The sequence below is a fragment of the Pelophylax lessonae genome (assembly GCF_965119305.1).
Source record: "Pelophylax lessonae genome assembly, chromosome: 6".
Lineage (NCBI taxonomy): Eukaryota > Metazoa > Chordata > Amphibia > Anura > Ranidae > Pelophylax > Pelophylax lessonae.
In genome coordinates this window covers 203,529,162-204,682,594 of record NC_138773.1, presented here as the reverse complement: position 1 = coordinate 204,682,594, position 1,153,433 = coordinate 203,529,162, and the positions used below count along the sequence as shown (strand labels likewise).

Below are 1,153,433 nucleotides of genomic sequence, written 5' to 3'. Positions count from 1 at the left end.
AGGAAGCATACGAAGATGCCAACAAATCTACCTTGTAGAATTTTGTAAAAAAAAAGTGTGCACAGACGACCAAGTCGCTGCTTTACAAACTTGCACTACCGAGGCCTGATGACGAAAAGCCCAAGAGGCACTCCGCACTCTAGCAGTATGCGCATTTTCACAGGAAAAGGAGGAACCTGACCCTTCAGTGAATAAGCCTGAACAACCGTCTGCCTGATCCATCTGGATATGGTCGCAGCCAAACCTTTCCGAGGTCCTTCGGTAATAACAAAGAGTAAGATTTTCTAAAAGACTAATTTACCGTCAGATAAACCCAGATTGCCCGAACCACATCCAGAGAGTGCAAGGCAATTTCCTTGAGAGGCTTAGGAAATAGGGAAGGCAACACAATGTCTTCATTGAGATGAAAATCCAACACCACCTTAGGAAGAAAAGATGGATTAGGTCAGAGAACCACTTTATCTCTGTGAACCACCAAATAAGGCGAACGTCAGGACAAAGCCGCCAACTCAGACACTCTGTGGGCAGAAGCAATTGCCACTAGAAAGGCAACCTTCTTGGATAAAGAAAGCAGAGAAAATTTCCCTAATGCTCTCAAAAGGAGGCTTTTAAAGAACAAACAGAACCAGATTGAGAATCCCACGGAGGCAATGGGGATCGCCGCGGGGGAGCCAGATGACGTACCCCCTGAATAAAAAGTGCGAATCAGGGCATTAGTAGCCAATGGACGTTGGAAGTAAAATGGCCATGGCCGACACCTGGCCCTTGATGGTGCTCAAAGCCAACCGCTGTTCAACCTCTTTGTAAAAAGGCCAAAACCCTAGCTATAGAGAACAAGTGAGGGTGCAGCTGCAGCGATTCACACCATGAAATGTACGATTTCCACGTACGATGATAGATCTTCCTAGACGTAGACTTCCTGGCCTTCAAAAGTGTAGGAATCACCGAGTCAGAAAGACCTCTATCCCTCAACACCTCACTTTCAACAGCTATGCCGTTAAAGCCAGCGACTGTAAAGCAGGATGGAAGATCGGTCCCTGGAACAGAAGATCCTCCCGCAGAGGAAGTCTCCACGGAGGATCGACAGCCATTTTTACCAGGTCTGCGTACAAAGACCAACAAGGCTAGTCTGGGGCCACCAGAATGACCGGAATTCCTTCCCCTGCCACCCTGCTAAGAAACCTCAGCAGGAGTTTGAGTGGAGGGAAGGCATAAATCAGCCGATACTGGCTCCAAGGTGCCACCAAAGCATCTGTGGAGTCGGCCAGAAGATCCCGAGACCCGGACACAAACCTCTGGACTTTTCTGTTGAGGTGAGACGCAAACAGAGCCACCTGCTGGAGTCCGCCACCAAGCACACAGGAGATTAAACCCCTCCAAGTGAAGGGACCATTCCCCTTGATTCAGCACCTGACGACTCAGATAATCTGCTTGCCAATTCTCCAAACCTGGAATGTGGACTGCGGAAAGAGCCGGAACATTGTCTTCCGCCCATACCAGAATCTCGGCCACCTCTTTAGTTTGATCACTCTGAGCTCCAGAATATTGATTGGCAAGGTAGACTTCTGTCGACCAAGTCCCCTGGGCACAGAGCTTCCCTAGCACTCTACCCCATCCCGACAGGCTGGCATCCGTGGTGACCACCGTTCAGAAAAGCGGCAGGAAGGACTTGCCCTGACACAAAGCTGGCGACTGGATCCACCAGGATAGAGCTGACCTCATGAGATGGCTCAAACGTATCTTCTGGTCCAAGGACCATGGATCCCCATTCCATTTTGCCAGAATCTTATTTTGCAGAGGCCTCAAGGGAGACTGACCAAACGGGACCACCTCGAAGGTTGATACCATCAGACACAGGGCTCTCATGCAAGTCCGTAGGGAAGACCGATCGGTTTCCAACAGCAACCTGATTGCCCCCTGCAACTTCTGAAGTTTTTCCAATGGAAGAAAGACCTTCGCCAAGGCGGAGTCTAGTGACATAGACAAGTCACCCGTACGGAAGGCGTCAGAGCAGATTTTTTAAATTGATCGTCCACCCAAATTCCTGAAGGCTCTGAATCGTAATTGAGAGGTCGCCTAACAGGTCAGAGCGAGAGCCTGCTCGTAACAGGAGATCGTCCTGATATCCCAAGATAGTAATCCCTCTCTGATGTAACAAGGCCAACACCGGGACCAGGGCCTTGGTAAAAACTCTGGGAGTGGAGACGAGACCAAAGGGTAATGCCACAAATTGAAAATGCTTATCTGCCACCGCAAAGCGGAGGAATCGCTGGTGTCCCTTGAAGATGGGGACGTGCAATTGCGCATCTTTGATATAGATGGGGGCAAGAAAATCCCTGATTCAAAGATGCCACCACTGACCGAATGGACTCGATTCGAAACTTCTGCACCCGCACAAAGCCGTTCAGAGCCTTGAGATCCAGGATTGGACGCACCTTGCCCTCCTTTCTGGGCACCATGAACAGGTTTGAATAGAAAGCAATAGAATAGGCAGAGAAAAAGCTTGAACAAGCCTATGGGGCAGTCCCTGGGGGTATACTCCCACTTCCTGCTATAATATGCAGTTTTGTAAAAAGCAGTGTCAGAAGAAAAAAAACCCAACTCCATAGAGGGGCGGGTGTTGTGTCCGTCAATAAAAATCAGAGAAATGGACTGTACGGTAAGACAGAAAACTGGATTTTTGTTTTACCATAAAATCCTTTTCTCTGAGTTTCATTGACAGACATAACTTAAATTCTTTAGACCATTGGGTATTCTACTGTCACTGCTCAGGAGTTGGACTAGGCGGAAACCTTTTTGGTTTCGCCCCTGGGGCAGTCCCAGAGGGTATACCATCAATTCCTGCTGTAGGACTTCCAGTTTGTAACAAGCAGTGTCAGAACAACAAATAATTCAACCCCAAAAGAGGGGCGGGTTCTGTGGGTCAGTAAACCTCAGAGAAATGGATTTTACGGTAAGACAAAAATCCAGTTCTTTCTTTCGTTCACTGACAGACACAGCTTCAATTCTTCAGACCATTGGGATGTCCCAAAGCAGTGCAACATGAGGGGTGGGAAAAACACAGCAAACGCAGAATTCCCGACAAAGCTAAACATAGCCAACTGGAGCTCACCACCAGAAAAAAATGTCACCATCAAGAAGCAGAAGCCTCCACAACTGCAGCCTGCAAAACTTTGCGCCCGAACGCCGCATCCGAAAATGCAAGTACATCCGCCTTATAAAATTGTGTGAATGTGTGTACAGACGACCAAGTAGCCGCCTTGCACACCTGAACCACTGACGCCTGATGACGGAAGGCCCAGGATGTACACTAGGTGCCCTCGTAGAATGCGCTTTAGAAGGGAAAGGAGGAAACTGACTCCTAATGGAGTAGGCCTGCACCACCATCTGCCTGGTCCACTTGGAAATGGTTGCAGATGTGGCCTGTCCCTTATGAGGTCCAGCCGTAAGAACAAACAAAGAATCGGATTTCCTAATCGGTTCGGTCACTGCCAGGAAAACCCGAATCGCTCTTACCACATCTAAGGAATGTAAGGCAATTTCCTTAGGATGTTTAGGCTTTGGACATAAAGGACAGTAGCACAATAACTTTATTCAAATGAAACCCTGAGACAACCATAGGAAGAAGGCCTGACAGGGTCGTAACACCCCTTTGTCCCTATGAATCCCCAAGTAAGGTGACGACAGAACAACACAGCTAACTCCGACACACGACGTTCGGGAGTAAAAGCCACTAAGAAAGCCACCTTCTGTGACAGAGTAAGCAGAGGAATTTCTCAAATATTTTCAAAGGGAGGCCTTTGAAGCACCGACAGAACCAAATTGAGATCCCACGGAGGTACCAGGGATCGCACCAGAGGAGCCAGATGGGCGATATCCCTGCACAAAAGTGTGAACCAAGGACTTTGCCTCCAACAGCTTTTGTAAAAAAAATAGCCAAAGCGGAAATATGGCCCTTGATGGTGGCCAGAGCCAAATGTTGATCTACACCCAATTGTTAAAACACCAACAGGTGAGACACAGAAAAGGAGCAGTGAGAAACCGCTAGTTCTGACACCCTGCACGCAGGAGGTAATAGCCACCAAAAAGGCCCCCTTCTGGGACAGCGTAAGCAGGGGAATTTCCCGAATATTTTCAAGGGAGACTTCTGTATAGCTGAAAGCAGCAAATTAGGATCCCAAGGCGGTAACGGAGCCCGCACTGGAGGAGCCAAATTTCAGACACCCTGTAGATGTACACACCAGGGAGTGTGTGACCAAGGTTGTTGGAAAAAGACCACCAAGGCCGATACCTGGCCTTTGATGGTACGCAAGGCCAATTTCTGTTCAACCCCCCATTGAAGGAATGTTAAGACCTGAGCCACTGAGAAGGAGCGAGGATGAACCCCAAGAGACACACCACGCAATGTAGGTCTTCCACGTACGATGGTAGATCTTCCTAGAAGTAGATTTCCTAGCTTTTAACAACATAGGAATCAACAACTCAGACAAACCTCTATCCTTTAGCACCTGGCGTTCAACAGCCAAGCCGTCAAAGCCAGCGACTGTAAAGCAGGGTGGAAGATCAGTCCTTTGAAGCTTCTTCTCATCCTTTGAAGCTTCTTCTCAGGGGGATCTGCTGCACAAAGGAATGTCGGTGACCAGCCGCATTAGATCAGCGTATCAAGCTGGGCGAGGCCAGTCCGGAGTAACCAAGATGATCGCAATCCCTTCTGCCTCAATCCTGCATAGGAGTCTGGGCAGAAGCTTGAGAGGAGGGAAGGCGCAGATCAGACAATACTGAGCGCATAAGGCCACCAGCACGCCTGTGGCGTCCACCAGTGGATCCTTTGACCGAGCCATAACCCTCTGCACCTTTCTGTTGAGCCGAGACGCCAACAGATCCACCTCAGGGATGCCCCACTAGAGAGACAGCTGATGAAAAACCTCCGGATGAAGGAACCACTCCCGTGGTTCAATGCCGGCTGACTGAGGTAATCCCCCTGCCAATTTTCCACCTAGGGAACGTGTACGGCGGTGAGGGGCTGGAACGAACCATTCTGCCCACCTTAGAATACTGGCTACCCCCAGAGCCACCAGATCACTTTTTGTGCCCCCTTGGTGATGGACATAAGCCACGGCCGTGACATTGTCCGATTTAATGCACACTGGACAGCCTTGAAGACGATCCATCCAATGGTCCAGACACAGTCTGATCGCTCAGAGTTCCAAGACATTGATCGAGAGTCTGGACTCCTCCAGCATCCAGTTCCCCTGAGCTGAATGCTTGCCGAGGACGCCTCCCCAGCCAGACAGGCTGGTATCCGTGGTGACCACTGTCAAAATCCTTCCTCCCCTTGTATTGGACAGCCGAAGCCACCATATCGGGAACTCCTTGGTTCCCAGACTAAGCCGAATCGGATTGTCCAGAGACTGCGGAGTCTTGTCCCACTTAGTCAGAATCTCCCTCTGCAGGGATCTTGTATGGAACTGTGCAAACAGAACCGATTCAAAAAAGGTAGAAACCATCAGGCCCAGCACCCGCATGCAAGTCCGGAGGGATGACCATTTGTTGGACAGCAGGAAGTGAATTGCAGTCTGCAATTTCTGGAGTTCGTCCAGAGTAAGGAGCACTCTGGCTACGGCCTGAGTCCAGAGTCAGGCCCAAATAGTCCAGCTTTTTGGATGGAACCAAAAGCAGACTTCTGCAAATTCAGAATCCAGCCGAACTCCCGCAGAGTTCGTATTGTGATCTCCAGGTTCTCCACCAAAGCAGAGGGAGAGTCCGCTTGCAGAAGGAGATCATCCAACGAACCCAATACCGCGACCCCCCTTGTGGCATAGCAAGACTTTTGTGAAGACCCAAGGAGCGTAGGCGAGACCAAAGGTTAAAGCCACAAACTGATAATGCTCCTCTCCCACAGCAAAGCGAATAAAACGCTGGTGACTGGCAGATATTGGAATGTAAAGATAGGCATCCATGATATCTATAGAGGCAAGAAAATTCCCCTGACGCAGGGATGCCACCACCGTGCGATTGGACTCCATTCTGAACTTTACCCGCACAAAGCAGTTTAGCGCCTTGAGATCCAGGATTGAAAATCGCTTTGCCTTCCTACCTGGGGACTGAACAGGTTTGAGTAAAAACCCTGAAAACATTCCAAAATCAGAACCAGGACAATCACCCCTTGAAGGAACAGGTCTTGTACCGCCCCAAACAGACCCAGTAACTGGTCTGGGGACAGGAGCAAGTTGGAAGGAAAAACCTTGCTGGAGAAGAGCGAAACTCGATCTTGCAGCCAGACCGAATTACTTTGTGGACCCACTTGTCTTGCACCAGGGAAATCCATGGATCCGGAAACCAGGGAAGATATCCTGCCATCCCACATACGGGTGAGGGTGCACATTCATACTGAGGGAGCCTTGTCCACGTGTCTGGAGAAGCCCAATCTTGGCTTGCCAGATTAGGTTCATTTGGATCCTCCTGAAGAGGCCCTGAAAGGCTTCGAGCCCTTGTCAGTCCACCCCTGAGGGATGAAATAAGACCTTATGAGCTGAGAAGGAAGGCCCACATCTACGACGAGGTTCCTTGCCTTTAGTAGCCTGCAGAAGAAAAGTACCCTTCCCCCCATGAGACCTTTAATTATGTCATCCAGGGTAGCTCCAAACAGGCGATCGCCTTGGAAAGGAAGATTAGTCAAGGCCTTTAAGTCTGATCCGCAGACTAGCACTGAAGTCAAAATAAACGCTAAAGGACCACTGCCAAAACAGAGGCACAAGCCATTAGGGGAGCCACATCCAAAGAGCCATCACAGATAAACTGCAGCCTCGGTCAGAGTTTGCGACACTAAGGCTATGGTGAATACCAGCCTCATTGCAGAACCAGCAAGAGTGAACATATTGTGGGCCACAGCATCTGCGTTCTGGTCAGCCAGATCATTCAAGGCCGGGGACTCTTAAACCGGAATCATGGTTGGTTGCCTTGTTTAATCTGGAAACCGGAGGGTCCACCACCGGTGGCACAGTCCACTTCTTAAGATGGGACTCATCATAGGGGTAACACCTAGTAAAGCGCTTAGGAACCCCAGGGGAATGCTTTGGTCATCCCACACTCTTTAGTGACAATTCTGTCAAAATAGGCAGGGAAAGGAAAAACGGATTTTTGTAAAATCTTACCGTAAAATCCTTTTCTCTTAGCTCATTGACAGACGTAGTCCTCGGTGATTCAACACCCTCGGGTTATGCTGCCCTCCACAGGAGTAGGACTAGACAGGGAAGAAAATACTCTGGCCACACCCTAGGGGCAGTCCCCGAGGGTATATCCTCTCTCTCTCTGCTACAGCAAATCAGTTATGTCACAAAGCAGTGTTTAGAGAATTAAACCCAACCCAACTCAAAAACAGAGGGGCGGGTACTACGTCTGTCAATGAGCTAAGAGAAAAGGTTTTTACAGTAAGATTTTACAAAAATCAGTTTTTCTCTGTCGCTCATTGACAGACGTAGTCCTCGGTGATTCAACACCCTCGGGACGTCCCAAAGCAGTACCACAAATGAGGGGTGGGAAAATGGAAATCAAATCCAATCTAGAAGGCCCAACCGGTGCCAACTAGAAGTTTACAATGCTCATCCTCAGTGATGAGACTCAACAGAAATTTTTCAACAGAAAAAAACCCTCGAGGTAGACCACCGGTCTCCTCAAATTGCGGCCTGCAAAACCTTGCGGCCAAATGAGGCATCCGCCGATGCCATCACATCAATCTTATAAAATTTTGTAAAGGTATGTACCGACGACCAAGTGGCCGCCTTACATACCTGGACTACTGACGCCTGATGGCGGAAGGCCCAGGAAGTACTGAGCGCTCGAGTGGAGTGCGCCCTAACAGGGAACGGAGGATTCCGACCCTTAATAGAATAAGCCTGTACCACCGTCTGTCTGATCCATTTGGAGATAGTCGCGGCAGATGCAGGCAACCCCTTTCTGGAGCCATCCGGGATCACAAAAAGTGAATCAGTCTTACGGAACGATTCCGTCGCCTTCAGGTATACCCTGATTGCCCGAACCACATCCAAGGAATGCAACGCATGTTCCCGATGATGATTGGGCTGAGGACACAAGGAAGGTAGTACAATATCTTCATTCAGATGAAAATCTGAAACCACCTTTGGAAGAAAGGATGGCTTAGGATGAAGCACTACCTTATCCCTATGAATCACTAAGTATGGGGACTGGCGTGATAATGCAGCCAGTTCTGACACCCTGCATGCAGACGTGATAGCCACCAAGAAGGCTACCTTCTGGGATAAAGTAAACAAGGGAATCTCCCTGATGTTTTCAAAGTGAGGTTTCTGTAGAACCGACAAAACCAAATTAAGATCCCAGGGCGGTAAGGGCGCGCGGACTGGTGGAGCCAGGTGCCGCACCCCCTGGATGAAATTCCGCACCAAGGACTTAGTAGCTAAAGGCTTCTGAAAGAAGATTGCTAATGCTGAAACTTGACCCTTGATGGTGCTCAAGGCTAGTTTCTGCTCAACCCCTTTTTGCAGAAAGGCCAATATTCGGGTCACCGAATAGGTACGTGGAGGAATCCCTAAAGATTCGCACCACGCGATATAAGTCTTCCATGTGCGATAATAGACCTTGCTGGAAGTCACTTTCCTTGCTTTAATAAGGGTAGGAATAACTGAAGCCGACAACCCTCTGTCCTTCAGTACCTGGGTCTCAATGGCCAGGCCATTAAAACCAGCGACTGTAAAGCACGATGGAAGATTGGTCCTTGAGACCGCAGACACTCCCTGAGACGAAGTTCCCAAGGAACGTCCACGACTCGCATGTCCAAGTCGGGTAGATCGGCTTGACGAGGCTAGCCTAGAATTTCTAGGACCACTGGCGCTGACTGGATCTGAACCAGGCGGCCCTAGAGCTATCTGGTCCCGACCATCCGACAAAGTCTGATCGTTCTCCGTTCCCACACATTTATCGGACACCTGATTCCTAACAGGAACGGTGATCTCTCCTGGTTGAATCTCAGGGACCGAAGTCACCCGGCAAGAGGCTTCTTGGTCTGTCTGTTCAACCGGACCTGATACTTGTGGGGAACTGAGACTAATCTTTGGAAAAGGTAAAGAAAAAGATCTGTTCAGGGAACGGTAACTACCGCTCCCTGTAGTACTTAAATGTTGGAAGGGAAGAATCGCACCGGTAGCAGTGGTCGATGCTCGATCCAATGCCCTGAATACCGGTGAAAACGTCCCCCCACCCTCAAGCCGGGTGGGGGCGCACCTTAAGGCTGTGTAATCCTTTGCTTCAGGTTTGGCTGAGTCGGTCTTTTGTTTGTCCGACCAGCCCTTCTTGAACCCTCCTGGAGGAGCCTTGCCCTTCCCGCTTGCAGCAGTCGAGCGCACAAACCCTTTATGGGCGGTAAAGAAAGGTCCCCGCTTGTTACGAGGTCCTTTAACTTTAGCCGCCTGTGGCAAGAAAGTGCTCTTGCCCCCAGTGGCATCCTTAATGATCTCATCTAGGGTGGCCCCAAATAGGCGATTCCCCTGAAAGGGGAGATTCGTCAAGGTCTTTTTGGAACCTAGGTCTGCTGACCAGCATTTTAACCACAGCACACGTCTGAGGATTACCGCTGACATAGATGCATGCCCTAATAGGGGAGTAGCATCCAAGGCTGCGTCAAAGACGAACTGTAGTCCTTGTATGATCTGTTCCGTCAATTCAGATGTTCCCTGGGGGATATCTTTCCCCTTCAGGTCCTGGCGCACCAATCTCGCCCATTCCGTTAGCGTCTGGGAAACTAGACCAATGACAATTACTGGTCTAAAGGCTGACCCTATCAGGGAAAAGATAGTGCGGGACTCCTCCTTAAAGGACGAAGTGTCCTCCACTGGAATAACCGTGGCTTTATTCAGCCTGGAAATAGGTGGATCCACCACTGGTGGTACCGTCCATTTCTTAATGAGGGATTCCTCAAACGGATAGCGTCTAGCAATACGCTTGGAAATAGTAAAGGTACGTTTAGAATGCTCCCATTCTTCTTTAATTTTATTACCAAAACACTTGGGTACAGGAAAAACCTTCACCGTTTTGGTGGGTTTGTTAGTACCAAAGGGAATCTCTGTTTCAGTTGCCTCTGCCGGTAAAACCTCAAGTCTTAAGGTTTCCCGAACCGCCACAACTAGTGCGTCCACCAATGCTTCTTCCCGAATTATGGCGGAAGCATGAACGTCCTCCTCACTGTCTGAAGGAACTTTACCTGAGACAACAGCCCTTGCAGAGGGACCTGCAGCTGCAATGACCATCTCAGAATCTGAGTCTGAAGTGTCAGATGATATAGGGGTAGGCGGGGGTCGCTTTCTTGACCCCCGTTCCTGACAGGCCGTCTCCACCCGAGCCACCAAAGACTCCAAAACTGCTGTAAATGCATCTATACTCTGTGCACCGGCGGGTCCCGCAGCCCCCTCGAGGGAAACAGGTGGGGTTACCTGTGTGGCAGGGTCCATGATAATTCCAGTTACTACCCGGAAAACAATCAATCCAAAAAGAAATAAACTTTTTCTTTTTTTTTTTTTTCAGACCCCCAGCGCCACAAAGCCCCTCAATGTTACCTGCTTAGGGACCCCTATCGAGCGAGAGAGAGAGAGATAGACCCCTAGGCTCACCACTTGATGCTCAGAGTTTACTGCAACTTGTCTCAGCACTGTCTAGAACAGACAGGAAGTCTCTTGGCTGGCTGCCCGGGAAGAAAGGAGGCGGCTCCGCCCCTCTGTACGCCTTCCGGCTCCTCCCCTAGCTCCACGAGGTGTTTGAGTCACCTCAAACATGGCCGCCCCCATGCTGGAGACACGAGGCTACGCCAAAATGGCGGCCTCGTGCGATCTACCAAACTATGGCGGCGGCCTTTTACAGGATAGCGGCGTGACTGCAGAGTATCTCGGCATCAATAAACCTCTCTCTACATGGTGATCCGCGTGGCCGGCGGTACCGGACCCTGGCGGACCGCGTGGCCGTCGGGAGGCATGCTTTTGCTGGAGGAATGACCTGGAAAGCAGTATACATGTCCTGTGGCTTCTGACAGGTAGGATACCATATCTATCACAGTAAGATTCTAGTACTGCCACTGATTACAATCATTTAAACATACTTGCAATTAGATTGTCAGCTCCCAAACCAAGCCTCCTGGCTTTTTGTACACAAAAATCACACTCAATAGGAGAATCTGTGCCATGTTATAGGATAGAGGGGAACCCATCCTTACCATACAGAGAGGGGCCCGCGTTCACCACAAGACCCGTCAGGGGAAAAGGGGGAACATACTACTCACCATACCGGAACCAGGCGGGCGCCAACTCCTGACAGTACCCCTCTCCACCGGGGTGGGAGGGCTGTCGACCAATACGAACGCCGTGACTCATGGTCTTTGGCGTTTCAGCGAGACTTTTAACTCGCACGGTCAGTCCCCGTCCAGTGGAACTAGGTCGCGGCCGACCCAGCGCGGAGCTATGGCCTGCACGCGCTCCCAGGCTGAACTGGGGTGACCACTGGATCTCAACATCCAGCCCGTCGCCCAGTTCAGCTTTCTTGCTTGAAGATGTCACAGGAACACTGGAGAAAAAAGCTGTCTAACAAAAAATCTTTCTAAGAAAAAAATCCTGCCAGGACCGAAGATCCCAGCAAGGTATCTAGGTCCTTACTCCTGACTAGACAGAAAAAAAACTGATTTGCTGTAGCAGAGAGAGAGAGAGGATATACCCTCGGGGACTGCCCCTAGGGTGTGGCCAGAGTATTTTCTTTCCTGTCTAGTCCTACTCCTGTGGAGGGCAGCATAACCCGAGGGTGTTGAATCACCGAGGACTACGTCTGACAATGAGCGACAGAGAAACACCTACGTTGCTCTGGATGGCTTGTGAGTGCCAAAGGGTACCTGCGTCTCCGTCACAGCTTCAGCTGCATCCTTCATCTTTAGGGTCTCACGCACAGATACAATTAGTGCATCCACCAGCGCCTTTAACTGTGCAGTCGCAGACATGGAGGACTCATCCTCACTATCAGAGGATTATAGGCACGTGACCCACGTCTGTCGAATCAGATTCAAAATCTGAGGAGACAGATGAGGCAGGGGAAGGCGGGGGGCGCTTTTTGCTAGCCCGTCGCCTGAAGGCCACCTCCATCCCGGACACAAGGGACTCCAGGACGGCCGTCAGTGCATGGATGGATGGTTGGGACCCAGAGGGACCAGCAGCCTTAGAGAGGGGATCAGGTGGAAATGTGGCTCCAAAGACTTCAATAAGTCACCAGGGGGGATCCCACAAAAGGTGTAAAACACCACTAAAGGGACAACCCCTACTGCGCTGGCAGCACCACTCGGTCGCCAGGCACAAAGCACCAAGCGATCCTCAGCAGAGAGGGAGAGGACCCTACAAGACTCACCACCTGCAGAAACAAATGGCTGAGGCCACCAGATAAAATGCACTACACATGCGGGGATCTCAGCACCAGGGGATGAGGCAGGGCTCCCACCACACTCCACTGTCATTGCCCCTGCTATTTTCAATGGCAAACCACAGCGAAATGGCCGCTGGACTATACAAACATGGCCGCCATGTATAGGAATACACAGGCTACAACAAAATGGCAGCACCATGAGGCATTCAGGGACTCAGGAGGGAGACCAGGCCTCAAGGACAGATCCAGGCAGGATAAGGGGCCCTGGTAGGAGCCCCCACCAGAAATAACCCACCCTCCGCGCAGTCGATCATCAGGTTGCTGACAGTGCACCCCCCTGACCCTCATTGCTAGTAAGCACCCTGCCCCCACCCCAGGAACTATGGCCAGACCCCCCAAACAGCCCCAGCATATGTGGTGGGGGAGGGGGAGCATGTGGGAAGGAGGGGAACCTGTGAGCACAACCGTCCCAAGGGAGGGCCCACGTCCTCCCCAAAACTCTCCAGGGGGGGAGAGAGTGGACAGCTACTCCCCATACCATGAACCAGGCGGGCTTCACTCCAGACAGAACCCCCCTCCATCGAAAGGGGGGGGGGCGGTCAGCCAGGATGAACACTGTGGCTCGGGCCGAGACCCAGTTGTATGTGACCCCGCAAGGAGTTTAACTCGCAGGCCAGCCTCTGTCCAGTGAGGCTATGTTGCAGCCGACCTAGAGCGGAGCAGAGGTCTGCATGCGCTCCCTGGCCAGACTGGGGTGACCACTGGATCTATATTATCCAGCCCGTCGCCCAGTCTGACAGTTGATTGTAGATCTCACAGGAAAAATTTCTATCTAAAAAGAAAAAAAAAAAAATTGCCAGGACCAGAGATCCCAGCAAGGAACTAGGTCCTTACTCCTGACAATAGCAGAGAGAGGGAGTATACCCCTTGGGACTGCCCATGGATGTAGCCAGAATTATTTTCTGACTAGTAGCAGTATAACCCAAAGGTTATGAATACCAGGAGCTGTGTGTCACTGAACGAAAGAGAAATATTTTTAAATCCCGAACTTCATTCAACACATGAAATGCCAATATTGGAGCAGCCAAATGCAACTTGGCATACCTGAAGAGGTCTGTATAAGGCATATTCATCACGAAAAAGTTGATCATGGTGGGTGACACAGTCTAACCATCGACCATCCACAAGAGCTTGTCCAATTGCTATAGCTTGTGCCCTGAAAAACAAATATGGTAGAAAGTTGGTATCACAATCTATTTTGGTCATTAAGATTTAAAAAAAAAAAAAAGAAACAATTACAAATATATATATAATCAATATAAAAACACATGCATGCGATAGGTGCATTTACAATGAGTTGTGCCAGTCCACAACTGTATTTTAGGGGCATGGCAGCCCTCTTATTTAAAAGCAAGCCAAAGTTCACACAGATAGCTCTTCCCACGCAGAGGTTTCTCATCATCACTGCAAAGACATAACAATTAGTCTCCTGGCTCTCTTGTGGCAGCTTTACTGCAGGACCTTCCTGACCATCAAACACATCCTAGTGGTATGTGCAGACGCTGAACTTTAGCATCTTTCCTTACAGCTCCCTAGCTGTGCTTGTCCCTCCTTCAGTCTTCTGGCTGCTCCCATCCAACATGGTTTTCCTCTCAGGCTTGGACCTTCCTTTATCCCAACCTGACCTTGATGCACAGCAGCATCTCAAACTGCTCCCCTGAGAGTTCAGGTCCCCACCCTCCTGAGGGAGGTCAATGTGTCTAAGGACCAGTTCACACTGGTCCAACAGGTCCTCTGACTTCAAGAGCACAAGTTGCATGACATGTCCTAATCAGTGGTTCCCTATGAGAGCCGTCTTGAATGGTCCAACTTCGAAAATGCTTCCTGCACTACTTTGGTCCGACTAGGGCATGATTTCAGCCCACTGATTTGAATGGAAGTCGGAATCATCATAACCACTTGTGCTCTGAGGATCCTGAGGGGGGGAAACCCATGCCAAAATTGGGAAAAATATAAAAATTATGGAGAAAAAAAAAAAAAAAAAAAACATGATGTGGGGTCAGCCCCAATCTCCATGCCAGACCCTTACCCAAGCATACAGCCCGGCAGGTCAGAAAAGCGGGTGGGAGAACAGGCAAGCACTCCCCCTCCCATCAGACCATACCAGTCTTTGGAGCAGGGGGCTTATCGGAATCTGGAAGGGGGCCCCCAGATCCCAGCCCATCCCCCCCCCCCCCATGTGAAGGAATATGTGGTACAACCTTGGGAAAAAACACACAGTGTAGTGTAAATAAAAACAAGAGATGGTTTTTGACAACATTTTTGAAGAGTAACCCCGGTCATAGCGCCATAGGCCATAGCGAAGTTCCACCCTTAAAAAAATGTCACCGTCCACTAGCTTACACAAACCTGAAAAAGAATTGGATAATTAAAATTTTTTTTTTTGTTTCACTTACCTTGTTTTTAATGAAAATATACTTACCTTCCTTCCTTTTCCTCCCTCTGTGGCCGCGGAGTCACTTCCTCCTTGCATTGACTCCTGGGAGATGAGCGTCATCGATCCCAGGAGTCATTGCGCCTGCAACGGCCCTGCTTGTCACTTCCGGTGCAGGTGCGTAATTTCCTGCTGAACAGCTGCTGTGCAGGCATTCTGGGACTCCGACGTCACCAAAGAGGACGCTCTGGCTTTAGCTGCCCACACCTGAGATGGCAGCGCTGGACAAGACATTTTCAAGGTAAGTATTTCTTCTAAAAGGTAAGTGAAACAGGGGACAGTTCAGAGGCTATAGTTGCTTAAATGCACTAGCCCTGACTGTTCCGGGAGTATTTTTAGGTAAAAAAAAAAATTTTTTTGCCCAAAACTCCGCTTTAATAAAGGATTTGTCAAAAACCATCTCTGTTTTTATTTACTTAAGAGGTGTACCCCAAACTCAATCACATGGGGTACTGGGATCTGGGGGCCCCAGATTTGGTGTAAACATGAAAGCATGGATCCACCCTGCCTTGTATTAATAGTTCAGGCTGCTGGTGGTGAAATGGCGTGGGGGGTATTTTGTTGGCACACTTTGGGCCCCTTAGTACCGCCAATTGAGCACCGTTTAAACATCACGGCCTACCCGAGTATGATTGCTGACCATGTCCATCCCTTTAGAACTACAGTGTACCTATCTTCTGATTACTACTTCCAGCAGGATAATGCACAGGTCACAAAACTCAAATCATCTTGAACAGGACAAGGAGTTCACTGTACTTCAAAGGCCTCCACAGTCAGCAGATCTTAATCCAAAAGAGTACCTTTCGGATGTGGTGGAACGGGAGATTCGCATCATGGATGTGCATCCGACAAATCTGCAGCAACTGCGTGATGCCATCATGTCAATATGGACCAAATTTCCTGGAGGAATGTTTCTAACAACTTGTTGAATCTATGCCATCTAAGAATTAGGGCAGTTCTGAAGGCAAAAAGGGGTCCAACCAGGTACTAGTAAGCTGTACCTAATAAAAGAGGCCAGTGAGTGTGTATATATATATAGATATATATATATATATATATATATATATATATATATATATATATATATATATATATATATATATATATATATATATATACACACACACACACACACACATACATACATATATATATATATATACACACACACATATATACACACACACACACACACACATATACATATATATATACACACACACACACACAGTATGATTAAGAACTTTATCCTTGAATATTTTTTCCTCAGTAATAGGAAGTTGTGTGGCTTACCGTGTTGTAATGTGCCCATTTCTAATTAGCCAGTTAACCAGCTCCTTTCCCACAATGCAGTTTGGGTGTGTTCTCAGCCAATAACGATGGTCCTGAAACTCCATGCCACTGTTGTTGTGGCATATCTTTTTCCATAAATCCTTCAGCTGCACAGAATCCTAAAGGAGGGGGGGGGGGGAAAAATTACTCAATAGATTTCATAAGGGTTTATTTAGTGCTTGGACTTTAAGTATAACTTTAATCATTGCATTCTCTGTGTGCCTGCATAGGAGAAGCTAGTCAGACATGTGAACTAGCATTTTCACTCTGCTTAGCTCCGCTTTCTCCTCCACTCAGATCTCCATACTTATGTGACTGGGGGAAAGAGCTTGAGAAGACACACATTCTACAGCCAAGATAGCTCACATAATAAAACATAAGAATAGATTAAGAAAGGGGAGTTGCAAAAGATAAATAAAACACAGCAAAGTCCCAGAATAAACTTCTGTAATGTCGAATATTCATTGTACAAAGGGTTCTGTCCGAGGTCATCTCTCGCTTTATAAGCAAGGGAATGACATTTGTCAATTATCACTAAAGATTTTCTGGTCGTCTTTTTCAACTTCGCCATTTTGTTCACCCAATCACCTGCAGGTTTCGCACCTTTGCAGATCTGCAATCCAAACCCCACATTCCAAAACATGCCTTCTATTTGTATCTCCAAATTAAACATTTTTTCTCTTCACTACTGCCCTCATTGGTTTTATCCAACCCTACCGCATTTGAACTTCTCTGCGCTCATGGCCCACACCAACCTCGCCTTATTTCTTCTATTTACAAGATCCTCCATGATGCCATTCCACTGACCATGGGGGCTCACTCCTATATGGGTAAATGGTCCTCCATTCTACAGTGTCCTATCCCCCTCCCAGTTTGGGATAAAATCTGGTCATCTACATCCAAGATCTCTAGATGTGTGGCACAGAGAGAGACCGCCTAAAAAAATATTGCTCTTCTGGTATAGAACTCCAGAAGTTCTTCATTGCCAAAATTGTTCTTTCCCCCCTTGTGCTGGCGCTGTGGCAAAGCCAGAGGTACACTTTTTCATATTTTCTGGCAACGTGTGCTTATTGAACCCTTTTGGTCCTCAGTGATGTCCCTGCTCCAACAGGTACTGGATTCCTCTTTGCCGTTGGATCCGCTACATTACCTCTTGGGCCTTCCCTTCCCCTCCATAGGAAAATTTTTTAACAAACTCGAGTTGTTTATTCTGCTGGCAGCTAAGAGGCGGAGTCCATTGCGTCACACGTCACTTCCGGTTTTGGAACATCGGGCCGTGGAACGCGGAAGCTTCCCGGTGGACCTACACTGATCGAAAACAGCCTACACCCCAGCCTGTGCCTGCTTGGTTGATGGGAGGAACCCCTGGAACTTTACATAATCTGTTCCACTGCATCTACAACAACAGGTTGTATATCAGTTGCGACACCTAGTGGTCACACAGATGGATGCAATTCCTTCTTATTCACTGATTGGGAAATTCTTATCACTTTTTTTTATAGCACCACCAGAATTCCCATAATTTAAACACAACTTTATTTTCAGTAATCACTAAATTTTTTATTAGAATCTGCACTGTATATAAAAAATTTGGGATAAATCATCACCCGTTTCTTTCATCTCTTGTTTATTTATTTGCACATAAGCACTTTGCACTTGATCACTGTACACAGTCGGATTCAGTTTTTTTCAATCGGAAACATACCGTTGTGCACTTATTTCATTTGCTATTTTATTAAGTTTGGTTTTTTTCACTTTGAGTTACCACATCATTGTATTTGACACTTGGTCACTCACAGGTATCGCTGTATCAACCTCTTTGCACTTTCAGCTAAGAGGTTAATACCGCTACAATGGTTATCTACTACCCCACCCAATTTAACTCACTTACTGAAGGTTATTGCTGACATACGCAGAATGAATATTTGACAGCTTTGGTGGGGGATACCATACCTCACTTTAATAAGACATGGGATGCTTGGGCCACCTCTACTTTTGGTTCCCCTTTGGGCCCGACCTTGACAGAGGCCGCAGGGCATCACACTTTCTCATCTCCTTGACTGCCCCCTGCATCCCATGACTTGGCCCCCCTTGTGTAACTTTTGGTCTTCTGTTATCTTATCCAAACAAATCTCAGGTCATACTGTTATTGACTTTGCCTATGATGTTTCCTGGCTCCCATCTCCTCTCCACTTTTTTCCTTCTTTGTCTTTTTTCTTTCAACCCTTTTTTTTTTTAATTATGTGCAAGGTTCAGGCTCTTCAGAGTCTCATTTGTTTATGTTTCGGTGTTTTTCAATTAATGTTTGAAATGTTCCTTTGGGATTTATTTTTGTACTGGTTTTCAAAATTTCTCAATAAAAATACAAATTTAAAATAAATGGATTTTTGTAAGATCTTACCGTAAAATCCTTTTCTCTTAAGCTCATTGACAGACGTAGTCTTCTTGATTCTCAAGAGCTGGGTTATGTTGTCTCCGCAGGAGTAGGACTAGGCAGAAAGACAAAACGTTCTGGCTCCACCTTAGGGGCAGTCCCTGAGGGTATATCCTCCCTCTCTCTGCTACAGGGAATCAGTTCTGTTCTAAAGCAGTAACAGAGAATTTAACCCAACCCAACTCAATGATAGAGGGGCGGGTACTACGTCTGTCAATGAGCTTAAGAGAAAAGGATTTTACGGTAAGATCTTACAAAAATCCATTTTTCTCTATCGCTCATTGACAGACGTAGTCTTCTTGATTCTCAAGAGCTGGGACATCCAGAAGCAGTGCCACAAATGAGGGGTGGGATTGACAAAATCAAATCCAATCTAGAAGGCCCAACCGGTGCCAAACTAGAAGTTTTAAAGGCTCATTATAAACAAAGAATGAGACTCAAAAGAAAAATTTCCAACGGAAAAAACCCTCGAGGTAGACCACTGGTCTCCTCAAATTGCGGCCTGCAAAACCTTGCGGCCAAACGAGGCATCAGACGATGCCATTACATCAACTTTATAATGTTTTGTAAAGGTATGCACCGACGACCAGGTAGCCGCCTTGCACACCTGGACCACTGACGCCTGATGGCGAAAGGCCCATGACGCACTAAGCGCCCGAGTGGAGTGCGCCTTAACAGGGAACGGGGGCTCCCGACCCTTAATAGAATAAGCCTGTACTACCGTCTGTCTGATCCATCTGGAAATGGTCGCGGCAGATGCAGGCAACCCCTTTTTGGGTCCATCTGGGATCACAAAAAGTGAATCCGTCTTGCGAAACGAGTCTGTCGTTTTCAAGTATACCCTGATCGCCCGGACCACATCCAAGGAGTGTAAAGCAAACTCCCGAGGATGACTGGGCTTAGGACACAGGGAAGGTAACACAATTTCTTCATTCAGATGAAATTCTGAAACCACTTTTGGTAGGAAGGATGGATTCGGACGAAGAACCACCTTATCTCTATGAACCACCAGATATGGTGAACGACAAGATAATGCGGCCAGTTCTGACACCCTGCGTGCAGAAGTAATAGCCACCAAGAAGGCCACCTTCTGGGACAACGTAGGTAGAGGAATCTCCCTAATATCTTCAAAGGGAGGTTTCTGAAGAACCGACAACACTAAATTAAGATCCCAGGGGGGTAACGGCGCGTGCACTGGCGGAGCCAGATGTCGCACCCCCTGGATGAAATTCCGCACCAAGGAATGAGTAGCCAAAGGCTTCTGAAAGAAGATAGCTAATGCTGAGACCTGACCCTTGATAGTACTCAAGGCCAGTTTCTGCTCAACCCCTTGTTGCAGAAAGGCTAATATTCGACTAATCGAATAAGACCGAGGACGGAACCCCAAAGGTTCACACCATGCAATGTAGGACTTCCATGTGCGATGATAAATCTTTCTGGAAGTCGCTTTCCTTGCTTCAACTAGAGTAGGAATAACTGAAGCTGACAAACCTTTGTCCTTCAGCACCTGGGTCTCAATAGCCAGGCCGTTAAAGCCAGCGATCGTAAAGCAGGATGGAAGATCGGTCCCTGAGACAGTAGGTCCTCCCTGAGAGGAAGTCTCCACGGGAGGTCCGCCACCAGTCTGACCACGTCGGCGTACCAAGCTCGACGAGGCCAGTCCGGAGCTACCAGAATTACTGGAATTCCTTCCTCCTCTATCCTGCGAAGAAGTCTTGGCAGTAACGCGAGAGGAGGGAAGGCATATATTAGCTGGTATTGCCCCCACGGGGCGATCAGTGCGTCTGCGGTCTCTGCTAGAGGATCGCGGGAGCGAGCCACGAATCTCTGAACTTTCCTGTTGAATCGTGATGCCAACAGATCCACATCCGGGGTGCCCCACCGTAGGCACAACTGGTGGAAAACGTCTGGATGGAGGGACCATTCCCCCTGATCCAGAGTCTGACGGCTGAGATAATCTGCCTGCCAATTCTCCACCCCCGGAATGAACACCGCAGAGATCGCTGGAACAAATCGTTCCGCCCAGCGAAGAATGCAAGCCACTTCTTTGGCCGCTCGGACACTCTTGGTGCTCCCCTGGTGATTGACATAAGCCACGGCCGTGGTATTGTCCGACTGGATCCGAACCGGGCTGCCCTGGAGCTGCTCGGTCCAGTGAATCAGACAAAGTCTGATCGCTCTCAGTTCCAATACATCTATCGGCAATCTGGATTCTTCCGGGCACCAAAGTCCCTGGACAGATAACTGACCGAGAATCCCTCCCCATCCGGATAGGCTGGCATCCGTGGTCACTATCGTCCAATATATTGGCAGAAATGACTTTCCCTGGCTGAGCATCGGGGACCGAAGCCATCAGACCAGAGACTCTCTGGTCTGTTTGCTCAATCGGATCTGATTGTCCAGGGATTCCGAATTCCGATTCCATCTGAGAAGAATCTCTTGCTGAAGAATTCGGGTATGGGACTGGGCAAATGGGACTGCTTCGAAGGAAGCCACCATCAACCCCAGAACCCTCATGCAAGTCCGAAGGGAAGACCAGCTGTTGGACAGTAACAACTGGACTGCTGATTGAATCTTTCGGAGTTTCCCTACCGGAAGGAAAACTCTTGTCCTGACTGTGTCTAGAATTAGACCCAGATATTCGAGCCTCTGGGTGGGAACCAGAAATGACTTTTGCTGGTTCACCAGCCACCCGAATTCCTGTAAAGAAATCATAGTAATTTCTATGTTTTGTAGCAAGGTCTGAGGAGAATCGATATGCCTCTTTGGCGCAGTAGTGCCAGCATTGGGGCCAACACCTTCGTGAAGACCCGCGGAGCCGTGGCGAGACCGAAAGGTAACGCCACAAACTGATAGTGGTTCTCTTCTACGGAAAAGCGTAGAAATCGCTGATGTCCTGCGAAAATGGGAATGTGAAGATATGCGTCCTTGATGTCTATGGACGCTAGGACATCCCCTGGATGCAGGAAGGCTGCTACTGTGCGAATGGACTCCATTCTGAATCTTCTTATGTTGACAAAAGAATTGAGTGCCCTTAAGTCCAGAATTGGACGCACTTTGCCCTCTTTCCTGGGTATTGTAAATAGGTTTGAGTAAAACCCTTGAAACCGTTCTGTCCAAGGAACGTGAACTACCACTCCTTGTTGTAGTAAATCTGTGACTGCTCTCCGCAGATCTTCTAAACGATCCGGGGATAGTCGGATATTGGAAGGGAAGAATCGCGCCGGTGGGAGAGATCGAAACTCGATCTTGTACCCTGACCTTATGACTTCGCAAACCCATTTGTCCGGGATTCTGGAAAGCCATGGATCCGGGAACCGGCGAAGACGTCCCCCCACCCCAGTTATGGGTGGGGGCGCACCTTCAGGCTTTGGACGGTTTATCTTCAGGTCTGGAGGGGGCGGGCTTTTGCTTGCCCGACCAACGACCCCTGACGCCTCCTGCAGGAGCTTTGGAGGACTTAATTTTTTCACCCGCGGGACGAAAAAACCTCTTGTGAGCAGAAAAAGAAGGCCCTCGTCTTTGACGAGTTCCTTTACCTTTAAAATTTTGCGGTAAAAAGGTGCTCTTTCCACCCGTGAGATCCTTAATGATCTCATCTAAGTTGGCTCCAAATAGACGCTCTCCTAAAAAGGGGATATTAGCCAATGCTTTTTTGGAACCTTGGTCGGCTAACCAACCTTTTAGCCACAGTGTACGCCTGAGAACCACTGCTGAGACTGATGCTCGCGCCAATAATGGAGTGGCGTCTAACGCCGCATCACACACAAACTGTAACCCCTGTATCATTTGTTCCAACAAATCTGATACCGCCTGAGGGACCTCTTCTAAGTCCCAGCGTAACCACTTGGTCCATTCAGTTACAGCCTGCGAAACCAGACCAATAGCTATTATAGGTCTGAAAGCTGATCCAATCAAGGAAAACATGGTGCGAGACATAGCTTCTATCTTGCGATCCACTGGATCTTTAAAAGACGGAGCGTCTTCTAGAGGAATAACCGTGGCTTTATTCAATCTAGCAATTGGTGAATCCACCACAGGTGGTTCTGTCCATTTCTTAATGAGGGTTTCCTCAAACGGATAACGCCTGTTAATGCGTTTAGAAATAGTAAAAGTGCGTTTTGGCAGACGCCATTCTTCTTCGATTGGATTGCCAAAACATTTGGGCAATGGAAAAACCTTCGCCACTTTGATGCGTTTTTTAGTCCCAAAAGGGATTTCAGTTTCAGCTATTTCCGATGGAATACCCTGTAATCTTAAGGTTTCTTGAACAGATACAATGAGTGCGTTTACCAACGCTTCCTCTCGGGCTATGGCTGATGCCGAAACATCCTCCTCGCTGTCTGAAGAGACAGGACCCGAGACACCAATCCCAGATGAAGTACCTGCAACTGCAGAAATAGGCTCAGAGTCTGAATCCGAGGTTTCAGATAATAAGGGGTTAGGCGGGGGTCGCTTTCTTGCGCCCTGTCCCTGACAAGCCACTTCCACCCGGGACACAAAAGTTTCCAAAATAGCTGACAATGATTCAATTGTCAGTGGGGTGCTGGAGGATCCTGCAGACCCCTCGAGGGGATCCGGAGGAGATACATGAGTGGCAGGGTCCATGTTAATTCAGGACACCTTTGCCAGCAAAAACAAAAAAACTTTTTTTTTTTTTTGTGTGTCTCCCCCTAGCGCAATAGTGCCCCTCAGAGTACCTGCTTCTCGATCCCACAGAGAGAGAGAGGGACCCCCAAGGCTCACCAACCGATGCAGTGAAGTTTCCAACCAACTGCAGTCAGCGTCTGTCTTTTACAGACTGGAAGGAGCTGTTGCTTTTTCCCGGGTAGAAGGACGTGGCTCCGCCCCCTGTGTACGCCTTCCGGCGTTCCTAGCTCTCCACGAGGTAGCTGGGCTCACAAAACATGGCCGCCCCCATAGAAGAGACATAAGACTCCAAAAACATGGCGGCCGGCGTGACCTGAGGACATACATGCACTTGGTCTACGGCAAAATGGCGGCGGACCGCCGAAATCGTTTTCCCAGCACATCCACCTGCATCTCTGCTAAGTGGCAATATATGGATCTACAGGAGATACAGGAGATAATTCATACTGCCTCATAACGAGGAAAGAAAAAAGGGAACGTTTACTCACCATACCAAACCGACAGGCACCCTCTCTTCACAATACCCTCTCCACCGGGGTGGGGGGTTGTGGACCACTCCGGACGCCTCGACTCTCTGGTTCCTGGCGTCCAAGCGAGACTTTTAACTCGCAAGGTCAGTCCCTCCACTGGGACTCCGTCGCGGCCGACCCAGCGCGGAGCTCTGGTCTGCACGCGCTCGTAGGCAGAAACCGGGGTGACCACTGGATCTCAACATCCAGCCCGTCGCCGCATACTTACTTGAATGTGTCGCGGCCGACCAAGCGCAATGCAATGGTCTGCGCGCGCTCGTAGGCCGGCTGGGGTGACCACAAGTGTCGCCCAGTCCGGCATTTTTGCTTGAAGATCTCACAGGAAAAACACTGGAGAAAAACTACCTAAAAAATGTCTTTTTCTAAAGAAAAAAGTCTTGCCAGGACCAAAAGATCCCAGCAAGGAACTTAGGTCCTTACTCCTGACTAGACAGAAAAAAACTGATTCCCTGTAGCAGAGAGAGGGAGGATATACCCTCAGGGACTGCCCCTAAGGTGGAGCCAGAACGTTTTGTCTTTCTGCCTAGTCCTACTCCTGCGGAGACAACATAACCCAGCTCTTGAGAATCAAGAAGACTACGTCTGTCAATGAGCGATAGAGAAAAAGATGTTCTGGTCGCTATGCTTGAAATTTAGTACCATACACTGAACAAAGTCCAGATTTAGGAATCATAGTTGGCAATGCGTCTCCCCAAGGACAGTGGTTTAGCAGTCTTTTCATGTAAGGCTAGAGCCCTTAGCTCAAATCCAGCTCAGAACACTACCTGCATGGATTTTGCACATCCCTTTGCTTATGAGGGTTTCCTCCACGTACTCTGGTACTCTTTCCAGACTCATAAGGGCACAATAACTTGTGAATTTGTCCAACACCAATTTAGCCCAGTTTCACACTGGGACGGTTTGAAATCGTGCGAGTTCAGCTTAACTCGCACAATTTCAAGCCGGTATTTCAGACTGACTTCGGGGGCGATTTCACAAACACCTGTGCAGGATCCCACGCAAATGTCGATGGAAATCACCACCATTGTTGCTATTTATGTCGCACAATATTTGCACAGCTATTTTTAAAACACAATTTTTCAGGAAAAACTTACTTTTAATTTTAGTGTACGCAAAAACAACATATTACCTAATTTTTTGGTAAAATATAAAATATGATGTTATGCAGAGTAAACAGATACCCAACATTTGATCCCAAATTTCTCCTTAAAAGCATCTTTCAACTCAAATAGAGATCAGATGCAACAGTTTCTAAACATCAAACCAAGGGGAGTTGGGTACAGCTGTAACTTTCTCCCCTCTCAGGCGGCAGCGCTCCAGGGCTCCCCAATCACACGCGAGAGCCCAATAAGGGTGGGAGCGGGAAGAGGGGACCCCTTCTGAGCCCTGTAGAAGGGATCGAGGGGCTGTAAAGCTGCTAGGATCACATCTACAATAAAGCCTATCGCCAGCTGAAAAATGTGGCTATGGGGTCGTGGCTGCAACTGAATTCACGATCCCAGCCACTTAAAACACAAGAATGTCCTTAGAGCGTGGGAGAAAAAAAAAATGGTGGTGAAATCCTTTGGAAAGAATAATTGATTTAGGAGGATACTGGAAGATCTGATGGCGAGACAGTGATTGTTTCGGATAGATCAAATATCCCAAAGCCCTTGCTGACCTTTTTTCAGTTAGATCACTGAAGCTATAGTGAGTGGGCATTTCTCCCGTTGGTGGTGGTGGTAACATTTGGTGCTTTATTGGAAGACACAAATATACATAAACACACACACACACCACATACATAAACACATACACACACACACACACACACACACAGATAGATCTATAGGTGTCTATCTCTTTATATTGAAGACTATTACACACCGATGTAAAAAAGATCCTGAGTTAAAAATACAAATTATGTTCCGTAAAGACTTTTACATGCACGCCTGTAAATATGTATATACCTATGTGTGTAAAATTATTTTATCCTTTTCCTTTTACCTGCAAGTGTTGTAATGTACGCGCATACGTCCATATGTACTTAGATAAACATGCAAATTGTTTTTTTTTTTTTTCTCCTTTAAAGTTTTTATCGCACATTTCTGCATTAAATTAATAAGTCCGGATTAAACTCTGTGCATTGTCCCACAGACCAGAGTTCAGGTAAAAAAAAAAAAAACACTTACACAATATATTTTTTTGCCCGTATACAGAAAGCCTAAGTGATGCATTTTGCCTTTGTTAGAAAATGAACACAACATGTAATAGAATTGTCAATCCAAATAAAAAAGTTGTAATTGCAAAAAACACAGATATGGTTTACCAGTAGTATTTTCCTCTCTTCTTCATTGGTATCATTCTTCAAGTATGTGCGAGAAGCTTGTGGGCTGACAGAGGATTCGTAGGGTGGCACCATAGGGGATCCAGAACGATCCAGCGATAAATTAGTAATACTGGCTGACCTAAAGAAACAGGAAAATGTGATACATGTACAGTAAAAATTAAAACAAAAAATATTCATTGAACACAAGCATCTACTGCCAAATATGGCTGCCTAACCAAAAGTCACACTAAGACCCACAGATACAGTGGATATAAAAAGTCTACACGCCCCTGTTAAAATGTCAGGTTTCTGTCAAGTAAAAAAAAAAAAAGAGACAAAAAGGGAAAATAATTTCAGAACATTTCCCACCTTTAATGTGACCTATAAACTGTACAACTCAGTTGAACAACAAACTAAAATCTTTTAGGTAGAGGGAAGTAAAAAACTAAAATATTATGGTGTCATAAGTTTTCACATTAAATACTTTGTTGAAGCCCCTTTTGATTTTTTTTTTTTACATCCTTTTTGGGGATGAGTATATCCGCATGGCACATCTTGACCTGGCAAATGGCAATATTTGCCCACTCTTTGCAAAAACATTCCAAATCTGTCAGATTGCAAGGGAATCTCCTGTGCACAGTCCTCTTCAGATCACCCCACAGATTTTCAATCAGATTCACGTCTGGGCTCTAGCTGGGCCATTTCAAAACTTTAATCTTCAGGTGAAGCCATTCCTTTGTGGATTTGGATGTATACTTTGGGTCATTGTCATGCTGAAAGATAAAGTTCATCCTCATGTTCAGCTTTCTAGCAGAAGCCTGAAGGTTTTATGCCAATATTGACTGGTATTTGGAACGGTTTATAATTCCCTCTACCTTGACTAAGGCCCCTGTTCCAGCTGAAGAAAAACAGCCCCAAATGATGATGCTGCCACCACCATGCTTCACTGTGGGTATGGTGTTCTTTTGGTGATGTGCAGGGTTGTTTTTGTGCCAAACATATCTTTTGGAATTATGGCCAAAAAGTTCAACCTTGGTTTCATCAGACCAGAACACATTTTTCCACATGATTTTGGGAGACTTCAGATTCGTTTTTCCAGGCTTGGATGTTTTTTTCTGTAGGAAAAGGCCTCCGTCTTGCCACTCTAACCCATAGCCCAGACATATGAATAATACAGGAGATTGTTGTCACATGTACCACACAGCCAGTACTTGCCAGATATTCCTGCAGCCCCCTTTATGTCGCTGTAGGCCTCTTGGCAGCCTCCCTGACCAGTTTTCTTCTCCTTGTTTCATCAATTTTGGAGGGACATCCAGTTCTTGATAATGTCACTGTTGTGCAATTTTTCCATGTTATATCTAGTGACTTGGAAATTCTTTTGTAACTTTTTTCTGGCTGACACCTTTAAACAATGAGATCCCTCTGATGCTCTGGAAGCTCTTTGCAGGCCATGGTTTTTGCTGTAGGATGCAACTAGGAAAATGTCAGGAATGACCTACTAGCACAGCTGAACTTTATTTGGGGTTATTTAGAGGCACATTAAAAAAGGCAGGTGTGTACTGACTCCTAACATAAAAGTTTGAATGTTATTGTGTGATTGCTTAATTCTGAACACAGCTAGGGTGTGCACACTTATGCACAACATGTTTTTATTTTTACTCCCCCCCCCCCCCCTAAAAAATTTGAGTTTTTTTTCAATCGAGTTGTACAGTTTATAGGTCACATTAAAGTTGGAAAAAAATTCTGAAATCATTTATGCTGGTGTAATTTGTTTACATCACAGAAACATTTTAAACAGGGGTGTGTAGACTTTTTATATCCACTGTACTTACATTTTTACACAGAACAGAAGTTGAGGGCAAATCTACAGGACACCTGAACTAGTCACAATTTTACCTTCATTTTGGAGAGATTTCCCCTTACTTTCTGTAGTGTCTTAGAGACCAGAAGTGAAGGGAAATCTACCAGAGGATATAAAACATAATAAAAACCCAAATAGGTCTTAACTATTCACAGCTCTATCAAAAACAAAAAATAATAATAGGTTTGCTATGCATACATATAAAAGTGATTGTAAAGTCTCTTTTTTTTTTTTTTTTTTTTTTATTATAAAAACATTTTATACTTCCCTCCTCCGTACAGTGGTTGTGCACAGGGCAGCCCCCATCCTCCTCTTCTCAGGTTCCTGGCTGGAGCGCCTGGCTACTCCCACCTGTTGAGTGCCACCACAACAAGCAGCTTGCTATGAGGGCACCGAGCCGGGGTGCAGCTCCACGTATCCATTCAAACATGGAGCTACCATTCAGCCCCATCCCCCCCCTCTCCTGATTGGCTGAGTTTGAGAGCAGCAGGAGCAAATGGCAGTGCTGCTGTGTTTCAGCCAATCGGGATAGAGGGTACCGGATGGCTGAAGCATTCATTGATATCGCTGGATAGAGAGGGGCTCAGGTAAGTATTCGAGGTGCTGCTGCACACAGAAGTCTTTATCTTAATGCATAGAATGCATTAGGATAAAAAGCCTTCTGACTTTACAACCCCTTTAGGGGCAACTTTAGGGAGAACAAAAGTACCAAATATTTATCCTTAAGAAAACAGAGAATACAGTTCATAAAATCTAGGGAGAACAATACAGAATGTAAGCAATGCGTTCTGTCTCAATTAAAGACTCAAACTACAACCTTTATTGTTACCCTTGTTCATTGGTTCCCAAGCACAACTGTATTGAATCCATGGTTTCCATCTGTGCCACATCCATACCCATTCGTGCCATGCCAGTACGCCTCCGTGCCTCATCAGTGGTAATCCATGCCACATTCATGCCACGTCAGTGCTCATCAATGCCACATCCATGCCATGTCAGTGCCCATCCGTGCCACTACAGTGCCTCACAAAATTGTAATGGGAAGTCAGGAAATGACGGTGCTCCCTGCATGTGGCTAGGCTGTGGGAAAGGGTCACAAATGTGATATCGCCATACTCAGAAGTAGCAGAATGTATTTTATTTTGGGGTGTCATGTTTGCTGTGTGTTAGAAATATCTTAATAAATGGACAACTGTGTAAAAAAAAAAAAAAAAAAAAAAAAAACTTCAAAGAACTTACCATGCCTCTTACTAAATACATTGGAATGTCTACTTTCCAAAAAGGGGTAATTTGGGGGGTATTTGTACTGGCTTTTTAGAGCCGGTTCACACTACCCCGACCAGAAAGTCGCCCCATGAAGGAGCGACTTTGAAGAGACTTGTTAAGAGACTTGTGCACTACTTTGAAGAGACTTAAATGATAGGCGACTTTGTCTGTGGGGAATGCCTGGCTAATCTTTTTCTTCTTCCTGGAAAGTCTGATAAGTTGCTTGAAAATAGATAAGGATCCGACTTAAGAGGCGACTCTCATTGAAGTCTATGTGCACAAGTCAGATACAGGTCGCCTTGAAGTAGTACAGGAACGACTTCAGTAGTGCATATCAAGACGGCTCTCATTTATTTACATTGAATTTGTGATGACAAGAGACTTGGGGCGACTTGAGGGCACACAAGTCGTGTCCCAAGTCGGAGTAGTGTGAACCGGCTCTAAGGGTCTCAAGAAATGAGATAGGCCGTCAGTACATCAGGTGTGATAAATTTTCAATGATTGGCACCATAGCTTGTAGACTTTATAACCTTCACAAAGAACAAAAAATGTATACTTATTTTGGTTATTTTTACTAAAGATATGTAGCAGTATAAATTTTGGCAAAAATTTATGAAGAAAAATGACAACATTTGCAAAATTTTAAAACCGAAAACGATGAAAAATGCATTTTTTTTTTTACAAAATTTTTGGTCTTTTTTCATTTATAGTGCAAAAAAATAAAAAAACCCAATTATGATTAAATACCACCAAAAGAAAGCTCTGTTTGTGTGAAAAAAAAAGGACGAAAATTTTATATGGGTATAGTGTTGCATGACTGAGTAATTGTCATTCAAAATGTGAGAGCACTGAAAGCTGAAAATTGGTCTGATTAGGAAGGGGGTTTAAGTGCCCAGTGGATAAGTGGTCAACATGCATTGTGCTGTGCTTTTCTGCAAAAAAAAAAAAAAAAAAAAAAAAAAAGAAGAAGAACTGGGATTTTTAACTTGTTCATTGATGCATTGACGGACACAGCTCCTTATCTTATTACCCACTGGGTTATACTGCCCCTACAGTAGTAGGACACTAGGGAGTAAAAAGCTTGACTACGCCTATGGGGCAGTCACAGCGGGTATACTGCCACTCTCTGCTATAGGCACTATGTTTTGTTACAAGCAGTGTCAGAAGAAAGCCAACTCAAGAGGGGTGGGTGCTGTGTATGTCAATGATCAGAGAAATGGATTTTATGGCAAGTCAAAAATTCAATTTTCTCCTTCATTCATTGACGGACACAGCTCCGTATCTTCTTGACCATTGGGACGTCCCAAAGCGGTGTCAAAACATGAGGCGTTGGAACAGCATAAACAAATTCCCAAGGCTAAACCGTGGCCAACCAGGTAACATGGAGCTCAACCATAAACAACTGGAGCTCACCTGAAAAAAACAATACACCCTTCAAAAGGACCAGGTCCTCTAAACAGCAGCCTGCAAAAACTTACAGCCAAAAGAAGCATCCGCAGATGCCAACACATCCACCTTCTAAAAAACTTTGTGAAAATGTGCAGACGACCAATGTGGCCACCTTGCAAACCTGCAACACTGACGTCTGATGACGCAAAGCCCAGGAGGCACTGAGCGCAAGAGTAGAGTGCGCCTTGACAGGGAAAGGAGGAACGACTAAGCGGTAGATTCCGTGAAACGTGTCAACCGCCGTGCTTTTTTCCATGTCTCCGACTGCTGTGGTCACATATTGGATGTGTTTTTATTTTTGGAATTCAATAAAATTTGGACTTTTATGATTTGCATCTCCACCCAGTTGTGCGGCTCCTTGTTTCCTCCCATTGTTAGGGAAAGGAGGAACCTGACCCCTGAATCAACGTCTGTCTGATCCATCTGGAAATTGGCGCAGAGGAAGCGGACAACCCTTTCCGAGGCCCATCCGTGAGCACAAATAGGGACTTCCTAAAAGACTCCATAGCTGCCAGGTACACCCCGATTGCCCGAACCACATCCAGGAAATGCAAGGCAAATTCCTTAGGATGTTTAGGCCTGGGACATAGAAAAGGCAAAACAATGCCTTCATTCAAATGGAAAGCAGACGACCTTTGGAAGGAACGACGGACAGGGACAAAGAACCACCTCATCTTTGAACCACCAGGTAAGGTGAACGACAAGGTAATGGTGCCAGCTCCAAACCCCCTGCGTGCAGCTGTAATAGCCACCAAAAAGGCCACCTTCTGGGACAACGTAGGCAGGGTAACCTCCCAAATATTTTCGAAGGGAGGTTTCTGGAGGAGAACGGACAACCAAATAGGAGGTCCAATGGCGGCAAGGAGACCACACTGGAGGAGCCAAAATGTCAAACTCCCTGGATAAAAAGATACAAAGGAATGTGTGGTCAATGGACGTTGAAAGAAAACCGCCAAGGCTGAAACCTGGCCATTGATGGTACTCCTCAACCCCTCATTGGAGAAAAAGGGGGAACCCCAAGAGACTCACACCCCGCAATGTACCTCCTCCAAGTACGATTGTAGATTTTTTAGCCTTTAACAGTGTAGGAATTACTGATTCAGACAAACCTCTATCCTTCAGCACCTGGCTTTTAACAGCCAAGCCGTTAAAGCCAGCAACTGTAAAGCAGGATGGAAAATTGGCCCTAGGGACAGCAGACCTTCCCTGAGAGCAAGTCTTCAAGTAACATCGGCGACCAGCCGTACCAGATCAGCATACCAAGACTGAGGAGGCCAGTCCAGAGCCATTAGAATGTGTCTGTTGCGTCAGCCAGAAGATCCAGAGACCGTGCCACAAATCTCTTTACCTTCCTTGGAATGTGTACGGCAGAGGGGCTGGAATGAATCGGTCTGCCAACCCTCGAATTCAGGTTACTTCCCAAGCCGCCAGGAGACTTCTTGTGCCCCCCAGGGATTGACAGACCACGGCTGAGGCATTATCCAATTGAATTTGTACCGGACACCCCTGTAGACAAATTGTCCAAAGATCCAGACAAAGTCTGAATCGCTCGGAGCTCCAGTACATTAAATCGGCAATCTGGACTCTTCCAGAGTCCAGACCCCCTGAGCACAATCTGTGACAAGGACGCCTCCCCATCCGGACAGGTTGGCATCCGTGGGGGACAACCGTCCAGTACAGGGGGGGGGGGGGGGGAGAATTATTTTCCATGTCAAAGTGCTGAAGAACGAAGTCATCTCTCGAGACCGTGGATTCTTGTCCAATTTCACCAGAATCTTTCTCCAGAGATCTCACATGGAACTGTGCAAACGGAACTGCCTCGAAGGTTGACACTATCAGGCCCAGCACCCACATGCAAGCCCGGAGGGATGACAGTCAGCTTGACAAGAGTAGATCGCACAGTAATCTACTCTTGTCAAGTTTTCCATCAGAGCAGTTGGAGGCTCCACTGGCAGAAAAACATCGCCCAGGTACCCCAGTACCGCGATCCCCCGCTGATGTAACAATGCTAGCACCAGGACCAACACTTTTGTGAAGACCTGAGGAACTGAGGCAAAAACCAAAGGGTAACGCCACAAACTTATAATGCCCCTCGCCCATGGCAAAGAGGAGGAAATGCTGGTGACAGGCACATCATATTAGAATGTGAAGGTAGGCGTCCTTGAGTTTGATAGAAGCCCTGATGTAGGGACGCCACTACCGTGCGAATGGACTCCATTTAGAACTTCTGTACCCTCACAAAGCTGATAAGCGCCTTGAAGTCAAGAATTGGATGTACCTTGCCTTTCTTCCTGGGAACTGTAAAGAGGTTTGAGTAAAACCCCTGTAAACATTCAGAAGTCGGAACCAGAAAAATCACCCCTTGAAGTAACAAGTCTTGCACTGCCCCAAAGAGAGCCCCGTAAGCGATCTGGGGACCGAAAATTGATCTTGTAGTCGGACCGAATTACTTCATGGACCCACAGGTCCACGAGGGCACCCCTTCATGTAGAAGAAGCCTTGTCTGCAGGTCTGAAGAGCTCACTCATGGCTTGCCAGACCAGGTTCCCTTGGAACCTCCGGTGGAGGCCCTGAAGAGCTTTGATCCCTTGTCTTCGAGACCCTGAGGGACGAAAAGGCCACTTATGAGCCGAGAAGAAAGGCCCACGCTGGCTCCTTGCCCTTGATAGCCTGCGGTAGAAGAGTTCTCTTCCCCCTTGTGAGACCCTTAACCACTTCTGGACCGGAAGGATTTGCCCCCTTAATGACCAGGTCAAATTTTGCAATTCGGCACTGCGTTACTTTGACAATTGCACGGTCGTGCGATGCTGTACCTAAATAAAATTTATGTCCTTTTTTTCCCACACATAGAGCTTTCTTTTGGTGGTATTTGATTACCTGTGCGATTTTTATTTTTTGCGTTATATACACAAATAAGGGCGACAATTCTGGAAAAAAAAAAAAAGAAATAATATTTTTCACACATTCTGCTATATAAAACTTTCCCAAAAAAACAAATCGCAATCAGCGTATTTTGATTGGTTTTCGCAAAAGTTATTGCGTCTACTAACTACGGGAAAGATTTAGGTCATTGTTATTTTTTTTTTAAACTAGTAAATGGCGGCAATCTGCGATCTTTTGCGGGACTGCGACATTGCAGCGAACAAATCGGACCCCGACTGACATTTTTGACACTTTTGGGGGGGACCAGTGACATTACTACAGTAATCAGTGCTAAAAATATGCACTGTTACTGTAATAATGACACTAGCAGGGAAGGGGTTAACACAGTAAGTGATCAAGGGGTTAAATGTGTACATAGGGGCGTGTTTTAACTGTGGGGGGCGTGGCTTGTGAAATGATCACAGAGACCTGTGATCCAATATAGCAGGATCACAGGGGCTCTGATCATTCCAGAGAGAAGAGTGGTCAGCTGTGTTTACACCAGCTACCCGTCTTTCTCTCTGTGGGAAACGATCGCGGGTGTCAGACGGCAATTTGAAGCCGCCTGCCCCGTGCATTGGGATCCCCCGCTGCCGATCGGGGGCAGGAGCACACCGGCGGCACGCTTACCCCCTAGCTGCAGGTGCGTGACCGACGTATACATACGGCAGTTCGCGCAGGAGCGGCTGCCTACCGCAGTATAACTGCGGCGGGCGGTCGTTAAGCGGTTAATGGCATCCAAGGAAGCTCCAAACAGACTATCCCCTTAAAGGGGGAGATCAGATAAGGCCTTCTTAGAAGTCTGGTTCATAGACCAGCATTCCAGCCAGACAATACACCTAACTACCACTGCTGATACATACAGCCTAGAATCAAAGGAGCCGCATCCAAAGAGGCACCACAGATAAAAAAAACTGTAGCCCCTGGACCAACTGATCCGCAAGCTTCGCAAAGGCAGGGGAGAGTGGTCTCCAGGTCCCGGCGTCAAAGTTTAGTCCACTCGGTCAGAATTTGCAACACTAGGGCAATAGTAAATACCGGCCTAAGTGCCGAACCAGCCACTGAACATATGGCGGGCCAGAGCCTCCGCCCTCCTATCAGCCGAATCTTTAAAAGCCGGGGACTCCTCAACCAGAATAAAAAAGGTATTTTTTTTAACCTGGAAACCGACGAGTCCACCACAGGTGAGACTGTCCACTTTTTAAGCAGCGAATAGAAGGATATCACATAGCAAAAACGCTTAGAGACCACAAAAGTGCATTTTGGACAACCCCACTGTTTTGTGACAATGTTAGAGGAAAAGGGGGACACCCTCGTCGCTTTGGAGGGCCTGTGGGTACCAAAAGGGATCGGCGCCTCCAATACAACATCAGCCGCATCTTCCATTTTTAAAAGTTTTAGGCACTTATACAATCAGTGCATTCACCAACGCCTTTTCATGCGTGCTAGAGGAGCAGTGGCATCATCCTCACTATCTGAGCACTCAGGGTGCGTGGACGCAGACCCAGCAGGGTGACTCGCATCCGCGGCGGACGGAACAGATTCAGGAACTGATGAGACAGATGAGGTAGATGAGGCAGGGGCGCGCTATATACAGTGCCTTGCGAAAGTACTTTGACCTTTTGCCACATTTCAGGCTTCAGACCTAAAGATATAAAACTGTAATTTTTTTGTGAAGAAACAACAACAAGTGGGACACAATCATGAAGTGGAACTAAATTTATCGGATATTTCAAACTTTAACAAACAAAAAAAACTGAAAAATTGGGCGTGCAAAATTATTCAGCCCCTTTACTTTCAGTGCAGCAAACTCTCTCCAGAAGTTCAGTGAGGATCTCTTAATGATCCAATGTTGACCTAAATGACTAATGATGATAAATAGAATCCAGCTGTGTGTAATCAAATCTCTGTATAAATGCACCTGCACTGTCAGTCTCAGAGGTCCGTTTAAAGAGCAGAGAGCATCATGAAGAACAAGGAACACACCAGGCAGGCCCGAGATACTGTTGTGGAGAAGTTTAAAGCCGGATTTAGATACAAAAAGGATTTCCCAAGCTTTAAACATCCCAAGGAGCACTGTGCAAGCGATAATATTGAAATGGGAGTATCAGACTACTGCAAATCTACGAAGACCTGGTTGTCCCTCTAAACTTTCAGCTCATAAAGAGAAGACTGATCAGAGATGCAGCCAAGAGGCCCATGATCACTCTGGATGAACTGCAGAGATCTACAGCTGAGGTGGGAGACTCTGTCCATAGGACAATCAGTCGTATACTGCACAAATCTGGCCTTTATGGAAGAGTGGCAAGAAGAAAGCCATTTCTTAAAGATATCCATATAAAGTGTTGTTTCAAGTTTGTCACAAGCCACCTGGGAGACACACCAAACATGTGGAAGAAGGTGCTCTGGACAGATGAAACCAAAATCGAACTTTTTGGAAACAATGCAAAATGTTATGTTTGGCGTAAAAGCAACACAGCTCATCACCCTGAACACACCATCCCCACTGTCAAACATGGTGGTGGCAATATCATGGTTTGGACCCGCTTTTCTTCAGCAGCGACAGGGAAGATGGTTAAGATTGATGGGAAGATGGATGGAGCCAAATACAGGACCATTCTGGAAGAAAACCTGATGGAGTCTGCAAAAGACCTAAATCTGGGACAGAGATTTGTCTTCCAACAAGACAATGATCCAAAACAAAGCAAAATCTACAATGGAATGGTTCACAAATAAACATATCCAGGTGTTAGAATGGCCAAGTAAAAGTCCAGACCTGAATCCAATGGAGAATCTGTGGAAAGAACTGAAAACTGCTGTTCACAAATGCTCTCCATCCAACCTCACTGAGCTCGAGCTGTTTTGCAAGGAGGAATGGGCAAAAATTTCATTCTCTCGATGTGCAAAACTGATAGAGACATACCCCAATCGACTTACAGCTATAATCGCAGCAAAAGGTGGCGCTACAAAGTATTAACTTAAGGGGGCTGAATAATTTTGCACGCCCAATTTTTCAGTTTTTTATTTGTTAAAAAAGTTTGAACTATCCAATAAATTTCGTTCCACTTCATGATTGTGTCCCACTTGTTGATTCTTCACAAAAAATTATAGTTTTATATCTATGTTTGAAGCCTGAAATGTGGCAAAAGGTCAAAAAGTTCAAGGGGGCCGAATACTTTCGCAAGGCAATGTACTAAGCTCACCCGGAAAACAATCAGAAAAGGGCCACCGACTGTTATCCCATAAAGGGGACGTCGACCAAGGGCCCACGAATGGACACCACAAAAAACAAGGGTTGCCCTCCAAAACCCTCCATAGAGGCCCTCATAATAGGAAAACCTACAGTGACCACCTAAATTTTAGAGGGGCTGGAGGGAAGGGGGGGAACCCAAGGGGCCCACGTCCACCCCAAAACCCTCCAGGGGAAGATGGGGGGGGGGGGGACAGCAACTTACTATAAAGTAAATAGGGTGGGCACCGCTCCTGACAGACCACCGCTCCATCGGAATGGGGGGGGGGGGGCTGTCAGCCAGGAGGAATGCTGCGACTGCCCCATAGGCGTAGTCAATCTTTTTCCTGCCTACTGTCCTACTCCTGTAGGGGGCAGTATAATCCAATGATCAAGAAGATAAGAAGCTGTGTCTCAATGAACGAAAGAGAATTATGCACATTTATTGTATTATCATCTGTAATACCCAATACTTATCTTTAAAATTACTTATCATGGAGTATAGCGTAAGGCTTGTATTTATAAACCTCTGGTTATATGTAGGCTAGCATTAGGTTATTGGGACACTGGCTAAAACTTGCTAGGAGTTCCGAACCACATTATAGCAGCCAGCCCACTCCAGGTGTGAAGTCACATTCTGCCTAGTGTCCCACAGTGGCTCTCCTCCCTTCCTGGGATAGTGGGCTTGGTTTCCTGACAGCAAGTTGTTTGCTGTCACAAGCGGCTCTTCTGGTGGACAGTTTCCAGCCAATGTGGCATGGCTGCAGATAAGCTCTCACTCCCGCAGTGACGTCAGACGCCGTGGGAGTGGAGAGGGTGTATAAATGCCGGCGCAACATGGTCAGTATTACACTAGACCACCGGGGAACGACATATGCGTTTGAAGATTTCTGCGGTAATGGAACATTTTTTCTTCTTACTACTCTACGGATTCCTTTTGGGCTTAGATATGCTGACTAAATTACCTCGTGCTTTTTGCCCCTCTTTCTCTCTTGTGCAGCATTGTTTTGGAGCACACCATTGGGAAAGTTTTTTGCAATTTGGCGTCCGATCACATATCAGTGTGGATGGAACTCCATGTGTTCAATATTGCCTCATAAGGGTAAATATTCTTGGTCATTTTTCCACTAGCATATTTCTTACAATTTGAGGTGTACCTATACACCATATATATATATATATATATATATATATATATATATATATATTTCTTTTGTCTCTCTTAAAGGGATACTTCTTCCTGGGGATTTATATGGGATAGTCTTTGCTCTCCCTCCCCGCTTTTGATATTGGAATACCCTTGAAGTATATTTCATTGCTAATTCAGAATAGGTAAATATATTCCCATTCAAGAATGTGATATTTACAAGTCACAAAAAATGGATTTTTGTAAAATCTTACCGTAAAATCCTTTTCTCTTAGCTCATCGACAGACGTAGTCCTCGGTGATACACCACCTTCGGGTTATGTTACCTCCGCAGGAGCAGGACTAGACAGGAAATTAAAAAGCTCTGGCCACACCCTAGGGGCAGTCCCAGAGGGTATATCCTCTCTCTCTCTGCCTCAGCAAATCAGTTATGTGAAAAAGCAGTGCTTAGAGAATTTAACCCAACCCAACTCCAAAACAGAGGGGCGGGGACTACGTCTGTCGATGAGCTAAGAGAAAAGGATTTTACGGTAAGATTTTACAAAAATCCATTTTTCTCTAGCGCTCATCGACAGACGTAGTCCTCGGTGATACACCACCTTCGGGACGTCCCAGAGCAGTATCACAACTGAGGGGTGGGAAAATGGAAATCAAATCCCAATCTAGAAGGCCCAACCGGTGCCAACTAGAAGTTTACAATGCTCATCCTTTATGATGAGACTCAACAAAAAAGGAGAAAACAAAATTTTTTTTTTTTTTTCAAACAAAAAATTGCGGCCTGCAAAACCTTGCGGCCAAATGAGGCATCCGCCGATGCCGTCACATCAATTTTATAGAATTTTGTAAAGGTATGTACCGACGACCAGGTGGCCGCCTTACATACCTGGACCACTGACGCCTGATGGCGAAAGGCCCAGGAAGTACTGAGCGCTCGAGTGGAGTGCGCCCTAACAGGGAACGGAGGACTCTGACCCTTAATAGAATAAGCCTGTACCACCGTTTGTCTAATCCATTTGGCAATGGTCGCGGCAGATGCAGGCAAACCCTTTCTGGGGCCATCCGTGATCACAAAAAGTGAATCCGTCTTACGGAATGATTCCGTAGATTTCAGGTATACCCCGATTGCCCGAACCACATCTAAGGAATGCAACGCATGTTCCCAATGATGCTTGGGCTGAGGACACAAGGAAGGTAGTACAATATCTTCATTCAGATGAAAATCTGAAACCACCTTGGGAAGAAAAGATGGCTTAGGATGAAGTACTACCTTATCCCTATGAATCACTAGGTATGGTGACTGGCATGATAATGCAGCCAGTTCTGACACCCTGCGAGCAGAAGTAATAGCCACCAAGAAGGCCACCTTCTGGGATAGAGTAAGCAAGGGAATCTCCCTGATGTTTTCAAAAGGAGGTTTCTGTAGAACCGACAAAACCAAATTAAGATCCCAGGGCGGTAAGGGCGCGCGGACTGGAGGAGCCAGGTGCCGCACCCCCTGGATGAAATTCCGCACCAAGGATTTGGTAGCTAAAGGCTTCTGAAAGAAGATTGCTAATGCTGAAACTTGACCCTTGATGGTGCTCAAGGCTAGCTTCTGCTCAACCCCTTGTTGCAAAAAAGCCAATATTCGAGTCACCGAATAGGTACGTGGAGGAAATCCTAAAGATTCGCACCACGCAATATAAGTCTTCCATGTGTGATAATAGACTTTGCTGGAAGTCGCTTTCCTTGCTTTAATAAGGGTAGGAATGACTGAAGTAGACAAACCTCTGTCCTTCAGTACTTGGGTCTCAATGGCCAGGCCATTAAAACCAGCGACTGTAAAGCACGAAGGTAAATTGGTCCTTGAGACCACAGACACTCCCTGAGACGAAGTTCCCACGGAACGTCTGCGACTAACATGTCCAAGTCGGCCAGGCCGGCTTGAGGAGGCCAGCCTAGAATTTCTAGGACCACTGGCGCTGATTGGATCTGAACCAGGCGTCCCTAGAGCTATCTGGCCCCGACCATCCGAGAAAGTCTGGTCGTTTTCTGTTCCCACACATTTATCAAATACCTGATAGTTATCAGGAAAGGTGATCTTTTCTGGTTGAACCTCAGGGACCGAAGTCACCCGACTAGAGGCTACTTGGCCTATCTGGTCAACCAGATCCGATTCCTGTGAGGTATCGGGACTACTGGAGGAGTCTTGCCTTTCCCGCTAGTACCAGCCGGGCGCCCTTTATGGGCGGTAAAGAAAGGTCCTCGCTTGTTGCGAGGTCCCTTAGCTTTTGCAGCCTGTGGCAAAAAAGTGCTCTTGCCCCCAGTGGCATCCTTAATGATTTCATCTAGGTTGGCTCCAAATAGACGATTCCCCTGAAAGGGGAGATTGGTCAAGGTCTTTTTGGAACCTAGGTCAGCTGACCAGCATTTTAACCACAGCACACGTCTGAGGATCACTGCTAACTTAGATGCATGCCCTAATAAGGGAGTAGTGTCCAAGGCTGCGTCACAGATAAACCGTAGCCCTTGTATGATCTGTTCCATCAAATCAGATGTCTCCTGGGGAATATCTTTTCCCCTAAGATCTTGGCGTACCATTTTCGCCCATTCCGTAAGTGTCTGGGAAACTAGACCAATAACGATTACTGGTCTAAATGCTGACCCTATCAGAGAAAAGATCCTTAAAGGACGAAGTGTCCTACACTGGAATAACCGTGGCTTTATTCAGCCTGGAAATAGGCGGATCCACGACTGGTGGTACCGTCCATTTCTTAATGATGGATTCCTCAAACGGATAGCGTCTAGCAATACGCTTGGAAATAGTAAAGGTACGTTTAGAATGCTCCCATTCTCCTTTAATCTGATTACCAAAACATTTAGGTACAGGAAAAGCCTTCGCCGTCTTGATGGGCTTATTAGTCCCAAAAGGCCTCTCTGTTTCAGTTGCCTCTGCCGGTAAAGCCTCAAGTTTTAAGGTTTCTTGCACTGCCACAACTAGTGCGTCCACCAATGCTTCTTCCTGAATAATAGCAGGAGAAGAAGCGTCCTCCTCACTGTCTGAGGGGGCTTTACCTGGGATAACAGCCCTTGCAGAGGAACCTGCAACTGCCGTGACCATCTCTGAATCTGAGTCAGAGGTGTCAGATGGTATAGGGGTAGGCGGGGGTCGCTTCCTTGACCCCCGTCCCTGACAGGCCGCCTCCACCCGAGCCACCATAGACTCCAAAATTGCTGTAAATGACTCTATACTCTGTGCACCGGCGGGTCCCGAGGCCCCCTCGAGGGAAACAGGTGGAAGAATATGTGTGGCAGGGTCCATAATAACTCCAGTTACTTCCTGGATAATATAATTCAAAAGTAAAGAAAAAAACTTTTTTTTTTTTTTTTTGACCCCCGGCGCCACAAAAAAGCCCCTTAGTGTTACCTGCTTAGGGATCCCTATCGATCGAGAGAGAGAGAGATAGACCCCCAGGCTCACCACTTGATGCTCAGAGTTAAACTGCAACAGCTTACAGCGCTGTCTTGACAAACAGGAAGTCGTTTGGCTGGCTGCCCAGGAAGAAAGGAGGCGGCTCCGCCCCTCTGCACGCCTTCCGGCGCCTCCCCCAAGCTCCACGAGGTGTAGGATCACCTCAAACATGGCCGCCCCCATGCTGGAGACACGAGGCTACGCCAAAATGGCGGCTCGTGCGATCCTGCAAGAAAAAATGGCGGCGGCCTGCTGAATGGCGGTGTGCTGCAGGGCACACAACACTGTCTCTGCCTGGGGATATGGCGTGGTTGGCGGTATCGGCCCCTGGCGGACCGCATGGCCGTTCGGGAGGCCTGCTAATAGCTGGAGATCTGATTTGGAAGGCAGTCTACATGTCCGTGGCTTCTGACTGGTAGGTAGCTTATACTAAACCCATAAGATTCCCAGAATGCCACAGATTACATCTTTTAAACATGTATACAATAGATTGTTAGCTCCCAAACCAAGCCTCCTGGCTTTTTGTACACAAAAAATCACACTCAAAGTAGGAGGATCTGTGACATGTTATAGGACAGAAAGGACTCTTTCTTACCATACAGAGAGGGGCCCGCGTTCACCACAAAACCCGTCAGGGGGAAAGGGGGAACATACTACTCACCATACCGGAACCAGGCGGGCACCAACTCCTGACAGTACCCCTCTCCACCGGGGCGGGAGGGCTGTCGACCGATACGAACGCCGTGACTCATGGTCTTTGGCGTTTCAGCGAGACGTTTAACTCGCGGGTTCAGTCCTTTTAACGGGACTTTGTCGCGGCCGACCCAGCGCGGAGCTATGGCCTGCACGCGCTCGTAGGCTGAACTGGGGTGACCACCGGATCTCAACATCCAGCCCGTCGCCCAGTTCAGCTTTCTTGCTTGAAGATCTCACAGGAACACTGGAGAAAAAGCTGTCTAAAAAAATCCTTTAAGAAAAAATTCTTGCCAGGACCTAAGATCCCAGCAAGGTGTCTAGGTCCTTACTCCTAACTAGACAGAAAATAACTGATTTGCTGAGGCAGAGAGAGAGAGGATATACCCTCTGGGACTGCCCCTAGGGTGTGGCCAGAGCTTTTTAATTTCCTGTCTAGTCCTGCTCCTGCGGAGGTAACATAACCCGAAGGTGGTGTATCACCGAGGACTACGTCTGTCGATGAGCGCTAGAGAAACCTATATTGTTTTTAATGTATTCCTATATTGCAGTCTCTCATTCTCAATACGTATTATCCTTGGCTTGGCTATCACCCTCTCTATGGGTCAACTTTAAGGGGCTAGATGTCTCAGTTCCTCCCTCCTCATTCACCTGGTCTCCGGCGCCTACGTTGTGTTCACCTCCGGCAAAAGAAAGGGGTCAGGTTTTTATAAAAAGGTACCTTATGTATGAGGGCATCAAATTTAGGACCTTTTGGTTTATGCCCCAGTAGTTATTCCTTTGTTCTATTGTTTATGTTCTTTTTTTCTGTAATTTAGAATCTCAAGAAATATCTGGCAAAACTCCTGAAGAAGCTATTATGAAGATGGCGAAACATGTAGAGTTGATATTTTTGAGTGCATTCCTTTGCTTTTAACATTTTATCTAATGTCCTGTCTTGTTCCTTTTCCTTTGAGTAATAAAAGGTTCAATTTTTGAGAATTCAGATTTTTCTCCATCATTTGCACCTTTAAAGTCCCAATTTGCCCCCCTCATTGTAGTTACCATTTATCATAGGGATGTGGTGCTTTTTATTCTATCTCTAGCAATATTTTCAAAAATTACGATTAGGGATTACATTTCCCATTTCCCCTGTATTGCTGGAGAAAAATGTGTATTCAATCCTTTAATTAAGTTTACTTAATTTCTTGTTCAGTATAACATATGTACTATATTTTTTCTATAAAGTATTATTGCTTATAGACATTTTCTAGCTACGTTTTAGTGGTGTTGTGACTTAGAAACCCCTTCCACAATATCCTAGACCCATTATAACATGGACGGCTATTGTGGAAGAGATTTCGATGGATTAATGGACAAGTTCCATCAAGCTCAAAGCTCCTCAGTAGGGGGAATCACTCTTGACCACTTCTTTTTGAGATTGCGCAGATTATTGGAAAAAAAATCCAAGATATTTTGGAACAAAAAATATTTTCTAAAATAGATTGATGAAAAGCTGGTCCCTTGGGGACTAAGGATTCAGATTTTTCCTTTAATCAAAACAGTCAATGCAGAGTTGAAAAGTGAATGGGAAATGAATTTGCATTCCTGTTCCTTGAAAATGATGAATTTATTATGTTCACAGTATGCAAAAGATTTGGATAATGTGAACAACGATATAAAACAACTTTTTCTTGATAGTGCATTGTTACTGAACGATCCCTCTTTTTCCCAGAGAGAAATTAAAATGCAAAAACAATTAGAATCATTTGTAGGCAATTTAATAAAAACAAAAGAAAAAAGTTTGCCAGAGATAAGCAAGCATACCAACAAGATGAAGCTTACCACTGGACAAGAGAAAGAAATAATAAACGAACATTAAAAAATCCTCATTCAAGTTCTTTTCATTCACAAACGCACACAAATGATGTTAGCGATTCAGACCTGTCGTCTCAATCATCTACTTCATCATCACATGCCAAGTCCCAGCACTACACCAATCCTAATGGTCCTCACAAACGAAAAATAGAGGGTAAAAGAAATCCCAATATGTCCTCTAAACGCACCCCCTTATTCCCTCCTGAATATCACCAATCACTTCCTCAAACCCCTTCTCAATTTTCACAAAATCTTGGGGATGTAACTATTGAAAATTCTATAGTCACCCCAAGTCCCAACACCACTTCTTCCTCAAAAATGAGTCACAGCACAGTGGTGAACAATGAAGTTCGCACGGCACCCATTTTTCAGCCCACCAAGTGCTAACCCAGTTAGCAACCATCCCTGGAGCCTCAGAGTTCGGACCCTGACGCTCTGAAAGTTATAAATTTATCCAGCAAAACACTTAATGAAATTCAAATACAGGTTTTGTCCCTTGGTCTAACTTATTGTCCTACTCAAAAAATTGATACTTTCGAGTTAAGGATGTTCATCTGTTTAAGCGCAGACTGATGTTTAAAGTAATTTATGATAAAAATAATCACCCCTCTGATCAACTTAGTCAGTCTCACTGTCAGCCTGCACAGGACCATGAACTTTCTTTGGCTGAGATGCAGGCACTCAGTGATTTGATGGAGCTCTGGGAAGAGGGAGAATCGTCAGTTTGGCCTTTCAATGAGGAGCCAACTCCTCCGCTGGATACTCTAGAGGCCCCTGAAGTGGATGCTATATTTCCACCTCCAGCTACTTACAAATCTAAATCACAATTTTTTCCTCTACTGCAATCTAATCCGAATATCTGGGCCTTTACCCAACAAGTGATTAGAGAAATCCAAAAAACTAAGTGGAAAGATTTGAATTCCTCAAATCTGAATGATAGTCAGATTAAGGCCATTCAATCGCTTCAGAACGACCCTTCCCTTACTATCAAGCCTTCAGATCAGGGAGGAAATGTCATTGTAATGGACACAGTTGGATACGAGGCCATGGTCCTAGATATTTTAAACAACAAAGATTGGTATAGAAAAATCTCTGAAAGTTTCCTAGCAAGAATAGTCATCAAATATCGTCAACTCATTTCTGAGGCCTATTCTAGAGCCCTCATAAACAAGAAAACATGGGAGTTTTTAAATATAAAAGATCCAAAAACGCCCACTATGTATGCTCTACCTAAGGTCCATAAGAACCTCAAAAAACCTCCAGGCAGGCCAATAGTCTCCGGTAATGGTTGCCTAACAGAGCGAGCTAGCCAATTAGTGGATGACTACTTACGTCCCCACGTATTGGCTTTACCCTCACATATTAGAGATACAAGCGACTTGATCAAAGCCATAGATGGCATTCAAGTTCCTAAAGATGCATGGCTGGTGGGTATTGATGTGGAGGCCTTATACAACTCTATCCCGCATCACTGTGGGGTTAGAGTTGTAGAGGGCTTCCTATCAGAGAGGTGGTTCTTCATCACAATACAATGTTTTCATCATCTCACTTCTTAGATTCATTTTGTTAAACAATGTCTTTCTGTTCAATGGTTCCCATTACCTCCAGGTGCAGGGTGTGGCTATGGGGACCAAGTGTGCCCCCTCTTATGCCAACCTGCACCTGGGGGGATGGGAACGTGATCTCTTCTCCAGGGAGGATCTTGAGTCCCTTCTCTCCTGTGTACTCCTGTGGAGAAGATTTATTGATGACTTTTTTTATGATTTGGACAGGTTATTTAACCATGTTATTGAAATTTCTTGAAACTTTGAAAATCAATGATTTCAATCTTAAATTTACACATACATATAGCCAGAAATCCTTGGATTTTTTGGATATTACAATCTATGTAGGTGAAGATGGAACATTGGGCTCCACCCTCTTTCGTAAAACCACCGCAGGGAATACTATCCTAAGGGCAGATAGCTCCCACCCCCAACCATTGGTATCGAGTATACCATATAGCCAATATTTAAGAATAAGGCGTAATTGTACTCAATCAGAAGACTTTGAGAGAGAGGCAAAAAACTTACAGAGACGACTGCTATGTAGAGGATATAGTAGGGCATGTCTTAAAAGATCCTATCACAGAGCAAAAAAATGGAACAGAACTGACTTGATTTTTGGCAAAAGGAAAAAAACGACCAACACTGATGAGGTACGGCTAATTACACGGTACTCTGGCCAACATGACCAGGTACGATCAATTTTAAAGAAATTTTGGTACCTCTTAGAGGCTGATGAAAAGGTATCCAAACATATTGGTGACCGTCCTCAGATAACATTTAAAAAGGTCTCGATCATTAAGGGACCAGTTGGTCCATAGTCATTACACTCCTTCAAGCAAATGTAAAAGGAAATTAACGGGCACATATTCTTGCAGAAGATGCAACTTCTGCAGATATTTGCCCAATTCGAGTGAAATCGTTCTTCCAAATGGGAAATTATATAAACCCAATTTTTATGCAAATTGCCAAACTGTTGGAGTTATATATATATATATATATATATATATATATAAATAATGTATTGTAGCTGTAAAGCCTTCTATATAGGCAAAACTAAAAGACCTTTTTTCAATAGAATTCGAGATCATGTTAAAACTTGTCAAAAACAAGAAGTTCGAAAGTCCCATTAGTCGCGATATGGGTCTATATCATGGCTTTGATGATAAAATGATGACATTCTTTGCCTTGGAACATGTTCCACTGAATGAACGAGGTGGAAGTGTAGACAGAAATTTATTGCAACGTGAAACCAAATGGATATTTAATTTATCAGCTATTCAGTATCCTGGTATAAATTAATCCATTAGTTTCAAGCCCTTTCTTGGCTAGGTAATGTCAAAAGAATTCATTGTTAGTTTTCAAACCAAATGTTGGATTTTAACTAACAGGTCAGGATCCTGTGCTTTGACACAGTATCCTCTTTTTTTGTGCTTTATGCATTATTAATTTATATAGTGTTGATATGAATTGATTGTATCATGTTTTTCAGATGCAGTTCTCTACTCACAAAAGAACAAGGAATTTTTCTTTTATCATATTGCTTTCAACAATTCCTGATCCTAGCCGGTAGGTGAGCATGACTGGGGGCGCCGAACGGATCGGGTGACCCTTTTTCCATCAGATTGAGAGGTAATTCAAACTGGGCTTCTTTCTTGCCTCTGTTCTTGTTGCCCATATGGGCAGCCGCGGTGCCCTACCTTATTTTTCCAGGTAAATTGGTCCGGCCTGGTTAGTAGCAGCACCACCTTTGATTCCCGGCCGATTTCCTTTTTGGAGCCTTATATTACATGCTTTTTCTTTTTACATCTTTCTTTTAGCAGATGAATGCATATTTCTTACTATAGATACGAGAGAGTAATTGAGGCAGATTTTTGTATGTGACTGTGTCCTATAAAATCTTCTTTATATCTTTATATATTTTAAGATTCTCTCAGGTAAGTATCATTGCTTAATTAGCATAATTTGGGTCGATCTTGGTGTTGAACCTATTTCGGACTATTTGTTTCCTTCTCAATCTACCTCCTCTGCATACATGGCGACCGGAACGGATGTGGTCATCCTCGACTTCCGGTTCCGGGCCGCATCATGTGATGCGGTCGCGTCTGTATGACGCACTTCCCGCTTGGCTTCAATTGGATCGCCGGGCATACCTCGCTCTCACTCCCGCGGTGACGTTAGATGCCGCAGGAGTGGAGAGGGTGTATAAATGCCAGCGCAACATGGTCAGTATTACACTAGACCACCGGGGAACGACATATGCGTTTGAAGATTTCTGCGGTAATGGAACATTTTTTCTTCTTACTACTCTACTGATTCCTTTTGGGCTTAGATATGCTGACTAAATTACCTTGTGCTTTATGCCCCTCTTTCTCTCTTGTGCAGCATTGTTTTGGAGCACACCATTGGGAAAATTTTTTGCAATTTGGCGTCCGATCACATATCAGTGTGGATGGAACTCCATGTGTTCAATATTGCCTCATAAGGGTAAATATTCTTGGTCATTTTTCCACTAGCATATTTCTTACAATTTGAGGTGTACCTATACACCATATATATATATATATATACACATTTCTTTTGTCTCTCTTAAAAGGGATACTTCTTCCTGGGGATTTATATGGGATAGTCTTTGCTCTCCCTCCCCGCTTTTGATATTGGAATACCCTTGAAGTATATTTCATTGCTAATTCAGAATAGGTAAATATATTCCCATTCAAGAATGTGATATTTACAAGTCACAAAACCTATATTGTTTTTAATGTATTCCTATATTGCAGTCTCTCATTCTCAATACGTATTATCCTTGGCTTGGCTATCACCCTCTCTACGGGTCAACTTTAAGGGGCTAGATGTCCCAGTTCCTCCCTCCTCATTCACCTGGTCTCCGGCGCCTACGTTGTGTTCACCTCCGGCAAAAGAAAGGGGTCAGGTCTTTATAAAAAGGTACCTTTTTGATATTAGTGCTAAAATTGTGAAGTGTATGAGGGCATCAAATTTAGGACCTTTTGGTTTATGCCCCAGTAGTTATTCCTTTGTTCTATTGTTTATGTTCTTTTTTTTCTGTTATTTAGAAATGTTCACTCAAGAAATATCTGGCAAAACTCCTGAAGAAGCTATTATGAAGATGGCGAAACATGTAGAGTTGATATTTTTGAGTGCATTCCTTTGCTTTTAACATTTTATCTAATGTCCTGTCTTGTTCCTTTTCCTTTGTGTAATAAAATGTTCAATTTTTGAGAATTCAGATTTTTCTCCATCATTTGCACCTTTAAAGTCCCAATTTGCCCCCCTCATTGTAGTTACCAATTATCATAGGGATGTGGTGCTTTTTATTCCATCTCTAGCAATATTTTCAAAAATTCTGATTTTATATTATTGTAAACTTGTATTCGGCTTTTTAATAATAAACCCATTGATGCTGTACTTAGCTGGTACTCTCTTGTGTTCCTTTCTTGTAATTTCAGAGAGTCAATCCTGTCTCAGGTGGAGGCACCTACTGAAGTACAACACCCTTTCTATAGAAATGTATGAACTTATGAACTACCTATGCTGTGCAAGCATACCTTCACGTTTATCTAGGGGGTAGAGGCTAACTCACATGGATGGTGCATTAGCATTGGTCTGTGCCACAATTTCAATTGTTGTTCAGGCAGAAGAAAGAGGAACTTTGTTTTGCAAAGGCTAGGACTGATAGGTAGGCTCTTGACTGCCCTGACCACAGCCAAGCAGAGCAATTTACCTGACATGTCGTTGGGCAGGACAGAGAGAAACTGACTCACTGAGGTGGAAAGAAGAGACCAACTTAAGTAAAAAGGAAGATAAGTCACAAAAAAAGTGAATATCTTCTAATTCTTCTGCCTATAAAGCCACATTGCATGCTCCTGCACTGCAGGCTATATTAAAAGCCAGGAACTGGTGTCAATTTACAGGGAAACCTTGTCTACCTTTCTAGAGCACTGGGTCTTTTAAAGGGTCTAGGCTATGCCCTTTACGGTGGGAATACGCTCAAAAGTGTTTTCAGGGTCTGGAAACCATATGAATTGGGCCCTTACCCTGGACCTGAATAGCACCCTGGGGCTAGCACGTTGCATTTTGAAACAAGGTGATCATCGAATGCAGGATTCAGTGCCTGTAGCAAACATAGGCCAACCCAACACAGTCCCCAAGGTAACTCCAAAAGGTTCTGATCTGGAAGCTGATGGCTAGCCAAGTGTATAAGCAGTCAAATCTTGACAGTAGGAAAAAAGCCACAACTTTTCAAAAAGGAGAACAGGTGCATCACCTAAAGAAACTCCATCAAATTAAGTCTCCCAGCGTGGGTGGGGTTGAGTGCACACTAGGGGCAATCCTAGCAGGTTTTTGCCAGTTTCCAGTTACCCGAAGGTAGCCTGCATATTACCCTGCTCAGTAAATAAAAGTTCTGTTTTCTGTACTGTACAAATAAGATATGGTATTTATAATAGGTAAAAAACTAACGAAGTAAAAATACCAAATGCACTACCAGTGAAAAAAAATGGAACGTAAAAAAGAGTGTGTGTGTGTAATAACAAATAATGAAAAAACTGCCAATCTGTGTAGTGCGACCACATACCAATAAGAAATCTAATAATAATGATAATAATAATAATAAAAAAAATTGTCGCTAATTCCAATGTATAGATGAAATAAAAAACAATCTTCACCAACCAGCCCGTTTCGACTATCCCAGTGGCAGGCACTGCAGCTCATCCACTTTTTACGAGACTTAGGCCCCTCCTCAACATTTGTGAGAGATTTTATGCCTTTTGAACATCTCTTGGTGGCCCAGGGCCCCTTACCTCATACTCTTTCCCAGCTATACTCTCTCCTCTCCCTACCGACGGAGGACTTCACCCTGCCGGGTATTCTGAAGTGGGAAGGAGAACTCCATAGGACGTTCTCCGCGCCTCAAAAACAGATCATTAGATTCACCCTCAAATCACCTATATGCACGCGGATCCAGGAATCCAACTACAAGATTTTATCTCACTGGTACTACACCCCAGTTAAGCTACGTCATATCTTCCCTGAGGCCTCAGATCTGTGCTGGTGATGCCTGCGGGAGCGAGGCACACTACCCCACATCTTCTGGAGCTGTCCCGTACTTCGGGACTTTGGGACGGAGGTACGCAGGATTGCCCAAATGACGACGGAATATGTTATCCCAGACGACCCGACATTCTTCCTGCTACATTGCTCCAGGATGGAACCGAAACGGTATAAACGTTCCGTGACCCGCCACCTCACGGATGCGGCTAAGTCATGCATTAGCCTCTGTTGGAAGAGCACGGCCCCTCAGACGACCTGCTTATGGCTACGAAGAGTGAAATGGATCAACAACTTGGAAGACTTGGTACTCACTGCACAGGGTAGAAAGGAAAAGTACTCTAAAACATGGGCCTGTTGGAACGCGTTCATACTATCAGATGCGGGACAGGCTCTGAGCGCTCCCCCCTACATGACTTATTGAACGGCTGGGTGGGGGGGGGGGGGGGGGTCATCCGCACGGGACAGCCCTGCCTCTATATCTATCTGCTCTCTCTATTCTCCCCACTTTCCACTTACACTACTGCGTGTACCCATGTCCATGTCTATCCCCCCCCCCTCTTCCTGACCCTCCTTTGTCCCCCCTCTTCCCCTTACATGCAAAATAAACTTCTGCATTCTCATATTTGCGCATTAACACAGAGGTTTAGTTTTTCACTGCATACCTCTAATTGTTCCACTTGAGCTGCTGTCTCTGACGAAAAGATGCTGTCATATGTTCTTCTAGCCCGGTTATGGCTCATACCTATATGCACTGTTTCCTATTTATGATGAGTATGCACTTGATCTATGTATTACGTTACTATGATGTTTTGATCTGGTTATTACACACTTCTTCTTGATGAGCATATACTCTGTTTATACGCGCTTGTATTTCTTTTATAATAAAGAATTTGAAAAAAAATAAAAAACAAAACAATCTTAAAGCATATTGGAATGCATAACAAATAAATAATTCATTAAAATAGTGATAAATAGTAAAGTTGATAAAAAAGTTCCTGTGGATGTGCAGTAGAGAAATTGTTAATATAATAGTGATCCAAGACGTGATCATAAAAATCATCCAAAATGGTGCCATATGTGGAAAAAATCCCAACACAAGATCCACCGATAAGTGCAATGGCTGCTCACCACAATGATAAATAAATCAAGCATTCATCTAAGGTATATAACTCATCCATATAGCTGGTAATGACTCAGATGCAATAGAGGTGTATATGGATTGCCAGGCATGTTGGAAGTAATGTCTCGTTGTTGTGTTCATATAAAAACAAAAAGGAGAGCTCCATAGTGCAGTATTTAAGGATTAATGTATAAAACAATAGTAACTTACAAGTTTTTATGAAAGGATGAACATGGAAAATGGACCGATAGGCCCCCGCATTGAGCGGCGTGGCAAACTCCGAACTTCCGTCACCCGGCTCCTCCCGACGCGTTCCGTCACAAATACACATCACTTTCTCAAGGGTATGGATGCGAGGTGACACTCACCAGGATTAAAAGCAAGCGGTTGTCATAGTAACCGCATAACAAATCTCAAGTACTAATTAGCCAGCTAAAGAGCAATATTCATAAAATACACAATGTTCAAAATAAAAATAGACTGATAAATACACTAATAGATCTAATGTTATAAACAGTCAAACAAAATTAAAATAATTAGAAAGAAAAAAGAAGCCCTGCTCGGGATTATTATGATAATAGGAGGATTCCTGCCCCTCCTCATAACTATCAGAATTGAAGAAAGAAGAGACCCTATCCCCACATAGAACAGGTATGGAATTTTAAGGAGGGAAGATGATCACGATAAAACCCCTCATCATTACAAAAGATATACAGTTGTGTTCAAAATTATTCAACCCCCACTGAAATTGATTGTTTTGGCCAGTTTGACATTGATTTTGATCATTCAGTCATCCTGCTTAGAATTAAATCAAAGAGGCACGTGTAGGTCAGACAAATATAACATAACATTTATAATGAAATAACCACAAATGTTTTTTCTGTGCTCACATCATTATCAGTTTTATTCAACCCCCAAGTGACACTCAATCTTAGTACTTAGTAGAACATCCTTTTACAGTTATAACAGCTTTTAAACGTGAAGCATAGCTTGACACAAGTGTCTTGCAGCGATCTACGGGTATCTTCGCCCATTCGTCATGGGCAAAAGCCTCCAGTTCAGTCACATTCTTAGGCTTGTGCACTGCAACTGCTTTCTTTAAGTCCCACCAGAGGTTCTCAATCGGATTTAAGTCTGGTGACTGTGATGGCCACTCCAAAATGTTCCAGCCTTTAATCTGCAACCATGCTCTAGTGGACTTGGAGGTATGCTTGGGATCATTGTCCTGTTGAAAGGTCCAACGTCTCCCAAGCCTCAGGTTTGTGACGGACTGCATAACATTGTCATTCAATATCTCCTGGTACTGAAGAGAATTCATGGTAGCTTGCACACGCTGAAGCTTCCCTGTACCTGCAGAAGCAAAACAGCCCCAAAGCATGATTGACCCCCCGCCATGCTTCACAGTAGGCAAGGTGTTCTTTTCTTCATAGGCCTAGTTCTTCCTCCTCCAAACATAGCGTTGATCCATGGGCCCAAACAGTTCTAATTTTGTTTCATCAGTCCACAGAACACTATCCCAAAACTTCTGTGGTTTGTCCACATGACTTTTGGCATACTGCAGTCGACTCTTCTTATTCTTTGGAGACAGCAAGGGGGTGCGCCTGGGAGTTCTGGCATGGAGGCCTTCATTACGCAGTGTGCGCCGTATTGTCTGAGCAGAAACTTCAGTACCCACATCTGACAAATCTTTTCTCAGTTCCTCAGCAGTCACACGGGGACTTTTCTCCACTCTACGCTTCAGGTAGCGCACAGCAGAAGTCAGCATCTTCTTTCTGCCACGACCAGGTAGCGTTTCAACAGTGCCCTTTGCCTTGAATTTGCGAATGATGCTTCCTATGGTGTCTCTTGGTATGTTTAACATCTTTGCAATCTTCTTATAGCCATTGCCCTTCCTGTGAAGAGTAATCACCTCTTCTCTTGTCTTCCTGGACCATTCTCTTGACTTTACCATGTTTGTAACCACACCAGTAAATGTCTAGAATGAGCTGAGTATCACAGTCATTTTAAAGCTGCCTAATTGGTGCTTATTAGGCTTTATTGCTGCTCCCTGACATCCACAGGTGTTTTCAATACCTGATTGAAAACACTTCAATGAACCTCTGTTCTTCAGAGTGGTAGTCTTTAAGGGGTTGAATAATTGTGTCAATGAAGAATTCACAAAAGAAACATTTATTACTGTATTACAAAACCAATTGATGTCATTTTAGTTGCATATGGTTCTTGAGGAAGTCCTTGTAGGATTTCATTCTGACTACAATTACAAAATGTACACTAAATTCCCTAAAACCCTTTACAACATTGGGGGTTGAATAATTTTGAACACAACTGTAGGGATGACCATAATAGAAATGAGCAATTTTTTTAAGGGACAGACAACAAGGACCCCCAGAAAATCAGATGGAGAAAAAAACATAAGCAGGAGATCAATACCACCAGAGAAAGGGTAGAGAAGAAGCCCCGAAAAAAAGAGAGGCGATGCTGAGCAAGCCTCTAAAAAACAAAAGAAAAAGAATATTAGGAGAAGGTATATTAAACTTAAGTGGAACTATCCTTACCGATAAAGTTTTAGATAGAGGCTTGAAATTTGCTCCAAAGAGGAATCTCAACAAATTTGACACATTTTGACAAATTTACATTTATATTTTTTGCTTTGACAAATTTATGTGGATATTTTGAAATTTACACAAAGATTAAATTTAAAAAAGTATATGCTATCAAAACCAGGAGAGCCCCGTATAAATAAACCAATAGTTGACACAGCTATATACATACCACATTAAGGAATAAATCATTATTTAACCCTCCGTCAACAAATGAAAGTCAGTGAAGTTTTTAAAAAAATTGGTGACACAAGAGCTTAATAAATTAAAAGTGAAGAAAATATGGGACCCAAAAGCAATAAGGGAAGGGATAAAACAACTTGAACAGAAAAAATATAGTTATCAGGCCAGCAGATGATGGTGGATCTATAGTGATATTGTCTAAAGAAACCTATGTCAATGAAATGTCTAAACAATTATTGGATTCTTGTTCTTATTTAAAAAACTGAAGTCTAATCCAACAGAGACATACAAAAATATTTAGAGAAATTAATCCAAGAAGGAAAAAGAAAAAAGTTTTCTGAATGAAAAAAAAGCCAAATATCTTGTGCCGAACACTTGTCGAATCCCGGTTAAATACATTGCCGAATCTACACAAGGACAAAACAAAATCCCCCTGGAAGACCCACTGTGAATGGCATTAACTCAGTTGGGTTCAGATTAGGAGAATATATTGACTGGTTTCTACAGCCAGTAGTACAGGAAACCAGATCGCATGTGAAGGATACCAAGCACCTCTTAAAACTAATAAATTATTTAAAATTAGACTCTGAAGTCATCCAGCTAGCTACAGCAGATGTAGCAAGTCTGTATACTATCATTAATCATCAAGAAGCATTATCAGCATCTAGATGGGCTTTAAAAAAAAAAAAAAAAAAAAAAAAAAAGAAGAAGAAGGATGAGCAATCTCAAATGCCCACAAAGGAAATTCATACAGAAAAGTCTTAAGTATAGTTTGGGACATAGCTACTTCTGGTATGATAATAATTATTATAAACTAATAAATACAAGGTGTGGCTATGGGAGCCAAATGTGCTCTGAGTATAGCCAATCTCTATATGGCACAGTAGGAGGAGGAGGAAGCTATCAACCTAGCCAGTTATTATAGAAGATTTATTGATAATATTATTTTGTGGGCAGGTGATAGAGAGCTTGGTGAGGTTTAGAGAAAAACTTAGAACAAGAACATTGTCCTTTCCTGGGAAATCAATGGAGAAAAATTTAAAATTGTCCTTGCAGTAGGACAAGAATGTCTTCCAAGTCCATATTCACCAGAATATATAGTGAGCGCTCACTTCTGCCCAAAGATAGACGTATTTTTGGTTTTTGCAGTTATTGATCCCATGCTTACATTGTTTTTGCAAGTGTTGCACAGTGCTGCTGATTTTCCTGCAGATGGAGAGGAGAAATAGTCCCAGACCACATTTTTAATTTTTCTATCTCCATCCAGCTCCATTGAAACAAGAAAGACACTAATACAGGAGTTACCCATTAATTAAACAAAATGGCTGGCTGGCACCCTGTGGTGGGTGGCTGGCTGGCACCCTTTCGTGGCTGGCTGGCACCCTGTGTGGTGGGTGGCTGGAACATACAGGCCCAGGGCCTGTCGCTGGCTAGCTGGTACAGTCAGGACTCAGGCAGGGCCTGTAGCTGGCTGGCTGGTACACAGTGGGTGTGTGGGACTGGTTGGCTGGCTGGCACCGAGCAGCTGTGGGTGGTGGGTGGCCGCGGCAGCTGTGTTACAGAACATGTGTCTGTGACTGGTCTAGAACTACTAGATCACCCACTGTAGATCACTCACTGTCCCGACTGACTGTGCAGCATGCAGACTCCAGTGTGGCCACGGCGGGTAAAACACGAGGCTGAGGGAGGCGACCTAAGAGCTGCCCAGTGTACGGAGGCGTGTGGCGCACCATAAGTGATGACATCACAAAACTATCAGCAATATCGGTAACTCCAAAGGCCAATTTCGATATATCGGGGAAAGTGCATATCGGCCCCCGATATATCCGTGTTGCCAATAATCGGTCGATCCCTAATCCATACCCTTGAGAAAGTCATGTGTATTTGTGACGCAAAGCGTCACAAGGAGCTGGGTGACATCACTTCTGGTCTACGGCCGTGACCGGAAGTTCGGAGTTTGTCACGCCGCTCAATGCGGGGACCAAGCAGTCAATTTTCCATGTTCATCCTTTCGTACAAACTTGTAAGTTACTATTGTTTTCTACATTAAACATTAATTAAATACTGCACTATGGAGCTCTCATTTGTTTTTATATGAACACAACGACGAGATATTACTTCCAACACGCCTGGCAATCCATCTACACCTCCATTGCATCCGAGTCATTACCAGCTATAAAGGATGAATTATATACCTTAGATGAATGCTTGATTTATTTATCATTTAGGTGAGCGGCCATTGCACTTCACGGTGGGTCTTGTGTTGGTATTTTTTTTAAATATAGCACCATTTGGATGATTTTATGATCACATCTTGAATCACTATTACATTTACTATATCTCTATTGCACATCCACAGGAACTTTTTTATGGACTTTACTATTTAATGATTATTTGTTATGCATTCTAATTATATGCTTTATGATTTTTTATTTCATCTATACATTGGAATTAGCGCCAAATTTTATTATTATTAGATTATTTATACTAGGTGCAATCCTGTATAACAGTAAGCGGGTTAATTCCTTACTCACCGATTCCTCGCAGGTGACTTTCCAGGATCTTCTTGAACTGAAGCAAGACGAGCAGTCAGTGGCTTAGCAGAATCCTGGTGAACAAGGCTAAACCAGTATAAAGAGAAGGTAATATCAATCATCACTTTTCAAACAATAAAAAAAGAGCTTTAGATAGATATTCTAAGTAGGAATGAGCTACTTTAACCAGTTGCCGACCGCCCCAAGCAGATTTACTGCGGCAGGACGGCTCGGCTGCGCATAATCTTGTAGTACTATGTGATTATGCGCACACGGTCTCACTGTGATTAAACACAGTGGGAGTCAGGCAACGGGAGGAGCGGTGGCAATCGCTGCCGGCCTCCCGCGATGGTCAGAGAAACTGACAGAAGACCCGCCTGTTTATCTAAACAAAGCAGGCGGGTCTTCTGTCACACAGGCAGAGAAAGATCAGGAGTTTCAGCTAAGCTGAAACCCCGATCTCTCTGTGCCTGTCACAGAGCCCTTCCCCCCCACAGTCAGTAAGACTTTTTAGGCATACATTAACCCCTTTCATCACCCCCAGTATTAAAACCTTCCCTGCCAGTGTCATTTATACAGTAACAGTGCATAGTGTTTAGCACTGATTATTGTATTGTCACTGGTCCCCAAAAAGTGTCAAAATGTCAGTTAGGGGTCTGATCTGTCCGCCACAATGTTGCAGTCACGCTGAAAATCGCAGATCGCCATTACTAATAAAAAAAAAACCAAACAAATACAAATTTCCAAAATCTTTCCTGTAGTTTGTAAACGCTTTAACTTTTGCGCAAACCAATTAAAATACGCTTTTTGGGATTTTTTTTCCAAAAATTTGTAGCAGAATACAAATTGGCCTAAAATGATCAAAAAAATTTGATTACATTTTTTTATTGGGAATGTTTTATAGCAGAAAGTAAAAAATAGTGTTTTTTTTTCAGAATTGTCGCTCTTTTTTTGTTTATATCGCAAAATCTAAAAACCGCAGCGGTGATCAAATACCACCAAAAGAAAGGGTATATATACACTAGAAAAGTATATCCCCGTGTCAATGGCTTATGGTATGGTATATTGTGTACATTTTAAAAGTTCAATAAAGCCTTTTAAAAAACAGTAATACACCATCTGGAGCTAGTGTGAACCGAGGCTTAGAGGTACCCACTTTTTGCCATTTATTATTTGCACCACATCTAAAGCTATGGTTTCACCCATCTCATATGATTTTTTTTAACACTTTAGAGGGCTTTTATAATATTTATTTATGAACTATTAGCACTTCATGAGACCACCTGTAGTATAATATTCAAAGCCTATTTTCTATAAATGTTAAAACAACTTTTAATGCAATATCTGCATTGGACAAGCACCTTCGTCACAGGAGCCGAGTGGAACGCATGCTGGTATTCGCCGCTCTCCATTCGTGAGCTCCGTTTTTAGCTGGCGTTTTATTGTGTACATTTTAAAAGTTCAATAAAGCCTTTTAAAAACGGTAATACACCATCTGGAGCTTTTTTGTATTGCATAAACCCAGCTGGACCCGCGGATGGAGGCCAACTAGGAGGGGGCAGTCCGGAACATTGAGGCACCACTAAGCCCAGCGGAACCTACCCTGGTCCAGGTGGCCAAACAAGTGGTATCTGGTCTTAATACTATAGGTATCTAAGACCCACTTCATCTGGTGAGTGTGTTATTTTATTACCTCTCACAGGGACAACAAGTACCAGCACGTGACCGTTTGGAGACTGAGCACAGAGCACCTGCACTTTAATTTTTCACCTAAGGAAATCTGCATAATTGCACCACAAGTCACCCATGAACTGTTTTACATGAGGATCTCTATGAACTTCTTTTTTGAAACACTGATTGAACAATTTATCACAGCAAGAATTGCACTTATGAATGTTGTCTGTTTTTCGTTGCTTTTGATTTATATTGTCTATATATGAATTCTAATGATATATTTAGTTTAGTTCTATTTATTTTAGGACCTTTACGTTTATTTAGTATTTTAAGTACAACACACCATATTTAGAGGTACTTTTTGCTATTTATTTGCACCACATCTAAAGCTATTGTTACACCCATCTCATATGATTTTTTTTTTTATGCACTATTAGCACTTCATGAGACCACCTGTAGTATAATATTCAAAGCCTATTTTCTATAAATTTTACCCAACTTTTAATGCAATATCTGCATTGGACAAGCACCTTTTTAGTCTCCTACCCATAGCAAGCGCTATAGCTAGCCCCTACATTTGTGGCTATACTTCATCATACCACCAAAAGAAAGCTCTATTTGTGGGGAAAAAAAAGGACATCAATTATGTTTGGGTACAGCATTGCACAAAGTAACGCAGTGCCAAATCGCAAAAAATTGCCTGGGCATTAAGGGGGTAAAACCTTCCGGAGCTGAAGTGGTTAAGGAACATGTATACTAATACCACTATACAAAGCTAGTAGTAACAGGGTTTTGAGGGGAAAAAAAAAAAAAAAAAAAAAAAAATCGATATCCCAATGACCCTCCCTCATAACAGGGTCTGGGCAATTCCTGAAGGCCAGTGGCTCGCAAAAGACAAGACAGTTAAACCTCCTCTTCAGGGTATTCCTAGAAAGAAACCTAAAAATGTCCTCGACCATCACTAGGCATCACTAAGATTTGATTCTGTTTGCGTGGACCAAAACTTTAGAGGTGTTATTTGGTTACCCCCAACTTGACCATTCTGTATCCCACTTCAGCTCCGGAAGGTTTTACCCCCTTAATGACCAGGCCATTTTTTGCGATTTGCTTTGACTGCATTGCTTTAACTGACAATTACGCGGTCAGGGGGCCGCTGTACCAAAATACAATTGGATGTCCTTTTTCCCCACAAATAGAGCTCTCTTGGTGGTTTGATCAACTCTGCAGTTTATAGATTTATAGATTTTGCGCTACAAAGAAAAAAAGAGCGGACAATTTTTTTTTTTTTTTTCAAAAAAACTTTTTTTTACTTTTTGCTATAAAACATTCCCAATAAATAAAAAATCTATTTTTTTTTTTTATCAGTTTAGTCCAATTTGTATTCTGCTACATATTTTCGGTAAAAAAAATCCCAAAAAGCATATATTAATTTGTTTGCGCAAAATTAAAGCGTTTGCAAACTTTGGGATTTATGGACTTTTTTTTATTTTTTTAATTAGTAATGGTGGCGATCCGCAATTTTAATCAGTACTGCGACATTGCGGCTGCCAGATGAGACCCCTAACTGACATAGATCAGAAATAATATGATCTACAAGTATACAGCATATTGCACAAAGTTTGCCTTTAGAGCTTCTTTACCCACTAGCCCTCCATTCTAAGTAATATTGGTGATTGCTGAGGTGCTTGGATTGGTCAGTGCGATAGTATGTCAGAATTCAAGTCGAGACCATCAAGAAACTACAAATAAATAAATAAATAAAATAAATAAATAAATAAATAAATAAATAAATAAATAAATAAATACAGTACTTCCTTCCCTGGCCCGCTTCTCATTTAGTAAGGAACTTGGATGGACATGAGTGCATGTGCAAGTAGTGAAAACAGGTAGTGTGCTGCTGACTGCACATAGATTGTATGTGCCTTCACCATGATTTTCTCATATAATGCTTTACATATCTACTGCATTGTATACAACAGCTGTCTGTAGCTTAAAGCGGAGTTCCATCCATTTACTCACCTGTCCAACGGTCCAGTGATGCGGCCGCCGGAAGCCTCGATCCTCTCCCTCGGCATCACTGCTGTGGGCACCCGGCTGTTACAGTTTGCGGCTTCACAGCCGGGTACCCACTGCGCATGCGCGAGTCGCGCTGCGCGCCGTGATTGGCCGGCAATCTTCTGGGACCTCTGACGTGTCCCAGAAGATTGCAGGGAGGGAGGGGGAGAGGAGAACTTCCGCTCAGGGTGCCGCGGTGCTCCGAGCGGAAGTGGGAGCGGGTACCTGTCAAAACTAGGTACCCGCTCCCCCCCCAAAAAATGACATGCCAAATGTGGCATGTCGGGGGGTCAGGACTCCCTAAAGCGGAAGTTCCACTTTTGGGTGGAACTCCGCTTTAAGTGTCCATTCACACTAGCACGACTTGTCAGGCGACTTGGTCAGCCTGACAAGTCATGCACCGTCGCGGTCCATTGACTGCTAAAGGAGCGGTTCTAATAGGAGCGACACAAATCGCTCAGACTTAGAAAAAGGGTCCTGTACTACTTCGGGGGCGACCTAGAGCGACTTGCATAGACATTCATTTTTATGAAGTCTGTCCAAGTCGTGCCGAAGTCGCGGTGCACGCGACTTCACAGGTCGCCCCCTAAGTCGGATTGCCGTAGTGTGAACCGAGCCATAGGGTCATATTACTCCACAGACCAATTACTATGTACACAAAATATCCTTTTTACATGATGTTCATCTGTGTGCTCATATTATGAGTGTACACAATTACAAGAACATTTTCAAAGAAATCTTGATGAAATGGCTGTGGTGTTTGCAAAACCACTTACGTTGGGGATGGTAGGAGGTAAAATCTGCTGATGAGCCAGGGATGGGGGTACAGGAATACATAGAAACCGAGGTCCTTAGTCGGAGACTGAAGATGAGCAGTGGTATCTGCACAGACTCAGCTGAGTCTAGGATTAGTGGGAGTGATATCTTCAGGGGCATGCCTATAAACTAGGAATAGAAAGTGTGACCTTCCCAGGTACAATATGCTGCTGAATCCGCAATGGAGGCACTGAGACATTTCCAGAGAGGCTGTGTTATTGAATTAGGTCTCATGCACCCAAACATTTATTAGCTCCAAAAGTGTAAATTATATGACGCGTTTCCATGTCTGAGCAGGCGCAGGCGATGTGTAGAGCTACCCATATAGATGAATGGCTGTACACTATGGAAAATGTCCCCAATTCTTATGCATTCTGGGAAAATATTCCATACGCAAATAAACGCTGAAGCAATCTATGTTACCACGAGTAGCAGACCAAAAGGTTAAAAAACCCAGTTCATTATTTGGGGTGAACATACACTGAAAACTGTTGGAAAGAAAAAAATAAAAATATAGCAATTTACCTTTGCCATGCAAGATCTTCCTCTAAAAAAATATTGCGACTGGACTTTCTTCCTCCCACTGGTGTGCGAGGTTCTCCAGGATCCAATACAGAAACAGAACAGGAGGAATCCGACAATGCATTCAGGTCTTCTCCGATGACATGGCTGTCCGTGGAGTGTGCATAGTTTATGGCAATCTTGCAACAGTAGGTACAAGCCCGAAGATCACCTTCAGGACACATTGCAAAAAAATACACCATTATTCACATTACTGTAACTAAAAGTTAAGATTTTCCCCTCCTGTCCTGGTTAACGCTGTGCCAGACAGGATGCAAAGGGAAATATGCAACCAACACAGGCAGAAAGAAAAAAAAAAAAACAGCTGATATGGCTCCTAAACATACAGGCTCATTATGTAAAGAAGTTTATTAAAACCCCTGTGAATTAATCCATCCATTTCTACATCTGAAAAATAATTATAACTTCACTTCCCTATTACCACTGCAACAGTGTCATTGTGTACACAAGGTTTCCAAAAATCCTCAAACCTACACCTGTAAAACGGCTCATTGTTTTTTCAAGGAATCTGCACAGACACCAAGTTTCTTTGAGGATTGCATGTCTTTGGCACACAGAGTGCAGTTTCTAAGAATATTCATGTTCTAGGTACAAACTTTCCCACTTCGCACTCAAAAAAAAGATTTTGGCAAGTGAACTGTAATAGTCGCTCGCCATTTCCACTAAACAGAAACGGCTATGGAACCATAACCAAGCATGCTGAAGACCCCATATATCTATAGTATAGTACCTATAGTTGATCAGGAAGAAAATGGCTTTCCTTAGAAATAAAGGCTAAATTCACCTAGAAATAAATTCACATATCTTTGCAGAAAAAAAAAAAAAATTGTGCATTTAAGATTTTTCCCCTCAGGAGCCTGCAAAGCATTCCACCTGCAATCAATGATGGCAGGCGCAGTGACAGGCTCTTGCAGACACACTCTAGTTTTCTTGCCCGAACCTCTGCACAGGCTTTATTAGAAAGCTCAAGGAAGTGTCAATGAACTACAAGGGTTCTCATCAAGCACCCTCGTAGTTCATTGAGAACTTACAAGGCATAAACCATGCAATAGCATATTACTCGGAGATAAAAAAAAAAAAAAACACACACACATACACACAAAACTTGCAAACCTACATTCTTCTTACACTTAGGCTTGGTTCTGTATCCAATTCGCAAGACAGGTGAAAGGACATTGCTTTTGATTGTGCCAGTTCACATATGCCCAGGGCAGCTGGAGTGCGGAGTCAGTGTTAATTGAAAAAAAAAAAAAGTCTGGTCAGTTTTCTGAACAGTACGGTCAGGCTCAGGTGCCAATTCAGGCCCATTGACTTCTATCAGAATGCTTCCGAGTCACACGTCACTCCGTTGTGAACAGGATAAAATCCTGACCGGATACTGATGCAATCCTGACCTGATCACAAACTGACCTGAAATGCTAAACAACTATTTTGGCAATTAGCTGTGAAACGGAGAGTCAATTCGCACTGCACATGTGTGAACCCAGCCTTAGCCATTCATCCTGTAACCACTGAAATATTTGAGAGTCAGGCAGCTAAACTGAAAGTTGGAAGTGTTCCCAATGCAATTTCCTGTTCAGGAATCTGCTCTCATCTTACTGACGCAAGTTTATATGCATTTCTTATCAGAATCAAAAGTAAATGTAGCACCCCCTAGTATAGGATGCTGAGAAAAATAGGATTTTTGATTTACCATAATGTTCGTTGACGTTGGGTTATACTGCCCCCTACAGAAGTAGGACACTAGGCCGAAAAAAAAAGTCTGGCTTCACCTTTGGGCAGTCCCAGGGGGTATACTCCCACTCTCTGCTATAAGTACTCTGTTTTGTTATAAGCAGTGTCAGAAGCATTACAACAACTCTACAGAGGGGCGGGTGCTGTGCCCATCAATGAACATCAGAGAAATTCATTTTACGTTAAGTCAAAAAGCCTACATTTTCTCTTTCGCTCATTGACAGACAACTCCTGATCTTCTTAACCATTGGAACGTCCCAAAGCAGTGTTAAACATGAAGGGTGGGAACAGCGAAAAAGAAATTCCCAGCGAAAAACACCACCACCACAATACACCCTCAAAGATCCTCTAAACTGCAGCCTGCAAAAAACCTTGGGGCCTAAGGGAGCATCCGCAGATTCCAACTTTATGGAACTTTGTGAAAGTGAGCACCGACGACCAGGAGGCCGCCTTGCAAACCTGCATTACTGACGCCTGATGATGGAAAGCCCATGAGGCACTGAGCGCCTGAGTAGAATGTGCCTTGACAGGGAAAGGAGGAACCTGACCCTGGATGGAATAACCCCAAACTACCGTCTGTATGATTCATCTGGAACTGGTCGCAGAGGAAACGGACAACCCTGCCTGAGGCCCATCCGTAAGCACAAATAACGAGTCTGACTTCCTAAAAAAACTCCGTAGCTGCCAAGTACACCCTAATTGCCCGGTCCACATCCAAGGCATGCAAAGCAATTTCCTTTGGATGTGTTGGCCTGGGACACAGGGAAGGCAACACAAAGTTGCCATGCAAATGAAAATCAGAGATAACCTGAGGAAGGAATGACAGACCGGAGCAAAGAACCACCTAAATCACTGTGAACCACCAAGTTGGATAGGATAACGCCGCCAATTCCGACACCCTGCACGCAGAGGTGAAAGCCACCTTCTGGGACAGCGTAAGCAGGGGAATCGCCCAAAGATTCTCAATAAGAGGCTTCTGGAGGACTAAGCGCCAAATCGAGTTCCCAAGGCAACAGAGACCACACTGGCATCAACTGCCTAACTCCCTGAAGAAAAGTATGCACCAGGGAGCATGTGGCCAAGGGCCATTGAAATAAGACCACTAAGGCCGACACCTGACTCTTGATAGTACTCATGCGCGAGTCGTGCTGTGCGTGCTGAATGCACAGGCAATCTTCAGGGACCTCTGACGTGTCCCAGAAGATGGCAGGGCGGGAGGGGCAGAGGAGAACTTCCACCCGAGCCGCCTAGGCAGCCCGAGCGGAAGTGGGAGCAGGTACCTGTCAAATCTAGGTACCCACTACCCCACCCCCCCCCCCCAAAAAAAAAAGACATGCCAAATGTGGCATGTCAGGGGGTCAGGACCACTTAAAGCGGAAGTTGCACTTTTGAGAGGTACTCCGCTCTAAAATCTGGCCTGTTAGTGGGTCCTGAGGACTTGAGTGGAGAACCACTGTTCTAAAGCAATGCCCTTGAGGGGAGGGGACACGGAACCCCAAAATTGCCCCTGAAACACGCTACTTCCAAATTGAGCCCATTCTCGGGCTCTTACATACACTTGTTAAAATTTTGTGTGAATGTATGAACTGAAGACCAGGTAGCAGCTTTGAAAATCTGAGCCATAGACACCTGATGATGAACTGCCAATGAAGCACTTACCTTCCTGGTAGAGTGAGCTTTTAACCTAAAGGGTGAAGCTTTTAACCTAAAGGGTGAAGCTTTACCCTTTAAGCCATATGCCTGAACAATGACTTGACGAATTCACGTGGAAATAGTGGAACTAGTTGCTGCTTGGTCTTTCTTGAGCCCTTCTGGCAGGATAAAGAAAGCATCAGTACTACGAATTAGTGCTGACAGTTTTAAATAGACTAATTGCTCATACTACATCAAGAGAATGCAACAATTTCTCTTCCAAAGTCTGATGACTTGGAAAAAAAAAAGGAAGGCAGAACAATATCTTTGGTTTAGATGAAAACTGTAAACTACCTAAGGCAAAAAGGCCGGATAAGGGCATAAGACTACTCTGTCCTGATGAAGGATCAAAAATGGCTCTTTGCAGGAAAGCCACCAATTCCAAACACCCTTCTGGCCGAGGTTATGGCAACCAAAAAGACCAATTTCCTTATCAAGAGAACCAAGGGAATATGCCCGATAGGATCAAAGGGTTGCCTCTAACACAGAGCACAAGATTTAATAGGCAACTCCACTTTCGTGGGGAATAAATTAGCAAAGAAAAAAAAAAATAGTGTATACACTTGCGACACAAATCATATTGTAATTGAATGTTGTTAAAAATTACCTTTTCAATCTGCAGCTGTTGTAATTTTCTGACAAAGCGATGCAATATGGCTACCTGGAGCTGTTCTGTACACAAAATGAGTACTGACCACACCCCAGAAACTGTTCCTGCTTGTGTGATTGGCTCACCAATTTTCCCAGAAGTCTGCTTAAGATACAAGTCAGATTTCAGCCATCGCCTGCAACAAAAATGTCATTTCTGGCAAGATACTCCCAATAGAAAACATCCGTTTTACTCATTAGTGCTCTGCAGCTTCCACAGCTGACAGATAATTATGAAAAACACTCCCATTAGACCCACTCAATAAAAGAGGAACAATGATTTCTTCAGAATAACAAAAGGTAGGAATCTGCACAAAGTTTGTTACAATCCTTGTAGCGTACATAAATCACCAAGGAGGGGGGGGGTGTTTTTTTTTCAACAAAAGTGGAGTTACACTTTAAGTCCCAAGGACATAGGGGTGGCTTGACTGGCGGAACCGTGCGAATCACACCTTGCAAAAAAGCCTGCACCAAGGAGTGTGTTGCTAATGGTTTCTGAAAGAAAATAGACAAGGCAGAGATCTGATTCCCAATGCCAGTTTCAATCCACTCCCATTTGAAGAAAGGAAAGAATTCTTCCAATGACATACTTACGAGGATGCCATCTCTTGGACTCACAGCAAGAAATGTAGGATCTCCAGACTCTATAATAGATTCTCGTAGAGACAGGTTTTCTGGTATTTATCAAGGTAGCCAGAGCTGGACCAGAAACTCCATGATCTTTTAAGATTCTGGTCTGGACTACATGGAAGAAACCATGGCTCCTCTACCGCCAATTTCACAATTTCTGTGTACCAAGGCCTCCTGGGCCAAGCCGGAGCTACTAGGATTAGCAGCTTACCCTCCACCTGAATCCTGCTCAACAGATGTGGCAAAAGCTGGACCGGAGGAAACGCATAGATCAGGTTGAACTGAAACCAAAGAAACACTAAGGCTTCTGTTCCGATCGCGATTGGATCCCTGGTTCTGGAAACAAACCTGTCGAGCTTGCTGTTGAACCTGGACGCCAATAGATCTACATCAGGAGTACCCAAATGCTGGAAGATAAGCTGAAAGACTTTGGGGTGCAATGACCTCTCCCCTGGAAACAACTACTGGTGACTTAAGTCTGCCTGCCATTTGTCCACCCCCAGGATAAAAAACGCTGACAGACATGGAACATGTCTCTCTGCCGAAGACAGGATGTGGTTCACCTCCTTCTGCACCGATTGGCTTATGGTCTCCCCCTGATGGTTGATATAAGCCACCAGAGTCGCATTGTCTGACTGAATCCTGACAGGACACCCCCCCCCAGTCTGGTCATCCAAGAAACCAGCGCCAAATAGGCTGCACGGACCTCCAAGATGTTGATGGGTAAAACCTTTTCTACCAGAGACCACGTTCCCTAGATAGAGATTCCCTCCAGGACCGCTCCCCAGCCCACAAGGCTGGCATCTGTGGTTACAACCTTTAAGGTCATAGGCAGAAGATTTCCCCTTGCTTAGGTTGCATAGTACCAGCCACCAGGACAGATCCTGTCTTACCCTTCGGGAAAGAAACATTGGGGAATCCAGGAGCTCGGAGTTTTGTTCCAAGCAGATCAAAATACTGTTCTGGAACAGTCTGGAGTGGAATTGCACATAAGGGACTGCTCGAATGAGGACACCATCTTGTCCAGCAGTCTCATGCACAGCCGTATAGAGGAAAACGTTTTCTCTTTACCAACCACACCAGAACCTTTCTTGATGGCAGAAAAAGCTTTGCCTGAGCAGTATCAAAAATCAGACCTGAATATTCCAGAATCTGAACAGGCCTCAAGGCTGAATTTTCCAAGTTTATAATCCAACCCAGATTTTCTAAGAACTGGACGTCTAGGAAACATTCCATTTTAGACCTGGTCCCGACCGATTCTTGATAAGCAGGTCATCTAGGCAACCCATTACTGAGACACCCGAGACCTTAGAAGAGCCAACACCAGGGACAAGATTTTTGTAAACACTCAAGGGAGCTGTGGCCAGACCAAACGGCAGAGCCACTAACTGAAAATGGGACTGCCCTACTGCAAAACGCAGAAACCTGTGATGGAGCCTGAAAATTGGTACATGGGAGGTATGCATCCTTGATATCTATGGAGGCCAGAAAATCTCCCCTTCCCAGAGATGCTACTACAGAGCGGATTGATTCCATGTGAAAAGACTGAATGGTCAGATACTGGTTCAGAGCTTTGAGATCCAGAATGGGTCTTACCTCACCATTTGGTTTTGGCACTGTAAAGAGATTCGAGTAAAAACCTGTGAACCTTTCACTGGTTGGGACCTCCACAATCATGCTCTGTACCCACAAATGTTTCAGGGCCTGGAACAAGGACTTTTTTTACTAGGCAAACAGGGACATTTGAACCCAGAAACCGAGGAGGAGGAAACTCTCGGAACCATCATGCAGCCCCGTGCCACTGTGGACAAGACCCACCTGTCCTGCACCACTCCTCCCCAAGTTTCTGAGAACTATGGAAGCCTTCCTCACACCCGAACGAGTGGGGGCGCCCCTTCATAAGACAGATTTGGAAACTGGTTTAACAGGCCTTTGGACCCAGGGTTTTTTCCGACCTTGACCTTGAGGTTCTTTAAACCCTGCCGGCTGAGGCTGTCAGAACTGCTTAGATACTGATACGCTAGAAGGTACCGTAACACGTTTGCATTGCAATTAATAAAGTTGTATTTTACATGAATATAAAGTATAGCTCTGGCACCGCATGGAAAAATCGGTAATTCACTTTAGCCCTCACTGAGCCCCGGCATGAACAGCAAATAAATTCACTCAGGTAGCCCAGACTGTCAATAGCCCACTCAAGGTGTTTCATGGATCGCTTATTAGCCCAATTCCTTGACCTCTCTTATTCACTCCCGCAGCAGCTGAGGGATATAGAACCCAAAATTCTTGGAAACCCTTCCTAATGCTGTTTGGCTGGGTGACCAATACCTCAATTAATGACCCAAGTTCACTGAAGGCACAATGCAGTCCACGAAAGACGCCATCCAAAAAGTAATTAATCTCAAGCAGGATACTCTAAACCACGCTAACCACTATTCATTATACCCTTGTGAACTAAACGCCACTTTGATAAGTATACAATGCGACTGGTTTTCCCTGCCCTAATTTTACACTTAATTGGTTACATAAATAATTCTAATGGCGATAAAAAAAATTTCTACTGCTGTAGAACATCCCTAATCGTATTGATGAGCTGAGATCATCTCTGCCCAGCCACTGTACTACATAGTCTTTTGGGCCCCATAATTTGATTACTCCCTTAGGTACATATAGAGGTCAGTCGATGCTGTATTTGGTGGAAGACCAAACTATGCAAGAAAAAAAGCGTAGTCCTTACAGGTTGCTGTAAATTGGTTGTTTTTTTCCTGTTTACATGTTTTCTTGTTTGACGTTGACTGTTTTGCTCTGGGATTTGCATATACCAATGCCAATATTTACTGCACTTGGGGGATGATTCTAACAGTTTAAGCAAATCCTTCCATTTTGGTCTTTTTGCTAGCAAAGAATTAGTTATAATCCCCTCTCCCACAGTCTGCCTATGAAAATTTTATTTCTCACATTTTTGCATATAAAAAAGGGATATCTTGGCATGTGAAGGACACAGGAGATGTCACAGGAGACTCATCTACAGGAGACTCATCTGTCTTTAATTGACCTGCAACGCCACTAAACTCTGGGTAGGAAATGTGGACGTAAATCAGGAGTAGGCACTCTTTTTCCACAAGAATGTATTTTATAGTTTGAAATTCATAGATTAGTCAGGGCATAAAATCACTACCCATATGGCAGTTGTAGTTCAAGACCTTGTTACAAATATTTATGCCATAAACTCTGCAGAACTCCAAACTCTCTAAATCCTTTTTCCACAAGGTCTCCACCTGGGTAGTGAAAGCTCCCGAAGTCTTACATGTTATCGGGGGCGATTTGAACTCAGTAATGGATTTGGTAGAGGATAAATTGAACTCCCGAGCTTCTACTACCAAGGTATTTCCTAGGACTTTCCTAGTTCAGCAGCACCACTGACACACACATCAATTTCATGGACGTTTGGCAGCTAGCCCATCCCACTGGCAGAGAGTTCACTTTTTATTCTTGTCCACATGATTTGTTCTCAAGACAGGATTACTTTTTTCCCTACCTAGTGTCCCAGGTCAGGGGTGGCAGGATTCGTCAACTGGCTATTTCGGACAACAGCCCTGTTTCCCTAACAGTTGGGAACCCACAGTCACAAGGTGATGTAAAACTGGAAATTCCCATCTTATTTGGTAAATACCGATTTTCGGTAAAGATTGGCTTGGAATAAATATGAACTCTCTAAACAGTGGCCACATAACTAACCTAATCTTTTCTGGAAGGCAGGCAAGGCTTTTCTCAGAGGCAAGATTATCTCATACACCACCCAGTATAAGAAACATTCTCTTAAACAAAATCATGCTTTACCAACCTGTATAACCCATGAATTTCCCAGGAATCTCCTGGTTGCAGCAGCGGCTGCAGAAGATCTGACCACACAGTCGACAGTGATGCCTTCGACGGAAAGTGGTAAACTTCTCGCTGCAATCATAACACTCTTTACACTGGTTATCGGGCATCCAGTACTGCTTTAAGTCGCTGTCCTGGTAAAGATGAAAGCACAAAACACAACTGTGTAAAGCAAAACTGATGTGAGCTATATTTACTTCAAGACCTAACCCTAAAACCACAAACAGAAAGGTTTCTGGTCTACCAAAGTATGCTTATAAATACCCAAAAGTATTTAAAGCGGCACTAAACCTCTGAATGAGTGGCCTCCCCTCACCCTTCTTCTGCGCTGCAATTTTAAAAATTCTGGTGCATTTGCATATGTGCTGCCGTTGGCTTCCAGGTATCTAGGACCTGGCAGAGACCAGTAATGCATCTGTGCACACCTGGTGGATTCCTGCACATGCACACAAACCTTGACAACTTCTGTAAATTGCCACTATACCTCCCGGCGACGTTCGTGCACATGCGCAGAAATATGCTATACACAGTTGCAGCTTAGTAACACTGCCTCCTGAGATAGATTTGACGTAGCAATCCCAGGAGGCAGCGGATCTCAGCCTTTGCACCAGAAGTATTGCCTTACAGCACACAAAAAAAAAAAACTGAAAAGTAAAAATAAAATTTGTGTAACAGGAGATAAAATATAAAAAGGTAATGCAGCGAGTTTAATTCCACTTTAAGGGGTTAAAACAACTAAGGATTGCTGCCTCCTTCAGCTTGGTTATGATTTTTTCAGCAGGAGACTTTCACTTTTATGATACTTGGAACATAACACACACACTCACAGCCAACGCCCACGGTTGTTCTCTCTCTCTTTCTGGGACCCATAAAATGTCTAAACATAAGTTAAAGTACCCCCATCACCCCCGTCCAAATGCAAACATGTGCATAGGCCATGTATGTGAATGTAAGCATATTTCATCACACGTGTGAGGTATCACCACATTACAGCAGAGTGAGAGCAATTAACGCCATAATGCGTGGTTAGCACTAAACTGAAAACCTGTAAAGATTTTATAACATTGCTTATGGACAACTGTCCTAGTAGAAAAAGTGGTTAACTTTACCCAACCATAAAGGACACCAATCCATCTCAAATAGTTTTTTTACCTGGCTCTTTCCTTCCATAATCTCCTTTAAGCGTTTGAGCACAGTGCTCAGACTACGGAGCTGTACAGCAGTGCGTGGATCGTGACCCGAGGGAGTTTCTACCTTTCTTCTGGTCTCTGAAAATAAAGTTGACCACAATTCATATACGGTTTAACCAAACAAAAAAAAGTAGTGTTTGCAGGAGCCTGACATTGCACACACACTCCACTGATCGCATCTTTTTCCTGCAAAATCATGTGCATGTAAAACTTTTTTTTTTTTACAAAAAGGTGAACTTAGCCTTCAATAATCAACTAGCAAATACCTACAGCAGTGGCCTGATTAACAGTAAACAAAAATCTGACAGTGTTAGTCTTAAAAGCCCAGGAAAACGAATTCAACAGGAATCCAAAGAAATTCTTTAGTGCCCCTGAAGAAATTTTACACTTAAAATTTCCCAATAAATGGTCTGCATGGCTATCGCCCAGAAGGAAGCCTCTTCTAAAGATGATGCACAAGAAAGCTCGCAAACAGTTTGCTGAAGACAAGCAGACTAAGGACATGGATTACTGGAGACATGTCCTGTGGTCTGATGAGACCAAGATAAACTTATTTGGTTCAGATGGCGTCAAGCGTGTGTGGCATCAACCAGGCAAGGAGTACAAAGACAAGCGTGTCTTGCCTACAATCAAGCATGGTGGTGGGAGCGTCATGGTCTGGGGCTGCCGGCACTGGGGAGCTACAGTTCATTGAGGGAACCATGAACACCAACATGTACTGTGACATACTGAAGCAGATCATGATCCCTTCTTTTCGGAGACTGGGCTGCAGGGCAGTATTACAACATAACCCCAAAACACACCTCCAAGACGACCACTGTCTTGCTAAAGAAGCTGGGGGTAAAGGTGATGGACTGGCCAACATGTCTCCAGACCTAAACCCTGTGGGGCATCTTCAAACGGAAGGTGGAGGAGCGCAAGGTCTCTAACATCCATCAGCTCTGTGATGTCGTCATGGAGGAGTGGAAGAGGACTCCAGTGGCAACTTGTGAAGCTCTAGTGAACTCCATGCCCAAGAGGGTTAAGTCAGTTCTGAAAAATATGGTGGCCACACAAAATATTGACACTTTGGGCGCAATTTGGACATTTTCCACTTAAGGGTGTACTCACTTTTGTTGCCAGCGGTTTAGACATTAATGGCTGTGTGTTGAGTTATTTTGAGGGGACAGCAAATTTACACTGTTATACAAGCTGTACACTCACTACTTTACATTGTAGCAAAGTGCCATTTCTTCAGTGTTTTCACATTAAGAGCCGGTTCACACTGGGGCGACCTGTCAGGCGACCTGGTCGCCTGACAGGTCGCCGTAGGTCGCCTGCCATAGAGAAGCTGTGGACCCCTTCTAATAGGAGCGACACAAGTCGCTCCGACTTAGAAAAAGGGTCCGGAGCTTCTTTGGGGCGACCCGGAGCGACCTGCATTGTCTTCAATTATATGAAGTCCGTGCCGGCCGCTCCGAGGTCGCGGTGCGAGCTGCGCACCGCGACTTCACAGGTCGCCCGGCAAAGTCGGCTCGCCCCAGTGTGAACGGGGTCTAAAAAGATATAAAAAAATATTTACAAAAATGTGAGGTGTACTCACTTTTGTGACACACATACATACATACATACATACATACATATATATATATATATATATATATATATACACACACACACATATTATATATATATATATAAAAACTTTTTTTTTTTTTTTTTTCCATAAAACTATGAAAGTCTACAAACCTGAGCTTGTTGAAGATCTTCTCTCTCCTAGTAACTGCTTCTTATACTGCACTGGAAACTTAACAGGCTGTGATGTTGGTGAGTGATGAGGACTGGACCATGTGTTTCTTATCGCTGGGTCCCCAGGACCAGACTCCGTCCTTTCCGTAGAAGAGACCACCCTGACCTCATCTGAAATAATTCCAATGATAGAATTACTGTAGGATTCCACTTTTTCACTTATTAGACTTGCCAAAAGACACCGACAAAAAAAAAAAAAAAAAATTTAGTGAGTGTAAAAGGGTTAGAATTTCTAACAAAGTTTTTATTGCTGTCTGTATTTTCCTGTCCTGTACACTCTTCCCCAACTTGTCTACAGGATGGAAAATTTCAATAATGAATCTAAAAATAAATTAAAAAAAAAAAAAAAAAAAAAAGAAGGTTTGGCTGGAGTTAAGCCTTAGGTTAAATCATCTATTATGAAAAAGATAAAAGCAAACATACAGCAAAGTAAACTGTTGGAAGTAGGATTTACTATACAAGATAACGTAATGTTAGGCAAAAAAAATTAAAACCCAACTAAAAAAAAACAACAGGTTTACTTGGTTTTGGATACAGTGTAGGATTGAAACATCCATCATATTATTGGTAGCTGTGAGCAGTTAGGGAGACGCTCCCTATTTGTTCTGTTAACTGAAAGTGAAAGAACTGGTGGATGGTCACCAGAACAGGAACAGAGAGAACTTCCATTGGGTACACACTAGTTCTAATGACTCTGGTGACTACAAGCGAATTCCCTTACTTCCCGTTTTGCAAATGGCACATTGATTGGGGGGGGGGGGGGGGAGGGGGATATATAGACCGTAGTAGCGGGTTTAGATTATAAAAAAAAACACACACACACACACACACACACACACACACACACACACACACACACCTCAAGGTCACCTACTAACAGCAATTCTAAAACTGTTGTTAAGGTGTCTTGATGCATTTGGCTAAATCTGCAAAAAATAAAAAAATCTTGCTGCTACAACAGCCACATCCCTTTAGTGTGGAGGCAGGAAATAAAACAATTTTAGTCATATCACTTATGTTTGCCCAAAACATGATTTAAAACTTAGATCCTCCATAATAACAGCTAATAGGTGGACATATATAGTTTGACATTTGCAGCTGTTCCAACTAGTTTATATCCTGTGTAATAAGAAAAATCACTTTTGTAAAATAATGTTGGCAAGTCTACACCAAAAAAATATTTCCACACGAAAAGAGATCATGATCATACTTGCTCAGCAGTCTAAGGTACTGAATATTTATTACCAAAGAAATAAACATAAATATATATTTCTAGCTGCATAGATACATATACAGCAGCAGTTTACAATAAGGTTCCCTCCATGCCAGAGCATACTGTAAAAATTCCCCTATTTAGTAAAGCACTGAAATATGCACGGCACAGTTACCCACATCAACTTCAATCAAAAGTAATTTTGCTGCTCAGCCAGTTTATAGCCTCTTTTTCTCAGCGCACGCTAACCCTGTACACGTTCCTCTTGCTGTTAAGTTGGATCCCCATCACTCATACCTCCGCTGATCAGCTAACTATACACAGCCAGTATGTAAAATACAAAACTTAGCAGTGCCACAGAATGCCAAACTCAAAGTATAGTGGTACTTTGTGTTTTACTTCCAGTGGCCTCAAAACTCGCATAGAACAGCTGATCAGAGGGGGCACAAGCCCATGGATCCACACAAATAGGCAATAAAACAGGGAAGAGAACAGGTTTTTTCACTAAGGATTCGTGTACACAGACCAGCAGTGTCTGTAGTTTACGCATTCACAGGTCTCTGAATGAAAGCCATGGTTGTCCAGGAGAATACCCACATAACTGCACCGATGTTGCACCCTAAATACAGGTGTAACAAGTATTAGGTTCTAAAAGGTGAGCTTAGCCTTTAAAAACAGTTTGTAGGAAATATACCAGAGAAGTTGAAGTACAGCTAAAGCAATCTGGAACCTACTTCTGCTATGACTCACAGGAGTGCAGCAAGTTCTGCACTCCTATGATCCGTTTACAGCCGACAGCGGGCTCAAGTCCGCTGTCAGCTTACGTAACAGCCAGTCCAGGCCCTAGATCAGTGATGGCAAACCTTGGCACCCCAGATGTTTTGAAACTATATTTCCCATGATTCTCACCTACACTGCAGAGTGCATGAGCATCATGGGAGATGTAGTTCCAAAACATCTTGGGTACCAGGGTTCACCATCCCTGCCCTAGATTGATCCCGACTATACAGTCAGAATCCACCCAGATACCTTGACCGGAAAGCAGCTCAGCCTCTCAGTGAGACACAGAGCTTGAGCCAGCCGATCCCAACCCCTCCACAGCTTAGCGCTCCAGTGAGCACTGGGAGGAGCAGAGCAGGGAGCCCATGACTGACAGTCAGTCTGCACAGAGCGGACCAGAGAACAGAGCAAATAGTGATAGGCAAGTCCTTAGTGCTGAGCCGGCAGGTGACAGATGCAGCATCAGTCCGATGCTGCATCCAGCTAGGCATGTATAAAATGTCCCCCCAAACTCCATACTTTTCTTTCTAAGGTTTCTTCAACAAGCTCAACTCTCCCCATCCATTGACCATGCTTCACAGAACGTACCCTTTAACTGAGGTTATCCTGCTAGTAACGCAGAAATCAGAGATAAAGTGCATATTATGTACTCATTAAAAACCTTACCTTTGCTAAAACGGAACAAATTTACAAAAGAACTGTAGGCAGATTTGAAGGGTGGCTCATCTTGATCAGGAGTCAAAGGTTTAAAATGAGTAAGATGGGATGGACTACTTGGAGACCTGGAAAGCTCGCTGGCAGATTCCAGCGTGGGTGAAGACTTGTCATCTGTGGCCATCTCATGAGACCTAAAAACAAAAAAAACGGCAGAATATTCATCTGAAGTTTATAATTGAGCTGTACTTATTTAAGTAAGCTATGGTGCCAATGTCTTGGGGGTGGTCCATTAAGTCTGAACCGCTGTAAGGTGTAAAAACATCCCTAAATCTCAGGCTGTGTCTTATTTAAAAAGGGGCAAAATTACTGAATTTCATGGCACATCTAGCCCGTAGCCTTAAGGGGAAACTACAAATATTTGGGAGGTCAACACGTTTATTGTTTAAAGGAACATTATATCCATGTTTAATTTAAAAAAAAAAAAAAATAATTAAAGGTCAAAAAGCATTGTGAGTTTTCCAAAGCACAACAGATGTGGATTACCTTTAAGCTCACCTCTCTCATAAAAACTATTAGTAATAGAATGAACATGGGGGGGGGGGGGATTCATGAATGCTCCATTTCATTCTGAATAAAATGCAACTTGAGCTACTGAGCTCTGCAAACATATGCATTTATCAACAAAGAAGGGAAAATACTGCATTTTCTAGGCCTGATTAGAACCAAATATATGTTCAGAATGTAAGAATAAACCTTTTCAAAAAAAAAAAAAAAGGAGAAGTTCAGTGCTGTAGTACATTTCAGAAATAAAGATCACCGCGTCACAACATTTAGGAGTCATAGTCTGAAATGGAATGAGGCACAAAAATATATACAGAATAGGTAACGTTTTTGAGCCGAAAAAAAAATAAAGCACAAAGTTTGGAAGTTTTCTGCCGAATTAATGATAAATTGAAAGGTTATTGCGTTTCTCGTTCAAACAGTTCGCAGTAGGTATATATGAAAAAAATAAAACAAACAAAAAGTGGATTTATTTATGTTCATTGAACAATTTATCGGTCATGACAGGATGGCACAATTGTTTGAGCCAACAGCGAAGTGTTCATTTTTCAAAAATTAGTTTGAACAATTTTTCGTATAGTGTATGGCTATCATTAGAAGCGGATTGGTTATCATGCATAGCTGCACAAGATTTTGAGCACACCAGTTTTAGTAAATCTCCTCCACTGCATTTCGTCACGATCATAAAATGCTTCTACCGGTCAGCAATTTTCTGTAAGGTCCATAAAGTCCATCCTGTTCCAACATGACTGGGCACCAATGCACAAAGCAAGGTCTATAAAGACATGTATGAGCAAGTTTGGGGTGGGGGTACTTGACTGGCCTGCACAGAGTCCTGACCTCAATTAGATAGAACACCTTTGGGATGAATTAGAGCACATCAGTGCTTGACCTCCCAAATGCGCTTCTGGAAGAATGGTTAAAATATTCCTATAGACACACTCCTAAACCTTGTGGACAGCCTTCCCAGAAGAGTTGAAGCGGTTATAGCTGCAAACTCAATATTGAACCCTACAGATTAAGACTGGGATGCCAATAAGTTCATGTGCGAGTAAAGGTAGGCGGCCCAATAGGGTTGGTAATATAGTGTATAGCCGTGCACCGATCCGACATTAGGATCGGATATCAGCCTCGATACTGCCAAAATAGCTGGATCAGGGGGGGGGGTTCGGTAAATTTAAACAGGTCCACGGGCCTATCCGGTTTCGTCGCAGCAGAACCTACCGCGGTGTCTGCTGAGCCCTGACTCAGCCGTCACTTACTTGCACGAAGCCGCTACTTCCTGTATAGGTCCGGCTCACAGGCAGAGTGATATCAGATGCACTCCACCTGTGAATGGAGGAGCCATATACAGGAAGCAGAGGCTTTGCTCTGTACTGCAGCCGCATGCTTCCTGGGCTCAGCCAGACAGACAGACACAGTACAAGCAAATCTCTTGCAAGTACCCTTATTGCTGTAAATGTATATATATCAGGTTCAGCTGATATGTTGTATGTTGCATTTTAAATTCCTGTTTGCAGGATTTTGCATTTTATATTTACTGTTTGATATGTTCAAGCAATAAAAATGTTTTGTTTTTTTCTTGTGGCTACATTTTATTCTTTTTAATTTTGAGTTTGATTACATATTTTAGATTTTGAATGCACAATTGTTATAACAAAACAATAGTTCCGGATCGGTAATCGGCAGATACACAAAGCCAGACATCGGTATCGGGACCAGAAAAGTCGGATCGGTGCCCCCCTAATAGTGCATCTTCACAATCAACTCCAGTTTGAATGCTCATTTTAACTTTGGGTGGCCACCAACAGTCATCTTTAATCTGTGACTCCCTAAGTGACACCCCCTCCTCCAAAAACAAAATAAAAGGGTATCAGCTCGCTTAAGAAGATACCCCTAAGCTTCTACCTTACTAAAACTGGAGTGCAAATTTTGGTGCAGCTGTGCATAGAAACCAATCAGCTTTCAGGTTTTATTGCCAAAGCTTAATTGAACAATTGAATTGTTTTTCCTAATCAGTGGTTAAAAATCGAAGTTCAAATTTTGTCACTGCGATCGAAAACTAAGGAGCAGGATGGAAAATTTCTCGAATTAACAAACTTCCAACAGTGTGTATGGTTTTGGTTTGGTAAAGCTGATTTTAAAATCAAATGTTAAAAACAAACAAAATCATTTGAACAAATGTTATGAGAAATTGTGTGAAAATTCACAGAATTTATATTTGGATTTCTATCCATGTCCATACTGAGAAATCAGTATGCGAAACAGGTTGCAAGCAAGCACGCAAAACCGGAATAGTTTTGAGAGAAGTTACATACATATTAACCACTTAAGCCCCGGAAGATTTTACCCCCTTCCTGACGTGGGGTTTTTTTGCAACTTTTTACTGCGTGACTTTAACGGACAACTGCGCGGTCGTGCGACGCTGTACCTAAACGAATTTCACGTCCTTTTTTTCCCCACAAACAGATTTAATATGAAATTCCCCAAAAAAAAAAAAAAAAAAAAAAAATTTAAAAAATCTATTTTTTAACATTTTCGGGCAATTTGTTTTATGCTACATATGTTTGGGGGGAAAAAAAAAAAAAAAAAAAAAACGCAAAAAAGCGTATTTTGATTGGTTTGCGCAAAAGTTATCACCTTTACTAACATAGGGAAAGATTTTTGTCATTTTTGGTGTTTTTTTTTTTTAACGAGTAATGGCGGCGATCTGCGATTTTTTTTGCGGGACTGCGTCATTGCGGCGGACAGATCGGACCCTTGACTGACATTTTTGACACTTTTGGGGTTACCAGTGACATTACTGCAGTAATCAGTGCTATACATATGCACTGTTACTGTAAAATTGACACTGGCAGGGAAGGGGTTAACTGTATAGAAGAGGGAGGGGTTAAGTGTGTCCTAGGGGCATGCTTCTAACTGTGATTGGACATGTCTACTATTGTAAAAACAGAGATCAACGGTTCTACATAGTAGAACCGTCTGATCTCCATTTTTACACAGGGGAGAATGACAGGCGGCTTGTTTACATAAGCCGCCCGCCTTTCTCCCTCTCTACCGACGATCGCAGTGTGACCGGCGGACATGGGGCCGCCGGTCACACGCGCGGACTCCTCAGTGAACGAGCCGCGGCGGGTGCGCGCTCGCCCGCAATTGGCTCACAAGCCGGTCACGGGCTAGTGACGTATATATACACATCACTCTGCCTGGCCGGGGCTGACCGCCGCAGTATATGTACTTGCGGCTGTCGGCAAGTGGTTAAACCAATCAACAATATTAGTCGTCTTTTTCTGTCCTATGATCCCTGAAAAAGAAAAACAGAAACTTAAGATTGGCCATATTTCCTTCTGCTGCTCCCAGCTTTCTCTTACAAATACAAAAGAACGCTGTCAATGTTTTTTTTTTTTTTTATAAGGATCAACTTTTGAAACATGTTTTATGCTTCATCCGTATTTAGGGTGGAATGTGTAACACGTTTCAGCAGCTGCAGCTACACCCCTCAGTGACAGGCAGGCATCTTCTCTGGGCACTTGCTGTCATGGTTTGAAAATAACATGGCCAGGCGGGAAGAAGTTTCAATGAACTACCATGGCACTGTTATGGGGCTTTTCCACTGCATGGAACCGAACGGTTCGGCTTGCTTTTGTTCTTTTCCACTGCTGGTACCGCATGGTACGGTGTAGGAACGGTTCGGTACGGTACGGCGGCGCTTTTCCTCTACATGGAACCAAACAGTACGGCTCTCTAAAACAGTACCACCTTGATTGTGGTTCCAAGGAGGTACCATATCCCACAAACCTTTGCATGCAGTCACTACTAGCCCAGGTTGGTCAGAGAATCTTTGTTATCCCACCCACTTAACTTTAGTACTACTTTAGTGGAAATGCAAACCATACCAAACCGTACCGAACCGTTCCAACACCGTACCATGCGGTACCACCAGTGGAAAAGCAAACCGGGCTAATCCGGTACTTGCCGTAGGAAAAGTGCCATTAGGCGCTTTGGTAGTTCATTCATTCTTCCTGTTAATGTGCATCTGCCTGCCTGTAAGAGGTAGGAAAAGACAGATATACACTGACAGGTCTGCAGAAGGTACTGTATGGCACCTGCGATATGCTGATTGTAGGTGCAATGCTTTCCAGGCTCCAGGGGGAAACAAAAATAATATATATATTACACACACACACATACACTTTTTTTCTGGTTTGTAAAGGCATTTTTTTTTCCTGCAAAAAGGTGGACTGATCCTTTAGGCTTAAAATTTTAGGTTCATGTAAACTACAGAAGCAGTGAATGACAATACAGTCTTAACTTACCTGTAAGGTAAAAAGAAATTCGGCTGCATGCTAGAGTGCGGGTACATGCTAGAGTACAGAGGAAAGATTTGTTGATTCGGGTTGTTTAACCCTTGCAGCAGAAACACATCACATCGCCAGGAATATGGCAGTGTGCATTTGTCTAGTCCCTTTTGTAGGAAGTCTGCTTTTTACAGAGAACCTATTAGAGGAAGTGCAGAGCTTTGAAGCATGTGACACTGATCAATCATACAGACAAATCCCCACTTCATGCCTTCAGAGAGGGAGTGTCAGCTGACACTGGTCACTCCTACTGATGTATGCCAGGCTCATAGAAATTCATGAGGCTGTAATACACGTAATAAGACAACTCACACTTTATTATATGTAATAAATAAGGTGCGCTGTAAATTGACTGTCACAAAAACTAAACAGGGAGATGTACGTCTCTACTGACACTAGATAAGTGATCTGTAATGTGTTCTACAAATGAATTAAAAAAAAAAAAAAAATTAAATACACACAAAACGTAAAACAAAATGTATCCTCCAGGACAAGGCGATTAAGAAAAAAGTATAACAATGTTCCACATATGAAAAAAAAAATTGAAAAATAGAACTGAGTCCAACTTCCCACATGCAGTTCCAACCAAATGCTCGTGATAGATTATTTCCACATGAAGAGTATTATCCCCGTGGTATCTGTATATGATGAGCTGCTTACCAGAAGAAATTATCCCTCCAAGGGGATCATATGCATTTGAGTAAATCCTCATTTGTAATCAATGGTCAGCTGGCTTCAGGAAACAAAATCAGGCTTGTGTGTCCTTACTCTTATGCCCCATACACACGTGCAGATTGTCTGCAGACTTACCTTTTCTATGTAGTGCAAGGGCCTGCCGGATTGCATACAAATTGAAAGTGTTTAGGTTTGACCTCATAATATATGGTTTTGGTAAGTCTGCAGACAAAAGTCTGCAGATAATCTGCACATGTGTATGGGGCATTAGTCACAACAGACAATATATAAAGCAATTAGAGAGGCTCATACTGCACTAATGTATAAAAAAAGAAAAAAATATGTTTTTGAATAAAAATGCACTACAAACGTAAAGTAGTGAGTGTACAGCTTGTATAACAGTGTAAATTTGAAGTCCCCTCAAAAAAACTCAACACAGCCATTAACGTCTAAACTGCTGGCAACAAAAGTGAGTACACCCCAAAGTGAAAATGTCCAAATTGGGCCTAAACTGTAATATTGTATGGCCACCATTATTTTCTAGAACTGCCTTAGCCCTTTTGGGCATGGAGCTCACCATAGCTTCACAGGTTGCCACTGGAGTCCTCTTCCACTCCTCCATGACGACATCACGGAGCTGGTGGATGTTAGAGACCTTGCGCTCCTCCACCTTCTGTTTGAGGATGCCCCACAGATGCTCAATAGGGTTTAGGTCTGGAGGCATGCTTGGAGAGTCCAGCACCTTTAGCCTCAACTTCTTTCGCAAGGCAGTGGTAGTCTTGGAGATGCGTTTCAGGTCCTTATGTTGGTATACTGGCCTGTGGTCCAGTCTCCGAAGGGAGGGGGAAATCATGCTCTGCTTCAGTATGTCACAGTACATGTTGGCATTCATGGTCCCCTCAATGAACTGTAGCTCCCCAGTGCTGGCAGCACTCGTGCATCCCCAGACCATGACACTCCCACCACCATGCTTGACTGTAGGCAAGACACACTTGTCTTTGTACTCCTCACCTGGTGACCGCCACACACGCTTGACACCATCTGAACTAAATACGTTTATCTTGCTCCCATCAGACCACAGGACATGGTTCCAGTAATCCATGTCCTTAGTCTGCTTGTCTTCAGCAAACTGTTTGTGGGCTTTCTTGTGCATCTTTAGAAGAGGCTTCCTTCTGGGAAGACAGCCATGCAGACCAATTTGATGCAGTGTGCGGCGTATGGTCTGAGCACTGACAGGCTGACTACCCCCGCCCCACCTCTTTAACCTTTGCAGCAATGCTGGCAGCACTCATACGTCTATTTCCCAAAGACAACCTCTGTATATGATGTTGAGCATGTGCACTCAAGTTCTTTGGTTGACCATGGCAAAGCATGCCGAGTGTAACCTGTCCTGTTAAACCGCTGTATGGTCTTGGCCATCATGCTGCTGCTCAGTTTCAGGGTCTGGCAATCTTCTTATAGCCTAGGCCAGCGATCCTCAAACAACGGCCCTCCAGCTGTTGCGGAACTACACATCCCATGAGGCATTGTAAAACTCTGACATTCACAGACATGACTAGGCATGATGGGAATTGTACTGGAGGGCCATAGTTTGATGACTCCTGGCCTAGGCCATCTTTATGTAGAGCAGTAATTCTTTTTCTCCAGATCCTCAGAGTTCTGCTCATGGAAGTGCCATGTTGAACTTCCAGTGACCAGTAGGAGAGCATAAGGCCCCTTTCACACTAGTGCGACTTGTCCCGCGATTTTGGACCGTAAAATCGCATGACAAGTCATTTTCCATTATTTTCAATGAGCCCCATTCATATCAGTGCGTTTTGAAGTCGCACCGACTTCAAAGTAGTTCCTGCACTACTTTGCCACGATTTGATTGCGTTTTGAGCCATAGCTTTCAAAAGCGCGTCAAAAATCGTGCCGCAAAATCGCGGTAAAATCACGTCGCATAAGTGTGAAAGGGGCCTAAGAGCGATCACACCAAATTTAACACACCTGCGACCTTGTAACACTAACGAGTCACATGACACCGGGGAGGGAAAATGGCTAAATCGGGCCCAATTTGAACACTTTCACCTAGGGGTGTACTCCCTTTTGTCCACTATATAAAACATCAAACACAGCGCAATACAGTGAGAAAAAAAAAAAAAAAAAACTCTAAAAAATGTGAATAGAACCTAGATGGAAGTACAATAGAGGACATATTGCAAATATATTCCCCAAAAAACTATAATAATACAAACCGAAATATAAGAGATGAGGTTTTTTTATTTTATGTGAAATGTTTTTAGATATAGGTGTACTTTTATGAACGGGTGAATTTTCTTCTCTGTTAGCTTCTCTGCAGTTCTGCGGGGAAAATGATCACATCTGGCACCCTTTTTATGAAGCGGAGAACTTCAGTTCTCCCAGGGTGATCAGAGGAGAACTGTTTCCTCTGCGAATGGCTGAGATCTCTATACAAGTGAATGGGGCGCCTGTAATCTCGTGAGACAAAGCGAGATTACATTAGTATGAAAATCCTGGCGCGCTTTAACAAGCAGTGATAAAATTATCACTGCTGAATACACGATCCCCACTAATGTTAATAAATAATAGTCCCCTTACATAAATTATATACACACACACTAAATATATATATATATATATATATATATATATATATATATATATATATATATATATATATATATATATATATATGTGTGTGTGTGTGTGTGTGTGTGTGTGTGTGTGTGTGTGTGTGTGTGTGTGTGTGTGTGTGTGTGTGTGTGTGTGTGTGTGTGTGTGTGTGTGTGTGTGTATATATATACATACACACACACACACACACACACACACACACACACACACACACACATAAATATGGCAGGGGGACATGATTACTGTGTTGGGGGTCTGAACGAGGAAGAAGGAAGTCTATAATCTTCCTTTTTCCCCCTCAGTTCTCCCCCGATTCTGTCTTCACTCCCCGCTTCAAACACACAACACTATGTGCGGCGAAAAAAAGGTACAGCACACCAACATCAAAACCTCATCCCAACTGTGAAGTATGGTGGTGGGGGCATTATGGTTTGGGGCTGCTTTGCTGCGTCAGATCCTGGACGGATTGCTATCATCGAAGGAAAAATGAATTCCCAAGTTTATCAAGACATTTTGCAGGAGAACTTAAGGCCATCTGTCTACCAGCTGAAGCTCAACAGAAGATGAGTGTTGCAACAGGACAATGACCCAAAGCATAGAAGTAAATCAACAAAAGAATGGCTTAAACAGAAGAAAATACGCCTTCTGAAGTGGCCCAGTCAGAGTCCTGACATCAACCCGATTGAGATGCTGTGGCATGACCTCAAGAAAGTGATTCACACCAGACATCCCAAGAATATTGCTGAACTGAAACAGTTCTGTAAAAAGGAATGGTCAAGAATTACTCCTGACCGTTGTGCACGTCTGATCTGCAACTACAGGAAATGTTTGGTTAAAGTTATTGCTGCCAAAGGAGGTTCAACCAGTTATTAAATCCAAGGGTTCACATACTTTTTCCACCTGCACTGTGAATGTTTACATGGTGTGTTCAATAAAAACATGGCAACATTTCATTCTTTGTGTGTTATTAGTTTAAGCAGACTGATTGTCTATTGTTGTGACTTAGATGATGATCAGATCACATTTTATGGCCAATTTGTGCAGAAATCCATATCATTCCAAAGGGTTCACATACTTTTTCTTGCAGCTGTGAGATATATTATATATATATATATATATATATATATATATATATATATATATATATATATATATATATATATATATATATATATATATATATATATATATATATATATATATATATATATATATATTTATTATATTACATACATACAGACATACACACACACACACACACACACACACACACACACACACACACACACACACACACACACACACACAGTGGGAACGGAAAGTATTCAGACCCCCTTAAATTTTTCACTCTTTGTTATATTGCAGCCATTTGCTAAAATTAACTAAAAGTTCATTCTTCTTCCTCATGAATGTACACATAGCACCCCATACTGACAGAAAAACACAGAATTGTTGACATTGTTGCGGATTTATTAAAAAAGAAAAACTGAAATATCACATGGTCCTAAGTATTCAGACCCTTTGCTCAGTATTTAGTAGAAGCCCCCTTTTGATCTAATACAGCCAGGAGTCTTTTTGGGAAAGATGCAACAAGTCTTTCACACCTGGATTTGGGGATCCTCTGCCATTCCTCCTTGCAGATCCTCTCCAGTTCTGTCAGGTTGGATGGTAAAACGTTGGTGGACAGCCATTTTTAGGTCTCTCCAGAGATGCTCAATTGGGTTTAAGTCAGGGCTCTGGCTGGGCCATTCAAGAACAGTCACGGAGTTGTTGGAAGGTAAACCTTCGGCCCAGTCTGAGGTCCAGAGCACTCTGGAGAAGGTTTTTGTCCAGGATATCCCTGTACTTGGCCGCATTCATCTTTCCCTCGATTGCAACCAGTCGTCCTGTCCCTGCAGCTGAAAAACACCCCCACAGCATGATGCTGCCACCACCATGCTTCACTGTTGGGACTGTATTGGACAGGTGATGAGCAGTGCCTGGTTTTCTCCACACATACCGCTTAGAATTAAGGCCAAAAAGTTCTATTTTGGTCTCATCAGACCATAGAATCTTATTTCTCACCATCTTGGAGTCCTTCAGGTGTTTTTTAGCAAACTCCATGCGGGCTTTCATGTGTCTTACACTGAGGAGAGGCTTCCGTCGGGCCACTCTGCCATAAAGCCCCGACTGGTGGAGGGCTGCAGTGATGGTTGACTTTCTACAACTTTCTCCCATCTCCTGACTGCATCTCTGGAGCTCAGCCACAGTGATCTTTGGGTTCTTCTTTACCTCTCTCACCAAGGCTCTTCTCCCCCGATAGCTCAGTTTGGCCGGACGGCCAGCTCTAGCAAGGGTTCTGGTCGTCCCAAACGTCTTCCATTTGAGGATTATGGAGGCCACTGTGCTCTTAGGAACCTTAAGTGCAGCAGAAATTTTTGTAACCTTGGCCAGATCTGTGCCTTGCAACAATTCTGTCTCTGAGCTCTTCAGGCAGTTCCTTTGACCTCATGATTCTCATTTGCTCTGACATGCATTGTGATCTGGAAGGTCTTATATAGACAGGTGTGTGGCTTTCCTAATCAAGTCCAATCAGTATAATCAAACACAGCTGGACTCAAATGAAGGTGTAGAACCATCTCAAGGATGATCAGAAGAAATGGAAAGCACCGGAGTTAAATATATGAGTGTCACAGCAAAGGGTCTGAATACTTAGGACCATGTGATATTTCAGTTTTTCTTTTTTAATAAATCTGCAACAATTTCAACAATTCTGTGTTTTTCTGTCAGTATGGGGTGCTATGTGTACATTCATGAGGAAGAAGAATGAACTTAAATGATTTTAGCAAATGGCTGCAATATAACAAAGAGTGAAAAATTTAAGGGGGTCTGAATACTTTCCGTACCCACTGTATAATATATATATATATATATATATATATATATATATATATATATATATATATATATATATATATATATATATATATATATATATATATATATATATATATATACACACACACACATATACACACACACACACAGATATACATACACACACGATTGTCACAGGAAATATCCATTCCTTGGGTATAGGCGAAGCCAAGTACACCCAACAGGAAATTTGTTCTGGCTATAAATAGCCCCATACTGGTAAGCCGGAGATAAGTCTGTGAAAATGCCCACCGAGAGGGGCAAAACTCGTTGGCGCAATTTCCGGCTGACAGCAGTACCAGTAACGTAATTTCCGGTTCCGGTTGGAACACAAACAGGGAAGTGCGCACCCCCGAGCGTTCACACATGATCCAGAAGGCTTTGGAACATACAGCCTTGCCTGATGGCCAAATACTACAAGCGATCTTAAGCCTGTTTTATTGTGTTACTCTGCATCTTTCATTAAAACATTTAAAACGTATTACGCTATGGAGATTCTCTCTCTTTTTCTTTCCTTCCCTTGCCTTGAGTGACATCCATTGGGGGTATCCATACCAATTCCAATACCTTTCTGTCCCTGGGGAACCAACAAAGAAATAAAGTGCTTTATCCTTACCAGGCCCAAACTTGAGTGACCCACATGCAATACTGCTAAGGGGTCCACACAGTCTGGTAAGTGCATTTACAATTGGGGGTGCACCATCACGAATTGCATGAAAAAGCACAGATTGGCACAATTTCTATTAAGAAGAGAGCACGGAGCAGGTTATAGATTCTTTTACTGGACACATGCCGATTTGGACTGTTTTTGATTGGATTAAATAATTTTCCTTTGGAAATCGTACCTTTTGGCACGTTTTACATAATAGTATTTTACTATACACATGCTTAATATACATTTTCAGTTTGTATTTTAGTTTTTTTTGGGAATATTTTTGCAATATGTCCTCTATTGCACTTCCATCCATCTAGGTACTATTCACATTTAGAGTAAGTTTTTTTACTGTATTGTGCTGTGTTGGTGTTTTATATAGAGATCACAAGGTGATGAACAGCTGCAATTAAGTGTTTTCTATTTCCGTAGCGCAGGGGAAACGTATTTTGTCACTCCCTTTTGTTGCCAGTGGTTTAGACATTAATGGCTGGGTGTTGAGTTATTTTGGAGGGGGACAGCAAATTTACACTGTTATACAAGCTGTACACCTCACTAATTTACATTGTAGCTAAGGGCCGGTTCACACTCTTGCGAGTGTGGCGATTGCATGCAATTCGGAGCGCACTGCTCCTTCATTACATGCGATCGGATGTGCGGATGCGAATTCAGCCATACACTTTGTATGGCTGAAATTCGCACTGCACCCGCACAAAAGACGCACAGGACCCTTTTTTCCAGCCGCATCAGGATCGGATCGCACAGTGGTTCACAATTCCAATCCTGTGCGAACTGTCAGATCGCACTGCGATATGCGATCAAACTGGGGGTGTCGTAACATTTAATTGACACCCCCTGCTTACCGCATATGGCAGTGTGAACTGCCAGATGTGCGTTTGCGATGCGGGAACAGGCTGCGAATTCGCAGCCTTCCCGCATCGCACAAGTGTGAACCGGGACTTAATGTAATTTCTTCAGTGTTGTCACATGAAAAAAATATATAAAATATTTACAAGAAAAGATATAAAATATTTACAAAAATGTGAGGGGTGTACTCACTTTTGTGAGATACTGAACATGTCCCCCCGGGCAGTACCCAGACCCCCATATCACTTATGGCAAATTACTTGCATACAAGCCTTCAAAATGGGCATTTGATTTTGCCTGTTCAGCTCCCATAGATTTCAATAGGGTTTGCCGTTCGGGTTAGAACATCTCCCCTGTTCTGAAGTTCTGCTGCAAAACGAACAGGGGCGTGTTCAACCCATTTCTAGTCAAATTGGATGGGGAGCGTCTGAACAGCAATTTTCAAGTCTTGCCACAGAGTCTCAATTTGATTTAGGTCTGGACAATTGTAACACATGAATATGCTTTAATCTAAACCCCTGGTCCTCAACCCTGGTCCTCAGGGCACACTAGCAGGCCAGGTTTGCAAGATAACTGAAATACATCCCAGGTGATACAATTTGCTGCTCAATGATTGCAGTATTCTAGTCTGCATCTCCCCAAGGTAATACCTAAAATCTGGCCTGTTAGTGGGCCCTGAGGACCAGAGTTGAGGACCACTGATCTAAACCATTCCATAGTAGCTCTGGCTGTATGTTTAGGGTCGTTTTCCTGCTGGAAGGTGAACCTCAGCCCCAGTCAAGTCTTTCGCAGACTCTAACAGGTTTACTTCTAAGATTGCCCTGTATTTGGCTCCATCCATCTTCCCATCAACTCGGACCAGCTTCCCTGCTGAAGAAAAGCATCCCCACAACATGATGCTGCCACCACCATGTTTTTACGGTGGGGATGTGGGGTTCAGGGTGATGATGTGCAGTGTTCCGGTCACAAATAGAGTTTTGCTTTTAGGCCAAAAAGTTCAATTTTGGGATCATCTTTTGCCATCATCTGGCCAGAGCACCTTCTCCCACGTTTGCTGTGTCCCCCACATGGATTATCGCAAACTGCACTTCTTATTTAGCTTTCAAACAATGGCTTGCTTCTTGCCACTCTTCCATAAAGGCCAGCTTTGTGGAGTGCACGACTAATAGTTGTCTTGTGGACAGATTCTCCCACCTGAGCTGTAGATCTCTGCAGCTCCTCCATGGGCCTCTTGGCTGCTTGTCTGATAAATGCTCTCCTTGCCCAGCCTGTCAGTTTAGGTGGACGGTCTGGTCTTGGATAGAGTATGGCACAACTGCAACCCTACCATTTTCGGATGACTGACTGAACAGTGCTCCATGAGATGTTCAAAGCTGGGAATATTTTTTTCTCTCTTTTTTTTTTTTTTTTATAACCTAACTCCGCTTTAAAACTTTTCCACAACTTTATTCCTGACCTGTCTGGTGTGTTCTTTGGCTTTCATGATGCAGTTTGTTCACCAAGGTTCTCTAACAAACCTCAGAGAGCTTTACATGCAGCCCCACTGATTTGAATGAATACGTTTTCTAGGCAGTGCTGCCTGTCAACACAACAAGCTTTGCAGAATGCAATGCGCATATACTCACTGCAGTACGCAAATGAAGCTATCAACCAGAACACCGGTATCTTTTTCAGCCAGCGGCTGCCTTTCTCATGAAAGCGATCTGATCGGCTAATTAGCCGCTGGAGGAGAGTGGACACACGTCTGATCTCCTTCCATTCTAGTTGTTGACGCGGAAGTTATTACCTGATAACGATATTTCCAGGAATCTTCCAGGACAGCTACCCGAGAGAGATGAGCTCCTCCCACCTAACAGGAAACACATGATCCACAATAGTTAAAAGGCCATCACACATACAGACCTCAGTATTAGAAATTTACCGAAGGCTACAACAGGCCAAAGAGAATACATCTGAATACAGAATTTAAAATCGGGCGGGAACTAATGCTGTCCTGGAAGAATCCTGGAAATACAGTTATGAGGTAATAGCTTTGTTTGCCCAATTCATCTTCCAGGACAGCTACCCGAGAGGATAGGCTAGAATAGGGATCCTCAAACTACGGCCCTCCAGCTGTTGCGGAACTACACATCCTATGAGGCATTGTAAAAAAACTCACAGACATGACTAGGCATGATGGGAATTGTAGTTTCTGAATAACTGGAGGGCCATAGTTTGAAGACCCCTGGGCTAGAATTACCTGCTTTGAGCGGGACTTCTGCTTGCAGGACCTTCCTACCGAAGGTTTGATAGGCTTTGGACAGAAGTTCCAGCCGACAGTGCTTAGCAAAGGTGAGGAAACTTGACCAGTTGGCTGCTCTGCAGATCTGGCTGGGGGGGGCCCCCCCCCCCCCCCATCTGCTTTTTCTGCCCAAGACTATGCCACTGCTCTGGATGAATGGGCTTTGATTCCCCCAGGAGGTTCCAGTGATTGTGTTCTGTAGCTTTCGTTTGCTAATTTCATCCACCTTGCTATTGTATTTTTAGATGCTTTTGTGCCCGTCTTGGGCTCGTTGAATAAACAAATTTGTGGGGTTTCCTCCATTCTTTTGTCCTTCAATGCATGCTGCCATCAAGCATCTTCTCACATCCAATCTGTTGAGATCCAATCTGTTGAGATCCAATTCCTTTTGATTTGTGGGGTTGCCATGAAGATGGAATAATGATCTCTTGAGATCCATGGAAGTCTGTGACAACCTTGGGAAGAAAAGCCAGATCAAGGAAAAGCACAATTCTGTCCATAAGAATCAAACAGCATGGTTCAGCCACACAGAGCTTGGATCTTGCTAATTCTTTTGGCTGAGAATAAGGCTACCAGAAGACTGGTCTTCAAAAGAAAGCAGCTTGATGGAACAATCGTTCACAGGAGGTTTTTGAAATCCTTTGAGCACAGTTCCTAAATTCCAGGATGGAACTCTAGTTTTTACTTGGAATCTTTTTCCTTCGAAAATCGTTTAATTAGGAGGAATTTCAGCCAGGCGTATTTCAAGGAAATAGTATAGCGCTGTCACGTGTAACTTAAGGGTACTGGCTGCCAAATTGAGAACTGCCCCATCTTGTAGGAATTCCAGAACTGATCAGGGAATTGCTGGGATTGATTTTTAGCTTTCCTCCGTGCTCAGAATTTATTCCCCCAACTTTACAATAAATGGAATTGGTAGAATTCTTTCGACTTTTCAAAATAGCGTTAATTACTCTGTGAGACAGACTTTTACTTTCTAAGAGCTCGCTTTCAGAAGCCATGCAGAAAGGGCTAACCTCTCCATTGCCGGGTAATACACCCTCGCCTGGTGGAGGAGATCTGATCTTTGAGGAAGACGCCAAGGTTGTTCCAGGCTCAGATTGCATGGTGTCAAAAACCAAGGTCTTCTTGGCAGGAATGGCGCAACGAGAATTACTTTGGACTTTGCAGTTCTGTATTTTCCACATCACTAAAGGGATAAGGCAGATTGGTGGGAAGGCATACAGTAACTTCTCCCTCTTCACTGATGAGCCCCAGGCTGGGTCTGTCCTTTAGTAAGGAAAAGTGTCTTGGTACTTTTTTTGTTGCTTCTGGGAGGCAAAAGATAGATTTCCAGAGTTCCCCCATTTTGCAGATATTCGTGTGAATGTCTGTGTGTTAGCCTGTGCATAACCAGTCGCTAAGGCACACGCCCATTGCTAATGTTGGCACCAATGGGAATCTTGAACCACATGTTGTTTACAAGTTAAAATCAGTAATTTTTGCTAGAAAATTACTTAGAATCCCCAAACATTATATATTTTAGTAAGGACTCTGGAGAACAAAATGGCGGTCATAGCAATATTTTTTGTCACGCGGTATTTGCAAAGCGATCTTTCAAAGGCCATTTTTTTGGGGAAAAATTAAATTTCACTGCATTTAAAAAAACGAAACAGTAAAGTTAGCCCATTTTTTTTGTATATTGTGAAAGATGATGTCACGTCCAGTAAATAAATACCCAACATGTTACAGTTTAAAATTGCGCACACCCGCGGAATGGCGACAAACTACGGTCAATAAAAATCTCCATAGGCGTCGCTTTAAAAAATTTTAACGGTTACCAGTTTAGAGTTACACAGAGTAGCTTTTTTTTTTTTTTTTTTTTTTTAATTACTGCTCTCGCTCTGGCGATCGCAGTGATACCTCACATGTGTGGTTTGAACAGCGATTTCATTTGTAGGCGTGACTTCTGTATACGTTTTCTTTCATGCGCAAGCTCACGGCGACGGTTAAACATTTTTTTTTTTTACTATTTTAATTTTAGCACAGGTTTAAAAAAAAAATAAATCTGATCACTTTTATTGCTGTCACAAGCAATGTAAACATCCCTTGTGACAGTAATAGGCTGTGCCAGGTACTCTTTATGGAGGGATCGGGGGTCTAAAGGACCCCTCCACTGCACTTCAATGTATTCAAAATGCCGAAAACTGCATTTTTGAATACAGTCACTTTTTAAATTTGGCGCCTTTAGCAGCCGAGTAACTCCGGGTTACGTCATCGGTGACCCGATCGAAGCCACATCCGGCCTTAATCTGGACTCCAACCAGTCGGCGGACGCGCTGGCTGGTTGCTCGGGCCTCCCTGTGGGATGGGAGACCCGGGCAGAGCCGCAGAAGGTGGCAGGAGGGGGCGTCCCCTCCCACTCGCTGGGGTAACGGCCGCATCGGTCCTTACCACCTGAAAGACGACCGCCGGCTCCAAAAAAATGGTACCGGATGATGCCTCTAGCTACAGGCATCACCATGGTATAGACACTTATCGCAGCCGACATAGGTCTACGTCGATTTGCGGTAAGTGGTTAAACTGCAGAAGGTCTATTAGCCACTGCTGTCCGATATACAGCTAATACCCATGTTTCTGTGCTGACTTCTGTTATTGACCCGGCTTACCCGAACCTTGGTCTGTCTCTGGATTTGTTCTGCCTTCTGCCCGATTCTACGTTGCTGACTTCTACTTGTATCCTGACCATTCTCTGCCTGCTGTTTATTCCAGTATCTGACTGTAGCTGTCCTATCCACCCCTACGGCACTGCATGCTACTCGTTTCTTGCACCTGCCTGTCAAGCACCTGCCACCTACTGTCTGCCCCATCCGGGGTCTGCTGTCTTTGCTGCCATCAGTTCCAGTGATCTGACTCGTCTCTAGCGACGCACCTACTATCCACTGCCGCGGCTGATGGACATCTTAAAAGGCACTCCTAACTCCCCACACTCTCGCGGCCACTGTTGCAACATCAGTGGTCTCAGAGCTGGGGCTGTATGAGAGGTCTCCCTCTACACCTCAGGCTCTACAACAAGGAACATGACAGTTACAGCCTGAATATGGTTAGAACATGTTACGAAAAGGTGAACTTATCCTTTAAAGAGGTTGTAAACCCCAAAAAAAAAAAAAAAAAAAATGGTTCTCTCTTTTTGCAACCTGCAAGAGAAACACATAATGAGCTAGTATGCATCGCATACTAGCTCATGATGAAATACTTACCTTAGAACAAGCCCCCGCCGTGCCGTCTGCTTATCTCTATGACGGGCGACATGTCCAGTCGCCCGTCTTCCGGGATTGCGGCATCCGGCCATCTGATTGGCCGGAGCCGCGGTGACGTCACTCCCGCGCACGCGCGCGGGAGCCGACGGTCACGGTACGGAGCTCTGAAGGAACGGCCGCTGGTGCCGTTCCTTCAGAGCGCATCAGCACAGCTGGTGCCGTTCCAGCGGCCGTTCCTTCAGAGCGCATGCGCCAGTGACGTCACTGGATGCATGCAAGGTAAATATCTCCTAAACGGTACATGTTTAGGAGATATTTACAGTACCTATAGGTAAGCTTTATCAAAGGCTTACCTATAGGTAAAAGTGTCAGAGGAGGGTTTACTTCCTCTTTAAGGCTTATAAGCAGAGTTTTTATTCTCCTCTGACTGTCCTATGGGGCTGCAGGACAAGACTGTCTAGACTGTGCTGATTACATGCATTCTCCCAAGAAAAAACATTTTTTTTTAGCAATGCACATCAAACTGAGCATGTGCAGCTTGCCCCCAATGCTCTTTTCTATAAGAAGATAGGTTGGTGACTGTGCAAGAAGATGAGGATCAGAGAAGACAGGATCAAACAGCCTTTTTTTACACAATGGGGAGGATTACCCTTTAGGGTCCACAGTGAGTATAACAAGTATGCTTTACTGCATATACAGTGATTTTACTGTTGCGGGGTTAGTAACACTTTAAAGCGATTTTAAACCGCTGGACTTTTTTTTTTTGGACCCTGCAAGCTAATGTAAAAATGTACAAGTATGCATTGCATACTAGCACATTATGTTAAACTTACCTTAAAATTAAGCCCTTCCAGCGCCGAGATGTCAGAGCTGTAGGCGCTCCCATCTTCACCAGTCTTGCTTCCGGGTTCATGGTGACATCATGCTTACAGCACAGCGCTCTGAAGGAACGGATCCTGATGTCACTGGCTGCATGTACAGTAAATATCTCCTAAACGGTGCACAGTTAGCAGATATTTACACTACCGATTACCTATGGGTAAGCCTTAATATAGTTTACCCAATTAGTTAAGTTTACTTCCACTTGCAGCTCTCCCCATGTATAAAATGACCTATATAAACAGAGGCTGCCCGTGGAAGTTTGACAAGGTGTGGTCCCCCTGGACCCTTGTTTAGTTTTCCATTTGTTGAGATTGAGTCTTGACTATGCATTGTGCTTGCATTCCCTGCTCGTTTCTCTGTGTATGAGCTAGCATTGGGCATTTTACTTCCTGTGTATGTGACTTGAGTGTGACAGGACACTGTTGTATAACTTGTATTGTTGCCCGTTTCCTTAAAAAAGCACCACTTTTATTAAAAATAAAAAAGTTTACTTCCACTTTAAAAGGTCTCAATGGGCACACGAGAGCATTATCGGATGACAAGTTCAGTTAAGAGAAGTTAAAGAGGAAGCAAACTGCTTTATTTTTCTCCTTTTTTGAATATTGTCACACAACAAAGTATTTTTATTCACTGCACATTATAACGTTAGTTAAAAAAAAATGGATTCGCAATTACTTTTATTTAGTATTATAAATTATATCTTCTTCCGGGAACCGGCTGTGCCCTCTCTGGTATTGATTTCTGACTCCCCTGTGGACGTCATTTCCCCTGCCAAAATCTCATACATGCGCGATCACGTGCTATCCAAGCCTCTTTCTCGATCGCTGTTACTACGGCAACCGAGCTCCGCCATTCTTAGATGTCATGACTATTTACAAGGGGAGAACCAGGAAGCTGAGGAGGAAGGCACAGTATCGGGAGCCTTTCTATATGTGCCGTATTCAGAGAAACTGACAGACCCGGCATACTATTGTTACGGAAACGGCACACACAGCGTGCCGTGACTCAAATGACGAACTGCGCCTGCGCCGGTGACATAATAAAAGATTGCTGGACAGATTGTAAAAAAAAGATTATACAAGTAAGTAAAGTTTAACAGGCAGCGATCACTAGCATTAGTAAATGTAGATTACAAAGAGCTAAACTGTTAGTGGAGAGTTTACAACCACTTTAACCATTTCTGGACTGAAGAATTTCCCCCTTAATGACCAGGCCATTTTTTGTGATTCGGTTCTGCATTAATTTAGCAGACAATTGCGCAGTCATGCGACACTGTACCTAAATAAAATTGAGGTCCTTTTTTTCCCCCACAAATAGAGCTTTCTTTTGGTGGTATTTGATCACCTCTGCGATTTTTTTTTTTTTTTTTTGCGTTATAAACAAAAAATACAATTCTGAAAAAAAAAAAAAAAAAATCTATATATACATTTTTCACTTTCTGCTATACAACATTCCCAATAAAAGAAAAATAAAAAAATCAAATATTTTTCATCATTTTAGGCAAATTTGTATTCTACTACATATTTTTGTTTAAAAAAAAAAAAAAAATGTCAATAAGCGTAGTTTGTGCAAAAGTTTATCATGTCTACAAACTAGGGGGAAAATTTTGTCATTTTTATTTTATTTGTTTTTTTTTTTACTAGTAACGGTGGCGGTCAACGATTTTTAGCGGAATTGCGACATTGCGGAGGACAAATTGGACTCCTGGTATTTTTTTTTTTACACTTTTAGGGGGACCAGTGACATTACTACAGTAATCAGTGCTAAAAATATACACTGTTAGGCTACGTTTCCACTATTGCGACTACAAAGTTGCGCGATTTAAAGCACGACTTGTTTGCGGCTACTTCTGGGGACTTCAGTGCGACTTCCTTCTATGAGGGACAAGTCGCACTGAAGTCGCCCCAAAAGTAGTGCAAAAACCTTTTAACAAGTCGCAGCAGTTAGAACGGTCCTCATTGAGGATAATAGGTTTTGACTTGTCATACGACTTGACGTGTCAAGTCGCACTAGTGGAAACGGGGCCTTAGTACTGACAACACTGGCAGTGAAGGGGTTAACGCAGGGACGATCAAAGGGTTAAATGGGAGTCTAGGGGGTGTTTTCTAACTGTGGGAGGATGGGCTTGTGAAATGAATACAGAGACCTGTGTTCCTGAATAGGAGGAACACAGGAGCTCTGTATTGATTCCTGAGAGAACAACAGTCTGCTGTGTTTACAACAGCAGGCCGCTGTTCTCTTTTCATGGGGAGCGATCGCAGACGCCCAGCGGCAATTTGCAGTCACTGTCGCCATGGATCTGCTTCCCTGCTGGCGAATGGGCACCTGCGTGCGTCCCCAGGATCGCTCCTGCGAACAGCCGTACAGGTACGGTGATTCGCGGGAACCTGCCGACGGATATCGACAGCGGCTGGCCAGCAAGTGGTTAAGGAAAGGGCAACTGGCATTCCATGATGTTCCTTGTCTACCTCTTGAAGACCTTAGATACGATTAAGATCGCAGTTGTAGGTTCACACTTGTGCGATCACAGACATTGCATGCAAGTCCCAGTTGAGTACACCCCTCACATTTTTGTAAATATTTTATATCTTTTCTTGTAAATATTTTATATATTTTTTTCATGTGACAACACTGAAGAAATTACATTAAGTCCCGGTTCACACTTATGCGATGCGGGAAGGCTGCGAATTTGCAGCCTGTTCCCGCATCGCAAACGCACCTCTGGCAGTTCACACTACCATATGCGATACGCAGGGGGTGTCAATTAAATGTTAACGACACCCCCAGTTTGATCGCATATCGCAGTGCGATCTGACAGTTCGCACAAGATCAGATCACACAAGTGTGAACCACTGTGCGATCCGATCCTGATGCGGCTGAAAAAAAGGGTCCTGTGCGTCTTTTGTGCGGGTGCAGTGCGAATTTAGCTATACAAAGTGTATGGCTGAATTCGCATCCGCACCTCCGATCGCATGTAATGAAGGAGCAGTGCGCTCCGAATTACATGCGATAGCCGCACTCACACAAATGTGAACCGGCCCTTAATCGCACAATCGCATGTGATGCAAATTCAGCCATATAGCTAAAATTGCATCGCATTTGCACCAAAATGGGGCAGGACCCTTTTTGTGGTCAGCAGTGGGATCGGATTGCATGAGTGTTCACACCTTTGCAATCCGATTCGTGCATCATTCCATAGTTTGCACTGCGATCTGCAAACAGATTTTGGGGGGGGGCATCAATAACTTTCCATTGACACCCACAGCAGTTCGCAGGGGTCAGTGCCGACCGCGGGCAATTCAGGTACGGGATGCCGCACAGGAATTGCGCTGGTTCCCGCATCGCGCAAGCGTGAACCCAAATAGAGCAATGGCAAGGTGGTTCATCCCTGGATGGATTGGACAGATCAGGGTTGTGGTGCTAAGTGTTGTCTCACCAACTTTGTCCATAGACACCAATGACAATAATTATCAGTGGATGGTGCCATGGTGTGTGCTCTTATTTTCTATTATTAATGACAGAAGAATATTCCTGATTATTAGGACACCCCCTGCCTCCCCCTATCAGTGTCTGTAGCTGTCACAGCAGACTGGCTAGGGATGCAGGAACTCTAAGGAAGCCGGAGTGGGCAGTCAGCACATTAGCCGGCGCTCACATGACATGTGTGTCCATTCTGTGACTCCAGAGCTCACATGACATGTGTGTCCATTCTGGGACTCCAGAGGCCCGGCCACTGTTACCTTATCTGTGGTGCGGCAACGCCTTCCTTGCTTCATACAGAGAAAGCAGCAGAACCCGGGGAGCGCCACCTGATGCTGAGGAGCGGAGGTGTGCCGGTGAACGCCTCCTGTACTGTATACTGTACACTGTGCACGACCATCCACAGCCTCTCAGGCCACTTCTCTTCCTGTTCCCGGCCAGCCAACAGCTGAGCTCTCCCAGCCAGGCAGAGCCAATTAAAAGGAGAGCAGACCAAAGCAATCGGCACGCCGAGCAATCGCACAGCGAGCTCACATAGTCACAGCAGAGGCTGGAAACATTGAAACCTCGTGCATTCATTCTTTTCCTAAATAAAGCCAGACAAATATTTCTTTTCTGTTAGCTACATTGTTATATATCCAGTACAGCACATCTCCAGTCTGTGACATGAGTGACAGAGACACATTTCAGGACAAATGTATGGAAGGGGACACTCCTGTCACTGCTACTCATGAGGGGGCACTAAACTCTGCTTCAGGATTTTACCCTCTTCACGACCAGGCAGAGTTGTATAAAGTACTCGAAACCCATACTTGAGTAAAAGTACAAGTGCTTGATCAAAAAGTGACTTGAGTAGAAGTGGAAGTGCTCGATCAAAAAGTGACTTGAGTAGAAGTACTAAAGTATTCAACATTTTTTGTACTTAAGTATTGCAAGTAGTTTTTTTTTTTTAATTTTTGCTACTCAAGTACTGAAAGTAAAAGTACCAGTAGTTTTGAAAAAAAAATTGCTACTCAAGTACTGAAAGTAAAAGTACTGTGTTATGTAGTTATTAAAGAAAGAAGTCAAAAGTTTGAACATCATATTGTTTTTTATTATTTCAAATGCAGCTTTTATTTATACATACAGTAGCTTTTATTTTCGTATGCGCTGATAATACACATGTTTTGAGCTTCATGAAACCTGCCATCTACTGTTCTGGCAGTGGTAATTTTTATAATAGTAACGAGTAACTATGCAGCACAAAAGAAAAATATCAGAGTAGAAGTATTGAAATCATCGAAAAAATGTAGTGAAGTAAAAGTGGAAGTAGGAGAAAAAAATTCTACTCTAGGAAAGTACAGATACCGCCTTTCGGTACTTAAGTACAGTAGTGAAGTAGTTCTACTTAGTTACTATACATCTCTGCGACCAGGCCATTTTTTGCTATTCGGCACGGCGCTACTTTAACAGCTTAAAGTCGAGAAGGATATAGCCCCTTAACCACTTCAGCTCCGGAAGGTTTTACTCCCTTAATGACCAGGCCATTTTATGCGATTCGGCTCTGCCTTACTTTACCTAACAATTGCGCAGTCCTGCGACGCCGTACCCAAATACAATTGATGTCCTTTTTTTCCCCCACAAATAGAGCTTTCTTTTGATGGTATTTTGCGCTATAAACAAAAGAAGAGCGTCAATTTTGAAAAAAAAAAAAAAAACAATATTTTTTACTTTCTGCTATAAAACATTCCCAATAAAAAAATTTTTTTATCAGTTTAGGACAATTTGTATTCTGCAACATAGTTTTGGTAAAAAAAATCCCAAAAAGCGTATTTTAATTGGTTTGTTACAGCGTTTACAAACTACGGGATCGATTTTTGGACTTTTTATTTATTTATTTTTTTATTAGTAATGGCGGCAATCAGCACCTTTTTGGGGGGACTGCGACATTGCAGCAGACAGATCGGACACTTAACTGACATTTTTGACACTTTTTGGGGACCATTGACATTAATACAGTAATCAGTAGTAAATAGTATGCACTGTTACTGTATAAATTACACTGGCAGGGAAGGGATTAATACTGAGGGTGATCAAGGGGTTAAGTGTATGCCTAATAGTGATTACTGACTGTGTAGGGGGGTGGGTTGGACAGAGGCAGGGAGAGATCGGTGTTTCAGCTTAGCTGAATTACACAATCTTTCCTTGCCTCTCTGACAGAAAAGCCGCCTGCTTTGTTTATATAAGCAGGCGGCTCTTCTGTCATTCTAGCCGAAGATCAAGGGAGGTCGGCAGCGATAGAACCCGCTCCTCCTGCTGTCTGGCTCCTGCTGTCTAATCACACACATAATCACGTAGATCACATAATCACGCAGTAAATCTGTGTGGGGTAGTCGGGAAGTGGTTAATGAGCAGGCCACTTTTTGCTATTCGGTGTTCTGTCAGAATACCACTACCTATCAGATTCTGCTACTGGAAGTAACGTACGGACTAGACCAACTTACTGCACATGCGGCATGCCTTCCAACATGGCTGCTATGCGTTCCAGTAGGTTTCCTACTGTGACAGAACACGAAGCAGAGGCGGACATCTTTCACACCTACACAAGTCTTGAATTTTACATTTATTTTATTTTAAACTCACTTTCTATCAGTGGTGGCTGGTGCATTGGGGCGCAGGGGCACCACCCCCCCCCCCCCCATCCATGAGTCTGGCCCTCTAATCTACATGCGGGGCGCCGGACGCATGGACTTCAATGGGGCTTTTTTTTTTTCAGCCATGTGATTAGAGCCAGAGGCTCTAATAGGCTAAAAAAAAGGGTGGGCTCGGGGTGCAGAGCACTGCGCCCCGAGACCACCTAGTTGTGTGACAATAGCGAATGAAAATCCGCTATTGTCACACGGATCCTCCTCCTGGCATATCAGGTAGCGGGTCTTGAGACCTGTTTCCCAATTGGCCGAAAGGAGAAGCCATGCCATTGGGCATGGAGCAGGAGGGAGGAGACGCAGAAGACAGGAGAAAGAAGCCGAAGCCGCCTGCTGCTGTAGATATCCAGGCAGGGTGAGTGAGCGGGGGGGGGGGTCCTGCCCTCTGTGTCCTGTCCCCTGTCCTGCTTTGACCTGGGGGAGGGGGGGGGGGTATGGTGCGTGGCCTGGTGTGGTCCGGGGGGGGTATGGTGCAGTCCATCTCCCACCCCCCCTGGCCCATGATGCACCAGCTGCCACTGCCTTCTATACTAAAATAGACTATTTCATTGCGAGTGAGTGAAATAGTCTATTTCAATATATAATCAGTTGGTAGCTGAGCAGTGCGGGGTGTACCAAGATGGCCGTCGCCACCTTCTATCTGCAGGTTTATCGCTATACTTACTAGTATACAATAATAATATGAATGTAATACTGTGATTCAGTATATAAGGTGAGTTTTTTGCTAAAATAACCGTAAAATTCAAGACTTGCGAGGGGTGTAAGAAAATGTCCGCCTCAGCTTCATGTTCTGTCACATTAGGAAACCTATTGGAACGCATAGTGGCAGTCTGTTAAAACGTATCACTTTAACTCTTGGCTCAGACAATGAACAGTCCAGGGGATTTGTTTTTTTGTGTTTTATTTTGAATTAGGATGAGAGAAGGGATGAGTGGGATACCCCAACTATGAACTATGCATAAATCTGAGGACAATTAGCTGCAGTGTATGCGGCAAGGCCGCTGCTTCACTTTGCCACAGAAGTGAAGATATATGAAAAAGCTCCTGTTCAAATTACTTTTCAGGGTTTCAACTTGGCACCCCCTTTCTCACTTGCTGTGTGTGCTAGCCCCTGTCCACTGACTCTCACCGGAGTGTCCCCTTCCTGGGCAGATCCCTGGCAAGCTCCCTGGTACTCGCGGACACTGTTTTTCCTCAGGTTGCTCTGCCACTTGCTCCACAGTCAGTATCCTCTGGACCTCCTGGCTCAGCACCACACTTCTGGTCCCCTAGGCCAACTGCCTGTGACCACTTTCCACACTGACAGGAGGAGAGTCAGCCGTCACCCTGCTCCTGGGACCTGGCTTCCCGCCCAAAGACCCCTTGTCACATGTGACCTTGGCTTTAATGACCTATCCCAGGATGCACCACTGTTGTGCCAACCCACTGGGACAGCCACAAAAGCCTGTGTGTCACTGGCTGGGTTTCCTCCACTGTCCAATAAGCTTCCCTATTGGATACAGTGGGGACACTCCCTCAGACCAAGTGAATCACACATGGACACATGTAAACAGGCCTAACTATTGATCAGACTCTCCTGATAAGCAGGCAGAACAAAAACTATGCTTTTCGTAGCACCTACCTAGGAGGGTGCTACATACATTTTTATAATAAATAGGGGAGATCCAAAACCATCCCATATTTATTTCAGGGTGCTCTGACTGAGGGAAGACAAAGATCTTTGTTTCTGCTTAGAAGAAACACAAGATCTCCATCTTTCACTCTGACAGACCGGCGTTCTGCCTCTCTCAGGAACGCTCGCCGGTTGTAAGCGAACATTGTCAGCTACTGATGAGGTGACACTAAACTCTGCTTTAAAAGGAAAAAGAATATTATTCATGTATTGGTGGTTTTACAATGATGCGGTGCTGCCCCAGCATGAGTGCGTACCCATGGTTTTTGTGTGGTTTACCTTGTTTTACTTCCTTTTAGATTTGACTTTTTTTGTGTGTTTTCTGAAAGCGTACCAAAGATGCAGCATGCAGGACTTTTGGGGTGCTTTCAGAAAACCAACTGTAGCACCCTCCTAGGTAGGTACTAGAGAGAGAAAGCATAGTTTTTCAGTCCTGTCTGCTTACCAGAGGGATTGCAGGTAAATCTAAATGCCTACCAGAGAGCAGGATCTGTTAGTGAGGTCTGCTCATTGTGCTCAGGTGCCACTCATTCTGTCTGCAGAGTGTTTCACACTAGTCCAACAGGGAGGCATGCTGGACAGTGGGAGGAAACCTGAAAAATGAGTACACAGGTGTTTGATACAGCCCTGGTGATTTGGCAGAGGAAAGGGCGTTGGTGCATGCTGGGATACTATATAAATGTCAGGAGCACAGGGTTTTTTTGGCTGGATAGCAGAGTCCCGGAGGGAGGGGGCGGCTGCCTCCCCCTCTGTAAAGGTGCCATGTGGCCTCAGGTAGTCGACCTGAGGGCTTGGAGAGTGCTAGTGAGGAACTGAACCCAGAGGTCTGGTGAAGCTGACTGAAAGGGGAGACACTGGAGGATCTGATTCTGCAGTACAGCGAGTACAGATCTGTGTCAAGGAGCCTGACCTGAAGGGGGCAACCCCTGCAGCTAGAAGAGTCAGTGGATGGGTGTCAGTAGGGGGGATGCTAGTGAGTGTCCGAAGAGAATATAGTTCACCAATTCTATTGCTGGAGAGAAAGAGCAAGGAGACTTAACCCTTTTCATACATGTGGCAGTATGGATTAAGCAGTACAGCTGCTTCCACAAGAAACCTTGGGAGGCCAAGTGAGAGTTGTCCATGTCCATTGTGAATAGTTACAGTTGGAGTATCCCACTATTCCCTTCTCCCATCCAAGTTCCAAAATAAACACTAAAAAAACAATACCTCTGGACTGTTTCTTGTGTGACGAGCCATCGGGGGTAAGGAGGGATGTGTGAACTGTACCCTAAGTGACTGTGTGCTGGTAATCAGAGGAGGCACAACAAGTCATCACGCAGCAAGCCCTACAGGGACAGTGCTACACAACTAAAAACACACAATCTACTGGAAGTCTTCAGTCTTAGGAAACTTCAAGTAACCCACGGGTACACGACGCTGCACCTGCACTGTGACCTAATCACAGCGCAGCAGTGTAATGCCGCCCTAAGTCTCCTAAAGCAGAACTTCGTGCAAAAAGTCCTGCTGGCTTGCTCCCTCCCTCCAGCCTGTAACTGATCGCAGCTTTTTTTTTTTTTTTGGTAGGGCACATACCGATTTTTATCGCTACCCATTCCAACTTTCACAATCCTTGCCTAGGTGACGATGATGCCTTTTTGCCCCCTTCTCTTCCATAGCCTTTTGGTACACGTTTCATATTCCAGAAGACTGCAGGACCATTCACAAAGCACCGCACAAGCTCAGGCATGCACAGTGGACAGCCAGCTGTGGTTCCTCAGCCAGCAACCATATCTAAGATGGCGGTGCCAGGGACCCACAGCAGTAAGAAGAACCGGCTGCAGGAAGACAGCCCTGGACCCCAGGCACTGGTAAGAACGTGATTTTTAAAAGTCAACTGCTACAGTAATTGACAATAAACAAAGTTCTTTAACCTCCAAATTTCTAAATTCTTTTTTTTTTTTTTTTTTCGGAGATCTGACTACATTGAGGCATAAAAACACAGTAATAAACAATTTCTGTTTCAATCGTTTTTATTACATTTTTTTTTTCCAAGATATAAAAGAAATAGAAAATACAGCAACAACAGTAATTTGCTAATGTAACATACACAGCAGCATTGGTACACATAAGGAAACAAGGAACAAAGTTGGACGGGTCATTATTTTAATAAAACTACAGGTAGTTATTGTAGGCCGACTCAAATCAGTTCCATGATGTGGAGGACCCTGATTGGAAAGGAATCCAAGTAGGAAACATAAAAGCTCTTAAAACCTAGAGCATCATAAACACTGATAACTATAAACTAAAAACTATATTTTTTGGCTCTGTCTGCCTATCAGAGGAGCAGCAGGCAAATCTGTTAGTGAGGTCTGCTCAGTGTGCTCAGTATGTGATTCATTGAGTTTAGAGAGTGTTTCACACTGGTCCAATAGGGAGGCATGTTGGACAGTGAGAGGAAACCTGACCAATGGATAAATAGGCTTTGATACAGTCCTGGTGATTGGTAGAGACAGGTTGTCTCGGTGCATTCTGGGATACTGTATAAAAGCCCGGAGCACATGTGCTGTGGAGTCCTTGGCTGGTGAGCAGAGTCCCGGAGGGAGGGCGGCGGCTGCCTCCTCCTCTGTAGCAGTGGCACATGGCATCAGGAAGTCGTCCTGAAGGCCAGAGGAACGGAGCTGAACCCAGAGGTACAGGAAAGCTGACTGAGGGGGAGACACTGGAGACCCTAGAAAAACTGTATCCTGAGTACAGGGGATTGTGTCAAGGGGCCTGACCTGAGGGGGGCCACCCCAGAGTAGGATAGTCAGTGGATGGGTGTGAGTGGTCTTGAAAGATAATGCTAGGAGAGTGTCCTGAAGATATCTTTAGTTCATCAAGTCATCTAAAAAGAGACTTAATCCTAAATCCACCTAAGTGGCAAGGTGGATCAACAGCCTGGCTGTATCAACAGATAGCTGTCATCCAAACTTTGTGCATAGTTAATCTGGAGTATCCCACTATTCCCTTCTCCCATCCCTAATTTGTAAAATAAAAAACAAAACAACAACATACCCCTGGACTAATTATTGACTGAGCCAAGAAGCAAAGTAATAGGACTGTAAATGTCAAGGTTGCTAACAGTAACCCAGGGGGACCCAAAAGTGTGAAAATCCAGCAGTCCTCAAGGGGCCAGTGCTATATACATATAAAAAGAAATTGCATTTGGGTGGCAAGTGACATGCTGCACCTGGGTGGCAAGTGATACGCTGCATCTGGGTGGCAAGTGACAGTGGCAAGTGACACGCTGCGTCTGAGTGGCAGGTGACGGTGGCAAGTTGCATCTGGGTGGCAAGTGACATGCTGCATCTCGGTGGCAAGTGACATGCTGCATCTGGTGGCAGGTGACGGTAGCAAGCTGCATCTGGGTGTCAGGTGACATGCTGCATCTGGGTGGCAAGTGACAGTGACAGGTGACACGCTGCGCCTGGGTGGCAGGTGACAGTGGCAAGTGACACGCTGCATCTGGGTGGCAGGTGACGGTGGCAAGTGTTACGCTGCATCTGAGTGGCAGGTGACGGTGGCAAGTGACATGCTGCATCTGGTGGCAGGTGACAGTGACATGCTGCATTTGGTGGTAGGTAGCCCAAATACCTGGGTTCCTCTAAACCAATGGCGCATTTTTTTGGGTTTGCTGTAAAACCTTCCTTGAGGAGGGAATCCAGAACAGCCTGTACACGGGGCAAGTGAGACTCCCAGTCAGTGCTATGTGCCACTATATTGTCCAGATAGGCTGCTGCATACTGTCGTAGAGGTCTTAGGGTCCTGTCCATGGCCCTTTGAAATGTGGCAGGGGCATTTTGCAACCCAAAAGGCATTTTTTTGTACTGAAACGAACCCTCTGAGTAACAAACGCAGTCTTTTCTTTGGCGCTACCAGTCAGGGGTATTTGCCAATATCCTTTGGTCATGTCAAAAGTAGTTAGACAGTGGCGGCCAGTGCGTTGGGGGCGCAGTGGCGCCGCCCCCCCCCCTATCCATGCGTCCGGCCCTCTAATCTGCATGCGGGGCGCCAGCATGGACGCATGGAGTTCAATTGGGCTTTTTTTTTAGTCACCTGATTAGAGCCAAAGGCTCTAGCAGGCTTCAGCAAAGGGTGGACCCGGGGCGCAGAGCAGTGCTCCCCTAGCCCACCCATTGTGTGACAATAGCGAAAGAAAATTCGCTATTGTCACACGGATCCTCCTCCTGGCCAATCAGGAAGCGGGTCCGATACGCGCTTCCTGATTGGCCGAAAGGCAAACCCCATGCCATTGGCCAAGGAGGAGGTGGGAGGACTGAGAACTCGAGGAAACGCCAGGGGACTGAAGAGAAGCCGCCGCTACAGGTAAGTGCACTGGTCTAGGGGGGGCTTGGCCCGCTGTTCACTCTGCATTGAAAGGGGGCACGCTGACATCTCTGCATTGAAAGGGGGCACGCTGGCATCTCTGCATTGAAAGGGGGCACACTGGCATCTCTGCATTGAAAGGGGGCATGCTGGCATCTCTGCATTGAAAAAGGGCACGCTGGCATCTCTGCATTGAAAGGGGGCACGCTGGCATCTCTGCATTGAAAGGGGGCACGCTGGTATCTCTGCATTGAAAGGGGGCGCGATGATCTCTGCATTGAATGGGGGCACGCTGGCATCTGTGCATTGAAAGGGGGCACGCTGGTCTCTGTGCATTGAAAGGGGGCACGCTGGCATCTCTGCATTGAAAGGGGGCATGCTGGCATCTCTGCATTGAAAGGGGGCACACTGGCATCTCTGCATTGAAAGGGGGCATGCTGGCATCTCTGCATTGAAAAAGGGCACGCTGGCATCTCTGCATTGAAAGGGGGCACGCTGGCATCTCTTCATTGAAAGGGGGCACGCTGGTATCTCTGCATTGAAAGGGGGCGCGATGATCTCTGCATTGAATGGGGGGACGCTGGCATCTGTGCATTGAAAGGGGGCACGCTGGTCTCTGTGCATTGAAAGGGGGCACGCTGGCATCTCTGCATTGAAAGGGGGCATGCTGGCATCTCTGCATTGAAAGGGGGCACACTGGCATCTCTGCATTGAAAGGGGGCACGGTGATCTCTGCATTGACAGGGGGCACGCTGATCTCTGTGCATTGAAAGGGGGCACGCTGGTCATTGCATTGAAAGGAGGCACGCTGATCTTTATGCATTGAAAGGGGGCACGCTGGTCTCTGTGCATTGAAAGGGGGCACGCAGGTCCCTGTGCATTGTAAGGGGGCACGCTGGTCCCTGTGCATTGAAAGGGGGCACGCTGGTCCCTGTGCATTGAAAGGGGGCACGCTGGTCCCTGTTCATTGACAGGGGGCACGCTGGTCACTGTACATTGAAATGGGGCACGCTGGTCTCTCTGCATTGAAAGGGGGCACGCTGGCATCTCTGCATTGAAACGGGGCACGCTGGCATCTCTGCATTGAAAGGGGGCACGCTGGCATCTGTGCATTGAAAGGGGGCACGCTGGTCTCTGTGCATTGAAAGGGGGCACGCTGGCATCTCTGCATTGAAAGGGGGCACACTGGCATCTCTGCATTGAAAGGGGGCACGGTGATCTCTGCATTGACAGGGGGCACGCTGATCTCTGTGCATTGAAAGGGGGCACGCTGATCTTTATGCATTGAAAGGGGGCACGCTGGTCTCTGTGCATTGAAAGGGGGCACGCAGGTCCCTGTGCATTGAAAGGGGACACGCTGGTCCCTCTGCATTGAAAGGGGGCACGCTGGTCCCTGTGCATTGAAAGGGGAGCATGCTGGTTCCTGTGCATTGAAAGGGGGCACGCTGGTCCCTGTGCATTGAAAGGGGGCACGCTGGTAACTGTGCATTGAAACGGGGCACGCTGGTCTCCGTGCATTGATAGGGGGCACACTATGCCTTAATTACTGAAGGCCCCTTTCACACTTTTGTGACCTCAAATTCACGCATTTTTTTACAGCGTTTTTTGCCGCAAAGCAATGCCTATTACATTTTTCTGTTTGCGCCCCCCCAAAAATTTTGAGCACCAGCTGCCACTGTAGTTAGATAGCGGGCTTTGCCAAGACTGTCTATAAGTTCGTCCACCCTGGACATTGGGTACGTGTCAAACTTTTTCACTGCATATGTTACAGATAGGATTGGCAGCAAGGATGGGAAATGTCATTATAATGGGGGACTTTAATTATCCGGATATAGACTGGGCAGAAGGAACCGCGCACTCAGCCAAGGCTCGGCAGTTCCTAAATGTTTTGCAGGACAATTTCATGGGTCAGATGGTGAATGCACCGACAAGAAACAATGCGGTACTTGACCTACTGATTACCAAAAATACAGACCTGCTCACGGATATAGAAATACGGGACAACTTAGGGAACAGTGACAATAGGTCAATTGGTTTCAGTATTAATTACAGTAATAGGAAACACAAGGGTAATATAAGGACACTGAATTTCAAAAGAGCCAATTTCCCTAAACTGCGTTCGTTGCTAGAAAATATCAAATGGGATAGAACCCTGGGAACAAAGAACACGGAGGAAAAATGGGAGTGCTTCAAGAGCATACTTAACAAGGGGGTGGGCCAGTGCATTCCACAGGGAAATAAATTTAAAAGAGCAAAACTAAACCCTGGGTGGCTAAACTCCAACATAAAAATGTATATTAGAGCTAAAGAAAAGGCCTTCAAAAAATACAAGACTGAGGGGTCATTGGCAGCATTTAAGCACTACAAAGAGTGTAATAAGAAATGTAAAGACGAAATCAGGGCGGCTAAAATAGAACACAAGAGACATATAGCGGAGGAGAGTAAAAAGAACCCCAAGAAGTTCTTTAAGTATATAAACAGTAGGAAAGCGAGGCCAGAGCACATTGGCCCCATAAAAGATGATAAAGAAAAAATGGCCACTGAGGACAGAGAAAAGGCGGAAGTGTTAAATAATTTCTTTTCTTCAGTCTTCACAAAGGAATCGGGGGGCTACACGAACCTTGCTTGTAAGGCTGAACTAAATAATACACCTCAGGAAGTGCCGCCATGGCTAACAGAGGATAGACTTAGAGCTAAACTAGAGAAACTTAACATAAATAAATCACCGGGACCGGATGGCTTGCACCCGAGGGTTCTTAATGAGCTCAGCCAGGTGATTGCCAGACCATTATTCTTGATCTTTAAGGATAGTTTACAGACGGGTATGGTGCCAGCTGATTGGAAAAAAGCCAACGTGGTACCAATATTTAAAAAGGGGCCGAGATATATCCCGGGTAACTATAGGCCGGTCAGCCTAAAATCAGTAGTCTGCAATATTTTGGAGGGGATGTTAAGGGACCACATACAAGACTTTAGTAATGAAAACGGTATTATAAGTAGTAATCAGCATGGATTCATGAAAAATCGTTCGTGCCAAACCAATCTATTAACCTTCTACGATGAAGTGAGCTTCCACCTAGATAAAGGTAAGCCTGTGGATGTGGTGTATCTGGACTTTGCAAAGGCCTTTGACACCGTTCCCCACAAACGCTTACTGTACAAACTAAGGAAGGTAGGTATGGACCATAAGGTGAGTACCTGGATAGAGAACTGGCTCCAGGGGAGAGTACAGAGGGTGGTGATTAATGGGGAGTACTCGGATTGGGCGGGTGTGGAAAGTGGGGTCCCCCAGGGTTCTGTCCTGGGACCAATCCTGTTTAATTTATTCATAAATGATCTGGAGGAGGGGATATCGAGTACAATCTCAGTATTTGCAGATGATACTAAATTAGGCATGCCAATATCTTCTATGCAGGATGTGGAAACCTTGCAAGCGGACCTGAACAAAATAACGGGGTGTGCAACTACATGGCAGATGAGATTTAATGTTGAAAAATGTAAAGTAATGCACTTGGGGGCCAGAAACCAGAAAGCAAGCTACTCACTAGGGGGGGGAACCTCTGGGTGAGTCTAGGATGGAAAAGGACTTGGGGGTACTGGTAGACAACAGGCTTGGCAGTGGCATGCAATGCCAAGCCGCCGCAAGCAAAGCCAACAGAATACTGGGTTGTATAAAAAAGGGGATTCACTCCAGAAATAAAGAGATTATTCTCCCACTCTACAAGACTCTGGTCCGGCCACATCTGGAGTATGCTGTCCAGTTCTGGGCACCGGTCCTCAGGAAGGATGTGCTGGAACTGGAGAAAGTCCAGAGAAGGGCAACAAAAATAATTAGGGGAATGGAGGACATCAGCTATGAGGAAAGACTACAAGCACTGAACCTATTCACTCTGGAGAAGAGACGACTGAGGGGGGATATGATATCAATGTACAAATATTGTACTGGTGACCCGAGCATAAGGAACAAACTCTTCAGAGAAAGGAGATACAATAAGACACGTGGCCACTCACTAAAACTTGAGGAAAGGCGGTTTAACCTTAAAGTGCGTAAGAGGTTCTTCACTGTAAGAGCGGTAAGGATGTGGAATTCTCTTCCACAAGCAGTCGTATCAGCAGGGAGCATTGATAGTTTCAAAAAACTATTAGATGGACACCTTAAAGACCACAACATACAGGGGTATACAATGTACGGTTAAAAGCAAACACACACACACATCATAGGTTGAACTGGATGGACTGATGTCTTTTTTCAACCTCACTAACTATGTAACTATGTAACTGTAACTAGTTTTCTGAAGTCGTTACAGAACCTCCATGTATCATTCGGTTTTGGGACTAAAACGATGGGGCTAGACCAGTCACTATTGGATTCCTCAATGACATCTAGCTCCAGCATCCTTTTTACTTCATCACTAATGTCCTTTCTCCTCGCTTCGGGAAATCGGTACGGTTTGAGCTTTATACAGACCCCGGGTTTAGTAACAATATCATGCTGAACTGCTGAAGTCGTACCAGGTAACTCTGAAAATTTCTCTCTATTCCTTGTCAGGAACTCTCTAGCTTCTTGTTTTTGGGAATAAGACAGGGTGTCTGGAATCGTGACCTCGGGGACCAGAGGGGACTCAGTACCCCTAGATGTTACAGGGACAGACTTCGCAGTCAAGGCCAGCCTATCCTTCCAGGGCTTTAACAGATTTAGGTGTACGTTTAGTAAACTGAGAAGTTTTCTCTCAGTTCAATTCTCGGCAGTTCTCAGAGAAAAAATATCTCCTCTGGCACCCAGTTTAGAAGGCGGAGAACTTCACTTCTCACAGGGTGATCAGAGGAGAATTTTTTTCTCTGAGAACTGCCGTGATCTGTGTATAACTGGGTGGACTGCCTGTAATCTCACGAGATTTTGTGAGATTACAGGCACTGCTAAATTTAAAAAGTGAAACTAAAGTTTAAAAGAACTCGTAATGACATGTTCTGACACATGAAAACATATATATATACACACACACACATGCACGGTATATATACATACAGTATATAAATATATATATATACACACACACACACACACATTATATATATATATATATATATACACACATACATACCAGTACATACAGTACATACATACATACATGCCAATCTGTATGCAATTGCACTGTGTGTTGGCAGATTGCATGCAGATTGTACACCAGACCACAGGCTATCGTTTGTGGTGTGTGGGTGTGGGGACAGTGGGAAGAGTGATCAACACAGGGGTTCTGGCTTGTAGGATAGCTGGAGGAATCCTAGTAGTGTGTGGTAATTGCTAGACTGCTCCCCAACCCTTAGAGTGCATCAGATTGTATGTAAGATTTGTATCTGCCTGTGTGTGGTCAGCCACCTGGATTGGACTGGAGTCTCCCTCTAGTGGTGACCGAAGGCAGTGCAGGCTGTGAAAGTATTGCAACCAATCTAATTACTTAAGCCCCGTACACACGTACCGATTGTCGGCCGAACGATCGGCCGTCTTTTGTCCCCGGGCTGTCATGTCCGCTGAAAAGTGCAAAAGACTGCACACGAATTTTGTCCGCCGACTGCAGAAGTGATGTCATGTGATGGTTAACTTTCCCTGTGTTTTTTCTTTTATGAGCATGCCCAGTCTTGCAAATCTGCTGTCTGTCGGCCGAATTCTGTACTGACTGGCGAACAATCGGCCGTTCTGGTGTCGCATACAAACATTTTAATGCTTGCACGACAGATTCTGTTCGGCCGAAAGTGCGCTGTCGGCTGTCGGAAGCATCATACTAACAAGCCTACATTTGGCCGATCGGTCGTCTGCCGAATCTTTTCTGCGACAATCGGTACGTGTGTACGAGCCTTTAGTAGGAATTTTCTTTATTTCCGTTATCCCCTTATACTGCCCAGTCACGATTCATCACGTCTCGTTTAGCTAGTCGCCGTGGGCGTGGTTGAATCGTGACAGATTGGTTTCCTCCCACACTCCAAAGACATGCTGGTAGGTTAATTGGATCCTGTATAAAAAATTGGCCCTGCTGTGTATGTATGTGAGTGATGCCTCGTACACACGTACCGATCGTCGGCCGTAAATATTCGGCCGACGACCGATCGGCCGATTGTAGGCTTGTTAGTATGATGCTTTCGACAGCCGACAGCGCATTTTCGGCCGAACAGAATCTGTCCTGCAGGCATTAAAATTTTTGTTGGCCAACACCAGAACGGCCGATTGTTCGCCAGTCAGTACAGAATTCGGCCGACAAACAGCAGATTAGCAAGACTGGGCATGCTCAGAAAAGAAAAAACACACGGAAAGTTAACCATCACATGACATCACTTCTGCAGTCAGCTGTTGTTGGCTGACAAAATTTGTGTGCAGTCTTTTGCACTTTTCAGCGGACAGGACAGCCCTGGACAAAAGACGGCCGATCGGTACATGTGTACGAGGCATTAGGGACCTTAGATTGTAAGCTCCTTGAGGGCAGGGACTGATGTGAATGTGCAATGTATATGTAAAGCGCTGCGTAAATTGACAGCACTATATAAGTACCTGAAATAAAAAAAAAAAATATATATATATATACATACATACACACCAGTACATACAGTATATATATATATATATATATATATATATATATATATATACACACACAGATATAGATGTGATTGTATAGTTAATGTGTTTCTAACCTGCTGTTGATGTATATTTCACTGCAGTAGGGAGAGTTTTTACTTTCACTTTTGGGCACTGGGACATTCACAGCAGAGATCTCCTATTTCTTCCTGCTATCTCCACCTCTGAGCTGGAGAAGTAGGAAGAGGAGATCTTCAAAGAGAAGCACAGTGATCAGGTGACATCATGTGTTTCTAAACTGGCCGTTTCTATTGCAGTGAATGCAAGCCGTTTGTGTACTGAGATGAGAAGAGAAGACTATGTTCTCCACTACTCTTCTCAGTAATTTAAACCGGCAATGCTCTGAGACAAGCCGTGATCATCCAGATCTCGGCTTATCTCAGTTTACTAAACGTACACCTAATATGGTAAATCTGCTCTGGCTTTCTTTTTCCTGGTTGATGCACTTTATAATTGACCTCCCCAACTCTTTCCAATACTTCGAAAGGGATCCTGCCACTTAGCCAGGAACTTGCTCTCAACAGTGGGAACAAACACCAGGACCCTGTCACCAGGTGAGAAGACACGGAGTCGGGCTTCCCTGTTGTATATTTTCTGCTGGGCTGCCTGGGCCTGCAGTAAGTGTTCCTTTACCATAGGCATGATCGCTGCAATCCTGTCCTGCATTTGAGCGATGTGCTTAATGACACTTTTGTGGGGTGTCTGCTCCCCCTCCCAGGTTTCCTTGGCTATGTCTAACACTCCGTTCACACTAGGTCGCTCCGACTTAGGGGGCGACCTGTGAAGTCGCGTGCATCGTGACTTCGGCGCGACTTGCACGGACTTCATAAAATGAATGTTTATGCCAGTCGCCTCCAGGTCGCCCCGAAGTAGTACAGGACCCTTTTTCTAATTTGGAGCGACTTGTGTCGCTCCTATTATAACGGCTCCTGTACTACACAATGGGAGCTGACGGACCGCGACTTGTCAGGCTGACAAGTCGCCTGACAAGTCGGATCAATGTGAATGCGGTGTAAGAGTCCCCGAGGGTGTTTCCCAAAAAGCAATTCAAACGGAGAGTATCCCGTAGAGGACTGGGGTACTTCCCTGATAGTGAATATCAAGTACGGTATCAAGAAGTCCCAGTTTTTCCCATCCTTGTCCACAACCTTTTTTTAACATACTCCTTAACCACTTGCCGACCGCTCACTGAGCTGGTACTGCGGCAAAGTGGCTCGTTATTGTCTGGCGACGTAAACCTTCGTCACCATACTCTCCCCTCTCTCTGCGGCGTACGCGCGCCGCCGGAGGCTCGCTCCCACTGTATTCAGACACAGCGTGAGTCGGGCCAGGGGAGGAGAGGCGGTGATCACCGCCGCTCTTCCCCGATCGTCGGGGATCGAGTGAAGAAATCCGCCCGATTGTGTAAACAAAGCGGGCGGATCTCCTATTTGACACACAGGGACAGATTACAGGATTCATCATAGATGAACCTGTGATCTGTGTCTGTGTCACATAATCCCCTCCCCCCACACACGTCAGTAAGCATGAGGCATACATTTAACCCCTTGATCACCAACAGTGTTAACCCCTTCCCTGCCAGAGTCATTATTACAGTAACAGTGCATATTTTTAGCACTGATTACCATAGTAATGTCACTGGTACCCCCAAAAGTGTCAAAAATGTCAGTCAGGGGTCCGATCTGTCCGCCGTAATGTCACAGTCCCGCAAAAAAAAAATCGCAGATCGCCGCCATTACTAGTAAAAAAAATAAACAATAAAAATGACAAATCTTTCCCGTAGTTAGTAAACGCAATAACTTTTGCGCAAACAAATCAAAATACGCTTATTGTGATTTTTTTTACCAAAAATATGTAGCAGAAAACAAATTGGCCTAAAATGTAAAAAAAAATGTTGATTTATACATTTTTTTTGTGAATGTTATATATCAGAATGTAAAAAATATTGTTTTTTTTTTTTTCAAAATTGTCACTCTTTTTTTCAAAAATTAAAAATCGCACAGGTGATCAAATACCACCAAAAGAAAGCTCTATTTGTGGGGAAAAAAGGACATAAATTTAATTTGGGTACAGCATCGCACGACCGTGCAATTGTCCGTTAAAGTAACGCAGTGCTGAATCACAAAATATAGCCTGGTCGGGAATGGGGTAAAATCTTCCTGTCTTGAAGCGGTTAAAAATACGCTCATTGAGAATTTTTTTGTCAAAGACATGTAGCTAAATAAATTTTGGCCTAAATATAGGACAAAAATTGAATATATTGGATATTTTTTAACTCTAAAAGTAGAAAATGTCAATTTTTTCGCAAACTTTTCACTCTTTTTTTATTAATATCGCAAAAAATGAAAAGCGCAGAGATGATCAAATACCACCAAAAGAAAGCTCTGTTTGTGGGAAAAAAAGGACATAAATTTTGTTTATGTACAGGGTTGCATGACCGCGCAATTGTCAGTTAAATTTGCACAGTGCCAAGTTGCAAAGAGTGGCCTGGATGTAAAGCAGGAAAATCCTTCGGTGGTAAAGTGGTTAATGTTTTATTGAAGCGCTCTACCAAGCCATCAGTTTGAGGGTGGTATATGGAGGTTTGCAACTGGTTCACCTTAAATAACTTGCACAACTCTCTAGTTATTTGTGACATAAATGGGGTGCCCTGGTCCGTAAAGGACCTCCTTAGGGATCCCAATGCGACTGAACACTATGAACAACTCCTTAGCAATGTTCTTAGCGGATGCAGTGCGTAAGGGAACTGCCTCGGGGTAACGGGTAGCATAATCCATGATTACAAGAATGTGTTGATGACCCCGGGCAGACTTGGGGGGTGGACCTACGAGGTCCATGGTGATCCTCTCAAAGGGCACTTCAATAATGGGTAAGGGCACTAAAGGACTTCGGAAGTGGGATTGTGGGGCTGACATCTGACACACAGGACAGGATTGACAATAATTGTCAATATCTTTCTGTATCCCAGCAGGCCAGTAAAACCTGTGTAACACCCCTTCAGTGTTTTTTTCAACCCCTAAATGACCTCCCAGTAAGTGTCTGTGAGCCAATTCCAGCATCACCCGTCTGTAAGGCTTAGGGACCACCAACTGTTCAACAATTTCATCGTTCTTTTTATATACACGATACAATAAATCCTCATTACTGCTGAAAAAAGGAAAACAGGGCCTGTCCCCTGGTTCGACAGGTACATCATTAAAACATTACATTCTTCCAGGCCCGGGCAAGGGTAGGGTCCTTTTTCTGCTCGGTACCAAATTTTTCCTTGTGCACATTAAGATCAGCAAACTCCAATGTAGCCTCAGGGTCAGCAGAAGGTTGTCCACCTTGACTGGCTGTGGGAACTTCCTCAGGCTCCTCCAGTTCTCCTGCCATAACAGAGAAAGGAAAATCCGGGGAACCTTGAGAGGAATCCCTTAAACCCATATGGTCAGTGCTGGCCAGGAGTTCTGGCTCCGCCATTGTGTCAGTTACTTTGACCGAGTCAGGACGGTTCCACAGTGCCCAAAACTTAGGGAAGTCTCTACCAATGATGGCCTCGTGCACTAAGTGGGGCACAAGTCCGACCAGATAGGTCACCGTACCTAAATAAGTTTCGTACCTAAATTCCCTTTCAGCTGTTCTTTCAATGATAACCAGAAAGGCCTCTGGGTCATCGTCAGCAGTCATCCTAGAGAGGAAGCGACCCACATGGATGGCTGAGGAGCTGTCTCCAGAACATCTTTGATTATAGCCGGAGACTTCTGTGCAAGTGTCTGCACCACCTCAGCCAGCGCCTTTCTGTCTGCTTCTGCAGCACTTACCAGTTTTTCAAACATCAACTGGGTTTGTTCTTGTACAGCACCAATCTGTTGTTGAAGCAAAGAGTTTGCTTGCTGCTGCACAGCGTTTGCTTGCTGCTGTGCAGCGTTGGATAACACCAATTGTTTGAGGATCTCCTCCATGTTTAGTCATTCCAGGTACTGGCCCTTTAAGTAGTAACTTACTAGACTGCCCGCAGGCCTCCACTATATGTAAGCTGGGGAACAGGTAGCAGGTACAAAGCTCCCTGGGATAAGCAGTCTTTCTGGCACAGATACCAAATCCAGTGTGGTAGTGACAAACAGTGCGCTGTTTATTGGTGCTATATACAAGTGCTGTACAGTGCTTTAAGGAAAAACAAGCAGGAGGAATAATAACAAAACAAAAGCCTAGCCGTGTCTCGGCACTTACTATACACAATGCAGGCCCTCACTAACAGGCTGAGCAAGCCTACCGCTTGTCAGCTTCCACAGACACAATCTGACAGTATTACTGACCTTCTGCTTTCATAGACAAACATTGTTTGATTTCCCAGGCTGAGAGAGCCCTGACTGTCTGTCTCAGGTGAGTTTAAATTGGCCTGGGGAGAGGACCAAGATCCGAACTGGATCATGGATCAGAGACAGGGCCGGACTGGCCTATCGGGATATCGGGAAATTTCCTGGTGGGCCGCTTTAAGACAAGGCCGCCCGCAGCGCCGCTTTAAGCATTGGCGGCCGCTGCATTGATTGGGGCCGCTCGCCGGTCGCCGGCGCCGCTGATGATGGTTGGCCGCTGCAGGCCTGCACTGCCCCGCCCCCCGCTGGGCTCCGTCTCTTCTACGTCAGCCGCCGTGAGCGGCGTGACGTCACGAGGCGGCTGCCCCTGCGCGGCGGATCGCCGGCGGTGCTGGTGCTGTGCATTAGCTGAGGCAAGCTGACTGGCTGTGGCTGGCACGGCTGCTGAAGAATGTCTGTCACGGCGCCGACAAGGATGGTCCCGCCTCCTGTGAAACAGACGAGACGTCATGCGCCAGCATGTGATGTGATCGCAGGTGAGGGGGCTTACTGAGGGGTCTGTGACCGTCTGTCTGTACTGGGAGGGGGGCTTACTAAGGGGTCTGTAGTGGGAGGGGCTTACTAAGGGGTCTGTAGTGGGAGGGGGGCTTACTGGGGGGTCTGTACTGGTAGGGGGGCTTACTAAGGGGTCTGTACTGGGAGGGGGGCTTACTAAGGGGTCTGTCTGTAGTGTGAGGGGGGCTTACTAAGGGGTCTGTAGTGGGAGGGGGCTTACTGAGGGGTCTGTACTGGGAAGGGGGGCTTACTGAGGGGTCTGTACTGGTAGGGGGGCTTACTAAGGGGTCTGTACTGGGAGGGGGGCTTACTAAGGGGTCTGTACTGGGAGGGGGCTTACTAAGGGGTCTGTAGTGGGAGGGGGGCTTACTAAGGGGTCTGTACTGGGAAGAGGGGCTTACTGAGGGGTCTGTACTGGTAGGGGGGCTTACTAAGGGGTCTGTACTGGGAGGGGGGCTTACTGAGGGGTCTGTACTGGGGGGGCTTTCTGAGGGGTCTGTACTGGGAGGGGGGCTTACTAAGGGGTCTGTACTGGGAGGGGGGCTCACTGAGGGGTCTGTACTGGGAGGGGGGCTTACTGAGGGGTCTGTACTGATAGGGGGGCTTACTGAGGGGTCTGTACTGAGAGGGGGGCTTGCTGAGGGGTCTGTACTGGGAGGGGGGCTTGCTGGGGGGTCTGTACTGGGAGGGGGGCTTGCTGCGGGGTCTGTACTGAGAGGGGGGCTTGCTGATGGGTCTGTATTGTATTAGGGATAGGGGGGAAACAGCATTGTATTAGGGGGAGGGGGGGGTCAGCATTTTATAAGGGGGAGGGGCCAGGGGAACAGCATTGTATTAGGGGGAGGGAGGGTCAGCATTGTATTAGGGGGAGGGACGTTGCGCTGAAAATGATGTTGCGCTGGTATAATTACGCAATGCTATGGGGCTGGTATGTCAATTTTTTCCAGGGCTGGTTTTCATACCCAGTCCGTCCCTGATCAGAGATCCCTAAAGGTATACGAGAGGTGCCTGGAGGACTTTTCCCGGCTCTCTCTGGGACGCTCTGCTACAATGGACTCCTATCTCATTCATTACAGTGCAGCCCAAGTTGCAGAGAAAGGGACTGTTTTTAGTCCCTTTCTCAGTCTCAAAAAAGAGACATCAAGGGTCTGTTTAGACTGCGCAGGCAGTCCCATCCATAGCCATTGAGATGCAGCGGCTGCATGGACACTTCCACTGTTCCTAACTTAACATCCATGTGGGTGTGTGTCCCTAAACTCAAACTGTCTGCATTTGGGGGCATGCACTTACACCCACACAGACAGTGGGGAAAATAATTATTTGATCCCCCTTCAGATTATGTAAGTTTGCTCAATTACAAAGAAATTAAGGGTCTAGAATTGTTATCTTAAATGATGTAGACAGAATGTCAACCATAAATCCAGAAAAAACACAATACAAATGTTATAAATTGAGTTGCAGTTCAGTGAGTAAAATAAGTATTTGATCCCCAATTAACCACTTAAGCCCCGGAGGATTTTCCTGCTAAAAGACCAGGGGGTATTTTGCGATTCGGCACTGCGTGACTTTAACGGACAATTGCGCGGTCGTGCGACGCTGTACCTAAACAAATTTGACGTCCTTTTTTTCCCACAAACAGAGCTTTCTTTTGGTGGTATTTGATCACCTGTGCGATTTTTACTTTTTGCGCTATAAACAAAAAAAATGTGTAAATTTTGCAAAAATAACAATATTTTTCACATTTTTTTATATGAAATTCCCCCCAAAAAAAATGTAAAAATCAAAATTTTTTAACATTTTCGGCCAATTTGTTTTATCCTACCTATGTTTGGTAAAAAAAAATTGCAAAAAGCGTATTTTTATTGGTTTGCGCAAAAGTTATCGCGTTTACTAACAAAGGGAAAGATTTTTGTCATTTTTGTTGTTTTTTTTTAACGCGTAATGGCGGCGATCTGCGATTTTTTTTGCGGTACTGCGACATTGTGGCGGACAGATCGAACCCTTGACTGACATTTTTGACACTTTTGGGGTTACCAGTGACATTTCTACAGTAATCAGTGCTATATATATGCACTGTTACTGTAAAAATACACTGGTAGTGAAGGGGTTAACTTTATATGGGAGGGAGGGGCTGTGTGTGTCCCTAGGGGCGTTCTTTCTACTGTGATTGGCTGTGGCTTGAGCTGTAAGGACACTGATCAACGGATCTACATAGTAGATCCGTGTGATCAGTGTCTTTACACCGAGGAGAATGACAGGTGGCTTGTTTACACAAGCCGCCTGACTTTCTCCCTCTCCCCCGCCGATCGCCGAGTGACCGGCGGACATCGGGTCCGCCAGTCACACGTGCGGGGGGGTCCGTGACCGCGCGGGAGCGGGAGCGCGCCTCCGCGGGCGCGCGCTCGCTCCCCAGACCCTCCCAGGCTAGTGACGTTAATTAACGTCACTCTGCCTGGCAGGGGCTGACCGCCGCAGTAAATCTACTTGCGGCGGTCGGCAAGCAGTTAAAACATGACTTAGTACTTGGTGGAGAACCTCTTGTTGGCAAGCACAGAGGTAAGACGTTTCTTGTAGTTGGTTATCAGGCATGCACACATCTCTGGAGGGATTTTGGTCCACTCTTCTTTTCAGATCTTCTCTAAATCCCTAAGGTTTCTTGGCTGTTGCTTGGCAACTCGAAGTTTCAGCTTCCTCCATACATTTCTATAGGATAAAGGTCTGGAGACTGGCTAGGCCACTTTATCACCCTAATGTGCTTGGGTCATTGTCATGCTGGAAGACCCATCCATGACCCATCTTCAGTGTTCTGGCTGTGGGAAGAAGGTTCTAATCCAAGATTTTACAATACATGGCCCATCCATTGGCCCCTCAATGCGGCAAAGTCGGCCTGTACCTTTAGCAGAGAAACAGCCCCAAAGCATCATGTTTCCACCTCCGTGCTTGACTGTAGAGATGGTGATCTTAGTCTGCATTTTTCTTCCTCCAAACACGGCGGGTCGAGTTAATGCCAAAGTGCTCAATTTTGGTCTCATCTGACCACAGCACTTTCTCCCAATCCTCCTGTGAATCATTTAGATGTTCATTGGCAAACTTCAGACAGGCCTGTACACGTGCCTTCTTGCGAGCGCTGCAGGATTTTAACCCATGATGGCATATTATGCTACCAATGGTTTGTTTGATCCCAACTGCCTTGAGATCATTCACAAGCTTCTCCTGTGTAGTTCTGGGCTGATCCCTCACTTTTCTCATGATCATTCTTACCCCATGAGGCAAAATCTTGCATTAAGCTCCAGACCGTGGGCAATTAATAGTTATTTTGTATTTCTTTCATTTGCGAATAATCGCTCCAACAGTTGTCTTCTTCTCACCAACCTTCTTGCTGATGGTCTTGTAGCCCATTCCAGCCTTGTGCAGATCTACAATCTTGTCCCTGACATCCTTAGACAGCTCTTTGGTCTTGCCCATGATGGCGAGTTTGAAATGGAAGAATAAAAAGAAAAGGGGTTAATTAACCCCTTTTATTTATGGGGTAGTGACAGGTACAGTTAGCATAGCATAAGTATTATAGGATCAGGGATATTAATAGGGAGTTTAGGCTGGTTAGCTCATCCTTGATGCTGATTGGCTGTTTCTGGTACTAGCTGCCCCCGTATCCAGGTAGATTAGGCTTCTTACCTGCTGCATCCTGTTTTTCCCACCTGTTTTTTCCTCATCCAGGATTGGTCCAGAGCCCTCCTTCAGCATCACTTAAGCGGTCTCTCACTGACTGGACTTCAGTTCACCTCAGGAAGCCGAAGCCGAGCGGTTCCCGTCGTCTGAAGCAGTCGTGGTCATTAGTCTTCTACGCCGCTGGATCGAATGTGCAGGGGAAGAAGGAGGAGAAGACCGGATTAGGCATTGCCTGGACTTACCGATGGCTGCGGGTCAAGTGGAGTCGCCGGGAGTCGGTCCTGCCAGAGCATCGTCGCGGAGAACGTCCGGAGGAAGCAGAAGTTGCGGACCGGATGACGCGGACGCCAGCGGGGGAAGATCGTCATCCCCGACGAGACCGGAGGAAGCGGACGTCACGGCGGGAGGGGTGCGCAGGCACGTCACCCCCGAAGATTCGGATCCGAGGCCAGAGCAGCGAAGCGGAGGCGCACTCCGCGCCGGAGGTTCAATCCACACGCAAGCACCAGCCGACACGCCAGGAGAGGCAGCGGAGGTTCCCCGGGAGGACGAGCCACAAGAGGACCTTCCCAAAGAAGCAGAGCGCGGCGGGCTGGATCGCAGGCAGCCGCCGTCCGTCGGGAGCAGAGTCCGGAGCAACCATTCCCTCAAGGGGCAGGTGAGGAGCATTGTCCTATGTATAACACTGCCCCTGAGTCTGTCACACCCGCTAGCACTGGGGTATCTCAGCCTAGAATTGTTCAGGCTAGTGGGGTGGGTAGCGGAGCTGGTTCATTGCCACATACCTCGGCAATATCTAGCCCTTTTCAGGTGCTTGTCAATTATAACGACTTCTCCTATAAAAAAAAAAAAGAAAAAACGTTTAGGCGCCATCTAGTGGCGGTTTAGAAGTTAGCTCTCAGTAGCTAGTGTAATTATGATGTTTTCAATTTTTAAAAAAAAAAAAAAAAAAGCAACATCTCAGAATTTGCCCTTTTGTTTTTTTTTCTGTTACAAGGATTTGGTGGGGTAGCTTTATGTACATGCTTTCTCTCTTGTCTTCGGGGTGAGGATTTTGCGTTCCAAAGTGGCAAGAGGGAAGAGGATGAAGGGAAGCGCCCTGTTACCAAATCTCTCAATAATTGGTTACAGTCCATCTTTCATTGATGCAGCCTTTTAAAAAAAAAAAAAAAAAGAAAAATAAATAAATAATTTTTTCTTAACACTTTTTAAATTTGGTCGGTACATCGTAGGTTTAATTACGGTAGCCTTCCGCCAGAAGGCTAAGGTAAAAGCGTATCATGATAACGGTGGTGGGCTATTGCCCAGGTGACTGTAACTTTCATACAGCCTACACTAAATGGTGATTGATGTCAGCCTAGGCTTTACCTTTTTTCTTATTGTATTTTGCTTTAGTTGGTTAAAGCACCTGTCCAATATACAGATGATTCTGAATTCAAATCCCAGCAGTGCCAAGATTTTACGAAAGATCCATTTTTAATGGGCCTAGTTGTATCGGTCAGCACCTTCCAGCCTTCCACGTCCATCTTTATTTAGGGGTGCTTCCGCTATAATGAGTCTTAATGTAAGCGGCGGGTTTCAGGTAAGTACAGGCACGAGTGTGCTTTTGCTCTGGGTCCCCATTGCGAGATGCTTTAAAGGAATACAGGGGGGACAGTCTTCCGGTAATGTTCCGAAAGGCTATAACCCCAGGGAAGCTCCGCGCCATGCTCTCATGGCCTCAGCGGGACCCCGACAGGGTGAAGGCCACCCTTCTACTTGGGGGATTTAGCTAGGGCTTTGCTTTGCCCGATTTTCTGGCCCCTGGGTGTAAGATAGTGGCAAACTTAAAGTCTTTGCCCCATTTTACAATTTTGAATATCCCCGCTAGGAATAGTCCAACAGAAGGAGCCCATTACCCACAGGCTCATGCATCATTTATCGTCCCCTTGTTTGGGGAGTCGCTCAATGATGAGATGAGCGATGATTCAGCTACGGTTCAATGTGCGTTATTTGCTAAGGCTTTAATGCAATTGTGAAGACTAGGTAGCGGCGTTTTGATGGCCTACCAGTTCGCCCCGATTCTTTACATTCTTTAGGTTTTTCTTTCTAAGTAAACATATTTTGATATTTGTCCCCCTATGGGGTGTTCGTTCTCTTGTTTTTATTTTGTATGCTTTTCCACGTTTTGGAATGGGTTATTTCGTTTAAAAGTTATTCTGATGATATTGTCAATTATTTGATGATTTTTCTTCCTAGGTACAGAGGAGTGTCCGGGTTGTTTGCACTTATTGAATACTTTCTTTGATGTGTGTGAACAATTCGGATTCCCTTGGGTGCATGATCCCTTCGACTTGCGTCCAGTTTCTTGGCATCACCATCGATTCTGTGCACATGGAGTTTCGGCTGCCACAGGAGAAGGTAGCTGGATCGAAGGTATGTCTATTACTAATGGTTTGCGAACGTAAGGTATGTCTGAATGGAGTACAGTCTCTGCTGGGTCGTTAGTTTTGCTTCTAGGGTCATTCCCTTAGGCAAATTATTTCGGGATAATTATACACAGCCGTTTCAGGTCTAAATCTCCCACTACATCTGAGATGGTCACACAAATATGTTAGGGTTGGTTCCATTTTTGATCCTAATTTAATGGCAGAAATGTTTTACAAGAGGATTTTGTTCTTGACAGGGTTTTCTGTCTCTTTACGAATGCGGCTGGTTCATTGGGATTCGCCGCTATTTGGCGCACCCATTGGTGCGCCAACTACTGGGTAATAGGTCTGGGTTTACCACTTTGGGATTAAACGCATCTTAGTTAAGAACAGGCAATAAGGGGATGACGTTTTCAATAAATTGTTTATCTGCTAAATCCCCCCCTGGAATTGCGTCGCTAAAAGACTTTGTATCCAGTTGTTTGCAGCTAAACATATGGATCGAAGCTACATTCGTCTCCAGGCAATGATAACATTTTGGCAGATGCTTCTCTCGCCTGTTGATGGAGCGTTTTTCTGCTGTTTCCGGAGGCAGACGAGTGGAGTTTTTCGGTATCCGACCCACTTGCGGACCATAATTTTAAATTCACTCTCCCGTAATATTATGGGTTGTTTAGCCCCTTTCAACATTGCCGGATATGAATCGGCAGGGTTTCTTTGGTTATCCCACCTGGCATTTTGAGGGAGCCTCCGAAACAATTTTCCGAACGTTTGGTGTTATGTTTTTGAATTCATTTTTCGAACACATATTCTCGGGAACACATTAACAAGTTATTAGATGAGGTGTCCATTTTGCCTAGCTTAAAAAATTTCCCTCCTTGTTCCTCATTTTACAGTGCGACAAGCTTTAAAGGGCTATCACAAGTGTAATTTTCATCCGGATTGCACGAAACCTAGTGCTATCAACATATTGGCTATGCTATGAACATTTTTCCCGATCTGTGTGTTACTAAGTGTATGAGTCGGCCCGGTTTAAGGCGGCTTTTTCATTAATGTTTTCACGGCACTGAGAATATCTGAACTGGTGCCCGCCGGCAGCCTGCGAGATTCGGGGCTACTACATTCGGATGTGTTTTTATGTACTGACAGCATTGGTATTTTATTTCACTTTTTCAAAACTGATCAATTATGCATAGACAAAATAGATCCATTTGCTCAAGTTCTATGATTCTGTTATATGTCCTGTTCGTTTAATGGAGGAATTTATAGCCATTCGTTCCTCGGATCCAAGTTCCTTGTTTCCACACCAAACAGGTGAACTGCTAACCAGATGTCAATTCAATGTAGTTTTTTATAAAATGTTTAATATCGCTGGACTTTGTAAATGATCAGTTGACTTTAATTTTCCGTATTGGGCCACGGAAGCTACCAGGTTGGGTCTAGATGAGATTAAAAAAAAAAGAAAAAAACAAGAAAGGGCTTGGTTGATGGTAATCTAATGTTTACCAATCATATATTCGTTCTGATTCTTTTATTAATGTTTTAGTGCGCAGGGTGGCTGTATGGATCATCGCCCACTCCTTTGTCCGTTGGGCACAAGCCAGAGCTAAGAGGAGGACATGCGACGAAGACATGGGTCTGGATTCTAACCATTTCGGGGTTCACTAGTTTAAGAGGGGCATGCTATAGTTCGGGTTTCGTTCAGGGGTTTTGGATTACTTCAGTTCCTTTCCCCTACTGATATGCTCATTGTGCGTATTGGGGGGAAACGACGTGGGCAAGGCTGAAACGATAAATTTAATTTCTGCTATTAGGGATGATTTACAACTTTTTAAGTTATCTTATTAAATGGTGTTAGTCTTTTAAACCATAATTACTAGGTGCTGTTAAGCCATTCGAAGATTAGGATAAGAATAAACAGGGCTTCAGGGAAATTGCTGCGTACAGCGAGTCTTTTCTCTTTTAGGCATACGGAGCTCGAGGGAGGCGTTAGTGGTCTCTATAGGCATGATGACACCCATTTGTCTGACATTGGTCTGGACATTTTTAATGCCAATTTAGGGACTTTCGCTGAAGAGGCCGCGTGTTGGGGTTGTGCTAGGCAGGCGTAAGCCGCCTGCCTTTTGGATAATTATTCTGAAGTTTTAATTTTGCTGGTGGCAACCTGGGTCGTGGTGACTGGGTTGTTTTATGATGTTTTGTATTGATATTTGAAAGTTATTGGTTAAATTTTAATAAATAATAAACGGCCGCGGCCTCTTCAATTTCCAACCTTAAATTATTGTGGTGTCATTTATTTATCTTAGTTTAAGTTATTTAGTTATCCGAGAAATCCTGTCTACTACCCCAAAAGATTCTGTGGACAGGTGTATTTTATACACATAACGAGTTGTCGTTAGGAGCAGCTTCTTTAACCGGTTGCCGACAGCCGCACGACTATATACTGCGGCGGTCAGCCCCGGCCAGGCAGAGTGACGTATCGGTACGTCACTCGCCTGTCACTGACTTGCGAGCCTATCGCGGGCCCGCCGCGGCTCGTTCACAGACAAGTCAGTGCGTGTGACCGGCGGACTCGATGTCCGCCAGTCACACTGCGATCGCTCCTGTGAAGGGAAAAAGACAGAGCGGCTTGTGTAAACAAGCTGCCTGTCAGTTCTCCCTGTGTAAAAGTGAAGATCTGTCCGTTCTACTATGTAGAACGGTTGATCTTTGCTTTTACACCAATAGGAATGTCCCTGCACAGTTAGAATCACGCCCCTAGGACACACCTGTCCAATAAAGTTAACCCCTTCCCTGCCAGTGTCATTTTTGCAGTAACAGTGCATATGTATAGCACTGATTACTGCAGTAATGTCACTGGTACCCCCAAAAGTGTCAAAAATGTTAGTCAAGGGTCCGATCTGTCCGCCGCAATGTCGCAGTACCGAAAAAAAAATCGCAGATCGCCGCCATTACGCGTTAAAAAAAAAAACACCAAAAATGACAAAAATCTTTCCCTTTGTTAGTAAACGCGATAACTTTTGCGCAAACCAATCAAAATACGCTTTTTGCGATTTTTTTTACCAAACATAGGTAGCATAAAACAAATTGGCCGAAAAATGTTAAAAAATTTTGATTTTTACTTTTTTTTTTGGGGAATTTCATATAAAAAAATATGAAAAATATTGTTATTTTTGCAAAATTTACGCTCTTTTTTTGTTTATAGCGCGTGATCAAAAAATCGCACAGGTGATCAAATACCACCAAAAGAAAGCTCTGTTTGTGGGAAAAAAAGGACGTCAAATTCGTTTAGGTACAGCGTCGCACGACCGCGCAATTGTCCGTTAAAGTCACGCAGTAAAAAATCGAAAAAAAACCCCTGGTCCTTTAGCAGCCAAATCCTCCGGGGCTTAAGTGGTTAATTGACAGAACTAATCTGTGTACCACATGAGCACATACTGTAGCCAGTCTGTGGGAGCCAGAATTATTGTTGGTTGGTAGGGGATCAAATACTTATTTTCCCTACTGGATGTCAGATATGTCCTTGCAGCCGCTGCCTACAAATTGACACAAATAGGACTTCCTGCACAGAACACCTCCATGGGCATACAATTTAGTATACCCCATGTGAACGAGACCTTAGTAGGAATGTAGGAATTTAGCAAGAGTTCTGTAAGTTATGCTGTGTGTGCAAATAGGGATTTTAGTATTTCTTTAGTGAAAATAGCGATTTGATGAACATTTGTGCGAATACTGCGTGTCCTTAAAAATCAGAAGAACCTTCTTTTTATTCTACTGGTCATGTGCTTTCAGAAAAATATATTGCTTTGGAGGGTCTTTTGCAAACTCTGAAAGCTGTAAGTGAAAAATGAAAACCTCCAGATTTTTAGAGAAATTTGGTTATTTACATTTTTTGCATATGTTCAATTTTCATCATTTCGCAAAAAGGCGCAATTTAAAATTCACAAACATTTGTTATTTATGAATACAATACAGGTTTAGCTTTCATATTTAGCAGGCATTTAGCAGAATTTTTGTAAAACCAGCTGTGTCTATCTGCTAGTAATGCTTTTAGTGTCGGTTCACACTGATCTGACCCAACTTTGGGCAACTAATGCTGTCGCCCGCGCACCGCGACTTCGGCGCGGCTTGCAACGACTTCACATAATGGAAGTCAATGCAAGTCGCTCCGACTTTGCAAACAAAAGGTGCAGGATCCTTTTTCTAAGTCGGAGCGACTTGAGTCGCTCCTATTAGAACGGTTCCATTGCACAGCATGGACCGCTACTTGTCGGGCGACCAAGTTGCCTGACAAGTCGGAACAGTGTGAACCGGCACTTAGTGTTATCTAAAGCCCCATACACACGTACCGAATTGTCGGCCGTAAATATTCGGCCGCAGACCGATCGGCCGATTGTAGGCTTGTTAGTATGATGCTTCCGACAGCCGACAGCGCATTTTCAGCCGAACAGAATCTGTCGTGCAAACTTTAAAATTTTTGTTGGCTGTCACCAGAACGGCCGATTGTTCGCCAGTCAGTACAGAATTTGGCCGACAATCAGCAGATTTGCAAGACTGGGCATGCTCAGAAAAGAAAAAAGACACGGAAAGTTAACCATCACATGACATCACTTCTGCAGTCGGCTGTTGTTGGCCGACAAAATTCGTGTGCAGTCTTTTGCACTTTTCAGCCGACAGGACAGCCCTGGACAAAAGACGGCCGATCGTTAGGCCGACGATCGCTACGTGTGTACGGGGCTTTAGTGAACATATTGTTTTGATAAACATTTGTGCAAATATGACAAAGGCCTTAAAAATCAATAGCACAGATCCCCATCTTGTGACCCTTTTTGGAACTGCACCCATGAGTACACAAATTAAACTCATCTCCTGGAATGTTAGGGGTTTGAACTCAAAGTTTAAAAGAGCCCGAAATACTTGCGCTCACATTGCCCACATATTATATTTCTTCAGGAGACTCATCTCCTAGGGAATTTTGGCCCTGAGATGCCCATGGATTCAGAAGGCCACACATGCCACTTACTCCTCTTATGCCAGAGGGGCAGTGATCCTTCTACACAAATATGTGCCATGCACTGTTGAGACAGTCTTCACAGATCCTGGTGGGGAGATATGTGGGGGTGATATTGACAGTCCATACCCACCATGTGGCTTTGGTGAGTATGCATATCCCCCCCCCCCCCCCCATTTACTAGTGTGCTTTTATATCAGTTGCTTGATACATTGGCTCCCTATGCTCCTCTTAAAATACTAATGGGTGGGGATTTTAATAATATATCCTTGATTATACGTTGGATACCCTACTCATAATTTGGAGCTGGTACACTGGGCTTCATGTGCGGGGCTGATGGAATTATGCAGCAGAAGCATCCACATCTTAAAAGTTATTCTTATTTGTCTTTGGTACATGCTTCCTCCTCCAGAATTAATCTAGCGTCCTCCTCTTCTAATTTGTTGTCGCTAATACAGGAGGCCTCATACCTTTCAGGGGGCTTATCTGATTATTCTCCGCTCCAGATTGTGTTGCATCTGGCAGAGTCCAGGTCTCCAGATTCATGGAGGCTTTCACCAGGGTGAATCTGTGAACCGTTGGTTGATGGTGTCATTCAACTATCCTTACAATCATATCGGAAAATTAATGAGGGTTCATCCACCTCACAAGTGACTTGGGAAGCTTTTAAGACGACTGTTAAGGGAGAGTATACAGTATCTCACAAAAGTGAGTACACCCCTTACATTTTTGTAAATATTTTATAACATCTTTTCATGTGACAACACTGAAGAAATTACACTTTGCTACAATGTAAAGTAGTGAGTGTACAGCTTGTATAACAGTGTAAATTTGCTGTGCCCTCAAAAAAACTCAACACACAGCCATTAATGTCTAAACCACTGGCAACAAAAGTGAGTACACCCCTAAGTGAAAATGTCCAAATTGTGCCCAATTAGGCATTTTTTCTCCCTGGTGTCATGTGACTCGTTAGTGTTACAAGGTCTCAGGTGTGAATGGGGAGCAGGAATGTTAAATTTGGTGTTATCGCTCTCACTCTCTCATATTGGTCACTGGAAGTTCAACATGACACCTCATGGCAAAGAACTCTCTGAGGATCTGAAAAAAGAATTGTTGCTCTACATAAAGATGGCCTAGGCTATAAGAAGATTGCCAAGACCCTAATTTTGAGATGCAGCATGGTGGCTAAGAGCATACAGCGGTTTAAAAGGACAGGTTCCATTTAGAACAGGCCTCACCATGGTCAACCAAAGAAGTTGAGTGCACATGCTCAGTGTCATATCCAGAGGTTGTCTTTGAGAAATAGACGTAGGAGTGCTGCCAGCATTGCTGCAGAGGTTGAAGGGGGGGGGTCAGCCTGTCAGTGCTCAGACACCGCACACTGCATCAAATTGGTCTGCATGGCTGTCGTCCCAGAAGGAAGCCTCTTCTAAAGATGATGCACAAGAAAGCCCGCAAACAGTTTGTTGAAGACAAGCAGACTAAGGACATGGATTACTGGAACCATGTCCTGTGGTCTGATGAGACCAAGATACACTTATTTGGTTCAGATGGTGTCAAACATGTGTGGCGGCAACCAAGTGAGGAGTACAAAGAGAAGTGTGTCTTGCCTAAAGTCAAGCATGGTGGTGGGAGTGCCATGGTCTGGGGCTGCATGAGTGCTGCCAGCACTGGGGAGCTACAGTTCATTGAGGGAACCATGAATGCCAACATGTACTGTGACATAGTGAAGCAGAGCATGATCCCCTCCCTTCGGAGACTGGGCTGCAGGGCAGTATTCCAACATGACACAACCCCAAACACACCTCCAACATGACCACTGCCTTACTAAAAAAAGCTGAGGGTAAAGGTGATGAACTGGTCTAGCATGTCTCCAGACTTAAACCCTATTGAGCATTTGTGGGGCATCCCCAAACGGAAGGTGGAGGAGCACAAGGTCCCTAACATCCACCAGCTCCATGATGTCGTCATGGAGAGGTGGAAGAGGACTCCAGTGGCAACCTGTGAAGCTCTGGTGAACTCCATGCCCAAGAGGGTTAAGGCAGTGCTGGAAAATAATGGTGGTCACACAAAATATTGACACTTTGGGCCCAATTTGGACATTTTAACTTAAGGGGGTACTCACTTTTGTTGCCAGCGGTTTAGACATTAATGGCTGGGTGTTGAGTTATTTTGAGGGGACAGCAAATTTACATTGTTATACAAGCTGTACACTCACTACTTTACATTGTAGCAAAGTGTCATTTCTTCAGTGTTGTCACATGAAAAGGTATGATAAAATATTTACAAAAATATGAGGGGAGTACTCACTTTTGTGAGTACATACTGTACTCACACTCACCGGTCACTTTATTAGGTACACCTGTTCAATTGCTTGGTAACACAAATTTTTAATCAGCCAATCACATCGCAGCAATACATTTCATTTAAGCATCTAGACGTGGTGAAGATGACATGCTGAAGTTTAAACTGAGCATCAGAGTGAGGAAGTAAGCGGACATAGGTGACTTTGATCATGGCATGGTTGTTGGTGCTGGGCGGACTGGTTTGAGATTTGAAAAAACTGATCTACTGGGATTTTCATACACAACCATCTCTAGGGTTTTCAGAGAATGGTCCGAAAAAGAGAAAATATCCAGTGAGCGGCAGTTGTGTGGAGGAAAATGCCTTGTTGGTGTCAGAAGAGAATGGACAGACTGATTCCAGATGATAGAAAGGCAACAGTAACTCAAATAATCACTCGTTACAACCAAGGTATGCAGAATACCATCTCTGAACGCACAACACATTAAACCTTGAAGCAGATGGGCTACAGCAGCGGAAGACCACCCCAGTTTCTACTCCTGTCGGCTAATAATAAGGAATCTGAGGCTACAATTCGCACAGGCTCACCAAAATTGCACAATAGAAGATTGTAAAAAAGTTGCCTGGTCTGATGAGTCTTGATTTGAGCTGAAAATTGCAGATGGTAGGGTCAGAATTTGGTATAAACAACATGAAAGCATGGATCCATCCTGCCTTGTATTAACGGTTTAGGGTGGTGGTGTAATGGTGTGGGGGATATTTTCTTGGCACAGTTTGGGCTCATTAGTACCAATTGAGCATCGTTTAAACACCACGGCCTACCTGATTATTGTTGCTGACCATGTCCATCCCTTTAGGACTACAGTGTACCCATCTTCTGATGGTTCCTTCCAGCAGGATAATGCACCATGTCACAAAGCTCAAATCATCTCACCACTTGTTTCTTGAAAATGACAATGAGGTCACTGTACTCTAATGCCCTCCATAGTTACCAGATCTCAATCCAACAGAGCACCTTTGGGATGTGGTGGAACAGGAGATTTGCATGGATGTGCAACCAACAAATCTGCAGCAACTGTGTGATGCTATCATGTCAATATGGACCAAAATCTCTAAGAAATGTTTCCAACACCTTGATGAATCTATGCCATGAAGAATGAAGGCAGTTCTGAAGGCAAAAGGGGGTCCAATCCGGTACTAGCAAGGTGTACCTAATAAAGTGGCTGGAGAGGATGGATAGATAGAATAGATAATATAGAATAGCTAGATAGATAGATAGATAGATAGATAGATAGATAGATAGATAGATAGATAGATAGATAGATAGATAGATAGATAGATAGATAGATAGATAGATAGATAGATAGATAGATAGATAGATAGATAGATAGATAGATAGATAGATAGATAGAATAGATAATATAGAATACATAGAATAGATACAGTATCTCACAAAAGTGAGTACACCCCTCACATTTTTGTAAGTATTTTATTATATCTTTTCATGTGACAACACTGAAGAAATGTCACTGTACTACAATGTAAAGTAGTGAGTGTACAGCTTGTATAACAGTGTAACATTGCTGTCTACTTAAAATACCTCAACACACAGTCATTATTGTCTAAACCGCTAGCAACAAAAGTGAGTACACCCCTAAGTTAAAATGTCTGGGCCCAAAGTTTCCAAATATTTTGTGTGGTCACCATTATTTTCCAGCATTGCCTTGACCCTCTTGGGCATGGAGCTCACCAGAGCTTCACAGGTTGCCACTGGAGTCCTCTTCCACTCCTCCATGATGACATCAGAGAGCTGGTGGATGTTAGAGACCTTACACTCCTCCACCTTCTGTTTGAGGATGCCCCACAGATGCTCAATAGGGTTTAGGTCTTGAGATATGCTTGGCCAGTCCATCACCTTTACCCTCAGCTTCTTTAGCATGGCAGTGGTTGACTTGGAGGTGTGTTTGGAGTAGTTATCTTGCCGGAATACTGCCCTGCAGCCTACTCTCCAAATGGAGGGGATCAAGCTCTGCTTCAGTATGTCACAGTACATGTTGGCATTCATGGTTCCCTCCATGAACTGTAGCTCCCCAGTGCTGGCAGCACTCATGCAGCCCCAGACCATGACACTCCCACCACCATGCTTGACTGTAGGCAAGAGACACTTGTCTTTGTACTCCTCACCTGGTTGCCGCCACACACACTTGACACCATCTGAACCAAATAAGTTTATCTTGGTCTTGTCTGACCACAGAACATGGTTCCAGTAATCCATGTCCTTAGTCTGCTTGTCTTCAACAAACTGTTTGCGGGCTTTCTTGTGCATCATCTTTAGAAGAGGCTTCCTTCTTGGATGACAGCCATGCAGACCAATTTGAAGCAGTGTGCGGTGTATTGTCTGAGCACCGACAGGCTGACCACCCCCCCCCCCCCACCCCTTCAATCTCTGCAGCAATGCTGGCAGCACTTATATGTCTATTTCCCAAAGACAACCTCTGGATATGACGCTGAGCACGTGCACTCAACTTCTTTGGTCGACTATGATGAGGCCTGTTCTGAGTGGAACCTGTACTGTTAAACCGCTGTATGGTCTTGTCCACCATGCTGCAGCTCAGTTTCAGAGCTTGGCAATCTTATTATAGCCTAGAACATCTTTATTTAGAGCAACAAATATTTTTTCAGATCCTCAGAGAGTTCTTTGCCATGAGGTGTCATGTTGAACTTCCAGTGACCAGTATGAGAGAGTGAGAACGATTACACCAAATGTAACACACCTGCTCCCCATTCACACCTGAGACCTTGTAACACTAACGAGTCACATGACACCGGCTGAGGAGAAATAGCTAATTGGGCCCAATTTGGACAGTGTCACTTAGGGGTGTACTCACTTTTGTTGCCAGTGGTTTAGACATTAATGGCTGTGTGTTGAATTATTTTGAGGGGACAGCAAATTTACACTGTTATACAATCTGTACACTCACTACTTTACATTGTAGCATAGAGTCATTTATTCAGTGTTGTCACATGAAAAGATATAATAAAATATTTACAAAAATGTGAGGGGTGTACTCACTTTTGTGAGATACTGTAGATATATAGAATTTTTCGGCATTCTAAATAATTTTCAAGCAAAAAAAAAGTAGATTTTTACATGTATGTGAGAAGTGTCAACATTGGCCCAGTATTGAGGTGGTTAAAATGAATGCCCCGCCCCTAATTAACCACTTGCTTACTATACACTTATATCCCCTTCCTAACGAGGCCAATTTTCAGCTTTCAACGCTCTCACTCTTTGAATGACTATTGCGCAATCATGCAACACTGTACCGAAATTAACTTTTTATCATTATTTTTCACACAAATAGAGATTTCTTTTGGTTGGTATTTAATCACCACTGGGTTTAACATTTTTTGCTTAACAAACAAAAAAATTAAAAAAAAAAAAAATTAAAAAAAAATATTTTAATCACATTTTGCAAACAGGTAATTTTTCTCCTTCAATGATGGGCACTGATGAGGCGGCATTAATGGGCACTGATAGGCTTCACTGATAAAGCAGGACTGATAAGTGGTACCGATCAGGCTGCACTGATAGGTGGCACTGATAGGCGGCACTGAAAAGTCACACTGATGATGAGGCACTGACTGCTTGCACTGATTAGCCGCACTGATAGGCTCTAAGGTGACCAATGTCTCTCTAACAAAAGCCGGTTAACGGCTTTCTTCTTTTCTTCACGCTGACAGCATGAGGGAAAAAAAAAAAAAAGACTGATTACCAGCTTCTGTGTAATTCCGTGATCAGCTCTTATTGGCTGACAGCTGACCAAATGGTAAAGGGCCCGCTGTGATTGGCCCTTTACCCTGATCAGCTGGGTCCCAAGTCCCCTGGGGCGCGCGGGCAGCACAAGAACGGAAGGACATCGAGGTAAGCCCTCTCGGCAAAGGAGACCTGCACTGTAACCGTCTTTCGGCTGTAGCGCGGGCACCAAGTGGTAAAGTACATTCTCTGCCTACAGTGGCTTGCGACATGCACAGCAGAAAAAGATGTCCCTGGAAACGTTTTTAAAATGTTGGCAAATATGTAGCAGGTTTTCCAGGCATTGAGCCTGATGTGGGTCTGCCATCGTTACCGGTTACCTCTCCAGCCCATGTGAGCTGCGGCCCTGGGTGTGAGAACTGAGACATGGACAACTCCGGCATCTTTGTTTTGTTGTTTTATTGCATTTAAGGGGATGGGAGAAGGGTATGAGTGGGATACTCCTTTAGGCTTAACTAAGTATAACTTGGGACTTTATCCAGAAAATGTCTGTTAACGCTGCCTTGACGCTAGCCGACGCTCACTGATGCTTTGTAACACACTGTAATTTGAAATAAGTGCTGAATCCTCGACTTTAAGCCGTTCTCTCCCTTCTTGGACTCTGCTCCCGCCAAAGACACCCAGTCATGCACTTCCCACAAACTTATACCCACTCCCAGAATCTGCCTTCTGGGGTAGTTACAAGCCTGAATGTGTCCCCTGATTGGGTTTCCTCCACCGCCCTATGAGAAGCCTCTCACAGGGACCAGTGGGGAGACTCCCCATTCAGCAGGCACAACTGGAAGCCATGACACCCTAGCAAAAAGAAATCATGGCCCTGCTGTTAGGCAGACAAAGCCCACTATACATTTGCCTAGCACCATATAATGTATGGGGGTTATTGTGTACCAGTGGATGCAGACTAAAGAGGAAGGAATTTCCAGTCACAACTTACCAATCAGCCTGCGACCAACCAAATTAACCTAACAGTATGCATTAAAAACAGGGGTTTAGGTGCACACATTTGTAAATACATGTGTAAGCTGCAGGCCCCAGCAAGGCACCCTGATATCTGCAGACCCTAACTCTACCTTTAGGCCCCTTTCACACTTGTGGATCGTTCAGATCCGCCTGTCAGTTTTTCAGGCGGATCTGAATGGATGCCCCATGTATCTCTATAGGCAGGGCCGGTGCTGCCACTAGGCAAACTAGGCAGCTGCCTAGGGTGCACTGCCACCTAGGGCGCAGCTACAACTGCTGGTTTCCCTACCCTCCGCTGGGAGGAGGGGGCGCCAGGAGCTTGTTTGTGCTGTGTTCTCTGTAGTCCGGGGTGCAGGGGAAGGTGTCAGTCTCCTGTCCTCTGCCTACTCAGCCCTCCTCCGGACATCGCTCCAGCCAGCTCTCTCCTGACACTAGCTCCTTCTTCACCAGGGTCAGGGAGACCTGGTCTTCCTTTGAGGGGACCTCTGCTCCATCTGGGGGGGTATGGGTTCCAACAAATACATGTCCAGGTACGAGGAGAAGGGGGTAGGGGTGGCGCTGGGAGGGGTGACGGGGAGCTTCACCCCCTCTCCCTGCCTTTCAGCACCTTAACCTGCCGGATGTACCCTGAGAACAGAGCCTAGCATCGATGGCTTAGATGAGAACTATGAGGAGCTGGGAGAGCGGAACCTGCAGGAGACTGACACTAGAGAGGGGTATGGTCAGAGTGCCGTCTGGTGACACTCGGGGGCGGACACTGTGTTTAAAGATCTCAGAAGCCTGGCATTTTCCCGCTGCCACATGTAGCTCAAAGCGCAGTGCACACAGAGAGGGGTCCTCTCCCCACACTGCCTGCAAAGAACATACCAGCTGGCTGAGCAGATAAAAGACAGATCAGAATTTGCAGTGTGTGTGTGTGTTATCTCTCCCCCCCTCCACTGAGAAGCATGAGAGCAGTCAGATCACCTGGAGCTGCACACAGGAGTCCTGGATGGCTTTGCTCTTCAGATGGTCACAGTAAGCCTGACCCTTTACTCCTGGCTGGGTACTATGCCTTTTCAAGGTCACAGAATTCTGTGCCCCCCCCCCCCCCGCCTACTGTGTTCCCCTGCCCCCTGTCTCTCACTCTCCTCCCCCCTCGTCTCTCTCCCTCCTCCTCTTCTCAGTACGTAACGCACCCCACAACCCTGTACACAGTACATAGTCTACCCCTCAACCCTGCATGCAGTAAATAGCACACCCCTCAACCCTGAGCTCAGTACATAATGCACCCCACAACCCTGTATACAGTACATAGTGTACCCCTCAACCCTGCATGCAGTAAATAGCACACCCCTCAACCCTGAGCTCAGTACGTAGCGCACCCCGCAGCCCTGTACGCAGTACATAGTGTACCCCTCAACCCTGCATGCAGTACATAGCACACCCATCAACCCTGCACTTAGTACGTATCGCGCACCGCAACCCTGTACACAGTACATAGTGTACCCCTCATCTCTGCACTCAGTATGTAGCACACCCCACAACCCTGTATGCAGTACATAGTGTACCCCTCAACCTTGTGCTCAATATGTAGCGCACGCCAAAACCCTGTAGGCAGTACATAGCACACCCCTCAACCCTGCACGCAGTACATAGCACACCCCTCAACCCTGCATGCAATACGTAGCACACCCCTCAACCCTGCACGCAGTATGTAGCGTACCCCTCAACCCTGCGCGCAGTACATTGTACACCCCTCAACCCTGCACTCAGTACATAGCACACCCTGCACTCAGTATGAAGCACATCCCGCAACCCTGCATTCGGTACATAGCACACTCCGCAACCCTGCACTCAGTACATAGCACACCCCGCAACCCTGCACTCAGAACATAGCACACTCCGCAACCCTGCACTCAGTACATAGCACACCCCGCAACCCTGCACTCAGTACTTAGCGCACCCCGCAACCCTGCACTCAGTACTTAGCACACCCTGCACTCAGTGCGTAGCACACCCTGCACTCAGTACGTTGTGCACCAATTCAACCCTGCACTCAGTACATAGCGCACCCCACAACTCTTTATTTAGTAAAAGAGTGTATGTATTACATACTCCTGACCCCTGCACTCTATGCATTACACACTCCTGTTCCCTGCATTCTGTGCATTACACACTCCTGACCCCTGCTACCTCCACTGTGTACATGTGCAGGGCAAAGGGGGCAGCGTCAGGGGCGGCAAAATGAGGTTTCGCCTAGGGTGTCAAAAATCCTTGCACCAGCCCTGTCTATAGGGCATCGGATGTCAGGGGAGACATGTCCGCTGACATCCGATCCTGTCAGTCAAATCCGGACGGATGGAAACCCTATTTTCCATCCGTCTGGAGGGATCGGATGAGAATGGACAGTAAATATACTGTAGGCAGTCGGCAACTGGTTAAGGAGTGGTGGGCTCCCTCCAGTCACCTGTCCTCCATCTATCCATCATAATACATGTGCACTCACTGTGGAGACTCTTTAAAGGTAGAGTTAGGGACTGCAGATATCGGGGTGCCTTGCCGAGGCCTGCAGATTACGCATGTATGCGCAAATGTGTGCAAGTAAACCCCTGTGTTTAGCGCATACTGTTAGACAGGTTCAGGGCCCTCTAATTCCTCCTGTATTGAATTGAATTGTATTGTATGGGCTCTTTCACACGGGCGGTCCGATCAGATCCGCCTGTCAGTTTTTTAGGCGGATCTGATCGGATGCCCCATTCAGCCCTATGGAGCAGCGGATGTCAGCAGTGACATGTCCGCTGACACCCGCATCTGATCCTGTCCGTGAAATCCGGACGGATGGAAACCCTATTTTCCATCCGTCCTGGGGATCGGATCGGATGAGAGCGGACAGGTGGTCCGCTCTCATCCGATTCCCCATAGAGAGCAGCGGGGACTGTGACACCTCCCTCTCCGCACTGCAAGCGGAGACGGAGCTGTCATCCGCCGGCTCAGCGGGGATCGCGGATCGATCCCCGCTGAGCAACACGGATCCGCCTACAGAGGCGGACCGTGTGAAAGAGCCCTAACTGTATTGTCTTCCCTCACATTGTAAAGCGCTGTGCAAACTGTTGGCGCTATATAAATCCTGTATAATAATAGTAATTTGATTGATCACAGGCTGGTTGGTAAGTTGTGACGATAAATTCCTTGGATTTTTAATATGCGTTTGCCCTTCCAGTGCTCCTTGTTATTTAGACCAGTTATAGGTGGGGGAAGTCGACCAATATTTATACAGAGGAAGGATCGCCCATCATACAAAGACCCTGTATAGAACGCTGATCTGATATCACACACCCTGGCTGGCTTGCTCTGCTTGGACTGTCCCCCCCTCCTCTGTATCCAATCACTCAAAGCCTGCCATTCTTCCCATTGTTCTCCTTCCCTGCACACACAGCCTCCTCTAGCTGTCAACTTTGCCCTAATTACCACCTAATAAGCCCCGCCCCCAGCACACACACACGCTCCAACCTGGGAAGAGACACCGTGACTGACAAAGGGCACAAGGCTGAGCCACGCCCAGCGGCTTCGATTTTAGCCCTCTGGAAAGGATTGGCTCCTTGTTGCGTGGTGTCATCCTACTGGCTGCCTGTCTCTTTCAGCCGCCCGGCTATAGGTCGGAGGAGGATCAGCTGGGAGGAGGGCGGAGCGAGGGGTGGACCCTGGGAAGTGGTTTGTCTTGGATGTCGCTGAGTGCACTTTACCAGCAGCACAGCGGTGATCCGGGTCAGACTTTGCCAGTGTCCAGCCGTCCATTGCCAGGTAATAAGAGGAGAGCTGTCATTGTATGGGATCCTCCCATCATCAGATCACTCTTTATATCACAGCCACTCACTGTCATCTCACTCCTCTGCTCGTCCTAGTGTGTATGCATGTATGTATGTGTGTGTATATATATATATAAATGTATGTATGTGTGTGTATATATAAATGTATTCATGTATGTATGTATGTATGTATGTGTATATATAAATGTATGTGTGTGTGTATATATATATATATATATATATATATATATATATATATATATAAATGTATGTATGTGTGTGTATATATAAATGTATGTATGTGTATATATGTATGTATGTATGTATGTGTGTGTATATATAAATGTATGTATGTGTGTGTATATACATGCATTGTGGGTATGTGTATATATATATATATATATATTTACATGCATACCCACGATGTACATGTTTTGCATGTATGTTTTAGATCTTATGTATTTTTAATGCACATTATATACCAACACTGCAATCCTCCAGATCCACCCTGTGCTGGGCTCCTCCACTCTCCCCTGTCTGTGTGCTGGGAGTGGCTGAGCTCTACAAGGATTGCTCCTCTCTCTCTCTCATTCAAAAACTTGCCAAGTCATTCCTTATCTGCATTCTCAATCTCTGGAGGTGCTCTGCTTGTATTACTAGAAAATGTTTTTTTGTTATGTATCAGTGATCTATATCCCTAGACTGATCAATGCTAAAAACAAAAAGGACCGAAATGTAACTAACAATTCCAAATGAAATAGTTATTTGAAAATCACAGGTTGTAGTTGTTTTTAGTTGTGAAGCAGGGGTGTGCGTATCCTATTGCATTAGGGTGTGCACCCCAAAGCTCAAACACACATGCCTTTCTCTGCAGCCTCATCTGCACTGGACGGTGAATGAATGGGAAGTGCTCTGTGCTGAGCGGCTTCCTGTTCATTCACAAACTGAAGCATTGTAAACTCAGTTTACTATGCTTCAGATATGAATGAACACTGAATGAGTGTGTTCATTTAGAAAAGAAAGGGCTGATAAATGATATATTTACTAGTGCCTCCCCCTACTCTCTATTCTGGGTGTGCAATACAGGGGAAACCCAGGCAATAGGGGGAATCGGCACCACGCGCAGTAATTAGGGTGTGCCCAGGCACCCCCCTGCGCACTCCAATCGGTGTCAATTTTAATGTAATAGCGGGTCACATCAGCATTATGGTTGCTTTCTAACGGGCCAGTTGTATCTGAAAGAAGAGATGTCCAGAGCACCCCACCTCCCCTCACATCAGATGACAAGAGCCCCTCCCACCATCAGAAGTCAAGAGTCATACAAGGGGTTCTGTGGCTGCACAGAGAGGTGCAGGATCTGTAGGAGGAGTTCTGTCCTTTTTTGCCAACTGCTGAAACGGGCAGAGAGGGCTCAGAGCTGTCCAGAGCACCCCACCTCCCCTTACATCAGATGACAAGAGCCCCATCACCATCAGAAGTCAAGAGTCCCCAAACCACCCTTACATCACAGTGCAAACCCACACCTGCTGCCTGGAAGAGGCTAGGGTGGAGTTGGGAAGCAAATAGTATGGGTCTATAGCAGGACCAGAGGAGGGCAGGAGTCTCCGTGGCTGCACAGAAAAAAAGGGGATCTGGCAGAGGAGTCCTGTCCTCTTCTCTGCTGCTGACTGCTGAGACAAGCAACCTGCTGCCTAGAAGAAGCTGGGGTGGAGTTGGGAAGCAAAAAGTATGGGTCTGGAGCAAGACCAGAGGAGGGCGGGAGTCAGCTGCCTGAGTCTGCTGAGACCAGGGGAGGCAGATACAAGGGGTTCTGTGGCTGCACAGAGAGGTGCAGGATCTGTAGGAGGAGTTCCGTCCTTTTTTGCCAACTGCTGAAACGGGCAGAGAGGACTCAGAGCTGTCCAGAGCACCCCACCTCCCCTTACATCAGATGACAAGAGCACCATCAGAAGTAAAGAGTCCCCAAACCACCCTTACATCACAGTGCAAGCCCACTTACCTTCTGCCTGAAAGAGGCTGGGGTGGAGTTGGGAAGCAAAAAGTATGGGTCTGGAGCAGGACCAGAGGAGGGTGGGAGTCTCCGTGGCTTCACAAAAAAAAAATGGGATCTGGCAGAGGAGTTCTGTCCTCTTCTCTGCTGCTGACTGCTGAGACAAGTAACCCACTTACCTGCTGCCTGGAAGAAGCTGGGATGTAGCTGGGAAGCAAAAAGTATGTGTCTGGAGGAGGACCAGAGGAGGGTGGGAGTCAGCTGCCTGAGTTTGCTGAGACCAGGGGTGGCAGAAACAAGGGGGTTCTGTAGCTTCACAGAGAGGAGCAGGATCTGTAGATGGAGTTCTATCGTCCTTTTTTTTTTTTTTTTAATGCCAACTGCTGAGACGGACCGAGTGGACTCTCTCCGTGGCTGCACAGAAAGTTACAAATACAATTTTCTGAAGATTTATCCCTTTTTTTTTTTTTTCGTTAATGCCAAACTACTACCGGTACTCTCCACCAATGATCAGTACTGTGTCTACTAGTAGTAGATATACTATTCTTTTAATTGATAGCTATTGTTAAATAGAACATTATTTATGAGAACCACGCAATCATGTTCTGTTCATTTTATTTTTACTAGAATGTCCAAGAAAATCCAAGGAGGCTCCGTGGTGGAGATGCAGGGGGATGAGATGACTCGGGTTATTTGGGAGCTGATTAAAGACAAGCTCATTTTACCCTATGTGGAATTGGATCTGCACAGGTAATGTAATGGGATGGTAGGAAGGAGATTAGATAATCTTAAACTTACCTTATATCACCTTATATCTTAAAACTTAAAACTTGTATAAACACTCCCCCTTTTTTTTTTTTATATATAATAAATAAGGCACTCGGACTATAGTTTTGGTAAAAAACGGCCGCGGCTTCTTTATTGACTGGTATTCAAAATAACATAAACCATCTTTATAAATAACAGACCAACCCAGTCATAAAAACTCGGGTTGTCATTCACAGAAGATCAAAACAATTTGATCACCATCCACCATACATCATCATAATCAACATCATATATCAAAAAATACACGTCCCCCTCTAAACTAGAGGTGACCCAAACCAGACAATTTATTGAAGCCGCGACAAACCAGGGGAGGGCGGGAGGGGAAAAATCCAGATGGAAGGTCTGAAGAGATGTGAGCCCCTGAGGGGCGGGAGGCAGCTTAAATATGCTTCTTCCTGAGGTAACCTCCACCCCATAGGCTGAGGTGAGCGGGCGGAGAAAGGGGCTCATTCGCTCATTCCTTAGAGAGAGAACCTAAACTGCCTAACAACCACCTGTTCTTCCTAAAAACCCACTAAACTGCCTGGTAACTCCTTCTGGCGGGAAAAATGGCTGAGGAGAGCTATGGGCCTTATTATCCTAAGTTCTTTTAACCCCTTCCACCAGCCCATATGAAAGGGGGGCTAATTTAGCCCCCTTTCTAATATTCTAGTTTGCTTTCCCTCTGTTTCCCAATAGGCAAAAGTAAGACTGTGATTCTTCGGTAAGAGTGCATGTATTCATCCAGATTTTTAAATGGCCCATGTCACGTAAAATCCAGTTAATAAAGCAGAGCTCCACTCAAAAGGGCTTTAAGCCCCCTCTTATGCCACATTTGGCATGTCATTTTTTTTTGGTTTTGACAGGTACCCGCTCCCACTAGGCGATCTGATTGGAAGTTCTCCTCTCACCCTCCTTCCCTGCAATCTTCTGGGACATGTCACAGGTCCTAGAAGGTCGCCCAACCATTCAGGAGGTGCAGAGTGAGTCGCGCATGCGCAGTGAGCACCCTTGAGGCTGCAAGCTGTCACAGCCAAGTGCCCACAGTTGTAATGCCAGGGAGAGGAGAGGGAGAGAATCAAGGGTCCGGGCGACCACATTGCTGGATCGTGGGACAGGTGAGTGTGTGTTTTTTAAAAGTTAGCAGCTACACTTTTTGACTTTTTTTAAACACAGAATCATCTGGGACTCTGCTTTAGGCAGTGGCATGACTCATGCAGTCATAAAGGCCCGTACACACGTAGCGATTGTCGGCCGTAAATATTCGGCCAACGTCCGATCGGCCGATTGTCGGCTTGTTAGTATGATGCTTCCAACAACCGTCTGCGACTTTTCGGCCGAACAGAATCGGGTGTGCAGGCTTTAAAATTTTTGTTGGCCAACACCAGAACGGCCGATTGTTCCTCAGTCAGTACAGAATTCGGCTGACAAACATCAGATGCCAAATGTGGCATGCTCAGAGAAGAAAAAACACACGGAAAGTTAACCATCACATGACATCACTTCTGCAGTCGGCTGTTGTTGGCCGACAAAATTCGTGTGCAGTCTTTAGCACTTTTTAAACGACAGGACAGCACCGGACAAAAGACGGCCGATCGTTCGGCCGACAATCGCTACGTGTGTACGGGGCTTAAGAGGTATATTTGTGTGTGTTCAGTGTCTGCATTTCCCTTGATGTTCAGTCTGATTCACATCTGCCACCCTTTCTGGGTGAAAGCCTAAACCACTTGGACCACTTGTTCTGTTCTATATGATGCTCTGAAGTCCTAGGATATCCATATATTTGTGTTCTAGAAAGGGAATTTGTAATGGTCTGATATAGCATATGACAGACCACACAACCATACTTTAACTGCATATTTGATTGTATTTTCTTAGTTAAAGTTTGAGCTTTGACTAAAGAATTGGTTTGCCATGCTCAGCTGGGTCAGTTGCAAATACTTCCTGTGGATCATACACATGGTACAATGTCCAACCAGCTTAGTGAGTGGAAACATGTTGTCTTGTTTTAGATATGTACAGGAACATAATTAGCTTAATTTAGATAAACGTATCAATATATGTAACATTTCAGAAATAAAGTGCTTCTTTGTGTGTGTGATAATGTACACTCATCGGCCACTTTATTAGGTACACCTGTTCAGATGTGGTGAAGACATTTTGGTGAAATTCAAAACCCAACATCAGAATGGGCAAGAAAGGGGATTTAAAGCGGAGTTCCAGCCTAACCGCACCCTCACCTGTCCCACGGTCCAGCGATGCGCCGTCTTCTCCCTCTCTGCTCTGCGGCGCCGGCATCACTGATGTGGGCACCCGGCTGTGACAGTATGCGGCTTCACAGCCGGGTACGCACTGTGCATGCGCGAGTTGCGCTATGCGTCGTGATTGGCTGGCAATCTTCTGGGACCTCTGACATGTCCCAGAAGATTGCAGGGAGGGAGGGAGAGAGGAGAACTTCCGCCCAGGGCGCCGCGGCGCTCCGGGCGGAAGTGGGAGCGGGTACCTGTCAAAACTAGGTACCCGCTCTCTCCCCCCCCCCCCCCCCCCAAAAAGAAATTACATGCTTAATGTGGCATGTCAGGGGGTTAGGACTATTTAAAGCGGAAGTTCCACTTTTGGGTGGAACTCTGCTTTAAGTGATTATAAATGTGGCATGTTATTGGTGCCAGACGGGCTGGTCTAAGTATTTCAAAAACTGCTGATCTACTGGGATTTTCACACACAACCATCTCTAGGGTTTACAGAGAATGGTCAGAAAAAGAGAAAATATCCAGTGAGCTGCAGTTGTGTGGTCAAACGCTTTGTTGATGACAGAGAAGAATGGAAAGATTGGTTTAAGATGATAGAAAAGCAACAGTAACTCAAATAGCCACTCGTTACAGCCAGGGTATGCAAAATACCATCTCTGAATGCCCAACACGTCGAACCTTGAAGCAGACGGGGTACAGCAGCAGAAGACCACACCGGGTGCCGCTCCTGTCAGCTAGGAACAGGAATCTGAGGCTACAATTCACACAGGCTCAACAAAACTGGAAAATAGCAGATTGGAAAAACATTGCCTGGTCTGATGAGTTTCAATTTCAGCTGCAACATTCAGATGGTAGGGTCAGAATTTGGCGTAAACAACATGAAAGCATGGATCCATCCTTCCTTCTATCAAAGGTTCAGGCTGGTGGTGGTATAATGGGTATGTCAAACTCAACTTCATAGAGGGCCACATCAGCATTATGATTGGGCTCAAAGGGCTGGTTGTATCTGTAGATGTCCAAAGTATCCCAACCCCCTTACATCAGATGTCAAGAGTCGTTCCCCCCCCCCCACCCTCCCTCCCTTACATCAAAGTACACCCCTTACCTTGTTTTGCTTCTGGGAAGAAGCTGGGGGTAGAGCTGGGAAGCAGTAAGTGCAGGGTCATGAGGTGTTCCAAAGGAGGGCTGGTGCTCTCCTGCAGCTCTAGGAGAGGTGCAAGGGCCACATGAAATGGTATTGAGGGCCGGATTTGGCCCGCGGGCCTTGTGTTTGACACATGTGGTGTAGGGGATATTTTCTTGGCACACTTTGGGCCCCTTAGTACAAATTGAGCATCGTTTAAACGCCACGGCCTACCTGAGTATTGTTGCTGACCATGTCCTTCCTATTATGACTCAAATCATCTCGCCACTTGTTTCTTGAACATGACAATGAGTTCACTGTACTCCAATGGCCTCCACAGTCACCAGATCTCAATCCAATAGAAGCACCTTTTGGTATGTGGTGAAACGGGAGATTTGCATCATGGACGTTCATCCGACAAATCTGCAGCATTGCTGCAATCATGTCATTATGGACCAACATCTCTGAGGAATGTTTCCAACACATTGTTGAATCTTTGCCATGGAGAATTAGGGTAGTTCAGAAGGCAAAAGTGGGTCCAACCCGGTACTATCAATGTGTACCTAAAGTGGCCGGTGAGTGTAGTCATATGGTAAAAAGCCATATTGGATAACGGCCGTGCTCTTTGTGATTCTGTTTAGTGTTCCTCTCTTTATCTCATTGTAAGTCTATGCATGGCCTGGTCCTGCCCACAAATTGTTGCTCCAATTGTCTTGCAGTTTTAGCCATATAGGCATACACTGAGAGACGATGAGTGTTTCTGATCATCAGAAGCCATCATTTATATACAGAGATGCATATTTTGTTGAAAATGTTTGTAATGGGGCTGGTCTTATCATCTTCTTACTGGAAAAATCAGAAGTACTTCAGCTCACAAGTTCTAATTTATTTATGCTTGCTGGCTAGGCCACAAGATGTTACAATGAGTGCTGAAGGTTTGAGGACAGGTAAACATCTTGGGGAGAGCCTAATGAGGACTGCATGAAGTCAATTTTGTTTTACACTTTACATGTGAGATAAAAAAAAGTTTGCCATCAACTAGGGTTCGTGGATTCTTAGGGATCCTCCCAAAAGTTTTAACCACTTGGCAACGATTTTGTTTCAGCCATTCATATTGGGATGGTGGGGATTCATCCCACTGACTATCAATGTAAGAAGCATTATTCCTACTGACCAACTTGCTAATGTACCATAAGCTGTGGATATAGTAATGATTGGCTATGGGTTCCTGAGACCTACAGGTGATTTCAAGGGTTCCTTTGAGTTCAAAAGGTTAAGAGGCTGGTGCAGAGTGAGATTCTGATTAGATGTAAATCGAAGAGTTTGTTAAAGCATGCCCTAACATTACATTGCTAGCGGTATATTTTGTCGTCCTCACAGATTCAATCTGAAACGTGTGTGTGCACGGGCGCGCATGGTTAGCATAAGACTTACCCATATACATTAGAGAGTGCTTGCCAGAATTGTGAAGGGTTTTTTTTTGTCTGGAATCGTACACATAGATGTAGAATGATCTAATACTTAAAAATATTGCAAACCTGCATTTCTGTAAAATCAAGTCTGTTATTGAAATCACTGCAGGTCATTCACTGCATCATTCATTCACAGAGATCTGTGTATGAATAAACTACACGTTCCATCTGCCACAGTGGCTGACAGATTTGTAGTTCTTTTTTGGGCGGCACAGTGGTGTAGTGGTTAGCACTTTCACCTAGCTGCAAGAGGGTCACTGGTTCGAATCCCAACCATGACAATACCTGCCTGGAGTTTGCATGTTCTCCCTGTGCCTGCGTGGGTTTCCTCCGGTTTCCTCCCACACTCCAAAGACATGCTGGTAGGTTAACTGGATCCTGTATAAAATTGGCCCTACTGTGTATGTATGTGAGTTAGGGGCCTTAGATTGTAAGCTCCTTGAGGGCAGGGACTGATGTGAATGTGTAATGTATATGTAAAGCGCTGCGTAAATTGACAGCGCTATATAAGTACCTGAAATAATAATAATAATAATAGTTCTCAATGGAAAACAAGTGCGGTGATCACAACGCTTGTAGTCAATTGACACTTCTTTAAGCTCTCTAACTGAAAGTCCATAACTCACTGGACACTGGAATAGCTGGAGGAAGAGCCTGCAGGAGCCTTGCAATGCTTTTGAGGCTCTATTTCCCCCCCCCCCTCCCCCACTGACACCAATGAAGAGGCACAATTCCTCCCACTAATACCAATGATGGGGGAACAATTTCTCCCAATGACACAAAAAAATGGTGCTAAATGACCACCAATGATGGGCCACAATTTCTCCCATAGAGACCAACAATGGGGCCCCAATGACAACAATGATGGGAAAAAATGTCTCCCAATGACGCAAACTGTTGGGCCCAATGACACTAATGATGGGGCACGATTTTTCTCAGTGACATCAACAATGGGGCACAATTCCTTCCATTGACACTAATGATGGGGCACTATTTTTCCCCACTAATGTTGGGACATTTTCTACTCCATATGACCAAGGCTAAACTCTGAAGAACAGGAAACTGGCCCTTTGTTTAGAAAGTTTGGAGACCCCTGCTTTAAAGCTACATTGGTGAATGTCAGTCATTGTACAGCAGACAGCACATAGCATAAAATTGAATAACATATCTCAGCTCTGATATATGCACTTTGGCTAAGGACGTTTACCTTTCTTCCCTTTACTCTAGTTTTTCAAACAACTTTGTTTATCAGGCAGAGACTTTGAACAGATTAAGGATCTTTTTCTAGTTGATGCATTGCACAATAATTATGGCTGCAAATCTTTAACAATGCAGAATTTAGAGAAAAGGTCACACTTCTAGGATTTCCAGTTCTCTAAGTTCTGAAATACTTTTTAACAACTCTCACTCTGAATGCTATTATGAAACCCTAATTGTAGAATTGTTAATAAGCCTATCTACCAATAAATTATAATAAATAACGCCACCATTCTTATGGGCCTATTTATATGAGGTATGTGAATTCAGAAGGTTCTTTTTGCATTATGAAAGGGTAGGTTCTTACTTGGCTTGAGATCATTGGTCTGTCTGCTGCAGATTTTCTAATACAAGTTCCTTTCTTAATACATTTTTGTAATACACTGGGATCCATGTTTTCGGGCGTCAACAAAACAAGTCTGTCATAGGTCAAAATCATTTTTTTTTTTTTTTTTCTAGTATACGTATACACAAACTCGTTATCAAATGTCCTTTCAGCAGCCAGACTGTCAATTCCTTTTTTTGGGATCACAGACTTCCCATGAAATCCACACTTAAAAGAAAGCACAAACAAAATAAAATATAAGCAACTCTGAACATCACCAAAATGACATAAATCCAAAATTGTTGGTTTTATTTTTTTGTTTTTCCATGCGGGATTGCCTTTGCCGAGCTGGCGGACCAGCTGGTCCAGGGGCTGTAGTATATCTGTGATTCCGCTATGGATGCAGCTTCGTGTCTTTTGGCTCAAGTGCTGGTCTGCGGATCGCCTCCTGCTGTCCAACAGATGGTCGTCCCTCCGGACTTGCATACAGGTGCTGGGCCTTATGGTGTCTACCTTTTTGAGGGGGTTCTGTTTGCACCATTCCATACGAGGTCCCTGTAAAGGGAAATTCTGACCAAATGGGACAAGACTCAGCAGTCTCTGGACAATCCGATCCGGCTGAGTCTGGGAACAAGGGAGTCCCTGATATGGTGGCTTCATTCTCCAGGGCTTCGGCTGGGAAAATCCTCCCTCCCCTTGTATTGGACAGTGGTCACCATGGATTCCAGCCTGTGCAGCTGGGGAGGCGTCCTCTGGAAGCATTTTGCTCAGGGGATCTGGAAGCTGGAAGAGTCCAGACTACCGTCTTGGAACTCTGAGCGATCAGACTGTCTGGATTATTGGACATATTGCACACTGGACAACCCTGAAGACATTCAATCGGACAATGCCAGGGCCGTGGATTATGTCAATCACCAAGGGTACACAAGAAGTGTCCTGGCGGCTCTGGAGGTAGCTGGCATTCTAAGGTGGGCAGAACGTTTCTTTCCAGTCCTCTCCGCCGTACACATTTCTGAGGTGGAAAATTGGCAGGTGGATTACCTCAGTCTGCAGGTGTTGGACCAAGGAGAGTGGTCAATCCATTCAGAGGTGTTTCATTAGCTGTGTCTCAGGTGGTGCAGAGGTTTGTGGCTCGGTCGAGGGATCCTCTGGCGGATGCCACAGACGCGATTGTGGCCCATGGAGTCCGTATCGGCTCATTTACGCCTTCCCTCCTCTCAAGCTGCTGCTCAGACTTCTACGCAGGGTCGAGGCAGAAGGGATTCCGGTCATCTTAGTTGCTCCGGACTGGCCTCGTCGGGCTTAGTGCGCCGATCTGGGGCAGTAAGTCGCCAACGTTCCTTGTAAGCTTCCTCTCAGGGAGGATCTGCTGCCCCAAGGACCAATCTTCAATCCTACTTTACAGTCGCTGGCTTTGACGACTTGGCTGTTGAATGTCAGGTGCTGAAGGATAAGGGTTTATCTGAATCCGTCATTCCTACACTGTTGAAAGCTAGGAAAGCTACTTCTAGGAAGATCTACCATCGTACATGGAAGACATACATTGCATGGTGTGAGTCACTTGGGGTTCATCCTTGCTCCTCCGTGGCTTGGATCTTAACCTTCCTTTAATGGGGTGTTGAACAGAAGTTGGCCTTGAGTACCATCAAGGGCCAAGTGTCGGCTTTGGCGGTCTTCTTCCAACAACCTTTTGGCCACACACTCCCTGGTGAGTATCTTTCTTCAGGGTGTACGACATTTGGCCCCTCCAGTGTGGGCTCCGTTGCCACCTTGGGATCTCAATTTGGTGCTTTCAGCTCTACAGAAGCGTTTTCCTCTGCGCACAGGGTGTCGGAACTGGCGTTATCCTATCTGGTGATTTACAGGGATAAGATGGTTCTTCACCCCATCCGTCTTTCCTTCCAAAGGTTGTCTCTGATTTTCATTTGAATAAAGACATTGTGTTGCCTTCCCTGTGTTCCAGGCCAAAAAATTCAAAGGAAATAGCCTTGCATGCCTTGGATGTGGTCCGGGCACTTAGGGTGTACCTGGCAGCTACGGAGTCTTTCAGAAAGTCAGACTCTCGATTTGTGCTCACGGGCGGACCTCGAAAAGGGTTGTCTGCTTCCTCTGCGACCATTTGCAGATGGATCGACAGTGGTTCAGGCCTATTCCATCAGGGGTCAGGTTCCTTCTTTCCCTGTCAAGGCGCTCTCTCCTAGGGTGCTTAGTGCCTTCTGGGCCTTCCGTCATCAGGCGTCAGTGATGCAGGTTTGCAAGGCGGTCACACTTTTTTACAAAGTTTTATAAACTGGATGTGTTGGCATCTGCAGATGCTTCATTTGGCCGCAAGGTTTTGCAGGCTTCTGTTTAAGAGAACCCGATCCTCTTTGAGTGTGTATTCGTTTTTTTTCAGGTGGGCTCCAGTTGTTTGAGCTCTTGTTGCCTGGTTGGCTAATGTTTAGCCTTGGGAATTTTTTGGGTTGTTCCCACCCCTCATGTTTAACAGTGCTTTGGGATGTCCCAATGGTTATGAATACCAGCAGCTGTGTCCGTCAATGAACGAAAGCGAAAATGGGATTTTTTACTTGCCGTAAAATCCATTTCTCTGGCGTTCATTGACGGACACAGCATCCACCCCTCTGTGGAGTTATTATTCTCCTGACATTGCTTGTAACAAAACTGAGTGGCTATAGCTGAGAGAGGGACTGGGACTGCCCATGTGTGTAGCCAGAATTCTTTTCTGCCTAGTGCCCTACTCCAGTACTCCTGTGGGGGGTCAGTATAACCCAATGGTTATACCAGGAACTGTGTCCGCAAATGAACATCAGAGAAATTGATTTTATGGTAAGTCAAAAATCCCAATATTGTTGGCAAATGGAATTGCAGAGTCTCTTTTAATAAAATAAATAAATAAAACAGTCTTATAAAAAAACAGCAACCAGCTTGATTGTACATAACACAGGGTTTATTCCAGCTAATGCATTCCACATATGACACAAATATAATCCTAATAGTTAGCGCTTACATAGTCCCCAGAACTTATACAGCCAAAGGCATCCTAATGATTATGGATGTTCCTGATGATGTTGTTCTGTAATACCCAAAGATTTCCTGCTAGCCATTTTTTATAATGCTGTAAGTGTGCTGCTCACTTTACCTTAACATTTCTTATACGCAGCTGTTCTTTACATAGACTGGTTCACATACCTAGGCCAATCTAAAAAGCCATCTTCAAGACCTTTTTACATTTTTGTTTTGTCTTGCAGAGTAGCTTAATCTTTGGACACATTTATGAACCGCACTTTAGATGCTGAGACCTTTTATGTACTTTGGGGTTTCACATTTTAGATAAGAGATCTGTAAATGTCATGGGGCTCCAGGAGGAGAGTATTGTTACATATGACTTCACCATGGATACAGGCTGTATAGTTTGACCGAGTTTACTGCAGACTTTGTTCCAAGAACAAGTTAGGTAGGTTCTGGTTAGTACAGCTTAAAAACAGACAAACTATATTTAGTCTTAACAGGCTCACACTGAATGCCCTCCTCAGGATTCCAATTGGGTCACCTTGAATACTTGAAGGTCACTTCACCAGCATCAGACTTACATTGTCTCTAGGCAGGGTTACTAATCATAACTTTGCCCTAGGCTCCTTCTATATCGAGATAATATTCCATGCATATAGGAAGTCACACAAGACCACTTCACCATAGGTAAAGAGACCGTGTCATGTCTTCACACCATTATTACTCTTTTGTATTACGTTGGTGTTGATTATAACACATTTGTATCTTTACAGCTATGATCTTGGAATGGAAAATCGTGACTTGACGGATGATAAGGTCACAATTGAAGCTGCTGAAGCCATCAAAAAATACAATGTTGGGATTAAGTGTGCCACCATTACCCCTGATGAGAATAGAGTAGAGGAGTTCAAGTTAAAGCAAATGTGGAAGTCACCAAATGGAACCATCCGAAACATTCTAGGAGGAACAGTATTCCGAGAGGCCATAATTTGTAAGAACATTCCCAGACTCGTCTCTGGATGGGTCAAGCCTATCATCATTGGACGTCATGCTTATGGGGATCAGGTAGGCTTTCGAAATTTACCAACATCAAAAAGTAAAAGCCTGAAATGTGCACTCAACAACATTAAAAGAAAAGAATGGGGTTTGTTTTTTTTTCAGATTCTTACTTGCCTAGCTGGATGCAGCATTGGTCCGATGCTGCATCTGTCCCTCACTGGCTCTAACACTAAGAACTGAGTGATCAAACACTGCCAATTGCTCAGTTCTGAGGAGAGAGTCGGTGACTGTCAGGGGCGACTGGCTCAGGCTCTTGCTATATGGTCGCGATCCTTCCCAAGCCTGGACTAGCTCGGTGAAGTCAGCCAACAGCAGGCTTCAGCCCGCTGGTTGCTTAAAATGGTTCACAGGAGTGCAGAACGAACTGCACTGTTGCGATCCACAGGAGAAGTCCAGCCTAAGGAGCTTTGGCTGTACTTCTCCTTTTTTAAACCAAAATAAAAAAATACACAGACCATGAATGATGTAATGTAATATATCACACGTTTAATAATACTCTATGTAATAGAAACACATTTAAAAACCATGAAGAAGTTTTAAGGTATTACAGATATGTAACAGCTTCATTATAGTACAATAATGCCCAAAGAGGACACAAAATTGTAAGAAAAGGTGTTCTGAAAACTTTGATCTCATTGATGATAAAAAGATATATCACAAGGTAACCTAATAAATGACTGCAGACAACGGCATTGACCGTTCAACACAAAGCAGTTGAAAATGAGGCTCTCCAAAGAAAAAATGGTGGACTAAACCTAGATTTCATACATGAAGTACGTCTCGAGTAGAACACTCAAAGGCACTGGTTTATAACTCTAGCTCCTTGATGCTAGACTGTTGCTGTTCCTTCGCTTGTGTAGGGTTACCAGAAGTGAAACCGCTCACTGTAGTATTTGTGCAAGGCTGACATAGTTACATGGTAGATCCTTTTTTCGGATCCCTCTGACTTTCACTGCCCTGCCTGTGATTGCAGCTAGGAGGCAGAGACAAAGCAAAAGGACCTTCCTTGTCACCACCCAAAAACTTTACCGCAGTTTCAAGCTTTGACAGGATATGCGGTTCTGTATGGCACACGGGGCTCTGTCTAACGTGACGTGTGGCTCTGCATTGAACCCTCCTCTCTGCACCCGGCCATAGCAAGGATTTGGTAATCCGGTAATTCAAATCTTAATTTTTACATCCAGTTGTACAATGGAAAAAAAATTAAGGGTATGGAGTGGACTGATCATGGGCAGAGGGAGGATCAGGAGCATTGTAGGGCAGATCCTGGAGGGTCCCCCCTCCCATTTTGGGTAGTGAAGCTTTTAGAACCTTTGTCAAATTTTATTTGGTGTCTTTATCACAATTTTTGATAGATTTCTTTTTACTTCCTATTTAACACACACGCTGCATAGTTTAAAAAGTAACTAAAAAACAGTTTTAACAGAAATATTTTGTTTTATTTGCAGTACAGGGCAACTGACTTTGTTGTTCCTGGTCCAGGCAAGGTGGAAATCTCATTTACTCCTAAAGACGGTGGAGAACTCATTAAATATGTTGTCCATGATTTTGAAGGTGCGTGGTAATTTATGGTAACCATGTCATTTTAACATTGTTTCTTTGCATAGTTCTTATATACAGGTGCATCTCATTAAATTAGAATATCCTTCCACAGTCATGGAGATTTGGGGAGCCATGTCATCTGCTGGTGTTGGTCCACTGTTTTATCAAGTCCAATAATCAGTGCAGCCCTCTACTAGGAAATTTTTGAGCATTTAATGCTTCCCTTTGCTGACCAGCTTTATGGAGATGCTAATTTCATTTTCTAGCAGGGCTTGACACCTGCTCACACTTCCAAAAGTACCAATACCACGGTGCAGACACGTGGGGCCAGTATCGTCTGATTAAACTTTTTCTCCTCTCAAGCTTCTGCCGAGACTCTTGCCCAGGATTGAGGCAGAAGGGATTCCGGTCATTTTAGTGGCTCCGGACTGGCCTTTCCGACCTGGTGCGGCTGGTCGCTGATGTCCCTTGGAGACTGCCTTTCAGGGAGGATCTGCTGTTCCAAGGTCCAATCTTCCATCCTGCTTTACAGATGCTGGTTTTGATGGCTTGGCTGTTAAAAGCCAGGTGCTGAAAGATAGAGGTTTGTCTGAGTGGGTGATTTCAACGCTGTTGAAAGCCAGGAAGTCTACCTCCTAGGAATATCTACCATCGTATGTGGAAAACTTACATTTCGTGGTGTGTGTCTCTTTGGGTTCACCCTTGCTCTTTCTCGGTGGCTTGGGTCTTGACCTTCCTGGCTTGAAGTACCTTTAAGGGCCAGGTGTCGGCCTTGGCAGTCTTCTTTCAACAACCTTTGGCCTTGGCAACGACACTTGGTGAACCCCCTGAAGTGCGGTTTCCTTTACCACCTTGGAATCTCAACTTGGTGCTCTCAGTTTGAAAGTCTTCGGGAGATTCCCCTGCTTACGCTGTCCCAGAAGGTGGCCTTTTTGGTGGCAATCACCTCTGCGTGTAGGGTGTTGGAATTGGCTGTGTTATCTTGTTGTTCACCTTACTCGGTGGTCCACGGAGATAAGGTGGTTCTTCGCCCCTGTCTGTCATTTCTTACAAAGCTTGTCTCTGATTTCCATTTGAATTAAGACATTTGTTTGCCTTCCTTGTGTCCCAGGCTGAAACATTCTAGAGAAGTGGCATTGCATGCCCTGGATGTGGTTAGGGCAATCCGGGTGTACCTGGCAGCGGAGTCTTTTAGGAAGTCAGACTCACTATTTGTGCTCATGGATGGGTCTCGAAAAGGACTGCCCACTTCTGCGACCATTTCCAGATGGATCAGACAAACGGTGACTCATGCCTATTCCGTCAAGGGTCAGGTTTCTCCTTTCCCTGTTAAGGCGCACTCTACTCAGGCACTCAGTGCCATCATTAGGCTTCAGTGACACAGGTTTGCAAGGCGGCCACCTGGTCGTTGGTGCACACTTTCACAAAATTCTATAAAGTGGATGTGTTGGCATTTGCGGATGCTTCTTTTGGCCACAAGGATTTACAGGCTGCTGTTTAGAGAGCCTGTTCCCTCTTTGGGGGTGTAAAGTTTTCAGGTGGGCTCCAGTTGTTTTTTGGTTGAGCTCCTGTTACCTGGTTGGCTACGATTTACATATAACAAAATACAGTGCAGCGCAATAAAAATAATAACTTCAGTGTACATAAACCATATCAAACACACATAAGAGTGAAGCCCAAAAGTCCCTTGATAAACAGGTGCAGCTCCATATATCAAGTGAGGAAAGAAGATGTGAGAGAGAGATCCACTTCAGGTGGTAATCCCTTCACCCACAGGCAATAGAATGCGTATCACCTCACTCCAAGACCTCTGTGTTACCAGCAGGTAATGCACGATTTTGTTCCACCAAAGGGAAACCTGTGAGATATAACAGTGGAAGAAATTCTCCAGCACTGAACTCGCTCCCAGCCTCTTTGTACAGGAGCTCCGTGTATGGTCTGACCAATGGTGTCTCCTGTCCTCCTGACAGTATGTAGGAAATGGTTTTCCACTCAGTCAGTATATATGAATGAATGAACAAAAATATCTAAGTGCACACTGTTAATAAAATCTAAACTTTTTTATTAAAAATTGCACTCACAAGAACTTCTCTTGGTATGAAGCAGTCATGTAAGCAGTCCATATAATACCACGCCGATCCTCGATCGGCAGCTCCACGAGATAATAGCGGGTGACGTCATCAACATCTGGCTGCTCCTCCTCCTCCCGTACGTGTTATGTTCTACCAGACTTTGTCAGCAGGCTACGTTTTAGCCTTGGGAATTTTTTCTTGCTGTTCCCACCCCTCATGTTTGACACTGCTTTGGGATGTCCCAATGGTTAAGAAGAACAGGAGCTGTGTCCGTCAATGAACGAAAGCGAAAATGGGATTTTCGACTTACCGTAAAATCCATTTCTCTGATCTCTGATGTTCATTGACAGACACAGCTCCTGATCTTCTTAACCATTGGGTTATACTGCCCCATACAGGAGTAAGACACTAGGCAGGAAAAAAAAAAAAAAAAAGACTGACTAGGCATATGGGCAGTCCCAGGCGGTATATATACTATAGTATATATAAGTATATACTATACTTTGTTACAAGCAGTGTCAGAAGAATTACAACTCCACAGAGGGGTGGGTGCTGTGTCCGTCAATGAACATCAGAGAAATGGATTTTATGGTAAGTCGAAAATCCCATTTTTATATATACTGTATATATTATTATTGTTTTTTTTTTTTTTTATTGGTCTTGTGTTTATATTCTAATTTTCTAAGATACTGAATTTGGGTTTTTCACTAGCTGTAAGCCATAATCCTAAAAATTTTAAAGAAAAATGATGTGAAGTATTATTACTTTTACTACCGATGTATGTATTGTTGTTCTACTTTTTCTTTTATACTCAATAAAAATTTCTTGACGCCAAAAAAATAAATAAAAAAGAAATGCTTGAAATATATCACTCTGTGTATAACGCATCTATATAAAATATATGGGTTTCACTTTTTGAATTGGAATTACTAAAATATGAACTTTTTGATGATATTCTAATTTTATGAGATGCACCTGTATGTATAATTTACAGTGCAAACTTTTATACATTTCTGTAACTTTTTTGTAATCGTGTTTTTTACTTTTATCCCTTGCACAACATCTGAAATTCCAAATTAGATTTTCATGTACTGTGATGTATATTTTTACCCTTCTGCTAGTTTGATTAACTTGCAGCTCCACTTTTGGAACAAAAACCTGCTTCAAATCACAACTTCCTTCACAATATGTGTTTTTAACCATATTGTGCAGTTTACTATTACTTTTAATTCAGGTTTATTGCTGTTGGAACGTGTGTTTATCATCAGGTTAAGTCCTCTCTTGATGCAGCACTGTGCCCATCTGCAGCAGTGCCGTATTCTCTTCCTCTTCTCACAGGACACCCAGGTAGCAGCGGGAGCCGATGGTTCCTGCTGTCAGTCAAAACCCGTCAGCATGGCGTGGGGGCATGGGCGAGCCACGCTATGTGTGTCTATGGACAGCCTGGCTCGGGAGCAAACCTGCATGAGTGCTCCCTCACCGCATGACCGGAGAAGAGGAGGAGTGGAGAGCGCTGGCGGGGGATCCCAGAAGAAGGAAAAAAAAAATACAGTATTAATACAATACGTATCTTGGTATGCATTGCTAGAAGAGGTGTTAAAACAGGATTGCTAATTTTGGAACAGATGATTACCTGTTCTTAATTCTCATTTACACCATTTTTTTTTTTTAGAAAAAGAATACAGTTAAACCTTGGATTGCGAGCATAATTCGTTCCAGAAGCATGCTTGTAATCCAAAGCACTCTTATATCAAAGCGAATTTCCCCATAAGAAATAATGGAAACTCAGATGATTCGTTCCACAACCATTTATTCATAAATCCTTCAATTTATAATCCATATAAAAAGATTATAGCATTGCGATAGGTTATATAACCATAAAATGTCCATCCACAAATAGCCGCTTCCACAACGGGATTAGAAGCAAAATCCAGCAGGAGCTACAGAGTATCAAAGAGAAGAGTGGCACCTCTAAGTGTAGCAATATGGTTCCATTTAATGAAGGTGCAATATTTAGCAACTCACAAGGTTGATGAATAAAACAGGCACATCTAAGTATGCAGGCATCCGGGGTAAAGCTGTCCACATAGACTATCTTCTGCACCGCCGGCTGCCAGTCTGTAATCCTGACCGGGAAGACCACCCTGCTGTAAAGAGATCTGAAAGCGAGGGGCAACATGGAAGGGATGACGTAGATGGCGATGCGGAAGATGGTCCTATGTGGACAGCTTTACCCCTGATGCCTGCATCCTTAGATGTGCCTGTTCCAATCATCAACTATGTGAGTTGCTAAATGTTGTACCTTCATTAAATGTAACCATATTGCTACACTTAGAGGCGCCTCTCTTCTCTTTTATACTCAGCTGTGACTTGAGGCTACTTGTATATCAAGACATCGCTTGTAAACCAAGTCAAAATTTATTTGAAAATTTTGCTTGTCTTGCAAAGCGCTCTTAAACCAAGTTACTCTCAAACCAAGGTTTTACTGTACTATTTTGGGACAGATGGATACATGTTTAGCGAAAACAGCTGGTGATTTGCATATATATCTTTATATTGTTTGTTTCTTTTTTAGATGGTGGAGGTGTTACTCTTGGAATGTACAACACTGACAAATCCATTCAAGATTTTGCCCACAGTTCCTTCCAGATGGCACTGGTTAAAGGATGGCCTCTGTACATGAGCACTAAAAACACCATCCTCAAGAGATATGATGGACGCTTCAAGGATATATTCCAGGAAATCTATGAGAAGTATGTAGCACTTTTTTTTTTTTTTTTTTTATCATTGCCAAAATGTAGTCAAATTTTGGTACATAAATGCACATGAATTCGGGAGTTTGAAAGAGTCTTCTTCCTCCTTCCTTCTTTCTTCTTCTTCTTCCTTTTTTTTTTCTTCTTTTTTTTCAATTCATTCATTTGAGGTAGCCAACATAACGTGGACTGTCCGAATATATATTTTTTTTTACTATGTTTAAGAAATTGCTTTTGAGTTGTGATTTAAGTATTTTGTAGTCAACTATGACAAAAGAAGCATTTTACGTATTGTCATATATTTTATTTATAGGCAAATTGTAATGTGCTTGGTCATTCTGCTTTCAGCTTTGTTCAGCACAGGTGGTGGAGCTCTGCTGACACTACAGTAGAGTTCATTGAACCTCACATATAGTAGCTGAACTTGCAAGCCTTGTTTGTCTTTGGAGATCAGTACCAGTTGGTACTTACTGTGCAAACAAGACTGATTGGTGTAAATATTTTACAGTGAGGTCCCCTAAATGGATTTTGCTATCTGAACTTGGTTGCTCATAATCATGGATATTATTTATTATATTTTTATTCCTCACGGTTAAAGGAGTTGTAAAGGCAGAAGGTTTTTTATCTTAAGTCCGTCTAAATATTAAGAAAATGCTTCAGTGTGTAGCTGTCGCCCCAGCACCCCCTGATACTTCTATAGCAAAAAAATGGAAGATGTCCCTGGGTATATACACTCGACTAATGAGGATATCAGTGGGTGCAGATCACCTAATGTTCATACAATACGGTCAATTTGGACCAGGGTGCCTAGCAACTGATCAAGGATGATCAAACAATATGGCTAAGTAAGGCTCAACACTGGTTATTGAAAAAAACTAAAAAATTATTTGAGGAAAAATTGCATATAAAATATCAAAACACAAACAGTGCCAGTGGAAGTCATGGAACCTGTGAAATCTCTCCCACATAACTATCGTCCGTACTCATTAAAACACATTTGGAACTCTGTGAGAACTCCGCCCAGCACCCAGACCCACTGCCCCTCTCCCTCCAATACCAAACTTGAGGTGAAGCTTCTATCCGAGATTCCGAGCGTGTTGATCCTCGGACCTGTAATCTGATACACAGGAGGGGGAACTTCAACCCTTATCCGAGGACAGGGTGCCTGTGACACTTGAGAATAATGAATTTCTTGTACAGAGGTCTGGATGGGGGGCCTGAACGCCGATGTATGCCCAATAGCAATGTCTCCACCAGACTATTATAGTCTATGTAGGTTTGTGTCCACCCCTTACTGACACAAGAGTCTGTAAATAATATACAGAGTAATTTAGGATACCTCCTGATAGGGCAAGGAGTGCATTCAATACAGAGAGTCACTTCCTCACAGCAGCCCAGACCTCAGTTGGATGGTACATAGAGCCCCAGAAATTCCAGGTAGTAGCAGTTGACTCAAATTTATGGAGCTACAGATCTGGCTTATGACAGCTCAAGTGTTCCCATTAGCCCTGCATCCTACTCAGGACATTTAAACCAAGGTCTCACCCTGATAGGGTTCACTCCAAAATCACAGAGTGACACCTCAAAATGCAGGGTGGGTCAGTATCCGGTAAATCTGGAACAGTCCAATATACAATCGGTTCAGTGAAACATCCGGCCTGACCTTTCCAATATGGTTATAAGAGTTAAAGAGTCTCTTACCGGACCAGTGCAGGGAAGACCGTTCTTATTGCTTTCAAAGGTAAATACCTTGATAGTCCATTCAATGCAGGGCTGTGGCTGGAGCTGATACTCTCAAGGGGTTCTCAGAAGGATGGCCACTGTGTATGCTGCAAGTAAACTTGTGCCGAACATCGGCAATCATCAGCAGTAGCTTCCATCACCGCCACCCTGGGTCATGGGATAGGTGTAAAGACAAGGGGGTCCCCAGCAGGTCAACAGGCGGTCAGGGAGGGCTGTGCAGGTCTGGGTGCAGGACAGAGCGCTCAGGTTCCGCGTGTGATGTCGACGGGTTTCACGTGACCCAACACTCTTCTTCAGGACGTGCAATTTTTCCTCAATAAAAGAATTTTTTTGTTTTTTCAATAACCAGTGTTGAGCCATACTTTGCAACTTCTTTAGCCATATTGTTTGATAACCCCCTAATACTTACCTGAGCCCCATCTCTATCCAGCGATGTCCACAAGTCCCTCGGCCGTCGGGGACTCTCTCTCTTGATTAGCTGAGACACAGCAGCAGTGCCATTGGCTCCCACTGCTGTCAATCAGGATAGAGAGGGGGCAGGCCAAACGGCAGCTCCATGTCTGAATGGACACCTGGAGTTTCAGCTCAGCTCGGGTGCCCCCATAGCTGTGGGGGTACTCCAATAGGAGGGAGAGGCAAGGAGCTCCACCCAGGGACCCAAGAAGAAGAGGATCTGGGCTGCCCTGTGCAAAACCAACTACACAGAGCAGGTAAGTATAACATGTTTGTTATTTAAAAAAATAAAATAAAATAAACCCAAGACTTTACAATCACTTTACCTTTTATTAATATTCTGCACTTTACAGAGGATTGTTTTTTTTTTAATACAAGTTTTTTTTTTTTTTTTGGTACATAAATACATGTGAAATCAGGAGTTTGAATGAAAGTCTGGCTGTTTTTTTTTTTTTTTTTTCAATTTAGCCATTTGTGGTAGCCAACAATAATAATGGGAATACAGAAGTGTGCGTCATTGCAGCAGTGGCATGTACAGAAATGCATGACTGTGCATTGGTGCCAAGTGTGTGTCTGTGCAGTTACACACTGGCAGTGAATGCACAATTACACTTCGCTGCAGTGGCAGCAAGTACAGAGGTACGTGAGGGTGCAGTGTTGGTGATTATAGATGGGTGCATTGGTGGTGAGTGCAGAATTGGAGGTCACTGCAGTGGCAGCTTGTGCAGAAGTGGGCAATAGTAGAATGGCAGCGGGAGCAGAAGTGTGCCATGTGTAGAAGAGTGTGTTTGTGGCGGAGACTTCTGGCCCTTTCCTCCCTTTTTTCTTTTTTTCTTTAATCCTCCAAAATAGTGGCCTCTAGTTACAGAGGACAGTTTTTGCTTTAGTGTTTTAGGAAAAGTGAACCGTGAGCTGTGTGCCATGTGACGTTACATCCTTGTTGGCTCCAGACACCTGATGGGTGGATCACTCCACTGCACACTTCACATAGGACATACGCTGTTGACAGCCATTGGGTTGGAAAATAGTAGCCCTACATCTCTGCACCACACTTGTTACTCCTGGTGGCCTATTGCAGCTGGGAGTCACAAGCCCCACAACACACCCTGCTGATGGTCCAGGAGGTGAAAATGGAGGGAAGTTGCCAGCTCTCCCTTTCTTGAACTTTTTTTTATAATTATATGATCCTCTAATGGGCTAATAAGCCCTACATTTATCTGTACTGAACAACTAACTGGGGCTTGAAAAACTATTAAAATGATTGTATACTTTATAATTAAATTTTATTCAAAATTGTTCAGAACATGTTATTTCAGTGTCTGCATTTGATACAATATATTTTAGCTGTATGGTCATATAGAAGGCAAATTACTACAAAACACATACCCTGTTAATTGAGGATCTTGTGTGTTTTGTTTTTTTAAATACATGGGTGGGAAAAAACCTGAGAGTTCTTTTAGAATAATTCTTTCTTGTTGAGCATTAAAGTCAGTTTTATTTAGTAACTATTTTCTTCCTTTTAGTCTGTACACATAACATAGGCATATGGCACTTTTCCACTGCAAGTACCGGCTTGGCTCTACTCGGCCCTGCTTGGCCCGGTTTGCTTTTCCACTGCTGGTACCGCATGGTATGGTGTTGGAACGGTTCGGTACGGTACGGTTTGCTTTTCCACTAAAGTAGTACTAAAGTTAAGTGGGTGGGATAACAACGATTCTCTGACCAATCAGTGGCTAGTAGTGACTGCATGCAAAGGACTGTGGGATATGGTACCGATATGGTACCGGTATGGTACCTCTTGGAACCACAATCGAGGTGGTACTGTTTTTGAGAGCCGTACCATTTGGTTCCATGCAGTGGAAAAGCGCCGCCGTACCGTACCGAACCGTTCCTACACCGTACCATGCGGTACCAGCAGTGGAAAAGCACAAAAGCGAGCCGAACCGTTCAGTTCCATGCAGTGGAAAAGCGCCATTGGATGTTTCTTTTTTGTTGTACCAAATCACTCTAATGTTAAAACAATTAGGAAGCAATGACCTGTTTTAGCACTATTCAGGGTTTCAATCACCCCTGGTTCCTAAAATATGTGATTCCGGAAGTTATAAACTCAAAGTTCGATGTGAAAATACATCCAGAGAAATGCGCCTTTTTAGGTTTACGGGGGGCCTCAATAAACCCGCCATACATGGATCGAAATTCAGCCGGTTCAGCAGGTGATGGCCAAAATTTGACCCATGTATAGCAGGAAGGTTGTATAGAAGTTGACCTGCCAACTGACATCCACCCTGTTGGACTTTCCTTGCTTAATCAGTGCCGCAGTCTATAGCCAGCAGCGCCGATATGTGTATTCTGACAGTGGGGAAGTCTCCTTATTGTCAGAATACAATAGCTCAGCGAGGAGGATTCCCCCCACTGTTTGAAAGTGGAAAAAGACCGCTTTGAGAAAACCACTGCATTGTCCGGAACAGACAAAAAGAGAGAGGGCAAAGGATCTACAAGTGACAAATTCTAATGACCTTATATATATATATATATATATATATATATATATACAGTGGGTACGGAAAGTATTCAGACCCCCTTAAATTTTTCACTCTTTGTTATATTGCAGCCATTTGCTAAAATCATTTTTTTTTTTTTTAATTCTAACATTTTTATTATTTTCTTCCACCACAATACAAGTTATAAACATACAATACAATCCAAATACCAATTGACAAATCTTGTTACATAAATATCCATTTAACATAAACAATTCCCTTCTGGAGATTCTCCCAGGTATCCACAAATCCCCCCCCCCCCCCAAAAAAAAAAAAAAAAAAACACCACTCCAGTTGACCTGGCATTAGCAATCCACCTATGTGTTAATTCCAAAGATATTCATTAAGCCAGCTGTGCACCCAAAATACCATTTTGCACAAAAAAAAAATTTAAAAAATTGGAATTCTTCCCCTTACCCTCCCTTTGGAGAAATCTGCAATCTTATAGACTATGTAATTGTGACAAAAACATACTTAGAGTATATCAAATTCAAAACCCTTCCTTCCCTCCACCTACATCCAAACCACCAAATCCCTATTAGGGTGAGGAGAACATACTTCAGTATCCAACCTCCCTCATCTCGTGAAGAAAAAAAAAAGAGGGTCTTGTATCCCCCTGGACCCCATGAACCTCCGTACCTCCAACTCTGCTGCCAAGCCTGATATGTCCCCTCCAACACAAGCGACAAAAAAAAAAAAAAAACATAACCCCCCTCTTCCCCCTATTCTCCATCTCCCCGCACCCTCAGATAGTCTTCCGAGGAAATGTAGGCGGTCCAGGGCTGCCAGCAATTACGGGTTTTCTCTTCCCTACCATTACGTGCTGCTGTCAGTGTTTCCATTCGGTGGATTTCATTCACCTTAGAGAACCATGTTTGTAAAGTTGGAGAAGTGGTTTGTCTCCATACCACCGGAATACACGCTTTAGCAGCATTCAGTAAATGAATCAAAAGAGAGTTCCTGTATTTCCTAATTGATAGCTTTGTCAAGTGTAGGAGGCATAAAGCCGGATCCCCTCCCACCTCAGTTCCTTTGACCTCATGATTCTCATTTGCTCTGACATGCATTGTGATCTGGAAGGTCTTATATAGACAGGTGTGTGGCTTTCCTAATCAAGTCCAATCAGTATAATCAAACACAGCTGGACTCAAATGAAGGTGTAGAACCATCTCAAGGATGATCAGAAGAAATGGAAAGCACCTGAGTTAAATATATGAGTGTCACAGCAAAGGGTCTGAATACTTAGGACCATGTGATATTTCAGTTTTTCTTTTTTAATAAATCTGAAACAATGTCAACAATTCTGTGATTTTCTGTAAGTATGGGGTGCTATGTGTACATTCATGGGGAAGAAGAATGAACCTAAATGATTTTAGCAAATGGCTGCAATATAACAAAGAGTGAAAAATTTAAGGGGGTCTGAATACTTTCCGTACCCACTGTAGTACATGACATATGCATGAAAAGACACAGGGGAGTAAAACACACAGTAGCCTTCCTGAACAGTGATCTTTGCAACCCCCTATTCTGTATATTTCCACATCTGTCTGTATGCATGGTCATCTAAGGATATCTGTAAATGTAGCAAATGTTTGTCAGTATAATACAAAAATAAAATTATGGAATTAAAATGCCATTTTTTGCTTTTGTGATTTAATATATTGAATTTGAATTGAATAAATTATAGCAGGGGTGAGAGTTAAATACATGCAAGTGGAAATATCCAAATACAACTTTTGTTGATTTTTCGTCTAACAATTACCAGAATGTTTAAATTTTAGGTTTTTCTGCTTTATTTTGCAGGGAATACAGATCTCAGTTTGAGGAAAAAAAGATCTGGTATGAACACAGGCTTATTGATGACATGGTGGCACAAGCATTAAAATCTGAGGGTGGCTTCATCTGGGCATGCAAAAACTATGATGGAGATGTCCAGTCAGATTCTGTTGCTCAAGGTGAAAAATAAACTAAGAATATTTTGTATGGATGAATCTACCTATTCTTTGGTTATCCACGTTTCTGCTATTTATATCCCAGCGCATTTGGTTCATTTAGGGTTCGCATTCCTGAAGAGGATCCCTTTATACCGTGAAATTAATTTCTCCTCCCTGTTCCAGCAGCTCATCCCCTAGGGCACCCCAAATATTTTGGAATGACATTTCCCATGATGCTCATGCACTTGCAGTGTCGTTGAGCATCATGGAAAATGTAGTTCCAAAACATCTGGGGTGCCAATGTTCGACATCACTGCCCTAGAGCTTGTAGCCATGCTCACTTCCGGGTTTTACCTGGAGTGTCCCAACTACGGCCAGTCAGTTGCATCTATGTCACATGACAGTGGCCTTAAAGAAGCATGTGCAACCGTCTTCTTTTTTTTTTTCTCCCATGTGAAGCCATGCCCTCTGTTAACTTACCCAGCCTCTGCTGGTGTCCCTTTCTTTTCCTGGCTGGTCCCACCTCCTGCACCACTTCTAGCCACTACTCTAGGTTCCCTCCACCTGCCCACTGGTCTGCTTCATCTGCTGCTCCGAGCACTGTTTCACCTGTCACTGCTGGTGCTACGCCAGGTACACTCTGTCTTTTGTTCCTGGCCACTGGCATGGTTCCTGGTATGCTCCACCAGTCACCCCGGGCTGCTGGCACCATTCCGTGTGTTGCTCTTGGCCACTGGTGTAGTTCTTGGTACTCTCCTCCAGTTGCTCCTGGTTGCTAGCACCGTTCCTTGACACTTTTTTATTGATGTGCTCTGCGTATTGTTCAGACCATTGGCACCGTAACCAGCACACTTGCCAAAATACCATCAAGTCATTAAGACTGATTTTTGGTGAATGCAGTCAGTAAGGGTAGGGTCTGGCTCACTCTGTTCATTTGGTTTGTGACATAAGGCAAGTGGAATTCTATGTGCATGTTGTTGTCAACATTTTAACTGTGTATTAGGCATTTGCCTGGAGTTCCATGTTAGCGGTTTATTCCATTCAAGTTTCAAAGATGCATTATCAGAATCGGTGACCTGCTGCTAAAAGTGTAGTAGTTTTAGAGTAGAAAATAATAAAATAAAGACAAAACTATTGCATAATAAAAATTAAAGTGTAACTAAAGACAATTTTTTTTTTTATTTAATTTTGCATCGAATAGGGAGGGTTATCACCCCTGTCAGTTTTTCGTTTTTGCCATGTGTCCCATTGGTGAGATCCCCCTTCACTTCTATTCCCGTAGCCAAAACAGGAAGTGAGAGGAAATCTTCCCAAAGTGAGGGAATCCCAGTGTGTCACCAGAACTAGTACCCCCCTCAATTAGCGTTCTAATGTCAAGCCAAAACTTGGGATCTTCTTTTCCTTTCACTTTTGATTATAACTGTCAACAGGACAAATGGGGTGAATCTCCCGAAAGGGGGGCACAGACCGGAATAAAAACTGACCCATGTTCTAATCCCTCTCCAGTCTATCCAAAACAAAAAAAACGTTTTTTCTTTTTTTGGTTCACTTTTTTTTTTTTTTTTTTTTGCATTGCTTTTCAAATATGTAAAATGTCTGCACAACTGGATTGCATTATCAGGGTATAATCATGCATCTAACATTTCAGCATGTTTGTTTTCACTGAACCCTGTATTCTCTTGTACCTGTATATCTCTAGGATATGGTTCTTTGGGAATGATGACCAGTGTTTTAATATGTCCGGATGGCAAGACTGTGGAGGCAGAAGCAGCACACGGCACAGTAACCCGTCATTATAGGATGCACCAGAAAGGCCAAGAAACCTCTACTAATCCTATTGGTAAGTATAAAATATACTTTATATTTGCACTTCTGCATACTTTACAATTTAGATTGTGTCCTGACTATAGAAAAGTCAGGCTGCTTGGAATTTCCAGTTTGTTTATAGCCAGGGCCGGTGCTAGACTATTTTACGCCCTAGGCAAGACCAGCTACTTGCCCCCCTGCCCCCAAAAAAATAAAAAGGGAAGGCTCCTCTATGTTATGCTGTCATACACAGTGACCCCCATATTCCTCCATGTCACTCCTGGGGACCCTAATGTCCCTCTATGCCACACCAAGGGACCCCGATGATCCTCCATGTCACACCAGGGGCACCTGATGTTCCTCCATGTCATACCCAGAGAACCTGATGTTTTTCCATGTCACTCCTGGGGACCCTGATGTTCCTCCATTGCACACCTGGGGACTTCAGTCCCCCATGTCACACCCAGGGACCCCAATTCCTCATGGCACACCTGGTGACCCCGAAACCCTGTTACACCTGGTGACCCCCTATCCTCCATGGCACACCTGGTGACCCTGATTCCCTTTTACACCAGGGAACCTCCATGTCACACCCAGGGACCCTGATCCCCTTTTCTGGGGACACTCACTGAGCGGTATGAAGAGAGTGGCCTGCACTCTGCCCTCCTTCACCGTGATCCTGCTGATTCCTTCTCCTAGGATGCTCCTCTTCTGGACCACAGTGCTCACCACAGCTCCAACCGACTCCTGGTGAAGGGAGAAGCAGCAGTCAGAGAACTCCGCACGTCCCTAATCCCCAACCTCCTCAGACCATTCCAGTGCCTCGTCGTTTCTGCTCCAGTAAAGGTGCCACCCTCCAGTGCCAAGCTTGGGGTCAGGTTCAGCTCTCCTCCGCTCCCTGCTTAATACCGACCGAGGGAAATGAACGGCTGCCCACCAGCTCAGTGCAGAGAGTCACTTCCTGCCCAGGGTTTACACCACTCAGCTCCAGCCAAAGAGGATCATCATGCAAGCAGCACTCCTATGGGCTCCCTTCCTGCCTCTTGCCCCCCCCCCCCCCAACAGTGGTGGAAAGCCAGGGCCTGGTAGTTCAGCCACTGCCCAAGACACCTGGCATCGTCCTCTGTCCATTCTTCCTCCCCCACTGCTGCCCCCTCCCCTCAGCTCACAAGGCTCATTCATGATGGACAGAGAGTGCCGACTCATGGCTGCGCCCCTAGGTTGCAATGCACCCTAGACGGCTGCCTAGTGGAAGCACCGGCCCTGTTTATATCATATACTTAGTAAAACATGGGTAGATTGCTTTTAACCTGCGCCGACTCCTTCAGTTATTCATCATTAAATATATATATATTATTTTTTATTAATGCAAAGTGTATAAGTACTTGATTTTGACTCAACATCCAGCTCTCACAATCCCCTCTTCATCAGAGTTTAGGCCTGGGAGAGGGAGAAGCATCACAAGGAGCATGTGGATAGTAGTAGAGAACAAACGGACAGAGTGGTGAGCTAATCAGTCTACTGCTTCTCCTGCAGGAATTTTGTAGCTGGATGGGCAGGGCCTGATGTGGATTCAGAGACACTAATTACTCATCATGTCTACTCCCCTTGTGAATGGCAGCTGCTATTGGCTATATAACCTGCCTACTACCTGCCATCAATCACAAGCTAAAAGCGGACCTGATGAGAAACTAGTCCTTTTGGCTTCCCTTTAGGCGGGCATCTGCAGCAGAAGATTTTTTAACTTATTGCATTAAGGTAAAAAAACCTTAAGGCTTTAGAACCACTGTAATGCCAGTGTAATAGCTAGAGAACTACAATTCTCTCAAGGAAGCCAGGGTGCCCTCATTTGCAATGAATTCTGAAACTTTCCACTGGGTGGAGGATTGTGCTTTATTTAGGGTTATTTTTGTAAGAATGTTCATTTCATGGATATAAGCATGAGATGATTTTATTATTTTTAGCGAATGATGGGAACTGATAATAGCTTGAAAGAAAAGTCTGTTATTATTTATTCTGTTGTATGTACAGCAGTTTTCAACTACCAAATGGTTAGTCCTCAATTTGAAAACATCTCCAGCCTTGACCACTAAGAACTTTCATTCATAATAATGCATTCACACTGCTTTAAAAAAAAAAGAAAAAAAAACATAAATGTTTTATACCATAATTCTGTAGCAGTATAACACCCCGGCATTTTATTTTAGGTCTGTACTATCCTATGGGTTTAAATTTCAATGTGAAAAATTATAATTAGTGATTTGTTTTTGAGTTATGGAGATGTGTATTTTTAACTTCCTCGCATCCGCGCTACAGCCTATATACGGCTGCAGCGCGGACTCGAATTTTCGGGAGGCCGTTTTTAAACTGCCTCCCAGAAGCAGGCTCCCTGCGCGCTCCCGCGAGCGCGCATCGGGGAGAATCTGTGTCGGCCGTGTCCCTTGGACACAGCCGATCACAGATCGTGGTGAATGGCCAATCACAGCAGCCATTCACCACGTGATCGGACCATCCAATGAGAGATGATCTCATATGTAAACATATGAGATCATCTCTCATCACCGGCGCTTCTTCCTCACACGGAGCCTGCAGTGTGAGGAAGGAGGGGGAGCCGTCAGCCGCCTGGGACACAGACACATGTAATCAGGGCACTGATCACCAGTGCCCTGATTACTAAAAGGTAAAAAAACATACAACTTGCCCCCAACAGTGCCCACAGTGCCCGCCATCAGTGTCCCCCATCAATGCCCACAATCAGTGCCCATAGTGCTGCCAGTCAGTGCCCATCAGTGCCTGCTCATCTAGGCACTGATGAGCACTGACTGGCAGCACTATGGGCACTGAGTGTGGGCACTGATGGTGCTGCCCATCAGTGCCACCCGTCAGTGTCCATCAGTGCCGCCTCTCAGTGCCCATCAGTGCCGCCCGTCAGTGCCGCCTATCAGTGCTCATCAGTGCCGCCTATCAGTGCTCATCAGTGCCGCCTATCAGTGCTCATCAGTGCGGCATATTAGTACCTCCTCATCAGTGCCCATAAGTGCCACCTCATCAGTGCAGCCTATCAGTGCCCATCAGTGCCGCCTCATCAGCGCACATCAGTGAAGGAGAAAAATTTATTTTCAAAATTTACTCGCAGAAAATAAGAAAAACTTTTTTTTTTTTTCAAAATTTTCTGTCTTTATTCTTTTTTTTTTGTAAAAAATAAAAAACCCAGAGATGATTAAATACCACCAAAAGAAAGCTCTATTTGTGTGAAAAAATGATAAAAATTTCATATGGGTACAGTGTAGCATGACCGCGCAATTGTCAGTCAAAGTGTGACAGCGCTGAAAGCTGAAAATTGGCCTGGATGGGAAGGGTGTTTAAGTGCACAGTAGGCAAGTGGTTAAGTTTCCTATTCAATGTCTTTCATTTATTGTGATCTGTTACCTTTGCTAGCTTCCATCTTTGCTTGGACACGTGGCTTGGACCATAGAGCTAAGCTCGATAACAACACTGAACTGAAAAACTTTGCTACAGCTTTGGAGGAAGTTTGTGTTGAGACAATAGAGGCTGGTTTTATGACTAAAGACCTTGCTGCTTGTATCAAAGGCTTACCCAAGTAAGTATTCTTCACCGCTATGCTTTTTATTTGTAAATTATTGATCACATCAAATATTAATCTTTGTTATATTTGTTACTTTCTAGTGTGCAGCGCTCTGATTACTTAAATACATTTGAATTCTTGGATAAATTGGCAGAAAATTTACAGCTGAAGCTCTCCGTTCAACCTAAATTGTAAAAGCCACACTAAGAAGAAAACTACTCAGGATTATTCTTCATGAGTTTACAGTACCTATTAGGACTTCATTTTTTTCCCCACCACCAATCATCAGTCCTTCGTATTACTCTGTATTTGGGTTTTATACAATTTCTGGATACTTGTCTAGACGTTTCTATTGCAGATGTTCTAAAAAGCTGTTGGTCAATATGGATGAGGCAAACAAGTCATGCCATAGTTGAACCTATTTATTGTAATATTCTGAAGACCTGGTTCTATACTTCAAAAGCCAGATGCTGCTACTATGGTTTAAAGAGCTCAGACAGCAAATCATAAAGAGGGTCAACTCAATTGCTGTGAAATTTGCTAAAGAACATATTCGTGTTTCTCTGTGGTCTTCAGCTTCCATTAAGGTAGCCTGTTGTGAAAGAAAATGGAGGCTGCCATTCTTGGCATCTTTTAGAAAATGGCAATTACCTGGATGTTACTTCAGTACTTTCCCGGAACCAGCATGCAGTAAATGGAAGTCTGCACTATTATACTTTTTCTGTAAGTCAGAGAGTAGTAAAGCTACTCAATCAACTTGAAAATCCCAGCAACTACCATTTTTAGTAGAAGATTACCATTGTGGCAACCTACCTATTTCTCTCAGCATGTTTGCTTCAGTAAAAAAAAAAAAAGCTGCTTAGGGTAAAAAAAGAGGTATACACCAAATGCGGCACCAGGTTCTGCCTAGTGGAATATGACTAATCACAGTCCTCCACCAAAATGATCTTCACTAAAAATCTGATTTTACAGTTACAACTGTATTCAGTATAGAAGATTTTCAGAAAACTGATGTACATTTTTGAACAAATGTAGATAAATTGAATAATGTTTAGAAGTATTTCTAGAGCAGTAAATTAATATGGTAAATGGTTACTACTAGTCTAGTAATATTGCCACATAAACAAAGTCCACTTTCAAATCCAATCCACCCAACTTGGCAGCCTTCTAGGTTTATTGGATAGCTCTGCAGCAGGTAATGGTTTTTCAATGAATGACAGCTACAGGTTTGCTGCTTATGAAACTAACCTAATCACTACGTACTTTATTAAAAAAAAAAAAGTGGCGGAGGAGAAAAGAGCGAAGTTACAGTTCTGATTTTAAAAAGAAAAAAATTGTAAACAGATGAATCCCATTTACATGGTGTACAGAAGACTTACTTAAATCTATAAACTCTACTCAAATTCCCTGCAGTGCAGACAGAAGCATTTACAAATCTACAATATATTACACAGTACACTATATATAGAGAGGAAAATGTTAAATATCGCATTTTGCGATTTGGCTTTTTTGCCTTTAAGGGTTAGTTTACATCTACCAAAAACTGCCTATGCAGGTAAGGGGTAGCAGTAGGTAAACAAACTGTATGACAAGAGAGACCACTAAATGAGCTCTCCAGTGTTAAAAAAAAAACCAGAAAACTGTTGTATGTATGGGGAATGTAATAACTGGACTCCATACATATGCACACAGTCTTTGGCTAAAGTAAGTTCCACACAAAACAATATCCAAGAAAGATGCCAAGTTAATTGAAATTATGAAATAAATCCAGGCAGTGATGAAAAGTTAGCAGGCTGAGAGCAGATGTAGTGTGCCGATCTCCAGTCCGACATCCAGCAGGAAGATAGATGGCTGCCAGCCACGATGAGGAGGCTCCAAGAGATTCTAACCAGGAAGTGATGTCACTTGAAGGCCTTAGCTGCTGACCGGGAACAAACTGAAGGGACACCAAGGAACAGTACACTAAGCTGGCCCTAAGGCTACGTTCACATGCGAGTGTAGCGATCGCGGGCAGAATCACCGTGATCCGGAAATCATTGCAAATCGCGGGACGCATGTGCGTTGCCTGTGATTTGCAATAGCACCCCAAACGCTGTGCGATGTTGCCGCGATTTCCACCTGCCGAATTGCGGTAACATCGCGCAAACAATGCATGATGCCCCAAAGAAGCTCTTGGCGTCATGCATTGTTTGCGCGATGTTACCGCAATTCGGCAGGCGGAAATCGCGGCAACATCGCACAGCGTTTGGGGTGCTATTGCAAATCGCGGGCAATGCACATGCGTCCCGCGATTTGCAATGATTTCCTGATCGTGGGCAGAATCGCGGTGATTCTGCCCGCGATTGCTACGCTCACATGTGAAGGTAGCCTAAACGTGTTATCCTGGTAACAGGCCTGAAAAAAATCTGATGTCTAGTCTGCATGCTTGTTTTGGATCAGTAACTCAAAGGCTACAGCCAGAGAGCTAGACACTGATGTCATCAGTGGTAGCCCCCACATTTCTCTCATGACAGGTTTATTGCAGCATGATTTATTTTTTCATTTATTTTCTTTAATATGGTATTAAACATCTTAAGGATTCCCTGGGATTCTTGTTGAACTTCAGTTCTCTGGAAATCAGAAACCGATTTAAACTATACGTTTTATTGGTGCAGCATAAACTTACTCAGATATGCAGGATTCAACAAACTCTACCTCATTTTTTTTTCAAATAACAGTCCTAACACCTTTGTAATACTTCAAGCACAGTCCTATGATCTTCCATCTCACCTGTTTTCTGGTTGCAGCGACCACTCATCTCTGATTGCTGCCCCTCTTGTCATTGTCAGCATGCCTTTTATTGTAATCAGTGCAGGACCAATGTCACCAGGAGGGAGACTAATAAAAGGATCTTCCCACCTTGCAGGGCTGAAGATTGGAGGACTGAGGTTCCAGATGTCATGGGCCATAAATTGAGACATATTTTAGTGTGTTAGAACATTTATGTTAAAAAAAAAAATGTTGTAGAAATTTCTTAGAAGCAGGATAAAGGGGGAAGTAATCTTGACTTGTTTTTAGATTGTTGTAGTTCAAAACTGGGTTCTCCTTTTTATGTGCCAAGAATCCATCAATGCCTTGGTTTAATGTCACAATCTGCAATGTTTTGTAAAAAAAACAGAACCCATTGTCTGCTTTTACAGAAATTCATGTTATATTTTTTAATAAAGCAGATTCATAATGAAATGTGCTCTTTATTATCTTAAATGACCACTATAGCTGTCTTCTAGGGAACATCTGGAAATATTGCGTATACCTAAATCAGTACCCAGAAAAAGGTACCTATTGTCTTTTTAGCTTCACCTGAAAAGCAGAAGTGTATTACCTGTGCCTAAGCACTAAGGATTGACCGATTATCAGCAAGGCCAATCTATCGAGGACCGATATGCACTTTCCCCGATATATTGGTCCTGGAAGTTACCGATAGGGATAGACCGATATGGTTTTTTAAGGGCTGATACCGATATTTTGGTCACAACGTATCGGTATCGGCCGATATGGGCCTATATTTTGTACATTTGAAGTTTTGAAAAATTAAGAATTTTTGACACAAATCTGGTACTGAACATGTTCATTTTTGTTTAATTCTTAATGGCTGGCTTGCTGGCACCCTGTGGTGGGTGGCTGGTACAGGGCCTGTGGGTGGCTGGCTGTCTGGCACCCTGTCTTTGGCTGGCTGGTACAGGGCCTGTGTGGGTGGGTGTATGGTTGTGATACACTCCCGCGAGACTAGTCCCAACTCCAGACGAGGCTGTCCAAGGCGAGGGAGGTGGCCTAAGAAGGCAGAATGACGTCACAAAAATATCGGCGAGTTCCAGGGCCGATACTGATGTATCGAGTAAAGTGCATATTTGTCTATCCCTAGTTACCGATATTACTGTATGTAGAATTAGTGTATGTAAAATACTAGCATCCACTTTATTCGTGTTTTATATAATGTCCAGTGTGTGTTTTTGTAATCCAATAGTGTGAAATACCTTCATTACATCGCCGCTTGGCCCTTAAACCACACCAGGGATTATATAAAACACTAATAAAGTGGATTCTAGGATTTTAATGACACTAAACTATGTTCACACAGGATTCCTGGCAGGGACGGAAGGGAAGATGGCCCATTACAGCTAAAAGACCTACCCCACATGTTCAGTACCAGATTTGTGTCAAAAATTGTCTTTATTTTTTGAAAACTTTAAATGTACAAAATATCGGTATCGGCAACAAAAAACGATATCGGTCAATCTCTACTAGGCACTCCTGTACCATTTTCAGCTGTATATCTGCTGTGTGATCACACTGCCACTGACTGCTATTCTCATTCTGTTTGATGATGTCACTCCTGCACTATTCGCTTTGCTGGAGAGAAATCTATACCAAAGGACCTGCAGTGCCAAAATCTCTCTATTTCTGCTTTATCTATTCTGTAAATATGTGTTTCTATACCTTGCCTGCTGCTTCTTCTGTATTCCCTTGCCAGGCCTTAGGGCACCAGAAATCAGGAAGGCCTGTCTGGCACGAAGAAAGCTAAGCCATTTTTCTTTACCAGATGGCAACTGCCACACAAGGCATGGTAAGGCAGTAATAGGGAAAAGCTTTAGCTGCAGGCAAACCACAGTCAATACCGGTGACTAGTCCTGTGGCATTTGTTTGGCACAGCTTTCACAGTTCAGGTCCTCTTTGTGTATGCTGGATTATGGAGCTACCCTTTAAATTGCAACACAATCTATATTGTACTTTAAAGCGGAGTTCCACCCTGGATTTTTTTTTTTTTTAAATACCCCCGGGACAGTCAGGGCTAGTGCATTCCACAATGGCTAGCCTCTGATCTGTCCCGGGTTGCACTTACCTGTTAGGACAAATACTTACCTTGAAAACGTCTTGTCCAGCGCTGCCATCTCAGGTGTGGGCAGCTTGAAGCCAGCGAGATCCTCTTCAGCGTCCTCTTCCGCCTTCTTCGGTCCCACGATGCCCTGCGCCGGCCCCGCCGTCACTTCCGGGTCGCGCGCATCATCCCTCCACAGCTTCTGGGCATGCCCAGAAGCTGTTTAGAAGGGGATGACGCGCGCAGCCCGGAACTGACGTCGGGGCCGGTGCAGGCGCAATGATTCCTGGGAGCGATGACGTTCAGCTCCCAGGAATCATTGCAGAGCCAGGAAGTGACGACGGGCCGCGGCCGAGGAAGAAGGAAGTAAGGTAAGTATATTTTCTTCGCTACGAGGTAAGTAAAAAAAAAAATGCGATTAGCCATTTCTTTTTCAGGTGACCCGGAGCGAGAAGATGGAGGTAAGTATAAAATGAGGGTGGAACTCCACTTTAATGTTATTAAACATTACCTTTCTAAACTGCAGTGCTGTCATTTTCCATAAAATGCAATGAAATATGGCAATCTGGAAGTATTCTGTTTACCGGTGTTTATCAACTCCAGTTCTCAGGGCACACTAACAGGCCAGATTTCAAGTATTACCTTGGGGAGATGCAGACTAAAATACTGCAATCACTGAGCAGCAAATTATATCACTTGTGATGTATTTCAGATTTCTTGCAAACCTGGCCTGTTAGTGTGCCCTGAGGACAGGAGTGGAGAAACACTGCTGGTATACAAAATGCCCCCAGAAATGTAATTTCCCACTTGTATACTTGTCTGACAGATTTTTCCAGAAATCTGCACTAAGATACAAGTCAGATTTTAGGAATCCCCTGCATCAAAAATTTCTTCGTAGAGATGCTCCTAAAGAGTTAATCACATAAAAAGGGATGCTGGCCCTGCAGCTTTTTTTTTAGCACTAAAAGTGCATCAGCTGATCAAATAAGTAAGATTCAGAATCCAAAAGACATAGAACTTTTTTTTTTTCGGGACTGAAATTGAGCTGCACAATTCTGGATAAAATAAGAATCCCTATTTTTTTTTGGCTTGGAATAAAGATCATGATTCTCGGCGTAACGTTGTTTACATTAAACAAAAAAATTAGGCTAACTTTCCTTTTTTTAATTCATTAAAGTGTATTTTTTCCAAAAAAACTGCACAAATACAGTGCGACACAAAATATTGCAAAGAACACCATTTTATTCTCTAGGGTCTCTCTCTATACATATACATACATACATATATATATATATACACACATACAGGTCCCTCTAAAAAAAAAATAGCATATTGTGATAAAGTTCATTATTTTCTGTAATGTACTGATAAACATTAGACTTTCATATATTTTAGATTCATTACACACAACTGTAGTGCAAGCCTTTTATTGTTTTAATATTGATGATTTTGGCATACAGCTCATGAAAACCCCAAATTCCTATAAAAAAATTAGCATATCATGAAAAGGTTCTCTAAATTAGCTATTAACCTAATCATCTGAATCAACTAACTCTAAACACCTGCAAAAGATTCCTGAGGCTTTTAAAAACTCCCAGCGTGGTTCATTACTCATAACCGCAATCATGGGTAAGACTGCTGACCTGACTGCTGTCCAGAAGGCCATCATTGACACCCTCAAGCAAGAGGGTAAGACACAGAAAGAAATTTCTGAACGAATAGGCTGTTCCCAGAGTGCTGTATCAAGGCACCTCAGTGGGAAGTCTGTGGGAAGGAAAAAGTGTGGCAGAAAACGCTGCACAACGAGAAGAGGTGACCCAGACCCTGAGGAAGACTGGGGAGAGGGAAATGCCTGAAGTCCAGTGTCAAGTACCCACAGTCAGTGATGGTCTGGGGTGCCATGTCAGCTGCTGGTGTTGGTCCACTGTGTTTTATCAAGGGCAGGGTCAATGCAGCTAGCTATCAGGAGATTTTGGAGCACTTCATGCTTCCATCTGCTGAAAAGCTTTATGGAGATGAAGATTTCATTTTTCAGCACGACCTGGCACCTGCTCACAGTGCCAAAACCACTGGTAAATGGTTTACAGACCATGGTATTACTGTGCTCAATTGGCCTGCCAACTCTCCTGACCTAAACCCCATAGAGAATCTGTGGGATGTTGTGAAGAGAAAGTTGAGAGACGCAAGACCCAACACTCTGGATGAGCTCAAGGCCGCTATCAGAGCATCCTGGGCCTCCATAACACCTCAGCAGTGCCACAGGCTGATTGCCTCCATGCCACGCCGCATTGAAGCAGTCATTTCTGCAAAAGGATTCCCAACCAAGTATTGAGTGCATAACTGAACATAATTTTTGTATTAAAAACACTTTTCTTTTATTGGTCGGATGAAATATGCAAATTTTTTTAGATGGGAATTTTGGGTTTTCATGAGCTGTATGCCAAAATCATCAATATTAAAACAATAAAAGGCTTGCACTACTTCAGTTGTGTGTAATAAATCTAAAATATATGAAAGTCTAATGTTTATCAGTACATTACAGAATATAATGAACTTTATCACAATATGCTAATTTTTTGAGAGGGACCTGTATAATGTTTAAGGGTTCTAAGAAATTTTCTAGCAAAAAATTGGATTTTTGGCTTCCTGTAAAATCCATTTCTCTGATGTTCATTGACAGACACAGCTCCTGATCTTTTAACCACTTTACCACCGGAGGATTTTGCTGTCTTCCGTCCAGGCCACTTTTTGCGATTCGGCGCTGTGCGACTTCAACTGACAATTGCGCGGTCGTGCGACGCCGTACCCAAACGAAATGTACGTCCTTTTTTTCCCATAAACAGAGCTTTCTTTTGGTGGTATTTGATCACCTGTGCGATTTTTACTTTTTGCGCTATAAACAAAAAAAGAGCATTTATTTTGAAAAAATAACAATATTTTTAACATTTTTTTATATGAAATTCCCCCCAAAAAAGATGTAAAAACCAATTTTTTTAAAAATTTTTGGCCAATTTGTTTTCTGCTACCTATGTTTGGTAAAAAAAATTGCAATAAGCGTATTTTGGTTTGCGCAAAAGTTATTGCGTTTACTAACAAAGGGAAAGATTTCTGTCATTTTTGGTGTTTTTTTTTAACGCATAATGGCGGCGATCTGCGATTTTTTTGCGGGACTGCGACATTGCGGCGGACAGATCGGACCCTTGACTGACATTTTTGACACTTTTGGGGGTACCAGTGACATTACTGCAGTAATCAGTGCTATATATATGCACTGTTACTGTAAAAATGACACTGGCAGTGAAGGGGTTAATTTTATTGGCGAGGGAGGGGTTAATGTATGCCTGGTGCTTACTGACGTGTAGGGGGGGAGGTGACTGAGTGAGTCATGGACAGATCGGATGTCCAGCTATGCTGAACAGTCCGATCTGTCACTCCCTGTCACTATGGAGATCTCCAGACTCGATCCCCGACGATCGGGTAAGAGCAGCGGCAATCGCCGCTGCTCCTCCCCTGGCCCGACTCCCGCTGTGAATGAAAACAGCGGGAGCGAGCCTCCGGCGGCGCGCAAGCGCCGCCCAGAAGGGGGAGTGTCTGACGACGTAGTACTACGTCGTCAGACGATAACGAGCCACTCTGCCGCAGTAATATTACTGTGAGCAGAGGTAAAGTGGTTAAACCATTAGGTTATACTGCCCCCTACAGGAGTAGGACACCTATGGGCAGTCCCAGGGGGTAGGGTATACTCCCTCCCTCTGCTATAGGTACTCAGTTTTGTTACAAGCAGTGTCAGAAGAATTACAACTCCACAGCAGGGTGGGTGCTATGTCCATCAATGATCATCAGAGTATTGGATTTTACAGTAGGTCAAAAATCTCAATTCTCTATCGTCCATCAACAGATGCAGCCTCATCTCCATGAGCTAAGTGGGTTATGCTGCCACCTGCAGGAGTAGTCAAGGCAGTACAAAACTTTTAACATGTACACGCCCATGCGGCTGTTCCTCCAGGCATAACCCCCACTGCCACAGTCCAGCACATCAGTTTTGTTTCTTGCCTAGAGAAGGGGTAGGACCTAGGTTTCCTGCTGGGACTCCGGTCTCAGTTTTTTTTTATTCTTTTCAGAATATTTTCTTTTTAATTCTCTTTACTACTTGCTAGCTAGTGTTCAGGGAAGAATTTTCCTGGTGATTTACAAGCAACGATGCCGGCTAATCCAGATCCTTATGGTCCCCCCAGTCTGATCTAAGAGCGTGACCTGTCTCACCAGGACGCGACGACCTGGAATGCCCTGAGTCGCAATATACCCCTTGGCTGGCAGCACCCCCACTTCGGGTTGGAGGCAGTCTGCTCGGAGCAGAGCACACCTGGTTCATGGTATGGTGAGTAAATGTGCCCCCCTTGCCCCTGGTGGCCCTCTCCTGGGGATAATTGGATTTGTGCCTCCCTAAAGATCTCCCTGGCCTGCCCGGTCTGTGTGTCCTGTCCTCTCCCCTTCCCTGTGGTGGCTGTGTGTCTGGAGCGCCTGGCGTCCTGGGGGGGGGGGTGATACCTTGGGCTTGCTGGTCCCTGTTGTGGTTCTTGAGGCCTTCATGTGTTGGTCCCTAGCCGCATGATTCGCTGTGGGCAATGTGAATTTTTCCCAATAGACTTGTATGGGGCAGCCATTTTCCATGTAGCTTTCTATTGATATGTATGGACATCCAGCTTTGTGTAGCCCTTGTGCTATACTGAGCAGTGTGACCTTCCTCAGGCACAATCACTCCCTGTCCATTTGTTTCCTACTATTGGCTGAGGTCACTTCCTGTCTCTCTCTATGCTGCTGGAAGAATCAGGAGGATGGTTTGTCTGAGGTGGTACAGTACTTGGGGTCCCTGCGGGCATATTCCTGCACTTTCTACTGTCAGTTTAGTTTAAAGGGGTTCCCTGCAGACGATCGGTGGTGGATACCGCGATCGGCGCTCTTAAAGCGACAGTACTCCATTTTTTGCAAATTGCAGTTTGGGACTCCATATTGCAATCACCCTCAGACCCACTCTGGGAGACTCCCGGACAGTCCAGATGGCAGTGGCTGGCAGAGATTTCAGCAGCCCTGGAAAGCCTGGCGACTAAAGTTGATTTAGTCATGAAAAAGGTTGATAGCCGAAAAACAGCCGCTGCCTTCTCCCATCTATGGAGGTGTCCTCTGATTCAGAGGCTGATGGAGTCGCCCTGGACGTCCCCCAACCTGAGGGGGTCGCTGTCCTCGCAGTGAGATGGTGAAGAGGACCTGTCCTCTTCAGCTGCAGCGCGGGACCGCACATTAGTGGAAGCCCTGATTATTTGAGTACAGTTAAGTACGGGATTAGTTTAGTTGCCCTTAAAGGAGGTCAAAGGGCGTCCAATCCTGGACCTCAAGGCTCTGAACCACTTTGTGCGGGTGCAGAAGTTTAGAATGGAGTCTATTCGGTCAGTGGTGGCATCTTTGAATCATGGGGATTTTATGGCTTCCGTCGATCTCTATGATGCGTATCTCCATGTCCCCATATTCGAGGGACACCAGCGATTCCTCCGCTTTGCAGTGGCAGCAGAGCACTTTCAGTTTGTGGCATTACCCTTTGGTCTCGCCTCCCAGAGTTTTTACCAAGGTCTTAGCCCCTGTACTGGCCTTGTTACGTTGATGGGGTATCTCCATTGTGGGATATCTGAACATTCTCCTGTTACGAGCAGTCTCCCATTCGGATCTGCTGGACAAGGTTTCCATCACAATTCAGACTCTTCAGGAATTTGGGTGGACAATCAATTTCCACAAATCTGCCCTGACACTGTCCGTGCGGGTCACTTATCTGGGGCTGATCCTTGACTCTGCTCTGGCAAGGGTCTTCCTTCCCCTGGACAAGCTTCAGAAGTTGCAAAGAGCGGTCTGATTGCTGGTGGAAAACGATCAGTCCTCATTGTGGGCTTGCATGAGGGCCCTGGGTCTGATGGTCTCGACCTTCAAAGCAGCCCCAATTGCTCAGTCTCACACGAGACAGTTGGAGAAAGAAAATCTGGCAAAATGGAACAAATCCTTGGACCAGAAGATTCAGTTGAGCCATCTCATGAAGTCGGCTCTCTTGGTGGCCCCAGTCACCTGTCCTGTGCCAAGGCAAGTCCTTCCTGCCAGTGTTTTGGACGGTAGTCACCACAGACGCCAGCCTGTAAGGCTGAGGTGGAGTGCTGGGGAAGCTCTGTGCCCAAAGAACTTTGGCGATGGAAGAGTATTCCTGGCCGATTAATATTCTGGAGCTGAGAGCGATCAAGCTCTGCCTGCTTCACTGGACGCATCCGCTACACAGCTCTCCGGTTCGTGTTCAGTCAGACAATGCCACAGCCACAGCTTACATCAATCACCAGGAGTGTCAGAAGAAAAAACTCAGAGTACCTATAACAGAGAGTGGAAGTATACCCCCTGGGACTGTCCCACAGGTGTAGTCAAGTTATTTCCTGCCTAGTGTCCTACTTCTGTAGGGGGCAGCATAACCAACATAGTCAAGAAGATGAAGAGCTGTGTCTGTCAATGAACATCAGAGAAATGGATTTTACAGTAAGTCAAAAATCCCATTTTCTCTTCTGTTTGACGGACACAGCTCCTGATCTTAACTATTGAGACGTCCCAAAGCAGTGTCAAACATGAGGGGTGGGAACAGCGTAAAAGAAATTCCCAAGGGTAAACAGGAGCTTAACCAAAACAACAGGGGCCCACCCGAAAAGAACAATACACCCTCAAAGAGGACCGGGTCCTCTAAACAGCCGCCTGCAAAACGTTTCAGCCATAGGAAGCATCAACAGATGCCAACAAACCTGACCCCTGATGGAATAGGCCTTAACCACCGTCTAACAATGTAAAAAAGGATGGGGGCTATAGAACAGCTCCGTGGGAACGGCTGCATTAAGGGATGCTCACACCAACTATGTAAATTTGAAAAAATCTTTATTGAAGAGCAAAAAAGACACAGTGTCTAAAATGCCCCCATTGGGGGAACAGTGTACAAAATATAAAGGTATCAATGGTGAAAATATACAACAGACAAGACAATCAACATAAAACAATGACTCACACACACCAAGCCGGCCACACATACGCTCCGGAGGTACTGACCAACAGAATAACATACAGGCTGCATACGTTCCTAAACGGAATCTATGGATGCTGCTCTGTTATGAGTCTGTTGGTCGGCATGCCACAATGGAAAAAATTGCACCACAAAGTGGAAACTTAGTCACTTGAACTGGATTTGTCATTACGGTGTGGTACACATATTGCATATAATATATGCCTAATTGGTCAGCAAGCTACTAATAAACCAAGTCCCTGGATAAGGTTAGAGTTCAGAAGTTCAAAATTCAAAAAGGGATGAAAAATAGGAAAAACCAATAATTTTCATTCAAAAACAATATGTGTCATTCTTGAACTCATATAGATTATGATAATATTTTTTGGGGACTCTGCTGCTTCAATTGAAGTCCTCAAAGACTGGAATGCAGTTGGAGGAATGTCTGTGTGTCATTGCTGACGAGCTGGATGTAATTTCAGTGCATTTAAACTGAATAGTAATAAATGACTCCTAGTGGGTGACAAAGGAAGTTCACTTTGATTATAGGGGTAACGGGATCAGGCCAGCATGATCACCCTGCCACAATGAAAGTCTCTCCTTATTAAGAACCAAATACGGGAGCTAGGGGAGAGACGCAGTATTGTTTGCGAACTGCGCAGGCTCACACCACTTCAGGGCTGTGTCTGGTATGATAACATAGTAATAGACATTTAGTCGACCACAGAGATATGGGTATCAACTAGTTATTTAGCCCAGACCTGCCGGTGTTCACTGCCCTTTCTCTATCCCCCTTTTTGTTCCAAATCAACTGTGGCTCACCGTAAGTTCTCCAGGCTGAAAAGAGCTGCTCAAAGACGGGAGACCGCTGTGACCCCTCCGTGGGTGAAGTGAACATGAAGGCCCAAAGTTTTCGTTCCGCTATCAGCGTTCCACGAGGAGGCAGCATGTACCATACGTCGCGGACTTATTACGCCATTCACAGGAGCTGGAACGCATCAGTGGCACTTCCGGGTGTTGTGCGGCCGGCGTGTGACGTCAACGCGTTTCGCGTGCGTGACGCACGCTTCTTCAGGACGTCATTGGTTAGTACGGAAGATCAATATAAAGGGGGTAGCCTGATTGGTAAGTGCAGACAGGTGAATTAACTTAACCACCGTCTGTCTGATCCATCTGGCAAGGGTCGCAGAGGAAGTGAACAAACCTTTCAGAGGCCCATCCATGAGCACAAATAGTGAGTCTGATTTCCTAAAAGACTCTGTAGCTGCCAGGTCCACCCAAATCGCCTGTGCCACATGCAAGGCAATTTCCTTCTGTTTTGGTCTAGGACACAGGGAAGGCAGCACAATGTCTCTATGTATATGAAAATCCAAGACAACCTTTGGAAGGAACGACGAACAGGGGCTAAGAAACCACCTTATCTCTGTGAACCACAAAGTAAGATGGACAGGATAATGCCGCCAATTCGGACACCCTGCGCACAGAGGTGATAGCCACCAAAAAGGCTGCCCTGCATATGCTGTCTCAGAAGGTAATCTCCCAAAGATTCTCAAAAAGAGGTTTCTGAAGGACTGAGAGCACCAAATTGAGGTCCCAAGACAGCAATGGAAACCACAATGGAGGGCCAAGTGCCTAACCCCCTGAAGAAAAGTACGCACCAGGGAGTGCATGGCCAAGGGTCATTGAAAGAAGACCGCTTAGGCTGACACCTAACCCGTGATAGTACTCAAGGCCAGTGTCTGCTCAACACCCCCCCCCCCCCCCCGATTGAAGGAAGATCAAGATCCGAGCCACCGAGAGAGAGCAAGTGTGAACCCCAAGAGATTCACACCATGCAATGTACGACTTCCATGTACACTGGTGGATCTTCCAAGAAGTAGATTTTCTAGCTTTTAACAGCGTTGGAATTACGGACGCAGACAAACCTCTCTCCATCAGCCAAGCTGTCAAAGCCAGTGACTGTAAAGCAGGATGTAAGATTGGTCCTTGGAACAGCAGATCCTCCCTGAGAGGACTCTTCCAAGGAACATCAGCGTACCAAGCCCAGCGAGGCCAGTCCAGAGCCACTAAGATGACCGGAATTCCTTCTGCCTCAATCCTGCTTAGAAGTCTTGCCGAAGCTTGAGAGGAAGGAAGGCGTAAATCAGACAAAACTGACCCAACTGGGCCACCAGCGCATCTGTGGCATCCGCCAGAGGATCCCTTGACCGAGCCACAAACCTCTGCACCTTTCTGTTCAGCCGAGACGCCAACAGATCCACCTCGGGGATGCCCCACCGGAGACGCAACTGATGAACCACCTCTGGATGAAGTGACCACTCCCCCTTGGTCTAACACCTGCTGACAGATAATCCGCCTGCCAGTTTTCCACTCCAGGAATGTGTATGGCGAAGAGGGCTGGAACAAACCATTCTGCCCACCTTAGAAAGCCAGCTACCTCCAGAGCTGCAAACTTCTTGTGCCCCCTGGTGATTGACATAAGCCACAGCTGTGTCATTGTCCGATTGAATAATGCGCACTGGACATCCCTGGAGACGATCTGTCCAACAGTCCAGGCACAGTCTGCTCAGAGTTCCAAGACCTTTATTGGTAATCTGGACTCTTCCAGTGTCCAGAGCCACTGAGCAGAGCTTTTGCCGAGGACGCCTCCCCAGCTGGACAGGCAGGCATCTGTGGTGACCACTGTCCAATACAAGGGGAGGAAGGATTTTCCCAGCTGAAGCACCGGAGAACAATGCCACTATATCAGGGACTCCTTCGATCTCCGGCTCAGCCAGATCTGATTGTCCAGAAACTGCGGAGTCTTGTCCCATTTGGCCAGAATCTCCCTTTATAGGGGCCTCGTATGGAACTGTGCAAACGGAACCGCCTCGAAGGTAGACACCATCAGGCCCAGCACACGCATGCAAGTCCGGAGGGATGACCATCTGTTGGACAGCAGGAGACAAAAAACAGCCTGCAATTTCTTAAAGGAGCACTCTGGCTAAGGCCAAGTCCAGAGTCAGACCCAGATAGTCCAGCTTTGGGGCAAGAACCAGAGCAGACTTCTGAAAATTCAGAATCCAGCCGAACTCCCTCAGAGTTAGTATGGTGATTTCCATGTTTTCCACCAGAGTAGTAGGAAACTCTGCTTGAAGAAGGAGGTCATCCAAGTAGCCCAGTACCGTGATCCCCCGTTGGCGTAACAATGGCAGCACCAGGGCTAACACTTTTGTCAAGACCTGAGGAGCCGAGGCGAGACCAAAGGGTAATGCCACAAACTGATAATGCTCCTCTACCACGGCAAAGCGGAGGAAGCGCTGGTGACTGGCACAAATTGGAATGTGAAGGTAAGCCTCCTTGATATCAATAGAAGCAAGAAAATTCCCCTGATGCAGAGATGCCACTCTCGTGCGAATGGACTCCATCCAGAACTTCGGTACCCGCACAAAGCAATTCATCGCCTTGAGGTCCAGGATTGGACACACCTTGCCTTCTTTCCTGGGAACTGTAAACAGGTTTGAGTAAAAACCCTGAAAACGTTCCAGAGTCTGAACTGGGACAATCACCCCTTGAAGTAACAGGTCTTGTACCGCCCCCAAACAGACCCTGTAAACTGTCCAGGGACAGGCGAAAGTTGGAAGGAAAGAACCTTGCCAGGGGACAAGCGCAAAACTCGATCTCGTAGGCGGACAAAATGACTTTGTAGACCCAGTTGTCTTGTACCACGGAAGTCCACGGGACCGGAAACCAACAAAGACATCCCCCCACCCCCAATACGGGTGAGGGGGCACCTTCATGCTGAAGGAGCCTTGTCTGCGGGTCTGGAGAAGCCCGATCTTGACTTGCCAGACCAGGTTCGTTTGGATCCTCCAAAAGAGGCCCTGAAAGGCTTTGAGCCCTTGTCAGTCGACCATGAGGGTCCCCTGAATGTGGGGAGATGTGCTGCAAAGACTCCAAGAGTCACCAGGGGGACCCCACAAAAAGTGTAAAACACTGCAAAGACCACCCCCCACCGTGCTGGCAGCACCACCAGGTCGCCAGGCACAAAGCACCAAGCGATCCTCAGCAGAGGGGGAGAGAACCCCACCAGACTCACCACCCACAGAAACAGGCACCTGCAGCCACCAGGATAATCTGCACTCCACGTGCTGCAATCAGGAAGTGAAAGTATCCAGGTGTAAGCACCAGGGGATGAGGAGGGGCTCCCACCACTGAAATCGCCACCCACAGGGCTCCACTGTCATGGCCCTGATAATTGCAATGGCAAACCACCGCAAAATGGCCGCCTGACTACACAAACATGGCTGCTGTGCATAGAAACACACAGACTACAGCAAAATGGTGGCACCACGAGGCTCCCAGGGACCCAGAAGCGATCCTTAGACCTAAAGGACAGGCCCAGCAGGACGGGAGGCCCTGGCAGATGCCCCCACCAGGTACAACACCCCCGATCGTCCGGTTGCCGGCGGCGCACCCCCCTGGTTCCCATCTCCAGCATAGCGCCCTGCCCCCACCCCAGGAGGTGGACAGACCACCCACACAGCCCCAGAATAAGTGGAGGGAGGGGGGTAGGATGAGGGACAGATGAAAGGAGGGTGCCTGACTAGAAGGAGGGGAGCCCAGGGGTCAGACCGTCGCAAGGAGGGGCCTACATCCACCACAAAAGAAAATCCCAAATTTTGGTCTGTCCCCAGAAAAGTAATAGAAGAAAAATCTTCCTATGAGGACACTAGTTCTTGTGACCTGGGGGTCCCTAAGGAATTCTTTTTATTTGCAGGGATTTCCTCTCACTTCCTGTTTGGCTATGAAACGGGAAGTGAAATCTGCACAATGGGACACAGTTGGAGGAAAACAATCTGACAGGGATTATATCCCTCCCTTACTCTATCCAAAATGGAAAAAAAGTTTTGCCTATAGATCTACTTAAAGAACAAACCTACAGAACAGGACCCATCTTACTTGTAACCCAGGGACTGTCTGCAAATACATTCCTTTTAGGAAAAGATGACACTTCACGTTTTCTTTTAGGAAAAGATGACACTTCATGTTTTCTTTTAAAAACGTTTTATTAATAAATTCAGCAAACAAACTTAACCTGCTAAAAACAGGAACATCAACTGACCTTCAACACACTGCCCTTCTCAAAAAAGTAAAGCAGAATATCATAGCACTGCTTGGCACTTGTGTTTTTCATCCTCACAAGAAAATTACGCTTATGTGTGCTATACATTTTATATATAAATATATATATATATATATACACACACACACACACACACACACACACACACACACACACACAGTATCTCACAAAAGTAAGTACACCCCTCCCATTTTTGAAAATATTTTATTATATCTTTTCATGTAGCAAAAATTACACTTTGCTACAATGTAAAGTAGAGAGTGTACAGCTTGTATATCAAATGGAAGGTGGAGGAGCACAAGATCTCTAACATCCACCAGCCCCATGATGTCATCGTGGAGAAGTGGAAGAGGACTCCAGTGGCAACCTGGGAAGCTCTGGTGAACTCCATGCCCAAGAGGGCTAAGGCAGTGCTGGAAAATAATGGGGGCTACACAAAATATTGACACTTTGGGCCCAATTTGGACATCTTGACTTAGGGGTGTACTCACTTTTGTTGTCAGCTGTTTGGACATTAATGGCTGTGTGTTGAGTTATTTTGAGGGGACAGCAAATTTACACTGTTATACAAGCTGTACACTCACTACTTTACATTACAGAAAAGTTTAATTTCTTCAGTATTGTCACGTGAAAAGATATAATATAATATTAGTGAGGGGTGTACTCACTTTTGTGAGATACTGTATATACACACACACAATGTACAGCATCTACAAAATCCACCTATACATTTGAGAACATACACTAACACAAATTCTTGAGAACATGCAAGTACTAAACAAATTATATATATATATATATATATATATATATATATATATATAGTGGACACGGCTAATAACGTTGCACCAACTTGTAGAATGTATTTTGCTTTGGAGGGCTATAAGGAAACATCAGTGACAGTTTAACCATTAGATAATCTAGGACTGTTAAAAATACAAGATAACTAATATATAGGGGCTCCTGTAGGCAAAGGGTGGTGTCAGTCCAGAAATATCCAGTTTCAATTTACAAGACAGACTTTTTGAATGCTTACACAGCACCATACTATATTTGCTGCTGTTTGTTCAGAAAAAAACTAAGTGCCAGTGTGGAGAGGCTTCTGTTTGCTTGCTTCAGAACTGATTCTAGCCTATGGGAATGCTAAAGCAGGTGAACTGCACCTGCAATGAATTCCGACTGAATGACTCAACTGATTGCATTTGCCCATCTGTCAACACAGGCACCAAGGATGTTTGAGGCGTTCCTGAGCTGGAGCTGGGTACTGCAATTGTAGATATGCAGTAGTGTCCTTAAATTATTCAGTTAGGGTATGTGACCTCTGTTTCTATTTCATAAGAGAAATCAGGGACACAGATGCCACTCCCGTATTCTGTATAATTTAAAATGCGGTTTGTCATCTGAGAACTACACAATCAAAAAAGCAGTCCAGTAGGCCCTGCTTTAGTTAAATTAAAATGCCCTCTTGTACTTTTGCTATTGAATTTACATTCTTTGTTTAATTAAAAGCAATCTGGGAGAAACTTCAGCAAAAAAGATGATATGGTCAGACTCTTGGACTGAATGCTAGTTGCAGTCCCGTAGGGTCATTGCTTTAACGGATACAACACAGTTCCCCCAGCTGCACTGCATAGGCCCAGCCTAAAATATTAGATCTAGCAGGTATCTCAAGAATCAGAATAAAATTTGACGTTTGCTGTAGGAAAGATTTCTTTTAAGGCCCAGTCCACACTGGTGCGACATGCACTCCAACTTTGAGAGCACGTCGCAAGACAAGTTGCGCCCCATTAGGTACAATGGTACCATTCTAATAGTAGTGGCTTGAGCCAATCCAACTTAGAAAAAGGTTCCTGCACTACTTTTGGTGCAACGTTGGCAACACTTGCATTGACTTCTGTTAAAAAGTCATATGCAAGTCATGCCAAAAATGTGCTGGGATGTCGGCTTTAGGCCCCTTTTACACTTGTACGACCTGAAAGTTGCACAACTTGAAGTAATGCCTGAGTAATCTTGAGGTCTAAAGACCTCAAGTCGCATCAAAGTCAAAGTCAGACCAAAGTGGTGCAGGGACTACTTTGAAGTTGCACAGATATAAATGGTACTCATTGGAAATTATGGGGTACAACTTGTCATATGATTTTGCAGTCCCAAGTCCCAGGACAAGTCACACAAGTGTGAAAGGGGTCTTAAGGTCGCAGCAGTGTGAACTGGGCCTTAAGATTAAATGCGCACATCATCTGCTCCTTTTAGCCCACACATTTTCCTAACAGATCACACTGTAATATCCTATGTAGACTGCCTGGCACTGCAATCTCTCAGAAGTCTTCCAAATTCTTCACTGCTTACATGCACACTCTACTAATTTCAATGGAAAGCAAGGTAGGTCAAGAGGCAGCAGGTGGACTTTTCTGTGTAGTAAACAGAATCCACAGCGAACACATGCAAGTAGTTTGATGCAGAACGTGGAAGATTTCAGAGGAAAGGCTGTGTGATACCAGCTAGTCAAAGAGTGAAGGTCTCTAAGAGGAAGGTTACATGCTTATTTAATCCATGCCAAACTCTGGGGAAAGGAAGGGGGGGTCAGAAAGGGACAGGTGTGCTAAAAGTGAAATTACCAACAGGGATTTCATTTAAAAAAAACACACACAGAAAAAAAAAAAATGAGTTAATTTGTAGCCCATAGAAAACAGATTCCTTGTTTCATTTTTTTGAAAAAAGATATAAAAAAACTATAAACACTATCCTTCACAGTAAAAGCACTGAGGATAAGTGGACAATAGTTTCAGGCATAAATATAAGAAAAGGTTTTCTGCTGGAGTGACACTTTAATTTCAGAGCACTTTTTTGTTTAGTAAACAGTGGACTGAACCATTGCACAAAGAAAAATGTTCATTATGAGCCATTAACAATAAAGCTTTCAGTTATTAGAGGTATTTAACTGGACCACTTACTTTTGTACATTACACCGTCCTCACAGAAAAAAAAAAAACCTATGGTAATGCAATAATACACAACTGACTACACAATGAAAAACATGGAATTTATACATTGAATATAAAAGATATGCATTGACATTTGTGACTAGAGAACAAGTTTTATATACAGTACATCCTTTAAACAAAAGATCTTCATAAACCAATTTATCTCCATTCATACAAATACAATTAGCACCATCTAGCAGGACTGACAATACTCTTCTTACATACTTTCAGTGCATTCTTCAGATTTGATTTTTTTCTTCCTGCCACTTCCCTTTTTCCTCTTCGTTTTGGAAACAGGCGAGTTTAGGAGTTCACTGTCGGTATAAGTGTCTCCACGACGTAGTTTTCTTGTGAGAAATGGGGAAAAAAGAAAAAGTATTTATACCCACATACTATTTAAAAGGGCACTACACACTGGGAGGATGGCATAGAATGTTTTTCACTTCTATTAAAGTATTAAAAGGCCTTTGCATCGCAAGAAATAAAATTACATGGATCACATTTATTTAAAAAAAAATGGATTTTTGACTTACCGTAAAATCCATTACTCTGATGTTCATTGACGGACACAGCTCCTGACTCTTCTTAACCATTGGGTTATACTGCCCCCTACAGGAGTAGGACACTAGGCGTGAAAAAGCTTGACTATGCCTATGGGCAGTCCCAGGGGTATAAACCCAAACTCAGCTATAGGCACTACGTTTTGTTACAAGCAGTGTCCGAAGAAAGCCAACTCCACAGAGGGGTGGGTGCTGTATCCATCAATAAACATCAGAGAAAAAAAAATCCCATTTTCCCTTGCGTTCATTAACGGACACAGCGCCTGATTCTTCTTAGCCATTGGGACATCCCAAAGCAGCATCAAACATAAGGGGTGGGAAAATAGCAGAAAAAACTTCCCAAGGCTAACCATAGCCAACCAGGAAACATGGAGCTCAACCAAAAGAACTAGAGCCCACTTGAAAAAAACAATACCCCCTCAAAAAGGACCAGGTCCTCTAAACTGCAGCCTGCAAATCCTTGCGGCCAAAAGAAGCATCCGCAGATGCCAACATAGCCACTTTATAAAACTTTGTAAAAGTGTGCACAGACCACTAGATGGCTGCCTTGCAAACCTGCATCACTGATGCCTGATGACGGAAGGCCCAGGAGGCACTAAGCGCCCAAGTAGAGTGTGCCTTAACAGGGAAAGGAGGAACTTGACCCCTAATTGAATAGGCCTGAATCACTGTCTGTCTGACCCATCCGGAAACGGTCGCAGAAGAGGCCAACCCTTTTTAAGGTCCAACTGTGAATACAAATAAATAGTGAGTCTGACCTCCTAAAAGACTCTGTAGCTGCCAGGTACACCCTGATTGCCCGAACCACATCCAGGGAATGCAGAGCAATTTCCTTAGGATGTTTAGGCCTGGGACATAGGGAAGGCAACACAATGTCTTCATTCAAATGGAAATCAGAGATGACCTTTAAAAAGAACAACAGACAGGGACGAAGAACCACCTTCGCTCTGTAAACCAACAGGTAAGGTGAATGACAAGACAAAGCCGCCAGCTCCGACACCCTGCACGCAGAAGTAATAGCCACCAAAAAGACCACCTTCTGGGACAACGTAAGCAGGGGAATCTCCCGATATTATCGAAGTGAGATTCCTGGATAACTGAAAACACCAATTTGAGGACCCACGGCAGGAATGGAGACCGCAGTGGAGTAACCAAGTGTTGAACTCCTTGGATAAAGCCAAGGAATGTGAGGCCAATAGACATTAAAAGAAAACCACCAAAGCCGAAACCTGGCCCCTGATAGTACTGAAGGTCAGGCACTGCTCAACCCCCCGTTAAGAGGAAAGCCAAGATCCGAGCCAACGAAAAAGGAGCAAGGGAGAACCCCAAAAGACTCACACCAAGCAACGAACGTCTTCCAAGTACAATGGTAGATATTCCTAGAGGTAGATTTCTAACCTTTAACAGCGTAGGAATCACAGATTCAGACAAACCTCTATACTTCAGCAACTGCCTTTCAACAGCCAAGCCATTAAAGCCAGCAACTGTAAAGCAGGATGGAAGATTGGACCTTGGGGCAGCAGACGATACTAACGCCAAGGAGCCACTAATGAGTCTGCGGCGTCGGCCAGAAGATCCCGAGACCATGCCACAAACCTCTGCACCTTCCATGGAATGTGTACAGCAGAGAGGGCTGGAACGATTGTTCTGCCCACCTTAGAATGCCGTCTACTTTCCGATCCGCGAGGACACCTCTTGTGCCCCCATGGTGATTGGCATAGGCCACGGCCATGGCATTGTCCGAATGAATTCATACCAGACATTATCTGAAGACTAACTGTGAAATAATCCAGACAAAGTCTGATCGCTCAGAGTTCCAGTACATTGATCGGCAGGTCTGGACTCTTCCAGAGTCCAGACCCTCTGAGCGCAAGCTCAGGAGAGGACGCCTCCCAACCCGGACAGGCTGGCATCCGTGGTGACAACCACCCAGTACAAGGGGAGAAAGATTTCCCTGTCGAAACTGGAGAATGAAGCCACCTCTAGAGACGGTGGATTCTTTTCCCATGTCAAAAGAATCTCTATTCGTAGAGAACTCGTGTGGAACTGTGCAAATGGAACCACCTCGAAGGTAAAAACCATCAGGCCCAGCAACCCCATGCAAGCCCGGAGGGAAGACCGTCTGCTGGACAACAAAAAGTGAATTGTCTCCTGTTATTTCCGGAGTTTTTCCAGAGGAAGCAACACTCTGGCTAAGACCGAATCCACCCAGATAGCCCAGTTTTGTAGACGGAACCAGAGCAGACTTCTGAAGGTTCAGAATCCAACTGAACTCGCTCAGAGATCGAAGAGCAATCTTCAATGTGTCCATCAGAGCAGTCGGAGACTCTGCTTGCAGAAAATGGTCGCCCAGGTACCCCAGTAATGCGATCTCCCGCTGACGCTAGCACCGGAGCCAACACTTGTGAAGACCTGAGGAGCGGAGGCAAGATTAAAGCTAAACGCCACAAACTGCTAATGCTCCTCGCCCACAGCCAGGTGGAGGAAGCGCTGGTGACTGGCACATAAAGGAATGTGAAGGTAGATGTCCTTGATGTTGATAGAAGTGCGAAAATCCCCCAGTTGTAGGGACGCTACTACCGTGCAAATGGACTCCATTCGGAACTTCTGTACCCGCAGTTTTGCGCCTTGAGGTTCAGAATTGGACGTACCTTGCCTTCCTTCCAGGGAACTGTAAACAGGTTTGAGTAAAATCCCTGAAAACATCCCAAAGCCGGAACCAGGACAATCCCCTCGTGGAGTAACAAGTCTTAAAGACCTGAAACCCGATCTTCTAGCCGGACCGAATGACTTAGTGGACCCACTTAACCTGTACCAAGGTAAAAACCTGCTAGGGGTAGGGGAATGCCGAGGAGTACACAGGACTAGTCCTCCGAGGTGCTAGGGGAACCGAGGGAGCCCCTAAGGTCCGACTATTCCAGGGAAGGGCCCACATCTGCCCTGAGACCGCCAGGGGTTTTTTGGGGGTACAATTTACTCACTATACCATGGTACCAGGGGGGCGCCATTCCAAAACAGATCACCTCCCACCTGGGATGGGGTGCTGTCAGCCAAGGGAAGCTGCGACTCAGGGTGTTCAAGGTCGTGTGCGTCCCAGCGAGACGGTCCACTCGCAGGCTTGACCCCATCCGTTGGGGCACTGTCGTGGTGAGGCCTAGCTCTGGACTATAACCTGCTTACACTCGCTGGCCATGCTGGGAGACCTTTAGGATCTAGATTATCCAGTGCAAAACCTCAGCCGGCTGTTGCTTGTAGTCCCTCTGGATCTTGGTCCTCAGGAACTAACTAGGGAAAATAAGAAATTCCCAAACTAACCAACTTTCCTATAATAGCTAAGACCAAAGTCCCAGCAGGAAGCTAGGTCCTATTCCTTAAACTAGGCAGAAACAAACTGCTTGATGATAGCAGGGTGTGTGGGGTTATGCCTGCAGGGACAGCCTTCATAGGCGTGGCTGCGCCTTTTTCCTGCCTAGTGCCTATTCCTGATGGAAGGAGCATAACCCTTTAGTCTCTGACTAGATGGAGCTGCGTCTGTCCATGAATGATAGAGAATTTTTTTATTTTTTTTAAAGGGACAGTGTTAAAATAAAAGGTAAAATAAATAAGAAAAAAAAAAGTAAAGCGCCCTGTCCCTTCAAGCCCGCGCACAGAAGCGAACGCATACGCAAGTTGCGCCCACATATGTAAACGGTGTTCAAACCACAAATGTGAGGTATCGCTGTCATCGTTCGAGCGAGAGCAATAATTATAGCCCTAGACCTCCTCTGTAACTCTAAACTTGTAACCTGTAGAAAGCGTTGCCTATGGAGATTTTTTAAGTACCAAAGTTTGTTGCCATTCCACGAGCATGCGCAGTTTTGAAGCATGACGTTGGGTATCAATCGCTTTCACATTATAGGCCTGGTCCTTAAGTGGTTAATGTTATATTCTGCAATGAGTCTATTTTTTTTAAAACTCACTTTCCCAGGCTTGGCTCCTTGTAGTTGACAGGATTGCGTCTTCTCCTTGCATGAACTTGTGCCTCTGCCTGATCCTCTGGACAGGATTTAGGAGACTGCTTAGTTAAGTCTTGTGTTTTGTTTGTCAAATCCTGAAATGGTCTACTATCTAAATTAAAAAAAAAAAGAAAATATATATAAAGACATACTGGTCACTTTTGTCTGTAGAAAGCTTATAAAACAAAAACGTTAGATGTCAAAATTCTGAATAGGATATATACTGTATAATAGGAGATAAATTATATATATATATATATATATATATATATATATATATATACACATACACATATATACACATATACACACACATACACAGTATCTCACAAAAGCGAGTACACCCCTCACATTTTTGTAAATATTTTATTCTATCCTTTCTTTTCATGTGACAACACTAAAGAAATTACGCTTTGCTACAATGTAAAGTAGTGAGTGTACAGCTTTTGTAACAGTGTAAATCTGCTGTCCCCTCAAAATAACTTAACACACATCCATTAATGTCTAAACTGCTGGCAACAAAAGTGAGTACACCCCTAGGTCAAAATGTCCAATTTGCGCCCAATTAGCCATTTTCCTTCCCCGATGTCATGTGACTCGTTAGTGTTACAAGGTCTCAGGTGTGAATGGGGAGCAGGTGTGTTTAATTTGGTGTTATCGCTCTCACTCTCATACTGGTCACTGGAAGTTCAACATGGCCCCTCATGGCAAAGAATTCTCTGATGATCTGAAAAAAAGAATTTTTGCTCTACATAAAGATGTCCTAGTCTATAAGAAGATTGCCAAGACCCTGAAACTGAGCTGCAGCACAGTGGCCAAGACCATGCAGCGGTTTAACAGTACAGGTTCCACTCAGAACAGGCCACGCCATGGTCGACCAAAGAGATTGAGTGCACATGCTCAGCGTCATATCCAGAGGCTGTCTTTGGGAAATAGACATATAAGTGCTGCCAGCATTGCTGCAGAGGTTGAAGAAGTGGGGGGTCAGCCTGTCAGTGCTTAGACCATACGCTGCACACTGCATCAAATTGGTCTGCATGGCTGTCGTCCCAGAAGGAAGCCTCTTCTAAAGATGATGTACAAGAAAGCCCGCAAACGGTTTGCTGAAGACAAGCAGACTAAGGACATGGATTACTGGAACCATGTCCTGTGGTCTGATGAGACCAAGATAAACTTATTTGGTTCAGATGGTGTCAAGCATGCGTGGCGGCAACAAGATGTGTAGTACCAAGACAAGTGTGTCTTGCCTACAGTCAAGCATGGTGGTGGGAGTGTCATGGTCTGGGGATGCATAAGTGCTGCCAGCACTGGGGGGGGGGGGGGGGGACTGACTACAGTTCATTGACGGAACCATGAATGCCAACATGTACTGTGACATACTGAAGCAGAGCATGGTCCCCTCCTTTCAGAGACTGGGCCGCAGGGCAGTATTCCAACCTGATAACGACCGAAACACACCTCCAAGATGACCACTGCCTTGCTAAAGAAGCTGAGGGTAAAGGTGATGGACTGGCCAAGCATGTCTCCAGACCTAAACCCTATTGAGCATTTGTGGGGCATCCTCAAACAGAAGGTGGGGGAGCGCAAGGTCTCTAACATCCACCAGCTCCGTGATGTTGTCATGAAGGGGTAGAAGAGAACTCCAGTGGCAACCTGTGAAACTCTGGTGAACTCCATGCCCAAGAGGGTTAAGGCAGTGCTGGAAAATAAAGGTTGCCACACAAAATATTGACACTTTGGGCCCAATTTGGACATTTTGACTTCAGGGTGTACTCACTTTTTTTTGCCAGCGATTTAGACATTAATGGCTGTGTGTTGAGTTATTTTGAGGGGACAGTAAATTTACACTGTTATACAAGCTGTACACCCACTACTTTACATTTTAGCAAAGTGTCATTTCTTCAGTGTTGTCACATGAAAAGATAGAATAAAATATTTTCAAAAATGTGAGGGGTGTACTCAGTTTTGTGAGATACTGCGTATATATATATATATATATATATATATATATATATATATATTGTACATATACACACACACTTACACACATTCACTGCTCAAAAAATTAAAAGGAACACTTTTTAATCAGAGTATAGCATTAAGTCAATTAATAGCCTATTGATCTGGTCAGTTAAGTAGCAGTGGGGGTTGTTAATCAGTTTCAGCTGCTTTGGTGTTAATGAAATTAACAGGGGCACTAGATGGGCAACAATGAGACGACCTCTAAAACAGAGTGGTTTTACAGGTGGAAGCCGCTGTAATTGTTTTCCCTACTCATCTTTTCTGACTGTTTTTCACTAGTTTTGCATTTGGCTAGGGTCAGTGTCACTACTGATAGCATGAGGCAATACCTGGACCCACCCTATAGAGTTTGCACAGGCATTCCAACTCCTCCAGGAAGGCACATCAATACATGCCATTGCCAGAAGGTTTGCGGTGTCTCCCACCACAGTCTCAAGAGCATGGCGGAGATTCCAGGAGACTGGCAGTTACTCTAGGATAGCTGGACAGGGCCAAAGAAGGTCCTTAACCCATCAACAGGAATGATATCTGCTCCTTTGTGCATAGGGGAACAAAATGAGCACTGCCAGAGCCCTACAAAATGACCTCCAGCAGGCCACTGGTGTAAATGTCTCCAACCAAACAATCAAACAGACTTCATGAGGGTGGCCTGAGGCCCCAATGTCCTCTACTTGACCCTGTTATCACTGCCCGTCACCATGGAGCTCAATTGGCATTTGCCATTGAACACCAGAATTGGCAGGTCCACCACTGGCGCCCTGTGCTTTTCACAGACGAGAGCAGGTTCACCCTGAACACATGCGACAGATTTTGAAAGGGTCTAGAGAAGCCGCGGAGAGCGTCATGCTGCCTGTAACATCGTTCAGCTTTACCGGTTTGGTGGTGGGTCAGTAATAGTCTGGGGAGGTATATCCATGGAGGGATGAAAAGACTTCTACCGGCTAGACAATGGCACCCTGACTGCCATTAGGTATTGGGATGAAATCTTTGGAACCATTGTCAGACCCTACACTGGTGCAGTGGGTCCCGGGTTCCTCCTGGTGCACGACGATGCCTGGCCTCATGTGGTGAGTGTATGCAGCCAGTTCCTGGAGGATGAAGGAATTGAGACCATTGAATGGCCCCCACACTCAACTGACCAAAATCCAATAGAACACCTCTGGGACATTACGTTTTGGTCCATCTGACGCCACTAGGTTGCACCTCAGTCTGTTAAGGAGCTCACCCAGCCTCTCTGAGGCCGCTTTGCCGCCAGTTCAATTCAACCATCGGCACTGGGGGCGCAGAAACATGAAGGGGGAGGGGCTAAGGGAAACATTGTTGGTCACACGGCAGCCAGCTAGGTTCATGTGTCAGTGCCGGGAGGCGTGACCATGAAGGGGGTGGAGCTAGAGGTAGCAGCTGCTGCAGACACCACAGAGCCGGATTAGAGAGAACGTGAGTGCGGCCCCCCTGTGAGCCTGGATAGGAGGAACGACGGGGCGGCTGCATTTAGAAGAATCAAGCTCTATATTTCCTTCTGCAGCCTCTGAAATCCTGCAGGAGGGAGGAGGAGGAGAAGCAGGTATCCTGAAGCTGCAGGAGGAAATGTAGAGCTCGATTCTTCAAAATGCAGCCGTCTCTACTGCTCCTCTTATTCAGTGTCTTATTCAACTGGCCTACTCACAAAGTGAGTCTTTAGAGATAGGGCAAGCACTAAGCAATGCCAAAAGAATCTGGACCTGGAAAGAACTCCATTGCAAACTTGTTACTAGAATGGGTTTTAAAAAGCGCCAACACTGAACCCAATGCCCAAAAGTCACTTCCAGACCAGACCAGCACATCCAGCCCAGTGGGGTGTGGGTACTAAAACTAGGCAGAGGAAAGGCTGCTCCACATAGCTGCAATTATGAAGATCAGTAAAAATGGATTTTTGTAAAATCTTACCGTAAAATCCTTTTCTCTTAGCTCATTGACAGACGTAGTCCTCGGTGATACAGCACCTTCGGGTTATGTTGCCTCCACAGGAGCAGGACTAGACAGGAAATTAAAATGCTCTGGCCACACCCTAGGGGCAGTCCCAGAGGGTATATCCTCTCTCTCTCTGCCTCAGCAAATCAGTTATGTCAAAAAGCAGTCTTTAGAGATTTTAACCCAACTCCAAAACAGAGGGGCGGGGACTACGTCTGTCAATGAGCTAAGAGAAAAGGATTTTACGGTAAGATTTTACAAAAATCCATTTTTCTCTATCGCTCATTGACAGACGTAGTCCTCGGTGATACAGCACCTTCGGGACGTCCCATAGCAGTATCACAAATGAGGGGTGGGAAAATGGAAATCAAATCCCAATCTAGAAGGCCCAACCGGTGCCAACTAGAAGTTTACAATGCTCATCCTTAATGATGAGACTCAACAAAAAAGAAATTTTTCAAACAGAAAAAAAAAAAAACTCTCAAGGTAGACCACCGGTCTCCTCAAATTGCGGCCTGCAAAACCTTGCGGCCAAATGAGGCATCCGCCGATGCCGTCACATCAATTTTATAGAATTTTGTAAAGGTATGTACCGACTACCAGGTGGCCGCCTTACATACCTGGACCACTGACGCCTGATGGCAAAAGGCCCAGGAAGTACTGAGCGCTCGAGTGGAGTGCGCCCTAACAGGGAACGGAGGACTCTGACCCTTAATAGAATAAGCCTGTACCACCGTCTGTCTAATCCATTTGGCAATGGTCGCGGCAGATGCAGGCAAACCCTTTCTGGGGCCATCCGTGATCACAAAAAGTGAATCCGTCTTACGGAATGATTCCGTAGCTTTCAGGTATACTCTGATTGCCCGAACCATATCCAAGGAATGCAACGCATGTTCCCGATGATGCTTGGGCTGAGGACACAAGGAAGGTAGTACAATATCTTCATTCAGATGAAAATCTGAAACCACCTTAGGAAGAAAGGATGGCTTAGGATGAAGTACTACCTTATCCCTATGAATCACTAGGTATGGGGACTGGCATGATAATGCAGCCAGTTCTGACACCCTGCGAGCAGAAGTGATAGCCACCAAGAAGGCTACCTTCTGGGATAAAGTAAACAAGGGAATCTCCCTGATGTTTTCAAAGGGAGGTTTCTGTAGAACCGACAAAATTAAATTAAGATCCCAGGGCGGTAAGGGCGCGCGGACTGGTGGAGCCAGGTGCCGCACCCCCTGGATGAAATTCCGCACCAAGGACTTGGTAGCTAAAGGTTTCTGAAAGAAGATTGCTAATGCTGAAACTTGACCCTTGATGGTGCTCAAGGCTAGCTTCTGCTCAACCCCTTGTTGCAAAAAAGCCAATATTCGAGTCACCGAATAGGTACGTGGAGGAAATCCTAAAGATTCGCACCACGCAATATAAGTCTTCCATGTGTGATAATAGACCTTGCTGGAAGTCGCTTTCCTTGCTTTAATAAGGGTAGGAATGACTGAAGCTGACAAACCTCTGTCCTTCAGTACTTGGGTCTCAATGGCCAGGCCATTAAAACCAGCGACTGTAAAGCACGATGGTAAATTGGTCCTTGAGACCACAGACACTCCCTGAGACGAAGTTCCCACGGAACGTCTGCGACTAGCCTGTCCAAGTCGGCCAGGCCGGCTTGACGAGGCCAGCCTAGAATTTCTAGGACCACTGGTGCTGACTGGATCTGAACCAGGCGTCCCTAGAGCTATCTGGCCCCGACCATCCGAGAAAGTCTGGTCGTTTTCTGTTCCCACACATTTATCAGATACCTGATTGCTATCAGGAAGGGTGATCTTTTCTGGTTGAACCTCAGGGACCGAAGTCACCCGGCTAGAGGCTTCTTGGCCTGTCTGGTCAACCAGATCCGATTCCTGTGGGGAATTGAGACTAATCTTAGGAAAAGGTAAAGGAAAAGATCTATTCAGGGAACGGTGACTACCGCTCCCTGTAGTACTTAAATGTTGGAAGGGAAGAATCGCACCGGTAGTAGTGGTTGATGCTCGATCTAATGTCCTGAATACCGGTGAAAACGTCCCCCCACCCTCAAACCGGGTGGGGGCGCACCTTCAGGCTGTGTACTCCTTTGCTTCGGGTTTGGCTGAGTTGGTCCTCTGTTTGTCCGACCAGCCTTTCTTGAACCCTCCTGGAGGAGTCTTGCCTTTCCCGCTTGTTCCAGCCGGGCGTGCGAACCCTTTATGGGCGGTAAAGAAAGGTCCTCGCTTGTTGCGAGGTCCCTTAGCTTTAGCAGCCTGTGGCAAAAAAGTGCTCTTGCCCCCAGTGGCATCCTTAATGATTTCATCTAGGGTGGCCCCAAATAGACGATTCCCCTGAAAGGGGAGATTCGTCAAGGTCTTTTTGGAACCTAGGTCAGCTGACCAGCATTTTAACCACAGCACACGTCTGAGGATTACCGCTGACATAGATGCATGCCCTAATAGGGGAGTAGTGTCCAAGGCTGCGTCACAGATAAACTGTAGCCCTTGTATAATCTGTTCCATCAAATCAGATGTTTCCTGGGGAGTACCAATCTCGCCCATTCCGTAAGTGTCTGGGAAACTAGACCAATAACAATTACTGGTCTAAATGCTGACCCTATCAGAGAGAAGATGGTGCGGGACTCTGCTTCCATCTTTCGATCCACCGGATCCTTAAAGGACGAAGTGTCCTCCACTGGGATAACCGTGGCTTTATTCAGCCTGGAAATAGGTGGATCCACCACTGGTGGTACCGTCCATTTCTTAATGATGGATTCCTCAAACGGATAGCGTCTAGCAATACGCTTGGAAATAGTAAAGGTACGTTTAGAATGCTCCCATTCTCCTTTAAACTTATTACCAAAACACTTGGGTACAGGAAAAAACCTTCACCGTTTTGATGGGCTTGTTAGTACCAAAAGGAATCTCTGTATCAGTTGCTTCTGCCGGTAAAACCTCAAGTTTTAAGGTTTCCTGCACTGCCACAACTAGTGCGTCCACCAATGCTTCTTCCTGAATTATAGCGGGAGAAGAAACGTCCTCCTCACTGTCTGAGGGAGCTTTACCTGAGGTAACAGCCCTTGCAGAGGGACCTACAACTGCAGTGACCATCTCTGAATCTGAGTCAGAGGTGTCAGATAATATAGGGGTAGGCGGGGGTCGCTTCCTTGACCCTCGTCCCTGACAGGCCGCCTCCACCCGAGCCACCATAGACTCCAAAATTGCTGTAAATGCCTCTGCACTCTGTGCACCGGCGGGTCCCATGGCCCCCTCGAGGGAAACAGGTGGGGGAATTTGTGTGGCAGGGTCCATGATTATTCCAGTAACTTCCCGGATAATATAATTCAAAAATAAAAAACTTTTTTTTTTTTTTTTTTCACAGACCCCCAGCGCCACAAAAGCCCCTTAGTGTTACCTGCTAGGGATCCCTATCGATCGATAGAGAGAGAGAGAGAGAGAGAGAGATAGACCCCCAGGCTCACCACTTGATGCTCAGAGTTTAACTGCAACAGGTTACAGCGCTGTCTTGACAAACAGGAAGTCTTTTGGCTGGCTGCCCAGGAAGAAAGGAGGCGGCTCCGCCCCTCTGCACGCCTTCCGGCGCCTCCCCTAGCTCCACGAGGTGTTTGGATCACCTCAAACATGGCCGCCCCCATGCTGGAGACACGAGGCTACGCCAAAATGGGGGCTCGTGCAATCCAGCAAAAAAAAATGGCGGCGGCCTGTACCGAATAGCGGTGTGCTGCAGGGCACACAACACTATCTCTGCATGGGGATTTTTGGCGTGGTTGGCGGTACCGGCCCTGGCGGACCTCATGGCCGTTCGGAAGGCCTGCTATAGCTGGAGATTTGACTAGGAAGGCAGTCTACATGTCCGTGGCTTCTGACTGGTAGGTACCTTATTCTTATCACAGTAAGATTCCCAGACTGCCACTGATTACAATCTTTTAAACATGTATACAATTAGATTGTTAGCTCCCAAACCAAGCCTCCTGGCTTTTTGCACATAAAATCACACTCAAAGTAGGGGGATCTGTGCCAAGTTATAGGATAGAGGGGGGACTCTATCTTACCATACAGAGAGGGGCCCGCGTTCACCACAAGACCCGTCAGGGGGAAAAGGGGGAACATACTACTCACCATACCGGAACCAGGCGGGCACCAACTCCTGACAGTACCCCTCTCCACCGGGGCGGGAGGGCTGTCGACCAATACGGACGCCGTGACTCATGGTCTTTGGCGTTTCAGCGAGACGTTTAACTCGCGGGGGACTTTGTCGCGGCCGACCCAGCGCGGAGCTATGGCCTGCACGCGCTCGTAGGCTGAACTGGTGTGACCACCGGATCTCAACATCCAGCCCGTCGCCCAGTTCAGCTTTCTTGCTTGAAGATCTCACAGGAACACTGGAGAAAAAAGCTGTCTAAAAAATCTTTTTAAGAAAAAAAATCTTGCCAGGACCGAAGATCCCAGCAAGGTATCTAGGTCCTTACTCCTAACTAGACAGAAAATAACTGATTTGCTGAGGCAGAGAGAGAGAGGATATACCCTCTGGGACTGCCCCTAGGGTGTGGCCAGAGCATTTTAATTTCCTGTCTAGTCCTGCTCCTGTGGAGGCAACATAACCCGAATGTGCTGTATCACCGAGGACTACGTCTGTCAATGAGCGATAGAGAAAAATAGTTACGCTGTCCATTTAAAAGTCAACCAAAAAAGATTGTGAATAATTGAGCCACCAGAAGAATAAAAACATATGTGAAAATACAATTTTGTCCAATAATTACAATCACTCAACCTTATATAAACTCCACGTGACATAAAATAAGCAGTATATCAAACTAAGACAAATATGGAAAAAAGTGCAGTCAATATAGAATCCACATATCATGTGACCAAAAAACAATTGCACTTTTAACAATAGCTTCATGATAGTAAATATTCAATATATAAAAACCACTGTAGTAAAAAAAAAAAAATGCAGTAAACTTAAAGTGGTTGTAAAGGCAGAAGGTTTTTTTTTTTTTTTTTTATCTTAATGTATTCTATACATTAAGATAAAAGACCTTCTGTGTGCATCAAGCCCCCCTCATACTTACTTGAGCCCCATCTCTATCCAGCAATGTTGCACGAGCGCCTCAGCTGTCTGAGACTCTGCCTCCGGATTGGCTTTGACACAGCAGCGGCACCATTTGCACCAGCTGGTGTCAAAGTCAATCAGCCAATCAGGAGAGGGGCTAAACCGCTGCCCCGTTTCTGAATATACACAGGGAGCTGTGGCTCGGCTCGGGTAACCCCATAGCAAGCTACCTGCTGTGGGGGGCACTCAACAGGAGGGAGGGGCCAGGAGCTCCGTAGAGGGTCCATAGAAGAGGAGGATCTGGGCTGTTCTGTGCAAAACCACTACATAGAGCAGGTAAGTATGACAGGTTTGTTATTTTTAAAGAAACACCGCCCCCCCCCAAAAAAAAAAACGAGACTTTACAATCACTTTAATATCTGAAATTTACATGTGTTAAAGTGTTACTAAACCCAGGACCCTGCAATCACTATACCTGGTCTCCCACAGTACACAGAACATGGAAATAGTTATTATAGTAAATGAACTGCTAAATACTTTTTCTCATCAGTAGTATATAGCATCTTGTGACTTCTATCAGTGTCTGGTTAAAGCTTGTAGGAGGAGTTTTCCTTCTCCTTTGACTATCCTATGAGGCTGCAGGACTACTGACCCTTTGTCTGGAAAGTGCAGTTCCCCTTTTGAGACCGCTTCATGGATCTAAGAAGGGACTGAGGACTACTCTTTAAGACTGGCAATACCGCTCACTCTAGGCTGAATTCCATTAAGGCTAACGAGTTGGAGCAGGTATGACTTTCTACTGACCACTGCAGGACACCGGTAATAAGGAGACCATCAGAAGACAGGGTAAGCCGAGCTCGCTCCTATTATCACTGTGACAGCATATCGAGAGGACAGCTTTGAATTTGTGAACTTTTCATACTTGGGAAAGCTGATCCCTTCGGCCAGTGGTCCCCCAACATGGCCTCACCAACTATGAGGACATGAATCATGCTGCATAACCTTGTTAGCTGGTATACCCATACAGGGCCCTTTTGTTTATGGTATTTATGCTTATCCATACACCCATAATCATACTGATAGGTATTTGATAGGTATTTACTAGTATTTTGACCTCGAAAATACAGTTAGTGTCTGATTACAGAGTGGCCTAAAGTACAGGATAACAATAGGGCCTATGTAAGTTACTGCCTTGATATCCCCATAGGAGGTAAATCGTCCAGCTACTAAGCAGTAGTTGCTCTGATTAAGGCAGTTCACATAGGAACCCTGTCCGGATGTGTCTTCACCATTGTCTAGTGTTTTTATTTAGAATGGGTCTTTTTAGGGGGAAATTTTTTGTGGTGCGTCAGGTGCAATATTGCGTATATATATTTTTTTTTCTTCATTAAAGAGTTGATTTATAAATTACCCAATTAGTCCAGTTTTCTTGCACAAGTAATTGATGGGTTGTTCCTGAGGGGAGCTTTACTCTCAGAATTAACCATTTCCTTTTTTCAAAAGTGCTGATTGGCCCTGTGCTGATCACATGCACCCTCCCAAGAAAAAAAGAAAAAACTCTAGCAATACACACCGAACTGAGCATGTGCAGAGTGACTCCAAAGGCTCAGTCTTATCAGGAGATGGATAGGGGACAGCGGAAAAAATTGATTTTTGTAAGATCTTACCGTAAAATCCTTTTCTCTTAAGCTCATTGACAGACGTAGTCCTCGTTGATTCAACACACTCAGGTTATGCTGCCCTCTACAGGAGTAGGACTAGACAGGAAAGAAAATGTTCTGGCCACACCCTAGGGGCAGTCCCAGAGGGTATATCCTCTCACTTCCTGCTCTAGCAAATCAGTTATGTCACAAAGCAGTGTTTAGAGAATTTAACCCAACCCAACCCAACTCAAAAACAGAGGGGCGGGTACTACGTCTGTCAATGAGCTTAAGAGAAAAGGATTTTACGGTAAGATCTTACAAAAATCCATTTTTCTCTGTCGCTCATTGACAGATGTAGTCCTCGTTGATTCAACACACTCGGGACGTCCCAAAGCAGTACCACAAATGAGGGGTGGGAAAATGGAAAACAAATTCAATCTAGAAGGCCCAACCGGTGCCAACTAGAAGTTTCCAATGCTCATCAATTAAAGATGAGATTCAACAGAAAATTCCAACAGAAAACAACCCTCGAGGTAGACCACCGGTCTCCTCAAATTGCGGCCTGCAAACCTTGCGGCCAAATGAGGCATCCACCGATGCCATCACATAAATCTTATAAAATGTTGTAAAGGTATGTACCGACGACCAGGTGGCCGCCTTACATACCTGGACCACTGATGCCTGATGGCGGAAAGCCCAGGAGTACTGAGCGCTCGAGTGAAGTGCGCCCTAACAGGGAACGGAGGATTCCGACCCTTACTAGAATAAGCCTGTACCACCGTCTGTCTAATCCATTTGGAGATAGTCGCGGCAGATGCAGGCAACCCCTTTCTGGGGCCATCCGTGATCACAAAAAGTGAATCCGTCTTACGGAATGATTCCGTAGCCTTCAGGTATACCCTGATTGCCCGAACCACATCCAAGGAATGCAACGCATGTTCCTGATGATGATTGGACTGAGGACACAAGGAAGGTAGTACAATATCTTCATTCAGATGAAGCCTGAAACCACCTTTGGAAGAAAGGATGGCTTAGGATGAAGAACTACCTTATCCCTCTGAATCACTAAATCTGGGGACTGGTCTGACAATGCAGCCAGTTCTGACACCCTGCGTGCAGAAGTAATAGCCACCAAGAAGGCCACCTTCTGGAATAAAGTAAACAAGGGAATCTCCCTGATGCTTTCAAAAGGAGGTTTCTTCAGAACCGACAACCAAATTAAAATCCCAGGGCGATAAGGGCGCGCGGACTGGTGGAGCCAGGTGCCGCATCCCCTGGATGAAATTCCGCACCAAGGACTTAATAGCCAAAGGCTTCTGAAAGAAGATTGCTAATGCTGAAACTGACCCTTGATGGTGCTCAAGGCTAGTTTCTGCTCAACCCCCTTTCGCAGAAAGGCCAATATTCGGGTCACCGAATAGGTACGTGGAGGAATTTCTAAAGATTCGCACCACGCGATATATACGTCTTCCATGTGCGATAATAGACCTTGCTGGAAGTCGCTTTCCCTGCTTTAATTAGCGTAGGAATAACTGAAGCTGACAACCCTCTGTCCTTCAGTACCTGGGTCTCAATGGCCAGGCCATTAAACCCAGCGATTGTAAAGCACAATGGAAGATCGGTCCCTGAGACCGCAGACACTCCCTGAGAAGAAGTTCCCAAGGAACGTTCGCGACTAGCATGTCCAAGTCGGCCGGACCGGCTTGACGAGGCTAGCCTAGAATTTCCAGGACAACTGGAGTTCCCTCCATCTCCATCCTGCGGAGAAATCTCAGCAGCAATCTGAGATGAGGGAATCCCTTTAATAGCTGACACTGCCTTTACAGGCCGTTCAGCGCGTCTGCTGCGTCCACTGGAGCATCGTGGGCGCGCATTATCAATCTCCGCGCCTTCGGGATGCTGTGAAGAAGGCACAGATGGTGAAAACCTTGGCGAATGACTTACGTCGTCATCACCCTGATATTGCCTGACTGGATCCGAACCAGGCTGCCCTAGAGCTATCTGGCCCTGGCAATCCGACAAAGTCTGATCGTTCTCTGTTCCCACACATTATTTAGACACCCGATTCCTATCACGAGTGGTGATTTCTCCTGGTTAAACATTAGAGACCGAAGTCACCCGGCTAGAGGCTCCTTGGTCTGTCCGTTCAACCGGATCCGATTCTTGTGGGGAACTGATGCTAATCTTTGGAAAAGGTAAAGAAAAATTATCTGTTCAGGGAACGGTAACTACCGCTCCCTGTAGTACTTACGCTGACCCAGCATTTTAACCACTTCCATACCGAGTCATGTAAAATGACGTCGGCAAAGTGGTTGTCTAGATCCGGGCCGCCGTCATATGACGTCGGCCCGTTCTAGCTGCTACTGCGCGCCCCCGGCGGCGCGATCAGGGATGAGGCTCGTCCCTCGGACATAGCCCATCCCTGATCAAGGTAAACAGCCAATAGAAATTGGCTGTTTACCATGTGATCGGCTGTGTCAATCACAGCCGATCACATGAGCGGCTCCAGCACGAGCCGCTCGTTCTCTCTGCAATGCGCGCCCCCGGGGGCGCGCAGAGCAGCGATCGGGGACGAGGCTCGTCCCTCGGACAGAGTCGATCCCCGATCTAGGTAAAGAGCCAATGAAATTGGCTCTTTACCACGTGACCGGCTGTGTCCAATCACAGCCGGTCACAAATGTCAACAGAGAACACGGTAACTAGCTGTCACCGTGTTCTCCTCCTCACACACTGATCCTGTGTGAGGAAGAGAGTGTGGTAACAGCTAGTTACCAACTACAGTGCACCCTAAACACACTGATTGCCCCCCCCCCCCAATAAAGAGCACCTGTCACTAGCCCATCAAAGTACCCGAGTACCTGTCACTAGCCCATCAGGTACTCAGATGACAGGTACTTGGGTACTCTGATGGGCTGGTGACAGGTATTCGGGTACTCTGATGACAGGTACTCTGATGACGGATACTCTGATGACAGGTACTCGGGTACTCTGACGGGTACTCGGGTACTCTGATGACGGGTACTCGGGTACTCTGATGACGGGTGCTCGGGTACTCTGATGACGGGTGCTCGGGTACTCTGATGACGGGTGCTCGGGTACTCTGATGACGGGTGCTCGGGTACTCTGATGACGGGTGCTCGGGTACTCTGATGACGGGTGCTCGGGTACTCTGATGACGGGTGCTCGGGTACTCTGATGACGGGTGCTCGGGTACTCTGATGACGGGTGCTCGGGTACTCTGATGACGGGTGCTCGGGTACTCTGATGACGGGTGCTCGGGTACTCTGATGACGGGTACTCAGGTACTCTGATGACGGGTACTCAGGTACTCTGATGACGGGTACTCGAGTACTCTGATGACGGGTACTCGGGTACTCTGATGACGGGTACTCGGGTACTCTGATGACAGGTACTCGGGTACTCTGATGACAGGTACTCGGGTACTCTGATGACAGGTACTCGGGTACTTTGAGTACCTGTCAACGGAGTACCCGTCATCAGAGTACCTGAGTACCTGTCACCTACCCATCAGAGTACCCGAGTACCTTCCACCTGCTCATCAGAGTACCTGACGCCTGAAGTACCCAAGTACTTGCCGCCTGCTCATCAGTACCCATCACTACTCATCAGTACTCATCAGTACCTATCACGTATCAGTACTGATCATCAGTACCCATCAGTACAGTATCACCTATCAGTATCAGTACTACTCATCAGTACCTATCACCTGCCTGTCACCTGCCCATCAGAGTACCCGAGTACCTGTCACCTGCCTATCGGAGTACCCGAGTACCTGCCACCTGCTCATCAGTACCAGAGTACCTGTCACCTGCCAACAAAGTACCCGAGTACCTGTCACCCTTCATACAGCCACCATGTCCAAGTCCAAAAAGGTTTATATACGTCCTCCGTTTAAACCTAAATACCGGTGTTATGGCAGCAGATAGCTGCCATAACCCTGGTATTTTTTTAAACGGTGGACGGTTGGCTTTCCGATAAGGGTGGTCCCAGCGGCGGATTCGCCGTGGGATCACCCTTCCAGGATGGCGGAAGAGGTGCCCCCCCCCCGACGCGTTCCGGTCCTTTTCCCCGCTTACCGGACCCGCCGGCAGCGGGTAAAACGATCCGGTCCCGAATCCTCACAGACAGGATGTCGAGTGAGGGCAAGCTTGCCCTCACTTGACTCTATGGTCTTGGAGGACCGGAGCTACGGAAAATGTTGTTGCCTAGCAACCGGTTTAAAGGTCCTTTTTTTTTTTTTTTCATTTTATATTATAATCATTTTTTTTTTTTTTTTTTCTATCTTTTAGTGTACTTGTGAGATCTGAGGACTTTTTGACCCCAGATCTCACAAAAAAGAGGTCCTGTCGTGCCTATTTCTATTACGAGGAATATTTACATTTCTTTTAATAGAAATAAAAATGATCAATTTTTTTTTTTTTTTTTTAAAACGGTGTAAAAATAAAAAATAATAAATAAAATAAATAGTAAAAAAAAAAAAAAAAAAAATTAAAGCGCCCTGTCCCCGTTAGCTCGCGTGCAGAAGCGAATGCATACAGAAACCCCGCCCACATATGTAAACGGTGTTCAAACCACACATGTGAGGTATCGCCGCGATCGTTAGAGCAAGGGGAATAATTTGAGCCCTAGACCTCCTCTGTAACTCAAAGATGGCAACCTGTAGAAATTTTTAAATTGTCGCCTATGGGGATTTTTAAGTACCAAAGTTTGTCACCATTCCGTGAGCGTGCGCAATTTTGAAACATGACATGTTGGGTATCTATTTACTTGGCGTAACATTATCTTTCACATTATGGAAAGAAATTGGGCTAACTTTACTGGTTTCTTATTTTTTAATTAAAAAAAGTGAATTTTTTCCAAAAAAATTGCGTTTGGAAGACCGCTACGCAAATACGGTGTGATAAAAAATATTGCAATAATCTCATATAGTTACATAGTTACATAGTAGGTGAGGTTGAATAAAGACAATAGTCCATCCAGTTCAACCTGTGTAGGCATGTGTGGCTGTAATCATCTCCCATACCCCTGAATGTTCTGATCCTTGAGATGTAAGTCTAAGAGTCTTTTGAAAGCCACCATACTACCCGCAGAAACCACCTCTTGTGGTAGAGAATTCCACAATCTTGTTGCCCTAACAGTAAAGAACCCCCCGCGTTGCCTGAGGTTAAAACGCTTCTCCTCTAATCGCATTGTATGCCCTCGAGTCCTCATGCAATCCCTTCGAATGAACAGCTTTTTTTCTAAGCTGGGATCCCCATTAAGATATTTATAAATTGCTATCATGTCCCCCCTCAGACGTCTCTTCTCCAGGGAGAATAAATCGAGCGATTGTAGACGCTCTTCATAGTCAAGGTCCTCCAATCCCCTAATTAGTTTAGTTGCCCTTCTCTGGACTCTCTCCAGCTCCAACACATCCCTCCTGAGGACTGGCGACCAGAACTGGACGGAATACTCCAGATGCGGTCGGACCAGAGTTTTATAAAGTGGAAGGATTATAGTCTTATCTCTGGAATGCATCCCTTTCTTTATGCATGCTAATATTCTGTTGGCTTTGGAAGCTGCCGCTTGACATTGCATGCTGTTTCCTAATCTATCATCAACCAATACTCCCAGATCCTTCTCCATTTTTGATTCCCCCAAGGGCTCCCCTCCTAACGTGTATTGTGATTTTATGTTTTTAGTCCCCAAGTGCAAAACCTTACACTTCTCCACGTTAAACCTCATTTGCCATGTCGTTGCCCACTCTGTTATTTTGTCCAGGTCATTCTGCAGGATATCTGCTTCATGTTGTGAAGTTATTGCCCTGCCCAATTTTGTGTCATCTGCAAAAACTGATATCGAACTACTGATCCCGACCTCAATGTTGTTTATGAATAAATTGAACAAGGTTGGTCCCAGGACTGAGCCTTGGGGGACCCCGCTTACCACCTCAGACCAGTCTGAGTATGCGCTGTTTATTACTACCCTTTGGACCCGCCTTTTTAGCCAGTTCCGTATCCAAGAGCAAACCCTGCTATCGATACCTGCAGACCTTATTTTATAAATTAAGCGCTTGTGGGGAACTGTATCAAACGCCTTAGCGAAATCTAAGTACACCACATCTACTGGTCTGCCCCTATCTAGCTCACAGCTCACCTCCTCGTAGAATGTAAGGAGATTGGTTTGACAAGAACGCCCATTTGTAAACCCGTGCTGATTACTGCTGATGATGTTGTTGTCCTTAGCAAACTCTACAATATAGTCCCTTATCATCCCCTCCAGAAGTTTACATACTACTGATGTCAAACTGACAGGCCTATAATTTCCCGGGATATGCCTCTGGCCCTTTTTGAATATTGGAATCACGTTAGCTTTCTTCCAATCCCCTGGTACATCTCCTGTCCTAATACTGTCAGCAAAGATCAGGAACAGTGGTCTCGATATAACTTTACTGAGTTCCTTGAGTACTCTCGGATGTATGCCATCCGGTCCTGGTGATTTGTTTGTGTTAAGTTTATCCAGCCTTTCCCTGATTTCCCCCTCTGTTAGCCATGGTGGCAAGTCCTGTTTATTACTACTAACCATACAGTCATGGTCAGTGTACCCCTCCTTTTCCTGTGTAAAGACTGACGAGAAAAAAGCATTTAGCACGGTTGCTTTTTCAGTGTCCTCTGTAACCATCCTCCCATCATTGTTAATTATGTGTGCAATATGCTCTGCCTTAGTTTTTTTGCTGTTGATATATTTAAAGAATTTCTTTGGGTTTTTTTTACTATCCTCCGCTATTTGTCTCTCAAAGTTGATTTTAGCCATCTTGATTTCTTGTTTACTTTTCTTATTTGCCTCCTTGTATTGCTCGAAAGCCGATACTGTGCCCTCTGATTTATACTTCTTGAAGGCCAATTTTTTCCCCCTAATAAGTTTTATGACGCTACAGTTTAGCCAGCCAGGTTTGGCTTTGTCTCTTCTAAATTTATTTCCCATAGGAATGCACTGCAAGATGCCTTTGCCTAATATGTTCCTAAAGCATTCCCATTTTTCCTCTGTGGTCAGGGATCCCAGGGTTTGGTCCCAGTTTACCTTTTCCATCATTGAGTACAATTTTGGAAAGTTTGCCCTTCTGAAGTTTAGGGTTCTTATGTTCCCCACTTGTCTTGTTATGTTGTTATTTACACTAAATGTGATCATCCTGTGATCGCTAGAGCCCAGGTTGTCCTGGACTCCTACCTCCGAGATTATGTCTGGGTCATTAGTGAGCAATAGATCCAGGACTGCGTTTTCTCTGGTGGGGGAATCCACCAACTGTGACATGTAATTATCCAGTAAGGTTTCCGTGAATAGGCGGGCCTTCTGTGAGTGTGCAGTCCCCTCTTCCCAGTCAATGTCGGGGTAATTGACCATTTTATTCTCTAGGGTCTCTGCTAAAAAAATATATATAATGTTTGGGGGTTCTAAGCAGTTTTCTAGCAAAACAACTGATTTTAGCTTGTAAACACCAAATGTCAAAAATAGGCCTAGGCAAGTGGCTAGGATGCATGATGATGCTCCTTGGATGTTAGGCCCCTCTATATGGCTAGGCTGTGAAAAAGTCTCACACATGTGGTATTGCCATACTCAGGAGGAGTGGCAGAATGTATTTTGGGGTGTCATTTTTGCTGTGTACATGCTATGTGTTAGGAATATCCTATAAATTGACAACTTTGTGTAAAAAAAAAAAAGTTTTCATTTTTTTCCCACATTTTCCAAAAACCTGTGGAAAAAAATGATATGTTCAAACGACCCATAATGCCTCATAGAATATACGTTGGAGTGTTTGCTTTCCAAAATGGGGTCATTTTGTGGACTTTTCCATTGTATTGGTGCTCTAGGGCCTTGAAAAGTGTGATAGGTAGTAAGAAAGTTTTATGTGTATTTATGCTCCTAGAACGCCTGAATGTGCTTCTTGGACGTGGAATCTCTTTTTGTGGCCAGGCTGTGTAAAAGTCTCACACATGTGGTATCGCCATACTCGGAAGGAGTAGCAGAATGTATTTTTGGGTGCAATTTTTGCTGTGTACATGCTATGTGTTAGAAATAGCTTATAAATTGACAACTTTGTGGGAAAAAAAAAGAAAAAAACTGAATTTTTGTAAAATCTTACCTGTAAAATTCCTTTCTCTGAGTCCTCCGACAGTCGCCGCCTCTTCATATTCGTCACATATGGGGTATTAGACTTTGCTCCGAAGGAGTAGCTAGGCAACAGAATATGTTAACAATAAAGCTTTAACATATCCCACCCTCAAGGGGTGGTCCCCTCAGTCAATACCCTCCTACTTCCTGCAACCATATCTCAGTTTTAGTGGAATAGCAGTAGAGTATACATTCAAACCCCAAAAGAGGGGCGGGGGCGGCGACTGTCGGAGGACTCAGAGAAAGGAATTTTACAGGTAAGATTTTACAAAAATTCCGTTTTCTCTTACGTCCTCCGACAGTCGCCGCCTCTTCATATTCGTCACATATGGGGACGTCCCAAAGCAGTGCAAACATGAGGGGTGGGAAACGCATCCGCGCCGAAAGGCAACGCAGTCTCCACATCAAAGAAAGGAACCTTACCAAAGGAAGGAAACCAGCTGGGCAACAGCAAAAATAAGTGCTCAACAGGAGCAACAACCCAGGAAAAGACAAAAAAACCAGGGGATACAAAAAACTATCCCAACAGCCAGGAGTCCCCAACAAGGGACCCTATGGAACAGCCGCACTAAGAACCTTGCGGCCAAAGGAAGCATCCGCCGATGCCTGAACATCTACTTTGTAGAATTTTGTGAAAGTGTGTACGGTCGACCAAGTCGCCGCCTTACACACCTGGGCTACAGAAGCCCCATGACGGCAGGCCCAAGACGTACTCAGTGATCTAGTAGAGTGCGCCTTCACAGGCACAGGGGGAACCTTCCCCTGCAAGGCATAGGCCTGTTCAATGGTCTGCCTGATCCATTTGGCAATGGTAGAGGCGGAAGCCGCCATGCCCTTCCGAGGACCCTCTGGAAGAACAAACAAGGAGTCAGTCTTACGAAAAGACTCAGTCGATTTAAGGTAAACCCTTATCGCCCGAACAACATCCAGAGAGTGCAATCTCACCTCCTTCGGATGTTTAGGCTTCGTGCACAACGAAGGCAAAACAATATCCTCGTTAAGATGGAATTCCGAAACTCGTTTCGGTAGAAAAGAAGGATTAGGTCGCAAGACCACCTTATCCAAATGAACAACCAGGTACGGAGACTTGCAGGACAAAGCCGCCAGTTCCGACACTCTGCGAGCCGAAGTGATCGCCACCAAAAAGGCGACCTTTTTGGACAACATAGACAACGAGATCTCCCTGATCTGTTCAAAAGGAGCACGTTGTAACACAGATAGAACTAGATTCAAGTCCCAAGGGGGCAAAGGATCCCTCCTAGGAGGAACCAGATGCCGCACACCCTGAATAAAAGTGCCAACCAAGGAGTTGGAAGCCACGGGACGTTGAAACAGAACGGCCAGCGCCGACACCTGACCCTTAATCGTAGCCAGCGCCAAACGCTGATCGACACCCGTCTGAAGGAAAGACAGCACACGGGAAACCGAGTACGTGCGGGGTGAAAACCCCCTGGACTCACACCAGGCAAAATAGGCCTTCCAAGTACGGTAATAAACCTTCCCCGAGGAAGACTTCCTCGCGTTGATCAAAGTATGAACGACCTCTGGAGAGAGACCCTTCTCCTTCAGGACCTCGGTCTCAACAGCCAGGCCGTCAAAGCCAGCGACTGTAAAGCAGGATGGTAAATCGGTCCTTGAGACAGTAGATCGTCTCGAAGAGGCAGACGCCAAGGAGCGTCGACCGCCAGATTCACGAGGTCTGCGTACCAGGACCGGCGAGGCCAGTCCGGTGCCACAAGAATCACCGTGCTGCGTTCCGAGTGCAACTTGCGAAGGAACCTGGACAGCAACTGAATCGGTGGAAACGCGTACATCAGCCTGTACTGATGCCACGGGGCCACTAACGCGTCCGACGCGTCTGCCCGAGGGTCGCGCATCCTTGCCACGAACCTCTTCACCTTGTAGTTGAGGCGAGACGCGAACAGGTCCACATCTGGAAGACCCCACTTCGCGCACAACATCTGGAAGACAGCCGGGTGGAGAGACCATTCCCCCTGATCCAGGGTCTGGCGACTCAGATAGTCCGCCTGCCAGTTCTCCACTCCCGGAATGTGAACCGCCGTTATCGCCGGGACATGAGTCTCGGCCCAAGACAGAATGTCGGCCACTTCTCGAGCCGCTCGGGCACTCCTGGTGCCCCCTTGGTGGTTGATGTAGGCCACCGCCGTGGCATTGTCCGTCTGCACCCGAACCGGGCAGCCCTGCAGCCGGTCCGTCCAGCGATGAAGACAGAGCCTTATCGCACGCAATTCCAGAATGTTGATCGGAAGGGAAGACTCCCCCTCCGACCAGGTCCCCTGGGCGGACAGAACGCCCAGAACACCACCCCAGCCCGACAGGCTGGCATCCGTGGTGATTATCGTCCACGAGATCGGACGAAACGACTTGCCCCCGGACACCAACGGGGACTGGAGCCACCACAGAAGGTTTTCCCTGGTGCGATGACTCAACGAGATCTGAAGATCCAGAGATTGAGGTCGCCCGTCCCACCTGGACAGGATCTCCGCTTGGAGACCCCGCGTGTGAAACTGCGCGAAAGGAATCGCCTCGAAGGCCGAGACCATCAATCCCAGACATCTCATACCCGTCCGCAGAGACGAGTGTGGAACGTCCCTGAGGGACCTGACTTCCTCCTGAAGAGTCCTGAGTTTGTCTTCCGGCAGGAAGACCTTCGCCTGCACCGAGTCCAGTATCATTCCCAGATAGGGGAGACGAACCGACGGACTCAGTGTCGACTTTGGAACATTTATCGTCCAACCGAACTCCTGCAGAGTTTGCATTGTGACAGACAGGTCCTTCTCCAGACCCTGTCTGGTCGCAGACCGAACCAGAATGTCGTCCAGATACCCCAGGACAGAAATGCCCTGGGCTCTCAATAATGCCAGAACCGGTGCAAGCACCTTGGTGAAGACCCGCGGAGCCGAGGCGAGCCCAAAGGGCAACGCCACAAACTGGTAGTGATCCTCCGCAATGGCAAATCGAAGGTACTTCTGATGACCCTCGAATATGGGGATGTGAAGGTACGCATCCTTCAAATCGATGGAGGCCATGAATTCCCCCGGAACCAGGGCAGCCACCACCGAGCGCAGGGATTCCATGCGGAACTTGCGAACTCGCACAGAGCGGTTCAGAGCTTTCAAGTCCAGAATCGGACGAACCTTGCCCTCCTTCCTGGGCACGGTGAACAGATTGGAATAAAACCCCCGAAATCTGTCCCGATGAGGCACCGGAACCACCACTCCCTGAGCCCTCAGGTCCCGCATCGCCAGGTGCAGATCCCGCAGGCGCTCTGGAGACAGTTGAAGATTTGAGGGAAAAAATCTGCTCTCCGGCCGAGAGAGAAACTCGATCTTGTAACCAGATCGAACGATTTCCAGAACCCATCGGTCCCTCACACGGGCCAACCAGGGCTGAAGAAAACCGAGCAAGCGTCCCCCCACCCCAAAACTGGGTGAGGGCGCCCCTTCAGGCCGAACTGTTATGGGCCGCAGGTCCGGATTGACCGGACTTCTGTTTCCCAGACCAGGGCTTCTTCTGAGAGCCTTGGCCCTTGAACGGTTTGCCCTTGTAGTGCGGCCGAAAGGCACGAAAGGACCCCTGAGGGGGCCGAAAATGAGCATGCTTCTTCCCAGAAGCCCCCTTAGCCTTGGGGAAATGGGGCAAGAGAGTGCTCTTAACCCCGGTAATCCCCTTAATCAACACATCCAGGGACTCCCCAAAAAGGCGAGACCCATCATAAGGCAGATTGGCTAAGGTTTTACGTGAAGATTGGTCCACCGACCAACATTTCAACCAAACCAGGCGGCGAGACAACACCGCCACGCTGTGCACACGCGCGGCCAACGGAATCAGGTCCAGGTCCGCATCACACAGATACATGACACCCTGGTGGATCTGATCCACCATATCCAGGGTCGCCGCCGAGGCCGAATCGGCCACTAGGACGCGCCTAAGCATCTGCGTCCAACTTGCGATCGCCTGGGCCGCCATGAGAGAAGCAAACAGAGCCTTAAGCATAGAACCCGTAACAGAATAAGTATGACGGGCAAGAGACTCCAGTCTCCTATCCGTGGCATCACGGAAAACAGGGGATCCCTCTGCAGGGATCGCAGTGGCTTTGTTCAAAACCGCAATAGCATGATCCACTGGCGGAGGCACACACCACCGTTCATCAGTGGCAGGCGAGAAAGGATAACGCAGCTTAAATTTACTTGGTACCGCAAAAGGCTTGCGCAAATCGCGCCATTGGTCCTTAACAGCGCGCTGAAAATCAGCATTGCAGGGAAAAACCTGCGGCGTCCTGCGTTTTCTCTGCGTCCCATAAGCCGCCAAGGCAGCTGGGGGACACACCTCGTCCTGCAAACGTAGCGTCTGCTTAATGGAAGCAATCAACTCATCCATGATTGCAAGCTCTTCAGGCGAGCCAGGGGGAGAATTATCAACCCCCTCAACTTCAGCCTCTACCTCAGACCCCACTAGATCAAGAGAGGAGCGGGACCCCGATAGGGGGGTCCCCGCCAGAACAGCCCCATCACCTTCACCCTCAGAATCAGAGGAAAGAGCAACTCTGGGCCTTTTAGTAGATTGAGCAGCCACCAGCATTTGCACCTGTGCAGCAAGGCCAGCCACAATAGTGGCTAAATCCCCCCCTGGGGGGGAAACAGCGGTCCCCTGGCTTTCCACCAATACTGTGGGAAACTTGCCCTCCTGAGAATCCATTGCCCCTGTATGCCAGACAACCAAGGGTTAACTGCCCCCTTACAGCAAGCGCGGCAAGCGCAGCCCACCGCACCACACTCAGGCACAATGAGACCCCCACAGGGAATATACAGACTGAATACAGGCAATGGAACACAGGAATAGAAGGATAAAACCTGAGGAGACTCCGCTGCTGCTGCTGCCTCGATCGGTGCTTCCAGGAGAGAGGAAGTGATGCTGCCAGGGTTCTCTATGTAAGCCTATGGAGGCTACAAGAAAATGGCCGCCGTGCATGTAAACCATGCGGCCGGAGCGGGCGCCGGTAAAATGGCGTCGTTTGGCGCCGAAATCGCCGCTCCACAGTGCATAAAATCACACACAATATTATCCCATTATATGGATACATGTTAGATCGCCGCAGCGATCGCTGTATATGCCCCAACATGCCATTAAAAACATGCCCCACAGCACACAGCTCCTCACACTGCCCAGCCTGACATACTCAGTGTCATACAGCCCCCCCCCCCCTTGCAGCCCACAGCATGCAGCCGAGAGATAGGGAGACAAGCAGTGTGATTAAAGGCAGGTTACACAGTCCCAGACTGACACCCCCCCAGACAGACAGGTCCCCACATAAATACACTTACCTCACATGGCGTGGGGAACCCGCACAGGCGAACAAGCCGCTGCACATGAGGCAGGGAGAGTCGCAATTCAAGACGCACACAATGGCGGTTCAGAAACCGCACAGCGTCCGGTGAGGTAGCCACCTCACCAATCATCCCTGCACCGAACAGGGATGGGTCGTTCACTGTGCCAGGAGCGTTACCTGGCTGAACGCTCGATGGCAGACTGGGAAGCCACTGACCCACGACCTGCGACCAGGGGGATCAGCCCGAGACCCAGTCCGCATGATCCTCTTCGTCCGAAGAACTAACTAATGCTGACAAAAATAACAGCTAAGTAAAGGTAGAGAGAAAACTCAAACAAAATATCAAAAAGAAGAAAGAGTCTGGGACAAAAAGTCCCAGCACAGAGAGAGCCAGCCACTCCTGACAAGCTAGACATTAAAACTGAGATATGGTTGCAGGAAGTAGGAGGGTATTGACTGAGGGGACCACCCCTTGAGGGTGGGATATGTTAAAGCTTTATTGTTAACATATTCTGTTGCCTAGCTACTCCTTCGGAGCAAAGTCTAATACCCCATATGTGACGAATATGAAGAGGCGGCGACTATCGGAGGACGTAAGAGAAAAATTTTTTTTCTTCATTTTCCCAAGAATTGTGGGAAAAAATTACAACTTCAAAAAACTCACCATGCCTCGTACTAAATACCTTGGACTGTCTACTTTACAAAAAGGGGTCATTTGGTCGGTATTTGTACTGTCCTGACATTTCAGGGCCTCAAGAAAGGAGATAGGCAGTCAGTACATCTGGTGTGATCAATTTTCAGTAATTGGTACCATAGCTTCTAGACTCAATAACTTTCACACAGACTAAATAATATACACTAATTTGGGTTAATTTTACCAGAGACATGTAGCAGTATACATTTTGGCCCAAAATGTATGAAGAAAAATTTATTTTTTGCAAAATTTCATAATTGAAACTAAAAAAAAGTGTTTTTTTTCCAAAAATTTTGCTCTTTTTTTGCATATATCACGAAAAAAAAAAACCCCAGTTGTGATCAAATACCACCAAAAGAAAGCTCTATTTGTGTGAAAAAAATGATAAAAATTTTGTTTGGTTACAGTGTAGCATGACTGAGCAATTGTCATTCAAAGTGTGAGTGCTGAAAGCTGAAAATTGGTCTGGGCAGGAAGGGTGTCTAACTGCTCTGTATGGAAGCGGTTAACCACAGCACACGTCTGAGGATTACTGCTGACATAGATGCATGCCCTAATAGGGGGGTAGCATCCAAGACTGCGTCACAGACAACCTGTAGTCCTTATATAATCTAAACAGATGTTGCCTGGGGGATACCTTTCCCCTTCAGGTCCTGGCGCACCAATCTCGCCCATTCCGTAAATGTCTGAGAACTAGATCAAATGACAATAACTGGTCTAAAGGCTGATCCTATCAGGGAAAGATAGTGCGGGACTCTGCTTCTACCTTCTGATCCACCGAATTCTTAAAGGACGAAGCGTCCTCCACTGAAAAAAAACGTGGCTTTATTCAGGCTGGAAATAGGTGGATCCACCACTGGTGATACCGTCCATTTCTTAATGAGGGATTCCTCAAACGGATAGCGTCTAGTAATGCGCTTGGAACTAGTAAAGGTACGCTTCGAATGATCCCATACCTCTTTAATCTTTCTACCCAAACACTTGGGTAAAGAAAAAACCTTCACCGTCCTGGTGGGTCTGCTAGTACCAAAGGGAAATTCCTTTTTATTTGCCTCTGCCGGAAAAACCTCAAGTCTTAAGGTTTCCCGAACCGCACAACTAGTGCGTCCACCAATGCTTCTTCCTGATTTATGGCGGAAGCATGAACGTTCTCCTCACTGTCTGAGGGAACCTTACCTGAGATAACAGCCCCTGCAGAGGGGCCTGCAGCTGCAATAACCATCTCAGCATCTGAATCTGAAGTCTCAGACGATATAGGGGTAGGCGGGGGTCGCTTTCTCGACCCCCGCTCCTGACAGGCCGTTTCCACCCGAGCCACCAAAGACTTCAAAACTGCTGTGAATGCATCCATACTCTGTGCACTGGCGGGTCCCGCGCCCCCCCCCGAGGGAAACCGGTGGAGGTACCTGTGTGGCAGGGTCCATGATAATTCCAGATACTGCCCGGAAAAATCAATTTGCCAAAAAGAAATAAAACTTTTTTATATTTTTTTTTTCAGACCCCCAGCGCCACAAATCCCCTCAGTGTTGCCTGCTTAGAGACCCCTATAGAGCGAGAGATAGACCCCAAAGCTCACCACTTATGCCCCATACACACGTGCAGATTATCTGCAGACTTTTGTCTGCAGACTTACCAAAACCATATAATATGAGGTCAAACCTAAACACTTTCAATTTGTATGCAATCCTGCAGGCCCTTGCACTACATAGAAAAGGTAAGTCTGCAGACAAAAGTCTGCAGATAATCTGCACGTGTGTATGGGGCCTTACTGCTCAGAGTTTCAAAATGCAACTTGTTTCAGCATTGTCTAGAACAGACAGGAAGGGGTCTTTTGGCTGGCTTCCCGGGAAGAAAGGAGGCGGCTCCGCCCCTCTGCACACCTTCCGGCGCCTCCCCTAGCTCCACGAGGTGTTTGAGTCACCTCAAACATGGCCGCCCCCATGCTGGAGACACGAGGCTACGCCAAAATGGCGGCCTCGTGCGAACTACCAGAAAATGGCGGCGGCCTGCACAGAATAGCGGCATGTCTGCAGAAGGATCTCGGCCTCACAACCCTTCACCCTCATGGTGGTCAGCATGGTCGGCGGTACCGGACCCTGGCGGGCCGTATGCGGTCCGTGGCCGTCGGGAGGCATCTGCTTAGCTGGAGGAATGATCTGGAATGCAGTATACATGTATAGACATCGCCCTGTGGCTTCTGACAGGTAGGATACCTTACACTATCACAGTAAAGTTCTAGCCCCTGACTTCAATCATTTTAACATCTTTGCAATTAGATTGTCAGCTCCCAAACCAAGCCTCCTGGCTTCTTGTTCACAAAAATCACACTCAAACAGGGGGATCTGTGACATGTTATAGGATAGAGGGAAGACCCATCCTTACCATTACAGAGAGGGGCCCGCGTTCACCACAAGACCCGTCAGGGGGAACATACTACTCACCATACCGGAACCAGGCGGGTGCCAACTCCTGACAGTAACCCTCTCCACCGAGGTGGGAGGGCTGTCGACCAATCCGGACGCCGTGACTCATGGTCTTTGGCGTTTCGGCGAGACGTTTAACTCGCAGGGTCAGTCCCCGTCCAGTGGGACTATGTCGCGCCGACCCAGCGCGGAGCTATGGCCTGCACGCGCTCGTAGGCTGAACTGGGGTGACCACTGGATCTCAACATCCAGCCCGTCGCCCAGTTCAGCTTTCTTGCTTGAAGATCTCACAGGAACACTGGAGAAAAAAAGCTGTCTAAAAAATTTTTCTAAGAAAAAAATCCTGCCAGGACCGAAGATCCCAGCAAGGCATCTAGGTCCTTACTCCTAACTAGACAGAAAAAAACTGATTTGCTAGAGCAGGAAGTGAGAGGATATACCCTCTGGGACTGCCCCTAGGGTGTGGCCAGAACGTTTTCTTTCCTGTCTAGTCCTACTCCTGTAGAGGGCAGCATAACCCGAGTGTGTTGAATCAACGAGGACTACGTCTGTCAATGAGCGACAGAGAAAAGGGGGGAATCAGAGAAGAGAGGATTAAGAAGACTTTTTACACAATGCAAAGGATTAACCCCTTAGGTTCCACAGGGAGCATATCAAGCATGCTTTACTGCATATACAGTCTGATTTTACCGTTGTGGGTTTAGTAACACTTAATAGCAAATCCACTGTTCAAACTTCTGTGCACTGACACCACAAGCACACACCACCTCTTTTCCAAATAGTTTATCCTGCTAATACTGAGGAAAAATGGCACTTGGTGTGGAAAACCATGCAGCAAGGACCCCAGGCAGCCATAAGGATAGTCATCACTCGACAACACGCGGGCATCAGACCACGGCAGCAGTTGAACTCAGTGCTTAATTCATTTCAAATGATTTTGCCAGCAACACCACCGATCACAATAGTGTTATGGACCCAACAGACATGGAGGAAAGTAAAGGAGCTATGGTGCCCTAACTTTTCAAAAAACGCTGTATGCAAATAAAAAGATACTCACAAAGATCATGATAAAAGCAGCATGCAAAAGTGAGAGAAAGTGTTGATATACTGTACACTTTGTATGTTTGTCACATGGAATTCATAAGATAGGTGATTGTAATTATTGGACAACATTGTATTTTCATTCATATATTTTTGCACTTTGTTTAATATTTTATGGAGATTCAATCATTCACACTTTTTTGGTTGACTTTTAAAGAGACAGTGCAACTATTTTTATCTAGTATAGATCAGTCGCTGTATTCTAGCAATTATAGAGTGCTGCTGCCCATTGTAATTTTACTTTGTTACACTAAGGCCCCTTTCACACAAGCAGACCGATCGGTTCCGCCTGTCAGTTTTTCAGGCAGCCCTGACTGGACCCTCCATTGTCTAACATTTTTACTCCCGCAAACATCCAGTCCGATCAGCTAAAAACGGATGAGGATCCATTCCCCATGTGCACACAGAGCCGAGACGGGCCTGTCATCTGCCTGCATAGCGGGGATCAGCGGATAGGTACCCCGCTGAGCAGAACGGACTCCATCGGGCACACCGCCATACTGAATTTTGGGTTTACACCAGCTGTAAGCCATAATTATCAAAATGAAAATAAAGAAATGCTTGAAATATTTCACTGTGTGTAACGCATCTATATAAAATATTTGAATTACACTTTTTGAATTGAATTACTAAAATATAATTTTTTTTAAAGCGGAGTTCCGGGCACAAAAACGATATTTTTTTTTTGTGCCCCTCCGCTAGGTATGCCTCACCTGAAAAGGAATTGGATAGTTATTTTTTTTGTTTACTTACCTTGCAATTGAAGATCGAAGATACTCACCTCAGAGTACTTCCTCCCTCGGAGCCGCGGCTCACCCCGTCACTTCCTGCCTCGCTATGATTCCTGGGAGCTGAACGTCACAGCTCCCAGGAATCAATGCGCCGCACCGGCCTCGCTCGTCATTTCCGGGCGACGCGCATTCCCCTGCTAAACAGCTTCTGGGCATGCCCAGAAGCTGTGGAGGAATGCGGCGCCGCGCCGGAAGTGACGAGAGGGGCCGGTGCGGCGCATTCTGGGACAAGAAGACGCGGAAGAAGACACAGAAGAGGTCCGCGCCGGCTTCAGCTGCCCACAAGAGAGATGGAAACGCTGTGGAAGAAATTTTCTAAGTAAGTATTTCTTCTAAAAGGTAAGTGTGAACCGGGACAGATCAGAGGCTAGCCATTGTGGAATGTGCTAGCCCTGACTTTCCCGGGGGTATGTTTATTAAAAAATTACATCTGTGCCCGGAACTCCGCTTTAAGATCTTACCGTAAAATTATTTTCTCGGAGTCCTCTGACAGTTGCCGCCCACTCATACAGTCTTCACGATTGGGTATTGGCCTTCTCCACAGGAGCAAGCTAGGCAGTAACTTTGTTAGTACAAACAAACTTTTACATATAGACACATCTACAGGGGCCGTCCCTCTGGTCAATATCCCACAGCCAGAACCACTCTAATCCAGTTTGTAGCAAGCAGTCCATGAAAACCGTCAACCCCAAAGAGGGGCTGGGGCGGCGACTGTCAGAGGACTCAGAGAAAATAATTTTACGGTAAGATCTTACAAAAATTATATTTTCTCTTACATCCTGTGACAGTCGCCGCCCACTCATACAGTCTTCACGATTGGGACGTTCCAAAGCAGTGTAGATGTGAGGGGTGGGAAGACGAAACCTTCAAATAGGCAACGCAGCACCCAGGCCAGAGACAAAAAAACTGTACTGAGCCAACGGGGCAACCAAAGCTCAACAGGAGCTAACACAGCAAACAAGAAAATAAACCCCATTAAGAAGAGACAATCCCGACCGCAGATAGCCGTGCTACCGAAGGAGCCTAGTGCAAGGCCGCGTCACACAGTACATCACGGCCTGGGCCATTTGATCCAACATATCCAGCGCAGCTGGAGAGACTGACTCTGCTACTTAAGTGTGCCTAAGCGCCTTGGACCACTCCGCAATAGCCTGAGAGACCATCACCGAAGCGAACACAGGTTTTAGCAGGGAACATGCCACCAGATACATGTGGTGGGAAAGTGTCTCCACTCTCCACCCGTTTATCCGCCGGGTCCCTAAACACCGGAGAGTCTTCCACGGGCATCAAAGTGGACTTCTTAAATCTGGAAACAGTGTGTTCCACCTTAGGAGCCACAGTCCAGCGAGAATCAACCGAATCCGCAAAGGATTAACGTTACTTAAATCTCTTAGGCACCGCCAGCGTATGCTTAATGCGACGCCATTGGTCATTCACTGTTTCGTGAAACTTCTCGGGACAAGAAAAAACCTGACCCGATTTCTGGGCCTTGCGGGTCCCGAGGGAAACCCGCTTACCCGACAGGGGGGGGGCTCATCATCCAGATTTAATGTCTACTTGACAGTCTGATAAGTGCGTCCACCGCAGAGCGGTCTCGTGCTGTCCCAGAGGACGAGTCCTCCTCCTCCACATCCGACTGAGAGGACAGGGACCCCTCAGGGGGGAAGTTGTCCATGGCAACCAATTCAGGCTCTTTGTCAGAAGACTGAGAAGGCATAGGTCGTCTCTGTGAAACCCAGTCAGACATCAGCAGGTCCACTTTTGACGCTAAAGTCGCAACTGCAGCAGATAAAGAGGCTATGGAAGCGGATTCAGGAGTACCTGAACCACCAACCAGGTCTGTGGGGAATTTGCTATCCTGGGACTCCATAATAGCAATGTGAAAAATTGACGCTGGCCCTTTAAAATCGGTGGTTCCCACGGACCCCCACCGCAAACTGCACCACAGGTGGAGACACTGTCCCCAGGTAAAGCCACCCAGAACAATGAGTGCTAACAGGAATATAGGCCAGAAAAAAACAGTAAAAATCACCCCAAAGTGTCTCTATACTTGCCACACTGCTGAAAAGCTGAGGTAAAAGGAGGAAGTGACCTCACGCCCCTAGAGGCAAAAGCCAGCCCTGAGCCACAACAAAAAAATGGTGCCTAATAGAAGTCAATGGAGAGAAAGCACTGAGAAAATGGCCACTGCCCATAAAGGACATTTGTCCACACTTAAGATGGCGCCCAACCAGCGCCAGAAGGATGATAGAAAATGGCTGCTGCCCACACTATGAGGCCCAGACAGCCTGCCCTCACCCAAAATAGCGAGCGTGTGACCAGCGCCAAACGTGGCATAAAACGCCTGCACTGGCCCCCACTGGGAAATTCACAGAGCACCCCCGGGAAGTAGGAAGCCCCCACACCCTCGCGCATGGCGGCCAGGGAAGGGAAAACACAGGGGGCCGTACCCACGGCCATGGGGGGGATATTACAGAAACCTTATATGAACTGCCATCCCCAGAGTGGGCCCACATAACACCCCCTCAAAACATGGTCCCAGGGACAGAGGGGTAGTAGTACTCACCAGTCCAGAGAACGTGGGCACCGCTCTGATACGGGAGACCTCCCACCCTGAGTGGGGGTTCCGTCAGCCAGGAAGAATGCTAGCAACACCCGGGCATTCCCGAAGTTGAGACATCCCAGCGAAGATAGGAACTTCGCAGGCTCGTCCCCGTCTCAAGGGGCACTGTCGTTGGCAGGCCTGGGCGTACCAATAACCTGCAATGCTCGATGGCAGGCTGGGCCTCCATAAGGTTCTATAATAACCAGTGCGAGGTCCAGCTCTGCAGATGCTTGTAGTCCTCCAAAAACTGACTAGCGCAGGTGAGAAAAATAAAAAGCTAAACATTTTTCAGAAAGAAACAGAAAGAAAAACAGACACTAGGTCCCAGCAGGGAAAACCTAGCCTACTCCTGATGCTAGGCAGCAGAAAACTGAATTAGAGTGGTTCTGGCTGTAGGATACTGACCAGAGGGACGGCCCCCTGTAGGTGTGTCTATATGTAAAAGCTTGTTTGTACTAACAAAGTTACTGCCTAGCTTGCTCCTGTGGAGAAGGCCAATACCCAATCGTGAAGACTGTATGAGTGGGCGGCGACTGTCAGAGGATGTAAGGGAAAATTGGATTTTTGTCTTACCGTAAAAAAACCCTTTTCTCTGAAGTTCATTGAAGGACGCAGTCTCTGTTCTTCATAACAGTAGGGTTATGCTGCCCCCTACAGGAGTAGTACAATAGGCAGAAAAAAAAAAGTACCCTCTCTCCCTGCTATAGGAGGTCAGTTTTGTATCAAAGCAGTGTCAGAGAAAACAATACCAACCCAACTCAAAACAGAGGGGCGGGTACTACGTTTGTCAATGAACTTCAGAGAAAAGGATTTTACAGTAAGACAAAAATCCAAATTTCTCTATTGTTTATTGACAGACGCAGTCTATATTCTTCATAACAGTAGGGACGTCCCAAAGCAGTGCCCTAAAACATGAGGGGTGGGAACAGCAGAAAATATTTACCAAAGGCTGACCCACAGCCAACATAGGATTTATCAGAACAACAAGATGAGACCCACCCTGAAAACAACATTAAAACACCCTCAAGGGAGACTAAAAACCCCCTTAAACAGCAGCCTGCAAAACTTTGCGGCCAAAGGAGGCATCTGCAGATGCCAGCACATCCACCTGATAAAACTTTGTGAAGGTATGAACAGACAACCAGATAGCCGCCTTGCAAACCTGAACCACAGATGCCTGATGGCAAAAAGCCCAGGAAGCACTAAGCGCCCGAGTAGAGTGTGCCTTAACAGGGAATGTGGAACCTGACCCTTAATTGAATAAGCCTGCACAACCATCTGTCTGATCCATCTGAAAATAGTCGCAGCAGAAGCAGGCAGCCCTTTCTTTGGTCCATCCGTGAGTAAAAAGAGTGAATACGACTTCCGAAAAGACTCAGTAGTCGCCAAGTACACCCTGATCGCCTGAACCACATCCAAGGTATGCAGTGCAAATTCCTTGGGATGTTGAGGCATAGGACACAAGGAGGGCAACACAATGTCCTCATTAAAGTGGAAGATGGAAACCACCTTCAGAAGGAAGGACGGATCTGGACGAAGCACCACTTTATCCCTGTGAACCACCAGATAGAACTGTCCTGTCGCTCTCCCTGACACCCTGCGCGCAGAAGTAATAGCCACCAAAAAAGCCACCTTCTGGAATAAGGTAAGCAGGGGATTCTCCCGAATATTTTCAAAGGGAGGTTTCTGGTGAACCGACAGCACCAAATGAAGGTCCCAAGGAGGCAACGGGGGTTCCACCGGAGGTGCCAAGTGTCGCACCCCATGGACAAAGTTACGCAGCAGGGAATGGGTGGCTAGTGGCCTCTGGAAGAAAATTGCCAAGGCCGAGATCTGACCCTTGATAGTACTCAAGGCCAATTTTTGATCAACTCCCCATTGAAGGAAGGCCAAGATCCAAACTACCGAGTAAGAGCGAGGGGGGACCCCAATAGACTAACACCATGCAATATATGACTTCCACGTACGATGATAGATCTTTCTAGAAGTCGCTTTTCTTGCTTTAAGCAGTGGGAATCACTAAAGCAGACAATCCCCTGTCCTTCAGCAACTGGCTTTCAACAGCCACGCCGTCAAAGCCAGCTACTGAAAAGCAGGATGGAAGATCGGTCCCTGAGACAGTAGGTGCTCCCTGAGAGGAAGTCTCCAAGGAACGTCTGCGACTAGCCTGACCAGGTCGGCGTATCAAGCTCGGCGAGGCCAGTCCGGAGCCACAAGGATGACCAGAATCCCTTCTGCCTCGATCCTGCAAAGAATTCTTCAGCTGATACTGACCCCACGGAGCCACCAGCGTGTCTGGCATCTACCAGAGGGTTCCGAGAACGGGCCACTAACCTCTGCACCTTTCTGTTGAGCCGAGACGCCAACAGATCCACCTCTCGGATGCCCCACCACACACAGCTGATGAAACACTACGGATGAAGGGAAACACCCCATGGTCCAACGCCTGCCGACTGAGGTATTCGGAGAGGGCTGGAACAAATTGTTCTGCACTTTCCTGTTGATCCAAGATGCCAACAGATCTGGAACACCTCCGGATGGAGAGACCATTCCCCTGGAGCCAAGTTCTGCCGACTGAGGTAATCCGCCTGCCAATTTTCCACTCCTGGAATGTGAACAACGGAAAGAGCTGGAACAAAATATTCCGCCCATCAAAAGGATGCTCGCCACCTCTAAGGCCGCAAGGACACTCCTGGTGCCCCCTTGGTGATTGACGTAAGCCACAGCCGTGGCATTGTCCAATTGAATGCACACTGGACAGCCCTGAATGTACTCCGTCCAGTGGACTAAGCAAAGCCTGATCACTCTCAGCTCCAGAACATCGATCGGTAACCTGAATGCCTTCAGGGACCTGACCCCTTGAACAAAAAGCTTGCCTAGAACACCTCCCCCACCTGGACAGACTGGCATCCGAGGTGATCACTGTCCAATATAGGGGAAGGAAGGATTTTCCTAGATTGAGCGTCGGGGACCGAAGCCACCATATCAGGGACCCCCTAGTCACCTGGCTCAGCTGGATCTGGTTGTCCAGGGAATTTGGATCTTTGTTCCATTTGAGAAGGATTTCTTTCTGGAGGTCGCTCGTGTGGAATTGAGTGAAAGGTACCGCCTCGAAGGACGACACCATCAGTCCCAGAACTCTCATACAAGACCGAAGGGACGACCATTTACCGGACAGCAATAGCTGAATCGCAGTCTGGAGCTTTTGACATTATTCCGGACTAAGAAGCACCGTGGCTGAGGACGAATCCAAAGTCAGGCCCAGATAGTCCAGTCTCATGGAAGGAACCAGGGACAACTTCTGGAGATTCACAATCCACCTGAACTCCTCCAGAGTTCTCATGGTGCTCTCTAAGTTTATCACCAGGGCCGTGGGAGACTCCTGTCCAGGTAACCCAGGAACGATATCCCCTGCTGGTGTAATAAAGCCAGGACCAGAGCCAACACCTTTGTGAAGACTGAGGAGCAGAGGCGATACCAAAGGGTAACGCCACAAACTGATAGTGATCCTCTCTCATGGCAAAACACAGAAACTGTTGATAACCTGTACATACTGGGATGTGAAGGTAGGCATCTTTGATGTCTATGGAGGCCATGAAATCCCCCTGGTGTAGGGAAGCCACCACTGTTCAAACGAATTCCATTTTGAATTTTTTAACTCGCACAAAGCAATTCAGTGCCTTCAGATCAAGAATTGGACGGACCTTGTCCTCCTTCCTGGGGACCGTAAACAGGTTTGAGTAAGAGCCCTGAAAATGTTCCGAGAACGGAACCGGAACTATTACTCTTTGTTGTAACAAGTCCTGTACCGCCCCAAAGAGAGCCATGTAAGCGATCCGGGGACAGTTGCACATTGGAAGGGAAAAACCTTACCGGGAGGTACAGATCGAAATTCGATTTTGTAGCCGGACCGTATGACCTTGTGAACCCACTTGTCTTGTATCTGGGATAGCCACAGGTCCAGGAACCGGCAAAGATGTCCCCCCCCCCCACCCCAGATAGATCCGGTTGAGGGCGCACCTTCAGGCCGAAGGGGTCTTGTCCGTAGGTCTAGAGAAACCAGATTTCTGTTTTTCAGACCAGGGTCGCTTGGAACCACCCAAGGAGGCCTTGGTCACGGCGTAGCAACTTAGCCCATTCAGTCAAACTTTGTGACACAAGGGTCACAATAGTAAACACTGGCCTTATCGCAGACCCCGCCAGGGAGTACATATTGTGGGCCACAGAATCCACCTTTCTATCCTCCGGATCCTTAAAAGACAGGGAATCCTCCACTGGGATCATGGTAGCTTTATTCAGTCTGGAGACCGGAGAGTCCACCGTAGGTGGTACAGTCTGCTTTTTAATAAGGGACTTCTCAAAGGGGTAGTGTCTAGCAATCCGCTTAGGCACCCCAGGGGGATGCTTTGGGCAATCCCACTCTTTTTTGACCATGTTGTCAAAATATGCAGGAAGGAGGAAAACCTTAGCCGCTCTGGATGGCTTGTGAGTGCCAAACGTAACCGGCGCCTGAACCGCAGTCACAGCTGCGTCCTCCATTTTTAGGGTCTCGCGCACAGGAAAAACCAGTGCGTGGCGGAGGGAGAGGTGTCATCCTCACTATCAGAGGAGACAGGGCGCAAGGCAGTTTTTTAGCACCTTGCCCCGTTACAGGCCACCTCCACCCGGGACACAAAAGATTCCAAGACCACCAACAGTGCATCAATGGATAGCTGGGATCTGGAGGGCCCTGTGGCCTCCTTAAGGGTGTCAAGTGGGGAAGTGTGTTCCGCAGGGTCCGTGTTGCACCAGGGGAACCCCACAGCAAAAAAATTTTTGTAGGAACGTCCCACCTCGCTAGAAGGCAGAACGCATAGAAGACCCCCAGCACAGAGAGAGAGAGATCTCCCAGACTCACCACCGGCACCAGAGATGCACCAGGGAGGCCCAGAACATCTGAAAAGCACATGTCTGCAGCGATGTCGATCAGCAGAGAAAAAACCTGAGTGTCAGCACTAGAGTATAGGGGGGTTCCACCACCACAAAAAACGCAGAGGGACTCCAAGAACATGGCCGCCATTGATTTTCAATAGGAATACACAGCAAAATGGCCACCGGGTGTACCAAGATGGCCGCCGATCTTCCTCAGCACATGGGCTACAAGAAAATGGAAGCTCTGCATGGCCCTAGAAGCTCTTCTGTGGGCCCTCGAGGGGACCCCCCAGACTCCTGGAGGGGATCGACAGGAAAGGGGCTCTGGAAGTGACAGGTGAACCCCCCCCGCATGATTGATCATCCGGTCGACGGCGGCACACACCCCCGCCCACCCTGGCGTTATGCCCGGTCCCAACCCCCAGGAGTAGCTTCAAGTGCCCCATAACCTCAGTAGGAGGGGGGACAGGTAATGGGGGGGGTTGGTGCGTGACAGGACAGCGGGGAACCCAGGGGAGCAAGAGCCCGACCGCCCTAAGGAGGGGCCCGCGTCCACCCCAAAACCAGGGGGAGAGGGGGGGGAACAGTATACTTGCCATACCTGGAACAGGCGGGCGCCATCTCCTGACAGATTCTCTCTCTGCCGAAGTGGGGGGCTGTTGGCTAATAGGAACGCTGAGACTCAGACCTAGACCCAGTCGTATGCGACCTGGCAAGACGTTTAACTCGCAGGGCCAGTCCCCGTCCGGTGGGACTATGTTGCGGCCGACCTAGCGCGGAGCTGGGGTCTGCGCGCGCGCTTGCTGGCCAGCTGGGGTGACCGCTGGATCTATATATCCAGCCCGTCGCCGAAATTCAGCTTAGTTGCTTGTAGATCTCACAGAAAAAAAATCCAGTGAAAAAACTAATCTAGAAAAAAACTTTTGCCAGGACCAGAGATCCAAGCAAGGAACTAGGTCCTAACTCCTGACTAGGCAGATTAAAACTGACATCCTATAGCAGGGAGAGAGGGTATACGCCCATAGGCATAGCCAGAACTTTTTTTCTGCCTAGTGTCCTACTCCTGTATGGGGCAGCATAACCCTACTGTTATGAAGAAGAAAGATCAAGTCCGTCAATGAACGATAGAAAAACTGGGATTTTTTGACCTACCAAAAAATCTATTTCTCTGATGTTAATTGATGGACACAGATTCAGATCTTCATAACCATTGGGTTATACTGCCCCCTACAGGAGTAGGACATTAGGCAGAAAAAAAGTCAGTCCCAGGGGGTATACTTCCTCTCTGCTATAGGCACTCAGTTTTGTTACAAACAGTGTCAGAAGAATTACAACTCCACAGGGGGGTGGGTGCTGTGTCCGTCAATGAAGTAAAAAATCCTATTTTCTCTTTCGTTCATTGACAGACACAGCTCCTGTCATTCTTGGCCATTGGGATGTCCCAAGGCAGTGATAAACATAAGGGGTGGGAAAAAGCAAACCATTTCCCAAGGCTAAACATTAGCCAACCAGGCAACAGGGGCTCAACCAAAACAACTGGAACCCCCCTGAAAAAGAAAATACACCCTCAAAGAGGATCAGGTCCTCCTAAACAGCAGCCTGCAAAACCTTTTGGCCAAAGGAAGCATCCGCAGATGCAAACACATCCACTTTATAAAACTTTGTAAAAGTGTACACCGACGACCAGATGGCCGCCTTGCAAACCTGCATCACTGACGCCTGATGACGGAAGGCCCTTGACAAGGAAAGGAGGAACCTGAACCCCTGATGGAATAGGCCTGAACCACCGTCTGTCTGATCTATCTGGAAATGGTCGCAGAGGAAGCAGACAACCCTTTGCAAGGTCCATCCATGAGCACAAAGAGTCTGGACTCCTGAAAGACTCCGTAGCTGCCAAGTACACCCTAATTGCCCGGACCACATCCAAGGCATGCAAGGCAATTTCCTTCAGATGTTTAGGCCTGGGACACAGGAAAGGCAACACAATGTCTTCATTCAAATTAAAATCAGAGAGGACCTTTCGAAGGAACGGCGCACAGGGACGAAGAACCACTTTATCTCTGTGAATCACCAGGTAAGGTGAACGACAGGATAATGCTGCCAGTTCCGACACCCTGCGCGCAGAGGTGATAGCCACCAAAGGACACCTTTGACAGTGTAAGCAGGGGAATCTCCCGAAGATTCTCAATAAGAGGCTTCTGGAGGACAAAAAGCACCAAATTGAAGTCCCAAGGCAGCAACAGAGCCCGCACTGGAGGAACCAAATGCCGGACACCCTAAACAAAAGGTACAAACCAGGGAGTGTGTGGCCAAAGGTCGTTAAAAGGAGACCGCCAAAGCCGACACCTGGCTCTTGATGGTACTCAAGGCCAATTTCTGTTCATCCCCCCCCCCCCCCTCGGTGAAGATCCGAGCCACCGAGAAGGAGCGAGGATGAACCCCAAGAGACTCACACCACGTAATGTACGTCTTCCATGTACGATGGTAGATCTTCCTAGAAGTAGATTTCCTAGCTTTCAACAGTGTAGGAATCCCCGACTCAGATAAACCTCTATCCTTCAGCACCTGGCGTTCAACAGCCAAGCCATCAAAGCCAGCAACTGTAAAGCAGCATTGGAAGATAGGACCCTGAGAGTAAGCTTACAAGGAACGTCGGCGACCAGCCGCACCAGATCAGCGTAACAAGCCTGGCGAGGCCAGTCCCGAGCCACTAAGATAACCGGAATCCCTTCTGCCTCGATCCTGCGTAGAAGTCTTGGCAGAAGCTTGAGAGGAGGGAAGGCGTAAATCAGACGATACTGACCCCACGGGGCCACCAGCGCGTCTGTGGCGTCCGCCAGAGGATCCCTTGACCGAGCCACAAACCTCTGCACCTTTCTGTTGAATCAAGACTCCAGCAGATCCACCTCTGGGGTGCCCCACCGGAGACACAACTGATGACACAACCGGATGAAGGGACCACTTCCCTTGGTCCAACGCCTGCTGACTGAGGTAATCCGCTTGCCAGTTTTTCACCCCGGGAATGTGTACGGCAGAGAGGGCTGGAACAAACTGTCCTGCCCACCTTTGAATGCCAGCTACCTCCAGAGCCACCAGGACACTTCTTGAGCCCCCTTGGTGATTGACATAAGCCACAGTCGTGGCATTGTCCGATTGAATGCACACTGGACAACCCTGGAGACGATCCGTCTAATGGTCCAGACACACGGTCTGATCGCTCGGAGTTCCAAGACATTGATTGGTAGTCTGGACTCTTCCAGCATCCAGATCCCCTGAGCAGAATGCTTGCAGAGGACGCCTCCCCAGCAGGTCCATTACAAGGGGAGGAAGGAATTGTCCAGCAGAAGCGCCGGAGAACGGAACCACCACATCTGATTGTCCAGAGATTGCAGAGTCTTGTCCCATTTGGTCAGAATCTCAGTTTGCAGGGACCTCATTTGGAACAGTGCAAATGGAGCCACCTCAAAAGGAAGACACCATCAGGCCCAGCACCCACATGCAAGTCCGGAGAGATAACCATCTGTTGGACAGCAGGGGATGAATTGCAGCCTGCAATTTCTAAAGTTTTTCCAGAGGAAGGAGCACTCTGGCTAAGGCAGTCCAGAGTCAGGCCCAGATAGTCCAGCTTTGTGGACCAAACCAGGGCAGACTTCTGAAAATTCAGAATCCAGCCGAACTCCCGCAGAATTCGGATTGTGATCTCCGGGTTTTTCATCAGAGCAGGAGGAGACTACTCGCAGAGGGAGATCGACCAAGTAGCCCATTACCACGATTCCCTTTTGGCATAGCACCGGGGCTAACACTTTTGTGAAGACTCGAGGAGCAGAGGCGAGACCAAAGGGTAACGCCACAAACTGATAATGCTCCCCTCCCACGGCAAAGCGGAGAAAGCGTTGGTGACTAGCACATATTGGAATGTGAAGGTAAGCATCCTTGATGTCCATAGAGGCGAGGAAATCCCCCTGACGCAGGGATACCACCACCATGAGAATTGGACCCTATTCTGAACTTCTGCACCCACACAAAGCAGTTCAGCACCTTGAGGTCCAGGATTGGACGCACTTTGCCTTCCTTCCTGGGAACTGTAAACATGTTTGAGTAAAAACCCTGAAAACGTTCCCAAGTCGGAACCGGGACAATCACCCCCTGATGTAACAGGTCTTGTAATGCCCCAAACAGACCCTATAAGCGGTGTGGGGACAGGTGCAAGTTGGAAGGAAAGAACCTTGACGGGGGACGAGCAAAACTCAATCTTGTGGCAGGAACAAATGACTATGGACCCACTTGTCTTGCACCAGGGAAGTTCATGGGCCTGGAAACCAGCAAAGACATCCCCGATACTGGTGAGGTGAACCTTCATGCTTGTCGGCAGGTCTGGAGAAGACCGCTCTCGGCTTGCCAGACCAGGTTCATTTGGATGCTCTAGAGGAGGCCCTGAAAGGCTTCGAGCCCTTGTCAGTTGACCCTAAGGGACGAAAAAACTTCTTATGAGCCGAAAAGGAAGACCCACGTCTACTGCAGTAGCCTGCAGAAGAAAGGTACTTTTTCCTCCCTGTGAGACCTTTCATGTCATCCTCCAGGGTAGCAACAGGCGATCTCCTTGAAAGGGAAGACCAGTCAAGGCCTTTTGATAAATCTGGTCTGCAGACCAGCATTTGAGCCAAAAGACAGAGGTGAGGCCTGGGGGGTGGGGAGAGCTGTTCTCCCTCTATGTCACGGCGTAAAAGCTTAGCCCACTCGGTCAGAGTTTGCGACACCAGGGCAATGGTGAATACCGGCCTCCGTGCCGAACCAGCCAGCGTGTACTTATTGCGGGCCACAGCCTCCGCCTTCCTGTCAGCCGGATCCTTAAAGGTCAGGGACTCTTCCACCGGAATCATGGTTGCCTTGTTTAATCTGGAAACCGAAGGATCCACCACCAGTGGAACAGTCCCCTTCTTAAGGAGGGACTCCTCATAGGGGTAACACCTAGTAAAGTGCTTAGGGATCCCACGGGGACACTGCTAGCCCAAAGACCACCTCCACCTGGGACACAAAGGACTCCTGGACCGCCATCAGTGCATTGATGGATGTTCGGACCCATAGGGCTCGCAGCCTCAGAGAGGGGATCAGGTGGGGAGATGCTCCAAAGACTCCATGAGTCACCAGGGGTACCCCGCAAAAAGTGTAAACACTGCAAGGGATAACCCCCATCATGCTGGCAGCACCACTACCAAGTGATCCTCAGCAGAGAGGGAGAGAACCCCACCAGACTCACCACCCAGCAGAAACAGGCACCTGCAGCCACCAGGATAATCTGCACTCCATGTGCGGTGATCAGGAAGTAACCAGGGGATGAGGAGGGGCTCCTACCACCGAAATCGCCGCTCAAAGGGCTCCACTGTCATGGCCACCGCTATTTTCAATGGCAAACCACTGAAAAATGGCTGCCAGACTACACAAACATGGCCACCGTGTATAGAAACACACAGGCTACAACAAAATGGCAGCACCACAAGGCTTACAGGGACCCAGGAGGGAATCAAGGCCTCAAGGACAGACCCAGGCAGGATAGGGGGCCCGGGCAGAAGCCCCCACCAGGTACAACCCCCCGGCACAGTAGATCGTCCAGTCACTGGCGGCGCATCCCCCCACGGCCCCTATCGCCAGCAGAGCGCCCTGCCCCCACCCCAGGAGGTGGACCAGACCACCCAAACAGCCCCAACATATGTGGAGGGGGGATAAGATGGGGAACAGATGACAAGGGGGGTTCCTAACGGGAAGGAGGAGAACTCGTGGGTCCGACCGTCCAAAGGAAGAGCCCACTTGTACCCCAAAACCCTCCAGGGGGAGAGGGGGGACAGCTACTCCCCATACCAGGCGGGCACCGCTCCAGACAGAAATGGGGGGCTGTCGACCAGGATCCGGTCGTATGCGACCTTGCAAGGCGTTTACCTCACAGGCCATGTCACGGCTGACCTTGCGTGGATCCAAGGTGATCACTGGATCTAGATTATCCAGCCCATAGCCCAGTCTGGCAGTTGATTGTAGATTTCACAGGAAAAATCTAGGAGAAAAAAAATTTCTATCTAAAAAGAAAAGATTGCCAGGACCCAGATCCCAGCAAGGAACTAGGTCCTTACTCCTGACTAAGTAGGAAAAAAAGTGAATATAGCAGAGAGAGGGAGTATACACCCTAGGACTGCCCATGGGGCAGACTCTATTCTGACTAGTGTCCTGCTCCTGTAGGGGACAGTATAACCCAACGGTTATGAAGATCTGAAGCTGTGTCCATCAATGAACGAAAGAGAAAAATTTACTTTTTGATGATATTCCAATTTTATGAGATGCACCTGTATATGTCTTCTTGTGTCCATTGATGAATGAGAAGGAAATTTGCATTTATGTTATTTTCTATTGAACTATAAAACAATGTTATAAATGCCCTCCCGAACTGAACACAATATGTTGATACAGACAACAGCTATTGATGAAGGTACCTGCATCATTAATTTCCATGCTCTGATTTTCAGCTTTGTAACACTGATTACTTCCATCCTCAAATATTGCTTGTGCAATTCCATTGTCATTTTCATCAAGATGATCTAAATTGTTAGAAGCATTGGGTTGCTCATTTTCCTTGGTGTCATGCTCATCCGATACAGGGGGATCAAGAAGAGGAATGTTATTCAAAAATGCATTGGACATCGAAGCAGTTTCAAGGTCGGTGGTTGATGGGAACTCTACAAAACTAGGACAATCTAGTGTTCCATCAAGAATTGATTCACTAACCATATCAAGCATAAAAGAGTCTTGATCATTTGCAATCACTGCCTTTAGGAACTTAGTAGGCTTATTTGTGCGATTCTGTGTCACACTAACACAACTTTCACGAACAAGTGTATCTTTATCACTCCTGATGTCATTCTGGGTTGTAGTTAAAATACGAGTCTTTATTTTATCTACTTGAGAAAAGAGATTTGATGACCGTTTCTTTTGGTTCATTCCTTTACGTTTGGATTTCATGAAACCCGAAGGTTTGGTAAAGTCCATATCCAAGGCGTTGCTGACATTTGAATCGTTTTTTTTCGTGATACTTATGTCTTCAGCTTCCAGTTGAACATCTTTAGACAAAGCAGATGTTAAAGACTGCAAAGGATGATCAAGAGTCTTAACATTCTCTTCTAAAGCAGATATCAGGCAATTTGGTTGTGGGATAACACATGTTTCCCTCCTACAATTAATTCCATTATCTGCAGAGATGAACTCAGACAGCGTGCAACTTGGCTTTGCTGAACTCAAGACATACGTTTCCCTTCTTATATGGCGTTCTAGATTGTTCATAGTAAAACTTGGAATAGTATTGCTTATCTTGGCATTGTCCAGTTCATTGGATTTGTGGCTGTCTTGAACTTCACCTAGGTGTTCTAGATGGCTTAAATTTGTAGTTATTTTACGTTTCTTTTTGGAATTTTCCAAATCTTTTGCAGGCCTTTTGCCAAGTTTTGATTTTCTCTTAACTACTGTATTATTGGTGTTGTGTTTTACATCTGAACTTGTCAAATTTTCTCCAGCAAAACCCAGGTCACTATTTGCATCACATAAATAACTGGTATCAGTGGATGATTCTTCAACCCTACAGACCACTGAAGGTTTGACATCATTTTTATCAGTATACAGTTTGGTTTTATTTTCAAAAACTTTAGTCTTTTCCTCGTCTATAGGGCCTGGTAAAACATATGTGCGCCCACGATTATATCGATCAGTTGAAACTTCTCTTAAGTCTGCTAGAGAGTCGAATCCCAAGGGTATATTTTCATTAACATTTTCAGTAAATGACTCTTGTACACTGCAAGTCACTGAAGGAGTGGCTTCATTTTTACCAGAATACAGTTTGGCTTCACTTTCAAAAACCTCAAATGTATCATTGTTTACAGGGTCTGGTAAAACAAATGTACGTAAATGATCATATTTATTAGTTGAATCTGGTTTGAAGTCTGCTGGAGGCTTGAATTCTAAGGGTATGTTTTTATCAATATTTAAACTAATTTCAATTTTTTCTTTATTTTTAGATGACACACTGCTTTCCTTCCCTTTACAAGAAGTACTTTGCGCTGCTTTTTCATGTGCTGTTTTCTTTACCTTTCTTAAAGATGTCCGATCTTGTTTTACCGGTATATTCGTTTTGGATCTTTTAGTTTTTCTTTTAGGCATAACTGCAACAATTGCGGCAGAGTCACTGGAAGTCATTTCCATGTCAGCTTCATACATTGTTTTCTCTTGCTCCACAGGCCTATTAACAATGGCATGCAGATCACATTCCCCTGATTGTAGCAGATCAGGCTGATGTATAGTTTCAATATCAAGCTGTGTGTCTTTATTTTCTTTCTTTGCTTCCAAGTTTTTTTCTGGATTTAAAGAGAGTGGTGAACATGACGTTTCCAACATGTACTTTCTCATTATAAAATCTAAATGTAGGGCATTCTCTCCAGTTACACCTGAATGTCCTGGCTCACAAGGAAGGTTGTCATGTTTGTTGATTTCCGACTGTGTACTGCTGTAGCTCTCTCTACCAGTTCCTAATGATTTCTTACTCTGATTAAAGTCTGAATTCACAGACTGTATACTTGAGAAAGATGCTGTAGACCTCTTCCTTCTCTGAGTCACAAATCCACCACTTCTACTGCTTGGGATCCTGTCTTCATCCAGAGGCAATACAGAACTGACTCTCTTATTTAAGGAAGAATCATGGGTCATCTTTTTATTGTATGATGAATGGCATTCTAAAAATAAGTTTACAAAACAAAAAGACAATTTTAGATTTTTTTTTTTTCAATTTTAAAACAAATTCAATACATTAATAATTAAAGATAATTCAAAGAGAAGGTTTTTTAAAAAAAATCATACTTATCTAGTTGGATACAGCATCGATCCGATGCTGCATCTGTCCCCTGTCGGCTCGAAGGATGAAAACTGAGCAGTCAAACTGCTGATCACTCAGTTCTCCTGGTCACTCGGAGCAGAGAGCGATGACTATCAGTCATTGCTCTCTGCTCTGCCCCTCCAGCGTTCACTGGAGTGCTGGGCAAGGGAGGAAACAGCTGGCTCAGTCTCCCAGTGGTGCACCCAAGAGGCTGAGTCAGGTGCTGGTTCCGGCTCCTGGGTTGACCCTGACCATATGGTCGCAATCTTTCCCCAGCCTGGGCCGGCTCTGTGACTTCAGCCGACAGTGGACTTCAGCTCATTGTCAGCTGAAAATGGGTCACAGGAGCACGGAACGAACTGCACTTCTGGGATCCACAGGAGAAGTACAGCCAAACGAGATTTAAACAGGACAAAATTCCAGGACCTTTAAAAAGAAAGATAAATCGAGATGAACAAACCTGCAGTAATCTATAGTTACCAAAAGTACCATACAAGAAATCAACTTCCATTAGTATCCCTACACATAGCAGAAAGCAGACATGTGGTTGTCATGGTTTGCTGCTAATCACAGCTCTTGGGTTGTGCTGCCTTCATGACAATGATGATATTGTGCCTTGTTATCAGCCTGACTGATCAGAAAGCTTTGGCCATCTTTTTTCAGGTATTATTGTTCTTTCTGAAATAAGACAGTGTCTAGAGTGAACATGTGATTGGTTCCCCTCACAATTCCCACTGACCATGCTCACCCAAAGTACATGTAAAATAACCACAAACTCCTCCTATTTGCTCCCTTTTGATCTATTTAAATAACCCATTGGAAGGATTTTGATTTTTCTCATTGATGTGTGCAAGAACGGCTTAATTTTTTTTTTTTTTAGAAATTCAGAGCTGTCCTGTGTCATCTCAAAGTCCTAAATATATAGCCAGAAAACCCTCCTCTGTGCATCTCTCTGATGTGTTTTTACTTTATTACTCTATCAAAAATGAAAGCAATGAGAGCACTTCTGTGGTCTTTTAGGGTATTTTAATTGGGCAGCGTTCAAACAGGTCAGTGAAGCCTGGCCCAGAAGTCAAGCCCCTAATCACAAACTAAAACGGTCTCAGAAGTACACAGACTTTGGCTTTCTAGCAAAAAAAAAAAAAGGCAATAGACATGTTATATCACTTGCTCTAAGACAGAACTATTGTTTTTAATTAAAAATGGATGATAGACTTTTATTTGTAGTAACCTTACTTCTATAAATCCTAGTTTATTAACTGTACATTATAGGACACAGGGACTGTGTTGTTTCTTTCTCAAGACCACTGGAATGTCCCAGAGCATTGAACAAGAGAGGTGGGCAAAACAAGCAACACGCCTAAAACCCCAGAGCAGCCTGCAAGACCTTCTGTCCAAACAGATGTGTGCAGAGGTGAAAATATCCACCTAGTAAAGATTGGCAAATGTGTGAACAGAAGTCCAGTTTGGAGTCTTATAAACTTGAATAGCTGGAGCTTGATGTCAGAAACACTGACACTCCAGGTAGAATGGGCCTTGAATGGAAAAGGAGTAAACTCATCCTTCATGCCAAAGGCATGAGAAAAGAGTTGCTGAATCCACTGAGAATTAAGATCTGGGGAAGCAGCCTGTCCATCACAAGGCCCGTCAGGCAGAACACATAGTGAATCAGACTGCCAAAACAAAGCTGTTGACTTCTAGTATGCCCACACAGCGTGGATCACATCCAAACAGTGAAGAACCATACCAGGGTGTTTTGTTTTGGATTAAGACAAAAGAGGTTAACACCATATCCTGGTTTTGGAGGAAAGAAATCTCAACACTACCGGATCTCAGTGAAGGACTAGAAAAAGGTTCTTTCAAAGAGTGCAGTCAGCTCAGAGACAATACAAGCTGAAATAATGGCTACCAAAAAGTTCACATTGTGCGTAAGAAATGTCAAAGAAATATCCCAAATAGGGTCAAATAAAGCAAGCTGTAAAATAGACTGAACCAAATTAAAGGTCTCACAGACATACAAGGCTGCAATATGACCAATGACCACATACAAGGCCAGACACCACTCCAGACCAGCAGGTTGAAAAGGAAATCTTTTGAGTCTCACACAAGGTGCAAAGCACCAAGTGCAATGGTAGGCCCTCCTGGAGATCGCACTCCTTGCCCTGTGCAGGATAGAAAAAAACCAAGTAAGAAAAAACCCTGTCCCTCTGGGCTTGGGCCTCAACAGCCATATAGTAAATTCCAGCAACTGTAAAGCAGCAGGATAGAAGATCAGTCCCTGTGATTATTTGAAGAGTCCATGGTTTGTTCGCCAGCAGAAGGACTATGTCCTTGTACTATGTTCTTTAGGGCCAAGCTAGAGAAACATTGGCATACCTACTGCTTTAAAGTAAATGCCCAAACTTTTATTTTTTTTTTTTATTTTGGGTAGAGTAAGTCAAACGGACGTTTGACAGCTGCAGTGTGCATGAGGATTAAGGGATGGGTTTAATTCACATATCACATTATACTGAATTTTAGTTTAGCAGCACTGCACTTTATAGGTATTTATAGGTGTGTTAATACATGACAGAATGTTTGCTAGCTGCTTAAGGCTAAAAGGGGATTTTTTTTTTTTTTTTTTAAGTGATGGCAGGATTGTGGCGCAAGAGTTTACTTGAGCATTTTGGTTCATTTTAACCTGTCAGATATATATAAAAAAAAAAAAAAAAAAAAACACACAACTCTGTCCCATTTGGGATATTTCCCTTCTCTTCCTGTATCATAGCCACAACAGGAAGTTTGTGGAAATTCCTCCATATAGAGGATAATCCTTTGTTGCCACTAGGGTCACCAGCACTAGTGTCCCTCCAGGAAGATTTCTCCTCTTTTGCTATTCTGATGACAACTTGGTCCCTTGACGACCCTTCGTGAAAAAAGTCAACGCAATTAATAGAAAGAGTGAATCTCCCCAATGGGGACACAGATATCAATAAAAAAAAAAGTGACAGGTGTTCTAATCCTTCACAATTCTTTCTCTTACAAAAAAAAAAAAAAAGGTTTTGGCTTTAGTTCTATTTGCAACTTTTAGGGCATCCACCACAAATGGCTAGACAAATCTGTTTGGCTTGGGGTTGAACCTGGATGCTAGAATATCAACCTTTGGAGTCAGCTACCTTTGACAGGGGCTTTGAACACCTCCAGGTGAAGGGCCCACTTGCCTGAAGTCATCTGCTGATGAGAGAAGAAGTCTACCTGCCAATTTCCTACTCCTGGAATCTGTGTGGCAGACACTTCTTCCTGAGTAGCGCAACTTCTTGTCCCACTCAAATGATTAACATATGCCACTGCCGTGGCATTGTCTAACTGCACCCAACCAGAGAGACCCTGAAGGCAATGTTGGAGAGCTAGACAAGTCGACCGAAAGATCCAAAATGATAATTTTCAAGGTCTGTTGCTCTTCATATTTACTGAACCAACCAGTTATCAAGAGCACCTCTCCAGTCGAAAAGACTAGCATCTGTCATCAGAACCCTCCAAGATATCAGTTGAAAAGATTTTCTTGCATTCACCATCCAGGAAGGGATTCACCATTTCAAAGCTGACCTGGCTCTTAGATGCATATCTAAGGACTGTGGACTCTTGCCCCAGGCCAAAAGAATATTGATTATTAAGTCCTGGGAGTGAAACTGGGCATACGGTACTGCACCAAAAGCAGGAACCAACAACCCCAGCAACCACATACAAAAGCGAATTGAGGGATTATCCAGAGACCTTAGGGACTCCACCTAAGTTCAGAGTGAAAAGCATTTTTCCTGTGGAAGGAGCACCTTAGACTGTGCTGTGTCCAGAACAAAGCTCAAGCTTTCCAGACATTCTGTTGGGACCAAGGCTGGTCCGTGTCCTTGGCTGACCCAATTGTCTGTGAGGTTCTGATTTTAGAAAGCCACAAAAGGATGACAAGCGCCCCCTGCTTGCATAAGTGAGGGATGCCTTTTATAGCGCATTTGGCTCTAGAATTGGAAGTCTTTTGAGTTTTAGTTCACCTTCTGGAACTGGGTGGTAGGCTTCTTCTTGAATGGCCTGTGGCTGAAGAAAGCACCGCTTTTTAGCAGTTGAAGGCCCTGGCATTAAACTCATTTTTTCCTTCTTCAGGGGAACAGTGTGATTTTTTTCAGGTATTACCTTCTGGATGAAAGCATCTAATGGCAACCAAAGCAAACACCCACAAAAGGCAGTCGCTTGATCAGCTTCTTACAGAGAAGTTCAGTAGACCAAGATCTGACCAACGGGATTCTCCTCATGTTGACAGACATAATGCCTAGTATAGAGAACTGCCAAATGGAATCTTCTGAGACATCCACTAAGAAGTTTAAGGCTCTCAGGTACTCCTTCAGGTGTTGAAGGAGAGGATCCCTAGGATCAGGATTTCCTGGACCAGAGCATAGGTTTTGCTGACACTTGAGCGCTTGATAATCTCCACAGCAGCCACTGCTGGCTGGACCTACCAAACAGAAAGATGCCCTAAGAGGGCTTAAAACCTGTTATCGGTAGCATTCCAAAAGACTGGAACCTCATGCACCGGAATTGTTGGGGTCTTTAGGTGGGAAATACCTGGATCAATGGCTGGAGAACTCCACTTTTTAGAGCATTCTTGCTCTGTAGGCAAAACACTCTGCAGATAAGTTTGCACAGGAAAAAAAAAGGGATTTTTTGACAGTAGATCGGACCCAAACCCAGAGACTTTTTTAGAAGTAAAGCCCCGTACACACGTACCGATCGTCGGCCGCAAATATTCGGCTGCCGACCGATTGTAGGCTTGTTAGTATGATGCTTCTGACAGCGCATTTTCGGCCGAACAGAATCTGTCCTGCAGGCATTAAAATTTTTGTACGCCGACAACAGAACGGCCGATTGTGCGTCAGTCAGTACAGATTTCGGCCGACAGACAGCAGATTTGCAAGACTGGGCATGCTCAGAAAAGAAAAAAGACAAGGAAAGTTAACTATCACATGACATCACTTCTGCAGTCGGCTGTTGTTGGCCGACAAAATTCATGTGCAGTCTTTTGCAGTTTTCAACAGACGACAGCCCTGGACAAAAGACGGCGGATCGTTCGGCCGACGATCGGTACGTGTGTACGGGGCTTAAATTCCAAAAGTGGCAACTTTAAAATAGTTCTGACTATATCTGCCAAAAAACAAACCATTGTTTGCTGTGTCTGTGACAGGCCAGGACTCAGAGCCTCTTCCTGAAATAACTTTTCAAAAGAAGAGTCCCCATATTCACCGGCTTCCTCTACTACATCCACATCTAAAGGATAATCCTCTGACATCCCATACTCCCACAACAGGGGAGGAGTGACCACATTTGCACCCCAGTGAGAACCCCCGAGAGCTGGTCGCACAGGCCAGAAAAGGCTGCCAAAGATCCCTCTTGATTAAAAACAAACTGGAGGAATGTGCCCTGAGGACTGGAGAACATTCTACATATGTACATATATCTACATATATACATAGACCAAGAGTGTGAAACAAAAAATACTGACTGCACACCTATTATGCAGCTGGGCCCACCCATAACGAACACACCACAGCAGTGATGCATCAATTCAGACTGCAGGGCTTTTCGAAAGCCTAATGTTTTCCAATCTTGGTGGACATGCCCAAAGAGCCTTTAGGCACATGCCTTACATACAGATGATCGCCACCCTGTACAGCACCCTGCCAGTGACTGCACTGGATACAAGGCACCTTCGGGACTGCTGCCTGCAGGATCTAGTGCTGACCAGCCACATTACTGGCCACCACTGATCTTCCACAATGGGGTCAGTGTACTGCCTGCCTGGGCCTTTAACATGAATAAAGCCCCTCCTTCTCCCATCAGCGAAAAAAATTGTTCATTCACCTGTGGGTGGCATAACCCAAGTAGTCATAATTAGGAACAAAAATCCTTTCCTCTGTAATGCTTTCAGCTGCACAGTCTTTCCACAGCCACCATAGTCTGTTCTCCATCTTGTCTTCAGAGCAGAAAGCTTGGTGGATCTGCTGGCATGAAAGGGGGAGAGGCAGGATCTCCAAGAGTATGATGGCAGTCTTCCCTTTCATCGCTGCACAAGTACCAACGTACTGCCATTATACACTATAGAAAGTTCTCTGTTTACCCAACACATACATCTGCTTTCTTTTTGGATTATTCACAGAATGAAGCACAGGCTGTGACAGCTGTAGGCAGGCCAGACAGCTAAAAGCTCATGATTATAGAGCAAGAGTTGTAGGATTTTGCTGGTCTGTTATGATGCAACTCCTATACATGCTGAAGTAGCATTATTATGCCACTCAGCTTGATTTGGCCACAAGTGTCAAGAGTGTATACTCTGTGATGAAGCCCATATTGGCTGAAACTTTAGGATTGGGCAATTCTATGTGAGAATGCTGTGTGCTTTGTCTTACTTAAATAAAAGTATGAGGTTATCTGATGATATTCGTGTGTGGCTTCCTTCTTTTCTGTTGAATATGTGAGTTCCAGAGGTGAGGGGTTCTTATACAGGCTTGGAACAGTGACTCCCTACATGTCTACTAAGTGTACACTGCACATATGAAGCCTACACTCTAGAACATTTTAGTTAAAGACTTCAGTTTCAATTTAACTTTTCCGAGCAGGATACATTGTGCTGAGAATACATTAATCGCGCTATCACCGAGCCAGATCTGTGATCAGCAAAAACACTGGATTTTTGTCTGACGTTCGTTGACAGATGCATCTTCATATCTTCTTTAGCCATTGGGTTATGCTCCTTCCATCAGGAATAGGACACTAGGCAGGAAAAAGCTTTCCCCACGCCCATGGGGCTGTCCCTGCAGGCATAACCCCACACACTCTGCTACAGCCCTTCGTTTCTTTGCAAGCAGTGTTTAGAAGAAAACAACCCCATTCCACTCATAATTAGATGGGCGGGTGCTGCGTCTGTCAATTAACTTCAGAAAAAAGGATTTAACAGTAAGACAAAAATCCAGTTTTCTCCATCGTTCATTGACAGATGCAGCTTCATATCTTCTTTAGCCATTGGGACGTCCCAAAGCAGTATTTTCATAAGGAGTGAGGTCCTTCGGTTAGGACAAAAAGAGTTTGATTTCCCGAAGGATTCAGTAACCGCCAGGTAAACTTTAATTACCCGAACCACATCCAAAGAAGGCACAGCAATTTCTCTGGGATGCTTGGGCTTAGGACAGAGTGAAGGCAGCACAATATCTTCATTCAAATGGAAATCAGAAACCACCTTAGGAAGAAATAACTGATTAGGTCGAAGTACCACTTTATCTCTGTTGACCACCAGATAAGGTGAACGGCAAGACAGCGCCGCCTGTTCAGACACCCTGCGGGCAGAAGTGATAGCCACCAAAAATGTTCTCGAAAGGAGGTTTTTGAAGAACCAATAACACCAAATTCAGATCCCACAGAGGTAACAGGGATTGTCTCGGAGGCACCATATGACGCACCCCCCGAATAAAAGTGCAAATCAGGGCATGCATAGCTAAAGGATGTTGGAAAAACTCAGCCAACGCTGACACTTGGCCTTTGATAGTGCCCAAAGCCAACCCCTTTCTGAAGAATAAAGTCAAAACCCTAGCTACCCGAAAACAAGCGAGGGTGCACTTTCAATGATTCACACTATGAAATGTACGATTTCCATGTACGATGATAGATCTTCCTGGAAGTAGACTTCCGGGCCTTCAATAGTGTAGGAATCACAGTCAGAAAGACCTCTATCCTTCAATACCTGGCTTTCAACAGCCATACCGTTAAAGCCAGCGACTGTAAAACAGGATGGAAGATCGGCCCTTGAGACAGCAGATCTTCCCTGAGAGGAAACCTCCAAGGAGCATCGGTGACCAACCTTACTAGGTCCGCGCTTCTGCGAGGCCAGTCTGGGGCCACTAGAATGACCGAAATCCCTTCCACCTCTATTCCGCGCAGCAGCAGCTTTGGCAGGAGTTTCAGCGGAGGAAACGCATAAATCAGCCGATACTGACCCCAAGAAGCCACCAGTGCGTCTGTGGCATAGGCCAGAGGATCCCTTGACTTGGTCACAAACCTCTGAACCTTCTTGTTGAGTCGAAAAGCAAATAGGTCTACATTGGGAGTCCCCCACCAAACACACAGGAGATGGAACAACTCCGGGTGCAGGGACCATTCCCCCTGATCCAATACTTGACAACACAGGTAATCCGCCTACCAATTCTCCACTCCTGGGATATGCACAGTGGAAAAGGCTGCAGCAAAACTTTCTTCCCATAGCAGGATCTCGGCCACCTCCCAGGCCACCAAGACACTCTTGGTGCCCCCTTGATTGATGTATGCCACAGCCGTGGCATTGTTCGATTGAATCCGGACTGGTGAACCTTGCAGATGAGCTGTCCAGTGACTCAGACAAAACGTTATTGCTCTGAGCTCCAAGATATTTATCGGCAACTTGGACTCTTCCACCGTCCAGGACCCCTGGGCACAGAGTTTTCCCAGCACTCCTCCCCAGCCTAACAGGCTGGCGCCATGGTAACCACTGCCCAATACAATGGCAGTAAGGACTTGCCTTGGCGAAGTGCTGACGAGTGAAGCCACCACAGAATAGCAGACATTGTGTTGCGACTCAACCGAATCAAAGTATCCAAGGATTTTGGATCCTTGTTCCATTTTACGAGAATCTCCCTCTGTAAGGGTCTCGTGTGGAACTGAGCAAACAAAACCGCCTCAAAGGTCGATACCATCAGACTCAAGGCCCGCAAAGCCCGCATGCAAGTCCGCAGAGAGGACAGATTGTTTACCAACAACAACCGGATCACCCCCTGCAATTTCTGCAACTTGCCTGGGGAAAGAAAGCCCCTCGCCAAAGCGGAGTCCAGAGTCAGGCCCAGATAATCCAGTCTCATTGAAGGTATCAGGGCAGATTTTTTTAAATTGATGTTCCAACCGAACTCTTGCAGTGTTTGCACAATAACAGTCAAATAGCCAAACAGGGCTGAGTAGGGCTGAGTGAGAGTCCACCCTCAATAGGAGATCGTCCAGATACCTCAGTACCGAAATCACCCGTTGGCGCAGTAATGCCAACAACGGAGTCAGCACCTTGGTGAAGACAGTGGGGGTGGAAGCAAGACCAAAGTGTAAAACTGCAAATTGATAATGCTCCTCTCCTATAATGAAGAGGAGAAAATGCTGATGTCCAGCGTAGATAAGGATGTGTAAATATGCGTCCTTGATATCTAAGGAGGCCAAAAAGTCTCCCTGGTGTAGGGACGCCATTACTGTGCGAATGGACTCCATTTGAAACCTCTGTACCCGCACACAGCGGTTCAAGGCCCTGAGGTCCAGGATTGAACGCACTTCGCCTTCCTTCCTGGGCACAGTAAACAGGTTTGAATAAAACTCTTGAAAACGTTGCTGAGAGGGAACCGGCACAATCATTCTTTGTGACAGCAGATCTTGTACCGCCTCTCGTGATCTCTCAAAACGGTCTGGAGATAGGCGTAGATTGGACGGGAAGAATTTGATCTTTTACCCTGATCGGGTCAGTTTCCCATTTGTCCTGAAACAAGGAAGTCCAGGTTACAGAAAGAAGCAAAGACGTCCCCCCACCTCAGAATCCGGTGAGGGCGCCTCTTAATGCAGACAAAGATTTGTCTGCAGATCCAGATTGGCCTGTCTTCAGTTTGCCTGACCCCGTCTTCTTGGAACTCCCAGAAGATCTGAATGGCTTTCCTTTTTCCTGTGACCCGGAGGTACGAAAAAGTTGCCTATGAGCAGTAAAAGAAGACCCCTGTCTAGAACATGGTGCCCTGTCCTTAGAGAATTGGGGAAGAAGAGTACTCTTCCCACCCATAAGGCCTTTGATCAACTCATCCAGAGGATCCAAACAACCTCTCCCCCGAAAGGGAAGGTCAGACAGAGCCTTGTTAGAAGCCTGGTTGTCAGACCAGCATTTCAGGCACAATATACGTCTAATAGCAATCCCCACTGCGGACACTTTGGCTACCAGTGGAGCCACATCCAGCGACGCATCGATATATACAGAGAGGCTTGAGCCATTTGATCCCTGAGCTCAATAAGCCCCGGGGAGAGCTGTTCCATTTCCAAGGCCCCTTTTAGCAACTTCTCCCATTCAGTGAAGATCTGCGACACTAGGGTGGTCACAAAAATTGGTTTCAACATGGAGCTTGCTATCACACGTAAATGGAGGGACAGAGACTCAATCAGTCCATCAACGGGGGTCCGTAAAAGCCGGGAATTCTTCCACCGGGACCCCAGTAGACTTATTCAGTCTGGAAACTGGATGATCCACCTTTAGTGGCACTGTCCACCGAGTGGAAACCTTATCCGCAAAGTGATAACAGCGTTTAAAACGCTTGGGCACACTTACATGTGTTTAAAGCACCCCCACTGATCATTGACAATATTGTCAAAAAGTTCTGGACAGGGGAACACTTTGCCCGATTTGTGGGATTTGCGGGTGCCAAAAGACACCTGCAGCCCTGACACTGTAGATTCATCCACCATTTTTAAAGTTTTTCTCACTGAAACTATAAGTGCTTCCTCCAAGCGCTTTCCTGCGCAGCGGCTGATGAGGACAGGTGCTCTTCGCCATCAGAATGCGATGACACAGATCCACAAGGGTGGAGTACGTCTGCGGCGGCCACATCTGCCTCCGAGTCTGAAGATACAACAGAGGGGCGTGAAGGCAAAGGGCGCTAATGGCTAGTGTTACTTTTTAACACTAAATCCACTTTTGACACTAGGCTTTCCAAAAATGCTGTAAGAGCTGACAGGGGCTGCGACCCAGAAGGTTCAGCAGTCGCACTGAGGGATCTGTAGGTGAAATTTTGTCCTGGGCCTTCATGTTAACTTAATATAAAAAGATGTAGTGTCACTTTAAAAAACACTCCTTGTGTGTGAGGAAACCCACAGAAGACCCCAAAAAAACGTTACCAAACCGATCAGGAGGCTTGCAGGAACGTTCTTACAGCAGAGAGAAACGATCTGACAAAGGAAATGAAAGAACCTGGGTCATGCCTAGAGTGTCTAATGCCTTGCCTATGCTGTCCAGCAACGTGGACCACAAGAAAATGGCCGCCCCATGCATTCCTATGGGGAAGATTTAGAAAATGGCTGCTCATAAATTACAATGAAAGGTCTCTGACATTAACGTAGGGGAAGTCTACAGCAAAATGGCGGCCCCCGCGGCGGGCCATGCAGTCTCCTAGACTCCCAGAGGGGGTCACTGGCAAAAGCATTGGATGATTCCCCAGGAGGGGACCCCGCCAGGAAAATGCCCCCCCCCCCCCTGCAGAACCACCTCAGCGGCTCCAAAAAATCTGCCCCCCCAAAAGGTAGGCACCTGTAGAAGGGGGGGGGGGGGGCGACAGCTCAAGGGGGGACTGGTATGTCCGAGAGACCAGGGGATCTGAGGGATACCAGAGGGTCCGACTATTCCATAAAGGGGGCCCACGTCCACCCCGAGACGGCCAGAGAAATGGAGAGGGGGTACGACTCTTACTCACCATACCACAGATCAGGTGGGTGCCACTAAGAGCAGACTACCTCCCCCTCCAGGATGGGGGTGCTGCCACCCAAGGCGTACGCTGCGACCCTGTCGGAAACCCAGCCAGCTGTTGATTGTAGTTCTCTAGGAACTCTACTTAAAGAATAAGTACAAAAGGAATACAGGTTCCCAAAAAAAATTACAGCTAAGTCCCAGCAGGGAACTAGTAGGTCCTACTCCTAAACTAGGCAGAAACAAACTAAAGGCTGTAGCAGAGTGTGTGGGTTTATGCCTGCAGGGACAGCCCTATGGGCGTGGTGAAAGCTTTTTCCTGCCTAGTGTCCTATTCCTGATGGGAGGAGCATAACTCAATGGCTAAAAAAGATATGAAACTGCGTCTGTCAATGAATGATAGAGAAAACAGCATAATTCTCAAAAATTTGATCCATATGGCTTATCAGTGTTCATACAGCTTTTTTTTTTTTTACAAACAAGTGGCTTAATGTAATACGAACAAATAAAATCCTTACACATACAAAAAAAAAAAAATGTAAAAATTATTAAGGTAGGCAAAATTTGTTACATTAACCCAGCGCATACTGACCTTATTTAATATGACCTGGTTATTTATGAGCTCAGCTTACAAAAGGCCTAAATCCTAAATGAAGTTGCAGAAATAGATACGCAGTCACATATTGTAGTAACAACCTCCATTTTCATGATCATGCCTACACTTTCTTAGGAGGTTTACAGGGCCTCTAAATATGACTGTATATATGAGGTTTCACAGAAAGGCTGTAGTAATAAATGTGTTGCGAAGACACTGCACTGTTAAAATGACTACATTTAAATATGAATACAAAATCCTGAGCTGCTGTTTAAACTCCACTACAAGTTTTTATGAAAACTAAAACCACATTGAACAGCGCTTGTGCCATAAAAGATTGTTAAACGGTCACCTGAAATGTATATATATTTGCATCACCATATAAATTAATTAAATATAAGGGAGCACTCAATGCTTCCTTCATTTTGTTTGGGGATACACACACATTGTACATTGTATATATTTCAGACAAATGTTTCCTGCTTCTTTTTTCATAACCGCTGTTCAATTTAGTTTTAATTTGTACAAAAACTTTAAAAATGACAGGTGTACTTTATTAGCAGACTAAGATTTCTTTCAAGCATGGATTTACCTTCGCCTGTTGAAAGAGAATTGTACATTTCAATTTCATGCTGTCCATCTGGCTTCTCTTCCTCAATAATGGAATCTGTAGATTGTGGGGTGATGAGTTGCTCATCTTCAATCGGTAAAACCGCTGGAACATTGCTGCATTTCTGCTGCTCTGTTGAACTGGAAGGAACTCTTAATGCCATGCCTGTCAGCCTAATGTTGCAACAAAAAAATTTCAGTAATTTAAAAATGTAGCATTCATTTTAGAATTTAAAACAAAATGAGGCACAAAAAGTATTCACAGCTTTCATTTTTAAGACTGTTGGATATATCAAGCATGGGATAGAATGCATCTTTATTTAAAATTCAATTGAACAAAAAAATTCCCTGGGCCAGAACCCAAAAAATGACAAGTACATTTAAAGCTAAAGACAGAGTTTGTTTGCAGTTCGTTTTTTTTTTTTTTTTCTCTACAAAAAATAATCTTAACCCACTTACCGCAAAGTTACGTAGGGGTACGTCGGCAGACTTTGCGGTGTTATACCGGGGAGATGCCTCTAGCTAGAGGCATCACCCCGGTACTGTTTAGAGCTGGCGGTTGGCTTTCCAGAGGTAATGACCGATGCAGCTCGGGAGCCGCTCGGTCGTTACCCCGTCGAGCGGGAGGGGACGTCCCACCGGGAGACCCGAGCACCCACCCGGCACGTCCGCCGGCTGGATGAAGTCCCAATCTAAGCCGGATGCGGCTTCGATCGGGTCTCCGATGACATAACCCGGAGGCGGCGTCCATGACGTCACGTCTGGGTTACTCTGCTGCTAAAGGCGGCAAATTCAAAAAACGAGTGTATTCAAAAATGCCGTTTGCGGCGTTTTGAATACATGGAAGTGTAGTGGAGGGGTCTAGGGTCTTTTAGACCCTCGATCCCTCCATAAAGAGTCACTGCATATTACTGTCACAAGGGATGTTTATATTGCTTGTGACAGCAATAAAAGTGATCAGATTTAAAAAAAAAAAAAAAAAAAACCTGTGATAAAGTATAAAAAAAAAATCAATAGGTAAAAAAAAAAAAAAAAAAAAAATGTTACCCGCCCCCGTCGCCGTTAGCTTGCGCACTAAATAACTCATATGGAAGTCGAGCCGCAAATTAAATCACTGTTAAAACCACACATGTGAGGTATCGCCACGATCGCCAGAGAGTGAGCAATAATTTAAAAAAAAAAAGAGCCACACTCTAACGCTAAACTGGTAACCGTTAAAAAATGTTAAAGCGTTGCCTATTGAGATTTCTATTGACCGTAGTTTGTCGCCATCCCACGGGTGTGCGCAATTTTAAACCGCAACATGTTGGGTATCTATTTACTCGGCATGTCATCATCTTTCACAATATACAAAAAAATGGGCTAACTTTACTGTTTAGTTTTTTTTTAAATGCAATCAAATGTGATTTTTCGTAATTTTTCCAACAAAATGGCATTTTAAAGACCGCTGGCAAATACTGCGTGACAAAAAATATTGCAATGACCGCCATTTCATTCTCCAGAGTCTTTGCTAAAAAAATATATATAATGTTTGGGGGTTCTAAGTAGTTTTCTAAGAAAAAAAAATGATTTTAACTTGTAAACAAAAAGTGTCAGAAATAGGCCTGGGGCTTAAGTGGTTAAAGTGGCTGTAAAGTCTCAACGTTTTTCAACTTAATGCATTCTCTGTGCTGCAAGTCCCCCCCAGACCCCCCCCCCCTTTTTCTGATCTAAACCTGATCCAGCATTGTGCAGGAGCGCAGTGGCTCCAGCCGCTGTCTCTCTCCTTATTGGACAGATTGGTAGCAGCAAGAGCCATTGTGTATAGAAACACACAGGCTACAACAAAATGGCGGCAACACAAGGCGTACCGGGACCCAGAAGGGAGATCTGGCCTCAAGGACAGATCCAGGCAGGACAGGGGGCCCTGGCAGGAGCCCCCACCAGGTACAAACCCCCCAATTCTGCACATTCGATCCCCATCGGCAGTTAGCGCCTTGCCCCATCCCAGGAAAGTGGCCAGACCACCCAAATAGCCCCAGCATGGAGGGGGGGGGTGCAGGAGGGAACCCGGGGGTCCGACCGTCCCAAGGAGGGGCCAATGTCTACCCCAAAACCCTCCAGGGGGAAAGAGGGGACAGCTACTCACCATACCAGACGGGCACCTCCAGACAGAAACCCACTCTATCAAAATGGGACTGCGACTCGGGCTAAGACCTGGTTGTGTGCGACCTCGCGAGGGGTATAACTCACAGGCCAGTGGGGCTATGTTGCGGCCAACCTAGCGCAGAGCTGAGGTCTTTGCGCGCTCGCTGGCCAGACTGGGTTGTCTAGATGATCCAGTCCGGCAGTTGATTGTAGATCTCACAGGAAATAGGTCCTTACACCTGACTAGGCAGAAAAAAACTCAGTGGCTACAGCAGAGAGAGGGAGTATACCCCTAGGACTGCCCATGAGTGTTGCCAGAATTATTTTCTGCCTAGTGTCCAACTCCTGTAGGGGGCAGTATAACCCAATGGTTAAGAATAGCAGGAGCTGTGTCTGTCAATGAACGAAAGAGAAAAGAAGGTTTACAACCCCTTTTATTAGGCAGTAACCTGGAGCTTACACAGAGATGAAGACCTTTCCCTCTACCACCCAGCACATGACAGCCCTGGGTAACTGAGCAGTGAATAACTAGGCACCAGCCACCAGAACTATCAGAAGAAGGGAAAGGAAGAAGGAGAAATGGGAATAAGACTTTGTTCACAGTTGCTCAAATTACTGACTTTTACCAACTGTGCCCATAGCGTACCCGGAATCTGACTCTTGTTAAAAAGAGAGTTAAAAACATTTCCTAGTTGCCCTATGTGCATTTCACCGGTGTTAACGCACCTGGTGCCTAGATTTTTTTGGGCTCCTGCCAATCCCCCCAGAACCTAGGTATTATTAAACCTTTGCCCCTGTGTGCGAGTGTTCAAAAACGGGTCTTCACATGGAAGCAGGACACCTGCTCCTGTGGTGTTCGCCACTGTCTGAGTATTGTTATTTTGTGTGTGGTTTGATCTTGTCTTTGTTCTCAGTGTTTTCCCTCTGGCTGTGCAGTTCTAATCCCTTTGGTTTTTGTCAGTGGATCCCTTCATTCCCTATTGCTGTGTGTTTCTTTCTCAGCATAGCTTCTATGTTATTTGCCTGCAGTCCTTTCTAGCTTGCTGTGTCTCTCTCGCTACACAGTTGCTCAGCATCCCTCTCTCTCTCCTGTGCCTTACCCTTGCTGCCTGCATCCCCCCCTGGCCTCCCTTCCTAGCTAGCTGTGGTAGGTTTCTTGGTTCCTAGTCTCCTGTGCATACCCATGTCCTTCCAGCAGTCTTTGTAGCACTGTGCCCACATGGGTGAGCTAGAGAGCTGCAATTTGGGGGCTGCCTTGCAGTGCAAAATCCACACTTCCAGTGGCTCTGGTGAAGACCAGGTGGTTAATTAGATCCCGCGACTCTGGCACACCTGTTTGCATGCGGCCACACCGCTCCTGCATTTGTGAGGATCGGTACTTGGGTACACCTGTTTAGTTGCTCCTTGGCTGCTAGATTTTGAGTTTACAGTCCCAGGTGGTCTTACCCTCTTAGCGTGAGAGGGGTTGTAGTTCTCAATGGAGCACAAATGTGGTGACATTAAAGGTTTGCAATTATGTTAGACAATTAAAGATAAAATACAATCCATCTTATTTACCTAAATCCTTGAAGCTCATCTACAGACATTCTACTTTCATGACTAATAGGGTCGCTCTTTCGTTCTTCTGTGGCCAATGGATCTGAAGACTAAATACATAACAGCAATTGATTGTAAATGTCTTACTATATTTGATCACAAAGTAGTAGATAAAAGAAAGGGAAACACATTAAGAGCAAACTCCAGGCAGTGTTGTGTTCTCAATCTCTTACCTTTTAGTCCTATAATCCAGAAAAGGAGGTAAGCGACAGCTCTGTGCAGCAGGTAAGTATAACATTTATTTTTTTAATAAATAATATCCTTTACAACTATTTTAAGACCCCTATTTACTTCCCCCTTTTCTATTATACATCCACAATGCATAGTCCTTGAGAGATTTATTAGATAAACAACCAGATCAGGTACGGAATTCCCAATCCCATACTATGATTACAGTGGATAAAATGAGGTAGACATACTAGACAGCATTGCTTTACACAAAAGAGGTAGTCTTTGCCGCACCTCTGAACTCTGATCCATGGTGAATTGCCTTTCAGAAGGTGGATGACAGGAAGCTGGAAGGCAATATATTTCCACTTTACCACCTGTTTTAACCACAAAGAGCCCTCAGCCTCACCTTGCCACACAGGATGGCTGTGCTGCCTTATTCACTTGAATGGGTAGTATTTATCGGCTGTACTGCCCACCGAAAAGGGGGTACCAATTTTGCTGTGGCCTCTGGGTTAGGTTAAGAAGGGGAGTAAAACTGTGGTTCAGTTCCGTAAAATCCTTTTCTCTGAAGTCCATTGACAGACGCAGCTCTTATGCTTCTTGTACCATTTGGTTATGCTGCCCCCTACAGGAGTAGTACTAGGCAGGAAAAAAAAAAGTTTACCACGCCTACGGGGGCTGTCCCTATAGGCATAACGCCAAAACACCCTGCTCCAGCATACCAGTTTTGTTGCAAGCAGTGAGAAGACACAAACCATCCCCATATCAGAGGGGATGGACTTCAGGGAAAAGGATTTTACGGTAAGATCTTGCAAAAATCCAGTTTTCTCCATCGTCCATTGATAGATGCAGCTCTTATGCGTATTATACCATTGTGACGTCCCAAAGCAGTGTAGGCATGAGGGGTGGGAAGAACGCAAACTAAATAGTTAATGTAAACTCCAAAAGGCTAAACTTAGCCAACTAGGGAGCTCACCCAGGAAAGAAAAAACCTCTCAAGAGAAACAAACAAGTCTCTTTTAACAGGATGCATCCATAGATGCCTACAAATCTACCTTGTAGAACTTTGTAAATGTGTGCACAGACGACCAAGTCGCCGCTTTACAAACTTGCACTACTGAGGCCTGATGGCGAAAAGCCCAAGAGGCACTCAGCGCTCTAGTAGAATGCCCCTTCACAGTGAAAGGCGGAACCTTACCCTTTATTGAATAAGCCTGAACCACCATCTGCCTAATCCATCTGGATATAGTCGCAGCCGACGCAGCCAAACCTTTACGAGATCCCTTAGTAAGGACAAAAAGAGCATCTGATTTCCTAAAAGACTCAGCGACCATCAGGTAAACCCTGATTGCCCAAACCACATACAGAGTGCAAATCAATTTCCTTGGGATGCTTAGGCTTAGGACAGAGCGAAGGCAACACAATGTCTTCATTTAGATGGAAATCAGACATCACCTTAGGGAGAAAAGACGGATTAGGTCAAAGTACCGCTTAATCCCTGTGGCCCACCAAATAAGGCGGACAGGACATCACCGCCAATTCAGACACTCTGCGGGCAGAAGTAATTGCCACCAGAAAAGCAACCTTCTGGGATAAAGAAAGCAGAGAAATCTCCCTAATGTTTTCAAAAGAAGACTTTTGAAAAACAGACAAAACCAGATTGAGATCCCACGGAGGCAACGGGGATCTCCTCGAGGGAGCCAGATGACGCACCCCATGAATAAAAGTGCGAATCAAGGCATTAGCAGCCAACTGACGTTGGAAGTAAATAGCCCAAGGCCGACACTTGGCCTTAATAGTGCCCAAGGCCAACTGCTGCTCAACCCCTTTTTGTAAAAAGGCCAAAACATTAGCTAAAGAAAACAAGCAAGGGTGCAGCTTCAGCGATTCACACCATGAAATGTACGATTTCCATGTACGATAATAAATCTTCCTAGAAGTCGCCTTTCTAGCCTTCAACAAGGTAGGAATCACAGATTAAGAGAGGCCCCTATCTCTCAACACCTGCCCTTCAACGGCCATGCCGTTAAAGCCAGCGACCGTAAAGAAGGATGGAAGTCTCCACGGAGGATCGGCGACCAATTTTATTAGGTCTGTGCACCAAGACCGACTGGGCCAGTCAGGGGCCACCAGAACGACCAGATACTGGCTCCAAGGAGCCTCCAAGGAGCCACCAAGGCGTCTGTGGCTTCAGCCAGAGGATCCCGAGACCTAGCCACAAACCTCTGGACTGGTTTGCTGAGGCGAGCCGCAAACAGGTCTACCTCCGGAGTTCCCCACCGGACAAACAGTAGATGAAACACCTTTGAATGAAGGGACCAGCACCTGACGACTCAGGTAATCCGCTTGCTAATTCTCCACACCCGGAATGTGGACTGCGGAAAGAGCCAGAACATTGTCTACCGCCCATACCAGAATCTCTGCCACCTCCTTGGCTGCCAGGACACACTTGGTGCCCCTTGATGTAAGCCACAGCATTGTCCGATTGGATCCGAACCGGAGAACCGCATAGCCAATTGGTACAGTGGATCAAGCAAGGCGTGATTGCTCTGAGCTCCAGAATATTGATCGGTAAGAAAGACTCCTCTGTTGACCAGGTCCCCTGGGCACAGAGTTTCCCCACTACTCCACCCCAGCATGACAGGCTGGCGTCCGTGGCGACCACCCTCCAAAACAGTGGTAGAAAGGACTTGCCCTGACACAATGCTGGCAACTGGATCCACCAAGATAGAGCAGACCTCATGAGTCTGCTCAAGCGTATCATTTTGCCTAAAGACTGTGGATCCCTGTTCCATTGGGCAGGTCTTGAGTGAGACGGAACCGCCTTGAAGGTTGATACCATCAGACCCAGGGCTCTCATGCAAGTCCTTAGTGAGGACAGATCGGTTTTCAACAGCAACCAGATCACTCCCTGCAACTTCTGAAGTTTTACCAGGTGAAAAAAATTGAATTTTTGTAAAATCTTACCGTAAAATTCCTTACTCTGAGTCCTCCGACAGTCGCCGCCCCTCAAAGTCTTCACCAATGGGATGTCCCAAAGCAGTGTAGACATGAGGGGTGGGAGACACAACCGCATAAAAAGGCAACGCAGTACCCACATCAGAGAAAGGAACCTTACACGCACAGTAAGAGAACCTTCTGGGCAACACACAAAAAGGCTCAACAGGAGCAACAGCCCAGGAAAGCAAATAACCCAGGGGATAAACAACCCCAACAGCCAGGGACCCACAAAAAAACAAGGGTCCCCTATGGCACTGCCGCACAGAGAACTTTGCGGCCAAAGGAGGCATCAGCTGATGCCAGAACATCAATCTTATAGAATTTGGAAAAGGTGTGCACTGATGACCAAGTCGCAGCCTTGCACACCTGGGCCACCGAAGCCTGATGCCGGTAGGCCCAGGACGTACTCGTCGATCTGGTAGAATGCGCCTTAACAGGGAAGGGTGGAACCCGTTCCTTCAAAGCATAGGCCTGGACAATCGTCTGTCTGATACATTCGGCAATGGTCGCCGCAGACGCCGCCATGCCCTTCCGAGGTCCCTCAGGAAGGACAAAGAGGGAATCCGATTTCCGAAAGGATTCAGTGGAGGACAGGTAAACCTTGATTGCCCGGACAACATCCAAGGAATGCAAGGCAACCTCCTTAGGATGCTTAGGCGTCGCACAGAGCGAAGGCAAAACAACGTCCTTATTAAGGTGAAAGTCAGACACCACCTTAGGGAGAATTGACGAGTTAGGTCGCAAGACCACCTTATCTTTATGAACCTCCCTCCGGGGAGGGGCCAAATGTCGCACACCTTGAATGAAGGTGCGAATTAAGGAATGAGACGCCACAGGGCATCGAAAAAGAACAGCCAGTGCAGATACCTGGCCCTTTATCGTGGCCAGCGCCAGTCCACACCAGACTGTAGGAAAGCCAACACTCTCGTCACCGAGTAGGAGCGAGGAGAAAACCCCCTGAACTCACACCAGGCAAAATAAGCTTTCCAGGTACGGTAATAAATTTTACCAGACGAGGCTTTTCTAGCCTTGATTAAGGAAGGAATGACCTCTGGGGAGAGACCCCTGTCTCTCAGGACCTGGCTTTCAACAGACAGGCCGTTAAAACCAGCGACTGTAAAGCAGGATGGAATATATGCAAAAGTGGACCTATGCGCTACCAGAGGAGAAAAAGGAAACGGATAAAGAGAAGGAAATGAAGATATGCGAATGCGGAGCACCAGAAATCTGCAGCTAATTCTGTAGTGTCACCACATACAATAAAATGTATATAAAGAGATAAAATCAGCGCAGACACTCTAGAGTTAGTGAACCATATACTAGATAATAAATATCAATCTTCACAAATGTGCCAAAGTGAACGTGAATCAATATATATATAAATATCCTCTATATTTATATATATTGATTCACGTTCACTTTGGCACCTTCAGCACATTTGTGAAGATTGATATTTATTATCTAGTATATGGTTCAACAAATTCTAGAGTGTCTGCGCTGATTTTATCTCTTTATTTACATTTTTAAAGCAGGATGGAAGATCGGTCCCTGAGACAGTAGATCTTCCCGCATTGGCAGCCGCCAAGGAGGCGCCACTGCCAGGTGAACAACGTCGGCGTACCAGGACCGGCGTGGCCAGTCCTGTGCTACCAGAATCACCAAGTTCGGTTCCGAGGCCAACCTGCGAAGGAACCTGGATAACAACTGAATCGGAGGAAAGGCATAAATCAGACGATACTGATGCCAAGGCGCCACCAACGCATCCGAGGCGTCCGCCCGAGGATCGCGCGTTCTTGCCACGAACCTTTCCACCTTGTGGTTTAGCCGAGACGCGAAAAGATCCACGTCCGGGGATACCCACTTCGCACACAGCATTTGGAAAACCTCCGGGTGCAGGGACCATTCCCTCTGGTCCAGGGTCTGGCGGCTCAGATAGTCAGCCTGCCAATTCTCCACACCCGGAATGTGAACTGCTGAAATCGCCGGGACATGAGTCTCGGCCCAAGACAGAATGTCGGTCACCTCCCGGGCTGCCCGGGCACTCCTGGTGCCCCCTTGGTGGTTGATGTAAGCCACCACGGTAGCATTGTCCGTCTGTACCCGAACAGGACAGCCCCGAAGTCGATCCGACCATTGGAAGAGACAAAGTTTTATCGCTCTCAATTCCAACACATTGATCGGAAGGGAGGATTCCTCCCCCGACCAAGTGCCCTGGGCAGACAGGTTGCCCAGGACTCCACCTCAGCCCGACAGGCTGGCATCCGTGGTAATCACCGTCCACAGTAACGGACGGAAAGATTTGTCTTCCGACACTGCCGGGGACTGGAGCCACCACAGAAGATCCATTCTGGTACGGCGACTCAATGAGACACTCAGATCCAAGGACTGAGGTAGTCTGTCCCACCTGGCCAGGATCTCCGCTTGAAGAGACCGTGTGTGAAACTGAGCAAAGGGTATCGCCTCGAAGGCTGATACCATCAACCCCAGGGACCGCATGCAGGTCCTGAGCGACGAAGACGGATTGTCCCTGAGGGACCTGATCTCGTCCTGCAGGGTCCGGAGCTTGTCCTCCGGCAAGAACACCTTTGCCTGAGCAGAGTCCAGGATCATTCCCAGATAGGGAAGACGAACCGAAGGAGACAAGGTCGACTTCTGCACGCTGATGGTCCATCCGAACTCCTGGAGCGTCTGTACCGTGGTGGACAGATCACGCAGTAGGTTCTGGCTGACACTTGATCTTAAGAGGAGATCGTCCAGATACCCCAAGACCGCAATGCCCTGTGCCCTTAGCAGGCCCAGAACAGGCGCCAACACTTTGGTAAAGACCCTTGGAGCCGAAGCGAGACCGAAAGGCAACGCTACAAACTGATAGTGGTCCTCCGCGATTGCGAAATGAAGGTACCTCTGGTGACCCTCGAAAATGGGGATGTGCAGGTACGCATCCTTCAGGTCTATAGAGGCCAGGAATTCTCCTGGGCTCAGGGAGGCCACCACCGAACAGAGAGATTCCATACGGAACTTCCGAACGCGCACGAAGCGGTTCAGCGCTTTTAGGTCCAGAATAGGACGTACCTTGCCCTCCTTTCTGGGCACAGTGAACAGATTGGAATAAAACCTCCGAAACCTGTCCCGATGAGGCACCGGGACAATCACCCCCTGGGCAAGGAGGTCCTGCACCGCTTGATGCAGGTCCTGCAGGCGCCCCGGGGTCAAATGAAGATTTGAGGGAAAAAATCTGTCCGCTGGCCGGGAAAGGAATTCGATCTTGTATCCTGATCGAATGATTTCCTGAACCCACCTGTCCGGAATTCGGAGCAGCCAAGGTTGGAGGAAACGGCGCAAACGTCCACCCACCCCTGAAACGGGTGAGGGCGCCTCTTCAGGCAGAGGCGGATTGACCCGCCGTACCGGCATTGCCGGACTTTTGCTTGCCCGCCCAGGGCTTCTTCTGGCTACCTTGGCCCTTGAAGGGCTTGCCCTTGGTTTGATTCCGAAAGGCACGAAAGGACCCTTGATTGGGTCGAGAGGTGGAACCCCGCTTGCCATGAAAGGGGGTTCTGGGGCAGCATGGTGCTCTTACCTCCCGTGACACCCTTTACCAAGGTATCCAAGGCCTCGCCAAAAAGGCGAGAACCAGCATAAGGAAAATCAGCAACAGTTTTCCGTGATGTCTGGTCAGTCGACCAGCTCTTCAGCCAGGTCAGTCGACGGTTAAGCACCGCAACACTAGATAGGCATGCTACCAAAGGGGCCTCATTTAAGGCCGCATCGCACAAATACATGACTCCTTGGTGAATTTGATCCACCATAGCCAATGTGGCAAGGGGGGCAGAATCAGACGCGAGGTTGCATCTAAGCACCTTAGTCCAATCAGCCACCGCCTGAGCCACCAGAATGGACGCGAAAACAGGTTTGAGCAAGGAACCCACCGTGTAGGAATGGCGGGCTAGAGACTCCAACCTTCTGTCCGTGGCATCCTGAAAAACCGGGGTCTCCTCAGTAGGAATCAAGGTAGCCTTGTTTAAGACGGCCACAGTGTGATCCACTTGTGGAGGGGCACACAATCGCGATTCCGTAGCCGGCGCAAAGGGACAAAGCAGTTTAAACCGACTAGGAACCATGAATGGACATTTTAAAGTGCGCCACAGTTCATTCACAGTGTAATGAAACTCAGCGGGGCATGGAAAAACCTGCGCTGACTTGCGGGTCCTATGTGTACCAAAAGAGGACACAATGCCCGGAGGACTGGGCTCATCCTCCAAGTGTAGTGTTTCTTTTACAGAAACAATCAACTCATCCATGGTCGCGCGTTCTTCAGGCGACCCCGAGGGAGAAACATCAACCCCCTCCACCTCCGCCTCCCCCTCAGACCCCAGAGGGTCCAAGGATGAGCGAGACCCTGAAAAGGGCACGCCCGCCACCGCAGCCACATCACCATCTGAATCAGAGGAGATAGACAATCTGGGTCTTTTCCTAGCAGCACGTTCAGCCATCAGTACCTCCATTTTGGACACTAAAGACGCCACTACGGCGGCCAAGTAAGGTATAACAGGGGCCCCAGCAGGACTGGGGTCCCCCACCAGAGCTGGAGGAAATTTGCTGTCCTGAGAATCCATTGCCCAAGTTAGAAAAAAACAACAGTGCAATAAAAGGTACTGGCCCTTTAATACCGCTGCGGAGTGCGCAGCCCACCACTATATGTACAGTGACTAAAGACCCCCAAAAGGAGAAGAAACTGAGCCAGCAATGACAAAACAGAAAGTTATGGAAGAGACAGTCTGCAGAGCCCCACAGAGTGTTACCACACCGATCGCTGCTTCAGAGGAAAAGGAAGTGAGGTCAAAAGAGGCTGAACTATAAGCTGCAATAACCCAGGGAAAATGGCTGCCTATAGAACTGAATGGGAGGCTTCGGGAAAATGGCCGCCGAACATGTGCTCGGAACGATCGGTCTGCCACACGCAAGATGTCGTCGGATGGCGCCAAAACAGCATGTAATGTAGCCCACAGTGAAGCCAGACATGCATGCCCATAGTAAAAATGACGGACTGAACGGTTTTTCCCCGCTGCGGCCGCCACACACATCGTCTGCACCCCCAGAAAAAAACATCGAAGTGACACAGGGGAAGGGGCCCCCAACAATACACAGCACCGCAGCGCATGTACAAAAGACCCCCGCAGGGATTGCCACAGGGAGCCCCACACAGGCACAGACATGGGGGACACACAGCAACACAGGACTGCCACCCCAGACAGAGGCCCCACACAGAAGTACTTACCTGTACCAGATGGCGTGGGGTGCCTCTAAGAACGGAAAGCTGCTGTCCTCATCTGACAGGGAATGCCGTTTGCCAAGGACAGAACACTGCAGCACCGCAGATGTGTCCAGTGAGGTAGCCACCTCACAGGCTGCATCCCTGCTGCGAGCAGGGATGGGTCGTTCATAATGCCAGGACGAACACAGGGCTGAACGCTCAATGGCGGGCTGGGGGTCCCTCTGACCCTCTGCCCTGGAGAACCAGGGCGGTCAGTCCGAATCCCAGCTCCGCAAGAATCCATCTTCATCCGAAGATCCGACTAAAACTAAAGCTGACAAAATAAACAGCTAGTAAATCAAAAAAAAAAAAAAAAAACTGACATTTTAAAAGAAAATCAAATAAAAGAGATCAGAAAGGCTGAGACTGTAGTCCCAGCACAGGGAAAGCCTAACTACTCCTGACGCTAGGCAGAAACAAACTGAGTTGGGAGGGTCACTGCAGGGGGGTATTGACCAGTGGGACAGCCCCCATGGGTGTGTCTATGCAAATGCTTTTGTTCTTTTGACTAAGTCTTCTGCCTAGCTACTCCTGCGGAGCGGAAGTCAATACCCAATAGTGATGACTTAGAGGAGGCGGCGACTGTCGGAGGACGTAAGTGAAACTTTCTTTTGGGGAAGGAGAGTACTCTTACCCTCAGGGATTTCCTGTATGTACTTTTGCAAGGAGGAACAAAACAGATGTTTACCTTCAAAGGGTAAATGCTCAAGGCATATTTTGCAGGAGACTTTAGTTGACCAGCATTTAGGCCAGAGAATCCTGTGCATATGCACAGAAAGAAGGCTCATCTCATAAACTTGGTGAAGTGTGTCTGCCGAGCCAATCACGCAGTAGCGTAAGGCAGGAGTCAAATGTTCCAGCTAAGTATGACATGGCAGGACTCGCTAGGACAAAGAAAGCCTCAAGAAGGGCCTCAAACCGCTTATCAGATTTTTGAACTCATTATTATTCTCCCCAGATGCCACATGGATCACATTAGGGTAGGAAATGGCTAGATCTATCACAGGAACTGTTTACTTTCTAAGGAAACATTCCTCAATTGGATATTATTGAGTGAAACTTTTAGAAAGAGAAAAAAAAACAAACAATCTTCTCTAGATGAAAATAGTTTTCAATAAAGGACAGGCTCAACCAGCATGCAAACCAGGAAAGGCCTTAGCTGGTTTAGGGAAAATTGGGGACCCAATACTAGACAGCTTAGATGGGCGGACTCAGGCTGATCCCATGCCAAACAAGAGTGTACCGCTTCAATCAACATTTGAATGTGCCCAGTCACAGATCTAGATGTTATGCCATCAGCATCCTGCATGCAAAAAAGAGGCAAAGGAGAAGGACAAATTGGTGAAAGTGCTATCAACCCCCGCCTGTCCTGGGGCCACTCAAAGGGGGACTGCAATCCAAACATACCCTAAATGGGGAAAACAAATGGGCATCCCGAAATTAACAATTAACAATTAAAAATTAATTTGTTCATAAATGATCTAGAGGAGGGGATATCGAGTACAATCTCAGTATTTGCAGATGATACTAAACTAGGCATGCCAATATCTTCTATGCAGGATGTGGAAACCTTGCAAGCAGACCTGAACAAAATTATGGGGTGGGCAACTACATGGCAGATGAGGTTTAATGTTGATAAATGTAAAGTAATGCACTTGGGGGCCAGAAACCAGAAAGCAAGCTACTCACTGGGGGGGGGGGGGAACCTCTGGGTGAGTCTAGGATGGAAAAGGACTTGGGGGTACTGGTAGACAACAAGCTTGGCAGTGGCATGCAATGCCAAGCCGCCGCAAGCAAAGCCAACAGAATACTGGGATGTATAAAAAAGGGGATTCACTCCAGAAATAGATTATTCTCCCACTCTACAAGACTCTGGTCCGGCCACATCTGGAGTATGCTGTCCAGTTCTGGGCACCAGTCCTCAGGAAGGATGTGCTGGAATTGGAGAAAGTCCAGAGAAGGGCAACAAAAATAATTAGGGGAATTGAGGACATCAGCTATGAGGAAAGACTACAAGCACTGAACCTTTTCTCTCTGGAGAAAAGACGATTGAGGGGGGATATTATATCAATGTACAAATACTGTACTGGTGACCCGAGCATAAGGAACAAACTATTCAGAGAAAGGAGATACAATAAGACACGTGGCCACTCACTAAAACTAGAGGAAAGGCGGTTTAACCTTAAAGTGCGTAAGGGGTTCTTCACTGTAAGAGCAGTAAGGATGTGGAATTCTCTTCCACAAGCAGTCGTATCAGCAGGGAGCATCGATAGTTTCAAAAAACTATTAGATGGACACCTTAAAGACCACAACATACAGGGGTATACAATGTACGGTTAAAAGCAAACACACACACATCATAGGTTGAACTGGATGGACTGATGTCTTTTGTCAACCTTACTAACTATGTAACTATGTAACATTTAAAGGGCTTTCATCTGCAGGAAAAAACCCCGCAGGGGTCTTGAGAGAATGAGCTCTGCAAAGAGACATACCATGGCTATGGACCTGTAAGTCACCCTGTGACCAACTCCAAGTGCTGCGCTACATGGCAAGTGGAATGCAGACAGCAGGATCCAACTCATGTCAGCAACATTAGAGGCTGTGCCAGCATCTTCCACAGCCAGTGGCCAGGTACCACCCACCTGGGCTCTGTCACCTGATCTAGGATATGCATAAAAAGCTGCAGTGGCAATGGTGCAGCTAAGTACTGAATCAGCCTGGGAGGAAACCAGAGAGAAAAGCCTTCACATGAAAGTGGCAGGCTTATTTCAATAGATACAAGAGGTCCTTCATCTAAAAGGACACAAGGAAAAAACAATGGCTAGTTTGGAGAGCAAGGGGCAATATAGGTGGATGTCCCTGCAACCTATACATTTTGCCAGTGTCAATACACCTAAAAGTAGCTGCATATAACTTAGTCATAATGACTTATAGAAGCGTATGTCCTGTTCTCTACAATGAGGAAATATTGTATTTTCATAACGTTTTGCCAGGTCTCTATTTTTAAGGGTCTAGGTGAAGGTCCATTTAAATGAAAAAAGTGTCAGATGTTTTTTTTAAAGGTATACAGATTATAAAATGATGCAAGGTATTTATAAAAAGTTATAACCTTTAAAAACAAAGTTCTACTACCCAAAAGTAATAATAAAAGGTGTGGTCCTATTCAAGATTGTCAAACCTGCATTATCTGCTTCATGCACGAATGAGACCCACCTATGTATAGTGACCATACTGATCGAATGTGTGCTAGCAGAAACGAGGTCGGGAAGCTCATAGTAGGAGCCTCACTAGGACACACGTGTAGCAATGTCCATTAGCCACTGCATAACATCCCTTCCAATTCAGTCCTGTCTTCTTTTTCGTTAGGAGGAAAGCCAAAAAACAAAACCTTAGCTGACAGGATGGGATGTAGCAATGCAGATTAATGGAAAATACATTATTAATGCCCATTACATACTGAGTGTGATACACTGTAATGCATACCAACTGCTCATAGAGATTGACACCTATGTGTCATAAAAAAGTAAACACTTACCTCACATATGCTGCTGATTTCAATTGCTGCTGGCAGTTTAATGTTCATGAATACATCAATATCGGTAAGTAGTTTATTCTATAAACCAAGAATAGCACTGGTTAGGAGTACAGACTTCACAACTTTATAATGACAATGTCAGAGATTCTGTCATCATCCAATGCATTTTCCACAAGATCCAATAAATCTAATCTAAATGACCTGGTAAATGCAGCTTTATTAAATTGGACCCCTCAGAACAAAAAAGTGGAAGCTAGCACTGCTCACAAGGTTTCCTGACACCCGCTGATATACCTATTCAATGTTCGTGACTTACCAAGTAGTGAAATCAGGATGACAGCTCTAAAGCTATGTTATAAAGTGCTATGTAAACTGTTGGCGTTATCTAAATCCTATATAAAAATAGGAACAGCTTTCCAAAAAAAAATTAAAATAAAAACATTGGCATCCCTGCACTACTTTGGTCTGACTTGGATGCGTTGTGAGGTCCATGGACCTTAAGATTACACCACAGGTGTGAAAGGGGCCTAAATGACATCCTTATTTTCTAAAAATGATTCATACACATCACTGCCTAATGGCACTGTAATCTAGTGTTCATTAAATCATTTCTCATTGTGTTTTTCTGCCTCCTTGTAACATCCTTTGTAGCTTCTAAAACTCTCCTCCCACCCTCACTTCAGTTTGTTTCCAACCAGCAGTGCACAACCACAGTTCCAACAATAGCAGCCAAGTGCACTGCCCTGTGCACATCACACATCCCATAGTCCACAGCCCCCAATCCATCTAGAGAGCCAGCAAGAGAGGGTGGCTACGTTCCTACATACAGTGGGACCATGGAGAACAAGTGTGGCCACCCTCTAATAGGATGTCTGCTCATAGCAGCAAAAACAGAATTTGAAGGAGGTTGAGAGAAATAGAAGACACTTTTTAAAAAGTTAAAGTGATTGTGAAGTTTTGTTTTTTTTTTTTGCAAAACATGTTATATTTACCTGCTCTGTGCAAGGGTTTTGCACAGAGCAGCCCCGATCCTCCTCTTCCGGGGGGGCCCCGTCGATACTCCTGGCTCCTCCTTTTAATCGGGTGCCTCCCAATGGAGAGCCGTTTTCCATCCGCACCCAGTGTGCTCACGAGTCCTGCTGCTGCATTCATGGACACAGACAGCGGGACTCAGCTCCGGCCCCCCCCGCTCCTGTGTCACTGGATTTGATTGCCATTGGCTCCCGCTGCTATCAATCTATCCCAAGGAGACCCGAAACAGCGGCTAGAGCCACTGGGCTCGTACTCATCACTGGAACGATCTGGTTCAGGTAAGAATAAGGGGGGTTCTGTGGGACAGCTACAGCACCAAAGGTTTTTCACCTTAATGCATAGAATGCATTAAGGTGAAACACCTTGAGACCTTACAACTTCTTTTTTTTTTACAATTAAATTTTTATTTTATTGTTAGACATATAAACAAAACAAATATTTACAACTACAGTACATTACTCTGCACCAAAAAAAAGTATTATCCATACATACAAACACAAAAAAAAAAAAAAAAAAAATTGGGAGAGGAAGGGAAGGGGAATATCAATAAACCAATTTAGGGGCAAAAAAAAAAAATGGAATATCATCAATTAGTTAATATGTTCCTGCTTCTATCCTTATACAACAGGTGACATTGGCATGCCTACAGCATCAATCCAGGCTGACCACACTTTATCAAATTTTTTTGGGCAGTTCCTACTAACGTATGTAAAACGGTAGAATGGAAGTGTCTTAGTAACGGCAGCTATCCAGGTTGATCGGGTGGGAGGTTCGGGTAACTTCCATCGCAAAAGGATTTCTCTCCTGGCATAAAACAGGGTATACATAATACACATTTTAGCATATTTATCCCCAACCACTTCTGTAAGGTTACTCAGTAGAGTTACCTTTGGGTCCAAAGGAATCATAGTGTCAAAAATTTCCCCAATAGTATCCGTCACCGCTTTCCAAAATGTTGCAAGCTCAGAGCACGACCAAACAACATGTAGAAAAGTACCAATTTCATGCCCACATCTGGTGCACGAGGGATCCTTCCTGGGATATATCCTAGCAAGACGTTGCGGCGTGTAGTATGCTCTGTGTAAGAATTTGAGTTGTATAAATCTGTCCCTAGCCGCTATCATTGAGGGGATATAGATATTAACCGACTCCTCCCAATCTTCAACAGTCAGGTCTGGGATGTCATCCTTCCACTTATTATAGGTTTTCTCAAGAGACTGACTATGATCTGTCGAGAGTATATAATATATAGCAGAGAGAGTTTTCCCTATTACCTTAAAAGTTAGCATTTTCTCCAAAGGGTCTGATTCCAAGACAACAGGGTCTTGGAACTGGGCCCGCATAGCATGACTAAGCTGGCGGTAACGGAACCCCATAGTTGGAGGCAATGAGTGGGTAGACTGGAGAACATCAAAGCCTTGAAGTCTTCCATCTTTAATAACATGTTTCATGGTCACAATCCCTCTGGCAGCCCATACCTGGGGATCAGGGAGTTGGTACAAATGTATTAAATTAGGATTACCCCACAGCGGAGTGTGGGGGGATATATGTAGAGGTGTATTATATATCACCCGCGCCCGAGACCATATCCGCAGCACCGTCTTCATCAGACTGGTTATTTGAGGATGTGCCCGTTCACCCCGGAAAACCAGATTACTAAGGGCCGCATAGGAACCCAGCAATGCTGCTTCTAATGTAACTGCGGAGTTAGTTTTGGGCTGGGAGAACCACCACCGGACCGTGACCAGTACAGCCGCCCAAAAATACAACTTAAAGTTAGGAAACGCTAAACCTCCTCTTGCAAGAGGAAGATATAACGTGCGCCTTGCAACTCGTGGGGTACGCCCGGCCCATACAAAAGTTGTTACCATACTATCTAATCTCGAAAAAAAGGTTCTGGTCATATCAGTGGGAGAATTACGAAAAAAATACAGAAATTTCGGAAGATAACTCATTTTTAATAAATTAATTCTGCCAACCGGAGACAAAGGAAGCATGCGCCATGACGCACACCTTTTATTTAATTGTAAAACTAAAGGGTCAATGTTATTTTGCTGGTACACCTCCAGTGTTTGACCCACTTTGATACCTAAATATACCATATCCTGTACCCATTTCAACGGTGTCTGAGTATCAATTAAAGGTACCGATGGGTGTAGTGGAAAAAGGACAGACTTAGACCAATTAATACGTATACCTGAAAAACGACCAAAGATGTCGAATAATTGTAGGGCCCTATGTAATGAGGTGGAAGCGTCAGCCAAATAAATCAAGGTGTCGTCTGCATATAAGGACAGTTTCTTTTCAATAACCCCCACTTTAATGACTCGGACTTGTGGGTCCGCCCGCAACATAATCGCGAGCGGCTCCAAAGCCAAGGCAAACAAGGCCGGGGATAACGGACATCCCTGTCGGGTGCCCCTCAGCAGAGGGAATTTATCCGACAGGGATGAATTAGTGCGAACTCTAGCCGTAGGATTCCCATAAAGAAGTTTAATCCATGAGACAAAGTTGGGGCCAAACCCGAAGCTAGCAAGGATCTTCCAAAGAAATGGCCACTCAACAGAATCAAATGCTTTCTCGGCGTCGAGGGAGGCGACCACACCTGCTCCCCCCCCCCGACGCCAAGGCCATATGTGTAAACAGTCTCCGGATATTAATATCCGTGCCCCGTTCAGGTATAAATCCGGTTTGGTCCGGATGAATCAAGTCTATAATAACACTATTAAGTCGAGTGGCCAAAATCTTAGAAAGGATCTTCCCATCTACATTTAATAGAGAAATAGGTCTATATGATGAACATAATGATGGATCCTTCCCTAATTTAGGGATCACGACGATAACCGCTTCGCTCATTGTTTTAGGGAGATCCCCATCATTTAGAGATCCTACAAGAGTGGCTAATAGATGCGGACCCAAGAGGTCCATATGGGCCTTATAGAATTCAACAGGAATTCCATCCGGTCCTGGTGTTTTATCAGGTTGTAAGGAAGCCACCACTTCCTGGATCTCCAAAAGAGTAATAGGGGCGTCTAATTTGGCCCTATCTCTATCAGTTAAGACCGGAAAGTCCACTGCCTGCAAATAGTGATCCAATTCATCTCCTGAATAATTGACCCTAGTATTATATAGGGCCTGATAATAATCAGTGAAATTATGATTGATAATTTCTGGATTAGAATGAAGAGTACCTGATTGATCCTGAATATGTGCTATACTATACCCACTTGTCTGTTCCCTAGAAATTTGCGCCAGCATTTTACCGTTATACTCTCCTTGTACAAAAATACGTTGGGATAAAGAAAACAGTTTTTTCTGTGTGAGAGCTGTACGTATTCCCATTACCTCCCTGGTCAAAGATTGAAATTGTGTATAATGAGTGGGATCTCTAGTTTGAATATACAAGTTTTCCATATCTCTCGCCTCTATTTCTTTTTGCAATAGACTTGTTCGCCTATATCTTTGGATCTTGCCAATAGCTGACTGATAATACCCCCGAGTGCAGACCTTAAAGGCTTCCCAGACCATAGCCACTGATGACGTGCCCGGGTTTATCTCCCAAAAGGCCGCTATTTGAGGCGCGACTAAAGGGATTATATCAGGGTCAGAAATCCAATATCTGGATAGTCGCCATAGTCTGTCAGAGGGTTTGCCAGATAGTTCCATATTTAAAAGAAGTGGAGCATGGTCAGAGATCCCATGAGGAAGAACCCGAATCTCCCGCACCCGAGATAAGAGTGAGCCGCCTGCGAACATTAAATCGATTCGAGAAAAGGATTTATAAGTGGCGGAATGGCAGGTATATTCCCTAGAATGGGGATGGTGCCAACGCCATAGATCCGTCAACCCATAAGTCTCAGCCCATTCAGCAAGATCCGATTTGGTAGAAGAATCTCCATTCATTCTGTCCATGTTCGGGTCTGGAACCATATTAAAATCACCCACAATAAGTATATTATCATTCTCATATTTTGCAATTTCTTTAAAAATTTTATGTAGCAGTCTAACTGAAGCCGGCGGGGGTATATATAACCCTACCAGCAGTAAAGTAAAAGATGATATCTGCAAATTAAGCAAAACAAAACGTCCATCCGGGTCCAGGGAAAGATCCAATAGTCTAAACGGGAGAGACTTATGGATAAGAACGCTGACTCCCCGAGCATAGGTAGAAAACGTAGAGTGGTAGTGATGCCCAACCCATGGTTTCTTGAGAGCCAGCGTTCGGGTACCCAATAAGTGAGTCTCCTGCAGGACACATATATGAGGATTAAACGATTTTAAATATTGGAACACTAAGGAGCGTTTCTGCGGGGAATTCAAACCCCTAATGTTCCAAGAAATCATCCTTAAAGAGTCCATATCCACTCATAAAACAGTGTATAAAGGATAAAAAAAAAATATTGAGCAGTAAATATTACAGTATTCCCTAGGAACCCGGTGGAGGCTGGTCCATTCGGTATTCATTTATGTTATGACTAGCCATTTTTGTATATATAAATTTGTATGAAAAAAAAAAAAAAAAATTATAACTAAAAAATACAATAAATACAATAACAGAGTAATGTTCAAACATTCCCATCCCCCCCACCCCACCCATCTCCCCAAACTTGGAGAGGGTTTGTATCCCACCCACCGCGGACCTCATAGTCCACCCTAGAGGGTAAGTGTCAAGAAGGCGCTATATTACCCCCCTCCCCCTATTAAAAAAAAAAAAAAAAAGGGGGGGGAGGGGAGAAGACTCCGGCGTTCAAAAAGGACAAAAATATTAGTATCTTGAGTCACCCAAAAATTTGGGAGAGTAAACTGTTACAAACCAGGAGAAAAAAGAGAAAGAAAAAAAAAAAATAAATAAAAATTCAGCTCCAGTCTTACTTATATGTCTCAAGCCAGGATAACACCTCTTTAGGGGAAGAAAAAAAACGCACATGTTCACCATCTTGAACCCGCAATTTAGCCGGGAACAAAGTACTATATTTCAACCCCTTTTCTCTTAACTTAAAACGGGCTTGATCAAATGATTTCCTCTGACGCTGTGTTTCAACAGAATAATCTGGAAAAATAAAAAGTTTACCACCCTCATATTTCACTTCACCCTGAGATCGGGCCGCTCGTAAGACAGTGTCCCGGTCACCATAATGAAGGAGCCTCAGAATAAAGGTGCGGGGGGGGGGAGCCAGGAGGGCCTCGCTTCACTGGTATCCGATGTGCACGTACCACTGAAAAAAAAGGTGAAAACTTAGCATCTGGAAGGATAGACGGAAGTAATTGCTCAATAAAGGTCCCCGGGTTTACACCCTCGGACCCCTCCGGGAGACCGATAATCCGTAGATTGTTCCTACGATTGCGGTTCTCTGCATCTTCTGCTCGTATCTCCAGCTGCTTAACCCTGGCTTTGAGCAGCTGAATATCCGAGTTATAACCTTTCTGTGTGTCTTCTACTTCTGAGACCCGCGTTTCCATCTCGGTGACTCTGTCTCGAAAATTATCCATATCTTTACGGATAAATCCAATATCTGATTGTACACAATCAATTTTAGAGGTCAAGGCTGTCTTGCAGTCTACTATGGCATGCATGAGTGTCTCTAAACTTGCAGGCAGTTCTGCCTCCCTGGTCACTATTGTCTGATCGGTCTGAGACGCCATAGTTAACGTAGACTTGGACGGTGATGTCGCAACTGCACGGCGTGTCTGTACACCCCTTTTATTTTTGGGCATTCCTCCCCCCCCAAAAAAAAAAAAAGGGGGAAAAAAGAGAAAAAAAAAAAAAAGGGGGGGGGGGAAGGAGGAAGGAGTACTCAAACGTCTCAGTCTCCTTCCCTTCCCCCTCTTCTCCCCTTCCTTAGTATAGTAAGACGGGGAAGTTCGGGAGGTTTAAGTCCATCCAGTCTTGATGTCAATCTGCTTTGTTAATTTTACTGCATAGGTTGTATATGTCTTTCGCTTGACTTTATGTAACTTTATGTAATTAATAATTTACTACATAAACATATATACTGTGGCCAGAGAGTAGATGATATTTAGTGTGGCAGGCTGGCAGTATGCGGCAGTATGCGGTAGAATGTGCTTAAATTGCGAGAAAAAAAAAAAAAAAAGCTGAGGAAAAAAAAAAAAACCTTAGTTACTTACCGGTGACGGTATTTCTAAGAGCCTTTCAGGACAGCACCTGGAGAGAGCGCAGCTCCACCCAATCCACAGGAAACACTGCAAATAAAAACTCCTCCTCTTCCACCATGCCTCAGTCATAGAGTAGCCTCCGACATGCTGGAAAACATAAACTACCACAGGTTAAACATTTACAAATTATATTATAAACAAAACCAAGGGGGGGTAGCTGCTGCTGTCCTGAAAGGCTCTTAGAAATACCGTCACCGGTAAGTAACTAAGGTTTTCTCAGATCGCCTTTCAGGACAGCACCTGGAGAGGATAAGCGAGTAACTTACACTTAGGGTGGGACCACTGCCTGCAGAACTTTTCTGCCGAAGGCTTGATCCTGAGCTGACAACAAGTCCAACCTGTAATGTCTAATAAAGGTTGAATAGCTGGACCAGGTAGCTGCCTTGCAGATTTGATCAGGCGAAGCACCGGCCCTTTCAGCCCATGAGGTTGCCACAGACCTTGTAGAATGCGCCAAGATGCCTTCTGGAGGTTCTTCTTCTTGAGCTACATAAGCCTGTTCAATTGCCCATCTGAGCCATTTGCCTAAAGTGCTCTTTGATGCTTTTTCTCCTATACGGGACCCTGAGAAGATGACAAATAATGCATTTGTCTTTCTAAATTCCTTAGTTACCAGGAGGAACTGAAGTAAGCATCTCCTCACATCCAAGGTATGAAAGGATTCTTCCCGAGTATTACTAGGAGCTGAGGAGAAAGTTGGTAAGACAATTTCTTGTGATCTATGAAAAGATGAAGCAATCTTTGGAAGAAAGGCTGGGTCCGTTCTTAGGACTACTCGATCTGCAAAAATTGTCAAAAAAGGGTCTGAAATTGAGAGGGCCTGGATCTCACTGATCCTCCTGGCCGAGGTAATTGCTATCAAAAAGATAGTTTTCAAAACTAAATTCTTCAGGGAAGCCTCTTTTAAAGGTTCAAAAGGAAACTTAGTTAGACCTTGTAACACAATGGTCAAATCCCATTTGGGAAATACTTTAAGGGCTATTGGCCTATTGCGGGCTAATGCCTTGAAAAAACGAATGATTAGAGTCTCTTGGGACAAAGTCTTTTCGAAAAAAAAAAACTGAAAGTGCCGCTACTTGCGTCTTTAAAGTACTTGCTGCTAGTCCTTTCTCCATTCCCTCATGGAGGAACTCAAGCACTGAAATTAAATTTTTTAATTCAAAATTTTTGCTGGAACACCAAAAGTTGTATTTTCTCCAGACTTTCAAGTAAATATCCCTAGTCACCTTCTTCCTGCTGGAGAGAAGGGTGGAGATAACTTTTTCTGACAGGCCTCTGGCTCTCAAGATGTCTTCTTCAGTAACCACGCTGTCAGTTGTAAGCGGTCCAGTTCTGGGTACACTAGGTTCCCCTGTGTCAAAAGATCTCTCCTGTACGGAAGCTTCCAGGGAGGTTCTGAGGCAAGATTCAGCAGGAGGGCGAACCAAGGTCTCTTTGGCCAGTAAGGTGTAATCAGAATCAAGTTGGTCTTTTCTTCCCTGAACTTCTTGAGAACCAACGGAATCAGTTGGAATGGAGGGAACGCGTAAGACAAACGGAAGTCCCATGGATGGGCTAGAGCATCCAAGCTCCAGTCCTGATCCTCCCTGTGTAGGGAAAAGAATCTTTGGACTTTGGTGTTCTGTTGACAAGCGAACAAATCTATTTGGGGAAGACCCCAGACTTCCACGATCTGCATGAATACTTCTTGATTCAGACTCCATTCTGATTCCAACACCTTTTTCCTGCTCAGCAGATCTGCTAGAAGGTTTTGTGACCCCTTCAGATGCACCGCTGTCAGAGAGGCTAGATTTTTCTCCGCCCAGGAGAGTAGCTGTATTGCCAGATCTGATAGCTGTCTGCTTCTTGTGCCTCCTTGCTTTGACACGTAGGCCACTGCTGTCATGTTGTCCGACAGAACTTGCACATGATGGCCCCTGACTGTCTGTTGAAAGGACCAAAGACCCAAAAGGATGGCTTTCAACTCCCGCCAGTTGGATGATTTCCTGGACTCTGCTTTGGACCATGTCCCTTGCATCGTCCGGCCTTCCAGGTGGGCTCCCCAACCCCACGAACTGGCATCCGTCGTCAGACGTTTGTTCGTCTGGAAAGTCCATTGCAGACCTTCTTCCAGATTTCTGGAATTCCTCCACCACCACAGAGATCTCTTTGCTTTCGTGGAGATTCTGATGGATTTCTCCAGATGTTCCGGGTATGACCAACTCTGCAGAACGTCTCTCTGGAGAAGACGGGAATGCAGTCTTGCCCACTGTACTGCAGGGATAGCGGCTGTGAGTAAGCCCAAAGCTGCCATGGCCGACCTGACAGTAACCTGATGATTGGTTTGTAATCGAGCAACTGCGTTCTGAGTCTTCTCGATCTTTTCTTGAGGTAGAAACACCTTCTGGAGGACCGAATCTATTCTGTATCCCAGAAATTTTATCTGCTGAGATGGAATCAAGCTGGATTTCTCCAAATTCATGAGCCACCCCAGACTCTCTAGGTGGTCCTGAGTCTCCTGAAGGTGTACCAACGCCTGGCTCTTGGACTCTGCAAAAATTAGCAGATCGTCCAGGTAAGGGACAATTGAAATACCCCTCAGCCTTAATGGCTCTAGGGCATCCGCCATTACCTTGGTAAACACCCTTGGAGAAGATGAGAGGCCAAAGGGGAGGGCCCTGAACTGCAGATGCCAGACCGATTCCCCGAGATTGACCGCCAGCCTTAGGAATTTCTGGCACTCCTGATTTATTGGGATGTGCAGGCAAGCGTCCCTCAGATCCAAGGATGCCATGAAACAGTTTGGGGACAACAGTTTGGTCACTGAATAAATGGTGTCCATCCTGAAGTGCTTGTACCGAATTGATCTGTTTAGGATTTTCAAATTTAGGATCATTCGGTACTTGCCTGAGGGTTTTTTCACTAGAAAGATCCGAGAATAAAACCCACGGCCTTGTTGCCCCTCGGGGACTTGGATAATCACTTCCTGTTGAATCAGCTCTTGTAAAAGAGACATCATTGAGGAAGCCTCTTCCGGATCCCTTGGAAGGGGAGTAACATGGAATCTGCTTGGAGGTGTCTCCGAAAACTCCAGTTTGTATCCTTGAGCCACTATATTCTTCACAAAGGGGCTTGCGGATACGTCTTCCCAACGTGGGAGGAACCATAACAGCCTTCCTCCCACTGGAAGACTGTTGTCACTTGCTTTTATTGGCCTGGTCAGGTGGTCTAAAGAGGACTCCACCTTTCCCTTTGCCTTTATGGGAGGTCCATCTTGATCTCTGATCTTGTTCACGACCTCTGTTGGTTTGTTGAACAGAACGAAATCTCTTCTTAGGAGGAGATTTCTTTTTTGATGGAAAGGCTTTCTTCTTATCCGCCGTTCTGTCAAGAATTGCTTCCAATTCAGGCCCGAAAAGCAAGTCACCGGCAAAAGGTAAACCACAGAGTTTCACCTTAGAAGCTGAATCACCTGTCCAGGTTTTCAACCAGACCGCCCTCCTGGCAGAGTTGACAAGGGCTGCTGACCTGGCAGACATTTTGATAGACTCAGCAGAAGCATCGGCCATATATTTTACTGCCTTTAGGAGCAGCGGAAATGAATCCAGGAGATCTTTCCTTGCTGTTCCAGCCTCCACATGCCCTTTAAGTTGTTCGAGCCAGCACTCAAGATTTCTGGCTACCACCGTGGAGGCCGTGGCCGGCTTAAGGCTAGACGTAGAGGAGTCCCAAGCCTTTTTAAGGAGAGAATCTGCCCTTTTATCCATGGTGTCTTTCAGAACACCCATGTCTTCGAACGCCAAATCCGTGCGGCGAGACACCTGAGAAAAAGCAGCATCCACTCTGGGCTTTTTGTTCCATAGGTGCGCCGTATCCTCTTCAAACGGAAATCTCCTTCTTAGGGATTTAGAGAAAAAAGGGGCCCTCTCTGGGTCCTTCCACTCTTTTTCAATAGATTCAGTAAGGACTTTATGAACAGGAAAAACCCTGCGCTTTGTCTGTTCAAGGCCCTGGTACATTCTGTCATGAAGTGAAACTTGCACCTTTTCTTCTGCGATTTCCAACGTGGTGTAAATCGCTTTCAGCAACTCATCAACCTCTTCCAAGGATAATTTGTATCTGGAAGAACTAGCCACCTCTTCCTTCTCTTCCTCCTCTGAATCCCTGATGGAACAGAGAGCACTCTCCCCCTCATCTTCTGAATCACTTGACACTGCAGACTTAGAAGTAGACGGCTGGGAAGATGTACCACCCGTTTGTTGGGAATCTGATAGAACTTGTGGCGTCCTGGATAACAGGGAACGAACTGAGGACAGGGTGTCTGTGAGTTCTTTAAATGAAGATATGAATTCATTATTCTGCTGACTAGACTCTTCCTTCACAAGGTCAGCAATACATGTTTTACAAAGTGGCTTCACCCAGGAATCTCTGAGTGGATTCTTGCATGAAGGGCATTTCCTTGATGCTGGGGCTCTTGTCTTCACTGTGGCTTTAACCTAGTAAAGAAAAAGCCACCATGAAAGCCCAATAACCACAAATAAAAGAAAACCACCACTTAGTGATTTCTTGCAAGGGAGAAAATCGTGACCCACACCAAAAAGGATCAGAAGAAAAGACTCCCAGATGCATATGTATCCTGTTAGACTGGGAACAGTTACTCAGTCTACAGGGCAGGCTCCAAAGGAGGAAGGAAGAAACCCCACAATAAAAGCTCACACAGTAAAGAAAAAAGAGGCACCACTGCACCTCTCCTACCTGAGCTTGGCCGGCGCTGGCGGTGCCTGCTTCCACCGTCGCTGCAGACTTTTCCTCCATGTTGTTGAAAAGTGCAGCTTGCTGGCAGATCTCTCCATTTAAATACCGCTTCCCGCGTCCTCCTCTGTGGACCGGAAGCGGAAGCGCCGACCTCGTGACCTGCCTCTGACCCCTGCGTGTACTGCGGTTGGAGCAAACGCCGCCACGCCCCCACCGGAAGTCCCGTCCACCGGAAGGGACGCCGCGCGTCCCCGGGATCAGAGTCCGAAAGTGCGGGAGATTCAAATGCCAAAAGCGGCTCCCCACCCGCCGACCGGCCGAAGCGCGGATCTCTGACGCCCGGACCGGATCCTCCGATGGGTTTCAGCTCCCCTGAGCGAACGAGGTGAGAGGCTCCGGAGCATACCCCCTTTGACACTCCAGGGAGGGGAGCTGGGATGGTCTCCAAGCTGAAACAGCAAACACAAAACTGGGCAATAAATCCTTCTCTCCCCCTGGAGAGAGTGCAGCCCTTTCCACATAGCTCCTGCAATGCTTCCACCATGGCGGAGGAAACACAAATGACTGAGGCATGGTGGAAGAGGAGGAGTTTTTATTTGCAGTGTTTCCTGTGGATTGGGTGGAGCTGCGCTCTCTCCAGGTGCTGTCCTGAAAGGCGATCTGAGAAAAAAAAGTCATTTAAATAAATGAAGGGGCTTGATCCAGCTTGCGTATTGCAACTTGAGTATTACTCACTGCTTTCCTCTGACCAGGGTTTACTCACTGCTTTTCCTTTGACCAAGGTTTCACATAGATTACCAGTTTGTCAGCATCTACAGGGAGCATAGGAAGACCGGCCAGTGCCAGCAGTCCGGTAACTACCAGCCAAGTCAGCTCCTCTTTACTCCCTCTTTACTTCCCCGATGCGGCGTCCAAGGATCTACCAACGGATCCACAGGGAAATCATCAAGCACCCCAGCCGTCCAGTGCACGTTCAGTCCGTACACCTCACACCGCTCGCACTGCTGCAGTCAGTCCCGTCCCTCCGATCTCTGGTCTCAGCCAATATTGTGGCATCCAGCTCCTCAGAGCAGCCGCGAAGGGGACGACGGAGCAGACGAGCCGCCCAGCACAGCCCGCCGGGACACCAGGAGACAGCCTGCACCAGTCAACACAATGAACGCTGGATTGCCCGACGCTGGATAGCCTGACCTCCACCTATCCCCACGCTCAGGACACCGACATCAGAGAGTGGAAGCGGCCGAACACCAGGGAGATCAAGCTGGGTGTATTGTCAGGATACACGCCGGAGTCGGGAGCTCAGTTACTGCACGTCTGCTCCCGGCGCCATCTTAGACTCCACCCCCTTACAACTTCTTTAAGAATGCATACTTGAGTACAATATTTTCCTTTCAAACCAAAGTTTAGTTTTACTTTAAAGCAGAACTAAAACTACCAATTTTATGGTTTCCCAAAACAGATACAACACACCTTTGGTAATAACCATCACAGTTGCCGGTGTGCTTATGTCAGCTTTCAAACTTTAAAGCTCTCAAATTGCTAGTGACTGGCTGATAAAATGTGCAGCCCCATGGCAACTGCCGATCTAAATAGAGGCTAAGATGGGGACATCCGCTAATGTAATGGATAGGATGATTTAATTCCAGTTTAAATAGGAGATCTGTTCTCCCCCCAAAAGTTAATATAAGGACAAGTAAGTGTCCTTATATTAACAGTCAGCAGCTACAAATACTGTAGCTGCTTACTGTTAATATAAAAAGGCACTTACTTGTCAAGGGATCCAGTTCTGTCCTCACCCAAGCAGATTCTTTAATCGGCTTCTGGTCCAGATGCCTACATCGTGAAGTGTTACTAAATCCAGGACCCTGCATTCACTATATCTGGTCTCCCACAGTACTCAGGACATGGACATGCAATAGTTTTAGTAAATATAAACTGCTAAATAATTTTTTTCATCAGCAGTATACAGCAGTCTTGTGACTTGTATCACTGTCTGCTTAAAGCTTGTAGTTTTCATTCTCCCCTGACCCTCTGTCTGGACAGTGCTGATTGGCCCTGTGCTGGTCACATGCACTCTCATACACCAAGCTGAGCATGTGCAGCCTGACTCCTAATGTTCTGTTCTATCAAGAGATAGGTTGGAGTCAGTTAAAGAGGAGGATCAGAGGAGGATCAGAGAAGACAGCATCACACAGCCTTTACACACAATGGAGAGGATTAACCCTTTAGGTTCCACAGTGAGTACAACAAGCAAGTTTTACTGCATATACACACTGATTTTACTGATGTGGGTGTAGTAACACTTTAACTAAGAGAAACCGGCAGTGAAGCCTTGTGGCTTCCCAGTCGGATTCCCACTTCACAAGCACAAACCGTGCCGTACTTTGTGAATGGTCACGCAGTCTTCAGAGACCTGTGACGTGTCCCAGAATGCAGAGGGTGATGGCTTCTAGGAACACATCTTCAACACAGTGAGCAAAAAATAACATGACACAGCAATTTGTAAGATTTTCTTTGACTTATACTGACAACAATCCATGCCTAAACTTACACCATTGTAAGAAGACACATACCACGATACTTAAGTTCTGTCTAAGCAGCGCATTCTGAAAATGGAGCTCCTTTACTTCCTTCTGTAAAATCATCTTGTCATATTCAAGCATTCTTGACTTCTCCTTCTCAGCAGTCAAAGCACAGGCTAAAGACCTATTATTGTGCTTTAGGGAGATCTTTACAATAGATGAGTTATCTGAAATATATAGAACATTTAGATGAACAAATATATATCATATAAAATCATGGAAAAAAAAAAAAGTCACTAGTTAGTCATCTAAGAAATATTGTGCAGTAGTCAGATTCTTAAAGTCCAACCTCCTATCATTCATAGTTGCTGGCTGCCTAATTGAATTCTCAAATACTTTCCCCAAGTATTTTTGAAGATAAGTCCCTATGTCTAAAATGATCAGACTACAAAAGTGAATCCAACATCTCCTTATCAAAAGTTGACAGTTATTTGTAAAGCTACATATCTGTACAAACTGCTGGATAGGCAAAGAAAAGGTTTTGTACTTTAGCTGAAGCAAAAGCAACAAATTAATTTAATGTTGGCCCTCCACAGCCGTTTATACTTAGACTGCCTTCGCTCCCCGGATCACCCATGGGAACAAGGAGAAGCAGTCCTACTGGGTTAGACTGAAAATGGCTTAGGGACTAGGTCAATGGCAGTGAGCTTTTGTCTACTGTATAAGTTGGAGAGGTTTCTGAGATAATTCATTGCCAGGTTCATGTGACCTGTAGTTGATCTCCTTCATGCAAGTTGTGAATCCTCATAAACTAGTATGAGAATGCAAAACCTGTTTAAAGCAGTATTGAACTAAACTTTGCAAAAACTGCTGACAGGAGGTATTTTTATAACAGAAAAGATCCTAGTGGACTTTTCTATCATAATTGCCACCCTCTGCCAAATGTACCCACTCCGTATCCTGGTGATGTGACTCCCATGTGCATACTCGCACATTATGTAATAAACCTGTCAATTATTTTGGCTGTACTCCAAATAGGTAGAGGATGAATGATTTTATTAAAGCAGAGTTCCACCTAAAAGTGGAACTTCAGCCCATTTGCTTCCTCCCCCCCTCCGGTTCCACATTTGGCACCTTTCAGGGGGGGGGTTAACGGGTACCGGTTTTTGACAGGTACCCTTCCCCACTTCTGGGAGACAGCACCACAGGGCCATCCCTCTGAAGTTCTGTCCCCTTTCTCCTTCCACCGCCGCCGAGCCAATGAGAATGCGCAGCACACTTCGCACATGGGCAGTAGGGAACTGGCTCACTTCCTTAGAGTGAATGGTGGCGGCAGCACCCGAAAATCGGTTGGGGCGCTGACATCGTGGGCTCCCGGGACAGGTAAGTGTCTATATATTAAAAGTTAGCAACTACAGTATTTGTAGCTGCTGACTTAATTTTTTTTCCACAGTTGTACACCGCTTTAAGGGCTAATGCACACCAGCCGCTATGGACCGACAGGATCATTGCAGTGTCAACCTCAGCCCACTGCACTGTTTACTTTTTTTTTAGCGAACCTTGTTGAAACAGCTGTGTGGTGTGAGACGATTCATTGCCTCCCACTGCCCCGGTTAAAAAGTACTACATGCAGTCCTTTTTTTTAGTGCACACCGCAATGCAACGATGTGAATGGGGAGGGCAAGTCCTTTCACCTTATTTTGCGTTGGGACTGCGCTGCAATAGCCACACAATGCAGTCCCACTGCTTCTGGTGTGAATATATCCTAAAGCCCCGTACACACACGTCGAAATTCGGCCGGGGAATTTTTATCCGACGGCCGATCTGCAGATTTTCGGCTTGTTAGTATGGTGCTCTCGACAACCGACTGACTTTTCGGCCGAAAAAATTCTGGTGTGCGGGCTATAAAATTTTTGTCCACCGTCAAAACATGTCCGATTTTCGTGCAGTCAGTACAGATTTCGACAGGGAAAAATCTTATGAGCAAGACTGGGCATGCTCAGAGATGAAAGAACACAAAGAAAGCAATCCAACACACGACATCACTTCTGAAGTAGAATTCTGTCGGACGACAAAATTCGTGTGCAGTCTAGAGCACATTCCAACCAACAGACACGACTCTGGACAAAAGACGGACAACCGGTCGGCGGAAATTCGTTGCGTGTGTACGAGGCTTTAGGCTTCAGTCACACTTTTACGACTCCAAAAGTTGTGCAACCTTGATGCAACTATGGATGGGTGTGACTTGGATGAGACTCATTATCCTTCTGCAAAGTCGGACCCACTGTTGCATGTAAAATTGTAAAACATTCAGGTATGACGACAAGTGAAAAAAAAAAACGCAAATACCGTAGTTCCCTTTAAAGTAGAACTAGTCATGATAGGAAAAAAGCCAATAAACCTACATTAACATCAAGCAGCATGCACTTGGCTGCTCCTTTTTTAATTATAAAACAGCTTCAGCGTGTGACCTAAATGGCTACTAATTAGGCCTCATGCACACTTGAGCTCAAAAGTGCCTGTTTTACTGCTGTTTGTCTTTTGTTTTCTCTGCGTCTAAATGCCCCTCCATGTTAGCTTATGTATCCATGCACACATAAGCATTTATAGGAGTTTAGAGGCAGGGGCATTCAGAGACATAAAAAAAAATTAAAATAAAAAAAACACATTACTTGTGCGTTCCAGAGAGGAGCATTTTGGCAGAAAATAAAAAGCTAATGCGCCTAAGTGTTAGGCGCGTTTAGCGCGTGAGCATTTATCATTTCAATGGCCAGAATAAACTAATATTCTGTCCAATGAAATAAACACTCAAGCGCCTAATACACCTAAATGTGTTTTTGAGGCTGCGTTTATAAAAGCTCCAATGTGCATGAAGCCTTATTGCTGCACAGAATTGTTTAGGCCCTGTTCACACATGAGCGTTTTTTAGCTCGTAAAATGCTCATTTCTAAAAAGTCTCAAATGCCCAACAAGCAAAATCCAATTCATTTCAATGGCCCCTGTTCACATATAAGCATTTTGTCGCCTGAAGCTCAAAAAACACATGAGCTTCTTTTTTGGCAGATTACAAGCGTTTTTGGTGGATGCCAATGCCTGCCTCCAAACAACTGCAAAAAACGCCCAACAAAATACCTGAAAAAAGCCCAACAAAACGCCTGAAAAAAGCCCCAAAAAAAAGCCAAATAAAACTGCCTGAAAAAAGCCCCAAAAAAACGCCTGAAAACTATATGCTCAGGTGTGAATGGAGCCTTTGAGAATGGAAACAATAAAATCTCTGTTGTCTATTTGCCTTTGTGTAACGCCTAGATTTTGGCCCAAACAACTCAGCGTACAACCTCTTCTTTAAAAAAAAAATGCACTGGGGTTCTTTTCTTTGAGCAAAGAATATGAGGCAAGAATGCCTCTGGGAACGAGCTGTAGACATACTGTAAGGCCCTGTGCACACCTGAGCATATTTCAGCTTGTAAAAAGCGCTCATCTCTAAAGTTCCAAACGCCCAACAAGCAAAATCCCATTCATTTCAATGGCCCCTGTTCACATATGAGCATTTGGTCACCTGTAGCAAAACACCTGAAGCTCAAAAAAGTATATGAGCTTCTTTTTTTGGCAGATTACAAGTGTTTTTGTTAGATGTCAATGCCTGACTCCAAACACCTGCAAGAAATGCCTGAAAACCCCCCAAAAAACGCCTGAAAACCCCCCTAAAAGATGCCCGAAATTAGCCCAAAAACACGCCTGAAAAAAGCCCCAAAAAAATAAAAAAATAAAAATAACTCCTGAAAATGATACGCTCAGGTGTGAATGGAGCCTAAGTGTGACTAAAGGCCCGTACACACGATAAGAAAATCTGTAGTGAAAAGTCGTCCGACGACCGATTTGCCGATTTTCGGATTGTTAGTATGGTGCTTTCGACAGCCAACTCCGACATTTTGGCTGACAAAATCCTGATGTGCAGGCTATATAATTTTTGTCGTCCGTCAAAAAAACGTCCGATTTTCATCTCATTAGTACAGATTTTGATGGAAAAAAATCTTAAGGAGCAAGACTAGGCATGCTCAGAGACGAAAGAACACATACAGAGCAATCCAACACATGACATCACTTCTGAAGTAGAATTCTGTCGTACGGGAAAATTCGTATGAAAATAACCTCTTCACTTTCCACATCAGATTAGCATGCCACAAAAAACGGAGGACAGATCGTTCGATAATCTGATTGCGTGTACGGGGCTTAAGAGTCCCATTTATAAACATGGTGAAAGGGGGGGGGTTCTTCTGCCTGAAAACTGCAGGGCATCACTACAAACACTTTTTTTTGGGTCCATTAGTGATGAGCCTGGTAACGAGTTTAAATCCAATAAATGACACTCTCTGACATTTTCATTAGGTTCCCACATGCTGGATTTCCGCCAGGCACTCCAACTTCTTAACACAATCTTAAACCAAACTAATAGACTGACTGATTTGATGCCAAACTGACCTGTATATACATGAGATTGTGATGGGGCCATTAGGCTATAAGTTCCTTCTGAAGCAGGGACTGATGTACATGATATATAGTAAAGAAATGCAGAAAAGGTTCATAAATAAGTGAGCAAATGGAAAATCTATTGCCACATTTCTTAACATGTTTTGAAAACTTACTGAAGTTTTTTGACTTAATTTTTGAAGCAAAAGATGTCTGAAATTTTGCAGCCTTTAACTTCCCATTCAATTTTTCCCTCATCCGGTCCTTCACAGTTTGGAGTGTGGAACCTGACGAGGCGTTTGTCAGATCCATTCTCTGAAAGCTGCATATATTCAAGCTGTAGAAGACAATTAGATATATCATAGAATATATTATACTCAAGTTTCCAGACAGTACTGAAAATGCTTACAGTAAGCAAAGACTACAGCAACAAGGAAAACATTGATTAAAGTATGATCGCATTTTGAACAAAACATATGGTGCCAAAAACCAGATTCTGTCTAATGAGTTCCTATACGATTTTTGTTTCAAAAGAGGCTGCAATAAAAAATCAAAAGGATCCTTTGTACGGTAATTATAATGACAGTTATCAGGCTGGAGTGCTCTGAATGAACCCTTAGACATCAGTGTTAACTAACGGAGCCCTCAACATTAATGCCTGTTACATGATGAGATTATCAGACTAATCATCATATGTTTTTTTTTTTGCATGTGTAGCAAGGTTTCTAGGCCTATGGCCTGGTGTGGGTCTGCCATTAGTACCGGAATCCCATGTGAGCTGAGTCCCCCGGTGTGACAACTGAAGCAGTGACAACTCCGGCATCTTTGTTTATGGTTTTATTATAAATTAAGGGGATGGGAGAAGGGAATGAGTGGGATACTCCTTTTGACTTGAACTAATTACAATTGGGACTTCGATCCTGAAAATGCCCCTTGGCGCATCCTTGACCCCAGCCGGCGCCAGCCAACGCTCACTGACTCTGAGAACACTCTGTGTAACAGATCAAGTGTTGAATCCCCGACCTGTAGTCCAGTAGATCCAAGACTGAGAACTGTAGTACTGTACTCCTAACACTGTTTCACTGTGTAAGTCTCTGACTACTTTCCCCCGCCTGGCACAGCTTGAGGTAGTATTTTGTAGAACTCCAAATACCTATCACTGTAACTAGCACACGCAATACAATTCAGGGCCCAGAGTGCAGGTGCCCCCTTTACTACTTGAACTCTTCAGGGTCCACTGACTATGTACCCACTTTACAACTTCAGGGTCCTCAACCTAGGTACCCCCTTTACAGCTAGCTGACTCTGGATCCCAGAACCTCTTCCGGAGTAGTCCCCTCTGACTCTAGGCAGACCCCCAGGGGCAATCCACAGTACTCACGACCTGTGTAGGCTTTCCTGGGACTGGACCCATCTCTCTCTCCGCAGGCTCTCGGCACACCGGATCCCCTCAGCTGAACTCAGCACTCTCTGGACACTCAGACGACACCCCGAGATATCCACCTTCCTCAGACAGGAGGAGAGACAGCCGCACTCTCCTTCCTGGGACTCTGCTCCCGCCAAAGACACCGTGCCACACACTTCCCTCCAAACTTATACCCACTCCCAGAATCCCTTGCAGAGTAATCTGCCTTCTGGGGTAGTTACAAGCTGGTGGGATGTGTCCCTGATTGGGCTTCCCACACTGCCCTATAAGATGCCTCTTACAGGAGCCAGTGGGGATACTTCTCCCCTCAGCAGGCACCTGGAAGCCCTGACTAGATAAATCACAGCCCTGCTGTTAGGCAGACAAGGCCCACTACAGTTTTACCTAGCACCTATTTGTAGGTTGCTACACCCACCCCACAAAAAAATGAGTCAGGTCCCTCTGACTCTGAGGCAGCCACCTCTTATCAAAAAATCAGGAGTATCCCACAAACCTGGAAAGGGGGAAAAGGGAAAAACGAATTTACAGAATGAATTAGCGTGAAAAAATATATCTTTACAATCTGCTGTACATGTATATACACATTTTAAGGTGCATGAAGACTGATGCACCCCCACCAAATAAACTTACCTGGTGGAGAACAAGGAAAAATACAATGCAAACATCCTGACTGCCTAACTCTAAGGTGGTCCCACCTTGTACAAAGAAAGGGAGCAAAAGTTAGTCAACCTCATACATCATATGGAAATCCCATCACATTTCTATATAACTGAACAGTTGTCTCTGCCAACCAGTGTCTTGACGCGCCAGAGTCCTCCTTTAACTTGGAAGAGCTGATCCCCCTCACACTAGCTGTCTAAGCAGAGTCCTCTTTATTGAAGTGAAACAGAGCGCCTTCTGCTGTCTCTTTGAGCACTTCAGTGAGAAAACAGGGCAGGTCAGTCTCTCATGACCCACAGTCCTGCTGAGTCAGGGAACATCACAGGGGTCCAGCAGGGCAACACACCAAAGCTCTTGACCCTCACGAACTTTGCAACAATTTCTTCTTCTGTGTAGACTGTGGGTCAAATCTCACACAACCATTTGTAATCCACAACAGATCCTGGCCTGATGGCCCAAAGGATCCAACACACAAAATCTATCTTTCAAAAGACCCGGACCCCAAAAGGTCTAGCAACACAACATTTGACTTTTCCTAAGATCCTGGACCGATGGCCCAAGGGGTATATTTCCCTTCAGCAGATGCAACGTGACTTCAGCACTCTTTTATGAACAAAAGATTTCCTTGGTCAGTTGTGGTAGCCGGCCACACAAATTTTCTTGTTAAGTCTCTCCTTTCTCCTCTAGCCACTGGTGAATACTGATAAATTTGTTTTCTCTCAGATACAGTACTCCGGATGAGGTATTTGAACATAGTCATTTTCATTTTTGACCCGGATGGATCAGGCTTGTCTGGAGCCATCTGGGCGACGGACCTCCACCCTATCTATGTAGATGGAGCGCCCATAATACCATTGAACCTTGACCTTTTTAATTTTTTCTTTCAATCCTTCCTCCGGAGAATCTCGATACCGCTTGGGAACAAAGAGAAAGTCCCAGATGAGTTCATCACACCACCAGTCCCTGAATTTTTCTAACAGCATGACCTCCCTTGGAGCATATGGGTAGCTAGCGGGGGATCGGGTGGGTAGATCTGCTCTCGGCTCTCCGCAGGGTTTTCGGCCACGTGGTAGCCATAGCGGGAACACTTTGCTCCTCTGGTGAATGACATATCTCCTTCTCCTACACGTGTCTCCCGCACGGCCGCGCCCGGAGGAGGGGATATTAATAGAGTGGGTCTCTCCGGATTGGCCAGAAGTTCCCGCTATCTCCACCCACTCTCCATTTTGGGCGGCGACTCCTCCCTTTGGGCAGATCTGCTTGTGGCGCGCTTTCCTGCGCGGTACTGTAACTCTTCCCCTGCCATGCTGCTGCGCTGCAAACACTTGGGAAGTAGCTGCAAAGCGGAGTATGTCACTTGCCAGACATACATCCGCCCACCTTAATTGCACTAGGGCCTCCACTGCGCTTTTCTTGCATAAAGCCAGCCGCCCTCTCTTGCTCGGCAAGAGCAGCATCCCGCCACCGACTGCACGGTCGATACTCCTCTTCCTTGCCACACACGTGCAATTAACATCTTCTATACTGGCTCCGGGACTAGCTCCACGAGCCTCCTCTGCATGGCCGACTACAATCCCCACAGTATGTGTGCACCAGCCATAAAGAATAAATGTCCCGCTATCAGATGCACGGTTGACATTCTTCCACATAGCTTGCACCACCACCCTGCCCCCGCCACCTCTCTTCCCGTGCCCCTGGCCTCCATTTTCACTCAACACACTAGGACCTCCGGCGTACACTTCTCTGTCCTTCCCTGGACCCTTGACACCATTTGCACTGTCCACCCTAGGATTCCTTGCTATCAGGCAGTTACTGCATTCACGCATCCTGACATACTTGTCTCCAGCTTTCCACTTCCTGACAGCAGAATACACCTCTTAATCCATATAAAGAGTCTTGGTCCCTTTACAGTCTTTCCTGGAGCATTTGCGTTGCCACAAGCATCCCTCTCTGTGGGCCTCTAGTCTCAGTCCACTCTTCCTGCCTCCCCAGTTGCAATCTCACACCCGGCCTGATGCGGATATAACAGTTCCGGACACAAAAATGTATTTTTTGGACTTTTTCACGTGCTCCTAAACTTATACCCACTCCAGGAATCCCTTGCAACGTAATCTGCCTTCTGGGGTAGTTACAAGCTGGGATGTGTCCCCTGATTGGGCTTCCCACACTGCCCTATGAGACGCCGCTCACAGGAGCCAGTGGGGATACTTCTCCCCTCAGCAGGCACATCTGGAAGCCCTGACACCCTGACTAGATAAATCACAGCCCTGCTGTTAGGCAGACAAAGCCCACTATAGTTTTACCTAGCACCTATTTGTAGGGTGCTACACATGCTAATCTTATATAAAAAATGAACAGTTTACTAAAGTTACGAAAATTCTCGTACGACAGAATGAAAAATTGGAAAGTGATGCAATGTGTTGTAATGTATTTGTATTGCATTTTCAAACAACAACTGTACTGATTAAACAAAAATCATACGATCTGGTATCGTACTAAAAACATTTTTCATGCATGTCTTATCGGATAATATCGGATGAGCTATCATGATTGGCTCTCAAAAGCTCTGTACTAAGGATCAGATTATCTTACGATCGCTTTGAAAGCAAGATTTTGCGCCCGATTTTCTGATCTTGTTTACGGGGCCTAATGGTCACTTCAGACAACCATTTGTGTTATGCCATAGAAAAGGGCACAGGCAATAATATGTGTGTTCCACAATCTGGAGCTTCAAGTGTATTTCCACGCTTGCAGACAAACTGGGATAACTTTATACTCACTCTCTGGACACTTTATTAGGTACACCTTGCTAGTACCAGGTTGGACCCCCTTTTGCCTTCATTCTTCATGGCATAGATTCAACAAGGTGTTGGAAACATTCCTCAGAGATTTTGGTCCATATTGACATGATAGCATCACACAGTTGTAAATCATTTTTACAATCAGCAATTTAACAGATGTACCTAATAAAGTGGCTGGCGAGTGTACGTTACATGTTTCCAAACATATAGCATGACATAAATGAATAAAAATTGCTGCTTACCTTTTTACTTGCGTACCTAGTTTTCCCCTTCTATATATTGTTAAAGTAGAAATTTAGTCAGAAAATTAGGGCCTGCTAGATCACTTCAGGCTGGCCCCTTTTGCAGGTATAGCTATGTAAAACATTAAAAATACGCGCCTCTACTGTTTAAAACCCAGTAATACACTGTCTCCCCCTGCTCTGCACATGCTCAATTTCTCTCCATTTTTAGGCACTGCTAAATTTGTAGAGGCCGATCTGCTGACAGCCTTAAAGTGATTGTAAATGATTACCTTTGTAAAACAACCCATTCAGTTTAAGTCCCGGTTCACACTAGGTCGCTCCGACTTCGGGGCGACCTGTGAAGTCCCGTGCACCGCGACTTCGGCGCGACTTGCACGGACTTCATATAATGCAAGGTCGCCCCGAAGTAGTACAGGACCCTTTTTCTAAGTCGGAGCGACTTGTGTCGCTCCTATTAGAACGGGTCCTGTAGCACTGCATGGATCGCGACTTGTCAGGCTGAATGGTCGCGGTAGTGTGAATGGACACTAAAATAGAAGTGTAAGGGCACTTTCACACGGGCGCTCCGTATGTCCGCAAATCATCCTATTTTTTGCGGGTGATATACGGACATAATGTAAGTCAATAGGATTGCGGATGTCAGCGGAATACCATCCGCTGACATCCGATTTTCTTCCTTTCAGTTCTGTTCCATTTTTTGGAACGGAACAGAATCCTATTTTTCTTCCGTTCAAAAAATGGAAAGGAAGCAAAATCGGATGTCAGCGGTGTCATCCACTGACATCCGCAATGCCCATAGACTTACATTATGTCCGTATATCATCCGCAAACGGATGGGATGATATGCGGACATACGGAGCAGATGACACAAGTGTCATCCGCTCCATGAAAAAAAAAAAAAAAAGCACCGGAGCGGAGAATAAAAACTGATCGCCCGTGTGAAAGAGCCCTAAGGCAAAACATTTGTGTATGGATAAAAAAACAAAAAAAAAAAAAACAAAAAAAACAAAACACAAATACCTTTTTTTCTCTTTTTTTTTTTATAAGTAAACACATTCCCTCGGTTCACAGCTGCATAAGAGCTAGGGGGAGGAGAAGCAACAGTACACTGATCTTTCCAGTGATAAGCAGTGCAGGGGAGGCATGTCAGGACAAGTCTGATCATTGGAGGAGAGGAGGCTGAGTTCCCAGCAGAGATAGAGAAAGGACCACAATGTGTTCTCCTGCTTAATGTGGTCAGTTTTTGATAGAAAAGCAGAAGGACTGGCAGGAACACCAGGAATTTCACACAAGGTAAGCAATACAAAGATCAGGATACTTTTGAATATAACTACATAGTAAAACAGGCACATAAGGAATATGAAGTGTTGGGGTAACAAACACTTTAAAGTGGAATGAAATCCTGTTATCCTTTACAGCCAAGTGAGCTGCTTCTGTTTGATCTGCAACTGCCATGGTGCTGCACAAGTGATCAGTTATGAAAAGTGTTTCTCATCTCCAGTCCTCAGGGCATACTAACAGGCCAGATTTGCAAGAAAACTGAAATACATCACAGGTGATATAATTTGCTGCTCAGTGATGGTAGTATTCTAGTCTGCATCTCCTCAAGGTAATACTTAAAATCTGGTCTGTAAAGCCCCGTACACACGTACTGATCATCGGCTGAACGATCGGCCGTCTTTTGTCCAGGGCTGTCGTGTCTGTTGAAAAGTGCAAAAGACTGCACACGAATTTTGTCGGCCAACAACAGCCGACTGCAGAAGTGAGGTCATGGGATGGTTAACTTTCCTTGTCTTTTTTCTTTTCCGAGCATGCCCAGTCTTGCTAATCTGCTGATTGTCGGCCGAAATCTGTACTGACTGGCGAATAATCGGCCTTTCTGGTGTTGGCCAACAAAAATTTTAATGCCTGCACAACAGATTCTGTTCGGCCGAAAATGCGCTGTCGGCTGTCGGAAACATCATACTAACAAGCCTACAATCGGCCGATGGGTCGTCGGCCGAATATTTACGGCCGACAATCGGTACGTGTGTACGGGGCTTTAGTGTGCCCTGAGGACTAGAGTTGAGAAACACTGAGTTATGACACCAGCCATTTGATATTTTGACAGTTTGGTTGGGGACTAGAGCTGCACGATTAATCGTTAAAAAATGTGCGATCACGATTCACCCCAAATCTCACAATCTTAAAACAGCTTGTCCTCTATTCTTACAGAGCTGTTCTCTGCTCACTCACAGCTGTCAAAAAAAAATCTCCACCTAATTTTTATCAACATTATTAAGGCTGCTAGATAACTATAAAACACAACGTTTTACAATGTATCATTTTGTTCTTTTAGATCATAGGAATGAACTTCCATCTGTAAAGTGAGGGCAGTTTAACCTCTTAAAGACTAAGCCTATTTCTGACACTTGTTGCTTCAGTATTTTTTGCTAGAAAATTACTTAGAACCCCACAAACATCTTATGTTATAATATTTATATCTATATCTAAATGATCCTCATCAAAATATTAAAAATGAACATTTTATTTATGATTATATTCATTTGTCCAATTACATTTGAGCCCCTGAAAATAGGGGTGGGGACTGTGTATACAAATGGTCGCAGTTCCTAAAGTTTGTACTTGATATTTATGTTCAACCCCTTGAATTAAAGCTGAAAGTCTGCACTTCAAATTAGTTTGGATTGTTTCATTTTATTTTTATTCTGGTGGCATACAGAGCCAAAATTGTGCCTGTGTCCAAATATATATGGACCTAACTGTATTTGTCTATCTTTTTTAGAGGTAGGATATACAGGGTATTTTAACTGGGAGTCAGAGGTGGGGGGATATAAATCTTTTATATTAAAGTAGTACTAAAGACTGAGACTTTTTTGCATGGATATAATTATTTTAAATATAATGTACAATACTGGTAAACTTTTACTTTAACCACTTAAGCCCAGGAAGATTTTACCCCCTTCCTGACCAGGGCCTATTTTGCGATTCGGCACTGCGTGACTTTAACGGACAATTGCGCGGTTGTGCGACGCTGTACCTAAACGAATTTGACGTCCTTTTTTTCCCACAAACAGAGCTTTCTTTTGGTGGTATTTGATCACCTGTGCGATTTTTTGATCATGCGCTATAAACAAAAAAAGAGCGTCAATTTTGCAAAAATAACAATATTTTTCACATTTTTTTATATGAAATTCCCCAAAAAAAAAAATGTAAAAATCTAAATTTTTTAACATTTTAGGCCAATTTGTTTTCTGCTACATATGTTTGGTAAAAAAAAAAAAAAAAAAAAAAAAAAAATCGAAAAAAGCGTATTTTGATTGGTTTGCGCAAAAGTTATTGCGTTTACTAACTAAGGGAAAGATTTTTGTAATTTTTGTTGTTTTTTTTTTTTTAACGAGTACTGGTGGCGATCTGCGATTTTTTTGCGGGACTGCGACATTGCGGCGGACAGATAGGACCCTTGACTGACATTTTTGACACTTTTGGGGTTACCAGTGACATTACTACAGTAATCAGTGCTATACATATGCACTGTTACTGTAAAAATGACACTGGCATTGAAGGGGTTAACTTTATTAGAGAAGGAGGGGTTAAGTGTGTCCCTAGGGGCGTGCTTCTAACTGTGATTGGCTGTGGCTTGAGGTGTAAGCACAGAGATCAACGGTCCTACATAGCAGAACCGTATGATCTCCATTCTTACACAGGGAAGAATGACAGGCGGCTTTGTTTACATTAGCCGCCTGCCTTTCTCCCGCTGTAACGGGCAATCGCGAGTGCCCGGCGGACATCGGGTCCGCCGGGCACACGCGCGGGGGGGGGGGTCCGTGAGCGCGCCTCCGGCGGCGCACGCTCGCTCCCTAGAGCCTCACAGGCTAGCGACGTAGACCTACGTCGCTTTGCCTGTGAGGGGCTGACTGCCGAAGTAAATAGTCGTTAGGCAGTCGACAAGTGGTTAAATAGGCAATTTGCAATTTTAATGGTCCAAAGAATGTCAGGCAAAATGGTCGGCCCTCATGCATGTTCACTTCATCAAATCTGGCCCGCTTTGAAAAAAGTGTGGACACCCCTGCTGTAACATAACAAAATGTGGAAAAAGTGAAGCGCTGTGAATACTTTCTAGATGCACTGTACATAGATAGATTTTATTACTTTCACAGTATAAGTGAAACCCCTTATAGTAGTGATTATCTGCTGTTTTTGTACATTAAAGGGCTAATTTGTTTTTTAACCCCATCTTGACAGGTGATACAAAGAGCATGCTGCTGCTACTCAATGTCTTAGTGACAGCAGGCACAGGGAGCTTGTGTCAAACTACCTGCCTAGGACTCTGTAATGCTTATATTACAGTCCGATCTGAAAATCTGCAAAACAGAGTTTTAGGTCTTTTTACATTTCTTTTTTAAGTAGAAAATTTGATCTCTGAGCCTGATAATATGTACCAGGTTCAGTCTCCAATAGTAAATATACTGTATCTCTTCTGTTATTCTCAGACTAGATTATATAGTTTACTCCCCAACCATATATCTGGTTAATCATTTACAACTGCACACATATTCAAGAATAAATTGTATTTTATTTATAATTATACACCATACTTTTTTTAGGTTTTTATCCAATTAATCAAAACAATAAATTGGCTAACTAATCAATTATGAAAATAATCATTAGTTGCAGCCCTACTTTAGGGCTCTTTCACACAGGCGGACCGTTCAGATCCGCCTGTCAGTTTTTCTGACGGATCTGAACGGTCCCCCCATGCATCTCTATGGGGCATCGGATGTCAGCGGAGACATGTCCGCTGACATCCGATCCGTCAAATCTGGACGGATGGAAACCCTATTTTCCATCCGTCGATCGGATCAGATGGGATCGGATGAGAACGGACCGACGGTCCGTTACCATCCGATTCCCCCATAGAGATGTATGGGGCTCTGACAGCTGTGTCTCTGCACACAGTGCGGAGAACAGCTGTCATCCTCCTGCTCAGCAGGGGATCACATACACTCACCGGCCACTTTATTAGGTACACCTGTAACACAAATTGCTAATCAGCCAATCACATGACAGAAACTCAATGCATTTAGGCATCTAAACATGGTGAAGACGACTTGCTGACGTTCAAACGGAACATCAGATTGGTGAAGGTGTTAAAGTGGAGTTAAATTTATACTTGCCTCCATCTTCTCGCTCTGGGTCACCTGAAAAACAAATGGATAATCGCAATTTTTTTTTTTTTTTTTACTTACCTCGTATAGAAGAAAATATACTTACCTTACTTCCTCTTCCTCCCCTCGGAGGCCACAGCGATTCGTCACTTCCTGGCTTTGCAATGATTCCTGGGAACTGAACGTCATCGCTCCCAGGAATCAATGTGCCTGCACCGGCCCCGACGTCAGTTCCGGTGCGCGCGCATCATTCCCTTCTAAACAGCTTCTGGGCATGCCCAGAAGCTGTGGAGGGATGACGCTGCAGCCTTGGAAGTGACGGCGGGGCCGGCGCAGTGCATCGTGGGACCGAAGAGGACGCAGAAGAGGATCGCGCTGGCTTCAAGCTGCCCACACCTGAGATGGCAGCGCTGGACAAGACTTTTTCAAGATAAGTATTTCTCCTAAAAGGTAAGTGCAACCGGGACAGATCAGAGGCTATCCATTGTGGAATGTACTAGCCCTGACTGTCCCGGGGGTATTTTTATTAAAAAAGCATTCCCAGGGTGGAACTCCGCTTTAAGTGACTTAAAACGTGGCATGGTTGTTGGTGCCAGATGGGCTGGTCTGAGTATTTAAAAAACTGCTCATCTACAGTGATTATTACACACAACCATCTCTAGGGTTTACAGAGACTGGTCGGAAAAAGAGAAAATATCCAGGGAGAGGCAGTTGTGTGGACAAAAATACCTTGTTCATGTAAGAGGAGACTCACTGGGCAAACTGGTTCAAGGTGATAGAATGGCAACAGTAACTCAAATAACCCCTCGTTACAGACAAGGTATGCAGAACACCATCTTTGAATGCACAACTTGAAGCAGATGGGCTACAGCAGCAGAAGACCACACCAGGTACCACTCCTGTCAGCTAAGAACAGGAAACTATGGCTACAATTGGCACAGATTCACTAAAATTTGACAATAGAAGATCGGAAAAACTTTGCCTGTTCTGATGAGTCAATTTCAGCTGCTTTGTTCAGATAATGGGGTCAGAATTTGGCATAAACAACATGAAAGCATGGATCCATCCTGCCTGGTATCAACGATTCAGGCTGGTGGTGGTGTGGGGAATATTTTCTTGGCACACTTGGGCCCCTTAGTACCAACTGAGCATCGTTTACTGCTTGCCGACCGCCTGCCGCAGTTTTGGCTTGGCTGCGCGATGTAGCCCTATGTCAGTCGCACGCGTAGTGCTGGGGGGGTGGGGAGCGTGTGTCGGCGGCGCGCTACTGCCCCCACTGGGCAGCAGGGTTGCTGATCTATGGGACTGGCGGCCGCAATCGCCACCGGGCACCCGTGATCGCTCCCCCTGAGCGAGGACAGTCAGCTGTTGTAAACATAGCCAACCATTGTTCTCTCTGAAATGATCACAGAGCGCCTGTGATTCTTCTATATAAGATCACAGGTCTCTGTGGTCATTTCACAAGCCTATTCCCCATACAGTTAGAAAACACTCCCTAGGCTCACACTTAACCCTTTGATCACCACTGTGTTACCCCCTTCCCTGCCAGTGTCATTATTACAGTAACCGTGCATATTTTTATCACTGATTACTGTAGTAATGTCACTGGTCCCCCCAAAAGTGTCAAAAATGTCAGTCAGGGGTCCGATCTGTCCGCTGCAATGTCACAGTCCCGCTAAAAATCGCAGAACGCTGCCATTACTAGTAAAAAGATAAGTAAATAAAAATGACAAATCCCCTAGTTTGTAGATGCAATAACTTTTGCGCAAAACAATAAAAGCCACCTCAGGAAAAGCCCGGATAAACGTCTCACATACACATCTCTACAGCTGTATAGCTCCCGAAAGGCCCCATAAAAAAGAAAGATGGCTCCATAGTGTAAAACAGTATATTATATTATAACTGATGTTGGAGAAAAGGCCTGGCTCACAGTCTTCGCTCGAATTCATCCCAAAGGTGTTCTTCTTTCGGGTTGAGGTCAGGACTCTGTGCAGGCCAGTCAAGTGCCTCCACCCCAAACTCACTCATCCATGTTTTTATGAACCTTGCTTTGTGCACTGGTGTGCAGTCATGTTGGAACAGGAAGAGGCCATCCCCAAACTGTTCACACGAAGTTGGGAGCATGAAATTGTCCAAAATGTCTTGGTATGCTGACACCTGAAGAGTTCTCTTTACTGAAACTAAGGGGCCAAGTCCAAGCCCTGAAAAACAACCCCACACCATAATCTCCTCTCCAACAAATGATTTGGACTAGTACACAAAGCAAGGTCCATAAAGACATGAATGAGTGAGTTTGGGGTGGGGGAACTTAACCACTTAAGCCCCAGCCCTATTTCGGACACTTTTTGTTTACAAGTTAAAACCAGTATTTTTTCCTAGAAAACTACTTAGAACCCCCAAACATTATATATATTTTTTAGCAAAGACTCTGGAAAATAAAATGGCGGTCATTGCAATATTTTTTGTCACGCGGTATTTGTGCAGCAGTCTTTAAAACACCATTTTTTTGGAAAAATTTTGAATAATCACATTTCACTGCATTTAAAAAATACTAAACAGTAAAGTTAGCCCATTTTTTTTTGTATATTGGGAAAGATGATGTCACGCAGAGTAAATAGATACCAAACATGTTACGGTTTAAAATTGCGCCCCCCCCCCCCCCCCCCCGTGGGATGGCGACAAACTACGGTCAATAGAGATCTCAATAGGCGACGCTTTAAATTTTTTTAACGGTTACCAGTTTAGAGTTAAGAGTGTGGCTCTTTTTTTTAAATTATTGCTCACGCTCTGGCGATCGCGGCGATACCTCACATGTGTGGTTCGAACAGCGATTTCATTCGCGGCTCGACTTCCGTATACGTTTTTTTTTTTGTGCGCGAGCTAATGGTGACGGGGGTGGCTAAAATTCTTTTTTTTTTTCCTATTTATTTTACTTTATTACAGGTTTTTAAAAAAAATTAAAAATCTGATCACTTTTATTGCTGTCACAAGCAATGTACACATCTCTTGTGACACCAATATGCAGTGACAGGTACTCTTTATGGAGGGATCAAGGGTCTAAAAGACCCTAGACCCCTCCACTACACTTCCATGTATGCAAAACGCCGTTTTTTAAATTTGCCGCCTTTTGCAGCAGAGTAACCCGGAAGTGACGTCATGGACGCCGCCTCCAGGTTATGTCATCGGAGACCCAATCAAAGCCGTTCCCGGCTTTGATCGGGACTCCATCCAGCCGGCTGGGTGCTCGGGGCTCCCAGTAGGACGGGAGCCCCGAGCAAAGTCACGGAAGGCGACGTGGGGGGTTAACGCGGGTAACGATAGAGCGGCTCCCGAGCCGCATCGGTCATTACTGACGGGAAGCCGACCGTCGGCTGTAAAGCACGGTACCGGGATGGTGCCTCTAGCTAGGCATCATCCCGGTATACTACCGCAAAGTTTGCCGACGTAGTCCTACATCACTTTGCGGTAAGTGGTTAAGTGGCCTTACCTTAACCAATAAAACATCTTTGGGATGAATTAGAGTGGAGACTGTGAGCCAGACCTTCTCGTTCCACATCAGTGCCTGACCTAACAAATGGGCTTCTGGAAGAATGGTCAAACATTCCCATAGACACTCGTAAACCTTGTGGACAGCCTTCCCAGAAGAGCTGAAGCTGTTATAGCTGCAAAGAGTCAACGCAATATTGAACCCTACAGACTACCACTGGGATGCCACTAAAGTTCATGTATGTGTAAAGCCAGGTATAGTTTATGTAGATGATTAGACATAAAACAAAGATGTTCCCTTCTGCTCCCCTCTAATCTTTTTTGAGATTAAAAAAAAAAATAAAAAAATTCCTTCTGATGCAGAAGCAGTTTCACGCCAGTGATTGTGTCGCCATAGAAACTAAGTGCTGAGACTTCCTCCTCTTGGCACCCCATTGCCTGGAATTGTTTTCTGACAACCCGAAAGTTTGACAACCTGAAAGTTGAAGAGAGAGGCTGATATCAATTACAACCTATGAGGCTGCAGAGGACTTGCGTTAAACTCACCAAGACATCTCAGCGCTTGCGTTTCTATAGAAACCCAATAACTGGCTCTTTGGGCAACACAGAGCTAAATGCACATCAGGAAGTTTAAAGGGGGGGTCCTATTTATTATTGGGTCCAACCATGATCCTTTCATACCTGCTGACAGCCTTCAATAACACACCAGTCAATGAAATACCACTGAGGACTGGGAGCTCCCTATGTGTGACAGCCACCAATAGGATTTCAGGGAAACGTATGCTGTTTGTTGCCCTGGACCCTTTATTTTCTATGCAATTTATCCTCTCGTTCGTGCTATGTATATCTTACAAAAACAGGAAATGACAAAGCTCGCACACACAATACGAACAATGCAAGATATAAAGACGAGGACAAGAAAGGAACGCAAAATATACCGTATCCACGTCTGTTCTATTCACGGCCAACGTTACATCCGTCCGGCAAATTCAAATTTCGAGCCTGGCCCGGACGCATGCGCAGGAGAAAGTCAGCGAACCCTCACAGGGCGTGGTTTCAGCGGCGCAAGCGAGTCAAGTGTTCGTCTGTGAGCGTGATGCCACCGTCAGCCATGTTTGTTATGGGAAACGGGAACTTTTAATGTATTTTCTAAACATGTTTTATGTGTAAGATAAAGGATATATATATAGTTTACAGTGCGACGGTCTGAGTGAACATGGTTTTTGGAGATTATAAAGGATTTTGCAGAAGCCAAGATGAATCAATGCAAAAAAAAAAAATGGAATGAGTGAACTTAGAACTCTGTGCGTGTGATGTCACAGATGGGGTGCCACTGCTTAAAGCAAGGGTGTCCAAACTATGGCCCTCCAGCTGTTCTGGAACTACAATTCCCATGAGGCATTGTAAATCTCTGACATTCACAAACATAACTAGGCATGATGGGACTTGTAGTTCCTGAACAGCTGGAGGGCCAAATGTGCATAGCCAACTAGTGATTCAGCCTGTTGAAGTCTACCTAAAAATGTAATATTTAACAACGTGTTTACTAGGCACATTCACCCCCTTTCCGACCAGGCCAATTTTCAGCTTTCAGTGCTGTCACACTTTGAATAACAATTGTGTGGTCATGCAACACTGTACTGTACTGTTTTTTTCACACAAATAGAGATTTCTTTTAGTGTTATTTAATCACTGCTGGGTTTTTTTTTTTACTAAATAAACAATTTTGCAAACTGGTATTTTTCTGATGTGGCTGCAGCGATGGGCACTGATGAGGCAGCACTGGTGGGGACTGATAGGCAGTACTGAAGGGCACTGATTGGCAGCACTGATGGGCACTATTGGGGCTGCACTGATAATCAGGACACTTGAAATTGCTATAATTTATTCACACCAATAGAGCTTTCTTTAGGTTTATGAAATTTTTATTATTGTTTTTCACACAACTAGAGCTTTCTTTTGAAGGTATTTATTCACCACAGTTTCTTTTTTTAGCTAAACAAACAAAAATAGAGCAAACATTTTTTTCTTACTTTCTGTTATAAAATTTTTCAAACAGGTAATTTTTTCTGATAGGCTGCACTGATGGGCACTGGTGAGGCGGCACTGATTGGTTACACTGATGGGCACTCATGAAGCTGCACTGATATGCGGCACTGATAGGCAGGACTGATAGGCGGCCCTGATTGGCAGCACTGATGGGCACTGTTGGGTCTGCACTAATAATCAGGGCACTTAAAATTTTTATAATTTTTCACACAAATAGAGTTTCGTTTGGTGGTATTGAATCATCGCTCGTTTTTTTTTTTTTTTTTTTTTATTTTGTGCTAACCAAACGAAAAAAAGAGCAAACATTTTGAAAAAAAAATGTTTTTTTTCTTTTTCTTTTCTGTTATAAATTGTTGAAAACAGGTCATTTTTCTCCTTCACTGATGTGTGCTGAGGAGGCTGCACTGATGGGCACTGATGAGGCAGCACTGGAGGGCATTGATTAGGAGGCACTAATGAGGCTGTTCTGATATGCGTCACTGATGGGCAATGATAGACGGCACTGATAGGAGGCACTGATGGGCATTGATTAGCAGCACTTATGACCACTGTTGGGACTTCACAGATATTCAGGACACTGATGATCAGCGCCCTGATTATCAGTGCAGATATCCCCTTTCACACTTGCCGGTCACTGGCTCACCTTTCGCATGAAGAAAGTAATGCTGATAACCAGGAAGTGTGTTGAGCACAGTTGATCACATGGTAAAGGGCCGCTGTGATTTTCCCTTTACCCCAATCTGTGATCAGCTGTGTCTGAAGAACACAGTGATCACAGAGCACGCCGGGTGCGTGCTGCAGCGGGCGTGGTTCTGTAGCACGGTTGGCAGATGGTCAAAGCCAAACTTTTTTCTTTTCATTTTGGACAGAGTTAGGCACCTTTCACACAGGCGAACCGATCGAGTCTGCCTGTCAGTTTTCTAGGCAGACCTGATTGGACCATCCATTGCTCTCTATGGAGCGGCAGATGTAATTAGCCATTTTTCTTTTACACCCACCGACATCCAATCCTATCCACTAAAAACAGATGGATGGGGAATTCATTCTCCATACATCTATCGGATTGTATGACAGTCGGATGTAAACGGACAGGTGGTCCATTTACATTCGACCCCCTCCATAGGGGAGAGCAGGCTGTGTTCGTGTCCGCTCGAAGAACTGTTATCCACCTGCTCAGTATGGATCAGCGGACAGATCCCCTGCTAAGAAAGAGTCTGCCTGTGTAAGGGAGGGTTCTAACCAGGCCTTATTTCAGCAGGAATGTGGGGGAACACAGTTCCGGCACCTCCAACACTGACTGTATGTAATGGCAAGGGTTGCTGGGATGTGCTGCAGGATCTATTGATGCTGGCTGCTGGGCAATCTATTCTAGCTGGAGATCTCTGTTTGCATTGGCAGTCTATTGCCACTGAGGAGGTCTATTGTTGCTAGTGGGGGATCTACTGTTGCTGGGGGTGGGTTGGTATTCTATTACAGGGTGGTCAGTTGTTGCTGGGAGAGATCTTCTGAGAGGGAGGGGTCTATTGTTGCTGGCTGACAGAGAGTCTACTGATGCTGGCTGGAGGGAGATCTGTTGTTGCCGCTGAAAGTCTATTACTGCTGGGGGGGGGGGGGGATTTTATTTTGGGTAGCCCATTTTTGCTAGGGGGATCAATTGTTGCTGGTGGGGGGTGTCTACAGGGGATCTATTTTACTGATTTTCTTATTATCATTACCAAATTCCAAACAAATTACTTAGCACCATAAAATGATATGTGGTTCTGGATTCTGGGATTGTGGGAGGTGGGTAGGTAGTGGAACCAAGGAATGGTGCTCAGAGGTGGGTAGGGGCAGAGAAAAAGGCTGACTCGGGAAAAAAGGAGTTCCTGCACCTATTCTCTAAGAAAAAAAGCCCTGGTTCTAACCACTGTCAGTTATTTTTTTGCCATCTGTGTCCCACGGAAGAGATTTCCCTTCAGTTCCTGTCCCATAGCCAAAACAGGAAGTGAGAGGAAATCCCTCCAAAGTGAAGTCAATTCCTGGTTCCTAGAGTTCTCTCTATTCTTCTTCTGGTGACAACCAAAACTTTGTATTTTTTTTTTTTACTTTCATTCTTGGTGATAACGGCAAACAAAACAAATAGAAAGGATGAATCTCCCTAAGACTCCATTCATCCTTGTATGACTTGTCATCCGACTTTGGACATCAAAGTCGGATGAGAAGTCGGACCCCATGTTTTCGAGTGACAACCATTCATATATGTGTTAATGGAGTCTAACAGGAGCACAGACAGCAAAAAATTCTATCCAAAACTTTAAAAAAAGGTTTGCCTTTAGTTATATTCTAAGCCCTGGTTCACAATAAATGCAGCTTTGAAATTGTGTAACTTTACTTGAAATCATACAATTTCAAAGGCACATGCCAGTGCGACTTCAGGTGCGACTAGGCTGACATCTGTGCGACTTCATGCACAGATGTCTATCGCACCTTAAATCTACAAAAATGGTGCAGGAACTACTTTTTCAAATCGGTGTGGCACCACAAAGTTGCCTACAATAGGCTGCGAGTTTTTGATAATATTATTTTTTTAAATATAAAAGTAAATCAATAGACTTTTTATATTTGTAATTGATTTTTTTATATAAATTCCTTTTTTTTCTCTTTTTTTTTCGTTTTACAGTGCAGATTGTTATGTGTATAGGTAATTCATCAACTCATATTGCCATCTGCTTCATTTGCAGTTTTTATTTCACTTATTTGTTTTAATTCACATATTGATTTTGGTGTCAATGACTGATCAGTTTTATGCAGCCCATACACAGAGCAAATTTCTTTCCTGCAACCACAAAGTCAGTGTTGACAGGAGAATTCCTCCTTCCGAGCTATTGTGTTTTCCCAGCGAGAAGATTATAGTAGCCGCTAGCATTAATCACATGCAAAATGCAGGAGGCTGGTTGTACCCAAGTTGATCGAACGGTCAACTTGCCACATCACAGTGCACCCCCCCCCCCCCCTTACCGTGTGCTGCTTCTGGGAAGAAGTTGGGGCCAGAGCTGGGAATCAGAAGGTGCAGGATCTAGAGGAGAACCAGAGGAGGGCTGGAGCCTCCTGAATACTGAGACCAGGGGGAGGTGGAGATGAGGGGGTGCTGCAGCTGCCCAGGGGGGCACAGAATCTGTAGAAGGAGTTCTATACTCCTCTCTGCTGTTGACTGCTGGGACATGGTGGGGCAGAGAAAATGGGGTTGCTGCAGCTGCAGGAGAAGTGCGAGGGCCACATGAAATGGCCTGGAGGGCCGGATTCGGCCCATGGGCCTTGTGTTTAATACATGTGCCTAAGACTAAGGACACTTTCACATGGATGCGTTTTTCCTGCATTTTTATCTTGCAAGGAAACGGAAGAAAAATGTCTTACTTTAAATCTTATGGGTCTCTTCACACCACTGCGCTGCGGGTGTGTTGCATTTTGAAAAGACCTGCATGCTGCATCTTTTGCAAAAACACAGCTCCCTATTGAAATGAATGGAAAATGTGGCAAAAACACATAAAAAAACACACCAATAATACACCGAGTTTTGAGTTTTTGGTGCGTTTTTGAGTCACATATCCATTTTTCCTAGGTGCAGGTAACCAGAAAATGCATCTAAAATGCGGCAAAAGGAATACGCGTTTTTACCGCGATTTTGCTACAGAGCAACGTTAAAATAGCCTTACATAGAGGTGCTTTTATAGGCTGAAAAAAAGCACTCAATGCCTGTATAAGTAATGTTTTTTAATCTCCGTGTGCATGAGGCCTTAGAGGTTCAATACCTTGGTAATTGATTGTGAAGGATTCATAATGGCATTTTCTGGATGTCCTCCCAGGTACCCCTACCCAAAGAGCACCCCAAAGAAGATGTCGTACCTGTAGAAAAGTGGATATAGGCTTAACACCCACTTTTTTTGTCCCTCCTGTCCTGGCCAACCTGGTCTCTGCATCGGGGACTTTTTCTGTCGCTACCACACACACCACTGTAGTAGAGAATTAGTCTAGGGTACAGCACGACATAGTCTATGGCACACTTTCACACAGGGTCTCGAAAGATGTTAGACGGCTATCACATTTTGAGAGACCCTAGCCTGGAACGTTTAAAGTTTTTTTACAATTACAAAAAAAGTGTAAAAAAAGGTTACAAAAAAATAAAAAAAATAAAAAAGCCAAAAATAGTTGTCGTTTTATTGAGTTAATTTTCTGTTCTTACTGTACCTTTTTAATATACTGCTATACTGTAATGTTTTATTGTTACTGTTTTTAATTGTTACCATAGTTTGCTTTGCAGATACCACCATTCTACTGTTTTACTGCACTATATACTTTTATATTGTAATGTTTTATTGTTACTGTGTTTTACTGTTAACCATTGTCTGCTTTCCAAGTACGCCCATCAGCTGCAGCACTGATTTGTTTATTCTGACAGCAACAGCATTTGATGAGAGGCATGTTGAGCTCATGGAATTATTTATATTATGCCACAAGTTTCGGGAATATGACAAAAATTTGGGTTTTTTTGACACAAGATTGCCACTTAACTTATATATTGCTCAAACATGCCATAGCTATATGTGAAATTACACCCCAAAATACATTCTGCTGCTTCTCCTGAGTAGGGGGATACCACATGTGTGAGACTTTTTGGCAGTCTAACCGCGTACAGGACCCCGAAATTCAATCACTACCTTCAGGCTTTCTAAGGGCGTAAATTGTTGATTTCACTCCTTACTACCTATCACAGTTTCGGAGGCCATGAAAATCCAAGATAGCACAAAACCCCCCAAATGACCCCTTTTCGGAAAGTAGACACCCCAAGGTATTCTTTCTTCTTTTTTCTATTTTCTTTCTCTGTTTTTTCTTTCTATTGTGATGGAATGCATATTTTCTTTATTTAGGACTTAGCTACTTCGAACTTCCGTGTGCGACTTTTTATTTATATATTTTTTGTTTAAATTGTACCCAATTACAGACGGGGATGTGTCCCCTAAACAATTGGTTTTATTTTTTCGGTTCCGGCGGTTGCCACTCTGTGCTCTTCCTGTTGGTGGAGCGCATAGGTTGCTTCCGGTTCAGCTTTGAGCATTCCTGTATTGAGTTCACAGGTGTGTTTAATTTTGGTCTCATTTAGTCTTACTATATAAAGGATGTGAAACAGACGCTTGGCCATGCCCCCTTGAAGACATAGTGACGAAACGCGTCGGAAGGAGCTAGCCAAGCGTCACCTGCGTCACACCCGGAAGTTGGAGGTCGGCCATTTTCTTGGTTACCTACCGAAGGAACACTGCTTGAAAGCTTCTGTTACATGCTGCTACCGTTTTACATGCTTTTATCTCTACTGATTGGGTGAGTGCATACCCTAGATGTCTTTAATAAAAGGTGTATATCAAAGATAATGAACTATGGGCTCATTCCTTTTTTTGATGTTTCCCCACTTGCATGAGGTTGCGTTATCATCGAAGGGAGGATCTGGCCATTATACCATAAAGTTTCCTGTTGTCATGACTGGAGATTGAAAGCTGTGGATATTGAGGGCTCTTTGAGGTGCTTGGTTCTTGTGAGGGGGTCGTAGCGGTCCCATAACCGCTTACTGCTGTATTCCCGCCATCATCTGGTAAGAGTCAGTGTGTGGTGGCTGGGATTTTCACATTTTTCTTGCTGGTTAACACCTGGGTGAAAAATACGCTGACCTTATAACCTGCACTTCTCAAGCACTGTATTTGAAATGGACTTTTATCCAATGTGCCATGTATTGTACTACTAGTGCTACTCTTTTTGTCCACACCCCAAGGTATTTGCTAAGAGGCATGGTGAGTATTTTGCAGCTCTCATTTGTTTTGGAAAATAAAGAAAGAAAAGGAAAATTTATATTTCTTTTTCCTTTTTCAATTTTAAAAATTTTGTTGCAAAAGGCGAGATCTGCAAAATGCTCAACATGCCTCTCAGCAAATAGCTTAGGGTGTCTACTTTCCAAAAAAGGATAATTTAGGATGGTTTTGTGCAGTCTTGGCATTTCACGGCTTCCGAAACTGTGATAGATAGTGAGGAGTGAAATCAACAATATACGCCCTTAGAAGGCCTAAAGGTGGTTTTCTAGGTGCTGTACGTGACTAGACTGCCAAGAAGCCTCACACATGTGGTATCGCCATACTCAGGAGAAGCAGCAGAATGTATTTTGGAGTGTCATTTCACATATAGCCATGGCATGTTTTAACAATATATCATTTAAATGACAACGTTGCGTGAAAAAAAAAAAAAGAAATGTTGTAATTTTCCTAAAATGTGTGGCAAGATATAAAATATTCCATGGACTCAACATGCCTCTCAGCAAATAGTGTGGGGTGTCTACTTTCTGAAAATAGGTAATTTAGGGGTTTTTTTTGTGCTATCTTGGCATTTCATGGCCTCTGAAACTGTTATAGGGAGTGAGAAGTGAAATCAACAATTTACACCCTTAGAAAGCCTAAAGGCAGTGATTGGTTTTTGGGATCCTATACGTGGCTAGACTGCCAAAAAAATCTCACACATGGGTATCCCCATACTCAGGAGAAGCAGCAGAGTGTATTTTGGGGTGTAATTCCACATATAGCCATGGCATGTGTGAGCAATTTATCATTCCAATGACAACTTTGTGTAAAAAAATATATATATATATATTTTTTGTCATTTTTCAAACACCTGTGACAAAAAAATTAAAAATTCAATGGACTCAACATGCCTCTTAGGAAATTCTTAGGAAATTTCTTGAGGTGTCCACTTTCCAAAAAGGGGGTTTTGCACTGCCCTGCCATTTTAGCACTTCAAGAAATGAGATAGGCAGTCAGAAAGTAAAAGCTAAGTAAATTCCAGTATATACACCATAGTTTGTAGACGCTACACTTTTTGCGCAAACCAATAAATATACACTTATTGAGATTTTTTTTATCAAAGACATGTAGCTAAATACATTTTAGCCTAAATGTATGACAAAAATTGAGTTTTTTGGATATTTTTTTTATAAGAAAAAGTAGAAAATGTCATTTTTTCGTTAATATCACAAAAATAAAAACTGCAGAGGTGATCAAATACCACCAAAAGAAAGAAGGAAAAATTATATAGTGAAATATAAAAGGTCGCGCTCAACCAATCAGACACACTTAGTATATGTGCAAAATGTATAGATATATGATGTCAAATATAAGCATAAAACAAAGTGCAAGGTGCAATAAGTTATAGTATATAAACATAAATAAATAGTATTAGATATAATCATAAACCATAGTGCATATCAATACAAAAATCTAATCTAGAAATGGTGTAAAAAGTCTCTGGTTTCTAAGATGATCTTGTTGCTACAATTCTTAGTAGTGTCTCCACACCTCCACCATATCAGGACCACCCAGGGTGCACAAACTGCTTACCAGATTAAACGCACCCCTTATTACAGGGGGGCAGTTAAAGCTGTAGATCACAAGCTGTTGGGACAGGGTATTAGCGGGCAAAACCGATATGTGCAGTCTCCAGTAAACACCTCCAAACAACTCCAAACATCCGCCTTTAGGTGTCCTTAAGCCCAGGAGATTAGCCTCTCGAATGGCATGGTTTAAAAAACAACAAGGAAGGCTCTCATAGTGAAGTATGTTGAACGAGGTGTTTATTAAATAAAAGAACGCACTTATATAAAGGTTTCTTTCAACACGACATAGAGAGATAAAACGGCGGAATCCAGGTAAGGAACGCCGCTTCCACATTCCAACTGCGTTCCACCCAGAGCCGGAAGTGGCGTGGTAGCATGATTGCGATCCAACGTCCCGACGCGTTTTGTCAGTGCGTAGCCAACTTCATCAGGGTCATCAGTTAAAAAAACATATCGGTCTATCCCTACTATAAAGACCACTAATGTAGGGAAATAATTTACCCTGATCACTAATAATAAAAGGACATTTACACTGAAATCCAATGTAAAGGTTTTTTTTGTGAGGGATGCTCTCCTTTTCACTGATATACATGGTATATACAATGTTTAGCTTGAACTGGTATAAGCAACCTCTTTCCTGTTTAAGTGAATCCATAGCGTCAACCTATTATACAACGTTCCTTTCATGATATTTTCAGCTTGAAAGTGTAATAAAATTGCTTTGAAACTATTTTTTTTGTAATTTTGAATAATTTTGATCACATGACCAGTAATAAGGCACTGGTCACATGGTCTCTACTGATGCAGATAGTCACTGTTCAGGCTAAGCCTCTGTCTGGCCAGCCCTGATAGTCAGTGCCTAAATATCCTTTGGTAACCAACTCGTGATTACAGCATTTGACCTGATTGTCTAGTCCCTTGATGCCCAACCTGTGGCCCAAGGGCTAGATGCAGCTTTAGGTATAAAATGTGTGGTCCTTAGACCTCAGCAGTCTGTAATAGGAATATTGATTTGGATAATAGCATTGATCTCTACTAGCCCCATGTAGCACGTTCCCAGTTTCATTTTATCTTCTGCGGCACATCCCCACCCAAGAATATAGCATTTTCACAATTTCAGACCCTCGCTTTCTTTGTTAGGTCTGCAGTTTCTGACAGTCCTCTCAAGAATTACATACATTGAACAATTTGTGTGACCCTTTGGTGATGTCAGGGGCTGCATAAAGGGGCCCCCTCTAGCTGATGATATGATAACCTCTGGCCTAGTCAGACATCGGAAATTTATAACTTTGAATTGTTCCATTACAGTTTTATCATCCAGGCATAAAGGGGTTGTAAAATCAGAAGGTTTTTTAACTCAATACTTTCTATGCTTTAAGATAAAAAGCCTTCTGTGTGCAGCAGTCTCCCTCAGCCCCCTTAATACTTACCTGTGCCCCATCTCTATCCAGCGATGTCCATGAGTCCCTCGGCTGTCAAGGACTCTCCCTCCTGATTGGTTGAGACACAGCAGCGATGCCATTGGCTCCTGCTGCTGGCAATCAAAGTCAGCCAGCCAATCAGGATAGACAGGGGGCAGGGCCGAACAGCAACTCCGTGTCTGAATGGACAGACAGAGCTGCAGCTCGGCTTGCGTGCCCCCATAGCAAGCTGCTTGCTGTGGGGGCACTCAACAGGAGCGAGGGGCCAGGAGCAGCGAAGAGGGACCTGAGAAGAGGAGGATCTACGCTGCTCTGTGCAAAATCATCAGCACAGAGGAGGTAAGTATAATATGTTTATTATTAAATAAATAAATAAATTGAGACTTTACAACCACTTTAATAATGCATTGAAGGTACTGTATGTTATTTGGAGACAAATACCCTGCTTTACTAAAGGAAGAGAACAGGGGGAGGAACAGTCCTCTGGGCAGTCCCCCTTTTAGAACACAATAGGACAGCAGGGGAGATCGCTGAACTAACATTGAATTGTTAGTACAGCGGCTCCTCCTGAGTTGTCAGTTTTTTTCTCTTCAGCCCGGTGGGTTGAACAAAAAAAAAACTATCAATGTGTACTAGGCTTAAAGAGAAGGTCAAGCCTGTAAAAAATAAAAGTAAGCAGCTACAAATACTGTAGCTGCTGACTTTTAATATTAGGATGCTTACCTGCCTGGCAGGAATGCATGCAAAATCACACGGTTCCCAGTTCCACAATGCACAAAGAAAAAAAAAAAACGCCTTTAATTAATTTTTCTTTTTTTCAGATCATTAATTATTAATGGCACCCCATGCATTTAGAAGTGCATTTGCATGTGCCAAAATGCAAGGTAACAAAGTAGTATGTGTTTTGGCGGCGCAAGATTTTTTTTTTTAAGGTTCATGCACTGTACGTTACTTGCGCATAGGGAATCATTGAAAAATTGAAATCAATAGAATTGAATTGAAAGGGAAACATTGAAATCAGTGGGCTGCCCTAAATGCGATGCACAGAAATGCACAAAAACGCACATACCCTGTTGCACTGCGTAGGTATGAATGGAGAGCTGAATGCTTCACTAGGACAGCTGAAAGACCTGTCATCTACCACTAAGGGCTCTACAAAAGAGATCGCTTAACAGCCAATCGCTATGATCAATTTGATATAGAGAAATCCCATAACTCCCAACTTTCTGAAATGGAAATGAGGGACACCTATTAGCAAATGTATGTAGGCATAGGACTCACCCCCCGTCATGCCCTCCTTAAAGGAGAATTGCACATTTCTTAAACCCACAAGTACTGTTTTACCACTACTATTCCTTTATATTTGCCTTTAGAATATACAAATGGAATAATTTAGAAATTGGATGAAAGGTTTAGCACTAGGCAACACTCTTTGATAGAAAAATAGTGCATTTTATATACAACTATATAGATCAGACCAAAGTGAGGGACAAATGAGGAGGAAAGAGGGACAGAGGGACTTGGTTCCAAATCAGGGACAGCCCCTTGAAATCTGGGACAGTTGGGAGCTGTGAAATCCTGTTCATGTCTTGCTTTTAATCATACTATATTTTGTTTAAAGGGGTTGTAAAGTCAGTTGTTTTTTTTATCTTAATGCATTCTATTAAGATAAAAAGCCTTCCGCGTGCAGCTCCCCCCCCCCCCCTCAGCCCCCCTAATACCTACCTGATGTCCATCTAGATCCAGCCATGTTGCAGGACTGTCTCGGCTGCTCAGGACTCCCCTCCTTATTGGCTGAGACAGTACACAGTTGGTGCGGCGGGAGGGACAGCTGTGAGCACCGATCTCCGGGCATGGCTCCTGGCAGCTGCTTCTCCTCCTCTCCCAATCAACATCAACCAGCAGGGCTGATGTTGATGAAAACAAAACAGGAGAATAGAAAGCTACCAAATTGCAAATAATGAAAAACAAATAAATTGTAAAAAAAATAAATACATAAAAATAAAAAACGACTGACACCGTCCACTACCCTACTGACACTATCCGCTGTCCCATAATCCCTCACCCCACACCCCTTCCCCAGAAGCACTGCAAAAATGTTTTTTAACAAAAATGATTAAAAAATAAAAAATAATAAGCAACACAATTGTAAAAAATAATTTAATAAAAATAAAAAAACTACTGACACCATCCACTACCCTAATGACACTGTCCACTACCCCCCCCCCCAGCTCCCCCAATCATTGTGAAAAAAATGAATACAAATATAAATTATAAAAACCCCTCTCTCTGCACATACTATCGACCACCTTACAATCCGCACACCTCCCACTGCACATACTACCCACTGCCATACACTCTGCACATACTACCCACCTCTATACACTCCACAATCGTCTCCTGCACATATTACCCACCGCTATACACTCCATACTCCTCTCCTGCATATACCACCCACCGCCATACACTCCCCACTCCTCTCCTGCACATACTACCCACCGCCATACACTCCCCACTCCTCTCCTGAACATACTACCTGTCACGGAAATGGGCGTGGAAGAACTGGCAATGTTGCCAGTAATACTAATGGGCGTATCTGGCGCATCTTTGTACGCCATGGCACAGGAACAGTGAACAGGCGTATGCAATGGTGCGAAGGAGCGAATTGGCAAACGCGTGTATGCAGTGCGTGACAGATGCAGCCACTTGCTGGCCTATAAAAGACTGTAGTGGAATCCATTTAATTGCTGGATTGTTGTCAACTTCCCTGTGTTCCTGTGCTCCTGTATTCTTCCTTAGATTTCCTGTTGTGACCCGGCTTGCTCCTGACTCCATTTGATTTCCTCCTGGTATTGACCCACTGGCTTGCTTCACCTACCTGGCTTCTGTTTGATCATCTGTGTATGACCCCGGCTTGCCTCAAGAACTCCACTGCACAATCTAGCACTCTTCCTGTGTATGACCCCGGCTTCCATTAAGGACTTTGCTATTGCCTCCTTCCTTATTCTCGGACTGACCACCTGTGTTTGCCCCCAGCCTGGACTTACCTCTGCCTCCAGTCGTGCACAAGGTGCACAAGTTTCTCTGCAGTTTTCAAGAGACATTTGCCTTGCTGTGTGTCCTGTCACCTCCAGCACCCTCCAGGCATCCACCGGTTCTCCAGTACCCTGCTGGCAACCTGTGCTACTTTGGGCAATACACCTCCTATACCACCTTTAGGGGTGTGCCGCACTTAGCCGCAAGGGGAAGCCTCTCGGCATAATCGCCTCGGTTTAGGTACGTGACACTACCCACCTCCATAAACTCCACACCCCTCTCCCTGCCCATACTACCCACTGCCATACATTCCACATCCCTCTCCTGCACATACTACCCACCCCTGTACACTCCACACTGTACATTCCCTATTTAACATTACTGCATTCTGCATTATGTAAGTCATCTCAGACTCTACTAAACCACACCCCCTGTAAGCCATGCCCAATATTTAGTGCAATTTATGCCATGCCCACAATTCGCAGTGGCATGCTACGTGTGATGCATTTTTTTTATCAATGACTGCGGCCCACTTTTTCTCTTGCACACGGGACCTCCTATTTTGTGATACGTCCCAGTTAGGAACTAATTTGTTGGTTCATTGTCATATGATCCCCATAATTAGCCAATCAAAGTGATTACAGGGAATGTTACCTTGTTACAAAAGCAATCTTTTTTTCTTTCCTGCAGAGTTGCATCTTCTCTCTCTCATTGCCAAGGACTGAGCAAACTTTAAAAAAAAAAAAAGGTAAAAAAAAAAAAAATAATGTGCACAAAAGCAAATTTTTTTAAAATGTTCCTCAGTCATGGGTCCTAAAGGCTTCCATAGCTATTCCTTTATGCCTGCAACAACATCCTGGGGACACGTGACTATTAAAGTTTACACTTACAGTAACTGTAAGCAGCTTTGCCTATTGTATGCAAAAGCACTGTGGTCTCAGGTTTCCCTTTGGCTCAAGAAACCTAATATGAGGATATATAAAGCAGGTAATATAATGCAGGCTTTACAGCTCACAGACTGCTCAAGTGTATTGTGCAATACGCTATGTGGTTTCGTAGCAACATAGGACGAAAAAAAAACAGCATGCTGAATGCAAACCATTATCTGCTGCTCCTTCAGTAAGCCACAGCAGCACAAGAAGAACAAGAAAGCTGGTTATACTAACCAGGTAAGAAAATATTACAATTTCCCTATTAACAATGTCTATTGCACTGGATTTGTAAACGTAGATATGTGTGCGCATGTGTGTATGTATTTATAGCCTTGACCATATACTGTTGGCTTATTTAGATTTATGTTTCTTCCTTTTACTGTATTCTTCACATAGGAAACATCGTTTTAAGAAGCGCTTTCAATAAACATGCATTCTACAAATTTAGGGCACCCAGAAAAGGCTAAGCAGTGCCTAGGGTCAGGAAAAAAAGATAATCATAGAGATTTGACTGTAATTAGCTGTGATAAGAACTATTTTTAGATGTATATTTTAATGAGTGTATTCTATGCCTAAAATAGAAGCCTTTACTCTTTACCAATATGCTTCTTGGACTATTTATGTCAATGCAGATCTCTCTGTGCATTTTCGTCAGCCAAGACAAATCACAGTTGTTGACATTTGTCGGCATCAATTTTTAATGAGAAACGGTGCGTTATATAATATTTGCCCTAAATATAACCATAGCCACAGGTTGACATAGCACATCATAACATTTTACAAGTGATATTCTTTAGAGACCTTGCTGCCCTATAGTGATAAACATTTGTTTTTACATAAATTTAGCACTTGGAGGGTTAAAGCTGAACTGCTAAGTGGTTAGCGATTCCGCATGGCAGAACTAGGGTTGTCGGTTTTTTATCCCAACCATGGCACTACCTGCTTGTTCTCCCTGTGCCTGCCTGGGTTACCTCCGAGTACTCTGGTGTCCTCCCACACTTCAAAGACATGCTTGTTGTTTGATTAGCTCCTGTCTAAATTGTCCCTGGTATATGTATGTAGGAATGTGAACTAGGGACCTTAGATTGTAGGATCTTTAAGGGCAGGGATTGATGTGAATGTACAATAAATATGTAAAGCATTCTGTAAATTGCTGGTGCTATATAACTTCTGGCACAAAACTTTTCATAACAAAAAATAAACAAATAAATAAATATATATATATATATATATATAGCCCTGCTCCCAGGGGAGTGGCTTAATGCAGGTATATCCTCTTCACTTCGGTTGCCCTGAACCTGCTCCTACCCAACTGACACTATTAGTTCAGTCATGTTAAATCAAGGATTGCAACAAAAGATCAAGTTTACTGCTTTTTGATTTGAAGTTAGAGAATGTACAAACAGAATCAATGGTAATGCAAGAATGTCAATAGTAATGTAGATCCTGAATCCCCAACCAATAGCTTGAGTAGGGTTCAGCACTCAGGATCTGGAATACAAACCACACTATATAATGTATATACATATATATATATGCTAGAGGATTGTATTCTGAAACAATATAAACACACTGAATTGTTAAGTGACCACAAATTAAGGTTAACTGTACTTAGAGAATAACTGTAAAATAAACAGTATAACAATAATAACTACATTTTAGAGTGCACTCTGTGTACTAATGGGGGCCCCCTTTACACTAGATTGCAAGAGTCTCCTGGAGAGTGAGGCCTCACTAGTCTTCACCGGCAAGAAATCCTCAGGCAATCCAAGGACAGTAATTGTAATCCAAGTAAAGGTGATCAATAACTGTAAACATTTGCTAAGGTAGTTAGAAATTGTAATCCACAAGGATGAACGAGAAACAGATCTTGATGCTTTCCAATAGACAAACAACCTGGTACTGGTAATAGAAAAAAAAACTTGTTCACTCACCCCCACTATGTATAACTGTAGTGTCCAGTGGAGATTTTAGAACTCAATATGGCCTGCTACTCAAATAGTTCGACAGTTCTGCCCTGATTCAGTCTAGAGATGTGATAAATGCAGATGTAGATGCTGGATGTCTCTCACCCAATACCAGGAGCTCCGCTCCGCACTGCAACTCTTTGTCGGCCTGTCAGGCGTCCTTCCGCTCACTCCTTCTACCGAGCCTCTTCCACACACACTGCTCGTCTCAGCTCCGGTGTCCACTACTAGGCCTCTGGCCTACTCCTTTGCGATCCGCAGCAGCTCTTCCCCCTCTCCACAGCACGCTGTCCTCGAGGCATGTGAGCGAAAGTTGATCCCGCCTCCCTTTATATAGACACTCCCAGCAGGCTCCGCGAGTCACATCGCTCCGAGGGAGAAGAGTCCTTTCGAATAGCAGTCTATGGTCCTGGCTCCTCCCGGAACTACATCTCCCACAATTCAAAGGTTACTGTCTTTGCAGAACTTTAATAACAAGCAACAGTCTGAACAATACTAGCCGTGCGACCAGGCTACATATATATATATATATGTATATATATATATATATATATATATATATATATACACAGTATATATATATAGTATACACTACTATGTTACTAAAAGTATTGGGACGCCTGCCTTTACACGCACATGAAATTTAATGGCATCCCAGTCTTAGTCTGTAGGGTTCAATATTGCGTAGGCCCACCCTTTGCAGCTATAACAGTTTCAACTCTTCTGGGAAGGCTGTCCACAAGGTTTAGGAGTGTGTCTATGGGAATGTTTGACCATTCTTTCAGAAGTGCAACAGGCACTTATGCTGCAGAGAAGGCCTGACTCACAGTCTCCGCTCTAATTCATCCCAAAGACGTTCTATCGGGGTTTAGGCCAGGACTCAGGTATAGGCCAGTCAAGTTCCTCCACCCCAAACTCACTCATCCATGTCTTTATGGACCTTGCTTTGTGCACTGGTGCGCAGTCATGTAGGAACAGGAAGGGCAAACCCCAAACTGTTCCCACATAGTTGGGAGCATGAAATTGTCCAAAATGTCTTGGTATGCTGACGCCTTAAGAGTTCCCTTCGCTGGAACTGGAAGGGGCCAAACCCAACCCCTGAAAAACAACCCCAGAACATAATCCCCCCTCCACCAAATGATTTGGACCAGTGCAGAAAGCAAGGCCCATAAAGACACGGATGAGCGAATTTGGGGTGGATGGACTTGACTGGCCTGCACAGAGTCCTGACCTCAACCCGATAGAACACCTTTGGGATGAATTAGAGCAGAGACTGCAAGCCATGCCTTCTCTCCAACATCAGTGCATGACCTCCCAAATGCGCTTCTGGAAGAATGGTCAAACGCTCCCATAGACACACTCCTAAACCTTGTGGACAGCCTTCCCAGAAGAGTTGAAACTGTTATAGCGGCAAAGGATGGACCAACTCAATATTGAACCCTACAGACTAAGACTGGGATGGCATTAAAATTCATGTGTGTGTAAAGGCAGGCGTCCCAATACTTTTTGTAATATAGTGTATATACAGAGGGTAAAATAAGTATTGAACACGTCACTATTTTTTTAGGTAAATATATTTCTTTGCCTCCATTCACATTGGAGTGACTTGTCACATGATTTGACAGGTCAAATTGCATGACAAGTTGCAGCCTATTGCCGGCAATTGCTCTGTTCAAATCAGTGCGGTGCCTCACCGATTTGAAAAAGTAGTTCCCGCACTACTTTTGGCATTTTTGGGTGCAACTTGTATAGACATCTGTGCACGAAGCCGCTCAGATGTCTTCCAAGGCGCACTGACAGTCAACGTGAACAGGGGCTAAAGGTGCTATTGGCATGAAATTTTCACCACATGTTGGTAACAACCCATGCAATCCATACATACAAAGAAACCAAAACAAATAAGTTCAGAAATTAAGTTATGTGTAATAAAATAGAATGACACAGGGAAAAAGTATTGAACACATGAAGAAAGGGAGGGGCAAAAAAGGCACGAAAAGCCAAGACAGCATCTGAAATCTATCAGTAGTTGGGTAAATGGGTAAAAGCAAAGAGCTCTCTCAAGACCTTTTCAACCATATTGTTGCAAAACATACTGATAGCTTTGGTTACAGAAGGATTTCTAAACTTCTGAATGTTCCAGTGAGCACTGTTGGGGCCATAATCCGGAAGTAGAAAGAAAATAATTTCACCGTAAACCAGCCACGACCAGGTTCTCCTCCCAAGATTTGAGAAAGAGAAGTGACAAAAATCATCAGAAGAGTTGTCCAAGAGCCAAGGACTACTTGTGGAGAGCTTTAGAAATTAACAGATACAATTGTTTCAAAGAAAACAATAAGAAATACATTCAACCGCCATTGCCGGTATGCACGCTCACCACGCAAGACTCCATTTCTAAAGAAAAAGCATTTTGAAGCTCATTTAAAGTTTGCTGCACAACATTTACAGTAGACAAGCCTGTGAAATACTTGGAGAATATAGTCTGGTCAGACGAGACCAAAATTTAACTCTTTGGATGCCATAATACACCATGTTTAGAGGTCAAATGCACTACACATCATACCAAAAACACCACACAAACAGTAAAGTTTGGAGGTGGGAACATCATGGTGTGGAACTGTTTTTCAGCATACAGTACAGGCAAACTTCATGTCATGAAAAAAAGGATGAATAGAAAAATGTACCAAGACATTCTCGATAAACATCTGCTGCCATCTACCAGGGTGATGAAGATGAAACAAGGGTGGACATTTGAGCAAGACAATGATCCCAAACGCAAAACCAAGGATATCCTCAATTGTTTTCAAAGAAAGAAAATAAAGCTGCTAGAATGCCCCAGCCAATCACCTGACCTGAATCCAATAGAAAATCCATGGAAAGAACTAAAGATCAGAGTTCATAGAAGAGGCCCACAGAACCTTCAAAATTTGAAGTTTTTGCAACAACCTTCTCAAAACATTCTGAGCACTGTTACAGCCACCACTCGCATTTGGTCCGCCATAGCCCAATCTACTCCAAGTACCCACAGCAGCATTTTACGCCTTCTTCCTCTTGAAACGATAGCCCATCTATCTCCAGACCTCGACGTCAACACCTAGACCCTTGGAGGCATACATCAGATCGAAGATCTCTATAGTGGATCCAACTTACGCTCCTTCCAAGAACTCTGAAAAAAGTTTAATATCAATCACAATGACTTACAGATTTTTATGCATCCGATCAATCCTCCAGAGCATCAAAAACTCGGACAGTGCTCTGCTCCCGGAAGTTTTAAATTTTTTCAATTCCTCTACCGCAGTTCGGAAAGGAATTTCTTAGTTTTATCGCTTGCTCACCAGTCAAGCCGCACAAGGCAAGTCCTCCCCTATGCTATACTGGGAACAGCAACTGCACTTTTTCATCCCCCCCTCAACATTGATACGCCACTCTACAGCTTCCTCTAAAACTTTCTAGCTGCATCTCCCACTGGGAATCTCAAATGAAAATTTTCCACAAATGGTACTATTGTCAGTTACCTTGGTGGAGGCCGAAGTGCTGAGAGGGCTTCCTTTGCAGCTCGGTGCGGATCACCCCTGGAGGTGGAACAGGAGATGATACGTCCCAAGGAGCACTGGATGCGGGTGGATTCCGTATGATGAATGGTATGGTGTGGACTCACAGGACCGTTTCCAGAGGATCTAAAGATGCTTGAAACAAGAGACAAAAGGTTAATGCCAGGCCGAGGGTCATACACAGTGAATCAGTCCGAGGAAATGGAGGTACAGAGGGGTAAGATAAGGAGAGAGTCCGTGGAATCCAGGCCGAGGTAGGTACACAGAATATCCAGCAGAGGTATGGTTCAGGCAAAGAGTCGTCAGGCAAGCCGAGGTCAAACAAGGAGAAGTGCAGATGGGTCAAGGAGCAAGCCGGGTCAAAAGCAGGAACGCAGATAAACAAACAGGTCACAGGTACTAGAGCTGATGATAAACCAGCACTGAAGCACAGCCAGAGAGTGCTTTATATAGGGCCAGGGCTGGGGAGATGGGCGTGGTGACACACCTGATCTGCCTCCAGAGTTCTATTGTTGCTGAATGGTAATTCCTTTCCTGACAACTATACACTGTCCAGACTTGCTGTCATCTTTCCAAATACCTCTCGACAATACTGGAGATCATGCTGTCAAATTGGCACCCTTTATCACGTTTGGTGGGACTGTCCATTTATCTCTTCTTATTGGTCAGCAGCTGCGCAGCTTATATCCTCCGTCACAGCCTGAAAGATCACACTCAAACCACAAATGGCTTTACTGGGAGTAGGCATTACTGAGTTCCCTCCCTACCTCAGACCATTAATCTACCATGTCCTCATTGCAGCCAGACTAGCACTTGCTCGCAACTAGAAACAGAAAGCATCCCTTTCTCTAAGTGTAGTGGTACGTACCCTCAACAATCACTTCCTAATGGAGTTCTTGTTTGTCAAAGCAAATCTAACAATCCCAACCTTCAAGAAGTAATGGGAACTCTGGATCAAGGACAGCAGAAGTTTCACCGTTATCTAACCTTTCCATCAACACACCAACGATCCATCATCCTCATCCTGTTATTCCTCTGCAATCCTTAATCACCTACCTGCTCAAGCTGGTTCTCCCCTGCCTATGGCAAGAATCTAACACTCCAAATAATGCCTTATCAGCCAATTCGGAACTCATACTCCATTTCTTACTGAGCTCTAATGGGCCCATCACAACGTGGTCCACCCCTAATTTTCAGTCCCCCCCCCACGATATCCTCTTGGTTTAACATCTATGCTAGTGTCAGACTGACGAAGATGGCCTGGTCACAGTATGTTTCCATATGGGGTGACCTTCCCGCTCAGTAGGCCCTTTTATGTATGTCCCTTATACTGTTCTGTTCAGAAACTATTTCCTCTGTATTACCTATATGCATACAGACTGTCTTATATCTTGTACTTTTTGTAACTTTTAAAAGTACTCTTCAAAAAAAATTTAAAGTAAAAAAAAAAAAGATTTGAAGTTGTTTGTGTGGAGGAATGGGCCAAAATCACACCTGAGCAATGTATGTGACTAGTTTCTCCATACAGGAGGTGTCTTGAAGCTGTCATTACCAACAAAGGATTTTCTACAAAGTGTTAAATAAATTTCAGTTAGCGTGTTCAATACATTTTCCCTGTGTCATCCCATAATATAGTTTCTGAACTTTTTTATTTTTTTTTTGTTTCTTTGTATATATAGATTGCATGGGATGTGGTGACATTTTCATGTCAATAGCACCTTTAGAAATATATTTACCTAGAAAAATGGTTACGTGTTCAATACTTATTTTACCCTCTGTATCAATGTGTTCTTCAATACCTACAAAGGTTAGAGATCCAATATATATGGAAAATACCTTTGTAAACAAAGTTGTGAAATAGCAATGACATCATCACTGTGCTGTACATAGCCTGGGCAGAAAGCAGGGAGAAAGCAGAAAGCCTGTGCAGAAAGCAGGGAGGGACCCAGCAGGCCACACCCACTACAGAATACCTGCAGAACTGCAGAAGGGGGTGGGGACAAGACCAGTCACCATGCATAAACAGTGAGCAGCAGTGACTGGTCTTAACACAGGAGGCTCCTGCACAGAGACAACATTTTACACTAAATTACTTAACAGATCTGGAAGAAATACACAAAGCACACCAAGATTCTAGGAAGAATACACGTGTCTGTTGTATTTAGAAAATGTTTGGTTATCCAAAAGTTTCGTTTTAAAGGAGAAGTATGGGCAAAGCTTTTTTGGGCCTACTTCACCTGTGTATCACAGGAGTGCAAGAGCCCGCTGTCGGTGGACGTCACTCAGTTGAGATACACCCAGATATCGAACCGATACTGTATCAAAGTAGGTAAGTATAATTTTTTTTTTTAAAGAACCCTATACTTCCCTTTTAAAGTCTCATTATTATTATTAATGAAAAAACACAAACTAAATAATGGACATTGAAGGTAATGGATGATGACAAATCCAGGATAGCCTGTATATGTATTCACTGGCAGCTGTGTAAATATTCCCCTTAGAGCCGGTTCACATTAGCGCGACTTGTTAGCCTGACAAGTCGCGCTCCCTCGCGGTCCATTGACCGCTACAGGACCCGTTCTAATAGGAGCGACACAAGTCGCTCCGACTTAGAAAAAGGGTCCTGTACTTTTTCGGGGCGACCTCGGAGCGACTTGCTCCGACGTCGCTCCGAAGTCGTGGTGCAATGTAATGCACAAGTCGCCCCCGAAGTAGTAAGGAGTCGTGTCGCCTCAGTGTGAACCGGCTCTTAGTAGATTTATAGTGTATTCTTGCTGCAATCCATGAAAAAAGGGTGCTGAGGAAATCATTTAGCTAGTATGGAGCATTTTTTAAAATGAATTTAAACTTTAAAACACATGGGGTACTAGTAAGAGTGGACTTTTGTAGTAGGTATTTTCAAACAAGCTGGCATTACTATTAATACAGCTTAAAGCAGGGATCCTCAAACTGCGGCTCTCCAGCTGTTGCGGAACTAAACATCCCATGATGCATTGTAAAACTCCGACATTCACAAACATGACTAGGCATGATGGGAATTGTAGTTCCTGAACATCTGGAGGGCCATAGTTTGAAGCCCCTTGGTTTAAAGGGTCAGTCTGCTCAAAAGTTACTTCTAAGTAGGCTGGATCAGCCTCCAATCCTTCTTCGATCAATAAAATGTTTAGGCTTTTTGGGGGTAAATGGTAATAGAAGAGTAGATGGCCTAAAAAGAAAATGTTATCCTTTTTTAGCAAACTAACAGGTTGATGTTAACCACTTGCCGACTGCGCACAGTATATTTACTGCGGCAGTCGGCCCCGGCCAGGCAGAGTGACGTAGGTCTACGTCGCTACTTCCTGCCGGTCCTGTGCGCGCTCCCGCGCGTGCCCGCCGACACCGATGGCTCGATTGGGTTCAGAACCGATCAGTCATCAGGTCCAGGCCAATCATTTTTGGTCTGGACCTGTTGATCGGTCCTGCCCAATCAGATCTCCCTCTAAGCCTGTGAAATGTAAACACAGGCTTAGAGGAGATGTGCCCTCCCCCCACAACGGTCTTTTTGGATCCAGCGTGAGAGGAGAGCACATCTTACTGTGAGTACTGCACCAAGCACACCCACACACAGTTAGATAGGCACATTTCACCCCCGATCGCCCCCCCGATTAACCCCTACAGCACCTGACACAACACACACTATATACAGCATATAGCATATACCTATATACCTGTATAAGTGTGATTTGTGAACAGGTGTAACACTTGCGACCCCCCCTTTTCCACTTGAATTACCCCCCACCCCCCCCTAATAAAGATTTGAGCCCCTGATCTCCCCTGACCCCCCCCTGATCACCGCTAGTTAACCCCTACACCCTCTGTCACATCAGCACTAATACAAACGCAATATACGGTGTTATTGTATTTTTGTATTAGTGTGATTGTGATCAGAATTAGCGCAGGCGACTAAGTTTCTGTCCCAAGAAGGTTTAGGGTCCCCGCCACCCGCCCAATAAAGATTTAAGCCCCTGACCCCCCCCTGATCACCCCTACACCCCCTGCCATAACACACACCGTATACAGTATATAGCATTTTGCTATATACCCGTATAAGTGTGATTTGTGGTCAGGTCTAGCGCTTGCGACCCCCCTTTTTCCACTTGAATTACCCACCACCCCCCCCTAATAAAGATTTAAGCCCCTGATCCCCCCTGATCCCCTCCTGATCACCGCTAGTTAACCCCTACACCCTCTGTCACATCAGCACTAATACAAACGTAATATACAGTGTTTTTGTATTTTTGTATTAGTGTGATTGTGATCAGAATTAGCGCAGGCGACTAAGTTTGTGTCCCAAGGAGGTTTAGGGTCCCCGCCACCCGCCCAATAAAGATTTAATCCCCTGATCCCCCCCTGATCACCCCTACACCCCCTGCCATAACACACACTGTATACAGTATATAGCATTTTCTATATACCTGTATAAGTGTGACTTGTGACCAGGTTTAGCGCTTGCCACCGTTCCTTTTATCCTTAGGATACCCGCCAGCCCCTTCCAATAAAGATTTAAACCCCTGATCCCCCCCTGATCACATCCCGTTAACCCCTACACCCTCTGTCACATTAGCACTAATACACACATAATATACTGTTTTTACTGTATTTTGTATTGGTGTCATTGTGACTTGAGGTTGCGCTAGCTAGCTAGTTTCTTTCCCAAAGGAGGTTTAGGGTCCCCGCCACCCCCCCCAGATCCCCAGCGCATAGTTTAGAAGTAACCCCTTGATTGCCACACACGCACGCACGCACGCACCTACACTTCCCTTTCTAGTATAGTGTTTGAACAGATCAATATCTGATCTGATCAGAACTATACTAGCGCCCCCATAGTTTAGGGTTCCCAAAACGCGGTGTTTGCACGATCAGTACTGATTCCGGCCAGCACCTGCGTTTAACCCTTTCACCCAGGCAAGTGTAGTAATCAATAGATTACTGTCACTTGCAAAAAAACACAAGACACAAAACCGCTGTGTTAGCAGAGTCAGGCCTGATCCCTGCTAGCATTAGCAGTTTTTTTTGTAGCGCTTGAAATAATCTTCGACAACCAGGTGCTTTTATTACCTGTGAGTCGCATCACTGTACGAGTAAATTTAGTTGCCAAAATGACCAAACGTTCGTACAGGGATGAAGAGCTTCTCAGTTATATGCTGACCGAGTCATCTGATAGCGAAGGGGAAGCTACAATGACCGAATTAGTGTCAGTATATGAACCTGATGACGGCAGCGGCTCCCTGACAGATAGCTCCGACGACAGATGGGTCCCTGTTAGACCCAGGCGTACCCGACCCCATTCTGAAGTTGTTGAGATGCAGGAATCGCAGGGTGCTCGTATGGAGCAGAGTGTGGGTACTAGTGCCGCTCATTTTTCTGGCGACCTGGCAAGCGCCAGCGGCCTAGTACAACCTGGACCTAGTACAACCAGCACTGCAGTAAGACCTGGTGACGTGGCGAGTCCCCTAAGTGCAGTTGAAGCTGGTGCGGTGGCTAGCACAAGTAGTGGCCCGCAGCCACCGCGTATTCGTAGACAGGCCCGTAGAGCCCATAGTGCCCTCCCTGATGCGCTGGCATATCCTAATTGGCAACCCACCGATACTACAGCGCCAGTACTTCCCCCATTCACCGCCCAACCTGGAATCCACGTGGAGACAGCTGGTTTTACGCCCCTAAACTTTTATGAGCTGTTCTTCACGGAAGATCTTTACAGATCGATTGTGGATCAATCAAATTTGTATGCACAACAGTTCATCGCCGCCAACCCAAATTCACACCTTGCCAGACAATTCGGCTGGAAACCTATAACGGTTTCCGAATTTAAGATCTTTCTGGGCCTTTCCCTCCACATGGGCATAACTAAACAGAGTGAATTGCGGCTATATTGGTCCACTAGCCCAGTTCACCATATGCGCATGTACTCTGCCTCCATGTCCAGGGGGAGATACGAGCAAATTCTGCGATTCATGCATTTCAGCGACAATGAAATCTGTCGTCCTCGGGGAGACCCTGAATACGATCGGCTCCACAAAATTCGGCCCCTCATAGACCACTTCAATCAGCGGTTTGCAGCCTTGTTTACCCCCGAACAAGTTGTCTGCGTTGACGAGTCCCTGATTAAATTTACTGGCCGCCTTGCTATGAAACAGTACCTCCCCAGCAAGCGTGCCAAGTACGGGGTCAAACTGTATAAATTGTGTGACAGGGCCACAGGCTATACAGTTAGTTTCCGGGTCTATGAGGGAAAAGATAGCTGTGTGGAGCCCCCCAACTGCCCAGACTACATAGGGAGCAGCGGTAAGATCGTTTGGGACTTGGTGTCACCCTTATCCGGAAAGGGGTACCATTTGTACGTGGACAACTTTTATACAAGCGTGCCACTATTTAGTCACCTTCTCGATTTACAAATTGGCGCATGTGGCACCGTGCGACCTAATCGCCGGGGCTTCCCCCAACGGCTTGTAAATTCCCGTCTTAGTCGGGGGGCGAGAGCCTGCTTGAAAACGGACAAATTGCTTGCGGTGAAGTGGAAGGATACACGGGATGTTTATGTTCTGTCCTCCCTTCACGCAGACACGACGATCCAAATCACTACGGCAACTGGCGTTGTGGAGAAACCCCTCTGTGTCCACGAATATAACCTTAACATGGGAGGGGTGGACCTTAACGACCAGCTTTTGGCGCCGTATTTAGTTGCCCGTAAAGCCAGACGCTGGTACAAAAAAGTGTCTGTTTACCTTTACCAATTGGCTATGCTGAACGCCTTTGTCCTATACAGGGCGTCAGGACGAACTGGATCTTTCCGGGAATTCCAGGAAGAGATCATCCTTGCCTACCTGTACCCAGGAGGCATGCCTGCCCAACTTCCCCTTCCAGATGCAGTGAGCCGGCTGCATGAGAGGCATTTTCCTTATGTCCTCCCGAGTACCCCTACCCAAAGATACCCCCAAAAAAGATGTCGTGTCTGTAGCAGGCGCGGATTTAGGCGTGACACCCGTTATTATTGTCCCAAATGTCCTGACCAACCTGGTCTCTGCATCGGGGAATGTTTCGAGCGCTACCATACACTAGTGGAGTATTAGCGTAGGGTACAGCACGACACAGTGTAGGGCACATAAACACAGGGTCTCGAAAGATGTTGGATGTCCATCGACATTTTGAGAGACCCAAGCTGGAAGAGAAGATCGCAGAAGATCGCAGTCCCAAATCAAGAAACAGTTAGAAAAATAAAAGGATCCAAAAACTGTTGTGTCAGTAATTGTATATGTCCTTCTCCTTCCTACTGTACTTTTTTCAATGTCCTTAGTTTGTTTTTTCATTCTTTTGTGACCTGTTTCTCTTGCAGGTCCCTCGTCGGCTACCACGCATTGATTTTATATATTCTGACACAAACAGCGTTTGCGCTCAGCATATATGGATACCTTTGCTGATAGCAGCTGTGGTGATTTTCTGATTTCAGCACTGCAGTTAAAATCCTATTTTGGTATACGTGGATAGCGCCGTGTATACCCATCATTAAATTCAGTGGGTGGTTGTTTGGGCGGTTAATGATGAGAATCCAAAAACTTTTGTTGTGTCAGTCATTTTATATGTCCTACTCTTCCTACTGTACTTTTTTTTAATGTCCTTTGTTTTTTCATTCTTTTGTGACCTGTTTCTCTTGCAGGTCCCTCGTCGGCTACCACGCATTGATTTTATATATTCTGACACAAACAGTGTTTGCGCTCAGCATATATGGATACCTTTGCTGATAGCAGCTGTGGTGATTTTCTGATTTCAGCACTGCAGTTAAAATCCTATTTTGGTATACGTGGATAGCGCCGTGTATACCCATCATTAAATTCAGTGGGTGGTTGTTTGGGCGGTTAATGATGAGAATCCAAAAACTTTTGTTGTGTCAGTCATTTTATATGTCCTACTCTTCCTACTGTACTTTTTTTTAATGTCCTTTGTTTTTTCATTCTTTTGTGACCTGTTTCTCTAGCAGGTACTCGTCGGCTACCACGCATTGATTTTATATATTCTGACACAAACAGTGTTTGCGCTCAGCATATATGGATACCTTTGCTGATAGCAGCTGTGGTGATTTTCTGATTTCAGCACTGCAGTTAAAATCCTATTTTGGTATACGTGGATAGTGTCGTGTATACCCATCATTAAATTCAGTGGGTGGTTGTTTGGGCGGTTAATGATGAGTAATACTACGCATTATTCCTGTGCTGATTTCTGATAGGTTCTCTTTTTTTCCGTTCAGCCCACAGGCTGCATGAAAAAAAAAAAAACCTATATGCCAAACAAGGACCAGCAATGTACTGGTACGTTGCTGGACTTTGAGTGGTTATACCAGGATGATGCCTGCAGATTTAGGCATCATCTTGGTATCGTTTTTTACAGCCAGCGGTCGGCTTACATGTAAAAGCAATCCTAGCAGGTAATTGGCCGCTAGACTGCTTTTACATGCAGTGGGAGGGGCCTCCCCCCCCCACCGCCGCCTTCCGCAGCCTTCCGTGGTTTTTCTCGGGCTCTCCTGTCCCACCGGTTAACCCGAGAGTGCAGCCGGTGGTTCAATTGTCTAACCATAGAGCTAATTGGAGATGAGAATGGCTCCAATCATCTCTATGGCCTAAGATGCCGGAGGCTACGAGCATTTCATGACTTCTGTTTCGCCAGAAATAAGCAGGGCCATTGGGAAATTGGGAAAGTATTTTATCACACCAATTTTGGTGTGGTCAGATGCGTTAAGGTCAGAGGAGAGATCTAGAGTCTAAAAGACCCCAATTTTTTTAAAAAAGAGTACCTGTCACCACAGATTGCTATCATGGGGGATATTTAAATTCACTGTGATAACAATAAAAATGATTTAAAAAAAAAAAATGAAAGGAAAGGTGTCAAAATAACATAAAAAAGCAAAAGAAAAAAGAAAAAAAAAAAAAAAAATTGAGCCCCCCCCCTTTCCCCCGGTGCTTGCGCGCAATGGCGCACACAAGCGGTGGTCTAGTGTCATATGTAAACCGCAATTGCAGCATGCATGTGAGGTATCGCCGCGATCGCCAGATCGAGTGCAGTAATTCTTGCAGTAGACCTCCTCTGTAAGTCTAACGTGGTAACCTGTAGAGACTTTTAAAGGTTTTTAAAAATGTACGTATGTTTTTGCCGCTGCGCAGGCATGCGCAATTTTTAAAGCATGTCATGTTAGGTGTCTATGAACTCGGCATAAGATCATCTTTTAAATTTTACCAAAAAAATTGGAATTATATAGTGTATTTGTGCAATAAATTAAAAAAAAATGTATTTTTTTCACAAAAATTGCGTTTGGAAAATCTGTGCGCAAATACCGTGTGACAAAAAAATTTGCAACATCCACCATTTTATTCTATAGGGCCTCTGCTTTAAAAAAATATATAATGTTTGGGGGTTCAAAGTAATTTTCTAGTAAAAAAAAAATATTTTTTCATGTAAACAAAAAGGCACAGAAAAGGCTTGATTTTCAAGTGGTTAGAAGAGTGGGTGATGTGTGGCTAAGATTGAGCATAAAATGCCGGGACAGTTCAAACACCCCCCAAATGACCCCTTTTTGAAAAGTAGACACCCAAAGCTTTTTTCTGAGAGGCATGGTGAGTCCATGGAGTATTTTATATTTTGCCACAAGTTTCGGGAAAATTATTATTATTTTTTTTGTTGTTGTTTTTTTACAGAAAGTTGTCACTAAATGATATATTGCTCATGCATGCCATGGGAATATGTGAAATGACACCCCAAAATACATTCTTTTGCTTCTCCTGAGTACAGGGATACCCCATGTGTGAGACTTTTTGGGAGCCTAGCTGTGTACGCGACCCCGACAACCAGTCCACATCTTCAGGTTTTCTAATGGCGTAAATTGCTGATTTTACCCCTGACTACCTGTCAGAGTTTCAGAGGCCCTGAAATTTCAAGATAGCACAAAACCCCCCCAAATGACCCCATTTTGCAAAGTAGACACTCCAAGCTACTGGCTGAGAAGCATGGTGAGTCCATGGAATAGTTTATATTTTGCCACAAGTTTCGGGAAAAAAATTTTTTTTTATTTTTTTATTTTTTTTTACACAAAGTTGTCAGTAAATGATATATTGCTCACACATGCCATGGGTTTATGTGAAATGACACCCCAAAATACATTCTGCTGCTTCTCCTGAGTACAATGATACCCCATGTGTGAGACTTTTTGCCAGTCTAGCCGCGTACAGGACCCGGAAAACCAATGCGCACCTTTTGGCTTTCCAAGGGCGTAAATTGTTGATCTCACTCCTTACTACCTATCACACTTTTGAAGTCCATAAAAAGCCAAGATGGCACAAAACCCCCCCAAATTACCCCATTTTGCAAAGTAGACACTCCAATCTATTTGCTGAGAGGCATGGTGAGTATTTTGCAGCTCTAATTTTTTTTGGAAAATGAAGAAAAAACAGAAAAATGCATTTTTTTTCCTCTTTTTTCAATTTCCAAAGCTTTGTGACAAAAAGTGAGATCTGCAAAATACTCAACATGCCTCTCTGCAAATAGCTCAGGTTGTCTACTTTCCGAAAAGGGGTCATTTGGGGGGGGGTTGTGCTGTCTTGGCATTTCATGGCCTCCAAAACTGTGATAGGTAGTCAGGAGTGAAATCAACAATTTACGCCCTTGGAAAGCCTGAAAGTGGAGGTTGGTTTTCGGGGTCCTGTACTCGGCTAGACGGCAAAAAAGTCTCACACATGGGGTATCCCTGTACTCAGGAGAAGCAGCAGAATGTATTTTGGGGTGTCATTTCACATATACCCATGGCATGTGTGAGCAATATATCATTTACTGACAACTTTGTGTAAAAAAAACAAAAAAAAAATAATAATAATATATTTCCCGGAACTTGTTGCAAAATATAAAATATTCCATGGACTCACCATGCCTCTCAGCAAATAGCTTGGGGTGTCTACTTTCCAAAATGGGGTCATTTGGGGGGGTTTTGTGCTATCTTGGAATTTTAGGGCCTCCGAAACTGTGATAGGTAGTCAGGAGTGAAATCAACAATTTACGCCCTTGGAAAGCCTGAAAGTGGAGGTTGGTTTTCGGGGTCCTGTACTCGGCTAGACGGCAAAAAAGTCTCACACATGGGGTATCCCTGTACTCAGGAGAAGCAGCAGAATGTATTTTGGGGTGTCATTTCACATATACCCATGGCATGTGTGAGCAATATATCATTTACTGACAACTTTGTGTAAAAAAAACAAAAAAAAAATAATAATAATATATTTCCCGGAACTTGTTGCAAAATATAAAATATTCCATGGACTCACCATGCCTCTCAGCAAATAGCTTGGGGTGTCTACTTTCCAAAATGGGGTCATTTGGGGGGGTTTTGTGCTATCTTGGAATTTTAGGGCCTCCGAAACTGTGATAGGTAGTCAGGAGTGAAATCAACAATTTACGCCCTTGGAAAGCCTGAAAGTGGAGGTTGGTTTTCGGGGTCCTGTACTCGGCTAGACTGCAAAAAAGTCTCACACATGGGGTATCCCTGTACTCAGGAGAAGCAGCAGAATGTATTTTGGGGTGTCAGTTCACATATACCCATGGCATGTGTGAGCAATATATCATTTACTGACAACTTTGTGTAAAAAAAAAAAATATATATATATATATATATATTTCCCGGAACTTGTGGCAAAATATAAAATATTCCATGGACTCACCATGCCTCTCAGCAAATAGCTTGGGGTGTCTACTTTCCAAAATGGGGTCATTTGGGGGGGTTTTGTGCTATCTTGGAATTTTAGGGCCTCCGAAACTGTGATAGGTAGTCAGGAGTGAAATCAACAATTTACGCCCTTGGAAAGCCTGAAAGTGGAGGTTGGTTTTCGGGGTCCTGTACTCGGCTAGACTGCAAAAAAGTCTCACACATGGGGTATCCCTGTACTCAGGAGAAGCAGCAGAATGTATTTTGGGGTGTCAGTTCACATATACCCATGGCATGTGTGAGCAATATATCATTTACTGACAACTTTGTGTAAAAAAAAAAAAAATATATATATATATATATATTTCCCGGAACTTGTGGCAAAATATAAAATATTCCATGGACTCACCATGCCTCTCAGCAAATAGCTTGGGGTGTCTACTTTCCAAAATGGGGTCATTTGGGGGGGTTTTGTGCTATCTTGGAATTTTAGGGCCTGCGAAACTGTGACAGGTAGTGCAGAGATGACATGAACAATTTACGCCATTAGAAAACCTGAGAGTGTTGATTGGCTTTTGCGGTCCTGTACACAGCTAGGCTCCCAAAAAGTCTCACACATGGGGTATCCCCATACTCAGGAGAAGCAGCAGAATGTATTTTGGGGTGTCATTCCACATATACACATGTCATGTGTGAGAAATTTATCTTTTAGTGACAACGTTGTGTAAAAAAAAAAAATTAAAAAAAAAAATTGTAATTTTCACAAAACTTGTGGCAAAATATAAAATATTCCATGGACTCACCATGCCTCTCAGCAAACAGCTTGGGGTGTCTACTTTCCAAAATGGGGTCATTTGGGGGGGTTTTGTGGTATCTTGACATTTCAGGGCCTCCTAAACCGTTAGAGGTAGTGAGAAAATGCAATGAAAAATGTACGCCCTTTGAAATTCTGATGGTGGTGATTTGTTTTTGGGGACCCCTACACAGCTAGGCTCCCAAAAAGTCCCACATATGTGGTATCCCTGTACTCAGGAGAAGCAGCAGAATATATTTTGGGGTGTAATTACACATATACCCATGGCATGTGTGAGCAATATATCATTTCAATGACAACTTTGTGTAAAAAAAAAAAAAAAATTTTTTTTAGTCATTTTTCAAACACCTGTGACAAAAAAATGAAATATTCAATGAGCTCAACATGCCTGTCAGGACATTCCTTAGGATGTCTACTTTCCAAAAAGTGGTAGTTTGGGGGGGTTTTGTACTGCCCCGCCATTTTAGCACTTCATGAAATGAGATTGGCAGTCAGAAATTAAAGCTGCGTAAATTTCACTATTTACACCATAGTTTGTAGACGCTATAACTTTTGCGCAAACCAATAAAAATACGCTCATTGATTTTTTTTTGTCAAAGACATGTAGCTAAATATATTTTGGCAAAAAAAAATGACATAAATTGAGTATATTGGATATTTTTTAAAAGACAAAGTTGAAAATGTCATTTTTTTGCAAAATTTTCGCTCTTTTTTTATTAATATCGCAAAAAATAAAAAGCGCAGAGGCGATCAAATACCACCAAAAGAAAGCTCTGTTTGTGAGAAAAAAAGGACGTAAATTTCGTTTAGGTACAGCATTGCATGACCGAGCAATTATCAGTTAAAGTCACGAAGTGCCAAGTTGAAAAAAGGGGTCTGGTCTTTAAGCTGCAAAATCCTCCGGTGGGAAAGTGGTTAATGTGCAATCTACATGAAAGTGATACTAAAGTCTCAGTTTTCTTTTTGTTAAAAATTACAAACATGTTACACTTCCCTACTCTGTGCAGTTGGTTTTGCACAGAGCAGCCCATATCCTCCTCTTCTTGGGTCCCTCTTGGCCGCTCCTGGCCCATCCCTCCTGTTAAGTGCCCCCACAGCAAGCAGCTGACACCTGATAGGGACACCTGAGCCAAGCTGTTCCCTGTGTCCATTCAGACATGGAGCCGCGGCCCAGCCCCACCCCTTCTCTCTCCTCATTGGCTCACTGATTTTGAATGACAGCAGTGGGAGCCAATGGGGCTTTCCTGCTGTCTTAGCCAATGAGGATGGAGAGTCCCTTGTGCAACATTGCTGGATCGAGATAGTTACATAGTTACATAGTTAGTGAGGCTGAAAAAAGACACAAGTCCATCCAGTTCAACCTATGATGTGTGTGTGTGTTTGCTAACCGTACATTGTATACCCCTGTATGTTGTGGTCTTTAAGGTGTCCATCCAATAGTTTTTTGAAACTATCAAGGCTCCCCGCTGATACGACTGCTTGCGGAAGAGAATTCCACATCCTTACTACTCTTACAGTGAAGAACCCCTTACGCACTTTAAGGTTAAACCGCCTTTCCTCAAGTTTTAGTGAGTGGCCACGTGTCTTATTGTATTCCCTTACTCTGAATAGTTTGTTCCTTATGCTAGGGTCGCCAGTACAGTATTTGTACATTGATATCATATCCCCCCTCAATCGTCTCTTCTCCAGAGAGAATAAGTTCAGTGCTTGTAGTCTTTCCTCATAGCTGATGTCCTCCATTCCCCTAATTATTTTTGTTGCCCTTCTCTGGACTTTCTCCAGTTCCAGCACATCCTTCCTGAGGACCGGTGCCCAGAACTGGACAGCATACTCCAGATGTGGCCGGACCAGAGTTTTGTAGAGTGGAAGAATAATCTCTTTATTTCTGGAGTGAATCCCCTTTTTTATACAACCCAGTATTCTGTTGGCTTTGCTTGCAGCGGCTTGGCATTGCATGCCACTTCCAAGCCTGTTGTCTACCAGTACCCCCAGGTCCCTTTCCATCCTAGACTCACCCAGAGGTTCCCCCCCTAGTGAGTAGCTTGCTTTCTGGTTACTGGCCCCCAAGTGCATTACTTTACATTTTTCTACATTAAACCTCATCTGCCATGTAGTTGCCCACCCCGTTATTTTGTTCAGGTCTGCTTGCAAGATTTCCACATCCTGCATAGAAGATATTGGCATGCCTAATTTAGTATCATCTGCAAATACTGAGATTGTACTAGATATCCCCTCCTCTAGATCATTTATGAATAAATTAAACAGGATTGGTCCCAGGACAGAACCCTGGGGGACCCCACTTTCCACACCCGCCCACTCAGAGTACTCCCCATTAATCACCACCCTCTGGACTCTCCCCTGGAGCCAGTTCTCTATCCAGGTACTCACCTTATGGTCCATACCTACCTTCCTTAGTTTGTACAGTAAGCGTTTGTGGGGAACGGTGTCAAAGGCCTTTGCAAAGTCCAGATACACCACATCCACAGGCTTACCTTTATCTAAGTGGCAGCTCACTTCATCGTAGAAGGTTAATAGATTGGTTTGGCATGAACGATTTTTCATGAATCCATGCTGATTACTACTTATAATACCGTTTTCATTACTAAAGTCTTGTATGTGGTCCCTTATCATCCCCTCCAAAATTTTGCAGACTACTGATGTTAGGCTGACCGGCCTATAGTTACCCGGGATATATCTCGGCCCCTTTTTAAATATTGGTACCACGTTGGCTTTTTTCCAATCAGCTGGCACCATACCTGTCTGTAAACTATCCTTAAAGATCAAGAATAATGGTCTGGCAATCACCTGGCTGAGCTCATTAAGAACCCTTGGGTGCAAGCCATCCGGTCCCGGGGATTTATTTATGTTAAGTTTCTCTAGTTTAGCTCTAAGTCTATCCTCTGTTAGCCATGGCGGCACTTCCTGAGGTGTATTATTTAGTTCGGCCTTACAAGCTGGGTTCGTGTAGCCCCCCGATTCTTTTGTGAAGACTGAAGAGAAGAAATTATTTAACACTTCCGCCTTTTCTCTGTCCTCTGTGGCCATTTTTCCTTTATCATCTTTTATGGGGCCAATGTGTTCTGGCCTCGCTTTCTTACTGTTTATATACTTAAAGAACTTCTTGGGGTTCTTTTTACTCTCCTCCGCTATATGTCTCTCGTGTTCTATTTTAGCCGCCCTGATTTCATCTTTACATTTCTTATTACACTCTTTGTAGTGCTTAAATGCTGCCAATGACCCCTCAGTCTTGTATTTTTTGAAGGCCTTTTCTTTAGCTCTAATATACATTTTTATGTTGGAGTTTAGCCACCCAGGGTTTAGTTTTGCTCTTTTAAATTTATTTCCCTGTGGAATGCACTGGCCCACCCCCTTGTTAAGTATGCTCTTGAAGCACTCCCATTTTTCCTCCGTGTTCTTTGTTCCCAGGGTTCTATCCCATTTGATATTTTCTAGCAGCGAGCGCAGTTTAGGGAAATTGGCTCTTTTGAAATTCAGTGTCCTTATATTACCCTTGTGTTTCCTATTACTGTAATTAATACTGAAACCAATTGACCTATGGTCACTGTTCCCTAAGTTGTCCCGTATGTCCCGAGATGTGGCTCAGGCAGGTATTAGTGGGGCTGAGGAGGGCTGCTGCTGCACACAGAAGGTTTTTTTTTCTTAACCACTTACCCCAAACTGACGTACCCATACGTCGGCTGCCTTTGGGGGGTTATACCGGGGTGATGCCTCTAGCTAGAGGCATCATCCCGGTATTGTTGTTTAGAGCCAATCGGATTTCCGGTGGTAACGACCGATGCTGCTCGGGAGCCGCTCCATCGTTACCCTGGGGAGCGGGAGGGGATGTCCCCCCCTCCCGCCACCTTCCGTGGCTCTGCTCGGGTCTCCCGTCCCACCGGGAGACCCGAGCACCCAGCGGGCACGTCCGCCGGCTGGATGGAGTCCCGATCAAAGCCGGAAGCGGCTTAGATCGGGTCTCCGATGACGTAACCCGGAGGCGGCATCTATGACATCACATCCGGGTTACTCTGCTGCTAAAGGCTGCAGATTTAAAAAATGAATGTATTCAAAAATGCCGCCCCCGTCGTTGTTAGCTCGCGCACGAAAGAAAACGTATATGGAAGTCGAGCCGCGAATTTAATCACTGTTCAAACCCCACTTGTGAGGTATCGCCGCGATCGCCAGTGTTTGGGGGTTCTAAGTAATTTTATATCAAAAAAGCAAAAAATACTGATTTTAACTTGTAAACAAAAAGTGTCAAAAATAGGCCTGGTGGATAAGTGGTTAAAGTATAACTAAAACTTTTTTTTGTAGTTTTGGAGTAGAGATAGATTAGAACACCTGTCAGTTTTTATTGCTGCCTGCGCCCCTATTATGGAGATTCAACCTCTCTATTTGTCCTGTTTACCATTATCATTGAAAGTTAATGTAAAAGAAAAGCCCCAAATTATGAGTTGTCCCCAGAAAAGTAATAAAGGGGAAATGTTCCAATGGGGACACTAGTTCTAATGATCTAGGGGTCTCAAAGGAATTCCCTTAATTTGCAGGGATTTCCTCTCACTTCCTGCTTGGCTATGGGTGAAGGGAAATCTCTGCAATAAGGCACAGATTGCAAAAATGAATCTGACAGGGGTTACTACCCTCCGTTACTCTATCCAAAATGAAAAAAAAAAATGTTTTGTCCATAGAATGCATTAAGAAAAACCTTCTTCCTTTACAACCACTTTAAGGCCTCATGCACACAGAGCATTAAAAAAAAAAATATTATAAGGGCATTTTACTTTTTTTTCTCTCTGACACTAAGCCCCCCTTCATGTTAGTCTATGTGGCCATGCACACGTAGGCATTTAGAGGCAGAAAAAAAATATCACCTGTGCGTTCAGGAGAGGAGTGTTTTGGCAAAAAAGAGCTAAAGACACCTAAGCGCATGGAAATATACATAAGCATTAGGCACATTTAGCACTTGAGTGGTGTTCATTTATTTCAATGGCCAGAATAAGTTTATATTCTGGCCAATGAAATTAATCAATGAATGCTTAACCACTTGCCGACCGCCTGCCGCATATATACTGCGGCAGGCTGGCCATGGCTAGTACCCGTAAAACGGTTCGTGGGAGCGCTCCTGGGGAATGCGGGGATTCAAAACCATGGGACTGGTGGCACTGATTGCCACCGGGCACCCGCGATCACTCCCCACTCCCCAAACACAGCTGACCGTTTTTTTTCTCTCTGAAATTATCACAGAGCACTTGTGATCCTCCTATATAGGATCACAGGTCTCTGTGTTCATGTCACAAGTCCCTCCCCCATACAGATAGAAAACACTCCCCTAGGCTCACACTTAACCCTTTGATCATCCCTGGGATAACCCCTTCCCTGCCAGTGTCATTATTACAGTAACAGTGCTTATGTTTAGCACTGATTACTGTAGTAATGTCACTGGCCCCCTCAAAAGTGTAAAAAATTTCAGTTAGGGGCCTGATCTGTCCGTCGCATTTTTACGGTCCAGCTAAAAATCGCAGATCCCCGCCATTACTAGTAAGAAATAGATAAAAAATAAAAATGACATAAATCTTTCCCCTAGTTTGTAGACGCGATAACGTTTGCGCAAACCAATCAAATTACGTTTATTGGAATTTTTTTACCAAAAATATGTAGCAGAATACAAATTTGCCTAAAAGGATAAAAAAATAGATTTTTACATTTTTTTTTTTGGGAATGTAATATAGCAGAAAGTGAAAAATATTGTTTTTTTTTCACAATTGTCTCTCTTTTTTTGTTTATAGCGCAAAAAATAAAAATTGCACAGGTGATCAAATACCACCAAAAGAAAGCTGTATTTGTGGGAAAACAAGGACACCAATTTTATTTATGTACAGCATTGCATGACCGCGCAATTGTCCATTAAATTAACGCAGTGCTGAATCACAAAATATGGCCTGGTCATTAACCACTTAAGCCCCGGAAGATTTTACCCCCTTCCTGACCAGGGGGTATTTTGCGATTCGGCACTGCGTGACTTTAATGGACAATTGCGCGGTCGTGCGACGCTGTACCTAAACGAATTTGGCGTCCTTTTTTTCCCACAAACAGAGCTTTCTTTTGGTGGTATTTGATCACCTGTGCGATTTTTTGATCACGCACTATAAACAAAAAAAGAGCGTCAATTTTGCAAAAATAGCAATATTTTTCACATTTTTTATATGAAATTCCCCCCAAAAAAATGTAAAAATCAAAATTTTTTAACATTTTCGGCCAATTTGTTTTATGCTACCTATGTTTGGTAAAAAAAATTGCAAAAAGCGTATTTTGATTGGTTTGCGCAAAAGTTATCGCGTTTACTAACAAAGGGAAAGATTTTTGTCATTTTTGTTGTTTTTTTTTTTAACGCGTAATGGCGGCGATCTGCGATTTTTTTGCGGTACTGCGACATTGGGGCGGACAGATCGGACCCTTGACTGACATTTGTGACACTTTTGGGGGTCCCAGTGACATTTCTACAGTAATCAGTGCTATACATATGCACTGTTACTGTAAAAATACACTGGTAGTGAAGGGGTTAACTTTATTTGGGAGGGAGGGGCTGTGTGTGTCCCTAGGGGCGTGCTTTCTACTGTGATTGGCTGTGGCTTCAGCTGTAAGGACACTGATCAACGGATCTACATACTAGATCCATGTGATCAGTGTCTTTACAGCGAGGAGAATGACAGGTGGCTTGTTTACACAAGCTGCCTGACATTCTCCCTCTCCCCCGCCGATCGCCGAGTGACCAGCGGACATCGGGTCCGCTGGTCACACGCGCGGGGGGGTCCGTGACCACGCGGGAGCGGGAGCGCGCCTCCGGCGGCGCGCGCTTGCTCCCTAGACCCTCACAGGCAAGCGACGTAGACCTACGTTAGTTTGCCTGTGAGGGGCTGACCGCCGACGTAGATAGTCGTGCGGCGGTCGGCAAGTGGTTAAAGGGGCAAATCCCTCCGGTCCAGAAGTGGTTAAAGGGCTTTAGGCACGTTTTTGGTGCTGATTTTCTCCTGTCAGGAGAAAAGGCATTAAAAAGAGCTGGGTAATCACCCAGTGTACATTAGGCCTTGGATAGGGAAAGAGGAAGAAAATCCATCAAGTTCTTGGTGCCCTCATTGTGTCCTGTTACTGACATACTGTAAGTAAAGGAAATATTCCTAACAGAAGGACCTGCTTTAAACATTTTATTGTCATAATATTTCCACTGATGCTGTCACTGTCATTGACAGGGTACGTGCTCTGAAACACATATGGAAAGAAAACGCCTCAGAAAAGAGCTTGAGAAACTTCTGTAAGTAAGCCATTACTGGATTACGCATCTTCTGTAAGGTCTGTATTAGTCTCTGCAGGGGATAAAAGTTTCACAAACACCAGTATGGAGTAAATATGATAATACTGTCCTAATGAGAAAACCTTTTAGATTCCATTCAGGGTTTATAATCCCATGTTTGTGAATGTATTTGTATCTATGTATTCTCCAGTATGAATATGAACTCAGTCTGTAAGGATTAATTGTTGGCCAATGGCCGCAACTGCAGGGGGTATGCAGAAGTTATGAGCTCATGCGGCATTTAATTATGCCGGTTCCCCGAGTAGGAGATGGACTTCAACTCTCCTTCTAACTAAGTACTAAGGATCAAGTAGATTTACATTCTTGAATTTGTTTTTCTATGTTATTTGTTTTGTGACTCTTTTTGCAAAAGCTGCAGTACCATTTGTTTTATTTCCGTTGTGCAAATAAAGTGAGCAACTCAATTTTAAAGTGATGAGAGCTCCACTTACAAAAAATCGGTCTTCAATATTTTTGGAAAATACTTCACACTGAGGCTGTTTTAAAAATCGCGCAAGTTCAGCTGAACTCGCACAATTTCAAGTTGGCATTTCAGTCTGACTTTGGGGGCGGGTTCCTGCACAGAAGTCTATGGAAATCTCTCCCCGAAGTCGCCAAAAGTAGTACAGAAACTACTTTTAGGAATCGGTGCGGCACTGCAAAGTCGGCGTTGCACCGATTCGGACGGTGCAATTGCTGGCAATTGGCTTCCAATTTGACATGCGATTTGCAGTGGGGAGCAGTAGGGAAAATGTGTATTAATGCACTATTCATATATGACATATTTTAAAGTCTAAAGGAGGTGCCACTACCTTCCCCCCTTAACAGAATCATTTACAAAAATTCACTGACTTAGCTCCATGTAAGCATAGCTTACACAGAGCTAAGAACTCTTTCCCTGCCCTCATGTGACAGTTCAAGCCAAACACTAAGCTCCATATGCTTCTTCTTACACAGAAGAACCAGGTATTTTTCACTGATGCCTCAACAAAAGAAGAAAGTAAAGCCTAGTACACACGCGCTGAATGTCGGGCGGCATCGGCCGGTTCAATAGAAACCAGCTGACATTTGACCTGTGTCTACTGGAGTCTGTTCGATCATGTCCAATTATGATGTCGGCTGCCCAGTGCCTGGCGCAGTGCTGCTGCCGCTGCCTTCTCCACGGCTCCTCTGCAGCTCCCCGCTCCATCTAGCCCACGTGTAGGGATGAGAGCCGGCTACATCTAGCAGAGGTGGGAGGAGGAGGTTGCGGCACACAGCTCACACCGGGCACACAGCTCACACCGGGCACACCACCAGTTCGATTGTGGTCTGATGCTTGGAGAACATCGGGGGTGTGCGGGGCATGTGATCGGAGTAATGCCACTGTCCCAGAGGGATTATCAGGCCAAATGTGGTGGCACGGATCCCGTAGTAGATGGAGCCCCCAGGGTGTAGAGCTGCGAGCACCGGACAACCCCAACACCGAGGTGAGTCCCCATTACTTACCCACACAGCTGGACTCCGTGAGTGATGTGCCTGTGTATAGAGACGAGGACCCAGGACAGCCAGAGTTTCACCTCACTGCACCGCACACCCACCCCTCTAGTGGATCACTCTGTGTGCTCTCTCTCTCTTGCTCTCTCTCTTGCTCTCTCACGCTCCCTTTCTTGCTCTCACAATCCCTCTCTCGCTTACTCACTCTCTCAAGCTCCCTCTCACATGCTCCCTATTTCTCTCTCTCTCTCTCACGCTCTCTCTTAAAATCCTTCTCTTGCTCTCTCTCTCATTCTCTCTCACCTTTGTTTGCTCTCTCTCTAGTTCTATATTGCTCCCTCTCTCATGCTCCCTATCTCGCTCGCTCTCTCCCGCTTTCTCTCTCTCTCGCTCACTCACTCTCTCTTCAGCTTGCTCTCTCTCTATCTCACACTCTCTCTCTTGCTCTCTCTCCAGCTCTCTTTCTTGCTCCCTCTCTTGCTCTTGTTCCCTCTCTCGCTCTGTCTTGCTCTCCCTCTCTCTCTCTTTTTCTCGCTCACTCTCTCTCTCTTGCTCTCTCACTCTTTATTTCACTCTCTCTCAAGCTCCCTCTGTCTCTCTCACCCTCTCTTGCTCTCTATCTCTCTCTCATGCTTCCTCTCTCACGAATCCTCTCTCACTCTTGCCCTCTCATGTTCTCTCTCTCAAGCTCCCACTCTTATGCTCCCTCTCTCACTCTCTCTCTCTTACCCTCTCTTGCTCTTGCTCGCTCTCTCGCCTGCTCTCTCTCTCTTGCTCTCTTGTTCTCTCTCATGCTCTCTTGCTTGTGCTCTCTCTCATGCTCTCTCTCTCTTGCACACTCTCACGCTCACACTCTCTCTTAAAAATTGCAGAAGGGAGTGCTAAACGTCCATGGGTTAAGGGGCGCAAATGAGTTCCCTTGCCCCATTCGCTGACACATGCTTTGCCACTCATATTCCCTATCACGTTTTGAACTTCAAGTCTCACTTTGAGACTGCAAATGCAAATGCAAAATTTATCCCTGCTAAGCATGGACATTTTTCCAATAAATTTTTTATTGCATTTTTACCAAGAAATTTAACAATAGTTAAACCATCGACAAAACATACATAATAAACAAAAACTATACTATACACCAAAAATCTCCAAGGATCCACAGATACAAAGCCTGAGTTTCAGATCAATTTAAGATAATGATAAGGGGCCCCCATATTTGGACCATCTGTACCCAGCTTTAGTCTTCCCTTGGCACATATAGGGAATGGGTGATAATGTCCCCAGTAGGGGATCAGTGGGGACTCCTATAGCTCATTAGCAAAAGTCAAAGCTGCAGATACCCCCATGATGATGTAGAGGGGAGGACAGCCAGGCCTGCCATACCTTATTGAATTTCTTCCCGCATGTACGTGGCCTTGTAATAGGGGATCATAGAACTGACAAGGCGATTCCAATATGCCACAATGGGAGCTATTGATTTCTTCAAATACAAAATGATGGCTTTACAAGCATAAAAAAGGATATTCAATAGAGTTCTATGGGCATTGGTAGGGACCTCTCCCTCCACCAAACCTAGTAAACATACAGCATAGCCACAGTCTGTAGAACAGTTACTGTCAACACTTCACTAATACAATGAATTCCCTTTGGCCAGAAATTTTGAATAAGGGGGCAGTGCCAGAAAATATGGTCCAAATTAGCCGGTGAGTGGACACATCGCCAGCATTCAGGTGTGATTAGGAGGAATATATTTCCCGGCCAATTTAGCAGGAGTGAGATATATTCTATGGAGGAATTTAAAATGAATTAGGTGATCCCTGGCTGATAACAAATGTTTAAACGGTTATTCTGATGTCTTCCTAATATTCCTCCTGCAAATCAGACACTGCATCTCTCCATTTGGCTCTACAATTAATCACCGAGGGGAGTACAGTCTGATGCAGTTCTTTATAGACCCCAGATAAAGTTTTCTCAAGCGAGTCATCTAGGAGTAGGGATTCAATGAAAGAAGGCTTAGTCTCTATAGTCACAGACCCAAACTGCAACAAAAAGACATGGCACATTTGTAGATAACTGAAAAAATAAAAGTTGGAGAGTTTGAATTTAGGTTTCATCTGGTCAAAGGTCAACAATTTACCCCCTTGATTTATGTCTCCCACTCGCTTAATACCACGTTGAGCCCTTATCATGGGATCAGGGAGTATGTTAAAATGTGGAAAACGGAGGTTCATCCACAGCAGGGATGAGGAGGAAACACCACTCAACTGGGGCTGCATAAATTTTGCGTAAGTTCCCAGAACTTCAAGCTCTCATATGATCAAAGGGTAGCAGCCTCTAAGACTGTAACGGAATCCCCGTAGCCACCTACAAGAAAACACCATCTGGCCAGCAAAATAGTATTTCTGACAATCAGAGAGCCAAACCACCTTGTCCCCAGAGTTCTTGTATGGTTCTTGAACTGATGTGGGGAGAAGAAGGGGACCATCAGAAGGAGCAGAACATATTATGGATTTTCTTAAACTACACCTAAGGTAGATTAATTCTACCTATCAAAGACAACAGAAGATTCCTCCAGATTAGCCATTAAATAAACTCCCAAGTAGGTCATTTGGACACCCAGTGCAGCCGAAAAGTGGGTTCATCGCTGCCCTCGTGTCACCATCCAGTGATAGTATTAAGGACATAGACAGGTTATCCACAGTCTTGAGTTAAGGGCAAATTTGTCTAAAATATGTAGCACAGCTCTCAAAGAAAGACCAGGGTCTCAAAAAGAGGACTAAATCATATGTGTATAACGTTAGACACTCCCTGATTCCTCCCACCTGTAGAGCTACTACTTCGGGTGAGGACCAAGCATGGAAAATTTTACAGAACTGGCTACTGTGCAAATATCACTTTCTACAAGTCTACAAATGTGAATTTACCCATTATATGTAAATACAAATACTATTTGTTTTTTTGTTTTTTTAAAGGGGTGACTACGTTAGCACTACTCTTCGAGAAAAGGAGTTTGACCCAAAAGGCAAGAAGGAATCCTCATGCCTGGATGACCTGGTAAATAAAAATACATTGTAAACCCATGACTGCAACATTCAGTTCTCTCCTCAAAGAGACATTACCATTAGAGCCGGTTCACATTAGCGCGACACGACTCCTTACTACTTCGGGAGCGACTTGTGCATTACATTGCACCACGACTTCGGATCGACTTGCAGGGACTTCACATAATGGAAGTCTATGCAAGTCGCTCCGAGGTCGCCCCGAAATAGTACAGGACCCTTTTTCTAAGTCGGAGCGACTTGTGTCGCTCCTATTAGAACGGGTCCTGTAGCGGTCAATGGACCGCGAGGGAGCGCGACTTGTCAGGCTGACAAGTTGCCTGACAAGTCGCGCTAATGTGAACTGGCTCTTAATAATGTTTATGACTTGGTTGATACTTTAATAGATATCAGTCATAGCTTAATTAAACATTGTAATAATACAACAAGAAATGTAAATAAACAAGTGAACAAGTCAAGACATGATCTAATCCCCAAAATCTCTTTTGCAGGGCTGAGTGGCGTATGTCCACCCATGACTGGTGCAAGATTTAGTTCTCTCCTTAAAGAGAAATTACCATAAATAATGTTTTTGACTGGGTTGACACTTTAATAGGTTTTGGTCACAGCTTAAAAAAAGATTGTAGTAATACAATAAGAAATGTACTAGTGAACAAGTCAAAACTTGACTTAATCCCAAAAATCTCTTTTGCAGGGCAGGGTGTATGTTCACCCAATATTTTATCAAGAGCAGATTCAGCCCCCTGACACAAAAGAGGCTCAGGGGCTTATTTGGACTTCCTGCCACAAACTCTATTCATGATTCAATACCTAACCTTGCAAAACAAGTAAATGGCCCAATGTAGCATTGCGCCAAATTTCGTACTAGTATTGGACTTTTAATGACTCTACCAGCCACCTGCCACCTCATCCCACAAATAGATAACTGCCAGCTGCAACAGAAAAGCATTAACAAGCAAACATTGTAGAGATTATTCAGTTAGTTTTGGGGGGCACATTTTACCAGCAGGACAAGTACCTTTAGGTCCATCTATTTCCCTTCCCCACCATTGGCACTAATTCTGTTTCTTTTGTATTTTTCTTGCACGTGATTGGGTATTCTTTGCAAAGTGAAGCTTCACCTCATTTACTAAGCTTTGGAGCAACTGTACTTGCAGAGTGCAAACGCACTTAGCAAAGTGCACAATCTATTTTCCTTTAGTAAATCAACCCTATACGCTTTTAGCAGTCTTTATTGGCAGGGGCTTTAAGGCAGGAAAAAACCCCATGGCCAGTGCGTCCAGGAGCAGCAGCATTTTGGCAGTAAAATGTTTGAGGCTTGTAAATGCATGTTAACACTTCTACACACTTAAGCGTTCATTTATTTCAGTGGCCAGAAAATAAATATTTTTTTGCCCAATGAAATCAAATAATGCCCAAATGCTTGATTCCTGTAAACACACCTAAACGCGCCTTAACGCGCCTTAACGCATTACACACTTTTAAAAGAGTTTTTTCTGCCAAAATGTCTCTGCCTGGAGGGAAGGATTTTTGAAGAGTTTGCTAATCATCCTGAGTGCATGAGTCTTTTACATTCTGTCCTAGGTATGTAGGAAGTCAGTGGAAATCCCCCAAAGAAAGGGGAATTTCCCTCTTAGGACTGGTTCACACCGCAAAAACCCACTCTGGATCTGTTCCGGATGCATTTCTGCATGCACGTTTTTAATGCATTTTTGACGCATTCCAACACGTTTTGGATGTGTTTCTGGATGCATTCCAGATGGGTTTTTTATTCTTTTTTCCTGTTTTTTTCACTGCACTGGGGTCTGGAGCATTTTTTATGCGTCCCAGTGCATTCCGATACATTTTTATTGTGTTTTACTGCATTCCAGTACAGTCCAATGCAAGAAAAATGCAGCATGTTCTACTTTTTTTTCTGGAACTAGAACTCCCTGGAACTGACCGCACTGGTGTAAACTATGCCATTGGAAAACATATAACCTACTTTCCATGCGTTTTTGATGAAGAAAAAAAACGCACTGGACTGCATGTGGTGTGAACTGGCCCTCAGACAATTGTAACTGAAACAGGTGACCACATTGGAAGATTTCCCCTCACTTTCTGCCTTGGTGACAATGGTCATTAGTATGAATAGATGGTGAATTTCCCCAGTGGGCATACAGACAGTAAGAAAAACTTTACAAACGGTCTTACTCTTCTAAATATACTATCAAAAACTGTAAATTAAACAGGTTTTGCCTTTGCATAAACTTCAATCACATTAGACTATTATTTTGTTTGTTTTTAGGCTCATTATGATCTGGCTATTGGTGTTGCACTCCAGTGGCTTAGATCTTCCAGTAACAACGAGGCATTTAGAAAAGAAAGAATGTAAGTACTTTTATTGTATTCTGTACTTTGAATATTGTATATATAGGATTATATTCTGTACTTTGAATATTGTATAATTTGCAGTTTAGCATAAAACAGTGTAAATTATTATAATTGTAGATAACAATTGTGCAATGCCTAAGGCCTCATGCACACAAGGCGTATGAGAAAACGAGCTACAATGCCAGTTCTGATGCCAGGAAAAAAGCAGCAGTAAAAACGTGCTTTTAGAAGCGTTTTGCATTGGCGTTAATGCACGTTTTAGCCACGTTTAGCAGCCTTTCTCTGCCCTCTTCTATTTTCCAACCTCGAATCCAACTACTACAGCTTAAAAACGTCTGACGTGGCCTAACGCTGTGTGCAGCCTTTAGCAGCCTTTAGCAGCGTCAGGCATTTTTACAGCTTAACGCTGCTGCTCCAGAACACACTGGCCCCGGGGGTTTTTTATAGCTTAAAAATGCCTTTGCCATTTGCAGCTCCTAAAAGCCTGTGTGTGCATGAGGCCATAGAATAACACGCTGCAAAAAAAAAAAGCCTGACGCTCCTAAAAGCAGCTGTAAAAACGCCCTGTGTGCATGATGCCTAAATAAAATATAAATAAAAGAAATAACTAAAGGGAGAATGAGAGGAAGGGGCTAAGTAGGGGTGATAAGGCATCAGGCAACAACAAAAAACAAATAACCTTTCAGTGGGGCCAGCCTGCCTGCATAGAAGGGGTAAATGCTCTTTAAGTTCAAGAGTAGAGAAATAAACTGTAGTACTTTTCTTATTCCTCACTCCGGCAGGCTTTCTTCACGCTATGTGCGTGGTTCTCCAAAGTCTCTTCTCTAAGGTGCTATGAGTCACATTCTGACATCATCACAATCATTGCAGGCCCAAGAGTCCTGCATTGTACATGAGGATGGTGAGGGCCTGCTCACAACTTGGAGCATTGGAAAAAAGTGAAGAACGCTGGAATGCAGGAGTAAGGTAAATATTATAGCTTATTTTCTTTCAGGTGGGAGGGGGGGTAAGAGTAAGGCCCCTTTAACACAGGGGAGTCCGTCGGCAGACTCCGTTTATCTCAGCGGAGGATCGATCAGGCGGATGGCAGCACTGTGTGCGGAGACATAGCTGTCAGGTCCCCGCTGTTCTCTATGGGGGAATCGGATGGGAACGGACCGTCTTTGCGTTCTCATCCGATCCCATCCGATCCGATCCTCTGGACAGATGAAAAATAGGGTTTCCTAGACTAATAGCCAAGGTATTGTCAAATAAATGGCTTGCATGGTTTGGCACTGCCCTAGGGAACATGTACCAAAGCAAAAAAAAAAGAATTCTGTTTGATAGGGAGCAGCTTTTTTAAAAATAATGTGTTTAGGAACACTAAACTACTGAACACTACTGTGTGTGATGCTGCTGCCGGGAGTGAGCTTACTCTCAGTGGGACTCGCTCTCTCTTTTGTTTGTTATATGCGGCGTGGCTACCTCTCTGATTTCTGGCACAGTGGAACTCGAGGCTGGTGCTTCAATGGTGGTAGGCCGTAGAGTGAAGTGTTGTGGTGGCCCATCAATCAGACAGTGAAAAGCTGATTTGGGGGTAGTCACTAGACCCCTGGATCTTCTCTTTCTTGTCATGGGGCTAGTGAGGAGACAGGCTGCTATTAACCACCTCCTTCTCAAGCCTATTCTGACACTTCACTCCTACATGTAAAAATCTACTTTTTTTTGCTAGAAAACTACTTAGAACCTCCAAACATTATAAATATATCTTTTTTTTAGCAGAGACCCTATAGACTAAAATGGTGTGTGTTGCAATTTTTTATGTCACACGGTATTTCCGCAGAGGTTTTTCAAATGCAATTTTTTTGGAAAAAAAACACATTCATGAATAAAAAATAAAAAAACAGTAAAGTTAGCCCAATTCTTTTGTATAATGTGAAAGATGATGTTATGTCGTGTGAACCTAACATGTCATGCTTTAAAATTGCGTCTGCCTGTGGAATAGCAGCAAACTACGGTGCTTAAAATTCTCCATAGGTGACGCTTTAAATGCCTTTACAGGTTACTACTTTAGAGTGGCACATGAGTTCTGGGGCAAGAATTATTGCTCTCGCTCTGACGTTCATGACAATACCTCACTTGTGTCGTGCGATCACTGTTTACATAAGCGTGCGGTAGTAATGAATGCATTTGCGCGTAAGCACGGTGGGACAGGGGGACTTTAAATTTTTCTTTATTTTATTTATTTATTTTATGCAAAAAATTTTTTTTTACTTTTTTTTTTTAAAAACTTTAATGCTATCACAAGGGATGAACAACATCCCTTGTGATAGCATGGGCCATGACAGGTCCTCTTTATGGAGAGATATAGGGTCTATTGGTCCCCAAATCTCTCCTCTGTCCCCCCATTCAGCTGATCAGACCAAGATCGGTCCAATTGGCTGCTTTTCTGGCCACTGGTGGCCAGGCAAACAAAGGGGCGGAACCGGAAGTGACCAATACTCATTGCTCCCGGTTTCCAGGGTTATAGAGAGAGAGGGGAACGACATCAGTTCCTCTTTCTCTGTCCCAGGCAGCCATCCCTGTCAACCGCTTCTCTTCTCCCATCCGTGATGGGACCAGAGAGCCAGGAAGAGCCAGGAAGAGACGGCGGCGACGGGAGGGGGGGTGGGACCCCCTTCCGCCACAGGCAGAAGTGATTGAGTGGCTAATTAGCCACTCAGATCACTTCTGCTTTGTAGGGAATCGCCGCTGAAACTAACAGTATTGGGATGATGCCTGTAGGTGCAGGCATCATCCCGGTATAACCACTTAAATCCAAGGATGTACGGGCACGCCCTTGGGTGGGAAGTAGTTAAAGATAATATTCGGTGCAGCTCCTCACTCTTTTATCACCAGGCCACTCCTTAGGGGGAGGGGAGGTGTGGTGATAGTCCCCAAGTTCCTTATCCTATCATTCAAACTCTAATATTGTATGACTGAGTATACATTGGGAAATTCTGTAGAAAGCTGCAAAATAATAAGATGTCTTAAAGTATAAATAAAAGCAAATGTTTTTTTTTCATTCTGGATGGAGTGGAGAGGGATTAGAACACATGTTAGTCTTTATTTCTGTCTGTGCCCTCTTTAACCACTTAACGTCTGCTCACATTGCTGCTACTGCAGCAATGTTATCGTTATCGTCTAGCGACGTAGTACTACGTCGCTAGACTCCTCCCCCTGTAGGCGGCGCGCTCCCGCTGTTTTCAGTCACAGCGGGAGATGGGCCAGGGGAGGAGCGGCGGCGCTCTTCCCCGATCGTCGGGGAATCGAGTTTGGAGATCCGCCCGCCTGTGTAAACAGAGCGGGCGGATCTCCTAAGTGACAGGGAGTGACAGATCGCAGTGTTCAGCATAGCTGAACATCCGATCTGTCCCTGACTCACTCAGTCACCTCCCCCCACACACGTCAGTAAGCACCAGGCATACATTAACCCCTCCCTCTCCAATAAAATTAACCCCTTCCCTGCCAGTGTCATTTTTACAGTAACAGTGCATATATATAGCACTGATTACTGCAGTAATGTCACTGGTACCCCCAAAAGTGTCAAAAATGTCAGTCAAGGGTCCGATCTGTCCGCCGCAATGTCGCAGTCCCGCAAAAAAATCGCAGATCGCCGCCATTACTCGTTAAAAAAAAAAAACACCAAAAATGACAAAAATCTTTCCCTTAGTTAGTAAACGCAATAACTTTTGCGCAAACCAATTAAAATACACTTATTGTGATTTTTTTTTAACCAAACATAGGTAGCAGAAAACAAATTGGCCAAAAATTTTAAAAAAATTAGATTTTTACATTTTTTTGGGGGGAATTTCATATAAAAAAATGTTAAAAATATTGTTATTTTTTCAAAATAAACGCTCTTTTTTTGTTTATAGCGCAAAAAGTAAAAATCGCACAGGTGATCAAATACCACCAAAAAAAAGCTCTGTTTGTGGGAAAAAAATGACGTAAATTTTGTTTGGGTACAGCATTGCACGACCGCGCAATTGTCCGTTAAAGTTGCACAGTGCTGAATCGCAAAAAATGGCCCAGACGTAAGACAGGAAAATCCTCTAGTGGTAAAGTGGTTAAGGAGGTTTACCCTCTCTATTTGTCCTGTTTACTAATATCATTGAAAGTGAAAGTAAAAGAAAATCCCAAATTTTGGATTGTCCCCAGAAAAGTAATAGAGGGGAAATCTTCCAATGGGGACACTAGTTCTGGTGACCTGGGGGTCCCCAATGATTTCCCTTAATTTGCAGGGATTTCCTCTCACTTCCTGTATGGCTACGGGACACAGATGGCAGGGGTTATAACCTTCCCTTACTCTATCCAAAATGAAATAAAGAAAAGACTTTAATGTAGATCAATGGTTTTGATGCAGTTTCACAGTACCTGAAGAAGTGGGTTTTTTTGAACCCATGAAACAAATAGTTTTTCTGCCAATCTGCTCTTTTTAGCATGCAAGACTCTGAAAGATACCCTTTGTGTAAAGAACAAATATAGAAAAAATATGCTGGAGGGTGTGGGTCAGATTGGCAGATTTAGAAATAATATTTATTTTCTGTCATAAAATGTACTGCTTTGTGATATTGCACTGGCAATTGGTGGCTCAACCACCCTGGTGGTAATCCTGAGCGTGGCTCAGGGTTAATTTTTAGTACCAAAAGCGGTAACCCCAAGCCACACTCGGGGTTACCCTGTAGTAAAACTTACCTTGTCCCTACGATCCCCTGATGTCCTCCCGCTGTGTCCTCCGGCCAATGCCAGCATCCGTCTTCCCGGTTCCCTTCCCTGCAAGCGCTGTGACGCTGGGGGGGGTGGAACCGGGCGGGAAATTCAAAAAAAGTACACAAAACATGATATGATACATTGTAACATGTTAGGATTACATTACGTTATCAAACCATTTCACCTCAGTTTTGTCCCTAGTGCTTTGTCCAGTGCCCTGCCTGCACTTTTACTGTTTTATTATTTTTATTTTTTTTAATAATTTTTTATTAATAATTAATTAATTAATTTATTCATTTCATTTATTAATCTACTAATTAATTTATTTATTATTAATTTATTAATAATTTTTATTTACTTTTACTGTTTTATTCCTAAGAATTACAGGCCTACAATATAAAAGGCCTTCAAAATAAAACAACAGATTTCCATGCAAAACAATGTACCGCTTAGACATTCAAAAATACTGACATAATCAGACCACCAGGGAGGTAATGATCATTTGTTTATGCTATTATAAATAAAATCATAGATTTTGCACTTCTAGACAGTTTGTTTTGTGCTTTCTTTGGACTTTGTACTTATGGATTTACAACTGTGGGTCTCCTCCTCAAGGGGCACCCCGCTTTTGTTTAGAGCAGGCTTACCAGAGCCCCTGCACCCTTATGTAATTTTATTGACCTACCTACAATACTAACAATTTTTATTCAGCTTTACCTAGTCCAGTCTCTCTTTGTTCTATGTTTTTGACAGGAGCAGTATAGTACTGACTGTATCTCTACAGACATTTGGGTTTGGTTTAAGTTGTGTAGATTGCAATCTCACTAACAAAATAAATGCAAGCTAGGCAAGAGAAATTGTTAAAAGCTCGAAGTGTGCAATGGTTACTCCCATATTTGTTTTGGTATAATCCCCTTTAGCTGCCTTCTTCTGTTGTAAAAGTAACAACATTTAGGTCGCACATACACGGTGCAAATTTCATTCCTGCAACCACGATTCTGCCATCAACACAGACAGTGCTGGCAGGGGAATCAGCAATTGTCTTCTCCCAGAAGGGGGTGGGGACAGCCGTCCCTGCCAGGAGAAGACCGCTAGCCACTAGCCGCTAGCAATAATCGCAAGAGAATCCAACAGGCTGGTTGAACCCAAATGAATCGATCAATCAACTTGGTCCATTCAGCCTTCCCATTAACTGTTCGAATCTTGTCCAGTTTAGCAGGATTGGAACAGTGTATAACTGGCCTTATGACTTATTTTTTAAAAATAAAGATAAAACGTAGATTAAGTTCTGATTAAATTTGTGATTTTCTTTCTTGTTTTTTAACCATGGCAAGAAAAAACGGGCTTGGGGGGGGTATAGGTTTTATGTGTTCAGTCAGGACATGGATACAAGAAAGTTTGGGTTGTTGATGTAATGGCGTGTAGTGCTCTATGCAAGCACAGTATGCACCTAAGTTACTGCATAACTAAACTACCCAACATTGGTATTTGGTAACAGTAAACTAAAGTATTTTTCTTTTATAGCAAGCTAGCACTAAATCAGCATAAATACCCTAACCGGATGGAAAGAGAAGCTATGATTCTATCTTCTTTTGCGGGAACGCTAATGGTGAGAGAAATACGTGATTTTTATATTAAAACAAGGCAAAATAAAGAAGAACATATTTCATACATCTGTACAATACATGCACATTTCCAAATCTGTTATCCCTTTAAACACACTACAAGTACAGAACAATAACTCACAGAAAAGGAGAAGCTATACATCAATGACATCAGTTGGTTTAGAACATTTTTTTATTCATCCATAAAATCAATGCCGCACATCCCCACCAAGAGATCGTCCCTCTCTGATATGTTTCCCCTTTACAGGCTAGTCATAGAAGTGATTAAATGCCATGATCAATTCAAAGTTCAGGTGAAATAATTAGGCAAACTAAGGCTGGCCATACACTATACAATTTTCTTATTCAATTTCCTTTAGATTTACCTTTAACTATGTAGTGCAAGGGCCTGCCTGATTGCATACAAATTGAAAGTGTTTAGGTTTGACCCTATATTACATGGTTTTGGTAAATCTAAAGGAAAGTTGAACAAGAAAATTGTATAGTGTATGGCCAGCCTTAGGCAGGTGTCCTGTCAGAATGCCGCTACTCATCAAAAAAATTAACGGAAGTGACATTCTGAGCCAAAAATGCTTACTGCCCATGTGCCATATGTTCCAACATGGCCGCTATGCGTTCCAATAGGTTTCCCAATGTGACAGAATAGGAAGGCAGCAGCAGACATCTTCTTACACCCAGTCAAGTCTTCAATTTCACACATATTTTAGCACTAAACTCACCTTATATCCTCAAATGCAAGATTACAATTTTATTATTAAACTATTATTACTATTATAGTATATAGAGCGACAAGCCTGCAGGCAGAAGGTGGCGACAGCCATCTTGGTACACTCCGCACTGCTCAGGGCCAAACTGATTATATAGTGAAATAGACTATTTCACTTTTTCGTGCAGCCATCGAATTTGAGTGATTGGACACGTTGGAAATTTTTGAAAAACGAGCAATTTTTCAATTAACGTTGGGAGAATTGTGTGAGAAATATAATCGAAAAAGAAATACGCATGAGCACAAGAAATGAAATTTCCTAGAAAGAAATGAAAATTCCTGACCAAGAAATTTTTTTTTCTGTAGCAACATGAGGTGAAATTGACAGTTTGGATGGTCGAATTTCGAAATCAATGATAGCATCATTGGATCACAAAACAAAGAAAATTTCAGATTTTAGAAAGAAAATTAACTTGGAAATGTCTAAAAAAAAACATGCTGCTTATTGCACACAAAACTTGATTGGAGATGTATGCAGTACAATATATTTAGCGTAATAAATACAGTACCATGCAAATGATTGCTACATTCTGTATGTGCCCCTGGGAGGAGGTTAGGGAAGGAATGGGGGGAGAGAGGGGTGAGGAAAAATGACAGAAATGGGAGGGAGAAAAATGAGAGTAAGAGAAAGATAGGAAAAGAGGAGGGAAAAGGCAAAGAAGTACGGTATTGGGGGGGGGGGGGGTGTAAAGGGAAGGAAAAGGTGGTGGTGGTGGGGGGCTAGAGAAAACAGGGATATATGAAACTCCTAGGAGTGATTATTTGTAATAATGTGTCACATCCCACTCATAATTCTTTCCTTTTGGGATGTGAATTTTTGATTTAAAAAATCCATAACACTTCTCATGTTCTTACTTTATAAAATATCCAGCTACCTTTGTGGGTGTTTTGTATAAAGCCAGTTCTGTTTCCTTGTAAACAAGCTTGGGGATAAAATACTGCCCATTGTTGGTGCCCTTCTTGCCAAGAAACGAGTGGAATGTGACACATTATTACAGAAACGCACCCCTTTGGACTACGTCTCTATCTCCATGCAAAATTGGCAGATACCAGTGCACATTCTGTTTGATGGCATTAAACTCTGAACTGTAATGAGTGAAGAATGTCACTGGTTAAGTGTTTCTTCAACTATGTCTCTTATTTGTCTGAGACAACATACAGACAAACAAAAATACACACGTAGCTGGACTTTTTTAGAGCAAAAAAATGGATTTTGTAGAGCAACATGGGGCTAGTATAAACACTTCCAGAGTTCAGATCATAGAAAGAGTGGATTGTCCAATTAGGGGAGGAGACCAGTTTTGCTTAGTGAACAAGAAGTGTTTTGGACTATTATATTGGACAATGGCATTCCAAAAATAATGAATTATGTGTGGGATGTGACACATTATTACAAAAAATTGCTTTTTGTATCACTGTTTTATTTTTTATATCCAATAAGCAGTATTGTTTCTTTAAGAGATCTCTTTTGTATCTTTTGCATTTGTTCCATCTTTACTTAATTATTTAATAGAATATTGACTTGATCATCATATTTAATCTTTCTTCCTTCTGACCTTCCCCATCTCTATGACTAAACCCGTAATGATGCAACTTGTTCTAGAGAGGGGCGGCAGTCTCTTGCCGGGGATGTGTGTTGTTGCATTTTTCACTGAATGAAAAAAATTACTGAGCTGAGAGACCTCATTGATTTGTGGCTTCTCCTTTTCTGTCAATGCATCTTCATGGAATGAGGACAGGCTCCTTAAACCGCACCCGATTGGCTTTCCAGTGGTAGAGGCTTAAATAATGTATGGGCCAGAAATACAGTGTGTTCTTACCTTCATCTTTGTATAGAGAACAGGAAGTTATCAGCTTACAAAATTTCTGCCGAGATTAGCAGGTATTTTTTGCAGCTGTTTGATTGATATCACAAAAAAAAATATATATATATGTATATATATAGATATACATACAGCAGAGAAAATAAGAAAATGTCATTGTTAGGGTTTAAATTCATTTTATTACATTTCTGTGTTACTTACTTGTCTTATTCATTCTTCATCATTTAATTTCTAAGCAAATGTGCCTATTAAATCTGACTTGTGTGCAAAGAGAATATTTTTTTTTGCTTTTTGCTTTACTAAAGCCAAAAGAAAGGATCTCGGATCAAAATATCCAGCATGCTGAAAACATTTTTGAAAGACTCCTTACCAGAAGGTTGGAACAAAGGGTGTATGACATAAATGCTTTCCAACCAGCTTTTCTTTATAAATTACAGCAATGATGGCAAGCCACTACTGCGGCAGCTTTGTTTTCAGTTCCATGGTTTGAGTGTTTTTCAGATATGATTTTAACAACTTTCAGTAATTTTTAAGTCATTAGTAAATTTCTGACCTATCAACATGCACAGCAATAAAATCATTTAAAAGTACCATTAATCATTGAAATTTTTATTTGAACTCCAATAAATTGACTGTGCCTAGGCCTGAGAAGAAGTTTCATGGCAGAATGATGTAATCAAACTGCTGCAGGCAGGAGGAAGCATTTACGTAGTTTAGCCACAATGTGATGACTCATATTATAATTTTCATTGATACTTTCTGACCAATAATACTGGTGTTGATTTACTAAAACTGGAGAGAGTGAAATCTGCTGCAGCTCTGCACGGTAGCCAATCAACTTCTAACTTTAGCATGCTCATTTAAGCTTTGACAAAAAAAACTGGAAGCTGATTGGCTACCACACACAGCTGCACCAGATTTTTCACTCTCCAGTTTAAGTAAATCAACCCCACTGTCAAATGAAGTAGCACACAGTCAAACTTTGCACTGTAACTTTCCGGTGCATAATACAGTGAGAGGTAACAGCAGAGGGCCTATTAATTTGAGGCAACGTTTATACACACCTAAAAGCCTAACAGCTTTTGTTCAGGCCATTATTTCCACAATGTCATCATCTCTGAGGCAGCATGTTAGTCTAGAAAAAAGATGCTGACTCTGAAAGATGCTTCAACAGAAAGGGATTAGTCTCTCTGGGGAAGGCCAGTCCAGTTCCTCCACCCCAAACTCGCTCATCAATGTCTATATGGACATTACTTTTTGCACTGGTGTGCAGTCATGTTGGAACAGGAAGGGGCAACTGTTCCCACAAGGTTGGGAGCATGAAATTGTCCAAAATGTCTTGGTATGCTGACACCTAAGGGATTCCCTTCACTGGAACTAAGAGGCCATGCCCAACCCCTATAAAACAACCCAACACCATAATCCCCCCTCCACCAAATGTTTGGACCAGTGCACAAAGCAAGGTCGATAAATCGACCTGGGTTCCTGCCTGGTCCGCAACCAGAGGTATTTCGCAGAGAAAAAGTGGTGTTGGCACATCCAGAAAATATGTTAAAAAATCCATAGAGATAAAATTCATGACACACATGGTCCAAAAGTGCTCAGTAAATGCGTTTCACACTCTTGTGCATTTTTGAACATATTTTCTTGATGTGCCGAGACCACTCTTTCTCTGCAGCCTTCCCAGAAGAGTTGAAGCTGTTATAGCTGCAAAGGGTGGGCCAACTCAATATTGAACCCTACGGACCAAGACTTGGATGCCATTAAAGTTCATGTCTGTGTTAAGGCAGGTATCCCAATACTTTTGGCAATATACTGTATATCTGATACTGCTTTAAATATAATGTTGTCACAAACTTACCAGTTAAAGTAACTTGCTTAATATTTAACAGCATAGCTTGCCAGTGGAGGATGTATTTGAAATATATGGAAGCAAGCCTTCAACAACACACCTGCATAGTTCTGCCAAGGTACATTTTATAACTGTTAAATTAAGCTGAATTTGAAGTTGTATTTTCACTAAAACTTTCTTGGATATTTTCTATGTATTATGAATATGCATAGTGTTTTAGAATTGCTGGCAATGTCTTTGTTTCTGTTGACAATTTTCAGGTTCTTTACTTTAGCTTATTCAAGTCTATGACCAGCGCTTCTTTTATGTTTTGTGATAAAAGTCCTGTGTACACATAAACACCAGAACACGATTCTTCCCTTTGTTTCCCAGTAAAGCAATTCAATTATGCAATTATGCAACTCAAAATAAATCACTGAACATTTTTAAATGACCATATTTTTCTTTATTTAAATCATTTGCTCAAACTCAGTTTAATAGTTTTCTCTTACACGTCGGAAGGAGCCAACTCTGGCATTGACAGAACCCCAATCAGTGTATCTCCTGTACTCTCCTGGTCTCAGGTAGTACTGGCGACCTCTGTAGTTGGGCAGCTCATAGAAGATCCAGTGGCCATCCAGGACATTGCAAGAGTAGATGTCATGATAATTGAAACGCTCATGAACAGAAGGACAGTCATCTAAAAACTCCATGCTCTCGCCTCTGAAGTCTTCCCTTTCATAGATCCTTATTCTGTAGGAACCACGTTGCTAGAATATAAAAAATATTACAGTTTATATTTAAAATAATATTCCAAAAACTAAGGATATTTACTTTCAAATTCTAAAATGAAATATTTATGTAGTATCTTGTGGAGAAAAAACTCATTGACTTTGAATTACTGTTCTAACCTATCTACTTGGTGAGAAAAAAAATGTTAAGACTTGTGTACTGTGTTTTAATTTTGTTGGGCCAATGAAACTTGTTTTATAGTGTTAACATCTCTTTTGTTCAAGTCAAAACCCAGGCTTTTTTTTAGGGCTCTCTTGTTAAAGAACATTTGTACTGTGGTAATAAACGAATTACAGGCTCTAGATAAACAGTACAGATTTATTCAGTAGGTTATGTCTGCTTCTGACTTCAGAGTTATTTTGGATGATGTTAGCATTTTTGAAGATCAGCAGATTCATCATCTTGGGGTCATTATGAATGGAAAGCACATGCGAAGACACTGCAGTGATTCTAACCAAAAGTTAGTTGTACATTGCTGACCATCATTTGGGAAATATTAACATAGGACGATAGTGATAATCTTTTTAATGGAAAATCCACTGAAATACCCTATTCAATTGAATTGGAAAATGCAATACAATGCACAAAAATGCAAGATGAAGACATATTTCCAGTGTACCTAAATGCCAGGGTATAGGTGGAAAAGAAAAATTTTAAAAACTATAATTGATCTTATGTCCGTGTATTTTTTTTTCCTGCTGTGCAAGATGCATGACAACACATAATGAAGAAAGACTTCTATGACTTTGTTTTACACTTAGGTTCCTCTTCTTGTCTACTTCCACACACACACTATTGTGGCACTTTAAGTAGGTTTTAACTAAATAGTGCAAACAACCATTTGCCAGAGTGGGCAGGGTTACTAACATTTGTGATGGGGCTCAATAACAAAATCATTGAGCTCCTTCCTGTCTCTTAACTCCAACCTTAGGACAATTCTTCAAGTAATAAAGAATACTAATTACATTCATAGCAATTGTATAGATATTTCTGAAATGTGTATGCATTATTTAAACCTAACTGCTATTTCTACCTGCACAAATAAATAAATAAATCACTGGGTAACTCGACAACTCTGGCTCCCCTGTGAAATTGAAAATCACAATATATGCACTCCACTAGCAAGTGCATTCAAGAAACTGCAAAAAAAATAAATTAAATTTTTTGGTATATTTCGTAAGTAGATTTATCTGATTATCAGAAGGAGACATACCTGGGGGATGATGCGGCAAGATCTGATGGAGTCATTGAATCCCAACCACTGTTGAAAGTCAGGATACTCTCCCCTCCTCAGGAAATACTGGTGTCCTGTGTAGTTGGGGTGCTCATAAAGCATCCAATTTCCATTTTCCACGCGGATGGAGTTGCAGCGATTGAAGAAGGAGTGGAGGTCAGAACAGTCGGAGCTACACTCATAAGAGCGGCCCTGGAAGTTTCTGTCCTCATAGAAGATGATCTAAAAATTGCAAACAAAAACATTGATCTAAAAATGATCTATATTTTTTGATAGCTACATTGGAATATATCATAGCATCAACATTTTTAACATTTTTAGAAAAATTGACATTTAGTTTTTGTATTTAAGAGATTAATCATTCTAATTAACACAACTAAGGTATTGTGCTGTTTAGGTAAAAGGATTGTCTGTCTGACTTTTTACACCTCTAAAATACTGTTGCCAGGTATTAGGATTATTGCATTTTACAACTAAAATCTATAATGGTCCCTGGATTCACCTTTTTTTGCTGTGCAGTAACGAATATTGTTAGTAAATCTTTAGCCGCATTGAACTTGCTGTAGTATAAGCTGGAGCCCTGGTGAAAAATTTAAACTGCAGTGCAAATACAGCGCAAAGATCAGTGAAAAAGCTATTGTCAATATTAAATATCTAGAATGCAGCTGTTCATAAATTGTGGTACCCAAAATTCACAAATGCAAGGAAAATAAATCACAGCGCAAACAATGGTGAATCATATACAAAATAAATAGGTTCTACTCAAAATAAAACTCATAAAGTGCACCGTGCAAATATGTGCAAAAAAGGCTGGAGTGTAGAAACCATGTAAACATATACAATAGTAAATAAAGTGCCAGTCCAGATAAAATAGTTCTTTAAGATCTCAGTAGATGGTAAGGTATGTACAGTCCCAAAAATGTATCCCACGAAAGTGCTGGAGTGCCAGGATGAAAGTGCACAAACATGCAATATTTTGCGGTGCTCTGAGCAAGTGCCGGTCCTCCCCATTTGGGTGTTCACTTACCGGACAATGATGACCCCTATGCTGTATAGCTATAGAGATCGACAGGGCTTATGTCCTAGTAAGGAACCGACTGTCAAAACTCCTCCAAGCCAGATGTATCTCCACAGATGTAAATACCCCGATACTAGTAGGTGTAGTAGAGTAATAGAAAACCAACAGACCCAACAGTCATGGCATGCTGCTGATTCTGTGTAATTTACTCTACTTTAAATAAAATTTAAACTAACACACATTCTGTGGGAAATTAATGTGTAGTAGGCTCAATTCACTGAGCTACGATGAACATTACTTGCCAGTGACCTGACTTGCTAATGACAATCATTTTTAGCAGTAATGGTTAATGAGAACCAAAAGCAACATTTACTTTGGTGAAAATTACTACTCTAATTGGCTGAGGAACACTAAATTGCATTTTTGTCAGTGTATTATTGCCTTACAAATACTTGAGGTTTAAGCCTTAAATAACATTGTGATATAAAATGTTAAACCCCTTCCATATGTGAAGACATTTCACCAATTACCATATTCATTCTGGAGCAAACCCTTTACATTCTGGTTAAACATAGTAAAAATGAATCCACAGTCATTTAATATTCTGAATTCTTAATATAACTGTGTTAATAAAACACACTAAAACCATACATTTGACTGTAATAGTTGGTTTCCTACTTGGTGAGGTCTATGACCATGCACATGCAGAGGATCTGACTTCAAGAGACTGTTCCAACCAGAGGCTGTACCCGAATAGTTACTTGTTGTCAATCCTCCAGGATTCTTTTGCAGAGAACACCATTGTGTGCCTTATCATTGTTTGCATGGTGGGTCACTGGCTCAATACCATATTCTGGTTATTACAGAAAACATTTTTTTTCATTTTTCTTTACTAATATCATGCAGGTGCATTGTTGATACTGTAGGTTTGTCTGTCACCCTAGATCCAAGTTAAGGCATTTGTGCTTACTGTCAGTGAAATATATAAACTGTGACCTATTTTAGGTATCTGGCTTTATGCTAGAACTGTTTCAAGTTTAAAAAAGTTTAAATCTGCAGAAACTCTCACATATTCATTAGCTGCCCTTTTAGTAATAAAGTAGTAAATCTGAGACAAAGCAAGGTGAAATATATTACCTTTCCCATCTTGGCTGTTCCGCTGTTAGAGAACGCTTTGACTGAACACTGTTTTGACAGATGCTTTGGGATCCCTTATATACTTCTCTGTATGAACAGGGCAGTTATACAGCAAGATAGTTGTATCCATTACATAAAGTAGTTTACGCAGCAAAAGAGACCTACACAGACTGTCACGCTTTATTGGAGAATTTTCTTTCTGTAGTCAATGCTTAGGCAAAATCCGCTTTGTAGCATTCCGAAAACAAAGAGACTATGTCAGGCGTCATATCTGGGGTCAGCAGATTTAGTAGGGTATTTTGTGAATAGCCATTGGTAGCGGTGCTAGCTGGTTCGAGCATTCTGAAGCAAGGTACCAGTTGCAATTTTAAATAACATTTTAGTAGTTATTTGTAATACAGAACAACAGGCCTAAAACTATTTAAAAAAATATTAATTCAAAATTAAATTAAAAATACAACTAGTGCGAGCTCTGTATATGATCATACATATATTTACTTGGAAAAAAAAAACAATACTTATTTTATTATTAGTTACAAAAAAAATAAAACATAAAATTTGCTTGAATTAAGTTAAAGCAGATTTAAATCCAGTCACTAAAATCTCACAGAAATAACTATGTCACGTTAAAGGTGATTTCTATATTTTTTTAATCCATAGCTTTTATAATACCAGGAGATCCTGCCATTAGGGTCCTTGTTAGGCATTTTAAGTAATACAGGGGTTGATTTACTAAAACTGGAGTGTGCAAAATCTGGTGCACCTTTGCACAGAAACCAATCAGCTTCCATTTTTTTTTTGTCAAAGCTGAATGGAACAAGCTGAAGTTAAAGCTGATTGGCTACTACGCACAGCTGCACCAGATATTGCTCTCTCTAGTTTTAGTAAATCAACCCCATAGTGACAACTCTCTGTCTGTCTCCCAAATTATTTTCTGTGTTGTCTCTGTGTCATTCCACCAATCTGGCAGTAGATTGGGTGTATGTGGACGATGGCTATGAAGAAGCTGGAGGAGATCAGTAGCACTAAGATTTAAAAAAAAGAAAGTATGAAAAAAAACTGAAACAAGCATTTTCTAAAAGAAAAAAAAAAAAAAAAAGGAAATAGTTTATGATACACAGCGCTTAAGCAAATTAAATGTCATCCAGTTAGAGTTTAGAAAGATCTACTTCAATTGTTCAGTTCGTTTTTTTAATGTTATTACATGCAAAAAACTGGACAAAATGTGTACAATAATTAATAATAATATGAGTCAATAATGGAATGACAATTTTTAATTGTTCTACATAATTTCCAGTAATTTAGTATTATCATACATGGACTAGCATTGTATCAATTGTCATATCAAGGAAAAAGGTAATAAAAAAAAAATGTACAATTATATGTTTAGTGTTTATTTCCAATCATTCTAGCCATTATAATACAACTCTGAATTCTATTAATTCGCCAAGTCATACAGGACACTGAAGATTAGGAGACCTACACCAGGGCTACTTGGTAAACATTGACATTTATGATTTGAGAAACACAATGAAGACTGAATGTAGTCTGTCTTGAATAAAATGACAGTGTAAAATTAAAAATAAAATCAAATTTATAATTATTTTTTCTGTTAAATACCAATACAAATAAATTTTCATTTGAAAAACTAGGCTAATTGCTTTTTAGATGGACTGCTTGGCTTCTGGAACTCTACCTTAGATTACATTTACTACCCATTTTTTGAACAGTACGTGATAATTACAAATGTTCTAATATAATAGAATAATTGTAATAATGATCCTCTGCACTTCTGAAGGGCTGAGCTACACTATTGATGTTTATTCAAAATATTTAATATACAAAAAAAATCATAATTTTCTCAGGAGTTTTCTAAAGGTATATATATAAAAAAATAAAATAAATGAATGGTCTTGTCCTTTCATTTGTATGGGTATGATTAAAATTCGAGCCTTTGTGATATAGGAGTATTAAAAAAAAAAAAAAATGATCTGCAATAGACATTTTGATCTGTCCATAAACCAGTTAAATTTTCTTTAGAGATGATCTACTAGATCAGAAAAAGAACAGTGTATTCAGCTTATAAGACATCAAGTAGTCAGTCATGCAAGTTTACAAATGTTACATGTCTATTTTAGCCACATTTACTTTAACATTAACAATGTATTATATTCCTAATGTGTTATTGAATGTTTCACTTTTTAGCCATTATAGTCTATATGGTGCATATATAATAACATGACCAACAATCATTTGTTAATAAAACTGTTTATTTGCAGGGTCACTGGATTCAGCCCTTTAACCTGTCACTACATCCATTTGCCATGCTGACAGCACCTCAAGCAGCAAGACATGCTTTGAAGCATTGTATGTATGGGAGCAAATTACTGGTTTGGGTTATTTTACCAGTTATAAGAAGTGACATTAAACACACACATCAATTTCCCAGCATGATGCCTCATGCAGGAGATAGGTTTATAAATGTACCCCCCTTTGAGAACCACTAGCCGAAATATGGTGTTGCTGATGGCTCTCAGTCTTTGTTTTTACTGACAGTTCAGATTCCTCATTGATGATTGGGAACCAATTAGAGCGATTCCTGATAATGTGATCATTATTCCAAATGTGAAAAATAGATCACAGACAGACTAGAGCCTCCACTGAAAAAATACTGGCTTTAGGCTGGTATCGATAAGCTTTTGTTCGCTTAAAAGGGTTTTTGGTTATACCCATATACAATAAGTCTATAGAAATGCAAAATTGCTTGATGTAGTTCAAACAAAGGTAGGAAGATGGTCAACTGCAAATTACATGAACCTATCAATGAATTCTAAATGATCCCAACTGATGTCTATATTATGGCATCAAATTCAAACTGATGTTATTCACACAAGCCCAAGGCCCTGAAGATATGTGTGCTATCTGTATAATTCTGTTAGTGTCAGATACAACTGATAGTGTGTCAGGTCATGATATCTTTATATGCTGTTCATCTTTTCATCTTTTTATTAACCAGAAGAGTAATATAATTAAAGCTTTTTCAAGTTAAGGATCGTACACACTGGTTGAATATCGGGCGGTATCGGCCCGTTCAATAGAATCTGGCCGACATTCGGCCCGTGTGTACAGCAGCTGGTCTGACAGAGAGGACATAACCGAAAAAGGTCTGTCAATCGGTATCCAATCAATGGTACTGACTGGTGTGTTCTGGTGGGGGGCCTTCCCCCCAGTCAGAATACAATAGCTCAACAGGGGAGATTGCTGTACTAACATTGGATAGTTAGTACAGGATCTCCTCCGTTTTTTTTTGTTCAGCCAGCTGGGTTGAACGAAAAAATAAAAAAGAAAAGTGTGTACTAGGCTTTAGATAAAATATTTTTGTATTAGGACAGTTACTCACTGATTACTTGTCAGTAGCTAAATGTGTCTTGTCATCAGCCTCCTGTAATCCCCTGTACAGCAGTTCTTAGACTGCAGGTGCTATCTGCATTCAGGGCCAGTCAGAGTTTTGCTGCTCTACCATTGTACAATCAGCAGACTGGGGCTGTGTTGTTGGCTAGATTAAAAATATATGGACTTTCTAGGCACACGTGTATAAAATCCCAGAAAGTTTATTCAAAACAAATAACACAACAATAAAACCAAATAAGATCAAAAGAGCTATAATTAAATGGCTGATCAACCAAATGTTGACATTAATTGGGGTAAACTGGCGTCCCAGGACCCTAAAGTGGTATCCAGCATAGTATGGAGTGGTCAGCATCAATAATAGAGGCTCTGCATGCTTCATGAGTTTTTGCTTCTTCTGGAGCTCATTACATTTATTCTAAATAGATAAAAAAACAACATTAGGTACCATTTGTAATATGTAAACAATTTTACTAGTGAATACTTAAAGATATTGTGCTCGAGGTCCAAAAGTGGAATATTTGCATGCATGAGGGTCAAGGGCAAATGTGGGGGCGCACATGTTACCAGCACTATAGAAAAGTAGGTTGTTACTTATATATAAGAAGATAAGAATGTACATAAGAGATAGAGAGAGCGAGAGCTACCACTACAAAACAAGGGGAGAGGGCTGGTTTATAAAATAAACCACATACCCAGAGCCATCTCTGCTGATAACAAATCAGGGGACGGGCAAAAGTAACTCATTCGATGGTGACGCCAAAGCATGTGGGATGGCTACCTGAACCTATAACAAACCAATACTGTACTATCTATAAAAGATATATAGAGAGACAGTGAGTAACAGTATAAAGTATATATATTGCAATCAAAAAGGGCAAGGCACAAAAGCGTGCTACCCCTAAATTGATCAAAAATGTTTCAATGAAAGTGCTCTCCTCACAATGTATAATCATAAAAATGGGGGTAGCCAGGGTAACGTATTAAATGGATTATGTGACTGAAACCAGTCAGGATACAGCACATCCAGTTAGGCAGGTATCATTGGTTGTATCAACAGTAGAGCACTGTATAAAGCCCTAAATTCCAAAAAGGTTGTTCCCACAATGTGAGGATCTGTAAAAGTAAAAATCCTTCAAATAACCAGCAGAGCAATTGGCCTATTTGTAAAGTATATATATTAAAATGAGCCTCTATTATTGATGCTGACCACTCCATACTATGCTGGCTACCACTTTAGGGTCCTGGGACGCCAGTTTACCCTAGTTAATGTCAGCATTTGATCAGCCATTAAATTATAGTTATTTTGATCTTATACCGTATGGTTTTATTGTTGTGGTATTTGTTTTGAATAAACTTTTTTGGATTTTATACATGTGTGCCTAGAAAGTCCATGTTCTTTCAATATACATTTTTAGTCTAGTCAAAAAGGATGTGGCAGCTATTATTATCCATCTAGGCATCCACGGTACCACCCCGTGTTGGTGTAATTTCCATGTATTGTGTTGTTTTCTAAGCTGTGCTTCTGCTGTAGTGAAGGTCAGTGACCTGGGTGTACTGTTTAGTAAAGACGTTGGAATCCGAAAACCTACTGAACAGGATTTCAGGTTCTTTGCAAGGTGAAACAGTTTTCATATATACATTACAACAGTGTATTCAATTGGTTATTTTTTTTTTATTTTTGATTCTCCAAAACTTTCACTGAAATCTTGACCACTGTGCAAAATGAAACACTGGTGACTAGCTGGCATAATTTTTATTTTTGCTCAATATAAGCATGATAAAATACCTTTTTTTTTTTTGCAAAGTGAACGTTTTTCATATATTGAGTTACAGTGACAATTTTAGAAATTAAGTGCAGTAATTACTACAGTTCTTTCATTTCCCATAAAAAATATACTATTATAATACCATATACAGTATGATAGTGTGGCCTCTTTTTTAGATACATACAGTATGCTTGTTAATGCATATACCAATAGAAGACAATTTTGGATAGGAAATGCAACACATAAAACATGCAAATACATTCAAGAGGTCCAACTGCTTATGCATGATCTAAGCAACTTTGACCATATGATTGTTGGTGGTAGGCATGTTGGTTGCAACATATTGGAAACTGATGACCGCATGGAATTTTCAAGCACTACAGTCTCTAACGTTCACAAAGAATGAAAAACAGGAAATACCCTGCAAGTGGTAATTCTTTGGGCGAATGAAGCTTGTTAATGACAGGGGGGTCAAAGGACAATGACCAAGCTTGTACAAGCTGAAAAGAGGTCCACAACTGCGCAAATAACCTCTTTTTACTACAATGACATGCAGAAGGGAGCATGGGATCACCAAATTGGGAAAACAAAAGTATAGAAAGATGTTGGCTGATCTGATGAATCTCAGTTTCTGACATACAGACAGTAGGATTCTTCACCGTGAGATGGAATGAGGATTCCACGTGAGGATTGCAGCATGAATCTCTGACTGACAAATCTGCATAAACCATCTTTTTGCTAACATTGGATTGGAAGAAAATTCTTGAGCAACAATTCCAGCACCTTAATGAGTCCATGAAAAATACAGGCTGTTCTGAAGTCAGAAGAGGCAATACCTAGTACTAGAATGGTGTACCGAGTTAAGTGTTCCCAAAGCATTTACCATTTTTTTTTTTAGTAGGAAAGTCTACATTTTAAAATGCAATTCACAGTTGGTTGCCTTTTTGAATTGCCAAACGCAAACTTGTTTTTCTCTAAGGGACCCTCCACACCTATACCTGGGAGTTTCTGTGTGTATAGTAGCTGCCCCTTAAGGTTTCACTTTAAAAATGCATACTTAACTGCAGTGCATATCTGTGAACTGGCCACGTAAAAAATATCAGGGTTTCTATGTGAAATTCAAATACATGCAGTCAAATTTAGAGTGCGTTACTGCAGGAAAGCAAGCAAGTATGAATAGATAGATCAAAATCCTGTTTTCTCTTTCAGGTGCCAGATTTTGCAAGTACCTGGGTAGAAATGAAAATGATGTGACTGAAGATCAAAATTTTAAAGTTCTAGCTACAGATCATCTTGAACCTGTGAGTATTGGCAGTTATTGTGATGGCTTAATTCATAGTTATATACTGTATATGAGACAACAACAACAAGCAACTACAACAAGCTATTTTTTTTGAAAGTGGGTGAATGTCTTACAAAAGTAATTTAGGACTAATATTCTGTTTATTTACTATGGGGTGCCCTCTAGTTATTGTAATTGTTCTTCCTTTCACCTGATTACAGTATATATATCTTAAGCAGGCTTGTAATGACATTTATTACCTTGCATTTTCTGATTTATTTAAAATGAAATATATTTTTGCAAAAATATTAGAAAGGAAAAAATGTCTTTGAAGTGTGCCATAACTTGTAGAGCAGCAAATATTAATCAGCAATTCCTGCCATTGGAATAACCTCTCATGTTGGGGCAAGGGTCTTTGGGGTTGATTTACTAAGGACAAATAAGCTATTCGCTTTGCAAAGGAATTTCCTCTTAGCTTACTGAATGAGATGAAGCGATGCTGACTTCAATCATTCAATCACATGCAAGCAAAAAAATATATTTTTTTGTTTTCCTTGCACATAATTGGGCAATCCCACCACATTCGCTAAGCTAAGGAAAAAAGGGTAAGTCAGCTCCTTTATGTCTTCTTCTCTACATTATACTGCTTGGATAATATGTGGTCTTCACAAGAGAAAAAAAGGTATTATAGACATATAGAGAACAGTTGGATGTGCAAGCATGATCTGCCTACCCATAGGCACCTATGTCTTTCAGTGCGGTCCAACACACATATGGTTGCTCAATATTATGTAGAGGTGTGGTAGAGAAAGTGGGAGGAGCATTGAAAATGCTGACTAATTGTGATTAAAATTACAACCTGTCTGATTGCTTTTTCTGCCAACAAGCTCTGGTCGATGCAATCTGCAGATATTGCATAAATGTTGGATCATTATAAATCTTGCCATTTTCAGTTGAAATAGGGGACTAGTATCTATGTTCAACTTTATCTCCCATCAGATTGCCAGAGAAAGTTTCTATTTGCTAGCAGATTTTTCTTGATTTTCCAAATCTCATGAACTAGCATTGTTTCTCTGTAATTCTCCATTCTGCAGGTTCTACTGGAGATGAGCATGTATTATTATATTTCCTGATGGCTCCATGTCAGCTCAGCTGGGATATAGGCTCGGCCGTCCCATGCTTCCAGGACCTAACTCTTATAAATTTGAGCCCACCTACGGTCTTGGCGTTCTTCTTTTTTCCTCCTATGTGCAGGACCTAGATGTGCTCCTCTACCTGGCTGGTCCAAAGGGCTGGCTGTCCATCCATGCGTATGGATTAGGCTGGATGCAGTCCCGGGTGTCTTGGCTAAATGACCCATAATCCAGTGAGCCCCACTGCTTGTCCTCAGGGTGACTTTTATCATGGCTAACAGCCTTGCCTGGGGTCCGCTGGGTCCATGTGAAGTGGGCAGTGGTGTAGGCAAAGTCTCCCCAAGGCATGCGCACCCACGCTGTGCCTGTGTTTACAGTCGGATGGCGGAGGTAGAGTGAACTACATTTAAAAATTCTTTGTATCCAAATTAATGCTGCATTGCTGGGTATTGTTGTGCCTACAGCCACTATGCATACCCTGAGCTCCTCCATAGGAAGTACTCTGCATAACAAGTGCACAAAGTAATGTGAATGTCTGTTCACACATGGCATTTACCCGTTGGTGGCTTCTCATGTTTGCTTTACTATTGTGCCATTGTGCCAACCCCCCAAAACCCCCCAAAACACCAGCATTCCCAGAGAAGGTAGAGGAGTCGCCTGTGGGTGACTACTGTAGCCAGCTATTGCTTGTTGAAATATAGGACATTTTTTATATTTCTTTGTGCTCTCAAGTTTTTCACAAAACAAAGGGTGAGAAGCATGCTTTTATGATGTCTACAATTCCCTTGGGTGGTTTGTGTACACTGCAGAAATGCATTGCAAGGCAAGGTTTAGTTCCTTAGGTTATAACCAGCTGGTGAATCAGGGCTGTAGATGGAAGCTTCAGTCTCTCTCTAGCAGTGGTTAATCCTTTTAGGGTTTGTTACTAAGTAAACTATTTAACTGCATTTAATTATTTTTGCGGGCTGCTTTGTTAAGTAGCATGCAAGACCCTGTAAAAGGTTATCTTTATTGATATATAGTAGAATATGGCAAAAATTCACAGTATTACTGCTGATCAAGATTTTACACTGGACTCTTCAGAAGTCTGTCGCGTTCTTTCTGCAGGTGGGGCTTGATTTTGCTCTGTGTAAGTACACTATAGCCACACATTTTGGCTTTCTCTGCCTTCACCGGCATACAGTGGGCATCCAACACTTAATTATACTGTTTTTCAAGATGCAATTTGGTTGAAATTTTGAATTGTTTCCGAAATAGGATCTCCCATTGGTATTGGACGTTTTTTTGCATCAGATGCCTTCAAGTTGAAAGGGTTGGCTTTGCTAGGGGAATCACGGCACTCTACACTAGGAGGGTCTCAACCTTAACCTCTTGCCGACCGCCGCACGACTATTTACGTCGGCGGTCAGCCCCTCACAGGCAGAGCGACGTACGGCTACGTCGCTAGCCTGTGAGGGTCTAGGGAGTGAGCACGCTCCGCCGGAGGCGCGCTCCCGCGTGATCACGGACCCCCCCGCGCGTGTGACCGGCGGACCTGATCATCCGCCGGTCACTCGCGATCGTCGGTGGAGAGGGAGAAAGGCAGGCGGCTGATGTAAACAAGCCGCCTGTCATTCTCCCCTGTGTAGGAATGGGGATCACACGGTTCTACTATGTAGGACCGTTGATCACTGTTCCTACACCTCAAGCCACAGCCAATCACAGTTAGAATCACGCCCCTAGGGACACACATAACCCCTCCCTCTCAAAAAAAGTTAACCCCTTCACTGCCAGTGTAATTTTACAGTAACAGTGCATATGTATAGCACTGATTACTGTAGAAATGTCACTGGTAACCCCAAAAGTGTCAAAAATGTCAGTCAAGAGTCCGATCTGTGCGCCGCAATGTCGCAGTCCCACAAAAAAAATCGCAGATCGCCGCCATTACGGGTTAAAAAAAAACAACAAAAATTACAGAAATCTTTCCCTTTGTTAGTAAACGCAATAACTTTTGCGAAAACCAATCAAAATATGCTTTTTGCGATTTTTTTACCAAACATATGGTAAAAAAAAAAATTGGCCCAAAATGTTAAGAAATTTTGATTTTTACTTTTTTTTGGGGGAATTTCATATAAAAAATGTTAAAAATGTTGTTATTTTTGCAAAATTGACTCTGTTTTTTTGTTTATAGCGCAAAAAGTAAAAATCGCACAGGTGATCAAATACCACCAAAAGAAAGCTCTGTTTGTGGGAAAAAAAGGACGTCAAATTAGTTTAGGTACAGCACCACCGCGCAATTGTCCGTTAAAATCACGCAGTGCCGTATCACAAAATAGGCCCTGGTCAGGAAGGGGGTAAAATCTTCTGGGGCTTAAGTGGTTAAAGTGGAGTTCCATCCATTTTAATAACTTGGATTACATAGATGTATGTAATCCCCTTTAAAACTACTTTTACCAATGGAAACTTTTTTTTTTGTTAGGAAATACCTTATTGTCTTCTTTATTTATCCTCTCCTCACTTCCGGGTCCGGCCGCCGATTGGCGATTACGTCATTCGGCGATTCGCAAGGGCTGCTGGGATTTATCTCATGGGATGAAATCTCGCATTATTACACAGGAGTCCTGAGCTGTACTCGTATGTATTGGATTGAGACCGTGCTCCGCCCTGCCTCTGCTCTGCCTCCACCCGCCTCCGCCCCGCCTCCTCTCAGTGAGCGAGGACTGAAACCATTATATCCTCACTGAGCTCACTGAGAGGAGGCGGGGCGGAGGCGGGGCAGAGCACAGACTCAATCCAATACATACAGTACAGCTCAGGACACCTGTGTAATAATGCGAGATTTCATCCCATGAGATACATCCCAGCAGACCTTGCGAATTGCCGAATGACGTAATCGCCGATCGGCGGCCGGACCCGGAAGTGAGGAGAGGATGAATAAAGAAGACAATAAGGTATTTCCTAGCAAAAAAAAAAAGTTTCCATTGGTAAAAGTAGTTTTAAAGGGGATTACATACATCTATGTAATCCAAGTTATTAAAATGGGTGGAACTCCACTTTAACCACTTAAGCCCCGGAAGATTTTTTTTTTTAACAAACATGTTATACTTACTTGCTCTGTGCAGTTGGTTTTGCACAGAGTGGCCTGGATCCTCCTCTTCTCGGGTCCTTCTTCTGTGCTCCTGGCCCCTCCCTCCTGTTGAGTGCCCCCCACAGCAGACAGCTTTCTTTAGGGGCTCCCTGGGTCCATTCAGACACAAAGCCTCACCCCGGCCCCATCCCGCTCTCTCTCCTGATTGGGTAACTGACTTTGATTGACAACAGCAGGAGCCAATCAATTGCGCCATGCTGCTGTCTTAGCCATTAAGGAAGAGAGTCCTGGGCAGCTGAGACACCCCTGCAACATCACTGGATAAAGTTGGGCTAAGGTAAGTATTTGGGGGGCTGAGGGGGACTGCTGCACATAGAAGGTTTTTTTTATTTTAATGCAAAGAATGTATTAAGATTAAAAAAAAAAACCTTCTGCTTTTACAATTCCTTTAAGTTGTAGGGTGATTTAAAAATGCTTTACTCCACCTCATTTGGGTACCTCTTTCATCAACTTGTGAGAATGTTTCATTTTCTTCCAATAGGAATCAGTATTTTAGGAGTGTTAATAGCATACTAATGCTTTCTAAAGGTTGTGGTCCAGAAAACCAAAGATTATATGTTCCATAATTCTTCATGGTTTTCAAGTAGCCATGTTATATGATTATTGCAGGTAAAATTATAAAGCTGTATGCAAAGGTTTGGCACCCCTGGTTAAATACACATTTTGGTCTAAAAAAAATAACAGAAACTGACAGTTGCAAAATACATAATTACTATGTATTCTCTGAATGTAAATGTTTGGAATGAAACATCATATGTGGCATGCGCATAGGACACCTTTCCATTTTTTTTTTTTTGCTGGTGTTATTTTTGTAAGGTTTTAAGATTAGGTCTTTAAGTCAGGTGAAGATATGTCTAAAATAAATTCCCTAAATCACTGTTTTTCAAACAAGTTCCCAAGATCAATCAGCAGTTCATCTTTTGTGACAAAACCAATAGTTGAATTGCATTACACTGGCCATAGACAGACAGAAATTTTACAGTTCATGCAAGAACTGACCTCATTTTGATCCGTGTATGGGCAGGCTGGTTGTACTGAAGTCAATCTATTGATCGTACAACCATCCTGCCTTTTTCTATTTTGTTCAATCACTGCCAGAGGCTATAACTGCAAGCAATGATCATTGTATCCTGATGACTGGGAAACCTCACACTGTCAGAATACAATATCTCGGTGGGAGGGATTTTGTCATCAAGCCCGAATGTACTAATAATCACTAACTACTGTTTTTCTGGTAGGACATGTTAGGTAGTGTTTCCTAAATATGGTATCAACCATTGGCTTCTCTAAGACAGCGTTTCTCAACCAGGGTGCCACAAAGAGGCCCCAGGGGTTTCGCGACAAAAGAAAAAAAATCTAGCATCTGATAACTCCAGTATACAGAGAGACAGTGAGAGAGAGAGAGAGAGAGAGAGAGAGAGCATAGACCACAACTCCTCCTTCTGGCTCTCTCCTTCTCTCTGCTACTATCTACTCCTGTCGACAATACAGAATGCAGTCGGGCCACCAGCCAGCATCCTATCAACCAATTACATCATCTGTTGCTAAGGAGTGGTCGGGAAGCCCACAAAGCTTTCTGTATTGAGTATAGATAGCAGCAGAGAGGAGGAGAGAGCCGGGAGGAAGATTTGCGGACTGTGCTCCCTCTCTGTACACTGGAGTGAGAAACACTGCCTTAGACTCCTGGGCCAACTCTGAGTAGGAAAAAGATAAAGCCAAATGACTGGAGGCATCATAGAGATTCATCTACTCCAGGGCAGGTTTGCAAGCTAGCAAAATAAAGCAGCTGGCAAAAATGCAGAGCCCACAAACATCAGGCTGCATAGAATGTGATTGCAGCCCCCGTCTCCTCCCCAGGCTGGTTGGGGGGGGGGGGGGGGGATAACACCGCTCACAACTTCTCACTGCTCTGTCTCACTCCTCCTGTAGTGATACGAGGGATGAGATGGGATAAGAGCTTTTGTATTAGGAGGGGGCATTTAGAGAGAGGAGGAACATATTTTGTGGTGGGGGAGGGATGCATGCTAGGAAAAAGGGATTGGGAAGGTTACTAGGAGAGGGGACTTGGGGTGGAATTTTTGCTAGGATAGTTGACTTGGGGGGGGGGTATTGTGCCAGGAGAGGTGATTTGAAGGGGGGGTTTGTGCTGGGAGAGGAGGTTTTGGGGGGGGACTTGTGCTAGGAGAGGGGATGAGGGGAAATTGTGCTAAGAAAGGCATCTTTTTCTATGTTTCATGCAGATAGGACAGACCATTAAAAAACGTGATGCGTGGGGCAATGCACAAAAAAGCGTGTGCTCAGACACACCTCCTGCTGTAAATGAGCCCTCAGACTGGTGTGCCCTGAGATTGTGCACAATTGTAAAGGGTGCCGTGACTAAAAAAAAAAGGTTAAAAACACCTAAGACACCTAGGTGAGAATCTTAAATTACTGAAAACTGACTTAAGCAAAGCAGGCAAAAGATATAATGAAATAATAAAACAACACCCTCTTATACTTTCTGCTAACCAGTATATCAATAGGACATGGAGATGAACTGTTCAAGTTAAAAAAAAAATTACCTGCAAATCCAAGGAAATTTCAGAATAGAACTGCTTTAAGACTGGACATATATGAAAAAACCCTGGCTGTATCACTGCAAAGAACTTGCATAAAGAATTGAATGTCCTGGATGTGATGGGAAACTGTCCCACTATGCAAGACTGCTGTGTTTTTCGCACAAACCTAATAAACTTCTAGTGACATATTTATGAATCACGAATCTGACATTCACCAAATATTCACTTCAGGTAGCAGTGATTGATTTACCGCCAGTAAATTGTAAAAGTCACAATTACTACTTTGTAAATTTACTCCTAGGATAAGCTAGAAGGAAAAAAAAATATTTACAGAAAATAAATGAAAAAGAAAAGACAATAAGCAACAAGAAAATAAATGTGCTTAAAAGTCAAAAAGTACCTAACAAGAACTTATCAAAGTAGATCCAATTTGAGGTATCACAGTCACTGTCTCACTCATAAATGACTCCCAGCATTCCTTCATAGATTTGATGGAGATGAGAGCTTTCTGGTCCATGAAACAGGAGTTTACAGAAATAACAGAACCAATCAAAGGGCGTGCTGCAGGGACGTGGATGGTGTTCCTTAATGTCATATTTTCAAATGATATCCATATTTTCAGATGACAATGTTTTGCCATCCAATAACTAATATATTCGTAAAAGGAATAAAATTATGATTCATTAGATACCAAATATGCAAACAAATCAATGCATAGTTTGCTTGGGAGAACCTTCTTCACCAGAGATGTAAGATTCCCATTCTCACCACTCAGTTTGGGGTAGCTATAGAAAAAGAACTATAGAAAATTATCCAAAACACCTAAAATCCACAATGAACTACTTCCTTTAATTAAAAAGTTTTTTTTAGAACAATTTCAAAGCTATGCTGCCCAAAACTCTTTCAAGTATTTTAGTGGCCTTTCTTTATAAACCTTTCCCAAACTTTTTTTAACACAAAGAAACCCTTTAAATAATTCTCATGTCTCCCTGCTTAATTTTTACATCTACAGTTTCAAGTACATTAGTGAGATCAGTTAGTTGTAAATTGAATGACCTAATAAAATACAAATAATTTGACAACCACGGCAGACCTTTTTTAACACCCCTTTTCTCTTTAAGACAAAAAGAATACCAGTAATAATAATGAAGCAAATATTAATAATAATATAATAATAATGATAATAATAGTAATTGGCCAGAAAAGAAACACAAGTAGTGTAAATTGTAGTATCACGTACATTGGTATTGAATGAAAAAATTCCCCCTCACCTTGGAGGTCATTGAAAAAGTCACAAGTGAATGAATGGAGTTGTCCATAGTAAGTAATTTTTGAAGCTTGTTTTACATTTTATTTTATTAATAGTTTGTGTACTATGTGTGTATTTTTGAATACATATAATTTTCCTACTCTTGCTTTGTTACAGGGTTCAGAAAGACAAGAAACATCAATAGTCTCTGACACTGAAGAAGATACAACATCAGAAACTGAAAGTGAAATAAATCCTTAAAGAAACTGATAACATTTATCCCACGTTGACATATTGCATTGCTTAGTAAACAAAGGGATGTGTAATTCAATGCAGTAATTCCTTTTTTTTTTTTTTTTTTTTTGGACAAAAACTGACCTAACCGCTAGACATTATACCCATGTTACATTGTTTTCTAGTCTCTAGTCTGTATCCATATTTACATTCTGTTCTAAATTCATTCCAACTGTGTCTGTTTCTTGCAGGCTTTGAGATGTTTAAGAACATCTTCTCTCTTCATGTGTTTTATGGCAGCATCTTCCTTTCATAGCTACCTGCTATGTGGTTCCAATTTTGCCTTTTTTCTTTCCTTTTGGCCTCATGGTCCTTGTTTTGCTCTATGTACCTTTTACTTTTATCTATTCTTTTCTTCCCTGTCTATAAATGTCCTTCTTGGGCTTCTGTCATGCCCTTCTGCCTTCGATGTGTCTTGCTTTGTTCTTCCCTCCAGCGTTTTGAGAATACCTGACTACCTTTTTTCACTTACAGTACCTGTCCGAAACAAAATATTCTATCATTTTTATTGAAACAGTTTTAACAGTTCTAAACTGAGGGCCACATGGCAATTGTTTCAGTCTGCTGATTCCTAATGATTGCTTCCTGCTTGTTACATATTCCCCCCATACTTCAAAATACTGTATATGTTTCCTGTGGACTAATGACAATTTTGAGTGGAAGGAAAATGTATGAAAGTCAGGTAAATCTTCTTTATATAAAAAAAAGTACAAGTTAAATTGAATAAATAATATTAACGATTGTTTCTGAAGCCAATAGGGCTGCTGATATTGGCTGGTGATACATTATCTCAGAAGCAAGACACAGGAACCTGTTGCCTGCTCCTGCGTTAAGAACTTTGAGGAACCATTATTTTGACATGCTGAAGAAGAAAGTGGGCCTGTTTTTTTTCTTATATATATTATAGACATGGAGGTCCCATAAATAGTAAAAGTCTGGTTGCTTTACTCAACGTTTGTCAGGATTAGGTGATACTATTTATTTACATGCACGTTGTGATTAGGTAAGGGCCTTTTCAAGTCCTGTAAATGTCAGAGTGCTACTGGTACTGGCTCTGGCAGAAAATCCTACTACTTATCCTTTGCAGATATGGGCCTATGGCTTTGTTTCCTGACATCAGGATTCCCTACATTTTACTTTAGTTTGGTTTTCTTTGTTTTAGCCCTTCATGTCTTCTAATGACCTTTATTGGCCTAGAACCCTTGCTCTTTATTTCTCTTACCAGTAAGATTTTTGTCTTTTACTCTGAAAGGTTCACTAAAACATTTCAGCACAAATACGGATTGATTGGAATTAACTTTTTTCTTTACTCTACTGCTTGTGGATTAGACCATTTTTATCATTTATAAACCAACAATAATTCATGATTGCTGCATTTTTGAATGTATACTGTATACTCCTTATAGTTTCCTCAAAGAAAATTTGCACATGTGAACTCTTCTGATAATAACAGCCATACAGTATACTGTATCTATAGGGAGAGCATTCCATTTTCCTAATAAATTTGATTACACTACCAATATAAAGCTGTGCTTTATTTACAGGTGTGCAATACTATGTTCAATAAATGGGGGTTGATTTTGGTAGAAAGAAAGGGACATTTGCATGTTTAGGATAGATTATACATTTTGGGAAGACAAGCTATTTGCATTCTAAACTTCTTTCATTCATATATGCAGCGTGTGGCAGAATTCTTGTTAATGGATAATAGATAATAGATAATATAATACATACATTTCAAATACAGAATCAACATTTGTTAGGTGACTTATATCTATAAACGCATATAAGAATAGTAGGTAAATCATTAGCGCAGGGGGCTAATCAGGGGGCTTTTTAAACCCCCTGATTAAGGGAACATGCAGAATAAATATATAATGTATTTCTATATTTGTAGAACTGTAATCATTAAACAAACACAAATAAAATAATTAGTTCCCTCTAATTTTTAAGATCAATAAGAAATGTTGGTCTCTTCTCAAAGTGATTCTAAGAACAGAAGGTTTTTGCCTTCATGCCCCCCCTCTTCACCTCGTACTTACCTGAGCTTGAAACCGATCCAGCTCTGCCCAAGAGCAACAGCTCTCTCCTCTTTCTTTCTCCTCACTGGACAGAAAGGCAGCAGCACCATTGGCTCCTGCTGCAGTCAATCACAGCCAGTGAAAAGAAAGCGGGGTGGGGGGCGGCTAGGTGCACTCTGTGTGTCAATGGACACATGAGGATTAATTTACTAAAACTAGAGAGTGCAAAATCTGGTGCAACCCCATAGTGTGCGGCTTGAGATCAAGCCTGCACAAGTGCCCCCTTTGGCTTGGGTGAGGAACAATGAGCGACGGCAGAGGACACCAGAAGAGGAGGATCAGGGCTGCTCTGTGCAAAACCACTCCACAGAGCAGAAGTGGTACGTTGTTTGTTTGTTTTTGTTTTTTTAAATAATTTTAGGAAAGCTATAAATCTAAGGAATAAGGAAGACACCTCCATGTACCTGAATGTCTTTTTATTTTTTATGTCGTGCTACCCATGACAATTAATTATTAGGCCTCTCTGTTATTTAAAAGGCTGGTCTGTGGTTGCTATTTTCTATTAAAGGGAAATTATATTTTACTGCTATATCTAACGAGAAGAACCTTTATTTTATTTTTTTTTAATTTTCTTTACATATTTTTTTTTTTTAGAAAAGTCAGTAATATTAGGGTTTTAATTGCAATTAGAATAAGTGAACCTGAAAAGAGGAAGGGTATTCAGTCTGTCAAAATAGTTTTTTTTTTAACCTCTTGGTGCCGACAGTACGCAAATATGTGGCGTCTCGGTGGGTGGGTGTGACAGGAGTCACTTTGGGCATGGGGGTTGTGGACCCCAAATTCCTTTAGAGAGGTTGGGGGGCACCATGCCCAGCCTTATGGGGCTCTCTTATGTTTAAGTCACCCTGCATCTGTTATGGATGCAGGGTGACCAGGAGGGTGGTGAACACTGAAAATATGGTTTGGACTACTACAAATGGGACAGTCACATTCAGAAATAATGTCTCCCTTGTAAAATGACGATGTTATTCCCTGTATAGTATGAGGTCTCTGACCAGGAAGTACCACTCCTAATATGGTCATTCCAGGAAGTTCAATGAGGAGATGGGCTGTCTAAACAATGTTGCTTTTGGTCTGAGGTGGCTTTCCATTCACCTATTGTCAGGTGTGCTAATGACCTCACCTGTTGTCTGCTAAGGGATGTATTGACTCTCAGAGTAATGTGTATTGAGGGCTCGTTAGGGAACCATTGTTCTGTGTCTGACTATTGTGTACATTGATTTCCCCCTGGGGCTTCTGTCTCATTGCACATAACAGTCCTTCCGGTCAAGCTGGACCAATCCCTGCTGACTCATTTTCAAGTCCTCATTTGCATGGCTGGAGAGGACCTGAATGGGAACTGCAGGTACTTTGCAATTGACCAATGGGAGGGCGGTTGTTGGGGGCAGGATGTTCCAAATTCTGTATAAAAGTGTGCTGTGTTCTTCCAATAAATTATCTTCCTGTTTGAACTTACATACAGCCTGCTTGGTGTTTGTTCTAATGGATTCCGGACGGCACATAGCTGTAGTTCGGATCCCGGATCCTTGGTTGACCGAACCTTCAGACGTTGCGATCTGCAAGCTGACTCACTAGAAACAGAGGAGTGTCGGGAGAGCGGACAAAGCGAGCAAGGGTCTCGTCACATTGGTTGGCAGCGGTGGGATTTGCTCTCCAGTTACCGGGACACTCCAAACCACCACAGTCAATGACCAGCTATGCAGCATGCAGGAGAGCCACGCTGAAAGACTTACTTGAGAGCCGCGGAGAGACCGGTGGGACAAAGAACAAGGCCACCCTGATCAGTGAGCTATCCGAGATGGATAAGAGGGATGGTGATGCAGGACCCTGGTCAGTTGAAGGCTTGTTTCAGCAACGAGTTCGAAAGCGGTTGGCATTATATGGTGCTAACCCATCAGAGACCGCCATACAGAGTGCCATTAGAGACATCCAGCTGCAGGATGAATGGCAAGAGAGGGAACGAGAGCGGCAACATGAGCAGAGAATGGCAGAAATACGGCAATCTGAGAAAACGCCTAAAGATGCAGCGTCCCCATATGAGGAGGAATTTCTCTGGAGGTAGCAGCAACACTTGGTCCAACAGGATGGGCCTGTATCAGAGGAAGCCATACTGGACTGGAGAGATTTCACTCGAAAGGAAATGTGGTATGAGGCCTTAGAGGATGAGCAGTGGAGGCGGAAAGAGAACCTTCCCAGCGAAGAACAGCGGTTCCAGGTATACGTTGCCCTGCGGTTACCTTTCCTAGGAGAGCAACCCCTGCATGAGTGGGTGACGGAGCTGTGGAACCTGATTCGGAAGGAGTTGTGGCTGGATGAAGCTTACCGGGCACTAAAGTGGTACGCCACCAGCTACAACCACTGGATGGCTGATGACAATATGCCGGAAGGTGATCACATTTGCAGGGGGGCACATTTGCTTTTGGGGGGGCTCTCTTCTCTAAGTGGGGGGGACGATTTCTACAAGTGGCATGCACTTCTGATTCTGCAGAATTCATTCATCTCAATGTGTCATCTAATCCTTCTCTGTCTCTCCACAGGTATGTGTCCAACTTTGCTTGCAACCATCCAACATTGAAAGCGTGTACCTGCGTTTTCTAGGCTTTGTTTTAATGTGGTATGTGTCCAACTTTGCTTGCAACCATCCAACATTGAAAGCGTGTACCTGCGTTTTCTAGGCTTTGTTTTAATGTGGTATGTGTCCAACTTTGCTTGCAACCATCCGACATTGAAAGCGTGTACCTGCGTTTTCTAGGCTTTGTTTTAATGTGGTATGTGTCCAACTTTGCTTGCAACCATCCAACATTGAAAGCGTGTACCTGCGTTTTCTAGGCTTTGTTTTAATGTGGTATGTGTCCAACTTTGCTTGCAACCATCCAACATTGAAAGCGTGTACCTGCGTTTTCTAGGCTTTGTTTTAATGTGGTATGTGTCCAACTTTGCTTGCAACCATCCAACATTGAAAGCGTGTACCTGCGTTTTCTAGGCTTTGTTTTAATGTGGTATGTGTCCAACTTTGCTTGCAACCATCCAACATTGAAAGCGTGTACCTGCATTTTCTAGGCTTTGTTTTAATGTGGTATGTTTATTTGTTTATCCAGCTGTAAACTGGTGCTGCTATATGCTTTCTTACCTTAAATTTATAACCATTACAGCCTTTAACCTTTAGAGGTATCCCCCGGTTATCTGTAGATCTTTCTGAAGTGAAACCCAGTGCCAGCTAACCAGCCCTAATTTATCAATTCCTGATTGCTTAATTGGATAAGCCCCCACCCCAGGTCTAAAAGTATATAAGTGCAGCATCACTTGGGGACAGCACATTTGCAGGGGGGCACATTTGCTTTTGGGGGGCTCTCTTCTCTAAGTGGGGGGGACGATTTCTACAAGTGGCATGCACTTCTGATTCTGCACTTCAGAGAATGCACAAAGTGAATGAACACAGGAAAGGCTGAGATATATACCACATATACTGCAGGTGATCTCCATTATTTTTTTTTTTTTTGTCTCACCTCTTCATCTCTATCCTGGTTAAATGCACTCTCTGCCACTTCTTCTGACTGCACTATCCTCCATCCTTAAATTCTCTCTACTTCACCCCTCTTCTCCACGCCACAGCTTATATATATCATCCTCACTTCTGTCCTCACCTTATTACTGCACTCACCATCTCCTGCTATTTCTAAATCCACATGCACACAAATCTTCAAGGACACTGAGGCATGTCCCTTCATATAAATCACACTCTCATATTACCACCCTCACCTTTCTGCTTCTCCTGGCCTCTGGAGACATATCCCCAAACCCTGGGCCTCCATCTACCCATGCTCAATACACCACCTACCCTACACCCTCTGGCTGCAGTCGCAGTCAGCACAATCTAGTTCCTATCTCTCTTCTTCCCAAGACTGGACTCCCTTTCTCTTGCGCCCTTTGGAACGCCCGCTCTGTCTGTAACAAACTCACCTCTCTCCATGACCTTTTCATCGCTAATTCATTTAATCTACTCGCCATCACCGAAACCTGGCTTCACGAATCCGACACTGCGTCTTCTGCTGCCCTATCCCAAGGTGGTCTTCTATGGACTCACTCCCCTAGACCCAACGGACGCAAGGGAGGGGGTGTCGGGATCCTTCTAGCCCCACATAGCTCCTTTCAGGTACTTCAGCCGCCTCCCTCTCTGTCACTCTCCTCATTTGAGGTACACTGCATTCGTCTTTTCTCCCCTGTCTCTCTAAGGATAGCTGTGATCTACCGCCCCCCTGGACCAGTATCAACCTTTCTTGATGACTTCTCCGCCTGGCTACCCTACTTTCTCTCTTCTGAAATCCCCACAATCATTCTTGGCGACTTCAACATCCCTATTAATACTAAAACTCCTACCACTTCCAAACTTCTAAATCTAACCTCCTCCTTTCACCTGAAGCAATGGATACATGCTTCTACTCACTCTGAAGGCAATATCCTTGACCTTGTTTTCTCCCACCTATGCACCCCGCACAACTTTTCCAACAATCCTTTCCCTCTCTCTGATCACTACCTTATTAGTTTCATTCTTTCCCTCTACTCCACCTCCTCTCCCTCCAGCTACCGTACAGTTACCCGCAGAAACCTACGCCATCTCAACCCTTCTCTTCTCTACTCTGCTACCGACCACCTCTATGACAAAATCGCACCCCTGTCCTGCACCAACCTAGCCACTTCTGTCTACAACACTTCACTCTTAGCCTCCCTGGACACATTGGCCCCCCTCACCACACACCGAATCAGGCCCAGACCCCTTCAACCTTGGCAAACCGATAACACTAGAAGTCTGAAAAAGCATAGCCGTGCTCTTGAGCGCCTATGGCGTAAGACTCGGTCTCAGAATGATTTCAACCAATATAAATCCGCCCTACAAAAATACAATTCCAGTCTCCACACTGCCAAACAGACCTATTTTATCACTCTCATTAACAGCCTGTCATCACGCCCCCGGCAACTCTTCGCTACCTTTAACTCTCTACTCCGTCCTCCACTACCCCCTCCCACCGACTCACTCACTGCCCAGGAGATTGCCAACCACTTCAAACAGAAGATTGACACAATTCGTAAGGAGATCGTTGCTGTTCAGATACCTTCCTCCATGCCTTATGCTTCACGCCCACAAGTGCGATCATTACTTCCCTCATTCAACCCTGCCACTACAGACGAGGTTGCTAAACTACTTGCTAACGTCCACTTAACAACCTGCCCTCTGGATCCTGTTCCCTCGCAAATGCTACGTTCACCTTCTGGCCCTATTCTACACTCTCTAACCCACATCTTCAATCTCTCTCTCTCTCTTCTGGCATCTTCCCCAACTCTCTAAAACATGCACTAGTCAGCCCCATACTTAAAAAGCCCTCACTGGACCCAACCGATCTGAACAACCTACGCCCTATTTCCTTGTTCCCCTTTTCATCCAAACTCCTCGAACGTCTAGTCTACAACCGACTGTGCGACCACCTTGCCGAGAATAGCCTCCTTGAGCCCCTTCAGTCTGGATTTCGGCTTCAACACTCCACTGAAACTGCACTCCTAAAGCTGACAAACGATCTGCTAACGGCCAAAACCAATGGACAGTATTCTTTACTCCTACTTCTGGACCTTTCTGCTGCCTTTGATACGGTTGACCATCCCCTCCTCCTCAAAAAACTCCATGCCTTTGGTCTCCGTGACTGTACTCTTAACTGGTTATCTTCCTACTTATCTAACCGCACCTTTAGCGTTACCTACAATTCTACTTCCTCCTCTCCTCTTCCCTTCTCTGTTGGAGTTCCCCAAGGCTCTGTTCTTGGACCCCTCCTATTTTCAATCTACACCTCCTCTCTAGGTCAGTTGATAGCCTCCCACGGCTTCCAATACCACCTCTACGCTGACGATACCCAAATCTACCTATCCACTCCTCAGCTCTCTCCCTCAGTCTCCTCACGTATCACTAATTTACTATCAGATATATCCGTCTGGATGTCTCACCACTTCCTCAAACTCAATCCATCCAAAACCGAGCTTATAATTTTTCCTCCACCTCGTGCCCCTTCCCCTGATTTCTCCCTCAATATCAATGGCATTACCATCAGCCCATCCCCACATGCCAAGGTCTTAGGTGTTGTCCTGGACTCTGAACTCTCCTTCAAACCCCACATCCAATCGCTGTCCAAATCTTGCCGCCTCAGCCTCCGCAACATCTCCAAAATACGCCCCTTTCTAACCAAAGACACAACAAAACTCCTAGTTCACTCCCTGGTCATCTCGCGCCTCGACTACTGCAATTCCCTTCTCATTGGCTTACCTTTACACAGGCTATCCCCCCTTCAATCCATCATGAATGCTGCCGCCAGACTCATCCACCTCACCAATCGCTCAGTGTCCGCTGCTCCTCTCTGTCAAGCCCTCCACTGGCTTCCGCTCACCCAACGCATTAAATTCAAAATACTTACAACATCTTACAAAGCAATCCACAGCCTAGCCCCCAGCTACATCACCAGCCTCATCTCAAAATACCAACCTAATCGCTCTCTTCGTTCCTCTCAAAACCTCCTGCTCTCTAGCTCACTCATCACCTCCTCCCATGCTCGCCTCCAGGACTTTTCCAGAGCCTCTCCAATCCTATGGAACTCCTTACCGTTATCTGTCCGATTATCCCCCACTCTATTAGCTTTTAGGCGATCTCTGAAAACCCTCCTTTTCAGAGAAGCCTATCCTACCAACCCCTAACAAATGTACCTCCTTTTTCTCCATCAACCCATCCCCCACGGTTATTGCCTTTTGTTTCACTTGACCCTCCCTTCTAGATTGTAAGCTCTAACGAGCAGGGCCCTCTAGTTCCTTCTGTTTTGAACTGTATTGTAACTGTATTGTCTTCCTTCACATTGTAAAGCGCTGCGCAAACTGTTGGCGCTAAATAAATCCTGTATAATAATAATAATAATAATATAGTGGCCTGGGCTTGCTGTGGATGGCCTTTGAGGAGAGGGACTTTGGATGTCCTGCAGAGTTTCAGCGCTGGGAAATCCAGGACACCAGGGAAGCCCTACTGGGTCTCCCCAAAATGGATGACTTGGGGTCAGACCTGATTCATCTGGTCGGAATGGAGTGGGAACTGGAGCAGGACTACCAACGCCTGCTCTGCTCCATTCCACCCCAATCTACCCTGCAAGCAGAGCCGGAGTCCTGGGTTGCAGATCCAGGCCCACAACCCTTCAGTTGGAGAGACAGTACAGACTGGGGGTACTGTGAAGACCCACCGATGGTAGGGGGAGATGGGACCGAGGTCTCTCTACCGGCCCTACAGGGAGGCTGGGCAGCCAGCCCAGGTCCCCAGCTACAGCAGGAGTTACAGGGAGCTGAAGGTGTCGTCCTTCCTTCCAAGCAGCAGTGTACCTTCCAGGGAGAGGAGACAACTAATCGTTCTCCCCAACCACAAGTAGACAACCGCCCTGACCCCAATGGTACAGATGGGACCGCGGTCTCTGCACCAGACCTACAGGGATGCTGGACGGCCGGTCCAGATCCCCAACCTGCCCCACAGGAATACCAGGAGGAGGAGGCAGGCGAACCCTCCTCTCTACAGCAGACCCCCAACCAGGTTCTGGGGGTAGAATTTGCCAACCCCAACCCAGCAGAAGAGCTAGCAACAGGGCAGAGTGCTACCATCTCCACCTGTACACCCCAGGAATGCTGGGCAGTCGGCCCAGATCCCCAAAAGCATGAGGAAGTGAGCCCATTCACCCTGTCTTCTCTCCAGCGGCTGAAAGGAATCCTGGGAGAAAGACCAGTTCATGCTTCTTCCCTACGGCGGTGATGTTCTACAAGAGTGGCAGAGGTTGGCTGGGTGAGTGATGTTCTGTCCCGGGCAATTTGTTTGGGGTACTTTGTGGGTGCAGACATTGGAGGACTGGAACTATGGACTAACTTCGAAGTAAACCCGGTTAGGGTCTCCTTCTGTGTTAGTCTCCTGCCGAAAGGGGAGAAATGTGACGGGAGTCACTTTGGGCATGGGGGTTGTGGACCCCAAATTCCTTTAGAGAGGTTGGGGGGCACCATGCCCAGCCTTATGGGGCTCTCTTATGTTTAAGTCACCCTGCATCTGTTATGGATGCAGGGTGACCAGGAGGGTGGTGAACACTGAAAATATGGTTTGGACTACTACAAATGGGACAGTCACATTCAGGAATAATGTCTCCCTTGTAAAATGACGATGTTATTCCCTGTATAGTATGAGGTCTCTGACCAGGAAGTACCACTCCTAATATGGTCATTCCAGGAAGTTCAATGAGGAGACGGGCTGTCTAAACAATGTTGCTTTTGGTCTGAGGTGGCTTTCCATTCACCTATTGTCAGGTGTGCTAATGACCTCACCTGTTGTCTGCTAAGGGATGTATTGACACTCAGAGTAATGTGTATTGAGGGCTCGTTAGGGAACCATTGTTCTGTGTCTGACTATTGTGTACATTGATTGCCCCCTGGGGCTTCTGTCTCATTGCACATAACAGTCCTTCCGGTCAAGCTGGACCAATCCCTGCTGACTCATTTTCAAGTCCTCATTTGCATGGCTGGAGAGGACCTGAATGGGAACTGCAGGTACTTTGCAATTGACCAATGGGAGGGCGGTTGTTGGGGGCAGGATGTTCCAAATTCTGTATAAAAGTGTGCTGTGTTCTCCCAATAAATTGTCTTCCTGTTTGAACTTACATACAGCCTGCTTGGTGTTTGTTCTAATGGATTCCGGACGGCACATAGCTGTAGTTCGGATTCCGGATCCTTGGTTGACCGAACCTTCAGGCGTTGCGATCTGCAAGCTGACTCACTAGAAACAGAGGAGTGTCGGGAGAGCGGACAGAGCGAGCAAGGGTCTCGTCACAGTGGGCCTTAACGCTGCATATTTGTGTACCTAAATGTAAATACAGCTGTGCTAAGAGTATGCACCCTGCGCATTCCTGCCACAATTACTGGTGGCTAATGGAAAGCTCCCGATCGCTACTTGCAATCGAGAGCTTTCTGATCATGTGACTGCCGTGACAGCCAATCCCAGTAGTCACATGATCATAAACCCCACTCCACCTCCTAGCATCTGAAACACTTTAAAGGACCGGTAACAAGAGGTTAATCAGATCTGGGAATGGAAAAATGGGAAATGCAAACCATGCATGTGTCTAAATGTGTAAATATATATATACATATATATATATACAGTGTGTATATATATATATATATATATATATATAAATATATATATATATATATATACAGTGGGTACGGAAAGTATTCAGACCCCCTTAAATTTTCCACTCTTTGTTATATTGCAGCCATTTGCTAAAATCATTTAGGTTCATTCTTCTTCCTCATGAATGTACACATAGCACCCCATACTGACAGAAAAACACAGAATTGTTGACATTGTTGCAGATTTATTAAAAAAGAAAAACTGAAATATCACATGGTCCTAAGTATTCAGACCCTTTGCTGTGACACTCATATATTTAACTCAGGTGCTTTCCATTTCTTCTGATCATCCTTGAGATGGTTCTACACCTACATTTGAGTCCAGCTGTGTTTGATTATACTGATTGGACTTGATTAGGAAAGCCACACACCTGTCTATATAAGACCTTCCAGATCACAATGCATGTCAGAGCAAATGAGAATCATGAGGTCAAAAGAACTGCCTGAAGAGCTCAGAGACAGAATTGTGGCAAGGCACAGATCTGGCCAAGGTTACAAAAAGATTTCTGCTGCACTTAAGGTTCCTAAGAGCACAGTGGCCTCCATAATCCTCAAATGGAAGACGTTTGGAACGACCAGAACCCTTCCTAGAGCTGGCTGTCCGGCCAAACTGAGCTATCGGGGGAGAAGAGCCTTGGTGAGAGAGGTAAAGAAGAACCCAAAGATCACTGTGGCTGAGCTCCAGAGATGCAGTCAGGAGATGGGAGAAAGTTGTAGAAAGTCAACCATCACTGCAGCCCTCCACCAATCGGGGCTTTATGGCAGAGTGGCCCGACGGAAGCCTCTCCTCAGTGTAAGACACATGAAAGCCCGCATGGAGTTTGCTAAAAAACACCTGTATTAGATCAAAAGGGGGCTTCTACTAAATACTGAGCAAAGGGTCTGAATACTTAGGACCATGTGATATTTCAGTTTTTCTTTTTTAATAAATCTGCAACAATGTCAACAATTCTGTGTTTTTCTGTCAGTATGGGGTGCTATGTGTACATTCATGAGGAAGAAGAATGAACCTAAATGGTTTTAGCAAATGGCTGCAATATAACAAAGAGTGAAAAATTTAAGGGGGTCTGAATACTTTCCGTACCCACTGTATATATATATATATACATATTGTATTACCAAAAGTATTGAGACGCTTGCCTTTACATGCACATGAACTTTAATGGCATCTCAGTCTTATTCCAGAGGGTTCAATATTGAGCTGGCCCACCCTTTGCAGCTATAACAGCTTAAATTCTTCTGGGAAGGCTGTCCACAAGGTTTAGGAGTGTGTTTATGGGAATGCTTGACCATCCTACCAAAATAGCATCTGTGAGGCCAGGCACTGATGTTGGAGAGAAGGCGTGCCTCGTCTGATCCCAAAAGTGTTCTATCAGGTTGAGGTCCGGACTCTGTGCAGGCCAGTCAAGTTTCTCCACCCCAAACTGGCTCATCCATGTCTTTATGGACCTTACTTTAACAATTTCATAATTTTCCTTTGGGATTAATAAAGTATGCAGTATTTTGTATTGTGCAATGGAGCGCAATCATGTTGGAACAGGAAGGGGCCATCCCCAAACTGTTCCCACAAAGTTGGGAGCATGAAATTGTCCAAAATGTCTTGGTATGCTGACGCCTTAAGAGTTCCCTTCACTGGAACTAAGGGGTCAAACCCAACCCCTGAAAAACAACCCCACACCATTATCCCCCCTCCACCAAATGATTTGGGCCAGTGTACAAAGCAAAGTCCATAAAGATGTGGATGAGTGAGTTTGGGGTGGAGGAACTTGACTGGCTTGCACAGAGTTCTGACCTCAACCTGATAGAACACCTTTGGAATAAATTAAAGAGGAAACTGCGAGCCAAGTCTTCTTGTCCAAAATCAGTGCCTGACCTCACAAATGTGCTTATGGAAGAATGGTTAAACATTCCTATAGACACACTCCTAAACCTTGTGGACAGCCTTCCCAGAAGAGTTGAAGCTGTTATACCTGCAAAGGGTGGGCCAACGCAACATTGAACCCTACGGACCAAGACTGGGATGCCATTAAAGTTAATGCGAGTGTAAAGGCAGGCGTCCCAATACTTTTGGTAATATAGTGCATATATATATATATATATATATATATATATACACACATATATATATATATATATATATATATATATATATATATATATATATATATATATATATAATAGATAGATAGATAGATAGATAGATAGATAGATAGATAGATAGATAGATAGATAGATAGATAGATAGATAGATAGATAGATAGATAGATAGATAGATAGATAGATAGATAGATAGATAGATAGATAGATAGATAGATAGATAGATAGATAGATAGATAGATAGATAGATAGATATGTAAACTTGCCTGACCTGTTATACAAAGTAGATACAATATACAAACATTATATGGACTGCACATGTAACATGGAATATATTTAAATTCTAGTTACGTATTGGCTTATTGCAGAAGTTATACATTTTTACTTTAGGGTGTCATATCTCGTGAGAAAAAATCATATGATTTCATTGTCCAGTGCATGCATTGCTAGTTCCTTGATGTACTGAAATCTTATTGATGGATTTATCGCATGATTATGTTTCTTAATGAACAATGAGATGAAAATCCCTCCAACAATGGGTAATTACAAAGGATAAATATCACCCTATAGAACACAGACAGAGCTGGCTCACCTCTACTGACAAAAAGGGGCCTCAATTGCTTTTTGTGCACTTTTTAAAGCCTATAGTTGTGCAGAGTATATAAGAGACAACTGACAGAAAAAAACTGTGATTTGCAGACCAGTAAACAAGTCAAAATGGGAAAGGTAAGATTTATTCTACAGTATAATATACATTCTTTTACAATATTTATACTTTTAAACATCTTTTTACATCTAATAAATGAAATAGTTATTGTATCATATATGGTCTGCAAAATAGTAAGAATGTATATACACCGCACCATAAGATATTTAAAGTAAAGACAGCTAGTTTAATTTTAACCACAGATTTGATAAGTTGTAAAGGGTGGCTTAGTTTTTTTTTTTTTTTTTTTAGTTATATGTGCATTACTGATCTGTTGTTACAGCTATTATCTTTGTATATGAAATATATATATAATATATTACAAATATTTTAATTTAATCTGTATAAATCTCACATACATTTTGGGCCAATATTAATTCTATAAAATATAAAAAATAATGTATTACCTCCCAATAATATGTTAGTATGCTTGTGTACAACATCAATGCTCTTTATTAAAATGTTTGATTTGATCATTATACAAAGGGAACCAACAGTTTGTTTCCCCTCTTTTTATAAAAGTTTGAACATAGCCATAGATTGAGGTACAATTACCTTATTTTATGTCATGCATGTTGCAGTACGTGTATTTCTGTATGTACACATCTGTTATATGTAGGCACTCATTACACGTCTAAACACCAAAAACGCATATGACTTTTTTTTTTGTTGCATGGATTTGCATTACCTCATACCAAAAATAGACTCACAATACATGCGTAACACACACCAACACATATTACGTTGTGCACCCATAGGTGTGAATGGGCCTAAACGTGGATTACTGTTTGTTAGAGATCTGCTGTTAGAGATCCTGGTGGTGGTGTGTAAGAAATTGTAGCTTTTGCTACACACGTAGATTGTTAATTTAGACATTTGGCAATCAAATGCGAAAAAGAATAGGGAAAGTTTAGAATTTTACTACTATTTAGGGCTCAATAAGAGCAATTTACCCTCACTTCCTGTCCTGCCTACAATGGCTTTGCCAATTTGGAAGTAAGAGAAAATCTGCAACTGAAGCACAGACAAAAGCACAAAACTGACAGAAATTCTAGTATTACCCAGATAGCAGTAAAAACACAACAGGGGTTCCAACATTTCCATCCATTCCCACATTCCCACCCTAAGTCTTGGGGAAGTGGAAGAAGCTGTTATACTTAGTCCTTACTCCCATGCTCTCCTCTTCTTTCCAGTGCTCAGGGTTGTGGTTGGGCCCTCGTCCTTACATACAATGCAGGACTTTAGAGTGTGAATAAAGGGCTCTTGAGAAGTGGCTAGGGAGGACCGGTGTTCCGTGAGAATTACCTACCCGTGAGAAAAACCTACCCTCGTCACTTCCGGTTCACGGCAGTGTGTGTAACGCAGCGGTTACATTAAAACAGCTGTGCTGCAATATGAGTCATCTCCGCTCCTATCCCTCTCACTTCCCTGATCTCGGCTAGTAAATATAAAAGCGGCGGCGGGTGTGTGAAAAGATAAATCACGGAGCCGAGAGCCGCTTTTATATTTACTAGCCAAGATCAGGGAAGTGACAGGGATAGGAGCGGAGATGACTCATATTGCAGCACAGCTTTTTTAATGTAACCGCCGCGTGGGTAGGTTTTTTTCACGGTACACCGTGATCATTTCTTAATAGTGCGCATGTGCACTAGTCAGCTCCTCAGCTGTTCCATTACGTATCCAGGGCTGTGAGCATGCGCACTGCTGCGCTGCTCAGCTGTACCTGGCCGGAAGTGACGAGGGTAGGTTTTTCTCACGGGGTAGGTAATTCTCACGGAACACCGGTCATACAGAGTAGTGGAAGTCTAAGGCTAAGCTAAAGCCTGGTACACACTAACAGTTTTTTTCATTCAACCGTTTGCTCCAATATTAAGAATCCGAAGTTAGTACAGGGATCTCCCCCCGCTGAGCTGTTGTGTTCTGAGAGGGGGAAGGCTCCCCCGCCAGAACAGTCTGGTCAGTGCTCTTAGCCATTGGCTGAAAGCACTGATTGGGAGCTGGTCGGCTGCTGCTTTAACACCATGCTTGTCCGACAGAAGCATTCTGTTGGACCAACTAACATACACATGGGCGGAATGTCGGCCGGTTTGTATTGAACCAGCCGATGTTGCCCGACATTCAGCCCGTGTGTACAGGCTTTAGTATTACAGCTTATTCCTTTATCCCTAGATTTAACAGGCATTTAACCTTTGCAGTGGGTGCAGCTCCACTGTAAGGGTAATTTTTTTTTCTATCTCGAGAGGGGGATTTTAATAAAGAGAGAGAGAGAGAGAGGGGGGGAAGGCTTGAAGAGTCAATTGAAATGGAAATGCGGGTGCATTTTTGTACTGTTTTTATTGCTAGCTGTATCTTTATTGTTGGAACTTCCATTATGTGCTTATGCATCACCAGGAAAAGAAGAGAGCAGAAAAGATCTATAGTGGGGCACAGACTGCAATAAACCTGGAGAGGGGTTAGAACCTCTTAGAGTCTGTGTATTAAAATTAGAAAATTTTAGATTTTCCTCATATGTCTTGTGTTCTTAAAAACAACTTCCAGTTGATTGAATTTTAGTTTATATACACTAATTTATATAAAATCTTGATAAATAGTTTGTGTTTTTTTCTTTTTCCTTTAATACCTGGTCAGATCATTTTCTACGAGGACAGGAACTTTCAGGGTCGCTCTTATGAATGTAGCTCTGATAGCTCTGACTTGCTTTCCCTCTTTAACCACTGTGGCTCAATCCGGGTTGAACATGGAAATTGGATGGTCTACGAGTTTCCGAACTACAGGGGATGCCAGTTTTTCTTAAAAAGAGGGGAATATCCTGACTTTGAACAATGCTTGGGCTTCGGGGACTCCATCAGATCTTGCAGGATTATCCCCCAGGTAAATATTTTATGAAATACGCCCTAATCAGTTTTTTACATGCTGTCTGCTATTTTTATGATGTGGGGTATTAAATAGACATCAGAATAAAGATTCTATTTAAAACCAACACAAATATATTAGTTGATGAGAATGAGGGTGATCCTGCTACTGGAGTCAATATATGTTAGAAGCCATTAAATGGTTCAACCCATAACCAAACTACCAAGAAGACTTGCATTCTAACATTGTAAAATACAGGAAACTTAACAGTAGGGTTGATTTACTAAAACTGGAAAGGGACAAAAGATGATGCAACTCTGCATAGAAACCAATCAGCTTCCAATTTCTTTTGCTCAAAGCTAAGATGAACAAGCTGAAGTTAGAAGCTGATTGACTGCCATTCACAGCTGCACGCGATTTTGCACTCTCAATGTCTGGAAAGTCAATCCCAGTGTGCCACTGCTGTTTAAGCAACTAAATTAATATTCCTCGTTTACCTCTTAATGCCTTTTTACCTCGTAATGCCTTTTAATCCCATTTTTAGAAAATGCATGGTATGTAAAAAGGCGTTTTTCAGTAACTCACGAACATAACACCCACCTTGGCCTCACTATGGCCATCATCATGGTACTGCAATACACTTTGTGTAGTAAATACTTTTTAGCCCACAGAAATGTATCCCTACCATTAAAATAGACTTATTGTTTTTGTATGCTTCCCAGGCCAAATGTTTCCAATCTTCCCTTGTATGTGATCCAATACCCTTGAATACTGTCTACACCAAGACAGTTCCTACAGCATTAACCTGGATGTGCTCAAGATATAACATTTTCCGTTTGACTGTCATTGTCCAAGTATTGTGGCCAAATGTATAAGAATGGGTAGAGATGGTTGTTCAGATATCTAATGCCTCCCTTATTGGAACATAAATCCCCTTATGAGAGGTGGGTTAAGAGCCATATGTACTAGCAGAGGGGGCATCATTGGACATTGGGTAATCATTGGGTGGATCACTTTGGGATAATCAGAGGACCTATGGTAATGGGAGGTCTATGGAAATGTTTGACCATTCTTCCAGAAGCACATTTGTGAGTTCAGGCACTGATGTTGGACGAGAAGGCCTAACTCGCAGTCTCTGCTCTAATTCATCCCAAAGGTGTTCTATCGGGTTGAGGTCAGGACTCTGTGCAGGCCAGTCAAGTTCCTCCACCCCAAACTTTCTCATCCATGTCTTTATGGGCCTTGCTTTGTGCACTGGTGCGCAGTCATGTTGGAACATTAAGGGGCCATTCCCAAACCACAAAATTGGGAGCATGAAATTGCCCAAAATGTCTTGGTATGGTGATGCCTTAAGAGTTCCCTTCATTGGAACTAAGAGGGCAAAGCCCAGTCCCTGAAAAACAACCCCACACCATAATCCCCCCTCCACCAAATGATTTGGACCAGTGCACAAAGCAAGGTCCAAAAAGACATGGATGAGCGAGTTTGGGGTAGAGGAACTTGACTTGTCCTGACCTCAACCCGATAGAACACATTTGGGATGAATTAGAGCAGAGACTGCTAGCCAGGAGTTCTCGTGTAACAACAGTGTCTGACCTCAAAAATGCACTTCTGGAAGAATGGTCAAACATTCCCATAGACACACTCCTAAACCTTGTGGACAGCCTTCTCAGAAAAGTTGAAGCTGTTATAGCTGCAAAGGTTGGGCCAACTCAACATTGAAACCTATGGACTAAGACTGGGCTGCAATTAAAATTAATGTGCATATAAAGGCCGATGTCCCTATACTTTTGACAATATCGTGTATGTAAATAACGCATAGGCATTCTTGTAACATTTGCAGGTTTTAGATTGTAAGGTTATTGATGCTTTTTATTGGATGAGTGAATGCTTACATTCCTTTAGAAAACAAAAAAACTTTTTTTCATGATATTGTTAAATGTTTTACACTAATATATATTCTGTTAGCCAAAACATACATTATCCAGAGATCGATCAGAAGTTCCAAAATTGTGACGATGAATAACAACCATGACAGACAAGTAGTTATTAACTACTTAACGTGGAACTTTCTTTTTTTCCATTGTTTATAGAGGGTAAGTCAAACACTCTGGTGTTGTCACAGGAAAAGATGGAACGCCTTTGATTAAATATAGCCTTTCTGGTGTCAGGCATGGGATTCCCCCTGACTTTGGGGAGATTTCCCCTTATATCCTGTTGTGTCTATGTATTTAGGTTTGTTTCGGGTGTGATACCAAAAAAATCTTACCGTATCCTTGGTACGGTTTCTAGTAAAGTGCAAATTAAAAACAACATATAAAATATGCAGTGGTATGTACCATCAGTTTGCTAAGAGAACTCTCTCTACCCCATTAGTAAATGATCCCAGTGAGTGCAACAAGATTTGCACTGTTAGATTGCTCGTTTTTTTTTTATGTGAATGCATTTTACCCACATAGACAAATTCATGGTGGACACCAAAAGACTAATGTATTTTAGTTTATTTACCAGAATCCTTATTTTAAAACAATTGTTTAATAGTTTACATTTATCAGTTTACTTCATGTGCAAAACTATGTTAATAGTTCATTTTTTTAAAGCTAAACTCAGGACAAACAAGTGCACAATTAAAATACATTTATGTGAACGATTTTACCTTACAGAATATTTGTGATTTTCAAAAGACAATTTTGTGATTCACATACCCCTGCCACAGTCAAAGGGAAGACATCACTTTCTTTTATGCATTCAGAATTTTCTCCAAGTTATTTAGCTGCGTGCTTGTTCTAGGTCTGTCACTCAGAAATGCTGGAACCAGGTACAGCCAGGAAATAAGCATGGCAAATGTAAAGAATACAGCAATCTCAACACTCCTTTTCCAGCTTCCTGATTGGACAGTGATGGCCAGCAGCACACTGATTAAGTAATATATGTGCTCTGCCTCCCCGTAAGCATGTCACCTGTGTTAGACTGACAACACATACAATGCAACAGAGACTTTTTGGCCAAATCTGCTGGTCCTTCCTCTCTTCTAAGCTCTGTTATGCAGGTGATTCTAGCAAGCTGATATAGGCAAAGTTAGATACTTCAACCAACTATATTTGAAATATATTCAATGATTTTTAAGAGCTACATATAGGCTCCTTTCACACTTGTACGACTTGTCCTGTGACTTAGGACTGCAAAATCACATGACAAGTCATACCCCATGATTTCCAATGGGTATTATACATCTGTGCGACTTCAAGTTGTAGCAACCTACTTTGGTCTGACTTTCATGCAACTTGAGGTCCATAGACCTCAAGATTACACAGGCATCACTTCAAGTCACATCAAGGTTGTGGCAATGTCCTGTGGCAAAGTTGCGGCAAAGTCGCGCAACTTTTAGGTCGCACAAGTGTAAAAGGGGCGTAAATAGTGATTTTTGTATCGGCTTGAGGTTCAACCTTAGGGTTATCTTTATTTTATCAGAACACAATACTGAGGTTCTAAAACTTGCTTACTTTAATGATATGTTCTCTGCATTTATAGACAATACAAAACACTACACCACAACCAGACACAGAAAATTGCGTATTGTTTTTTATTCACACTTTGTTTTGGGTGTGGCGTGTTAAAAATATCCTGCTTGCTGCATTTTTGATGCACTTTCATAAAAATGCATGCTATATAGAGTTCGTTGGTAGCGCACCTAAAACGCATGTAAAATGCATCTAAATTGCAATGCACAGATGTGAATCAGCCCTTAGTGATGGCACAGCTTTCCATTTAGCCGACCAGCTGGATTCTGTACAGCAACTCTCTTTGTGCACAGCTTTTCTATCTTCTTTCTAAAACCTGTTTAACATCTATGTATGTCTCTTTCAGCAAACTTCATGCAAGATTAGGATATATGAGAAAGAAGACTTCAAAGGTCAGATGATGGAGTTTACTGAAGATTGCCCACAAGTATTTGAAAAATTCCGCTATCATGACGTCCACTCCTGCAATGTTCTTGAAGGACACTGGATCTTCTATGAGGAGCCCAACTATAAAGGGCGTCAGTACTACCTGAGACCTGGAGAATACAGGAGACACAGCGACTGGGGGGCTGTTACCAGCAGGGTTGGTTCTTTCCGAAGAGCCGTAGACTTTCACTAAACTAATAAACAATGCACAATTTTAAATGCTGCTAATAAAATATTTTACTCCTTAGGAATGGATGTTTTTGTATGCTATTCAGTGCATTATACATTTGTAAATTAATAGCTAAGCTTAAAGCTGAACTCTGGGAAAACTTAAAGTCCTCCCTTGCAGTGGGGCTGCTCCCACACTGCAAGGGTTTACTACTCGTATAATATAGCAGATGTTAGAGTCCCGCTTTTAAAAACTGCAAGCAGGCAGGAAGGCTCTTTATTGCTGCAGGGCAGGGCCGGGACAAGGGGTGGGCAGGAGGGTCGACTGCCCTGGGCGCAATGCTTTATTGCAGGGATGGGGGTGCTGTGGCCCTAACCCTAAGGGAAGGGGGGGGGCGCAGTTTGTCATCTTTGCCCTGGGCGCTGGATGATCATCTCCTGGCACTGCTGCAGGGACATGCAATGTCACTGCTGCAATAAAAGAAACCTACCTGCCTGCTTGCAGTCTTCTTTGGAGTGCACACTGAGCTGCACAAGCACTACCTAGTTTACATTCTGGCACTATGCCTGTGTTCCGGGATCACTGCACTCCAGCACATGCGCAGTAGTGACATCATCCTGCACCGGCTAATGAAGATGGTCATGGCCTGACACCCGGAAGAAGACAGATAGAAGATGCCAGTGCCAACAAGGGACATATGACTTTAATTCTCCACTCCCCCCAGCAAACGGCACACCCCTTTGCTCCGGCAATAGACTGTCCCTCAGCATCTTTACATTCAGTGCAGGGCTATGGTCCAGTCCCTATATAGGTTGTTGACTTCAGAGGACCTCAAAAAGCTAGTGTGCAGAGGATCCTGTGGGAGTGGAGGATTAGGTAAGTAAAACTGCTTTTCTCAGTTACCCAGGCATAAACTAGCAGTTAACCTCTGCAGGGCGGGCACACACAGCCACCCTGGAAGGGAGGATATTTTTTCCAGAGTTCATCTGTAAACTTTAAAAATAGAATACAATTATATTATCTAAATGAAAAAAGTAAAAGGTAATTTTCCTAATTTTGCAATTGTATTAGTGCTATAGAACGTTGTAAAGTGCTTTCCATCAGCATGAATGCCATTCTTAATTTAGCAGAGCACAGTATATGCAAACAGCAAATGAGAGAAGCGTATTAAGCCAAAGGGAAGTGATAGCCACTGCCCCACTACCATCACCATCGCCATCACCGTCACCATCACCATCACCATCACCATCACCATCAAGAGGTCCTAGGTATTGCTTATCTATATATTCAAACATTGAGAGCATAGAAGCAAATGTTTCTTCACAAGTAGGCTGAATTTGATCAGCTGGTAGCTCAAATCCATAGTCTCCTTCGTCTCTTAGTTCATAGGTGTAAGAAAATTTGATGCCAATATCTGCTGCCCAGTCTCCTGAAGTTCCAGAAGTAGAATCTGAAACACATTGAATCAATATTAGGGAAAAGTTGTGATATGCAGCACATACGTTCACCTACACTAAATTGTCAAAAGTACTGGGACGCCTGCCTTTATACGCACATGAATTTTATTGGCATCCCAGTCGTAGTCCATATGGTTCAATATTGAATTGGCCCACCCTTTGCAGCTAGAACAGCTTCAGATCATCTGGGAAGGCTGTCCACAAGGTTTAGGAGTGTGTCTATGGGAATGTTTGACCATTCTTCCAGGAGCGCATTTGTGAAGTCTCAGGCACTGATGTGGATGAGAAGACCTGGCTCGCAGTTTCTGCTCTAATTCATTCCAAAGGTATTCTATTGGGTTGAGGTCAGGACTCTGTGCAGGCCAGTCAAGTTCCTCCACCCCAAAACTCGCTAATCCATGCCTTTATGGACCTTACTTTGTGCATTGGTCCAAATAATTTGGTGGATCGGGGATTATCGTGTGGGTTTTTTTTCAGGGGTTGGGCTTGGCCCCTTAGTTCCAGTGAAGAAGTGAAGAAAACTCTTAAAGCTTCAGCGTATTAAGACATTTTGGACAATTTGATGCTCCCAACTTTGTAGGAAGAGTTTGGGGATGACTCCTTCCTGCTCCAACATGACTGCGAACTAGTGCACAAAACAAGGTCCATAAAGACATAGATGAGCGAGTCTGGGGTGGAGAAACTTGACCTGACCTCAACCCGATAGAGCACCTTTGGGATGAATTAGAGCACTGCGAGCCAAGTCTTCTTGTCCACATCAGTACCTGACTTCACAAATATGCTTCTGGAAGAATGGTCAAACATTCCCATAGACACACTCTTAAACCTCAGCCTTACCAGAGGAGTTGAAGCTGTTCTAACTGCAAAGGGTGGGCCAACTCAATCTTGAACCCTATGGACTAAGACTGGGATGCCTGTAAAGTTCATGTGCGTGTAAAGGCAGACGTCCCAATACTGTAGACAATATAGTGTATGTTAGTTTGATTTTTTTCTTGGTTTGATTTTCGTTGATTACAAAAAACACACTAACTTTTTTTTTTTTAATCCGTGGTGTACAATTTAAAGGGGAAATTTGCTGTATCTGAGCACCACAAACTGAAAAAGCTATTTAATTCATTTTTAATATTCAAAGCCAACTCCCTCATCCATCCATGCTTTATTTTGTTTAGCAAAAACACGCCCCTGGCAAAAAAGCACCCTCTCTGGAATTTCTAGATGTTGTTGGCATTTTTTTTCCCATGACAAACTAGGGCAGCCCATTAATTTCAATGGGCTGCCCTACATGAGGCTGAGTAACTCATGGGACATTTTGGCATTTTGCCCCTCTGGACATCCACAGTGCCCTAGACCTGTTTATATTGCCTTGAAGGAAATCTGCCTCTAAGTCTAGCTGTTTAAAGTAAAAAATATTTAGTTGCATCCATTTGCTTACATAATATATGTGCTGTAGATCCAACATGATAAACGGCATTATGCACAAGTTTCAATTTTTGAACTGCCTCTTTTGCAACTTTTTCCTAAAAAAGAAAAACATTTTTGAGTATCAGGAAAAGGACTTAGAATCTCTTCCAATCAATGACAACAGTAAGACAATATTTGTGCTAATATTACTATTCATTTACATTAATTCGACATATTCAATAGAGGTTTACATATCCTTTACATTACCATCTGATGCACTTACACTAAGCCAATATAGCCACTCAAGGTCTAAGCCTAATTTTACGTAGCAATATTACATTGTGTAAAACACTGTTTTCTTGGACAAAATAGGGCAAGGAGGCCTGATGATATCTATCTCCCATGATTTATCGGGAAGCTACCTAGGCTGCTTGTGACCAGGAAATGCTAGAAATCCATTTTGAAAAAAAATAATTATCTTAAAATTATAAGATTTTTTTTCAGTTGCATTGTCACTATTTGGTGAAACCACCCACAACAATGTGCAATTTTACTTTGGGGCTCCTTCAGACCTATAGGTTCCAGGAATGGGAGGTAAAGCTGGTGTTACTGCAATGCATGGTAATAAATTCATGCTTGTGTGCTACATTGTAGTTCTGTTAATTTACCATGGCACCCTATTGCTTAAAAATGTGTACAGTAAATAGCAATGCTTCCATGTGTTGTGGAGTGCTGCACTAAAAAAAAAAAAGTGCAGGCACATTATTTTGTGCATTGCTTTGCATTGCCAGTCCATTGTAAATGAATAGGCTTCCTTAACACATGTTCATGTACAAAAAAGTGCAAATGAACACAAAGGTCTGAAGGGAGCCTTAGCCTAGGTTCCCACTAATGCGGTTCGGACAACCCCACGATCTGTATGCATTTTCCGCACCACTTTCAAATCGCACACGATAGAGTTATATTAAAGGCACAATTTATAAAAAAAAATAACAAACATGTCATACTTACCTGCTCTGTGCAAAACCACTGCACTTCTTGGGTCTCTTGCCGGAGTGTCTGACCCCTTCCCCCTGTCGAGTGCCCCCAGAGCAAGCAGCTTGCAATGGGGGCATCCAAGCAGGCTCGCTCCTGAGCCACTGCTCTGTGTGTCGATTCAGACACATAGCCACGGCTCGGCCCTGACCCCTCTCTCTACTCATTGGCTCACTGGCTGTGATTAACTGTCTCAGCCAATGAGGAGGGAGAGCCCCCAGGGAGTCCAGACACTCAAGCACATCGCTGGATCATGATGAAGCTCAGGTGAGTATTAGGGGGGGCTGTTGCCACCTTCAGCCTTTAGAACCACTTTAATGACACCCCAAATACAGGGCGTAAATGCAGTGTGTTTTCCCGCACAGAATCGCATAGTACAAAAGTATCATGCGATCTGGTTGTAGTGCAGCTCCAATATTAGTGCATTTATTATTTTAGTGCGATGCGTTGCGATTTGAGCCTTTTAAATTGAATGGGCTCAAATCGCACTGCACTGACCTGCATGTGGATTGAACAGGATTTTGATATGGTTCCTGTGTGATTCACATGCGGTTCATAGTGTGAACTAAGGTTTAAGCTAGATACACACTATACAATTTTCTTTAGATTTTTTCCTTTAGATTTACCAAAACCATATAAGATTAGGTCAAACCTAAACACTTTCTTTTGTATGAAATTAGGCAGGACCTTGCAATACATAGTTTAAGGTAAATCTAAAGAAAAGCAAACAACAAAAGTTATATGGTGTGTTCCCAGTTGGCACATTAATAACATATAAATTAGCTTTGAACCAGGCAAAAAACCTACTAAAACGAAAGGGATGCCAAGAACATGTCACTGGAAATCTCCCTTAATAGCAATAAAACTAGTCAAAATTACTTGCCATTTCATCATGATTTTCAGATGGTTCCATTGTATATCCATATGGAAGAAGAATCAGTTGTGAATAAGAGTGCATCGTGAGATACATAAGAATATTTGACTTGTGCTCTTCCACTAAACGGACCAATGCTTTTGTTTCCAGCTCCGAAGCAGCTGATGGTCCACAGAAAGTTATATCCTCACAGTTTCTTGATGCACCTGTCTCTACAAATAAAATACAATGAATTATGAGTTAATTGAATAGTTAGTATAAAATGAAGTAAACATCAAGTGAAGCAAAGAGGTCAGAAGATAAAATGGACCTAAAAACTGTGGGATTAAAGGAAATCTTTAATAGGAGAAACACATGATGATCTCCTCTCCTGAAAATGCTTGTACCTTGGCTGCCATGCCAAGCCAATGGTTTCCTTCATTTCTAAATTAGTGACTCGTCCTATTGGATCCTCTGCCAGGCAAGTTGAATTTTTTGTAGGTTTACCTATGCAATCCTCTCATTATGAAGCAATAGAACCTTTGTTACTAGACCAAATTTTGTAGCTTTGGTTTGTTCTGCATTGGTAAAAGGGAATCTGTCAAGACAGAAATATGGTAGATGCCATTGCTGAATTATATTTGAAGGTAGAGGCGTACTGGTCACTGCTGCAGAACAAGCATATCTTTCACATCTAAAATGGAAATGGGTCAATGACTATCCTAGTAGTGAGAGACGGCTAAAGATGAAAGTTCTGAAAATTTGCACTTTGGAAGTTACATAGTTAGTCAGGTTGAGAAAAAGACACAAGTCCATCTGGCTCAACCAATAAAAAAACAAAAAAGAAAACACAACCATACAATCCGTATACACAATCCTATACCCACAGTTGATCCAGAGGAAGGTGAAAATCCCCAGCAAAGCATGACCCAATTTGCTACAGCAGGGGAAAAAATTCCTTCCTGATCCCCCATAAGGCAATTGGATATTCACTGGATCAACTTTACCTATAAATATTAGAACCTAGTTTAATTATATACACCTAGGAAAGAATCCAGGCCTTTTTTAAAGCAATCTACTGAGCTGACCAGGACCACCTGTGGAGGGAGTCTATTCCACATTTTTACATTTTTTTCTGTGAAGAAACCTTTCCGTATTTGGAGACAAAATCTCTTTTCCTCTAGACATAAAGAGTTCCCCGTTGTCCTCTGTGATGACCTTAAAGTGAATAACTCAACACCAAGTTCACTATATGGACCCCTTATGTATTTGCACATGTTGATCATATCCCCCCTTAATCTCCTCTTCTCGAGAGAGAATAAATTCAGTTTCTCGAATCTTTCCTCATTGCTGAGCTCCTCCATGCCTCTTATCAGTTTGGTTGCCCTTCTCTGCACTTTCTCCAGTCCTCCAAAACAAAATCCGTTTTGAGAACTGGCGCCCAAAACTGAAATTCAAAGTCATCAAAGCAAACTCCTATATTTTTATTTTGGTAAGTCGCTTTCTAGCAGAATTGAATAAGAAAAAAACTTTGATGATTATAGGGTTTTACATTAAAGAAACACACCTACAGAGCCAGTCATTTAGGAGAGAATGTATGTTTGTGTTTTTTTACCACAATCTAAGGCTAACCTATCTAGCCCTATAAAACAAAAATCGCTATACATACCTTTTCTGAAGCCGCTCCAGTCCAGTCCCCAGCAGTGGATGCTGTGTGCAGGAGACAGCCGACAATGACTGGGAAATGCCTGGGAAGTGACATTACTCATAGAGTTACTATGGGGCTTCCGTAGTTAGCTGTCTCTTCTGCACCCTTCTCCACAGAGAGAATTTGCCACTGACAGCTCAGCATGGGAACGGACTGGAGCAGCTTCAGAAAAGGTAGGTTTAGCAATTTTTGCTTTACATGGCTAGATAGGTTAGTCTTAGATTGTGGCTGCAAGCATATATAGAGATTTTAGTTTTAGGCTGAACTTCTACTTTACGGTTCTGCTCTAATGACATTGGTTAACTTATTAGAAATAGGGATGAATGAATCTGCCTGGGTTTAGATTACAAACAGTTTTGAGAATCTTGCTTGAATTTCGAAGTTCAAGCTCTTTGCAGTGAACCCCACTGAAACCTATGGGTGGGGAGGATCCCTGTTATTTAATTCTCTCCATTTGTTAGGCTAATTAGCAAGCTAATATCAAACTTAAGAAGAGGCCAGGTATTTGCCATGGACTACCAATGACAACATTAAAAGAAATCTACCACACACTGGCACTATGGCTGCTCTGAGCTCACTCTTTTAAAAATCGTGTTGGGGTTTTTATCTCTTCAAAACATTGGCCAACGTGATTCTGACCTGGGGTAAAGGTTATTTATTGCATTACAGTTTTTTTCATATGTTGATGAAAACCTGAAAAATTTCTGACCAAACATTTATGAATCCTGGAGATTTATCATTAGCACAAGGTAGTGGTAAACCCAAACCTTATCACTATTTCCTGAACTCTGGTGCAGAAGTTAAGGCTGCCAAGTGGTATTCTGGTTCTGAAGTGGGGAGCTGGTACTGAGAGTTCAGCTTAAAACAATTTAAAACAGGTAACCGAGTTACACTCTTTCTGCAAGTGGTAAAGTGATCACAACATTTTTTATTTTGAATTTTAAGTAATTTTTAAGGAAAATGTTTATATGAACATTCCTTAGGGCATCTTTTAGGAACAGAAGGCACAAAAATAGTACCATAATTTGTATATTCAACAAAAGCAAAATGCATTGAAGATTGTTGTACAATTTGAAAAGAGGTTCAGGAATGACCTTCACTATGCATGTGTATATTTTCATGCCCATGAAAGCTTGCAGTACAAATAACAAAATTATTTTTCCCTGTTCTTCATTTCATTTAGTAAATCAGGCCCTCTGGCAATACAGTATGTAAGAACTTGCTGGTACTTACCACACCATCTTGCATCAAAATTACGATTTAGATCCACTCCAAAACAAGTCCCATTTTGTGGTGAGCGGTTCATTCTCCAGAGACGCTCCTGATATTAAAGATGACATATATGTATTAATTTTTTCAGTTTACTTAATAGCAGATCATTAAAGCCTAATTGAACCCAAATTATTTATTATTTTAATAAAGCCAGACTGCATACACAGCAGTACATATCGAGCTCTTTTACTTTTTTTGTTTTTTTTTGCACATTAACTGCTGAAGGAAGGATTAACATACCCTGTGCTGCCAGCACATGGAAGAGTTGGACTGCTGTTGTCTTATAGAAAACAGCAGCTCAACTCTCCACCAATCTCACACGCCTTCCAGAACACTACTCCGATTAACAGCACTGCTCAGGGAGCAAGAACGTTAATAAGAGTTTTTGAAACCAGGTCGGCAAAAAAAGAAAATCCCTGTCTCTCAACAAAATTCCTTTAAGTCTATTTACGTGGTCTTCTATTTATTTACTTAGTCTTTTCAAATGTGCGTAAGATTAATATAAAATACATTTTAATTGATTAAAATTCTTTTAAATGTGAATTCATATTTAAAAAAAAAAAGGGACACCCGGAGGAAAGAGTGGACAGGTCCAGCTGTGTGCTGCCAAAGAGGAGGTGAGGGACCACTCTTTGCAATTTCATTTCACACAGCAGGTATACACTACTATTCAAAAGTTTGGGGTCACTTAGAAATGTCCATATTTTTGGAGGAAATGCACTGTTTTTTTCAATGAAGATAACATTACATTAATCAGAAATACAGTCTAGACATTGTTAATGTGGTAAATGAATATTATAGCTGGAAAAGGGTGATTTTAATGGAATATCTACATAGGTGTACAGAGGCCCATTTCCAGCAACCATCACTCCTGTGTTCTAATGGTATATTGTGTTAGCTAATCGTGTTAAAAAGCTAATTGATGATTACACAGCCCTTGTGCAATTATGTTAGCACAGCTGAAAACTGTTGTGCTCATTAGAGAAGCTATACAACTGGCCTTCCTTTGAGCTAGTTGAGTATGTGGAGCATCAGCATTTGTGGGTTTGATTATACTCTCACAATGGCCAGAAAAAGAGAACTTTCTTCTGAAACACTATTCCATGCAAGGAATTGCCAAGATACTGAAGATTTCCTACAACAGTGTGTACTACTCCCTTCGGAGAACAGCACAAACGGGCTCTAACCAGAATAGAAAGAGAAGTGGGAGGCCCTGGTGCACAACTAAGCAAAAGGAAAAGTACATTAGAGACTCTAATAGGAAATTAGTGCATTGCTAAAACTAAAATGAATCAATTGAATAGTCTATGCAAAAGAGGAAGGGCCCCGTGTGGATAAAGATGCACTCAGAGCCAATGCTGTGGTCTTGAAACTACAAATCCACCACCATATAGAATGGCCTCTCACCTCAACGCACTGACCACAAAGGGTCAAAAATACCAGGACAGATTCCACTTGCAACTGAACACTGACGATAACACCTTTGGCAGAATGGATGAATGGGATGATCCCAGCTGCTTCAAATACCTCCAGGGGATACCGATCAGACAATTCAAAAACTTGCTCTCTTAGTGGTGTGACTCAAAGAAAGGCAAGGGATCACACATAGTGAAGTATGTCTAACACATTTGTTAATTAAAACAAAAGAAAGCCTCTTACTTAATAACAGCATACAGCAGGCATACAGCAGGCACAAAGGAGGAAGGGCCCTGTGTGGATAAAATTGCACTCAGAGACAATGCTGTGGTCTAGAGTCTCTAGTTTGAGAAATAGACGCCTAACAGGTCCACAACTGGCAGCTTCATTAAATGGTACCCGCAAAACACCAGTCTCAACATCCACAGTGAAGAGGCATCTCCGGGATGCTGGCCCTCTAGGCAGAGTGGCAAAGAAAAAACCATATATGAGACTAGCCAATAAAAGGAAAAGATTAGGATGGGAAAAAGAACACAGACATTGGAGAAAGGAAGATTGGAAAAAAGTGTTATGGACAGACAAATCTAAGTTTGAGGTGTTTGGATCACACAGAAGAACATCTGTGAGATGCAGAACAAGTGAACAGATGCTGGAGGAGTGCCTGACGTCATCTGTAAAGCATGGTGGAGGTAATGTGATCGTCTGGGGCTGCTTTGGTGCTGGTAAAGTGGGAGATTTGTACAAGGTAAAAGGAGATTTGAATACGGAAGGTTATCACTCCATTTTGCAACGCTATGCCATACCCTGTGGACAGCACTTGATTGGAGCCAATTTCCTCCTACAACAGGACAATAACTCAAAGCACACCTCCAAACTACGCAAGAACTATTTAGGTAAGAAGCATTCAGCTGGTATCCTGTCTGTAATGGAGTGGCCAGAGCAGTCACCAGATTCTCAACCCTATTGAGCTGTTGTGGAAGCAGCTTGACCGTATGGTACTTAAGAAGTGCCCATCAAGCCAATCCAACTTGTGGGAGGTGTTTCAATAAGTGTGGGGTGAAATTTCTTTAGATTACCTCAACAAATTGACAGCTAGAATGCCAAAGGTCTGCAAGGCTGTAATTGCTGAATTCTTTGATGAAAGCTAAGTTTGAAGGACAAAATTATTATTTCAAATAAAAATCATTATTTCTAACCTTGTCAATTTCTTGACTATGTTTTCTATTCTAAGTGTGAGTTTTCATGGAAAACATGAAATTGTCTGTGAAACTTTTGAACGGTAGTGTAAAAAAAAATGCCTTTACTATGACTTTGAGTTGCATTCCCTATGCGACTGATATCTTTGTAGTTGTTAAAAAAGATTCATCAAAAGCTCCCTCTAGCATTCAATCTACAATTTTGGCTAATAGTAATCAAGAGGTTTACTCTAATACTGCCTCCCCCATTAGCACATGCTTAAATTTTTTTACTCCCCTACTACTCTGGTCAGCTTCTGAGCCAGTATATTCAGAGCTTACATTGGCTTGGATACTCTCCCTGTCGTAATGTGACAGCGATGGACCGATCATTAAGCTTTAGTGCTGTCACATGAGAAGGTAGCTGTATAAAGGCAGGGGAGCAATCAAAAATAAGTATGGGCTGCAAGGGAAGGGGCAATAAAACAAACTTGTTGCTTTGCCTTACATGGGCAAAGCATAGGTTTGGTAAAAAGGTAACATTGCAAAACGAATTCAAAATTTCTGATCACTTAAAATGTATTATACTTTTCATTTAAGGTTCACATAGGCGTGAAAAGTCTGTCATCCAACGTTTGCAATTTAAAGTGGATGTAATCTCTGACATATACCTAGTGAAGTGAATAGTCTCCGATTATACAGGGAGATAAAACAAATCTCCCTACAAAAGTTTTACATGTATTATCTGCTGTCTTCAGCTTTCTAGATTCTACAGAAAGTGCACCTCGTGTTACAAATCTTATTTCCTCATTCAGCAGTGGGTTTAGGAGTCTGGGCATTCACTGTGTGAGCTAATTTGAAGAAAGACACACACCCTCCCCCCCTCCACATAGGCAGAGGAATGAAGAAACTTGCAGAGCTGCAGTCTGAATGGACAAGCTATCTACTTAGCTATCTCTAAGCTCCCTCCCCATCACAAATTTCCATCTGCTTTTATCTCGTGTGTCAGAGAGCTTGCCAGAAGTTATCATGCTAATAACAGAGGAATGGAGCAGCAGAAAGACAAAGCACCTAGGGCTTTGGAGAGAGATAAGTCAATCATTACAATCATTTCATCTTCCATACTTAAGTGATTCTAAACCCCATTCATGAAATCTGACCCGGCAGATTTCATAAATGGGGTTTAAACCACTTTATGTATGGAAGATGAAATGATTGCAATGGACAATTGTGGAATACCATTGTAAAGCAAGGTTTTGACTGCCTGTGCTGATAACGTTTTGGTTGATCTACTATACCCTCAAATAATAACAATAATAGGAATAGGATTAGAATTTTTCAGCAGAGCATAATACAACAACGATAATATTAAAAATGCAGTGATTATTATTGGGAATCTCAAAGTTTTGCATTTCCTGAAATGGAAAGATAATTCTTTATAGATGTTAACTGTTTTCTGCATAGTCCTTCTCAATGACGAAATAAAAGCAAACATGTAGAATGATCTTACATCTGTCCAGCTGTAAATATATCCATCAACATTTAGAACAGGTATGATATAGAAATCAACTTGTTTGAGAAGCTTGTTCAGCAATGCATCATTCTTGTACCTTGCAAGAATCTGGAGAAATAGAAGAGTTAGATAGGGCCTTGTTAGCTGCCTCTAGTAACCATCATTTTTAATAGACAATCATGAATCTAGCTAAGACGGTAACAGGTAGAGCCTGGCTAAATAAGAAAGGATAAAATGAAGGGGGCTCTGGTGAATCTGCTGCTAAAGCCTGTGGAACTCACAATAGTTTCTCATCCTCAGGAATCAAGAATCCAAAAGCAATCCATCAGGAACATAGCTCGTGCATTTTTAGAGTATATGCATTATGCGCTCATTAAATGCCTACAGGTCCTCAGCTCAAGGGAACTTACTTACATCAAAACAGAACCCTGCTGCATTATGTGAATATTTTTTTAAAATTTGAATTGAAAGGAAACCTGTCATGGAGGCTGTCACTACTGACCATTCCTTCTGAAAATATTAGTTGCCTGGCTATCATTATGAGACTTTATAAAGGGAAAAGAAATAGGGCTCAAAGATTGAGGGGGACTTTGCAATAAGGGTGCTGGTAGAACAAATATAATGGTACAATTGAAATATCAAAAAATATTAATTTTATTAAAGAAAACAAATCATTAAAAATTAGCGTACTGTATTCAAACAGATACACAGCATCAATAAAAAACATATACCATTTCAGACCATGTTCTTATATGCAGTTTAAATACCATAAAGTGTACAACAATTTCTACAAAAGGGTAAACCGTGTAGGGATTTATCCTGTACCGCAGAATATTGATGTTTTGTGCGGAGGTGTGGAGATATCCACACGTTCAACCCGACATGTTTCACGGCCGGTAGCCGCTTCCTCAGGGGTATTATTTTACGCACATAGAGAGGGAAATATTTGTTACACACAAATTTTATGGTAAGAACACTGAAGTGGAAAAAAGAGAAAAAAAACAACATTGGGTAAGTATAAATATTCAAAGAATTTCTCATAATGTTAATGGTGTAGATATTAATACATTACACTGCAACATAACATTAAATATTTTACAAGTATGTCCTACTGAGATAAATTGATCAAATATGTAAAAAATAGTGTATATCACACCTGTCTAGTATATGGTCAGTCACCAGAGTGGTATCATGTCAGGGCCGCAAGGTAGAGGGGAGGACCCCCCCGGGGCGGATACGGGAGCGTAGCCAAAGAGGAGGGCAACACTGCTGGGGTAAGGACTTATATGTCTAGAATTGAAGAAAATTGTGTAAAGAAACAAATATTGGTATGGATCCTATATGGTATATAAGGTTCCATATATTAATTTGTACAAATGTCTAAATATAAATATAAATATTTAGACATTTGTACAAATTAATATATGGAACCTTATATACCATATAGGATCCATACCAATATTTGTTTCTTTACACAATTTTCTTCAATTCTAGACATATAAGTCCTTACCCCAGCAGTGTTGCCCTCCTCTTTGGCTACGCTCCCGTATCCGCCCCGGGGGGGTCCTCCCCTCTACCTTGCGGCCCTGACATGATACCACTCTGGTGACTGACCATATACTAGACAGGTGTGATATACACTATTTTTTACATATTTGATCAATTTATCTCAGTAGGACATACTTGTAAAATATTTAATGTTATGTTGCAGTGTAATGTATTAATATCTACACCATTAACATTATGAGAAATTCTTTGAATATTTATACTTACCCAATGTTGTTTTTTTTCTCTTTTTTCCACTTCAGTGTTCTTACCATAAAATTTGTGTGTAACAAATATTTCCCTCTCTATGTGCGTAAAATAATACCCCTGAGGAAGCGGCTACCGGCCGTGAAACATGTCGGGTTGAACGTGTGGATATCTCCACACCTCCGCACAAAACATCAATATTCTGCGGTACAGGATAAATCCCTACACGGTTTACCCTTTTGTAGAAATTGTTGTACACTTTATGGTATTTAAACTGCATATAAGAACATGGTCTGAAATGGTATATGTTTTTTATTGATGCTGTGTATCTGTTTGAATACAGTACGCTAATTTTTAATGATTTGTTTTCTTTAATAAAATTAATATTTTTTGATATTTCAATTGTACCATTATATTTGTTCTACCAGCACCCTTATTGCAAAGTCCCCCTCAATCTTTGAGCCCTATTTCTTTTCCCTTTACATATTCAACTGGGACGTGGTGCTTTGATTATTTATACAATCTATGAGTCTGTCTCCCTTTGCTTGTAAATTATGAGACTTTAGCTTCAATGGTTCACTGAGCTGGAAAAGGTGTAGAGGTAAATAATTCTGACACCTATTATACAGCTTGATTCTTCTAGGTTTGCAACTCAAAAGTTTTGGCATTAGACACAGACAGAAAGCTAACTTTTCATTAGAAGGAGGAAAATTTTGAATGCCCCACATATTTCTATTATGACAGGATATTTTTAACCACTTGCTTACTGAGCACTTATACCCCCTTCCTTACCAGGCCAATTTTCAGCTTTTAGCGCTGTCGCACTTTGAATGACAATTAAATGCCACGCTGTAATCAAACAAAATGTTTATGTTTTTTCACGCAAATAGAGCTTTCTTTTGATAGTGTTTAATCACCACTGGGTTTTTTATTTTTTGCTAAAGAAACAAAAAAAAAGACTGAACATTTTGTTTAAAAAAAAAAAAAAAACATTTTCATAGTTTGCTTTATAATTTTGCAAACAGGTAATTTTTCTCCTTTACTGATGTGTGCTGATGAGACTGCACTGATGGGCATTGATGGGCACTGATAGGCTGCACTGATGGGCACTAATAGGCACTGATGAGGTGGCGCTGATGAGGCGGCACTGATAAGCACTGATAGGTGGCACTGGTGGGCACTGATGAGGAGGCACAGATGAGGCAGCACTGATGGGTGGCACTGATGGGCACTAATAGATGACATTGATGAGCACTGATAGGCAGCATTGATAGGCACTGACAAGCACTGGTAGGTGGCACTGATTGGCAGCACTAATAGGTGACACTGATGACGAGGCACTGAGGGGCACTGATTGGCAGCGCTGATGGACACTGATAGGTGGCACTGGTATGCACTGATTGGCAGCACCGGTGGGCACTGATTAGCAGCACTGATGGGCACTGATTAGCAGCACTGGTGGGCTGTGATTAGCAGCACTGGTAGGCACTGATTAGCAGCACTGGTGGGCTGTGATTAGTAGCACTGGTTGGCACTGATTAGCAGCACTGGTGGGACCTATGTCCCTGTAACAAAAGCCGGTTACCGGCTTTCTTGTTTTCTCCTCATGCTGATAGCATGAAAAAAGCCAATACCAGCTTCTGTTTATTTTTGTGATCAGCTGACCACGTGGCAAAGGGCTTCTGTGATTGGCCCTTTACCGTGTTCTGTGGTCAGCTGAGTCCGAAGGACTTGACAATCACAGAGCGCGCTGCCCGCGTGCCGCAGGGGGCGCTTTGGCAGCGCGATCATGGGAGGATGTCTATTGATGCTCTCCCAGCACTGGAAGCCTGTAGCCGTCTTTCGGCTATAGCACGGGTGGAAAGTTTTAATGTTTGTGGCTTACCACAGTGAAATCTAAAATCCCAATTTTGGGGTATTTTGCCCCATGAGGTAAAAAAATAAAAAATGCAGCCTAAGCTGTAATACTCACACAGGCTATATCCTTTGATAATGTTGTCTACAACAAAACGCATCAAATTGATTTAACCGGCCTTTCTTGATTTTTATCATGGTGATTACTATTGGATGTTTGTAAGTACAAGTCTTTCTTTTAATAAATTTTGGTATAGCAGTATCACGCTATGTATTTTTATTTGGCTTGCTTACATGGTTAACGAGTGAGGGACTCACCATTCCTACATCCACTACCTTTTGGCAGCTCCCCTGAACATCCTGTGTAAACATCCATTCCAGAGTAATCCCTGGTTTTACCATGCCAAGCTAGACCTGTTTTGCTATATGGCTATACAGGTCCACAATGTCTGGTAAGCGTAATTGAACCATATTTTTATCTTGGTGATGGGACCTGATACACTCTTTTGGATTACCCTACCCATAGTCGGTTTTCAAACACCCTGCATGTGGGAGTATTCTGTTTAATATTTGCTTAACCTATATGCTATAGGGCAGTATAGGTCCACTAAGTCTGGTGGATTACACATCCTTGGCCAATGAGAGATCTTCTCTTCCTCTTCATTTGAGAATATACATCTAGGATAATCTGGTGACATCTAGTTCAGAGATTCCCTTCATTGGTCTCTACTGGCTTATCTAACTTATTTACCGTAAGGGAATGTAAGTCCATACATTGGGGTAAGCGCATATTACTTACTACCATCATTGAGGAATTTTTTATCGCTTTCATTATCCCTCAGTTATTTGATCTTCATACCATTTAGTTTCTGCTGGCTGGATTTCTACATATATATTTTTTTCACTTATATTCTATTCACATTCTATATGGACTCACATCACTTATATATGTACTGATAAGTTATTACGTTTTCTTTAGAATTTTTCATTGAATCTCTATTAATTCTTTGATCTTTGTATTACATATGTGAACAATTCACTGTTTACTTTCTAGCGTATTTACACATTTTTTTTGCACCACTTTTTTTGTCAGTTGGATGTGCTAGCGGCTTTTCTTTCTAGTTAGCGCAGTGTTTTCACCCACTTTTTCTGCAATACTCACCTCTTACCCAGTGTTGTTCCCACAGTAATTCTATTTCAGCACTAGATATCCTCTGTGTCACAGGTGAAATGACAACCAAGTCATTAAACTAGGAGGGCATCTTGTGAAGGCACGACATCATGGGCCTACCCTCTGAGGGTGCATAACCACAGTGTCCTGAACTCAAGTTGTAATGACATAAGCACTAATCTTTGCATTATTTATTGACTGCCTAGCATTGGAGAAGAGGGCCCTGTGTGTCATATGACCATGTTTTTACATGATAAAGACACCTGAAGAAGGCAGTTATAAAAAAAAAAAAAAGCATAAAATACATGTGGGCCCCAGGGGAAGGGGGACATTAGGAAGTGAAGCCTGAACTTGGGCTAGAAACATAAATTAAAAAATGGAAAATCTTGGAATATTGAGTGCCTCAGGTTCCTGTTGATATTATAGTAGCATGTATACAGACTATAAATGTTTCTAGTTGGCTAATGTGGAGGAGCCAGTACATGGTCTGCACACTGAACTGTCCACACATCATTCTGTCTGATCATATTTATGTGTATTCAAATGTATTTAGTGAGATATTTACAGCAACAATGGCAGTTCATCTAGAAAGCCCACAAATTACAGTATAACCAAGACTTTTAACCACTTAGCGACTGCTCACCACAGTTTTACTGCGGCAGGCAGCCACTCCTGGGCTCGCTCAGGAGACTCTAGGGGGCAAGCGCGCGCCGCCGGCTGTGCGCTCCCGCCCCCGCTTGTCAGCAGGGGAGCTAGTGCGTGTGACCGGCAGCTCCGATGGCCGCCAGCCACTCGCAATCCCCCGCCACTGACAGAGGACAGACGGCTGATGTAAACACAGCTGTCTGTCATTCTCCCATAGATGATCCCAGAGGCTATGTGATCCTGCTATATAGGATCGCATGTCTCTGTGATGATCTTACAAGCCACGCCTCTCTACAGTAAGAATCATGCCCCTAGGGTCGCATTTAACCCCTCGATCACCAGTACAGTTAACCCCTTCCCTGCCAGTGTCATTTTTACAGTAACAGTGCATATTTTTAGCACCGATTACTGTAGTAATGTCACTGGTACCCCCAAAAGTGTCAAAAATGTCAGTTAGGGGTCCGATCTGTCCGCTGCAAAAATCGCAGATCGCGGCCATTACTAGTAAAAAAAAAAAAAAACAATAAAAATTGCATAAATCTTTACCGTAGTTAGTAAACGCAATAACTTTCGCGCAAACCAATCAAAATACGCTTATTGTGATTTTTTTTTACCAAAAATGTGTAGCAGAAAACAAATTGACCTAAAATTTTAAAACATTTTGATTTTAAATTTTTTTTTTTGGAGAATTTCATATAAAAGAATGTGAAAAATATTGTTATTTTTTCAAAATTGTCGCTCTTTTTTGATTATAGCGCAAAAAATAAAATCGCACAGGTGATCAAATACCACCAAAAGAAAGCTCTATTTGTGGGAAAAAAAAGGACGTTTGGGTACAGCGTTGCGCGACCACGCAATTTTAACGCAGTGCCAAATCGCAAAATAGGGCCTGTTCATTGAGCCATCAAATCCTCCGGTCTTAAAGTGGTTAATATGATAATCTTCTTATCATTCATTCAGTAGCCACATAATGCAATCACCACAGGTGCACAATGAGCTGTGGTTCAAAACAGTCATATACAGAGTCATGTTAGAAATAAAAAGATATACAGTATATACATACCTCTTTCACAAACCATTGACAGTAAGCTGCAGAAATCCATTCTCGTGCATGAATTCCACAATCCATAACTATGACTTGTTTTGTCTTCTTTGAAGGCAATCCAACCTACAACATATATATTTGTCAGAAAGACACACATGCAATTTATCTCATTATCCTTGTTTAAGATCATCTTGAAGATTGTTGGAGGAAATATGAGTTTTATGTTCATGAATCTCATGCTTTATGAAAGCAGAATGCTCAGCCTCGGGATCTAGGTGTGAAGGAGATCCGGGATTCCAAGTTTAACTCAAGAAGTTTAGATCCCTCATGTCAGCCCTCTCTTAACAGTAGGGCAGGCCATACACAAAAAAAAAAAAAAAACAGCTAGCACAAAGTAATCAGCCAACCTTATATGCAGATATAGAAAGTGACAGTGCAGCGCTCAGAAGTTCTACATACATATAATAGTGTGCATAAAAGAAAGGCTGGGATTCATAATCATCAAATTAAACCCCCAAAAATTTGAGATAAATAAACAGTACATGTTATCCATCCTTAAAAAGTGCCGGTAGTGCAAACAAAGTCCCAAAATTAGGCGCAAAGATGAATATCATTCTCCCTCCCAAAAATACTGCTAATAAGCACCCCTTGGGTGGGGCCTGTACGTGCTGCTGTCTCGCCGCCAAGTCAACAAGTCGGATCGGGGGCCTTTGGGTTGAGTTTATTGCATTTTAAAATACTTGTCATGTGAATTGCTTATTTTATGTACTAAAGGTCATATTTTATTAGAATAATACACTATATACTTTTTCTGTGTGGACTCCATGGTATGAGCTTTATATGCAGAGAAAGGATCGTCTGTGCTGTTGGTGTCTAATGAACATTGAGTGATATATGAATTGGATGTGTTTTTGCTTATACATTTCCTCTATCTAGTGAGTGCATTGCAGAGGTGGTCGTGCGTTGCACTATTGGCGACAACGTGAATTCCTTTGCACTTGGGGACACTGCATATGCATTTATTAAAGTTTAACTTCACTCTCCCAATCAACATTGATTATTTTTAATCCTCATGCTACTAGCAATAGTGAATAGATAGGAAAGTGTGTCATATTTACTTGTTAGACTTTTTTTTTTTTACATTTCTTCAGTTACTTCCTGGTTTCCTGCCTAGGCAAATGATGTCATACATCCCAGGAGTCTTCAGGAGGGGAGGAGAGGAGAACGGGGTTTTCTCAGCTAAGCACAATCTCCTGCATGCATACTTGAGTTAAGGGCAGGAAGTAAATGCCACATGAATCATTTGCCCTTACTAAAGATGGCCACATCCAGAAATGCTATGGAGTGTTTTTCAAAGAGATTCCTCACCAAAATAAAGCATGGAGACATGGATGGGGCGTTTGCTTTGAATATAAAAAATTAATGATATGGTGTTTTTTGGTTTGTGGTGCTCAGATGCAGTGAAGATCAGCTTTAAGAAGGACGATTGATATTCATCCTTGCATCTATTTTGGGACTTTGCATTATTAGCACTTCTTTAAGGAGGAAGATTGATATTCATCCTTGCATCCATTTTGGGACTTTGCATTATTAGCACTTCTTTAAGGAGTAAGATTGATATTCATCTTTGCACATAATTCTGGGACTTTGTTTGTACTATTGGCACTTTTTAAGGATGGTTGCCAGCTAATGGTGATTACCCCTCATTATATGTACTATTTATGTTAATTTTTTTTTTGGTTTAATTGGATGATTATGAATTCCAGCATTTCATTTATGTACACTATTATATGTATGTAGAATTTCTGAGCTCTGCACTGTCACTTTTTTTAAGCCTTTACAGGTTACCAATTTAGGTCCAGTGCTAGAATTATTACTCTCACTCTGACGTTTGTGAAGATACCTCACATGTGTGGTGCAAACACTGTTTATGTATGCGCGCAGGACTTACGTATGCATTTGCCTAACCCCCACCCACCACATGTAAAAGCAATCCAGGAGCTATTAAGCCACTAGGATTGCTTTTACATTAAACAGCATCGCCGGCTGAAAAAGAAAGATACCGATATAATGCCTGTAGCTGCAGGCATCATCTCGGTATACACTTTCAAAGTCCAGGATGTCATATGACATATTACAGGTGGGAAATGGTTAAACGTAACTTGGTAGACAAGGGGTTAAAGTGTATGTAAACCTTAACAATAAGCTTTTCTTATTTGGTCCCTTTTGGTCTGTTAAATATACTATTGAGAGTGTTTTGTTATATCTGCTTATTAGGTTAAAAAATAGCTTTTCTTGCTGGTAATCCTGTGAGCTGATCCCTGTGCTTGCTACCTGTGCTGACTGTTATCAGTTACATTTTTCTCTGAGGACTACAGAACCACATCACTCGACATTGGTTATGGCCAATAGAAGAGGGAGGGGGTTTTGTAGTCTTTATTTGTTTCTGTTGTCCTGCTACAGAAGGGTGAGTGTGTGTTGTCAACCTCTGTCTGTAAGTGTGTTCGTGGTGAAATCTGAAGGTGAAAATAAATAAAGAAAAGCCTAATAAAATAAAAATTATTCAGCCAACCTATCTAAAGAAACTGGTAGATCAGAATTAGCGGCCGGTGTGTTTGGGACTATATAGGCCACTATACCACCACTGAACGAAACAGGACAGCTAGGATGTGGAGATAGGCAGACAACTATGTGAGTACACTTGCACCTTGAGCTGTGGCCAGGACACACACTAGGTTGAAATACCTTTCTAGAGCCCTTCAAAGCACTAAACATATATATGTTATCTCTCTGTCTTAGAACCAAAGGACTTTCTTGTCACTATATGGGACATGGGAATTTTTCCCTTTCCCCACTTGGTGGGATGCCAACACCTTTAATACTACTACCCTACATCAATCATATCTTGAGTTATAAGTTGCCTGTAAGTATTCACTGCCAAATACTGGAGAACAAACTATTATGGCATTTTCAGTCATTAGAACTTATACCTTCAATTGACTTTTGTTGTAGACTATACGAAGAAAAATACCTTGACATCTATATCTCAGAATATGGATTGCTACCCTTCTCTCTCTTTCCCCCTTGTGATATATGGAACACATAGAATAGTCTAGCTGTGATTCCTCTTTACACAGCTCTCAAGGTAAATACAAGTGTAAAATATCTAAAATTAATATCAGTAGATCAGCAGATCACAGAATAAGATAATAAAGATACATTTTCCATATTCAGGTGTGGAGTGCGAACCTGACAACACTAACACCATCTGCTGCCCAGCCGCTCCCTCCCTCCCTGATACCTGCTAGTAACTATAGGTAACTATGAAAATAATATCTACCGATAATAATGTCTCTAGCCAAAATACTTTGGAAGACTATCATAGTCCCTAATATCATTATTTTGTAACATAGGTGGGTCCTGTTTGCCCCCCATTTAACGTAGCTCACTGTGGATGACACAGCATGTTGCACTGGAGGAGGTTGGTCTATGCATCTGCTTATTAGTTCCCATGACCACAATTGTAAAGAGTTTTCTTCTATATAAATGCAATTGTAATTTGTATGTATGGATGACTAATTATTATATATCTTTGCTTACTTTGTTAAAAGATTACCCAATCATCTGGGGTCCTGAAGAAGCGTAATGCGAAACGCGTTGACTTTGCCAGAACAGTACAACACACGTATCTCTTATAAATCAATTGTGTACAATGCTTGTATATTCACTCTGAATCTACATGAAGACTTTTTTCACAAAGGGCAATCCTTTTTATAAGCTGTAAATTGTTCTCTTTTTTAATGTATACCTTTAATAAAATGTATAGATTTTAATTAAATCAAATTGTGCCTACTCAGTTTGTGCCTCTAAAGTCCACAACTCCAGACTGGGCAACTCTAGTTGTACCACTCGTTTTTTCTCTTCTAAGTAATACTAGGATTATGGCACACAAGGGTTAGCTCATTCTTTTTGTTTAATATTATTTTTTAACTTTTTGGTAAAATATAATGCAATAATAAACAAGGTAAAAAAGCCCTACACACAGAAAAGACTTGCTCACATGTTACATACACTCATTTAAGATGCATGACATAAATTCCCTCTTACACTGCACACATTAAGTATCCTTGCTTATATGTCAGGTATAAAAAAAGTGTAGGATAATTTTTCCGTTTTTTTTCAGCTGTCATCTGCCTGCTCAGCAGGGATCGATCCCCCGCTGGGCAGAACGGCTCCATCGACGGAATGTGTGAAAGGGGCCTTAAGCTCATCCCAAGTGGCCTTATTAGGTCAATGATGTCATGAACATCTTCACCCCTTTGTGCACATGCAGGAAATGTCCCGGCCATGGCTGATTCGGCCAACACTGACAGCTTCCTTCCAAGTTCAACTGAACCCAAGCTCATCTCTGATTTATAAATGTGTTTTAGAGGGTTCTTCCTCTATTTTGTTCTGACATCTGTCAAAAAATAGGACGTGGATAGATTTTCTATTACTTCTGGTATCCACCTGAAATCCAAACAGCGACAGGTAGGGACAAACACAACAATGAAACGTTGATAGTTGTTCTAACTCTTCCATGCTCTGTCCAAATCTAAAACAAAGATTTTGGCTAGAATGTGAATGTTCTAAAAATGAAGAAGTTTATAGGAAAGGATAGCAGACGCATGAATTCCTTAATGTGCTACTGTCCAATCACAGGCTGGAGAAAGTCCTAGACCAGGCTGCAGTGCTCAGGACCAGAGATTCTCACTTACTTTTAAATAGTTGACGTTCCGTTCTTCATAGGTATTTCCAAGAAGGTGGTGTGACACTACATCACTGTGCTTATCTTTAATCTGTTCCATCCACTCATAAATCTGTTAAAGGATATACATAATATCATTTATTGCAATGTATAATTTGGTACCTGTGATATATTGCCAACAAAACAGCAGCTTATGCCAGGCTTATTTATAGCTCTATCTTTTGTCATTAGCAAACCCCATGCTACTACATGAATATAGAAGCGCATTTGTGAACTGCTAGGGTTCTTAACACATGTACTGTGCATCCAAAAAATGTCTCAGTCTTATGCCCCTCTGCAATTTTTTTGCCCATTTCTTGTATATAGTGCTATATTTAATAGGCAAGTCTACTAAGGCTGGGTTCACACTGATGCGGTGCGGGAACCACAGCGATTCCTGTGCGGGTTCCCGCACCACATCAGAATTGCAGGCGGTTCACACTGCACTCTGCGAACCGCTGGGGGTGTCAATATAAAGTTAATGACACCCCAAAATCAGTTCGCAGATTGCAGTACGAACTGATGGAATCAGGTCGCATGGGTCTGAACTTTTTTGGTGTGAACATAATGTATGGCTCAATTTGCACCGCACAGAATTCACAAGTCATTTGTACAAGAATCTAGTGCGACTCCTGTACAAACGACATGCAATGTTGTAGACCGCATTAGTGTGAACCCAGCCTTAGACATTACTGATTCTTATTTTTGCTACTAAAGTTCACTTATAGGTAGACAGTCAAAGTAATTACATCAGTTTTTTGAATAATGTGCTTTATTTTTGTGCTTTATGATCATTTAGACATTACTGATTTTAATTTGTGTTAAAATACATTTAACTCATAAAGTGAATTTCTATGGTTAACCCCTTGACGCCAACGTAATGCAAATATGCAGCCTTCTGCTTCAAGGGGTTGCAGCTGCAGTATCAACCTGGTACTGCTTTTTTAGAGCTGATGATCAGCTTTTTTTGTAATAACCACCGATGCAGCCAATTAGCAGCTTGGCTACTATTACAAGCAATGGGAGGGGGTGTTCCCTTCTCCTGTCACCCTCCACGGGCTCTCCCGTCCCACCAGGAGGAGGCCAGAGCGACCAGCTGACACGTCTGTTGGCTGGCCTGGAGCCCTGAACAAAGCCGGAAGCAATAAAAGTGATAAAAAAAAAATTAAAGGGACAGTGTAAAAATAGAAAAAATAAAATAAATAAGAAAGCATTTTTTTTAAAGCGCCCTATCCCGTGCTCACCTGCAGAAGCGAACGCATGTAAGTCGTGCACACAAATGTACACAGTGTTCAAACCACACATGTGAGGAATTGCCCCAATTGTTGGAGCAAGAGCAATAATTCTAGCCCTAGACCTCCTCTATAACTGTAAACTGGTAACTGTTAAAACATTTTAAAGCGTAGCCTATGGAGATTTTAAGTAACATAGTTTGTCGCCATTCCACGAGTGAAAGCAATTTTAAAGTTTGACTTGTTAGGTTGTTAGGTATCAATTTACTCAGTGTAACATCATCTTTCACATTATACAAAAAATTTGGCTAACTTTACTGTTTTTTTTTTTTAATTCCTGAAAGTGTATTTTTTCCATAAAATTGCATTTGAAAGACCGCTGCGCAAATACATTATGATATAAAATATTGCACCGATTGCCATTTTATTCTCTAGGGTCTCTGCTAAAAAATATATATTTATTGTTTGGGGGTTCTAAATAATTTTCTATCAAAAATTCTGATTTTAACTTTTAAGTAACAAGTGTCAGAAAAAGGCTTAGCCATCAAGGCGTTAAAGCAGATTTAACGTAAGTGCAGAACCTCTGGCTCTTAAAATGATAGTGTCGAGGGACAAATCATGCACCTGGAGTACCCCTAATTGGGTTCTTATAGACCCAGAAACGCTGGCATGAACCTGAAGATATTTTTTTATATTTGGGCTACTTTCCAATACCCAAGGAAATTTAATTTTGTGTTTTGAATTAGACTATACCTGTCTATATACCTATGATTTCTTTTTTGTTTGGCATTTCTATTAGAGTTACTCAGTCCAAACATCTGGGTTGTTGCTTTATGTGCCTTATGTTCAGGATAAAGTGCTGTGGATGTAGGGCAGCCTTACCTTTCTTTTTTTATATGGACCTCAAGCATGATGTTTTTGAATTGTTTACTTTTGTAAGTTAAAGTTTTTTCATTTTATGTACAGCCTGTTTTATGTTAGACTGTATGTATATATACTTATTCATCTATGTTTTCCAGAAACTCTAATCTGATGCCAATTTTTACCATCCCCCTGAGGAAGACTAATTAAGTTGAAACGCGTCGGTGCTCTGGACACATACTTCACTTCATTGTAAATTTGGCAATTCATCATTAGATAGTTTTTGTTTATTGCTTTATTATGTGTAGTGTTTTATGCTGTCATATGTCATGCTTGTCAATTCTGTTCTATGAGTTTTATTTGGGAATGATTTCAATATTTTTTCAATAAAATAATTTAATTTTTATCTATAACATCGTTAAACCAATATTTAGGCATCACTAAAAATCCCCTTATTTCCCCTCCTTTGCCTTTGTGGTGTGTTTCTCTGAAAATATACTCCCGAGTTTAATACAATGCAAGTAATGAAGGCTATGTGGGTGAGTTGCATTTTACCTCTTCTATTCCTGAAACACCTTGTAATCTTCACTGAATATAATGTGTTCCATGATTGGATAAAGGGCAGATAAATGTCTCAATCTCCCCTACTCTAATTCTACAACACCTTGTATTCTGTGAAAAGAATACAAGATGTTCTTATAAATGGAGTAGGTGAGGGTGTGAGTGACCCACATAGCCTTCACAGTATGCATTGTACTAAAGCCAAGAGTGTACTTTTTGGAGCCAAATTATTTGCTTAATTCAAAATGAATGAAGTTTTGAATTTTTACCTTTTGTAGCAGCATCCATCAACAGGACACAGATCATTAGGTTTAATTCATTATTGTTTTTGTCCTGGAGTTTAGCTTTAGGATCGGCAGCAGTTCTTTTGAGCTTTCACCCATGGATGGTCTATTAATGGGTAAAGTATAAACCTGCTTAGGAGCAGCTTAAAGTGTTACTATTGCCACGTTTTTTTCTTTTTTTGTTTTCAGTAGTGTATTGAAGGAATCATTGGCACTGGGCTTTTTGCTCACTGAGACAGAAAGTGATAAGAACTCCAAAATGTTGCAGTTGTCACCAGAACATGAGATGAGGGGAAGTATTTCAATAAGGACACCTATTCTGGTGACATTCACTAACAGAGAAATTGCTATCTTTTCCTTTAGGGCCACAGGCAGTAAAAATAGATGAACAGGACACTTAACTCTTCCCTAATTTATCCAAACCTAAAAAAAGTTTTGGCCATACATATACTTTCACTACTATACGTATAAAGTAGTTTTCCATATCATCAAGATCTAAGAAGCCCTTCAAATTCCAAAACGTCATTCCCAACCAATGCCTCCCATGCCTTCCTGGGCTTTTAGCAATCGCTGTCCTTCCGTCCTTTGGTTATACATAGTTACCAAACTGTATCTTCTATCAAAGCAAATCTATACAACTTGCTATAAACATATCAAATTTACATCATTGTATGAAAACTTGATTAGAATTTGTTTAATATTTTCTTCTGACTTGGTAGATTATATTTTACATTACATTACATTTTTTTTTTTTTTTTTTTTACTTTAATCCAAATTACTATTAGAATTACAATGGCAATTAGACAAATATTTTTACAGACTCTTTACTGGGTTGATTTTTTTTAGGTGTGCCAAAAAATATTGACTAGGACAAAAATGTTCAAAAAGTGCACATTATCACTCTCGGCAGCCAGAGCTTTTAAAGTGAGTTGGCAATTGGATTGCATGTCCCAATTTTTATAGTTTTTAAAGCCAATCCTACGTCTGAATACATTTTAATTATTGTCACTTCAATGGCAGTTTTTCTTCCATCATATGCAATATACATCTGGTGTGAGACTATGATCCTGCATGGATACTGTTTATTGATAACCAGTCCCTAAGCGCTGTGGGGTAGTTTTTTATCTGTTTGGTCACTCTTCCCAGTGTTGCCACAGCTGCCCGGGGCTCTCTATAAAATTTATACCTATGACATCTTCACACACATTATTATATGGATCTATGGTTTCAGCGCTTGGCACTTTAATTGTTTGGTTTTTTTCCTTACAGGTTTTAAAACAGCAAAGTACTTCAATATATAGTTAAATGATTTAACAATATCAATCATTGACTTGTAATTGCTCTTTAAACACCTTTGATATGTGAAAATATATAATATTGCATAACTAGCATATATTTAATATATAACTAGCAAAATTGAAACGATAACTAGCATATATTTAATAGATAACTATAGTATTTAATAGATAACTTGTTTTGCTTTGCTCTACAAAATATTGAATAATAAAAAACAAAAAGTCAGTATAACACATAGTGGTTGATTTACTAAACACAAATAGACTCAATTTGCAAGTCCAATTGCACTCTGCTAGTGCAGTTGCTCCAGAGCTTAGTAAATGAAGTAAAGCTTCACTTAACAAAGAATACCCAATCACATGCAAGGAAAAAAAAAACAGCATATTTGCTTACACATAAGTGGATGATGGAAGTCAACAGGACTTCCAATCATTCACTAAGCTCTGGAGAAACTGCACATGTAGCGTGCAACTGCACTTGTAAAATGCACAGTCAATTTGCCTTTAGTAAATCCATCCCATATTCTACAATCCATCAAAACATGTTGAAGATTTTCCAGTCTTCCAGTCTTTGTATTCACTCATTTCCCAAGGTGACCTTTAGAAAATTGATCAAAAATTTAAATTTGTAATTTTGTGGATTGGATCAGAATATAATGCAATGACTGGATTATTGCTTGATTGAGTCAAAATGTTCCTCGGCTTTTTTTTTTTAAATGTTTGTTGCAGTTCCTGACTTACCTGATCCATTGGATGATAAACAGTATAGTCGTAGGTTTCCAGAGATATAGCTCTTGCTCTGCTCCGACTTGCAGATGAGTTATCTATCAATTTCTGAACATCTTCAATCATGACCCTGGAAATAAAATAGATCATACAGTTAACAATTTGTATACAATATATTTCAGATTCGTTGCATATGAGATGAGGTCAGATGCTTTATATCATTACTGTTCTGTTGGATATATAGAGTAATGAAGAAAGAAACTCTGGGCATGCATAAATTTATTCATTTACTGAGCATGGTAAGAACAAGAAAAGGCAGATTTAATTGCCAGACATCACTCCTGGTGAATGATCTGTCCCCACTAAAACGAGATAATACAGGTTAATTTGCTGCTCATTTTTAGTTGTGTTCAACAGAATGCAGTGAGCATGTGATAAAGTTTGATGACATCAGTGTGTGCCCACTCCCTTGAAAGGATATAGGAACCCTAAAAATTCTGTTCTGTTGTTTGGTCAATTTTGGCCTGATAAACATATCATTAAAGCATTTTATTGTATCTTTTCTATGGGTGCAAACAATATGTGTTTACCCTACCAGCTGTTTCCAGTGATCTCTAACCACTGCAGAACCCATCTTCTCTATGTTATGGAGAAGAGGAAAGGGGATTATATGAGAAGAAAAGTGCAAAGCCCAGGCAGATTTCCCACAGAGGTGGACCGATGGTGCTCCTGCTGAGAGTGTCTTCTCAACACTAATGGAACATGGAGGTATAAGGTGAAGAGCTGGCAAATGGTCCTTCTAAAAAAATCACTTTATTACATCGAGTGGAGTGTACTAAGTACTTATGCATTTTGGCAATAGGCCTTTAACATCGCCATATGTCTATGAGCAGGGCTTATTGCCGAAACGCGTAAGCCACTATATTTTGTACACTCCACGCAATGTAGTAAAGGGACTTTTTCAGAAGCACAAGTTGACGGCTCTTCACCTTATATCTACATGTATCATTTTAAGTGCAGGGAAGGTAAAGGGTGACATCTATGTATGAGTTCTGTTACTTCCTTTGTGTTACTTTTTTATGTCTCTTCTTCAGGAGTGTTTGTATAAAGAGGGTGTTTTTCATACCCTAAAAACAATAATTAATCCAGATATATATTTAGTTAAACATAATCCTGTGTATATTCTCATTCCTGCATCTGCCTTGATATCAGGACTAATAAAGTACAGTGCCTCCCTGAATGAACCCTACAGGTACTGCACCAGAAGGATTTAGGAGCCAATCACACCTGCTACCTAGTAGATTGCATGGTGAATTGACATCCATGCCAAGCCCCGAGGACATACTGCTCTGCTAATAAGACTCCCTGTTGCAGACCTCAGAAGTTGGGTCATTTCAGCTCCTGTGTGTCCCCCTCCTCTGGGCTCTTTATACTTTAACCACTTTATGTCCAGCCGCTGCAGGTGTAATGCGGCAGGCTGGCTCTCCCAGGCAATCGCCTGGGAGGAGATAGGGGGCGAGCGTGCGCTGGTGGCGGCGTGCTCCTGCCCCCGCTCATCAGTGGGGAAGCTGGCGCGAGCATCAGGTGGCTCCGATGGCCGCCTGACACCGGCGATCTCTCCCCACTGACAGAGAAGGACGGACGGCTGATGTAAACACAGCCGTCCGTCCTTCTCCCTGAGATGATCACAGAGACCATGCAATCCTGCTATATAGGATCGCATGTCTCTATGGTCATCTCACTAGCCCAACCCCCCCACAGTTAGAATCACTCCCCTAGGCTTACATTTAACCCCTTGATCACCGATAGTATTAACCCATCCCTGCCAATGGCATTATTACAGTAACAGTGCATATTTTTAGCACGGATTACTGTAGTAATGTCACTGGTACCCCCAAAAGTGTCAAAAATGTCAGTTAGGGGTCCAGGTCTGTCCGCTGCAATGTCGCAGTCCCATAAAAAATCACAGATTGCCGCCATTAATAGTAAAAAAAAAAAAAACAATAAAAATGACAAAAATCTTTCCCGTAGTTAGTAAACGCAATAACTTTTGCGCAAACCAATCAAAATACACTTATTGTGTTTTTTTTTACCAAAAATATGTAGTAGAAAACAAATTGGCCTAAAATGTTAAAAAATTTTTGATTTTTACATTTTTTTTGGGAATGTTATAAAGCAGAATGTGAAAAATATTGTTTTTTTTTTCAAAATTGTCTCTCTTTTTTTGTTTATAGCGCAAAAAAGAAAAATCGCACAGGTGATCAAATACCACCAGAAGAAAGCTCTATTTGTGGGAAAAGAAGGACGTCAATTTTGTTTGGGTACAGCGTTGCATGACCTCGCAATTTTCACGCAGTGCCGAATCACAAAATAGGGCCTGGTCATTAAGAAGCAGAATCGTCTTCAAGTGGTTAAATGAGTGCATTTAACTATTTTTTTTCCTTTTGATGCATTTTTAAATTAGTGCACCTTGCTGAGGTATTTGTTCTCTGCTTAATATGCCTTAATATAGACCGTTTTGTAATCCGTTTGCTCAACAGCATTGGAACTGGAAAAAGGAGAGCCATTTAGGGCTCTAACGCCTTACAACATGCTTACAAGACAGGAGAGCAGATGGCGACCTTGTCAATGGGGTTGATTTATTAAATGAAAATAGATCGTACACTTTGCAAGTGCAGTTGCACTCTGTAAGTGTAATTGCTCTAGAACTTAGTAAATAAGGAGAAGCTCTGTTGCCTTCCATCATCCAATCATTCCAATCATGTGCAAGCAAAATGCTGTTTTTTTATTTTCCATGCATGTTATGGGGAATTCTTTGCAAAGTGAAGCTTCATCTATTTACTTAGCTCTGGAGCAATGGCGCATCCAAAGTGCACGGTCTTTTTGCCTTTAGTAAATCAACCCAATGGGTTTCTGATTTTCTTTTTCCGTCAATGTCTGGTGCTGGGTCCTGGAGTAGGCTGTGCTACTTAGCTTCAGTGCAGAATGCATAGAGATCAAGGTCATACTGTTGGACAGGGGTTCTTACATGCACAAGACTGGATGAATGGTTTTATAAATACTTGTAAAGATAAAGCACAAACATATGTTTTCAATGTGTATTCTGTACAAGCTGGTAGTGCCTGTTTTTTCTGTTGCTTAAAAGAAAATGTGTATCTTACCACTAGCATGTTGTCTTCACCAGTTGCCCAGTTTGCCAAGTAGACAATGGTAGGTATTAAAGAAATGGTGACATGATTCAAGATTGGCAGATGTATAAATAATGGCCTTGGACTGAGCTTAGCTCTTCTAGCTATATCTTTCATGTCTACCTTTAGTGAACTAGTATGACTCATGGCAGGCTAATCACACTAAAACTCATTCAGTAGGCACCTGGGTACACAAACACCAAAAAGGTGTTCCTAGTTTACCAACTGCTTCTGTCACCTGTACAACCTGTATGTGCTGGAACTGGAGAAAGTCCAGAGAAGGGCAACAAAGATAATTAGGGGAATAGGGGACATCAGCTATGAGGAAAGTCTGCAAGCATTGAACGTATTCTCTCTGGAGAAGAGGCGCTTTAGAGGGGATATGATATCGATGTACAAATACTGTACTTGTGACCTTAGCATAGGGAACAAACTTTTCAGGGAAAGGAAATTCAATAAGACACAGGGGCACTCACTAAAAAGGTTTAACCTTAAACTGCATAAAGGGTTCTTTACTGTCAGAGCGGTAAGGATGTGGAATTCTCTTCCACAAGAAGTGGTATCAGCAGGGATCATCGATAGTTTAAAAAAATTTTTTAGATGGGCACCTTAAAGACGACAACATTCAGGGATATACAATGTACGGTTAACAGCAACACACACACACTTTCGTACATCATATGTTGAACTGGATGGACTGATGTCTTTTTTCAACCTCACTAACTATGTAACTATATGTAACAGCTGCAAATACAGTGAATTACTGCTCCATAAGATGTAGTTGACCTTCCTTAACCTCCCTGGCGGTATGATTGTTTCCGATTTTAGGTGCTGAAAGTGGTACCATTATTTTGCATGTAATTCTTAATGACGAGCAGCCCAAACCAACTATTTACATTTTTTTTTTACTGTGCGTTCTTCTTTATAACATCTCAGGTATGATAAAGTTTTAAATACAAAATCATAAATTATAATATAATAAATAACTATAAATAAGTTGAAGTATGTATGTATGTATATACTGTATATATATATATATATATATATATATATATATATATATACACGTGTATATATATATATATATATATATATATATATAAAAAGTACAGTAAAACTGCAGGAAAGGGCACTGGGGGGCAAACTAATGTCAATTTATTTTATTTTGTTTGTAATCAGTGTGTTTGTGTGTTTTACTATTTGAATTTGCCGCCGGTTCCACCCCCTGCGAGCGTTACGTTGCAGGAGACGGAAGCCGGGACTCACAGCATCGGGCGGAAGATCCGCCCGCCGTATGCTGCAGGGACACTTTGCGGGATCCCGGCGACAAGGTAAGTAACCTCTACCAGGATCCAGCGATGCTCCCTGGCGGTACCCCAAGTGTGGCTCGGGGTTACCACTAATGGCTCTGAAATTTCACCCCGAGCCACACTCGGGAATACCACTAAGGAGATTAAGGTATAACTAAAGTCAAAATGTTATTTTAGATTTGGATACATAGAGTGTAGAGGCATTCGAATTGTCAGGTTTTATTGCTGTCTGTGCTCCCATTAACCACTTACCGCATACTAACGTAGGTCTACGTCAGTAAACTTTGCGGTAGTGTACCGGGATGATGCCTCTAGCTAGAGGCACCATCCCGGTACCGTGGTTTAGAGCCGACGGTTGGCTTTCCGTCGGTACCGACCGATGCGGCTCGGGAGCCGCTCGATCGGTACCCGGGGGGGCGGGAGGGGACGTCCCCCCCCCTCCCGCCGCCTTCCGTGGCTTTGCCCGGGGCTCCCGTTCCACCGGGAGCCCCGAGCACCCAGCCGGCACGTCCGCCGGCTGGATGGAGTCCCGATGAATGCCGGAAACGGCATCGATCGGGTCTCCGATGACGTAACCCGGAGGCGGCGTCCATGACGTCACTTCCGGGTTACTGTGCTGCAAAAGGCGGCAAATTTGAAAAACGGCTGTATGCAAAAATGCCGTTTTCGGCGTTTTGCATACAGGGAAGTGTAGTGGAGGGGTCTAGGGTCTTTTAGACCCTCGATCCCTCCATAAAGTGTACCTGTCACTACATATTGGTGTCACAAGGGATGTTTACATTGCTTGTGACAGCAATAAAAGTGATCAGATTTTTTTTTTTTTTTTAAAACTTTAATAAAGTTAAAAAAATAAATAAAATAAATGGGAAAATAAAAAAAAAAAAAAAATTTAGCCGCCCCCGTCACCGTTAGCTCGCGCACAAAAAAAAACGTATACGGAAGTCGAGCCGCAAATGAAATCGCTGTTCAAACCACACATGTGAGGTATCGCCGCGATCGACAGAGCGTGAGCAATAATTTAAAAAAAAGAGCTACACTCTAACTCTAAACTGGTAACCGTTACATAAATTTAAAGCGTCGCAGATTGAGATCTCTTTTGACCGTAGTTTGTCGCGATCCCACGGGGGGGCGCAATTTTAAACCGTAACATGTTGGGTATCTATTTACTCGGCGTGACATGTTCTTTCACAATATACAAAAAAAATGGGCTAACTTTACTGTTTAGTATTTTTTAAAATTAGTGAAATGTGATTTTTCAAAAATTTTCCAAAAAAATGGCGCTTTAAAGACCGCTGCGCAAATACCGCGTGATAAAAAATATTACAATGACCGACATTTTATTCTCCAGAGTCTTTGCTAAAAAAATATATATAATGTTTGGGGGTTCTAAGTAGTTTTCTAGGAAAAAATACTGATTTAAACTTGTAAACAAAAAGTGTCCGAAATAGGGCTGGGGCTTAAGTGGTTAAGGAGATTCATCCTCTCCATCTCTCCTGTTTACCATGAAAGTGAAAGTAAAAGAAAATCCCAAATCCCAAATTTTGGGTTGTCCCCGGAAAAGTAATAGAGGACACTAATTCTGGTGACCTTGGGGTCCCCAAGAAATTGCCTTAGTTTCTATTACTTCCTGTTTGGCTATGGGACAAGAAGTCAAAGTAAATCTCCCCAATGGGAGACACATACCGAAAAAAAATCTGACAGAGGATTTTACCCTCCCTTACCGTATCCAAAATGAAATAAAAAGTTTTGCCTATAATTCTTCTTTAATTTAATATATAATTTAAAATACATCAAATTACAAAAAATGCGAACATTTCCTACTATATAAATTAGAACTATGGCCTCCCATTAAAAAAATGTAGCACTTAATATATAGAAACAATAAAAAAAAAGGAAAGTGAGCACAGAAACAGACTGTGTAGTCCATTTTTATTAACTGTCTAGGTATAGATCTATGTTTGTCCCAAGCATGTTTGAAACCATTAACTGTTGACTGTCTCACCACCTCTACTGGAAGTTTTTTCCAAGCATCAACTACCCTTTCAGTAAAATAATACTTTCTAAGATTTGTTTTGAACTTTCCTCCATTAGGTTTGAGGCCATGTCCCTGTGTTCTTGACTGTGGATTCATATTGAAAAAACTGCCCTCCTGAACCTTATTATTCACCCCCTTAATATATTTAACCTCCCTGGCGGTATGATTCTTTTGGATTTTAGGTGCTGAAAGCGGTACCATTATTTTGCATGTAATTCTTGTGAATGCGCAGCCCAAAACAACTGTATACATTTATTATATATATTATATATATATATATATATAATGTATACAGTTGGTTTGGGCTGCGCATTCACAAGAATTACGTATATATATATATATATATATATATATATATATATATATATATATATATATATGTGTATATATATATATATATATATATATATATATATATATATATATATATATATATATATGTATATATATATATACATACGTATATATGTGTGTATATATATATATACATATATATATATATATATATATATATATATATATATATATATGTATATATATATATGTATATATGTATATATATATATATATATATATATATATATATATATACATAAAAAGTACAGTAAAACTGCAGGAAAGGGCACTGGGGGGCAATGTAATGTGATTTTTCTTTATTTTGAATGGTATCAGTGTGTTTGGTGTGTTTTTACATTTGAATTTGCCGCCGGTTCCACCCCCCTGCGAACGTCACGTCGCCGGAGACGGAAGCCGGGGCTCGCAGACGATCGGGAGGAAGCTCCGCCGCCGCATACCGTCCGCATACTTCGCTGGATCCCGGAGAAAAGGTAAGTAAAACCTCTACCAGGATCCAGCGATCTTCCTAGCGCTACCCCGAGTGTGGCTCGGGGTTACCGCTTTTGGCTCTAAAATCTAACCCCAAATCACGCTCGGGAATACCGCTAGGAAGGTTAAAGGTTTCAATCATGTATCCCCTTTCCCTTCTTTTCTCCAGACTGTACATTTTAAATTTCTGAAGTTACTCTCGATATGTTTTATCCCCCAAACCTTTCACCATTTTTGTTGCCTGTCTCTGGACTCATTCTTTTTCATCAAAATCTTTTTGTAAGTGAGGTCTCCTCATATGTTTGTACTTTTTTTTTTATTCCCCCCCCCCCCCCTACAAAGGAGAGGAGAGGTGCCATTGTCATCTAAACTGTGTTTGTTTGCACTACAGTGGGCTGAAAAATTATGCTACTGGTGTGCCTATCAGAATTTTCATTGCTTATTTACATTCCTGCAGCTTGTCCTGCAGCTTGTCAATCAATGTCTGGCCAAACCCAGTTTTAGATTAACAGCACTATCTTTGCTGATGAAACCCTCCCACTGTGAGTGCCAGTGTCTGAGATGGGGAGTGTATGAGACACAAACTAAGAAAGTTTTGGCTCACTCAGGGAAGGTAAAGGAAGTTTATTGTTTACTTTTGAGGCTTGTGTATCACAGAGCAACTGGATTCGATACTTAATTAGACTGTTATACAAGAGACTTTAATTGTACTTTAATTAGGCTGAGGATCTGAAATTTGAAATATATTTTTGCTATTACTCATTTAGACGTATAAATAAATATAGTTGATAGGCAGCATATATTTATAGATTTATAAATATCTAATATATTTAATTTGGCCACCTAATGCAAAGAGAGGACTCATTGGATTAAGACCCTGATGTTGGGAAACATAGAAAAAAAAGAAGAACAGGATGACAAAAAACAAGATGGATAGATAGTATCATCGAAACAATGAAAATGAAGGTAAGCAAGCTCCGGGAGGCAGTAGAGGACAGAAAAGCCTGGCGTGCTATGGTCTATGAGGTCATAAAGAGTCGGACACGACTAAACGACTGAACAACAGTGAGTATATTTAATATAGAAATCATTTTCCTGCTAATTAGTCTACTTACTTAAATGGAACTTTTTGCTGGCCAAGGTTTTCCTTCATTTGATGGACGTAGGTAGATGGGACCCGAACATGGATTTCTCTTTCCATATAAATGTCTTCTACACTGTCTGGTTTCCACAGGTCCAGCTGGTTAAAAAAAAAAAAGAAAAAACTTGTTAAAGGAAACTTCAGAGGCTGCCATTGCTGTCTGCTTTCTAAAAGTGCTTGTTGCCTGCTGTCTCTGGCTTCAAGTCAGAATCCTGACTGGCATATTAAACGTGTAAACAGTGACTCAGAAATTGTTAAAGATAATTAACCACACAATGGCCAGAAAATTGAAACTTTTAGCAAGAGAGGTAGGCTTTTGAAGCCTCCATATTTATTGCAGTATGGGCTTCATTTTGTAACCAAGGTACACATTGAAACTGATTTACTAAATCAAATGAACAAGAACAGTTTACATTATTATGACATGGATGGATCCCTACCGTGTATGGATTCCTTAATAGAGATGTGCACAATGGAAACATTTGTTTCATTTCGGTTTCACTTGTTAGATACTCTTGTCACTTGTTCACTTGTTCCATATTAATTAACATTTTCAGAAGTTCTGTTTTCATTAGTTATGGTATTAAGTTAAATTCATTTCCCCATTCCCAACTGACTTTACTTGTTGGATCCGAATCAATTTGGATCAATTGTTATGGCGTTACGTTATTTCGGATGCTTCAAACATTAACAAAAGGCCCAAACTATTAGATCATGTCATCCAAATGAAACAAATGAAAACAAATTAACTTGGTATTATTGTTATAATTTATTTTGGAGAAGTTGAAATCCACTACTATTGTGATTTGGAGATTTAGGTACATCCGAATCTCCAAATTACACAAATTTCGTCCAAATTCTGCATGTGTCTGTTCCTTAACCTCTCTGCTGATTACACAATAAGGTTCAAAATGTCTGGTGCGATTCCAGCATTGAGTCTATGTTGACTAATACAGATTAACACATCTCATCGCACCTGGTGTGAATTACGAACATTGTTTGCTTCAACTTGATGAATATGTCTATACTTACCCGCCATTGTCTTGTAAGTTCTTGTAAATATAACCTTTGTGCTGGGGTATTTGGGATTATTTTGAGGACCTGGTCTCTGTCGAAATAAAAAAGAAAATAAGGAATCAATATAAAACTGCAAACAGGAAAAAGAACCCATAATTGAAATTGTTGTCCTGCAATCAATTCAAATTCTTATTTACTTGTCCTTAAAATTAAATCTGATAGCTTGCTATTGGTAACAACTCCTTTCCTAACAGACTTCATAGCAGCATACGTATGGGTTAACCCCGCCTCCTCTTCTATCCCATAGGACCCCACTCCCATAAATTTTGGGTCAGAGCCAGAGGCTGCGTTCCTTTTTTAGCCATGGATGGCGTCATTTGTGACTAAATGCACAGGGCCAAGCTTGGACGTACAATGCGACTATCTACTGCGCATGCCCGAGCCTATCGTGCCCATTTTGGACGCTGGCGTTTGCTTTACCTTTATGTCTTATTGACGTTTTCATACCCAGTAGATTTTTAAGTGCAATTTTTTTTTTAAATATCTGTTTTACACACGGTATTTCACTATGGTCCATCTACTCTTCTAATGTCTATGCTCATGATGTGAGGAGGTGCTCCATTGATCTTTGGGATTGAGCGGAACATTTGGATATATGGCTGATAGTGTGTCCTTTATCTCAAAGTGCATATTGACTGTTGTTCAGTCATTTTTGTCTGGTATGCCTCCCCTTTTACCACACTTGGGTGATGTTCTCTTCATATTTCCTCAGAAAGTGAGACCTTTCCAACAGATTTGTGATAACCACTTAATGTTTACTATATGAACTGCTTCTCCTATGGATTTGCAATTCCCCTGCATTTTGCACACTTTCCAGTGCTATTTTTTTGGACTGATATGCACTGGCACTTTTTATTTGTGTTATATATGAATTGACTGCTCACAGGAATTTATGTATATCATATTATGTTTGTAATTTTAATTAATTATATGTTATGAATTGCGGTTACCACTTGTATTCATTTTTCTTCTTATCACTTTATGTGTATATTTTCTTTATTAGTCACTAGATTTGTGTTTGGGTTTTCACACGCACATGCACTTTAAAAATTTTTTTTTAGTGCTGCGCATATTTATTATATATGATTTTATGCTTTGCCAAAGCATTGTGACAGAAGCTTAGTTTGTCTAGTATGGGCTTCAGCATGTGAGTTGTTTCTATTTCCACGCATTCCTTTTTTGTTCTCCTCCTAGGACCCTGGGCATTTTCAATCTTACCCTGTTCCTTATTTCAGGTGATAACGTCTGCGGCCAAGGCCTTGTGGCTCAGCGTGTAAGCCATATCTGGAAGATGGTGAGGAGATGCATACCTTCTCAGTTCCTGTAATCCCCAGCTATCAGAGGGGTGGAAAAGGGCATATGGATGAGGTGCCAATGAAGAGCTAAGGCCCGGCTATTGGTGGAAAGCCCTGCTATTAGTGGGGTCCATGAAATGGATCCAGCAGTCTCCCTACACCAGGCGGAGGTCGTGTGAGTGCAATTTTTTAGTAATTTACAAATGCCCTTGTGCTCCATGGCAGCTGTTTTCGTGATTATCCCTTTCGCTGCCAGGCCCTGAGGTCCACTTTTAAACTCAGCTGGCCGGACCATTTTTGCACTTTTTCCATTGCTTTTTTATATTCCCTCACAGCTTTCACAGTTTGTGAAAGGCCCCCCAAACCATATATTTTCTGAAAGCAAATGACTAGTAGAACTAAAAGAAGGTGCTACTGATTTTTAAGGCCCCGCAATGCTTGCACAAATGTTTATCAAAGCAATATTTTCACTGAAAATACACTAAAATCTTTATTAGCAGATAAAACACTGCAAATTTTAAAAAATCCCTGCTAAATATAAAAGCTTAACCTGTATTGAGTTAATAAATAAAAAATATTTGTAAATTTTAAATTGCGCCTTTTTGCGGAACAGTAAAAATTAAATGTACGCAAAAATGTAAATATCCAAATTTCTCTAAAAATCCAAAGGTTTTAAGTTTTCCCTTACAGCTTTCAGAGTTTGTAAAAGACCCCCAAAAACCATATATTTTCTTAAAGCACATGACCAGTAGAATAAAAAGAAGGTTTTTAAGGCCATGCACTATTTGCACAAATGTTTATCAAATTGCTATTTTCCCAAAAAACACTAAAATCCCTACTTGCACACATAAACACAGAATAACTTACAAAACTCTTGCTAAATTCCTAGTAAGGCCTAGTTTACATGGGGTATACTAAAGCGTACGCCCATGGAGGACAGGTGTTCTGTGAAACCCTGTGCAGGCAGTCCTATTTGTGTCAATTGGGACACAGCGGCTGCAGGGACAGATCTGAAATATGTGCGGGTGTAGGTGCATGGCACCAAGGCCCCAAACGCAAACATTGTGAGTTCAGGGACATGCACCCACATGGATGTCAAGTTGAGAACAGTGGCTGTGCCCATGCAGCCACTGCATCCCAATTGACATGGATGGGAACACCTGTGCATTCCAGTGCAGCTGCTGTGCCCCATTTAACATCAATGGGATGGCCTGCATGAGGGTGCACAGAATGCCTCGCTGTAGTATGCTATGTGTACAAAGCCTTAGGCCTTGTTTACACCTGCAGTTGGGGGGCAGCAAAAAAATGCGTGGTTGAGCTGAATTTCTGCTGCCCGCCAACCATCCTCCAAAAGCTGCAATAGGCAGCGGAAGGGGATGTTTAAATTCTGTGCCTGTGATGCCCAAAGCACAGTTGACCCGACTTCTAGTGATGCCGCCTTATGAACGCATGCAATGCATGTGGTTGCAGCACATTTATTGGCAGAAATGGGGTTAAAACAGGGCATCAAAAATGTTTCGTCTGTCAGTAGCCTCTGAAGCGCAGTATGAACGCAGATCGGGCTTTAGTGGCAAGGGAGATTTAGCTATGTTTAAAGTGATTAAAATTTGGAAGGAAAATGTAGACGCAGCATTTAAGATGAAGTGGCCCGAAACTCAGAAGGTCAGGAGCCAATGCTGCAATGGGTTTTCCATGGTGAGGCTACAATTGACATAATTCACAGGGTGGTGGGGGTTATGCTCTTGTCAGTTACAACAAAGCAAGCAGCCATGGCTTGCTGATCCCACCTCTAACAGGTGTGGTGTAAGATCCCTTTTGAGGGAGCTTCGCCTTTTGGCAACAAGATTAATAGCACCATAGCCCATGCCACAGGTAGCAAGTCAGGGTTCTTGCCTCAGGACTGGCACCTGCTAGACTGGAAGAGTCTAGAAAACAAAGTTGCGAGGGATGCACATTTTTACAGACCAGGTCGGGATTTTAGGAAGAGCTGCTGAAGAGGTCAGTCATCTCCTCAGAAGTCTGCTAAAAAGTCAACCTCGGGTAGCCAAGAAGTTTGGGCCTAATTTCAGACTATTGGACCATCAATACAGTCTCTCTTCAGGACAGACATGGTCCTTCAGAAATCCCCCTCATCTCAGATTTGTTTCCAGGGTTTTTCCTTACTCTGAGGAAAAAAGCATATACTCTTATATTAGGTAAAGTCACTGGTATCGCAAAGTGCTGTTGTGCCAGTTCCACGATGTAAGAGATTTCAGGGCATGTACTGACCCCTCTTTATGGTCATGAAGAAGAACATCTCATGGAGGCTGGTTATAGACCTCATGCACCTAAAACAATTTCATCAAAATGAGAAATACAAGATGGAAACATTGTCCATGATTCACAGGTGATCCAACCATTGGTTTGTTTCCATAGACCTAAAGATGCTTACTTTCATGTGCCCATTGCAGAAATCTCCTGCAAGTTCCTTCGGTTCCCTGTGGGTCAAGACCATTTCCAGCTCACTTGTCTACCATTCAGGCTTTCAACATCGCCTTGTGTGTTTTTCAAGATCTTTTTGGCTGTTAACGCTTTAATCAGAACAAGGGGCATGTGCCTGTATCATTACTTGGATTAGCTTCTCCTACTGTCCCAAGACAGAGGGCAGCTGCTGGAGCACAGAGCTCAGGTCTTTTCAATGCTCCTCGAATTCAGCTGGCTGCTGAATCTGAAAAAGAGCCACCTGGATCCCACGCAGTCTCGTGTGTACCTCAGGGTTTAATACAATTAAGAGCTCAATTGCTTTGCCTCTAGATCCTGGAAATCCAGAACAGAATACTCCTGGCCCTGTCTTCTTTCCACCTGCGAGCCTCTCAGTGTCTAAAATGATTGTCACTATGGTGTCTATTACTCTGATGGTCAAGTGTGCACTCTGGAGGATGTGGCCCTTCCAGAAAGGGTTTCTCCAGAAGTGGGAGCCAAAAAGCAGAATTCATGTCATCTAGATAACCTCAGTCATGAGAGAGAGTCTTTCCTGGTGGCTAAAATGGAGGAACTTACCATTCTTAACGTTCTTTCCAGATCAAGTGGTGCTGTAACCTATGCTTGACTCAACTCCCAAGGTAACATCAGTCTTTCGTGGGAACCAAGAAATTGTTCTGGACGCCTGTCTAGTTAACAGGGGATCCTGAGTAAGACTCTCAGCAGTGCCTTTCTTTGGGTCAGTTTCAGGAATCAAAAGGTTCTAGGAGTTGCTCAGAGACTCTGAAGTTATATCTACAAGCTATGGCTAACTTCAGGCTTTTAGATCCCCTTTTTGCCGGAAAGGACAAAGGGAAACGTGTCTCATATAGGACTATTGTGGCATGGATTGTCCAGGCCATCTGACATGCTCACATAGCTAAGGGCTTGGCTACTCTGGAGGCAGTGACAGTTCACTTGTACAGGAGTGTGTCTACGTCTTGGGCAGCTTCATGCCATGTAGCTTCTGATGTAATCTGTAGGGTGGCCTCGTGGTCTTTAATCAACACTTTTATGGCTCATTATTGTGCAGAGCCTGATTCTTTATCCTCTGTCAATTTTGGTTTTAAAATCACTTAATTTTAAGTAAATTAAAGTGTTGTCCAGCATTTCCAGCCCATAGTGTGTATGCATTTCCAGTATTTAAAAGAATTATGTGTTATCTATAGACACATTTTTTCATGTGTATTGCCTTTAAAAATAAGCTTGCTGATTTGAAATCCACTCCAAAGGGGATTTCACCACTCTTTAAGGATTTTACCACCAGGATCTTTCTTGTGTCTCTCCGCCTCTTTAACAGCTAATGCATACGTTTCTCTCACTCTTCCCAGGATGCCGGCATTTAGGAGAAAGCACAGGAAACGTTCTTAGTGCAAACCGGTCACTCACTTTATTTAAAAGAAGCTAAAAACAATACACTCACATTTTACAGTGCTGTCCCCCAGCACCAGGTATAAGCACACGGATAGTCTAGGCTCCACCGCATGATACACACGGCAATAACTGGCATGTAAGTGAAAACACACATAGTCAGCCTCTGGGGATGAATCTTCTTACAGCAGGACATGCTTCCTCAAAGGAATTCCAGCATCTGGGCAGGAGTGGAGAACCGCATGAAGATGTCTCATTGAAGCACTACTGGATTTGTATGAAAATATGGGTCTATATCCATGGTGAACTAAAACCCTACACATAGGTGGACCACAGATAGGTGGACTTTCTTGTGACTGTGTAGCATGCGCCTGGGAGTAACCGTCTGTCAGGGAATACCTTGCGACTGGTGAGTACCTGGGAGGACTGGTAAGTATCTCAGCGACTGGTGAGTATCTTAGCGACTGGTGAGTATCTTAGCAACTGGTGAGTATCTTAGCGTTAGTACCAGGGGAGATAGAGGTAGTGTAGGTAAGGAATAGCGGGTCATTACTAATTGTCCCCATAGAGTAGAGGGTAATAATTTCCGACAGGATTGGGGATGCCACTCAGTGCACTTCTTGCTGCATGTATGCATTCCTCTATGAACCAATCGAGGGAGAATACTGCTGTGCAAGATGTGAGTAACTTGTTTCTCTGGAAGCCCAGATCCTGGATCTAGAAAACAAAGTGGCAACACTGCTTAGCATCAACAACCTGGAAAGGAGCTTGGACATTACCCATCAGGTGCTGGCAGGGGCCAGCATAGGGGAGGGTGGAGACGTGGAGACGCAATCATCAGAGGTAGGCAGTTGGGTGACCATTAGGAAGGGTAGATGGAAGAGTGCCAGGGAGGCCAGTCCTGAGTTGATACACCCTAACAAAATTTGCCAAGTTGCATGTTGATGGGGATATCAGCTCAGGGGTGGCAGTGCTGGAGCAGGCACCCTCCCCCAGCTGCCAGGGCAGTGGCGGCTCCAAGAAGGAGAGGGGCCGAGACTCAGGAAAGGTTAGACAGGTTGTGGTAGTGGGGGACTCAATTATCAAGAGGACAGAGAGGGCAATCGGTCGAAACGATCGCGGTAGCCGGACACTATGTTGTTTACCGGGCGCTCGAGTTTGGCACATCGCGGATCGGGTAGATAGATTATTGAGTCGGGCTGGGGACGACCCAGCGATCATGGTGCATGTGGGCACTAATGACCAAGTAAGAGGAAGGTGGAGGATCCTAAAGAAAGATTTCAGGGACTTGGGGAATAGATTGAGGAATAGGTCCTCCAAGGTGGTTTTCTCTGAAATACTGCCGGTACCTCGAGCCACACAAGACAGGCAGAAGGAGATTAGGGAACTTAACAAGTGGCTGAGGAACTGGTGTAGGAAGGAGGGGTTTGGGTTCCTGGAGAACTGGGCTGAATTCTCAGTCGGCTACCGACTCTTTAGTAAGGATGGGCTGCACCTTAATGGGGATGGTACAGCTCTTTTGGGGAGAAAGATGGCCACCAAGTTGGAGGGCTTTTAAAATAGGAGACAGCGGGAGGGCTCAGAAGTAGAGTCAGACAAGAGGGAGCAAAGGACAGAAGGCAGTATTAGGGTCAGCAGTGACAGTAAATCCATAACGTCAATTGGGGGGTCCGTGCGGGCAAACCTCAGACCAAACAGGAATAAAAATAAGCACCATTCAATATCAACTTCCACAAAACTAAGAGGGGTATATGCAAATGCCAGGAGCCTAGATAATAAAATGGGTGAGTTGGAAATGTTGGTACATGACATAGACCTTGTGGGAATAACAGAAACTTGGTTCTACCCCTCACATGACTGGCTGGCCAATATCCAAGGGTATTCTGTGTACCGGAAAGGACAGGGTAGGAAAAAGATGTCTCTATGTCAAGAATAATGTAAGGGTGATAGAGGGGAGTGATATTATGGAAGGGATGAGTAAGGAGTTAGAATCCATGTGGGTAGAACTCCATAGGGAAGAAGTAAAGGGAAAAGTAATTGTGGGGGTTTGTTATAGGCCACCCAACCAAAGGGAGGAGGTTGAGCTGGAATTTATATCACTGTTGGGTAAAGTGGCAAAGCTGGGATCAGTCATCATATTAGGGGACTTCAATTATCCCGACGTTGACTGGGAAGAGGGGACTACACACTTACAGAAGGCCCGTCTCTTCATGGAAACCTTACAGGACAACTACATGTCTCAGTTGGTGGATTATCCTACTAGAGAAAATGCAGTGCTGGATCTATTAATCACTAATGACCCAGACCTAATCTCGGAGGTAGGAGTCCAGGACAACCTGGGCTCTAGCGATCACAGGATGATCACATTTAGCGTAAATAACAATATAACAAGGCAAGAGGAGAACATAAGAACCTTAAACTTCAGAAGGGCAAACTTTCCCAAATTTTGCTCAATGATGGAAAGGGTAAACTGGGACCAAACCCTAGGAACACTGACCACGGAGGAACAATGGGAATGCTTTAGGAACATATTAAACAAATGTATCTCGCAGTGCATTCCTATGGGAAATAAATTTAGAAGAGACAAAGCTAAACCTGGCTGGCTAAACTGTAATGTTAAAAAACTTATTAGGGGAAAAAAATGGCCTTCAAGAAATTTAATCAGAGGGCACAGTGTCGGCTTTCCAGCAATACAAGGAGGCAAATAAGAAAAGTAAACACAAAATCAAAATAGCTAAAATCAACTTTGAGAGACTAATAGCGGAGAATAGTAAAAAGAACCCAAACAAATTATTTAAATATATCAACAGCAAAAAAACTAGGGCAGTGCATATTGCACACATAATTAACAATGAGGGGAGGATGGTTACAGAGGACACTGAAAAGGCAACCGTGCTGAATGCTTTTTTCTCCTCAGTCTTTACACAGGAAAAGGAGGGGTACACTGACCATGACTGTACGGTTAGCAGTAATTCACAGGGCTTGCCGCTATGGCTAACAGAGGGTGAAATCAGGGAAAGGCTGGATAAAATTAACACAAATAAATCACCAGGCCCGGATGGTGTACATCCGAGAGTACTCAAAGAACTTAGCAAAACTATATCCAGACCACTGTTCCTGATCTTTGCTGACAGTATTATGACAGGAAATGTACTAGGGGATTGGAGGAAAGCTAACGTGATACCGATATTCAAAAAAGGGCAGAGGCATGTCCCCGGAAATTATAGGCCGGCCAGCCTGACATCGATTGTATGTAAACTTCTGGAGGGGATGATAAGGGACTATATCGTAGAGTTTGCTAAAGACAACAACATCATCAGCAGTAATCAGCACGGGTTTACGAATGGGCGTTCTTGTCAAATCAGTCTGTTAACATTCTATGAGGAGGTGAGCTGTGAGCTAGATAGGGGGAGACCAGTGGATGTGGTGTACCTGGATTTCGCTAAGGCATTTGATACAGTTCCCCACAAGCGCTTAATTTATAAAATAAGGTCTGCAGGCATTGACCACAAGGTTTGCTCTTGGATACGGAACTGGCTGAAAGGGCGTGTCCAAAGGGTGGTAATAAATAGCGCATACTCAGACTGGTCTGGGGTGGTAAGTGGGGTCCCCCAAGGCTCAGTCCTGGGACCAACCTTGTTCAATTTATTCATAAACAGCATTGAGGACGGGATCAGAAGTTCTATATCAGTTTTTGTAGATGACACAAAATTGGGCAGAGCAATAACTACACAGCATGAGACAGATATCTTACAGAATGACCTGAACAAAATAACAGAGTGGGCAACGACATGGCAAATGAGGTTTAATGTGGAGAAGTGTAAGGTTTTGCACTTGGGGACTAAAAACATAAAAGCACAATACACTTTAAGGGGAGAACCTTTGGGGGAATCAAAAATGGAGAAAGATCTGGGAGTCTTGGTTGATGATAGACTATTCAATAGCATGCAATGTCAGGCGGCAGCTGCCAAAGCTGGCAGAATATTAGCATGCATAAAGAAGGGGATGTATTCCAGAGATAAAACTATAATTCTACCACTTTATAAAACTCTGGTCCGACCGCATCTGGAGTATTTTGTCCAGTTCTGGTCGCCAGACCACAGGAGGGATGTGTTGGAGCTGGAGAGAGTCCAGAGAAGGGCAACTAAACTAATTAGGGAATTGGAGGACCTCAATTATGAAGAGCGTCTACAATCGCTTAATTTATTCTCCTTGGAGAAGAGACACCTGAGAGGGGACATGATAGCAATTTACAAATACCTCAATGGTGATCTCAGCATAGAAAAAAAGCTATTCAGTCGCAAGGATTGCATGAGGATGCAAGGACATACAATGCGATTAGAGGAGAAGCGTTTTAACCTCAGGCAACGCGGGGGGGTTCTTTACTGTTAGGGCAACAAGATTGTGGAATTCTCTACCACAAGAGGTGGTTACTGCAGGAAGTATGGCTACTTTCAAAAGACTCTTGGACATACATCTCAAGGATCAGAACATTAAGGGGTATGAGAGATGATTACGGCCATACACACCTACACAGGTTGAACTGGATAGACTATTGTCTTTATTCAACCTCAACTACTATGTAACTATGTAAGGGTCTGTGAGCACAGCAGGGTGGAGTGAATTTTTTTGGATCAACTATTGACAGAATTGCACAGATTGAGAAATGTATGAATAGCAGACATTGGATTTGAAGTTTTAATATATTTTCCTGCTTGCATGGACATTTACTGATAGCACTTTAGTGAATAATATAAACTTCACTGACAGCACTGGGACTATGGTATCAATCCCCACTTGTGAATGATATCTTGTCAGTGTGGGATTATCTACTCTTTGCACTTTATTTATAGCATTAGAATTGTGAATTTAATTTTCAATAAAACACATAGCACTATTAGTTCACTCATTGATCAGGCTGCTCTCCTCCAATGATCAGACTTGTCCTGACACCCCCCCCCCCCCCTTACAGCCTTTCACTGGGAAGATTAGCATGCTGTTGCTTCTCCTCCAGGCTGCTTGTACCCAAGTGGATCAATCAACCAGTTTGGTACATTCAGCGTGCCTATTAATAGTTTGAACTGTGTATGGACTACCTAACTCTCTAGCTTCATGAGACTATTACTCCTCTTAGTAACCATTGTGTACGGCTAATTACTAGAGCAAGCGCCACATTACTTATACTTTTATACGTACATTTATATGTTCCAGCCTTTACTATTTTTTTTTTCCCTTGTCGCCAATATTGCATTTTTCTGTGTATAATGTTTTCTTTATTTTGTAATTAATTGCAAAAACCCAATGAAAACCTTTGTGAAAGAAAACAAGGGACACACCATTTAATATTAGGTTTGGGGCTCATTTACATCACAATCTCTGCACTTACTGTGCTTTCTGCATTTGCCTATACATGCATTTTTATTGCATTTTTAGTGCATTTACATGCATTTGTAGTGCCTTTTCAGTGCAATTGTTTTTATTATTTTTGTAATTTTTTTTTTTTTTTTACTGAGTAACATTTCCATGCGTTTGCAGTAGATTTAGGTGTGGAAATATGCACCATGGTGTACTTTTTTTAAACACACATGAAAGCACTGCAATGGTATGATCTAGGCTCATTTAAATACATTCATTGTTCTTGCATATGCATTTGTACAGCATTCATATTGCGTTTAAAAATGCACCCATCTGCATCTAGTGTAGTCCTTAATGAACCTAAAAACTATTTATTTTTTTTACAGCTGGCCTAAGTGTAAGGATATAGCACATAGATCCCTTTATTAGTGTTGTCTTTGTGAACTTCATTTGAGTTCATGACGCTGCAATTTTTATTATTGCCCCTAATGTACCATTAACATCTAAAAGGAGCACATGTACACATAAAACGTCTCTTTTTATAGTGTCATAAAGGAAATAAATATTTTGCTAATATGCATGCAATGTATTTACAGATCACTTTAGAGACTATCATAAAAACATTTTTGGATTATGGTAGTGTCTTTATAAAAGGCTTGTTAAATACTTGTGACATAGTCCTGTTAGTGCCCTATTACTTATTAATGCATAAAATGACACGTCTGCATATAATCTTAACATATTCTGTTATGGTGTGTTCACAAGGAGGGATGATAAAATGGCTTACTAGATGAAAAAAAGATGGCATGGTTTATATTTTGACTCATCAATAGTTTCTGAGAGGTCATGATACAATCTAAGTCAAGCTGCAAAAGTTTCTATTAGAAGTAACATTTTTACAAGTAGATCAAATACACTCACAATGACATCAATGCAACCCTGAGTAATATTTAAAAAAAATCTTGATTTTTACAAAGCGGCATACTTAGCATGTACACTATATTGTCAAAAGTATTGGGACACCTGCCTTTACAAGCAAATGAACGTTAATGACATCCCAGTCTTAGTCCGTAGGGTTCAATATTGAGTTGGCCCACCCTTTACAGCTATAACAGCTTCAACTCTTCTGGGAAGGCTGTCCACAAGATTTAGGAGCGTGTCTATAGGAATGTTTGACCATTCTTCCAGAAGTACATTTGTAAGGTCGGGCACTGATGTGGAAAAGAAGGCTTGGCTCACAGTCTCCGCTTTAATTCATCCCAAAGGTGTTGAAGTCAGGACTCTGTGCAGGCCAGTCAAGTTCCTCCACCCCAAACTCAATTGCTTTGGACCTTGCTTTGTGCACTGGCCCAAATAATTTGGTGGAGGGGGGATTATGGTATGGGATTGTTTTTCAGGGGTTGGGCTTGGCCCCTTAGTTCCAGTGAAGAGAACTCTTAATGCATCAGCATACCAAGACATTTTGGACAATTTCATGTGCCCAACTATGTGGGAATAGTTTGGGGATGGCCACTTTCTGTTCCAACATGACTGCGCACCAGTGCACAAACTGGTGCACAGTTTGAAAAAAATATTTATTGTGAGAAAATATTTATTGGAATATCAACCTATGGAGTGCAAGGCAGAATATTAGCATTTAGTTAAAAAATATTGAACTCCAGGCCAGCCTTTCTCACTCTTTTTCAGTCAAAGCCCCCTTTAGGCCTCATGCACACTGGACGTTTTTCATTCCACAGCTACAACTTTCTACAGCTAATGCTACTGCCATTTTTATAATGTTCAGCGTGCATTAGAAGTAAGTAAAATCTCAAGGCACCCCAGTCTAAAATGTAAAAAATTTAACTGTTACTTACCAATGGGAAAAGTAAGGCTGGGAAAAAGCACACAACCATCTTGATGAAATTAACTTCACATCACAAGCCCCCCCCCCCCCCTCACATCAGAGGTGCCCCATCATACCAGAGGTCCCCCATCTCCTTAGAGTACACCATCACATTAGAATTCTAAATAGAAATCAGAGGGCCCCCCCATACATGACAGCCCCCCATTACATGTAAGTCACCCCTATTCATCAGATACTGCTTATCACATTAGTGTACTGCCATCACCACCAAGCCCCTATTAATTACTTCAGAATCCCTCCATCACAGAGCCCCCCCCCCAGTAACACAGTTCCCGCTTTGCAGAGCCCCCCAGTCACACAGTCCCCCCATCACAGAGCTCCCCTATCACACAATCCCATCTTCACATCAAAGCCCTACCTTTTGGCTCCAGCAGCGCAGCAGGGGAGAGGAGGTGGAGAAAGTCAGGATGAAACAGACGTCTGCTTTTCCTGAATGATGGGGTGGCCCTGCATGCCACCTGCACTGCATCAGAGTCATGTACTGCCATAGTGCAGGAGAGCCAGTCGCCAATGCCAGAGCAATGAATGATGCCACATGTCCTGGCCTTAGACCATCACTGGTTGTTATGGTGCTGGCAGCCAGCTCATGACGCTGGGTTCTGTGTTTGTGGCACCCCGGGGGGAACCCAGATTGCACCCTGATACCGCATTCACACTGAAGCGGCACGACTTCGGGGGTGACCTGTGAAGTCGCGTGCAGCGCGACTTCGGCACGACTTGCACGGACTTCACAGAATGAATGTCTATGCAAGTCGCTCCAGGTCGCCCCGAAGTAGTACAGGAACCTTTTTCTAAGTCGGAGCGACTTGTGTCGCTCCTATTAGAACGGTTCCCGTACCACACAACGGACCGCGATGGACCTCAACTTGTCAGGCTGACAAGTCGTATTAGTGTGAATGGAGACTGATAGAGAAACACTGCTCTAGTCTAGTTATTATTTGTAAAACAAAGTGCAGAACCTCAATGGAGCAACAAATAAATAAACCTTTAAAGTAATAGAGTGTCACATAAACCCCAATGTGCCTAAGCATACTATATATAATGTGATTATATAAAAATGAAAATAATCAACTAGAATTATATGAATATAAGAATCAATTAAAAGTTATTTTACAGTCCAATGTGGCACCTTTGGTGCTTGTTTAGAATATTGATCTTTAACCACTTGCCGACCGCCCTATAGCAGTTTTACTGCTACAGGGCGGTCGCGCTGTGCAGGGTTATGCATATATACATGATCCTGCAGTTCCAGGTATCAGGCACGAGTGCGTTCTGCCGGTGGGTCACTCTCGCTGTGATTCTATGTAGCAGGAGCTGATCAGAGATTGCGGTAGACCTGATGTCTGTCGGCACACGCTGATCAATCGGTACACATGCATGACAGCAATCTGCCTATGGAAAGAAGGCAAATCGCTGTTCTGTCAGTAGGGAAAGCATTGATCCTGTGTTCCTGCAAAACATTAACATGGATCAATGCTTTACCTTAGTAGAAGCACCTCCCACACAGTTAGAAAACACTGACTAGGCACACAGTTAACCCTTGATCATTCCTGATGTTTAACCCCTTCCCAGCCAGTGTCGTTAGTACAAAGACAGTGAATAATTTTAGCACTGATCACTTAATTAGTGTCCCCAAAAAGTGTCAAAAGTGTCAGTTAGTGTCCCAACCACAATATCGTAGTCCCGCTAAAAGGTGCTGATTGGCGCCATTACTAGTAAACAAAAAAATTATCCTATAGTTTGTAGACTCTATAACTTTTGCGCAAACTAACCAATATACCCTTATTGGGATATTAATATTAATATTATATTATTATTTTTATACCAAAAATATGTAGCAGAATACATATTGGCCTAAACTTTTAAAGAATTTTTTTATTGGATATGTTTTATAGCAGAAAGCAAAAAATATTGATTTTATTATTTCAAAATTGTCAGTCTTTTTTTGTGTATAGTGACAAAAAAAAAAAAAAATGCAGTGGTGATCAAATGCCACCAAAAAAAGCTCTATTTGTGGGAGAAAAAAGGACATCAATTTTGTTTGGTTATAGCATTGTACAGCCACGCAATTGTCAGTTAAAGTAACGCAGTGCCGTTGCGCAAAAAAAAAAGCATGGTCATGAAGGGGGTAAAATCTTCCGAGGTCAAGTGGTTAAAGTGCTTGGCTGTCCTGAGCATGATAACTAGTCTTAGTGATGTGTACATTTTACTAATAAAAGAGTGAGGTTATTTAGGGTATGTTGCTAACAGTAATAAGGAAGCACCAGTCTCCTATAAATGTTTATAGTTACAGTAAAATGTTGGATTTTAATTACATTGTCATAATGTTATCTCACTATTGTTGGAATCATAACCACATCAAACTTCTGCCACTATGTTATTGTATTTAAGATCCTTTCAGGATAAGCAAAACTGCAGTCTAACACTGGTTACAATACATTATAATTTTAATTACAATTAATGCCGAATTTTGGTCTATGCTTAATAATTGTGTGTATTCTGTTCCTATAATGTATTAAAGGCATACCAGTTTATGATATGCATTTACATATCATTTTATTTAAATGTTAATTATTATTATTATTATATAGGATTTATATAGCACTGACAGTTTAATCAGTGCATTGCAACTTGAGGGTAGACAGTACAAATACAATACATTGTAATACCGTAGGAATCAGAGAGCCCTGCTCGTTAGAGCGTGCAATCTAAGAAGTAATTATATATTCTATATTATTATTTTTCTAATTATATAGCTATTTTTTTTTTAATTTTATTTCCATATTTTATTTCCTTACATATCTATGCTCAATATCCTTTATCACAAACATATTAGTCAATAGTGTATAATGAGCACAATCGTTTGTGTTCTTTGTGTTCCTGATGAAGGAGGACCTCTGAAATGTGTTGGATTAAATCAGTACCTAATACAACCTGCTTTTGGGACCTTCCTTCTTGCAGATATAGTCCCTACTAGAGCAGTGTAAATGTAACGGGGGGTTGCAATCCCACCCCCCCCCCCCACTATATAAAATAGTTAAATAAATACAATATAAAAAACATAATAAAATAAATTATGGTTGAAATACGCTTTAATATAACTTTGCTGTGCAGCCTACTGCTTAATAAACATCCATTGGTGGATAAAAGAGGCAGCAGCATAAAAGTTAGAATTTTTCCTATGGAATTACTGATTTGTAGGGATGAGTAAAGTTAAAATTTTTATTTTTCTAACATATGTGTGAAAATTTAGGAGTCTTCAGATACATTTGGTGGTTTAGGCAAATTTCACTGCACTTAATGAGAAAAGCAAAATTAGGCTTGGTGTTTGTTGGTATTACATAAGCTGTTTTAACTATGCTAAACCTGTTCTTGTGCTACAAAATGGTCCCTTATTAGTCATATAATATTTTTTTATACAGAAAGAAAACATGCACAGCATTTAAAAGTAAATCAAAAAGGTAAAATTGTTTTGAAATGATTTTGTGCATTAGGCAGCCCATTCAATTAGAAGTGGTGCCTTAACACAATGCAAATTGATGTTTGGCATAACACACTTTAATGCTACCATAAAAAACAAACCCTGTAAATAGGCATTAAAAAAAAAACTGTAAGCAAAACTGAGAGTTTCTGAAATCACTCTGTTCATCCTTACTGATAAGCTGAGTGAAAATATTTCCCACTATACTACTTTGGTTTCCAGCATCTTCTGTTCTGATAAACTCTCAAGCCTTTTACATATTTATCAATGCATGCAAATAGTACTTCTTTTATATCATCTAATTTTTAAAAATCAGGAAAATTAGTTAAGAAACCCTAACTAAACATGGATTTTCCAAAAATGTAATCTGCTTTGAGCAATTTGTGGTATTGTATGTGGTTAACTCTTTCAATATCAAGTCTTTGAATCAGCCTCTCACAAAGTTTTTAACATGAAGAAATCCTTAAAATACCTTTGTGGTATTAGGGAACCCCCTACTAGTGTATTGGTCATATTGTGGCTAACATTTTTTACATTTGAGGTCATTGGGAGGAATCCCCCATTACAGATAGTTTTAAAGAACATTGCCGACAATGGTTATTTACCCAAGAGGAAGAAATTGCTAATTGGTGAAGAAACCCCTATCAGCCTTTGGAGCAAGCCCAGGGTTCTATGGAGCCCAGGTTGAAAAAGGCTGTTTTAAATGAATGCTTACATTTATAAATACTTTTAAGACTCTACAATAGGGATCTCAAACTAGTGACCCTCCGACTGTTGCAGAACTACAATTCCCATGAGGCATTGCAAGCATGACTTCCATAGGCAGAGGCATGACGGGACCTGTAGTCCCGCAACAGCTGGAGGGCCCCCAGTTTGAGACCCCTGCTCTACAATGTAAAGTATAACAGTTATAGTGAAAATATGATACATTTTTTTTTTGTACTCACCCATAATATGTCACCCTTTTTGAGATGACTGATTGTGTATACAGAAAGGATGCTAGCAGGAAAATTGACCAAGTTTGGGACTTCATCCTCTATTCTCAGGCTGTATCTTGTACAGTGTGGTGGGTGATCTTGTTGAATCTATGAGGTATGTGCACATTTTATTCTGGTAAAAATTTGCAACCCGGTTGTAATATGCAATAAAGATAATGTTATCTTCACTATCTCCCCTTGTCAATTAGTTTTACAAGAGAACCATAAAGTTCCTTATGACAGCTTTTTATATACAGTACCTATCCGTTTTACCTTTGTATAACATAGCATTCAACACTTTATAAATTTGAAATTTCCGTTGGAACAGATAAGAAGATCATTAGAACAAATTATTTGTATTGACTATTTCTATAAATTCTGCGAAAACCGTTCCACCATAACTATTAGGGCACTATACGGGCATTCCAATCAGGTCCGGCTGTCAGTTTTTCAGGCAGACCTGATTGGAAATTCTGTGTAGCCCTATGGATAAGAGGATGTAAACAGATTTGTGTCTGTTTGTACCCCCTTCCCTTCAAGTCTGTCCAGGTATGAAAAAAAAAAAAACAGAAAAGGATTGAATCCTTTTCAGTTCTTCCAGACCTAAACATGATAGATTGGAGGTAACCTGATGTAAAGGGACAGTGGAGTCTGTTTACATCTGGCCACACATAGAGCTGCCATGGGTTTGCCCGTGTTTGCTGGACATAAATTGGCATGGATGTAAAAAAACCAACGTCTCTCTAAATTTGGCTCTGATTCAGCAGGGGATCTGCTCATGGATCTCCTGCCAATCCGAATATACTCTGCTCCATGTGAAAGGACCCTAAAGCTTAATTTTTATTCATGGTGCCAAACAGTACTTTGTGGCTGATATAAAACTGTGGTTAGTTTAAATGACCAATCATGTGAAAGTAAACAAAAAATGCATTTTTGCTTGCACCTGATTGGATATTATATGGATTACAGCTTCACTTTATTCATTACACTAATTCAATATTTACTTGCAAAGCAAACATACCTTTTGGAAAAAAGGAATTAATTAAATGTTCTATATTTGTTTAGTAAATCAATCCATTTTTAGTTGGTGTTTTTTATCAATCTGCAATATAAGCATTCACACTGAAATAACCTGTACTGTTATCACAAAATGGACAAGTTAAGTGTTTTGTTAAAGTAATATTTTTTTTTTATTATATATTATTTTTTATAAATAATATTATTTTTTTCTTGTTTTATATTATTTTGCATTTACAAAATTTTTTTAACTTTAAAAAAAAAAGTTAATCATTATTACTCACATTAGCAGGTTTTTTTTAAAATTATTTATTTATTTACACACCATTTTTTCACATTACTAATACTATCGGGTCCATCTTAATTAGTAGGCACAGCAGGGAAGGTGTGGACTTACAGCAGCAAGCACTCCAGAACTCCAGAATATCAACTGTCAGTGACAGTGCATTTGTGTCTGGGAGTCAGTCCTTACTGCAATATCCAGTAATTGTAATATTGGGACTACAGAGTTCTCACAATAATTAAATTACCTTTGCACTTTACATTGCCTTGTTATTAACAAAAAAAAAGAAACTATTGATGACAGTCGTAATAAATATATAAAATGTCATACAGGCAATATTTTAAAATTGTGTCCACTGCCTTACCCTTGAATTCTCTAGATCAGCTGTGGAGTCAGGGTTCTAAAGATTTTTTTTTTAATGGACATACATTTTTTTTTAACATAGATAGCTATGTGGCGATGTAACCAATAACTTTTTTATGTCTTAATATTTGTAGGAAACAATACCTAATAGGTTTAAATATAAATCAAAAGTATGAATATGGTTGGGCTGATTTACTAAAGAGTTGAGAATATTCATAGAAAAAAATTTATGGATATTCACTTTAATCATCCAATCCTGTGTAGAGTAAACAGGGTTTGCTTTTCCCGTGATTGGATAATTAAAGTGCATATTATCACAGGCTATTGTGTAAAGATTCTTAAACCATTTAGTAGATCAGCCTTCACCATTTGAGAATGCAGCATTACTAGCACATGTCTTTATAACTAGTTGCTGCATAGCAATTAACAAACATGTATTTATACAATTCCAGAAAACTTGAGTATACAAAATTACAAACAATACACCTTAGCCCATAAAACACTCAAAAAACACATCTACTTGGAAATCATGATGGAAATACTCACAGCAAACAATAATCTGGCTCTGCAATACATAGACTGGTAAAAAATACTTTTTCACAGATGTCTTGTTAAAGAACCAGGTCTTAGTGCAAAGCAATATCAAAATTAATAAATAAACCAGTACTCACTTTCAGTCTTGGTAATGTGTAATATTAAACGTGTAAAGAGTGAAGGGACCATCAGAGCTAAGCTAAAGAGAAATATATACATGTATTGGCTAGTGCAGAAGTGAATTCAAACCCCAGGGAGGCTAAAGAAGGATTAGCCAGTCAAAGAGGTTGTTAAACCAACAAACCCATGTTCCATGTGTGTCATGTCAAAAGCATGTCAAAAGCACTTTGGCAGGAGATGCTGGACTGTCCGGTGCAAGTATTACAAAGGCAGGTTACTGTTTTCTGTGGGTTTTCCATTATAGTTTACAAGGGGCTTTGCTGGTTTGTTTTAAAGCATTTTATGGACCATGGTGTACTGAGATGACTTTTATTTTTATTGTAAACTCAAGGTTTTTGAAATTGTATAAATACAGTTTTGATAATTTCATTTTTTGGAGGCATGCCAGAGCAGTGCAATTCCACATATACAAAATTGCACATGCCTTTTTCTCACATAGTTCGGACCAAGAACATAGAGTAGGCTAGTCTACCTGGCCTTGTCTATGTGCCTATGAGTAAGCATTGCACCACATGTTCCTTCCTTAATGGTAGGAATTTTTGTGACACCTATAGCTCATTCACACTAGGAACTACATGTGAATCGCACAGGAACTCTGTGCGGTTTCTGTGCAATTCACATGCAGCTCTGTTCAGTGGGTTTTCCGCCTATTCATTTTGATTGGGCTGAAATTTAATTGCATCGATCCAAGAGCAAGGGCCATGCATGGTGGCGGTTGGTAACTTTAAAGGGATGCATAAAGTTACCCCTTTGTATTATATATAGATTTGGATGGTTATTTTGGGATCTGCCTGGTTACCTGCATAGATACAGTGGTGATCGAAAGTTTGGGCACCCCAGGTAAAAATTTGTATTAATGTGCACAAAGAGGCCAAGGAAAGATGGAAAAATCTCCAAAAGGCATCAAATTACAGATTGGACATTCTTATAATATGTCAACAAAAGTTAGATTAGTTTATTTCCATCATTTACACTTTCAAAATAACAGAAAACAAAAAAATGGCGTCTGCAAAAGTTTGGGCACCCTGCAGAATTTATAGCATGCCCCCTTTGCAAAGCTGAGACCTGCCAGTGTCATGGATTGTTCTCAATCATCGTCTGGGAAGACCAGGTGATGTCAATCTCAAAGGTTTTAAAAGCCCAGACTCGTCTGACCTTGCCCCAACAATCAGCACCATGGGATCTTGTAAGCAGTTGTCTAGAAAACTGAAACTGAAAATAGTTGAAGCTCACAAAGCTGGAGAAGGCTATAAGAAGATAGCAAAGCGTTTTCAGATATCAATATCCTCTGTTCGGAATGTAATTACGAAATGGCAGTCATCAGGAACAGTGGAAGTTAAAGCAAGATCTGGAAGACCAAGAAAAATATCAGGTACTCTAGGAGGGCCGGACAAGGCTGAAGAAGGTCCTTAACCCATCAGCAGGACCGGTATATGCTCCTTTGTGCAAGTAGGAATAGGATGTGCACTGCCAGAGCAGTACAAAATGACCTCCAGCAGGTCACTGGTGTAAATGTCTCTGACCAAACAATCAGAAACAGACTTCCTGAGTGGCCTGAGGGCCTGACTTCTTCTAGCGTGCCCTGTGATCACTGTCCAGCACCATGGAGCTCGATTGGCATTTGCCATTGAACACCTGAATTGGCAGGTCCACAACTGGCACCCAATGCTTTTCACAGATGAGAGCAGGTTCACCCTGAGCACATGTGACAGACATGAAAGGATCTGGAGAAGCCTTGAATAACGTTATGCTGCCTGTATCATCGTTTAGCATGACTGGTTTGGTGGTGGGTCAGTGATGGTCTGGGAGGAAAATCCATGGAAGGATGCACAGACCTCTATAGGCTAGACAATGGCTCCCTGACAGTCATTTGGTATGGGGATGAAATCCTTGGACCCATTTTCAGACCCTACGCTGCTCCAGTGGGTCCTGGGTTCCTCCTTGTGCACGACAATGCCTGGCCTCATATGGTGAGAGTATGCAGCCAGTTCCTGGAGGATGATTAACCACATGCCACTCAGGTAAATTCTGACACTTCTCTCCTACATGTAAAAATCATCATTTTTTTGCTTGAAAATTACTTTGAACCCCCAAACATTCTATATATATTTTTTTAGCAGACACCCTAGGAAATAAAACAGTGGTTGTTGCAGTTTTACAGTATTTGCACAGCAATTTTTCAAACGCATTTAAAAAAAAAAAAAAAACCTGTTTCATAAATAAATAAATAAAAAAAAACACTAAAGTTAGCCCAATTTTTTTGTACAATGTGAAAGATGATGTTACGTCGACTAAATAGACACCTTACATGTCACGCTTTAAAATTGTGCACACTTGTGGAATGGCGCCAAACTTTAGTACTTAAAAATCTCCATAGGCGGTGCTTTAAAAATTTTTACAGGTTACATGCTTAGAGTTACAGAGAAGGTCTAGTGCTAGAATTTTTGCTCTCATTCTAATATTCGCGGCGATACCTCACATGTGTGGTTTGAATGCCGTTTACATATGCTAAAAATGTCCTTATGCTGGTTAAATTAGTAAACTATGAGAACTAATGAAGGTGCCATATATACTGTATATAATCTATATAATCAGAGAATGGTTCAGGTTATGTTCTTTTATTATATAGATTATATATGACACTTTCATTAGTTCTCACAGTTTACGAATTTAACCAACATAAGGACTTGTTTTAATAAAATCAGGACTGTTGGTAGCTATATAAAGCACAATGTAATTTTTATTTTTTATTTCTGCATTCTGTAACAGCCCTGCACTTGACCAGTGAAATCTCAGCATTTTTTAGGGCTGTTACAGAATGCAGAAATAAAAAATAAAAATCTACTGTCCAATAGATTCCTTTCACCAGACAATTATTTGTCTGGGGGAATCTGATTGACTGCCTGCATCCTGACGCATGGGTTTTTAGGTGCAAGCCAATTGGCTGAAGATGAAGATGACATTTTTCATGTCACAGTGCTCGACTACGCTGTGGGGGTTTATTTACTAGATGTTGATGTAGGGGTTTATTCCCTAAATGTTGATGTGGGGTTTATTCATTAAATAATGTGGGAGTTGGATCTGGTTCTGATACTAGCCAGTGCCTCACCAGCCACTGACCTCACCGCACAAACCTGTTCCACACCTAGGCTGCTCCACAAACCTAGGCCCTGAGGCCGTCCGGAACCATGCCATAGGACCTGCTAAGCGAAGGTCAGGGGTGGCAATGCTCCTCCACCTTCTCCCTATGTGACCATTTCTAGTCCTCTTGGCAGCTCAGTCCTGTAAAGGACCCTCTAAGTTTCTCCACAGGACACAGACTTACATCTTATTGGTCAGGGGTGTCCTGTTCCCATACCCGTACTGCCAGGCCCTACCCAAGGCTGGCATAAAAAAGGCACAGACTCCACCCACTACATCACCAGAGGAGGGGCAGAAATTAAAGGGCATTACACCTGCCAACCTTTAGAATATACCACTGACATACCAATACCAATATGCCAGCACTAAGACTATAAAATAAAACACAATGGCGCCCTGGCATATAGTGAACTCTTCTTACTAAAAAATGGCTTCAGCTTGGTCTTTTACCCATGGGAAAACCCCCCTCTAACATGTTCTACCCAGTAGGTGCTTAAAGCGGAGTTCCACCCTAAAATTATACTTACCTCCATCTTCTCGCTCCGGGTCACCTGAAAAACAAATGGATAATCGCAATTTTTTTTGTTTTTTTACTTACCTGGTTTAGAAGAAAATATACTTACCTTACTTCCTCTTCCTCCCCTCGGCGGCCACGGCGATTCGTCACTTCCTGGCTTGCAATGATTCCTGGGAGCTGAATGTCATCGCTCCCAGGAATCAATGCGCCTGCACCGGCCCAGACGTCAGTTCCGGTGCGGGCGCTGTCATACCTTGCTAAACAGTTTCTGGGCATGCCCAGAAGCTGTGCAGGGATGACACTGCGGCACCGGAATTGACAGCGGGGCCGGTGCAGTGCATCGTGGGACCGAAGAAGACTGAAGAGGACACAGAAGAGGATCGCACTGGCTTCAAGCTGCCCACACCTGAGATGGCAGCGCTGGACAATACATTTTCAAGGTAAGTATTTCTTCTTGCAGGTAAGTGCAACCCGGGACAGATCAGAGGCTATCCATTGTGGAATGCACTAGCCCTGACTGTCCCGGGGGTATTTTTATTAAAAAAAATTCCCAGGGTTGAACTCCGCTTTAATCATACAGGCCATATAAAATAAAACAATTACTGATAAGAACTAAATTCTCACTTAAGTTCTCCATGTCATCTCCTCATAAATAAATTCTCAATGAATTCCTAACATGTGCATGTGGGCGTGGCTTAAGCAAGCAGGGGACACTAGCACTTCTCTTGATAATTGCCTAGGTTCTGGGCCGGAGTGTGTTTCTATGCAAAAACCAGCATAACGCCAGACTTAGAAACGAGACAAAATGAACACAATCAACTCTCTAGCAAACCGTGGCTAGCTGACTTTACGTTTAACGCTAAGCACACTAGACACCACTACGGTTAACCCCTTCAGCTCCAAAAGGTTTTACCCTCCTAATGACCAGGCCATTTTTTGCGATAAGGCACTGCATTGCTTTAACTGACAATTGCGCGGCCGTGCAAATGCTGTACCCAAATAAACTTGATTTTCTTTATTCCCCACAAATAGAGCTTTCTTTTGGTGGTATTTGATCACCTCTGCGGTTTTTATTTTTTGCGCTATAAACAAAAAAAGAACCACAATTTTGAAAAAAAAAAAAATCTTTTTTACTTTCTGCTATAAAACATACCCAATAAAAAAATTAAAAAAATCTAAATGTTTTCATCAATTTAGGCCAATATGTATTCTGCTACATATTTTTGGTAAAAAAAATCCTAAAAAGTGTATATTGATTGGTTTGCGCAAAGGTTATAGCGTCTACAAACTATGGGATAGATTTATTGTCTTCTTATTTTTTTTTATTGTTTTTACTAGTAATGATCAGCGATTTTCAGCGGGACTGCGGCATTGCAGCGGACAAATCTGACACTAAGTGACACTTTTTGGGGACTAGTGACACCAATACAGTGATCATTGCTAAAAAAAATGCACTGTTACTGTATAAATGACACTGGCAGGGAAGGGGTTAACACCAGGGGTGATCAAGGGGTTAAGTGTGCTCCTAGGGAGTGATTTCTAACTGTAGGGGGAGTGGATGCACTAGAGGAAAAGAGAGATCTGTGTTTCAGCTTAGCTTACATGTACGTGATTTTGCGCAGCCGGGCTGTCCTGCCGCAGCATTTAGAAACCGGTGCTGCAGAGCCTGCCCCAGCATCCACCAACCCAGCAATACCTGTCCCCCTCACTCCCAGTGACATTACCAAAGTTACAATACATACAGAAAATGAACCTCACTCTGTAACTACGTGCTTGCTCTCTTTCTCTCAGGGGCCCCTTTACAGCTCTCTCTTGACTCCCAGGTTAGGTACCAAGATACATGGAAGGGGACAAGCACAACACTCCTTCACTACCCGAGTAACCATCACCCTTCGCCAAGTTACCCATTGCCTGGTTGGTTGGCCGCATTAAGCTATGATACATGTAAAAACAAATGTGCTACGCTATATAATTATATGATGTAATAGATCTCGCATAGTGTGCTTGCTGCTTCGATTTAAAAAAAAAAAAAATTGGGCTGCACAAGCGCAGAATTATTTTCACTTTTTATTATATGAAACATGTGGTTGTCCCTAGCCACTTCGAAATGGCCTACACTAGACAGAAAAATACATTCTGGACTAAAGTGTACTGTATCTAGTTTAACCTACAATCCCAATGATACAAGTCCTGTTCTTTGGATATGCCATGCAATACACTACTTAAGAAGAAGACCTCTGACCAGGTCTTAAACTGGTAACAATTACTTTACTGAAGAAAGGCATCACACAGGAACAGTTCTTATTAGGCAGCTTCTCACATGAATTCATGTACATTCATGTACTGCCCATAGGGTTGTCTTACCTGAATAACAGCAGATAGTCCTTGGTGTCTATTAGAGATTGAGACCTTGATTGGCAAATATTCCACAAGTGGTAGCACAGAGTCCATGAAGTCCATGTTTGGCAAATAATTAATAGGCCTTAATAGGCTATATGTCCATCCTTGATTAAGAGTCCTAAGGTTCCCAGTCCCCCAGGGAACCCAGATTGCCTTCTCCCCTCAGCTGGGGCATTTATTTTATACCGCATACAACTGTTACAGCCCTGTTGGCTATGATCTATGGAGTATGGCTTTGAAAGCAATGAGAAAGTATAACTAGACTAAGATAAAGCTAACCCAACCTTAGGGTATCTAACTTTAAAACCAAAATGTAAAATTTTGCAGCTTATCAGATGTTGTATTCCCAATAACTCCTCCCAGCTTGTTCTATGACCCATTTTGATGGCCAAACATACTGTGGCAGGGGCTGCCACTGGGGACCTTTGGGATGGTATACCTCTGAGCTAGTCTACTTGGGAACTTCCCATGGGTATTTTTTGAATACAGAATTGCCGTAGCTTGTATGTGTGAGTAATAGGGTCTGGACTATAATTTTTATGAAAATGTTGTCATGATTTTAAGCAGGTGAATGGTGGAGGTGTTTTTTCTAGTGTAAACATTATTGCCAAACTTATCAACTTATTCATTAATACTGTAAATTGTTATTTTGGGTTATACTGCTTGGTCCTCATTTGTAACTGCTTGAGTGAGAGGCTTCTAATTTTTACACAGCTAGCTTTAGTTACGAAGACAGCACTAGATTTATCATATGGTGAGTCAGTGAATCCTGGATCTATTGTATGGGGGGGATCACCCTCAATTCTATTGTATGGGGGGATCAGCCTCAATTTTGGCTTGTGCTTATCTCTCTGGTTTTTAATTTTATTTCTTTCAATTATTGTGTTCTCCCTAATGTATGTTTTATTGCTGTTGCATTTTATTTTTGAGATTTGTTTATCTACTGATGTCTAGTGGTAGTGCAGAGCCTTGACTACATTTATATTTATATTCTGGGTATTTTCATTTGCTCCCTCCTCTTGTTTCGTTTGAGTTTTTGCATTAGTTAATACAGTACTAGTTAGATCCTCATTCTCACATATTCCTTAGGTAGTTTCAGTTGCTTTGCAAACACAGGGCTCAGAAAGTCCATGTTTCTTGCACTTCAAAAGACTGAAAACAAAAACCTTCTGTATTGTGAAGCAAAATGGCTTTGGATTCAACTTCTGTGTTCTATATCCTCAATTCATCTCCATAAAATAGGGTAGAGGTATTCTGTAGTCTGCAAACTGGCAGAACTGATAACAGTGCTTGTTATTTTAGTGCATTGCAAACAGACAACACAGGTACTTTCAAGCTAATTGGATTTATTTTCATACATCATGGGACACAGAGCCATAAATCATAACATATGGGTTATATAGCCACCTATAGGTGAAGGACACTGGCAACCAATCAGAATTGATGACCCCCTATATAACCGCTCCCACACAGGGAGTAGCTAAGTTTTTTCACTAGTGTCTAAAAGGTGAAGGTCGCTGTGGAGAGGTGCTCCACATGTTTGTTATGTTTCAAAGAAGAAGAAAGAAGATTATGCTAACATACCCCAAACAAAGATCACTGGATCTAAGGGGTAAGCTATTGTAACCATCTGAAACAGTCAATGGACTAAAAAGATGGTACCCGAGCCTCAGGAAGCAGATATGAGGTTTTGCCTATAATGCTGTCCTTTTTAGGCGCTGGACCCTGGGATCCAGACCCTTGGAATACCAAACCCCAAAGGGTGCTCTACAGGTCCAGGGCTGTGGCCCCTCTTATATAGGGGACCCAGTCCTTGAAGGTCTCCAAGACAATGCTCGCCGTAATGGGTGAAGATTGGATTTTTGCTTATAGCAGATTCCTGCGTCAGGACTAGTGAGTCCATTTTAAATATGTACACAGCAACAAACCTTAAAAGGTTAAAATTGCAAAGTTGTAAATGTTTTATGCACTGTTCCCTTTAATAAGATTACAGAGACTTGTGCCAAGTGTATTTCTGCTTGTTTTTACATCTATTGTAGCAGGTTTTATGCAAAGTATGTTTAAAGCATATTGTTACACTGTTTCTTACCCTGAAGCTGATCACGTGAAAGGTATCAGCTGTGACAAACAAGATCCAGCCTAAGCTGCTCTCACCCCATGTTTGCTGTTTTTGCCTTGTAGTTTAAGCGTCCACATGTTCGTCTCCCGCTTCCTGGCATGTCTGTGGCGAAGGATTGTTCACGAGTGGGGGAATCTTCATTTTATATAAACAGGCGTACGCCGCATAGGAAGGCGGGTTCAAACGCAACTGCATGCACGTGGCGTGCTTCCCCTTTCAGGGAGAACGCCTTTTTGGTGATGATCTGAATAAGTATATCCAAAAGATCCAAAAGAGTACATTACTACCTGTAAAGAGGAAGAGCAGGCGTCCTTCCTTTAAAATCCCCAGCACTCATAACACCAGTGCTTCCAATTCCAGGCAGTGGCGATGGCCTCAATCATCTGCATCCGGACTCAAGCCTTCAGGGCAGGGTCAGAAAAAGACCTGGGCCCAGAGATCAGCCAAGTCTTCCTCTAAGCCATCTCAGTGAAGGGGCGCCCCCACTCGCCTGGGTGGGGGGAAGGCTCCTGCAGTTCTCAGGGGTATGGGCAGAGTCCAATGGTGTATTTAGGTTTTGTGCTGCCCTAGGCCTGACTAAACTTGGGCACCACTAATTTAAATATGACCCACCACTTCCTGTAAAGACCACACCCCTTCCTGTTTATGACCCGCCCTGTCATCTGTAAACCACAGACCACAACCACAGTCTATCAGTGCCCATAAGTTCAGCCTCATCAGCGCCCATTAGTGCTGCCTCATTAATGCCCATCAGTGCAGCCTCATTACTGCCCATCAGTTCAGCATATCAGTGCGGCCTCATCAGAGGCCATCAGTACAGTCCCGTCAGTGGCCACCAGTGCATCATATCAGTGCCCATCAGTGCTGCCTTATCAGTGCAGCTTCTCAGTGCCATCCCATCAGAGGCCATCAGCGCAGCCTCATCAGTGGCCATCAGTGTGCCCATCAGTGAAACATATCAGTGCCCATCAGGGCAGCATATCAGTGCAGCCCCAGCAGTGAAGCTTATCAGTGCCACCTCGTGCCCATCAGTGCAGCCTCATCAGTGCCCATCAGTGCAGCATATCAGTGCTGCCTTATGATTGCTACCTCATTAGTGCCCACCAGTGCAGTTTATCAGTACGCACCACTGCTGCCTCATCAGTGGCCATCAGAGCAGCATATTAGTGCCCATCAGTGCAGCCTATTAGCGCACATCAGTGCCCATCAGTGCAGCCGATCAGTGCTGCCTTATCAGTGCAGCCCCATCAGTGCAGCTTATTAGGGCCACCTCATCAGTGGCCATCAGTGCAGCCTTATCAGTGCCCATTAGTACAGCCTCATGTCACGGGATACTTCTTTCTTTTAAGATATTTGGACTTGTAATCATTGGATTATTTCACATATTTTTTTAATGACTAGGAAGTTCATAGTCATTATATAAACAAGTAAAATAATCAGTGGCAGCAAACACAAGTCCAAATAGCCTAAAAGATAGGAGTAATCTTACTAATCCAGTGACATATTGCGATAGGCTAGAACATATGAGGTGAGCAGGTCCAAAATATTATTGCCATCACATGCAATTAAAAGTCTTAATTGTATATGATGCAATTCAGTATGCTCACTCAAGGACAAGGATGTTTAAAGAAATTAAATTATATTATTGACATGATGCCTGCCATACCTGGGGGTGGAGGAGGGTAGGTGGAGCATTAGGCTGCAATGCTACACTTATTAGTATTGGCGGCCGTCGGGCCAGTTGTATTAAGTGTGGTCGGCGGCCTGTGATCTGTCCAAATGTCCTCACCGGCCAGTATTATCATACCGGCAGGTAGCAGTGTGACCACTTTATAGGGCTGCCAGACTGACTTGCCTCCTGGACCCTGCCCTCTGGCCCAATTCGCCCCATAAGACTGGCACTATACTAAAGGTGTAGAGCAAGTCAGCGGGAACCCTTTTCGTGCGGGAGCCAGAAGGAGGCTGTTTTTTTTTTGTGCGGGTTGCAGCTTTTTTGCTGCCCCCCTGAGAGTGCCGCCCTAGGCCTGGGCCTTGTCGGCCTAGGCCAAGATACAGCACTGGTGGAGACGATTCAGGGCAACTGGGTCATCTCCACCATTTCACAGGGATACAAGCTGGAATTTCAGGTGTTCCCGCATCCTCGGTTTGTGAGGTCAAGTATACCAACAGATCCCCTAAAAGAAAGATCTCTCTTGCAGGCATTTGGCCAGCTGAGAGCTCAGAGGCCGATAATCGAGGTTCCAGAAAATGAAAGGTACTAGGGTTTTTACTCAAACCGATTCATAATCCCCAAACGAAACGGGGATGTGAGACCTATTTTGGCTCTCAAGGCACTGAATCAGTTTCTGAATGTTCGTACTTTTCGCATGGAATCAATTCATTCAGTCATAGCCTCCCTGCAGGGAGAGGAATTTCTAGCATCCATAGACATCAAGGATACATACCTTCATGTTCCTATATTTTAGACCCATCAAAGTTTCCTTTGTTTCCAGTTTGTGGCCCTGCCCTTCGGGTTGCCCACAGCTCCAACAGTGTTCACAAAGATCCTAGCTCCAGTATTGGCTGTTCTAAGGTCCCGAGGGATATCTGTAATAGGATATCTGGATGATCTATTACTAATAGATCGATCAGCATTGGCTCTACGCCAAAATATCCTTCAGACAGCAAATCTTTTGGAACGTCTGGGTTGAATACTGAATTTAGCAAAGTCAGCATTGCAGCCAGTCCAGTGTCTGGAATACCTGGGGCTTCTTGTAGACACGGTGCAGGCAAAGATATTCTTGCCAGCAAGAAGGGTCTCAGATGTGAAGGGTCAGGTTCGGTCTATAGTAAAGCTGAGATATCCTGCTATACGTCTTTGCACAATGTTACTGGGGAAGATGGTGTCCACATTCGAGGCAATTCCCTATGCTCAATTCCATACCAGACCCTTACAAAACAGCATTCTGCCTGCGTGGAATGGAAAAATTCAGGTCTTGGACTGGTCCATATTTCTGCTACCAAGGGTACGACAGAGTCTGAATTGGTGGTTGTTGACCAGAAATCTGGAGAAGGGGAAATCCTTTCTTCCAGTGACCTGGAAAGTAGTGACTACAGATGCCAGTCTCTCTGGCTGGGGAGCGGTTCTGGAGGAAGCTACAGTCCAGGCGAAATGGTCATGGGTAGAGAGTCGTCTCCCCATCAACATTTTGGAAATTTGTGCAGTCAGTCGGGCTCTGAAATTCTGGACACCCAGACTTTGGGGTCACCCTGTCGGCAGTAGTTTTTACAGTATGTATTTGTTGTCTTTTCAAACAGACAAAACATTAGGAAATGTGTGTGTATTGTAGAGATAAACTGCACATGTTTTTTTTGCCAATTCATACACTTTATAGGGACCAAAAAGGCCTTTACTAAACAGGTGCAAAACATATATTATAATAAGTAAAACATGCTGTAAAAAAGTCTTTATTTCATATAAATCCCTAAAAAGAGATGCATGTAATGTAATAGAATACTTTGACAATAATTGCATACGATATAAAGAAATATAACAGTACAATGAACCTGATATTACTGTATAACAGGCTACTACTGATAAGAGCCTTAAAGATAAGATATACAATCCAGATTAAGTAGGACCTTTTAAAGAGATTACGCTGAACTGTGTGAAAAACCCATGATTATATCTAATCAGTGCAATATATCTAAACAGTGCATCTTGTAGTAAAAAGCAGTGTATTTTACTTTCATTTCCGGCATTCTCCAGCAGCTGGGGCAGTGCGGTGTGTGATTCAAAGCATCACATGGCTTCTTTTTTTGTACAAACTTTATTTTAAGTGTATGTTTGCATTTTATTGCAGCATGCTGCAGCGCGGCTCCAAGCTGCGTTACAGTGTAAATGGGACACACAAAAAACAGTTGTCTTTTGTGCATCCTTGTGGTGACAGGCATGCTACAATGCAGTAAAATGCCCATCACTTTCATTCTTAAAATGTTACATGTGTGTATCTTAATGCAATGCAATGCATATCAACGCAATGCAAGTTCATTGAGAAATAAAAGCTTTTTATTATTTTGTCTGTTACAAGGACCTGTATAGCAGCCATTTTAGAGGGGAAGTAGTGCTTGTGAAATGTAAAGCTGGATTGGGAGGTGTCTCAAATGCAGGTTTTATAGAAATCGTTGAGTGACATCATAAAATCTGGAATAAGGTCCAAAACTGCCCTTTATTCTCATGTTGTGTGAGCAATGGATGAGCTCAGTAGCCCCGTTTGGCTTTCCCCAATCTCATCATCCACCTTCTCCCCCTCCACAATATACAGTGCCTTGCGAAAGTATTCGCCCCCCTTGAACTTTGTGACCTTTTGCAACATAAAGATATAAAACTGTCATTTTTTGTGAAGAATCAACAACAAGTGGGACACAATCATGAAGTGGAATGAAATGTATTGGATATTTCAAACTTTGTTAACAAATAAAAAACTGAAAAATTGGGCGTGCAAAATTATTCAGCCCCCTTAATTTAATACTTTGTAGTGCCACCTTTTGCTGCGATTACAGCTGTAAGTCGCTTGGGGTATGTCTCTATCAGTTTTGCACATTGAGAGACTGAAATGTTTGCCCATTCCTCCTTGTAAAACAGCTCGAGCTCAGTGAGGTTGGATGGAGAGCGTTTGTGAACAGCAGTTTTCAGTTCTTTCCACAGATTCTCGATTGGATTCAGGTCTGGACTTTGACTTGGTCATTCTAACACCTGGATATGTTTATTTGTGAACCATTCCTTTGTAGATTTTGCTTTATGTTTTGGATCATTGTCTTGTTGGAAGACAAATCTCTGTCCCAGTCTCAGGTCTTTTGCAGACTCCATCAGGTTTTCTTCCAGAATGGTCCTGTATTTGGCTCCATCCATCTTCCCATCAATTTTAACCATCTTCCCTGTCCCTGCTGAAGAAAAGCAGGCCCAAACCATGATGCTGCCACCACCATGTCTGACAGTGGGGATGGTGTGTTCAGGGTGATGAGCTGTGTTGCTTTTATGCCAAACATAACGTTTTGCATTGTTGCCAAAAAAATTGATTTTGGTTTCATCTGACCAGAGCACCTTATTCCACATGTTTGGTGTGTCTTCCAGGTGGCTTGTGGCAAACTTTAAACGACACTTTTTATGGATATCTTTAAGAAATGGCTTTCTTCTTGCCACGCTTCCATAAAGGCCAGATTTGTGCAGTATAAGACTGATTGTTGTCCTATGGACAGAGTCTCCCACCTCAGCTGTAGATCTTTGCAGTTCATCCGGAGTGATCATGGGCCTCTTGACTGCATCTCTGATCAGTCTTCTCCTTGTATAAGCTAAAAGTTTAGAGGGACGGCCAGGTCTTCGTAGATTTGCAGTGGTCTGATACTCCTTCCATTTCAATATTATCGCTTGCATAGTGCTCCTTGGGATGTTTAAAGCTTGGGAAATCTTTTTGTATCCAAATCCGACTTTAAACTTCTCCACAACAGTATCTCGGACCTGCCTGGTGTGTTCCTTGTTCATCATGATGCTCTCTTCGATTTAAAGGGACCTCTGAGACTATCACAGTGCAGGTGCATTTATACAGAGACTTGATTACACACAGGTGGATTCTATTTATCATCATTAGTCATTTAGGTCAACATTGGATCATTCAGAGATCCTCACTGAACTTCTGGAGAGAGTTTGCTGCACTGAAAGTAAAGGGGCTGAATAATTTTGCACGCCCAATTTTTCAGTTTTTTATTTGTTAAAAAAGTTTGAAATATCCAATAAATTTTGTTCCACTTCATGATTGTGTCCCACGTGTTGTTGATTCTTCACAAAAAATTACAGTTATATATCTTTATGTTTGAAGCCTGAATTGTGGCAAAAGGTCACAAAGTTCAAGGGGGCCGAATACTTTCGCAAGGCACTGTATATTTAGCACACTCACAATGATTAGGGCTGTTATGTTAGACATTCCATTTGTGAATGCCTTTCTAAAACAAAAATGTATTTGTCTCTGTTTCATTATATGTTTCTCCCTTACTCCTTCTCTTAACCCACAAACAGGAAAAGGATATGATGTCAGAGGGAATACAAACAAAATAATTTTTGCGCAGGTATACAGGCTAAATATAAAAAAGCAATCTGCTGGTAACAATACAACAGGACCAATCTTGATAAACGTGAAACAATAAAAAAATGTTGCCGTGCTAAACATAGATAATGAATAAACAAGTGTCCATAATGTGTGAACAACTGGTGCTGTTCTGAACAATGCAGGTGAATTCCTTGATGAACATCCAGTAACAGTGAGTTTTGATCACCCAAGTGCACCTCCACCGATATTGATATAAAATGCCTCCTCACCAGAGGTCTAGACTCCAAATTATAGTAGTCTAGACTGGCGCGATATAGAAGTATAGAAGATCCAATCAGCTTCCTTTATTATATTGCAGGTGGTGGTCCTGTCATGGCTGATGGTAAAGGCCAGAAATCCGGTATAAAATGAGCATAAATAGATCCAAGACATCCTAGAAGTCGATCGACCTGTATTCAGGGTTGGTGTGTGTGGTATCTCACAGACATGGACTCCACCCAACGCGTTTTGTTAGACTTAACGTCAACGTCATGTTCCCTTTTTACCATATTTCTGGCCTTACTGTGGGGTGAACATTACCATCAGCCATGACAGTACTACCACCAGCAATATAATAGAGGAAGCTGCTCTACTATACATCTATATCACACCTGTCTAGACTTTTATAATTTGAAGTCTAGACCTTTGGTAAGGAGGCATTGTATATCAATATCGGTGGAGGTGCACTTTGGTGATCAAACTGCATATCAATTATACTCACTGTTACTGGATGTTTATCAAGGAATTCACCTGCATTGTTCAGAACAGCACCGGTTGTTCACACTTTATAAACACTTCTTTATTCATTATCTATGTATAGCACAAAAGAATAAATAAAAAGAAGGCGTGACCATCTAAGTGTATCTATTTACTAAGGGTATATAAAAACAAGTAAAAGATTGCACTCACAAGCTAGGAGGAAGTTAAAAGGCACATTGTATATCCCAGCTGACTGGTCCAAGAGATCTAATGGGGGTCCATTGGGAGCCGGGAAGAGGGCCGGTAGCTCTCACTGGTGGGGACTATGTCCGGGTGTCCCGCTGGGGATGGAAGGGTGCATAAAAAATAGGTCCCTATCAGTGGATCCCTGGAGCGGGTGGAACAAGCGGGGACCGCTGCTGACCTGCAACTATGCTGGAACGCAAGCGGGTGTTGCATTGGAGCTGGAAGGGCGTTGGGGGTGTAAGTGACATCACTAGATGGGTGGTAACATGTTTCGGAGTGATTCTGCTCCTTTGTCCAACCCAACAAAAATTTTTAGCACGGCAACATTTTTCATTGTCAGAGGGAATAACTTGCAAAATGCTTAGCAATTTAAAATTAATTAAAAAAATGTGTCGACACAAGTAAAAATATATGTCAACGCACATAAATATTTGCCCCAATGCATGTCAATTGAAGGCGAATCAAATCCATTTTTTGAACATTTTCATGCATTATACTGCATGTTTCTGTGTGAACAGGCCCTTAATCATTCTCAGATCACTGAATATTCAGATTCTTTGCCTCATAACATTTAAGCAGACTAAGCATAGTAACATTTTGGATAACATTAAACTTCTATAATTAATCACCTAATTATATAAACCTAACTTCAACCTATGACCTCAATACTATCCGTACCAATTACCATAATTGTTTAATTTAATCCGTGGAGCCTGTTCAGACTATTTCACAGTGATAATAGCCATAATTAGTGTTGAGCGAACACGGACTGTATTATTCGTGTTCGTACCGAATAATTGGATTTTTTGTACCCGAACACGGACACGGACACTTTACTGTATGTTCGGGTAAAAATCCGTGTTCGGTCGTTTTATTTCCGGGTTTTGCATGCTTTGGCGCTCTTTTCATGGCGGGCTTTCAACAGCCAATCAACAATCGTTTAACTGGTGTGCCTTAAGCCATCCGAGCCATGCCTGCAAATGTCTCAGTAGCTGTGATTGGCCGTCTGAAGCATGTGACCAAGTCTTTATAAGTTCCAGGCAGCCGCAGCATCTTCATTCTGCTGCTTAGATCAGGGACAGAGCACACATCAACGTGCTGGCTGCTGATTAGGGAAAGACAGGCAGGAAAAAAACATTTGTGTCCGGATAGAATTGAGGGACAGGTCGGAGTGTTTAGGCAGGGCGAGTTGTAGGCATTTTAGGCATAGAGTCTGCTGAATTATAGGGTCAGTGTCTTCTACAAAGTACAATCGATATTGCTGTGTGGGGGGTGGGGTGACTCTGCACTCAATCCTGATCTATGATCTCTTCTCAATCCTGTTAGGGAGAGGCTGCTGCTGCTGAATTTTAGGGAAACTGTGTTCTACAAACTACAATCGATATTGCTGTGTGGTGTGGGATAGGAGATAGGCAGGTGTCAGTGATCCACATCCATTTTTCTGTGTGTGAGCTGCAGTGAACACAATCTTTTTGGGCTGCAGTGAACACAATCTTTTTGGGGTGCAGTGAACAACGTCCTTTTTGGGGTGCAGTGAACAAAATCCTTTTTGGGGTGCAGTGAACAAAATCCTTTTTGGGGTGCAGTGAACAACACCCTTTTTGGGGTGCAGTGAACACAATCTTTTTGGGGTGCAGTGAACAAAATCCTTTGTGGGGTGCAGTGAACACAATCTTTTTGGGGTGCAGTGAACAAAATCCTTTTTGGGGTGCAGTGAACACAATCTTTTTGGGGTGCAGTGAACAAAATCCTTTGTGGGGTGCAGTGAACACAATCTTTGTGGGGTGCAGTGAACACAATCTTTTTGGGGTGCAGTGAACAAAATCCTTTTTGGGGTGCAGTGAACAACATCCTTTTTGGGGTGCAGTGAACAAAATCCTTTTAGGGTGCAGTGAACACAATCTTTGTGGGGTACAGTGAACAGAATCTTTGTGGGGTGCAGTGAACACAATCTTTGGGGGGTACAGTGAACACAATCTTTTTGGGGTGCAGTGAACAAAATCCTTTGTGGGGTGCAGTGAACACAATCTTTGTGGGTGCAGTGAACACAATCTTTTTGGGGTGCAGTGAACAAAATCCTTTGTGGGGTGCAGTGAACACAATCTTTTTGGGGTGCAGTGAACAAAATCCTTTTTGGGGTGCAGTGAACACAATCTTTGTGGGGTGCAGTGAACACAATCTTTTTGGGGTGGAGTGAACAAAATCCTTTATGGGTGCAGTGAACAAAATCCTTTTTGGGGTGCAGTGAACAACATCCTTTTTGGGGTGCAGTGAACAAAATCCTTTTAGGGTGCAGTGAACACAATCTTTGTGGGGTACAGTGAACAGAATCTTTGTGGGGTGCAGTGAACAAAATCCTTTGTGGGGTGCAGTGAACACAATCTTTGTGGGGTGCAGTGAACACAATCTTTTTGGGGTGCAGTGAACAAAATCCTTTGTGGGTTGCAGTGAACACAATCTTTTTGGGGTGCAGTGAACAAAATCCTTTTTGGGGTGCAGTGAACACAATCTTTGTGGGGTGCAGTGAGCACAATCTTTTTGGGGTGGAGTGAACAAAATCCTTTTTGGGGTGCAGTGAACAACATCCTTTTTGGGGTGCAGTGAACAAAATCCTTTTTGGGGTGCAGTGAACATAATCTTTTTGGGGTGCAGTGAACAAAATCCTTTGTGGGGTGCAGTGAACACAATCTTTGTGGGGTGCAGTGAACACAATCTTTTTGGGGTGCAGTGAACAAAATCCTTTTTGGGGTGCAGTGAACAACATCCTTTTTGGGGTGCAGTGAACAACATCCTTTTTGGGGTGCAGTGAACACAATCTTTTTGGGGTGCAGTGAACAAAATCCTTTGTGGGGTGCAGTGAACACAATCTTTGTGGGGTACAGTGAACAGAATCGTTGTGGGGTGCAGTGAACACAATCTTTGGGGGGTACAGTGAACACAATCTTTTTGGGGTGCAGTGAACAAAATCCTTTGTGGGGTGCAGTGAACACAATCTTTGGGGGGTACAGTGAACACAATCTTTTTGGGGTGCAGTGAACAAAATCCTTTGTGGGGTGCAGTGAACACAATCTTTGTGGGGTGCAGTGAACACAATCTTTTTGGGGTGCAGTGAACAAAATCCTTTTTGGGGTGCAGTGAACAACATCCTTTTTGGGGTGCAGTGAACACAATCTTTTTGGGGTGCAGTGAACAAAATCCTTTGTGGGGTGCAGTGAACACAATCTTTGGGGGGTACAGTGAACACAGTGATAGTCTGTGTCGGTACGTGTGAGATCCACCTTTCCAAGTTTTTGGGGTTCATCTCATACTTCTGAAGATTTGAGGGTGCTGCCTGTTCCATACTCCTCCTCCTACTGCTCAACCATCCTTTTAGGGGTACAAACAATAGTAATTGGGGCCTAGTGTGGTGGTGTACGTGTGAGATACATACACTTTCTTTTTGATCATATTTTCTATTCCGCTATTCAATTAAAACCTTTGGGGATCAATTAAATTGCGTGATAGTTAGGGTTGAGCGGACACCTAGATGTCCGTGTTCGACGGGTTCGGCCGAACTTTAAAAAAAAGTCCGGGTCCGTGTCCCGGACTTTTACCGAACTTTTCCCGGCCACCGAACCCCATTGAAGTCAATGGGGACCCGAACTTTAAGGCACTAAAATGGCTCTAAAACACCAATGGAAAGGGCTAGAGTGCTGCAAATGGCAGCAAAACGTAGTTAAGAGCATGGCAAGTGCTCTGCAAACAAATGTGGATAGGGAAATAACTTAAAACAACAAAAAAAAACAGAAAAATAAAACAATGTTCTTCATCTCTGAAGGACGAGGCCCATAAGGAGTAGAAGGGAGGTTGAGGTGGTGGTGGATGTGGCGGTGTCATAGGCGTGCGCACAGGGTGTGCCTGGTGTACCTGGGCACACCCTAATCACCTAGGGCACATAGCATTATCGCTCTGTTTGCCAGTGAGGAGATGGGAAAGATCTCCCTCGCACCTGCTCTGCTCTATTTCTCTTTGCCAGCAGGGAGAGTAATGTATTGGGGCCATGTACATGTAGGCAAACACATGCATGTGTATTTCAACTTTGGGGTGCACACCCTAATGCAATAGGCTGCGCACACCTATGGGCGGTGTAGGTGGAAGCGGCGGTGGAGGAGGACCAGGGCCGGATTAAGAGCATCATGGTCTTGGTGCTGAGGATTTTGAAGGGCCTTAAGGGCCGTGCCTTGGCATGCACCCAGAGGAGGAAGGGTGCAGCCATGCATGCCTAATTCAACATGGGATGCTGTCTCTGAAGCCCATAAACACATCCATGCATCGGCAACTGTCCCTCCTTGTCCGGCCTTCGCGCTGTGTGGGGAGGTTCTGAGGGTGCTGCCTGGGGAAGCGAGCATAGAAGCCAGACTTCTGTGTTTACAAGTGACAGAAGAGCGGTCACAGTGAATATGGCCAACCCGGGGCCTATATAAAAGGTAGGGGCCTGCATGGAGCTGCAGCTCCAATAGCCCCTACGTTAATCTGGCCCTGAGGAGGAGGACGAGGTAGCCAACACTGCTTCTTTTCACAAATTTTAAATGAGGGTACACCCCAAAAGAGTGAGAAAGAGCAAAAATGGAACAATGGCTGGGTAAGGTCGGTATCCATTGCTATTCTGCACAAGGTACGGAAAAGTCCCGTGGGATCCATGCCTGGTTCATTTTAATGAACGTGAGCTTGTCCACATTGTCTCTGGACAGGCGGCTGCGCTTGTCTGTTATAACACCCCCAGCCGTGCTAAATACCCGTTCAGATAATACACTGGCTGCAGGGCACGCCAGCACCTCCAAGGCGTAAAGGGCAAGCTCAGGCCATGTGCCCAATTTGGAGACCCAGAAGTTGAAGGGGGCAGACCCCTCATTCACTACATGTAGGCGTGTGCACACATAATGCTCCACCATGTTGGTAAAATGCTGCCTCCTGCTAAGACGTTCCATCTGAGCTGCTGGTGCTGCTGTTTGTTGTGGCGTGCTAACAAAGCTTTTCCACATTTCGGCCATGCTAACCCTGCCTTCTGAGGTGCTGGCGGTGCCCTGGTTGAGTTGGCGACCTCCTCCTCCTCCTCCTCTGCCTTGTGCTTCCACTGTGGCCCCGCTGTCAGATGGGAATGCCAGCAGCATCGCGTCTACCAGCGTGCGCTTGTACTCGCGCATCTTGCGATCGCGCTCCAGTGAGTGAATTAAGGACGGTACGTTGTCCTTGTAACGGGGATCCAGCAGCGTGGCCACCCAGTAATCAGCACAAGTTAGAATGTGGGCAACTCGGCGGTCGTTGTGGAGACACTGCAGCATGTAATCGCTCATGTGTGCCAGGCTGCCCAGAGGCGACGAAAGGCTGTCCTCTGTGGGAGGTGTATCGTCCGTGTCCTCTGTATCCCCCCAGCCACGCACCAGTGATGGCCATGAGCTGGCCTGGGTGCCACCCTGCTGTGAACATGGTTCCATCTCCTCCTCCAGCTCCTCCTCCTCCTCATCCTCCTCATCCTCCAGAACTGTGCCCCTGCTGGACAATTGTGTCCCTGGCGTTTGTGTGTGCAGGAACCCACCCTCGGAGCCCCTTGCGAATGACTGCCCTGAAAGCCTTTGAAATGTTACCTCTTCATCCTCCTCCTCCTCATCCTGTGCCACATCCTCTTCCATCATCGCCCGAATTGTTTTTTCAAGGAGGCATAGAAGTGGGATAGTTAAGCTGAGAACGGCGTCATTGCCACTGGCCATGTTGGTGGAGTACTCAAAACAGCGCAACAAGGCACACAGGTCTCGCATGGAGGCCCAGTTATTGGTGGTGAAGTGGTGCTGTTCCGCAGAGCGACTCACGCGTGCGTGCTGCAGCTGAAACTCCACTATGGCCTGCTGCTGCTCGCACAGTCTTTCCAGCATGTGCAAGGTGGAGTTCCAACTTGTGGGCACGTCACATATGAGGCGGTGAGCGGGAAGGCCGAAGTTACGCTGCAGCGCTGCCAGGCGAGCAGCAGCAGGGTGAGAACGCCGAAAGTGCGCACAAACGGCCTGCACTTTCTGCAGCAGCTCTGACATATCGGGGTAGTTTTTAAGGAACCTCTGCACCACCAAATTCAGCACATGCGCCAGGCAAGGGATGTGCGTCAAACCGGCTAGGCCCAGAGCTGCTATGAGATTTCTCCCGTTATCGCACACCACCAGGCCGGGCTTGAGGCTCGCTGGCAGCAACCACTCATTTGTTTGCTGTTCCATGCTCCTCCACAACTCCTGCGCGGTGTGTGGTTTGTCCCCCAAACAGGCAAGTTGTAAAACTGCCTGCTGTCGTTTACCCCTGGCCGTGCTGAAGTTGGTGGTGAAGGTGTTACGCTGTCCGGATGAGGAGGCGGTAGAGGATGAGGAAGCGGAGTAGGAGGAGTTAGGAACAGGAGGCAAACTGAAGCGCCCTGCAATCCTCGGTGGTGGAAGGACATGCGCCAAATTGCTATCCGCCTCAGGCCCATCCGCCACTGCATTTACCCAGTGTGCCGTTAGGGAGATATAACGCCCCTGACCGTGCTTACTGGTCCACGTATCGGTAGTTAGGTGGACCTTGGCACAGATGGCGTTGCGCAGTGCACACCTGATTTTTTCCCCCACTTGGTTGTGTAGGGAAGGGATGGCTTGCCTGGAAAAGTAGTGGCGGCTGGGCACGACGTACTGTGGGACAGCCACCGACATAAGGTTTTTAAAACTGTGCGTCTCCACCAGACGGAATGACAGCATTTCAAAGGCCAATAATTTTGAAATGCTGGCATTCAGGGCCAGGGATCGCGGGTGGGTAGGGGGGTACTTCCTCTTCCTCTCAAGTGTTTGGGAGATGGAAATCTGAACGCTTCCACGGGACATTGTGGAGATGGTTGTTGGTGACCCAGGTGGTGGTGTTGCTGACAGATCGTCTGTTTGCGGGGTGGCAGGTGCCGGTATCACTACAGATGTGGCTGGAGCGGCCGAGACTGCAGCAGAAGAGGAAGCAGGATGAGCCAGAGACGTTTCTTGGTTTTGAAGGTGTGTACTCCACTGCAGCTCGTGCTTTGCACTTAGATGCCTGATCATGCAGGTTGTGCTCAGGTTGAGAAGGTTTATGCCTCGCTTCAAGCTCTGATTGCACAGGGTGCAAACCACTCGTGTCCTGTCATCAGCACATTTTCTAAAGAACTTCCACGCTAGAGAACTCCTTTGAGCTGACTTTGGTGCGCTCGTTCCCTTGCTGCGTTGGGCAGTAGCGGGCGTAGTGTCTAGGGCACGGCCGCTCCGCTTCTGCACCCTGCTCCCTCTACTGCTGTGCTGGTGGCTCTGTGCGACCACCGCCTCTTCCTCCAAACCACTCAGGTCACCTGCATGACGTTCATTCCATGTGGGGTCGAGGACCTCATCGTCCTCCACATCATCTTCCACCCAGTCTTCACCCCTGCCCTCCTTGTCGGTCTCCACAATGCTGAACGCCGCAGCAGTTGGCACCTGCGTTTCGTCATCATCGGAGACGTGCTGCGATGATCCTTGCATGTACTCATCTTGAGAAATAAGTGGTTGGGCATCGCTGCACTCAATCTCTTCCACTTCTGGGGCAGGGCTAGGTGGATGGCCCTGGGAAACCCTGCTGACAGAGTCATCAAAAAGAAGAAGAGACTGCTGTATGGCTTGGGGCTCAGACTGCTTGCCTGATTTGCAAGGGGGTGAGGTGAAAGACGGTTGGACATCGGCTGCAGGTGCCAACTGTGACCTTTCTGCAGTAGACTGGGTGGGAGACAATGTGAAGGAACTGGAGGAACTGTCAGCAGCAAACCAATCTACTATCGCCTCCACTTGTTCTGGCCTCATCACTTCTAGGGGCGTATGATGCCCTACCAAATACTGATGCAGGTTCTGTCGCCTACTCACACTTGAGGAAGGTGTTTCACTTGTGCGTGTAGCTGGCACAGATCGACCACGTCCTCTCTTTGCAACAGGAGCTCTAGCAGCAGCACCACCACGACCCAGGCCACGGCCCCTATTTGACGCTCTCCTCATATTTCTGAAATTTAAGATCTTGCCCTAGAAAGGTCTTTATTGAATAGCGGAACAAAAGAACAACAGTATCGCACGGGTGTATCTCACAGTCAAATATGCAAACTATGCCGCAATTTAATGTTTTTTACACCAAAAGGGTGTGTATTGAATAGCGGAATAATATAAAAAACTGTGTATCTCACACGTACAAACACAGACTAGGCCCGATTAAATTTTTTCCTACCCTAAAGGGAGGATGAGGAAGAGGAGTATGGAACAGGCAGCACCCTCAAATCTTCAGAAGTATGAGATGAACCCCAAAAACTTGGAAAGGTGGATCTCACACGTACCGACACAGACTATTCCGCAATTTAATTGAGCCCCAAAGGTTTTTATTGAATAGCGGAATAGGAAATATGATCAAAAAAAAGTGTATGTTTTTCACACGTACAGAAGCACACTAGGCCCCAATTACTATTGTTTGTACACCTAAAAGGATGGATGAGGAAGAGGAGGAGGAGGAGTATAGAACAGGCAGCACCCTCAAAGCTTCAGAAGTATGAGATGAACCCCAAAAACTTGGAAAGGTGGATCTCACACGTACCGACACAGACTATTCCGCAATTTAATTGAGCCCCAAAGGTTTTTATTGAATAGCGGTATAGGAAATATGATAAAAAAAAGTGTATGTTTTTCACACGTACAGAAGCACACTAGGCCCCAATTACTATTGTTTGTACACCTAAAAGGATGGATGAGGAGGAGGAGGAGGAGTATAGAAAAGGCAGCACCCTCAAAGCTTCAGAAGTATGAGATGAACCCCAAAAACTTGGAAAGGTGGATCTCACACGTACCGACACAGACTATTCCGCAATTTAATTGAGCCCCAAAGGTTTTTATAGAATAGCGGAATAGGAAATATGATCAAAAAAAAGTGTATGTTTTTCACACGTACAGAAGCACACTAGGCCCCAATTACTATTGTTTGTACACCTAAAAGGATGGATGAGGAAGAGGAGGAGGAGGAGTATAGAACAGGCAGCACCCTCAAAGCTTCAGAAGTATGAGATGAACCCCAAAAACTTGGAAAGGTGGATCTCACACGTACCGACACAGACTATTCCGCAATTTAATTGAGCCCCAAAGGTTTTTATTGAATAGCGGAATAGGAAATATGATAAAAAAAAGTGTATGTTTTTCACACGTACAGAAGCACACTAAGCCCCAATTACTATTGTTTGTACACCTAAAAGGATGGATGAGGAGGAGGAGGAGGAGGAGTATAGAACAGGCAGCACCCTCAAAGCTTCAGAAGTATGAGATGAACCCCAAAAACTTGGAAAGGTGGATCTCACACGTACCGACACAGACTATTCCGCAATTTAATTGAGCCCCAAAGGTTTTTATAGAATAGCGGAATAGGAAATATGATCAAAAAAAAGTGTATGTTTTTCACACGTACAGAAGCACACTAGGCCCCAATTACTATTGTTTGTACACCTAAAAGGATGGATGAGGAGGAGGAGGAGTATAGAACAGGCAGCACTCTCAAAGCTTCAGAAGTATGAGATTGTATTCACTGTACCCCACAAAGATTGTGTTCACTGTACCCCACAAAGATTGTGTTCACTGTACCCCACAAAGGTTTTGTTCACTGCACCCCACAAAGATTGTGTTCACTGCACTCCAAAAGGATTGTCTTCACTGCACCCCACAAAGATTGTGTTTACTGTACCCCACAAAGGTTTTGTTCACTGCACACCACAAAGATTGTGTTCACTGTACCCCACAAAGGTTTTGTTCACTGCACCCCACAAAGATTGTGTTCACTGTACCCCCCAAAGATTTTGTTCACTGCACCCCACAAGGATTGTCTTCACTGCACCCCACAAGGATTGTCTTCACTGCACCCCACAAGGATTGTCTTCACTGCACCCCACAAAGATTGTGTTCACTGTACCCCACAAAGATTTTGTTCACTGCACTCCAAAAGGATTGTCTTCACTGCACCCCACAAAGATTGTGTTCACTGTACCCCACAAAGGTTTTGTTCACTGCACCCCACAAAGATTGTGTTCACTGTACCCCACAAAGGTTTTGTTCACTGCACCCCACAAAAATTGTGTTCACTGTACCCCCCAAAGATTTTGTTCACTGCACCCCACAAGGATTGTCTTCACTGCACCCCACAAGGATTGTCTTCACTGCACCCCACAAGGATTGTCTTCACTGCACCTCACAAAGATTGTGTTCACTGTACCCCACAAAGGTTGTGTTCACTGCACCCCACAAAGGTTTTGTTCACTGCACCCCACAAAGATTGTGTTCACTGCAGCCCACAAAGGTTTTGTTCACTGCACCCCACAAAGATTGTGTTCACTGCACCCCACAAAGATTGTGTTCACTGTACCCCACAAAGGTTTTGTTCACTGCACCCCACAAAGATTGTGCTCACTGTACCCCACAAAGGTTGTGTTCACTGCACCCCACAAAGGTTTTGTTCACTGCACCCCACAAAGATTGTGTTCACTGCACCCCACAAAGGTTTTGTTCACTGCACCCCACAAAGATTGTGTTCACTGTACCCCACAAAGATTGTGTTCACTGTACCCCACAAAGGTTTTGTTCACTGCACCCCACAAAGATTGTGTTCACTGTACCCCACAAAGGTTGTGTTCACTGCACCCCACAAAGGTTTTGTTCACTGCACCCCACAAAGATTGTGTTCACTGCACCCCACAAAGATTGTGTTCACTGTACCCCACAAAGGTTTTGTTCACTGCACCCCACAAAGATTGTGTTCACTGTACCCCACAAAGATTGTGTTCACTGCACTCCAAAAGGATTGTCTTCACTGCACCCCACAAAGATTGTGTTCACTGTACCCCACAAAGATTTTGTTCACTGCAACCCACAAAGATTGTGTTCACTGTACCCCACAAAGATTTTGTTCACTGCACTCCAAAAGGATTGTCTTCACTGCACCCCACAAAGATTGTGTTCACTGTACCCCACAAAGGTTTTGTTCACTGCACCCCACAAAGATTGTGTTCACTGTACCCCACAAAGGTTTTGTTCACTGCACCCCACAAAGATTGTGTTCACTGTACCCCACAAAGATTGTGTTCACTGTACCCCACAAAGGTTTTGTTCACTGCACCCCACAAAGATTGTGTTCACTGTACCCCACAAAGGTTGTGTTCACTGCACCCCACAAAGGTTTTGTTCACTGCACCCCACAAAGGTTTTGTTCACTGTACCCCACAAATGTTTTGTTCACTGCACCCCACAAAGATTGTGTTCACTGTACCCCACAAAGGTTTTGTTCACTGCACCCCACAAAGATTGTGTTCACTGTACCCCCCAAAGATTTTGTTCACTGCACCCCACAAGGATTGTCTTCACTGCACCCCACAAGGATTGTCTTCACTGCACCCCACAAAGATTGTGTTCACTGTACCCCACAAAGATTTTGTTCACTGCACCCCACAAAGATTGTGTTCACTGTACCCCACAAAGATTTTGTTCACTGCACCCCACAAAGATTGTGTTCACTGTACCCCACAAAGATTTTGTTCACTGCACTCCAAAAGGATTGTCTTCACTGCACCCCACAAAGATTGTCTTCACTGTACCCCATAAAGGTTTTGTTCACTGCACCCCACAAAGATTGTGTTCACTGTACCCCACAAAGGTTTTGTTCACTGCACCCCACAAAGATTGTGTTCACGGTACCCCACAAAGATTGTGTTCACTGTACCCCACAAAGGTTTTGTTCACTGCACCCCACAAGGATTGTCTTCACTGCACCCCACAAGGATTGTCTTCACTGCACCCCACAAAGATTGTGTTCACTGTACCCCACAAAGATTTTGTTCACTGCACCCCACAAAGATTGTGTTCACTGTACCCCACAAAGATTTTGTTCACTGCACTCCAAAAGGATTGTCTTCACTGCACCCCACAAAGATTGTGTTCACTGTACCCCACAAAGGTTTTGTTCACTGCACCCCACAAAGATTGTGTTCACTGTACCCCACAAAGGTTTTGTTCACTGCACCCCACAAAGATTGTGTTCACTGTACCCCACAAAGATTGTGTTCACTGTACCCCACAAAGGTTTTGTTCACTGCACCCCACAAAGATTGTGTTCACTGTACCCCACAAAGGTTGTGTTCACTGCACCCCACAAAGATTGTGTTCACTGCACCCCACAAAGATTGTGTTCACTGTACCCCACAAAGGTTTTGTTCACTGCACCCCACAAAGATTGTGTTCACTGTACCCCACAAAGATTGTGTTCACTGTACCCCACAAAGGTTTTGTTCACTGCACCCCACAAAGATTGTGTTCACTGTACCCCACAAAGGTTGTGTTCACTGCACCCCACAAAGGTTTTGTTCACTGCACCCCACAAAGATTGTGTTCACTGCACCCCACAAAGATTGTGTTCACTGTACCCCACAAAGATTGTGTTCACTGCACTCCAAAAGGATTGTCTTCACTGCACCCCACACAGATTGTGTTCACTGTACCCCACAAAGGTTTTGTTCACTGTACCCCACAAAGGTTTTGTTCACTGCACCCCACAAAGATTGTGTTCACTGTACCCCCCAAAGATTTTGTTCACTGCACCCCACAAGGATTGTCTTCACTGCACCCCACAAGGATTGTCTTCACTGCACCCCACAAAGATTGTGTTCACTGCACCCCACAAAGGTTTTGTTCACTGCACCCCACAAAGATTGTGTTCACTGTACCCCCCCAAAGATTTTGTTCACTGCACCCCACAAGGATTGTCTTCTCTGCACCCCACAAAGATTGTGTTCTCTGTACCCCCCAAAGATTTTGTTCACTGCACCCCACAAGGATTGTCTTCACTGCACCCCACAAGGATTGTCTTCACTGCACCCCACAAAGATTGTGTTCACTGTACCCCCACAAAGGTTTTGTTCACTGCACCCCACAAAGATTTTGTTCACTGCACTCCAAAAGGATTGTGTTCACTGCACCCCAAAAAGATTGTGTTCACTGCAGCCCACACACAGAAAAATGGATGTGGATCACTGACACCTGCCTATCTCCTATCCCACACCACACAGCAATATCGATTGTAGTTTGTAGAACACAGTTTCCCTAAAATTCAGCAGACTCTGTCCCTAACAGGATTGAGAAGAGATCGTAGATCAGGAGAACTAAGTGCAGACCCCACCCCACACAGCAATATCGATTGTAGTTTGTAGAACACTCTGACCCTAAAATTCAGCAGCAGCCTCTCCCTAACAGGATTGAGAAGAGATCGTAGATCAGGATTGAGTGCAGACCCCACCCCCCACACAGCAATATCGATTGTAGTTTGCAGAAGACACTGACCCTATAATTCAGCAGACTCTATCCCTAAAATGCCTACAACTCGCCCTGCCTAAACACTCCGACCTGTCCCTCAATTCTATCCGGACACAAATGGTTTTTTCCTGCCTATCTTTCCCTAATCAGCAGCCAGCACGTTGATGTGTGCTCTGTCCCTGATCTAAGCAGCATAATGACGCCGCTGCGGCTGCCTCGAACTTATAAAGACTTGGTCACATGCTTCAGACGGCCAATCACAGCTACTGAGACATTTGCAGGCATGGCTGGGATGGCTTAAGGCACACCAGTTAAACGATTGTTGATTGGCTGTTGAAAGCCCGCCATGAAAAGAGCGCCAAAGCATGCAAAACCCGGAAATAAAACGACCGAACACGGATTTTTACCCGAATATACAGTAAAGTGTCCGTGTTCGTGTTCGGGTAACAAAAATCCAATTATTCGGTACGAACACGAATAATACAGTCCGTGTTCGCTCAACACTAGTGATAGTCTGTGTCGGTACGTGTGAGATCCACCTTTCCAAGTTTTTGGGGTTCATCTCATACTTCTGAAGATTTGAGGGTGCTGCCTGTTCCATACTCCTGCTCCTACTGCTCAACCATCCTTTTAGGGGTACAAACAATAGTAATTGGGGCCTAGTGTGGTTGTGTACGTGCGAGATACATACACTTTTTTTGATCATATTTCCTATTCCGCTATTCAATAAAAACCTTTGAGGATCATTGAATTGCGGGATAGTCTGTGTCGGTACGTGTGAGATCCACCTTTCCAAGTTTTTGAGGTTCATCTCATACTTCTGAAGATTTGAGGGTGCTGTCTGTTCCATACTCCTCCTACTCCTCATCCATCCTTTTAGGGGTAGAAACAATAGTAATTGGGGCCTAGTGTGGTTTTGTACGTGCAAGATACATACACTTTTTTGGATCATATTTCCTATTCCGCTATTCAATAAAAACCTTTCTAGGGCAAGATCTTAAATTACAGAAATATGAGGAGACCGTCAAATAAGGGCCGTGGCCTGGGTCATGGTGCTGCTGGTAGAGCTCCTGTTGCAAGGAGAGGACGTGGTCGATCTGTGCCAGCTACACGCACAAGTGAAACACCTTCCTCAAGTGTGAGTAGGCGACAGAACCTGCATCAGTATTTGGTAGGGCATCATACGCCCCTAGAAGTGATGAGGCCAGAACAAGTGGAGGCGATAGTAGATTGGTTTGCTGCTGACAGTGCCTCCAGTTCCTTCACATTGTCTCCCACCCAGTCTACTGCAGAAAGGTCACAGTTGGCACCTGCAGCCGATGTCCAACCGTCTTTCACCTCACCCCCTTGCAAATCAGGCAAGCAGTCTGAGCCCCAAGCCATACAGCAGTCTCTTCTTCTTTTTGATGACTCTGTCAGCAGGGTTTCCCAGGGCCATCCACCTAGCCCTGCCCCAGAAGTGGAAGAGATTGAGTGCAGCGATGCCCAACCACTTATTTCTCAAGATGAGTACATGCAAGGATCATCGCAGCACGTCTCCGATGATGACGAAACGCAGGTGCCAACTGCTGCGGCGTTCAGCATTGTGGAGACCGACAAGGAGGGCAGGGGTGAAGACCGGGTGGAAGATGATGTGGAGGACGATGAGGTCCTCGACCCCACATGGAATGAACGTCATGCAGGTGACCTGAGTAGTTTGGAGGAAGAGGCGGTGGTCGCACAGAGCCACCAGCAAAGCAGAAGAGGGAGCAGGGTGCAGAAGCGGAGTGGCCGTGCCCTAGACACTACGCCCGCTACTGCCCAACGCAGCAAGGGAACGAGCGCACCAAAGTCAGCTCAAAGGAGTTCTCTAGCGTGGAAGTTCTTTAGAAAATGTGCTGATGACAGGACACGAGTGGTTTGCACCCTGTGCAATCAGAGCTTGAAGCGAGGCATAAACCTTCTCAACCTGAGCACAACCTGCATGATCAGGCATCTAAGTGCAAAGCACGAGCTGCAGTGGAGTACACACCTTCAAAACCAAGAAACGTCTCTGGCTCATCCTGCTTCCTCTTCTGCTGCAGTCTCGGCCGCTCCAGCCACATCTGTAGTGATACCGGCACCTGCCACCCCGCAAACAGACGATCTGTCAGCAACACCACCACCTGGGTCACCAACAACCATCTCCACAATGTCCCGTGGAAGCGTTCAGCTTTCCATTTCCCAAACACTTGAGAGGAAGAGGAAGTACCCCCCTACCCACCTGCGATCCCTGGCCCTGAATGCCAGCATTTCAAAATTATTGGCCTTTGAAATGCTGTCATTCCGTCTGGTGGAGACGCACAGTTTTAAAAACCTTATGTCGGTGGCTGTCCCACAGTACGTCGTGCCCAGCCGCCACTACTTTTCCAGGCAAGCCATCCCTTCCCTGCACAACCAAGTGGGGGAAAAAATCAGGTGTGCACTGCGCAACGCCATCTGTGCCAAGGTCCACCTAACTACCGATACGTGGACCAGTAAGCACGGTCAGGGGCGTTATATCTCCCTAACGGCACACTGGGTAAATGCAGTGGCGGATGGGCCTGAGGCGGATAGCAATTTGGCGCATGTCCTTCCACCACCGAGGATTGCAGGGCGCTTCAGTTTGCCTCCTGTTCCTAACTCCTCCTACTCCGCTTCCTCATCCTCTACCGCCTCCTCATCCGGACAGCGTAACACCTTCACCACCAACTTCAGCACGGCCAGGGGTAAACGACAGCAGGCAGTTTTACAACTTGCCTGTTTGGGGGACAAACCACACACCGCGCAGGAGTTGTGGAGGAGCATGGAACAGCAGACAAATGAGTGGTTGCTGCCAGCGAGCCTCAAGCCCGGCCTGGGCGAAATCTCATAGCAGCTCTGGGCCTAGCCGGTTTGACGCACATCCCTTGCCTGGCGCATGTGCTTAATTTGGTGGTGCAGAGGTTCCTTAAAAACTACCCCGATATGTCAGAGCTGCTGCAGAAAGTACGGGCCGTTTGTGCGCACTTTCGGCGTTCTCACCCTGCTGCTGCTCGCCTAGCAGCGCTGCAGCGTAACTTCGGCCTTCCCGCTCACCGCCTCATATGTGACGTGCCCACAAGGTGTAACTCCACCTTGCACATGCTGGAAAGACTGTGCGAGCAGCAGCAGGCCATAGTGGAGTTTCAGCTGCAGCACGCACGCGTGAGTCGCTCTGCGGAACAGCACCACTTCACCACCAATAACTGGGCCTCCATGCGAGACCTGTGTGCCTTGTTGCGCTGTTTTGAGTACTCCACCAACATGGCCAGTGGCAATGACGCCGTTCTCAGCTTAACTATCCCACTTCTATGCCTCCTTGAAAAAACAATTCGGGTGATGATGGAAGAGGATGTGGCACAGGATGAGGAGGAGGAGGAGGATGAAGAGGTAACATTTCCAAGGCTTTCAGGGCAGTCATTCGCAAGGGGCTCCGAGGGTGGGTTCCTGCACACACAAACGCCAGGGACACAATTGTCCAGCAGGGGCACAGTTCTGGAGGATGAGGAGGATGAGGAGGAGGAGGAGCTGGAGGAGGAGATGGAACCATGTTCACAGCAGGGTGGCACCCAGGCCAGCTCATGGCCATCACTGGTGCGTGGCTGGGGGGATACAGAGGACACGGACGATACACCTCCCACAGAGGACAGCCTTTCGTTGCCTCTGGGCAGCCTGGCACACATGAGCGATTACATGCTGCAGTGTCTCCACAACGACCGCCGAGTTGCCCACATTCTAACTTGTGCTGATTACTGTGTGGCCACGCTGCTGGACCCCCGTTACAAGGACAACGTACCATCCTTAATTCACTCACTGGAGCGCGATCGCAAGATGCGCGAGTACAAGCGCACGCTGGTAGACGCCATGCTGCTGGCATTCCCATCTGACAGCGGGGCCGCAGTGGAAGCACATGGCAGAGGAGGAGGAGGAGGAGGTCGCCAACGCAACCAGGGCACCGCCAGCACCTCAGAAGGCAGGGTTAGCATGGCCGAAATGTGGAAAAGCTTTGTCAGCACGCCACAACAAACAGCAGCACCAGCAGCTCAGATGGAACGTCTTAGCAGGAGGCAGCATTTTACCAACATGGTGGAGCAGTATGTGTGCACACGCCTACATGTAGTGAATGAGGGGTCTGCCCCCTTCAACTTCTGGGTCTCCAAATTGGGCACATGGCCTGAGCTTGCCCTTTACGCCTTGGAGGTGCTGGCGTGCCCTGCAGCCAGTGTATTATCTGAACGGGTATTTAGCACGGCTGGGGGCGTTATAACAGACAAGCGCAGCCGCCTGTCCAGAGACAATGTGGACAAGCTCACGTTCATTAAAATGAACCAGGCATGGATCCCACGGGACTTTTCCGTACCTTATGCAGAATAGCAATGGATACCGACCTTACCCACCCATTGTTCCATTTTTGCTCTTTCTCACTCTTTTGGGGTGTACCCTCATTTAAAATTTGTGAAAAGAAGCAGTGTTGGCTACCTCGTCCTCCTCCTCAGGGCCAGATTAACGTAGGGGCTATTGGAGCTGCAGCTCCAGGCCCCTACCTTTTATATAGGCCCCGGGTTGGCCATATTCACTGTTACCGCTCTTCTGTCACTTGTAAACACAGAAGTCTGGCTTCTATGCTCGCTTCCCCAGGCAGCACCCTCAGAACCTCCCCACACAGCGCGAAGGCCGGACAAGGAGGGACAGTTGCCGATGCATGGATGTGTTTATGGGCTTCAGAGACAGCATCCCATGTTGAATTAGGCATGCATGGCTGCACCCTTCCTCCTCTGGGTTCATGGCAAGGCACGGCCCTTAAGGCCCTTCAAAATCCTCAGCACCAAGCCCATGATGCTCTTAATCCGGCCCTGGTCCTCCTCCACCGCCGCTTCCACCTACACCGCCCATAGGTGTGCGCAGCCTATTGCATTAAGGTGTGCACCCCAAAGTTGAAATACACATGCATGTGTTTGCCAGCAGGGAGAGTAATGTATCGGGGCCATGTACCTGTAGGCAAAGAGAAATAGAGCAGAGCAGGTCCGAGGGAGATCTTTCCCATCTCCTCACTGGCAATGCTATGTGCCCTAGGTGATTAGGGTGTGCCCAGGCACACCCGGCACACCCTGTGCGCATGCCTATGTCACCGCCACATCCACCACCACCTCAACCTCCCTCCTACTCCATATGGGCCTCGTCCTTCAGAGATGAAGAAGAACATTGTTTTATTTTTCTGTTTTTTTTTGTTGTTTTAAGTTATTTCCCTATCCACATTTGTTTGCAGAGCACTTGCCATGCTCTTAATTACGTTTTGCTGCCATTTGCAGCACTCTAGCCCTTTCCTTTGGTGTTTTAGAGCCATTTTAGTGCCTTAAAGTTCGGGTCCCCATTGACTTCAATGGGGTTCGGTGTCCTGGAAAAGTTCGGTAAAAGTCCGGGACACGGACCCGGACTTTTTTTTAAAGTTCGGCCGAACCCGTCGAACACGGACATCTAGGTGTCCGCTCAACCCTAGCCATAATACATGAATTCAGAATGACACACCAATGCACTTTCCCAATATACTTATGTATGTTACTGTGCGCTGAGCTGACAAAAATATTGCATGCACCTGTTTATGTACAATTTAGTTTGTTAGTCAGCCGATTCAGATGGAAGAGCTGCCTTAACAAACATGCTTAAATGTGTGGCATAAGTGTTACATTACATTTTGTCAGGACAAGGAGTAATGAAAATCTTTCTAATGCGGACACTAAAAAACACATTTTAGTAGATTGAAGAAAAGTTAGAATTTTTGACATATGCTTTTTTTGGCTTGTGCCTTCCATTTCTGATGACAGCTGCTCCCCCATTTGAACAAAAAACAACTGTAGAAGAGCGCTAAAACCACCAGCATATGAAGGGTATAAACAACACAACAGAAAGGGAAAACGGGGTGGGGGATGGGAAATACCTTAACCTCCCGGTCGGTATGATTCTTTCCGATTTTAGGTGCTGAAAGCGGTACCATTATTTTGCATGTAATTCTTAACAATGAGCAGCCCAAACCAACTATTTACATATGATTTTTTTTTTCACTGTGCGTTCTTCTTTATAACATCTTGGGTATGATAAAGTTTGAAAATCATAAATTATAATATAATAAATAACTATAAATAAGTTAAAGTATGTATGTATGTATATATATACTGTATATATATATATATATATATATATATATATATATATATATATATATATATATATATATAAAGTACAGTAAAACTGCAGGAAAGGGCACTGGGGGGCAAACTAATGTGAATTTATTTTATTTTACAATATATCAGTGTATTTGGTGTGTTTTACTTTTTGAATTTGCCTCCGGTTCCACCCCCCTGCGAGCGCCACGTCGCAGGAGACGGAAGCCGGGCAGAGCATCGGGAGGAAGATCCGCTGCTGCAAACCGCCGGGATACATCGCTGGATCCTGGGGACAAGGTGAGTACCCTCTCTTACAGGATCCAGCGATCTTCCTAGTGGTGCCCCGAGTGTGGCTCGGGGTTACTGCTTTTGGCACTAAAATTTAACCCCGAGCCACACTCGGGAATACCGCTAGGAAGGTTAAAGAAGGGACTTATATTATACCAAGTGTTCATGAATAAAGTCCCACAATCATGATGTCCAAAAACACTGAGCAGCTCTTCTCAGAAGTGAGGGAAACTCTGGAGCAGAATAAAAAACAGAAAGAAAAGAGCTCTAAGTGCAGACAAATTTATTATAAAATATTCTCATTTTTGTTGTGCAGCATTTCTGTGCCCAGCCAAGTTACTCATCACCTCCTCCCATATTACATTTGATTCCCAGGAAGCTCATTTTTGTACACAACCCATGCTTATTCTTCCCCCGAGGCCTCACTCCATCTTCTGTGACTTCCAGGCTGGGTCCCTAGGCCCCATGCCACGAGTCAGACCCAATACTGGGGTTTTGGTCGCTAGGGAAGGAGTCTAAGCACACAAGCTCCTTCACTTCCAAGGCTTTCTGTCACCTATGCCAAGTCACACTGGTTCCGGACCAGCTGGCTGCTTATGCACTTAACACTAGTACTGTAGTTATTGGCAATGACTACAGCCTCCTCCAAATAGCTTTGTTGCACATCACATTCAACATTTGTACTGCATCTTCTCTATCTCGTCTTAACTCTGGGTGTGAGCCCTGTTCTGTGATACGCCAAGCATACATGTACCCCTTTAGGATTGTCCTAAAGTGACTTCAGACTATACAAGGTTATATAAAAATGAAGTTCTTTACTAAAATTGTTAAATATAACAAAATGTACAGTCAATTCTTCATATAGTTCTCTCCTAATATAAAATGCTTCATTGTGCCCATTGGAGGCTTCCTGGTGCCCCTGCCCCATGAGAAATTTGAAAAAAAGTTTTGTTGGGCACCTCCACTGCAAAGTCCAGTCCTCCAATATAGTCTTGGTGGGGGAAGAAAAACCAGACAGATGGGGGACTTCTGAAGGTGTGCAAGTGAACCACGCTAACACTAAGGGCAGCTCTTGGGAGGCAGAAGCAAATCCAACTGGTAGACAAGGAAGGAGAAAGGAGCCCCATGAGGTAGTCATACCTTAAGTAGATTAGAAAATCCTTTTAAAGTCTATTAGTTCAAGAAGCATTGACATCAATCCATATCATAGGAACCCAGACTGGATACCCATATGGGGTGGTTTAAGGCAAGACAAACACATCCTGGCAACGCACCTATTCTCTTCTCATGCATGGAGGAGAACCAAACCCTTGTCTTAGAGGTAGTTCTACTTTTAACTGTTTTCCCCTGCAGGGGACAGTACTTCCCAAGCTGATATGTTTAGGGTAGTGCATAAAAAGTTTGATTTTGAGGATACTCTACTGTACCTTTAGAAACTCACAAGTTTTATATTTTTCTTACTTGTTTGGCAATTGCAATGTCAACATGTTGGTATGTATTACTGCTATGAGATTGGCAACTGTAGAGGCTGTATAGGCACCCCAGTACCTCCTTTTTTATTTTTATTGGAAGTGACCTATGTTTACCCATACCTGACTGGGCTGTGCTTTGTGTTCCCTGCCCTACCCTTTTTTTTCCTTGGGCCTCCTGTAAGTGGGGGACTAATTAGTTTGAGCCCCTGTGGGGTGGTTCCTTTGCTGTGGGGAAGTGGAGAAGTAGGATTAGGGGCATCCTATTTCTACATGACTGATAAGCAGATGCAGCATGACGTTATTGACATAGCCTCAAAGTATGCACAGATTCATGTCATCAAAATAACTACATCATGAGACTGGGCTCCTGGTCCATTGGCACTGGGAATAGAGTTTGGGTACATGGCAGAGGATATTAGTTCAAACAGCCCTTAGTAAACCCTCTGCTCACTCAGAAACCGTTTAACTATTTTGATATATTCCTGATCTGTTTTTTTATCTGAATTGTGATTTTCCTTGGTTTCCCCTGCAGTCTAACCTCTATCATATGGGAAATATTGTGATACTGGATGCATGTATGTACAGTAAGTGGCATTAATTAATTTGATCATCTGTATGAACCTTATGTATATGGATTTCCTAACCATGATGTATCTGTGTAATTTACACACTTACCTTTTGCTATCTCCTGAAGAAATGAACCATTGCATTCATCTTTCCATGATACTGTATCTTTCTATTAATTTATTTGAAAAACATTTATTGTGTATTGATGCAATACTATGATTTTTTCCTAATGTGTTACTGGTAGGATTGGCTGGTTGGTTAAGATGAGAAGGTTTCAATAATGAATAATTATATTATGTGATGAGAAAACAATTTTTACCTAATCCTATTTTTAAAAGACATATGTAAGACTTTTTTTTTAAAATAAAAATTAATTGGATTGTTGGACCCATATACTGTACTATTAAAGTTACATTTTTTGTAAACTCTATTGCATTTTGGTACAAGAAACCATATGTTCTTACTGTACAATCCATACAAAGTGTTACAGATTTATTAAGCTGGACCTAAATGTATAACTGAACATGCACATGGTATACTAAGGAGAGATAAACTGCTTGGGTAGAGATTCAGGTCATTTAGCAAACTGTGCTTCCCTTGTGTTCACAGTATTGTTTTTCACAGTTCTTTATGTAGCACTGTCCCCGTAGGGCTTGCTGTGTGATGACTGCTTAGGCCTCATCTGAAAACCTGCAGACAGTCACTTAGGTACAGTTCACACATCCATCCTTACTCCCAGTGGCTCCCTTTACTCAATAAACAGTCGAGGGGTTTTGGTTTTATATTTATTGTGGAACTTGGATTGGAGAAGGGAATAGTGGGATACTCCAACTTGAACTATTTACAGTTGATAAGGACAGCTCTCACTTGGCCTCACTAGATTACTTATGGAAGCAGACAGGCTGCTTTAACCATACTGCCACTTGTATGAAGGAATTAAGTCTTCTTGCTCTCTCTAGCAGCAGACTTGATGGCCCCCTCAGGACAGGCCCCATAACACAGATCTTTACTCACTATATGCAGAATCAGATCCTTTCCAGTATCTCCCTTCCATTCAGCTCTGTAGGACCTCAGGTTTCAGCTCCTCTCTGGCTCTCAAGCCCTCAGGTCGACCCCCTGAGGCTGCATGGCAACTTCCACAGAGGAGGGGTAGCCATCTCCTCCCTCTGGGACCCTGGTTTACAGCTGAAAAGACCCCAAGCACATGTGCCCTTGGTATTTATACAGTATCCCAGCATGCACCAAAGCACTTTCCTCTGCCAATGATGAAGATTGTGCAAAATACCTGTGCAGTCATTTGTCAGGTTTCCTCCCACTGTCCAATATGCCTCCCTAATGGATCAGTGTGAAACGCTTCAGACAAACTAAGATGCACCTGAGCACCATTAGCAGACCTTACTAGCAGATCCTGCTCTCTGGTAGGCAGAGAACAATATAGATTTACCTGGCAATCTCTCTGGTAAGCAGAAAAGTTCTAAAACTATACTCTCTCTAGCACCTACCTAGGAGAGTGCTACATTTATTTAACCTAAAAATTAGGATTTATCTGGAAACTGGTCATCAACAAATTTGATTGCTAGCTCTCGGGCAGTCACCCTCTTTGATGCTTTCTTTTTTGTGTGTTTTTACATGGATTTCTTTTTTATTGTAGTTTGTGTTTGATATAAGAGCAGTGGTAAGTTCTAACCTTTGTCCTAACATTAGCAAACATTTTTTTTCTGGTAAAACAGTGGGCTTCTGTTTGGGAGTGGTATTTTGTGGTTGAAATATCTTTTGGGGGTCTATTTGTTTTACTTTTGATGATAGGGCCCTTTTTAGGTTTCTAGTTCTCTAGAGCAGTAGTTGCTTGTTGCAGAACCATCTGTTCTAATCGAACTGCAAAAGCAGTGTGTACCCAAAATGTTTCACATTATATCACTCATATTCACTAGACCCCACTATCCTCAAACTAAAAAAAAACAAGTTTAAACTAAAGTTGGCCATTGAATGAAATTTGGCTGGTTCAACAGCGCCACAAATGAATTTGGAACTATGTGTGGCCATAGCTGTTCAACAGAAATTGATCGTTAGATCGACTTTTGTCAAACAGGTTTGTTGGAAAATATTTCTTGATTAGCTGGCTGCAGCACTTTGGCTAATTAGTGAATTCTGACAGTGTAGATTTCCGCTGTCAAAATACAATGTCCAGTGGAAAAGATTCCTCTATCCACCTCACTTGTGTGAATATATCTGTTAGTTTTTTATTTATTTTTTTCAGGCTGAAAGAAAAAAACAAAAGAAATTAATCATCTATGACCAGCTTTATTCTCCATGTCTTAAATTATTTTGTCACCAGAAGTTCCAGATTTGTAAGGGGGCAAAAGGGGAAATTACCCTGGTCTCCCTGCCCACTTCTATTAAAAAAATACATATTAAAAGTGGAGCTCCAGCCAAAAGGGGAAGTTCCTCTTTAAAGCATTCCCCCCCTGCCTCTTTACTTTTTTTGTGTGTGTGTGTGGGGGGGGGGGGGCATGGTGTTAGGTACTTGGTTTTGAATGTTTCCTGCTCCCACTTCCGCTCGGATCCCCTAGGCACTCCGACTGGAAGTTCTCCTCCCCCGCCCTTCCAGCAGACTTTTGGGACATAAAAGAAAGGAAAAGGAGGCGCAAACACCTAGTGCATTACCCGTGGTACTGTTAAAATAATTTAATAAAATGCTGAATGCATACTCACAAACATGAAGAATTAAAATCGTATTGCAAATTCCCGTCACCCATGTGTTGGACCATGTCCTTGAAATTGCGACCGCTAACGCGTTTCGGAGGTCAAGCTCCCTTCCTCAGAGCTCTGAGGAAGGGAGCTTAACTCCCTAAACGCGTTAGCGGTCGCAATTTCAAGGACATGGTCCAACACATGGGTGACGGGAATTTGCAATAAGATTTTAATTCTTCATGTTTGTGAGTATGCATTCAGCATTTTATTAAATTATTTTAACAGTACCACGGGTAATGCACTAGGTGTTTGCGCCTCCTTTTCCTTTCTTTTATGCATCCGTTTGGAGTTCCCTGCCTGAGGAGAGCAGCACGCCAGTCTTCCCCTTCGGAGTGAGCGCTTGGCTGATATATTTGTTTAGAATTTTGGGACAGGTCAAAGGTCCCAGAAGACTGTGGGACCATTCACAATGCGCAGCATGGCTCGCGCATGTGCAGTAGGCACCTGGCTGTGATTTGAAGCCGCAAGCTGTCACAACTGAGTGCCCACAGTTGCGATCCCGGCGCCGGGGACAGAAGACCGATGGCGGGAAAGGGAAAAGTTCAGGTGAGCACATCACTGAATCCTGGGACAGGTGAGTGTCAATTTATTAAAAGTCAGCAGCAGTAACAGATTTTGTGGCTGCTGACTTTAAAAAAAAAAAAAAAAACACAAATATGACTGGAACTGGTCTTTAAATAAAACTTAAAAACTTTATCCTGGGAAGCAATAGTTTGCCTGCAACTGTCTGTAAAAGTTTTCATGTTGGTATAATATACAGTATATTGTATTGGTTTTAAATTAAATTTTGTGGAACAAGCAAGCCATGCTGTTAAAGTGGAGTTCAAGTTGTTTCTGTGTTTTTTAAAAGTCAACAGCTACAAAAAGTGTAGCTGCTGACTTTTAATAAACACAAACTCACTTGTTCCAGGATCCAGCGATGTGGCTGCCGGAAGCCTCGGTTCTCTCCCTCGCCTCTCCCTGGTGCATCACTAGTGTGGGCACCCAGCTGTGACTGCTTGCGGCTTCACAGCCGGGTGCGCACTGCTCAGGCGTGAGTCACGCTGCGGAAATCTTCTGGAACCTGTGACGTGTCCCAGAAGATTGCAGGGAGGGAGGGGGAGAGGAGAATTTCTGCTGGAGTCGCCTAGGTGGCCCGAGTGGAAGTGGGAGTGGGTACCTGTCAAATTTAGGTACCCGCTCCCCCCCCAAAAAAGGACATGCCAAATGTGACATGTCAGGGGGTCAGAAGTCCTTAAAGTTTTGGGTGGAACTTCGCTTTAAGGAAGACAGCCTGTGAATACAAGTGCTATCTCATATTGGAGTTGTGTCATGCATTTTTAAAATGTGTGACTGTCATTGAGAAAGTAAATTCAGCATATTGGCACTAATAAAGAATTATCTAAGAACCATGATACCCATAAAACACTGTAAGTGATCTGTGCCTACTGGATGTAGAGAACAGGTTTCTAAAAAAGATACAGTCGGACAGGTTTTCAGATTTTCAGATGCTAAATGTGCATATACTGCAGCTGTATGTTGGTAAAACTTTTCTTTGATAAACACTTTTGCATTGACAGGTTCAGAGTTATTTTTTGTGTAAATGGTTGAGTCAGCCCTTGTTACCTATAGAAACGAAAGTAAAGCAGCATAGCTATGCTCTTTGTAGTATGCCTTACCTAAAAATTTACTTGGAGGTTTTCTCATTTGTATTCTCATGAATACATGTATTTATTTCAGATATATAACTAATTTTACTTTTTGTGTAAGTATAAATTATCAGTTCCAATGATATGCAATAAACAGACTTTGATATGTATATTTTGTGATTTTCTATGTATTTTAGTTCCTGAGTTCCTGTGTATCAGGGGCCCACGACATCTAAAGTGGCCAGAGCCCTGTCAAGGTCCAAAACCAGCCCTGGCCACTGGCTATTTTTTAACAGATGTAGCCTCTGTGGGCTGACACGCTTTATATTTGTATGAAAACATCTGCCTGTGCTCTGTGTCTTTGATTTCAGGCCATTCTTGCTGAATAAAGTGGTACTAAAGATTTATTTTTTGTTTAAATAACAAACATGTTATACTTACCTGCTCTGGGCAGTGGTTTTGAACAGAGCAGCTCTGATCATTTTATTTTCCGGTCCCCTGATGGCGCTCCTGGTACCTCCCCCTCAAGCAGTGCCCCCAGAGAAAGCTGTTAGCCCTGGGGGCACAGCTGTGTGCTCACTCCCAAGCTGTACCTCGGCACCACCCCCTCTCCTCATTGGCCCACTAGCTGTGGTTAACAGCAGTGGGAGCCAATGGGCTCCCGCTGATGTCTCAGCCAATGAGGAGGAAAAGTCCCTGTACAGTCGAGGCTATTGTGAACATTGCTGGATTGCAGGGTGCTCAGGTAAGGATTGGGCGGGGGGGGGGGGCTGGGGGGTGCTGCACACAGAAGATTTTGTAAAAACCTTCAGCCTATAGAGCCACTTTAACCACTTTACCGCTGCTCACTATAGCTCTACTGCGGCAAAGTGGTTCGTTATCGTCTGGCGACGTAGACCTACGTCGCCAGACACTCCCCTTGTGCCGCTGGAGGCTCGCTCCCGCTGTATTCAGTCACAGCGGGAGTCGGGCCAGGGGAGGAGCGGCGGTGATCACCGCCGCTCTTCCCCGATCGTCAGGAATCGAGTGTGGAGATCTGCCCGCTTGTGTAAACAAAGCGGGCGGATCTCCTAAGTGACAGGCAGGGTCAGATTGCATAGCTGAACCTGCGATCTGTCCCTGTGTCACTCAGTCACCTCCCCCCACACATATCAGTAAGCACCAGGCATACATTAACCCCTCCCTCTCCAATAAAATTAACCCCTTCCCTGCCAGTGTAATTTTTACAGTAACAGTGCATATGTATAGCAGTGATTACTGCAGTAATGTCACTGGTACCCCCAAAAGTGTCAAAAATGTCAGTCAAGGGTCCGATCTGTCCGCCGCAATGTCGCAGTCCCGCAAAAAAAAATGCAGATCGCCGCCATTAAAAAAGAAAAAAACACCAAAAATGACAGAAATCTTTCCCTTAGTTAGTAAACGCAATAACTTTTGCGCAAATCAATCAAAATATGATCATTTTTGGGGGGGGGGAATTTCATATAAAAAAATGTGAAAAATATTGTTATTTTTTCAAAATTGTCGCTCTTTTTTTGTTTATAGTGCAAAAAGTTAAAATCGCACAGGTGATCAAATACCACCAAAAGAAAGCTCTGTTTGTGGGAAAAAAAGGACGTCAATTTCGTTTGGGTACAGCATTGCATAACCGCGCAATTGTCAGTTAAAGTCACACAGTGCCGAATCGCAAAAAGTGGCCCAGACGTAAGACAGCAAAATCCTACGGTGGTAAAGTGGTTAACATTGTACTGTCACTGGCCAAGCTTTTTACAGCTGTGTCTGAGATTGATTCATGAAGTTAGACTTCTGACTTATTAAGAAATACAAATGACAACTGAAAAGAATAGAAAGAATTGTTTTCTACATTACATTCACAGGGGAAGTAGCAGAGAAATGTATAATTTATTATTGAAATGTTAAACAGCTCAGTGAATTATTTCACAGGTAAATCATTAATTTAAGCCACAATTTTACATTCCATTTCGGCATCACTAAATAATTAGACTCATTGACAATGATTTCAGGGGGATCACATTTAATGCATGCTAAAAACAGACTTTCTGTGGTTTGGGGTTTATATTGTTGTTGATTGATTCTTTATTTGCAGGTACCAGTACACACTAGTTGTGGTAAATTTGCTGAACACTTTCATGTCCTTCCATGTGACATTTGAGATTCCTTCAGCAGATGCACAGTGTTCAAAGCTCACTGTCAGTTGCAAATAGGACATCAGTGATGCCTCACCCTGCACAAAGCCACTCCATTTTTGAGAAGTGGTGAGCTGAGAACGAGGGAGTAGTGTGTACTATGTCTAAGGCGTTTAAAGATTCATTGTATAGTATAAGCAAATGACTGAAAAAAACATATTGATCCAGACAGCAGTCACAGCTACACCGCTGTTTTCAAGATGGTTGTCATGAACATATTCGACCATTGACATTATGGCAGTGGTGACTTCTTCACATGTAGGTTTAATTTGATTCTGTGGAAGCTGGAATCCATGGGTACCATTGTCTCTAAGTTCAAAGGTATATGAAAATTTTATTCCAATATCAGTTGCCCAATCACCGGATGAACCAGAATCATAGTAGCCTATAAGAAAACAACAAAAAGCATATGTATTAAATAATTAGGGTGTGACCATACATTAAAGCAGCCACTCTCAGTCTACAGCCCACAGTCTTGATATGGCCTTCTTCAATACTTTTTCTGGACTTAAATAAATTAATGAGCTGCAGTAATAGTAAACCCTACCATTACTGATACTGTCCCACTTCTCATTCATCCATCTGGGTTCCAGAAAAAAACAAAAAACTGGAGCCTTAAATGGACTACAGCTAAAACCCAACATTATCACTGCTGACTTACTGACGGTGTTCTGCTAGTTATTCTTATAGTGTCGAGCTTTGATGGCAAAGCATTGTGGTTCACAGTGGACACAAATGTGACTTGTACACTGTAGGCCTGGGGTCCTCAAGTCTATGGCTGATTAGGGAAGAAGTCAGAAAAAGTTTCTGTGTGCTAATCACATACAAAACCAGTAAACCTGCATACATAACACAAGGTAACCTGGACATATAAAACAGGGAAAACTACAACTTTTGTGGGTAAACTGTGTGTAAGCCATGAACTCTAAAAAGTCCTTGCTTGTTTATCTGGCCTCACATTCTGCAAAGCCATATCAGAGCTTACTTATTATCCCACTCACTGTCTGCGCCAACACCAACAGTCTAAAGCACAGTGAACTGACCCTTTGTTTAAAAAGTTTGAGAAACCTTGAAATAAAGCAACAAGTGATTGCATTTTGCTAGGAATGACAAAAATGACACTTCTTACAAGTATGAAAAGGATGAGATTGTCATATGAGCTACAAAAATCTTTGGGTATTTGGATTTTTTATATGATTTGATAATTGACACTCTGCCATGATACTTTTTGCCTAAACAATAGATTCTTCATAGGAGAAATGACAGTTTAACGTGACAGCAAATTATGCAATCATATTCTCATTATCTTTTCTCTTCTCCTTCACAGGTGCATTGATTGTTAACAACTACCTTACAAGTTGTTTTTATGAAACTCATCCTGCGCTCCTCCTGCATATTATGGTACAGGGATTTTTAATCACTACCTTACTGTCTTGTCTGTGTGAATTTCATCCTGCATCCCTCTGGAACATGGTACATTGGATTTAACCTACAACTGTTAAACTTACTGTACAAGTTATATCTAATGTACAGGATACCAGGAAAGGGTCCTGGATGGGAGGTATATTTCCCCACTATTCTGGTTGTGGTCCCTTTAAGGGAGAGCTCAAGAGACATTACTAGTACTCAGGGGTTTTCACCCATACAGGGTGAAGGGTTCCAGGTTAGTCCACTCAGAAAGGTAAGGACTGATTTTCAGTACTCTCTTAATCGAAAAGTCCTTATTTGGGAACTGGAATTCAGAGATTCTAAAGAGACCTTTGGATGAGAAAATACCTTCAAACCCTGACTACAGGGACTTTGATTCCGAAATGGTTAACTAATTTGCATCCGATACCAGAAAATGAAGAGGAAACAGTCAGCAACTGTCTGTGAGATGGAGTGTGCAATGTTATCTAGTTTGTGGCTAAAACATGGTTGCTGAACTTTGAAGACCTCTTCTTTGGGACTCCTGAGACTGACCAGAATTTTCAAAAACCCTGTTAAGGGACAAGTATGACTGGTGGTGAGCGGATTCTTTATTTTTGTACCAAACTGATGAACTATGTTTGTTTGCTGTTTTTCTGTTCAGATATTTGCTTTTACCAATACAGCTGGCTGAGGATCCCAGGATTCCCTATATGACACTATATTAGACAGACTTATCATTCTATTGTCTTGCTCGATCAGAGAGCTGGTGCTATCTTTATGGTTTTGTCCTGTCATTAGTGCGAATGTTTCTGCTTTCATCTATGTACTGCGTCACTTATCAGTTCTTAAGTATTATCTATCATTATTCAGGGATTCGCACCTATACAGGGTGAGGGGTTCCAGGGTAGTCCAGTCAGATAGGTGAGGGCTGATTTTCAGTACTCTCTGGATTGGTAAATCTTAATTTGGGAACTGGAATTTGGAGGTTCTGAGAGACCTTATGATGGGAATAACCCTCCAAATCCTAATTGCAGGCTCTTTGGTTTGTTTTTACCAATATGGCTGGCTGATGATCCCAGGTTTCCCTATATGACACCATATTAGACAGACTTACCATTCTATTGTCATGTTTTTATCAAAGAGCTGATGTCATCTTTATGGTTTTGTCCTTTCATTAGTGTGAATGTTATCAGTTTTTTATTTGATTAATTAATTAACAAACATTCCCATAGCCTATATTCCTATATATTAGGAACCATTCTTTGGGGGTAAGGTGCACTTCCAGGGGGGGGGGGGGCTTAGGTGCTGTGCTATGATAATTTATATCAAAGTGATCATTTCTACATAAGTGGCATGGCAGGTTAACATAGCAACATAGCATAACTTAGGTTATGGCACAAGTACTGTATCTTCTAACAACAGAGCTGCAATCCAAACAGACTGCAAGTGAACCTATAATTCCCCATCCAGCTCCCTTCTAAGTCTAATTCCAACTCGCTCCACCCTGTGATATGCTCTCTACCTCTCCTTCTCAAAATTTGAGGTGAGCCAAACTGGTTTGGTTTGTGGGACGTTCTGCAAGCTTGACAAAAGTTTGGTCGTCAATCTGAACTTCATTGAAATCAAAGGGAGACAAAGCTGAAAACCAACTCTGGCAATTTCAAGGCTATTGGGCAAGGGCTTATCAAACAAATGGCATGGGAAACTGGACACTGCCCTGGAGGACATATACCAATGTGAAAAAATGTTTTAAACATTTGTATTTATCAGGGAGAGGGTACGGTATTTTCAGGGGGCTTAAAAGACAACAATATATTAAAATTCGAATAACATGCTTGGTTTTTACAAAACATTACAATTTTCTGGGACGTCTTCAGTGACACCATAATCTGTCATCACATAGGTTATATGTGTAATAATATTGTAAACATAATTGATTATGACTCCCAAAAAAACATATTTCTTTGGTACTTTTTGCAAAGTATGTCAGCGCACAGGAAAAAAAAAACATATATTGCCCCTAGCAGCTGGTTTTGATTTATATTTTTGCAAATTGTGCTGATGGTAATGGGAATGGATGGCAAGCATGGTGATAAAAATGGTGGCTGGGAATGCCACTGTGGTACAGCTCAGGCCTCAAAGTCATGGGAGAAGGCAAACTTCATCTGCTGGAATGAGAGCAGCTGTAAAACCAGTGATTTTGCCAAGCTGGCATTTAGACGGTGGCGGCCGGTGCGTTGGGGACGAAGGGGCGCCGCCAACCTATCCATGCGTCCGGCCCCCTAATCTACATGCGGGGTGCCAGACGCATGGAGTTCAATGGGGCTTTTTTTTTTTTTATTCACCTGATTAGAGCCAGAGGCTCTGATAGGCTTCAGCAAAGGGTGGACCCGGGGCACATAGCAGTGCGCCCCGAGCCCACCCATTGTGTGACAATAGCGAATGAAAATTCGCTATTGTCACATGGATCCTCCTCCTGGCCAATCAGGAAGCGGGTCCGATACGTGCTTCCTGATTGGCCGAAAGGCAAACCCAATGCCATTGGCCAAGCAGGAGGCGGGAGGACTGAGGACTCGAAGAGACGCCGGGGGACTGAAGAGAAGCCGCTGCTACAGGTAAGTGCACTGGTCTGGGGGGGGGGGGCTTGACACGCTGTTCACTCTGCATTGAAAGGGGGCATGCTGTTCACTCTGCATTGAAAGGGGGCACGCTGTTCACTCTGCATTGAAAGGGGGCACGCTGGAATCTCTACATTGAAAGGGGGCACGTTGGCATCTCTGCATTGAAAGGGGGCATGCTGGCATCTCTGCATTGAAAGGGGGCACGCTGGTATCTCTGCATTGAAAGGGGGCACGCTGTTCACTCTGCATTGAAAGGGGGAATACTGGCATATCTGCATTGAAAGGGGGCACGCTGGCATCTCTGCATTGAAAGGGGGCACACTGGTATCTCTGCATTGAAAGGGGGCATTCTGGCATCTCTGCATTGAATGGGGGCACGCTGGCATCTCTGCATTGAAAGGGGCACGCTGGCATCTCTGCATTGAAAGGGGGCACGCTGGTATCTCTGCATTAAAAGGGGGCACGCTGGCATCTCGGCATTGAATGGGGGCACGCTGGCATCTCTGCATTGAAAGGGGGCACGCTGGCATCTCTGCATTGAAAGGGGGCATGCTGGTCCCTGTGCATTGAAAGGGGGCACGCTGGTCCCTGTGCATTGAAAGGGGGCACGCTGGTCTCTGTGCATTGAAAGGGGGCACGCTATGCCTTAATTACTGAAGGCCCCTTTCACACTTTTGTGACCTTAAAGTCACGCAATTTTTTACAGCGTTTTTTGCCGCAAAGCAATGGCTATTACATTTTTCTGATTGGGCCCCCCCAAAAATTTTGAGCAGCAGCCGCCACTGCATTTAGATGCTAACCAGCTTTGCAGTAAGCTGCAGAAACATCAGTGCCAGTTGGTTCTCCATGCCTGCTGTTACCTCCTTCCATGCTGCTACTGCTCTTTTTCTCATCCTCAGATGCAATTAATTGCTGTGCATCTTCCTGCAGGAAGTGACTGACACTGTGTTCAAATATTTCTGTCAACTTCTTCATGTCAAATTCCAGGGTAACAGCAGCATTAGGTGGGGATGCGGAGGAAGAACAGGCACTTTTGCAGCTGTAGATGACATTACACTACTCTGTGTCTGAGAGAAAAGGGATGGGTAAGGCTTGGTTAGCCACTCTACCAACTCCTTAATGCTCTTTGTGGCTGTATAGCATTCCCATTGTCAGGAAAGAAAGGCTTACCTGCACTGCTTCTTGATGCTGTGCCTGACTACCACTTGGGCTTATGTACTGTATACAGAACTTGCCTGCCCCCAGTGGCTGCACGGGAACAACCTCTGCCTCTTCCTTTAGACCTCCCAGGCATGATTAGCTGAGATGGAGGGGCAGTTAGATCACAATCTCCACCTTAGGCAGAGAAAGCCTTATATTTATTGATAACTGACTGTTTCTGAATGTTCAAGATACTGTACATCTATCTCTTTCTTTCCATCAGCATAGGAGAAGTCACTGGTACAAATGCAATTTCCTATAAAACACATGTATTGTGTTTGACAACTCTTCATTATGCACTTTCTATTTCCGGCTCAAAATGCTTACTTTCTATTCTATTACTTACAATTATTAAAATGTATTTTAAAAAAATTGGAAAGATTTTCTTTAGTACATGGAAGCAAAACAGTTAGAGAAAAAGGGTTTGTTGAATGGGCACTTCCGTGGAATACAGCAGGCTATAGGTGAGACACTGCACTTCGGCAGCACTGGAGAGGAGAAGCTGCTCTGAAAGTGATAAAGATAAAAAGACAAGGCGCCTAGGGAGGTCTGACGAAGGAGCTGAGCTCTAAAACATGTAATCGCCCACCACCCGCTCTATTGGACACCAGCCGCTGCGTCCACACCCTGCCTTCAGGAAATCTCTTGCTGACCAGGCTGAGACACAGATGAAAGGACGCATCTACAGGAAGCGGATCACCGGATGTCCTCATTGCAACCACTCAGCACAGCGGATAGGAAGACTCCAGACAGATCTTTGCTATGCCCATGTCACATTTACCAAATATGAGTGCTTTTATACTTTTAACCTAATAAATGCTCAGAGCCTACTGCACTTAGAAGCACCTTGTCTTTTTATCTTAAGCAAAACAGTTAGGCTGGGATCACATATATTCTAATTGGATGCATTTTTAACTGCATCCAATTTGCGTAACATGTGAATGTGACCGGCTATCAATGGAGCCGGTTCACACATGTCCGGGTCGGCGAGGGGCGGTTTTGCAAAAGGTCCTTCGCGTTTTTGAGTCCAGTTCAGGTGCTAATTCAGGCAAAGATTTGCACCTGACTCGCACCTGAACCGGTGAACAGAAATGCACCGGACTCCGAACTGCAAACCGCAGTCGGACATATGTGAACCCAGCTTTAAAGTGTTGAAGCTCAAGTAATATGGCCACAACTAGCTCCTTGTCTCTGTATTGGCTATATAATCTGTTAAAACCTGATAATAATAATATGCTATTTACTTACCAATTACAGAAGCTGAAGCTCCAGCTGCATATTCATTATTGTTTTTTTCCTTCATTTTTGCATTAGCTTTTGTTGCAACTCTCATCTACAAAGATAATTACAAATTTCACTGATTTTCAACTTGTAAAAAATTTGAGTTTTTCAAACATTTCTGCAAAGTAATGTTCTTACTGTACGTATAGCTACAGAGAAAGATTTTATTTTAGTGCTCTTCAATATTTTTCAAAACAGGTTTGGAAACCTAGTATCTTACAATATTAGTTTGGAACAATCATGTTAAAATATTGTTAAAGAATTAGATATGTAATTAAGTGCCAGTAAATAGAAGTTGCTGTTTTACTCGTTAGAATAGATAAAACATTGTGGTATTTAATATTTTATTTTATGGTCAGTTGAATTATGATGTCTCTGGTGAATACATTGAAATAAAATCTTATCACCTTAGGTTCATCATAAAAACATAAAATCCCTATAACCTTAGGTTAATCATAGAATCATAAGCCTTTTAACCTGAGGTTCATCATAGAAGCATAATAAGTAAGGATGAAAAATGACCAAGGTCCATCAAATGTGAACTATTCTGACATGGTTAATCAAAAAGGAAAAACAAAATTACAGAACTCAGATGCTACTTAAATCATATAGTGGATAATAAAAAAAAAAATCTTCATGGTGAATTTTCTGAAACAACCACTTATACATTTTGTAACATTCAATATATGTATATGAGAAGTCAAAATATAACAAAACTAGAGTTTCTCTGTTTTTTTAACATATGCTAACTGAATTAAAAATTCCTCCATCTCAAATTCAAGGAGTTTGGAACCTAAAACATGGCAAACAATTACAAATATTCGCCCTATAAACTGGCAAATTTTAAAAATAATGTTTTATACATTTTTATGGTCATTTGGTGTGTGATTATATGAGCGTGTTTCATCTCTGTACTATTCTACATGTAGCACCCTATAAGGTAGGTGCTAGGTAAAGTGTAGTAGGCCTTGACTGCTTATCAGCGGAGCTATGATTTTCAGCTAGGTTGTCATGGTTCCCAGGTGTGGCTGTTGAGAGAGTCTCCCCACTGTACTTAATGAGGGCTCTCATTGGGCAGTGGAGGAAACCCGGCCAATGGCTCACCCAGGCTTGTATCTATCCCAGGAGGGCAGATTATGGTGCACAGCATTCTGGAAGGGGGTATAAGTTTGAGGGGAGCACATGACACAGCGTCTTTGGTGGGAAGCAGAGTCCCAGGAGGGAGAGTACGGCTGTCTCTCCTCCTGTCAAGAGGTATCGGGTGTCCCGGGCGGCTTGCCTGAGGGGACAGAGGGCTGAGCTTAGCTGCAGTGAGCATCCGGTGTGCTGAGGACCAGCGGAGCTGAGAGGTAAAAACAAAAAGCAGAGCGCCTCTAAGTGTTATCAGTTTAATTAAAAGGGTAAGGCAGGTACAGGAAAACTGCTCACATTTAGGGTTATGCAGTTCATGTATAGTCATTAGTCTGGTGTAGTTGATGGCTGAAATAGATGACACTCAGGGCCAGCTCAGCTGCAGAGAAAAGTCAGTTCTGAAAGTGGAAATAAAAACAAAAAGCAGAGCGCCTCTAAGTGTTATCAGTTTAATTAAAAGGGTAAGGCAGGTACAGGAAAACTGCTCACATTTAAAACAGTATAAAATAACTCATCTGTTAGGTGGTCTGCAGGAACACAGGGGTCCACGGCTGGATGTTTGTGGCTCCAAGAGGTGGTGCAGGGGATGGTGAAGGAGGGAGATGTCTGGAGGGCCAAGAGACCAGATAGTAGGATGGCCAGCGGCTTCAGGAAGGTGTTCTGTTCCTCAGGGAGACACCTGGTGAGCCGAGAGACCATTAGGTAGAATGGCTGGCGGCTTCAGAAGGGCGCCCTGCTCCTCAGTACATCCGGCGCCGACAGATAGGGGAGCCCAGCGTGACAGATCCAGCAGCCAATTTCACAACGAGTTTCCGAGCGTGCGCAGTAGCCTCACAGGGCGTGCGCACTCCTTTCTCAAGTGCAGTGGCCTTTCTGAAGCCGCCAGCCACCCTACCTAACAGCCATGGACCCCTGTGTTCCTGCATACCACCTAACAGATGAGCTATTTTATACTGTTTTAAATGTGAGCAGTTTTCCTGTACCTGCCTTACCCTTTTAATTAAACTGATAACACTTAGAGGCGCTCTGCTTTTTGTTTTTATTTCCACTTTCAGAGCTGACTTCTCTCTCCAGCTGAGCTGGCCCTGAGTGTCATCTATTTCAGCCATCAACTACACCAGACTAATGACTATACATGAACTGCATACCCCTTGATGCTATATAGGTATGTGTGATGTGCCAACTCTTATCCTGCTTGTTAGTGGAGCTGAGAGGGGTCGAGTTTCAGGAAAGCATTCCCAGTCGTGAGTACAGCAAACTGCCCCTGGGGGTCTGCCTAGTGAGAGGGGACCACTCCGGAGAAGGTCAGAGGTATCCGGGAGCTAGCTAGCCAGTGCAGGAAGAGTAAAAGGGGGTGCCAGTGTTGACCCTGAAGAGTAAAGGGGTGCCAGTAGTTGGGCCTTGAAGTATACAGTGTACATTGGAAGTGTACAGTGGAAGTGTACAGTGTGGAGAGTTACAGCAGCAGTGTTACTAAAGGCTAGCTAAGTCAGGAAGGACTGGAGGGAGCAGTGTCAAGGAATTTTGAGCTAACCGGAGTGTCAGAAGTCAGTCTTCAGTACAGTACGAGCAAGTCAGTGATTTCAAGTGCCAGAAAGCGTTGGTCGGCATTCAGCCGGCGTCAAATCAGCGCTGAAAGGCATTTTCACAAAGTGTCCCGATTTGTACCTAGTTGAGCCAGAGGAGTATCCCACTCATTCCCTTCTCCCATCCCCATATAAAATAAACAAAACAAAACAAAACAAAGATGCCGGACTGTTCATTGTCTCAGATCTCACACTTGGGCATTCAGCTTAAATGGACTGTTAATGTTACCGGTGACCAGGGCAGACCCACGTCAGGCCCAATGCCTGGAAATCGTGCTACCTACATTTATTCAGGTCAAAAAGAGAAATAAATAGTGAGATGTTTTTCCTATCCCATGCTTATTTAGGTCATGTGATAGCCTTTACTGGAATGATTACATTTTGCAGCGAATGGACTGTGAAGGTGACTCAGAGATGGAGCAAAATGAAAAAATTTCACTTAATAATAATGGCAACCGGAATATAAACATTGGCCACCAATACGTGGTTCAGTACTTTATTTTTAAATCTTTTTAAATCAATCATGAGGGCCAGCTACCCAAATGCTATACCATCCCGATGCTGGACGGAAAGGCTAACAAGCATGCAGCCTGTTTTCTACGTAGATATCAAATGATAAAATGTCAGAGCTGGTAGGCAAGTTTGGCAAAACCACTATATTCTTACCCACCCCTTTTTCCTAGGGTCCTAGTGCCATATGGGACATGTCGATCAGGAGAGAGACACTGTTTTGTGGTTAATTTCACAGGTATTGAAGCTGACCTCTATAAATCTAGAGAGGTCATACCTTTATCATCTGTCTATAAAGACTCTGGTCATACCACTTGGCATCTGTCTCCATTACTAACCCTATCATATTTCAATACCATCAGAGGAAAGGCCATTGGTTTTGGATTTGTTGAATTTGTTTTGCACTACAACCATTACATTTTTAAAGATGAACTCTGGGATTTCTGAAAAAAAAAAAAAATAAATACCTTTGCATTGAGGCGTGTTAAGTCTAGGGGTAGAGGAAGGAGCTGTAATACTTAGCTTTTTCCTTGCTAAGCAGGCTCTGGTGATCTCCTTTTCTGTCCCACACTCCAAGTTGTAGGCCATCTTCACAGACAGTGCAGGACTGCTGGTCCTGCATAGTATGTGATGTCATCAGACCACTATCAAGAGCGCCTTAGAGAAGAGACTTTGGGTGACCAGTTATGGTAGAAGCCTACCGAAGCGAGGAACAAAGTAAATATTACAGCTTATTCTTCTACCCCTAAACTTAAAAAGTATTTAACCCTTGCAATATGGGGTGGAGGGGGGTCACTCCAAAGGCATTTTTAAAAAAATAAATCTGGTTTAACATTTTGGTACAATAGACAATAGACATTTCATATGTAGCACAAAAAACACGTTCCACAAAGGATGTGGCGTTTGAGCATGTTCAGCTTAAATAATTTGACTTTCCAGAAGGTTTTCAGTGAATAGAAATAACAGTAACCACTTTGCATTAATGCGGAATAGAAAAATACAACACTTGTAACAAATGTAACGTGGCTCTTGGGTAGCTCTTGCACTGTATACATTTTTGCACTTTGAAGTAGTAAGTAGAGTAGGGGTATGCCACTTCACTTGTTTTAGACTTGGAGTCCTCCGCCAACATTTTTTTTATTTTGCTAGTACTCTATTCACAGTAGTTATGCGTGGAGAAGGTCAACACATGAGCCTTTGTCTTTGCTTTCCTCAGCCCTGCTATTGTCCTCCAAATAGCATCAACTCATATTCATAATGCAATTAACAAAACTTTCAGCAAACATTTACTGGTGGTGAATGAATCACTATAATTTAAAACGCATGCTCCAGGAAGATCTGCAGTGAATGTTAGATTCATTGGTTTGTAAATATGCAGGGAGCATAGAAAAGATTCACCCCCTTTTAAAATATTCACATTTTGTTGCTTTGTAGCCTGAAATGAAGATAGACACAACTTTTGTTTTACACAGCTGTATTTACTCAGAGCAACATCCAAGTGAAAGATATAATACCGTGTCAGAACAAAATAACAGAAATTCAAAAAAGGAATCACGGAGTTGGAAAAAGGATCACCCCCCCTCCTAAAAATTACTTGTAAATGTGTAGCTAATCACCTTCTCAATAACACAGAAAGCCATTTAGCTTTCAACTGTGATCAGCTGTGGTCATTTTAAATAGCTCAGCATGAAAAGAGCTTTACTGGAGAATTTCAGTCCCTGGTAGTGGAACTGAAGCAAACAATCTACTATGGGTGGCAAGGCACTGTTTCTGGGATCTCCTGGATAAAGTTGTGGGCAGGAACAAGTCAGGAAATGGATAAAAAAAAAATAAGGGCTTTATCAATGCCTAGATGCACAGTGAAGTCTATTATTAAGAAGTGGAAGGTATTTGGTAGAATACAGATCCTCCTTGGATCCTGAGGTCTCTGAGGTCTCTGAGCCAGGAGAAAACTAGTCAGAGAGGCTACCAAGAGGCCTACAGCAACTCTGAAGTAGTTGCAGGAATTTATGACAAAGAGTAGTCATTGTGTGCATCTGATAAAAATATCACAAATTCTCCACAAATGTGGCTTGTATGGGATGGTTGCAAAAAAAAAGCCACTCCTCAAGAAAGGCCACATGCAGTCACAACTGAACTTCGCCAAAAAGCACCTTGAAGATTCTGAGGCCACGTGGAAAAGGGTGTTATGGTCAAATGAGACTAAATTTAATTATTTGGCCTTAAAGTAATTGTAAAGTCTCGTGTTTTTTTTTTTTAACAAACATGTTATTCTTACCGCCTCGGTGCAGTTGGTTTTACACAGAGTTGCCGGGATCCTCTTCTTCTTGGGTCCCTCTTCACTGCTCCTAGACCCTCCCTCCTGTCAAGTGCCCCCACAGCAAGCAGCTTGCTATAGGGGCACCCAAGCCGAACTGCAACTCTGTGTATAAATTTAGACACTGAGCTGCCATTTGGCCCTGTCCCCTCTCTTTTCTGATTGGCTAACTGACTGACTGAGTGACAGCAGCGGGAGCCAATAGCACGGCTACTGTGTCTCAGCTAATCAGTAGGGAGAGTCCCAGATGGCCGGGGGACTCATGGACATTGCTGGATAGAGATGGGGCTCAGGTAAGTAGTAGAAGGTGCTGGGGAGGCCGCTACAAACAGAAGGCTTTTTATCTTAATGCATAGAATGCAATGCTTTACAACTCCTTTAACACCAAACGATATGTTGGCAGAAATCCAATACAGCTCACCATTCAAATAACAATATTCCTAAAGTAAAGCATTGAGGTGGTAATATCCTGTTATGGGAATGTTTCTCTGCAGCAGGGACTGGAACACTTGCCACGATAGAAGGGAAAATGGACAGGGCAAAACACTGTCACATTCTTGAGGAAAATCTGCTACCCTCTGCCAGAAAGTTGTCAACAGGAAGAAGGTTTACCTTCCAACATGACAATGACCTAAATCACACAGAAAAAATTGCCACACAGTGGTGGAAGGAGAAAAAGGTGAATGTCCTTGCATGGCCTAGTCAGAGCCTAGACTTAATTCCCATAAAAAATCTGTGGAATGACCTGCAGAATGCAGTCTACAAACGGTCACCATCAAATTTAACTGAACTTGAGCAGTTCTACAAAGAAGAATACGCAAATATTGAAAGTTGGTAGAGACATATCCCAACAGACTAAAGGCTGTAATTAAAGCAAAAGGTGGTTCAACAAAATACTTACACAAGGGGGGATCCTTTTTCCATCTCAGTGATTCTGTTTTCAGAATTTCTTTTATTTTTTTCTGACATGCTGGTGTTATACAAGGTGTGTCTAAAAAGTTTGGTGAATGGTCTGATAACACAACGGCAACATGGACCAGGTGCACACGCATGCACTTGGCTATCTAGAGACACATCAAGAAGCGCCACCTAGCATGGAGTACACGTGACCATCAGAGTAAACCTGCTGTGGGCAGTTGAGCGGAATTAGTGTCAGAGGTAGGGCACAGTGCAATGGAGCAATGAGTGAACATCAAGTTTTGTTACAAATTGGGGAAAACGGCGACGGAGATGCATAAAATGTTGGTGCAACTGTACGAGATGGAAGCTGTGAGCAGAAAATGTGTTTACCACTGGTTCAAACGCTTTCATGATGGGAAGGAAACAACTGAGGATGAAACACACGTTTGGGTTGGTCGTTAACAAGCAGAACCCCCAGACATGATTGAGCGAGTACGACAAAAGCTGGCACGAGATTGGCGTCTGACTCTACGATTGATGTAGGAGGAATTGGGCATTAGCAAATACATGGTGTGCACTATCGTCCGCCAAGATTTGGGTAAGGGAAAGATCTGTTCCTGGTTTGTACAGCACAAGCTGACAGATGAACAGAAAGCAGAATTGATGGAAACCTCTGGAGATTTCATTACCATGTGTGACTAGAATCCATCCTTTCTGTGAACCATCATCACAAGACCTGGTGCTACCAGTTGGATCTGGAACCCAATCGGCAATTAATCGAATGGCGTTCACATTCTTCCCTGCTACCCAAAAAAAGTGGCCTCCAAAAGTCCAAGGTCAAAACAATGTTGATCCTGAAGAGCGCCATGTAAGGCGCATGTTTTTGTGGACGTGGAAGCAATCCAACAATGTGTGATAGTGCTTCTGGGATCGATTCCTAAAGAGGCCTTTGTTGGCAGTTTCCAGAAGCTTTATGAAAGTTGCCAAAAGTGTGTTGCAAAGGATGGCGTCTGTTTTGAAAGCCAATAAGGCTACATTCACACCTGAGCGTAGCGTTTTTCGCGCGTTTTTTACCGCGATTTTACTGCGATTTTTGAGGCTATTTTTACCGCGATTTTACCGCGATTTTTACCGCGATTTTTGTGCAGGCGTTTTTAGATTGAATAGAGATCAATGGAAAACGCCTGTAATCTGCCCAAAAAGAAGCTCATGTACTTTTTTGAGCGTTGGGCGTTTTGTATACAGCCACAAAACGCTCAGATGTGAACAGGGGCCATTGAAATGAATAGGATTTGTCTTGTTGGGCGTTTTGAGAGCTGATCCTAGAGCAGAAAAACGCCCCAAAAACGCCCCAAAACGCCTACATGTGAACGGAGCCTTAAGGTAATTTGTTTTGTATCTTCTGTTTTGTTTATTTTCTGATACCATTCAACAAACCTTTTAGACAAAACTTGTATATTTCACTTGGATGTTATAAGTTACATTAAGTAAATACAGCTGGATACACATAAATGGTGTCTGTCTTCGTTTCAGGCTGCAGGGCAACAAAATGTGATTTTTTTTCTATACCCACTGTACCCCATAGTATTTTTTGTTTATTTTTCAAAGTGATTTCTCATGGGTATGCAAGACTGGTAAATTTAGGTTTGGCATATACATCAAGTTTTCTTTAAGCAGAACAAAAAGCAGTGATTTATCAAATCCTAGATGGAAAGTGGGTAGTGTTTTAGAAAGCAGTCCGATCACAGCTGTATCATTTTTACACATGTTTATATCTATTTGTACACCCTGAATGTAAAGTAATGACACATTGCAGATACTATATACAGGGATAATTTTTTTTATGGCCTGATAAATAATATCAAATGTCAGAAAACAGGCTCTTTTTAATTTTAATTTCTACAAAATATGGTGGTATGTTGTAAGTTGATGAGATAGATGTGTCTCCATTTTCATCTAGTGTAAAATGAATGCTAAAGAAGCTAACTTAAACAAGTGGTGTTACTTACCATTAATTCATGGTCTTTGGAAACTTCATCTTTGTAGCCATATGGGAGAAGGATCATTTGGCCATAGGAATGGATAGTAAGGTAAAACAAAATATCGGATTTGATGCGTTGTATAAGACCTGCTAATGCTTTTGTTTCAGGTTCGGAGGCTGCAGATGGCCCACAAAAGGTATTGCTGCTACAGTTTCTTGAAGCACCAATAGCTGTACAAAGGTGAAAAGAATATAATATAAAATACATTGGGGTTGAACCACATTTTTAAGTATTCTTTGCAAAGTCAATATCTTAATCATACAGTAAAGGACAAATGATTGTCAAAAGCTTTGCTGGGAGCACCCCCACTGCATTCTTGTATAAACCCACCCACCTTGTGGGACCTTTTTTTTCTATGGCAAGGTCTTCAAAGCCACCAATCTGCTAGGTGTCATCTTCTGACCCGTGTCACACCCTTCTACTCTGTCCTCCTTAGCCAAACGCCTGCCAGCGGAACACCTAAGTTCCTTGGGGCTAACATCAAATTTATCAACGGGTAGGTACTCAGTGTTGTCAGCTGCAGCTGCTGAGGTGGTAGGCCCTGATGGAGCCAGGTTTGCCCTGTCACGCTGTAGTCTTCCCTCTGCAATACACAGCAACGTGTCCGCAGTGGCAGAACTCGCAACTGTGGTGACAGAGGAGGTCACAGGAGACTGGACTCTACCAGGGGTTGTCACCTGACCCAAGTCACAAACTTCTACTCCGCATGTATACTGCAGCAGGAAAATGATCCCAAACATACAGCCAATGTCATTAAGAACTACTGTATATTCAGCATAAAGAAGAACAAGGAGTCCTGAAAGTGATGGTTTTGGACCCCCAGAGCCCCGATCTCAACCTCATTGATTATGAATGGAATTACAGGTACATGGAGAGGCAGAAGGATTTCAGGCAACCTACCTGCCAAGTTCCTTCAAAAACTGCATTCAATTGTACCTAGAAGAATCAAGTGCTGTTTTGAAGGCAAGGGGTAGTCACACCAAATATTGATTTGATTTGGATTTCTCTTTTGCTCATTTACTTTCCATTAACAATTCTGTTTCTGAAAGCATTGATTTACAGCTTTTTTTCACACCTGCCTAAAACTTTTTCCTGCCTAAAACATTTCTCGCAGGTCTTCTTCCAGTCTAGTCTGGACCAGCGGCTGGCTCTTAGTACTCATTCATTCTATTGCAGAAACTTTATCCTCACACTCTTTTGTCAAGATCTTTAGCCAAGGTATTGCTCATGTTAATCCCCCATTTTGACCTTTGTTTCCATAGGACCTAAACAAAGGACATTGTGCTTTTGGTTCTTCAAACCCTCCACTGAACCAATTTAGTTTATCCCGCGGACAGATCTCATGGTTAAAGTGCCTTCTTGATGGTCATTACCTCTATCAGATATGTCTCTGACAGGACCTTTTTTTTTGTTTTACATAGGGACAAGGTGATCCTGAGATCCAGACCCTCTTTACAAAAAGGTAGTCTCTACCTTTCACTTCAAGGAGGACATTGTCCTCTTTTCCTTATGTCGTGTTCTGAAACGTGCAAGGATTATTTCACTTCACTTCCTGGATGTGGTTAGGATTTACCTAGCTGCAACATCTTCCTTCAGAAAAACGGAATCCCTACATGACCAGCTACCCTTCTGCCTCCTATAGCTACCATTTTTAGTTTACAGTTTTCAAGAGAGGAACACTTAGCTGATTGATTGTTTGATTAGGCAGTAGTGCATTTTATGGCTCACTTAAAATAGAACATAGATGCCAGCACACCAACAAATGGTCATCAAGGAGTGAAAAAGTTTCATTCTCGGACATAATACCAACTAAGTTTTGGGGTCAAGCTAAGCCCCTTTATCAAGGTGTCACCCTACTTAAAGAGTCCTGTGCAGCCCTGAAACGTCATTGGCTTTATGGCTAAGTAAAGTCTTTATCATTTGGTAACTACTTGTTGGTGGGCAGGCATCTATGTTCATTTGGGTTTGTTGTGTCTCCATTGCCATGCACTGACCCTCTACTTGCAGCCATGGAGAGCGGTGCTGTGTGGGCTTTTTTATACTTTGACTTTCTTGGATGCCAAAATAAACAATTAGTCGAAATTACAAAATTAATGAATGGACATTCGTTTCATAGTTTTAAAAAATTAACTTTCTAGCTAGCCTATGCATTTCTGTCAATACTTTTATTCTCTTGTGATTAAGAAATCATCAGCGCTTATTCATCTGGAAAATATAAACCAAAGTTATTCAAACTTTCCTATTCAGTGTGACTTTAAGAGGCAAAGCCATTGTTCTCTCATCTCAGTACTATCATTTTTTTTGGTTTGGCTATGGACTGGACTTTCATATGCGTGAAGCTTGTAGCATCATATTTTTCTGGATAAAAAGTGTTCAGTTATACATCAGATTCCTTAGAGAGATGATGACATTGGAAAACCCCCTTTGAACTTGTAGAAGGTTTTACAGTGCCTCATTAGGCCTCCCTTTGAATGGACTGCTAAATGGTATTTCACTTAGAAATCTGTTGTTTTTTTTTTTGCCAATAACATCAACCAAAAAAGTGCGGCTAAAGGGGGTAGCGGTTGATGGGTGGTAAAACCACGACTCCAACATGAGTACTGTACTGACCCTGGTCTGTTTACTAATAATATTTTTGCCTGCTGCCTGGACCAATCATTTGCCTGTTTCCTGATCATGTCTTTATCTGCTGCCTGAACTGACCCATCTGCATGCCCAACTGACTGTTCCTGCCCCGTGTTTTTTCCTTTTGGGATAAAAGTTTTACATAAATTAAAGCTGACCATTTTAGGCACCCAGCAAGTGTTAATAGTTTGACTCATCCCTGTAACTGAAAGAGAGAGGAAGTCTAAAAATGAAACGAATGCAGCCATCACATCTTAGAATTAGTAAGCTCCAATAATTAAATGTTTACTTTTGGGTTTAGTACTGTTTGAAGATTAAATAGCTCTTTTGGACTAAGCTGGTCCACATTAACTATTTACTAGAGATGGACTAAAGAGATGCACTGACCCTCAGGTACTCTATGAACTGTATGTAGCCTCAGCTACATACAGAATACAGTGCTGTGTATTGGCAGAGGGATGGGAACTTCCCGTTCCACACCCTGAACAAAACTTAAGCCTCGTACACACGCAACGAATTTCCGCCGACCGGTCGTCCGTCTTTTGTCCAGAGTGGTGTCTGTTGGTTGAAATGTGCTCTAGACTGCACACGAATTTTCCCGCACGACAGAATTCTACTTCAGAAGTGATGTCATGTGTTGGATTGCTTTCTTTGTGTTCTTTCATCTCTGAGCATGCCTAGTCTTGCTCATAAGATTTTTCCCCATTGAAATCTGTACTAATGAGATGAAAATCGGACGTGTTTTGACGGTCGACAAAAATTATATAGCCTGCACACCAGGATTTTTTCGACCGAAAAGTCGGAGTCGGTTGTCGAAAGTACCATACTAACAAGCCGAAAATCGGCAGATCGGTTGTCGGACGAAATTTCCCGGCCGAATTTCTACTCGTGTGTACGGGGCTTTAGTCAGGCTCAACGCTGCTCAGGCATTTATTTCTTTGATTAGCTGAAGCAGAGAGGCAGGGAATAATGTCACTTCTCCACCTTTAGAGGAAGCTTAGTATTCATTCAGAAAATACAAAGCTGTATAGCTTTCAGTCCGACTCAATTTTGTTGTGGTTCTGGGACAGGAAATTCCCATCCCACTGCCAGAACACAGCGCTGAGAGATGCTGTATCTCATAGTGAAGCAAATAGTTAGTTTAGACCAGGTTGTTCCAAACGAACTTTTTAAACTTCACTAAAAGCTGGAGATGAGCTTTAAATTAAGAGACCACAGATGATACATTAGTGTAAAACTGGCCATCAGCAGAGCAATTATAATGAACAAGGCTAGGTTTAAATTTCCTAGAAACAAGGAGCACAGGATGGATTCTATTACAAGAATTAAGATACTGCAGTCCTCCCATCCACCTAATCTCCCTTCTCTTCCTCTCCCCACCCCCTTCTTTGGTCCTTCTCCTCTTTTTTCTTTCCTTTTTTTCTGGTGGTCATGCCACTACCTTTTCTCTTTTCTCTTTTTTTTATTGCTTTGGATGTTTGTGGGTGCTGTCAAATTTTCCTATGGATCATTTAACATGGTTTTATGATGACTTATGACATTTTTACCCATGATTGCGCTGCAGTTGTGGTTCTGTGACAGCTTGTACCACCTTATGAAAAATCTGTACATAAATAATTTACAAAAAAAAAAAAGATATTGTAGAGGATAGAGCAGTGTAAAAGTGACCAGCAGCAGGATGAATTTAATTAGAAAAAGTAGGCCTTAAACGGGAGTGATGTAATGTTGGGTGGTTTATCAATTATCAATAAAAGTAGAAATGAAACTCAAAAAAGCCTCCTGATGGGACTTTGTATATCTGCTGACCATAGTTGAAAGGTGATGCAGTGCATTATGGTTAAAAAAACAAAATTCTCCTAGTCGAATCTGCACATAAATTTGCTAGGACTGCAAATCTTGCATTCCACAAGATGAAACCCATGGTAGTGCAGAACCCTAATATCATTCCTGGTACTTGTAAGTCTGAATCCACTGCAGGGGATATAAGACATTACATTTTTGAGCTTATGTGTGCAGTAGGCATACAAATCCAGCTGAGATGATCCAGGACTTTAAGGCATGAAGCTGCACAGTTATAAGGAAATATTGAATCATTTTGTATTTATATCCCCCTAAATTAAATAATCATTATATCCTTCTATAGGCTTAACAAGAGAAAATCAAGCCTTTAGCAATGTAAATGTGAACAAACACTTTAGAAAGAGAACATGATTCATTCCTTTAGTAAATCAATGTAGGAAATCTTCATCTGTGTCCCATAGTAAACCCTACAATTAGATAATTAACCTAGCCAGGCATTTGAATTAAACCACTTACTGCACCACTGGGCATCAAAATTGCGATTTAGGTCCACTCCATAACAGGTTCCATTATTGAATGGCGCACGATTTTTCCTCCAAAGACGTTCCTGATAATGAAACATGACTCTTGCATTATATTATTATTTTTTATGTAATCTATGTTGTGTTATTATTATTATTATTATTATAATACAGGATTTATATAGCGCCAACAGTTTGTGCAGCACTTTACAATGTGTTAATATAAAGTGTTATTTAAATGTATAATATATGGTATATCAACATTTAAAGTGTAACTTCACTTTTGTTAAAAAAAAAAAAAATCAATTACAACATAAATAATTTTTATGTAAACCATTCTGAAATTTTAGATTTTTAAAGCTACCCTATAATTTGTACCAGCTATTATTTCCTATAATTCAAAAGACCCTTCTTTGTCAACATGGCAACTGGGGACATGTTGAATGTATAGATCTCCCCCAGAAATGTAATTTCTTACTCTTTGGATCGCTCATTATCTTTCCCAGAATTTGTTCTCTTATGACAACCCTGTGACTGATCAAGCCACTGTAGCAGGCAGACCCTCCTACTCAGCACAGTGAAAGGAGGAAATAAATGGAATGCAACAAAATGGCGAAATTGCTTGTAACATATAGTGTTTATTTAAACAATGTTGCAAAAAAATACATACTGTATACAGTATGTCCTTAAAAACAGGGTAACTTTTTTGGGCAGGCAAACTGGTCATAGAGTTTCAGTCAAATTGACTAATGCATAGGGATGCTGTTAAATTTTGCCTAAGTATCTAGGGATCAATGACCCCAGCCACATTAGTGTTAAATAAACTACACATACTGTATACATTTTAGTAGGCTATTATCTTTGCAATCCCAGAAAGTTTAAAGCAGAACACCAGACAAACATTTTCTTATAAAAATATGCTGTGTAAAAAAGCTATTTCTCATGAGGTGTATGTCACCTCCAGGATTGCTGTCCTTTTTTTTAAAGCTACCATTTTAAAAATACACGAAAGAACAAAGTAAATTGATTTTTAGAGGTACCCAAGGACTACAAACAAATTCATACAAAAATATAAACTTTTTTATAATAACATTAAAAAAAAAAAAAAAAAAACATAAAAGTTACAGTCATTAGAATGCCTCCCTCACATAGGTGTCCTGTGTGCTTTAGAATTTAGTAAGGCAATCCAAAACATCCACATTTTCACAAATACGTTAATAGATTGACGATCAACTAGACAACGGAATCCCTATTCAATTCACACATCACAAATATTTACTAACTACAGGAAAGATTTATATAATTTTTATTGTTGTTTTTTTTTTACTAGTAAAGGCGGCGATCTGCAATTTTTTGCGGGACTGCGACATTGCAGTGGACAAATCGGACCCCTAACTGACATTTTTGACACTTTTGGGGGTACGGGTGACATTACTACAGTAATCAGTGCTAAAAATATGCACTGTTACTGTAAAAATGACACTGGCAGGGAAGGGATTAACAGTATGGGTGATCAAGGGGTTAAATGTGTCCCTAGGGGCATGATTCTAACTGTGGGGGGGGGGGGGGGGCGTGGATTGTGAAGTCATCACAGAGACATGTGATCCTATATAGCGACTGTGTTTACATCATATCTCATATTTGTCAGCGGCGGGAGATTGCGAGTGGCCGGCGGCCATCGGTGCCGCCTGCCACACGCACTAGCATCCCCGCTGACGGGGGCAGGAGCAGGGGATGAGGGCCGTACATGTACGGGACTTTGCCTGGGAGAGCCAGACTGCTGCCGTACATCTGCGGCGTGCTGTCGGCAAAAGGTTAAACTCATTGGTGTGTGGTTGCAAGCTTTTACCTTGCTGCCCTTCTTGTGGATAGGTACAATATTAGCTATCCACCAGTCAAGGGGAACTTCTCTTGTTAGAAGAGGTTCATCAGTCATGGGGAACTTCTCTTGTTAAAAAAGCTTGGTTAAAAAGATTAGTTAATGGTCTAACAACTACACCTCAAAGTTCTCTTAGAATTTTGTTAGTGTATTTTATTCTAAGAAGACTTTACCAAAGTAAATGTTTAAATGGTTTGCTACATCCAGGTCTCTCTCAACATAAGAGCTGTACACATTTTCATGATGGTGATACCCTAGAGTTTTTTAGTTTCCATCACTGATGTACCTAAAAAAGCTTTTCTCTTCTTTCATAATAGATTTAGTCATTTACTCCTCTTTCTGTGCCCTTGCAGCACTGATAATGCACTTGGCTTCCCTTTGGTTTCATATACCCTAAATACCCTTTCCTGGTTTCAAATGCCTTTCTATCGACTACACTTCGTGTTTCTGTGAATCTCCTATATACTAATTGTTTTCTCGTTTACCATCCTACTTGCCTCTTTAGTGAACCATATTGTTCTTTCTTGCTTTTACTGATTTGTCTGACATATAATCTAGTTGCTTCCAGGATTGTAGATATTAATAGTGAAACTAGTGACCTAAATATACTGTATATTCTAAGATAAAAGTAGCTTGAGAATTTATTTTTAATATTATTTTTTTTTTCTAGTAGTCTTTGCTGGATGCTTTGTGATTTGAATATAGAATTGGAAACAATTATATTTGTTATTTATTTCCTTATACCTCTATAGATATGCTTAATTTTACAGCCTACAGCTTCCAGTGATTCCATGGGGCTGTTCTCTATGATGCCCCTGCGCATTCCTAGCGATTATGCATTTTCAAACCTGCAGTCTTTGAGTATGTAGTGCACATTAAACCTCTGATAAAAGTGACATGTAAATAAAGTCTATGTACAGATGTATTGATATGTTCTCTATGATGCCCCTGCACATGCTTAGCGACCATACGCTTTGGAACCGGCAGTGTTTGATTATGTAGTAGACATTAAGGGCCTGATTCATAGTACGGCGAATTGGCGTTTCGGCGTGATTTTGCGAAGCGGCGATTATTTAAGTCTGAAATTGGCATTCAAAGAACGGCGGGCGGAAAATAGCGCCTAGTGTGAGATTCATTAAGATGCAATATGGTCAGAGCGCGACTTAAAACCACGCCAGCTAAAAGCTCGACTAAAGTTTAGCCAAATTTTCCCCTGTACCCCCAAAAATCCCAAATCACTGTGGAAGGTGTGGAAGTCAATTTGGAGATGACTTGCGTTTAAAAAATCTCAAAAACTGACTTAGAAAGAGAGATATCTGCGAAAGTGTGGAAAGGTTAAACAGCTCCTCCAGCCGCGAGCTGCGAACTCGCGAATGTGCGCATGCGCAACGTCAAATTGGCTCAAAAAATTTCGCCAGCGCGATTTTGGGTCAATTTTTTTTTGAATACCGCTTGCAAATCCGCTGTCTCGCCCATAGAAAATGGCAAAAACCGGCGGAATTGGAAAAACATGCACACTTCCAACAAGGGATCCTTTAGTAAACACCATCACATTCCATACACCTTTCCTGCTAACTCCGAAATCATAGCAGTCAAATCTACAGTGTTTATATAGAACCTCCACATTCTCTGAAAAAACCCACAAAATATTACATTGGGGAATTGGTCGTCAGATAGAAAAAAAATAGATGTAAAACATATTTCAAAGAAAGATTATTAGCATTTCACACATATCAAGGAAATGTCACAATTTTGACAATATTTTATGTGTTTCCAAAGAATGTTTTTAGAAATATATTGCAAATACTACCTTTTCTTCCATATGGGTATGGCCAAGTGTTACCATTTTACTACACATTTAACTGAAGGTATATATATATATATCCCTTATACTTGGCTAATTAGCAAAGTATGCCCAACAAACAAATAGAGCTTTAGCTCACAATATTGCTACATATTGACTTTATGGGGCATCTTTTGTATTTTGTTCATGTCTTTGGATTAAAAGTTTGCTGATACACATGCCTTTTTCAAACATGAACAAAATTAATGATGTCAACATTTGGAGGATTGGAGATATCCAAGTGTTGCCCATACAGAGGGCACCTTCCGGATTCGAACTTACAAACCTACAGCAGGAAGGCAGACTCCCTAATCATTGTGCTATTTCTCAGTGAGCGTTGGGTGTTTTCCTCATGCCGTCAAAATGCTCACATGGGAACAGGGGCCATTGAACTGAATAGGATTGGATTTTTTGCCTGTTTTGGGAGCTGATCCTTGAGCTGGACAAATCCCCCTCAAACGCCCCCAAACGGGCTACGTTCACATGTACGTGTTTGTGGTCTGTTTTTGGGGCTTTTGTAGGTGATTTCATATAACAATGCCTGCCCAAAAAATGCATGTCAAAACGCCTGTGAAAACGCCAGCCAAAATGCACATAAGAACGCCTGATATAATTGCCACGCCAAATTTAGGGATGTTCATGAGTGATGAGTCAGATTGTTGGCTTACATATCTGGTCAATCGTCACAATCTCACTTCTCAAATCCCAAAAGGTGTGTTTCAATTGTTTCCCTAAATATATATTTCTCTCTCTCTCACGTAATTGTATATATATGTATGTATTCCTGTATCTAAACATTCTAAATAATGACTAGCAAACTTCAAGAGAGAATTTTTTCAATTCACATATACTATACACACCTACATACATTTCTATTCCTCATTTCTATTTCCCTTGTTTTGGCAACTGAGCATGCTCCAAAACACACAGGATACACACAGTTAATTTTTGGACTGGGCGTTACCATTCTGGGTGTGTTTGCTTGGATTATATATAGCTCACTCAGACATCAGGAAAGATTTGACCTACGAAGAGGTCCAATATATTTGTGTGTCACATGTTTTATGGGTAACATTTTTGGCCCTTTGTTATTTATGGAGGTGAGATTTGGCTGTGTTGTGTGTTGACTCTCTGTAAGTATTTATTGCTGTTAACATAATTCTGTCAATCTGCACATGCATCTGTTGATTATGGGCTCTTTGTCGATGTATATGGTCTAAATGTTGTACAAAGGTTGTTTTGGTTTGAAAAATACAAATGTAATAAACAGCATGTTTCCAATTTTTTTTTTAAAATGTCTTCATGTGTCTAAATAAAGTTTTCTGGTGTCCACAAATGTATGTATTTGTATTTCTTTTTCTAAGTTAAATCTGCTTAATGGTTGTGTATGTTCACTATTCGCGAATTCGCGAATATACAAAACCGCGTTCTCACATTTATACATGAAACCGGAAACGAAACTTTTGGTGCGTGCACACGTTTCCGGAAATTGTCCAGGCCCTGTCGTAAGTGTGCATCATGGCTCCTGCACTGTTTACAGCCGAAATCGTGGCATTTGTGTGTAAGGTAAGGAGGGGGTGTGAGTGTGCAGGGTGCGGGATGGGGGATGGGGGATGGTGGCTGGGTGGGTCGCTTATCTAGCGGGTGTGCAAGAAACTTTTGGTCTGCTGATCTGCGCATGCACTTTCTGCCTATTAGACGTGATCTAGAAGCTTCCTGTTATAGAAACTTCCTAGATGTGAACCTGTTCCATATATATATATATATATGTATGTGTGTATATATATATATGTGTATATATGTATATATATATATATGTGTATATATGTATATATATATTATATATATATTATATGTATATATATATATTATATGTATATATATATATATTATATAATATATATATATGTATATATATATATATATATATTATATGTATATATATATATTATATGTATATATATATATTATATGTATATATATATATATATATATATAATATATATATATATATATATATATATATATATATATATATATATATATTATATGTATATAATATATATATATATATATATATGTATATATATATATATATAATATTATATGTATATATATATATATATATATATATATATGTATATATATATATATATATATATATATATATATTATATATATATTATATGTATATATATATATATATATATATATTATATGTATATATATATATATATATATATTATTATATGTATATATATATATATATATTATATGTATATATATATATATATATATATATATATATTTATATATATATATATATATATATATATATATATATATATATATATATATATATATGTATTATATATATATATATATTATATGTATATATATATATATATATATATATATATATATATATATATATTATATGTATATATATATATATATATATATATATATATATATATATATATTATATGTATATATATATTATATGTATATAATATATATATATATATATATATGTATATATATATATATATATATATATATATATATTATGTATGATATGTATATATATATATATATTATGTATGATATGTATATATATATATATATTATATGTGTATATATATATATTATATGTGTATATATATATATTATATGTGTATATATATATATATTATATGTGTATATATATATAGATGTATGTATGTGTATCTAAAAAATATATATATTAGACAATATATATACTATGTATATATTATATACAATATATATACATTAGATACATTATAGAATATGTTATATACCATATATTAGTGTATATAATAGGGAACAGGTTCACATCTCTGAACTTTCTATATAGATATAGATAGGCATACCCTGCTTTAAGTACACTCACTTTATATACAATCGTGAGTAAGGACACAGCTTGTTCAGCTTGCCATGACACTGCTCACAAACCATAAGTGACAGGGATAACAAACTTAGGGAGCAACGACAGGGTACCCAGGTACCCAGGACTACACCATATCCATTTTGTGGCTGGCCAGCTTGCCTAGGTAATCTATCATGTCATAGTCCTGGATCCCCTTAACATGCTCCCACATGGTTTGGGAGTAAGGCTATGTCAATGTGGCCAAAATTTACAATGGAGCTGGTGTATTTTCATGCATCGAGAAAAGAAAAAAGGGATTGCTTCACTTTAAGTACATTTTCAGTTTCCATACATGCCCTGGTCCCATTGTGTACTTAAAGTGGGCTATGCCTGTATATAGATAGATTTGATTCGTTTCAACTTTTACACAAAATGAAACACAATTATCTGTGACAGATTGCTCTGACGCTTTGGAATCTATCTAGATAAAGACAAATGTATTGACCCTTTTCATATATGCAAGATTAGAAACATTATATTCCCTAAATGCATAATGCCAAAAATTATTGCCTTACATACATCCATACACACTGCAAGCTCGGCCCCGTTTGTCTTGTCTGACACTCTTACCATCATAAGCTGGATCTGCACACAGCAGCTAATTGGTTCACCTGAGATGGAATCAGTGATCACAAAAATCTGGAATGGTCATGTCTTCAAAGGATTGCCTTGAACAAATCACCTCTAAAAGAAACACATGAGTGTATAATCACTTGTCTCAATGGATCACATTCCCAACACACCCATCTCACACTGCCATATGATAATGAATGGGGGTGTCCATTGCAAGTTAAATACACCCCCAGATCACATTGCTTTGTTAATTTACAGATCTAACTGGAATATGATGGCACTGCTGTGAACCACTATGCCATCAAATTCTGCTGGTGACCTTTAAAAAGGATTATGTGTGATTGTGTGGATAATTATGCCACCTTAAATTTGCATCTCCCACATACCATGTGCAACTCTTGCAGGAATTGTGAATCAAGGATAATTCAGCACAGCTTAATGAACAGACACATTGAGGAGTGTAGGAACACACCGTCAGATTACCCGATCACACTATGGGGTTTTAACTCCTCCATAATTTTGCCACTTTGGAAACCAAGTGCTTACTTTATGTATACTTTTTAGACGGAACTACAATTTCTAGTAGGGTGATATCATTGCATGAGATTTTCCCTCACTTCCTGTCTTAGTGTCACCAAGACAGGAAGTGAGGGGAATATCACTGTGGGGAAATAGCTTGCAATTGTTGCCTTATAATGTCCATAGTATATATAAAAGGAAAGAATTGCTGGCTGTATCCCCACGGGAGATTCCCTCACTTCCTGTCCTGGTGACACCAAGACAGGAAGTGAAGGGAAATCTCCTGCAATGATATAACACTGTTACATGTTCTAGTTATGTAGCAAACTTAAGAATATACAAAGCAAACATCTTTTTTTTTCCATTTTGGCAAAATCATGGATTCATTAAAAAACTATCTTTGTTTGTCCCGTGGCTTGCAGGAAAAACATTTTGCCTTGATTCCACCATCAACACAGACAGGGGAAACCCTCCTGCGGAGCCATTGTGTTCTCCTGGTGCTGCCCCTGCCAGGAAAACACAGTGATTATTGCTAGTGGCTACAAGAGATGCTAGCGATAAGTGTGTGTAAAATCTGACAGACTGGTTGTACGTTGTCCTCCAGGTGATCGACCAATCAACTTGGGTACCTTCAGCCTGGCCATACACAGTTTAAATCTGCATCTCAAATGAAGCAATCCCATTTACATATAACACTCCATAAAGGAGAATTGAGGGGCTTATCAGGTCTGCGTCAAAAATTAACAGCCACACCCAATCAGACAGCTCGTGTTAAAAGGGACCTGAAAAGCAATCTGCATGGCTTGCTTTTCCAAGCATTGGCTAGTTTAGTGAGCCTGGACTAATAACAGTCACTGTAATGCTACCCATACTGCTGTCCTTTTAACATGGTGACAAAAGTTGATACCTATGCTACATGTGTGTAAAGTTACTTGCACCCTGCTAAATGGACAGCAATAAGGTTGTAAATACAGTGACTGCCTGTCCCCCCCTGATGGCGGCCCTGGGTGTGTCATGAAAGGCCAATTGAGAAAATGGCTATATCATGTAGAGGAAATCACCAGTGTGGGGCAACCTATGTCATGGAGGTAGATTTGGACATCGATGTATATGTATCACCAGAAATGGAATTCTTTGTTCTACAATATCTCAAAGACGACCTAGCATGTTATTTGAAGACTGTACTATTTTGGACATACTTGGACTCAAACATACACTGCTCTTTCCACAGCTCCTCCTCCTCTGGGGGTATGATAAAGTTTATACGCATCTTCACCAAAAGCACAAGATGATGTGTCGTCTCCGGATGAGGCTGCAGCGGAGATTTCAGTTTCTGCCTGAGATAGTGGATCTGCAGCGGGCCTGGAGTGATGCCAAAAGGCGCTCACCCAAGCTCCTGCTAAAGGCTGTGGAGCAAATCTCCGGTAAGTAAAAATATACATTACATGTGACCAGATAGGTTACAATTTTTTGGGTAGGTGGACATGTGTTTAGCTATGCAACAACACTAATACCAACACCCCCCCCCCCTCCCTCTCGCTCCTACCTTTCCTACCTCCATCAAGTGTCTCTTCACAACCTTTAATACTACTATGTACATTCGTATTTTTTATGTTTTTTTTTTTTCTTCTGCTTCTAGCCAAAGCGGACGGACGGCACCCTCTTGTGCTTTTGGTGAAGAAGGGGAGGAGGAGGACGGCCACACTCCAATATGCAGTCAGAGGCAGCGAGCCATTTGAGCAGCTGAAAATTGTGGATCGTAAGTAGAAAATAAAAATGTTAGAAATTTCTAATCTCTAATCACATTTTACAGAGCCCCCTTTACATCGGAGTCTCCAGACTTACTACACTGTAAGAGGGAAGTGTGAAGACTCTGATATAAGGAGAGTTTGGGAACCATTATTTGAGGGGGGAAGCTGGGGACTCTGGTGTAAAAGGGAACTCTGTGTTCCCCAAAGCTCCCCCATACATCTGAGCTTACAGAGACCCTCTTACACTTCCCTTCCTCAGTCCACCACAGTCAAGGGCACAACAAGTCCCACTGCAGAAGGCTACCTGCTTGGACTTGTAATCCTCTCTGTAGGGGAATGAGGAAATACTGCCTGCTATGCTAAGACTTGTAGTGCCCTCTGTTAGGGACTAAGGATTCCTCAGTCCTCAACATTCTAGGGCACTATAAGTCTCAGCATAGTGGGCTGTCATACCTCAGTCCCTCACAGCTCGGGTCAAAAACAACACAGTTAAACATCTAAAGGACAACTCCAAACAAAACTACCAATAATGGACAGAGTCCATATGCTCTATAATGTCAAAGACCCGCTACCACTCACCTTCCACCTCTGGTGCTGTCATTGTGTAGGGCAAAGGGCTCCATCTACACCATGTTTGGCTTTCATGTCAGATAGGCAGGACTTGCTCAGCTCCACTCTCTTCCTTGGCAATTGACTCTGGCGTCATTGTGGATCTTTCCTCCTCTAGAAAACCCCCAGGGGCCCTCTCCTTGTCCCCCAGCCACCCAGGGCCTTCTTCTCCTCCTCCTCCACCAACCATTTTCAGACTCTTCCAACTTCCCTGGGGCTACTCAACCACTTTGCATAGTGGACACAACAAATCTATGACCAGCCTGCAAAATATCAAGTCTGGGCCTGGTTACCTGTATGTTCCGGGTCCAGGGCGGAGCTCTCCTCCCAGAGCAACAACTGATGATAGCAGAGTGAGTTGACCGGCCAGTCACTTCCTACTGGTGCAGGTACACACCTACCGATTCCTCCACATCTTAGGATAACATGATCAGACGGCCAATCCCCAGGCAGAGAAGGAGGAGTAAGTGTCAGCGGACAACAGACACCTGGCAGACGCAGTGAAGGGACTGCAGCACACTGCTGCAACTTTTTGATCCGAGGATTGAAAGCAATCTTTTACTTGGGAGATTTCCCTGACTGCGCCCTTCGAAATGTTGGTGCTCCGCCACTGGCCGCAAGGCCCCTGTAGGTGCGAGGCCTTAGGCGCCCGCTTAATTTGCATGGTGCCCTCCTGTTTTAAAACATGGTCAATGCATCTCATTGGTGTAAGTGCACTTCTATGTTCTGAATTGTAGGGGCATTGAGTATGGTGCTAGCATGATGAGAGGTTACTGCCTATTTGTGTCCATAAATAATATATAATGTTTTTCTTTTATTTTAGAAACCAGTGATCAGGATGTGGAGGCTCAGCCTTCTCAGGCCCCCTGTAAGTAATGTGGATGTGCTGGTGTGTTGTGTATTAGGTCGAACTTGGAGGAATGATTGTTTGTTTTGTTTTCTTTTGTGGTTGATGTAACTTCAGCAAGAGAGGAGCCTCAGGCAGGGCCAAGTCGCCTGGATCCGGGCCAGGAACAAACTGTTGGCCAAGAAGAGGCCAATTGGTCCGACTCGGATGAGGACCTGGGCTCTCCTCAAAGGGGAAGTAAGTATTCTACATGTGTTTGTGTGTTCAATGTGTCCTGGTAAATATAAGGGCTGTAATATATATATTTTGACATTGGGGTTTTGTAGCAGCTGACATTGAGGATGTTTGTTGTGGAGGACTGGGGAAGAGGGGCCACTGCTTACCCAGTCCACTGTAACTACTACCTTCAATGTTTCCAGACTACTTTCTGTGTGCCTTTATCAAATAGCTTTTGTTCAAGGATTGTATTTGTGTCTTTGTGTTTCTAGGAGATACAACGCCATCCCCCCATGAAGGGACACCATCCCCCCATGTAGGGTCTCCCCCATCCTCCCCCACTCCAGGCTCCCCTGAACTAGTCTGTAAGTACCTAAAATTAGATTCTCACATGAATTGTGTGTGCTAGGATGATGTGTATCTAGGATAATCTAAGTTGGAGTCAAAGCAAGTGTAGTTTTGCTATATGTGACAGGAAGGTTGGTCATGAAACACTCTTTTTGAAAGGTGGTTTTGGGGAGCTTTACAGGACATGTTATCTTTTGTAAGTTATCTCAAGCCACCCTATTCTAAATTGGTGTTAGTTTCTCTACATTGGAAATGGTGTGCTTTGTACTTGTAAATTTTTAGGGGACATTGTAATTTAATCATGTCCTGATTTAGTCAACACTGAAAATGTGTGTTTGTCAATCTTTCATAAATACTCTTCCTCGGTAATGTACCACATTCCAGTTCACAATTTGTGTTCTTTTTGTGCAGTTTCTCCAGAGCCAGCCACGCCATCCACTTCAGGGGCCCCAAAAAAACCTGATGATGGTAAGTTGTGTGCTTTTCCAGTAATGTGTCTACTTAGTAAGTGGAGAAATGCTAACTGTGTATGTCCCCGCTCAGGCTTCAAGTTGTTCTAAAGGCAGCGGGTTCTTTATGTGAATGCATTCTATGCATTAGTATTCCAAGTGATAGGTGTGCATATTCCCCCTAAGACTTACTGGGACCATTTTTTACGGTCCAAATTTTTGCACTAATACTTGTCTGGAACAGACTCCCCCTCCTCCTTAACTGAGGTGACAGCATGCCAATATTGCCTCCTGATGCTGTCACTCCTAATCATTGAGACCATTGGAAGGGAGGGGGGCAAGGCTGGCTCACAGCCTAGTGCCTGAACAGGCACAGGGTGCTTGGCTTCATCTCATGTGCCTCCATAGCAAGCTGCCTGCTGTGGGGTCAAACAACAGGAGGGAGGTGCCTAGAGGTGTGTACAGGGGCCATGTAAAAAGGAGGATTGTTATTTCTCTTGTCCCCAAAAACCTAGAGAGTGTAAGTCTAACCTGATTAGTTTTCCGCAGCCCTCCCAAAATGATATGTTTCCAACACTTAGAACAGGCAGGGCTGAGGCACCAAAAACATCAGAAAAACACAATCAGCACAAAAGCAGGGAGTACGTATCCTTAACGCTACAAGCTTCACCCAGAAGAATGACGCTTGCACTGTACAAATCTGCATCACCACCATATCAATGTCTAAATAAAACTTTCAGGGAAATGTGGAGGGGTAATGAGTGGGTGTTAGAGCGTTTTCATGACTGCGTAACCTACAGTTAGCGTGAGTCCATTTGTTGATAAACTTTTTCTTCTCTCTTAACACAGCTGGGATGGCGGAAAGGAGATCAGGGGAGCAGACACATCTGCTCCGTCCAGAACTGGCCCTCAAAATTCCTAAGGGTGAGTCTCTACTATGTGTCAGGTTCAATCTATAGACAGTAAGAGTGAGAGAGAACGCTCCACAGATTCCAATGGTGATAGAGATAAATGTGTGCACATGTATCGTGTTGACCAATTGAACCCAAAACACCTTACATTCTTCAAAATGATTGCTTGTGTTTACATGCAGAAAAGCATTTTACTTAGCTTTGGTGGAACTGCTACTAACATTCCAAGCCATCTTATGTAACCTTTTGAACAATTTGCTGTGAAAGTTTGAGTTTAAGGTTTACAACAGCAATTTAGCATATTTGCTTCAGAGTGTTGATAAAAGCCAACCAATAGACTCCTAAGCATATTTGTTGAGGCACATTAATTACAATCCTTGTTTGGATCATTTTGCCTAAAACTAATTGTCATGTTTTTTTCTACCCAGGGCACACCCACCTCACCTACGAGGTCCTCCTGGATTATATGAGGTGGTGCGGAGACCGAATTCTATATTTGGAACACCTTTGTGGCGTGGATCCAGACCCTAAGGAGCCATTCGTTAGGAATGTCACACCTTTAAAAAGATCCTAGTATTTTTTTTTTGTGGTTTGTTTACTTATGTTGCACGTTGCAACACAAAGAAATGTCACATTTGTAATTGTTGCCCATTATAAACAAAAATCTAACAAAAAAATCAAAAACAGTTTAAAAAAAAACCCTTTTTTTGGGACCCAAAAAAAAAAAAAAAAAGCCTTGTTTTTGGCAACCAAAAAAAATATAAAAATTTATAAAAAACCCTTTTTTTGGGAACCAAAAAAACCAAAAAAAAAACAAAAAAAGCCTTGTTTTTGGCAACCAAAAAAAATATAAAAATTTAAAAAAAACCCTTTTTTTGGGACCCAAAAAAACCAAAAAAAACAAAAAAAGCCTTGTTTTTGGCAACCAAAAAAAATATAAAAATTTATAAAAAACCCTTTTTTTGGGACCCAAAAAAAAAAAAAAAAAAAAAAAAAAAGCCTTGTTTTTGGCAACCAAAAAAAATATAAAAATTTATAAAAAACCCTTTTTTTGGGACCCAAAAAAAAAAAAAAAAAAGAAAAAAAAAAGCCTTGTTTTTGGCAACCAAAAAAAATATAAAAATTTATAAAAAACCCTTTTTTTGGGAACCAAAAAAACCAAAAAAAAAACAAAAAAAGCCTTGTTTTTGGCAACCAAAAAAAATATAAAAATTTAAAAAAAACCCTTTTTTTGGGACCCAAAAAAACCAAAAAAAACAAAAAAAGCCTTGTTTTTGGCAACCAAAAAAAATATAAAAATTTATAAAAAACCCTTTTTTTGGGACCCAAAAAAAAAAAAAAAAAAAAAAAAAAAAGCCTTGTTTTTGGCAACCAAAAAAAATATAAAAATTTATAAAAAACCCTTTTTTTGGGACCCAAAAAAAAAAAAAAAAAAAAAAAAAAGCCTTGTTTTTGGCAACCAAAAAAAATATAAAAATTTATAAAAAACCCTTTTTTTGGGAACCAAAAAAACCAAAAAAAACAAAAAAAGCCTTGTTTTTGGCAACCAAAAAAAATATAAAAATTTAAAAAAAACCCTTTTTTTGGGAACCAAAAAAACCAAAAAAAAAAAAAAAGCCTTGTTTTTGGCAACCAAAAAAAAAATGTTTACAAAAAAGCCTTGTTGTTTTTATGGCAACGGACAAAACCACAAATGTTTACAAAAAAGCCTTGTTGTTTTTATGGCAACGGACAAAACCACAAATGTTTACAAAAAAGCCTTGTTGTTTTTATGGCAACGGACAAAACCACAAATGTTTACAAAAAAGCCTTGTTGTTTTTATGGCAACCGACAAAACCAAAAATGTTTACAAATAAGCCTTGTTGTTTTTATGGCAACGGACAAAACCACAAATGTTTACAAAAAAGCCTTGTTGTTTTTATGGCAACGGACAAAACCACAAATGTTTACAAAAAAGCCTTGTTGTTTTTATGGCAACCGACAAAACCAAAAATGTTTACAAATAAGCCTTGTTGTTTTTATGGCAACGGACAAAACCACAAATGTTTACAAAAAAGCCTTGTTGTTTTTATGGCAACCGACAAAACCAAAAATGTTTACAAATAAGCCTTGTTGTTTTTATGGCAACGGACAAAACCACAAATGTTTACAAAAAAGCCTTGTTGTTTTTATGGCAACCGACAAAACCAAAAATGTTTACAAAAAAGCCTTGTTGTTTTTATGGCAACGGACAAAACCACAAATGTTTACAAAAAAGCCTTGTTGTTTTTATGGCAACGGACAAAACCACAAATGTTTACAAAAAAGCCTTGTTGTTTTTATGGCAACCGACAAAACCACAAATGTTTACAAAAAAGCCTTGTTGTTTTTATGGCAACCGACAAAACCACAAATGTTTACAAATAAGCCTTGTTGTTTTTATGGCAACGGACAAAACCACAAATGTTTACAAAAAAGCCTTGTTGTTTTTATGGCAACCGACAAAACCACAAATGTTTACAAAAAAGCCTTGTTGTTTTTATGGCAACCGACAAAACCACAAATGTTTACAAATAAGCCTTGTTGTTTTTATGGCAACGGACAAAACCACAAATGTTTACAAAAAAGAATTGTTTTTGTGAAAACCTTCCAAAAAATGATGTCAAAACATAAAAAATGTTTAAAATGTTTATCTAAATTAAATTTAAGTATGTTGCTCTTTGCAACACAAATGTTACATTGGCAATTTAGTTCATTCTATTATATATTGTAATATATTTTTTGTACGCTACAGTTGGTAGACACCCACATGTGTTATTAAAACATTTATTTTATTACCCAAGTTTTCTTTTTGGTGTACACATCGAATGTCTTTTGTGTTGTATTTGTTTACTTGAGTGGTGTGGTCTGTAATTGTTAGTATGTTGGCTTTGGTTTATGTTAGCCTTGAGACTTGTTTTGAAGCTACATTTGAAGGGAGACCTTTTCTTGGGTCGTTATGTGAACATTGAGTTATCTAAATTTACATGAAATCATATGTTTGGAGATAGAGAAGCACGTGTGTATAAATGCCTACATTAACCAGGGCCATTACTTGGCCACCAACACTCCTAAAAAACCAAAGAGCAAACACAAACTAATCATTTTGCATAAAATTTTATTTCATCCCCAAAAGAAGCACTATAATAAATCATATTGTGCCACCCTCAAATTAAAAAAAAAAATGGCCCAAAAAATTGAACTAAACCAAATTAAACAAAAAAACAAAAAATCAAGTTGGTGGTCGTGCCTGAAGCAGTGTGGTGAGCATTGTTAAGTTTCCTGCCATCAAATGGTGTGCCAAGAGTTCCATCTGGTCTGGGGTTAACTGTAGAGTTGTGCTCAAGTGGCCCATTAGGATCATATCTTCTGTCTGAGGCTGCTGATGATGCAGGGTGTTGAACGTTGGAAATGTCCCAGACAGAAGATGTTCGGCCAATAGTGTCATCTGCTCTGGGGTCAGCCTAAGCATTTGGGCAACGTGTGCCATTACCATGAGATGGGATCGTTGCTGCTCCAAGGCTATTTGATGCTGCTGGTGGTGCAAGGGTTGTGAAGATGTGTGGGGAGTGGTGGTTGATTGTTTGTTGTGGTCCACGGTGCGGGGGCAAACGACATGTCGCATTGGTGACAAAAAAGAAGAACGGCCTGGGGAGGAGTGAAGTGATAAAGGTGTGGAGGGAATGTAGTCAGGTGGAAGGGGTACTGTGGAACCAGTGCGCATTGAGGTTGTGCAGGAGGATTGCTCATTGAGGGGTGTGGGAGTCCGAACGGAGTGTGAAGTGCTAGGAGTGGCTACAGGAGGAATTGTCCCATCCCCAGCTGCCTGACAAGTGGCCAACACTGGCATTACCCTCCCACTACCACAACCTGCAGTGGCAGGTGAGTGAGATGTTTGGGAGGGCTCTGCCAATGGGGCATCTTCAGATCCAAACAGGCATTGGCGTGTGGCCAGCACCTGAGTGTCAACACTTTGCCGATCCCGTTGATGCTGGTCTGCTAAACTTACCAAGCTGTTACGCATATCCTGTTGAACCTGTAACATATCCTGGTGAACCTGTACCATTGTTGCTACAGATTCCTGTATGAGCCCGAGCAGACGTACTGCCTCAGTAGATTGCTGAGTACGCCTCCTTAACTCATTTTGGACCTGATACTCATCAAGCAGCCTCTCGGCTACATCCAGCATAGATGGACGAAGTTGGGTAGGTGACAATCCCTCTGCATCTAAGGCTACCTGAAAGCAGAAGAAATAGACCAAATCATTATCAAACATCATGACTAAATATTTCAGATTAGTTTGACAACTTAACACCCCAAGCAGAACGTTGAAAAGTTTGATGTGCTTCTAATGAGTACTTGTTCATTGTAAGATTATCCAAGCTAGCAACACTTCTGATAATGGGTACATATTATATTGGTGTGACTAATATGACAAAGGCAAAAAAGAATCAACATGAAGGTGTTCCCAATTAACCCTGGTGTGGTAGGTTGTTTATGCTTTTGGTAAATCTGTTACTACACCAATGACTTTATACATCTACGTATGTTGTCTAAAATCTTGCCATCAATCGGCTACAGGACAACCCAACCAAACGATACCCATGAATTTGGACCTGGAAAATCAAAGACGGGCCGGACTTTAAAGATCCTGGATGTTTTTGGAACATTAGTGGCACACCAAATTATAACATAATTCCCTGATGTTCAAGATAGAACTCTTGTTGTGCTGGTGCATCGTCAGAATGTCCTAGCACTAATTTAACACACACAATGTAAGCCACATCTAGTCCAAAATCAATGCTACCATTGAAATGTTACATGTGCACCTTGTTCCCTTATATCACATACCACAGCACTGGATGCAGAATCGTCGCCAGCTCCTGATCCAACTCCAGCTGCAACGTCAAGAGGGGCCTGATGTTCTTTTAAAAAAAAAAAAAAAAAAAACATGTTTAGTACATAACCTTAGTCAGTAATGATTATGGCCAGATTGCCCTCCTAGCTTCATGAATGAAGCATTGAGGCCAAACATTCAAAAGTGCTTTCCTGGGCTCATAGGACACTTGCTAAACCCTCCCAAAGGTTAAGAAGGCTTGGTCTGCCTACTAATGACGGCACCCATTAATGCTGTCAACTGTGTTTTGCAGGGTAAACATCTAAAAGGCAACACTCTTTCCTAAGAAAAAACATGTGTGTTAATGGGGTTAATAAGATTCAAAAAAACATTATTTGACTAGACATACCAACACCTTCCTCCAGGCCTAGCTGCACTGGGTGTGTTCCCTGCTGCGGATCTTCTGTAAAGGACATAGCAATATGAGCTATCTTGGCCAAAAAAAAACATCTACATTGTTTGGCACAGTATGATATTGGACCTACCAGGAGGAGGGTCAGCACTGATGTCAACACCTGTGAGTCCGTCTGGTTCGCCAAGCTGCATGGGCTGTGGAGGGGCTGAGATCCGTGCTACAGATGAACAAATTGCAGGTTGGGGAAAACAAAAAAAGGACAATTGGAAGGGCAAGTATCACATTCTCTTAATGTCACACATAGGATAGTAGTTAATCTTTTCCAAACAACTCACACAATTGACATCCAAGATAATATCCTACCTCGGTGCAAAGCATCCGAATCTAAGTCCTCTCTGGGAAAGATGGTATCGGGTCCTATGATGTTCAAGAAAGGTAATTGATAATCCCAGAGAGAACTTCGTGCACGTTCATCCAGCCGACCTTGACGGTCATAAAGACCCTCCGCAGCCCATGCAATTAGCTTCTTCCGAACGGACCCACAGATGTCGTTGACCTTCTTCCGCACACTGTCACGGTGGCGAGGTGCTTCACCCAGTGCATTTACAGCATCCCGGATTTCATCCCACAATCTGTTCTTCTCTGTTACTGAGTAAGACGCGGCCCTGGTCCCATGTATCGCCTGATATCTGGCCATATAGGCGTGGACCAGGGCACAGCACTGATTGTGGGTGAAACGGGGAAGCCGGGGTAATGTGGACAAGCTGACTCTGGTGGACGGACCCGCTCCAGGACTACTGTCAGAAGAGCCAGCTTGTCCACTTGGTGTGTTAACACCTCCCCCGGCTTCCTCCTCCGGGATGGGGATGGTGGACTCCCTCATGGATACAGCTGGAGCCTCCCTCACACCAGAGCCAGACGATCTGCCCACCCTGCCCCCCCTGCCCCCCCTGCCCCCCCTGGCCCCCCTGGCCCCCCTGGCCCCCCTGGCCCTTCTCATCCTTCCAGTGGGTGGGGCCATGGGAGCACGAGGTGGGCAGAGAATCTGGCTGTCCAGCAGCAGCAAAGAGCCCCAAACTCCTAAATCTGAAATGACAAAAGAGAAAACAGAAAAAACAGGATTTGCAGATTGCTCTTCATATACAGTATAATTAGTGAACAGTTACAGAACACACTTACCTAATGGCACAAACAGACTTGGTCGTGGTGGTGGTGGTAGTAGTGGGCAAAGAGCAGAAGAGGCTGCAAAGAAAAGGAAAAAAAAAAAACACATAAGAAAACGCATATGGGTACAAATCACACGAGGCCCTCCAAACACTTACCTAATGGCACAAACACGGTGGTGGTGGTGGTGGTGGCAAAAAAAGCAGAAGAGGTTGCAAAGAAATGTACAAAAAAAACACATAAGAAAACGCATAGGGGTACAAATCACACGAGGCCCTCCAAACACTTACCTAATGGCACAAACACAGTGGTGGTGGTGGTGGTGGTGGTGGTGGTGGCAAAGAGCAGAAGAGGCTGCAAAGAAATGTAAAAAAAAAACACATAAGAAAACTCATAGGGGTACAAATCACACGAGGCCCTCCAAACACTTACCTAATGGCACAAACACAGTGGTGGTGGTGGTGGTGGTGGTGGTGGCAAAGAGCAGAAGAGGCTGCAAAGAAATGTACAAAAAATACACATAAGAAAACTCATAGGGGTACAAATCACACGAGGCCCTCCAAACACTTACCTAATGGCACAAACACAGTGGTGGTGGTGGTGGTGGTGGTGGTGGCAAAGAGCAGAAGAGGCTGCAAAGAAATGTAAAAAAAAAAACACATAAGAAAACTCATAGGGGTACAAATCACACGAGGCCCTCCAAACACTTACCTAATGGCACAAACACAGTGGTGGTGGTGGTGGTGGTGGTGGCAAAGAGCAGAAGAGGCTGCAAAGAAATGTACAAAAAATACACATAAGAAAACGCATAGGGGTACAAATCACACGAGGCCCTCCAAACACTTACCTAATGGCACAAACACAGTGGTGGTGGTGGTGGTGGTGGTGGTGGTGGTGGTGGTGGTGGTGGCAAAGAGCAGAAGAGGCTGCAAAGAAATGTAAAAAAAAAACACATAAGAAAACTCATAGGGGTACAAATCACACAAGGCCCTCCAAACACTTACCTAATGGCACAAACACAGTGGTGGTGGTGGTGGTGGTGGTGGTGGTGGTGGTGGTGGCAAAGAGCAGAAGAGGCTGCAAAGAAATGTACAAAAAATACACATAAGAAAACGCATAGGGGTACAAATCACACGAGGCCCTCCAAACACTTACCTAATGGCACAAACACAGTGGTGGTGGTGGTGGTGGTGGTGGTGCTGGCAAAGAGCAGAAGAGGCTGCAAAGAAATGTAAAAAAAAAACACATAAGAAAACTCATAGGGGTACAAATCACACGAGGCCCTCCAAACACTTACCTAATGGCACAAACACAGTGGTGGTGGTGGTGGTGGTGGTGGTGGTGGTGTTAAAGAGCAGAAGAGGCTGCAAAGAAATGTAAAAAAAAAACACATAAGAAAACGCATAGGGGTACAAATCACACGAGGCCCTCCAAACACTTACCTAATGTCACAAACACAGTGGTGGTGGTGGTGGTGGTGTAATCCTTTATAGGCAAAAGGAGGCTGCAAACATTAAACATACATGAGAAATCGCATGACCTACATACGTGCACATAATAAATTACAGTTATCAGGAAAGCAAAAATGGTGTCTTTGGAAGCTGGGAAGGTAAGGGGGCAGGTTTAGATGCCAAATCTAGACTGCACACCTTTAACAAACATGAGAAAACACATGTCCAAACCACATGCACATGGGGCCAACTGCCAATGATTAAAAGACACTTGAGGGGTTCCCAAGCTATTGTGGGTTGGAGGGGATTCACCATAGACAACTTAAGCACACCCAAGATAAGTACAAATTGTCTCCTTCCTTTTTTTTGGGAGAGAGAGATACAATTGTCTTACCTCCAGATAATGTAGGTTGTGGGTCACAGGGTCTTGCTAGCACATAAGAAACATCGATCTATAACATCCAGCAGCCATATTGGCCATGTGCTCCTTTTATAGCTGGCTCACAGGTGTGATAATTAGCGGCCGTTTCTATATATATCTGCGCATTCGCGAATTTGCGCGTTCAAAATGGAGGACGATATCCCAGACGCATTAGATGGTGCAATGCTGGCATTTATTGGTGCCTTGTTTGAGGAGGCCCTGGCACAGGAGGCAGCAGAAGGTGGGGAAGCTGCAGCAGCAGCAGCAGCAGCACCTCCAGCAGCAGCACCTCCAGTCCGTGTGCCCTTACCTCGCCAGCCACGCATTTTTGCTCCAAGGATCTATTTGGACAAGCTGCGGGATTCTGATGTCAGGAGGAAGTTCCGGCTCGAGCGAGGAACTATTCTACACCTCTACCAGCTCATAGCAGAGAAAATTGACCCGGACACACAGCGCGGCCATGCGGTGCCCGGCATGGCCAGATTGCTGGCCACTTTGTATATTTTAGGGCGTGGCAGCTTCCAAGCCACTTCGGGAAGTATCATGGGCATTAGCCAGCCCACAGTTTCAAGGGTGTTCATGTTGGTCATTAATGCCATAGTGGATATAGTGCCCAATTTTATCCACTGGCCACAGAATGAAAATGAGTGGAATGAAGTCAAGTTGGGTTTCTACCGGCGGGCACACATGCCGCAAATCCTAGGGGCAATCGATGGCACCCACATAGCCATTAGGCCCCCAAGGAGCCACGAAAGTGAATACCGGAACCGCAAGCAGTACCACTCTGTGAACGTCCAATTAGTGTGTGACGCCAAACAGCGCATCATGAGTGTCAACACTGGTCACCCAGGGTCGTGCCATGATTCCAGTATGTTAAGAACAAGTACTCTGTACGAGGTGTTTGAAAGTGGACAAATGCCCGAAGGGTGGCTTATTGGTAAAGTATTTTGTCTTAACAACATAAACTGTAAGATTACATAGACATAGGAATAAGCTACATCGGTGTACACCCTGATTTAAGCAAAGCCTACCTAAAATGGATGTGTTATTAGTTGTCAGGCTGTTCACACACAACCAGATCAGCAGCTTAGCAGCTCACAAAAGAAAGATTTGCAAAGTTGTCTTTGAGTCCAATGAAGGTGGTTAACCAATGTGTAAATGGTGTCCTCTAGCCACCCAAAGAAAACCTACAAATGATTCCAATGGTATTGCCATATCCCCAAAGTACTTTGCATAAGTGAGTCAATATTGGTTTCCTCACTCTAGTTGCAGATATATTCCAGAAGTAAGACCTAGGCTAATGTAATAGGAACAAAATAGGGGCCAAGTTGTAACTTGCAAGAGAAACCCACCACTTTGTGTGTCCTTTTTCCCATTTGTATTAGTGATTTAGGCAGTTAGACAGAGTTGAGATGTTTCATATGATTTTTTGCAAACAGACGAGCAGGTTGTTTAGTAAAATGCCTAATTGTCTCCCATTTTGAGGAGTCATCTAAAGTCACATGATAGGAAGAACTAATGTATATTTTTCTTATTTTTCAGGGGATGCTGGTTACCCGCAGCTGACGTGGCTGATGGCTCCAATCAGGTACCCCCAGGGCCCAGCAGAGAGGAATTACAACAGGGCCTTGCGGAGAAGCCGGAGTATCATTGAGTTGACCATAGGTCTTCTCAAGTCCCGGTTTCTCTGCTTGGCCCGGCCTGGGGGTGAACTCCTGTACTCTCCTACAAAGGCTTCCAAGATCATCCTGGCGTGCTGCGTGTTGCACAACATGTGCGTTGCCCGGGATGATTCTTGGGAGCTGACGGAGGAGAGGGAGCCAGAGGTCCGTCAGCCGGCGGCCCCCAGGCGGCGGAGCACCGCTGCCGGTATGGCCACCCGGAATACCCTGGTTGCTAGCCACTTTACATGTAAGTACTGTAACCGGTCAAGATAGGGCATGTGTATTAATTAGCTAGTTAGCAGAGGTGCCACTCACAGGGAGACAGAGGGTGATTATCATCTGCCAATGACACTTGCCATTGTAGATAAAGTGTAGTCAACATTGGTAAAATTGTGTTACTTGAGCAAAAACATGCACCTCTAACCATAAACATGTTGGTATTGTGAATAGTGTAAAGGGCTGAGAAGAGCTGGCAGGTGTTTATTTGTGTCTATGCCACCTGTGTAGTTATTGATAACATGAACGGCTGCTTGGTATCTTATGGTGTTGTAATTTTCCAGAACATCAACATCTTGGAATCATGGCACGTACCATGGGAAGCCTGTGGTGATGGGCTGTCTGGCGTCACAGGTGTGTATTCAAATGTTTACATTAATGATTTCTGGTTTGTGTAAGTTGGCATAAAATGTGTTATTTCACTCGTGATGTCGAAATTAAATGAAGTTCAGAATGAAGCAAACAGGCATTAAGATGTGATTTTCATAATGAAATGTCTTATCCTTTGTTTTATTTTTCCAGGAGTGGTACTGCTTGCGGGTGTAGGTGGTAGAAACCCACCTTGATGGACTCCACTCATTTTCTTTTGTGGTCAGTGGATATTTGGTAAGGCACATGGCCAATGACCAACATGAACACCCTGGAACTTCGAAAGTGGCTTGGAAGCTGCCCAGCAACCTTGCCATGCCTGTCCCCTATGAGCTGGTAGAGGTGCAGAATGGATTCTGAACTCTGCCGGAAGTTGTGGAAGACATCAGAATCCCGTAGCCATGGAGCAAAGATCGTGGTCTGGCGCTGTAAAGGCACACGGACTGGAGAGTGACAATATTCTTTTGCTGCATCCCTCCTTCTGCTGTCATTCTCAAATAAATAAATACATTAGAATTGAACATGTGTTTTTTTGTTTTGTGTGGGTGCCTACAGACAAAAGGGCCATCCACACTGTAAGATTTAGAGAAGACTTTATCCTTCCGATTGACATTTTCTATGTAGTGCAAGGGCCTGCCTGATTGCATCCAAATTGAAAGTGTTGAGGTTTGAGCTTCTATTATATGGTTTGGTTAAGTCTACAGGAAAAAGTCTAGACAAATTGTTAGTGTATGGCCCATTAAGCTGCCAAGGCCGGAGTTTTGCACTTTGCATGCTGCTTGTACTGGTGATGTGAGGGGTTGTAATGTAGAGTAGGGATGTGACAGTGTTGTGTTGAGGTGTGAGGCAAATGTAGTGTTGGACTATGAGGGCCTGTGTTGTTGAAATATGGAGAGAGTCCAATATCAGACACCTATGTTTATTGGTCAAGAAATTGTAAGAACCATGGTAAATATGTAAAGAATTGCATCTCGATAAAACTAGGACCACACTCATAAAATCAAAATTGTGTTGTTTCCATTGATGTGCTTGAAATTTGGGTAGGACACCCCCCTCCCCCCCCAAATTCAAGATAGTTTAAAAAAACTGTTTAAAAAAATGAGAGTGAAAAGAGATCCCAAGTGTAGTGATGTGATTTGAACCCATGACGTTGTGAACTGCAGTAAAGTTGCAAAGCACTTAGCTATTGTGCAGAATAAAGCTGTATGGTGGAAAAAATGGAGTGTGTTAAGGCTAAAAAGCACATATAGCTAAAGAACTAAACATTGTATGGAATGTGGGAAGAAGACCATGGTAAAATTGTGAGGTTTCATCTTGCCCTGAAGTAGGGTAGGGGTTTGGTCACTTGCCTTTGGTACTTTCCTTCATAAGATCGATTCGACACACAGACAAGATCAAAAAAACACTTAAAATGGTGTAAGCTTGCAAGCGCTTCTGAGTGTAACATTATTTAGCAATATATATGATGTAATCCGTTACATTTTAGCAATATAAACAAAAAAAGAAAATAAAAAAAGTAGGTGGAGATGGTAAGCCTCGAACCTACAGCAGAGGGAGATGAATTACAGACATGTGATGTGTGCACTAATCCACTAGCCCACATCGCTATGTGAAACTGCTATAAGCACGAAGACATAAGTTTGCGAATTGGCGAAGCCGCGATCGTAAGTGAATCCCGCTGACGGCGGAATTCATTATTGCTGTTTTACTCGCCAATTCGCCGCAGCGCCAGTTAATTGATTTGAACGCGGCGAAACTGAAACACGTCATAGAGGTTTGAAGCTGCAGTTTCTTTAAATCCGGCCCCCCATGTCAGATAAATGTGATATGTAAATAGAATCTATGTACAGATATATTGGTATATAAACTATTTTTGATTTTTTTTTACATTTATTACAGAAGTAACCTTTTTCATCAATCAGAGAAAGTGGTGTGAATCGTGTAGAGGAATAAGGCTCCTGCTGTCTATTTTATCATCAATCTATTATTATGTAGGTGTAAATTTTAATGTTGTGGATGCCTATTTTACAGGATTACTTATGTGAGGGAGGCATTCTAATGACAGTACCTTTTTTTTTTTTGAAAAATGACTTTCATTTAAAAAAATGTATATAAATTTGGTTTTTATGCTTGGGTACCGCAAAAGCCTGTTAACTTTGTTCTTTCATGTATTTTATATAACCTGAGCATGCAGCATTGGTAATTTTGTACCCATGCTTCCATTAGGACCATATCTTATCTACAGTTTAATTTATGCTAAGTAATACTGTATAAGAGAGCCGCAGTTTTCATAGCTGCAGTGGGCAAGGAGAAAAGAGATGGCTATTGCATACATCCTGGCATGAATGAAACTGAGAATATTAAAGAAGGAAAGGTAGCAATCCGGGAGGTGGCATACACCTCATGAGAGTTAACTTATTCACACAGCACTCTTTAGCCTGTTTGCCTAGATTTCTGCTATAAATGCTGTTTTATTTTTCCAAACAAGTTTATTAAGGTATATAAAAGTTACAAGGTTCAAAAATATTGTGTTTACAACAAAAAGATAAATTACATGGATTACATTTGAAAGTAGGGCATTATATGTCTACTTTTCATGCTAGATTTGGGAAGACAATTAGAGTTGGAGGTTTTGAGTGTAGTGAGAAGATTGGTTTGTGGGTAAGTATACTATCAAGTTATACTTGACTGATGGTTTGTCTGATATTTTGAGGTAATATTATGTGCTTTGTTAAAAAGGCGTAGGATGGATTTTGTGTTGTATATCGTGCGTATGGGGGTAGTTGCGACCAGCACAAGTACTCAAGGAATCTTGACCTTATAGGGTGAGGGAGAGTTGGGTGGGGGGGGGGGGGAGGATGAGAGGGGTAATGAGTCTTAGGATATAGCGTTGTAAAAAAAGAAAAGTAAGCGTAAGTGTTGAGACGGGTTTGTTCGAATGTAAGTTTTCGGGGTAGTCTTAAAATTGTTCATGTAAGTTTTGGGTAAGGTGGAGGGAAGATTTTAGTAATTTAGGTTTGGGAGGTGAGCAGGTATTCATTGGATGACAGGAAATGGGTCCAGCAAGACCATGTATTATTGAATTTATTTGGAGGGTCTGAGGAGATGGATATAAGTTCTTCCATTTCAGCTATTTTGTTGATTCGATATACCATTCTCGCAAGGATGGGGGCTTTGGCGTGCCCCAGAGTTTGGGTATGCACACTTTGGCTGCATTGATCAGCATCATAGCTAGTGATTTAAAATAGGGAGGGTTTTTCAATGTATAGTGATGGAGAAGAAGTTGTGCAGGTGAGTATTCCAGGGTGTATGTGGTTATTTTTTGGGTAAGTTCATGTACTTTTCTCCAAAATAATTGTATAATTTGACAGTTCTACCAGATGTGTAAAAGGTCAGCGAGGGGGTGTTGGCATCTCCAGCATTTATCGGAGATAGAGGGGCTGTACTTGTGTAGAATGTGAGGGGTACAGTACTAACGAAATAAGATTTTGTAGTTGTTTTCTTGTATGGAAACGTGTATAGAGCCTTTGTGTATATGTCTGTAGATTTTTTTTCCCAGCTGTTACTTGTTAATTGAATATGGAGGTCTTGGGCTCAATCTTTGCAGGCTTTCCCTTCGTCAGTTTTGGTGGTTTACCATAACATGTTGTGTATTGTGCAAATGAGGTGACGCTGGGGTGTTTTTGAAAGACAGAATTTTTCAAATGGGGTTGGGGTATTGGTCATGTCGGATGATGGTCATGTAGTGTTTGCGTTGCTGGAATTCTAAGAAGTTTAGATGTGGTTCTGTCCATTGTGCATTTAATTCTTCTTGAGTTTTTAGTTTGCCGTTTTGAAGAAGTTGGTCAATTCTTAGGCCAGAGGATGGTTGCTTAGAGGAAAGTGGATGTCGGGACATGCCTGGGGGAAAGTTTGAGTTTGATAATATCGGTGTGAGTAGGCAGGGGTGGGATGATAATTTAAGTTTGGGAAGGATTTCTATAGAGCAGGCAAGCATGGGGCCTATTGTGGGGTGTTCTTGTAAATCTTTGGGAATGTGTTTGCAATGGATCCAAGGTGTGGAACTTACGGGGAAGGTGGAGAAAGAGTTTTCTAAGGAAATCCAATCTTTAAGATGGTAGTAAATGTGCCATTCTACTACTTCTTGCAAGTGGCAGGCCCAGAAATAATGCTGAATGTCCGGTAGACCGATTCCCCCTTTGCTTTTAGGTTTGATGAGTTGTGAGTATTGAATTCTGGGGTGCTTATGATTCCATAGGAAGGATCTAAAGATTTTGGTTGTGGATTGAAAAAAGGCTTTAGGTAATTTGATGGGAATGGATTGGAGGACATAAAGGATGCGTGGTAGGATATTCATTTTGAGTATTGCTGCTCTTCCAAACCAAGAAAACAGTGATTTATTCAATTTTTAAGACCTTCTGAGATGTTGTTGAGAAGGGGTTTAAAGTTTATGGAGAAGAGGTTTAAGAGGTTTTAGGTATTTGAAATAAATGATGTTTTTTTACTTACTCGGGACCACTTGAATTTACAATACGTTTTTTTTCTTGTATTATTTCATCAGCTTACCTTTTCCCATGAATAAATATATCCATCAATATTAAACACAGGTACAATGTAGAAATCAACTTCTTTCAGGACTCTGGCAAGAATAGCATCAGATTTGTGAGTTGAAACAAGCTGTAAAATGGAATATAGCATAAATGAAAATTAAATATTTAACAGCTTTAAATCATACGCTGCTTTAAAGTAATAACATTATCATATTTTGTTTGTTGCCATTATGTAATGCATCTGCTAGTGTGGATGTTACTGTAAACGTGATCCTTGAATAGTATAAAAACAATCAGTCAAATAATACCTTTTAATTTTTGACCACCACAATTTGCAACAGGAATGTGAGTAATAGTTGTTTGCATCATCCCTAATTTATGGTTTCTGCAGGTTCTCATCAATGTTAAATAAAACTGTTTTAAAGATCGGTACATACTAAGGTAAGTCCACACCTATGCATTTTTTAGTGCATATGGCGGTTTGCAGAAATGCACTACAGTCCATTTAACATGGTTTCCTATGGGACACATTCACATCTACGCAAAAAAAGTTTTGTATTTTTATGCATTTTTACATGTGTTTATTTTTCTCCTTAACATACTGTGAATAGCCAGCTGTTAAGGAGTGGGCTGCTGCTGTGTTCTTAACAACTGATGAGCCAAAAAAAAAAAAAAAATGCTGGCAAAGAAAAAAAATAAGAAAACAAAAACAGCATAGAGCGGACCCTGAACTGAGCAGGCACCCAGGAAGAAGAGGGGAAGGGGGTGTGAAATTCCAGCTCACTTTGTCGTGCTGAACTGAGCCGGAAATGGGAGCGGGTACCTGTCAAACCAGGTACTGGCTCCCTGCTCCCCCTCAAAAGGTACCAAATGTGGCAGCGGATGGGGGGAGGAGGCAGACAAGCAAAGCTACCCCTTTTGGGTGGAGCTCCACTTTAAAGTCCACTTGGCATTAAGGCCTCATGCACACTGGACGTTTTAACATGGTTGCTAGGGGCATCTGGAGTTATTTTTTATGCCTTTAAATGCCCCTGGATGTTAGCCTATATGTCCATGTACACATAGTGTTTAGAGGAGTTTAGAAGCAGGGGCGTTTAGTGGCAGGAAAAACCCCCAATACAAGTGCATCCATGATCAGAGGTGTTTTGGCTGAAATTTCTATTCTTCCAAATTAAATTAATTGAATCCCAACCGCTTGATGCGACTAAGCGTGCCTAACATGAACTAACTCCGAAAGCGATTGATGTGCCTAAACGCATTAAGCATTTGTACAAGTATCAAAGGTTTTTCCTACTAAAACGCTGCTGCCAGGTAGAAATGTGGGCATGAGGTGTTAAAGTTTGGTAAATTTATCTTTGGGTTGATTTAGTAAAGGGGTTAGAAAGGAGTTGTGTGAATATTCACAAAATATTTTATCACAGGTCTTTTTTTAATTCATACAATCTTTGTTTTACACATGAATATGTATTGCAAGACAAAGAATTCCCAGAGCACTATTAGTTAGCTAAAAAAAAACAGCATAGCCATAAAATTCTCCTCTCAGGTAGACTGGCTGTTTTTGAAACCTTGTATTTAGCCATCTGGTAGCCTGAAGGTCCACCTGGTGGTTAAAAGAGAGCACAATTTTTAATAATCACAGTAATAGTGAACAATTTTTCTGTGCTCTCACCCCCTTTCTTAACTAAGTTGCCAACATCTCAATTTATGTGTGATGCAAGCATGCTAAAAGGAGCTTTCAGGCATAGCCAGCAAAGCTGAAAGAATGGGAAGCTTTTCATGTGAGTCTCCTTTTCCATATATTTTTTTTTTTATAATTAAAATTGCTTAAAGATAAAGGGTTGTGGGCACCATTTTGAAAACACACAAGGACACTTGGTTTGGACTTTGCACATATAAAAAGAGGAAAAAGGAATATATAGTATATGAAGATGAGGATTTGATTACCATGATGGACACTTAAAGCTCTGATTGTGGCTCGTTCTTTATTGACTTGACTGTTTATTTGTTATGTTTATTTTTTTCCATATGCTTTATATATTCTGCACAATATATATATATATACTGTATATATACAGTATCTCACAAAAGTGAGTACACCCTTCACATTTTTGGAAATAATTTATTATATCTTTTCATGTGACAACACTGAAGAAATTACACTTTGCTACAATGTAAAGTGGTGATTGCACAGCTTGTATACCAGTGTAAGTTTGCTGTCCCCTCAAAATAATTCAGCACACAGCCATTAATATCTAAACCGCTGGTAACAAAAGTGAGTACACCCCTAAGTGAAAATGTCCAAATTGGGCCCAATTAGCCCTTTTCCCTCCCCGGTGTCATGTGACTCGTTAGTGTTACAAGGTCTCAGGTGTGAATGGGGAGCAGGTGTGTTAAATTTGGTGTTATCACTCTCTCTCTCTCATACTCGTCACTGGATTTTCAACATGACACCTCATGGCAAAGAACTCTCTAAAGATCTGAAAAAAGAAGTGTTGCTCTATATAAAGATGGCCTAGACTAGAGGTTGTCTTTGGGAAATAGATGTATGAGTGCTGCCAGTATTGCTGCAGCTGTTGAAGGGGTGGTGGTTCAGCCTTTTCAGTGCTCAGACCATACGCTGCACACTGCATCAAATTGGTCTGCATGGCTGTCGTCCCAGAAGAAAGCCTCTTTGAGAGATGATGCACAAGAAAGCCCGCAAACAATTTTCTGAAGACAAGCAGACTAAGAACATAGATTACTGGAAACGTCCTCTGGTCTGATGAGACCAAGATAAACTTATTTTGTTCAGATGGTGTCAAGCGTGAGTGGTGACAACCAGGTAAGGAAGGAGTACGAAGACAAGTGTGTCTTGCCTGCAGTCAAGCATGGTGGTGGGAGTGTCATGGTCTGGGGCTGCATGAGTGATGCCGGTACTGGGGAGCTACAGTTCATAAATGCCAACATGTACCGTGACATACTGATCAGAGCATGATCCCCTCCTTTCAGAGACTGGGCTGCAGGGCAGTATTCCAACATAACGACCCCAAACACACCTCCAAGACGACCACTGCCTTGCTGAAGAAGCTGAGGGTAAAGGTAATGGACTGGCCAAGCTCGTCTCCAGACCTAAATCCTATTGACTATCTGTGGGGCATCCTCAAACAGAAGGTGGAGGAGTGCAGTACATCAGTGGCAACCTGTGAAGCTCTAGTGAACTTCACACCCAAGAGGGTTAAGGCAGTGCTGGAAAATAATGGTGGTAACACAAAGTATTGACACTTTGGGCCCAATTTGGACATTTTCTCTTAGGGGTGTACTCACTTATGTTGCCAGCGGTTTAGACAATAATGGCTGTGGGTTGGATTATTTTGAGGGGACAGCAAATGTACACTGTTATACAAGCTGTACACTCACTACATTGTAGCAAAGTGTAATTTCTTCAGTGGTGTCACATGAAAAGATGTATTAAAATATTTACAAAAATGCGAGGTGTCTACTCACTTTTGTGAGATACTGTATATCAGTATATACTGTATACATATATTGGCACCAATTACAGCCTCAAATATTTTTGACTATGATGCTACAAGCTTAGCACACCTATTTTTGGGCAGTTTCTCCCATTCTTCTTTGCAGAACTTCTCAAGCTGCATCAGGTTGGATGGGGAGAATCAGTGAACAGCCATTTTCAGATATCTCCAGAGATGTTTAACCACTTAAACCCCAAAAGGATTTGCCCCCTTTCTGACCACGCCCTATTTTGCTATTCAGTACTGCGTTACTTTAACGAACAATTGCACAGTTGTGCAACGCTGTACCCAAATAAAATTGATGTTCTTTTTTTCCCCACAAATAGAGCTTTCTTTTGGTGGTATTTGATCACCTGTGCGATTTTTAATTTATGCGCTTTAAACAAAAAAAGAGCGACATCTGTGGCTCCATGGTGGTAGTGCAGCAATCAGTGGTGCTCAGCGGTGCCCGAGATGTCCAGGGAGACTAGGGAGAGAGCCGGCTCTGTTGTGACATGAAAAAGGAGTGCGCATGCCCGGCCAGGGTACTCGCGCATGGTCCAAAATACGTTGTGAAGCCCAGCTGCCCTTCTTCCGCTCCTGACATCAGACACTGCCAGCCTCCGCCCCGCGGTCTCCACATCCCGCCTTTCCGCCCAGAAGACAACAGAGCTGGCTCTATCCCTAGTCTCCCTGAACATCTCTAGCACCGCTGATTGCTGCACTATCACCACGGAGCCACAGACGTCCCAGATACAAGCATCTTTTTAAACCTCAATGTGAGTTACTACATTTTAATTGTCTTATTAAACCTTCATGGCACTCAGAAGCGCTCTCCCTTCTTCTTTTATCCCATATTATGCAGAGTTGACTTCACTCCTCCGGAAAGCCTGCCCTGAGTGCCACCCATCTGCCCCTGGAACCATCTTGAACCCCCTTGCTGGACTCTCAGATAGTCCCTTTATGCCCCCCATCCCCAGGGACATGCACATTGACTTTTAATCTCCCCCTGTGCTCTGCATTTCCCCGGTCCCTTCTCCCTGTTGGTGTGTATTGTGTCCTATACACACATACACACACATATTATCTGTTGCTGTAGTAATATTGTCTGCATAACCTCTGAGCGCCAACACCCCCACATGTTGTCCTCCAGACATAAGGCTTGCCATTCGGGCCAAAGAGTTCAATCCTTGTTTCATCAGACCAGAGAATTTTGTTTATCATGGTCTGAGAGTCCTTCAGGTGCCTTTTGACAAACTCCAGATGGGCTGTCATGTGCCTTTTACTGAGGAGTGGCTTTTGTCTGGCCACTCTACCATACAGGCCTAAATTGAGGGGTGCTGCAGAGATGGTTGTTCTTCTGGAAGGTTCTCTTCTCTCCACAGAGAAATGCTGGAGCTCTGTCCGAGTGACCATTGGGTTCTTGGTCACCTCCCTGACTAAGGCCCTTCTACCCTGATCACTCAGTTTGGCCAGGCGTCCAGCTCTAGGAAGAGTCCTGGTGGTTCCAGACTTCTTCCATTTACAGATGATGGAGGCCACTGTGCTCATTGGGACCTTCAATGCTGCAGAAATGTTTCTGTACCCTTCCCCAGATCTGTGCCTCGATACAATCCTGTCTCAGGAGTTTACAGACAATTCCTTGGACTTTATGGCTTGGTTTGTGCTCTGACATGCACTGTTAACTGTGGGACCTTATATAGACAGGTGTGTGTCTTTCCAAATCATGTCCAATCAACTGAATTTACCACAGGTGGACTCCAAGCAAGTTGTAGAAACATCCCAAGGATTATCAGTGGAAACAGAATGCACCTGAGCTCAATTTTGAGTGTCATGGCAAAGGCTGTGAATACTTATGTACATGTGAATGTTTTTGTTTTTTATTTTTAATAAAATTGCAAAGATTTTTAATAAACTTATTTCATGTTGTCATTATGGGTTATTGTTTGTAGAATTTTGAGGAAAATAATGAATTTAATCAAATTTGGAATAAGGCTGTAACATAACAAAATGTGGAAAACGTGAAGCACTGTGAGTACCTTACAGATGCACTGTATATATGTATATATATATATATATATATATACATATATATATATATATATATATATATATATATATTTTTTGGGTGGCATGACATGACCATGACATGACATTGACATAATTTTACAAATTTTATTTCTCTCTCTAAGATTATTTATTTAGAGCAGTAGCAGCCCTCCCTTTCTCCTCTTTTTGTTTCCTTCCTTTTTGAAAACCCCTGGTTATGTATGTTAACAAAATCTCAATAATAACAATTTATTGTAGTTTAAATATTATATTAACGCTTCACCTCTTTTACGAACCACTGACAGAAAGCTACAGAGACCCATTCTCTAGCATGAAATCCACAATCAATGAACATGATTTTTTTCTTCTTTTCAGATGGCCATCCAACCTGTTAAAAAAAAAAAAAAAACAATGCTTAATACATGCGTGCAAACACACACAAACTACTTTTATGAAGGTGGAGTAATCACATTGTTTGACATCAGATTGGCATTCTGCATGTCACATTCAAGAAACAAGAACTTTAAAGCAGACCTTCATTAATTTTTTCATCTTTCCATCTATTAAATCTTCTGCCCTTGTTGTTTTAACTTCAGCTGCCCAAAGTTAAAATGGCTGCAGCAAGGCTTAGTGGAGGGAGATTTATGCAACATATTTGGCAAGTACAGAATCACAGTACATATAAAATAATATACAGTGGTTGGAGGAAAGCTTCAGAATGACAAATAGGTTTTTATTACAAATTATGTGAGCAGACTGCAGTTCCTCTTTAACTAGATTGCTTATTAGAACATTAATTACATACATATGTATTTACTTACCCTAAAATAGTATATTGGTCGTTTTTCATAGGTTTCTCCTAAATACAGTTTAGTCACCAAGTCATGGTGGTTCTCTTTAATCTGTTCCATCCAGTCATAGATCTGTAATAAAAGTATACTAGCATTATAATTTGTACAACTATAGTTTAGCTAAAGTTAACTTGTGTGTTGCAGCAACGTGGACTTTCATGCATGGCCTTTTCTTGGTGTGAGGTGTTTTGCAGTGCCATTCAATGTGCTTTCCGCCCCAATCCGTTGTACATTACTAAGCGTATTGCATGCCATCTCATGCTGTAACGCTTGATAATGCATATGCATTACCACACTGCAATAACGTTTTGGTACGTGCAAATGGGCCATACATGTTGGACAATTTTATTACAGATGAAAGTTATTTTAAAAAGGCCCCACCTCCCTAACTTGTTGGTCGGCCCTTGCTAACCTTTCAGTGGTGTCTAAGAGCTTGTGACACCACTGATGGAGGATCTCTGTGCAGCAGTCCTCCACTCGACCCTGACAACTGCCTGTCCACTCTGTACACCAAACCAGCCCTGTATGCTGTTTGCAAGATACCATAATGTAAGTGATTATTGAATAAATTATTCCTCTCTTTTTACTCATCCTTACCTGACACCCTCCTTCTGCTGTTTTTTTGGTTTCTGAGGGAATCTCACTCCCTGCTGAGGAGCTGCCACTGATTGTGGTTGTCTTCCCTACCCACCCTTAAATTCGTCCATTTGGCGATCCCTTCTGCATGATCTTCCAGCTCTGCATGGACTGTATGGACTATTTCTACCAATTAATTTTGTATCCACTATTTTTGACAATTATTCCTATTTCCTCCTATCTGCTGTCAGTGAATGCAGACTCACTTACTAGTTACTAGTTTGCGTATTGTTTTTAAGGATTTAAAAGCAGACTGGGGGTTACAAAATGTGCTGTTCAAGCTTTTTTGAAGAAGCACAAAGAAACAGGCAATGTTGAGGACCGTAGACACAGTGGTCACAGCCAAGGAAACTTAATGCAACAGATGGAAGAAACATCATGCTTACTTCTGTTAACCGCTTGCCGACCGCCGCATGAACATATACTGCGGCGGTCAGCCCCTCACAGGCAGAGTGACGTATCGGTACGTCACTAGCCTGGGAGGGATGTCCGCCGGTCACTCTGCGATCGTCGGGGGAGAGGGAGAAAAGCAGGCAGCTTGTGTAAACAAGCTGCCTGTCAGTTCTCCCTGTGTAGAGACACTGATCATACGGTTCTACTATGTAGAACCGTTGATCAGTGTAACTACACCTCAAGCCACAGCCAATCACAGTAGAAAGCATGCCCCTAGGGACACACACAGCCCCTCCCTCTCAAATAAAGTTAACCCCTTCACTGCCAGTGTATTTTTACAGTAACAGTGCATATATATAGCACTGATTACTGTAGAAATGTCACTGGTACCCCCAAAAGTGTCAAAAATGTCAGTCAAGGGTCCGATCTGTCCGCCGCAATGTCGCAGTACCGCAAAAAAAATCGCAGATCGCCGCCATTACGCGTTAAAAAAAAAAAAACAAAAATTACAAAAATCTTTCCCTTTGTTAGTAAACGCGATAACTTTTGCGCAAACCAATCAAAATATGCGAAGGGCTGAGGAGTGATACATTAATGAGTGTCTGCAGGCAACAGTGAAGTATGGTGGAGGTTCCGTGCAAATTAAGAGCTGCATTTCTACAAACGGAGTTGGAGATTTGATCAGGATTAGGGATGATCGAATGGTTCGGGTCGACCATCGGTTCGACCCAAACATTGACATTGAATTCGGCAACCAGAACCGATTAAAATGCAATGGGACAGGAAATGGGCTTTAAAAGCCCGTGATTGGACCAGAACCATCAGTAAAAGCCAATTGAGGGGGCAGGAGAATGCTAGGAATGTGATTGGAGTGACTAGGGGGTCCAGAGGCCAATCATTAGTGAATACGCCCCCCAGTATATAAGATAGCCCCGCCAAATTCCTAGCATTGTAATACAGGGACGTGGAAGAGAGTGGAAGCAGTTCTGTTACTTCTGCTTCAAAGTGTCATTTAGCAATTATTAGTGTGAGGAAAGGGATATCTAGTGTAGTTAGGGTACTAGTTTCCACTATAGTTAGATTTAATAATCTAGTTTCTGTAGGGAAAGTGTTAAGTGTAAGGGGACCGTAGTGTAGTGTAGAGTTAACTGACTCTGACTGCTATGGCAGGGTGACAAAACCCTTCCATTTCAGGGTGACCGCTATAGAGAAAAGATCGTTTGTATTAGAACACTTATAGAACCGGGATATGGCTTCGCCCCTGTCACTCTGCTTTTTGCTGCAGGCGTTTATAGGGCTTTTTTGAGGACATGTTTGGAGTCAGGCATGACATCTGAACTTCTGTGTAGGGGTATATATACACACACACATGTATGTATATATACACATACACATATATAGGTGTGAAAGTAGCAGAACCCTATGCTTGCGCTAATAAAACAATTAACAGGCATATGGCTCTGCTCCTATCACACCTATATATGTGTATGTGTATAAATACATATAAGTGTGTGTGTATATATATACCCCTATACAAAATTTCAGATGTTTTGCCTGCCTCCAAAGACCCCAAAAAATGCCCAAAAAAAAAACACCTGCTGCAAAAACACACCTGGGCGTTTTTGTAGCTGGTGTTTTTTGAGCATTTTTTGGGCATCTATGGAGGCAGGCATAACATCAGAACTTCTGTGTAGGGGTATATATACACACACACACATGTATGGGTGTGAAAGTAGCAGAACCCTATGCTTGCGCTAATTAAATAATTAACAGGCATATGGCTCCGCTCCTATCACACCTATATATGTGTATGTGTATAAATACATATAAGTGTGTGTGTATATATATACCCCTATACAGAATTTCAGATGTTTTGCCTGCCTCCAAAGACCCCCAAAAAATGCCCAAAAAAACGCCTGCTGCAAAAACACACCTGGGCGTTTTTGTAGCTGCCGTTTTTTTGGGCATTTTTTGGGCATCTTTGGAGGCAGGCATAACATCAGAACTTCTGTATAAGGGTATATATACACACACACTTATATGTATTTATACACATACACACATATAGGTGTTATAGCAGAGAAGCCATATGGGTGTTAATTATTTCATTAGCGCAAGCATAGTGTTCTGCTACTTTCACACCTATATATGTGTATGTGTATATATACATACATGTGTGTGTGTATATATACCCCTACACAGAAGTTCTGATGTTATGCCTGCCTCCAAAGACGCCCAAAAAATGCCCAAAAAAACGCTTGCTACAAAACCGGCAAGGTGTGAAAATAGCGGAGCCATATTCCTGTTCTATATTAATTCTAATACAAACTAATTTTTTTTTCTGGTTCTGGACATGCTACAGAGCTGAAACTTCACAGGTACACTTTTTAGACCCCCCAGACACTAAATCCAAAGAAATCTCATTTTTTTTCAATACTTTTTTCAATAATTGGCTCTCTATCAAAAATCACAATTTTTAAGAACTTTTTTTGTGTGATTAATAGTCCCTGGGGCATGACCCAGAACCCTAGGCACTTTTTTGGGGAATTTATTGGGTTTTAGGGCTTCAAAATGGTGTCTTTTGATTACCGAAGTTTGGGTCCCATTGATTTCAATGGGGTTCTGAAATCCGGGCCGAACTTTCGGGAGGTTCGCGTGTTCTAGTCGAACCGAACTTTTCAAAAGTTCGATCATCCCTAATCAGGATCAGTGGTGTCTGTAATGCTGATAAATACAGGCAGATATTTACCCATCATGCCATACCATCAGGGAGGCGTGTGATTGGCCCTAAATTTATTCTGCAGCAGCAAAATGAACCCTGCTGCATGAGAAAAATGCAGCTCTCTGCAAGGTCATACAGAAAACCTTGTTTTTTGTGTACCCAATTCACACTTCCACATAACTGCATAGCTGAGAGGCACAGGAATTATATAAATGTCCCTGTGATATTCCTGTATAGGTAAGAATAAAAAAGGGGGGAACAGTTCTTTGCATTGTAAAAATGCAAGGCACCATCCTACAAAGCTTGCCCAGCACGATCACTACCAGCAAAGAAAAATGGAACATGTTTCTCTGTGGACAGTGTTAACCCAGCCATAATGTTTGTGGATGCAAGGCCAGTGATGGCACCACCTAGACAACAGTGTAAGAGAGGGCCAGCAGTCTAAATTATGTAATAAATATATTTTACTGCATCAAAAAGCAAAATAAAAAAACAAAACAAAAACATTACATTTTGAGGGTACACAGGACCTCTTTCTGAATGCAAAACTATTGCACTTGCAAGATTGCCTTATATATAACCTATGACCAATCAGAATAGTGTGATCCCATCCCCCCACCCCAGTGAGAGGACTAAAAATCACCACACAACCTGTAATCAGTATGTTCTTAATTTCTTATATAGATATAAAAAAGTGTCAGATAAGAAACACTAATTTCTTTGTCCAAAGTTGCCCCAAAGCGCCTGTTGTCATCACACTGTACCACATGATCTGCTCCTATTTGTGTGCAGCAACCTAGCAATCCAATCCTTCTGCCAGGCATGGGAAATGTAAACAGGACAAGTAGCAGATGAGCAGATGATCAGAACGACTCACAAAAAGGGCACATAACTAGAAAAACAAATATTATTTCCTGACAAAGAATGAACACATTTACTGGAAAAGTGCGTCATTAAGAAAAATAAAGATAAAAGTAGACATTAAATAAAAATCAGAAATAAAAAAAAAAAAGGAAAAAAAGGCAGTGAATAAGAAAAAAGGAAGTAAAATAAATTGGTAAAAAATAGGGGAGGAGGGCGAAGGAAGGAACAAAAAGGGAGAAGGGGACAAGGCCAAGAAAAGGGAAGAAATAAAAAGGTGATGAAAAAAGACAAAAAGGGAGAGAGGGGAAATGAGTTGAAAGTGGAAAAAAAACAAGGAAGGAGGAGGAAGCAAGTAAGGGAGAAACAGAGGAGTGGGATGGAATATGGAAAAGGAGAAATGAAAGCGAGCAAGAGAAGTAGATAAATTAAGAAGAAAACAACAAAGAAAAAAATAGCAGATAAAAAATAATAAATACAAATAAAATAACCTCCAAAAAATAAAAGAAAAAAGCGATAGCATGATAAAAAAAACCTCCTGCCACAGGTGGAAGGAGCCGCTATTCAGGATATTTTTTCGTTTATGTATCAGCTGGGAGAGCTGATGGTATGCTTGTGTATCACATTGTTATGTGAGTATTTTTATCCCTGTGTTGAGTTTTAATAAATTATTTAAAGCAGAGAGCCCTATGGTTTCCCCTTATTATTTTTTAGCCATACATGAATGATTGAGATTCCTAGAGGAGTCCAGTTTGGTCTAGGAACGACTTGTGGAGGAGAATCCTTGTGGTATCCAGAGAGACATATGATTGGGATTCTGTAGTGGGGTCACTGCTTGGAGGTGAGAAGACATTCCAGCTAGAGGTGGTGGTCACTGAAGTCACTGGATTATATAAATTTGTTAGAACACTATTGAGAATTGCACGACGGTGGAATTTTCATACATATAAATTGGGACTTATATTGGTTGCGCTACACTGGATATGTTTTATTGATGTACTTATTTAACACCACAGTAACAGCATGTATTTTTGTTTTAGTACTATCTTATTTTGGTTTATTCCTTTCTATACTTTATTTTCTGTTGGTTTTATTTGCTCGTTTCCATAATTTTGCTATTGTTTTTTCTCTTTGTATTTATTAATGTTATCATTTATTTATTCTTCCTGGTTCCTAATTTATTCACCTACTTTTCTTGCTCTTTTGTTTTGTTCATTCTTTTCTTTATCCTACTCCCCTTTCTTTTCTCCTTTCTTCTCCCCTACCACCAATTTCTTCTTTGGCCCTCTCCCCACTTCCTATTTCTTTATTTGCCACTTTTTTTTACCATTATCCCTCTCACCCCTCCCACACCTTAAACTTTTTACTTTTTAATCTCCTTTTTATTCATTCCCTTTTATGTTCCCTGTTTTTTGCTCCCCTTCTTCTTTTTCACTCCCATATTTATTTATTTTTTTTTTAAATTTAATTTATATTTTCATGTTCCCCCTTCTTTTAATCTTTATTATTTTCTTTTTTTTTCTTCACGATGTGTTCCCCTAGTAATTTCCCTTTTCTTTTATAGTATACATGTTTTTGTTAGTTGTTATTTATAAAGTAAATCATTCTTTAGCTACAAAAAATCATCCTTTTCCTAGTCCCCTTCCCCAAAAATGTAAAGCCAGCAGCTGAAAATACAGTAGCTGTTGACTTTAAATAAATGGACACTTACCTGGCCAGGGGTCTAGTGCTGTCTTCACCTGGGCCTGTTCTTCCTTGGTCTTTGGCTCCCAGGCACTGCCATACTAACTGTGGGAAGCTGGCTGTGACTCCTTCACAGCCGTCTCCCCACTGTGCAGGCATGAGCCGCACTGCACCCTGTGAATGGTCCCACAGACTTCTGGGGCCTGTGATGTGTCCCAAGAGGCTGTGGGAAGAAGAGGTGGAGAGGGGGGCATACTTATGCTTGGATTCCCTAAGCAATTCACTCAGAAGTGGGAGTTGGTACCTGTCAAAACCAGGTATCCACCCCCCCCCCCCAAAAAAAAAGAAGTGCTTAAAGGTTAAAGAGAGGGGTTAAGGAGGCAGAAAAGTGGACCTCCCCTTTAGAGGGGACGTTCAGCTTTAAATATGGATCAATAGGGTTGATTTACTGACACTAAAGAGAGGGCAAAATCTGGTGCAGCTCTGCATAGAAACCAATCAGCTTCCAGTTTTTTATGTCAACGCTTAATTGAACAAGCTGAAGTTAAAAGCTGATTGGCTACCATGCACAGCTGCATCAGATTTTGCACTCTCCAGGTTTAGTAGATCAACCCCAATGTGATGTTTCAAAAGCCATATATGACAGTCTTCACCTGGTTTCCAGGTGGTGTGAGACAATTGTGGATCAGGGCAGAGGTGTTTCTTGTCTGACACTACAGCTTATGTAGTAATTTTGCTTCTTCCCACTGCAGGGGGTGTTTGTTTGCACTATTCTGATTGGACATCTGTTATATTTAAGGCAACCTGGAAAATGCAATAGTTATGGTTTGAGAAAGAGGTCATGTGTGCCCCCAAAATGTCATTGTTTTTTTGCTTTTTGATGGATTAAATGAGCTTTATTACATATCTTGGAGTGCTGGCCTTTCCATCCCTCATTGGGAAGATTTACAGTTCACAGGAAACTGTAACCACTGGGATGGGAAATTTATAATTTTGTGGTTGTCCCCTAAAGTGGAAATCATACAAAGAAGGAACCTGTTCCAATCAGTGTCAACTTAAAAGAGAGTTTCTGCTCACTGTGGTAAGATTTCCTTATACTTTCTGTTGCATCGCCAAGAGAATGGTTGAGAGGAAATCTCCCCATCAAATACTAAAAATGTCATGGCAAAAGCTGCAGTCATGGAAATAGCTTACATAAAATGGAACTTTAGTCAGAAAATGAAGTCCTGCTAGATCACTTCAGGCCGGCCCCTTTTGCAGTTATAGCTATGTAAAACAATAATGAGATGTGCCTATTATTTAAAATGTTTAAAATTCAGTAATACACTGTCTCACCCTGCTTTGCACATGTTTATTTGCTCTCTATTATTAAGCACTGTGCCACATTTGGAGAGGCCGATCTGCTGACAGCCTAAAGATTTACTGCTGTTCAATGGCTCTGGGCTTCAGCAAAATGGCAGCCTCCGACAACAAGAAACAAGAACAATGTTTAGCACACACTCATTTTGGTAGCATAATTATTGATATGGAATGTATATTTCTTAAAAATAATATTTTAATTCTTACCTCATGCATTGGGTGATACTGAGTATAATCATAAGTGTTCAAAGACACAGCCTTCATATTTTTATTATGGACCATGTTCATGTCTAGGATTTGTTGTACATCATCGATTAGTACACTAGAATGAAAAAATAACTATATTTATTTAGGACCATTGTTTATAAGCAATGTATTTTAAAAGCTATTGCTAATAGAATGGTTGTGAAGGACAACCAAAATAATAAATTGTTATAAATATAGATAGATGTGTTTAGATTAAGATTCTATTTTATGGTAAGGAAAAAAAATTACCGAAGTTTAAAGCCCAACTTTAAGAATTGGAAAAAAAATCTACCCTTGCAGCACCTCCCACACTGCAAGGGTAAAAAGCTTGTTATTTCTTGGGGGTGCCAGATTAAGGGTCCCTCCAGTAGTACGACTAGTCCCCCCATAGCCTCAAACGCTGACCCCCACCTTGTACAATGCAGGGTACAATAGGGTATGTAATCTTGCATACTCTTCTACCCCTAGACATAATAAACATTTAACGTCTGCAGTGCAGGGAAGCCAAACTGCAGGGGAATTTTTTTTTTCTAATCTTTGGAGTTGTGCTTTAAATAAATACATGGGTATAGGTACATAAATAATAATATATAGTCTAAAATGAAAAAAACAGTAAAGAGTAAGGTAAACCTAGCACTTTAAAAAAAAAAAAAAAAACGGAAAAAAATACATTTCTAGAATATACAAAGATGGAATTTGTATTGAATGATCCTATGATATCTCTTGCTGGTATCTTATAGTCCTCATTCTTCATTGTGAGAAGATTATAACAAAGATGAGAAAGAGAAAATCACTGTCTAGTTTCCAAAAATAATATATTTTTTATGCATGTTCTTAACTTTCATATTAACTAATTAGGATCATTATATAAAGGAAATATACCGAGGTATATACCCCGCGCCTAGTGTTTCCAGTATATTAAATAGTAAATGAATTTGTATAGATATATGTAAACTTATCAGCAAGCACTATAGGTAGCCTCACTAGCAGACTACTTTTTCACAATTAGGATCATTATTGGCTTCAGCAACAGTGCAGCAGGTTTGAGATTGTATGATATTTTACAACTTGCTTGGGAAGGATCTCGGCCTGTATACATGCAGACTTATTTCTCTATTCTCCAAACTTGTTTTAAATATAAGAACATACCTATATGGAATGTCATGTTGGAGAAGTAAATTTTTCATTTCATTAACATGGGAAGATGGAATATGGACATGAACCTCTCTTCCAGCATGTATTCCTTCAGGGAGGTTTGGCCTCCACAAATCCAGCTGAAAAAAGAAGAAATCCACACGCCACAGATTAGTGCACATTTTGGTTAAATTGAAGTTTATGGTTATGTTTGAAAAAAAAATGTATTCAGTACAGTGCGTCTAATTTATCTTGTTTTCAATTTTACCCATGATCTACCTCTTTAGAAATGATTGGGGTGACTACACAAATTTTCGTCACTTCCCTCTATTATACTGTCATACTTTATATACTGTGAATGAAATAATATAAATTTGTGCTGCGCAAACTTGTGTAGCTTATATTAATAATAAATAAATTTAAACAAATAATTAATTTGTAGTGAAAAATTTGCATCACTCTGTAGAAAAAATATATATATGTGTATATATCAACAGTTGTGCACTGATTAAATCCAATTTAAACACAATTAATAATTCTCTATATGCAATATAACCATACAATGAATATTCAAACACATATAAATCATGCAAAGTGATGTAGTGAATTAGTGTTATACATAGTTACATAGTAGGTGAGGTTGAATAAAGACAATAGTCCATCCAGTTCAACCTGTGTAGGTGTGGTGACGTATTCATTTCTCATACCCCTGAATGTTTCGATCCTTGAGATGTACGTCCAAGAGTCTTCTAAAAATAGCCATACTCCCCGCAGTTACTACCATTTGTGGCAGGGAATTCCACAATCTTGTAGCCCTTACAGTAAAGAACCCCCTGCGTAGCCTGTGGTTAAATCTCTTCTCCTCTAAATTAATTGTATGACCTTGTGTCCTCATGCATTCCTTGCGACTGAATAGTTTTTTCTATGATCTGTTCACTGTTGAGGTATTTGTAAATCGCTATCATGTTCCCTCCCACGTGTCCAATTCCTTATGCCTGGTATCCAAATTATAAGTGTCCAAACAAAGTATGCTCCTCTGTATGGAGATTAAATCCCAATCACCAGTGCTCAAACATGGTCGTGAGCAAACTTGATTTCACCTCCAATCTCTGTGTCCCCCCCCCTTCAGGTGGGTGCCTCACCTTTATGCCTGTGACCTCGCACTTAAGCTTGGTCAGTAATGGCCTTTTGCTCAATCCAATAGATATGGATGCAGGGTTGCTTTTTCTTAAATGCTGTAAGGGTGCTCCTATCCCTCACGGATGGCTCACATGGATTGGAAGAAAGATATACTGTACATGGTGCAAGTAACGTCTTGTAGACGGACTTTATTAAAAATAAACATATTGCACTTACATTTAATTAGTGCTTGCAGCGCACCAAACTATAATGACTATTTTGAAAATAGTGGCCCAGAAGTTCAGGTGGGGGTCTCCAACTGTTCTAGTTTATCCGCTCAGTGATCTGTGAAAATGCTCTCAGTCGTACTCACACTCCGACGTATGGCCCCTCCCCCACGCGTAGCAACACTCTTGCGTGTCCTCATCCTTTCCCCCTGATGAGGACACGAAAGCTAAAGTTTTTGCTGAAATCTTTAAATCTCAGTTTATTAAAGAGCCTGGTCTATAGTTAACTACAGCTGTAAAATCCTTACTGCGTGGGAGTATAAGGCCCCTCTCACTCGAACGGTCAGATCAGGTCCACCTGCCAGTATTTCAGGCAGACCTGATCTGACCCTCTATCCACTACTATGGACTGGTAGGTATAAACAGACTTGTGTCCATTTACACCCACCTACCTCCAATACCATTTGGTCCACTAAAAAACAAAAAAAATGAAGGGGATCCGTCCCCCTTCTTGTAGGTGGGGAATCAGTTTACATTCGCCAGTCCATATAGCAGAGCAGGCTTGGTTCATTTCTGCTCTGTATAAAATAAGTGAACACAGACCTGTCATCCGCCCACTCTGCTCTCATCAGCAGGGGATCAGCGGACATGTCCCTTGCTGATCTAATTGGAGTCTCACTCTTTGTGAAAAGGGCCTTACACTAATGAAGGCTCTATTTTCATCCTTATGTTGATAAGTCCCTTTACATAAGGTAGAGCCAGAGGATCTGAGAATTTTTTGCAGTAACCATTTTGGTACCCACCAGAGCCAGGTGATTAACTCATTTGGATTACACAATTCTGATTACATTTATTGTAAATTTTTTCTACATTTTTATTTGTTGTTTGTCTAAGGTAGGGTGTTTGATATTACAGATGGGATGGGACCATTGTTCTATTTTGAGGTAGTGATTTATATTTGGATTGCCCCTAAGTTCTAATTTAAGACTGTAATAGCATGTATTTTTTGTTCAATAAGCTGTGCTTTTTTCAATCTTGAGGAATGCTGAATCAAAAAATGCTGAACAGTGGTTTTTCGCACCACCAAATTGGTAGTAGATGAAATATTGCACATTTTGTTTTTGTCAGAGAATGTTCTACATTTTTGAATGGCCGTTATGCCCATCCCAAGGAATGATAATAATTAATTTCTCTGATACCTTTGGAGGGGAGGAGAGGGGGGGGGGGGGTAGTTCATACTTTAAACATTATAACCATAAACCATAAAGTTGAAGTACTGTTGAGATGTTAGCAGTCATGATGTGGGTCAGATTTAAAAAGCTTACTTTACCCCAATGGATAAACATAATGTATTATATTATAAGATGTGTTAAATTTTATTTATTTTCTTAATCTGCTAACAGATCCCCTGCTGATCTAATTGGAGTCTCACTCTTTGTGAAAAGGGCCTTACACTAATGAAGGCTCAATTTTTATCCTTATGTTGATAATTCCCTTTACATGAGGTAGAGCCAGAAGATCTGAGAATTTTTTGTGGTAACCATTTTGGAACCACCAGAGCCAGGTGATTAATTCATTTGGATAACAAATTTTGATTCCATTTATTGTAAACTATTTTTCCATGCATTCTACATGTTGTTTGTCTAAGGTAGGGGGTTTAAGACTACAAATGGGATGGGATCATTGTTCTATTTTTAGGTAATAATTTATATTTGGATTGCCCTTATGTTCTAATTTAAGACTGTAATAACATTTATTTTTTGTTCAATAAGCTGTGCTTTCTCCAATCTTGAGGAAAGCTGAATCAAAAATTAGTACTAGGGGAAACATTGCCCATTTTGTTTTTGTTAGAGAATGTTCTACATTTTTGAATGGCTATTATGTCCATCCCCAAGGAATGATAATAATGACATTTTCTGATACCTTTGGAGGGGAGGAAGGGGAGGGGGGGTGGTAAGTCATACTAAACATTAGAACATCAGAACTACATTTCTCATGATGCTCAACTACATTGCAGAATGCATGAGCATCATGGGAAATGTAGTTCCAAAACATCTGGGATGCCAAGGTTCCCCATCACTGCCATAAACCATAAAGTGGCAGTAGTGTTGGGATGTGTAGCAGTCATGATGTGGGTAAGATTTAAAAAACTTACTCACCCCACTGGATAAACATAAAGTATTATATTACTGTATAAAATGTGTTAAATTTGAATTGTTTTCTTCAGCTGCTAAAGTTTTCTAGTTGAAGTGAATAAGCATTCTGAGAATTTTTTGGTTGCAGAAAGATGTACATTTCAATTCTATAGGCCTTTTTCTGCAACCATTAATAACTAGTGTGAAATTTACTTACCAGCCACTTATTGGTTAATTCTTGCAGATACTCAACATGCTTTGCTGTCTGTGGAATGATTCGGAGCACTTGATTTCTGTAAAATATGGCATTGCAATCAAAGTATGGATTTTACTCAGTGTGCATTTTGTAATTCAGTGACAGAATGCAGTGATGGAATATACAGAGTATTTTTGCTAGACTAAAGCCCCGTACACACGATAAGAAATTCGGAAGGGAAATTTCCTCCGACAACCGATCTGCCGATTTTCGGATTGTTAGTATGGTGCTTTCGACATCCGACTCTGACTTTTCGGCTGACAAAATCCTGATGTGCAGGCTATAAAATTTTTGTTGTCCGTAATACAACGTCCGATTTTCGTCTCATTAGTACAGATTTCGACGGAAAAAAATCTTAAGAGCAAGACTAGGCATGCTCAGAGACGAAAGAACACATACAAAGCAATCCAACACATGACATCACTTCTGAAGAAGAATTCTGTTGTACGGGAAAATTCGTACAAAAATAACCTCTTCACTTTCGACATCAGACTAGCATGCCACAAAAAACAGACGACAGATCGTTCGATAATCTGATCGTGTGTACGAGGCTTTAAAGGTCAATTTAATGCATGTGTTGTTTTCCTTACCATGAGTAATTTACTAATTCTTACAGATGAAAACTACGTCTTCAATTTTTTAAAGGTTTTAGTTAATGGATTAGTTGAATTGTCTACATGTGTTGGATTCATATTAATAGTTTTGCAGTGTTTGTTATGTAACAATTAATTCACTAAAACTAATGCATGGGTTCCTTTGTTAAACCATGGCTAGCAGGCTAGCATTTGACTGATATAATTTGAATGGTTCTGTAAGGTTTCTGTGAAAGAGAGCAGAAAATGATTAATTGAAATTGGAGTTTAAAGAAAAAAAGTATTATATATTATATAAAAAAGGTCAGTATTTCCTAACTCGTAGTATACAATATTAACAAAATAACTAGTTCATGTAAAAAAATAGCAATTTCATATTGCACAGGTTGGCTCCTACTTCCTAAACATAGCAACAGGGTAATGTAGGAAAGATGAGCATGAGCTGTTGGAGAAAGGGGGATGTAAGTGATTCTGTTACTTTGCCCTGCGTAGACAAAGCACGGGTTCACTTTGAAGTCCAACTGAATTTTCAGTTAAAATCAGCTTAATACACTCCAGATCAGGGTTTGTCAACCAGTGTTCCATGAAACCCTTGGGTTCCTACAGAGGTTGCTAGGGGTTCCTTGAGAATTAAGCAATTTCTGACTCCCAGATAAGTTCCCACTAACACCATTGACCTTTTTAGCTATCTATAAAGGGGGAAATTCATCCCAATGACCACAAGTGTAAGGAGCTTCCTTTCAACTGACCATTACACTAATGCACTATGAGTTGTAGGTATAACATTTTTTTGCAGGGGTTCCCTGAGACCGGAAAGCTATTTTAAGCGTTCCTCTATTGAAAAGATTGAGGAAGGCTGCTCCAGATGCATCACAACTAAAGGTGTTCTTTACTGCGTGGAAGCTCTGATCCCTCTGCATAGGTCCACCATGCCACATTCTGAGTTAGACCTATAGCTTACAATCAGGAAAGCTCATGCTCCCTGCTGATTGGAGAGCTCTAGTTCTGATTCACACAGGGAATGTGTGGGACCTCTGCAGAGAGACCACTGCTTCCACATACTTTTTTGCAGCATTCTGGCAGGGGGGCCGGCTTTTCCATCCCTTGAGTTGTTTTTACATTACTGCTAAGGACCTGTCATTCTGTGCCGTCCTATGCACTGAAATTGTCAGTTTTTGCACTAGATTTGTGTACCTGTCAGAGATATGTACTGCACATGACTCTGTCGGAGGCCAGTGTTGAAGTCATATACTGAACATTCCTTCTTTAGTACACTCCCCTTCGAGCCACTCTGCCCATCTTACAGACAAGTGCATAGCCGAGGGGTTTTGTAGTGGAGTGAGTGGAGCCTGATGGGGAACTGGGGAATGAAGAGACTAGTGCCCCATCAGGTCTGCCCTGCTTTTGATTGACAGCACACAACAGTGAGTGGTTACATAGCCACTATAGCTTGCCTGATACATCTGTAAGTGCCGGTTCACATTTCTGCGATGCGGGAATGCTGCGAATATACAGCATGTTCCCGCATCGTATCCGCACCCCTGGCAGTTCACACTGCCATATGTGATATGCTGGGGGTGTCAATTAAAAGTTAACGACACCCCCAGATCAGATAGCATATTGCAGTGCTATCTGAAAGTTTGCACAGTGTGAACCACCATGCAATCCGATTCTGCTGCGGACCAAAAAAAGGGTCCTGTGCGAGTTGGGTGCGATTGCAGTGCGAATTCAGCCATACAAACTGTATGGCTGAATTTGCACCGCACAGAAATCACATGTAATTTTAGGAGCAGTGCGCTCCGAGTTACATGCAATCTCTGTGATCGCAGAAATGTGAACCGACACTTAGAGAGCTTGTTGTTTTGAAAAGCAACATAATTACTGGCTAGATCACCAGATGAAAATCAAAGAATGAAAGCCTAAAAAAGAAAGCAAATACCACCATCACATCTAAGAATTAGTGAGCTGCAATATAATAAATGTTTTTTGGGGTTTAATACAGCTTTGAATAATGTTGATGACTTCTAGGTAATCCAAGCACCATGCTGAATTTTTAAGGTTACAGCCAAAAATTGCTGGAATAATTCAGGTAGGACATCACTGAAGATCTAGGTGTGAAATGCATGACAGACCACTGCAGTCACCCATTCTGGATGACTGAGCACAGGAGGCACCTTTGAACAGCAGCATTATCAGTTTGGGGGAGGGAAGTGTTAGATACTGTATACTAGCAGATATACAATAGATACACTAACTAACTGAAGCCAAACTCCAGCTAACACTTTATAAGCAGTTACAGCAAACAGTTGTTTTCCTTTTGGGATAAAGGTTTTATATAAATAAATAAAAGCTGATAATTGTAAACACCCGTGCCAGTTTTAAATGGTTTGTTCCATCTCTGTAAGTGATACAGACTGCTAGAGATCTTGTTCTTTGAAAAACAACAGACTTACTGGATTCACTGTAGTAAGCCCTGTGTATTCCAGTTTGAAGTTAGAGACTCAATATGATTTCTACAAGTCTTTTCAGTTACTATTGGATCTCAGTGCACATTTGTTTCTGTTGGGGGTTCGGTGAGTGTATGAGAATATCTTGCGGATCTTCAGGACGAACTTCAATGATGGTCGTTCCCCCTCCCTGTTTGCCCATCGGGGCTTTTGTGGAATCTCAGTTGAGTTGAGCTGGTTCTGGCCCTCAGCCTGGCACTCCTTATTACCTTGGCTATTAGAGGGTAAAAGTCAGAGAAGACTGTGTTTGTGTCTGTGCAGGTTGCGAAGATGGGGAGTTTGTGTGATTGTTTGTTTATGTACAGTGTCTATAGTTTACATAGGTCCTAATTGCAAAATTTAAGAGGATCCTGGTCTTCCAATATCAAAAGTAACATAAAACTCAAATTATCTTTTTAGATTAGACTGGGAGCAAGGTAATAACCTTAAAAAAACACTGGGTCCAAAGAGTATTACATTAAGTCTTCCTATTCCTAGATACTAGTGGCAATATTAAAGTAAAGTAGTATAGTAAATCTTTGTCTTGTATGATTTAATATGCTGTTACAGGCTGTGGTGTAATTAATAGCGGGTTGCCGCTCCCGATGGCAGCAGATGTCGAAACGCGTAGGCCAGAGTCATTCAGTGTTGTCATTCCGCACAAGCCCATCGTACTCGCAGCCTGAGTCTCATGGCTGGAGCCACCAGTGCTCTAAAAATTTCACATTATTCTTAGTGTCAGGCATGGCACTAATTATTGTAAGTACATTTTTTCTGTTTACCTAAATAAATGTTTATGATTTTATGGGATGTGGCACCTTTCTCTCTTTTCTGTATGGGAAATACTGGTGAGCATCTGATTTGTCTGGAGATCAATCCTGACGATATTTGTGAGGGGATCAAGGTCTGGCTTTCCATATGCTGATTGGTTACACTTCCATTGGACCGATATTGGATGGTGTATGCTGTCAACAATTTTGTTATTTCACACTGGTTTTTTTGGGTAAGTACCCAGTTTTCCGGAATGGCAGAGGACACTGGGTACTAAATTTTGTGCACTGAAGGACTTCTTTGGCACATATGAACCTTACTGAGCACATAAGCACTTTTTTCATGAATTAAATCTTTTTTATTTATTAACTTATTTAGTTTGTTATGGGTGAACTTTCGATATAGTACACCTTTTCTGCACTTTATATCACTACAGGACTTTTTACATTTTTTTTCTGATTCTAGTTTTATTATCATATTATTAATATTATTATATTAATAGTTCATAAAGCTGCTGGTTCCGCTTCCTCTTAAGAACATTACTAAATATCATAGGGACACCTCTTATGTTCGCTTTATGACTGTTCTGATCGGGTTAGACACAGCCGGGGCATTGATGTAAACTAAATTCTTGTAGCGTATCTGCAATTTTGGATTTGTAGTCTGGATGGTCAAAAAGAAAGATTTAATTTTTCCATCTATTTTCCCTTGTTTCTGTGTTGGACCCCTCTACCATGATCGAAACTGGAGCATGGTCTGACCATGTGATATTGTGTATGGTAGATACACTGATGTTTTGTAATAGAAAGTAGTCAACCAAAAATAGATCAATTCTTGAGTATGTGTGATGCTCACTCGAGAAATAAGAATAGTTTCTTTCCGTCGAGTGTTGGCAACGCCACACGTCAAGAAGTTTCGCCGATGAAATAAAGTGCGAAAGGATAGCTCTACTGTAGCGGATTCATGGCATATTTGAAACATCTAGTTGTTTGTTGGGGATAGCGTTACAGTCGGCACAAAGCATGGTATATCCCTGTCGCACTCCCTGTACCAGTTTCTATATCTTTTTCAAACATGACATTTGTTTTGCATTAGCTACGTATACATTTACAACAGTGTATACTACATTATTAACTTCACATACTAGGATAACCTATCTACCCATTTGGTCAATAGTGGATAGCCCTGAAAGACACAATGTCTTTGAAAATAATGGCAACCCCTCGTTTTTTTCTTAGGGGCATTGGAAAAGATTCTTGTGGAAAAGCGAGGGTGTTGGAATTTCTGAGGTTTTTGTGCAGAAAAACGAGTCTCTTGGAGACACAATAGGTTACATTGAAGGAGCTGTGCTTCTTTCCAGAGCATACTTCTTTTAGCAGGGCTCTTCAGGCCTCGGACAATAAATGAGGATATTCTGAAACTCATAGTGGCGACTGATAAGTGTAGATATCAAGATTTCCTGTTGGGTCAGTTGATTTGGGTACAGGTGAGGTAGATTGGGTAAAAAAAAAAAAAAAAAACTGCTGTTACAATGCTCGGCCAAAACAAGTAGATTGTAAAAGGTTATAAGGTTGTGGTGTTGAGATATTTCTAGAGTATATGATGTTGGTAGAGAGTTTGTGTCCAAAAGTTTAGTAGTAGAAGATCAACTTGAATCAAAAAGGTGGAATACACCAGCAAAAAAAATAAAACTTTGAACTTCTGATGTACCAACAATAAAAAAAAAACACGATTCCAACTGAATCTGGGGAGATATCATCCCACTAAATCAAACAAGGGGGAAAAACAGAAGTAGGTTGCGTTCCATTAGCTTGCTGGAACTAAGTTTGGAGGAGTTGGATATTGTATATACTGAAAATCCTTCCTTCTGTTATAAAATCTCAAGTAGAAAAGTGTTGATGTGATAAAATGGAAGCTGTTTGTGAGTTGTTATCTGAGTCCAAGATGTTCCATTATTTTAGTAGATGTATGCCGTCTTCCACAGAATTGATATTAAACGATTTCCCTTATTTTGTAATCAGAGGTTTAGCTGGTTAGGCCCACTTCTATATGACCTGATGGGTACTCAGTGGCTTGGTGATACTGGCTGTGTTTCTTTGTCTTTGCATCATATATGCAGATAGGCCTGGATAAAAGGACAGGCCTTGGATGCAGGGTGGAGCATTCAAGGTTTCTTGTACGCTGTAGAAATGTATCTTTGGTTTGAAAACAAATGTATTTGGGCGATCTTGTCCCTTGGTAAGTGATCTGGCAGGTGTCTTGGTTTGGGTAGTCTATGAATCCTGTCAATAGACAGTTCAGCCATAGGTATGTCAGAGAGTATTTATTGTAATATGTTCTGGAAGAATGCGCGTAGGTCGATCATTTTAACCGTTTCAGGTATCCCACAAATTTTAATATTGTTCCCGATCAATCCTTGAGATCAGCCAGCTTGGCTTTAATCGATTGTAGTTCATCTTCCCTGTCATTGTGGGCATTGATGACCTAATTTACCGTAATTTACCGTATCAGCAAATTCTCCCATTTTGTTTTCAATATGGGTTACTCTGCCATTGATTTCCTTAATTTTAAACTTAAAATGGTTTGCAAGGGACATTATATATATGAACTGTACTGCGCAGCGATACAAGCATATCTTTTAGAGTTGTGTCTATCAATTGCTGGGTTTTAGTTGGGAACTCTAAAATGGAATCCTGCAGTTCTCTAGTATCATTTAGAGAGGATTCAAGTTCTTCTCCCATTCCTTCAGTGATAGTCTGCTGCAGATTCTGCTGCTTAGCTTTCACTGGGCTAGATAAAGAAAAGGATGCTTGAGACCAGTTGATGTGACCCTTGTTAGGTCTAGGTTTATATGAAGGAGAAAGTTGTGAGCTTTATTTCTGCTTGCCATGTGTTTTTCCTGTCGGCTTACCGGTGCCATCTTGGAAATGCAGACTGCGGGTCTGCTAGAAGAAGTCTGTCACTCTGCTCAGTTTCCCAGCTTCTTTTCGTTTTCTGGACATGTTGCTGAAGGTTGCCTAAAGGTCTGGGCCCAGAAACTGCTGTGATTTGAGATACAGGATAGCTGTAAATCGCTCTCGGCTGCCGCTGTGGAACAGAGCTCTTTCTGCGGCCATACTCCCCCCCCCCCCCCACTACAAGATTTTTTGATGAACTTTCAATGGGAGATCTATGTTTAATAATTATTTTTATAAGAATATTATTTATTATTATCACATGGATGAACTCTGTGATGTGTTTTTTTATGTCACAAAAGGACTCCTATTTGTCCAAAGTTGATATTTTTTTTTATGCTATATTTTCAGTTATGACCACATGGTTTTAGGTACACCATTCTATTATTGTAGAAGCGCAGTCACCTTATCGTGTACAATTTATGTCCTAGGCTTTTTAATAGTGACTGCTGCTGCTGCAATTATTATTTATTTTTTGCACGATTAATTATACAGTATTTATTTGAGTAGTGCTTATGATTTGAATTTACTGACAAATGTTATGCTTTAAGGGACACTTGGGATTAACTCTTTTTGAGGGTGACACGGGAACAGGTTGAGCACAGCTAGTTCTTAGTCAGTTTATTGTTGATAGGTGCGTCTTGTGAACTGTCTTGGTTCCTTGTTTTTTCACTTTCCATGGGTCTTTATTAAAGTTTTGGAAGATACATGGTATAAGCTGTACAAGTGGACGGGGGTCAGTAGAGCATTGGAAGGTGTCAGTCGTTTTTTTATTTTTGTTATTTTTTTTAAATTATTTTTTATACCATTTTTTTATTTATTTACTTATTTACAATTTTTATTTTTTTATTATTTTTCAATTTTTTTTTAGCAGCCCTGTTGTGGGGCTTTGGTGAAATAACAGACCCCTGATGTCTCACTTTTGAGACTGAGAAAAGGGATTGAGGACACAACCCTCGGTTCATGTAAATGCCACCCCCACTGCCCCTCCTGTCTAGGTCTAAAACGAAATGTGACACGGAGGTCGCCTTTGCGACTCCTGCAACCCCTGAATTTATGACAGTGGTTCCAGCACACCAAAAAACGTTAGCCCAGTTGAACCTATCCTATGTCAGGTAATAGATCATTGGTATTAGTTACTAATACCAATGGTCTTTTTAGCTGTTTGCAAGGGTGGAATTCTTCCCACTAACTACTAGTGTAAGATGCATTCTTCCTATTGGCTTTTAATGTAATAGGACATTCTTCCCATTGAATATCAATGTAAAGGGACATAATAATGAGCACCAATGTAAATGGCATTCTAATGTAAAAAGGCCCACCTCTCACTGACCTCCAATGAAAGCCAGGAATTCTCTCTTTGTGACCACCACTCAAAGGGGGCACCTCTTCCACTGATCACCATTATAAAGGGCACCTTTTCCAGTGACCATAAGTGTAGGGAACACTATAATTATCACTGATACATCTTTTTTGTCCATTATTATTATTTGTTTAACTTTGTAATTATTATTATTAAAATGATTCTGTCATAAAGAGCTGTGGGAGGTGGGGGGCAGTTTAGTGGAGTTTTAGCTCTGGGTGTCAAATATGTTAGGAAAACCAAATTATTATTATTATTATTATTATTAATAATTTTTTAATTATATAATTGTCTCTTTATTATTATATCTACAATTTAATGATCACTAATGTATACTGCGCTGTAGATATAATAATTTTTGCCTGTCCCTGAGACCTGACGATAATTGTAATGGTTCCTCAAGGGTCAAAAAGATAACATGATTGAGTAAGGTTGTTCTAATCTGTGTTACGCTAAGCTGCAGTATCCTTTAGAAAATTCCTGTTATCTATTCTCACAGGTTCATTTCAGGGCTGAAACACACCTTTGTTATATACAGTAATATGTTGGAGTAATGTATATTATTGCAACACGCGTATTGTGTGTTAGTATGTTGTGATCAGTGGTGTGTGCAGCCTAATGGATTAGGGTGTGCACCCCAGAGCACAAACACACATGCGTGTATATCAGCAGAGCAGTGGACGGTGTCATTAGGCAAAAATTTGTGTCAGTAGGGCAGTGGACAGTGTCAGTAGAGCAGAAATTGTTGTCAGTAGGGCATTGGATGGTGTCAATAAAGCAGAAATTGGTGTCAGTAAGGCAGTGGGCGGTGTCAGTAGAGCAGAAATTGATGTCAGTAGGGCAGTTGGTGGTGTCAGGAGGGCAGTGGACGGTGTCACTAGAGCAGAAATTGGTGTCAGTAAGGCAGTGATTGGTGTCAGTAGAGCAGAAATTGGTGTCAGTAGGGCAGTGGACAGTGTCAGTAGAGCAGAAATTGTTGTCAGTAGGGCATTGGATGGTGTCAGTAGAGCAGAAATTGATGTCAATAGGGCAGTGGGTGGTGTCAGGAGGGCAGTGGACGGTGTCAGTAGAGCAGAAATTGGTGTCAGTAGGGCAGTGGATGGTGTCAGTAGCGCAGAAATTGGTGTCAGTAGTGCAGAGGATGGTGTCAGTAGAGCAGAAATTGGTGTCAGTAGTGCAGTGGATGGTGTCAGTAGAGCAGCAATTGGTGTCAGTAGGGCAGGGGATGGTGTCAGTAGTTTTTTATTTTTACTATTTTCTACAATTTTATTTTTTTTAACAATTTTGTACTCTGTGTTTTATTATCCTTTTTACAATTTTTTTGGGAGACCCATTGGGGGGCTTTGGTGAAATGTCAAGGGTCTAAAAGGACCCTCGATGTCTCACTTTTGGGATAGTGAAAGGGACTGAGGACAGAGATTCCCCAGTCCTTTTCTATGCAGCCTCAGCTGCATTGAACAGTGACTGAACTGGAAGTGCTCTGTGTTGAGCGGCTTCCTGTTCTTTCATTAACTGAAGCATAGTTAACATAGATTACTATGCTCAGTTAAGAATAAACACAGGGCGATTTGTACAGATCACTCACTGTGTTCATTTACTAGTAGAAAGGGATGGTTAATTAAATATTTACTGGCCCCTTTCCACCCTGAAACATCTCCTGCAGCAGCTGGTGGGAGAGGAGAGGAGGGAAGCTGGAAGCACTGCAGGGGGAGACAGGGGGCTCCAGAAAGCAGCGAGAATTTGCACCGCACGGGGTGATTTTGGTGTGCTCAGGCAAACCCTGTGCACACCCCTATGGTTGTGATGTCATTCGCATTGAATGATACCCTAACACACTAAGACAATGCACATGTGTCGCAGAACCACCACAATGCATGGTAAGGCACTATTGTGGGTTGTGGTGCTGCAAATTCCTGACAGAATGCAAGTTAAAGTGGAGTTCTGCCCCCCCAAAAAAATATATGTACTGTAGCTGCTGACTTTTAATATTAGGACACTTAGTTGCCCTGGAATTCAGCAATATTTCTGCATATGAATTACGGCAACCAGACTGTGATAGTCACATTTCATATATCACATACAGTTACAGGCAGCGCCAAGTACCTCACTACCCCTTACATATTCAAATACTGACCTCACAGTCTTTATTTTTGAGGTAGGCAGCAGCCGTGTTATTTTACTTCTCCATAGTGCAGATTCTCCTACCTAAATCTCGGCACCCCAGCCAATGTTTTCATCGGCTGTCGTATGCTGCCACTGCCATTGCCGGGAGGGGTATCCGGCAGCGAAGCCTTGCGGCTTCACAGCTGGTTTCCTACTGCACATGCGTGAAGTGCGCTGTGCATTCTGAATGGTGCGGCAGCCGAAGGAGGAGGGGACCAGGCTTGTGACTTACTTCGCTGCAAGTAGTAGGAAGTAGGGATGGGTACCTGTCGAAAACAGATACCCGCTCCCCCTCGAAAGGTGCCAAATGTGGCACCAGAGGGGGGCAAACAGATAAACGCAAGTTCCCCTTTTGGGTGGAACTCCACTTTAATGTGATGCATAGGACAACAGAAGACCTGGAATGGATTCTCAAAGCATTTCTAAAAGACTTCTAACTTTTAATGTGCAAGCATGGAATGACTCCCCTCTGTTCATGTCTGTGGAAGTTAGCAAATCTCTCTATACAATGTTATGTGTTATACAGTACTTTAAGATGGGTATAACATGTAAAGCCTGTACACACAGGTAGGTCTTTTTTCTATAACCCATTTCTGTTGAACCAGGGGATACCAGCCAATATTCGGCCTGTATGTACCAGCCTGAACATGGTCTAAAAAGTGGAGTTAGCTTTTAGGCATTCTGAACTTTCTATATCAAATACTTTGCTCATTGTTTTCCTTTCTTCCATTCTCCTAACCTTCATTAATACTTTTAATTTAGTTTCTCTTATCTGGGATTTAGATCTGGAACCATTACAGGCTGTCTGTTTAGCTTTATTATGTTCAAGGACCTTAGATTTATCATTTACAGCTCAAATTATGTGCAGGTTTGCAAAGTTATGTTGACTTTGCACATTCAGCACTACAGATCCATAAATGAGCACTGGAAATGTGTAATGATTAAATGCGTATTGCCTGGGTTAATGATTTGTATGCTTAAAGTGGTTTTAAAGCCTTAAGGTTGCTTTAGGTAAAAAACCCCTTCTGTGCTGCAGGATCTCCCCAGCCCCCCTGCCCCCTTTTTTTTTTACCTGAGCCTGATATGATCCAGCGATGTGCATGAGAGCATTAGCTCTAGCCACTGTCTCCCACCTCATTGGGCAGATTGATAGCAAGGAGAGCCATTGACCCCCTCTGCTGTCAATTGAATGCTGTGACGAGGGAGTGGGGGGCGAGGCCGAGCCACCCGCTCTGTATCAATAAATGCGGACAGGGCTGCTCGGGAGCAAACCCGCACAGGTGCTCTATGAAAAGCAGAAAAGGATTTTTCTAGATAACTGTTAGCCAAGACAAGCCTAACACGGGAGGTGCCTGCTTTGTACAAAAGTATGCATATAAGAAAATACATTTGCAATATGTGCAAGATAAAATCTGTTAAAAAATATCTTGGTAGTCAGATCATGCATGCACTGCCCAGTGGACACTTTTTGGTCTTATATTACACACATGGCAGGTTTATTGAAGCCTATGTTGCTTTTATATTTCAATATCAGTTCAATAACAATGTGACTAAATTATATATGTTGCACCAATATTTCTTCTGTGTTACATGTCATTTTAATTTTGTAGATTGCCCCTCTAGTTTAATTAGCAAAAAACAATTCACTGGCATAAGATATGGTGATAAGGTTCAGATTCACCATTACCGTGGGTTCATGGCAGATCCAGCATGTTCAAAGTTTGTGGTCCTGGCAAATTTTGATGAATTTTGTTGGGCTAAATTCTTTGTAACCATATTGCACTGCCTGACCCTTGAAGTTAGGTCAGGTTTTTATGTGCCAGCTGCCTCAGTATAAAAGGATGGGTCCCCAACAGTGATTTGTCAGTGTTTGTGTAGGGAGAGTTTCTAGTGGTGTTCGGTTAAAGGAGCACCCAAAATCAACAAAAAGCAATAAGAATCCCACTTGGATCAAAAGATCGTTGTTGGATCCAAGTGGGATTCTTATTGCTGATTTTGGGTGTTCCTTTAACCGACTACCACTAGAAACTTTAGAAGCCCAGACCCCTTAACAAGGGTCCACTGCCTTTTTTCATCCAGTCAGGCCAGATTGATTGGGAGTTAATTTTCCCAAGTGGCCCTCTCTCACCTACCACCCACCCACAGACCCTCTATCGAGCAGGTCAGTCCAGCGCAGCCATCAACTTTTCAAAAGAACTACTGTGTAGGGAGAGGTAATTGATCTACAGCTCTATTGTAAAAAATCTACTGCTGATTGCAGTGTGGTGGGTCAAATATTCTTGTGTACCCCAGATTTAGTCTAGAAGCAAAGGCAGGTTACAGAAGGCTGGAGGGAGCTTCTTCCCTCCCTAATCCATCTGGCAGGACTGCCTTAGAATTAGAGTCCACTGCTATTACCAGGCGTGGTCCACAGAGCTCGGAAGCGTTGGCCTTTTATAATATATCTTCTGCCAACAACACCATGTTGGTCTGCAGATTCTACCATTTGGGTATCACATGCATGAGGAAGCACATGACTCAACCACAGAGCTATGATTCCCCACAGAGCTCTCTAGGAGTAGCATCTCAATGAAACAAGTCATCGGCAAAAGGCCCATACTCTTCCTCCTCCTTGTTTCTCACTTTCCACATCTTCCTTCCCTCCACAAGATTCCCTTTCTGCATACACCTCAACATCTGTGACCTCTAGTGATAGGGATGGATAGCTCTCAAGGGGTTGCATAGATTTAGGATATGCCACACCAAGCAGGAAAGATGGTCATGGGGCCAAGCTAAAGTGGGTCAAGTGAAGGCCTGAGCTTCTGTTGAATTCTCCTACACTGCTCTACTATATTCTCCTACACCAATCCAACCATCTCCATCATCATCCTTTCCAAAGTAGGTGTTTTTCCTCAGCTGCAGGAGAACACATGTCCTCAAATTGCCACCACGCCCTGCGTCATAATGCCTGCTTGACAAAACTTCTGGCTTTGCATCTGTTTCCATTCCAGCTTGAAGAATTATTCCCCTTTTGTGAGTTTATGACCTGTGCTACACCACACTGAAATGTCCCAGCTATTGTTTCTCAAGCATACCTTCCCTCCACCAACACTTGAAATGTAATGTCAGTGGCAGGGTACACATGACCATGGACACATGGTCCAGTCAGTATGGGCAGGTACACTACATATCATTAATGGCACACTGGGTCAGCCATCTAGCAACTTAGAAGGATGCAGAACAGGACAGTTAAATTTGGTGTTATCGCTCTCTCTCATACAGTACATGTCACTGGAAGGTTAACATGGCACCTCATGGCAAAGAACTCTCTGAGGGTCTGAAAAAAAAAATTGTTGCTCTACATAAAGATGGCCTAGGCTACAAGAAGATTGCCAAGACCTTGAAAACGAGCTGCAACTGTGACCAACCATACAGCGATTTAACAGGACAGGTTCCACCCAGAACAGGCTTTGCCATGGTCGACCAAAGAAGTTGAGTGCAGCATTATATCCAGAGGTCTGTCTTTGGGAAAAAGACTTATGAATGCTGCCAGCATTGAAGGGGTGGGGTGGGGGAGAGGGGTCAGTGCTCAGATCATATGCTGCACACTGAATCAAATTGGTCTGCATGGCTGTAGTCCCAGAAGGAAGTCTCTTCTAAAGATGATGCACAAGAAAGGGCTGCAAACAGTTTGCTAAAGACAAGCAGACTAAGGACATGGATAACTGAAACCATGTCCTGTGGTCTGATGAGACCAAGATAAACGTATTTGGTTTAGATGGTATCAAACGTGTGTGGCGGTAACCAGGTGAGGAGTACAAAGACATGTGTGTCTTGCCTACAGTCAAGCATGGTAGGGAGAGTGTCATGGTCTGGGGCTATATTAGTGCTGGCAGCACTGGAAAACTACTGGAAAACTACAGTTCATTGAGGGAACCATGAATGCCAACATGCACTGTGACATACTGAAGCAGAGCTTGATCCCCTCCCTTCGAAAACTGGGCAGCAGGGCAGTATTCCAACATGGTAATGACCCCAAACACACCTCCAAGACGACCACTGCCTTGCTAAAGTAGATGAGGGTAAAGGTGATGCACTGGCCAAGCATGTCTCCAGACCTAAACCCTATTGAGCATCTGTGAGGCATCCTCAAACGGAAAGTGAGGGAGTGCAAGGTCTCGAACATCCACCAGCTCTGTGATGTCATCATGGAGGAGTGCAAGAGGACTCAAGTGGCAACCTGTGAAGCTCTGGTGAACTCCATGCCCAGGAGGGTTAAGGTAGTGCTGGAAAATAATGGTAGCCACACAAAATATTGACACTTTGGGCCCAATTTGTACATTATAACTTAGTGGTGTACTCACTTTTGTTGGCAGCGGTTTAGACATTAATGGCTGTGTGTTGAGTTATTTTGAGGAGACAGCAAATTTACACTGTTATACAAGCTGTACACTCACTACTTTACATTGTAACAAAGTGTAATTTCTTCAGTGTTGTCTCATGAAAAGATATCATAAAATATTTACAAAAATGTGAGGGTTGTACTCACTTTTGTGAGATACAATATATATATATATATATACCTACAGTATATATATATATATATATATATATATATATATATATATATATATATATATCTACAGTATATATATATATATATATATATATAGTACAAACCTATGCTTATCGTTAAGATTGGTGGGAGTATCATTCATGAAAGCTATTTAAACTCAGAAAATATTAACAGAAAAACACAGAATTTCAGAAAACAAAAGAAAATTGTTATATACAGTGATAATCCTAAAATTATGTGATTGATATTTTAAAAAAAATAGTTCATATTACATTCTAAATGAGGCAAAGTCTAAACCCTGTACTGCATATAAACAGCCAGCAGAGGGTAATGGGATCACAGTATTTGGTACTACGTTGTAGAAAAATATACAATTTAACTATTCTTTTAAGCTTTTGATAAAGTAACAATAGAGTTACTTACAATTGAAGACTCACAACAACTAAAAACAACCAGTAAAACTGGGACTAACCTTTGCAAAAAAAAAAAAAAAAATATTGATAGTTTATAGAAAATGATGTGCCTCTTTTCAGCACATATTTATAAGAAATATGTAAAAAAAATACCCAAATTAGAAACATATCATACATCTAGGAGACATCAGTACATTTAAAAATCATTGAAACTATTATGAAATATTTTTCTCTCTCTGCTTGCAAAGCTAAAATGGGGAAAATATTTAGGCAGACTTTAAGGCCCTCATTTGATTTATTATGTTATGGATTGAAATATTGTGGTACACTATGATCCAGGCCTCCTTGCTCAGGAGTAATGTCCTCCTGTCTGCTGCCAACTGCTGAGATGGGGGGGGGGGGGGGGGGGCAGAGATGAGCCTGTCCACAGGTGCATGGAAAAGCACAGGATCTGGAAGAGGAGATCTGTCCTTTCTGCAGCCGACTGCTGAGACAAGGTGGGGGTGGAGATGGGGGGGGGGGGGGTGAGGTGTGAGGGCCACATGAAATGGCCTGTTTGGCCAGATTTTGCCCATGGGACTTGTGTTTGGCACATGTGCTCTAATCCCTGAAAGAAGGAACATTGGATGTAGTGGCTGCATCAGCACCATTTTTTTAATATAGGGTCTAGGGCTGATGTAGAAACTCCTATCAGTTAGGACCCAATTCACTACTAGGTGTCCAGACTGAAGCACTTGCCAGAGCTTGCACCGTATTTGCTGGAGCTTCTGGCTTTCCCTGTAGTCAGTGTGCTGTTTTCGAAGGCCTTCAACACATTAGATTTTGTAACTGATAGGGAATTTCCCTAACAATGTGAACTGGCACACTTTCATTAAAATGAATCAGTCTTGGATTATCAGTGATAACAAACCTCTTGCTGTTACCAGCTCCTGCTGCTTCTCCTGGAATAATACAGAGCTTCAGAACTCAAAAGGAGCTGTCTGAAAAATTTGACTGTTCATTAACATTACATACAGACAGCTACAACTTCTATTCTAAATATTTTTTGGTTTGGACAGGAATAAGGAGCAGTGGACACCTTAAAAAGGGTATAACATGCTGTGACAGCTTACCCATTTGCCACTGTCACTTGCAAACACAGAGTGGGTGGTGGAAGCCATCCATCTACTGCTCAATTTGAGTTATTTCCATGAAAAGATGCCCCTTCTTCCTTGACAACTTCTTTTCACATCTCTGATACCTTGTAGCATACTTACTATGCTAACAACTCGCCTGCTACTTATCCTGGATTTAGACATACTTTGTGTTAGAGCTGAACTAAAGTGCAAAATGTAAAAATGTGAGCGGGTAGGCTCTTTATTGCTCTACTGCAATAAAACAAGCTTTCCTGCCTATTTGCAATATTCTTTAGTTTGCACACTGATCCGTGCATATGCATCTTAATGGACATTCTTGGCATAGCTCAATGCAGTAATGTTGAACTCCTAATTATGGGAGTAATACTATTCCCACCTGGTCAATCAGGATGGCTGAACTAGTTACATAGTTACATAGTAGTTAAGGTAAAATAAAGACAATAGTCCATCCAGTTCAACCTGTGTAGGTGTGTGTGTGTCAGTGTCGATAATCATTTCCCATATCCCTGTATGTTGTGTTCTTTAAGATGCACATCCAAGAGTCTTTTAAAACTATCAATATTCCCATTGACACCACCAATTGTGGAAGAGAGTTCCACATTCTTACAGCCTGGACAGTGAAAACCCCCTGTGCAGCTTAAGGTTAAACCATTTCTCCTCCTATCACATTGTGTGGCCATCTGTCCTTTTACACTCCCTGAGACTGAATAGCTTTTTTCCTATGTTGGGATCACCATTGAGGTATTTGTTAATCGCTATCATGTCCCCTTTCAAGCGTCTCTTCTCCAGCGAAAATAAATTTAATGCTTGTAGTCGCGCCTCGTAATTGAGGTCCCCTTATTTGTTTTGTTTCCCTTCTTTAGACTCTCTCCAGCTCCAGCACATTCCTTCTGAGGACTGGTGACCAGAACTGGACATAATACTACAGATATAGCTGCACCAGAGTTTTATAAAGTGGCAGGACTATAGTTTTATCTCTGGAGTATATCCCCTTTTTTATGCATGATAATATTCTGCCGACTTTGGTAGCTGCAGCTTGACATTGCATGCTAAATGCTCAGTCTGTCTTCCACTAGGACCCCCAGATCTTTCTCCATCCTTGATTCCCCCAGAGATTCTCCCCCTAGTAGGTAGTTTGTGTTTATGTTTTTAGCCCCCAATTGCATTACTTTACATTTCTCCACATTAAAGTGATTGTATAGTCTCGTTTTTTTTTAATAACAAACATGTTATACTTACCTCCTCTGTGCAGTTGATTTTGCACAGATCAGCCCAGAACCTCTTCTTCTCTGGCTCCATTTTGCTGCTCCTAGCCCCTCCCTACTATCGAGTGCCCCCACAGCAAGCAGCTTGCTATGGGGCACTCGAGCCAAGCTGCAGCTCCGTGTGTGGCGCTGCTGTTCAGCCATGCCCCCTTTCTCTCCTGAAGTTACTTTGATTGACAGCTGCGGGAGCCAATGGCGCCGCGGCTGTGTCTCAGCCAATTAGGAGGAAAAGTCCCGAATGGTCGGGGGACTCGTGGACATTGCTGGACAGAGAGGGACCTCAGGTAAGTATTGGGGGGGGGGGGGGGCTGAGGGGAGGCTGCTGCACACAGAAGGCTTTTTATCTTAATGTATAGAATGTATTAAGATAAAAAAAACTTTTGACTTTACAACTCATTTAAACCTTATTTGCCATGTAGTTGCCCACTCTATTATTTTGTTAAGGTCTTTCTGTAAAATTTCTATATCCTGATGTGAAGTTATTGCCCTGCTTATTTTTGTGTCATCCCCAAAAACTGAGATTAAGCTATGTATCCCGTCCTACATGGAAGAAGCCAAGAAAAAGATGTTGGCACTGGCATTGGAGTGAAGGAAACATCTGTGGGTTTTAGTCCTGATTTAGGACAAATGACAGCCGGGAGATTTCTGGGGAGGTTTCATCAAAGTTTTGCCATGATCTGTAGTTGTGCCCCTGTATGGAATAGTTGTATTATTCTTTTTTGTATTGATGACAGCTGAATTGTTTACAGCTAGGGTATGTCTTTCTTCCTATTGGTTTTTCCATATATAATGGGACTAATGGGATAAAAGGGACTGATACAAAGTATTACTTCTGAAACATACACTTTTTTATCTAGCAGCAAACTTTACTAATTAAGCCAAGGGAAAATGATCAAGAAGCAAATGTTCCAAACACTGCAAAGCTATCTAATAGCAAGCTGTAAGTTTACACCAGTAATTAAAACTTAGAGCCAACTTTCTGTAGAAAGACGTTGATAGCTAACCCAAACAGTGAACATTTTCCTTCAAAGAAATAACTGTGTGTCTTCTGCTTTTGGTATCATATTATTTACTTTGGAACAAAACTAAACAAAAGTAGCTTATTCATATTTTTAGGTTGATTTCTTTCTTAAGCTGGAACATATTACACATATACAATAATCTTTTATGTTCTGTAAATACAATAAAAAAAGATTTGTTGCAATACTTACCCATTATATTGCACCTTTAAACATGACCCCCCATATAAAAGAATTCCCAGCAGGCACACTGTCCAGAGAATAAGCTTCATCTTTTTCTGGTAATTGCTGTTGTGAAGTGTTGTGTGATGACAGCTATTACTAAACCCCTGTTAGTTATCTGCAAAGATTTGTGACTTGGCTGATCCCATTCATATAGATAATGTTTACTTTATCACCATGCAATGAGGATTGCACAGGGGCAATAACATTATATATGCTCCACCCCAAAGCTTGGTTTTAGAAATATTCACTACTGTTATATATTTTATGTAGACATGCAAGCAACCTGGGCAACTCTGCTGACACTGCTGCCTCTCAACTGAAACTATTATCAGCATCACCTTCAGAGATAGACTACACATGCTTTTGAAATGACTTAATCATTAATTTTGCACATGCTTGTCATGCATTTACCATGTGTTTGCCATGAGTTCACATTGAGTTTTATGGTGGAATACACTGTAAGCAAAGTACAGATTGATCTCATACTAACCTATACTAATCTCAGAAGCCCATGTATGCTAGCCTTTATAGAGATGACACAAAAACATTAGATATGACAACGATGATTGTTACTGTTACAATATGCATCCTCAAATTATTTTAATAAACACTGTGCACAAATCCCCCGTGACATGCTATGGTTTACAGAAGATGAAAAGCTAAGTTGCAAGCATGTCTATATAAAATTAGTACGAACCCAGCATGAAACATTACATCAGATTCTACGAAAACAAGTGCCTTCTCAAGGCAGTGTGATCCAATTCAATAATGCAGTTTATGGTTAATAGAAAGTGTGACTCCAGCATGGTTCAAATATTAGTTGTGAATTTTCAGAAGTAGGATTAAAATATAAAATGGGGGAAGAATTTTTGACCACAATACCATTGTTGACTATTCATTCCTTTAGCTGGGAAAGGGTAAAAAGCAAAATAACAGCAGGAGAGATTAAATGTATGGCCATTGGCCAACAATAAATCTCCTGGACCAGATGGATTTCCTGTAGAAGTCTATACGATAACTCAGAAAAACATTGCCCTGGCCCTTACTGCTCTGTATAACTCCATGTGAGAGGTTGGTCCATATTTGAACTCTGGTTTAGAGGCTTTTATAAGACCCCTTTTCTAAAAATGGAAAATATCCTACAACCTCATTATCACAGGGTAACGTGGCAGAGCCTGACGTAAGAGGAGTGGCTTACCGGGTAACTGGCATGGCACAGGTTCACCAGAGGCGCGGAGTCTAAGTGTTAGCCGGTTTTCACCAGGGCCCCAGATGGTGGGAATGGACTTGGCTGCTTGCTAACACCAGGTCGCAGTCCCCCGGATTCCCTGGTTGAGCCAGGAGCAGGTCCAGGACCAATAGCCGGTAGCGGATAAACAGATCAGGATCAGGCAGGAGAATAGTCAGGACAAGCCAAGGTCAGGGCGGGCAGCAGGTAATCAGAATCCAAAGACAAGCCGGGTCAGGTAAACAGGAACAGCAGAATATAAACAGGCACAGGATACAGGAGAGCTGATGATAACACAGCAGTTACCTGGAGTGACTGCTGTGTTTAAATAGGCCGTTTTGGCACCAATTTAGTAGCCTCAAACTATTCTAAGGTAGCCTTCGAACTATTCCAAGGTAGCCTCTGACTATTCCAAGGTAGCCTCCGACTAATCCAAGGTAGCCTCGAACTATTGCAAGGTAGCCTCAAACTATTGCAAGGTAGCCTCGAGCTATCGCAAGGTAGCCTCGAGCTATTGTAAGGTAGCCTCGAGCTATTCTAAGGTAGCCTCTACCTATTCAAGGCGCCTCTTTGTACGCGCGTGCGCATAGGAATTCGCCGGTTAGCGGCCCCAGTGCGCCTGCGCAGGGTATCGATTACCTGACACTGATCTTCGTATTGACATACAGTATGTCATTATTAAATATGGATGTTCAAATCCTTTAAAAAATCATAGCTTTATGCTTTCCAGATCTGCTTCCAGTGCTTATAGAGTCACCTCATTCAGGGTTTGTTAAAGGAAGGTCTGCTGAATTTAACATCTGTCAAGTTATATCTGTTCTGGAATATGCTATAATTTATCCTAAGGAGGACATTGAGTTTATATCTTTAGAAGAAGAGAAAGCTTTTGACAATATTGCCTTTAAATGGCTGCTAAAGGTATGGCTGCTATGGGCTTCTCTGGTAATATGTTAGACTTTATTTTAAAAATGTATCACTCCTCTTCAGCTTGAAATGATATTATAAATTATTTATCTCAACTAATGAAGGGCACTTGAAAAAAGTGTCAGTTTTCACCAATTTTATTCTATTTTGCTTTTGAACCTTTATCTAGATATTTTCATTTTGGGTTAACCTTGGAGGGAATAAAATAGGAAAAATAGAGATTAAATGGCATTATTTGCAGATAATGTATCCATTTTCTTAATCACAGCTGGAATATCCCAGAGATTCATCAAATATATAAACAATATAGTAGATTTTCTGGTTTGCGTATAAACTACGTATAAACTTAAAAATATCAAATAAAAATAATAAAATAGTTAAAGAGTTGGAGACGTGGGCTGATCTTCCACTCCCACCATTTGGGAGAATCCATGTTATTAAGATGGTGAGTTTAGCCCATCTTCTGTATCCTATACAAACGTTACCAATTCTTAAACATAAAGATGTGAATTAATTAATGAAGGCTATGACTCGTTTTTTATGGTATGGGGAGGCACTACGAGTATCAATATTTACTCTTTTCCTGACTAAAAATAAAAGTGGTCTTGGCCTTCTTCGAATTTACTATTTAGCTTGTTTATTGAGACAATCCTTTGACTGGTTGACATCATCCTTGAGGTATTCTAACTTAGATATAGAGATAGAATAGGCCTCTCCCTGTGATCTCTGTTTTATTACACACATTAAGGCTAGCCATACATGTTCAATGCTCTTGTACAATTTTCCTTTAGATTTACCAAAAACCATATAACATGAGGTCAAACAAACTGAACAACTTTCAATTGTATCCAATTAGGCACTACATAGTTTAGGGTAAATCTAAAGGAAAATTGTATAGGAAAATTGAAAGCATGAATGTATGGCCAGCCTAAGGTGAGAAATCTGCCTCTAAGTCTGAGACTAACTTACTTTACAGGGATACAATTGCAGCTTAAGAGAATTGGTGAAAAAACAAGGAATGTCTCCCTATGTATCAAGGTTCCTGCCAATTCAGGATAATCCATCGTTTCCACAAACTAGACATTATGCAGCTTTTTAACCTAGATGCAAAATGGGTTTATTATAGCATACCAATTGTACCATACAAATTCATACTCATGTAAGTCTTTTGAAACAATCTCTATAAAATGTAATATTCTAAACCAGCATTATCTCTACTACTTATATATACTATAAGTAGTACTTATAGTATATCTAGTTAACCTAGGGTCCTGTAGCAGTAATTTGCTCTATGAATTCAAGCAAACCTTTTTGGATAGGTTGATAGGAAAAGGTATATACTATATCTAATCTATACTATCCTTTGAATAATATCTCCTCTAAATCATTGAAAAAACAAGCATAAAAAATGGGCAAGCTGATTTTTTCCATAAAAATCTGGTGGAAAAATTAGTGGAGAGATACAACAAGGTTCGAAGAATCATTATAAATGAGATCTGGAGAGAAACGTAATTTAATACTATAGCATTGAGCATACATCCTGTTTATAATAAATGTCTCATCACTGCAGGAATATGTCCAAAATATAATCTCTTTAGACCCATGTTGGCACATTGTTTGTGGCACTGGTGGGAGCAGGTGATGGGATATATACGTTTGGTTACAGGTATCACAATTTTTGGGAGCAGGTGATAAGATATATATATTTGGATTCGGGTATCACTATTTATGAGAGCAGGTCATGGGATATTTAAATTTGGTTACAGGTATCACTATTCGCAAAGACCCTTTGATGTTACTGTTTAGCTGTAATCAGGCTGAGGCAATAAGTATTATAAATAGGTGGACATTTAATCTGCAGTGGTTTCATATATGTTTATTGACAGCTCGGAGAGCCATTTTGAGTCACTGGATAACTAGTACCTCTCCTATAGTGGCAGAATTAATAGTTATGAAATAACTGCTCTATATTTAACAATTAGGTGTGGGACTCTCAAATCAGACCCAAGTTAACAATTTCCTTAAGAGGTGGAAATATTTGATATACTGCACTCTAGAACTGGTGGAGATACAACAATTTATGATCACATTTAAATATACAGAATGGTATATCAAAGCTTATACTATTATTAATTTGGGTAATCCTAAAAATTAACTCATAGTAAAAACATACTTGCATTTATTTATTAATTGTTAATTACCTATATTACCGTATTTGAAGTGGAGCTGGACCCTTCTGTTCAGCTAGGGAGACTACCATTTTGGCCTCTGCTTGGCAGGTGGCTGCCGTGGTGCTGCATGTGTGGTCAGTTTTGGCACCAGCAATTTGATAGTTTGACAGTTTGGTTAAGAGCGTGGGTGTGCTGGGAATGTTGCTCTTCTGAAACTGTTGAATTGTTGGGTTTAGTTCTGCTTTAAGATATACAGTTAAGAGATTATTAAGGGTTGCTCTCAGATGTGGATAAAGCTTATTGGTTACATTTGTTAGTAGATATTTTGTTGGAACTTTTGGTATCTGTAATATACTATAATGCTAATCATCCTTTTTCTCTTTATGTTAAAAAGTATGGTTAAGTATCATAATACAAGAGTAATTGAGATGTACAGTAAGTTGTGGATATTTCTTGATATTGTACCATTCAGAAAATGAAAAATAAAAATATAACAAAATTCAGTTGAAGAGCAAAACCCCTCCCAGGAGCCCAGGTTCAAAACAGCTATGCATATGTATTATCAGATGAAATGTAGAACACAACCTTCAGCATGCAAGTGTTGAAAAGATACAAACCTTATTGTATAACTTCCATCCAAAGTTCACTTAATGTCTCTGATAAAATTGCTGAATACAATCCTTGATCAATGCTAGAAAACAGACAGAAAGAGACCTGGCACTGTGTAAAATCTTTAAAAAATTAATTAAAAAAAGATATCTCATACTCACAAAGGTTTGATGTAAGCACGAATAATATTAAGTCTTGCCTGAATCAAATAAATTCAGATGGTTTAGGGCTCCACCCCTATAACCCTATAGGACCAGAGCTATCTATAACTTTAAAGATCCAGAGAGTGCACACCATTCTTTTTTCTGTCTCCATCAATGAATCAGCAAACAAACTTCCTTACCACTGCGTAGCCCCAGCCAGATTCAGCCTCTCCAGGGTGGATGTCCTCTCTGTACAGTCTCTAGCAGAGCTTTATGAGGGGAGCCTGTGTACATATTGCCGCGTGACACATTGTCCATGGTGTCTCTGTCTGCTGGAAGTTATTTGGTCACTTCCAATGCTCTGTGGCTTGTTTTCTTTCTGTCTGCTGTGGTCTTTGGGCAAAGGCAGCTGGTTTCCCTTTTCCAAGAGGGTGCTTATCCTCTTGGTTGCATATGAGCATGTGCTGGAGCAGTGACATCATTAGGGGGTGCCACAACAGCCAGGGGTACTCATTTTAAACTCATATAGCATTTTCTAAGCACTGGGAGCTATGGGGACACTATCAGTGTTGTGGACACTTTTGTTTTTCATCCACTTAGCTTGCAGCTCTTTAATCTTCGCTACGGGTTCCTTTATGGTGTCTCAAGCTCTCCTTTGTTACTTTGCTATGGTGCCTAGGTGCCTAGGGCTAATGTTTGTGACATGCCTCCTGAATCATATTAAAGGCATTACCTGATGGGGCTGAGATTTTATTTTTGACTCCTTTAGTGGGTAAAGTTTTTCTTATGTTGGTAGTTCAGGACCATTAGAGACTTATCCCAAAACTACCAGAGGGAGCCGGGCTATTTTTGGTTATCCCTAGATGTGACCTCATTATATACTTGCATCCCTCATGAAGCCGAACCGAGTACTTGATTATTTTCTGTCTAAAGACGAGAATATCAACCCATTACTGTCGAAATGCATTTCCAGTTTCATAAGGTTTGCACTAGAACATTATTTTCAGTTCTTGGACAACTATTATGTCCAGCGAGTTGGCACAGCTATGGGTGCAAATTTTGCTCGCAGATATGCAAACCTATTTATGGATTTTTTGGAACTTGTTTACATTTGGTCATACAACCTATTTGCGGCACATCCCATTTATTATGGTTGTTACATTGACAACATTATAGTGGTTTGTTATGGGTCCATTGAAAGTATATTTAATTTTGTGTCATACTGCAATGCCAATCCTTACAATATCTGGTTCACACATGTTGCAGATCAAGACTCCTTAGTATTTTTGAATTTGGTCTTATCTGTAACTAAAAAGAGTCAGATTATATCTAAAACACATTTGAAAAATTGTGCGAACTCCCGTTTTCATCAAAAGAGCTGCCATAACCCACGATGGAAGAAAAACATAACCTTTGGTCAATTTCATAGATTGAGATGAAATCGTACCACAAAAAAGAAAATCAGGGAGCAGAGTATGCTATTGAAAAGTAAGTTCTTAGAAAAAGGCTATAACGTGGATCATATTAATTAAGCTATTGAGAAGTATCTGCAGTATCCGCCTTTCATGAAGGAAATATACCCAGTGATGCCAATAAATCTACCATATTTTTTCTAAAGGATATAACAAGCAATACAAAAGTATTAACACAATTATTAATAACCATTGGCCGATCCTGATGCAAGAGGATAAATTAGCCAAAGTATTATCTATAAAACCTAGAGTTGTCTTTAGGAGGGCAAGAAATGTCAAAAGTCTTTTTGCCCCTAGCAAAATAGAACATCCAAACACAGGATTAGAGATATGCCAACATTTCTTAATATCTGGGGTACCTACCAATGTTAGAAGTGTAGGGCATGCAATTATATCTCACATGGTCAAAAGATATTCCAAGATTGATGCGATAAAACATACTGTATAATATAAAACAGTTTATGACCTGTTCTAAACAATGTGTACTCTATGGGCTAAGATGCCTCTGTAGGTTAATATATGTTGGCAGGACAATCAGAGTCATGTGGGGTTTGATGAACATACCGTAGACACCTAATTGATCAAGGAAATCAAGACCATAGTGTCCCTATTTCACCTAAAATCATAAAGTGATAAAATTGATAGTGCCCTAAAATTGTTTGGCATAAAGGTGTAAGGGAACTCCAGTACGCCAACTGGAGCATAGATTTGCTAATAGCATCGCTCATAGAAATGAGCATAGGCATATTGGTAATAGAAAAGGTCATATACTCGCACATGCGCACAAGAATGCATGCACACGTGTACACGAGCGGGAGTGAGCCCACAGTTTCTGGCTCCGGACAGGTTATATAAGGGATGCTCTTGCTCACTGTCAGTGCTGACTGGTCTTCAGCTTTTTTCCTGTGTCCTGAGTGTATCCTGTATCTGATTTTAATTGATAAACCAGCTTGTTACTGACCTGATCCTTGATTTTGCCTGTACCCCTGCTCACTTGTCCCTTACTCCAGCCTTATTCCTGACCATGCTTCCGCCTACCTCCTGTACCTTGTTGCCTGCCTGCTACTGATCTCGGCTACCTCTGTGACCTCACTCCTGCTTCTGACTTGGCTTTATACTACTTTTTGAGTGTCTGGTTTGCCTGTCCTTTATAACCATTCTAGTTATCGCAGAGTGTTCCTGTTTAAAGCTTGCTGAGATCTTCAATAAGACAAACTGCCAGAACCTGTAGTACATGTGGAGTGCCCCTTAGCCTTGACTGGTCCAGCAGGCTTTACATCTGCTCCTGGCCTGTTGTGCTGCCTAACTTCTCATGTCTGCATCTGCTGTTGCAAGTTCTGCTACCAGCTAGACATGTGCAGTTCATTTTGGTCCGAATATGAATTATTATGGTTATAATATGAATATAATTTATGGTTATTTGAAGATTTTGATGTATCCGAATCTCGAAATAAAATAGTAATGAATTTAATTGAAATTCATTTAAGTTCATTTCGTATATTCGTGTTCTAACAAATTCCAAATTTTTGGAAAGATTAGAATTTGAATCAGTCAAAAAATGATCGACTGATTAGAATTCTGTGTAAGGAATAGCTGGTTGTTAAAGAGCGAGCCAGGAAGCTGGCCACCGCATCCTTAACAGATGATGACTCATTAGCTGTCAGTGGGCTTCCCCCCCCAAAAATCATACCAGACCCTTGTCTGAGCATGCAGCCTGGCAGGCCAGGAAAGATGGGCTGGGATGAGTGCGCCCCCTGTCCTGAACCATTTTAGGTCACATGCCCTTAACATGGGGCTGCCCCCCACCCCAAACCCTGACCTGTGGTTGTCTGTGGACAGGGGGGCTTATTGGAATCTGGAAACCCCCAGATCCCGGCCCCTCCCTATGTGAATGAGTATTGGATACATAGTACCCCTACCCATAAACCTAAAAAGTGAGTAAAGACACAACATGAGTTTTTGAAAAGTCCTTAATTAAAAAATTTTAAAAATGTCCCCCGGTGCAGATCCATCATCAATCACGACTCCAGCTGCATCACCAGACCTGAAAAAAAACAAAAAAACTCTGGTTTCATTGCAGGTACCTGCAGTCTGCCTGCTCTGCCGTCCAACATGTCTTAAGTAACTAAGGTACAGTTACCCAATGACATCACCAGGTGGCCCCGCCCTCATTAACCAAGACCGAAATGAAACAAAGCAAATTTTTCCATTCTTTACATGTCTACTACCAACACCTGAATCAGTCTAAAAATGATCGACTGATTAGAATTCTGTGTAAGGAATAGCTAGTTCTTAACTGCTTGCCGACCGCCGCAAGTAGATTTACTGCGGCGGTCAGCCCCTGCCAGGCAGAGTGACGTTAATTAACGTCACTAGCCTGGGAGGGTCTGGGGAGCGAGCGCGCGCCCGCGGAGGCGCGCTCCCGCTCCCGCGCGGTCACGCACCCCCCCGCGCGTGTGACCAGCGGACCCGATGTCCGCCGGCCACTCGGCGATCGTCGGGGGAAGAGGGAGAATGTCAGGCAGCTTGTGTAAACAAGTTGCCTGTCATTCTCATTGCTGTAAAGACACTGATTACTCGGATCTAGTATGTAGATCCGTTGATCAGTGTCCTTACAGCTAGAGCCACAGCCAATCACAGTAAGAATCACGCCCCTAGGGACACACACAGCCCCTCCCTCCCAAATAAAGTTAACCCCTTCACTGCCAGTGTATTTTTACAGTAACAGTGCATATGTATAGCACTGATTACTGTAGAAATGTCACTGGTAACCCCAAAAGTGTCAAAAATGTCAGTCAAGGGTCCGATCTGTCCGCCGCAATGTCGCAGTACCGCAAAAAAAATCGCAGATCGCCGCCATTACGCGTTAAAAAAAAAAACAACAAAAATGACAAAAATCTTTCCCTTTGTTAGTAAACGCGATAACTTTTGCGCAAACCAATCAAAATACGCTTTTTGCGTTTTTTTTTACCAAACATAGGTAGCATAAAACAAATTGGCCAAAAATGTTAAAAAATTTTGATTTTTACATTTTTTTTTTGGGGAATTTCATATAAAAAAATGTGAAAAATATTGCTATTTTTGCAAAATTGTCGCTCTTTTTTTGTTTATAGCGCGTGATCAAAAAATCGCACAGGTGATCAAATACCACCAAAAGAAAGCTCTGTTTGTGGGAAAAAAAGGACGTCAAATTCGTTTAGGTACAGCGTCGCACGACCGCGCAATTGTCCGTTAAATTCACGCAGTGCCGAATCGCAAAATACCCCCTGGTCTTTTAGCAGGAAAATCCTCCGGGGCTTAAGTGGTTAAAGAACAAGCCAGGAAGCTGGCCACCGCATCCTTAACAGATGATGACTCATCAGCTGTCAGTGGGCTTCCCCACTGACAGCTGAAATGCAAACAAGAGAATGACAGCAATGAAAAACAGAACAGCGCCAAAATAATAAAAAAAAGGGCCCGGCCCCCCCCCCCCCCCAAAAAATTCATACCAGACCCTGAATTTCACATGTCTACTACCAACACCTGCTGACACACTTGTTCCTCCTGTCCCTCGGCACCATCTGTTCCACCTTAAGTGGGGCCTGGGCTGGAGAAACAAGAAAGGTCAACATCATCAATTCAGTCTTCTACCAGATATGTGACAAGAGGCCATTTCTGCCACTCCTAATGAAAATTTGTGGTTTTCCAAACGCTGTCAATGAGATACACCGGATATTTACTTTAAACAGTATATCTCCAGGGCGTCTAAATGAAGATTTAGAAAGAGGCAGCATACTATGGCGTTCTATAGGGTTTTTAGTAGTTTAGTTGTTCTTATATAATTTTTCTGTTTCTTTTCTTGCTTTTCACATAGCCTTAGGGACATTTACTTATAATTTATCAATTTGTAAGTTATAAAATAATATAACATCCATTTTATATACATACTGTATCTAATTTATTAAGTTTATGTAATTAGATATATACCAAATCAATAGTTGTTGATAAGGATGATGAAAGGTGTTAATCACAGCTCACCAACCAAATTTGCAGTGGTCTGGTTGATAAGGAAACCAAAAAGGTTATATAGGTATAAACTGAATATGCCCCCTAAAAGTTTGAATGCCCTGATGGACAAGGTAAAAACATAAAAACAAACATTAAATTAGAAACTGTGTAAAACAATATAAAACAATGTGAAACAATGTAGACCAATATAAAATCAGGAGCTTTTAAAAAGCCAGATGGTGCGGGTAGCCCAGAGTGCTATAAGATGCACTACTAATCTAACTCTGGAAGAACTGCTTCATTCTAGCTAGGGTGTGCTGTGTAGCTGTATAAAAGCAAAGGAGTGAGAGAAAGTGAGAAAAGTTGTGTTTCTCTCTCCATTCCTTTATAATAGTTATTGATGTCAACCAGAAAACCTTTTTATATCCTTTTTTTTAAATATATTTTTATACATTCTTTATATACCTTTTAAAAAATAAAATAAAATAATAAATAAATATACAGTATATACAAGCTTGTGCCTTGTTGACACATTGAAATAAAAACTTCACTGTGTGTGTTCACCTCTTAAGACCTGTGAATGCCACTTCCTCTTTTGGGCTATATAGACTACAGGCTTTGCTGCGTACCCAGGCCCATTTTCTCTCTGATACACTGTATGTGCAGTGGCAACCACTGATTACACTCTGTATATATATATATACAGTATATATATATATATATATATATATATATATATATATATATATATATATATATATATATATATTTATATATAGATACTGTATATGTATGTATATATATATATATATATATATATATATATATATATATATATATATATATATAAAACTATATACTTTGTAGATAAACAGCTTTTATGGAGGATGCAATTTATTTTATTTATTTTATACAGTACATATTTTAATTATCACAAGTTATTTTGGTTCTCCTCCCATACACTGAGAGGCGCGAATGGTTTCCAATATGATTAGGTGGCTTCAGTCGGCATGTCATGGGTTAACCCCTTATAGCCACATTATCCAGGAATGACCTGTGTGAGACCAGTAAGAACAGGATCTGACGTGCAGCTGAGCCCGGTGTGAATATTTGCCTTCCTTCAGCCTCCAGTGAGAGATTCCGACTTCATGCTAAGTAACCACTGAACATTACTGGGCTTGATTTGAGCGTTTCTACAACCTCAGCAAAATGAGGCTGCGTTCAAGATGCTTTTAGTTTATGAAATATGTGAGTGCAATCATTGTTGATTTTAATACTTTGATCATTAAAGTTTTAACTGTGCAAGGTGTGCACTATAATGTTTTTCTGTTTGTGTTCATCTTTTTTCCCTGTTCATCTTTTTCTCAGATCATTTTCTTGCGCATGGTGAGATCACAAACAGCTGCAGAAGACTTTGCTTCAGTTCCTAACAAAGACTTTGGACTATATTCAGACACCTATTAGCCATCACTGGCTCACTTCTTTGTCACACTGCTGGTGGTCTTGCTTTTATCTGGCATGTAGTGCAGAAAGTGTTACTTTTTTGTTTGTTGTTTGGTAAGTAAATGTCTCTGTCTTATGACTCGGTAGCTCGCTGCCTGCCTGCTGCTGACCTCTGCTATCCCTGTGACCACGCTGCTCCTTCCCGCTCTGCTCTCACATCTGGTTCAAGTGCCAATTCGGCTGTCATCTGTATCAGCTCTGCTCATCACAGTGAGTTCTTGTTTCCAAGCCTGCTGGGAGCTCTGATAAGCCTCGCATCTGGAACCCGCAGCCTGTGTGGAGTATCCCTTTAACTTTGGCTGGATCTTATGCACACCTACTATTCCTGACTTAATGGTCTGCCAGCCAGCCAGGGTCTGCATCTCCTGCTGCAAGCACTCTTCATGCTCTTTCTGTCCCTTGGTACTCTCTATTCCATCTTCAGAGGGACCTGGGCTGGAGATCCAAGAAAGTCCTACCTCGCCATTTCAGCCTCTGATCATACTTGCATGATGACCTGGAAATTGAGAGGCAAAAGCTTAGGTTGCTCTTAGAGAAAAAAAATGTTCGTTGCTGAAGTCCTTAAAGGTATCTAGAAATAAGACTTACCATAAATGTTGGTTGAGTTATATATTTTTTTCTGAAAGAAACATTTCGGTCACTATGCGCCCAGCTTAACCACAGCTTTTGGAGTTACTACAAACAGGCCTTGATAAGGCTCTAAGACCTATAACCAAGTAATTACCATAATTGACCGCTGATCGCTCAGTTCTTGGTCTTTGCTTAGCAGAGCATGGGGACTGTAAGTCACTAGCTCTCTTCTCTGTCTCTCCAGTGCTCACTGGAGTGCCAAGCTGTGAAGAGGGTGGGCATGGCTGGTTCAGGCTCTCAGCGGCATGCTGAGAAGCTAAATGGCTGCTGGTCAGATATCTGGATGGATCCTGACTAGGGTTGAGCGGACACCTAGATGTCCGTGTTCGACGGGTTCGGCCGAACTTTAAAAAAAAGTCCGGGTCCGTGTCCCGGACTTTTACCGAACTTTTCCCGGACACCGAACCCCATTGAAGTCAATGGGGACCCGAACTTTAAGGCACTAAAATGGCTCTAAAACACCAAAGGAAAGGGCTAGAGTGCTGCAAATGGCAGCAAAACGTAATTAAGAGCATGGCAAGTGCTCTGCAAACAAATGTGGATAGGGAAATAACTTAAAACAACAAAAAAAAACAGAAAAATAAAACAATGTTCTTCTTCATCTCTGAAGGACGAGGCCCATATGGAGTAGGAGGGAGGTTGAGGTGGTGGTGGATGTGGCGGTGACATAGGCGTGCGCACAGGGTGTGCTGGGTGTGCCTGGGCACACCCTAATCACCTAGGGCACATAGCATTGCCAGTGAGGAGATGGGAAAGATCTCCCTGGGACCTGCTCTGCTCTATTTCTCCTTGCCTACAGGTACATGGCCCCGATACATTACTCTCCCTGCTGGCAAACACATGCATGTGTATTTCAACTTTGGGGTGCACACCTTAATGCAATAGGCTGCGCACACCTATGGGCGGTGTAGGTGGAAGCGGCGGTGGAGGAGGACCAGGGCCGGATTAACAGCATCATGGGCTTGGTGCTGAGGATTTTGAAGGGCCTTAAGGGCCGTGCCTTGCCATGCACCCAGAGGAGGAAGGGTGCAGCCATGCATGCCTAATTCAACATGGGATGCTGTCTCTGAAGCCCATAAACACATCCATGCATCGCCAACTGTCCCTCCTTGTCCGGCCTTCACGCTGTGTGGGGAGGTTCTGAGGGTGCTGCCTGGGGAAGCGAGCATAGAAGCCAGACTTCTGTGTTTACAAGTGACAGAAGAGCGGTAACAGTGAATATGGCCAACCCGGGGCCTATATAAAAGGTAGGGGCCTGGAGCTGCAGCTCCAATAGCCCCTACATTAATCTGGCCCTGAGGAGGAGGACGAGGTAGCCAACACTGCTTCTTTTCAAAAATTTTAAATGAGGGTACACCCCAAAAGAGTGAGAAAGAGCAAAAATGGAACAATGGGTGGGTAAGGTCGGTATCCATTGCTATTCTGCATAAGGTACGGAAAAGTCCCGTGGGATCCATGCCTGGTTCATTTTAATGAACGTGAGCTTGTCCACATTGTCTCTGGACAGGCGGCTGCGCTTGTCTGTTATAACGCCCCCAGCCGTGCTAAATACCCGTTCAGATAATACACTGGCTGCAGGGCACGCCAGCACCTCCAAGGCGTAAAGGGCAAGCTCAGGCCATGTGCCCAATTTGGAGACCCAGAAGTTGAAGGGGGCAGACCCGTCATTCACTACATGTAGGCGTGTGCACACATACTGCTCCACCATGTTGGTAAAATGCTGCCTCCTGCTAAGACGTTCCATCTGAGCTGCTGGTGCTGCTGTTTGTTGTGGCGTGCTGACAAAGCTTTTCCACATTTCGGCCATGCTAACCCTGCCTTCTGAGGTGCTGGCGGTGCCCTGGTTGCGTTGGCGACCTCCTCCTCCTCCTCCTCTGCCTTGTGCTTCCACTGTGGCCCCGCTGTCAGATGGGAATGCCAGCAGCATGGCGTCTACCAGCGTGCGCTTGTACTCGCGCATCTTGCGATCGCGCTCCAGTGAGTGAATTAAGGACGGTACGTTGTCCTTGTAACGGGGATCCAGCAGCGTGGCCACCCAGTAATCAGCACAAGTTAGAATGTGGGCAACTCGGCGGTCGTTGTGGAGACACTGCAGCATGTAATCGCTCATGTGTGCCAGGCTGCCCAGAGGCAACGAAAGGCTGTCCTCTGTGGGAGGTGTATCGTCCGTGTCCTCTGTATCCCCCCAGCCACGCACCAGTGATGGCCATGAGCTGGCCTGGGTGCCACCCTGCTGTGAACATGGTTCCATCTCCTCCTCCAGCTCCTCCTCCTCCTCATCCTCCTCATCCTCCAGAACTGTGCCCCTGCTGGACAATTGCGTCCCTGGCGTTTGCGTGTGCAGGAACCCACCCTCGGAGCCCCTTGCGAATGACTGCCCTGAAAGCCTTGGAAATGTTACCTCTTCATCCTCCTCCTCCTCCTCATCCTGTGCCACATCCTCTTCCATCATCGCCCGAATTGTTTTTTCAAGGAGGCATAGAAGTGGGATAGTTAAGCTGAGAACGGCGTCATTGCCACTGGCCATGTTGGTGGAGTACTCAAAACAGCGCAACAAGGCACACAGGTCTCGCATGGAGGCCCAGTTATTGGTGGTGAAGTGGTGCTGTTCCGCAGAGCGACTCACGCGTGCGTGCTGCAGCTGAAACTCCACTATGGCCTGCTGCTGCTCGCACAGTCTTTCCAGCATGTGCAAGGTGGAGTTCCACCTTGTGGGCACGTCACATATGAGGCGGTGAGCGGGAAGGCCGAAGTTACGCTGCAGCGCTGCCAGGCGAGCAGCAGCAGGGTGAGAACGCCGAAAGTGCGCACAAACGGCCCGCACTTTCTGCAGCAGCTCTGACATATCGGGGTAGTTTTTAAGGAACCTCTGCACCACCAAATTCAGCACATGCGCCAGGCAAGGGATGTGCGTCAAACCGGCTAGGCCCAGAGCTGCTATGAGATTTCGCCCGTTATCGCACACCACCAGGCCGGGCTTGAGGCTCGCTGGCAGCAACCACTCATTTGTCTGCTGTTCCATGCTCCTCCACAACTCCTGCGCGGTGTGTGGTTTGTCCCCCAAACAGGCAAGTTGTAAAACTGCCTGCTGTCGTTTACCCCTGGCCGTGCTGAAGTTGGTGGTGAAGGTGTTACGCTGTCCGGATGAGGAGGCGGTAGAGGATGAGGAAGCGGAGTAGGAGGAGTTAGGAACAGGAGGCAAACTGAAGCGCCCTGCAATCCTCGGTGGTGGAAGGACATGCGCCAAATTGCTATCCGCCTCAGGCCCATCCGCCACTGCATTTACCCAGTGTGCCGTTAGGGAGATATAACGCCCCTGACCGTGCTTACTGGTCCACGTATCCGTAGTTAGGTGGACCTTGGCACAGATGGCGTTGCGCAGTGCACACCTGATATTTTCCCCCACTTGGTTGTGCAGGGAAGGGATGGCTTGCCTGGAAATGTAGTGGCGGCTGGGCACGACGTACTGTGGGACAGCCACCGACATAAGGTTTTTAAAACTGTGCGTCTCCACCAGACGGAATGACAGCATTTCAAAGGCCAATAATTTTGAAATGCTGGCATTCAGGGCCAGGGATCGCGGGTGGGTAGGGGGGTACTTCCTCTTCCTCTCAAGTGTTTGGGAGATGGAAAGCTGAACGCTTCCACGGGACATTGTGGAGATGGTTGTTGGTGACCCAGGTGGTGGTGTTGCTGACAGATCGTCTGTTTGCGGGGTGGCAGGTGCCGGTATCACTACAGATGTGGCTGGAGCGGCCGAGACTGCAGCAGAAGAGGAAGCAGGATGAGCCAGAGACGTTTCTTGGTTTTGAAGGTGTGTACTCCACTGCAGCTCGTGCTTTGCACTTAGATGCCTGATCATGCAGGTTGTGCTCAGGTTGAGAAGGTTTATGCCTCGCTTCAAGCTCTGATTGCACAGGGTGCAAACCACTCGTGTCCTGTCATCAGCACATTTTCTAAAGAACTTCCACGCTAGAGAACTCCTTTGAGCTGACTTTGGTGCGCTCGTTCCCTTGCTGCGTTGGGCAGTAGCGGGCGTAGTGTCTAGGGCACGGCCGCTCCGCTTCTGCACCCTGCTCCCTCTTCTGCTGTGCTGGTGGCTCTGTGCGACCACCGCCTCTTCCTCCAAACTACTCAGGTCACCTGCATGACGTTCATTCCATGTGGGGTCGAGGACCTCATCGTCCTCCACATCATCTTCCACCCAGTCTTCACCCCTGCCCTCCTTGTCGGTCTCCACAATGCTGAACGCCGCAGCAGTTGGCACCTGCGTTTCGTCATCATCGGAGACGTGCTGCGATGATCCTTGCATGTACTCATCTTGAGAAATAAGTGGTTGGGCATCGCTGCACTCAATCTCTTCCACTTCTGGGGCAGGGCTAGGTGGATGGCCCTGGGAAACCCTGCTGACAGAGTCCTCAAAAAGAATAAGAGACTGCTGTATGGCTTGGGGCTCAGACTGCTGGCCTGATTTGCAAGGGGGTGAGGTGAAAGACGGTTGGACATTGGCTGCAGGTGCCAACTCTGACCTTTCTGCAGTAGACTGGGTGGGAGACAATGTGAAGGAACTGGAGGCACTGTCAGCAGCAAACCAATCTACTATCGCCTCAACTTGTTCTGGCCTCATCACTTCTAGGGGCGTTTGATGCCCTACCAAATACTGATGCAGGTTCTGTCGCCTACTCACACTTGAGGAAGGTGTTTCACTTGTGCGTGTAGCTGGCACAGATCGACCACGTCCTCTCCTTGCAACAGGAGCTCTACCAGCAGCACCACGACCCTGGCCACGGCCCTTATTTGACGGTCTCCTCATATTTCTGTAATTTAAGATCTTGCCCTAGAAAGGTTTTTATTGAATAGCGGAATAGGAAATATGATCCAAAAAAGTGTATGTATCTCGCACGTACAAAACCACACTAGGCCCCAATTACTATTGTTTCTACCCCTAAAAGGATGGATGAGGAGTAGGAGGAGTATGGAACAGACAGCACCCTCAAATCTTCAGAAGTATGAGATGAACCCCAAAAACTTGGAAAGGTGGATCTCACACGTACCGACACAGACTATCCCGCAATTCAATTGATCCTCAAAGGTTTTTATTGAATAGCGGAATAGGAAATATGATCAAAAAAAGTGTATGTATCTCGCACGTACACAACCACACTAGGCCCCAATTACTATTGTTTGTACCCCTAAAAGGATGGATGAGGAGTAGGAGGAGGAGTATGGAACAGGCAGCACCCTCAAATCTTCAGAAGTATGAGATGAACCCCCAAAACTTGGAAAGGTGGATCTCACACGTACCGACACAGATTATCCCGCAATTCAATTGATCCTCAAAGGTTTTTATTGAATAGCGGAATAGGAAATATGATCAAAAAAAGTGTATGTATCTCGCACGTACACAACCACACTAGGCCCCAATTACTATTGTTTGTACCCCTAAAAGGATGGTTGAGCAGTAGGAGCAGGAGTATGGAACAGGCAGCACCCTCAAATCTTCAGAAGTATGAGATGAACCCCAACAACTTGGAAAGGTGGATCTCACACGTACCGACACAGACTATCTCGCAATTGAATTGATCCCCAAAGGTTTTAATTGAATAGCGGAATAGAAAATATGATCAAAAAGAAAGTGTATGTATCTCGCACGTACACCACCACACTAGGCCCCAACTACTATTGTTTGTACCCCTAAAAGGATGGTTGAGCAGTAGGAGGAGGAGTATGGAACAGGCAGCACCCTCAAATCTTCAGAAGTATGAGATGAACCCCAAAAACTTGGAAAGGTGGATCTCTCTCACACGTACCAACACAGACTATCCCCCAATTTAACTGATCCCCAAAGGTTTTTGATTAAATAGCGGAATAGAAAATATGATCCAAAAAAAGTGTATGTATATCACACGTACACAACCACACTAGGCCCCAATTACTATTGTTTGTACCCCTAAAAGGCTAGATGAGGAGTAGGGGGGGTATGGAACAGGCAGCACCCTCAAACCTTCAGAAGTATGAAATGAACCCCAACAACTTGGAAAGGTGGATCTCTCTCACACGTACCAACACAGACTATCCCCCAATTTAACTGATCCCCAAAGGTTTTTGATTAAATAGCGGAATAGAAAATATGATCCAAAAAAAGTGTATGTATATCACACGTACACAACCACACTGGGCCCCAATTACTATTGTTTGTACCCCTAAAAGGCTAGATGAGGAGTAGGGGGAGTATGGAACAGGCAGCACCCTCAAACCTTCAGAAGTATGAGATGAACCCCAACAACTTGGAAAGGTGGATCTCTCTCACACGTACCAACACAGACTATCCCCCAATTTAACTGATCCCCAAAGGTTTTTGATTAAATAGCGGAATAGAAAATATGATCCAAAAAAAGTGTATGTATATCACACGTACACAACCACACTAGGCCCCAATTACTATTGTTTGTACCCCTAAAAGGCTAGATGAGGAGTAGGGGGGGTATGGAACAGGCAGCACCCTCAAACCTTCAGAAGTATGAGATGAACCCCAACAACTTGGAAAGGTGGATCTCTCTCACACGTACCAACACAGACTATCCCCCAATTTAACTGATCCCCAAAGGTTTTTGATTAAATAGCGGAATAGAAAATATGATCCAAAAAAAGTGTATGTATATCACACGTACACAACCACACTAGGCCCCAATTACTATTGTTTGTACCCCTAAAAGGCTAGGAGTAGGGGGAGTATGGAACAGGCAGCACCCTCAAACCTTCAGAAGTATGAGATGAACCCCAACAACTTGGAAAGGTGGATCTCTCTCACACGTACCAACACAGACTATCCCCCAATTTAACTGATCCCCAAAGGTTTTTGATTAAATAGCGGAATAGAAAATATGATCCAAAAAAAGTGTATGTATATCACACGTACACAACCACACTAGGCCCCAATTACTATTGTTTGTACCCCTAAAAGGCTAGATGAGGAGTAGGGGGAGTATGGAACAGGCAGCACCCTCAAATCTTCAGAAGTATGAGATTGTGTTCACTGTACCCCACAAAGATTGAGTTCACTGCACCCCACAATGATTGTGTTCACTGCACCCCACAAAGATTGTGTTCACTGCACCTCACAAAGATTGTGTTCACTGTACCCCCCAAAGATTGTGTTCACTGCACCCCACAAAGATTCTGTTCACTGTACCCCACAAAGATTGTGTTCACTGCACCCTAAAAGGATGTTGTTCACTGCACCCCACAAAGATTGTGTTCACTGCACCCTAAAAGGATGTTGTTCACTGCACCCCAAAAAGATTGTGTTCACTGTACCCCCCCAAAGATTGTGTTCACTGCACCCCACAAAGATTGTGTTCACTGCACCCCAAAAAGATTGTGTTCACTGTACCCCCCAAAGATTGTGTTCACTGCACCCCAAAAAGATTGTGTTCACTGTACCCCCCAAAGATTGTGTTCACTGCACCCCACAAAGATTCTGTTCACTGTACCCCACAAAGATTGTGTTCACTGCACCCCAAAAAGATTGTGTTCACTGTACCCCCCCAAAGATTGTGTTCACTGCACCCCACAAAGATTCTGTTCACTGCACCCCACAAAGGATTTTGTTCACTGCACCCCAAAAAGATTGTGTTCACTGCACCCCAAAAAGGATTTTGATCACTGCACCCCAAAAAGGATGTTGTTCACTGCACCCCAAAAATGATTTTGTTCACTCCACCCCAAAAAGATTGTGTTCACTGCACCCCACAAAGATTGTGTTCACTGCACCCCAAAAAGATTGTGTTCACTGTACCCCCCAAAGATTGTGTTCACTGCACCCCACAAAGATTCTGTTCACTGTACCCCACAAAGATTGTGTTCACTGCACCCCAAAAAGATTGTGTTCACTGCACCCCAAAAAGGATGTTGTTCACTGCACCCCAAAAAGGATGTTGTTCACTCCACCCCAAAAAGATTGTGTTCACTGCACCCCACAAAGATTGTGTTCACTGCACCCCAAAAAGATTGTGTTCACTGCACCCCAAAAATGATTTTGTTCACTGCACCCCAAAAAGGATTTTGTTCACTGCACCCCAAAAAGGATGTTGTTCACTCCACCCCAAAAAGATTGTGTTCACTGCACCCCAAAAAGATTGTGTTCACTGCACCCCACAAAGGATTTTGTTCACTGCACCCCAAAAAGATTGTGTTCACTGCACCCCAAAAAGGATGTTGTTCACTGCACCCCAAAAAGGATTTTGTTCACTGCACCCCAAAAAGATTGTGTTCACTGCACCCCACAAAGGATTTTGTTCACTGCACCCCACAAAGATTGTGTTCACTGCACACCAAAAAGGATTGTGTTCACTGCACCCCAAAAAGATTTTGTTCACTGCACCCCAAAAAGATTGTGTTCACTGCAGCCCAAAAAGATTGTGTTCACTGCAGCCCAAAAAGATTGTGTTCACTGCAGCCCAAAAAGATTGTGTTCACTGCAGCCCAAAAAGATTGTGTTCACTGCAGCTCACACACAGAAAAATGGATGTGGATCACTGACACCTGCCTATCTCCAATCCCACACCACACAGCAATATCGATTGTAGTTTGTAGAACACAGTTTCCCTAAAATTCAGCAGACTCTGTCCCTAACAGGATTGAGAAGAGATCGTAGATCAGGATTGAGTGCAGATTCACCCCACCCCCCACACAGCAATATCGATTGTAGTTTGTAGAAGACACTGACCCTATAATTCAGCAGACTCTATCCCTAAAATGCCTACAACTCGCCCTGCCTAAACACTCCGACCTGTCCCTCAATTCTATCCGGACACAAATGGTTTTTTCCTGCCTATCTTTCCCTAATCAGCAGCCAGCACATTGATGTGTGCTCTGTCCCTTAGCTAAGCAGCAGAATGACGCTGCTGCGGCGGCTGCCTCGAACTTATAAAGACTTGGTCACATGCTTCAGACGGCCAATCACAGCTACTAAGACATTTGCAGGCATGGCTGGGATGGCTTAAGGCACACCAGTTAAACGATTGTTGATTGGCTGTTGAAAGCCCGCCATGAAAAGAGCGCCAAAGCATGCAAAACCCGGAAATAAAACGACCGAACACGGATTTTTACCCGAACATACAGTAAAGTGTCCGTGTCCGTGTTCGGGTAAAAAAAATCCAATTATTCGGTACGAACACGAATAATACAGTCCGTGTTCGCTCAACACTAATCCTGACATTAAAGCAGAACTTCACTCTCTCAGTCAACATTGAGCTATTTTAATCCTTATACAGCTAGCATTAGTAAATACATAGGAAAGTATATCATATTTCCTTATGTTAAATGCTTCCCCATGGTAACCCTGTAAACAACATTTCCATGAGGAGGCTGGTTCCAAGTGCATTGGCGGTGAGTGTCGGCGTTTATATCTCTAGCTGCAAGTGCAGCTTGTCTTTATTATAGCCTGCACTAGTGCTAGCATGCTTTGGTTTTTGTTTATACAGCTGTCCCGTTTCCACTTCTTAAGACCTTGGTGGGGTTTCCCATCCTGGAGATAGTGACCGTTATACATTGGTTGTAATTACTATTACAGGAGGCAGGGAGTTATAACACTCTGGCTTACTGACTCCTGCTCTTGCTGTTGGTTGTGAGACAATGTTTTTTCTCTTCATGAGATGTGAGTGCAATTGTTTTATTTATTTCCACTTAATAAAAAGGTGTAGCTGCATTATAGTTTGGACTTCCATTTTGTATTTATTCTGTAGTAGTTTTTCTTTTTGTTAAGGTTTTCCTAATAGGGAAAGTGGGAATGTTTTGCCATGCATTCATTTTTAGTTTTTTCTAGTTTCAGTTAAGGCATCAGATTTCTAGATATTAATGGATGGGGATATCAGACACAAGTTACCCACATCAGCCTTTTTTTGCCTTCTAGGTCCAGGGAGAATTTTTATGACCCCCCTTCTAACAATGGCCTGTGCTTTACTTAAGAAAAAGAGTTAAATCATCAGCATTTTATGCCAAGCATTGGCCCGGGTTTCCCACCCTCATGTTCTATTAGAAGATTTGAAAACTTCTACAGCGATAGGTTCTATCATCATTATAAATAAGGCTAGGGAGAAGGTGAACCCCATCTGGTGCCTCTAAAACTGGGATATGTGTTAGAGAATCTCTAATTAATTTTGAATGAGGCCTGAAGGGATCTGTAGAAAAAGGAAATCCACATAAGGACGCATTTCTACACATCCCTATCTATGCTGGACACTAGTGGTTTCTTCGCTTTGCTGTGGCACAGGGGGATTATCAATTTGTGGTGTTACCCTTTGGTCTTGCCTCCACTCCCAGGGTTTTCACCAAGGTACTGGCCCCGGAGTTGCCATTGCTGCACCAACGGGGGACCATGGTACTGGTGTATCTGGACGATCTCCTATTGAGAGCTGACTCTCATTCAGCCCTGTTGGGCGATCTGACGATCACTGTCCAAACCCTGCAAGAGTTTGGCTGGAATAATAATTTCAAAAAGTCTGCCCTGATACCTTCATTGAGACTGGATTATCTGGGTCTGACTCTGGATTACACTTTGGCAAGGGTCTTTTTTCCCCTGGACAAGTTGCAGGGGGCGATTCGGTTGTTGTTGGCAAATAATCTGTCCTCTATGCAGACTTGCATGGGGGCCTTGGGTCTGATGGTATCAACCTTCGAGGTGGTTCCATTTGCTCAGTTCCACATGAGACCTTTGCAAAGGGAGATTCTTGTAAAATTGAACAAGGATCGGAAAACCTTGGACAGTTTGATTCGGTTGAGCCACAACACAAAGTCTGCTCTGTTGTGGTGGCTTCAGTCGCCAGCACTATGCCAAGGTATGTCTTTCCTGACGTTGTTTTGGACGGTGGTGACCACAGATGCCAGCCTGTCAGGCTGGGGCTTAGTGCTGGGAAAGCTCTGTGCCCAGGGAACCTGGACAGTAGAAGTGTCAAAACTACTGATAAATGTTTTGGAGCTCAGAGCAATAAAGCTTTGTCTGAGCTACTGGACGGCTCGTCTGCAAGTTTGTCCGGTTCGGATTCAATTGGACAATGCCACGGCTGTGGCTTACATAAATCATCAGGGGGGCATCAAAAGTGTCTTGGTGGCCAGGGGGGTGGCTGAGATTCTGGATTGGGTGAAAGAGTTTGTTCCAGTCCTCTCTGCTGTACACATCCCAGGTGTGGAGAACTGGCAAGCGGATTACCTGAGTCATCAGGTGTTGGATCAAGGGGAATGGTCCCTTCACCCGGAGGTGTTTCATCTTCTGTGTGTCAGGTGGGGGACTCCCGAGGTCAATATGTTTGCTTCTAGTCTCAACAGGAAGGTTCAGAAGTTCGTAGCCAGGTCTGGGGAACCTCTGGCCGATGCCACAGACGCACTGGTGGCTCCTTGGGATCAGTATCGGCTGATTTATGCCTTTCCTGCGCTGAAACTCCTGCTGAGGCTTTTACACAGGATAGAGGTGGAAGGAATTCTGGGTATTCTGGTGGCCCCTGTCTGGCCTTGTCGGTCTTGGTACACAGACCTAGTAAGGTGGGTCGCCAACGCTCCTTGGAGACTTCCTCTCAGAGAGGATTTGCTGTCTCAAAGGCTGATCTTCCATCCTGCTTTACAGCCACTGGCTTTAATGGCATGGATGTTGAAAGCCAGGTGTTGAAAGATAGAGGCCTTTCTGACTCGGAGATTCCTACACTATTGAAGGCCAGGAAGTCGACCCCCAGGAAGATTTATCACCGTACATGAAAATTGTACATTTCATGGTGTGAATCACTGAAGGTGCACCCTCGCTTGTTTTCTATAGCTGGGGGTTTTGGCTTTTCTGCAAAAAGGGGTTAAACAGCGGTTGGCTTTGGGCACTATCAGAGGCCAAGTGTCGGCTTTGGCTATATATTTCCAACGCCCGTTAGCTACGCATGCCTTGAGTCACACTTTCATTCAAGGTGTCACCATATGACTCCGCAGAGACGATCCCCGCTGCCTCCGTTGGTTCTGAATTTGGTATTGTCTGTTCTTCAAAAGCCTCCTTTTGAGCACATTAGGGAGATTTCTCTGCTTTCTTTGTCCCAGAAGGTTGCTTTATTAGTGGCTATAACTTCTGCCCACAGAGTGTCTGAGTTGGCGGCGTCCTGCCGCTCACGTTATTTCGTGATCCACAGAGATAAGGTGATACTTCGACCTAATCAGTCTTTCCTCCCTAAGCTGGTTTCTGATTTTCATTTGAATGAAGACATTGTGCTGCCTTCACTCTGTCCCTAACCCAAGCATCCCAAGGAAATTGCCTTGCATTCTTTGGATGTGGTTCAGGCGATCAGGGTTTACCTGGCGGCCAATGAATCTTTCAGAAAATCAGATGCTTTATTTTTCCTTACCGAGGGACCACGTAAAGTATTGGATCAGGCAGACGGTAGTTCAGGCTTATTCACTGAAGGGTCAGGTTCCTCCTTTCCCTGTCAAGGCGCATTCTACTAGAGCTCTGAGTGCCTCTTGGGCTTTTCGCCATCAGGCGTCAGTGATACAAGTTTGCAAGGCGGCAACTTGGTCATCTGTGCATACATTTATGTAATTCTACAAAGTAGATGTGTTAGCATCTTCGGATGCCTCTTTTGGCTGCAAGGTTTTGCAGGCTGCTGTCTAAAAGAGATCTTTTGTTCTCTTTGAGTGTGTATGTTTTTTCTAGGTGAGCTCCAGTTGTTTCTTTTTCAGCTCCATGTTACCTGGTGGGCTAAGTTTAGCCTTTAGGGAAGTACGTTATTTTTTGGCGTTGTTTTTTCCCACCCCTCATGCATATACTGCTTTGGGACGTTCCAATGGTCTAAGAAGATATGGAGCTGCTTCAGTCAATAGAGGATAGAGAACACTGGATTTTTGTACTTACTTTAAAAACCTTTTCTCTGAAATCCATTGACAGACGCAGTACTCGCCCCTTTTTTAATGAGTGGATTGGGGTTTTTTGTCTTCTAAACACTGCTTGCAACGAAACTGAGAGCTGTAGCAGAGTGTGTGGGGTTATGCCTGCAGGGACAGCCCCATAGGCATGGTTAAGCTTTTTCCTGCCTAGTGTCTTATCCCTGATGGGAGGAGCATAACCCAATGGTCTAAGAAGATATGGAGCTGCAAAAAATAAGGGATAACAAATATAAGAAGAAGGCCTCTGCAAAGGCAGCTGGATTTTGGCCCTCCATAATGTCATGGTCTTACCTTCTTGCTGTTCTCCTTCGTTTGACATGTGCTGGCGGCCATCTTGGTTCTGGGTTTCTTGTAGCCTCCCACCCTGCGGCTCCTCCTTCCCACTGGGAGGAGCTGGATGCCTAGCTCATATATATAGGAGGTCTGTGGCTTCAGTTCCTTGCTTGGTCCTCCTGTGTTCACATGCTTCTAAGACTGCTGCTGCTTCTGGTCCCTGATCCTGGCTTTGTCTGACTACCCTGCTGGTTCCTGATCCTGGCTTCGTCTGACTACCCTGCTGGTTCCTGATCCTGGCTTCGTCTGACTACCCCGCTGGTTCCTGATCCTGGCTTCGTCTGACTACCCTGCTGGTTCCTGATTCCGGCTTCGTCTGACTACCCTCCTGGTTCCTGACCTCTGGCTTCGCAAGGACTCTGCCTCGGTTTCGCCATCCGTTTGGACTTTTGCTTTACAGCTTGATTTTCAATAAAGCCTTCTTATTTTCACTTATCTGTTGTTGTACGTCTGGTTCATGGTTCCGTGACATTAGGACCAAGCCATGAATTCTGACGGTACAGGGCCATCCTCGCTACCCACGCTGGTTGCCAGACTTGATCAGCAGGATCACCTGTTGGGTCGGTTCGCCGTGGCGTTGCAAACCCTGCTTGAACGCACGGCTCATTTCGCTCCCGTTGCCGATGGGTCGGTTGTCGCTCCTGGGCCCGCTCCTACTGCCGCTCCGGTTGTTGCGCCAGAGTCTACCCCGACACCTGTTGTTGCGCCTGCGGTGTTTCGGGGTATGACCGGTTCTGCCCCCCTTCCACAGCGCTTTGGGGGAGAGCCAACTCAGTGCCGAGGTTTCCTTAACCAGGTGGGCATTTATTTCGAGTTGCTGCCACATGCCTTTCCTACTGAGAGATCAAAGGTGGGCTTCTTAATTTCGCTGCTCTCGGACAAGGCCTTGGCCTGGGCCAGCCCTTTATGGGAGAACAACAATCCGGTGGTTGCCGAGTTTTCCGGTTTTGTTGCTTCTCTTCGGAGGGTATTCGATGTGCCGACTCGTGCTGCCTCTGCTGCGAAGCTCCTTATGTCCATCAGACAGGGTTCACGATCCGTAGCTGAATACGCCATTGAGTTTCGTACCCTGGCAGCAGAGGTGGGCTGGAATAATGAGGCTCTGGTCGCTGCTTTCTCTCGTGGTCTATTTGGATGACATCTTTTTATATTCTGAATCCATGGAGACCCACATTCTGGATGTCAGACGAGTGTTGCAATGGTTACGAGAGAACAAGCTGTTCGGTAAGCTTGAGAAATGCGAATTTCACCGATCCCAGGTAACCTTCTTAGGTTACATCATTTCCGCTGAGGGGTTCTCCATGGATCCTGAGAAGGTTTCAGCTGTCTTACAGTGGCCCCAGCCCAGTGGTCTTCGCTCCCTGCAGCGCTTTTTGGGCTTCGCCAATTATTATCGGAAGTTCATCAGGGACTTTTCCATGCTAGCCAAGCCTCTCACGGATCTGACCAGGAAGGGCAGTAATTCCCAGGTCTGGCCGCTCGAGGCCATCCGAGCTTTTGAGGCTCTAAAGTCCGCCTTTGTGTCGGCTCCGATTCTGTCGCATCCCAACCCTGGGTTGCCCTTTGTCCTCGAGGTGGACGCGTCTGAGATGGGAGTAGGCGCCCTTCTGTCTCAGCGTAGAACACCAGAGGGTCCTCTGCTTCCTTGTGGGTTTTACTCCCGGAAACTGTCTTCCGCGGAGTGCAACTATCAGATTGGTGACAGGGAGTTATTGGCCATCGTGCAGGCCCTTAAAGAATGGAGGCACTTGCTCGAGGGTTCGGTGGTTCCGGTCCTCATCCTGACGGACCACAAGAATCTGACCTACCTTTCTGAGGCCAAGAGATTGACACCACGTCAGGCCAGATGGGCTCTGTTTTTGTCACGTTTTAATTACGTGGTCTCCTACCTACCCGGTTCCAAGAACATCAGGGCGGATGCCTTATCACGGCAGTACTCCGACCTGTCCAGGGAGGAGTCGATTCCGACTTCGGTCATACCTCCGAATCAGATCCTGGCCGCCATTCGCACCAGCCTGACCTCTCCCCTGGGTGAGCAGATTTTGGCGGCTCAATCTGGTGCTCCCTCTGGGAGACCCAACGGCAGATGTTTTGTGCCTGAGGAGTTGCGCACTCGGTTGTTGCGAACCTACCATAACTCCAAGACCGCGGGGCATCCTGGAAAGAATCAGCTGTCCTGGGCTGTTTCACGTCTGTTCTGGTGGCCTTCCCTACGTTCAGACATCGCCGCATATGTAGCGGCATGCTCCGTTTGTGCCCAGAGTAAGTCCCCTCGGCACCTTCCGTTGGGCCTTCTGCAACCCATAGCCACCGGGGAGCGCCCATGGTCACACCTGGGGATGGATTTCATTGTGGACCTCCCTGCATCCCGAGGCCATACGGTCATTCTCATGATTGTGGATCGATTTTCCAAAATGTGCCACTGTGTTCCTCTCAAGAAGTTACCCTCTGCACAGGAGTTGGCCAGGGAGGCCTCCTGGTTGCACGGTCTGCCCAAGGAGATTGTGTCGGATCGGGGGAGTCAGTTTGTGTCCAGGTTCTGGCGCGCCTTTTGCTCCCAGTTGGGGATTCATCTCTCCTTCTCCTCGGCCTACCACCCTCAGTCCAATAGGGCCGCAGAACGATCCAATCAGGCCTTGGAGCAATTCCTTCGTTGCTATGTCTCCGATCACCAAGACAATTGGGTTGACCTCCTGCCTTGGGCTGAGTTTGCCAGGAACACGGCGGTGAACTCTTCCTCTGGGACGTCTCCCTTCATGGCCAATTATGGGTTCCAACCTGCCGTGTTACCGGAGGTATTCTCTCCCCAGGATATTCCAGCTGTGGAGGATCACCTTTCCGTCCTACGTGCTTCTTGGGTACAGATCCAGAAGTCCCTTGAGGTCTCTGCGCAGCGCCAGAGACTCCAGGCTGATCGCAGACGAGCGCCTGCTCCTTCCTACCAGGCCGGAGACCGTGTATGGTTGTCCACCCGCAACCTCAACCTTCGAGTGCCCACTCCCAAGCTGGCGCCTCGCTTTGTTGGTCCCTTCCGAGTGCTTCGCAGGGTAAACCCGGTAGCCTATGCCCTTGCGCTTCCTCCTGGCATGCGGATCTCCAACGTGTTTCATGTCTCCCTGTTGAAGCCACTGGTGTGTAATCGTTTCACTTCCTCGGTTCCTCGGCCCCGTCCGGTCCAAGGGGGCAATCGTGAGGAGTATGAGGTGAGCAATATCCTGGATTCACGCCTGGTCCGCGGTCAGGTGCAGTTTTTGGTTCATTGGCGTGGTTATGGTCCAGAGGAGCGTTCCTGGGTTCCCTCCGCAGATGTCCATGCTCCTGCCTTGCTCCGAGCCTTCCACGCACGCTTCCCTCAGAAACCGTTCTTTACTCCGCGGAGGAGGGGCCCTTGAGGGGGAGGTACTGTCATGGTCTTACCTTCTTGCTGTTCTCCTTCGTTTGACATGTGCTGGCGGCCATCTTGGTTCTGGGTTTCTTGTAGCCTCCCACCCTGCGGCTCCTCCTTCCCACTGGGAGGAGCTGGATGCCTAGCTCATATATATAGGAGGTCTGTGGCTTCAGTTCCTTGCTTGGTCCTCCTGTGTTCACATGCTTCTAAGACTGCTGCTGCTTCTGGTCCCTGATCCTGGCTTCGTCTGACTACCCTGCTGGTTCCTGATCCTGGCTTCGTCTGACTACCCTGCTGGTTCCTGATCCTGGCTTTGTCTGACTACCCTGCTGGTTCCTGATCCTGGCTTCGTCTGACTACCCTGCTGGTTCCTGATTCCGGCTTCGTCTGACTACCCTCCTGGTTCCTGACCTCTGGCTTCGCAAGGACTCTGCCTCGGTTTCGCCATCCGTTTGGACTTTTGCTTTACAGCTTGATTTTCAATAAAGCCTTCTTATTTTCACTTATCTGTTGTTGTACGTCTGGTTCATGGTTCCGTGACACATACCCTCCAACAGGACTCTTATGTAGTTGGGCTGGAACCTGTTTTTAGCATCTTTTTTGTGTAAATGATTTTTTATTGAAAAATTAAATGCATACATTGCAAATGAACAACCGTACAAATACAGTAACATATTGACATGGTACAGGCTTAACGAAACACAACAGTACAAGCCGAACAGTGCCTGTCCCATGGGTGGGGGAGGAGGGGGGAGGGAAAGGTACAGGTTAGGTGAGGTAGAGTGGAGTAAGGATGCAGTAAAGAACAATGATGTCAGTACATTAGAACTGGTCTACAATGTTGTTGCCCAGAAGTTCCATTGAGAGTTGAAAGATTGCAACTTCAATTGGTTGATGGCGATAGCCTTTTCAAATTGATAGTTCGTTTTTAATAATGAAACCACCTCTGACAGGTTCGGGGCATCGGGTGTTCTCCATTTACGTAGAACTACCGTCCTGGCCGCCAGAAGAACATGAGTCACCCAAGGTCTATACATGACGGGGATTTTATCTATACCTAGATTTAGTAAAGCCATAGCTGGGGACGGTGAGGTCAAGCAACCCGTGTGAGAAGATATGTAAGAGAACACTTGGTTCCAAAAACTGCGTAGGGAGGGGCACGACCATAGTATGTGAAGCAGAGTGCCCACCTGGGAGCACTCCCTCCAGCATAGTTGGGAATATTTTGGGGAGAAGCCCGCCAATCGAAAGGGGGTGTAGTACCACCGATTCATTATCTTGAGAGCCATTTCCCATCGGGTGGCACAGTGTGAATATTTGTGAATCGCCTGGAGAGCTGCCTTCCACTCAGTAATAGAGAAGGTCGCAGTCAGGTCCCTGTCCCATCTGAACATGTGTGTAGTCTTGTGAAACGTCACATTGTCCAGCAATATATTGTAGTAGGTTGACAGTCTAGGGGAATGTCCCGAGGTGTCTGTGAGTGCGTCCCATATTTTCCCGTCCACGGTTATTTTGCATAATGGGTGAGATAGTAGGAAGTGCGTTACCCTGAGCACTTGGTAAAAGGAGTTGTGTGGGAGTGCATACTTGCGAATGAGGTCGGGAGTTGAAAGCAAAGTGCCGTTATCATAGAAGGAGTTAAGTGACCCAAGGCCCCAACTAGTCAGTAAGCGTGTGGGGAGATCAGGTATATGCAATCGGAGAATAGAAATCGGTAATAAGGTTTCGGACAGAATATCTCTTCCATTGAGCGAGACTGGAGAGCGACGCCACACCCTCAGCGAAGCTTGCATAGTAGGAGGCAGTAAGCGAAGGTCCCAAGCCTTCCATTTATCACTCAAAAGCAGCTCTTTGAGGTCCGAAATGGGTGCAATGTCTCTCTCCAGGTCCACCCAAATCGGGTGTTCGGCAGGGTTTAGCCAATGTCGTAGCTGAGCCAAAACAGTGGCCCAATAGTACGTCGGTATGTCCGGAATTGATGCCCCCCCAAATTGTTTCTTCCGAACTAGAGTCGCGAAAGCACAGCGTGGGTGCTTGCCCTCCCACACGTAGGTCGTCAAGGTCCTAGATAGTTTGAGGAGGTGCGTCATAGGGAAATGGATAGGGAGAGCTCTGAACAAATACAACAGTTGTGGCAAGATAAACATTTTATACGCCGCCACCCTGCCGCTCCATGAGAACCACAGGGGGCGCATGCGAGATATGTCGGCATTGATCTTTGCCTGTATTCTGGACATATTTGTTGAGAGCAATTTGGCAGGGTTTGCTGGGAGATCTATACCCAAGTAGTGTATTTTATCGGATGACCATGGAATAGGAATATTACTCGCGAGGGATACCTGGGAGGTGGAGGAGACCCCCATGTTAAGAACCGTGGACTTAGATGCATTTAATTTGTAGTACGATACCTTACTGTATGCCTGAAGTGTATCGTAAGCCGCTGGGAGGGACGTGTGTGGTTGGGTAAGCATTAAGATAATATCGTCCGCAAAAAGGTTTATCTTATGATGATAGGAAGGGAGGGAGAAGCCCATTATACAGGGATTAGATCGAATGGTCTCCGCCAAGGGCTCAATGACCAAGTTAAAAATCGACGGAGAGAGAGGACATCCTTGACGGGTGCCATTCGATATATGGAATTGTTTGGACAGAGTACCAGCAGTGTATACCCGAGCCGTCGGGGAAGAGTACAGCGCCGTAATAGCTGACAGTATTGGGCCCCGAAAGCCAAACTTCAACAACGTGGCTCGCATGTACCCCCAGTGGACCCTATCAAATGCCTTTTCGGCGTCCAAAGTGAGTAGCACCGACGGGGTTTTGGATGTATGAGCTAGATGCATGATCCCTAGGACCCTTCTAGTCGCGTCCGACGTCTGTCTACCAGCTGTGAATCCCATCTGGTCTTTATGTATAAGGGACGGCAATATTGCTTGCAAGCGTTTGGCGAGTATACGGGCGTATATTTTGGCATCGGAATTAAGTAAGGAGATGGGGCGAAAGTTAGCAGGGGTGTTGGGTTCTTTCCCTGGTTTGGGTAGCGTGACAATGTGGGCCCCTAGTATGTCAGGTGGGAGTGAAGACACCTCCATGGCCTTATTAAACACTGCAACTAAAGTGGGGCTCGTGAGGTGGGACGTGAGCTGGAAGAATTCATTTGAGAATCCATCCGGCCCTGGTGATTTACCCTTGGGCAAGGAGGAGATGCTGGTTTGGACTTCAGACAGTAGAATCGGTGAATTCAACGATTCCAGTTGGTCAGTAGTGAGAGATGGCAGGGACACGGCCGCGAGGAATTGATCAATATCTGCTGCTGTCGGTTGGTGTTCGCTGGGGTCGTTCTGTAAGTTATACAGCGCGCCGTAGAAGTTGGCAAATTCGTCGGCTATGGCCTGCGGGTGTGTGATTTTCGATTTGGTCGAGGGTTGCAACAGATGTGCAATCCTTGACTAAGCCTGTTTGTGTTTAACCTGATTGGCCATATATTTCCCCGCTTTGTTAGCCTGAAAATAATGTTGTTGTTTAAGGTATTGGAGATGTTTGTCTGACTGTTCTAGGAGTAGGAGTCGAAGGTCCTGTCTCAGCTTGATCAAAGCCGTCGAGTCCGCATCGTTCGGTCGTGCTTTGTTGGTCATTTCCAGATTGTGAATGTCAGTCGTTAGGGATGATATCTTGTCCCTCCTCTGCCTCCGAAGCCGTGACTGCTGCTGGATGCCCACCCCTCTGATGAAGGCCTTGAGTGCACCCCACAGCACCCACGGGTCGGAGACAGAGGGTTCGTTAATGGCAAGGAACTCATGTATCTCCTTGTTGAGTCTATTACGACACCCGTCGTCCTGCAAGACCCGGGAGTCACATCTCCAGATACGTGTCGGGGAGAATTTGGCGGATTCCTCTATGGTCAATTCCACCACCGCATGATCGGACCAGGTGATGTCAGCGATCTCAGAGGAAGTTGCCCTATTCAGCAAAAATAAGTCCACACAGAACAAATCTATCCTGGAATAGGAATTATGTCTAGGAGAGAAAAAGGAATAGTCCCTCTCCGCTGCATGTTGGCATCGCCAAACATCGTACAGCTTCTCTTTATGAAGAAGGGGCCCCAGGGACTGCCGTCGATCCCGGGGGGACGCCGAGGTGTCCAACCCAGGGTCGACGACAGCGTTGAAGTCCCCACACAACAATAAATGACCATATTTAGCATCATATACTTGCGGGAGAACTCTCTTCAGGAACCGAAGTTGGTGCGAGTTTGGTGCGTAGAGCACACACAGAGTCATTGGCATGCCATTTATGTCACAGGTGGTGATGATGAACCTGCCGTCAGGATCCAGTACAGTCTTGTGGATTGTGACCGCCAAAGTGTCTCTAAACGCCAGCATCACACCCCGCTTCTTATTGTTACAGGAGGCAAACAGGATCTGTGGAAAGTTCTTGTGGGTACAGCGAGGTTGACTGTCAACCTGAAAGTGTGTTTCCTGTACAGCCAATATGTTAGCTTTCCGTGAGGTAGCCTCCTTCCACAGAGAGCGCCTTTTTGCGGGGTGATTGAGACCGTTCGCGTTGATGGATATCACCTTAATGGTCATGGGGAGACATAGGGATCCTTAGAGCTGACCTTTGGGCGTACAAAACAGAACAAAAATGCATCAGTTGCGAATCATCCTTACTGTCCAAGGAGGAGGGAGCAGGGGAAGGAGGGATAGGTATGAGGGCAAAAGAAAACAAAAAGCATAAGAAATGGACTGTCTCTGCAGTCCGAGAGCGGAACCATCCGCAAAAAAATAACAGGAGGCCAGATAGAGGTACTATCCGTGGCCTAGGACAAAAAACGTGGGTCCTCAGTGTGCGTTGGGGCTGGAGTGCACTGACGGAGACCTGGAGGATCTTTTGCGCGATGCTACTTGCCATTCAGCTTCCAATGGGCGTAAAGGTGGAGAGAAGGGCGGCATAGCCTGATCCGCCGGCAGTATATTCCATCTACGGAGCGCTGAGATCCCTTCTTCCAGGGATCTAATAGCCACAGATGAGCCTTCATGGGTGACCAGAAGGGTCGCAGGGTATCGCCACTTGTGTTGCACCTGATGGTTGCGCAGAGCCTTAGTGATCGTGGATAGGTTGCGCCTAGCCTGCAGTGTGTGCTTGGACAAGTCCGGCAACAGTTGTACAGCGCTATATGGATCCGGTAGCTGATTGTTCTGTCTGGAGGCAAGCATGATGCGATCTTTAGCATGGAAAAAATGCACCCTCATGAGAACATCCCTGGGAACATCATGCGTTAGGAAGGAGGGTTTGGGTAGACGGTGAATCCTGTCTATTAAAAGTTCTGAGTCCGGGATAGTGGGGACCAGAGTTTTAAACAGCTCCGTCGCATATTGCAGAAGTTGTGTGGGGGGTACCGATTCTGGAACACCTCTCAGCTTTATATTGTTGCGCCGACTCCGATCTTCTAGATCGGCGACCTTATTTTTCAGCCATGCGATTTCCTCGGATTGAGAGTTCGTCCTGTCTATAACCACATTGATGGATTCAGCATGGGTATTAACAGTTCGTTCCACTAAGTCTATCCTGGAGCCCAGAGAGGAGATTTCTTTAGTGATCTGCTTGGTTTGCTGCTGCATGTCAGCCTGCATAGATGCTCGCAGGGAGTACAGCATGTTCTTCATTGAGGATTCTGAGATAGGGTTCCCCCCCGAAGGGTAGGCTGCAAAGGAGTCTCCATGAGTGGGGCTGAAGGCCGCGGAGGCCTGATTGTTAAAAGTAAGTTCCATACCTGAGTCGTGCAGCGCTGGAGGAGGAGAATCCCTGCGCTGTCTGTGCTTCGCTGGGCTCCGGGATGACGGAGAAGGTGGCGATGGTGAACCCGAAGATTGTCCGCTGTCCGGGTTGGCAATCATGCGGCGCTGAGGTGGGGTAGTCTGGAGCTGTGGAAGCTTGGGGATCTGCGTCGGGCTCGGCTTCCCGCGCTGCCCTCCGCTCGTGGTCCCTCCGCCATTTTGGCGGAGCCCGGAGGCTTGGGAGATGAGATATCCCGTCATTTTACCGGACTGTCCGGTATCCTTCTTGCGCCTGGCCATGGCGGATGATCTCCCGCAGGTCACGGATCGCGTCCGGGGTGTGTAGGAGCTTTGTGGGCTCTAGTAGCGGCGTTTGTCCTGGGTGGCCGTGCGGAGCTGACTCAACAAGCAGCCATCTTCCGCGCTGGCAGCCACGCCCCCTTGTTTTTAGCATCTTTTGATCTGGTTGTAAGGAGCTTCACTTGTTGCAAATTGTTGATCAAGACTGTCTGAGAGATCATGGTATCCTCTGTATTGGATATCTATGTATCTGCTTCATTAAGTCAACCTCAAATATTGTCTTGATCTACCCTGGTGAAAGTACACTCAATCGCCAGGTGGTCAATTTTTGCAGTCAAAGAGCCCATACAGGTCTCTATAGCAGCTAGGTGATTGTTTCCCTGAGGAGTCAAGGTTGGAGCAGATGTAGGGAAGAGGTGTGTGTGGCTGTACTCATGAAGGAATTTGCAGTGGATGTGCTTACTTGCAGTGTTTTCCTTTCCAAAAATATTTTTAATAACTTTCAATGTTCTTCTAAACTTGAAAAACATGGAGCACAATTCACGTGGCACCACATCCATAGACATATGAGAAGAGCGAAAATAAGGAAAAGGGGATTTTAAAAGTGCCATTCTTAACCTCAAGAAAGTGAATACTTAGTTAATTTATAATACAAATTTATTTTAATTAATTTCCAAATTTTCTTAGACATAACTATATTCATTGTTTTTTGGTTAATGGTCATGTGATTAGACGTTGTACTCAGACTAAAACAAATGATATTGCTATCCAAACTAAAACAAATAATACACACTGCAGAGCTGCTGCTATAATATGGGTTATATAACCTTAATAAGGCATTTACAAATATATATATATATAGTACTGCTCCTAAAAAACATATATACATTTCTCGTTTTATCATAAATATACCAAAATTCATAAATATACAAAGTGTACTAGTGCCAACTACAGTTCATAAAGTCCATATTTAATATTGATTAGTACAGTTTAAAATGCCAGTGCAAATGCTCCTTTCATTAGTGCAGGATCCACAGTGTTGTGCTCCCCTCCTGTGTTCCCCATTCAGCGATGGCAATAGAGTCTGAATGGCATTTTAGTATCCTGATGTAAATTGGATGGTGTTCCTCTTTCAATTCTCCTCCACTCCTCCGATGTGTTGACCAGCATTTATGCCACAAGGTATCATAAAAGAAAACTCCATAGCATAACTCAGTTTGACTTTTTTATATTGTTAAAAGTAATAGCACTTACAAACGTGATTGTTAAATGAGCATGTAATGTTGGATCAGGCATCAACTCAGTGTGCGTTCCAGCCACCGAAATTGTCATCACACTACGTCCCCGCTTGACGCGTTTTACCCCTCCCACTGGGCGTCCATTAGTTGGCAATAGTACACTTTGTATATTTATGAATTTTGGTATATTTATGATAGCACAAGAAATGTATATATGTTTAATGGAGCAACGCTATATATTTTGGCAAATAACGTAAAACTTTTCAGTGGTTACATATTGCATGTAGGAGATTCCCTAAGAAAGGTACTCATTCTGCTAAGCCATAGCCTATAGGTATACATATAGAGAATGATGTTCAATATGTACATATAGTATAATAACTATATTTAGGCCAGGCTGCAGAAAACAATTAGGCGTCAGTCTCTACGCATTTCACTGTAAACTGGCTTCCTCAGGAGAAACAATTGTTAGGTTTTTCATTGTCCTTCTGCAGTTCCTACTAGCCGTTTTAACTCCACTCCATGTTTTGAGACTCCCTGGGGCATCTTTCCTGTGTAGATTTAGCATCACCAGATCTCAGCTATGGTTATATTTATGCTACTGTTCTATATTATAAATATAAATGCATGTCTGTATATTTTGTAAATAATTGTGGTCTATCCCCTAATTTAATTATTTAGTCAATGCTAGGAAAAAAAGCATGCTTATGTAAAACTTTTGACTGTTACGGATATTAAAATAAAGCATGATATGTGCCAATAAGGACTGAGAATATCAGATTTATCCAGAGAGTATCAGAGAAGATTCTTGATGCACTGCTGAAATGTTTTTCATTGATATATTCCATAATGGATAAAACTCCAGCTGTGGCCTCTTCACAGTTTGGTTTAATCTGGTCTTCTGGAAGCACAAATCCAAATGTCCCATTATCCCTTAACTCAATGGTGTATGCTAAAGAAATTCCAATGTCATAAGCCCAGTCCATTGAGGAGCCAGCATTGCTATCTGTTGTATAAATATACAGAGAAAAACAAACAAAAAAGGTTAGCCACATTATAGACAGGCAAAAAGCACTCTTAGACCATTAGGTAATATGTTGTTCCCCCTAATGAAAATCACTAAAATGATTGCAGAGAACGACAATGGATTACACAACAAAATATTTTCAAATAGTCACAATATATGCAATTCCTACATAGTTAGTCAGGTTGAAAAAAGACACATAATCCATCTAGCTCAACCAATGATAAAAAAAAAAAAAAAAAAAAAAAAAACCTAACCGTGCAATCCCATATACACAATCCTATGCCCACAGTTGAGGAAGGCAAAAAACCCCAGCAAAGCATGATCCAATTTGCTACGGCAGTGGAAAACTTCCTTCCTTATTCCCCCAAAGGCAATTGGATATTCCCTGGATCAATTTTCCCTATAAATGTTAGTACCCAGTTGTATTATGGACACCTAGGAATGAATCCCTGTCTTTTTTAGAGCAATCTACTGAGCTGGCCAGAACCACCTCTGGAGGGAGTATATTCTACATTTTCACAGTTCTTACTGTAAGGAAACCTTTCCATAATTGGAGACAAAATCTCTTTTCCTCTAAACGTAAAGAGTGCCCCCTTGCCATCTGTGATGACCTTAAAGGGAATAACTCAACACCAAGTTCACTATATGGATCCCTTATTTATTTGATCATACCCCCCCCCCCCCTAATTTCCTCTGCTCAAGAGAGAATAAATTCAGTTTCCCTTCTCTGCATTTTCTCCAGTTCCCTGATATCCTTTTTGAGAACAGGTGCCCACAACGGAACTGCATATTCCAGATGAGGTCTTACGAATGATTTGTACAGGGGAAAAATAACATCTCTATCTCTACAGTCCATGCCTCTCTTAATACAAGAAAAGACTTTGTTTGCTTTGGAAACTGCAGCTTGTCATTGCATGTCATTATTAAGCTCACGATCTACCAGAACACCCAGATCCTTCTCCAGTATGGATTCTCCCAGTTGTAGTCCCCCTAGTATGTATGATGCATGCATCCTAGCCCCCAAGTGCAAAACTTTACATTTATTAACATTAAACCTACTTTTCCACAACTAAACAGTTTCCCAACTAAACAGTACATTGAGTTCTGCTTGTATGTTGGAGACATCCTGTAAGGAAGTTATTTCTACTGCATAGCTTGGTGTCATCTGCAAAGACTGAAATGGTACTTTTAGTCCCAGACCCTATATCATTTATAAATGTATTAAAAAGTAAGGGTCCTAACACTGAACATTGGGGTACACCACTGATAACCTTAGACCATTCAGAATAAGATTTTTTTTAATTATAGGCACTACATTGTCCCTATGCCAATCCAGTGGTACTTTTCCAGTCATTAACGAGTCCCTAAAAATTACAAACAATGGCTTTGAAATTTCAGAGCTCAATTCTTTTAGGATGCATGGGTGGATGCCATTTGGTTCTGGTGCTTGATTGTAATGTTCCGGTACCTTTGGTACCCTAAATTACTCTTTTTCACAAGTGTATGCGCCCCACCATTCTCTTTTGGAAAGGTGCGCATACACCTTTAAGACTGAAGCTGTCATCACTCAGCGCCGGACTAGATGGCTATTTAAATCGCCGGTTCTCACTCACATGTGTTCGTTCAAACACCCTTACCTGGATGCTAACTTGGCTTGAAGCTTTCGTGCTTGCAAGCATACCTCGCTGACGGAACCTCGCTGCGCTGATCCCTGTATCCTGCTTCCGGATCATCCGCTCCTCCTGAACCAACCTTCGGCTGTATTGCTATTAGTGCTAAGTACCCCGCAGGGGAACCCTCTATAAACTTATACTAAGCTTACACTATCTAGCTCTGCATAGTAAAGACTATTTATCACATCTGCATATCTAGATTGCTAGCTCTTAAGACTACTGCTACTTATTCCTGCACTGGGTTGATCTCTCTTGTATGTCCACCTGCTACTCTGTCATCTGCTACCATACATGATTGCTAAACCTACCTGCATCCATCTGCTACTGTCTTACCTTCAAGTGTCTGTCACCTACCACCTCCACTCAACCTGTCTCTTAAATCTTCATCACTGTGTTACTACATACATAAAGTCACTCTAGGAACCAGCTTGTTGAGTGTGTGTATTTACTAGCTGAATTAAGACCTTCCACACATGATGAGTCATTGAGGTTGGGAATGGTATCTCAGCATCTCTCTTACATGACTACTGAAGTGGAATATTTCTGCAGCTGAAAATCCACACCATACATGAAACGCAGGAGCGTTACAGATTGAACGAACCCACAAATGGATTCAGCAGAAATAACCACTCAGGTGACACAATTAAAACAGCAAGTAACTGTGTTAATACACGCACTTGCTGAATTAAAAGAAGACAATCAGGCTCTGTCGCAGCAGGTAATTAGACTGACACAACTTACCTCTGCTCAGTCCCCTGAACCCAAGATAAATCCCCCTTTGGTATTTACAGGCGATCGCAAAAAATTTTGCGAATTTAAAAACGCATGTGAGTTACTTTTTTTGCTAAAACCTCGTACCTACCTTACTGATCACATTAAGGTTTGTACTATTATTTCTTACCTAACAGGCGATCCTCGAGCCTGGGCAGACTCTCTTTTTGAGAAAAACGACCAGCTTCTCAACTCCTATGCCTTGTTCCTAGCAGAACTCACTAGCCTATATGATGACCCCAATAGGCAGAGTACTGCCGATCTTCAATTAAGATCCTTGAAACAAGGAAGGAGGCCTGTAGAAGACTTTGTCGCGGAATTCAAGAGATGGACCCTTGATTCAGAATGGAATGATGCATCTCTGAAAACCCAATTTAGGCTTGGCCTATCAGAAGCCGTTAAGGACGAGCTCGCCCGAGCGGATCTACCAAAACCCTGGATGCATTAATACAACTCAGTATTACCATAGATAGAAGACTACGAGAAAGAAAGGCTGAGAAAATGGGAATGCCATTATCCGTTTCCTCTCGGATTCCGTCCGTTAACCCCGTTCCTATGGAGGTAGGAACCATACGCCCACCGCTATCAACTATGGAAAAAGCCAAAAGACGATATGAAAATCTCTGCTTGTACTGTGCATCCCCGGATCACAAGATAAATGTCTGTCCCCTAGTCAACAAAAAGAAGGGTGAGTGTTCACATGTCCTCCTAGGGGGATTGACAACTTCATTCACTAACCCTTACATTTTTGTTTGTTTGACATTACAGTGGGACCAGAACAGGATTACTACTAAGGCCATGATTGACACAGGATCTTGTGGAAATTATATTGATATATGTTTTGCTGCTTCAAATAAAATTCCTGTTATTTCTAAACTTAAACCTGTCTCAGTAAGTCTTATTACCGGTGTTCCGTTATCCTCTGGTCCGATCACCGATCAGACACAAGCACTTCTAGTCACTATTAACGAGTCTCATAGGGAGACTACTACCTTCGATTTAATACCTTCACCCCACTTTCCCATTGTGTTGGGACTTCCCTGGTTACACACACACCAACCAACCATAGATTGGAAGGAACGGTCCTTGGCCTTCCTCTCTGGCTATTGCGAGGATACGTGTAACCTCCCGTCTTCTGGGAAGATTCTGTCTATGGTGACAGATGAGATTGCACCACTATGTTATCAGGATCTTTCTGAGGTTTTTCTTGAGAAAAATGCTCAAGCATTACCTCCTCATCGAGACTATGATTGTAGCATTGATCTACTCCCAAATAGCAAATTGCCGTTCGGTCATGTTTATCCTCTTTCACAGGATGAACTTTCCCATCTCAAAACCTATTTGGATGAGAATTTGGAAAAAGGTTTTATTAGACCTTCCACTTCTTCCACAGCAGCAGGACTCTTTTTTGTTCGCAATAAGGACTCAAGTCTCCGACCTATCATCGACTACAGGAAATTGAATGCTATCACAATAAAAGATCGCTATCCTCTACCGCTTATCCCTGAGCTCATTGAGCAGGTGCGTGGAGCTACCTATTTTTCAAAATTGGACCTGAAAGGAGCATACAATCTCATTCGAATCCGTGATGGACACGAGTGGAAGACTGCATTCAGAACCAGATACGGATTGTTCGAATATCTTGTGATGCCATTCGGGCTATGCAACGCCCCTGCAGTTTTCCAACGATTTATAAATGATATTTTTAAAGACTTACTAGATGTCTGTGTTGTGGTATATCTGGACGATATACTTATATATTCACGATCCCTGTCTGAACACATAAGACATGTAAGACTTGTACTATCGAGATTGCTTGCACATAACCTTTATGTGAAACTGAAGAAATGCTTGTTTCATAAAGACGAGGTACTCTTTCTAGGCTACATCATATCCAAAACAGGAATCGAGATGGACATGAGTAAAATATCCTGCATTCAGGATTGGCCTACACCAACCACACGCAAGGCGCTACAGCGATTCCTGGGATTTTCAAATTTCTACAGGAAGTTCATTAAAAACTTTTCTGCTATTGTGAGACCCCTCACACAGCTCACTAGCATAAAAAAAACATTCAAATGGTCAGAAGAAGCAAATAAAGCTTTTCACTTGTTAAAGACAAGGTTTACTTCCGCTCCCATATTACGCCATCCAGACCCATCCCTCCAATACATTCTGGAGGTAGATGCGTCAAACATGGCAGTAGGAGCAATACTCTCCCAACGACCAACCCACACTTCACAACTTCATCCAGTCGCCTTTTTTTCTAAATCCCTAAGCAGTCCCGAGATAAATTACCCCGTGGGTGAAAAGGAACTGCTTGCTATAAAATTGGCTCTGGAGAATTGGCGACATTTACTCGAAGGCACCCAATTACCAATAATTATATACACGGACCATAAAAACCTCCAATATCTTCAGACTAGCAAAACTCTCTCGCACCGACAGGTACGATGGTCACTATTCTTTCTAAGGTTTAACTTCCTAGTGACTTACACACCTGCAGATAAGAACAAAAAGGCGGATGCACTATCACGACTAACTGAAGAAAACTACTTTGAAATCCCTTCCGTTCCTATAATACCTCACAAACGCATTATTGGAGTTGTCCGTTCCTTGAAGGAAGAGGTTTTGCATGGTATAAGTTTGGATTCACCCCCACCACAACTAAATACTGATGCAGAAGGCTTCCTCTACTACAATGACAAACTTTACATACCACCTACCCTACGCACCAAGATCTTGGAATTATCTCATGATGTGCCTATGGCAGGACATATGGGTATGACAAAGACTCTTAATTTGATTTCCCGGCAATTCTGGTGGCCTGACATGAAAACATCTATACAAAAATTCGTCTCTTCATGCAATGTCTGTGCCAGGTCCAAAATTGACACTACGAGACCATCCGGTCTACTATGCAGTCTACCAATACCCCAAACTCCATGGGAAGTTTTGTCCTTGGACTTCATCGTAGAATTGCCTCTTTCCAAAGGATTTAATACCATCTTGGTGTCAGTGGACCATCTGACAAAGATGGCACATTTCATTGCTATTCGCAGACTACCTTCATCCAAACAAATGGCAGAACTCCTGATGAAACATGTCTTTAGATTACATGGTATCCCAAAAACTCTTCTGTCTGACCGTGGATCCCAATTTATTTCTAAGTTCTGGCAAGAACTATGTCACATACTACGGATCGAGCGGAAGCTCACTTCTCCTTACCATCCGCAGACCAACGGACAGACTGAAAGAGTCAACCAATGCATCGAGCAGTATTTACGTTGTTACACTTCTTACCAACAGGATGATTGGGTGGATCTTCTCCCTCTGGCAGAATTTGCCTACAACAACGCAACCCACAGTACAACCAAGCAGAGTCCGTTCTACTTGAACTATGGGTTTCATCCCTCTATTCTTCCACCACTCATCCTTCCTTCAAACAACCCAGTAGCCTCAGACTATCTTACCCAAATAAAGGATTCTCTGGGTTTATTAAATACTACCATTGCACACGCTCACAGTCAACAAAAGAAGTACTATGATCTTCGCAGAAGACCTTCTCCACAGTACACTATCGGGGACCTCGTTTGGCTCTCAACAAAAAATTTAAGACTGAAGATCCCTAGCAAAAAGCTTGGACCTCTGTTCTTGGGACCTTTCCCAATCAAAAAACTTATTGGAAAAGCTGCAGTACAGCTTACATTGCCAATAGACCTAAAAATCCATCCCATTTTCCATGTGTCGCTACTGAAGCCCCATGTTCCGGACCAAGGAATAAGGCCTAATATTCCACCTCCGCCTCCTGTACAAGTTGAAGGTGGAGAAGAATACGAGATAAAAGAGATTCTGGATTCTCGTATCTACAGAAGAAGACTTCAGTACTTGGTTAGATGGAAGAACTATGGGCCCCAAGACGACACCTGGCTAAACACCTCTGAAATACATGCCCCTAGATTAATCCGCAATTTTCATGCGAGATACCCAGACAAACCAGCTCCAGAGGCCTTCAGGAGCCGGCCTTAAGGGGGGGTATTGTAATGTTCCGGTACCTTTGGTACCCTAAATTACTCTTTTTCACAAGTGTATGCGCCCCACCATTCTCTTTTGGAAAGGTGCGCATACACCTATAAGACTGAAGCTGTCATCACTCAGCGCCGGACTAGATGGCTATTTAAATCGCCGGTTCTCACTCACATGTGTTCGTTCAAACACCCTTACCTGGATGCTAACTTGGCTTGAAGCTTTCGTGCTTGCAAGCATACCTCGCTGACGGAACCTCGCTGCGCTGATCCCTGTATCCCGCTTCCGGATCATCCGCTCCTTCTGAACCAACCTTCGTCTGTATTGCTATTAGTGCTAAGTACCCTGCAGGGGAACCCTCTATAAACTTATACTAAGCTTACACTATCTAGCTCTGCATAGTAAAGACTATTTATCACATCTGCATATCTAGATTGCTAGCTCTTAAGACTACTGCTACTTATTCCTGCACTGGGTTGATCTCTCTTGTATGTCCACCTGCTACTCTGTCATCTGCTACCATACATGATTGCTAAACCTACCTGCATCCATCTGCTACTGTCTTACCTTCAAGTGTCTGTCACCTACCACCTCCACTCAACCTGTCTCTTAAATCTTCATCACTGTGTTACTACATACATAAAGTCACTCTAGGAACCAGCTTGTTGAGTGTGTGTATTTACTAGCTCAATTAAGACCTTCCACACATGATGAATCATTGAGGTTGGGAATGGTATCTCAGCATCTCTCTTACATGACTACTGAAGTGGAATATTTCTGCAGCTGAAAATCCACACCATACATGAAACGCAGGAGCGTTACATTGATCCATCTTTATTCTGTTTAAATATTTCTGGACCATATCACTTTTGAGCCATTGTGGATCATTTGTGTCAATACCATCCCCATTATGGCCATGAGCTCCCCCATGCTCCTTTGTATACACAGAGCTGAAGAAAGTATTTAATAAATTTGCCTTCTCTTTGTCCCCAGTCACCCACTCCAGATTATTTTGTAAAAGGCATATGTGCTCAGACCTGACATTTTTACTATTAATATATTTGAAGAATATTGTTTTTTTTGGGGGCTTTGCCCTTTTATCTTTTGCAATCTGTCTTTCATTTTGAATTTTGCATCCTTGATTTCCTTTTTATATATTCTGTTATATTCTTTGTAACATTTAAACAGTGGTAGTGTTCCTTCATTTTTAAATGTTTTAAAAGATCTTTTATTATTATTTTATAGGTTTTTTAACTTTGTCCATGAGTCACATAGGTTATATTTTTAGCATTTTAAACGTATTGCCCATGGCAATATACTTTGCAGGTCGTTTTCATACAGTCATTTTAAAGAATTCCAATTTCTGTTCTTCATTAATCGATGCCAATATTTCTTCCCAGTCTAAGTCTTGGAGAGCAGCCCTCATCCTTGGAAAATTTGCTCTCTTAAAGTTAAGTGTTTTTATATTTCTGTATGCGTTTGTTGCTTACAGCTAACATTAAATTAAATCATGTTATGGTCACTGCTACCCAGATGTTCTTTTATATGAATATTGATAATAAGCTCTGCATGGTTTGAGATTACTAGGTCCAGCAGAGCATCATTCCTAGTCTGGGCCTCCGAAACTGCACCATAAAATTGTCTTGTAATAGGTTTATACATTTTTGCCTCTACGTTTTCCTGCAGTGCCATTACACCAGTCAATCTCTGGCTAGTTAAAATCCCCCATTATTATCACTGTCCCAGCCCTCGCAGCCCTTCCTATCTGTGCCAGGAGCTGAGTCTCCACCTCCCCATTAATACTGGGAGGTCTATAACAAACTCCATCGATAACCTTTGTATTAGACACACCCATGTACATTTCCACCCATACTGCTACAGACTCATCACACTCTCTATCAACTAGGTCCTCTTTTACGCCGTGTGAAATTCTGTGCTGGTATGATAATTTTTGTCTACAAAATACAAGAAAAACCATGGGAGCTAAGTATGCTCTCAGTTTGGCTAACTTATTAAAGTATTAGTGATAAAAATAATTTATTTTTGAGAGAATTGACACATTTAATAATATGCCTAAAGTGTGTGTGATAGCGCTGGACCGAAGTGAAATTGGAAGTGAAAATTGTTTCTCATGGATGTACCATAAGTGCACTTTCCTTCAAAGAAGCAGATCCATAATTAAACTATAGTGTGGGTGAACCCTGTTCTAGGTTGCTATTTCTCTGATAGGGAGCACTCACCAGATGTTAAATTCTTGATGTTTGCAGAGGAGCACCTGATACAAAAGTTCATCTCACGTAAAGAGCATCAAATACAGCAAATGTGTTTTGGGGGGAAAAAAATACCCCTTCTTCTGGACTTAAGCATTCATAAGCCTTTAGTGATGTCAGGAGATGCTAGTCTTCATTAAATCTTAGCACGGGTACCTTAGTACATTCTGTTGGGATTTTATTAACACCAGCTGCTCAAGTCCTGAAGAAAGGGGAGGCTTTTTTTTTCTTCTGAAATGCATTGGCTGCATTTGCTGCTCTTAACCAATAAATGTTTTTAAATGTTCTTTTTTTTTTACCCGCAGCTCCTCAGCACACATCCAAACTTTTAATAATATGGAAAGGATCCACTGACTTTTTATATTTTTTAATCTGGAAAAGAGGTGGTGGGCAGACGGAAAGGAGATGAGGGGCAGCACAGTGGATAAGTGGTTTGCATTTTCACCTAGCAGCCCTGGGGCTGTCAGTTCAAATCCTAGACACGGCACTACCTGCCTGGGGTTTGCATGTTCTCCCTGTGTGTGAGTGGGTTTCCTTCAGGTAAATTGGCCCAAGTTGTGTATGTATGAATGTGAGTTAGGGACCTTATACTGTAAGCTCCCTGAGGACAGGGATTGATTTGAATGTACAATATACTGTATATGTAAAGTGCTGTGTAAATTGACAGTGCTACATAAGTACCTGTATTAAACACACAATAAATAAAATTAGGCCTAGTAGAAAACTGTATGTCTAAATGTTAGATTTTTTAAAAATGTTTTTACATAGTATAATATTTTAGCTTTATGCCCCATTTAATCAATGTGCAAAAGTAGAGGTTAATGTTTGTTGGCAATTTTGGCAACATGTATTTGTATAGCAATGAGAATAATGATGTGACTAATCTGTAGAAAGTGAATAACTACCCCCACACTGCCAATAAAATATTCCTATTATTATTCTTTATGAGCTGTCTGTGATCACCATGTGTTCTCACATTCAAAGCCTATACAATGTAAGCAAGTGTCCCACTGCTCTCAATACTGCATTTTTTATTCCGTGAATCTGTTGTCTGTTCAGAAATGATATTCTGCATACCTTGGTTAAAACGGGTGGTTATTTGAGTTACTGCTGCCTTTCTATCATCTGGAACCAGTCTGTCCATTCTCCTCTGACCTCTGACAACATTTTCCTCCACACAACTGCCGCTCACTGGATATTTTCTCTTTTTCCCATGATTCTCTGAGTATTTCTGCGATTGTCACACACAACCATCCCTAGGATTTACAGACTAGCCCATTTGGCATCAACAACCATGCCACCTTTAAAGTCACTTAAGTCTTCTTTCCTCCCCATTCTGATACTCAATTTGAACTTCAGCAAGTTGTGTTCACCACGTCTAGGTGCCTAAATGCATTGAGTTGCTGCCATGTGATTGGCTGATTAGAATTTTGTGTTACCAAGCAATTGAACAGGTGTACCTAATAAAGTGATTGGTGAATGTTTATACAAACATGTATCAGTCCTTCAAATCTGGGCAAAATAGTCTCTAATATAGTGATCTCCAGTGCAATATCCTATAGATTCATCTAGTATGCCAACTCAAACTGCAAATCCACACGTGCTCCACCTAAGTGAGTTTAGCCTATAACCTTCAACTTTGGACCTACACGGGATATAGATCTCAATACACTTATTGCCTCTTAGGGGTTAAATAGTTCAAAGAACTCTTTTTCCACTTCTTGATCTCTTATAGAAGCAAAAGGGTATGTACCCTATCATATTCTGTATGTACACAGAATAAGAAACACAGTTTTGAATATTTATGCTTATTGATATACATATGAAAGTTTATTTATTGTGTTGAATAGTCACTGAGAACACTGCAACACTTGCTTACATTATAAAGAATAATGCTGCCTTCTGTTAGTGGGTTTAGATCAAATAAAAGAAAATAAAAATATGCTATGAGGACAAAGATTTTGTGGAGTGGGGTTTCATATACTACTCGCTGTTGTCTACTTTATTTTTTATTAGTTTACATAGTATGTACAGCTCCTAAATTGACTGTAATTCTATCCAATTGCTGTTGAGTATATGCTAGTGTCAGTCACATACAACTAGTTATCCCATAACTTATAAATATGAACTTACATAGTGCATGAGATGCTGGTCCAACTGTATATTTTTTACCATGTATTGCTGCTACACTTTTTTCAGCCTTCTCACCAAGGGTCATCTACAAAGAAACAAGGACTGTGATATGTGTACTCATTATGAAGTCAAACAGATAAGCTTGAGATAAAGGTTGCTTGACACATTTTTCTAGGATCAGGTAAAATACTGTAGATAAGCTTGAGATAAGGGCTGCTTGACACATTTTTCCAGGAACAGATAAGATACTGTAGATAAGCTTGAGATAAAGGCTGCTTGACACATTTTCCCAGGAAAGGATAACTTGATAATTCATGAGATAAATATACTTTAGGTTCCAGAGCAGAATTTAAATAAACCAAAGCCGGCCATACATGGATCGAAATTCAGCCAGTTTAGCAGAGATTGGCCAAATTTCGATCCATGTATGTTCTTTAATTTTGATCCATGTATAGGCTGATTGTACCCAAGCCGATCCATCAGTCAACATGGGTACAACCAGCCTGTCGGATCTTTCTGCATATGATTACTGCTAGTGGCTAGGATAGGTAGCTGTAACCATTGCACTCTGCCAGTGTTCTGCCAAAAACTCCAACTTGCTAAATTCTCCAACAACGTTACTTCCGGTGACTGTACACCAGGAATAATTAGATTTCGACCACTTGGTGTTTTCACACAACACCAGCAGCTTATACACTCTGGTAAATGCTATAATTAGTGCAGATTTTTAGTCCGCCTGCTAGTTGTCGCCGCCCTGGAGGCGGCCATGTTTTTAGTTACTAGCGGACTAACAATCTCCACTAATTATAGCATCTACCAGAGTGCGAAGGCTGCCGGTGTGGTGTGAAAACTCCAAGTGATCAAAATCTCCAATTATTCACTCATCGGAAAACACGTCATTGGAGATCTCTGCAAGTTGAGTTTTCGGCAGAACACCGGCCTGGGAAGGCTCCCTGACAGCCCCCCCCACACTGGCAGAATACAATAACGCTGCGGTTGTCATTCCCTCATCAATACTGAATCTGTTGCAGGGGGAATGGAAGTCGTGGAAGGAAAAAAAATCGAGTATTCTAAGGCCTGCCTTACATAAAAAATATGTATATATATGTTGACTTCCCAGTATTATCCCAATTTGGCTAATTATATTTTTGTATGTAGATTGGCACTGGATAACTTAAAGAATAACTAAAGGCAAAACTTTTTTTTTTTTGGGATAGAGTGGAGAGGGATTAGAACACCTGTCAATTTTTATTGCTGTCTGTACTCCCGCTAAGGAGATTCTCTCTCTCTATTTGTCCTGTTTACCATTACCATTAAAAGTGAAAGTAAAAGAAAATCACTAATTTTGGGTTGTCCCCAGAAAAGTAATATAGGGGAAATCTTCCAATGGGGACACTAGTTCTGGTGACCTGGGGTTCCACGTTAAAGTTGTTAGCACCTTTATTACCTGGACCCATCTGAATGAGCCTATATACCCAATAGACTTGAAGTGACTATCTGCTTGCAGCATCTGTAGCCTAGAGATACCAGAAAAATATGGCCTGGTTATGGTATATGGGCCTAAGTGGTCATGTGAACGAGGCAATAGACTGCAATATGAGTGCCACTCATGTCAAATTTGATTTCCCTTTCAAATTGTTTAATCTGGGGTTTTCCCTGTCAGGGCTATTCTGTGTTTTTGACCTCTGTCACCTGTGTCTCATCTGTTCAGTGTTTATTGCAATTTATGGTCTGCCCCCTCACCATCCAGTGCTGGGGCACCAAACTGAGTAGAGCAGAAGATCCTGGGAGCCACAGATCAGAATAAGATCTGCTGTGGGTAGACAAGTAGAAGTCTCAGCCTTGACCCCCTCAGGGCATGTACTGGGGGGGGGGGGGTACAAGCTAAAACTGTCACTTGTCTAAACACAGCAGGTCTTGTTCTGATGTGCAGTAGGGATGATCGAACGGTTCGGGTCGACCATAGGTTCGGCCCGAACATTGGATGTTCGAGGTTCGGCCGAATTTAGAACTTTTTGCCCAAAAAGTTCGGAATTCGGCAACCAGAACCGCCCAAAATGCAATGCTTCAGGAAATGGGCTTTAAAAGCCAGTGATTGGACCAGAACCATTAGCAAAAGCCAATTGAGGGGGCAGGAGAATGCTAGGAATGTGATTGGAGTGACTAGGGGGTCCCTAGACCAATCATTAGTGAATACGCCCCCCGGTATATAAGATTGCCCCCGCCAAATTCCTAGCATTGTTATACTGGACATGGAGGAGAGTGGAAGCAGTTCTGTTAATTTTACTTTAAAAGTGTCATTTAGCTATTTTTAGTGTGAGGAAAGGGATATCTAGTGTAGTTAGAGTGCTCCTTTACACTTAAGTTAGCTTCAAAAAAATTAGTTTCTGTAGGGAAAGTATGAAGTGCCAGGGTGACCGTAATGTAATGTAGGGGAAACTGACTGCCATGGCAGGCTGACCGACTGACCAAACCCTTCCATACCAGGGTGACCGTAATGTAGTGTAGGGTGAACTGACAGTGACTGCCATGGCAGGGTGACCAAACCCTTCCATGTCAGGGTGACCGCAATAGAGAAATGATAATTTCTCTGAATAGCTTCGGAACACCATTATGGCTTCTCACCAGCAAGCATTTTTTATGCTGCAGGGGCTGCCACTGTCAGTGCTTTTTTGAGGACATGTTTGATGTCAGACATGACATCTGAACATGTGTATAGGGGGTATATATACACATATATGTCTGAATATATACCCCTAGACATATATAGGTGTGATAGTAGCAGAAATAAATGCTTGCGCTAATGAAATCATTTACAGTAATATATTTCTGCTACTATCACACCTATATATGTCTAGGGGTATATATTCAGACATATATGTGTATATATACCCCCTATACACATGTTCAGATGTTTTGCCTGCCTCAAAAGAACCCAAAAAAATGCCAAAAAAACGCTAGCGTCAAAAAAAAAAAAATGCCCAGGTGTGTTTTTGCTGCCATTTTTTGGGGGGTTTTGGAGGCAGGCAAAACATCTGAACTTGTGCACAGTACCACTATACACAAGTTCAGATGTTTTTCCTGACTGCAAAGAACCCAAAAAAATGCCTGCTATTAAATTAAAATCTCTTTTTTTTTTTTTTTCAATTTTTTCAATAATTGGCTTTTTTTATCAAAAATGACAATTTTTAAGAACTTTTTTTTTGTGTGATTTTGTGTCTGGGGGTCTAAAAGGTGTACCTGTGAAGTTTCAGCTCTGTAGCATGTCCAGAACCAGAAAGAAAGATCATATAGGTGTTAAAGTTAAAAGAGGCTCCCGACCCACATCCCGGTTTTACTGAAAAATTATCTTTTTTTTTCTTCATGGTTCTGGACATGCTACGGAGCTGAAACTTCACATGCACACCTTTTAGACCCCCCAGATACTAAATCCAAAGTAAAAATCAAAAAATCTCTCTTTTTTTTAATTTTTTCAATAATTGGCTTTTTTTTATCAAAAATTACAATTTTTAAGAACTTTTTTTGTGTGATTAATAGTTAATGGGGCATGACCCAGAACCCTGGGCACTTTTTAGGGGCGTTTATTGGGTTTTAGGGCTTAAAAATGGTGTTTTTTGATTACCGAAGTTCGGGTCCCATTGATTTCAATGGGGTTCTGGAATCCGGGCTGAACTTTCGGGAAGTTCGGATGTTCTGGCCGAACCGAACTTTTCAAAAGTTCGATCATCCCTAATGTGCAGCTCCTGGGATCTTCTGCTCTTATCTGTCATGGTCTGAAGCATAGGGGGCTCCTTCCCAGCCAACACTCATAGCAGCAGGAACAGGACTACATTTCCTAGCAGCCTAAATGGCTCATATACATAGCATGGGTTCGCACAAACTGAGTAGCTGATCATTCACTGATTGAAATTCAGTTGATTCAGAAAGGAATAGCCACATTTTGATCCGTGTGTGGCCTTCCCTGCTTGACAAAAGTGGATTGTTTGATTAATTTCTATTGAAGGGACATGCTGGAAAATGTTTTTTGATCAGCTAACAGGCTGCAGCTGCTGACCAGTGTATTCTGAGTATGTTGCATCTGGCAGAACACAATGTCCCAGCAGGGGGGGATTCCTCCATCGACCTTGTTTGTATATTGTATACATTGTATTGTTCGACATTGTATATCCCTAACATACAATGGTATGAGCACTCTTAGACATGTGCATGACAAAAAAATTTGTTTAGTTTGGTTTAGATTTTTTATTTCTAGTTATTTAGCTTCATTAAATTTGGTTGACTCATTCAATTCATATTTGGGATTTCGGAATTCGTATTCGGAATACCTTTTATGTATTTTTCAAATTTTATTCAAATTTAATAATTTTTTTTTTTAATTGAAATGTTCAAATTGATACATTTTGAATCGATTGAATCAAAAACTTTAAATTTTTTTTTCAATTCCAATGTGGCAAAGAAAAAAAAAAAAAAAGAAAAAATCTTCATCAAATCATTACAATGACTCTTTAAATCATCTTTGGCTTAACAAAAACAGTATTATTTTGAAATGGTAATCTAATAACACCCACAGTCTTTAATTTCAGAAATATGTTTACAGTTCAAATTCGACTGGAATTCAATGAAAAATTCGATTTTAATTTCAATTCGACTTTCCAAAGTTTGGACGAATTTCATTTAGTTATTCGGAACATTTGGTAAACTTCGCTTATACTGCAATTTGGGTATTCGGATATATCCGAATCTCCGAATATTGAAAAATTTGAATATTTATTCGGGAATGAAATGAACTGCACGTGTCTAATTTCTCGCCCATTTCTCTATTTGCTTTTTTTCTGCCATCAAAAACTCAAAAATGATCCAGTTCTAACTGTAGTCTCCGAGCTCTTGCTTTTCTAGTTAAAAAGTGCAGAGTTCATGCAATATATATATATATATATATAGTGAAAATAAACTTAAATAAAAACATGCAAAAGTAATTACCATTTCTTCGTGGTTTACAGAATAATTTAAGGTATAGCCATAAGGCAGGAGAATGTACTGTCCATACGAGTGCATTGTCAGGTAACATAAGATGTCAGATTTCAGACTGTTCACAAGCTGTTGCAAAGCATGGGACTCCGGTTCTGAGAATGGTCTAGGTCCACAAAATGTGTTAGTGCTACAATTCGTAGATGCACCAATTGCTACAAAGCAATAATTAAAAAGATAATAAAGTCAGGTAAAGGATCTTATTATTGACTTTTACACAGCATTTTACAGTGGAACTTTAGGTAAATTATAAAAATGGTTGAACAGGCAGCTCACTGTAGAGATTCTTCAATGCTAAAGCTGTCTGAACTCCTGCGCATACGTGGGAGCAACGTCTAATCTGGCCGGCCAATGAAAGCAGCCGATTCTCGATAACCCAAAGCCGGCTGCTCAAAGTTGTCTGCGGCCAGCGGGGAGCACCAAGTTGTCACATCACAGGAGCCACGGTGAGTATAGCTTCACTTAAAGTAAAAAGCATCACTAAGCACAGACACATTTTTTTTTTTTATTGCTGTAAGAGGCCATGGTTCTAATGTTCTCCTCTCTAGCACCACCAGCTCATTATCCGGTGTTCTCAGCTTCTCATATTCACCAATAAAGTCTCTTAAAAATGGAAATCTGGTGATAACCATAAAATCCGCCTCTTGATTTTGTTGCATGACCATATTTTCATGTTTAAAGTGGACCTTGCCACCAAAATTCAAGGTCTGCCTATTAAATGTGTTCCATCTCCTCCTTGCTAAAAAAGTTAGTCAAAGTGTTAAAAAAAATTCTCATGGGAAAAAGTGTTAGAAAACACACTCACCTTTCCCCCCCAGTGCCTAGGCAGAAGTGACATTACCCACCTTCCAGCGAGATCTGGGGCATGTGGGATAGCCAAATCTTGGCTATACAGGAAGATGACATCACACCCTGTTCTACTGAAGCCAATGGTTAGTATAGTTTCTAAGGGCTCACATAGATGGACATTCTAGTGAAACCGTAAATTTTCCTTTTGAATGCACGCTGGTGTGGTCGATTGAAAAAGGCAGCATTTAAAATGAAAATGTTATGATTGACCTGCTTTGCCTGCAGTTCAAACGCCCCTAATGGAACATGCTACAATTAAAGAAACACAAAGCAACGTAAAGCTGGTCAAACACAGCTTTTGAAGTACTGCTCAGAGTCACTGGGATTTTTTTGACCCGCATTTGGCTTGCATTCCAAATGCATATCAAATGCAGGAAACAATGCCCATTAATGTAAGCGCTAACTTTTTTTTACTTTTTATAGGTGATTTCTTTTTTTTTTTTTACACATTTATGCAGCATCTTAGCAAAGGGTGTGGAGGTATGTGTAAAATGCAGACCTTGCATGCAGTGACGTAGCTTTAAAGTCATTATATGGGAAATATGGGAAACATCAGTAACATTCAATAAAGAGTTTTATAGAGTATTTTGTAATTGTGGGTTTCGGCTCCCTTTAAGTTTCTAGTTGCCATATGTTTTCCAAGCTGGCATGAGCAGAGGCATTCAAACGCTTGATTTTGGTTACACAAAATGTTGAAGTACAGGGATGGTTTATTTAGGGGCAGAAATAGGCCAGCTGATGATAGGCTGAAAGAGCAAAAGAGGACCCCACTGGAACCATAGACTGAACAATGCATTAACCTTTCAAACTCTGATGTTCTTGATTTACATGAATTACTCTTTCATTGCATGGATATATGAATAGTACTATGTTAGATACTTAAACCAGGATATATGTGTCTATGGATCACCATTTCTTCTATACAGATTTGTTGCCCTATTTTCTAATCTTTGCTTTTTTCAATCAAAAAGGGTATCTCTTTGTTACACCTTTCATTGTCATACAGTAAATGTATAAATATTAAAACATTTCTTAGCACTATGGTATTGCTTTCTAAAATAAGTCATAAATTCTCTATGGTTTCTGTGCAGTTGATTACTTAGTTTGTGCTGGAACACAATTATATTGCAGCACATGAGTTAGAGGAATTTGTTTCCAGCTACTTTGGTCATGTAGCAGCGAGTTGCAAAGCAACAAAGATTGTAAATACTGTTGCCAAACTTTGATATTATCCTTAGCTGTACATCTTTCTTGTGCCATCTGTTCATTCGTGCAGTGAATAAACCTACCAAATGAGTGCTCTATGTTAGAGGAGGGACGCTAAAAGTAAACATATAATGTGTGTCTGAACCCAAAAAGACTAAATTACAAAATGAACATTGAAAAGATAAAGTTTTTTTTTTTTTTACATATCATATAATACTGATGTACACATTTATGTTAATATGTGCTGTATGTATAACTCTCCACAAAATAAAATATCTATTAAATAATTATATTACACATTTTAAAATAACCTTCTGCTTCTTAAGTAGATTGGAGTACCTATTTAACTCATACTCAAGTTTCAGGAGAGGTTCAGGGTATATGAAGAATACAATTTTAAACCACCACTAATGCCACCTTTATATATATAGAGAGATAAACATTGTTTTTCCATGAACTTACAACACCAGCTTGAATCAAAGTTTCGATTAAGGTCTACCCCAAAGCAAGTTCCATTGTTATGGGGTGTGCGAGTTTTTCTCCAGAGACGGTTCTATGTAATAAAAGGATAAAAAGAGAATGAAAAAAAAAACCTTTAAGTGATGAATTGCATAACCGCTTAAATATTGGACACATTCACCCTTTTCCTTCCCAGGCCAATTTTTATAATTTTTTGAGACAGATAGAACTTTCTTTTGGTGGTATTTAATCGCCATTAGGTTTTTTTATTTTTTGCTGAACAAACAAAAAAGACCAAAAATTTAGAAAAATACTTTTTTTTTTTATTTCTGTTATAAAACTTTGCAAATACATTTTTTTTCTTCTTCACCGATGTGCACTGATGAGGCTGCCCTGATGGGCACTGATGAGGCTGCACTGATGATCACTGGTGGGGCTGCACTGATGGGAACTGGTCAGGCTGCACTGATGGGCACTGGTGAGACTGCACTGATGAGGCTGCATTGATGGCCACTGATGGACACTGATGATCCCTGATAATGGGGCACTGAAGGGCACTGATAGGAACTGATGAGAAGGCACTGACGAGGCGACACTGATGAGCAGTGAAAGAGGGCACTTATAAGCTGCATTGATGAGCACTGGAGAGGCTGCACTGATGGGAACTGGTCAGGCTGCACTGATGGGCACTGGTGAGATTGCACTGATGGGCACTGGTGAGATTGCACTGATGAGGCTGCATTGATGGGCACTGATGAACACTGATGATCCCTGATAAGGTGGCATTGATGATCCCTGATAAGGTGGCACTGATAGGCACTGATAAGGGGGCACTAATGGGAACTGATGAGAAGGCACTGACGAGGCAGCACTGATGAGCACTGATAGGGGGCACTTATGGACACTGATAAGCTGCACTGATGGGCACTGATACGCTGCACTGATGGGGCTGCACTGATTATCAATGCCCTGATTATCAGTGTAAATGTGCCCTGTCAGCTTTGCCACTAATCGACTCTAAATGCCAACTTGCAGTGTTTTTCCTTTCCTTAAAGCGGATCTTCACTGCATCTGAGCACCACAAAGAAAAAAACGCTATTTAATTAATTTTTAATATTCAAAGCAAACTTTCTATCTATCCATGTCTCCATGCTTTATTTTGGTAAGAAATCTCTTTGAAAAACTACCCCTAGGATTTCTGGCCGTGGCCATCTTAAAGAGGAGCTCCAGCCACCTATAACAATAAATAAAAGTTAGCAGCTACAAAAAGTGTAACTGCTGACTTTTAAAAAACAGCCACTCACCTGTCCCATGGTCCAGCGGGAAGCTCACCCCAGCCATCTTCATCCTCCATCCTCCCTCGGTGGTGCTGGTATCTTCACTATGGGCACTCAGCTGTGACAGCTTGCGGCTTCACAGCCTGGTGCCCACTGCATATGCGTGAGTGGCGCTGTGCATCCTGGATTGATGGATGTAGTCTTCTGGGACCTGTTAGTGTCCCAGAACAGTGCAGGGGGGGAGGGATGAAAACTTCTGTTCCCGAGCACCTTGGCGCTCAGGACAGAAGTGGGAGCAGGCACCTGCCAAGATCAGGTACATGCTCCCCCCCCCCTTACTCCTCAAAAGTGCCAATTGTGCAAGAGGAGCAGGGGACGAGTCCTTAAAGCTGAACTTCCCCTTTTGGGTGGAGTTCCGCTTTAGGTAAGGGCAAATTATTTATGTAGTATTTACTTCCTGCCCTTAAAGCGGAGTTCCGGCCCAATTTCTTTTTTTTAGCAAAAAATACCCCTAGTATAGTCAGGGCTAGTGTATTTAAATATTGTGTAAACTGTCCCCTGTTTAGTGTAAATGCAGCATGAATTACTTACCTTGTGAAATTCTTGTATAGCGCGGCAATCTGCATCTGAGGCCGCAGTGTCCCTCTTCCTGGATTTCGCAGTTGTAAGCGAGTTCCAGAATGCTATACCCTTGTCATTTCCGGGGCAGGCACGTCATCCCACAGCTGGTTTGACGTCATTGCGCATGCCCAGAAGCTGTTCTCCATCCATCGGCAGAGAATGACACGCCTGCACCGGAAGTGACGAGGGACACCGGTGCAGGCGCATTGACTCCTGGGATTGATGACGCTCACCTTCCAGGAGTCATTGCAAAGCAGGAAATGACGTTGGCGGCCGTGGCCGCATAAGGAGGAAGTGAAGTTATTTATCACTAAAAATAAGGTAAACTAACAAAAAAAAATATCCAATTCGTTTTTAGCATGTGATAAGGTTATGTATGATGGAAAGTTTAAAATTAGGGTGGAACTCCGCTGTAACTTAAGTATGTATGCTGGAGAGTGTGCTTATCTGAGAAAACTCCTCCTCCTCTCCTCCCCTCCTGAAGCCTGCTGGGATGTACGACATCAATTGCCTAGGCATGGAAACCAGAAAGTAACTGAAGAAGTGTAAAGAAAAAGTTTAAAACAAGTAAATATAATATACTTTCCTTTCTATTTACTAATGCTAGCAGCATGAGGATTAAAAATAATCAATGTTGATTAAGAGAGTGAAGTTCCACTTTAACATATTTTGTATTCGCTTACAACATGTATTAGAACTAAACATTTTCTAAACTTTTTTTTTCTTTTATTTTCTCCTGGTAAACCTGGAAATAATATACTTCCTGTCAGGGCCGGAGTGGGACTCATTTTCAGCCCTGGAGTTTCATGCCTTAGACTGGCCCACTTTAGTTCACGACTCCCTATATTAAAGCGGTAGTATCCCGCTTTTTGACACTTTTACCTACAGGTAAGCCTATAATAAGGCTTACCTTTAGGTATAATTAATATCTCCTAAACTGGCACGGTTTAGGAGATATTTGCAGTGCATGCAGCCGCTCACGCGAGCGGCGCATGCGCTCTGAAGGTCCGGGGGGACCATCAGTTTTCCTAGCCGGCAGCTTGCCGGAAAATCACTCCCGCGCGCATGCGCGGGAGTGACGTCATCGCGGCTCCGGCCAATCACAGAGCCGGAGCCGCCGAACCCGGAAGAGATGCTTCCGGATCATGGCGGCGCCCGCAGCGATGTCCGGGGGTCCGCGTCGGGGCTTCGTTCTAAGGTAAGTAATGCATAATGAGCTAGTATGCGATGCATACTAGCTCATTATGGCTTTGTCTTGCAGGTTTTTTTTTTTTTTCGGGTTTACAACCGCTTTAAAATAATGTAATTAAAACCTCTGAATATAAGTTTGCAATGGCGCACTGTTCTCTACAGCCTTGTAATTCATTCAGTGAGAGAGAGAGAGAGAAGGAGGAGTGAAATAAAGAGGGAAGGAGAGGCAGGGAGCGAGAGAGAGAGAGAGAGAGATAGAGAGGGGTGGAAAGAAAGAGGGAAGGAGAGAACAAGTAGGTGGGGTGGAAAGAAAGAGGGAAAGACTGACCCCCCCCCTGCACTGACCCCCCTACACTGACACTTCCCTTCACTGAACCCTTACACTGACCCCCCTACACTGACCCCTTCACTGACCCCCCTACACTGACACCTACACTGACCCCTTCACCACTGACACCTACACTGACCCCCCTACACTGACACTTCCCTTCACTGAACCCTTACACTGACCCCCCTACACTGACCCCCCTACACTGACACCTACACTGACCCCTTCACCACTGACACCTACACTGACCCCCCTACACTGACACTTCCCTTCACTGAACCCTTACACTGACCCCCCTACATTGACCCCTTCACTGACCCCCCTACACTGACACCTACACTGACACCTTCACCACTGACACCTACACTAACCCCCCTACACTGACCCCTTCACTGACACCTACACTGCCCCCCCCCCACCTTGCAGCAGTGGCATCTGTAAACCTCTAGCTGCTGCCTCTGCAGCTTAAACAGGGGGAGTGATAGGGAGCTGTAAAATGAGGCTCAGCAGCATGTTTTATTGCCCTTAAACTGCAAGTGTAAATGAGCCCATGGCTAGGTTTACACTGTTACAGGTGGTTGCATGTGCGGGACAGTGTGTAAATGGCACCTATTCCCCCAACCACCTGCAGGAAGAATTCCCTGCTCTTTTACAGATGCGCAAGGCTGCCATTTATTCCTTTTGGCACTCCCGTGCATCTGAAAATGCAGCACATTTTTTGGTGCGGGAAATTACACGGTACTTTTGCACCATGCGATTTTGCTGCGGCTGCGTTTTCATAAAGGTGCAGGGACCTTTTTCCTGTGTTTCCTGCAGGTACAGTAGCCCATTTAAATGAATCGGCTGCTGTGCCTGCGCAAATGTGAGTCACAGAAAACGCATTAGTGTGAACCTGATATAATAGTCACCTAAATGGAAAATACATACAGCAAGGTGCCTCCAACATATTTTACTGTAATAGCACAAAATCACTTTAAAAAAAATTTCTGCTGAGTACTCCCCTATTTATCAATCATATCCACAGTGCTCAGCTGAAAAGAGCAGAATATCACTGCATTGTGCAAGTGCTATAGATATATTAGATAATAAGGAAACAGGGATCATATCCCTCTGGTAAGCGCACACCCCAGATAATACTGCACGGATGAATAGGAGATACCCACCACCACTGTTCCCCTGCATGGTCGCGAATACTTCACTGGGAGAATATTGGACAATTTTTTTGCACTGAACTTTGAGTGATCAAATTATAGTAGCACTGAGCACAAAAGCACTTTTATTTGTTTGAAGTGTTATATATAGATATATAATTGTATTTAATTGGGTATTTCATGAGCACTAAGCACTTTAATTGAAATCCCCTCTTAGAGAATGGTCTCCAGAACAGGTATCCCTTTTGGAAGATTACGGCCTCAATTAGACAGATGTACTTAAGCATGGTGAAGTCTGTATTTGCCTGCATGCGATTTACAGGTATTCCATGCATCTGCGTGCAGGCAGTTCCATCCTGTAAATTGGGATACAGCAGCTGCACAGACACAGCTGCTGCTCCCAACTTCACATCCATGTGGGTGCAGGTGTGCGTCCTTAAATGCAGACAATGCGAGTTCAGGGACACCTACCTGAGCACACTAATGCCCACTCCCACACACATGTTAAACTGGGAGCAGCAGCTGTGTCTGTGCAGCCACTGTGTCCCAATAGATATGAATGGGAATGCCTGAAGTGGATCCATGGAACACCTGTCCTGGTCGCTAGTAAAGGGGCCAAGTATAACACCTTCACTACTAGAGTAATTTTTACCTTTGCTATGTCACCCACTTCCTGGTTGGTTGTTTCAGCAAGTGACACAATTACTGTAATCATTAGAAACATCACTTTAGTTTCCTCTAGACAACATTCTGCTTGTTAGACATCTGTACTGTATCTTCTCTAACTTCAGACCCCTTGTTGTAGGCCTTGTACTTTTGATACACCATGCATGCATAGTGTCCAGGCAGTTTAGATGAACAAATAAAGAAAGTAGTTGCAGATAACAAGAAACAATAGCTTCTAAATATTAGTAGATTACTGCATTGTACCTACCTGTAATTCATCAGTGATCTTGGGTTTAATCTGGGCATCTTCTGTCTGCTTCTGTCCCCGTCTGTCAGCCCGCCCACCACCTGCATTGCTTTACTATTCTTAGCTCTGCCAGTGATGTAGTCCCGACATCTTCTTCATCTTCTGCCGGCCTCTATCCCCGCCTACTGGCCCGCCCACCACGTACAGCACTTCCCTAGACCATTAACTACAGGTCTGATAGGAGGTGGGCGGGGACAGAAGATGCAGAAAATGCCGGGACTCAACCTGGACACAGAGCTAAGAATACTAAAGCAATGCTGGTGGTGGGCGGGCTGACAGACAGGGACAGAAGTAGACAGAAGATGCTGACACTGACAGTAAACCCGAGCCCTAAGCACTTCACCTCCGCTGCGCCCCCTCCCCTTTCCTACAATAAATTGTTCCACCCCTTGTACCGGCCCTGCACTGGACCAGCCCACCGGGAATTCTCCCGATGCTCCCGATTAGCCAATCCGGGCCTGCTTCCTGTCTTTGGATGGGTATGCTTATTCTCCTACCGTATTTTAGGACGCCACTCGGGCTGCACTATGAACCTATCTATCCTTGTTCATCTCAATTACATAGGAAATAGCAGTTTACAAAAGCAATACAAATTTGTTTTGGCTCAGTATAGAGCTTAAAGAAATTATTATAATCTTTGCTTTTCTGACAAGATCTACTGTTATTTTCTGTACTTGCTAAAAATGTGTTCAGCCAAACAAAAAGTAAGCTAATACAGCCACTGCATCTAAGAGTTGGTGGGCTACAATTTTTTAATTTTCTGTTCTTGGGCTAGATACATTTTAGTTAAAATCAGCTAAATACATTCCATTCATCAAAACAAAAGGTGACTTACAGTTTGTTTTCTTTAGGAAACAGCGACAGCCTAAGTAGAAAAGCCTGTCTGTTGCCAGGCTATCCTGTGTAGACCCTATCTATATTTTACTGTGTCCACCCGTTCCAAGTCAATATGGTTTATAAGCCCTGAGGAAAAAGAAGTGTTGGAACCCCCAAAAGACACTGGATTTATTTTAACCAGGACCTTATTTCTTTGACAATTCCTTTTTTTTTTTTTTTTTTTTGGATAGACAAAAAACTTTAAACATGTGCTTACAAAAAAAAAAAAAATAAAAAAAAAAATAACGGAATTTTTGTAAAATCTTACCGTAAAATTCCTTTCTCTGAGTCCTGACAGTCGCTGCCCACTCATACAGTCTTCACCAATGGGTATTGACCTCTTATCCATAGGAGCAAGCTAGGCATAAGACTTGTTAAAAACAAAGTCATTTACATAGACACACCTATGGGGGCTGTCCCACTGGTCCAATATCCCCCTGCTATCAGCCATCCCAACTCAGTTTGGTAGCAAGCAGTTAAAGTCCAAAGAACCCCAAAAAGAGGGGCGGGGGCGGCGACTGTCAGAGGACTCAGAGAAAATAATTTTACGGTAAGATTTTATAAAAATTCAGTTTTCTCTTACGTCCTCTGACAGTCGCCGCCCACTCATACAGTCTTCACCAATGGGATGTCCCAAAGCAGTGAGGCGTGGGAAACACAACCGTCAGAAAGGCAACGCAGTACCCACCGCAGAGAAAGGAACCTTACGTGAGCAGAAAGGTATCCTCTGGGCAACAAAAAAGCTCAACTGGAGCAACAACCCAGGAAAGCAAATAAACAAGGGGGAAAACAACCCCAACAGCCAGGGCCCTGCAAAACTAGGGTCCCCTTAAGGCACTGCTGCACACAGAACTTTGCGGCCAAAGGAGGCATCTGCCGATGCCAGAACATCAAGATTGTAGAATTTTGAAAAGGTGTGCACAGACGACCAAGTCGCAGCCTTGCACACCTGGACCACCGAAGCCTGATGTCAGAAGGCCCAGGACGCACTCACCGCTCTAGTAGAGTGCGCCTTGACAGGGAAGGGCGGTACCCGTCCCTTAATTGAATAGGCCTGCACAATCGTCTGTCTGATCCATTTTGAAATGTTCGCCGCAGAAGTAGCCATACCCTTCCGAGGTCCCTCAGGAAGGACAAAAAGAGAATCCGACTTCCGAAAGGATTCAATGGACGACAGGTAAACCCTGATCGCCCGGACAACATCCAAGGAATGTAAGGCAAACTCCTTAGGATGTTTAGGATTCGCACAAAGCGAAGGCAAAACAATGTCCTCATTAAGGTGAAAATCAGAAACCACCTTTGGAAGGAAGGATTGGTTGGGTCGCAAGACCACATTATCCCTAAGAACCACCAGGTAAGGGGAGCGGCAAGATAAGGCCGCCAACTCCGACACTCTGCGTGCAGAAGTGATCGCTACCAGAAAAGCAAACTTTTTCGACAGCAGAGGCAAAGAAATCTCCCGGATGTTTTCAAAGGGAGAACGTTGCAAAACGGACAGAACCAAGTTCAAGTCCCAAGGAGGTAGGGGCGCCCTCCGAGGAGGGGCCAAGTGACGCACACTTTAAATAAAGGTGCGAATCAAAGAGTTAGACGCCAATGGGCGCTGGAAAAGGACGGCCAGTGAAGACAACTATCCCTTAATCGTGGACAACGCCAGGCGCTGGTCCACACCAGATTGTAGGACAGCCATGCCGTTAAAGCCAGCGACTGTAAAGCAGGATGGAAGATCGGTCCCTGAGACAGTAGATCGTCTCGTAATGGTAGCCACCGTGGAGGCTCAACGGCCAGTTGAATGATGTCCACGTACCAGGACCGGCATGGCCAGTCTGGGGCCACCAGAATCACCAACTTCGGTTCCGAGACCAACCTGCGCAGGAACCTGGACAACAGCTGAATTGGGGGAAAGGCATACATCAGACGATACCGGTGCCAAGGCTCCACCAGCACATCCGAGGCGTCTGCCAGAGGAACGCGCATTCTTGCCACGAACCTTCCCACCTTGTTGTTTAGCCGGCACGCGAACAGATCCACATACGGGGATCCCCATTTCGCACACAGCATCTGAAAAACCTCTGGGTTCAGGGACCATTCCCCCTGGTTCAGGGTCTGGCGGCTCAGATAATCGGCCTGCCAGTTCTCCACACCCAGAATGTGAACTGCCGAAATTGCCAGGACGTGGGTCTCGGCCCAAGACAGAATTCTGGTCACTTCCTGAGCCGCCCGGGCACTCCTGGTGTCCCCTTGGTGATTGATGTAAGCCACCGCAGTGGCATTGTCCGTCTGCACCCGTACAGGGCGGCCTTGAAGACGATCTGACCAATGGAGCAGGCACAGCCTGATCGCTCTCAATTCCAAGATGTTTATCGGTAGAGATGATTCCTCCACCGACCAAGTGCCCTGGGCAGACCCCAGGTTGCCCAGGATGCCACCCCAGCCCGAAAGGCTGGCATCCGTGGTAATCACCGTCCACAGCAACGGCCGGAAGGATTTCCCCTCCGCTACAGCCGGGGACCGAAGTCACCACAGAAGATTCACTCTGGTTTGGCGACTCAGAGACACCCTTAGGTTCAAGGACTGAGGGAGCCTGTCCCACCTGGCCAGTATCTCCGCTTGGAGTGACCACGTGTGAAACTGTGCAAACGGTATCGCCTTGAAGGCTGACACCATCAATCCCAGGAACCGCATACAGGTCCTGATCGACGAGGACTCGTTGTCCCTGAGGGACCTGACCTCGCTCTGCAGGGTCCGAAGCTTGTCCTCCGGCAGAAACACCTTTGCTTGGGCGGAGTCCAAGACCATTCCCAAATAAGGGAGACACACCGAAAGAGACAAAGTCGACTTCTGAACGTTGATGGTCCATCCGAACTCCTGGAGCGTCTGAACCGTAGTGGACACATCGCGCAGCAGGCTCTGACTGGCACTCGATCTTAACAGGAGATCGTCCAGATAACCCAAGACCGCAATGCCCTGTGCCCGTAATAGGCCCAGAACAGGAGCCAGCACTTTGGTAAACACCCTTGGAGCCAAAGCGAGACCGAAAGGTAACGCTACAAACTGATAGTGTTCCTCCACGATAGCGAATTGGGGGTACCTCTGATGACCCTCGAATATGGGGATGTGTAAATATGCATCCTTCAGGTTGATAGAAGCCAGGAAATCTCCTGGACTCAGGGAGGCCACCACCGAGCAGAGCGATTCAATGCGGAATTTTTTAACGCGCACAAAGTGGTTCAAAGCTTTTAAGTCCAGAATCGGACGCACCTTGCCCTCCTTTCTGGGCACAGTGAACAGATTTGAGTAAAACCCCCGAAATCTGTCCCGATGTGGCACCAGGACGATTACCCCCTGGGCGAGTAGATCCTGAACCGCCCAATGAAGATCTTGCAGCCGATCTGGGGTCAAATGAAGATTTGAGGGAAAGAATCTGTCCCCTGGTCGCGAAAGGAATTCGATCTTGTAACCTCATTTGAATGATTTCCTGAACCCACTTGTCCGGAATCCGGAGCAGCCAAGGTTGCACAGACGTCCCCCCCAAGGAAAATGCACAGACGTCCCCCCACCCCTGAAACGGGTGAGGGCGCCCCTTCAGGCAGTGGCGGACTGAGCCGCTGCACCAGCCTGGGCAGCTTTTGGCTTGCCCGCCCAGGACTTTCTCTGGCCACCCTGGCCCTTGAAAGGTTTCGCCTTGTCCTGCGCCTTGAAGGCATGAAAGGACCCCTGATTTGGTTTAAAGGAGGGGCCCCGCTTACCGCGGAAAGACTTACCCCTAGGATTCTGGGGCAACAGAGTGCTCTTGCCCCCAGTGACACCTTTAACCAATTCATCCAGGGATTCTCCAAAAAGACGAGACCCAGCATAAGGGATGTCGGACACTGTCTTCCTGGAAGTCTGGTCAGCCGACCAGCTTTTTAACCATATCAAGCGGCGATAAAGTACTGCGACACTAAATAAGCGCGCAGCTAATGGGGCCTCATTCAAGGCCGCATCGCACAAATACATGATCCCTTGATAAATCTGGTCCACCATCCCCAAGCTAGTAGGGGGGGCAGAATCAGCCACGAGGGTGCGTCTGAGCACCCTGGTTCAATCCGCCACAGCTTGAGCCACCATGACAGAGGCGAAAATAGGTTGCAGCATGAAACCCGCCACCATTTAGGAATGTCGGGCAAGAGATTCCAGAGTCCTATCCTTAGGATCTTTAAACACAGGGAATCCTCGGTGGGTACCAGAGTGGCCCTGTTCAATCTGGCCACAGTGTGATCCACTTTGGGAGCCACAGACGAGCGCAAATCCGTAGGAGACGCAAAGGGGTAGAGGAGTTGAAACTTCTTAGGTACCACAAAAGTGCGCTTCAAGATGCGCCATTGTTCATTCACAGTTTCGTGTAACTCAGCGGGGCAAGGAAATACCTGTGCCACCTTACGGGATCTGTGGGTACCAAAAGAGGACCGTTTTCCCGGAGGATTGGGCTCATCCTCTAAATGTAGTGTTTCCTTAACGGCAATGATCAGCGCATCCATAGCTGCGTGGTCCTCGGCCATCCCAGGGGGGGAATCATCCACCCCCACATCCTCCGCCTCCCCTCAGGAGAGCGAGACCCGTCAAGGGGCACACTATCTACGGCAACCATGTAAGACTCAGAATCAGAAGAAAGAGAGAGCCTAGGCCTTTTTCTAGCATCCCGTTCAGTCATCAAAAGATCCACCTTGGACGCCAAAGTTGCAAGTGAGGCAGTCAAGGCAGGCAGAGCAGAAGATTCAGAGGAACCTGAATCATCCACCAAAGCTGGGGGAAATTTGCTGTCCTGGGACTCCATAATAAAAAAATATATATTTTTTTTCAAGGTACTGGCCCTTTAAGCGCACCGTGATCCCCCGCAGTACACCGCTATGAAGGATTCTGCAAGCAGACCCCCAAACAGGAATAAAATGATAGCCAGAGGTATTCCCACAAAAAAACAGCAAAGACAGACCCCACAAGTGTTACCACACGCCTGCCGATCTCCTCTGTACAGAAAGAGGAAGTGAAGGAAACATGGTTGCCCATAGAAAGCGAAAGGGAGGCTCCGGAAAAATGGCCGCCAACATGTGCTCAGGAGAACACACTGCCACACACAAGATGGCGCTGTAAGGCGCCAAAACACACTACATACCTCGCTGCAGAAGCGCCCACAGTGAAGCCAGCATGCTGCCCACACCTAAAATGGTGGACCGGCGATTATTAACCCCGCAGCGGTCGCCGCACGTGTCTGCACCTCCACACACACCATAAAGTGTCACATAGGAGAGGGACCCCCACAACCCACATAGCGAACTAGCTGAGTCAATGTCCCCGCAGGGACCGGGAGAAGGGAGCCCCAAAAACGCACAGACATTAGGGGATACCACAGACACACAGGACTGCCAGCCCCAGACAGAGGCCCCACACAGAATGTACTTACCGAACCCGATGGCGTGGGTGCCTCACATCGACGGGAAACCTCCCACCCCAGATGGCGGGGGTGCCGTCAGCCAAAAACGCAGGATGCTAGCAACGCATGGAAACCGTGGGAGAGACGTCCAGGCGAGGTGGCCACCTCGCGGGCTTTCATCCCTGAGGACAGTGATGGGTCGTTTGCGAGGCCAGGGCGTACGCATAGCCTGCTAAATGCTCGATGGTGGGCTGGGATTCCATAAGGCCCTCTGTCCTGGGATACCAGGACGACCCTTGTGACTCCCAGCTCCGCAACGCCGTCATCATTTTGAAGAAGTGACTAACTAAACGCTGATAAATAAACAGCTAGTAATGCAAAGAAAAAACACACTTGCAGAAATAAAATCATAAGAAAATAGAAGAAGGCTGAGACTGTAGCCCCAGCACAGGGAGAGCCTATCTTACTCCTAACTAGGCAGAAGACAAACTGAGTTGGGATGGCTGATAGCAGGGGGGTATTGGACCAGTGGGACAGCCCCCATAGGTGTGTCTATGTAAATTACTTTGTTTTTAACAAGTCTTATGCCTAGATTGCTCCTATGGATAAGAGGTCAATACCCATTGGTGAAGACTGTATGAGTGGGCGGCGACTGTCAGAGGACATAAGAGAAAAAGAGATTAATTGCTCAAATATGTCAAGTTGTGAATTGAGTGGTTAAAATTTTAAAAGATGATTTTTCTGGTCAGATTTTTTCTTACCGTTGTCCAGGAGTACACAAATCCATCAATATTGAGAACAGGAACAATATAAAAGTCAGCATTTGTGAGGGCTTTGTTTATGACTTTATTACTGTTATGATTTTCAAGTAGCTGGAATAAAAAAAAATGTAAAAATACTTTTACCATCAAAGGTCCCTTGATCAACAATACATTTAAAAATAATAGAATAACATAAAACATGGTTCATAAAATTTCAGCTCTGCCTTTTGTAGGTATTGCACAGGGATAAGTTAATCTGTCTGGGCTAAACGTTGCTAAAAGTTCTGGGAATTGTGTTGGTGAACCCAAATTTAGCAGTGAATTCCAATGAAGTCTTGGGGTGAACCCTAATAGTAAATTACATTTTTATAGTTAATAATCAAGGTATTAAAAAAATATATATATATTTACATAGCTTGGCACTGCCATGTGCCAATGCAAAAAAATAAAACAAAAATAGGAAAACTGTACAGGAGGAAGAAGGAGGCCTTTCAGTGCACTTCTGAGGCTGACATTGAAAATGAAAAATTCACAAATCCTTTAAATTACAGTCTTGGGGAATCCCTGTACAATTTTCATGGAAAACTTTAGCGATAGCATACTCCAGCAGCATATATCTGGCTGTGGAATTATTTGGTTTAGTTTACAATGAGCTAGACTTACGTACAGCAACAGCACCATGGTTCAACTAGTCTCATCTTTTTTTTTTAATTCAATTAATTTTAATGCATTTAACAATATAAGTGGCCGCAACATTGGGCCAAAGAAAAAATTATGACATTGTACCCTTGGTGAACATGGTTGAAAAAATAAACTAATAGAGCAGCGTCTAGAAATAAGTTACAATGAGTACCAGGAAGGCTTTTTTTTTTTTGTTCAATTAGTTTTTCACAGCGGCACATGCCTTTGTATCAAGTGCTTTGACCGGTGGATGAAAATTGGTCAGTACTATGTATTTCTATCGCTTAAAAACAATAAAAAAGTTTTGAAAAAAAAATTGGTCAGTGGTTCATTGAGGCTGTCCCTGTTCAAACTACAAAACTGTTCTGACGCTAGATAATTTCTATCAAACTCTTGTTAAGAAGTACCTGCACGTAGTCTCCCACTCTGTAGGTAAGATTCAAAAGATACTATTCCAAAAATGGTCTCACATTTTGGGGGATGAAACATTATCGGGAAAGCTTCTGAAGAGCTATAAAAATATACATACTAATATTATACCTGAAAGTTGGCAGGAAACTCATTTTAGAATAATGCATCAGGCCTACTACCCTTTCCGACACTGCAAAATTACCCGGCCTACACTCTTACATCGACTTTGGGACTTCCCCCATATTAGCAATTTCTGGGATAGAGTGCTGGACTATATTCGTCTTATTTCGGGTACAGGTTTACCTAAGGTCCCTACTACCTGCCTTTTTAACTGCATATCCCCTTCTTCGCAATGGACCCACCTCTGTCTCTTGGCAGCACATAGAACTATTATGGCTAATTGGATTAACTCCATTCCACCAAATCTCACACAGGTTCAACAATCTTTGTTGTCCCTATGCCAACTGGAAAGACTTGATGCCATGCTCTCAAACTTACGTAATACTCCGAGATTTTTTATCAGATGGAGATCATTTCTGGAATATACATTTTCAGGAGAGAGCGTGGTGGATATGATACGCCCTTTTAGATTCACTGAATGGTATTCTTGTAGGGACATGGCTGATTCTCTTGGCAACAAGAGGGCAGTGTCCTAAATAGGCTCAGGCTGAATCTTGAATCTTGGAAAAAAAAAAAAACTTTCCTTTTTTTTTCTCTTTTTTTTGTGTGTTCTTTGTTCGTTACCATTCTTTTTTTTTTTTTTTTAAATACTATACAATGCCTTGGAGTGTTTGTCCTAGGTATTTGGCTGCATTAATTCTGTTGTTTCATATTTTTTATATATTTTTTTGGTTTTGTTGTTCAGATATTGTATGTTAAGAAAAGGAAAAAGATTTAATAATAAAAAAAAAGAAGTACCTAAACACAACAATCAAAATGTTTCCAAAATGAAAGCTGACATTACACATTTTATAGCTAACCACAATGCTTTAATAAAACATAAGATGCATTGTCAGTAGGGATGATCTAACTTTTCAAAAGTTCGGTTCGACCAGAACACCCGAACTTCCCGAAAGTTCGGCCTGGATTTCAGAACCCCATTGAAATCAATGGGACCCGAACTTCGGTAATCAAAAAACACCATTTTGAAGCCCTAAAACCCAATAAATGCCCCTAAAAAGTGCCTGGAGTTCTGGGTCATGCCCCAGGGACTATTAATCACTAGGGATGATCTAACGGTTCGGGTCCACCATCGGTTTGACCCGAACATTGGGTGTTCGAGGTTCGGCCGAATTTAGAACTTTTTGCCCAAAAAGTTCGGAATTCGGCAACCAGAACCGACCAAAATGCAATGCTTCAGGAAATGGGCTTTAAAAGCCCGTGATTGGACCAGAACCATTAGCAAAAGCCAATTGAGGGGGCAGGAGAATGCTAGGAATCTGATTGGAGTGACTAGGGGGTCCCTAGACCAATCATTAGTGAATACGCCCCCCAGTATATAAGATAGCCCCCGCCATATTCCTAGCATTGTTATACTGGACATGGAAGAGAGTGGAAGCAGTTCTGTTAATTTTACTTTAAAAGTGTCATTTAGCATTTATTAGTGTGAGGAAAGGGATATCTAGTGTAGTTAGAGTGCTCCTTTACACTTAAGTTAGCTTCAAAAATTTAGTTTCTGTAGGGAAAGTGTTAAGTGTAAGGGGACCGTAGTGTAGTGTAGGGTTAACTGACAGTGACTGCTATGGAAGGGTGACAAAACCCTTCCATAGCAGGGTGACCGCTATAGAGAAATGATCATTTCTCTGAGTTGCTTCGGGACAGGAATATGGCTTCTCACCAGCAAGCATTTTTCATGCTGCCGGGGTTGCCACTGCCAGTGCTTTTTTGAGGACATGTTTGATGTCAGACATGACATCTGAACATGTGTATAGGGGGTATATATACACATATATGTCTGTATATATACCCCTAGACATATATAGGTGTAATAGTAGCAGAAATATATGCTTGCGCTAATGAAATCATTTACAGTAATATATTTCTGCTACTATCACACCTATATATGGCTAGGTGTCTATATACATATAATTATGTGTGTATATATACCACTATACACAAGTTCAGATGTTTTGCCTGCCTCAAAAGAACCCAAAAAAATGCCAAAAAAACGCTAGCGTCAAAAAAAATGCCCAGGTGTGTTTTTGCTGGCATTTTTTGGGGGGGTTTTGGAGGCAGGCAAAACATCTGAACTTGTGTATAGTGGTGTATATACACACATACATATATTTATATACACACCTAGACATATATAGGTGTGATAGTAGCAGAAATATATGCTTGCTCTAATGAAATCATTTACAGTAATATATTTCTGCTACTATCACACCTATATATGGCTAGGTGTCTATATACATATAATTATGTGTATATATACCACTATACACAAGTTCAGATGTTTTGCCTGCCTCAAAAGAACCCCAAAAAATGCCAAAAAAAACCGCTAGCGTCAAAAAAAAAATATGCCCAGGTGTGTTTTTGCTGGCATTTTTTGGGGGTTTTTGGAGGCAGGCAAAACATCTGAACTTGTGCACAGTACCACTATACACAAGTTCAGATGTTTTTCCTGACTGCAAAGAACCCAAAAAAAAATGCCTGCTATTAAACCGGCAAGGTGTGAAAACCGAGAAGAGAAGCCAACCCCCTGTGCTGAAAGTGTTCTAATAAAAACAATCCTTTTTTTTTATGGTTCTGGACATGCTACAGAGCTGAAACTTCACAAGTACACCTTTTAGACCCCCAGATACAAAATCACACAAAAAAAGTTCTTAAAAATTGTCATTTTTGATAAAAAAAGCCAATTATTGAAAAAAAAAAAAGAGATTTTTTGATTTTTACTTTGGATTTCGTATTTGGGGGGTCTAAAAAGTGTACATGTGAAGTTTCAGCTCTGTAGCATGTCCAGAATCATAAAAAAAAATATCGTTTGTATTAGAACACTTTCAGCACAGGGCGTTGGCTTCTCTTCTCGGTTTTCACACCTTGCCGGTTTAATAGCAGGCATTTTTTTGGGTTCTTTGCAGTCAGGAAAAACATCTGAACTTGTGTATAGTGGTACTGTGCCCAAGTTCTGATGTTTTGCCTGCCTCCAAAAACTCCCAAAAAATGCCAGCAAAAACACACCTGGGCATTTTTTTTTTTTGACGCTAGCGTTTTTTTTGGCATTTTTTGGGGTTCTTTTGAGGCAGGCAAAACATCTGAACTTGTGTATAGTGGTATATATACACACATAATTATATGTATATAGACACCTAGCCATATATAGGTGTGATAGTAGCAGAAATATATTACTGTAAATGATTTCATTAGCGCAAGCATATATTTCTGCTACTATCACACCTATATATGTATAGGTGTGTATATAAATATATGTATGTGTGTATATACACCACTATACACAAGTTCAGATGTTTTGCCTGCCTCAAAAGAACCCAAAAAAATGCCAAAAAAAACGCTAGCGTCAAAAAAGAAATGCCCAGGTGTGTTTTTGCTGGCATTTTTTGGGGGTTTTTGGAGGCAGGCAAAACATCAGAACTTGTGCACAGTACCACTATACACAAGTTCAGATGTTTTTCCTGACTGCAAAGAACCCAAAAAAATGCCTGCTATTAAACCGGCAAGGTGTGAAAACTCCTGTGCTGAAAGTGTTCTAATACAAACGATCTTTTTTTTTTATGGTTCTGGACATGCTACAGAGCTGAAACTTCACATGTACACTTTTCAGACCCCCCAGATACGAAATCCAAAGTAAAAATCAAAAAATCTCTTTTTTTTTTTAATTTTTCAATAATTGGCTTTTTTAACAAAAATGACAATTTTTAAGAACTTTTTTTGTGTGATTTTGTGTCTGGGGGGTCTAAAAGGTGTACCTGTGAAGTTTCAGCTCTGTAGCATGTCCAGAACCAGAAAAAAAAAATCATATAGGTGTAAAAGGAGGGTCCCACATCCCTGTTCTATTGAAAATTTATCTTTTTTTTTTCATGGTTCTGGACATGCTACAGAGCTGAAACTTCACATGTACACTTTTTAGACCCCCCAGATACTAAATCCAAAGTCAAAACATCTCTCTCTTTTTTTTTTTTTTTTTACAATAATTGGCTTTTTTATCAAAAATGACAATTTTTAAGAACTTTTTTTGTGTGATTAATAGTTAATGGGGCATGACCCAGAACCCTAGGGACTTTTTAGGGGCATTTATTGGGTTTTAGGGCTTAAAAATTGTGTTTTTTGATTACCGAAGTTCGGGTCCCATTGATTTCAATGGGGTTCTGAAATCCGGGCCGAACTTTCTGGAAGTTCGGATGTTCTGGCCGAACCGAACTTTTCAAAAGTTCGATTATCCCTATTAATCACACAAAAAAAGTTCTTAAAAATTGTCATTTTTGATAGAGAGCCAATTATTGAAAAAAATTATTGAAAAAAAAATGAGATTTCTTTGGATTTAGCGTATTAGAATTAATATAGACTAGGTTAGTGGCTTCGCTACTTTTACACCCGGCTTTTTGTTGCAGGCGTTTATAGGGCTTTTTTGTGGACGTCTTTGGAGGCAGGCATAACATCATAACTTCTGTGTAGGGGTATATATACACACACACACACACATGTATGTATATATACACATACACATATATAGGTGTGAAAGTAGCAGAAAACTATCACACCTATATATGTGTATGTGTATAAATACATATAAGTGTGTGTGTATATATACCCCTATACAGAAGTTCAGATGTTATGCCTGCCTCCAAAGACCCCCAAAAAATGCCCCAAAAAAAGGCCTGCAACAACACACCTGGGCGTTTTTGTAGCAGGCGTTTTTTTGGGCATTTTTTTGGGCGTCTTTGGAGGCAGGCATAACATCAGAACTTCTCTGTAGGGGTATATATACACACACACATGTATGTATATATACACATATATAGGTGTGAAAGTAGCAGAAACCTATGCTTGCGCTAATGAAATAATTAACAGGCATATGTCTCCGCTCCTATCACACCTATATATGTGTATAAATACATATAAGTGTGTGTGTATATATACCCATATACAGAAGTTCAGATGTTATGCCTGCCTCCAAAGACCCCCAAAAAATGCCCAAAAAAACGCCTGCTACAAAAATGCCCAGGTGTGTTGTTGCAGGAGTTTTTTGGGCATTTTTTGGGGGTCTTTGGAGGCAGGCATAACATCTGAACTTCTGTATATGGGTATATATACACACACACTTATATGCATTTATACACGTACACATATATAGGTGTGATAGGAGCGGAGACATATGCCTGTTAATTATTTCATTAGCGCAAGCATAGGTTTCTGCTACTTTCACACCTATATATGTGTATGTGTATATATACATACATGTGTGTATGTGTATATATACCCCTACACAGAAGTTCTGATGTTATGCCTGCCTCCAAAGACGCCCAAAAAAATGCCCAAAAAAACGCCTGCTACAAAAACGCCCAGGTGTGTTGTTGCAGGCGTTTTATTGGGCATTTTTTGGGGGTCTTTGGAGGCAGGCATAACATCTAAACTTCTGTATATGGGTATATATACACACACACTTATATGTATTTGTACACATACACATATATAGGTGTGATAGGAGCGGAGACATATGCCTGTTAATTATTTCATTAGCGCAAGCATAGGTTTCTGCTACTTTCACACCTATATATGTGTATGTGTATATATACATACATGTGTGTGTGTGTATATACCCCTACACAGAAGTTCTGATGTTATGCCTGCCTCCAAAGACGCCCAAAAAATGCCCAAAAAAACGCCTGCTACAAAAACGCCCAGGTGTGTTGTTGCAGGCCTTTTTTTTGGGCATTTTTTGGGGGTCTTTGGAGGCAGGCATAACATCTGAACTTCTGTATAGGGGTATATATACACACACACTTATATGTATTTATACACATACACATATATAGGTGTGATAGGAGCGGAGACATATGCCTGTTAATTATTTCATTAGCGCAAGCATAGGTTTCTGCTACTTTCACACCTATATATGTGTATGTGTATATATACATACATGTGTGTGTGTGTGTATATATACCCCTACACAGAAGTTATGATGTTATGCCTGCCTCCAAAGACGCCCAAAAAATGCCCAAAAAAACGCCTGCTACAAAAATGCCCAGGTGTGTTGTTGCAGACGTTTTTTTTGGGCATTTTTTGGGGGTCTTTGGAGGCAGGCATAACATCTGAACTTCTGTATATGGGTATTGTGACAGGAAGTCAGGTAAATCTGTGGATGTAGTCACAGACAGGAGATACATTTCCACCTGGTTTAGACAATTCACCAATTACTATAGGGTGTCGGCTGCAAAGGCAGCAGGAAGGTGTAAAGAAGTTGAAAACCATTCAGCTGTTCGGAATGAGGAAGTTAAGGCCTCTATAATTTGTCCAAAGGAAGTCTATGGATTGTTGCCTCCTGACGCTGTGTGAAGCTGGGGAGAGGAGGACAGTCAGATGTGTACCTCCCAACGCTGTGTGAGCATGGGAGAAGACCTCCTGGAGCGATGTGCGCTGAGGAGGGTAAAAAGTGTGAAGACTTCTCAAGGTGAGAAAATGAACTATTTCTATGTGGAAGAAATAAATGAACTGTTTGCTATGTGATGACAAGCAAAGGGACATGTTCAATGTGAAGAGACAAACAAAGGAATGTGTTCTATGTGAAGAGAAAAGCAAAGGGACATGTTCAATGTGAAGAGGAAAAGGGACATGTTCAATGGACATTTGTTGTGTGAAGAAAAACATGGACTATTGAGTGTCTGCTGTAGGATCAGCAAAGTTTGCCCAACAGTAGGTTGGAGACAGACTCCGTAGGTAGGTTCCTGTATGTGAGAAGGTAGCCGCCCACAGTGGCAAGGATTTATTTTGTGTTTTATTTTATTTTGATGTTTTTGACGCTTGCACTTGTGTGAAGAAAATTGCATGAATAAACCAAACTGTTATTTGCAACCACTTCTCGGCTATCTCCCTGTGTAACGAATCCCCCCAAGGGGTCATCCACGCCCGCCACCGAGCAAATCCCCACAGTATATATACACACACACTTATATGTATTTATACACATACACATATATAGGTGTGATAGGAGCGGAGACATATGCCTGTTAATTATTTCATTAGCGCAAGCATACGTTTCTGCTACTTTCCAGAAGTGTCCATCTCCTCCACAGTAAAGGCACAGGTTTGCTTTCCGGCGACGAAGTCGTTCAGCAGGAGTTAAAGCTGTGCGGACTGCCCCAATCTGCATCGGTTCGTCAGGGGGAATCGGACTGGCAGCAGTGGGCAGCGTGCCGGAGTTGGCGGAACTTTGGGTAGCATCCAAGACGGGTGAAAGAATTGTGCACGTTCCGTAAACGTCTGTCCAGCTGAATAGAAAGCTAAATGAGACCTTCCAATGTGGTGGGGGGTCTCTATTCTTGCTAGCTCATCCTTAAGGGTCTCGGACAGGCCTAGCCGATACTGATATTTGAGGGCGGCCTCATTCCAACCCATGTCTGCAGCCCACCTACGAAAGTCCACGGTATAGTCCTCCACAGGGCGTCGGCCTTGCTGTAACTTGTGGAGGGTTGCCTCGGCAGTGGCCGTGCGTTGTGGGTCATCATACAATTGACCCATAGAAGCAAAGAAAACGTCTATAGAGTTCAAGGCAGGGTCTTTCTGTTCCAACAGATGGTGGGCCCATGATTGGGGTTCATCGGATAATAAGGAAATAACAAACCCCACTTTAACTGTTTCTGAGGCAAAAGTTCTAGGTTGTAGAGCCAGATATAGCAGGCAAGCGTTTTTATACGACTTGAATTTCTTGTGGTCACCAGAGAAACGTTCCGGAGTGGGTACCCTCGGTTCAGGGGGAGGAGCCATCATAGCAGGTGCTGAGTATCCTGAAGCTGAAGGAGCAGAGGCGGAGACTGCAGCGGATGGACCAGGGGTTGCCAGCAAAGATGGTGCTGACAGGTTCTGGAGGCAACCTTCTATCTGGAAGTAACCATCTTGGAGGTTCTTAACCGCCTGGGTTAATGCTGTTACTTGTTGACATAAAGCTTCCAATGGGGAGACACCTCTCTTGGCTTTTGTCATGGCTGGATGATACTGTCACATACCTGATCCGAAGCCGAAGTGTAGAGAGGGCTCCCCCTTGTGGCTAGGTGCAGAGCACCCCTGGAAGTGGGACAGGGAGTGCTGTGCCCAAAGTAGCACGGGTTGCCGGTTGGGATGACCAGATGGAAGCAGGAACAGAGCTTGTTGTGAAGTTCCAAGCAGGTCCGGAACACTTTGGCAAGCCAGGCAATAGCAAGGTGCAACAGGAACAGACTGGGAGAATGCTGGAGAGAAGTCAGGAGCCAAGCCGAGGTCAAGTATTGGAGAAGACAACAGGAATCCAAGAGTAAGCCAAGGGGTCAGGAGCCAGGAGAAACAACGTCAAACAGTCCGGGTCGGCAACAGGAAATCACGATCAGCAGGTTTACAAGGCACAGGGAACACGGGAGGCTGTTGATCATTCAGCAACTAGTTGTTGTGATTGCTGGCTTTAAATAGGCCGCTTGGCGCCAAGCGCCATTACGCACTTGCGTATGTGCGTGCGCATTGGTGCACGCACATTCCGGACTGCGTTTGCCCGAGATTGGGCGCGCATGCGCATTCGCGCCAATGCGCGAATTCGCTGATTGCCCAAGATGTTGGTAGTACCCTGACAGCCTGTTAATTATTTCATTAGCGCAAGCATAGGTTTCTGCTACTTTCACACCTATATAGGTGTATGTGTATATATACATACATGTGTGTGTGTGTATATATACCCCTACACAGAAGTTCTGATGTTATGCCTGCCTCCAAAGACGCGCAAAAAATGCCCAAAAAAACGCCTGCTACAAAAACGCCCAGGTGTGTTGTTGTAGGCGTTTTTTTTGGGCATTTTTTGGGGGTCTTTGGAGGCAGGCATAACATCTGAACTTCTGTATATGGGTATATATACACACACACACACTTATATGTATTTATACACATACATATATATAGGTGTGATAGGAGCGGAGACATATGCCTGTTAATTATTTCATTAGCGCAAGCATAGGTTTCTGCTACTTTCACACCTATATATGTGTATGTGTATATATACATACATGTGTGTGTGTGTGTATATATACCCCTATACAGAAGTTCAGATGTTATGCCTGCCTCCAAAGACATATGCCTGTTAATTATTTCATTACCGCAAGCATAGGTTTCTGCTACTTTTACACCTATATATGTGTATGTGTATATATATACATACATGTGTGTGTGTATATATACCCCTACACAGAAGTTCTGATGTTATGCCTGCCTCCAAAGACGCCCAAAAAATGCCCAAAAAAACGCCTGCTACAAAAACGCCCGGGTGTGTTGTTGCAGGCGTTCTTTTTTGGCATTTTTTGGGGGTCTTTGGAGGCAGGCATAACATCTGAACTTCTGTATATGGGTATATATACACACACACTTATATGTATTTATACACATACACATATATAGGTGTGTTAGCAGAGAAGCCATATGCCTGTTAATTATTTCATTAGCGCAAGCATAGGTTTCTGCTACTTTCACACCTATATATGTGTATATATACATACATGTGTGTGTGTGTATATACCCCTACACAGAAGTTCAGATGTCATGCCTGACTCCAAACATGTCCTCAAAAAAGCCCAATAAAATGCCTGCAACAAAAAGCCGGCTGTGACAGGGGAGAAGCCACCATCCTGTTCTATAACAGTTCTAAGAGAAACAATCTTTTCTCTATAGCGGTCACCCTGACATGGAAGGGTTTTGTCACCCTGCCATAGCAGTCAGAGTCAGTTAACCCTACACTACACTACGGTCACCCTTACACTTAACACTTTCCCTACAGAAACTAGATTATTAAATCTAACTATAGTGGAAAATAGTACCCTAACTACACTAGATATCCCTTTCCTCACACTAATAATTGCTAAATGACACTTTGAGAGCGGAAGTAACAGAACTGCTTACACTCTCTTCCACATCCCTGTATTAAAATGCTAGAGATTTGGCGGGGCTATCTTATATACTGGGGGGCGTATTCACTAATGATTGACCTCTGGACCCCCTAGTCACTCCAATCACATTCCTAGCATTCTCCTGCCCCCTCAATTGGCTTTTACTGATGGTTCTGGTCCAATCACAGGCTTTTAAAGCCCAGTTCCTGTCCCATTGCATTTTGGTCGGTTCTGGTTGCTGAATTCCAAACTTTTTCAGCAAAAAGTTCGGAATTCGGCCGAATTTCGAACAGTCAATGCTCGGGTCGAACCGATGGTCGACCTGAACCGTTCGATCATCCCTAATTGTCAGCACCAATCTTTGCACACTTGTGGTGCTGGGATTTTCCATGCAGTCTGCAGCATTATATCAGTCCCTTTCCCTCCTCACAAGGGAAATCTATCACAAGCCTAAAGTGGGAATCAATGGGGTTGATTTACTAAAGGCAAATATACTGTGCACTTTGCAAAGTGCAATTGCCCTCTGCAAGTGCAGTTGTTCCAGAGCTTAGTAAATGAGGTAAAACTTCACTTTGCAAAGAATACCCAACCACGTGCAAGGAAAAAAAAAAAAAAACAGCATTTTTGCTTGCACATGATTGGATGATGGAAGTCAGCAGAGCTTTTGCTCATTTTACTAAGCTCTGCAGCAACTGCACTTTACAAAGTGCACAGTCTTTTTGCCTTTAGTAAATCAACCCCATTGTGACAGTGTGTGTGTGTGTGTGTGTGTGTGTGTGTGTGTGTGTGTGTGTGTGTGGCAGTGACACTCTTCAGGAAGAGAAGTGCTGGAACTGAGCCAAGATGGTGTTAACTTCAAAGAATGAGGGCAACTTCACAGTCCAATTTAAAAAAAAAAAAAAGAAAATGAAGAAAACAATTCTTGGATCCTTGTACATCTCCATCTTCTTTTATGATAAAAGAAAGAAATGTGTATTTTATGTTTATGTGTGATGTTGATGAGAAGGTTTAGCTCTTCTTTAAGAATTAGGATTCTAAAGATGATAAAGTAGTAATAAATTAGGCAGGAACAGAACATTTTTAATAAGTATGACTATCTTTAACTATGTTAAAGACAAAGAACACAGGCAGGTGTTCTACTTCAAGAATTAAGATATCACAGATCATACAGCAGTGTTAAAGGACAGTTTTAATTATGAAAATGGTTGCCAACTTCCTGTATAATACAAGATCGTAAGTCTGGGATTGAGCCAATACAGGGCACAGTTTGTCTGTATTTAATTGTATGTCTCTTTGCAATGCAAGGCACCACCCCTCACAGTCTGAACACAATGGACAATGGCTGATGCACTAAAACGGCTTGTTTCAGCATGCAGCTGGTATGATGAAGCCCTAAACATGGTCTGGCGCGGTGCACCCACTCCCATTCGACCCTCCCTTATTTTGGCAGAACAAAGGTGGTAACTCCCAGGGTCCACTCATACTGCCCGCATGCTAAATGCTTAGTTTAAAGCGGTAGTATCCCGCTTTTTGACACTTTTACCTACAGGTAAGCCTATAATAAGGCTTACCTGTAGGTACAAATAATATCTCCTAAACCGGCATGGTTTAGGAGATATTTACAGTGCATGCAGCCGCTCGCGCGAGCGGCGCATGCGCTCTGAAGGTCCGGGGGGACCTTCAATTATCTTGCCAGGAGCTTGCCGGAAAAATCACTCCCGCGCGCATGCGCGGGAGTGACGTCATCGCGGCTCCGGCCAATTATCGCGCCGGAGCCGTCTCTTCCGGCCAATCACCGCGCCGGAGCCGCCGAACCCGGAAGAGACGGCGAGGGATCATGGCAGCGCCCGCAGCGATGTCCGGGGGTCCGTGTCGGGGCTTCATTCTAAGGTAAGTTACACATAATGGGCTAGTATGCGATGCATACTAGCCCATTATGCCTTTGTCTTGCAGGTTTTTTTTTTTTTTTTGTTTCTAGGGTTTACAACCGCTTTAAGCCTGCAGACAGCTGTCAGTTTTGAGCTGCAGTAAGACATGTTATGGGGTGGTGTGATGTGCATTTTAGTGCATAACAGTTTCCTTTTTTTTTACAATTAACTTTGGTTGAAGTGCACAAAATGACATTTCATCCGTGTCTTCGGACAGCAGCGTGGTGCGCTACTACGGTGCTATGCGGTGACATATGGTCCCTACCTGTGCACTGCAAAAAATGCAGCTTGTCTGCATCTTATTGCAGCTCACTGCACCACACCTGTGCTCTGCGGTGCTTTGTGACTAATTTTGACTTGAACATGCTTTAAAATGTCTTTTACTTGCAGAAAAAATGTGATTCCTGCTCTCATACTGCGGTGCTTTATGCTGACATAAACTTAAGCACAAGACTCCTCACTCCCGACTTTTATTGCAGAAAAGGAAAGGGGGTATATCTGATCAGGGATGTGTGAACTGCTGGGTGTACTGTGTTTTTGCTGACAACTATTAGACTCCACAGTCATATTTAGAAATAAAGGTTGTCAGTACAATGTTCCCACAGAAGTTTGTGTTCCAGACACATATATCTGTGTTTAGCAGAGATAATTACTTACTTCTCTAATAAACCATTGACAAAATGCCACAGCGATCCATTCACGGGCATGTATTCCACAGTCCATCCAAAGAATTTTCTTGTTTTTTTTAGATGGCAATCCAATCTTTAAAATAATAAATTCACGTAATTAGTAAAAAGTCGTTTCAGCACAAAAAGACATATAGTTATATTAGAAAAAATCAAGTGTGATGTAATGAGTGGGGTTAATTTTCTTTAGAGGCAGCTATTTTTTTTCCATTTTACAATAAGTCATTAAACCTTTTGCTGCCACAGACATATATCATATGTTTAGCAACATTGGGGGTTTTCACTTTTTTTATTTTATTATATTTAATGTTTTCTTGTTAAATATTAATATTGATTTTAATCAAATAGGTAGATATACAACAAAGCGCTTCATGCATGAACATGAAGATATACAACTCTGCTCACTGAAGCATGCAATAACAAGTAATGTTGTGCAAACAAAGGAGCGTCAACCTTATAAACATCTGTATAAAGAACAATATGAAACAGGTAAACAGAAAATGATATCAGACCATATTGGTAGTAATATCACAAGGATCCTTAGTAGGGACCTGGTCACCGTAAGAATTATGCCAATGACTTTGCACTTTTGCTCCAGATCTTAGTATATGAGGTAAAGCTCCACTTTACAAAGAATACCCAATCACATGCAAAGAAAATTTAAAGAACAACATTTTTGCTTGTACATGATTGGATGGTGGAAGTCAGCATAGCTCTCCCTCATTTACTAAGCTCTGGAGCAACAGCACTTGCAGAGTGCAACTGCACTTGCAAAATGGCACAGTCAATTTGCCTTTAGAAAATAAAACCCTATGTATTGTAGGACTTGAAAGAAGAGGCTAAGGGAATAATAATAAAAAAATGATCAGAGGAGGGAGGGTGCGAAGAGAAAGGGACATAAAGGGAGGGGGGAGAAATGGTTAGGGGGTAGCCTCAGTCTAGCCCAGGGAACATGACCAGGGCCGCTTCAAAAGTTAGAGTTCAAGAAGGCGATGGCTGAAGTCACTCGGTAGAAAATGAGAGCCCCAGGGGTCCCAAATGCTGATTTTGCCAAGATTCCTTGCCATTTAACTGTAAGCTCTTGGTTGACTAGGGACCATTGTATGAGGGAGTTAACTTTGGATATTGATAATATACCAGATAACCAAGACTTTGCTATTGTCTACTTTGTGGCTGTCAAGACATGGGTCATCAAGGTGTGTTGCCACCAGGTAATCAATGCCAGTTGCTGAATAAGAAGAGCTTCTTGCATAAACATAGAGATTTCTTTCTGCAATCACTTGTGCAAGATATCGTAGATGAAAGTCCTAAAATGTTTGTGGCAGTGTTCAAGCCACTATATAATTAAATTTGACCCCATGTCGGGACAGCTTGAAAACAGATTGGAGGATTGGTTGGAAAGGCACGGGCTAGCCTGCATTGCACCAAGTGCCAGGCACTGGCTTTGACTCCCTCCAATTTAAGGTTGTAGAAATGCAAAGTTGAGGTAAATACCCTTCACTCCTCATATTAGATCTCCTTCCTCCTTTAATGTGTGTATTGCATCCCCCCATTATTTTTATAATAAGAACAACTCTTCTCCTCCTTTGTTGGAAAATAAATCAGTGTCTTTTACAGCTGATAAGTTGAGTAGACAGTTGAGAAGACTTAAAGCAGAAAAATCAGCAGGTCCTGGCAGCTAAGCCCCAGGTTTCTCAGGGTATATGCAGACCAGCTGGGAGGTGTCCTTCAATGGGTCTTCATCCACTTGCCGACGTACCTGTACTTCGTTTCGCGGGACCGATAGTGGGGGCGTGCGCGAGCCACTGGAGGCATGCACACGCACTGATTGGATACAGGGGGAGCCAATCAGCAGATCCAGTGGATGCAATGGCCGCTGGGCACCTGCGATTGCTCCCCGTGGAGACAGAACGTCGGTCTACCGACGTAAACCTGACAGACTGCTGTTCTGTCAGTGATGAACACAGGGATCCTGCGTTCCACCTATTTAGGAACACAGGTTTCTGTGTTCATCCAGCAAGTCCACCCCCCACACAGTTATAAAGCACCCCCTAGGGACACATTTAACCCTTTTATCGCTCCTGGTGTTAACCCCCTTCCCTGCTAGTGTCATTAGTACAGTAACAGTGCATATTTTTAGCACTTATTACTGTAGTAATGTCACTGGTCCCCCTAAAAGTGTCAAAAATGTCAGTTAGGTGTCCGATCTGTCCACCACAAAAAATCGCTGATTGCCGTCATTACTAGTAAAAAAAAAAAAATTACATAAATATTTTCCCCAGTTTTCAGACACCATAACGTTAACTAGAATTATGAAAAAAAAATTTTTTATTGGGAATGTTTTATAGCAGAAAGTAAAAAGTATTTTTGGATTATAGCGCAAAAAATAAAAATTGCACAAGTAATCAAATACCACCAAAAGAGAGTTCTATTTGCGGGAAAAACAGGACATCATATTTATTTGGGTACAGTGCTGCACGTCCACACAATCGCCGGTAAAGTAACACAGTACCGTATCCCAAAAAATGGCCTGGTCATTAAGGGGGTAAAACCTTCCGGCCCAGAAGTGCTTAACCTGAACCTGAGTCTATGAAAGGCCCCTGTGTTGTGGAATAAGTCTTGCCTTGTGCCTTGCTCCTGTGCCGAAGATACCATGTCCTTGTGGCTTCAAGGATTACAGACCAGTGACTTGACTTCCCACATCATGAAGACCTTGGAGAGACTTGTTTTACATCAGTTACAGCCCATGATTACTAAAAATTTAGAGTTTGAGGATGCCATCATTTTCATGTTAAATCGCATATATGCACACTTGGATAAGCCAACAAGCACTGTGAGTCCTATATTTTTACTACTCCTGTGCTTTTGATACTGTGTGTTTGCAAAACTGTGTCGGATAGGGTAGTCAGCAATTATGGGGTTCCATAGGGGACAGTTTTCTCTCCCTGTCTCTTTACTGTCTGTTCCACTGATTTCAGCTACCAGACAGAGTCTTGCCATCTTTGGAGGTTTTCTCATGACTTTGCGGTAGTGGGAAAGAGAGTGAGTACAGGATTGGTGGAGAACTTTGTCACATGGTGTTAGGATAACCATTTGTATTTAAACGTGACTAAGACAAAAGGGATGGTTGTGGATTTGAGGCTCCTGTGACCCCTTTCTCCATCCAAGGACTGGATGTGGATGTAGTAGAGTATCTGGGGGTGCACATAGATAATAAGCTGGACTGGAGCAAGAACACTGAAGGGCCTTATAGGAAGGGCCAGAATCAACTCTATTTTTTGAGGAGGCTGAGGTCTTTTAACATCTGCCAAACAATGCTGAAGATGTTTTATGAGTCTGTTGTGGCCAGTGCTCTCCTGTTGGCGGTGGCATGCTGAGGAAGCAGGCTTAGGATGGTCGACATCAGCAGACTCAAAAAACGGATTCTTAAGGCCAGTGATGTTGTTGGATTGGAGTCGGAGTCTTTAACAACAATAGTAAAAAGAGGATGTTATCCAAGATACATTCTGTCTTGGACATCTCTTCCCACCCATTCCACAATACCCTGGTCAGTCTGAGGAGTACCTTCAGTGATAGATTATCACTATAGGTTACAACCACGATGCACCACAGGGTGACACAGAAAATAATTTTTGCTTGTGGCCATCATAATAAATAATTCTCCTCTGTGAGTGCTGGATGTGAGGATTTAATCTGGTTTATGATTTAGTTTTTTTATGTAGTTTTCATATTATATTGGTAATAGGTTAACTATGATTTTTTGTTAATGTTGGATAAAGTGGTGTATTATTTGCATTTTGCTAGTTTGATTTTATGTTATTTTTCAATCTGTGTTATTTATTATATGTAGTATTTTAATAGGATGGTATGGTCAGGGCCGGTACAAGGGGTGGGCAGTAGGGAGCTGCCATGGGTGTCTGTAGATTGGGAGGTGGAGGGGGCACTGCCCGGAGTGTTTCTGCGACTATTAGCTGACAGGAGAGAGTGGGATGTGGTCTGTCTCTCCTCCCCAGCTTCACACTCATGTCACTGTAGTGCTCGTCAGATCGGGACTGATCCTTCTTCTCCTTCGGCTCCTCCTTATCCAGATCAGTCCCAACCTGACATCCAGTGGCATTCCCGAGCCACGATCCTTTTACCCTTCAGCAGCGGCATCTCTCCCGCCAGCTGTCCGTGAAAAGCTCTGACATATCAAGCCTCAGAAAAGGGGCATCACAGAGTGATGTGCCGCACTGTATCTGAGGTCTGCGTGCTTGAGGAAAGCTGCAGCCAAGCCGAGGAAATGGAGAACTGCACTGGGGACACAAGGGGGGATGAGAGTATTTGTACTAGGAGGGGTAGGGAGAAGATAATTACTTCCAGGTGGGGGTATATCGATATGGGGGGGGGGGGTATTTGTGCTAGGAAGGGAAGGAGGATTGTGCTGGGATGGGGAATTTGAGAGGTGACAGGGTAAGATTTTTTCTAGCAGGGGAATTGAGTGGGGAGTGCTAGGAGGGGTGATTTGTGCTGGGGGAAGGGGGGAAGAGGATTTGTGCCAGGAGGGGGGATATGTGCTGGGGACGTGGGGGAAAGAAGATTTGTCCTAGGAGGGGGATTTGTGCTGTGGAGATGGAGGGAAGAGTATTTGTGCTAGGAGGGGGGATTTGTGATGTGGGGATGGGGGAATTTGTGCTAGGAGGAGGGATTTGTGCTGTGGGGATGGGGGGGAAGAGGATTTGTGCCAGGAGGGGTTTTTTTTGCTGTGGCGATGGGGAAAGAGCATTTGTGCCAGGAGGGGGGATTTCTGCTGTGGGGATGATGGGGAGGGGGGGGGGAGATTTGTGCTAGGAGGGGGAATTTGTGCTGTGGGAATAAGAGGAAGAGGATTTGTCCTGGGGGGTTGTGCTAGAAGAGGTGATGGGGGGGATTTGTGCTACGATGGGGAATTTTGGGGCTGTTAGAAATGGGGTTGGGGGGAATTTATGCTAGTAGGAATGATTGGGGGTATTTGTAAGGGGAATTTGGGGGGAGGATTTGTGCTAGGACGGGGGATTTGGTGGAATGTGCTGGAGAGGGGATTTGTGCAAGAAGGTGAATTTTTTTTTGGGGGGGGGATTTGGGGGAGAGGATTTGTGCTAGTAGGGATGATTGATGGGTATTTGTGCTAGGAGGGGGGAGGATTTATGCTAGGAGGGTACATTTGGGGGAGGGGGAGATTTGTGCTGAGTGGGGGGGATTTGGAGAGAGGAGAATTAGCGCTTGGAGGGGAAATTTGAGGGGTGAGAATGTGTGCTAACGGTGCATTTTTGGGGAGGGATAGTTGTGCTAGCAGGGAACATTTGGGAAGAAAGAGGCATTGAGTTTAGAGAGAGGATGGGGGAAGATTTGCACTGGGAGGGGGGGGGGTTTCAGCAGGGAGAGATGTGTACTGGGTGGAGGGGGAATTTTTGTTTAGGGAAATATTTGGTTTGCAAAGGGAATGTATGCTTAAGGCTAAGTGTGCGAATTAGTGCTCAATTTTCTTTTTTCTTTTTCTTTCTTTTTTTTTTTTTGGGGGGGGGGGAATTTTGCTAAAATATTGTGTATTACCTGCCTTTGAATCTCAGCCATGGTAGGTGGAGGTACCTGGACCAGTAAAATAGGTATAGTAATTTAGGCAAATATGTTCTTTTTATTGCCGCAATCTAGCCAAGAAAGGGTATAGCCAGACCAGGTACCCAGATGTTGCTGATATTTGGAAAGAAGAGGGGGGATAGTTGGCCTCATATAGGGTGGAGTATGAGCTTATTAATTTCATTCCCAAATATGTTGGTTTAGTATTCACCCACTGGTATGGTAATGATTGCTGATGAGACTGACACAAGGAGGCAGAGAGAGGCATGTTGAGAGCTTTGGATTTACTAGGGTTCATTTGTAAACCAGACAAGAAGCCAAACTGGACTAAGATTTACTGAAGAGTTGGTAGGGAGGATTGATGATTGTCAGGAGAACGTTGTCAGTAAAAAGGCTCAACTTGTAAGGAGGATCTTATGAGTTGTGCTAGAGGCTCAATAGCTAAAGAAAATAAAAGAGGTGATAATGGGCAGCCTTGTCTGGTACCCTGTAGTATGGAGAATTTAGGGGACCTGAATCCGGAGTACTTAACTAAAGACTTATTTGTATTGTAAATTTTAAGAATTCATGTACAGAATTTCAGGCCAAAGCCCCATCTATTCTGATTAAAAAAAAAAACAAATATGGCCAGGAGAGAGAATCAAAAGCCTTCTGGATATCCAGAGAAGCATAAGTGTAACATTATGTTTGCAAGCTGCCTCTATAAGGTGGACTAATTTCACTAGCTTGTCTTATGGGCATAAATCCCACCTGGTCCAAGTGAATGAGATCCCCAGTGCCTCAGCTTAGCCTTGTCACCGGTGATTTTGTAAGTATCTTTACATCAACATTAAAAAGTGATACGGGATGGAAGCTGGACCAGTTAAGGCTCGTACACATTTGACGAAAATCGGACGAAATATCCTCCAATTTTTCTCTCTCATGCTCAGCGGTCATAACCGTTTTTAGTTGACAGTGCATAATGTTCACTAAATTTCTCATCCGTTTTTTTTTTTGGGGACATTTGTTCCTAGACTTCCGGGTCGTCAGCAACTTAAGATCATGCGCAGGCTTTCGTATCCGATTTTTCGCAGACGTAGTGCATACACATTAAACTAAAATTGGTCATCTGGGGATGGACGATAAAAATTTTGGTATTTGTCCTTCCGTTTTTTTTCGTTGAAAATGTCAGCATCGGCTGCTGAAAGTTGTGTACACACTAGCCGAAAATCGTACGATTTTACCTCGGACGGGAATTTTCGGCAGATTTTCTACTAGTGTGTACCCCACTTTAATGTCATCCGAACCTGGTTTCGAAATAATAGAGATTGAGACTAAAAGGGGGTCAAGGTTGAAGAATTGCAGGTATCTAAGGTCATTGAAGGCGCCCCTTCGCAGAGGAGCAAGAAAATCTTGAAAGCTATTGTAATATGGGGCTAAAAGCTATCTGGGCCAAAAAAGTTTTTGTTTTTTAACTGTTTGATAGAAAGTACCTCTGTTTCTGTTATTGCAGCGTTTAATGAATGAGCTCATCTGGGATGCATGGGAGGGACACGACAGAGAACAGGGCATAAGCTGTTGCGTAGTCTAGTAGCTAATAACGTATCCTGTTTATTGGCTTTAGGATAGTATACATATTTCATTCTCTGTTGGGACTTTTTTGCACAGTCATTAAGAAACAAATCTAATTTTCTCATTGCTTCCTTCAAAGCCTGGGGGCCTAAGGAAACAATTTAGATTTTTCCTGGAATTCTTGTTCTAGTTGAAGGAGCTTAGTTGCTCTTTTTCTCTTAAGCGCGGAGGCAAGCTGTATGCAGTGCCCTCTTATTACCACTTTATGTGCCTCTCACCGAGTTAGAGCAGAGGTATCCAGGGATCTATTGAATGATAGGTATTCCATAATGTGCAAATGATTAAATGTCTGCTGGGGAGCATCGTAAAGAAGAGAATCGTTAAAGTGATTGTAAAGGCAGAAGGCTTACTACCTTAATGAATTCTATGCATTAAGATAAAAAAACTTCTGTGTGTAGCAGCCCCCCTCAGCCCCCCTAATACTTACCTGAGCTCTATCTCTATCCAGCGATGTGCACGAGTGCCTCAGCCATCCTGGGATTCTCCCTCTTACTGGCTGAGACACAGCAGTGGCACCATTGGCTCCCACTGCTGTCAATCAAAATCATTTAGCCAATCAGGAAAGAGAGGGGGTGGGGCCGAACCATATCTGAATAGACACATGGAGCTGCGGCTCAGCTTGGGTGCCCCCATAGCAAGCTGCTTGCTGTGGGGGCACTCAACAGGAGGTAGGGGGCAGGAGCGCCAGTGCGGAATCCAAGAAGAGGAGGATCCAGGCTGCTCTGTGCAAAACCATTTAATGTTTAAAAAACATGTTTAATATTTTTAAAGAAAAAAAAATTTGTATCACTTTAAGTTCCCATGACAGATCCACCCCTCTCACTAATTGGAGAGAGGGATCCTGTCCAGGGAATAGGGAGTATAGATTCTGCCAGGGACTGGAATTGCTAAAACACCACCGTGCATTCATTCGGGGAGTTAAGTCCCTTAACATTAAGAGTGAGTACCTATTCCCCATTGTATAGAGGTAGGTGTGTTCTGGAGAGGTAACCTAAAAGATTTCTACAGGATGTAAAGTGGTCCCCGACTGACTCAAAAAGGGAAGGGGTGGGGGTGGGAGGGGGGAAAAGGAAAAGAAAAGAGATGTAGCAAAGATAGGAGGCATAGACACTGAAGGTTGTACCACTTGTCAGAGAAAGGTAAGAAGGAAAATAAAAAAACAAAATGGCACAGCCCTAAGGAGCATTATACCAATGAAAAAGGAAATAATTCATTCCATGGGGGAAACCACATGGTCAGAGTGGCTTCCCAATCTGCACTGACAAGCAATCGGGATATGGAAAATCCAAAAACCTAAATTATTATTAGATCTGCTAAAACTCAAAAAGCTAAAAAAAACTGTGGTAAAGGCATATAAAGAATACAATGTAGGCCCTGTTTGGGCATGAACAAAGTAATTGGGGGAATGTGCACACATACTATAAATAAATAAAAAGGGGTGGGGGACTGGGGCCAATGCTTCCATGATGGGCTTGAAAGGCTTTGCCGTGGATTGCCATGGCATCCTAAAACATGGAGAATGAGATAGCAATAATAAAGAAAACCTGTCAGGACCTAAGCCTTTTGAAGAAAAGCAAGGGCATAATAGGGCTTCATGTCAGAACCCTGGCATCCTTTCTCTGTGGCACCTGGCATCTTTAATGGGTCATTGAAAAGTGTGCCTAAAATAATGATAGGCGAACTGGAAACCCAAAAAGTACTCTACAAAGGACCAGTGATCTGGTTAAATGTTGTAAAGGAAAAGGAGGCAGAAATTCAAGGAAATAACTGTAAACCCTAATCTTAAAGACAAAAGACATTGCAGGGGGTCAGTATCAGCATCAATTGCAAAGTCTCCAACCAATAATGATACAATTTAGGATCTTTGTTCTGTTTACATGCAGACAAATTAATTTGCCTTAACATCCTCTTTAATAGGGCCCCTCCTGCCTCCAGGCCCTATTGAAGAGGTGTGGGGCCATTGCATCCACTGCAGAAGGGGATCTCATTCTGTGCTGCAGGACATCATTTGACAGTCCTAGAAGCAGCGCCAGCTAGAGGGCATCTCAAAATATAATCAGGCATGTGCTATGCCTTGAAACTTGCACTTTTTCAGGGAGTCAGACAATTAAAGCCCTAGCATTGAAGGTAAGCCTCAGTTGTGACATAAAACAATCCCAAACAACATGGGTAAAAAAAACTTACTTTAAAGTAGTAAATAGGCCTAGTCTCATAGGTTGAGCCTAAAAGATTTAATGTAACAAGATCTGGATATGCTTCTTGGATTTGGTGACTCCACTCGTAAATCTGTAAAAGGCAAATAATATGGTTACTGACCAGTGGCTGCAATTTAATGTGAATAATTTACAATACATATTAATAATGGGTACTATGTATATTTTTATTTTTTATTTCTTTAGATCAGCTTTGTTAATCTTGTTGAGGTTTTCTGCAGGGTTTCAATATTTGTGAATGCTACAGAACTTTGGCTACTTTTCTTTTTTTTTTTTTTCCAAAACTATTTTATTAGAATTTTTCATACAGGAGACAAAAATTCAACAGCATTTGGTTCATACAGTCTGGAGCAGAGGATGATTAACAGAAAATTGGTGTTACAACATGAGAATTAACATATAGTTGACAGCGGATTTTGTAAACAGGAATCACATATATGTTAACAAGAGAACTATGAAGGTGTGGGATACTGTAGTCTGAGTGATACTTTTCAAACATTTGTGAGATATTTTTCTCAAAACAGTATGTGTGTCAGACAAATGTGTATGTATATATATTAGACAAAGTATACTTTCATGTGTCCTACTGACAGCTATAATACATGGCCAGATTGAAAGCCACATTTAGTCCCCCAGTCATTTTGTATATATTTTGTTAGTTCCGTAAATGTGAAAATTGCATATGATTGTTTATGTGAATTTCCAGCTAGTACATTATATGTTATTACATATCTATTCTTAGACACTTCATTTAAAAGCCTGTTACAAAGCTCAGTAGCTCAAGCTCAAATTTAAGCTCACGCTTGATTGCATTCTTTCCCTTTCCTGTCTGATCTGTTTAGGGGACTGTATGGAATTTTAGCTAGAGAGTGATAGTCCAAACCTAACGACTTCTGCTGTGCTGTGTCTTTAGGAAAACCCAAAATGCCCTGTGACACCAGGACTTCTCTGGAACCCCCTACCACAAACCGTCCAGCTATCATATACTCTGTCTGCCATTAGGTGATCCCTGAAAACTCATCTCTTCAGGCAAGCCTTTCCCACCTCTAAATAACAACTGAATGAAACTTTTTCAAACAACCCATCCCCACATAATTACTATCTTTTGTATCACTTGCCCTTCCCTTAATGTAAGCAGGGCTTTCCTAACTTTATTGTCTTGAATTGTATTGTAATTGCGATGTCTCCCTTAATTTTATAAAGTGCTGCACAAACTGGTGGTGCTATATAGCTCCTGTATAATAATAATATGTTGATTTGTCCTGAGAAAGGCAGGCTGTGCCCCGCCAAAACATTGGCATTGGAAAATTCCTCCTGTTGTAAGTCTCGCTGAGTGTGCCTGCTACCTGCTTCATGTTTTACATACTTTTTATGGATTGCACCAGGGTCAATATCACTATAAGCATGTGTGGTGGCCCAGCTCTACACTACCCATAATACTTATGTTAATATAAAATTCTAGAACACACTAGAGTATATTTGAAAGAATCTGGCTGGATTAAAGCTCAAAAATAAAAACCCTTTATACTTAGCACTGTGCATTCCTCACTCAGAACAATCTGAACAATTCAGCAAAGTTTTTATTTAAAAAGTTCCAAAACTGTTTTTCCACACACCTAAGTGTGCCCTCAAATGTTTCTCACCAGAGTTTCTTCTCTGAGTAGTGCCTGGGGATCCAGTAATGCACAGGCAAAAGGAAATGTTAAAATCTCTCAGGCAGTGACACAGGGACCCGAGAAGGACTCTTCCACCCTGCAGCCCAGAGCATGTGAACATGCATTAATATAAGTAAAAGGGCCATTTCGTTTTTTTTTTTTTTTAACAATGCCATTGGCTAGTGAAATGGTATAGGTATTGTTTGTGGAGGGATGAAGAGGTTCCTTGGTCTACCCTAAATTGTGCATTTTTCTTTATTTCCATTGTACATATGCACCTGAAAATCTTGTCAACTTTGAAATTCCTGAGACTAACATTTCACTATGTGACTTGTCTTCTTCCACTTCCTTTGATATTTGGTCCATCCATCATCTGTCAATCCCTTCTCTAGTCAGTTTAGTTTTTGCCTCTGTATTCCCAAATCTCTTCCTTAGTCTAGTCCTTGGCTTGTCATCTGCCAGTATTTGTTTCAGTGTCTATCTATCCTAGTGTCCTGTCCAGTCCATGCTTCATTGCAACATTTCCCAACTTTGCACCTTCTAATCCTTTACAGTAGAAACTAGAAATAGCTTATTAAAGGAAAATTCTCTTCTTACCTCATCCATAGGGTGATACTTTGTATAATCAAAAGTGTCCAAAGACATAGGCTTCATATTTTTATTATAGACTGTTTTCGCATCTATCAATTGCTGTACATCATTAATCAATACACTAAAAAGATAAAAAAAAATTTGTTATGATTTTATTGTAAAGGGGAACCCCAGATTGTCATATGCCCAGATTACGAAACTTGGCTGTAGAAACTATAGCTTTATTAACACTACAGGCAACACTTTTCTTGCACACCTGCAGAAGTTTCATTGATCATACAGTAAAGGGCTGAGTCTATCCCTTTCACATAATCCCTTTACAAAAAGCCTTGCACTCTTTCAAAAGAATTCAAGGCATTCTGTAAATGGACAAGGGGAGATACTGATCCAGACAAGGGGAGATCTCCACTTGTCCAATCACAGATCGTCATGCATTCTGTGAAAATAATTTAAGGCTTCTTGTGAATGGATGAGGGGAGAGGATGGGGGGGGGGAGTGCAAAAATGGATCCTTTACTGAACTTCTCAGCTGTAGCAATGAAAGAACCAGTGTCTGTCATATCCAGTGTTATTGAAACGATGATTTCCACAGTAAGCTGCAGCGATCTGGGCATGGGATATTCTTCACCTGAAGTAGCTTATTACACTTGTTACCCCCCCCCCCCCCAAAAAAAAAAGAACTGGAATTCTGCTGTAAGAATTTCAATGCACATTATAAAGTCATCTGACTATTGCTCCTACTCAATTTAACCCAATCAAGTCTAGGGTTTTGTATAAGCTGCAGCCAATAACACAGATATTAAGGATAACATGAATAATGAAAGAACATTACTAGATAAGTGCTGACAAGTTTTCAGATAGATGCTTACATGTTTTGTAAAAATATATTTTCTTTGTATAAAAGGATTATTGTTTTAAATGGAAATATTGTTATAGATACATGACGAGTATATAGTGTTTCTGTTACCCCTATTGTTATCTTACTGTCCTCACGCTCATAGTATTGCATTAAAAGTCATTTATCAAATTAACAGAACACTGAGAAGTAAAGACAAAAGCTATGGAAGTGCTCACAAGGCAAAAACCATGGTGGGTGGCTAACATTTAACTAAACTGAAACTCTATCTGAAACAAAACATTGGGGAAGAACTGGAACCTCTGTGTTACTGTTATTGGCATCTGTGGAGAATCCATGTGGGACCTAGTCACTTTGTCTCCAGAAGAATATTCAACATTTTTTCCAGTGAGGGCAAATTTTTCAAAGAAAAATGGAAATGAAAAGGTTGAACTCATGGTAATATTCTGAGCGTCAATGGTAAAGGAACAAAAAAATGTCTCCAAATGGTAAAAAGATAGCAATAAACACCCAGAGGATCTAACCATTCCTTATGTTATCGTTAGCTAACCAATACCTTACAACTTTCCAAAAAGAGGGGCACCTTTTAGCACAAAGTATATAACTAAAGGACACACACTTAACATGCTGCCAGTTATACAGACCAGAAAAAGGTAATAGGCAAAAAGTGATTAGTTAAAGTGCTTTTCCTCACCACCTATTTTCCATTACACTGGCTTTTTTAAATGCAGAATGAAATATTTTGGAGGATGGATTAAAGGTAAAAGGCAAATCCATTATTTATATAGGCCTATACATCAGACAAAAGAGAATGACAACAGAAAAAAAAAAGCAGGACAGACGGATTTAGTACCAAAAGAGGAACAGCCTCTTTAAACTAGGGACAGTTGGGAGCCTCCTGTGGTTAACCTCCCTTTTCAACCATGTTTCCAATTGATCAGACTTACTTATATCTCCATGGATATTATTGCTGAAGAGTCTGCCTTGTTTTGAAATGTTTTCTTTCCTTTATTGTGCTTTAGGTATGAACATGCTTTAGGTTTGGGTTGAACATAAGTTCAATCCGTATGCATGCTCTTTACACCTACATCGCCAAGTGGTATATTAGAGCCTTCTAGGCAGATAATGATGGTCAGAGGCCTTCTTTTAGGAGAGTATAATATGTTTCCTGGCATAAAAAAAATAGGGTGAGCATGGTATGAATATCTTTGGTGTGAGCCAAAGGGTCTACCAGGCTTAGAAGACAAACCTCAACAGTGGGAACCATAGTAGTAGTTGTGTAGTTTGGAGGCACTGGTCCGCTGCTATGGATGGCTAGCTTGTGGTATAACCACAAAGATAAAAATTATGTGAGAATGTTACTAAATAAATGAATGAAGTGCTGCTACCACTAAATCAAGTACTTGAAAAAACAAATGATAGTAGTGTTAGACCCCATTCACACTAGCGCGACTTGTCAGGCGACTTGGTCGCCTGACAAGTCGCGGTCGGTCACCTGCCATTGATTAGCACAGGACCCATTCTAATAGGAGCGACACAAGTCGTTCCGACTTAGAAAAAGGGTCTTGTACTACTTTGGGGCGACCTGGAGGCGACTTGCATTGACTTCAATGATATGAAGTCCGTGCAAGTCGCGCCGAGGTCGCCCCAGCAAGTCGTGTCGCGCCAGTGTGAATGGGCGCTTAGACTGGTGAGCTATTCTGTGTAAGCAACAATATGTAATTATAAACCTATGATCGTGTTACAATTACTACAACAAAAAATCTTAAAAAACAGCATAAAATAAGAATGAAGAAATTATTAATTTTAAAAAAGGGGGTTAGTGCCAAATGTGCACCGTGAATCAAAAAATGCCAAAAACAATGTGGAAAGCTAATTTCATAAAAAAATTGAAATATATATAAAAGTAGTGAAAAAATATTGATAATAATGAGGGAATGTTTTTCCAGTGATAAGAATGCTAAATACAGGAGTCTTTGAAACGTGCAGTGCTTCTTCAATAAAAAACTTCAGTGCTCAATGTGCAAGATCAATCCACCTGCTATCCACCTTTGAGTGCAATGTGCGCTCACCTGCAGCACCATGGTATTGTGCAGTATATAATTACCCAATCCACCTGGGGGAGTCCAATAACTTGCTTTGACACCTCCTTTTTCAGAGTGGAAAAGCTCCACGATTGTATGTGGACAAACAAAGCGATTTCATAGTGCAGTATGTTGAAAAACACATTCAATAACAGAAAACAACTTCATCCAGTACACTCACATTTTAAGAGGCTAATAATTGCATGGAATCCAATCAGATAAACCCTATTTGGTGCCGTGAGTGGCTTCAGCTCCCCGGCTGTCTGACACGGATCGTAGTAACAAACAAATCTGACGTCATTGACTCCTACTACGCATTGCGTCACTAGTCATGTGACTTCCTCAGGGTCCTGAAGAAGTCACGTGACCAGTGATGTAAAGCGTAGGAGGAGCCAGTGACGTCAAACCTGTTTGTTACTATGATCCGTGTCAGACAGTTGGGGAGCTGAAGCCACTCACGGTACCAAATAGGATTATATACTGCACAATACCATTGTGCTGCAGGTGAGCGCGCATTGCACTCAAATGTGGATAGCACGTTGATGGATCTTGTACAGTGAGCACTGAAGTTTGTTATTGAAGAAACACTGCCTGTTTAAAGACTCACGGATTTATCATTCTTATACCTGGAAGAACATTCCCTCATTATTATCAATATTTTTTCACTACTTGTAAATATATTTGGTGAATGTGTAAAAATTCCATGCTAGTATATGATGTTCTACTTGTAAATCAAAAAACAAAGAAGCAGCACATAGGAATCATAGAAGAAACTCCCACATGGTATCTAATAGTAATTTGTGCTGCGCTAAACACATAAGCATTATAATGTGAATAAATTATCACTAAACCGTGATATTAGTGCCCAAAAGACATTGTAGGTTATTAAAAGCAATTGCAACAATCAAAATATATGTGAATATAGTAAAAAAAATTTAAGAAAAACCAATTAGGTCATATATAGTGTCCAATATGCGTATAACAAAAAAATCCATGCAATAAAGAATGGAAAAGAACAGAACTGTGTCCAAAACAAAATCCTCAATAATATTGTGAAATTTTTTGGGTGAAAGATTCAAGGAGCCACAAGTCCCAGTAAGTTTTGTAGTTGTCACATCCACAAGAAGTATTGAAGATGAAAACCACCAGTGTGCAGGTCACCACAGAATTTAAATAGGTTGGCAGCTTACCAGATCGAGTGGGTCACCCAAATTAATGAGTAGACCTATATGAGCTTATAGATGGTAATGCCAGGAACGGCCACAGGGTGTCGCCTCACCAAACAAATCAGATCAGGTATCCATATGACATGTATAAAGAAATTGATGACAGGGACGTCAAGCCGACGAAACCGGTTGGGTGAGTCAGACGTGATGCTACCACGCCCCCAACAGCCAGCTTCCATGATCTGCCATGCTTCAGGAGATGTTTTTTCTCTTCTAACTGCTGGCCCATTGTTCTTTATGTCTGTGATACTCATCTGAAATGTGAGTTTGATATGTTTTAAACTAAATAAATGGATTGTATTTTATGGAATTACGCTATGTCCCTGTCATCAATTTCTTTATACATGTCATATGGATACCTGATCTGAATTGTTTGGTGCGGCGACACCCTGTGGCCGTTCCTGGCATTACCATCTATAAGCTCATATAGGTCTACTCATTAATTTGGGTGACCCACTCGATCTGGTAAGCTGTCAACCTATTTAAATTCTGTGGTGACCTGCACACTGGTGGTTTTCATCTTCAACACTTCTTGTGGATGTGACAACTACAAAACTTACTGGGACTTGTGGCTCCTTGAATCTTTCACCCAAAAAATGTCACAATATTATTGAGGATTTTGTTTTGGACACAGTTCTGTTCTTTTCCATTCTTTATTGCATGGATTTTTTTGTTGTACGCATATTGGACACTATATATGACCTAATTGGCTTTTCTTAAATTTTTTTACTATATTCACATATATTTTAATTGTTGCAATTGCATTTAATAACCTACAATGTCTTTTGTGCACTAATATCATAGTTTTGTGATAATTTATTCACATTATAATGCTTATGTGTTTAGCGCAGCACAAATTACAATTAGATTGTAAATATATTTCAAATTTTTTATGAGATTATTTTATCCACATTGTTTTTGGCATTTTTGAGTCATGGTGCATGTTTGGCACTAACCCCATTTTTTTAAATTAATTATTTCTTCATTCCTATTTTATGCTGTTTTTTCTGACTTTTTGTTGTAGTAATTGTAACACGATCATGGGTTTATAATTATCATATATTGTTGCTTACACAAAATAGTGCACTACTCTAACACTAGTATCAATAGTTGTAACCAATTTAACACAGGCCATGATGATCTCAGTTCAATATTGCTGAATATCCCCGGCCGACACCAATCTAGCAGGTGGTATATATGTTAACAATGTATGTGAAATCTTTGTAGAGCCAGAGATTTAAAATTCAATAAACATAATTCCTGATCATTTATGGGAAAAGCTGAGGTCTAACTCCCAAATCTAGATCTAAAGTCCCAGTGCAAAAATGAGTCTCTTGTCTTTATACTGGCATGAAAGAAGCATGTCAAATATATAAATCCTGTCAAGACACTTCTCCATCGGTGCATATATTTTTATATAATATACATAGATTACTTTGCAGGGAGCCTTAGGGTGACATTATCTATATTGATTCAGGCATCACTTTAGATGACTGCCCTAGTGTCGTGCTCTGTTAAGAGCTTTTTTCTAGGTTGAATACTGTTCACTAAGCATAGTAAATATTCACTTGATGAAAAAGTTGAGGCGGCACTCACTTTAATCGTTAAATCATAAGCAAACTCCTGAATTTGTTACTTTCTTTTGCTCATAATTGTGTAGGTAACATAAACACAGTTCCAGCTTATTTCCTACCCTAAAGGAACATTATATTTGCTAAGCTGACAGTATCAACTCCTTTGGTATATTAAGCCCATGTGGTGCTTTCCACCTTGAGCAGTGCTATTTGTCACATACAGAGATTTTTCAACTTGCTGGAATGTCTTTCAGCAAAGAGTTGTTGATCCTTTCCTTTACAGTAGAACAAAATTTATATCATATGAGCCCTTCACTTTTAAATTGAGTCCAAGAAATTATCATTGTAGGCTTCGACAGTGCAGTAAGTTTAAGGATGAACAGATCTTTTATAGACCTCTGCTTCGCAATGTAAAGATTTATTTATTTTTTCCCCAAACATGCTTTAAATAAAAGAACTTACCTATATGGAATGTTATGTTGGAGAAGTATATTTTTTATATCATTGAGATGAGAAGACGGTATCTGGACATGGACTTCTCGTCCTGCGTGAATTCTCTCAGGATCATTTGGCTTCCACAAATCCAGCTTGAAATTAAAATGCACAGAGAGTAAGAGAGTAAGTCTATTACCCTACACACATAATTTATCTTTGTATACAATAAGTGCCGGTTCACACATGTGCGGCTGCGGCGATCGCATGTAATGTCGAAGCGCACTGCTCCTTCATTACATGCAATCGGCTGTGCGGTGCGAGTTTAGCCATACACTTTGTATGGCTAAATTCGCACCGCACCCGCAGCCAAGACCCACAGGACCGTTTTTTGCAGCCGCATCAGGATCGGATCGCACAGCGGTTCACACTTGTGCGATCCGATCCTGTGCGAACTGCAAGATCGCACTGCGATATGCGATCAAACTGGGGGTGTCGTTAAGATTTCATTGACACCCCCAGCGTATCGCATATGGCAGTGTGAACTGCCAGGGGTGCGTTTGCGATGTGGGAACAGGCTGCAAATTCGCAGCCTTCCCGCATCGCATAAGTGTGAACCGAGCCTAAAGGCTACCCCCCAACAATAAAAAAATACACTTTTTTCTATTTTGAAACTCGCTCAGTTTTTTATATTCTGATAAAGAACAAAAACACAAAAACAAAAAACAAAATCACCCCTGTGAAGATAAGCAACTAGTCAACCAAAAAAGCAATGCTTTGACCACAGTCAAAAATTAATTTTTTAGTCGTGAAAAAGATGCCACTTCTATCATAATTCTAATAATGTAAAACATGTTTTATGTAGCCATTTATAAGTGTATTAAGAGTTTTGCCTAGTGGTCATCTTTATCATTAATACTATATACAGGTGCATCTCATAAAATTAGAATATGAAAAAGTTATTTTATTTCAGTAATTCAATTAAAAAAGTGAAACTCATATATTTTATATAGATGTGATATATTTCAAGCATTTCTTTCTTTTAATTTAAATTATTATGGCTTACAGCTAGTGAAAACCCAAAATTTAGTATCTCAGAAAAGTAGAATATTACATAAAATCAATAAAAAAAAAAATGGATTTTTAATAAAGAAATGTTGACTTACTGAAAAGTATGTCCATGTACAGTATAGTATGCACTCAATACTAGGTCAGGGCTCCTTTTGCATCAATTACTACATCAGTGCGGCGTGGCATGGAGGTGATCAGCCTGTGACACTGCTGAAGTGTTATGGAAGCACAGGTTACTTTGATAGCGGCCTTCAGCTCGTCTGCATATTAGGGTCTGGAGTCTCTCATCTTCTTCTTGACAATACCCCACATATTCCCTCTGGGCTTTAGGTCAGGCAAGTTTGCTGGCCAATCAAGCACAGTAATTCCATGATCATTAAACCAGGTATTGGTACTTTTGGCAGTGTGGGCAGGTTCCAAATCCTTCTGTAAAATTAAATCAGCTATAAAGCTGGTCAGCAGAAGGATGCTTAAAATGCTAAAGAATTTCCTGGTAGAGGGCTGCACTGACCTGATAAAAGACAGTGGACAAACACTAGTAGATGACATGGCTCCCCAAATCATCACTGACTGTGAAAACTTCACACTGGACCTCATGCAACTTGGATTCTGTGCCTCTCCACTCTTCCTCCAGACTCTGAGATCTTGATTTCCAACTGAAATGCAAAATGTTCCACAGTCCGTGATGATTGGGGAAGCCATGTCATATGGTTTTGGTCCACTGTGTTTTATCAAGTCCAAAGTCAGTGCAGCCCTCTACAAGAAAATTCTAGAGTACTTCATGCTTCCCTCTGCTGACCAGCTTTATGGAGATGCTGATTTCATTTTCAAGCAGAACTTAGCACCTGCCCACACTGTCTAAAGTACCAATGTTAAAATTGGTGACTCACTGTCCGAGGTTGGGTGAGACCTGACGAAGGAGCACGGATGCTCTGAATGCGTGCAACCCCTATTTTTCTCCTGCCAGGAAGTGATGTCATCAGGGATCAGAAGTCGGCAGCCGGAGCCCTGTTGTGCATGCTCCGCAGCGGCCAGTGACAACTAGCAGCCCCACAGCGGCTCGGCTATACCTCTGGAACCTCACCACCTTCTCCTATGACCACTATCCTGGAAGAGGAAGATGGATGACCCTAACAGTCTTTGTGTACCGGTCTCACCCAACCTCGGACAGTGAGTCACCAATTTTAACAGTGTTAAATAAACTTGTACTATACTAAGCTGGCGCCGCTCTCTCCTTTCTTGCATCTCTCAGGGCTTCTCCACGCTTCAGCCGGCTGCCGCGGACTATAGCTTCCCTACAGTACCAAACTTTGTTACCCCCCACGCAGCCCCATAACCCCCCCCCTCCCATCCACCCACATTCCTTGTATCACCTTGGGATATTAGAAGAGCGCCATGACACCCCCCACTTTCATAAAGTACCAATACCTGGCTTAATGATCATAGTATCACTGTGCTTGACTGGCCAGCAAACTCGCCTGACCTAAACCTCAGAGAGAATCTATGGGGTATTGTTAAGAGGAAGATGAGACACCAGACCCAACAATGCAGACAAGCTGAAGGCCGCTATCAAAACAACCTGGGCTATCATAATATCTCAGTAGTACCACAGGCTGATCTCCTCCATGCCACACTGCACTGATGCAGTAATTCATGCAAAAGGAGCCCTGACCAAGTATTGAGTGCATACTATACTGTACATGGACATACTTTTCAGTAAGCCAACATTTCTTTATTAACCACTTAAGCCCCGGAAGATTTTACCCCTTTCCTGACCAGGGCCTATTTTGCGATTCGGCACTGCGTGACTTTAACGGACAATTGCACAGTCGTGCGACGCTGTACCTAAACGAATTTGACATCCTTGTTTTCCCACAAATAGAGCTTTCTTTTGGTGGTATTTGATCACCTGTGTGATTTTTTGATCATGCGCTATAAACAAAAAAAGAGCGTCAATTTTGCAAAAATAACAATATTTTTCACATTTTTTATATGAAATTCCCAAAAAAGAAAAAATGTAAAAATACATTTTTTTTAACATTTTAGGCCAATTTGTTTTCTGTTAAATATGTTTGGTAGAAAAAAAAATCGCAAAAAGCGTATTTTGATTGGTTTGCGCAAAAGTTATTGCATTTACTAACTAAGGGAAAGATTTTTGTCATTTTTGTTGTTTATTTTTAACGCGTAATGGCAGCGATCTGCGATATTTTTTTGTGGGACTGCGACATTGCGATGAACAGATCGGACCCTTGACTGACATTTTTGACACTTTTGGGGTTACCAGTGATATTACTACAGTAATCAGTGCTATACATATGCACTGTTACTGTAAAATGACACTGGCAGTGAAGGGGTTAACTTTTTTGAGAGGGAGGGGTTAAGTGTGTCCCTAGGGGTGTGATTCTAACTGTGATTGGCTGTGGCTTCAGGTGTAAGAACAGTGATCAACAGTCCTACATAGTAGAACCGTATGATCACTGTTTCTACACAGGGGAGAATGACAGGCGGCTTGTTTACATTAGCCGTCTGCCTTTCTCCTGGTGTAACGGATGATCGCGAGTGCCCGGCGGACATTGGGTCTGCCGGGCACACGCGCGGGGGGTCTGTGACCGAGCGGGAGCATGCATCCGGTGGCACGTGCTCGCTCCCTAGAGCCTCACAGGCTAGTGACGTACCGATACGTCAATTTGCCTGTGAGGGGCTGACCGCCACAGTATATGTACTTGCGGCGGTCGGCAAGTGGTTAAAAATCAAATTTTTTTCATTGGCCTTATGTAATATTCTTATTTTCTGAGATACTGAATAGTGGGTTTTTACTAGCTGTAAGCCATAATCATCAAAATTAAAAGAAAGAAATGCTTGAAATATATCACTCTGTGTGTAACATCTATAAAATATATGAGTTCCACTTTTTGAATTAAATTGCTGAAATAAATTAACTTTTTGATAATATTCTAATTTTTTGCGATGCATCGGTAAGTTACATTTATGATACTTTGCTCTAAGTGGAAGATTACAGTTCAAATGTTTTAGGAGATGCTCTGTGATATTACAAAACAAACTCTGCTAAGCAGCAGATAAAAAGTAAGACTCAAGGGTTTACTTTCCTTGTAATGCTCAGCTTGTAAACTAATGGCAATATGTTAAAAAAATTATATGAATTTGATTCTGTTTAAATGCGATGAACAATTGATGAACAGGGCTAAAAATATATTGAACTTGCAATATTAAATGTATACTATTTGGTTCTGTAACACTTAGTAGAAGGAGATTTACTTACCTGCCATTTGTTGGTCAATTCCTGCAGATATTCAGCATGCTTTGCTGTCTGTGGAATGATTTGGAGCACTTGATCTCTGTAAAAATGTTATTGTATTTTGTGATTCACCAACAGAAGCCACAGAAAAAAAGGACTATATTTTATTGGACAAAATTGTCAATTCTTTAAAGAAGCATGTGGCATTTCTATTACCATGTGTAATTTGCTCACTTTTATGATGAAAGTTATGTTTTTAATTCACTCAGGGTCATTTACATCTAAGTGGTTCTGTAATAAACATTTTAACATGGGTTGTGTAGCTCATTAATATATGTTGCAGTAGTGCAGTCAAATTAATTTGCAATGAGCTCCTAATACACTAAAATGCAGTTAAAATCAGACACGACTTTTTTTTTGGCAGGTGCATTGTGATGCACTGCATTGTGGGTGTGTTGTCACACTACTGTATTGATTGCATTGAGATGTCTTTGAAAATGAATGGCACTGCAAATCACAGTGTTATGTGCATCTTATTGTATAATACTGCAAACAGGATGTGAAGAAGCCCTCACATTTTTTTGTGATATTTTTTATGTGAAAGGCAATTTACAAAGACTGATGCATGGGTTTTTGCCTCTGGGTCGAGATAATTAACTGTGGATGAGATAAAAAAAATAATGAGAAATAAAGGCTTGCAGTTATTAAATAACAATTCCACACCTAAACGAAATACATGCTTGTGAATAGTGTTTTGATTAGAAGAATTTGTTGAGTTGTTATCAATGGCTACCAGTGAGATTTCATTTCAGTTTGTAGATAATGCAGCTGAACCAAAAATATAGCTACTATAGGTGATAAAGTGAGTTGTGAGATGTTTTTACATGCCAAAGTATCTGGTTGATTTAAAATGATTGTAAAGGTTTGTTTTTTTCTTTAAATAACAAACATGTTAACTTACCTGCTCTGTGCAAGGGGGTCCATATAAGGGATCCCCTTGCACATCATTCATTATTTTTTTTTTTTAAAAGCATGATTGTCATTAACGAACATTCAATTCTTGGTGAAACATATCAGGGCAAAGTGTTGCATCTAAGTGGAATGATAAGTGGGCACGACTCAAGGGCCCACGGCATGGGATTGTGGCCGCCACAGGCTTTAACTAAAATAATTAATTCAATTTTGGGTTAGTATAGCTTTAAATCTTGAGGTACTGGTCACGGGGAATTAGAAGCGGGAAACATGTTTCCTTCTGGAATATTCCTGCACGTGTTTCTGGGGGGCTATATAAGGCCCCGCATGACTAAATCTCCCCGCAGTTGTTTTGGATCGGCTTGGGGAGCTCCACTAGCTATAATACTAGAGCTATAATACAGGATCTCGCTAGCTGTGACAGGACATGAAGACTCTTGTGAGGAAGGTCCTAGAGAAGGTAGCATCAGAAGGAGGGGAAGAGTGGCTGCGGCGGTGCCTGGCGCTGACAGAAGGCAATCTGGCGGTGGAGATGGATGAACATCGGGTCTCCCTTGAAAGAGCTAGAGCAACCCCAGAATGCAGCACCTACCATTGTCCAGCATTGTCCTGCCCGCAGGCGTTAGTGGAGTCTCCCATCGGAGCATCCGGAGTCAGAGGGAAAGGACCGCCCATTAGAGGAGGAAGAAAGCGTCGTCCTGTGGGCCCAGTGTGCTGGTTGGCGGCTTAAGAAGGGGAAGCAGGCTTTCTCACCATCCTTGATTTGCAGCTGTGAGGGGCATGGGCAGCTTAGGTTCTCCCCATCCTCAGGTAGGTCGGCTCCTCCTTCTGCAGGCAAGCTTTATCGGTTTCCAGGGTGATGTCAGCACAGGTATCCATTCCATCCAGGCTGGGTACAGCGGTGTCTCTTCAGCCTTCAGCATCCCTAGCGAGGTCTACAGCAGGAAATCCACCCACACGGGAGGAGAACATTCCAGTCATTCCTATCCACTCAGGGCCTATGCAGCCGAGTGAGTCTTCTCAAGGTATATTAATTACTCAATTGATTAACTCCTTGACTAAATTTACAGAATCTTTGTCTGCTCACCAGTTACTGTCTGTGTCATCCCCTGCAAATGCAATGGTCTGCTCAGTCTATCCCTGTCTCTGGTATGTTACAAAGACTTTTTGCCTTGTGAGATGTCCCCATTGGGTTTCCACTTGGCTACCTCTATTAACCACTTCCCGCGAATTGACGTAGCCCTTACGATGGCTGCATGAAGTGGTTGTACCGGGGTGATGCCTGCAGCTAGAGGCATCATCCCAGTACCATTTTTTAGAGCCGGCGGTTGGATTTCAGTTGGTAATGGCTGCTCCCACAAATGATATTTACATTTTTGCGCAAGCTCGATTTTCACCATTTCGCAAAAAGGCCCATATTAACATTTACAAATATTTGTTATTTATGAACTCAATACAGGTTGAGCTTTTATAGGAATTGTGCAGGAATTTAGCAGGACGTTTGTAGATATTTTTATCTCCTAATAATGATTTTAGTGTGAGAAAGAGTGAACAAATTCTCCTGCACTCAAAAGTGATGTGGCTGCGGTGAGGCTCTATGGCACCGGGTATATGCACATAATTTGCTACCCCCCTGGGGTCAGGGGAAACCCAATGAAGACACTGTAGAAAGAACAAAAAAGAGGGCACACCAACCTTGCGCCTTACCCAAGTGGTGTTTTATTGATAAAAAGTAAGAAAATATACTCACAAACACAAATGTCTTAAAAGCATATCCAGTCCACAGTGGACACAAAGCAACCAGGTCACCAGGACAAAGTCCAGAATGCCGGTGGGCCCTCCAAATGGCTAACGCATTTTGAGGGAAGATTCCCTCTTGGCATCGCAAACGTCACATTGCTAGCATGGATGGTAGAATTTACCCCGTCAAGTAATTCATGAACTGTGCCCACCTGCTCCTCATTCACACCTGAGACCTTGTAACACTAACGAGTCACATGACACCGTGGAGGGAAAATGGCTAATTGGGCTCAATTTTGACTTTTTTACTTAGGGGTGTACTCACTTTTGTTGCCAGAGGTTTAGACATTAATGGCTGTGTGTTGAGTTATTTTGAGGGGACAGAAAATGTACACTGCTATACAAGCTGTACACTCACTAATTTATATTTTAGCAGAGCGTTAATTCTTTAGTGTTGTCACATGAAAAGATATAATAAAATATTTACAAAAATGTGAGGGGGTGTACTCACTTTTGTGAGATACTGTATATATATATGTCCAAAGCCTTTTTCCCCTCTGTGGAATAGTTTTAGGGACTGCCCTTAATGCTTGGGTTTCTTTTGTGAGGCGCTACGTGTCAGAGAGATTAGATGGCTTTTCTTTCTTTCTTTTTTGTAGCTGATGGAGTAGTGTCCCTTTCGGCATTTTTGGTGTTACACTTTTGGGGCCACTGTGGTTTGCCATTCTTCCTGCAGGGAGGGCATGCGCTAACACAGTTGTTACCTCCCAATGGCTTCACTTGAGCTGCTTGATTGGGCTCTTTAGAGGTTATGTCCGGCATGCACCGGATGCAGGGAGTGGTGGGTAGAGCGCACAGCGTGCGTTCCAGACTGTGTACTCACATGCAGCATTTGAAGTTACAGGAACCCGCTTACACAGCTCCTCCATAAGCCAGCACAATTGGGGACAGACAGCAATAATGGGTATGCCACCCCCTCCTCCTTTTTTGTATGTGCTACATCCCCTCCTCTTTTCTTATATGTGCTATTGTAATCTGATGCGATTTGCAAGCCCCTTCTCATCCCTCCTCCCCCCCCCATTTTTTGTATGGATTTTTTTTAAATTTGACATTGTCAGTTTCATGCACAACAGTGTGGTCAACCTCTATACAACTTCTATCCCCACCCACTTTGGGGTGAGGTTCCATGACCATGTGACAAGGTTCATACTATTTATTAAATGTGTTAATGCAACATGGTAGACTGGCTCTGAGGAAGAGCGAATCTTCCCTCAAAACGCGTCAGTCATTTGGACGGTCCCCTGGCATGCTGGACTTTGTCCTGTTGACCTGGTTGCTTTGTGTCTATTGTGGACTGGATATACTTTAATGACATTTGTGTTTGTGAGTATATTTCCTTCCTTTTTATCAATAAAACACCACTTGGGTAATGCACAAGGTTGGTGTTTTATTGACTTATTTGTTGCACCCTCTTTTTGTTCTTTCTACAATGATTTTAGTGTATTTTTAGTGAACATGTTGATTTGATAAACAATTTGCCCAAATATGACAAGGCCTTAAAAATCAGTAGCACCTTCATTTTATTCTACTGTTCATGTGCTTTCAGAAAAATGATGGTTTGGAGGGTCTTTTACAAACCCTGAAATCTGTAAGGGGAAAAATAAAAAAGCAATGGAAAAATTGCAAAAATGGTCCAGCCAGCTGAGTTTAAATGTGGACACAGGGACTGGCAGCAAAAGGGTTAAATATGTGTGTTTTTTCAATGTGGTTTTAAATGTTATATTTTAATGTATTATCACAAACTATCCTGAGCTTAAGTGATAATTTATCAGACTGATTCCACTTACAGTCTGCAAAAGATGGAACAAAATGCAAGCAGTTGTAAACATCCAAAGGGCAATGCACTGAAAGGTCAAGGGTCAGAGTATGTTTGATTAATAAATTCCCAGATTATCACAAATCTCACAGTGGTGACCTCAGAGCGAAAATATACTGTAGGTATTCATATTTATTATATCTCGTATTTTCAAAAATATGTTGACCTTGCAAGCATCAATTAAAGTAAAACTGTCATGAGAAAATACCTGAGAGTAATAAAAAACCTAGAGTGACATTTTGGAAGCTATATATTGCTAATTAACAAAAACAGTGAGAATATTCCCTGAAGGAATCAGCGTTTATGCATTTGATTATATTGTTATTATTATTTTTTTTTTTTTTTATTGTAAATTTTCTGTGTTTGGTTATATATGGTTCACTCTAAATCAAAGCTTACGTTTTTTCATTTTTCATACTTTATATTTTGCATTTTTTGTATTAATGTTAACCCAGCCACTACAATTTAGTATAAGCTTTAGCATGTTCTTATTACTTTAATAGCTATTTTAAATATTCAGTATCAACCTTCAATAAAATAACACCTGTTAGGTTAAGGTGACATTGTTCTGTCCTTATCTCCCAGTTGCTTTACTGTCATGTGGGCTTCCACTGGAAAATACAAGTAATGCCAGAAACCCAAAAAAGATCAACAGTACTGAGATGAAAGAAAGGTTTGAAAAAGGTTCAGAAACAACTTCTTTACAAAAATGGTAATTGTTTATCTATTACAGGTACTTATATAATGCTATATATATATATATATATATATATATATATATATATATATATATATATATATATATATTATTATATTTATTATACATGCACATAGGTCCCTGCACCTGGTGCTGCTAGGCGGAAGTGCTAACTAGGGATGATCGAAGGGTTCGGGTCGACCATCGGTTCGACCCGAACATTGGCTGTTCGAAATTCGGCCGAATTCCGAACTTTTTGTGGTAAAAGTTTGGAATTCGGCCACCAGAACCGCACAAAATGCAATGGAACAGGAACTGGGCAGGAACTGGGCTTTAAAAGCCTGTGATTGGCCCAGAAACATCAGTAAAATGTGATTGGAATGACTACGGGGTCCAGAGGCCAATCAGGAGTGAATATGCCCCCCATACGCCCCCCAGTAGTGTAGTTAGGGTACTATATACCACTATAGTTAGATTCAAAAATCTAGTTTTTGTAGGGATAGCTTTAGGTGTCAGGGTGACCGTAGTGTCGTTTAGGGTGACCTGACTCTGCCATGTCAGGGTGACCGTAGTGTAGTTTAGGTGACCTGACTCTGCCATGTCAGGGTGACCGTAGTGTAGTTTAGGGTGAACTGACTCTGCCATGTCAGGGTGACCGTAGTGTAGTTTAGGGTGAACTGACTCTGCCATGTCAGGGTGACCGTAGTGTGTTTTAGGGTGAACTGACTCTGCCATGTCAGGGTGATCGTAGTGTAGTTTAGGGTGAACTGACTCTGCTATGTCAGGGTGACCGGACTCTACCATGTCAGGGTAACCGTAGTGTAGTTTAGGGTGAACTGACTCTGCCATGTCAGGGTGTCCGTAGTGTAGTTTTGGGTGAACTGACTCTGCCATGTCAGGGTGACCGAACTCTGCCATTTCAGGGTGACCCCACTATGCAGATTCTGGGCTAGGGGTATACATATATATATATATATATATATATATATATGTGTGTGTGTGTGTGTGTATATATATGTATATATACAAACACACACACACATATATATATATATACACACACACACACACACACATATATATATATACACACACATATATAAAAAAAAAACGCCCAAAAAATGCCTGAAAAACGCCTGAAACAAAAACGCCCAGGTGTGAAGGGAGGGTAACACCACCCCTGCGCTACTAAAATTCTAAGAAAAATAATCTTTTATTTCTGGTTCTGGACATGCTACAGAGCTGAAACTTCACAGGTACACTTTTTAGACCCCCCAGGCACTAAATCCAAAGAAACCTCATATTGTTTTTCCAATAATTTTTTCAATAATTGGCTCTCTATCAAAAAAAACACTTTTTAGGAACTTTTTTTGCCTGAATTATAGTCCCTGGGGCATGACCCAGAACCCTAGGCACTTTTTAGGGGCATTTATTGGGTTTTAGGGCTTCAAAATTGTGTTTTTTGATTCCAAAAGTTCGGGTCACATTGATTTCAATGGGGTTCTGGAATCCGAACCAAACTTTCGGTAAATTCGGGTGTTCTGGTTGAACCGAACTTTTCAAAAGTTCGATCATCCCTAACCACGTGTGCTGCTGCTTATGATACACTGTAATTTGTAAAAGTAAATGTCATTCACTTAGGGTTTACATCTACTTCAAAGCAGTATTAAACCCAAAAGCAAACATTTATTATATTGCAGCTTACCAATTATTAGATGTGATGGTTGCATCAGTTTTCTTTTATTTGTTTTCTTTCTTCTATTTTCATCTGGTGATCCAGCCAGTAAGTTTGTTCTTTTTCAAAAGACCATGTTCTCTTTCAGATATATCAGTTTACAGGGATAATACAAACCATTTATCATGTAAAGCCAAAAGGAAAAAAATTGTTTGCTGTAACTGATTATAAAGTGTGATCTGGATCTTTGGCTTTAATTTGTTAGTGTATTTAAGTTTGCTAGAGCATCTAACCCTATTGTTCTGCTGTGCTCCCTCATCCAGAGGGTAATCTAATACAGGAGGTGTGTTACTGACCAGATCACCAGGTGAAAACAGAGGGAATATAGCCAAAAAAGAAAACTATTGCTGCCACCACATCGAATAATTGGTAAGCTGGTATGTAAAAATGTTTTGGTTTTTGGTTGAATACTGCTTTAAGCAGGAAATATTAGTTTTATTCATTTTTTATTATTTATTATTATTATCATTTTAATAATACTAATAATAATAATACTAATAATAATACGTTTCATTTTTTAAAAATAATGAAAAAATATTTTTGCAATACTTACCCATTAAATTCCACCTTTGAACATGATCCTCCATATACAAAGGCTCCCAGCAAGCACACTATCCAGAAAATAAGCTTCATCTTTTTCTCTTACTTGATGTGTGGTGTGGTGTGTTGGTGATTTTTTTTGTAAAACCTCTGTTAGTTATCTGTGTAGATTTGTGACCTCTCTGGACCTTGCTATATAGATAATGTTAACTTTATCACCCAGCAATCAGGATCGCATATGAGCAATAAAAACATATATGCTCCACCCCATATCCTGTTTTTCTAGATACTTTTACTTTTTGTATATGGAGTACAGGTGTGCAGAAGCCTGAATAACACTGATCACACAGCAGACTATGGCTGTCAACGTGCATTATAAATTTGAAAAACATTTTTATTGAGTGTAAAAACCCAAAAATGCATTATACTAAAATGTTGTATATAATAAAAACATGAGAAGGAATTTAATAAAACATAAGTGTACAAATATCAGCTTTATATGGCCATAACCAATGTAATTTTTATTTAGGTAAGCAAATTAGTCATGAAGTTCTACACTAGTGATGCTTAATTTGCTCTGGGTGTGATGATAGTGAAGTCTAAAGAACCATGAACAGTGTGGATAGGGAAGAGAGGCTTAACACCATGCCACCCTTATTTCCCTGAAAATTAAAGTCAGAAACAAGGCGGTCATTTTCAAAGTTTCCTTGTATAGAGTTTAACCTCTTCAGCCTCTGAAGATTTACCCCCTTCATGACCAGGCCATTTTTTTGCAATATGGCACTGAATTACTTTGACTGACAATTGAGCAGTCATGCGACACTGTAGCCAAATCAAATGAATGTCCTTTTTGTCTTTTGCTGGTATTTGATCACCTCTGCAGTTTTTATTTTTTGCGCCCGAAACAAAAAAAGGCCGACGATTTTGAAAAAAAAAAAATAAATAAATAAAAAGAAAAAATATTTTTTACTTAATGCTATAAAACATACCCAATAAAAAAATGTACAAAAAAAAAAAAAATTTTCATCAGTTTAGGCCAATATGTATTCTGCTAAATGTTTTTGGTAAAAAAAAATCCCAAAAAGTGTATGCTAATTGGTTTGCGCAAAAGTTATAGCATCTACAAACCATGGGCGGCAAAGAGCGATTTTTAGCGGGACCGCGACATTATGGTGGACAAATCTGACACTAACTGACTCTTTTTGGGGACTAGTGACACAAATACAGTGATCAGTGCTAAAAAAATGCACTGTCACTGTACTAATGACACTGACAGGGAAGGGGGTTAACATTGGGGGTGATTAAAGGGTAAAATGTATCCCTATGGAATGCTTTCTAACTGTGTGGGGGATGCTTTCACTGGAAGAAGACAGAGATCTGTGTTTCTGCATAGCAGGAATGCAAGATCTCCATCTTCCCCTCCTACAGAACGGTGGTCTGCCTTGTTTACATAGGTAGACCGCCATTCTCCCTCTCCTGAGAAAAATCGCCGGGTGCCAGTGAACATCAGGTTGGCAAGATCTGCTGATTGGCTCCTGCTGTGTCCAATACCAGCGGGAGCGGGAACCGGCAGCTCGTGCGTGCCCTAGACCCAGTGCACGAAATCACGTACAGGTACGTGATTTCACGCAGGAGGGGCCGCCCTGCTGGAGTATATCTGCTTGGGGCAGTCCAGAAGGGGTTAACAAAAGCTCCTTGCAATATCCAAGAGTCTACAATTTTTACTGATAAAATTAGGTCACAGTAGAACACAGAAAAGCTAACACAAACTGCCCGTTTTTCAGTGCTTAGGTATTATAAAGCATTTGTTACCCTAGCACTTCATATTCCTGATATGTGGCTGCTGTACCATGTCCTTGTATGAGAAAGTCTCCTGTTCTCCTTGTATTGCTTCCTTTATGTGAAATCCCTGGTGTTCCTGCCAGTCCCCAAGTTTTCCTATTAACAACTGACCATACTAAGCAGGAGAGTACACCATAGTCTGTTCTCTAGCTATGCTGGGAACTCAGTATGCTCTCCTCCAATAATCAGACTTCTCCTGACACCCCAGCACAGCCATTCACTGGGAATCTCAGTGTGCTGCTTCTCCTCCCCCCAGCTCTTATGCAGTTGAGAACAGAGGGAAAATGATCACTTAGAAAAGAGGGGAAACATATAATTTATATAATGTTTTGTATATATATAGAAAAATGTTTTGCCTTTCATTTATATTTTAAACTGAAAGAGTTGTTTTACAAAGTGAACATTTACAATCACTTTAAGTAGAGAGACTCTTAGCATAGCATAATCACCTGGGATAATTTATAAAAGTTATGATCTGTGCAGCATGAGTGTTCTCCCCTGGAATGCATTGTGCCCCCAAACACATTGTATGTTCTGTGTCCACTTGTGTTTTATCATTTAAAGTTGTAGACTCTTGGACGTTGTTTGGCACTTTTATTAGACCTCAGATTTATCAGATTCCCAACTCCTTTCATAAGGACTGTCTCTGTTTTGTGGAGTGTGGCTGAACCAAATCCAGTGTACCCAGGAATAACTTGACTGACCTATTTAAAATCTGTATCCAATGCCTATTTTTCACTCTTCCTTAGATAATAAAATTGTGTCTTTGCTTAAGCCTCCAAATAAGACAACACATAAAAAAAAAAAAAAAAGAAAGAAAAGTTAAAAGGAATGGCATCACAAACCTTAACTAGTTCAGGGTCTTCATATGATTTATGATATGGTACTATCATTCATATTTCTGTTGTAAATAGATCAGTATGCAGTTTTCGAATATACACGTAGCAATAGTGGTGTTGACTTATACTTGCCTATGTCTGAATTCCCTATACTCCTTTATACATATTTAACAGTTCCTACAGCAATGGAGTTATTTCCTAAAGAACTTGATACCTTCACGTAGAAGAAGAAACAACTCAGTTAAACACAAAACAAGACTATTTTACAAAGTCTTGAAGGCTAGTAAGGCATATTAGACCTCCTTGGGGAATTACACATACTAGACATGTCATAATTGGTATCTAACAAACCATATTTTCATGACTGCTGAGGTGCATAGGTCCAGAAACAATGTTACCATAATAACGAGCCCCCCTTGCCCCCTCCTCATACAAAACCACACTTAAAATGATTAGGTTGGAAAGGGAAAGGCCACAGCTTTATTTAATTTCAAATACAAAACAAGTACACGTTTAGACCAGTGCCAGTCACAGTTGTACTGTGAGCACACTAAGGCCCCGTTCACATAGGGGCGATCCGACTTCGGGTGGCGACCTCCGAGGTCACGGTGCGAGCAGCGCGCCGCGACCTCGGAGCGGCCGCCACGGACTTCATAACATTGAAGTCTATGGCGGTCGCCTCCGGGTCGCCCCCAAAGAAGCTCCGGACACTTTTTCTAAGTCGGAGCGACTTGTGTCGCTCCTATTAGAACGGGTCCGCAGCTTCCCTATGGAAGGCGACCTACGGCGACCTGTGAGGCGACCAGGTCGCCTCACAGGTCGCCTTAGTGTGAACGGGGGCTTACAGTAGTCATTAACAACTTAAATTCCAAAAGGTGAAATGGGGAGGGTCTGTCATTACCATCAGTGCAGGACAGACAGCCTACCCCCCAATTTACAAACAAGGGCATAACCCATTACCATAACTTTAACTGCTGGCAAGGTTAAAAACCGCCATGAAAGCTGTGACAGACCCACCAAAAATTGGGGCGGGGGTGGGCAGCTCTTCAACCACGTTTCTTCTTCAAAGACCCAGAATTCCCTGGGTAAGGTATATTTAACTGAGCTCAGGCCTAACCCCATGCCCAAAAAATCCATCCAATCCTTTCTTCCACATAGCCTCCTGCTATAAACCAAGCCCCCTGGCCATGCCCCCATCAGTCAAGGCTCTCTTTCCCTAAAGGGATCAAGAGGCCTTCATTCTACTAAATGATATGCTGATCTTCAAATTATGAAACCTTACCACATGGAAACATAAATGTACCTAGGATAACTTGGCATTAAGGATGTTTCTGCTTGCCATTATTAAACACTCCATCACACCCACCACACATCCCAGACCTATTATTTGGCTCTGCCATACCCTTCCAGGGACAATAAAGGATAGCTGCACTGGCAGCTGGCAGGTCTTGTTTTGCCATCACAACTAAGAAAGATTACTGAGAGTCACTCAATGAGGTGAACTGTCTCTTGCACCATCAGATTGGACTTACTGTGAGTGATCCAAACTCTGCACTGTGCCAAAGACTAGGTGGGTGCTACTTAAAGAGGATCTCCAGGCTCTGTCAGAAAAAAATAGGTCAACAGCTACAATTAATGTAACTGCTAACTTTAAATTTTAGGACACTTACCTGTCCACCAATCCAGCGGTGTCTTCGCCTGTGCGGATTTTTTAATTGACTCTCCGGTGCTCCTCCCCAGAGGAGGGGGTCCAAACTTCCAGATGACTTGGCCGTGATGAAGTCACCCAGAAGTGGGAGCGGGTACCTGTCAAAACCAGACACCCGCTTCCCCCCTCCCCCCGAAAGGTGCCAAATGTGTCAGCAGGGGAGACAGGGGTTGGGTAGGCAAATAAGCTGAGCTTCCCCTTTAAGTACATTTGACTTTTATTCTTTTTTTTCTGTTCTGTAATATTTTTTTTAAATGTTCTTTTGACAATTTTTTTTTTTTTTTGACCTGACCAAGTGAATGTCTGCTGGTGCCTAGATTGTTGTTCCATGAGCTGGAAAATCCTCGTGCAAGGTAAGTGTATATGTCACACATATCCTCTAGGCTTAAAAAGATTGTGGTCATAAAAGAGTTAATACTTACCCCAGCCAAAAAATAAATAAAAAAAGCTGAATTGTAATAATTCAAATAATTATATGGTATATTTAAACTGCAACTAGTGTCATTATATAAATCAGTCTATTGCAATCCTCTGTACAGTATTACTCAGAAAGGGAGAGAGAAGAGCAGTGGCGACTGGTGAATGAAAATTTGGGGGGGGGGGGCAGCAAAACCAACACCCCCCTGCAAGACAGCTGGCCGACACTCAAATCTATTACCCCCCTCCTGGGATGGACATCCTTACCTGCTGCTTCCCCGAGCGGCTGTGAGTCTCCTTTGGCCGTAGGTCTCCTCCCTCTTCCTGGCCAATGGCCAGTGATAATAGCGAATATTCATTCGCTATTGTCATACAACTGGGTGGGCTCAGGAAGCAGTGCTCTGCGCCCCGAGCCCACCCTTTTTTGAAGCCTATTAGAGCCTCTGGCTCTAATCACGTGCTTAAAAAAAAAAAAAAAAAAAAAATCCCCCATTGGAATCCATGTGTCCAGCGCCCTGCATGTAGATTAGGGGGGCGGACGCATGGATAGGGGGGCCGTCCCTGCGCCCCCCAATGGATGGGCCGCCACTGGAGAGGAGTAACACTGGTAGTCCACAAGGCATTGCTTTTACTGGGTTTGCACTGAATGTGCTTATATGAGCAGAAAGGAGCGAAATTACCTCATCAGTCCCTTTACTGTCCAGTCAAAAGCTAGGTACAAGATAGTGACCAAGCTATATTTCTTAACTCCAGTGAAGTAAATTAGGGTCACCAGTATGGCACTTCTCTGGTGGGGCTTTGTAAATCTCAGGGCTAGTTCGATACAATTACACATCTTTTGGCAGGTAAAACAGCTTCAATATACAGTTCATCATGTATTTCAACTGTATATTTAGCTGTTTACCAAGAGTTTAGCTTAAAATTATATCAGAAGTTCATGTACACCAGCCTTTATAGCAATTGCACAAAAATGCCTACTGTGACAACAGATACTTTCACTGCTGTAGTAGCCTGAAGTTCTACTAGCAAACACTACACACCCCTCAAGCAGACGACCTACATAGTTGGCAAAGTATGATTTTATATAAACATGATAAGCTAAATTTCTGTAAGCTCATTGACGATTTGTAGTGATCTACACTATATTGTCAAAAGTACCGGGACACCTGCCCTTTACACGCACATGAACTTTAATGGCATCCCAGTCTTAGTCTGTAGGGTTCAAAATTGAGTTGGCCCACCCTTTGCAGCGATACCAGCTTTAACTCTTCTGGGAAGGCTTTCCACAAGGTTTAGGGGTGTGTCTATGGGAATGTTTGACCATTCTTCCACAAGCGCATTCGTGAGGTCAGGCACTGATGTTGGACAAGAAGGCCTGCCTCGCTCGAATTCATCCCAAAGGTGTTCTATTGGGTTGAGATAAAGGCCAGTCAAGTTCCTCCACCTCAAACTGGCTCACCCATGCCTTTATGGACCTTGCTTTGTGCACTGGTCCAAATCATTTGGTGGAGGGGGGGGGGGGGGGATTATGATGTGGTGTTGTTTTTTAGGGTTTGGGCTTGGCCCCTTAGTTCCAGTGATGGGAAATCTTAAGACATCAGCATACCAAGGAATTTTGGACAATTTCTTGCTCCCAACTGTGTGTGAACAGTTTGGGAATGGCTCCTTCCTGTTCCAACATGACTGCGCACCAGTGCACAAAGTAACTTGTAACTTGCAAATATCCATTTGTGAAAACCAATATGATACAATGGTGTTTTTTTTTTTTTTTTTAAACAGGGGGGTAGAGTGGCTCCAAATGATTGGCGTTGGGCAGGAGACCGCCGGTAAATAAAATGGAGGTAGTCAGGTGATTGGTACATTCTGAAAAAACAATAATTCATGGAGAATTTGGCTATACATGGGGCAGTTGAGAAAAGCCAGGACCATTCTATTCCGCTACTGTAAGCAACTTATGAATGATACAATGCCCCTCACTACACAATACACTTATCCAACAATTATCTCCTCTCTAATGGTCCAAATGCATCACCTATGCACTTAAAGGGTAACTCGACTTTTATGGGGAAAAAATAGCAAATAAAAAAAAATAATATTACAACATATACAATTGGGACATAAGTCATATTATAATTAGATTTTATTAAAAAATGATTGTTTCTTTTCAATCAGTAGTGCTGTAATTTTCAGTAAAATGCAATGCAATATGGCCACTTGGAAGTGTTCAATGTGTACAAATTGCCCCCCAGAAGCATAATTTCCTGCTTGTGTGATTGGCTTACCGAGTCTGCACTAAGGCTTGCCATACACTATACAATTTTCTTATTCAATTTCCTTTAGATTTACCTTAAACTATGTAGTGCAAGGGCCTGCCTGACTGCATACAAATTGAAAGTGTTTAGGTTTGACCCTATATTACATGGTTTTGGTAAATCTAAAGGAAAGTTGAACAAGAAAATTGTATAGTGTATGGCCAGCCTAAGATACAAGTCAGATTTCAGGCATCCCCTGCAACACAAAATGTAATTTTTGGTGAGATACTCCGAATGGGAAATCACGTTTAAAGGGATGCAGACCCTGCCAATTTTCTCATTAATTTCAGCAGCTTATTGATAATTATGAAACCACTCCCATAAGATTAACTTTTCACATGGACACAGATAAACACACAGGGATTTCTTCAGACTAACAAAAGATAGGAATCTGCAACAAAGTTTGTTAAAATCCTTGCATTGTACATGGATCAGCCAGAGGGGAAGGGTTTTTTTCTCAACAAAAGTGGAGTCGCTCTTAAGCCACCATATTATAACAACAACAACCATTATAAACATTCATTAAAAAAAAAAAAAACAGAAAAAATATATATACAGTATATATTTCATAATAAGTAAATAGCCTGTTCTAAAAGGATAAACGACACTATATTTATGTGATTGTTTCGGTTCAGTTCTTCATGTCCTACACTCACCGGCTACTTTATTAGGTACACCTTGCTAGTACCGGGTTGAACCCCTTTTTGCCTTCAGAACTGCCTTAATTAATTCTTCCTGTCATAGATTCAGCAAGGTGTTGGAAACATTCCTCAGAGATGTGGGTCCATATTAACATGATAGCTTCACGCAGTTGCTGCAGATTTATGGACTGCACATCCATGATGCCAATCTCTCATTCCGTCACATCCCAAATGTGCTCTACTGTAATGAGATCTGGTGACTGTGGAGGCCATTGGAGTACAGTGAACTCATTGTCATGTTAAAAAAACAGTTTGAGATAATTTGAGTTTTGTGACATGGTGCATTATCCTGCTGGAAGGAGCCATCAGAAGATGGGTACACTGTAGTCATAAAGGGATGGACATGGTCAGCAACAATATTCAGGTAGGCTGTGGCATTTAAACAATGCTCAACTGGTACTAAGGGGCCCAAGGCGTGCAAAGAAAATATGCCCCACACCATTACATCACCATCACCAGTCCTAACTGAAGGCAGGGTGGATCCATGCTTTGATGATGTTTACGCCAAATTCTGACCCTACCATCTGAATGTTGCAGCTGAAATCGAGACTCATCAGACCCAACAAGATTTTTCCAATCTTCTACTGTCCAATTTTGGTGTGCCTGTGCTAATTGTAGCCTCCGTTTTCTGTTCTTAGCTGGCAGGAGTGGCATACGGTGTTCTTCTGCTGCTGTAGCCCATCTGCTTCAAGGTTCAATGTGTTGTGCATTCAGAAATGGTAAGCTGCATACCTTGGTTGTATTGAGTGGTTATTGAGTTACTGTTGCCTTTCTATCATCTCTAACCAGTCTGCCTATTCACCTCTGACCTCATTTACACAACTGTGTCTCACTGGATATTTTTTTGGCTATTTTTTGGACCATTCTTTATAAACCCTAGAGATGGTTGTGTGTAAAAATCTCAGTAGATCAGCAGCTTTGAAAATGAAATTGGCCAAAAATAAACTATTTTATGAGAAACATCTTTAAATCTCTTTAACCTTACCCAAGGCAGGCAAACAACAGGTCTCAGGGTAGAAAAACATATATGGAAAAAAAAAACTTTATTTAAAACCATAATATGAGCGTGCAGCTGGTATTCAAAGAATATACCAGCCATGTCAGGCCCATTGCTCTCACAGGCTCAGACAGACCTTTTAAACTTTACATAGAAGTGTTTTTTTTTTTTTCGGATTTACTTATAAAGCTTATCATGCACAACACAAACTGCCTATAAATATTTCTACAATCTTCTTTAGATTTACCAAAACTATGTAACGTGGGGAACTGTCTAAATCACAAGGCCTACGGGCCGAATCCAGCTCTCCTGGCCTTGTCATGTGGCCCCCACACCCGGTTTTGCAGCTAGAATGTGGCAGAACTCCAATCTGCCACCTCCAACTTTAACCCTCCACTTCCGCTCCCTGCAAGGTGAATTAAAGCTGCATACAAAGGGAGGTACTAGAGCCAGGCAAGGTGGGAAAGAGATGTAAGGGTGCTTTGGGGAGGGGGTTGGGGTTGCACACTGTGCATAGCGCACTCCTAAACCCTGTACTCTGTACACAGCACACCCCTGAACTTTGTATGTAACGCACTCCTGAACCCTGAACTCTATGCATAGCGCACTCCTGAACCCTGAACTCTATGCATAGCGCACTCCTGAACCCTTCACTCTGTACACAGTGCACTCCTGAGCTCTGCACTCTGTACATAGCATGTGTGTGTGTGTGTGTTGCACTTTTTGGTGAATTTCTTCTTTAGTGAAGACTAAAATAAATGGGATAGAGTTGTTTCTACAGCACTGGTAAAAATACTAGAGCTATGCATGGTAACAACAACATTAATACATTTGAATGTATATTTTGATTAGTTTCTTAAATTTCGAAAAGACCCTTCCAAGACCTCTGTCTCTGCAAAAGCTGCCCAAAGCCTAATGCCTCGTACACATGCATCGATTATTGGCCGGGAATTTTCGGCCAACGTCCGATCGGCCGATTTTTCTCAGGACTGAACTTTAACTTTATCCTATTCCGTGTCGCCCATTGATAAAGTTGTAAGTTATAAAGTATACTATATTGAACACTTATCACTGCTCAGGAAACAACCAGGATAATGTTTAATGAATGCCAGATAATCACAAAGATAACTCTAGAGATGACCTTGGAAGTCAGAGAAAGGGCTGTGAAATGAACTGTAAACTTATGAACAAAATAACAGTGTGTTAAAATCATTTTCACGTAGCTGTATATGGTTTGTGTGTAAATGGTAGGTGAAAATGCTGTTTTATGTATATAGCTTGTCTGAAAACAGGTTTCTTTTTTGCTGTGGACTCAAATCTTTGTTGAGCTTACCTTATTTTATGTGTTAAAATCATTCTCCCTTAATTGTATATGATTTGTGTGTGAATGGTAGGAGAAACTGCTGCAGAATCAGCTGTTTTATGTATCTTGCTTGTCTGAAAACAGGTGTTTTTTTTTTTTTTGCTGCAAAATCTTTGTGAAGCTCCCCTTATTTTATCAAACAATACATTAAAAAAAAAAAAAAACATATCCACACAATGAGCTATTTGTATTGCATTTTAGTAATGTTTTTCATCTTTAAGATGGATTCCAAAGATATCCATAAATGCGACTCTGGTGCAGTTCAATTAAAATGTGGCCACAAATTTTATCCTACTGCTTCAGAGACTGTGGGCAGTTGGGCACTATATTGCATGTATAGTGGCAGTATCCCAAAATACATTTTAGACTCTAATTTTCAACTTAGTTCACTTGGTTATGGGAATAATTATAGCTAGGTCACCAGAAACCGCAGTTTTCCATAAAGTCTGCAGTGACATCCAAAAACATTTACAAAGATTATCGTCCAATTTGACTTTGGTGGCTAGAATTTGCAACAGTTAATGGTGCCTCTTGACTACATTAAACAAAAACTGAATTGGATTATGATTAATGACAAACACATCTACATACCCAAAAATAATTAAACCAAATCTGATAAGATGTGGGACCAATGGATCTGATGCATATCAGGGGACGTGTGAGACCTTGGGGTAACAGGTCTTTGCCCCATAAGTATATTTCTTCCTTTCCTCTCTCTCTCCTTTCCATGTGTTTCCTATGTTTACTTACCTTTTTCTCTTTCTGTTAAGAAGTGACTATAACAAATAAATATGATTTCATTAGTCTTTAGGGATGATCGAACGGTTCGGGTCGACCATCGGTTCCACCCGAACATTGGGTGTTCGAAATTCGGCCGAATTCCGAACTTTTTGCGGTAAAAGTTCGCAATTCGTCCACCAGAACCGCCCAAAATGCAATGGGACAGGAACTGGGCTTTAAAAGCCAGTGATTGGCCCAGAAACATCAGTAAAAGCCGATAGGAGTGACTAGGGGGATCAGAGGTCAATCAGGAGTGAATATGCCACCCATACACCCCCCAGTATATAACATAGCCCGCCAAACCTCTAGAACTGTAATACAGAGGCTGTGGAATAGAGTGGAAGCATTTCTGTTACTCCTGCTGCTTGTAAAGCTCCAGGGTCATTTTGCAATTATAAGTGTGAGGAAAGGGATATGCAGTGTAGTTAGGGTACTATATACCACTATAGTTAGATTCAAAAATCTAGTTTTTGTAGGGATAGTAAAAGTGGCAGGGTGACCGTAGTGTAGTTTAGGGTGACCTGACTCTGCCATGTCAGGCTGACCATAGTGTAGTTTAATATGATCTGACTCTGCCATGTCAGGCTAACCGTAGTGTAGTTTAATGTGATCTGACTCTGCCATGTCAGGCTGACCGTAGTGTAGTTTAATGTGATCTGACTCTACCATGTCAGGCTGACCGTAGTGTAGTTTAATGTGATCTGACTGCCATGTCAGGGTGACCGTAGTGTAGTTTAATGTGATCTGACTCTGCCATGTCAGGGTGACACACCACCCTGTGAGCCCTGTCATTGCAACCTTTCTGGGAGGGTCTCTCCCCTCTCACCACCCCTCACTTTTCGATTACGTCCCTGGTTGCTTAGGGTTCCCGGTCTAGATTTCCGTATGGGTATTTAGTAGATTGATTTATTTTGACCCGCTTACGGTCTTTGGATCCTGCTCACCGCATAATTTTTATTGGTATTCTATTCAGCCTTGATTCTCTTTGAATCTACCTTCTTTGTGCTGTTTGAGCGGTTGAACCAGTGCTCCCAGAGGTGCTAAGCCGACCCCTTTTGTATATGTCTGACTACGTGGTCTTCAGTTTTATCACGTTCTGTTTTTAGTAATCGTATTTTATCCCTGACTATGGCCTTTGTCTTTGATGACGCCTTTGATGCAGAGATAAGGGCGACCTTTGGGAAGGACTCAACCACAGAGGAAACAGTAGAGGAAAACCTAAAAATACAGTTTCGAGAACACAAAAAACTGTTAATAAAATCTCTCAATAGAAGGTGGGACATTATGTCCCTTGAATCTTATATTGAGCAGGGAATTATCCAGAGAGGACTCAGGGAAAGGGTGATTCCAGCTTCACACCTACAAACAGACAGGTTCCTTGAGAAATGGAAGGATACATGTATTCAACATGGAATTAATATCATGCGATTAATTGTCGAGGAAGAGAAAATCCAGTTATCCGAACTTCAGGACCAAATTAAACAAACCACAGAGAAATTAGAGCCACTAAAAAACCTTGACGAGTTTGAACATCAAAACGACCTTTTGAAAAAGGAAATTGAAAGAGCACAAAAATCACTCCGTGCGACAAAACAGTCCAAGTTCCAACGGGACCTGGGTGACTGGGCAACAGGTGAAATCTTTGACCTGTCAGCACATAACAGAAGGGGTAGATCTAAGAGAAGAGGTAGAGGTTCGAGAAGCAGATCGTGGAATGAGTCCACAATATCAGGGAGTGAAGAGGAAGAGCGCTCGGTGTATTTTTTAGAGGGAGATCAGCCAGAGGAGAACCTACCTCCGGCAGCTCCCAAAAGCATCCTAAAAAAGACACAGAGAGGAAGGGGAGGCAGAAGAGGAAGAGAAGGGGAAGGAGAAAGAGAAAGAATAGTCACCAGACAGCAGAAGGACCGAACGAAAAGCCGGCGATGATTAGTTATAATTCCCCAAACAATTCCCCCACCGCCACCCCCCCCCCCTGTGGCAGAAACCATAGGGGATACATCTGTGGGAAAAAGCGATCAGAAAGTGATCAACCTCTCTCAATTCCCATTAGAGGCCAGACACATCAAATTATTACAAAGAGGCCTCTCATTTTCCCCGACAGAAAGTATGGACCACTTCGAGGTTTATAAAGATGTGTGTTTATACCTGAGGAAGGTCTACTACAAATTATTATACTCTGTCGAGGGAAAAACGATCGGGAGCGATCACACTCCAGATCCCGCAGACTTAGAGGCACTTGAAATTCTAAATTCCCTACTCGGGGAGTCTGAACCCGGGGATGACCTCTCCCAAGAAAATCTTCCAGGCTTGAGAAAAGCAAATATTACTATCCGCTCAACCTCAATGCCAAAATTTAGCAGCAATAAATGGATTGGTATATTCCTCTCATTAGTAGAAGAAGACCTCAAAAAGGTCAGATGGGATTGGTCACCCCCTGACAATCTCTCGAGGGAGGAGAGACGAGCCTTACAAGAACTTAAACACGCTACCGATCTTGTAATTAAAAAGAGCGACAAAGGTGGGAATGTTGTTTTACTATCTGAGGAGATGTATGAAGGTGAGGAGACTACTTTCAGACACACTAACATACAAAAAAGTTCAACAAGACCCTTTCCCTAGCCTAGTGAGAAGAGTAAATGAAAAACTAGACTTTGCTAAAGAGGCCAACTTAATTACAGGAAAAGAAAAAACTTACCTCAAGATCTCAGACTATAACATCCCCACCTTTTACGCAATTCCGAAAATCCACAAAAACCCACTTGAACCACCAGGGAGACCAATTGTGTCTGCAATCGGAGGCCCACTTGAAAGGGTGGGAAAGTACCTCGATTCTCTGATCAAGGAGATGGTGTGTGATCTACCCTCCTACGTTAGGGACACAGGAGACGTGCTCAATAAGATTCAGGATTTATACTTCGAAGAGGAGGTACTCCTAGTGGGGATCGATGTAGAATCCCTGTATACATTGATCCCCAATGAATGGGGCATCCTGGCGGTCCATCATTTCTTGGAAAAATACTTCCCCCTTAACGGAGCACAAAACAAATTCCTAATAGAAATCCTGGAATTCGCGCTCTGTAACATTACTTCCAATTCCTAGGCCAATTCTATCAACAGGTGAGAGGCACGGCCATGGGAGCACCCTGGGCCCCCTCGTATGCCTGCCTCCACCTGGGGATGTGGGAGGAAGAGACAGTCAGTGCCTCGTCCATGTACCACAGCCATGCCTTGACATGGCTGAGGTACATAGACGACGTACTGATGGTCTGGAAGGGCACGAAGTCACAACTTGAAACATTCCTGGACGAACTAAATACGAACAGTCGTAACATCCATTTAACGTACACAGCAGATCAGAACCAGATCTCTTTCCTTGATCTGAATATCCGTTTACAAAACGGTAAATTATTAACATCCACGTTCAGGAAAACAACGGCAGCAAACACCTTACTGAGAGCCGACAGCTCCCACCCTGAACCTCTCAAAAGGGGTATCCCGGTGGGACAGTTTATCAGGTTGAAAAGAAATTGCTCGGATATAGTGACTACCTTTCTGAAGCCCAAAAACTGTACACCAGATTTAGAGAGCGGGGTTACTCCCATAGGACATTACGTAAGGCCAAAAGGAAGGCAGGACTAAAAACCAGGGAACAACTCCTTACACCTAACACTGCCATACCTATGGAACAAAACTTGGTTACATTACCTCGCTTGATCACTAGGTTTGGCAATCAATGGCAGGAAGTCCGAGGAATATTGGAGAGACACTGGCATGTCCTTCAGAAGACTGACAGATTAAAGGACATTGTGGGCCCTAGACCATTGATGGTCGCAAGAAGGGCAAAAAATCTGGGGGACCATTTGGTACACTCCGAATTCAACAAGAATAACACACAGAGAAATTGGCTTACTGACCTCCCCAGAATAAAGGGAATGTTCCCCTGTGGCCATTGCCATATCTGTCAGTATGTTGAAAGAACCAACACCTTCACAGATGCATTTAGTTCCAAGGAATATAATATAACATCTTTTATCAATTGTAGTACTTCACGAGTACTTTACCAAATTACATGTCCCTGCAATAAGATCTATGTGGGTAAGACTAAGAGGACTCTCCGTATACGAATAGGTGAACATCTTAAAAGTATTAGGCTCAAAGAAGAAACCCCAATTGCCCAACACTTCATTGAGGAGCATGGAGGTGACCCAAAAGGGCTCAGGGTTAAAGGATTTTGGACACTGAATATCTCAGCGCTACGAGGAGACTTTGACAAAATACTCTTACGCCAAGAAAAAGCCTGGATATTCAGGCTTTGCACCTTGGCACCCCTGGGACTCAACAACGAACTGAGTCTCAAGGTATTCCTAGATCCTTGAATATATCCTTCAATACCTCCCCCCCATCGGGCTATTTGAGACATAGTCCCTGCACCAGGTGGAGTGCTGGCTTTGGGTGGTGTCCCCACATTGTACCCACCACCCATACTGACCCTAGGGGTCGGCTCTTTACTACTTGTGTCACTATTGCTACAAGGTAGTTTTTACTTGTCAATGTATGTTTATTCATTTTCTGTATTGCACCGTTTCATTAATAAAATTTGATTTTTTTGCACACACCACCCTGTGAGCCCTGTCATTGCAACCTTTCTGGGAGGGTCTCTCCCCTCTCACCACCCCTCACTTTTCGATTACGTCCCTGGTTGCTTAGGGTTTCCGGTCTAGATTTCCATATGGGTATTTAGTAGATTGATTTATTTTGACCCGTTTACGGTCTTTGGATCCTGCTCACCGCATAGTTTTTATTGGTACACTTTTTAGACCCCCCACTTCACTGGATTAACTGTTTTGAAAATCTCCAATAAACAGATTGAACATAAAGATGAATTCCAGGTATATATATTTTATACATAGTTACATTAGCCCAGTTTGGACCAATGTATCTACAGTATGTAAATGCCATACCTATCTGATGCCAGTGGCATCTGGAAATCACTGAAGTAGATACCGCTACTCCAGTAAATTCTACTTGCTTCTTTGCCGCGTATTCATGACTGCCCTGTTGCATGCTAAACAAAGGAAGAGGGCCGCTTGGCATGGGTGCCATTCAGAGTATGCTTTCCATTTTCTGAATGCATGGAAAGCTTACTCTGTTAGGAGAAGGCAGGGAACATAAGGTCACTGCCCTACCTGTCCACCTTGTCCAATAAGAGAACATTTTGAATTCATTCAGAAAATGCTAAACATTCTTTGAATAGCGTCCATGCTTAAAGGCCAATCTCCTGTGTTTAGAATGCAGCAGGGCAGCTGCAAGGTGCAGGACCCAGCAGCAAATATAGACCACTAGAGTAGTGGTGTCTACTTTACTGATTTACAACTTCCAAGAGCATTGGCCAGGTATGGTATATGCATATTTACATTGGTCCAAACTGGACTAATGCAAATAAGTGTAATAAATTCATAACTGGAATTCTTTGTTAGGACAACAGCCATGGGATTGGAATATGCTATTTTGTTATACCTTGTTTTGGCAACACCCTATTTTAGTATCTTGGTCTCACTGGTGTTGGAGAGTACCAAAAGAATAATGCATTCAGATTTTGGTTCATAAAAAAGTTTACAAACACTACTTTTGAGCAGACAATGAATACATAAATGTCATTTATTGTTATTGTTTGATCAACCCATGATAGAAGAAGGCATTCACAATAGTAATATCCAAAAATAATGACTGTTACAGATATTAAAATAAAGAATAATATGTGCCAATTAGCACTGAGAAGCTCAGATGTATCCACAGACTTCTAGAGAAAATCGTTGATGCGCTGTTGAAATGTTTTTCATTGAGATATTCAATAATGGTTAAAATTGCAGCTGTGGTTTCTTCACAGGTTGGTTTGATCTGATCGTCCGGAAGAACAAAGCCATGTGTTCCATTATCTCTTAACTCAAATGTGTATGGAAAAGGAATTCCTAGGTCAGTGGCCCAGTCCCTTGAGGAACCAGAGTTGAAATCTGTTAAATGAACAAACAGAAAAAATATACCCTGGTTACTGGCAATCAAAATCGCTCTCAGCTTGATGGGTAATAAAATAACTAACTATTAAAAAAATAAATCAAACCTCGCTCTACCTGCGCTCACAATAGTATGAACTTCAATATATAATAAAGAAAGCAGCTAGCACAATTCACTGGTGATTACACAATAGATATAACATTATGGGTACAGCGCTTTCAAATGAACATACTGTATAGAATAAAGTCCCAATCAATATAGTGCAAAATTTCCAGAACATGAAATCCAACAGGTGCGATTTTCACATACACAAAGTGCTGTTGAAGTCCTTCAAAAAAGTAAGTAAAGAACACACTGACCCTTCCCCTCAACAGCAGTCAAACAAGCTCAATGATCTCTGCTTCAAAGCACCACATCCACAGGGATATCAGATGTCTGCAGCCCACTTGGTATAGGGAACTCCACCACAGCAGAACCGCAGATCACACAGAGTTAGGGGTTAAAAAAAACTTAAATTGTGTAGTTTTTATGTACCTGGTTGGAGGCCAAAGTGCTGAGAGGGCTTCCCTCGTGGCTAAGTGCAGAGTGCCCCTGAAGGTGGTACCAGGGAGTGCTATGCTCAGAGAAGCGGGGGGGGGGGGGTTTCTAGCTGGATGGTGGCTGACGATTAGGATGTATTGCTGGGCAGGAGTTCCTCGGGAGCACAGGGTGAGACTTGCCAGTAGGGAGTGCCAGAAGCAGAGTCAGGAGCCAGGCCAGAAGTCATGCACGGAAGGTTAGCCAGGAGTAAGCAGCAAGCAGATTCAGGAGTCAGCCGGGGTCATTCCGGGGTCATTCAGTGAGCAAGCCAGAGGTCATGCATGGATAAGCAGGCAGAAGTGGAGTCACTGGAACAGGCCAAGGGTCAAAGCCGGGAATGGAGACAGGACAGGTTAAAGGCAAGCCAGGTCGGTAACAGGGAATCCAATAATATCAAGATCAGGAATAAAGGAACACATGGGGGGATGTGAAGATCATCCAGCAACAGCTCATGCTTCTGGCTTTAAATAAGCCACTGGGTGCCAGCTTCTGTCACGCATTGCGTGCACTTTGGTGCTTGCGCACTGATGCATGGTTCCTTGCGGCAGTTCTTGCCTGTGGGCACATGCGCATTAGCATTGGCAAATTCCTATGTGCCAATCTTCAGTTTTGCTGGGCATTTGCAGGTGTTCTAATCCTTTTACCGGTACATACATATTCGCCAGCACACCATTGATCTTGCAAAGCAGTCCAAAGAAACTTTTTATTGCAGAAAGGATCACATCAGAAACATTTCAACGTTTCGGAGTCATGCAGGACCCCTTCGTCAGGCATGTGAAGGGGTCCTGCGTGACTTCGAAACTTTGCAGTATTTCTGATGTGATCCTTTCTGCAATAAAAAGTTTATTTGGACTGCTTTGCAAAATCCATGGTGTTCTGGCAAATATGTATGTACCTGTGATAGATCCAGCATCCAGCTGGTGATCGCTTCAGCACCCACAACAGATATGCCTATATCCAGGAAGGTGTGCGGTGGGAATATGAACTTTACTAATCCTTTTACCAACTCTTCTCTGACAGTAGCATAATAGTGATAATAAACTTTATTTTAAAAAGTTTGCCAGAACACTCACAAACATAAGGATAACAATCGCATGTAATACAAGTTTTCCTCAGGAGTGCTTCCAACATTAACATGTCTGACTTCCACGATGGGGCAATTTCACGTGACCAAGCTCTACCCAACGCGTTTTGTCATATAGATGTCATCAGATGCCCCTGATGCTGTCTATATGACAAAACGCGCTGGATGGAGCTTGGTCATGTGACGTCGCCACGCCGTGGAAGTCAGACATTTTAATGGTTGGAAACACTCCTGAGGAAAACTTGTATTCACATGCTATTTTTATCCTTAATGTTTGTGAGTATTCTGGCGAACTTTTTAAAATAAATTTGGTAATCAGTAATACTACACAATGAAGTTTCTTTTAACCCTTAACTCCGCATGATCTTATTTTCTGCTGTGGTGGGGTTCCATATACCGGATATCTGATATCCCTGTGGATGTGTTGCTTTGGAGCAGAGATCATTGAGCTTGTTTGACTGCTGTTGAGGGTCAGTGTGTCCTTTACTCTCGGTGGAGGAATTCAACAGCAATTTGTGTTCATGAAAATCACACCGGTTGGATTCCATGTTCTGTAAATTTAGCACTATACTGATTAGGACTTTATTCTATATGTTTATTTGAAAGTGCTGCACCCATAATGTTGTAGCTATTATTAGACCCAAATACATAAATGTTATATATTGCAATCTAATTCTTTGATGCGGTGGCCGCATTCGTTTGCTTTAATATTTTTTACATTTATTTTCACCTGGTGATCCTGCCAGTAAGTCTGTTATTTTTCAACTTCCTTTAACAGACCAAGGTGTCCAGCAAAAGTGTCAGTTAGGGGGTTGAGACTAACTATTTAATGCTTATAGTGATGTTTACAATAATCTTCTTTTATTCATTTGTGAAAATGTTTTATCCCAAAAGAAAAAAAAATGTTGCTGTAACTGCTTATAAAGGGTTAGCTTGGAGTTAGGACCTAATTTTTCACTCAAGTCCCTCTAAATCTGCTAGTGCATCTAAGACTACATTCACTGCTGATCATTTTGTAGCTCTAAATTCCATAATCTCAACATCCAAAATTCTAAGCTTTTCAATTGTGTCTGTTCACACTTGAGTGTCGTGCCACTTGAAGTTTGATGCTTATAGTCTGAAAAAGTACATGAGCTCTTTTGAGCTACATGCTTCAAGAGTATTTTTTAGCCGCAATAAAATTCAATGGGATTGCCGGAAATTTGGCAAATACTTATGGAAGAACATATGGAAATATCATATCATGCATTTTTTTTCCTAGTAATTGACTAAAAGTAATGTAAAAAATGCTCAAGCTTTAGATGCCAGCAAAAACACTTGTACAAATGCTCAAAAAAAAATCCAGCAAAATTATCAAAGATGCTAAAGTCTAGTGTGAATGCAGCCTAACATTACCCTCTCCCCAGACTGACAATAAGGCTATCCAAAGGTGTCCCTGTTAGGTGTACGTTTAGTAAACTGAGATAAGCCGAGATCTGGATGATCACGGCTTGTCTCAGAGCATTGCCGGTTTAAATTACTGAGAAGAGTAGTGGAGAACATATTCTTCTCTTCTCATCTCAGTACACAAACGGCTTGCATTCACTGCAATAGAAACGGCCAGTTTAGTAACACATGATGTCACCTGATCACTGTGCTTCTCTTTGAAGATCTCGTCTTCCTGCTTCTCCAGCTCAGAGGTGGAGAATCAGGGGGAGAAGCTGTGTGATAAGAGGAAGAAGACTTCTTTCTTCCTATATATCAGCACCAGTGGGTTCAAAATAAATGTATATATTGTATGTATGTATGTATGTATGTATGTGTGTTTGTGGGTGTATGCATGTGTGTGTATATATATATATATATATATATATATATACGTATCTATATCTATCTATCTATCTATCTTATCTATCTATCTATCTTATCTATCTATCTATCTATCTATCTATCTATCTATCTATCTATCTATCTATCTATCTATCTATCTATCTATCTATCTATCTATCTATCTATCTATCTATCTATCTATCTATCTATCTATCTATCTATCTATCTATCTATCTATCTATCTACAGTGGGTACGGAAAGTATTCAGACCCCCTTAAATTTTTCACTCTTTGTTATATTGCAGCCATTTGCTAAAATCATTTAAGTTCATTCTTCTCCCTCATGAATGTACACATAGCACCCCATACTGACAGAAAAACACAGAATTGTTGACATTGTTGCAGATTTATTAAAAAAGAAAAACTGAAATATCACATGGTCCTAAGTATTCAGACCCTTTGCTGTGACACTCATATATTTAACTCAGGTGCTTTCCATTTCTTCTGATCATCCTTGAGATGGTTCTACACCTTCATTTGAGTCCAGCTGTGTTTGATTATACTGATTGGACTTGATTAGGAAAGCCACACACCTGTCTATATAAGACCTTCCAGATCACAATGCATGTCAGAGCAAATGAGAATCATGAGGTCAAAGGAACTGCCTGAAGAGCTCAGAGACAGAATTGTGGCAAGGCACAGATCTGGCCAAGGTTACAAAAAGATTTCTGCTGCACTTAAGGTTCCTAAGAGCACAGTGGCCTCCATAATCCTCAAATGGAAGACGTTTGGGACGACCAGAACTTTTCCTAGAGCTGGCCGTCCGGCCAAACTGAGCTATCGGGGGAGAAGAGCCTTGGTGAGAGAGGTAATGAAGAACCCAAAGATCACTGTGGCTGAGCTCCAGAGATGCAGTCAGGAGATGGGAGAAAGTTGTAGAAAGTCAACCATCACTGCAGCCCTCCACCAGTCGGGGCTTTATGGCAGAGTGGCCCAACGGAAGCCTCTCCTCAGTGTAAGACACATGAAAGCCCGCATGGAGTTTGCTAAAAAACACCTGAAGGACTCCAAGATGGTGAGAAATAAGATTCTCTGGTCTGATGAGACCAAAATAGAACTTTTTGGCCTTAATTCTAAGCGGTATGTGTGGAGAAAACCAGGCACTGCTCATCACCTGTCCAATACAGTCCCAACAGTGAAGCATGGTGGTGGCAGCATCATGCTGTGGGGGTGTTTTTCAGCTGCAGGGACAGGACGACTGGTTGCAATCGAGGGAAAGATGAATGCGGCCAAGTACAGGGATATCCTGGACAAAAACCTTTTCCAGAGTGCTCTGGACCTCAGACTGGGCAGAAGGTTTACCTTCCAACAAGACAATGACCCTAAGCACAAAGCTAAAATAACGAAGGAGTGGCTTCACAACAACTCCATGACTGTTCTTGAATGGCCCAGCCAGAGCCCTGACTTAAACCCAATTGAGCATCTCTGGAGAGACCTAAAAATGGCTGTCCACCAACGTTTACCATCCAACCTGACAGAACTGGATAGGATCTGCAAGGAGGAATGGCAGAGGATCCCCAAATCCAGGTGTGAAAGACTTGTTGCATCTTTCCCAAAAAGACTCCTGGCTGTATTAGATCAAAAGGGGGCTTCTACTAAATACTGAGCAAAGGGTCTGAATACTTAGGACCATGTGATATTTCAGTTTTTCTTTTTTTAATAAATCTGCAACAATGTCAACAATTCTGTGTTTTTCTGTCAGTATGGGGTGCTATGTGTACATTCATGAGGAAGAAGAATGAACTTATGATTTTAGCAAATGGCTGCAATATAACAAAGAGTGAAAAATTTAAGGGGGTCTGAATACTTTCCGTACCCACTGTATCTATCTATCTATCTATCTATCTATCTATCTATCTATCTATCTATCTATCTATCTATCTATCTATCTATCTATCTATCTATCTATCTATCTATCTATCTATCTATCTATCTATCTATCTATCTATCTATCTATCTATCTATCTATCTATCTATCTATCTATCTATCTATCTATGTATATATATATATATATATATATATATATATATATATATATATATATATATATAGTTTGTATATATACAGGGCTACTATGTCGGCTGCAGAGGTAAGGACGTTAATTGCCTCATCCTGAACAGCTGATGTCTTTCAACGTCCTAACACCTTTCTGGCTACCTCTGTAGCCGACACCCTATAGTAATTTGTGAATTTTCTAAACCAGGTGGAAATGTATCTCCTGTCTGTGACAACATCCACAGATTTACCTGACTTCCTGTCACATAATATACATATATATATATATATATATATACTGTATGTACTGGTGTGTATATATATATATATATATATATATATATATATATATATGCATACTGTATGTACTGGTGTGTGTATGTATATATATATATATACTGTACGTACTGGTGTGTGTATATACAGTGCCTTGCGAAAGTATTCGGCCCCCTTGAACTTTGCGACCTTTTGCCACATTTCAGGCTTCAAACATAAAGATATAAAACTGTAATTTTTTGTGAAGAATCAACAACAAGTGGGACACAATCATGAAGTGGAACGAAATGTATTGGATATTTCAAACTTTGTTAACAAATAAAAAACTGAAAAATTGGGCGTGCAAAATTATTCAGCCCCTTTACTTTCAGTGCAGCAAACTCTCTCCAGAAGTTCAGTGAGGATCTCTGAATGATCCAATGTTGACCTAAATTACTAATGATGATAAATATAATCCACCTGTGTGTAATCAAGTCTCCGTATAAATGCACCTGCACTGTGATAGTCTCAGAGGTCCGTTTAAAGCGCAGAGAGCATCATGAAGAATGAGGAACACACCAGGCAGGTCTGAGATACTGGTGTGGAGAAGTTTAAAGCCGGATTTGGATACAAAAAGATTTCCCAAGCTTTAAACATCCCAAGGAGCACTGTGCAAGCGATAATATTGAAATGGAAGGAGTATCAGACCACTGCAAATCTACGAAGACCTGTCCGTCCCTCTAAACTTTCAGCTCATACAAGGAGAAGACTGATCAGAGATGCAGCCAAGAGGTCCATGATCCCTCTGGATGAACTGCAGAGATCTACAGCTGAGGTGGGAGACTCTGTCCATAGGACAACAATCAGTCGTATACTGCACAAATCTGGCCTTTATGGAAGAGTGGCAAGAAGAAGAAGCCATTTCTTAAAGATATCCATAAAAAGTGTCGTTTAAAGTTTGCCACAAGCCACCTGGGAGACACACCAAACATGTGGAAGAAGGTGCTCTGGTCAGATGAAACCAAAATCAAACTTTTTGGCAACAATGCAAAACGTTATGTTTGGCGTAAAAGCAGCGCAGCTCATCACCCTGAACACACCATCCCTACTGTCAAACATGGTGGGGGCAGCATCATGGTTTGGGCCTGCTTTTCTTCAGCAGGGACAGGGAAGATGGTTAAAATTGATGGGAAGATGGATGGAGCCAAATACAGGACCATTCTGGAAGAAAACCTGATGGAGTCTGCAAAAGATCTGAGACTGGGACGGAGATTTGTCTTCCAACAAGACAATGACCCAAAACATAAAGCAAAATCTACAATGGAATGGTTCACAAATAAACATATCCAGGTGTTAGAATGGCCAAGTCAAAGTCCAGACCTGAATCCAATCAGGAATCTGTGGAAAGAACTGAAAACTGCTGTTCACAAACGCTCTCCATCCAACCTCACTGAGCTCGAGCTGTTTTGCAAGGAGGAATGGGCAAAAATTTCTCGATGTGAAAAACTGATAGAGACATACCCCCAAGCAACTTACAGCTGTAATCGCAGCAAAAGGTGGCACTACAAAGTATTAACTTAAGGGGGCTGAATAATTTTGCACGCCCAATTTTTCAGTTTTTTATTTGTTAAAAAAGTTTGAAATATCCAATAAATTTCGTTCCACTTCATGATTGTGTCCCACTTGTTGTTGATTCTTCACAAAAAATTACAGTTTTATATCTTTATGTTTGAAGCCTGAAATGTGGCAAAAGGTCGCAAAGTTCAAGGGGGCCGAATACTTTTGCAAGGCACTGTATATATATATATATATATATATATATATATATATAGTGTATGTACTGGTGTGTGTATGTATATATATATATATATATATATATATATATATATATATATATATATACTGTACGTACTGGTGTGTATATATATATATATATATATATATATATATATACTGTATGTACTGGTGTGTGTGTATATATTTATATATAAATATACTTTATGTACTGGTGTGTATATATATATATACATATATATATATATATATATATATACTGTATTTACTGGTGTGTATGTGTATATATATTAATACGTGTGTGTGTATATATATATATATATATATATACTGTATGTATGTATGTATATATACTGTGCATGTGTGTGTGTATAGATATGTTTTCATGTGTCAGAACATGTCATTACGAGTACTTTTAAACTTTAGTTTCACTTTTTAAACTTAGGGGCGGCTGTAATCTCACACAGTCTCGTGAGATTACAGGCAGTCCACCCAGTTATACACAGATCACGGCAGTTCTCAGAGAAAAAAATTCTCCTCTGATCACCCTGTGAGAAGTGAAGTTCTCTGCCTTCTAAACTGGGTGCCAGAGGAGATATTTTTTCTCTGAGAACTGCCGAGAAGTGAACTGAGAGAAAACTTCTCAGTTTACTAAACGTACACCTTAGGCTCAATTCACACCTATGCGTGTTGCTTTTGAGTGTTTCTGTAGTGCATTTTGCTGTGCTTTCCATGGTTTTTACTGCAATTTTGCTGCAATTTTACAATGGGTTGCGCTTTTTTTTGGAAAATTTGTTGTTGGGCAGATTTAAAAATTCATAATGCAACTCGTTGTAAAATCGCGACAAAATCCTGGCAAAAACGCACTACATGCTTCATTGAAGTCTATTGAACCGAAAAAGGAAGAAAAGCAGTTTTCCGTTAAAAAAAAAGCACCTAACCTATTCCAAAAACGCAGAGGAACAAAAAATGCATTGATGTGAATGTGTTCCATAGCAACCCATGTTAAAAAAATGTCCTGCATTTCAGCAAAAAGCATGAAAAACGCATTGGTGTGAATGGAGCCTGAGGCTGGCTACACATTATACCATAATTTCCTTAACTACTGAGAAGCATAGGCTCATTTATGACCAACTAATAAACCGATACCTTGCCCCCCAAAAGACACAGAAGCTGATTAAGTTGGAAATAGGGCAAGGCCACAGCTTTATTGAACTTTGCAAAAGTAACAACTTTTAAAATGTACCAAAATACAATGCCAGTCACAGTTCTACCGTGAGCACCCGACAATGCCAGTCACAGTTCTACTGTGAGCACCCATAAAACATAAACTTACATAGTCTAAGAGGCCTGTCCTTACCATCAGTGACGGACAGGTGTTAGACTGACCCCCAGAATTTAATTTGAGGGCATAGCCCATAAAGCAACATCAATTGCTGGCAAGATCAAAACCGCCACTAAAGCTGTGACAAAACATCACAACGGGCGGGAGGGTGGTCAACTCTTGTGACAGCTGAATCTCCTCAGAGCAATTGGATGTGCCCCAGCATAGCCTTTTCCTAGAGTTCAGGCTCCACTCATTCACCTCAGGTCTTTGTAGATAATCCCAAGGGAGCTACTTAACTTCCCATTTAGGTTCACTCCCACAGTGATGCCATTCTTCCTGCAGTCAAGGCTCCCTTTCCCTAAAAGGAGGTTCAAGTGGCCTTCATTAAACCTAGCACTTCAAGTATGTAGTGCAAGGGTCTGCCTGACTGCAATCAATTTGAAAATGTTTAGGTTTGACCTCATATTATATGGTTTAGGTAAATCTAAAGGAAAATTGTACAAGAAAGTTGAATAATGTGTGGCCAGCTTTAGATCTCCAGTAGAGAGGAGACGTTCTAAGAGAGGAATATTGCTACTGGTTGGATCACTAGGTAAAAATAAAGGCCTTCCTATTTACTGGCAATATTTACAGTTGGTTGTAATTGTGGGTTTAGAACAGGTGACAGAAGAGACTTAAACTGTGAGAGCGGGGATTTTGTAGGTTGGGTAGCTCAGTGTTGTCTGTCATGTCTGTGAAGGATCTGTCCAGGTCATGGTATAGCAAGTAGTAAAAAGGGCTTGCTTATGCTGCCTGTATGTTAAACTTTACTTTTTAGTGTGTAAGCAAGCTGTCAGCTGTCCTCATGTCCCATACTTCCCATTCACACCACAAATGTTGTGGTGTGAATGGGAAACAGAGAAAACATGTAAAACTAATGAGATCTAAGGCTAGAGATGGCCTTGGGGTTCACCCGGCGGTTGGTTTGCGGCAAATTTTGCTTGTTCCCGAATTCGCAAAAATGCCGCCATTTTCTTTTTCATTCAGAAGAACTTTGACCCATGACACAGCCGTCAGGTGGAACGGGACAGACAATTGAAACATTCCAGCAAATGGACAGTCCCCCTACCCTATAAATAGACCCGATCTGGCGGCCATTTCACATTTTCACATTCCGCTTTCTGCCAGTGTAGGGAGAGGTCTGCTGTGCTCGTCAGGGAGAGTTTACTAGACACATGTAGCGCTGTGAAGATCCACAAAAGTCCTTTTCAGGGCTGGTATTTTTCGGTATAGGTCTACTAGTATCTTTTGAGCTTAGGGACAGGTATCCTGTGGTTGCTTTAGGGGCAGTTAGAGATCGGCTGCAGTCACACACAAATCGCTTTGTCAATGTCCACAAAAGTCATTCAAAATGCTCCAATGTCGTTATAGGGTCTATTACAGTCTCTTTACTATAGGGGCAGGTATCCTGTGGTTGTCACAGATGTGTGAATGGACCCTATATGTATTAGACAATGTATTTACCGCTGCTGTCAGTTCTGGCTGATTTATGAAAAAAATATATATTTTTTTTGCTGTAAAAAAAAAAAAAAACATTTAGGGCAACTTTTTCAATTGCAATACTTCTGTTATGACATTGTCCATGTGCTGGGACTATTTGTGCACAGCTGGTACGTCTTTTGTGGCTGCAAATATGACCTAAAGGTTTTCAAAGTTCGCCTCCCATTAAAGTCAATGGGGCAAGCCGTGAACTCGCGGTTCGCGGACTTTTGAGAAGATTTGTGGCTGGCATTCGCGAACCGCCCCGGCCGATGTTCGTCCATCACTATCTAAGGCACAGTCAACTGGATTTGTTCTGTTCTTCATGTTGAATATGTTTCACAATTTTTCCTCCGGCCTACCTCTTCAGTTCAAATAAGTGGTAGGAACATGCCCCAGCATTTATTGTCTACCATATTGTTTTAACACTATGCAAAATTACAGCTCTTAGGATGGCTTCATAATAATATTCAAATGCTTTATATGCTAGTGTTGGCAAGCACAAAAAATAGTTACGCCAGAACTTATAACACCAGACTTACATAATATGTGAGATGCTGACCCAACTCTATAGTTTTTGCCATGTATCTGTGCCAGTCTGGCTGCAGCCTTTTCCCCAACAGACAGCTGCAAAATAAAAACATTGAAAAAAAAAAAAAAAACATTTTGATATGTGTACTTTTTAAGAAAAAAAAGAAATTTACAAGATTGGGAAAAAAGCAGGTTTGAGGTTACCATAATCGCTCTTGAGATAAATATAATAAAGGCTCACAAAAGGAATGATAGACAACTAACATAAAAGACTATTCTTGATTCTTGACTACTGAACTCATTTGCTTACTATCACTGTTGAAACCAGATTGGTCATTGAAGCCTTTAGATAGTTAGCACTTTTGAGAGAATGCATTAATGTGAATGAGCCTAGCTATGTAAGAATAGCTAATTATACACTATATTGTCAAAAGTATTGGGATGCCTGCTTTTACACACACATGAACTTTAACAGAATCCCAGTCTTAGTCCCTAGGGTTCAATATTGCGTTGGCCTACCCTTTTCAGCTATAACAGCTTCAGCTCTTTTAGGAAGGCTCTCCACAAGGTTTAGGAGTGTGTCTATGGGAATGTTTGACCATTCTTCCAGAAGTGCCTTTGTGAAGTCAGACCCTGATGTTGGATGAGAAGACCTAGCTCACAGTCTCTGATCTAATTCATCCCAAAAGTGTTCTATTGGGTTTAAATCAGAATTCTGTGCAGGCCAGTCAAGTTCCTCCACCCCAAGCTCGCTCATCCATGTCTTTATGGACCTAGGAAGGGGCCATTCCAAAACAGTTCCCACATAGTTGGGAGCATGTAATTCTCCAATATGTCTTGGTATGCTGATGCCTTAAAGTGTTTCCTTCACTGGAACTAAGGGGCCAAGCCCAACCCTTGTAAAACAACCCCATTCCATAATCCCCCCTCCACCAAATGATTTGGACCACTGCACAAAGCAAGGTCCATAAAGACATGGGTGAGCGAGTTTGGGGTGGCGGAAATTGCTTGGCCTGCACAGAATTATGACCTCAACCCGATAGAACACCTTCGGGATGAATTAGAGACTGCGAGCCAGGCCTTCTTGTCCAACATCAGTGCCTGACCTCACAAATGCACTTCTGGAAGAATGGTCAAACATTCCCATAGACACACTTCTAAACTTTGTGGACAGTCTTCCCAGAAGAATTGAAGCTGTTATATATGCAAAGGGTGGACCAACTCAATATTGAACCCTAGGAACTAAGACTGGGATGCCTTTAAAGTTCATGAGTCTGTAAAGGCAGGTGTCCCAATACTTTTGACAATATAGTGTATTATGGCTTGTAATCAATTGACTGCTTCATATTTTACAGAATACATGAGTTTTATGTATTTCACAAGAATGGACACACTATGGGATAGAATTACTAAAGGCAAGCAGGCTGTTCACTTTGCAAAGGAGTTTCACTTTGCACGGCTATTTTTAGCTTAGTGAATATTGTGAAAATTCACTTTGCCAAAAATACTCAATCATGTGCAAAGAAAAATTAGTATTTTGTCCGCTCATGATTGGATGATGGAAATCAGCAGAGCTTCACCTAATTCACTAAGCTAAGGGAAAATTCTCTTACAAAGTGAACAGCCAATTTCACTTTAGTAAATAAACCCTTGTATGTAAACAAAGGATACAAGTCATTCAATTGTATACAAATTTTTAAAAGGACTAATTATGTATAAAAAAAAAGTAACCAGATTCATCTGGGTCTGTCAAAAAAGACATACTGGGGGAAATTTACTAAAATTGGAGAGTGCAACTCTACGGAGAAACTAAGCAGCTCCTAGGTTTTCTTGCCAAAGCTTAATTGAACAAGCTGAAGTTAGAAGATGATTGGCTACCATGCACAGTTGCACCAGTTTCTCTGTGCACCATTTTAGCAAATCTCCACCACTGTGGCTATTTGCAATCTGAGATTGAAAAAGAGAACAAAAGTCATTTAACAAAATGTATGAATTATATTACTTCATGATGATTTGAGGCCTTATTCCGGGTGAGTTTAAATTGTGTGTGTATTTATTTTTGGTTAAAATCAAGGAAGGATGGCAGGCCTACTGAGAACACAGGTCCAACTAATATATGACCTCAGTGATCAATGCTCTTACTCAACCGATACAAATCATTTGTCATCAATCTCTGATTTACTTTTGTACTGCCTAATAGAAAATAACATTCAATAGTCAAGTCCTTAGTCTGCTGTAAAAGACATTCAACAGTAAAATATTACATCATTAGAAATGTTTTATTCTGTTCTGTGAGTCACAGGCTATCAAACTAATCTTCTTTTTCTAGTTATAAAAGTGTACGGATCTTTCACTGTACAATAGAAGGATCTAGGATATTACCTTTTCTTCATGGTTAGCAGAGGCATTTCGAGTATAGCCATATGGCAGAAGAATGAGTTGTCCATAGGAGTGCATTGTCAGGAAACACAAGACGTCAGATTTTAGCCTGCTCAGCAGCTGTTGCACAGCATAGACCTCTGGTTCGGAGGCTGGGCCAGTTCCACAAAATGTAATGCTGCTACAGTTAGTGGATGCACCAATAGCTACAAAGTAATAATTTAAAAGATAATGAAATCAGATAAAGCATCTCAGTAAAGCATATATAGCATATCAAGTACAAATTGCTTAGTTAAGCAAAGGCATTTTTTTTTAGAGATAAACTCCCTCTCCAAATGGCCATGAGCAATGCATGTGAAGTCATAGTTGGTGTCTATGATCAATTGTTTTGTATTGGATCAATGTCAAATCATTTGAAGTGTACAAAAACCTTTGCTTTTGATCTTACTATGAAGAAAGTCTTTCCAAGTGTACATGACAATTATATGATATACAAATATGCCATTTTTGTATCATTAAAAAAGAATAGCGCGCAAATGCAAAAGAAATAACTACCAAATCTGAAGACAATCCATAAATAAAAATGGGGGTTTGGTCCCACCATATGGCCATATCGTGCTCAAGCCCATTACTGCCTGTTTAATAAACTGCCTGTTTATTATGTATTCGGTCTGACCAGACTATCGAGGTTGAGCAACCCTCCCCACCCCCCCACACACACCTGTACTCAATCAGTGTCCACCATCAAGTGGATATAGGAGGAGTCCCCTGTAGTGCATTTGCACATCCTTCCCAGCAAGGAGTATTATCTCCAAGGGTTAGAAAGGCTGGATTCATCTCTTTTTCATGGATAGTGTAGGACCCACTGATAATGGGGTACTTTGACGCAGTAGTGGGCTTGAGCACGATATGGCCAGATGGTGGGACCAAACCCCCATTTTTATTTATGGATTGTCTTCAGATTTGGTAGTTATTTCTTTTGCATTTGCGCGCTATTCTTTTTTAATATACATGTCTTTTGGTTCATAGCTGCAGCAGCTTTAGAAATACATGGGTATGCTCCCCCATAATTTTTTGCCTGTTTATTATGTATTCGGTCTGACCAGACTATCGAGGTTGAGCAACCCTCCCCACCCCCCCACACACACCTGTACTCAATCAGTGTCCACCATCAAGTGGATATAGGAGGAGTCCCCTGTAGTGCATTTGCACATCCTTCCCAGCAAGGAGTATTATCTCCAAGGGTTAGAAAGGCTGGATTCATCTCTTTTTCATGGATAGTGTAGGACCCACTGATAATGGGGTACTTTGACGCAGTAGTGGGCTTGAGCACGATATGGCCATATAGTGGGACCAAACCCCCATTTTTATTTATGGATTGTCTTCAGATTTGGTAGTTATTTCTTTTGCATTTGCACGCTATTCTTTTTTAATATACATGTCTTTTGGTTCATAGCTGCAGCAGCTTTAGAAATACATGGGTATGCTCCCCCATAATTTTTTGCCTGTTTATTATGTATTCGGTCTGACCAGACTATCGAGGTTGAGCAACCCTCCCCACCCCCCCACACACACCTGTACTCAATCAGTGTCCACCATCAAGTGGATATAGGAGGAGTCCCCTGTAGTGCATTTGCACATCCTTCCCAGCAAGGAGTATTATCTCCAAGGGTTAGAAAGGCTGGATTCATCTCTTTTTCATGGATAGTGTAGGACCCACTGATAATGGGGTACTTTGACGCAGTAGTGGGCTTGAGCACGATATGGCCATATGGTGGGACCAAACCCCCATTTTTATTTATGGATTGTCTTCAGATTTGGTAGTTATTTCTTTTGCATTTGCGCGCTATTCTTTTTTAATATACATGTCTTTTGGTTCATAGCTGCAGCAGCTTTAGAAATACATGGGTATGCTCCCCCAAAATTTTTTGCCTGTTTATTATGTATTCGGTCTGACCAGACTATCGAGGTTGAGCAACCCTCCCCACCCCCCCACACACACCTGTACTCAATCAGTGTCCACCATCAAGTGGATATAGGAGGAGTCCCCTGTAGTGCATTTGCACATCCTTCCCAGCAAGGAGTATTATCTCCAAGGGTTAGAAAGGCTGGATTCATCTCTTTTTCATGGATAGTGTAGGACCCACTGATAATGGGGTACTTTGACGCAGTAGTGGGCTTGAGCACGATATGGCCATATGGTGGGACCAAACCCCCATTTTTATTTATGGATTGTCTTCAGATTTGGTAGTTATTTCTTTTGCATTTGCGCGCTATTCTTTTTTAATATACATGTCTTTTGGTTCATAGCTGCAGCAGCTTTAGAAATACATGGGTATGCTCCCCCAAAATTTTTTGCCTGTTTATTATGTATTCGGTCTGACCAGACTATCGAGGTTGAGCAACCCTCCCCACCCCCCCACACACACCTGTACTCAATCAGTGTCCACCATCAAGTGGATATAGGAGGAGTCCCCTGTAGTGCATTTGCACATCCTTCCCAGCAAGGAGTATTATCTCCAAGGGTTAGAAAGGCTGGATTCATCTCTTTTTCATGGATAGTGTAGGACCCACTGATAATGGGGTACTTTGACGCAGTAGTGGGCTTGAGCACGATATGGCCATATGGTGGGACCAAACCCCCATTTTTATTTATGGATTGTCTTCAGATTTGGTAGTTATTTCTTTTGCATTTGCGCGCTATTCTTTTTTAATATACATGTCTTTTGGTTCATAGCTGCAGCAGCTTTAGAAATACATGGGTATGCTCCCCCAAAATTTTTTGCCTGTTTATTATGTATTCGGTCTGACCAGACTATCGAGGTTGAGCAACCCTCCCCACCCCCCCCACACACACCTGTACTCAATCAGTGTCCACCATCAAGTGGATATAGGAGGAGTCCCCTGTAGTGCATTTGCACATCCTTCCCAGCAAGGAGTATTATCTCCAAGGGTTAGAAAGGCTGGATTCATCTCTTTTTCATGGATAGTGTAGGACCCACTGATAATGGGGTACTTTGACGTAGTAGTGGGCTTGAGCACGATATGGCCATATGGTGGGACCAAACCCACATTTTTATTTATGGATTGTCTTCAGATTTGGTAGTTATTTCTTTTGCATTTGCGCGCTATTCTTTTTTAATATACATGTCTTTTGGTTCATAGCTGCAGCAGCTTTAGAAATACATGGGTATGCTCCCCCAAAATTTTTTGCCTGTTTATTTTTGTATCATTCATTGACAGACGCAGCTCCATATCTTCTTAGACCATTGGGTTATGCTCTTGCCATCAGGAATAGGACACTAGGCAGGAAAAAGCTTCACCCCGCCTATGGGGCTGTCCCTGTAGGCATAACAACACACACTCTGCTACAGCACTTAATTTGTTTCTGCCTAGTTTAGGAGTAAAACCTAGTTCCCTGCTGGGACTTCGGTCTTAGCTATTTAAAAGGGAAATTTTTGTTATTTGTAATTTTTTTACTAGTTTAGACTTCCTGGAGAACTACAAGCAGCAGTGGGCTGTGTTTCGGACTTGATAATCTAGATCCTTAAGGTCTCAAAGCCTAGCCATTGAGCATGAGCAGGTTATAGTCCAGCACTAGGCCTCGCCACAACAGAGCCCCGATGGATGGGGACAACCCAGCGAGAGGACCGTCTTGCTGGGACGTGACAACCTGGAACACCCTGAGTCGCAGCGTACCCCCTGGCTGGAAGCACCCCACCTCAGGTGGGAGGTGGTCTGTTCAGAGTGGCACCTACCTGGTATCGTGGTATGGTGAGTAATGCTGTCCCCCCAATCTCGGGGTGGACGTGGGCCCCCTCCTGGGAATGGTCGGACCCTCAGGAGATCCCTCAGTCCCTCAGTTCCTCTGACTTCTTGGACATGCCACCCCCCCCCCCCCAAGTTATTCCTTCCTCTTCCCCTAGTAGGTTCCTACCTTAGGGGGTGGTAGTATTATGGCTGCTGTGTCGATCCCGCGGGGGGGGGGTGACTGTCCTGGTGGGGTCCTTGGTTAAAGAACTTCCGATACCACTTGTCTGGGAGACCGCCGTGGGGGCCCCATTTTTCTGTAGATTATTGCTCGTTGTTCTCTATTGACAATGTATGGGCAGCCATTTTCTGTTAGTTCCCCATAAAAATGCATGGGGCGGACATTTTCTTGTCCAGGTCACTGGACAGGCAGCAGGCATGACACATTTTGATCCAGCAATGACCCAGGCATTTTTTTCTATCTCTATTTCCTGTGTCAGATCGTTTTTACTTTCTGTTTCACAGAACATTCCAGCAAGCTTCCTGAGCGGTTATTTTTGGGGTCCCCTCTAGGTTTTTTTGACTCACTCTGCTATCAGATTGTACTGGATTGGGATTTGAAATACTGCTAAAGTGGCGGTGGGATCGCGATTTTGCGATCTTTTAAAGTGACACTGTTTTAAATTTAAATCAGTGAAAAATGGAGTCCCAGGACAATGTTTCACCTACAGACCCCCTCAGTGCAGCTGTGGGACCCTCTGGGTCGCAGTCTCTGTCAGCTTTTACAGCAGTCTTGGAAAGCCTGGTGTCAAAGGTAGATTTTGTGTTCAAGCGTATTGATAGCCACAAACGTCTGCTGCCTTCACCTCCATCGGTGGTGTCCTCAGATTCTGAGGCAGATATGGCCGCCATGGACACCCCCATATTTACAACTCTGTATGAATAAACAATGCAATGCAATGAACTTACTGCACCAATTTGAATCAAAGTTTCGATTGAGGTCTACTCCAAAGCAAGTTCCATTGTAATGGGGTGAGCGTGATTTTCTCCAGAGACGATCCTTTGCATTAAAGCAGGATGAAACAGAGATTTAGACTAAAGAGATTACTTAATTTGGACACTAACACTTTTAGACTGTATGAAAGTAGTTATTATTGAAAATCATCTTACTGGTCATATTTTCTTACCGTAGTCCAGGAGTACACAAACCCATCAATATTGAGGACAGGAACAATATAAAAGTCTATATTTTCTAGGGCTTTATATATTACTTTATTGCTGTTATGCTTTTCAAGTAACTGCAAGAGAAAAACAAATGTAAAAATTATATTTCTATATTTTATTTGATATTACAGACTCCCCAAATAAAAACAAAATGATATACAATTAAAACATACACTATATTACCAAAAGTATTGGGATGCCTGCCTTTACACGCACATGAACTTTAACGGCATCCCAGTCTTAGTCCATAGGGTTCAATATATAACAGCTTCAACTCTTCTGGGAAGGCTGTCCACAATGTTTAGGAGCGTGTCTATGGGAATGTTTGACCATTCTTCCAGAAGTGCATTTGTGAGGTCAGGCACTGATGTGGATGAGAAGGCCTGGCTTGCAGTCTCTAATTCATCCAGAAGGTGTTCTATCGGGAGATCAGTTGAGATCAGGACTCTGTGCAGGCCTAGCAATTTCCTCCATCCCAAACTTGTTCATTTATTTGTTTATGGACCTTGCTTTGTGCACTGGTCTAAATCATTTGGTGGAGGGGGGATTATGGTGTGGGGTTGTTTGTCAGGTTCTGGGCTTGACCCCTTAGTTCTGGTAATGAGAACTCTTAAGGCGTCAGCATACCAAGACATTTTGGACAATTTCATGCTTCCATCTTTCTGGGAACAGTTTTGGGATGGCCCCTTCCTGTTCCAACATGACTGCGCACCAGTGCACAAACAAGGTCCATAAAGACATGGAAGAGCAAGTTTGATGTCCTACGGGTGGGAAGTGGCTAAGTAGCAAAGTGAATCTTTGCTTAGCTTTGTGAATAGGGTGAAACTGTGTTCACTTTGATTATCCAATCATGTGTAATCATGTAAAATCATTTTTTTTTTTTGCTTTGCTTGCACTTGGTTGTTTTCTTTTACCGTTAACATAGTATCACTTTATTAAGTAAGCTAAGAGGACTTTTTTTTGCAATTTGCACATCAAGACATTATACAAATTTAACAACACAATATCAATGTTTTTATCATGAAGTGCTTATTCAGCAGAGCAAAGAAGAGAGTACAAAGTGCAGCAACTCAACGTAGCTGATCACAAGTCACACTTTGCAGATCTGACTTCAATAAAGAAAGTTCTAGATGCTATGGACTGCTTCACTCTGCACATCATCTTTGTTTTTTATAGCTTTATTACAGGTTATAAACTGAACACACACATATTAAGTAGTGTTACTGCAAAGATTTATTTGGTCTGTTATATTTATCTATATATACTATAGTAAGTTACTTACCTCCCTTATAAACCATTGACAAAATGCTACTGAGATCCATTCCCGGGCATGTATTCCACAGTCCATCCAAATAATTTTCTTTTTCTTATCAGATGGAAATCCAATCTACAAATTTATTAAAAAGATGTATTCAGAGAACAATCCTATCAGGACGAATAGTTATTTAGATAGATTATGAATAATTGGATAGTGATATCATCAAGAGAAGAATTTAGTTTACAGAGAATGTTTGTGTTCCATTTTATAGTCAGACTTTCAGTGCCGGTTCACACTACCGCGACTTGTCAGGCGACTTGGTCGCCTGACAAGTCGTGCTCCATTCTGTGCTATGGGAACCATTCTAATAGGAGCGACTTGCATTGACTTCCATTATGTGAAATCCGTGCAAGTCGCGCCGAAGTCGCGGTGCACGGCGACTTCACTAGTCGTCCCCTAAGTCATGTCGCCATAGTGTGAACCGACTCTCAATGTTTTATTTTAGATGCCATCACTATTTTGTTTTTTTTAATCCAGTTATATAAGCTTGAGGAAAATCTAGGATCAATCATGCAAAAGGTAACTTTATGTGCAAAATGCTGTTTATAAAACAAAGTTACTTCATCACAACTTTTTAATGACAGCCCCATAATAATGCATAAATAACATTCTTTGAGAATTTTTATTGATCACTTACTGGCACTGCCTGTACACTTGTAGCATCCCTAAGGGTTATAGTTCCACTGCACTGTAGAAAGTGTTCTACAAGTTTTAAAAATTAGTCTAATAGATTGGAGGAGGAATAGTAAAGACAAGGATCCCAACTCCCAGTTGTGCAGATGATAAAGAGCCAGCACCCAATCGTGATAAATGCACTATCTGCTTACCAGATACTATTAGATAAGGGGCGATGAATAGACTCAGACTGTGCAACCAGGAAATGAAGGGTTCAATTCATATACTCAACAACTCCAATGTACTGTAATAAGTTAAAGCTCAGATCCAAGCGCTTTGCAAAAGGACCATATTTGGAAGCAAGAAATCTTGGAATTTCTTCACAATCTTTTCCAATGTATGACACCTGGTCGCCGGCCACCGTCTCCCCTCCGTGCTCAGAGCACTTCTCTCCTGCTCTGACCTCTTCTGGAGATGTGGGAAGGAAGTGGGCTCCCTTCTCCATATTTTTTGGTCTTGCAGCTGTTTACAGTCTTTTTGGTCGATGGTATTACGCAAAAATTTACGGATCACACCCTCACCCTAGACCCGGCCCTTTTCCTTCTGCATCACCATGAGTTCCCGAGGGCGTCCTATCGGAAATCGATTTTGCCGCTTCTCCTTACGGCGGCCAGAAGCTGCATTCCCCTACTCTGGAAACAGTCCCAGCCACCCATGGTGGCTATGTGGCTACGTAAAATGGCATATATTAATGAGATGGAGGACCTTGTGGCTGCCGAACAGGGAAGGAAAGACGGGTTCCTCAAGCGATGGCATTATTGGCACAAGTTCATGTTTTCTGCTGAATATAAAGACCTTGTTGCCTAAAGGGACTTGGTCCGGTTGGTCGGCCATCCCTACCTACTCTTACCCTTCTTCCTAAGCTGCACTTCTCTTTGTTACTTTTTCTCTTAAGCCCAACTTCCGGGCATGAAAACCACCCCCTTTTCCCCCCAGGCATGCTTGCAGTCGAGATGCCATCTGGAAGCTGCTTTGGTCGCCTGCTACCTGGGACACACTTCTTCATTGCCGTATACCGGCCAAATGACAGATGTCGTTGGGGATGGGATTTGCCCCAGAGATGTACCACTCTGTTAGCATTTCCCATGTTCCTTAACACAGTTGGCTCTAGCACTGGTAGTTTAGTTAACTCATACTCGAGATGCCTGCTAATAAAGATTGCGGACTATTCACATAATCACATAAGCAATGTTTTCATGGCTATTTATATATTTTCACACGTGTACTTTAATGTCTCTGTTCATCTCGACATACTGTTCTGTTCTACATAATTGTTCCTGACTGTACTGTATGCCTTTCATGCCTACATAAATAAAGAATTTATAAAAAAAAAAAAAAAATTAGTCTACCATAATATGTCTTTTTAAAAATGGAATACCATTTTTTGGATGTCATTCTGAGTGCCGACCATCCCTTTTCATACTCTGGTATGTTGGAGGTGTCGGCAACCTCGAGGTCCTGAGCTGTTATGTGGGAAGGTTGTAACTCCTACACACCTGCTTTTCATTGCAACCCCCAGCACTGAATAGGAGCCTTGGTTGTGATAAATTCCTGTTGTCCGACTCCTCAACATTATTCATATATAAAACTTACTTTAAAGTAGTAAATAGGCCTTATTTCATAGGTTGATCCCAAATAATTTAAAGTAACTAGATGTGGATATTCTTGCTTGATTTGGTCAATCCACTTGTAAATCTGTAAAAGACAAATAAAACTGTATAATTACTTACGTGTCTGTGAAGGTTTTCATTTATCCACGTCATTATAGATCTAGTGGTCGTTAGTCACATTCAACTGGATTTGTTCTGTAAAGTTGAAGTTTTTTTTTGGAATGAACAAGCTATTAATTATCTTTAACATTGCAGAACAATTCCAGTTTTATGTATTCATTATGGGTACAACATTTGTACAGCAAAATTATATTAGCTCAACTGGGTGTTCTTACTATGTACAGGACTACATACATTAACCACTTGCCGACCACCTAACGTACATGTACTGTGGCAGGTCGGCTACATTGCACGAAATCACATACCTGTACATTATTTTGTGCAATAGCCACTAGAAGGCACGATCATGCACTGATTGGACAGAGGGGGAGTCAATCAGTGGCTCCGGCGGACACGATGTCTGCCGGCCACACGCGATCATTCCCGAGACTGGCAGAATGGCGAACTGCCTATGTAAACAAGGCAGATTGCCATTCTGACAGGGGAGAAGATGGAGATTTTGTGTTTCTGATAAGCAAGAACAGGGATCTCTGTCTTCCCACAGTCAGAGCTAGGGATGGGCTGAACACCCCCCTGTTCAGTTCGCACCAGAACATCTCGAACAGGCAAACTCTATTAAAGTCTATTAAACTCTTTCAGTATTTTGGGATGAGGCACGTTTGGGACTATCCAACATGAACATATCTTTGTCTATTAAAGTCTATAGGACACGAAATGAAAAAAAAGTCCTAAATTTTAAGGCTTATATACAAATTATTGCCAAAAAAGAGGGGACCTGGGTCTGCCCTGGGGGACATGTATCAAAGCAAAAACGTTTTTTAAAAACAATTGTTTTTAAAAGAGCAGTGATTTTATTGATGCTGAAAGTTAAACAACAAAAATGAAAAATTATTTTAAATATCATGCCTGGGGGGGGTCCCCTTAATGTGCCTGTAAAGTGACACATCTGTACAATGCATGGAGCCTGTTGCAGCAATACTCAGAACTACAACATATCTGTACATTTTAAAAGTGGGGTATAACCTGTACACTACACTGACTGCACTAAACTAACTGAACTCACTATCCACTATTATCACACACTATACACGGCTGCTGTGTTAGCAGTAGCCTTATATAGTGTGGGGTGTGGACTTAGCCCCTGAGTCATGATTGGCTAAAGGCATACTGCCTCTGGCCAATCATGGCTCTGACAGGACATTGTGCTGTGTTTAGCCAAAGCCAGATATCTGAAGTCTCCCGCAAGGTGTGGGGGTTCCTGCATTTCGGCTGCGGCTCCCTGACACCCGCAAGCGATGCGTGATATCCTGGCTGTCAGCCACAGCAGCAGGGCCGCCATCAGGGGGTGCAGGTGATACACATTTACGGGGCCCCGGCAACCAGGAAGTGTGCAAGAGAGAGGAGCCGGAGGCTGCTGGTCCTGTCTGTTGATCCAGCCCTCCCAACCGCATAGCATACATAGCATAGTAAGCTAGCTGGCAGGGCTGGTACTCGGGAGATGTTATGGGGGAGGGACTTTAGACAATTTCAGCTACCTATTGGCTGAGGAGGCAGCAGGAGGCTAATTAGCCATTGGGTACACAGGGTGCACTGTCTATCACAACACAGCCTCTTCCTGTGCTGGTGGGACAGAATTCCTGTGCAAATAAGCAGCTGCAGAGATCGAGGTAAGTGAAGAAGGAAAAAAAAAAAAAAACAGTGTTTCCCTGAAGCTGCTATTGTAAAGTGCATAGCCTGTGCCTTCTGCCCCCTGTTAATAACAGTCACTGTAGGGGAAAAAAAGACATCGATTTTATTTGGGTACAATGTCGCATGACCAAGCAATTGTCAGTTAAAATAACGCAGTGCCGTATCGCATAAAATGGCCTGGTCATTAAGGGGGTAAAACCTTCTGGGGCTGAAGTGGTTAACAAGTAAAAAAGTAAACTGTGTTATGGTGCCGCATATAGATTTCATATTGAAAGCAGTACATTTAAGTCTCCTGTCCTCATGTATAGGTAATTTTATATTTCACTAATTAAAGTAAATGTATTGTGTTTTTATATGAAGTGTCCTCCTAATTATATTAAAATTGAACAAAAAAAAATGTATTTGAATAAACTAACAAACATGATTTATTTATTTTTTTCAGATAAATATGAAATATTGGATAATTATATTTGGTATTAATCTCTGTAGCCATTAAGAGTAGCTCCAGGTGCTAATAATATCTGTCAGACATCTGCTTTTTATTCGTATTTATATCCCTGTTGCAGATTTTCCTCTACTTCTTCCCTGGTGAAACAGTTACTAGCAGAATGTGAGTGAAAATTTCCCTAGAAATTTAGAAACAAAATTGAAATAGCAGTAAAACGTGAGATTTTAATCTTTCCGTAAGCTATCAAAGCAAAAATGATGTAAGTACAGGAGGTCCCCGGGTTACAAACATCCAACTTACAAACGTCTCCTACAATAAAAACGGAGAGAGACAACAGGAAGCAAGGAGAAATCTCCCCCTAGGAAAGGAAATTCACTCCTGTAAGAGTTCTCATGGGAAAAAGGTGTCTCCACTGAAGCTTTATCACTAATCCTTGTTTCCACAACAACCCAAAATTTTCAAAATCCAGTTGTCATAGGGACAGAAAGTGAGGTGAAATCTTCTGAATGGGGGTACAGACAGCAAAACAAATGGTACAGGGGTGGTAACCCTTCCCTATGCTATCCAAAAACCGTAAAAATTATTCTTTTGGCTGGAGCTACACTTAAAAAATGTACCTGTTCTGACTTACAAACAAATTCAAACCTACAGTCCCTATCTTGTTTGTAACCCGGGGACTGCCTGTATATAGTTTGTCTTATTTTTTTTTTTTTTTAACCACTTGCCTTCTGTGCACTTAAACACCCTTCCCATCCAGGCCAATTTTCAGCTTTCAGTGCTGTCACACTTTGACTGACAATTGCGCAGTCATGCTACACTGTACCCATATGAAATTTTTATCATTTTTTTCACACAAATAGAGCTTTCTTTTGGTGGTATTTAATCATCTCTGGGTTTTTTATTTTTTACAAAAAAAAGAAAAAAGACAGAAAATTTTGAAAAAAAAAAAAAAGTTTTTCTTATTTTCTGCGAGTAAATTTTGAAAATAAATTTTTCTCCTTCACTGATGTGCGCTGATGAGGCGGCACTGATGGGCACTGATAGGCTGCACTGATGGGCACTGATGAGGTGGCACTTATGGGCACTGATGAGGTGGCACTTATGGGCACTGATGAGGAGGTACTAATATGCCGCACTGATGAGCACTGATAGGCGGCATTGATAGGCGGCACTGATAGGCGGCACTGATAGGCGGCACTGATGAGCACTGATAGGCGGCACTTCTGGGCACTGAGAGGTGGCACTGAGAGGTGGCACTGCTGGGCACTGAGAGGCGGCACTGACGGGCGGCACTGATGGGCACTGATAGGTGGCACTGATGGGCACTGGCGGATGGCACTGATGGACACTGACGGGTGGCACTGCTAAGCACTGATGGGCGGCACTGATGAGCACTGATGGGCAGCACTATGGGCACTGATTGTGGGCATTGATGGGGGGCACTGATGGAGGGCACTGTGGGCACTGATGGGGGGGCAATTTGTGTATTTTTTTACCTTTAGTAATCAGTGCCCTGATTACACTGCTGTGTGTCCCCGGCGGCTGACGGCTCCCCCTCCTTCCTCACACGCAGGCTCTGTGTGAGGAAGGAGCGCCGGCGATGAGAGATGATCTCATATGTTTACATATGAGATCATCTCTCATTGGACGGCTTGATCACGTGGTGAAAGGCCGCTGTGATTGGCCATTCACCACGATCTGTGATCGGCTGTGTCCAAGGGACACGGCCGACACAGATTCTCCCCGATGCACGCTCGCGGGAGCGCGCGGGGAGAGTCTTTCTGGGAGACCGTTTAAAAACGGCCTCCCGAAAATTCAAGTCCGCGCTGCAGCCGTATATAGGCTGTAGCGCGGATGTGAGGAAGTTAAACATAATTTATGAAATGACAAGCACTTGTATGATGAGAAGCACATGCTAATATTGCATACAGAAGTCTTTCAGCTGACTGTTGCATTAAAGTATAACTAAAGGCAAACTTTTTTTTGTTTTGAAGAGAGGGGAGAGGGATTAGAACACCTGTCAGGTTTTTATAGCTGTCTGTGCCCACATTAGGGAGATTCCCACACTCTATTGGTCCTGTTTACCATTATCTCTAAAAGTGAAAGTATAAGAAAATCTCAAATTTTGGCTTGTCACTGGAACAGGTATAGAAGAATAATCTTTCAATAGAGACATTATTTCCGATGACCCTAGTGACAACCAGGGATCCCCTCACTTTGGAGAGATTTCCTCTCACTTCCTGCTTTGTCTATGAAACAGGAAGTGAAGGAAAATATGCACAATGAGACACAGATGGCAAAAAACAAAAAACAAAAAAAACTAAAACAGGTTATCCTTACGAAACTAAAAACATTTTGACTTAAGTTCTTCTTCTCAAATCCACCATGGCATGGCCATGTATGATGATATAACATATGGCTTGATACATTGTATTTTCTATAAAGATCAGTAAATCATTGGGATGAACTCTTGCTATAAAATTGACTTCATTAAGATTACCCTTCAGGACAAATAAAAATTACAATACAATATTAATGTGCACTTTAGTATTTTTATCTTAGTTTGATTCTTTTCCTTGGCTCAGCTTCTTTTTGTCTACTCTATTTGTCAGTCCCTGTCTGCCAGTCTCTGTTCCACTGTCTGTCTGTCCCAGTTGCAGTGTCCTGACCAGTCCATGCTCCCTATTTGCACTATCACACCTGCAAGTCTTGGGTTTGAGTATGCACAACTGCCATGAGTACAGGAAGGGGGTACTTAAGAGGGAACTCCAAAACTTACAACCCAGCAAATGCTAATTGTATTTACAGATATAAGTATTCTTACCTCATTCATTGGATGGTACTTTGTGTAATCAAATGAAGACAGCAATGTCTGCACTCCATGTTCATTTGCAGTGCTTTTAGCAATGAGTTCTTGTACATCACTAATCATGACTCTATAAAAGAAAAAAATAACATAAGTAATTAAAAAAAAAAATTTGAAAAAGCGTGTGACGAGACCAATCTCGCCACTGGGCGTTGGAGAAGCCTGGTTGCTCGCCTCCTGCAATGGGACTATGGACCCTCTCATCAGCCCAGGCTAAACGTAAACCCCATGGCAATTTGACTGTGTTTGATGCATCTGAGCGCTGTTTGGATATGTTGAGCGCTCTGATCCAGGCTATCTGGGGATGGGTTGAATGTAGGGGTTCTGTTCAGTAGACTGGGAGTTATGCATTTTTGTGTCTTTTTGTGTTTCTTTAAACATGTGGCTAATGGAGTCTCTCCTGGAAGCTAAAACGTATTCCTGTAAACTGTAAGGAACAGGAAGCCAACTCCTAATATGGGCATTACAGGAAGTTCTGAGGAGACGGGCGGTCTATTGACACTCAAAGTAATGTGTATTGAGGGCTCGTTAGGGAACCATTGTTCTGTGTCTGACTATTGTGTACATTGATTGCCCCCTGGGGCTTCTGTCTCCTTGCATTGGTCAAAACTATCTGACCAATCCCTGTTGACTCATTTTCAAGCCCTCATTTGCATATGCTGGAGAGGACCTTAGTGAGAACTGCAAGTACTTTACAATTGACCAATGGGAAAGCGGTTGTTGGGGGAAGGATGTTCCAATTTCTGTATAAAAGTGTGCTCTGTTCTTCCAATAAATGTTGTTCCTGTTTTACCCTCATCTCGGAGCTTTGTCTCATAATTGGGGGAATCTGCTGCAGGGATTGCTATGGTCTTCCATACTCCCTTAGAGAATCACTAAGCTCTTGTAAGAGCTTGTGTAAGAGCTTGTTCGTGCTGCACTCTCTGGGGAAAGAGAGGTTCATCCACAGGAACCTGGGGCCTTGTCGTTGGTACAGGGTGGGTAGGAGATGCCAAGACCCTAACCAAGCTGCGGCGGTTCGTGGAGTCTGAAGTGCTTACGGTGTCTGGTGGAGTGCTTGGAGCCCTCGGGAAGCACTAGGTGCATCTGTCAACGGAGGTACCTGCTCAGGGGGTGCCCTGTTCCGTAACAATTGGTGGCAAGCGACGGGATGGAACCAGCAGTGGAGTACAGATACTCTCTGAGAGAATATGACCGTATGGTGTGGTTACGGCTGAACTTTTTCGGACCCAATCCACTGGAGAGATCCAAGCGGTTTGTGAAGAACTTAGTGTTCGGGACTCTGCTAGACAGGGCAGAGAGAGAGGGCCAGCTGGCACGTTGGGAGGAACTCCAGCGGCAGGTACAGTTAAGTGAAGAGGAGAACCCAGTCTCCATTCCCCAGCGGCAGCCTGATTTATTGGGAATTGGGAGCCCAGTCTCCATTCTCCAGCGGCAGCCTGATTTATTGGGAATTGGGAGCCCAGTCTCCATTCTCCAGCGGCAGGCTGAGTTAAAGGGGGCAGAGACAGTCGGTCCTGTCGCCCAGCAGCAGCACTCTGTGTTGGGAGGAGAGACAGTCGGTCTCCCTCCACAAAGACTGGAAGTATGTATGGGAGAGGAGATTGTTACCCCCTCTCCCCAGCGGCAGCTTAATGTACCAGGGGGAGACTGTAAGCCCCCCACCAGTGCAGATGGGACCGAGGTCTCTCCACCGGTCCTGCAGGGAATTGGGAGCCCAGTCTCCATTCCCCAGCGGCAGTGTAAAGTGCAGGGAGAGGAGAGCAGTGTCCTCCCTCCCCAGCGGCAGTGTGATGTGCCGGGAATTGGGAGCCCAGTCTCCATTCCCCAGCGGCAGAGTATCCTACAGGGAATAGAGAGCCCAGTCTCCTTTCCCCAGCAGCAGGACTCTGTGTTGGGAGGAGAGACAGTCGGTCTCCCTCCGCAAAGACTGGAAGTATGTATGGGAGAGGAGCTTGTTACCCCCTCTCCCCAGCAGCAGTTTAATGTACCAGGGGGAGACAGTAAGCCCCCCAACAGTGCAGATGGGACCGTGGTCTCTGCACTCACAGCACAGGGGGTAGGGACAGTCGGTCCTGACCCCCAGCAACAGGGCTGTTTAGCCAAAGGGAAGACAGTCGGTCTTCCCCCACAGCAGCATGGTGGGGTATCTAAAGGGGAGACAGGCGGTCTCCCCCTCCAGCAACCAGGCTCCAACCAGACTACTCCGGTTGTAGTGCTGGCACCAGGACAGAGTACCGCTGGTCTCTGCCCACTCAGCAACCCACCAAGGCAGCCTACCAGTCCCCTACACAGCCGTGGTGAGGCACCTGGACATGGACATGTTTCTCCTCTAACCAGGTGTAGTAACCATTTATTGTGGGTGGGCAGTACTGTTTTTTCTGTTTTGTGGGTGGGCTGCTGGACTAACAAGGGCACTGACCGGCAGGAGGTCAGGTACCCTGTTAGTCTTTTTGGAAAGGGGGAGAGATGTGATGAGACCAATCTCGCCACTGGGCGTTGGAGAAGCCTGGTTGCTCGCCTCCTGCAATGGGACTATGGACCCTCTCATCAGCCCAGGCTAAACGTAAACCCCATGGCAATTTAACTGTGTTTGTGACATCTGAGTGCTGTTTGGATATGTTGAGCGCTCAGATCCAGGCTATTTGGGGATGGGTTGAATGTAGGGGTTCTGTTCAGTAGACTGGGAGTTATGCATTTTTGTGTCTTTTTGTGTTTCTTTAAACATGTGGCTAATGGAGCCTTGCCTCTCTCCTGGAAGCTAAAACGTATTCCTGTAAACTGTAAGGAACAGGAAGCCAACTCCTAATATGGGCATTACAGGAAGTTCTGAGGAGACGGGCGGTCTATTGACACTCAGAGTAATGTGTATTGAGGGCTCGTTAGGGAACCATTGTTCTGTGTCTGACTATTGTGTACATTGATTGCCCCCTGGGGCTTCTGTCTCCTTGCATTGGTCAAAACTATCTGACCAATCCCTGTTGACTCATTTTCAAGCCCTCATTTGCATATGCTGGAGAGGACCTTAGTGAGAACTGCAAGTACTTTACAATTGACCAATGGGAAAGCGGTTGTTGGGGGAAGGATGTTCCAATTTCTGTATAAAAGTGTGCTCTGTTCTTCCAATAAATGTTGTTCCTGTTTTACCCTCATCTCGGAGCTTTGTCTCGTTATTGGGGGAATCTGCTGCAGGGATTGCTATGGTCTTCCATACTCCCTTAGAGAATCACTAAGCTCTTGTAAGAGCTTGTGTAAGAGCTTGTTCGTGCTGCACTCTCTGGGGAAAGAGAGGTTCACCCACAGGAACCTGGGGCCTTGTCGTTGGTCCAGGGTGGGTAGGAGATGCCAAGACCCTAACCAAGCTGCGGCGGTTCGTGGAGTCTGAAGTGCTTACGGTGTCTGGTGGAGTGCTTGGAGCCCTCGGGAAGCACTAGGAGCATCTGTCAATGGAGGTACCTGCTCAGGGGGTGCCCTGTTCCGTAACAAAGCGTATTTAAAATAAAACCCTTCAAACTATTTTATTTTCAAATTTTTTGAAAATAGTAACTGAGAATCATGCGTGGGGTATAAATCAATCACTATTTCCACTGACCCCTTTGACCGAAGTCAACATTCTTATAATATAAAAAAAACTTTTTTGAGTAAAGCATATATTGTCAAGCTAGGGATTGTCCATAAGTAGAATTTTCAAGAGAAATCTTTTTTCCATGTCTGTGCTGTACACAGGGGTCACAAGAGAGGTATAAAAGGAATTAAATAGGAGTTTATTACTCTGTTTGACAAGGTCTGCACTGTAAGCTTAGATACAGTAGAAGAATGAGGTGATAGTGAAAGGAGACCACGATATTAACCTATAATTCCCAATTTTGGAATCTATGAGATTAGCAAAATAATAAGTGGCAAGCAGTATTGGGCCTCATGCACACAGGGTGTTAAAGAGGAAGTAAACCCTCCTCTGACACTTTTACCTATAGGTAAGCCTATATTAAGGCTTACCTATAGGTACTGTAAATATCTCCTAAACATGCACCGTTTAGGAGATATTTACCTTACATGCAGCCAGTGACGTCACTGGCGCATGCGCTCTGAAGGAACGGCCGCTGGTGCCGTTTCTTCAGAGCCCCGTGCCGTGACCGTCGGCTCTTGCACGTCGGCTCCCGCATGATCCCGGAAGACGGGCGGCTGGACATGTCGCCCGTCATCCAGCTAAGCGGGCGGCACGGCGGGGGCTCGTTCTTAGGTAAGTATTTCATAATGAGCTAGTATGCGATGCACACTAGCTCATTATGGGTTTCTCTTTCAGGTTTCAGAAAAAAAAAAAACTTTCGAGGGTTTACAACCTCTTTAAAATGCAGCCTTTAGAAGAGTTTTAAATTTTTTTTCTGCCTCTAAACTCTCCACAATGTTAGCCTTTGTGTCCACAGGTGTAAATTAATATTCAAGCCAAAGGGATAAATGAACGTCTAAACACCTGATGCGCCTATACGTGCCTAAATGCATTTGAATCAGGCTGGCGAATAGGTGTGAATGCCTCGAACTTTGTTCCGACATGCAGTGTTAATTTTGGCAGCAAATTTAAATTTAGTTTTAGTCTTAGGACTAAAATGGCGTTTTAGTTTTAGTCCCATTTTAGTCTTCTGCAAGTGTTTTAGTTTTAATCGTATTTAGTCGACTAAAACTCCAGTACATTTTAGTCGACTAAAACGTCCTACTTTTTAGTCGACTAAAATGTCCTACATTTTAGTCGACTAAAACGTCCTACATTTTAGTCAACTAAAATTCATTTTAGTCATCTATAATCTAATTGGTGTAGTTCAATTGTAAATTGTAATGCATTATTTAAGCATTTCTCTACAATTTCCAAACTCATTATATACTACTGCTGAAGTGAAAAATCGAATATGTTATTATTTATGGTATTAAGCTTTGAGCATGCACTAGCACAGCACTACACACACAGATTTTGTCATTAATTCTTTATTTAGGCAAAACTGTTTTGCCAAGAATATTGCTTTTTTGACCAAAGGGGGTAACAAAAAAATGTAATAAAAATACAAAAAAATAAAAACTTAGGCTCGTCAACTCGTGATGATGCCAGTCATGCAGTGCACATTTACATGAACTTTAACAGGTCAAGAAACTGAACAGAACACAATCAAACCTTTCAGCAGCTTTACATGGTGTCAAAGGGACTGGAGTAAAGTCAGGGCAGACAGAGGAGGCCTGTAATGCTGCTGGACAGTGCTGGAGCCTGGATGGTGGTCTCAGGTCTAAGGGATGGCCTGTAATGCCCTGGATGCCTGTGGTGGTCAGGTCAGACAGAGGAGTCCTGTAATGCTGCAGCCTGCTGGACAGTGCTGGAGCCTGGATGGTGGTCTCAGGTCTAATGGATGGCCTGTAATGCCCTGGATGCCTGTGGTGTCCTGGAGGTTTTATCAGCATGTGGGTGTGGAATTAGCAGGAGTTGGTGAGTGCAGTATTAGGGAGAGGACAGAAGGGAGGGTGATTTATACAAGCTGTGGGGTAGAGAAGAGAGGTGAAGGAAAGAGAGTTTAACCACTTCAGCCCCAGAATATTTTACCCCCTTCCTGACCAGGCCCTATTTTGCAATTCGGCACTGCGTTCATTTAATGGACAATTGAGCGGTCGTGCGAGGCTGTACCCAAACAAAATGTATGTCCTTTTTTTTTTCACAAATAGAGCTTTCTTTTAGTGGTATTTGATCACCTGTGCGATTTTTAATTTTTGAGCTATAAACAAAAAAAGAGCGACAATTTTGGAAAAAAAAAAAAAAACAATATTTTTCACATTTTGCTATATAACATTCCCAAAAGAAAAATTGAAAAATCTAAATTTTTTAACATTTGAGGCCAATTTGTTTTCTTCTTCCAATCACAATAAGCGTATTTTGATTGGTTTGCACAAAATTTATCACGTTTACTAACTACGGGAAAGATTTATGTCATTAATATTTATATTATTTATTTATTTTTTTTACTAGTAATGGCGGCAATCTGCGATTTTTTTGCGGCACTGCGACATTGCGGCGGTCAGATCGGACCCCTAACTTACATTTTTAACACTTTTGGGGGGACCAGTGACATTACTACAGTAATCAGTGCTAAAAATATGCTATGTATGTCCGCTTCATGCAATCGCTTCATGCAGAGTCTGAAGTGCATATCACTTGTATAAATAATAATTTGGAGAAAGAATCACTAAAGCAAAGAAGCCTAGCAATGTTCCTCTTAGCAAACTGGCCCCCAGCAAAGTGCTGTCCCCATGAGGGTGCTCTAGTTGTATAATGTTAAGGGTGGGTGTGGCTGCTTGTTAATTAAATAATCATAATATAAGTATATAATATATAAGGTTGGCTAGCTACCAAAGCAAACCTTTCACATCTAAGACAGGCTTGCAAGAGTTGTAAAAATAAGATCAGCATGTTAGCTGTAAGCAACAAACACATACGGGAAAGATAAAAACACTTAACTTTGGTGGAGCAAATTTACCAAGGATGAGGCCTGCTCTCCAAGACTGGGAGGGAATATAGGCATTGATGAACACAGAAATGGGAATTCTTCAACGTGAATTACTCAAAGTGACTGTATGTGAACACACTACAAAGTATATTCCCATGGGCAATATGTTTAAAAGGCTAAAAATAGCTATAAATAATAAAAGAGCTTTTAAAAAATATAAAAATAAAGAAACACTATCATTGTTTAAATGTTACAAAGAATATAAGAGAATATGTAAAAAGGAAATCAAGGACGCAAAAATTCAAAACGAACGACAGATTGCAAAAGATAGTAGGACAAAGCCCAAAAAAAGTCTTCAAATATATTAAGAGTAAAAAGGTCAGATCTGAACATGTTGGCCTTTTACAAAATAACTTAGAGTGGGGGACAAACAGAAGGCATATTTATTAAATACCTTCTTCAGCTCTGTGTATGCAAAGCAGTATGGGGGCACTCATGACTATAATGAAGATGATATTGACACAGCCCCAAATGAACCACAATGGTTTAAAATTGATATGGTCTAGAAATATTTAGACAGAATAAAGGTGAATAAAGCAGCTGGACCAGATGACACATATATATACACATGGATCCAAAAAGAATCGAGTTTTGTCATTTCAAAGCCCTTGTTTCTAATTTTTAGGGACTCTTTAATGAATGGAATAGTACCACTGGATTGACGTAAGCCCAATGTGGTGTCTATATTTAAAAAGGGATTCTATAGTTGGGAAAATACTGGAGAATTTAATAAAATACCACACAGAAGAGTTCTTGCTGGAAAAATATTCAAAGTAACAGACAGCATGGATTCATGAAATACAGACGTTTTCAAACAAACCTGATTTCTTGTTATAAGGAGGTGAGCAAAACCTTGGACAAAGAAGTGGCTGTGGACGTAGTATATTTAGATTTTGCCAAAGTGTTTGACACAGTTCCCCACACATGGCTAATGTGTAAGGTAAAGTCTACAGGCCTGGAAAAATCAGTTTGTAAATGGATAGAAAACTGGCTAAAAAGGCCAAATTTGGAGAGAAGTGGTTAATGATTCATACTCTGAATGGTCTAAGGTTATCAGTGGTGTACCCCAAGGTTCAGTGTTGGGACCATTACTTTTTAATATATTTATAAATGATAAAGGATCTGGGATTAAAAGTACCATTTCCGTTTTTGCAGATAACACCAAGTTATACAGTGGAATAACATACTTACAGGATGTCTCCAACTTACAAGCCAACCTCACTGCACTGTTTCATTGGGCAACTATGTGGCAAAAGAGGTTTAATGTTGATACATGTTATGTACATGGGGGCTAGAAACATGCATGCGGTAAAGCTGGGGGAGTCAGTGGTGGAGAAGAACCTGGGTGTTCTGGTAGATCATAAGCTTTATATTAGCATGCAATGCCAAGCTCCAGTTTCCAAAGCGAGCAAAATCCTTTCTTGTATTAGGAATGGCATGGACTGCAGAGAGAGAGAGATATCATTTTGCTCCTGTTCAAATCATTAGTAAGACCTCATCTGGAATATAAGGTTCAGTTTTGGTCACCGGTTCACTAAATGGATATTGGGGAACTGGAGAAAGTGCAGAGAAGAGCAACCAAACTGATAGGAGGCATAGAGGAGCTCAGCTATGAGGAACTATTAGCTGAACTGAATTTATTCTCTCTTGAGAAGGGGAGATTTAGGGGCGATATGATTAACATGTATAAATACAGTATAGTGGTCTAAACTGTATAGTGAACTTGGTGTTTAGTTATTCACTTTAGAGTCATCACAGAGGACAAGAGGGCACTCTTTACGTCTGGAGAAAAAGAGATTTAATCTCAAAATACGGAAAGGCTTCTTCACAGTAGGAGCTGTGAAAATGTGGAATAGACTCCCTCAAGAGCTGGTTCGGGCGAGCTCAGTAGATTGCTTTTAAGAAAGGTATGGATTCTTTCTTAGATACACATAAAATAACTTGATACTAATATTCATAGGTAAAGTTGAATATATATATATATATATATATATATATATATATATATATATATATATATATATTTATATATTGTTATTTATTTATTTTTATGTTTTTCCTATTGGTTGTACTAGATTGACTAGTGTCTTTTTTCAGCCAGACTAACTATATAACTATGTAACATTACTTAGGTAGCACACTACATAGCAACATAAACATCATAATGATGCAGACAGAGCAACATTACCTTAGGACCCCTTTTTGATTTATAGTAACTGGGAGACAGAAGGAACCCCAAGGTGGGTGCTCTCCTGCTAGAAATGCTAAGGATGGATGTTGCTTTTCTTTACAGTATGTGGTTTTACATCTGAGTTGGCTAAAAGGGACCTCAGCTGTGTGCCGGTGTTCTGCTTGGAGGAGGTTGATCCTTTTTTAGCGTATGTATAGCTGAAGCCTATATTAAATATTAATAACTGTATGCTGTAAATAATCAATCCCACAGTACCAGCTCTGACTAATAAAAGAGAGAGTCTACTGTCCATAACCCAGTTCAGTGACTCAATGCAACATGCCATCCAGAAGATAATTCCCCAAAATTGTATTTTGCAGAGACTTTCAGAGACACTAATAATGGTCTTTCATTAAGCTAGAAGCATTAAAAGTGTCATTGGCCCTAGCAAAATAAAGGATCAAAGCCCTGTTTCAAGCTATAATATCTCCTCCTTCTTATTAAAGACAGGAACTTACCAATGTAGGAAACATACGTAGATGCTTAGCTTGTCGCCATATCAAACATGGCCAAATATCCTTCCAGGACCAGAATGACTGGACATATGACATTAAGAATTGTATCACTTGCTCAACTCTGTAAATTACTGCTTTACTTTTCCATGTGGGCTTGTTCTACATTGGCAAAACCACTAGACCATTAGTAGTTTTGTTTGGCAAACACTACTTATAGGAAAAGCCTTACAAGTACAATACAGCTGGATTTACATATGTGCGAACTGGATTCCTTTTTAACCGCATACAGTTCGCATAACATGGGAATGTGACCGGCTCTCAATGGAGCCAGTTCACACATGTTCAGGGCAACTGTGTTGCAGTTTTGAAATGGGTCCTGTGTTTTTTTTGGTCAGGTTAAGGTGCGACTTCAGGGAAAAATTTGCAACTAAATCGCACCTGAACTGGTGAACAGAAAAGCACTGCAGCCAGACGTGGGAACCCAACCTAAGGAAATCAGTGTACATATGTTTATTTATTCAAACAATAATCTAAACTTATAGAGTTAGCCTTATTTTTATTATTTGTACTCATTTTTTTCTGATGCTATTTTTCCCTACATTGTATTATTGGTGTCTCCTGTGTTTCATATTCTCTTGTAAGTGGAGGCTAACCATGTGGCGTAGTTCCTTATTCTTTCTGCATCACATTATGCTTGGGATATCTGGATTGTTTTTGCCATCATTCCACTGTTTTATGCACTACAAAAACATTTTTAATGTAATTTTCAGTTTTATCATTTACATTTTGTTGATTTATTATAATATGAATGATATACATGCAGCTATTTTTTTTATTCCACACAATTGTGGCACTTTATATTTTTATGACAGGGTGCTATATTTTAATCTTAAGGCAGTTTTATTATGTAATCTGATGTATATAGAATGTGTTTAGTGCACTGTGTCTTCTGCTGAATTTACCTTTTTCTTGGCTTTATATAACATTCAGTTGTTAAATCGCTTTAAATTTTTGTTTGCAATTTATTCTTAACCATTTTGATATATTCTACACCTCAGAAGATGCTATTGTTACTTCTATAACAGTAATCCTAATATACTATTTGGAATTTGCATGCTGCATCTTCATCTGAGATTGATAGTTACTGTAAATCGACACTGTGCATTTCTTTGATGTGCTCAACAGCAGTACAGCTTATTCGATCAGCTTCCTTATTAGTGCCATTTTGTATCTCTTTATTGTGTTTAATCCAAATATTGCCTGCTAAAATGGTTGCCTATGCATATACCTATTGCATGCAGTAGTCTATTGCTGCTGAAGTTTTCTTAGCTCAGTATTTTTAATCATCATTCATTTAAGTTTTTTTTAATTTCCTGTAAACCTTTTCTTGACCAAAGAATATATGATTTCATACTTTTTTTGGTCTGTTGAAAATCTCAAAAGTTGTTACCTCCATGTCCATATTCTTTGTTTTACATTACTAGTCAGAGCACTTACTGAGTCACTTATTAGAATGGCACCATAAGTAATGATGCTGCATACGTTCTTGTGGGGGTTTAAATTTATTATCACTTACTGGAATAGCCCCTTACGTGTTATAAATCTGTACACAGCTCACGACTGATTTGTCATATTTTACAACTTCTTTTTTTATCCAGTTTCCCTTTGGGTTTTAAAGGTAGTTATAAGTTTAGCTCTCAGATTTAGGTAACATTGCTTACAAATAAGGTATTTTAAATGCACAAGTAGTCCCATACGCAAGGTGATGAAAGAGAAGCACTTCCCGAAACATGTTCTTATGAGTGCTGACATCATCAACAGTGGTGGGGTTTACGTGTGTAAGATCTGGATGATTTCTTCCTGCAATAAAAAGCCCTTCCTTCTCCCTTCACTGTGCATGTAATTCTTTCCCAGATGCTAACTGAAGCTTGCTATCTCTGCCTGTGGGCAAAATTTCAGCACACCCACTGTAATATTTTGTTTTCCTTATCTACTCTCTTGTTACTGTTACCACTTTGAGTGTGATTTTATTCATTTGATTTTTAATAAGCATTTTGTTAAATACTAATTTTATGGGCTTCTCTTTACATTTTATTGCTAGTTACTGCTCCTGGAGCCTCCTCTTTATCAGAGCTGACTGCATGAGGCTTCTATCACCATATAGTGATAGTTATAGTTAATCACTGCTTAGTGTTTGGGGCTGCCTCTGTATTAACCATGGTTAATTTCACGTACCCTTTTTTATCGCATTATAAAATGATCATCGTTGACATTTGCACTCGTTTCAATCAAGAGCGCCCATACAGTATATATTGTATTTGTATGTCTTTCACACATCTTCACCCGTTCCATTTTTTTACCCTGCTCTCTTTTGCAATCTTGCATAGCTCCTCTCCAGCCACGTTTCTCATTTCATGAACAAAAAAAAATGTTTTTCTTTTTCCAATGGATAGGGTTTTGCGCTTCAAGAGCCTGTACTGCAGTTTGAAACTTATGATTATCTTTTTAGGTTGGTATACTAAAGGAAAATATTCTAGGCTGTTTAACCCAGAAAATTATTGTAAGTCTAAATTGTCGTTAATATGTGATTTTCTGCTCCATGTTCTATAAACTGTAAACTCTTTTTAGGCAAGACTGCAAGGAATGGTTCTATGCTCTCTTAAAAGTGCAGTGTAATATACCTGTATTTGTGTTAAATCTGGGAAAAACAAAAATCATTTACATACGTAAATGCAATATCTCTTTGAAGCAGATTTCCTTTTACTTGGTCCAGAAAGGAAGGTGGCACATGTACGTGCACTTCATTTTCAGGAGAGATTTGTTCTAATTGGCTCGGTTTCCAAAGGTCCAGCTAAAACGAAGAATGACAGTTAATCAACACTATCAACATAAGATCATGATTTTATTTGCAATAAAAAATCTTATGTTTATAGAATAAATTCCTTCCCAGTACAAGTTCACAGAGCCAACTATATATGTTTAGTACAATTTCATGAAGCATGAAACATTTATTTGTAAGGGTAGTCACAGGCAGGAGGATGGATACCCTACTACTGTGGATGGGTAGATATCTGCCTGCCTTTGAACACACCAGTAAATTCAGATTTGCGTCTTGTGGACTAGCAAGTGAACCAAAGTAGTATATGCCCAACTAATAATTAATTGGAACGGTCATCCTCATTGTCTAATAGTTCCAACCTCTTGTAAACTCCTGCATTGGATATTGAATAATTTTAGCATGTTCACATCAGGCCTCCAATTGAGAACTTTGCCATTAAACCATTGTATGCCCAAGCTAGGATTGGTTATTTACTAAAGCAAGCCCTAGTTATTCAATGCTTTAAAAGAGGCTGGGTTAGTAGGATAATTGCCAACACAAATTACGGTTACAGTGTAATTTTAGAGCCTAGGGCAGGGGTCTTGAAACTATGGCCCTCCAGTTGTTCAGGATCTACACTTCCCATCATGCCTAGTCATGTCTGTGAATGTCAGAGTTTTACAATGCCTCATGGGATGTATAGTTCCACAACAGCTGGAGGGCCATAGTTTGAGGATCCTTGGCCTAGGGTTTATTGCATGACTAAGAGAATGAGAGCCATTATAAAACTAGCTGGCAGTCACATATTCAAAGGCATGATGACTGTATGTTTAAAAGCATAAGGTAGCATTTGTTTGCTTGAAAGGAATATTACATAGATGAAAACAGGAACATTTGCACATACACATTTGCACATATCTGGAAGATTTACTCCTCTTTATGACCAGGCTATTTTTTGAGATACGGAACTGCGTTACTTTAACTGACAATTGCACAATTGTGCGCCTCTGTACCCAAACAAAACTTTTTTCTTTCCACAAATAGAGCTTTCTTTAAGTGGTATGTGATCACCACTGCTGTTTTTATTTTGTTGCGCTATAAACCAAAAAAACCCCGACAATTTTGAAAAAAATATATATATATATATATATTTTTTTTTTTACTTTCTGCTATGAAACATATCCAATAAAAAATGAAAAAATCCAATTTCTTCATCAATTTAGGCCAATCTTTATTCTGCTACATATTTTTATGTAATAAAAATAAGCGTATATTGATTGGTTTTCACAAACTTTATAGCGTCTAAAAACTATGGGATATTTTTTTTTTACTAGTAATGATGGCGATCAGCAACTTACAGCGGGACAGGCAGGCAGTCCAGACTCTAAATGATCAGTGCTAAAAATATTCACTGTCACTGTACTAATGACACTGACTGGGAAGGGGTTAAACATCAAGGGCGATCAAAGGGTTAACTGTATGCCTAGCCAGTGTTTTTGCGTGGGAGGTGCTTTTACTAGGGGAAGGCATGGATTCATGTTTCTGCTTTACAGGAACACAGGATCCATGTCTTCTGTACTGACAGAACGGCGATCTGCCTTGTTTACATAGGCAGATCTCTAATTTGGCTCTCTGCCTAATAATCGGTGGGTGCCGGTAGATATCAAGTCCGTGGTACCCACAGATCAGCTCCCGCTGTGTTTAATCATAGCGAGAGAGGGTTTGCTGGTGGTGCGCATGTGCGCCCCAGACCCAGAGGTGTCCAGGTGCAGCAGTGCCACCTTGCTGCAGTATATCTACATTATACTGGAAGTAAGCATTTAAACTATGTAAAATAGTTAAACAATTCAAATTTAATGCAAATGACCAACTGGTGTCATTACTTCTGGAATTATAAGGTAGCTAGCAGCAATAACATTTGTCATGTTCTTTGGGATGTAGGGTAAGATATCTTTAAAGGGAAAGTAACACTGAAATATCTACATCTACAGACATCCCTGATCTAACGCTAAATTATCTAGCCCTATAGAGAAAAAATCAGTATACATACCTCTTTTTTAAGCCGATCTGGTCTGGTTTACAGCGGCGGAAGCTCTGCAGAGGACACAGCCAACAATAGCTGTGAAATGAATGGGAAGTGACTTCACCCATAGACTTACAATGGGGCTTCAGTTGTTGGCTGCCTCCTCTGCACTTGCCTCGACAGTGAAGCCGTGGCTGACAGCTCAGCGTGGGACTGGATCGGATTGGCTTCAGAAAAGGTATGTATACTGATTTCTTCTTTACAGGGCTAGATAGGTTAGTGTTAGATCATGGATGTCTGTAGATGTAGAGATTTTAGTGTTTGGATGGACTTATCCTTTAACTACTTGCCAACTGCCCCACTTACATATACTGCAGGGCACCAGCTCTTCTGCGCAAAATCACCTACCTGTACATAATTTTGTGCTTCCGAGTTTGGGACGCGCGTGCACCATGGGCAACCTGCTCCTGCGGTGATTGGACACTGCGGGAGCCAGTCAGCTAGTCCCATGGACCCTGATGACTGCCGGTACCTGACAATTGTTCCCGAGAGAGGCAGAACAGGGGTTTGCCATAAACAAAGCAGATCGCCATTCTGCTAGTAGGGAAGATGGAGATCATATGTTTCTGCTAAACAGGAACAAGATTCTCTGTCTTCCCACAGCCAAAGCATCCCCCCCACAGTTAGAAAGCACTCCCTAGGAGCACATTTTAACCCTTTGATTGCCACTGATGTAATCCTCTTCCCTGCCAGTGTCATTAATACACTGACAGTGCATTTTTTTAGCACTAATCACTGTATTGGTGTCACTGGTCCCCAAAAAGTGTCACTTAGTGTCAGATTTGTCTGCCTCAATGTCGCAGTCCTGCTAAAAATTGCTGGTTGCCATTAATAGCAAAAAAGATTAAAAAAATAAAAGTTCCATAAAATTATCCCATAGTTTGTAGACGCTATAACTTTCATGCAAATCGTTTAATATCGTTTTTATTGGGATTTTTTTTTTTTACCAAAAAACATGTAGCAGAATACATATTGGCCTAAACTGATGAAGAATATAGATTTTTTTTACATTTTTTATTGGGTAAGTTTTATAGCAGAAAGGAAAAATATCTTGTTATTTTTTCACAATTGTCTGTCATTTTTTGTTCATAGCGCAAAAAATAGAAACCGCAGAGGTGATCAAATACCACCAAAAGAAAGCTGTATTTATAGGGAAAAAAGGACATACATTTTATTTGTGTACAGCATTACGCAATTGTCAGTTAAAATAACACAGTGCCGTATCGGCATGGCCTGGTCCTGAAGGGGGGTTAACCTTCCAGAGTTTAAGTGGTTAAATGATAAGTACACCTTTGGGAGCATGTTACATGTTCTACCCTATTTAGGGTGCCTGGGCACACTCTAATCACTCTGTGCAGTGCTGACTCCCCCTACTGCCCGGACAGACCCCATGTTTGAGGATGTAGAGCGGAGGAAAGGGCTAGTCAATATGTAATATACTGGCCCCTTCCTTTTCTAAATGAACACAGTGAACACACTCACTGTGTTCATTCATAACTGTGTTTACTATGCTTCAATTTGTGAATGAACAGGAAGCCACTAAGCACAGAGCACTTCCCATTCATTCAATGCCCCGTGCAGATGAGGCTGGAGAGAAAGGCATGTGTGTTTGAGCTTTGGGGTGCACACCCTAATGCAATAGGTTGCGCACACCTATGGCTATTTCTGATCATTGTCTATAAAGCGTCAAAATAGGAGACAACCAAGTATAAATGGGTCAGTAATGGCATACCTCTGAAAAATAAGTCTCTGTTTTAAACTTTCATGATACTTTCATACATTTTCCTTTGTATTTTGAAGTTCATTTATAACTCACCTGTAATTCACTGCAGACATTTTTTATGTAGTCAGCATGGCTCAGCGTCTTTGGAATAATGCTTAGGACTTGATGTCTGAAAAAAGGGGAATCAAAGATTAAAGCGTAACTCTATTTTGTTGAGAAAAAAACATTCCCCTCTGGGTGATCTATGTACATTACAAGGATTATAACAACCTTTGTTGCAGATTCCTACCTTTTGTTATTCTGAAAAAATCCCTGTTTGTTCCTCTAAGCCTCTAGTGGGTCTAATGGAAGTGGTCTCATAATTATAATTCAGCTGTGCAGCTGCAGAGCACTAATGAGGAAAGATGCAGGCTCTGCATCCCTTTAGATGTGTTTCTATTGGGAGTAGCTCACCAAAAATTACATTTTTGTTCCATGGGATGCCTAAAATCTGACTTGTATCTTAGGCAGACTTCTGGGAAAATTGTGGAACCAATCACACAATCAGAAAATTATGTTTCTGGGGGGCATTCTGTACACATTCTGTGTACAGAACATCTGTAGGTAGCCATATTGCATTGTATTTTCATAAAATTACAGAGCTGCAGATTGAAAAGGAAAGATCATTTTTAATAACATTCAGTTAAATATGACTTGAGTCGTTATTGTATACACTATATTATTTTTTCTTTATTTGCTATTTTTTTCCCCCATGAATGTGGAGTTACCTTTTAGGCCTTCTGACATGAGATAGTCTTTGTCTAGTTGTATCTCATTAGCTACATCGATACCTAAATCATATGTCTTTGCATCACATTTATTTAAATAAAATGTTTATCAAGCACTGCTACATGTGACAAACAAACTGTAGTAATATTAACACGAAATCATAAGACTTTGTTGTAGTAACAAAATCAGTCCAGATATGTTTAAAAGGCTGACGTTAGAATCTCCTATTTATTGCTGTCACAAAACACTTACTGTAACAAATATTGAACCTGAAGCACCATACCACTGCTAAGAGGTCCAGTAGCAACTTTATTTAAAACTTTCTTTAAATGTCAGAAGGACATTTAAAACCTGATACAACATGTTTTGGGGTCCAAGAGTGCCCCCTTCATCAGGACTTAATTGATAATAATGTGAATAAACTAGAAGTAAACTGAACCTTAAAGTAGAGTTCCAGCCACCCCACCAAAAAACTTAAAGACAGCAGCTATAAATATTGTAGCTGCTGACTTTTACTATTAGGGCACTCACCTGTCCAGGGATCCCGCGGTGTTCTCACCCAAGCCAATTCATAATAGAATTAGCCTGCCTATGTTACGCCCCTTGTTACAATAAAAAATACAATTGTAATATTAATGGGATACCTATGTAATCCTGTGTATAAAAGCCTTTAATTGTGTCAAATAAAACAGAACAGATTTTTGGAAATGTGGCACCGGGGGAGGAGACAGACAAGCTGAGCTTCCCCTTTTGGATGGAGCTCTTCTTTAATGTTTTTTTTTTCCAGTGTGTTTACAAGGACAGGCCCTGTCAGCAGCTGGTTTGGCAGCCCTTCATATCGTTGCCCTTATAGCCCAATGGACAAAGAGATCAGCTTTTAATGAATAGAAATACCCCTACACAGACATTTATTTAAAGGGTAGGAAAACATTACCATTGAATTGATCCTATTTGGTTGCTTTAGGTATGTTGAATTTACTATTAAAAGCATTTTGTTATATCTATTTAAGAAAGTGGTTCAAAAGACTAAAGATTTTTTACCTTCCTGCATTCCATGGGAGAAGAAGGTAAAAAATCTGTGTTCAGCGGCTCAACAACCCCTCCCCCGCCCCCCCAATCCCTACCTGCGCTCCCTCTGATCCAGCGATGTTCACAATAGCTCTGGTTGTCCCAGGACTCACCCTCCTCATTGGCTGAGACACCAGCGGGAGCCCATCGGCTCCTACTGCTGTCAGTCACAGCCAGTAAGCCAAATGAGGAGAAGACGGGGGGGGGGTGAGCCGTAGCTCTGTGTCTTATGGAAACGTAGGGCAGTGGCTCAGGAGCGAGCATGCAAGGATGCCCCCCGGGCAAGCACTTTCTCTGAGGGCACTGCTCAAGGGGGAGGAGCTAGGAGCGCCTGCGGCGAATTTGAAAAGAAGAGGGTTGGAGCTGCTTTATGCAAAACCACTGCAAAGAGCAGGTAGGTATAAAAAAATAAAAACTAAGCTTTAATACCTCTTTATGTTCAAAAATGCCTGTTGAAATCTTATGAGCTCATAACTTCCTCACACTCTGATGACTCTCTCCCTGTGCTGACTGATAACAGTTGCATTGTCCTCAGCTGTTTTGTTGGACTACAGAACTTTGCCCCTCTATGTCATGCAAAATATTATTATTATTATTATACAGGATTTATATAGCGCCAACATTTTGCGCAGCGCTTTAATATATGAGGGCAGACAGTACAGTTACAATACAATTCAATACAGGAGGAATTAGAGGGCCCTGCTTATTAGAGCTTACAATCTAGAAGAGAGGGTCAAGTGAAACAAAAGGCAATAACTGTGAGGGATGAGCTGATGGAGAAAATGGAAGTACAGTTGTTAGGTGTGGGTAGGATAGGCTTCTCTAAAGAGGATGGTTTTCAGGGATCATCTAAAAGCTAATAGAGTAGGAGATAATTGGACAGATTGGGGTAAGGAGTTCCATAGGATTGGAGAGGCTCTGGAAAAGTCATGGAGGCGAGTATGGGAGGAGGTGACGAGTAGGGATGATCGAACTTTTGAAAAATTTGGTTCGACCAGAACACCTGAACTTCCCGAAAGTTCGGCCCAGATTTCAGAACCCCATTGAAATCAATGGGACCCGAACTTCGGTAATCAAAAAACACCATTTTGAAGCCCTAAAACCCAATAAATGCCCCTAAAAAGTGCCTAGGGTTCTGGGTCATGCCCCAGAGACTATTAATCACACAAAAAAAGTTCTTAAAAATTGTAATTTTTGATAGAGAGCCAATTATTCAAAAAATTATTGGAAAAAAAAAAAGAGATTTCTTGGATTTAGTGTCGGGGGGGGGGGTCTAAAAGTGTACCTGTGAAGTTTCAGCTCTGTAGCACGTCCAGAACCAGAAAAAAAAGTTTGTTTATAGGGCTTTTTTGAGGACATGTTTGGAGTCAGGCATGACATCAGAACTTCTGTGTAGGGGTATATATACACACACACATATATGTATATATACACCTACACATATATAGGTGTGAGAGTAGCAGAAACCTATGCTTGCGCTAATGAAATAATTAACAGGCATATGGCTCCGCTCCTATCACACCTATATATGTGTAAGTGTATATATACATATAAGTGTGTGTGTATATATACCCCTATACAGAAGTTCAGATGTTATGCCTGCCTCCAAAGACGCCCAAAAAATGCCCAAAAAAACGCCTGCGCCAAAAAAAAAACCACCCAGGTGTGTTGTTGCAGGCGTTTTTTTGGGCGTTTTTTGGGGGTCTTTGGAGGCAGGCATAACATCTGAACTTGTGTATAGGGGTATATATACACACATACTTATATGTATTTATACACTTACACATATATAGGTGTGATAGGAGCGGAGCCATATGCCTGTTAATTATTTCATTAGCGCAAGCATAGGTTTCTGCTACTTTCACACCTATATATGGGTAGGTGTATATATACATACATGTGTGTGTGTATATATACCCCTACACACAAGTTCACATGTCATGCCTGACTCCAAACATGTCCTCAAAAAAGCCCTATAAACGCCTGCAACAAAAAGCCGGGTGACAGGGGCGAAGCCACTATCCGGTTCTATAAGTGTTCAAATAGAAACAAACTTGTTTCTATTGCGGTCACCCTGACATGGAAGGGTTTTGTCACCCTGCCATAGCAGTCAGAGTCCGTTAACCCTACACTACACTACGGTCACCCTGACACTTAACACTTTCCCTACAGAAACTAGATTTTTGAATCTAACTAAAGTGGAAAATAGCACCCTAACTACACTAGATATCCCTTTCCTCACACTAATAATTGCTAAATGACACTTTTGAAGCAGAAGTAACAGAACTGCTTCCATTCTCTTCCACATCCCTGTATTACAATGCTAGTGATTTGGCGGGGCTATCTTATATACTGGGGGGCGTATTCACTAATGATTGACCTCTGGACCCCCTAGTCCCTCCAATCACATTCTTAGCATTCTCCTGCCCCCTCAATTGGCTTTTACTAATGTTTCTGGTCCAATCACGGGCTTTTAAAGCCCAGTTCCTGTCCCATTACATTTTGGTCGGTTCTGGTTGCCGAATTCCGAACTTTTTCAGCAAAAAGTTCGGAATTCGGCCGAATTTTGAACAGTCAATGTTCGGGTCGAACCGATGGTCGACCCGAACCGTTCGATCATCCCTAGTGACGAGGGAGCTAGAGAGCAGGAGGTTTTGAGAAGAACGAAGAGAATGATTAGGTTGGTATTTTGAGACTAGGCTAGTGATGTAGCTGGTGGCTAAATTGTGGATGGCTTTGTAAGATGTTGTTAATATTTTGAATTAAATTTGTTGGGTGAGCGGAAGCCAGTGGAGGGCTTGACAGAGAGGAGTAGCGGACACTGAGCGATTGGTAAGGTGGATGAGTCTGGCAGCAGCATTCATGATGGATTGAAGGGGGGATAGTCTGTGTAGAGGTAAGCCAATGAGAAGGGAATTGCAGTAGTCGCGCGAGGTGACCAGGGAGTGAAAATAATAGGGAAAGGGTAGAATTCTGTAGTCCTTCCTTGTTTCTACTGTCTTTTACAGAAAGTTAAGTGAGTGGAAATGTATGAATGAAAAGGAAAACAATCCTTAAAAATTTTGGCTTTTACAAAATTTGTAATACTGTATACTGTAATAAGTATCAGTATCAGCAAAGCAGTGTTATGTGAGTTGTGATATATGCATTCTGGAATTAGAGAATTGAGACACACCATCTACTATTGGCAGGGGTGCTGACTGTGTGACTTGCCGGACCTGAGTGACCTTACTCCTGCGAGCAGCAGCTGCCGGTCACGGAACGGGCAGACGTTCTTTCAGAGAGCATGCGCCAATGGCGTCATCGGCGCAGTATACAGTAAATATCTCCTAAACGGAGAAAGTTTAGGATATATTTACAGTACCTATAGGTAAGCCTTAGCATAGCATATTATATCATATTATAACATTAGAGGGAAGTTTACTTCCTCTTTAAAAGTGTTAACTGGAATTAGGATTTATTTGTTAGTTACTTATGTAAACTCCATCTAAATTTTCTAGTCCATCTAACATTACCCTCTCCATAGATTGACCATACTGCTGTCCAGTGACGGGATCTCCTCAATGTAGTCACAGATTGCAGCAAAATCCTTATACAATCTAAAAAAAAATGGCTGGAGTTGGCCTATAATGTTTGTGTGATATATGCACAGATTTAGAAATTGTGGCTGTTTTTAGTTTAGCTTTATACACATGGATGGTAAAAGGATTTTGCATTCATGACGCCTGCAACCCCCCCCCCCCCCCCCAATGCCTTGTCAGAAAAAAATGCAATGAGCCAAATGACTGGACATGTGCGGTTTGTTTTGTTCTGAATTGAAATTCTGACAAATGTTTCCTTATTTGGAAAATCAGATGTATCTAAATTACAATAGTAACGAATTTTAAACGAATGTGAAATAACAAAACAACATTTTGTACAAAAATGTGAATTTAACCTCCCTGGCGGTATGATTATGTCAGGAATTACATACCAAAAGTGGTACAATTGTTTTCATGGAAATTTGGCGTTATGTATTATAGGCCTACAATTCTTAGTAATTACTGACTTAAACCTGACCAAAACAAGAGTCTAGTAGACATCCCAGATGTGATAAATTTGAAACACAAACGCGTGAATTATAATCGAATCAATAATATTATTTTATTATTTAATATATAATATATATAATAAAATTATATTATTGATTAGATTATAATTCATGCATTATATATTATATATAGATATATGTGTGTGTGTATATATATATATATATATATATATACACATATATATATACCGGTATATATATATATATATATATATATATATATGCATATATACATGCATATATATATATATATATGCATATATATATATATATATATATATATATATATATATATATATGCATATATATATATATATATATATATATATATATATATAATATAAAATGTGTTTTGTGCAACGTTTTTTTTTTTTTTTGAATTTCCCTCCCTAGTTCCGCTCCCATGCAGCATTGCATTGCATCAGACCGACGGTGGACGGAGGAGCGGCGGGACTCTCGGCTGGCGATCTCAGCAATGAGAGATCATCGCTGGATCGCCAGGATAAGGTAAGAGAACACCGCTGCGCTCTCTGCAATCCACCCCGAGCGTGACTCGGGGTTACCGATCCTGCAATGAAAAATCCACCCCGAGTCACGCTCGGGATTACCGCCTAGGTGGTTAAATAGTTTTTAAATTTAATTCAAATAGTTTTTAAATCTAATTGGAATAGCATTTAGATTGGAATAGTTTTAAAATTCGAATCGTTTTCAAATTTAATTTGAATTCGAATCCCAGAAGAGAATAAAATAGAATGGAAAATAAAGGAATATAATATAAAAGAATAGCATAGAACATAAAAAGAATATAACATAATAGAGTAAAACAGAACAGAAATAAAAGAATAGAAAAAAAATTAAAAGAAAAAAATTGAATAGAAAAGATTATAAAACAAAACAAAATAGAATAGAAAATAAAGGGAATAGAATAGAATAGAATAAAAAAATAATATAACCATCTTCTGAAATTCAAATTTCAAATAGAATCAATTTGAATTAGAATAGAAAATAATAGAATAGGATAGAAAAAAGAATAAAATAGAAAGAATATGACCTTCTTCCGAAATTCGAATATAATAAATTTTAATTTGAATACAATAGATTAGAATAGAATAGAATAGAAAATAAAAGAATAGAATAAACTAGAATAAAAAAAGAATAGAATAGAGTAGAATAAAATAGAAACAATAGAATAGAACAGACAGAATATAACAATCTTCTGAAATTCAAATTTCAAATAGAATAAATTTGAAAATAATAGATTAAAAAATAATAGAATATAAAATAAATAATATAATTTTAATAGAATAGAATAAACAACAGAAAAGAATAGAAAGAATATAACAGTATAACTGTCTTCCTAGATTAAAATTTCAAATAGAACAAATTCTAATTTTGAAAAGAAAAAAATCAAATTTGGATTTAAAAAATTCTAATTCGAAAAGAATGGAAAAGAAAAGAATAGAACATAAAATAAAATAATAGAATAGAAAAAAACAATAGAATAGAATGGAATAGAAAAAAGAAAACCACCTTCTGAAATTCAAATTTCGAATAGAATAAATTTAATTTCAAATGGAATTGTATTCAAATATAATTCAAATGGAATTCATTTTGAATGCAATTTGAATTGAATTCATTCAAATTTAAATCAATTCAAATTTCCTGAATTTGACTGAATTTGGAAAATTCTAATCCATTCAAATTCGAATAAACAAAAAAATTCCAAAAATGAATTGGCAAATTAAGCACATTTAACTAAATTACTTTATGTGAACACCGAATCAAAACAAAACAGTTTTTTTGGTTCTGCACATGTCTACAAATGACTCAGTACTTGTGATTTAGCTTTCCCCTATATCACATTGCAGAGAGCAATTTAAATTGTACCTGATGCTGCAAACTCATTCATTGTTATTGCTCCAGGCCTGGAGTGACCAGTGCCAAGCACCTAGGGGACTTAAGTGTATGCCTAGAGCCTACAGGGTCTCCAGGGGCCCATGTGGTTCACTACTATGAAAGGTCTGCCTCTGAAAATTAAAATGGTTCAAAAGGCTCAAGATTTTTTATCCTAATGCATTCTATGCATAAAGGTAAAAAACCTTCTCTGTGCAGCAGCCCCCAGCCTCCCCTAATACTTACCTGAGCCCCATTGCGATCCAGTGGATTCTAGGCTCTCCAGGGACTCTTCATTCTCATTGGCTGAGGCAGCAGTGGGAGCAATTGGCTCCTGCTGCTGTCTATCATAGCCAGTAAGCCAATGAAGGAGAGAGAAAGGGAGAGCCAATGAGCAAGCAAGCTGCTTGCTGTGGGGGCACTCCACAGGAGGGAGGGGCCAGGAGCAATGGTGGGAGAACCCAAGCAGAAGAAAATCGGGGCTGCTCTGTGCAAAACCACTGCACAGAGCAGGCAAGTATGACATGTTTGTTATTTAAAAAAAAAACAACAAGCCTTTAATATCACTTTAAAACTGTAATAAACTCCAAACCAAAAATGTAATACATTGCAGCTTACCAATCATTAGATGTGGTGGCTGCATTAGGTATTTTTTTTTTTTTTAACCTGGTAATCTGGCTAGAAACACACATCCTGTGCCCCACTCTGGATGAAGGAGCGTAGGGGGCACATTGGACAACAATCTGGGTAAGGGGGGGGGGGGGTGTTAGATGTACTATCCAATTGAAATACACTATCACATTTAAGCCAAACTCCAGCTACTTTGTAAGCAGTTACAGAAACAGCTTTGTTTCCTTTTGGGATAAAGAGTTTACATAAATAAATACAACTGATCATTGTAAGTACCCCTGCCAGTGGTTAGTGGTTTGTCCCCTCCTTTTTAACTGATCCATCTGCAAAAGACCTTGTTCTGATGAAAAATAACAGACTTGGTGGTTGGATTGCCAAATTAATAAGAAAGCCTAAAAAAGAAAACTATTACAGCTTTTGCATCTTCAAATTGGTAAATGTTTGCTTTTGGGTTTAATCCTGCTTTAGCCCCGGTTCACACTTCTGCGTGTGCGGGGTTCGCATGTAATGTCGGAGCGCACTGCTCCGACATTACATGCGATCAGCTGTGCGGTGCGAGTTTAGCCATACAGTTTGTATGGCTAAATTCGCATCGCACCCGCAGCAAACACGCACAGGAGGCATTTTTGCTGCCGCATCAGGATCGGATCGCACAGCGGTTCACACTTGTGCGATCCGATCCTGTGCGAACTGCACGATCGCACTGCGATATGCGATCAAACTGGGGGTGTCGTTAAGATTACATTGACACCCCCAGCGTATCGCATATGGCAGTGTGAACTGCCGGGGGTGCGTGTGCGATGCGGGAAAAGGCTGCGAATTCGCAGCCTTCCCGCATGGCATATATGTGAACCGAGCCTTAATCCTTCCTGGCAATGCAAGGCAGTTCTTCTCTTGCTCCAGGAGGTTTCACAAGAAAGTGTGCAGTGATTATAAGCACGCGATGCAACAGCAATCTCGGACATCTGCCACACTGTGAGTATAATTACATTATAATTACACAGTCAATAAAGGCTTATCTCACTATCTCTATTTCTAGAACACAACCACACCCTTCATTCCCCTCCATGTACTTTGCTTGCTTACTTTGAAACTAAACTCTTATTTAACACATAATAAGCAGCGATAACACAATAACAGACCTAACTATTCCTAGATTATTATTAACTATTATAACTTTATTTGTTGTTATTGGATAATACACTCAGTCTAGAATTTGTGCATGAATAAAGTCTATATGTGTTGTCAATGTATTGCTTTAACCCCTTTGCACCTAAGGATAAAACAAATGTTAATGCCTAAGCACAATTTTGCCACTTGGACTTGCATTAGTAAATCTGTACATATCAACACAGCTTTGTGTATGCAGGTGGATTATACTTGTTTTTTTCCCAAACAAATTAGACTTTCATTTGGTGGTAAATGGTAATGGATATCTCCTGATTTTTTTTTATATTATTATTATTATTAAAGGAAAATTGGCCCAAAATAGTAAAAAAAAAAAAAAAAGCATTTATTTTTTAAAAATATAGCTGTATATTTCTTGCTACTACCATAACCTATCACCAAAGAACAACCCAAAATAAATTTTCCTGCTTCCCATGATCGCAGCAATACCATAGATAAGTATGTTAGCTGCTGTTTGTACCCATAGTACAGCCCAGAAACAATAGTGCGCAATTCAATTTTTTTTATCCTATCTAAAACAAACTGACACTGATACTTTTGAAAAATGCTTTTTTTATGAAAATAAAATCCTGCCCAAAATATACTGACCTAGCCTTTGACCTTGACCTTGACCCAAACACTAACCCTGGCACTGACCTGGCTTTTTTTTCTTTATTTTATTTTTTTCTATTATTATATTTAATTTTTTTTTTTTTTTTTACACAGTTATGTTTTTTTTTTCTCTGGAAGGTGAGAGAGAGATACACAGTCATTAGTATGGGACCTGGGGATCCTGGTGAGAAACGGTGAGAAACAGGAAAAAAGTCCAGTCTAGTGAGGCTGCATATATGCGTTCTGTCGGTGCCAAGGAGTTAAGAGTGAGATATAGAAAATGTCACCATAAGCTTACTGTTCAAATAAATGACTTGGATGAGATCAAAATAAAGAAAAAATATGACAATTAATATTGTAGATCTTGAATGCTGGAAATGTATTATTAAATGCTGTGACCATACACCCCTGAAAATGGGATGACACTAATTTATAGCTAAAGGTTTGTTTAAATGTCGGTCTTGTGCATAATGCCCCTGAATTAAGGGAGGTAATCCATTTATTTACTTGATGGATCCACTTTCAAACCACAACATTTTACTTCATGAGACATTCATTCAGTATATCAAACTCTTTTCTGTATTTTATGTCTTATTTGTATGCAGTGATTTATACTGTGTAAATTTGCATGGGACTGACTACATTGTATAGTTGCATAGCGAGAGTGGCGGAGAACACTTAAAAATGGAACTAAACTGGTTCTGAACACCACAAAGCAAAAACATTATTCCATAAATGTTTAATATTCAAATAAAACCCAACCATCCATGTCTCTGTGCCTTATTTTGTTGAGAAATCATTTTGAAAAACAACCCCACCCAACAGAATTTTTTACCTGCGGCCATCTTGAGTAAGGGCAGGTAATTACATAATCAAATCAATTTTCCTTTTTCTCAGGCATGAAGGCAGAAGGGTGTGCTTAGCTGAAAAAGCCCCTTCTCCAGATAAAGAAAAAAAATGCTCATGAAGACTCATGGGCTGTATACCATAAATTTGGCCTAGGCCAGAAACCAGGAAGCAAATAAAGAAATATATAAAAAAAAAGTATAATAAGTGTAGTAAAGTAAGAAAATATGATATACCTTCCTATCTATTTACTAATGCCAGCAGCATAAGGAATTGAGTTAGTTAAGGTTAATTTTATGAGTTTCACTTCAAGGGAGTGCACAGCCCCTCTTAATGTTTATGGGGTGACTGTGTGCCCCCCCTCCATGAGCAGTAAAGAAAATGCCAGTTTTTATCTTCCCATTTGCCACTGGTAAAAACTTATTATTTCTGAATTTCTGATTTTCTTACTCAATAATCAAAGATTTGTGCTTCAACCAAAAAAAAAAATGATACAGAGGATAGACATGTTCACTGGAATACCCAAAAAGTATAGGACATTAATGTTCAGTTGTTTTGTTTGGATCTCATTGGTAAAGGTAAATATTTACACCCATATATCCAATAATTACAATAATAATACAATATTAAATACAATCCCAATATCTCTATTCTATCGTTCCAGCAAACAACAACAACCCCCATGTACTTTGCTTGTTTACTTCGAGAATAATCTGTTATTTAGCACACAATTAACAATTAACAATGACAGTTTTAACCACTTTGAGTTATTAACCATTAAATCACATTATTATGTAGGTATTTTCTACAACATTAAAAAATCCCATGATATTTAATCTTTTGGTTCTGAAGCGACTACAATTATGGTTCTATGTTTCTAAGTATGGCCATCAACCCAATGATCAAAACAACCATGGTGGCTGTACGGTGTTCTGAATTGTGCTTGTAGTTAATTGCGGTATGAGAAGGAAAGGGGATTCTGTATGTGACAAGTCTCTCTGCACTCTAAACAGCAGTATCTAAATTGTTTAAAGGAATTTACTGATAAGTTATCTTTCTAGGGATCCCTGAACTGTCACATTGCCTAGGACCTTGCTTGGTTTTAAATAGGACCTAAAGTGATGAAGATCCAATTGTGCTAAAAGCTAATTTTTTTATAATCCCTAAGTCAAAATATAATTTTCCTACCAATCTTGCAATTGCATTGCAACAAAAATAATCCACCAAAACTCTTCATACCATTGCAAACCATCTGATGCCTTATTATTGTCACTACATAAAAAAGGCATTGCCAACACCTTTTCAGATGTGTATTTTCCCACTTACTGCACTGATATATTCAAAATGTTGAGCAAAGTCCTTTTTCCTTGCACTTCCAATTACATACTGAAACCGATAAAGATTCTTTCCTTACCACAATGCTTGTTTAGAAAAGGGGCAGATACATGCAGACTATTCATACATTCAACACATCTTTTTTAAAGTCACTAGTAGTGCCAAAGTACATTATAACACATGCCAAATTGTTTCAACTTACCCATTATATTGGACTTTTATAGCAAACACTTTGATTGCTATGGTGCAAAGAAAGATGGTGAAGAAAGAAATAATCTTCATCCTTTTTACACTGGTTTTCTGTGTTTCCTTTAAACTCTTGTATCTAAATGTATTCTGTTAAGGGAATCTAGCATGTCATAGTTATTCAGATAACACTATCTATGCCCAGCCCATGAATTGCATTCCTAAATAGTTCAGTAATGGACAGTGCGAAATGTTGTATTCAACACAGAAAACTTATAAGATTAGCTACAAATCAGGTAAAAATATTGTCAACAAGTATCTTCTATCAAAGGATACTTGGCATTATTGCTATATTATATTAGATAGTGCTTAGATTTTCTATATCACTCTGCTTCGTACCCATTTAAAAAGATATTAAAAGCACAATACCATGTACCTTTTGTAAAAAAGGGTACACAAAATGCTAATTAGGTCTAGCAAGGGTAGCTCATTATGCCATAATTGATTCTAAAAATGCCGGGCTAAAAATAAAATTAAAATATTCATGAATGCATATGAAGTGTGATGTTGAACATTAATATAAACAGCTTCTAAATGTGCAAAATTGATAGTGAAAAATGTGAAATTAAATTATATTAAAGGTGGGGTAAATAAATAAAATATAATAAAATTTTAATTAAAATCATCTGTGAATAGATATGAAATGTGATGATATAAGACAATAGATTAATTATATAAAGAAACTGTGACTAAAATTCATAGAATAAATGACAAGTGATATAAATTAAATCACAAATGTATTCCGTGAATAAATGATGAAAAAAGTCCCCAATCACCAGTGCAAAAAGTAAAATGACAATCCGTGGCTATTTGTTCACAAAACGGTTCTCCCCTCATAAAGTGTGACCTCGCTGTTAAGCTTGGTCAATGACAGCATGAAATATTTCCAGCAGGGAAATGGTGTGTGAACTTCTTCGTTGCTCTGGCTCCCAATCTGGCTTTAATGGGTTCACCAGCTCACATGTATGGGGGAAAAAAACATATACCCATGGTGCAAGTAATGTTGATAAAAGCATATGTTTATTAAAAATAAGTTTGAACACTTACATTTGCCAAGTGCCAAAGTGCACCAGACTATCCAAGCCAGAATAAAGTGGGTACACAGGTAATCTGACAGATAAGCTCAGTTGGATACTTGCTGTTCAGCTCAAAGAACAGCGTTCCTCTCACTGCCACACGATCTGCTCACCAACACAGCCTTGGCCCCTGCCCTACGTGTGACGACACAGGGACTGACATGTCTTCCTCAGGGGGATCTGATTGGTTGGTAAACCAGTCAGCATTTAAATAGAGGGCTATGTGCCTTCTATTAAGTCCTTGATGTCATACATTTTTTGATCTCTAGGATTAACAAAGGTAGTGAGTTTTTTTTTATATTTTTAGGTACCCCCACACAGCTATAACACCGTCCACACCCTAGGAATCTATTCATTGTCCAAGGAAAAAATTGAATGGGTTAAGGGGGTTCTATAATATTTTTAATTATTTTGTCCCTGATGTTCGGGGGCCTTTGCTTTGTACTGCACATTGTAGTCCAATACCACCAAACCTTCCCCGTGCATCCTGTTAGCGCACTCCTAGGATGTTAATTCATCATTGACCTAATCACAGTAATAAGATTTAAAACAGCCACCGGATATTCGGATACTGCACACATGTCCACAATAACATGGCGGTGCCCTGTAGTCTACTAGAAAATGGCGCCTGCATTATTCCATATAAAACACAGCCGATCAACCGACCAATCAGATCACCCTGAGGAAGACACGTAGTCCCTTGTGTCATCACGCGTAAGGGAGGGGCCAGGCGAGTGTGGGTGATCGGAGTACTCCACAGTGGCAGGTATGCTGGAACGGATTCCGCTGAAGAGGGTCTGCACTCGTCCATCCATCATATACATATATACCATCAGTATATTGCCTGCTGGGGTAGATTGGTGCGCTCAAGCACCAACTGCATGTGACTGAATCTATGTTTTTTAATAAAGCTGATTTTACCATATGTTATTTGCACCATGGTTTTATGTTTCTCCCCATATGTGAGAGAGCTGCTGGAGCTATATATCTAACACTGGGAGCTTGGATTAAAAGAGGAACAAAGGAAACCATCCGCCATTACCCTGTGAGGGTATACGAGCTCTTTTAGACCAAGCTTAATTGATAGGTCACATTTAATGGGGTGAGAACCCACCCATTAGAGGGATCACAAGAGTGGAGGTGACACATCTGACAAGCTGTTATATTGTTTCAACTATTTTCACAGCACTGGTGATTGGGATCATATATTACCTTCTCATCAATTTTTATAATCATTCACTATTTACTTTCATTGATCGCTATCACTTTTTATTTTTATTTTTATTGTTGTTTATGAGGATTTATCATGTGTGTTGTTATATATCTTATGAATGAATTTATCACTGAATATTTTAATTAGTATAGCACTTACTGCGCAGCACTTTTAATGATTACCACTGGATATTATGTGGTTTCACTTACCATTTGGGGCTCTTCATTAATTTCACCTTACCGGAAACACAGTTTGAAACAGAGGACACCTTGTTTAATTGGTATCATCTAACATACAAGTTGATATCTTTCACTTAAAAGAAAGGGAGCAGAGGAAGGGCATACCCAGCAAAAAATTGCATCCCACTGGTAAAGTGCTCTAAACTATCATCGGAAGACAAAAAAAAAAAAAAAAAAGAAAAAAAAAACAATGTATACTTGAGTTTAGTGTGCAGATAAGAATTTATTAGTAAAGCTTAAATCTGTTGGGTTGGTGTCTCTTAAGAAGGGAAAACATTTTTCCTTTCTTCTTCGTAAAGCAAATATAAACCCAATCAATCAAATTGAAAAATTGAAGGATCAGGGATGAAAATGGTTGACTGAGCAATGGCTGAATCCAGTCAGATGCAGCCACTTTTTCTATAGTCTGATAGCTACAGCCAGAGAATCATCTATCAGTGCTGTATAATCAGGGGCAGACTGGCAACTATCGGCCCAGGGGGCAAGTACAAACAGGAGGCCCATGGGGCAGCAACTTGACCCCCCTCCCACTCTCCTTCCCATCCTCCTCCTGACTCCCATTCCATAATATCACTTATGAAGATATTGAACAAAATTGGTCCCAGTACAGATCCCTGAGGTACCCCACTGGTAACATGACCTTGTTCTGAATGGAGAACATTCAGAACAAGGTCATGTTACCAGTGGGGTACCTTAGGGATCTGTACTGGGACCAATTTTGTTTAATATCTTCATAAGTGATATTGCAAAAGGCCTCGATGGTAAGGTTTGTCTTTTTGCTGATGACACAAAGATATGTAACAGGGTTGATGTTCCTGGAGGGAAACGCCAAATGGAAAAGGATTTAGGAAAACTAGAAGAATGGTCAGAACTCTGGCAACTGAAATTTAATGTGGATAAGTGCAAGATAATGCACCTGGGACGTAAAAACCCAAGGGCAGAATATAGAATATTTGACACAGTCCTGACCTCAGTATCTGAGGAAAGGGATTTAGGAGTAATTATTTCAGAAGACTTAAAGGTGGGAAGACAATGTAATAGAGCAGCACGAAATGCCAGCAGAATGCTTGGATGTATAGGCAGAGGTATAAGCAGTAGAAAGAGAGAAGTGCTTATGCCGCTGTACAGAACACTGGTGAGACCTCACTTGGAGTATTGTGCGCAGTACTGGAGGCCATATCTCCAGAAGGATATAGATACTCTAGAGAGAGTTCAGAGAAGAGCTACTAAACTAGTACATGGATTGCAGGAAAAAACTTACCAGGAAAGGTTAAAGGACCTTAACATGTATAGCTTGGAAGAAAGAAGAGACAGAGGGGATATGATAGAAACTTTTAAATACATAAAGGGAATCAACTCGGTAAAGGAGGAGAGCATATTTAAAAGAAGAAAAACTACCACAAGAGGACACAGTTTTAAATTAGAGGGGCAAAGGTTTAAAAGTAATATGAGGAAGTATTACTTTACTGAGAGAGTAGTGGATGCATGGAATAACCTTCCTGCAGAAGTGGTAGCTGCAAATACAGTGAAGGAGTTTAAGCATGCATGGGATAGGCATAAGGCTATCCTTCATATAAGATAGGGCCAGGGACTATTCATAGGATTCAGATATATTGGGCAGACTAGATGGGCCAAATGGTTCTTATCTGCCGACACATTCTATGTTTCTATGTTTCTATGTTTCTATGTTTCTAAGCTGAAGCTCTGCTCCAAATACTCTCTACTTACCAGCTGAATCTGGGTTCCCGACCTGGCCAGCAGGGGGCGCTTGGGGGGAGCTGGGACAGCTCAGTCGGGATTGGCCGGGGTAGAAGAGTCTCCAGTGGGGCATGGAACCGGCCTCTGCTCAGACACAGATTACACCATCCATGCTTGGGGGGTTTGGGGGATATTGGGGGAGAGGCCTGCGCTCTGTCCTTGTCTCCATCCCACACTCAGTAGGTCAGTGGCAGGGACTTTTTACTTCTCTTCACCAGGAATCCTTTAGGCATGTCTGTGGCTGAAGCAGTGCAGCCTTTTCCTGGGGCATCAGAGCGGCCCAGGGGGCAATTGCCTCCCTGCCCCATGGCCCAGTCCTCCCCTGTGTATAATGTGGATGGAGGAAAATATTCAACCTGCAAGCTAAATAAAAAGAATCCTTGAGTGTATGGCCAACCTTATTCAGCCCCACCGGCAGAACACAATATCGCTAAGGGAGGAATTCACCCATCAACACTGACTGTGTTGATGAGGGAATCCAGCAATTGTCTTTTCTTCCACCCGTGGTGGAAGGAAAGAAAATTGCCTAATGTATGGTCTGAATAATTTCAGTGTTAAATGAATCTAATAGTAAGCTTGATCAAGTTCAATTGGAATCTCCAAAAGGAAATACACTTTAAACCCTAAGCACCATCTGCATTTCCTGAGCAGGTATTCTTCAGCAAAGGAAATTCTTGATTTTTGATTCATGGTAATCAGTGGAGGAGTCAATGAGGAAGGAAAAAAGTTTCAGGAGCCGCACATCACACAAAACCCTCATGTAAAGAGTGGAAGAAGCCTCAGCCTAGACTCTGTCCAGGTCACACCCCTGACATGTTTCGTCCTGCCCATGGGGCTAAGTCATGGCAATCAGTGGAGGAGCACATTTCAATTGTTTTATTCATCTTAATAAATATAATATATAATACATATAATTCTTAAATGAACTCTGAAAATATATAATTTGCCTGATGTCGAATGCAAGCAAATTGCGTTTTATTTTGTATTTCCTATGTAGCTATTGCTTAGAAACATAAATAACTTTGCTAGAAAATGTGTAGTTGTTTATCTGGTTTGTTTAACCACTTCAGCTCCGGAAAAGGTTTTACCCCCTTAATGACCATGCCATTTTTTGAGATTCGGCACTGCGTTACTTTAACGAAAAATTGCGCGGCCGTGCAAGGCTGTACCCAAATACAAATGATGTCCTTTTTTTCCCCATAAATAGAACTTTCTTTTGGTGGTATTTGATCACCTCTGCAGTTTTTAGATTTTGCGCTATAAACAAAAAAGAGTGACAATTTTGAAGAAAAAAAACACAATATTTTTACTTTCTGCCATAAAACATTCCCAAAAAATGTTTTAAAAAATCAAATTTTTTTTATTAGTTTAGGCCAATTTGTATTATGCTACATATTTTTGGTAAAACAAAAAGCGTATTTTAATTGGTTTGCGCAAAAGTTATAGCGTTTACAAACTATGGGATAGATTTTTTGGACTTTTTATTTATTTTATTTTTTTATTAGTAATGGCGGCGATCTGCGATTTTTTGCACGACTGCGACATCAGACAGATCGAACCCCTAACTGATATTTTTGACACTTTTTTGGGACCAGTGACATTAATATAGTAATCAGTGCTAAATAATATGCACTGTTACTGTATAAATGACACTGACAGGGAAGGGGTTAACACGGGGGGTGATCAAAGGGGTTAATGTATGCCTAAATATGCTTACTGACTGTGGAGGAAGGGGCTTTTGACAGACACAGAGAGATTGGGGTTTCAGCTTTGCTGAAACTCCTGATCTCTCTCTGCCTGTGTGACAGAAGACTCGCCTGCTTTGTTTACATAAGCAGGCGGGTCTTCTGACAGTTTCTCTGATGGTAGTGGGAGGCCGGCGGTGATTGCAGCCGCTCCTCCAGCGGCCTGCCTCCCGCTGTGTCTAAACACAGTGGGAGTGCGGCTCCGGCGGCGCACGCACTGACGAGATAGCGTGCATGAAATCACGTAGATATACGTGATTTTGCGCAGCCGAGCCGCCCTGCCACAGTATATCTGCAGTGGGCGGTCGGCAACTGGTTAAAGTGTATTCATTTGATATCACTAAAGTCTACTACAAATAATGTAGGGACTGTTGGAAAGCAAGTACACTGTTGTTCTGTCTGTCATCGTCAGCAAGGAATTAGATATTTTTTTACCTCAACATCAACTCTTGGCCCACCCTAATGTAGATACCAGGCTGGGGAATATGAAGTCAATTGCGCCTAGCAGACAAATACTAACTTTAAATTATACAAAATGTCATCAAAATACAGTACAGTAAAACAACAACATGAAAACATTTTTTGTAACTGGACAGCAAATGTTATTAGAAGGGGACAGCTAATCCTGTACAGTACAGGTTTTATCTAGGTGGTTAAGAAGCAGGAGAGGGTCCCATCTTAGTTGTGCCCCTGCATGAAAGTGTCCAGTGCCTCTTCTGCCTCTGTCTCAGCCCACCCCTGAGTATGGCCATCTTTTGCCTATGAGCTAAAGGCCTCTCACCTAATTTATCAGTCTGATTGATGTAGCTTCTTCATTAAGTTTTTCCATTTCTGAGTCTCACTCTGAAAAAGTAAATTTAACAGACAAAACAATAAAGCCGTGTTTCAATACACTGTTGACTACCATGGACTTTAGATATAATATAATTGGCCTGCTTCTGCCAACTCTATCGATTTTCCTTGTCATCAAAATAGAAAGGTCAATATAACATAATTACCTTTCTGCTGATAATACTAAGATAGAACAGAAAGAGGACATAGTATAAATGGGATGTGTAATGGTGGACATACACTATAATTGGCTGTGACGTTTTTGAGCCGAAAAAATGAAGGTCAAGTTTGGAGATTTTCTGCTGAATGAACGATAAATTAAAAGGTTGATCTGTTTCTTGTCCAAACTGTTTGCATGAGGTATATGTGAAAAAACGAACAAACAACAGATTCATTTATGTCCATTGAACGATTTGTTGGTTATTACATGTAGGCACTATCGTTTTCTCCCACAGCCGAGTGTTTGTTTTTCAAAAATGAGTTTGAAAGATTTTTCGTATAGTGTATGGCCAGCAATAGGTTGTAAGACATTTATGTGCACTGATGGATGAGGGCAAGATGCAGTTGAAGATGATGTTGCCTCAAAATGAATCCTTTGCTTAACTTGCAGCACTTTTAGGCATGTACACCAGACTTAGCATTTATAGAAGTTCAGGCACTCCCTGTGACTTTAAGACAATGAAAATATGATTTTATTGTCATGCCCCCCCACGCCCCCTCCATTCTGTGGGAAATCATTGTAAAGGTCTCTATCAGCTTAGTTGCAGTGAATCCATTAATTTATTTTACCTTCTCAGACTGTATTCAATGAGTTATGTGCTCTTTTTCAGCTCATTGAAAAAAAAACTATATTTTATAAAATATTTTTTATGAATTTATCAATGGCCTGGAATGTAAACACAGGCCCTTCAATATATTGTGGCTCATCAATATGTTGTCATTTTACAATGGGTACGATGAATGAGTTTCTTGATAAATGGTAAAACACATTAATTTAAGTACAAACAAAGCTATTTTATACACTTTTCCTTTTTTTCGTGTATTTCCAAATAGACAATTTGAATAGGCAACTCTAAGGGTCCTTTCACACGAACGATCCAATCAGATCCGTCTGTCAGTTTTTTAGAGGGATCTGATCGTCCGTGCATCCCTATTGGGCATGCGGATGTCAGAGGTGATATGTCCACTGACACCTGCTGCCATCCGCATCCGATCCTGTACGTGAAATCTGGACGGATGGAAACCCTATTTTCCATCCGTCCACGGGATCGGATGAGAGCGGACAGGCGGTCTGGAGAGGTTACAGCTCCCTGTAACCTGGATAGGTGGAGCAGTGGGGGAGGCTGCAGCCTCTAAAAGCCTGCGAGAGGTAGAGAAGAATAAGGCATTCAGAGGCTGCAGGAAGAAATGGAGAGAAGGGTCCTTCTATATGCAGCCACCCCTACAGCTTCTCCTATCCTGCTTCTTTCTGCTGCCCCCCCCTGTGCTCTCTGCCCCCACCATGCTCTTTGCCCCCTGTGCTCTGCACCCTCTGGTGCTCTTTGTCCCCCATGCTCTCCGGCCCCCCCATGCTCTCTGCCCCCCCCCCTGTGCTCTCCACCTCCCCCCATTCTCTCCACCCCCAATGCTCTCTGACATCCCCCAGTGCTCTCTGACATCCCCAGTGCTCTCCAGCCCTCTGTACTCTCTGCCTCCCCCGTGTTCTCTGCCTCCCCACAGAGCTCTCCGCCTCCCCCCACTGCTCTCTAACTCCTCCCTTTTCGTCTCTGCCTCCCCTGTGCTCTCCACCTTCCCCTGTGCTTTCCATCTCCCCCTGTGCTTTCAATCCCCCCATGTGCTTTACACCTCCCCTCAGTGATTTTCACCTCCCTCCAGTGCTCCCCAGCCCCCGCGCTCCCCCTATGCCTCCCCAAAGTGTTTTCCCCCTCCCCCTGTGCTCTCCACCTCCCACCCAGTGCTCTCTGCCTCCCCCAGTGCTCTCCAGTGCCCCAGTGAAGTTGTAAGTTTTTGTCACAACTTTTTTGAAAAATAAGAAACAAAAAAAAAATGATTTTTTTGACATTTTTACATACTGTCACCAGTGCAGTGCAGCGTCATCATAAAACTGGTGTGGCAGTGATCAGGGAAACTGAGTAGTGACAATATGTAAAAAGAAAGAAAAAAAAAAATTTTTTCACATGATACAGACGGGCTGTGATTGGCCCTGTCTGTATCATGTTATGACTGTGACCAATCACAAAACTCATAACAATAATACACAATTAAAGGCATGAATCAAAACCTTTCATTGTGTACAACTGTCAAGTGATCTGCTGGGATTGGCAAAAGTGATCACATGGAACCGGCAGTGGGCTAGTACAGTGATCTGTCATCAATCATGTGCGGTGGACACGGTGCATGTCAGATTGCATCAGAGCGTGGCAGGGTGGCAAAGGGTTAACTAACTTGCATTTTGTGTTATATTGCCAATTTATGTAACTATTTCAACTGTATTTAGCTGATAAAATGCACCAGAATTATTGAGAATATTATGTATATCTACTATTCCAGAGTTCTGCATATCAGAAAACAAAAACCTTAATTCTGGAATTCAGTGGCAGCTCCACCTGCTGGTGAATATTAAGTTGCATGATGTCTGATCATTTATAAATGTACTCCATGAGAGTCAGTATTAGGGTATAGTTGGTCTTCAGCACACAAACTAATATAAAGAGCAATACAAATTATGTGTAGGGTAAAGGTTTAATTTATGTCACATATAGGAGGTTCATATCATCAAAATGTGGGATCTTAGAAATCTCATCTAAATTTAAAGTTACCCTTCCTCTAAAAAGTATAAGGCTGCCATTGCTGGCCCTTCATATAAAAATACTAGTTGCCTAACTGTGTCACATATTTGGAACAAGCATGCTATACTTGAGTGTCTCATCTCCATGCTTGCTAAAAGTCAGACACTCAAAAAGCATTGCAAAACATCAGAATAACAACTGGGGAACTGGGGAGTCTTAAAGAAGGGGTCAGAAATGTCAGTCGATGAGAAGGCCTGGCTTGCAGTCTCTGTTCTAATTCATTCCAAATGTGTTCTATTGGGTTGAGGTCAGGACTCTGTGCAGGCCAGTCAAGTTCCTCCACCCCAACTTCACTCATCCATGTCTTTATGGACCTTGTTTGTGCACTGGTGTGCAGTCATGTTGGAACAGGAAGGGGCCATTCCCAAACTGTTCCCACAAAGTTGGGAGCATGAAATTGTCCAGAATGTCTTGGTATGCTGACGCCTTAGGAGTTCCCTTTACTAGAACTAAGGAGCCAAGGCCAAACCCTGAAAAACAACCCCACACCATAATACCCCCACCACCAAATGATTTAAACAGTGCACAAAGCAAGGTCCATAAAGACGTGGATGAGCGAGTTTGGGGTGGATGAACTTGACTAGCCTGCACAGAGCCCTGACCTCAACCTGATAGAACACCTTTGGGATGAATTTGATCGGAGACTGCAAGCCAAGCCTTCTTGTCCAATATCAGTGCCTGACCTCACAAATGCGCTTCTGGAAAAATGGTCAAACATTCCCATAGACACTCCTAATTCTTGTGGATAACCTTCCCAGAAGAGTTGAAGCTGTTATATCTGTAAAGGATGGCCAACTCAATACTGAACCCTACGGACTAAGACTGGGATGCCATTATGTTCATGTGCGTGTAAAGGCAGGTGTCCCAATACTTTTGGTAATACACTGTATGTGTTTTGTTGGTGGAAACTGGTTTGGGAAGTTTAATGGGCAGCATTCACATGTTACTTAAAAGTTATCATCTATTCTTTATAGATGAAAAAAAATGTTAAAAAATTAAAATATGTTAAATTTTTTTTCCAAAATTAAATCAAAAAATTACTTTTATATACTGTCACCAGTCATTATCCCTGATCACCAACCACCACAGCAGTCATTATGATTATGCTGTATTGCACTGGGGACACTGTAAAAAAAGTCTTCATTTTCCAAAAGAATTGTGGCAAAAACTTGCAACTTTAAAAAACTCGCTATGCCTCTTACTACATGCCTCAGACTGTCTACTTTCCAAAAAGGAGTAATTTATGGGGAGTTTGTACTGTCCTTGCATTTTAAGGGTCTCATCAAGTTATAAGCTGTCTGTATGTCAAGATTGATCAATTTTCAAATATACAGTATATGCCATAGTTTGTAGACGCTATACCTTTTACACAAACCAATTAATACTAACGTATTGGGGTTTTTGGTTTTACAAAAGACATGCAGCAGAATACATTTTGGCCTAAATATATTAAGAAATTTGATTTTATTGGATATGTTTTATAACAAAAAGTAGAAAATATCTATTTTTTTCAAAGTTTTCAGTTTTTTTGTTTATATAGCAAAATAGCAAAAAATAGAAAACCCAGTGATAGTCAAATACTACCAAAAGAAAGCGCTATTTGTGTGAAAAAATGATATAAATTTCATTTGTGTACGGTATTGTATGACAACGCAATTGCCAGTTAAAGTAGCACAGTGTTGAATAGCAAAAAATGGCCTGGTCATGAAGGAGGTAAAACCTTGTGGAAGTCAAATCGTTAAAATGTATTTAAAACAAGACCAAAAAATTCATTCTAGCTTACCAGTTTTTAGACTTGGTGGCTACATTTTTTTCCTTTTTCAAACTTTTAAACATTTTATTTTCCCCCAATAATAAAAGTATTTTTTGAAATTTTTGAATAGATAAGTAAAAAATAATAAAGGAGGCACTGTTTAAATGCTAAATCGCGATAGATACTTTACCACTAACAACCTGTAATCATATAAATAAGTGCATAGAAATTAGGAATGTGTAAAGGTGGATGCACATAAGGGAATTATATCAATAAATAAGTGCAACGAATATAGATATGAATATTATGCAATTAAAAATACAAATACAAAAAAATAATTTTCGCAAAATTGATAACATTTTGTTATTAAAGTGCTTTGTGCATGCTTGGTGAATCAAAGCAGTCCAACTGGAATAACGTGGTCAATTAAGGTGCATATAGTCCAATATCCATAAGATGGGAATGGATCACTGCAAAAACACCCACACTGTGCCTGTAGAGAGATTGTCAAACACTTTTCAATTTTATTGGTATATTTAACAGACCAAAAAAATTCAACGTTGCAGCCTGTGCTGTAGATACGGTGTTTTTGGTCTGTTAGTCTAATACAGACACATGTAACTTTACACTGGACCTTTGTCTAATTTAGTATCCATGCATTTAAAGGGACCAGTGGACTGTTTAAATGCATGAATAACCTGCAGAAAGCAAACTGGGCTGTCAGCTCAACTATTGTGTCTCTGAATGGGGGAAGCATCTGGAATTACAGCAAAACACTCACTCATTGAAATCAGAGTTACTATGTATTCATTTTTTTGGCAATTTATAAAACATTTTTAGAGGTGAATACTATTTCCGTGTGTGTACGTGCATACACAAAAAGAGAGAGAGAAAGAAAAAAAATAAAAGAGAAAATATCTCTATGGGTAGTAACGACAAACAAAACTGATCTCTTAACTATAGCATGTTTGGTTTGCTGCTTTTTATGGTTTATAGAATATATTAGCCTATATATTAATGTGAAAATAATCAGGTAAACAGCATAGCTATTTTGTCATCTTGCCAGATGGTTCTCTCTCAGTTCAGGTACAGTATAACATAATAAAGGTTGTGCTGATCTAGCTAGTTCTGTAAACCCTAAATGAAAAGCATCCAATAAAATGTACAGTTGTACAGTAGTATACAAAAAAGGTTTCTGTAAAATGCATTTTAATTGTGATTGGGTGGGAGAATACATGTGTTTAGGCTATGCAAATATACTCAAAGGCCTGTTACATATAAAAGGGTTAGAATTACTCTATGAAAACACACACCATTTAGAAGAGCTGTCTCAGTATTAACCATGGGCAAGGTAATGTTATTCCTTTATTTTTATATACATTCTACATACTTTCATTTTTTGCTTCCTTACAACACACAAAGGTCTTATTTTTATCAAAATAGTGCATGTTCAGTTTTCAGGGATTTTTTTAAAAAAAAAAATTGATATTGTTTATTGGCCATTTTTAAGCAATTTATAAAGGAGCAGCAAATAGGTCTTCATATACTGGAAGTTATGAATAGTATTAGAAAAGTTGCGAATAAGTAGTGACTAATGCCCCGTACACACACGTGCAGATTGTCGGCCGAAAAGATTCAGCCGACGACCGATCGGCCGATTGTAGTCTTGTTAGTATGATGCTTCCGACAGCCAACAGCGCACTTTCGGCCGAACAGAATCTGTCGTGCAAGCATTAAAATTTTTGTAGGCAGACACCAGAACGGCCGATTGTTCGCCAGTCAGTACAGAATTTGGCCGACAGACAGCAGATTTGCAAGACTGGGCATGCTCAGAAAAGAAAAAACACAGGGAAAGTTAACCATCACATGACATCACTTCTGCAGTCGGCGGACAAAATTCGTGTGCAGTCTTTTGTACTTTTCAGCGGACACGACAGCCCGGGGACAAAAGACAGCCGATCGGTCGGCCGACGATCGGTACGTGTGTACGAGGCACTAGCAGCAACAAAGTGGCGAATAATTAAAGGATAAACATTTGACTACACAGTATCTATAGAGTTAAACGTTCATGGACTTTCCAGTCTAAAAAGAATTTCAAGAGTATATCTTAGTGAAGTCTCAATCTGTCAAATGATAGATTATTACATATGATCATATATAGAAGTGACATGGCATTACCACTTTCCAATTACTATAAAAGCAGAGCTCCAGTATTTTTCCTAGTACTAGATAGAATGGAGGATTGGAAGAACCACTGTCAATTTTTTATTGCTGTTACATTTTTATTACGTTTAATACTTTTTTTTGCCCTGGTGACCGCTTTTATCTGGAGGAAAGGGAAAACCAAGATTTTACAGATATCATCAGATCAGTGGTAGAGGAAATGCTTGTGTTAGTGACAAAGGATAAAATATAAGCTTTCCACACTTTATATACTTATTATTATTATTATTATACAGGATTTATATAGCACCAACAGTTTGCGCAGCGCTTTACAATGTGAGGGAAGACAATACAGTTACAATACAGTTCAAAACAGGAGGAACTAGAGGGCCCTGCTCGTTAGAGCTTACAATCTAGAAGGGAGGGTCAAGTGAAACAAAAGGCAATAACCATGGGGGATGGGTTGACAGAGAAAATGGAGGTATATTTGTTAGGGGTTGGTAGGATAGGCTTCTCTGAAAAGGAGGGTTTTCAGAGATCGCCTAAAAGCTAATAGAGTGGGAGATAATCGGACAGATAAGGGTAAGGAGTTCCATAGGATTGGAGAGGCTCTGGAAAAGTCCTGGAGGCGAGCATGGGAGGAGGTGACGAGGGGGCTAGAGAGCAGGAGGTTTTGAGAGGAACGAAGAGAGCGATTAGGTTGGTATTTTGAGACGAGGCTGGTGATGTAGCTAGGGGCTAAGCTGTGGATTGCTTTGTAAGATTTTGTAAGTATTTTGAATTTAATTTGTTGGGTGAGCGGAAGCCAGTGGAGGGCTTGACAGAGAGGAGCAGCGGACACTGAGCGATTGGGGAGGTGGATGAGTCTGGCGGCAGCATTCATGATGGATTGAAGGGGGGATAGCCTGTGTAGAGGTATGCCAGCGAGAAGGGAATTGCAGTAGTCGAGGCGCGAGATATACAGTATATAAAAGAATATGCTGTCCATATAAAGAAGTCCACAATTCCCAAGGAGCACCTAGATGTGCAAATGGAGATAGCTTGCAGGTAAGATGATAGTCCTCCACCAAAACACCATAGCAAACTAAGCCTCACCTGGGAGTGGTCCACTAGATCATAGGAGGTCACAAACGCTCAAGCATAAAGCAGCAATTATCCTGTTCATCATAGTTTGTACAATATGATTCTAATCCTGTTGTACCCCTTCGAGAGTATCTCTCCACGGGTTTAGATGTACTAAAAGAAAAATTGACCCACCACCCCCAGCATGTGACTCTCCCCATACATCCACTCCCAAGAATAAAACAGGGTGACCTTAGTACTACAGATTAAGTGCTTAGTTGAAGATGTCACCCCAGATGTGGCCTTCAAAAAGACTTTTGCTGTTTTCATGAAGGGAAAGCTCTTTTCCAGTTCTGATTGCTCCAAAGGGGATTTCCACACTTTATAGGAATATTTCTGCTTACTTATTGCTTTATCTCTGGAACAGATAATAAAGGGAACGCTCCCTAATGGGGGGAACAAAAAATGATAGAAATAAGACCGAAGTTGTATTCCTAAAAAAAAAAAAAAATGGAGTATTTCACTGTAATACTTTCAAAGAGTAATGTACAGGCAAATGGCTCTTTTTTGTGGCAAATTAGGCAAAACTAGATTTTAGAGTCCTTAAATTACCCGAATAATTTAGCACATATGCACACTTCACGAAGTCAAAAACCCATACATAAACTAGAAAAATACATGTGTATTTAAAAATTGGTTTAAAGCATTTTCCTGAGTTACTATGGAGGATAAAACTCACAAAATACAGCATGCTGCATTTTTTCTCAACACGCAGCCTTGGTGAAGCTATGGATATTGATTAATAATTTATTAGTGGCAATTTTGATTGCACATTTTGACCATATCAGGACACAGTATAATGTACAATATGTAAATGAAGGCAGTGTTAATGAGCCCCTAACCTTAACCTCAACCTTAACGACCGCCGGCCGTCGATTTACGTCGGTCCTTTGACGCTAAATACCGGGATTATGGCAGCAGATAGCTGTCATAACCCCAGTATTTTTTAAAACGACGGGCGATCGGCTTTCAGATAAGGGTGGTCCCAGTAGCAGATTTGCCACGGGATCACCCTTACGGTGCGGCGAAAGAGGTGCCCCCCCTCCCGCTGCGTCCCGGTCCTTTTCCCCGCTTACCGGACCCGCCGTCAGCGGGGAAAACGATCCAGTCCCAGATCATCTTAGACAGGAAGTCGAGTGAGGGCAAGATGGCCCTCACTCGATTCTATGGTCTTGGAGGACTGGAGCAACATCAAACGTCATTGCCTAGCAACCGGCTTAAAGAGCCGGGGTTTTTTTAACCATTGTTTTTTCTTTTTTAGTGTACTTGTGGACTTTTTGACCCCAGATCTCACAATAAAGAGGTCCTGTCGTGGCTATTTCTATTACAAGGAATGTTTACATTCCTTGTAATAGAAATAAAAATTATCTTTTTTTTTTTTTTTAAACTGTGTAAAAATAAAAAATAATAAATAAAATAAATAGGAAAAAAAAATATTGAAGTGCCCTGTCCCCGTTAGCTCGCGCGCAGAAACAAACGCATACGGAAGCGCCACCCACATATGTAAATTTGAGCCCTAGACCTCCTCTGTAACTCTAAGCTGTTAACCTGTAGACATTTTTTAAAATGTCGCCTGTGGGATTTTTAAACACCAAAGTTTGTCGCCATTCCGCGAACGTGCGCAATTTTGTTTTTTTTGTATATTTCTTTATTAATTTTTCCATTTAAAACATTAAACATTTACTCATTCATTAAGTTCAGGTATATTAATTAGGTCACACTATTTTTTAAAAATCACATCAATATTATACATTTACCTTTACTAGACCCTACACCTGGTAATTTCTATCTTATCCCTCCTTCCCCCTCCCCCCTTTTCCCTCCCCCTTCTCTATTCACCCTCTCCTAATCTCTGAATCCTTCTACATTCCCTCGTTTCCTTAAACGTTCTCCAACTCTCCCAAATATCCTCCCGTTCTCCTTGTTCTTCTTCTCGTTCTATCCACCCTCCCGATCCAATCCCTACCTGAGGGGGCTTCTTCTTTTTGCCAATTTAAGGGTATTAAACCTTTTGCTGCGTTCAATAAATGAGAAATCAATGTTCTTTTATATTGTTTCACAGACATTCTTGTATTATGAAATAGACAAATCCATGGGTCCTCTGGGATATCTATATTCTTACTTTTTTTAATTAAATCTATCACTTCTCTCCAATATTTTTTAATTTTCGGGCAATCCCACCATATATGTGCCATTGTCCCTTCTACCCTACATCCTCGCCAAAAATATTTTGAACTCTCCGGTTGGTATCTCCCCACTTTATCCGGGGTATTGTACCACCATTTTATATAACTGATTAAATATCTGTGTGTCTCATTAAGATACCATCTTCAAACTGGTTGGCTCCCATCTTTACCCCCCTCTGCGGGAGTCCAATAGCGGCTGGATCCACGTGGTCTTTGGAAGTCCTCTGCTTCACAAACCTGGGCTTACGCCACTTTGTCTTTCAATACCTGCTCCAACTTACAGGTTGATTCAGTTTTTTCCATATTCTGGGCTTCATTGGGTGATTTTGTCCATTATGCATGGATGTTAACCTATTTATTATGCACAAATTCATGTATAAATACAGTAATGCTTTATTTATTTTTTGTACTAATATATTCATGTCTCATTGCAATATAGGGACCTTTACCCACGCTAAAAGTTCTGAAGAAGCCTGATTAGGCAAAACCGGTCATCATTTAGCGTACAGTAGCTATTTAACATTTCAGGTCCTATTGCTCTGATTATAAAAATCCTTTTAAAATTCACTTTTTGTATATGTTTGTGCATTATGCACTTGCCTTTTAAAAATGCTTGCATAATAAAATTTGTTAAAATGTGTTTTTCATATAATGTGTCTTGATTATGTTGATATACTTTTTTTCACCGTTAAAGTCCCAAGATACCCCCTTCTCCTTTTCTACACTTTTTATGGGGATGTTGGTGCAGTAACTATTACATTTGCTTGGCACCACCTATTCAAATTCTACTGCGTTACTTTAACTGACAATTGTGTGGTCAGGCGACACTGTACAAAATAAAATTGACGTCCTTTTTTTTTTTACCACAAATAGAGCTTTCTTTTGGGGGTAATTGATCACCTCTGCGGTTTTTATTTTTTGCACTATAAACAAAAAAGTGGGTCAATTCTGAAAATGAAAAACAATATTGGGAATGTCTGCTATAAAACATTCCCAATAAAAAAATAAAATTAAAAAATTAAATGTTTTTATCAATTTAGGCCAATATGTATTCTGTCACATATTTTTCGTTAAAAAAAATCCCAGTAAGTGTATATTGATTGGTTTGCGCAAAAGTTATCTTGTCTACAAACTAGGGGATAGATTCATATCATTTTTATATATTTCATTTATTTTTTATTAGTAATGGCGGTAATCAGTGATTGTTAGCGAGATTGCGACATTGTGGCTGACAGATCGGACACCTAACTGACACTTTTGAGGGGACCAGTGACACTAATACAGTAATCAGTGCTAAAAATATGCACTGTTACTGTACTAATGACACTATAAGGGAAGGGGCTAACACCAGGGTTGTGAAAAAATGAAACATTCAGTTGAAAATGATTGTGAACAAAAGGACTTTGGGCTGCAGATACCTGCGTGACCGCTAGGTGTCGCACCCTGTATACAACCTGGTGAGGTTTTTCTGCTGGATGGATACCGTGTAGGGGTTATTTCCTCCTCTGGTTTCCTGATGTGCCGCGTGGTGCCTCAAAAAAGAAACACAGAGAAGAGAACCCCCTGGTGCCGTATCTCAAAACAAGGGCAGAAAAAATGTAGTGACTCACGGGGAAGATGCAGGCTGTCCGCGATCAGTGGTGGTGTGTGCCGGGAAGCTTCCGCGTTCCACGGCTCTGGCTCCGAATGCCGGAAATGACGTGTTGACGTCGAAGACTCCGCCCTACCGGTTTCGTCAAATGACGTCTACAGGAGCGGCGTCAACGTACTAACTTCCCGGCCATTAAATAGCGTCCCATCTCCTAGCAACAACAGGGCCTCCCCCGCCGCCATATTGGTGCTGTCAGCTGAAGCCGGACCGAGGCCATCTTGTGCCTCAATGCAATGCCCGCCTCGCTAACCCTAATAGGAGTGTTTAGCTATCTGTTCATCATTTCGGGGACAGCCTGTTCGGATCAATTTAAACAACAATTTAAGAAACTTTATTGATGAAAAAAATTATTTTTAAATATAAAAGGATGTGTAAAATAAAAAAGATATAAAAAAATATAAAAAATTAAGAATTATATTAAAAATGCTAAAAGCGACGGTGCATATTCCTCTTTAAAAACATTAGTCTGACTATAAGATGCGGAGTATTTCTTTTATTTTAAAAATTATATATACCACACACTTAGGGAACAAACCATGGTATCATATATATGGCAGATGTTGGATGAGAAGGTTCAAAAATAGGGATCAAAAAACAGTTTACAATCTGATGATACCACGGCGTGTACTATGTGGGTTATTCACAGACGTGATAAGTTATTAATCATAATATACAAAAAAATAAAAATAAAAATAAATATAAAATAAAGAATATTTTTATAAGATAAAAAGAAGAGAATTATTACAATATGACTGTGGACCAAATTCCATTGAAGAGATTTGTGTGCACAGTCAAGGTTTATGATCCACGGAATATCACAGAGATTAGAAATGTAGAATCCGATTGATGCCAATCTTTTTGTTTTTTGTTTTTTCATATGTTTTTTTGGAAGAACACAAAAAAAACACAAAAAAACCACAAAAAAAGGGGAGAAAGGATGTAGGATGAGAAGGCTAATAATGGAATCTTGTTTCAAGGGTTTTATTCTATAAGTTTAAAATCCCTCTATCAAGGGTATGCATAGAAATGTACTTCTTTTTAACTTCATACTTTTTTGAGAAGTATGTATAAAGAAACTATGTGAAAAAAAGTGGCTGGGAGGATAATTTTTTCATATAACGTAATGGCAACAAGATGTTTATAATATAAGAAGCTGTTCAAAGTTTTATTGAAGGGTCAAAGAATATTCTTAAAAGATAATTCAAAATTATTATATAAATATAAATATTCAGGATAATATATATCTTTAGAAACTTATTTCCGAAAGTGGCTTTAAAGGAGTTTTTAAAATTTTAGTTTTTTCAAAAATTTACTAAAAACTTGGAAAGAAGGAATAAAACGGATAAAAAAGGGATAAAAAACTATACATCTGTAATAAAACAGTTCAGATCTATATCTGCGTTCAAACCATCGGGGCGGAGGGATCTCATTAAAAAAATCCACTTGGTTTCATTTCTGGATACCATTCTTTTCTTATTTCCTCCCCTCCAATCCCCTTTTATTTTGTCTATGCCATAAAACACTAATCCTGATGGATCTTTAGAGTGTTTTTCTTTAAAGTGCCTGGATAAATTATGTTTATCAAACCCCTTTTTAATGTTTTTTATATGTTCCCTGATTCTAACATACAGGGGTCGGGTGGTCCTACCAATATATTGCATATGGCAGGGGCACTCAATGACATAGGTCACGTGTGTGCTGTTACAAGTAATGGTGTCTTTTATTTTGTATTCAACACCCGTGGTATAGGATCTGAAATTGTTAGTTCGCCTCTTTTGGGATGTGTTATTCCTACAGGGTAGGCATTTTCGGCACCTAAAAAAACCATTAATACTGGTGGGTAAAGAAATGGTTTTTGGTGGGTTAACCACGTTGTGTACCACCTTGTCCTTTAACGTTGGTGCCCTTCTATAGACAAAGGAAGGTTTGTTGGGTAAAATCTTTCTTAGTGTTCTGTCAGCTGTGAGAATGGGCCAATGTTTTCTAAAGATTTTTTCCACTTCCTTGTGTTGTCTGTTAAATCCTGTGATGAACGTGAACTCATGTTTATTTTGACTCTCTTTTCTTGAATTCTCTTTGATAAGGTCTTTTCTGTCCAAATTCCTTATTGTTCTCTTTAGATGCTCCAAGTTTTTCTTTTTGTATCCTTTTTCTATGAATCTTTGAATGAGCATATCTGCTTGAATGTCAAAATCTTGAGTATTGCTGCAGTTTCTCCTTATCCGTAGCAACTGTCCCTTAGGAATATTTCCTAACCATTGTGGATGGTGACAGCTCCTAATGGGGATATATCCGTTTTTATCGGTTTTCTTAAAAAAGGTTTTGCTAGCCAGTCTTCCATCTTGCTTAAATAATTCTAAATCTAAAAAAGCAATCTTTTGTTTATCCCAATTTCCTGTAAAGGTGATTCCATAGGCGTTGCTACTGATCTCATCAAAAAAGCTCTGTAATGAGTCCAAGCCACCTCTCCATACTAAAATAATATCATCAATATATCTTTGGTTATATCTAAGATTGGGTCTTTCTATACTAAAAACTTGCTCCTCCTCCCATTTTTGCATGAATATATTTGCAACGCTGGGGGCATATTTGGCCCCCATAGCTACTCCTTTTGTTTGTGCATAATATCTTCCCTTATGCCAAAAATAATTTGATTTCATAGCCATCTTGAGGCCCTCTAATATAAAGTGCACTTGTGCGTTTTTTAGATCAGTTTGTTTAAAAAGTGCCCATTCAACACTATCCAGGCCATCTTGTTGTGCTATATTGGTATACAAAGAGTTTACATCAATGGTTACTTGAAAATCTTCTTCCATAACTTCTAAATTTTGGATATCCGACAATAGTTGTTTGCTATCCCTTAGGTAGGACTTACCCTTAGGTACTAAGGGTTGCAAAAATTTGTCCAAATATTCTCCCAAACGGGAATGTACCGAATTGATGCCACTTATTATTGGACGGCCTGGAGGTTTCTCTTCATTTTTGTGTATCTTTGGTAGATAATATATTTTTTTGTGTTCTTCCAAAAAAATATATGAAAAAACAAAAAACAAAAAGATTGGCATCAATCGGATTCTACATTTCTAATCTCTGTGATATTCCGTGGATCATAAACCTTGACTGTGCACACAAATCTCTTCAATGGAATTTGGTCCACAGTCATATTGTAATAATTCTCTTCTTTTTATCTTATAAAAATATTCTTTATTTTATATTTATTTTTATTTTTATTTTTTTGTATATTATGATTAATAACTTATCACGTCTGTGAATAACCCACATAGTACACGCCGTGGTATCATCAGATTGTAAACTGTTTTTTGATCCCTATTTTTGAACCTTCTCATCCAACATCTGCCATATATATGATACCATGGTTTGTTCCCTAAGTGTGTGGTATATATATTTTTTAAAATAAAAGAAATACTCCGCATCTTATAGTCAGACTAATGTTTTTAAAGAGGAATATGCACCGTCGCTTTTAGCATTTTTAATATAATTCTTAATTTTTTATATTTTTTTATATCTTTTTTATTTTACACATCCTTTTATATTTAAAAATAATTTTTTTCATCAATAAAGTTTCTTAAATTGTTGTTTAAATTGATCCGAACAGGCTGTCCCCGAAATGATGAACAGATAGCTAAACACTCCTATTAGGGTTAGCAAAGCGGGCATTGCATTGAGGCACAAGATGGCCTCGGTCCGGCTTCAGCTGACAGCACCAATATGGCGGCGGGGGAGGCCCTGTTGTTGCTAGGAGATGGGACGCTATTTAATGGCCGGGAAGTTAGTACGTTGACGCCGCTCCTGTAGACGTCATTTGACGAAACCGGTAGGGCGGAGTCTTCGACGTCAACACGTCATTTCCGGCATTCGGAGCCAGAGCCGTGGAACGCGGAAGCTTCCCGGCACACACCACCACTGATCGCGGACAGCCTGCATCTTCCCCGTGAGTCACTACATTTTTTCTGCCCTTGTTTTGAGATACGGCACCAGGGGGTTCTCTTCTCTGTGTTTCTTTTTTGAGGCACCACGCGGCACATCAGGAAACCAGAGGAGGAAATAACCCCTACACGGTATCCATCCAGCAGAAAAACCTCACCAGGTTGTATACAGGGTGCGACACCTAGCGGTCACGCAGGTATCTGCAGCCCAAAGTCCTTTTGTTCACAATCATTTTCAACTGAATGTTTCATTTTTTCACATTTCTGCTCACTGCAGCACAGAACTTTTGAGAGTTTTTTTATTGTGCACAACCACTTTATGATTTGTTCTCTAGATTGGACACACATCACACATGGTATGTCTAATGAAAAATAAAAAACCACTGCCCTATTTCAGTTTTGTGTCTTTTGTTTTGCACTAGCACTTATGCACTTTATTATCGCACCTTTTAAAGGCACAGGGTATGTGTGTTTCTTCACTATAAATAGTCTCTGAAAACTATGAGTCACATGTGCACTTTATAAATTATATCTATTTATTTAATATCAAGCACTTTCAACATTTTTACGTTATTTATTCACCAAGTGTACTTTTAACACGGTAGCGCCGTTCACAACCCCACTAGCACATATTTCACTCTTTAACCCTTTTGGGTTTGGTTGTTGGCAGCTTACACCGTACCTACACTCACTGTATATTCCATAGCGCTGGTCACCTTAGTTTCAATTAACACCAGGGTTGATTAAAGGGTTAAGTGAGCTCATAGGAAGTGCTTTCTAACTGTATGGTGGATTGACTCACTGGATGAACACAGAGACCTGTGTTCCTAAATAGGAGGAACACAGGATCAGTGTGTTCGTCTCTGACAGAACAACGGTCTGCCTTGTTTACAATCATGGGTGGCTGGCAGACATCACATCCCCCTCTCCCCCTCTGGCCAATGTGCGCACATTAGGGGGGGCACATGCGCCTCCACTTTCTATTGCGTGAAGTGACGTACAGGTACATTGTTTCTCGTAATAGAGCTGACCTGCTGCTATAAAACTACGGCGGCTGGTCGGCAAGTGGTAAATAAAGTTCTGCATGCAGTAATGCAATATAAGTGATTATTCTTAATTTGGTGATACATCTCAGTGGGCTGCTCCCTTCCTATGGTCCCGCAATCACTGACAGCAAGAGTCAAACAAGCATGACAAGTTTGTAAATCAGTGGTCTCTCCTGCACTCTTCCACTCTCAATATAATCCCCAGGCAATGGTAGATGACTCACTGAGTGAGACAAACATATCAGGTGTGTGGAGGAATGGCCCTTTTATTCCTTCCCCTCTGTCTCAGTATATCTCCAGGCTCAAAGCAGCATTTCTCTGACATAGGAAAAAATGATAGAGATCCCCAAAGTGCGGTATTGTTAGACTTTATTAAAAAGTTAAAAGGATAAAAAGAAAGAAGAGTGCATGGCCGCCCTAGCATAATACTGCTTTATTGTGAACTTACAGGAAACTTGATAACATCTGCACTCAAATGAAGTTGAACAAATGTGGGCGTATACACGCAACCATGTAAGTTGCTATGAGTAGTAGTAGTAGTCATAGCAACCTATGTGGTTGCGTATCAGTCCTTCCATCTCTCTCTCCCCTTCACCCATTGTCTTCTGGGAGTCCCCCGCGTCCATGCGCAGTGCTGGCTGGTCCAGGCGCAGGCGCACTCAAGTAAGCATGCCAGAGCTCTGTACAGGAGGACCCGGAACTTGCCATCGAGTCTGTAGGAGGAGGATTTTGAACTCCAGACTTCTTGCAGCAGCAATCCAGGAGAGGAGAGGGGAATATAAAACTGTATATACCCACGATTGTTCTACTTCATGTAAATGCAAGTTTTATCAAGTTTCTTGTATGTTCACATTAAAGCAGTATTATGCTAGGACGGCCGAGTGCTCTACTTTCTTTTTGATCCTTCGTACAGACATCCTTGTCCACCACCCAGTGGATCTTTAGGAGAGCTGCAACGACCTGGCATTGGAAGCCTCCTCCATAAGGACTATCAGCCAGCCCTGATGGGTTTGATCAGTGCATACATTTGGGGATTTTTATTGTCTTTGATTAAAAAGTTAAAAAAGCTCTTCTGAAGATGCCCAGTGGGAGGGGCGAAACCGGTCAAGTGAGGACAGTCAGTGAGGAATGAATTACAGCTGATCCACATGCCGAGGCAGCTATCTGATGTTTACAAATGCTTTTATGATCAGTGTCAATATATTTTCATTTACTTTTTTAACTTTTTAATAAAGTCTAACAATCCTACACCATAGGGATCTCTATAATCCTTTCCTATGTCAATGCTGCATTGAGCCTGGAGATATATTGAGAGAGAGGAGAAGGAATAAAAGAGAGACCATTCATCCACACTCCTGATATGTTTGTCTCACTCAGTGAGTCATCTACCATTGCCTGGAGATTATATTGAGAGAGTGGAGGAGGAGTGCAGGAGAGACCACTGATTTACAAACTTGTCATGCTTGTTTGACTCTTGCTGTCGGTGAGTGCGAGACCATGGGAGGGGAGCACGCCACTGTGATTTATCACTGAATTAAGAATAATCACTTATGCACAGGACTTTATGAACTGCAATCAACACCATTTATTTATATTTTTTGATTTATAAATGTTTATGCACAATCATGTTTATGTATTATGCTAAAAGTTGATGAATTTATATATGTCATGATCAGACAGGCGGTTTTATATGCACAATATAGGTGGGTAATGGCAACGCTGTTGTTTCACGGATTAGCAAAGTTTGTAAGTTATACACGTCTTGTTTATATTCAACTGGATTTGGACACCTGCATAATTTAATTTTTTATGCAAAATGTACCTAAAAATGCTACAACATAGTACAGTAACAAAGTTGTTTAAAGTGTTATTAAAACATGTAACCTTAACTCTTTTCTGTTTTTCGTTTTATTGCAGATTACTTTTTACGAGGACAGGAACTTTCAGGGAAAGTCCCACGAATGTTCTGGTGACAATGCAGATCTGCATTCTAACTTTGCACGCTGCAATTCAATCCGTGTGGAGAATGGCTGCTGGGTGATCTATGAACGTTCTAATTACATGGGACATCAATATTACCTGAAGAAAGGAGATTACCCTGACTACCAGAGTTGGCTGGGATTGAATGACTCTATTAGATCTTGCCACTCAATCCCTCTTGTAAGTTATTCTTGCAATTCTTCAGCCTTTCATTACATAGTTACAAAGTTAGCCGGTTGAAAAAAAGATCATCTAGTTCAACCAATAAAATTACCTCTTTACCATTCACGTATAACTGTAATGCACTCTCATAAGAAAGAAAATATAGATATACAATCTTGTGCTGGTAGGTGGAGCTGAGAACACTTGCTGCTCTGAAACAAAAAGGACATGCAAGAAGCTAATAATAAATCCAGCCCTTGCTACCCTTGCTGTCCAATTATAGGGGAATGACAATACCAATGCTCAAAGATGTAAGTGACTTTCTCCTTCCCAAGCCAAACTGACTATATTTGAAAGACTCAGTCCCATTAGTCCCCTATATACTGTGAAAATAATATGACCAAGTCACAGAGAGTACATGAAATCAGGTTTCTGAAGTCATCCCAGACCATGAGAATTTCCTACACTCTGTAAGAAAGCATACATGGAATTCTGTCCATATGGCAGCATCTGTTAGATAGCAATCTATTTCACGCAACAGAGTCTTTAACATTCTATAAAGTATTTAATGGGGGACTGTTTCTTAAAATCTATCATGGAATTGTCTCTCATATTGAATACTCTCTTGTGTGTAAGCTTCTTTAGCAAAAAAAAAACTATCTGGTAACTTAGCCACCAAAAATTTCTTGCAATGTGGTAGAATCCTCTAGTAATATGGCAGCATTAAAAAAAAAAAAAAAAGTAAATATATATGCATCATATCTGGTTTTGGCAGAAGAGGGTCTCAAAAATAAGGTCCAGTATACTTTTTGAGTTGAATATTGGTCTACAGACACATGAATGTATCTGGAAATATGACAGATACCTCTGGTAAAACAGTTACTAAGTTCATAAATTTGGATAATTTGCCTTTAGTTTCTACAGTAATGCAAAACTGGCTCAAGACACTTGCGCAGTAAACATTCATATGTGAATTGAATCAGTCATCGAGAGCTGAAGTTGCCCTCCAGGCCAAAAGTTTGCAGTTCTTCCCTGACTGAGCTAAATATAATTTTTATGTTTTATTTATAGCATCGTGGTTCTTACAAAATAAGACTGTATGACAGAGAAGACTTTCGTGGTCAAGTGAAGGAATACCAAAATGACTGCTCTAACATCTATGAAAGCTTCCATGTTCACGATGTTCTGTCCTGTAATGTGCTTGAGGGCTATTGGATATTCTTTGAAGAACCTGGCTTTAGGGGAAACCAATACTTCCTGAGACCTGGAGAATATAGAAGATATGGCAGCTGGGGAGCCCCAAATTCCAGAGTAGGATCTTTGAAAAAAATCATGGACTTTCATTAGATGCAACATAATTTCCTTTGTTAAACTTGTTTAACTAATATCTGTAAAGAAAATAAATCAATACAAATCTGGCTTCTTTGCGCTTTCTGCATGCGTTGAACTCTTATCAGTTACATGGTTCCCAGCTATCTCCATGGCCAAGACAACACTGTCCATCCTATCGGGAAGTGTAGGAAAAGTGAATAGGGGGATTGTGAATCTGAATTGGGGGAGAGTGCTCTGAGCCCCCCAAAAAACTGTATAGGAAACACAGGGCAGCCTGGTTGTTTTAAAATTTGAAAACAAGCAGTGACAGTTTAATAAAAAAAAAAATAGACTTCTTTACACATAGCCAGCCAGCAATCTCTCTTAAAACATGTTTGGAAGCCTAGAAATGCATCTCCACAGCTGGTATTGAACACATTGCAACATAATAATAAACTGATGGCATCTTCATTAAGCCAGACTACTATTAAGCAAGTTATTTCTTACACAACGCGGGTGGAAAAACACTTTTTGGCCAAGTGTCTGCAAATTTCCGAAAAAAACCCCACATTAATTGGCTAGTGTAAACTGCCAATGGATATCATATGCAGAACCCTGATAACTCCAGATCAGTCTAGCAGTGATGGCGAATCTTGGCACCCCAGATGTTTTGGAACTATATTTCCCATGATGCTCAACTACACTGCAGAGTACACTAGCATCATGGGAAATGAAGTTCCAAAACATCTGGGGTGCAAAAGTTCACCATCACTGGTCTAAGGGCTTGATTGTAAGTGACATGAAAATAATTTAACAGATGCTCCTCAATCCATGCCTGTAAATGGATCCTAAAAGGCCTGTCAGGTATGCGACTCACATCTGCAATCTTGGTTGATTCACACAGAGTTAGGCTTTCTACAATTTTCATAACTTTGGCTATACTAAAGATATTTTTCCAAAACATGTTTATACTACTGTGTGAGCAAGTAAACTATCATCTTAAGACTAAACATACTTATAATATCAGGTGCAAGAGATGGATAAGACACAGCCCATCTCCTGGATAATATAATAATACAGTTATAAACAGGTAACCAAACTGTAACCTGTGGGCATATGAACATTTTAATGCAGAAAACTGTATCTCAGGAAGGGGCAGCTAAATGATCATAATCATTTTTACATACTCTCTGCTACTCCCTAGAACCCCCGACTGGAAAAGTCAACTGGTCAACATCCTTCACTGGGACCAGAAAAAGGGACAACATTAGCAGTCTTCAGCTCTCCTTTACCATCAAATTAGGAACATCTACCAGGAGTCCTATTTCTTGACAGCCAAACACCAAAGATCAAGGTTTATTTTATGCCCATTGATTGGACTTTGCTGGAACCCAATTAGCCCAGGACATTTTAAAGTACTTTCATTCTTCTTTTCTTTTAGTTCTGCTGTTGTATCACTGTCTCTTTCTTTTGTTATAGACTTTCCTGTAAAGCTGCACCTTTTTTTTTAATAAACAATATTTTTAAATAGTTACATTTATTTCTAATCCACTAAGCTAGAATTCAAATAACCCCTGTCTCTTTAACCTCTTGGCGCCATGCGCATGCAAATACGTGGGCTCTTGGCACCGAGTGGCTGCATATTTGCATACAGTAGTGCAAATAGAGCCAGCGGCTAACAGAAAGCTTCTTGCACTCAGGAGCTTTCCAAATATGTGAACACTATGATAGCCAATTATGGTGGTCACATGACCATATACCCCACCCTGCCTCTCAGCATTCTAAAACCCTTAAGGGGCTGGCAGAAGCCTTCTCCAAGGGGTTAAAGAGTACTACTATAGTGTACATTTGGTTTGGTCTTTAAAGGGTCAACTGCATAGTTAACTAACCCCAGTGTCGATCACTGCTGTGTGTCTGCTGGCACTTAGATTGTGGTCTTGTGAGCTAGAAAATCTCAGTGCTGTGTGAAGCTGAGAGTGCCATTGGGGTTTATTTACTAAAGGCAAATAAACTCTGCATTACAAGTGCACTGCACTGTGTCAATGCAGACACAGAGCTGCCGTTCGGCCCTGCCCGCTTTCTAGCAATACACACGAAACTGAGCAGGTGCACAGTGCCTCCAAGGCTCTGTTCTATCCCCAGATGGATTGGGGACAGTAAAAGAAGGGGAGAATCAGAAAAGACAGGATCAAACAGCCTTTTTACACAATGCAGAGTATTAACCCCTTAGGTTCCACAGTGAGTAATAAGCATTTTTTACTGCATATACAGACTGACAACCCGACAGGCTGGTTGTACAGAAGTCGATCAACTTCAGTGCAACCAAAGAGAAGGGAGGGGAGAGACTTCTTCACCCACAGTGGATGGATTGGCAGGCTGCACCTTTCATTTTCTGGCTACTGGGCTTCAAACTTCCCTCCAACACATCTCCTTCTCTGAGGCACAACACTGCCAGGCGTGTGGGCAGGGCAGGCGCAGGAGGAGAGGGTGGGAGGGGGAGGAGGAGGAGCAGAACCAGCTCCCTCACTCCTCTCCTATTCATGGGTGAGGGGGACTGTCAGTGCTGTCTTTCGGTCCTATCTGTGAACTACACTTCCAAGCGTCCCTTGCTGCAGTGCTGTGTCCTCCGCCTGCTGCTAATTGGCTGAATGGTGGCTGCAGGAGTGAGGGGGCAAGCGGGATCACACAGACACATTTCCCTTGCTGCTGCACTCTGTCTCTCTGTGCAGCGGCAGTGAGATGTGTAGAAGAAAGACTAAGCACAGTGGTGCCAGCTGGGCTGCAGGTAGAAGACCTCCCACAGCACAGCTGCTTTACCTCTGGGTCCCACGCTGCCCACTGTGTTGGGGAGGAGGGAGATCAAGGGAGACAGTCAGAACTACAGTCTGCTCTAAGCTACACCAAAGTGCACAGGAGGATTAGGGTGTCCCGAAGCACACCCGGCACACTCCGTGCGCATGCCTATGCAGAAAACATTTGCACTATAATGAGTATGAGATTCTTTCTAATCTTAGACTACCGCATTTATGGAATTAAGCTGTGGAAAAGACCCTAAAGTGCATCTGAAACCCAAACTTACCTCCACTGGGGAAGCCCTATATATATGTTTGCTCTGAGATATGTTGCAGAAGTTCCTATTTCCATCTGGATAAGTACAGCAACCTAACAATTTAAGGAGTATAAAAAGTCCAATAATAACATTATTTAAATATGTTATCTTTACAGAAGCTTGAAAAAGTATTCATACCTCTTAAAATTTCCCACATTTTGTCATGTTACAACCAAAAACGTAAATGTATTTTATTGGGATTTTATGTGATAGATGAAAACAAAGAGGCACATCATTGTGAATTAGAAGGAAAATGATAAATGCTTTTCAAAATTTTTTACAAATAAATATCTGAAAAGTAGGGCATGCATTTGTATTCTTCCCCCCTGATTCAATACTTAAGTCAAATACTGTAGAATCACCTTTCACTGCAATTACAGCTACAAGTCTTTTTAGGTATGTCTCTACCAGCTTTGCACATCTAGAGAGTGAAATTTTTGCCCATTCTTCTTTGCAAAATAGCTCAAGCTCTCTCATGTTGGATGTAGAGCGTCTGTGAACAGCAATTTTCAAGTCTTGCCATAGATTCTCAATTGGATTTAGGTCTGGACTTTTACTGGGCCATTCTAACACATGAATATTCTTTGATCTATATCATTCCATTGTAGCTCTGCCTATATCTTTACGGCCATTGTCCTGCTGAAAGGTGAACCTCCGCCCCAGTCTCAAGTCTTTTGCAGACTCCATCAGGTTTTCTTCTAAAATTGCCCTGTATTTGGCTCCATCCATCTTCCCATCAACTCTAACCAGCTTCACTGTCCGTGCTGAAGAAAAGCATCCCCACAACATGATGCTGCCACCTCCATGTTTCACGGTGGGGATGGTGTGTTCAGGGTAATGTACAGTGTTAGTTTTCCACCACACATAGCGTTTTGCTTTGAGGCCAAAAAGTTTAATTTTGGTTTCATCTGACTAGAGCACCTTCTTCCACCTTCTTCCACATATTAAAAGTGTCCCCCACATGGCTTCTTGCAAACTGCAAATGGGATTTCTTATGGCTTTTTCTTCAACAATAGCTTTCTTCTTGTCATTGTCCATAAATAGCCAGATTTTTGGAGTGCACGACTAATAGTTTTCCTGTGGACAGATTCTCCCACCTGAGCTGTAAATCTCTGCAGCTCCTCCAGAGTTACCATGATTGCGTCTCTAATTAATGCTCTCCTTGCCCAGCGTGTCAGTTTTGGTGGACGGCCTTTGCAGTTGTGCCATACTCTTTCCATTTTCTGGTGATTGAACAATGCTTTGTGAGATGTTCAAAGCTTTGGATATTTTTTTATAACCTAATCCTGCTTTAAACTTCTCCACAACTTTACCCCTGACCTGTCTGGTGTGTTCCATGGCCTTCAAAATGCTGCTCGTTTACTAAGGTTCTCTAACACACCTCTGAGGACTTCACAGAACAGCTGTATTTATACTGAGTTTAAATTACACACAGACGGACTCTTTTTACTAATTAGGTGACTTCTGAAGGCAATTGGCACCACTAGATTTCAGTTAGGGGTATCAGAGTACAGTAAAGGGGGCTGAATACAAATGCACGCCACAGTTTTTAGATATTTCTGGGTAAAAAATTTTGAAAACCATTTATCATTTTCCTTTCACTTTTATGTGCCACATTGTGTTAGTCTATCATATAAAATCCCAATAAAATGCATTTATGTTTTTGGTTGTAACATGACAATACGTGGAAAATGTCAAGTGTTCTAAATACTTTTTAAGGCACTGTAACTTACTTTCAATAAATGTAATAGAATACAAGACAATTTAAAAGTTCATAAAATATCTGTCCTTTTTTTTTTTTTTTTTAATTGTTTCACAGATTTCTGCAATAGGCAGGTTTTTTCATAGACCTAATTTTTTTGTTATAGGCAGCCTTTTAAAGCCCATGGTGCTGGCAAAAATCCTTTTCACCTAACTAAATGTAGTCCTATTACGCTTTGCCACTAGATGTCATTACCAGCCTATTGTAACTTTACCTTGCACGATCAGGACATTTATAGGTCTCAAACTCGTACTAGAAAAGGTAACCATATAAAATGATATCATGTTTGTTTATTCCCAAAATGAAATGAAGACATTAAAAAAGAGCAGAAGAGTTACAATTAACATAATTGATCTGTGATACTATTTTTTTTAACTGAAGTTCACAACTGTAAAAATGCAAACAAATATGCATAATTGCATATGCTACACATAGGTAGAGATGATACAAAATATTGTTTAAAAATAGAAAAATCCATCTGTATTACAACTAACATGTAGTATTTTGCTGTAGTGTCACAATATTCCTTTAATAATTCCTTATACCCTCTACTTATAAATACCCATAAGTATTTTTTATACAACTTTTGCTGTACATTTGCCACATTTGCCAAATATATTAGGGTGAAAAAACACTCATGAACAATAGTAAACAACTGTTGTCCAATGAGAAAAAGTGCCTCATTGGCCTCATATTTACTGGATACCTTTTAATGTAACATAAAACAGGCTTAAATGGAGAATCATTGTATTTAAAAAATAAAAACTGAATAATTTCCTATGAAATTATTCTAATATAACAAAAATGATTTGTACTAATGCTAAATATGTTTCTTTTTCAGTGATGTCACAGGGACAGAACCTTTTTCCAAAATGAATTTTTATGCTACCAAGATCCATCTAACTTTTTAGCAAAAGACTAAGAAGAGAGAAGATTGGAGCAATTGCTTTCTAGGCAGCAATCCTGGTATAAGTAGTAGCTTTTGGATACTGTGGGATGTGTTTTGTTGAAGCAGCAATATTAAACTAAGGTGTCTGTTTATGAAACTGAGATGAGCCATATATATATATACACACACACACACACACACACACACATATATATCTATACAGTATAATTCAGTGGTTTCTATTGCACACATATTAGAGGAAAAATGGGTCCCAGTGCACAGCAAAGCATGTAGTACATATAGTCTAAAAAAGAGAGTGACACTCATGGGAGAGAGGAGAGATGCACAGTGAAGATTTATTTTGATGAGGGAAAACGAGCTTGTGCCTAGTTGAAACATCAAAACGTTGAAATGTAACTTCACTGTGCATTTACGTCTCAAGACTCGTAAGTGTCGCTCTGTGTCCATTCATATTTGAAGCATAGTAAACCAGGGATTTAAACCGCTATACAGAACTATTCTTGTCCAGTCATTCTGTTCACCTGAGGCTGCAGAGAAGGAGATTGAGGGCCATGTCCTACATTTTCTTTCTCTGTCTCAAAGATGAAAAACCAGAGGTTTGTTTAGACCACTGATATTTCATCAAACCCCCCCACAATGGAACACCTAAAAAAAAAATGTAAAAATAATAAAAAACTAAATTGTAAAAAAGTAAATAAATGAAATGGTAAACATAATGAAAAATAATGTAACAAAAATAAAAAAACTGCTGACACTAGTGATGGAACTACCAGGGTCACAAAGGTCACACTTGGGAATGAGCCCTGGAACACAGGAGTCAGAGGAAAGGGCCCTGGGCTTGAACGAAAGGATCCCTGAAGGTTCTAGTTACGCCTCTACTCTAAGGGTAACCAAAATTGCCACTGAGAACACTGGCTTCAGTTTGGCAGCACTCTACAAAATAAGGACCACCCTCAAGAAATGGGAAAGGACCCAGAGTGGAGAGCACCAAACAAATGTCCAAGAGTCCAAGGTAATTTAGTAATAAAATTAATTCATAGCAGAATTGAGCAAATGCACTTCAGGGGCTCAACACACTTCCCCTTTATCATGGCTTAACAATTCTGACCTAAATTGACTCTAGGGAGCAGATACTAAATAAAACTGCACTGTGATTTACTGTTTGGAAAGTTTCAGGAATGCTGGTTAGGCTATGGTTAGTAAATGCAGAAAAGGAGCTGTGTTTAACAACTCTGGCATAACCTGCCTTCCAGAAACTTTCCGAAGAGTAAATAACAGTACGCAGTTTTTGGTATCTGCTCACCTGAGTCCATTTAGGCATAGTCAGAGTTCTTAAATGCTATTGAAGGGGGCTCCAAAATGCATTGGCTCTATTCTGCTACTATAATAAGATTTGAAGTGATATTTGAGGATGGCAGCATTTCACTATCTTATAGTTGGGGAGGAAGTTATACCTGCAGTGCAAAAATCTCCCTGCCCCTATTCATCCATTTTGTGGATATGTGCTTTCTTCATCTCTCTTGCTACATCTTGATCATAACCTGACCAGACATCAGATCATTAGTCATCAGGGGAAAAAGGAAAAGCCCTGTTCTTTAACAATGATGGCGTCATCAACGGCACAAAGCAGAACAAGGCATGGCAAACAAAGGATGAAGAAAAGATCAGCTTCAGGACCAGCTGTAGTATACTGCTGACTCTTTAACCTCTGCTTGTCTTTTTTGGTCACAGCCTCCACAACGCAAGTCCTCTTTAAAAGACACAATCTCTGTAGTGTGCTTATATATTTGTTTAAAGTAGAACTAAAGGCAACACTTTTTTCATTACGGATAGAGTATGGGTCCCATTGCGGAGTCTTCCCTTTACTTCCTGTAACCCATAGTCAAAACAGGAAGTGAGAGAAAATCCCTCCAAAGTGAGGAAATCCCTGGCTGTCACCAGAGTCACCAGAACTAGTTTCCCCATTGAAAGATTCCCCTATTTTACTGTTCCGGGGGGAAAGAAAAAATTGAATTTTTTTAACTTTCACTTTTATTAATATGGGTAAACATTACAAATAGAGACAATGAATCATCCAAAAGAGAGCACAGACAGCAAAAAAACAAACAAACATTTAATTATAATTTAAATTGAGATTGTTGCTGCTACTGGAACCTGCAAAGGAAATATAGGTCGGTTCCTCTTTTTTGAACTGGATAGACAAAATAAATAAATAGCCAAAATTCAGTTTAAATAAGTTCTCCTCAAATATTATATATAATATTTTAATATTATTATTATTATATATAATACATAGAGGTATAAGCTGAACATTTCAGTGACCAAGGTAGATTAACCACTTGCCGTCTGAGTACCGTAGTACTACTGCGGCAAAGTGGCTCGTTATCGTCTGACGACGTAGTACTACGTGGTCAGACACTCCCTTTTCTCGGCGGCACACGCGCGCCGCCGGAGGCTCGCCCCCGCTGTATTCAGTCACAGCGGGAGTCGGGCCAGGGGAGGAGCAGCAGCGATCGCCGCCGCTCTTCCCCGATCGTCGGGGATCTAGTGTGGAGATCCGCCTGCTTGTGTAAACACAAGCGGGCGGATCTCCCAAGTGACAGGCAGGGTCAGATTGCAGGGTTCAGCATAGCTGAACCCTGGATCTGTCCTTGTGTCACTCAGTCACCTCCCCCCACACACGTCAGTAAGCACCAGGCATACATTAACCCCTCCCTCTCCAATAAAATTAACCCCTTGCCTGCCAGTGTCATTTTTACAGTAACAGTGCATATATATAGCACTGATTACTGCAGTAATGTCACTGGTATCCCCAAAAGTGTCAAAAATGTCAGTCAAGGGTCTGATCTGTCCGCCGCAATGTCGCAGTCCCGCAAAAAAAATCGCAGATCGCCGCCATTACGCGTTAAAAAAAAAAAAACACCAAAAATGACAGAAATCTTTCCCTTTGTTAGTAAACGCAATAACTTTTGCGCAAACCAATCAAAATAGGCTTATTGTGAATTTTTTTACCAAACATAGGTAGCAGAAAACAAATTGGCCAAAAATTTAAAAAAATTTTGATTTTTACATTTTTTTGGGGGGAATTTCATATAAAAAAATGTGAAAAATATTGCTGTTTTTTCAAAATTTACGCTCTTTTTTTGTTTATAGCACAAAAAGTAAAAATTGCACAGGTGATCAAATATCACCAAAAGAAAGCTCTGTTTGTGGGAATAAAAGGACGTAAATTTCGTTTGGGTATGGCGTTGCACGACCGCGCAAATTTCAGTTAAAGTCACACAGCGCCGAATCGCAAAAAGTGGCCCAGACGTAAGACAGCAAAATGCTCCGGTGGTAAAGTGGTTAAGGAAAATGTCACAACCCAACAGCATAACCAGTAGACTGGGTAATGTATTACTTCAAGATCCAGCAAACTACTAGGTATAAATGTGCAGCAGTCAGGCATTGCATTTTTATATTCTGCAGTGTTAAGACATAAGCTGTCCCATCTCAGGTCCAGAGCTGTATATTATATGTATATATATATATATATATATATATACGCTGCATATATATATATATATATATATATATATATATATACAATTTTTTTAAGATTGAGAAGATTAAGAAATTACATTTGTGCCTTTTGCCATCCCATTTCTGTGCTGTACACACCCTATCTAAAAAAATTAAAAAACTCTTTTGCATTTGATATGTATATACACTATTATATATACAGTACTCAGGGCTTTTTTTTCAGCTGGAACTTGGTGGAACTCAGTTTCACCACCTCAGGCTCTCGCTGCTCACCACTTTAACTTGTAAACACAACTTCTGTATTTACCAGTGGCAGCTTATTTTCGCATAATTTTCTTATCATATTTAACTGTATCCATCCATCACTACAATAGAACCTCCTTTGTAGGCAGGCTTGATAATAATATCCTGCCTAGCCGACAAAGAGGCAAGTGCTGCAATTTTTTATCACAATTCAAATTGTTAGGTGTATGATCCATCAATGTATGATTTCTAAAAATAGCTTGATATCCTGATCAACCCTCTTTATGTATAGCTTTACCATAGGCGAAGAAGTGAGAGGGGTATATTATACTATATACCTATATTACCAAAAGTATTGGGATGCCTGCCTTTACGCCTACATGAACTTTAATGGCATTCCAGCCTTGCTTTGTGCACTGGTCCAAATCATTTGGTGGAGGGGGATTATGATGTGGGGTTGTTTTTCAGGGGTTGGGCTTGGCCCCTCAGTTCCAGTGAAGGGAACTCTTAAGGCATCAGCATTCCAAGAAATTTTGGACAATTTCATTCTCTGAACTTTGTGGGAAAAGTTTGAGGATGACCCCTACCTGTTCCAATATGACTGCACACCAGTGCACAAAGAAAGGTCCATAAAGACATACAGTAGATGAGCGAGTTTGGAGTGGAGGAACTTGACTGGCCTGCACAAAGTCCTGAACTCAACCCGATAGAACATCTTTGGGATGAATAGGAGACTGTGAGCCAGGTTTTCTCTCCAACATCAGTGCCTTACCTCACAAATGCACTTCTCTCTCACTTAGGTGTCTGTATTGAATGTAAACAATTGTGTATAGTGAAATGCCTATTTCACCTTATGATGCATACCTTATGTATATATATATATATATATATATATATATATATATATATATATATATATGTTACTGCTCTGATTTACTATACTACCTTACTCAAAATGGCTGCTAGATCACCCTTCCCTTCATGGAATCCAAGATGGTGCCCCAGAGAGAGACTGCACCCAAAATAAGAGGCTGCCATATCCTGGACGAAAATCATAGATACATCCAAACATCCAATCATGAACTTATACATGTTATAAATGAGTATTTCCTGAAATTAATTTCTTGATGCTTTATAAACTTAAAAGAGAAACCAAATAAAGCAGAACTAAGTGTGTCGGCGTATGATTCCTGTGTGCACACACCGATTCTGAAATTAGGCCAGGAGCAGATATAATCCCGGACTGTTTTGGTCTCGATCCAAAACATTTGGCACCCCAGATGGGACCTTGGGTTCTGTCCAACGGTAGCCGATAAAGAGGAAGCTGAGAGAAATCAACACAGACAAGGGGCAGAGACTGATCACCTCTGAATATACGGTAAGACATATTTTAAAATCTTACCTGTATACCCTGTCTCTGTGATTGGTTATCTCTGTGGTGTCCGCATCAGCTGCTTGCGGTCAGCAAAGACAGGTAACGTAACTTGCCCAAGGTCTATTAACAAGGAACCTGTATAATTTATATCTGCTGCCTGTTTTATGTTATATGTGTGCTGGCTTGTGGTAGGGTGATGAGACGGTCAGAAGGGAAATACTGTCACAGATTAAATAAACTCCCCTCGGAGCCATGTGTTAGTGATGTGTTTGCAAGAATGCTCGGGGGAGGAATCCTTCTCGTATAGGCCACATTAGTGCAGGCAGGTGTTGCTGAATGTAGAGGAGAGGAGGGAAAATGCTTTTGACGCTGGGATCCTGCGACAGGGTTCATTCTGACGGTTTAGCCTCCCAGTATGAGTCAGTAATGTCATGTGTGTCATGTCTTGAGTTTCTATGTGTTCTGTTATTTAGAGGCCCTTACTGGCAGAGGTATTAGTGTCCAAGTGTATTGCCCAATTAGGTTTGCTGCAGGTAAATGATAAGTGCAATTGGGACACGTACATGGAACCTGAAATTATATATTGAATTTAAGCTATCCTGCTAGACAGATCTGCATTACATGCCTTGCTTCCTGTTTTCTGTGTGACAAGCGCTGCAGTCACACATACAAAATTCCTCCGCAGCTGCCTGCCCCCACTTCTCCCTTACTCTAACTTCCTCTTTTTCCTGTGTAGTGTGACATACTCGTATATATATATCCACGAAGCTAACAAGACTCAGGCTGGTGGGTGTGGGACTAAGAGTCCCATCATTCACACACATATACAATTATCTCTGTAAAATTCAATTGTTTTGACATTTATTGATATTGAGCGTAGTAGTAGGGGATAAAAACACTGTTTTATCAGGAAAAACATTTGCCTGTAGTTCCCTATGCGCAGGGGAGTCTTGGTGCAAAGTTTTGAAAATTGGCTACTTGCCGGGGGGGGGGGGTTTCATATGTAAATATCCTTGTTCCTATGATAGTTATAGAATACATTTTTGGACATTAAGGGTTACAGTAATTAACGTGACCATTGAACCCTATTGACACTGAGCCAAAAGTTTTAAAATAGATTAACTTTTTATCTGATTTTAGCATTTAGGTGGTATTTTAGGGGCACCCTCCCTAACCAAAGGGGAACCTCTGGTAAGGTTTTTGTAAAATTGCCACAAAGCCAAAGGTTTCAGATTAAGTTAACCCTTTATCTAACCATAGCATTCAAGTGATATTTTAAGGGCATCCTCTATTGAAGAAGGGGAACCTCTGGTCAGAGTTTTGAAAATTGCACATTGCCAAAAGAGGAAAATCAGAATCAATCAGGAGGGACTATAAAATCGTTTACAAATTTATTGCCCGGATAGCTCAGCTGTGATGTCTAGTTCTGATTGTGTGTGTGGTCTTTTGTTTGCTATACATCAAAGAGGGTGGGGATTTGTGAAAGTTAAGGAAGACGGCTATTTGAAGGATCAGTTGGGCCACAAGCCGCTCCTCCCCAGCACTCCTGAAGAGCTGGTCTTACGATGTGGTAAGACCAGCTCTGAGGAAGGGGGTCTGACCCCCGAAACGCGTTAGCGGTCCTGACTGAAGGACTTGTTCCAGTTCACACATGGTGGATTCTTGTAACATGTTTTTATCTCTGCGTCTGTGAGTATGCATTTGGCATTTTTTTAATTAAACAATTTGCAACATTGACCACGGGTAATGCACTAGGTGTTTGCGCCTCCTCTTCTTTTCTTTTCTATGTACCCGTTTTGGAGTTCCCTGCCTGAGGAGAGCAGCACGCCAGTCTTCCCATTCGGAGTGAGCGCTGGGCTGAATTTTTGTACTTTGGTTAAACCACAATATCCAACCTGTTAGGCGTGCATTTAAAAAAGAAAAAGAAAAATTTCCTTCATATTTAACTTTGACATACAGTGTTTAGACAGACACTGCTTTTCTAACCTGCTCTTCAAAAAGCACCAATGTAAGGGAAAAATAATTATTTTTTAATATTTAGGGAAAAAATTTTTTTTTCAGTTTTTCATTCAAACGTTTTTTTTTTTTTTTTATTCAATAGCAGAATAGAACAACAACAGTATCCAACCTGCTAGGCGTGCGGTGTGTAGCGGGCTAGCAGCCATTTCATGCAAGCTCAGTGCATATATGTCTGCTTAATCTGCATTTAAAAAAGAAAAAAACTTTTTTCCTTCAAATTTTACTGTGACTTTCAGCGTTTAGACACTGCATTTCAAATCTGCTATTCAACAAGCACCAATTAAGGGGAAAATTATTTTTCAGATTTTCATTCATACGTTACAGTGCAGCTTCCAAAGCCAACAGAATATTAGCATGCATAAAGAAAGGGATGTATTCCAGAGATAAGACTATAATCCTTCCACTTTATAAAACTCTGGTCCGACCGCATCTGGAGTATTCTGTCCAGTTCTGGTCGCCAGTCCTCAGGAGGGATGTGTTGGAGCTGGAGAAAGTCCAGAGAAGGGCAACTAAACTGATTAGGGGGTTGGAGGACCTTACCTATGAAGAGCGGCTGCAATCGCTCGATTTATTTTCCCTGGAGAAAAGACGTCTGAGAGGGGACATGATAGCAATTTATAAATATCTTAATGGGGATCTCAGCTTAGAAGAAAAGCTGTTCATTCGAAGGAATTGCATGAGGACTCGAGGACATACAATGCGATTAGAGGAGAAGCGTTTTAACCTCAGGCAACATGGGGGGTTCTTTACTGTTAGGGCTACAAGATTGTGGAATTGTCTACCACAAGAGGTGGTTTCTGCGGGTAGTATGGTGACTTTCAAAAGACTCTTAGACTTACATCTCAAGGATCAGGAGATTGAGGGCTATGTTAGATGATTACAGTCACACACACCTACACAGGTTGAACTGGATGGACTATTGTCTTTATTCAACCTCGCCTACTATGTAACTATGTAACTATGTAACACCCATTGCATACTGTTGTTGTATTTTGCTTTGCAATAAAAACCCATTTAGGGGATAAAAAGCTAATTGAGGCCCTGTCTGCATATGGTACAGTGAGATACACCCATTGCATACTGTTCTATTCCGCTTTGCAATAAAAACCCATTTAGGGGATAAAAAGTAAATTGCGGCCCTGTCTGTGTATGATACAGTGAGATACACCCATTGCATACTGTTCTATTCCACTTTGCAATAAAAACACATTTAGGGGATAAAAAGTTAATTGCGGCCCTGTCTGCATATGTTACAATGAGATACACCCATTGCATACTGTTGTATTCCGCTTTGCAATAAAAACCCATTTAGGGGATAAAAAGTAAATTGCGGCCCTGTCTGCGTATGGTACAGTGAGATACACCCATTGCGTACTGTTCTATTCCACTTTGCAATAAAAACCCATTTAGGGAATAAAAAGGAAAATTGCGGCCTAGTCTGTATCTGTACGTGTGAGATAAACCCCTTGTATACTGTTGTTCTATTCAGCTATTCAATAAACACCCATTTAGGGAAAAAATATTAAATTGCGGCCTAGTCTGCATATGTTGATAAAAGAAAAGGAATTGGCAGCACTCCAGGTTGAGTCAAAATCCAGGTTTATTGACTGGACATCCAAATATGACATTCGTGACAAGGTAGACGCGTTTCACACACTGACTGTGTGCTTAATCATTACGCATTAGTCTGCATATGTTACAGCGCAACAAGGCACACAGGTCTCGCATGGAGGGCCAGTTACTGGTGGTGAAGTGGTGCTGTTCCGCAGAGCGACTCATGTGTGCGTGCTGCAGCTGAAACTCCACTATGGCCTGCTGCTGCTCGCACAGTCTGGCCAGCATGTGCAAGGTGGAGGTGGAGGTAGTGGTGTTGCTGGCAGATCCTCTGTTTACGGGATGGCAGGTGCCGGTCTCACTACAGAGGTGGATGAAGAGGTCGAGACTGTAGCAGAAGAGGAAGCAGGAGGAGCCAGAGACCTTTCTTGGTTTTTGAGGTGTCTACTCCACTGCAGCTCGTGCTTTGCACTTAGATGCCTGGTCTTGCAGGTTGTGCTCAGGTTAAGAAGGTTTATGCCTCGCTTCAGGCCCTGATTGCACAGCGTGCAAACCACTCGTCTCCTGTCATCATCACATTGTCTGAAGAACTGCCACACTAGAAAACTCCTTTGAGCTGGCTTTGGTGTGCTTGGTCCCTTGCTGCATTGGGCAGTAGCAGGCGTAGTGTCTAGGGCAAGGCCATTCCGCTTTTGCACACTGCTCCCTCTTCTGCTGTGCTGGTGGCTCTGTGCGACCACCGCCTCTTCCTCCAAACTACTCAGGTCACCTGCATGACGTTCATTCCATGTGGGGTCGAGGACCTCATCGTCCTCCGCATCATCTTCCACCCAGTCTTCACCCCTGCAACCCTTGTCGGTCTCCACAATTCGGAATTCCGCAACAGTTGGCACCTGTGTTTCCTCATCATCCGAGATGTGCTGCGATTGGTCCTCCCATGTACTCATCTTGAGACATAAGTGGTTGGGCATTGGTTGCACTTAATCTCTTCCACTTCTGGGGCAGGGCTAGGTGGATGGTCATGGGAAACCATGCTAACAGAGTCATCAAAAAGAAGAAGAGACTGCTGCATGACTTGGGGTTAGACTGCTTGGCTGATTTGCAAGGGGTGAGGTGAAAGATTGATGGACATCGGCTGCAGGTGCCAACTCTGACCTTTCAGCAGAAGACTGGGTGGGAGACAATGTGAAGGAACTGAAGGCACTGTCAGTAACCCAATCGACTATCGCCTGTACTTGTTCTGGCCTCAACATTTGTAGAGGCGCATTAGGCCTTGCCAAATACTGCTGTAAGGTTCTGTCACCTACTCGCAGCTGAGAAAGGTGTTCCACTTGTGCGTGTAGCTGGCACAGATCGACCACGTCCTCTCCTTGCAACAGGAGCTCCACCAGCAGCACCATGACCCAGCACTAACATGATGGAGCAGTATGTGTGCACACGCCTAGACATACTGAATGACGGGTATGCCCCTTCAACTTCTTGGTCTCATGGCCTGAGCTTGCCCATTAGGCTTTGGAGGTGCTGGCCTGCCCTGCAGCCAGTGTATTATCTGAACGGGTATTTAGCATGGCTGGGGGCGTTATCACAAGCGCAGCCACCTGTCCAGAGCCAATGTGGACAAGCTCACGTTCATTAAAATGAACCAGGCATGGATCCCACAGGACTTGTCCTTACCTTGTGCAGAATAGACATGTATACTGGCCTTACCCAGCCATTGCTGTATTTGATCTTTGTAACTCTTTTGGGGTGTACCCTAATTGAAAAAGAAATAAAATTAAAAACAAAAACCAGTGTTGGCTACCTCGTCCTCCTCCACCGCCGCTTCCACCTACATCTCCACATCCACTGCCACCTCAACCCCTTACTCCATATGGGCCTCGTCCTCCTCCTCCACTGTCGCTTCCACCTACACCGCCATATCCACTGCCACCTCAACCTCCTACTCCATATGGGCCTTGTCCTCCTCCTACATCATTCAAGATGATTATTTTTTTATTTTTCAGTTTTTTATGTTATTTTAATTTATTTCCCTATCCACATTTGTTTGCAGAGCACTTGCCATGCTCTTAAGATGAGTTTGCTGCCATTTGCAGCCCTCTAGCCCTTTCCATGTTTGTTTTAGAGCCATTTTAGTGCTCAAAAGTTCGGGTCTCCATTGACTTTAATGGGGTTTGGGATCAGGGTAAAGTTCGGGTTATGTCCGGTTCACGAACCCGGACTTTTTTTTCAAGTTCGGCCGGACCTGCCGAACCCGGACATCCAGGTTTTCGCTCAACTCTACTTTCAAGCTATTTGTCTTGGAGAGAGAGAGAGACATGCCACAAGAGTACTGGTTCAGGCCCATGGCAACAGGCTCAGACCGATTGGGTACTATTCTTGCTGCTTGGACCCCGTGGCTAGGGGTGGCCCTTCCTGTTTAAGCTGTTTTGGACAAGACTTCAGACCTCGTTTTAGCACACCCGCTTCTTCTGGCACCGCAAGACATTGCTGTCATCCCAGATCAGGTGCAACCCAGAGACCTGTCGCAAGCAAGACGTCTCAGACTTCAATGTGCTCATCCCGGACAATGTTACCCTCCAAAGGTGTCTCACTCCGACCTCAACCCGACCACACTTCTGCCGTTTTTCGAGGGGGGACAAGAAGGAAAAGAAGGAGAAGGACAAGAAGGAGAAGGTAAGGAAGACCCCTATAATACTCCAGATATGCAGACAAAGGAGGCAAGTACCACACAGGTGGCTAGAGGGTTCCTGACAGTGGCCGGAACACCCATGAAACATGGCCCAGCCATCAAGGATTTAATGGATGCACTATTCCTGCCTGAACAAGTGGCTGTCTTGAAGGTTAAAGCACATGGCAGACTGAATTCTCAAGAAGCCAGAGGGAACCACTTGGTGGATATAGCGGCTAAGCAAGCAGCAACAAACCAACGAAAAATGGCCGAAGTGGCTGAAGAGGAGAGTGAATTCCCAGTGCAGATGCCTTCGGCAGTGCATGTGCCATCTGACAGGCTATACCTAGCCTCTATGCAAGGGGCGGCTCACACAGATGAAAGGGAAAACCCGTTTACCAAAATATATGTATTCAGCAGTCGTCCAATGGGCGCATGGACCTGCACATCTCTCTAAGAGCTTAATGAATTTACTGATCAGCAAATATTACTGGGCCCCAGGAATAACCACCTTAACCAGAAATTACTGCGCCTCATGTGCAGTATTTCCAAAATGCAATGCGGTGAGGACAGAAAAGACACCACAGAAACATTTGGCGAAACCCCTATATCCGTTCCAGAGGATACAAATTGATCATATACAGATGCCAAAAAGCGGTGGTAGACATGTCCGGTTGGCCAAAAGCCTACACCGTTACAAACATGACAGCCAAGAAAACAGACTCGGGAACCCACAGAAGACAAGATTCTGCCGGCAGCACAATTATTGTGCTGTATATCCTTTTCCTTAAAAGTCTGATAAAAGCTCAGCAGGTGATAATCATCAAAACAGGTACGCAACAGGCGGCCAATGTATCAATACATTTTGGTACAATTCATCCAGCACACAAGTGGTTGCATTTACAAACCCTTCACCCCTCTATAGTCACCAGCCCTATTCATAATTTCACAGTTCTATAGGGTTATAGGGATAGGTAGCACCTGACTGCCCTCTCCAAGCTGTATCGAGGGGGGTAGTGAGCTAGTTACCGCTCTTCTCTATATACGGCCTCCAAAAAAGTTCCGGAGGAGTATGGGCCAAGTGAGTAGGTGCTTTAGTAGTAATAGGGACAGATTGAAATAGACATTTCAAGGGGGGAATCTGTAATGGATGTAATCAATTGTATATAGTGAAATGCCTATTTCACCTTATGATGCATGCCTTATATATATATATATATATATATATATATATATATATATATATATATATATATATATATATATATATATATATGTTACTGCTCTGATTTACTATACTACCTTACTCAAAATGGCTGCTAGATCACCCCTCCCTTCATGGAATCCAAGATGGCGCCCCAGAGAGAGACTGCACCCAAAATAAGAGGCTGTCATATCCTGGAAGAAAGTCATAGACACATAGGTAGTGGTACATCCATTACAGATCCAGTCATGAACTTATACGTGTTATAAATGAGTATTTCCTGGAATTAATTTTGTGATGCTTTATAAACTTAAAAGAGAAACCAAATAAAGCAGAAATATTCTGACAAGTATGATTCCTGTGTGCACACACCGATTCTGAAATTAGGCCAGGGGCAGATATAATCCCGGACTGTTTTGGTCCCGGATTTTTAGCACTGATTACTATATTAGTGTCACTGGTCCCCTTAAAAGTGTCAAAAGTGTCAGTGAGGTGTCTGATCTGTCCGCCGCAATGTCGCAGTTCTGCCAAAAATTCGCTGATCGCCGCCATTACGAGTAAAAAAAAATAAAAAAAAGTTTGGATACTCGATAACTGTTGCGCAAACCAATCAATATACACTTATTGGGATTTTACTTTTTACCAAAAATATGGCAGAATACATATTTGCCTAAATTGATGAAAAAGAATTCGATTTTTAAATTTTTTTTTATAATAAGGCTGTTATCTGTAGGTAAAATAAATTTCTCCTAAACCTGCATGGTTTAGGAGATATTCGCCCTATATGCACCCGCTGATACCAGCGGCGCATGCGCTCTGAAGGCTCTGAAGCTACTTGCCGGAAAGTGAACTCCCGCGCGCATGCGCAGGGGTGACGTTATCGCGGCTCCAGCCACTCACAGTGCTGGAGCTGCTGACCCTGGAAGAAACACTGTGGGAAGATGTCAGCTGCCTGCAGGGTTTTTTTTTTTGTTTTTTGTTTTTTGAGGATACAACTGCTTTAAGAAATAAAAACCCATCTTAAGTAAAGCATTTTTTAGTTTGGATTAGAATGGGGAATATTAAGAACCTCTATTGCTTTTTATTGCTTTGTGTGTCCTAGTTTGGGAAACTTCTCCTCATTTCTTGTCTATTTTACAGATCTCAGGCAGTACAAAAAAAAAAGTCCACATCTATTTAAAAGTTTAACTGGAAGTGAAAGGAAATACCCCCAGTGAGGACAAATATATAACTATGCCAAAAATGTTCTAGTAGATTGTGGAAAGATTGTATTGATATCTATGTCTGCCATAGAGGAGATGCACCTTCACCTTTCATCCAAGTTAGGGGTGTCAAAGAAAATAGGAAATACTGTAAGAACACCATTTAAACCATGAAAATAGCCTCAGCAGGGACAAATACAGAATTTAAATTGGTTTTGAAGTCTAAATATTTTTTGCCTTAATCCATTCCGTGCATTAGGTTAAAAATGGTTTGGTATCAGTATTTCTCCCCCCCGGCTTATAATTACTTGAGCCCTCACTCGATCCGGTGCTGTGCCCTTCTGGCTCTCCCAGCTCTCACAGGCTCTTCAGATGCAGCGGGTGCCATTGGCCCCTGCTGCTGTCAGACAAATCCTGTAATGAGGGAGCAGGGGGCGGGGTCAAGCCATGCTGTCTGTGTCTATGGGCACAGGCAGCGCTGCTCTGAAGTGGCTTCCTATGGTGCCACACCAAGAAGAGAAGGAGCCAGGAGCTCCTGTGAGGGACCCGAGAAGGGGAGGATTAGGGCGGCTCTGTGCCATACCATGGCACAGAGCAGGTAAAAATATGCTTGTTATTTAAAAAAAAATTTTTTGACTTTACAATTACTTTAAAACTTAGCAGAATTTTAATCTTTTCTTGCTCTCTTTGAAACTGAACACTATTCTCAAGCATTACATAACGCATTTTTACTGGTGAGCTGTCATAAACAGCCTTATCTTCTGCTTATGACAAATCATTGTGCACAAAAGACTACAAGAGATATCTCAGCCATTGCTCTTCATATGATTGCATATTTACACGTAGAGTATCCTAAATGTAATTCTGTATATAAAACAGCAGTTGCTTACCTGGCACTACTCTGACCAGACAAAAACAGCCAGGTTAGGAGATCACTAGAGGTGAAACATGTACAAGTTTGTAGAGTAATGGAGATCACACGACCAGCTCATTGTGTAATACAAACAATGGCACACGACCTTTAAAATCATGCATGGAAAACCCAAACTATAGTATGTGGTCTCTGCCAGCTATTTCTATTTGTTCCTATTGTCTTTTTTTTTTGTTTTTTGCATCATAAGACTTGTATCATATAACTGCATAGAAAAAATATGTAAATATCTATCAGAAGTCACTAAAACTGCTCATTCAATGTCAGTAGTATTGTTGTGAAAAGAATATTGTAGATGTACATACATTTCCAAGCACAAAGCAGAACTATCAGCTCCTGTCTCTCTGTTAACTGGTCTAGGTTGTATAGTCTGTGCAATGTATATAAAGAGAAGTCACTGCTCTTAGATGTTCTTCAATGGTGACAGCTCACTGCCGCAGGTTCAAGGAAATTCAAGTCAAGCAAGGTAACGGGATGTAAATGTTTTGCTTTATTGAAGAGTAAAATATTCAAATCAAACATAATTTAGGCATCTAATAAATCTGGAATCTGGATATTGGTTGATTGCCTTCTTTCATGTTATAGCTTATTATGTGAACGAAATGTGGTGAAAATTGGCTTAGATTTATGAAAAATTGCAATATAGAGAGTTCAAATTTCAAAAAATTACCTGTGAGCAAGTAGACTGTCCGCCACCATGAAAAGGGAAAAGTCTCATGTGGACACTTTCTGGTGATACAGCTACTGTGCACAATATTCATCCTTCTAATGCCAGCTATGGTAGCTTGATAGGTTGATGTCCATTAGTTTAGATATTATGGTCATTAAGTTCTAAGGTTCCTAAATGCTAATTCTACGAACCAATATCTAGAAATTCAGCTCTAAGTCTTAATAACACCACAGAATTCCGCTGCACGGTCCCCTCCATGTTACAACCTAGAGGTGTCAGAACCTGTGAAGATTTCTATTGTAACTAGACAGGAAACTCTTGTACTGACGTAGGGTGTATCTAAACCCAAGAACAAAACTGTAATGCCAGTGCTGGCTGCATTTGTTTTTTTTATTTCAGACTTTTTAACCTTTATTTTCACCTGGTGATCTTGCTAGTAACATACTTTCTGTCCTTATTTTTACATACTGTACGATAACTGTTTAGGAGCCACTTTGTCACTCTAGGCTGTGCATTCCTAATTTGGATTATGAAACACCCTTCTCCTTATCTCACAAACATATGGGAGCAGTGTTTTGTAGTCTACAAAGGTAAACTATGCAGACTGAAAACACTGCCTAGAGAAGTGATGGCGAACCTTGGCACCCCAGATGTTTTGGAACTACATTTTCCATGATGCTCATGCACTCTGCAGTGTAGTTGAGCATCATGGGAAATGTAGTTCCAAAACATCCGGGGTGCCAAGGTTCGCCATCACTGGCCTAGAGTTTCAGTTCAGAACAGACAAAGAGCACAGAAAGTTATAAGCTTACTGAATTTTTTGGCAGGATCAACAAGTATTGTTTTTACCTATCAAACAGATATAACAAAGCACTATCAAATTTAACAAACCAAAAGGGAGAAAATAAGAGAAGTTCATTGTATGGTTTTACATAAATGTAAAAGCAAAACACTGTAATGCTATTATTCTGCTTGAATCACAAATGTATTACTACTACCTACTTTTTTCTTACCTTGCACATATGTTCTTTATGATAATGTTGATTTTTTTTGTTTTATCTATTACAGATGCAGATATTCTTCTATGAATACGAGAACTTCCAAGGCCAATATTATGAGTGTACTAATGACTGTCCTAATTTCAGCTCTTATTTGAGTCGATGCAACTCTATTCGAGTTGTACAAGGAAGTTGGATCATTTATGAGCAGACAAATTACAAGGGCTACCAGTACTTTTTAAATCGAGGAGACTATCCAAGTTTCTCACATTGGATGGGATTCAATGATTCTATTAAATCCTGCTTTGCAATTCCACAAGTAAGTCTCATCTTTCTTTATAGGAGTTTAGTTAGTATAGTGTACCGAATACCTTGTTAGGCATTAATAATTTGATGCATATATAATGCGATCCAGTGCTGAAGCCACAATATGGCCACTTAGTAGAGCTGAACAGCATGCATATTTCCTTTGATACTCAGCGCAATCTGGAGGCTACAATGTCGTATTTTCCTCTTCCGCACATTAGATCTGCAGGGGATATAGCCTAAGAACATTCAATGTTGTCCCATTTTCACAGAATTAATTTACATGCAGTTTTGATGAATGAGCATCTATACAAAATTTTTTATAAATACATCCCTAAGGTTAAAGTAGAACTAATCCCTCCTATCATTTTTAGCCAAGGAAGCTGCCATCTTGGCCACTGTTTGATCTTTAACTGCCGTGATGCTGCACCAGCCAGTTAAACGTTTGACAGTTTGGTTGAGAGCACAACCAATGTAACTGTTTTTTTGAAACTGTTAAATTGATGGGTTTAGTTCTGCTTTTAAAATGACTTAGATGTAAGCAGTTACATCTGGGCATTGCAGAAAGATCTCAAAATATCAAAATGTACCAAACTAACCAATTTGATTTGATTTTGCTAATCATTTAAAAAAAAAAAAATCTTCATTGCTATAGCCCTATTAAATAGACCAATATGTTTTTATTTATTTATGTTGTAGATGTAAAAATGTATTTATTTTTAGCTGAATTATTCTTATTATGTTTTCTACTATTACAGTATAAAGGATCTTACAGGCTGAGGCTCTATGACAGAAATAATTTTGGAGGTAAAATGTTGGAGGCCACGGATGACTGTTCTTCTGTGTTTGATCGTTTTAATCATCATGACATTCAGTCCTGCAATGTCTTTGATGGCTATTGGATTTTCTATGAGCTTCCCAACTACAGAGGGCGCCAGTACTACCTAAGACCAGGAGAGTACAGAAGATTTACTGACTGGGGTGCTCAGAATGCCAGGGTTGGCTCCTTCAAGCGCATTACTGATTTTTTTTAAGTTCATGAAATAAAAAGGTATTAAAACATGTCTGGTCTTTTCCCTGGATTCTAACTGAAAAATATAAAATGCAATTAAAATGTAAAAAAAGCATAGACAAATGGCATTCAAATCAAACCCTTACAAAGTCCAAAAAGGTGTCTAATTAACACATGTGTTAAAGGTTAAATATAGTGTAATGGTATGGGTAAGTGGCGCTCCTCTATAAGATATTTACAAATGTAGTGTATATAATGTATTTTCAGCCCAAATGTAAGTGATAACATATGCAAAATATACAATATATAAATATATATAATAAAATTATAAAATTTCAAATTATAAATACAAGTGCTAGTGTCCACTCATGATGTAAAAAATCATATGAGCCAATAAAGTGACATGCGCAACAATAAACTTAGAGCCGTTTGAACTAATGTCAATTAGTGCAATAAAAGTGCAGAGTGCATGAATGCTGCAATATTAAAAAACATATCACATAGTGCAAAGAAAATAAATAGAATTGAATCAAGTGGGTGATAAAAATATTTTAAATCCGGAACATGTGCTGGTGATAAAATAGTATGGTGAAACCAGTCTATATATAAAGCACTTCAAAGTGCTGCCATGCAGGTGCAATCCGTGTAATCCGTGAAATCCCAAGTGAAATACAGGGTGTATTTATTAAAGTATTAGTACTTTTGCTGTGCTCGGTGCTGTGTGTCGTGCCCCTATAGAAACGCACTCACCGCAATGCTCTTCCCAAAAAGGGGCGTCAAGCCTGCACAGCAAAATGGATGGTCCTGTAGGTCCCTCTGGGTTCGTAATGTCCCGCCAGATGTTAGGAGATGTGTGCCCTCAGAACCTCGGGGTGATCATCAAATGGCCACAAACACAGAAGGTAGACATTCCATAGTGTAGTATGTTTAAGCGTTTTATTGCAAAATTATAAATATCCACTCACATTTAAGTTTCCAATCACACACAGCAAAAATCTCAGCAGATGAGTGGGGTCAAGTAAGTTTAAGGCTTTGGAGATGTGGAGGGGATGATCATATAAAATGTACAATTATCCTTTAAGTACTAAAACTGAGCACAACTAAAATTGATTACTCATTTAAAGTCAACATGTAGATTTAAACGGTACTCCCATATGTTTGTAACTGTTAACTTTGATTTATTTCACTCTGGGACAGAAAAACCTAATAATCAGAATTCACACTGGTAAATCATTTTGATTAGTTCTATTCACAGCCTCATAGTAGACATGGGATGGCAGTTATAAGATCTAAATCTTTATGTGAAACAATTGTTGCATGAAGATGTAATATCCATCAGGTTTTGGAGCCAGTAATCTACAATTGTTAGTTGTCGGCAAGGCAAAAAATAAAAAAATAAATGTGTAAAAAAATTCTATCCCTTATTTTTATCCTGCCTCTTTTGCTAATTCTTAACCCTGGATTGAATTTCAGCATGATTACTGCTAAAAAGAGTATGCATTTGCATTATCATGCTATGGACATGTGCAAATGTAATTTAGAAAAAAAAAGGCACTGAAGCTGGAAAATGTTTCTTCAATAGACACACACAATGTACAGATACATTTTAAGTGTTTAGCAAGATGGTATATCATGATTGGCTGGTTGGGCCATGGTTTGTTAATAGCCAATAATCGATCAGACTTGTGGGAGGTGGACCAGGGCCACGGCTGCAGGGGCCTGGACCAGTTATCGAAATCTTCCTCTTTTCTGTGCGACTGATCTCCCACAGCCTCTACTCTAAGGCATTAAAGTCAATAGTCACAACTCTGTGTTTATAATGAGTATAATGAGGGCCCAACATTCAGACATCAGTGAGAAGAATCTCCTAAATTATAGATCCTTGCTTATTTGCATAAATAGACACTGTTTATCAGAGCAGTATAAACATTCTCACAGTGTTCTTAAGATATTTCATCCTATGCTCCCTCTGCAAGGGCAACATGAGTTATGAGACTATTCCCTTGTAACGGTGGTCAAGGAGGGTTGCCAACCAATAATGATGCTTCTCCTTGATGCCATGAATTCTCGGGTCCTTCCGCAGGCTTTAAAGAATAAGGGAGTCCATGCACAGGAAGTTTGCGGTGGCATGAGAAGCAGGGTCCTCGAGGTCACTGAGGATTACAGTATCTGGAGCTGCTTCTTCCCAGCCATGTACTATTCCAAAGGTTTCCTGGGAACTAAGAATATTTCTTTCTCTGCTTCAATGCCTCCAAAACTGCCAGAATCCTCCTCCTTCTCCTCCCTCTCCTCTTCTGGCCTGCCTTAAAAGATCTTGCAACCCTGGGTACCTGTTTAAGAAACACTGCACCACCAAATTAAGGACATGTGCCAGGCATGGTACATGTGTCAACTTTCCCTTTCGAAGAGTGAACAGAAAGTTAATGTCATTATCGCACGCCACCATTCCTGGCTCAAGCTGCTGTTGCATAAACCACCGCTGGACCTGCCTCTGCAGAGCTGAAAGAATCTCTGCTCCAGTGTGGCTACTGTCCCCTAGACAGACCAGCTGAAGCACTGCATGTCATCTTTTAGCCTGACCTGTTGAATAAGACAGTTCAGCAGAGGAGGGTATGGAGGAGGAGGAGGGGGCAGAGCTCATAGATCTCACACCATCACCACCAGCTGTATGGAGACATGGTGACAAAACAAGCTCAAGCACTGAGCCCTGTCCTGCATCTTTCCTAGTTGCAAGCAGAGTTATCCAGTGTGCTGTAAACAAAATATATCATCCCTGACCATGCTTGCTGGACCACGTGTCAACAGTAATGTGGACCTTCCTGCTGACTGCCTTGCTCAATAATGCCAAAACACTGCCTTCTATGTAATGATTTAGAGCTGGAATGGCCTTACATTCAAAGAAATAGCAACTGGGGACCTGCCATTGAGGTACAGGGCATTCTGCAAATTCATAGAAGAGGGCAGAATCCACCAGATTGAAAGGGAGGAGTTGTAAAGCCAGCAATTTGGACAAGCTGAAAATTAGACATGTGGGTGGCAGAGAGTGTATTTTTTTTTCAATCCAGCAGCTGGGGCAGATACATTTGCATGCTATACTTTACAGCCGGTGGTGTGTTGCTGGCAGACATGTTGCAAGGACCTATTACACCTTTTGCTTTACCATCATCCCTGTCAGGGGAGGCTGCTGAGAGGTCAAAAGATTAAGCAGGGGTAGACATGAAGGGTGAAGAGGAGAAGAATTGTGTCCCTTTTGTGTGGCTTTTAGGTGCTCTTGTCAACAAGCTGAGTGGTGGGAAGTTAAATGCCTTGTCAATCATGTGGTACCCAAATAGTTGATGTTTTTTCCACGCTTGATCTGCTTGCAGCAGAGATTGCAAATTGCAACAGTGTGATTAGCTGCACATAAAAAAGGCCCACAAGCTGAGCTGTGGGAAGTGGCCTGGGAGATAACAGCTCCACAATCTGATGAAATAGGGTGGCTGCTTTCTACTCTTCCATGATGACTGCTTTTGGAGGACATCCTGCCTCTTTGGGGTTGTGCATCAGTCGCATCAGTGACCTCATCATCATCATCATCCCCTCCATCCTCATCATCACTGGTGCCAACTTGACAATATGCTTAGGCTAGGGGAACATGTCTGTCAATATGTTGTTTTTCAGTGTTCTCCCCTCTCTGTAGGCTCTTGTTTCTCCCTTCCACTACCTCAGAACCAACATCAGAATCAAGTAATTCTGTGCATCCTCAATAAGCAAGTGACTGATGCTGTGTTCAAATAATTCAGCTGACTCCTCCATGCATAACGATGGAGCTATAGCAGGAGTAGCTGTGGACAAGGAGGCAGAATAAGCCACTCTGGCAGCTGCAGTGGAGTGTACACTAGTGTCAGCTTAGGTCAAAGAGGAAGATGCCATAGGAACGTCTGCCCTTCCTTGTTGGCCTACAAGACATGATGGGGGGAGGGGGGCTTATTACCCAAACTTAATAGAAACTGGGAAATGCATGATTGGATGCACTTTATGAAAAGAAAAGTGAAGTTTGGTGCACTTTAAATTGAGGAATGCCACTGACAGAAATGTAAAAACTATACAAAATATAAAATACACCAGCATTGCAGTCAGAAAAACTGCAGCTGACAATTTTAAAAGGGCGCAGACAGTGGACAAAGAAAAAATGGGTATACAGCACTAAATGTTATATAATGCTGTGTTAAACACTGCACTACACTAACACACTATACTGACACACTATACTCACGCTATACTGACACACTACACTATACTCACACTATACTGACACTTCATAGACACTATACTGAAACACTATACTGACACACTATACTCACACACTATACTTACACTATACTCATACTACCCTAACACTCTACACTCTGAGTCTGAATAACACCCTAACACTCTGAATAACACACCAGACCAGCCGATAAAGGAAAGAGAAGGCGCCAATAGTGTAAAAAACTTCCAACAGATTTATTCACATAAGGTAGTGTACTTACAAACAAAGAAGAAAAATTAGCGAAGGATGTAGAGCCGCCCCGGCCCTGGCGGCTCTACATCCTTCGCTAATTTTTCTTCTTTGTTTGTAAGTACACTACCTTATGTGAATAAATCTGTTGGAAGTTTTTTACACTATTGGCGCCTTCTCTTTCCTTTATCGGCTGGTCTGGCGTTGCAACCCTGAGAAACACAGTGGCTCAGCTTGTGGCATAGGGGGTCTGAGAGGCCACCTAGGCACATTAAGCGGTACATCGTGGTACTTATCAGTGATCTGCCCGGATTGTCATTGGGACCTTGAAGTTACCTCTCCATTGGGAAAATATACCAAGTGTTATCGAGCATTTTTCTTGTGGTCTGGTAAGAGGCTTTATGCGCTCTTGGGTGGCTTGCTGATATTGGTGCATGTGGATTCAATGTTCTGCTGGCTTTTCATTTCCATCTGGTAAGAGGCCTTATGTCTGGTGGTGGTTCACCTTTTCTATACTTGGATAGAACACATCTATAAAGATCTATCTGGTAAGAGGCTCTACGTCTGGTGGCGGTCCTTTCTTTTGATTTGATTACATGCCTTTTCACTAGTCATTTTGGTAAGCGGCTGCACAATTGGTGAAGGATTCACAGTATTTGTAGTCCTACACAGTTATAATATTGACAATTTTGTACGGTATCACGCTATGGATTATTATTTTTCCTTCACATGATACACGACCACAACATTGGGAGTTCCTTGCGCTAGAATTCCATTGGATCACCTGGGCTCGTGAACTCATCTCATCACATGAATTCTGCAATTTAAAATTGCCGTTCTGGTAAGCACAATTCCTACGGGATCTTTTGGAAGCAGCACAAGATTTCATACATCACCAGTCACTTTATGTTATTTGGGACTTTACACAGTTGGACATTCATTTGTTTATTTTTCAATTTAGCGCGACTTATACAATATATGTATATACCATATCTGGCTGATGCCCCTGGAAGCTGAAAAACACTGATTTAGACCCTGCTTCTTATGTGCTCTTCACTTGCTTCTGAAACCCATGCTGAGTGGCCAGCGGATGCATTCTGAACACAGAAGGTTGGCCACTCAGCTCGGGTGCCACTCACAGAAAGCTTTACATTTTCTAAATTAATGTAAAGTGTTCTCAGAATGGCCAAGGTGAAAAGTGTGACATGACTGCCCCACCTCTCCACCTTGTCCAATCTGAAAATGTTTTGCTCATTCAAAATATGCAAAACATTCTCTAAATTGTGTCCATGCCGAGTGGCCGACCTCAGCGAAGGACTCTGAAGCAAATTGGGATCACTGGAGTAGATGTGTCTACTCCAGAGATCTTTAGGTTCCAGAGGCATCAACCAGGTATGGTTTATACATAGTTACATTGTTCCAAGCTGTATATATAACATAGCCATGCATAGAATGATTATTTAATGTAAAAAAAAAAAGTGCAGGTTCGCTATAGGATTGACTTACAAGAATTGTAAGGACCATTATTCTCACACTTTTTCTTCTTTTATGTGCTGCATTCTTCCAATTTTTTGAATCTGTTAAAAACTTCAGTAATTTAGGGCATGAAACTTATAACAATGGCATTCTTTCTTTATAATTTTATTTCAGAAAGTCACATATAATCCTATATGAACTAATATAGTTTAGTGCCTGAAATGTTTCATCTTGATGATCTACAATTAAATATGTCAATGTTGACTAAATGATAGATGAAAGTAATTTGTCGAGCAATTGCCTCCAAAATAGTTTTATTCTAGTTATTTTAGTGTGCATTCAACACTTTTCATTCAGTTGAAAATAGCATTGTAAGCTGTGTCAGTGTAGCAGTTCAGTCTATTGTTGCTTTATGTACAGTGTGATGATAATGAGCACATTTTATCAAGAGATTACAGTGCTAGAGTGTTCAACCCTATTACAGAACAAGGACCGCTGCCAGCAGTTGTCTGTGTAGTTTACACAGCTGTCAATTCAGAACTAAACTGACCAAATTCTACAGTGTACAGAACGATTTTCTAAATTCTGAAAAAAGTAAAATCTAAAAATTGGGTTTAGGTCATAGCGTATACAAAATAATGATATTAAAATGTTATATATTTATATATATATTTTAAAACCTCACAAGATGTAGAAAGATGGATACCACTCTCTTACTTACTTTAACTTGAAAAGATACCAACTTACCTGACACGGTTCTCCCCAAAAGAGGTTTCACCTATGGAAAGTTTCCCCTCCTGTTGAATAGACACTTTGGAGTTGATTTACTAAAGCTGGAAAGCACAAAATCTGATGCAGCCCTGCATAGAAACCGAACAGCTACCAGTTTTTTTTTTTCAAAGATTAATAGAACAAGTTTGGGATTTGGAAGCTGATTGGCTACCATGCACAGCTGCACCAGATTTAGCACTCTCCAAGTTTTAGTAAATCAACCCCTTTTTTGCCTCTACGGCAGTAGTCACCAGGACAGATAGTGAGAGCAAATCTCCCCAGTGCCAAAAGCAGAATGTATGAAGTCCCAATTTAATTTAATTAAAATTCCTTGTATTATAAAAACCCAACATGTTTTAGGGGTTCAAAGGGTCCTACTTCATCGGGGCTTGGTATTGTTGAATAAAGCATTTACTGGAATGATAAAATTGGAGGGATTCTGAGAGATACATAGTAAGATTACTCCAGATGCTAGTTAAACCTTAACTTCAGAGGCTTTTTATGATACTGGAGTCTGAACAAAATCAAATCTAGAACTTATCTGTTCTACTTTTGGCTCTTTACGCCTTACACACCCAGTCCACACTCAAGCTAAGAGTTGACCTTTGTCTTCCACTCCTGAGGTAGCAGGTAACAATCATTCCCTCAATACTGCTTAAAGATGATCTTCAGGTTTTGGTGAAGTATACAAAGCTGGTCCAAATTAGCTATTTACTTAATGAACATCTGCAACTGCTGTCAGCAGTATATGAACTGTATGTAACAGCTCTATGATCCACAAAATTCATGTCCCACTCTTGGAAAAAAATCAAGCCAGGCTGAGTTGCTGGTCAGCAATTCAGAGGGAAAGTTATATGCTAAGAACGAATACAAAGCTTTCTCGGACTGTTCATCCCTACACCTCTAACCTCTGCCAATCAGTGGAAGCTTTGCATTTATTCTTAGAATACAAAGCTCCCTCTGAATTTCTGACCAGCGCTCAGCTTGACTCAATTTTGTTCTGGATGCGAGGCAGGAAGTTCCCATCCTGCTGCCGGAACACAGCACTGTATACTGTATGTAACTGAGGCAACATACAGTTCATACAGCGCTGACAGCCGCTGTAGGTTTTAGTGTTGTATATAGTTTGTTGGGACCAGCCTGGTCCAAAGAATCAATTTAAACTTCACTAAAACTTGGAGATCAGCTTTATGACCTGACTGTGAATAAAGAGATCCAATGCCCCACACTTTTCTTCTATTTTCTGTATTACAAATTTGGTTTAAATTTCCCCCACTCTAATCAAAATTATAAAAGTGTTTAAATATAAACTATTAATGATGTGGTATACACAGTAGTAGAACAATAGTCTCCACTTATCAACTGTCTTTCTATCAGTTAAATCTATATGAATATATGACAAAAGCTGAAACTTGCAAAAGCTACATAAAGCAAAAAGATTCATAGTAAGTATACATAACAGTCAAATGTTTTACTTTCTCTACAGATATGATTGTTATTACATACTGTTGGGGACATTTATCAAGCAAATTCAGTCACAAATCAGGCTACATCTCCTAAGGCAAAGTCTTGCCAACATATTTACAGACCTGTGTGTCTGTATTTCTGTGCAGCCAAGTGCAATTTACATTCTAAACAGATGTATAATAAAGAGCTGGTCAGGGTCAGATTTAATGCAGTCACTTTAGAGCAGCCTTGTAATAATTCTGTCTCATAATGCTTCTCACTGTACCTAGTTAACATTATTTCACCTTGAGACAGGATTGGTAAATGTCCTCCTGTACATTTATCTGGTTCATATTAGTTGATCATCCAAATTATGTAAACCTATTTGGATTAGTGGTTCTTGTGAAACAGCAATAACTACTCTTATATACAAAGACAAATGTATATTTATTTTGTTAAATTTATATTTATTATGTTATGTGCTTTCTTGTTGTATTGCTTTATTTCTAGAATATTTAATTTAATGTGTGTCATGCAGAAGTAGAAAAATTGACCGCACTCTGGAGTAGATGAACTGGAGGTGTTTATTCAGACAAACTTAAATACATGGGTGCATCACACAGACATGGGACAGGTTGACGCGTTTCACGATTCTACTGATTGCTTACTCGTGGTTGTGCGTAATCAATCAGTAGAATCGTGAAACGCATCAACCTGTCCCATGTCTGTGTGATGCACCCGTGTATTTAAGTTTGTGGCAATAAACACCTCCAGTTCATCTACTCCAGATTGCGGTCAATTTTTACTCTTTGAATACCTGACTACTGGATGGCGGATCCGACCAGCACCGGAGTGCCTTGCCTCACCTTTTTTCTGTTTGCTACATTTGTTTCTTCATGCAGAAATAGGCTAGCAGTCCTTTAGTACATAAAATTACCTTCATAAAAGAACCAAAAATAAGAAAATCTGATATGCAAATTCATAGAGCTAGCACATTCAGTAAGGTATTGAAATGTTCACACATATCTGAAGTGCAGAAGGGTTCTACTACCTGCATGCCAAATCTGCTGCTCCTGCTGATCTAGACCTATGTGTGAATTTTGAATGTTGGCCCCCATCCCAACCAATATCCTTTTACTGAAGAAGCAAATTAGTCGGGCCGGAAAATTTAAGTTTTAAAGTGGAAGTAAATGCATGAATTTAATGGTTTCAAAAAAACAGTTACATTCAGGCATGCCAGGAATGCTAACTGTCACATTTGCTTGTGCATATAGCCAAACTATTAAACCATCAAATGTTTGGAAACAGAATTGTTCAGATGTGCAGCACCATGGCAGTTGCAGGTCAAACAGAGGCTAGAATGTCAGCCTGATTGAAGGGTTTAGTTCCACTTTAACAGCAGATGCATCCAATCAGATGCAGCTGCTGTTCAGGTATTCTGCCAGTTGTTGCAATACAATAGCCAAGTGTGTGTGTGGGGGTGGGGGGATTGATCCATCATTAAAGTGAATAAAAAACAGCGTATTGCCAGCTATACTGAGGTGCAACTGCCTACATTGCACACATCAAAATAAAAAAGCGGTGGCACCAAGCACCTCTGGTCCTTCTGGCTGGCCAGTTTGTACATTTAACTTTAACTGAATGTATTTGCAGTAAGGACCAGCGTGATTGACAAGTCAATTAACAGGTTTTTTTTTTAATCCAAAAGGGTTGACCAAAAAAGGCACATTTTTATAAATATTAAATACAGATCACACTTGAAGTAAAAATTAAGATCATTTCATGGAGTTTTGACATTTTTACCTATTGATCATTGTTCACTATCAGGAATGCTGTCTTGTGGGTGTAAAGCTGTTATTTTCTTCATTGGTTGGGACCTGCTTGTACAGTCTACCCAAGAATGCAGGGACTCTTTAGTTAGTAAAATGCATTTAATACATGTATATTTTAGGCTACATTTACACTATTGCTGGTGCAGTGCCAGCTCTGGCAGGGAGTAGCGTGATGCACATTTGAGGACATTGCACTTTTCATTTTTTTTCATTTTTTTTTCAAAATGTATTTAAGGTATCATGTAGTGACACATAATTCATGTCATTTCACAACAGTATTGTGCATTGTACTGCTGTGCTGTGACATGCAGTGCCATCTAGTGCAGCGCAAAAAATACTCGCATGCTTCATTTTTTCACACTGCACTGCTCCGTACATTACACCAGTGTTGCGGTGTAAATGGGGCTCTTAGAAAACAATCGTTTTCCATGTGTCCTAGTGGTGACCTGTGTTTATGCAGTGCAGAATAATGCAAGTCACTGCAAATAGTGAGACCAAGCATTTAATGTTTTATTTTAGAGCGTCTAATTATATGATTTATACATCAAGCATTTAAAACATAGTATTATGCTCAAAATCTGCTCTATTAGAAATTTAAAATTTTCCAAAAAATACAGTCTAGAAGACTAAACAGTGCCCCCCTATAGTATATGTAAATTTTGCTTTCATTGTGTAAAAATGCTCTTTGTTTATGCAGTCACTTTTGATTATTTCAGTCAATATCTGCTCCCCCAAACAGGTCAATAGTGCTGCCATTTTTCTGTGTCTTGTTGTTTGCTTGACCAAGCACTGCTATTATCTCCATTTGGAGAAATGGCTCTTGATTGCGTCTCCTCCTTGTTGTGTTCTACAGAAGGAGAAGTGTCATGCTTCCTTCTGTGTGTGGGTAGAACTGGTCATGGCTCACCCACAATCATTTACTGGAAAATATACAGTATTAAGCAAAATGTGTGTGGGCGTTAACATGTTCCCAAAGAATGGCCCCAAGGTCAACCCTAGGGTTGCCACCTCATCCCTTTAACCACTTGCCGACCGCCGCAAGTACATATACTGCGACGGTCAGCCCCGTGCAGGCAAAGTGACGTATGGGTACATCACTCGCCCGCGAGCGAATAGGGGGCGAGCACGTGCTGCCGGAGGCGCGCTCCCGCCCCCGTTCGTTCATGGGCATCCCCACGCGAGTGACCGGCGGTTCCGATGTCCGCCGGTCACTCGCGATCTCCCGCCGGCTGATGTAAACAAAGCCGCCTGTCATTCTCCCTTGTGTAACAGCAGAGATCATACGATCCTGCTATGTAGGACCGTATGTCTCTGTGCTTACATCAAAAGCCACACTCCTTTACAGTTAGAAGCACGCCCCTAGGGACACACTTAACCCCTTGCTCTCTAATAAAGTTAACCCCTTCCCTGCCAGTGTCATTTTTACAGTAACAGTGCATATTTATAGCACTGATTACTGTAGTAATGTCACTGGTACCTCCAAAAGTGTCAAAAATGTCAGTCAAGGGTCCGATCTGTCCACCGCAATGTCGCAGTCCCGCAAAAAAAAAACGCAGATCGCCGCCATTACTAGTTAAAAAAAAAAAAAAAACAATAAAAATGACATAAATCTTTCCCGTAGTTAGTAAACGCAATAACTTTTGCGCAAACCAATCAAAATTAGCTTATTGCGTTTTTTTCACCAAAAAATATGTAGTAGAAAACAAATTGGCCTAAAATGTTAAAAAATTTTGATTTTTACATTTTTTTGGGGGGGGAATTTCATATAAAAAAATATTGTTATTTTTTCAAAATTGTCGCTCTTTTTTTGTTTAAAGCGCCAAAAGTATAAATCGCACAGGTGATAAAATACCACCAAAAGAAAGCTCTGTTTATGGGAAAAAAAGGACGTTGATTTCATTTGGGTACAGTGTCGTACGACCGCACAATTGTCTGTTAAAATCACGCAGTGCCGAATCACAAAATAGGGCCTGGTCTTTGGGCAGCCAAATCCTCCGGGGATTAAGTGGTTAAACCTGAACACATAATTATTACACAGGTTCTGAGAATAATTTAATGCAGATAAGGCACTAAGTGAGTTTATTTACCCCCTTAACCACTTCCATACAGAGCAGTTACACCCCCTTCCTGCCCAGACCAATTTTCAGCTTTTGGCACTCTCACAGTTTGAATGATAATTACTCAGTCATACAACGCTGTACCCAATCAAATTTTTTATCATTTTTTTCACACAAATAGAGCTTTCTTTTGGTAGCATTTAATCACCACTGGGTTTTTTATTTTTTGTGATATAAGTGAAAAAAGAGAGAAAATTTTGGAAAAAAAAAATGCATTTTGTTTTAGGTTCTATTATAAAATTTTGCAAATAAGTAATTTTTTTTCATAAATTTGGGCCAAAATCTATACTTCTACATATCTTTGGTAAAAATAACCCAAATTAGTGGTTATTATTTAGTCTGTGTGATAGAGTTATAGAGTCTACAAACAGTGGTGCGAATCATTGAAAATTGATCACACCTGATGTACCGACGGCCTATCTAAATTCTTGAGGCCCTGAAATGTCAGGACAGTACAAATACCCCCCAAATTACCCCTTTTTGGAAAGCAGACATTCTATGGTATTTAGTAAGAGGCATGGTGAGTTTTTCGAAGTTGTAATTTTTTCCCACAATTCTTGGGAAAATGAAGAAATATTTTTTATTTTTACACAAAATTGTCATAATAACAAATTATTTCTCACACACAGTATATGCATTCTTGCAATTACACCCCAAAATACATTCTGCTACTCCTCCTGAGTATGGCGATACCACATGTGTGAGACTTTTACACAGCCTGGCCACATACAGAAGCCCAACATTCAAGTTGCACCATCAGCTGTTCTAGGAGCATCAATTACACATATAATTTCCTAACAATCTATCACACTTTTGAAGGCCCTGGAGCACCAGGACAATGGAATTACCCACAAAATGACCCCATTTTGGAAAGAAAACACCCCAATGTATATTCTATGAGGCATAATGAGTCTTTTGAACATGTCATTTTTTTCCACAAGTTTTTGGAAAAAGTGGAAAGAAAATGAAAACGCATTTTCTTTTTTACACAAAATTGTCAATTCATAAGATATTTCTAACACATAGCATGTACATAGCAAAAATGACACCCCAAAATACATTCTACTACTCCTCCTGAGTATGGCGATACCATATAAGTGGGACTTTGTCCCAGCATAGCCACATACAGAGGCCCAACATGCAAGGAACACCGTCAGGTGTTCTAGGAGCATAAATTACACATATAATTTCATTACAACCTATCACATTTTTGAAGGCCCTGGAACACCAAGACAATGGAACCCTCCACAAAATGACCCCATTTTGGAAACACCCCAACACATAATTTAGGAGACATGGGCTGCAGATAGGTACTCAGGTACTCTGATGGGCTGCAGACAGGTACTCAGGTACACTGATCAGCTTCAGAAAGGTACTTGGGTACTCTCATGAGCTTCAGAGGGGTACTGGGGTATTCTGATGGGCTAGAGACAGGTACTCGGGTAATCTGATGGGGTGCAGATAGGTACTCGGGCACTCTGGGCTGGAGACAGGTACTCGGGTACTCCGATGACAGGTACTCAAAGTACCCGAGTACCTGTCATCAGAGTACCCGAGTACCTGTCATCAGAGTACCCGAGTACCTGTCACCAGCCCTTCAGAGTACCCGAGTACCTGTCATCAGAGTACCCGAGTACCTGTCACCAGCCCATCAGAGTACCCGAGTACCTGTCATCAGAGTACCCGAGTACCTGTCACCAGCCCATCAGAGTACCAGATGGGCTAGTGACAGGTACTTTGATGGGCTAGTGACAGGTACTTTGATGGGCTAATGACAGGTATTTTGATGGGCTAGTGACAGGTCCTCTTTATTGGGGTGGCAATCAGTGTGTTTTGGGGTGCACTGTAATTGGTAACTAGCTTTAACCGCAATCTTCTCCTCACACATGATCAGTGTGTGAGGAGGAGAACACGGTGACAGCTAGTTACCGTGTTCTCTGTTGACCTTCTGTGACTGGCTGTGATTGACAGTCCGTCACGTAGTAAAAAGCCAATGTCATTGGCTCTTTACCTAGATCGGGGATAGGCTCTGTCCGAGGGACGAGCCTCGTCCCCGATCGCTACGCTGCGCGCCCCCGGGGGGGGTGCGCATTGAAGAGAGGACTAGCAGCTCGCGCTGGAGCCGCTCATGTGATCAGCTGTGATTGACACAGCCGATCACTTGGTAAACAGCCAATTTCATTGGCTGTTTACCTTGATCAGGGTTGGGCTCAATCTGAGGGACGAGCCTCACCTCCGATCGCCGCGCAGTAGCGGCGAGAGTGGGTGGACGTCATATGACAGCCGCCCGGATCAGCAAAGACTTCCTGCCGGCGTCATTTTATAATGGCCCAGTATGGAAGTGGTTAATTAGCCATAGAACCTGTGTAATTAAAACATGTTCGAATTTATAGGGATGAGGTGGCAACCCTAGTCCACCCATATACATACCTATCATGTACTACATTTCCACTTGAAACAAGGAGAATGTAGAGCTTAGTTGCCCTGGCAAATGTGACATGCAGCTCTAGCATACATTCTCCCCTTTATAGGGAATAAAATCAAATGTATTTGAAAAAAAGGGCCTTAGTTATGGGGTGGTATGCTTAGAGGCGTATAGTATGTTAATTCTTCATTAGCGCCAGTGGCCTTACTGCCCCCTCAGGACAATGGGTATCCTTATTGACCACAAAACATCAACAATAGAAGGTCGCACTGACCTAGCGCATTATCGACATACATTTTATTTGAGAAAAAACAACAAGTAATATACTCACACACACACCTACATAGGTTGAACTGAATGGGCTGTTGTCTTTATTCAACCTTAACTACAATCTAACTATGTAATATATCCAGAGAGCTGTAATACATGGCTCTTATAAGAAGGGCGTAGGCGTCTTTCATATGCGGGCTATGATCACAAGCCTGGCATGCAAGAAACAAGATGGTGGAAAAGAAGTGGGTCTTTGAGGACAGAATTTTTGATTATGGAACAACAGCAAGATATTTACAAATTTAAAGCTCAACTCCAGGCACAAAAATCATACATGGCTCATGTGAACCAGCTTCTGTACATATTGAAAAATAGATTTAGGTTGCTTTAAAATAGAATACTCTTTCATAAAATAATGGAAATACATTTGCATAACTGTGTATAGTTTGGCTATATTTTTCATATTATTGGAAGGAAGTATGTTTTATGGTCTGGGCAAACATTTAAAGAGTCAGTGCACCAATGTTTAGGATACGATTTTTTTTTTTTTTTCTGCTGTTCAACGAAGTCCCATGTGAGTCCAAAACCAAATATTGTAAATCACTTTTTGTCACATTCCAGATTTAAAAATATAGAGTTTGCAGCTATAGATTTTATTGGATACTGAAGACATAATATAAATGTCACCCATGAAAATACCTTCATTGAGGTATATATTTATTAGCATACTTAATATAATTAAATCAAACCATTTATTAAACGTTGTGCTACAAAAAAATGCTTTATCAGCAACATCAACCCTATAGTCCAAAAATCTCTAGAAAGTGATCACACGGAATACAGTTCAAAAAATTTAGAACACCTAAAAAGCATATTGAACATCAAAGGTTCCCCTGAGTACAGTAGAGATAGAGCCCTGGTGACATTTTCCCTTACTGGACAGAAAATGTTCTCTTTTGTTAGAATTCTGCAGATCTAGCATGGGTTCTGATGTATATAAGGGCTACTAGACTCTGCACTAGATACTGGGAAACTGCATCCACAGTCTAACTAAAATGGGAAAGGTAAAAAAAAACAATGCTATAGCTTATTTATATTTCATATAATGGTCATAGTAAAATTATTTTCACTAATGTACTCTAGTAAATTTTAAATTCCTATTGCTTGCAATATAGTAATAGTTACATCCTGAGATTTATTTTCAAAAGTATTATTATTTTATAACCATGAAAGTGACAATTTCTATTGCAGATCATCTTCTACGAGGACAGGAACTTTCAGGGCCGCTGCTATGAATGCAGTGGTGACTGTGCTGATCTCCACTCTTACTTCAGTCGTTGTAATTCAATCAAAGTTGATAGCGGCTGTTGGATGCTGTATGAGCGCCCCAACTTCCTGGGCCACCAGTATTTTCTAAAGAAGGGAGAATATCCTGACTACCAGCAATGGATGGGCTTCAGTGACTCAGTCAGGTCTTGCAAAGTTGTTCCACAGGTGAGTCTGATGTTACATATAATACCTCACATATAAATGCCAATTTGCAGATGATAATATTACTCATAATAGGTCAGTGTAACATTTACCATCCTTAGCGTATGTGAAGGATCCTTAGGAATGATTGATTACCACCAGTATAAATGGTCCTCTGACCTCCTTAGACAGTAGGAAGACCTAATTTCTAATCTTGCCTTTAAAACAAAGAGCAACAGCCATAAGCTGTCGCATTAGAAACAAACAGGATTTAAGAATCATATTATTATTAATAAAAGTTTAATGTGTTTAACCAGATAAAGGAAACAGAATTATTATTCTTTAATTTCCTAACTTTCACTAGAAAAATTCCAAACTCATAGGGCTGAAAATCTTTTACTCTGAATGGTTTTCTTCTCTTGTACAAATAAATTGGTCCTAATGTGGTCAATTTTAAAGCTGTAGTGAGTATCGAGAGGGCCATTATAGATCTCCCTGGCTGTCATTCTGCAACAACGGCTTTCAGTATTTTATAAATCACTGACTTGGAAGCAGACTAGAAGTTTTGATTTTACATTGACTTTTTTTATGATCTGTTGGCTTGTTCCAAATCTTAGTCCCAACATTTTAAAGCCAGAGACAGCCAGGCAGATTGCATTTTTAGTCAGCAATGACAGCATCTGTATTTCTCTCACAGGCTTCATCATTCATCACTTCATTGATACTTTAGTTTTGGGTAGAGCAACCACTGGCATCTTAGAACTCTACATGCAGGACCTTTGCACTTTAAGCCCATACACTTGCCACAAAAAGGAGTCTAATTTGTCCGGTTATATTTTTCAAATATGATACTGAAAATAACCCATCACCTTACGCTAATGTCCTCTAGCATGTCAATACCATGCGAGGAAGGTCAGAACCAGGAAATATAACAGGGTGGTAAGGTAGCTAGATTAGCCAGATGAGATAAAATGTCAGTGGAGGATTCAGTTTAACAGTCTGTAACTGAAATGTCAGTTTTGGATGGAGCGAACCTTCAAAGATCTAGTTAGTTGTTAGTTGCATTTGTAAGCTTACTTGCAATGAAATCTTAAAAGGGAGATTTTTTTTTTTTTTTTTTGGAACATGTATCATTATATTTTTCTATCATAATTTATATTTATTGATTAAAGCTGAACTCCAGCCAGGAGTGATGTAATGATAATAGCAAGCATTTTCCTTTCATTGTGTAAAAATGCTCTTTGCTTATGCAGTCAATTTTGATAGCATATCTGCTCCCCCAAACAGGTCCCTAGTGCTTCCATTTTTTTGTGTCTTGTTGTTTGCTTGACCAAGCACTGAAATTTCCTCCATTTGGAGAAATGGCTCTTGATTGTGTCTCCTCCTTGTTGTGTTCTACAGAAGGAGAAGTGTCATGCTTCCTTCTGTATGTGGGCAGAACTGGTCATGACTCACCCACAATCAATGATTGGCAAATATAGATTATTAAGCAAAATGTGTGTGGGTGTTCACATGTTCCCAAATAATGGCCCCAAGGTCCACCCTAGGGTTGGCACCTCGTCCCTTTAAACCTGAACACATACTAATTACACAGTTTCTGAGGCTAATTTAATGCAGATAAGGCACTAAGTGAGTTTAATTACCACCTTAATTAGCCACAGAACCTGTGTAATTAAAACGTGTTCGGGTTTAAAGGGATGTGGTGGCAACCCTAGTCCACCCATATACATACCTATCATCTGCTATATTTTCCATTGAAAAATAGAGAATGTAGAGCTTAGTTGCCCTATCAAATGTGACATGCAGCTCTTGCATACATTCTCCCCTTCATAGGGAATAAAATAAAATGTAATTGAAAAATAGGGCCTTAGTTATGGGGTGGTATGCTTAGAGACGTACAGTATGGTAATTCTTCATCAGTGCCAGTGGCCTTGCTGCTCTCTCAGGACACAGGCACCCGATAGTGTGGGAAGACCAGGCAACGGCTGATGCTTTTCAAGGAGGAACCCTCTTCATCAGAGCCAAAATAGCTTCAATAATTCACTATTTTGGCTCTGATGAAGAGGGTTCTCCCTTAAAACGCATCAGCCATTATGGACATTGCCTGGTATTTCCACACTATTGGTTGACTACAGCAGACCCAAAGGCGATGGTTCTCACTTGTCATGATATGCATGATTGTGAGTAAATTACTTGTTTTTATTCTCAAATTAAATTTATGTTAGAATGCGCTAGGTCAGTGCGCCCTTCTCTTGTTGTTGTTTTGCTGTAAATGAGTGTCAGAAAAGTGTCAGAAATATTGCTTTGGGTCAGCATTGAAGTCAAAGTATCATAATGACAGCGAGAAAACTAACAGTTTTAGAGGGGGAGTTTATTAATGGCAGGCTTCATTATTCTTATGTGACAGTATCCCTTTAATTAATATGATACTTGCATATTAACACAGCACATATTTCCAGTGAGAATGAAGTCTTAACCAGTCAGGTTAACCCACACTGCATAAAATACGCAGGCAGTTTGTTATTAGAAAGCCCAGCATGCCTTGCAAATTGTGAGTCATAAAACTGAATAAAAATATGACATTTATCCTAAAGTGGACTTGTACTGAGGAAGGTGAGATAAAAAAGACAGGATGAGGGACAGGACCTGTCACCAATATGGGGTTCCTACAGCTGATCTTGTTCTCATTACTAACACACTACGTGCCGTGTTTCTGCATGTAGGGGGCATCATGATAGAGGATCAGGCCTTTTCTTCCTTATGTCTTTAGTTGTCCTTCTAATGACTGGTGAAATGATGGCTGGTGGGGGTGATGCAAGAAGCAGCAGGAAAGGTCAAAAAACACAAATCTACAGAATGAATGAAGCAGAAGCAGGGAGATGCATGCAGTACAGATTTCTCTCCAGCAATCAGCACAGTATGGACATCACCAAAGCTCACTTCAAGTTTCCTAAGGGTAGCAGCCACAGGCAGCAGTATCTTAGATGATCTTACACTGCAGATATACAGTATGAGTCTCTAAGCATAGTCACATACCAGGAAGTGTGTTTCTTTTTGCAGGAGGAATTCAATGCAAAATTACTTTTATAGGGTACTGCCAGTCAGTCAGTATGTTCCCTAAATACCAAATAGTTATTGTTGAGTTCAGGTTTACTTTAAAAGGAGTTTCCCATAAAAGTATTAAACTGTTTCAGAAAAAGAAGCTAGTTAGTGCAAAATAACATTCAGCTTGCTAAAATCCCCTTTCCACCACATGCTAAAAAGGTTTTGGCTATAGTTACTTGGGTTCTATTTCAACTATGAAGGTCATCATTTCTCTGTATCATGCATTTAAACTTCATTACCATAATTTATATATATATATGTTTTTTTATTTTTAGCAAAAAGGTCCCCACAAAATGAAGATCTATGAGAAAGAGGAATTTAAAGGCCAAATGCTGGAGGTCTTGGAAGATTGTCCATCCGTCTTTGAGCTCTTTAAATACCATGACATCAATTCCTGCAACGTTCTTGAAGGTCATTGGATTTTCTATGAGCAGCCCAACTATCGTGGAAGGCAATACTTCCTGAAACCCGGAGAATACAGGCGATTTAGTGACTGGGGATCCCTTAATGCTAAAGTAAGCTCCTTCAGGAGAGTCTTGGATACATGCTAAATTCCTGATAATGATCAGGAGAATGTGTTCTTCCTGACAAAATAAAATAAATTTATGCAACGGAGTAAGTTCACAGTGTGTGTCATTTTCTCATGTGCCTGAAAGTGTGGTATAATTTATTATTATATTTAATAAGTTAAACATTTTACAAAACAATACACTCACTTTAAAATGTCACATTGCCTAAAATGAGCAAAAGGTGATTTAATGAAGAGAAAGAGAGGGGCAGATAGATAGATAGATAGATAGATAGATAGATAGATAGATAGATAGATAGATAGATAGATAGATAGATAGATAGATAGATAGATAGATAGATAGATAGATAGATAGATAGATAGATAGATAGATAGATAGATAGATAGATAGATAGATAGATAGATATATGGGAAGAGGGGTGATGAAACAAATAATAGGATAAGCATTAATACGTAATATCTATATTAATATAAATCAACACCTGCTTTGATAGGCGAAGGTCATCATTGAAACACACATACCAAACTGTAGGTGAAAAGTTGTGTATCATACAAAGGAATATACATGGAAAGCTTAGTTACTGGTAAAAAAATATTGCACAACTATAACAGAACCAACCATATGTATAAATCACAGGCAAAAATCAATGGCAACAACATACTATCAAATAATAAAGCCCCTGCACAATAGAGGATAAAGTACTCATAGAATGCAATACATTCAAACCATTGAAAACTAGATTACTAGCCAACAAGCAAATCAAATATTACCAATCCCAAAGGATTAAACAAAGGCTGGTCTCTCTCTGGCTCCCCCTATGTGACTAAACTCCAAGTGTCCCCCGGGTGTCTTTTCCTTTCAGGTCACTCCCCTCAGTGTGCCATTTCTCTCCCATTTTTATCCTTGTTATTTTGATTCACTATCATTGAGGAATCTCTGATTGGTCCAATGAGTACAAACATACCTTTCTCATAAAAGTGACTGGACAGTAACTCAAGCCCCCTTTAATGCAATAACTATTCAGTATTAACCTCTTCTTGCCTAAGGGTAAAACTAATGTTAATGCCTAAGCACAATTTTGAAACTTTGACATGTGTTATTAAAACCGTACATACCATCACAACTACTTTGTGCATCCAGGTGGATAATATTGCGTTATTTTCAGGACAAATTGGTCTTTAATTTGGTGGTAAATGGTAATGGATATCTCCTTTATTAAATTTAGCTGTATATATCTACTACCATAACCTTCCACAAAAGAACAACAAAAAATAAATTCTCCTGCCCCTGACGGTTGCAGCGATACCACATATGTGTATGTTAGTTGTTGTTTATGCACGTAGTACAGCCCAGAAACAATAGCGCTCATTTTGCTTTTTTTTGTGTTACCTAAAACACACTGACACTAATTAAAAAAAATCCTGCCCCCAAAAAATACTGGCATTGACCTTTGACCCTGACCTTGACCTTTGAACAGTGACTTATCAATATGATAGCCAATCAGAGGCTATTACAGCGGTGAGGTGACCTGGAATTGAGGGTTCCAGGTCTCGATCACTAGCATGGGGCCAAGGGCTCCTAGTGAGACCCCCATCTCCGTGCTGGGATACGCAAATATGTTGCCCCAGGGGGAAAAAGTCCGGTTCAGTGGGGCTCAAAGCCAAGGGGTTAATTACAATATCTCCCTGTTGTATAGAGACATTATGCCTTTTGCAAGTATAAGTCTATTAAGTGTATTCACCTGACATCACACATGGAACTCTGGACAATTAGTTCTCCAGCTTAGCATACCAAAATCATATGATCTGGCCAGTAACATACCTCCTGTATTAGTGAGACATTAGTGGATGAATAAGCACAGAAGGCACAGCAGACATCAGCATTGTCAGTCTGGGAGGGAAGGGGGGGTAGTGTTAAATGTATTAGCAGATATAGATACACTAACAAATTGCAGCTAAACTCCAGCTCACACTTTATAGTCAGTTACAGCAAACAGCTTTTTTCTTTTGAGATAAAGGTTTTGCATGTATAAATAAAAGCCGATAATTTTAATCACCACCGACAGTGTTTAGTAGTTTGTCTCATCCATGTAAACTGATATATTCTGCTTGAGAGCCTGTGCTTTTGAAAAACAACAGACTTGCTGGCTAGATCACCAGATGAAAACAGAAGAAAGAATGCCTAAAAAGTAAACAAATACAGCCATCACATCAAAGAATTGGTAAGCTGCAGTATAATAAATGTTTGCTTTTGGGTTTAATACTGCTTTATCCACTTGACCCCCAGGTCAACCTTCTAACTTCAGAACCACTTTAAAGTCTAATTAAATTTACATGTCTATCATAAACACCCCTGTCCACAGGGTGACGAGGCTGCTGCACAATGTAATTTCGGAATGAACAGTTCCACCCTATTGCATAAAAGTGGAAAAATGTAATCTGCTGCCAGGGATAACAGGTAATAAAACTTTGTCATAAGAATGGCACAAAATAAAAAAACTGGACAGATAGCACCATATGTAATTTTGTATTTGTCTAAAACTGCACTTTATTTTAGCCTTAAAAAAAAGTAAAATGCTATGAATTACCATCAAGCAAAAAACAATGTAATAGAATCATAATGGTAATATGCTCAATAAATGTGAGTTTACTACATTAACAATGCCAATGTAACATATGTATGTGTAAATGTTTGTCATTAATTAAGTGCATTCTCTTTTTGTCTTCCTGGCTTCAGTGCATCAGTTCCAAAAAGACTTTACCTAGAGAATATATCTGATAGATTGAACACTGAAACCAAAGAATGTGTCAATATTCTGAAAAAAATCTTAGTATGCATGCGGAGTAATCCTTCCTTGGCCATATACAGAGTGCTCTTTTGAGTGTTGAATTGTGCATTTTGCTAAACACATAACAAGGTTTTGTGTAATACAAACTAAACTTTGGAATGTGTTGTTTCAATAAAAAACAATTTCCATATAGTATAGTATACTGTATAGTATGTATATAGTATACTGGTATCATGTATAGTATGCTGGCACTGTTGTTCACTACGTTTTATTGTTATTCAGAATTGCAAATAGCCTTATTTCTTGTATTGTTGTACAAATTGAATTATATGATTATTTTAGGCATTGGAAATGAATCTGGTAAAAACGACAATAAAAACACAGGCATTTCAACATTTTTACTTTTAAAATACAATGAAAACAAGGGTATTTTAAAGTCAATTATAAAAATATATTAACTCCTTTCTCTTTTACATTGACAATTGTATTATAAAATGATTACAAAACAGCAGATCTACTAAGAATGCAATAGTGTTTTAGTTGTTGTATGTAGTTAACACCTGAAATTATAGTAATCCGATAAAAAAGTCCTTTTTTATTTTGAATGCCTTTATTATTATTTATATATTACTCTACATTTACATGAAACCAAGCTGCTAGCAATTAGAGGAATTGGGATAAATCATAATTCTGCCAGCTATGCTTATATCGGTCAGCTTTTTTTTTTTTTAATTTTTTTGTCAAAAGAAAAAAAAAAAATGTTATAGCTGTAGTTAGGATTTGGTTTGTTTGTTGATTACTTAATCCATTGGAGACGGTGCCTCCCAAGCCTTTAAAGGGTTTAGGATGCCGGAAGGCAGGGTCGGGGTGTAAGATCATGTGACCGTTGTGATTGGCTGTCATGATGGTCACATGATCGTAAAGCTAAATGCCCTATATAATGCAAATATGTGGCTGCTTGGTGCCAAGGCCCAACCGCCGAAATGCCGCATATTGGCATATTGGCAAGGTGACATCACTGCTGCTAAATTTTGCTGCAGAACAAACAGCAAACCTGCAAACTGATGTTAACCGCTTGCCGACCGCCGCACGACTATTTACCGCGGCGGTCAGCCCCTCACAGGCAAAGCGACATAGTACTACGTCGCTAGCTTGTGAGGGTCTCGGGAGCGAGCGTGCGCCGCCTGAGGCGCGCTCCCGCTCCGGCTTGGTCACGGACCCCCCCCCCCGCGCGTGTGACCGGCGGACCCGATCGTCCGCCGGTCACTCGCGATCGTCGGTGGAGAGGGAGAAAGGCCAGTGGCTAATGTAAACAAGCCGCCTGTCATTCTTCCCTGTGTAGGAATAGTGATCATACGGTTCTACTATGTAGGACCGTTGATCACTGTTCCTACACCTCAAGCCACAGCCAATCACAGTTAGAATCACGCCCCTAGGGACACACATAACCCCTCCCTCTCAAAAAAAGTTAACCCCTTCACTGCCAGTGTAATTTTACAGTAACAGTGCATATTTATAGCACTGATTACTGTAGTAATGTCACTGGTAACCCCAAAAGTGTCAAAAATGTCAGTCAAGGGTCCGATCTGTCCGCCGCAATGTCGCAGTACCGCAAAAAAAATCGCAGATCGCCGCCATTAGGCGCTTAAAAAAAAAAACAACAAAAATTACAAAAATCATTCCCTTTGTTATTAAACGCGATAACTTTTGCGCAAACCAATCAAAATACGCTTTTTGCATTTTTTTTTACCAAACATATGTAGCATAATACAAATTGCCCAAAAATGTTAAAAAATTTTGATTTTTACATTTTTTTGGGGGGGAATTTCATATAAAAAAAAATGTGAAAAATATTGTTATTTTTGCAAAATTGTAGGTATGGTGAGGTAAAGTGGCGCTGCCTGATGGTATAAAATTACAGTAAATGCGGTTGATTTGCGTGCAAAGGTGCTAGTTAATAAAATGTCTTAGAAGTATCAAATTAAATAAATATATTAGTGAGAGTGTCTCTGAAGTGGTAAAGTGCAATGTGCAAAAAAATATATATAATATTGATTGAAATCCAAATTATAAATATAAATAAAAACAGTGATTCTTATAGTATGAGCTGCAAATATATAAACATAGTGCATTCACAATATTAAATACAAACAATTTTAAAAAGTGCTCGTGCAGTGAACCAAATAAAAACAGTCCAACAATTGATAACTTGTTGAGTGAATCCGTGACTAAAATATATAAAGTTGATCACCAATAAATGTTCAAGTGAAAATAAAGTGTTTGTAGTGCTCTTTTAGGGAGTGGGGTGGGTGGTGGGAAAAGACACGCAGGTGCACCCCTCTTATTCCTCCCGCACTCACCGGAGGTAAGTACCCCTACAGGGGTAATGGACCTTATTGCAGCGTAGTCTGTATGGCTCCTATGGAAGGACGGGGGGAGGGGATACCCCCACTTTTGACCGGGTAGTAGAAGACTCCTCTTGGATGTGTATGATGGTAATAAAAGAAAGAAGTGCCTATATAGTGATGTACCGTAATATAAAGTGCTTTATTAGATCAGAAATAAGTCAGGTACTCACATAACTAGTAAAAACAATAGGCATCCAAGCAGTAGGGGCCACGAGTTCCTCGTTAGCGGCCGCTTCCAGGACGCTGTGCAGTTCAGCGACCGGATCTGCGTTGCAGTAGGGCGGAAGTGACGTAATCGCGCACGACGCGTTTCATCAGAGCTGACGTCTTCAGGTGCGTGAATAGCGCCCATTCCGCTACCTATTTGTATAGGCTGGTTGCCAGGTGACCGGACCGTTTAACCAATCAGAAAAACGGAATCAAGAAAGTAAGCTGTAACCGGGCAGATCTGTTCAGAGGATGTATTCCCGGATGCAAGTGAAAAAAATAGATTTAAAATACACGGACCGTCTGCCTATGAAAAAAAGGGAAATACCTTATAGGTGATCGGTAACTAGGCAGAACATTACGGGTCCGAATAAAATAAGGGTGCAAAGTAAAAAATATAAATTATATTCTCTAAGTTAATCGGGGATGGAAATCATTAGTGCATAGCACATAATGTTTGGATTAAGATCTTTAAAATCCCAAACGGGATTTTCGATATTTAATTGATTAGATGGTAAATTTATCCAAAGGCAGTATTAATTTAAAAATAACTATATATGAAAGACTTCAAGTTTATTTTAAATATTAAAATGGCTGGTAATTAATTAAAATGCATATTATTAGCTTCCAGGCAGTATGGTGATAATTCATAAAAATATAAAATTGCCTTAAAGCGGACATATTACATATCCTTAAAATTAAACCTAGTTAAAAAATTCACTTTTTATATACAAGGATATGTAAATGAGCTTCATTAAATGAACAAAAAAGGAAAAATTAAGAAAAAAGTAATAAATGTATACCACTATGTCTTCAACTCATATCATGTAAAAACTGACCTAAAATAAATTTAGTAATGGGCATGTGGGTAGTTATAGTTTTGTGTCTGGTCCTGTAATCTGATGATCCAGCATCTACAAATGGTATATATATATATCCCACTGTGCCAAAACGACTTTTTAAACCAACAAACATTTCCAAGGTAACATATATAAATTACACATCCAGAGTGATATATAGAAACACATTCAGACAAATTAATAATAAATATAAAATCTGTAGAATATAGAATATATAAAAATAGATATAAATATATTTAAATTAAGAATAAATTTAGAGTATTAGAAGTAAAAATAAATAAATAAATAACATATTGGTAATATATTTAGGAAAAGAATATATATATACAACAGTCTTCCCACATATTATATATATTTCTTAGAGAGAAAAGAAAATTGATATGTCTTATGTAAAGTGCTTGTTCTAATATGACCTGGGAGGGTCTAATGTCTTATATATAGTGCTTATTATAATATAACCTGGAAGGGTCTAGTACAACTGAACAGTAAATTAGGATGATATTAGCTCCTAAAACCGAAAACTAAGGTGGGATGTGCACCCCAACGATGGGGTAACAGAACAAGGCCTAATGGAAGAGTGGTACAGGTTTTTTAATAAATGCGAAACAGAACTGCTGAAACAAATTATTGGCAGGAGGAAACACAAACTTAAAGAGGTGGAGACTAATATTACACGCCTGAAAACTCTTCTAACTCCTTTTGCACAAAGCAATGAGTATAAAGAAAAGGAGAAGGAATTACAAACGCATGTTACTAAATATGATAAGGAAATTCAGGCCAAAAAACAAAGAAAATATAATAGAGATATCTTAGATTATAAGAACAATAAGATATACAAATGGCAAGATAACATCATAGAGGAACAAATGGAAATTTCCACACCGACTCAAATGACGGGATCAAGGGAAACCAGTCCCGAGGATGATGACGATGATGACCAAGAAGAAGACCCCGAAACTCCCACTCCTAGGACCCAAGGGCTTTCACGTTCCGACCCATGAGAGAAAACCGGGACTACACCCCGAGGAGAAATGAAGAGAACCCTGATTATACTCCAAGGAGGAACAGGGGTAACTTTGATTATCCACAAAATACCCCCCGGGAAACTAGAACCAGAAGACCACAATTTCAAAGTTTTGGTCCATCTAGGCATTCGGTTAATACCTTTAATAGATTTTCACCATTAAGAGAAAGGAGACCACAAACCCCTAGAAATTATGATAACTATCAGGGTTTCAGAGATCGTGGTGATTTTTTTCAGAGGGGGAACCGAGGACGACTTCCCAGACAAACAGGATGGCACAATCCACCATGGAGACAAGGATGGAGGGGCCCTCAAGACAACCAAAGAGGAGGGGGTTACCACCAACAACAAGGTATGCCCCAATACAGAGGATGGAGGAACCCCAATCTATACAGCCAGAACTTTGGGAGGCAGAACGCATGGAACAGCCACTGGGAAGAAGGAGGAGGACTAGAGGCAAACGAGGTGGCCGGAAGAAAACGAAGAAGGGAGTACTAGGTTCTGGCATCTTCAACCTAAGCGATGCCACTTTTACACAGGAAGAATTAGGCATTTTAGATCTGGGTCTCAAGTTTGCCCCAAGTAAGAACTTGGACAAATTCGAGGCCTATATTGACGTTCAAAAGTTTTTAAGAAAATTAAACATAAAAACAATTTTTAAGTTAAAAGGGGAACAGAAAACGACTTCAAAACACGTTTTTAAACACACCAAGTTAAGAAATCGCTCCGTTTTTAATCCAAAGGTTCCAAATAACAAATGTGTACAAGCTTTTAAAAAAATGGTAGAACACGACATTAAACAACTGAAGATTTATAACAACAGAAACGATAAGATCTGGGATAACATCAAAACAATTGAAGAAAAGAAAAATGTGGTAATACGCCCAGCGGATAAGGGAGGCAGCCTGGTCATTTTAAGAAAACAAGATTATGAGGAGGAAATGAATAACCTTTTGGCAGTACCGGATACTTACAAGAAATTAAAGAAAAATCCCACAATGGAATACAGGAAAAAATTAGAGAAATACATAAAAAAGGGGACGGATATAGGCATACTTACTGAAAAAGAAGCAGCATATCTACTCCCCAGATCTACCAAACTGCCAGTAATGTACTATCTCCCAAAAATTCATAAAAAATTGGATAAACCACCAGGCTGACCCATAATCAGTGGGATAGACTCCCTTTTTTCCAGACTAGGGGAGTATCTAGATACTTTCCTCCAACTCCTAGTTAACAAGGGAAAGTCACACCTTAAAGATACTACCCAACTTCTGAAGGAATTACAACATCTCAAGGTAGAAAATCATTGGTACCTGGCCACCATAGATGCCAATTCCCTGTACACAAGCATAAAACAAGAAGATGGCCTAGAAGCCGTCAAGCGAGCGTTATTCAATAATACTGACCTCAAACAAGCCCAAATATACTATATATTAGAGGGGCTGAAATTAGCCATGTCCCATAATTATTTTTGGCATAACAAATCCTACCTTGTACAGACGAAAGGAGTGGCTATGGGGGCTCGCTACACCCCTAGTGTAGCAAATGTTTTTATGGATATGCTTGAAGATGAGATGATATACCAGAAAAATTACCCACACCTTCGTTTTTACCGTCGCTACATCGATCATATTATTTTAATGTGGGACGGAACACAGGAAACTTTGGATACTTTTTTAAACGATCTTAACCACAATCAGTTCGGCATCAAGTTTACAGGCACATACAATAAGGAACAAATAGATTTTTTAGACCTACAGATTTTAAAAGAATTGGACCAACTATACACAAAAACTTTTTTAAACCAACAGACAAGAACGGCTATATCCCAACATCAAGTTGCCACCATCCCAAGTGGAAAGAAAATATCCCAAAAGGCCAATTTATGAGGATGAGACGCAACTGCACCAAGATTGAGGATTATGAAACACAAGCGGAAAAATTAACCAAGCGTTTTATCGAAAAAGGATATGATAGAAACACCTTAGAAAAGACCAAAAAACAAGTTAAAGCGGAGTTCCACCCTGGATTTTTTTTTTTTTTTTTAATACCCCCGGGACAGTCAGGGCTAGTGCATTCCACAATGGCTAGCCTCTGATCTGTCCCGGGTTGCACTTACCTGCAAGACGAAATACTTACCTTGCAAACGTCTTGTCCAGCGCTGCCATCTCAGATGTGGGCAGCTTGAAGCCAGCGCGTCCTCTTCGGCGTCTTCTTCCGCCTTCTTTGGTCCCACGATGCTCTGCGCCGGCCCCGACGTCACTTCCGGGTCGCGCGCGTCACCCCTCCACAGCTTCTGGGCATGCCCAGAAGCTGTTTAGAAGGGGATGACGCGCGCGACCCGGAACTGACGTCGGGGCCGGTGCAGGCGCAATGATTCCTGGGAGCTATGACGTCCAGCTCCCAGGAATCATTGCAGAGCCAGGAAGTGACGACGGGCCGCGGCCGAGGAAGGAGGAAGAAGGAAGTAAGGTAAGTATATTTTCTTCGCTACGAGGTAAGTAAAAAAAAAAAAAATATGCGATTATCCATTTCTTTTTCAGGTGACCCGGAGCGAGAAGATGGAGGTAAGTATAAAAATAGGGTGGAACTCCACTTTAAGAATATGTCCAGAAAAGACCTATTGACTACCAGAGACAAGAAAGAAAATAACCGTTTTGATAGTGCTTTTATAACCGGTTTCAGTAACCAATACAGGTCAATAGAAAATTTTTTTAAAAAATACTGGCCGATTTTAAAGTCTGATAGAATTTTATCTCAGATTTTACCAAATAAACCTAATTTTATTTATCGTAAAGCTCCTTCACTAAGAAACAGACTAGTGCATAATGTTGTGGACCCTCCAAGACCAGTGAAAATTTTCCCAGATATGAAGGGTTTTATCAGATGCCGTAAATGCATTGGTTGCAAAAACAACCCGGCACAAATAAAGAAGACCACACAGTTCAGATCTTTCGCAAATAGAAAATCGTTTCAGATTAAGACACTCATTACCTGCCACACAACTCATGTCACATATGTAATTGAATGCCCTTGCGGGCTACAATATGTGGGCAGGACCACGAGACCCTTGACCGTCCGTATTAGAGAGCACATAGCCAACATCAAAGTTGGCTTTCCAAAACATAGCCTATACAGGCATTTCCGAGACGTGCATCATAAAAACCCGAAAGGTCTCATATTCTATGGAATTGACGCTATCAATGCACACTGGAGGGGTGAAAATAAAACCCGGAAAATTTCGCAAAACGAAACAAAGTGGATTTATCAACTGAGATCACTACAGCCTGGGGGCATGAATAGTGACATAGACCTAAATTGCTTTATTTCCAACCATTAAGCTCATGCCCCACTTTTTATGACAACTAAAAAGAGAATAAATCCTTTATAACAAACTAATGTCAGGCCAGACACAATTAAGGCTGTATACACAGAGGAATTCCACAAGGCTAAGTTTTAGGAGCTAATATCATCCTAATTTACTGTTCAGTTGTACTGGACCCTCCCAGGTTATATTATAATAAGCACTATATATAAGACATTAGACCCTCCCAGGTCATATTAGAACAAGCACTTTACATAAGACATATCAATTTTCTTTTCTCTCTAAGAAATATATATAATATGTGGGAAGACTGTTGTATATATATATTCTTTTCCTAAATATATTACCAATATGTTATTTATTTATTTTTACTTCTAATACTCTAAATTTATTCTTAATTTAAATATATTTATATCTATTTTTATATATTCTATATTCTACAGATTTTATATTTATTATTAATTTGTCTGAATGTGTTTCTATATATCACTCTGGATGTGTAATTTATATATGTTACCTTGGAAATGTTTGTTGGTTTAAAAAGTAGTTTTGGCACAGTGGGATATATATATATATATATATATATATATACCATTTGTAGATGCTGGATCACCAGATTACAGGACCAGACACAAAACTATAACTACCCACATGCCCATTACTAAATTTATTTTAGGTCAGTTTTTACATGATATGAGTTGAAGACATAGTGGTATACATTTATTATTTTCTCTTATTTTTCTTAATTTTTCCTTTTTTGTTCATTTAATGAAGCTCATTTACATATCCTTGTATATAAAAAGTGAATTTTTTAACTAGGTTTAATTTTAAGGATATGTAATATGTCCGCTTTAAGGCAATTTTATATTTTTATGAATTATCACCATACTGCCTGGAAGCTAATAATATGCATTTTAATTAATTACCAGCCATTTTAATATTTAAAATAAACTTGAAGTCTTTCATATATAGTTATTTTTAAATTAATACTGCCTTTGGATAAATTTACCATCTAATCAATTAAATATCGAAAATCCCGTTTGGGATTTTAAAGATCTTAATCCAAACATTATGTGCTATGCACTAATGATTTCCATCCCCGATTAACTTAGAGAATATAATTTATATTTTTTACTTTGCACCCTTATTTTATTCGGACCCGTAATGTTCTGCCTAGTTACCGATCACCTATAAGGTATTTCCCTTTTTTTCATAGGCAGACGGTCCGTGTAAATCTATTTCTTTCACTTGCATCCGGGAATACATCCTCTGAACAGATCTGCCCGGTTACAGCTTACTTTCTTGATTCCGTTTTTCTGATTGGTTAAACGGTCCGGTCACCTGGCAACCAGCCTATACAAATAGGTAGCGGAATGGACGCTATTCACGCACCTGATGACGTCAGCTCTGATGAAACGCGTCGTGCGCGATTACGTCACTTCCGCCCTACTGCAACGCAGATCCGGTCGCTGAACTGCACAGCGTCCCGGAAGCGGCCGCTAACGAGGAACTCGCGGCCCCTACTGCTTGGATGCCTATTGTTTTTACTAGTTATGTGAGTACCTGACTTATTTCTGATCTAATAAAGCACTTTATATTACGGTACATCACTATATCGGCACTTCTTTCTTTTATTACCATCGTACACATCCAAGAGGAGTCTTCTACTACCCGGTCAAAAGTGGGGGTATCCCCTCCCCCCGTCCTTCCATAGGAGCCATACAGACTACGCTGCAATAAGGTCCATTACCCCTGTAGGGGTACTTACCTCCGGTGAGTGCGGGAGGAATAAGAGGGGTGCACCTGCGTGTCTTTTCCCACCACCCACCCCACTCCCTAAAAGAGCACTACAAACACTTTATTTTCACTTGAACATTTATTGGTGATCAACTTTATATATTTTAGTCACGGATTCACTCAACAAGTTATCAATTGTTGGACTGTTTTTATTTGGTTCACTGCACGAGCACTTTTTAAAATTGTTTGTATTTAATATTGTGAATGCACTATGTTTATATATTTGCAGCTCATACTATAAGAATCACTGTTTTTATTTATATTTATAATTTGGATTTCAATCAATATTATATATATTTTTTTGCACATTGCACTTTACCACTTCAGAGACACTCTCACTAATATATTTATTTAATTTGATACTTCTAAGACATTTTATTAACTAGCACCTTTGCACGCAAATCAACCGCATTTACTGTAATTTTATACCATCAGGCAGCGCCACTTTACCTCACCATACCTACATATTCTGATATAGCCTTTGGGCCATATTTTGAGGTAGGCTGCAGCCTTTGCTAATTGTCCACAAGCGTGGATCCCTTTTTCTCTATTTTTGCAAAATTGACGCTCTTTTTTTGTTGACAGCGAAAGATCAAAAAATTGCACAGGTGATCAAATACCACCAAAAGAAAGCTCTGTTTGTGGGGAAAAAAGGACGTCAAATTCGTTTAGGTACAGCGTCGCACAACTGCGCAATTGTCTGTTAAAGTCATGCAGTGCCGAATTGCAAAATAGGCCCTGGTCAGGAAGGGGGTAAAATCTTCCGGGGCTTAAGTGGTTAAATAATAAGAGATTTACTTTCAGAACTAAGAGGTGATAAAACTTTGTTTTAGGAGGAGTACAGGGGGCGTGGTCTGCTTAGGCATGTATGAGGTCGCACTTCACTGGGCTCTCGCACTGAATCCTGCTTCGATTCTTCCCTTCTTTGCTGACTGGAACAACACAGTCTCAGCCTTACAGCCTGTGCTCCCAGGATCCAGCGGCACCATTGAACACCACCGGCCGCCTGCATGATGACCTGAAAAGGCTGGGAGAAAGCCACTGCCTCAGCAGCCTCAGAGCTCCAAGATGACTCCCAGCAGCCCCTGCAACAGTGGCCTCCACACAGTGCCGAGAAAACCTAGGACCCTGAGTAAAACCCCCAAACCCGCTAAGCAGATGGAGAAGGAACCAGCTGGGATATGCCTTTCTTTGCCCAGAAGCTCTCCAGCTTTGCTGGTCCAATGGCTGCTGAGGAACCCAAGCCTTCTCTACTCTCTGCAGATGTGAGAGCAGACAGGACGGTAATTTTGGTGGGGTTGAGCTTACCGGGTGTAGGATCCAGCTACTGATCCCAATGATATGTGCACTGATGATACTGTGCAACTAACCCTCAGTGAAATCCCCCATGCTGTGCAGAAATGCACTACATTGGTGGAGGATTTAATGGAGTGCTTTGGCAGGCTTGGAATAAGTCTCCCACCCCGCCAGGACTTACACAAAATAAGAGAGCGTATCACCACAGTCAAGGGCAGAGTTAGCCACTTGGAAGATCAGCTCCTTTCACTTGCCTGTGATGCCAGAATGGCTGCTCAAAAGGTCTCTGCTGCTACTGACTGGGCTGACTACATTGAAAATCATCTTTGTCACAACTTCGTCTGCAAAGTGGGGTTGCCGGAGAAATTGGAGGGCCACAATCCCACTGTCTTTGTGGAGCAGTGGCTGTTGGAGCTCTCTTGTAAAGAGGCATTCACCCTCCTTTTTTGCTGTGAAGAGGGCCATCATACACCTCTACCGCCACTATCTCCTGGAAAATAACCTCGGCCCATGCTAGCTATATGCTGAATTACAGGGTCCGTGGGATTATTCTGTACCCTTGACAGAGAAAAAGCAAACATCCAATATAATGGCATGAAAGTATCCTTTTATTAGGATTTCTCTGCAGTAGTCCAAGGCAAACGGTTGAAATTACAGGATGAGAAAAAGTGATTCCAACGCCTACAGTTAATTTATGCCATGCTGTATTCTGCTTGACTGATAGCCACCACTTGGGGCCAAACTCAGTTCCTTGAATCTGTATCTGATGCGGCCTCTTGGTTGTATCAAAATGAGCATAGTCTTCATAACTGTTGTGCCACTGTCGAAAAAGGTTGACCTGCTTCACAGTGCCTTGCACTAGACGGTGGGCTGCTGCCTTTACCAGATGAATACCTCTCCTTTGTTTTGGTGGGCCATTTCCTGGCTTTATTATCATGAGCTAGCACTACAAGCGTTTGTTTTCAGTTAACACTGTTACTGAGTGACTGCTGCTTCACAGACACCAGACTCCTTTTTGTTCTTGTTTGTTCTGTTGTTGAAGCATGAAATGGTGACTTGTGTTTGGACTGCCTGGATCAGCACTGTGAGTGAACCTAGTATTCCCAAATTCTCAATCTCAGCTGTTCTGGCACCATTGCATGCAACCTTTTTTGGTTTTCATCTGCTGTCTGACCACTGGTCTGTTCCTTGATGGCCTCCTGGGGACTTGACCCTATCTATGAACCTAGGCTACTTAACATCTTGGATCCCACTGCTAGGCATAGTGTTATCCCCCTCAGTCACCATGGCTGATATCCCTCTGGTGTCGTGGAATGTCTGTGGTGTCCATGACCCCTAAAGAGAACAATAATCTCCATTTGCCTACACCGATTTCGACCCGCCCTTGTGTGCCTCCAGGTGACTTGTCTCATTTCAAAGTCCATCTCCTGCCAAAATTATTTCTGACTCTTTAAGGTTTATCATGATGTAGCACCCTCCTAGGTACGTGCTAGGTAAAAGCATTGTTCGCTCCATCTGCTTATCAGAGGAGCCTGATCAGTAGTTTTGCCTGTTACATGTGTCCATGTGTGATTCACTTGGTCTGAGGGAGAGTCCCCACTGTATCCAATAGGGGAGCCTGTTGGACAGTGGAGGAAACCAAGCCAATGACACACAGGCTTTTGTGGCTGTCCCAGTGGGAGGGCACAACAGTGATGCATCCTGGGATAGGTCATAAAAGCCAGGGGCACATGTGACAGGGGGTCTTTGGGCAGGAAGCCATGTCCCAGGAGGAGGGAGATGACTGTCTCTCCTCCTGTCAGCAAGGAAGGTGGTCACAGGCAGTCAGCCTAGTGGACCGAGTGTGTGATGCTGAGCCAGGAGGTCTGGAATACTGACAAGTGGAGCTGAAGGCAGAGCAACCCAGGGAAAAACAGTGTCCATGAGAACCGGGAAGCTTGCCAGGGGTCTGCCCAGGAAGGCCAAAGTTTGGCCAAACTGCAATGATGTAACTCACACGCATGCGTGCAGGTGTCATGGTCACAGCACAGCTCTCTCAATGGAAGGTATGCTGTCCATTGAGAGCGCAGAGCACATGTGCTGGTGCTATCACCTGCTGCTATGTTTAGGAGATATTCACTGTACCTACATGTAAGCGCTATAATAGGCTTACCTGTAGATAAAAGGTAAAAAAATGGAGTTTACTACTGCCAGATCAGTTAGTAAATGGTTAAATAGAAGAAATTGTTACATGGAAGCAGGGGGGCTGACAGTGAAGGGGAGAAGAAGCAAAGTTGCATAGGTCTGGAGGAGAGAAGTGGAAAGCCCAGCTACATAAAGCACACTAAGCTGCACTGGGACAAGATAACAGGCAGCTATGGAAGCGGTGTAACAGTAAATTCTTCACCATATGGGAATTCAGCTGATCAGCTGTAACTGTGTCACAAAGACAGAGCAATGGGGGAAAGAGATGAAAAAATAAACAGGCTGGGACAAGGAGTATAGGAAGAACTGCAGGGAGAGAAACAAAGTTACAGCGGTAACAAACTCAGGAGCCGAGCTAACATTAGAGCCAGGGCTGGGAAGGGGGGCCCACACAGGGAGGGGGAATACAGAGGGACAACTGTCTCTTGCTCAGCAGATAAAAGCTGGCAGCAGAAAGAGGGGGAGAGATCAGCTTTCAGCTGCTGGAGGAAGATTTCTGTAAATGTCATTCATCACTAATCCTCCTCCCTGTGTGCTCGGGCCCCCTACAAGAGGACTGGTGGTCCCTCCCTATCAGCGGCCCTAACCTAGAGCCTCGGTTAGATAGGCTCCCACCTGTCCTCAAGTCCAATGGAGGGCAAACTACTGTCCTTGGTAGACTGTTGTCAAAAGTAGGAGTAAATGTGTGGTGGTTTAAGTACCCCTTGGATAAATAGTGTTCATGTTTCTCTAAATCCCATGGATCTTTCTCCAAAATTGACCTCTGTATTGGAAATACTTTGGCTACCTCCCTCGTGTCCTGCATAGAATACTTACCCATGAGGTGTCAGATGATTCCCCACTAGAGACATGGCTTCAGGCCCTTGACATTCCCCAGGGCTCCCTGGAAGTTAAATACCTTTTGGCAGCTGTTGTTCCCATCCCACGAACATATAGATTAACAAATAAATGCTTTCTTCACTGCTCATGCTCAATCTGAGGATGATTTGCTTCAATGGGAGGCCTTTAAGGCCTACCCTTGGAGGGAAATGAATTGCTGAAATAAATGTAGTTAAGAAATCTTCCTCAGATTTCATTTTTCAGGTGGAAAGCCACAAGCAACAGTTAAAGCTGCAATATATTACTACTATTTTAGAAAAATGGGGGGAGAGGACAAGCCACCTATTGGCAAAAATTGCTAAGTCCCATCTGTCCTCTCTAGTTATTGGAGCCATATGTTCCCCTGCTTGCTGTATAGTTGACAAGCCTGGGCAAGTCATCAGGTAACTGGCGAATTTCTCTGCCTCACTATGCCAGTTGCAGAGTCAGTACTTTGTGGAAGCTCTTAATCATTACCTTCATTATTTGACACTCTCCACGCTATCTCCACGTCAGTGTTCTAAACTTGACTCTTAATTGACTCTGAAGGGCCCCTGGAGATGACAGTACACCAGATATGGTGTAGCTTACACCAGATATGGGGAACTATTCTGCTAAATCTACTAACTAACTTTAATGCTGCCTATGATGCCCAGTGCCTTCCTCTTGTACTGCTTCTTAAACTGGGTAAGGATCCACTAGATTCAGGCTCCTACAGAAAGATGTCACTGTTGCAGAGTGATGTCAAAATCCTAGCTAAGGTACTGGCACTTCGTTTAACCGCTTTAAGACCGGAAGATTTTACCCCATTCCTGACCAGGCTATATTTTGCGATTCGGCACTGCGTTATATTTACGGACAATTGCGCGGTCGTGTGACGCTGTACCCAAATTAAATGTATGTAATTTTTTACCCCCACAAATAGAGCTTTCTTTTGGTGGTGTTTTATGCAGGAGGTGACCAGCGCTATGGAGTTTATAATAAATACAAAAAAAGGACCTAAGGTGTAAGCTGCCAACAACCAACCCTGAAAGGGTTAAAAGTGATAAAATTATAAAGAAGGTTGAGACCGGCGCTACCTTTAAAGTGCTAATGTGCCAAATAAATAAATAAATAGTGTATAAGTAAAGTGCTGAAGTGTATTATTTATTTAAAGTGCTCATATTCTGAGTGATAACGGGTTGGGTATTGCAACATTTATCATAAGTGCTAGTGCCAGAAAAAAACTTGAAAAAAGAAACCAAACCCGGTGCTTTTATTCAAAATAATAATGTGTGTTACAGTGATAAAGCGTGGAAGTTTACATAAATGACATATACATAAACGGTGCTTATTTTATTGGAAAAAATGACTGTAAATAATCCCTGTTATTATTACGTGCTGTGATCATAAAGTGATGTGAAACTTTCCATATATATGCAAGAAAATGAATAAATTAAATAAATTAGTAAGTCCTCTTTAGTAGAGAAATGAAAAAACAGGTGTTGAACAAAGAAAAAATAGAGCACGGATTGCAAACACCACTATAGCCACTAGGTGTCGCACCCGGCCAATATACCACCTGTGTATCGATAGGGACCAATATGGAATCCTGGGGTTCCCTCACCACGGTCTCTCCTCGTCCGGAGTACCTCAGGATATAAAAAGAGAGAGAGAGGGGGACCCCTTGGTGCGATGTATAGTGCCAATCTTTTAAATGGCGAGGTAGTAACTCACGGTTAGGCTGTCCTCGATCAGTAAAGAGAAGCCGGGAAGCTTCCGCGTTCCACGGCCCAAGCTCCAAATACCGGAAGTGACGTAGTGACGGGTGGAGTCTTACGTCACTACGTCACTTCCGGTATTTGGAGCTTGGGCCGTGGAACGCGGAAGCTTCCTGGCTTCTCTTTACTGATCGAGGACAGCCTAACCGTGAGTTACTACCTCGCCATTTAAAAGATTGGCACTATACATCGCACCAAGGGGTCCCCCTCTCTCTCTCTTTTTATATCCTGAGGTACTCCGGACGAGGAGAGACCGTGGTGAGGGAACCCCAGGATTCCATATTGGTCCCTATCGATACACAGGTGGTATATTGGCCGGGTGCGACACCTAGTGGCTATAGTGGTGTTTGCAATCCGTGCTCTATTTTTTCTTTGTTCAACACCTGTTTTTTCATTTCTCTACTAAAGAGGACTTACTAATTTATTTAATTTATTCATTTTCTTGCATATATATGGAAAGTTTCACATCACTTTATGATCACAGCACGTAATAATAACAGGGATTATTTACAGTCATTTTTTCCAATAAAATAAGCACCGTTTATGTATATGTCATTTATGTAAACTTCCACGCTTTATCACTGTAACACACATTATTATTTTGAATAAAAGCACCGGGTTTGGTTTCTTTTTTCAAGTTTTTTTCTGGCACTAGCACTTATGATAAATGTTGCAATACCCAACCCGTTATCACTCAGAATATGAGCACTTTAAATAAATAATACACTTCAGCACTTTACTTATACACTATTTATTTATTTATTTGGCACATTAGCACTTTAAAGGTAGCGCCGGTCTCAACCTTCTTTATAATTTTATTTCTTTTGGTGGTATTTGATCACCTGTGTGATTTTTACTTTTTGCGCTATAAACAAAAAAAGAGCGACAATTTTGAAAAAATAACAATATTTTTCACATTTTTTTATATGAAATTCCCCCCCAAAAAAATGTAAAAATCAAAATTTTTTAACAATATAGGCCAATTTGTTTTCTGCTACATATGTTTGGTAAAAAAAATAGCAATAAGCATATTTTGATTGGTTTATGCAAAAGTTATCGCAGCTACTAACTACGGGAAATTTATGTCATTTTTATTGTTTTTTTTTTAACTAGTAATGGCGGCGATCTGGCGGCAATCTGCGGTTTTTTTGCAGGACTGCGACATTGCGGCAGACAGATCGGACCCCTAACTGACATTTTTGACACTTTTGGGGGTACCAGTGACATTACTACAGTAATCAGTGCCAGTGACATTACTACAGTAATCAGTGCTATAAATATGCACTGTTACTGTAAAAATGACACTGGCAGGGAAGGGGTTAACTTTTATTGGTGATCAAGGGGTAATGTATGCCTGGTGCTTACTGACATGTGTGGGGGGAGGGGACTGTGTGACACAGGCAAAGATCGCAGGTTCAGCTATGCTGAATCCTGTAATCTGTCCCTGCCTGCCACTTAGGACACTCTCCTCACTCGATCCCCGGCGATCGGGAAAGAGCGCCTCTCCTCCCCTGGCCCGACTCCCGCTGTGTCTGAATACAGCAGGAGCGAGCCTCCAGAGGTGCGTGCATGCCACCCACAAGGGGAGAAGTCCAGCGCTGGATGATAACGATAACAAGCCAATTTGCCGCAGTAGGCTCAATGTGAGCGGTCGGCAAGTGGTTAAATGAAGCTATTTTGACCATTGTGCATGCCAAGCAGCGAGGCTGAATGCCTCACAAGTCAACAGCCGTAAATCTCAGGAGGCTATTTCCCAACAAGGAAACACCTGTGAATAACATGGGTCACAGAGTGCTAATATCTTTAGGCGCTAATAAAGCATTTGACAGTATTGAATAGCAGTATCTGTGAGCGGAGTTAGCCAAATTTGGTTTTGGTGATAGGTTTATTTAATGAATTAGGCCACTGTACCATGCACCTCAAGCAGCTTTCAGAAATACGAACAGAATTTCAACTACCTTTGCATTGAGCAGAGGTACCAGACAGGGGTGTCCCCTCTCTCTGTTGCTATTTGCAATAGCCATTGAGCCCTTGGCTGCCTTGATCCGTGCAAATCCGTTCATCACAGGGTTTCTGTATGCTGACTTACATGAAGAGGTTACTCTTTTTGGGAGATACCACTTTCTCTCTGGAGACAGTCATGGCCATGATCTCTGTGTTTGAACGTTTTTCAGGTCTCACTATTAATTGGACAAAGTCTGCTTCATTACTGCTTGATGACGGATCAGGGCAGTCAGCTTGTCCTGTACCTAACACTTCTTCAATTAAATACTTCGGGGACCATGTTACTTCCACTATAATTGACTACTGTCGCCTTAATATGCACCCATTTTTATCTAAGTTCAGGGACAGAGTAAACATTTTTGAGAAGATTGAATTTGTTGGTAGCAGACAGAACTAATTTAATCAAAATGGTTCTTATACCCCAACTATTATACATACTACATAATTCTCCCGTTGTGATCCGCATTAAAACATTTTGAAAAGTCACTTCAAATGGGCTTGCTTGCAGACTCTTTGTTTCATAGATGTAAAAGTGATAGGGGTGATCTTATTCATCTCCTCTGGGGATGCTACAAACTTTATCACTACTGGTCTGATATTGTGCATACCCTTAACAAAGTATTTCAAACTACTGTACCCCTCAACTTGAAGTATTGCCTGCTGGGTATCCTTAGTGACCCAAATCTTGGAGGAAATAACAAGAGTGACGTTTACCCACACCCTCTTTCAGGCCCATAAGATTAACTTCTTACTACTCGTAAGATGTTTTTAATACTTATGGAATGCCCTGATTATCCCTCTTGCAAGCAATGGGTGATTCATATGGGCAATACGTAATCTTATTTTGAAAGCTATGTGTGACAGCTTAGAGGCTGTCTGGGTGAAGTCGAAAGACTTTGGGCACCATGGCTAGATACTATGGGTCTAAGCCCTTGGGAATTAGTTTGAATGCAGTTGATGGAATGCCTTACTAGACCAGCTAATGCATAACTAAACATGTAATATTTGTGCTGGCATGGCTGCAATGTTTGCTGATGGACCCTTTCCATGTTTTTTCTGGCTATTGGAATTTAGCCTATAAACATAGCGAAACTGCCTGTATACTCTGTATGTTTGTTTAACACTATGTGATGAACTGATGGATAACTGCTGATTGTTTTTTTTTTTTTGTTAATTAAAACTCTTTAATTAAAAAAAAAAAAAAAAAAGTGTATTCAGAAAGCAAAACTGCTGATTAAAGCCAGTAACAGACTGCATTCTATATGTTTTTTTGTTGCTCCCACTCTAAATTTTGAATTTACTCATAAGGACATGCCATGTTATTTGCACATCTCTACCACACTATAAATAACATTATAACTAGTGATAAGTAAGGATGGGCTAAGATTTAAACATGCAGGAAACTGTCACATGATGGCAGACCACAGGCCCAGTCAGCTACACCCAGGGGATTCCTCACCCCACATGCAAAAAAGGGGTGAGCATGTTTTTGCCATCATTGACTTATTATGACCACATGGACACAATGTTATTGACCAAATATGGCCATGTGACCATATAAGGACAATGATATCACCAGCATCCCTGCCTTTTTGTTACATGCAGCTGGGTTTGACCCAATTCTTAGTTCATGATTAATGAGCAAACTAAACAAAGTTGGTTTGCAGGACATTACCCAACCATCCAGAGAACCAAATTTTTAAAAAATTTGCAAACCTCAACATACCATCTAAACCACACTGATGTGTATTGGAGCTGAATCTTGTTGTTCTTTCTGGCATTTGTCAGGGTCAATTTGCAAGCTATTGGGAAAATATGCATAGGAGGACACGTACAAATCAAGGTAAGCCTTAAAACTGCAGGTGTAGAGGTGCACCTGTACAATGTCCTAAAGCAAAAGGGACAATTAAAAATAGAAAAAATGGCCATTAATTTACTTTGCTCTACGCACCTCTACACAGCTCAACATCTGTACAGACCTTTACCCTTGATGGGGTCTAGTATAGATTTTTAGAGAAAATTTGATGCAAAAAAAAATACAAAACACCTGAAGCGGTCCCATAAATAGAATACTAGACCCATATTCTTGACGAGGTTCTGGAAAGAAATGTAAGGGAAACCCCATGCAAAAGCAAAAAAAGAAACTGTGCATAGTCTTCTTCAAAACATACCAGGTCACATACCCTCAACATGTGGAGGGCGCCTTGCCAGGGAGGCTCCTTCAGTAAAGCACCCTGTCCCTATATTGATGGGGATAAGGGCCTTTTCCCAGATCCCGACCCAGTAGATGTTGGGAACATATAACAATCTGGAAGCCCCTTTAACATAAGGGGGGCCCAAGATATCAATCTTCCCCTACATGAATGAGTAAGAGGTACCCCTTTTAACTTATTCACAAAAAAAACGTACACACACACACACATTGTACATAAAGTCCTTTATTATAAAAAAAAGTATGGTTTAAATGTATTGTCAATCATCCAGTTATGTAGATCCATCATTAATCACAATGAACTGGTGCTCTGGTGACCGGTCGCAAAAATATGCAACCCAAGCACAATGATCCTGCTTCTAACAGACTCTTGGTGCATCTGATGGCTGGCCAGTGATGCTTACAGATAAGGGCATCCAAAGATCCAGTGCGGGCGAACAGGTCAAAAAAAGCAATTGAGTTTGCACGTTTGGTGAACCTCAGACAGCTATAGTTAAGGTCGAACCCTGCATTGACCCGAACCCAAAATTTTAAAGAAATGCCTACATTAAAAATGATGCTCTGTATATATAAGTATATACCTACAATATGTGATACAAACCATGTGATACCTTCAAGTACTTGTATTAGTCCTGAAATCTCACTTTGCTTCTGTGCAACCTCTTGGTCCAGGTGAGGTTGCCACCTTTTTTGGGGGAAAATATCGACCTTATCAATTCTTTTCTATTTAAAATTTAAAACAAGTCCCATTTGTATTGACCAGGCCACTAAAGTCTCAGGCAGGGGTACCCTCTTTTCAATGTACCGTACTGGGTCCTAATATTTCCTTAATCAAAGATTAAGCCTCACCCACTCCCGGCAGTAACCCCAGCCCTTTTTTTTATCTGTGAAATAACTGCATCTATGTGAACTACTTTTCCACTTTGCCATGTTACAATCTGACTGCACAATCTCCTTTAGACCTGCCAACAACTATGCAGTGCAATGGCCTGCCTAACTGAAAACAAATTGATTGGATAGATTAGGTGAGTCTTCCTAAAAAATAGATTTGTTAAATCTCAAGTTGATTGTACAAAGATTTTACAGCCAGATAATAAAATGTATAGTGACCCCAAGTCTCTGGAAGTTGACGGTCAATTGATAGAAAATAAAGGTTAAAGCAAAATTTAAGGTAAGAAAAAAAACATTTGTGAACAGTCAGGATCTTTATTTTCAGCAATAAACCATCTTACTTGCATGTTTGCAATCTTCTTTGGAATGTACACTGAGCTGTAAATGTGCAGCTCACTCTACATTATTGGCAGGTGCCTTTGGTGTGAAGTTGAATGAACTTCTGCACATGTGCAGGAGTTACAAAATCCTACACTGGTTAATCAAAATGGCAGATAATCTTGAAAAACCAAACAGAAGACGTCCCGCGGACATCGGATCATTAGCACTTTTGTTACTTTAGGTACCTTTTAGATCAGGTAAAGTTCACATTAACAAAGTTCCTTGAGAGGTCAGTTGTTGTTGCCTGGACTTATTATTTTTTGCTTCTTCTTTTCCATTCACATATTGACACAGCCATATATGCCGTAAGTATGACATGGGATCTCCATGTTCCATATCGATAGACTCATGTTTTCTTGAGTTTGTTGAATGTGATACTAACTGTTACTCATATTGTATCTTATAGACTTAATTTGTTTATGCTCTTAATTTCCCCTGAGGAAGAAATCAATATAGATTTTGAAACATGTTCGGGATGTCTTTATGCTGCGCGATAAGTCAGCTCTCCTACTTCGTGAGACTACATGCCTAGACCATGAGCAAAACTTTTTTGTATTGTGTCATACTCATATTGTCTTTGATACCATGTGATGTTCTTTGGATAACACATGTATTGATTTTTATCTGTGTCTATATTTGTTAATAAATTATTGTTTTTTATTCTATTATATTCTCTTCAATTCTTTTTCACTCATTGACTGGCTAAGTCCTCCAAAATCCCTGTGGGACTTTTTTTTCTGTGTTTTCTATGACATTAACCACTTCCCGCCCGCCCTATTACAAAATGACGGCGGGAATGTGGTTGAGTTATCCTGACCGGACGTCATATGACGGCGGCAGGATAACACCGCTCTGGGCGCCCCCCGGGGGCGCGCAGAGCGGCGATCGGTGATGCGAGGTGTCAGTCTGACACCCTGCATCTCCGATCTCGGTAAAGAGCCTCTGACGGAGGCTCTTTACCATGTGATCAGCCGTGTCCAATCACGGCTGGTCACATAGTAAAACAGGAACAGCCGTTGATCGGCTTTCCTTAGTTCGTGCCTGACAGGCACGAGTAAAGGAGCGCCGATCGGCGGCTCCCCTGACAGGGGGGGGGTCGGCACTGGTAATCAGATCATTGATTACCAGTGCAGACCCTCAGGGGGGGGATCTGCCACTAGATCCACCAGGGATGCCCACTATGACCCCAGGGATGCCCACTATGACCCCAGGGATGCCCACTATGACCTCAGGGATGCCCACTATGGCCACCAGGGATGGCAATCAGGGCTCAGGGAGCCCCCCATTGCCCTCCCCATCAGTGATGCCCACCAGTGTCCTCCCTATCAGTGCTGCCCACCATTGCCATCCTTTAGTGTCGCCCACCAGTGCCCATTATTGCCCACCAGTGCCGCCTATCAGTGCCCATTAGTGCCCATCAGTGCCGCCCGTCAGTGCCGATCAGTGCCGCCCGTCAGTGCCCATCAGTGCCCACCAGTGCTGCCTATCAGTGCCCATTAGTGCCCGTCAGTGCCACCTATCAGTGCCCGTCAGTGCCGCCTATCAGTGCCCATCAATGCCGCCTATCAGTGCCCAGCAGTGCCGCCTATCAGTGCCCACCAATGCTGCATATCAGTGCTACCTATCAGTGCCACATATCAGTGCCTATCAGTGCCGCCTATCAGTGCCGCCTATCAGTGCCGCCTATCAGTGCCACCCCATCAGTGCCACCCCATCAGTGCCACCCCATCATTGCCTCCTCATCAGTGCCTGTCAGTGCAGTCTCATCAGTGCTCATCAGTGCAGGAAAAAACTTATTTATTTACAAAATTGTATAACATAAACAAAAAAACTTTTTTTTTTTTTCAAACTTTTCTGTCTTTTTTTATTTGTTTAGCAAAAAGTAAAAATCGCACAGGTGATCAAATACCACCAAAAGAAAGCTCTATTTGTGGGGGGAAAATGATATAAATTTGGTGTAAGTACAGTGTTGCATGACCGCGCAATTGTCATTCAAAATGCAACAGCGCTAAAAGGGGAAAATTGGCCTGGGCGGGAAGGGAGGGAAGTGCCCTGTATTAAAGTGGTTAACAAAGTTATATCTCATTTAGTCATTTTTAAAAAAACAGTTCAGAGTAGCAGTAACTAAATTTATAATTTCCAATGCATATAGCATTGTGAATTTTGCAAATATGATAACTGTGATATATTTTAACTGTGATATGCTTTAAACTTTGTACAGATAATTAGAATTCATTATCCAAAGCAGGGGGAGTGTCATCTGTTCCCCTATACCTGGAAGTACTGGGTATTCCTCGGGACTCAGATGGCTGGTTCGGGTAATAGGGAAGCATGTGAAATGTGAGCAGATCCTGCCCTTGGTGCACCCCCAGTATAGGCAAAGTTAAACGTTTGCTTTGACTTTAGAAAAACCTTTACCATGTGTGATTTTGTTTCTATTCACAGACAAACAAATTCCTACTGCTATTGGCTAATTACTGATGTTACTGCCAGCATTCTATTGTGAGGCAGTTAAAAACAATTGTATACCCATTGTCACCTTTTAGCAATAACACAAACAGAAAAAAAAAGAATAAATAATGCTAACATAGTATAGAGCTAAAAGAACTATACATTATCCTTACTGGGCAGAAAGTTTTGTTTGATTTATGCAGCTTTGGCAGTCTATGTGATATATAAAGAGGCTGCCAAGCCATATTCCACTAAGCACTGAGGTGTTTTTAATGCTGAAAAACATGGGGAAAGTAAGAATTTTCCTTTCTTTTTTTTTTTTTTTTGTGAAAATTTGTCACTATTATTACTGTATATTATTTGTTGTTGCTGTTGCATAATACATCCAAGCTTCAGGTATAAACTATCAGCGCATATATCAAGTGATGAAGTAGTATTACAGTCCTACAATGCTAAGCATGGTTGTGCTTGCTGTATTTTATGTATATGTTTTTTTATGTATTACATTTATGATGTGTAACCATTGTTTTTATTTCAATTTCAGATAATCTTCTATGAGGACAGGGACTTCCAAGGACGTTCCCATGAATGTAATGGTGACCATAGTGACTTACAGTCTTTTTTCAGCAGGTGTAATTCAGCACGGGTGTTAAATGGTTGCTGGGTAATTTATGAGCGTCCAGGTTACTCAGGATTTCAGTATTACCTTAAACGTGGAGACTACCCAGACTATCAAAACTGGATGGGATATAATGACTCCATTAAGTCATGCCGCATAATTCCTCAGGTATGGCATCAAAATAACCATTATTTATTTTTTTGGGAAAAGCTGGCTGAATGGTGAGGTTAGAATTTGGTGATCCATGGTTTCAGACATATATCTTAACCAAGAGTGTACCATTAGAAATTAGAAAAAATAATTTCTACCCTTCCTGAAGTGTACCGTGCTTTGCAGACAATTGATCATTTTTTTGTGGTCCTTATGGACAAAGTACCTTATGATATACACACTATTGCCCTGCATTTTTACAGATATAAAAAGCCCAAACAAAACTTGTTTACCATTATGTGACTTTTTTAAAAAGGCACTGCAAACAGGAATGATGTCTGAAGTCTAAAAAGCTTGAGCATGTGTATGAGAAATCAACTTTCAGTTATCTGACTTACATAACTTAACTTCATTGCTTGCTATAGGTCATTGCAGTTTACATAATATATTTTTGTTTCTACTGCTTTAACAGTAGCATATAAAAAATGGATCTTTGTATGTACAGTATATATTACTGCAGTCTCTCCTGATATGTTGTTTCCATCACACCCTTCACCATTATTGTAGCCTGTCTCTTGTCAGCCTACATATTACTTATAACAAGGAAGGCCTAGTTTACAGTTGTGGTTGAGAGGGTCATAAAAACAGGCTTTTGCAAAAGTAGCCATTTGGAGATATACTTACATATGCCATGGGAATGATGCTTTGCATCATGGATTGGCAAAAATAATCTCCCTGTAGCATTTGGTGGGAAGTACTGCCTGCTAAATGTGACCCATTTAAGTGAATAGGGATATGCAGCAAACGTCCTCCAACTATGTTCAATGCATGTGGCTTCGACATGGTGGTGTGGACTAATACAAGTGTAACTGAGCCCCTAAGCCTAGAAGTGTGAGTTTTTTTTATGACCGCTAGCTACGTCTAAAGCATACTGTACATTATACAATTTTCTGACTCAATTTCCTTTAGATTTACCTTCAACTATGTAGTGCAAGGACCTGCCTGATTGCATACAAATTGACTTATATGATTTTGGTAATTCCAAAGGAAAATTGTACAAGAAAATTGTATAACGTATGTCCAGCCTTACTGTCTGTAGCAACAGCTCTACAGTTGTACAATTCAGTATCTAATAGGTTGAAAGGATGCATTGTTTTGTTACTTACACTTTAAAATTTGTAGAGTTTAAAGAATGTTCCCAAATGTAATGTATTGTGGGATTTTCATTTTCAGGAAATTCAATCATTCACACCTGAGCAGAGCATATTCCTTGTGATTTGAAGCACTTTTTTTTTTAGGTATTTACAGGCATTTCACAGGCATTTTTACATGTGTTTACAAAAGTAGAGCAAAGCAATAAAATAAACTCTGTGCTTTTAAGTGAAATAATCAAACTTTGTATACTATTATATACATGTGCCAAAGTATCCAAAATCAACAAATAACCAAAAAAAAAAAAAAAATCAAATATACAGCACTGTGCAAAAGTTTTAGACAGGTGAAATAGCAGTGTTAATAGTTTATTTTTTATCAATTAACGAAATGAAAAGTAAATGAACAGAAGAAAAATCCAACTCAAATCAATATTTGGTGTGACCACCATTTAGCTTCAAATCAGCATAGAACCTTGTAGGTACACAAAGTGCTTGTGCACACAGTTTTTGAAGGAACTCAGCAGGTAGGTTCTTCCAAACATCTTGGAGAACTAACCACACATCTTCTGTGGATGTAGGCTGCCTCAGATCCTTCTGTCTCTTTGTGTAATTCCAGAAAGACTTGATGATGTTGAGATCAGGGCTCTGCGGGGGCCAAACCATCACTTCCAGGACTTCATGTTCTTCTTTACGCTGAATATAGTTCTTAATGACATTGGCTGTATGTTTGGGGTTGTTGTCCTGCTGCAGAAGAATTTGGGACCAATCACATGCTAGCCCTAGTTCCTATGTTTTTTTGCATATCTGAGTCACTTAGCCTTGTTTTGACATCAAAGGTATGGCTTTTTGGCCACAATTCTTCAATGAAGTATATGCGTGTACCTGGGCCCCACTGGTTTCCGCCAGTTCTATGCTGATGGCGCTGTTGGACATCTTCTGATGTTAAAGGGAAGTAAGCATGATGTGTCTTTAATCTGCTGCATTAAGTTTCCTTGGCCAACCACTGGGTCTACAGTCCCCAGTATTGCCCGATCAATGGTGTCCTCAATGATGAGAAGTACAGATAGATACCTAGCCATCAAAGCCAATCACATGCCAAACTATCAGGGAGGCATGTGATTGGCTCCAAATTTATTCTGCAGAAGGACAATGACCCCAAACATACAGCCAATGTAATTAAGAACTATCTTCAGCGTACAGAAGAACAAGGAGTCCTGGAAGTGATGGTTTTGCCCCCGCAGAGCCCTGATCTCAATATCATCAAGTCTGTCTAGGATTACATGAAGGGACAGAAGAATTTGAGGCAGCTTACTTCCACAGAAGATCTGTGGTTGGTTCTCCAAGATGTTTGAAACAACTTACCTGCCTTGTTTCCTTCAAAAACTGTGTGCACAAGCACTGTGTTTTCCTAGAAGAACTGATTTGATTTTAATTTTTCTTCTGTTCTCTCACTTTGCATGTAAATTGATAAAAATAAAAAATGTAAATATATTTTTTAAACCATTCTTACTTTACAATATTTCTTCACACCTACCTAAAACCGAGACTGCTATATATACTTGCGTTATACATATTACGCAAGTGTATTCAATAAAGTGCCTAATACATTCATGTTTATAACATCCAAATCACATGCGTTTGTATCTGACATGCGTTCATTTTCAAAATCAAGCGCTTGAAACCATGATCCTCTGTATTACGTAAGTTCAATAATTAATACATTCATTGTTTAAATACACTACTGTTCATACAGTCCAAATCACATGTGTTTGTATAAAACATACATTAATACGCTAAATAAACTGCTTCAAACCTTGATCTCGTATATTGATTCAATTTATTATATTATTTTTTCTTCCCTGTGTTCCATCACCAGTCACACCATCTGCTCACCTTTATAAACTGATACTATACTCAATATAGGTAAAACTGCTCCTTGCCCTTCATTTATGGCTATTGATCTCCTTAGGGCTCTCCAAATGTAAAAACAAATACCCTCTTAGTACATAGACCTCCTCATCTCCAAAATTCCAGCCAGTCTCTTCATTAATCCATATTGCTCAGAAAAAAAAGCCATCACCATGTAATATGATAAAACACCATACACTTTATTGGCCATGAAACTTTAAAAACCAATGGAAATACACTTACATACACAGCGCACAACTTTCCTGTGCACTGGGAATAGTTTGCCACTTTAACAGTACACTGCCCCCTTAAGCCATGACATCAGCATCATCCCACATAAGAAAAAAGCTCTATTACTGCTTTCTGGGTAAATGTGATTACATCACGTAGCTCTGCACTGTGGATACTTTGGGGTTATTTTACTAAAGGCAAATAGACTGTGCACTTTGCAAAGGGCAGTAGCACTCTACAAGTGCAGTTGCTCCAGAGCTTAATAAATGAGGTAAAGCTTCACTTTGCAAAGAGTACCCAATCACGTGCAAGGAAAATAAAAACAACTGCATTTTTGTTTGCATGTGATTGGATGATAGAAGCCAGCAGAGCTTCTGCTCATTTACCAAGCTGTGGAGCAACTCAGTCTATTTGCCTTTAGTAAATCAACCCATTTGGTACATATATATAATAGTATACAAGGTGTGATTATTTAATTTGATAGCAAATGAAATACTGCTTGGATCTTGAAGAAGGGGACATACCCCGAAAGCTTGTCCTGAAAAGTTGTATGTTAGTGCAAATAAAAAAAGTATCACGGACAGTACTCAATTGTCCCCATTTGATAGCACAGAGTTGAATATTTTTATTGCGCTGCATTAATTTTGTAAATAAGTCTTGTTAATGTGGGAAAACATAACAGTGCACAGCAGCAATTAGTATTGTTCTCTGCTTTTTACACAGTTGGTAGCGCAGGGAATATTTTCCTTTTGAATCTTTACATGCATATCCAGCTTCAGCAGATTGTTTTCTGGGCTGGACATGGGGAGAAAAGCAGTTCTATAAGAGGAGAGGGATTCTTCAGATGTACAAATGAACTGAAACCTGTAAAAACACAAGTATCACGTATTTAAAGGCCCTTCCATTAACTCTTTGGGACCAAAAATGTCTGAATATGCTCAGAAGTGTACTATTTTGCACCTAGGGTGACTGAGCCTACAAGTGTGAACAAGGGCAATTAGAAAAAATGGGATTCTGCAAAGATCATGTGCAGTAAGGTGTAGGTGAATGAGGGCTAAATGCAGTAGAGAGGTGACTGCCACCAAATGATCATAGGGTATTAGTATGATATATGTGTCAGTGTACATGTAACCATTTCTATATGCTTTGTTGAGAAAAGTGAGAATAACTTTGGATAGCTAGCTTAGTCATAAGAAAAACTGCTCAAGAACTGTTCTTTCATTATGAACCAGTATTCATTCTTCAGCCCATATTATGGCCAGCTGTTGCATCTAAAATTGATAGGATCCGACCAATTAGTAATATTACATAATGTATTTTTATTTTTTCTCTTCAGTATGGTGGTTCTTACAAAATCAGGTTGTATGAAAAAGAAGACTTTCAAGGAGAGATGATGGAATTCAGTGAAGATTGTCCTCATGTTTTTGAAAAATTCCACCACCATGATATTCTTTCTAGCAAGGTACTTGACGGATACTGGATATTCTATGAGCAGCCTAATTACAGAGGACGCCAGTATTACCTGAGACCTGGAGATTATAGAAGATTCAGTAACTGGGGTGGATTAAATGGGAGAGTCAGCTCCTTTCGCCGTGTAATAAATGTCCTCTAGTTGAATGTGAATACAAATAAAAATAATAACTAGCTATATGTTTCAGACTATTTATTTTATTTATAGATAAATAATGGGGAAAAAAATGTTGGAGCATTAGCTAGGTACCAATAATATACCCCCAGTGATGTGTGTCTCATTGGTGGCTCCTGCTTAAGCGACTCGCTGTGATTACTATGCTCAAACCCCGACTGACATTTTCAATGGCCAGTGTTCAGCCCTTCACTATCAGGAGGTGCATGAATCTTAGCAGCTTTCAGGAACAAAGCAGCAGCCATGATTGGGGTACACATCAACAGAGGCACTCTATTAGTACCTAGCTAATGCCCCAATATTGTTTTTGCCTAGAGTTCATCGTAAAGGTGTCACTAAACCCACATCATAAAAAACTTTCAATAAATGCTTTATTACATGCTGTTCATGCTCACTCAGTCACTATGGAATTCATTTTCTGTATACTGTAAATCCTGGTTGATCCTGCTGCTCCTTATCTCCCCCTTCTGTCCAAGTCCCCAATGCAGCTGGGGATTATGCAGAACAGTGTTGGCAGCTCTGCACATGCTCAGTTTTCAGTGAGTTTCTATGCTGAGCATTTCCTCCCTATCACATGTGAGCAGCCCATGTGACTATAGAATCACACATGCGGTCATATACACAGGGGTAAATGACAGCCCACTCCCTCCCTTCTCCTCCATGCCTACTAACCAGCTAAACACAATGGGAGTGGGATTTTACTGTACATGTAGATTGATGGAGCTTATTTTAAGACACAGACTGGAGGAGTGTGACACAGCCTGTGACTGGCAGAAATCAGCCCACATCATGTTATTGCCAAAAAATTATAAAGAATTTATTTAAAATATATATTTGTATGACAATTTAAAACAGTTTATTGCTATTAACTAATTATTTTTACTCTGTATTCCAAAGGTTGTTTTTAATGTTGAATATGTGACCAGCAACAGAGGACTAGAAGCCTCTCCTGCTTTTGTTTACCTGCAGACAGGCTGGAAAACAGCTGGGTCATGTGACAGCTGTATATTAATTAGAAAAAAAGGTACTTATATGTTTTGTTCAATAATTACAGTGCCATCGTCCACATACAGAAATAGAAGGGACAAAGTAAATTAAATTAATGTGTGTTTAGTATCACTTTAATGATACTAAATTGATATTTCCACATTTTAAAGTATATTTAGTGGAATAAGCCAACATATTATTATTATTATTAATAATATTATTATTATATAGGATTTATATAGCGCCGACAGTTTATGCAGCACTTTACAACTTGAGAGTAGACAGTACAAATACAATACACTTTAATACAGTAGAAATCAGAGGGCCCTGCTCGTTAGAGCTTACAATCTAAGAAGAAGGGTCGAGAGATACAAGAGGAAAAAACTGTGGGGGATGGGCTGATGGAGAAAACAAAATATTATAACATGCTTTTGCTACAGAGTACAGTACATCACAATATGCTAATGTACCCTGTTCATGAATGTTAAATTGTTTTCATAATGAGATGAGAAACATGGAGGTTTAAAGCCTAAGTGCAGTTAAAAAAAACAAATAGGAAAATCAGCACAAGGGACATGACTTACAGTTAGATGATGTGTCCCTTGTGTTGATTCTTCTTTTTTTAGTAGTATCCTGCAACCCCCCCACCACGCACACACACACACACACACACTTCTCACTGCTACCATAGCCTTTTTAGTGAGGGCGAGGTTAATACACCTAAGGGGTTGTCAGGAGTTCTTATCAAAGAAACCCAACTATGCCCACCCTTTTCTTCCCGACCCACCATTCATAGAAGCCATACTACAGTTTCAATGAATGACACAGGGTCTTTGAATTGGGGATGGACAGATGATTGATAGCTCTGCCCCCTGAAATTCAGTGGCTTAATGGCACCAGGTCTTACACAAAAACAGATTTACTGTATACCTTCAGTAAATGTCCCTAGTAATGCCCAGTCTGTGTTCAAAGCCATGTTCCATCTATTATGATAATGGGCAGGTGCATATGACAACATGTACGAATCACAGAATTCCTGGACAATTATGAACTATGCTGATCTCCAAGCTATACACTTGATATCTCATCTGCCTCGCCCTTGTCAAAATAGACAAAGTGCAGGAAAAACATGGTTTTAATTCAGCCAGGCAAAACATGCAGCGCCACTATGGTTAGGACAGATTTACTAAGGTGTACACTTTTATATAAAGCCTTATACCATTTAGCTATTTAAAGCTCACAAAAAAGAGATTTACATTTTCTTTTGAATGTGTTCGGCAAAACCATGTGATAAAGATGTGTCATAGTTATAATAATAGCTCCAGACTGTGTAAATCATCAGAGAGTCTGCAAGTGCCCGGTTTTTATTGGTCTTTGATTAAGGGGAAAAGGAATTTGAGTTTGAGTTTTTGGATTGACAGTAGGGTACAGCAGGCATTGATGACTAGAAAGTAGTACCTTCAACACAGTGGAAAGACAAATCATGTAGTGGTGGACACAAGGGGAAGTGGCGTACAACATGCAATGTTGAGCACATAAAAGGAGAGAAAATGGGCGCAGTCATTTGAAATGAACAAATTATGGCTACAGGACAGAAAAGACAAACACTGGACAAAGAAATGTAAGCTTGCATAATGCTGTCAAGCATTTTCAGATATTGGTCAATTGGGACAACTCAAACTATCAGTGCCTCAGAAAATACATTCTGTTAGTTGTATTTTAAGAAAATGTATTCACTGTCAAAAGTATACTAGTGTATATTAATTTCATAACTAGCAGTTCATTTTCTACTAAGGTCTACTCTATTCTCTTTGTTCTCTATATTTCTTTACTCAATCTTGGGGCCATTTGAACTCTTGGACTATTTAATTCATTAACATAATAGTATTATAGGATGTTTTTACCATATGCTAGCATTTTTCTGAGAAAGGAACATTTTTACAGGCGCCTGAGGAATGGTAATATCCAATGAGAAAGTTCTACCAGCACTGTAAATGATTTTTATTGATAATAGTTGCCCAGTAAATTTTCCTAGAATACAGTGAGTTCAAGGATGTTGTAAATACATCTATACTCTGATTTAGTCCCCTATTTACCAGGTAAGCTTCTGCTGAACATCGATGAGATGCCTTAGCAGTGTAGCCTGATGCCTGATGCTAAGAGTGTTTTATTGGAATGAAGCAATGCTAGTAAATATAACACAGCATTGCCCACTACAGTCATCTATCCCTTTTTCATTACTCTAAAGTAACATAAATATCTTCATTCCACCCTTTATTCACTATTCCTATCCCCCATCACTATTGTTATCCGTCTATTTATCCTCTCTCTCTTCCTATGACTACTCCTTTCTTTAGATCTTCCATAAAATAACTACATTTCTCTTGAAACTGATTATTTTTTTTGGAGCAAGTCAAGTAGGCTTAGAATCTCTCTTTCTCCCTCTCGCTCTCTCTCTCTCAAATTCAAATTCAAATAAGCTTTACTGGCAGGACCAAATACATTTTAGCATTGCCAAAGCAGTTGAGTTTGTGATGGGTAGGGGGGTAATGGGTAATATAAAGGGGAATGGGGGGTGGGTCTATGCAAAAGATTTTTAAATCCTCAGTTTTTCATGTCCCTCTCAGTCTATGACACGCTGTCACATATTGTGCAGCTATTCTCACCATTGGCTCCTCTTCTCCCAGTAGGATTTAGAGTTTCCTCTTCTCTTCTATAGAATTGAAGTCCGGCATGAAAGCGGAGAGTCTCTGAAAGTGAGTGTCCCTCACTGATGAGTACTTAGGACACTGTAGCAGGAAGTGGTCCTCATCCTCCAGGACCCCCTGGTCACATTGCTGGTATAATCTTCTCTCCCTGCGCTTGTAGGTCTGTCTGTGCCATCCTAACTCGATTTCCAGGCTGTGGTCGCTCAGTCTGTACAGGCTCAGGGTCTGTCTGTCTCTGGGCTCTTGTAGCACCTCCAGGTATGGGGCCAGTTTGTAGTCTCTCTGCAGTGACTGAAAAAACAGTTAGTTTCTTGGAGTTTCTTGTTATTTCATTTCTCCATTCTTCAACATATTTTTCTTCTGAATATTTCATTATGTTTTTTATTTGTGATTTTGTCAGGTCGAATTGTTGGGAGTTTGGGATAGGCAAGGCGCTGATGAGTTGTTGCAGACCGCCAAGCTTGGGCTGGTTCTTATTGGTCAGTAGGGCCTTATGATGGTACGAGTCCGGACTGCTTTTTTGTAGATGATCCCAGAATGATAGCGCTCTCTTTTCTACTGCAAGAAGTAAGGGAAATCTGCCCAGCTCAAAACGGCAGGCACTGTTAGAGGTGCTCCGGTGGACTTGGAGGAGTAGCTTGCAGAATTCCAGATGGAATATTTCTGTGGGGCTGGAGTCCCATTTGGGATTGGTCTGGGTAGGTGACAGGACCCCAAACTTCACTGCCATATAGAAGGATTGGGGTGATGACGCTATCAAATACCCTGAGCCAGACTCTCATCGGTGGTTTTAGGTGATACAGCTGTCTCCTGATGGCATAGAAGGCTCTGTGTGCCTTGTCTTTTAGGGCCTCTTTGGCTGGCCTGAAACTTCCTGATTGGCTAATTTCTAGGCCGAGGTAAGTGTAGTTGTTGGATTCATCAAGAGTGTGGTTGTTTAATGTAAAGGAAGGGCTCTTTGTTTTTGTATTTTTAATTTGGAACACCATGATTTTTGCTTTGCTTGAGTTAGGTAGTGCCCATGTGGCACTATATTTCTCCAGCACTTCCAGGCTGTCTTGTAGGCCTCTTTCTGTTGGTGACAGAAGTAAGAGGTCATCCGCATACAGCAGGAACTTCACTTCTGTGTCATGCAGAGTCAGTCCAGGTACGGGGGAGGATTCTAGAGCTGCAGCCAGTTCATTGATGTAGATTTTGAAGAGGGTTGGACCTAGGCTGCAGCCCTGTGTGACTCCCCGGGCCTGTTGGAAGCGTTTGGTTCTTTTCCCATTCACTTTTACGCATCAGCTGTTCTCAGTATATGAACTCTTGATGATGTCGTATGTTTTCCCTCCTATTCCACTTTCCATTAGTTTGAGGAACAGGCCTGGGTGCCCCACATAGTCAAATGCCTTCTTAAAGTCCACAAAACAGACGAATATCTTTCCATGTTTTGTATTGTGGATATGGTTCCTAATGAGACTGTGCAGGGTGTAGATGTGGTCTGTAGTTCAATGGTTTGGCATGAACCCCGCCTGACTTCTGCTGAGGACGTTGTGTTGTGTTAGGAAGTTTAGGATCCATTTGTTGAGGATACAGTTGAATAGTTTCCCTAATGTGCTGCTGACACATATCCCTCTGTAGTTGGCTGGATCATACTGGTCTCCACTCTTATGGATGGGTGTTATGAGGCCTTTGTTCCATACTTTAGGGTAGTAACCAGCACTCAGGACCAGATTGAACACTTTACATATTGCAGTGTGTATATCTGGGTATCCGTGTTTAATCATTTCAGGCAGGATTCCATCCATCCCGCTGGCTTAGTTTGCAGGTGTTTGATTTTCTCCCTAATTTCTTGTAGTGTAATTCGTACATCCAGGGGGTTCTGGAAGTCCTTGATTTTTTCCTCCATATCCTTTAGTTTTTTGATGATTTCTTTTTGTTCTACAGTTAACTTCTCTTCTGGAATATCTTTGTAGAGGTTCTTAAAGTAGTTAAACCAGATGTCACCATTTTGGATGTGGAGGTTGTTTTTCCTGGGTGCTGAGCCAATATTCTTCCATATTTCCCAGAAAGAATTTTCCTGAAGTGCCTCTTCTAACTGTTGCAGGTTGTTAGAGATGAACTTTTGCCTTTTCTTTTTAAGGGTTTGTTTTTATTTTTTCTGAAAGATGCTATGGGCTATCCTTAGGTCAGTGTTGTTGGGGTCTCTGTGTTTGTTATTGGAGGCTGTCCTTAGGGTGTTCCTTAATTCTTTGCATTCTTTGTCGACCCATTTATTGGGTTGTTTGGTGGATGGTTTCTTGTAGCTGACTTTTCTCAGTTGGGCTGTTTCTGCAATGGTTTTCAAGCTGTTTTTAATGTCAGGTCTGTCAGTTACCTCTCTGTATTTTGTGGTAGACTGTTTGGACCATTTAAATGAAGGTGGCAGGTTGCAGAGAGAAGTCCGGTGGCATTTTGGTGATGGTTTGTTAGAAGATTTAATATATAGCAGTAGTTGGTTGTGGTCTGACAGGTGTGTTTGTGGGGTGACTGTAAAGCCATTGATGAGTGTGGGGTTCATATCTGTGATAGCATAGTCTACCACACTGCTGCCTACGGGGGAGTTTAATGTGTACCTTCCCAGAGAGTCTCCCTTGGTATGGCCTTTGAGGATGTAGAGCCCCAGACTGCGACACAGATTTAGCAATTTTCTTCCATTTTTGTTGGTTGTACTGTCATAGCTGTTTCTTTGTATATGTGTCAACTCGTGACAATATTTTGCGGGGCCCAGTATGTACATGTTGCCATCAGGACTTATATAGTCCTTTTCCCTTCCTGTCCTAGCGTTGAGGTCTCCAAAGATGAGCACTTGTCCCAGGGAGGATTTGTATGTCTGTCTCACATAGTCTTTGCTTAAAATCTGGATCATTTACTTTGGATCCGAAGGCTGAAGTGTTCAGACCCTGAATGTTCCAGCCACTGACTACTAATGATGTAATTTTTGTTTGTGTAGTTGTATACCTTGTAATGGGCAAATTTCCTGTGACAAACCGGATTATTGGTGGTTGTCCTTGTCTTTTTTGCTTTTTGAGCTCTGTTACATTATTTTATTGCATATTGTGCTGAGGAGGGTTCTTATCTCCGCCATTTCTCTGCTTTTTAGTGGTCTTGATGTCCATCTTAGATGGGTGGCTTCCTCCATTCTTGCCATGTTTTGGGCCCTGTTTTTTGGTTGAGTGTATTGTTGTTGTATTGGATTTGTGGTGAGGTTTGGGGTCTTTTACTTGTAATTGTGTCTGTCTGAAAACGGTTTGTGTCAGGTCCAGGGCTATGAGTTCTCACAAGAACATTGTCTTTGAATTCTCTTGCCAGAAGACTGACCCCTTGTTTGTTCAGATGTTTATTGTCATAGAGGTGTTGGGGCATTATAACATGATGTTGTGCCAGGTGAATTGAAGGTTTTGACCTGGTTTTGTCTGTCAGCTCTGTGTTGATTTGTTGAATTATGCTGTTTGGTATCTCCCTCCTTGAATGAAGAGAGGACAGAATTACTTTGGACTGTGGAAATTTTTGTTGTGCAGTCTCTGTTAGTTGCACTAATTTGTCTGCAATAACTTCCTGCTGTTCCTGGATGTTGTTTGTGCTCGTGTGTATGATGATATGTTTGGGGTTAGTGAAATATGGGTTATTGATGACTTCTGTTGCCTGTTCAATTGTTGAACAGTAAATTTTGGAGACTCTTCTTCCTGGGAAGAGCCGTTTAGTGTTAAGGTATTTCCCATTTGAGTCTATTATTAAAACAATTTCAGGAGTTTGCCTGTTCTTGTGGTTTGATGATGGGTTGTTTGCGGTTTCCAGATTATTGGAATTGTCTTGGCTATTTTTGGGCTTTGTAATGCTAATTTTTGGAAGTTGATGAGTCTCCCCAGTCTGCTGTTTGTTGATGGGTACTTTGTCTGTACAAACCATCTCCTTTAGTTCTCTTTCCTGATTTTTCCTTTCAGCATCATTTGTGATTTTAGTGTCATTATTAGGGTTGAGCGAACCCGGACTGTATTGTTCGGGATCATACCGGACTTTTGGGTGTTCGGTACCCGGGCACAGACCCGAACATTTTACTGTATGTTCGGGATACAGACCGTTGTTCGGTTGCTTTGGCGTGGTTTTAATGGTGCGGTTTCAACAGCTGCAGGGCAGCCAATCAATAAGCGTTTAACTAGTGTGCCCTTAGAAGCCATCACAGCCATGCCTACTAATGGCATGGCTGTGATTGGCCAGTGCAGCATGTGACCCAGCCTCTATATAAGCTGGAGTCACATAGCGCTGCACGTCACTCTGCTCTAACTACTGTAGGGAGAGGTTCCTGCTGCTGCTAAGGGAGAGATAGGAGATTATTGTAGGGGCAGGCTGGAGATTGCTTTCAGGGAAAGAATAGGAAGAATCTTCTTTAATCAGACAGCGATCTACATTGATTTTATTGTGTGGGGGTCCAGTGCACAATCTTTTTGCCCTGACCTGAGCCCAGAGAGGAGGAGGGAGAAAAAAAAAACCTTTTATAAGTCTGTTCGGTGGGCGACGTGCGGCGTGTAGGGGCCATGTAATGCAAGCTCAGTGCATATGTGTCTGCTTAATCTGGATTTAAAAAAAAAAAAAGTTTTTCCTTCATATTTTACTGTGACTTACAGCGTTTAGACACTGCAGTTCTAATCTGCTATTCAACAAGCACCGATTTAAGGGGACAATTATTTTTCAGTTTTTCATTCATACTTTACTGTGACACTGTCATGCAGCGTTTAGACACTGCAGTTCTAATCTGCTATTCAAAAAGCACTGATTTAAGGGGACAATTATTTTTCAGTTTTTCATTCATACTTTACTGTGACACTGTCATACAGTGTTTAGACACTGCAGTTCTAATCTGCTATTCAAAAAGCACCAATTAAAGGGATTTAATTTTCATTCATATGTTACTGTGAGATACACCCATTGGATACTGTTGTTCTATTCCGCTTTTCAATAAAAACCCATTTAGGGGAAAAAAAACTTAAATTGCAGCCTAGTCTGCATATGTTACTGTGAGATACACCCATTGGATACTGTTGTATTCTGCTTTTCAATAAAAACCCATTTAGGGGGAAAAATTAAATTGCGGCCTAGTCTGCATATGTTACTGTGAGATAAACCCATTGGATACTGTTGTTGTATTCCGCTTTTCAATAAAAACCCATTTAGGGGAAACAAATTCAATTGCAGCCTAGTCTGCATATGTTACTGTGAGATACACCCATTGGATACTGTTGTTCTATTCTGCTTTTCAATAAAAACTCATTTAGGGAAAAAAATTAAATTACAGCCTAGTCTGCATATGTATACTGTTGTTGTATTCCGCTTTTCAATAAAAACCCATTTAGGGGAAAAAAATGTAATTGCGGCCCAGTCTGCATATGTTACTGTGAGATACACCCGTTGGATACTGTTGTTGTATTCCGCTTTTCAATAAAAAACCATTTGGGGAAAAAATTAATTTGCGGCCTAGTCTGCATATGTTACTGTGAGATACACCCGTTGGATACTGTTGTTCTATTCCGCTTTTCAATAAAAACACATTTAGGGGAAAAAAAACTTAAATTGCAGCCTAGTCTGCATATGTTACTGTGAGATTGTCATGGTCTTACCTTCTTGCTGTTCTCCTTCGTTTGACATGTGCTGGCGGCCATCTTGGTTTCTGGGTTTCTTGTAGCCTCCCACCCTGCGGCTCCTCCTTCCCACTGGGAGGAGCTGGATGCCTAGCTCATATATATAGGAGGTCTGTGGCTTCAGTTCCCTGCTTGGTCCTCCTGTGTTCACATGCTTCTAAGACTGCTGCTGCTTCTGGTTCCTGTTCCTGGCTTCGTCTGACTACCCTGCTGGTTCCTGATCCTGGCTTCGTCTGACTACCCTGCTGGTTCCTGATCCTGGCTTCGTCTGACTACCCTGCTGGTTCCTGACCCCTGGCTTCGCAAAAGACTCTGCATCAGTTTCGCCATCCGTTTGGACTTTTGCTTTACAGCTTGTTTTTCAATAAAGCTTTCTTATTTTCACTTATCTGTTGTTGTACGTCTGGTTCATGGTTCCGTGACAGAGATACACCCATTGGATACTGTTGTATTCTGCTTTTCAATAAAAACCCATTTAGGGGGAAAAATTTAATTGCGGCCTAGTCTGCATATGTTACTGTGAGATAAACCCATTGGATACTGTTGTTGTATTCCGCTTTTCAAAAAAAACCCATTTAGGGGAAACAAATTCAATTGCAGCCTAGTCTGCATATGGTACAGTGAGATACACCCATTGGATACTGTTGTTCTATTCCGCTTTTCAATAAAAAACCCATTTAGGGGAAAAAAATTTAATTGCAGCCTAGTCTGCATATGTTACTGTGAGATACACCCATTGGATACTGTTGTTGTATTCCACTTTTCAATAAAAACCCATTTAGGGGAAAAGATGAAATTGCACCCTAGTCTGCATATGGTACAGTGAGATACACCCATTGGATACTGTTGTTCTATTCCGCTTTTCAATAAAAAACCCATTTAGGGGAAAAAATTTAATTGCAGCCTAGTCTGCATATGTTACTGTGAGATACACCCATTGGATACTGTTGTTGTATTCCACTTTTCAATAAAAACCCATTTAGGGGAAAAGATAAAATTGCACCCTAGTCTGCATATGGTACAGTGAGATACACCCATTGGATACTGTTGTTCTATTCCGCTTTTCAATAAAAAACCCATTTAGGGGAAAAAAATTAAATTGCAGCCTAGTCTGCATATGTTACTGTGAGATACACCCATTGGATACTGTTGTTGTATTCCGCTTTTCAATAAAAACCCATTTAGGGGAAAAAAATGTAATTGCGGCCTAGTCTGTATATGTTACTGTGAGATAAACCCATTGGATACTGTTGTTGTATTCCGCTTTTCAATAAAAACCCATTTAGGGAAAAAAATTAAATTGCAGCCTAGTCTGCATATGTTACTGTGAAATACACCCATTGGATACTGTTGTTGTATTTCACTTTTCAATAAAAACCCATTTAGGGGAAAAAATTAAATTACAGCCTAGTCTGCATATGTTACTGTGAGATACACCCATTGGATACTGTTGTTCTATTCCGCTTTTCAATAAAAAACCCATTTAGGGGGAAAAAATTAAATTGCAGCCTAGTCTGCATATGTTACTGTGAGATACACCCGTTGGATACTGTTTTTGTATTCCGCTTTTCAATAAAAACCCATTTAGGGGGAAAAAATGTAATTGCGGCCCAGTCTGCATATGTTACTGTGAGATACACCCGTTGGATACTGTTGTTGTATTCCGCTTTTCAATAAAAAAACATTTGGGGAAAAAATTAATTTGCGGCCTAGTCTGCATATGTTACTGTGAGATACACCCGTTGGATACTGTTGTTGTATTCCGCTTTTCAATAAAAACCCATTAAGGGGAAAAAAATTAAATTGCATCCTAGTCTGGATATGTTACTGTGAGATACACCCATTGGATACTGTTGTTCTATTCTGCTTTTCAATAAAAACTCATTTAGGGAAAAAAAATTAAATTACAGCCTAGTCTGCATATGTATACTGTTGTTGTATTCCGCTTTTCAATTCAAACCCATTTAGGGGGAAAAAAAATTGCAGCCTAGTGTGCATATGTTACTGTGAGATACACTTGTTGGATATTATTGTTCTATTCCGCTTTTCAAAAAAAAAAACATTTAGGGAAAAAAAAACCTGGGCATTTTTTTTTTGGCGCTGGCACAAATATGGCTAGGCTATCAACACACCTATATATGTGTAAGTGTAATATACATATCAGTGTGTGTGTTTTTATATACCCCTATACAGAAGTTCAGATGTTTTGCCTGCCTCCAAAGAACCCCAAAAAAATGCCCAAAAAAATGCCAGCGCCAAAAAAAAATGCCCAGGTTTGTTCTTGCAGGCATTTTTTAGGCATTTTTTGGGTTCTTTGGAGGCAGGCATGACATCTGAACTTCTGTATAGGGGTATATATACACACCTACACATATATAGGTGTTAAAGGAGCAGAACACTATACTTTTGCTAATGAAATAATTTGCACAAATATGGCTAGACTCCCAACACACCTATATATGTGTAAGTGTAATATACATATCAGTGTGTGTGTGTATATATATATATACCCCTATACAGAAGTTCAGATGTTTTGCCTGCCTCCAAAGAACCCAAAAAAATGCCCAAAAAAATGCCAGCGCCAAAAAAAAATGCCCAGGTTTGTTCTTGCAGGCATTTTTTTGGGCATTTTTTTGGGTTCTTTGGAGGCAGGCAAAACATCTGAACTTCTGTATAGGGGTATATATATACACACACACTGATATGTATATTACACTTACACATGTATAGGTGTGTTGGGAGCCTAGCCATATTTGCTAATTATTTCATTAGCAAAAGTATAGTGTTCTGCTCCTTTAACACCTATATATGTGCAGGTGTATATATACAGACATGGGTGTGTATATATACCCCTATAGACATGCTCAGATGTCATGCCTGACTCCAAACATGTCCTCAAAAAAGCACTGGCAACCCCTGCAGCATAAAGAATGCTGACGGGAGCGAAGCCATATTCCTGTTCCGAAGTGACACTAGAGAAACAATCTTTTCTCTATAGCGGTCACCCTGCTATGGAAGGGTTTTGTCACCCTTCCATAGCAGTCACAGTCAGTTAACCCTACACTACACTACGGTCCCCTTACACTTAACACTTTCCCTACAGAAATGGAATAAATTAAAGCTAATTATAGCGAAAAAATAGCACCCTAACTACACTAGATATCCCTTTCCTCACACTAAAAATTGCTAAATGACACTTTGTAACACATTGTAACAGAACAGCATTCCACTTTCTTTCATGTCCCGTATAAGAATGCTAGGAATTTGGCGGGGGCTATCTTATATACTGGGGGGGCGTATTCACTAATGATTGGACTATGGACCCCCTAGTCACTCCAATCACATTCCTAGCATTCTCCTGCCCCTCAATTGGCTTTTACTGATGGTTCTGGTCCAATCACAGGCTTTTAAAGCCCATTTCCTGAACCATTGCATTTTGGTCGGTTCTGGTTGCAGAATTCCGAACTTTTTGGGGAAAAAGTTCTAAATTCGGCCGAACCTCGAACAGCCAATGTTCGGGTCGAACCGATGGTCGACCCGAACCGTTCGATCATCACTAGTGCCAGCTACACGCACAAGTGAAACACCTTCCTCAGGTGTGAGTAGGCGACAGAACCTGCAGCAGTATTTGGCAGGGCCTAATGTGCCTCTACAAATGTTGAGGCCAGAACAAGTACAGGCGATAGTAGATTGGATTGCTCACAGTGCCTCCAGTTCCTTTACATTGTCTCCCACCCAGTGTACTGCTGAAAGGTCAGAGTTGGTACTTGCAGCCGATGTCCATCAATCTTTCACCTCACCACCCTGCAAATTAGCCAAGCAGTCTGAGCCCCAAGTCATGCAGCAGTCTCTTCTTCTTTTTGATGACTCGGTTAGCATGGTTTCCCAGGGCCATCCACCTAGCCCTGCCCCAGAAGTGGAAGAGATTGAGTGCACCGATGCCCAACCACTTATGTCTCAAGATGAGTACATGGGAGGACCATCACAGCACGTCTCGGATGATGACGAAACACAGGTGCCAACTGCTGCGGAATTCCGAATTGTGGAGACCCACAAGGAGGACAGGGGTGAAGACTGGGTGGAAGATGATGTGGAGGACGATGAGGTCCTCGACCCCACATGGAATGAACGTCATGCAAGTGACCTGAGTAGTTTGGAGAAAAAGGCAGTGGTTGCACAGAGCCACCAGCACAGCAGAAGAGGGAGTAGGGTGCAAAAGCGGAGCGGCCGTGCCCTAGACACTACGCCTGCTACTGCCCAACACAGCAAGGGACAGAGCACACCAAAGCCAGCTCAAAGGAGTTCCCTAGCGTGGCAGTTCTTCAGACAATGTGATGATGACAGGACATGAGTGGTTTGCACGTTGTGCAATCAGAGCCTGAAGCGAGGCATAAACGTTCTCAACCTGAGCACAACCTGCATGACCAGGCATCTAAGTGCAAAGCACGAGCTGCAGTGGAGTAGACACCTCAAAAACCAAGAAAGGTCTCTGGCTCCTCCTGCTTCCTCTTCTGCTGCAGTCTCGGCCTCTTCATCCACCTCTGTAGTGACAGTGGCACCTGCCACCCCGGAAACAGAGGGTCAGCCAGCAACACCACCACCTGGGTCACCAACCATCTCAACAATGTCCCATGGAAGCGTTCAGCTCTCTATCTCCCAAACACTGGAGCGGAAGAGGAAGTACCCCTCTACCCACCCGCGCCCTGAATGCCAGCATTTCAAAATTCCTGGCCTTTGAAATGCTGTCATTCCGTCTGGTGGAGACGCAGAGTTTTAAAAGCCTTATGGCGGTGGCTGTCCCACAGTACATCGTTCCCAGCCGCCACTACTTTTCCAGTCGAGCCATACCTTCCCTGCACAACCAAGTGGGGGACAAAATCAGGTGTGCAGTGTGCAACGCCATCTGTGGCAAGGTCCACATAACTACGGATACGTGGACCTGTAAGCACGGTCAGGGACGTTATATCTCCCTAACAGCACACTGGGTAAATGCAGTGGTGGCTGGGCCTGAGGCGGATAGCAGTTTGGCGCATGTCCTTCCACCACCGAGGGTTGCAGGGCACTTCAGTTTGCCTCCTGTTGCTAACTCCTCCTACTCAGCTTCCTCATCCTCTACCGCCTCCTCATCCGGTCAGCGTAAAACCTTCACCACCAATTTCAGCACAGCCAGGAGTAAACGACAGCATGCAGTTTTAAAACATGCCTGTTTGAGGTAAAAACCCCACACCGGGCAGGTGCCAGTGAGTCTCAAGCCCGGCCTGGTGGTGTGCGATAATGGGCGAAATTTCATAGCAGCTCTGGGCCTAGCCGGTTTGACACACATCCCTTGCCTGGCGCATGTGCTGAATTTGGTGGTGCAGAGGTTCCTTAAAAATTACCCCAATATGTCAGAGCTGCTGCAGAAAGTGCGGGCCGTCTGTGCGCACTTTCGGCGTTCTCACCCTGCTGCTCCTCGTCTATCAGCGCTGCAGCGTAACTTCGGCCTTCCCGCTCACCGCCTCATATGTGATGTGCCCACAAGGTGGAACTCCACCTTGCACATGCTGACCAGACTGTGCGAGCAGCAGCAGGCGATAGTAGAGTTTCAGCTGCAGCATGCACGCGTGAGTCGCTCTGCAGAACAGCACCACTTCACCACCAATAACTGGGCCTCCATGCGAGACCTGTGTGCCTTGTTGCGATTTTTCGAGTACTCCACCAACATGGCCAGTGCCGATGACGCCTTTTGTCAGTGTTACTATCCCACTTCTATGCCTCCTTGAAAAAACAATTCGGGCGATGATGGAAGAGGATATGGCACAGGAGGAGGAGGAGGAGGAAGAGGGATCATTTCCAAGGCTTTCAGGGCAGTCATTCACAAGTGGCTCCGAGGGTGGGTTCCTGCACCCACAAACCCCAGGTACACAATTGTCCAGCAAGGGTACAGTTCTGGAGGATGCCGAGGTGGAGGATGAGGAGGAGGAGATGGAGGAGGAGGAACCATGTTCACAGCAGGATGGCACCCAGAGCAGCTCATGCCCATCACTGGTGCATGGCTGGGGGGATACAGAGGACACAGACGATACACCTCCCACAGAGGACAGCTTTTCGTTGCCTCTGGGCAGCCTGGCACACATGAGCAATTACATGCTGCAGTGTCTATGCAACCACCTCCGAGTTTCCCACATTATAAATTGTGCTGATTACTGGGTGGCCACGCTGCTGGATCCCCGTTACAAGGACAACGTACCGTCCTTAATTCCCTCACTTAGTACAAGCGCACACTGGTAGACGTGCTGCTGGTGGCATTCCCACCTGACAGAGGGGGGGGGTACAGTGGAAGCACAAGGCGAAGGCAAAGGAGGAGGAAGAGGTAGCCAACGCAGCCGGGGCACCGCCAGCACCTCAGAAGGCAGGGTTAGTGTGGCCGAAATGTGGTAAAGCTTTGTCAACACGCCGCAACAACCAGCACCACCAGCTGATTTGGAACGTCTTAGCAGGAGGCAGCATTTCACCAACATGGTGGAGCAGTATGTGTGCACATGCCTAGAAGTACTGAATGATGTGTCTGCCCCCTTCAACTTCTGGGTCTCCAAATTGGGCATATGGCCTGAGCTAGCCCTTTACGGCTTAGAGCTGCTGGCCTGCCCTGCAGCCAGTGTATTATCTGAACGTGCATTTAGCATGGCAGGGGGCATTATCACAGACAAGGGCAGCCGCCTGTCCAGAGCAAATGTGGACAAGCTCATGTTCATTAAAATGAACCAGGCATGGATCCCACAGGACTTGTCCGTACCTTGTGCAGAATAGACATGTATACCGGCCTTACCCAGCCATTGTTGTATTTTTGATCTTTCTATCTTTCTCACTCTTTTGGGGTGTACCCTAATTTAAAAAAAAATAAAATTAAACCAAAACCAGTGTTGGCTACCTCGTCCTCCTCCACCGCCGCTGCTTCCACCTACACCGCCACATCCACCGCTATCTCAACCTCCTACTCCATATGGACCTCTTCCTCCTACATCAAGATTATTATTTTTTTATTTTTATGTATTTCATGTTATTTTAAGTTATTTCCCTATCCACATTTGTTTGCAGAACACTTACCATGCTTGTAACAAAATTTTGCTGCCATTTGCAGCCCTCTAGCCCTTTCCATTACTTTTTTAGAGCCATTATAGTACTCAAAAGTTCGGGTCCCCATTGACTTCAATGGGGTTCGGGGGTCAAGTTCGGGTCCCGAACTCAAACTTTTTGTGAAGTTCGGCCGAACCCATCGAACCCGAACATCCAGGTGTCCGCTCAACTCTAAAGGTGAGTTATTTTATTTACACCCTTATTGCTTGGGTGTTAATCAAGGGGTATCTTTGATTAATACCTTATTTCTGGTTTCCTATATATACTTGTATATAATCTTTTGATAATTTTAGAAGTTGCTATATGCCCTAAAAAAAATTAAATTTACCTCTTTCCTAAACCTTTGTGACTGATGCTGATTGTTACTCCTACTCCATCTTGGGTTTATACAATATATGTTTTGTGTCATGTGGGTTGTGTATTTCTAATAGATAGCTGTTGCGGACCTTACCTATTTATATATACAGTTGTGCTCATAAGTTTATGTTCCCTGGCAGAATTTGTGATTTCTTGGCCATTTTTCCGAGAATATGAAGGATAACACAAAAACTTAACTTTCACTCATGGTTAGTGTTTGGCTGAAGCCATTTATTATTAGTCAACTGTGTTTACTCTTTTTAAATCATAATGACAACAGAAACTATCCAAATGACCATGATCAAAGGTTTACATACTGTGGTGATTTTGGTTGACACAGAGGGGTTTGAATGGCTATTAAAGGTAACCATCCTCACCTGTGATCTGTTTGCTTGTAATTAGTGTGTGTGTATAAAAGGTTAATGAGTTTCTGGACTCCTGACAGACCCTTGCATCTTTCATCCAGTGCTGTACTGATGTTTCTGGATTCTGAGTCATGGGGAAAGCAAAAGAATTGTCAAAGGACCTGCGGGAAAAGGTCGTTGAACTGAATAAAACAGGAAAGGGATATAAAAAGATATCCAAGGAATTAAGAATGCCAATCAGCAGTGTTCAAACTCTTTATCAAAAGGTGGAAAATGAGGGGTTCTGTTGAAACCTAACCACGCTCAGGCAGACCAACTAAAATTTCAGCCACAACTGCCAGGAAAATTGTTCGGGATGCAAAGAAAAACACACAAATAACTTCAGGTGAAATACAGGACTCTCTGAAAACATGTGGTGTGGCTGTTTCAAGATGCACAATAAGAAGGCACTTGAAGAAAGATGGGCTGCATGGTTGAGTCGTCAGAAGAATGCTATTACTACACAAATGCCACAAAGTATCCCACTTACAATATGCCAAACAGCACAGAGACAAGCCTCAAACCTTCTGGCACAAAGTCATTTGGATTGATGAGACCAAAATGTAGCTTTTTGGCCACAACCATAAACGCTACATTTGGAGAGGAGTCAACAAAGCCTATGTTGAAAGGTACACCATTCCTACTGTGAAACACGGAGGCGAATTGCTGATGTTTTGGGGATGTGTGAGCTACAAAGGCACAGGAAATTTTGTCAGAATTGATGGCAAGATGAACGCAGTATTTTATCAAAAAATACTAGAGGAAAATTTGCATTCATAAGCCCGGAAGCTGCGCATGGGACATACTTGTACATTCCAACATGACAATGATCTTAAAAGCAAGGCCAAGTCAACCTGTCATTGGCTACAGCAGAATAAACTGAAGGTTCTGGAGTGGCCATCTCAGTTTCCTGACCTCACTATCATTGGGCCACTCTGGGGAGATCTCAAACGTGCAGTTCAAGCAAGATAGCCCAAGAATTTACAGGAACTGGAGGCTTTTTGCCAGGAAGAATGGGCAGCTTTACCATCTGAGAAGATAAAGAGCCTCATCCACAAATACCACAAAAGACTTCAAGCTGCTGTCATTGATGTTAACCACTTGCCGACCGCTCACAGTACTACTACTGTGGCAGGTCAGCTCCCCTGGGTCCAGCGATGTAGGCCTACGTCGCTAGACTCCTATTGGACTCGGCGGCGCGCACGCGCTGCCGGAGGCTCGCTCCCACTGTGTTTAGACACAGCGGAAGTTGGGCTGGAGGAGGAGAGGTGGCGATCGCTGCCTCTCTTCCCCAATCTTCGGGGAAAGTGTTAGAAGATCCGCCTGCTTGTGTAAACAAAGCAGGCAGATCTTCTCTGTGAACATAGCTGAACCTGTGATCTCTGTGTATGTCACAGAACCCCCACTCCCCCAACCACACATCAGTAAGCATGAGGCATACATTTAACCCCTTGATCACCAACAGTGTTAACCCCTTCCCTGCATATGTCATTATTACAATAACAATGCATATTTTTAGCACTGATTACTGTAGAAATGTCACTGGTCCCCCCAAAAGTGTCAAAAATGTCAGTTAGGGGTCCAATCTGTCCGCCACAATGTCGTAGTCCCGCAAAAAAATCGCAGATCGCCGACATTACTAGTAAAAAAAAAAAAAAAAAACAATAAAAATGACATAAATTTTTCCCGTAGTTAGTAAACGCGATAACTTTTGCGCAAACCAATCAAAATAAGCTTATTGCCATTTTTTAACCAAAAATATGTAGCAGAAAACAAATTGGCCTAAAATGTTAAAAAATTTTAATTTTTACATTTTTTTTGGAAATGTTATATATCAGAATGTGAAAAATTTGCGAAAAATATTGTTTTTATTTTCAAAATTGTAGCTCTTTTTTTGTTTATATCGAAAGAATAAAAAAATCGCACAGGTGATCAAATACCACCAAAAGAAAGCACTATTTGTGGGAAAAAAAGGACGTAAATTTTGTTTGGGTATAGCATTGCACGACCGCGCAATTGTCCGTTAAATAACGAAGTGCCGAATCGCAAAATATAGCCTGGTCAAGAAGGGGGTAAAATCTTCCGGTCTTAAAGTGGATAAAAATACACTCAATGAGAATTTTTTTTGTCAAAGACATGTAGCTAAATACGTTTTGGCCTAAATATATGACAAATATTGAATATATTGGATATTTTTTAACAGTCAAATTTGAAAATTTTTTCGCAAAATGTTCACTCTTTATTAATATCGTAAAAAATAAAAAGCACAGAGGTGATCAAATAGCACCAAAAGAAAGCTCTGTTTGTGGGAAAAAAAGGACGTACATTTTGTTTGGGTACAGTATTGCATGACCGCGCAATTGTCATTTAAAGTCACGCAGTACCAAGTTGAAAAAAGTGTCCTGGTCATTGAGCAGCAAAATCTTCCAGTCTTAAAGTGGTTAAAGGGGGCAATACACAATATTAAGAACTGGGGTATGTAAACTTTTGATCAGGGTCATTTGGGTAGTTTCTGTTACCATTATGATTTAAAAAGAGTAAACACAGTTGATTGATAATAAATGGCTTCAGCCAAACACTAACCTTAACTCCCTTAGCGGTATCCGCGAGCGTGACTCGGGGTGGTTTTTCCATGCTACTATTGGTATCCCCGAGTCACGCTCGGGGTAGATGTGCAGAGCCTGCAGCGGGGTTCCTTACCTTCTCCCGGCGATCCAGCGATGATCTCCCATTGCTGTGATCGCCACCGAGATCCCCACTGCTCGTCCGTCGGTCTGATGACTTACTGGTTCCGTTCCCTGCAGCAGCAATGGTGCATGGGAGCGGAACTGGGAGGGAAATTCAAAAGTTGCACAAAACACACACACATAAAAAGGAGGTGATATACAATGTAATCTGAAATTATATGTTATATATATACAGTATATATATATATATATATATATATATATATATATATATATATATATAATATATATATAATATGTATAATATATATATATATATATATATATATATATATATATATATATATATATATATATATATATATATATATATATATATATATATATATATATATATATATATATATATATATTATATATATGTATATATATATATATATATATATATATATATATATATATATATATAGATAATATATATAGATATATATATATATATATATATATAATACATATATATATAATATATAAATTGATTTCATTTGATTTAATAAAAATGTTCTGAGTTCAAAGCTGTTTATTTTAAATGTAAGCTTTTTTCCTGAAATTTCTCTCCAAATATTGAGGTGCGTGTTATACGCCGGCGCGTGTTATACGCTGATAAATATGGTACATTTCGATGTTTATAACATATGTATTAAAAAATGCCTCGTATAACAACAAGACATAAATATCTTACATTTTTTTAACATGCTCATCTAGTTCACATATATGGTTACTTAGTAGGATTCATGATGTCTTGCCAATCATGAGTCCAGGAATGGAAACCTTCCCATATATGACCCTGGAAGGGTCATAAATGCCTACAGAGGCATGGTGGATCAGACCCAATCCATGACTTCCCCAATCTCTGATAAAGATAAGCTGGGTCGTAGTAGGTATATAGATACCCAGCAATAAATGGGGGTCCTCACATGTAAGGAGGAAAACGGTATATATGGTAGGATAAGGTTAGCAGATTCAAAGATCTCTGTAAAGGAGAAAAAGGAAAGAAAAAAGGGAAACATAGGTCATATTAGGGGCCGGGCAATATTTGTATCCCATTAATTAAAGCACGTAATTCAAATAGATGGTATTAACCACTTTAGGTCTGCTCACATTGCTGCTACTGCAGCAATGTGGCTCGTTATCGTCTAGCGACGTAGTACTACGTCGCTGGACTCCTCCCCTGTAGGCGGCGCTCGCGCGCCACCGGAGGCGAGCTCCCGCTGTTTCCAGTCACAGCGGGAGTCGGGCCAGGGGAGGAGCGGCGGCGATCGCCGCTGCTCTTCCCCGATCGTCAGGGAATCGAGTGTGGAGATCCGCCCGCTTGTGTAAACAGAGCGGACGGATCTCCTAAGTGACAGGCAGGGACAGATAGCATGGTTCAGCATAGCTGAACATGCGATCTGTCCCTGACTCACTCAGTCACCTCCCCCCAACACACGTTAGTAAGCACCAGGCATACATTAACCCCTCCCTCTCCAATAAAACTAACCCCTTCCCTGCCAGTGTCATTTTTACAGTAACAGTGCATATATATAGCACTGATTACTGCAGTAATGTCACTGGTACCCCCAAAAGTGTCAAAAATGTCAGTCAAGGGTCCGATCTGTCCGCCGCAATGTCGCAGTCCCGCAAAAAAAAAATTGCAGATCGCCGCCATTACTCGTTAAAAAAAAAACACCAAAAATGACAGAAATCTTTCCCTTAATTAGTAAACGCAATAACTTTTGCGCAAACCAATCAAAATACGCTTATTGTGGTTTTTTTTTACCAAACATAGGTAGCAGAAAACAAATTGGCCAAACATTTTTTAAAAATTTGATTTTTACATTTTTTTGGGGGGGAATTTCATATAAAAATTTTTTAAAAATATTGTTATTTTCTCAAAATAAATGCTATTTTTTTGTTTATAGCGCAAAAAGTAAAAATCGCACAGGTGATCAAATACCACCAAAAGAAAGCTCTGTTTGTGGGGAAAAAAAGGACGTAAATTTCGTTTGGGTACGGCGTTGCACGGCTGCGCAATTTTCAGTTAAAGTCGCACAGCGCCGAATCGCAAAAAGTGGCCCAGACGTAAGACAGCAAAATCCTCCAGTGGTAAATTGGTTAAAAAATAATAAAAAATATAAATAATTGGCAATTGGCTGTAATACAGAGGACATAGTAGGTCTAAATGGAGATTCACTATAGATACATGTCTGTAGAGTCATATATATATATATATATATATATATATATATATATATATATATATATATATATATATATATATATATATCTCACTGGCAAGTACATATAAGTACATCCATTTGCCATATGGTGAGTTAACCCTATTGGGACAAGGCAAAAAAAAACAGAAAAAGAGAGATAAAGGAAATAAATGTATATTATTATAATAAGACACCAGACATAGCCATCATCTGTGACTTTAAAGGATCCAATGGTGAATAAAAACAACATATAGACAGAATTCAGACAGCCAGTTTGTAAATGTCTCTGAATATCTAGATGTACAGCTATGAAGATTAGAAGAAAGAAGATATGCTAAAATCGCTGAAGATGCCCGGATTGGAAATGGTAGAGGACTAGGACCTACCACCCCCATACCGCCAAAAAGACCCAATATAACATGGAGAGTTGGGTGACCAAGATGGAAACAAGGCTTCCTACCTTTCTGGTAAATGCGCATGGAGCCGGGGTCCGGACGCCAATTTTCGTGGCACGATTTGCCGCTGCTACCGGTGTCCTCACCTCGTGCGCATTAAATGGTTGGGGTCCCGCCAGAAGTGAGACGCCAGAGAGCATCTCGCGTCACTTCCGGTGCGGACATGGCGCATAGTGTATCACTTCCTCCCGCGGCGGAAATGAAATACCACAGCCGCGGGAGGATATTATATATAATTTCAGATTACATTGTATCACTTCCTTTCTATATATATATATATATATATATATATATATATATATATATATATATATATATATATATATTATATATTATATTATATTATATAATAAAATTATATTATTGATTAGATTATAATTCATGTGTTTGTGTTTCAAATTTATCACATCTGGGATGTCTACTAGAGTCTTGTTTTGGTCAGGTTTAAGTCAGTAATTACTAAGAATTGTAGGCCTATAATACATAACGCCAAATTTCCATGCAAAAAATTGTACCTCTTTTGGTACATAATTCCTGACATAATCATACCGCCAGGGAGGTTAAGTGAAAGAAAGGTTTTTGTGTTATCATTCATATTCTCTGGAAAAATAGCCAAGAAATCATAAATTCTGCCAGGGTATGTAAACTTCCTACGTTTTAGCCTCTGTGCCATACTCGCCCGAAAGACTGCCTCCTTGGCACTGCCGTTCGCTACATCTATTTGGCTGTTGGTGATTAATACACATTGATCCTTCATGGGCCTTGAGTGGTGGGATTTCTGGATTTCTTTCTGCATTTATTTTCGTTGGTATAATTGGTTTTTATTTATTTTATACTTCTGGTGGATTGTATATATTGTGATGTTTGGCCCTATTTGGGGAGTTTTATATGTACAATCAATACATTTTTGTATTTTGATGTCCACCATGCCCCCATGCCGCTGCCCCCTACATGCAGGACTCCAGCAGTGACCGGAGTCCTATATCTGGCCAACAGAGAAGCGTGGCCACTATTTCAACCTCCTGGGGCCACACTGTTTCTTCCGCATTACGTGCGTTCCAGACTGGAACGCATGTCAGGCCTGTTTGCACTTTGGCTGTGGTACGGCATGTGACGTCATTCCGCCTTCCGGGCAGGGCCATGCCATGTCAACTGAACTGCCGCTCAGGCCATTGGTGGCAGGACGGCTTGCTTTCAGCACCAGCTGCTCCCAATCTGGATCAATCAAGGGAGGTGTTCCTCCTATTATGGTCTCTATATTACACAGCATGCCACTCTGTTTGTCTGTCTCAGTCTTGAGCCTGCAGATGACAGAAGGACAAACTGCTGTCCAATGATGTTCACCTGGTGCATTCCTGCTGCAAAATGACAGAACCCCAGCCAGCTTCCATACCTAAACCAACTGACTAGGAATTTTGGGTGACACTATTGATCAAATATGGTCATGACTAAAATTGATTATTGACCTTACTCAGGATCCTCAGGGATCTGTCAAGCTAGCCAGGGATCTGTCAATTTGCAGCAGTAGTGCAAAAATGACACATCCCTGGCTGACATTCATTTAAAAATTAATGTAACCAATTTGCTTGGCCATTTGCCAACGTAAGAAAATGCTGGGTTCAGGTCAAACTCAAAATCAATCTGACCCATAGCTCATCTTCAGGGCACAGACAGCAATGAAAATGTGACAGGGATTCTAACCATTCCCCACTCAATCCAAAACTAAAAACAGTTTTGGCTTTATGTACACTTTATCTGTACAGTTTATATATATTATTAGATAATAATATATTTCAAATCCCCCCCCATTGATAGATGGAATATTATGTTTAAAATTAAAAACTATATGAATTAAAATACTTTCTGTAAATCTTTATGCCACAAATATCCTGTATATAAAACAGCTGAAACATGCAAAAACACAAATCATACAGTATTAGAATGCCATTCACTTTATATTCCTCTCCTGCTTTATGTTACTTCAAATGTAAAAATTGGCTTTGGTGTCTGGTTCAATGCATTCAGGGCAGGAATTAAACTTTGTCAGCACAAGTCTAAGTCCGGTATTCAAACAGCAGACTATACAGTTTCTTTTTTACACCATACAACATCTATTCTTATGCAAATTCTGTAGGTTCCACACAAATTTAAAAAAAAAAATCACTATATAAAAGAAGATCCAGTTTCTGTTTTTTAGACTCTGGTCTGGTATCTCTACTATAAAGCACCATGGGAAAGGTAAGATATAGAGGCTAGAATTATTAATTATTTAGTAGATGTTGGTTTGCCATTTTTTTTATGTTTCCACATCCTAAACCTTGTAGTTACTGTAATGGAAACAATTTTCATGAATTAAATATTTCCATATTTTTGATGTAACATGCAAATCTTTTTTGCCAGTAGATTTCATTTATCCCACACTGTACACCCTTATTCTCTTTAACTTCAGAATGCTCATTAAGGTAAAATAGATTACATGTCATGTATAGGTTCATTTAAATTTAAGTCATTAGCATCATAGGCTTCATAAAGTAATCATTAATATATATGTCCTGGAGCAATACCTTTGTTGTATACAATAAAGCCAAGACGTCTCTGTAGTGTTGGCAACTTCTTAACACGTGAAACTTGCAAAAAATAACACTATACTACACCATTTGTACATACTCTATGCAAATCCAGTTGGTCAAACTTGACAGCAGTTTCATAATTTTTACTATATCTCCTTAATTGTACCTAATAGCCTTTTGCTGTTACACGTTGCAATACTTTAGTTCTTTTTTGGGACTTTACAATCATGCAAACTGCTACTTTTACTAAAGACTTGCTAGTCTCTTGGTAATTTAAAAAATATCTCTGTAATTTTTCATAGGTAGATGTTAGAGACGTAAGTGTAAAATGTTAAAAACACTTACTACTGGGGATTCCCTTGCAAGATATGTGGTTTAAAAAGCTCCAGTTCTTTGCTGTACACCTGTATGCTCACAGTTCAGAACCTTGGTTTGTAGTATAGACCTATGGGGCCTGACTACATTTAACCCAGAGTAAAGTGCAGAAACACTGGGAACTTCTGGGCCGTGGGTCCAGAACACGAAGAGCAGTAATCATATTTTGAATAGATACCATGGACATGGGTGCAATGCATGTGTTCTTTTTTAACGTCTAAATTTAAAAGCATATTGAAGGTCCTCTTAAGCAAATAGAAAGTTAAAAATCCAGGGAGAAGTTCAAGAGTAACAATAATAAAAGTTAAAATCCTACAGCTAATTTTGGCTCTAAAAAAAATGTGATAAGTAGCTCAATTAAATCAGAATTCATTTGGCTGGCTTCAATTTTGGTGTCAGGATTCACAGCTAAAGGGTATTTTGATACCCATTGGGACAAATAATTATGTTTTTATACAAAAACCAGCCAAATACTCTATCTGTACCTGATTTATATATTTTATGTGATACTAAAGGGTGATTTCTGATACACATTTTAAGGTGGAATCTTTTGCCTCTATTCCAGATCATTTTTTTTGAGGACAGGAACTTCCAGGGTCGTTCTTATGAGTGCAGCTCTGACTGTTCTGAGCTAAACTCTTTCTTTAGCCGCTGCAATTCTATCCGCGTGGAGAATGGAAACTGGATGCTTTATGAACACCCCAACTACAGGGGAAACCAATATTTCCTGAAAAGGGGAGAGTATCCTGACTTCTCTCACTGGACAAGTCACAATGACTCTATTAGATCTTGTCGTGTAATTCCACAGGTATGTTCTGTATTAAACTATACTCCGAGTGCCACAGTTTTTTTTTTTTTTTTTTTTGTTCTACACCAGCATGTACATCCTTTATCTATCCAATTCTCTCATTTCACTTCCAGGTATTTGTATATTTTTTTTTTATTTGCATTATCAAAAATGAAAAAGGAGATATAAAAATGTTAGCAAAAGAATAACATGTTACCCACATCAATCAGCTTTATTTAAAATACTATTTTTTCGTTTTTTATTTAGTTCAGGGTAGAAGATGAAAGCAAACACTGGACTGGTTATGAAAGATAACAAAAAAATCAGCTTCCAGATTTTTTTCCCTCAAAGCCTAATTGAACAAGCTGAAGGTAGAACTGATCGGGTACCATGAACAGCTGAACCAGATTCATCATTTTTTAGTAAATTAACCCCATTGTCTTCATATTTATATATGAGGTTTAGTGACATTTACACAAACATTTACCATAATTTTAAAGCTATGTTAGTAAATGTAGTTGTAGTTGTTAGGCTTAGTAATATATACTGGGGTATAGTATGAAATATTCTTACAGTTTTCTAAAATGAAAAATACACAACAATAAATGACAAGCAACAGGCAACTGCTTCCAATTTGGTAGAGCAGACACAATTTTTGTAAAGAGCCCAGCTTACCTTATGCTATAAGAAAGAAAAGTGTAAAATAATGAACTTGACACCACTCCAAAGTTCTTTACTGCATCTGTTCCCAGGCACTGGGTGCCAAACCTCACTTTCTCACTTTCCAAGACCATGTATTGTGTAAAAAAATTGCAGATGTTGCATATGTTTGCCAACATCTAGACCAACAACGTTTTGTATCAGTGCTGGAAATATATGAGGGTGACTGTTTTCCATGTTCTCTAATTCAGACAACTTCCTGGTTTCAGTGTGCCCTGCCTTCCCCTGCTCTCCTCGCTTTCTTATTTATCCCATTATCCCATTATAATTTGTAGCCATTTGTAGGAAGAGATAGTCTTCACAACATCTAGAAACATATCTGGTAGTTTTTCTATTTGTGCAGAACTCAAGGTAAGAAGGGTGCTGATACCTACTAAATGCACTATAGATTTTTTTCTTTCTCAAACAATCACTATAAAAAGAAACAACCAGACACAGACAGTGGGACTTGGCCTCTACTCAGCACTGGCTTTGATTGACAGCAGTGGGAGCCAATGGCTCCAGCTGCCTCAGCAAAGTCTGTGAGACCCAGAAGTGAGGGGGAGAAAAGAGCTGCAAATGTTCACAGTGCTGGATCGAATGAAATCTTAGGTAAGTATAAGGGGAGTTGAGGGGCAAATACCAATGTCTAAACATTTTTTACCTTAATGCAAGGAATGCAATGTTTAGGGTTTAGAACGACTTTAACTTCTGGATATATGTGGCAGAATAATTAGGACATGGAAGAAAAGTCCAGAGGTGGATTAGATTATTATGCATAAGATTTCAAAATTTGTGTTTTTGTACTTCGTTTAATAAGAAAAATGCAGAACATTAACCTCTCCTTTGGATCGTCCACTGTTTTCTCTATTATCAACCTTATTTGAACATATAATTTTCACTTTTGTCAAGCCAATGTTAAGTAGTATGCTTCTAAACTAAACCAAAGAAGTAGGAAACAGTGCAGTGCAACACGCAGTGCACATCTTGATTTCAAAAGTGAAATAGACTCTAATAAAATTTTGTTTAGACAATCACCTATTAAATATCTCATAAACCAGAATAAACTTGAAACATTTCCTAGTCCCAAGATCCACTGATTAATCTTATGCTAAACACTTCTAACACCAGCATGCTAAGTCTACAAGGTGGGATAGCTATATACGTCTGTGAAGTTGAAAATGTTATTGTAGACAGAAATGTTCATAGCCATAATTTGCTATTGATGATCTGTATTCTCATAACACATTAACAATGAGCATTATCTAAACCCATGTTTCCCAATCCATGACACTTTGGTACTTACTGTACAGCTTTTGGGGGCCCTGCATATAGTAGTATGTGTTTTCCTTACCTAGGCAAGTATAGGGAATATATTCTTAAGAATTGGTTCTAGTAGTAATGGTCCGGTTCATTTTTTTACACTGCCTTTCTTTTTCCTGTTTTTTCTTTTTAATGTTTTTTTTTATCCTCTGATCTTTTTTTAATGGCTCTTGCCGTGGCACACATCATTTTTAAGGAGGCTGTAGGATGCACAAATGTGGATGTAAGGATTAGCAAAGGGCTGTAATAGCAGTGATCTTTAGTAGACTCATGTAATGTGTCCTCAATCTATGGCTGTCTCCTGAACTATTTCTACAGTCTCCAAATACTCCTCTTCCATGCTTACAGTTTCTGAACATTTCTGGCGGCATGTCTTTAGTCTTTGACCATCTCCTTTTGCCTGTCTGCAGTCTCTGACCATCTCTACAAAACTTTCAGTAGTGTCTAACCACCCCGTCTTGCATGTCTGTAGTCTTTGACAGTTTTCTGTAGAATTAAATTCATCTAATATTATGTGTGCCCCTTTGGTCATGTCAGGTTAAGGCCCCCTAATCCAAGACAGTAGACCATCTCTGATTTAATAACATATTTCCTTATTCTCTTCAGCACCGTGGCACATTCAGAATCAGGATCTATGAAAAGGAAGACTTCAAAGGAGCAATGTTGGAATTTACTGAAGACTGTCCCCATGTACACGAAGAGTTTAGATACCATGATATTTATTCCTGCAATGTACTGGAAGGCCATTGGATTTTCTTTGAAGAGCCAAACTACAGAGGGCGCCAGTATTATCTGAGACCTGCAGAGTACAGGAGATTCTCCGAATGGGGTGCAATTAACTCCAGAGTTGGCTCCTTCAGACGAGTTCAGGAATTCTATTAAATAAAGCACAATATTCTGCACTTTGGTCCTAAATAAAGTCTTTAAACATGAACGAATTGGTCATAATGTCTATTTAACATTTTTCAGATCAAAATAAAATGAAGCATTAACAAAATAGGGTACCAATATCAAAAAGGGGATGCTAAACGTGAATTCGTTAAAGAAAAATGAGCTATTTTTCCATCAATGAAATATATTTTTAGAAATGACTGTCCTCATTGTTTTACTCACTCACAATTTAACTTGTAGAGACATAGCAGCAGTATTTAAGCCACCTGAGTTTAAAAAATAGGTGTGCAAACATATCCTGTGATATAAAATGTTCTCCTGCCTTGACCTCTCATCATTACGAAGGAGAGTGAAGTGTTGTGGGGATTGTGAAAAAAGTAAATATTGCTCATGGGTGGAGTGCTGAGGGCTTAATTGGATTCAGGTGGGTTGCTATCAGGAGCATTGCAAGGATTGTGAAAGACCTGGGACACTCTTGATCACCTAGAGTTCAGTAATGATGTGCAAAGGTAGTGACACCACTGTGAATAGTGGCCAAGTTATGGTATCAGTTAGAGAAACTTAAGTACAGTGTGCAGAGTTTAGAACTGAATAAGGCACAGAATGCAGGGGTCGGGAGTGAATCTCAACAAAAAAGTCCCCCAACACCCCTGGGCAAAATTGACTTCAGCATTACTTACATCCTCTCTGCCTGAAATGTACTCACCAGACCCCCTATCAGTAAGTTACCACCTGGGCAATGTGCACTCTGAAACTCCCTCTAACACTCTGCTAAAGGTTTGAAAGGCAACGACAGGGACAGCAGACAGTGACAAAAGCAGCTGCCTAAGAGACATGCTGAAGAATAAAAAACACAGATGCATTGTTTGCACTGTTCACTTGAATGGGTCATGTTAAGTGGGCTTACTGCCTACTGAATGTGACAGAAATGATAGTTGTTATTGTGGGCACAAAGCAAAGAATTGTGACAGCGGCATTTGAACACACTATCTGCTTGCCTTTCTAGTTTAAGGGGGATAATAAAAACATGGCTTAACCACATGTATTTTAGCACCCCACCAGTGGCATGTCTAAATGAGCCCTAACTTCGGCACTCCTTAAATGGTATTAGTTGACTTGCGACATAATGCTGCATTACCAGTACAGGATTCCAGCATAACGAACCTTGTTTTTTTTCCTCTGCCCAAATCCCCATTTTGTCTACAATCTGTGTGTTATCTATAAATTGTGTGGAGTATATAACCCATTTATATCAATTGAAGGTTATATATACTCATTGTTTTCTATATTAAACAGGTTCCCAATAAAGCTTTTCTTTTGGAGCCTAAAATAAGTTCTTCTTGTTTGCTGAAAATAAAAAAGTTTGGTACAGCTAAAGGTGCAACTTTTGCCAGACAACATAAGCTCGTAAGGCTAAATGCATATTACAATCATTCATGTGTAATCTGATTTTCAAAGAAGATAGAGAGACAGCCAGGAAATGTTGTTTCTTCTACTCTCTAAGCAATATAATATAAAAGTGTATCTAAATCCAAAAACAAAAATGTACTATATAGCAGCTTATTAGTCCTTTAATAAGGACAATAACACTTTCAGCAAATACAGAAAATATCTAATAATCTTACCAGAAATTAAGTGTTCTTGTTATTTCCTGTGAACTGAAGAGACAACACAATAACACTATTATGTGTCTTGTGTAAATTAATAATCCCATTAAGTACCATGTTTGTGTGACAACCATGGCTGCCACCATAGATACAGTAAAAAAGTGAATGTATTCACAGAGAGACAGGAAGTATGTTATTCATAGGGAGTATGTTATTCATGGTATTACCAGTTAAAAATTAAGTAGAAAAAATACTTAAAAAATAATACTGTATTACAAAATAATATATATATTTTTGGGTTTAGATAGATTTTAATGAACGTTTCTTCCCAAAGTGCCATTGCTGAATTGATGTTTATTAATGAGTGCATAAACAAACATTTCCTTCTGAGCAACTACTCTTTTCCACACATTTTTTTCTGGAAGATTTTATTTTTTTGCACTAAATGTCTGCAGAAGTGAAAAAGCAATGAGAAAAAAACATCATCTGACATTCATATGAACACTCCCAATAATGAACATTTGAAAAATCCAACAAATGTAATCAACTTTTTTGGCTGATATGAGCTTGCCATTGGCTTCTAAAGCATTCATTTCTGAAGCAGTCATTGTTCATCAGTTAAACAAAAGACAAGTCAATACTACTATTTTTGGTTAACTAGGGTTGATTAACTAAAGCTGGAGAGTGCAAAATCTGGTGCAGCTCCTCATAGAAACCAATCAGCTTCAAGGTTTATTTTTTGTCAAAGCTTAATTGAACAACAGGTAGTTAGAAGCTGATTAGCTATCCTGCTCAGCTGCACCAGATTTTGCACTTTCCAGTTTTAGTAAATCAACCCCTCTGTCTCTAAAATCTAGCAGGACCTTATGAATGTATATAGACCTTTTATAAGATGAAAAGAAAATTGAACAAATCATTCAAACCACATCATTCCTGGTGAAAAAAGTGGGAGTTTTTGTTTAAACATTTTTCTACAAATGTTTTTGTTTTAAAACAACTATTTTTCAGGAATGTTATCAATGCAAACAATGATTTGTAGTATAGAGAATTACAGAATAAAATATATTTGTTACAAAACAACTTTAAAAAACAACCAATATGACTTTGATTAAATGCAATCAATGTTAACCACTTCTGGACTAGGATTTGCCCCTTAATGACCAGGCCATATTTTGCGATTCGCCACTGCGTTACTTTAACGGACAATTGCGTGGTCGTGCGTCGCTGTATCTAAATAAATTTGATGTCCTTTTTTCCCCACAAATAGAGCTTTCTTTTGGTGTTATTTGAGCACCTGTGCGATTTTTATTTTTTGCTCTATAAATAAAAAAAGCGACAATTCTGAAAAAAAACTATATTTTTCACATTCTGCTATATAACATTCCCCCCAAAAAATTTAAAAATAATTTTTTTTTAATATTTTAGGCCAATTTGTTTTCTGCTACATATTTTTGGTTAAAAAAATCACAATAAGCATATTTTGATTGGTTTGCACAAAAGTTATTGCGTCTACTAACTATGGGAAAGATTTATGTTCTTTTTATTTTTTTAATAGTAATGGCGGCGATCTGCGATTTTTTGCGGGACTGCGACGTTGTGGCGGACAGATCCGACCCCTGACTGACATTTTTGACACTTTTGGGGGGGACCAGTGACATTACTACAGTAATCAGTGCTAAAAATATGCACTGTTACTGTAATAATGACACTGACAGGGAAGGAGTTAACACTGTGGGTGATGAAGGGGTTAAATGTGTACCTAGGGGCATGTTTCTAACTGTGGGGGGGGGGAGTGGCTTGTGAAATGATCACAGAGACCTGTGTTCCTATATAGCAGGATCACAGGGGCTCTGTGATCATCCCAGGAAGAAGAACGGTCAGCTGTGTTTACAACAGCTGCCCGTCCTTCTCTCTTAGCGGGGAGCGATGGCGGGTGTCAGGTGGCAATCGGAGCCCCCTAGCTGCCTGCGTGCGCCTGACGTATACCTATGTCGGTTTGCCCAGGAGCTGCTGCCTGCCGCAGTATATCTGCGGTGGGCGGTCGTAAAGTGGTTAATGAGCAAAGCTCTGCACTTCCTGGTATTTGAAACATTGCCTACTCCCCTTGCCTCCCACATTCTTATTGCTCAGTGATGCAGCCCATCATTTTCCAATGTCAATGTGTTGGAGGGAAATGGCAAGTTTCAACAATATCAAAAAGTGTTAGTACTTTGCCCCTGAGAGTAGACTGGCATTCATGCATTACAGTGGCAATTACAGTTGTTTTTTCACTTGTCAGAGTTGCTTTAATGTACTTATTTTTCTGTACTACATCCTGTGTACGCTTTGCATGAATTCTTTTCTTTTTACAGAATTGACTTGTGAAGCTGGGTACACACGATCCAAATATTACATATACATTTGGACAGCGTGTACAGCTGCCTGTCTGACAGAAGCCAGTCTCATGCCCCGCAGAACACAATAGCACAGCGGGGGAGATCACCGCACTAACATTGCTTAGTCAGTATGCCAACCTCTTAGTTTTTTTCTTTAGCCTACATGTGTGCCTAGCTTTAAGCTTGGTACACAAGCTGAATGTCGGACGACAAAAGCCTGGTAAAAAAAAATCAGCTGGCATTTGGCCCGTGTGTATGGCAGCCTGTCCGACAGAAGCCAGCTTATGTTGAACAAGCATGGTGGAAAATCAGCAGTAAACTGGCTCCTGATCAGGCTAAGAGTGAAGGTCGGAGTGTTCTGGTGGGGGGACTGTCCCCCTGTCATAACTCAAGAGAACAGCAGGGGAGATCGCTGTACTAACATTGGATTGTTAGTACAGTGGCTTTCAGTTTTCACGCTGGGTTGAACAAAAAAAAACTAGAGGTTTTTAGTAGGCTTTAGCCTCATGTCATCCCCAGCCTAGAGGACAAGTGATTCCTTTTTTTTTTGTCTGGGTTTGATATTTCCCAGAGTTATTTGAACAGGCAAGCCAAACTATTACATAAGCATTGCTTTACAATAAATAATTGTAAAATAAGTTACTTTCAATCATTCACTTAAAATTAAAACATTAAGTAACATTAACCATTTGCCGACCATAAAAAACTTACATATACGGCAGCAAGGCGGCTCTCCTGCGCCAGATTTTGTATGTGATCTGACACTTCCAGGTAGGGGGACCTGGCCAGCGACCCGGCTGTGCTATGATTGTACACAATCATCAAACTTTCGGCTTTTGGAGTCTTTCGAAGCACCTGAGCTTGATATCGGTTGACCTACTGGTTTACTACTAGCTGGGAGAGGCTGTCTCATTAAATTGAGCAGCCACGGAATTTCGGTAAGCTGCTTGTTATACCTGAGCACAAGGGTGTCCCCTTCCTACACTTTTCCCTGGTGTCACTGGAAGAAAGTTATTTTGCACGTGGATTCACATCTCTGCACTTAATATTGGGACTATTCATTTGGACATTATCCCCTCTCCTTTTTTGTTTTCTTTATATAAGCTTTTTAGCTATATAATTGTATACTGATTTCAGCGCTGCACTTTTTGGTTTTTATTGTATTTTTTGAATCACTGTTAGTTGATTTTGTGCCAGCTGCTCACTATTGTTCTTAATCATTTGGTTTTCTGTCACATCTAGCGCGGAAATTTTTCTTCTATTTATATTACATTGGTTTTTACTAACACCATTTCTGCAGCTTATCACTTATAACTTTGTGTCTATCATGGCAACCAATATAGACATTTTTGAATATAGAAGTAACTATATTCTAGATGTAGGGGACGTTTTTGATGGCAGCGGAGTCGTTTCAGATGACATAGCTGGCCGTTTTCTACGCCTTAAAAATTTGATGACATCTGAAACCCATACAAATTGGGATATTGCATTTTTAGAAAAATACGTAGTTGATAAAATGGTCCCCCGCAGCCTCAGGTGGGAAGTCAACCCCCAAAGCGATGAACCAGATATAGAAGGCTGGTTTCAATACTTTAATGAGGCAGGTGTCAGGTTTATCCAATTCCTTATCAGTAGGAAAAAAAGTAAACTGGTTAAGATCAATGAGGAAATTGAGACTCTCAAGACGTCCCTTGCTGATCTTAAAGATGATGAGGAATACAAAAAGAGATCTGACACACTCAAGAAACATTTGGAAAAAGAAATAATTGAACAAAAAAATAAAAAGAAACGGAAATACAATAGGGATTTACAGGACTATAAGAATGATACTGTTTTTAAATGGCAAATGGTAAGGAATTCTGAAGGTTCTGCGACCTCTAACCCTCGTGATGAGGAAATGGAGATCCAGACACAGTCCTACACACCTCTTCCTCCCCCCCCCTTCCCCCTAGACCACAACAGGTGGGAAGGAGGGGAAAAGGACGAAAACCCCCCCCAAACAAACAGGGACCCCAGACCTTGAGAAATAACAACTCAAATAATTCCCTATTGCCTTATAGAAATCCACCCTACAATAGGGGAAATAATAATGGCAATCAACAAGGGTCTAACCCTAATTTTATAACACCAAGACGGTCTGAGGTTCCCCTTTATAATAGGTTCACCCCCCTAGAAAATGGGGGATGGGATTCCCCCCTGGACACTGGAGACCGAGTAATCACCCGTCATCCGGGTGATATCTCTAATAATGGATGGTCAGCCACCAGGAGACCTCAAAATGAATACTATCCACCCAGGAATACCCCCCGTTCAAATTATCCTTCCTACGAGTATTCACGTGAAGATAATTATCAACAAGGGGATTTTCACAGGGGAGGAGGAAACAAACGCTATATAGAACACAGAGAGGGACCAGAGGGGGGAGGCGGACAAGGAAGGAAAAGAAGAAGAGTGTAAAAGATCCTGGCATCTTCAATCTGTCAAAGGCTCAGTTTTCTGACGATGAAAAAGCCGTTCTTGATCGTGGATTAAAATTTGCACCACCTAAGGCGCTGAATAAATTCAGCGCCTTTATAGACGTGCAAAAGTACGTCAGGAAACTGAACGTTCAGAGATATATTATCTCTAATCCCACTCGCACTTTGGCTAATACCGATCATAGGTATGTACACACATCCCTGGCTAACGCTTCCTTGTTCAACCCCCCTGGGAAAATTGCCCCCTCAGTCCAGGTTTTCAAAGATCTGGTCTTGAAAGACATAGAAAACATCAGAATCAAAAAACCTCCTACTAAGGATAAATTCCATACAGGGCTTCAAAAACTCTGTGATAATAAGGACATAGTGATCCGCCCCGCTGACAAGGGGGGCGGCATAGTAGTTCTGGATAAAACTGACTATGTTTCTGAAATGAATAGTATCTTAAACGATAGAGAGACATATAAAGTTTTAGCCTCCAATCCTACTCCTAAGTATAAAAAGGAGCTACAATCCTTAGTTGATAAGGCACATGAAGAGGGGATTTTAAGCAAAAAAGAAAAATTGTTTTTAATACCTTCCGCACCTCGTTTGCCTATTATTTATTTTTTACCTAAAGTCCACAAGAATCCCGTTAAACCTCCGGGACGCCCCATAATCAGCGGGATAGATTCCCTTTGCTCCCGGATAGGCAAATATGCTGATGAATTTTTACAACCCCTTGTTAAACAAATTCCGTCGTACCTCAAAGACACGACCCATGTCCTAAATATCCTCCAGGATATTTCCTGGAAAGAAGGGTATATTATGGCTACAGCGGATGTAGCGTCCCTGTACACCATAATTGACCATGAGCAGGGATTAGAGGCTGTACAGTATTATCTAGATCTGTGGAGCTCTTTATCCAGCGAACAGAAGAGGTTTATAGTAGACATTATCAAATTTGCGATGTCTCATAACCTCTTCTGGTTTAACAACACTCATTACCTGCAGAACAGGGGGGTCGCGATGGGGGCAAAATTTGCACCCAGTTTGGCCAACTTATTTATGGCCAAGTGGGAGGAGGATGTCGTCTTTGCGAATCGACCGCCGCAGTTGATCCTGTGGCGGCGTTACATTGACGACATCCTCCTCCTATGGGATGGCAATGCCCCCTCACTTGACTCCTTTATCTCGAACTTAAACATCAACAAAAAAAAGCACGCCCAGAAGAAGTCTTTCTTATGACGAAACGTTGGCGATCCCAGACATAAACGTCCACACGCCCCCCAACGAAGCCGGCCGTTTATCCATATGCTGATCTGGAGACTTGCGGGACGCCGCGGTTAGATCCATGACCGGCACATACTACATGCCTGTTTTTGTCTTTTAAATTGTAAGTAGTTTTTTTTAAATAAATTTACCTATTGGTTTACGGGATTACGCTATGGGCCTCTGTTTCTTTCTACATATGGCTTTACTTTCAATGGAGTATATGAGAAGTTCCAAGTGTGCCACATATTAATGTGATCGGTTTAACAACATACCGGAAACGGCTTTCGGCTTTTGGAGTCTTTCGAAGCACCTGAGCTTGATATCGGTTGACCTACTGGTTTACTACTAGCTGGGAGAGGCTGTCTCATTAAATTGAGCAGCCACGGAATTTCGGTAAGCTGCTTGTTATACCTGAGCACAAGGGTGTCCCCTTCCTACACTTTTCCCTGGTGTCACTGGAAGAAAGTTATTTTGCACGTGGATTCACATCTCTGCACTTAATATTGGGACTATTCATTTGGACATTATCCCCTCTCCTTTTTTGTTTTCTTTATATGAGCTTTTCAGCTATATAATTGTATACTGATTTCAGCGCTGCACTTTTTGGTTTTTATTATATGATTGTACACAGCAGATGCCGATCGTCGGGAAGACGCACAGGACAGAGCCCTGCCTATGTAAAAATGGCAGAGCTCTGTCCTGTCAGCGAGGAAGTAATGGATTTTCTTTCTCTGCAAAGCAGGGAATAAAATTCATTACTTTCCTTAGTAAAAATGTCACACACAGTACACCAAAACACTGGCTAGGCACACATTTAACTCTTTGATCACACTAGATGCCTAACCCCTTCCCAGCCAGTGTCATTAGTACAGTGACAGTGCATGTTTTTAGCACTGATCATTAGTGTCACTGGTTCCCAAAAAGTGTCAAAAATGTCAGTTAGTATCCGATTGTCTGCCACAATATTGCAGTCCTGCTATAAGTTGCTGATTGCCACCATTACTAGTAAAAAAAATTAAATAAATAAAAATTCCAGTATATATCCCATAGTTTGTAGACACTATAAATTTTGAGAAAACCAATCAATATATGCTTATTGGGATTTGTTTTACCAAAAATATGTAACAGAACACATATTGGCCTAAATTTATGAAGAAATTTAATTTTATACAGCTTTTATTGGATATGTTTTACAGCAGAAAGTAAAAAATAGTTTCATTTTCAAAATTGTCGGTCTTTTTTTGTTTATAGCACAAAAAATAAATGATCAAGTGATCGAAATACCACCAAAAGAAAGCTTTAATTGCGCGGGGAAAAAAGAAAAAATATTTATTTGTGTATAGTGTTGCATGACCGTGCAATTTTCAGTTAAAATAACGCAGTGCCCCATCATAAAAAAATAGCCTTGTCATTAAGGGGGATAAATATTCTGGAGGTCAAGTGGTTAAGTCAAATTTTGCTACATTATTTGAAACAGCTCATTTATAAAGATGGGCGTTAGTCTATTTATTAAGAAATAAGATTTTCTGTTGCTTATTTTCTGTTACAATTGAACTTGAAGAAAACATGAAAATGCTCCCTTCCAGTGAGGCTGCACCGCACTGCAAAGGTTAGTTGCTCCTTTAGGTCTTAGTAGGCATGAAAATAGGAATGTACTTACCTGGTCCTCCACTTTTTACAGCCTCCTTCCTGCTGCTAGACTGGCCCCTGCAGCATATTCTTTCCATTACTCCAGCAATCTAAGGTCCTCTGACATCATCAATACCAATGCAGGGCCCATAGCCCTGCATAGGGCTTGAGGACGCTGAGGGACAGCCTGCCACTTGAGCATGGGGGAGCACCATCTGCTGGGGGTGTAGAGGATAAGGTAAGTAAAAGTGCTTAAAGTTAACCATTGTAGCAAAGTCGCAGCCCAACTACAGGGGAGGAATTTCAGTTTTCACTTAATTTAGCTTTAATGAACAAAACATTTTAAGGTCTTTAACATATACATGAGTTGACCAGAGGTTCTTGACAACATTTTTAAGTTTATGTGAGCCAGAGGCAGGCCTGACTAATAGATGGTGAAGAAAGTACATATATAATAATATATTAATCATAATGAGTATAGCGGGACGATAGATTGGTATGCTGATGAAGGGAGATACAAAAAAATGCCCACATCCCTAGTAGCGAAATAGTGTGTGCAAAGGAAACCCTCTGATGGGATTTCTTAGGGCCTGAAAGTAATCATAATTAAGAAAAATATAACAACATTTTATCTAAGACTATATAAGAGACATCAAAGAGAAACATTGATACATCATAAAAACGTTTGCGGTAGAGAACATGTACTAACATGTATGTGTAGATAGGCCACATAAATGTATACCGCATCATTTAAAATTACATAAGTTAGTATGTCACTGCATGCTGCCCAAGCTCCTCCTAGCATGAGAGTCCACACCCCAATGGTTCCAACCTCAAGGAGTAAGGGAAGAGAGGCTCAGTGATGACCGCTCGGGACACCATTCATTTACTACAAAATATTGATGGTCTATAGTTCCACACTGCATGACAAAGGAATAGCATGTATAAGACATATCCTGTCCCAAAAAAGTCGCCATGAATGGACGTTCAATGCTTTTTAATTGGGTCATTGGACTTCATTTTGAATCACAATTATTTTTTTTTCAATGGCTCCCATTTCCTCCAGGTGCAGGGCGTTGCGATGGGGACTTTTTGTGCCTCATCGTACTTCAACCTGTACCTGGAGGAATGGGAGAGTTCAACTAACACATCAAAGAACCTGGCTTCCTTTATGGAATCTGTGGTTCTCTGGTTTCGATACATTGACGACATCTTTATAGTATGGGATCGTCCGACTGACCGCCTACTAACTTTCATTTCACTCATTAAATGTAATATTTTTAATTTGAATTTTACCATGATGCATGACCCACATACTGTACTTTTACCTTTCTTGATGTGAAAATCCACAAAGACACGGATGGCTTATTATCCAGCGGCCTTTTTAGAAAAGCTACTGCAGGTAACTCCATTCTACACGCCAGTAGCTTTCATTCACTACCCCTGATTAAATCTATACCTCTATACCATTTAGTCAATATCTTAGAATACGTCGCAAATGACAACGACACTTTCAAAAAGGAGACAGACAAACACAAAGAGAGACTTCTCTCTTGAGGGTACTCCTCTACATGTCTAAAAAAGGCTTATAAGAGGGCAACCATAAAAACATGTCATGATTTGCTCTATAAGCCTTCTACCTGACAAGAAAAAAGTACCCTTTTACGTATTATTACTCGCTTCTCTAACCAACATTCAATTATTAGACATATTGTTCAAAAATATTGGCATATGTTAACCATGGACCCCACAGTGAGCCCCTTGGTACTCGAAACTCCAGCATTCACATTTAGGAAAGCTAGATCCTTGTAAGAAAAACTAGTTTCCAGTGATTACAAGGAAGGTTCCAATAGAGACCCTTGTAAACGACCAGGTACTTTTAAATTTGGGGGCTGTAATTATTGTAGATATATGGAATTGTCTAAATCCCTTACACTACTGAATGGTGACAAATATCTGCAGCAGCACTTTGCGAACTGTAAATCGAGGGGAGTTTTTATCCTCTCCAATGTGATTGTTCATGTTTTTACGCAGGTAAAACCAAACTTGAATTTTGGCAATGGGCATATCGTCACATATTAAGTATGAAATCCTGCAATCCTGACCTCCCCCTTTGGAAGGCACGTTGCCACCGCTCATGGCAGTACTTTCCCAAAAATATTGTTCATAAGCCCGGACCAAGTACATACAGGGATAATGGAGGGAGATTGGAACAAAATTCTTTTACAGCGAACAGAGGTGGATATTCAGGCTGAATGCCACTTATCCGCCAGGGCTTAATGAATCTATAACATACAGTAAAGATTCTTTTTGGAAGGGTTTGTATCAGGGGGTCCAGAATTAGTCTAATTTCTTTGAGTGCTTTATTTTACATATACACATTTTTTCTATTTTTAGCCAATATGGAGGGATATAGCTTTCTCCAAACTTAGTTAATCCTATGTCTCTTTCCCTGTTTGGTTATAACCGTCACAATGGTATTAGCATTCACTGAGTAAAATTCCAACATTTATGGTTAATGATATATTTATCTTTTATTTCATTTTGTCTTTTAATTTTGATGTTTCCCCTTTGTCTGTATATGTGTACTGTATATATTTATATATATATATATATATATATCTATAGCTATATCTATATAGATATATATATATATATATATATACACATATGTTGTAATATACTCCTCTCTAACAATGTCTTTGACACTTTCTTGGTTCTTGAGATGCTCTGTATTTTGTTCTGTATGTATATTTTCTGCCAATGCGTGCTTCCCAGGTTATCCATTAAATGGCACTTTTTGGGCTTCGCCGTGTAGTTCTCTACCACCCGGCGCACGGGGGCCATCTATGACGGTGATCAAGCGTCACTCTCCGCCTTTCTTCTGATCTAGGCGATCGGGTAGCTTCCCGATCACCATGGGACCTTATGTGCGTCAGTAGGTAGCCGACGCAGAGACGCCACTCCCCCACCTGACAGGCGCATGCGTGGTATTGCTGATGGCATCACTGCTTGGTGTCTTCCGCATTGAACTCCATGACACCATCACTGTACCCAGAGGCAGGGGGGGCAGTGCCGTGCGCCGCTTGCCCACAGGGTTAACTAGAGTTACCAGGTGTATGACAGCAATGGTGGGGAACACTCCTCCCCCTGTCACTCCTATATACAGTAAATGCTCAGTTCAGCTTGGCTGTTTCAGCCACATGAATATACAAATGTGTAACGCTAATGCATATACAATTGGCGTGTGAAACCAAAAAATATTAAATAATAACACTCAAAAAATGTTGTAAATCCCACTCATGAAAAGCAGTGAAAAAATTCTATAAATGACATATAAAAAAAGTTCTATATTAAAACATTCCAAAGAAAAAATGGAAATAATGTGCTCAAAAAGAATAGAGGAAGATAGCAAAATAGTCCCAATAGAATCCAATAGGACGATCCTTGTATCACCCGTGAGTAATTAATACAGTGAGCTGCTTACCAGACCCTTAAGGTCTTCAGGCATATGGACAATCACAGATAGGCAGATATCATAGGTAAAGGATTCATCAGGAATACACTCCTCATATGTAGGGACCAGGCTCCAATAATGGTATGATGGAGAGTTGTCATGAGAATATAGCAAATGATGAAGAGAATGGGTGGAGGAGATCATCAAAGGGGGATGTACTAGACATAAATAAATAAATCGCAACTGATACTGGTCACAGGACTCCGGTCTCCAACAACATGGCTGCAATCAATGTTGGAGACAGGAGTCCTGTGACCAGTATCAGTTGTGTGTGATTTTAATGGGGGAATGGCCATTTAATAAATGTTTGGATGGGATTATGCTATGTGGTTGGTTCTTTCCCTATTGAGTTGTAGTTATTGATGATTGCTGTGGTGGAGATAACCATCGTTTGATGGAACAACAAACGTGTTTGGGAGAATTCTGCTATTTATGCCAATGATTTTTGGTGAGTGAGATGTCAAAGGGGAGGGATGTCCACTTGATGCACTTTGGTGTTTTGGAGTCACTAACCAGGAGTGGATGTTAGGGGTTATATGGACACTTGAGACATTTTTACTCACTTCTAAAGCCCGTACACATGATCAGAAAATCGCATGAAAAATATAGTTTTCTAAGTGATTGTACGATAATCTGATCATTACTACGCAGCTTTCAAGAGCCGATCACCACAATTCATATAAAATTATCAAGCACAAAAAATTTTCAGGTACAATACCAGACCATATGATTTTTGTTTAATCAGTACAGTTGTAGCCTAAAGTGTTTGTAACCTTTGGTTGGCATATGCTGCCAGCCCTTCTCTTGCATTCAGCTATAACACACTATGTAAGTGTATGTGGAAAACAAAGCCTTTAAATAACATTTTTTCATATATCTTCAGGCCGGTCACGTGACTCCCAGCCGCTCTTCTAGTCTGATGCAGGGCTAAAGCAGGAGGAGCCGAGATCTCCTGCTGATGTCAGCAAGGAAGTCACGTGACCACTGTGCTGGCCGCTCCGCTCCTCTCACTGTAGTCCTTAGATGGGGCAGAGAGTGGCCGGGAGTCATGTGACCGGCCTGAAACTATCTGCAAAAATTATATTTAGAAGCTTCATTTTCCACATACACTTACATAGTGTTATATAGCTGAATAAAAGAGAGGGTCTGGCAGTAATTTTTTAAAATGTTTTAATCAATACTAATAGCGACAGGGGAGGCAGCTCACACACACACACACACAAATGACAGGCAGGGAAGGGAGGAGGACACAGGACAGAGTGGACGACGGAGACATGTATCCTGACCACGATCCCATAGCTCAGCAGCCATGATAAACGTGGTCTGCCCTCAGGAGGAAAGTTAGGACCAGGCAGGATCAAACAGGTATTGTAGGAGATACAAATGGGTAATTAAAAAAATGAAAGCACTATTCTACAGCTTGCACATTAAAGGGACAGGAGAATTTTTGGGTGGTAACAACCACTTTAAAAATACAATACAAATACACTACAACACATTACATCACTACCAAGTTTTTATTTTGTGTACGAGAATTTTTGTAGCTTTAGTAAACTCTTCATTTTAATTTCTCTTCATTATGAGACTAGCATGTAGAAAAAAAAAAAACAGACAATCATTTGTCTGATAATCTCATTGTGTGTACCAAGCATAAGAGTGTAGGGACTTTGTTCACATGTTATCACTTGGGGGTGGAAGGTGGCTGGAATGAAAGAGGTGGGGCACTACTAGCTTGATTGTAATATGTTTTAGCTCTACTCATTGTGATTGTTTTTTGTACATAGTAATGGCTGCCTGCCAAGGGTAAAAACTCAGTTCAACACACACCCCTAAAGTATTGCTGTGAAAGCCCTTTTTTCATAGTTAATAATAATAATGATAATAATATTTAATAATATATCATATTTTATCATCATATTATTATCATATATCATATGTTGTATGTGGACAATAGTTCCAATTTCAGTAGAGTTATATAATTTATAAGTTCGATTGTCACACTGAAATTCACAAAAACATGATGACAAATATGACAAAATACACTGCAGCATTGTACACATGCCTGGATTAAATATTCTGCCAGTTTAATACAGCCTGTCCTGATATGACCTACAGGCTCTTGTATTTTCTAGGTGAATGCATTTTCTGCTTAGAGCAACAGAAAAGTTCAAGAGAAGCATTGGAATTAATGCTTCTCTTTGTAATGGGATAAAAGACTACAATCTAGTTTACAGTGAATGTGCTTGCATTTATTTTAGAGAATTTCTATACAAAGGTTCAAAAGAGGATTTCGGTAACCAATCAAACAATTGTGAACCAGAGAAGCTGTCATAAGCAGAATCAACAATAGATGCCTAGAGAGCAACACAACAATCTGATACGATGTAGATACTGTATATGTTAATTCACACTGTAATCTATTCATATATGCAAATCTTAGCATTGTAGCGATATATTTAAATAGAAGCAGAAAAAATGTCTGAGATGTACTGTGGGTAGTCTGTGAAGTCCATCCAAAATGGGGAAGGTAAGCAAAAAAAATAAATTATAATATTCATATATCACATAAGAAAATGTGCACTTACAACTCAGCAGAGATTTTTTTATTGTTTACAGTAAAAATAATTCCCAGAGTAGACTTTTATTTAACAGTACAACACAGGATTTCAATAGTTTTAATTTTGTTTTCTTAACAATATGCAGCACTGAAAATGTCATTAGAAATCCCCTTTCCAATTAATTACATTACAACAGTATATATTAAAACAGGTAATTTGTAGGTTTCATCAGAGGTAATCTTTAAATGTGATCTGTGAAAAAATAACTATTGTAATTTTTAGGACTATATTTTGGTTAAATTAAAATGTAATCTACCAGAAAATAAATCTATGGTAAAATATTGTTAGTAAGTATTCTACCAGAAAATAAATCTATGGTAATATAATGTTATTTCCATCAAGGAAAACTTTAGATTACACACATTTACTATACTGTATCTACAACTAATATAGTATTTATAAACATTTTCTGAAGGGACATCTGAATTGCATTGTAATCAATTTCCAACCTTTTTCTAGAAAATTTTCAGCTGGAAGACAATTGGTTTCTACAGATAGCATTAACAGTTAAAATATGAGCCCCAGTGTTGTAAAGATCTATTGGTGTAGGCAATTTTAAAAGCATTGATTTCATTCACAATTCTTTTAAATAAAGAAAGTGAAATTTATTATAAATTGTGCTATATTTCATTTATCTATATGTTTACATTTACAATATTGCATGGACACCTAATATTTCAGAGTAGTCTAACAAATTACGATTACTGGATCCTGAAATAGGGGACTTAGAAGTCAATGGGGGAAAAATGCAACAAAAACAAATATGCACTCTATCTACCAGCAGCTGAAGCATTTTCATATTTCATATATATGAAGGTAATTTTATTAAAGGTAATGGGTTTTTAATTTGTAAAGTGAATGCTCACTTAGCTTAGCAAATATATAGAAGCTGTGTATAATTTGAATACCCAATTACGCGCAAGTAAAATTGAAACAAAAATAGGATTGTGTTTGCCAATTATTGAATAATTGGATGATAAAAGTAAAAACAGTTCATCATTATTTACCAAGCTAAGTAAACTTTCACTTTGCTAAGTGAACAGTCCATTATTCTTTAGCAATGATCCCTAATGGAAGGGGATGTGTAAGCTACCTCAAGGATATAACATGTTTTAGGAATCAAAGGTGGACATTATAAAAATATAAGGGGAGCCTCAGAAAAAAAAAGTTATTTTACTTCAGTTCACAATTGTACCAAAACTATGCCAGAACTAATTATTATTTAAGAAAATTATAAAAAAAAAAATAAAAAAGCAAAAAAGTATAAAAGTAGAAGGTAAACCGCAACCATTTTGCAGTAATCAATAAAAACTTTTGTTTCTTCTATTTTTTTCTTACCTCATTTTCTATTATTTATATCCAGTTTATTTTTTTTTATCTACCTCAGCCTTAATTGCTTTAGCAGTAATGTGCCACTCATTCTCAGTGAAAGCTTCTAATTATCCCTTATTTCATCATTTACATGTCTTTGTCTGAGAGTAACTTTTTTCCCCAGTAAAATAACTGCTAGCTGTGACAATTCCTTTGTTTTTCAATGTAGCAAAAATGTGTAAAATTTTAGTAATAACATGACAGTCTTTTTTCATTAAGAGTAGTCATATTACTGCAGGTATTGGTGCTGCAAAGGTCAGCATTTGTCTACAAACACTTTTGGTCCATCAATCTCTTATTGGGAGTTAGCCCAAGATCTTTGATCAAAGCACAGAAGTTCTGTGTTAAGAGTGCTCTGATTTGCTGTACATGTGTGGTGGACACCTACATTCAAAAAATAAATGTATATTTGCCTACTATTCTTTTGCATTTTTGTTGACATTGAACTACTCTGATAAAAGTATGTAAAATAAAATTATAAAAAATGAAAACATTTTAAAAAAGTTAAATTTTGATTTACTTTTTTAACATACTGTCACCAGTCACCACATCGGGTGTCCCTGATCATCACCACATAAGTCATATGATGATGCTATACTATACTAGTGACAGTATGTACAGTAAAAAAAAAAATGTAAAAAAAATACATATTATTTAATGTCTTCGTTTTTAAAAAATTGTAACAAAAAATTAAACTTAAAAAATATCAACATGTCCCTTCCTAAATGCCTCAGATTGTCTACTTTGCAAAAAGGGGTCATTTGGGGCAAAATTCATACTGTCCTGGCATTTTAGGGCCTCAAGCAATTCGATGTCTGAAGAAGCCTCAAGAAAGGCTGTCGTTACATCAGAATTGATCAATTTTGAAATATATTTACCATAGTTTGTACTGTAGAAGCTATAACTTTTTACACAAACCAATTATTATACACTTATTAGGATTTTTTTTTTTACCAAAGATATGTAGCAGAATACATGTTGGCCTAAAGTTATAAATAAATGCTATTTTATTGGATATGTTTTATGACAGAAAGTAGAAAATATTGTTTTTTTCCCAACAATCTTTGGTATTTTTTTGTTTATATCCCAAAAAAATTAAAAACCCAGTGATGATCAAATACCACCAAAAGAAAGCTCTATTTGTGTGAAAACAAATATACACATTTAATTTGCTTGAAATGACTACGCAATTGCCAGTTAAAGTAGCACAGTGCTGAATAGCAAAAAATGGTCTGGTCATGAAGGGGGATAAAACCTTCTGGAGCTCAAGTGGTTAAGATACATATGCAATATTATATTATCAGAATGGTTTATGTTTACATAAATTTCATGTTTTCTAATTACAGATCATCTTTTATGAAGATAAAAACTTCCAGGGTCGCTCATATGAGTGCAACTGTGACTCTGCTGATTTGCACTCCTTCTTCAGCAGATGCAATTCCATCCGTGTAGAGAATGGGAACTGGATGGTCTATGAACATCCCAACTACAAGGGACACCAATACTTCTTGAAGAAAGGGGACTACCCTGACTACCAACAGTGGTTGGGTTTCAATGACTCTATCAGATCCTGCCGCTTGACCCCACAAGTAGGAGCTCTTTCTGCTATAGCAGATTAAATTAATGCATAATTGCTAGTATATAGACACAGTAGATTGTATTTACGAACAAATAAATATGAAAACAAATTATAAAAAAGATTCTGTCTTCCAGCATCGCGGTACATTCAGAATCAAGATTTACGAGAAGGAAGACTTTGGAGGCCATATGATGGAATTCACAGAAGACTGCCCACATGTCCATGAGAAATTCCATTATAATGAAATTCAGTCCTGCAGCATTCCTGAAGGACAATGGATTTTCTATGAAGAGCCCAACTACAGAGGCCGCCAATATTATCTGAGACCTGGAGAGTACAGGAGATATTCTGACTGGGGTGCAAACAGTTCTCGAGTTGGCTCCTTTAGGAGAGTTCTGGATTTATATTAATGCCTGTACTCAATAATAGTCACTATGTGATAGCAGCAATAAAGACAATTGCAAATATCATCAACACACTTTGTTTTTTGTTTTTTCCAAATATACATTTTTAGATCTGCTGCTGCATACTCTAATAAATTAACAATATAGTTTTCTATTGCCATATGGAAATTACAAATTCAGGTTAAAGTTCAATACAAATTAAACATATTCCTACACCAGGAAAACCACATGTATAAATCATTAGGAAAAGTATAATTCCTATATGTTGATTGTGATAAAAAAAAAAAAAAAACATGCTGTACTGTATTTTAGAATAATGTATGTCAGTGGCAAGGGAATTTTTGGCCTGGAATGCTAATATAACTAGCTAGCCTTTTTAAGTAAGATATATTACTGTGGGCTAAATAAAGTGTACCAATCCATGTGGTATGCTATTATGCCCCAGTGATTCGTGGCCATTATGAAAGGTCAGTAGGTGGTTTTCAAAACATGTTTAATTGTGATACACCTATTCATGTTTTTCAGTATCTGTTTCCCTTGCAATTGTTGGCATTTGGTCAAATGACATCTGAGAACTGCAATGGAAACCAGTGCTGCAAGACATTTCTCTTCCAAAAACTGTGGCCACAGGTTTGTATGGGGAGTTGGTAGGAATATAATGACCAGCATTTGTCATTGACTGAAGATCTTGTTCTGACTGATGTGGGAATGGTGCAGTGTATCCATTCCACACCAACGTACCTAATTAGTGTTGGCCTAAGGGCTAATCCCCTTCGCGCCACAGCCTGACCACACTATCCACACCACAGAAGAGCTCAACTGAATGAAATACCGAGGCTGCCATTGCTGTTTCCTTCTAAGAATCCTGGTTGCCTGACTGTCGCTGCCTTCAAAAATTTGAGTAACTAACTTACAGTTTTTTCACTAACTGAATTCAAAGTGGAATCAGAATGATCTAGGTCAGTTACTCAAAAAGTATTGAAGGCATTAGATTAACATAATAGTGAAGTAACTAAAAGGAGAGATCAGAAATGGAAAACACCATTCTATTCTCTGTGTATAGGAGTGACTTAAAGTAAACCTATTATTAGATTGGCCAGTTTAAGCAGAACACACAATGATAAAAGTGCACTAACATAGTATTTTGTTAGCCCTGTTAACACCTGAGTGTTTTTCAGCTCATAAACCGCTCATCTCTAAAGTCTCAATACATCCAACAAGCAAAATCCCATTCATTTCAAAGGCCCCTGTTCACATCTGAGCGTTTTGTTACCTGAAAAAAGCCCACAAAAAACGCCTGAAAACGATACGCTCAGGTGTGAATGGAGCTTTTGACTATGCAACAAAATGATGTACAAAACGAAATATGGATCCTCCTACTCTGCAAAACAGAATGTCATATTAAAGCCTAACTTCACTCCCTTTATATATTGTTGTTAAATAGTTCCATTCCTACCATATAGCTTTATTATTGTTTATTTATTTATTTATTTATTTGCTGTCTCCCTACTGGGAAAATGTACTTTCTGTCTGGACAGAGACTGGTGGGAAATCTCTTCAATTGGGAGGTAGATTAAAAATTAGGGATGCACCGAAATGAAATTCTTGGCCGAAGCCGAAGCCGAAGCCGAATAATAATGAAATGCTTGGCCGAAGGCCGAATACCGAACGCGGTGTTTCGCATTTTTTCCATTTATTTTGCCAATTTTTTCACTGCAGAGTTTAGGGGTGTGCGGTGTACAGAATGCTGGGTTTGCAACCCCAACCCCGACCCGCCTCCCCACAAAGCTTCCTCACATCTCTCTCTCCTACCTGGCCCAGCTCTAGTTCTTCTCTGTGTAGGTGGAGCGCCTTGCATGGAGATCGCTCTCTCACTGGAGATCTGTTCCTGCTGTGCCCCTCTGTGAGTGCATGCAGGGATTTGTTATATCCAGGAGCTGCTGGGCAAAGCTGTCCCTTGTAAACACAGATGCCTTCTGGGTTTACAAGTGACAGCAGGGAACGGGAGCAGAGGGTGAGTGCCGGAGGTGGCAGAATGGAGTTCCAACACGTTCAGGCTGCAAAACTGCATGCAAGAGCCACATGACAAGGCCTGGGCTGGGCACAAACACACCTTCTGCCAGATCTGTCTAGACAGACATTGGCATTACGTAGAGTAACGAAACCAGTGCTTGTAGCTCCTATAACAAGGGATATTCCTTATGCTTGAGTTTCTCAGTTCAACCACAGCTCTGTCACAACTGTCAGACTGTGATCTTTAGAGATATTGGCAATTTGCCCTCTTTCGTTGACAAGCTGAATCTTCCTCTAGATTGATCTATCACAGTAGCCCAACTGCTAGTCTTAAAGCTTTCCATGCAGCATCATAATTCAATACATCCTGATGCCCTTCACTACTGGTTCATTAGTTTATTCAGACGTACAAATATTACCAGACATTGCCTGCATGATGTTCTCTTTTTACCAAGCAGATTTTTAACTACTCTTACTTCAGAAACATAAACTGTCCTATGTCCTATCTACTTTTTATCCAGAAGGTAATCTAAAGCAATCCACATTTTATGGAAGGGGGGGGAATTAAATGGTTGCAAATCCTATATATTTTTTACCTTAATTCATTCTCTGCATTAAAGTGAAAAAAAAAGTTTCAGCATGTGCATCTCCCCCTCACGCCCTTTATACTTACCTAAGCCAGATCTCGATCCAACGTTGTGCCCATCTGTAGCGGCTCGCTCCTATTCTCTCCGCTTTCACAGGTCTTGCTGTCTGTAACTATAGGGATGGAGGAGGACACAGGAGCGCCGGCGATGAGAGATGATCTCATATGTTTACATATGAGATCATCTCTCATTGGACGGCTTGATCACGTGGTGAATGGCCGCTGTGATTGGCCATTCACCACGATCTGTGATCGGCCGTGTCCAAGGGACACGGCCGACCCAGATTCTCCCCGATGCGCGCTCGCGGGAGTGCGCAGGGAGAGTCTTTCTGGGAGGCCGTTTAAAAACGGCCTCCCGAAAATTCAAGTCCACGCTGCAGCCGTATATAGGCTGTAGCGCGGATGGGAGGGAGTTAAAAACTTCATTGTTCGGCAAAATTTATTTGGCCTATGTACTTATTCGGCCGAACACCGAAAGTTTTGTAAAGTATGGAAGGGTTTATTTTTTATGGCTTTCCATGCCTTTCAGTTCCAGGTACAATCACATGCCCTATTCATTTTACAGGCATCCCAGATATAAAAAGAGTCTTTCTTACAGATCCATAGGCTAAAAGTAAAAACCTGTCAGAAATCTAGCTCTGCCGTAGTGTATAAAAAAGCCAGCAATTCCCACGATTTTTGCCCAGTCATAAATAGTGAAATTGGCACAGAAAAAGTGTTCTAAATAATTGAAATCCTAATTTAACAATAGAAAATAACGATAGATAGATAGATAGATAGATAGATAGATAGATAGATAGATAGATAGATAGATAGATAGATAGATAGACAGACAGACAGACAGACAGACAGACAGACAGACAGACAGACAGACAGACAGACAGATAGACAGATAGACAGATAGACAGATAGACAGATAGACAGATAGACAGATAGACAGATAGATAGATAGATAGATAGATAGATAGATAGATAGATAGATAGATAGATAGATAGATAGATAGATAGATAGATAGATAGATAGATAGATAGATAGATAGATAGATAGATAGATAGATAGATAGATAGATAGATAGATAGTTTCTCTTTTTAAAGTCAAACCATGTGAACAAGTAACACATGCCTTTTAAACTTTGCTTCCTGCTCTATTCTTTCAGAGTGCATTACAAAGTTAGCAGTAGCTATTCATACAGCCACATATGAAGACAATAGTTTTACTTGGTTTTCTATGTAACAGCTTTTTACACACATGGCTAAACACAAATAAGTTGACATCATCCATCTTAAAATGCAGAGATCAGCACTAGAAAATGTATTTAAAGGCTTTAGAATTGTCTAGTTTATCACTGGACATTGGAGTTAAAATGTTTCCGACAATGGGCAAGGTAAGAGCACTTTTCTTAACAATATGAAATAATGAAAACATGTATGGTAGCTAACAGGCTAACAATACCAAATAAACATACCTGATGTTAAAAAAAAAAAAAAAAACACATCATTTACTACAAGGACATAGTCATAAGTGAATGTTATTCATACAGCTGGTGTGATATATCTGGATTGTGCAAGTGTATTAGATACAGTGGGGTTGATTTAATCAAAGCAAAAAGAATTTGTACTTTGCAAGTGCATTTGCACTCATTTTCTCTAGAGAAATGTTTTGAAGTTTCACTTTGTAAAGAATACCCAATTAGGTGCTAGGAAAATAGAAAAACATAATTTTTGTCTGCACGTGATTGGATGGTGGAAATCGAAAAACTTCACCTCATTCATAAATTTCTGGGGAAAATTAGTAGAATTGCACTTGCAAAGTGCACAGTCTGTTTGACTTTAGTAAATTACCCCAATAAATCACAACAGGCTGGTACACAATTTGGGATGCTAGGACTAAGGCTCCATGTACACGGGACGTTGTTAAAAGTCCCTTTGAATGCTGGAATTTTTAGAACGTTTGAAACTTCCGTTCGGTCGCGTTTGTACCCGCGTTTAGCGGGCGTTTAGCAGCGTTTGCGAGCGTTTGAAACCGTTCCTAGAGGTCAAAAAAATTATTCCCCTTTAAAATGGAAAAACGCGAACGCTAAACGCGGGTCATCGCGTTCAGACGCGGTCGGACGTGTTCAGACGCGTTCGGATGCGTTTGTGCGTTTGAAACGCCGGGAAACACACGTTCGAACGCAAATAATTGCGTTCTAAAAAAAGTCCCTGAACGCAACTGCCTGCAAATGACTGTAAACGACCTGGTGTACATGGGCAGATAAGATAACATGTAGGTGGGTTCAGGGGCTTCTGAAAAAAACGCCCAACTGCTCCTAAACGGCCATTTCCAGCGTCCCGTGTACATGGACCCTAAGAAAAAATGTAGACCTCACAAATAGAAAAAACAAAAGTGGTTCCTGTGAAGGCCTCTGAGTCCATAGAAAAAGGGAGAGGGATAGGCCACACAGCTGAAACGTGACTAATCAGGTACCTATTGATCAATGGTAGGCATATGTAGAAAAAAAGAGAGGTATCTGTGAATGTAATGGAAACAGAGGGCTTCCAAAACCTATTCACAGAACCAAAAGTTGATCAAATATAGACCCCAATAATTGCACTGAGATAGCTGAATAAAGTGGAAATTATAAAAAATATATTTTATTGATGCACTTATGCCTGGTGGATGAGCAAAAGACACACATGAACACAATACATTATAAAACAATAAAAACAAGTACATACAGTGGATAGCATCACAGACAGACCACAATGACAATTGAGTATGAGTGCTGTCGGAAGAAATCAATCAAAAATATAGAGCCACATCCCTTATCCAATTGTAGGTGGTTTGTTGCTTATAGTGCCTAATCAAGTTACAGCTATACCCATATATACGGCACTCCCATTCAGGAACACTGTAGGCATTGGTTTTTCTACCATATGGATGTGGCTCTATATTTTTGATTGATTTCTTCCGACAGCACTCATACTCAATTGTCATTGTGGTCTGTCTGTGATGCTATCCACTGTATGTACTTGTTTTTATTGTTTTATTATGTATTGTGTTCATGTGTGTCTTTTGCTCATCCACCAGGCATAAGTGCTTCAATAAAATATATTTTTTATAATTTCCACTTTATTCAGCTATCTCAGTGCAATTATTGGGGTCTATATTTGATCAACTTTTTGGTTCTGTGAATAGGTTTTGGAAGCCCTCTGTTTCCATTACATTCACAGATACCTCTCTTTTTTTCTACATAGACCTCACAAATAGCCTAGACTGGAAGTTTTTAATTTTTGTTTATGAAATGTATGAATATTTTAAAAACACTATGGCTATTGAAGTGAAGTAGAATAGGGATTTGTTACAAAATGACAACATGTCCATTCTGGCTGCAAATTTTTTCTAATACAAACATTTTTATTGAGCCTTGTAAACAAGAAAAGCCAAAAACAAAACCAAAGTATGACATATCAGAACAGTACCAGTACATATTATTCCAAACAAGTGTTAAAGATCACACGTGGTAAGGTAGAAAATATACAGCATACAGAGTTATGTAAGGCAGCGGTGTCACATTTTATATAACCAAGGACATAGTCAAGTGTTCATAGAGGACAAAAAAGAATAATACATATCAAAGTCCCAGCTGTAAAGAAGGGCATGGAAATCGTTGTCGCATATAGTATATTAGTTTTTAGTGCCCGTCCATACCAATTTTCATATATGCATACTTCGGGAAAACTAACAATAACAACATTAACAAATTGTTCCTGAGAAATTTGTTATTGTCAGGGGTAGGACCCCCAAGTAGACCACCGAGTGCTGAGAGTAGGCAACCCAATGAAACTTATAACTCGATCAGCCCGTAGACCAACTCTCCCATTTTTTATGGAAGATATGCATAGTGTCATACAAAGTGTGATAAACCCTTTCCATACTTCTGATCGCCTCCATTCTCGACAATACCTGAGTCCAAGGGACTGTCTCCGACCGCCAGTTAAGGGCCACCGCCCACAGCACAGAGCAACATAGTGTGTGTGCTAATCTCTGAGTTGGTGCAGGGGCACCAGGGATTTTAGCAAATAATAGTCCCATCTGGGGGGTAATAGAAATTCTTGAGGTCAGCATTTGAGAGATCACTTCTGATACCCTATTCCACACTGCAGATAGCCTGCCGCATTCCCAAAAGGTGTGGAGTATGGTGCCCGGAGCATCACAGCCACGAAAGCAGTGGTCGGAGACCCCCTGGTAAAACCTGTGAACCCTGTCAGGAGTAAAGTACCACCTAGTGTGGAGCTTCACCACTGTATCCTTCACTGACATAGATTTAGTGCATTTATGCATATTCTGCAGCATGGACGACCACGACTCTACTGACAGTTCCACTCCGAGATCAGCCCCCCACGCCAGCATGGCCCGAGACTTGTCTGGTAAATGGAGGCCATTGAGGTAACCATAAAGTCTCAAGAGCACCCCTCTGTCTCTAGAAGAGGTACGGCAGATGGATTCAAAAAGGGAAGACTCAAGGCGGCCCGTCAAAGGGCCCTGAGAGCCATAAAAATCCCTGATCTGAAGGAATTTATGGAATTCAGAATCAGGGACTTGATGTCTGTTCTTAAGACCTTCAAAAGAGTAAAAGGAGTTGTCTCGGAACAAGGCGTGGAGGGTGGTCAGGGAGTGCTGCACCCACCAGTTATAGGTGTCAGGAGACGTGAACGCTGGCACAAAGCTTTTATTACCTATAAAGGACAGTAATGGAGGTCTAGAAGAGCGCAACTGGTACCCATCATGACAGGCGGACCAAAGCTTTAGGGTATGCCACACTATACTATTGAGCTGTTTGACGTCCCGAGGATGCGACATGGAGAACCAAAGTAGGCCCTGGATGTTGAAGGGGCGAACAGACTCATTCTCGAACCTCAGCCAAGGTGGCAGTGGGGCTTCGGCATGCCATTGTGCGGTCTGGGCCAGTCTAGCAGCCAAGTAATAATGCCATAGGCTAGGGACCCCCAGCCCCCCCTGAGAGAGAGGCCTATACACCATGGGTTTCCCGCACCTGGGCCTCTTACCTTTCCATATGAATCTGTTCACCTCCCTCTGTATGTCCTCCACATCCCCTCTCCGGAGCGCAACCGGCAGGGCACGGAAGAGATATAACAGTTTTGGCAAAATAGACATTTTAATGGAATAAATTTTTATTGAGGAATTTTAGACAAACAGGAAATGTCACATATCAACAATCAACAGTGTGACAAAGAGAAAAAAAAAAAAGGGAAAAAAACATATCAATATTGCAAACATACAGAAAATTCTCTATAGAGGAAATATCAGTGTAATGAAGTAAACCACAGTTGGGGTTATAACCACAAATACTAGAGGAATATGGAGACCCCACCGCTCCCCCAGGCACCCCATCTGGGAACAAACTGTGCCAGAGAGGGCGGCGGACCCCACTACGGGTGAAAAGTATCATACAAATAACTGTCATAAGATTAAAAGGAGGAAACAGTTAACAAGCTATCAGGCTCGAAATTGACGGCCAGATAGGTGCGCATTTCTCCAAGACGCCCATACTGCTTCATACTGGGGACCTTTTCTATCTCTGTATGCTAATATCTTTTCATACTCGGCAATCACGTTTACATGTGCAACTACTTCCCTCACCTTGGGGGAATCAACAGATTTCCATCGTACCATAATTGCAGACCTGGCAGCAAACAAGATATGCATTGTCACCATTCTAACTCCTTTAGGGATATCCGAGATCCCAATACCCAGCACCGCCTGTTCCAGTCTAGGAGGTAGGGTGCACCCCGCAACTTTGGAAATCAAAGCATATATCTCCTTCCAAAATTTCCGAAGTTTAACACACGTCCAAACCATATGGGATAGGGTGCCTACTTGGCCACATCCACGCCAACATGAATTGGACTGTTCGGGTGAAAATTTTGCCATTAAATAGGGAGTGTAATGCCACCTTGTCCACAGTTTCTGTGCAAGTTCCCAATAGTTCGAACAACGAGAATATTTATAGGTGCATCGAATTGCCGAGATCCACTTCTGGTCAGAGAATTGTTTATTCAACTCCAATTCCCATTTATGGCAAGCGGGAAATTTAGAAAAGGAGACTATGGAGCCGACCAAGCTGTAGATCAAAGAAATTCCCCTCACCTTAGCTTCCGAAGAATGCCATAGTTTCCAGATCCGTTCATCAATCTGTCTATAAGGTTGTGGGTTAGAACGGCTAAAGGAGGCCACTTGTAGATAAGTGAATCTATCATTGTCTGTAAGATCATATTTGCCTGCCAGGACTGAAAAGGGGAGCAACTTATTATCGGTAAACAGGGCTGCGAGGGTCGTAATACCTTTGTGTACCCAACCAGTAAGGGAGATATCAGGAATAACCCAGTGAAGGGAGATCAGGGGTATGCTAGCTCGTATTAATGGGACATCAGACTGTTGACATGACATAAAATAGGACCATGCTTGCACAGTTGCTCGAATAGTGGGATGTGGGAGTAATTTCCCCAGAGAGATCAAATTGGGTGCCAAGAGAAGGGAAAGTGGGGTGTTGGGATGAAGCCATGTTCGTTCCAGCTGACACCAAGGTTTGGTTACATCCGGCGCAAGCCAATCTTTAACCTGAGTTAAAACCGCCGCTGTATAATAATCTTTCAATATGGGTAGACCTATGCCGCCCACAAGTCTATGCTTTTGTTGGAGCTGCATTGAACAACGGGACCTCTTTCCTGCCCAAATAAATTTAGATAGCTGTGATTGCATACTAGCAAAGAAGGACTGGGGGATTGGGATTGGCAGGGTCCGAAATAGGTAAAGGAGTTTCGGTAAGAGTACCATTTTATACGCCGCTAGACGGCCAGACCAAGATAAGTAGAACTTTTGAAGTTTAGACAACTCCTGCTGGAAGGAGGCTATCAGTGGTCCGTAGTTAATTTCATATAATTGTGATAGAGGGCTGGATAGTTTAATCCCAAGGTACGTCAACGGGGACGAGGACCACGGATAAGGAAGGGACCTACTTAGCTGGGAACTAGTTTGACGATCTACGTTTAGACCTAGGATTTGAGATTTTGATGAATTCACCTTATAGTAGGAAACAGCAGCGAACTCCTGTAATACGGTATGTGCTGCAGGAAGGGAGCTGCGCGGGTCAGTTAGAGTCAGAATAACATTATCTGCGAATAAAGATATTTTATGATGATGTCCTTGCGATACAAATCCAATAATATCCGGGTGGGATCTAATCTTCTGGGCCAGTGGTTCCATGGCTAAGGCGAAAATTAAGGGGGATAATGGGCAGCCCTGTCTCGTGCCATTCGTGATAGTGAAATTTTTTGAGAACATGCCTTCAGTAAATACAAAGGCAGAGGGACAGGAGTATAGGGCCATAATTGCGTGTTGGAATGGACCTGTTATGCCAAACTTCTGCAAAACCCGCCGCAAATATGCCCAATGAACCCTATCGAACGCCTTCTCTGCATCCAGGGCAAGGAGCAGAGAAGGCGCTCGGGTCGTCTCGGCCATGTGGATTAAATTTATCATCTGTCTTGTTGCATCAGTAGCCTGTCTCCCCAGAACAAACCCCACTTGGTCATGGTGAATCAGTTGAGGTAGTAGGACAGCTAACCGGCCCGCAAGAAGTCTGGCATACAACTTGATGTCCACATTTAAAAGAGAAATGGGACGGAAATTTTGGGGCGTATTAGGGTCTTTGCCCGGTTTGGGCAACGTGACCACCGTGGCCTTCAGCATTTCAGGGGGAAAATGAGCTCCCTTCCTAGCGGCCTCAAAGACCGCACCAAGGTGAGGCAGAAGAATGGGACTGAACAGCTGATAGTATTCTGCTGAGTAACCGTCGGGGCCTGGGGACTTATTATGTGGCATAGTTTTAATTAGTTTTTCAATTTCGGTCAAGGTAAATGGGGAATTTAGTTTGTGTAAGTCAGTAGGGGATAGGGAAGGCATAGATATTGAGGATAGAAAATCAGAAATAAGTTCTTCAGTAGGTTGGGGTGTAGTAGAATCTAGTTTCAGGTTATAGAACATCTCATAATAATCGCTAAACGCATCCGCGATTTCTTTAGGATTATACACTTTTTGTCCAGTCTTGGGATTAATCACATTAGGGATTTTCTGTTTTATGGTTTTATCCTTAATTTGTAGGGCTAAAAGTTTGCCCGCCTTATTGCCTGAACGGTAGGAGGAGGCTTTCAGTGATCTTAGTTTATTGTTATACCTGGAAGTTAACGCAGCCCGAAGCTGCTGTCTAACCGAATAAAGCTGATCACTAGTAGTAGGAGAAGGGCTTTGCTTGTTCGCATCTTCCAGCGATTTGATGCGCGCAAGCAACTCATCTATCTGTCTAGACTGTTGTTTTTTCAGCCGGGCACTCAACTGAATAAGGAATCCCCGTACACAGACCTTGTGGGCATTCCATAGAGTAAAGGGGTCAGTCACTGAAGGGGCATTAATGGAAAAAAACTCCAATAGCTGCGCCTGAATAACTTTAAAGTTATCTGGTTGTGACATGGCATAAACATCATTGCTCCACCTATTGGCCCTCGTTTCCGGACTGATCACCCCCACTCTAATGGAAATTGGGGCGTGGTCTGACCACGTGATATAGTGTATGTCAGACTTCGAAATTTTCTGCAACAAAAATCTATCCACAAAAAAAGCATTGATTCTAGAATAAGAATAGTGCACACTAGAGAAAAAGGAGAAATCACGCTCGGTAGAGTGCTGGCATCTCCACACATCATGCAGTCCGGACGAAGAGAGAAACCCAGATAGAGAGATCTTGCGGTGGTGCGAGCTAACCCGATTGGACAGATCCAAGTCTCTATTAGGGGTGGCATTAAAGTCTCCACAGAGAATGATGTGACCCTGTTGCATTTTAGAAACCCTTCTCCAAATCTTGTTCAAGGTGGAAAGCTGTTTCTGGTTAGGCAAGTACACTGAGACCAGGGTATAGGTGGTATTATTGATAGTACATGGAAGAATAATGCACCTTCCGGACGGGTCAAGATACATTCCCAGCTGGGTGAAGTGGACCATATGTTTAATAGCTATAGCTACTCCATTCTTTTTTGAGGGACCGTTCGCCGTGTACACATGAGGGAACTGTGGGTTACTGAACTTAGGAGGGCTGTGAGACTTGAAATACGTTTCCTGGAAACAGATTATATCACTCTGTAACTTAAGAGCTTCTTTCCATGCCATCTGTCTTTTATAAGGGCTGTTCAAACCCCGCACATTAAGTGATGAGATATTGAAGGCCATGATGTATTCTGTAGATATAGACAGGTGCAGAAAGAAATGTAGTCGTGTCCCAGGAAGGGTCGGTTCACACAGTACCTGTTAGCAAAGAGACTTCTGGCGGTGAGGCGTCAACAAGGATATGTCGTCCGGGTAGCAGACTGCGCAGGCAGAATGGACTTTGCAGGACTCGACCTTCGGTGGCAAAAGCAACACAATCCTCCAGAGCAGGTGGACACCAATAACAAAAACAAAACAATTACAAAAAATAAAAAGGAGAAAAACACAACAAAAGAAAAGAGTGCAAACAGCACAATGTAGTGGCGATTCGGTAAGAACCTGTGCTATATATTTATCGCTAACACTATTGGGGTAGTAAAAAAAAGGAATCATCTGATGCTCTCCAGGGCCATAAAGAGGGAGATGAAAAGCTGGTACCGGGAGCACCGGGATCACATGTCACCCATTCCAGAAGAATCCCTTGATGGTGTGGAGGAGTGTTGGGGGCCTCCATTGCTTTGAGCAGGGGAATCAAGCAAGCCCCACATTTTCAGCAAGCGGATCCCTTCCTTAACAGAGGTAACAGCATGGAAGTCTCCATCTTTGGATATTAGAAGTTTAGCCGGATACAGCCAGCGGTATGTAATTTTATGATTATGCAAGGGCTTAGTAATGGTTGCCAATTGTCGTCGCTGTTGCATTGTGAATGCAGATAAATTCGCAAAGAAGGAGAGATTCTGCAGGGCAGTGGGTAGATCGTCGCGTCTCCTAGTAACCGACATGAACTGCTCCTTTATATGGTAAAAATGCACACGGACAATGGTGTCTCTGGGCAGGTGGGAAGGTATATGCTTAGGCCTCGGGAGCCGATGAATACGATCCAGGGTTAGATCCTCCAAAGGAGCTTCTGGCAGGGCCACCTTAAGAATATCTGTAAAAAACACTTTTAAATCCTGAGGTTTAACAGACTCAGGGATCCCACGGATCTTCACATTGTTCCGTCTGGATCGATCCTCTAAATCTGCAAGTTTCCGTTGAATCTGCAAAATTTCAGTGTCCCTGTCATTATGCGCATCCACCATTTCGTTAAAGGTAGCGGTGAATTCCCCCATTTTATCCTCTATATGGGTGACTCTTGCAGTGACAGCTGACACCTCTGTTTTAAACTGCTGGGCCAGGAACATTATATCTGCATGGATGGTTGAACGTAGGGAAACAAGCATGTCCTTTAAAACTGTGTCCATGACAGGCTGGTTTGCAGTAGGGAAGGCAGTGATGGAATCTGGAAGTTCCCTAGTGTCTTCCAAGGAGGAATCAAAGAGGCTTACCTCCTGCCGTATGTCTGGTGGCTCATTTCTTCTAGGCTTGCTTTTGGTCGGGCTGGAGGAAGCTGAAGGCGGTGTGGATCCTCTTTGTAAAGCGCGGGCATCCTGTGAGCCGGGGTAGTGAGGAGACAGAGAGCCGCGCTGTGTCCCTGCAGAGCCTCCGGCGCCATCTTGGACTGCCCGGCGGCTGTGCTGGGTGAAGAAATCCGGCATCTTTTTCGGCTGATTCTGCCCTTTCCTCTTTCTGTCTGGCATCCTGGCTTGTGCAGGTACACTAGGGGAAGAGGTATGGCCCAGCTCCGGTGCTCCTAGTCGGTGGAATCTGCAAAAACGGCCCGTGAAGAGAGAGAGCTGTCTCACAAAGCGGCCATGCGATGCGCCGGCTAGCCACTCCCCCCCGCAAAATAGACATTTTAACTGCCACTATCCTTCCCATAAAAGGGATTGGGAAAGAGTGCCAGAGGGATAACCATTGTCTCACTTTGGTAAAAGCCTGAGGGTAGTTAACGCTATACATGGCCAGCAAGGATGGGGCCAGTCGTACCCCTAGATACTGCAGGGACTGTGTTGAAACTGGAAAACCAAATGTGGCTGTGATAGTATCCATCAATTCTTGAGGGATGTTCACTGAGAGGGCAGAACATTTAGAGAGGTTGACACTCAAACCCGAAACCCTCTCAAAGTCCTTCAATATCTGCACCAAGTTAGGGAGAGAGGCCAAAGGGTCCGGCAGGAACACCAGCACATCGTCAGTGTATAAGCTAATCTTATGTTCCTCCGAACCCTTCGTGTATCCCTTGATCGCTGTATTACTACATATAGCCCTAGCGAGAGGTTCAATAGCTAGTGCAAAAATTAATGGTGAGAGGGGGCACCCCTGTCTGGTGCCCCTACCTAGAGGGAAGAGGTCCGAGGAGCAACCTGGCAGCTTTATTTTAGTTTGGGGATCCCAGTATAGGGCCTTAAAGCCATGCACAAAAGCCCCCTGGAAGCCAAACTTAGCCAGAATGACGTCCAAATATGGCCAAAGCACACTATCGAATGCCTTATTAATGTCGAGCCCTAAAATCAAGGCCTTGCGGTGGAATAGATTGGCATCCTGAATGATATTTGATGCCAGGCGGATGTTGTCTGTTATTTGTCTGGAGGGAATAAAACCTGTCTGTTCTGGAGCCACCAGGGATGAAATGATAGGTGCTAATCGGGCTGCCAACAGTCTTCCTAAGATCTTAAGATCATTATTAAGGACAGAAATTGGCCTATAATTTTGAGGAAGGGAGTGATCCTTATTAGGCTTAGGGATTAATGTCATGTTGGCATGCAGCATATCCGGGGGAAGCGGGTTACCCTGTAAGATGAGATTAAAAACCTGTGCCAATTTAGGAGATAAGAAGTCTATAAATTTCTTGTAATAAATGGACGTAAAGCCATCTGGGCTTGGAGCTTTAGATGGTTTAAGGGATTTAATCACAGCCACCACTTCCTCTTCCGTGCATGGGGCGTTCAGACTACCAAGCTGCTCCTCAGATAATACAGGCAAATCCAAGTCGTCTAAGCATGAATAAGATATATCCGGGTTGTTGACCTCTGGAGGGGAAAGTAATTTCTTGTAAAACCGTGAAAAAACACCCAGTACCTCTTTGGGATGAGAGACAAACCTGCCCCCCTGCTGCAAAATTTTTCATCCATATTGTAAATTAAATTCAGCTGTGGGAAATGGGAATAGGTTAATAGGACAGGGTGATGCCAGATTGTGTCAAAATTGCCTTAAATTAATATTCTTATTATTATACAGGATTTCTATAGTGCCAACAGTTTGCACAGCTCTTTACAACATGAGGGCAGACAATACAGTTAAAATACAATTCAATACAGGAGGAATCAAAGGGCCCTGCTCGTTAGAGCTTACAATCTAGAAGGATGGGTCAAGTGAAACAACAGACAACAACTGTGAGGGATGAGCTGATGGAGAAAATGAAAATACAGTTGTTTGGTGTGGGTAGGATAGGCCCCTCTAGAGTTTTCAGGGATCCTCTAAAAGCTAATAGAGTAGGAGATAATCGGACAGATTGAGGTAAGGAGTTCCATAGGATTAAAGAGGCTCTGGAAAAGTCCTGGAGGCTAACATGGGAGGAGGTGACGTGGGAGCTAGGGAGCAGGAGATCTTGAGAGGAATGAAGAGACCAGTTAGGTTGGTATTTTGAGACTAGGCTAGTGATGTAGCTGGTGGCTAAGTTGTGGATGGCTTTGACAGTTTTTGTTAGTATTTTTAATTTAATACGTTGGGTGAGTGGAAGCCAGTGGAGGGATTGACAGAGAGGAGTAGCAGACACAGAGCGATTGGTAAGGTGGATAAGTCTGGCAGCAGCATTCATGATGGATTGAAGGGAGGATAGCCTATGTAAGCCAACGAGAAGGGGGTTGCAGTAGTCGTGGTGGGAGATGACATTAAATAAAAGCTGTGTTGTGTCATTAGAAAGGGGTGTATTTTGGAGATGTTGTGGAGGTTGAGGTGGCATGATTTGGAGAGTGATTGGACGTGGGGCTTGAAGGGATGGGCTGATAGTTGTGCCATAGATTTTCACAGAGAGATCAGGAGAAGGGGCAGTAGTGGAGGAAAAATTATAAGTTTGGTTTTGGATAGATTGAGTTTGAGGAAGTGGTGTGACATCCAGACTGATACATCTGCTAGTAAATTAGTGATATGTGAGAACACTGAGGGTGTCGTCAGCACAGAGATGGTATTGGAAGACATGGGAGGCTAATATCTGACCCAGAGAGGAGGTAGATTGAAAATAGGAGAGGTCCAAGAACAGAACCTTGGGGGACTCCAACAGAGAAAGGAAGAGGAGAGGAGGAAGTAGAATTGTAAGTAACGCTGACTGACAACTCATGGGGCCCCCGGGCAATAAGAGATCATGGGGCCCCTGTGTCCCCGCCCACACTTAAGCCACACCCACACAAACCCCCGCCCACATCTTGCACTGCCCACATTACATTTGTTTGTCACAGAATTTCTCAACACTATGTTCTAAATAAATGTTTATTATAGAAAATAAAGAAAAATAAACTTACATGAAATAAAGTGCAACAATGGTACATTTCCAAAATGAGGTTTTTATAAATTAACACAATATAACAGGTGCAACAAATGTCTTCTTAGCAGAACAGCTTAACAAAAAAGATACAAAAAATAAAAAATAAAAAGCTTTGGCCAGCATGTTACAAAATTATGGACCTAGAATTGTTCTCACTTCGACGTTCCCGACGATACCATACATATGTGGTGTCATTATTGTTTACATACGTGTGCTCGTCCTACATAGCTTCCTAAACCCCTACATGGATGTGCTTTACAATAATTTTTTGAAAATAATTTTTATTTACTTTATATAATTTTCACTGACCATCAATGTAAGGGTCATTCCTCCCATCAATGTAGGGGGCGCTCTTCCCACTGACCACCAATGTAAGGAGCATTTTCTTCACTGATCAACAATATAAGGGACATTCTTCCTACTGACCACCAATGTAAGAAGCGTTCTTCCCACTGACCCCACCATATTAAGGGGCATTCTTCTCACTGACCACCAATGTGAGGAACATTCTTCTCACTGACCACCCATGTAAGAAGACATTTTTCTCGCTGAACACCAATGCAAAGAGCATTCTTCTCACTGACCACCAATATAAGGAACATTCTTCTCACTGACCACCAATGTAAGGAGACATTCATCTCACTGATCCCCAAAGTAAGGAGACATTTTTCTCACTGACCACCAATGAAAGGAGACATTCTTCTCACTAACTACAAATGTAAGGAGCATTATTCCCACTGACCACCAATGTAAGGAAAATTCTTCCAACTGACCATCAATGTAAGAGACATTATTCTCACCAACCACCAATGTCAGAAACATTCTTCTCACTGACCACCAATGAAGGAGACATTCTTCTCACTGACCACCAATATAAGGGGTTGCTTTTTCTCACTGACCACAAATGTAAGGGACATTCTTCTGACTAACCACCAATGTAAGGATCATTCTTCCCACTGACCACCAATGTAAGGAACATTATTTTCATTGATCACCAATGTAAGGGACATTCTTCCCACTGACCACCAATGTAAGGAGCATTCTTCCCGCCAAAGTGTACAGATGTCAGTATTATGGGAAAAGCACTCAGTGTACAGATATAAGTGTTATATATAGGGAATAGCACTCACTAAGTGCTATTCCCTATTTATATAACACTGATCTCTGTAAACTGAGTGCTAGTACCTATAACACTGACATCTGTACTACAATGATTGCTATTCCATTTACACAGCTCAAAAAAATGAAAGGAACACTTTGAAAACAGATCTCAATGGCGGATATCTATACTGATATAGACTGGATAATGTGTTAGGAACGAAAGGATGCCACCTCGTTTGATGGAAATTAAAATTATCACCCTACAGAGGGCTGAATTCAAAGACACCCCCGAAAATCAAAGTGAAAAAAAAAATGATGCAACAGGCTAGTTAATTTTGCTGCAATTTCATTGCAGCAACTCAAAATGGTACTCAGTATTATGTATGGCCCCCATGTGCTTGTATGCATGCCTGACAATGTTGGGGGCACGCTCCTAATGAGACAACAGATGGTGTCCTGGGGTATTTCCTCACAGATCTGGACCAGTGCATCACTGAGCTTCTAAACAGTCTGAGGTGCAACCTGGTGGCGTTAGATGGACCAAAACATAATGTCCCAGAGGTGTTCTAATGGATTTAGGTCAGGCGAACATGGGGGCCAATTTAATGGTATCAATTCCTTCATCCTCCAGGAACTGGCTGCATACTTTTGCCAAATGAGGCCGGGCATTGTCATGTACCAGGAAGAACCCGAGACCCACTGCACCAGTGTAGGTTCTGACAATGGGTCCAAGGATTTCATCCCGATACCTAATGGCAGTTAGGGTGTCATTGTCTAGCCTGTAGAGGTCTGTGCGCCCCTCCATGAATATGCCTCCCCAGACCATCACTGACCCACCACCAAACCGGTCATGCTGAACGATGTTACAAGCAACATAACATTCACCACAGCTTTTACAGACCCTTTCACATTTGTCACATGTGCTCAGGGTGAACGTGCTCTCATCTGTGAAAAGCACAGGATGCCAGTGGCGGACCTGCCAATTCTGGTGTTCAATGGAAAATGCCAATTGAGCTCCACAGTGCTGGGCAGTGAGCTTAGGGCCCACTAGAGGACGTCAGGCCATTAGGCCACCCTCATGAAATCTGTTTCTGATTGTTTGGTCAGAGACATTTACACCAGTGGCCTGCTGGAGGTAATTTTGTAGGGCTCTGACAGTGCTCATCCTGTTCTTCCTTGCACAAAGGAGCAGATACCGGTCCTGCTAATGGGTTAAGGACCTTCTAGAGCCCTGTCCAGCTCTCCTAGAGTAACTGTCTGTCTCCTGGAATCTCCTCATGCTCTTGAGACTGTGCTGGGTGATCCAGCAAATCTTCTGGCAATGGCACCTATTGATGTGCCATCCTGGAGGAGTTGGACTGCCTGTGCAGTCCAGGGTCCAGGTATCACCTCATGCTACCAGTAGTGACACTGAGCCTAGCCAAATTCAAGACTAGTGAAAAACTGAAAAGATGAGAAGGGGAAAATATTTCAGTTGCCTCCACCTGTAAAATCATTTGTTTTGGAGATTGTATTATCGTTTCCCAACTAGTGCACCTGTTGTAATTTCATTAACATCAAAGCAGCTAAAACTGATTGACAAGCCCCTCTGCTACTTAACTGACCAGATCAATATCCCATGGGTTTATTTGACTTGATGCTATACTCTGATTAAAAAGTGTTCCTTTATTTTTTCGAGCAGTGTATATAACATTGATATCTGTACATGAGTGGCACGGGGCAAGAAGGAACACTCATTTAGCCTGGCTGGTAACTATAGACAAACAATAAACTGCTGTGTTTACACTAAACTGTGTGATCAGGGCAGCCATCAGAAATTTTGAGGGCCCTTACATAGGTTTAGGCAAGGGCCCCCCCAGGCCTGACCGCCAACTTTCCCCAGGGCCTGCCCACTGGCCATTCCCCCAAATCCGCCCACTGGCCAGAGGTGTACACAACATTTTCAGTTTGGGGGTGGTAAAACCCCAAGTTTTTGCCCCCCCCCCAACCGCACCCCCTTTAACTGCAGGCCAGGAGTGTACACATGTCACAGCCACAGCAGGAATTATACACTATGTCAAACAGGTGTAGAGCCTACCAAGTGTGACACATATAGGGGAATTGGGCCAATCTGCAAACCCCCTGCAGCTGTGTGCAATGCATGCAGTTGCTGCATGCTAGTGTCGGATCTTAAGGGGTAAAGCAGTTGGTGAGGAGGTGATAAAATGCCTCTTCCCCACCTCCTTTACCCTCTTGGTCGCTGTACTGCACAAGGTTGCAGAGCAGCCTCACTCACTTCAATGGGTTACACTTGGCAGGTGCTACACCTGTTAAGTGTGACGGTGAATAATTCCTGCTGTGGCATGTGTACACCCCTGGCAACTGAAGTTTGGGGGGTGGTAAAAACAGGGCTCAACTATAGGGTTTTTACTGCCCCCAAACTGCAAATGTAAGCAAGTCCTTAATGTCCTGAGCCCCCTATCATAGTTACTTTTTAGGGGACCCATGAGGACACTGTGGGAGGAGGACAGAGAGCGATGGGGGATAAGACGATATGTGCTGGGGGGTGCTTTGGGAGGGGAGAGGACCCCCCCCACTAACAGAATTCCTTCCCCCTCCCAAAGCACCCCGCAGCACATATCCTCTAGCTCCCCCCATTACTCCACCATATGTGCATCCGTGCTACTTGCCCCCCGGCTCTGGCAGTGAAATCTCCCTCCTCCCAGGCTCCTCCTCCTGTCTGTGTACATCAGAACATTAGAGTGGAGGAGGGGGAGGAGGTTTCTCAGTGAGCTGTGTGCGTCTACCAGTGGGGAGAGAGGTGTTTGCACAGTATTCTGTGGCCCCTCCTCCTCCAGGGACGGACTGACTAAGTCTCTCATGGGGCCTTCCTTACCCCTAGGGCAGTCTCTGGGTGCCTGAATGGTCAGTCTGCCTCTGAATTAATGCTAAAGGTGCGGTTGGATAAGTCCAAAGGCATGGAGTATTTTGAGGAGGAGGGGGTGGTCAATAGTATCAAAGGCAGCAGAAAAGTCCAGGAGTAAGTGTACAGAATAGTGTCCATTGGTTTTGGCCATTAGCAGATCGTTTGTTAGTAAAACATTAAATTCTTGAGGCTTTGGGTTTAATTTACTAAAAATCTACAAAGCACATTGAAAAACTTGTGGATGTTCACTGAAATTATCCAATTGTGAAAAGTTGAATTCACTTTGAATGCCATGTGCAGATGCTTTTCATATGGCTGGATAATTGAAGTAAATTAGCTTTTTTATGTTATTTTGCTTTTAAATGTGAAAAAAATGAAAAGAAATGAAAGAAACAAATGAAATATGACCTATAAAATGACCCTAATTTTTTTTTAACTCCTCTCCGCCCAGCCGCTGGACATTTACTGAAGCATGGTGGCATGGGCCGACAGGGTCACGTACATGTACATCATCCTACCCCTTCCAGTTCAGAGGCGCCCTGCCTCCTGCCTGGGATGCACAGCACACTGTTCCAGTGACTGCTGTGTCCACCAGATATAGCGAATTGGGGCTCCCAATCACATGATCTCAATGGCAACAAAGCTGCAAGGAATGAATTTCATTCATAACAACTGTCTATTCTATAGTGATGCGGTGATTGGCCCACAGCTATCACGTGGTACCTGCACCATTTACAGAACCCTGTACCATGTGATAGCGGTGGGCCAATCACAGCATACAATAGTAAATCACAGCTGTTACGAATGGTACCTATTCATGACAGTTCAAAACAATGAATTTACAGTGGTCATCAATGTAACTGTATTCAAATGCGCAAAAGAGAAAAAAAATCTGACTATGGTGATGCTGAACTATTCTGATGAAAGTATAAAGAATAAAAAAGAAAAAAAATTTTTAAAAAAAGAGAAAAATATATTTTTTTATGTAAAAAAATTTAATAAAAAATTATTATTATTCTTTTATAACATGCTGTCCCCAGCCAGCATCACTGATCACCACCACAGCAGTCATATGATGATACTGTACTGCAGTGGTGACAGTATGTAAAAGAAATGTAATTAATATATTGTTGTTAAATTTCCTAATTTTTAAAAACATTGCGGAAAAAAATGACATTACAAAATTATATGATAGAGGGTGCCTGTTTTTCCTGCAACCTCTCCAGCAAAGAGCGAAATTGTTTGTAGAATATTTGGCCAATTGGTAGGGAGTAAGATACCACCTGGATATTCATTTTTGTGGCATTACCCAGTAAATGACACAAGGGGATGACGAATATATTCATTTAAAGGCTGAGATCCATTGGAGGAAGTGTAAGACTGTTTAAGATCCTGTTCACATTTAAGTATGGGGCTCGTTTTACAAAGGTCCTCTTATATTGGAGTTCATTGTAGAATAATTAAATTCCTTTGGTAGTGCTTTGAGTTTAGGCGAGAAAGGACCAGACTGATGAGTCAATTGAAACTATGGGAGGAGGGTGCTTAGACAAAAATTTCCAGATACGGATAAACATAAATTCATCTGTATTATTGAGTTTGTACGTTTGTTTTAATATTGCTATATTTTTTAGTGTAGTACCATTAAAAAGTTATTCCAAGATGTTTTTGAGGAGAATGTGGGGATTGCAAGAGTAACTTTCTCCAGGCTAAAAGAGTAGCTTGATTAAAAAAAAAAAGAAGACCCCAGTAGGGTCTAGAGCAGTTGTAACTGCCAAAAGAAAAAGCTCAGGGGAAATTAAGTACAATGCCTTATACTTCTTCAGCTTCTGGGTAGCGATGTTATGTAGTCAGCTCGCCAGAATAATCTGGTTCCATGTTTGCCGTTCTGCTGCTTTTGCTTGCGTAGAGACGCCAGTCTGGCTCTATGAAGGATTTCTTTTCTTGTGAAAGAGGTTTGGTTTGCGGAAGGGGTAGATCTGGTACAATTTGTAGTTGTCGCATGAAGTTGAGACCTTCATCTAGAGAAGATATTTTGGTAGTTGTCCCTTGGTAGAAGTGTGGCAGGATACCTCCACTGATAGATCATTTTGTGGTTCCTGAAGGCTTTGGTCACTGTTTGAAGGTTCCACCTTAATTGAAGCGTGTAAAAATCTGGAAGTAGTTGGAGATGTGTTATCTTTTTGGGTAATTGGTCAGCTCAGCGAAATGTAGCAAGTAATTGCGCTTTAACTTGAAAAAAGTGAATTCTAAGTAGAACATCTCTAGGAGCGTTCTCTGAAATATGGGCAGGATTTGGCACGCTGTGGATGCAGTCAATAGTGAGGTCAGTGGGGGATAGAGTAGGGATCGCCGTTAAAAAGGCATCTCGCAAATAATGTGGTAGTTGAGAAGAAGTAATAGTTTCAAGAACTCCTCGAAATTTATGTTTTTCCTACGTGATCTGTCCTCTAAATTCGCTGCCTTCGCTTTTAACCAGGTTATATCATCCACTTGGTCTGTGTGTGTATCCACCAGTGAATTAAAGCAAATTGCAAAATCTCAATTTTTTTTCCTCCACATGGCAAACTCTATTCCCCAGCTCAGTGACTTCAGCTTTGTGTTGCTGTAGACTGGATAATACATTAGACTGGATAGATGCTCTGAGGGAGAGCAATATCTCCTTCAGAGTTGCGTCTGATATAGGTTGTCCTGTGGTGGAGAATGCAGCAATAGGATCAGAAGGTGTTATATTAGTGTGTGGATGCTCAGAAGTTCCACTCACCCCCTCCATGATATCTTCCATGTCTCCAACAGCTCCAGAGTCTGTTATGGGCTTTGGTTTGAGTGGGCTTCATACTTCAGGGGTGGAGGAGCCAGAACTGTCTAATGTAGAGACCTCAGAAGGAGCCGTAGAAGCCGCTGTTTGCTTTACAGAAGCCTCAGGCACTAGAGCACTAGCCGTGGCCACCTGTGCAGGGGACTCGCTGCCATTTTGGGGAAGTCCAGGCATTGTGGTAGGGATAAATTGTGTAACTTTTATGTGTTGGAGGTGTTTTTTGCGGAGCCCTGACATACCATTGGAGGCAGCAGGGATTCACAATGCAAGCAGGAGATCCGAAGCGGCGGTTGATGTAGATGCCCGGATAGCTGAGCGGAGCTCTATCACTCAGCGGCCATAACAGACGGCGGTTGCCACGCTGTCCTGGCTTTTTAAGGGCCTCAAGAAATATGACTGTTAGTACATCAGGATTGATCAATTTTCAAATACGTATATATACCATAGTTTGTAGACACTATAACTTTCACACAAACCAATTAATATACACTTGTTGGGATTTTGTTTTTTGTTTTTTACTAAAGACATGTGACAGAATACATTTTGGCCTAAATTTTTGAAGAAATTGATTTTTGATTTTATTGGATATTTTTTATAACAGAAAGAAGAAAATGTATTTTTTTCTGAATTCTTTTAACCTTTTTTTATTTATATAGCAAAAAATAAAATATCCCAGAGGTGATCAAATACCACCAAAAGAAAGTTCTATTTGTGTGAAAAAAAAATATGATATAAATTTCATTAGTGTTGCATGACCACGCATTTCTAGGCTAACGTAGTGCAGCGCTTGCTGAATAACAAAAGCTGTCAAAGTCAGGACCTGTCATGGCAGACTTAGCCACCTGTTTTCATATGTATTTAATTCAGTCTAAAACATGGAACAAGTAAGAAAACATGTGCTTTTCAAAAGCTGTAAAATTAATCAGAAAACTTTTGCAAAAGCTTAAAAAAACTGGAAAATTATAACAAACCTGATTACTGTTGGGAAAACAATCAACAGCTATTCATGCAACTTGTAACTTGTACTGTTTATAGCACTTGGGTATTTGTGCATGTCAGAAATGCTTTTCTCTCCATACAAAAAAGGAATGTCAAACCTGCCTAAGGCCTGGTTAACACTGATGTGGTGTGGAATTTGCAGTGATTTCTGTGTGTTTTATGCACCACATCAAAATCACACCCCCGTTCATGTGAACAGCTGCAGGTGTGTATGTTAAGTAAATGATACCCAAAAATCAGTTCGCAAAACGCAGTGCGATTTGCTGAATCTGATCGCATGAGTGTAAACACTGATGCGGTCCGATTCTGGTGCGGATGTGGTGCGATTTGAGCCATACAAAATGAATGGCCCAAATTGCACAGCTGCAAAATCGCATGTGTTTTGAACAGGAATGTGGTTCAATGTTATTAAATGTTATTAAAAATTGTCTTTCCTTTTCAATCTGCAGCCGCTATAATTTTCTGAAAATGCAATGCAATATGGCTACCTGGAGTTGTTCCGTACATAGAATATGTACTGAACACGCCCAGAAACATAATTTCCTGCTTGTGTGTTGGCTCACCAATTTTCAAAGAAGTCTGCCTAAGATACAAATCAGATCAGATCAGATTAGATTTCAGGCATTGCGTGCAACAAAAATGTCATTTTTGGTGAGATACTCCCAATAAGAACATGTCTAAAGGGATGCAGGCCCAGCAGCTTTCCTCATTAGGGCTTTGCAGCTGCACAGCTGATTGATAATTATGAAACCACTCCCATTAGACCCACTCAGCACAGAGGCACAGGGGAACAAACAGTGATTTCTTTAGAATAACAAAAGGTAGTAATCTGCAATAAAGGTTGTTATAATTCTTCCAATGTACAGATCACCCAGAGGGGAATGTTTTTTCTTATCAAAAGTGGAGTTACCCTTTAATTGATGTGTTAGGCTCTTAGGCAGGGGTCACATATATGCAAATTGGATGTGTGAATGTGACTCGCTTTCAATGAAGGCGGTTCACACATGTGTGGGCAGCCGCGGTGCAGTTTTCAAAGGGGTCCTGTGCAATCTACAGCCCCAAATGTGTGAACCCAGCCTCAGACTTTTAAAATAACATCACAAATATGTGTACATAGTTACTTTTACTCAGTTTTCAGAAATTATAAATGAATGTTGACTATGTTAAGACTTTATATTTTGCCACACAGATCATATTCTATGAGGACCGAGACTTTCAGGGCAAGTCATATGAAGTTTATTCAGACTCCCGTGACCTTTCCGATCACTTCAACCGTTGCAACTCCATAAGGATTCCTACAGGAAACTGGATGTTATATGAATTGCCTAACTTCCAGGGAAAGCAGTATTACCTTCGTAATGGAGAATATCCTGATTTTAAACACTGGATGGGATTTAATGACTCTATTAGATCTTGTCAACTAATTCCTCAGGTATGCATTATATAAAGTATTTACCTAGGCATTTCATCAACTTTTGATGAAAATACTGTGAAATTCAAGTTTTGGGTGGAAATTGGTATGTTAAGCAACCTGTTATGACCTTATCTTTCCTGAGGAGTAGACACATCTAGTTTTTTTCTGTTAAAAATAACAAACATGTCATACTTACCTGCTCTGTGCAAAAATTTTGCACAGAGCAGCCTTGATCTTCTTCTTCTCGGGTCCCTCTTCTGGGCTCCTGGCCCCTCCCTCCTGTCTAGTGCTCCCACAGTAAGCAGCTTGCTATGGGGGCACCCGAGCAGAGCTGCAGCTCTGTGTGTCCATTAAGACACAGAGCCAGGGCCCGGCCTTGCCCCCTTTCTCTCCTCATTGGCTCATTGACTTTAATTGACAGCAGCGGAAGCCAATGGCTACACGCTGCTGTCTCAGCCAATAAGGAGGGGAGTCCTGGACAGCTGAGTCTCTTGTGAAATATCGCTGGATCTAGATGGACCTCAGATATGTATTAGGGGGGCTGAGGGGTCTGCTGCACACAGAAGGTTTTTTTATCTTAATGCATGGAATGCATTAGGATAAAAAAATCTTCTACCTTTACAACCCCTTTAATGTACGTTTGAATGTGCGAGCACAGCCATGTTAAACTGACAATTTCTGCAATGTAATTGACTATGGATGAACAGTAAAGCAAGTCAAAGTAAGGTCTGGCTATTATGGAGTAAGCCCCTCCCCCCCCCCCCCCCCGCAATGTAAAATTGCTGAATAAACCCATAAAATACATTATTAGTTAAGAAGAAAGATTTGTAATAAAGTTACTGGATCTTCTTGGGTGATCCTGGAATTCAGATCACATTCTTACAGGATATGGTTCCTCAGCTTTCCCAGGATCTCATTAGAACTCCCAGTGACATCACTCTTGACTAAGCAAGGAAACAGAAGCCAGTTTCCTAGAGAACTTTTTCTTTTCACTGGTAAAATGTTTTTCGTTTTCTATTCTTACCTAGCGATTGTACACGGTAAAGGGGCAGTAAAACAGATGAAACTTGCATTTAATAAAGTCCTCTATAATGAATACATAAGGGATAGTTAAATATGAAAAATGTAATTGAATTGGAAGAGAAAGAAATATGTGGTATGTCATTGCAGAACCACATATTAGAAACTAGATTCTAGTTAACTGTCTATTATACTGATCCTTTGACTTCAGTATTTTGTGTCATAGCCATTGAACATGTATATAGATCGGGGAAGTCAGAATAAAGTCCAAAGTCTTCTGAACATTTGTACTGGATTAGTGATTCAAGGTATTGAAGGAATAGGGTCCACTTGACAATCATTTTTACACAGACTTTATATAGAAAAAAAACCTGAAGGTTTTTAACGACTTTGAATTCCTACCTCTCCTCGAACAAGAAATTTGGCACTTCCTGTTAGCCTGCAGGATATGTGGGCCTGTGGGAACATGGGCCACTATAAGGAAGTGATATATGTTACAGGGCTCTGGGGTTTAAGGCACACAGGACAGTGGAGATGGTATCTGTAGAGATGTGCTTAGACTAATAGATGCCTGTATTGTAGTGTTATAGCATGTTTGGCGCAGTTAGGGTACTAGCAGGTTTGTATTAAAAACACCTGTCATGAAAAAAACATGGAGGCTGTTAATTGCTGATCTCCTTCTGAACCTGGCTTCAATACTTTGGCCCAGAACACATACGGCCATGACAAATTCTAACTTTTCATGCCTTTTACATTGCTGCATATTTGTTCCAGGTTCGTGACTCAAAAATAAATAAGCCAGACTTAGCCAAGTAACTATAATTTCTCTCATTACAGCTGAACGTTAACCCTATTTTAGTACACATTTTGCAAAAACTAATTTATAACTAGTGGAAAAATACTGTACAAATTACATTTCTCAGCTGTATGCTAATGACATTTTTTGTTTGTTTTTTTTTCTATTAGCATCAGGGATCATTTAGGATCAGGATTTACGAGAGAGAAGATTTCAAGGGTCAGATGAGGGAGTTCACTGAAGACTGTCCTCATGTATTTAATGACTTCAACTATAATGACATATACTCTTGCAACGTATTTGAGGGTTACTGGATTTTTTATGAAGAGCCAAACTACAGAGGACGTCAGTATTATCTGAGACCAGGAGAGTACAGGAGATACAGTGACTGGGGAGCTGAAAACCCTAAAATTGGCTCCTTCATATGTGTTAAACCTTATAAAAATTCTATGCCTGTAAATTAATAACAATCAATAAAGATATTCATTAAAGCTGAAATTCAGTATTTCCTTTTTTTTTCCCAAACTGGTAGCAAGTCCTATCATGTGTTTAAAGGTATTACTCTCAATTCTCTAGACACTTGTATTTCCACAATATAAATCTCTGAAGCTTCATTTCCTGTCGTCTGAACATCTTCAGTCATTTATCAATCACTTATCCCCTAATCCTTATTGTTGTTGGCCCACCTCTCAGCTATTAACTTTCTCTGCCATTAATAAATTGTTTTGATAAGCATTATCTGAAAGAACATTTCCCAAACCTGCCAATCCCCCCCCCTATACACTGAGAGACATCCCTTCCCACCTGACTTCCAACATCCAATCATGTACAGGATAAAATGCTGTTTTTTTTTTTTTAATTTCCTTGCAAATGATTGGATATTCTTTGCAAAGTGAAGCTTTACCTCAATTGTTAAACTCTGGAGCAACTGCACTTGTAGAGTGCAACTGTACTTTGCAAAGCGCGCAGTCTAGTTGTCTTTAGTAAATCAACCCCACCGTCCCCACAGTCGCCACTTGTCCCCCTGTCACCTCTTCTCAGTTACTGTTATCCTTTGTTTGCAATTATCTCTGTCACTATTCCACTGCTCCTGCAGTCACTGGTTCACAGTTCTCTGAAAGCCTAAAACACCACCTTGGCTACCTTATTAACAGTGAAACCCAAGCTGGTCACAAACTACAGTCTAATTTTGCATACCCCTGTATTCATCTGCCTTCTTTCATACCCTCCATGTCCAATTCTTGCACTTATTGCCCCCCCCTTTTTTATTAATTAATAATTAATTAAAACAATTATTTTGTGCACATTGTGCCCACCATCATACCACTCGCATTTTGCTCCTGCACATAATGCCCTCCTTAATCGGGACGCCTGCCTTAACACACACACATGAACTTTAACAGCATCCCAGTCTTGGTCCATAGGGTTCAGTATTGAGTTTGCCCACCCTTTGCCGCTATACTAGCTTCAACTGTTCTGGGAAGGCTGTCCACAAGGTTTAGGAGTATGTCCCCACATCATCCCCCCTCCTCCACCAAATGATTTGGAGTGAACAAAGCAAGGTCCATAAAGACATGGATGAGGGAGTTTGGGGTGGAGGAACTTGACTGGCTTGCAACCCGATAGAAGACCTTTGGGATTAATTAGAGCAGGGACTGCGAGCCAGGCCTTCTTGTCCACATCAGTGTTTGACTCCACAAATGCACTTCTGGTAGAATGGTCAAACATTCCCATAGACACACTCCTAAACCTTGTGGACAGCCTTCCCAGAAGAGTTGAAGCTTTTATAGCTGCAAAGGGTGGGTCAACTCAATATTGAACCCTACGGACTAAGACTGGGATGCCATTAAAGATCATGTGGGGATAAAAGCAGGTGTCACAATACTTTTGGTAATATAGTGTACTGTTTGCTATTTTCTCTGCAGTCATCCAATGCAAATAAAGCCCACCTGCTTAGTGTCCTGCACATATGCCTACCATCAAAGCCATTGCCTGTAGTCATGCTCTCTGCACACAAACAAAACAATCACTTCCCAATCCTTCCTATGTCTCTCCTGCACATACTGTCTGCTGTTATACTCCACTCAATGCTGTCCTGCACATACTGCATATTGTCATACCCCTCAAACTCCTCTCCTTCTCATACTGCTTACCATCATACCCTCTGCACTCCTCTCCTGTGCATACCACCTGCCACCAAACCCTCCACACTCCCCTCCTGCACACACCGCCTTCCACCATACACCAAACACTCTTTATATTCACAAACTACTCATCATCATACGTTCAACATAACTCTTCTGCACATATTTCCCACCATCAGTCCAGAAACACGCTATTGTACAACATTGTAAATAACATGGTAGGTGATGAAGGACTGAGGAGAATGTGTTGATGATATTGAGGTTAGTACAGTTGTGTAGAGGGGGAAAAAAAGCAAATTTGACATTGTCTCTGCAAAGTTGTGTCCCCAATTCATTTGTACTCTCTCTGCCAGTTAGTCTGGTAGCTCATTTCTCCTTCATAGCTGGTGACATCATACTGGATATTGCTTACTGGAATGGGAGAAAATGTGACCACACCTGTGACAATGCTCAGGTGTTGTCATGTACCTGGTGATGGAGCCTGTTGTGGAGAAGAAGGCGTTCTCTTACACCTCTGGCTCAGTACCCCTGGTACAGAAATAGGAGGCACTTGAGCCCCATGAGTGCCTAGTATTTCTTATGAGGACATGCATTCGGGTGCACTCGATAAAATCTTAAGCCTTCATCCCAGTCAATGCCTTCTGAGAGGAAACACATTGGACTGGAGCTAGCAAAGTGACCTCAACTAGCGTGGACCGCACTGCAGATGGCCATGCAAGATTTTATCCCATTTTGCTCAAATTCATTGTCCTTGATGTAAGTGCAATTTTTACTTAATAAACCAGCTTTATACGCATTAATGAATTAGGAGTGTCTTCCGTTATCTTTTATAACCACATGATGTGATTAACGGGATGAAGGAGCACCATAAGCTTGGATACATTCCCTGGAGCTGGCTGACCACTTGACTTCAGAGGGACTTCCACTCACACACATAGGATCTCTTGGTGGGATCATTTGATTTGGTAAGCAGCCAATATTCACATATAGAGCACAGCGGTGACACGCGTTCCATTGTGGATTATTTCAGCTGCACTACAGTTTGTGGTATTTTCACATGGGAAAGTTGGAGCATCATCTCTTCACTAAACACATTGAATTGTGGAGCACTGGACTATTTAGGAACTTTTTGAACCATTTAATATTTGTCATTTTTTGAGAGCAGATCGTGGCTACTTATTCACGGAAAAAATCTTTTTTGATGTAATTCTCTTGTTACACCATTACAGGCAACAAAAGTTTCACATATCTAGTGACACGTCGCCATTTGAACACTCATTATTGTTTGATTTTGCCTTTTGCACATTGTTTATTTGCATCTGTTACCTAATCACTTTTAGGATAACATCTCAGTCAAAAAAAGTGCATCTTATTTATTTTACAATGCACACACACACAAGCATGAGTCTGGCTAACAGGTATTCTTCGCCTGCACATAAGTATGCGCCTGGGCACATTTTGCCTTTCCTGACACAGCCCCCCCTTACGGGCAGCCTCTGGATGTCCAACTGGGTGAAAGCCTGAATTAGTTCCTTGGCATAAGGGATTGACTTCCCACAAATTTTCCTTAGGTCCTTAGCCTTTCCATGTGTTCAAATATTGGAGCTGATTCCTTCTTTTCCTACAATCTAAAATGGCCTCCATTTCATTCTCTTCTTTGTCATCAATGATAATCGGTTCAGGGGGGCACGAGTCTCAATCTGGAAAGGGATTGGGGTGTGCGAATAGTAGTAATAATAAGTGAAATACAGGATAAACCTTCATTGAATCTGGCAATGTTAATTCATAGGACAAATTATTATTTTTTCTCTTTTACAGAAAATGGTCCTACAAATTTGGGACCAAGCTTTTTCATTTGACATGCCAATTTCAGATTGGCGGTAGATAGCTCTTATTGTCTTCTTGAGCCTTCAAGATTGCTTCTTGCATGATTTTGTTGTTACGCTGGAAGACATCAAGGGTGTCTTGCACAGCTGAAATTGGTGACTCTTGAACAGTGTTAGACAGAAATGAGGAATGAAACTTATAGTTAGCGAAAAAAGGAGACTGTTTAGTAGCAGAGTGTTTAGAGTTGTTTTATGCGAATTTGGCCAAGGACAATAGTGACACCCAATCATCTTAAAGGAATGATGGGAAAAAACGGATATATTGTTTGAGGGTCTGATTAGTTTTCTCCATCTGACTGGTACTCTGAGGATGATATGCAGAAGAAACGAAAGCTCTACCTTCAAAGTTTCGCAAAGTGCTTTCTAGAACTTCAATGTGAACAGGACCCCTTAATCAGAGACGATATTCCCAGAAACACTGTGAAGCTTTACAATTTCATTGATAAAGACTCAGGCTGTCTGCATTGCAGAAGGTACCCCTTTCATGGGCAAGAAGTGAGCCATCTTTGAAAAATGGTCCACAATGACAAAGATGGCCGAGAATCCATCAGATGGTGGTAGTTCCACAACAAAGTCCACAGATATCATCTTCTGAGGTCTATTTGGGACTGGAAGAGGCCTAAGTAAACTCCAGGTCTTGCTCCTATTGCTCTTAGTAAGAATACAAGTAGTGCATGAATTTACGTAACTTTTAAAGTCCTTGCCCATCTCTGGCCACCAAAATAAAGGCTGTACCAGATTCATAATCTTGTGGATCCCAAAATGTCCTCCCATGGGGAGATTATGAGAAAGTCCCAGAACCATTACTTAGACACTCTCTGGTACAAATATGTTATCTTCAGGCCACAGAAGACCTTCCTTTGTGGATAAAGCCATCCCAAGGGGTGAAGGGGCCCCCAACGAGGCCAATTGTTCTGTGAAAGGAGATCTGCTTGTAACAGCAAAAAGTTCAAGCATTTGGTTTAATGTTCTTTGACCCTGGCCTGCAAGTAATATGAAATAAAACCTTGAATGTGGCATGTACAGCAGTAATTATTGTAACAATATACCCTCTATCCAAGAAGTTGTTTTATTTCCTCCCCTTTTCATGCTTTGAAATCATAATAAAACAACTTATTTAAATAATTATTTTTGCATTCATGTTTTGACATGATAACTCTATGGTTCTAAAATCTGCAATGTGATATTTGTGCCTTGTTTTTTAATACTTGGGATTATACTGTGAAAAATATAATACATTTGGGAACATAAATTAGTATTGATAGTTTTTGTCATGGTTTCCTAGGGGTCCTTTGAGGCAAAGTTCAGAGCATAAGACAAAGGTTTAGTTGTCTCTTTCCCTGGGTTACTCTATGTGTAATGCAAATCTGTTTCAAAATAAATCATATACCACTGCAGGACTGTTGTTCATGACAAACTAGACAACACATCTGATTTAACAACTCTAATCCTAGACATGAGGTAAGCATGTTTCACACTACTGAACTAAGCAGCTAGTTCAGTAGTACCCAGTAAACTGCTCTACATCTATACATTTATATCAAATGCATAACAATTCTCTATACAGAAAAGGAAAAAAGTGGGTCAGGATGAAAAATATTTACAATTCCAAATACTAAAACTTACCAAAATGTCCTGAAAACTAACAATAATTAAAATTAAGTGACTCTCATAGAGGAGCAATGCATGCAAAGGAATATATAATATAGCAATTATGTTTTCTTAACCACTTGACCTCCGGAAGTTTTATCCCCCGTCATGACCAGGCATTTTTTTCGAATACAGAGCTACGTTACTTTAACTGACAATTGCACAGTTTTGCAACACTGTACCCAAATAAAATGTGTGTCTTTTTTCCCACAAATAGAGATTTCTTTTGGTGGTAATTGATTACCGCTGCGTTTTTTATTTTTTTCGATATAAACTAAAAAAAGGCTGACAATTTTGAAAAAACACCCAATATTTTTTACTTTCTGCTAAAAAACCTAATATAAAAAATTGAAAGAAATCAAATTTCTTCATAAATTTTGGCCAATATGTATTCTGCTACATATTTTTTTGGTAAAAAAAATCCCAATTTGCGTATATTGATTGGCTTGCGCAAAAGTTATAGCATCTGCAAACTATGGAATATTTTTATTTATTTATTACTAGTAATGGCGGTGATCACTGACATGGTTGAATTGCGATATTGCGGTGGACATTCTGACATTAACTGACACTTTTGACAGAGCAAGAATTGATCGATTGAAGAAAGTCTCAAAGGCACCGCATCCCAAATGCATAAAACACAAGACAAAATGGGGCCGCTCTCAGAGCAACTGGGAGCTGGGATTTTAAGGTGCCAATAACTAGTCAAAACATATTAAAATTCAATCATTTTATTTCTATATTTAAAAAAACACATATAAATGACCACATATTAAACAAAGAACCAATCTATGTTCAATATCCATTGAATTAATTCATTGCAATAGAAAATCGCAGTGTAGCAATCCTGACATGTTTCACCATTAATTTGGTTTCTTCCGGGGAGATATTTTAGACAGATAAATCAAAAAAGAAGACAAAATAAGTATAAAAATACATATAAATAAAGAAAGTTTAATTAATGTAGACAAAGGTGTATGTATAAACAACAACACAAAAATATCAAGAATTATTCAATATTGAAAAATCGATTTTACAACATACAAACAGCAATTAAATATTACAATTGGGCATACAGATAGAAATTATTCAAGAGCGTCTTAACAAAAGTGCTTAGGAATTGGGTTGAAACATTAATGTGGTGTCCAGTTTGTATATCAAAAAAGGCAGGAAGGGAAACAAAGGTGTCCCAACCTGAAGGCCCACAGGTGATTATTATTATTATATAGGATTTATATAGTGCCAACAGTTTGGTAAGTGCAATGTGAGGGAAGACAATACAGTTACAATACAATTCAATACAGGAGGAATTAGAGGGCCCTGCTCATTAGAGCATACAATCTAGAAGGGATAGTCAAGTGAAACAAAAGACAATAACCGTGGGGGATGGGCTGATAGAGAGAATGGAGGTATAGTTGTTAGGTGTAGGTAGGATAGGCTTCACTGAAGAGGAGGGTTTTCAGAGATCGCCTAAAAGCTAATAGAGTAGGAGATAATCGGACAGATAAGGAGTTCCACAGGATTGGAGAGGCTCTGGAAAAGTCCTGGAGGTGAGCATGGGAGGACGTGACGAGGGAGCTAGATAGCAGGAGGTTTTGGGAGGAACGAAGAGAGAGATTAGGTTGGTATTTTGAGACTAGGCTAGTGATGTAGCTGGGGGCTAAGCTGTGGATTGCTTTGTAAGATGTTGTTAGTATTTGAATTTAATTGGTTGGGTGAGCGGAAGCCAGTGGAGGGCTCTACAGAGAGGGGCAGCGGACACTGTAAGGTGGATGAGTCTGGATGAGTCTGGTGGCAGCATTCATGATAGATTGAAGGGGGGATAGCCTGTGTAGAGGTAAGCCAATGAGAAGGGAATTGCAGAAGTCAAGGCACGAGATGACCAGGGAGTGAACTAGGAGCTTTTTTGGGTCTTTGGTTGGAAAGGGGCGTATCTTGGAGATGTTGCGGAGGTTGAGGCGGCAAGATTTGGACAGCGATTGGATGTGGGGCTTGAAGGAGAGTTCAGAGTTCAGGACAACACCTATGACCTTGGTATGCAGGGATGGGCTGATAGTAATGCCATCAATATTGACAGAGAGATCAGGGGAAGGGGCTGTCATGGTCTTACCTTCTTGCTGTTCTCCTTCGTTTGACATGTGCTGGCGGCCATCTTGGTTTCTGGGTTTCTTGTAGCCTCCCACCCTGCGGCTCCTCCTTCCCACTGGGAGGAGCTGGATGCCTAGCTCATATATATAGGAGGTCTGTGGCTTCAGTTCCCTGCTTGGTCCTCCTGTGTTCACATGCTTCTAAGACTGCTGCTGCTTCTGGTTCCTGATCCTGGCTTTGTCTGATTACCCTGCTGGTTCCTGATCCTGGCTTCGTCTGACTACCCTGCTGGTTCCTGATCCTGGCTTCGTCTGACTACCCTGCTGGTTCCTGATCCCGGCTTCGTTTGACTACCCTCCTGGCTCCTGACCTCTGGCTTCGCAAGACTCTGCTTCGGTTTAGCCATCCGTTTGGACTTTTGCTTTACAGCTTGATTTTCAATAAAGCCTTCTTATTTTCACTTATCTGTTGTTGTACGTCTGGTTCATGGTTCCGTGACATTAGGACCAAGCCATGAATTCTGACGGTACAGGGCCATCCTCGCTACCCACGCTGGTTGCCAGACTTGATCAGCAGGATCACCTGTTGGGTCGGTTCGCCGTGGCGTTGCAAACCCTGCTTGAACGCACGGTACCACAGGCCATGAATTCTGACGGTACAGGGCCATCCTCACTACCCACGCTGGTTGCCAGACTTGATCAGCAGGATCACCTGTTGGGTCAGTTTGCCGTGGCGTTGCAAACCCTGCTTGAACGCACGGCTCATTTCGCTTCCGTTGCCGATGGGTCGGTTGTCGCCCCTGGGCCCGCTCCTACTGCCGCTCCGGTTGTTGCGCCAGAGTCTACCCCGACACCTGTTGTTGCGCCTGCGGTGTTTCGGGGTATGTCCGGTTCTGCCCCCCTTCCACAGCGCTTTGGGGGAGAGCCAACTCAGTGCCGAGGTTTCCTTAACCAGGTGGGCATTTATTTCGAGTTGCTGCCACATGCCTTTCCTACTGAGAGATCAAAGGTGGGCTTCTTAATCTCGCTGCTCTCGGACAAGGCCTTGGCCTGGGCCAGCCCTTTATGGGAGAACAACAATCCGGTGGTTGCCGCGTTTTCCGGTTTTGTTGCTTCTCTTCGGAAGGTATTCGATGTGCCGGCTCGTGCTGCCTCTGCTGCGAAGCTCCTTATGTCCATCAGACAGGGTTCACGATCCGTAGCTGAATACGCCATTGAGTTTCGTACCCTGGCAGCAGAGGTGGGCTGGAATAATGAGGCTCTGGTCGCTGCTTTCTCTCATGGTCTCTCGGATGCCTTGAAGGATGAGGTTGCAGCTAAGGACCTACCAGTGGAGCTCGAGTCTCTTATTTCTTTCCTGATTTTGATTGACACCAGACTCAGGGAGAGACCTTCCTTTAAGGAGAGTCTGCGGAGGCCTCCTGGGGATGACTTGTCTGGGGGTGAACCCATGCAGCTGGGGTTTGCTCGCCTGTCCGAGGGGGAGAGGGTACTCCGGAGACGCGAGGGCCGATGCATGTACTGTGGTCTCGGTGGGCATTTTGGGTTGGCATGTCCGAACCGTCCGGGAAACGCTCGCACCTGAGATCCTGTCGGGGGCAGATCTTGGGTGGAGTCTCCTCGTCCCCGGTTTCCCGTGTTGACAAACCACTGATCACTGTTGTCCTCTCCTGTGTCGGGGGCTCGGTGACGACCCAGGCGTTGGTGGACTCTGGTGCTGGTGGTTTGTTCATTGATAGTGTGTTCGCTGCCGCCAATTCCATTCCTCTGCAGGCTCGAGGTTCTCCTCTGGCTCTTGAGGCGATAGACAGCAGACCCCTTCTGCTGCCACACGTGACTCATGAGACCCTTCCAGTGGGGTTAGCCATTGGTGCCGTCCACAGAGAGTCGGTCTGCTTCCAGGTTATTTCGTCTCCACACTACTCGGTGGTCTTGGGGTACCCCTGGCTCCAGAAGCATAATCCGACTTTCGATTGGAGATCGGCCGAGATCCTCTCGTGGTCACCGCAGTGTGGGGCTAGTTGCATCCATGGGCCTGTCAAGTTGCTGTGTACTTCCTCGGACTCTCTGTTGCCCCCTGAATACGAGGAGTACCGGGATGTATTCGATAAGGTGCGCGCGGTTGCCCTACCTCCGCACCGCCCATACGATTGTGCCATCGAGTTACAATCTGGTGCCGTTCCTCCTCGGGGCAAGGTCTATCCACTGTCGGTAGCGGAGAATGAGGCCATGGAGGAGTACGTGAGGGAGGCGCTTTCACGCGGACACATTCGCAAATCCTCGTCCCCGGCAGGGGCTGGATTTTTCTTTGTGAAAAAGAAGGGCGGTGAGTTGAGGCCTTGCATCGATTACAGGGGTCTCAATCGCATCACGATCAAGAACGCTTACCCGATACCCTTGATTTCCGAGCTGTTCGATCGCCTTAAAGGGGCCACGGTCTTTACCAAACTCGACCTGAGGGCGGCATATAACCTCGTAAGGATCAAGGCGGGCGATGAGTGGAAGACCGCGTTTAACACCAGGACCGGTCATTATGAATCCTTGGTTATGCCCTTTGGGCTGTGCAATGCGCCCGCAGTCTTTCAGGAATTCATCAACGATGTTTTCCGTGACCTGTTGCAGCAGTGTGTGGTGGTCTATTTGGATGACATCTTGGTATATTCTGAGTCCATGGAGACCCACATTCTGGATGTCAAACGAGTGTTGCAACGGTTACGAGAGAACAAGCTGTTCGGTAAGCTTGAGAAATGCGAATTTCACCGATCCCAGGTAACCTTCTTAGGTTACATCATTTCCGCTGAGGGGTTCTCCATGGATCCTGAGAAGGTTTCGGCTGTCTTACAGTGGCCCCAGCCCAGTGGTCTTCGCTTCCTGCAGCGCTTTTTGGGCTTCGCCAATTATTATCGGAAGTTCATCAGGGACTTTTCCATGCTAGCCAAGCCTCTCACGGATCTGACCAGGAAGGGCAGTAATTCCCAGGTCTGGCCGCCCGAGGCCATCCGAGCTTTTGAGGCTCTAAAGTCCGCCTTTGTGTCGGCGCCGATTCTGTCGCATCCCAACCCTGGGCTGCCCTTTGTCCTCGAGGTGGACGCGTCTGAGACGGGAGTAGGCGCCCTTCTGTCTCAGCGTAGAACACCAGAGGGTCCTCTGCTTCCTTGTGGGTTTTACTCCCGGAAACTGTCTTCCGCGGAGTGCAACTACCAGATTGGTGACAGGGAGTTATTGGCCATCGTGCAGGCTCTTAAAGAATGGAGGCACTTGCTCGAGGGTTCGGTGGTTCCGGTCCTCATCCTGACGGACCACAAGAATCTGACCTACCTCTCTGAGGCCAAGAGATTGACACCACGTCAGGCCAGATGGGCTCTGTTCTTGTCACGTTTTAATTACATGGTCTCCTACCTACCCGGTTCCAAGAACATCAGGGCGGATGCCTTATCACGGCAGTACTCCGACCTGTCCAGGGAGGAGTCGATTCCGACTTCGGTCATACCTCCGAATCAGATCCTGGCCGCCATTCGCACCAGCCTGACCTCTCCCCTGGGTGAGCAGATTTTGGCGGCTCAATCTGGTGCTCCCTCTGGGAGACCCAACGGCAGATGTTTTGTGCCTGAGGAGTTGCGCACTCGGTTGTTGCGAACCTACCATAACTCCAAGACCGCGGGGCATCCTGGAAAGAATCAACTGTCCTGGGCTGTTTCACGTCTGTTCTGGTGGCCTTCCCTACGTTCCGACATCGCCGCATATGTAGCGGCATGCTCCGTTTGTGCCCAGAGTAAGTCCCCTCGGCACCTTCCGTTGGGCCTTCTGCAACCCTTAGCCACCCGGGAGCGCCCATGGTCACACCTGGGGATGGATTTCATTGTGGACCTCCCTGCATCCCGAGGCCATACGGTCATTCTCATGATTGTGGATCGGTTTTCCAAAATGTGCCACTGTGTTCCTCTCAAGAAGTTACCCTCTGCACAGGAGTTGGCCACGATTTTTGCCAGGGAGGTCTTCCGGTTGCACGGTTTGCCCAAGGAGATTGTGTCGGATCGGGGGAGTCAGTTTGTGTCCAGGTTCTGGCGCGCCTTTTGCTCCCAGTTGGGGATTCATCTCTCCTTCTCCTCGGCCTACCACCCTCAGTCCAATGGGGCCGCAGAACGATCCAATCAGGCCTTGGAGCAATTCCTTCGTTGCTATGTCTCCGATCACCAAGACAATTGGGTTGACCTCCTGCCTTGGGCTGAGTTTGCCAGGAACACGGCGGTGAACTCTTCCTCTGGGACGTCTCCCTTCATGGCCAACTATGGGTTCCAACCTGCCGTGTTACCGGAGGTATTCTCTCCCCAGGATATTCCGGCTGTGGAGGATCACCTTTCCGTCCTACGTGCTTCTTGGGTACAGATCCAGAAGTCCCTTGAGGTCTCTGCGCAGCGCCAGAGACTCCAGGCTGATCGCAGACGAGCGCCTGCTCCTTCCTACCAGGTCGGAGACCGTGTATGGTTGTCCACCCGCAACCTCAACCTTCGAGTGCCCACTCCCAAGCTGGCGCCTCGCTTTGTTGGTCCCTTCCGAGTGCTTCGCAGGGTAAACCCGGTAGCCTATGCCCTTGCGCTTCCTCCTGGCATGCGGATCTCCAACGTGTTTCATGTCTCCCTGTTGAAGCCACTGGTGTGTAATTGCTTCACTTCCTCGGTTCCTCGGCCTCGTCCGGTTCGAGTGGGCAATCGTGAGGAGTATGAGGTGAGCAATATCCTGGACTCAAGCCTGGTCCGCGGTCGGGTGCAGTTTTTGGTTCATTGGCGTGGTTATGGTCCAGAGGAGCGTTCCTGGGTTCCCTCCGCAGATGTCCATGCTCCTGCCTTGCTCCGAGCCTTCCACGCACGCTTCCCTCAGAAACCGTTCTTTACTCCGCGGAGGAGGGGCCCTTGAGGGGGAGGTACTGTCATGGTCTTACCTTCTTGCTGTTCTCCTTCGTTTGACATGTGCTGGCGGCCAGCTTGGTTTCTGGGTTTCTTGTAGCCTCCCACCCTGCGGCTCCTCCTTCCCACTGGGAGGAGCTGGATGCCTAGCTCATATATATAGGAGGTCTGTGGCTTCAGTTCCCTGCTTGGTCCTCCTGTGTTCACATGCTTCTAAGACTGCTGCTGCTTCTGGTTCCTGATCCTGGCTTCGTCTGATTACCCTGCTGGTTCCTGATCCTGGCTTCATCTGACTACCCTGCTGGTTCCTGATCCTGGCTTCGTCTGACTACCCTGCTGGTTCCTGATCCCGGCTTCGTCTGACTACCCTCCTGGCTCCTGACCTCTGGCTTCGCAAGACTCTGCTTCGGTTTTGCCATCCGTTTGGACTTTTGCTTTACAGCTTGATTTTCAATAAAGCCTTCTTATTTTCACTTATCTGTTGTTGTACGTCTGGTTCATGGTTCCGTGACAGGGGCACGTGGTGGAGGAAAAATAATAAGCTTGGTTTTGAATGGACTGAGTTTGAGGAAGTGGTGTGACATCCAGACCGATAAATCTGATAGTAAATTAGTGATACATGAGGAGACTGAGGGAGAGAGCTGAGGGGTGGATAAATATATTTGGGTATCATTAGTGTAGAGATGGTATTGGAAGCCATGGGAGGTTATCAGTTGACCCAGAGAGGAGGTATAGATTGAAAATAGGAGGGGTCCAAGAACAGAGCCTTGGGGGACCCCAACAGAGAAGGGAAGAAGAGAGGAGGAAGTAGAATTGTACATAATGCTAAAGGTGCGGTTGGATAAGTAGGAAGATAACCAGTGAAGAGTACAGTCAAGGAGACCAAATGCATGGAGTTTTTTGAGTAGGAGGGGATGGTCAACCGTATCAAAGGCGGCAGAAAGGTCCAGGAGTAGGAGTACAGAATAGTGTACATTGGTTTTGGCCGTTAGTAGATCGTTTGTCAGTTTTAGGAGAACAGTTTCAGAGTGTTGAGGCCGAAATCCAGACTGAAGGGGATCAAGGAGGCTATTCTCGGCAAGGTGGTCGCACAGTTGGTTGTAGATCTGACGTTCAAGGAGTTTGGATAAAAAGGGGAGCAAGGAGATAGGGCGTAGGTTGTTAAGATCGGTTGGGTCCAGTGAGGGCTTTTTAAGTACGGGGCTGACTAGTGCATGTTTTAGAGAGTTGGGGAAGATGCCAGAAGAGAGTGAGAGATTGAAGATGTGGGTTAGAGAGCGTAGAATAGGGCCAGAGGGTGAACGTAGCATTTGCGAGGGAACAGGATCCAGAGGGCAGGTGGTTAAGTGGATGTTAGCAAGTAGTTTAGCAACCTCATCTATAGTGGTGGGTTGAATGAGGGAAGTAGTGATCGCACCTGTGGGCATGAAGCGTAAAGCATGGAAGGTATCTGAACAGCAATGATCTCCTTACGAATTGTATCAATCTTCTGTTTGAAGTGGTTGGCAATCTCCTGGGCAGTGAGTGAGTCAGAGGGAGGACGTAGTGGAGGATGGAGTAGAGAGTTAAAGGTAGCGAAGAGTTGCCGGGGGCGGGATGACAAGTTGTTAATGAGAGTGATAAAATAGGTCTGCTTGGCAGTGTGGAGACTGGAATTGTATTTTTGGAGGGCAGATTTATAATGGTTGAAATCTTTCTGAGACCTAGTCTTATGCCATGGGTGCTCAAGAGCACGGCTATGCTTTTTCAGACTTCTAGTGTTATCTGTGATAGCTGATATTGCAGTTAACAGCAGGAGGGGCAATCAAAATGAGCACAAGGAAACTGAAAACATATTAGAGATAAGCTTAAGTATATTTTTATGAGCTGCAATTATATATCTGCATTACATTTAAATGCTTCAGAAAAATTATAAGTGGAATCATCAATACCTGATCCTTTATCTCAGAATATATTGCAGCATACAACCCAAACCTTCAAATTCCAAAATCTCCCACAACTCAAACCAATTTGAAGTAATTCATTTATCATTATTTGTTTTGTCACCTGATGAGATATACATCCTCCTTTTTGTCCTACCCAGGCTGTGGAGCAATTTGATCTTGTCAAGGATGTCCACTTGTTTGCACGGAGGTTAATGTACAAAGTGATATTTGTCAAAAATAACTCTACTTATGGAAGGGACACAGCAAAAATCTGTTGCTGTCTTCCCTCCCCCTTCGAATTGCAAACCAGCATCCCGATCCACATCCTGACCAGTATCAGGATGTGGCTGCCCCACTGAGAAGGCAAGACAATTTGTTGACGAATACCTACACCCTCATGTGATATCTCTCATTTCTTGCGTTCGAGATACCATTGATCTACTTCACACTTTAGATGGCATGCGTGTACCGGAAAGTGCATGGTTAGTTAGGGTTGACATTGAAATTCAAATTATGGAACTATTCTTATCTGAAAGGGGACAATCCGCCCATAAAAACAATTAATTTGTTCTAAAACGATTGCCTTTTATTCTGACACTAAATATTTTTATGTTTCACGGCTCCCACTACCTTCAGGTGCAAGGGGTAGCAATGGGGACTCGTTGTGCCCCCTCCTATGCCAACTTGTACCTGGGGGGGTGAAAGTGAAACCTTTTTTTATTGGGATGACATACAGCAAGATTTAAGCAAAATAATTACTTGGCATATTTTCATAGAAGATACTCTATTTATTTGGGGAGGAACCCAACAAGAACTTCAACTTTTTCTATCAAAGTTGGTCATCAATGACTTGAATCCTAAATGCATTATGAATTATGATCAAAGATCAATTTCCTTTCTGGATATTGTGATTTACATCAACAATGATGGTGCATTGTATCATCTCTGTTTCCTCAGCAGACAATACAATTCTCCATGCAACCAGTTCCCACCCCCAATCTTTAATTTCCAAAATCCCCTACAGCCAATATCTTAGGATAAAACACAATTGCATTAGCTCCTTGGATTTTGACCGAGAGGCTAAAGCTCTGCAAAACTGTCTTCAACAGAGAGGATACAGCAAATCCTGTCTGAAAAAAGCTTACAATCGGGGGAAAGATACCAAGAGATCACAGTTAATACATCAAGTCAAAAAAAAGACTGGCCCCGTTACTACTAGACTCATTCCAAGAATCACAGGTCAACATGAAACCGTACATCAGATAATGAGTAAATATTGGTACTTATTACAGGCTGAAATTACTGTATCCAAGTACATTGTCCAATGCCCTGAAATCGCCTTTAAGAGCTCAAAATCCTTAAAGGACCAATTGGTGCAAAGTCCCCACTTCTATAAAAAGGAAGGCCAATCAGTGAAAAAGGGCACTGCACCTTGTGGTAGGTGCAATTTTTGCCCGCTTCTTTCTAATTCCACCACAGTCATTTTGCCTAATGGGCGTATATATATCCAACAGTTTTACACTGACTGCCAAACCGTGAGTGTCGTATACCTCATGCAATGTGATTGTGGTGTTTTTTATGTTGGAAAGATCATGTGTCACTCATTTCCAAAAAACTACTTGAAACACAAATCAGTAGTCATGTGGGACTATATCACAATTTTGACTTATCTTTCATCCATTTTTCTTGCCCTAGAACATGCACCGATTCACGAAAGGGGAGGGGAAGTTGATCGTCTCCTAGTCCAACGGGAAACTAAATGGATTTTTTCTTTACAAGCAACAAAAACTCCAGGGTTAAAATAATTCATAAGTTTCAAACCCTACTTATAATTTTTTTTTCTGCCATACTGCTCTACTCTAAGCTCCACTAATTTTTTAGCAACACACAGAGATTAAACTAATAATATCACGTGTAGTGTCCTATTAAATATTTGGACTTTTGTCAATAGAGATTATTCAAAAGCATCCTTGGTTACCCAAAAATAAGTTTCTTTGGGTGCCCCTTTTTACATTTATTATTAGGTGTTTTTAACTTTTTTTGGCCTGGGTGACAGTGGCTGATTACCTTGTTAACCGTACGGACGCCCAGGCGCCCAATGGGGGGTGATCGACTCAGGTCTGGTTGACCTGGGTGGTCGCTAATCTTGGGCACATGCTTAGGATTCTTCTCCCAGCATTTCTTCTTATCCTGTCCTTGCTATGTATAATATATTTGCCACTCAATATTTAAACCATTATAAGAATTTACTATTTTTCCCCTTTTTTAATTTCTGTTTTTATTGTTTACTTTTCGGTATTGATCCACATTAAAACAACCATGTAAGAATTTTCACAAAGTGCTTTGCTTAAAATCCCCAATAGGCTTGTTTGGCATTGTAATAAGTGAGCTATCTTTGTTATTTGTCCACTAGATGGCTCTATTACATTGGGGCCGCGTTCATAATATGTTCTTAGAGGCAACAAAAACTGTCTTTTTGGGTCTCCTACCCAGGAGTGGACTGCATATGCATCCTCCCCAGAGGCCGAGATCTGGAGGAGAGGAAGTGGCGTCCCCCTTGGCATCCACGCCACACCGTGACATTATTACTTGGGCATGGAGTCCACCAGAGCTTCACAGGTTTCCACTGGAGTCCTCTTCCACTCCTGCATGACGACATCATGGAGCTGGTGGATGTTAGAGACCTTGTGCTTCTTCAACTTCCATTTGAGGATGCCCCACAGATGCTCAATAGGGTTTAGGTCTGGAGACAGGCTTGGCCAGTCCATCACCTTTACCCTCAGCTTCTTTAGCAAGGCAGTGGTCATCTTGGAGGTGTGTTTGGGGTCATTTTAATGTTGGAATACTGCCTTGCGGCCCAGTCTCCGAAGGGAGGGGATCATGCTCTGCTTCATTATGTCACAGTATATGTTGGCATACATGGTTCCCTCAAGGAACTGTAGCTCCCCAGTGCTAGCAGCACTCATGCAGTCCCAGACCATGACACTCCCACCACCATGCTTGACTGTAGGCAAGAAACACTTGTCTTTGTACTCCTCACCTGATTGCCGCCACACACGCTTGACACCATCTGAACCAAAAAAAGTTTATCTTGGTCTCATTAGACCACAGGACATGGTTCCAGTAATCCATGTCTGCTTGTCTTCAGCAAACTTTTTGCAAGCTTTCTTGAGCATCATCTTTAGAAGAGGCTTCCTTCTGGGACAACAGCCATGCAGACCAATTTGATGCAGTGTGCGGCGTATGGTCTGAGCACTGACAGGCTGACCCCCCACCCCTTCAAAACACTCTGCAGCAATAATGGCAGCACTCATATGTCTATTTCTCAAAGACAACCTCTGGATATGACTCTGAGCATGTGCACTCAACTTCTTTGGTCGACCATGTCAAGACCTGTTCTGAGTGAAACCTGTCCTGTTAAACCACTGTATGGTCTTGGCCACCGTGCTGCAGCTCAGTTTCAGGGTCTTGGCAATCTTCTTACAGCCTAGGCCATCTTTATGCAGAGCAACAATTATTTTTTTCGGATCCTCAGATAGTTCTTTGCCATGAGGTGCCATGTTGAATTTCCTGTGACCAGTATGAGAGAGTGACAGCTATAACACCAAATTGAACACACCTGCTCCCCATTCACACCTGAGACCTTGTAACACTAACGAGTCACGTGACACCGGGGAGGTAAAATGGCTAATTGGGCCCAATTAGGACATTTTCAATTAGGGGTGAACTCACTTTTGTTGCCAGCAGTTTAGACATGAATGGCTGTGAGTTGAGTTATTTTGAGGGGACAGCAAATTTACACTGTTATACAAGCTGTACACTTACTACTTTACATTGTAGCAAAGTGTAATTTCTTCAGTGTTGTCACATGAAAAGATATAAAAAAATATTTACAAACATGTGAGGAGTGTACTTACTTTTGTGAGATACTGTATATCCCCTGAAGAAACCAAATTAATGGTGAAACATGCCGGGATTGCTACACTGCCATTTTGAATTCACTCAATGGATATTGAACATAGATTGGTTCTATATTTTTAATATGTGCTTTTTTAAATATAGAAATACAATTATTGAATTTTAATATGTTTTGACTAAGAGTTATTGGCACCTTAAAATCCCAGCTCTCAGCTGCTCTGAGAGCGGTCCCATTTTGTCTTGTGTTCACCTGACACTTTTGACACTTTTTGGGGACCAGTAACACTAACACAGTGATGAGTGATAAAAATATGCATTGCCACTGTACTAATGACACTGGCTGGGAAGAGGTTAATATCAGGGGTGATTAAAGGGTTTAACTATGTGCCTAGTCAGTGTTTTACTATACTGTGTGTGGTGCTTTTACTAGGGGAAAAGATGGAATTTATTCCCTGCTTTGCAAACTCCATACCTTCCCTCTGACTTATTTACATAGGCAGAACAACCCAAAATCAATAATATTTTAATTGTATTACTTTAATAATCATAATCATAAAAAATAATATAAGAGATCACTTATCATGTGAAAAAACTATATCCATCCAAAAAATAAATGAATTGCTCAATAGATTTAAACTTGGTGAAGGCTTTTCTATTACCACTTTGCTTGTCGAAAAGGAATTTGTCTTAGAAGATTCACCGATCTTTTGGAATTTATTATTTTTTTGTGTGGACCTATCACATAAATGAACGTATGCTATAAACTTTTTTTTTTTTTCTTTAGTTGTATATTTCTTAGTACTACCATAGCCTTCCACCAAAGAACATCCCAAATAATTTTTTTCTGCTCCTGACTATCACAGCGATACAACATATGTGTATGTTATGTTTTGTATGTACCTGTAGTACAGCCCAAAAACAGTAGTGCTCATTTTGATCTTTTTTATCCTACCTAAAACACGCTGATGCTGACGCTGACACTAATTAATAAAGAAAAAAAAATTCTGTCAAAACAAATACTGACCCTGATATTGAACTTTCACCCTGATTTTGACCCAAGCATTAACCCTGGCACTGACCTAGATCAAGCCTTGATCTAGGTATTTTTTTATATCTCTTTATTTTATTTTTGTATTATTATTATTTATTTTTTATCACACACACTTTTTTTTCTGCAAGGAGAGAGAGAGATATGATTCTCTTCATTCGCAGAGAAATATTCTCTTCATTCGCAGAGAAATAAAACATGGGGGTGGGCTTCACAGTGACTGATCACTGTGATAATCAATCGGAGGCTGTCACAGCGATCAGGTGACATGAAATTGGGCGTCCTGGGTCCTGATCGTTAGTACAGGGCCCGGGAGGCTCACAGTGAGACCTGGTCTCTGTGCTGGGAGCGCGCCATGCAGGGAGCTCCCAGAAAAACGGGATATACCGTAGTATGCTGTCTCGTGGAAAAAAGCCCAATCTAGTGGGGACGCATATTTTTGTTATGTTGGCGTGAAGGGGTTAAATTCGCTTTGGTCCGGTCATGTGATTCCGCAACTTTGACTCCCCTGTCAGTGAGCTGTTTTGCAAGGCAGACAACGGAGTGCCTACAATGGCTGGCCTACAGAACCCTATGGATAGCTCCAGGAATTCTCAGTTGTTGTTGAGCATTCCCTAAGCTGGACCTGTGTATACTTAATAGGTAAGTACACACATCTTTTACAGGTTAGGCAGGATAGGTAGGAGAAATTGGGAGGGAACATTTTTAGGAATAGTTAGACCATTTACATTGAAGTGTTCAGCGGAGTGGGCAACAGGAGAGGTTAGTATTCCATTTCTTTTATTATGGGTAACAGTATAATTGGCCATGATTCTTGATTGGTTCACTTTAACCAGTTGCCGACCAGCCGCCGTAGTTTTACCGTGGCAGGTCGGCTCTGTCCCATGAAACAACGTACCTGTACATCGCTATGTGTGACTGCTAGCGGGGGCGCGTGCTTATTCGCCACAGGGGGAGGTAATTGCCACCGGGCACCCGTGATAGCCTCCTGTGCAGACAGAACGGTGATCTGCCGTTGTAAATACAGACTGCTGTTCTGTCAGTTATGAACACAGGGATCCTGTGTTCCTCTTATTTAGGAACACAGGTCTCTGTGTTCATGCAGCAAGCCCATCCCCCCACAGTTAGAAAACACCCCCAAGGGACAAATGTAACCCTTTGATTGCCCCTGGTGTTAACCCCTTCCCTGCCAGTGTCATTATTACAGTAACAGTGCATATTTTTAGCCATGATTACTGTAGTAATGTCACTGGTCCCCCAAAAGTGTCAGAAATGTCAGTTAGGTGTCCAATTTGTCCCCTGCAATGTCGCAGTCCCGCTAAAAATTGCTGATCGTTGCCATTACTAGTAGAAAAAAAAAATAAAAATTACATAAATCTTTCCCCGAGTTTGTAGACGCGATAACTTTTGCGCAAACCAATCAACATACAGTTATTGGGAAAAATATGTAGCAGAATACAAATTGGCCTAAAATGCAAAATAATGTTTATTTTTTATTTTTATTTTTATTGGGAATGTTATATAGCAGAAAGCAAAAAATATTGTGTTTTTTTCAGAATATACGCTCTTTTTTTGTTTATAGTGCAAAAAATAAAAATTGCACAAGTGATCAAATACCTCCAAAAGAAAACTCTATTTGTAGGAAAAAAAAGGACATCATTTTCATTAGGGTACAGTGTCGCACGACTGCGCAATTGTCAGTTACAATAACGCAATGCCGTTTCGCAAAAAATAGCTTGGTCATTAAGGGGGTAAATTCTTCCAGTCCAGAAGTGGTTAAAATAACTGTATAGTTCCCAAATTATGTATTTGTATGGAATTTTCTAACAGGTGCCATAACTGCAATGCATTTAATTGATTTTTATATGTCTATACACTTAATAATTTTACAAAGGGCAAATTTAGGTTTTGTTCTGCATTCTTTTTATACTTTTTTTTTACATGGAATTCTTAGTAAGCAATTAGAGACAATGGCCTTATGTAAGCACAGAACAGTCTAAACCACAATGAATGAAAGAGCCATACATTTACCTTACTAAACACAAAATCAGTTGACATCTGACATTCAATGCATTCAGGCATCAGCAATTGAAGCTGTATATAAGGACAGATATACAGCACTTTGCACTAGGCATCATCAAGAACTTTTTCCACCGTCAACAAAAATGGGGAAGGTAATACGATTTTTAATTTTTTTTTAGAATTACAGTTTAATTTGTGTGCTATATAAAGTTAGGTTCAATGGAGAATGAGAGAACAAATATGAAAAGTATGAACGGTTCTAAATGAATATGTGGCAGTGTGAAATAGTTATGACTATAGTTTTATTTGAGAGTTGTAAAATTTTATTTAAAGGTCTACAAACATTGTTTCAAATGTATGTAAACCCTGACAATGAGTTTCTCCTTTTGTGTGCTAAATATACCATTAAACTTTTTTTTTTTGGAATATCTGTTGAAAAAATAACAGATTTATCTAGTGAAAAAAATACCTGTTGATTTTACCAGAAATCTTGTGAGCTGAATAAAACCAGTGCTCCCTACTTGTGCACAAGAAGAAATTAGGGGGGTGGGGAGAGAAGATGTAGATGAGGAGAGGTCTGTTTTTTTTGTAATGCTTTAAAAATTAGGTAGAACCAACAACACATGCTTAGGAATTTAGAGATTTGCATGTATTGCAGAGCTGTGTAAAAAAAATGTTTTTTTTTTAATTTTGCTTTTGGCTATTTTGCTAAAGTATATGGACACAGATGTGTTCCAAAAACATAGTGTACCACAACGCCTCACCAAATGAAAAAAAAAAAAAAAAACAATGAATATCAAATTAATTAATTTGTGTGCATAAAGTCTATTATTAAAAAAATATTATGTTCCAAGAATGCCTATAGTCCACCAATAAATAAAACATGGAAAAAGGGAAGAAACAATCCCCTGGTGGAGGATATACACTTATGCATTAAGAGTGAAGACACTGGGTGTTTTTTCTTCCCTTTTTACATTTTTTATTTATTGGTGGACTATAAACATTTTTGGAACACAATATTTTTAACCAATAGCGTTTATGTACACAGAATAATTATATTGATTTTCGTTGTTTATTTTTAATTTTTTCATCTGATGAGGTGTTGCGCTACACTGTTTTTTGGTACATTTTTATTTTTCAGTGTTGTGGAATCAATATACAGTGTTTGGCTGGGCAACAATTTTAATTTTTGGTCATTTTGTTTATACATGTATTAATTGCACTGATTGTGATTCTCACTTTATTTGGACACAGATAACCCATGTTTGTGTACTGTGCACACATGGCTCTTATGTAGTGTTGAGCGAACACGGACTGTATTATTCGTGTTCGTACCGAATAATTGGATTTTTTTTACCCGAACACGGACACGGACACTTTACTGTATGTTCGGGTAAAAATCCGTGTTCGGTCGTTTTATTTCCGGGTTTTGCATGCTTTGGCGCTCTTTTCATGGCGGGCTTTCAACAAGGGTGTGCCTTAAGCCATCCCAGCCATGCCTGCAAATGTCTTAGTAGCTGTGATTGGCCGTCTGAAGCATGTGACCAAGTCTTTATAAGTTCGAGGCAGCCGCCGCAGCAGCGTCATTCTGCTGCTTAGCTAAGGGACAGAGCACACATCAATGTGCTGGCTGCTGATTAGGGAAAGATAGGCAGGAAAAAACCATTTGCGTCCGGATAGAATTGAGGGACAGGTCGGAGTGTTTAGGCAGGGCGAGTTGTAGGCATTTTAGGGATAGAGTCTGCTGAATTATAGGGTCAGTGTCTTCTACAAACTACAATCGATATTGCTGTGTGGGGGGTGGGGTGAATCTGCACTCAATCCTGATCTACGATCTCTTCTCAATCCTGTTAGGGACAGAGTCTGCTGAATTTTAGGGAAACTGTGTTCTACAAACTACAATCGATATTGCTGTGTGGTGTGGGATTGGAGATAGGCAGGTGTCAGTGATCCACATCCATTTTTCTGTGTGTGAGCTGCAGTGAACACAATCTTTTTGGGCTGCAGTGAACACAATCTTTTTGGGCTGCAGTGAACACAATCTTTTTGGGCTGCAGTGAACACAATCTTTTTGGGGTGCAGTGAACAAAATCTTTTTGGGGTGCAGTGAACACAATCCTTTTTGGTGTGCAGTGAACACAATCTTTGTGGGGTGCAGTGAACAAAATCCTTTGTGGGGTGCAGTGAACACAATCTTTTTGGGGTGCAGTGAACAAAATCCTTTTTGGGGTGCAGTAAACAACATCCTTTTTGGGGTGCAGTGAACACAATCTTTTTGGGGTGCAGTGAACAAAATCCTTTGTGGGGTGCAGTGAACACAATCTTTTTGGGGTGCAGTGAACACAATCTTTTTGGGGTGGAGTGAACAACATTCTTTTTGGGGTGCAGTGAACAAAATCCTTTTTGGGGTGCAGTGAACAAAATCATTTTTGGGGTGCAGTGAACACAATCTTTTTGGGGTGCAGTGAACACAATCTTTGTGGGGTGCAGTGAACACAATCTTTTTGGGGTGGAGTGAACAACATCCTTTTTGGGGTGCAGTGAACAACATCCTTTTTGGGGTGCAGTGAACACAATCTTTTTGGGGTGCAGTGAACACAATCTTTGTGGGGTTCAGTGAACAGAATCTTTGTGGGGTGCAGTGAACACAATCTTTGGGGGGTACAGTGAACACAATCTTTTTGGGGTGCAGTGAACACAATCTTTGTGGGGTGCAGTGAACACAATCTTTTTGGGGTGGAGTGAACAAAATCATTTTTGGGGTGCAGTGAACAACATCCTTTTTGGGGTGCAGTGATCAAAATCCTTTTTGGGGTGCAGTGAACACAATCTTTTTGGGGTGCAGTGAACAAAATCCTTTGTGGGGTGCAGTGAACAGAATCTTTGTGGGGTGCAGTGAACACAATCTTTGGGGGGGTACAGTGAACACAATCTTTTTGGGGTGCAGTGAACACAATCTTTGTGGGGTACAGTGAACAGAATCTTTGTGGGGTGCAGTGAACACAATCTTTGGGGGGTACAGTGAACACAATCTTTTTGGGGTGCAGTGAACACAATCTTTGGGGGGTACAGTGAACACAATCTTTTTGGGGTGCAGTGAACACAATCTTTGTGGGGTGCAGTGAACACAATCTTTGGGGGGGTACAGTGAACACAATCTTTTTGGGGTGCAGTGAACAACATCCTTTTAGGGTGCAGTGAACACAATCTTTGTGGGGTGCAGTGAACAACATCCTTTTAGGGTGCAGTGAACACAATCTTTGTGGGGTACAGTGAACAGAATCTTTGTGGGGTGCAGTGAACACAATCTTTGGGGGGTACAGTGAACACAATCTTTGTGAGGTGCAGTGAACACAATCTTTGTGGGGTGCAGTGAACACAATCATTGTGGGGTGCAGTGAACTCAATCTTTGTGGGGTACAGTGAACACAATCTCATACTTCTGAAGATTTGAGGGTGCTGCCTGTTCCATACTCCCCCTACTCCTCATCTAGCCTTTTAGGGGTACAAACAATAGTAATTGGGGCCTAGTGTGGTTGTGTACGTGTGATATACATACACTTTTTTTGGATCATATTTTCTATTCCGCTATTTAATCAAAAACCTTTGGGGATCAGTTAAATTGGGGGATAGTCTGTGTTGGTACGTGTGAGAGAGATCCACCTTTCCAAGTTGTTGGGGTTCATCTCATACTTCTGAAGGTTTGAGGGTGCTGCCTGTTCCATACTCCCCCTACTCCTAGCCTTTTAGGGGTACAAACAATAGTAATTGGGGCCTAGTGTGGTTGTGTACGTGTGATATACATACACTTTTTTTGGATCATATTTTCTATTCCGCTATTTAATCAAAAACCTTTGGGGATCAGTTAAATTGGGGGATAGTCTGTGTTGGTACGTGTGAGAGAGATCCACCTTTCCAAGTTGTTGGGGTTCATCTCATACTTCTGAAGGTTTGAGGGTGCTGCCTGTTCCATACCCCCCCTACTCCTCATCTAGCCTTTTAGGGGTACAAACAATAGTAATTGGGGCCTAGTGTGGTTGTGTACGTGTGATATACATACACTTTTTTTGGATCATATTTTCTATTCCGCTATTTAATCAAAAACCTTTGGGGATCAGTTAAATTGGGGGATAGTCTGTGTTGGTACGTGTGAGAGAGATCCACCTTTCCAAGTTGTTGGGGTTCATCTCATACTTCTGAAGGTTTGAGGGTGCTGCCTGTTCCATACTCCCCCTACTCCTAGCCTTTTAGGGGTACAAACAATAGTAATTGGGGCCTAGTGTGGTTGTGTACGTGTGATATACATACACTTTTTTTGGATCATATTTTCTATTCCGCTATTTAATCAAAAACCTTTGGGGATCAGTTAAATTGGGGGATAGTCTGTGTTGGTACGTGTGAGAGAGATCCACCTTTCCAAGTTGTTGGGGTTCATCTCATACTTCTGAAGGTTTGAGGGTGCTGCCTGTTCCATACCCCCCCTACTCCTCATCTAGCCTTTTAGGGGTACAAACAATAGTAATTGGGGCCTAGTGTGGTTGTGTACGTGTGATATACATACACTTTTTTTGGATCATATTTTCTATTCCGCTATTTAATCAAAAACCTTTGGGGATCAGTTAAATTGGGGGATAGTCTGTGTTGGTACGTGTGAGAGAGATCCACCTTTCCAAGTTGTTGGGGTTCATCTCATACTTCTGAAGGTTTGAGGGTGCTGCCTGTTCCATACTCCCCCTACTCCTCATCTAGCCTTTTAGGGGTACAAACAATAGTAATTGGGGCCCAGTGTGGTTGTGTACGTGTGATATACATACACTTTTTTTGGATCATATTTTCTATTCCGCTATTTAATCAAAAACCTTTGGGGATCAGTTAAATTGGGGGATAGTCTGTGTTGGTACGTGTGAGAGAGATCCACCTTTCCAAGTTGTTGGGGTTCATCTCATACTTCTGAAGGTTTGAGGGTGCTGCCTGTTCCATACCCCCCCTACTCCTCATCTAGCCTTTTAGGGGTACAAACAATAGTAATTGGGGCCTAGTGTGGTTGTGTACGTGTGATATACATACACTTTTTTTGGATCATATTTTCTATTCCGCTATTTAATCAAAAACCTTTGGGGATCAGTTAAATTGGGGGATAGTCTGTGTTGGTACGTGTGAGAGAGATCCACCTTTCCAAGTTGTTGGGGTTCATCTCATACTTCTGAAGGTTTGAGGGTGCTGCCTGTTCCATACCCCCCCTACTCCTCATCTAGCCTTTTAGGGGTACAAACAATAGTAATTGGGGCCTAGTGTGGTTGTGTACGTGTGATATACATACACTTTTTTTGGATCATATTTTCTATTCCGCTATTTAATCAAAAACCTTTGGGGATCAGTTAAATTGGGGGATAGTCTGTGTTGGTACGTGTAAGAGAGATCCACCTTTCCAAGTTTTTGGGGTTCATCTCATACTTCTGAAGATTTGAGGGTGCTGCATGTTCCATACTCCTCTTCCTCATCCTCCCTTTAGGGTAGGAAAAAATTTAATCGGGCCTAGTCTGTGTTTGTACGTGTGAGATACACAGTTTTTTATCCTATTCCGCTATTCAATACACACCCTTTTGGTGTAAAAAACATTAAATTGCGGCATAGTTTGCATATTTGACATTTGCATATATTGTGCCTTGTTGCGCTGTTTTGGGTACTCCACCAACATGGCCAGTGGCAATGACGCCATTCTCAGCTTAACTATCCCACTTCTATGCCTCCTTGAAAAAACAATTTGGGCGATGATGGAAGAGGATGTGGCACAGGATGAGGAGGAGGAGGAGGAGGATGAAGAGGTAACATTTCAAAGGCTTTCAGGGCAGTCATTCGCAAGGGGCTCCGAGGGTGGGTTCCTGCACACACAAACGCCAGGGACACAATTGTCCAGCAGGGGCACAGTTCTGGAGGATGAGGAGGATGAGGAGGAGGAGGAGCTGGAGGAGGAGATGGAACCATGTTCACAGCAGGGTGGCACCCAGGCCAGCTCATGGCCATCACTGGTGCGTGGCTGGGGGGATACAGAGGACACGGACGATACACCTCCCACAGAGGACAGCCTTTCGTCGCCTCTGGGCAGCCTGGCACACATGAGCGATTACATGCTGCAGTGTCTCCACAACGACCGCCGAGTTGCCCACATTCTAACTTGTGCTGATTACTGGGTGGCCACGCTGCTGGATCCCCGTTACAAGGACAACGTACCGTCCTTAATTCACTCACTGGAGCGCGATCGCAAGATGCGCGAGTACAAGCGCACGCTGGTAGACGCCATGCTGCTGGCATTCCCATCTGACAGCGGGGCCACAGTGGAAGCACAAGGCAGAGGAGGAGGAGGAGGAGGTCGCCAACGCAACCAGGGCACCGCCAGCACCTCAGAAGGCAGGGTTAGCATGGCCGAAATGTGGAAAAGCTTTGTCAGCACGCCACAACAAACAGCAGCACCAGCAGCTCAGATGGAACGTCTTAGCAGGAGGCAGCATTTTACCAACATGGTGGAGCAGTATGTGTGCACACGCCTACATGTAGTGAATGACGGGTCTGCCCCCTTCAACTTCTGGGTCTCCAAATTGGGCACATGGCCTGAGCTTGCCCTTTACGCCTTGGAGGTGCTGGCGTGCCCTGCAGCCAGTGTATTATCTGAACGGGTATTTAGCACGGCTGGGGGCGTTATAACAGACAAGCGCAGCCGCCTGTCCAGAGACAATGTGGACAAGCTCACGTTCATTAAAATGAACCAGGCATGGATCCCACGGGACTTTTCCGTACCTTATGCAGAATAGCAATGGATACCGACCTTACCCACCCATTGTTCCATTTTTGCTCTTTCTCACTCTTTTGGGGTGTACCCTCATTTAAAATTTTTGAAAAGAAGCAGTGTTGGCTACCTCGTCCTCCTCCTCAGGGCCAGATTAATGTAGGGGCTATTGGAGCTGCAGCTCCAGGCCCCTACCTTTTATATAGGCCCCGGGTTGGCCATATTCACTGTTACCGCTCTTCTGTCACTTGTAAACACAGAAGTCTGGCTTCTATGCTTGCTTCCCCAGGCAGCACCCTCAGAACCTCCCCACACAGCGCGAAGGCCGGACAAGGAGGGACAGTTGCCGATGCATGGATGTGTTTATGGGCTTCAGAGACAGCATCCCATGTTGAATTAGGCATGCATGGCTGCACCCTTCCTCCTCTGGGTGCATGCCAAGGCACGGCCCTTAAGGCCCTTCAAAATCCTCAGCACCAAGCCATGATGCTCTTAATCCGGCCCTGGTCCTCCTCCACCGCCGCTTCCACCTACACCGCCCATAGGTGTGTGCAGCCTATTGCATTAAGGTGTGCACCCCAAAGTTGAAATACACATGCATGTGTTTGCCTACAGGTACATGGCCCCGATACATTACTCTCCCTGCTGGCAAAGAGAAATAGAGCAGAGCAGGTCCGAGGGAGATCTTTCCCATCTCCTCACTGGCAATGCTATGTGCCCTAGGTGATTAGGGTGTGCCCAGGCACACCCGACACACCCTGTGCGCACGCCTATGTCACCGCCACATCCACCACCACCTCAACCTCCCTCCTACTCCATATGGGCCTCGTCCTTCAGAGATGAAGAAGAACATTGTTTTATTTTTCTGTTTTTTTTTGTTGTTTTAAGTTATTTCCCTATCCACATTTGTTTGCAGAGCACTTGCCATGCTCTTAATTACGTTTTGCTGCCATTTGCAGCACTCTAGCCCTTTCCTTTGGTGTTTTAGAGCCATTTTAGTGCCTTAAAGTTCGGGTCCCCATTGACTTCAATGGGGTTCGGTGTCCGGGAAAAGTTCGGTAAAAGTCCGGGACACGGACCCGGACTTTTTTTTAAAGTTCGGCCGAACCCGTCGAACACGGACATCTAGGTGTCCGCTCAACCCTACTCTTATGCCAAATGGAAAGTGTATCTCTAAAGCTTTTTTAGATGAACTGATGAGAATGAACTCTTTAGAAGTCCCGTTAGGTTTTATTTTTGCTGTCTGTGTCTCATTGAGGAGATTTTTATTCCTGTTCTATCCCAGAGACAGAACTGGTTAGTGAGAGGAAATCTGTTTAAAGGAAGGGTAAATCCCTTCTTAAGTAGTTGTCACTCAAACAAATGTCTCCATTGGAAGATTTCACCTCATGTCCTGTTTTGGGAACAACTGTAACATTTCTGATTTTCCAATTTTTTCTGTTACAATGACAATGGCCACCAGGACAAATAGACAGGGGTTCAAACCCTTCTCTTTACTATTTAGAACTGAAAAAAATGGTATACACTTTAAAATACAATGCAAAGGTGGTGTTGGCATTGGTAGGTCTGCTAGTCTGTATTAATAAATTATATGATTATCTTCAGCAGCAGTGTTTATTGTGAATTTTGATTTTTTTTTTTTTTTTTTAAGGAAACAGTATCAAAACAAAGCTACTAAAATCACTTCCTCTGTAGCCTTACCGACATACGGGTGTTTAATGTTTCTAAATGGTTTAATTCTTTCTTATGAGTGAAATGCCACACTAACACTGAGTCCCAGGGAGCTAGTAGGTGATCCTTGGTACCAATAATGTGACATTTAGTGTTGAAGTAAAATATTATAAATCACAGTACACAATATATTATAACTTTCATTTTTCTTTTTCAACAGATCATATTTTATGAGGACAAGAATTTCCAGGGCCGCTCCTATGAGTGCAGCTCTGACTGTCCTGATATGACCTCCTTTTTCAATCGCTGTAACTCCATTAGAGTAGACAGTGGAAACTGGATCCTCTATGAGAATCCCAACTACAGGGGAAACCAATATTACCTGAGGCGAGGAGAGTACCCAGACTTCCAGCAATGGATGGGGTTCAATGATTCTATCAGGTCATGTCACCTGACCCCTCAAGTGAGTATTTGTGCATACATTTTAGGTTCCCGAAGAATGATATACTTTTCATCACAATGCGTCAATAGGGACATTTGAATAAAACATACAAGACTGAAATAATCTCAGCAAGGGAACCTTTTTCTGGAGGTCCTTTAGTTTGGTGTATCTGATAATGTGTATGTGTTACCCCAGCACAGATCTTTATGTGAGTAAAATAAAGACTAGATGAACTTCCACCAATTTACTAATAACAACAGCAGGATCAATTTTCCCATTGCAGAACACATTTGAAGACCTGACTCTAAATTTTAGGATCTAAATCTGGGTATACAAGATTGGTTTCAGCAGGAACAGTCGGACAGTGTGTACAACTGCCCGTTCGACAGAAGCCGGTCTCACCAGCATCCAATCATCAGCCATCAGAGCACTAGCACAGCCATGGAGATCGCCACACTAACATCTCTTAGTTAGTATGGTGACCTCTTAATATTTTTTTCGCTCAGTCTGCTTAGCTTAACGTGTGTACCTATTATAAGGGCCTCTGTTTCGATGAGGAACTTTAGGCTGCAGAGGGAGAAAAAGGATGGGAAAATGTAGAAGAAAAATAACACACATTTTGACCTTACTAGAGATAACTTTTAGGCAAATAACAGGTATAAGGACAAAATGCCACGACCAAATGTGATTATTGCCTGGGTTTATTTATCAAGAACTTTCATGCCCTTGTGGGGGAAACCCCAAAACTCATGGGTTTCAGTAACATTTTGACTGTTGAAGCCAGATTGAAAAATAGATGTATTTATTATTTAAGCATGTAGGTAGAAATACACTCTTGGAGAGCACCACAATCACATTACATAGCGTTGGTTTAAAAAAGAATAGCTCTAACTGGCTGGGACATCTTTTTTTTTTTTAATTAATATTTTATTCATTTTTTTTAAATACTGTTAACAATAAAAACATGAAACATAAACAGAGACCTCACATTAAGTTAACAGTACATATTACACCCCAATTACCCTCCACCAAATTCGCCCCCTCCTAATTTGATGTTATTCTCTATTTACTCTTAGTTCTTTGCCGAGTTTTACATTTTTATTATTTTTTTTTCTCCTTTTTTTTCATGTATCTGCCATTAAGATTTCTAGGTATTTATCAGATTTTTGGAAGTCTTCCCATTTTACCCATTTTTCCAACATATATTTAGGTTGTTCTTCTTCCCTACTTCCCAAATACTTCATATTGTAAATATAATCCACTCTTTTACACCACTCCTTTAGGGTAGGGCTGTTTACCTCAAGCCATTTTTTTGGGATAACTCCTTTAGCTGCATTTAATAGTGTCGTTTGGTATTGTAGTGGTAGTGTAGTTTGGTATTGTTTAAAAGGTATTTTTGTTCTATGGAATAGACACCACCAGGGGTCATCTGAGACACCAACTCCTGGGATTTCGCAGATTCCTTGTCTAACTTTCACCCATTATTCTCGGATTTTGGGACACTCCCACCAAATGTGGAACATCGTTCCCTTATCCCCACATCCTCTCCAACATCGATCTGTTTTTTCTGGTTGATAATTATGTGCTATTGCTGGCGTTATATACCATTTAGCTAAACATTTGTAATTTAATTCAATGGTACCGATATCAATGGCAAGGCAGTGTGCAGTTCTCAATACCGTATTTATTTCGTGATTTGGGACATCTAATACAAATAATATAGCCTAAAATAGGTGAGACTTTCTCCAAAGTTTCATTTATGTTTCTGATGACATTCATTGATACCCAAATAGCCAATTACATAGGCTTGTTACTTCCAGTAGTTGTTTGGCTGAACAGGTCTTCAAAGGCCAAGATAGCAATCTTGCAAATGAAGAGGTGGGAAACTGGTGTTTACTTTCAAAAAGAGGAAATACAAGATGTTTGACCATCTGCTTCATTATCAATGCATTTTATATTAAAAAATATATTTTATTTATAACTAAAATAGCTGTTCCCTCTTCCCCTTCACCTACTGATCTGTTTCTTTGCCTCATGATTTGCTGTTGGTTTATTCAAAGTGTCACTAAACCCTGGACCATGCATTCACTATATCTGGTCTCCCACAGTACACAGAACATGGAAAAGCAATTATTTCAGTAAATATAAACTGCCAAATACCTTTTCTCATTAGCAGTATATAGAAGTCGTATGCCTTCTATGAGTGTCTGCTTAAAGCTTGTAGGAGTTTCCATTCTACTCTGACTGTCATATGAGGCTGCAGGACCTCTGACCCTCTGTCTGGACAGTGCTGATTGGTCCTGTGCAGATCACATGAACCCTCCCAAAAAAATAAAAAACAACTCTTTAGTAATACACATCAAACTGAGCTTATGCAGGCTCCTTTCTATCAGAGGGTAGATTGGGAACTATGGAGGAAGGGGAGGATCAGCGAAGACAGAAGACTTTTTACACAAAGCAGAGGATTAACCCCTTAGGTTCCACAGCAAGTATAGCAAGCATGCTTTACTGCATATACAGACTGATTTTACTGTTGTGGGTATGGTAACACTTTAAGTTGTATTCTATGATGCCCACTATACTTGTGTGTGTAATTAAGTATGATTTTTCAATTATCTGTATGAAAACCTGAAAAAGAAATCAAACTATTTTTTAAAAGCTTGCACTTGAAAATATATTCAGTTGGCAAATACAAGGTATTGCCTACTCTCCCTGCTTTGCAGGAGAAGAAACAGCTAGATTGTTGCTCTGTGAACAGAGTCCTGCCTGTTTGTAAACACAGGACTCTGTTCTGTGATTGACTACAGCCAATCTGAAGGTCCACAGCCAAAATCATTGGCTGGGACCTGCTGACAAAATCGAGCTGTAGCCAATTACAGAGCGGGTGAGCACATATGCGCCCCATACCCAGAAGATGCTTAAAGAGGTACATGTACATGACCCAGCCTGTGGGCAAGCAGTTACTGTATGTAATTTGTGTTCTGCTATGTATTTGCAATCTTGACTCTTGAATTATGATACAGTTCTGCTAACTAGGGTAGGGAGACACTGGCTTGTGAGTAGTAGCATTCAGCTATGATGAAATAAGTAATTCAAGAATCTTTGCTGTGTTTTATGAACATGCCTCCTAACATAATTTTTTCCTTAAAGCACCGTGGTCCATTTAGAATGAAGATCTATGAGAAGGAAGATTTTAGAGGTCAGATGATGGAGTTCACTGAAGACTGTCCCCATCTCTTTGAGCAGTTCCGATACAATGATATCCACTCCTCCCATGTATTTGATGGTCACTGGGTTTTCTATGAAGAACCAAACTACAGAGGACGTCAGTATTACCTGAAACCTGGAGAATACAAGAGACATACTGAATGGGGTGCCTCAAATTCCAGAGTTGGCTCCTTTAAAAGAGTCCAATTTATTCAGTAAACATAAAAACTATTTGATTTTCAAAAATAAAACCTGACCTTTAATGCTTGGGTTATGCTTTTTTTTACCATCTGAATTGCATTAGTTGAAATTACTGATGGGCGAATATGCCCAGGTTTGATTCACTAAGGGTTAGGTGAATTCTCTTGCTAAATTCTGGTAGTTTTTTGGGCTAATAAGCAAACTATTGTCAAAAAAGGTTTTGGGGGCAAGGCACTGTGCTGCATTTAACTATGCGAAAAAGTTTTAAAAAATATTGTACTAGGCAAAAGAGTAATTTTAATCCAAAGTCGAGGGAAACATGAACAAATCACCAATACCTTAAATTACATGCTTGGGAGATGCCTTTAAAGCCTAACTTCAAAATCCAAATCAATCTGCATATTGGCAGTAAAGTATTTTTTTCCTTACAAAAATATATTTGTGAGACATGCAGCATTACCCTCATTCTATCTGTTTCCTTCTATTGTCATACTTATTTCCTGTTCTGGGGACCATTCACATTGCCTGCTCCTTATCTTCACAAGGACTAGTCCCCTCACTGCCTACTTTTGTTCTCAGCTCTGCTATGTTTGCTATAAACACAAATGGGTGGGATTATTACCATACTAATATGTGTGGCCAGCCTGTGCTGTTTCCACTCCACTTCCCTTTTTGGTGCCAATGCTGAATTCCTACTCTGTCTATAGTTACTGTACGTGTAGGAAATACTGAATATTATAACACATAAGTACTTCTCTCCTTACTAGTGAATGGAGATTGATGTAACAAAAAATAAGAGTTGTAAAACAATTCATTTATATACCCCTGTGTATATTTTCAGCCCTGGAACTCCCACTAGCTGTCTAAGACAGAAAAAGAACATTAAGATTTAAAGTGGAACTAAACCTATCAATTTAACTGTTTTCACAAAAACTCTGAGGTGAAAAATATAATTTACTCTGCATAAAACAATCACCACATTGTCCAGGGACAGAGAGATTTGCTTGTCAGTTACAAAATTTCTTGCTGCATAAAGAACCCCATTTGCCACAAATTGCCTAAAGCAGAGGACCCCAAGGCCTTGGTGTTGCTGAAGACAACTCAGTCCACGTGTTGCTGAAGTCAACTCCAATCCTCAATAATATCACCCCACCCACGTACAACACCCATGGTTTGGAAAGGGTAACATTTCCCTCATGAAACCTGCCCTATTTCCTTCTCCTTCTCATTGCCAGCACCCAAACCCTTCTTCTCATTCCTGAATCCTGCTGCCTTTGCCTCAAAGGGATGAAGTCAGTGGGAAAAGGTTCCTGCTGGCCCTGAACTAGCAGCAAGTTCCCTTCTTCTTTTTTCTTCTTCTGTGTCTCCAATGGACAGTTTATTAGGCCACTCAGTGTGTGTTCCATGAGGAAGACAAGAAGGTTCATGTCATCAATCTCCTCGCAGAAACCATTTTGGCACAGATGAGAAAGTTGGTAGGCAGCTGATGTTGTCACTGCATTGCTGCAAGTATAGCCATGACCAGGTATGACTGCCTAAAGTAGCTACAAACCCTTCTGACCTGATGAAGATCCTCCAGGAAACCAGAGTACCTTATGATGAACTGCTGTACCATCAAGTTGAGGACATGTGCCAGGCTGGGTACATGGAGGATTTTTCCCAGGCAAAGCTTGGCCAACATATTAGTGCCATTATCATACACAACCTTGTCTGGCTGAAGGTGGAGAGGAAGTGCTAAGGGTGACTGTGCTGCCACCATCAAACAGGACACATTGCAGTACCACCAATTTCAGTGGTGTGCCCCACCCTGAATCCTTCCTAGCCATCCGAAGATTGATTCAGTGTCTCATTAAGGATATGTAGTACCCCTTCCTCTTACTGGACCAAGTGTGTGCCTGCCAATGACAGTGTGGTCCAATTACACAGACACATTAAATTACACATTGTGATACTAGGCAAAATAATAGCAGCTGTGAAGTACAGGCTATAAACTCACGGAAGGGGGCTGATTCCAGAAGCTGGAAGCAGCTGCAAAGCTAGCAGTTTTGCCAAGGTGATACAAAGGACACTGGGCATGGGGGTAATTTAGGGACATTTTTTCATCCTGTTCAGCAGCTGATAAGAGAGCCTGCCTTAGGAAGGGTGCTAAAAAGGTGGGTGAATGTAGGAAAATTTAGCAAAGGTTCTAGTCTTCGCTTGACCCAATAAACCTCCTCCCTGCTTGATGTGGTGCATGCAATGTCAATGAAAACTCTTGTGAGACTTTCCTCCCTGTCACTTGAGGCCAAACATTTTTCAGGGGATGCAGCTGGAGAATACTGCAGAGAGTGGGATGCAGAAATTGTGAAACAAGGAGTGAGGACCCTCTGCTGCTGACTTCTCTCCTTGAGGTGCTGCTAAACTCAGCTGGGGATAATTGTCACTTTTTGAAAACATTTTCATCCTGGCGTGTTAGCTTTGTGAAATTAGCCTGTAGTTACAATTCTAAAAACACTAATTTCTACGCACAAATATTTAAAATGGGGATGAAATTAAACTTTACAATTCAAATTAAGTTATGCCCAGCACCCAACGACTCAAGCAAAAATGCTAAGTGTGTGCATAGCCAAAACTTTTTAAAGCTTTGGGTACAGTGGGGAAGGGTTAAAACCTTTGTAAGTTTTTTTGCTGTTTGTGTCCCAACTGGGAAGATTCAATTTCTCTATTTGTCCTGTGGGCTATAGAGGGGAAATCTTTCAGTGTGGGCAACTTTCTGAGAAGACACTTCATTTTATAGAGGTTTACTATTACTTTCAGTTTTGTTTCCATGCTAGGAAGTGACTGGAAATCTCCCCAACAGGAAACAGACAACAAAAAATACATTTTCAGGAGTTGTAACCCTTCGCTACTTTATCAAAAACTGAAAAACAAAAAAAAGTTTGGGTATGAATACACTTTTACATGTAAAAATATGTAGTATACTAATAAAGTAATAAACTGTGTACTCAGTAAACACAAAGTAACTAAAGTGACATACAGTGCAAATAAATACAAATAAAAGTATGTGTAGCAGGATTTCTAGGCATTGCGCCTGATATGGGTGTTACCAGTAACACCTTCAGCCCGTTTAAGCTGAATACCCAAGTGTGAGATTTGAGACAATGACCATTCTGGCAACTTTGCTTTGTTTTGTTTATTTTATAATTCGGATGGGAAAAGGGAATGAGTGGGATACTCCTCTGGCTCAACTAAGTAAAACTAGGACTCTTCTGTAGAAAAATGCCTGCTAGCACTGTCTTGACGCCAGCTGGATGCCGACCAATGCTTACTGGCACTTGAAAACTGCTGTCTTGCTGAACTGTACTAGAACTTGGCTTTTAACAAAAATACTTGTCTCTTGATGCTCTGTTTAGCTCAAAAGTCCTGTGAACAATTCCCTCCAGCTCTTCACTAACTGAGGTAGCTCCTGTAACTGCTGGTGCTGCTGCAACTCTCAACTCTGTACACTGCACACTGCACGATGTACACATTAACTCTTCAGGGCCCAACCGCTGGTGCCCCCTTTACACTTTAGGGTCCTCTCACTAGGCACCCCCTCTGACACTTCAGGGTCCTCTCACTAGGCACCCTCTTTACTGCTAGCTAGCTCCTGGATCCATTGGACCCTCACCGGAGCAGTCCACTCTTGCTAGGCAAACCACCAGGGGCAGTTTACAGTACTCATGAACTTGGAATGCTTTCCAGAAAGTGGACCCCCTTTCATCCACTGGTCTTCGACACACCGGATCCTCTCTGGAGCTCAGCTCAGCCCACCTCTCTGTCCCCTCAGGCAAGCCGCCTGGGACACCCGATCCTTCTGACAGGAGGATAGACAGCTGTACTCTCCCACCTGTGACTCTGCTTGATGCTGTGTCATGCGCTCCCTTCAAACTTATACCCACTCCCAGAATCCTGTGCGGCAGAATCTGCCTTTCTGGGTAGCTACAAGCCTAAATGTGCCACTGATTGGGTTTCCTCCACTGTCCAATGAGAACCCTCTCATGGAGCCAGTGAGGAGACTCCCCATTCTCAATAGCAACACCTGGGAGACATGACAGCCCAGCTGAAAATCATGGCCCTGCTGTTAGGCAGCCAAGGCCCACTATATTTTTGCCTAGCACCCACCTTGTAGGGTGCTACATATGTGTTAAAAAACTATACTTAAATTGCAATATCATATACTTCAAACCTTATGTCCATTAATGATGAACATGTGAATATATCGCAGCCCCCTGTAGAGTCGCATAAAGTGCAAGTGAAAAATGAAAAATGTATAAAACTATTATATGTAATAATGATCAAGCCAGATCAAGCCAGTCCACTAAAATGTAAATGACGTACCAATATTCTGTACTGCTCCACAACCAATAAAAAGTGCTCTTTTGCCTTAAACAGGTGCTCCACCTTTTGATAGACAAATAAACTGCGCTCACCAGAGTTCCCAGGTCCCAGGGACCACTAGGCTATGTATAGATATGACTGCCAGACAATCCAAAGATCCTTTCCCAGCAATCACTGTTCGCCTGAATCCATAGACTCCCCTCAGATAGCAGATGGTAGCAACATAAAAGCAAAGGGAAACAGGATAATTGTGCAACACCGTTTAATATATTCTTCCCTATAAAACATCCCTAGGTATTAGGCTTACATGAAAAGTGCGTAGGCCAGCACCAGCTCGAATCGCCTGTATTACACTCCTCAACTTCAGTCGTCTCTCATCCCTTACTCAGCCAACTGGTGTGCGTTCCACGGAGGTGACGGAAGTGACATCAATGGTTCAACATGTACTTCAAACAGCAACCAGATCTCTATGCATTTCGCCTATCCTAGGCATCATCAGGAAATTCGGTTGCCATCTTAAACACTAACATCTAAATAGCTGCTGGTCTCTTCTGATTGGTAGACCACTATTATGCACAAATACATGTACTACAAGTTTGGAGTTCCATAATTACTACTCATTAACCCCTATGAACATGTCCTCTCTTCGCACTCCCATATCAGCAGACCCCCAGGTGTATATATATAGTTATTCCTCCACTTCCAGGTGAAACAATGGCTGTTGACCTGGTGTCACCCTTTACAATTTTTCAACAATTAAAACAACATCCAAATGTGTTTCTAAGCAATATCCATAATGACATATTACCATCTCATAACACATTTGGCAGACGACATCCAGATAACGTCCTACACACTATCTAAGATGACATGCACGTAAAATCCAATATCATCTAATGTGAATCACGGATACAAAAATTTAAATAAAATTAAATAAAAACCAATACCCTATAGCGTATATGGATCCCCAGTTCCCCTAAAAATGTTAAACACATAAATTACATATTAAAATCCAATGCATTTTTCATACCAATATCAATTCCTGAGAGCATCATTCATTAAATTTTGAACGTAATTCATGGGAATGCTGCCCCCCTGTGGTTTAAATATACCACTACATAGTATTGCATTTTAATCAAAAAGTATGCCCAGCAAGTACATTAACGGACCTTGCTGTTAACATCGAACATAGTAATACCCCTAGTGTACCATCCACCTATTCTAATCAATATATATATGCATCCTCACTTTTGATGTTCAGCAGATTGGGATGGGAAATAACTGGCAAAAATACCCATTAAATATACAGAGACCTACCAAAAATAAAAATGAATATACAATGTAATAATATATGTATAAAATCACCCCCATATATTAATAGTGATGCACTACTCTATCATAATAGTTAGAAATTACTAATATAGCAATTAAGTTTTATATCCAAATTTAACTCCCCTGGACTCAGCGTTTTTAAACGATTGATCCATTGGGTCTAATTCTGCAATACTTGTTTCTGCATATCGCTCCCTCTCCAATGTTTGAACATTCTATCAATACCACAAAACCATAGTGTTGAGGAATCGCTATTATGCACGAGCCTATAATGGTTCGAAACACTATGTTGTCTATACCCCTTAATGATGTTACTAATATAAATCACAGCATGTAGTAAAAATTGTAGTTCATGAAAAGTCCACAGTTTATCACCACAATAGTAGCGCTATACACCCTGCATCTAATATATTTATAATAAATAGAAATATCAGTCCACCACTGTAGGAGATAATATAATAAGTGGTCCTTTCACCACACCTCGTGATTTTCCTCTCCACTTCAGCATTTAAACGCACCAGAAGGTGATGTATCAGGGCTTTGGACAAATCTCAAATAACTCTCCTCCACCTCCAACATCAGGTTATTGCGTCTATATGTTTCAGAGCAACCACAGACCGAAATACTCCAGTTAATGGACAGCCTGTAATCCAGAGTGGTAGCTTGTCTCCTCATCCAATCAATATTGCATTCATGACAATGTACTTCAATTATCTGTGTTTGTGGCTGGCTTGTTAACCCTTTAGCACATACCAAAACCAGCTGCCAGATGGAATAGGAAACAGACCACACAGAGAAGTTGCTGCTCCCCAGTCTGCCATGCATAGAGATTTGGTTCCACCCTGGTGAACCCCATTGATGTCTATGAGAGCCGAACAGGAAAAATCAAAAATGCCCATTTTGAAGGCATATATGCAAGTAATTGGACATAAAGGGGTATGGGGGTATGGGTACTGCCATGGGGGACATGTATCAATTTAAAAAAATGTTTAAAAACAATAATGTTTTCCGAAGCAGTGATTTTAATTATGCCTAAAGTGCAAAAATAAAAATGAAAAATGTATTTAAATATAGTGCCTGGGGGGACCCCTTAATGTGCCTGTGAAGTGGCACATCTGTAGCATGCATAAAACATGCTGCAGCAAAAATTACATTTCTAAAGAAAAAAACTAGTCAAATCACATTTAAAAATGACTCGCGGTTATAATTTCAGGCACCTGGCTATAAAGAAAATAAAGAAAAAACGACCTCGGGTTGTCCCAGTCTATGCCAGTCCCTTTAGGTCTGGTATGGATTTTAAGGGGAACCTCATGCCAAAATGATAAAAAAGAGCCCCCTCCTTCTGAACCATACCACGCCAAAAGCCCTCAACATGGGGGCTGGGTGCTTTGGGGCTCTGCCCCTCCACCCAAAAGTCCCTTGCCCCCATGTTGATAGGGACAAGGGCCTCATTCCCACAACCATGGCTGGTGGTTGTAGGGGTCTTCGGGCAGGGGCTTATCAGAATCTGGAAGCCCCCCTTTGTGAATGAGTATTTTGTACATAGTAAGACAGCTTTTGACAAATCCAAATCCATCTTCAATAACGCTGCCCACCAACCTGAACAAAAAAAAAATACCCCGTCTCCTGGGACGACCTCCTGTTCAATGCCCCCTCTGTGCTTTGACATTTCTTATATAGGTAAAGGGCAGGACCACCTGACTACGTCACCCGGTGGCACCGCTACTTCTGACGTCACAGACTGGTACATGCTGGGCCTGTGACATCAGAAGGGGCGGTGCCACGGGGTGATGTAGCTAGGTGGCCCCGCCCCTTACCTTATAATAAATGTCAAAGCGAAGAGGGGGCATTAAGCGGGAGGCCAACCAAGATGACCGATTGTTTTTTTTTTTATCTGCCCAGCCGGCGGCGTTATTGATGATAGATTTACACTGAGGGGCACTATTTATTTCCTTTTTAATAAAGGATTAGGATTGTCAAAAACTTGTCTCTTGTTTTTAATACTATTTGTACACTATGGGTACTATGTACTCCATACTCATTCACATGGGGGGGCAGGAACTGGGGGGCCCCTTTTTTTTTAAACAATATATTTTTATTGGGGTTTTTCAAAAGGGAGATATACAAACCGGGACATGTGGAAAACTCGCATGACACGCAGGTCTGCACATAACAATACACAATATTAACAATTTTCATACAAGCTGTAAGTAGAAGGGTAACATTTAAAAGTAGCGGAGGTCTGATATTCAAAGGGACGTAGGGCTCCTCTCCCTACCCGTCCCAGTCCCCCCAACACCTGAGTCTCTCATTTCAGCCAGGATTAGAGTGGGCCAGAGCTGTGCAGGGTGGCAACCGCCACGAAGAGTCGCCCCTGTTACCAACAGTCTAAAGTATCAAACAGGAGAAAGTCATGAGAGTAGCACCGGTCTACGTGGTTGGTAATGGAACTAGAAACATAGGGAGAGGGTAGGGGGAAGGGCAGGGTACAGTCACTGAGCAACTGAGGGATATTTGGCTATCCAGGGTTCCCATAACTTGAGCGCCTGTTGCGATCTATTAAGAGAAGATGCGAACGGGGGGCCTTTTGAATGGAGGCTTCAAGATTCTGATAAGCCCCCCAGCCCGCAGACCCCCACAACCCCGTACATGGTTGCGGGGATGAGACTCTTTCCCCCATCAACATGGGGACAAGGTGCTTTGGGGGTGGAGTGGCAGAGCCCCCCCCCTGCCACAAAGCACCCACCCCCCCAAGTTGAAGGCATGTGGCATGGTATGGTTCAGGAGGGGTGGGCGCTTGCTCGCTCCCCCCATTCCTGACCTGCCAGGCTGCATGCCTGCATAAGGGTCTGCTATGGATTTTGAGGGGAACCTCACGCAGTTTTTTTTTTGTTTTTTTGGTGAAGGGCCTCGTTTAAACTGGGGGGGGACCCCAGGCCATTTTTTTCTTTATTTTGTAACAGGCGCTTTTTTTATTCAGCTGTCAGCAGGGAAACCCATTAACAGCTAAGGACTCATCGGTGGTTAAGGACGCCGCGGCAGGCTTCCCGGCCCACTCTTCCCCCCCGCTCCTTAAAAGCCAGCTTACACTGTACCCTATTGCTGAATAATAGTAATAGAAATAAGGGATGACAGGTCCTCTTTATAAAGAGAGCTGGGGTCAATAAGACCCCAAATCTCTTCTCTACATTTAAAAACCAAAAGAAGAAAAAAGAAATGTGTTATTTTGCTTGTTTACTTCCACCCTTGACCAGAAGTGACATCATGATGTTGCTCTGGTCCTCCAAGACAAACTATTCAGAGAAAGGAGATACAATAAGACACGTGGCCACTCACTAAAACTTGAGGAAAGGCAGTTTAACCTTAAAGTGCGTAAGGGGTTCTTCACTGTAAGAGCGGTAAGGATGTGGAAATCTCTTCCACAAGCAGTCGTATCAGCGGGGAGCATTGATAGTTTCAAAAAACTATTGGATGGACACCTTAAAGACCACAACATACAGGGGTATACAATGTACGGTTAAAAGCAAACACACACACACATCATTCTTTATAGCCAGGTGCCAGGTTGAACTGGATGGACTTATGTCTTTTTTCAACCTCACTAACTATGTAACTATTGTGACAGGAAGTCAGGTAAATCTGGGAATGTAGTCACTGAGAGGAGACACATTCCCACCTGCTTTGAAAAGTTCACTGATACTATAGGGTGTTGGCTGCAAAAAGAGCCAGCAGGAAGTTGAAAACCATTCAGCTGTTCAGAATGAGGAGATCAAGGCCTCTATAATTTGTCCAGAGAAAATCTATTGAGTGCTGCCTCCTGTCGCCGTGTGGGCTGGGAGAGGAAGGCAGACATACGTGTACCTCCCGACGCCGTGTGGGCATGGGAGAAGGACTGCTGCCTCCTGTCGCCGTGTGGGCTGGGAGAGGGGGACAGTCGGATGTGTGCCTCCCGACAAGCTGGTGAGCATGGGAGAAGACCCCCTACAGCGATGTGAAGCTAAGGAGGGTAACCACGAGTGAAGACGTCTCAAAGGTGAGAAGACAAAGTGTTCCATGTGAAGAGTGTGAAGAGTAAAGGGACCTGTTAAATGAACTGTGTTCAATGTGAAGAATCTGAAGAGTAAAGGATCCTGTTATAAATGAACATGTGCTGTGTGAAAGAAAACAAAGGGACATGTTCAATGGACAATGTTTGTGCTGTGTGAAAAGCAAACAAATGGACATTTGAGTGTCTGCTGTAGGATCAGCAGTGTCGGCCCAACAGTAGGTTGGAAAGACTTCTTAGGTAGGTTCCAGCGTGAGAAGGTAGCCGCCCACAGAGGCAAGGATTTATTTTGTCTTTTATTTTATTTTGGCTGTTTTGACGCTTGCAATTGTGTGAAGTAAATTGCATGAATAAATCAGTCTTGTTTTCAACCTCTGCTCGGCTATCTCTCTGTGAAAACGCACCCCCAAAGGGGTCATCCACGCCTACCACCGAGCTAATCCCTTACATATGGTGGAGGATGCGGGCAGAAGCAGCAAGATCCCTGCAAGGAAGTGCAAATGTTTGATGAACTTTGTCTGGTGCATGAGATTGCACAATCTATGTGTGCAGGAGAGAAGATCCTGACAGAAAAAAAAAAAAAGTGTTTTAAAGAGACAGCGGTCTCAAAATTATTTGATGAACTTTGTTGTGTCTGGTGCAAGTGACTGCACAAACTGTGTGCGCAGGAAAAGAGATCTTGCAAGAGAGAGAACAACTACATGTGTTAAAGAGACAGTGGTCTGAAAATTTTTTTGCTGGACTGTGAAAAATTTGTTTGTGGAGTTATTGAAGATGGGGCGATCCAAACGCCTGAAAAATGCAAAGATAGATGAAATGAGAGACCGAATTCTATGGATGGAGGGGATGCTACCATTTGAACCAGCCCCATCCATGCCTGAACGGAATCGGCTAAAGAGAAAAGTTGTTGTCCCTAGCAACACTGATGAAACTGCTATGGAGACGCAGTGTGCTCAGATGAAAAGTAAGCTCAAAATGGAGGAGATGTTGAAACAACTGATTATATCAAATACAGCTCAACAGCAGGCAAATGCAGCTCAACAGCAGGCAAATGCGGATTTTCAGCAGAGCTTTGCAGCTCAACAAAAGGCTCACCAAGAGAGCAGGGCAGGCTGGAAACAGAGACGCCAGCAGCCAATGGAGGCCATCGGTTTGGAGGAAACCGAGTATGTGTGCAGGGCTGAGTTGGATGCCTTGCAACGGAAAATGGAAGAAAAGGAACAAGCCTTGGAATTGCTTAAAATGGAGCATAGAAACTTGCAGGAAATGAATGAACTACTCAAGTCTCATGTGTTACAGTGGGAAGAATCCACTGCTCTTCTTTTGGTCGAGTTGCAAAAACGCAGAGAGACTATAATGGAGAAAGATACCATCCTCATGGAAAAGGAAAGTGAAATTCAGACTTTGCAGAAGCAAAGTATGGCTGATATGTTGGAGTTGCGTAATCAGCTGAAAAAAAGTCTTCAGTCTTTGGGAGCTACAAAAATAGACCTGCAGGAGTCGCAGGAACAGAATGTGGCTCTGAAAGCGACATTGTCTCTCAGCGACAAAGAGAAAAGTGAAAGAGAGGCTAAATTACTGAGTACTGTGTATGAGCTCACTACTTTGAGCAATGTGGTAGATGAATTACGTGCAGACTGTGAAAGTTGGAAAGGTGAAGCCCAACGTTTCCAGCAGCAGTTAAAGGAGAAAGAAGCCTGTGTGGCAGAATTACAGTCTCATTCCCAGAAGCTAGCCAATGAGGTGAAAGCTCTTATGCAGGGAAAAGGAGATTGTGAACATAAGAGGGAAAAAGTAGAGGTACAGCTTCTGGAATCGCAAGTGAAGGTGTCAGAAGGTGACCGATTGTGTGCTAAGCTGTTAGAGAAGGCAAACCGATTGCAGGTTGAGTTGGACAGTGTCACAAATCGGCTTTCTCAAGCAGACAGCAAATCTAGAGAAATTGCGGAAGATTTTTCTATCTTGGAATCGCAGCTGCAAGACACGCAGGAACTCTTACAGGAAGAGAGGTGTCAAAGGCTGAGTTTTAGCACAAAGCTCAAACAAATGGAAGATGAGAAAAATGGCTTCCTGGAACAATTAAAAGAGGAGGCGGAAGCAAAGAAAAACCTATCAGAGCAAGTCGCAACATTGCAAGCTCAGATAGCGGATATGAAAAAACGCATGGAAGAAAGCGTTGGTTCATTACAGTGTGTTGAAGATGTGAAAAAGAAGTTTGATCAGATGCTTGGTGAAGAGAAGACTGTGTCTGCAAAATATGCAGAAGAACGCGCACGTGAAGAAACGGAGGTGCGTGATAACGAGAGCAAAGCCCTGTTCTTGGCTCGCTCTTTGGAGGAAGCTCTAGAGTGTAAGGCTGAACTAGAAAGAGTTAACCAACAGCTGTGTACAGAAATGGAAGATTTGGTCCGCTCCAAGGATGATGTTGTGAAAAGCGTTCAGGAGCTAGAAAAGTCTAAACGAGCCTTAGAACAGCAAGTAGAAGAGATGAAGATTCCGTTGCAGGAACTGGAAGAGGAATTACAGGCAACAGAGGATCTGTCCCAAAGAGGGGATAGTGTGCCTGATGCAGTTTTTAAAAGGATCAGTGTTTTGGGGTCTGTCCTGAGTGAGCCTCAGAAATGTGATGACATGTGGCTTGAATCACCCCTGTGGAATAAACCGTTCCTTCAAAAACTTCAGCAAACAAAGGAGCTGTGTAAGAAATGTGATGTTTTCTCAGTTCAGGCTGAAAACCTAGTGGAGAAAACTAAAGCGGAGAAAACTAAAGCAAGTGATATAAATCTGGGAGAAAAAAGCAAACGCCACCTAGTGGAGAAAACTAAGGCTGTTGATGAAAACGTGAAGCAAATTAAGTTCAAGTGCCTTTCAGGGAATATTTCCAAAATGGAACTGGTGAAAGACGGGTGGCAGAAGTTTGATCGTGATCTTGAGATGCATTCCATGTGGAATTCAGATAGAGAAAAGGAACTAGGTGACTTTGAGCGGTCAAATAGTTCAGCAGAAAGTGCATTGAAGAAACCTGTAAAAGAATGTGTTGCAGTTCCATGCTTCTTCACTGATGCAGAGAGGAGGTCCATAATGGATACCACCCAGATCGCTGGGTTCAACTGTGTTGTTGCCTTTGACCCCTATGTTGGTGGAAGGAAAGTTGATGATGTTCTGGTTGGCTTCTTCTGTGAAGAGTTTGGCAAGAAATATAAACTCAATATCAAATCAAATAGTAGGCCTTTACTGCGACTCGCTCAGGAGGGCGAAAAGTTTAAGAAGTTGATGAGTGCAAATGCTTCAGATCTGCCTATGAATATGAAATGTTTGGTGAATGATATTGATGTCTCTGGGAAAAGGAACAGGGGTCACTTTGAAGAAATGTGTGACAGCCTGTTGTCTCAATTGGAAAATCCTCTGCACAGCATCTTAGAGCAAGCAAAGCTCAAGAAGGAAGATCATTCCCTTTTACAACAAAAAGTCAATGATTGTGTACAGCTGTATGGAGAGGCAACTCAAGTCACAGAGGGATGTCAAGAGTCCCTACTTGGAACAAAGCTTAGTGAAGCAAAGGTTCTCAAAGTTTTGTGGAAAACATTTATGGATTGCAGAGAGAGGCGTCTTAAGAATGTTGAAGACATTAAGACTAGCCCAATTGAGTTGCCTATGGATCACGGTCCTCCATGGTGGATTGCACAGACGGTTATGAGGGACAAGCTGTCTGACATTTATGAGAAAGCTGTCAATGAAGATGACAGAAACGAGAAGGAGCAAAATTATGCCAAAAATGCAGTTGAAGAATGTGTATATGAGATGAGAGACAAACTGTGTGGCATTTATGAGAAATCTGTCAGTGAAGATGACAGAAACAGTTTCATCCGGAAGCTTGAGGATAATAGGAGGCTTATCAGTGAGTCAGCAGTGCCTGACACATGCGTGCCTGGAAATATGTGTCCCAACCCTAGGGTTGAAACAAGAGGGGGGGGTATGTGACAGGAAGTCAGGTAAATCTGGGAATGTAGTCACTGAGAGGAGACACATTCCCACCTGCTTTGAAAAGTTCACTGATACTATAGGGTGTTGGCTGCAAAAAGAGCCAGCAGGAAGTTGAAAACCATTCAGCTGTTCAGAATGAGGAGATCAAGGCCTCTATAATTTGTCCAGAGAAAATCTATTGAGTGCTGCCTCCTGTCGCCGTGTGGGCTGGGAGAGGAAGGCAGACATACGTGTACCTCCCGACGCCGTGTGGGCATGGGAGAAGGACTGCTGCCTCCTGTCGCCGTGTGGGCTGGGAGAGGGGGACAGTCGGATGTGTGCCTCCCGACAAGCTGGTGAGCATGGGAGAAGACCCCCTACAGCGATGTGAAGCTAAGGAGGGTAACCACGAGTGAAGACGTCTCAAAGGTGAGAAGACAAAGTGTTCCATGTGAAGAGTGTGAAGAGTAAAGGGACCTGTTAAATGAACTGTGTTCAATGTGAAGAATCTGAAGAGTAAAGGATCCTGTTATAAATGAACATGTGCTGTGTGAAAGAAAACAAAGGGACATGTTCAATGGACAATGTTTGTGCTGTGTGAAAAGCAAACAAATGGACATTTGAGTGTCTGCTGTAGGATCAGCAGTGTCGGCCCAACAGTAGGTTGGAAAGACTTCTTAGGTAGGTTCCAGCGTGAGAAGGTAGCCGCCCACAGAGGCAAGGATTTATTTTGTCTTTTATTTTATTTTGGCTGTTTTGACGCTTGCAATTGTGTGAAGTAAATTGCATGAATAAATCAGTCTTGTTTTCAACCTCTGCTCGGCTATCTCTCTGTGAAAACGCACCCCCAAAGGGGTCATCCACGCCTACCACCGAGCTAATCCCTTACACTATGTAACTATGTAAGACCATAGAGGCAATCAGAGAGGATCTGGTCTCTGGTAACCTCTATGGCCAGCCTCGTGAACCATCGGATCATTTCACGGGCGTGGCGGTACAAAGCGGTAAGCCTGAGAAACACCGGCGAGCGGCAGAAGGGGACCCCTGCCACTGTTTCGGAAAGTGATTCGATGGGTAATTTGCCGCTCAGACCGCTTTCATAAGAAAGCCAGTCACCGATTGAACAAAAAAAATACCGGGGTTATGGCTTGTTAGCTTTAGATACAACCCAGGTAAAACACTTGCAAGCCACAACAAATATTCCACAACATATATATATAGAACAGAAATAGAGAAAAAGATAAATAGAGAAATAAAAAAGAAAAGAAGAAGGCCGGGGGGGCCAACTCTCAAATGGAGGGGGGGGAGAAAGCAAGCTGACATATCCCATTAGCAATGATGACCCTTTTTACATAAGAATATTGGGATGACCAAGTCAATAACGGTGGTGAACAAGTGGACCTGAAATTATAAGCTGAAACCAAACTAATCATGCACAAGGACTGAAGGTCTTTTTCCATCCCACTACTACAAGCCCAATCCCCTACTCTCTGGCGCTGACCCACACCCGTTAACCTCCCTTATAGACTGATAAAGTAAGTCCAGTCTCCACAATGCTTCTCAGAACTATGGCATGACCTGTTTAAATTAATCTGTGGTCTTAAAGTGGATCCAACATGCCTGGGTTTTCATAAAAGATTACATTCTTTCATGTGAAGCATGGATTATTTCTTCAATTTCTTCAGTTCTGTTCACTCTAACATACCAGTCTCCAATGCTTAGGAAAGTGTGTGTCCAGCGGACAGGCTGGCACATACATCCCGGCAGCATTATTCAAGTGAACAGTTAAGGACTTTTTATAGGTCCGTAGCGATTGATCATTCCCATGTAACAGGAATTGGAGTGGAGTGAAGGCTAAGGAATCTCCGGTCACTTGGAGGACTGTCATGCGTCTTTTACCAAGATTCAGAGATACGTGGACAGTTCCACCATATATGAAGAAAGGATCCCTGTTCTTCTCGACAACTCAAACACAGGTCCAAAACCGTGGGATCCTATGGAGTAGCATCAGCACTTTGTACCATCGGGCTTTAATCTTATAAGTAGAGTTGAGCGGACACCTGGATGTTCGGGTTCGACGGGTTCAGCCGAACTTCGCAAAAAAAGTTTGAGTTTGGCACCCGATCTTAACCCGAACTTGACCCCGAACCCAAACCCCATTTAAGTCAATGGGGGCCCGAACTTTTGAGCACTAAAATGGCTATAGAAAAGACTTGGAAATGGCTAGAGGGCTACAAATGGGAGCAACATGTTGTTAGGAGCATGTTAAGTGTTCTGCAAACAAATGTGGATAGGGAAATAACTTAAAATAACATAAAATACATAAAAATAAAAAATAATAATCTTGATGTAGGTCCATATAGAGTAGGAGGTTGAGGTGGCGGTGGATGTGGCGGTGTAGGTGGAAGCGGCGGCGGTGGAGGAGGATGAGGTAGCCAACACTGGTTTTTGTTTTATTTTTTTTTAAATTAGGGTACACCCCAAAAGAGTGAGAAAGATCAAAAATACAACAATGGCTAGGTAAGGCCGGTATACATGTCTATTCTGCACAAGGTATGGACAAGTCCTGTGGGATCCATGCCTGGTTCATTTTAATGAACGTGAGCTTGTCCACATTGGCTCTGGACAGGCAGCTGCGCTTGTCTGTGATAATGCCCCCAGCCGTACTAAATACACATTCAGATAATACACTGGCTGCAGGGCAGGCCAGCACCTCCAAGGTGTAAAGGGCAAGCTCAGGATATATGCCCAATTTGGAGGCCCAGAATTTGAAGGGGACAGACCCGTCATTCAGTATGTCTAGGCGTGTGTACACATACTGCTCCACCATGTTGGTGAAATGCTGCCTCCTGCTAAAACATTCCATATCAGCTGGTGGTGCTGGTTGTTGCGGCGTCTTGACAAAGCTTTTCCACATTTTGGCCATGCTAACCCTGCCTTCTGAGGTGTTGGCGCATTGGCGCATTGGCTACCTCTTCATCCTCCTCTGCCTTCGCCTTGTGCTTCCACTGTGCCCCCGCTATCAGGTGGGAATGCCACCAGCAGCGCGTCTACCAGCATACGCTTGTACTCACGCATCTTACGATCACGCTCCAATGAGGGAATTTAGGATGGTACGTTGTCCTTGTAACGGGGATCCAGCAGTGTGGCCACCCAGTAATCAGCACAAGTTATAATGTGGGAAACTCGGCAGTTGTTGCGAAGACACTGCAGCATGTAATCGCACATGTGTGCCAGGCTGCCCAGAGGCAACGGAAAGCTGTCCTCTGTGGAAGGTGCATCATCTGTGCCCTCTGTATCCCCCCAGCCACGCACCAGTGATGGCCATGAGCTGGTCTGGCTGCCACCCTGCTGTGAACATGGTTCCTCCTCTTTCATCTCCTCCTCCTCATCCTCCACCTCGGCATTGTAGCGGCCGCCCCAATGGAAAGAGGGGTTTCTCCGCCAGGGATGTTCTCTTCCCCCTAGTGGGAGGGATACTGTAGAGTAGAGCAGGAACTGCTCTTGAAAGTGGGGGGTGTCAATAACGTTTTTTCATGTAGATGTATACACACATTACCGATCTATTTTCCCCATGGCCATGTCAGTATTGTTTTTATGGGATTTATTCTTATAAGTCCTCTTTTATGTAATACCATCATGTATTTTTATGTATTTTTATGTACTTTTATGGATTTCCTAGAGACATGTATCCCCAATTGTGTTTTTACTGAGATGACTTTCTTAGAGTCTTTTGGCTCCGCCCCCCCACAGACAGATGTCTTTGCAATTAGTCCGGCAACAGGGTATAAATTCCCTGCCCCACCTGAGACACTCCCATCGCCTGACGAAGGAGCACGGATGCTCCGAACGCGTGCAACCCCTATTTTTCTCCTGCCAGGAAGTGATGTCATCAGGGATCAGAAGTCGGCAGCCGGAGCCCTGTTGTGCATGCTCTGCCGCGGCCAGTGACAACTAGCAGCCACAGCGGCTCGGCTATACCTCTGGAACCTCACCACCTTCTCCTATGACCACTATCCTGGAAGAGGAAGATGGATGACCCTAACAGTCTTTGTGTACTGGTCTCACCCAACCTCGGACAGTGAGTCACCAATTTTAAAAGTGTTAAATAAACTTGTACTATACTAAGCTGGCGCCGCTCTCTCCTTTCTTGCAGGAACTGCTCTTACCAGAGCTGGTGATTTAGCAATCCAAGCAGAAGAGAGATAGAGCTGGTATAGCCTTCTCCCACAAACATGAGATGAGACTCTATGTTGAGGGTAAGCAAGAAGAACTGTTTATTGAACCCACACACACACATTATATACATTATCAGGTCAGGTGAGTCTGATTGTATTAGCATATGCATATAGATTTGTATACAGGAACAGAATATCCCTAAACGAATTATCTAGCCATCTGGCCAGAACAATGCGAGGTCATTAACATGTAACAATGAAACAGGAAAAACTTGTGAATGACTGCCCTGAAAGCTTTGGAAATTATCCCTCTTCCTCCTCCTCCTCCTGTGCCACATCCTCTCCCATCATCGCCCAAATCGTTTTTTCAAGGAGGCATAGAAGTGGGATAGTAAGGCTGAGAACCGCGTCATCGGCACTGGCCATGTTGGTGGAGTACTCGAAACAGCGCAACAAGGCACACAGGTCTTGCATGGTGGCCCAGTTATTGGTGGTGAAGTGGTGCTGCTCCACAGAGTGACTCATGCGTGCGTGCTGAAGCTGAAACTCCACTATCGCCTGCTGCTGCTCGAACAGTCTGGCCAGCATGTGCAAGGTGGAGTTCCACCTTGTGGGCACGTCACATATGAGGCGGTGAGTGGGAAGGCCGAAGTTACGCTGCAGCGCTGACAGGCGAGCAACAGCAGGGTGAGAATGCCGAAAGTGCGCACAGACGGCCCTCACTTTCTGCAGCAGCTCTGACATATCGGGGTAATTTTTAAGGAACCTCTGCACCACCAAATTCAGCACATGTGCCAGGCAATGGATGTGCGTCAAACTGCTTATGCCCAGAGCTGCTACGAGATTTCACCCATTATCACACACCACCAGGCCGGGCTTGAGGCTCATTGCCACCAGCCACTCATTGGTCTGTTGTTCAATGCCCCTCCACAACTCCTGCCCGATGTGGGGTTTTTCCCCCAAACAGGCAAGGTTTAAAACTGCCTGCTGTCGTTTACCCCTGGCTGTGCTGAAGTTGGTGGTGAAGGTGTTACGTTGACCAGATGAGGAGGCGGTAGAGGATGAGGAAGAGGAGTAGGAGGAGTTAGCAACAGGAGGCAAACTGAGCGCCCTGCAATCCTCGGTGGTGGAAGGACATGCGCCAAACTGCTATCCGCCTCAGGCCCAGCCGCCTCTTCCGCTCCAGTGTTTGGGAGATAGAGAGCTGAAAGCTTCCGTGGGACATTGTGGAGATGGTTGGTGACCCAGGTGGTGGTGTTGCTGGCTGACCCTCTGTTTGTGGGGTGGCAGGTGCCACTGTCACTACAGAGGTGGATAAAGAGGCCGAGACTGCAGCAGAAGAGGAAGCAGGAGGAGCCAGAGACCTTTCTTGGTTTTTGAGGTGTCTACTCCACTGCAGCTTGTGCTTTGCACTTAGATACCTGGTCATGCAGGTTGTGCTCAGGTTGAGAACGTTTATGCCTCGCTTCAGGCTCTGATTGCACAGCGTGCAAACCACTCGTGTCTTGTCATCAGCACATTGTCTGAAGAATTGCCACGCTCCCTCTTCTGCTGTGCTGGTAGCTCTGTGTGACCACCGCCTCTTCCTCCGAACTACACAGGTCACCTGAATGACGTTGATTCCATGGGGGGGTCGAGGACCTCATCTCCACATCATCTTCCACCCAGTCGTCACCCCTGCCCTCCTTGTCAGTCTGCACAATTTCCGAAAGCCGCAGCAGTTGGCACCTGTGTTTCGTCATCATCCGAGACGTGCTGCGATGGTCCTCCCATGTACATATGAAAAAAGCAATGAGCTAGAGGGGAGGTGTTGGCTCATGGGGGTTTTAGAAAGGAGCTTGTCATGCCCAGTGCAAAATCTGTGTTCCATCGCAGTGGTGTCAAAGGCCCTAGAACCGAGGAAATCCCACACGTCTTAAAAGCAGATAGGACTATCTGCAGAGTCACCTCTATCAATGGATGGTCAGAAATCAAAGTCTTCATGTGGCATGACCTCAACAATGGCAGATTCAGTAGGAGAATGTTCACAGCAGCTTGCTACAACCTGACCCAGTCCATGCAGGCTGCATGTATTGACCAGTCCACATTCCTCGCCAGATGTGTAGCCCAATAGTTTTTACATATCAGAGTGGTCTAGTCTTCCTTTAGATTTTGGAAGTGATAAAAGAGTCAGACTAATCCTTGGATTCTTTATCTGCCATAGAAAAACTTGAAACTTCCTATTCATCTTAGAAATATAGGGAACATTTGCATTACATACAACTGCAAGTAAAAGTATGTGAACCCTTTGGAATGATATGGATTTCTGCACAAATTGGTCATAAAATGTGATATGATCATCTTCTAAGTCACAACAATAGACAATCACAGTCTGCTTAAACTAATAACACACAAAGAATGTTTTTATTGAACACACCATGTAAACATTCACAGTGCAGGTGGAAAAAGTATGTGAACCCCTAGACTAATGACATCTCCAAGAGCTAATTGGAATAAGATGTCAGCCAACTGGAGTCCAATCAATGAGATGAGATTGGAGGTGTTGGTTACAGCTGCCCTGCCCTATAAAAAACACACACCAGTTCTGGGTTTGCTTTTCACAAGAAGCATTGCCTGATGTGAATGATGCCTCGTACAAAAGAGCTCTCAAAAGACCTACAATTAAGAATTGTTGACTTGCATAAAGCTGGAAAGGGTTATAAAAGTATCTCCAAAAGCCTTGCTGTTCATCAGTCCACGGTAAGACAAATTGTCTATAAATGGAGAAAGTTCAGCACTGCTGCTACTCTCCCTAGGAGTGGCTGTCCTGTAAAGATGACTGCAAGAGCACAGCGCAGACTGCTCAATGAGGTGAAGAAGAATCCTAGAGTGTCAGCTAAAGACTTACAAAAGACACTGGCAAATGCTAACATCCCTGTTAGTGAATCTACAATATGTAAAACACTAAACAAGAATGGATTTCATGGGAAGATACCACACAGGAAGCCATTGCTGTCCAAACAAATCATTGATGCACGTTTACAGTTTGCACAAGAGCACCTGGATGTTTCACAGCAGTACTGGCAAAATATTCTGTGGACAGATGAAACCAAAGTTGAGTTGTTTGGAAGAAACACACAACACTATATATGGTGAAAAAAAGGCACAGCACACAAACATTAAAACCTCATCCCAACTGTGAAGTATGGTGGTGGGGACATCATGGCTTGGGGCTGCTTTGCTGCATCAGGGCCTGGACGGATTGCTATCATCAAAGAAAAAATGAATTTCCAAGTTTATCAAGACATTTTTTAGGAGAACTTAAGGCCATCTGTCTACCAGCAGAAGCTCAACAGAAGATGGGTGTTGCAACAGGTCAATGACCCAAAGCATAGAAGTAAATCAACAACAGAATGGCTTAAACAGAAGAAAATACGCCTTCTGAAGTGGCCCAGTCAGAGTCCTGACCTCAACGCGATTGAAATGCTGTGGCATCACCTCAAGAAAGTGATTCACACCAGACATCCCAAGAATATTGCTGAACTGAAACAGTTCTGTAAAGAGGAATGGTCAAGAATTATTCCTGACCGGTGTGTACGTCTGATCTGCAACTACAGGAAATGTTTGGTTAAAGTTATTGCTACCAAAGGAGGTTTAACCAGTTATTAAATACAAGGTTTCACATACTTTTTCCACCTGCACTGTGAATGTTTACATGGTGTGTTCAATAAAAACATGGCAACATTTCATTCTTTGTGTGTTATTAGTTTAAGCAGACTGTGATTGTCTATTGTTGTGACTTAGATGATGACGATCAAATCACATGTTATGACCAATTTGTGCAAAAATCCATATCATTCCAAAGGGTTCACATACTTTTTCTTGCAGCTGTATAAGAGGTGAGGTAAGATATTCATTTTGAACACTGCTGCTCTGCCAAACAAAGACAGAAGCTTCAGATACCATGACTGGAGATCTCTAGACATCTGCCTTACCAGGGGCATACAATTCAACATAAATAAATTAGCTAAATAAATTAGCTGGGAGTTCAATACCCAAACATGTAATGGCATCCTGTTTTGAAGTAAATGGTACTGCTGTTTGTAAGAAACAATCTGCAAGAACAGTATACAGGTAAATATGAGGGATGATATTAATAATGGAGCTATGGACGAAGCAGAATCCCTATGGGTAGAGCTTCAAAGGGAAGGCACGGTGGGGAAGGTAATATTGGGCGTATGCTATAGGCCCCCCAACCAGAGGGAGGAGGGGGAGGTGGACCTCATGTTACAGATAGGATTGGCAGCAAGGATGGGAAATGTCATTATAATGGGGGACTTTAATTATCCTGATATAGACTGGGCAGAAGGAACCGCGCATTCAGCCAAGGCTAGGCAGTTCCTAAATGTTTTGCAGGACAATTTCATGGGTCAGATGGTGAATGCACCGACAAGAAACAATGCGGTACTTGACCTACTGATTACCAACAATACAGACCTGCTCACGGATATAGAAATACGGGACAACTTAGGGAACAGTGACCATAGGTCAATTGGTTTCAGTATTAATTACAGTAATAGGAAACACAAGGGTAATATAAGGACACTGAATTTCAAAAGAGCCAATTTCCCTAAACTGCGCTCGCTGCTAGAAAATATCAAATGGGATAGAACCCTGGGAACAAAGAACAGGGAGGAAAAATGGGAGTGCTTCAAGAGCATACTTAACAAGGGGGTGGGCCAGTGCATTCCACAGGGAAATAAATTTAAAAGAGCAAAACTAAACCCTGGGTGGCTAAACTCCAACATAAAAATGTATATTAGAGCTAAAGAAAAGGCCTTCAAAAAATACAAGACTGAGGGGTCATTGGCAGCATTTAAGCACTACAAAGAGTGTAATAAGAAATGTAAAGATGAAATCAGGGCGGCTAAAATAGAACACGAGAGACATATAGCGGAGGAGAGTAAAAAGAACCCCAAGAAGTTCTTTAAGTATATAAACAGTAAGAAAGCGAGGCCAGAACACATTGGCCCCATAAAAGATGATAAAGGAAAAATGGCCACAGAGGACAGAGAAAAGGCGGAAGTGTTAAATAATTTCTTTTCTTCAGTCTTCACAAAGGAATCGGGGGGCTACACGAACCCAGCTTGTAAGGCCGAACTAAATAATACACCTCAGGAAGTGCCGCCATGGCTAACAGAGGATAGACTTAGAGCTAAACTAGAGAAACTTAACATAAATAAATCCCCGGGACCGGATGGCTTGCACCCAAGGGTTCTTAATGAGCTCAGCCAGGTGATTGCCAGACCATTATTCTTGATCTTTAAGGATAGTTTACAGACAGGTATGGTGCCAGCTGATTGGAAAAAAGCCAACGTGGTACCAATATTTAAAAAGGGGCCGAGATATATCCCGGGTAACTATAGGCCGGTCAGCCTAACATCAGTAGTCTGCAAAATTTTGGAGGGGATGATAAGGGACCACATACAAGACTTTAGTAATGAAAACGGTATTATAAGTAGTAATCAGCATGGATTCATGAAAAATCGTTCATGCCAAACCAATCTATTAACCTTCTACGATGAAGTGAGCTGCCACTTAGATAAAGGTAAGCCTGTGGATGTGGTGTATCTGGACTTTGCAAAGGCCTTTGACACCGTTCCCCACAAACGCTTACTGTACAAACTAAGGAAGGTAGGTATGGACCATAAGGTGAGTACCTGGATAGAGAACTGGCTCCAGGGGAGAGTCCAGAGGGTGGTGATTAATGGGGAGTACTCTGAGTGGGCGGGTGTGGAAAGTGGGGTCCCCCAGGGTTCTGTCCTGGGACCAATCCTGTTTAATTTATTCATAAATGATCTAGAGGAGGGGATATCTAGTACAATCTCAGTATTTGCAGATGATACTAAATTAGGCATGCCAATATCTTCTATGCAGGATGTGGAAATCTTGCAAGCAGACCTGAACAAAATAACGGGGTGGGCAACTACATGGCAGATGAGGTTTAATGTAGAAAAATGTAAAGTAATGCACTTGGGGGCCAGTAACCAGAAAGCAAGCTACTCACTAGGGGGGGAACCTCTGGGTGAGTCTAGGATGGAAAGGGACCTGGGGGTACTGGTAGACAACAGGCTTGGAAGTGGCATGCAATGCCAAGCCGCTGCAAGCAAAGCCAACAGAATACTGGGTTGTATAAAAAAGGGGATTCACTCCAGAAATAAAGAGATTATTCTTCCACTCTACAAAACTCTGGTCCGGCCACATCTGGAGTATGCTGTCCAGTTCTGGGCACCGGTCCTCAGGAAGGATGTGCTGGAACTGGAGAAAGTCCAGAGAAGGGCAACAAAAATAATTAGGGGAATGGAGGACATCAGCTATGAGGAAAGACTACAAGCACTGAACTTATTCTCTCTGGAGAAGAGACGATTGAGGGGGGATATGATATCAATGTACAAATACTGTACTGGCGACCCAAGCATAAGGAACAAACTATTCAGAGTAAGGGAATACAATAAGACACGTGGCCACTCACTAAAACTTGAGGAAAGGCGGTTTAACCTTAAAGTGCGTAAGGGGTTCTTCACTGTAAGAGTAGTAAGGATGTGGAATTCTCTTCCGCAAGCAGTCGTATCAGCGGGGAGCCTTGATAGTTTCAAAAAACTATTGGATGGACACCTTAAAGACCACAACATACAGGGGTATACAATGTACGGTTAGCAAACACACACACACATCATAGGTTGAACTGGATGGACTTGTGTCTTTTTTCAGCCTCACTAACTATGTAACTATGTAACTATGTAAGCACATGGATTTTGAGTAGTTTATTCTAAGATTTGAGAGAGAAGCAAATTGTTTAAGGTCCTTCATTACATATGGAAGAGAAAAATAATAAATTGTCTGCATAGGCAGCTAATTTGTATACCCTGTCAGCCTGTGATGGAAGTATTAAACCGCATACATCTAAGAAATGGTTCCAAGGTGAGTATAAATATCAATAGAAACAAGGAACATCCCTCTCTTGTCCCAGTATGGATAGAAAAAGTATGAGCTAAGTAGCAATTTCCCTTAACCTTAGCCAACGGATTTGAGTACAAGGTAAGGATCCTGACATGAATCACCGGGGGTACCCCTATAGTCTTCAGAACCTCCGCCATATAGCCCCAAGCCATGCGGTCAAAGGCCTTCTCCTCATCCATGGAAAGGCCCTTGTGATGGAGGCGCTTTGACTAGAGCTGAATGTTAATTGCCTTCAGGGTATTGTCTCATGCCAAAACAAACCCCACTTGAGAAGTAACTATCCAATGCGAAACGAAAGGCAGCAATCTGTTGGTCAGAATCTCGGCATTCAAAAGAGAAATTGGTCTTTAATTAGACACTAAGCATGAATCATTTATTGGTTTAGGAATAACTGCAATATGGGCAAGACTGTATTTCTTAACAAAAAATAATATGATCCTTTTTATTGCCCAGTGATCCACAAAACTAAGTATTATCTGGGAGTTTAGTTGTACTGCAGATAATCAGCAGAGAAAAATGTTCGAAACAGTGAGCCAATTACATGAGTAGGAAATTGTGTTTCTGGGAAATGTTTTTTACACCCACTGTGTACAGAATTCCTCTATACAAGAAAATCAAGTTTACATTTTTTCAAATTATAAGTAGTTGTAGGCAGAACTAGAGAAGTACATTTTATAATTATATTTATTTGAACTCCAATTTACTTAAAGACATGCAGAAATGTCATGTGCTGTATCAATTTTTTGTTTACCTAAAGTGGGGTTATCATTTGCATTAATCTGATAAATTACCCCAATATGTTTTTTTGTTTCTAAAGAAAATCCCTGTTTAGTTGTAATTTTTGCTTGGCTTAAGAGTTATTTAGCTTAGGTTGTTATGATTGTAACCTTTCTTTTTTGTCTTGTAATACCTGATCATTTTTTGAGCCCCTGCATGGACGACTTATTTGCTTGCCTTTGATATCCTGCGCTGATTCTTAAAAAACAATAAATACATTGAAAAAGAAAATGTGTGCTATGCTGTATATTAACTTGCCAGCATTGTCTGATGATCATTAGACAGCTTTTTTTTTTCCATGCGTGTAACAATGAACTGTAGCTTCTGGCATAATTAAACAACAATATATACAGGGGACAGACAAAAGCTATACATTTTCTTTAGTGGACAGAAAGGTCATGATTCTTTAAAATGTACAGTATGCATGCATCAGCATTACAGGACTATATAAATGGACCCCCTCAGTTCTTGATCAAGTATTGAGTTTCACGCTCTCAGTATTAGATCAAAATGGGGAAGGTAAGTGGCTGTTTCGTTAAACCAGTTAATACGAGTTTCATTTACTGTATATATATATATATATATATATATATATATATATATATATATAAATATATACATATATATATATATATATATATATATATATATAATACCAAAAGTATTGGGACACCTGCCTTTACACGTACATGAACTTTAATGGCATCCCAGTCTTAGTCCGTAGGGTTCAATATTGAGTTGGCCCACACTTTGCAGCTATAACAGCTTCAACTCTTCTGGGAAGGCTGTGCACAAGGTTTAGGAGTGTGTCTATGGGAATGTTTGACCATTCTTTCAGAAGCTCATTTGTGAGGTCAGGCACTGATGTGGAAGAGAAGGCCTGGTTCGCAGTCTCCGCTCTAATTCATCCCAAAGGTGTTCTATTGGGTTGAGGTGCAGTCCACTCAAGTTCCTACACCCCATACTCACTCATCCATGTCTATATGGACCTTGAATACACTTGCTAATATATTATATATACTGTATATATATTTTAGCATATATCATTTTACAGACAATACATATACTGTATTAAGATATCTGTTTACGAAAAAAATATATATATATTAATTTGATTTGTTTTTCTTTTTTTAACTGCGTAAAATAAGATTTATAATGAAACTTATAGTCTAACTTCATATAGCATCTGTGTTTTTCTCAGGACACAATGTACTTAATGTACAGTAAATATTATTTATATTCTTTAATTCACTACCCACAGGTACATATAAGCCTTGGTCAGTGTAGCGTAAAAAGAAAAATGTTAGAGGATTTCTGATTTACTGATATAGCTAAATGTGTAATATTGCCTTCTATTACTAAAACAGGTTTGAGTTTCTACAGCAATAAATGTACAATATTTGTTTTTCCTGAAGTAATAAAAATGTAGTTTAAGTGGTTTATGAGTTACATTTCAATTTAACTTTTATGTATATTATAATTAATAGTTTTGCATCTTTTTGCAGATATATTTCTATGAAGACAGGGACTTTCAAGGCCGATGCTATGAATGCAGCTCTGATTGTACTGATATGTCCTCTTACTTTAACCGTTGCAGCTCCATCCGTGTAGAGAGTGGAAACTGGATTCTCTATGAACACTCCAACTATAGAGGGCACCAGTATTATCTGTGGAAAGGAGAATATCCTGACTTCCACCGGTGGATGGGTTTCAATGATTCAATCAAATCCTGTCACCTGACACCTCAGGTATTTACATTATAGAGTTATTAATGTACTTTACTTAACATTCCCTCCAGTCCTGAATATGTTATATTATCAATATAACCAATGATGTAGAGGTACCACGTTTTAAGGTATATAAGACTGTTATATGGTACACTGTTGTAAGAAATACCTATCCCATTTTTTTCAATAAGCTGACAAATGGACACACATGTCTAAAATACATCTTTTAAGGCTATTTAGGGTTTGTAAACAAACCTTAAGTGATCATTAAGATTGGCTGCCATGGTGGTTGTATGACTGGGAACCATGCCGAGGGGTTTAGTGTGAGACTTAAAGCTGTCAGTGACAGAAGGGTCTCAGGATTAGCAGTTCTCACAGGCAAAACATTTCTTATTCCATTATATCTGTTGGCCTGCGCAGTTGGGGTTACATCACATCCTTTCCTAATGTTTACTTGTGAGAACAATAGATCTTTTTGTTAGATTATGCTGGTCTACTAAATCTTAAAATGCAACACCAAAATTCCTGCATTCATTCTCTTTCATTTGCTTTGTATAGGGGAATACATTTCATGGTCCTGTTGGAAAACCAGCTTTCAATCAGCGTTGGCACCAAGAGGTTGGGGGGGGTGCATTTTTGTCAAAATACAAAGACATGGTGGGAGAGATCCCTGTATCAACATTGCTTGTGTTGATGCAGAGATCTGTGAGGTTTTTCTTCATTCAACACGCTGGTTGAGCAAAAAAAAAAAAAAACTCAACATGTATACCCAGTTTTATATAATTAATGACGTTATGCTCATATGAATTATTTATTTTACTTTTTAAGCATCAAGGCCCTTTTAAATTAAGAATTTATGAGAGAGAGGACTTCAAAGGCCAGATGATGGAATTTACAGAGGACTGCCCCCATGTCTATGAGAGATTTCCCTACCACAACATTAACTCTTGTAACGTACATGATGGTCATTGGATGTTTTATGAAGAACCCAACTACAGAGGACGTCAGTACTACCTGAGACCTGGGGAATACAAGAAATACTCTGAATGGGGTGCTCTAAATGCTCGTATTGGATCCTTAAGAAGACTGCATCAGATGTATTGAATTTAAATAGTGTTCTACAGCGTTTCTTGTTGCCAATTAAAAAAAATAGATTTTTTTCTGTATGTAAGTTCTGCATTTATGATGTTTCACTTTACAATGTTTTTTGAATACCCATTTTCCATACGTTTATAGGATTGAAATTAGCCTATACTAAACACCAAATCATAAAAAAATATGGTGATACCATAAAATGAAATGCACTAGAATGTTGTTGTTTTTTACAAATATAAGGGAGTTGATTTATGAAGTTCAACTTATGTTATCAGTAAGGATTGAATAGAGATTGTTATCACAAGTTCCTTAAATTGCAGGAAACCTGTACGATTTCTTACAGACGAGATAAAGTTCCAAATTATACTTATTTGGTACGTATTTTTTATTTTTTTTATATTTTTATCATCAGAAAATAAGGATCTGAGACAAAAATTATGTACATTTGAAACAAGGCATATTGACTTTACACATTCACAGGGCCACCCTAAGGGCCAGCACCCCAAAGGCATAGAAGACCTAAACACAAAACAACTTATTCTTGAGAGTCTGATATATATTTTTTTTCAACAAAGAAAATATATAACTCATCAGTAATAACAGAGAATGATTCCATAACTACCCACTTTCCCTCCCCTCCCTCCCCATTGAGACACCCCATCATCCTGTAGGAACAAGGAGACAACAGGCCTCATCCTTTGGATATACCAACTATTTACAATAAACATCGGGCAGATGTGGACCAGGCAAGGGAGCCCAAGCCCTGTGAGTCAGACAGTGTGTAGCACTTAACCCCCAAACTTGTTACGAGCCTATTGAGATACATTAGTCTTTCAGCAGCACCCCCCCCCCCCCCATGTAGTTATCTCAATTATCCATCTCTCCCCCCAAAAATGTCCTTAGAGTCCACCCAACCAACCACACCTGCCTGAACTTCTTGGGGGAACCCTGTGCCTCATATGTCATACGGCATAGCAGATTGTCATAGTTTATTACTTTCATCCATATCCCTAACGTCAATTTTTCCCTGGATATCCACCTCCTTGCTATAAGCTTCCGTACCACAAAATAAAGAATTCTAAGGAATAGTCAGGTATATAAATACAACTCCTCCTGTTCAAAAATTCCCAATAGACATGGCAAGGGGGAGCATATGTTAGGAAGAGCAAATTTATCAGCTATAAACTCAGTCACCATAGACCACAGAGGCCTTCTCCTGGTACACTCCTTAACCATATAAAAAAAGTAATTTCAACCCCCAGGCATTTATGACAGGTTGAAGAGTCTCTCTTATGCATGCGGAGCAACCTTAACGGTGTATAATACATCTGATGAAGGAACCTAAGTTGAATCATCCTATCTGTTGAGGAGATATCAGGAAGTAAGGTAAGTGTCAAGCACCTCCTGCCACAACTCTTCCGAAAATTCCGGTGCAAAAGGCAGCCATCTAGTACTGGCTCGTGCTATCAATTTGGGGTCCCTGGGTCCCAAAGCTAGGTAATACCTTAAAATCCTATTGGCTGTATCAGGGTCCAACAAATTAGCCTCCAAAGAGGCTAGGAACAGTCACCCCATCGTCAATAGGGAACAGGGATGATTTGGTCCAATTAGTGCGGAAGCCAGAATAGTCCCCAAACTCTTGAATCAGAGAAAATGCAGCTGACATTGAGTGGCCCGGGTCCTGAAGATACAGGAGCATATCGTCCGCATAATGAGACACGTTCCTCCAATGATCTACCCGAAGACCGGAAAAGGAGTCACTTAACCGTAATTTACCCGTAGCCTTTCCATCGGCTCAGTATACAATAGTCTCACCCTGAGAAAAACAGGTCCAAAACCATAGGACTCCAACAGATGGAATAAATAGGGCCACTCCACAGAGTCAAAGGCTTTCTTAGTATCTAACAAAGTCACTACATGACACATACAGCTCCCTATAAAACTGGGTAAAGACTTGCCAAATCTCCATCGAGTCATTAACCTGTCATTTTTATTGGTCACGAATGGTACTTCTATATACAGGGACATATTCAGGTCTGGTCAAGTATGCTAGCAGACGACTATTTTTATCTCCAAACTCAAATATACGTCTTTGCTGAGCCAACCTATTTTTTGTGGTCTGGTCAGTCAGGATAGAATGGTAGTCACGGGTCGTCCCCTGCAACTCCAAGAGCTTACTCTGAGTAGGTTCCCTAACATACGCAGCTTCAGCAAAAGATATCTCTGTCTCCTTCTCCTTCACCATGGAGGCCAACTGCTGTTTGAAGCCACGCACCTCTGACATAAACAGCCCTCTCAGAGTAGCCTTAAAAGCCTCCCATTGAAGAAGACCCATTTTCAGCCCAGAAGACACTAATAGCTTGCGTGCATTTTATCTTGAAATAGTCCTCCTATAACCAATTGGTTTTCATATGCTTCCAATTGGCTTCCAGTGACAGATCCCAGACTTAACCTCTATATTGAGATCAAGCAGGGTAGTGGAATTGTCAGAAAGGGCTCTGGGTAAGTATTTACATCCTGCACTAAATCCAAGCCCTCACTCTCCGCAAGGACAGTGTCTTTTCTGGATAGTGACTTTTGCATCTCAGAGTAGCACGAATATTCCTTCAGGTCCGAATGCTTGAAATGCCAATTTTCTGGAATCCATAAGTAAACAACCATCCAGCCAGGGGGACCGGAGTGTTTGGAGCTGCCCCCACCCTATCCATGGCTGTATCCATCACCACGTTAAGTCCCCCATAAGAAAATATCTTCCCTTCTGCTTTCTCATAAGTCGTCTGAAGCATATCATCCATATGAGAGAGCTAGAAGGGAGGAGGTACATATATATAATGACCAATGTCAGGAATTAATTAAATACTCTAATAATGACCAGAACTACATATCAGCTCTTCAAGTCGGTTTTAACCGCATGTATGGATATGGGTAGTGTTTTTGTAACCAATGTAGAAACTCCTTAGCATATGAGGAAATGTGGCATGATAGGCCCCAGCAATATGGGCTCTTTTTAAGGAGAGAATCCTGGAGCTCTGCAAATGAGCCTCTTGCAGGAGAATTAAATGTGGCTTATACAGTACTTCTTAAGATAATCAAAGATCAGGGATTGTTTAAATTTTGAAGTAAGTCCCTGGACATTCCAGGACACCCCTCTAAGTGTTACCTCCATCTCAAACAGCCAAGGAACAGATAGAAGAGACTTTGCACTCCTTCACCACCAGTGAAAGGAGACAGACAGAGTCCCAGGATTCTCAGCAAGACATAGACTAGCACCGCATATCCAGAATCTTAGATGTAGTACATACACTGTGCGAAAAGAAAACCAGTCCAAATGCAAAAAATTTGCCCAAAACTAAAAACAAAATCCCAACAACCCCCCTCCCTGCACCCAGCCCCAACCTGCCAAGTGCTTTGACCCCATAATGAATAACAAATAAGGAGCAGAGGTGAGACTTAATCAGAGCCTCACAGGCCCCAGTGTCCCCAGGAAACAAAGTCCAAAAATAAATTACCAAAGAAGATAAGAGAAAAAAAAAAAAACAGTCCAAAAAAAATTTGAGATATTAGGGACCTCCACAAAATGACAAGTTCCAAAAACAAAATACAGTATATAAAACATAGGTCTGCAAGTCTCCACCCTTCACAAGTATTTAGGAGCAGAAAATAAGCAAAACAGGTATTTTGAAGAACTTAATAAGCAATCCAGAGGAACCCCACTATCTCCATCAGCAGGACAGAACTACAAGATCTTCAGGGAGGACACGGGAAGCCCCCACTTCTCGAGCTGCCTCTGGAATTCAGCCATCTGGAAGCATCAGTAGGGGTTGTGAAGAAGTGAACTTTACCTTTATCCACGATTTGCAGTTTAGCCGCATAAAGCATACTATAGGCCATATTCAGATCCCTTAGGTGTTTCTTAAATTGCTGAAAGCTGGCCCACTGCTTCTGAGTGGCCGCAGAAAAGTCGGGATAGATAAAGATCTGATATCCATTAAACTCCAGCCCTGTTCAGAATATTCTCTCGGTCCCGAAAGTGCAAGATCTTCGCTATCATGGGGCGAGGAAACGCTTCTTTTGTTGGTGCTCTAGCTGGAATGCAATGGGCCCTTTCAATGGCAAACATGCTGGTGAAAGTAGCAGGATCTAGATGTGTTTTAAGACAACCCTCCAAGAACTCCTCAGGGTGTCTCCCTTCAACGCCTTCTGAAAATCCCACCAGTCGGATGTTTTTCCTACGCATACAATCTTCCATGTCTGCCATTTCAGTGTATGTTCAGAAAGTGCCTTTTTTTGCCACCTATACTGCAGTATCCATCGGTCTGACAACCTCCTCCATAGATATAAGAAGTTTTTCTACAGCAGCTGTTCTCTCCCTCACCTACTGAACATCATGCTTCAGGAAGGAGAATTCTATCTTCAATCCCTCAATATGATCATTAAGCGTTGACTGACAGACATTTATGGCTGTCATTATCTGTTTAAGTGAAGGTTCTGTCAGGGTGCCAGGAAACCAGACCACACGAAGATGCAGGTAAAATAAAGCAGTTTATTAGGGCAGCAACAATAAATGCACAGCAAGAGTGAGCAGCAAAATCAGGAACAGCCAGGGTCAAGTCAAGAAGCAGGTAGTGATCCAATCATCCAAGGCGGGGGTCAAGTCCAGTAGCAGGTAGTCTGTTGATGCCAGATTGTCTGCCGATTCAGAGTCGAGAACCAGAAAAGTCGTCAGCCAAGCCAGGTCATGCACGGAGGAACACGGAGAACAGAGGATTGCAAGCAGTGATGTACCTTGGAGCACAAACACAAGGGCATAGACTGCAAGTCATCAAGTGATATAAATAGTCAGGTGTGCAACATCATCACTGAATGACGCCCAGGCAGCAGGCAAGTGACGATGCAAACAGAGTTGATAAGAGACAGCAGTCTGCACATATCCAAGATGGCTGCCAACAGGAAGGCAAGGTAAGACCTTGACAACTTTACACAAAATCATTTATATGATTCAGAGCCTCTCGGCACAGTGCGAGTGTGAAAGGGGGAGGGGGAAGAAAAAAGAGATAGAACAGGAGGGAGAGAGAGAGAGAGAGCTCAAGATCAGGCATAATCTAATTACTATTTTTTTCACTTTTTCTCACACACCACCTCAGCGAGAGGTTTTACTTACCACAAAACCACACCTGCCTTCACTCTCTCACACAAACATTACCCCTCCGTTGGATTTGGAAGCTGAGATAGCACCTACACCTTAATTCTTCTTGTGTCCGTGAGGACATATGATAACACCTGCTAACCTGCTAGCCAGATGTCATTGCAGGAACCCACACACACAGCATAAGTTAGTTTAAGATAGAAGAGAGGACAACAGCAGCTTATCACAGACAAGTTAAACACAGACAAACAGACAAGACATTTACAAGTTACACATTAACTAAACACTCTATCTCGTCTAGTCTGGTCTGGGTTCTTTTAAATATGCGTTTTAGCATCACATTACCATACTCTCCCCAGCCCCTATAAGTACAGACAAGCATATGTTATGTGAGTAAATTTACTCACATGGGCCCATGTTTGGGTCACGGAGATTATTGTAACAGCGTATCAGAGTATCCGAGTCTCGGCACCAAAATAATGAATAGAAACTGTTATCACAAGTTCCTTAATTTGCAGGAAACCTGTAAAATGACTTACAGATGAGAGAAAGTTCCAAATTATATTTATTTGGTACGTAATTAAGGAGAGCACACACACATAATAGGCTGTTTAATGAGTGCTCTAGCATGCCTGTCAGAGCCTCCTCCTTATATATGGTTTCTTATGACACAACACACATTAACAACACATTGGGGTGCCCAAACTGCTAAGAAAATCCCCCATCTATGCTGTTTGCAATAACAAGTTGTTTGCTTGGAAAGGTTGTTTATCACATAACTCAAGCGGCCTTTTTAGATTAATTTATACCAAATGGAGGACACACAACCATGTTTAAATTTGTCTTATTCCTAATTAATGTATATTATGATGTGTATCAGTAAGGATCACTATTATCCCCATACAAGATGAACAGCGCTTGCTCCCACTTAGTGGCCCAATGATGCTTGGCTTGCTTGCCTGTATTAGCAATGACATATTTGAACACAACAGCTTATTATTTAAACGCTAACATATAGGTTACAATAGATGATTATAGTGGACCTAAAAAAGCATGGTTCACTTATTTATCAGGGGCCCCCTTCCCCAGGAGAAAACACTGCATTCAAAATAAAAAGAAATAACCTGTGGATAAAAAAGTTAGTGTGCTTACCTACCCCCCGCTTTCACCTAAGAGACCTAGGCGAAGGTGACGTTACTATCCTTCTCCAGAACAATATGTTCAAAGAGGCCCCGGAAACTAGTATGTTTACAAAAGCTTTTATTGGAAAGTAAAAAAAAAAAATGAAAACCATACATTACACTACTGAAATACATATCCGTGTATGAAAGATGGGTATATAAAACATGGAAAGATAATCAAGACATACGTTTATTACATAAAAGCCAGCAACCAACACAGTATACATACAGCATTAGTGATATCATGACTCACAGAATGGACTAAGGCACTACTGAAGAACAATTATCCCAGATATCCCATTTATGATGGAAGATATGCATAGAACCGTGTAAGGAATGAAAAACTCATTCAGGGAGTCTGAGGCCTTCCATCCTTGATAAGACCTGAGGCCATAGGAGAGTGGATGATCTCCAATTCAGGGCGATCATCCACTGGATGGCGCCAAACAAAGTGTGCAATAACCTGGACAATGGAGAGGGGACATCCGGGATATGTGCGAAAAGGTGGCAGATCTTAGGCGTAATGGGAATATTCCTATCAGATAGTAGTGATATTTTGAGCTTGACCTGATTCCAAATCTCCACCAGGTGTCCACAGCTCCAGAACAGGTGCAGCAGAGTACCTTCCTCCGGACAACCTCTAATGAATGAACCAATGAAGGGGTCATGTACCATCTGATAAAAAGCTTAAGGGGAGTCTCTCTGCTCGTGGTAGAGCGAGTGCATTTACGAAGGTTGGTTAGCATTCTCTGCCAATCTAGAACCGAAAAAGTGCAATTAAGGTCACGCTCCCAGTTTAGCATGTATTTCTGCCTGTCCGGGAGAGGAGACTCATTAAAGTGTCGGTACAAAGTTGAGATCAGACCCCTACCCCTAGGGGAGGAGTAGCAGATGACCTCCAACGGAGTATGTGGTGTGGGAGGTTCAGGGAACCTTGTGAAATAAAGAAATTTTTTATGACAATGTTATTTTCTGCTTCTGAGCTAGGGAGCTTATGAATGGAGCAAAGCTGTTCGAAAGAGCAAAATGTGTTATTCAAAGATAAGGCTTTGAGGGAAATTAGGCCTCTGGCAATCCATGGCTCCAGATCCCTTCTATCTAAGGGAAGTATGGAGGTATTTATAATATCCAAAAATGAGGTCAAGGGGGGTACTATGGAGATAAGCTTATATTTATCCCTGAACCTCGTCCATATCTGAAACATATGATTGTCAATTTTATTGGATTGAACAATGTGTCTGGGGATCCTGGATTTACACCATAGTATATAATGTAAAAAAAAGGGGGAAATAGACTCTTGTTCAAAGATTAGCCAAGGAATATCTTTCTCCTTTGAGTGCCATTGGGCGATTTGTGTAAATTTTGCTGAAAAGGTAATAAGACCACAGATCCGGAAGTCCCAGACCACCCAATGACTGAGGCGCATGAAGAACCTGTTTACTGCATCTTGGTTTCTTACCATTCCAGACAAATCTAGACAAATCTCTTTGAAGTGAGGTAATGTGAGACATGGGGACATTGACGGGAAGAATAATAATTTAGGAAGAATAATCATCTTTATAGCCATTATTCTGCCCAGGAACGAGATGAGGACCATGTATTTAAAAGGGATCTGAGGTGTTTGAACAGGGGGTGGGGGTTCACTATAAACATTGATTCATAATGTGGAGTAATTGAAACCCCTAGATATCTGAAGGATTTTGTGCACCATGAGAACGAGAAACTCTCCCTAAAGGAAACATGTAGCCAGTTAGGCAGATTTAATGGCATGATAGAACATTTAGATATATTAACACCTAGACCAGAGACAACTTGAAAAGAATTAAGTTCAATTAGTAGTTGGGGGATCGAGATATGTGGGTCAGATAAAAATAATAAGACATCGTCTTATTATTAAGTTTATATTCCATACCCTCTTTACAGTATCCCCTAATCCGCAAATTATTTCTGATGGAGCATGCCAAAGGTTCTATAGCCAGTGCAAAAAGTAGGGTGGAGAGGGGGCATCCCTGTCTGGTACCTCTTTTAAGATGGAAAAATTCTGAGTTGCAACCGGATATGTGAACCCATGTTTGGGGGGAATTATACAGGGCCTTAAAACCCCGAAGAAAACCATCATCCAAACCATACTTAGGGAGTAGAATTTCAAGGTATGGCCAACTGACACTGTCGAATGTCTTGCGTATATCCAGGCTAACTAACCATGTAGGGTGTTTATGTAGATTAGTGTCTTGTATTATATTAGTGACCAATCTGATGTTGTCTGTGAGCTGTCTGTTAGGAATAAAGCCGGTTTGATCTGGGTTTATTAATGTGGTGTATCATTAGCCAGTCTATTCGCCAAGAAGCTGCCAAACAACTTCAGATCATTATTCATGACCGAGATGGGTCTGAAATTTTGAGGGAGAGAGTGGTCTTTATTGGGTTTAGGTAGTAAGGACATATTTGCAAAAAGCATTTAATCTGGGAAACCATCACCCTGAAGGATAGAGTTGAATAGTTTGTTCAAATGAGGGACTAGTATGGAGGAGAAGGTTTTATAATAAGAAGTAGAGAACCCATCTGGGCCAGGGGCCGTAGATGACTTCAATGATTTAATGATTTCCAAGACCTCCTCTTCCGTACATGGGCATTGAGGTCTTCCCTCTGTTTATCAGAGAGTGAAGGGATAGATAAGCCCTCTATCCAGGAGTCAAATTGGGCTTTTGAGAAAACTGAGGAATCTGAAAGCAAAGATTTATAAAAATCTGTAAATACATTTAGTACCTCTTTAGGATGTGAGACCATTCTACCATCCGGTCTTCTAAGTTTATATACATGGGTGGGTTTAACTGACTGTGAGAGTTTTCTGGCAAACATTGTGGAGGATGAATTACTGTTAGGCATAAATTTAGCCTTAAACCACGCAATGCCCTTTCAGTTTCGTTGGACAAAATTTCATCCAAGGCCCTACGTTTGGAGGAAATCTGCTCTAAAAGGGGGGTCGAGGGGGAGAGACCGTGCAAATTGTAGAGACGGTCCAGGCCCCTAGTCAGGGTTCTAACATCCGCTAACCTAGACCTATTCCTGGCTGAGGCTAGACTAATTAATTTCCCCCTGATGACCGCCTTATGAGCAGACCAATTGGTTGACGTGGGCAGATCACCGTCATCATTTAATGTAAAATATTCCTCTATAGAAGAGGAGATTTGAGAGACGATTGCGGGATCATTAAGCATAGAATCATTAATAGGGTTGAGCGGACACCTAGATGTCCGTGTTCGACGGGTTCGGCCGAACTTTAAAAAAAAGTCTGGGTCCGTGTCCCGGACTTTTACCGAACTTTTCCCGGACACCGAACCCCATTGAAGTCAATGGGGACCCGAACTTTAAGGCACTAAAATGGCTCTAAAACACCAAAGGAAAGGGCTAGAGTGCTGCAAATGGCAGCAAAACGTAATTAAGAGCATGGCAAGTGCTCTGCAAACAAATGTGGATAGGGAAATAACTTAAAACAACAAAAAAAAACAGAAAAATAAAACAATGTTCTTCTTCATCTCTGAAGGACGAGGCCCATATGGAGTAGGAGGGAGGTTGAGGTGGTGGTGGATGTGGCGGTGACATAGGCGTGCGCACAGGGTGTGCTGGGTGTGCCTGGGCACACCCTAATCACCTAGGGCACATAGCATTGCCAGTGAGGAGATGGGAAAGATCTCCCTGGGACCTGCTCTGCTCTATTTCTCCTTGCCTACAGGTACATGGCCCCGATACATTACTCTCCCTGCTGGCAAACACATGCATGTGTATTTCAACTTTGGGGTGCACACCTTAATGCAATAGGCTGCGCACACCTATGGGCGGTGTAGGTGGAAGCGGCGGTGGAGGAGGACCAGGGCCGGATTAACAGCATCATGGGCTTGGTGCTGAGGATTTTGAAGGGCCTTAAGGGCCGTGCCTTGCCATGCACCCAGAGGAGGAAGGGTGCAGCCATGCATGCCTAATTCAACATGGGATGCTGTCTCTGAAGCCCATAAACACATCCATGCATCGCCAACTGTCCCTCCTTGTCCGGCCTTCACGCTGTGTGGGGAGGTTCTGAGGGTGCTGCCTGGGGAAGCGAGCATAGAAGCCAGACTTCTGTGTTTACAAGTGACAGAAGAGCGGTAACAGTGAATATGGCCAACCCGGGGCCTATATAAAAGGTAGGGGCCTGGAGCTGCAGCTCCAATAGCCCCTACATTAATCTGGCCCTGAGGAGGAGGACGAGGTAGCCAACACTGCTTCTTTTCAAAAATTTTAAATGAGGGTACACCCCAAAAGAGTGAGAAAGAGCAAAAATGGAACAATGGGTGGGTAAGGTCGGTATCCATTGCTATTCTGCATAAGGTACGGAAAAGTCCCGTGGGATCCATGCCTGGTTCATTTTAATGAACGTGAGCTTGTCCACATTGTCTCTGGACAGGCGGCTGCGCTTGTCTGTTATAACGCCCCCAGCCGTGCTAAATACCCGTTCAGATAATACACTGGCTGCAGGGCACGCCAGCACCTCCAAGGCGTAAAGGGCAAGCTCAGGCCATGTGCCCAATTTGGAGACCCAGAAGTTGAAGGGGGCAGACCCGTCATTCACTACATGTAGGCGTGTGCACACATACTGCTCCACCATGTTGGTAAAATGCTGCCTCCTGCTAAGACGTTCCATCTGAGCTGCTGGTGCTGCTGTTTGTTGTGGCGTGCTGACAAAGCTTTTCCACATTTCGGCCATGCTAACCCTGCCTTCTGAGGTGCTGGCGGTGCCCTGGTTGCGTTGGCGACCTCCTCCTCCTCCTCCTCTGCCTTGTGCTTCCACTGTGGCCCCGCTGTCAGATGGGAATGCCAGCAGCATGGCGTCTACCAGCGTGCGCTTGTACTCGCGCATCTTGCGATCGCGCTCCAGTGAGTGAATTAAGGACGGTACGTTGTCCTTGTAACGGGGATCCAGCAGCGTGGCCACCCAGTAATCAGCACAAGTTAGAATGTGGGCAACTCGGCGGTCGTTGTGGAGACACTGCAGCATGTAATCGCTCATGTGTGCCAGGCTGCCCAGAGGCAACGAAAGGCTGTCCTCTGTGGGAGGTGTATCGTCCGTGTCCTCTGTATCCCCCCAGCCACGCACCAGTGATGGCCATGAGCTGGCCTGGGTGCCACCCTGCTGTGAACATGGTTCCATCTCCTCCTCCAGCTCCTCCTCCTCCTCATCCTCCTCATCCTCCAGAACTGTGCCCCTGCTGGACAATTGCGTCCCTGGCGTTTGCGTGTGCAGGAACCCACCCTCGGAGCCCCTTGCGAATGACTGCCCTGAAAGCCTTGGAAATGTTACCTCTTCATCCTCCTCCTCCTCCTCATCCTGTGCCACATCCTCTTCCATCATCGCCCGAATTGTTTTTTCAAGGAGGCATAGAAGTGGGATAGTTAAGCTGAGAACGGCGTCATTGCCACTGGCCATGTTGGTGGAGTACTCAAAACAGCGCAACAAGGCACACAGGTCTCGCATGGAGGCCCAGTTAAATTAAATAGCGGAATAGAAAATATGATCCAAAAAAAGTGTATGTATATCACACGTACACAACCACACTGGGCCCCAATTACTATTGTTTGTACCCCTAAAAGGCTAGATGAGGAGTAGGGGGAGTATGGAACAGGCAGCACCCTCAAACCTTCAGAAGTATGAGATGAACCCCAACAACTTGGAAAGGTGGATCTCTCTCACACGTACCAACACAGACTATCCCCCAATTTAACTGATCCCCAAAGGTTTTTGATTAAATAGCGGAATAGAAAATATGATCCAAAAAAAGTGTATGTATATCACACGTACACAACCACACTAGGCCCCAATTACTATTGTTTGTACCCCTAAAAGGCTAGATGAGGAGTAGGGGGGGTATGGAACAGGCAGCACCCTCAAACCTTCAGAAGTATGAGATGAACCCCAACAACTTGGAAAGGTGGATCTCTCTCACACGTACCAACACAGACTATCCCCCAATTTAACTGATCCCCAAAGGTTTTTGATTAAATAGCGGAATAGAAAATATGATCCAAAAAAAGTGTATGTATATCACACGTACACAACCACACTGGGCCCCAATTACTATTGTTTGTACCCCTAAAAGGCTAGATGAGGAGTAGGGGGAGTATGGAACAGGCAGCACCCTCAAACCTTCAGAAGTATGAGATGAACCCCAACAACTTGGAAAGGTGGATCTCTCTCACACGTACCAACACAGACTATCCCCCAATTTAACTGATCCCCAAAGGTTTTTGATTAAATAGCGGAATAGAAAATATGATCCAAAAAAAGTGTATGTATATCACACGTACACAACCACACTAGGCCCCAATTACTATTGTTTGTACCCCTAAAAGGCTAGATGAGGAGTAGGGGGGTATGGAACAGGCAGCACCCTCAAACCTTCAGAAGTATGAGATGAACCCCAACAACTTGGAAAGGTGGATCTCTCTCACACGTACCAACACAGACTATCCCCCAATTTAACTGATCCCCAAAGGTTTTTGATTAAATAGCGGAATAGAAAATATGATCCAAAAAAAGTGTATGTATATCACACGTACACAACCACACTGGGCCCCAATTACTATTCTTTGTACCCCTAAAAGGCTAGATGAGGAGTAGGGGGAGTATGGAACAGGCAGCACCCTCAAACCTTCAGAAGTATGAGATGAACCCCAACAACTTGGAAAGGTGGATCTCTCTCACACGTACCAACACAGACTATCCCCCAATTTAACTGATCCCCAAAGGTTTTTGATTAAATAGCGGAATAGAAAATATGATCCAAAAAAAGTGTATGTATATCACACGTACACAACCACACTAGGCCCCAATTACTATTGTTTGTACCCCTAAAAGGCTAGATGAGGAGTAGGGGGGGTATGGAACAGGCAGCACCCTCAAACCTTCAGAAGTATGAGACGAACCCCAACAACTTGGAAAGGTGGATCTCTCTCACACGTACCAACACAGACTATCCCCCAATTTAACTGATCCCCAAAGGTTTTTGATTAAATAGCGGAATAGAAAATATGATCCAAAAAAAGTGTATGTATATCACACGTACACAACCACACTGGGCCCCAATTACTATTGTTTGTACCCCTAAAAGGCTAGATGAGGAGTAGGGGGAGTATGGAACAGGCAGCACCCTCAAACCTTCAGAAGTATGAGATGAACCCCAACAACTTGGAAAGGTGGATCTCTCTCACACGTACCAACACAGACTATCCCCCAATTTAACTGATCCCCAAAGGTTTTTGATTAAATAGCGGAATAGAAAATATGATCCAAAAAAAGTGTATGTATATCACACGTACACAACCACACTAGGCCCCAATTACTATTGTTTGTACCCCTAAAAGGCTAGATGAGGAGTAGGGGGGGTATGGAACAGGCAGCACCCTCAAACCTTCAGAAGTATGAGATGAACCCCAACAACTTGGAAAGGTGGATCTCTCTCACACGTACCAACACAGACTATCCCCCAATTTAACTGATCCCCAAAGGTTTTTGATTAAATAGCGGAATAGAAAATATGATCCAAAAAAAGTGTATGTATATCACACGTACACAACCACACTGGGCCCCAATTACTATTGTTTGTACCCCTAAAAGGCTAGATGAGGAGTAGGGGGAGTATGGAACAGGCAGCACCCTCAAACCTTCAGAAGTATGAGATGAACCCCAACAACTTGGAAAGGTGGATCTCTCTCACACGTACCAACACAGACTATCCCCCAATTTAACTGATCCCCAAAGGTTTTTGATTAAATAGCGGAATAGAAAATATGATCCAAAAAAAGTGTATGTATATCACACGTACACAACCACACTAGGCCCCAATTACTATTGTTTGTACCCCTAAAAGGCTAGATGAGGAGTAGGGGGAGTATGGAACAGGCAGCACCCTCAAATCTTCAGAAGTATGAGATTGTGTTCACTGTACCCCACAAAGATTGAGTTCACTGCACCCCACAATGATTGTGTTCACTGCACCCCACAAAGATTGTGTTCACTGCACCTCACAAAGATTGTGTTCACTGTACCCCCCAAAGATTGTGTTCACTGCACCCCACAAAGATTCTGTTCACTGTACCCCACAAAGATTGTGTTCACTGCACCCTAAAAGGATGTTGTTCACTGCACCCCACAAAGATTGTGTTCACTGCACCCTAAAAGGATGTTGTTCACTGCACCCCAAAAAGATTGTGTTCACTGTACCCCCCCAAAGATTGTGTTCACTGCACCCCACAAAGATTGTGTTCACTGCACCCCAAAAAGATTGTGTTCACTGTACCCCCCAAAGATTGTGTTCACTGCACCCCAAAAAGATTGTGTTCACTGTACCCCCCAAAGATTGTGTTCACTGCACCCCACAAAGATTCTGTTCACTGTACCCCACAAAGATTGTGTTCACTGCACCCCAAAAAGATTGTGTTCACTGTACCCCCCCAAAGATTGTGTTCACTGCACCCCACAAAGATTCTGTTCACTGCACCCCACAAAGGATTTTGTTCACTGCACCCCAAAAAGATTGTGTTCACTGCACCCCAAAAAGGATTTTGATCACTGCACCCCAAAAAGGATGTTGTTCACTGCACCCCAAAAATGATTTTGTTCACTCCACCCCAAAAAGATTGTGTTCACTGCACCCCACAAAGATTGTGTTCACTGCACCCCAAAAAGATTGTGTTCACTGTACCCCCCAAAGATTGTGTTCACTGCACCCCACAAAGATTCTGTTCACTGTACCCCACAAAGATTGTGTTCACTGCACCCCAAAAAAGATTGTGTTCACTGCACCCCAAAAAGGATGTTGTTCACTCCACCCCAAAAAGGATGTTGTTCACTCCACCCCAAAAAGATTGTGTTCACTGCACCCCACAAAGATTGTGTTCACTGCACCCCAAAAAGATTGTGTTCACTGCACCCCAAAAATGATTTTGTTCACTGCACCCCAAAAAGGATTTTGTTCACTGCACCCCAAAAAGGATGTTGTTCACTCCACCCCAAAAAGATTGTGTTCACTGCACCCCAAAAAGATTGTGTTCACTGCACCCCACAAAGGATTTTGTTCACTGCACCCCAAAAAGATTGTGTTCACTGCACCCCAAAAAGGATGTTGTTCACTGCACCCCAAAAAGGATTTTGTTCACTGCACCCCAAAAAGATTGTGTTCACTGCACCCCACAAAGGATTTTGTTCACTGCACCCCACAAAGATTGTGTTCACTGCACACCAAAAAGGATTGTGTTCACTGCACCCCAAAAAGATTTTGTTCACTGCACCCCAAAAAGATTGTGTTCACTGCAGCCCAAAAAGATTGTGTTCACTGCAGCCCAAAAAGATTGTGTTCACTGCAGCCCAAAAAGATTGTGTTCACTGCAGCTCACACACAGAAAAATGGATGTGGATCACTGACACCTGCCTATCTCCAATCCCACACCACACAGCAATATCGATTGTAGTTTGTAGAACACAGTTTCCCTAAAATTCAGCAGACTCTGTCCCTAACAGGATTGAGAAGAGATCGTAGATCAGGATTGAGTGCAGATTCACCCCACCCCCCACACAGCAATATCGATTGTAGTTTGTAGAAGACACTGACCCTATAATTCAGCAGACTCTATCCCTAAAATGCCTACAACTCGCCCTGCCTAAACACTCCGACCTGTCCCTCAATTCTATCCGGACACAAATGGTTTTTTCCTGCCTATCTGTCCCTAATCAGCAGCCAGCACATTGATGTGTGCTCTGTCCCTTAGCTAAGCAGCAGAATGACGCTGCTGCGGCGGCTGCCTCGAACTTATAAAGACTTGGTCACATGCTTCAGACGGCCAATCACAGCTACTAAGACATTTGCAGGCATGGCTGGGATGGCTTAAGGCACACCAGTTAAACGATTGTTGATTGGCTGTTGAAAGCCCGCCATGAAAAGAGCGCCAAAGCATGCAAAACCCGGAAATAAAACGACCGAACACGGATTTTTACCCGAACATACAGTAAAGTGTCCGTGTCCGTGTTCGGGTAAAAAAAATCCAATTATTCGGTACGAACACGAATAATACAGTCCGTGTTCGCTCAACACTAATCATTAAGTCTCCAACGATAAGAAGATCTCTCCATTCCAATATTAGATGTACTGAAAGTAACAATATGATGATCCGACCAAGGGCATACATGGATATCGGCACTTGACGAGTTGGCCAAAAGTATAGGGGTACAAAAGACATAGTCAAGTCTGGCGAAGCTATCATGGGGGTGAGAGTAATACGTGTATGCCCTCATCCCAATGGTATGAGCCCGCCAAGTGTCAATTAATTGCATATCACTGAGAGAACGTGTCAAACATTTGGGAAAGGCCTTAGAGGAAGCTGTAATCCTACTTCTGTCCAACATAGGGTGAGCTGTCAGATTGAAGTCCCCACCGACAATCATATGGGAGGACTGGAACCTGTTTAGGGTTTCAAAAAAGTGCTTGAAGAAGGGTGCGTGTGACTCGTTAGGAGCATAAAGGGAGGCTATCGTAATCGATTTCCCACAAATGCTACCTTTAAGGATTAAAAATCTGCTCTCAGGGTCAATGTAGGTGGAGGAAATATCAAAGATAATGTTATAACAAATAAAAATAGCTACGCCTCTAGTTTTGTTACTGAACGAAGAGCATCTAAATTATTGGTAGGTTTTATTAAAATATTTTGGGTGTTTGTCAGTTGCAAAGTGGGTTTCCTGAAGCAGAATTATGTCTGCCCCCAAATGTTTATATTGTTTAAAGGCTTTATGTCTTTTATTGGGGGAGTTAAACCCTTGCACATTATGGGATAGGATCTTAAGCCCCATGGTTAGCCATTAAATTAAGTTTACATACAGTATATCCTCTTTCTCACTTTAGGATGTCCCCTTTTTTAGGCAAATTTTTATTATGCTTACTAAGGTGGTGAGAAATAGACCTACTGTATATCACCTTCCCACTCTAGTGTATTTAAGCATTATACCCATGTTGGTATTGTACATTACTTTCTCGATATCATCGAATTGAATGCATTTCCCGTTTTCTTCTATTTTTTCTCCATATTTACGAAAGGTAAGTTTATGTTGATCTATCTTTCTAAGCTCTGATGAGTGTGACACTTGTTTGTACTATGCTTGACTTTTAGCTTGACTTGAAATTAGAAAAAAAAAATTAAGTTTACAGAAAACAGTAATCATCTGGATAACCACATAGCTAGGAGTAGCCCACAAGCAATTAGGTGGTTCTAACCAGCTTGGACACAAATCAGGGGCCACCTGGACTAATTCCAGGAACGTGGTAGACACCATAATGCATATAATATCCATCCATAAACACCATAATGCATATAATAACCATCCATAAAATAAACCACATCTTTGTCATTTGGGACCGATGATAATGCAGCAAAAGAAAAAATATACATTTAGAGGTAAGTATGGTTGACTTTCTTTTTTCTTACACCAAAAACGAAAACTATGCAAATGAAAAAATTAGGAAAAATAGAAACTTCACGGGGGATGGGTAGAAAACAAAAACCCATCCAAACAGAAACACTCCAGTGGAAACTTAAGTCCAGGTGCCAATCCCTAAGTCCCGCACCACGCCCAAAAAAGGACAAGAGCACCCTAAGGAGCAAATGTATGGCCAAGGCACGAGACATCACAAACTAGCAATAGGGGGACAAACCAACGGGAAGGGAGAGAGAAAAGCCTAAAACATTTAGACACTGAGAGAACCATGCAAAACCATAGACCACTCAAAACAGTGTACGAGTGCTATAGAATTAGTCTTGAGCAACCAACGAGGAGGCCCCAAAATGAATATATATGCCCACACACCACCCACACAAAGAGGAGAGCCAAACAATAATGTAAACTTTTTTTTTTTTTTTTTTTTTTAAGAAACTGTGCCACCAAATCTGGCCAATTATGGGGAAAGTGTGAGAGTCCCAAAGTCTGTGAACCAGGGCCAAGAGCCAAAAGTGGAAAAAAAAAAAAAAACAAGAAAAACAGAACATAAAGTGTGTCATGAAAAAACCGTTAGAGACTAAAAAGAACTAGGATGAGCCATTCCTAAACGGCTGTCTCCATCTGCGGTGCAACACAAGGTAACTTCCCTCATCTTGCGGCGCTTTTCAAGCATGGCCTGAGAAATGTCAGGAAAGATCTGGATCCTAGTGCCCTCTAAAGTTATATTAGAAGTATTTCTAGAAGCACGCAGTATGTCCTCTTTGACAAGAAAGTCCTTAAGGCACAATACCACATCCCTAGGGGGTTTTTCAGAAGGGGGTTTGGGGCGCAGGGCCCTATGCATTCTATCACATGTGAAGGCAGACATTGGTTTGTCAGGCAGTAAGTCCTTGAAAAGTTTAGACACAGCAGGTGCAAGCTCCAGGATGGACTCAGGGATACCTCTGATACGCAGATTATTACTGCGGTTTCTGTTGTCTAGGTCTTCTACCTGAGACTGAAGCACACTGTAATTTTCAGCCAAAAGCTCAAAATCCTTCCTGAGATCATTATGGGCTAGGGAAAGCTCATCATGTTAAGTCTCAAGTATATCAGTGCGGCCTCCCAGCGCTGCAATTTCCTGTGTCAGGGTATTAGTGGATTTATGCAGCTCAGTTTGAATCTTTTCAGCCAATTTTTCATACATAAGTGACAGACTTGCATCCAGATCTGCTTTAGTTATCTGATGTGAGTACTCATGGTCCCCATCTAGTTTTGCAGGAGCGGAGGGTGGTGTGGTGGTTTCTGCAGGCACATGGGCTGGGCGCCATCTTTAGTCATCTTTGTGGTTTCCTTAGTGCGCAGCAAATAAGTTGTTAAGGAATGCTGTGGAGGGCGGCCCTAATTCTTTTTAGCAGACATCATGCACGGGGTTGTTCTCCGGGGGTGCTGGTAGAAAAAAGCTTGAAAATTGTTGATCTGGCCCCGGGAATCCGGCCTTTCTCTCTCCCCTTCGGCGGAGCTTTCACTACAAGCTGCCGTCCAACATTGCGCCGTGCATGCGCCCCCCCCCGCACTGGGAACTTTTAGACTTGCAAATGGCTTCAGATAGGGAAAACTTCAAACAAGCTCAATAGCTCTGGCGAAGTGACTTCAACACAGCAAGGCTTTCTTTAATGGGCATCCATCAGTAGCTTAACTTTTTCACTGCCAGGTCATGCGCTCCACTTTTAAACTCAGGTGGCCAGGCCCTTTTTGCTATTTTTTCATTGCTTTTTTTTTCCATTACAACTTTCAGAATTTTTGAAAGACCCAACAAACCATACATTTGCTAAAAGCACACGAAAAGTAGAATAAAAGGAAGGTGTTGCTGATGTTTTTAGCTGCCATATTTGTGCAAATGTTTATCAAAATAATATTTTTGCTAAAATACACTATAATCAATATTAGTGGACACATACATGGCAAAATATACAAAATTCCTGCTAAATTCCTACTAAATATAAAAGTTAAAACTGTATTGAGTTAATAAATAACAAATATTTGTACATTTAAAATTTTTACTTTGTGAAATCCTCCCACTCATCCCTTTCTCTCTCTCTCTCTCTCTCTCTCTCTCACCCCTCACTTTCTCATCCTCCCTCTTCCTCTCATCCCCCCTCTCTCTCTCATCCCCCCTCTCTCTCTCACCCCCCTTCTCTCTCTTTCTCAACTCCCTTCTCTCGCTCTCCCTCTCTCTCTCACCCCCTCTCCCTCTCTGTCTCTCCCCCCCTCTTTCTACTTTCTCTCACCCCCTCTATCTCACCTTGGTGTCTCTCTCTCTCTCACCCCCTCCTTTCTATCTCTCCCACACACACCCCTCTCTCACCTTCGTCTCTCTCTATCACCCCTATCCCCCCTCTCTCTCTCACCGACCTCTCCTCTACAACCCCCGATCTCTCCCTTACCTCCCTAACTCTATCCCACCCCTCTCTCTCTAAACTCCCTCTCTCCCCCCCTCTCACCTCTCTCTCTCACCCTCATTTCTTTTCACCCAATCTCTCTCTCTCCCTCTCTCTTTTTTATTCCACTCTCTCTCACACCTCTCCCTCTTCATCCCATCACCTCCACCCCCCAGCACTGCCACTGATCACACCCTTTCTCCCAGCACCGCCACTGATCCCAAATCCCCCTAGTACTGCCACTCATCCAATTCCCCCCCAGCACTGCCATTAATCACACCCTCCCACCAAACACTGCCACTCAACCCATCCTCCCCCAGCACTGCCACTCATCCCATCCACACCCCCTCAACATTGCCACTGATTACAAACTCTCGCCCCCAGCCCCAGCCCCAGCAACCAATGGGTGAGTGATAATGATGTACAGTAACCTCTAGCAACCAATCAGCAAGCAAAAATTATGTGCTGTAACCTCTAGCAACTAATCAGTGAGAGATAATGATATGCTTTTTTTATTATTTGTTTGATTTTTTTATTTTTTACAATTTTATTGTTTTAATATTTTGTTTTTTGAGGTGGTGGGGGCTTTGGCGAGATATCAGAGGTCTAAACAGACCCCTGATGTCTCTTGTTTAAGACGGAGAAAGGGACTGAAGACAGTCCCTTTCTCTGCAGCCTGAGCTGCACTGTACATGAATGAATAGGAGTCTGTATGCAGGCTCCTATTCATTCAAAAACGGAAGCATAGTAATTATTGTTTATTATGCTCCAGTGGTGAAAGTACACAGGAGTGATCAGTACTGATCGCTTCCTGTGCCCATTTAAACAATGAAAGGGGAGGTGGTAAACACATGTTTACCAACCCCCCCTCCACCTCTCTCCATCCTGACAGTTTGTGTCCCCAAGCAGCAGCTGCAGCCGGTGGATAGGGGAGGAGGGAAAGTTGGCCAGCAGCACAGCGAGGACAGATGCTTAAGTAAGTGAGGGGCATTGTGGTGGGGTCAGAATGATGAGGGGGGGTGTATGGAAAATATTTTTAAAGCCCCTGTGTCTACCCTGAAGCCAGTGGGAAAGGCAAGAAGCTGGTTGCTGCAGAGTAGCCATCCCAATTGCAGATCGCAAATGCAGTTTGTTTGCCTGCACCAGCTTACATGTGATTTCAGTCCATTCAAATGAATGTGCCAAAAATCACATCTCACTGAATCAGCAGGAATCGCACAGGAACACGGATCCTGTTCCTGTGTAATTCCAGGTGTGAACCACCCCTTACTAATAACAGTACATTTGTGGAAGCAACACCACAGCACATATACTCCTAAATTATCACCTTTAAAACTGTCACCGCACATTTACTGCAGCAGGCTGGCTCTCCTGTGTAGCCCTACATCAGTCGTGTGCGTGATGCTGGGGGGAGAGCGCGTGCCACCGGCCGCATGCTCCCACCCTCACTAGGCAGTGGGGATGCCGATGCACAGGGTCAGTGGCCACCCACGATCGCTCCCCACTGAGAGAGAAGGACCGTCAGCTGTTGTAAACACAGCTGACCGTTCTTCTCTCTGAAATGATCACAGAGCGCCTGTGATCCTGCTATATAAGGTCACAGGTCTCTATGATCATTTCACAAGCCCATCCCCCATACAGTTAGAAATCACTCCCTTAGGCTCACACTTAACCCTTTGATCACCCCTAGGTTAACCCTTTCCCTGCCAATATCATTATTACAGTAACAGTGCATATTTTAAGGACTGATTACTGTAGTAATGTCACTAATCTCCCCAAAAGTATCAAAAATGTCAGTTAGGGGTCCGATCTGATCTGAAATTAAATTTTTTAATCAATTTAGGCCAATATGTATTCTGCTACATATTTTTGGGAAAAAAAAATCCCAAAAAGTGTATATTGATCGGTTTGCACACAAGTTATCGCATCTACAAACTAGGGGATAGATGTATGTCCTTTTTATTTATTCATTTATTTTTGACTAGTAATGGCAGTGATCATCGAATTTTAGCAGGACTGCGACATTGCGGCAGACAGATCGGACACCTAACTGACACTTTTGAGAGGACCATTGACACAATACAGTAATCAGTGCTAAAAAATATGCACTGTTATGGTACTAATGACACTGGCAGGGAAGGGGTTAACACCAGGGGCGATCAAAGGGTTAAGTGTGTCCCTGGGGAATGCTTTCTAAACGTGTGGGGGGATCGGCTCACTGGATGAACACAGAGACCTGTGTTCCTAAATGTTCATCTTTGACAGAACAGTGGTCTGCCTTGCTTACATAGGGAGCAATCGCTGATTGGCTCCCCCTCTGGCCAATTGGCACATGTGTACGCCCCCACTATCTGTTACATGAAGCAACATACAGGTACGTTGCTTTGCATAATAGAGCCGATCTGCCGCAGTAAAACTATGGCGGGTGGTCAGCGAGTGGTTAATATATGTTATCTAACTAGAGTATTGTCAAAATACTATGAAAAAGGGGCTGACAAGCCCTTTATGTAATAGTAAAGAGACAGCGACAGGCACTCTTTAATCATCTATTGAAATTTTGATGCCTCTTTTGCCTCTAGACTATGCAGATGGGAACAAACAGCCTCTGCTTTGCAGCTAGCTGTTGCCACTAGTGCCATGAGCCTGATGCTAAGAGCTAAATAGTTAACTAATCTTTTAATCCCGGCATTGCTGATTTTTACAGTTTGGTCCCATTTGCACAGAGGAGCAAGGTGAGTGGAGTAGGGGCTGCTACTTACACACTATGAAGAAGTGTGTAAGTAGTAATCAGTAACTTCCAGTTTTATTTGTCTAGCAGCTGGTTTTTAGTTTTTGTCTGCCCCATCATATGAACTCATGCGCACTGCAGCTCAAAAAAAAAAAAACCTGGTTTTACAGGCATTTGAGCTACTATTGCAAGTTGAAGAGGCTTGTGCTTTTTTTTTTTGCTCTTTTGCATGTTTTTATTAAGCTTCTTTGAGCTCCTTTTTTTTCACAGACACTCCCCTCTGCTAATTTTTCCTATTTGTGTGTGTGCATGTTTGAGCTTCTTTAAGCATTTTTTTTTTTTTTCATTTTTGGGGGCTCTTATGTGTCTTTTCTGCTCGAAAGCTTCTTTCAAAAATGAGATTGATGTGCAGCAAACTGCTGTCAGGATCTAAAAAGGGTTACATTCTAGTTTCTGAAAGTGAGCTTTCATGTTTTTAGAAATCAGATACTAGTTTGTTTAAATTTGTTTTTTTTTTTATGTTTTGAAAAACTTAAGAATAACAATTGTATAAAATAAATGACAGGAGGAGGATTCATGTTGTCCCCCCCATCTTCTTGAGATTGATGTGCAGCAAACTGCTGTCAGGATCTAAAAAGGGTTACATTCTAGTTTCTGAAAGTGAGCTTTCATGTTTTTAGCATCATTTATTAGTAATATAGATTATATTCTCTAGTCGGAGCAGGTGCAGATTTATTCTGTTGGTCCAGCGTGATCGTATTCAATTAAAGGATATATTAATAAGGACCATTATATTTGGTAGTAAACATATTTTATACTAAACTATAAATGATTATAGGCATATTTCTATTACTGTAGTAGCTATTAAAATATCATGATCATATGTGAGAGGCAGCTCATTAATTGGCAGTGAATCAACCTGTATTCTAGAGCACTTCAAGAATGGTGAATATTGGATGCACTGTTGGATATGAAAATTCTCCGTGGCCAACCTAATTCAATTCTATTTACTGGGTGTCCCATCCATATAAACCATGAACATTTTTTTTTATCCCCATCTACCCACAGTTTGCCTCTTGTGAATAACAGTTACATTCGGCATCAGGGCCACTGATAAGGCAGTACAACTGGTCCTGATGTACTGGGCCCAGACCTCATCAGCTAAATAGGAGGGCCCAGGGCAACTTTATTTTTCATTTCTTCCTAAATAAAGAAATGGATTTTACTAGACCACACCCCCCACTCCTACTTGTTTACCAGGCCTTAAATTACATTTCCCTGGGCCCGATCAGTTTAACAAATGGGCCCAAGAAATGGGACTTTTTTTTTTTCATTTTCAGGGCATAGGAGGATAAAGTCAGTGTCGCGGTTTTGTTGCACCCCAGGGGGCTGGGTGGGGTGTAGGCAGGGTGGCAGGGGGACCAGTCAAGAAGGCTGTACAGGGCTCCATGATTTCTAAATGCAGCCCTGTTCATCATACAGATAAATGAAGGTTAAAAGGTCTTATTCAGTTGGTCATAGAATATTGTAATGTCATCCACTATGTGACACTTTAATTTCAAATGGAATATTTTTGAATTGCAAAAAGAAGAGGTAAACATATTTTGTATATACTCTACATTTTAACAGCATTTATGTGTTTACCTAACGTTTTTCTTTAATATTGTTGCGACCCATCTCTGTTGTCTTCTTTTTACTGCCCAACACCCTTAAAAAACTGTAAAACGTGTCACAAATCAAAGAGAGCACTATTTAGTATGTCAATTTTATACATTCAAAATCTAAGAAAACTAGACTGCAAAATTAGTAGTGGAGAAATTATTTTCAAAATTTGGAAAGTAAAAATGAAACTAAAATGCAACTAAATGTTGAAAAGTGAGGCTGAGGAAAGGATGTGGCTTTTTAGGGAAAGAAAGTGACCAGTGTAACAGAGATAAAAGCCTGTGATGATTTATTAAACATATGTAGGACAGGACATGTCTTGTACTAAAATGCAGTTATTAAGGGACTCCCCTCCTATTTTTTAGCTACGGCTTGTCAACTTGTATTCCACAGTATGCTGAGTCTTTGATCACCAGTAATTTGTAAGTTTAGTCTGAGTGTGCATTTTAACTTTTTTTTTTGTTAAGTTATTTCTCTTAAGTTCTTTTTTTTTCCTCTGTCTATCTGCCCTACTTATAGTTGCCCTCTACTCATTTCTTAAATACTTCTCCACCCCTAAAATTTCTTACTACCATCAAATGAGAATGACTTAAAATATTTCCTGTGCACCAAGATTTAGTTGATCTTAATAATTTTTGTGAATTCGCATTGGAGTATTTAAATAAGTGTTTATTTACAGTATATCGGCCAATTTTATTGCTCAAGGAATGACTCATGCAAGAGTCAACTATAAAACAAGAACAATATTCAAATTATTCATTGAACTGATATGAATTTAATGCTTCTCTACTGGAAATAGTGAACACGTTTGAAGGAGCCAATTCTGGGGCTTGTGGCTCCCCATTCAGTGTATCTCCTGTACTCTCCAGGTTTCAGGTAATATTGACGTCCCCTGTAGTTAGGTTCCTCATAGAACATCCAGTATCCATCTTGTATTTGGACAGAATAGATGTCATGATAGCGGAATCTTTCATAAACATTAGGACAATCTTCAGTGAATTCCATCATTTGACCTCTGAAGTCTTCTCTCTCATAAATTCTAACCCTAAATGAACCTTGATGCTGTGTAAATAAAAGACAATACTGTAGTTAACATTTATCTACATTTCCAAAAACATCATAGTATGTTTCAATTGTAAAAAAAGTAATAAAGAGTAATAGAGTAATTGACCTGTCAATAAAATTCACTTCTAATTAATCAATACATTGATGCCAGCATTGACAAATCAACAAAATGCTGTTTCCTAACAGGCTAGTAAGCCCAGATCACATGATCTCTGGCTTCCACACATCAACTACAAAAGTAAGTAACTAAGAAAGTATCCTGTTTTTAGTCAGATAGACCATATTGAATAGACTTGTAGGTGAGGAACAGCAAAACACAAAGGAAGCTGAAGCGGCATATGTAATAAGCATATACAACTGCCTCCATATGCTTTTAATTTATAAATAAAGGAAAACATTAATATATTAACACCCATTTATAAGCAGATTTGGTATTGAAACTGTAATGTGAAATGGACAGGGCTTTTTTTTTCTCAGAAAAAAGGTGCAGGAACTCAACCATGACCCCCCCCCCCCTCCCCAAAACTGTTCAACATTTCACTAAAGGTGGGAGGGTCTCAAAGGGGCATCAAATACCAGGAGTGCATTATGTACAGAGTGCAGAGTTCAGGGGTGGGCTACACACAGAGTGCAGAATTCAGCCTTCTTCAAAGCTTAGTTCTACATCCCCCATCCACATCTCATTTTTATCCCTCTTCTTCCCTAGTACCTCCCCTCACACTGTAGATGGCGTAACCTCTCTCACTTGCAGGGAGATCATCCAGTGGGGGTATAAGCATTGGCACTGCACCCCAGGCACTGGTACCTCCTTTGTCCCCATACTGCACTTATAAAACACAGGAAGCCAGACCTCTGTGTTTATGAGTGATAGCGGTGAGCACTGAGGAGAGGGCCTGAGCCAAAGGTGGTGGAACTGAGTTCCACCAAGTTCCAGCTGAAAAAAAGCCCTGGAAATGGACATATTATCATTATGGTCAGAATCTGAACAGCTAGGGTCCATAAATCTAAATAAACCATCCAAACCAATAATATGACTATGTACTATGAGTCTTGACAAACATTTATTAAACAGCAGCCAACAAAATTATTAAATATTACCTGGGGGCTCAGACGACAAGATTTAATGGAGTCATTGTAGCCCATCCATTGCTGAAAGTCGGGATATTCTCCCCTGTGAAGAAAATACTGGTGTCCTCTGTAGTTGGGGTGTTCATACAGGATCCAGTTTCCACTTTCTACACGGATGGAGTTGCAGCGTCTGAAGTATGTGGACAGGTCTGGGCATTCAGAGTTGCACTCATAAGAGCGCCCCTGGAAGTTTCTGTCCTCATAGAAGATGATCTAGGAAATTAAGTTTTTGTAAATTTGTGTCCATTTTTAACTTGGAACATTTGCAACAATCAGATCTAAAGCTATATTATTATTTTAAAGGGATTGTGAAGGCAAAAGTTTTTTTTTTTTATCCTAAAGCATTCATGAATTATAATAGAAAAAATACCTTCTGTGTGCAGAAGCCCCCCCTCAGCTCCCCTAATACTTACCTGAGCCCATCTTTATCTAGCAAGCTGCCCAGGACTTCCCTCTCTCATTGGCTGAGACAGCCCGATTGGCTCCAGCTGCTGTCAATCAAAGTCAGCCATCCAATAAGGAGAGAGAGGGACAGGGCCTGGTTTCAGCTCCATGTCTGAATGGACACAGGTAGCTGTGACTCAGCTCAGGTACCCCCACAGCAAGATGCTCAAGAGGAGGGAGGAGCCAGAAGCAGAGAAGAGGGACCGGAGAAGATGAGGCAAAACCAACGGCACAGAGTAGGTAAAAATAAAACAAGACTTTACAATCACTATAAGCTTTTAATTTTGTATGACACAATGTGGAAGATTTACTAAAACTGGTGCACACAGAATCTGGTGCAGCTGTGCATAGCAACCATTCAGCGTCTAACTTTAACTTGTTCAATTAAGCTTTGGGAATAAAACCTAAAAGCTGATTGGTTACTATGCACAGACGCACCAGATTTTGTGTGCCCCAGTTTTAGTACATTGGTGTTTTTCCCCTGTTCTGCACTGCATCACACTATAGTCAGCTATAGTAGTGTAAGCATACTAAGGTATGCAGTACTTTGTAGAAAGTAACAAATTCACCGCATCTTATACACTAGCAAGGATATTTAAAGTGCATGTCTACTTAAATATAGATATAAATCCAAAATGGGTTTAGAGGCACTCATGGGTTTTGCAGAGGAGGAAGGTCAATGAAGCTCATCTTCCACAAGTCCATCTTCCTCATCTTGAGGAAGATGGACTGAGCTTCATCGAAATGTTGACAGTAAAAACACTGCTATTTTTGATCTTCCTCCTCTGCAAGACCCCTGAGTGCCTTTAAACCAGTTTTGGATTTAAATAGATTTCTTTATGGGTGAGCACCTGGTTCCCCATCCTGCCTAGTTTCAATTAGATCTAAAGACAGTCCTCAGATACAGCTTGGTATATTTTTTTGCCTGGCTTTCTGCTGTGCAGGGCTGTGTCCACATCTGAATCTCCCCGGGGATTCCATATTGCAGTGCTCAGGCACAACTAAAAGATCTCTAGAGATGAATTGGGAGAGCTAAGCTGGCTGTACAAAAATGCAAAAACATCTCTCAAAACCTGAACTTAGTGACACTGTAGAAAAAATCTGCTCTTCCTACAAAGATGCGTGCCTTACAAAGTTATCTTGAATCACCATTCTTGATACATTGATTACCATTCTTCATAGATTGTATAAGTGTAGCATTGTCATCCTAGGACAGGACTACACAACACCTTTCACTCTCCTGTCCTGTATTCTATAACATAGTTGAGAAGTGTTTTGTAGTCCAAATAAATAGTTTGGAACATTGCTAACTAATAACAACACAGGCAGAGAGCACAGAAAGTTACCTGCTCACAAGCTTTCTGGAAGAATCAATAGGAATTTTGCAGATATATTGAACATACTGTATATAGCAAAATAATCTTATTGGTATATTAAACAGACCTAAAGTGGTAGTAAAGGCTACCGCTAATTATCCCCCCATCTTTTCTGCATATCTTATATAAAAAAGATCCATGTACTTACCTTTTTTTTTTCTGTCCAGTTTAGTCATGTGATTCAGCAGCTCTGGTTCCCCTGTGTAGGGGAGCGCTTGACAATGGCTGTGAAATCATGAAGCACTAATGTCACTCATAGGCTCCCATGGTACAGCCATTGTTGGCAGCTGGAGCTGCTGGGTCACATTACCTGTCCAGACTAGATTAATATTAGGTAAGTACACACAACTTTTTTTATACAGGGAATGCAGAATAGGTAGGAGGAGGCGGAGGAGGAGGAGGAGGGAGGGAACACTTTTTAGGAATAGTTGGAGCAAGACTTTGCTGGGACGTACATATACTTTAAAAATAAACTGCTCATTCTTATACTAATCATAGAGTAGTATTCTAACTCAAATACTTCTGAAATTTCCAAATATTATTTTTAAAAAAAGTTTACTCTAAAGCATTTCCTGTAGAAACAAGTCTGCTGATTATATTGATATTTGTTTCACTTGTTAAATAACCTTAACATAACTTAATTACTGAAAAGGATGATAAAATGCGTTTTTTTTATCATCTACGTTATGCAGTGCTTGATGAGCATTGATTGTGACATGTTATGAATCCTAATTCATCCTTATTTCTAAATCTTATTTATCATCTGATTATCATATTATAATTCAATAATTACCTTTCCCATTTTGTATAGAATATCGAGATCTGTTCAAGTGAACTGCTCTGTTTGGAAAGAGGGAGCCTTTTAAGCTGTGCCTTATTTGCATGCGTTTGAAATAATGCTGATCTTTTTAGTGGATACAAATGTATAGCTATTGTATTCATTGTTATGTAAATTAGTGCTTAGTATGTATATACTGTATGCTTAATGTCTTTCTTTGTTGGATACCTATATCCCAAAGCTTTACCTAAACAGCTATACAGCACTTTTAAACAAAATCTATTTTGTAAATGTGTGAATAGTCTCTGTTGCAATACTGAGCACAGTCTGTTAGCAGTTTAGGGCAAAAATACACAAAAAGCCTTTATGTGTTTTATTTCTAGAAAATGTAACCTGTGTTCAGATTAAACCAACGTTTAGTGCACTGTTGCTTAGACTGTAATTAGTGAGAATAAAATATACAGAATATAAAATTTAGAAAAAATAAACAGGACATGAAAATGTTTCTGTTTGTTTTAATAACAGGTATGATCATTTAGAGTTCTTATAATCTAGAGTTTAAAACATGCATTGTGTTAAGGCTACCTATTCATTTTATATGGGCTGCCAAAACAGCACCATTTTGAATGAATGAAACTGCAATGTACCCACAAAAAGCCATGCAATTCTTTGGGGTTCATTTACTAAAACAGTAGAGTGCAAAATCTTGTGCAGCTGTGCATGGTAGCCAATTAGCTTCTAACTTCAGCTTGTTTACTTAAGCTTTTGACAAAAACTTGGAAGCTGATTGGTTTCCATGCACAGTTGCGCCAGATTTTGCACTCTCCAGTTTTAGTAAATCAGCCCTTTTGTGTTGTTACTGCAACACATATACTACTGTCCAAAAGTCTGGGGTCACTTATAAATGTCCTTATTTTTGAAAGAAAAGCACTGTTTTTTTTCAATGAAGGTAACATTAAATTAATTCGAAATACAGTCTAGACATTGCTATTGTGGTAAATTACTATTCTGGCTGGAAACGGCTGATTTCTAATGGAATATCTACATAGGTGTACAGAGGCCCATTTCCAGCAACCATCACTCCTGTGTTCTAACGGTACATTGTGTTAGGTAATCATGTTAAAAGGCTAATTGATGATTACAAAACCCTTGAGCAATTATGTTAGCACAGCTGAAAACTGTTGTGCAGATTAGAGATAGAGAAGCTATAAAAAAACACTGGCCTTCCTTTGAGCTAGTTGAGTATCTGGAGCATCAGCATTTTGTGGGTTCAAATATACCTTTAAAATGGCGAGAAAAAGAGAACTCTCTTCTGAAACTCGACAGTCTATTCTTGTTCTGAGAAATGAAGGCTATTCCATGCGAGAAATTGCCAAGACACTGAAGATTTACTACAACGGGTGTACTACTCCCTTCAGAGAACAGCACAAATGGGCTCTAACCAGAATAGAAAAGAATTGGGAGGCCCCGATGCACAATTAAGTAAGAGGAAAAGTACATTACAGTCTCTAGTTTGAGAAATAGACATCTCACAGGTCCTCAACTGGCAGCCTCATTAAATGGTACTCGCCAAAATGCCAATGTCTCTTGATTTTGAATAAGGAAGGCTATCACTCCATTTTGCAAGGCCATGCCATACTCTGTGGACAGCGCTTGATTGAAGCCAATTTCCTCCTACAACAGGACAATGACCCAAAGCACACCTCCAAACTATGCAAGAACTATTTAGGGAAGCAGTCAGCTGGTATCCTGTCTTTAACCACTTAAGCCCCGGAAGATTTTACCCCTTTCCTGAACAGGGCCTATTTTGCGATTCGGCACTGCGTGATTTTAACGGACAATTGCGCGGTTTTCCCACAAACAGACCTTTCTTTTGGTGGTATTTGATCACCTGTGCGATTTTTTGATCATGGGCTATAAACAAAAAAGAGCGTAAATTTTGCAAAAATAACAATATTTTTCACATTTTTTTATATGAAATTCCCCCCCCAAAAAATGTAAAAATCAAAATTTTTTAACATTTTAGGCCAATTTGTTTTATGCTACATATGTTTGGTAAAAAATCGCAAAAAGCGTATTTTGATTGGTTTGCGCAAAAGTTATTGCGTTTACTAACTAAGGGAAGGATCGGCGGAAGGATCGACCCTTGACTGACATTTTTGACACTTTTGGGGTTACCAGTGACATTACTGCAGTAATCAGTGCTATACATATGCACTATTACTGTAAAAATGACACTGGCAGTGAAGGAGTTAACTTAATTGGAGAGGGAGGGGTTAAGTGTGTCCCTAGGGGCGTGTTTCTAACGGTGAATGGCTGTGGCTACTAGTGTAAGAACAGAGATCAACGGTCCTACATAGTAGAACTGTGTGATCTCCATTCTTACACAGGGAAGAATGACAGGCGGCTTTGTTTACATCAGCCGCCTGCCTTTCTTCCAGTATAACGGAAGATCGCGAGTGCCCGGCGGACATCGGGTCCGCCGTGCACACGCGCGGGGGGGGGGGGTCCGTGGCCACGCGGGAGTGCGCCTCCGGCAGCGCAAGCTCGCTCCCTAGAGCCTCGCAGGCTAGCGACGTAGACCTACGTCGCTTTGCCTGTGAGGGGCTGACCGCCGCAGTAAATAGTCGTGCGGCGGTCGGCAAGCGGTTAATGGAGTGGTCAGCACAGTCACCAGATCTCAACCCTATTGAGCTGTTGTGGAAGCAGCTTGGCTGTATGGTACGTAAGAAGTGCCCATCAAGCCAATCCAACTTGCGGAAGGTGCTTCAGGAAGCGTGGGGTGAAATTTCTTCAGATTACCTCAACAAATTGACAGCTAGAATGGTCTGGAAGGCTGTAATTGCAGCAAATGGAAAATTCTTTGATGAAAGCAAAGTTTGAAGGACAAATTTTTTATTTCAAATATAAATCATTATTTCTAACCTTGTTAATGTCTTGACTATATTTTCTATTCATTTTGCAACTCATTTGATAAATAAACGTGTGAGTTTTCATGGAAAACATGAAATTGTCTTGATGACCCCAAACTTTTGAACAATAGTGTAGGTGTGAAGACAGCCTTAACATTTTTAAATTGATTTTGTTAAAAACAATACGATAGCTGTCCAGATAATTAATGTCATAGACTTATTTTTATGCCATACATTCAACCTTTACCAAAACTGTTGTGAAGCCTTTGTGATACGAATGTACAGGTGTAGCTTATAAAATTGGAATATCATCAAAAAGTTAATTTATTTCAGTAATTCAATTCAAAAAGTAAAACTCATGTTTTCTATAGATGTATTACACACAGAGTGATATATTTCAAGCTTTTCTTTTTTTTAATTTTGAAGATTATGGCTAATGAAAACCCAAAATTCAGTATCCCAGAAAATTAAAATATTACATAAGACCAATAAAAAAAAAGCATTTGTAATAAATGTTGGCTTACTGAAAAGTATGTCAATGTACAATATAGTATGCACTCAATACTTGGTCGGTGCTCCTTTTGCATGAATAACTGCATCACTGCGGAGTGGCATGGAAGCGATCAGCCTGTGGCCCTGCTGAGATGTTATGGAAGCCCAGGTTGTTTTCATAGCGGCCTTCAGCTCGTCTGCATTGTTGAGTCTGGTGTCTCATGTTCCTCTTGACAATACCCCACAGATTCTCTATGGGGTTAAGGTCAGGCAAGTTTGCTGGCCAATCAAGCACAGTGATACCATGATCATTAAACCAGGTATTGGTACTTTTGGCAGTGTGGGCAGGTGCCAAATCCTGCTGGAAAATGAAATCAACATCTCCATAAAGCTGGTGAGCAGAGTGAAACAGGAAGTGCTCTAGAATTTCCTGTTACAGGGCTGCACTTACTTTGGACTTGATAAAACACAGTGGACCAACACCAGCAGATGACATGGCTCCCCAATTCATCATCGACTGTGGAAAATGTTGCATTACATTTGAAAATCAGGGTCCCAGAGTCTGGAGGAAGAGTGGAGAGGCACAGAATCCAAGTTACATGAGGTCCAGTGTGATGTTTCAACAGTCAGTGATGATTTGACGTCTGATCCTGACCCGGCTTGCTCCTGACCTTCGTTTTTCTGCTACCTGTCCTGACCTCGGCTTGTCTCCACATTCTGTTTGTGTCTCCTGTTCCAGCCTGATCCCATAACTGTCATGGCTTGTGACATGACTATCCTGCTGCCTGCTGTCTATGTCTGATTTTTTTGATTGACCCAGCTTATCTGTCTCTGCATCCTGCTTCAGTCCAGTGAGCTCACATCTGGCTCCTGCTCCCTGCTGCATATCCACAGTCTGCCACCAGCGAACCTTCGTGCCAGCTTATCTGCCTCCAGCCTGTTCTGCTGCCACATCCACCTGCTGACTTCTGGACTGATCACAGGCACTTATACCTTGTTGTGCTCCCGTGACTGCTGTCTCACAACCAGGGGTTCCTGAGCAGGAGCTGTACAAGAGGCCTTCCTCTTCACATCAGGCTCTCTAACCAGGTATGTGACACTTGTTCTGCTGCTAGCAAGACCTATAGGCACTTATGCCACTCTTTATTCCTGCACCACCTGTTCATACTACCAGGGGCTCCAAGTCAGAGGTGTAAGAGAGACCTACCTCATCATCTCAGGCTCTTCTTCCAGGTATGTGACACACCACTATCCACACCTCTTCCCTTATATACAGTAACTGATGACAGCTCTAGTAGCTGAAATTCAATTAGTGGTACTGTTGGGACTGGTCATGTGCACTGTGCTGTTTGGGTTTTTTTTTTCTGTGAGTCAGTGAGTGGCTAGCATTGTGATTAATAATGAATTTATAATAACTTTTTGGGGATTTTTATTTTTTTTTATAAATGACTTGTGAAGTAGGTGAAGGATCACACCAGGGAGTGCATCACAGAGGAGAGGAGGAGGGTGCAGTCCACGGCATCCTCTCGAGCTGGATGTGGTGACACCTCTGTGCGCACAGGAGGATCAGCCACACACACAGGGTTTGCCGGCTCCTCCAGCACTCCTGTGTCCTGAGCCACGCTGACTGATGACGTCACCAGACCGGGGACACAGCAACAGATTGCAGGTGGTATAAACAGCAGGGATCCACACATGAAGTATCAGTGAGACAATGGGGGAAGGATTATAAATGCCAAATTTGAGATGACATGTTTTGGGGACTCGCCCCTTCCTCAGATCCAAAAATGGCATGCAGTAAGGGGAAATTTATAGGAATAGGGGGAAAAAAGGGGGAGGAGGAAACACCAATGACAGCACCAGCTCTCCCTGCTGGAATAAAAACTGCTGGCAGCAAACACATGAATAAATAAAAATGAAATAAAGTAAAATAAATAAACGTAAGACAATGAACACAACACATGAAAAACTTAGTATAAAATGTAAATGGAAAGAAAAGAAAAAAGAAGGAACACAACACACTACTAAAGTGTGAATTGTGCGGGAAATGTGTATGAAAGTGTATATGTATCAAAAAAAAAAAAATGATGACTAAAGGGTTAGCCTCTACATCACAGAGTGTATTTCTAAATCTTCATTCAACCCATAGGGGGAGAGTGTATGGAGTCTGTATATCCAAAAGGTTTCCCTCTTGCATAACAGGGAAAACCGCTCATTGTCTGTCAGGGTACCCTTGGGTATGGATTCAATGGCAAAAACTGTCAGGTCCTGTAGGTTCCCATTATGGTGGGTGGAGAAATGGTGGGGGACACTATGGGGAACCTTTCCATTGGTGGTAGAGACCCCTTGTGCAATCGCCCTTTGATGTTTGCCATTCGTTCAACAACTTTCATCGTATATCTGTGACTCTGGTCACGTGCTGGATATACTTCAACAATACTCCTGGGACAACCATTATCTGTGGGCCTCTTTGGATGTGCGCTCGCTTTATACATCAATACCACACGATGTGGGTATCAGAGCACTGAATAATTTTCTCACTAAGGATGCACAGTTTAACTCCAGACAGGCATCTTTTTTGGCAGAAGGAAAGAGGTTTTGTTTGGAACACAGCTATTTTACTTTTCTAGACAAATTCTATCTGAAAATTAAGGGCACGGCTATGGGAGCTAGTTTTGCACCCTGTTACGCTAACCTCACCATGGGTTTTTGGGAGGAATTTAATATCTGGCAAAACAATCCCTTCTTACAACACATCTTTTACTATGGGCGGTACATTGATGACATGCTTGTCATCTGGGACAGTGATATTGACACCTTTCAGGCATTCGTCTCCCACTGTAACACCAACGACCTGGGCTTGACTTTCACACATGTCATTGACCCGGTCCGCTTGGTGTTCTTGGATTTGGAGCTTACACATGCCGATGGCTCCATAGTCTCTCTTAACCATTCCAAGCTGGTGGCTGGCAACTCCTACTTACACTTTGGGAGTTGCCACCACCCCTCTTGGAAGAAAAACATCTCCAAGGGGCAGTTCCTGAGACTCCGCAGGAACTGCACCCGCAAGGACGACTATGTTGCCCAGGCACAATCCATGCTGGCCATGTTTCGTGAGAAGGGTCATCCAGAGGATCTTTTATTATCAGCATATAATTCCTGTATGAATATGGACATGTCTTCAACTCACGATACTGAGAACAGCTCCCACCAACGTCCTGTTGTCCCCAAGGCTAGGTTTGTTACTAGTTTTAATAATAACTTTAATAAGATCACCCGCATTATTAAGAAACACTGGCCCATCCTGTGTTCTGATCCTAGATTGGGACCCCATCTACCTGCAGTCCCCCAGGTAGTCTATAGAAAGGCGCACACCCTCATGAATCGCATTGCCCCAAGCAAACTCAACAAGCCCACACGTGAGATGGTCATGGACATCAGGTCATATTTTGACAATAGGGTAGGTGTCTTTCAATGTAAAAAAAGAATTGCTTGACCACGCAATTGTCACTCAAAGTGTGACAGCGCTGAAAGCTGAAAATTGGCCTGGATAGGAAGGGGGTGAAAGTGCCCTGTATTGAAGTGGTTAAAGGGTTATTCTTGGTGTAGGTTGTGCTACAGCAAAAGTTACATTTACAAAGAAAACAGTGCTAAAGTTTTAATTGCCAGTAAATGATATTTCATTGCCAGATTCTTTAAAAAAAAAAAAAAAAAACAAGCACACAGACTCTTCCAAAGCTGCCACAAAAAACAAAGCAAACTCCCGAAGGGGTGATTTAAAAAATAAAAAAGCCGCAAAAAAATGTCATTTGCTGGAAATTTTGGACACTTTTTTTTCCTTTGTGAATGTCAGTTCTGCTACAGTGCTTTCTGTGCATCACAGGGATGCTTCCCTTCACAGGCAGGATTAGGGCACACCCAGGCAAGATATTTAAAGGAATTGGTCATTTTTAATGTTTCACTTGAAAGCATTTAAAAAGTCACAGCTCCTGGTCGAATAGAATTCATTTTTTTTGTATGATCCTTAGGGGCAGTGCTCCCCCCCCCCCCCTGCTCTTTTTTGACACTGCCCTATTAGCCCATAAATCAGACATTTTTAATTTGACAGATTCAGATCCCATTCATTTCAATGGGGTTCAGGCTCATCATCCGAACATTAAAGTTTACAGGACAACACTCGAATTGAACCCAGGGCAGTTCAACTCATCCCTAGTTAGCAGTTCTAGTCATATATTGATTTGCTAGGGATGTTTTTTAATAAAAAATTTAAATATTTAAAATGTATGATTAACCACTTGCCGACTGCCGTCAGTATATTTACTGCGGCAGTCAGCCCCTCACAGGCAAAGCGATGTAGGTCTACGTCGCTAGCCTGTGAGGCTCTGGGGAGCGAGCACGCGCCGCCAAATGCACGCTCTCATTCGGTCACGGCCCCCCCGCGCGTGTGCCCGGCGGATCCGATGTCCGCCGGGCACTCGCGATCGTCCGTTACACTGGGAGAAAGGCAGGCAGCTAATGTAATCAAAGCCGCCTGTCATTCTCCCCTGTGTAAGAATGGTGATCATACGGTTCTACTATGTAGGACCGTTGATCACTGTTCTTACAGCTCAAGCCACAGCCAATCACAGTTAGAAACACGCCCCTAGGAACACACTTAACCCCTCCCTCTCAAAAAAGTTAACCCCTTCACTTCCAGTGTCATTTTTGCAGTAACAGTGCATATGTATAGCACTGATTACTGTAGTAATGTCACTGGTAACCCCAAAAGTGTCAAAAATGTCAGTCAAGGGTCCGATCTGTCCTCCCCAATGTCGCAGTCCCGCAAAAAAAATCGCAGATCGCCGCCATTATGCGTTAAAAAAAAAACAACAAAAATGACAAAAATCTTTCCCTTACTTTGTAAACGCAATAACTTTTGCGCAAACCAATCAAAATACGCTTTTTGCGATTTTTTTTTACCAAAAATATGTAGCAGAAAACAAATTGGCCTAAAATGTTAAAGAATTTTGATTTTTACATTTTTTTTTGGGAATTTCATATAAAAAAATGTGAAAAATATTGTTATTTTTGAAAAATTGACGCTCTTTTTTTGTTTATAGCGCATGATCAAAAAATCGCACAGGTGATCAAATACCACCAAAAGAAAGGTCTGTTGGGAAAAAAAGGACGTCAAATTAGTTTAGGTACAGCATCGCACAACCGCGCAATTGTCCGTTAAAGTCACGCAGTGCCGAATCGCAAAATAGGTCCTGGTCAGGAAGGGGGTAAAATCTTCCGGGGCTTAAGTGGTTAAAATGAATGTGATGCAATAGTTTCCATGTATGCATGTAAGTACACTTGCAACCAGCTGAGCCAAACCTTTTTCAGACTGTAAAATCACAGTTAAAGCACATGGGTCCATCCAACTTCAGTTGCTTTTTGTGCATATGCAAGTGAAGCTTATGCATATCCCCTTGTATAAGTGAGAATTATGGAGGAGGATGAGAAGGACTGTGGATAGATAGATAGATAGATAGATAGATAGATAGATAGATAGATAGATAGATAGATAGATAGATAGATAGATAGATAGATAGATAGATAGATAGATAGATAGATAGATAGATAGATAGATAGATAGATAGATAGATAGATAGATAGATAGATAGATAGATAGATATGGGAAGGGGGGTGATGAAAAAAATAATAGTAAAGTGTAAGAATTAATATGTAATATCTATATTAATAAACAGATAGTATTAAAAGCTTTGAAGTTGGAATTTAAATAATTATTCAATTCTGCCATGTTTAACAAAGTCATTATTAAAGGGAAATTTATTTTCCTATATAGAGAGTTTTTTTAAGAACCCCTATTTTTATCACCTTTCCAAGGTGCATAAAATCCCCAGAACCCTCCAGGTAGATCTTTTGTGGCCTCTATTGAGAGCACCACCTGTGGGCTATCTCAATATATTGATTTTTTTTCTTCAGTCTATGGTACAGTCACTCCCCTCATATATAAAAGATTCCTTAGAGTTGTTAGACATCCTTAACCATTACCAAGAGGAACACGCATATCCCTGGACTATCCCTGGACATCAATTCTCTGTAGACCTCTATTCCTCATGAGGTGGGTATTACAGCTTTAGGTCACTTTTTATCCAAGGAGTCACAGTTGCACCCTGCCCAGGCCCAGTTTACATTGGAGGGCACAAATTTCTGCCTTGAGCATAATTATTTTACATTTCAGGGGGATTATTGTCTCCAGATATGGGGCACAGCTATAGGCGCGTCCTTTGCACCCTGTTACGCCATCCGTACCAAGGGTTGGTGGGAGGAGTATTGTATCTGGAGTAATAACCCCTTTGCTGCTCATGTCATCTTCTATGGCAGGTATATAGGCAGAGTCACACGGGATGGCCCTCCATCTAACATTGATCTGTTTGTGCAGCGCTGCAAAAACAGCAACCTGGATCTCTCATTTACACACATGTGGAACCCTACCTCCTTGGTGTTTTTGGACTTTGGATTGGGTCACTTGGATGGTAAGATCATTTCCAGGACCTACTTCAAGCCCACAGCTGGGAATTTATATTTACATTACTGCAGTTGGCATCATCCAAAGTGTACTAGCACCATACAGGGGACAGTTCTGTAGGCTTTGTAAGGACTGCACCCTGCATGAGGATTATTCCATATAAGGGCATATTTTGAAGGATGTGCTTTTGGAAAATGATTTTGACCCCTGTCTTTAACTTGCAGACCTATCAACAATGGGAACCCCTTCATTTTTTTTTTTTTCATCCAACCTGCTGGTTTTTAACGAAAAAAAAAAAAAGAGTCATGTATGACCTGCCTTAAAATGGTGGATCAAGGGAAGAATCTATATATCTATATGAGTTGGTAACGCAGGTGGGATCAGGGCAGTGCACACTGGAGTCTAGAGTTGTGGCATTGGAGGCTTTCCACATGACTCACCTACATCAACACTCCCTAATTTAATTGAACAGTTTAATTGAACTTAAATGATAGAGAGTATGAAACCAAAAGAAACAATGTTAAAATACATGTCATGCCAAAAGTTACTGCAGGCTCTCTAACCTGCAGGTCACTGTTATCATGATTCTAAATACCCTGTAAGATAGAGACCCCACATATGACACATATGCAGAATAAGGTATGGCCTGATTCCAAATCAATATACAGTATAATAGAATAACAAATTGGTAAATTAATCATTAAGGGCACCACATATACAGTATATATATATATATATATATATATATATATATATATATAAAATAAAATTGTTCAGAAAACAATGACCTATCAGACAGGAAAGATATGCACTCTCCCTCTCTCCCATACAATATTTAAAAAATCTCAATATGAGCATTTTCATAAGATGACAAACATGAATACCTGTAGATTACATATACTGTATATATATATATATATATATTGTTGTAAATGTGGTAATCAGAGGATGAAGAAGAAAATGAGATTTTTCCCTTTCCCCACACCTTTCAAGTAATTCTTCCTTGAGCAAGGGCAAAATCAGCAAAGGATATATGTAATCTACAGGAATTCATGTTTTTCATCTTATGGATATTCCAATATTGAGATTTTTAAATATTGTATCTATGAGAATGAATATCTTTCCCGTCCGCTTAGACATTAACCACTTCAACTCCGGAAGGTTTACCCCCTTAATGACCAGGCCATTTTTTGCGATTCAGCACTGCATTAATTAACTAACATTTAACTAACAATTGCACGGTCATTTGAAGCTGTACCCAAAAACAATTGATTTTATTTATTATTCCCCACAAATAGAGATTTCTTTTGATGGTATTTTATCACCTCTGCGGTTTTTAGATTTTGCGCTATAAACAAAAAAGAGCGACAATTTTGAAAAAAGCACAATATTTTTTGCTTTCTGCTATTAAACATTCCCAATAAAAAATTTTTAAAAATCACATTTTTTAATCAGTTTAGGCCAATTTGTATTCTGCTACATATTTTTGGTAAAAAAAAATCCAAAAAAGCATATTTTAATTGGTTTGCGCAAAAGTTATAGCGTTTACAGCTACGGGATATGTATTTGGACTTTTTTTTGCTTTGTTTTTTATTAGTAATGGCAGAGATCAGTGATTTTTAACAGGACTGCGACATTGCAGCGGTCAGATCGGACCCCTAACTGACATTTTTGACACTTTTTAGGGACCAGTGACATTAATACAGTAATCAGTGCTAAATAATATGCACTGTTACTGTATAAATGTCACTGGCAGGGAAGGGGTTAATACTGGGGGTGATCAAAGGATTAAATTTATGCCTATTTGTGCTTACTAACTGTGGGGGGGGGGCGAGATTGTGTTAGCTGAAACACACGATCTCGCTGTGCCTGTGTGACAGAAGATCCGCCTGCTTTGTTTACATAGGCAGGCGACTCTTCTGTCAGTTTCTGTGAAGCTTGCGGGAGGCTGGCGGCGATCGTGCCCGCTCCTCCCACAGTCTGGCTCCCACTGTGTCTAATCACGGCACCCATTCGTGCACCCATTCATTTATTTAATCATTTATTTAATCACCCAGCCATGCAAACAAAGAGGTGGGGATTGCATGAAATCACTGACCAAGTGTAGCCATATGGCTATCTTTGGGCAATGAAAGTGACCAAATATGGCCATAGACTTTTTTGGTCAATGACGTCACCTAGGAGATCCTGACCCTTTGTTTACTTTTAGTGGCAGGGAACAGGAAATATCATTCAGTGCCAGTCAGTGATGGAACCTTTTGTGGACGTTGTTCATCATCTTTCACATGGATCTACATTATTGAACAACATGTTTGATGAGGGATTTTCATTGTGGCACATTTCCATTTTTAATAAATTATTGTTAAAACTGTGTAAGTGTGTTTATTTACTTTTCATTTTACTCTGTGAATAAGTTGGGTGCTATGTATTCCTTACCCATTCAATGTAAATCCATTGTAGGGTTCCATATACCCCTTACTCACTCACATTGGGGAAAGCAGTATCTGGGGCCCCCTTTTTGTTTAAGGGGATTCCAGATTCCATTAACTCCCCCCCCCCCCCCCGCTGCAGACCCCCAAAACCACTGGGGCAGGGTTGTGGTAAAAAGGCAGGGTTGTAGGAAAAAGGTTCTTGAACTCATCAACATTGTGCTTTGCCAGGAAGTATCCCTCAACCTGGCCTGCCAGGATGAAAACTCGGATAAGAATCTGGAATAGATTTTTGGGTGGATCCCACTCTTGTTGTTTTTGCGTGGGGTTTCCCTAAAATTCATAACAAACCCGAAGGGACTGACATTGAACCTGTGGGACCCAACATCTTTTTTTTTTTGCGTAGGGTCCTCCTTGACATCTGTGCTGCCACGCAGCTTTAACTGTCTAGCAGTTGTTATTACATGTTATGTTATGCTATGTTATTGGTATCTTCCTTGCACCCCTGCTGTTTCTGGCTAGATGGTTTCTCCCATCTCCATTTTCCTGCTGTATCTCCCATTTTGTTTAGTTGTTATGTGGAGACTGCAGAGTGTGGAAGCTGTGTAACTTCATTGGAAATTTACCTATGGAAAAGTCTCTATGTTTATGCCTTTGCTAACTTGAAGCATAAAGAAGCATTGGAGAACACCTCTGGAGTCTTTATTCATTGAGTAAACTATCTGTTAAAGCCATCATTCAACCTACTGCACACACTTTCAGACTGGGTCTACAAGGAGGTCACAGGTACAATCGATGCTGAGACAGAACAGTAAATTTCCAGGAATACACAGCTTCAGAGAGTAAATTTCCAATGGTTTGATCTCAAAGGTATCTCTGCAGCTTCAGAAAGTACATTTCCAAGAAGTACTTGAAGTAAATTTCCAGTTGTTTCATCACACAGGTATCTCTGCAGCTTCAGAAAGTAAATTTCCAAGACTCTGCAGCTCAGAACAGTGAGTACCACACTTGTCTGTGAGTCACCAGAAGCATCACTCTGCATATGAAACCAGCCACCTACTGAATGCTTCATTACTGTTACAGCCTTCTGAGGTGATCCAGTTTGAACTAGTTCCAGCAATAGCTAGCTATTGTATCAAATACCCAGCACCTCAGCCAGCCTGCTTAATAACAGAAGTCACTACTAACAGAGCTGAGCTCTGGCAGATTTCTAACAAGACACCAGAAATACAGTACTTATTATGTCTGACAGAGATCTCACAGAGTTACCTGCATTTAGTCAAGATAAAGCAGACTCCTTACTTCATTCTGCTCGTCCTGTCAGAGCCCCTCATCCATCCTTGAAGGCAAGGGAGGTTTATGAAGCAAGTAAGGAAGAAACATCTAGTAACCTGACTGCATTATGGGAAAAGACTTTAAGTTGTATAACAGCCACTAATGAAACTAGCAACAATTCTGAGCAATTGAACACTGTTCTCTCAAGGGTTAAGAAGGCATTTGAGAATTATAAAAGACTTTCTGAGAAGTACTATTCCCTATTGTTACATTCCAACATAGAGGAAGCTGCATTGGAATTAAAGGACTTTACTTCTAATGACCAGCAGAGGCATAGTACATATCTTGAAGCAAAGGCACAGATAGAAGGTAGATTGGCACAGCTACATGAAACTACATCCTGTAACTCTGCTTCTTCCAGACACTCAGGAAAATCTTCTAGGTCTGCCCGCTCATATCATAAATCTTCTTCTAAGTCTTTGCGGTCCTGCTCTATAAGGTCAATACTGAGTGACCAAATACTCAAAGCTCGCCAAAAGGTTGCAGTAGCCCAGGTTAAAGCCGCCTGCTCTGAAAAAGAAGCAGCCTTCAAGGCTCAGCTAGAAATTCTTCAGAAGAATAGAGAAAAGGAAGTAGCTTTAGCAGAGTTATCTGTCTTGGAACAAGCCCTATTGGAAGAAGAAGGAGCAGCTTGTACCAGCTTAGCTGCTTGTCAAGACCCTGTTGAAAGGACCCTACAGTTTGTCCTAACTCAGAACCACGACAATACAGTCCCACCTACAGTTGGAGATTCTTCTCATAATCATCCAGCAAGTGGATCAGAAGGCAATGTGTCGCCAAAGCAAGCTGGTCAACTAGACGCACCTACTAACAGAGACCCTCCACAACTACCGCAAGTCACAAAATCAAGTGAATCAACCTACGCAGCTCATGTGCCACCACAACCCTATGTGCATAGAGATTACAAGGGCACAGCAGAAGACTACAGAATGAACTCTATACCCCCTTTGATACAGCTCTCTTTGACTTCAAATGCTCAGAGACCTTCAGTCGACAGACCCTTACCTAAATTAAACCCATCTGCAACACCTTTCTCTCTACCTACCAGCCAACATCAGATACCAACCATGGTCCAAGACGGCGCACCATCAGTAGACCCTGTGGCTATAAAAACTGAAAGCACTGACATTGCAGAGTTCAGCAAGTATATGATTCGACGAGAGTTGATTACAACTGGACTGTCTAGATTTGATGACCGCCCAGAGAACTACAGGAGTTGGAGATCTACATTTAAGGCGGTAACCAAGAACTTGGACATTGATCCTCAAGCAGAACTTGACTTACTAATAAAGTGGTTGGGGCTTCAATCTTCAGGACAAGTCAAGAGACTTAAATCTGTCTACATTTATAACTTTAAAGCAGGCCTTGATGCTGCCTGGGAACGTCTAGAACAAGACTATGGGAGCCCCGAAGTCATTGAATCTGCCTTATTCCAGAGACTAAACGACTGTCCTAAAATCTCTGTTAAGGACAATCATAAGCTTAGAGAGTTTGGTGACCTCCTTCATGAACTTGAAATTGCTAAGTTAGATCCTAGTTTACCAGGTCTTAGCTATTTAGACACTGCTCAGGGCGTAAATCCTATTGTAGCAAAGTTGCCTAGTCATCTTCAGGGAAAGTGGACTAGTGTAGGATCAAAGTATAAGTATGAGCATCGTGTTTCCTTCCCTCCCTTTTCTTATTTTTCAGAGTTCGTGCGGAAGGTTGCAAGATCCAAGAATGACCCAAGCTTCTTCTATCCAGATACAACCACCATTCCTTTAAGTACTTCAAGGGGTATTGCCACCAACAGTAAATCCAAGGATTTAAGACATCCTATTGCCGTGAGGAAGACCGCGATAGCATCCAACGTCTTAGCTACAGACATCAAAGCAAGCAATCTTAATCAACAGTGTCCTATTCATAATGCGCCACACTCTCTTTCCAAATGTCGTGCATTTAAGGACAAGCCTATTGAAGAACGCAAGTCATTTCTCAAAGAGCATAATATCTGTTTTAAGTGTTGTGCATCCTCCGATCATTTAGCTAGAGACTGTAAGATCGCCATCAGATGTTCTCTCTGCAACAGTGCCAAACATGTGGACGCTCTTCATTCAGACCTGTTCAAAAGGAAACCTTCACCCGGCAGCAACCCCAAGACTACATCAGACGATGGCAGGGAGAGAACTGAGCAATATGCCGACCCCGTAACCACAAGGTGTACAGAGGTATGTGGAGAAGGGCTTCATAGCAAGTCTTGTAGCAAGATATGTCTTGTAAGAGTTTTTCCTGAAGGATGTCCACAAAAATCCATAAAAATGTATGCCATACTCGATGATCAGAGCAATCGCTCATTGGCCAGTACAGAATTCTTTGACCTATTCAACATTCAAGGAGAGACCTGGTCCTATACCTTGCAGACATGTGCAGGAAAGGTCAATACTTCTGAAAGAAGAGCCCATGGCTTCATAGTTGCATCAGAATATGAGGACACAGAGTTTCCTCTTCCAACTCTAATCGAATGTGATCAGCTACCGAACAACAGAGAAGAAATCCCCACACCAGAGGTTGCACGTCATCACCCTCATTTGAGTCACATTGCTAACTACATTCCACCACTTAACAAGGATGTTAAGATTTTGATTCTACTAGGGAGAGACATTCCTAGAGTTCATAAAATAAGAGAGTTATGTAACGGTCCAGATGATGCTCCTCAGGCCCAGAAACTTGATCTTGGATGGGTGATAATAGGAGAAGTCTGTTTAGACCAATCTCACAAGCTCTTGGATGTAGCTTCCTACAAAACGAATGTTACCTGTCAATTGATGAAATGTCCATCGCATTATTATGTGAAGGAAAGACTTGATTTCAAAAACGAAGTTCCATATCAAGCACTTCAAAGTATTAACTGTAAGCTCACTTCTCAAAAGGACTTTGGTGATTCAGTGTACCAGACTACTTGTGATGACAACAAGATTGCCCCTTCAGTCAAAGACAAGGAGTTCATCAAGATTATGGATGAAGAGTTCTTCAAGGACAATTCCAACAGTTGGGTAGCTCCATTACCCTTCCGAGTACCAAGGCTTACTCTCCCTAACAATCGAGAACAAGCTTTAACCAGATTTGCTGCACTTGAGAAAACTCTCCGTAACAAACCTGAGATGCAAGAGCACTTTCTAGCATTCATGCAGAAGATTTTAGTGCCAGCAGTTGTCCTCACACAAACCATTTGGTTTTCAGGACCCAAGTTTTTAATGGACCAGTCTTCTACAAACTCAGAAGAAATTATCGATTTCCACCTGGAGGATCCAGATACTGATCCGGAAATCCGGCCTGAAGTTGTAGCATTGAGTTCCAACATCTGCTCAAGAAGAAATTTGGAGGATGAAGATGACTCCACAGATATGGGGGATGGAGCTGATGAATGGATGCAGGCCAAGACTCTGGTTAAGCCTCTGGACCAGCTGGAACTCATTGACGCTGAACTTAAGGAGGAATTCACTCGTATCCTGACTGCAAACAACCCTCATGCCCCCCAGAACATTGTGAGGTACAGTTTTAAGGAACGGGCCTACAAACCCATTAGCATCGTGGATCAGCTGGCCGTACACTTCTCCCTGGATGGAAACATGTCACACAAAAACTCTGATGAAGCGCGGCGACAGGGGGCAAAGTTGGGAGTCACTGAAGAGACTCAGACCAACGACTCCACAGAGCCGGGAGACAAAGATACAGATGGGAATTCTGATGCTCAGGCTAGTGAAGAATGGACAGAAGGTGAGGAAATACCATCCAGGAACAAGAAGGAGAGAAAACTGACCAACCAGTTCAATTATAGCGAGAGAGCGTCCCAGAGCATTAACAAACCCCTGCGGGAGCGAGCTTCTCAGACAGAGCCACCTCCAAGGACCACCTTCTCCGCCACTGCAAACCAGTGGAAATTCAACCCACCACACGCTTCACACATGGGCGGAGCATGGAAACGTATGATTGAGATGGCAAGGCGCATACTGGATTCTATGTTGCTTGATGTGAGTTCTTCACGTCTTACCCATGAAGTACTTACTACATTCCTTGCTGAGGTCGCAGCAATAATCAACTCAAGACCGCTGACAGCTGTATCCACAGACCCAGAATGTCCAACTGTTTTAACTCCAGCTGCATTATTGAGCCGGAAAATTGGACAGATCCCAGCGCCAAAGAGCATCTTTGAGGAAAAGGACATATATAATCGTCAATGGAGATATGCTCAATACCTTGCAGATTGTTTCTGGGACAGATGGAGGAGGGAATACCTCACACTTCTTCAAGGACGTAAAAAGTGACAAACCCAGAAGCCTAACTTAAAGGAAGGGGACCTGGTTCTTCTAAAAGACAAGCAAACCAATCGGATCCAGTGGCCAGTTGGAGTTATTACAAAGGCCATTGCTAGTGATGATGGAAAGGTCCGAAGTGTGGAAGTCAGGATTGTAAAGGACGGGAGCCCAAAAACCTTCCTGAGACCAGTCATTGAGACAGTCCTAATTATGCCTGCTTCCAAAAATTCTGATTCAGTGTTATGTGTAGGAGTCACTTAGACCTCTAGCATAGTTAGCTTAGAGGAGAGGGCTACATAGCATTCTACTGTATGCAATGTTAATTGTATGTTTATGGAAAATAATTGTGTAGTGATATCTCACGATACCAGGCGGGGAGTGTGCTGCCATGCAGCTTTAACTGTCTAGCAGTTGTTATTACATGTTATGTTATGCTATGTTATTGGTATCTTCCTTGCACCCCTGCTGTTTCTGGCTAGATGGTTTCTCCCATCTCCATTTTCCTGCTGTATCTCCCATTTTGTTTAGTTGTTATGAGGAGACTGCAGAGTGTGGAAGCTGTGTAACTTCATTTGAAATTTACCTATGGAAAAGTCTCTATGTTTATGCCTTTGCTAACTTGAAGCATAAAGAAGCATTGGAGAACACCTCTGGAGTCTTTATTCATTGAGTAAACTATCTGTTAAAGCCATCATTCAACCTGCTGCACACACTTTCAGACTGGGTCTACAAGGAGGTCACAGGTACAATCGATGCTGAGACAGAGCAACATCCATACTAGATTGATAACAATTCATTATATCTCCCCTTTCTTTTCTGTACAGTGGCTTATATAAGACACACTAACAGGCAAGCATTAAAATGCTCATGCTCCTAGCACCTATTGAGGCAATGGACCTTATCTTTGGTTAGGCACTTAGATGCTGACTTTACAGCAGGCAGAACCGATGATTGAAGACCACTTCAAGCATCTTCGAGCTATCAAGCATCCCCATTGGCAAGCCAGTCTGGCTCTCTGTGAGTTGCACACCAGTGAGAGCAGTGATTTCCTCCAATGATCCAGGAAGTGAGTTTGCTCGTATACTGAGCGGGTGAGCGGATCCATCGGTCTTATATTTTGCTTAAAGTGCTGGTGCACTTTTGGCTGACTGCATGAGCATGTGAATTATCTGATATATATCAGTATGTACAAAGTACAATGTAGGCATAACCATTGTCTCTACATAGTGCTGATACTCTAAGAGACTCTATTTAATACAGCTGAGTCTCTTGCAATCTATCATCTAGTCACACTATTTGTTTTCATCTCAATCCAGGAGAGGACTGATCATACTCGGCATGAGTGAACTGATACCCTCTGAACAACCTGATGATTACACCCCATTATCATTTTGCTTCAGGAAAATAGGGGCTATTATACACTTTAGCACAAGGTTTGTGCACATTACTGCCTACAATTCTCCTTGCTGACCCCTATATGTTTCACCTTAGCTATTAGTGGGACTTTGTGTGCCTGTGTATTGTGTGATCACAGCTGCATCTTTCCAGACAATGTTGTCTATTTAAATATTTACTGAGGTGAAGGTGGTGGTGGAGTTTTTACCCAGAGTTTTGTATTAGTAAATGTTTGATAAAAGTAATCCCATGATTAAGCTGTGTGGTCCTGCTGTGACTTCCTTCCTTCTTTCCCCCAATTTTTCTTTTGTATGTTTTTGGATCACTTGGATCTTACCTTCATTAGGTGAGTTAGCAATCACCTGGGGCACTGTCTTTTTGGCTACATCAAGCCCTACAGTGTTCACAACACTAGTGAAATATTGGCAAATACCTTATTTTCTTTATAAGCAGAAAAAGATCAGGGCCTTGAAGTAGAAAAAGTCACAGTAACCCATTTGGGACACTGGAAGTGGTATAATATGTGGAGAAACACAATCAAGGGTTTAAATACATTCCCATATATCAGAATACCTAAAGAATACATTACACAAGCAAAACTTTATATGGTAACAATGGGATTGTGACTTCATTGACCAAGATTGGTCATGTCCTTCTTTGGTCAATGACAGCACCTGAGATACCCTAGCCCTTTATTTACAAGGGCTAGGCTCAGCTGTCATTCATGGTGAGCAGTCAGCGACTCTGCATGTTTTTATTTTTTTGGGGCGGGTTGGTATCATTCATCATGATTGATGCCGATCTACATAGCATGAACGCATGATTGATGATGGATTTGCATTGAAGGACTTTTTTTTTTTTCTTTTATATAACTTAATTTGTCACAGATGTTTGTCTTTATTCCAAAAAAGTATCAGTGTGTTCATTGACAATTTGACTTTTTGTGAATGAGTAATAAAAGGTTACTCCTCCTTGGAAAAGTACTCTCCCTTTGCCCCAGGTTGAGGGAATGTGGCCTTCTTCAGGAGTCAGACTCTACCCTCCGGATTACCTTATGCAGTGGTAAATATGTACTGCACAATATTTGCACTTTAACCAACAGTGCAAACATTTCCAAGTGTAGTCCTAGATATTAAACCCATTTTAGCTCATGTCAAATAAAAAATACATTAGATTATATGACAGGTCAGTCCCAGTTATCACAAACATTTTAAATATATAGGTAGATATATAATTACTATTACTTCAAAAGATGTGTCATTAATTAAATGTACAATTTTTTTGTAAGTTGTTTTTTTCCTCCCAATCTTGTTCTGGCTGTGGATGTGTATACTAGAAAGTTTTATAATTAGTTCTTGTGACTCTGCTTTTCTTTTTGCAATATAATTATATTAGAATATTCAATGTAAATGAATGTTCATAAAGCATATAACAAACACTACATTATTTCAAATCATTTATTAAATGTACTAAGTTAACTAGTAGGAATGATGGAGACGTCTGATGGATCCAATTCTTGGGTCTGTGGCTCCCCAGTCAGTGTATCTTCTGTACTCTCCAGGTCTCAGGTAATATTGGCGTCCTCTGTAGTTGGGCTCCTCATAGAACATCCAGTATCCATCTTGTACATTGGCAGAATGAATATCATGATAGCGGAAGCGCTCATAGATATGGGGACAATCTTCAGTGAATTCCATCATCTGACCTCTGAAGTCTTCTCTCTCATAGATCCTGATCCTAAATGAACCCTGATGCTGAAAAAAATATAAGCAACTAATGCATTAAAAAAGCTTAATCTAGGTTTACCAGTTAGTAACATTCAATAAGATTTATAAAAGCATAGCAAACTTCTTCCATAATAGAAAATGAATTATTTTGATAAATATGACTCTAATTCCAGATATTTTACAAAAGAAAAGTTTACCTGAGGACTAAGGCGACAAGACCTAATGGAATCATTATAACCCATCCATTGCTGAAAGTCAGGATATTCTCCCCTGTGAAGGAAATACTGGTGTCCCCTGTAGTTTGGATGTTCATACAGGATCCAGTTTCCACTTTCCACATGAATGGAGTTGCAGCGCCTGAAGTATGAGGACATATCAGGACATTCAGAGTTACACTCATAAGAGCGACCTTGGAAATTTCTGTCCTCGTAGAAGATGATCTGTTAAAGCAATGTATTGAACATTAATTTATTCTGCTTTTCATTTATGACATAATATATATTTAATTTAGGTAAAGGCCCCTTTACATACTTTAATATGGTCATGTATGGAGGTTTTTAGGCAGACCCGATCAGACCATCCATTGCCCTCTATGGAGCTGCAAATGTCAAAGGACATGTGTCCGTTGACACCTGCCAACAACGGATCAGAAGCCTATCCGCTAAAAACAGACGGATGTCGGATCCATTCCTAATCTGTCTGGGGGATCCCATCAGATGTAAATGCACAGGCTGCCAGAGTCCGCCTGCGTGAAAGGGCCCATACTTCTTTAAAATGAAATAATAACAAGTAATAATAATAACAATAGTAATATTAATAAGTATTATTACTATTATTATTATTATTATTATTATTAATATTATAACATTTTTAACTGACTTTTGTATCCATCTTTATTAATGTTAGGGATAGCATCTTACCTTCCCCATTGTACTTGTATAGCGTTGTTAAGTTGTGCTGTACTGCTGCCGTCACATAGAGCAGAGGGCTTTATATAGTGTATGTCAAAGTCTGGTAAAATCAAAGATAATGCTGACATAGTATTACCTTTAAGCAGAATGTAGAGCAAGCTTTTCTAAGAATTTGCTTGACCCATTATACAACTATTTAAACAACTCTAATCCCACAAAGCAATTTTTTTCACTTTTAGTTGAACACAATAAGCTGTGATTCTTTAGAGGGAATATTTACAAAGTGTCTTTGTGCATCATCATGTGATTCGCTTTTAGAAATTGCGAGTGCACGTTAGGCACAACTGACTACCTGACCATTTTGTTCACCCATACTAACTCCATGTTTAGACATTTTAAATCCAAAAAGTTGCAGTTCGACAGCAATGTGCTGACCAGATAAAATAATGTGTCTCCACACCTCAGTGTACAGACACATACTGTATATGAGAATATATGTATGTAAAGTGTAATTAATACCTATACAATCATTTGGGCTTCAATGCTGCAACATTTTACTTCTTTTCAACTTTTATTTTAAAATAATTCTACTGCTTTTTTATTTTGTTTTATTGAATATATAATTACTATATTATCTTTTTAATATTTTACTATATACAGTACTTGGTATTAATTATATTTTCGCAGTAACAATTGTATTTATTATCTATGCTAATGGTATAGTTTGAAATCATATTATTCACTAATTGTATTACTTAAAGATTAGGTTCACTGGAAAAAAAAAAGTGAGCGGCTATAAATCCTGTAATTGCTGACTTTGAAAACATAAAAATAAAAGGACACTTGCCTGTCCAGGGATCAAGCGCCGTACTCACTCAGGCCAGTTCTTCATTAGCCTTTGGGTTCCCGGCATCGGCATGTGGTAGAAGAGGAGAGGTGGAGGACTTATGCTGGGTACACACAATACAACTTTTATATAATTTTCTTGTACAATTTTCCTTTAGATTTTCCAAAACCATATAATACTAAACCTTAACACTTACAATTTGTGTGCAATCAGACAGGCCCTTGCACTGCATAGCTGAAGGTAAGTCTAAAGGAAATTGAACAACACAATTTGTATAATGTGGAACTTCCCTTTTGGGTGGAGTTCCACTTTAATTTGGCTTGAATAGTGATTTGTCAGGGAAAACAGAATTGAGGAAAATTTAGGGCTAGCATGTCCCACCGCCACACCAGGTGGCTTTTTAGACTGCCGTTAGGACATACAAGTATTAGTCTTAAACCAGACTCAGTTCAGGCTTTCTATGATATTTCAGCCTTATTTTATCACAAACTGACTTTAAATCCTGAACAAGGGGAAGTGTTTTCCATTGAAATGCATTGATTGTATCTGATGCTCCTAATCAATACATGTTTTAAAAGAATTTCAAAGATATGAATGTTTGTATTAGTTGCTGTTAATCATAAACCCAGAAGTTGTACGTCTGTTTAGTTTACTATCGCTGTCTGAAAGGCAGCTCACCAGGCCTAGAATTTTGTCCACACAGGAATGTTCTCTCATACAGGCACCTCTGGGAACTGTCCAGAGGCCCCAGATGCATTGGGGCCTTCGCAGTTTTACCCCCAGCAGAGGGAATCACGCAAGGACACAGTGGTTAATCAGTGCGTGAGTGGGGAAAATAACTGGAACCGATCTCTTGTGGTATTCACTGCAGCAACTAAAAGCCGGCATCTCCTCCTTCCTCCCGCTGGCTTTCAGCTGCTGCAGGGTGACCCACAAAATATCAGTTCCAGTAGTTTCCTCCACCTGCCATACTGATCACCCCTTCCTGTTCATTATCAAATTCTTTCTGCTGCCTGGCCCCTCTGTGTGCCCTCCCACTCCCCTGCGCTGCCGGCTTCCTCCCACTTCCAGCAGCTGCAGGCACACAGGGGGCTTTTCAAGATAGAGAGTGGAGAAATTAGCCAGTAAATGTGTAATTTACTGGCTCCTTCCTTTAATAAAGAACACTGTGAGTAATCGGTACTGATCACTCACTGTGTTCATTCATAATTGAAGCATAATAATCTATGTTTAGTATGCTTCAGTTTATGAATGAACAGGAGTATCTGTCTCCTGTTCATTCATCTGCAGTGTGTAACGCTCCTGCGTTTTTATTGTAAGCTGGATTTGCAGCTGCAGAATCTCCACTCAGTAGTCATGTAGAGATGTGTTGGAATACCAGATCCAACTCTCCAGACTCATCACTGTGGGCCTGTCTGCTTCAGCATACAGATATACACACACTCAATAAGATGTTCCTGGAGTGATAGGATGTATATGATAGTATGGAGGTGATGTGCTGAAGGGACAGGTGTGAGCAGTGACAGTAATGGTAAGCACTTGATAGTAATGTTCAGGAGAGTAGTAGATGGTAATAGGTAGAATGCAGATAGGTTAGTAATCATGTATAGTAACAGGTGGTAAGGACAGCAGATGACATAGACAGGATAGACTAACCCAGTGCAAGGATAGATGGTAGTAGACTCAAGAGTTAGCAATCTATGTAACAGTGCAGATGGTAGAATTAGTATGCATAGATAGTAACAGTCCTTAATGTGCAGAAGATGATAGTGTAAGTTAGTTATGGAGGATTCCCCTGTGGGGTACTTATCACTAGTAAGGTTTAGTAAGTAGAGGGGTCCAGTAGTGAGGGAGTGATCCGGTAGAGAGATACGGGATCAGATGCGAGGTTCCGGTCTGTTCCAGGTAAAGGCGAATAGCTGGAGGTTCCGACAGCAAGACAAGGCTTGTGAGCATGTAGACACACATTGAACGAACAACGTGAGAGAGAATGCTGGCGATTGAAATAGCCGCTCCGCGCGCTCAGCGATGACGTCATCTGTCTTAAAGGTGTATGCGTTCCACCTAACTAGAAATGTGGGACGCAATGTTTTGAAAGGGAAATGGTAAATAAGGGTACCAAAGGTACCAGAATCTTACAGTACCCCCCCCCCCCCTTAAGGCCGGCTCCGGAAGGCCTATAGCACTGGTTTCTCCGGGTATTTCGAGTGAAACCTTCGTATAAGCCTAGGTGCGTGAACATCAGAGGTATCCAACCAGGTGTCGTCTTGGGGTCCATAGTTCTTCCATCTTATGAGATATTGGAGTCTTCCTCTGTGGATACGAGAATCCAAAATCTCCTTAATCTCATATTCTTCTCCGCCTTCAACTTGTACTGGAGGTGGAGGCAAGATGGTAGGCCTTATTCCTTGATTAGGAACATGTGGCTTCAGTAGCGACACATGAAAGATGGGATGTATTTTGAGATCTGCCGGTAAGGTGAGTTGCACTGCAGCTTTTCCAATGAGTTTCTTAATTGGGAAGGGTCCCAGAAATAAAGGTCCAAGCTTTTTGCTAGGGATCTTTAATCTTAAATTTTTTGTCGATAGCCAAACGAGGTCCCCAATAGCATATTGCGGAGAAGGTCTTCTACGAAGGTCGTAGTACCTTTTTTGTTGACTATGAGCGTGTGTGATGGTGGTATTAAGTAAACCCAGAGAGTCTTTTATTTGGGTAAGATAGTCTGAGGCTACTGGGTTACTTGATGGTAGAATGCGTGGTGGAAGAAGTGTGGGATGAAACCCATAGTTCAAGTAGAACGGACTTTGCTTAGTAGTACTGTGGGTTGCGTTGTTATAAGCAAATTCCGCCAGAGGGAGGAGGTCCACCCAATCATCCTGTAGGTATGATGTGTAGCAACGCAGATATTGTTCTATACACTGGTTGACTCTTTCAGTCTGTCCGTTGGTCTGAGGGTGGTAGGGAGAAGTGAGCTTTCGCTCAATCCGTAGTATTTGACAAAATCATAAAAGCCCATAAGATAGTCCATCAAGAGTCCATAATGATGTGCATGCAAACAATGGATTAAACAGCTCACCCACGGGGAGTTGATACTAGTGAGATTTTAGAGGGAACACCGTCACTCTCCACCACCACTGTGCCGGGAAATATGTAGTTGAATTGGAGACTCACCAGATCAAAATGCCTCCCCACTTGGATCAGGCATAAACAGCATGTCACCAATAATATATTTCATCCAACACGAATCAACCCTTTGTTCAGTAGTGACTCCTCTCATGTGTGTATGTGGGGATAAGAGACAGAAACCGCCACTAGCGTGATAATGTTTTAACTAGCTTTGAGCGAACACGGACTGTATTATTCGTGTTCGTACCGAATAATTTGATTTTTGTTACCCGAACACGGACCCGAAAACTTTACTGTATGTTCGGGTAAAAATCCGTGTTCGGTCATTTCATTTCCGGGTTTTGTATGTACTGGCGCGCTTTTCATGGCAGGCTTTCAACAGCCAATCAACAAGCGTTTAACTGGTGTGCCTTAAGCCATCCCAGCCATGCCTACAAATGTATTAGTAGCTGTGATTGGCCATCTGAAGCATGTGACCAAGTCTTTATAAGTTCGAGACTGAGCGCCGCTGCGTCATTATGCTGTAGTACAGGGACAGAGCACACAACATCATACGTGCTGGCTGCTGATTAGGGACAGACAGGCAAAAAAATCATATTGTGTCCGAAATAGAATTGAGGGGCAGGTCGGAGTGCTGCAGGCATGGCGAGATATAGGCATTTTAGGGCGAGGCTGGAGATATTTAGGGTCAGTGTTCTACAATCGATTTTGCTGTGTGGGGGGGGGGTTTGCAGTGCCAGCAGTGACCGATCTTATCGATCCTTTTAGGGAGAGTCTGGAGATAGGCAGGTGTCAGTGGTCCACATTGAACACAATCTTTTTGCCCACTGAGGAGGAGGGAGAAAAGTCTTTTTTATCGGTCAGTTGTGTGCAGCGTTTTTCCTTCAGTGCTGCTGTGCTGACTGTGATAATACACTGCTGTGTTCACATGTGCTATTATTGAGTGATTTCAAAAGTTATACACTTTTTTCTATTCCTCTATTCAATATACACCCTTGGGTTAAAAAAAAAATAATTGTGGCATAGTCTGTACTAATCTAGTTAAAAATTACAAACTTAAAAGGGGATTTTTTTTTTTCCCTCCATAGCCTGCAGCAGAGCTGACTGTGATAATACACTGCTGTTCACATGTGCTATTGATAAATCACCAACTTTATATCATATTTTCTATTCCGCTATTCAATCTACACCTTTGGGTATAAACAATTAAATTGCGGGATAGTCTGTGTCGGTACGTGTGAGATACACCTTTCCAATTTTTGGGGCACATCTCATACTTACGAGGATTTGAGGGTGCTGCCTGTTCCGAACTCCTCCTACTCCTCATCCTGCCTTTGGGGGTAAAAAAAATAGTAATCGGGGCCTAGTCTGGTTCTGTACGTGTGAGATACATACACCTTTTTTTTTATAATATTTCCTATTCCGCTATTTAATCTACACCTTTGGGTAAAAACAATTAAATTGCGGGATAGTCTGTGTCGGTACGTGTGAGATACATACACCTTTTGATATCATATTTTCTATTCCGCTATTCAATCTACACCTTTTGGTAAAAACAATTAAATTGCGGGATAGTCTGTGTCGGTACGTGTGAGATACATACACCTTTTGATATCATATTTTCTATTCCGCTATTCAATCTACACCTATGGGTAAAAACCATTAAATTGCGGGATAGTCTGTGTCGGTACGTGTGAGATACATACACCTTTTGATATCATATTTTCTATTCCGCTATTCAATCTACACCTTTGGGTAAAAACAATTAAATTGCTGGATAGTCTGTGTTGGTACGTGTGAGATGCATACACCTTTTGATATCATATTTTCTATTCCGCTATTCAATCTACACCTTTGGGTAAAAACAATTAAATTGCGGGATAGTCTGTGTCGGTACGTGTGAGATACACCTTTCCAATTTTTGGGGTGCATCTCATACTTCCGAGGATTTGAGGGTGCTGCCTGTTCCGAACTCCTCCTACTCCTCATCCTGCCTTTGGGGGTACAAAAAATAGTAATTTGGGCCTAGTCTGGGTCTCTACGTGTGAGATACATACACCTTTTGATATCATATTTTCTATTCCGCTATTCAATCTAAACCTTTGGGTAAAAACAATTAAATTGCGGGATAGTCTGTGTCGGTACGTGTGAGATACACCTTTCCAATTTTTGGGGCGCATCTCATACTTACGAGGATTTGAGGGTGCTGCCTGTTCCAAACTCCTCCTACTCCTCATCCTGCCTTTGGGGGTAAAAAAAATAGTAATCGGGGCTTAGTCTGGTTCTGTACGTGTGAGATACATACACCTTTTTTTTGATAATATTTCCTATTCCGCTATTTAATCTACACCTTTGGGTAAAAACAATTAAATTGCGGGATAGTCTGTGTCGGTACGTGTGAGATACATACACCTTTTGATATCATATTTTCTATTCCGCTATTCAATCTACACCTATGGGTAAAAACCATTAAATTGCGGGATAGTCTGTGTCGGTACGTGTGAGATACATACACCTTTTGATATCATATTTTCTATTCCGCTATTCAATCTACACCTTTGGGTAAAAACAATTAAATTGCTGGATAGTCTGTGTTGGTACGTGTGAGATGCATACACCTTTTGATATCATATTTTCTATTCCGCTATTCAATCTACACCTTTGGGTAAAAACAATTAAATTGCGGGATAGTCTGTGTTGGTACGTGTGAGATACACCTTTCCAATTTTTGGGGCGCATCTCATACTGCCGAGGATTTGAGGATGCTTCAGTCTGCCTCCTGCCTGTTCCGAACTCCTCCTACTCCTCATCCTGCCTTTGGGGGTACAAAAAATAGTAATCGGGGCCTAGTCTGGGTTTGTACGTGTGAGATACACCACCGTTTTGTAAAATTTTTCCTATTCCGCTATTCAATATACACCCTGTTTGAGTGTAAAAAATTAAATTGGGGGATAGTCTGTATCGGTACATGTGAGATACACCTTTATAAATTTGTTTGCCGCATCTCCTTCCACCGCCGAGGATTGCAGGGCGCTTCCGTTTGCCTCCTGTTCCCAACTCCTCCTACTCCTCTTCCTCATCCTGCCTTTAGGGTACAAAAAATAGTAATCGGGGCCTAGTTTGTGTTTGTACGTGTGAGATACACCGTTTTGTAAAATTTGTCCTATTCCGCTATTCAATATACACCCTGTTTGAGTGTAAAAAATTAAATTGCGGGATAGTCTGTATCGGTACATGTGAGATACACCTTTTTAAATTTGTTTGCCGCATCTCCTTCCACCGCCGAGGATTGCAGGGCGCTTCAGTTTGCCTCCTGTTCCCAACTCCTCCTACTCCTCTTACTCATCCTGCCTTTAGGATACAAAAAATAGTAATCAGGGCCTAGTTTGTGTTTGTACGTGTGAGATACACCATTTTGTAAAATTTGTCCTATTCCGCTATTCAATATACACCCTGTTTGAGTGTAAAAAATTAAATTGCGGGATAGTCTGTATCGGTACATGTGAGATACACCTTTTTAAATTTGTTTGGCGCATCTCCTTCCACCGCCGAGGATTGCAGGGCGCTTCAGTTTGCCTCCTGTTCCCAACTCATCCTACTCCTCTTCCTCATCCTGCCTTTAGGGTACAAAAAATTGTACTCGGGGCCTAGTCTGTGTTTGTACGTGTGAGATGCACCGTATTATAAAATTTTTCCTATTCCGCTATTCAATATACACCCTTTTGAAGTGTAAAAAATTAAATTACGGCATAGTCTGTATCGATACGTGTGAGATACACCTTTTAAATTTGTTTGGCGCATCTCCTTATCTCCTTCCACCGCCAAGGATTGCAGGGTGCTTCAGTTTGCCTCCTGTTCCCAACTCCTCCTACTCCTCTTCCTCATCCTCCCTTTAGGGTACAAAAAATTTTAATCGGGGCCTAGTCTGTGTTTGTATGTGTGAAATACACCGTTTTTTATCCTTTTTCCTATTCCGCTATTCAATATACACCCTTTTGGGGTAAAAACATTAAATTGCGGCATAGTTTGCATATTTGACTGTGAGATACACCCGTGCGATACTGTTGTTGTTTTGTTCCGCTATTCAATAAACACCTTTCTAGGGCAAGATCATAAATTACAGAAATATGAGGAGACCGTCAAATAGGGGCCGTGGCCTGTGTCGTGGTGCTACTGGTAGAGCTCCTGTTGCAAGGAGAGGACGTGGTCGATCTGTGCCAGCTACACGCACAAGTGAAACACCTTCCTCAAGTGTGAGTAGGCGACAGAACCTGCAGCAGTATTTGGTAGGGCATCATGCACCTCTAGAAGTGATGAGGCCAGAACAAGTAGAGGCGATAGTAGATTGGTTTGCTGCTGACAGTGCCTCCAGTTCCTTCACATTGTCTCCCACCCAGTCTACTGCAGAAAGGTCAGAGTTGGCACCTGCAGCCGATGTCCAACCGTCTTTCACCTCACCCCCTTGCAAATAAGGCAAGCAGTCTGAGCCCCAAGTCATACAGCAGTCTCGTCTTCTTTTTGAGGACTCTGTCAGCAGGGTTTCCCAGGGCCATCCACCTAGCCCTGCCCCAGAAGTGGAAGAGATTGAGTGCAGCGATGCCCAACCACTTATTTCTCAAGATGAGTACATGCAAGGACCATCGCAGCACGTCTCCGATGATGACGAAACGCAGGTTTGAAGCAAAAAGAAAATGACCGCACTCCGATGTAAATCAAAAATTGGAGTAAAATTTATTCCACATCAAAACAAATGGGCAAACTGGAACAACACACTGTGGATGCAGGACACAAAGGCAGACGCGTTTCACGACTTAGAGATGTCGCTTACTCATTGCCAACTCCATTCTGTGTGTGCAGCTACCACAAATAAACCCATACAAACAGCTGTAAACGTTCAAGTTCATTAACTGAATTGATTATCTGAATAGATGTCGGCTGCAAGTCTGTGGATTTAAAGTGCACAAACAGAATGGCCCCAAACCAAAACACATGCAAATTCAAATACATGATGATAATAATATGTGTATAAAAATACATCAATAACAAAGTATTCAAAATATTCATTTAAAACAAAAAATGTGCATTTGTGTTGAACAAACTCAATGTTATTTAAATACATAAATATAATCGTGCTAAAATAAATAAACTCATATACAATATATGTATATGTATATTTATTTAAATAAATTATGAAATAAAAATGTGAGTATGTGTCAACCGATCAATACTCGATCAAAAAGGTTTTCTAACCGATACGAATAAATCAATTCCCAATATGGTGATGTAAAAACACAATAAATGTGCCCAATATGAAAAGTGTATATGAAAAGTATATAGTGCTGGACAGACTTCATATATAAAAACACTATTTAAAGTGAAAAATTATTGAAAAAGTGTATATATATGTGTATAATATACACATATGTATTTCTATACATGTGATGTTACATAGTTCAAGTAAAAATAAATATGAAAATCAAACTTTGAAATATGTGAATGTGTAAAAATTGTATAGAAAAATCATAAGATGTGTACAAGAAATAATTTGACAAAATAAATGTGCGTATGTAATAAAAATATCTATCTTGAAATGTCTATTTTAACCGATTAGATGTAAAATATACATACACATATATATGTCATATTCCAGTATTTCACAATTATAAAGACAACATAGAATGTCCTGCGTATCAACACACGGTATACTCTTTCAATTCATTCCATAAACAATGTTTAAAACCATAATAAAGAAAAAATATATATATATAGAATTCACAGTATTTCAAATGTTGTAGGAGCTAATTAGCAACCCAACAACATATGATTCTGTGAAAAAGGAAAGGGGATAGAAACAAGGGAAGATTGGCCCATTGGAATAGATAGCTGGCTGCTATCCAACCCATTTAACCCATACTTGGAAGGCCAAAAAAATCCCAAATGTTCGAAATCGGTTTGTGTATGGGAAATGGTAGAGAAAAGTATCCAATTTAATTCAATTCTGACAAAAAGCACAGATTCTGAATAGAACCATAAAACATATCGATACATATAGACAAGTTCTACACGTAACTAATCAGATTGTAAATTATGGATGAAAAAAGTCATAACATTGCCATAAGCTCAATTACTGAGAATTTATGTATTGAACAAGCTACCATTTCCCATTCCACAAGGGGAAAGAAGGGAAAAGATTATAAAAATCTTCTCGGATGAACCCATATTGGAGTAGAAACAAACTAGCTGGCTAATTATATTATATTAGGGATATGTATATATTCAATTATGTGTTAAATTATTATTACTCTGAACAGCATACCTATACAATATAATGTAGGCCTATCATTTATATTAGCACAGCAACTTTTCTTATATAAATGGCTCTTTTTGAAGCTATATATTTTCAAGATGGATATAAAGAATATAAAGAGTATAAAATACATAAAATATATAGAAGAAGACATGGGACATGGCCACTTAATTTGTATGTATAAACACACAGATGCACATATATATGTACACCATATGTCTAAACATAATACTTTTTAGGAATTTCTATAGTGGTTATTAGCTTTAAATATCACCTACCTCAACATGTAATATGGATATTTATTTTAACATATATGGTATATAATTGGAACGTATATAGCTTTCAATATTATGTGTAAAAATGTGTCACATCCCACTCGAAGTTCAAGCCTTCGGGTATTCGTGTACGAAGCATAAATATCCAGAAAACCTCCCTTTTACAGAGGATCTGGAATAAATCTCCTCCTCTCTTGGGTTTCAAAACTTTTTCTATGATTTGAATCATTACTAGTGAAGTGTCACCTCCATGAAGGTCATTAAAGTGGCGGGCCACATTTGTTGATTTTACACATCGGATGTCACTTAAATGCTCCCTGAACCTGTCTTTCAGTTTCCTAGTAGTTCTACCTACATATTGTTTCAAACAGCCTTTGCAGGTGATCAAATATATAATGTATTCTGTGTTACAATTAAAGAATTTATTAAGTTTAAACTTCCTCCCACTGCTTGAAGACTGAAAATTTGGGCTTTTCAGAATGTGGGGACAGGTCACACAATCCTGCATTCCACACTTGAAATTGCCCTTACAGTGTAACCATGTCGATGATGAGGAGGTGGTTTTTGTAGAGAAGAGGCTGGGAGACAATGTATTTCCCAGTGTAACCGCTCTCTTCGCTACAATATTAACACCCTTATTTAAAATATTGTCACATATTTGATCCACATGTAAAATTGGCAGATGTTTTTTAATTATGTGTTTTATCTCATTAAACTCCAAGCTATAGGGAAGCGCTAGAGTAACAGAAAATGTATTATTATTTTTATTTTTATTTCTGATGTTTTTCCTTTTATTTTTAGTTGGCACCCTTAAGCTATTAGGTTTAGACTGATCATCTACCGCTGTTTGATCGGTTGCAGATAATAAATCAGTACGGTTCTTCTGGAGGGCCAGATGGTATGCTCTGTCCAGCATCCATCTGGGATATCCCCTCTGGAGAAACCGTTGGTACAAATGGACCGATTCTTTCTTAAAGGTATCCATGTCACTACAAATTCTTCTAAGTCTAAAGAACTGTCCTACCGGTATACCCTTAATTGTGTGGAGAGGATGTCCCGACTTAGCGTGCAATAGGCTGTTACCCGCCTGGGGTTTTCTGTATAAGGTGGAAGTAACCTTATTATCTTCATGTTGTAGGGTCACATCAAGAAACTCTATTTTGTCTGGGTTAGAAAAACCAGTGAAAGTAAGATTTAAATTGTTATCGTTCAAAAAGCACAAAAATGTATCGAGGTCAATGGATCTATGGCATATAAATAGTAGATCGTCAATATAGCGAAAGTATAAATGTGTCAGTTCCCTGTATGGATTATTACCTCCAAAGATGCGGGACCTCTCCCACCAACCCATATAGAGATTGGCTAGGGAGGGTGAGAACTTAGCTCCCATCGCCGCCCCGCATCTTTGGAGGTAAAAGACATCATCAAAGGCAAAATAATTATGTGTAAGTAAATACTCGAGAACTTCCACAACAAAATTCTGTAAAACAATAGACATCTCTGTAAAGGTTTCTAAACTATATCTCACCGCTTCCAAGGCTAAAGCATGTGGGATAGACGAGTACAAGCTGGACACATCGCATGTGATCCAGCTGTAGTCGTCCAACCACACAAAGGAATCCATAATACTTAGCAAATGATTGGTATCCTTTAAATAGCTAGGAAGTAATTGTACTATGTGTTGGAGTTGTCCATCCAACCATTCTCCCAATCGCTCGTTCAAAGATCCAATGCCTGCTACTATTGGTCGACCTTGTACTGGGTCCAGTCCCTTATGGATCTTTGGTAAATGATGGAATATCGGTGTCACTGGAAACTCCGGGATCATGTTATCAGACTCTCTGATGGAAAAAGCTCCTATACTGGCCCCCTTTTTTACCAATTTGTTTAGGACAATTTTATATTTACTGGTAGGGTCACTCTTGAGGGTTTGGTAGGTTTTAGAATCCGATAATTGTCTCAAGGCTTCCGCTTTATATTGTGCTTTATCTAAAACCACAACGGCTCCTCCCTTATCTGCATTTTTTATGATGATTGAAGCATCTTTCTGCAGAAGTTTTAGAGACTTCCTTTCTTCTGTGGTCAAATTATCCATATTAGATTTAACATATGGAGGTAAATCAGATGCCAATTTAAAGATGTCGGTTTCAATCAACTTTTGGAATTTATCCATTTCTGCAGACCGGGATTGTATGGGATAAAATGAAGATGGTGTCTTTAAAAGGATTCGACGGGTTCCTTCTTCTCTATCAGAGTGGGATGTGGATGATTCATAGATCAAATCCTCCAACTCCGATATTGCACATTGTTCCCGGAAGGAAAAAATTGGAGCACTTGTAAGACCGTGTGTGGAAGCATTAAGATCTTGATCTGATCCTTCTATAGCATCTTGATCAGTATCAACATAGAAATGTCTCTTCAAAGTAAGGTTACGAATGAATTTGTTAATGTGTAAAATCGTATCAAAGGGATCTAGATGTGTATGGGGACAAAAATTCAGTCCTTTAGATAATAGAGAGATCTCATTGATTGTGAGGACTCTCTGAGATAGATTTAACACATTTGTAAACGTTATTTGCGGTGTGTCCTCAAGTTGTACTGACCATTTGAGTTTTCGCTGATGTTTCTTTCCTCCTCTCCTTGTTTTGACTTTTTTGTTTTTTTCTTTTTTGTCGGATATCTGCCTTTCTTCTGTTCGTTTTTTGACCCATTGTGTGGACTAGAATTGGATCTAGATGTATATGTATAATCGACAGAAGTGTCAGATGAGGTATAAGCAACCGATGTATCCGTACCTGTTGCTTCTGGATCCGAGAAACTCACTTTTTTCTTTGGATAATGACGGTTCCAGGTGTTCGGTTTTTTCCAAATATAGACATTGTTTGTCTCATAATCTATTTTATCTCTCATTAATTTCTCTTTTTTACCGCTGATAGTATTTGTTTCCAGCTTATTTATTTTATCATTTAGCTTACGGTCAAGTTCTGTAAATAGAGAATTGCTTTTCAATGGAGATATTTCTTCTTGTAATTTAGTGATTTCATCCTGTAACCTCTTTAATTCCAAAGTTTTTGAGTCGATTATAAGTTTCATGAGATTAAAGGAACAGGTGGAAAGAGTGTCTGTCCATTGCTTTTTTAGTTCTTCATTAAAGAGATCAAAAGTTGGAAACTTTTTTATCCGTAGACCTCTTGGAATACGTTCCACATCCAGGTATTCTGTGATCGTGGTCTTTTCCCAATAAGCCTTTATTTCTTTGACCATAAATTTTTCCAATTTATGGAATAATGATTTTATAGAAGTTGAGCCATCTTCTCTTGTCTGTTTTAAGGTGGCGTGTGCATCATTCCTGAAAGGATTGGTATTTAAATTTCTAAGAGTTCTACTCGTAGAGGGTTCATCCATGTCCTTGTATGCAAACTCACAGGTGTATAATGTGTTCAAAAGCCTTGTTCTTTCAAACAATGATGTATCGGAATATAAACTCCAAAAACATATAAATGTCCAGAAAGTTCACTCACCGAGCTGGTCTGTATACACGGAGAAGTAGCTGAAATCCAAGGGAGAAAAAGACCGCTCAGGTGAGCTAGGTGTCAGGTGCTGGTCGGATCCGTTAATCCAGAATCACTTGAAGCAAAAAGAAAATGACCGCACTCCGATGTAAATCAAAAATTGGAGTAAAATTTATTCCACATCAAAACAAATGGGCAAACTGGAACAACACACTGTGGATGCAGGACACAAAGGCAGACGCGTTTCACGACTTAGAGATGTCGCTTACTCATTGCCAACTCCATTCTGTGTGTGCAGCTACCACAAATAAACCCATACAAACAGCTGTAAACGTTCAAGTTCATTAACTGAATTGATTATCTGAATAGATGTCGGCTGCAAGTCTGTGGATTTAAAGTGCACAAACAGAATGGCCCCAAACCAAAACACATGCAAATTCAAATACATGATGATAATAATATGTGTATAAAAATACATCAATAACAAAGTATTCAAAATATTCATTTAAAACAAAAAATGTGCATTTGTGTTGAACAAACTCAATGTTATTTAAATACATAAATATAATCGTGCTAAAATAAATAAACTCATATACAATATATGTATATGTATATTTATTTAAATAAATTATGAAATAAAAATGTGAGTATGTGTCAACCGATCAATACTCGATCAAAAAGGTTTTCTAACCGATACGAATAAATCAATCCCCAATATGGTGATGTAAAAACACAATAAATGTGCCCAATATGAAAAGTGTATATGAAAAGTATATAGTGCTGGACAGACTTCATATATAAATAAGGCAAGCAGTCTGAGCCCCAAGTCATACAGCAGTCTCGTCTTCTTTTTGAGGACTCTGTCAGCAGGGTTTCCCAGGGCCATCCACCTAGCCCTGCCCCAGAAGTGGAAGAGATTGAGTGCAGCGATGCCCAACCACTTATTTCTCAAGATGAGTACATGCAAGAACCATCGCAGCACGTCTCCGATGATGACGAAACGCAGGTGCCAACTGCTGCGGCGTTCAGAATTGTGGAGACCGACAAGGAGTGCAGGGGTGAAGACTGGGTGGAAGATGATGTGGAGGACGATGAGGTCCTCGACCCCACATGGAATGAAGGTCATGCAGGTTTGGAGGAAGAGGCGGTGGTCGCACAGAGCCACCAGCACAGCAGAAGAGGGAGCAGGGTGCAGAAGCGGAGCGGCCGTGCCCTAGACACTACGCCTGCTACTGCCGAACGCAGCAAGGGAACGAGCGCAGCAAAGCCAGCTCAAAGGAGTTCTCTAGCGTGGAAGTTCTTCAGAAAATGTGCTGATGACAGGACACGAGTGGTTTGCACCCTGTGCAATCAGAGCCTGAAGTGAGGCATAAACCTTCTCAACCTGAGCACAACCTGCATGATCAGGCATCTAAGTGCAAAGCACGAGCTGCAGTGGAGTAGACACCTTCAAAACCAAGAAACATCTCTGGCTCATCCTGCTTCCTCTTCTGCTGCAGTCTCGGCCGCTCCATCCACATCTGTAGTGATACTGGCACCTGCCACCCCGCAAACAGACGATCTGTCAGCAACACCACCACCTGGGTCACCAACCATCTCCACAATGTCCCGTGGAAGCGTTCAGCTTTCCATCTCCCAAACACTTCAGAGGAAGAGGAAGTACCCCCCTTCCCACCCGAGATCCCTGGCCCTGAATGCCAGCATTTCAAAATTCTTGGCCTTTAAAATGCTGTCATTCCGTCTGGTGGAGACGCACAGTTTTAAAAACCTTATGTCGGTGGCTGTCCCACAGTACGTCGTGCCCAGCCGCCACTACTTTTCCAGGCAAGCCACCCCTTCCCTGCACAACCAAGTGGGGGAAAAAATCAGGTGTGCACTGCGCAACGCCATCTGTGCCAAGGTCCACCTAACTACCGATTCGTGGACCAGTAAGCACGGTCAGGGGCGTTATATCTCCCTAACGGCACACTGGGTAAATGCAGTGGCGGATGGGCCTGAGGCGGATAGCAATTTGGCGCATGTCCTTCCACCACCGAGGATTGCAGGGCGCTTCAGTTTGCCTCCTGTTCCTAACTCCTCCTACTCCGCTTCCTCATCCTCTACCGCCTCCTCATCCGGTCAGCGTAACACCTTCACCACCAACTTCAGCACGGCCAGGGGTAAACGACAGCAGGCAGTTTTAAAACTTGCCTGTTTGGGGGGAAAAAACCACACACCGCGCAGGAGTTGTGGAGGAGCATGGAACAGCAGACAAATGAGTGGTTGCTGCCAGCGAGCCTCAAGCCCGGCCTGGTGGTGTGCGATAACGGGCGAAATCTCATAGCAGCTCTGGGCCTAGCCGGTTTGACGTACATCCCTTGCCTGGCGCATGTGCTGAATTTGGTGGTGCAGAGGTTCCTTAAAAATTATCCCGATATGTCAGAGCTGCTGCAGAAAGTGCGGGCCATCTGTGCGCACTTTCGGCGTTCTCACCCTGCTGCTGCTCGCCTGTCAGCACTGCAGCGTAACTTCGGCTTTCCCGCTCACTGCCTCATATGTGACATGCCCACAACGTGGAACTCTACCTTGCACATGCTGGAAAGGCTGTGCGAGCAGCAGCAGGCCATAGTGGAGTTTCAGCTGCAGCACACACGCGTGAGTCGCTCTGCGGAACAGCACCACTTCACCACCAATAACTGGGCCTCCATGCGAGACCTGTGTGCCTTGTTGCACTGTTTTGAGTACTCCACCAACATGGCCAGTGCCGATGACGCCGTTCTCAGCTTAACTATCCCACTTCTATGCCTCCTTGAAAAAACAATTCGGGCGATGATGGAAGAGGATGTGGCACAGGATGAGGAGGAGGAGGAGGAGGATGAAGAGGTAACATTTCCAAGGCTTTCAGGGCAGTCAGTCGCAAGGGGCTCCGAGGGTGGGTTCCTGCACACACAAACGCCAGGGACATAATTGTCCAGCAGGGGCACAGTTCTGGAGGATGAGGAGGATGAGGAGGAGGAGATGGAGGAGGAGATGGAACCATGTTCACAGCAGGGTGGCACCCAGGCCAGCTCATGGCCATCACTGGTGCGTGGCTGGGGGGATACAGAGGACACAGACGATACACCTCCCACAGAGGACAGCCTTTTGTTGCCTCTGGGCAGCCTGGCACACATGAGCGATTACATGCTGCAGTGTCTCCACAATGACCGACGAGTTGCCCACATTCTAACTTGTGCTGATTACTGGGTGGCCACGCTGCTGGATCCCCGTTACAAGGACAACGTACCGTCCTTAATTCACTCACTGGAGCGCGATCGCAAGATGCGCGAGTACAAGCGCACGCTGGTAGACGCGATGCTGCTGGCATTCCCACCTGACAGCGGGGCCACAGTGGAAGCACAAGGCAGAGGAGGAGGAGGAGGAGGAGGAAGAGGTCGCCAACGCAACCAGGGCACCGCCAGCACCTCAGAAGGCAGGGTTAGCATGACCGAAATGTGGAAAAGCTTTGTCAGCACGCCACAACAAACAGCAGCACCAGCAGCTCATAAGGAACGTCTTAGCAGGAGGCAGCATTTCACCAACATAGTGGAGCACACGCCTACATGTAGTGAATGACGGGTCTGCCCCCTTCAACTTCTAGGTCTCCAAATTGGGCACATGGCCTGAGCTTGCCCTTTACGCCTTGGAGGTGCTGGCGTGCCCTGCAGCCAGTGTATTATCTGAACGGGTATTTAGCATGGCTGGGGGCGTTATCACAGACAAGCGCAGCCGCCTGTCCAGAGACAATGTGGACAAGCTCACGTTCATTAAAATGAACCAGGCATGGATCCCACGGGAATTTTCCGTACCTTGTGCAGAATAGCGATGGATACCGACCTTACCCAGCCATTGTTCTATTTTTGCTCTTTCTCACTTTTCTCACTTCTGAAAAAAAGCAGTGTTGGCTACCTTGTCCTCCTCCACCGCCGCTTCCACCTACACCGCCCATAGGTGTGCGCAGCCTATTGCATTAGGGTGTGCACCCCAAAGTTTAAATACACATGCATGTGTTTGCCTACATGTACATGGCCCCGATACATTACTCTCCCTGCTGGCAAAGTGAAATAGTGCAGAGCAGGTCCGAGGGAGATCTTTCCCACCTCCTCACTGGCAAACAGGGCGATAATGCTAATGTGCCCTAGGTGATTAGGGTGTGCCCAGGTACACCCGGCACACCCCTGTGCGCACGCCTATGACACCGCCACATCCACCACCACCTCAACCTCCCTCCTACTCCATATGGGCCTCGTCCTTCAGAGATGAAGAACATTGTTTTATTTTTCTGTTTTTTTTGTTGTTTTAAGTTATTTCCCTATCCACATTTGTTTGCAGAGCACTTGCCATGCTCTTAACTACGTTTTGCTGCCATTTGCAGCACTCTAGCCCTTTCCTTTGGTGTTTTAGAGCCATTTAAGTGCCTGAAAGTTCGGGTCCCCATTGACTTCAATGGGGTTCGGTGTCCGGGTAAAGTTCGGAAAAAGTCCGGGACACTGACCCGGACTTTTTTTTCAAGTTTGGCCGAACCCGCCGAACACGGACATCCAGGTGTCTGCTCAACTCTAGTTTTAACCAGAAAATTTATTAAAACATCACACATTAAACTCAATTGTTGGAAGAGCAAGTAATCGCATATAATAATCCACATGCATGTACAGGAGTCACCTGTCTTTATCTGCCAGCTCCACGCTAGACAGACAAGACACCAGAGGCTCCCTCCACTCTGTATTAGATCAGAATATGGACGCCGTATGGCCAAATTAGAATTTCAGAAGAAGGCTATATTCTTTATAATTTATTCTATTCTATTTGGAACTTGAAATTCTAATTTTGAAATTCGATTTTTGGAAGACAGCTACATTTTTTCTACTTTATTCTATTGTATTTCAATCTATTATTTTCTATAAAAAATTCCAATTTCGAAATTTGAATATATAAATTTGAATTTCCGAAGACAGCTACATTTTTTTCTGTTTTACTCTATTCTATTCTATTCTTCTTCTATTCTTTTCTATTCTTTTACTTTTTATTATATTCTTGTATAGTCTTTTTTTCTATTCTATTCCATTCTAGCCTATTTTATTCTAGTCTGTGTTATTCTATTCTATTCTATTCTACTCTATTCTTTTAAGTAGCCTAAATACGAATGAGCATCTTATTTTGCATTTATACCTTACTGTATGTATTGCAATGTGTTTTCATTATTAAATTCAAATCATTTTCAAATTCAAACTTATTTTTTAATTTAAATTCATTTTTGAATTCAGATAATTTGTTTCATTAAAATTGAATTTATTATTTTTGTGTTTCGTAAATGTGGATACATCTGAATCTCCGAATAACAAAAATTGTGTCCGAATTTTGATTTGTAACTAAATAAAATGCACATGTCTACTCCCTGGCTCTTTTTCCTTTATTGTTTCCATGACCTTTTGATTTATGTAACAATAAGAGGACTCTTTCCCTTTTTTTACAGAAGTGGTTCCTGTGCAGATAAAAGGGGGCAAGTGTATGCATCCTTAGGCCAAAGTGGTTGTCAGTGTGGAGCATCTAAAGGCAGGGCATGTTTTCCTTTCTTTTTTGGCAATGGTCTTGCTATACACCAAAAGCATGGTAAATAGGTGGTGGAGTGGCTAACCAAGCTTTTATCATCCTCCAACACTGCCTCCAAGGCACAGAGCAGCTTAAAGTTATCATCAGCTAATAACGTTCTGCCTGTTCATCCACAGCTACTCCCACTGTTGCCCCGTCAACTGGCACGGAGGAGTCGACTAAGTTATTTGAGCACAGTGTCAGCCCCCTGCTGCAAGAGTATGCATAACAATTAATTGTAACTGGGGTTAAGAAGGAGAGCAATGGGAGAATAGAGGTAGGTGGCAACAGACAGGAAGAAACAATTGACTCAGTTTCTTCAGCTGCAGCCTACTGCCAAGCTGGCTCTGGCAATGAGGAGGGAACGAATGAGGTTTGGGTGTAAGATATAGCAGAGGAAGAAAGTGAGGGAGGGGCACAGCATAGCTGGCAGAGCTTCATTGGTGTAGATCTTAGAAAATGTCCCAAAATAAATTGGACAAAAGCAGTCCTTGGGTGTCCACTCCAAACTGAAGGAAATGTGAAAGATCATAGACCCGGAGAACCGCCACCAAGCACTCTGATAACACCACTTCTTACCAGATAGCAATGATCCCCTTTACAGAGATCCAATACAGCCAAATGTATACAGGTGGAAAACGATCCTCCTCCCATAGATCCAGGACTTCCACAGCCATGATCTCAGCACTGTCCTGATGCGCACATTATTTCTGAAGCCCAAGGACCATCTGCCTCTTCTTCTATACAGCTGCATATGTATTTCTGCTTTCACTGCTATGGGAAACCTGCAGAGAGCAAGCCTGGGAACCAGCGCAAGGATTCGTGGGAAATGTAGTTCTTTTGCTTTAGAGATCCTGACGTTTTTTTTGCTGATGCTTGCTGATGAAGTCAGAGAGATTTGATTTTAATAAATGACTGACCATTTTCAATTCACGTGCTAACTGTACTGGACTGATTAGTGAGAGGTGGATATGTTCCCAACCCTAATTTTATTTCCATTGTGGTCTCAGGGCCGTCTTTTCCATTGGGCACGCCCGGCAGTTGCCCAGGGGCCCCACTTGCCAAGGGGCCCCACACACAGGGTGGCAATTACACTGTCCCCCCCAGGCCAGTCTCCAGATTAGTTTACCTGGTGGTCAAAGGCCCCCCCCCCGCTGTCCGCCGGTGGCTCTGAGTCTCCCTGCACACTGGTTGCTAGAAAGGCCAGCCGATTGGCATCTAGCAACCAGTGACGTTCTGAGAGGACCCATCATGCACAGCGGAGGAGGATCCTCCTCGTCGGCTCGTCCTCCTCTCTCCGCGCCTAGAAGATGGGCTCCACCCACCACCTCCCTTCATGTGCTGTGCAGCCGTTGTGGAAGGTAAGCAGACTGCTGCAGCTGCTTGATTTCTTTTTTCTCACTCTCTCTCCATCGACTGTCTGTGCCATCCTTTTCCTGCCCTATATATCCTCTGTGTGTGCCATCCTATTCTCTCTCTCTCTCCCCCCGCCTCTCTCCCTCGCTCTCTCTTTCTCTCTCCCCCTCTCTCTCTCCCTCTCCCCCTCTCTCCCTCTCTCTCTCCCCCCCTCTCCCCCCCCTCTCCCCCTCTCTCTCCCCCCTCTCCCCCTCTCTCTCGGGGCCCCAGTGCACTGCATTGCCCGGGGGCCTATAAGGCTCTTAAGATGGCACTGTGTGGTCTATTCTCTTTCTACCCTTCTAATGTTTGTCCACCTCTTGATTTTTCCTCTTTTCTTCCCCTTCCCACTTCGTTCCAGACTGCCTTCTATTTTCATTTTTTTTCCTTTTACCTTCAATTATTTTACCTTAATTTCCCTAAAATTGTACTTTGCATTGCCCGGGGGCCTATAAGGCTCTTAAGATGGCACTGTGTGGTCTATTCTCTTTCTACCCTTCTAATGTTTGTCCACCTCTTGATTTTTCCTCTTTTCTTCCCCTTCCCACTTCGTTCCAGACTGCCTTCTATTTTCATTTTTTTTCCTTTTACCTTCAATTATTTTACCTTAATTTCCCTAAAATTGTACTTTGCAAAGTGTATTGCATGTGAAGCTGTACCTTCTAAGATGGCACTTTCTCTTTCAAGGCCATACTGTCACTGCAGGCTAATTTAACTGATACACGTCTACTTTAACAATGTGCAAGGAAGTATGTTAATTCTGTTAAAATATTTTTATTCTGTTGATCTCTATATTAAGATGGCTGGTCCAGGACATTTCTATCTTTTGTGAGTTGTTATATAGCATGTATACCCTTTGTATTTTGGCATAATTATAAATAAAGAAATTGAAGAAAAATGTCCTGCTGCTAGCCAATTTTACACTGTTGTGTCAGCGGCAGTCTCTTAATTCTTAAGCAGGATTTGATAGCAATTTCAAAAAACAAAATATTTATCAAAAATAACACTTACCGACTAGCCTGCAAAACAACTGATTAGGCCCTGTCTAAGGCGGGCCTTAAACAGTTTGCAACTTGGCCAGTTCAACAGGAACAAGCAGAGATTTAAACAGTGTGTGGGCAGGCTAAATGTGCCAAGTTGATCTATTGATATCAATTGAATAATGGCTGTCTTCTCCTTTTCCTTCACTGTCTTCTAATTCAGGGCTTCCCCCGCCTGCCCCCAGCCCCTGCTGGGAGCAGACAATTCATGGGCTGGTGGGATTCCATTAGCACTGACTGTGTTCATGGGAGAATCTTGTAAATTTATTTCCTGCAACCTATAGTTGCAGGAAAGAAATTCAAACTGTCTCTGGCCAACATAACAGTTTACATTAACCACTTGCGCTCCGCCCACCATACATTTACATTTACACTCTGCTGCTGCTGGGCTAAGCGACATAGCCCTACGTCGCTCACTCAGGAGACTGTAGGGGGCGAGCTCCCGCACCCGCTCGTTACCTGGGGAGCCAGCGTGTGTGACCAGCGGCTCCGATGGCTGCTGGCCACACGCGATCTCCCGCAGCTGTTAGAGAAGGACAGACGGCTGATGTAAACACAGCCGTCTGTCATTCTCACTGAAGTAAGCACAGAGGCTATGTGATCCTGCTATATAGGATCGCATGTCCCTGTGATTACTTCACAAGCCACGCCCCCTGACAGTTAGAAGAATTCCCCTAGGGACACATTTAATCCCTTGATCACCAGTACAGTTAACCCCTTCCCTGCCAGTGTCATTTTTACAGTAACAGTGCATATTTTTAGCACTGATTACTGTAGTAATGTCACTGGTACCCCCAAAAGTGTCAAAAATGTCAGTTAGGGGTCTGATCTGTCCGCCACAATGTCGCAGTCCTGCAAAAAAAATTGCAGATTGCCACCATTACTAGTAAAAAAAAAAAAAACAATAAAAATTACATAAACCTTTCCAGTAGTTAGCAAACGCAATAATTTTTGCGCAAACCAATCAAAATATGCTTATTGCAATTTTTTTTCCAAAAATATGTATCAGAAAACAAATTGGCCTAAAACGTTAAAAATTTTGATTTTTACATTTTTTTTAGAATTTCATGTAAAAAAATGTGAAAAATATAGGTATTTTTTCAAAATTGTCCCTCTTTTTTTGTTTATAGCGCAAAAAATAAAAATCGCACAAGGGATTAAATACCGCCAAAAGAAAGCTCTGTTTGTGGGAAAAAAAGGACGCCAAATGAAATTGGGTACATCGTTGCATGACCACCCAATTGTTCGTTAAAGTCACGCAGTGCCGAATCGCAAAATAGGGCCTGGTCATTGAGCAGCCAAATACTCTGGGGCTAAAGTGGTTAAAAACCGAGGGTTTTGTTTGAGAATTTAGGGAGGGGTGGGCTCCCTCTCCACTCTTATATGGAGGCTCTGGAAATGTAAAGATAGGACTACAGTATATATACAGAAGTCCCTTGGCGTGGGCACCGCGGCTTATGCATATATTTGCAAATGTGTGCAAACAAAACCCTCTGTTTTAAATGTAAACAGTTAGACAAGGCCAAATTGGTTGTTTTAAAAACTGGTTGGTAAGTGTGCTGGGGAAATCTTTTGTTTGTTATGTGCATTGCCCTTTCATGTGCACCTTGCTGCAAAGGCTATTTATAGATTGGGGTGGTTGCCACTTTTTTGAATGGTTTGATAGAAATTAGACATTAAACATCCCCAAGACCCCCCCCCACCACCACCACCACTCCTCATGGCAGTGACCATTCCCCAATTCCTTTTCTAACTATACTGCAGTTTGCCTATTATCCATAAAACAGCCAGAATTCACTTAGAGGATTCATCCTCCATATACTTCAGTCAAATTCACCTTTACGTTGAGGTTAGACAACTATAGGATTTGCAGTGTCTGCTGTAGTACAGTGTAGAAAGTGTGGATGAGTATTGCACCATATCAAGAGAACCAGGTTTTTTGAGCTTCAGGCAGCATAAGGGTGTGAAGAGGGAGTGGGAAAAAAGGTAAGCGTAAGTCTAAAATGAGAACATTTTGCAAAATTTCAGTTCTCATGTTATGCTCTTAAGCAAGCATACATTACTTTGATACAACAGATTAAAAAGGAACAATGTGTGACTGAAAATGTTGTAGACTAAATAAAACACAACTGTATTAGAAAAATGATGATGCAGTGAAGCCTTGCTTTCTTATATGTGCAATATCCTTTAATGGTAGCCAAACATTATGTATTATTGAGTATGAGTAACCCCCTCCAGTTTTGTGCTATGTGTTAACTGTACACAGTGAAAGAGGATATTTTCTGTCCCCTTATTTAAATTAAAATATAAGGTAAAAGGGATTCTAGAAGATGGCGAAATGAGCACATTCACATTATGTTTTACTTTGTTTAAAAAATAAGTACTCAAAATAACAAAAAATCTGCATTTGGGACATTCTCTACATTACCTAAAACATGGAACCTGTTGAGATCTTGGTCCATGTCAAAAGGGAAATATACAGAGCAGATACCCTTCTCAGTTGTAGGTATAACACCGACGACCCTTCTTGCCTTAATCATCCAATTTTATTTTTTATACATAATTTTACTAACTAACTAACAGTTTACCAATTATAAATAAACTGGTACAGTGCCACAAGAAGGATTAATTAAACATTTTATTGTGTGAAATTAAACAATAAGCTATAGTTTTATGTTTAATAGGTATGGTGGACTCTTTTGAAGGAACCAATTCTTGGTTGACTGGCTCCCCAGTCATTGTATCTCCTGTACTCTCCAGGTTTTAGGTAAAACTGACGTCCTCTGTAGTTGGGCTCCTCATAGAACATCCAGTATCCATCTTGCACATCAACGGAGTGGATGTCATGGTAACGGAATCTCTCATAGACATTTGGACAATCTTCGTTGAACTCCATCATCTGACCTTTGAAGTCTTCTCTTTCATAAATCCTGATTCTGAATACACCCTGATGCTGTGATAAAAAAAAAACAAGAACGTTTTAAAATAAATATACAGTTCAAAAGATTTTAACAGGAAGTATACCCTATCCCATTTTGTGTTGGTTTCTTTTTGTAATAATTGACTGCGCTGTTAAAAAAAGTCAAGTGGTTCATAAAAAGCTTAATCTATATACTTGATAATAGTAATAATAATAACAATAATTGTAATACATTTATTTCTAAATGATTATCTGTCACTGTAAAGAAGTTATTAAGCTGTCCCCCACATATGATAACGGACAATTCCAGGTGAATTTCTGGTTGCTTACATTTTCTTCTAAAGCATAATAGGGCCACTATGGTATTTTGATTTGCATATGTCAACTTCCTATTTAAATCTAGTACCTGGCTCAAGCCCCTTTCTACTGTAAATGCCTTTTTTTGGTTCAAATTCATCAGAAGCCTGTGACAGGTGTTCATTTTATCTAAAAAGATAAAATTGGTACATCAAAGAATTTGAGCCTCTTAGGACACTTTAGAAGGGGGTACCTTCTTGGGGCACTTAGAAGAGAGGAGAATGCCTTTCATTACATGCAAATAATGACTTAACAATGACTTTACAGATATTTTTAAATGTTAGTAAACATTATTAGGTTTAAATTATATACAGAAAATTCATACTGATAATACAGGTTTTTTTTTTTTTGTAAAGAAAACTGTTCTGCAGATATTTAAAAAAAAAAAAGTTGCCTCTAGGTAGCAGTGTTGAGAACAGGGTGGATCGGGAGCTAGTTGACCTTATCTGTATGTGATCTAATCTGTTTTATTAAAACATTTTTTGTTTTTTTTCAAACATTATTTAACACAATTGCACGGCAATCTATTTTAATAAAATATTTTTTAGAATTTTCAAAACCTATTTAACACAATTGCATGGCAATTTAAGTGCATTGTTAAACAAAAAAAGTAAATGTTTGATAGTTACTTGAGGACTCAGTCGACAAGACCTAATAGAATCATTATAGCCCATCCATTGCTGAAAGTCTGGGTATTCCCCCTTGTGAAGGAAGTATTGGTGTCCTCTGTAGTTGGGATGTTCATACAGTATCCAGTTTCCACTCTCTACACGGATGGAGTTGCAGCGCCTAAAGTATGAAGACAGGTCTGGACATTCAGTGTTACACTCATAAGAGCGACCCTGGAAATTCCTGTCTTCGTAGAAGATGATCTGTCAAAAGTAATATATTGTCAACCATTTGTGCATTTCTTTCATTACTGCAAAAAGATGATTTAAGATGTAAGTAATTTTGTTCTTGTAAAATAAAACGTGTGCTAACCTAAAGTCAACATTTCTAAATATCAAACTAAATATAGGATACCTTTCCCATGTTGTAGGCTTAGCTGTGTCCCAGTGAAGTGTGAACTCAGGACAGCAGGGATAGAAGGTTTATATACACAATGCTCTGAATGTGTAAAATTAATGCTTGCACATTTCACCAGTAAACAAAAAAGAGAGCTGTTTCATCCCTTTTTATGTAAAGGACCCCTCTGTTTCTTTGTGATTATTGTTCTCATTTGTTCCATGGCACAAAGCCAGCAAAACATTGTAACACTCTAAACAAAAGATGATTTCACACTGTATAAAGTGTTTATATTGTATTTCAAGTGCAGATGATAGGCAACTTTAATAGAAAAAAAGGCCCCTATAGGAAGAAATACAATAGGACATTTATTCAAACCAGACCTCTATTTATCATAAGCCGTTGCAGACATGACGCCACAGCGGAAAAATAAAAAAGGTGAATCTCCATATCTAGGACATAAACAGAAATCCCAACCCTATTATTTGTGGAGCATTTTAACCAAAACTTCCTTAACAATATAGGTCTGTCACTCATATTCGATATATGTTCAGAGAATTAGAAGAGATGGCCGCTCACTGCGACGGGATACTGTATATTGTTTTATTTATTCCAAAAATGACAGGTAAAACAGCACAGAAATCAAGGGAAATTAACACTTTTCACACGATATAGTGCCTAATCACAACAAGGAACCACTGACAGAATCACTGCTAAAAAGGCAAAGCACACCTGTTACGCAATATAATCTGATCAGTCCAATTAACCTCTGCTTACCAAGCATCGTCATACATGTAATCAAGGTACTATTACAGTGATAATTAAGATCATACAAAAACAACAAAAAAAAGCAAAAAATTAGAAAGAAATAAAAAATATAAACACTGTGACAGACTGCCCTGCTAGTTGTCAATGATGTATATCTGCCACGTGAAATTTTCAGGTTCATGAGGTAAGTGGATGGCAGTCAGAGGTCTGTAGCAGGACGTAAGGGGTTAAGCACTGACTACACCTTGCTCCCCACCTGGGGTCTAATTTGTCTTCCCTGAGTTAATCAGAGTTGGTGCTGAAAGGAGATAAGCATCCTGGAGCAGACCCAGTGAGGTCTGTTTTTAGCCTGGAGGTTAAAACTGTTTTAGCTGGACTTTTGTTTTGGACTGTTTCTTACCCCTGCGTGGGAATCCTTTTTTTTGCTGTATATGCTGACCAATAAACACAGGCAGGAAGCCCTTTAACCTTACATGTGGCTTGGATTACCTCTCTGAGAGTTCTCCACTGGAAGCTCAGCCCCACAATTGGTGTTTTGGATGTGGGCAATTCCTCTACTGATCCTCGCAGAAAAACACGTTTTCTGGCTGCCTAACAAGAAGCCAATGGACTGTTGGCTGCCCAGATGGTGAGCACGGAATCTCAGGTGTCTGCTTTGCTTTGGTTCAGGCAGCCAAGAAAGACCGACAGGCCCTAGTAGAAGTGCTACTGTGGCTGCCATCCCAGACCGAGAGTGTCCCCTGAGAACACACTGCCAGGCACCAAGAGTCACCTTCTACAAAATATGACATCCCAGGATGATGTAGAGGCATGTACTTTAGAGAGAACGTCTAAGGGGCAGGCCTGTCCCAAAGTCTTCTGGGCTGCGCTTATTGCACCACAGGAGACTCCAAAAAGGCATACTTCAACTTGTCCATTGAGGATGCCCAAGATTATGATAAACTAAAAGCTGAGATCTTGTGGCATCTGGGATTTACAGCCTCAGTGAGGGCATAGCAAGTGGAGTTTTAAGTCAGAAGGATCTCCCCGCTCCAAAATATATGACCTAATCAACCTGGTCAAATGGTACTTACAGGGCCCCAAATAGTGGTGAGAGTTGCGGTGGACCGGTTTCTGGGATCTCTATCTCCTGAGTTGCAGAGGTGGGAGAGGCAAGCGGATCCAAATTCAAAAGATGATCTGGCTGAGCTGGTGGAACACTACTTTGCTGCAGAGGACCTCTTTGCAGGGTCTACACGTTCAAGGTCCCTAATTGCCAAAAGACCCCCTCCAGTAACTACCGGGTCAAACCCAGGCAGCACAACTGTCAAAGCCCAAAAGGGGAAGTCCTGAGAGGCTGGCAAGTGTGGCCAGAGGGTCAGCCACCATTGAGAGACCCTATCTGAGAAGTCCTGGAGGAACCAGTGGGCATCCTTAGTGTTGGCAGTGCAGTTAGTGGGCTCACATTGCTGCCAAGTGTCCCTTGAACCCTGAGCCTATGGAGCTTTACTTAGCCGGATGCAGTCCTTGTTTGCTCACCCGGGCCTAGTCGCAGATCTTAACATGCTCTATTGTAAAGATAAGGGGGAAAAGTGCATGCCCTCTTCGACTCTGGAAGTTTGGTCATCCTAGTCCATACCTGGCTTGTGGAGCCTAAACAGCAGACCCAGCATCAGGTAGGCATGGTATGTTTGCATGGTGACTGTAAAATGTACCCAACAGCGCTGGTGACCTTTGAAACCAACTCAGGATCTTTTTTGCCATTAGGTGGTTGTATTCCCAATCCTGTTGCGCAGTGTAATACTGGGGAGAGACTTTCCACTGTTTCAGGAACTTTGCAGTAGAAAGGAGAAATGTCCTGAGCCTGGAATTTCTAGTGTAACAGCAGATGAAACCCTAACCCATTTAAAACAACGGTTGATAAAAATGCTGTAGGAGTGAGCCCTGGTTGAACATTGGGAGTCACCTATCAATTGAGATACCCTTTTATACTTACTGCTCGAAAGGATAACCACTTCTTCACGCTGTATTCTCAGGCGCAGTTATACACCATGTTTCATTTTCTCGACTGTGAGGAAATACAGGTATGAAATTGGCTTGGATACCTAGAAGAATGAGACTCCTCTACTCCTCTGTCTCCAAGACCCCAACGTCAACAGCAGCCAAATTCCAGAGATCAAAGAGTACAACAGACTCGGAAAAACCCAACAATAGACATTAGGAGCTTGTTTTACATTTTCTTCACCCTACTGAGTGATGTGACTACCGGAATTACCTACCTAAGAGAACGATACAATTACCTGCACAGGCAAAGCCAGTTTTTATAAGCCTGTAACTAGTGATAGGCTGAACTACCCCCAGTTCGGTTCACACCAGAACATCTCGAACAGGGGAAAAGTTCTAGCGAACATTTGAGCCCTATTAAAGTCTATGGGACAAGAACTTGAAAAATCTAAATTCCTAATTTTAAAGGCTTATATGCAAGTTATTGCCGTAAAAAGTGTATGGAGACCCGGGTACTGCCCTGGGGGACATGCATCAATGCTAAAAAAATTTTTTTAAATTATCGTTTTTAAAAGGAGCAGTGATTTTAATGATGCATAAAGTGAAAAATAAAAATGAAAAATTCCTTTAAATATCGTGCCTGGGGGGGGTCCCCTTAATGTGCCCCTAAATTGGCGCATCTGTACGATGTATGTAGCCTGTTAAAGCAATACTGACATTTCTAAAGGAAAAAATTTAATTTAAACTTGAAAAAACGTCCCTTCGGGTCTGGTATGGATTTTAAGGGGAACCCCACGCCAAAATTTAAAAAAAAAAGGGTCCCTCAAGCTGTTTTTAACCCAATTTTTTTTAATTTACATCTTCTTTTTAAATTATATTTTTAAATTCAGCTCTCAGCAGGGAAGCCTTAACAACCTATTGACTGTGCGCTCAGCAGGCAAACATTCCGCTAAGTGCCGAGAAAGTTCAGGTGTTAGGCCAAACTTATGGTTAGCCCAAACCGTTCACCCATAGTGATGTCGCGAACCTAAAATTCGCGGTTCGCGAACGGCGAACGCGAACATCGGCAAATGTTCGCGAACCGGCGAACCGGGCGAACCGCCATAGACTTCAATAGGCAGGCGAATTTTAAAACACACAGGGACTCTTTCTGGCCACAATAGTGATGGAAAAGTTGTTTCAAGGGGACTAACACCTGGACTGTGGCATGCCGGAGAGGGATCACGCAAAAAAAAGTTCTTAAAAATTATAATTTTTTGATAGAGAGCCAATTATTGGAAAAATTAAAAAAAAATAAAAATAAAAAATTTCTTTGGATTTAGCATCTGGGGGGTCTAAAAAGTGTACCTGCGAAGTTTCAGCTCTGTAGCATGTCCAGAACCCCTAAAAAACAGCATTTTTCTTATATTTTCAGGAATATGGCTTCTCTGCGGCTGGCTTTTTCTCTTGCAGGCATTTAGCGGGCATTTTTTTAGGCAGGCATGTCATTTTTTGTATTTAGTGTCTGGGGGGTCTAAAAAGTGTACCTGTCAATTTTCAGCTCTGTAGCATGTCCAGAACCCCTAAAAAACAGCATTTTTCTTATATTTTCAGGAATATGGCTTCTCTGCGGCTGGCTTTTTCTCTTGCAGGCATTTAGCGGGCATTTTTTTAGGCAGGCATGTCATTTTTTGTATTTAGTGTCTGGGGGGTCACAAAAAAGTACCTGTCAAGTTTCAGCTCTGTAGCATGTCCAGAACCCCTAAAAAACAGCATTTTTCTTATATTTTCAGGAATACGGCTTCTCTGCGGCTGGCTTTTTCTCTTGCAGGCATTTAGCGGGCATTTTTTTAGGCAGGCATGTCATTTTTTGTATTTAGTGTCTGGGGGGTCTAAAAAGTGTACCTGTCAAGTTTCAGCTCTGTAGCATGTCCAGAACCCCTAAAAAACAGCATTTTTCTTATATTTTCAGGAATACGGCTTCTCTGCGGCTGTCTTTTTCTCTTGCAGGCATTTATCGGGCATTTTTTTAGGCAGGCATGTCATTTTTTGTATTTAGTGTCTGGGGGGTCACAAAAGTGTACCTGTCAAGTTTCAGCTCTGTAGCATGTCCAGAACCCCTAAAAAACAGCATTTTTCTTATATTTTCAGGAATACGGCTTCTCTGCGGCTGTCTTTTACTCTTGCAGGCATTTATCGGGCATTTTTTTAGGCAGGCATGTCATTTTTTGTATTTAGTGTCTGGGGGGTCTAAAAAGTGTACCTGTCAAGTTTCAGCTCTGTAGCATGTCCAGAACCCCTAAAAAACAGCATTTTTCTTATATTTTCAGGAATACGGCTTCTCTGCGGCTGTCTTTTTCTCTTGCAGGCATTTATCGGGCATTTTTTTAGGCAGGCATGTCATTTTTTGTATTTAGTGTCTGGGGGGTCACAAAAGTGTACCTGTCAAGTTTCAGCTCTGTAGCATGTCCAGAACCCCTAAAAAACAGCATTTTTCTTATATTTTCAGGAATACGGCTTCTCTGCGGCTGTCTTTTTCTCTTGCAGGCATTTATCGGGCATTTTTTTAGGCAGGCATGTCATTTTTTGTATTTAGTGTCTGGAGGGTCACAAAAGTGTACCTGTCAAGTTTCAGCTCTGTAGCATGTCCAGAACCCCTAAAAAACAGCATTTTTCTTATATTTTCAGGAATACGGCTTCTCTGCGGCTGGCTTTTTCTCTTGCAGGCATTTATCGGGCATTTTTTTAGGCAGGCATGTCATTTTTTGTATTTAGTGTCTGGGGGGTCACAAAAGTGTACCTGTCAAGTTTCAGCTCTGTAGCATGTCCAGAACCCCTAAAAAACAGCATTTTTCTTATATTTTCAGGAATACGGCTTCTCTGCGGCTGTCTTTTTCTCTTGCAGGCATTTATCGGGCATTTTTTTAGGCAGGCATGTCATTTTTTGTATTTAGTGTCTGGGGGGTCTAAAAAGTGTACCTGTCAAGTTTCAGCTCTGTAGCATGTCCAGAACCCCTAAAAAACAGCATTTTTCTTATATTTTCAGGAATACGGCTTCTCTGCGGCTGGCTTTTTCTCTTGCAGGCATTTATCGGGCATTTTTTTAGGCAGGCATGTCATTTTTTGTATTTAGTGTCTGGGGGGTCACAAAAGTGTACCTGTCAAGTTTCAGCTCTGTAGCATGTCCAGAACCCCTAAAAAACAGCATTTTTCTTATATTTTCAGGAATACGGCTTCTCTGCGGCTGTCTTTTTCTCTTGCAGGCATTTATCGGGCATTTTTTTAGGCAGGCATGTCATTTTTTGTATTTAGTGTCTGGGGGGTCACAAAAGTGTACCTGTCAAGTTTCAGCTCTGTAGCATGTCCAGAACCCCTAAAAAACAGCATTTTTCTTATATTTTCAGGAATACGGCTTCTCTGCGGCTGGCTTTTTCTCTTGCAGGCATTTATCGGGCATTTTTTTAGGCAGGCATGTCATTTTTTGTATTTAGTGTCTGGGGGGTCTAAAAAGTGTACCTGTCAAGTTTCAGCTCTGTAGTATGTCCACAACATTAAAAAAAAACAGCATTTTTCTTATGATTTTTAGTAGAAAACTAATGCAGTGTCTTTCCAGCTGTCTTTTTTTCTTTCTGGCAAGCTGAAATATGATATGCCAAGGCAAACATGCCTATCAGTTGAGCTATGACACAGACAACACTGCACACATGGGGAAATATGTAAAACAAAAAACAGGAAAAGGAAATTAGGTGACGGTCACAAAACATGATATTGTGATTGGCCAAATAAAAAGTCACCTCGCGATGAGGTCGCGCCAAAGTCGCGCTAAGTCGCGCCAAAGTCGCACTGGAAGCGACGCTACTTTAGTGGTAGCGGCAGTGTAAACCAGCACTAAAACATCCAGTGTGTGAATACGATCAGGTATGATGTTTTATCGGTCAAGTAGTGTAAGGGTTACGCCCGTCGCCCGCTTCACAGTGACAGACCAAACTCTGACAGACCAAACTCCCCGTTTAACAGTCAGTCAGTCCATTTGCACAACCGCAAACTCCCAATTTGCACAAGGTTGGATACCAAGCTAGCCATGTCCCGTTCCTTGTCCTCACTGACATCATTGAAGGTCTCTTCCTCCACCCAGCCACATACAACACCAAGGGTCCCCGAAAGGTGAGAACAAGCCCCCTGGGACGCCTGCTGTGGCTGGTATTCCACCTCCTCAAAGCCACCTTCCTCCTCTGACTTCTCTTCTTCAGACTCCTCTCTCTGCGTTGCCACAGGTCCAGCAATTGACAACGACAAGGCTGCTTCTGGTGGTGATGAGGACCACAACTCTTCCTCTTCATGCTCATCTACAGCCTGATCCAGTACTCTTCGCAGGGCACGCTCCAGAAAAAACGCATATGGGATGAGGTCGATGATGTTGCCTTGGGTTCGACTGACCACCAGGGTTGTCATCTCTGCAAAAGGACGCATGAGCCTACAGCCATTGTTCAAGAGCATTCAGTAACGCGGCCAAAAAATACCCAGCTCCGCAGAAAGAATGAAAGAAAATGAATGTTTTTTTTTATGAAAAATTATCCTGCGGATCGCTTTTGGTCTGTACACAATGAAGCAACGACCTTATCATCTGGGGTGTGCCAACACAATCCTAGAGGTGATCGCTTCATTGTGATACGCAAGCCCCTTCACCACGACAAGGTAACGATCACGAAGGGGAATTGACACATGTATGTGCCTTTTTTTTTGTTTTTTGTTTTTTTGCAGCCACAGTGTAGCACCAGAGGCCAGAAAAATTAGGCATGTACACATGCATGAAAAAGTAGGTATTGTTGCAGCCGCTGCTGTAGCAGCGGCCTGAAAAATTGAGGTTTTAAGGCAGAAAGTGCACTAAAACATTGCTGCTTGAACCGTAGTTGGTGGCGGAGACGTCACGTAAGTCATCCGGCATGCAGAGAATGATTATATACAGCAGCGTGTGGACCATTTTTAGGCCAAGGCATCTCAGTCATCACCAGGCCTTTTTTAGTCAAATGCATCCCCCACTGTCAGTCCCTTCGGGATCCATGCCTCATTCATCTTAATAAACGTGAGGTAATCAAGACTTTTTTGACCTAGGCGACTTCTCTTCTCAGTGACAATACCTCCTGCTGCGCTGAAGGTCCTTTCTGACAGCACACTTGAAGCGGGGCAGGCCAGAAGTTCAATGGCAAACTGGGATAGCTCAGGCCACAGGTCAAGCCTGCACACCCAGTAGTCAAGGGGTTCATCGCTCCTCAGAGTGTCGATATCTGCAGTTAAGGCAAGGTAGTCTGCTACCTGTCGGTCGAGTCGTTCTCTGAGGGTGGACCCCGAAGGGCTGTGGCGATGCATAGGACTAAAAAAGCTCCGCATGTCCTCCATCAACAAGACGTCTGTAAAGCGTCCTGTCCTTGCCGGCGTGGTTGTGGTGGTAGGAGGAGGATTACTTTCACCTCTTCCCCTGTTGGATTCCCGTTGTGCTGTGACATCACCCTTATACGCTGTGTAGAGCATAGTTTTTAACTTATTTTGTAGCTGCTGCATCCTTTGCGACTGCCGGTAATTGGGTAACATGTCACAGACTTTCTGCTTATACCGGGGGTCTAGTAGCGTGGCCACCCAGTACAGGTCGTTCTCCTTCAGCCTTTTTATACGAGGGTCTCTCAACAGGCATGACAGCATGAAAGACCCCATTTGCACAAGGTTGGATGCCGAGCTACTCATGTCCAATTCCTCGTCCTCACTGATGTCATTGAAGGTGTGTTCTTCCCCCCAGCCACGTACAACACCACGGGTACCAGATAGGTGACAACTAGCACCCTGGGATGCCTGCTGTGGTTGGTGTTCCTCCTCCTCAAAGCCACATTCCTCCTCTGACTCCTCTTCCTCACACTCCTCTTCCAGTGTTGCCGCAGGTCCAGCAATCGATGGTAAGGCTGTTTCTGGTGGTGGTGATGGTGACCACAACTCTTCCTCTTCCTCTTCACGCTCATCTACGGCCTGATCCAGCACTCTTCGCAGGGCACGCTCCAGGAAAAAAACATATGGGATGATGTCGCTGATGGTGCCTTCAGTGCGACTCACTAGGTTTGTCACCTCCTCAAAAGGACGCATGAGCCTACAGGCATTGCGCATGAGCGTCCAGTAGCGTGGCAAAAAAATACCCAGCTCCGCAGAGGCTGTCCTAGCACCCCGGTCATACAAATACTCGTTGACTGCTTTTTCTTGTTGGAGCAGGCGGTCGAACATTAGCAGTGTTGAATTCCAACGTGTCGGGCTGTCGCAAATCAAGCGCCTCACTGGCATGTTGTTTCGCCGCTGAATATCTGCAAAGTGCGCCATGGCCGTGTAGGAACGCCTGAAATGGCCACACACCTTCCTGGCCTGCTTGAGGACGTCCTGTAAGCCTGGGTACTTCTGCACAAAACGTTGCACAATCAGATTCAACACATGTGCCATGCACGGCACATGTGTCAACTTGCCCAAATTCAATGCCGCCAACAAATTGCTCCCGTTGTCACACACCACTTTGCCGATCTCCAGTTGGTGCGGGGTCAGCCACTGATCCACCTGTGCATTCAGGGCGGACAGTAGTGCTGGTCCGGTGTGACTCTCTGCTTTCAGGCAAGTCAACCCCAAGACGGCGTGACACTGTCGTATCCGGCATGTGGAATAGCCCCTGGGGAGCTGGGGGGGTGCAGTTGGTGTGGAGCAAGACGCAACAGCAGAAGAGGACTCAGCCGAGGAGGTTAGCAAAGAGGATGGAGTAGGAGGAGTAGAGGAGGTGGCAGCAGGCCTGCCTGCAAGTCGTGGCGGTGTCACCAACTCCTCTGCAGCAGAGCCACGCATTCCATGCTTGGCAGCCGCCAGCAGGTTTACCCAATGCGCAGTGTACGTTATATACCTGCCCTGACCGTGCTTTGCAGACCAGCTATCAGTGGTCAGATGGACCCTTGCCCCAACACTGTGTGCCAGACGTGACATGATTTCCTTTTCCACAATAGAGTACAGGTTGGGGATTGCCTTTTGTGAAAAATAATTTCGGCCGGGTACCTTCCACTGCGGTGTCCCAATAGCGACAAATTTTTTGAAGGCCTCAGACTCCACCAGCTTGTATGGTAAAAGCTGGCGGGCTAAGAGTTCCGACAAGCCAGCTGTCAGACGCCGGGCAAGGGGGTGACTCTGCGAGATTGGCTTTTTGCGCTCAAACATTTCCTTCACAGACACCTGACTGTGGGCAGGTGACGAGCAGGAACTGCTGAAGGTGAGAGGCGGAGGGGCGGGTTGTTGATAGGGGGCATGGAGGACAGCAGTGGTTGACGTGGCTGAAGATGCTGGACCAGGAGGAGGATGGTGGCTTTCAGTTTGTGTGCTGCTTTTACTCATGTGTTGATCCCATAGGCGTTTGTGATGTGAGATCATGTGCCTTCGCAAAGCAGTTGTACCTAGGTGGGTGTTGGACTTCCCACGACTCAGTTTCTTTTGGCACAGGTTACAAATGGCATCGCTGATATCAGAGGCAGACACACAAAAAAAATGCCACACTGCTGAGCTTTGCAAGGACGGCATTCTGGTGGTGGCAACAGCTTGCGTTGATTGGCGTGCTGTCTGGCTGACCCCGGGTGCCGAATCTACATGCTGTCTGACTGCGCCACTAGCTCCTTGCGATGACCTCCTCCCCCTGCTTCCAACTCGTCTCCTCCTCCTCTCTGTCTCCCCATCTGAACTTTCCCCCTCTTCTTCTGCTCTTCGAGCAGGCACCCAGGTGACATCCACAGACACATCGTCATCATCAGCCGCTTCACTTGACAACTCAGCAAAGGCAGCAGGTACAACATCATCATCATCACAATGTACGTCCATGTGTATAATGCTGCCTGACTGAGACATATCCCCGTTATCTACATCCTCTGGCACTAATAGTTGCGCATCACTTATTTCTTCAAACTGATGTGAAAATAACTCCTCTGACGGATCAAGTGAAGCGGCTGTGGTGCTAGTGTTGGTGGTGGTGCCGGCGGGCTGGCGAGTGGTAAATTGAGAGGTGCCCGAAGCTGAGCTGGAGGAGGATGGTGCATTAAGGTTCCGAGCGGAAGCTGTAGACGATTGGGTGTCCTGTGTAAGCCAGTCAACTATGGCCTCAGAATTTTTTGAGTTCAGGGTCTGTGGTGGCCTCTGAACACTGGGCATTATTCTAGGGCCTAAGGAAATCACAGCACCACGACCACGACGGCCCTTGCGGGGTGGCCTGCCTCTGCCTGTCATTTTTTTTTTAATGTGTTGTTACTGTTGTACTATGAGTGCAAGCTGCTGTGCCACCTTATATATCAGTGGTGGGTGGGCAGTGGCACAGTACACTCTCTGTGGACCTGACAGCAGTCACTGGCACCCAGGCAACTGCAATTTAAAAAATATATATATATTTTTTTACTTTGCAAGCTGCTGTGCCACCTTATATATCAGTGGTGGGTGGGCAGTGGCACAGTACACTCTCTGTGGACCTGACAGCAGTCACTGGCACCCAGACAACTGCAATTTAAAAAATATATATATATTTTTTTACTTTGCAAGCTGCTGTGCCACCTTATATATCAGTGGTGGGTGTGCAGTGGCACAGTACACTCTCTGTGGACCTGACAGCAGTCACTGGCACCCAGGCAACTGCAATTTAAAAAAATATATATATATATTTTACTTTGCAAGCTGCTGTGCCACCTTATATATCAGTGGTGGGTGGGCAGTGGCACAGTACACTCTCTGTGGACCTGACAGCAGTCACTGGCACCCAGGCAACTGCAATTTAAAAAAATATATATATTTTTTTTACTTTGCAAGCTGCTGTGCCACCTTATATATCAGTGGTGGGTGGGCAGTGGCACAGTACACTCTCTGTGGACCTGACAGCAGTCACTGGCACCCAGGCAACTGCAATTTAAAAAAAAATATATATTTTTTTTACTTTGCAAGCTGCTGTGCCACCTTATATATCAGTGGTGGGTGGGCACACAGTGGCACTGCAGTGGGCACAGTACACTCTGTGGACCTGACAGTCACTGGCAGCCCAGGCAACTGCAATAATAAAAAATATTTTTTTTTTCAATTTATTGCAACAAGATGCTGTGCCAACGTATATATATCAGTGGTGGGCAGTGCACTGCAGTGGGTACAGTGCACTCTGTGGACCTGACACAGCACTCACTGCAATTATGACAGAGGAAAAAAAAATATTTTTTAAAATGCCAGGTACTGTGCCTGTGCCACCCGAAATGAGTGTGGTGTGCACACAGTACAGTCTGTGGTAGGTCTGTGGCCTCTCACACACAGCGGGCAGGCAACTGCAGTGTACAATAGATATATATATATATATATATATATATAAAGAAAAAAATCTATTACCTTACCAGCCCTTGAAAGGGCTTTTGGGGACACTGTATATATATATATATATGTATATATATAAATAAAAAAATCCTCAATTACCAGCCCTTAAAAGGGCTTTTGGGGACACTAGATAGATATAGATATATATATATATGAAGAAACAACTCAATTACCAGCCCTTAAAAGGGCTTTTGGGGACGCTAGGTATATATATATATATATATATATATATATAAAAAAAAAAAAAAAAAAACACAAATACCAGCCCTTAGAAGGGCTTTTTGGGGTGCTGATATTACAGCAGTAGTGGACCAAGAACACTGCAAGACCAGGAACACTGACTAACTGTCCCTAGCTTAACAGCAGCAGCAGCAGCAGCAGCAGCTCTCCCTACTCTCACTACACACACTGCTTCAGAATGATCTAAGATGGATGCTGCCCTTGCTTATTTATAGGAGGTGGGAGGGTGTGGGAGGGAGGTACGCTGATTGGCTGGAAATGTGTCTGCTGACTGTAAAGTTCAGGGTCAAAGTTTGCCTCAATGATGTCTTATGGGGGGCGGACCGAACATCGCATATGTTCGCCGGCAGCGGCGAACGCGAACATGCTAAGTTCGCCGGGAACTGTTCGCCGGCGAACAGTTCTATACATCTCTATTCACCCATTACTGAACACTGTAACCCCTCACAGTTACTCTTGCTGGGTGCAGAAACGGGCCCTGCTGTTAAAAATTAGAAACAAACATTGAAATTACATGTAACTGTGATACAGGTGCAGAAAAATTGGGTCGTGGAAGTTGGTGGTGCCTGAACACAACCCCTCACAGTTACTCTTGCTGGGCGCAGGGACAGGCCCTGCTGTTAAAAATTAGAAACAAAAATTGAAATTACATGTACTTGCTATACAGGTGCAGAAAAAGTGGGCCTTGGGTGTTGGTGGTGCCTGAACACTGTAACTCCTCACAATTTTTCTTTAAGGCGTCCTCAAGATGTCTCATCCTCTGCTCCCTCTGCAAAGGCAGGATGAGCTCTGCAACTTTACCCTTGTAACATGGATCAAGAAGGGTTGCCAATCAGTAATGATCCCTCTCCTTGATACCCCGAATTCTCGGGTCCTTTCACAGGCTTTGCAGCATCAGGGAGCCCATGCATCGTAAGTTTGAGGAGGCATGAGATTCTTAGTGAGTCCTCTGGGTCACTAAGGATGATATTGTCAGGAGCATCCTCTCCCCAGCCACGTACAACACTGGGGGTTTCTGGGGAATGAAAACCCTTTCCTTGAAGACTGCTGCATGTTATCCTCTACATCCATGCTGCCACAATCCTACTCCTCTTCCACCTCTGTGTTTTGTGGCCCTGCAGGAATGTTATCTGCATAAAGGGGGCCTTGTGAAGAAAGGAAGTCCTCCTCTTCCTCCCGCTGTTCTCCTTCAAATGCCCTGTCCATGATTCCATGAAGCGTGTGCTCCAGCAAGAAGACTAGAAAGACAGTGTCCCTGATGCATGCATCGTCGTGGCTCCCCATCCTTGTGGCTTCCTCAAATGGTGACAGGACAGTGCATGCATCCTTTATCAGCAGCCACTGGCATGGTGAAAAGAAGCCAAGCTCCCCTGAGCCTGTCCTCATGCCATTCTCACACAAGTACTCATTGATAGCCCTCTGCAGCGCGTGCAACTGCTGCAGCATTGCCAATGTTGAGTTCCACCTGGTGGGCATATCACAAATGAGGTGACCTGCCCATGATTGGTGGGCAGGTTGAATTCCCGTTGAATGTCAGCCAGCCAAGCATTGGCATTGTAGGACCGCCGGAAATAGCCCCAGACTTTTCTGGCCTGCCTCAGAAGATCTAGTAAGCCCGGGTACCTGTTCAAGAAACGCTGCACCACCAAATTCAGGACATGTGCCAAGCATGGAACACGTGTCAAGTGTCCCTGTCAGAGGGCAGAGAGAAGGTTGGTGCCATTGTCTCATACAGCCATTCCTGGCTCAAGCTGCCCCTGCAGAGCTGACAGAATCTCTGGCCCGGTGTGGCTCCTGTTCCTTAGACCACATCTTTTAGCCTGACTGCTTGCGTACCCCCTTGAAAGCTTAGGGAGCACTGCTGGTTCAGAGGACAATTCAGCAGAAAAGGCCATAGAGCAAGAAGAAGAGAAGGAAGTGGAGCAGACAGATGTGGCTGAATCACCACCAATGTTTTGGAGACGTGGTGGCAGAACAAGCTCCAGCACTGAACACTGTCCTGCATCCTTCCCAGCTGCCAGCAGAGTTACCCAGTGTACTGTGAAGGAACTGTAATGTCCCTGACCATGCCTGCTGGACCACGAGTCAGCAGTAATGTGAACCTTGCTGCTGACCGCTCTGTCTAACGAGGCCTAAAACATTGCCTTCCACATGATGGTACAGAGCTGGAATGGCCTTAGGTAACCTGTGACTGTGGTACAGCGCATTCTGCAAATTCACAAAAGGGAGCAGAGTTTACCAGCTGAAAAGGCAGAAGTTGTAGTGCTAGAATTTTGGCCAAGGTAGCATTTAGACGCTGAGCATGTGGATGGCTGGGACAGTATTTTTTTTTTTTTACAGTTCAGCAATTGGGGTACTGAAATTTGCTTGCTGGTCAAATCAACAGGTGATGTACTGCTGTCAGATTGGGTGCAAGTACCTGTGGCACCCTTTTCTATATCATCATCCCCCTCAGTGCAGGTTTTTGAGAGGATTTAAGGTATAGTAGGGGTAGAGATCCCAGATGAGGAGCAATGAGAAATCTGCATTTTTTAAAGATGTGGGTCTTTCAGGTGCTGTTGCCAACAGACTGCTTGACAGGTCCTCATATGTCTTGTCAACCGTGTGGTGACCAAGCCGCTGGTGTTCTGGCCATGCTTGATCCACTTTAGATAAAGATTTCAAATGCTGCGGTCTGCTGCACATGTGTTGAAAAAAGCCTACACCAATGAACTTTTGGAAGTCAGCGGGGAGTTAGCAGTGCCCTGCATCTGTGGAGCTCTGTGGTGTGATGCAATAGGGTGGCTGCCCTTAAGCCGGCTCCTGGAGGACATCCTGCCTCATTGTGCCTCCGTCTCACTTTTCTCCTCTGTTCTCTCAGGCACCCAATTATAGAGATGGCCATGCGGTTCGCGGCAAATTTTGCTTGTTAGCTACCCACCGAATTTTCAGACACATGGCGTTGTTCGCGGCGGCCATATTTGTTTACATTGGGGAGAACTTTGACCCATGACACAGCCATCAGGTGGAACGGGACAGCCAATTGAAACATTCCAGCACATGGACAGTCCCCCTACACTATAAATAGACCTGACCTGGCGGCCATTTCACATTCCGCTTTCTGCCAGTGTAGGGAGAGGTCTGCTGTGCTCATTAGGGAGAGTTTGCTAGACACATATAGCGCTGTGAAGATCCACAAAAGTCCTTTCCAGGGCTGGTATTTCGGTATAGGCCTTCTACAGTCTCTTTTCAGGTTAGGGACACGTATCCAGTGGTTGCTTTAGGGGCAGTTCGAGATCGGCTGCAGTCACAAATCGCTCTATCAATGTCCACAAAAGTCCTTCTCAGGGCTGGTATTTCGGTATAGGGTCTAGTATCTTTTGAGCTTAGGGAGAGGTATCCTGTGGTTGCTGTAGGGGCAGTTAGAGATCGGCTGCAGTCGCACAGAAATTGCTTTGTCAATGTCCACAAAAGTCATTTAAAATGCTCCAATGTCGTTTTAGGGTCTATTACAGTCTCTTTAGCATGAGGGCCAGGTATCCTGTGGTTGGTTTAGGGACAGTTAGATATCGGCTGCAGTCGCACAGAAATCGCTTTGTCAATGTCCACAAAAGTCATTTAAAATGCTCCAATGTCGTTTTAGGGTCTATTACAGTCTCTTTAACATGAGGGCCAGGTATCCTGTGGTTGCTTTAGGGATAGTTAGATAACGGCTGCAGTCACACAGAAATCGCTTGGTCAATGTCCACAAAAGTCATTTAAAATGCTCCAATGTCATTTTAGGGTCTATTACAGTCTCTTTAACATTAGGGCCAGGTATCCTGTGGTTGCTTTAGGGGCAGTTAGATATCGGCTGCAGTCGCACAGAAATCGCTTTGTCAATGTCCACAAAAGTCATTTAAAATGCTCCAATGTCGTTTTAGTGTCTATTACAGTCTCTTTAACATGAGGGCCAGGTATTCTGTGGTTGCTTTAGGGGCAGTTAGATATCGGCTGCAGTCGCACAGAAATCGCTTTGTCAATGTCCACAAAAGTCATGTAAAGGGCTGCACATTTTTTGGTATTGCTGAGCAGTGCACTAAAGGGGGGGGGGTGAGGGCGGTAATCCACAGTATAATATACTTTGTAGAAAGCATATTATAGTGGATTAGTACTAATATTGTGCACTGTGCAGCATTGTGAAAGGTGTGGTGGTGAGACTGAGCGTTTCTGCAGCAACACTACACACAGTGACAAAGGCATTTATAATGTATTATAACTGGTGTGATAGACCAATTGCCCCCCCCCCCCTTAATGCCACATATTGAAGTAAACTTTTTCAAGTGTATTTGTGTCATTGAAAAATATTGCCTAGTTTGCTGAGTGAAGTCTGGTACACACAGCCCCAAACTCACTGGCCAATTTTTTGAACTGGTGTGCTACACCAATGCCACATACTGAAGTGGGGTGTTATCTGAGTAAACTTTTTCAAGTGTATTTGTGTCATGCAACAATATTGCCTAGTTTGCTGAGTGAAGTCTGGTACACAGCGCCAAACTCACTGGCCAATTTTTTGAACTGGTGTGCTACACCAATGGCACATATTGAAGTGGGGTGTTATTTAACAGTATACTTTTCTAAAAGTGTGATTTAGTCCTGCAAAAATGTGGCCTCTCGCTGTGTAAACAGTGCTACACACAGTGACAACAGTTACTGGCCAATTATTTGTAGAACTGGTGTAATAAACCTGTGCCTCCCCCCCCAATGTCACATATTGAAGTGGGGTGTTATCTGAGTAAACTTTTTCAAGTGTATTTGTGTCATGCAACAATATTGCCTATTTTTTTGAGTGAAGTCTGGTACACACAGCGCCTAACTCACATCTTTTTTTGAACTGGTGTGCTACACCAATGCTCCTCCCCAATGCCACATATTGAAGTGGGGTGTTATCTGAGTAAACTTTTTCAAGTGTATTTGTGTCATGCAACAATATTGCCTAGTTTACTGAGTGAAGTCTGGTACACACAGCGCCAAACTCACTGGCCAATTTTTTGAACCGGTGCGCTACACCAATGCCACATATTGAAGTGGAGTGTTATTTAACAGTATAATTTTCTAAGAGTGTGATTTAGTCCTGCAAAAATTTGGCCTCTCTCTGTGTAAACAGTGCTACACACAGTGACAACATTTACTGGCCAATTATTTGTAGAACTGGTGTAATAAACCTGTGGGCCCCCCCCCAATGCCACATATTGACGTGGGGTATTATTTAACAGTATAATTTTCTAAGAGTGTATTTTAGTCCTACAAAAATGTGGCCTCTTGCTGTGTAAACAGTGCTACACGCAGTGGCAACAGTTACTGGCCAATTATTTGTAGAACTGGGGTAATAAACCTGTGCCCCCCCCCCCCCAATGCCACATATTGAAGTGGGGTGTTACCTGAGTGAACTTTTTCAAGTGTATTTGTGTCATGCAACAATATTGCCTATTTTGCTGAGGGAAGTCTGGTACACACAGTGCCTAACTCACTGGCCAATTTTTTGAACTGGTGTGCTACACCAATGCTCCTCCCCAATTCCACATATTGAAGTGGGGTGTTTTCTGAGTAAACTATTTCAAGTGTATTTGTGTCATGCAACACTATTGCCTAGTTTGCTGAGTGAAGTCTGGTACACACAGCGCCAAACTCACTGGCCAATTTTTTGAACTGGTGTGCTACACCAATGCCACATATTGAAGTGGAGTGTTATTTAACAGTATAATTTTCTAAGAGTGTGATTTAGTCCTGCAAAAATTTGGCCTCTCGCTGTGTAAACAGTGCTACACAGAGTGACAACAGTTACTGGCCAATTATTTGTAGAACTGGTGTAATAAACCTGTGGGCCCCCCCAATGCCACATATTGAAGTGGGGTATTATTTAACAGTATAATTTTCTAAGAGTGCATTTTAGTCCTGCAAAAATTTAGCCTCTTGCTGTGTAAACAGTGCTACACACAGTGACAACAGTTACTGGCCAATTATTTGTAGAACTGGTGTGATAAACCTGTGCCCCCCCCCCCCAATGCCACATATTGAAGTGGGGTGTTACCTGAGTGAACTTTTTCAAGTGTATTTGTGTCATGCAACAATATTGCCTATTTTGCTGAGGGAAGTCTGGTACACACAGCGCCTAACTCACTGGCCAATTTTTTGAACTGGTGTGCTACACCAATGCTCCTCCCCAATGCCACATATTGAAGTGGGGTGTTTTCTGAGTAAACTATTTCAAGTGTATTTGTGTCATGCAACACTATTGCCTAGTTTGCTGAGTGAAGTCTGGTACACACAGCGCCAAACTCACTGGCCAATTTTTTGAACTGGTGTGCTACACCAATGCCACATATTGAAGTGGAGTGTTATTTAACAGTATAATTTTCTAAGAGTGTGATTTAGTCCTGCAAAAATTTGGCCTCTCGCTGTGTAAACAGTGCTACACAGAGTGACAACAGTTACTGGCCAATTATTTGTAGAACTGGTGTAATAAACCTGTGGGCCCCCCAAATGTCACATATTGAAGTGGGGTATTATTTAACAGTATAATTTTCTAAGAGTGCATTTTAGTCCTACAAAAATTTGGCCTCTTGCTGTGTAAACAGTGCTACACACAGTGACAACAGTTACTGGCCAATTATTTGTAGAACTGGTGTGATAAACCTGTGGCCCCCCCAATACCACAGATTGAAGTGAGGTGTTATTTAACAGTATACTTTTCTAAGATTGTATTTTAGTCCTGCAAAAATGTGGCCTCTTTTGCTGTGTTAACTGTGCTACACACAGTGACAACAGTTACTGGCCAATTATTTGTAGATCTGGCGAACTGACGGACCGGCAGATACGGAGGAGAGGCAGGCAGAACTTGCATTGCAAAAGAGGTACAAAGCAGACAGCAAATGTATCAGGAGCGAGCCATCAACCATGTACAGTCACATGGCTTCGCAGTGTGGGCTTTTTTTAATGTGTCCCTTGCTGACAACAGTGTTGCCATCTGCAGCCTTTGCAGTCAACGCATAAGTCGCGGTAAGCCCAACTCTCACCTAGGGACAACCACCTTAAGAAGGCACATGAAATCCCATCACCGAGCCCAGTTGGAGCAACACCGTCAGAACCCACAAAGCCACACTCCAGACTCTCACGGTCCAGCCTCTTCTCCTTCTCCTATTCTCCTGTCTCCTCACAGTTGTCCAACACTCCACCTTCCATGATGCCGTCATCACGTTGTTCTGGAAAAAGGCAGGCTTCTGTGGCTCAAATGTTGGAGCGTAAAAAAAGGTGTCCAACAGGTGTCCGACTACATCAGGTTAACGGCCGATGTGGATGCTCTGAGGAGTGATGAACCCATGGACTACTGGTTGGGCAGGCTTGACCTCTGGCCAGAGCTTGCACAATTTGCAATGGAACTGTTGGCTTGCCTCCCGTCCTGTCCGAAAAAACGTTCAGCGCAGCAGGGGGATCGTGACCGATATCGCCTAGCTCATGACAGTGTAGACTACCTCACATTTATAAAAATTAATGAGGCATGGATCTCTGAGGAATTCAACACATGTGACCAGTAGACCATGTTTCATTGAAATCCCTCTTGACAGGCCACAAATATCTGCCAGACCGCCATCCACCCACAACAATTCCTGGTCCTTGTCTTCGCTAAATACAGCGGCATAAAAGGCATTTCATGACCATTGAATGGCTAATTTTTGGGGCCTATACAGGCCGACACTTACTTCTGTATACTGTGAATGCCTAATTTACCTCTAGCCATCAAATACGCTACGTTCTTTGCTGTCAGTTAAACCATGTGAGCTAATTTTTGGAGCCTATACAGGCAGACACTTCTGTATACTGTGAATGCCTAATTTACCTCTAGCCATCGAATACACTACGTTATTTGCTGTCAGTTAAACCATGTGAGCTAATTTTTGGAGCCTATATAGGCAGACACTTACTTCTTAATACTGTGAATGCCTAATGTACCTCTACCCATCAAATACACTACATTCTTTGCTGTCAGTTAAACCCATGTGAGCTAATTTTTGCAGCCTATACAGGCCGACACTTACTTCTGTATCCTGTGTGAATGCCTAATGTACCTCTAGCCATCAAATACACTACGTTCTTTGCTGTCAGTTAAACCCATGTGGGCAAATTTTTGGGGCCTATACAGGCCGACACTTACTTCTGTATACTGTGAATGCCTAATGTACCTCTAGCCATCAAATACACTACGTTCTTTGCTGTCAGTTAAACCTATGTGAGCTAATTTTTGGAGCCTATACAGGCCGACACTTACTTCTGTATACTGTGAATGCCTAATTTACCTCTAACCATCAAATACACTACGTTCTTTGCTGTCAGTTAAACTATGTGAGCTAATTTTTTGGAGCCTATACAGGCCGACACTTCTGTATACTGTGAATGCCTAATTTACCTCTAGCCATCAAATACACTACGTTCTTTGCTGTCAGTTAAACCCATGTGAGCAAATTTTTGGAGCCTATACAGGCCGACACTTACTTCTGTATACTGTGAATGCCTAATTTACCTCTAGCCATCAAATACACTACGCTCTTTGCTGTCAGTTAAATCCATGTGAGCTAATTTTTGGAGCCTATACAGGCCGACACTTACTTCTGTATACTGTGAATGCCTAATTTACCTCTAGCTATTGAATACACTACATTCTTTGCTGTCAGTTAAACCCATGTGGGCTAATTTTTGGGGCCAATACTGGCCGACACTTACTTCTGTATCCTGTGAATGCCTAATGTACCTTCAGCCACAGAATACAACGTTCTTAGCTGCCAGGAAAACCCATGTGGGCTAATTTTTGGGGCCAATACTGGCCGACACTTACTTCTGTATCCCGTGAATGCCTAATATACCTTCAGCCACAGAATACAACATTCTTAGCTGTCAGGTAAACCCATGTGGGCTAACTTTTGGGCCAATACTGGCCGACACTTACTTCTGTATCTTGTGAATGCCTAATGTACCTTCAGCCACAGAATACAACGTTCTTAGCTGTCAGGTAAACGCATGTGGGCTAATTTTTGGGGCCTGGGATGGCTGACACTTACTTCTTTATCCTGTGAATGCCTAATTTTTCAGACTGGAATTGAAAATCAATGGGTCTGTAAAGGTTCCGCCAAATTGTGGAATGGCTGCGGACCCATTTTACAGATGTGTGAATGGACCCTATATGTACAGTATTAGACATGTATTTACCGGCTGCTGTCAGTTTTGGCTGATTTATGAAATAAAAAAAAATTTTTGCTGTAAAAAAAAAAAATTTAGGGCAACTTTTTCAATTGCAATACTTCTGTTATGACATTGTCCATGTGCTGGGACTATTTGTGCACAGCTAGCACGTCTTTTGTGGCTGCAAATATGACCTAAAGGTTTTTAAAGTTCGCCTCCCATTAAAGTCAATGGGGCCCACCGCGAACTCGCGGTTCGCGGACTTTTGAGAAAATTTGCGGCTGACATTCGCGTACCGCCCCGGCCAAAGTTCATCCATCTATAGTGCTAGTAGGCTGATGGATGCATATCTGTGTGCCTACATGTGCTAAGTTTACCTTCTTACATCCTATTTGGTAAGATCTGTTGAAGAAACTTAAGAATATGTCTTTGCCTCAAGGTTGCTTCAATTGACATTAAATCACTATATTGTAGCATTCAATACCTATTGGGGTTACAGACAGTCAGAAATTCTTTAAATTAAATTGAAAGAACAGCCATTTAATACATTTTGTTGTGGACACATTGAGGGAAACCCATCTTATTATGTGATGGGTGGCAAAATCTAGGGAACCATCCATGTCTAACCACATGCTATTGAGTGGAGCTTTGTTTTGTTTGAGGACAACACATTTTTAAAGACACATATATTTTGGCAAGAGTATGTTAATTAATTTAGTATATTGCCTTGGTGTATAAATATGTAAACATCACTGATTATGATTAATGACTTTTCTATCTTGGCCTGGTATAATCTTTTTCTTCGATTGGAGTCCATGGTATAAAGAGATATTTGGGCTTTGTGGAAGCTAGATCATTGCTGTTGTCCAGTTTCATGATCTTCCAGGAGTATATACATTCTTCACAGGTGTGTTGTCTTTGTTAACAGTATGGATGCAACATGATTTGTCTGTATAGTAATCTTTCAAGATATCTGTGGTTTTATTTATGTAGATGGTCTATATTACACACTTATGTCATCCCTAGAAATACAATTTGTCCAATTTGACAAATAGTCATCGCCTGATCTGGCTCTTTGTCAGTCCCCTATGAACCAAAGTTAATTATGATAGTTCTGCTAGTGGGAATTTGGATTTGTTTGGCGCAGCGTGCAGGCAAAGGGCTCATTACATCTTTGCCTGAGTAAAGTGATTTTTGATATTTATATTAATTATTTGGGCTAACTCTGCCTTATCCCATTGTTATCCTGCCATAACACAGTCCGGTATCTCCCAAGATGGATCTCCATGGGTGAATCTTCACGTTTGGTTATCCTTCATTGGCTGTGAGACTGATCCTGGTTTGCCATATATGATCGGATAACAATGTTTGATTCTTTCACTAGGTGATATTGTTGGCCAATACAAAGGGTCTCTAAAGAAGCACTACATGAACAAATCTGTTCTGCAAATGGGTCAGACCTATTAGACCTATTGAGCGACTTTTCAGAAACCATTGTCTACACTGGATGGTTTTACAAGCCCTAGAAACTGTTATCGGGCGTATCCTTTCAATATGATGTTTTTATGATAAATCTTTTTATTTAGTATAAATAAAATATTATTGTTTTATACTTAATTGTCTTGTTATGCTCACTGATCTATGATACCCTACATCAGGCATGTCCAAAGTCCGGCCCGCGGGCCAAATGTGGCCCCCGGGCTGCTTTAATACGGCCCCACAGGTAATTTGGAAAAATACATTGGCATCAGTCATGACTTTTTTTGCTGCCATCATTAAACATCATCGGTGGGTTCATATAGCGCTTACATGTGGTTAACCCTTGTGTGACTGATTAGGGAGCACGCATGCACCAGATTGAGATGAATACATTGTAAAATCTCAGTTAACGTCAGTTGGTCTAAATCAGTTATCAATATATTTGAACACAACATGTATACTTGGTGTTATGTTCCTGTTCATATTTTTTTTAACTTAAAAGTTGACAGACAACCTTTATTACCAATAATATGTAATGTACTTTACAATGTTCCTGGCATATATTTCAGCTTCCTGGATTTTTTTCCATCTGGCTTTCAGATATGAAAGGCAGAGCAATTTAACATCTGTTTAGATTTGTCATTCATGTGATGGAAGGAAAAGTATGCCGTTTGCAATAAACTTTGCATAAAGTAGTTAGTTTGTATTTAATTTGAATGGTCCAAAGAATGTCAGGTAAAATGGTCGGCCCTCACGCATGTTCATGTTTGGATTTGTTTGATGTTTTTTATATTCATATGGTGGCAAAGGGGTGTTTATCTCTATATATGTTTTGATAATTTTCTGGCTTCCTTACACCAGTGTCTGCTACCAAAGGTGAAATCCACTCCTATCCATCTGCTATATTTTCTGTGTTGTATTTTCGTAGGTGGAGACGTATCTACTGTGATTATGACGTATGATGTAAGTGAATGTTTTGTGATCAGACAATGATCTGTTTTTTTTTTTTGTCTTGTTAGATTCAATTATTGGATCTCAAGATAAGGTCCTAAAGATGCTGTAGATGAGAAACGTATTGGCCCTATGGATCTAGTAACAATACAAGTTGTGAGATTTGTATATGTATATATATATTTGTATATATATATTATAAATGCTTTGTTACAATACTGTAAGAGATCAACATTGAACCATGTCATATAATCTTGTTTTTACTATTATTTTATACAAAATAGAAGTAATGTGAAGCTCTTTAGGTGAAGTTGTAAGTATCATTTCATGCATACAAGTAAAGTCTGTTGAATTTCTTTTTTTGTGGATTTTGAGGTTAGGACGTGGTACGTGTGGTGGTGATTACTGTATTTACTGTATATTATTTACAACAGTAAATCATTCTTGCACTGTATTGTGTTTTTTTATGACTATTATAGAGAAGGCATGGCTAGGGTAAGTAAGACACATTTAGTCACTGCCTCATTGGTTAACACCAAAAAAAGTGAGAAAAAAACAAAATAAAATATTCCAGTTAGCACATTCCAAGTTATTTATTTTACATCAGATAATGAACTCGTCTGAAGGAACCAATTTTAGAGTTGGCAGCTCCCCAGTCAGAGTATCTCTTGTATTCTCCAGGTTTCAAGTAATATTGACGTCCTCTATAGTTAGGCTCCTCATAGAACATCCAATGGCCATCAAGGACCTGGCATGAATTGATATCATGGTAACGGAATCTTTCGTAAACATGTGGACAATCCTCACTGAATTCCATTATATGACCTTGGAAATCTCCTCTTTCATAGATTTTCACTTTAAATGGACCACGATGCTACAAAAAGACATCATAAAAAAGTATGAGTACTGAGTATGAGATTACACACTTAATTTGTAGCATCTTCCCTTTTATTTAATATCTATCTATCTATCTATCTATCTATCTATCTATCTATCTATCTATCTATCTATCTATCTATCTATCTATCTATCTATCTATCTATCTATCTATCTATCTACTCATACTTACAAGGGGAGCCAACCGGCAAGATTTGATGGAATCATTAAATCCCAGCCATTTCTGGAAATCAGGATATTCTCCCTTCCAAAGGTAGTATTGGTAACCTCTGTAATTGGGGTGTTCGTAGAGTATCCAGTTTCCACTTTCTACACGGATGGAGTTGCAGCGATTAAAATAAGTGGTCATATCAGAACAGTCTGCGCTGCATTCATAGCAGCGACCCTGAAAGTTCCTGTCCTCATAGAATAAGATCTGCAAAGATGTAATACAGCATTATGTTTTGTCAATTTTTAAAGCTTTGCTTTTGAAGGCAATCGAACAGATGTAAATATACACTATAACATAAAAAGAAACAATAAGATATTGATAACATCTTAAATATTAATATAAATAATAGCTGTTTAAGTTTTTTTTAGCTAAAACTCAGTAAGGACTGTAGATAGGCTTTCTTGTCAAACACAGACATTTCTATTTAAATAAGCTGTATGCATTGTGCATATTTGACAAGAAAAAGGCTGCATTTGACCTGATTTGCCTTCAGTTAAAATGCACTTGAGTAGGACCTGCATCATCCAAAGAAACACAGTGCAACTTATGGTAGGTCAAACACAGCTTCCTTACCTTTCCCATTGTAAGGTGAAAGAGTGAAGATGTAATTGATAAAGTGTAAGAAATGAGATGTTATCAATCACTGCCATGTGAACAGCATCAACATATATATATAGTGCTGCATAATTTAGGAGTAGGGCTGTTTTCTGTCCAGTAAGGAGAATGTGTAGATCTTTTTTAATTGTTTCGTTTGAGTGTGTGATTATTTAAATGTTACAATTGTTGGTCTATGCTTACACACACGTTCATACCAAAGCCTTAGCTACAGAATACAGTTACAGCACAATTGTTTCAGTTCTGAATAAACCTATTCTTTTAGAATATGAATAGAATGTATGCCTGCATAAAGGAACCATAAAGAACAGTACACTAAACATTTCAGCATGATCAGCTAAATACAAAATCTGAGCAAGTACCATAGTATGGTGGAGCATTTTAAAACAAGCTCTCTCCATAGAAAACATGTCAAGCTTGGTTTCAGGAGTTTATGAGAGTGTCAATTTTTTGGGGTCTAATTGCCATTTAGAAACATTTCTGTTTACCTTTGTAAAGCACATGTAAACTTAACCCTCCTCTTATGTCAGAATTCCGTTACTATCCATGATGTTAGGGTCAGTTTTGACCCGTGTTTTAAATCAGCCATAAAATACCCTCTGAATAATTATTTATCATCAAATTTGTTTCTTACCTCTTGGTTACCTTGTTAGGCTTCTTTATCCTGGTAAAGATTGGTTTTAATATTTTTGGTGTGACCCCTAGACCTTTCTTTTGATAGCATACCTCTCATTGTCAAATTTAAAAAATGGTAAAATAAAGTCAGCAACTCTGAAATGAATTTGTCCTATGTTTCTTCACTTTATTTAGAGAAGCAGACAAGCAGGAAAAGAGATAGGCCCCTCCCTAACTACAGCTCACAGGGTTGAGAGGGGATTGGCTGTCACTGTTACTAAGCAGAGAGAGTGTTTATGATTTCAGTTTTGGCACTTATTAGTGTCCTAAAATCCTATATTATAACTGGGTCAGAATTGACCCTAACACCATGAGCGTCTTAATTTTCACCACAGTATTTTATAATTTAGTGAAAAGGATTATTTTTCTATTACATTGTTTAAATAGAGGTTCCTGACAAAGTAAAAAAATCTTGATGCAATAAACAAATTTATTTGATACTTATAGACATTCAAAACCTGAAAACGGGTCAGTTTTGACCCTAACACAAGAGGAGGGTTAAAGCCAATAATAAATAATACATACATCATTTGTTAGTATTTTAATATAAAAAAAAAAATGTAAATTGTTTTTATATGCAGTCATGTTATCTTATTATCCGAAATCCACTGGAAAATACAGGTGCCAAAGAGGCAGCCGATCCTTAACTTTCCTTGAAATGGGTGTCAAAATTGACATATCTTGGAGTCCAGATTACTGCACATGTAGACCAATAAGACCATATGGCTTTAAATCTGACCACAGTAATCACATTCTGAAAGCAGAGAATCCAGGCCAGGAAATATCTCCCATTATTTTTGATAGGAAAAATAAATCTTATTAAGATGAAGGTATTCCCGGTCATCCTTTATTTCCTATGACACGCGCCAGTATAGATCCCTAAATCCTACTTTAAGAAACTTGATGGTCTTGTTAACATCTTCTTTTGGTCCCCCTCACCCCCGCGTATAGGTCTTAAGGTGCTGCAGGAACCCTGGAGCCATGGAGGTTTGGTCTTACCTGACTGGAATAAGTATTACCTTGCGGGCCAAATGGTATTCGCATGACCCTGGCTTTTAGGAGATGATTTAGCTACGGTGTTGAAAGCAGTGGTTTTGGAATCATATGAAAGCCTGTGATTGTCTTTATCTAGAGGGTGTAAATATGTCCTTCTATTGACAAGATCAATGAAGGCCACCATCAGGGCATAGGCAACCTCCCAGCAATTGATGCAACCTGATTTCAAAGGCAAATCGCCTTCTACTCTGCTGTGAACGAACCCTTGTCATTTCTATGAATTACAGGATCCAGGGATGTGGGCTATCAATAGGATAAAAATAGATGGAGATATTGTGCAGGAGGGAAATTTACTCTCTTTTGACCAATTAAAAGCCAGGTTTGCCCTTACAAACAAATATCTTGTCTGTTACCTTCAATTACGGCATGCATACCAGCCTGTATCACTAATTTGGGCCCTGATGAAAGAGACTCAGCCATTTGGTTTTGGAAAACTTATTACAAGTAGGGATGAGCTTCGAGTTCGAGTCGAACGTAAGTTCGACTCAAACATTGGGCGTCCGTGTGTTCGCTGAACACACAAACAAATGCAGCCGTTCGTGGGAAAATCGCCCCACCGACACACCCGTAAAATAGAAAAGAGGAGAAAAACGCTCCCGCCTCTTCAGACGCCTCCGACGTAATGAGATGCTGAAGCTGTGACAGGTTTTTTATAGGAAAGGTATGGGGACACCAACCAGTAGCACCGCCCCTACTGATGTGACGTCAGTAATTTATTCACTGCACCTGAGCAGTGCATTATGGGGCGCTCAGATTCTTATAAAAGAGCTGTCAAGCTCAAACAGCTCATTGCGCGGGAAGCATCTGAAGAGGCAAGAGCTTCTTTTTTTTTTTCTATTTTTTGGTCCAGCGGGTGATGTGATTGACGAAGGATTTACATTGGGGGACACTATTTTTTTATTTTTTTAATAAAGGACTTGTCAAAAACTGTCTTTTGTCTTTATTTTTTTTGTACACTTTTTTGGTGAATGGGTAGGGTACGATATCCATTCACATGGGGGAGGAGCGGGATCTGGGGGCCTCCTTGTTAAAGGGGGCTTCCAGATTCCGATAAGCCCCCCACCCGCAGACCCCCACAACCACAACCCAGGGTTGTCGGGAAGAGACCCTTGTCCCCATCAACATGGGGAGAAGGTGCTTTGGGAGGCACCCCAAAGCACCCTACCCATGTTGAGGGCAAGTGGCCTGGCATGGTTCCGGAGGAGGGGCGCTCGCTCATCCAGCCAGGCTGCTTGCTCAGATAAGGGTCTGGTATGGATCTTGGGAGGGACCCCACGCCATTTTTTTTTTCAATTTTGGCGTGGGGTTCCCCTTAAAATCCATACTGGGGGGACCCCACATCATTTTTCTCATGTTTTTTTATCTTTATTGCCGGGAGCCGACAATACATTACAGCCGCGAGCAAGTTTAAACGACATTTTTTCCTTTAGAAATGGCAGTATTGCTGCAGCAGGCTACATACATGGCACAAATGCGTCACTTTACAGGCATGTTAAGGGGACCCCCCTCAAGCACAATATTTAAAATAATTTTTCATTATTATTGTTTTACTTTAAGCATCATTAAAATCGCTGCTCCACGATCCTTTTTTAAAAAAAATTTGCATTGGTACATGTCCACCAGGGCAGTACTCAGACCCCCATATACTTTTTTTGGGCAATAGCTTGCATTTAAGCCTTTAAAATTAGGACTTTTGATTTTTCATGGTCGAGTCCCATAGACTTTAATGGAGTTCGCAAGTTCTAACAAACTTTTCCCCTGGTCGCGGTGTTCTGGTGCGAACCGAACCGGGGTTTTTTTGGCTCATCACTACTTACAAGCTGCATCTTTATCTAAAACACTGTCAATAACCTATAAATAATTATATAGGACTACTCCTTGTATGATGCTCTGGTGTAGGGAGAGATGGTAAATGGAGGTCCCAAACATTGATGGGGAAGACTGGAATGACATGTGGGAGCACCCATTTAAGCATCTAGTCTCAGCTAGAGATAAACTGACAGATTTTACATTTCTTCACCAAATCTACTTTACCCCTCATGCTCAGCTGCAAATCCCTCAGTCCATCTCAGTGTGTCTTCTTGGCTTAGGGGACGCCATGGTCCCGCCTAATGCACATAAAACCCGACTTAATGTCCAATTATTCTATGCCCGCAAGGCTCTTCTTTTACATTGGAAGAAGCCTGCTCCTCCTCCTCCAACTGTATCCTTCTGGAAAGGCTTGGTCAATTGGAGAGGTATAATCTCTTTCTATAAAGCCACATACAGTACCTCTCCAGCGGTTGTGAAAAGAAATTTACTAACGTTTGGCAGGCATGGTTGGATTCCTCCTCCACAGCAGGGTAGATTCTAGGTTAGAGCTGGGAATTACCTGTGGATACATACTTATGCACCAAGCGAAATAAGTATTTGGTTAAGATTGGAGTCAATAGATTGAATTACCACTAGAGTCCTTTATTTTCATGGTCTCAAAGATTGCCATATTAGGTATTTTGGTTCTGGCCAGCTCAATGGATTATTTTAGGAAAGGCCTAGATTCTTTCCTAGATACACATAATATAACTGGATAATAATATTTATAGGTAAAGTTGATCCAGGGAATATCCAATTGCCTCTTGGGGGAATAAGGAAGGAATTTTTTCCCCTGCCGGAGCAAATTGCATCATGCTTTTTTTTGCCTTCCTCTGGATCCACTGTGGGTATAGGTTTGTATAAAATGCATATGATTGTATGTATATACTGTCCACCTAGTTACCGTGTTAAATGTGAAATAATTAATAAAAATAATTTAAAAAAATAAATAAATCCACTGGAAAAAGGCTTTGCAGACTAGTGCTTTTTCCTTATCAACAGGCTCAGATGCTGGAAGTACAATTATGTAAATCACCAGTCCATGAGGGAGGGACCAGCCTAATCCTTCAGAATGACAACACAGTGAGTGATTGAAATAATTGCATACATTTTTGTCACCCTGTAACAATGGGGGGTCTGCACACTGACACTTGCAATATCCACACTGCCATCTATCAATATTACCACCGATGATATGGACAAAGTATTTATACGTTTTCTCATTAAAGCCAAAGTGCTTTCAACTTGCCATAGCTAGTATTTAATTAAAAAAAAAAAAAATACAGCCAGCAACAATAGAAATATGCCCTGTAAAAACACATATACAGCCAGCTTTCAGTGTAGTGCATGTGAGCAGGGACAGGTTATGAAAAAAAATCAATTGCAGCCAGCAACAATTAGGAAAAATGACCTTTGAAAAAACACATGCAGCCTGCTATGACTATAGTGCATTAGTAAAGGGATTGATTGTGAGAAAAAATGATTGCAGCCAGCATACAGTAAATTAGGAAATATGACCTTTGAAAAATAAACATCTACAACCTGTTAAGCGTGTAGTGCATACGGAGACGCTTTAAAGTGGTTGCAAAGTCAGAAGGTTTTTTATCCTAATGCATTCTATGCATAAAGATAAAAAAGTATTCTCTGTGCAGCAGCCCCTCTCAGCCCCACTAATGTTTACCTAAACCCCCTCTCGATCCAGCGATGTCCACGACTGTCTCTGCCATCTGGGACTCCCCTCTTCATTGGCTAAGACACAGCAGTGGTGCCACCGGCTTCTGCTGCTATCAAAAATAGACTGTTAGCCAATGAGGAGAGAGAGGGGCGGGGCTGAACCGCAGCTCTGTGTCTGAATGGATACAAGGAGCTGTGACTTGGCTCAGGTGCCACCATAGCAAGCTGCTTGCTGTGGAGGCACTCAAAGGGAGTGAGGGGCCAGGGGAGCCAAAGAGGGACCCGAAAAGTCCAGGATTCGGCTGCTGTGTGCAAAACCACTACAAAAAATAAGACTTTACAATCACTTTAAAGTGTTTGTAAAATCTCGTGTTTTTTTTTTTTAATAACAAACATGTTATACCTACCTCCTCTGGGCAGTTGGTTTTGCACAGAGCAGCCTGGATCCTCCTCTTCTGGGGTCCCTCTAATCTCTACTTCTGGCTCCTCCCTTCTGTTGAGTGCCCCCACAGCATGCAGCTTGCTATGGGGCACCCGAGCTGAGCCTCAGCCGCAGCTCTGTGTGTCCATTCAGACACAAGCTGCCATTTGGCCCCGCCACTCTCTCTCCTGAATGGCTAACTGATTTTTGATTGACTGCAGCGGTAGCCAATGGCCCCACTGCTGCGTCTCAGCCAATCAGGAGGGAGAGTCCTGGATGGTCGAGGGACTCGTGGACATCGCTGGTGTGAGATTGACCTCAGGTAAGTATTAGGGGTGCTGGGGAGGCTGCTACACACAGAAGGCTTTTTATCTTAATGCATTAAGATAAAAAAAAAAACTTCTGACTTTACAACTCCTTTAAGGACATACATCAGCAGCAATAAAGTGTAAAAAAAAAAACTTTTCTCCCCCACCCCAAACATTTGGCTACCTAAAAGGCGTTCAGTATGGGTTTACTTGAAGAGACCAGTTCCTACAAGCCTTACACTAATCAGGCCCTTTGCACTTTTTCAGGAAGTACTTCCTTATCAGAGCTAAGCAAATTATCAAAATGACTACTGGGACCCTTACCTTTTACAGTGCAGGGGCTGGGTTTTTCAAACACACCCTCATTGGCCCTACTATGCCATCTGATCACATTTCAAGGGTCAGAAAGTGCATTACTGGTAATTGGTAATTAGTTACTATGATGGTGAAATTAGGCATTAGTCCACTCGGTCCACAAACCACTCACTGCTCGGTTCCCCTCCAGCCAATTCTCCACCCAAATGAATCTCAGCCTTAGTTACTTTGGGCAGACTTATAGCTTTTAGCTTATAGCTTTTAATACATACTTTTTTTTTTTTGCAATATGCAGTATGTTAGCACTTTAACCCACAGTCATATAAATGCTGTGATTTATATTTATGGTATGCTATGGTTATCCTACACTTTTGTATAATGGTACAGCATTAACAATTAGCGAAACTCAAGTACATCACATAAAGGAAATTCAAGTCAAATAATTGCTCAATAAATAAATCAATGTATTTATTCAAAACAGCTAAATATTGTGTCCAATAATTGCATAAACTAAAAGTCCAACGTCCATGTTGACAAATGTATTTCAAAGGGTAAAACACCGGGAAGCATCTGAAGCATCAAAACATATTTATGAACAATCAAGGGGAGGATAATGTAATTAATAATCTACTCATAAATACATTTGCATTCCTCATACATATATATATTGATTGAGGCTGAAATTTACATACAAAATTCCTTATGCTGTCCAGATTCATCACACATGAGACATCCTCCGTAAAAAAAGCATTATTGAGTGAATTAGTATCAGGAGAAAGAGGTCTGTCCAAATTGTTGCAACCTAAGGGGTCACTACAATATATTACCATGATAAGTTACTTTAAAACATGAAAAAAGGAAGTTAGCAGCCACAAATAAAGAAAGAAACATTATTGTTATCTAGAGTAGCAATGGGCAATGATTTCCTGCCATAGTCACTGACAGTCATATATAATGGAGTTCAACACATTCCAAGCATATTCTAAAATTGGCAATCGTATGTTTAATCTCCTTCTGCTAAATCTGCCTGATTTCACCTGACATAAAAGTAAGACTATCACAAGCCAGCAATTATTACACTCCGTAAGTTCACAATACTGTCATTGCTTAAATTTAATATCATTAAAATCATCATGCATTGCATGGATGAGGGGCAGAGCTACAGGGGGCGGGAGACCAATGATTGGCATTCCTTTGTAAGGGATAACGTGGTACTTGCTAAATGTTATGGTGCTGTTTTGAAAGGGGAAGCTCGCTGTCCAGAAGTGAGCTGCATTCACCAAGATGAGCAGGTAAGGGAGTATGTCAGTGGGTGGCCATGGCTTAGACTTTATGAATTAACAAGGAAAGCGAGTGGTTTACACTCATGTGGTGTCTTTCTCTCTCTTTGTGTATATATTGACGTGTCATAGGTTTATGTTGGTGCTGTTTATGCTACAACTCCTGGATGTAGTCCAACTCTGCTAACTACATTTTTCATGGTAAGTTCAGCTTATGGTTAAGAGATACCATTTGGGTAATTGTTTTTTAGTGTTGGTTGCTTACATTTTTATTTTATCAGGTATTCTTCAAGGGGATCATAAGGTATCTATTTGGTGATCAATGTAGAAAGGTGAGAGATACATTATAAGAATTTGTATAAGGGTTAGATGTTCTCCATTGCTTCAATGGCTATAGTGTTGGTTCTATGTTATAATGACTTTGTTTATTTATTTATTACTGTTTTTTTTATAGTACCCCACAGGGTATACCTGTTTTACTCTGTCATTCGTTGGACCTATGTCAAGCAGATATCTCACTTCCTATTTATCATTTGGTTGTTTAGGAACCCCCCCCCCCCCCCACTGTGCTGAGTTCCTCATTCACATTGCTATGAGAGTTAGTATGGCTGAAGTTTCTCTTTTTCTTTTTTTTCTCCTTGCTCTGTGCAAGAATCCTATTCTTGTGGGGTTCCCCTGCCAGCGCTTATGGCTTCTCCTCTTCAGTGAGTGCCCCCATAGAAAGCTGCATTCTATGGGGCACTCATGCAGGATTGCTCCTAAGCCACCCTCCCTGTCTATATCTATAGACACAGACCGGGTGGCTCGACTCCCCCCCCCCCCGCTCCCTCATTATGACCTTTGATTGACAGCAGCAGGAGCCAATGGCTCCCGGGGGCTATCAATCTGCCCAGTGAGGAGGAAAATAGTGGGGTGAGCCACTGCTCACATGCACACCACTGGATCAATATTGGGCTCAGGTAAGTATAAGGGGGTGCTGGGGCGATCCTGCAGCACATAAGATTTTTAACCTAATGCATAAAATGCATTAGGGTAAAAAATCTTAAGACTTTAGAACTACTTTAAAAGTGTAGAACTATGCTAACTTTTGTTTTTTGTTGAGACATTCTCTGAGGAAGGAATGGTGATGGTTGGATCAGGGAGGGGAAGGCAGAGGAGAAAGTAATATTACCATGGCCTTGCATCGAATCTGTTACAGACAAACTAGTGTCTCCTGATTTTTCAGTGTGCGTTCCTTCATCATCACTGGGAAACATTCTACAACTGCAGTTTAATCCTTCCTTAACACACCAATGCTGGTGACAGAAATGTCTTCTGGTGACCCCTAAAGCTGAACTCTGGGATACGTAAATGCTGTCCTAATACAAGAGGAATTATTTCTATTATACAGGATTTAGGTTAGGAGGCCCTGCTCATTGAACCTTACAATCTAAAAGGGAGGGACAAGTGATAAAAAGTGATATAAAGGGTAATAACTGTGTGGGGATAAGCCGATGGAGAAAGTAAATGTTCAGTTGTTAGGTAAAGTTGGGATATGCTTTTCTACAGTGATGAGGTTTCAGGGGTCACTCTATCAGAGTAGGAGATAGCTTAGCAGATGGGAGAGGCTTAGAGAAGCCATGGGGATGTGCATGGGAGGAGGTGATGAGGGAGCTGCAAAGCATGAGGTCATGGAGGAGCTAAAATGATTGTTTGGGTAATATTTTGGAATGGGGTTGGTGATGTAGCTTGGGGCTAAAAAAAAAAAAAAAAATTGACAGAGGGTGATGAAGGAGGTTTAGCGACTGGAAAGGTGGAAAAGGCTGGAAGCAGCATTCATGATAGACTGATGTAGGGGGAGTCTGTGTAGAGTTAGGCAAATGAGGATGCTATAGTTGAGGCATTGGTGATGTCATTGGTTAAGAGATAGAGAACTTTGAAAATGTTACAGAGATAAAAGCAGCAAGTTTTGGACAGTCATTGGATTTGTGGCAAAAAGGAGAGGTTAGAGACCAGAATTCTACCTAGGGAGGGACAGAAAATGTTGTTATTGATTTTGAAGGAAAAGACAAAGGAGGGAGCATGGGGGATGATATATTATTAGCTCACTTTTAAAACATTTAGGGGGAGATTTACTAAAACTGAAGAGTGCAAAATCTGGTGCAGCTCTGCATGGTAGCCAATCAGCTTCTTACTTCAGCTTGTTCAATTAAGCTTTGACAATGAAACCTGGAAGCTGATTGGTTACTATGCAGAGCTGCACCAGATTTTGCACTCTTCAGTTTTAGTAAATCTCCCCCTTAGTTTCAAGGAGTTGAGTTGGGTGTCATTAGCATAGAGATGGTAATGGGCACCACGGGGGGTTATCAGCTGACCAGGGTAGCAATAGAATAAAAGGGGCCTGAAGACAGAGTCTTGGTGAACCCTAAGGAAACAGGAAATGGAAAGGACAAGCTAGAGTTGTAAGTGACACTAAATAAGCAGTTAGATTGGTAGGAGGAGAACCAGGAAAGAGCAGATATTCTTGAAGCCCAAGAAAGTGGGATTTTCAGGAGGATCAGGTGGTCATCTGTATCTGAAGGCAGCAGAAAGTTATGGAGTAGTGGCCATTGGCTTTAGCAGTTACTAGATCGTTAGTGAGTTTTAGTAGGGCAGTTTAATGGAGTGTTGTGGGTGTAAGCCAGATTGTAAGGGGTCATGAACATTGTTGTTATTGAGGTAGTTGCTTAGATGGTTGTACACCAGGTGTTCTAGAAACTTAGAGGTAAATGGGTACTGGAAGAAGATGGGTCTTAAGTTGCTAAAAATAATGAGGGCCAGCTAATTTTTTTTTTTTTAATAGTATAAAACATTTTAAAGTAAAATATACCTTATAGGCGTGTCTCAGTCCAAAATGATGCACACACAAAAGAAAATTGCCCAAGGGACTTTAACCATGCACAGCCAGAAATTTAAAATGTACAAAATGTATTATTACAAAAAGGAGATATAACATGCACTTAAAAACATTTTTTTCATAGATAGTTACCAAATATATATGTACATGAATAACCATCATTGAATAGATCGAAGTTGAGCTAAACTTCCATAGGGTGATTACAGTGGACCAACACCAGCAGAAGACATGGCTCCCTAAATCATCACTGACTGTGGAAACTTCACACTGGACCTCATGCAACATGGATTCTGTGCCTCTCAACTCTTCCTCCAGACTCTGGGATGTTGATTTCCAAATAGAATGCAACATTTTCCACAGTCCGTGATAATTTGGGGAGCCATGTCATCTGCTGGTATTGGTCCACTGTGTTTTATTAAGTCCAAAGTCAGCGCATACCTCTACCAGGGAATTCTATAGCACTTCATGCTTCCCTCTGCTGACCAGCTTTATGGAGATGCTGATTTCATTTTCCAACAGGACTTTGCACCTGCCCATACTGCCAAAAGTACCAATACCTGGTTTAATGATCATGGTATCACTATACTTGACTGGCCAGCACACACGCCTGGCCTAAACCTCATAGAGAATCCGTCGGGTATCGTCAAGAGGAAGATGAGAGACACCAGACCCAACAATGTAGATAAGCTGAAAGCCACTAACAAAGAAACCTGGGCTTCCATAACACCTCAGCAGTGCCACGGGCTTTTCGCCTCCATGCCACGCCACATTGATGCAGTAATTCATGCAAAAATAGCCCCGACCAAGTAATGAGTGCATACTATGCTGTACATGGATATACTTTTCAGTAGGCCAACATTTCTGTTTTAAGAATCCTTTTTTTTTATTAGTTTTATATAATAATCTAGTTTTCTGAGATAACGAATTTTGGGTTTTCATTAGCTGTAAGCAATAGACATCAAAATTAAAAGAAAGAAATGCTTCAAATATATCACTCTGTGTGTAAGCATCTATATAAAATTTATGAGTTTCACTTTTTGAATTGAATTACTAAAATAAACGTATTGACGATATTCTAATTTTATAAGATGTGCCTATATGTGCCTCCCTCCTATAGTATTCTGAAGTTTTTTACCTGTAGTGGGTGGACCTGATGAGTCCCTCCAACAGCTCTGCTCTCTGCTTAGTGATGATGTCACTGCTACTTTTACAAGGTAATGACTGTGGATTTAAATCTTTTGTGGCCATGGGGGAGTATATTTAAATTAAATATTTGTGCCCAGAGTTTAGATTTAGAAAAATAACCAAGTAAAGATTTTAGTGTGTCACTACTGTGTCTTTAATTGCTCTATGCCCCTTAATAGGTTGGAATAAAACAGCAGTAGGACCAGTGCCAGATAACGATAAGCTAGGGAGGAAGTCTGTACTCCTGCCTGTACAACTCCCTACAGTATATAGAAGCCGTAATCATATATAGAATCATTATTACACTGTCATTGGCTCCTAAGCTAGCCACAGATGCTTGCACCGGTAGCGTCTCGAGAAACCACTGACATCACTGGGAATCCTTACCACTTAAGCAAAGGAAGACAAACCAACTGTATGAGCAACCACACCAGAAGTGGATAATGTGGATGAACTGCCAGCACCTGTTAAGTGATTCATACTCTACATTCCAAACTACATTTACAATAAAAAGCATGGTGCTGTCCTAGAAAAATGTATTTATATATAAAATATAAAAATATAGCATACAAACTGATATGCATCAATCATCCATGTGAATTAAAAATATGCTTTATGTATTATAATCAACAGCTAAAAAACATATAAATGTGCCCTAATTGCCAACGGTGATGTAAAAAAAAAAATAATGCACTAGTGTCAGTCAACCAACATGGACATAGGCTATTGCCAATGCATGCATGCTGATCCAAGCTCCCTTAGTCCTCCTTGAAACAGTCAGAATTGCTCGTCTTAAAAAAAGAGCTATAGGAGCTCAAAGAAAGCTTGGTGAGATAAGGGGTAACATTTCTACATCCATGTTGATAGATGAAAGTCTACTCATGCCACAAAGGGCTAACCAAATAACTTTCTTCCAGATGGGACAGTGATGTAAAGAAACAATAACCACGTAAAAAATAGTGCTCTATTGCAATTTTTATTCAGAGCCAAAGTGCTAAAAAGGCACGCTTACAAGTTCATATATTGGCATCAGCAAAATGCATATAGAGATAATGGGCATCAGGCCAATTAAAATTACCACACAACTGCCCAAATACGGTCATTGGCAGCTTGTTAAAAAAAAAAAAACAGCACACAGATTCTGCCAAAGGTCCACCAAAACACATAGCAGACTCTTGGGGGGTCGGTGTTCTGTTTTTTCAAAGTCATTTGCTGGCAAGTTAAAAACTTTTTCCTTTGTAAATTTCAGTTATGCTGCAGCACTTTTTGCACTTCACAGAGATGTGCCCCTTTACAGGCAGAATACAGGGAATTGGGTGTTTATTGCATCACTTCACTTCACAAGCAGCTTAAAAAACCCTACTCCTGGCCAATTTTTTACACTTTTCTTGTATTGATACATGCTGTCCAGGGCAGTGACCCCACTATGCTGTTTTTTTTTTTTTTACCTCCTTGTCTATTATCCCCAAAAATAGGCATTTTTAAATTTGACAGATTCGGCTCTCATTGATTTCTATGGGATTTGGGTTTGGCATCTAAATTTCAGTATTCTGCTTGAAAAATGTTCCTGCCTCTTCTTAACCTACAATGTTTTTAGGTATGTTGCCAAAGCTGGTCCTTTTTGTTTCCTCGAATATCTCCTCCTTAACTTGACTCCTCCTTAAAATGACTAAAGGGCATTTTACAGGTTTTATCCACCCTTTCATCATCAAGATCATCATCACCTGCACCCAGATCTGTGACTAAGTGAAAAATGTGGTTATAGTGCTGTCTGCCTCTTGCATGTTCAATAGGCGGCATCACCACCACCACCACCACCACCAATACTGCCAGAGCCAGGTGCAACAGTATAGAGAATGATAACTGTTTCACTATTGGGTATTTGAATAGATAAAACGTACGCCTATTTTGTTAAAATAATTATAATTCATATTATTAATAGGGCAAACTAAAGTATTTATGTGCTTTGAGTTGAACTGCACAGCTGCACATTTTTATTATATACCATGAATACATTCCTAACTATCATACTGCACATAATACCATTTCAGGTCTTTCATATTACTGACTAGGTGAAAAAGGTTTTGTTTAAACTAGTTGGACTAGGTAAAACATTCACTTTGTAATGCTAGCAAAAAGGACATAAACAATGGTTACACAGAATCACTGAACAATCTCCTGCACAGCGAAGTTAAAAAAAAGCTTATCATTCTGATTACTATGCAAAATATCAGCATGCAACTATGTGCTGTATACAGTACAGATACATATATAAAGACCATTTTCCTCTTGATAATTGCCAGTGCACTCTATCACAGTGAGAAACTGAGGAAAATGGGCAAGGTAAGAGTATACAAATCTATTGGAAAGCTAATTACTCATTACTTTATTTTATCTTCCTTAACAGTAACAAAGAGATGACAGAAAAGGTGCTTCTTTAACGAAATACATTTTTATAATCAAATCTAATCTGCACTATCAACAATTCACACAATTAGCTCCTCCTATTTTCACATTCAATGGTAAATTTCACAGTGCTGGTCCCTTTTTTACAACCAGCAGGTCACCTCTAAAGAATACCATTTAGGCAGCCCGACCTCATATACATAAAAAAAAGGCGCTTGGCAGATGCTTCAAGTAAAGGACCCCATTGTTTTGTAGAGTCCCTAACTTAAAGCACAGTTGACAGGCATCAGACTTTTCTGCACAGCCAGTACCATAGCAGTTGGTGTAGTAAAGTAGGTGGGTTTACAAGCACCTTTTCTGTCCTTAAAGGCAGTAGGTAAGTTATTGGCCAATTTCTGATTAAATAAAGCAGAACTCAATTTTTATTTAATTATAGTGTATATATATGGTCAACATTTAAAATCATATGTTCATGTCCTTATTGAATTTTAATTAATTGTAGCCTATTTCTATTAATATAAAAAATTTTGAGGTTTGAAAACTCTGTTTTTGAAGAACTCCACACATGTACTTCCTTTTCATGTGCTGACACATATCCACTATGCGTTTTGATTATGCACTGCTGTGTTACACATTTCACAGAGCCTGCCCTCTGAAAACAATTTTTCAGAGGTGCTAAATGGTAGTAATTTCAGGAGACATAGTACATGAAGAGCCCCATATGTGACATCATCACTACTTGCAGGTGTCATGGGATATGTTGTCCTTAGGAATCAACAGTAAACCAAAGGAATGTGCAAAGGAGAAGATGTAAACATGCAAGGATTACAGGAAGTTGTTGAAAGGGGTCAATCAGCAGATAGGTAGCACTCGCAACATGAAAGGAAATATGCATATATTCGATTTTGAAAAATAATTACCATTTGTATTGCTATTACAAAGCTAATGTTAGAAAATGAAAGTGCATAGACTTTAGATTTCCTTTAACAAAATTATAAAAAGTGTACCAACTACTGATTCTATCCATGCAGGGTTTCTTGATCTCTCTCTCTCTCTATATATATATATATGTATGGCATACCTAATTGATGACAGTAACTAGAAAAGGAATTATAAAAGGAAGAATAAATTAAGATGAACGTAACCAAAATTTGCACGTGGTAAACAATCAGCTTCTATCTTTCATTTTTAAAGTTTAAATAAACAAGCTGAGGTTGGAAACTGATTGATTGCCATGTACAGCTGCTCCAGGTTCTGTCTGCTCCAGTTTTGATAATTCCTCCAATTTTGTTTTTACAGATCATATTCTATGAGGACAAAAACTTCCAGGGTCGCTCTTACGAGTGCACCTCTGAATGCCCAGACCTGACTTCATACTTCAGACGGTGCAACTCCATCCGTGTGGAAAGTGGAAACTGGATCCTTTATGAACATCCCAATTACAGAGGACACCAGTACTTCCTTCACAGTGGAGAATATCCTGATTTCCAGCAATGGATGGGCTACAATGACTCTATTAAATCTTGTCGTCTGAGTCCCCAGGTAATAACAGAAACATTATTATCATTGTTATATCAAATTGTAAATATAAGATTGATTTAAACAAATGTATTCAAAGAAGTGTTTTTAGTACTATTATATATGTTTATCACGAAAAGAGAGTAAACAATAAAGATGCATAATGTATGTTTTACTGTAAAATACCACTTTCAATGTCTGACTTTTACATTTGCTTGACAACACATCTACCACACTTTAGAACCAAATAGTAAAAATAGGTAACAATAAATATTTAAAAAAAACTATTGTTTCACTAAAACACAAAGCCTAAACCTAATTTTTAATCCCATATTGCTTCTGGGGTTAGATTAAACAACTGCTGCACAGGGCCAGAACAGATGTAAAATAAGATCAATTGTAACCCAAACATCTACCAAGCATATAACCTCCTCATTCAGAGGTGGTTGCATAGGCTGCAGCCAAGAGTATAGCAAGCTTTCATTTAGAAAATACAGCACCTCTGAATGAGTTTTGAGTCAAAGCTAAAGCATGGTCTTTGCTATCCTGTTTAAACAGAACTTACCTGGCCTTGGGCCAGGAGCGACCATATTTGTGTTCTCCAGTGTTAAAGGAAACTTATAATAAGAGAAAACAAAGCCTGCCATTGCTGATCTATTCTTCTGTCCTATCTGTAATGCTGCCTCGAAGGATTAGATACTTTATGAGTCACCGATGCAGAACAAATAGGCAAATCAGGTGTTCTGACTTTACTAGTTGCCACTTGTTGCAGAAAGTATTGATGTCATAGAGAACTAGGATTTCATGAAGGTGGTTACCAGTGGAAGCCTGCATATTTTAGTCATTATAAGTTTGTTTTGTTTTTTTAAAGCAAGCTTGTGTTTTGGCTTTTCAGGTTAAAAATGATGATGATGGATATGTTTCACTGCCCATCCACTCCATTTAACATTTGGATTTCCAATACCCAGTGCTTTGAGGTATAGAAGAGCATGTGACTCAGCCCATTAACAGCGCTGGGGCAATTAACATTGTCACATGGGGAGACTATAACACTTAATTTGCTATGACTTCAGCAACTCATAGCTTACACTGGACTTTCCTTTGCTCCCAGCAGTTGGGAGTGGGGGGAGGGGGGAGGAGCTAGGAGTTAAAGGCAAATACTGCAGTTAGGAAAGTGTGGGAAAAACCTAGGTTCACATAAAGCTCTGGGCAACTGCCATATCGCATAGTTAAACAATATACAATAACAATACTTTCAAATACAGGTCATACATCAAACATCCTCTTTTCTAAAAAAATACAATAGCAATAATGTTAAGCATTAAAGGACAGTGTAATTAGTAGTTTATTTGACTAGCTTGACAATTTGTAATTAATTTCACTTTTGTAACAGCACCAAGGTTTATTCAGAATCAGGATTTTTGAAAAAGAAGATTTTCGAGGCCAGAAGATGGATTTCACTGAAGACTGTTCTCATGTATACGAAAAATTCCACAATAATGACATCCACTCTGTCCAAGTACAAGATGGATACTGGATGTTCTATGAAGAACCAAACTACAGGGGACGTCAATATTACCTAAAACCTGGAGAGTACAGAAGATATACTGAATGGGGAGCCACAAACCCAAGAATTGGCTCCTTCAGACGCCTCCAACAGTTTTACTAAATTTTTCTTACACAGAGATAAAATAAATATGTAATTTATCATTACATAGAAATAAAATTGTTGAAAAGTAGCTCTTGTTTTATTGTAATAAAGTATGGCATTATAATGTTCCTTTTTGTTTTTTTGCATTATACCCCTAAATATTGCTCTTCTGACATGAAGAGCCCCAAATATATGCAGCTGTGTAGCTCATAATTTCACAGAATAGCTAAAATATTAATTCTGAGCATAATGGAGAAGTAGTGCTTATTAGATTTATAGCACATTTGCCTGGAACATAATTACATAGTTACTCAGGTTGAAAAAAGACACAAGTCCATCTGGCTCAACCTATATAAAAAAAAAAAAAAAAAAAAAAAAAACAGTATTGCAAACCCAACCATACAATCCCATATACACAATCCTATACCCACAGTTGACCCAGAGGAAGACAAAAAAAATAAAAAAAAGTGTATTGGGCGTTAAAATAGGAGGGTTAGCTAAACTGCTTTTGAAACCCCCAATAGGCATGCTGATTGAAAAATATGGTCTGCAGAAATAGGAGGAGACTTGTCTGGTCATTCTGTGGTACCCACAGCAGCAAAAGATATAATTACACTGTTAACATATTCTATTTTCAGTGAACAATTAGACAAATAAATTAGAGCTGCACTCCTCATTACAAATATTTAAGTTGAGGCACAAATAATCACAGGAAGTGACTTGGGCAATAACTTCTAACCCCCTAGTAGATATAAAAAAAAAAAAAAGAGAGAGAGAAAAGGCCTAGAACCCAGATTCCTTCTACATCTACATTTATTTTAGATTTAATTTATATTTGAACAAAACAGAAATTCACACAATTACCAGTTGCCCACGCAAGGGTTTGTCCACATCAACATGAATAGTCAACTGAAAATGCTGAGCAACTTGGCTCCATTGTCAGAAGCTTCACTGCTCTTCTTACCAGTCCCACTGACCGTATTGCCCAGCTATTCTTGTTCTCTAGTCCCAGCACCCTGCTGCACCGCCTGCTCTTGGCCTCTGGACAGGGGTTTTCCTGACAACCCAAGAGGAGCTTACATGACTCCTTGGACGAGACCTCCTGTCTCCTGGCTGGTCCACCTCTAACCAATGGTTGAGACCTCCAGTCTCTTGGCTCCTTGCTGGGACACCTCTGACCTCTGGGTGAGACCTCCTGTCTCCAACATGGGAGCTGTCTTCAAACTGGGAGCCCTGAGCTTTCATATGTCTTAGCTTCTAATGCCACTGCACACCTGTGTACTCATACAGGCTCCAGGCCCCAATTCAGGTTTACAGAATCCAGAGTAAGCAAAATACACAGCTTTCTTTGCTCAGAAATGGTCATCTAGAACCTCACATTAAGCCCTAATGTGAATCCTGGGTAATTTTCTCCTACATCACGATAGCAGTGCAGGCTTCTGTTCCATTATGCAAGGAGTTAGAGGTTGGAAACTAGAATGGTTTGTTAAACACACAGATGGATTGTGTTAAACAGTAAGGATGATCGAACTTTTGAAAAGTTTGGTTCGACCAGAACACCCGAACTTCCCGAAAGTTCGGCCCGGATTTCAGAACCCCATTGAAATCAATGGGACCCGAACTTCGGTAATCAAAAAAAAACATTTTGAAGCACTAAAACCCAATGAATGCCCCTTAAAAGTGCCTAGGGTTCTGGGTCATGCCCCAGGGACTATTAATCACACAAAAAAAGTTCTTAAAAATTGTCATTTTTAATAGAGAGCCAATTATTAAAAAAATTATTGAAAAAAAATGAGATTTCTTTGGATTTAGTGTCTGGGGGGTCTAAAAAGTGTACATGTGAAGTTTCAGCTCTGTAGCATGTCCAGAACCAGAAAAAAAGTTTGTTTGTATTAGAATTGCAATAGAGCAGGATAGTGGCTTCGCTATTTTCACACCCGGCTTTTTGTTGCAGGCGTTTATAGGGCTTTTTTGTGGACGTGTTTGGAGGCAGGCATGACATCTGAACTTCTGTGTAGGGGTATATATACACACACACACATGTATGTAGATATATACACATACACATATAATTATTTCATTAGGCGTTTTTTGGGGCATTTTTTGGGCGTCTTTGGAGGCAGGCATGACATCTGAACTTCTGTATAGGGGTATATATACACACACACTTATATGTATTTATACACATACACACATATAGGTGTGATAGGAGCGAAGTCCTATGCCTGTTAATTATTTCATTAGCGCAGGCATAGGGTTCTGCTACTTTCACACCTATATATGTGTATGTGTATATATACATACATGTGTGTGTGTATATATACCCCTACACAGAAGTTCATATGTCATGCCTGCCTCCAAACACGTCCACAAAAAAGCCCAATAAACGCCTGCAACAAAAATTACAAGGTATGAAAGTAGCGAAGCCACTATTCTGCTCTATTGCAATTCTAAGAGAAACAATCTTTTTTCTATTGCGGTCCCCCTGACATGGACACCCTGTATTACAGTGCTAGAGATTTGGCGGGGCTATCTTATATACTGGGGGGCGTATTCACTAATGATTGGCCTCTGGACCCCCTAGTCACTCCAATCACATTCCTAGCATTCTCTTGCCCCCTCAATTGGCTTTTACTGATGGTTCTGGTCCAATCACGGGCTTTTAAAGCCCAGTTCCTGTCCCATTGCATTTTCGGTCGGTTCTGGTTGCCGAATTCTGAACTTTTTCAGCAAAAAGTTCGAAATTCGGCCGAATTTCGAACAGTCAATGTTCGGCGTCGAACCGATGGTCGACACGAACCGTTCGATCATCCCTATTAAACAGCTCAAAGTCTTCTTTTAAAAAACTGCAGACCCGTTTGACTGGCCCAGCTGAGTGTTTGCTAGAATATAATATCATAAGTGAAAGCCAGCATTGATTTAGGAAAGACAGAACTTGTCAATTTAAATCTACTATCATTTTTTATGGTATAACCAGAAATGTACTGTAGATAAAAGGGTAGCTGTAGATGTAGTTTTTTTGATTTTGCTAACCTATTTGGCATCACTCCCTACTAATGGCTAATGTGGAAGTTATAATCAATAGATTCGGAAAATCTGTATATGAAAAGAAAGCTGACTTAAACACCACTGAGGACTATAGTTATTTATTCCTATTCTAAATGGTTTAAGATGCTGTGGGATGTATCCCAAATGCTTGCTTTTGTGACCATTACTTTAACTTGTTTAAAAATGATACATATATTTAGCTTACAAGTACTCTCTGTGATTGGATAAGACTCAAACTTACAGTACATTATCTCACAAAAGTGAGTACAACCTCACATTTTTGTAAATATTTTATTTTATCTTTTCACCACTAAAGAAATGACACTTTGCTACAATGTAATGTACTGAGTGTACAGCTTGTATAACAGTGTAAATTTGCTGTCCCTTCAAAATAACTCAACACACAGTCATTATTGACTAAACAGCTGGCAACAAAAGTGAGTACACCCTAAGTCAGAATGTCCAAATTGGGCCCAAAGTTTCAATATTTTGTGTGGCCCCCATTATTTTTCAGCACTGCCTTAACGCTCTTGGGCATGGAGTTCACCAGAGCTGCGCAGGTTGCCACTGGAGTTCTCTTCCACTGCTCCATTGCAAAATCACGGAGCTGGTGGATGTTAGTGACTTTGCGCTCCTCCACCTTCTGTTTAAGGATGCCCTACAGATGCTCAATAGGGTTTAGGTCTGGAGACATGCTTGGCCAGTCCATCACCTTTACCCTCAGCTTCTTTAGCAAGGCAGTGGTTGTCTTGGAGGTGTGTTTGGGGTCGTTATCATGTTGGAATACTGCCCTGGGGCCCAGTCTCCAAATGGAGGGGATCATGCTCTGCTTCAGTATGTCACAGTACACGTTGGCATTCACACTGTAGCTCCCCATTGCAGCACTCATGCAGCACCAGATCATGACACTCCAACTACCATGCTTGACTGTAGGCTAGACACATTTGTCTTTGTACTCCTCACCTGGTTGCCACCACACACGCTTGACACCATCTTAACCAAATAAGTTTATCTTGGTCTCGTCAGACTACAGGACATGGTTCAAGTAATCCATGTCCTTAGTCTGCTTGTCTTCAGCAAACTGTCTGCGGGCTTTCTTGTGAATCATCTTTAGAAGAGGCTTCCTTCTGGGATGACAGCAATGCAGATCAATTTGATGCAGTGTGTGGCGTATGGTCTAAGCACTGACAGGCTTACCCCCCACCCCTTCAACCTCTGCAGCAATGCTGGCAGCACTCATATGTCCAAATTTAACACACCTGCTCCCCATTCACACCAGAGATCTTGTAACACTAAGAAGTCACATGACACCGGGTAGGGGAAATGGCTAATTGGACCCAATTTGGACATTTTCACTTAGGGGTGTACTCACTTTTGTTGCCAGCGGCTTAGACATTAATGGCTGTGTGTTATTTTGAGAGACATTAATGGCTGTGTGTTATTTTGAGGGGACAGCAAATTTACACTGTTATGCAACCTGTACACTCACTACTTTACATTGTACCAAAGTGTCATTTTGTATAATAATATATTTACAAAAATGTGAGGGGTGTACTCACTTTTGTGAGATAGTGTATGTGACAAAATATAGCTCTTGCATCATGCTTCAAACTTGCAAGCAGACTTTGTGGGACTGCGTGATTGAGTAGCTACATGACAAATGAGATTTATTGTAGATAAATGTAAAGTCTGATTTGGAACAATAACATGAATATATATCATATAAAATCAATTAGATCTATAAGGGAGAAGAATTTGGGTGTCTTGGAGATTCATGAACTCTGTCTTGGAGATTCATGAACTCAATAACAATATGCAATACCAATCTACAACTTTCACATTAACTTTTTGTAATGAAAGAAACAGACATAAAAGTGAAAAAGAGACATAATCATATTCATCTGCAAAGTATTAGTAAGACCTTATCTTGAAATGGAATTAAGTTTTGGACATCAGTACAATAGGATGTTGGGAGTCTACAAAGAGTTCAACGAACGAAAATTAAATTATTAAAAGGCATAAAGGCATGGGGGTCCTCCAACTGTCCCAAGGCAGAAAGGCATCCATATCCAGGAATGCACCTACCATGTGACAAAGAGAGAACCTTTCCTCAGGATGTACCTTTGTGGAGCACTGAGGAAGGGGGAAGGCATTCAGGGGTATATGGGACTGGAGGCAGGTGGGGGGCTTTGCCCCTAAGACTGATACCTCTATTATATATTGGGCTGGTAGTTCAGAATGTACTGTTTATAGTCTCTGCCTTGGTCTGATGGCCTCTGTAAGAACAGCTCCACAAATACAAACATCACTAAATGTATTTTTCAGAAGAAGTCTTTCAGTGCAGACCTGCTTTGATTAGTTGGCTTGTGTCACACTTTATTAGAGGTGTGCCCTTATTTTTGTTTGTGTCCCTGCTAAAGAGATTTCTCTTCACTTCCTGTCCTCAAGTGAGGATAAATGTAACCAGCAAGGACACAGATAGTACAGATCAAAGAGGCTCTAAAGCTGGCCATAGATGGATTAAAATTTTCCTAGTTCAGAAGGGACTGGCCAAATTTCAATCTATGTGTGGTCACTCCTGCTCCATAGAAGTCAATCTAGCAATCAACTTCTATTGAATTGGTTTGTTGGGAATTTTTTCTAGATCAGCAGTTTCAGCCAATCACATGACTAGCCACCCAGAAGTCTCCCGAGATTAAACAGGAATTCAAGTTATTTAAAAAAAAAAAGTCAGCAGCTACAAATTCTGTAGCTGCTTAGTTTTTACTTTTAAGGAACAGACAGTGACCAGCCCCAGATTCCAGCTCTGTCTTCATCAGGGCTGGTTCTTCACTGGTCTTTGGATCCCCAGCCAGCACCACCAGCTTGGATGTGGGAGCCAGCTGTGTCTGCCTGCTGTTTCACAGCCAGATTTCCACTGCGCATGCTTAAAATTGCCCTGCATCTTCAGATTGGTCCAGCAGCCTCCTAAGAAATGTGACATGTCCTAGGGGGCTGTGGGTGGGGTGAATGGGCCACATTGATGTAATTCTCACCTAGGAAAGAATTGTGGAAATGGAAGCAGGTTCCTGTCAGAACAGTACCTGCTCCCAGGATAAAAAAAAAAAAAAAGCAAATATGTTAAAGGAGGGGGGAAAGGCAGATGATCTGTACTTTCACTTTTAAGCAAAGGTCTGCATTACATTTTATATACAGATAATTCTTAAAACTATAACTGCACCTTTGGTGCAGTAGTACTTTTGTGGTATCCCCTTCCTCTCTGATTCCAGATCCCCCATCCATCTTACAATTATTTGCCCCCAATCCCACATTCAATTTTAAAGTCGGATGCCAAAGTGTTACTGTCTGGGATTGCGCATGAGCCTTGCATCCTATGGACTTCAACATACAAGCTTTTACTCCAAAAACCATTGAAATAAATGGAAGTGCAGATTAGGATGCTTATACTTCATGTGAAATGAATATACTCCACGCTAAGGAAAGGGTGAAATAATAGTAGGCTTCAACCTCCCTCAACTATAACCAAAAAGGCTATATGAGTATAAACAAAGAGAAAAGAGGGGAATGGCGCTGTCTACTACAAAGATGAGGTGACTATTCCAATATGTGAAAATATGCAAAGGAATATGTAGTAAACGGTGATAACACGATATGTCGTGAGTATCTAGAGTGTCTCGCTAGTATCTGAGACAAATAAATCAGGGCAGTAGGCTAGAAGTGACTAATATCTTAATAAAATCAGGTAAGTGGCAATAAATAAATGCACAATGAATCAGAGCAATAGGGCAGAAGTGACTAATACAATCTAATAATATAAATCAGGTGAGTGACAATTTATAAATAAATGCATAATAAGAAAAAAGTAATAAAGTGTCACGTGCTGTGAAATAATAATGGTGCAAAATATATACCAATGAATAAAGGTGCTAATAATGGAAAAATTAATAAATAACACCTTAAAGCAAAAAAATTTCACCTATTGGAATAGTCCCCTTATCTTTGTAGTAGACAGCGCCATTCCCCTCTTTTCTCTTTGTTTATACTTCATGTGACTTTGTAATCTTACATACTTTAATTTTTTTTTTTAGGAATTTTGTTTAAACTGCAGTATCTAAATAGAACAGACAAATTTATGAACCAATTTACCTATATGTAATGATACACATACAGTGAGATGATAGTTTCCTAGGTATATAAGTAAGAGTGTATCTAATATTAAAAGCCACTTGTTTTTTTTTTTTTTTATTTGTTTTGTTTTGATTACTGTGGTTAGGAGTTAGGCTCCGTTCACATCTAAGCATTTTTGGGTGATTTTCTGCTCTAAGCCTCAGCTCTAAAAATGCCCAATAAGACGAATCCCATTTGTTTCAATGGACCCTGTTCAAATCTGAGCATTCTGTCGCCTTAAGGAAAACGCCCATCACTTAAAAAAGTACATGAGCTTAGTTTTTGGCAGATTACAGGCGTTTTTATTTTTTTTCATTGGTCACTTGTCAACTTAAAACCGCCTGCAAAAAAAACACCAGTAAAACGCCTGAAAAATCACTTGTAAAATGCCAGTAAAAAAAACAAACAAAAAAAACGCCTAGACGTGAACACGTAGCCTTAGATTTTTATTGTCAGATTTTTATTGTTGTCTGTGTCTCTGTTGAGATCCACCCCACCATTTGTCCTAGTAAACACTGTCATTGGAACTAGAAATTAGGAAAAAATCCAGAAATTATGGGAATAGGAGGGAAATCTTGTTTCAGTGACAACTGTCTAAGGGCTCTTTCACACGGGCATTCAGTTTTTTTTGCCCGATCAGGTCCTTTTTTTTTTTTTTTTTGCAACGGACACGGATGACACTTGTGTCATCCAGTCTGTATGTCCGTTTTTCATCCCATCCGTTTGCGGATGAAAAACGGACATAATGTATGTCTATGTAAATACTGATGTCAGCGGATGACACCACTGACATCCGTTTTTGCGTCCGTTACGTTTTTTGAACGGAAGAAAAAATAGGGTTCTCTTCCGTTCCAAAAAACTGAACTGAACGGAACGGACGAAAAACGGATGTCAGCGGATGATCATCTGCTGACATCCGTATTTACATAGAGATACATTATGTCCGTTTTTCATCTGCAAACGGATGGGATGAAAAACGGACATACGGAATGCCCGTGTGAAAGAGCCCTAAAAGTTTTTTTCTTTTACTCTGGAGACAATTTCTTCCATGCCCTGTTGTATTCACAAGATAGAAAATGAAGAGAAATCTCTCCAATGGTGAAAAACAAGGGATTTTACCCATTACCTTCTCTATTCAATATTTAAAAAAATGTAATATATTCTAATATGATAATATAATATGTTAAATGCTTTCAGTATTATTTCATTATTATTCAAAAAAAAAAGCATAAGGCTAAAGGATGCAAAAGTGTGTTAATAGAAACTCGTTACTCAAAAATGCATTGATTTCATTTGAAATTGGAGAAAATTGGAGAAAACAACTTATGCAATTATGTTACATTTACAGTATTACCAGTTAAAAGAGCATACTGTTGGGTTCCAATAGAAAAGAACTTGCTGACTGAACAGTAAAAAGTTATTGTTCTATGCATTTGTTTAGGTTTTGGCTTTGCAATACAGGTAAAAGAAAAGGCACTACAACAATGACCACACAAAAAGATAGGACAATGTGACTTTTACATAATACTAGATAAAATAACTGTACATTCTGCTTACTGAAAAAAAAGTCAGCATTATTTTCAATGTATGCAAAACAGGGTACATATAAATGAAGGCTTCTCTGATTTGGACAACAGCACATAGACTGTGGCTTGAGTGAGTAAAGATACATTAAAATGGGAAAGGTAAGACATATATTTTTGAAATATTATCATAAAACACTCTAATCTTAAAAAAAAACATTACCTCCTATGTATTTCAATCCAAATAGCAGGCTTTTTTTAACTAATAATGTACATATCTTTTGATAAATATAGTAAAACCAGTATTTTATTGTGGCTCCTTTAAAAAAAGTTTTTTAAAAAAGCTTTAAAAAGCCATAAACGTATTCTGCCAGATCTTACTTGCCATATTAAATAATTTATTTTAGGATTCACAGAGACATAGTTATGGTTAAAATATTAAAGAACCAGTCCACCTTTATTTTTTGTGAAGCCTGGTGGGCAGAGTCAACATTTAGCTTCTCTTATGTTTTAGATACTTCAACAGTAAAATCCTTCTGTAATATTTCACAACTCGGCTCTTGTCCACCTGGGGATTTTTGTGTTCAATATACCTTTGTGTTTTCCAGCTCTGTTACTTTCTCTATATTGAACCATAAATAAAAATCCAACAGTGAGACTGGCCACAGCAAGTGTGCAGAACTAGGACTTAGGGGCAGATATATTACCATTCCCAAGAGATGAAAAATATTGTTAAGTGGTTTAAATCTCGATTATAACCCCAAATGTAAAAATATCAGTTTTGAATTTATTGACCATTTAATTTTGTTCTTCTAAGGAACAGAAAAAAATCAGTTTTCCTACAAAAATAAATGCATAACATAAAATAAAAGGCATGCTATTTGAAACATCTCAGAAAGTGTAAATCAATTGTTTTTTTTTCCACAGATCATCTTCTACGAGGAAAAAAACTTTCAGGGTCGCTCCTATGAGTGTAACTCTGAATGCCCAGACCTGTCCTCTTACTTCAGACGCTGCAACTCCATCCGTGTTGAAAGTGGAAACTGGATCCTGTATGAACATCCCAACTACAGAGGACACCAGTACTTCCTTCACAGGGGAGACTATCCTGACTTCCAACAATGGATGGGCTACAATGACTCCATTAGATCTTGTCGTCTGAGCCCCCAGGTAACTATGTGCACGTCAGTGTATAAGTATGGGATTCACTTTTTTTTTTTGAGAATCATACTTACCTAGCTGGATGCATCATTGGTCTGATGCTGCATGTGTCTCCTGCCAGCTCTAACCCTGAGAACCGAGCGATCAAACACCACTGATCGCTTGATTCTCACAGCTCCCTGAGCAGAGAGCTGGCGACTGTCAGTCAGTGGCTCTCTGCTCTGCCCCCTTTCACTCACTGGTGCACTGGGCTGTGGAGGGTACATGAGTGGCCAGGCAGGGACTCAGCTACTTGCTGAGAGGCTGAACCAGGTGCCAGTACAGGCTTGTGGGCAGATCCCGACAATATGGTCGTGATCCTTTCCGAGCTCATGTGATGTCAGTCAACAGCGGGCTACAGCTCGCTGTCTGTTGAAAACGGGTCACAGGAGTACAGAATGAACTGCTCTACTGTGATCCACAGGAGACGTACAGCCAAATGAGCTTTGGCTGTACTTCTTCATTAAGAACAAAACCCATGTAAAAATGTTTGAACAGTGTAAACATGCCAAAATTACTATATTGTAAGAGTTGTATGTAGGCATGCATGAATGCTTGCAACAAACAAACTATGAAGTGATATAAAAATACACTTCGCACAGGTATCAAGTGTGCAGGATTTTCCCTATATAAATCCAATGTCCAACAGCATGGGACTTTCTAAAGCTATGCAAATCACTTTGAAACTTCACTGAACAACAACTACCAGAATTAAACATTTATGTCATATAAAAATACACTTCGCACAGGTATCAAGTGTGCAGGATTTTCCCTATATAAATCTAATGTCCAACAGCATGGGACTTTCTAAAGCTATGCAAATCACTTTGAAACTTCACTGAACAACAACTACCAGAATTAAACATTTATGTCAAAGGCAGTCTAACCCTTATTAAAAAAAAAAAAATGCAGGTTTTAGAATCTTAATAATCCAAAGTAAATTACATGTTAGGTTAAAAATGTGCAAGAATAAGCACCTTGATTTTTTTTACCTATCAAGAACTTCAAGAGTGGATGGAAATACATACAGTATATGTAAAGTGAAAACCCATTTAAGGAGTCTTTAGCACAATTTCGGATAGTTTTGCCCAGTCTTCATTCTGAATTCTATTTTTTAATAGCACGAAGGTTCATTCAGAATCAGGATCTATGAGAGAGAAGACTTCAAGGGTCAGATGATGGAATTCACTGAAGATTGTTCTAATGTTTTTGAGAGATTCCGTTACCATGAGATCCATTCTGCCCATGTACAAGATGGATACTGGATGTTCTATGAGGAGCCCAACTACAGAGGACGTCAGTTTTACCTGAGACCTGGAGAGTATAGAAGATATTCAGAATGGGGTGCTACTTATCCTAGAATTGGCTCTTTCAAACGTGTTCATTACTTCCATTAACATAAAATTGTCTTTAGTCTTTTGATGAACCAATATATTGTATCAAATAAAATAATTTAAAATCTAACTTGTTTTGTTTCATTTTATTAAACTTGAAGAATTTTCCTTGATATGGAAGGACATGCATTTTAATGTAAAATATATACAAACGTAAAATATAATCCAAAATGTTTATATGATGAACACTCTACTCATTTTATGATTTATTTCTTATACTACTGTATAATATATACTGTAAAACATATCCAACCCTTTGTTGAAGTCTGCTGAGTCTGCTAAAGTCTGCAAGCTTCTGCGGAAGATTATTCCCTTTCTATATATCCTAGAGAGAAGAATCCTTTCCCTATATAAGGGATACATTTGTTTTTGTTTTTCCAGTCACAAGGAGTGCATTATGTCTCCTTAATCACCTCTTCTCAAGGGTGGAAACATTCAGATAAATAGATCTTTCATCATTTCTGATAACCTAATAGTTTAGGTGCCTTGATTTGCACATCTTCCAGTTGCAGACATTTCAGCGATCTGGTTCCAAAACTAAACTGCATATTCTATGATGATACGTAATTCAATTAATCCAAAAATGATCCTCTTACTGCTTGTTCACACTTTCTCAAGATATTGACGCTTATTAAATGCACCTATAGCTTTAACAGGCCAGGAAGCCGGTTGCCGCGTCCTTAACAACCGATGAGTCATCAGCTGTCAGTGAGCTTCCCTTCCAGTCTGGTATGGATTTTGAGGGGAACCCCATGCCAATTTTTTTTTTCAAAAAGGGTGTGGGATCCTATCGGGTACCTGTGAGGTAGAGTCCTAGGAGGAGCTTAAGTGCTAAGGATTCAGGCGAAAACGTAGTCAGGGAGGTCAGGCCGGCAACAGATCGGGCAAGCGGTACACAAACGAAATCCAGAGAGTAGTCAGGCAGGCGGAGGTCATACTCAAGCTGGCGGAGAAGTACAGAATTGACAGGCTGGAAAAGGGTCTAGAATTCAGGCAAAGTTCATACACGATAATCAGCATTAGAGCATACAGCATACCCAGGGAGCTAGTCCACACAAACGGGCACTGAGTAACAGGAAGTACTGCTATTTATGGGCTGGTTAAATTGTACATTGTATGCAGCTGGCAGCAGTTGGAGCTAGCGAGTCCAAAGCAATACATCAGGCTGGAAAATCACTGCAAAGACTCCAGAGGTTCCCCAAGGCACAACAGACAAGGCTGAAACTGAGAAACCAGAAAGCCTACCAGTTCAAGGACACCTAGGTACATGACAGGGCCCCCTCTCCAATGGACCCCTCCGGGGGCCTAGCAGGGCTTAGCTGGAAAGAAGGCATGAAAGTCTTGAATGAGAGCAGAGGCATGTAAATCTTTAGCAGGAACCCAGGAACAGTCTGTGATGGGATATACTTTTCAGTGAACCAGCTATTGTAGGCCACAACCCCGCCTTTTAGAATCCAGAATCTTAGAGACTTCAAATTTATGCTGTCCATCAACAAGAATAGGAGGAGGTAGCTGTTGAGTTCTGCAGTAACAATTGAAGATTGCTCCTTTAAGGAGAGAGACATGGAACACAGGTTGTATCTGTCACGTCTTGGACGGGAGTCGATCTGGTGATCAGGTGTGTTCTAGCTCATCTCCCACCACATACGGACTTCTTCGTCTGTTGGAGAAAAGTTCTGCTTGCTGACTTCCGTAGCAATAAGCGAATCTTCTTCAAGTGTACCAAAATATTTTTCACCCGTTAATCTGCTGCTGGGACTCTGGAAGAAGGCTGAAGTAGTGGAAAGGTCTGAGGGTGATAGCCTAGGGCTGCGTAAAAAGGCGTGGTGTGAAGGGCACTTTGCCAACGGGACTTAATGGCGAATTCAGCCAAAGGCAAATACTTAGACCAATTTTAATGTAAAGAGTTGATGTAATGCCAAAGATAGGTTTCAATGGTCTGGTTAATGCATTTGGTTTGACCATCTGTTTGCGGGTGATGTGAGGTTGAGAGTGAGAGAGTTGTGACGGGACCGACTCACTATGTGCTTGCGTTCTTCTGTCAGTATACGGCTTCCTCCAGTCTTGAACATAGATATCAGATAGTCTAGCTGCCTATTGCTACCAAGAACTAGGCAGCACTTGTTTAGGCTGCAAACTCTGAAACTGATTTATTGAACAAGAATACAAACTTTTTATACACTTGAGAAGTATGTCAGTCACTACATGTGACATGTGAACAATGACCCGAATACTTACTCAAAACATCACACAATAGTTTAGATAACGAGGTAGGGCTGACTCATGGCTAATCCCCCTCTAGCAACTACTTTAGCTGACAAGGATATCATTAACATGCTAATTTATTTAGCACTTAAAGCAGCCTAGGGGAAGTACATGGAATCCACATCTAAACAATGCTTTGATTATTTAGGAGTTACATACTTCATGGCAACAGGCTAAAGGTCTCACAGTGTAAAGTGGGATTAAATCTTCATATATTTTGTTAGGTATATTGTTGATAAATATTACTGTCCCATTTGAAGTAATCAAAACCATATTCTCAGTGTCCATTAAGTAGTTGTCCATCATTTTGTTGGTACCCTGTGCCCCTAATAGACACAGGGTGACTTACACATAAAAGGGGCCTAGGGAGCTAGGAGAGGGATTTCTCAACCTCTCTAAGGTAAATAGGGTTCCACAGGCTCCTAACCAAATTGACTCTCGTCAAAAGCGTTACTCACAGTTTTTTACAAAACGCTCTCCAGAATCAGGAAATGAACTTCACGGTCTGAGACGATATTGGTAGGTATACCATGACGTTTTACAATATGTGAAAAGAAAAGGGTAGACAGAGCTTCCACTGTAGGTAACCCAGAGAGAGGTACAAAATGAGACATGCTGGAAAAATCATCCACTATGACCGATATAGCAGCCATGCCATCGGATTTGGGTAACTCTTTAATGAAGTCCATAGTCAAATTGGTCCAAGGCTAGTGAGGTGCAGGAAGCGGTTGTAACAGCCCAGCAGGCAATGTGCGAGGTACTTTATTAGCAGCACAAGTTGGACAGGCAGCCACATAGTCTGTAACATCTTTTTTCATGTGAGGCCACCGAGCTTGACGTGAATTCAAATGTTTAGCAGTCTGAAGATACAGCAGGTTTTTATGGTCAGTCAGGATAGAAAAAAGGCTTAAGAGTCCTTTCCAGAAGATGTCCCCATTCGGATAAAGCTAGTTTAATAGCCAGTAGTTCTCAATTCCCAACATCGTAATTCATCTCCGCAGGAGAAATCTTTTTAGAAACAAAACGCCACTGGATGAATTTTACCGGTTTTAGGTTGTCTCTGGGACAGCACGGCACCTGCTCCTTCCTCAGAGGCATTGGCCTCAACTATGTATTGGAGATCGGAGTTTAAATGCTAAAGAATTGGAGCCTTACTGAGCATACCTTTTAGTTGTTGGAAAGCTGATTCTACTTATGAGGGTCACCGTTTGCAATTGGTGCCTCTCCTAGTCAAAGCAGTAGAGGGGGCAGCTATGGAGGAAAAAAAACCCTTGATCAAGCACCTGTAGCAATTCACGAATCCTAGAAAGCTTTGGAGTCCCCCCATAGTGGTCGGTTGGGGTGATTGCAAGGCAGCAGAAAGTTTCTGTGGGTCCATTTGGAAACCAGCACTATTTATGATGTATCCAAGGAAAGATATGTGGTGGTGATGAAAACTGAACTTCCTTATCTTTGCATTAAGGTGGTTTTCTCTCAGTCGCTGTAATACTTGCCTTACATGTCATCCAAGTAGATTTTTAAAAACTGTTGCCGAAGTCATGCCAAATGTCATTCATGAAAGGGTAAAAAACAGCAGGGGAGTTACAGAGTCCAAATGGCATAACCAGATACTCATAATGTCCATTGCGGGTGTTGAAAGCTGTCTTCCACTCGTCTACCTCTTTAATTTGAACCAGATTATAAGCCCCTCAGAGGTCCAGCTTAGTGAAGATTATGGCTCCCTTAAGCACATCAAATAATTCTAGAATAAGAGACAATGGGTATGAGTCTTTTACAGTGATCTGATTTAACCTATGCATGGTCGAAGACCCCCTTCCTTCTTGTCGACAACAAAGAAACCTGCCCCTCTGGAGAAGAAGAGGGTCGGATAAAACCTCTTCTCAAGTTGTTCTTAAAATATTCCTCCATGAACTTGTGTTCAAGCAGTGACAGGGGATAGGTCCTTCATTTGGGAAGAGGTTCTCCAGGGATCAGATTAATCGCACAGTCAAAAGAACGATGTGAAGGTAAAACCTCTGCCTTTTTCTTGCAAAATTTATCTGCAAATTCATGGTATTCAGGAGGCAAGGTAGGAGGAATGGCCGAGGGAGGCAGCAGACAACAAGAAATTCTTGTGGGTTGAGATAAAAAGTTAAAAAAACAGGAAGTAGTGATGGGCCGAACACCCCCCTGTTCGCACCAGAACATCTCGAACAGGGGAAAAGTTCTAGCGAATATTCAAACCCTATTAAAGTCTATGGCACTCAAACATGAAAAATCAAAAGTCCTCATTTTAAAGGCTTAATAAGCAAGTTATTGTCATAAAAAGTGTATGGGGACCCAGGTACTGCCCTGGGGGACATGCATCAATGCAAAAAAATGTTTTTAAAACAATCATTCTTTTTAAAGGAGCAGTGATTTTAATGATTCTTAAAGTGAAAAACTAAAAATGAAAAAATTCCTCTAAATATCATGCCTGGGGAATCCCCTTAATGTGCCTGCAAAGAGGCGCATCTGTATGATGTATGTAGCCCATTGCAGCAATATTTACATTTCTAAAGGAAGAAATTTAATTTAAACTTGCTCGTGGCTGTAAAGTATTGTCGACTCCTGGCAATATAGAATTTTTTTTTTTTTAAATGGCATAGGCCCCCCTTCTCCCCCAGTCCATACCAGGCCCTTCGGGTTTGGTATGGATTTTAAGGGCAACCCCACGCCAAAATTAAAAAAAAAGAAAGGGTCCCCCAAGCTGTTTTTACCCCAATTTATTTTAATTTTCTTTTTTCAATTATTTTTTTAAATTCAGCTCTCAGCCGAGAAGCCTTAACAACCTATTGACTGTGTGCTCGGCTGGCGAACATCCTGCTAAGTGCAGAGAAAGTTCAAGAGTTAGGCAAGTACCTGAATGGGCGATGTATGCTCTGCTCAAATCGTTCATTACCTAAAAACTGTAACCCCCTCATAGTTACTCTTGCTGGGCGCAGGAACGGGCCCTGTTGTTGGAAGTTAGATACAAAAATTTAAATTACGTGTACTTGTCATACAGGTGCAGAAAAATTGGCCAAAAGCTACAATATGAAATAATGGGATCCCACATTTTTTTTTGTTCTTTTTGATATCTGTTGATGTTATAAACTTAGGTTTTTTTTGACTACTTTGGTCATGTACGAATGTAATCCACATGTCTTTGATATATGCACAAGCTGACTTTTGCCCTGATGAGACGCTATCTATGTAATGTTGTTATGTACCTCAAGAGCCTTTCTTTTCCCTTTGTACTGGTATATTATTTTCATATGATAAAACTTTTTTGGAAAACAAAAAAAAAAAGGAAAAATTGGGCCTTGGGTGTTGGTGGTGCCTGAACACTGTAATCCCTCACAGTTACTCTTCTGGGCACAAAAATTGGCCCTGCTGTTAAAAATTAGAAACAAAAATTGAAATTACACGTACTTGTCATACAGGTGCAGAAAAATTGGGCCTTGGGTGTTGGTGGTGCCTGAACACTGTAACCCCACACAGTTACGCTTGCTGGGTGCGGGAATGGGCCCTGCTGTTAAAAATTTGAAACAAACATTGAAATGACATGCACCTGTGATAGAGGTGCATAAACATTGTGCCTTGGGTGTTGGTGGCACCTGAACACTGTAACCCCTCACAGTTACTCTTGCTGTGTGCAGGAATGGGCCCTGCTTTTAAAAATTTTAAACAAACATTGAAATTACATGTAAACTACAAACTAAATGAATGTGCTTGTAACCCAACTAGAAGTTTCTAAAATGTGAACTGCTGCCCCTTTAAATGTGATGGACACATAATTACATGAATAAAAAAATAAATAAAGTAAGGTGTAGCCCCCAAAAATTAGCCCACATGGGTTTACCTGACAGCTAAGAACGTTGTATTCTGTGGCTGAAGGTACATTAGGCATTCACAGGATACAGAAGTAAGTGTCGGCCATGAAAGGCCCCAAAAATTAGCCCACATGGGTTTACCTGACAGCTAAGAACGTTGGATTCTGTGGCTGGAGGTACATTAGGCATTGACAGAAAAAGTAATTGTCTGCCATAAAAGGCCCCAAAAATTAGGCATTCAATGGGCATGAAATGCCTTTTATGCCGCTGTATTTACCGAAGGGTATTTACAAGGACCATGAATTGGTGTGGGTGGATGGTGGTCTGGCGGATATTTGTGGCCTATCATGAGGAATTTAAATGAAACATGGTCTACTGGTCACATGTGTTGAATTCCTCAGAGATCCATGCCTCATTCATTTTTATAAATGTGAGGTAGTCAACACTGTCATGAGCGCGGCGAGTCATGTGCGCTTATCGGTCATGATCCCCCCTGCTGCGCTGAACGTCCTTTCGGACAGGACACTGGATGGGGGGGCAAGCCAACAGTTCCATTTCAAATTGCAACAGCTCTGGCCAGAGGTCAAGCCTGCCCACCCAGTAGTCCAGGGGTTCATCACTCCTCAGAGCGTCCACATCGACCGTTAACCCGATGTAGTCAGACACCTGTCGGTCTAGGCGTTCCCTGATGCTGGATCCGGAGTACAGCTGTCGATGGGTCGGCTGAAAGAAGGATCTCATATCTGAAGTGACCAACACATCTTCAAACCGTCCTTTTCTTGCAGGCGCTGTTGGATTGCTACCCATTGCTAACTGTTTCTCTGTGAGTGGAAATTCCTCTGCCAGCATATGCAAAAGCAGAATGCAGCATTTCTCGCAGCAAGGCCTGGAAGTGCTGCATTCTGACCGCCCTCTGTGATGGTGGTAACATTTCTGCCATTTTTTGTTTGTATCGGGGATCTAAGTACAGTATGTTGCCATCCAGTACTGGTCCTTGACCTTTATGCTTTTTATACGGGGGTCCCCCTTAAAACACTGGAGCATGAAGGCCCCCATTCGCACTAAACTGGACGCGGTGTAGTGGCCTGGCTCCAGATCATCATCCAGGATAATGTGGTCCTCGTTCTCCTACCCCCATCCACGGACAATTCCAGTGATCCCAGACAGGTTTAAAGCATGTTCTTCTTGC

At 42.4% G+C, this 1,153,433-nt stretch overlaps 16 protein-coding genes and 1 pseudogene across 20 annotated transcripts in view; 10 read left to right on the top strand and 7 right to left on the bottom strand.

The window, feature by feature from the left end:
* The window catches only part of PIKFYVE (phosphoinositide kinase, FYVE-type zinc finger containing), a 583,956-nt gene extending 484,541 nt beyond the window's left edge, over positions 1 to 99,415 (bottom strand). For all 4 annotated transcript variants that reach the window (XR_014225388.1, XM_082260055.1, XM_082260056.1 and 1 more), the window contains exons 1-10: positions 99,247 to 99,415; positions 76,448 to 76,629; positions 73,729 to 73,899; positions 71,963 to 72,078; positions 70,773 to 70,944; positions 62,168 to 62,375; positions 57,098 to 57,184; positions 26,172 to 26,310; positions 16,211 to 16,368; positions 13,528 to 13,639 (exon numbers count right to left, since the gene is read on the bottom strand). Coding sequence is in view for 3 of the 4 variants with exons in the window: in XM_082260055.1 (XP_082116181.1) it covers positions 13,528 to 13,639; positions 16,211 to 16,368; positions 26,172 to 26,310; positions 57,098 to 57,184; positions 62,168 to 62,375; positions 70,773 to 70,944; positions 71,963 to 72,078; positions 73,729 to 73,899; positions 76,448 to 76,619 (1,335 nt within the window). In the remaining variant the exon portion in view is untranslated. The remainder of the gene's footprint in view (positions 1 to 13,527; positions 13,640 to 16,210; positions 16,369 to 26,171; positions 26,311 to 57,097; positions 57,185 to 62,167; positions 62,376 to 70,772; positions 70,945 to 71,962; positions 72,079 to 73,728; positions 73,900 to 76,447; positions 76,630 to 99,246) is intronic.
* Positions 99,416 to 140,990: 41,575 nt separating this feature from the next.
* On the top strand, positions 140,991 to 173,532 carry IDH1 (isocitrate dehydrogenase (NADP(+)) 1). Its single transcript, XM_082262432.1, has 9 exons — positions 140,991 to 141,122; positions 143,745 to 143,867; positions 154,133 to 154,424; positions 155,867 to 155,972; positions 160,608 to 160,785; positions 167,325 to 167,476; positions 169,155 to 169,295; positions 172,700 to 172,862; positions 172,949 to 173,532. Exons 2-9 carry the CDS (start codon positions 143,746 to 143,748, stop codon positions 173,040 to 173,042), a joined length of 1,248 nt encoding a protein of 415 aa, XP_082118558.1. The 5' UTR covers positions 140,991 to 141,122; position 143,745; the 3' UTR covers positions 173,043 to 173,532.
* Positions 173,533 to 197,392: 23,860 nt separating this feature from the next.
* SGO2 (shugoshin 2) lies at positions 197,393 to 305,265 on the bottom strand (the record flags this gene model as incomplete). The annotated part of the gene is made up of 8 exons (XM_082260579.1): positions 305,191 to 305,265; positions 290,643 to 290,803; positions 286,051 to 286,226; positions 271,538 to 271,615; positions 259,476 to 259,564; positions 255,775 to 255,965; positions 240,644 to 242,926; positions 197,393 to 197,544 (listed from the first exon to the last, which is right to left on the bottom strand). The coding sequence occupies exons 2-8, from the start codon at positions 290,776 to 290,778 to the stop codon at positions 197,393 to 197,395; spliced, it is 3,105 nt and encodes a 1,034-aa protein (XP_082116705.1). The 5' UTR covers positions 290,779 to 290,803; positions 305,191 to 305,265.
* A 13,867-nt stretch (positions 305,266 to 319,132) lies between these two features.
* On the top strand, positions 319,133 to 381,218 carry LOC309558940 (uncharacterized protein C2orf80). The gene is made up of 9 exons (XM_082262039.1): positions 319,133 to 319,329; positions 344,382 to 344,443; positions 348,928 to 349,009; positions 351,302 to 351,384; positions 357,643 to 357,727; positions 362,225 to 362,302; positions 368,624 to 368,711; positions 372,731 to 372,822; positions 381,048 to 381,218. Exons 1-9 carry the CDS (start codon positions 319,252 to 319,254, stop codon positions 381,129 to 381,131), a joined length of 732 nt encoding a protein of 243 aa, XP_082118165.1. The 5' UTR covers positions 319,133 to 319,251; the 3' UTR covers positions 381,132 to 381,218.
* On the bottom strand, positions 362,593 to 1,117,137 carry LOC309558932 (uncharacterized protein). The gene is made up of 10 exons (XM_082262029.1): positions 1,116,946 to 1,117,137; positions 1,116,511 to 1,116,750; positions 1,091,513 to 1,091,755; positions 1,090,320 to 1,090,559; positions 1,064,784 to 1,065,026; positions 1,064,374 to 1,064,613; positions 1,040,857 to 1,041,099; positions 1,039,516 to 1,039,755; positions 364,169 to 364,411; positions 362,593 to 362,933 (listed from the first exon to the last, which is right to left on the bottom strand). The coding sequence occupies exons 1-10, from the start codon at positions 1,117,120 to 1,117,122 to the stop codon at positions 362,658 to 362,660; spliced, it is 2,385 nt and encodes a 794-aa protein (XP_082118155.1). The 5' UTR covers positions 1,117,123 to 1,117,137; the 3' UTR covers positions 362,593 to 362,657.
* Positions 395,300 to 402,281, top strand: LOC309557715 (gamma-crystallin-1-like; the record flags this gene model as incomplete). Its single annotated transcript, XM_082260491.1, has 3 exons — positions 395,300 to 395,308; positions 397,917 to 398,159; positions 402,009 to 402,281. 3 exons carry the CDS (start codon positions 395,300 to 395,302, stop codon positions 402,279 to 402,281), a joined length of 525 nt encoding a protein of 174 aa, XP_082116617.1.
* LOC309558933 (carboxypeptidase O-like) lies at positions 403,376 to 456,812 on the bottom strand (the record flags this gene model as incomplete). The annotated part of the gene is made up of 11 exons (XM_082262030.1): positions 403,376 to 403,707; positions 405,147 to 405,231; positions 407,034 to 407,236; positions 409,945 to 410,032; positions 414,085 to 414,195; positions 420,573 to 420,677; positions 425,312 to 425,413; positions 430,315 to 430,429; positions 438,773 to 438,897; positions 439,831 to 439,906; positions 456,727 to 456,812. The coding sequence occupies 11 exons, from the start codon at positions 456,810 to 456,812 to the stop codon at positions 403,376 to 403,378; spliced, it is 1,428 nt and encodes a 475-aa protein (XP_082118156.1).
* On the bottom strand, positions 502,941 to 619,313 carry LOC309557714 (carboxypeptidase O-like; annotated as a pseudogene). The gene is made up of 13 exons: positions 619,220 to 619,313; positions 593,300 to 593,501; positions 588,905 to 589,101; positions 569,956 to 570,031; positions 566,273 to 566,397; positions 565,085 to 565,199; positions 557,194 to 557,295; positions 556,656 to 556,760; positions 550,849 to 550,959; positions 522,767 to 522,857; positions 517,793 to 517,995; positions 509,307 to 509,391; positions 502,941 to 503,212 (listed from the first exon to the last, which is right to left on the bottom strand). The product of its transcript is annotated as a carboxypeptidase O-like (transcript).
* LOC309558934 (carboxypeptidase O-like) lies at positions 626,284 to 701,174 on the bottom strand (the record flags this gene model as incomplete). The annotated part of the gene is made up of 11 exons (XM_082262031.1): positions 626,284 to 626,555; positions 637,450 to 637,534; positions 642,430 to 642,632; positions 644,995 to 645,085; positions 657,580 to 657,690; positions 671,330 to 671,434; positions 680,749 to 680,850; positions 683,030 to 683,144; positions 689,225 to 689,349; positions 693,546 to 693,621; positions 701,095 to 701,174. 11 exons carry the CDS (start codon positions 701,172 to 701,174, stop codon positions 626,284 to 626,286), a joined length of 1,365 nt encoding a protein of 454 aa, XP_082118157.1.
* On the bottom strand, positions 717,783 to 773,625 carry LOC309558935 (carboxypeptidase O-like; the record flags this gene model as incomplete). The annotated part of the gene is made up of 11 exons (XM_082262032.1): positions 717,783 to 718,054; positions 729,019 to 729,103; positions 731,390 to 731,592; positions 736,106 to 736,196; positions 736,324 to 736,434; positions 737,643 to 737,747; positions 739,947 to 740,048; positions 745,045 to 745,156; positions 757,037 to 757,161; positions 761,028 to 761,103; positions 773,546 to 773,625. The coding sequence occupies 11 exons, from the start codon at positions 773,623 to 773,625 to the stop codon at positions 717,783 to 717,785; spliced, it is 1,362 nt and encodes a 453-aa protein (XP_082118158.1).
* On the top strand, positions 797,793 to 800,657 carry LOC309557713 (gamma-crystallin 2-like; the record flags this gene model as incomplete). The annotated part of the gene is made up of 3 exons (XM_082260490.1): positions 797,793 to 797,831; positions 799,086 to 799,328; positions 800,382 to 800,657. 3 exons carry the CDS (start codon positions 797,793 to 797,795, stop codon positions 800,655 to 800,657), a joined length of 558 nt encoding a protein of 185 aa, XP_082116616.1.
* Positions 822,859 to 824,128, top strand: LOC309557712 (gamma-crystallin M2-like; the record flags this gene model as incomplete). The annotated part of the gene is made up of 2 exons (XM_082260489.1): positions 822,859 to 823,107; positions 823,853 to 824,128. 2 exons carry the CDS (start codon positions 822,859 to 822,861, stop codon positions 824,126 to 824,128), a joined length of 525 nt encoding a protein of 174 aa, XP_082116615.1.
* LOC309558938 (uncharacterized protein) lies at positions 900,990 to 924,292 on the top strand (the record flags this gene model as incomplete). The annotated part of the gene is made up of 5 exons (XM_082262037.1): positions 900,990 to 901,048; positions 902,321 to 902,563; positions 905,171 to 905,410; positions 923,650 to 923,892; positions 924,017 to 924,292. The coding sequence occupies exons 1-5, from the start codon at positions 901,040 to 901,042 to the stop codon at positions 924,290 to 924,292; spliced, it is 1,011 nt and encodes a 336-aa protein (XP_082118163.1). The 5' UTR covers positions 900,990 to 901,039.
* LOC309557711 (gamma-crystallin 1-like) lies at positions 947,402 to 952,141 on the top strand (the record flags this gene model as incomplete). Its single annotated transcript, XM_082260488.1, has 3 exons — positions 947,402 to 947,626; positions 949,637 to 949,879; positions 951,848 to 952,141. The coding sequence occupies 3 exons, from the start codon at positions 947,402 to 947,404 to the stop codon at positions 952,139 to 952,141; spliced, it is 762 nt and encodes a 253-aa protein (XP_082116614.1).
* On the top strand, positions 973,405 to 985,584 carry LOC309557710 (gamma-crystallin-3-like; the record flags this gene model as incomplete). Its single annotated transcript, XM_082260487.1, has 3 exons — positions 973,405 to 973,413; positions 981,937 to 982,179; positions 985,309 to 985,584. 3 exons carry the CDS (start codon positions 973,405 to 973,407, stop codon positions 985,582 to 985,584), a joined length of 528 nt encoding a protein of 175 aa, XP_082116613.1.
* LOC309557709 (gamma-crystallin-2-like) lies at positions 1,011,730 to 1,014,050 on the top strand (the record flags this gene model as incomplete). The annotated part of the gene is made up of 3 exons (XM_082260486.1): positions 1,011,730 to 1,011,738; positions 1,012,707 to 1,012,967; positions 1,013,775 to 1,014,050. 3 exons carry the CDS (start codon positions 1,011,730 to 1,011,732, stop codon positions 1,014,048 to 1,014,050), a joined length of 546 nt encoding a protein of 181 aa, XP_082116612.1.
* A 7,895-nt stretch (positions 1,117,138 to 1,125,032) lies between the features above and the next one.
* On the top strand, positions 1,125,033 to 1,146,149 carry LOC309558704 (gamma-crystallin-3-like; the record flags this gene model as incomplete). The annotated part of the gene is made up of 4 exons (XM_082261760.1): positions 1,125,033 to 1,125,191; positions 1,125,312 to 1,125,380; positions 1,132,945 to 1,133,187; positions 1,145,874 to 1,146,149. 4 exons carry the CDS (start codon positions 1,125,033 to 1,125,035, stop codon positions 1,146,147 to 1,146,149), a joined length of 747 nt encoding a protein of 248 aa, XP_082117886.1.
* Positions 1,146,150 to 1,153,433: the final 7,284 nt, after the last annotated feature.

Bases quoted from the DNA above. Each gene is read 5' to 3' on its own strand.
- IDH1 (XM_082262432.1), top strand. From the start codon at position 143,746: ATGTCCAAGAAAATCCAAGGAGGCTCCGTGGTGGAGATGCAGGGGGAT. The intron at 155,973-160,607 runs GTGCGTGGTAAT...TTTCTTTTTTAG, and splicing joins TGTTGTCCATGATTTTGAAG to ATGGTGGAGGTGTTACTCTT. The intron at 167,477-169,154 runs GTGAAAAATAAA...GTATATCTCTAG, and splicing joins GTCAGATTCTGTTGCTCAAG to GATATGGTTCTTTGGGAATG.
- LOC309558940 (XM_082262039.1), top strand. From the start codon at position 319,252: ATGCAAACCATTATCTGCTGCTCCTTCAGTAAGCCACAGCAGCACAAG. The intron at 351,385-357,642 runs GTAAGTACTTTT...TTTCTTTTATAG, and splicing joins GCATTTAGAAAAGAAAGAAT to CAAGCTAGCACTAAATCAGC. The intron at 368,712-372,730 runs GTATGTATGGGA...TTTCTCTTTCAG, and splicing joins AAGACATGCTTTGAAGCATT to GTGCCAGATTTTGCAAGTAC.
- LOC309558932 (XM_082262029.1), bottom strand. From the start codon at position 1,117,122: ATGACCACTTATTTTAATCGCTGCAACTCCATCCGTGTAGAAAGTGGA. The intron at 1,091,756-1,116,510 runs ATTGGTTCCTTC...TACTTTTGACAG, and splicing joins GGGGAGCTGCCAACTCTAAA to ATCATCTTCTACGAAGACAG. The intron at 1,065,027-1,090,319 runs ATTGGTTCCTTC...TTGCTTTAACAG, and splicing joins GGGGAGCCAGTCAACCAAGA to ATCATCTTCTACGAGGACAG.